At 33.6% G+C, this 1131396-nt stretch overlaps 1 protein-coding gene and 1 pseudogene across 3 annotated transcripts; both read right to left on the bottom strand.

Moving 5' to 3' along the window:
- Nucleotides 1-485641: 485641 nt before the first annotated feature.
- On the bottom strand, nucleotides 485642-488380 carry LOC126888567 (uncharacterized; annotated as a pseudogene).
- A 69373-nt stretch (nucleotides 488381-557753) lies between these two features.
- LOC114328337 (homeobox protein caupolican) lies at nucleotides 557754-1085169 on the bottom strand. 3 transcript variants are annotated; one of them, XR_003652160.2, is made up of 8 exons: nucleotides 1084605-1085169; nucleotides 873045-873074; nucleotides 759657-759995; nucleotides 657525-657643; nucleotides 622418-622731; nucleotides 596002-596582; nucleotides 589362-589438; nucleotides 557754-562920 (listed from the first exon to the last, which is right to left on the bottom strand). XR_003652160.2 is itself a non-coding variant. In XM_028277163.2 (8 exons), exons 1-7 carry the CDS (start codon nucleotides 1084863-1084865, stop codon nucleotides 589399-589401), a joined length of 1680 nt encoding a protein of 559 aa, XP_028132964.1. In that variant the 5' UTR covers nucleotides 1084866-1085165; the 3' UTR covers nucleotides 557754-562920; nucleotides 589362-589398. The 3 variants fall into 3 exon arrangements, 2 of the variants coding, with proteins under 2 accessions (XP_028132964.1, XP_028132965.1); XM_028277163.2 differs by having other exon boundaries at nucleotides 596006-596582; nucleotides 1084605-1085165; XM_028277164.2 differs by lacking the exons at nucleotides 873045-873074; nucleotides 1084605-1085169 and adding an exon at nucleotides 806778-807091 and having other exon boundaries at nucleotides 596006-596582.
- Nucleotides 1085170-1131396: the final 46227 nt, after the last annotated feature.

Here is a 1131396-nt window from a genome sequence, read left to right as displayed (position 1 = left end):
CAATTAAAACTGCCCCTGTTACAGTGTTCCCATATATCAAAGTTTATCCGACTAGACACCCTTAAGCTATTAACAAATTTTCAGCTTGCTATTAATCAACTTTTTTTTCATACGCGGGATCCAGACCTATTAACGGTTGTGTCTCTATAATTTTTAAATAGAAATCAACTTTATATCGTGTCTCTGGATCTAGGTCCATACTTTTATCTTCAGCCTCATCGCTAAATTGCCTTTTCACTTTTCTCTTTCTTGCTATTACTCTGTCTCCGATTTTCGGGATCTCAATTTCTAACTCTTTTGCGTCTGTCAAATAGCTCTGGAATTTTAAATCACTTCCATGAGATTTTAAATTGATACAGTCCCATATCAATACTCTGCAGTGATTTGCTGACTACGTTGATGTGAAGTAAAAGGTCATGCCATATTACCGCAGACCAAAGAAAACTAAAATTACGGATTTGATTTGCCAAACAGCTTGCCTCATGAGCAACCATTTTATAGTTGTTATTATTGACACTGATTTCTACAAGAGCATCGTAGATTTCTTTAATTTGGTATCTGATGGGAGTAATTGCAACAATTCTACTTTCCCATATAGTTTCGGACAAATTCTTCAATGTTAGGGTAGGCTGGAAATGTGATTTTTCAGTATAGCCCAACGATTAATAGATGCTGAGAAAAAATTGTAAATTTTTGTCACCAAGGAAAAGGAAGAAACTGCAAACTGAGAGGCTTTAACAGCATCGTTCATGACTAAGTTGTTTGAATGTGAATAGTTAGAACATTGTACAAAAATGCTCTAGGATTCATTTTCAAAATTATGTTTTGAATTCCCAAGTTCTTCCCTTTCATGTTTGCAAATTATCATATTTTTTCCATATCTTCCAGAGGTATTCCCAGTTCATTCGGTTTTTGCAAAATATCTTCTGTAAATCACAAGGCTGTGGATTCAGGTACAGGCACAAATAAAAGATCTGCAATTTTAACACTTTGTGAACAGTAACCTATATCGACAAAACGTACAACAATAGTTATCTGTTCAATTCCAGAAATATCGGGTGTACAATCTAAAATTATGCCATAATACTTAGCTGATTTGAGAAAGTTTTTAATTTTGATTTGGTCATGGAGGAGCTGAATAATTTCGTTTTGAATACGTTATCTCGAGTAGTAACGCTGCTTGTTACTACCATTCGTTGTTCTCCTAATGTGCTTTTGTAAAACAGAATCAAGTTTTCTAAAGAGCTCAACAAAAGCTTTAAAAAGTTACCATTGTTGTGATGACAAATTTTGTCAGAATCGCCACTCACTATTCTGATCCCACTATTCTTATGCGATGAAGAAGAAGACGGCATTGTCTATCTCCCGTCGAATGAACCTTGCAATTGTTATTGTTTCACTTATTTAATTCTCGTTTTTACAGTTTTGTATTTACTGGTTTTGTTCATAATATTGATTTTTATAATATTAAAAACGAATTTATTATTTCTTCAATTTCAAAAATTTGCTGTCCTCTAAAATTTGCCGCCCCAAAATTTGCCGCCCTGGGCACCCGCCCAGTTCGCCCACCCCTGGGGCCGGGCCTGCATTTAGTCAAAAGTTTTATTTAAAGTTTTAATCCTGCTGGTACCGATACGAGGGTTTTGCGATATTTTTTGTATGATAGAAGCTTCTTATTTGTAATTGTAATGTAATCAGTCACATAGTTAACAAGTTTATTTATTTTTTTAGTTGATTCTAAACTTGTTTGTTAAAATTATAGAGGTATTTAATATAACAATTAAGTATATGACTCTTTTTCCTCCTTATAAGCAATTCTGCTGGTTCATTTGTTGATTGATAACTCTATGGAACACTCAACGAAAAAGGTACGTAATATCAATAAAAATGTTAATTCAGACAACAAACGCAATTCTTAAAATTTGTCCAATTCTTGGTTTTATTGGCACAACAAAGCGATGTTCATCAATTCATTATTTTCGTTAGTTGAGCCAATGTATTACGTTTATTGAATGGACGAACATTCATTATGTATACCATAATATCACTTTATTGATATTACGAACTCAGTTCATTGAGTCAACGAACACTATTTATTGAAACAATGAACTTTCATTATGTATACCATAATCTCACTTTATTGATATTACGAACTCTGTTCATTGAGTCAACGAACACTATTTATTGAAACAACAACGTCGTTAATTGACCGACGAAGACCATTCGTTGTGCCAATAACAGTGTTTTTTCTCCTGTAACATTTCTCCTAACGTATTTCGTTTATTTCTACAATTATTTCCGTTTATTGTTACAATTAATTCCGTTCATTGGTACAATAAATACGGTTATTCTTACATTAATAATAATTTTTTAAATCCCCTTTTTGTCCTTAACCTTTAGGACTTTACACTGTGTGATTTCTCATAATTATTATATCGCTTATACAGTGCACTGGAGTAAGTGTTACACTCCCCCCCTTTATTAACTTATTTATTTTTAGCACATAAGCAAAACGCTCAGACAAGTCGATTTTTAAAATTATCAAAGTATATTATAACATCAATGTTTCGAACTTTACACGATCCCTCTTCAGGTGACAGGCGTAACTTTGATTTTTTTTAATGGGAAAGTACATCATGTGACAGCTCATTTAAAAGTGTTTGAAATGGTGATTTCAAAAATGTATAACACTTTAATCATTTTTGAGAGCGCAGGGGCAAAATTTCGATCGAATTATTTTTAAACGCATTCATTTTTTTGGAATCCTGAGAAAACTAATAAGTATTTTTGAAAAATTTAACCGCAGAATAAAAGACTACATTATTACTGAGGACTGAAAGTCCCTTAGAATAAACAAAAAGTTTCTTTTGAATAGTATATTTGAAATAAAAAAAGTCATACTAAATTTTCTCTTTTTCACCCCTGTGACTTATTAAAATAATCATTATAGAAGTTCTCAGGGACGTCAGACCCTCGATAATACTATAATATTTTATTCTGCGTTTAAATTTTCAAAAATACTAATTATTTTTTTCATTCAGGATTCGAAAATTCATTTTTAGTTCATCTTATAAATAACATCACAAGACAATATTAAAAGTAAACACTTACAAACATAAGACACTGACAAGTTTATTTTTAATTAGAATGTTCTCCCGTATTTACCTTATCAGAAAAAACTTACTTTTATTCAAATATAAAAAATAAGTAATATCTTATCCTTATCTTCCTTCTACTACGGACTACACTTGGAAACAAAATGCAAAATTATTATTCGGCACTTCGGTAGAGGTAACAGCATTGTTTAACAAAGAACTTTTTTTTAAACAATGGTAACACAGAGAAGCTAGGGGTTTCACGATAAGGAAAAGCCGTTACATTTCAAATGGTCAAGCAAAACATTTATTGTCTCAACAACCACGATTATTGTCACAATTAACGCATTGATTGTGGGAATTAAAGGCAGTAGTAGATTGATTAATGCATTCGTTGGCACAACAATCAGTGTACATCTATTCAATAATCATATATTACTCTATATTAACAACTTTTGTACATTGTTTTAATGAAATCTGTACGTTGTCACGATAAACCAAGGTAATTGCTTGTCATCTACGAAATCAAGAACGTGAGTTGCTGCCACAATTAACAGTATTTATTAAATATACGAAACTAAGTTATTGGCTGAATAAATTGAGTGTTATTGATTAATGTACTCTAGTTATTCTCACAATTATTATTCAATCATTGTGACAATAACCAAGTACATTCGTCAATGTCTAAAAGTTCGTTGAAACAACAAATTAAATTGTTGTGACAACGAAATACCATTCAATAATCACTGTTAATCAATATTACGAACTAAATTTTTTTGAGTGAAGGTAATGAACTTTTCTGCGCTCATCCGTGTCTTCTGTCGATTGGTGATTTATCTCTTGCCATTTTGACCACAGTGACCTTTCCCATTTTGCTTATTTATTCCATTCATTTTTCTATTTAGTGTCCATTCGTTTATACACAGTACTTTCAGATAGTTACACTGTATTTTCTTCTAACGTCTACACTTCTCTTCTTTTATTCCTGCCGATTCTAATACATACCGAAATTCATAATCTCAACTAGTCACCATAGCTAAATTCTAGTTGACAGTGCGTCCCGATTATGTTTACCACTAATAACTGCTAACCTAAATAATCTATAGATTTATGAGAATTTAGATAACAAATCTATGAGAATTTCACCCGTTACTGTTTATTTCTAGATATATTTTCTATTTTAATTTTATACTTCTGATTAACTAATTCATTATACGAGGACCCTGTAAAAATTGGAAATTTAAAATGCATGTTATTAACAGATTTTTGTTGATAAACAGTGGATCCCTACGTAGATCTACACTGTTAAAAAACTTTCTGCATTTAGTCAAAAGTTTTATTGGAAGTTAATACTGCTTGTACCGATACAAGGGTGGAGCGATATTTTTTATGATAGGAGCTACTTATTTATAATGTAATAATGTAATCACTAATCAATCACACATATAACAAGTTTATTTATTTTTTTACTTGATGTCTTGACTCTTTTACTTTTTCTTCTTTTTCCTTGTTATAAGCAATTCTGCTTGTTCATTTGTTGATTGATAAGCTCTATGGAAGGTTATGACTCCATCTTCTGTGCAATCATCCGTTACTTTTGCCGATTGGTGATTTATCTCTTGCTATTTTGACCACAGGGGTCTTTCTCCCATTTTGCTTATGTGGTTATTCCATTCATTTTTCTATTTAGTATCCATTCGTTTACAATGTATACCTATTCTTAATTCTTCTAATGTTTTCGCTTTTCTTTCGATCTCTTAGCTCTTCACCTTTTATTCCTGCCCTTGTTCGATTTTAATCCCTACCAACATTCATAATCTCAATTAGTAACCTGAGCTAAATTCTAGCTATAAAGTGCGTCCCGATTATGTTTACCACTAATAACTACTGCAAACCTAAATAATCTATAGATTTGTGAGAATTTAGATAACAAATCTATGAGAATTTCACCCGTTTCTGTTTATTTCTAGATACCTATTTATTTTTTTCTACAACCACTATTCAAAACGCACTTTTCTGCACTGTTTTATGTTAGCAAACTTGATATTTTCTCACAGTATAAGATATTTGACATTAGTGTGCAGAAAAGTGACGTTTCTGTGCCGGAAAGTTCTTTTCTGCACAGTTGACTACCTCATTCTGAGTAACGTTATTTACGTTATATTCTGTTTACATCCGTGGTTAAAGTTTAGACAAATATATAACCTATAAGACAATTTATTATATTTAACTATAGAATAGAAATTAAATTATGGATGTTACAACTGTTTTATTTTACAATTTTATTCTTATTAAACATTTTATAATTATCAAATAAACAGTAAGGATTTAGCAACCTCTGCAAGATAAGTCGAATGAAGTAGGTTTTGTGTAAATCCGTGACAGCATAAATATAACGTCAAATATGATTATATTGTGTTATAATTTTTTAAAATAGTTTAAATTTAAACAAATTAAGTTAGTGCATTAATTTTTTAACTGATTTCTGTGCAATTTGTTTAGGTATAAGGAATTTAAATTGATTAGTATTAATTACATACAGTTTAAAATTTATCACATATTATTATAGTTAATCTTCGTTTGGAAATTGTGATTTTCATTTTTAGGAAAAACTATGGTTGTAGAAAAAGTATAGTGTGTAACACGTGCAGAAAGGTAATTTCACACTCGTTTTAATTGCGGCACTCGCTCGCGATCGTACCACAACTTTTCAAACTCGTGAGAAATTAGTACCTTTCTGCACTTGTTGCACAATATACTATCCTATTTTAATTTTATACTTCTGATTATCAAATTAAGTATACGGGGACCGTGTAAAAATTGGAAACTTAAAATGCATTGGAATTTAAAAATTGGATAAGTAGATCTACACTGTTAAAAATCTTTCTGCATTTAGTCAAAAGTTTTAAGTTAAAATCCTGCTTGTACCGATACGAGAGTGGTGCGATATTTTTTGTATGATAGAAGATTCTTTGATAGAAGCTACTTGTCTTATATGTAGGGTAAATCAGGGTGATATGGTGAACAAATAAGTTAAGCCGTGTAGAAGACAAGAAATCGTTTATTTAAACGAAACAAAAATACATTTCTTTCACAAAAATATATTGGCAACAAATTAAAAGTGTCATTGTTTCTTTAAGACATTACAATTTTGTGAAAAAAAAATATTTAGGTATTTTTATTAAATTCACCATTTCACCCATGCATAAGGGTGAAATGGCGAAGTCACTTGGGGTGAAATAGTGAACTTACTACTCCTGCTGTTTTACCACATAATATATCATACATGGATTCATATTTTGAACAGACTTTGTGCAGTCAAATTTGGCAGCTAATACATTTGATTGAATCCACGTCCTTCTTAGTGTAGGTAACTGTACAGTTCACAACAGTGCCGGCGCTAGGGTATAAGGCGCCTGCCTGCAAAACTAGCGAAGGCGCCCTTCGGTTTAATTAGGTACATACCTATATTTAGATATTTTATCTCCTTCAAACTTCAAAATTTGCGGCTTTATTTCGGGCAATAAGCAAGCTTTATTTTTCGCGCGTTCCTTTAAACCACTCCTCCTATTTAAAAAAAATGGACCAACAGTATCATATTTGTGTTTATTTTACTACAAATCATTCATTTACGTTCCTAACTGTAACTGCTGACACAAAACTTAATAAAACGACTTAAAAAGAAATTTGAAGAAAATAAACAAAGCATTTCCAATAAGAGCAAGGTGGTTTGATTTTTGAAATATAATATCTCGACTAATAAATTATAATTATTACCACATGTAAGAATTGGATGCGTTGTATATTTTATGTGTTTGACATGTAAAAGTAACAAACACAGATTAGCGAATTATGACTGGAATTTAAACCACATTTAAAATAGTTATTTTCCTAACAAGTGCAGAAAGTCATACTTTTCCGCACGCGACTGCAGTTTGCCGAACGACGCGAAGCCGAAGTTCGGCAAGCAGTCGAGTGCGGAAAAGAGACTTTCTGCAAGCGTTAGGAACAATATTTTTTCTACAAGTCTTTAAAAAATGACCAAATCTTAATCAATTAATTTAATTAATATGATTATTTCATTCATAGGAGATTCTGACCAATAGAAAGCTACAGAAATCTGAATTAAATCGATAATTTTTGATAATCTCCCGTCGTTAAGTATATTACGTCAGATGCCCTTCGTTGCTACGAAAAAATACATTCAGTGACATTAATGACAATTAATATTTTAAAAATTATAAAAGTGATGACTTTCAATCGTCAAATATTTATAAAAACTGTGTGTTTAATGGTACTTACATAAATAAATTACAATAAAATTTTGGTTTTGAACAGTTTTATTCATGAAATAATCGCAACAAATTGAACTCGACCTCTGAAATTAATATAGAATTTTTGCTCTCGTGACACTATGATATAATTTCACTCGCCTTCGGCTCGTGAAATTAAAACTGTAAGTGTCACTCGGGAAAAATTCAATAATTTCAGAGCTCTTGTGCAATTACTACTGAAAATAAATACACAAATTAATTCTTTGACAAGATTGTCAAAACCAAACTTTCAGCAAAATTGGTTAGCATGACGACGATCTTGGTTCCATGACGACGATTCGAAACCACTGTTATTGTCTACTGATTTGACTTTCAAAAATTATGTCAAAATTATTTTATTTCATCGAATTCTCGCGTTAATTTCATTAAAACATGAACACAATAATATATATTTGAAATAAATTAGTAAATAATATCTAAATATTAGTTTATTGCATGTATCATAATTACTTTAAGGCCATATTAACATATCTAAATTAACACGCGTGCGGAAAGTAAAACGCGTGCGGAAAAGTAACACGCGTGCGGAAAAGTAAAACTTTCTAAACTAAAACTCGCGTGCGCGAAAGTAGACATTTTTGCACGCTCGTAGAAAAATTAATTTTTCTATGATTTAGCACCAGCAGAAAAAAAGCTTATTTTGGCGTCCCCCCAAACAGGGGCGCCCGCCTGCAGTGCATCCCTTGCAGGCCCGATATCGCCGGCCCTGGTTCACAACCCCTACACAACAACAATTTTTATCGTCCACGTCGACATAGTCGTCTTGCAAGTACAGTTTGATTTTTTTTTAAATCACTGACAAACTAAAGCAAATCGGACCAAACCAATCAAAACAATTGGACTTGGCCGAATTTGAAACAGCGGCTCTAGAAATAGGTATACGTGTTGGAAAAGGCCTTCACTATATTGCCCTTGCCCGAGTTCACCATTTCTCCCATTTACTATGGGTGAAAAAATGGTGAATAGCACGGCAAGAAGTTCACAATGTTAGAGGAACGATTTCTAGGCTATGTTGCCTATGTTGCTTCAAACACTTGAAGAAGGCAGAATATATCGAAAAATACCTCGCGAACTAAGCTATCTGAAGCAATGTCTACAAATGCATGCATTAGCTGCGTTCGCGGGTACAGTGGACAACTTGTCGCCGACAATTTCTAACCTCACATAATATAAATAATACAGTTAATAGATAAATATATAAGGTATATTTACTTTTAATTAATATTAATAACTAATTATTAAATTACTACTACTACTATCGGTTTAAAGCGTTCTCCGACGCCTTCCGACTCCTAACCGCCATTCTTCTGTGTTTAACCATAGACCTGGAGGGATTTCTCTTTCCTCTAGTTCTTTTTCAATTCCCTCCCTCCAGCTTCTTCTCGGCCTTCCTCTTTTTCTTCTCCCTTGTGGCGTCCATGCCAAAATCTGTTTAGGGATCCTGTCATCTCGCATTCTCTGTACATGGCCGTACCATACCAGTTGTTTTGTTTTTATGTCATCAATTATTGCATGTGTTACTCCCATTATTTCTCGTATTCTCTCGTTCGGTATCCGATCTCTTCTTGATTTGCATGCTGCTCTTGCCAGAAGTCTATTTCTGTTACTAGTAACATTCTCTGCGCTCTTTGTTTCAGTGGCCAAACTTCACTGCCATATGTGAGTATACTTTTAAGTATGCTATTGTATATGTTTTTTCGTTTTAGATATTGTCTGGTCCCACAGAATACCGTTCATCATGGATATGGCTTTTCTACCCTGTATGTTTCTGTCTTTTATAGCAGCATCGAGTGTTCCATTTTGAGTTATCTTCATGCCCAGGTACTTGTATTCATCGCAGTGTTTAATTTCTACCCCATCGTCTAATGTAATGGACTGCTTTGTTCCTCCAATACACATGGCTTCAGTTTTCTTAATGTTGACTTCGAGACCCCATTTGTTATATTCTTCTATTAGCTTCCGCGTCATGTAACTTAAGTCGTCATGATCTTGAGCAATCAGAATTTGGTCATCAGCGAAACATAAAGTGTATAGTGTTGTGTCGTCATTGAGAGGGATTCCCATGCCATTACATTTTCTTTTCCACAGCTTGAGTGCTTGTTCCAGATAAATTTTAAAAAGGGTAGGCGAAATACAACTACCCTGCTTCAATCCTTTCGTGACCTTAAATTCCTCAGAGATCTTTGATCCAGTTTTAATTTTTGCAGTCGTTCCATTATACCGACTTTGGACTGCTTTGATAAGACCATGATAAGATAATGTTGGTCTGATGTAGGGTTGACCATAGTTTGCTGAGGGCCACACTGTCATATGCTTTTTATAAGTCTACGTATACAAGGTGAACTTCTTTATTGACGGCTGTTTTTTCCTCAATAACTTGCGTAATAGAGTACAGGTGGTCTACTGTGGACCGCCCAGCTCTAAAGCCAGCTTGCTCCTTTGCTTCGTAATCTCTATATCGAGGGGTTCGAGCGAAAACCCGATAACTAACAAAACCATTGTTTAGAGATAATCGCGATTAAAGATTTTAGGAAGTTTGAAGAAGATTTAAAATCGTCATAGGAAGTTTTATCAAATATTTGTTGTAGCCAAATGGTAGAGAATTTAATATTTAGTTAGAATCATCATTCTCTTTGCCTTATCCCTATGCGGGGTCGGCTTCCCTAATTGCATTTCTCCACACAATTCTGTCTTGGGTCATATCAATGTTAATCCCCTTTACCAACATGTCCTGCCTTATCGCCTCCCCCCAGGTCTTCTTTGGTCTTCCTCTCCTACTTCTTCCAGGAATCTGCACTTCAGCTATTCTTCGTATTGGGTGATTAACGTCTCGACGTTGAACATGACCAAACCATCTTAACCTTAATATTTAGTTAGAATAATTTATTTTAAGTTAATTCTTATAAAAACTTATTTACAAAAAAAAAATTAAACGTAATATTTATCGGGTTTTACCTCGTTGGATGAGTTTAACATTTGATTTTATTGGTTTTTATTTTGAATTTTTTTAATTATAAAATAGAAGTTAATTGTATATTATTCCGACAAAAATAAATTAATCTGCATTCTTTTTAGAAAATTAAAAGGTAAAATGTGTCTTCTTCCGATTCTTCTCACATCATTATGTCTGGAATTCGTTCTACGATATAATTACCGGTTTTTAAATTTGTTATTCAAGCATGCACCCATTCTGGAAAATATTTTCTTGACACATCTTTATCAAATCCGTTTTCTTTGCTTCACTCATTGGAAAGGTACTTTTATATAACTTTGGTAAATCGCCCGGAGTTGGTAAGTCTATGGTTGCTTTTTGGGATGAAATTTGTTTTAGCCTTTTAGGGCGTAGAGTAGGAGTTTTTTTTTTTTAATTCAAACCAATATCTTCTGATATTTATATTAACTGGTTACCGTTTTCCGCTATTGTCTTCTTTAGAATATCATACAATAGAATCACTGTTAGCTACAGCATTTATTATATCATCTGAGAATATACCCAGCGTTTTTTAAAAATCTTTTGACACACTGGAATTCATTCATGGTAAGCTAGTGGAAAGAAACATTTGTTACTAAATGTTCGTTCCTTTCTTTGGGAAGTTTTAGGGACAAGTCTAGTCCTAATTAGTTTGACAGTTATATTGTACAAAATTAAAATTTTTCCAAACTAGACTACTACTACTAGACTCCAGTAATTTCTACAGGGTTTCAATAGTCTTCAGACAACTTTTCAGTACACTTAAATTTAAATTTACTACAGTCGAACCCGCTTATTAGAGTACCGCTTATAGGAATATCCCGGTTTAAGGAATAGAATTTTCAGATCCCGGAACATTTCCATTTACTCCTTAATAAATTTAACCGTTTATAGTAATACGTTTTAGTAAAAGAATACCGCTTTATCTAATAATCCTAAGTTACCAAAAACTTTTTACCTACAATTTCCCACAAATTTTTATGTTTTCTGGTTTATAGGAGCTGTCGATAATATATTTTATTTCTTACTTTATTATGGGTACCAATTCTACCTTCCGCCAAACATTTACCGATCGTAAAGTAGGTGCCTAATTTTTCAATTGTGTAAATATTCTTATTGCTCACCCATCGCCCACGTCGTTGTCTGTTTAGATTTTTAACAGTTGGAAGTCATAAATAACCCCTTGTAATATAATAACCGCTGAAATTTTCTGGAGGGTAAAACCAATGTCAATTTTTTATTTATTATATTTTAGAGCAACAAGTGACTAATATCGTTGACTGAGGTATTGTTGGACCCATATTAATATCTCAATCAACGCTAATATCTTATGTAACAAAACAAATAGTCTCAGATTACCGATTATTTTTCCAGGAAAAAAGTAAGTCTGTTATATGTAGGTTAATAAGAAAATATATATACGTATATCTACATATTGCATGCATACATTTCATACTTATATTTGTGTAGGTATGCATGCACAGATAATGTAGTTTGGTGTTTTAATAAAATAAGTAATAGTTACACTAGGTACTGTATTATTGACATAAAAAGAAATAGAACCATATACATAATATATGTACATAACGTATGTATGTACATGTACATACATACTATGTACATGTACATACAATGTACATGTACATACAGTATGTACATGTACAAAGTGTGTTGTACTATTACGACGTATATTCGGTACATTTATTTCTGCTAGCCACCACTGATCGGTTATTAGAATATCCCGGTTATAGGAATATTTTTGCTTGGCACGAAGGCTATTCTAATAAGCGGGTTCGACTGTAAAATTGATTTGCTGTGGTTAGCGATGTGAAATTACGTGTAATTTCAGAAATTGTAAGTTACACGTGTAAAATTACCCAAAAATTACAAACCAGATGTAATTTATGTAACTTATGTAATTTATGTTCATTGTATTAAAAAATCAATTGTTTGCATTCATATTGAATATAATAAACACAAAGTAACTACATACTTATGAAATAAAGAAAAGTGGATAAGAAATACATACAAATAATAAAGAAATGAAAACATAGGTTCTTTAGTTTTGTTTTAAGCGGCTTTTATAAATCACAACTTCCTTTTTCGCAGACAACTGGAGACCTTCTTGTTATAAAACGTCGAAGTTTCAATTGTTTGCTCTTCCAATGAGCCTTGTGTAATTTTTTTTATCTCCGGCAAATCCAGAACTGCATCCTGAAATTAAATAGGAAAGTGTAAACATAGAGAGTAAAAATAATGGGTTTATAATATAATATATACAGATCTAACTACCTTGTTTTCGGCATCTGAAGTATCCTTCTCGACTTCCGTTTTTTTTTGGGGTTGTTCTGTGCCTTTACCCTGAAATTGATAATTTTGGAATATAAACAATAAATATGTATGTGTTTACACTAATTTACCGATTTCATTAAGACGTTTTCTAAAATGTTCACTTTGCTTTGTCTCAAAATGCGTGCTGGTCTCTGTTCCCTAGTTTCCATTCTTTGATCAATTTCATCATCGGTCATTGCAAAGTCAGCAAAATTAAAATCATCGTCGGAATTTCCATTTCCTGTTGTATTTGAATGCCATGATGATATTGTCTGAAAACATAAGATTTATAATTTTTTATTCGAAAACGGTGGAATGCATTGGAAAATCGGAAAAGAAGCAAACTGCATATATCACATGCACATATCACATATCTAAAAAATGCCTAAATTTAAAATTACCTCGTCTAATTCTTCCTCTTCGGAAATATGGTTTTCAATTACTTCTATCTCCTTCTGTAAGTTTCTACCTTCTATCGAAACGTTGTTCTGTACAGTCTCTTCTATAGGATATTGACTTTGTATGTGATGTTGTCGTGAACGTTTCAGCAATTTTGAATTATATTGTATATAATTTAAATTTGCTGCCCTTTGAGTTGTTAGGCGATTTCTTCTCTTCGTATGAATGCTGCTCTGGGAGCTAAAGCTTCTCTCTGTTGCCGCAGAAGTGCACGGCATTGTCAATATCCTGACTGCAACTTTGGAGAGGCATGAATGTCCACAAAATCCTTTCCACCATGTAACCAAAGAGACATTATCGAGTATGTTCCATAAAAATGTTTCGCCAAAAAAGTCTGTTTTAGCTAAATAGTTTCCTAAATCCTCAGTAATCTTTGACACTCCTTCATCACCAATCTCTATCGTGGTCGTGGTTGACATAGTAGTAATGTATTTCATCGCTTCAATCCTTTCGGCTGATGATAAATTTGCACCAACAGACCGAGGGTTTAGTAAGTCTGCGGCAAAATGGATCGGTTGAAGGGCGTATTCCTTCCTTGATATAAATTTATCCATCGCTTCTGTTTTTTCGCAATCCGTTAGTTTCACGCATTCTAAATGAGTAGATATGTTACTACCGATTTTCGCGAAAGTTTCACAAACCAAATGAATTGACGAAGAATCTCCTTCAAGACGTGTTATTGCTTCAGTAATTGGCTTAAGCAATTCAACAAGAGCGCTAGAATTTATCCAGAATCCTTCATCAAGTAAATTTGCTTTTGCGCTGCGTATTCTATCTTGAATTGTTTTATCTGGAGATATTGCTAGACGTTGTAGGACGGACTTGCATTTAGTCAGATCTTGAAGACATTTTACATGTGAACCCCATCTTGTTTTTACAGGTAGGCTAAGAGACACTCCACACTTCATCTCATTTCTTATTTCTGTGAATTGAGCTCTCAGTACTTGACACTGGTTAATAGTTTTAACGATATGTATAATATGTGACAAATGTGTCTCTATTGAAGATAATTTCAAAATATCGCTGCACAATAAATGTAATGTGTGCGCTAAACAGCCGTATGATACAAGATGGGGATACATCTCTTCACATTGTCTCACAGCCTTCCTCATATTCTTTGCGTTATCAGTCACAATAGCGAAAAATTTTTTAGGTCCATACTCCTCCAGAACTTCAACCATTAATTTTGTTATATATTCTGCGGTATGCTTCTCTGCTTTTGTTAGTACTGATTTGACAAATAACGGTTCGGGTGTTGTAACAATGAAATTAATTACACTTTCATTTCGCAAGTTGGACCAACCATCGCATTGCAATGATAAATTGTCAGCTTGCTTAATTTTATCATTAACTTGAACTTCAACTCGCTCGTACTCTTCGGTCAGGAGACGATTTGATAACATATATCTCGATGGTAAGGTGTATGAAGGTCTAATTTTTTTAAAAAACAATTTCCAATCTTCATTCTCGGTAATTGAATGTGGTGCTGAACTGGTGTAAATAGCTCTAGCAAGCAAAATATTCAATTCGTTATTTTGTTCGTGTGTCATTCGATCACAAAATGATTGTATTCTGTTGATTTTTGTGCAAACAGGTGTTTCCACATGAATGTTATCAGAAGCAGATGTTGATGCTGTGGAAACCGTTGATGATGTACAAGCAGCATCAGTGTTATCGTTATCCAATTTTGCCGATGTGATCTTTTTCATGGATGTTTCAAATGGAAATTTAGAGTGATTCCCCTTTGACTTTGGAGTTAAAATATTGAATTTAAGTTTTATCATATGCGGCACATAAGTGCATTGTTGAAGATGAGATTTCATTCTTGTAGCATTTTTTGCATGTACACTCTTGCAAAATTTACACCTCACATTTATGGTCTTTTGATTAGAAGAACCCGCAGGTAACACTTCAAAATAAAGCCAGATATCTGTCTTACGTTTCACCATGTTTTATGACCTAAAAAAAATATTCAGGTAGACTTAAACATTAAGAAGGGAAAAAACATTATTTTTCAAAGTATTTGATGGGCACGAGGGCATAAAAAATTGTTAGGCATCCTTAAATAGAAGAAAGATTAAAATTGAATCTGTGTAACAATTTAATGAAATTCGAATAAGCAGAATACTGGATCGGACAACTACATTATTTTGCCCTCAACGTTATCAAAATTTTTTATTTAGTAAGTTATGTCAGTGTAATTCAATTACACATGCTACATGCACAAGTACCCCGTTGCTCCTATCATTCTTATAGTTATTGTACAGTAAACTAATCTAAAAAATCGAATAAAACTTGGTAAACCGAATTCAGAATTAAGTACTGTAGCCACATATAAAATGACGCGCGTTAGATTTAACGTACAGTCGATATGCGATAGGCCCGCCCCTGTGTTTCCCAATCTAAGGTTGCTATGGACATCACCGGCACGTGTTTTGCTGTTTGTAGAAATAATATATTTCTTACCTTATAGTTTCTGTGCTTCCTTATAAATAAATGTAAAGTAACCAACGCTGCGTGAATGAATAGAGAAAGAACAGTCGAAAACTAACTTATACATACACATTACACATACAATAACAGAAATGTAAACATAACCTGCCTGACTCAGACTAAGGAACGACTAACGAGCGACGAGCGTAATAGCACCCACTGGTTCGCGCGCGCCGGCACCGGCGCACCGCACTTACGACAATTGCGCGCGCATAAGTTGCCATAATATATGTAATTTTACCAGTAATTACATAAATTACGGTAATTTATGTAAATTTATCATAAGTTACGTTAAATTTCATAAATTACGTAAATTCCAAAAATTACATAAATTACATTAAGTTACGGGTATCATGTAATATTACCGTAAGTTACGTGTAATTTATGTAACGTAAGTTATGTAATTTTACAACTCACATCACTAGCTGTGGTACCTTGGAAGCTCCGAGTTTGTTTTTCATTATAACTATTGGCCCCATTCTAACCGCTTTTTATGTTTTCGTAATATTCAATTGTCAATTTGCGCCATCTCTTACTGGGTTTTCGCAGGAAAAAAAGTGTGCTGAAATTTAATAAATTATCATAGTCTAAAATTCTTTATCGGATTTTCGCATAAATATATTTTGTCAAAATGAACAATTTTGTAATCTTCATCTCCGATAAAATTAATTATCAGTTTTTAACTTAGAAATATTTCTAATAAAATTAGTAACTTTACACAGGAAAAAGAAGATAAATGATTCTACCTGATTTTCATATTATAAATATGTTTATAACAAAGTATTTTTATCAGTAAAGTTGTATATCGGGTTGGTGTTGTTTAAAAATATGAGTTAACGGTTTTTATCATGTTTGATTTTTATTAGTTATTGTGCTTAAAAATGTTAATATCAAATAATAACATTTACCAGTGGTAGGAGACGTGTTTTTACTATAGTAGAAATAAAAATACCGGATTTCATAATTTTGGTATTTATCGGGTTTTCGCTCGAACCCCTCGATATAGTCATTTTCTATTTTGTTCTTAATAAATTTCCCATACATCCTACTTATTGTGCTGTTTACCGCAATTCCTCTGTAATTTTTACATTGATTCTTGCTGCCCTTTTTGTGGATTGTTGACATGATAGATAATTTCCATTCTTTTGGTAATTCGGCACCATTTAAGCAATCTTGGAAGAGTTTTCTTAGCTGTTCTTGGAGTTTGTTTGTGCCGGCTTTCACTAATTCACCAGGACCAGGGGATTTTCCATTTTTCAAAGATTTGGTTATTTCTTCCATCTCTGATTTACTTATTTGTAATGGCGATGAATTTATATGTATACCTATCGTGTTGTCTTCTATGTTAACAAATTCTGGTCTTTGTTCTGTTAGTAATTTTTTGAAATATTCTTCCCATTTTTCCGTTGTTATTGGTGATATGTCTTTTTTCTTATTAGTTCTCATATTTTTAATTAATCTCCAACTCTCTGTGCTTCTTCTACCTCCTATGTAAGTGTTGATTTTTTCGCAGTTCTTTTCCCATGATTCGTTCTTTTTTTGAGTTATCTTCTTTCTTACTTTGGCTTGGGCTTCTTTGTAAATTATTTTATCGTTGTCTGTTTTTGTTGATAGGAACGTTTGGTATTTCCGACGTTTATCTGTAATTTCCTTTTCTACTTCTTCATCCCACCAGTATGGTTTTATTCCTTTATGGTTTTCGTCACATTTCCCCAGTGCTTCTTCTGCTGCCAAATGAATGGACTTTTTGATGTATTCGTAGTGTTCTTCGGTATCTTCAAAACTACCACTTTCTACGTTTTTTATACGAGCTTTATACTATTTATAATAGCTTTCCACTCTCATGGTTTAGACTGTATAGATAGATTGTACCGGACTTGTTTTATTAACTGATTGGACTCGATGTGCTCTTTTTCTTTTTATATCTGTTTGGGAGTACCGCTTTAACTTTTAGCAGATGATGATCGGTGCCACATGATGGCCCTCTGGCTGCTCGCACATCTTGTATTTTAATTGTAGTTCTCTGTCTTACAACGCTATAATCTATTATAGATTTCAGATTTCTGGTCTGTTGTATCCAGGTGTACGTATATATATCACGCTGTGGATAAAATCCATTTAATATTTTTAAGGTATTTTGTGTGCATGTTGATATTAATCTGGTATATTAATGTAGTAAATTATTAAATTATATAAATATACGAATATATATTGCAGCCGAATAAAAATGGTACACATTTTTATTATTTTATTAAATTATACTAGATAAATATACCTTGTATATTTATCTATTAACGATATTATTTATATCAGCGGTTCTCAATCTGTGGTACATGTACCACCGGTGGTACATATCATTATTTGCGGTGGTACACAAAACACACAAAAACTTAAAATAGTAGTACATAGTAAGTCTTGATTATACAATCTAAAAATATAGAAATATAATAAAAGAAACTTTAGATGGTACATGACTCAAAAATATTGAGAACCGCTGATTTATATCATTTTAAAGTGCGCATGCGTTTTGCTGCTAATTTGTCGCTGACTAGTCGCCGACAGGCACCCGCGAACGCACTTATTGTATAAATAGTCCTGTCGCCAGGGGGGGTACAACGGCCTCCTGTATTCAGATGGACTTACCCAAGTTTTTTTTATATATTTTGACCCGTAGAACACGAATTTTTTGGGTAACAGTTGATCCGGATGTCGATAAGATTGTTATAAACAAAGAAGTTGAGGAATTACATAACAGCGATTTCTCGCAAAACAAAACATATTTTTGTATTTTTTGGGTCATTCTAACCAAAAAATGTTCCTACAAGTTTTTTCGTAGGATTTATAGTTTTCGAGATAAACGCGGTGGAACTTTCAAAAAATCGAAAAATTGCAATTTTTGTACCCGAATAACTTTTGATTAAAAAATAAAATAGCAATTCTGCTTACCGCATTTGAAAGTTCAAGTCAAAGTATATCGGTTTTAGTTATTTGCATTGCTAAAAATTTATTATTTTATTGTTAAACAAAAGTATAAACACCTAGTGCTGGAGTGATGTTTTCAATGATTTCTCATTTAAAATCGAACGAGTAGGTAGAGTAGGTACAAGTGCAAGCGAGGCTATTTCTACGTAGCATGCATGTAAACGCATGTATTAGGCACGGGAAACACTATGTGTTTATAGCTTTTTTTAGCAATAAACACATACATTTTTAGCAATGTATATATTCGAAACCGATAGAATTTGACTTGAACTTTCAAATTCAGCAAGCAGAATTCCTATTTTATTTTTTAATCAAAAGTTATTCGGGTTCAAAAGTTGCAATTTTTCGATTTTTTGAAAGTTCAACCGCGTTTATCTCGAAAACTATGCATCATACGAAAAAACTTGTAGGAACATTTTTTGGTTAGAATGGCCCAAAAAATACAAAAACAGGTTTTGTTTTGCGAGAAATCGCTGTTATGTAATTCCTCAACTTCTTTGTTTATAACAATCTTATCGACATCCGGATCAACTGTTACCCAAAAAATTCGTGTTCTACGGGCCAAAATACATAATAAAAACTTGGGTAAGTCCATCTGAATACAGGAGGCCGTTGTACCCCCCTGGCGACAGGACTAAAAACTTAATGAGCACCGGAAACAGTTTTGAACAAATTACTTACGGTTTTTAAAACGGGGCTGCTTTTCACAATGTGCTCGCTGCATAAATGATAATAAACTGTCGGCATTTAGATTTAGAGAGACAACTGTGTACTGGGAAAAGAAATAGAACGTTTCACCCGATTCACCATATCACCCTGAATTACGCTAATAAATGTAATCAGTCACGCAGTTACCTAACAAGTTTATTTATTTTTTTACTTGATGTTAAAAATTGTATGTCGTAGATGGATTGACATCGACGTGGATGTAGAGGTACGCATATAAAATTGCATGACTCTTTTTCTTCTTCTTCTTTTTTCCCCTTATAAGCAATTCTACTGAATACCAAGTCCATTGAAGTTGACAGGGAAGTAAAATATCGCATTGAGCAAGCTCGACAAGATTTCGTAAAATTCAGGAAGGTATACTGACCTGTTCAGAGTTCGATTTTCAACTGAGACTAAGGTTTACTACGTACGGTCGGTGTTGCTATATGGTGTAGAGGGCTGGACTCTCAAATCGAGGGTCGAGGGATATAAACAGATTAGAAGCCTTCGAAATGTGGCTTTATCGCCGTATCCTAAAGATACCATGGACGGCGAAAGTCACAAATGTAGATGTCCTTAAAAAATCAACCAAGAAAGCCAACTTTTCGAAACCATCAAGAAAAGGAAAACAGCAAGTCTGGGTCACATCATGCGAAATGAAAAATACCAGTTCCTTCAACTTATTATCGAGGGTAAAATTGAAGGCAAGAAGATAGGAATAGGACGCAAGAAAATGTCCTGGCTTCGAAACATAAGGCAATGGACATGGATTAACGCAACGTACAATCTCTGATACACATTGCAAGAAACAGAGAGTTAATGGAAAATGTGATCGCTAACATCCATTAGTGGATTTGCATCTGAAGAAGAAGAAGAAGAAGAAATTCTGATTGTTCATTTGTTGATTGATGGCTCTATGGAAGTTTATGATCATCCGTTACTTCTGACGATTGGTGCTATATCTCTTGCTATTTTCACCACAAGAGTCTTTATCATTTTACTTATGTGGTTATTCCTTTTTTTTTTTCTATTTAGTCTCCATAATTACACTGTATTTTGTTCTAATGTCTTAACTTTTCTTTCGATCTTTCAGCTCTTCACCTTTTATTTCTGCCCTTGTTCGATTTTAATTCCTACCGAAATTCATAATCTCAATTAGTCACCTTAGCTAAATTCTAGTTGTACAGTGCGTCCCGATTATGTTTACCACTAATAAGCGCTAACCTAGATAATCTATATTAACAGAATTTCACCCATTTCTGCTTAGTTCTACATATATTTTGTATTTAATTTTATACTTCTAATTAACTAATTAATTATACGTGGACCGTGTAAAAAGTGGAGATTTAATAGTTATTTATGATATATGTGTTAAAAGTACACGTTTAAGGCACGCATGTTAAAATTTTGCAGAATGAACGAAGCGAGTTCTGCAATTCACATGAGTGCCTTAAAAATGTACTTTTTAACACGCATATCATACAATATTTTTTCTACAAACGTAATTACAGGACAATATCTACAACAACTTTTACTTGAACTTGACTGACATTCCATTTTTATATTTTTTTGACATTACATCAAAATTGCCTATACGGTCAATACGAACTGCAGTGCCTTAAAAATTTTAAAGCACTAGTGCCTTAGAGTAGCATTTTTTACGCTCGTATGGAGTGCTAAAAATTGCATTTTTAACACGGTTGTAGAAAATAGTTATTTATGAAACAGTTCGTGAAGTAAGCTTTTTGCGAACGCACGTAATTTTTAGAGCACGAGCGACAACGGAGCGAGTGCTATACATCGCGTAAGTTCGCAAAAAGTATACTTCACGCACAGTTTCATACAATATTTTATCTACTATAAACAAATAAAAAAACTGTAACTCTTTGTCACTGGAATTCATTTCTATTCTACAATTTTTAGAACTTTGACATTTAAAAATCCTAACTACTTTCAAACCACAAAGCTGTCAAAAATTTTGTTGTAAGTCATTGCTCATATTGTCATCACCATGACAACGCGATAGTTAAGAATATTTGATTATATGAAAGTGTGCCAAAAAACCCATTGAAAGTGTGCGAAAAAGTAAATCCCATTTAAAATACATTGTTACTTCACGCACACTTTAAACCCTTCACGCACTCCTATCTATAATGACAGTTTTCACAAACTAAAAACTTATACATAGAGTAGATAAAATACGTTATTAAACGATTTTTTGTAGATCTACACTGTTCAAAATCTCTGTGCATTTAGTATAAAAGTTTTCATGTTTGCACCGATATGGGGGTGGTACGAGATTTTCTTATGATAGAAGCCACTTATTTATAATGTAATCAGTAACACAGTTAACAAGTTTAATTATTTTTTCACTTGATTACAAAGTAGCTTGTTAAAAATATAGAGGTATTCAAAAACTGTATAGACTTTTTTCTTCTTCTTCCTCTTTCAACGTGGTAACCAGGTTGATCCTAATAGACCAAGAGGCAGCGCTGAAAAATCTCTTTGAATTTACTAAAGCTAGATTTTTCAACAATTTATTACTGTGAGTGTGTAGAGAAACATACTGCGGTCGGTCAAGCGAAACGTAGAACAGGGGTAACTGAGAGGGTATCAAAGTTGCTTTCCTACGAAGGTAATTATTTCCATTTACTTAGGCTGAAAATCAGTACACACATTCTAAATTAAATATAAATAAATGTTACTATAGTTGGTCAGCTGTATGACGGGACAGAGCCGGTCGGTCGGCCCCAATAGTCGATTGAGGAAATGAAGCATTTTGGCTCGTAATTTTTTCGTCCAGCATGGATTTATTTGAAATTTTCACAGAAGGTAGGGAATAGTCCAAGGATCATTTTATATATCATGCCCCTATCATACGCTAAAATCTTGGGGTGGTTGCCACCCCATCTCGGGGGTGGGAATTTTTTATTATATTTTAACCATATAATTCGATGGAAAAAGTGATTCTAAGAAAAAAATGTTGTTTACATTTTCTTCGTAAACTAATATTTTTCGAGTTATTCGCGCTTGAAAATAACAGTTTTTCGACGAAAATATCGACTTTTTTAGAGGGCTTCTTGAGAATACCTCGAAAAATATTATATATATTTTTGGCGATAAAAAGTCTCTTCAAAAATGATTTTGTAGAATTTTTAAAGAGCTATAAGACTGTAAATTAAATTCCGTAAAATCCGTTAGTTTTTAATTGGGGTGGGTTTAAAGTGCTCGAATAAGGGAGTGTTTGCTGCTAAATATAGGTTTTAAACAGCTATATCTGGCAAATCCTTAGTGGAAATCGAAACGTCAACGTTAATTAATTAAAAATGTAATTTTCATTACACCAGCAATTGCGACAATTCCATATAAACATAATACTTCAATTATTATTAGATATGCCACGAGAAAACCGTTTCAAAACCTTATTTGTTATGCTTCTTTTCATGAGCATTTTTCAGTGCGTCACAAATGATAGAAAAAAGGTAAGTCCATGATAATATACATTTTAGTGACATGACATTTTAGTTAAATCTGACAGTTGTCAAATTTTATTTGCAATTTGGCATAAAAACAAATCAATTCTGTTTATTGCATTTATAAAATGGTATTTTCCTTGATTTGTATAGTCTTATAAATTGTACAGATTATATTCGTAGATATATTATATAATTCGAAAATAATTTTTATTTCGATTATAGCGCCATCTATTGACAACTAGAATAAATGTTATACATGTCACCGACGAAATGTAATCACCGACGTGCGTTTTTTTCTGTCACATGCAATTTAACGCGTTAGAAAGAAATCAAAAACTGTGACGAACTGAAAGATCCTCATGAGAAAAAGCCATAATTTATTTTTCTTTTAAATGGACTACTACAGAAAGTGTTGTCATTTCGAATTTTATGGGTCACTAACATATTTTTATAATAGTTTCCTGTCACGATGTTAAATATTTCAATTATGTCTACACGAATATGTTTCCTACTAGGAATAAGTAGGTATGTTGAGGGTAACTTCAAGTCATTAGTAAGTTATTTAAAACAACCAATTTTAAAAGCAGCGGATATATTTTTGTAGAGTACAAAGCAGTATAGTGAAGTACCTACGTGAAAACACATGTAGCTATTTCAAATCCCTTAACATTAACATACATAATAAATGAATGTCTTAATTTAGGCATTTTTCCAGATATACCTATGAAAAATTGGAACTATTAAACCACTATTCAAATCTGTTGAAGAAATATATTGTCAAAATTATAGGTCTATAACACTGATCTCAAATATAGGCAAAATATTCGAAAAAATAATTAAAATCAGACTTACAAATTTTTTTAAAAAATTTAATATACTATCTGAATGTCAATATGGGTTTCAAGAGGGAAAATCAACCGAAGAGGCAATCTGTGCTCTAAGCTCTAACAGCTAACATCTACAAAGCTCTTGATAATGCAAAACCATCTCTTTGTATATTTGTAGATTTAGCAAAGGCATTTGATACGGTTTCACATAAAATGCTGCTAAATAAAATTCAAAAATATGGTATAAGAGGACTTGCATATAACATCCTAGAAAGTTATCTGCTAAATAGACAACATGTTTCTATAGATGGAGAAATCAGTAAAGGAAGAATTATATCTTACGGAGTACCACAGGGAACAGTCTTGGGACCAATTCTCTTCAATATTTATATCAATGATCTATTTAGACTGAATATCACAGGTAAGATAATAAGTTTTGCAGATGACACAGCTATTTTCTATGATGCAAATACATGGAATAACTTAAAACAAAAAGCTGAAACACATTTTGCTACAATTCAGAAGTGGTTTCAGTTTAATAAACTTACCTTAAATGTAGAAAAAACAAAATACATGCCATTTACATCATATGTTAATAACCTCCCAAATCTTGGCTCATTAAAAATTGATGCAAAAAATGAAATTCCACATACATACGAAATTAAATATCTAGGTATAATAATTGATAAGCATTTACGATGGAACACCCAAGCAAATAATATAGTAAATAAATTAAGAGGACTCTTACCAAAATTTAAATTTTTTAAACAATTTTTAGGAATAACTCATTTACGAATTCTTTATTATGCACTTATCCAATCTCAACTTACATGCTCTTTTAGGATGGGGTGGAATGCGCAATAATTACTTACATTCTATAAATATTATTCAGAAAAGGCTAATTAGAATTATATACGGGAAAAATTTAAGATATTCTAGTGAACTGTTATATAACAAAAGTAAATTTTTAACTGTACGTAAATTATTCTGTTATAAAGCCCTTACACATATACATGAAAAAAAGATAATATTAAATTTTAACAGTCATGCCCACCAAACTAGATATATAAAACATAATACAATTCTACCACAATGTAAAAGATCCATCCTCCAAAGATATGTTGGTTAGATAGGGCCCAAATTGTACAATTTGCTACCGGATAATTTAAAATAATTTAAAAATTATAAAAAATATAGGTATAAATATGAAATTAACCAAATCAACAAAATTCTGCGAAGAACTTATTAATGGACAATTCTAATAAATAAACTTAAATATAAAATAAAAAATTGTATCGAAAATAAAATTTGTGTCTAAATAGATTTTTATTATCAACTGCAACATTCCTTGAAGTGATGGGCACATTTATATCACAAATTATATTAAAATTAGTATATTTTTATTTTTTTTTCTTGGTTAATGTTAGAGTTTTTAGTATTTTTATAAATTCCCAGATAACTGTACACATTTATACATTTGTTAAATATTTTTTGTTTTTGTTTATATTTGTAAATTATTGTATAATATTTTTAAGTCTCACGCACAAGGGGTGCTACTTTTGTATGTATATTAGTAATATATATGTTACAGTTCAAGTTGATTATCCAGTTGGAGTTGACTCCAACTAGTTGGAGTCAACTCTAACGGCTGGCTTCAGTAAAAGTTGATTATAAATATAAAATGAAGATTTATATTCAACATTTACTAGTAAAAGTAGACTCCAACTAGGAAAAGTATACTCTTCCCAATGCCATTTAGTAAAAGTTGATTCTGATTCACACAAACAGCCGATTCTAGAAATTAAATGTTACTGAATATGTTCAAATTAGTCTAGGCTGTATCGTCGCCCCCGTTAGGTAAATTATTCCAGTTCGATTTTTTGTACAAACTTACTCAAAAAAAGAGGTCCTTATAACGAATCCACAGGGTGTCAGATGGTACTGTGGTCGAAAAATTGTTTAAACAATTTTTTTAAACAAACTCACAAAAAAAAATCATTTAGGACCATTTTCTTTACATCATTTGGGTCATTCGGAACAAAAGACGTCTTTTGTGATTTTTCTGTAAAATTTATTGTTCTCGAGCTATACGCGATTTAAAATTTGTAAAATACGAAAATGACCATTTTCAAGGCTTAATAACTGAGTTAAAAATTATTATTATGAAAGTCCGAAAGTCACCAAATAAAATTTTAACGACCCCTCTACAAGATACTGAAGAAATTTTTGTTAATATTTTATTACTAAGCGGTTATTTTTAATTATTAACAATGAGCGCTAGGAGCGTATTGACGCAGCTATCAATGTGAGTGCGAGTGAGATGCACCATTGCACCATTTTGACATTTAAAAATTCAAACTTCTGTCAAACCACAAAACTGGTAAAAATTTTTTGTAATTTATTCCTCACATGTCATCACCATGACAAGGCGAAAGTTCTTCTTCTTGTGGTGCTTTCTCCTTTAGTGGAGGTTAGCGACTACACTGGCAAATCTGTCTCTGTCCAATGCGGCTCTAAACAAAGATGTTGAATCAAGGCCGGTCCAGTCTCTGATATTTCTAAGCCATGAAATCTGGCGCCTACCGGGACCCCGTTTTCCTTCAATCCTACCCTGAATGATCAGTTACGTGAGGCGGTACTTTTCGTTTCTCATTATGTGTCCCAGGTAGCTAACTTTTCTGACTTTAATGATTTTTAGCAGTTCCCTATCTGTACCTATTCTCCTCAGAACCTATTCGTTGGTGGTGTGGGTTGTCCAAGGTATTTTCAAGTCTCTTCTATAAAGCCAGAGTTCAAAGGCGTCCAACTTGTTCATCAGTGTTGTGTTGTGTCCAGGCCTCCGTTCCATACAAAAGTATTGACCACACATAGCAATGCAGAAAACGACATCTAAGGCTGATATTAATGCTACTGTTACAAAATAAGCTTTTCATTTTGATAAACCCCTGTCGGGCTTCCTCTATTCTCGCTCTTGACTTCTTGTTTATAATCAAGTTGATTGTTGAACCACCAACCAAGATATTTGTACTGGCTTACGTATTCAAGCTGTTGGTGTTTCACATATTTATTGGAAGAGGTAAATTTTTGTTCCTTGATATTCTTATAACTTTGGTTTTCGCACTATTGATCTCCATCCCCATTTTTTCACAACTCTCAGTAACCCTATCCAACAGTATCTGCAGACTATGGTCCGAATCAGTCCTTAGTACTGTGTCATCTGCATAGCGGATGTTATTTACTATCTGACCGTTTATCCTGATTCCTTCTGAAGAGTGCGATAAAGAGTTCGCAAATATTACCTCAGAGTAGACGTTAAAAGTATGGGTGATAGCACACAACCCTGTCTAACACCTCGTTGTATTTCAATTGGCCTTGACGTATTACCATTGGTCTTTATGATTGCTGTCTGATTCCAATAAATAGCCTCTATAATTTTAGAATCTTTTTTGTAGACTCCGATGTCGTTCAATCTTCCTATCAAGGTCTTGTGCTTCACCCTATCGAACGCTTTCTCAAAATCTATGAAACAGATAAAAAGGTCTGCTTGCTGATCTTTGTATCTTTGTGCCAGGGTTTGAAGACAAAATATTGCTTCTCGTGTCCCCATACCTTTCCTGAAGCCAAATTGTTCTTGACCGGTGACCTCATCACATTTTTTATAATATATTCTGTTCTGTATGATACGCAAGAAAAGCTTCAGAATGTTATTTAATAGACTTATAAGGCGGAAGTCCTGGCATAATTTGGCGTTCTTCTTTTTAGACAGTGGTATGAAGACTGATTCAAGCCATATTTTAGGGATAGTCCCTGTATTGTAAACATTATTAATTAGTCCAAGAAGAAGGTCTAAGTTTTCCTCGTTGATTAACTTAAATAGCTCAGCTGGTATTTCATCTTTTCCTACAGATTTGTTGTTTTTTAGTTGACGTAGAGCATATTCCAGTTCGGACTTCAGTATTGGAAGACCTTCGTCGTTTTCGGTAATTAATGTAGGAGGTTCTCTGATGTCACAGAAGAGTTCCTTTATATAGTCTTCCCACATGTTTATTTGTTCTTCAGGGCTTGAAGTCAGTTTGCCTTCTGCGTAGATTAGATTATTTGGTCCTTGTGAATATGTCGTGCCTGTGAATTCCTTGAGTTTCTTATACAGATGGAAGTCATCATGTTTTTTATATAAGTTTTCGATTTCTTCACATTGTCCTGTTATCAATTTTTCTTTTGCAATTTTTATTTTTTTTAATGGTTCTATTTAATGCTTTGTACATTGCTTTGTGCTGTTTGCATTTTCTTCTTTCATTAATTAAATCCAATATTTCCTCTGTCATCCATCTTTGCTTCCGTGGTCGCTGTTTTGTGAGCATTTCAGTTGCCGTTGCAAGGGCCTGTCTGATTTCCTCCCGAAGGCGAAAGTTAAGGATGTTTAATTATATGAAAGTGTGCTAAAAAACAGTGCGAAAAAGTAAAACCCATTTAAAATACATTGTTACTTCAGACACACTTTAAAGCCTTCATGTATTGCTATCTATATTTACAATTTTCACACAATAAAACCTTTACATCAGCGGTTCTCAATATTTTTGAGTCATCTACCATCTAAAGTTTCTTTTATTATATTTCTATATTTTTAGTGTTGTTCTGAAGCTATTTCCTTGTGGCATTTTTATGATTAATTATTTATATGGGAAATAAGCCACAATTAAAATGAAAAAAATAATTTTATTAACGTTTCGACGCCCTAAATATATTTTTAGATTGTATAATCAAGACTTACTATTTTAAGTTTTTGTGTGTTTTGTGTACCACCGCAAATAATAATATGTACCACCAGTGGTACATGTACCACAGATTGAGAACCGCTGTTACATAATATGAGATAGAGTAGATAAAAATTATTTTTGTGAATTTGGTTAACAAAAATTGGTTAAACAATTTTTCGACCGCGGTACCGCGGATGTATTTCTTTGAGTAAGTTTGTGCAAAAAATCGAATCAGAATAATTTACCTAACGGGGGCGACGTTACAGACTATACTAATAAGTAGTTGAAGCGGTCAAAACAAAAAAAAACACACTCATCAAAAATACACTTGAGATTCTCGTATAATCCACATTTACTGAATCGATCCAGGAAGAGTCAACTCCAACTAGTAAAAGTTGATTTAAATTTTTAAAATCAACTTTTACTGCTCGTTTCAGTTGGAGTTGACTCCAACTAGTTGGTGAGAATCAACTTGAACTGTAACATAATATATACAAGATAGCTCAACTTCAGTGAGTTATTTATGTTTGCTTAGATAGTATTCATTATGCTTTTTATTTTTTTGCAAATCTTTATTGTTATTCCTAAATAAACATTATTATTATATTAAAAACATTATAACATGATAACATTATAACATTAAAGATTATATTAATTATTATTATATTATTAAAATATAAATTTGTATACAATATTAAAATTTCTGGATAGGCTATTTTAGCGTTAAGCCATCTTCACATTATGTTGTATGGTATGGTTGTGACGTTATAAACTTCACATATTTGTTATTTTATTTTCAAATAATTATTTCATTCTAATTTCTTTATTAGGTACCTACTTCATTAATTATATAACTTCTTGTTAGTATTTGTTTTCATTGGTTTCCGTTAAAATTAGTTGGCGCCCTATCTATTTCTTTTCTGTAGGCAAATCATTTATGTTCTATGCTTCGGTCACATGTTCCATGTCAATGTCAAGCTCCCAACGATTCTGTCTCTTTCAACATGGCATAAAATATACTTTTTATATAATTTTTGGCTATAAAATCCATGGTTTTATTTTCTAACAACGATCATTTTGGGGTGAGTGAGTAGGTACATTTTATATTACTGTCCGACATATATGGTCATAAACTGTTTTGATAAGTATTCTTTAAACCATTTTTTCATATTTAATCTCACTTCGCAACCACGTTGTCGAGTCTTTGATTTTCTACTTTATATACTTTTACATCTTATAAAATTTAACTACTTATTATTAATAATAATTCTATTTACTTTATCCTTGCCCTCTGCTAGTTGTTTTATTACTTTTTGAAGAATGGCAAGGAAGTTTTCAATGCTTTTTGATGCCTCTTATACACAACTTATATTCTAGTTTTTTTGGATATATCAAATAACTGCTTTTCCTTTCGGGAGGACTTCCTGAAGCCTTCTCCATGTGCAGAAATATCTACTAACTGCAGTAGACCTGGTGGCCACATCGGAGCCCAGGTCGACCAACAGCTGTACCATCCAACATCAAGAAGCCACAGTCAAAAACAATGCCATCTGTATAATCTTAATCTAAATTGTTAGCCTTCGGCAAGACCTTGAATATGTATCATTTAATACATAATTTTATTATATTTTTAATGAAAAATAAACTGATTGTTTACTTTACTGAAAGTAAATTTATTGTTTTATTTGCTCCAATATAAATCTTCATTGTTCATATTTTTGATTAAGACAACACGTAATCACAACCTGAGAGACTAAACTAGGCAAGGTATAAACCTGAATAGTATTTCAATTTTCTGTGGCGGTTCATCGTGACATGTTGTGTATTTCTATTTAAAATTAAAGGCCGCCTCAATTTAGTTTCGTGTACATTCACAATTAGAGAGAATCCTCCTTTTCCTCAGTCCGTTATCCTATTCGCAATGATATGGTGACGTCATGATCATTAATTGATTATATTAATTGACCATTCAACATTCAACTCTATTTAGAGCTTTGTGAGATGCTTCCCAAAGAAGATCTCTCTCTCCCTTGATTGATCTTCTGACTTCGACTCTACCTTCGACGATCAGTGTTTCAAAGCTCTCCCTCCTTCTAGTGAGATGACCAAAGACTCAGTTTTGGTGTGCTGTCGAAGTGTGGTGTTGAAGTGTTGAGTTACCCAAAAAAATTATAGAATATTTTTTCCTTACAATTATGTAGGTCCTATAACGACTTCCGAGGTTATTTTAACCAACAAAATTTCTACCTCCGGGAAGCGATGAAAACCAACCCCAAGAGGGCATATTTTGGCATAGGGTAGACTTTGTTTCTTTCTTTCTTCAAATACCCTCATTGACTTCACTATTACTGAGTCTTAAAGATTACGGTATCTGAAAGAGCTAACTGTTACAAGTATTGGCTTTTACTCTCGTCGTCTGCCACTACCAATTACCAATTGATGTTCTCCGGACCGATAGCTTTTCCGTTTTACTGAGTATTTACTGAATGAACAACTCCTTCTTTGGTGTTCTTTGGTTTTTCTGAAACTTTTTCATTTATTCGATCATAATATGTGCATGTTGATGAACAAGGTCTCTCTCTCTCTCTCCTGTCGTTTCCCCATTACTGAGGATCGTGATTTCTTCCAATATTCCTAATAATGTTTCTCCATTGGTCTCTATCTTCAGCTGCTCTAAGAGCTTCGCAGAATGAGTTTCCAGCTAAATCCTTTGGTCAGACCATCTAGTTGGTGATCGTCCTCTTGATCTTCTCCCCGGAACGTTTCCAGAAACAATTAATCTCTCCAAACTGTCGTCACCTCTGCGAACCACGTGACCAAAAATTGCAGAATTCGTTGCAGACATATTGTGGACAGCCTTTTTTTAATATTGAGTTGGTTTAGAATGGAAACGTTTGTCCTATGAGCTGTCCAAGGTATGCGCAGCATTCTTCTCCAGCACCACATCTCAAAGGCATCAATTTTTTGGGCTCGCATGCGCGAAGAGTCCAAGTCTCTGCTCCGTATAGAAATATTGAGAATACAAGGGCATTCACCAGTCTCATCTTGATATTTTGAGAGATAGATCTGTCTTTCCAAACTTTAGTTAGGCGACTCATCGCTTTTTTTGCCATACCAATACGTCTCCGAACTTCTGCTTCACAGTTACCATCGTTAGTTATACTAGACCCGAGATAGACAAAGGTGTTTACTATCTGGTATTCTTGTAATATGTTAGTCAGTTGAATAGTGTCAAATCTGTCGATCACCATTATTTTTGTCTTAGCTTTATTGATTTTCAGACCAACTTTATTGCTTTCGTACTCAACTCTTTGCAGAAGATCAAAAAATTGCATTTCTTGCTCATTTGCTGCTATAAGTGTAGTGTCATCAGCAAATCTTAAATTGGAGATTTTCCTACCAGCTACTGTTACTCCACCGGCCCATCCTTATAAAACCATCCTCATGACATGTCCACCATAAATGTTAAATAAGTCAGGTGACAACACGCATCCTTGTCTAACACCTCTCTAGGTCTTGAATTGGTTTGAGAACTTCTGATCTAGTCGTACTGTCGCTATATTAGACTGGTACAGATTTTTAATAAGTGTCACCAGGTGCATTGGTGGACCCATTTCTATTAAAATTGACCACAGATTTATCCAGCTTACACAATCAAATGCGTTTTGGTAGTCAATGAAGCATATAATCATAGGTACTTGAAATTCTCTAGACTTTTCAATGAGTTGTCTCAGGTTCAGAATTTGTTCCCTTGTACCTTTACCCTTTACAAACCCCGCTTGTTCCTGAGGTATTTGGTAATGTAGATAGGTATCTGTTTTTGATAATATGCAACAAGATTTTACTAGCACGTGTTATTAGTGACAGTGTGCGGTAGTTTTCACATCTGGTAGTAGTTCCTTTTTGGTGTAGTGGGATATAAATTGAGGTACACCAATCAGATGGCCATTTTCCTGAATTCCAAACAGCGACGCAGATATAATGGATGATATGTAATCCTTTGTCACCTAGAACAAGGTCTATCGTCGTCAAAAAGTGCCTGAATTCTGAATGTATTATTTTCATCTCTCCAATTTGTCCTCTGTATATAGAATTTTGTCTCAAGTGAAAGGTTATAACCAATGTATTTTGCCTGTACAAACTTATGGAGTCGAGGCTTTAACACTGCATGAAAATCCAGGAATAAACTCAGAGTTACCCAACGAGCCATGACACGTGCAATGCTGAACGAAAGCCCTCGAGACCGCATAACAAACCAACAAATCAGGCAAAGATCAGGAGTTCAAGACGTCATCGAAAGAGCTACGACGCTTAAGTGGAACTGAGCAGGGCACTTAGCTAGAACACAAGATGGACGGTGGACATTACGAATCATGGAATGGAGGCCCAGAAACTATAAAAGAAGCCGAGGCCGACCACCTACTAGAAGGACCAACGTCATAAAAGAATAGCGGGAAACTGGCTACAGTGTAGAGAACACTGGAAAGGACTGACGGAGGCCTATGTTTAGTAGTGGACGCGATTGGCTGATTGATGATGATGATGATGATGATGACATATAATTATTTCGTTATTATTATTTCTTTATTGTGCCATGTCTCCATCTGTGTCTATCTGCCATTTATTTCACTTTTTTATGGAAACTAATGTTATCGTTCACATAAGGAGAATAGAAGCGTTCGAAATGTGGTGTTACAGAAGAATATTGAAAATTCAGTGGGTTCAAAGGATTAAAATTTACCAATGTTGAAGTGCTACCACGTTTAAATAAGGAGTTACAAATTATGAAAATATATTAAACTAGAAAACTGGAATATTGGGGTCACATTACCAGAGGAGAAAAATATGAGTTGCTGAGAATTATCATGCAAGGAAGGATCCAAGGTAGAAGAAGCATAGGAAGAAGACGCATCTCCTGGCTGAGGAGCCTTAGAGAATGGTTTAACTGTAGTTAATTTCAACTGTTCAGAGCAGCAGCAAACAAAGTGACCATAGCCATTATGATATCCAACCTCCGATAGGAGAGGGAACTTTAAAAAGAAAAAATTTTATCGTATCTTTCCTGAAGTTGTCCAATTTCTAGGCATTTGGTTGACATTCAATTTTTTTTAGCTTCCCAGATTTTACTGATTCGTTTGTATTCTATTGGGTTTGTTTTATGTGTTCGTCTTACCTCCATGAGGTTCATGATCAGTTGCGTTTCTCTTGCTATTAGATTCAAGACCTTCAACACCAATGATTAGAATGACGTGAACCCTAAAATAAAAAAAATGTAGAATAGGAAAGACTTTAAACCTTCTAATGGTGTGAATATAATGGAACATTTCCTCATTTATAAAACATTAATGATAGCCTAATTTAGAACCACTTAATATTTATTGTTCTGCTTAAAATTTAAATTTAAAAATTAAACAAACATTCAAACTGCTTACATTTTGAATATGGAGTAGTGCTTAATTTTGAGGTACTTACACATAAAACTATTTAGCCAAAACACTAATTATTGAATACCACTTTTTGACCTTGTTGTGTAATTCCTATGTATATATTATTTTTATACATGGTGTTTCATTATACTGTGTTAGTAATTTGATCTGCGTATTTTTCGTACCAAATATGATCTAACCTTCTTCTTCTTTTCTTAGTATTAAAACTTTTTCTGTTTTTCTTCCCTACTGTCTATCTCAGGGGGAACACCATTGCAGGTTAGAAAAATCAGGATAGGGTTGTGGAATCTTGGTAGTCTTACAGGTAAGAGTCTGGAGTTGGTGAATGCGCTCGAACGAAGGAGAGTTCAAATTGCTTGCATTCAAGAAATTAGGTGGAAAGGTCAAAGGGCGAAAGAACTAGGTGAAGGATACACATTGTGGTATGCAGGGAGTAGTAACACTAGAAATGGAGTTGGTATAATTGCTGATAGTGAAATGAAAGATAACGTAGAGGAAGTTGTAAGAACGTATGCTCCTCAAACAGGCCTGGTTGAGAATGAAAGAAGAGCTTTCTATGACCGATTAGGAGACGTCCTGAGTGATATTCCGTCAGAAGAGAAAGTTATAATAGGAGGTGATTTCAGTGCACATGTGGGCCAAGCTAACGCAGGATACGAAACAATACATGGGGATTAGGCTTTGAATCTAGAAATGAAGCTGGAGATGACATGCTTGAATTAGAAACAGCATTGGATATGGCGATTGTTAACACATTCTTTAAAGAAGAGAAACTCAACCTCAACTTATTACATACCTACAAAAGTGGACAACATCAATCCCAAATAGACAACTTCATGATAAGGAAAGAAGACATACGTGAATGCAAGGACTGCAAGGTAATAGTTAGTGAGACAGTAAGCCAACAACATAAGCTGCTTGTTCTGGACATCGAAGTAAAATGCGAAACTAAACAAAAATATCGGAGAGGACCACAAAAAATCAAGTGGTGGCTGCTAAAAGATGAGAAAGAAGGTCTATTCAGAAGAAGAATAGTAGAAAAAATATGTTTGAACATGAAAGGAAGCCCTAATACAATTTGGAGAAAAATGACCAGTAGTATTAGAGAAACTGCTATTGAAATACTTGGGAAAACGCCAGGAAAAAAGTTTGAGGATAAGGAGACTTGGTGGTGGTCAAACGAAGTACAAGGAAAAATAAAAGAGAAGAAAAAAATTATATAAAAAGTGGCAAGAAACCAGATCCGGCACAGATCTTCAAAACTATACGGTGGCGAAAAAGGAAGCGAAAGTAGCAGTAGCAAAAGCCAAAGCAGAAGCGTATTCAAACCTATACGATCAACTTGATAACAGGGAAGGCGAAACGAAGATATATAAAATAGCCAAACAGAGAGCAAAGAAAGCAAAACATTTTAATCAGATTATATGTATCCGAGATGAAAATAATAAAATACTAGTTCAGGAAAGGGATGTCAAAAACAAACGAGTAAGTGGCTCAAGCGCTTCAAAAAATAAAGAAAGGAAAAGCGGTAGGACCAGATGATATTCCTGGGGAAGTATGGAGAGCATTGGGAGAGACAGGAACAAGGTGGCTAGCAGGTCTATTTAATAGAATTATGGAAGTTAAACAAATGCCAGACGAATGGAGAAGCAGTGTACCTGTTTACAAAAACAAGGGAGATATACAACAATGTACAAACTACAGGGCCATAAAACTGCTTAGCCGCACCATGAAAATATGGGAAAGAGTAATTGATAGACGGATACGTGAAGAGACCGAAATATCCGAGAATCAATTTGGCTTTATGCAGGGCAGATCAACAAGAGATGCAATTTTCATTATAAGGCAGTTGATGGAAAAATACAGGAGTAAAGAAACAAACGCTCATATGGTATTAATTGATCTTGAGAAAGCATATGATAGAGTTTCTCGAGAGATTCTGTAGTGGGCACTCAATAAGAAAGGAGTCCCTGGTGAATATGTAAAGATTGTGAGGGACATGTATGAGGGAGTAACGACTAGTGTTAGGACAGGTGTGGGAGAGACTGATAAATTTCATGTGAAAGTAGGATTGCACCAAGGCTCTGTGCTTGGTCCGTATTTATTCTCACTATTTTGGACCAGATAACAGCGAAACTACAGGGTAACATTCTATGGTGCTTAATGTATGCTGATGAAGTCGTGTTAGTAGGAAATAGTGAAAGAGTTGATGGATTCGACCGTTACTTGATGGAAGTTCATTTTATCTAAAGGCCTTAAGCTATCTTTTTTAGAATCTATGGAAATTAATAAACTGAAAATACAGATTTAATTCTGAATGACCAACTCGAGACAAACAGCTCCCCACTCCTCAACCTCTTCAGTTGAAGACATAAAAAGGCAAACACATTGTAAACTATATCACTTGAGAAAGGCACTCTGCCGAAACAGCTGTAGTCACTTAGTTATAATAAATTTTGTGGAAGTATAGAACACAAACGTTTTCATTGTTTTATTATTAAATAGTGAAAGAGACTTAGAACAAAAACTGGAAGAACAGTGGAGGCAAGCTCTGGAGGAAAAAGGTGTAAAACTTAGTAGGACAAAAACAGACTATTTGGAATGTTCATTTAAAGATGCAGTTACTACAAATAAAATGGTATCTTTGGATGGTGAACTGATTGTAAAAAGGAATAGTTTTAAGTACCTGGGATCGGTATTACAGAGTAATGGAGAAATAGATGGAGATGCGTGCAGTAGAATTAGGGCTGGATGGATGAAGTGGAAAGAAGCGAGTGGTGTGTTGTGTGACAGAAAAATTCCAATGAAGCTGAAGGGAAAATTCTATAAGACAGCCATAAAACCGGCTATGATTTACGGAACTGAATGTTGGGCAGTGAAGAAGAAAGAGGAACAACGAATGCACGTGGCGGAAATGAGAATGCTTAAATGGATGAGTGGAGTGACAAAGAAGGATAAAATTAGAAATGAGTATATTAGGGGAAGTCTAGGTAAGGCACCAATTGATGCCAAAATGAGAGAGCATAGGTTAAGATGGTTTGGTCATGTTTAACGTCGAGACGTTAATCATCCAACGGGTAAACCTAGAAACACGTATCGGGGGATTGCAAGGGACTCGATTTGAATCAAAACGAAACCGCTTACATATTTTCATTTTATTAAATCTTGTTCTTACCCTGTACACTCATTTTGGTAATTTATTTGTTTATGGCGATGCTAAGTAAAACACGAAAACATATTGTTAAAATGTGTTGGTTTCTAAGCCAGATAATTTGCGATAGTACAAAAATATGTAATATTTATTTAAATTTATGATAATATACTACAAAGAAGTTTTGTTAGTTCCACGCTGATAAATATTGTAATAGAACATTTGCAAGTTATATACACCAAAATCGAAACAAATGAAACAACCACTCTAATTTTATTTTTGTGTTATCTACTCATATCTTAATTATAGTAACTTTATTCGTTTTACAAAAAGACGCATCATTTGTATTTCCATTTCTTTTTAAGCAATACCTATTAAAGTTTTTTATAAACAATATAAACAAGCTGACAATGCGAGCATTATCATAACGAAAACTTTGTTTATATACGTATTTAAATTCATAATATGGAAAATTGCTATTACGAAAAGTTTTTTAGAATTAAAAATTATGTTTTAATGTGCAAATATATCATTCTAATTTAAATGTTGTAAACTACACTGCGCGTCATAGAAAACGGGCACCCCAAAAAATGGGTCATTTTTCATGTCTCATATCTCGTAAACCTGTATTTTTTAGTAATTTTTTCAATATCTTATAGCTTTATACTTTAACAATATCGCTGTAATAATGTTGTTGCTAAACAGGTAAATTTTCATTATATACCGGGTGTACGAATCAAACTGTGTTTTTTCTTCAAAGTTTGCAACACCCTGTGGAATATTCTAGTATTTATAAAATACCTACTGAAATTAAAACCCCACAATAGCCTCAGGTTTTCTTAACATTCTGTTTTTTTATTCATTTGCTTATGTTGGATAGTACAAAAGTTATTAGGTACTTTAATAACTAGACATGGTCTTTATCAGTACAGGGTGTTTCTAAATGCGACAACCAGTGCGACAAACTTTAAAGGGTAAAATTCTGCATTAAAAAATAATGACAGTTTGCTCTACAATCGTATGCCCGCAAATGCTTCGTCGAGATACGGGATGTTGAATTTTTTCTAACAAACTGACGATTTATTTATTGCTTAAAAATTGGTTGAGATATGTAAATGAAATTTGGTGGGTTTCATGACGTAGTTATTGCACATTTTTTGACGTACAATTAAAAATTTTATATTCACCATTGGCGTGCATACGGGTAATACGATCGGTCTTATAACCCGTATGCGCGCCAATGGTGAATATAAAATTCTTAATTGCATGTCAAAAATGCGCAATAACTATTTCTTAAAATTCACCAAATTTCATTTGCATATCTCAACCGGTTTCAATGCAATAAAGAAATCGTCGGTTTGTAAGAAAAAATTCAACATCCTGTATCTTGGAAGCGAAGCATTTGCGGACATATGTTTATAAAGCAAATGGTCATTATTTTTTCATGCAGAATTACCCCTTAAAGTTTGTCGCACTTATTTAGAAACACCCTGTACTGATGAAGAACATGGTTTGTTGTTAAAAACTTTTGTATTATCCAATATAAGCGAATGTATCAAAAAACAGAATGTTAAGAAAACCTGAGGATATTGTAGGGTTTTAATTTCAGTATTTTATAAATGCTAGAATATGCCACAGGGTGTTGCAAACTTTGAGGAAAAAACACAGTTTGGTCGTACACCCGGTATACACTCAAAATTTACGTGTTTAGCAACAATATTATTACAGCGATATTGTTAAAGAATAAAGCTATAAGATGTTGAAAAATTACTTAAATCGGACGACAGGTTTAGGAGATACTGGACATCAAACATAACCCATTTTTGGGGTGCCCGTTTTCTATGACGCACAGTATAGGTATAAAGATACTTTACTCGAAATTCATGTTTTTTATATACCTCGTATAAAAATAATAAAATTTGATTCATGATGGTTGCATCATAAATCTTAGACCAAGAAGAGCTTTTTATGAAGAATAACTTTTCTTCGTCAAATTAAAAATACAAGAGTTATAAATGAAAATGATGTTAGTACCTATCCATAATTTGAGAAAATTCGTTAAATATTTTTTTCCATTAGAAGGATGTAAATATATCAGAACATAATTTTTTATTCTAAACAACATTTTATGTAAAAATTTTCAAATATTGTGAAATACATAATACATATATATAATAATATATATAATAATATATAATAAATAATATAAAGATATGTAGGTACTTTTTAATGATGAACTGTAGTACTTATAGAATAGTCTATTTATCATTTAAGGGGAGGCCATACTTACTCCTACAAATGTTTTGAAAGTTATTAATACATTATTGCTTTCAAAATATACTCAAATTATATTTTTATACATTTATGACAAATATTATTTTATATAATAATTAAATTCACTATAAAATGTCATTTATATTTCATTAATAGCTAAATAATTTGAAATTTAGTTTGCCATTCACGAAGTGTCAAACTCAAATGTAAATAATAACCGATGCTTTGCTTCAGATTAAATAATAATTATTACTAGCCTACTCGTAAAATTGATGCTTAGCTTGTTGAAAAGTAGCCTACTTCCTATGATTTCAGCTGACTGACGTTTAGTGCGTCGGTAGGAAATAACCCGATTTTGACGTCACATTTTAAACTTTGAGGTCGATTATCTCGAAGACAGTTAGAGATATCGAAATGCCGTTTTCAGATTTGGATTCAGAAGACAGAACTACATAAGAATCCATTGATACATCTGCTCTAAGTATTGCAGGAGCGGCAACGCAATAACACACAGACTTTTGCGAATTTATAAACGAAAAGTTTTCGTTGAAAATGGTAGCAGTAAATTTTTTTAACTACTTCAATAAAAATCTTCTCGAGTAGGTACATATTTCTCTTCTTCTTCTAACTCCCTGTCGGTTATCGATCGTTGGGTATCATGTTGACTACCATATTCTCCAACATGACTTTATTGATAGCAACTCGAAAATAATGATGTAGTCGATTTTCTGTACTATTGTTTTAGATTTTTCAGTCATGATGTTCTTTTCTACCAGGACCACGTTTACCTTCATTTCTTCCTGAATGATCAGATATCAGATGCAAGAATTATGAAGGATTTTAAGTGGTCGTGATAAATTAAATTTATGAATAGAACTGTATATTCTACTCTCATATAGAGTGTCCCAAAAGTAGCGGAACGGTCGAATATTTCGCGAAATGAGCATCAGATCGAAAAACTAAAACATACATTTTCAATATTTTTCAAAAATCTATCGAATGACACTAAACACGACTCCCCACTCCATCCCCTGGTGGAGGGGTGGGGGTAACTTTAAAATCTTAAACGGAAACCCCCATTTTGATTGCAGATTTGGATTCCTTATGTAAAAGTGAGCAACTTTTATTCGAAACATTTTTTCGAATTGTGGATAGATGGCGCTATAATCGGTGAAATCGATTTATCGTGATACCATAGGTAAATTATAGAAACGGTCTAATATCTCGAGAAATACACTTTCAAATGAAAAACCAAAGAACACGTGTGTAATATTTTTGAAAAACTTATTGAAAGACACCAAACACGATCCCCCACCCATACCTTGGAGGTGGGGGTGGGGTAACTTTAAAATCTTTAATAGGAACCCCCATTTTTTATTGCAATTTTGGATTCCTCATAAAAGAATAAGTAACATTTATTCAAAGCATTTTTTTTAAATTGTTGACAGATAACGCTAATAAATTGCATTTTTCCGATTATAGCGCCATCTATCAACATTTCTAAAGAATGTTTCGAATCCCCTTAGGGGGAAGTTACCCCCATCCCCACCTCTAGGGTGTGGAGTGGGGGATGCTATTTGAGGTCGTTCGATAGGTTTTTAAAAAATATTAAAATCATGTTTTTTGGTTTTTCATTTGGAAGTGTATTTCTCGAGATATTAGACCGACTCTGTAATTTATCTATGGTATGACGATAAATCGTTTTTACCGATTATAGCACCATCTATCCACAATTCGAAAAAATGTCTCCAATAAAAGTTGCTTACTTTTACGTAAGGAATCTAAATTTGTAATAAAAAATAGAGGTTTCCATTCAAGATTTTAAAGTTACCCCCCACCCTACCTCCAGGCAGTAGAGGGGGGGTCGTGTTTAGTATCATTCGAGCAAGCAAGCAAGCAATTTCATTCAACCCGACCTGTGGGAGATGTCCACCCTATCGAAAAACTACATTCGGGTGTAGTGTAACAATTCATTGGGGCGAGGTGTTTTGACCCGAGTACAAACAGGGATCACCCCACCTTGCTCCAATGCCCCAGGCCATCCCTTTCCCCCCCATAGCACGCTGATGCGCGATGGGGGCACAACTATCGTAGCCAAATGCTCTTCACAATGGAATCCTGGGTAATAAGATTCCATGTGGTACCCTAATCGAATTCAAAACTAGGCCAGCGTGAAGCGCTCTATGCCTTTATCTTCTGATTACTTATCCGCGGAACTAAAATTGCTTGCTTGGGCCCCAAGACATTGTACCGAGCCCCATTGAGCTCTGTCCAATGACTTGTTGCTCGAGTTGTTAGTATCATTCGATAGATTTTTAAAAAATATTAATACGTATTTCTCAGTTTTTCAACTACTAGTTACAACTACTGGAAAGGGGGCGGTTACAACTACTGGAAGGTCTCCGAGGGGTATGGTGTTAAGTGTATAGAGCTCAAAGTACACCCCAATGGGGGGGGGGTTATAACCCCCAAAACCGCCCCTGATTACGCCTATGTTATACCCACATCTCAAAGATACTTCCAAGCATTTAAGCATAGTTTCACTTAGAGACCGCCCTTCCACTCCATACTGGAAACATATTGCAATATCAATATGTCATTCTAACGCGAAGGTCAATATTAAGATCGTCGTTGCAAAGTAAGTTCCTTATTTTTAAAAAATAGTCCGGGCTAGTTCTATTTGGCTTTTAATTTCTACGGTTGGATACCAGCTCTTATTTCATTAAGATCACTGTCGAGATATTCTAGTTTCTCTACTCTGTCCAGAATGTCATCTCCGACTTTTATAACGTCATACTGTATATAATTGTGTTTGCTAACTATCGTATATTTAGTTTTCTTAACATTGAGTTTTAATTCATACTGATCCCAGGTTTGTTTTATTTTATTCATTAGATTTTGAAGATATTCTGCATAATTAATAATCACTTAGGTATTGTCGGCATATCTAATATTGTTCACAGTTACACCATTCCCAATAATACCTTACGTTGTCTCTATCCAAGGCTTCCCTAAATATTTCCTCTGAAATTAAAAAGGAAAGGCGATAGCATACAGCCTGGTGTATACATCCCTGATACATTCATCAATATCATGTACGGCTTCATAAATTTTTTCTCCGAATAGAGATTAAACATTAATGGAGACAATATGGACCCCTGTCTAAGTCCTTTAATTATTCTAATCTGATGTATTTCTTCTCTTGTTATTATTCGCGGTATGCAAGTGCTTGGAGGGGATACGAGAAACGATCGTGCGAGAATAGCGGAGAAATATTGCAACTTTCTGAAATAATTCATATTGTCAATTGAAATTGTCAAATTGAAGTATATTTCATACTTACTGTCATTGAAGAAGAAAAATTATATTGATATGCAATATATTATATAATGATTATGCAATTATTAGAGGAAAGCCTCCAATTTTATGGAATACCATTTTGTTTTGAGATATAAAATAATACCTTTATAGAAATAAAAACAATTTAATGTTATGACACATCAGTCATACATTTTTATATAATAATTAAAAACCTTCTATTAAATATCTTAATTAATAGGTCTGGATCCCGCGTATGAAAAAAAAGTTGATTAATAGCAAGCTGAAAATTTGTTAATAGCTTAAGGGTGTCTAGTCGGACAAACTTTGATATATGGGAACACTGGAACAGGGAAAGTTTTAATTGTGGAGCAGGTTAAAAATTTGGAACGTCAGACCTCGAAAACGTGAGATGTATTTTGTCCGACAGAACTTTCAATTGATTTGTTACCCTTTCAATAAACTCTCAAGCAAAAATCAGACTTCTATTTATCACCTGTCATAATTCCTGTCATTTGACATGTTCTACGTGTTCCACTCATTATAATGCCCATTTGGTGATAAATAGCAGCCTGATTTTTGCATGAGAGTTTAATGAAAGGGTAACAAATCAATTGGAAGTTCTGTCGGACAAAATACATGTGATGTTTTCGTGGTCTGACCGTTCCAAATTTTTAACCTGTTCCACAATTAAAACTTCCTCTGTTCCAGTGTTCCCATATATAAAAGTTTGTCCGACTAGACACCCTTAATCAACCTATTAATCAACTTTTTTTTCATACGCGGGATCCAGACCTATAACAAAAACAAATCGGACAAAAAAACAAAATCCCAAATGAGTAACCAAATATGGAATAGGTACCCATATATGGAATATAGGCATAAAGCAACATATCAATAACAAAAATAGACATAAACGTCTGAGATCAAATAAATTTAAATAAGAAAATTGTGAAAAATGAAAGAAGTAGCTTAATTCACTTGCAGACATCACAGATCCATGTATGAAACTCTGGACCAGCACAATCATAATGAAATGAGCCCAGTTACACTTAATCCACTATTCCATAATTAGGCACCAACGACTGTCCATATTTGAATTTGTACATTAGTTCAAACTAGTATCAACATTTTTTCAAGTTGTAATGTTTTCATTACAGAAGGTCATAAAATATCAAAATAAAGGTACTATTGATATACGTAATAGCATAACAAGTCTGTATTCATGCATAATAGCCAATAATACTCGTTGAATATATTTACCTTTCAAATTTTCTGCGAGACGATAAAACAAAACTCGCCTGTCAGACACGTATCGTTCGCGCATCTGACACAGAGGTGTGAATACGATAATAAAGAGAGCGACTGAAATAGAGGATGGTGTTGTAGTGCGCTTCCAACTTATATTTTCAGAGAAATCAAGGAATTCCATATTAGGGCACTATTCCATATTTGGTTACTTTCCTCTACATATATAAAGGTAAATTTAATTAATTGTATTTTGCTTGCAGTACTGCATTTTAATAACTAATGTTATTTACTACATACAATTGTTTACGTTTTAATAACATAACATGAATCTTATTTTTTCTTCTTATTATTTTTTTCGACTATGGCCTTGACAATTATCCAGTAACCAGGACTAATATAATTGGCCAATATAATTAAAAGTGCCAATAATGTTGCTGAGTGTAGAAACCAGGTGTCCCTTTGCCGAACTTGCACGGTCCCAATACTTGATTAAACATACAGGGTGTCGAGGGTGTAACAAAAATACAGGTCATAAATTAAATTACATATTCTGGGACCAAAAATATTTCGAATGAACCTAACTTACCTTAGTACAAATATGCACATAAAAAAAGTTACAGCTCTTTGAAGTTACAAAATGAAAATCGATTTTTTCGAATATATCGAAAACTATTGGAGATTTTTTATTGAAAATGGACATTTGGCATTCTAATGGCAGGAACATCTTAAAGAAAAATTATAGTGAATTTTGTGCACCCCATAAAAATTGTATGGGGATTTTGTTCCCTTAAACCCCCCCCCAAACTTTTGTGTACGTCTCAATCAATTAAATTATTGCTGTGGTACTATTAGTTAAATTCAATAAGTATTACTAAAACTTTTTTGCCTCCTAGTATTTTTTCGATAAGGCAGTTTTTATCGAGTTGAGGTTTATTTTTCAATATGTTTACATAAAAATTTTATGGGGGTTTTGTTCTTTTAAACTCCCCAAATGTTTGTGTACGTTCCAATTAAAATATTACTGCGGTACCTTCAGTTAAACACAGTGTTTTTAAAACTTTTTTGCCTCTTTGTATTTTTTCGAAAAGGCACCTTTTATCGAGATGTGGCTTCTTTTTTAATATGGTTCAAAATATCCCTAAAAATGTAAATCATAAATAAATTTTCATATTATTACAAGTCTCCATAATCGTACTTCCATATACAAATATGTGGTGGATTTGACAAATATTCGAAATATCTCGATAAAAACTGACTTTTCGAAAGAGTACTAAGAGGCAAAAAAGTCTTATAAAACATTGTGTTTAACTAATGGTACTACGTTAATAATTTAATTGGAACGTACACAAAAGTTTGGGGGGGTTTAAAGGAACAAAACCCCCATAAAATTTTTATGGGGTGTCCAAATTTCACTATAATTTTTTCTTAAGATGCTACTGCCATAAGAATGCCACATGTTCAATAAAAAATCTCTAATAGTTTTCGATATATTGGAAAAAATCAATTTTCATTTTGTAACTTCAAAGGGCTGTAACTTTTTTTATGTGCACATTTGTACTAAGGTAAGTTAGGTTCAATCGAATTATTTTTGGTCCCAGAATATGTGATTAAATTTATGACCTGTATTTTTGTTACACCCAATAATTATATAATTAATATATACAGGCTGTCCAGAAACTCTGCCGACAAACGAAGACAGGAAATTCCTCAGGTAATTTTAAGACAATTTAACCCAGTTCACCTAGTCCGAAAATGCTTTCTAAGGGAGCTAGAGCTCTTTGAAGATGGCGTCATGTAATTAGTTTTTCTTAAATACCTCCAGAACACTTCTATTTAGAAAAACGAAAATTGGTATTCATGTTTACTTTCCAGAAATGAATCGATTCCATCCATTGTGATTGTGAATTTCTAGTACCGGTCATAGGCGTCCGTTTTGGGTAGGGTAACGGTTATTTTATAGCATAACCTTTTTGTCTTTCACTGTTAAGCATTTTTGACATTGGATTATTAAATTGTGTGGTATTCTAGTACTAAAAGATACTTTTGGTTTAAGTCGGTAGGACACACCGTTTTCTAGAAAAATCGATTTGAAAGTTTTTCGTTTTTGGAATTTGAAAAAAATTGAAAAAATTTTTCAAGAAAAAACGATGTAGTTTACTAACTTAAAGCAAGAGTAACTTTTAGTACTTGAATACCTTATAATCTAATAATCTAGTGTTAAAGATGTTTAAAAATTAAAGACAAAAAAGTTATGCTATAAAATAACTGTTGACCTACCCAAAACGGGCGACTATGACCGGTACTAGAAATTCGCAATTAATGAAATCGATTCATCTCGAATATAAATAAATGTACCAGTTTTCGTCTTTCTAAATAGATTTTTTTTGAAAATTTTTTTTGAAATTCAAAGAACGAAAAATTTTCAAATTGATTTTTCTCGAAAACGGTGTATCCTATCGACTTAAAGCAAGAGTATCTTTTAGTACTAGAATACCTCACAATTTAATAATTCAGAGTCAAAAATGCTTAAAAGTTAAAGACAAAAAAGTTATGCGATAAAATAACCGTTGCCTTACCCAAAACGGATGCCTATGATCGGTACTAAAAATTCGCAATGGATGGAATAGATTTATCTCTGGAAGGTAAATACGCGTACCAATTTTTGTTTTTCTAAATAGAAGCGTTCTGGAGGTATTTAAGAAAAACTCATTACAAGACGCCATTTTTAAAGAGCTCTAGCTCCCTTAGGAAGCATTTTCGGACTAAGTGAATTGGGTTAAATTATCTTCTGTCTTCGCTTGTCTATCTTCGTTTGTTTTTGGACACCCTGTATAATTTTTTGATCTTGATCATCTATGCGAGTTATTTGAAGGATGGAATGTTTTATGCTAATCAATGATATAAATTAGTATTGTTAACCATAATGTCGATGAAGAGTTGTCTTAAAATAAACAAAATTCAACATAACATAACAGTTTCGGGGACGAATAACCAAACAGCATAATGAAGATGACTATGGAAACTCAGATGAAAACTTCAAACTAGGCCAAAAATGGAAAATAAAAAATTAAATATTGATATCTTATCTTTGTTTCCTTTTTTTAAGTAAGTATGTAACTAGAAAATATTGTTTATTAAAATATATTTTTTTTGTTAACGTCTAGGAAAATAGCTTGGTTATTTGTCATGTAAATGTAATTTTCATCCAAAGCATTCACTACTAGCAGAACTAGGATAGGATTACAGTAAGTAACTTAACGGCTACAGTCCAGATGTTGGTAGCGATTAATCCGCCGTAATCTGTTTAAAAACTATAATACATATACACACTAACATAAAAGGTTATAATATAATCCCATAATGTAGCTATAAAAATGTCCCCTTCTTGCCTCTCACTCACTCTACTTTAATATATAAATCATTTGCCGGGGGATTCATATGCAGTAAAAGCATGAAATACGTGCGAAAGCGGACTAAAAGCATTGGAAATGCCGACTCAAGTTTTTTCTGAATACAAATGGTGTGTTTGAAAGAGGATACGACAGACTCTACCGTCTTAGTGTAGCATTATTTTAATTGGATACTACACGGAGAAAAATATCTTAATCTTATAAAATTGCTTAGCCACACCATGAAAATATGGGAAAGAGTAATTGATAGACCGATACGTGAAGAGACCGAAATATCCGAGAATCAATTTGGCTTTATGCAGGGTAGATCAACAACAGATGCAATTTTCATTATAAGGCAGTTGATGGAAAAATACAGGAGTAAAGAAACAAACGCTCATATGGTATTCATTCATCTTGAGAAAGCCTATGATAGAGTTCCTCGAGAGATTCTGTGGTGGGCACTCAATAAGAAAGGAGTCCCTGGTGAATATGTAAATATTGTGAGGGATATGTATGAGGGAGTAACGACTAGTGTTAGGACAGGTGTGGGAGAGACTGATAAATTTCATGTGAAAGTAGGATTGCACCAAGGCTCTGTGCTTAGTCCGTATTTATTCTCATTAGTTTTGGACCAGATAACAGCGAAACTACAGGGTAACATTCCATGGTGCTTAATGTATGCTGATGATGTTGTGTTAGTAGTAAATAGTGAAAGAGACTTAGAATAAAAACTGGAACAGTTAAGACAAACTCTGGAGAAAAAAGGTTTAAAACTTAGTAGGACAAAAACAGAGTACTTGGAATGTTCATTTAAAGATGGAGCTACTACAAATAAAATGGTATCTTTGGATGGTGAAATGGAGAAATAGATAAAGATGCAAGCAGTAGAATTAGGGCTGGATGGATGAAGTGGAAAGAAGCGAGTGGTGTGTTGTGTAACAGAAAAATTCCAATGAAGTTGAAGGGAAAATTCTATAAAACAGCCATAAGACTGTCTATGATGTACGGAACTGAATGTTGGGTAGTGAAAAAGAAAGAGGAACAACGAATGCACGTGGCGGAAATGAGAATGCTTAGATGGATGAGTGGAATGACAAAGAAGGATAAAATTAGAAATGAGTATATTAGGGAAAGTCTAGGTGTGGCACCAATTGATGCCAAAATGAGAGAGCATAGGTTAAGATCTTACACAGATTGTATAAATATGATAATTTCAAACATAATGATCTTACACCAATGTAGTCTGCATAAAGTGACAAATTATTGGGAAATGGTTAAAGTGGAGACAATATTACAGCATATAATTTCGTACTAAATAGGAAATGTACACAAGAAAAAGGAAATTGATAAATATTGAAATTATTGATAAGTATTCATTTATCTTGGACCTGTATAAATAAGGCTATTTGGTGCTATTCTGTTGTTTTAAGAGGTTAAGGTTTATATTTCGTTCTGTATTGTGTTTCATATATTGTCGTAAGACCAAAAGAAGATAAGTGGGCTGGTCATTTTTCTAAATTATTATCATTTTCCCATTACTTTCATTGAGCATTTATAAACCGATCTATGTAAATTCTTATAATATTCTGAATTAGTTTAAGATAAACAGATGATTCAATTTTCTGGTTAGAATCGACAGCTCTTTCTGCTTTAGAAAGAAAAAAATGTTGTTTCTTTTCCTTCGCTACTTTTATGTGTTTCGTTTACTGATATGTTGAACATAATTATTAGAACCCAATCTAACATCAGTCATTTTTGTAAATCGTCTTGAGGAAGTATTATGGATACACACCAGTTTTCAGCACTTTCTCCTTCGTATCCAAAGTTTGAAAGCAAATCTAAAATTTAACAATACTTAAAATTCTTACTTTTTGCTATTGTTTGTCTTGTTAATGAGATTATTCGAAAATTGTTGCTTTTAAAAGTCTAAAACAATTTTATGACATTGATTATTTTTCGTACAACTTTGTTAGCGTTAGATGCTGCTTTCTACGTTAACATATTATTCAGTAGCCGGTACATGCAAACCTGTACTGCCATTACTGTAAACCATTACTGCATACTCTAGAAAGGTGCTCGATAGGCATATTATTGATGGTTTATTGGATGAAAGTCCCATATATCAGGGGAAGTATGCGTATCAAGCAGGATTCTCCACAGAAAGGTCACTGCGCCATCTCGTAAAGACGGTGGAGTACATTCTGGAAAACTAAGAGGTGATGTTTGGTGCATAGGGTGCAATAAATCTATAGTAGAACACATATCAATCTGTGAGTGAAGTAAATTATTTTGGGGCAATATTAGACTAAAGGCTTACTTGAAAGGGAGCGGTAACTACTTTAATATTAGCCAGATCCACTCATTGCAAAATGTGGGGTTTAAAGCCCGACATGTTGTATTGTATTTATGACATCTAAATCATCTATTAGATAAGCATCAGTGGTGTGATAACCAAAGGTGTAGTAAACAGTGCGATTAAATTAAGTAAGGTGCAAATCACAGGGGCTATAGGGGCACACTAATGGCAGCTATGGAGGCCCTACTACTAGAAGGAGGTCTACTCAACCTCCACCTTTATTATAATACTGCGGCAAAACCTGAGCAACGTTGTATAACCTATAGTAACCATCATAAATGAAATTAGAGATACTGAATGGATGATGATTTCTGACCATGTGGCTCCCAGATATAGGCCTTTTAGTACGTTCCAATGTACCTTTCCAAATGGACATTTACTCACAAAAGTGATGGAGTATAGAAAACGATCAACCCAGACTGCAGGGTTATAACTGGTATAGAGACTAATTTTAATCTGCAGTAGGACTCTAAGGTTAGTGTGGAAATGTGGGGAGGAACTCGACAAACTGGCAGAACATAACAGTGTTACACTGGTATGGGTTTAAGTTCACGGGCATTCCACTGCAATGAAAGAGCTTATGCACAGTCTGAGACCGAAAGAAACATAACTCTTACTGGGAAAATATACCCGACCAAACACATGGCACAATGTATGTTGGACGGACATGTGCTAGTAGGGCTGAAGTACTGCGGTAAACAAGCAGGAATCAACTTAAAGTCATTACTGGCTCCCTTACTGGATATGCGCTAGTCAAGGAACATCTGCGTACAATCAGACTGCTTCATGGAGACTTAATCTGCAGACTCTATAGCAGGGAATCCCAAACAGTCAACCATATTTTGCAAGGAATTAGATCGCAGGCGCCAAACAGTTTTTGGAGCCTACTAAGTGACTAAGAAAACATATGGTACCTATCCACTAGACCTGTACATATGGTACCTGTATCCTGGAGGAGGTCATAAAGAAAAAGAAGAGGTAGAATAAGCCAACTGTAAAATTGTTAAACTGTTGTTAAATTTTAAAAATACAGCAAACATAGTATGAAGCTTTGCACTAGTCTACAGCGCCGCCTACTGTATCACTTTCTTTTATTATTGTGTCACTACTTACTGAAAGTTTTAAATCGGGTACGTGGTTTAAATAGCTATACTTTTAGTATTTGAGTAGAGGCAATATTCTGATAAGATACTGTAACTTTGTAAGTGTTACATGTTTTTTATTACTTTAATTAAATAAGTATTTATGTTGTTCCAATTTCTTTTGATTTTACTCATTTGTTAATTTCTGTTTGGCTTTACTATGGAGATAAAGACCAGAACCTGTATCAAAAGCTTATGGCAATCAGGAGGAAAAAGGAGACGTGGTCGAATCAGATCGAAATGGTAAACTGAAGTAGAGGAGGACCTAAGCAGGGCAGGTATTACAAAATGGAAAGCGAAGAAAATAGACCGGAAGAGATGCAGTTATATATTAGTGAACAAATACAATGATGATGGGGACTGCTCCACCCCGTAAAATGGATCTAGAATAGAAAGCGAAAGCGGCGAAATCCCACATGGGGTGTTAAGCCATATACTATACTTTCCGTATTCACACCCCGTATCTTTTATGGTTTTTGTCACAAAACGTGTATGCAATATTTTGACACAATCCTTTGAACAAGTTTTTTGCAACATTACCCATTATTGTATTATAGTCTGATTGATAACTCTTCATATAAAATAGTTTGACAAAAATCTTCAGTTTGTGTGACATTTATAAAATATCTGCCCAGTTTGAGTATAAAATATTTTGTGACTTATTGAGACACACAATTCGTGGGAAAATCATCAATATTTAGAAATGCACTATATCACGTTTTTTGTAATTAACGCAGGTAAGCAGATAAAGTTATTTAAAATGACGTCGTACCCTAGCAATTTATAAACTCTGACCTACCGCGGCTTTTTCAGAATAGTAATAAATAAGTTCGAGTAGTATCCGCTAAAATCGTTTTCACTGGCAGCACCATACAATTAGTGGTTTATGCCGATGATCTCGATTTAGTGGAAGGGAGAAGAAAAATGTGGTAGGGAGAGAATTACCTCTCCTATTTTATTATCTGAATACCTATACGCTATACGTTTAGTTAAAACACATTTAGATAGGAAAGGTGGAAGGGTGGTATCAGGTAAAACAATTTGATTTAATTATTGATGAACAAATTAACATTATAAAGTAAATGAACAGCGGCGGATCTACCTATTGAGATAAAGGTGTATTTACCTCTCACTCGGTCGAAAAAAGATTATTAATTGGAATACATGTTGTAAACCAGTAAACCATAGATCAATGTCTGACAAAGTATATTATAAATTGAAAGTATTTAAGGATTAAAGTCCGTATTAGGCCGATGCCACATTATGCGTTTTGACCGGATGCGTTGAAAACGCATCCGTTTCCAACGCAACCGGACCGACCTGTCACACTATGCGTTTAGTCTGGTGCAGTTTGTAAGCGCGTACCGATGACTCAAAACGCATCCGTTTCCAACGCAACCGGACCGACCTGTCACACTATGCGTTTAGTCTGGTGCAGTTTGTAAGCGCGTACCGATGAGTCAAAACGCATCCGTTTCCAACGCAACCGGACCGATCTGTCACACTATGCGTTTTCACCGGATGCGGCGGAAACGCATCCGGTCAAAACGCATAATCTGACATCGGCCTTATTGTCGTTTGTAGTCAGAAAAGGTACAGGCACAAAGCTAACGAACTATATAAGATTGATTCTGATAGCGGCAAGGCATCTGGAAGCTACAAAGAAATTCCAGGTACTGTTTTGGAAATTAAATGAAATTTTTCATTATAACAAAGCACATGTTTCATTATAATAAAGCATATAATAATCCTAAAAGAAATGTCAGAAGCATAATCAATTTTAACACAAAAATGTGATCGTGGTGTAACTTGTAACCTTTTCAGAAAAAAATTCGTCTTTCTCATATTCCTTAGTGTCCTTCAGGACGTCGGATGTAAAGTTCCGCCTCTTATCCATTTCATTCATGCACTTCTATTGGTCGCCAGGTTCTTCATGTCTCTTATAATCATGTCTCTCTTTTCATCAATATCATGGATTTAGTCCATCCAGGGCTTCATCGGTCTTCCCTTTCTTATTTTGTTCCCATTTTGGCTTTATGTACCTTCTTTGTTAGTCTCTTTTGCTCCGTTCGCTCTATTTGGACAAACCAGTTATTATCGGTTCTTGCTCCAGCTCTCTCCTTATATCTTCATTTCTAAATCGTTCAAATTTCGTAATTCCAGCTTTTCTTCTCATGTATTTCATCTCGGTCGAGTTTATCATTGATTCATGTTTCTTTTGCACAATCCAAGTTTTGCGCCCCATATCTCATTATCGGACTAACTATACTGTTATATATACTCTGACTTTAGTTTTGTTGCTTATTTCTAATTTCACAAAAATTGTATTATCTAATAAATAATACACCTTAGTAGCCTTCTTCAGTTTATTACTTATTGCCATGTCCGTTTTCCTATCAACTGTTATTATATTTCCCAAATATTCCAAAGTCGATACTCGTTCTATACTTGTTCCTTTACTATTATCTTGGTATTCCTTTCTTTTTTCTCATCTTCATTTATTATCATCAAGTTTTGTTTTACTGAGATTAATTTCCATTTTTAAGCTCTGTACTCTGTACTGTTCTTTTTGCCAAATGTCTATTGGCTTTTGCATTTTTTCTAGTGTGTAATGTGATTAATGCTATATCATCAGCGTATAGAAGGCAGTTGATCGTTACTGCATTTAAATTTTTGTATCCTACTATAATAGGAATATTGAAGGTTTCTTGTTTGATCTTTTGTATTCAACGAACACAGTTCGTTGTTCTCTGATATAACCTCATCTGGATGTTTTAACACTCTGTAACACTAAGTAAGTACGAAAATCTGACCACGTTAGATATTGAAAACACGCCTTATGACGTGTTAAAGCGTGTTGTCGGTCTCTGACGACACATCACAATAATAAGTAGGTATAGATGTATTTAAAATAACGTAGTAGGTATTTCTATGACATGTGTTAATATGTGTTAACACGACGCGTTTTAAAAATGTGTCCTGAGCTTTTAACTGTTTTAATATTTAATTAAAGGCTCTTTACATTTTAAAGTTAAAGATTAGAACTATAGTATACACTATTTCACAATAAAGATGCACTAGAAATAAACAAACCAAGACACTTGAATGTTACGAGGAGCAGTCCCAAAACATGATTTACAGTGTATATGTTACAGTTCAAGTTGATTATCCAGTTGGAGTTGACTCCAACTAGTTGGAGTCAACTCTAACGGCTGGTTTCAGTAAAAGTTGATTATAAATATAAAATGAAGATTTATATTCAACATTTACTAGTAAAAGTAGACTCCAACTAGGAAAAGTATACTCTTCCCAATGCCATTTAGTAAAAGTTGATTCTGATTCACACAAACAGCCGATTCTAGAAATTGAATGTTACTGAATATGTTCAAATTAGTCTAAGCCGTATCGTCGCCCCCGTTAGGTAAATTACTCCGATTCGAATTTTTTGCACAAACTTACTCAAAAAGAAGTCCTTATAACAAATCTACTGGGTGCCAGGCAGTACCTTGATCAATAAATTGTTTTTTAAACAATTTTTTTAGACAAATTCACAAAAATAATTTTTTCACTTCGAACAATTTTTTTTAGATCATTTGGGTTATTCTGCGCAAAAAAGGTATTTTGTGATTTTTCTCTAAAATTGATTCTTGTCGAGTTATACGCGATTTAAAATTTGAAAAATGCGAAAATAGCCATTTTCAAGGCTTAATAACTCGGTTAAAATCCATTATTATGAAAGTCAGAAAGTGACCAAATCAAAGTTTATAGCCCCCTCTACAAGATCCAGCAGAAATTTTTGTCACTATTTTATTACTAAGCTTTATCTTTAATTATTAACAATGAGCGCTAAGTGCGTATTAGGCGGCCGTCAATGGTGAGTGCTAAAGAGATGCACCATTCCAGCCATCCGATGGTGAATCTCACTCGCACTCACATTGACGGCGCCTCAATAAACGGTTAGCGCTCATTGTTGATAATTAAAAATAATATCTTATTCATGAAATAATGACAAACATTTCTTCAGGATCTTATAGAGGTAGCTTTAATCTTTGATTTTTTTAGTTTCTGACTTTCATAATATATAATATCGTATGGCATTTTTGCCTTTCGGACAGTTCCGGCGCCAATTACATCTTTAACCTTGCCAATTACATCTTTAACCTGTCATAATTCCTGTCATTTGACATATTCTACATGTTCCACTCATTAAAATGATCATTTGGTGATAAATAGCAGTCTGATTTTTGCATGAGAGTTTAATCTCTGTTCGGAGAGTTTAAGTCTGTTCTGTCGGACAAAATACATGTGCCGTTTTCGTGGTCTAACCGTTCCAAATTTTTAACCTGTTCCACAATTAAAACTTCCCCTGTTCCAGTCTTCCCATATATCAAAGTTTGTCCGACTAGACAAGCTTAAGCTATTAACAAATTTTCAGCTTGCTATTAATCAACTTTTTTTTCATACGGGGGATCCAGACCTATTATATTCATACAAAATAAATCAAAACTTTACAGATTTAGTAATTAGGTAGGTATACTATATTGATAACTATCGATTAAACATCAAAACCGGCCATCATCAAAAGTCATCTGTCATTACTGTCATACGAATTTTTTATTTCGTCTAAAATTAAAAAAATTTCCTTAAAGTTGTAAGTAAGTGTTAATGTTTTTTATGATTAACGATACAATTTTGTACGCACAACCTCAATACTCTTTATCGAACGCGTCTGTTCCTCTGCTCGTAATATCAGACTCGTTCGCTAAAGAGTCACTTTACTGACTGACTTTGACCGCGGTACCGCGTGACACCCTGTGTATTTGTTATAAGGATTGTTATACGGATGTATTTCTTTGAGTAAGTTTGTGCAAAAAATCGAATCAGAATAATTTACCTAACGGGGGCGACGTTACAGACTATACTAATAAGTAGTTGAAACGGTCAAAACAAAGAAACACACACTCATCAAAAATGCACTTGAGATTCTCGTATAATCAACATTTACTGAATCGATCCAGGAAGAGTCAACTCCAACTAGTAAAAGTTGATTTAAATTTTTAAAATCAACTTTTACTGCTTGTTTCAGTTGGAGAATCAACTTGAGAATCAACTTGAACTGTAACATATATACATTATAAATCCCAAATTATAATTTACAAAGTTTATACATTGTAAATCATAATTCGGGAGTGCTCCTCGTAACATTCAACGTGTTAGTTTGTTTATTTATAGTGCATCTTTATTGTGATTTTAGTATAACATCATCCAAAAACTTTTTAACTCGAAATGGAACATCGAAATCCTCACTAAGGTATTGAGTCATAGCTCTCGATTTGTTTCTGTAGCTGAGTATTGTGCACCAGTCACCAGTATGACTTAATAATGCTCATGTAGAAAAGACAGATTCAAAACCGAATAAAACCATGGGAATGATAGCTGGTGTAATCCAATCCACTTCGAAGTAATTGCTTCCAGTACTTTTTGCAACATTTTGTCCGACATAACACCCTGACAGAAAAATATACTTTTTATAACAAAGAACTATGAACTACTAATGGTAGTCTGATAAGTGCTTAGTTTCTCCGCTCGATGGCGTCACTGTCGCAAGAAAAAACTGCCATCGTGTAATACATTCTTGTAGACGACCTATGTCAAAATATCAGCCAATTTGGACTCTTAGTTTTGTTTTGACCGCGTGTGTAAGCGGGCGTGTTTGGGGATTTTAGAAAAATGAAAAAAGAGCAATATCAGTCGGTGATTCGACTCTTGTTTTAAGAAGGGAAATAGAAATCGTTTTTAAAAAGCGCTTGTATGCTGTAAACGGTGACTCTTTTCCTTCGATGGAAACCGTCAAAAATGGTTTAACGAGTTTCAACGTGGTGGCACGTCGGTTTTTGATTTTTGAGTCTCTCGGGGCACTCCCAGGTGCCCCGAAAACGACTACCACTGAGGATAACGTGAAAGAAATCAATGATCTCGTATTGGTAGACCACCGACTGAAGGTGCGTGAGATAGCTGAGACAGTAGGCATCTCAAAAGATTTCGTTGTCTATACCCTGCATGAAATTTTGGGCATAAAAAAGCTGTCGGCGCGATGGCTGCCACATTTTCTAACTTCGAACAATAAACGCAACCATAAGACCACTTCAGAGCAGTGTCTGATGCTGTTTAAGCGTAATCCAAATGAGTTTCTACGTTGTTTTATAACCGTCGACGAAACATTTTTTTTGCTTCTGGAAGCCATCCGTGCATGCACCCCGGTTGCACTGCAGCCTTTCGCCTTATTGTGCTTTCTTCCATTTGTTCTCATGACACCCAAACATGGTTCCACCGGTAATCGCCAGTAGTGATGAGCAAAACAAGAACAAGACCAAGACCAGGCTAGTCTTGGTCTTGGTCTTGTTCTTGCAAGCTTGGTCTTGGTCTTGGTCTTGCAGCTAAAAGGCAGTCTTGATCTTGGTCTTGGTCTTGCTGCAAGAGTTTTGCTGGTCTTGCTTTTTTGGTAGTAATAATTTGAACCAAACAATTTCAAATAAAATGTACATTGAAATAAATAAAGATGTGAAGAATGAAACTATATTTTTTTCTTTAAAATTTTAACAGAATGTAGAATGTAGTTTCAAACGGATACCAATTTTAACATTATACATTCACCTAATGACCTAATTATTTCTCTATATATAAAGAGATTAGAGTATATTTTTATAATGGTAATGTTTATCAGTAGGAAAAACCTGCATTTACAACCCTCGTTGCAATTGCCGGCCTTCGGTTGTGCCACGTTGTGTTTTGCATGCTGTCGATACCTGCCGCCTGCCTTCAGACCACGTCTTGAGTCTGGATTATTGTTTATTACCCCTGTATTTTAATAAAATGTTAAAGAAAAAGAGCTTCTTAAAGGTGCCACAAATGGTCGGGGACCTTCAATTCACGGATTTTACGAAAAGGGATAAACGGTATATAGTTGTTAACAGATAATGATCTGCTCCTTTCACTCGAACACTGTAGTATTTATCCTACGAGGGTCAAATTTAAGAACATAAATTAAATTTTTTTAAGAGAACACAAAAATAAAATATTTTTTACTCTATTTAATCATTATTTAATATAATTAACTTTTTTTATAAACTAACTAAAACATACTTTTTAGTAAATACGTACATATTTACCATACCTATTTATAGACCTAATTCTATAACATAATAACAATAACTAAACCTAATGGGGAGTTATAAACGCTTAATTCTGTAATTTGCTATCTTGCAGTTCTTTAATTTTATTTAAACTACATTGCTCTCGTAACACGAGTTATTCGCACTTTTTATTTTCACATATTTTTGGATTGAATACCCATTATGACATTTAAAAAGTTGAAAATATTCGGATGTGGGTAGTAAAAACTAGAATTTAAAACACACTGAAATGATGCGCATGCATTTCAAGTGCGGCACATACTATTTGTACTACTGGCCCTTTCTGGGGAAAACCTAGATTCTTCCCAATTAGTTTTCAACTATGAAATCAGTAAAATTCTTTACACGTTTGTCATCCGGGATTTTCACAAATAATTCAACTTCCAACTTTCCTTGATTGTAAAAAATTAATCCAAAAAATAATTTTAAAAATTTCCCAGTATCGGAATTTTTGTCATTATATTCAGAAACTGAACCTAAGCTTTGGATTTTGCGATACCAAGCTTGACACATTACAATCGACAACCAGTTATTTTTTATTCAGGCCACAATGCTTTCACAGCATTGTGAATCCCTTTTCAAAATCTATTATGATATTTTTTGTATTCATTTTAAATTTAACGACCTACATTTTTCCTCGATTATGCGAAAAGAATTGAAATAAGTGTCAGTATTTTTATTAGACAAAAAAGTGAAAATTACTGGTACATAAAAACCGTTTTTAATTGCATTTTTTTTGTTAAATGGATTACCCTATCTATCATTACATTTTTTTGTCTTACAAGTAACTTAAATTGTCCTTGAACTGTCGCCGTTTGAAAACTTGCCTTCTGGACACTTTGAAGGTTGAGAAAATGCAAACCGTTTGACTTAATAAAAACGACTTAAAAATATAACCAAAATATTATGTATTTTAAAAATTCGATATTGTTTAAGGTTTCTTACAATGTCAGTATATATTATTAAACTAAAAAAATAAAGTTAAATAATAAAAACCAATTTTTCTCAAAAAAGTGCAAGAGCCTTGCAGGTTGGTCTTGGTCTTGCGTGGTCTTGCAAGGTTCGGTCTTGGTCTTGGTCTTGTTCTTGCAAGCTTGGTCTTGGTCTTGTTCTTGCAAGCTTGGTCTTGGTCTTGGTCTTGCAACCAAAAGGCGGTCTTGGTCTTGCTGCAAGACCAAGACCAAGACCAGTCTCGCTCATCACTAATCGCCAGAGTCCAAGGAACAGTCAATACAGTGGACGTCACCCTGCAAACGTGTTCCCAGGAGAACGAAGGCTGTCCAATCGGTCGGAAAGGCGACGACCACCATTTTCTCGGATTCACAAGGTGTGACCTATATCTACGGGGAAGAAAAAATACTCTTCCACCATGACAACGCTCCGGCTCACCCCATCGCCATGACGAAATTGGTCGAATTGGGTTAAAAACTGCTGTCCCATCCAAGTATTCTCCAGATTTGGGCCCATACGACTTCTTTTTGTTTCCAAGCTTGAGAAAGTCCCTCACCGGGAAGAAATTTAAGTCGAATAAAGAGTTCATCACCGAAACGGAAGCCTACTTTGCAGACCTCGAGAAAAAGAATTTTTCAGACGCGTTTAAGAATGTGGAGCATCGCTAGGTCAAGTGAATCGAGCCAAAAGGAGACTACGTTCAGAAATAAGTTGCCACTTTTCCAAAATTTTCGTTTTTCTTTTGAAGGCTAAGTACTTATCGGAACGCCCTAGGACATATGTATTTATGTAGATTGAATACGTTAGCAGTTGACTACGCTTTACAAAACCACAAAATACAAAAACCAAATTCAACATTTTCAACGAGTTGATAAGAAACTAAGTCTAAAACGTGGTGGACACGAAATGACATCAGGACTCAATAGGGAATACGGCCGGTTTGCGCTCGACCGTTTTGAGCCCTTACCTGAAATCGACTGGTTTGCGCTTTGCAAATTTCATAATAGAAATATCTAACTACTATAGTTTCCTTAATCGGTCGATTTGCGCTCTCTTGCAATATAATTTTAATTTCATTCTACAATAATAGTCTGGTGAACCTACCTGACTCAAAATCTGTGAGGAAGGAGGAAGACCCAACCCTTCGGTCCTAACTTAACTTTCGGGTATTTCCGTCTTTAGACATTAATTTTCGTAATATTATCAAGAACCAAATACTTCAGTGAGATATTAAATTAAATTTAAATGTTAAAATAAAAGCTTATCGCAGTTTTTACTATAACTACAGGCTACAAGCAAGTAATTAAAACAAAATTATCCATGTTTCTATATGTGTTTCTATAATGAGAATTATAAAAAAAATAGGCATTGAAATCTAAAAGCCGTGATTTTTTTAGCATTATAAAGTGAGTACAAAGACACACATAAGATTTTTTTGTGTTTCCACCTTCCAATTGCTGTGCAAATCATCTAGACTATATCCATTTTTTTATAAATTTATGATTTTTTAAAACTAATTTTACTAGCCTAACCGTTACCTCATCGTTATGGTAGAATAAAATTAAACGTCGATTACAAGAGAGCGCAAAACGGTCGATATAAGAAAATAATTAGCTATACATCTCCATTAAGAAAGTGTTAAGGTCGATTCATATTATGCGTTCGGGCACATAGCGTTTCGTTTCGAAAAAATATAAAAACCTGATTTAACAAAGAAGTGTATGATACGATACGCTCCGTATAGTATGAATGGTTCATATTTAAAACCATAAAAACGATATTTTTCGGAAACGAAACGCTACGTGCCGAAAACGCAACGTGCATTATAATATGACCCGACCTTTAGAGCGCAAACCGGCCGATTTCAGGTAAGGGCGCAAAACGGTCGAGCGCATACCGGCCGACACCCTCAATAGGGTATACAGAGAGGATCTAAATTATGGAATAAATTCATTTTCTCTAAAATGGATGACTTTGGAGAAAAATCCTGAAACAGGTCGATTTTTATTTTTAAATTACAATTATTTGGCATATATTTCATACTAGTGACGTCATCCATCTGAACGTGATGGCGTAATCAATGATTTTTTAAATGGGAATAGGGGTCGTGTGGAACCTCATTTGAAAGGGTGTTTAATTCTCTATTTAGTAATATAAACTATAATATCATTATTTATACAGGGTGACCAAAAAAAAAACTAATTTTTGAATTATATTAATTGACGCAAAAAGAAGAATGTATGTAATTTATTTAACTCAAAAAAGGCTGTCAGTAAAGAGAAAAAAATGTTTAAATCTTTTCGCTTAAATTAAATCACAAACAGCCTCCCAATTTTCAGTTTGTACATTTAATTTAAGCGAAAAGCAATGTTTATTTGCCAAATAAACATTTTTTTTTTCTATTTTCTGACAGCGATAGAATGTATTTTGAGTTAAATAAATTGCATACATTCTTCTTTTTTCCACAATTAATTTAATTCAAAAATTATTATTTCTTGCACCCTGTATAAATAATGATAATAATGTTTATATTACTTAATAGAGAATTGAACAACCTTTCAAATGAGCTACTACACATTCTAAGCTATTCCCATTTAAAAAAATCATTGATTACGTCACCACGCTCAGATGGATGACGTCACTAGTATGAAATATTGCCAACAAATTTTAATTTGAAAATAAAAATCGACCTGTTTTGGAATTTTTCTCTAAAGTCGTCCATTTTAGAGAAAATTAATTTATTCCATAATTTAGATCCTCTCTGTATATGTGCACAGTGCACATCAGTTACACAAATGAGGCAGACTACCATAACCATCTCCATTATGCAACTGCAGTTTGTTAAGTTCACACTAATAAAATCATTAAAGGAGAATGTCCCCAAAAATAATATGAAGGTAGTTCCCAAGATTTTTTGTTCATGACGACAGAGTTGATAGATTAGTAAACTAATGTTGATGTTTGTTCATAATATTTAACCCTTAAGTACTAACACCCCGTCTCTCAGACGGCATCGCTTGTCAAAAGTGGGATATTTACCTTCCTAGAAAATTTTGAAGGTTTATGACTTTTCAAGTTGGGTTGTTCTTTAGTAGTATTGAATTCGGCAATAGTATTGAATTCGGCAATCTGTGGCAGGTTGTTATTCGAAAGATATTTAGGCTCAAAGTGTGATCTCCGGCTAATAGACTTCGTCATTACACACAATGTGCCCCAGTTTGTCAAAAAACATCAAACAAGGGAATAAAGACCCTGAGGAAACTCTTTTGAAATCGTTTGATGAGGTAGAAGACGACATAAGCGAAGTGAAATCAATTTGTGATGAAAATGTTGCCACTGACTACCATTGCTACACTGTATCTACTAAATATAGTACCTGTCAGTTTATTTTGTTTTAACATTTTTTAAAAACCTTTTTATTTTCATTTTTCTTACTCTTTGTTTAACTCAATTATAAATCTTTATTAAGATTCTTTAATTTGTTTAATTTTTATCACACTTTTTTTCAGGAGTAAAAAGGTACCTACACAAACAATCCTTCCATTCTTGTTACAATGTTTTTTATTTTAATAAATACAGAAAAAATAGATTAATTACTGTGTTTTTTAGATAATCAATACTATCAGCAAGTCATCGAGATCTTTTTTTGCATTCAAATTTTAAAATATTTAACAAAAACAAAAATTACCACTAAAAGGTTAAACCTTGTCTGTCAGGCGGTTAGTTAGTGTTTACGTCATTGATTTAGGATGTTAGTACTTAAGGGTTAACTAAAATTTTATTAAAGCTCTTTTTCAAATCTGATTTTCAAATTGAATTTTCGTAATTTCTTTATTTTTTGAAATATTCGTCCAATCTATTTTTCTAATTCCACCATTTTTATTTTCTTTTAGGATCTGAAACTGTTGTCTTGTTGCATGTCATAAGTTAAATATTTTGTTTATATAGGATTTTAATTGTAAGGACAATAATTACCTTTTTTCCTAAAAAGATGTGACATTTTGATTTCCACTCCGGAAATCGTTTTCAAAAGATTATTAAGAAAATTGTGTTTTAAAAGTGTACAACCGCCAAGATGTTGAGGAGGTTATGTATATCAAAACTGGGGTTGTGGCCCTACTTGGCCATGGTGTTGTAGACAATAGCCATGCTTTGGCTAAAAAGATCTGAGGGTGGATGTTTTATGCTCTCTTTGATACACCAAATTCTGATAATTCTGTGTTTTTACATTATTTATATTATGTGCTTTATACTGTTTCCTGTATGGAAATGCTTTTGTTGTGTTGTGTATTGTGATAAAAGACGTTCGTTTCATATTTTCTCATCCGCTACTGTTGAGCTTCGATAATGAGTTCTTTGGGGTAAAAAATTGTGAATTGTTTTTATGTATGGTGTGTTGCATATATGTAGTGTATGATAGCGCTGTGTGCTTCACATTTACTTACTTATTCCTCTCCACTTCATACGGAGCATAGGGCGTCAACTGTCTGCCTCCATTCTGTCCTATCCTTTGCACTAATCTTTATTTCTGCCCAGGTTTTCCCAAGAGCATTAATTTCTTTGTCCACACTTTTTTCCACGTTTCTACGGGTCTACCTGGTCTTCTCTTGCCATGTGGTGTGTATACTAGGGCTTGCCACGCTATGTCTGTAGCAGGTCTTCTTAGTGTGTGCCCCATCCAACTCCATTTCCTCTTGCATATTGTCTTAGATATAGGTACCTGGTTAGTTCTTGTCCATAATTCTTGGTTTGATATGCGGTTTGGCCAGTAAATGTTACGAATCTTCCTTAGGCATTTATTTATAAACACTTGCATCTATCCGATACATTTTCTTGACACTTTCCAAGTTTCTGCTCTATATAATAACACAGTGTTCACGTTGCTGTTGAATAATCTTATCTTGGTATTACTTGTCATCTGACGTGAAAACCACATTTTCCTTAGCAATTGAATGCGTTTGGAGCTATCCATATTCTCCGTTTTACGTCCTACTCCGTCCCTCCTTTGTTGTTCAAAATAATACTGCCCAAGTAGTTAAATTTCTCTACCGTTTCTAATTCCGTGCCTCCCAGTGATATTCCCATTTCTCTTGGTGTATTTATTTTCATTTAGCGCAAAACAGACAACACTGGATTGAATTGGGGGAGGCCTATGTCCAAAGTTGGATTACTGACGGCTGAAGAAGAAAAAGAAGAATTTATTTGCATTACCTTAGGTTTTCTGACGTTTATGTTAAGTCCGACCTTCTTCCCTGCCTCTTCTACTTTTTCAGTTTTGCGTTGCATATGTTGTCTTTTTTCTGTTAAAAGGCATATGTCATCTGCAAATTCCAAGTCCTCAAGTTGGTTAAAAACATTCCATCTAATTCCAGTTTTATTACTAGTAGCCTTAGACATGATCCCGTCGATTACTATCAGGAATAAGTTTGGAGAGAGCACACAGTCTTGCCTTACTCCTGTACCAATATCTATTTGTTCTGTTAACTTGATGCCTTCGTGGACTATGCGTGCTGTGGACCCTTCGTAGAACAGCTTTATAATTCTGATATACTTGGGAGGCATTCCGTATTTCTCTAGCAATTTCCATAAGGCTTTGCGATCTACACGATCAAACGCTTGCAGTGTATGATAGCGCTGTGTGCTTCATATTTACTTATCCTCTATTATTGGTATATTCTTGTTGTTCACTTCTTCCTTAAGTATTGGCAAACAAAGCCTGCTTCATTCTGTTGATGGCTTTGCTTCACATTTTTCTTCATTTAGTAGATGCTTCTTTGATTTTTCTCTTTTTCATGTTTGTTTTCTTCATGATTATTGAGGTATCTATCCATTGTACTCTGTGTTCATTGTCCAATGCATGTTTGCATATCTGTGATCTGCAATTGTAGAATAGAATAGAATAGAAATATGCTTTATTGTCACTGAAAATTTTTACAATTTTATGGACAAAGCTTACATACAGTCAAAATAAAAATAATATCAACAAGAAATAACAAATAACAACTACAATTCAATAAAATTAGATAAATCGTCAATATACAGTAAATAAGATATAAAACCAAAGACAAAAACAATTAATTGCAAAATTTATACAGAGAGTCTGTAAAGTGGAATAAATTCAATATCTCAAATACTAATTGTTTTTTTGGAAAATGCTCAGACCCGTCGATTAGTATTTCAAATTGTCCTTTTTGACATTCAATAAAAATGTATACAGGTTGTCCCAATTTAGAGATATGACGTCATCGTCGATTTTCTTAAATGGCAACACTGTCATTTTGATAGCTAATTTGATAGGGTTTGTAAAGTTATACATAACTGCAAAATATCAAATTTCATTTACAAGATATCATTTACAAGATAATAGAAAATAACAAAGTTATATCTGTAATTTGGAATATATTCAATAATTAAAATACTAACTGTTTTTTTGAAACCTGCTCAGACCCGTCGATTAGTATATCAAATTGTCATTTTTGACATATAATAATAATGTATACAGGGTGTCCCAATTTAGAGATATGACGTCATCGTTGATTTTCTTAAATGGCAACACTATCATTTTGATAGCTATTTTGATAGCGTGTGTAAAGTTATACACATCTGAAAAATTTCAAAATTTTATTTCCTACCATTTACAAGATAATAAAAAATAACAAAGTTATGAAGAACAAGAAGTAATCAAATAATAATTGAATTTATTTAATTCAATTAAGCAAATGCTCATAACGTTGCCCATTGACAATTTGACAATAATTGAGGGCAACATTATGAGTTTTTGCTTAATTTATTGAAATAATTAAATTCAATTATTAGTTGATTACTTCTTTTTCATAACTTTGTTATTTTTTATTATCATCTAAATGGTAGAGAATACAAATTTGAAATTTTGCAGTTGTGTATAACTTTACACACCCTATCAAAATAGCTATCAAAATGACAGTGTTGCTATTTAAGAAAATCAACGATGACGTCATATCTCTAAATTGGGACACCCTGTATACATTATTATTATATGTCAAAAAGGACAATTTGATATACTAATCGACGGGTCTGAGCATTTTTCAAAAAAACAGTTAGTATTTTAATTATTGAATATATTCCAAATTACAGATATAACTTTGTTATTTTCTATTATCTTATAAATGGTAAAAAATAAAAATTTGATATTTTGCAGTTATGTATAACTTTACAAACCCTATCAAATTAGCTATCAAAATGACAGTGTTGCCATTTAAGAAAATCGACGATGACGTCATATCTCTAAATTGGGACAACCTGTATACATTATTATTGAATGTTAAAAAGGACAATTTGAAATACTAATCGACGGGTCTGAGCATTTTCCAAAAAAACAGTTAGTATTTGAGATATTGAATTTATTCCACTTTACAGACTCTCTCTGTATACATTGCAAATTGAAATTTGAACATACAACAACTAAAATACAACATTACGAATTGACAGTTTAAGCTACTGCGTATGAAACCCAATTTTCTTAGTTATTCATTAAGAAATTCTTCTATTGAATAATATGGTCTTTCAGTTAGATAGGCTTTTGTCAGTTTACGTAATTTTGGGAAAGATGTTGCAGATTTAAGTTGTAAAGGCAGATGGTTGTAAAGTTTTTTTGCGAAATATAATATAGATTTCTTTACTAACTCAGTGCATGGGATCGGTAAATAAATATCAAAGATTGAATTTCTGGTGGAGTAAAGATGATTGGGCCTTGCTGGAAAGGCATGAAGGTGTTTACGAATTAAACAAACCGTTTCTAGAATATATAAAGATGGAAGTGTTAAAACCGTGATTCCTGAAGTAACTTCTGCAATGCGTAGATCTTCTGAGGCCAAACAAATACCTTATTGCTCTTTTTTGCAATTTAAAAATAACATCAAATTGAGCAGCTGTACTAGAACCCCAAAAAGGAAGACCATACCGAAGATGAGACTCGAATAATGAAAAATATGTTATTTTAGAAGTGCTAAATTGAGTTCCCTTGAGACAGATCTTATTGCAAAGCAAGCTGAGGCGAGTTTCTTACTTAACGAATCGATATGAAGGGACCATTTGAGGTTGCTGTCTAAAAAAATACCAAGAAATTTTACAGAATCAACGGTACTGATCTGACTGTTATTAAGAGGCAAAGGTTGAAGAGCTCCTTTATAGGATAATGCTACTGTTTTATCTACATTAAAAGAGAGTAAATTAGAGTCAGACCAAGTCTTTATCGTCAGTAGATCCGAAGTTATAGTTTCATGAAGAGATGCTATAGTTGAGTTGCTCCAAGTGACACTGGTATCATCAGCAAAAAGAAAAATTTTCCCATCGATTTTTAAATTAGTGATGTCATTTATAAAGATAAGGAACAGAAGAGGACCCAATACTGAACCTTGCGGTACTCCACATACAATGTTTTTGAGACTAGAGTCAGTATCATTTGCTCTAACTAGTTGTTTCCTATTATTCAAGTAGGATTGGAACCAATTCAAAGAAATACCTCTAATTCCATAGAAATTTAGTTTTTTAATCAAGATGTCGTGATTTACACAATCAAAAGCTTTGGCATAGTCACAGAAAACAGTGGCAGTATAAAAATTATTGTTTAGTGCTTGATAAACCTCATGTAGTACAGAAAACATGGCATCAGTGGTACATTTATTAGTTAAAAAGCCGAATTGATTTTGAGATAAAATGTTGTTATCAACGATAAAAGACATAAGTCGAGTTTTAATGAGTCTCTCAATAATTTTGGAGAGTACCGGTAGTAAGGCAATAGGTCTATAGTTGCAGGCATTAGATTTTTCGCCACCCTTATGAAGAGGAATAATAATGGCTGTCTTTAGGCACTCTGGAAATTTACCTTTTTCGAAGGAATCATTAATTAGTGAGACGAGGATTTCCAACACATTTTCTGTGAGATTAGAGAAAATTTTTATAGATAGTCCATCAGTACTACAGGATGATTTGCTTTTGATACTATTGATTGTTTGGGTCAGTTCAGAGTTATCGACTGGTTTTAAAAAGAATGAATTCGAGACCCTTCTTGAATTAGGGAGATAGGAAATGGGATCTTTTTGCGGCAAAATAGTTGATGTTATATTTTTACTGACATTAACGAAGTAATCGTTTAGACTCTCAGGATTTGGAAGGGAAAATGATTGAGCTGTGTGAGTTTTATTTCGAAGATCGTTTATTATAGACCAGGTTTCTTTTGCAACACTTTTAGAGCTTCCCAGACGATTTTGATAATAGGCTTTTTTAGCTGATTTGACAAGTTTTAGATAAGTTGTCCTGTACTTCGTGATATATTCAGTGACAGAAACATTGGTAGTAAATTTCTTGATGTATAGAAGTGAACGCATATTCTTGGCTGATATGCGGATACCTTTCGTAACCCAAGGTTTTCGATGTTTTGGCTTAATAGGAATTAAAGGAAAAGCTTTATTGAAGATGCGGATAAGCTTATCTAGAAAAACACTGAAATTATAGTCCACGTCCATAGAAGGAAACTGCCACTCAGAAGTTAAGCATAAATTTTGGAATTTACGAAAATTCTGGGCGGAAAAAATCCTACCTAAACGTCTGGGTTTTGAGGAGGGTTTGTTGAAGATGTTAAACTTCGTATACACTGCTTCATGATCAGATAATCCCGCATTAATAACTTTAGAGCAGACATCAAGGGATGAGAAATCTGAGACAATATAATCGATTATGGTAGATGTAGTTTTTGTAATCCTTGTAGGAGAATTAACGTGCATTGAGAGACCATACGATTCAAATATGTTGACCAGGGATACTTGGGTAGCACAAGCAGCAGCATAATTAATGTTAAAGTCACCGCATATAATTTTTCTGCTTTTATGAGGCAGGTCATCTAACAAATTTAGCAGGTTCTGAAAAAATAGTTCTACGGCAGAGTCAGGTGATCTATAAATGCAAATAATGTAAAGACTAAGATTTTTATTATAAACTAAGGAAAACTCAAAGACGGATTCACTTAACAAAAAGTCGTATTTTGTTACCGGAGAAAAATCATTATTTCTAGAGAGAATTAGGGTGCCTCCATGAGCCGAACTTGGGCGATCATACCTGGCAATTGTGGTATATTTTTCTACAAAAAAAGGCTCGTTGACTTCGAGCCAGTGCTCTGTAACCGCAACTATCGGGGGAAATCCTAATTCCTCCAGAAACAAAAATAATTCATCAGTTTTATTTCTTATAGAACGAATATTAATCAGAACCATGCCAATGTTGTCATCACTAAAATAATTTGAGGTTTCTAGTCCCTCAGAACACGTCGTGATGTTTAAAAATTTCGCTTTGGAGAGCCAGTGGAATAATAGCTTCGGTGGCATTCCCTTGACTTTTGTAGGTGTATAATTCTTTCCGAACTGAGGTAGGACCTATAAGCGGCAAGATCAGCTTCTACTTCAGCTGGACCAATTCCGTAGGCATGGTTAAATTCTAGCTGATCCCATATCAACACAATATTTAACTTTATTATCTTAGTAATGATGGTATTCCATCGTCATTCCCAGCTTTTCTTGCTAGATATAACTGTCCATATAGACGGCCACTTTAAATATTTATAGACGTCCTGAAAACCATCAATATGACAAAAGTAAAATAATAATTTACTCAATATAAATATCTAAATCACGTACTGAATTACATTAAATCAACTATTTATTATACTAATTGAAAGAGTCACATTCAAACTCTTTCTTGGTAAATATATTGCCCAATAAATCGTTATTGTCACTTAGTGTACGCAAACTCTCCAGTGTATACTTGTCTACTTATTCTTTTTGCTCGTCTAGTTAAATAAATGTTCAATATTTTACCGTATACGTTAATGTAAAACTTAATAACAATAAATCATTAAATTTTCTGAACAACCGGCTGCAAACGGATAATAATTCACTACCAGTTTCCTTCGCCAGGGTTGTAATAAGCAAATTCAAGAATACAATACTGGTATGGAAGAAAAATTACAATCTGCAGCGATCCAGATTGATTATACGCCAGAAGGGCAAATCAGTGTTCCTAATTGTACTAATAAAAAAAAGTAATGTATCCCGATTAAAACAATAAACATTTTATATCTGGGTGTCAAACCATTGACACCCAGATTTTATTGCCGATACTGTAAGATATAAATATATTTCTTGGAGAGTCCATATTATAAAAGAAAAACAGTCATTTTAATAGGATTCTCCTTGCAGCAAACTATTAGACATATAATTCAACCTCTAGCACACAATGCAATAACATTCATTAAAAACTCACAATTCCTGCAAAAAACTAGCAGAAATACATTACAACCACAACAACATACTAATAGACAGTTTTTACTTGACCAACCTTTTCACCAATCTACCATTGGAGAAAACGCTAAAAATAACAAGTTAAGCTAGAAAACGACAATACATTGACAACAAAAACCAAACTGAATGTGCACCGACAATACCTATTTTCAACTCAAAAATGATTTCTAAAAGCAAAATTTTGGATTATTCATAGGCCCATCCTTATTTCCTTTATTAGCAGATATATTCATGGAGGATTTCGAACAAAATATCATACACAAACAAGACAAAACAATCCACCACTTGGTGGAGATGTAGGCGATGTGTTTTCCATTTGGACAAGAAACATTGGATAAATTGCTAACTGACATCAAAAATAAAGAAAAATCAATATAATTCACCTTTAATGCAGTCACTGAAGGTTTTCACCTCAAATCTCGTTGACCCTCCATCAATTTTCATGAAAATTGGTGAGTAGTTAGAGGGTGCCTCAAGGAATAAAGGTGACATGATGCCAACTTGCGCTTTTACCCTGGGGGTGGATGCCACCCCTTCTCGTTGGTGAAAATTATTTTATTAAAAATAATACCATAAATCGATAGAGGGACAAATTCTATTTTTTATATAAAGTTATTAATATAAATCAATACTTTTTGACTTCTTAGAGATCAAAGATTTTATTTTTTCGTAAAAAAATGCGTGTTTTTTACGTATAACTCAAAAACTATAAGCTTTTAAAAAAAAGTTATGATTACCAAAATTGAAGATACCTAATAAAAAATTTAATACACACCTCACTTAAAGAACTAAACTAATAATATAATATAATGTTAGTTCAAAGCAGTGTTGCCAATCGCGTTTCTCTAGATTATCCGATGATCGCTCGAAAAATATCCGATTTGTCACGAAAAGGTACGCTAGGTCAAAAATTATTCTGTTATTAAAATCAATGTTGCCAATGTTATTCTTTTAGTCCCCTTAACAACCATCAAATAACAAAATCCGTTGTTCGTACGCCAATCAGTTGATTGTAATCAATTATCATTAAGATAATTAACATAATTGATTGATTAATTAATGATTAATTATCAATTAACGTAACAATTATTAACATAATTGATTAATTAATCAATTAATCTCATAATTGTAATAAATGATGTTTTCAGCAACCCAATCAAAGTTGACATTGACAGTAATTAAATATTTGATAATGATCAGTTGATTCCATTTCTGATTAGAGTTCGAACAACCGGCCCTTTAATCTACTGGATTCTCTATTTCACAGTTTAAAAATTTTCGTTTATAGATGAAAATCTCGTATCCTAGCTGATTATTACCTAATTCATGTATGTAAATACTATTTACTTACTATTATTATATAATATATTATTCGTATTTTGTATTATCGTAAGTGTTAAATTCTAAATAAATAAATAAATCTAAATATTTCATTATTTGGATCGTTATATTAATTTATTATAATTATTTAAGTAAAAAAAAACACTTTTAAATATTATTTTATTAAAACGTAATAACTACCTAAAACTAGGTACTGGAAAAATAAATAATAAATAAATCAATACAAAATAAACTACAGCCATATTAATAGCATTGGCGCAAAATTTCTGGTCAATGCTTTTAAAAAAACATTATTTTTTTCGAGTCCTGAGAAAGCTAATAAGTATTATTTAAAAATTTAAACGCATAATGAAAGATTACATTTGGCCGAGGGCCAAAAGTCCCTGAAGATTTCTATAATTTTTATTCTAATACGTTACAGGGGTAAAAGGAAAAGATAATATTAAGTGTGATTTTTAATTTCAAATATCTCATTCAAAAGAAACATTTTGTTTATTCTAAGGGACTTTCAGCCCTCGGTAATAATGTAATATTTTATTCTGCGTTCAAATTTTTCAAAAATATTTATTAGTTTTCTCAGGATTCGAAAAAAATAAATACGTTTAAAGATTATTGGTCCGAAATTTTGCGCCTACGCTCTTTTAACAACTAAAGATTTATTACAGCTAAAAAAATAGAGATGTATTTGACAGTCTTGTAGTTATTAAGATATCAAAGTTATTATCCATAATATCCGTGGTGCGTTCAACGTTAATGCCCGACTAAATAATTTTTATAGGCAAAAAATTTGAAGGATTTTTGAGTTAATTAGTAGATATCTAGATATTACTAGTTTCAAATAAGTAGATTTTTCTACAACCACTATTCCAAATGCATTTTTCTGCACAATTTTATGTTAACAACTTAATATTTTCTCACAGCATAACTGACAGTAGTGCGCAGAAAAGTGACGTTTCTGTGCCGGAAAGTTCTTTTCTGCATAGTACCATTACATTCCTCAAAAAAATCATAAATATAATTAGGTAAGTATAACATGTTTTGATGAAATGGTTTTGTTTAAGATATTAGATTTGATAGAACTTTACAAAAAAGAACTAAGTAGATTTAACTACATCTCATGTCCGAGAAATCTGGAAACGTTTATTTAAGCACTGCACTACATAAAATGAAAATAAAACTAAATCATGCGTGAATTAGCTTTCATAAGTTTAAAGACTAAAAACTAAAAACTCATAAATAACATCGGAGGGCAGACGGTTTTTGAAATTTGAATTGGATTAGTATGCCTTAAGTGGATGCACTTGTGCATTTAAATTCTAAACAAAAGAATCGGCACATGTCCCTTTTGTCAAAAGATGAAAAGTATCGGATGCCACTAACATTCATCCAGTATAGGCTATTTATAAAAATTTGGGTGGAACCAAACAAAATTAATGTGTTGTTGGTGTTGGGAATATATGGATGAGAAAGTTTTAGTCGATGGTAGATACACTGAAAAATATCCGCAAATATCCGATTTATTTAAAGATACGAAGAAAATACGACAACTCTCAAAAAGGTACGCAAATCGGATAATTATCCGCCGATTGGCAACAATGGTTCAAAGTGAGTTCTGGGCTGGGCAACTGAATGTATATTTTTTCGACGAGTAGTCAAATCTAAGTATTTAAGCTTAAATAACGGGAAAGCGATGCATTTTATAAAATACATCTGTTAAGTACTTGTCAAAGTATTTAGGAATACCTATAAAATGAGCCCCAGGAGAAGTTAATATCATTAAAATTAAGCGAGTTTTGATGAAAATAAAAGAAACTTTCCGAATTTTTTAAGAGAAATTGAAAAATAAAAGAGACGCCATTTCCACAAAAATTAAAATTTATTGTAATCCTTACAAGAATTTATTTATATTAACATAAGTAATGATTTCAACAATTGATCGGTTTAGAATGCATATTTTTTTAAAAAAGATATAGTTTAAAAACAAGAATGTGTGTGTACTTTGTACGTACGTAAAAAGTTATACTTCTATTATATGATTTCAACGAAATAAATATAGTTTAAACAGTTTATTTGTATTTTATTTAAATATTAAACAAATTTTAATACGTACCAATTTTAAAGAAATATTAAAACAATACCAAAAATTAAAAAAAAGAATATGAATTGTCCGGATTTGAACGCGGGACCTTTCGATCTGTAGTCGAATGCTCTACCAACGACCTACCACGGCTCTGTATACATCGCTTCTCGGACATAACTACAATCACGGTGACAAACAGATCAAGTGAAGTATAAAATAAAAATGTTTTAATAATACTTATTATCTTACTCCCGAGGAAGACAAATCCAAAGACAAAAAATTATAATAAATATATTTACTAAAAACACTAATATATTCGTTTTGCACCTTATTTGCGCTGATACATATCTACATAAATTGAAAGATTTAGCAACTTAGTCCATACTGTCTGTGTGCGCATGCGTGCAGAATAATAAAAATTCACTCTCAATCGCGCCTAAAGAAGTATAACTTCAAAATGAAAATTTTTAAAATTATCGTAATTTTCATTTTCTTTTGATAATAACTCCAAACATACCTACCTGTCGGTTTCAGTATATACCTTTGTTAGTATTTCTCTAGGGCGTAACAAATAACCGAGATAGAAACGTTTAAAGCTTAAATTTTGCTGCGAGAACCATGTAACCGTGGCAATTTAACCTTTTAATTTTAAAAAAGTTAGGGGTTTAAACGATTTAATTCAACGTGGTTTAATAGCCATTGAAGTTAACTTTCAAATGGCTTTTAGGTGAACCTAATATCATAAAAATTGACTGAGTTATTAAAAAAAAACATTACCATTTTTTGGAAAAACTTTTAAAAGATAAATTTTAAAAATTTTTGGAGCACAAATTGTAATGCTATCAACTTGCTCAGGGGTTCATTTAATAGACATTTCTAAGTACTTTGACAAATATTTAATAAGTTTATGTTACAAAATGCATTATTTTCAGACAGAAACAAACATAAGAAAACAAACCTAAAAAACAAACAAACCCAAAGATAAAAGAAAACAACATACCACCAAAAAATCCAGCTATATCCATAAAAAGGCACTCAAGGAAAATACATAATATCATATTTAGGTAAAGGGCTTATCAGAAAAATTGAAAAGGATCGGAAACAAGTACATAATATTTAAAATAACCAACGCACTCAGATCTGCCTTGTCCAAAATCAAGCCTAAGATCGTACACATACAAGAGTGGTCAAAGGACTGCATTTACAAAATACCCTGTGTATGCAACAATTTCACGTTAAGCTTTGGTTGCCAATACTTAAAGAGGAAATCAACAATAAGAACATACCAACAATAGCGGATAAAAAAATGTGAAACACATGTCTTAATCATACACAATACATATGCAACACACAATACACAAATACAACTTAAAATTCACACATTAAAAACTCACAGCTTACGAACATGCCTAATAACACAATAGCAAAACACATAGAAAATAATGCACAGACACACAGAATAATCAGAATTTAATTATTTTAACGGAAAACGATTATTTCTGGAGTAAATAATGAAATGTCAAACATTCTTTAGGTAAAAATGCAATTGTCATTACTCATTACAATCAACTATGGTTAATCCCATATAAACACAATATTTAACTTAGACATGCCACAAGAAAAGAGTTTCATAATCTCATCAATGGTTCATTTAGCAGAAATCCAGAAAATAACAATTTTACGGATGATTGGTTATGAAGAACCATGCAAGTTAATAGCAAAAAAATCATCTTGATCGTGAAACACAGCTGCGAACTTGGCTATGATACAGGGTGGTATGAACATCCACGACGTGGCAGAACGTAGAAGCTGTGCATTCTACCAAAAATACTGTACCTACGACGATTATGGCAGCGTTTTCAAGAAACGTAAGGAAACGACAAAAAGAACAACACAACCGGTACGTGACAGATTTGTTCGCCTTTAGGCATTAAAGAATTCCAATGTTACTGATGATGATGAAAGCTAAGAAGTGAACTTGAAAACATTCATGGCATTACTGTCTTTGCTCAAACCAGTGTTGCCAACCGCATTTCTCTAGATTATCCGATGTTTGTTCAAAAAGATCCGATTTATCACGAAAAGATACGCTCATAGGCGTAACCAGGGGGTTTGGGGATTATAACCACCCTCCTTTGAGCTCTCTGCGCTTAACACCATTAATATTCTATACCTCTAAGAGAGGCGCGTCGCAAATGACAACTCTACCTTATCCATAATAGTCTACGAGAAGTGCAGGGTAAATTGAAGATGGAATATTAAAAAAAGAATTGTATGTATTTGTACTCACTTTATAATGCTCAAAAAATTACAGGATCTGGATTTCAATGCATATTTTTTTATACTTACTTCTCGTATCAAAGTTGCGCGTAAAGTTAGGCGTGTTAATGACAGTAGCGATTTTGGGGCCAACCCCTCCCAGAGACCTTCCAGTCCAGTAGTTGTAACCCCCCTCCCCCTTAGGATCATCTCGCAGAGACCATCCAGTAGTTGTAACCCCCTCTTAGGATCATCCTGGTTTCTTTTATATTTTTTTTTATATTGAATACAATACATTACTGAAAACAGTCTGTACACTCTACACTAGCGTTTGAAAATGGTAGAACGAATAGCCATGAAAATACTTTTTTAAATTAGGAAACAAATATTAATAGCTTCATTTTTTAATTTTACCATTTATCCATTATAAAAAAGTATTTTGACAAACCAAACCTTATTTCAACAGACGTTTACTTAAGCATTGCACTACATAAAATAAAAATAAAACTAAATCGTGCAGTAGCTACTAAAGACTAAAAACCCATAAATAAAATCGGACGGCAGAATCCCCGTTTGTGAAATTTGAATTGGATTAGTATGCCTTAAGTGGAAATATTTGTGCATTCAAATTCTAAACAAAACAATTCGCACAGATCCCTTTCGTCTCTTCTTATTTTAGATAATGATCATGAAAAGTATCGAATTTCACTAACATTCATCCAATATATAGGCCATTTATAGAAATTTGGGTGGAAGCAAAGAAAATTAATGTGTTGTTGAGAATATATGAATGAGAAGCGGATTTTTTTTAAATTTATTTTTGTAATTAGTCTGTTGTAATAGATTGGTAGATATACTAAAAAATATACGCAAATATCCGATTTATTTAAAGATACGAAGAAGATACGACAACTCTCAAAAAGATACTCAAATCGGATAATTATACGCCGATTGGCAACACTGGCTCAAACTGCCAGGAATAGGTTGCATGGGGGTAATCTTTACGCTAGACGTCCCATTAGAGTTCCAGTATTATCCCGTGGGAATCGCACAAGGAGATTAGAATGAGCCGAAGAACGCCAAAAATTTTTTTCACCAATAAACCCAGGTTTTTACGACCAGATTCACGAAGATCGAGAGTGTGGCGAACACCTGGCAACGCATCTTGCTTGCATGTCAATTTCAACAAATAGTCATAAACCTCATACTAATGCATTTACATGCGTGTGCGGGCTTATGAGTACTTGTTTGCTCATGGGTGTGCATGCGTATGTATTTCCTTTATATAGTGCGAAAGGAACAAAGTGTTTAAAGAAAGAAAATCTGTGCAATGTACCTCTCGCTATTTAAAGAGCCTCAACGTAGACACCAAATCCGTACTTACTCTCAAGGAAATTGCACCCCCAAACCATCGGAGAGCCACCATTAAACAATCTCGTCTCTCTTATGTTGCGCTGTGCATACCGCTCATTTGGTCGACAAATAACTCTTTAGGTGTCGACCAGAATCGTTAACGTTATGTACCTTTCTGTTTTTAAAGTTTTGTTAATTGTCTTTGTTGTTGTTGTTGTTAATTTAGTTTTGTTTCAGTTCAAACACGTCATGTTATAGAATAAAACGTCTCTTTTCTTTGTTTCTAAAGATATCAGGGACATTCAAAAACAAAATGTTTACAAAACTACAATACGATTTTGATGTATGCTTAGTGTGACCAACTAGCCCGAAAAATCCGGGACATGGCCCGAAGTACGAAGTCGTGTCCCGGCGTCCCGGACAAGGCTTCCGGGCCATCCGAATTTTCAACGTTTTGGTAAAATTTTATTTTGAAATTTTAATTACGTTAATCTTTTAAGAATTCACATCAAATTGAATTGGTGGGACGCAAAAAGTCGACAATTTCTAGAATGTAATACCAATTTTTTTCTTCTACGGCACTACAGCCCAAATTGAGCCTTGGCCTCGTTTGTTTTTGCCTCCACCATTGCTTGTCTGTGGCTGCTCTTCTCCATACACGGACTCCTAAAAGGGCTTGTGCGTCGCTGTTTACTGTGTCTTCCCAGCACTTTCTTGGCTTTCCAACCGATCTTTTTCCCAGCATTCTAGCGTTTAGTGCTCTTTGTAATACTAGTACCACATCAAAAATTTCCTTTTTTGATAACGATTTCCGGATTGGGAGTCGAAACGTCAAAAACATATCATTGTCAACAAAAAAATGTTAAATAATCAATAAAATGATATTAAAGTTCTATATAAAAAAATGGCCCGATTTTCATTAAAAAGTCCCGGATTTCACGAAAAAATCAACTAGGTATGAAAATGAGCATAATTTGAGGTGATGCATAACTTTTAAAACTATGTATACCTACATATGATGAGAACGACCCCTCAAATGGCAACGCCTCAATAAGTGATCGAAAAATAACCAATCTGCGTTTTAGGAACAATATAGCTCTTCTTGCGAACGATCAATAAGTGTTAATATTAGTTAATTGATCTCATACGAATGGTTGCGTATTTTATAATATAGGTACATTTTGCCATTTTTCACTATCCATTAAGGTCTAGAATTTTTTAACTGTATCCAATAAAACAAAATACTGCAAATAGGGGGCCTTGTCATACAACAAACATATCCCGATACCACATATCTCCTGGTGCTACATCTGGGTTAAGCAAAATTCCGTAAATTTAGAAAACTGGCCTACATACATGGCCGAAAGTAAATACAGTACAATTACAATAAATAGTCTCTAAATAATGTCAGTAGAATAAATAGAAATATATTAATACCAATAGTAAACTTAACCAAAAAACACTGATAGTGTAAAGATAAAATAATAAAAAACGCATTTACAATTTGAGTATATTCACTGTTTTGTACGTAACCGGTAAGAGACTTCTTTAAAACTGGGTGTTCAACACTCGCAAGATAATTATCTTGCGCCGCCCATGTCCAATTCCATTGTAAGCGCAATAACCGTAAGATACTCAACATGGAATAAACACAGACCAAATATATTTTTTAAAAGTTACTCAGCTTCTCCCGCTGGACCAATAGCATCGAAGTGAAGGCTTAAGAGAGGCGTCTCCTCATTAAGATGCGTTTGAGGATACGCCTCTTCGTGATTACACGTCAGGTGTGAGTGATAACCTGGACCAAGAGCACGCGCCGCCGGAAGTTAGCGCCTATCTATTATTGGGCCCTGTATATAATCCGGTTTTCTGATCTCGCTGGTGATGGTGATGAGAATTCACGATTGTGAAGTACTTCGGGTTGCCTAGTGTTGAAGCTGTATCTTTAATAAATATAATCACAAAGACGATATTATATCTAAAACAAAATATTATTAATATCTATGTTATAGAACAGGGGTGGCGAAGCTCCTTGATAGTCCGAGCCATTTTGCAAAATTTGAAATTTTTCGGGGGCCGCAATTAAACAATGTTTTAATTAAAAAGTGTAAAAAGGTATTAAATTTTTCTCTCAGTGTTTGGATTTCACAAATTTTAAAGTGAAATAAAATGGTTTACATCATTGTTTCAAATATGCAAATAATTCTACAAACAGCCTTTACTATTTCAGGATTCTTCATCACCCTTCCATCTTTGTCTGGGGCGGCATATTGATCTTCTACCGTCGGTCTATCAAAAAATACTTTTTTAATACTCTGTCTTCCTCTGATTTTACCACATGACCTGCTCATCTTATCCGGTTAGCTTTTATATGTCTGACGATGTTTTCAGTAACACACACAGTCACCAATTCAGCTGTGCGACACCTTCCCCACTCTCCTGTCAATTCATCTCTTTGAGGGCCAAATACATTCTGAGAACTTTCCTTTCAAAAACCAGCAGCATATTTATTTCCCGCTGATGTAGAGTCCATGTTTTACTTCGATACGTAAGAACTGGGCGAACAATTGGCATGCACACTCTTAATTTAGATTGTCTTTTTAGCAGCTTCGATCTTAATAACGATGATAGGGAGTATAATGCTCTTTTCCTCGCAGCTATCCTTGTTGAGATCTCTTTATATGTGGTGGTCATCTGTGATTACCGCCCCTATATATTTAAACCCTTTTACTGCTTCGAAGTTGTGGTCAATAATAGTTATGTTCTGCCTAACTCTTGATCATGGATTTTGGGTCACTAGTACGAAATTGGATCTGCGTGTGTTGGTTGTTTTAAATATTTTTGTTATGCTGTACTTACAACAACAATATTTAAAACAATCAATACACTCAGGTCTATCCAGACCCGGATTAAGAATCTTGAGGCCCCTAGGCAATCCAAGCTATGAGGCCCCAGGCTTTCTCCATTTTTAATAATTTTCATTTTTGAAAATGTCTGTTCGCCGGTTGCGATATAACCCAAAATTACTGTGAAGCAGGAATAAATTGCTTTTTCCATTTCTCATACTATAATATATCAATGATGATGTCACTACCTGTATCATAATGAACTTTATTATGATACAGATTTTCATTAAGATACAGATTTTTAACCAATAGAATCGCGATTAAGGGTACACGCGCAGTGACCAATGGCGAGTCAAATACATACAGTACAGCTTTGACAGTTCTCAATATGTAAACAAACTGTCAAAAAACCATGAAATCCTTTATAAAAGGTATATTTGTTAAAATCCCTATACAGGGTTACATCTTAAAACAAACAGAACTAGTTTTCAATCGGTTGACCGATCATCATCAGTGTTTCTTGAATCATACATGCTAACCACCAAAGTAAAATTATTCGGGTAAAAACCCTTTAAAATTAATCCGTCATAGGAACATATAAAATTGATGTGACTTTACCTACATATGGATGTACAACATATCCAATGTTTCACGCTCGAGGTACCATTGAGCTAAATTTGACTTGTTCACATCATGGCTGTGTAGAAGCAAGTGGACAGAAGAAGAAACTGTCAAACTGACAAACTACTTAATTTGTTTGTGTTACAAAATTAATAAATTTGAATATATTTCTTGTTGTGAATGATCATAGAAAAAATAGTGTATACAACCTGCATTTAATTATCATTATGAAGCTGTTACTCTATACGAAACGCCACATACGGCTCGTTTCGTATCCCTCATACTCGCTTCATAATGACCATCATTAAATGCTCGTTGTATAATATACTATTACCTATAAGTCTTGCAGCTGTACTATAAAATATTTAAACTGCTCTAGTTCATCTTCAAGTTCAGATTCAATATCATCAGGATAGTTTTCCTCTAGTTTTGAAGCACACTTCTTTATTCACTCAATTTTGGAAAAACGCAAAAGACCAAATACTAAGTTCACTGACCCGTACTCTGTCAAACGACTCAGCTCAGTCAGTTCTCAGTTATTATCTTATCGAACATTGGTAGATACGTTTCAACCTTTAACTTTTGTCCATCCTGTAGAAAAATGTTATTGAAATTAGCATCATCAAAATGTAGTTTTCTTGCTCGCTTTTTGTTTACTCGAGTCGAAATATTCAGGCATTCTGCTCGCAGTTAGCAAAATTAAGTACCATCTCTTTGGTATTTTAAGAGCTCCAAAAGTGAATTTAGAAACTGAACTGCAGTTTGACGTTCACTCTTTTCTTTGTAATGATTTACTGACAGCAGACAGCGTTCTAAAATTGTTGACCAAAACTAATAGTCCAAAAAGCCACTGCGAATCCGCTAGGAAAAATATTCTAATTCGGATTTTTTGCACAGTCTTACTCAAAAAGGACTCCTTTTAACAAATTTGCATGTTGCCAGGACCAAAAGGTGGTCAAAAATTTTTTAAACGTTTTTTTTTGTTTTTTTCCTAAAATTATTTTTTTGCATGGAAAAAAGTTTTTTTAGGTTTTTTGGATCATTCCAAACAGAAAAGGTCTTTAGTAACTTTTCTCTAAAAATGATAGTTTTTGACATATCAGCGATTAAAAATTGAAAAAATACGAAATCGGCCATTTTTAACCCTCAACAACTATGTGAAAAACTGAAAATTTGAATATTGCCAAGGCAGGTAGATATTCTTTAAACTTCTATTGATGAAATCCCGAAGAGTTTTTTGCAATACAATATTCAAAACTCCTTTGTTTTTTAATTGCTAATCAAGCGTGCGCGACACTATTTTCCACCGACAGTATGGTGCAAATGAAAGGAATTAATTCGTTATTTCGTAAACCGGCGACTTTAAGGAAAAATCACGAAACAGGTCCATTTTTATTTTTACGTTATGATATTGTGGCATATATGGTATACTAGTGACGTCATCCATCTGGAGGTGATGACGTAATCGATGATTTTTTAAATGAGAATAGGGGTCGTGTGCTAGCTCATTTGAAATGTTCTTCAATTCTCTATTCAGTAATATAAACATTTACATAATTATTTATACAGGGTCTCCAAAAAATTTTTAATTAATTAAATTGTTTGACAAAAAAAGAAGTAGAAGGACACCCTGTATAAATAATTATGTAAATGTTTAAATTACTGAATAAAGAATTGAAGAACCTTTCAAATGAGCTACCACACGACCCCTATTCTCATCTAAAAAAATCATCGATTACGTCATCACGCCCAGACGGATGACGTCACTAGTATACCATATATGCCACAATATCATAACTTAAAAATAAAAATCGACCTGTTTCGGGATTTTTCCTTAAAGTCGCCGGTTTACGAAATAACGAATTAATTCCTTTCATTTGCACCATACTGTCGGTGGAAAATAGTGTCGCGCACGCTTGATTAGCAATTAAAAAACAAAGGAGTTTTGAATATTGTGTTGCAAAAAACTCTTCGGGATTTCATCAATAGATGTTTAAAGAATATCTACCTTGGCAACATTCAAATTTTCAGTTTTTCACATAGTTTTTGAGGGTTAAAAATGGCCGATTTCGAAATTTTTCAATTTTTAATCGCTTATATGTCAAAAACTATCATCTTTAGAGAAAAGTCACTAAAGACCTTTTCTGTTTGGAGGAATGATCCAAAAAACCTAAAAAAACTTTTTTCAATGCAAAAAAATAATTTTAGGAAAAAAACAAAAAAAAACGTTTAAAAAAGTTTTGACCACCTTTTGGTCCTGGCAACATGCAAATTTGTTAAAAGGAGTCCTTTTTGAGTAAGACTGTGCAAAAAATCCGAATTAGAATATTTTTCCTAGCGGATGCGCAGTGGCTTTCTGGACTATAATTCATTATGAATGTTTCTTTTTTGACATTTCTTTCAACAAACACTTAGCCTCATGAACTGTTTCAGCTTTCTGATTAGTGTCTTCAGTAAGAGTATGAAGAGCAGATTTGAAAGCGGTATAACCTTTAGACAAAGGTCTTGTTGCATGTGTCCTTGCAGTCCGTCTGTGCTGCTTGATCTTTTAACGACTAGATCGTGGCGAATGTGATCGCTTAGTGGAGTTTCATTTAAGCATTTGATCTTAACTTCCCAATGGTGGGTAGAGGCTGACAAAAAGTTGTACACGGACTGAACAAACCCAAAATATGATATTCCTCTTGAGGGAGAATACGTTAGCCAATCTCTTTTAATTTTTGTTCCACTGATATGTTTTCGAAAAACCGTAGATTGTGTAAAAATGGTAATGCCTTTAAAATTTCTTTTTTGAAGTTATACTTCTTTACCGGCGATAGAGGGTGATTTTTTTATATGTTAAAACCTATCAGCCCGGCGCATGCGCATTATAACTTTGTTCTGATTGGATGTTCAAATGACATGTCAAAAATTATCCGATATGGCAGCTGTGGTTTGGAGGTAAAGGTAAAGGTAAACAAATGTATAATATATTAGTTTTATTGTTGTGAGGACAGAAACAAAAAAGTTTATAATATTGTAGTGACTTTTAAATAGTTTTTAAAAGCAACAGGTACGTAATAATTGTTAATGTATCATGGGTATAAACCTACCTATTTGATCTGCCAAAATACATAGTATGTAATACTTTTATTTATATAATTTGATTACCATCAAAATTTCTATCAATATTCACCTAATATATTGTTTTTTTACTCTATGTTTTGTTGTATTTTTTCAATTCTAAATCATTTCAATTCAAAATTAAAATAATTTGATCAATTTTCAAAATATCAAAATATCACAAGTTTAATCCGTTTAGTTAGTCGATCTTCGTAAATAATGACACATAATGTCCGTGGCTAAGCGGAGAAGGCGAATGAATTCCAATACCAACCGCTCTTATCAGCGCTGGTACGAGTCCCAATAGAAACTTTCTTTTTTGTTTTTTTTAATACATTTTATGATTGTAAGTATATTTATTATATAATTGTATTTTCAGAAAATACGTATTTAGTTAAAAAATTTTTCGACAATTAATGTTCAGACATAATTTGTGGCTTGTTTAATGTGTTTGTGTGTGTTTTATTCTTTTATTATTTTAATTTTTGGCACTGTTCTAATAAAAATGTTTGAGAAGTAGTAAGTATAAATTAGTTTAATATTTAAACAAAATATAAATAAAAAGTATATTAATTTCGTTTAAATCATATAATAGAAGTATAACTTCTTACGTGCGTACAAAGTACACACACATTCTTTTTTATGCTGAAAAACTTCCTTCAAAGTTTTTACATTATGAGGATCTTTCCCATTCCAAAATTTCCGTATTTCTTCATTTATTGTATTTCGTAAACCTATGTCGTTTTCCGAATTTAGGACCCAATTTATCTTTAACTTCAATTATTTCTATCTTAGTTTTGGTTTCTGGTTCTTTAACTTCTTGAACTGGAATATAATTGTCGTTGTACATGTTTTTTCATCTTCTTTAGTTACGGAGGTTATGCTTCCCTCAGTAATTTCTATTTCATCACGTGTATTTTCATTGGGTGCAGCTTCACTAGCTATGGATTTCTGTGTGAAACTGAGTTTAAATAAGTTTTCTCCTGCTTTTTCTTGCGTTTTCTGCTCCACTTTCGAATTTTTTGCTTATTTCCATCCGTAATACTGTTTCTTCAAGGGCATTTATTAGTGATTTATTCCCACAACATAGACTTTCTATGTGAATAAAAGTAGGCATTGTAATGTAAACTGTATGTAAACTATATCTACATGTATTGTAAACTATATTTATTAGATATAATTCGTTAAAAACAATTATGTTGGGCAGTGAAAAAGAAAGAGGAACAACGAATGCATGTGGCGGAAATGAGAATGCTTGGATGGATGAGTGGAGTGACAAAGAAGGATAAAATTAGAAATGAGTATATTAGGGGAAGTCTAGGTGTGGCACCAATTGATGCCAAAATGAGAGAGCATAGGTTAAGATGGTTTGGTCATGTTCAACGTCGAGACGTTAATCATCCAATACGAAGAGTAGCTGAAGTGCAGATTCCTGGAAGGAGTAGGAGAGGAAGACCAAAGAAGGCCTGGGGGGAGACGATAAGGCAGGACATGTTGGTAAAGGGAATTAACATTGATATGACCCAAGATAGAATTGTGTGGAGAAAGGCAATTAGGGAAGCCGACCCCGCATAGGGATAAGGCAAAGAGAATGATGATGATAAAATTCACAGACAAAAAGTCTGGAAACGCCTAATTATGTCTTAAATATATGATTCGGCCGAATTATACAAAAACAGGGATATACCTATTTTGCAATATGAACGTTGCCGGATTTACTATTATTTTTCTGATATCATTAGTCCCTTTGGGACTGCAAATACGACACGCTGTATATTGTACCTCTATTGAAATATCTACTTCAATTCCGGTTTAACCGTATATAATACTTTCGGTGGTATTTAGTCAAGAACATCTTTAAAAGAATAAAAACATATAATCATCTTAATAAATTTCAACATAATACTATATGTAATTAAAAGTTTATTACATTACTAAATTAATGTCTACCTAATCAAGTGTTTTAGATATCCTTCGTTGTTAATTTGACAGTATCCTAAACGAATGTGTCTATTTATTTCTCCAAGTTTCTGTAGAAATTAATATGGATTTATCGATAATTAGCTAATTCTTTAACACTTGCTGGTTTAGTTTTCTAAATTCTACTTTTTAATAAAAATATAGGATAATGGATAATAAAAGGTACAAATAAAAGATATAAACTATTTTTATTTTAATCGAACCGAATTATTACAATAATATATACAAAAAAATTAAGAGATGTTTAATCTACAAAATATTGGAAGAGACTGAATACCAAACAAAAATATATGTAACACAGTTCCCACATTAATATATTTATGTAACATGACAACATGACACCTACAATTTTGGGCAAGAGTTCTGTGTATCGAATTAACTTCTATGATTCTGAGAAGTCGGCGCCACAGTGGTTCCAAATGCTGAAAACGTGGTCATGTGGAAAACGTACAGTTGTTTTCTCATATTTACTATCGTAGAGTCCTAATACGCAGGTATGAGGATCAGACTGGATGTATTCTGGTTCACAACTCAGGAACAAGTGGGCCATGTCCGGGATTATTTTGGTCGGCAGAGAAAGTGAAAAAGAACGCGTACATTGAAAACGCTGTAAAACGTTTTGTAGTTTATCAATTTTATCGCTGTAAAGCAGATTCTTTCTTTTTAAATATGTACTAATGTAAGATGTAACTGAAATCAACATTTATTAACAATAAATGCCTTAAATTTGTTAATGCATAAATAGTGAAAATATACTTGAAATAATTAAAATTTTGTAAAGATGCATTCAAAAAGTACAGAATTCTGCATAATTCTGCGACTAATGTTTATTAATCTTAAAATATATTGTAAGGAGATACAGAATCACTTTAGTTTAGCTGCCTATAACTGCCTATGCATTGCTGGCAGTGTTTGAATACAAAAGTGGGAAATGACGCACATTACATGATTCTGGCGATTGTTGAGTATGTATGGGCAGTTGTACATAAGTAATATGTTCTGAATATTGTACTTCATAAAGAAAATGTATTGGTAACTAGCAGTTTCAAAAGTCCCTCATAATATAAAATTTTAAACAAAAATGCGTCTAAAATAAAATTTTCGAATTTCTTTCGTCCATATTGGATCCGCCATGTTGTTTAAAAAAAAAGTAAAGTTAGATTTGTAATCAGCGACCTTAACCTACCAAACTTGACAAAAAATGTTTCTTTTTTGATATTTTCAATTTCTTTCCGCCATGTTGGATCCGCCATTTTGTTTTTCAGAAAAAAATAATGCCAGATTCGTAATCAGCGATGCTAAAAACCCTTAAGAACGAAAGTAATTCCAAAATGTATAAACAATATACGCTTTTAAAGGTTCATGACCACGTTTTCGGCATTTGGAACCACTGTGGCGGCGGCCCTTGAAAACTGAGTATATTTATTTAAGCAACGCTAACAAAAATAATAATTATAGTTAAATATTAGATTCCAACATCCTCTCGCAACTAAAATTATTTTTGAATTAGTCGAACAGACCCCCTTTACTACTTCAGTACTCTATCTTAACCCTATTCAGCGGCTTAGTCAACATATCAGCTATCATATCTTCGGTAGGAAAATACTTAAAGTTACCAGCGCCTTTTTCATGCAATTCCTTTACGAAATGATACTTTGTGTATCGATATGTTTTGTCCGATTACTGAATTTGTGATTTGCTAAAAGTTTTAGATAGCTTTGATTTCCTTCGTATATAACTATTTCCGGCTCTAAACCCACAAATTCCTTTATAACCTGTTTTAACAAAATTGCTTCCTGACATCTTTCAGCCAATGCTATGTACTCTGCTTCAGTTGATGATAGAGACACACAATTCTGTTTATACCCGCTGTTTGATTTTCTGTTCCCTTTGTCTTCTGCCCAGTCAGCGTCTACATAGCCGAATAGTGCACTATATGTTCCTTGCTGTCCTAAAATAAGCTTTTTATATTTAGTTTCCTTTAAATATCTTAACACCCTCTTTGCTTCGTTCCAATCTACTTCTTTTGGATTTTTATTGTGTTGACTTAGTATGGTGACGCTTGCCAATATATCCGGTCTCGTATTTACCGCAATATACAGGGTGTCCCTAAAAGATTGGTAATAAATTATACCGTAGATTCTGGGGTCAAAAATATGTTGATTGAACCTAACTTACCTTAGTACAAATATGCACATAAAAAAAGGTATAGCCCTTTAAAGTTACAAAATGAAAATCAATTTTTTCCAATATTTCGAAAACAATCAGAAATTCTTTATTGAAAATAGGCACGTGGCATTCTTATGGCAGGAGCATCTTAACAAAAAATCATAGTGAAATTTGTGCACCCCATAAAAATTTTATGGGGTTTTGTTCCCTTAAACCCCTCCCAAACTTTTGTCTAAGTTCCAATTAAATTATTATTGTGGTACCAATAGTTAGACACATTATTTATAAAACTTTTTGTTTCGTAGTCTTTTTTCGATAAACCAGTTTTTATCGAGATACGGCTTCTTTTTTAATATGTTTACATAAAAATTGTATGGGGGTTTCGTTCCTTTAAACCCCCCAAATGTTTGTGTACGTTCCAATTAAACTTTTATTGCGGTACCATTAGTTAAACACAGTGTTTTTAAAACTTTTTTGCCTCTTAGTATATTTTCATATTATAAAAATGTAATTTATAGATTTTTCATATTATTACCAGGTCTCTATAATAGTACTTAACCATATACAAATAGGTGGTGAATTTGAAAAATATTCAAAATATCTCGATAAAAACTGGCTTTTCGAGAAAGTACTAAAAGGCCAAAAAGTTTTAAAAGCACTCTGTTTAACTAATAATACTTTAACAATAATTTTATACGAACATACACAAAAGTTAAGGGGGGTTTAAGGGAACAAAACCCCCATAAAATTTTTATGGGGTGCAAAAATTTCACTATAATTTTTTGTTAAGATGTTACTACCATAAGAATGCCACACGTCTATTTTCAATAAAAATTCTCTAATAGTTTTCGAAATATTGAAAAAAATTGATTTTCATTTTGTAGCTTCAAAGAGCTATAACTTTTTGTATATGCACATTTGCACTAAGGTAAGTTAGGTTCAATCAACATATTTTTGACCCCAGAATCTGTGGTATAATTTATGACCAATCTTTTCGGGAGCCCTGTATAATAAACCACCAATCAGTTGTTGACACATTTCACTATTTTTCATCGGCTTTTCTCTGCTAAGCTTATAGTATCCAACATCCAGCGGTATATGGGACTCGTTTGCATCTTTCATCATAAATTTGTATATGCATTTACATGACAATATCTTCTTTCCCTCTGGTGTTTGTATTACATCCCAAGTCCTATTTTTTCTTAATGACGTGATTTCGTCTTCCATAGCTTGCTTCCATTTTTCACTATCACTTCTTTTAAGCGCTTCTTTAAAGTTTCTTGGTTCTCCTTCTTGGAATTCTGTTAACTTTGCTATGTAGAGCTCAGGTGGAACACCTTTATTTACTCTGCTAGATCTACGATCACCCGAATTATCTATATCGAGATCTATATCTAATTGATAGAATCACCGTCATCGCCATGGGATTGTTCCCAACTTAAGCTCACATAGGTAATAGATGTGTCCGTAGAATTTTATATTTCCTCCGTGTTTTCAAAATTTGCAACCTCTCTGTCTTCTATGTAATTTGGCTCTATTTTCTCCCGTTCCATCATAGACCCAATGGATATTTCCTCACTTCGCCTCCTTTTTTTCGACACATACATTTTCCTTGGAAAACACCACACTACGGTTAATTGTAATACGTCATGTATCTACATTTAACAATTTATACGCTTTCGATTCGTCATAGTTACCTACAAATACCAGTGACTCAGCTTTTGGATTAACCTATTTTTTGGATACCTATCTGATTACTCGTAAATTATATAAACTCTTTTATACACTTTACCGTTTCGTTTTTATAATTTAATAAATATATAGTTGTATATCTAGAAAAATCATCAATGAAAGTCAAAATGTAACGTTTACCCCCTGAAGTAACAGTCTTCATGGGACTGCAAACATCCGTATGTATTAAGTCAAGAATATTAAATGTATCTTTTTAAATCCCGACTGTTATTTTCTTTTCCATTAAGTGTTTGACTGCATCCATGTCCCTGTGTCCAAACCGTCTATGCCATGTATGTTGACAGTTGCTGGAGTGATCGAAAACACTCAGTCCATGGTCCACAATTGAAAGCTTATATAAGTCGGGTGAAGGCATCGCACTCGCGATCACTTTTCCGCGTAAAACGATTTTACACTCGTTTTTATCGAACTGCACATTATGTCCCGCACTTGTTAACTTTTTCACCGAAAGCAGATTTGAATCTAATCCCGGCACATACAATACATTGTCGATTTTTAAATTTTCCACTCCCGATCCAGTCACACACTCAATAAGTCCTGTCCCTATACCCTGAACCTCGGAGTATTGCCCTTTTTTCGCCAAACTTACAACGCCCTTTCTGCTACTGTCAAATTGCGTATAGAATACTTTGTAATTAACCATGTGGCTTGAAGCTCCGGAGTCCACATACCACGAAACAGAATCCCTTTTGATCACTTGAGCTATAATTGATCATAAAACATGTATCATTAGTACCTTCGGTGACTTTATTGGCCTTTTCCTTTTTAAACGCTTTGTACATACTTAAAACAATCTCGTTTAAAATTACCTTTCCTGTTACAAAAATAACACTGCTTTGCTTCTGAGTACCATTATTTTTATTACCCTTGTATACTCATGTCATCACTGACTCCTCCTGATTTCTCCCTAAAGCTCCCTGACGTTTCCTGTACTGATCGATTAACTTACTCGTTACAAATTCCAGAGTAAACTCATTCGATGGCCTACTTTCCAGCGCTGTTATCAAAAAACTGTATGACCCTGGAAGACTTCCCAGCAAAACTCCTGCTGCTAACCTGTCCTTAATTGCTTTCCCTAGTGCGGCCAATTTATTCAGCGATTCTAAGAATAAACTGATGTGCGCTTGAATATCACCATTCTCCTCTAGCGATAGTCTACAGATTTTCTTTAACAAAAACACCATGCTAGATAAACTTGATTTTTGATAATAATCCCTCAGCGCTTCCCACGCGTCGCGCGCGAATTCCTTATTCCGGAAATGCACTACTGATTAACGTCGACAAGTAAGGCTATAGTTGACAAGGCCTTATCATTTTATTTTTTCCAGGAACTGCTTCGGTCTGCTTCTGATGGTAACTCCTTCGAAACTATTTCCCATAGATCAGCACTGATGAGCAACATTTTCACTAAATAACTCCATGACTGATAATTCTAACCGTTTAACTTTTTGACGTTATATTTCGCATTTTCCGCCATTATTTCGGTTAACTTGAATACTATTCGACTATTGACACTATCGAAATGGTAGCCATCTTAAGAGATTTGAGAGATTGTAGAATCGACTACCGATATTCCAACATTATTCAACATATATATGCAAATGCCACAACAGCAATAAACCTTTATACCCAAACTCAAAAAAATAAAATTAAAAAGGGGAGTTAGACAAGGAGACAACATGTCACCAAAACTATTCAATGCCGTAATGCAGCATGCATTCCAGATGTTAGAATGGGAAAAAAGAGGAAGCCCACTAAATGCTGTAAGAACTACAACGAGTTTCTAAAAAAATAGGGTTGGAAATAAAATTTGGGAAAACTAAAATGATGACCAATTTAGTACTTAGCGGACCACTGACACTAGAAAACTGCCATATCGAAACAGTTCACAAATACATCTATCTGGGCCACGAAATAGAAATAAGTATAGACTAGGGACAACCAAATATGCGAATTATCTAGAAGAATAGCTTTAGAATGGGCAGCGTATGGCAAACTAAGAGACGTGTTCAAGGAAAACATCCCAATAAAGCTAAAAAGAAAAGCATTTAACTAGTGCGTACTTCCGGTGCTTACTTATGGAGATGAAACACTGACATTGACTAAAACATCAATAAGAAAATTACAAGTAGCACAACGAAAAATGGAAAGATCCATGCTTGGCCTAATTTCGAGAGACAGAATACGAAATGATGAGTTACGGCGAAGAACTGGAGTGGAAGACATCATAAAGCGCATTACGAAGTTGAAGTGGAAATGGTCAGGATACGTCGCAAGACAGAGAGGCAGAGATGGAAAGGAGAGGCAAGGAAGATCTTAGAGTGGCGGCCAAGGGTGGACAAACGAAGTCGTGGAAGACCACCTACCAGATGGACCGACGATATTAAGAGAATAGCGACAAACTGGATTGCAGCTGCCCAGGTCAGAGAAGGGTGGAGACATCTTGAGGAGGCCTATGTCCGACAGTGGACAAATTTGGCTGTGTGATGATGATGATGATGATGAATACTATTCGCGACTGTACACTTTCAATTATTATCTTAATACAGGTGAGCTAATACGATACTAGGCTCATAACCTATTAGAAATTTAAGATAATACAAGGTACAAATAAAAGATATATACTATTTTTATTTTAACCGAACTGAATTATTACAATAACACATACAAAGAAATTAAGAGACGTTTTACCTACAAAATATTGGAAGAGACTGAATACCAAACAAAAATATAACACTGTTCCCACATTCATATGTAACATGACACCCACAATTTTAGGCCAAAGTTCTGTGAATCGAATTAACTTTTATGATTCTGAGAAGTCGGCGGCCCTCGAAGACTGCGTACTGGTATTTATTTAAGCAACGCCAACAAAAATAATAATTACCTATAGTTGAAAATTAGATTCCACTTTTCACACTTTTCAAGTACCCCCATAAAACTAATCATTAGGATTCAAATCGGGTGAATGAGCAGGTCTTATTTTTCCAGTTTTCTCTAAGAGCTTTTTCAGGTTTTCAGTATGTAAAGTGTGTGTATTTTATGATTTAACATTATCTATTTAACATCTTCATTAAGGTGTAAGGCCGAAGATCACGAGAAAGATCCCCAAGAGTTAGATCGATCAAATTACAGGAATATGCAAAAGACCTATGCATGAGTTAAAAGAAATAACCAGAGACAGACAGAGATCTTTTTCGAGACGGACAATACACGACATCACGTCGACCACTACAACACTCTCTCCGGGGGTCAGGATTGAAGAGAGAGATCTTTCTTCATTAAAATGCAAACATTTTTATGAACAATACTTTTTTTTAAATTAATTCTTCTTCTTCTTCTTCTTTCTTGTATGTAGGCTTTAAAGCCTGTTTCTTCTTCAATATTAGCCTCCTAAATTGTTTAAGTTATCGCACCATCTTTTTCTTGGTCTGCCAATACTTCTTCGTCCATTTGGTGACTTATCTCGTGCTATTCGTACTATCCTATCCTCCGCCATTCTACTAATGTGTTCGTTCCACTCCTGTTTCCGTTTTGTCACCAATCCATTTATGTCTTATACATTGCATGATCTTCTTATGTTTTCGCTTCTCTCCCTATCCAACAGACTTTTCCCTGATATTCGTCGGAGTATTTTCATCTCTGTTGTTTCTAGTAGTCGTCTCGTTTTAGATGTGTCAGGTCTTGTCTCCTCCGTGTATGTCAATATAGATCTAATTGCTGCTTTATAGATTCTTGCTTTTGGGTCCTGTCTTAGGTGTTTGTTTTCCAGATTATGTCATTAAGAGATTCCGCCGCTTTACTTGCTTTTAAGCTTTGTTGTCGTACTTCCTCTTCAACATCTCCGTAACTGGTTATATCTATTCCCAAATATCTAAACCTTGCTTCCCGCTTTATTATTTCCCCATCAATTTCGATTTTATTCCGTAGTGGGTAGTTAGATGTAATAAATTTGGTTTTTTCTGCTGATATTATCATATTGTATTTCCTGTCTTCTGTCTCGGCGATTAATGCGGCGTCGTCTGCATAACATAATATTTGGATTTCTTTGTTCCCCATTCTGTAACCATGACCTTTACGTACTGCTTCTATTATTTCGTCCATTATTATATTAAAGAGCAGTGGGCTTAACGAGTCACCTTGTCTGACTCCGTTCTGTACTGGTAATACTTATAGCATAGCTATTGAAGTATTGAGTCCTAAAAAAATTTATAATATCCTTAACTAATTTTATAGATCGTTAAAATCTTGGAAGTTACATTCATCGTGAGAACAACTGGAAATGTTCTCGAAAGGGTAACAACATTTGGCTCAATTATTATCAGCTCCGATTTAATTAATGCATTTATGCGTTGATGTATATTAATTACTATAACTTATTGCGTGGGGGCGCCGAAGTCTCTCGATCCCCAGTCCCAGTCCCCAGCATCATTCTCGAAAGTTCGTCGACTCTCTCCACGCCGTCTTGATTTCCAACAAGTAAACGTAAAGTTGTAGTAAGTTTTACTTCTCACACTATAGCAATACGTCTCGTGGAAAGTTCCTAACACTCGACGTTCTGAATTAACAAGTTGTTTTAATAAAATTCCAACCCTTCCCCTGTGTGCACGAGCGAGTGCAAAATTGTCGCGCTCCGGAAATCTCCGGGCATAAATCAAAACTTGGCCTCTATGCCGTCTGTTTCTTGTTTTGCTTATGATTTTGTTTAACTTTATGGAATATTAAATTTAATAAGTTTGTTGTTGGTGCTCCTGCTTTTCGATTCGGTGGTTTTATTAACTTTCGTTTGCTGTGTAGGTGGAACATTGACTTGGCGCTAAATTATGCATTATTTCGGCCTCCGGTTTATTTTAATTGTGCTCTAATAAACACAAAGAAACGGCAAGACAACTTAGACAAAGAGTTAGTTCGTTTAAATTAAACTCTTCTTCTTTAAGTGCCATCTCCACGACAGAAGTCGTCAACCATCATAGCTACTCGGACTTTAGAGACATCTGCTCTGAAAAGTTCATTTGATGTAAATCCGTATACCATTCTCTCAGGTTGCACAGCCAATATATTCTCCGTCTCTCTATGGTTCTTTTTCCTTGGATCGACAGCGCTTCTTCTTGTAGTTGCCTATCCGTTTCGGATGTTGACGACCATCATGGCAATCTTTACTTTGCACACTGCTGCTCTGAAAACATTTATCGTTGTTGTGTTGAACCACGTAAGAAGATTTTTTAGCCAGGAAATCATTCGCCTTCCTGGTCTACGTTGTTCTTCTACTTTTCAGAGTATGTAACAGAGGTATTCGATTTTGGCTATTTTTATTGCGGTTAACAGCTCTTTTTCTTTTTGAATTCTTAACAAAACAACCTGAAGCAGCGCTCAGCTCAGCTGAAGGCACTCAATTCTGTAGAAGTCAATTCTAAGTTAGTAGGTATGGATTTCCATAATTTATTTCTCTTACCTTGAATCCTTACTTTAGTACCTATTTTAATTGGATCTAAATGTTTAGCATGTTGGTTATAATAGTATGGATTTATCGTACTTTTTTTTTTTACAACTGCTTTTTTTTTCATTTCTCGGTGTTCCATGTCTTTGACTTTCGTGTGCCACTTTTTGAAAAAGCTTTATAATGAATAGGTACTAAGGATCGTATTGGATGTCCATATAAAATCTCGGCTGGTGAGTGGCCATCAGATTTAGGGGTATTACGCCATTCAAGTAAACCAGAACAGAATTTATGTTCGTCAAGGTTGCCATTTACCATGCATTTTAATATCAAATGCTTCATAGCTTTTACTCCAGCTTCTGCGTGACCATTACTCTGAGGATAGTGTGGACTAGACGTGCAATGTAGAATATTCCATTTCTTAAGGAAAGAATTAAATTCGAAAGAATTAAATTGTGGCCCATTGTCCGAGCGTAAGCGTAGGGGTATACCGGTGTCTGCAAATATTTTCCTTAAGTCTTTAATTATTCCCGCACTGGTTGGATCTCGGTTTCCATAATGGCATACTACTGGCCACCCAGATAATCTATCTACGTATAGAACTAAATATTTTTTCCAGAACAAGACAAAAAATCTGCTGAGACATCTTGAAATGGCAGTGATGGTAGAGGATCGCTCAAATAAGTTTATTTTGGTAGCGAAGGCCTAATAATCTGACATGCTTCACACATCTCTATGGTATTTTTTTATGTCATTATTCATATTCGGTCAGTAAACTGTTTGTCGGGCTCGTCGTTTTGTAAGTTCTATCCCTTGATGAGAGTCATGTAGCCTGTCTAGGATCATTTTTCTAGCAGATAGGGGAATGACAATTTGGCAGCCTTTTAAAATTAGTCCATCATCACAACTAAGCTCGTTTCTAATGTTCCAGTAAGGTGTCAGTGAAGGATGAACTTCTTCTTTTACCTCAGGAAACCCATTTTTGATTGAATCTTTTAGCATTTGGTATACTTCATCATTTTCTGATACCTTAATTAAGTCAGTTAATAACGAATCTTGAAGATGTGAGTTTTGGATTAGTCTTTCAGTACCATCAACTAGAGCAATTTGTTGAATAATGAAGGATTTCAGCTGTGTAGCTGCTTCTTCTCCCTCTAACTCGTCTTCACATGGAACATCTATTGGTGCTCTTGAGAGTGCGTCTGGGATTCGATGGTCTTTGCCTTTCGTCCACTCAGCTACAAAATTATACCCTGTTAATTTTTGTTTTAGACGTTGAAGCACGACAAATTAGATAAACATGTGATGTACATAAACTTAAAAAAAATACGTGCTACATAATTTAAAATCGCACCGGCGGCTCTAATCATCAAGAGATTTTAGGTTGTGACTTCATACAATATTTAAGCTAAAGAAAAGAAATTATTAATTTTTGGGCGCCATTAATAGATCAGAATCTATTACTATTTATCTATATAAAAATTACAAAAATGTTACGAAATAAATGGTATCCCTTTGACTACTAATGGTACTTACCCTTGTTGTCTGTGGTAGGCTGCGTTTCCTAATACAATAAGGATACATAGATGGATTGTGCGAACAGAAAAAGACGAAATAAGTTTTAACATAGTTACCATTTATTTAGATAGAAAATTGTCATTAAACTGAGTTGATTAGAAAAATAAAAAAAATAAGTCTTTCGCGTTTCATCTTAAAAGTTCAAAAAAAAAGAAAAAGGAACGAAACAGTTTATTGCAAAATACCTGGTGATGATCCATTGTTGTTGAATTGCTGGAATCGGGTTAGCTCGCCAGAGTTGTGGGTACGACGAAATCACTTTCACTTTTCACTTTCATTTTTAGAGTTAAAGTACTGTTACATAGTTGTTATTATATTATACGAAAAATAAAAATTCCATAGTTCTTTTTGTTTTATGAAAAGAAAATAACTGCATTCATGATTATTAGTGATACTTCTCACTGACTTGATAATTAAACATATATTATTTAGACCATTGTCTTTAAAAAAAATGGAACTGCGTTCCACGAAGATTGAATTAAGTGCGGTTTATATGAGACATATTAAACGGACATCTTATCCGCAAAAGTTGAACTAAGTTCTGTTTGAACGAAACATATTCACGCCGTACTAAGAAAACTATTATTTTATCGTACCGGACACAACACAGAGAATATACCGGTATGGTATTTAAGACAACATATCGCACTTGCGATTTTCACGACAGAATCTTTAAGATTCCATTTTGCCTATTTAGGCACAGACAAGAAAAATGCAGGTCTTCACTGCATGACCGCTAGAACTTAATTGATTTCTTCTTGTCCTAATCCCGGACAAGATTCCTCTCTGCTCTCTATATTCACCTCCCTTTTTCACAGCTATCACCTAATTTGACCAATAATCATCATTCCGAAATTTTCGTACCAATCACATAGCTGGAAAATAATGTTTAGACCAGCCTTATTATGATCATACGTTTCTTTTTCGGCCAATCACCACGAGTGTCCTTTTTGTAACCGTTTAAGGATTCCCAGGAAAGTTACTGCGTTGTAATTTTGTGGAATTCCTAGATTTCTATCACTCAAACATTTAGCAATCTTTCCTATTCTTCTTTTTATGAGGCATATCCTGTGCAAAGTAAATACTTTTAGGAAAGCTGTCTCCGAGCTCTAAAGTGTCTTTGTGATTTTACTGCCTACAATAGCTAAATTATCAGCTTAGGCGTCTAGAATTTCTTAAAATATTAATCCTTCCGCTTTCTTGTGGGTGGCCTAAGAGAAACGCGTTGGGAAGTACATTTCGTCTTACTTCTATCTATAACGACAGAGACGGACTTTTGCGATATTTAGATTGTGATTCTTCTAGCCTGTTTCAACGTTGTAGCCTTGGATTTTCAATCATGTCCAGGGTGTAACTATTTAATATCGGTAAGAGCGGTTTGTGATCTGTTACAATCTTAAATTCATTCAAACCTAGCAAATATAGCCTACACTTCTTGACTGCCCATACTATAGAAAGAAGTTCTATCTCGATCACAGCATATCGGGTTTCTGTATCTGACAGAAATGTTGACCCACACTGTATAAGCTTCCAGTTTTCGTCGTGTTTTTGCAGAAGCACATAACCAAGGCCATTTGATCGAGAAGCATCTGTATAAAGCGCGGTTGGTAGTTGGTAATAATGGATTGAAGTGGGCTAAGATTGGAGGTTTAGTCAAAGCCTCACGAATTTTATCAAAAGCTTCATCATGTACTGAACACCAAACAAAATGGTTTTTTGTTTTTAATAAGTCTCTTAATGGTATGGTGATGCCAGCTTAGATATTTCGCTAGAAAAATTTCCCAGCTGATTTGCCATAAATGAGCGTAATTCAGATAAACATGTTGGTGTTGGAAAATTTTGGATGGCACATACTTTTTTGTGATCTGCTTCTATTCCATTTCTTCCTACGATGTATCCGACATATTCAACTTCTTTCTGGGCAAAAACAAACTTATCAGGGTTAAGAGTTATCTTTTTTTCTCTATATGTATCAAGAAATTTTATAATTCTATTGCAGTGTTCACGAATTGTTTCATCGTATATTAGAATGTCATCTACGACCTCCTCCAAGTTCTTAAAGCCTGCTAAGGCCTCATCACCTCTAAGACAGAATTCATCTCCAGAACATACAAGACCCATTGGAGCTCTTAAAAACATATATCGTCCCCAAGGAGTAAGAAATGTAGTGAGCTTTTGGCTTTCCTCATCGAGGACACTTGCCAATAACCACTAGTAGTATCTAGCGTACTGAAGTACTGTAGTTTGCCGGATATGTTCGAAACTGCTTCCCAGGGGTACTTAAAAGGATGGACTGGTCGTTTTATGAAAGAATTGAGCTTAGTAAAGTTTACACAGACTCTTATTTTACCATTTTTCTTCTATACAATTACCAAGGGACTAACGAAATCAGAAGGTACCTCATCAGCTGGTTTAATGATGTTTTTCTTAACTAGGCTATCTAATTCAGCTTTTACATAATCTCTCCAAGCGAATGGAATCCTTCTAGGACAGGTTACAGTATACGGGACACTAATTTCTTTCAAAAAGATATGCACTGGCGTACTATTCATAGGTTGCAAGATGTCGTTTGAGTTAAATATATCTTTGTACATGCCTAAAATTTTATTTCTGATGTCTTCGCAAATTGCTTATGAAGGATTTTCAGGAATTTCATTAACATTGAAAGAAGTAACACTGAAGATTGGCTTTGGAAACTCTGAATGGATTATACCCAAAAGGATCATGGACATTCTGTCGATTAACAGCTCTTTAACTCCACTACAAATGTATACTGTGATAATAACAGAACGATTTTCATAGATTATTTGACACTGCAAACTTCCAATTACGTTAATAACCCGGTCTATATAGACACTTCAAATAACAAAAATTGCCGGAGAGCCAAATTTTGGTGGAGAGCTGGGGTATACCATAACAAATAAAGTTTAAAAAGTCCCCATCGATCCCATGTGTGCGTCAAAAGTTATTCGGGGTCAAAGGTCAAAATTTGAGATTTTTTGGATTTTTTTCGAAAACGGTAAGTTTTATCAAAAAAAAACCTTACACCAAAGTTGTAGATCTTAAAATTCTCTACAAAAATAGTCCTTACTATTTTTTTCCTAAGAGTTGCCATTCCTGAAATATCGCGATTCAAAGAGTCACATTATACATGATATGCACACGTTTCCACACCACCTGTGAGATAGTGTACTCGGCGCGTTTTTTACCGTGGTTTCCCCTGTAGGCCTACTCTACTAACTGTTTTGACAATTTTAGGATAATTTAAGGAAACAATACCGGTCAAGTTCTAGATATTACCTTATTATTGATGTTGATTATTGATATTGCTATTGATTATTAGGTTAACTATTGTTTTGATTTCTTTAGATATTTTAATCAGATTCATATTCTTGAAAGTCTACTTCAACAGTCAAGTCTTCTTCGATTTCATCTTCTTCCTCTTCCTCTTGCTGGATGTTCAAAACTTGTTCAAATGTGACTGAGTCATTGTTCTCTTCATTAAAATCACAGGAGTCTTCCTCTGTTGTACTAAACTGGACATTTGAGCAAGACTGACCTTGGCAGTTGGTTCACGCTAGAGAACACAGCAACCCGACTTTTTTACATCCACATTTGGCACTACAACCTTTTTTGCAATTGCAAAAATAGTGTTAAGGAGTTTTTCTGGAGCAGGTGGGAGTAAGGTTTTAATCGGTTCCAGAGTATTATCTATTAATTTCCAACCCCAGTCTTCTGGATTCAGTTCATTGCCTAGCCATGTTTGAACTTGATAATATACTCGATACAAATGTTGAAAAGCAGATGCTGATGTTGGAGGAAGAGATGATAGTTGTACTTGTTTCTTGTTTCGCGTATTTTTTACAAAAGTTTAGTATCGGTATTTATCAAGACAAATAATTTTTTTTGGAGCTTCATAAACCGCAAGGAGAAAGCGAATTCCTTCCGTAATTATTGTTTGCGGTGTAGAATCAAGTTCTGTAAAAACTTTACAGCAGTCAGTCACATCTTTTTTTTTTTCGAATAATTTAAGTACATACTGACGTTTTGCCCCTTCTGTACATTGTGGACGTAGTGTCGCAGCCGGTTATCGCATGTAAAAATAAAATGTACTTTTGGCATTTGGGATAAGCCGATAAACTATTCGAAGAATATATCTCTAGTCGCTGTTGAGCCCTTCCAGGTTTCAGAAAATAAATAACTTTATCTACTGGAGTCCTTGCAGTAATCAGTACCAACAAATCAACATCTTCACCAACTACAATTGTTGTGTTTGTTGCCTTAAATTTTTCAATTGATGTCTCAATTATAAGGACATCTGCGTCATTTTTAGCTTGTTTCACTTCAATATTCGCAGCTGTTAATTTGTCAGTTAACATGGAAATGAAACGAGATTTATTATTAATGTTGGCGAAAAATTGTTGTTGATTCGCTGGTTATATTTTCATCAAAGATAATCTCGGAACCCGATGATGTTTTTGTAGTTCGACGACGTTGTTCTGCAGCTTTAATATTCTTTGTCGGGTCATTGTAGCCGTCAAATACCACTGTCACTGTAAGCCCGTAATGTCTGCGTAGATACTGAACATATTTATCAAAAATAACGCTAAAAGTTTCTTCTCGATCCCACACAACGTGATGTAGCAGGTACCCTCCATCAGTAATGTAAGTAGCGTTTCTACGATCAACCTCAGTATTGACTGATTCAAAGCAATCATAAATTGCTGACTTTGTTGTTTTACGCATTCCAGCTGCATCGAAAAGTGATAAGGGGTAAGGAGCTAATTCATACTCCAAAAAGTTTTCAATCTCATCCTCAAAAGCTTCAGTGATACTCATGCGTTGAAATAATAATACAGGATCTATAGCTACTTCTTCTTCGTGAACTTTAACGGTGCTACTCGCAGCTAAAAGAGGGAGTACTTTGAAGCAATCCCAACTTCACGAGCTTTATGGCAATTAATCTTATCATCACCAACAACTCCAGAAGCAATAGATATGATTTTATTAATTTTAGGAAAAGGATCATGTGATGAAAACCAGTCTAGAAGTTTTTTAATATCTTTAGCATCTTTTATGAGCCGCGAGTCACTTGCATCTACATGCTGATCTGTTGTGTCCATTCGAAGATTAGCAAGAACTTGCAACCCCTTACACACACAGAACCAGACCTACGAACAATATTGTAGCCATTGCCTATAATAGACAATCTGTTCTTTTTTAAACAATGGTATAGCCAAATGTTTTTCAAGGCCACGTGGATAGAGAAAATTCAGTTTGGGACTGATTACCTTTTGAAGAAATATTTTCAGAATAGTATAATATACTTTATAAAAGAGACACAAATAGGCATTTATACTTGTTTTAAGGGCCACATATGTATATACGTGGCTTATATGTGCATATAATGTATAAAGTTACTTTTAAAATCGCGATATCTCAGGAATGGTAACTCTTAGGAAAAAAATTGTAAGGACAATTTTTGTAGAGAATGTTAAGATCTACAACTTTGGTTTAAGGTTTTTTTTGATAAAACTTACCGTTTTCGAAAAAATCCAAAAAATCTCAAATTTTGACTTTTGACCCCGAATAACTTTTGACGCACACATGGGATCGATGGGGACTTTTTAAACTTTATTTGTTATGGTATACCCTAGCTCTCCACCAAAATTTGGCTCTCCGGCAATTTTTGTTATTTGCCAAGCATTTTGATGTCTAAGTTGACCGGATTATAAGTTTCGATTTGTCTGCGGATTCCAGGGCCAAAGTAGAGCGTTGTAAATCAGATCTGGTATATTTAAGCAAACGCATAAGCTCTTGCTTAAACGTCCTGCCGCACAGACTTCTGCGCCTGTATCAGGGGTGGCTTTATAAGAAAATGTTAGGTTTTTGTTTGAAATTGAATTTATTTTTAATTCAATTTGTCGGTTTCTACCTTTATTAGCAGCATAATCGATAGAAGTAATTTTTAAACACCCTATATTGACAGGTTCTTCTATGGGTTCAGTTGCAATATCTACGGAACGAATCTCTTTTGATAAACAGAACTTGTAATTATTGTGCCTTGAAAAACCGCACTTTAAGCATTTCTGTTTATTTAAATTGCTACTAGGCTGATTAACTTTGATTTTTGCAATGCTTTGGTTGCATATAATTTCTTCAGTTAAGGCTGCTTCTTCAGCTTCGCATAATTTGATAATGTCTTCAATCTTTGATGAATCTGGGAGACTTCTGCATTTTTTTCTCATGTTAGCATCAAAAAGTGACTCTATGACATGATCGGCTAGAAACTGATCGTAACAACTTGAGCATGGTTCTGTAAGTTGGAACAATTTGACTTTTTCTCTATAAAAAGAGGAAAAAGATTCTCCTTGCTCTTGCTTTCTGTTCGTGAAGTGACTTCGTCTCAAGCGACCGTTCTCCTTCTTTTTAAAATATTCTTCCAATTTATTTAGTAGATTTATGTAATTTGAGCCACTTTCTTTATCAAATTTTATTACTAACCGGACCATATCTGATATATCTTGATTGAAATATGATTCAAGAAGAGCTAATAATTTTTTATTGGGAGCGTCTTCTACGTTTTGAAAGGATATATAATTCTCAAATTTTCGTCTCCAGTCCTTGAACTGTAAGTAAGTTAAGCTTTTTATCAATTTTTCAGGACCAGCCACGGCATTTGATAAATATAAGTTGTAGTTTATACTGTTAGTCAACGTTTTTGAACTCTCAGCCTCTTCTACTATTGAAGATGTTACTGCGGGGTTATCAGTCGAGACAACAGTAGTTTTTGATAAAAGTACTTGCATCATATCTTGCAAAGATTTGATGCTATCTTGTGTGAACTTACAAAATGTTCGAGATTTGTAATCCGATCATTGGAACTCTTTTCTTCATTAAAAGACATACTGGTTTTGGTCTTTCTTTTTGGCATCTTCTATTTTGTATGTTTTAGAACTGCGCCATGATATGTTCGTTAAATATCTTTTATTTAATGACACTGACAATCAACAACTAAACTAACCTAAGTACATAGTATAAATCTAAATATATAACTATAATATTCCTACAGTCAGAGCCGTACCGTACATATTTTCAATATGATGCAAGTCTTCGAAATGCCGCCCCTTAAATAGGGTCTAGGACGTTTCATCGCCGCCGTTTCGATGCCGCCAGTTCGATGCCGATGCCGGCCGATTCATCGCCAGTCAATTAATCGCTATCTGATATATTTCCGAATTTTCGACAGTTACAATTATTAGTTATTTTTAATATTAATTAGGAATTCTAGGAAATGCGAGATATGACGGCGATGAAATGCACTGGCGATGAACCGGCGGCATCGAAACGGCCGGCGATGAACCGGCGGCATCGAAACGTCCCATTCCGCTTAAATATTATTGAAACTTAACTTTTATTTTATTAAATGAAACTACACAAAATGAACAAAAACTTTTGTTTTAAAAACCAAACATACTCTAAATTAAATGAAATATGTATTAACATTACATTAAGTAACATTTACAAAAATTATAATTTTACCCTCTGACTTTAATTTTGGTAAACTCGTCAATCAGATTGGTTGAATCTAGTGGGGATAGATAGGTGTAGCAGCTAGTGAGAACTCTACAGAGACAGGGAATGTTAATAAAATTCTTAGTAATAAAACTAAATTTGGCTATAAAGAAATTAGATCATTTTGGCACAAATAGTTCAAAACCTCTAAATGTTTCATGGAGTATGGTATCATTTGGGATATATCACGCAATTCTTTTAGAAGATCGGATTCTTTTTCTATTGAAAGTATTGAATGAAGATTCATACCTACAATATTTTTCTAGTGTTTTATCATCTGTTTCCCTCAAGTTAAAAATATCATATAAAAATGTTTAAAATTTTTATTATGAGTTTCTAATATCGCAAATCGATCAATCAAAGAATTAAGGACATAGGCGCAAAATTTGCTTGCAATGCATTCATTTTTTTTTTGGAAACCTGAAACAACTAATAAATATTTTTGAAAAATTTAAACCCAGATTGAAAGATTACATTATTACCGAGGGCCGAAAGTCCCTTAGAATAAACAATAGTTTTCTTTTGAATAAGATATTTAAAATTAAAAATTAGACTAAATTTTTTCTTTTTTTTTTCACTCCTGTAACTTATTCAAGTAAACATTATTGTAGAGGTTTTAAGAGACTTTCAGCCGTCGGTAATAATGTAATCTTTTATTCTGCGTTAAACTTTTTCAAAAATACTAATTAGTTTTCTCAGGATTCGAAAAAAATGAATGCATTTAAAAAGCATTGCAAGGAAATTTTGCTCCTACCCACTTAACGGCAATGTCTAAAATATAGATGAACTATATTTTAAATTTAGCTTCATCTGTTAAGAGCTTGTCCACAGATTTTTCGTAAGCAAATAAACGCTTTTTTCTCCTGGCAATTTCATTTTCAGCTGGAAATTCGGAACTTACAATATCAAGATTTTCTGAAATTTCATTAAATTTTCGTTTGGTTATTAGCCATATTGTCTGTAACTTTTCATTTTTCCTATAGTTTCTGACAGCATTTTGACACAATCTGACAATTTTTTTTTATTTTACTGATTATGCCGCCCCCCTTGTGATGCCGCCTGATGCGATTGCCTCGCCGCATCATAGCACGGCACGGCCCTGCCTACAGTGTGGTTCCCCTAAATACACTAAAAGCCAGTCGGAAGGTTATGGTAGCCTGGGTACAAGAGTCATTAGGACAATGAAAACGCAGATAAAATGGCTAAACAAGGCTCATCAATACCATTCGTTGGACCGAAACAGTAATAAAAATGGCTACAAGAAAGTGGGTAACTAAAAAATCTCTGGAATGGTGAAAAAATTCACCAAGACAAAGACAGGTGAAACAGTTTATTATAGAACATTCTCCAAAATTTACGACAGACTTAATAAACAAAGACAGAATATCAGTCAAAGGCGTAGTAGGTCTGCTAATAGGGTATTGTAAGAGGAAGAGGCAGGTGAAGCTGATGGGATTGGAAGATGATCACATATGTAGATTATGTCTATGTTTAATCAGTCCATCTGTATGGAGTTGATGCCTGGACAGTAATATTAAGCCCGAACCATTCAACCTCCAGCGAAAAGCTACACAAGAATTCACCGTTATTAACACCAACTTACGACAGCACACACTGAAAAGGTAAAACATGCCCAAATGACCTACAAGGAACAAAAACCACATCCAAGACAGCAACCGTTCACCCCCGAAAGAAGAAGAATCAGTGAGTTAGACACCGGTAAACCGGCAGTTATACCATCAAAAATATAGCAAACATCAGAGTCACAGAAATAATTCGGAAGAGAACTAAATGTAATAAAATACGACCCATCTTGGGACTATTAAAAGGAAGATAAGATATGAGTACAACGACTAGGGCATTTATAGCACTAAAAACACCGGAATAAATTGATTTTTAAATAGACCACCTATCGATTTGCAATTTTTTGCATTGTGTTCAGGATGTGTCAGCAAAAAAGTCTACTATAGAAAAATGGGTGTAAGTGCATAAATGAATTATGGCATTTTAAAGTGCCTAAAGTGCATTAAATAGTGCATAAACAAGTCAAAATAAGCATATTAATTGCCAGATTTTATTACTCGGGGGTTTCTGGGCTTGCTGAACGTGACTACGCCATCAGAACCGACCCCCGGAGCACCTGGTGCCTAAGAGTTAGTGCTAAGGCACGTCATCTGGAGGTTCGAGGGTTATTGGCACTAAATTGATGCAAACAGATTACTTAAAGGTTTTTGGAGTCGCTGGACATGAATACGTCATCTGAACGGAACCCCGGAGCATCTGGTGCCCAGTGTCCAGGTCTTATTTTACCACTAGGTCCGTGAGGCACCTACCTCGAGCCCGCATTTTAATGGGACCAGAAAAGATCACCAAAAATTTTTTTATCGCAATAACAAAATAAGTTTTCAAAATTATTTCATTTTACGAACAGGAAATGTTAAATGATGACTCCACTGTTGATTTTCAAGCGACTTCACCTGTCGCAAGTACATCTCCGTCATCTCTTATAGAAAACGACAATGTCAATAGCTCTTTTCCTAGCGATATAGGTGATTGGCCAAAACATTTAAATCTGTAATTTCAACAATATTTTATAAATAATCGACCGCATCAATATATTGATAAAATTAGTAAATGTGTTACACAACTGGATAATAATAAAACCAGACATTTGCAAAATGCGATTTTTTTTTAAATGAAAGCTAATGGGGCAAGCATTCTTCGCGAGTGGTTAGTGTACAGTACTAAATGTAGCCGTGTTTATTGTTACGTTTGTAAACTGATTTCCACGAAAATTATTGTTCTTCTAACTTTCGATGGGTATAATGACTGGAAAAATATCAATATGACAGTTATTCAGCAGGAGCGATCTCCTGCTGAACATATTTCATCAATTGGTACGTAGTCAAGAGAAGTAGTAAAGCAGGAAAAATTTTAACATTAATGGAAAAAAGTGATTTAGAAGAAAAGAAACATTGGAGCAACGTTCTTCAACAAATAATAACAACCATTTTTTGTCCAAGAATCCAAGAGTAAGAGTCCTTTTGACATTATCTATAAATGACATTATCTATATATGCTATATACAGTGGGATGCATTTAAGATGAAGACAGCCCTATATTTTGGCAATCAAAATAAATACATATTTGAAGTTTTGCATAGTCATACAGGTTTAATGTTCATATTTTTTAAGATAGTCGGCTGAAATTGAAATTTTAAACGCAGCCCAAGTAGCACAATAAAAACATTTTAGTTTTATTTAAGGTTTATAAAGGTTTTATTGTGGTAAATAATAAGATAATGGTTTTAAAGTTACCTTTAAGATATACTGCCAGAACTTTAAAACTGTTAAGCATTTGTCACTAGTTTTAAAGTATGTATCTAATAAGGGTATCAAATAAGACTAATTAATCTTAATAGACAATTTGTCTTATTGTAGTTTTAAAATAGATTATTTTTAGTTCACTTTAAAACTAATCAGTTTTATGACGAACTTCCGGACTATTTGGTTTTATTAGATTTTAGTTTGTTATTTTTTTGTTTTATTGCAGTTTTAAAGATTCTCCTAATATGACCAATAAAACCTATTAATAAAACTACTTGATCTCAAGACTATTATGTCAGTAAAACATATGTCTTAAAACTATTTTTTAGTTGTCTTTAAAGTTGCTTTCTTAAAAGCAATTAGTAGGCTATATTAAAACCAAATGCTCTTAACTGAATCAATTTGGTTATCGTAAAGACTAAACTATGCTTATTGTTACAAACAATAAAACTAAACTCACCCCCTCTTCTTTCATGTCCAAAATGGTCGGCGATTTGTTTTAGAGCGATACAGTGGTGTAGTGTGTTGAAAAATTGGACGTACAGTTAGTATGGAAGAAATAAGTAGCAAGTACTTGAAATATAAACGAACTGGTCATTTTAAAAGAAAAGTACAACACACACAGCACTACGACACCTCGATTTTATGTTAGATTCACATTAAAACCGAGTGGCATTATTTACAGCAGCATTAAAACTAAATGGTTTTAATTCCAAGGCAACCTTGCTTTTATGTAGGATATATGCTCTTAAAAAGGTATAACATATAACCATTTGATCTTAACAATTCTCTGTCTATATACCAAATAGATTTATTTGGATTTCGGCCATATTGCTTTCTGGAGTTGCTGAAAGCCATGATAGATTACAATATAAGGCTTACACAAAAATTTTAAATAAGCATCCTAAAGACATACATTCGATTTATTTTAACATTAAAACATAAAAATTGTAGATAAATTTATTTTTATTTCAAATTAATATTTTTCGGATTTACAATGTTTTATTATTTTTATTTTTTAATCTCCAAATGTCAGAAATTTTAGGGCGCGTGAGTTATTTAGACCTATTTTTGTTAACATTATCAATAAATTTGGGTGCGCAAGTGTTTTTCTACCTTGACAGTCCGAAATAACCAACTACTTTTTATTATATTATAGTTACAAATACCTATCTACCTATCATAACACATGTAGAAATTTGTTGGCCTATATGAAGTATATGGGTGTAAAGAATCAATTAATATGGTAAATTGTCTTTAAAATTCTCCATTTAAGAAACCTTTTTAAGATTGCTATAAAACTGGCTGCACTTAAAGTGTCTTTTAACATGGTTTTAAAACCACCTTCACAGTAGCTTTAAAACCAGTTGCTTAAGAAAACAAAGTTTTAAGAATGTTTTTATTTTTGGTTTTATTGACCTCTTTCAGAGTGGGCCCTTTTATGCTGAAAGCGGTTTTATTGCAACCTTAAGGTTTATTTAAAAACTAACTGGTTATAATTTTAGTTTTATTCTACAGTTTTAAAGCATCCTTAAAAGACTTAATAAACCCGTTAGGTGCTACTTGGGAGCCTACTGTGACTCCACAAACGGTAAATTTTCGATATTTTGCTTCGCGTTATGCTGGGGCCACAATAGCGTCTAATGCCGTTAATTATCGCGTTTTTGCATTTCAGAGATGGCAAATAATGCGATAATTACGGGCATTAGACGTTAGTGTGGCCCCAGCATTAGAGACATCGGAAAAAGTTGTTTGAAAAATTTGTTTCAAATATTATTCTAACCCCACATACCAAACTTCATGACAAAATTCGCACTTTTAATTTTTTCATTATTTGTAGTCAGGACCCTAAAACTTTAAAATTGGCTGGCCCGAGATGCATCGGGACAGCTGAGATAAATTTTAGGGTCCTGACTACAGATACTGAAAAAAACTAAAAGTGCGAATTTTGTTATGCAATTTGGTATGTGGGGTTAAAATAAGATTTGGAAGTACTCTTTAAAATAACTTTCCGATATCTCTAATTCGAAGCGAAATATAGAAAATTTACCCTGTTTGTGGATTCGCAGTAGGCCGCGATTAAAATTTAAATTTCAGTATCTTAAAAAATCTTCAACCTTTATGACTGTGCAAAACTTCAAATCTGTATTTATTTTGATAGCCGTGATATAGAGCTGTCTTCATCTTAAATGCGACAGCGACACGCTGTATTTAAACAATGTTTAACTGTTTAAATATATTAACATTATTCAACATTATTTCTATTAAATAATTAATTCATTTAAAAAAGTTATTATTATTATTATTAAATCATATTTAGGGCCCGAAAATTGTGTAGTGCCTCGGACCTTGAAGTAAAATAGGCTCTACCAGTGTCACTGCTAAGGCACGTCGTGTTCTGGAGTTTAGAGGGGTTTCGGTATTAAATTGATGCAAATAGATTTTTTGCGTGGTCTTTGGGGTTGCAGAAAACGAATATGCCATCAGAAAGACACCCGGAGCACCTGGCGTCGAGGGATACGTCATCTTCTGGAGTTTCAAGTGATTTCGGCACTAAATTGATGCAAACAGATTACAAGGGGCGTTTTTGGGATTACTGAATACGAATATGCCATTAGAACCGACTCCCGGAGCTCCTGGTGCACACGGTCGACGGCCACTGCTAATGAACGTCAGTTTCTGGAATTTCGAAGTTTTGGCACTGAATGCATGCAAATAGATTACTAGGATATTTTTGGTGTCGCTGAATACGAATACGGCATCATAACTGACCCCCGGACCACATGGTGCCCAAGGTCACTGCTAACGCTAAGGCATGTTATCTTCTGGAGTTTGGAGGGTATTTGGGCGCCAGGTACACCGGGGGTCAATTATGATGCCGTATTCCTGTTCAGCAACCCTAAAACCCCCCAAGTAATCTGTTTGCATCAATTTAGTGCCGTAAACCCTTGAAACTCCAGATGACGTGCCTTAGCACTGAAACTGGGCGCCAGGTGCTCCCAGGGCCTCGTTTAGGTCAATTGACGCCCTAGGAAATTCTCTAGTAGCCGCCCTTCAAACATGTACCATTTTTGCGAAAAAAAAATTGCAGAAATTTTTATTTAAATAAGAATACACTAAAAATGGATTTAAACTACGATGTTTATATACCTACAATAGAAAAAATTGTCATTCCAGTTCGATCACATCAGAGACTTTTTTCAAAAAAAACTTCAAAAAAAAATTTTGTTCTTGACAGAATCGACAAATTGTTAACACTTTCTTGCGTCATACTTGATGGGAAATTATTTTCTATTCTTGACATTTTCGAAAATGACCTTTCAGCAGACACGTTGGCAACTGGGAAGCACAAATAAATGTGCAAAGCAATGTCAAAATTAGGGAAAATATCTTTCAATCCACTAGTGCAGTCACTGAAGGTTTTCACCTCCGATTTGGTTGAACCTCCATCGATTTTCATAAAAATTGGTGAGTAGTTATAAAATACCTCAAGGAACAAAGGTGACATGATGCCAACTTGCGCTTTCACCGTGGTGGTTAAAACTGCCACTTTACCTGGGGGTGAAAAAAATAATACCATAAATCGATAGAGAGACAAATTCTACGCAAAATATGTTATATAAAGTTATTAATATAAATCAATACTTTTTGAGTTATTAAAGATCAAAGATTTTATTTTTTCGATGTATCTTAAATAACGGGAAAAGGATGCATTTTATAAAATATACCTGCTAAACACTTGTCAAAGTACTTCGGAGTACCTATCAAATGAGCTCCAGTAGAAGTTAATAGCATCACAATTAAGCAAGTTATAATGAAAATAAGAGAACCCTTTAGAACATTTTAGGAAAAAGTGAAAAATAAAACATACGCCATTTCCACAAAAATCAAAATTTATAGTAATTCTTAGAAGAATTTCGTTAAATTAGCATAAGTAATGACTTCAACGATTTTGACCCGTTTAGAATGCATATTTTTGAAAAAAAGATGTAATTTTTTTAATAAGGTTATGTTATAAAATGCATCATTTGGGTACTCGCCGAAAAAAATATACATTCAGTTACCTATAACTCACTTTTAGTTAAAATTAAAAGGTTTTTCCCCTAAGGAGTTTATTTCCTTTTCTATTAGCTTTAATTTTTGTAGTAATAATTTTTTGTAAGATCTTTTATATAATTTTTGGGTTATTTATGAAAAATCGGCAAAAAACATGCATTTTTCTCACGAAAAATTAAAAATTTTTGATCTTTAATAACTCAAAAAGTATTAATTTATTTTAATAATTTTATGTAACAAATTATGCTTAGGATTTGTCCCTCTATCGAATTCTGGGGATATTTCTAATAAAATAATTTTCAGCCCCGAGAAGAGGTGACATCCATACCCAGGGTAAAAGCGCAAGTTGACATCATGTCACCTTTTTTTCCTTGAGATATCCTCTAACCACTCACCAATTTTCATGCAAATCGATGGAGGTTCAACGAAATCGGAGGTAATAGCTCATATCCACCTTCAGTGACTGCACTAACTCTTCTTTAAATATTAAGATATGTCAATTGGTGATTTTATTGTGGTATCCAAATGACCCTATAAGTGAATGCATCCATGTATGAATGATGCGTCTTGGTCGTCTTTATTTTGTATCAGATTTTCAGCTTCTTTAATAATTTCTTCACTGCTTAATTTTGGCAAATCTGTTAATAACACGAAAACTTTGATAAATAAGTCGATAAGATTCCAGTCGTCTATTCAGGTCTCTTATCAGAGTGTCGATTATAACATAGAATGTGTGGATTTTCATCTCATCACTAGCTGAAAAGTTTAGTTGATCATCGGCCCCCTCGTCAAATTGAATTTCTCTTTCTTATTTCTTTGTATGTTTTATTTGGGCACAATTTTTTGGCTTCTATGCGGTAAAGTAATTTGAAAGAGCTTCATACTCTTTAATGACAGAACTTAGATCCATAATGTTTATATACAAATATTTTTTGTACAGTATTTTTGCCGCCCTCTCATAATGTGCCGCCCTAGGCAACTGCCTATATTGATTAATGGATAAAGTGGCCCTGGGTGCTCCGGTCATCCGTTCCGATGGCATATTCGACTTCAGCGACCCCAAAAACACCTGAGTAACAAAATCTGGCCGTTAGTAGGACTTATTTTGACATGTTTATGCATTTTGGATGCATTTTATGCACTTCAAAATGCAACTAAGCATTTCCACTAATTTTTCTATGGTAGAGTTTTTTCTTCTCATCATCCTGAACATATTGAAAAAATTGCAGAATTCTAGGTGCTGTATTTAAAAATCGATTTATTTTGTGCTAAATGACCTGGTCTAAACAGATAAATAGCTATTGAATATTTTTAATGCAAATAATTGGAAAGTATTCATTATAAATAAAACACGAAATACATTTTTTCTACGAGCGTGCAAAAATGTCTACTTTCGCGCACGCATTTTAGTTTAGAAAGTTTTACTTTTCCGCACGCGTGTTACTTTTCCGCACGCGATTTACTTTTCCGCACGCGTTTTACTTTTCCGCACGCGTGTTAATTTAGATATGTTAATATGGCCTTAAAGTAATTATAATACATGCAATAAACTAATATTTAGATATTATTTACTAATTTATTTCAAATATATCTTATTGTGTTCATGTTTTAATGAAATTAACGAGAGAATTCGATGAAATAAAATAATTTTGACATAATATTCGAAAGTCAAATCAGTAGACAACAACAGTGGTTTTGAATCGTCGTCATGAAAACCAAGATCGTCGTCATGCTAACCAATTATGCTGAAACTTTGGTTTTGACAACCTTGTCAAAGAATTAATTTGGTATATATTTTCATATTAATTAAATTAATTGATTAAGATTTGGTCATTTTTTAAAGACTAGTAGAAAAAATGTTGTTCCTAACGCTTGAAGAAAGTCTCTTTTCCGCACTCGACTGCTTGCCGAACTCCCGCTTCTCGTCGTTCGGCAAACTGCAGTCGCGTGCGGAAAAGTATGACTTTCTGCATTTGTTAGGAAATAGTATATTGTGCAACAAGTGCAGAAAGGTACTAATTTCTCACGAGTTTGAAAAGTTGCGGTACGAGCGCAAGCGAGTGCCGCAATTCAAACGAGTGAGAAATTACCTTTCTGCACGTGTTTCACACTATACTTTTTCTACAAGCACAGTTTTTCCTAAAAATAAAAATCACAATTTCCAAACGACGATTAGTTATAATAGGTACCTATGTGATAAATTTTAAACTGTATTTAATTAATACCTACTAATCAATTTAAATTCCTTATACCTAAATAAATTGCACAGAAATCAGTTAAAAAATTAATGCACTGACTTAATTTGTTTAAATTTAAACAATTATTACACATTATTGACATTATATTTATGCAGTCACGGATTTACACAAAACCTACTTCATTCGACGTCTCTTGCACAGGTTGCTAAATCCTTATTGGTTATTTGATAATTATAAAATGTTTAATAAGAATAAAATTGTAAAATAAAACAGTTGTAACATCCATAATTTAGTTTCTATGCTATAGTTAAATATGTATAATAATTGTCTTATAGGTTATATTATATTTGTCTAAAGTTTAACCACGGATGTAAACAGAATAACGTTACTCAGAATGCGGTAGTCCACGGATGTAAACAGAATATAACGTTACTCAGAATGAGGTAGTCAACTGTGCAGAAAAGAACTTTTTCTACAACCACTATTCAAAGTGCACTTTTCTGCACGGTTTTATGTTAGCAAACTTGATATTTTCTCACAGTATAAGATATTTGACATTAGTGTGCAGAAAAGTGACGTTTCTGTGCCGCAAAGTGACGTTTCTGTGCCGCAAAGTTCTTTTCTGCACAGTTGACTACCTCATTCTGAGTAACGTTATATTCTGTTTACATCCGTGGACTACCGCATTCTGAGTAACGTTATATTCTGTTTACATCCGTGGTTAAACTTTAGACAAATATATAACCTATAAGACAATTATTATATTTAACTATAGCATAGAAACTAAATTATGGATGTTACAACTGTTTTATTTTACAATTTTATTCTTATTAAACATTTTATAATTATCAAATAACCAATAAGGATTTAGCAACCTGTGCAAGAGACGTCGAATGAAGTAGGTTTTGTGTAAATCCGTGACTGCATAAATATGATGTCAATAATGTGTAATAATTGTTAAAATTTAAACAAATTAAGGCAGTGCATTAATTTTTTAACTGATTTCTGTGCAATTTATTTAGGTATAAGGAATTTAAATTGATTAGTAGGTATTAATTAAATACAGTTTAAAATTTATCACATAGGTACCTATTATAATTAATCGTCGTTTGGAAATTGTGATTTTTATTTTTAGGAAAAACTGTGCTTGTAGAAAAAGTATAGTGTGAAACACGTGCAGAAAGGTAATTTCTCACTCGTTTGAATTGCGGCACTCGCTTGCGCTCGTACCGCAACTTTTCAAACTCGTGAGAAATTAGTACCTTTCTGCACTTGTTGCACAATATACTATTGCGGCACAGAGACGTCACTTTGCGGCACAGAAACGTCACTTTTCTGCACACTAATGTCAAATATCTTATACTGTGAGAAAATATCAAGTTTGCTAACATAAAACCGTGCAGAAAAGTGCACTTTGAATAGTGGTTGTAGAAAAATAACTATTTTCTACGAGCGTGCAAAAATGTCTACTTTCGCGCACGCATTTTAGTTTAGAAAGTTTTACTTTTCTGCACGCGTGTTACTTTTCCGCACGCGGTTTTTACTTTTCCGCACGCGTGTTAATTTATATATGTTAATATGGCCTTAAAGTAATTATAATACATGCAATAAACTAATATTTAGATATTATTTACTAATTTATTGCAAATATATCTTATTGTGTTCCTGTTTTAATGAAATTAACGCGATAATTCGATGAAATAAAATTATTTTGACATAATATTCGAAAGTCAAATCGGTAGAAAATAACAGTCGTTTTGAATTATCGTCATGGAAACCAAGATCGTCGTCATGCTAACTAATTATATTGAAAGTTTGGTTTTGACAACCTTGTCAAAGAATTAATTTGTGTATGTATTTTCATATTAATTAAATTAATTGATTAAGATTTGGTAATTTTTTAAAGACTCTTAGAAAAAATATTGTTTCTAACTCTTGCAGAAAGTCTCTTTTCCGCACTCGACTGCTTGCCGAACTCCCGCTTCGCGTCGTTCGGCAAACTGCAGTCGCGTGCGGAAAAGAATGACTTTCTGCACTTGTTAGGAAAATAACTATTTAAAAATTGCAATGTATTCCGAAAGAAAAATAATTCTTATAAATGTCAAACTCAACTGATTTCTCTAATTAAATCTCTTTAAAAATCTTCTAATGCAAATGACTACACCAAGCTGTACTATTAGATAACTTACTGATTAACAATTTTGTTTGATAAAAACACAATGAAACACATTTGTTATTCATAAACAAACATTTGTTGCGTAACAGTAAAAACCACTAATCCCTCACCGTACTGAAGGTGTAATGAACTAAGCATAAGCTTATTATCACTTGCGCAAATCTTTTTAAGGTGACTTCTTCCGGTCCTTAAAACTTATGTGACTTCCTGCCAAAATGAAACATTGTCACCATGTTTACATCTGTACGTTTGTCGTTTCCGTCTTGTGACCCTTTGTATTTTTTTACTGAACAATTATATCACTTGCAACACCTGAAGTAATGTAAAATTTATACACTGGGTAAAAATGCTGATTGTATCAAGTATGCTAATTAACATTATTTATTTCCTTTGGAGAGTTACACGTTACTGCTTCGAGCATTGGCGGAGATATAGTATGATTCATCATTGCCATTTTTTATACCTAATTGCATATATTTTTTTATTTCCTTAATGTACCAAATATCGCAGAAAAATCTAAACATGTCTTTAGAAATTATCGTGCATTGGCACTTCCTATTATATGTAACTGACAGCAGTGTAACTGATTTAACAATATTATACCCTGTTTTTAAACCAGGAGTAACTCAAATTTACCGTGTCGTAATGCTTGGTTGTAATTGGTCGAACCGCAGGCAAGTTTACCCCACTAAATTATGAAATTTTGATACTATTGACATTTATGAAATTCTGACACTATTGACAATTAAAATTCTCAGGTTAATTAAGTGATATCGGCGTTTTTTGTGTTTTCTGCGTTATTTCTTTAATTTTTAGAGTTTTAGTCTCCATTGATATAAAAATCAGTTGTTTTTAGAACTCTTTAGCGATGTATTAGTATAATATAATATTTATGGATTACCGTTGAAGCCGACGTGATCAAATAAAAAAGAAGATGAATCTGGTCATTTTTCTAGTGACATTATTGGGTGTGAATCTGTCTGTTGAGTTTACTCCTCCTGGTTTAAAAACAGGGTATAGTGTTACGACAGTTCCCTAAGATTTATACCACATCGAAAAAGTCCCTTGACAAAAAAGGAGAAGTATTAAAATTCTACAGGGCCGGCGTTGCTCAGGCGGTAGTGTGCTTGGCTCGCGTGCTGGTAGATCGGGGTTCAAATCCTAGCGCGCCGGCAAGAACAACTAGACATTTTTAAAAATTCAGGTCGACTCAGCCTGAATAAAATGAATACCTTTGGTAAACCAGCACTGCGTGGAAGCGTAGCACTGGCCCTGTTACCTTCCTTGTATACCGTTATCCCTAGATATAGCAGACTTCCCTGCTATAATCTCAAAGCCGCGTCAGCGGTATAAAACGGGAGACTATTATTATTATTAAAATTCTAGAATATTCTAGATGTCATCGAAAAATCCAGAAATGTCAAGTGAAGTCTGGAAGATCATAAAATGTATATAAACACAGGAAGGTGAGATTTTAAGTAACAGAATTCTTTATATAGGTATATAAACAATGGTAACAGTAATAAACATCGAGTTTTGAAGTTGATAGGTGTCATAAAGTTTTTTTTTTCTGTTCTAATAGCATTGGCAGTAATCATTCAGTCAGTCGCTATCAGATAATAGCTTTATCACTAGCTCAGGGGACCAATGTGTAGTGTGTGTTGAGTAAATGTCTTGCTTTGTTTGACTTTGTAAAGTCGACTTCATTTTCTCTAGAAAGGTACGCTTATTGTATCCGAACACGAAGGGTTCGAGTTGTGGTGTTACTGTCGCATGCTCAGAATTCCTAGGACAGCATACATATCTAACGGACGTGTGCTAAGGGCCATGCACAAAGAGCGAGAATTGATCAACATCATAAAAATGAGAAAGGTTCAATACGTCGGTCGTATAATGAGAGGACCCAAATATCGCTTACTACGGTTCATCATTCAGGGCAAAATCGAAGGATAACGCTGGGTTGGAAGAAAACAACTGGCCTGGCGGCGTAACATTAGACAATGGACAAGTCGAACGGTCGAGGAATTGTTTCATATAACCGAAGAAGTAAGAGAGAACGTAACCAGGGAATGTATCCGAAGACGTAAGAGACCACAGTTAAATATGAATTAAGAAGATAATAATCAGAATTCCCTGGAAAACCTTTCATGTCATGTAGTAGAAACAAAGGATCACAGGAGTGTTAAATACAGTATTTTTTGAGAGACCAGAGGGTCTACAGGAAAATACGTCTCCGGAAAATATGGAATGTTGAGATAGAAGCAGATTTTTCTAGGATTGGTGTACAACGATGGGAACTGTAAGCACAAGATCGTAAAAAATGGTGGGCAATAGTGGAAGCGGTTACGACTCACACCCAATTGTTAGGCCAGACAATAACAAGAAGGAAACACAATCCTTTCCTTCACCTTACCTGCAAAATATAAAGCGCTAGCAAGCCATAGCGTCAAACACATATAGAGCGTTATAGATTACCCTAACCAACTCTATGGAGGTCAGTCCCTGTGCTAGGGTATAAGGCGTCTGCCTGAAAAACTAGCATAGGCGCCCTTCAGTTTTTTAAAATTACTATTTTGTATAATGCCAGCAGAAACAATACTTATTTTGGCGCCCCCCAAAAAGGTGTACCCGCCTACAATGCATCCCTTGCAGGCTTGATATCAGGTAATACCGGCCATGATGGAGGTGATGAATGATTTTCTTTCATTAAATATATGGATGGAGAAGTAGAGAAAGATAGGAGAATACAAAGGCGAATAAGACACCAGGAAGCAGGACACAAGGATTCCGGGATCAAGTCTGGAGAGATAATTAAAAATCACTCAGAGGTGGAAATGTTATCAGATTAAATGTAATCTAAACATAATTTCAAAAAGCCATTTACCACCCTTTTCCAGGAAGGGACGAATGGGAGTCGATTAAAACTAATCTCATAATGGTAGAATAGGCTGGTATACTGACGGCTCTAAAACCGATAAAGATGCTGGAAGGAGTTGCAGCATTAAGCCTGATTCTCATTAGACGTGCAAGGAACCGGACCGGCAACGGCAAGGCACGGGCAAGGTTTTCGGAGCCAATTCACACTGCGAAAGGCTTGCCGCGGGTTGGTTGCTTTGTGTAGTGAACAATGTTGAAATTGAACGTTAATAAAAATTGCTCTAATATTAGACGAAGAAACAGAAAATGGAAACAAATATTGCAGAAATAGAAAAAGACGTTGTTGGGTGCTTAAAATGTTAAAGAAACGCACAAAAGAAGGAGAGTTTTTAACCTTACACTCCGAACTTTTAGACGATCAGACAAATTTTTTTTAAATATAACCGAATGACAGTGGATGAATTTAACAACTTATTGCTGCATATTGAACCATAATATTCAAGCTAGTTCTTGAGTCACTCATCAGAAAAACACGATGACAGTACAAATTACTGCATATACAGACGATGTAGTTCTACACTTTAACACGACTAACTGAAGCGTTCAAAAACATTGATCCTGAAGCACGAAAAAGGGAGCTTTAAATAAACGAAGCAAACACGAATTACATGACCGTCAAAAGAACACCTGACAATGAAAATTATAACACAATAATAGACAACTATACTCTTGAACGTGTGGATGTCTTCACATAGCTGGGCACAGAAATCAGAGGAATTCCGTAAGGATCGAAATTAATGCACGTATTTCCAGAGGGGTATGCTATTAAAAGATTGATGACACCGAAATTATTAGACAAAAGAACCAAAATCTACAGAACATTGATTTGACCCGTATGGTTGTGAAACCTAAGCAATGACGAAAAGGGATGAAGCCCAACTCAGTACATTCGAGAGAAAAATACTGAGAAAAGTATATGGCCTGTGCAAGAGGAAGACGGCACATGGAGAATCAGTAGAAACAACGAGGTTAATGAATTGAATGAAGGTTACGATATTGTACAATTTGTGAGAAAAGTCAAAGACTATCATGGCTGGGACATGTGCAGAGAAAATACAATGAATAAATAACAAAGAAAATATTACAATGAAAGCCTATAGAAGGCGAAAAAAAAAAGAAAGGGCCAGAACGAGAGGGATGGATGACGTGGAAGACGACATGAAAACCATGGACATAAGACAATGGAGAAAAAGTACACAAGAGAAATCCGAATGGAAGGACATAGCCAGGCAGGCAAAGACCCATCCAGAGTTATGATGCCAAAAGAAGAAAAATTGGCGCATACTGAGGGACCTCTTCAAAAACAAAATACTTCTTTTCTCTATCGTCTTTATAAAACTGCTTTTAAACAACCAAGATTGCAGATTGCTTGCCGGTAAGGTATTCACACTGTCGTGACCTTCACGGCACATGCTAGGCAAAGATTGTTTCGAAAAAAACGTCGCATGCAAAGCCCGTCGCTTGCCGGTGCCTGGCACGCATAGTGTGAATTACATCCCGTGAAGTGCATAAGATTTTATGTAAAATGTATCTTGCCGAGCCGATGCCTTGCCCATGCCGAGCACTTGCCTTGCATGATAGTGAGAATCAGCCTTTAAAGTCACTGGAATTGAATCGGATTGACTCCAAGTTACTTTGGAATAATTTTCAGAATCTGAATCGGATCGGAAAAAGTAACAAAGTAAGTTTTTTTTAATGCCTGGATATACTTTTATTGAAAAGAAAGAAGAAGGGACCAGGGGAGAGGCAAAAGAAACATTCGTAGGTCCAGAAGCTGTCGTTGGCATAGCAAAAAGCACAGCCAAAAGAACAATATCTCACGGGGTGGAACGGATAAAACGCAACTACAAATGGTGCTCGAAGATTCGAATATATTTTCGCACCCCTGCGAGAAAAGTGACACAAACCAAAAACACTGTATTTAAGCAAAATCAACTTAGATTACTATAAAATTTATACCTACTGAAATTTTGAAAGTTTTTTTCTAAAAAACAATTATATTACCTTATTCACGAAAAGTGATACAACTCAAAGTGACATACCTTCCAGTACGAACGCTGAAGTGACACTGTTCTTGCTGTAGAGAACGACGAACTAGCCTTCGATAAAGTGACACAAATGCCCTCTCGTAGAGAAATTTATAGTTAAAGATGTGACGGTTTTCGTGAACGTTGGAACACTTTATTAATAAGCTTCCATAGCATAACCCCAAAATTCCCATTTTTTGACTTGTGTGATTTTTCTTGCCGGCGCGCGGCGTGCGATATTACGTTTTATTTTATTTTATCATTCTAAAACCTTTTGGAAGTAGAAAAGGCAACGCCAATGTTTCATTATTTAAATTAATAATTCATTATTTACCGTCCCGAATCATTTAGTTAACATGTCTTAACACAATTAAATTACATACAAAATAAACCTCCCAGTGCATTTTTAAGTAAATGCCTTATTTAATTAAATTCGAATATAACCTGTTCCATGTTCAAGTATATTATTAACGATTTATCTTCTGTAATTTCATCCATATCAATAATCTTCATATATTATTGTTAGTTCAATATTATAATAAGCAGCAAACAAATCAAATTATATTTTAATTTGTTTGTGTTTGAAACAATAAAACTGTGCGAATATGTTAGTTTGCAGGTTTAATAATACTGAAAAATATCGAAGTAGTTACTTAGTATGTAGATATTAGAACAGTAAATGATCATTTTGGAGTGTAATAAATTATTAGTATCACGACGGATTTGCTTGAAAATTTGGATTTATATTCTACTTACCCCAATCGAAAAAAAAAAAAAATTTTAATAAAAATGTAGCTTATAAAAAAATAAAAGAAATGGTGTATTCATCAAGTCCATAGACCCAGTAAAAGCAAAGTTCTAGCTCATGAAGAATATGTTCTTATCCGTCAAATTCAAAACACAAAGCGTAATACACAAAGCAATATTTTTTTTTTCAACCTACCCCTATCCAAAGTATACATTTCCTGAGCTCATTGTAGGGAGCAAAGTCGTCCTTTTCCTCCCTAGGAAGACAAAGTGCTTTTACTCCCTAGAGAGTAAAAGTAAAAGTGACGTCATGGTGTTTCATTGATGAAATAACTTATTGACGCCCTATACAATATCTACTTTCGTACTTTCTATTAGGGAAGTATCTATACATTTTAACGATTATTTATAGAACACCCTGTATTTTGCAAAATGGTAAAAAACATTAAATTGTTATTTTGATTTGACAATGTTTACATTAATAATTTGACAGTTGACAGATATACTGTACGTACTTGTTAATAGTTTTATTTCTCTAATAAATTTTGTTAGTTATATAAATCAATTCGTGACCCGTCAAAATAGCCCGGTCAAAACAGTCCCGTCAAAAAAGCCCCATCAAAATCGGGGATTAAAATAGCCTCGACAAAATAGCCCACAAACAAAATAGCCCCAACAAAATAGATCGCACACAAAATAGCCCCGGTCAAAACAGCCTCGGCTAAAATAGCCCCGGCTAAAACAGCCTCTTAGAAAACACCTCAAATAAAAAGTTTTACCTTTTAACGGAGTACCATTTATTTTAAATTACTATGTATTCTAATTGGGAAATAAGCCACAATTTACTTAAAAAAATTATTTTATTAACGTTTCGGCTTCCACTTCGGACGTCGTTGTCAAAATACAAAATATTAATAAATTAAACAAAAATGTTGTTGCTCAGTAAAAAAATTCTTCTAACAATTTAATTTAATCTGACTCATTCATATCAACAATTCAGACGTACAGTGTGGTGCAAATGGAAGGAATATATTCGTTATTTCGTAAACCCGCGACGTTAAGGAAAAATCCTGAAATAGACAGATTTTTATTTTTAATCTCATTTGAAAGGTTATTTAATTCTCTATTTAGTAATATAAAACAATTACATAATTATTTATACAAGGTGTCCAAAAACTTTTTTTTAGTTTAAATTATTTGACGAAAAGGAAGAATGTATTTAATTTATTTAATTCAACATGCATTTTACTGTTGCCCGAAAACAGAAAAAAATATTTACATCATAAATAAACATTGATTTTCGCTTAAATTAAATGTTCTAACTTCCAAGAGGCAGAGAAGACAGGACTCGAGTCCTCTGAAAAGACCATTTTTATTTAATGTGGTTAAGATAAACATCTGAAGCAGTGTTGCCAATCGGCGGATAATTATCCGATTTGCGTACCTTTTTGAGAGTTGTCGTATCTTCTTCGTATCTTTAAATAAATCGGATATTTGCGGATATTTTTCAGTGTATCTACCATTGACTAAAACTTTCTCATCCATATATTCCCAACAGCAACAACACATTAATTTTGTTTGGTTCCACCCAAATTTTTATAAATAGCCTATACTGGATGAATGTTAGTGACATCCGATACTTTTCATCTTTTGACAAAAGGGACATGTGCCGATTCTTATGTTTAGAATTTAAATGCACAAGTGCATCCACTTAAGGCATACTAATACAATTCAAATTTCAAAAACCGTCTGCCGTCCGATGTTATTGTTTTGATGAGTATTAGTTCGATGAGTATGAGTTTATTGCCGTCCGATGCGTTTTTAGTTTTTAGTCTTTAAACTTATGAAAGCTAATTCACTCACGATTTAGTTTTATTTTCATTTTATGTAGTGCAGTGCTTAAGTAACTCAGGACTCGATAAAAATAATGCATTTTAAAAGCATTGACCAGAAATTTTGCTCCTATGCTATTAATGTAGCTGTAGGTTATTTTGTATTGATTTATTTATTATTTATTTTTCCAGTACCTAGTTTTAGGTAGTTATTACGTTTTTAATCAAATAATATTTAAAAGTGTTTTTTTACTTAAATAATTATAATAAATTAATATAACGATCCAAATAACGAAATACTTAGATTTATTTATTTATTTAGAATTTAACACTTACGATAATACAAAATACGAATAATATAATAATAGTAAGTAAATAGTATTTACATACATGAATTAGGTAATAATCAGCTAGGATACGAGAGTTTCATCTATAAACGAAAATTTTTAAGCCGTGAAATAGAGAATCCAGTAGATTAAAGGGCCGGTTGTTCGAACGCTAATCAGAAATGGAATCACCTGATCATTATCAAATATTTAATATTTACTTACTGTCAATGTCAACTTTGATTGGGTTGCTGAAAACATAATTGATTACAATTATGAAATTAATTAATTAATTAATCAATTATGTTAATAAGGGAGCGTTCAAGTATTACGTAACGCATGTTTGGGGGGGGGGGTCAAAAATCGCGTTACGTAATACTTGAACGCTCCCTAATTGTTACATTAATTGATAATTAATAATTAATTAATCAATCAATTATGTTAATTATCATAATGATAATTGATTACAATCAACTGATTGGCGTACGAACAACGGATTTTGTTATTTGATGGTTGTAAAGGGGACTAAAAGAATAACATTGGCAACATTGATTTTAATAACAGAATAATTTTTGACCTAGCGTACCTTTTCGTGACAAATCGGATATTTTTCGAGCGATCATCGGATAATCTAGAGAAATGCGATTGGCAACACTGATCTGAAGAGAAGATAATTAACATTTCCGAAAAAACGTATTTTTAAGGAATTATTTCATGATGAATTCCGAATTAAGCTTTTTTATCGGGGCTATTTTGTCGGGGCTATTTTGTCGGGGCTATTTTGTCGGGGCTATTTTGTCGGCGGGCTATTATTCCGCGGCTATTTTGTCTGCAGGCTATTTTCTCGGAGCTATTTTGTGTACGGGATATTATGTCGGGGCTATTTTGTCGGAGCTTTTTTGACAGGGCTATTTTGACGGGGTACCAAATAAATTATTTAAAATGAAAAATGACTCGTTATTTAAAGGAGGTGGAAAACCATATGTATAACATGGGAGTAAAGTGCCTTTTCCTTCCTTGAATGATTACTGCCCGACTCGTAGCGGAGGACTTCATTCTCGGGAGGAAACCTAGCACTTTGCTTCCTAGTTATACAAATAGCTATTATGAATACATGCTATCATATCGCCAATACACTTATTGGAAATATGATGGCATTGTGAACTTTCAGTTTTTACTTTTAAGCTAAATTATTTTTCTACGGCCGTGCTAAAAGAGCCACTTTCACGCACGCATTTCGTTTCCGAAAGTAGCACTTTCCCCCACGGCGTGCGTGAAAGTAAATTTTCCCGCACGGCGTGCGGGAAAGTAAAATATCTTGTAATATGGCATTATAATATATTATAATACATGCAATAAACTAATATTTAGATATTATTTACTAATTTATTTTAAATTTATCTTATTGTGTTCATGTTTTAATGAAATTAGCGCGATTATTTCATTCATAGGAGATTCTGATCTGACCAATAGAAAGCTACAGAAATAAAAATTAAACTGATTATTTTTTAATGATTTTAAATTCCAATCGTATAGTAAGATATTTGATCACGTGTTTAATTCTGTCCAATCAGATTAAAATTATACTGAGAATTATCTACTGTAGAAAATTACCGATAGAATTTTTTTAAGTAGCTTGTTTCTGTCTAGTGGCAACCAGTTTCCTAGTTTTGACAACTGTTACATTTAAGAAAATATCCATAATATACGTATTAAAAAATAATCTTACGAATATCACACGACAGTAAGAATGGATAAGAAAATAATGCTTCATTTTTACTCAAATTTGTTGTCATTGGGCAATAGCCACTCGAGCCCTGCGGGCTCTCGTGTCTATTGCCAGACAACAAATTTTCGAAAAACTGTAGCATTATTTTCAATTTATTCTCATTCTCTTGTGATATTATACCCGATAATTTTTGATAATTTCCCGTCGTCAAGTATATTACGTCAGATGCTCTTCGTTGCTATGAAAAAATACATTCAGTGACATTAATGACAATTAATGTTTTAAAAATTATAAAAGTGATGACTTTCTAGCGTCAAATATTTATAACAACTGTGTGTTTAATGGTACTAATTTGTACTTACATAAATAAATTACAATAAAATTTTGGTTTTAAACAGTTTTATTCATGAAATAATCGCAACAAATTGCACTCGATCTCTAAAATTAATATAGAATTTTAGAGCTCTTGTGCAATTACTACTGATTATTTCATTCATAGGAGATTCTGACCAATAGAAAGCTAGAGAAATCTAAATTAAATTGATAATTTTTGATAATTTCCCGTCGTCAAGTATATTACGTCAGATGCCCTTCGTTACTACGAAAAAATACATTCAGTGATATTAATGACAATTAATGTTTTAAAAATTATAAAAGTGATGACTTTCAACCGTCAAATATTTATAACAACGGTGTGTTTAATTGTACTAATTTGTACTTACATAAGTAAATTACAATAAAATTTTGGTTTTGAACAGTTTTATTCATGAAATAATCGCAACAAATTGCACTCGATCTCTAAAATTAATATAGAATTTTCGAGCTCTTGTGCAATTACTAGATACTAATAATTCGATGAAATAAAATTATTTTGACATAATATTTAAAAGTCAGATCAGTAGACAATTACAATAGTTTTGAATCGTCGTCATGGAAACCAATATCGTCGTCGTGGTAACCCATTATATTGAAAGTTTGGTTTTGACAACCTTGTCAAATAATTAGTTTGTGTACTTTCACTTTTAAATAAAAATTGATATAACTCTATTTTTTGTGGCTTTTTTCCAAACGTACGGCCCTAGAAAAAATATTGTTCCTAACTCATGCGGAAAGTGTCTTCCCCGCACTCGACTGCTTGCCCGAACTCCGCTATCGTCGGGTCAACGCTATCGGGTCAACGGCAGTCTCGTGCGTGAAAGTACCATTTTCCTCACTAGTTAGGAAATTAACTATTTTTTAAAGTAATACATTAATAATTAAGAGTACATACTTGTGCATTCCCTTACAGTTACCTGATTTGTCAGTTTACCGACTCCTTTAAGAATTTAAATTGTTTAACTTTTTCTTTAATTTGATATTAAGTACTTCAGTAAATGTGTGCCTTACTAGTATATTTGCTTTATCTTAAATATTGTACGTGATTTATTAATATATATAAAGACTGATTCCTTGATTAGAAGGACATTAAAAGGAACACACAACATAAAAAATATCAAAATTGGTACAATGTTGGTTGTGCCAAGTTCTGTTCACGGATGGAATCTGACTTTTTACAAAAACTTCGTCTGAAGGAAAATAATGTACCCAGTAGAGATAGATCAGCAGGCTCTGTTTGCAGTTGGGATGCGGGATCTAATTGAAAATTTAAAAAAGTGCGTCAAGAAATAACAACAATACATAGAGAGTTTTATACAGTACGTAAATCGTTCAGCTGGACATAGGGAACATACATTGAGATAATTGTGGCAACTGCGCTAACCTGTGTTAGTTGGAGCGTCTGTTCGGGTACGAGTTTTTGGTGCAACAGAGTTGTTAGAACGAATAGAATGAGTGAGTTTTGAAGCAAGGCTGTGTGTAAATGATTACTGAGTTGATAAATTTATTTTAATTTTTAAACTATTTTTTAATTTAAAGACTAATTTCAAGACTAAACAGTTTTCCAATTCCCTTAGGCCAAAAATATTAAGCTACTACATTGTCATATTTTGACGTTTATTTGTGTCAGTCGAAATGAGTTGTCAATTTTGAGGTTAATGCCCCTTAATGCTAACAAACATATTGTCATCGAGAGAGCTCAGTTGCCACAATTATCTCAATATAATACAATATGTATGTATTTATGTATCTAAATATATACAATGTATGTTCCCTATGTCCAGCTGAAAGATTTACGTACTGTATATGTAACGCCTCATTTATCTCGGAAACGGCTTGAGTAATATGATTTTTATATGATTTTTATAGGTTATAGTAAGGGTCTTGTGATGCGGCCCATATTATGGTGGTATTTACATTGTTGTTAGATCTTCTTCAAACTTTGATATTTCAAATGCCTGCATATTTTTTACATTTTGAGTGTCCTTAAGAGTCCTTAAGAACCACTGATGATTTTGCATGTAATGTACGGGGAGTACCTAAATGTCATAACTTCGGAGTTATGTGCCTATTATAAAATATACAGGGTGTTCCATTTGAAACACGAAAGTTCATTAGATTTCCAGAAAAACGGGCGATCTGACAGCAATGTAAATACCACCATAATATCGGCCGCATCACAAGATTGTTATTTACTCACTAAAACCTATAAACATCATGCAAGCTGTTACCGAGATAGTTGCTGTCGATTTATAATGCTCTATAAACAAACATACGAGAAGATGCATTACTGTCGTAGTTTATTATTATTTTGTAACTTCGAGTAGCTTGTGTACTTCTTAAGTTAGATTTAACTTGAACTAAGTTGAAACACGTTATAAAAAATAATTTGGTTTCCTCAACTATTTAACCTTTAACTACACGCGCTGGCGTATTTTGTACGCCAGATATAAGAATTCTACTGCAAATATATTTAAAAATTTAATTTTTGACTTTGTTTATCTCTCTAACCTATTACTGGAATGTTCTTTACAATTTGGTTTTAGTTTTGTTATAATCGGCGTTCTGGGAAAATCGTAATTTACAGTTTATTATTTGTTGTTTCCGGTGGTGGACAATATACGCCACGATTATATTAATATAAATAGTAATATAAGTACATATTTCAATTGTTTTTTAGTCACTATGGAACAAAATATATTTTTCTTTATAAACAATACTTTTTCTCCTGTAAAAAATCACATTTCAAAAAATTTTTTATTAGTAATTTTATTTATCATGAAATCCAGTTATTCCTTGATTTTAGTTATAAATCCCAATTGGCTTACTGAGAAGGAACTCCAGGTTTTCTGGAGAAGGAAATCCGCTGTTTCAAGTGTACTTTCTTGTGGCGTATAAAGTACGCTACGCGTGTAGTTATGTTATAACTTGATGCGCGGGTAGTTAAAGGTTAAACGACTAACCAAAATTAATTTTACCTGTTTATCATGACTCTACTAAACACCTTGTTCCTGCCTTCGTATACAAAAATTATTATCTTTAAATCCTGTAATATGCAGAAATTCTAGAAATTCAAAATAAAGTACCTTGTCCGCGCTTCCACGAGACTTACCTGCAGTAAAACAATTGATGCACGGCCGGTAATCGTGAGACAAAAGAGAGAGATACACTATATACTTTAGAGAAGGAGTCAAGTAACTAGTCACAAATTCAGGATGTAACGTTAGGCCAGTATTAACTGACTTCCAAAGAGTATATTAGAAAAAATTAGGTTTGGCGAAAATTGGTACATACTTCCATAAATGAATATACGGTCCGATAAAAACTAAATAGTTAAAAAGCTTACACAACTAACTTCGTACCGCCTTAGAATTAAATAATGTGTCAAAATTCAATAACGAAAGATTAAAAGAAATTAATACTGATCATACTGATAACCCATATTTTTGATTTTTTTGCGGTGCGTAATATACAATGCAACGAAGACGATTTTTCGAAGTAAAGCACGAATAATGTTCCATGCACGAAACATGGAAACAGGAAACACCGCAAACTTCCAACGATTGGCCTTACGATTTGTTTATCGTCATTGCAAAAGCCAAATGCACGGCATATTGTAAAAATCAAATGGTAAGTAATTGGAATCATTGGTAAACGCGGGATCAATACATCCTCTCCATTGTATTTTTCCTCGATGATTGTCGTTTCACTGACATTTTTCGTTAGCCTTTTCAGTCAGTGTCGTTCCATTGCACAGGCAAGGTTGGTTAATGTTACGCAGCTTAATGACAACTGATTCTACATATTTGATCATTTCTCTTTTGTATCATGGTCTTGAATTTCTTAAGTAATTTCATAATTTCTTAAATAAATTTAATATTAAATTCAACCACTGTTTGGTTCTGGGGCTATTTAGCAAGTAAAATGAGTTCACTGAGTGAGAGTTCGGACTGATAGGTCCGGAAACGTTCTGAACATTTAGGTAATCCATTTGGATTTTTTACATTTTAATTCTTAATGAAAATTATACCAATTACAAAAAGAAGTTTTTACTTTGATGTTAAAAGTTATTTAACTATAGATATGTATAAACCCAACTCCAGGGAAGTATCCCGTTTTAACAAATAATAAAAAGTTAATAAATTAAAAAATAAAAAAAAATAATAAAAATACAAAAAGGTCCTCTCCGGTACGGCAAGGAATTGAACGCCGGTCTACTAAGTGCAACAGAAAAAAAGTAAATACACATGAAGATAGCCACGGTTTTAGCTACGTCATTTGAAAAGAGTATATGTTACAAGAGTATATATTATGTTTAAGTTGATTTTCAGTTCGAGTTGACTATTCCTAGTTAGAGTCAACTCAAACTAAAGCGAGCAGTAAGAGTTGATTTGAAAACTTGAATTCAACTTTTACTAGTCGAAGTAGACTCTACCTAACCTTTGTTAGTGATAGTAGATTCCGGGAAGAAGAGAATTAACTCTTACTAGTTTTAGTTGACTATTCCTAGATCTATTCAGTAAATGTAGAATCGCATGTGATTTTTGATGCGTGCGTTTTGTTTGGACTGTTATCAACTCGTAACATTTTATTTATAGAATCTGGTGTTTTTATTTATAATGGTTCCATTTTCTTGACATTATCAACAGATAAGTATGAAGAATACAGAAATTTAGCCTTCAGAAATCTGAAGGCTAAATCTAAAACAGAAAGTAATTATCACAGATTTTTTAAACGATACGATGTTATTGAAGTGAATAATGTTCCTAAATTAATCCACCCTGTGACTGAAAAGGGATTGATTAGGTATTATGTACATGACAGGGATCTGTTCTCAGTTCTGAATGAAGCACATATTATATCCACAGGATATGGAGGACGAGATATAATAAATAATCAACTAAAACAAAGTATAACAACGTCACAATAAAAGATACTGCCTTCAAAAGTTGAGACACAAAAAGGAATGGTCGTTAAGCCTTTAACATTGAGTGAAATGAACTCTCGGTACCAAGTAGACATGATCAATAAAAACGAAGTCCCAAGGGATAAGAAAGTGGCTCTAAGAACAGTTGCAATAGCTCAATCATCGGGAAGTGGATAAGGATTTTTCAGATGTTCCTGCCAGACAAAGTGCATGTCCAACGAATATTTCTGCAAGAAGAAAAATGAGAAATGAAATTGAAAATATCACAGGTCCTTGCCATGTAGCAACAAATAATAAAAAGTTTATTTAAAGTATTATTTATTTGACTATTGTTCATCCCCACTCAATTAGCTGGACTCAAACCATCGTCTCCTTTAGACGCATATGTACTCATTCTAGTTGGAGTGTACTTTGACTAGTAAATGTTGACCTAATGATTGGGAAAAAATCAACTCTTACTAAATGACATTGGGAAGAGTATATTACTTTCCTAGTTGGAGTCTACTTTTACTAGTAAATGTTGAATAAAAATCTTCATTTTATATTTATTTTATAATCAACTTTTACTGAAACCAGCCGTTTGAGTTGACTCGAACTAGGAATAGTCAATTCCAATTGGATAATCAACTTGAACTGTAACATATACAGAGTACATATAACTGTTTTTATGGGAAAATAAAATTTTTGTTTCTACTATTTTCCTTACAGTTTCATCATATTTTCTCACCTTTTAAACCTTCCTTGGACTTATTAATATATAAAATATTTTAAAATCCCAATTAACTAAGTCGATGTAGTCTAGTCCTAGTCGTTCCCGAGTGTTATAAAAAATCTTGAATTCCCCAACAACTAATAACAAAAGAATTCTACAAGTATTCAGTAAATGAATATCAAAGTGCTTCGTTGATTCAGTTTTGCTAAATATAATACTTTAAGATTTTTATATAATTTACCATTATAACTCGCCAATGCTGAGATGAAAAAAACTCTTGGAAACATTGCTTGCTGCATTACGCCTATCCTGTTTGATAACTCATGTGTACATATTTTAAAATGTGAAAATGTAAGAACAAGAACTGATTTCTTGTTTTATGTCAGTTATAAAGTGCATAATACATAGTGAAACTTATTATACATTAATTAAGATAGCGCGGGAACTTATTGATTTATCCATAGAGAAATCATAAGGAAAAGTCCTTATACCGGTCTAATAGATAGAGAGAGAGAGAGAAATCAAGCAAACGGTCACAATTCCAGGACGTTACATACCGATCTAGGAGGCCAATAACTCACGGGAAACATAGGGCGTGGAATGTTTACATGCATATTGATATCTATCGCACATCTAAACGTATAATTTCCAGAGACATACATATTTATGAAGGCCTCTATACGGGGCGAGTGGTGCTCTCAAGATGAAGAAGGTACAATTTGCTATCTAAATAGAGTTGATTTTAGTAGATTGAATTTCTAGGTAAGTAAATTTTTATTTAAAAAATAACAATAATATTATTGTAATTATAAAAAAGTATATTATATTAAGATAAAGAGTATAAAGAAAAGATAAGCATCAAACTAGAAAACAGACCAAAACATGAAAACCCAAATAAGGAGTGGGAAGAGTGCAGAGAAATCATAAAAGAGACAGCTAAAGAAGTGTTAGGCATAGAAGGTAAAAAAAGAAGAACAAGAACGAATGACTGGTTTGACGAAGAATGTCAGATTATAACAGACAGAAAAAACAGAGCATATTTACTGATGCAACAGGGGCACAGAACCCGACAAGCAGAGGAAGAATATAAACAACTACGCAGAGAAGAAAAGAAAACTCACCGAAGAAAAAAGAGAGATTATATGAACAAAGAACTTCAGGAACTGCAAGAACTAAGTAGATCGACAGAGACAAGAAAATTTTATCAGAAACTGAACAAAAGCAGAAAAGACTTCTAACCGAGAACGACGATGTGTAGAGATAAGGAAGGTAATATATTGACAGAACAGCAAGAGATACTAAGAAGATGGACAGAACATTTTACGGAAAAGCTTGAAGGAGATGGGAGTGAGACGAACCCTGATATACCATTAGACCAAGCAGACAACAGAGAAAAGAGTCCACCAACAATAGCCGAGATTAGAACAGCAGTAGACAAATTAAAGAACAATAAATCACCGGGATCGGATCAAGTAGCATCGGAATTACTGAAGGAAGGAGGAGACGCACTACAGAAAACAATACATGTATTGATAACAAAGATATGGTCAAATAAACAGCTACCAGCGGAGTGGAATAGTGGTATTATTGTACCATTACATAAAAAAGGGAATCAGTTAGAATGTGGAAACTACCGTGGAATCACGCTGCTGAATGCAGCATACATAGTGTGACCAACTCCAATTTAGTCGAATTCGGGACAAGACTGAAAAAACTACCTAAAATCCGGGACTTTTCAATGTAAAATCGGGCCATTTTTTTTTAAATAGATTTAAAACTTTAATATCATCATTTTATTGTTTATTTTAACAATTTTATGTTGACAAAATTTTTTTGATGGAATGGGTTGTAATGATAATTACATTTTTGTTAGTTTTTGACGTTTCGACTTCCAATCCGGAAATCGTTCTCAAAAAACAAAAAATTAGAATATCAACTAATGTTGGATTTCCATGTAAATTGAACCTTGGGTTAAAGTATAATTATCATTATTTTGATATTTATGCTTTTAAATCGTCTTTTCAGAAGACGATAATTAAAATTAACCGGAAAAAGTTTGAGTTTTCGTAGAACTATATACGATGATATAAAATGCATGCGTTTTGGATGTGGTATTAGTATAACAGTCTAGAAATTATCGACTTATTTTTTTTCGTCCCACCAATTCAATTTGTTGTGAATTCTTAGAAGAATGATGTATTAAAAATTTCAAAATGGAATTTTACCAAAACTTTGAAAATTCGGATGACCCGGAAGCCTTGTCCGGGACGCCGGGACACGACTTCGTAACTCGGGCCATGTCCCGGATTTTTCGGGCTAGTTGGTCACACTAAGCATACAAAATAATGTCCAACGTCATTTATGTAAGACTTAGACCACACGCTGAAAAAATAGTTGGCAGGTACCAAAGTGGCTTCTGTAGACAGAAGTCAACAATAAACCAGATATTTGTTCTGCGACAGATTCTTGAAAAAACAAGTGAACATAACATCGACACACATCATCTCTTCATAGACTTCGAAAGCGCATATGACAATATAAACCGAGAATTCTTAATAAAAGCAATGAAAGAATTTAATATACCAACACAACTAATAGAACTGAAAAAAAATCTCTAAAAGTAGAAAGTAAAATCCGGATACAAAACGAACTAACGGAAACAATAGATGTGAAAAAGGGACTACGCCAGGGAGACGCTCTATCATGCATCTTGTTCAACATTGTACTCGAGAAAATAATGAGGGACACAACAGTCAATACTCGAGGAACAATAATTAATAAAAGCGTGCAAATACTAGCATTTGCAGATGATGTTGACATAATCGCAAGATCAAGAAGAGAAATGATAGAGGCATTCAATCAAATAGAACGAGCTGCACAAAATAGTGGCCTGAAAATCAACCAGAACAAAACAAAATATATGCAGGTAAGTAAAAACACAGAAATAAGGCAGCCACAAAATAGAACAATAGGAGAATACAACATTGAGGGGGTAAAAAACTTTACATACTTGGGATCCCTAGTCACATCTGATAATAACGTAGCAGAGGAAGTGAAGAGGCGAATATTTATTGCCAATAAAAGTTATCATGGCTTAATTCGGCAACTAAGATCAGACAACGTCGCAAGGAAAACAAAATGCCAAATATACAAAACCCTAATAAGACCGGTACTCACATACGGCTCAGAAACCTGGACACTCACTAAAAGAGAGGAAACATTGCTAGCCACCTTTCAAAGAAAAATCTTGCGACACATATATAAGGGCACAAAAGAAAATGGAATTTGGCGAAGAAGGTACAACTTTGAACTATACGAAATATACCAGGAACCAGATATCATTAAAATAGGACGGCTGCGTTGGATGGGACATGTAGAAAGAATGGAAGAAGGCGAAATACCAAACAAAATATTCAAACAGATGCCAGTAGGAAAAAGAACAAGAGGAAGACCGAAGCTGAGATATTTAGAACAAATAGAAAATGATATAAAAATCTTAAAAATAAAAAACTGGAGAAAAAAAGCACGAAACAGATCAGAGTGGAGAAGAATCCTGGAACAGGCCAAGACCCAGAAAGGGCTGTCGAGCCAATGATGATGATGATGATGATATTATATTAAGATGGGTAATGTCAATATAAATTATTGTAATTCTACGATTGAGGTGAAAATTGTCGTTATTAAAACTAATTTGCATATTTACAATTCAACAATATTGTGGAGCAACAATGACAGAACAATTAACAACATTAATTAACAAAACAGCTCACTAGAGTATAGTAGACTAGCATTTCTATGTGGTATTGAACACTTGCATTTCTATGTGGACAGACTTGAAGAAAGTATTTGACAGAGTAAGACTCAAAGATCCATCTTCTGTATAATAGAGAAGTCTCCCTAGATATCATAAAAACTATTGAAAACTATTGGTTAATAAAATCATTTTTTAGTAAAATTGTGGCTTATTTCCCATTAAAAATAGTTAAATACAAAAATGCCACAAGAAAATGGCTTCAGAACAAAACTTTTGTATTAGATAAACAAGTTTGAGTAATTTTATTGGCAGTTTATATACGACTAAATTAGTCGTGTATATTATAATATATTATATTAAATATAATATATTATAATATTTTTATTATAGGTAATATTATTAAAAGTTCACCACTTGAAGCTAACTTCAGCCCGTGAGTAATGACCCGTGAGTAATGAACTGTTCTCTATTACTCACGGGTAAAGTAATGGGTGTTATTATCTATTCAAAAATAGTGAATAATGAGCTTGTTAATAAATGGTCGTAGAAAAAAAACTTTTTTTAAAATAAAAATACCTACACCACCCCGCTAATAACCCTAGAGGTTAATTCGGTTAAAAAAAAAACTAAACATAATTTGACATAACGTTCACCATCGTTAATATCTATTTGTGTTTTTACACTATTTTGACGGTTTTTCATTAAGTTTTGAGTGTAAGTTATCAATTATGGATATTAGAGCATACGTTTCTCTGAAATACTCATAGATTTCTTATAATGAGTAATGAACCCATTGATTCCCGTGAGTATTGAACTGTAATTCACGGGTAAAGTCATGAGTGATATTATCATCTATTTAAAAATAGTGAATAATGAGCATGTTATTAAACGGTCGTAGAAAAATATTTTTGTATCCAACCAATGAACTCTCCTAATAACAAATGGTGTTGGTTGTATAAATAGAAACCTACATTTAAATGGAGTTGGTAAGTGAAATATCCTTCATTTCCTAGTAAAACAAGAATACCCCTCTTTTTATTCCTGCGTCGATAAATAAAAGCACCTAAAAGTCAGCTGGCGTACAAAATTTATTACAATTTTCTTGTAGTTGAATAGTAGAAACAATTCTAAGATTGTACACAGTTTTTTTCTCGCTGAACATATGTCCTGATAATGTATCATTTTCTGGGGACTGAAGACTCTCGAATTCCTGGAGGGTTTTTTTCTTCTGTTTTTTACCCGTGAAGAAAAGAGAATTGGATTGAAACATTCATATAAACAAGCTAGTGACTGCGTGTGGTGACAGAATTATGAGCTATGTGAACAGTGCTGAGGTGTTTTGTTTAGCCAGTGGCGTTCTATGAGATGTACGAGCATGTGGGTGACGAAAAAGTATCCGTTATCCAAATTGTTTAAAAATTATTATTTGTTTTGTTACTATTAGTTGTTGTGTTTTTTGTTCAAGTTTGCATCTCTCTGATTTATAAATTTTAATCAGTACTGGTATATTAAATTTAATAAGATATATTTAATAAGAATATTTGTATACACTAAATTGATGTCTAATAATGATGTCACTAACGCTTTGGTCACACGGGCGATTTTTTACGGCGCGATAATTTACGGCGCCCATTGGTTTGACTACGTCCTCCACCAATTTTAGATGAAATCATTTCATCTCTAAACCCATCGAAGAAACAGAAATGTTTTACAATACACTACACGAAACTATCAGCAAGATTAATGGCAACCAAAAAATAGTGATTTTTGGCGACCTCAATGCCAGAATAGAGGTAAATGATATCCTGCCAGGCGTAAAACAAAAATTCAACGAAGACACCATCAACGAGAACAGAGAATTCCTCAATGATTTTTGTGCCAGAAACGAGATGAGGATGAACATCACGTACTTCCCACATAAAGAACAACACAAATACACGTTTTGCAACACCAGAGGCCAAAAATCAATCATATACTACATAATTACTAACAGAGCTTTCGCCCCATGACATATACTAGATGTTAGAGCCCTAACCTCAGCTAACACTGGAACAGATCATAACACATACATCGAGAGATACAATATAGAATCAATGACCTCAGAGAGCACAACAAGATTGTATGAAAGCAGGCTGACAAGCAAATTTGAAAACATTAACATGCACAACTGTGAAGTAGAAGAATGCTGGAATGAAATCAAAAGGCTGCGGAAGAGTCTATCGGCAAAAGAAAAACAAACACCAGTGGAATAAGAAACAACAAACCATGGTTTTGTCAAGAAGTCAAAGAACTCGCAGAACAAAAGAGAAAATGCTATTTGTGTTACAAAAGCACTGGAACGCAGGAACAACGCGCCATCTATATTTCTATATAGAAACAAGTAACAGAATAAATTCGCGGAAAAGAGCAATAAGAAGAGAGCATTGGATCAAGTTCACAAGTGAGATGGATCACGATATCTATGGCGCACGGAGAAAAGTTTGGAAAATGCTAAAAAAAAGAAAAAAAACCAGTAGCTGAATTCGTACAGACAAAGGGGATACCAACTGACACATGGGAAAAATATTTTAGAGAACCCTACAAAGGTGAAGACGCCAATGACGAACACGATTACAATACAGAAGACAGCTATATCACTAAAGAAACTGAAGTAGAAGCGAGAATGAAGATCTTAAAGAATAGACGATCGCCAGGTACTGATGGAATACGGAATACCGAACGAACTGCTGAAATACGGCGGTCAGAAACTCACTCATTGTCTCACAACATTGTTTAACAAAATCTTAGACAGAGCAGAGATACCACAAGATTGGCACACCAGTATCACAATACCGATTTTTAAGAAAGGACAAAGATCATGCCTGGACAACTACAGAGGAATAACTCTCTTAAATACGACAATGAAGTCATTCACAGGCATACTCAAGGATAAATTGGAATCACAGATAAAGAACATAGAAGAACAGCAAGGTTTCAAAAAAGACAGGTCGACGACGGACGCAATATTTGTCATGAAACAAGTGAAAGAGAAGTCGACAGAATATAACAAACCTGCATATATTTGCTTCGTATACCTAACGAAAGCATTTGACAGAGTCAGACTTAGCGATATAATAAATCAAATTAAGCAAAAAAGGATACCGGGCAAACATTGTTGAAGTCATAAAACAAATGAACAATAACAACACGACAAAAATTAAAGCAAACGACACCACTACGGACGAACATACCAACACCAGGAGGATTCAGGCAGGGAGACAGCCTCAGTCCATTTCTATTCAATATGCTAATGAATGAAATAATAGAAGATGTGGAATCGCTACAACTAGGATACAGACTCGGCCACAGTAGAATCAGTATAGTGTGCTATGCGGAGGATGCAGCCCTGATTGCAGAGGACGAGGATGACCTACAAAGACAACTTTATCGATTCTATCAAGCATGTCGACGACTCAACATAAACATATCCACGCAGAAAACATAGAACAGCTAAACCAGTTCAAATATCTAGGTGTAAAGTAATCAAGTTATCATGACCCAGCCAGAGACATAAGAGGGCAAATTAACAAGGCCGCTGTCCGGATGTTTGAGAGATGTGGTCTGGAATAACCCATATATGAGAATGGACAGCAAAGTTAGAATTTATAAAACTTGCATCAGACCTGTTATGACCTATGGCATTGAATCAAGAGAAGACACCAATAAAACCAAAAGCATGTTACGAACAGCCGAAATGAATACACTAAGAGCAATAGCAGGGAAGATAAGAAGGGAATACGAAACAGCAACATCAGGGAACAATGTGGGGTGCAAGATGTAGTCAGATGGGGCAGGCAAAGACGAAGAGAATGGTTCAGTCATGTAAAAAGAGTGGAGGGGTACAGACTACCAAGAATTGCTCTAGAAGGAAAACCAGCAGGCAAGCGTCCACTGGGGAGACCACCAAAAAGATGGAGAGATAGCTGGCAGTCTACCTCTCAAGAAATACTTCAACGTCGGAATTAACAGATCGACAGATCTACAACAAGTATAAAAAGAAGAAGAAGATCTTGAGTCAACTATACAAAATATTTAAGTTCTTAATTTCCTTAATTTCTTCTAATTTCATATGGATCTCGAGGTATAATAGAAGGGAAGTCCACTCATCTTTAATTTAATAATATCTACGCAAGTTAGGTTAGGTGAGGGTAGATTAACATAGCTCCATGTTAAGAGCTCTTACGGAGTGCAGTATTGATCATAGGTACACAACTCTTCTTCGGAATATATATTATAATATCGCAACAGCTGCAGTAAGAAGGTATTATGGCAACACAAATACATTTCCTTTTGATAGAGGGGTATTAAGCAAGAAGACATTATCTCCTAAACTATTTACCGCTTTGTTACAGAGTGCTATGACAAAAACTAATTGGGAAAATATTGGACTCAACCTATGTAAATGGGGAGTTTCTGAAAAACTTGAGATATGCAGACGACATAGTCCTTATTGCAGACGGGGTAGATCATGTCTGCCAGCTTCCGAGCTCTTGTACACGAGTTGGACTTAAAATTAATTTTTCCAAAAACAATACATGAACAAAATCCACAAGGAAAAGAAAATGTTTTTCCTGTAGTTGGCTGTATACCTTCAATCACAAAGTTGGAAAGAAATCCTTTGTAAAAGGTATACATTTTTTTTATTAAAATCCCTTAAAAGGGCTACATCACAACAAAATGTTTTCGATTTTTATAAAAATCATCATCAGTGTTCGATAAACTGGATGCTAGCTGAGCCACAAAAGAAAAATATCCGGGTAAAAACCCTTTACATATAATATAGATGCCTTTAAAAGTGCATACTTCAATAAAAAGCCCTGTGATGGTCACATGGCAACCGGGATAATACACTAAGGTAATGTATTGAGATTTCCCAACACGTGGGATTTAAATTGAGTTGATTACATTTCAATGACTTAATGGCAACAGTTGCCATGGATATTAGTGTGTAATAATGAAATTTAAAAAGAGAGAAACTCAACTTATTACCTACAAAAGTGGACAACATCAATCCCAAATAGACTACTTCATGATAAGGAAAGAAACATACGTGAATGCAGGGACTGCAAGGTAATAGTTAGTGAGACAGTAAGCCAACAACATAAGCTGCTTGTTCTGGACATCCAAGTAAAAAGCGAAACTAAAAAAATATCAGAGAGGACCACAAAAAATCAAGTGGTGGCTGCTAAAACATGAGAAAGAAGGTCTATTCAGGAGAAGAATAGTAGAAAAAATATGTTGGAACATGGAAGGAAGCCCTAATACAATTTTGAGAAAAATGTTCGTCGAGAGATTCTGTGGTGGGCACTCAATAAGAAAGGAGTCCCTGGTGCATAAGTAAAGATTGTGAGGGATATGTATGAGGGAGTAACGACTAGTGTTAGGACAGGTGTGAGAGAGACTGATAAATTTCATGTGAAAGTAGGATTGCACCAAGGCTCGGTGCTTAGTCCGTATTTATTCTCATTAGTTTTGGACCAGATAACAGCGAAACTACAGTGTAACATTCCATGGTGCTAAATGTATGCTGATGATGTCGTGTTAGTAGGAACTAGTGAAAAAAACTTATAACAAAAACTGAAACAGTGGACACGAGCTCTGGAGAAAAAAGGTTTAAAACTTAGTAGGACAAAGACAGAGTATTTGGAATGTTCATTTAAAGATGGAGTTACTACAAATAAAATTTTATCTTTGGATGGTGAACTGATTGTAAAAAGCAATAGTTTTAAGTACCTGGGATCGGTATTACAGAGTAAAGGAGAAATAGATGGAGATGCATGCAGTAGAATGAGGGCTGGATGGATGAAGTGGAAGGAAGCGAGTGGTGTGTTGTGTGACAGAAAAGTTCCAATGAAGCTGAAAGGATAATTCTATAAAACAGCCATAAGACCGGCTATGATGTACGGAACTGAATGTTGGGCAGTGAAAAAGAAAGAGGAACAACAAATGCATGTGGCGGAGATGAGAATGCTTAGATGGATGAATGGAGTGACAAGAAAGGATAAAATTAAAAATGAGTATATTAGGAGAAGTCTAGGTGTGGCACCAATTGGTGCCAAAATGAGAGAGCATAGGTTGAGATGGTTTGGTCATGTTCAACGTCAAGACGTTAATCATCCAATACGAAGAGTAGCTGAAGTGCAGATTCCTGGAAGGAGTAGGAGAGGAACACCAAAAAAGACGTGGGGGGAGACGATTAGGCAGGACATGTTGGTAAAGGGGATTAATATTGATATGACCCAGGATAGAATTGTGTGGAGAAATGCAATTAGGGAAGCCGACTCCGCATAGGGATAAGGCAAAGAGAATGATGATGACTTGTGTTATTTGATTTAGTATCAAATTAGTGAGTTAAGTGTAAGGGAAGTCTAGGCTAAACTTCGCTCATTATTTTGTATGTATATTGTTTTTTTTTTTGTTTCTAATAAAGACCTTCCAGATTTAGCCGTACGGCTCACACTCCCTCTAAGGGGAAAAATGAGTCATCCCAGATACCTACGGTATCAAAAGGATTGAGCTCTGGTGGGACACTTTCCGTGTTTTCGAGCCCTAGGTGACTTGGAATGCAGGTGTATCTCCCAGAAATTTTCGTACGCATCTGGCAGTCGCGAGTAGTACAGCTTTCTGCATGGTCTTATAAAGATGTTTATTCAGACCCAGCTTCTTTATGCTTTCGAGGAGGGTCTTCGGAATGACTCCAGTAGTAGACATAATAATCGGTATCGTCTGGTTACTTTGCATTCTCCATTGCCTTCGTATTTGAATTTCTAGATCTCTGTACTTGGCGATATTTTCAGTAAATTTACTACGTAGACTATTGTTGTTAGGTATCGCCACATCAATTAGTGTTGTTTGTCTTGTTAATTTATTAACTAGTACGAGATCTGGTTTATTGTGTGCCACTGTTTGGTCTGTGAGCACAGTGCGGTCCCAGTATAGCTTGTAGTTGCCATCCTCAAGCATACTCTCAGGGACGTATTGATAATACGGAAGATGGTCTGTTGGAGAAGTCCCAGCTTGATAGCTATCTCTTGATGAAGGATTTTTACCACTGCGTCATGCCGTTCCTTGTATTCAGTTGCAGCAAATGCCTGGCAGCCCCCTGTAAGATGTTGGATGGTTTCTTGGGCTTGACATCCATATCGGCATCTGTCGTTTTGAACTTGAGGGTCTTTAATGATATATTTCAGGTAATTTCTGGTTGGTATAACCTGATCCTGAATGGCCAGTAATGAACCCTCCGTTTCAGGGAACATCTTTCCTGATGTCAACCAGTAGTTCGACGCTATATTGTCGACATAATCTTGGCTGACCTCATTGGGATGTCGCCCGTGCAGAGGTTTACCCATCGAGGCGCGCACTCTTTCGTCCTTGGTAAGGTGGTTTATGCGCATTTCTGGTTCCCTCAGTTTGATCGGTGTTGTGTCATCTACTGCGCAGATAGCGCGATGTAGAGTAGATGTCTTAGCCTGCATCTGAAAATAAGTTCTTAAATTAGCAATTTGTTTATCTAATTGCTCACCTATATCCATAAGTCCTCTTCCTCCTAGATTCCGTGGTAATGTAATAATAAAAATAAACACCTTTATTATTATATTATTATTAAGTACCTGGGATCGGTATTACAGAGTAATGGAGAAATATATGGAGATGCATGCAGTAGAATTAGGGCTGGATGGATGAAGTGGAAAGAAGCGAGTGGTGTGCTCTGTGACAGGAAAGTTCCAATGAAGTTGAAGGGAAAATTCTATAAAACAGTCATAAGACCAGCTATGATGTACGGTACTGAATGTTGGGCAGTGAAAAAGAAAGAGGAACAACGAATGCATGTGCCGGAAATCAGAATGCTTAGATGGATGAGTGAAGTGACAAAAAAGGATAAAATTAAAAATGAGTATATTAGGAGAAGTCTAGGTGTGGCACCAATTGATGCCAAAATGAGAGAGCAAAGGTTGAGATGGTTTGGTTATGTTCAACGTAGAGACGCTGATCACCCAATACGAAGAATTGCTGAAGTGCAGATTCCTGGAAGGAGTAGGAGAGGAAGACCAAAGAAGACGTGGGGGGAGACGATTAGGCAGGACATGTTGATAAAGGGGATTAATATTGATAAGTCTCAAGATAGAATTGTATGGAGAAATGCAATTAGGGAAGCCGACCCGCATAGGGATAAGGCAAAGAGAATGATGATGATGACGATCAACTTGATACCAGGGAAGGCGAAGCGAAGATATATAAAATAGCCAAACAGAGAGCAAAGAAAGCAAAATATTTTAATTAGATTAGATGAATCCGAGATGAAAATAATAATATACTAGTTCACGAAAGGGATGTCAAAAAGAGATGGAGAAAGTACGTTGACAGCTTATTAAATAAGAATTTGACAGACAGCCTGTAGAGTCAACGGAGACAGCAGCAGCAATCGTCACCAAAATAACAAAAGAGGAAGTGGCTCAAGCGCTTCAAAAAATAAAAAAAGGAAAAGCGGTAGGACCAGATGATAATCTTGGGGAAGTATGGAGAGCATTGGGAGAGACAGGAACAAGGTGGCTAGCAGGTCTATTTAATAGAGTTATGGAAGTTGGACAAATGCCAGACGAATGGAGAAGCAGTATACTGGTACCTGTTTACAAAAACAAGGGTGATATACAACAATGTACAAACTACAGGGCTATCAAACTGCTTAGCCTAACCATGAAAATATGGGAAAGAGTAATTGATAGACGGATACGTGAAGAGACCGAAATATCCGAGAATCAATTTGGCTTTATGCAGGGCAGATCAACAACATATGCAATTTTCATTATAAGGCAGTTGATGGAAAAATACAGGAGTAAAGAAACAAACGCTCATATGGTATTCATTGATCTTAAGAAAGCATATGATAGAGTTCCTCGAGCGATTCTGTGGTGGGCACTCAATAAGAAAGGAGTCCCTGGTGAATATGTAAAGATTGTGAGGGATATGTATGAGGAGTAACGACTAGTGTTGGGACAGGTGTGGGAGAGACTGACAAATATCATGTGAAAGTAGGATTGCACCAAGGCTCTGTGCTTAGTCCGTATTTATTCTCATTAATTTTGGACCAGATAACAGCGAAGCTACAGGGTAACATTCCATGGTGCTTAATGTATGCTGATGATGCCGTGTTAGTAGGAAATAGTGAAAGAGACTTAGAACAAAAACTGGAACAGTGGAGGCAAGCTCTGGAGGAAAAAGGTTTAAAGCTTAGTAAGACAAAAACAGAGTATTTGGAATGTTCATTTAAAGATGGAGTTACTACAAATAAAATGGTACTTTTGGATGGTGAACTGATTGTAAAAAGCAATAGTTTTAAGTACCTGGGATCGGTATTACGGAGTAATGGAGAAATATATGGAGATGCATGCAGTAGAATTAGGGCTGGATGGATGAAGTGGAAAGAAGCGAGTGGTGTGTTGTGTGACAGAAAAATTCCAATGAAGCTGAAGGGAAAATTCTATAAAACAGCCATAAGACCGGCTATGATGTACGGAACTGAATGTTGGGCAGTGAAGAAGAAAGAGTAACAACGAATGCATGTGGTGTAAATGAGAATGCTTAGATGGATGAGTGGAGTGACAAAGAAGGATAAAATTGGAAATCAGTATATTAGGGGAAGTCTAGGTGTGGCAACAATTGTTGCCAAAATGAGAGAGCATAGGTTAAGATGGTTTGGCCATGTTCAACGTCGAGACGTTAATCACCCAATACGAATAATAGCTGAAGTGCAGATTCCTGGAAGGATTAGGAGAGGAAGACTAAAGAAGACCTGGGGGGAGACGATAAGGCAGGACATGTTGGTAAAGGGGATTGACATTGATATGACCCAAGATAGAATTGTGTGGAGAAATGCAATTAGGGAATCCGACCCCACATAGGGATAAGGCAAAGAGAATGATGATGAATGAAATTTAAAAAAACATGGATCTAGTGTTGTATCCCGCCGAGGTACAGATTTATTTTTGTTTTAATAGCGATATCACACTTTCCCACTCCCATACTATATAAAACAATATTCTCGGATGATCATTCCAGATGTTTTTTATACCTAATATTGCGCACCCCCAAAGTTGGTCTTTTTGATATGATTTGACGTTTTCGACTTCCACTTCGGAAATCGTTCATAAATTTACAAATCCACAGGGAAAAAGGTTTTTCTGTAGCTGGCTGTATAGGTACCATATATTACAAAAAATGAGTAAAATCCTTTATAAAAGGTATATTTATTAAAATTCCCTAAAAAGGACCACATTACAAAAGCATAACTAGTTTTAGATCTGATTACAAATCATCATCAGTGCTGACAAGTTGCTGACATGCTAAACCACCAAAATCGAAAACATTTGGGTAAAAACCCTTTAAACTTAAAGAGTCGTGGAAACATTGACTATAATTATTATAATAAACATGGATGTATTAGATATCACATGAATTAGGCTCCGGGTACCATCTGACCCACACGAACCAACGATCGTTTAACATGTGAAGAACGAATTCAACTCAAGTGAGGGTCAGATGGTACCCGGATCCTAATTCATGTGATATCTAATACATCCATGTTTATTATAATAATTATAGTCAATGTTTCCATGACTGTTTAAGTTTAAAGGGTCTTTACCCAAATATTTTCAATTTTGGTGGCTTAGCATGTCAGCATCTTATCAGCACTAATGATGATCTGCAATCAGATCGAAAACTAGTTCTGCTTTTGTGATGCAGCCCTTTTTAGGGAATTTTAATAAATATACCTTTTATAAATTATTTTACTTATTTTTTTTTCAAATAAATTTAATTTCAAACATAAATTGTGGCTTATTCCAAAATAAAATAGTAAATTGCATAAGAGGCCACAAGAAAATAGCTTCAGAACAATATTTTTAATATGAGGTACCAATTTTATTGCATCCATAAACCATTAAACCATAAAGAAATATGTAACGCTAGTGAAGCTTTTGTAATTTTTTCTTTCTCATTTTACTGTTTTTTCAAAACTCTTGATTGATATTTCCAGTAGGTACACTTAATGTTCATCGTTTCAGGCATATTGGTATATTATAGGATCCGTTTGTTGAAACATACGTCCATGGTTGCAACCAATAAAAGGGGAATCAATATAGAACAAAAACATGCATTATTTCGGAAAAATTCAAACAAGCTTACATTTTTTAAAACTTTTTTTTAGTTTATATAGATAGGTACATGTTAAAGTAAAAAGTTCTACTCATAGATTTTGCCGCTAATTGTTTAAACAATAACAATTTTTTGTATAAATAATTTTAAAAATATCGTTGAATTCATAATTTTTTGATCAAATATGTTTCTATTTTGTTTTTTATTAAGCTGAATCCGAATCTGGCATTACAATTTGAAAAGTATTCTAATCTAATACAGAAGCTCTTATACAATATGTCTGCGTAGCTAGGCACTATATGGGAAACTTTTTTATTATCAATTTTACTAATAAAAGTTATTCTTCATAAAATACTCTGCATATTCTAAAATCCAAAAGTCAACCATCAGATATCAAATTTTATCAATTTTATACGAGATATGTCAAAAATATGAATTTCGTTAAAGAGTAAAGTACCTTTATATTCCAGAATATCAAAAATTTATATTATAAAAAGTCGTTTGGAATTAAAAACTATGTCTTAATATACAATTACATCCTTCTAATTGAATTTTTTTTTCAATTGTTCGTCAAATTACGGATACCCATTATTATTTTATTACAATTATGATAACTATTTTATTATCAATTTTACGCAAAAAACTTATTCTTAATAAAATGCTCTACCTGGTCTAAAATCTAAGATACAACCATCAGATATTAAACTTTTTCATTTAACAGCAAAGTGGGTTCAAAATATTTCAATTAGAAGGATGTAATTGAACATTAAAACATAGTTTTTAATTACAAACAAATTTTCTTTACAACAATTTTCGATATTGTGAAATATAAAGGTACTTTACTCTTGAGTGAAATTTATATTTTTTGACATACCTCGTATAAAATTAATAAAATTCGATATCTGATGGTTGCATCTTAGAATAGATTCTATACTATGCAGAGCATTTTATAAAGAATAACTTTTTTTCGTAAAACTGGTAATAAAAAAGTTATCAATACGTTTTCAAGTTGTTTGTTCAACATTTATTATTGTTGAAGCTTATTATTAATTGTATTTTAGGTAAGTTTTACAGAAAAAGGTTTCGATCACATTGTATAAACATTTTTTTAGCTGGTAATTTTCGGTTTTTGTATTACCTACATTTTTTTATTTTTCTTAGTTTTCTGAAAAAGAAATTGTGTATTTCATTTATAAAGTAAAATAATTTAGTGCATTTTAAATACTACATCCTAAGCTTTAAAAAACACCTATAAAATTGTGATAAATCTGTTAAAACTTGAGTAATACCGTCTTAAAGTAAAAGTAATTCTGTAAAACTACAAAGTTTTCAAGAATTACAGTTTTTGAGACGTTGTATCATTTGAATTAAATTTTTGAGATTTTTTTTTAATAAAATATCGTTTAGTAATATGTTTGAAAGGTAAGTTGTGCAAATTTGAGAGTTCTATACATAAAATTGTATTAGTTACACATTTTTAAATCATTTTTAAACAAAATTCATGTAAGTCTCACTTTCCGCCCACACCGTACTTATGCCCATACATTTTATTTCTTTTTATTATAACCACAAGATTGTTTTTCTTTCATGTCCAGTTTGTAAAATTTTATTTGATCTATGTATTTTAAAGAATTATATTAAAATAACTCAAGCGTGCACTTCGCCGAACGCTAGTTTACAGTGCTCCAATGTTTTGTGAGAAGGGCGGCTTTAGCGTTATAAATAAAAAAATATGGAAGCTATAGATTTAATTTTAGAAAAATATTTATAAAAGATTTTTTTTTGTAAGATTTTCTGAATTTTTCAATGGTCAAGTCAGTTTTTTTCTAAGGTATTGTTATGAATCACCTTAGCATAGGCGTAAGTTAGTAAGTCAGACTACTAATGGATCTGACAGTTAAATATTTTTGTCAATTAGAAGTTTTGTCATTATTTTTGTCACGTTTGAATTTTGGAAGATTTATTTTTGTACTTTAGTTTATTAGGAATTTTAATAAACTTGTTAAAACAGAGTAACAATTCTCTTAATCCCTGAACCCATCTAGAATTGCAACAGTATATATATTTTCGGAGTTATTTAAAAAAACAACTAATTTCGTCGTTCATTTGATTAATAAAAAGTGAAGCACTCATTTTTGGAGTAGAACTTTTTGATAAATATGTTGTTTATTAAACAATTTTTAATCATATTGCAAAAAGTTCTATCTTGTTTGATTTTTTTCGAAGTCAATACCACTAGTGACTCACCTGCATGACTTATTTCGTTTGTTACAACCAATAAATTTTTATAAGTAGGTACGTTCCCACTGTGGAATTTCAAAAAATATTTATCCATAATTTTATGCGTGTTTTACAAATTTTCACTTAGTGTTTTAAACAAATCATAATTCAAAAGATGAAGATTTTACAGGTGCCGAGTTTTGTGATGCAGACAGCTGCACATATTTCTTATAAAAATTCTAGAACGACTTACTATCACGCTGTTAACATGAATATTAATATCAACTCCAAACGGATTGAAATAAAGAAAAAAAGCATCTTTATTAATTTTGTCTAATGTCCCATAAAATTTGCATTTTACCAAAAGAACATCTATGTCCAACTGGGAATAATATTTGTAATTGCTAAAAAACCGATGAATTCTTATATATGATAGCCATTTAAGACCGAACGCTAAACGAAATAACTTTTTTAATTTGTTAAAATTGAATAGTCTTGTTTTTATTGCCGTGTATCCAATTAGCAAGATATTTTTTTCAATAAAAAATCTCATAAACAATATTTTTAGCAGAAAATAACAAGTCTGGTCAATGAGAACATAATATGTACATATATAATATGTTAGTGTGAGTTTCCCTCCTATGAACTTGATGTTTTTTTGTTATTTTTTTTAATTTGCATTCATTTGATGTACAAAGGCACGCGTATTGATATTGAAGTTTTAGACTAGAGATTCCCAAACTTTTTCCTCTCGTAGACCTCGTGTCATGTTTTTCAATATTAAATCGACCCCCTGCTATTCACTTTGAAAGATTTAAGCGGTATTACATAATACGGGATAAGTAACTGCTGTCTTTTTGAAGCCAAAATGGTTGATAATGTCACCAAATGGATTGATAATCAATCCATTGCGGTACATATTACTAGCGTCAGAATATCATCAAATCTAGTATCAAAATCTGAATAGACAGCATTTAAATGTTGGACATATTAAATTGTGTGTGTTTATGTTTTATTGGCACTGGTTTAAGCAACCAACTGGCCAGTCAATGTGTTTTGAATTCTCTCTTTTACAAAATATATGCTTAGTATCTAAATTTAAAACTATTAGTACTACTAAGTTTTTTTTACTCTGTTTTTTTTTATTATTTTTTTTAATATATTTTTTAACATTTTTTTTATTACATTTTTATTTTTTTTAGTTTTTTTTAGTTTTTTTATGTATTTTTTTGTATAGTTTTTTATCGCGCTAAGACCTAAACCCGATTCAACCTCGCGGAGGTTTAGATCTTAGTAACTTTTTATTTTATTTAATTATTATTTTTTTTATTTTTTTTTCTTTTTTTCTCAGAGCTTTAATTTTAAACAATTAACATGGTTGTACAAAATTTTATAAACATCTAGATTGTTTGATTGTAAAAGGTATATAAGATTAAAAGGAAATTGTACATTAACTTGAACTAGATTGGCAAAAAAGTTTGATATTTCAATAAAATGTAAATAAAGGACATTCTAACAGCATATGTTGTAGATCAGCTAGCTCTCCACATAAACATTCATCATTATCTACAAGTCCTATTTCTCTTTTGTAGACTGGAGTCAGACAGTGATTACTTCTTATTCGACAAATAGTTTTGATAAAGCCTCTGTTGGAAACTTGATTAAACCATGTCTTGATGGGAAGTGTAGGCTGGATTTTTTTGTAATAATTTCCTTTGTCTCACAATAAATCGAATCCATTTGTCGAATGGATCAATCCTTTTGTCGAATCCATCAATTAATTTCCTTTGTCTGAATTATTGTATTGTTCCTGCCATTTCGTCCGTTTGATAGATCTCATAATAGAAATTATATCTCCCATAGGAAGTTGATAAGTATGCAGAGTGGATTCCTTCGTTGATGCTTTTTTAGCCAGATCATCTACTATTTCGTTGTTTTTTATACCAATGTGTGCTTTTATCCAACACAATATTATATTTTTGCCTGATTTCAAAGCCTCACTGTTCATTGCTATGATGTCACTGATGATATAATTTTCTGCAAAATTATGTACATTATATTTCAATGTCTTTACAATGCCTTGGCAGTCTGTAAATATAACATAATTGAGTTCTTTTTGATTAATACATATTTTGTATGCTTCTTTGATTGCAATGAGTTCAGCTGTGAAAATTGTCATTTTATCAGGTAATCTGTTGTTTATTTTTATACTTTTTTGTGATTATTACTTTTTATTTATTACTTTTTATTTTTGATTTATTATTTTTTTTTGATTTATTACTTTTTTGGACATATTATATTGAAACACAAAATATAAAAATAGAATTGGTAAACTTCGTGCCGTTCAATGTTTTGCTTCATCAGTGTACTTCTGGCAAGAAATGTTAAAATGATCGACTTTGATTTTATTAAATTTAAACTGTCGACCGTGCAACTGCAAGTTTACCATATTAAATTTAGCAAACAAATATGTCAAATAAGCAATCTCTGCTTTTCTCTTTAATAACTTTTCTCTCAAATTTTCATCTTTACTATCAAGAAACTCTAAAACAGTTTCAAATAGTGTAAAAAATATTGTCAGGCATAAGCCTTTCCACAGCCAGCGCGCAGCGTACATTAGTGTGACAAAGTAATTGGTGGAAGTTCTCGTCATTTTCTTCACACAACTGCGCAAATAACCGCATATTCAACGCATTGTTTCGGATTCAGTTTAACAAATTTTTACATTCAACTTTTTAGCAATAGCAACTAATTGTTGTCTATGTTTTTTTGCCGGGAAAGAACTCTGAAGCACCAGTGCGGTTGGTCCACAGATATAAGAATACTTACAATTACTAAGAATCGAAGTAATCGAATCCTAGCCAACAATTACCCGATATTAAAACTAATATACCAATATGTCACTCACACACCTCCATAATAGTGCTACATGATACTAAAACTCTTCTTCTTTAAGTGCCATCTCCGCGACGGTGGTCGGCAATCATCATAGCTATTCGGACTTTGGAGACGGCTGCTCTGAAAAGTTCATTTTATGTACATCTCTACCATTCTCTGAGGTTGCGCAGCCATGATATTCACTAAATATTGAGTGCTTAGTTCCGCAAATTTTTATCACAATGTAATCTAATAAACTTTTAGCATTTCTTTCTTGTGATTTAAAAGTATATACTATGTCCTCCATATTTTGATACTAGAATGTATTTCCAATTTTTAGGTCATTAATTACACAAAATTTCTCATCTACATCCTCTTCTTACCATTTCTGTTCTCAACTTTTTCACCAATACATACTTCTGAATCCCTTGTTGATGTCAATTCCAACTCTTGCATTCCAGTCCCCCTAATAATTATGTTAGCATTAGGAGGTAAAGTTTTACACGATAATTAAGAGTGTAGTCGCAAAATTTCGCACCAATGCTTTTTAAATGGATTAGTTTTTTTCGAATCCTGGGAAAACTGATAAATATTTTTGAAATTTTTAAACGCAGAATGAAAGATTATATTATTACCGAGGGCCGAAAGTATACCTTAGAATAAACAAAAAAATTCTTTTGAATCAGATACTTGAAATTAAAAATCACACTAAATTTTCTTTTAAAGTAAACTCTAAACTTATTAAAGATATCTAAAATTGGCATTAAGGATCCGCCTACTTCGCTGCTACTTGTTCTCGATCTTACTTTATGGTGTCGAGTCTTTAGTCGAAGCAATAAAGCACTAAACCTCCGAAAAAAAACGACAAGACAGATTTTCTTTTTGCATGCGATTCGTGAATGCGCCAGGAAACTTTGTGACCCCGAGCCATAATTATAACATTGAAAGACTGAATACAGAAAATGCATTCTTAAAGTGCATCTCAAACAGACAATAAAAAAAATTCAGAACTCGTCAATTATTGGCGAAAATGAATTCAATTTTGTTTGTCTCGAGTTTTTGGGGTCGCGGAAAACGAATATGACGTCGTAAATGATCTCCGGAGTACCTGGTGCCAAGGGTACCTACTGCTTACCTCGTCATTAAAATTCATTAAATAATTAGTCAAAATCATTACTCGGGGGGTTTATAAGGGTGACTAGTAACTATGCCATCGGAGGTGATCTACGGAATACCTGGTGCCCAGGGTACCTACTGTTTACCTCGTCTTGTGGAGTTTTCGGCAAAAAATTTATTAAAAAACTAGTCAAAAATCATTATTTGGGTGATTTTTGGGGTCCCTAATGACAAATATGACATCGGAAGTGATCTCAGGAATACCTGGTGCCCAGGGTACCTACTGTTTACCTCATTTTCGGCAAATGCATTAAAAAATTAGTCAAAAAGCATTACTCAGGGGGTTTTTGGGATCGCTGACGACGAATATGACATCGGAAGTGATCTCCGGAGTACCTGGTGCCCAGACTACCTACTGTTTATCTCGTGACTAATGATTTTTGACTGATTTTTAATGAATTTGCCGAAAACTTCGGAAGACGAGGTAAGCAGTAGGTACCCTGGGCATCAGGTACTCCGGAGATCACTTCCGATATCATGTTCGTCGTCAGCGATCCACAAACCCCCCAAGAAATGATTTTTGACTAATTTTTGAAGTTATACTTTTTTAGGCGCGTTGGGAGTAAAGTTATATGTGCACGAATTAATCAAAAGTCCTGGTCCTGGGCGCAACTCAAACATTATACGTCTTCTGATTGGATAATTACAATATGACCTGTCAACAATTGTTCAATATTTCGGTTATTTTATTAATACGTCAATGGTTATGGGTAAACAAATGTTGTATATACAGTAGAACCTCGATTATCCGTCAGGGCACAGGACCAAGGGTATGACGGATAATCGAAAAGACGGTTAACAGAACATTAAAAAAAGTTTAAAATTGATATCACAACTCTCAAATTGTATTTGTATGTTTTGTTTGATAATATAAGAGGAATTTGTGTTCGTGTTATTTTTAAATGTGGTTTAAAATATTCTGAAATCTTTGTTTGTTTAACTGATGCTTCACATTTTGCAAGGGCTGAATTTCTTAACCTGCGTAAGATCATGCAATCTACCTTATTGGATTCTTCTTGTCGAGAATACCACTCGATGAATGGTTGTATGTGCGATGCAGCTTCTCTAGCTTCTTTAGGCAAATCTTTGTCAGTTGCAAAAGCTTCATCGACAACGCCACTGTCAAATTCCAAGTTTGTGTCAGCTTCTAAACCTGTTTCGTCAGCCTCTGTTTTGCAATTTCAACGATTTCATCATCTGTCAGCAATCGATAGCCGTTTGCTTTCTCGTCACAAATTAACCATTGGTTTATGTCATCTTTAGGCAATGAAAACAAAACAGTTGATTCAGCCATAACTTCATTTGTTACCGCAACCGCACTGTACATTTCAGCGAATTTCGTTTGGCTTATCGCAATGCTAAAAAAAAATTAATTGACGACTCAATTTTTTGCTTATGTACTCAATACAACTTATGTACGGACCCTGACGGTTAACAGAGGTGACGGTTAATGGAGAGACGGATAATCGAGGTTCCACTGTATTAGTTTTTATTGTTGTGAGGATACAGACAAAAGCAAGTTTATACGGCAAGTTATAAGCAAGTTATAAGTATAACTTCTTACGTGCGTACAAAGTACACACACATTCTTTTTTTAATTAATTTGCCGAAAACTCCAGAAGACGCGGTATCCTGGGCACTAGATATTCCGGAGATCACTTCCGATGTCATATTCGTCGTTAGGGACCCCAAAAACCCTCCAAATATTGATTTTTGACTATTTTTCTTTATAAATTTTTTGCCGAAAACTACACGAACTTCCGATGTCATATTCGTCGTTAGTGACCCTAAAACCCCCCAAGTAATGATTTTTGACTAATTTTTTAATGAATTTTAATGACGAGGTAAACAGAAGGTACCCTGTGCACCAGGTACTACGGAGATCACTTACGACGTCATATTCGTTTTCAGCGACCCCAAAAACCCCAGAGTAACAAAATTGAACTCATTTCCGCCGATAATTAACGAGTTCTGAATTTTTTTTATTGTCTGTTTGAGATGCACTTTAAGGATGCATTTTTTGTATGCAGTTTTTCAATATTTTATCATGGCTAATGGTCACAAAGTTTCCTGGCGCATTCACGAATCGAATGCAAAAAGAATTATTAAGATCCGTCTTGTCGTTTTTTTTTTTCGGAGATAAGGCCGATTTTAGTACTTTATTGGTTCGCCTACTTGGACTGTGAATAAAATCGATCTAAATCGCCTTGAGGCTTTCGAAATGTGACACTATATAAGCATTTTAAGAAATTCTTGGGTGGAAAATATTCGAAATTCCAAAATACTAGAACGTCTCAGCAAGACTACTGAGATTATAAAAAGGATCAAGCAGAGAAAGCTGGAGTATTTCGGACATGTAATGAGAGGTCCCAAATATAGGTTGCTACAATATATTATGCAAGGGAAAATAGCAGGCAAACGTAGTCCAGGATGAAGAAGAACATCATGGTTGAAGAACTTGATATTGTGTTGATACAAGCATGTTATTTAGGGTGGCAGCGAATAAAATTAAGACAGCTATGATGGTAAACAAAGCTCTGAAACCACATGGTACACGAAGAAGATAACTTATTAAAATAAACATTACAGAAGTTTTTAGGGACTTTCGGTCCTCGGTAATAATGTAATCTTTTATTTTGTATTTGAAGTTTTCAAAAATACTTATTAGTTTTCTCAGGATTCGAAAGAAATGAATGCATTTAAAAATCAGTGACCAGAAATGTTGCACCTACGCTCTTAATAGATTGTACTACCACTATATCTATTTAGAGGACGCTTTTATTTGGTATATTATGGGACCAAGTTTTAGAAATTAAAATAAAAACTGCTCTTTATTAATTATTGTCACATAAAATTTGCATTTTATTGAAAAACATCTGTTCCCAACAGAGGCTGTCATCAATTACAAAAAACGAATGGATCTCAATATATTAACATTAACATGAATACAGCTATTTATCGAAAACAAATTAGTAAATATTATTTATAGCCTCTATTTCCATTTTAGTGTGAGCCATATATTTTTATAGCAGACAGAATGACATTAAAATTTCATACCAATTCCAATTCCGGTATTTTATTTTAGTTTCAATGAAAAGCCCACAAAAATAATAATTTTGGATTATTTATTGAATGACAGAATTCGTTTTTAATCGGTCGACATGTATAATATTTTGTTCGTTTATTTAAATTTATTGGATCAAATTTATCTGATCTTCCTAATAATTCATTGAGGACATTTGCGAATTACGTACCATAATTTTCAAACAAAATATGCTAACGTTAATTTAAAACATTAAATTATTTGTTAGTTTATTTCTGACAGATGGAGCTTATTATTTATAAACAAAAATCATTATATCGGGGAAAATACTATAAGTCGAATATATAGCTACCATTTTTAACCGCTTTAACCCCTAGTTTTGTTAGGGGGTAGTTTTTTATTTGAGGAAACAGTTTCTACGCATTTACACGTACATACATAGCAGTTTTGAAAAATATAAACATTTTGTGAAATCTTTAAGTTTGGTATACAGTTTACAATTTCTGAGAAAGTTTATTTTTAATGATAGTTTTACTAATTTCTTCTATTTTAAAATAGGAGACAGCCAATTGAGAGGTGTTACGAATATAATATCGACTTACAAATCCTTTTATTAGATTTCAAGCAAGAATTTGACAGCCTAATAAGACCCGACCTAATAGTAGACATGAAAAACTTAGATATCCCAATAAAATTAATAAAGCTTACGAAAATCACAATGTATATTGCAGCAATTATAACAGATGACGGCGTCTCCAAAAATATAGAAATGACAACTGGAGTACGACATGGCGACTCTATAAATGCCACTATTTAATGACGCTATAGAAGGAACGCTATTCAGGTCAGGCCATTATGTTCCGAGAACCCGTGTTGAGCTGCGCCCCCCCCCCCCCCCACATGCAAAAATTAAAAGACAAATAGCCCTGATTTATGAGCTATTTATGAGCTCTCATATTCCGCAAATTAAAAATTTTGAGCTCGTTCCACTGAGCAGGAATTTAATATTTTAGTGCCCCCCCCCCCCACTACTTAAAAATAGGAATATTGAATCGATTTTTGCAGCAGAATTACGAGATATTTATGAGCTCTTGAAATGATATAGTTTCGATTTTTGAGCTCATCTCCTTCACCCCCAAACAACCCTTTAATTGATTTAACTTAAGAGAAAAATGCTGAGGAAACTTAAAATATATCGTATTGCGGATATAATTCCTATAGCTTATATATTCTAAGAATAAACTATTAAATCACGTGCATTTCGATTATTGAGTACAACCCCTTCGCAAGAAAACTACCCCATCTTCCCGGCTTAAAAGGGAGTTTTACTTAAAATGCATTAAATTAATTATTTGGCGACTACATATCATTTAATAATTTATGAGATCACAAATTACGCGCATTTAGATCAGTAAATTGCAATTTATTTTGTATAGTGCAGTCACTGAAGGTAAAAATCAACGATTACCTTCAATTTCGGTGAACCTTCATCGATTTTCACGAAAATTGGTCAGTGGTTAGAGGATACCTCAAGAAACAAAGGTGACATGGTGTCACCTTGCGCCTTTACCCTGAGGGTGGATACCGCCCCTTCTCGTGGGTGAAAATTATTTTATAAAAACAACTGTACAAATCAATAAAAGGACAAATTATAAGCAACATTTGTTATATAAAGTTATTAAAATAAGTCAATGCTTTTTAAGTTATTATAGATCAAGAATTTTAATTATTTTGAAGCGGTTTTTCGTAAACCACTGAAAAACTGTAAGTTTTTACAAAAAAGTTAATAGTAGTTTAATTCGTATAGCTTATATTCTAAGAATAAACTATTAAATCACGCTCATTTCGACTATTGAGCTACAACCCCTTCGCAAAAAAAAACCATCCCATATTCCCGGCTTTAGAGAGAGTTGTACTTAAAATAATTTAAATTAATTATTTGGCGACTACATATCATTAATAATTTATTAGCTCGCAAAATATACGCATCTCAATTATTGAATTGCGATTTTCTTTCTATAGTGTAGTCACTGAAGTAAAAATCAACTATGACCTTCGATTTCGGTAAATCTCCATTCATTTTCACGAAAATTGGTGAGCGCATAGAGAATACCTCAAGAAACAAAATTAACAATAACAACTTGCGGTTTTAGCCTGGGGTATATGTCACCCCTTCTCGGGGGTTAAAATTACTTTATTAAAAATAAACCCACAAATAGAGAGAGGGACAAATTCTAAAGAAAATTTGTTATATAATGTTATTAAAATAAATCAATACTTTTTGAGTTATTAAAGATCAAATATTTTAATTGTTGTGAAAGAAAATGCATGCTTTAAAGAGATTTTTTATAAATAACTCAAAAACTGTAAGTTTTTACAAAAAAGTTTTCATCGCTAAAATTGAAGCTAATAAAAAATATAATAAATTGCTTACTTAAAAATAATGTTAATTTAAAGTAAGTTATAGGTAATTAAATGTATATTTTTTTTCTGCGACTATTCAAATCTAAGGATTCAAGCTTAAATAACGGGAAAGAGATGCATTTTATGTAACACTTACTAAATACTCTGAAAAACTCCTGATAAAATAATAAAAAACCGCCAACCCCCGTAAAAATGAGTGGCGCATACAATATTCCAGCTACAAAATAGGTGATATGAATATTACGTGGCGCAACAATGTAGTTTTATTTTGATGAAAAATAAAATTATACAGTAGTTTTAATTTTTCCATCCTATTTGCTATACCTAAAGTAAAACGCGCCACAAAAGAGTACCTTTGATAATTATTGCAGTTTCAGGCTCTTTTGTGGCGCGTTTTACTTCAGATTTAGCAAATGTGTGGAAAATATTGCAAAATAAAACTGTAATTTCATTATTATGATATTTCTGCGTCACGTAATATTGATATCATCTGTTTTGTAGCTAGAATATTGCTCATTTTTACGGCGTTTGGCATTTTTTTTTATTCTTGTTTATAATGTTGAAATATAACTTGAAAAATATCAGTTTATCAAATTGATACATTGTTAAAACTTTCCTTTTTATGTCATATATAAAAAATCCTGTTCCCGGTAGCAATAAATTCGTTAGAGTTAAAAGCTTTAAAAATGGAGGTACGTATCTCATACCGATAAATCATGCAATATTTGAAAAAGTATAAAAACATAAATTCTCAATGACACCCGTATCGCTACATTCGTAAAGTGCACATATACATCAAAATAGATTCGATCAGGTAATGGATCATCCACTAGGCAGAGAGATTCAACAAAACCGTCTAGTAATGTCCCAATGACAAAGTACTTGCAAATTGCGACATAGAGAGTACAACTGTCACTAGATGGAATCAACACGTTGTGATTTGTATTCACGGTTAATTTCCGTTTTCAGACACATGCTTGACACGTGTTACACCTGTATACAGGATCGGATTGAGTCTGTTTCATCCTGTCACTAAAAAAACATCAACAAGTATGAATATCATTGTCCTCATTTCAGTTCTTCCATTACGCTTGTTGATAAATCTGTACCAGTGCTAAATGCTATAGTACTTTGGAAAATGTGACATATATTTCGAATATAAGCTATCTACCTCGAATTCAATTGTTTAATGTTTAATCAAGAATGCTAGATATTTACAAAACAAGAAAACATTAGTAGGATTTTCATAATCCCAAAACCATTAACTCAAAAAGATCCATAGGTATTAGTCGAAGCGAAGTTCGGTGGGATATGTGCATTTTATCAATGAAATTCGATATTTTTAAGATATTCCAGAACCCGCTACAGATAAAATGTTTTAACGACCTATTAATCATTCAGAATTACTCGACGGATATTAGTACAGTTAAAATAATTAAGACGATAACCGGACAATAATGATTTAATGACTGAAATTTGAAGTTTTCTTTACTTTAATGACAAAAAGAGCAAGCCCATTAACAGAACCCAATTAAAAATTATTTTGCACATCATATTTGAAAGATTATTTGGTTGAAAAATCTCATTTTTGTTGGCAAAAAAATATATTAATTTGTTTGGACTAAATTACAGTTGTGTTTATCTTAACAACGATATGTTACTATCGACATTTACACAGTGTTGCCAAACTGAATTTTGTTATTTTGGGTGTAAATTTTTTCCACGGATCTCCGACAAGGAGAATTTCCTGGCTGAGAAACTTAAGACAGTGGTATAGTTGCAGCTCAGTAGATCTTTTCAGAGCAGCCGCCAATAAGGTACTGATAGCTGTGATGATAGCCAACCTCCGATGGGAGAAGGAACTACAAGAAGAAGAAGAAAGCCATAACTATAATCTACAGACGCCTACAATGCACTGATTTTAAAGGTGCCGGTGGGGTATGGCGTCTATGCGAAGTATTATAGTCGGTGTATGAGAGAGAAAGTATTCGAAATAATTAAATAACAAATTTTATATTATTTTTTATTTCAGTATTTCAAATACTTTCTCTCTCATACACGGACTATAATACTGCGCATAGACGCCATCCCCGACTCGCACCTTCAGAATCTGTGACTGTACGACATGTTAATCGAAAAAGTTACAAAATACTAATAAATAATAAGATACTAATTTTCATTGTTTTTATTTATACTTAAGTATGTACCTGTACCAACGAACTGTCAATACGGATGGAATAGGCATGAAGAAAATTAATGCCGTCAACATACAAGAGAGAGGTCCTCAGAGAGACAGAAAAGGTCCTCAGGTAAAATTTGACAGGCCGTGTAATTTGAGTTGCTTATATCAACTTAAATCGGGGAAATGGACTTCATATTTTTTAACTTTATTAACTTAACTTAATTTTTAAATACTGCCTATCAGCCCTGATACCAAGTTAAAGAAATATGAGGTCCATTTCCCCGATTTAAGTTGATATAGGCAACTCAAATTACACGGCCTGTCAAATTTTACCTGATCCTTTTCTGTCTCTCTCAGGACCCCTCACTTGTATGTTGGCGTCAATCTCGCTTCACTATTTGAATGGGACGGGGCCATTCCATCCGTTCATTGACCTGTACCTACAATACAAAATAGTAATCTGAAAAAGTGTCATACAAAACTAACTTAATATTAATGTCAATAAAGCAAATAATTATTTTAAACAAACTTGAATTCCAGTCAAATGTTGAAAAATATTATTAGATACCTACTCATTGAATGAATTATGAAAATTTTATTTTAACTACTATATTTTTCTTGTTGTTCTTCTTCTTCTTCTTCTTCTTCTTCTTTTTCCTATTTATAAACAATTCTGATTATTCATTGGCTGATTGATATTGATTCCTCTATGGAAGGTCGTCCCCCCATCTTTGGATTTGTGATTTATCTCTTAACTACCTGCTGATGTGATTATTTCATTCTTTTTTCAATTTGGTATCCATTTGTTTACGAGTATATACCGTACGTTACATTTTCATCTAATGTCTTCACTCCTCTTTTGATCGCTCGGCGTACTTTATGTAAATAATCTTTTCAGTACTCTCATCTCTGCCGTTTCTAGTAGTGTTTGTGTTGTGGCTGTGTCGGGTGTAGTTTCTGATGTACCTACATATATATGTCTATATTAGTCTTACACTGACTTAATGACTTAAAAATATGATAAATTCTTGAGTTCATTTCAATGTTAATAGTTCTCTTTCGACAAATAGTGTCATTCAGGCATCCTATCTATCTATCTATCTATCTAATCAGCCCTAAACATCCATCCTTGGATATAGGCCTCCTCTTCCTTCTTCCATGCCTCTCTATCTTGGGCAATTTGCATCCATTTTGACCCAGTGTGTTTCTTCAGGTCATTTGACCATCGCATCTGTGGCCTCCCCCTTTTTCGTTTGTGGTTCCATGGTCTCCAATGTATTACCATCTTAGTCCATCTTTCATCCTTCTGCCGTAGGGTGTGTCCGGCGAACTTCCATTTAAGCTTTGCTACTTGGGTAGAGACGTCTTTCACTTTTGTTTTGTTACGGATCCATTCGTTTCTTTTCCTGTCTGATAATTTAATGTTCAGCATTTGTCTTTCCATGGCTCTTTCTGTCTTTGCTATTTTTTCCATATTCTCTTTTGTAAACGTCCATGTCTGAGAGCCATATATTAAAACAGGGAGTATACATTGATTGAAGACTTTTGTTTTTAGGTATTGCGGGTATTTTCTGTTCTTTAGAATATAAGACAGTTTTCCGAATGATGCCCAGGCCAACCTTATTCTTCTCTTTATTTCTTCGGTCTGATTTTCTTTATTTAATCTAGTGATTTGTCCTAGATATATATATTCTTTTACTTGTTCTATTCTTGTTTGTGTCACTGTAATTACTAGTTCTTCTTGTTGATTGGTCATGGTTTTTGTTTTACTGTAATTCATCTTCAGTCCTATTTTTGTCGATTCTCTATCTAGTTCTTCCATCATTCTTTTTAATTCTTCACTTCTTTCTGCTATTAATACAATATCATCAGCATATCGTAAGTGATTCAGATATTGCCCGTTTATGTTTATACCCAAACCATCCCAGTGCAGTTGTTTGAACACATCTTCTAGCGCTTGGTTGAATAGCTTGGGCGAGATGGTATCTCCTTGTCTTACTCCTCGGTTTATTTTAATAGGCTCCGTTTGTTTCATTAGCTTGATAGTTGTTGTTGCCTTATCATATATGTATATTTGTAATTAAGTCGGTATATCTGTAGTCTATTCTGCTGTTTTGTAGGGAATTCTTTACTGCCCAGTGTTCCACACTATCAAATGCTTTTTCGAAGTCAATAAATGCCATGTATAGCGGGATATGATATTCGTTAGCTTTTTCGATTAATATCTTCATCGCGCATCGTTAAAAGGTGGTCACTTGTACTGAAGCTTTTTCTAAATCCGGCTTGTTCTCTTGCCTGGTATCCATCTAATTTAGTTGTTAATCTGTTTGTTAATATCTTGGTTAATAGTTTGTACATCACATTTAGTAAAGTTATGGGTCTGTAATTCTTTAGATCCTTTTTATCTCCTTTCTTAAATAGTAACAATGTTACTGCTTCGTTCCAAGTGTTGGGTATTTGTTTTGTCATTAATATTTTATTCATAAGTGTGTACAAAACTTCTCTAGTTGTTTTCCCACCATTTTTTAGCATTTCTACAGTTACCCCGTCTTTTCCTGGCGATTTATTATTCTTCATCTCCTTGAGTGCTCTTTTTATCTCATTCTTACTGATTTCTGGTTGTAAGTCGGAATTGACATTTTTTATTTTTATTTGTAATTGCTTAAGGATTTCTTGTGTTGGTTTCTGTTTTGTATTGTAGAGGTTTTTATAATATTCTTGTGTTATTTGTATAATTTCTTCTATATTATTGGTCTCTCTGCCTTCTTTGTTCTTTATACTATTAATCTGTATGCTTCCAAGCTGTGGTTTTAAGCACTTCATATTTTTATTTTATTCAATGGTTTTTTCTATTTTTTCTTCCTGTACTCTCCTTTGACTTTCCTTGATGTTCCTTCTGATAGCTTTGTTTACCTCTTTGTAATCTACTGTGTTTCTCTTATCTTGTTCTATTAATGTTTTTCTTTTGCTCATGAGGTTTTTTGTTTGCTGGGATATATAGTTTTCCTTTTTTATTCTTGTTTGTGCTACCTCTTTTCCCGCCTTTGCTAATGTATAGGTTAATAGCTGATTTATTTCATCGATATTTTTGTTTTCCAAATCTCTAGTGGCCGGTATACTTTCCCTTATTTTTTGTTTATATTCCTCTTTTGCTTTCTTAAGTTTTCCCATATCTAGTTTCGATATATTTTCCATTTTCTTTTTTGTTTCGAATTGGCTATTAATGCTGAGTTTGGCTCTGACAAGTCTATGATCACTACCGGTTGAGAAACGATTCAGCACTGTAACATCTTTGATGATGGCTTTTTCTGTTGTAAGGATGTAATCTATTTCGTTTTTAGTATTGCCGTTGGGACTTATCCATGTCCATGTTCTTTGCGGTTTTTTGTTAAAACACGAGTTCATAGCAAAAAGTTGTCTTTCCTCCAAGTAGTTCATTAATGTATGTCCTCTATTATTTCTTTCGCCGTATCCATATTGTCCTATTCTGTGTTCGTCTTCGTCTATTCTTACCCCTAATTTGGCATTGAAGTCTCCAATTATTAGCGTCAATTTAGTTTTCTTTTCTTCCACAGCGAGTGTTATTTCTTCGTAGAAGTTTTCAATATCTTCATCTTTATATGTGCTTGTTGGTGCGTATACCTGTATAATTTTCAATGACGTTCTTTTTAATTTAAGCATAATGTAGGCTACTCTGTCTGATATACCCTTGGTGGATTGTATGTATCTAACGATTCTCTTGTTTATTATAAAACCAACTCCGTTGTTGGTGTTATTTTCATTACCTTTGTAGTACAGCATGTTTCCCGAGTTTAATAGTATTTTTTGTTCTCCTTTTCTTCTTATCTCTGACAGACCGATGACATCCCATTGTATATGAGTTAGTTCTTCTTCTAATTCGTGGAATTTAGTGTCTTCATTCATGGATCTGATGTTATATATACCTACGTTTAGTTTAGTCGAATATTTGCCTCCCCCAGAATGCTTGAGGCGGACCGGTTTGTCGGTGTGGGACTGTGAGTTGTTATCTCTGCTCACCTGGGGTAATATTCCGTTTGTTTTGTGATTCGACATGTTTTTCTTTGAAGAGGGTTTTTTGACATTAAAACGCCACGCTTGTCAGGCGGGTTGGCGAGTTTTCATTCAGCCGCCCATTCTGGGTCAGACGCTGTTGTCAGCCGCTCATTCTGAGTCAGACGCTGCGCTGTTTTGATTCCATACAAACCCTAAAATCAAGGGGTTGCCACGTCCGCCATCCATACCGTACCGAAGGTGTTCTTCTCCGCCATGGCTGCCGTTGTGGACTTCATCCGTAACCCTGGACAAGGGACCCTAAACAAGTACTAGTCTATACTAGTCTCAGGCATCCTACTAGTCTATATTTACTTTATGTACTTGATCTCTCACTTCTGTGCCCAGGTCTTCATCCTTTCAATTCTTATTTTCATTACTTCTTCAATACTGATGTCATCAATTTCTATTTTACATCTAAATGTCTCGTATTTACGTTGGGTTGATGATAAACTTTTATCGCGCCTCTCCTCGCGTCTTCCCAGCTTTGATCAGAAGAAAAGAGGAACAGTTCTAATCACTTAATGCAAAACCCATTCTTACGCGTGGCAGTATTATGCAAAGACTGAAATTTACTTTAGAACTGAAGTTAATGACTTTTCTGAAACCTGCATACAGTAGCTTAAAACATGGAGTGTACCTTTCTCTACTTTCTCAAAGTTTAAATGGATGCTTTTGAATGAGATCTCAATTGGGAACAAATTGAAGAAACTATTTGTTACTTCGACGAAAAAAGCATTGACATAAATGATACTAAATAGTAGAACTGTTAAACGCAATCTATACTACAGGAATCATCCCTAGAGAAATGTTGACATCAGCATTTGTGTGTTTGCCAGAGAAAGTGAATGCCAAAGAATGCAGTGACTACCGAACCATAAGATTAATGTCACATACCTTGAAAATTCTATTGAAAATTATGCACGCCAGAATACACTCTAAACTGAAGCTGGATATTAGTGACACTCAATATGGGTTCCGCAATGGTATGGGTACCAGAGAGGCATTATTTTCCTTCAACGTGCTGACACAGAGATGTTTGGATGTTAACTATCCTCTTTACGTCTGTTTTATAGACTACAATAAAGCGTTTGATAAAGTAAAACATGATCGACTCATGGAAATCCTAAAAAATAAAAACCTAGATGAAAGAGATTTAAGAATAATAACACACTTCTATTACAATCAGCGAGCAATAGTAAGAATTGAAAAGGAAACATCTGAAGAAATGGGAATAAAGAGAGGAGTCAGGCAAGGCTGCATACTATCACCTCTATTATTTAACGCTTATTCTGAAGAGGTAATGCGAGAAACTCTGGAAGATGAAACAGTCGGCATAAGAGTAAATGAAGTCTTAATTAACAACATCAGATATGCAGATGATACAGTAATAATAGCCGATAGTTTAGAAGACCTGGCAAAGACTCATGAGTAAAATAGTAAGGTGTAGTAGGGAGTACGGACTCTCTCTCAATATCAAAAAGACAAAGTTTATGAAAATTAGTAAAAACAACCATAATACTAACGAAATCTTGATAGTAGAGGGCCAGCAGATCGAAAGACTAAAAAAGTACACTTACCTAGGAATACTTATAACAGAAAATAATGACTACACTACAGAAATAAAAGTCAGAATCGAAAAAGCACGTTCTAATTTTATAAAAATGAAAAAGGTCCTATGTAGCAAAGATTTAACATTAGCTCTTAAAGTACGCCTAACAAAATGTTACGTCTACAGTGTACTATATTATGGAGTGGAATCATGGACGTTAAATGTAGAGACAATGAGACGACTTAACGCCTTTGAAATGTGGACCTATAGCAGAGCCTATTTTACTTCAAATCAGGCCCGAGGCACTACACAATTTTCGGGCCCCTAAATATAATTTAATAATGATAATAACTTTTTTAAATGTATTAATTATTTAATAGAAATATAGTTGCGCCAGAAATTTAAATTTTTATTAACAATACAGTCCCTGGCAACATTATTAGATGCACTATAAGATTTTATAAAATATGTTAATTGTAAGGTGCTACTAAATAATAGGTTTTTTGTATGTACTAGACACAATGTAAGTTGTTTGGTTGACCGTTTAATTGTCTATATTTTATCACAACTAAAATATTACTTTTACTTACTTTACTCCTCTTGATTCCATTTGGAACATAGGGCCCCTACAGTCCCCCTCCATTCATCTCTGTTTCTGGCCAGGGCTTTCACCTCTTTCCATGTTAACCCATTGTCTTCTAGCTCTCTGGTAATATTTCTTTTCCAGGATGTCATTGGTCTGCCTTGTTTTCTTTTTCCAGTTGGTTGGTAAACCAAGGATTGTTTGGTTATATCATCTTCATTTTTCCTTAATGTGTGTCCAATAAACTTCCATTTGCGTCTTTTTATCGTTTTGGCTATCGGCTCTTGATTAGTTTTTCTCCAAAGCTCCTTGTTACTTATCCGATTGGGCCAATATATTTGCAATATTTTTCTAAGACATCTATTTACAAATGTTGGAACCTTTTGTATAATCTTTTTCTCTATTTTCCAAGTTTCTGCTGCATATAGCAAAATGCTCTTTATATTTGTATTAAATATCCTGATTTTGGTTTTGGTTGTTAATTTATTGGACACCCATGTTTTCTTCAGCATATAGAACGCATTTTGGACGTTAGTTATCCTTCCATTAATTTCCTCTTCTATTCCACCGCTAGCGTCAATTATGCTTCCCAGATAGCAAAACTTCTGTACATTTTCTACTTCTTCTTCTTCAATGAATGTACCCATTTCTCTTTCCGTATTTATCTTCGTAAATTTGGTTTTTTTGTCTTAATCTCTAGTCCTATTTTTCTTGCTTCTTTTGTCACCTTTTCTGTTTTTTCTGCATATATTGTCTTTTTTCGGACACCAGATATATATCATCTGCAAAGTCAAGATCTTCAAGCTGACCGAAAGTATTCCATTTAATTCCTGTTTTATTTTTCGTTGCCTTCTTCACGACCCAGTCGATTAAGATCAAAAATATGGTTGGAGATAGAATACACCCCTGTCTGACTCCACTGTCTATGTTGATTGGTTATGTGAGTTTCCCATTGTGCATGATTTGTGCGGTATAGTTTTCATAGAACATTTTGATAATTCTTATGCATTTTAATGGAATTCAATATCTCTCTAATATTTCCCACATTTTTTCTCTGTTAATCCGGTCAAACGCTTGTCTAAAGTCAATGAAATTTATATAGATTTTGCTCTGCCATTCTATTGTTTGTTCTACAATGTTTCTTAATAAAATATTATTAATGAATAAATATGTATTTATTGACTCTTATGAAGGAAAACGGAAATATCGACAATTAGATGTTAATACTTTGTTGAGCCACCTTTAGCCGGTATTAGAACTACAATTCTGCGCGGCATACTATCAATGCAAGCCTGCACGGTCTCCTGCATTTAAGGACGATGATGACACACGTAAATTATCCTTTCTATTTCCTAACTGGTTCCACATTTGGACACCAGTCTAGGAGTTGCGGTATGAATCGCCTTTTCAAGATATCTTTGTACTGGTCTTGCCTCATCATTCCTCTTACCACGCATGGACGTCCAGCACCCTTGCCGCTAATGACTGGCCAAATATTACTTTTGCAGGGTGCTACAGTCTGAACAACACAGTCAGAATGAAACTTTTCTCGAAGACGATGACGCAAAAAGCTGAGCTTTATTCTGCAACATTTCAAATGTGATTTTATCACTGAAGCAGACCTGTCAACAATAAAAAAAATGCTGTGGAGCACCCTATAAAAGTGATGATTTGGTCAGTCATTATCGGCAAGGGTACTCGACGTCTGTACGTGGTAAAAGGAATGATGCGGCAAGACCAGTACAAAGATGTCTTGCAAATGCGGTAAAATCTACAGCTCCAAGACTGGTTTCCAAATAGGGAACCATTTATTTTTATGCAAGATGGAGCTCCTTGCTAAAATATTAACATTTGATTGTCGTTATTTCTGTTTTCCTTCAAAAGTTAGTAAATACATATTTGTTGATTCATAATGATGTTTTATTTGTAATAAAATATAGACAATTACCTAAATAAACAACCAAACAGCATACATTGTGTCTGGTAGATACAAAATACATATTTAGTATCACCTTAGAATTAACATTTTATATAAAATCTTATAGTGCGTGTAATAATTTGGCCAGGGACTGTAAATAAAATTTATGTTTAAACAATTAAACATTGTTTATGCAGAACGGTTTATGGTTTATGAATATGACTCTTATTGTGAGATATCATACAATTTCCCATTCGTAAAATGAAAGAATATTGAAAATTTATTTTGTTATTGCAATAAAAATTTTTTTTGGTAGTCTTTCCGGGCCCTATTAAAATGCGGGCCCGAGGCAGGTGCCTCACGGGCCTAGTGGTAAAATAGGCCCTGCCTATAGAAGAATTATGAGGGTTTCCTGGGTAGATAGAGTTACGAACAATGAAATACTGAGAAGAATAGGTAAAGAGAAGGAAGTTGAACTTATAATTAAAGAAAGAAAGCTACAGTACGAGAAGTATGGCATCCTACGACTCATAATGCAAGGAAAGATAGATGGCAAACGAAGCATCGGAAGAAGACGAATGTCATGGTTGAAGAACCTGAGAGAGTGGTTTGGATGCAGCTCGAAACAACTATTTAGAGCTACTGCCTCAAAAATTAAAATAGCTATGATGATTGCCAACCTCCGTAGCGGAGATGGCACGTGAAGAGGAAGATAAATGATACTTTGCTATTTGATCAACTGGCACCATTAGTGGGTTTTGTAAGTGAAAAAATTTAAGAATAGAGCGATAAAGATAAAACTACCTAAGTGTGGCGAAAAATGGGTTTGTTTTTTTTTAATGCATACCAGGCCAGAAATGCACACTGATTTTTTTTTAAATATGCCAGTATGTATTTGCGATCCCTGCCCAGATACTGAAAGAATCTTTTCGCTTATGAACATTCAATGGACGAAGGAAAGGAACACGGTAGGAGTGGATATCCTTTCTGCCATCTTGCAAGTACTCTATATGTATGTATATGTTACAGTGAAAGCTGAATATTAGTCAAGGTGTACCGTCGCTAGTGATTGTCGACCTTCACTGAAATGACCAGTGAATGTTGATAGTAGAAAATATATATCAGCTTTCACTAGGGAAGGTGAACCTTCACGGAATCAGCCTAGGGAATCAGCCATACTTTTATGAAGTTTAACTTGTTTGAACGTATTTAATACCGCATAGTATAATAATTAGTAATTTTACATTTAAGCCTGCAAGTATCTTTTTATTTGCAGATCCCAGTTTAATACTTGTCCAGTAAACATTATAAAAGAAGATGAAATTCCAATGGAAAAGACACTTACTTTACGAACAGTTGCTACTACTCAGTCAACCGGAAGTGGGCAAGGATTTTTTAAGTGCAGTTGTAACAAGAAGTGCCAAACAAAGAAGTGTTACTGCATAAAAAACAATGTTTTATGCAATTCCAAATGCCATAAAGCATTATCATGTTGCAACAAATAATTTTATTATTGTTGACTATAGTATTTTCGTCTCTATTATAGTCTTTAAATTGTAGACTATAGTTTCACGTTTTATTTTGTTCTTATTTGTTCATCTTTCAAATTCTAAATTTACTTTTGTTATAAAAGTATACGTGATTTAAGATTAGTCTTTTATTTCTCTCTAACTTTCCCTAGACTGTTGTAGAGGAGGTTGTCATTCACTATAGGAATTGTCAACCTTCACTAGTGGATGTTGATCTTGTTTGTACGTCTGTGTAACTTTCCCTAGACTGCTGTAGGGGAGGTTGACGTTCACTAAGAATGGTCAACCTTCACTAGTGAAAGTTGATCTTGTTATTTCAGAATTCAACTTTCACTAAGATGCCCAGCGAGAGTCGACCGTGACTAGTAAAGGTTAACCTTCCCTGAAACGTCAACTTTCACTGTAACATATACACCGTTCTTAGGCGTCAACGCCCTTCGGTAGGGATCTATGGAGGAGTATCACCAAGCCGGAAGCCCTTATCCCTTCCCGTACCGCTCCTCCATAGGCCGATCAGACGCCAGTTTATTCCAGACCAAGCCGTAGACTCTATTGAGTTTTATACTACGGCGTTGGCCTTTTTATAAATTTCATGACCTGGCTGAGGCTCGAACCAGCGACCGCAAATCGCAAATCCACTAAACTTGTCGATCGACTGAGCCCCAGCTAACTGGACCGTCAAGACCGATAAGTACTCTATATACAACTTAAAAATGGACTTTTCTAGTTTTTACAACTTTATATTGCAAAAGAACGAGGTTTTAAAATTGGCTGGAACGAAAGGAAAATATGACCAATTCAAATCCTAAAGATTTTTTGATTCCTAAAGATTTTAACTTTGACCAACAATTTTAGTTTTCTTGTTTAATTATGTTTTGACTTATGTTATAATAAATAGGTATTCACTGCGAAATTGTTGTTCTTATTTATTATACGCCTCACAATTTAAATTAAATTACATATATTCATAGGTAAATTGTAAAAGTCTTATAGGTCCTAAATTAGCTAAAAAGAGCATGTTTCAATGATTGCGTCTCGTTATAGGCCCCTTGGACCCCTCTTTAGTTGGAGGGTATTGCCCTTAAACCCCCCTTGGGTGTGTCCCGTTTTTTAAGTTTATTATTTGGTCACCCTAGATCAGAGGTTCCCAAACTATTTTTTCTCGTAGACCCCTTTAAAAAATATACTGGTTTCGGTGGACCCCCTGCTGCTATATTTTTACCATACTTCCAATGAAAAACATTGGGGGGGGGTAAAAATAAGACATTGAAGGTCTTTTTCGTCTTCTTTTCTTTTCTCAAAATATCATTTAAGCGATTTTACAGTGATTTGGAATCTATTTAAACAAATTTGCATTTTTTATCGTAAATTATCAATAATTGAAAAAATTGTTTTTTAATATAAGGGTTATCCAAAATGTGATTATTAGGCATTATAACAAGTTTTTTGTTTTAAAACAAGTTGTTGATCAAACTTTAGCGTAGAAAACGATAAAATACTGTTTTTCCATTTTCCTCTATTCTCAAAATACATGTTCTTCTATTTGGCTGAAAATTTGCCCACACATAGCCAAAACACAGGACTTATGTGTATAATGGTTAAAAGAATTTGTATAGTTTTACAATACAAGAAAAGTTACATGCAATAAAGAGTCAAAATTATATAGTACAGTCGGGTTAGCATTTGATCTTGCATGCCGAGCTACCCAAGCAAGATTCTATTTTTCTAATCTTAAGGGGGTCAATAGTAGTGTAAATTTAAAATCTCGAATAAAGGAGAACCGTTTTTGCTCAATATCTCCGCCATATTTAACGTTTCGACAACAAGTGTAAAAACTGAAGTTGTGGAAAATATGATTTCGTATAATTTATTCTATTATAAATTTTTTGTGCCGTCGATATTTTCCGAGTTATGGGAGAAAGAGTGACAGTTACAGCATAATTATTGAATTATCTCGTTTATTATTAGTTTTATAACAAAAATGTACCTATACAAAAATGGAGAGAATTAAATTTTATACAATTTTGATCTCTCTCATGTTTTTGCTAAAATCAATATTTCAGGTAGTACGTATGCGGTAAACGCGCGAGCATAAGCCCTGATTGATTTGATAGCAGTGGTTTTTGTTCAATATCTCCGCAATTCTCAACTTTTCGACAAAAATGGTAGGAATTGAAATTGATCCAAATAAATTGTGTTTACAATAATTATTATAATTTTCTTAACCATTTTTTTCGTATGGCGGATATTTTCCGAATTAATTGTACTTACAGTAGACGCCTACATATATTTTTGACCCTGATATTATTCCACGTATTTTTTTTGTATTGTAAAACGATACAAATCCTTTTAACCACAAGTCCTGTATTTTGGCTATCTGTGGGCAAATTTTCAGTCAAATCGAAAAAAATGTGTTTTGGAAATGGAGTAAAATGTAAAAAACGGTATTTTAACGTTTTCTACACTAAAATTTGATCAAAAACTTGTCTTTAATCAAAATAACTTGTTATGATGCATTATAATAATATTTTTGGGTTATTACTCTTAAAATATTATTTTTTCCATTGATATTTTACAATAAAAAAATGCAAATTTGTTTAAATAAATACCAAATCGCTATAAAATTTTCGTGGACCCCCACTTGCAACTTGTGAACCCCCATTTTTATTTCACGCCAACGTAAACCCCCGTTGAATCCCTCGTGGTCCCCTGGGGTCCACCTGGACCACTTTGGGAATCACTGCCCTAGACTATCTTCATCTTGGACTTCATCAATATTGCGTCGTCTGCGTAACAAAGTATTTTTATTTGTTTTCCATTCCGTATCATCTTCCTTTGTTGACACATTTAATGATTTCATTCATTATTTCTGCTTCTGTCTGTTATTCTTTTTTGGAATCATGTGAAGTCGATCATGTAAGCTTTCGACTTTTATCGTTATTATTTTTGAAGTTGTACTTTTTTAGGCGCGTTGGGAGTAAATTTATATGTGCGCGAATTCATCAAAAGTCTTGGTGCTGGGAGCAGCTGAAACGTTAAACGTGCTCTGATTGGGTAATTACAATGACCTGTCAATAACTGTTCAATATGTCGGTTATGGATAAACAAATGTTGTGTATATTAGTTTTTATTGTTGTGAGGGCAGAGAAAAAAGCAAGATTATAATTGTAGTAACTTTTTAAATAGTTTTTAAAAACAACAGGTAAGTACGTAATTTTAAATGTTTCAGTAACGTAATAAAAAAATTACATAGGTACCTACCTATTTGGAAAATGTAAAATAAACCTACCTGCCTACCTAGTATGTAATGCTTTGATTTAGATAATTTGATTACCAACAAAATTTCTACCAATATTTATCTAATACTGTTTTCTTACTCTATGTTTTGTTGCATTTTAATGTTTCAATTTCACAAAAATCAAACCAATTTGGTTAAATTCAGAACTGTCAAAAGTTTAAAACGTTCAGTTGGTCTATCTTCCAACATGATGCATATGTCTCCGTAGCCAAAATCTAAAGATGCTTGAATTTCAAAACTAACCGTGCCAATGTACGCGGGTTTAATCCCCAATACAAACTTTTATTTTTTTATACATGTTATGATTGTAAGTATATTATTATAAAAATTTTTTTTCAGAAAGTACGTATTTAGTTAATAATTTTCCAACAATTATTGTTCAGAAATCATTTTTGTGGCATTTTTCAATGTGTTTGTGTGTGTTTTATTCTTTTATTTTTTTAATTTTTGGTATTTTTTTAATAAAGATTTTTGAAAAGTAGTAAGTATTAAAATTAGTTTAATATTTAAATAAAATATAAATAAACTGTTTATAATATATTAATTTCGTTGAAATCATAATAATAGAAGTATAACTTCTTACGTGCGTACAAAGAACACACACATTCTTTTTTTTTATCGAAAATTCTGTCGAAAATTTGATAATTTTGAGTCATTCAATTTTACAGTCATAAGAATTTTATATTCAAATTAAAAAAGAAAAATCAATAATATTTTTGCCAATGTACTTACTCTGCATCATTTCATACTCCGATACTGTATTTTATTAAGTTACACTTACACCGGACATACATGGTCAAACACTTCCGTTGATATTAATATTTCTGTAATGTTTTACGGATATACTGTTACTATGTCTTAGACACAATCGAAATGAGGTAAGGAATTATGAGTTGGACAAGGTGCAAATATTAAAGTTATAACGGTTGATGTATTAACTATTACGGGATAACTAAATATCAATATACAGGGTAATAAATAAGTATCAAATAGATTAGACACTAAAACTATACAACAAAACGTAAATGGTATTAATTTACTTAAAATGATACATTGACAAATTAAAATATTGCATTGAATTTTTATCGAGCCTATATTAGATCTACTATAGATTATGGTATGGCTGTTTGGTCCATGGGTCAGCTAGCAGAACCAACTTGCGTAAATTTGATACAATCCAATTTGAAGCTTTAAAAATATGTTAGGGCTAATGAAAAGCACCACAAATAAAGCCACACTGGTTCTAGCCTCTGAAAACCCACTGCCATTAAGGGGAGAATATCTGGCAAGCAATAATCCAACATCCAACAATATCGCTGCATGTACAATGCAAAAATAATTAATCAATTAAATAAAACTGACGTAACATAATCTATATATTTCTTAAAAAATTCCCATCCCACCACTTGCAAAAGCAAGACATTCAATGAACTTAAGTTAACAATTCTCCTTACAATCTTATTTAGGAATCATTGGATATACCACACCTAAAAGGAAGTGTTCTACCTACAAATATTATTATTTTTAAATACCAAACTGTATTTTGTCATAATACTCTCAAGTAAAAGTAGGTCTTAAGTAGTTATTCATATTAGACTGCGATCTTTACAGATGGGTCAAACGCAGTCATGTACAACCAGTGCTTACTTTGCACCAATAATGAAGATTAAAAAAGCAGCTGCACTAAATAATCAATCCAGCGTCTTTTTAGTTGAAGAATGTGCTAAAGCTAATAGACATAAATAATAAAATCCTTGAATGGTATTGTCAAAACCAGTAGAACAAAGTTGTCCTGTGTGCTGATTTATTATCACTATAGTATTTACATTAGAAAAATGTAAAGTGGCAATTAACAGCAATATATTCATATTAAAAATTCTTCAACAAAATTACTTAAAGTTATCAGCTTCATCATATAATGTTAAATTCGTGTGGGTTAGGGGACATTCAGACATATTGGCTAATAGTATTGCAGTCTTCTTAATAGCCAAAAATCCACTTAAGCACCCACACATACTGATTGAAGAACTTAACACATGTGATCTCCTCGTATATGTTAAACAGCAAATTAGATTTTAATGGGATAGAAGTTGGCTTCAGTTCGGTGAAAGTACAGGCACTAATTTGTTTAAATTACAACCAACAGTAGCTGTCAACCAATTTTACAGTAGTTGTAGTACTAAGTAGAAAAATCGACCATCCTAAGATTAAAAGTAGATCACAGAGGGTTTCCGAAGAATTCACACACAATACACAATATAAATTCTCTTAACGGGGAGGACGTAGACGTACTAGAGTTGCACAAGTTTGACTTGAATGTTTGAACTTGGCTTGAGTTTGACTTAATTTCAAGTCAAACTCAAGTCAATCCTTCTGACAAATAATTCAAGTCAAGTCAAACTGGTCAATCATACAGGTTTGAAAACTCAAACTGTTTGTCAAACTAGATTGAAAGAGTTTGAAAAATAATTTATTTCGTAGATATACTTTTTTAACAATCCACGAGGAAAATAAAATTCCTGTAGCTGGCTGTATACCATAAATCACAAAAAATACAGGATCCTTCGTAAGAGGTATATTTAAAAGACCCTAGTAAGGGTTGCATCACAAAATAAAACGTTTTCGGATTAACAAGTAATCCATCATCAGTGTTAAGCCAATAACATGCATGCGTGAGCCACCAAAAAGTTATGGGTAAAAACTCTTTAAAAGGTATAAGATCTTATATTATACTACATATTATGTTTAAAATAGTTAGATGTTGCAAATATTCCTGGATATTACCGAGGGCAACACAGGACTCTAACCCACGTGGATGTGATATGAAAGGGATGAACCTCAAATATTGAAAATTGAGTGTCAACTATATCTTTTGAAGGGTTTTTACCCATAACATTTTGGTGACTCACGCATGCATGTTATTGGCTTAACACTGATGATGGATTACTTGTTAATCCGAAAACGTTTTGTTTTGTTATGTAACCATTATTAGGGTCTTTTAAATATACCTTTTACAAAGGATCCTCTATTTTATTTTTTTTTCAATTTTTTTATATATTTTTTGTTGAGATAGACATGTCAGTTGCCAATTAAGATAAGAAATTTAATAATACATTGAGTGCCATATAGATCATCCTTTAGTTCCAATAATTTTAGTATTTGTTTCCCTCTACTCATTTTTAAAAATTATGTACACTAGAACACCGACACTTTCACAGTAAACTATTTTTTATTACGCACAACAAAATTAAATAAAAAAATACTAAATGAACAGATTTTGGTTTAAATGGGATCTAGCTATTTTTATAATTTTCTGCTTTTATAACCGATAACAATATACACCGGCACCGTCTTCAACGACAGAACGAAACTCATAAAAAAAGGTTTAGGAAAGTTAAAAAGGAAGAAAACAAAGAACCTAAAAAATCTGTTTTCCTACCAACCCCTTTTTAAGGATGTTAGGTCCTTGAAATTTTATGGTCAAATTTGTATTATCTACATTTTTTCAATTCAAACGCCCCAGAATCTCATATCATGTGGTGTGTACTAAAAGTATAAGTCAAGCTGCGTAAGTGAAAGCAGAAGGTACCACTAACAGTAGAAGTTGACCTGTACCGCAGACTTTTGAAATTAAAAGTTGTACTGTTGGAATAAAATCAATATTTATACAAGAAAAACAGGCTATTGATTTATACTCTTAGTACAGAAATGATTAATAAACATTCAAAATTCAAAATATAGAAGAATCCCGAAAGGTCCATTTTATGAATTATACTATATTCTTAGTACATAGCACGTTAGACATAATATAAAGATTTTATATAGATTATTTGTATTTTTCAATTTAATTACATATATATAAACACAACATTTTCACTTTAAAAAAATTACATAATTTTTCGACGGAAACTTCAAAATTAATGTGTACATTAATGGGGACAAAACTGTTATTCTGGCCAAACGCTTAGTTTAGCATAAACCGACCAAAGTCGGCGCTTAGTCTACAATTGCGAAACTGTTATGAATGGCAGTTATGGATATATGGCAGTTATGAATGGCAGTTAAGAATGGCAGTTATGAATATAGACTTGTTATGCAAAACTAAAAGCCTTTAATAGGCAGAATGTCGCTTGGTTTATTTTTCTTAGCAACCGTTAACGTGACAATAACAGGGATTTTTCCAAGATAGTTTTAGCTATGTGTCACAAGAATCCGCTGTTATCTTGATTTTAAAGAAATGGCGCTTGGTCGAGTTATGCATAACCCTGTCCTTTTAAAGAATTAGTTCACTGTTTGTGATTTTATAACGCTGTTCTTTATTTTTACATAATAGAAGTATGTATGCACTTTGCAATTTTCATTGTTTTGAAATCACCTGCCGCAACATCAAATAAATCAGTATATTTATTTTTCTTAATTAATACTGCTTCGACTACAGATTGTTTCTCTTAATTTTTGCAGTGGGAATACCTTCAATATCAGACTCAATTTGTTCTGGTACTTATTCTGAACCGAAAAATAGTCACATTCAGATATTATCTCCCAAAGCCACACACTTCAAAACGAACGTAATAAACAAGCCAAACATGGACGTCTAAATATGAACTACAAACTAATTTGCGGAGTAGCAGAATACAGATTCAGACCTATCCAAATAAGTCACAACAAAATCCGTACGCTCTCAATTAGAATTGGAAATAAACACGTTGCCAATATGACATTCAAACTTCAAACTGTTTGAAGAATTTTGATTTCAAGTCAAACCTAAAGATATCGAAATCAAGTCAAGTCAAACTTTTTTACAAAAAAAGTTTGATTTTCAAGTCAAGTTTGTTGAATAAAATCAAACTAGTTTGACTTAATGCATCTCTAGGACGTACTAGCATAGCTAATCTAAACTGTTGAAAGCAGGTTTAAATACTCCCTTAAACTTAAATTTAATATCAAGTGATAATACAAAAATTGTTAAAGTAAGTAATTATGATATTTCTGCAAAAAAAAATAGATTAAAGGTGAGAATGAAAAATTGGGCGTTTGAATAGATGTTTCCTGTGTATATGTAGCTATATGTTGCCCACTTTTCTAGTCGTGGTTTATGTCTAGTGTGTTATAATAAAGTCACTTTAATGAGCACCAAACCCTTAAGCGTGAAAAGAGTCCTCCCTGTATAATCCTGTATGACTGAACATTAATATTTTACTAATATTCAATAATTACGTGGCTAAAGTTTCCAAACTACGGCCAAAAATAATAAGAACTATACCAGGAAAAGTAATAAAAAATCATAAATATTTGTATTAGTTAAAGTACTACAAATAAAAAAATACGTTAAAACAAACGAGAACAGTAAAAAAATTTAAAAAAATTAAAGAATTTTGCTACATTTGCTACATACTGAACAGTACAGGGAAAAGTAAATCCCTAAAAATATATTATTGGATGGATCTCACTGTTCATTTTGAACACAAGTCATATTTTAAACACCATCAGTATCTGGACTTAACGAACTGGACTTAGGAGGTAAAACATAAAATCAACTTCATTGTATTATTTGCTTACCAAAACATGCTGACACAACATTCAATACTTCTTCATCGAGTACAAATTTTACTGATATTATTTTATCACTCCTTACTTACAATTTCTATTTATCTTTCATTTCTGTCTCAGCAAGTACCTATACCAACTTAATTCCTAGTATTACTTTCCCTACATATCACAATTTGTATTCTTGGATTGGAAATCATATTGCCCATCCTCATAAAGATCTTTAAGGCTAGCACAACACTAGGATATATACCAAAGACTTACAGTTTTTGGACAATTGTAAGAACGTCCTACCTAAATCCTACAGGCTGATCAGTCTTAAATAATTTCTGTTGAAGGCAATAGAAAAAATTCTTGATAGACATACGAAGGAAGGAACATTGAGGGATCACCCTCTCTCTGACAACCAGCATGCATTTTAAGAAGAAAATTCAATAGAAACAGCACTGACCGAAGTAGTTTAGAAAATCAGTCCCTCCATTGCCTCACTCCAAACTGCCTTTCTAGACAGGTGCATTTAATAATACCCTACCAAATTCTTTATGATGGGAGCATACAGATGACATAGGAGCATACAGAAGGCGGATAAGATGCCAGGAAAAGGGGCAAAAGGATACCGGGGTCAAATCTGGAGAGATATTTAAAAATAGCACGTGTTAAAGAAACCAATATCATACTGGTAGATCAATGCTGGTATACAAACGCCTCTAAAACCGATGAAGGAGTTAAAGCTGGTGTATGCGGAGGGGGACCAAATATTTTGAAGACCTTCTTCTTCTACTTGAAGTACCTATCCGTTCCGGATGTTGGCGACCATCATGGCTATCTTGACTTTGTTTACCGCAGCGTGGAACAGTTCAGTGGTAGTCGTGTTACACCACTTTTGTAAACCTTGAAGCCAGGAAATGCGTCTTCTTCCCGTTCCTCTCCCACCACTTACCTTCCCTTGAAGAATCAGTTGGAGAAGGCCGTAACGTTCTTGATTTCCGATTACATGTCCTAGCTACTCCATTTTTTTTTGTTTTGGTGGTTATGAGAATTTCACACTCTTTTCCCATTCTACGCAGGACTTCCACATTAGTAATTCGGTCAACCCAGGATATACGTAAGATGCGCCTATAAAATCACATTTCGAAAGCTTCGAGAAGATTCATAGATGTAACAGTTAGTGTCCACGCTTCCATTCCGTAGAGCAGAACTGTGAATATGTAGCATTACAACAGACGGTATTCCGTTTTTAATGATATATCTCGACTGTTGAAAATGGGTCTCATTCTAACGTATGCTGCTTTCGCTTTTAGTATTCACTGTTTAATTTCTGTTGAATGGTCCCATTGGCTATTTAAATTCGTGCCCAGATATGTATATTGCTCAACTCTTTCGATATTCTGTTGGTTGATTGTAAGTTGAGCGTTTAGTGTTGGTTTTTTAATAATTGTCATAAATTTGGTCTTCTTTATGTTCAGAGCTAGTCCGTATCTGTTGCTGACTTCTGTTATACGATTTGTTAATATCTGTAAATCATTCAGATTATCGGCAAAAACTATGGTGTCATCTGCATATCTAATGTTATTCAACCATCCACCATTTATTAATACTCCCTTCGCACAACCGTATAAAGCTTCCTTAAATACCCATTCAGAGTAAATATTGAATAATAGTGGAGAAGTAGTAGTAGTAGTTAGTAGTAGTAGTGAAGACCTTAGTGAAAGGAAGAAGGCCTAAACACTCCTGGCAAGAAGATGTCGATGAAGCAGTGGTAAGTAGAGGCCTACCACAACAAGAAGATAAAAAGTTAGAGAAAGGCAAAGATAAAAAAAAGGTGTCCGAAGGATACGAAACCAAGTAACATCAAACAAAAGACAAGAAGAAAGTTATATATTGCTTTGCAAAATATATGCAAGAAATTGTATGCTAAATTTAAAATTGCATACCAATTTTTAAATAATTAAGTGCTTTTTATGGAAGTGACATTTAATCAGTTTAATATTTCAGTCCGTCAAATTTAATTATATATCAAATACAAAATATAATTTGTTCCCACTACATGTACCTTCCAATGTTGGAACTAAAACATTTACTGTGTATATTCAATCCTAACTATCAAATCTGCAATCACAATTCGGAGTTAGTCTGACAACGTATATATTTTAATATTTAATGTGACTATATAATGATCAATCCAATTGTTACTAATAATAATTTATCAAATTATTTTAGAACAGATATCTCTCACTAAATATCATATTCTATAATAGTGTATTACTAACTAATGTGATCGGATGTAAAATGATATTCTCTTGTCTGTCTTATATGGAATATGGTCCATTAAATAAAGTGATTCACTTTGGATAGTTGAACAATTTTGAACGCGAGCGTCAGTTGGTTCATAAAATATCGCTACACTGGATATCACGATTCAAGCGACTAAAGTCAAAGCAAAGTTCCTTTTTCTTCTTTAGGTACCATCTTATATCGAAGGTTTTTAAATCATCATAGCTATGCAGAGCCTGTTGACTTCTTCTTCATGTACCATGTCCTTTCAGAACGTTGGTTACCATCATAGCTATCTTAATTTTATTCACTGCCGCCGTAAATAGCATGCTTGTATCAACCCCATACCAATCTCGCAAGTTCTTCAACCATGAGGTTATTCTTCGTCCCGGACTGCAGGATGAAGGACGATTTCCCTTACATAATATTTTGTAGCAACCTATATTTGGGAACTCTCATTACATGTCTGAAATACTCCAGCTTTCTCTTCTTGATCCTTTTTATAATCTTAGTAGTCTTGCCGAGATGTTCTAGTATTGTGGAGTTTCGAATCTTCTCCACCCAAGAGACTTTTAAAATTCTTCTATATCACCACATTTCGAAAGCCTCAAGGCGATTTAGATCGATTTTATTCACAGTCCAAGACTCGACACCATAAAGTAAGACCGAGAACACGTAGCAGCGAAGTAGGCGGACCCTAAATTCCAATTTTAGGTCTCTGTTACATAATACCTTGGACATCCTGCTAAAAGCGGCTCTGGTCTACTCTATCCTAGATCTAGATCGTAGATCTAGGATAGATCTAGGATCCAGCCTGTTGACTGTCGCTCGAAATAGTTTTGCACTACTGTATTCAAGCCATTCCCTTAAGTTCTTAAGCCAGGATATTCTTCGTCTCCACATGCCTTCTATTGAATCTGTTCCTGTTTCCCATTAAAACAATACTGAAGAAACCGTTGATTTGGAAGAAGCTAGTACTTTTGTGACTTCGAATACTATTACTTTTCAGGTCAAAGATAAAACATGCGTTTCATTTTCATGATTGCATCTTTATTAAGTAGTGCAAAGATGGGAATTAATGGATTTTGGAGTATACTTCCATTTATCTTCTTCTTCTTACTGCGCCGTCTCAAATGGCAATTAAAGCTTTAGAAACTGCTGCACGAAAGATTTCTGCGGATGAGCGGTCAAAACCATTTTGTCAGGTCTCTCAGCCATGAGATCTGGTGTCTTCCTACTCTGCTTTTGTACTGCGCTTTACCTTCCAATATGATTGGGAGTAATACATATATTTCACTCTCAACACTTGACCAGGCGCTAGAGAAGCGTCCACAGACCGCACCTTGACGTTGCGGTTCTCGTGAGAAGGTCTTGAACTGGAAGAGGGTCAACAGAAGTTTGTTTACTGGTATTCCATTGGTCCGAGAAATTATGAAGGCTGTTGAGGGAGTTTAAACCCAAAATGTATTTTGAATTTCTTAATTGGTAGAAGAAATATTTGATTTCTTTTGATTTAATAAAGATCCGATGATCGTCAAATGGGAGGGCAATTTCTGTGTTTGGAACTCGAGTCTTGTCTTTAATTAAGACAAGAGAAGGAGTTAAATTAGATCTGTTCTAGAGCATTCAAGTTTTGGAATCGAGAGAGGCGAGTTCAAGTTCCTGGAGCCTCGGCGGAAGCCGCTAAAGGCGGTTCCCGAAGAATTTAAGACCAAAATTTCCAAAAAAAAGACCAATGCGAAACATGCATTAAGTTCAAAATAGGAACGGTCACAGAGGACGAGTAGGTACCAGATTCATCAAAATAGGAAAAAGGCAGCAAGAAATGAGAAAGAAAGTGATCAGAAGAAGGCAGAAGAATCTAATAATTTAGCAGTTTATGCTGTTGATGTTCAAAAAGTATTAACATGCCCAAACATTAGGGCATCATCTGCATACTATAAAACAAAATGTTAAGTCCACAATTGGTCAGTCTATAATCTTGCACCCAAGATTGCTATGTCTGGCATGAAGGCAATGGATTATTAGATAGTGATGTATTCGCTTCTATTCTAGTAAGGTTTCTCAATAAAGATTCGGAAAAAAACAGGTTCAACTGAAATAATAATTTGGAGCGACGCGACGGGTGTACCTACCAAAACAGGCGTCAAAAAAGTATCTAATGCACTCCTTTACTTTTCTGTTACGAAGAAAGTTACTGTGTACCAAAAGTATCTAGAGGTTGGTCACACACAAATGTAAGTGGACAGTGTGCACAGCACCATTGAAAATAAATGTAAAAAGCATGAACACTATTTACCTGCTGACTACGTTCGTTCTATAAGGAATGCAAGGATGAAACCGTGTCCATATTCTGTTGAAAGTCTGACTTTTAAAGATTCTTTCAGTTGGACTGATGGATTTTATAAAAGCATCCGGTCAAGAAAAAAGAAAGGCGATCCTTGCGTAACTGACCTAAGATGCCTCAAGTATACTACTGACGGGTATATTTGGTACAAATGGGAAGCAGCTGATGAATGGACAGAACTGACCAGACAACCAAATCCAGTTAAAGAGGTGTACATTAAGATGAGGCCTTTATACCAAAGCCCCCCACCTATATAAGAAAGAAAATTCAAAGATCTCCAACAGCACAAAACACTACTAGAAGAAGATTATCACTTTTTTATAATAATTTACCTCATGGCAATTGTCAGAAGGAGTGTCCTCGCATTATGGGATAGATCTGGTGTGAATGGAATCTATGGTTACATTAGATCCACTATTCCCAAATTCTAAAAGACTTAAACAAAAATAATGTAACATGTTTGTTTTAGGTTCTAAAAATGTATTATCATTATGTTCTTTAATTGAGTTTAAATAAAAATGTTTAAAGTGCAAAGTTGTAAGGTTATAAATTTATTTCCTATCAAATAAAAGTAATTTTAGTTTGCATTTAAAATGTCGCATGTTGAAAAATATGTTCTTAAATCTAATGACAATAAAAAACTATAAATTTTTTTTAAAAACGCTTTTCTTTAGTTACGAGTGACTAAAATTAAAAATATTATAAAAAAAATCAACCAAAAAGCAAAAAATTTAAAAAAATTGAAAAAATCTAACACATTCTTCAAAGAAAAGCGTGGCGCGTCTTCATCGAATAAACGGTTTTTGCCCCACGCTTTTCTTTAACGAATGTGTTAGATTTTTTCAATTTTTTTAATTTTTTGATTTTTAGTTGATTTTTTTTATATTTCTTTTTTCTTCTATTTTCTTTTTTTAAAAGCGTTTCTTAAAAATTTTTTTTCGTATTTTTTTATTTTTTACTTTTTAGTCTTACACTTTTCAAACATTAAAATATATCGTCAAGTTTTTTAAAATATGTAGAAAACATAATATGATGTACTAACATGAAAAGTAGTCGGAATCGGCAAAAAATTTGAAACTTTATTGTTTATTTATGAAGCATAACGTAAACAATTAACGTAATAAGTGAAATTATGTATAGTTCATTTCATTAGCTACAACACGTAAAAGTTTCAAGTTTTTACATTTCATACAAGAGAATTTAAGCATTTTCCACTAAAATCGTTTTTTTTTATTTCAACAATTAATAAACATAAAAAAAAATTTTTATTGATTATTCGTGTATTGTTCCCGCGATGCATATGTCTGCAAATTTTCATTCATTTGCATTAGAGAAAAGACACTCAAATTAACGTCTAAAGATTTGACGCAAACTATTGAACTAAATAAAAGCGTTTTATAAAAAGTTCATGCATATATCTAATTAATTAACTCTACTTCTCAACAATAATATTACCTATTAATATACCAAAAAAGTAAGTAATAAACAGATTTTAAAATCATAAATTAATTATATTAAGAATAAATAAGTTTTTTAGCTCTCCTGTAAAGTTGCCTCATTTGACATACGACCTTTTGCAATTACAATGACGATTGGATCATGGTAAACAAAAAATTAAAACCGATTTTATTAGCTTATGAGTTTCTCGAGGTAACGCTGTCGATTTTGTTTGGTTTTATCGGCTTTTGACTTTTTGATATCACTCAGAAGTCAAAACAACGAATTCTTTGAACAACATCTAGACTGCTTTGCCTCAAGGAATATCTAACGAAAATATATACAAAATTCCAGGTGTATCGGTCAAGTAGTTTTTGAGTTACAATGTCTACCGCATTTGAAAAAAGCAGTATTGAGGAAAACGCGTTTAAATTATTGTCAAATATTATTTTCAATTTCTTTTTTGTTTGTCAAATCGTAAAGTAATGCACACCGGAGTATGTTTTTGAATCGCGGAGTAATTTACAAAAGAAAATGAGAACAGCAGTTGACCATTGTTCACTACGTTCAAGCGCACTGGCGGGAACCTGCTGCAAAGCGAGTCGAAGGTATGGTAACTTTACGACTTTACAGACCAAAAAGAATTTGAAAATAAAAGTTGACAATACTTTAAACGCGTTTTCCTCAAAACTGCTTTTTTCAAACGCGGTAGATATTGTAACTCAAAAACTACTTGACTGACCCACCTGGTATTTTGTATATATTTTCTTTAGACATTCCGTGAGGTAACGCTGTCCGTGAGATATTTTTGTTTTATGCTTATTTTCTGTTTAACAATAATAAATATGTTAATTTTCACCCTTTTTGTGCAAAAAATTTCGCTGTTTTGACTTCTGAGTGATACCAAAAAGTCAAAAACGTTAAATAAAAAAACTTGGCAGAGTTACCTCGATAATCTCATAGCTAATAAAATATTTTTGATCTTTTGTTTCACATGATCCACTGATGCCCACCGCAAAATTCATTTTTTTGAGTTTTTTTTTTAATTTGCCACCGTTGGCTTAAAAAAACATTTTTCAATATTTTTCCTTAATTTTTTTTTAATATTCTTTGAATTATACTGAATATGCTTATTTAATTTAAAAATAAAATAATTCCTTCGTACTTTCAAAAAAATTCACAAAAATGTGCTTGAAATATTGATTTCAAATTCTACGCCCCCTTAAGGATAGCTATGACACAATTTTAATAGGCAACCCATGTAAGAAATATTTGTCTATGTATGAAATTTAATAAAAAAAATGTTTTATTCTGAAAGCAGATGGGTGAAAGTCGTCCTATATTTGGATCTTAGACTATCACAACACTCATAATGTTGAAAGAGAGGATGTTTAAAATATTTTGGAGCAATAATGACGGCCGGTAATGTTGTTACTCTACGCACCAGTTAATCTTATACAATCGAAAAAACTAACACGGGCATCAAAAGACCTTCTCCTCTATATTTTCTCCTTCGTATGGATGCAATGGTGTCATGTAATTTGTTTGACTATTTCTGTCCAATTATACAGCGTGTCTACTTGAGGTGGAAACATATGGGAAACTTTTTTATTATTAATTTTACGAAAAAAAGTTATTCTTTATAAAAAGTTCTGCATGCCCCAAAACCTAAGATTCAATCATCAGATATCAAATTTTCTGAATATTATACGAGGTATGTCAAAAAATATGAACTTCGTTCAAGAGTAAAGTACCTTTATTTCTCTCAATATCGAAAATGCTTATTCTGAAAAGTTGTTTGGAAATAAAAACTAAGCTTAAATATGCAATTACATGCTTCTAATTGGAAAAAAATATTTTCCAAATTTTTCTCAAATTTATTGATACTAACTTCGTTTTGATTCATTACACATACGATAACTCTTTTATTATTACTTTTACGAAAAAAAGGTATTCTTTATAAAAAGCTCTGTAGGTCATAAGGCCGAAGATGCAACCAACAGATATCACACTTTATTAATTTTATACGAGTTATGTCAAAAAATATGAATTTCACTCAAGAGTAAAGTACCTTTATTTTTCACAATATTGAAAACAGTTATTAAAAAAGTTGTTTAGAACTAAAAACTATGTGTCAATATGCAATTACATCCTTCCAATTGAAATACTGTGAAATATAAAGGTGCTATAATATTGAGCGAATTTCATATTTTTTGACACACCTCGTATAAAATTAATAAAAGTTGATATATCGTGGTTGTGTCTTAGATTTTAGACCATGCAAAGCTTTTTACGAAGAATAACTTTTTTTCGTAAAATGAATAATAAACGAGTTATCATATTTGTAATAATTAAAAACAATGTTGGGTATCCTTAAATTTGAGAAAAAATTTTTTTTTCAATAAGAAGCATGTAATTGCATATTTGATCTTAGTTTTTAATTCCAAACAACTTTTTATCATAAGAATTTTCGATATTGAGAGAAATAAAGGTACTTTACCCTTGACCGAAATTCATATTTTTTGACATACCTCGTATAATATTCAGAAAATTTGATATCTGATGATTGAATCTTAGGTTTTGGGGCATGCAGAACTTTTTATAAAGAATAACTTTTTTTCGTAAAATTAATAATAAAAAAGTTTCCCATATGTTTCCAACTCAAGTAGACACGCTGTATATCTCTATCTTGTGCGTGTTGTTTTGCTTCGGAGAATGAGTAACCAGTCTTGTTCTTTATTTGGTCCAACCATCGTGTTAGAGATCTTCCTTTGGATCTTTTACCCGCTACGTTTCCTACAACTATCATTCGTTCCATGCCTTCTCTTTTTCTAGTTATATGTCCAAAATATCTCAGAATATTTTGGTTGGTAGTTGTGGTGAGTCTATTTTCTTCCGTTAAATCCTATCTGCTTTGAATTGGCTTTTTAATGGTAATTTTGTGTTTTTTGGAATCTCAGTATTCTGCCCTACTAAGCGCAAAGGGGGTATCTACATTAGACCTCAAATTGAGAAAACGACGTTTTAAGTTCAAACCTCATTTATTTTGGTTCTTTATTAGGTAAAACCTTCAAACCTTTTTTTATTAAGTTTATTATTTTTTTCTTTAGCTGAATGTATTGTTTTAATAGTAAAATTTATTATTTTACATTAATTATACCAGATATTGCCAAATTTACAACGAAAAATACTAACAATGCTGAGATGTTTTAGTTGTAACTGCAATGTACTACGCCCAATAAGTGGTATCTGCGTAGTTACGTCCAAAGTAAAAGCAGATACCACTAATAAAGCTTAGTATTTACACTGGATACTACCAATGGTAAAATAACATAAATTAGGGATTACTAGGATATAAATTTATTAACTGAAACTTCCAATAATTAATAAAAGGTATTTAAAGTAGTTATGCTGAAATGCTCAAGTAAAAGACACTTATACGACCATTAACGCTTAGTAATATATCTAATAATAGCTATTTAAATTTGATCAGTTCAAAGTTCTGATGATTTTTTTAAATTTTATTTATGTATTCCCAATATTGTTCTGAAGCTATTTCTGTGTCGCATTTATGTAATTTATTATTCTAAATGGGAACTAAGCCACAATTTAACTGAAAAAATGATTTTATTGACGTTTCGAAGTCCAGATCGGATGTCGTTTTCAAAATACAAAATATTACTAAATTAAACAAAAATGTTGTTGTTTAGTAAAAAAATTATTTTAATAATTTAATTTAATCTGACTCATTCATATCGGTAATTCAGACATATTATACATTTTAAAGTAGAATACTTTAAAATGATATTGCCAACATTTATGAGTTGCGTTCCTGGGACTATATTGAAAAATAGTTCATTCGATTACATGAAATCAACTTTAACTCAAGAATATTCGTCACAAAAAAATCAAGCATGGGATTTGTCTTTAAAAAGACAACCACAGGCAATGGTGACAGTAAAATTCTCACGTTAGTGATTCCATAGTAGATCACGAGGAACAACCGGGAAAAAAACCTCATGATACTATCCCGACATTGTAAGTATTTGGTCTTACTTTCAGTTTACTCTTAAAACTAACACCAACATTTTGATTTTACATGTATGTTATTTTAAATTATAAATATTATTAATAATACATAGATATATAAATAATAATAAAATATAAAATATGTACTATCCTCGATAAGCTATTGACTTATAATCGTGGTATTTTCTTTCTATTGACTTCCTCTTTTAGTATAGGTAACCTCATCCTACTGCATTCTATCGAGGACTTTACGACACAGTTGGTTTCATTTAGCATAATTAGAGCTGCTTCTATGATGTTTCTCTTTTTACTATCTGTTTCTTTCAGAACTATACTTAAATCTTTCCACTGAACTCTATGTTCACTGTCCCATGCGTGTTGATATATTTGAGATCTATCAAATTCTCTATTTTTAATATAAGAGTGATGTTCACTTATTCTAACGTTTAATGATCTTGATGTTTCACCTAAGTAAAATTGTTCACATTCACAAGGTATTTTATAAATACAATTCTTTGTTCTTTCTTGTTCATTGTTAGGTTTAGTTTTAGACTTTTAGATAAAATAGATCTCAATGCGTTTGTTGTCTTGAATGTTTTTGACGCTCCACAAGAACAAAAAATTGGATAAAAAAGCAGGTAACATTTATATAAAATTTGTAGTTCCTACCAACATACTAGAGGCAAAAGGTGGTAAATAGTGAGTACTAAGTATACTAAGTACTAAGGCAATATAGGAGTATCTAACAAAAACTAAAGGTAAACAGATCTGTGAAGATACTACTTTTATACCTTAGTATATGTGACTGTTGCCGATCTGACCATTGTGATGCGTTGGTCGACAGATATCATCTTCGCATACTCCACTGTTAGTGATGACGGACCCTGAGTAATTAAATTGTCTTACCACTTCGTAACCTGCCATGTTTCTTAACTCTCTTTGGTTGTTTCTGATCCTGTCAATGATCATTACTTTGGGTTTCTGTATATTTTTTCAATCCATATTCCGTACTCACTGTGCCCAGCCTATTCATAATTTATTCGAGTTCTTCTGGTGAAGACGCCAATATAACAGTGTCATCAGCATAACGCAGGTTTTGAATGACTGACATGAAGAAAAAAATAATTGTATTAGGATAATGATATTTTACGGCAGATTAAATCTTATGGGAATGTGGGCTTCTCATGTGACGAGAGAGGAATTAAATCAGATCTCCAAAAAACATTTGACTACAGAAATGCATAAAATATCTATGAGCTCCGAAGCCTTCTATGGTGCATAAGGAGAGAAAAATATTAATTAAAATCATTTTAAAACTCCAAGTTATTATTTTATGTGCTTGAGGAACACTATTTTTTGACAAAAATATTAATACTCCACTTAGAAACCATAGTCCAACCGACAAATCGCGTTGGATGTGCTTGCAATATTGATAATCTCTGAACTTGAGCGCTATTTAAATTTAATAGGAAGTGTCAATCCAAAGTTCTATTATTATTTTATATAATTTGCACAGGATATTTCCATTATATATAGCCACATTTTGGTGAAAAACGATTATACACTATATTTAATATTTAGTCCGACTTTTCCAATTTTCATGTTTTTCCATATTACACATGTTGGTTTTGATTAAAAACTGCTATACTTACTCTGTTTCAGGCAATTTTTTTTAAATATTGAACTAAAACTCCAAGAATCTGCATTGTAAGATAAGGGAAACAAATTCTTAAGAGACTAGAGCAAAATTTCGTGCCAATGCTTTTTAAATATATTAATTTTTTTAGAATGCTGAAAAAAACTAATAAATATTTTTGAAAAATTTAAACGCAGAATGAAATATGACATAATTACCGAGGGCTTAAAGTCCCTAAAAATTTCTATAATGTTTATTTTAATAAGTTACTACAGGGGCGAGAACAAGAGAAAATTGAGTATGACTTTTCATTTCAAATTTCTCATTAAAAAACAACTTTTTGTTTATTCTAAGTAACTTTCGGCCCTCGGTAATAATGCAATCTTTGATTCTGCATTTAATTTTTTTTTAAACATTTATTAGTCTTTCAGGATTCGAAAAAAATGAATGCATTTAAAAAGCATTGGGCCGAAATTTGGCGCCTACACTCTTAAGTTATTTTAATAATTCATAATAAAGTTTTAAATAAAAAAAAAGAAAATAAAAAAGAAGAGGATGTAGAATGGGAGAAAAGGAAATAAAGATAATATGCTACGCCGACGACGCCATAATTACAGCCGAAAATGAAGATGACCTACAAAGATTAATTAAAAAATTCGAAGACACGGCCACAGTATAAAGAGGGAACCTCTGTATACTGTGACACGGCGCTCATATACAACATCGTGATCTCAAGAGAGAAAACTAATTCGATAATATCAGCGAAACCGAGACAATGTAAACTGGTCGTAAATAACAAAATAATAGAACAAGCGAAGGAAACGGAATACTTACTTGGGAATAAAGCTGTCAAGCTACGGAAAAGTGGAAGAGGAAGTATAAAAACAAGTGAACATGGAGAAACAAATACCTCAGAACGGAAACGAAAACCAGGATATATAAATCAACAAGACCGATAATGACGTACACAGCGGAAACAAGAGCAGATACGGCGAAAACACAAAGACTGCTGGAAACAGCAGAAATAAAAGTCTTACGTAAAATAACAAACCAAACTCTAAAAGACAGATTAAGAAGTGAGGAAATACGTGAGAGATGTGGTATAGAGGAAATAAACATGTGGACCAAAAGGAGAAAAATATAATTGGAGCAACACATAGAAAGAATGACAGAAAATAGAATAGTACGAATAACAAGAAACAAATCACCAAGTGGAAGAAGATCAATGGGATGACCGAGGAAAAAATGGTCATACAACGTCAATTGAGGCTAAAAACCGAAGTAAAACAGGCATGAGCCTATTTATAAAGTAGGAGAAAGAAAAGACATTATAAATAATTTCTCGTGCTTGGGATCCTAAAAGTATACATAATATAGTTCACTGAACTTTCCATTTTAATTCCAAAAAGTACCTACCCGTTCCGCTTTAAACACGTATTTAAATACTTGACAACATTTCGATAATCCGACGCCCTGAATGACACTAAGGATAATGATAAAAAAAAGACAACATTGCAGTTACATTTTTGAATTTAACGTTAATAGCTCGATCTGTTTCCCTTGACAGTCATGAAATGAGTTCATCGCAAAAATACAGCAAGCATAACCCTGGTCCTCCTGGCCTTTTCGGCGTATGACTGTTCTTCATCTTGATGTGCCTATTCGTGACAAATTTTGGCGATCATCATGGCAATATTTATCTTATCTATAGCAGCGCGGAAAAACTGCATAGATGTTGTGTTAAACAAAGTTCTGATGTTCTTTAACCAGGATGTTATTCTTTTTCCTGGACCTCGCTCTCCAAATATTTTTCCTTGCAGGATGGTTTGTAGCATGGCATATCTGGATTTATTTCGAATAATGACAGGTAATGAAACCAATGCGTCTACCAGTGTGTCGACAGATGATAATGGCACACTTGTTATAGCGAGGAGCTCCACCCTTCCCGTAGTACATGTGGTGCTACATGAAGACCCGTTCGTTATTCCTGCGAGGGTGACTGGGTGAACAGGTGAACACAGTTAAGAATAAGGTTCCGACCTCGCACGTTGGACGGGTCACCGCGGAGGAGCTTGTAAATAAGTATTTGTTGTATAATAGTAGGGTCATGTCACATATTTTAATTTTGTAGATATTTATGAGTTAGAATTAAATGTATATCCCATATTCCCGGTTTTTATTTCAGTTGCTATAAGAGGCTACAGTAGCGCGTCATCAAAACGGAAAACGCGTTCCAAGATTGCGGCTTTAATTTTGAATATTTTGTCAACATATTTGGTACACATATTCGTAATATAGTAAAGAATGGCGGTACAGAGCCCAATTTTAGAAATATGTTAATATGTGGAAATTACTCTATGATTAAGTACAATATTAAAAAAACGAGCCTGTTCCGCCATTAAGAAGAACAGAAAATACACTTTCTTTAAATAAACTTTTTTATCCCATGCCTAGATTTTGCGTCACATTGGAACTACTAAAATTTTTTATCTCTAACAAGAAATCAAAGATATTATAACTAATAACTGATTAGACAACATAGAGAAATAGTCACTGTCATTTTTCCAAACCTGCTTCAGATTTCTGTAAAAAAATAAAAAAATGTTAGGGGACAACCCTCCCTTATAACCTATGGGTATGAGAAATAGATTAAAACCTATTCTCAGTCCTACAGAATATACGTGTAAAATATCATAAAAATCGGTCAAGCCGTTTCGGAGGAGTATGGTAACTAACACTGTTACAGGAGAATTTTATGTATATAGAAGTAACTGTGAATTAAATAATAAACGTGGCTAACTTTGACCGTAATTAACCTAGGCGAAAAGTTAATACCAGCTTTTGATATCCCAAAGTATATTTACTCTACAGTCAATATTAACAAAGCTATTCAAATTGTTTATAAGCCAAAAATGACTCTGCTTTAGTAAAAGGTTTTCGGAATAATAAAAATGACTTTTTATTGATTTTTTTAAAAACTTTGAAAATATAAGTATAGTGGAACCTCGATAAGTCGGATTAATCGGGGCCACGGCCAATCCGGTTATCGAAAATCTGGGTTAGCCGGAGAATATGGTAAAAATTAATAAAATACGGTATACTTACAGATAAATTAAAATATAATTGCAAAAACATGAAATACATATGCACAAGATTACGTACAGTTGTATACAGTATTGGTCATATCTTGGTAAAAAACAGTCAATTTCGGTTGTGTCAATCTCGTCTGCCGCTTGCGTGCTGTGCGATCTCGCAGTCTTTTTAACATAAGCAGTTTAGCCGGCGATGTCATTACGTCTCTATGAAGTATGTATCGGTTATTGTTCAATGTCCCCGTCTGCGTCCTCAGCGTCTGATTCAATAGCGTCAGGTAAACATGACGCGATCACTGCCTCATCAGTAAGTGGAGCATAGCCTCCGTTATTGTCTGCCCCAATACTTTGCAACATATATAAAAGTTCTAGGGGCTGGACTTCGTCTGGTGTAATAATTTGCCGGGTTATCGTTCTTCACTGGTTGAATTGATTTATCCTTCCAGTTTTTTCCAAGATTTGATCAAGCTGATTCTAGTCACGTGTTCCCAAGATTCTGCAATCATGTAGTAAATTACAGTTTTGACATTGAACGTTTTGAGAATCTCATCGATTTTATTGTTGAAATGTTTGTCTAATGAAAATCCGGCTTTGCCGGACTTCCGGGTTATCGGGGGCTGACTTATCGGGGTTCCATTGTATTCTTCTTTCATGTGGTTTCCACAGAATTGCTGTATCATTATTATTTTTTGAACAATAACATTGCAAAAAAAGCTCTGTGGGATAAAAAAATTGAATAAAATTTAAACTAATTGACGAATCGTCTTGAAATTTTTTGTGCATTATATATACTGGTTGACTCAACTGTTTATATAATATCAAAGTCTTAAGTTCATTTTCGGAAAAGTTCTAGCAATTTTTTTATTTTCGAAATTTTAGTCTTATTTTGCAATTAGCGAAACAACAAATGCTCGGACCAAAATTCAAAAACTGGCATTTAAAACCTTTACTCATCTACTAAAAGATAAATACTCTAAATAAGATATTTAATTATCTTTTTTTTCCTGGAAGCCGTCTGTTGTGAACCGGTTGTACTGCAGCCACTTGGCTTATTGTACATCTTCCATTCGTTTATAAAACCCATTCCAGAATTCTGAAACCCTTTACCAGCTTGTACAGTAGTAGGTGGGTGCCATATAAATTTGGAGTCACTTCTACGTCTCCGAAAAGTGTTTGCCGCCTCCGATCCAATTCCTCACAGTCATGCAAAATATGGTTGACTGTTTCAGGTTCTCTGTTACAGAGTCTGCAGCTCAAGTCTCCATGAAACAGCCCCATTGTATGCAGGTGACCCTTAACTGGCGTATGTCCAGTGAGGAAACCTGTTATGATTCTGAGCTGATTCCTGCTTGTTTTCAGCAGTAACTCAGCCCTACTAGCACATGTCCGTCCGATATACATCTTGCCATGTGTTTGACCGGGTACACTCTCCCAGTGTGAGTTGTGTTGGTTTCGGATCCAGGCTTTTTTTCGTTCACGGACGGTGCTTTTTGGCACTCCCACGGCCGGCTCTGGACCGAGGTATTTTGTAGCTGATGCTCTCTTGGCTAGTGCATCAGCTCTTTCATTGCCGCATATGCCCCGATGACCTGGAACCCATACCAGTATAACACTGTTATGTTGTGCCAGTCTATCAAGTTCTTGTCGATATTCTCACACCAGCCTAGAGTTCACCTTGGGGCTTATAAGAGCCCCATGGCTGCTTGGCTATCTGTGCATATGCTAACCCGCTGCAGTTCGAATGCCCTTAGGTTGATTTCTCTGGCTCACTGCAAGATTGAAAAAATCTCTGCCTGAAATACGGAGGTATATTCTCCCAGTGGAATTGAAATGTTGAAATTTCCACCACTACAGAATACTCCTGCGCCCGAACCGTCTGCAGTTTTAGACCCGTCCGTATACCAGGTGCAACCCTGCAGTCTGGGTCGAGAGTTTCCTCTGTCCCATTTGTCTCGTGGGCAAATGTCCACTTGAAAAGGTACTTCAGGCTTGTATCTTGATGTCATGACATTTAATTACCTTATAGCGATTTAACCTGTAGCGATTTAAACGAAAAAACTGCCATTTTTGACCCTTATTTATTAATAACTAAAATTCTCGTCCGAACTGTGATGGGCATTTTTATATTTATAATGTATTCGCCAAACAATCATTTGCAAGCTGGCTGGTCAAGTGTCCCGACAAAAACCTTATTTCTCTGGACTATGTATATTTTAAACTCACCGGTATATTCAAACTCCATTGCGTTTAATCAGCGCTAGCCACCTCTCCAAGAAGCATACTTAAGTCTTGCATGTGACCAGCAAGAAGATCGAACGTTTCAAACACCAAGTACGTGGAGCCACCTAGAGAGCGTGACATCAAGTATAAAATGCCGTAATAAACAACTGAGCATCAATGGCTGTTGCAATTGTATCGATTTATGGGTAAGTTCACTTGGTTAAGTACCTACTTGTCAACCGGTCTTATCCAATGCCGTTGGTTTATCTAAAATCATGTGACTGCTACGTGGGAATGGCAGGTAATATTAAGTAAGGGATTTATTTATCCATTTACTTCTAATGATCTATTACTATATTACATGATTTAGAGAGTAGTAATCATTATTATTTATGGTTCAACATATCCATATTATCACTAATTCAATTAAAATAAAATCAGCTAGTCGGTACCATGCATCCTTACCTAAAAAATATGTACATGTCATAATATCAATACAACATATTATTTATTTTACCCTGAAATGAGAAAAATGTAACTACACTCACCGGCACAAAATTCCGCCACTAAAAATGTTTGATTAAGTTTGACAACTTTATTATTTGTACTCCGATTTTCAAGACTCTTGATGGCATTATACGGTGCTGAATGGAAGCGTTGTATTTTCTCCTAACTTTAAAAAATTCTGTGGGAAAATTGAACAGCTGATTACTCATTAGTACTTTCCTAATATCCCGGACGTATCACTCAGATTTCGTTTTTGAAATTATCCAAATATCTCTTTTCTTGTAAGAGCTGCGCAAGTTTTTGTAAATAAAAACACTGGTTGACTCATAAACATAAATATCTTAAATGGAGGTTGTATTGATAAGATTAGAATGGCCCGCATGCTGCCCAGATCTCAATCCTATCGAGCATTTATGGGATAAATTGAAAATAGCTCTTGGCCATCACCATAGGCCTCCTGAAAATTTGGTACAGTTATGGCCCTGGTAGAGGAATGTCGGGCTATTCCGCAGGAAAGGATATGTTGGAAATCCCATCGAATTGATTTGGTTGCTTAAATAGTTTTTCCCTTGTCGAAGCCTGTGTTGTTCCTTGTTAGCATGTTATCGAAATCCACATGTCGCGCGATAAAGAGAATGTGACGCTTACCACTTGACATGCAAGATTCTACCCCTATGGCATAAGAAAAAGACATGAGATGCATCGAGACAAGAGACGTGTGTGCACACATCGACACCGCTCGTTAGTTCCCTAATGTTTCGAATTCAATAAGTTACCAGTAAGTGGTTCTAATTACCTTTATTATATCTCCTTTGTTTCGTTTTTTGAAGTATTTACCAATCAGATTGATTTGAATATGTGTATTTATGCGCTTATGAGGAAACTCCATTTTCTCTACCAATAGACGCTATCAGAAGGGATAAAAGGATTATAAGCAGGTGCTGTAATTATTGTTGATTGCTTGTTTTGATTTTATTAATTGTTTCGTTCAATACCTGCTAGTAAACAAACAGGATAACTTATCTTATTTATCCGATGTCAAACAGATTGCGAGCAGTCGTTGCTGCGAGTGGTGGATATACCCGCTATTGAATTGTTTTGTGGTAAATTTTGTTTTGTTAATTTTAGTGCGTTTGATAATTTTAATTAAATTAGCCTTCAAATCAGTGTTTTTATTTACAGCGTTTACAAGAAGAGATATAGGCGGATAATTCAAAAAATAAAATCTTAGGGATGCCTCCGTATAATACGAAAGGGGTATGAAACAAAATCAGCACTTCAATTTTTCCACAGAATTTATTAAAGTTACGAGAAAGTAAAACGCTTCCATTCACCCCCGAATAATGCCATCCAAGGAATTTTTTTTATTACAGGAATAATAACAAGCTGATACATGAATCTTGAAAATCGAAGTACAAATAAAGTTATAAATTGTCAAACTTAATAAAAAAATGTAAGGCACTTGGGGGACTGCCGACAGAAATGAAAACTTCTAGCGAATACGGCGCCTTCGGATACACGTTCTATCCCGCTTCCAACCTTTATACCTTCGGTTGAACTTATACGCAATTCAACCTATAATTTATAAATTACAATATCTCGCCGTAGCGATGACGGTCGCGAGTTCATGCTTTTTCCCCATCCAAAAGGAAGTGCTATAGTTATATTATATGCGCGTTGCTTACATCCTATGCTATTTATATACAGTGTGTCTGCGTATCTTGGAACCATATGGGAAACTTTTTTACTATCAATTTTACGAAAAAAAGTTATTCTTCATAAAGTATTCTGCATCGTCTAAGGCCTAAGATTCAATCATCAGATATCAAATTTTGTCAACAGTATACGAGGTACGTCAAAAAATATGAATTTTAAGTTCCTCGATAGGAAAGTACCTTAATATTTCACAATATAGAAAATTGTTATTAGGGAAAGTTGTTTGGAATTAAAAATTATGTTATAATATGCAATTACATTGATCTAATTAAAAAAAAATTCTTGAATTTTTTTCTCAAATTACGCATACCCAATCTCATTTTTATTACAATAACTTTGTTATTTTTTAAATTAGAAGGATGTAATTGCATATTGAAACATAATTTTAAATTCCGAATAACTTTTTATCATAGCAATTTTCAATATTGAGCAAAATAAAGGTACTTTACTCCTGAGCGGAATTCATATTTTTTGACATACCTTGTATAAAATTGAGGAAATTTGATATGTTATAATTACATCTTAGTTGTTAGACTATGTAGACCTTTTGATAAAGAATAACGTTTTTCCGCAAAATTAATAATAACAAAGTTATCCTAATAAAAATGATGTTGGGTATCCGTAATTTGAGAAAAAATTTACATGGTCGTATAACTAAAGTATTTGAAAAAGGAATAGATGACTTTGGTGTAGGAGCGGACTAAGAACCAGAATAGCGTTATTTGCTTTTAATGTGGTAGTTCAACTATGCATGGATATGATTGTGAATGTATATGTTTGTTATGTTGATTTTCAGAAAGCATTTGACAAAGTAAGACACGAAAAATTAGTCCAAATCCTAAAGACAAAAACGTATGTATACAAAAGGGTCTTAACAATAATAACAAACCCTTACTGGAATCAAAGAGTACTTGTAAGAGATAACGAACCCAATTCGTAAACTGAAATCAGGAGAGGAGTTAGGCAGGGATCTATTATGTCTCCACTACTATTCAATGTATATAGTGAGTTCATTTTTGAATAAAGGTTAACATTACTATCTGAAAGTGAAGGAATAATAATTAACGGATGAACTATTAACTACATAAGATATGCAAATGATATGTGATTATCAGTGGCGTACTGAGCATGGTTCCGCGGGATCCGCGGAACCAGGGCCCGGGCCTCGCAGGGGCTCGCTCTAACGTGCTCTTAGCTTTCTTTTCTAATTTGATGGGGACATTTTGCACTACACAAGTACACAATAGGAAATGTAACTTCTTAATAAATTTTTATTTTTGTGTAGGTACTTATATGTAAATAAAAACGAAGAATACCTATTTGTCAAAAAATTTGAAAACAAAATTTATTAATAGACACATTAAAAACGTTTGTAAGGTTCTGTACTTGTTTTACTAGCTACCTGCTAAAACTGAAGCCCTGGTTTTAACACATGTAAAGAATTACCGCCTGTAAATACCTTCTAACTCAAAAACTTATATTCATATCAGCACGTTTCATGGATTAGTTGTAAACTAGCAAGTGGTAAAAATTTGAAAATTGACTGTTATAAAAATAATCCCAAGATAATAAACTCACGACCGACGTTATACGGTAACCATTTTGGATTTGAATACCTTGATAGTAAAATTATAATACCAATATTTATTGAAACTTTACTCTGGTCATTGATATAATGTTCAATGTTTTAGACGTTTGCTTCCGACCAGAGATATTATTTATACCATTCCACTTTTTTTTGTGTTGACACCAGCTTCATGGATTTTATTTTGATATAAGTCGTTTTTGTTTTTTTTTTTTTTTTGAACAAACTATTAAGCTTATTTCTATAGTTCTTGTAATCAACATTAAGAGCGTAGTCGCAAAAAGGAGCAAATATTTTAGGAATATCCCTACTTTTGCTTTCTTTACACAGCAAATTACCTGTAGTAAAATTCTCGCTGGTATGGAGACGTAAACATTGGTTTACAATGACATTGTCATGATTAACTAAGAGGTGGCTTTTGAATGTTCTTGGATAACCGTTACTTGTATCCTTTGTATTACCGCTTAAATTATTCATTCAGTTAATTAATATCATAATTTTTTCACTAACTAAGTATTCAGTGGTTACAATAATTTATATACTATACAATAAAAACTAATAATCGAGAAAAGAGTAAAAGTGATTTTTTAATAATATATTGTTACTATGAAACTCTTAGATAAATTTTGAACATCTTTGACGACAAAATACTTGGAACACAGAGTATATCCTGGTGTATTCTCTGATTAGATCTTCCATAAATAATAAACAATAAATAACTTTTTATTAATTTCACGTCTTAAATCAATTATGTATCAAATACACTATCAATATTGTTTAATAAACAACTCAAAATATTCCTAAAGCCGTATCAGTGTCAAATATTTAGTAACCTTGTTTGTCACTATCTTGTCACCACATTCTGTTCAACTGAGCGCGTTGTATGACAAAGATAGCGAATGTTCGATTTGGAAAATATCACCACAGATATGGTGTCCATTTATTTAGAATCCTGAAAAAACTAATAAATGTTTTTGAAAAATTTAATCGCAGAATGAAAGACTATATTATTACCGAGGACCGAAATTCCCTTAGAATAAATAAAAATTTTCTTTTGAATGAGATATTTGAAATTAAAAATCACACTAAATTTTCTATTTTTTTTACCCCTGTAACTTTTTAAGATAAACATTATAGAAGTTTTCAGGTCTTTCGGCTTCGGCAATAACGTAATCTTTCATTCTGCGTTTAATTTTTTGAAAATACTTATTAGTTTTCTCAGAATTCGACAAAAAAAAGAATGTCTTTAAAATGCATTGGAGCCCAAATTTGCGCCTATCCATTTAAGTGTTGGCAAAAGTTGCTTTATTAATTTTTTTAAAGAAATTCTCGTCGTTTGATTAGATATAAACCCCACAGTTATCCAAGGTTTTATTTTTGCTATTTTTTTATTTAAGCGTTTTATCTCTCTAGAGGTATGTATGTAATTATTTAACTTATTTATAAATATATGCAATGTAAATATATGCAATTTGAGAATATATTTTGTTGATGTAATTTGCATTCTAACATTTATTTTTTAAAAGCTGTTTTAGTTTTTCGATATTAAGGTTTTTAATTATGATTGGAGATTTAGATGTAGAAAATTTTTGATTTTCATTATTTATAAAAACTGCTAGAGTAAAGTGATCAATTATGTCAGTATGAAAAACGATAGGATTAATATTAATTTAATGTTTTAAATTAACTTGAGTTTTTATAAATGTATGATGATTTATATTCAATGTTTATTAAAAACTTTTAATATACAATGTGTGTTTTTATAGGGCGCGGGCACGCATCCCAACTGGAACCAGGGCCCGCGGATCTATCAGTAAGCTACTGGTGATTATGGTAGGCTCTGCTAAACAACTCTAATTACCACTAAACAAAACAAGCATTTTCTGTGAAAAATATGATCCAAAAATGAAAAAAAGCAATAAATATAATGCCAATAACAAAGAAAACAACATACATTTGGGAGATGTACCTACCCATCGTAAGGTCAGGATAAAAATAGCAAGAAGTGCGTTTGTAAAAATGAAAACACTTCTGTGCAATAAAGACCTTATATTAGAACTAAAGTTTTGAGATGTTGCATGTTTTCGATTCTACAATGTGGACTTGAAAAGTTGACACCGAAGCAAGAAAACATAAATAAGCTGGGCACGCCAGGTTTTCTCAACACGACTCTACCTTATCGGCAAAGTCTACGAGAAGTGTACGGTAAGCATATTTACAGATGCTCCTATACAACGGCACCAGAGTTCCGAAATCGGTTAGCATTTGATATACACTATTACGCTACAAACCCTCATTGATTTCGGCACCTATTAAATTATAAGACATCTATTAAATTTTGGTGTCTAAGTATTGTATATTTATATTTCAATGTATTGCTTGAAAAACAGAAAATCCTAAAGCCAATAAAAAAAAACAGGAAGAGAAATATATTTTCTTTTCTGAAAAATGTCTTTGGCAGAGCCAATTAGCCAGACTTGTTTGTGATTGATTGCAGATTCATAGTCATAAATTTCTTATTTCATAACATAAGTAACATAAATACATTTTGTTGCTTTACTTTTATTTTTTTTATAGAAATATCGAAATTTTTAATAGAAATGTCTAAACTGCAATTAGTGTTGCCCAAAATCGGTCTTGGTCTTGCAGTCTTGGTCTTGTTCTTGCGTTTTAGCAAGACCAAGACCAAAACCAAGACCGCCTTATTTTAGCAAGACCAAGACCAAGACTGACCGTGCAAGACTTGAGCAAGAACAAGACTAAGCCTGCGAGACTCTTGCGTCTTGCAGTTTGAGTGTCGTTTTATGGAATAATACAGGGTGTAACAAAAATACAGGTCATAAATTCAATCACATATTCTGGGACCAAAAATAGTTTGATTGAACCTAACTTACCTTAGTACGAATGTGCACATAAAAAAAGTTACAGCCCTTTGAATTTACAAAATGAAAATCGATTTTTTCCAATATATCGAAAACTATTGGAGATTTTTTATTGAAAATGAACATGTGGCATTCTTATGGCAGTAGTATCTTAAAAAAAAATTATAGTGAAATTTAGACACCCCATAAAAATTTTATGGGGGTTTGGTTCCTTTAAACCCCCCCAAACTTTTGTGTACGTTTCAATTTGATTATTATTGTAGTACCATTAGTTAAACACAATGCTTTAAAAACTTCTTTGCCTCTTGGTACTTTTTCGAGAAGTTAGTATTTGTCGAGATATTTTGCATATTATTTGTCAAATCCACCACATATTTTTGTATATGGCTAAGTACGATTATGCAGATATATGGAGATTATTATTGTAGTACCATTACTTAAACACAATGTTTTAAAAACTTCTTTGCCTCTTGGTACTTTTTCGAGAAGTTAGTATTTGTCGAGATATTTTGCATATTATTTGTGAAATCCACCACATATTTTTGTATATGGCTAAGTACGATTATGGAGACTTGATAATAATAGGAAAATTTATTTATGATTTACATTTTTAGGTAAATTTTGAACCATATTAAAAAAGAAGTCACATCTCGATAAAATGTGCCTTATCGAAAAAAAAAACAAAGAAGCAAAAGTTTTAAAAACACTGTGTTTAACTAATGGTATCGCAGTAATAGTTTAATTGGAATGTACACAACCATTTGGGAGGTTTAAAGGAACAAAAATCTCTACGTAAACATATTAGAAAGAAGCCCCAACTCGATAAAAACTGCCTTGTCGAAAAAATACTAAGAACCAAAAAAGTTTTAAAAATATTGAATTTAACTAATAGTACCACAATAATAATTTAATTGGAACGTACACAAAAGTTTGGCACAAAAGGGAACAAAACCCCCATAACATTTTTATGGGGTGCACAAATTTCACTATAATTTTTCTTTAAGATATTTCTGCCATAAAAATGCCACATGTCCATTTTCAATAAAAAATCTCTAATAGTTTTCGATATATGTATTGGAAAAAATCGATTTTCATTTTGTAACTTCAAAGGGCTGTAACTTTTTTTATGTGCGTGCATGTTTGTACCAAGGTAAGTTAGGTTCATTCGAACTATTTTTGGTCCTAGAATAGGTGATTTAATTTATGACCTGTATTTTTGTTACACCCTGTATATTAGTTCGGATATATGCTTAGAGACTATGAGATACAAAAAAAAATGTAACAAAAAATTGGAAAATTGGATTTATCCGCATTATGAACAATACGATGAACATACATACCGAATTAAAAGTATAAATACTTATTTATTGGATACGTACTCAGAGGTCATAATAAATTATTATACAATGTACCTAGAAATAAAATATTTCATTCTTTCCTAATATCAGACGACGCCTTCGCTCCGAAATTAATTACAATTGAGCAATTATCTAGAATTTGAGAATAGCAACCTTTCATAAAATAATCGTCTTGTGTTGTGTGACGCCGACACAACAGTATAATAATAAGGCATTGAAACTTTTAAAGAAGTATGTCGCCTAAAGTGATAGAAATATAATACGAATAGCATATCGAGTGTTACGCACAACCACTCAATTGTTTTTCCTTATCCATATCGTAAAGACTAAAGTTCTACTTATAAACTGTTTGCAAGGTGTGCCATTAGATATTAGATCGATCGGCCAAACAAAGGTTTTTGCTGAAAAGGCACTAGATAAGATAATGCCTGGCTACCCTGTATAGTCAATTCACGCACGGTAAAATGTTAAATACAAAACCTTCAAATTTCAAAAAAAGAGATATTATTATATAAAAAGAGATATTGGCCGATGTGTGATTTTGCCATTGTTTTTTATTGTTAATGAAGAACTTATGAGAGGATGGGCGATCGGGCTGCATTAAAGTTTTTTTTTAATGAAATAAACAAATTACTTATCGACAACTGATAAATAAAGTTTAAACTTCAGTTTAGACACTTCTAGATTTCGAAAATAATATTTTTTACTTGTGTTTTTGAGCCTTGAAAATCGTCATTTTTCGATTTTTTCAGTTTTAAATTGTTTATAACTCGGAAACGAATAACTTTAGACAAAAACTACAAAAGACCTTTTTTGTTCCATATGATTCAAAGAACCTAAAATAAGTCTGCCAGGGCTAAACCAATTGATTTTTATAATTTGTTTAAATTATTTTTTAAATAAATATAGAAATAACTCAGAAATTACGGCATTTCGGTATAGAAAATATTACATGAAAATTAATTAGTAGTTATTATGGTTGAAAGTTTAAAAATATACAGGGTGTTCTATTCCAAATACGAAAGTTCATTATATTTTCAAAAAAACGAAAGATCTGACAACAATGTGTAATTACCACTATAATATCGGTCGCATTAGAAGACCTTTACCCACCATATTCTATAAAAATCGTTCAAGTCGTTTCCGAGATATTTGAGGCGTTTCCTACATAAAACTCACTCGGTACATATGTATAAATGTTATTTAATTAAACTGCGTGTATTACTTTGTATTAACTCTTATTAAAAAAGTCAATCTTAAAATTTTCAACTAATAGCAAACAAAAATTATCAACTAATAATAGTGTCAAAGCTATTGCGTACTGTGCTGTAATTTAATTTGTATTTTTTTTTAATTTTTATTTGAATAAATGGCAAATTGTAGAACTCTTTTATTCCATTTCATTTCATATACCTAATGTGAGAGTCCATCAATCCCTTTCTAGATAGATAATGTTCTTTAAAATACAGTCAATTTTATGTCATTTATTTGTTTTTTTGTGTTTTCACCATGTTTTAGCACATGTCAGGTTATTAAATGCAAACGTTTATTAAGAAACAGACTAACTCCCGTGGGACATGGTAGATAGACCAGTTAGTTAGAGTATAGGCAGGGATAGTTTAGATCGTGGGTTCAAACCCACCTAAAGTCGACTTTACATTACATGATTTATCATGTGATTCGTCATATGATTTGGTCATGGAGTGAAATTTACATGTTTACACTGTGTGATTTGTCATATGATTTTGCATTGTTTATACGGCTCGTTTTGTCATAAGCATTGTCATGCGGCTCGTCATAGGAAAAATCATATGACAAATCACATGATAAATCATGTAGTGTAAAGTCGACTTAATGTGAGTTGTTTATTAAGAAATAGCAATATGCTAGTGGGTAACTGCGAGACTTGCAAGACTCTTGCTGCAAGACCAAGACCAAGACCAAGACTGGGAGTGCAATACCAAGACCAAGACCAAGACCAGGTGTACTGGTGCAAGAACAAGACCAAGACTGTCCAAGTCTCGTCTTGGTCTTGCATTTGGGCAACACTAACTGCAATAAACCTAGCATATTTAAGAATGTGTTTTTTGACCCTAACCCGAGAAACAAATAAAACAAAAATTATAAAAAACGCCACTGAATAAAAAAGAAATAAATATTTTTATTTTTATTTATTTATAGGTACACATATAATTACTCGTATACAGTGCGTCCATAAAGTATCGGATAAATTTATAATTAGCTAAATAAACAACATTATTAGAAATTACCGAAACAGGTCGACTTTTAATTTTAATTTATGATATTTGGCATGTATATCATACTAGTGACGTCATCCGTCTGAACGCGATGACGTGATCGATGATTTTTTAGAGGTCGAAGAAGGAGAATAGGGGTGGTGTGCTAGCTCATTTGAAAGGCAATTCAATTCTCTATTCAGTAATATAAACATTACTATAATTATTTATACAGGGTGTCCAAATTTTTTTTTAATTGAATTAATTTATTGATACAAAAAGACGAATGTGCGTAATTTATTTAATTCAAAATACATTTTACTGCTGTCATAAAACAGAAATAAAATTTTTATTTGGCAAATAAACATTGCCTTTCGCTTAAATTAAATGTTCAAACTGTCAAGAGGCAGGTGGGTGGCAGCTTAAACATTGAATTTAAGCAAAAAGTAATGTTTATATTTGAAATAAACGTTTTATTTCTGTTTTCTAGCAGCAGTAAAATGTATTTTGAATTAAATAAACTACCCAAAGTCTTCTTTTTGTGTCAATCAACTTAATTAAAAAATTGTTTTTGGACACCCTGTACAAATAATTATGTTAATGTTTATATTACTGAATAGAGAATTGAATTGCCTTTCAAATGAGCTATCACACGATCCCTATTCTTATTGAAAAAATCATCGATTACGTTATCACGTCCAGACGGATGACGTCACTAGTATGTTATATATTATGTCAAAGAATCAAAAATTAAAATCAAAAATCGACCTGTTTCGGTAATTTCTAATAATGTTGTTTATTTAGTTAATAATGAATTTTTGCGTTACTTTATGGACACACTGTATACGAGTAATTTTATCCGTACTTATAAATAAATAAAAATAAAAAGTATTTATTTGTATTTTATTGATTGGCGTTTTTTTAATTTTTGTTTTATTTGTTTCTCGGGTTAGGGTCAAAAAACACATTCTTAAGTATTGCATTTTATACATTTTCTATTTGAATACAATAAATTGAAATGTACAATACTTACAATAATATTAATTGCAATAAAAACTTAGTCACCATAATTTAATAGATGTCTTATAATTTAATAGGTGCCTAAATCAATGAGGGTTTGTATTTCAAAGGCTAACCGATTTCAGCTCTCTGGTGCCGTAGTATAAGAGCATTTGTAAATATGCGTACGGTAAATTGAAGCTGTAATTACAAAAAACACTTTCGTCTCACGTCTTTGTACTCACTTTATAACGCTCAAAAACTTACGGGATCTGGATTTCAATGCATATTTTTTTTATAATTCTCGTATCAAAGTTACTCGTGAAGTTAGTCGTATTGATGACAGTTGAGAAAACATGGACGACCCAAATAAGCTACAGTCATTTGAAATGTGGTGTTACGGTAGGATGTTAATAATAGCATGTATAGAGAAGAAAACGAACACGGAAGCATTGCGAAAAATGGGCAAAGAATCCGAAATATTAAACACTAAACACAATAAAAATAAGAAAGCTACAATATCTGGGACACTTACTGAGGGAGCAGGTTATGATAGGAGGAGGAAGGAGTATAGGGTAGAAGGAGAGGGTCATGGTTGAAAAATTTAAGGGGCTGGTAAATAAAGTTCAATAGAACTGTTCATAGCAGCGGTATATAGAGTAAAGATACTGATAATGATATCAAGCCTCCGATTGAGAGACAGTACTTAAAGAAGAAGAAGATGTAAATTTTAAAATATGTATGTGAAATTTTTAAATTAAATTGTGTGCCAGAACTTTGGTACGCCTTCAAGATTTAGCTTCGGTTTAGCTTTCGGTAAATTAGCCTCAATACAACTGGAAAAATGTACATACTTTCTTGTATTAAAATATGTTATTCTAGGTAAGAAATTTCTCAAAAATGTTATCGCAAGCTGATCATACCCAACATAGTTTTGCCAAAACAAAATTATATAACTGCCCTTCTAAATCGTTATCAGACTTATTTGGGTGGTCTGTGCTTCACCACAAATTTTAAGTTGGTTCCCCACTGAGCATTAGGTATTTTGTTTGTAAAATAATCATCTCTATCTGCAACTTTGAATTCGTTTTTAACATATCTAGATATCAGCATTTGAGGTTTACGGTAGTAGATAAGAGGATTTACATATGTTTCATTGTCACTCTTTTATATCGGATGGATTTACATTTTTATGTTTCCGCTTAGTAGGTAGATCATTAAACGGCAGCAGTTTTTTGTGTTTTTTATGTGGAACAGCAGTTGTCATGGTCACATATTAGAATAATGTTATATACTGCTTGAAAAGTACACACATATAGGTTTAAATTAAGTATTTAAATTTACATTATTTAGAAAAATCTGATGCAAACTGCAATATAATAGAAATAGTAGTAATGAGCTGTTTGTATCGTAAACTAACTATAGTATATTTCACGAACTTGCGACAATTTTGAATTAGAGATGAAAGCTTTGACTTGAACGGTGCGTTAGTAGTACATTTTTTTCACGGTTTTTGCTGTAAATTTTAAAGAACCGCTTAGATTGTCATGAAATTTGACATGCGCATAGCTAACATGTCAAAGAAAAAAAGGGATGTGCCGATATGTGCTTTTGTCCTGGGGGTGACTTTCACCCCTTCTCGAGGGTGAAAAATATACGTCAAAAATAAGTCCGGAATTCGATAAACTGACTAATTCTAAGCAACCTTTATTCTATAGATTTTTTTCACCAAGCCAATACTTTTCAAGTTATTTGCAAGTGAATGTGTTCATATTTCAACAAAACAAACACGATTTTAGACATTTTTTTGCAAATAATAATTCAAAAAGTAAGTATTTGATCGAAAAAAATAATCTGAGCAAAAATATAGCCTGTAAAAAAGTGAAAAAAATGATGTATGCATGAAACCTCTAGACCTAGTTGAAACAGAGTTGTTATAGCTTCATATTCGCCAAATTCCAAACAGAATAATCAACATGAAATAACCAAAAAATGAAGCACTTTTTGGAGAAAGCTCATTAAAACCTTTTTAACCTTCGGATGACCAAGCAGGGGAAATTGTGACCCCAGCGTATGTTTTTCTTTAATAAATTCAAAAGTATTTTCAATTTTTAACTCATTAGTTTTTTATTTGACTCTAATATCATTCTAGATATCCTCATATTTTGAAATAAAAAAAATTCCCTATATTTTACGAATAAAAAATATATTCTGAAGTTGATGTTTGGTAAAATAGCGTCTATTATGTGTAATTCCAAGTATGTAGTTTTACGCTAATGACGTCGACTTTGCAAAGATAACAAGATACTTACTCAACATACACCTACACATGACACTAATACTCATGTTGTGACTGGCTGAATGACATAAAGTCCATGCTATAAAAAAAAATTAAAAAAAAACTTCATTCTTTTGTTAAATTGTCATTTTTGACATTTTTGACCTGGGTCATTTTCCCCCCCTTGGTCATCCGTGTAACAAAAAAAGGTTGGTCATCGGAAGGTTAAAGAGTTTAAAAAGCTTTATTTCTGTTTATACAAAAAAAGATTATAGCATGAAATGTAAGCAAGTTACGCTCAAAATACAGTTAGTCCCTTTTGTTTTGGCAAAAAGAAAGAGGGAAAATCATTCCCTAATTAGCAAATTAAACGAAATTAATCGCTATCGCTTCAAAAGTTGCTTTATTTATGTTGTATTTATATGATTTGTAAGTTTCATCAATTCAACGTATTTTATTTTTGGAAAAAATTGGTTTTAAAATAAAATTGGAAATATTTTTTATTTTGAAGAAATGACTTTTTTTCAAAATAACTTAAAAATTATTAGAGGTACCAAAAATCTCAAACAATAAAAAAGTCTGTTTTGCTTTTCTGAATATCTTGTATTTTTTGTTTTTCTGTAAGACAAAGATTGGTTAAGATTTGGTGTTTCTAAATTTGCATACACTCGTGATTGGTGACTCGTTGAAGTCCTTTTAACTATAGCCCTTTCAAAAATAAGAACTTTGAGCGGATGAAAATTAAAAATCGTATAAACAATACATACCCTAGTAACACAACTTGTGAAATGGTAACGAATATTTGAGATGGTAATTAAGGGGTGATTTTCCCGATTTTTTTTACCAACAAAAAAGGGACCAACTTCATTTTGAGCGTATATAACTTGTTTACTTTTAACTATAGGTACATTTTTTTATAAAACAAAAACTAAGCTTTTTTTAACTTAAAAATTTTCATGAGTTTTCCCCAAAAAGTGCTTAATTTTCTGGTTATTTTACGTTAAATTATTCAATTTGGAATTTGACGAAAATGAACCTATTTTTCACTAACTATAAGTCTGCTTCTACTAGGTAGTCTGCTTCTATCTAAATATCTAATATAGATATATACTATTTTTTTCACTTTTTATATGCTATATTTTTGCTAAGAATATGTATTTCGACAAAATACTTACTTTTTGAGTTATTTGCGAAAAACCGTTAAAAACATGGTTATTTTGTTGAAAAATGAACATATTCACTCGCAAATAACTCGAAAAGTATAGATTGGTGAAAAAACTCTATAGTAGAAAAGTTGCTTAGAATTAGTCAGTTTATCGAATTCCGGACTTATTTTGCACGTATATTTTTCACCTTCTACAGGGGGTGAAAGTCACCCCCAGGGCAAAAGCACACATCAGCCCAATATCATTTTTTTTTAAATTGTTAGCTATATGTATGCCAAAGTTGATGTCAATTCAAGGGGTTCTGTAAAATTTAGAGGTTTTGCAATATTTTACCGTTAAATAACGTACTATGTATACAGGGTGAGGCAAATAAAGGGCCTATTAGAAATATCTCGGGAACTAAAGGCAACAGAATCAAGAAAATTGGAATAAACGGGTTTTGAAGCATGATCTATTAAATGAAAATATTTTCATCTCTTTGTAACTTCCGGTTATACCGGAAGTTGCTTATAACTTCGTTTTTTTAAATGGGACACCATGTATATTTTTACATTTTTGGATCCTCTTCGATGTCTTCTTTCTTAAAATATGAGGTTTTGTAATATTATACAGGGTATTTTAAAAGATAATTACGCTTTTTTTATTAATTTCGTAGCAAAATTAACACCCTGTAGAATTGTAGTAGTTTGACATCTAAAACTCTACGTACGTTCAAATGATTTTTAATATACTCTACTATTGTTAAGAATCATTAGTATAGCTAAATTTTTAATTTTAGTATACAGGTTTGGTCGAAACTCGGAATGAGTATTTTCTGAGTTTTCTTAAATGGAACACCCTGTATTTTAGTATTGTAATGAAATGATATTTTATGGTACTTTTTTATTTTTTAAGCATTCCCTATACCTAACTGCTTTAATTTGTGCTTAATTGTTAATCGCACCAACAATCTTAACTAAGTAGGTATTTCGATAGCTAAACCATTATTGGTAATTTTAAGGACCAGTTTGGATTAATATGTATTTATTTGTGAAAAATTATTTGAGATTGAGTATTTTCACGGCCAACCTAATAAAATTTTACGTATTTTTTATTGCAATTAATGTTTAGCTTGAATCACCAATAACTCACAAATTAAAGCAGTTAGGTATAGGGAATGCTTAAGAAATAAAAAAGTACATATATAAAGTATAAAATATCAGTTCACTACAATACAAAAATACAGGGTGTTCCATTTAAGAAAACTTAGAAAATACTCATTCCGAGTTTCGACCAACCTTGTATACTTACTAAAATTAAAAATTTAGCAATACTAATGATTCTTAACAATAGTAGATTATATTAAAAATATATTAAAGTTGAACGTCAGTAGAGTCTTATATGTCAAACTACTACAATTCTACAGGGTTTGAATGTTGCTACGAAATTAATAAAAAAACGTAATTATCTTTTAAAATACCCTGTATAATATTACAAAATCTTATATTTTAAGAAAGAAGACATCGAAGAGAATCCAAAAATGTAAAAATATACAGGGTGTCCCATTTAAAAAAACGAAGTTATAAGCAACTTCCGGTATAACCGGAAGTTGCAAAGAGATGAAAATATTTTCATTTAATAGATCATCCTTCAAAACCCCTTTATTCCAATTCTCATGATTCTGTTGCCTTTAGTTCTCGAGATATTTTTAATAGGCCAGTTATCTGCCTCACCCTATATAGAGAAAAGCACCGTCGAAGACAACCAAAAGTACGGTTTTAACGGATAATGTATTTTACATTCATTTAAAGAAAGTAATTGGACTTCGTAAGTCCTAGGTTTTCACGTAAAGAAAGTAGAACTGGAAGTTGAAACTCGTGGTTTAACGTTGTGTCGATTGATATATATATGATTTCACTAATTTTGAGTCATTTTTACTACACTTTGGGTAATAATTATTTAAACAGAAATGAGTTTAAAACCGGAAATAAAGATTCAAACTCGACTTTTCAATCCGCTTTGATTGATGTGTCACATGTACTATTTCTAATTTCTGCGACTATAATATGGCACTTCCTGTTAGAATATTTTGACCGGAAATATATAAAAACCAAAAGTACACATTTGTTCTCATCTTGCTAAGTCACGTCGAATGATATATCGCTTATACTATTGCGGTGACATTAAAACAGTACCTACTCCCGGTTGCAACTCTAAAACCGGAAGTCCGATGTCAAATTTCTCATCTTTAATACCATCCTTGGGTCATAAGCTTTTATTCGACATCTCATTTGTCGTTATATCTGTATTAATAATGGATGAGTTATATTCGCCGACGAACAGACGGACAGACAGTCATGAAACCGGAAGTATATATTATTTGTTCTCGTCTTACGAAGGCGCGTCGAATAATATATCACTTGAACTATTCCGGTGACTTTAAAACAGTACTTTCGGTTGCATTTCTGAAACCGGAAGTCCTAGGTCAAATTTCTCACCTTTAGTACCATCCTTGGATTATAAGCTTTCATTCGACACCTATTTGTCATTCTGCCTGGTGTAATGACGGAGGAGTTGAATTTACGGACGGACGGACAGACAGACGGACGGATGTACGGACCAATAGATGGAAGTGGATAATTCAACGTTTTCACATTTTTTCAAAATTGGATGAAAACAAAATATACAACTACATATTAGTGCAAACATAGAAAAAAATCACAAATTCTATTAATTTTAAATTGTAGTGGTAAGTAGGTATTTACTGATAAAATAATAACAATAATACTCAAAAATTTTTTAAGAGGTGCTTTGAAGCAAACTTCAGCGAATCGGAGTTATGCTTTTCTGTCAGCTTCCCATTTCAAAGTTAATGAGGAAATTCCTGAAATAGAAGCTGCTCTTGCAGATCTACTTTTACCTTGAACTACCTAGGTATTAGGTATAAATATAAACGAATAATAAAATAATATTCAAAAAACCATTTTTCAATTTCTATTTCAACATTGTGTTTTTCAACATTCTCTGATGTTATTTCTTGCTTTACTAAAATAGATCTCACGAGAAAAAAAAACAAACGAGTCACATTTCCTTCATCAAACTGCAATTTATAAATGCATCATCAAATAAGAAATTTCTTCTAACCTTTTGAAAATGACTTGCAACTGCCTGTCGGACACTTTCAAAAAGTATCCATAAATTGGCCAACAAGTGTAATATCCTCAAAACAAAGCAATTAATCCCGCTGAAATGTTATAGTCCAAGCGTCAACTCTCTAGCCTATAAATATTTACTTTGTTATAATCTGAGAGCAGAGTTGGACGAACTCACGGCAAAATCAAAATTAAGTTAAAATTAATAAATTCAAGTAATGTACAGTTTGAAATGTTAAAATTTAATCAGAAAAGAATCACTATAGGACTAGATCACTATAGGAGTAAGCACTCCACAGGTGATTACTTCCAGGAAATCAAAATCAGAATAGAAAAGGCTAGAGCAAAGTTTAACAAAATGAGAAAAGTGCTCTGTACAGAAAATTTGAAGTTGGAGCTAATAATTAGGTTGGCTAGGTGCTACGTTTTCTCGACTCTGTTTTATGTAAATGGAAGCTTGGACCTTAAATGCGGCATCAATAAAAAAAACTAAAATCATTCGTGGTGTTGGTGTACAGAAGAATTCTGAAAATATCGTGGACAGACCACGTCACAAAGAAAGAAGTTTTGAGAAAGATGAATAAAGAAATGAAAATCTTAAAAATCCAGAATATCGTGGCTGCACAACCTGAGAGAATGGTACGGACGTACCACAAATGAACTTTTCAGATGAGCCATCTCTAAAGTCCGAATAGCTATGATGATTGCCGACCTCCGTCGCGGAGATGGCACTTAAAGAAGATAGGAGTAAGGCGACCAACTTGTGAAGTCAATCCTGTCCATTTTTGATGACTACTCCGATTAATACTGAATTTCTAAAAGATTGCACACCAAGGATTCGGGTATGAAGCCTCGACTGGAGAAACGAGAGACCACACGACCAGTATGGTAGCGCACTCTTCGTCAGACTAGATATCGACGTAGCTTCGACATCTTTAACACATCGAGATGACTTCGAGGTTCTCACAGTGGAAGTAAACTCCTATACGGTAACGTCTATCTACAAACCGTCAAACGCTGACTTCACTTTTGAGGAACGGGGTAAGTTTCAGTCACAGCAAATAAAATTCATAATGGGTGCCTTCAACTGCCACAGTGTCGAGGGGGGTTATTACGAAACAGACTCCAATGGCGAAAAACTTGAAAAATGGGCTGAAAGCATGAACTTAAACCGTATTCATGATCCAGAAGAGTCTGCATCTTTCCATAGAGGAAGATGGAGCAGGGGTTAGAACCCAGGCAATACGTTTGTCAGCGACAGGGTTGGATACTAGGTAACAGAAATAACGAAACAAATAACGAAAGACCGAAATAACAAAAACATTCCTAGCGGTTGTCGAACCGAATACATAGTGAGGACCAATGAAGAATCTAAACCCCTACTTAAAAGAGATATGATATGAGTAGGCTATATGAAGACAATTCTTTTGCGGTAGTTACATACCGGCTGGAAAGGAAGTGCTACATGCGATATCCGTCAACAAAAAAGGCAAGTGGTGCAAGCTAATCACGAGTATGGACACGAAACTGAACAGCAGATGCGCCTCTAATCTAAGCTGATGAGAGGCGCGATCCATTAAATGATAGATAATAAAGCGGTTGTCCTGGACGATATACGAAGAGAACAAATAAAGAACTTTGAACCAAACACCGTAGAGTAGCTCATATAAATAATGATTTGCTGCGTCCATATCCAACACATAAATATAAATCCCCAAATTCTGAAGGAAAGCTAGTGGTGGCCCTCTTAAAACCAGGGAAGGATCCGACGGATACAAAGAGTTAAGACCTGTTTCTCTTTTGCCATATTTTCAAGGCGTTCGAAAGAATGATACTGAACCAGATAGCTGAATCTGTGGAGACTAAAATTCTTCCAGAAAAAGTAGGGTTTGGGCACGGAAAGTGCTGCAGCAGTCAAATCCTTAATCTCGCCAAACATATTGAAGATGGTTTTGAATAGAAAGAAATAGCAGGAATAGCGTACCTAACCTAACCAAACCTAACTGCCGGCTATGACACAGTTAAATATCAACGGCTGCAAGCAAAACTATACGATACTACGAACGATGTCTAACTTTAAGGCGCGTGAATTGCCTCTTTCAGAATAGACGATTCTACGTAACGCTCCAGCCCATAACGGTCGGTGGAGGGACCAAAAATGGACTGCCACAGCCCCACAGGGAATAGTTCTCGCGCCAATTCTGTAAAACATTTACACCAATGACCAACCCATAAACCAACAAACAAGACAATAATTTATTTACGCTGATGATACAGCTGTGGCAGCTCAAGGAAGTACCTGAAATGAAGTCATACTAAACCTGACAAATGTACTAGGAGACTTAGCACTATACTATGATGAAAACCAGGGAAGAGGCTTCCACCACCATGGACGAGTGTTAGGAGATATAGTCGCTGTAACTGTATAAAATAGCCCTGGAGGTGACAGAAAGTTAGTTCCAACCGGAGCGCGGAGAATTGATCTAGCAGGAGCTCAGTGGCCACCAGCCAGTGGCCAAACGGGCTCCAACGGATTGAGTTGGACTCCAAATCGGAGTCTTATAGAATATTGATTCAATAGACTCACCGGTTTTAGCTGGAGTGCTGATCTGGTGAAAACTAAATCAGTCGAGACGAATGTAGTCAAAGCCAGCCGTGAAGCGATTCAAAATTTATGAATCGCTCGCGATGACCGTAATCGTGTATTGAACGATTGCTTCCACCTTCATATTGGTGATCTGTCGATATATGTGTGTAGATGTACTAACATTATCACCGTATTTTAACGTTAGTAAATACAATTTTATTTTTCTTTACAGATACATACCAGGGGGACTTCCTTTGAGCCGAGGCGAAGAATAAATACTATTTTTGTTACTTTTATTTTATTGTATTGCGATAAAAGAATATATTTTTTATTGAAATTAAACCTGTGTGTTACTGAGTCTGTTGTCCGAAAAAAATAACCGTTACACCACCATCATATATCTCCAGCCACAGCCGGCTGTTGCCTACAACCATTACATAATAGTCAAAGTACAATTTTTTTGTTGACTGGGATATGACATAACCTCAATACTAACAACAGTTGGCGGCTGTACACACCTTATCAACAAATTATTGTTCTTAATCGAAACGTTAAGTAGGTATTGTTAGGTAAAATATGTAATTGTCATTACAACCTAACTGTGGCTAATCCCATATAAATATATATTATATAACATTTAACTAAAAAATGCCACAAGTTAACAGTTTTAGAACTCTGTCAAATATTAGTTAGGTAAAAATGTAATTTTCAATAGTAATTACAGGAGAGCTCTAAAATTATCGATTTGTAGCACGAGTGACACTTTGACAGTTTTAATTTATGTTAGTACATATGTCAAAGTGTCGCGAGGGCAAAACAAATCCATAATTTTTAATAATTCGATTGTAATTCGATAAGATTATTTCATGAATAAAACTGTTTTTTTAAATCAGTTTAACTAATATTTTATCGATATCTTCGCCTGAATATTTACCAAACCTTTTCCTGGTGTTCTCTTTGACAAGTTGTAAAATATTAATTGTCATTAATGTCATTGAATGTTCATTTTTTCATATCAACGAAGAGCATCTGACTTAATACTTGACGACGTAAAACTATCAAAAATTATCGGTGGTAATTACACAGGTTCATCAAAATTATCGATAATTTTGCTTGAAAGCATATTGCCTAAAAACCGGTGGCGCCCAAAATCCCGACAGCTAAAATCCCGACAGCCAAAATCCCGACGGCCAAAACACCGACACGCCAGAATCCCGACACGCCAGAATCACGATAGGCCAAAATCCCGACATGTAACAATTCTTGCATAAGTAAAAATCCCGACCACTAAATTTTGAATATTTATTGTTTCCTTTTCAAATGCATTACCAAATCATATTATAGAGTATTGAAATTGAAAAATTAATTACTTACTAATAAGTACAGGTACTAATTGTTATGTATTTTAAAAGAAAAAATTATTAAACACTTCATTTTATAATATTAAAGATATACTTACTGAAATGGAAGGATTGTAAGTGACATGATAATATCTATTATATGAAAGTAAACTTGAATTCAAGGTTTGATTATACATATATTATTGGACTATATATTGGCAAAAAAAATAATTTAATTTATATACACATGTTAGAAATTTTATTTAGAAAATTAGTTTATATTAAATGGTAAATACTTTTGTTTAGTATCAAAAAATAAAAAACAGATGGCCATAAACAAAGAACCAGAAATAAATGTAATTATATGTTAAAAAGGAACTTATCAAACCTGTCGGGATTCTGGCGGGTCGGGATTTTGGCCGTCGGGATTTTGGCTGTCGCGATTTTGGCTGTCGGGATTTTGGGGTAGACCCCTAAAAACTACTAGAGTTCATTTTCATATTTTGGCGAAAGAGCCCGACTCAGAAGGAGGAGGGCTCTTTCGCCAAAATGAGAAAATGAACGAGAGTAGTTTTTAAAAGGAAATACACTTGAAAGCTAAATTATCTGATTATTTTGATGCACGAGTGTAATTTAGGGAGAAAATTACTCGAAGAAAATGAAACTATCAAATAAAGAAATAATAATTTTCTAAACAATTTATTTAAAAATACAACAAAACCCAATCTCAAAAAAACTAATAATAATTAAAGACACAGTTATAATAATGGTTTACATTATTTCCCGATTCCTTTGGATGTGGATTTAAATTTTTGTCTCTTCGTTAAAAGTGTAGTTTCTCTCAACACAAAACTGCGTAAATTGACTCCAAACGTACTGTTTGTTATTGATTGTATTTTTTGGCTCAGTTTTATTAATAGCTTCTTTAATTGACTCTACAGATTCAGTGCCAAAACGAGACATTTTTATATAAAAATGTTTGCAAATATGTGAAATGCCAAACTGACATATTAAATAAACAAAGCCGTTGTTAGTATGTGGTTATTAAATTCAACAATTAAAAATATGACAGTGCAATTTTTGATTTCTACTATGCAATTATCAGTAGTAAGAGCTCTAGAATTATTGAATTTTTCCCAAGTGACACCTTGACAGTTTTAGTTTAAATTATGTCAAAGTGTCACGAGGGCAAAAATTCTATATTAATTTTAGAGATCGAGTGCAATTTGTTGCGATTATTTCATGAATAAAAAAACTGTTCAAAACAAAAATTTTATTGTAATTTATTTATGTAAGTACAAATTAGTACAATTAAACACACAATTGTTATAAATATTTGACGGTTGAAAGTCATCACTTTTATAATTTTTAAAACATTAATTGTCATTAATGTCACTAAATGTATTTTTTCATAGCAACGGAGGGCATCTGACGTAATATATTTGACGACGGGAAATTATCAAAAATTATCAGTTTAATTTTTATTTATGTAGCTTTCTATTAGTCAGAATCTCCTATGAATGAAATAATCGCTGTTATCAAGCGATAATTGTCGAGTAGACAAATGGGTGAGTGTAATTTTCAGTAGTAATTGCACAAGAGCTCTAAAATTCTATATTAATTTTAGAGATCGAGTGCCATTTATTGCGATTATTTCATGAATAAAACTGTTCAACACCAAAATTTTATTGTAATTTATTTATGTAAGTACAAATTAGTAAAATTAAACACACAGTTGTTATAAATATTAATTTGACGGTTGAAAGTCATCACTTTTATAATTTTTAAAACATTAATTGTCATTAATGCCACTGAATGTATTTTTTCGTAGCAACGAAGGGCATCTTACGTAATATACTTGACGACGGGAAATTATCAAAAATTATCGGGTATAATATAACAAGAGAGTGAGAATAAATTGAAAATATTGCGAGAGTTTTTCGAAAATTTTTTGTCTGGCAATAGACACGAGAGCCCGCAGGGCTCGAGTGACTATTGCCCAATGACAACAAATTTGAGTAAAAATGAAGCATTATTTTCTTATTTATTCTTACTGTCGTGTGAGATTCGTAAGATTATTTTTTAATACGTATATTATGGATATTTTCTTAAATGTGACAGTTGTCAAAACTAGGAAACTGGTTGCCATTAAACAGAAACAATCTACTTAAAAAAATTCTATCAGTAATTTTCTACAGTAGATAATTCTCAGTATAATTTTAATCTGATTGGACAGAATTAAACACGTGATCAAATATCTTACTGTACGATTGGAAGTTAAAATCATTAAAAAATAATCGGGTATAATATCACAAGAGAGTGAGAATAAATTGAAAATAATGCGACAGTTTTTCGGAAATTTGTTGTCTGGCAATAGACACGAGAGCCCGCAGGGCTCGAGTGGCTATTGCCCAATGACAACAAATTTGAGTAAAAATGAAACATTATTTTCTTATTTATTCTTACTGTCGTGTGATATTCGTAAGATTATTTTTTAATACGTATATTATGGATATTTTCTTAAATGTGACTAGGAAACTAGTTGCCATTAAACAGAAACAATCTACTTAAAAAAATTATATCGGTAATGTTCTACAGTAGATAATTCTCAGTATAATTTTAATCTGATTGGACAGAATTAAACACGTGATTAAATATCTTACTATAAGATTGGAAGTTAAAAAAAATTAAAAAATAATCAGTTTAATTTTTATTTCTGTAGCTTTCTATTGGTCAGAATCTCCTATGAATGAAATAATCGCTGTTATCAAGCGATAATTGTCGAGTAGACAAATGGGTGAGTGTAATTTTCAGTAGTAATTACACAAGAGCTCTAAAATTATTGAATTTTTCCCGAGTGTCACTTTGACAGTTTTAATTTCACGAGCCGAAGGGGAGTGAAATTATTTCAAAGTGTCACGAGGGCAAAGATTCTATATTAATTTTAGAGATCGAGTGCAATTTGTTGCGATTATTTCATGAATAAAACTGTTCAAAACCAAAATTTTATTGTAATTTATTTATGTAAGTACAAATTAGTACAATTAAACACACAGTTGTTATAAATATTTCACGGTTGAAAGTCATCACTTTTATAATTTTTAAAACATTAATTGTCATTAATGTCACTGAATGTATTTTTTCGTAGCAACGAAGGGCATCTGACATAATATACTTGACGACGGGAAATTATCAAAAAATATCGATTTAATTTACATTTATGTAGCTTTCTATTGGTCAGAATCTCCTATGAATGAAATAATCGCTGGAATTTTTATTCTTGTAGCTTTCTATTGGTCAGAATCTCTATGAATGAAATAATCATTACAATCAATTATTTTGACTTAATCCCATAAAAATATGAAGTTAAAATTTGTATTTGAGTCAATGAGAGATAATATTTAAAGATTTTGTTTGAACTTTGATTACTTACTTTTAAATCCAACTCTGTAAATTTGAGAATACTACATCACGAAAATGACAAATGAAGTGGTTAGAACATCGAGAACATCGACCACTTTTGTATAAATTATTAACTGATTTATTGAAATTCTTGGGACAAAATTAATATTCCTACGACTGTAGTGATCAGTTCATGTTCACATTAAAATAAAAATATTTAACATTTTATCAAGTTGTGATACAGAAATATCGTTTCAAATAAATCAAATTGAAAATTTCTGGATTTATTTTTAAGGACGATTAAAAGAGATTTGAGTTAAATATCTCAAAAAAAATTTAATAATTGTGTACATGTTAATGTATCTTAAGACATTCAGGAGACCATCAATCATATAAATACATAATATGTCTTGATTGTGCTGTTAATACCAGAAAAATTGCGAATTTTTTCTCTTACAAGGATCCTAAGGAATAAAAAACAGACCTATTCAACCACTACACGGAGAAAATGGGATAGTATAATGTAGCTATCCACCCTGTACATTCTTCTTCTTCTTCTTTTTTGGCATCATAACGCTGGATGGGTCTTTGCCTATCTGGTTATGTCTTCCATTCAGATCTCTCCTGTTGCCTTCTCCTCCATTGTCTTATATTCATGGTTTTCAGGTCGTCTTCCATGTCATCCAATCATCTTTTTTTGGATTTTCCATCATCTTTTGTTCGCCGTTCGGCTTCCATTGTAATATTTTCCATGTCGGTTTTGTATCTTCTTGTCTCTGCACATGTCCCAGCCATGACAGCCTTTGACTTTTTACAAATCGTACCATAGCATACATACCTACCCTTTATCCAATTCATTAACCTCGTCGTTTCTCCTGATTCCTTATTTGCCGTCTTTCTCTTGCACCGGGCCATATACTTTTCTCAGTATCTTTCTCTCGAATGTTCTGAGTTGGTCTTCATCTTTTTTCGTCATTAATAATTAAAACTGTCATTATAGATAGCAGTGCGTGAAGTGTTTAAAGTGTGCGTGAAGTAACAATGTATTTTTTCTACAACCGTGTTAAGAATGCAATTTTTAGCACTCCATATAGTAGCGTTAAAAATGATACTTTTAAGCACTAGTGCTTTAAAATTTTTAAGGCACTACAGTTAAAAGTGAATTGTCAAATTGTGAAACGTCAAAATATTTATATTTCATTTATTAACAATAATATTAATAGTACAACTTGCGCAATTTGAAAAAGGTGGCTGTTTTTTAAAATTTAATTTAAATTGTATTATTGCATTTTTAACACATTTGTAGAAAAAAACTATTAAAATTTGTTAGAATAACAATAAAAGTAAGATGTTATTCTATAGTTGTTATGATTTACGTATTGACAGTATAGGCAGTTTTGATGTAATGACAAGAAAAATATAAAAATGGAATGTCAGTAAAGTTCAAGTAAAAGTTTTTGTAGATATTGTCCTGTAATTGAGAATGAATAAATTATAATTGTTGATATATAAGACGTTTGTAGAAAAAATATTGTATGATATACGTGTTAAAAAGTACATTTTTAAGGCACTCATGTGAATTGCAGAATTCACTTCGCTCATTCTACAAACTTTCACATGCGTGCCTTAAAATTGTACTTTTAACACTTATATCATAAATAACTATTAAATGGGACTTACTTTTTCGCACTGTTTTTGACACACTTTTATATCACTAATCAAATATCCTTAACTTTCGCGGTGTCATGGCGATGACATAATGAGCAATAAATTACGATAAAAGTTTTGACAGTTTTGTGGTTTGAAAGAAGTTAGAATTTTTAAATGTCAAAGTTCTAAAAATTGTAGAATAGAAATAAATTCCAGTGACGAAGAGTTACAGTTTTTTTATTTGTTCATCATAGATAATAGTTATTTATGATATAAGTGTTAAAAGTACACGTTTAAGGCACGCATGTGAAAGTTTGCAGAATGAGCGAAGCGAGTTCTGCAATTCACATGAGTGCCCTAAAAATGTACTTTTTAACACGTATATCATACAATATTTTTTCTACAAACGTAATTACAGGACAATATCTACAAAAACTTTTACTTGAACTTGACTGACAGTCCATTTTTATATTTTTTGACATTACATTAAAATTGCCTATACGGTCAATATTGACTGCAGTGCCATAAAAGTTTTAAAGCACTAGTGCCTTAAAGTAGCATTTTTAACGCTCTTATGGAGTGCTAAAAATTGCATTTTTAACACGGTTATTGCATTTAACTTACGCGATGTATAGCACTCTCTCCGTTGTCGCTCGTGCTCTAAACATCGCGTGCGTTCTCAAAAAGCATACTTCACGAACTGATTCATAAATAGTTATTGTAAAATGTTAGACAGCAGCAAATTTATTTATTTATTTTATAGATTTAATGTAGACAGTAATTCCTAAACTTCTGTAAGAAGAGGTTGTAATAGATGACGCATTATTATGTATTAGTATTTTGAAGCTGTCCAATGTACAGTGTACAGGGTTATTCACTATATTTTGACCCCCTGTAAGCTGCTTTATTTACAGAATTAGAAAAAAATGTAAAATAAAAAAATTATTCAATTTTTAAATTATGATTTTTTGACATATATATCATACTAGTGACGTCATCCATCTGGGCGTGATGATGTAATCGACTATTTTTTTTTAAAGATAATAGGGGTCCTGTGCTAGCTTAATTGAAAGGTTATTCAATTCTCTATTCAGTAATATAAACATTAAGATAATTATTTACACAGGGTGTACAAAAAAAATTTTTTTAATTAAATTAATTGACAAAAAAAGAAGAACGTTATGTAATTTATTTAATTCAAAATATCGTCTACTGCTGTTACAAAACAGAAATAAAAGTTAATTGCACAAATAAACATTGCTTTTTGCTTAAATTCAATGTTCAAACTGCCAAGAGGCAGATGGTTGGCGGCTTGAACAGTAAATTTAAGTGAAAAGTAATGTTTATTTTTTCAATAAACATTTATTTCTGTTTTCTAACAGCAGTGGAATGTATTTTAAATTAAGTAAATTACATACATTCTTCTTTTTGTGTCAATTAATTTAATTTAAAATTTTTTTTGGACACCCTATAAACATTTTGGACATAAATAATCATGTTAATGTTTATATTACTGAATAGGGAATTAAATAATATTTCAAATGAGCTAGCACACGACCCCTATTCTCATTTAAAAGAATAGTCGATTACGTCATCACGTCCAGATGGATGACGTCACTAATATGATATATATGTCAAACAATCATAATTTAAAAATTGAATAACTTTTGAATTTTACATTTTTTTCTAATTCTGTAAATAAAGCAGTTTACAGGGGGGTAAAAATATAGTGAATACCCTGTACATACACATTAGTAAGTATTCACTAGTTATTTTCTTAAATTATGTACTGAAATTAAATGTCGTTTATTTCTTTTTTGTAAACCCCGTAACCAAAATAAATCTTTCTAATAGATCACTTTCTAAAAATATCCGGAATTTCGAAAGCTTATTTGAAAAATGGATCGAATACCACGAAGTGAGCATTGAAAATAACATACATTTTAGATTTAGTAAAGCCGTTAAGAAATTGTGGAATTTGTAAAGTCATCTGTCGTGGAACGGTCACAAAACATTCCCACTTTAATGACAAGATGTTTCATTTCGTTTTTAAATAAATTTGCGAAAGCAGTATATTATTTCCAACATTAAAATTATCTCAGTAATTTACTGGTTTACAAGATTTAATGGCTTGATAATAATTATCTGTTTTACTGTATCGACGTAAAAAAGGGCGAAGATAATTTTTCGTGATGAAATAATAAAAAAAGGAGGCAAAACTCATATCTTACAAATAAAAGATAAAAGTGAACGACAGTTTATGTTTCCTTTCGATTCAGAGGATATCCACCATCCCTAGACACAGTGGCGTAGCTGACAGGCCCGCAGTGCCCGCAAGGCGGGGGGGCCCCGACGTTAGGAGGGGCCCCTTAAAGCCTTCAAGCTTAACACATTAACCGCCACATTAAAATTTTTGTTTGTGCCTTCAGGCTCCACGTTCAGAATATTAATGTGAATAATATTTAACTCAATGAGCGCCTGGGCCAAACAAGGCGAGAGTTAAATACAACTCACATGCGTTCAATGTGTTAATACTTCTACTTTCTTTAAATTGGGGACCAAAACATATTTTCCTAATAAGCATCAAAATAGGAAATTTGGAAGGAAATAATGAAGCGGGTAATTGACGTAACGCTTACTCTTTTCGGGTGCAATTTAGCGTTTCGTACTTTCATGGACATGTTGGTGGGTTAGATGAAAGTGAATCCCAAAAAGCTATTTTTTTGTCGGTGGTTCTTTTACTAGATAAAAATGATCCTGTTTTAGCTAAATTAATCGATAAAAACAATAACTAAAAAAAAAACAAATTACTTGAGCCCCCAAATACAAAACGAAGTTATTTTACTGGCTCAAGAAACTGAAAAGAAATTGATTAATTTAATTAAAAAAATTGTCTTTATTCAATAATTCTTGATACCACTCAAGATATTTCGAAACACGATCAGCTTAATTTTATTTTCCAGTATGTAACTTGCGATGAAAATAATTTATCTTCTAAAGCAGAAGTTGTTAAAAGTTTTTTGGGATTTATTCGCATTTTAGACCAAAGTGTAGAAGGTCTTGTAAATGAAATTCTAAAATTTATACAATCAAAGCACTTTTCCGAACAAAAATGCAGAGGAAAGGGGTATGATGGGTTATGTGTGGTGTATATTCAGGCGAGGAGTATAACTGACATTGAAAAAACAGCTTCCAATGTTCATTGTGCATCCCATAATCTGAACCTAGTGTTGAATGATGCTGTTATTTTTTTGTACAGGAGTTGTTTTTTTTCGGATATAATTAAAAATATTATGCTTTTTTAGTGCAAGTGTTAAAAGATAGGATGTACTATGTACTATTATGACTTCCATCACGTTTGCCAACACTGAAAAGGTTATGTGAAACCTGGTGGTCATCCAGACATGACGCTGTTATGGCTTTGTGTCGAGCTTTCCGACAAGTAATGAAATCTTTAACGACAATTTCATTGCTATCTAAAAAACGATGAAAAATTACAAGTCAATGCATTATTAGAGCATATGACTAATTTTGAATTTGTCGTTAACATTACTATTCAATCTTAAATACTTAACTTTATTAATCTAACATCAATACTTTTGCAATCTGAAACGGCAGAGTTAACAGTAGCTCTTCAACTTTTTGAAAAAACTCCTGATAATCTTCTAGAAAGGAGAAATTCGTTTTCCGAAATTTTAGCAAAAGCAGCAGGAATAGCAGAATAGTGGGGTACCTATTAAACCGGAATTTAAAAATAAACGGATAAACGTAAGATTTTCATGTATATCCATAAACTAATGAATACTTATTAAAGAAAGGCCAAATATTGTCATTTACACATATTTTAGTAATTATACTGTTATTAGTTGTGTTTATTATGTTTATAATACGGGGGCCCACAAAAATTGTCGCGGGGGGGCCGCAATCTTCAGCTACGCCACTGCCTAGACAGACAGCTGCTTTTGTCTCTTAGACGTGTTCAGTAGGGCTATGTGAACACCTCTGAATCAAGACGAAAATAAACTGCGTATTTAAAGATAAAAATCTACGCTGTTACTAATAAACCAAGTAAAAAAGTTATACTGAGAATAAATCAGGCATAGACAAAACCACTACCAATAAACGTCAATAACTTAGATATGTATAGGTTATACTTGGTATAAAAATTTAGTCCAAATTTATACCGACCCACACCATTGCTTAAGTCTGGTATAACCTATTTTATGAATGTCAATGTCATCAGAGGCAAAAATATATTATCTTTTGATTTGTTTTGTGAGTAAAAAAATGTGTTTAAGAAGTGTTGCGGCTGTCAAAGGAGTTGATAATTTAATTAACATGATAGAAAATACCCGAAAAGGAAACTATTTAAAGATAGAATAAATCCCCTTTCACAATACACCGATAAGGAATTCAGAATTAAATATCAGTTTTTCTAAAGATGGTTTAAGGTTTTTAGAAAACTTAATAGGTGATTTAGTGCAGTCACTGAAGGTGGATATGAGCTATTACCTCCGATTTTGTTGAACCTCCATCGATTTGCATGAAAATTGGTGAGTGGTTAGAGAATATCTCAAGGAACATAGGTGACATGGTGCCAACTTGCGCTTTTACCCTGGGGGTGGATATTTTCTCGGTTTTTCACCCCTTCTCGGGGGTGAATATTATTTTATTAAAAATAACCCCACAATTCGATAGAGGGACAAATTATAAGAAAAATTTGTTATATAAATTTATTAAAATAAATCAAAACTTTTTGAGTTATTAAAGATCAAAAATTTTAACTTTTCGTGAAAAAAATGTATGTTTTTAACGGATTTTTCATAAATAACTCAAAAACTATAAGTTTTTGCAAAAAAGTTATTATTATCAAAATTGAGGCTAATAAAAAATAAAATAAATTCCTTACTAGAAAAACCGTAAGTGAGTTATAGGTAATTGAATATACAGGGTGTCCAGAAACTCTACCGACAAACGAAGACAGAAGATTCTTCAGGTAATTTTAAGACATTTTGACCCAATTCGCTTAGTCCGAAAATGCTTCCTAAGGGAGCTAGAGCTCTTTGAAGATGGCGTTTTGTAATTAGTTTTTCTTAAATCCCTTCAGAACGCTTCTATTTAGAAAAACAAAAATAGTTGCGCATACTTACCTTCCAGAGATAACTCTATTCCATCCATTGCTAATTTCTGGTACCGATCATAGGCGTCCGTCTTGGGTAGGGCAACGGTTATTTTATCGCCTAACTTTTTTGTCTTTAATTTTTAAGCATTTTTGACTCAGAATTATTAAACTGTGAGGTATTCTAGTATTAAAAGGTACTCTTGCTTTAAGTCGATAGGATACACCGTTTTCTAGAAAAATCGATTTGAAAATTATTCGTTTCTTGAATTTCAAAAAAAATTTTCAAAAAAAAACTATTTAGAAAGACGAAACCTGGTACATGTATTTATATTCCAGAGATGAAGCGATTGCATTAATTGCGAATTACCAGTATCGGTCATAGGCGTCAGTTTTGGGTAGGTCATCAGTTATTTTATAGCATAACTTTTTTGTCTTTAATTTTTAAGCATTTTTGACACAAGATTATTAAATTATGAGGTATTCGAGTACTAAAAGTTACTCTTGCTTTAAGTTGATAAAATACATAGTTTTTTTTATTAATTTTTTTTTGATTTTTTTTCAAATTCCAAGAACAAAAAACTTTCAAATCGATTTTTCTGGAAAACGGTGTGTCCTACCGACTTAAAGAAAGAGTACCTTTTAGTAATAAAATACCTCACAATTTAATAATCCAGTATCAAAAATGCTTAAAAGTTAAAGGCAAAAAAGTTATGCGATAAAATATTCGTTGCCCTACCCAAAACGGACGCCTATGACCGGTACTAGAAATTCGCAATGGATGGAATCGATTCATTTCTGGAAAGTAAATGTGTATACCAATTTTTGTTTTTCTAAATAGAAGAATTCTGGAGATATTTAAGAAAAACTAAGTACATGACGCCATCTTCAAAGAGCTCTAGCTCCCTTAGAAAGCATTTTCGGATTAGGTGAATTGGGTTAAATTATCTTAAAATTATCTGAGGAGTCTCCTGTCTTCGTTTGTCGGTAGAGTTTCTGGACACCCTGTATATTTCTTTCGTCGAGTACTCAAATCAAAGCATTCAAGCTTAAATACCGGGAAAATGGTGCATTTTATAACATAAACTTATCAAACATTTGTTAAAGTTCATAGAAATATCTATCAAATCAGCCCTCGAACAAGTTGATAGCATTAAAATTTATGCACCAAAAATGTTTCAAAATGTACCTTTTAAAAATTTTTCCAAAAAATGGTATTGTTTTTTTTGTAAATAACTCCGTTAATTTTTAAGATATGAGCTTCATCTAAAAACTAATTAAAATTTCATTCCAAGAGCTATTTTAAAAAACGTCAAAATTAGTATTTTAAACCTCTTACTTTTTTAAAAATAAAAGGTTAAATGGCACTGGTTACATAGTTCTCGCAGCAAAATTGAAATATTAAACGTTTCTATCTCGGTTTTTTTTACTCTACGGAAATAGTAAAATTGATAAAGTATTTGAAACAAAAAAAAACTAAAATTTAATCAGATATGATTTTTTACGAATATTGAGTATTTTTGGAGTTATTATCAAAAGAAAATGAAAAGTACAATAATTTTAAAAATTCTGATTTTTTTAAATTATATTTTTTTTTTCAAAAATATGCATTCTAAACCAATCAAAATTGTTGAAATCATTAACTATGTTAGCCTAAAGAAATTCTTGTAAGGATTACTACAAATTTTAATTTTTGTGGAAATGACGGATGTTTTATTTTTTACTTTTTCTTAAAAAAATCGAAAGGGTTCTCTTATTTTCATCATAACTGGCTTAATTTTGATGCTATTATCCATAACTCACTTTTAAATAACATTAATTTAGTTCTTTAAGTGGGGAGTGTATTAAATTTTTTAATATCTTTAATTTTTGTAATAATAGCTTTTATACAAAAGGTTATAGTTTTTGAGTAATACGTGAAAAACAGCTTTAAAACATGCATTTTTTTAAGAAAAAAATAAAATCTTTGATATTTAATAACTCAAAAAGTATTGATTTACGTTAATAACTTTATATAACAAATTTTGCTTAGAAGTTGCCCTCTATCGATTTCAGGTATTATTTTTAATAAAAAAATATCACCCACGAGAAGGGGTGGCATCCACCAGGGTAAAAGCGCAAGTTGGCATCATGTCACCTTTGTTCCTTGCAGTATCTTCTAACTACTCACCGATTTTCATGAAAATCGATGAAGGTTCAACGAAATCGGAGGTGAAAACCTTCAGTGACTAAACTAATTCACTTAATTGAATTTAATATTGCATAAAAAGTTGAGTCAAACAGCCCATATAATGCACAAAATATTTCAAAATGATTCGTCAGTTTATTTTAAATTTTTTTTAATTTGTTTATCCCAAAGTGCTTTTTTGCAATGTTATTGTTCAGAAAATAATAATGATTACAGCAATTCTGTGGAAACCATATGCCAGAAGAATCCTGGTATTTTAAACATATTTAAAAAAATTAATAAAAAGTCATTTTTATCATTCCGAAAACATTTTACAAAAGTAGAGTCAATTTTGGCCTATATACTCTGGGCTAATTAGCAAAATTCATGGAAAAGTTATTTACCAGCAATTTTATTGCTGAAATCGAATTATAAGATCCTATATATTAATAATATAGGTATGCAAAGTCCGCAGATAGTGTGCTATTTTTTTTATAAACAAAATGGCGCCGACAAATCGTATTTTTTTCAATTATTGCTCTATAACTCCGAAGATTTTAACTTTACAACAAAAACACTCAAATAAAAATTCACCGCATATAAATTCTGCATAGAGATATGTTTTTCACGATTTGCTCCGACGAAAATTTTCCTCGGAAAATGCGGGTTTTCCTAACAAAAACTATAATTTTCAAATAAAGTTTTAGGTAAGTAATTATTAATCAATAATTAAATAACTTAGTGACATCAAAGACTTCTTGGTATAGATTGTAATTCCAGAAGCCGGTGAAAATTAAACGAATATTTTAGCAACAATTCAATTGTTAATTAACAATTTACGATCGCAATAATAACCAAAATAATCATGATACGTTGATCAAACTTATAAAGATTATAAAGATGAGATGATTGTTTAATATTTTATCGACAAAATATAAATTTTTCTTTTTTTTTGCATAATCTTTAAATTTTGAAAAAAAAAATAGTTATAATACGTTGGTCTAATTAGTAAAGTACAAAGAAAGGTTATTTACCAGCAATTTTATTGCTTTAATTGAATTATAAGATCCTATATATTATTAATATAGGTATGCAAAGTCCACAGATAGTGTGCTACTTTTTTTATAAACAAAATGGCGCCGACAAATCGTATTTTTTTCAATTATTGCTCTATAACTCCGAAGATTTTAACTTTACACCAAAAATATTCAAATAAAAATTCACCCCAATTTAATTCTACATAGAGGCATGTTTTTCCCGATTTGTTCCGACGAAAATTTTCCTCGAAAAATGTGGGTTTTCCCAACAAAATCTCGAATTTCCAAATAAATTTTTTGGGCCAGTAATTATTTATCAATAATTATATAGCTTAGTGAAATAAAAGCTTTCTTGGTATAGATTATAAATTCAGAAGCCGGTTAAAATGAAACGAATATTTTAGCAACAATTCAATTGTTAATTAACAATTTACAGTCGCAATAACAACCAAAATAATCATGAGATATTGATCAAACTTAGAAAGATTATAAAGGTGTGATGCCTATTTAATATTTTGTCGACAAAATATAAATTTTTCATTTTTTTGCATAATCTTTAAATGTTTAAAAAAAATTGTTATAAACAAATTAACATTTCTTAGAAATTGTTTATTATATTCTAATTTTAAAAAATACTTAAAATGCGTATTTCATAGGTCTAGAAAATGAATGCTTTAAAAAATTTTCCAACCATTTGCAAAAAAGTTAGGAAACAGCAAAATAAATATACGATATCTCCATTGTTTATAATTTGTTTTAATTGTTTCAAAGCTTAAAAGTGAGTCTATGGTACAATCTAATTACTCACAAAGAATGTCAAAAATTAGTGCAATGTTTATATTTTAATCAAAGATTAAAAATACTTTTTTTTGTAATTTTTAGCGCGAAAGTAGGCTTGATACAGAGCCGGAGATAAAATGTTCACTCGAAGCGACTCACACGCTTAAACTCGCGCGAGTTGTGTATGTGGGCGGGTAGCTACGGTACTGTATTATTCTACTTTCGCGCGTGTAAATTACAAAAAAATATATTTATAATCTTTAATTAAAATATAACCATTAAGCTGATAATCGATATTGTTTTATTAATAATTAGCTTGTACTTTAAACTCACTTCTACGCTTTGAAGGAATTAAAAAAAATTATTAACACCGTAGTAATCGTATGTTTACTTTGCTGTTTCATAACTTTTTGCAAATGGTTGCAAAAAAGTTTTAAAGCATTCGTTTTCAAGATGTTTGAAATGCGCATTTTAGTTATTTTTTAAAATTATACTATAATAAAAACTTTCTGAGAAACGTTAACTTGTTTATAACTATTTTTTTAAACATTTAAAGATTATGGAAAAAAATTAAAAATTTATATTTTGTCGACAAAATGTTAAATAGGCATCTCATCTTTATAAGATTTCAAAGTTTGATCAGTGTATCATAATTATTTTGGTTATAATTGCGACCGTAAATTATTAATTAACAATTGAATTGTTGCTAAAATATTCGTTTAATTTTCACCAGCTTCTGGAACTATAATCTAAACTAAGAAGGCTTTTAAGTCACCAAATTGTTTAATTATTGGTAAATAATTACTTATCTAAAACTTTATTTGAAAATTAAAGATTTTGTTGGGAAAACCCGCATTTTCCGAGGAAAATTTTCGTCGGAGTAGATCGGGAAAAACAAGTCTCTATGCAGAATTTAATCACGGTGAATTTTTATTTGAGTGTTTTTGTTGTAAAGTTAAAATCTTCGGAGTTCTAGAGCAATAATTGAAAAAAACACGATTTTCGGGCGCCATTTTGTTAATAAAAAAAGTAGCACACTATCTGAGGACTTTGCATACCTATATTATTAATATATAGGATCTTATATGCTGGTAAATAACTTTTCCCAAAAATGGCCTATTCTCCGATAATCAGCCCAGAGTAATAAACAATTTGAATAACTCTATTAATATTGACTTTGGACGAAATCTACTTTGGGATTTGAACAGCTGGTATTTTTACACGAATTTTCAAAAACAAACTTTTCGCCTAGGTTAATTTGGTTTGTCAGTTACAGAGAAAAATCAAAATTGACATATTTGACACAATATATCATTGCTCTATGTATTTTTGCAGAAGATTGCGACGTTGCCAAACTATTATTTTGGAATAAAGTTGGAATACTTATATCTAACTTATACCGAGTTTATTAGTAACAAATTATTTGGACATCTTGGATATTAAAGCACCCTATGTAACGCACAGCTGAATGTGGCTGACTTTTTATGTTTGTGGGTCACAGTGTTGCCATGCTGTTTTCTATATATTTCTTTCATAATTCCAATCAATGTTAAATGTCCCTACAAGAATAATAGAATAATAACGTTTACTTCTCCGTCATTATACTAGGTAAAATGACAAATGAGGTGTCAAATGAAAGCTTATAATCCAAGGATAGTACTAAATGTGAGAAATTAGACCTAGATTGTCTGTCCCTAAAAAAATAAGCGTTATATTGGGGATTTCTAATGTTGACATTAAAAGTTGCACTTTTTTTTTCTATAAAACATTTTGATCTAAAACTTACCAGAAAACTTCTTTGTACTCTTTACTTTAAAATAAATGTGATGGGGAAGCTAAATTTTAAACTTCGTCACACAACTTTTGCGATTAAACTTTGCAATGCACAAATCCGCACCTTTTTCTTTGAAAAATTCATAACCTTTATCATGATAGAATAAAAACTTAAAAGGCAGATTCCTTTGTCTTCAGAAATGTTACAGCTATATAGTGTAAAAATTTCAGAAAAAAATATTAAAATGGAACAGAGTTGTAGCGACGTAAACGCAAGAAAACGTGATTTCTTTTTTTTATTTGTAGGTTAAAATTGCGATTTTGACAATGTTCCCCCACATAAAATTCAAAATAAACTTCATTTTCGTTTTCAGCACCCTCGAAAATATAAAGTATGAATAAAATTAGCCATTCATCCCTCTGTGGTCAGTATCTCGAAAACTAAGCGCTTTTTTGAGGGTGTCACGCTCGTGTATAATATCACAAAAATTGTAACGTGATAATATGAAAAAATAGAGGATACGGCAACGATGTCACAAGTGATGGTCGGATCGAACGCCAAAATCTACACAGACATATTAGGGTGCTTTAATTTGCAAGATGTCCAATTATTTTCGTATTATATCTACCTTATATTTAGAATAACAACTATTCGAGACTAGATATAAATACGAAATAACCTTAGAATACGAGTGTTTTATTAGTAACAGTGTAAAGTTTCACTTAAATACGCAGTTTATTTCCGTCTTGGTTCAGAGATGTTCACGTAGCCCTACTGAAGACGTCTAAGAGACAGAAACAGCTGTCTAGGGATGGTGGATATCCTCTGAATCGAAAGGAAACATAAAATGTCGTTAACTTTTATCTTTTATCTTTATCTTTACTCGGATTTTGAGTATTGGAACTATCTTTCGGATCTTTTCCTAAACGAGTACGACGAAATGTGATTGCATATTGTAGAATCATTTTCGCTTTCTTTATTTGTCGTCTCTTGGCTTATAAATTTTAAAAGTCAGAGATAAAGGGTGTTACCAGAAAGTGGTTCCAAAACAGGTTTAAATCATTATCTGTTGGTTTAATTTTATTTTAATAACGGATTTTGTATCTGGACCTTTCTTCTTTTCTCTAAGATATGTCGCTACAGCGTCTTAAAAGTGGATTTTAATCTATTTTTGAAATTCAACTTAAATACGCAGTTTATTTTCGCCTTGGTTCAGAGGTGTTCACGTAGCTTTACTGAAGACGTCAATGAGACCGAAACAGCTGTCTAGGAATGGCGGATATCTCCTGAATCGAAAGGAAACATAATCTGTCGTTCACTTTTATCTTTTATCTATATCTTGACTCATATTTTGAGTATTGGAACTCTCTTTTGGACCTCTTCCGAGACGAGCAAGACGAAATGTCATTGCATATTGTCATCGCTTTCTTTATTCGTCATCTTTTGGCTTATAAATAATTGTAAAAGTCAGAGATAAAGGATGTGACCAGAAAGTGATTCCAAGAAAGGTTTTAGATTTAAATCATTATTTGTTGTTTTAATTTTATTTTAATAACGATTTTTATTGGTCTTATAGCGGCTTTGTAAATTCGTGTCTTATTTTCTAATCTAATGTGTTTGTTCCTCCTTATTGTATTGTTTATACATCCTACTGCTCTATTGGATTTCTATATTTTTTACCTCTGCCTCTACATCACCGTAATGGGACAGTGTGATGCCCAGACAGATGATTTCCATAATCTGTTCAATGTAAGCCAATTTTTGTTTTCTGGACTGAAATGATAATAAAATAAGTTATCAATCGAAGTAGCACCGAAAACCACAATAAATATCGTTCCCATACCACCAGATTAACAACAGGTGGAATACATTCTTTGGTTACAACCTCCTGAGATTTTCAAAAAAAGAATGTGTGTGTACTTTGTACGCACGTAAGAAGTTATACTTCTATTATATGATTATATGATTATATGATTATAAACGAAATTAATATACTTTTTATTTATATTTTATTTAAATATTAAATTAATTTATACTTAATACTTCTCAAACATTTTTATTAAAACAGTGCCAAAAATTAAAATAATAAAAAAATAAAACACACACAAACACATTAAAAATGCCACAAATGATTTCTGAACATTAATTGTCGGAAAAATTTTTAACTAAATACGTATTTTCTGAAAATAAAATTATATAATAAATATACTTACAATCATAAAATGTATAAAAAAAAATAAAAAAATAAAAGTTTCTATTGGGATTCGAACCAACTTACCACGCGGCTGGTATTTGCGTTGTATTGGGATTCACCCGCATTAAAACTGCACCACAGAGGCAGCTTGTCATTATGTGCGAAGATCGTCTAACTAAACAGATTAACCTTTTGACATTTTTAACTTATGTAAATCAAATTATTTTGATTTTGAATTGAAATGATTTAGAATTGAAAAAATACAACAAAACATAGGGTAAGAAGACAATATATTAGGTGAATATTGATATAAATTTTGATGGTAATCAAATTATGTAAAAAAAAGTATTACATACTACTTATGTATTTTGGTAGGTTCAAGGTAGGTATCGGAGCCCGTATAACGACTAATACATTTCGCAATCACTTGCGTCGTGCAAAGTGGCTATGTTCAAATATCATAACAAAATTTGATCAACTATTTATAAAACACTTACCAGTGAAAGATTCTTTAGCTTTGAATAAGCGAGATCTGCGGCACTCATACTAGGCACAGTTTGATGAGCTTTCACATTGGCATGCAACAATCATCTCTTCTATGTAAATAAGTCTAAAAATATAATATGAAAACTATTTAAAAAGGCAGTATAACCATTAACTAACTTTTTGTTTGTTGTTTCTCTTCCTACAAATTTTAAAACGCAACAAGCATACATTATAACCAAACACAGTCCCACAGCTGTGCCACAGCTGCCATATTGGATAATTTTTGTCATGTCATTTGAACATCCAATCAGAACAAAGTTATAATGCGCATGCGCCCGGTCGCTAGGTTTTCCCATATAAAATTTCACCGTCATTACGCCCGTAAAGAAGTATAACTTCAAAAATTATAAATCATACAGGATGCCGTGAAAATTAAGATGAGAGAATTTTAAATAATTCACAACTCATCTGCTCAGCGTGGTAAAACTTCCAACAAGAAAGATTCCTTAGTACTCAACAAAAGAGTAAATGAATTAAAATGTATTTTACATTTTTTTTAATGTACATTTTCAATTTCTTTGCAACACGAAGTTGAAAAATATTTATACATTTTAATCCATTTACTCTTTTGTTGAGTACTAAGGATTACTAAGGAATCTTTCTTGTTGGAACTTTTACCACGCTGAGCAGATGGGTTGTGAATTATTTAAAATTTTCTCATCTTAATTTCCTCGGCATCCTGTATGATTTATAATTTTTGAAAATCTCGGGAGGTTCTAACCAAAGAAAGTATTCCATCTGTTGTCAATCTGGTGGTATGGGAACGATAATTATTGTCGTTTTCTGTGCTACTTCGATTGATAACTTATTTTGTTTTTTGGTAGATGGTTCTAGTTCATCCGCGACATTTCGTTCTTTGCAATTCGAAAAGGCCCAAAGTATGATACCTGGGAAAATCGGAGAGAAGAGAATATGTAACTACTGATGAGGAGGAAAAAACCTCCGAAACCGGTATAGACTCTTCCTGCACTCTCCGATTTAACCAGTGTATTATGCAGCTGCTGCATTTTCGTGCTGCAAAGAAATTGAAAATGTTTATACATTTTGAAATGACAATGTTTAGTATCTTTGATATTATATTGACCTTATGGTCCAATCTTTGTAAGACACCCCCATTTCTTGCTGTTAGTATGATATCGTCTGCTTAATAGGGGATCGTACTTTCTATAGTTCCCATCTTACAGACATTATTACATGTCTTCAAACTTTTAATTCTTACATTCATTATGAGATTAAAGAGCAGAAGGCTTAAGACGTCACCTGTGCCTATGTCTAGTTCCTTTAAGTCAGCGTTTCCCAACCGGTGGGTCGCGACCCACTAGTGGGTCGCGGGCGGATTTCAGGTGGGTCGCGGCGTGGCTCTTACAGTAGCTGAATAACGTACATAATATATATCATCATGGGTGAGGAATGGGTCGCGAATATGAAAAAACATCGGAAGGTGGGTCGCCAGACATAAAAGGTGGGGAACCACTGCTTTAAGTTGTCCATCTATTCTATTTAGCCTACATTTTGTTGTCATAATATATAGCTTTAATTTCTTTAACGATATCTAATGGTATTTGTCTATATTATAAAAGGTTAAACTTATAAAGCTTACGAAAATGTCAATGGAATTGCCTGCAGCAATCATAACAGATGACGGAATCACCAAAAATATAGAAATAGCAACTGGAATACGGCAAGGCGACTCTCTATCAACGCCAATATTTAATAAGAAATCATCATCATTCACCTTGCCTTATCCCTATGCGGGGTATGCTTCCCTAATTGCATTCCTCCACACAATTCTATCTTCTGTCATATCAATGTCAATCCTTTTTACCAACATGTCCTGCCTTATCGTCTCCCCCCAGGTCTTCTTTGGTCTTCCTCTCCTACTCCTTTCAGGAATCTCCACTTCAGCTATTCTTCGTATTGGGTGATTAACGTCTCGACGTACCATATGAGAGTTTGTTTCTTTACTCCTGTATTTTTTCATCAACTGCCTTATAATGAAAATTGCATCTGTTGTTGATCTGCCCTGCATAAAACCAAATTGATTCTCGGATATTTCGGTCTCTTCACGTATCCGTCTATCAATTACTCTTTCCATATTTTCATGGTGTGACTAAGCAGTTTTATAGCCCTGCAGTTTGTACATTGTTGTATATCTCCCTTGTTTTTGTAAATAGGTACCAGTATACTGCTTCTCCATTCGTCTGGCATTTGTCCAACTTTCATAATTCTATTAAATAGACCTGCTAGCTACATTGTTCCTGTCTCTCCCAATGCTCTCCATACTTCCCCAGGAATATCATCTGGTCCTACCGCTTTTCCTTTCTTTATTTTTTGAAGCGCTTGAGCCACTTCCTCGTTTGTTATTTTGGTGACCATTGCTGCTACTGTCTCCGTTGACTCTACAGGCTGTCTGTCAAATTCTTCGTTTAATAAGCTTTCAAAGTACTTTCTCCAAATCTTTTTGACATCCCTTTCGTGAACTAGTATTTTATTATTTTCATCTCGGATACATCTAATCTGATTAAAATCTTTTGTTTTCTTTGCTCTCTGTTTGGCTATTTTATATATCTTCGTTTCGCCTTCTCTGGTATCAAGTTGATCGTATAGGTTTGAATACGTTTCTGCTTTGGTTTTGCTACTGCTACTGTCATGTCGCTTCCTTTTTCGCCACCATATAGTTTTAAAGATCTGTGTCGGATCTGGTTTCTTGCCACTTTTTATATAATTTTCTCTTCTCTTTTATTTTTCCTTGTACTTCGTTTGACCACCATCAAGTCTCTTTATCCTCAAACTTTTTTCCTGACGTTTTCCCAAGTATTTCAATAGCAGTCTCTCTAATACTACTGGCCATTTTTCTCTAAATTGTATTAGGGCTTTCTTTCATGTTCCAACATATTTTTTCTACTATTCTTCTCCTGAATAGACCTTCTTTCTCATCTTTTAGCAGCCACCACTTGATTTTTTGTGGTCCTCTCCGATATTTTTGTTTAGTTTCGCTTTTTACTTCGATGTCCAGAACAAGCAGCCTATGTTGTTGGCTTACTGTCTCAGTAACTATTACCTTGCAGTCCTTGCATTCACGTATGTCTTCTTTCCTTATCATGAAGTAGTCTATTTGGGATTGATGTTGTCCACTTTTGTAGGTAATAAGTTGAGTTTCTCTCTTTTTAAAGAATGTGTTAACAATCGCCAAATCCAATGCTGTTGCTAATTCAAGCATATCATCTCCAGGTTCATTTCTACTTTGAAAGCCTAATCCCCATGTATTGCTTCGTATCCTGCCTTGGCTTGGCCCACATGTGCATTGAAATCACCTCCTATTATAACTTTCTCCTCTGACAGAATATCACTCAGGACGTCTCCTAATTGGTCATAGAAAGCTCTTCTTTCATTCTCACCCAGACCTGTTTGAGGAGCATACACACACACACACAACATTCAATACCTTTTTATCAATTACAAATTTCGCTGACATCATTCTACCACTCGTTCTTACAACTTCCACTACGTTATCTTGCATTTCACTATCAGCAATTATACCAACTCCATTTCTAGTATTACTACTCCTTGCATACCACAATTTGTAACCTTCACCTAGTTCTCTCGCCCTTTGACCTTTCCACCTAGTTTCTTGAATGCAAGCAATTTGAACTCTCCTTCGTTTGAGCGCATCCACTAACTCCAGACTCTTACCTGTAAGACTACCAAGATTCCACGACCCTATTTTTCTAACCTGTAATGGTGTTCCCCCTGAAGGAGAAATATTTAATAAGAACTCAGGGGGACTATTTAATAAGAAATAAAAGGTACATATAACATCGACGTCGCAACTTGTGACGTTTGCTGACGACGTATCATTGTTTGGCAGAAACCTAAACAGTTTAAATAAAGATTTTGCGACGTTGTATAAGGAAGCTTCGAAAAGGGATTTAGCAATCAATCAAAATAAAGTAATATTCCAAATATGCTCAAGAAAAAATTCAGTTAATGTGACAAATTTAAATGAATTTGAAAATGGTAGACCACAATAAATATTTTGGGGTCTCAGTTAATGGAACTAATGATAGCCGCATAGTACCTAATCAATGAAAAAATCCAGGCAGAAAAGATAACCTACTGGAAATACAGCAACTTCCTCAAGGATAAGAAATTTACTCATAATACTAAACTGAAAATTTACAGAGCAGCAATTGAGAACAGTAATTGCATATGGTGCTGAAATAATGTGTGTGGCACAGAAAGATGAAGAAAAATTGAGGATCCTAGAAAGAAAAATTAATCGGAGGATAGCAGGTAAACTAAACTTAGATAATAATGAATTTAGAAAACTGATGATACACGAAGTAAAGGAACTTTTGAAAGGAGAAGACATCGTCAGATTTTTCAAGGCACAGAGACACAGATGTATGGGACATATAGAAAGGAGAAATATAGAAGTCGTTATCAGAAAATTACCAAATGGAGACCCGTATCAACCAGACCACGAGAAAGACCCAAAACCAGATGGAAGAACCAGATAGTCGAGGTTCTTGTGCTTGACGTCCTTCTCAGCCTTCCCTGTTAAAGGCTTTATTTTTAAATCAATCACTTTTTTAAGTCTTCAGAAAACTAGTAGATTACTAGATGCTCCTGTTTCTATAAAATTCATTGTATATGTTACGGGTAAACGGGTATTTCTAGGATTACCCGGTAAAGTGCGAAGTGGTCGCGAGGTATCGGTAATATCCGATAATAAGTCCGAAACATAATTTAAATACAGTAGAACCTCGATTATCCGTCAGGGCACCGGACCAAGGGTACGACGGATAATCGAAAAGACGTTTAACAGAACATTAAAAAAAATTAAAAATTCATAGTACAACTACTCTCAAATTTCATTTGTATGTTTTGTTTGACAATATAAGAGAGATTTGTGTTCGTACAATGGAATCAATTTAAAATATTCTGAAATATTTGTTTTACTGTTGCTTCACATTTTGCGACGGCTGAATTTCTTAATCGGCATAAGATCATGCAATCTACTTTATTGGCTTCTTCTTGTTGAGAATACCACCCGATGAATTATTGCATGTGCGATGGAGCTTCTCTAGATTATTTACGCAAATATTTGTCAGTTACAATAGGTTCATCAACATATCTACAGTCAAATCCAAGTCTGTGTCAGCTTCTGAATCTGTTTGGTCCGCCTTTGTTGCCATTTCAATGATTCCTTTATCTGTCAGCACTGGATAGCCGTTTGTGTCCTCATCACAAATCAAATTAACTTTTTTTATTTTTTTACATTAAAATTTTTGCTTATGTAGTCAATACAACGTCTGTATGTACCCTGACGGTTAACAGAGGTGGCGGTTAATGGAGAGACCGATAATCGAGGTTCCACTGTATGTAGTTTAAATTTCGGGCTTTGTATGTACTAGTAATGACAAGACCGTAACTGTTTGAAAGATATTTTAATTTAAGAAAAAACGCATTTTACAAAAGTAGGGAAAGTAAGACTTTAAATACTGCAGAAATAAAAATAATAGTCGGGGAGATAGAAGCGGATTTTGTGCGTGATAAATAATATAGAAAAACTATACGGGGATATGTTGAATTAGTTGTGTACATGACTTTCACCAACGACCGGAAACCAGTGTGTGGGAGGAGGGTAGTTATAAGGGGTCAAAGTCGCGGTTTTTATTATTTTTTTGTGACGCTCATGATCGAGATAGTGCACCAAAATTAGGAAATAAGTAGGTCATGACGTAACTAAGTTAAATCTTTAGGGGCGGAACGCTGCGTGGCCGACAAAGGGGTGGGGGTAGGGGTGAATATAAAAAATATAAAGGGTTTTTTGCGACGTTCGTGATTGAGATAGTGGACCAAAATTTGGGAATAAGTAGACCATGATATTACTAAGTAAAATCCTCAGAGGCGGAAACCAGAGGTGGGGGACGAGGGTAGTTATAAGGTGTCAAATCCGCCGTTTTTATTATTTTTTTTGTGACGGTCATGATCGAGATCACGAGTGCACCAAAATTTAGGAATAAGTAGGTCATGAGGTAACTAAGTACAATCTCCATGGATGGAACGCTGCGTGGCCGATAAAGGGGGGGTAGGTGTGAATATAAAAAATATAAGGGGTTTTTTGCGACGTGCTAGATTGAGATAGTGCACCAAAATTTGGGAATAAGTGGACCATGACTTAGCTTAGTAAAATTACCAGAGCCGGAAACCAGCGTTGGGGATGAGGGTAATTTTAAGGGGTCAAAGTCGCTGTGTGTATTATTTTTTTGTGACCCGGCACAACATTTGTCCCTCGCGCAGCGTTTCGCGCCTAGAAATTTTACTTAGTAATGTCATGATCTACTTTTGGTGCACTATCTCGATCACGAACGGCAAAAACCCCCATATATTTTTATACTCACCCCTGCCTACCACCCCTTTGTACCCCAAGCAGCGTTCCGCCCCTGGAGATTTTACTTAGTTACCTCATGACCTACTTATTCCCAAATTTTGGTGCACTATCTCGATCATGAGCGTCACAAAAAAAAATAATAAAAAACGGGACTTTGACCCCTTATAACTACCTTCCTCCCCCACTCTGGTTTCCGGCTCTGGGGATTGTACCTACTTATTTATGTTATGGTCTACTTATACCCAAATTTTGGTGCACCATCTCAATCACGAACGTCGCAAAAACCCCTTATATTTTTTATATTCACCCCTACCCCCACCCCTTTGTCGTCCACGCAGCGTTGCTCCCCTAGAGATTTTACTTAGGTACGTCATGACCTACTTATTCCCAAATTTTGGTGCACTATCTCGATCATGAGTGTCATAAAAAAAATAATAAAAACCGTGATTTTGACCCCTTATAACTACCCTCGGCCCCCACTCTGGTTTCCGGCCGTTGGTGAAAGTCATGTACACAACCAATTCAACATATCCCCGTATAGTTTTTCCATATTACTTATCACGCACAAAATCTGCTCCCAGCTCTTAGACTATAATCTATTTGTTAACCTGGGAGTAGTCGCGTTCACTTCTGTAACGTTAACAGTCGCGTGTTAGCAACATACGAATTTAAATACGAATTTACAACAAATTTTTATTTAATAGTATTTTTATTTACTTGTTATGTTAGAAATATTATTGTTAACAATTATTAAAGCTAATTGGCTCTCCCCAAAACCATAAATTCCACAAAAAGAAGAAGAAGAAGAAAAATGAAAAAAAATCCTACGCATTACTACACCCTTCCTCGAGGCACTTACGAAATTTTTTCAAAATGGCAAAATTTTTCATCAAGTTATCTCGAAAAAGGATAAAATTTGAGATTCTATCTAACGGCGCGACTACTCGAGGGTTAAAACAAGACAAGCTGCTGTGGCATTTGGAGCTACAAATATTTCCAGCAGCTTTACATTTGCATTTATTTTACCAAAACTTACCCGGGTAATCCTAGAGTTACCCGTTTCCCTAACTTTGCTCATAACATATAACATATATATTGTAAGTAGTTATCTACTTATATTATTTATCGAGAGTGTTACTCTGTAATATCTTACAAGAAATATTGATACGTAACATCACACATCGCACATAAACAACATGTACTAAATCAATTATCACCTTCACCTTACCCATTCAACAATTCAAAAAGATAATCTCTATACGAGAAAAGGAATTTTATAGCTCTTGTATTAGATAAGAATATTACTCTCCTCTTAATGGACATCCAACACATTATCGCAACATTCTCGTGTGTCGTGATTTTGAATTGGAATATAATTAAAATAAATTATGAAATGGTAAGCATTAAAAACGGTTTCGGTGAACTAAATCCTTGACTACTATTTGTTTGGAATGTTGATTGGACAGATACAGTTATTTGGTAATGGATGAGATGGTGAACTATTTTTGTCATTTCTGATTTAAGTCAAGACCGAATTTGATTTTCTTTAAAATTGAAATAGGCAGTTGCAGGTTTTGTAAAAATGTTTAATGCGGCATATACTTAAACAAAAGCCATTAATTTTTCTGACAATTTTTATAGATTAAAGCTAGTAAGTATTTATTTTGCCGATTTTTCTTTATACTAAATCAAATATTATACCCTGTGATACCGCCAACAGCAAATTTTCGCTTGGTAGACAAAACAAAAATTAGCTGTCCTCGAAAATTTGCCACCGTGGACAGCCGCCCGGCTCGCCTATCCCTGGGGTCGATCTTTGACCGTCAGCAACTCAAATTTTACAGATTCTCTCGACTTAAAAATTTTACGTTCAAAACTGGATTTAATTTGTCCAAAGAAAAGACACAATGGGTCTCATGAATAAAACGTAGCAAATTCTTTTACTTCAACTTAAGGTAACAAAACCTTCAAAGTACATAATGATAAATAAGTTTGCAGTACTAGCTTTACAATCAAACCTACAGCATTTGCTGCCCCATAAGCAAATACATACATACTTTTTAAATATTGAATGGGTTGCATATGTGAGTCCATATTAAATGTAGTAATGAAACACAGACTTACTCACAATCATTTAATTATACTTTGACGACCGGTTTCGACCTCTACATTATACAGATCATCTTCAGGTCGGCGTTACAAATAGTTAAATGCTACAAAAAAGAAAACCAGAGTTAGAACATTATCTGGTTGCACAAGTGTTAACAGAAAGCCAAATTCGAAAAAATTTTTTGCAATAAAGGTTTTCAACTGTTGACATTTCAGAATATTGATACCTACAAATGCACACCTATGAGTTAAAATGCTCATAAGCATATATGAGCAAATGGGTGCATGTAGTTTGTGAGTATGTGTTGAAATTTAAATTATTAAAAATTAAAAACAAATTAAACCATTACGCAGACTTAAATATGCATCCAAACTCAAAATAGTAATAACAAATAGATAGTAATATTGTTTAAACCTACTTACATGCCGTTACAAGGGATGCGTTGCCACTTAGTTGTTATCATATTAATTCGTCCAACTTATGCTGATTGGTTTGCTGGTAGGGTTATACGGCAAACAGACATGTTACGCAGGTCAAAACAAAGTAAATTTTTTTCCAATCAGCATAAGTTGGACGAATTAATATGATAACAACTAAGTGGCAACGCATCCCTTGTAACGGCATGTAAGTAGGTTTGAACAATATTACTATCTATTTGTTATTACTATTTTGAGTTTGGATGCATATTTAAGTCTGCTTAATGGTTTAATTTGTTTTTAATTGTTAATAATTTAAATTTCAACACATACTCACAAACTACATGCACCCATTTGCTCATATATGCTTATGAGCATTTTAACTCATAGGTGTGCATTTGTAGGTATCAATATTCTGAAATGTCAACAGTTGAAAACCTTTATTGCAAAAAATTTTTTCGAATTTGGCTTTCTGTTAACACTTGTGCAACCAGATAATGTTCTAACTCTGGTTTTCTTTATTGTAGCATTTAACTACTTGTAACGCCGACCTGAAGATGATCTGTATAATGTAGAGATCGAAACCGGTCGTCAAAGTATAATTAAATGATTGTGAGTAAGTCTGTGTTTCATTACTACATACTTTTTAAATTATATGAATAAAATCATGCATCTGCTAGACACCTATATACACACATCACAGCAAATCGTAGCTTCAGAGGACATAAAATTCACGGAGTAGGTTGTTTGATCTAATATCCGAAGATCAAAGAGGGCACGCCTCATGGAGACGGTACTTTCCTGGCCATCAAGTTACATCCATCCTCTCCCTAATCTCAGAAATAAAGTTGGAAAGACTTTACTTGTTTTTAGTTTTTAATGCAATGGAAATGTGACACCTAAGAGGCTTTTTGCGATGATGGCTCAAGGCTCAGGAATCACGGTCGCTTCATCTGGGTTCTGGGATACTTTACCACGGGGTAAAAATTTATATCCTCTTTTGGAAAGAAATTGATTAAGTGGTTTGAAGTAGTAGTAGTAGTAGTACCTAAGATATGAGGCATTCGTTCCCAGGTATATAGTGCCATCACACCCCTCATGTGTATTTTTGTATTTGTAAAGCAAAGTTTAGATATCTGGGAAACTTCAGAATGGACCATCTTAACTACAGTCATGCTCACCTTTTAAAACAAATTACCTTTAAGAAGCAATAAAGATTTTCAAATAAAATTAATTTTTTCATTGTTTTTTCTTTTTGAAAAAAGTACCTCTAAATAAATCATCCGTTATTATAGTTCAGAGAAATAAGAAAAAAATATCCTGTTGGTGACACAACCCCCTCCAGGCCGAAACCAAATTTTTTGAGTAGTATGGACATCTATAATAATAACCTATATGTTTCCTGCAGCCGATTTTGATGATATACATAGTTATAAACAAATAAAGATCAAAAAACGGTAAATTTTCGATTTTTTCGTCTATTACCAAAAAGTTAAGCATTTTAAACAAATTTGAGAGTAAGAAACTCATAAATCGTATAAAAAACCTAAATATGGCGTTCGCTGAATATGTCTATCCTTATTGGTTGCTTAAAAAATTGCAAAATCATAAATTTTGAGTTTTTATAAATATTCATAACTTATGTAAAAATGAACTTCTTATTACACGGAATGCTGAGACTTCTGGTGCTTAAATCATACCCTAAATTTTAAAGCAATTGGTTAAATAGTTTAAAAGTTATTTAATTTGTTTATCCCAAATTAATTTTTTTTTGCAACACTGCAAGTCAGAAAATGATGAAGTTACCGTAATACTTTGGATAGTTTATGAAAGAAGATTTACACTATTAATTTAATTAAAAAAAATGACAAAAAATAATTCTAAATATTGCAAAATTATTTTGCAAGCACATGTGAATTAAAAAAGGGGGCTAACTTCGTCCCTATTTGTCCTAGGACAATTAATTGCTTTTCTTTTTAAATGTGTATAAAAATGCAGACTTTCTAAATATGAAAAAATAATTTTTCTACGGGTAACGGTTAAAAAGTTATTCTAATTGTTTATAAGTAAGCAAAAAATCGACATGTTTTTGCAAAATTATTTTACACTGTTCAAAATTACTTTTCGTCATTTTTTTTAATTAAGTTAATAGTATAAAAAATGTTCTTCTTTCATCAACTGTCCGAAGTGTTACTGTAACCTCATAATTTTCTGACTTATAGTGTTGCAAAAAAAATGAATTTGGGATAAACAAATTAAATAACTTTTAAACTATTAGACCAATTGCTTTGAAATTTAAAATATAATTTAAGCACAAGAAGTCTCAGCATTTCGTGTAATAAGTAATTTTTACATAAGTTATGAACATTTATAAAATCTCAAAATGTATGACTTATTTTGCAATTTTCTAAGCAACAAATAAGGATAGATATATTCAGCGAACGCCATATTGAAGCTTTTTATATGATTTACGAGTCTCTTATTCACAAATTTGTTTAGAATGCTTTACTTTTTAGTAATAGACGAAAAAAGCGAAAATTTACCGTTTTTTGATCTTCATTTGTTTATAACCATGTATATCATCAAAATCGGCTGCAGAAAACATATGTATAGGTTATTAATATAGATGTCCATACTACTCATAAAACTTGGTTTCGGCCTAGAGGGGGATATGTCACGAGAAAAATCTTATTTCTCTGGACTATTAAATAATATTTTTATTTGTTATACACCATGATTCAGTTAATTTGTACTCTACGAGCTCTCTAGTGGGAAAGTTTTGGGGTAGTTCTGATTTCTTTCATTATATATGGATTTTGGGCTGCTGAATCCGAATATGAGGTTTGCGGACAAAATTTCTTGCCGGAACATTGAAAAAATCGCGAGAAAATGGAAAAATTTCAGCTTTCTTCCGCTTTTTTCTCAAATCTCGAAAACTATTAACTTTTAGTAAATGGTCTGTGAACAGAAATTGAAGTACTTAAAATTATCTACAAATATCACTATTTACTTTTTTTTCAGACCAACCGTTCGGTCTAAAGTGCAAGTAGAAAATTGCCAATTTTTAACGGTCTCGGCAAAACCCACTTTTTACATTCCAAAATTTTAGTTTTTATTAGAATGCTGTCATTTGATAAATTACTCCTAGTTTTCTGTACAAATAATAAATGTTAGTTCATAATATGAATATAGTATGTCTCTTCTCACAGCTTCCATGAATCCATTCCATCCTAAAATACCGAGAATATCTCTGCTTTTCCCTTAGAGCCACAGAAGATCAGGCACAGATGGAGTCACAGTTTCAGTTGGTTTGAACATTCCCTTCGGATCTTGATTTCTGATAAACCTTGAGGTTCTGTCCTTTCAAAATGTATTAGTTGAACAGCTCTCTGAATTCCATAAACCTCAGGAGCGGGTTTAGTTTTTTGTCGAGGAATGGATTGGTTAGGAACTATTGCATGTTTTGGTGCAATACAAAAAATGCCACTCATGACGTAAAAAATGTGGTACCCGTCGATTTTATGTACGTTAACCCTTTCCGTCCCAACGCTGCATATATATGTTTTTGAAAAAGTGGGTCTGTATTCCCAGCTGCCGTATATATATATATTCAAGGTGTTACGGTCTCAATTTACCAAAGCCGAAAATATGCGTTGCTTATAAAATTTTAGACTCATTGTTCCCAAAGCCTCAAAATGTTGACACGTAAGACAGATCATGGGGACCCATTGCCGTATATATTTGTTCACATATTTTAGATATATTATGCTGTATTGTAGCACTGGTGGCAACGCTTATAGGTAGCTGCTAGAAGGTGAAGCGTTTGTAGCCACAGAAAAGACCAGAAAAACAAAGAAGCGAATCGAGATACATGTGTGCAAGATGCGGAGTCGGCCTTTGCGTAGTGTCATGTCTTGAGGAGTACCACACAAAAGAAAACTTTTAATGTTAATTTACATTACATTATTTTTTTAAGTTAGTTACATTTTTTCAAGTTGGTTTTGCTCTCTGATGAGTACTTTTGAGAAGAAAACTTTTAAGTTGGTTAAAAAAAACTCATTAAAAAACATGTTTTGGTCATTTATTTGTTTATTTATATGCGACGTATATATATATATATAAGGCAATGGGACTCTAAGCATGAAAAAACCTTTAGGATTGGGGGGACCAACATGCAAATTAAGGCATGGTATAGAAAGGGTTAAAATCAGCGTTTTCGTACACCTGTTGTGTAAAGCACGGCTGGTCAATTTTCTGAGGATCGCCTGCGATTGCTGACACTTCCAGATAAGCAACGCGCTTGCTCAAAGTCTTGTAGCGGCAGTATAAGGCCCGGATAGTTGGTCTCACCATTCCTTGCAGGGTTGGCCGTTTTCTCTACAAAAAGTACGGCTCAAGAAAATAGGTTGATGTAGTTTCCTCTTTGAGGTTTTGTTCATCCTATACAGAAGCTGTTCGCCTGGAAGTATCAGCACTCTCAGGCGATCCGCAGAAAATTGACCTGCCGTGATTTACACAGCAGGTGTACGGTAACGCTGATTTTAACGTACATACAATCGACGAATACCACACTTTTCACGTCATATGTGCCATTTTTTGTATTGCACCAAAACATGCAGTAGCTCCTAAGCAATCCATTCCTCGGATAAAAAAGAAGCCCGAGACTGAGGATTATGGAAGTCAGGGAGCTGTTCAACTAATTCATTTTAAAAGGAGAAAACCTCAAGGTTTATCAGAAATCAAGATAACAGATCCGAAGGAAATGTTCACACCAACTGAAACGGTGACTCCATCTGTGCCTGATCTTCTGTGGCTCTAAGGGAACAGCAGAGACATTCTCGGTATTTTAGGATGGAATGGATTTATGGAAGCTGTGAGAAGAGACATACCATATTTATATCATAAAATAACATTTATTATTTGTACAGAAAACTAGGAGAAATTTATCAAATGACAGCATTCTAATAAAAACTAAAGTTTTGCAATGTAAAAAGTGGGTTTTGCCGAGACCGTTAAAAATTGGCAATTTTCAACTTGCACTTTCGACCGAACGGTTCGTCCGAAAAAAAAGTAAATATGGGCCATTCCACGAACATACGCCTGTTTTGGATTACTTCGACAACTAATATTTTACTGTGCAAAATAAGAAGAACGAAAGTAAATTGCAAATTACATTGTTGTTTATTGGAATAATTATTAGCGCCATTTACTTTCGTACTTCTTATGTTGCACAGTAAAATATTCGTTGTCGAAATAATCCAAAACAGGCGTATGTTCGTGGAATGGCCCATAGTGATATTTGTAGATAATTTTAGGTACTTTAATTTTTATTAACAGACCATTTACTAAAAGTTAATAGTTGTCGATCTGTGCCTGATCTTCTGTGGCTCTAACAGAAAAGCAGAGACATTCCCTGCCTTTTAGGACGGAATGGACTCATGGAAGCTGTCCCAAGAGACATACCATACCTTTGAACTAACATTTATTATTTGTACAGAAAAAGTTTTGGAATGTAAAAAGTGGGTTTTGCCGAGACCGTTAAAAATTGGCAATTTTCAACTTGTACTTTAGACCAAACGGGATCATCTGAAAAAAAAAGTAAATGGTAATATTTGTAGATAAGTTTAAGTACTTTAATTTCTGTTAACAGACCATTTACTAAAAGTTAATAGTTTTCGAGATTTGAGCAAAAAAGCGGAAAAAAGCTGAAATTTTTCGCTTTTTTCGCGATTTTTTCAATGTTCCGGCAAGAAATTTTGTCCGCAAACCTCATATTCGGATTAAGCAGCCCAAAATCCATATATTTTTTTTTTCCCATAATCATCACTACGATGATGATTATTACAATTACAATCTGGTCATACTTGACCAATGAGCAATTTTAATCTAACCTAAATTATTACTGTTCCTTAAAATTAAGAGCTTGCCCTATAGCGTCTCTTAATCTAACCTAACAAGATAGTGCACTATTCTAGCATACACACTAACGCGCACAAGCACTATGCTCTGCTTTTCACTATCACCTATCACTTAAACTAGTTCATAAGGTTTTGTCCTCTTCAGTCTTCTAACTTGCCCAGTAGTATCGAGGAGCTGGATTGCCTCAATATTCTCGTGCATGTGAAGTCGTTGCTCGTGACTTCCTGCCATCTTCTTGATGATTATTTCCACAGTTTCCATTCCTAGGTCCTTATGGAGATCACTGTTTGTAACATACCAAGGAGCATCTACAATATTTCTTAGTATTTTGTTCTGGAATCTTTGTATTACTGTTATATTACTTGGTCTAGTACACCCCCATAGTGGGCATCCATAAGTCCATACAGGTCTCAATATTTGTTTGTAAATTAGTAACTTATTATGCATCGACAGTGTGGAGTTTCTTCCAATTAGCCAATACATTTTTTTATATCTTATATTTAGTTCTTCCCTTTTTTTCTTAACGTGCACCTTCCAGCGTAGTTTTGCATCTAATGTTATACCCAAATACTTAGCAGTATCTGCATATGGTACTTGGATATTGCTGATTATAACTGGTATATATTGTATTTTTTTGTTGGTGAAATTAACATGGACAGATTTAGCTTCATTTAGCCTGATTCTCCATTTTTGTGTCCACTTATAGATTTGGTTAACTGCTATTTGGACCTTGTTGGTCGCCTCTTCACTTGTCGTCCCTACTGCTTGAATAGCTGTATCATCAGCAAAGGTGGCAACTGTGTTGTTTTCCAGTACAGGTATATCACACGTGTATAGTAGGTATAGGACCGGACCCAACACACTGCCTTGTGGAACACCTGCTCTAATTTCTTTTAAGTCTGAAAAACAGTCTTCTTGCTTAATTCTAAAATGTCGTCCTTTTATGTATGACTGTAAAAGTTTTGAGTGCTGTATAGGTAAAAAACATTTTAGTTTGTATGTTAAACCTTCATGCCAGACTTTATCAAAAGCCTGTGCAGCATCAAGAAATACAGTTGAACAGACTTTCTTTTCTTCTAGGGATCTTTCGATAATATTTGTGATTCTGTGCACCTGGTCAATTGTTGAATGCTTATTTCTAAATCCGAATTGATGTGTCGGTATCAAATTCCTTGCTTCAATAATTGGTTTTATTCGCTTAAGGAGCAGTTTCTCAAACAGCTTCGATATTACAGGAAGCAGAGATATCGGTCTGTATGACGAAACCTCATGTGCTGGTTTTCCTGGTTTAAGAATCATAATGACTTCCGCCATCTTCCATATCATTGGTACATATTTTAATCTGAATGCACCGTTAAAGAGGTTTGTTAATTTTACGATAGCTCTTCGGGGAAGATTTTTCAACAGCTCACCCGTAATTAGATCATAGCCCGGAGCTTTCTTCGGATTAATATTTTCCCTTATTTCTTCAAGTACTTCTTTTGGTGTAGTTAGCCGAATTTCTTCCTCTAATTGAACAGGTTCCTCCCATCTTTCTTCATCCCCTTGAGGTTCATTTGGTTTGAATGTATTTTCAAGATGTATGGCAAATAGCTCTGCTTTTTGTGCACTACTTCTGGCCCAGTTACCATTTTCTAGTTTAATAGGAGGAGAGTGCATAATAGGTCTTTTCAGTCTTTTAGTAGCTTTCCATAAGGAATAATCTGTACTACCGTCATCTGTTAGCTCCTGTAAGTAAGAATTAATCGAGTCATTCTTTAATTGTAGGATAGTTCTTTTGAGTTGTTGACTTGCACGATTTAGTTTAGTCTTATCTTGAGGAGACCTTGTTTGTTGCCAGATTCTTCTCAGTTTTCTTTTTTCAATTATCATGTTCCTTATTTCCTTTGGATAATTATTTCCTTTTACCCTAGGTTTCAGCGTAGGAGTGTTTTCCCATGCTGCTTGCTGGATATTGTTCACCAACAATTCTGCTTCTTTATCTAATTGCTCTGCGTTTTGTATTGGTACACTTAGATTTATTCTCTCTTCAAGGCTTAGCTTAAAACTATCCCAATCCGTCCATTTATTTGTTAATGTGGGGTTACTTTGTTTTTTAATAATCCTGTCACTCATGGTTAGTACTATAGGGGAATGATCAGAATTTAAGTCCCAACAGTCATCAATGTCTATGAAATTAGTTGAAATATTCTTAATAATAAAGAAGTCTATTAAATCAGGGGTCTTGTTTCTATCCGTAGGCCAGTAGGTTGGTCTACCAGTTGATAGTGCTTCACACCTCTGTTCTTTAATGGCTAACAAAAGCTCCTTTCCCTTAGTAGTAGTGATTCTAGAGCCCCAGTGTGTGTTCTTTGCATTGAAGTCACCTCCAATAATGAACCTTTCCCCTAAGCTTTTCAAGAATTCGTTATACTGCTCTTTTTTAATGGAATGTTTAGGTGGGCAGTATATTGAACTTATATTTATTTTAAAAGTTTTAGTTTTTATGTGTACTGTAGTGGCTTGAATATGTTCAGTTTTATATTCCAACTCTTCATGATGACATATATTATCCTTTATGATGATTGCACTGCCTCCTTTGGCCGCATTGTCAGGGTGTATTGTATGATATACCTTATATCCTTTAAATTTGATGTAGGATTGATTTGTGAAATGCGTTTCAGAGACAAGAAACAAATCAATTTTTTCGATGTCAAGGATTGCTTGTAGTTCTTGTTGATGATTAAGCAACCCGTTGGCATTCCATGCGACAATTCTAAGATCATTAGCCATTTCTTACCTTTGGAATAGCACCTTGAGCTCTATATTCCAGGGAAGTGACCCTTTCATTTAATTTTTTCAACTCCTGTAATATCATTTGTAGGGTTTGTTCTGTTTCTTTTTCAATCTCTGTTGTTTTTTGGTATTTATCATTCTGATAATTTTCATTGTGACCTTTTGTTACCGCACTATATGTCTTATTACTAGTAACTTTCTGTGCTTGTTTTCTTTCACCAGCATTTGACTTGGTTTCAGTTGACCTTCTGTCTGGAGGGTGTGGCAAATTCGTCTTTTTCAGACCTCTGTTTTTTATTTTCTGCATTTCCTTTGCGACGATACATCCTCGGTAGTTGGCAGGATGGTTTTCGCCACAATGGACACATTTTGGTTTAACATTTTCAGGTTTGTCGCAATCTTTAGTAAGATGTTTCTTTGTGCATTTAACACACCTTGGCCCTCTAGCACAGAACTTCCATGTGTGACCATATGCTTGACATCGTTTGCATTGCGGTATTAGTTTGGAATTTTTAAAAGGCTGAATTTCAACTTTTGTTCCTAGGATGTCCGTTATCCCATATATTTTGTTGATATCTTCGTCTGGTTTGAAGGTTAACATAAACATGTCTAATGGCTGTTTGGTTTGCCACTTTAGCTTTTTAACTGCGTCTATGGCTTTATAGCCTCTTTTTTGTAGATCTTCAACAATTTTTTGGGACGAGCAAGTGTGATGTAATCTCTTTACTATAACTTTTATCGGTCTTTCTTGTTTGTTTTCGTATGAGTGATATTGGATATTTTCCTCTCTTAAAGCTTTTATTAATTTTCTGTACTCTTCACCGTCTTGTACATTAACTTTTATCACTTCACTATTCACCAGTTTAGTAGTAAAGTTTGTTATCTTCGATTTAAGGAAGTTATATAGGACTTCATATTCTTTGAAGCCTTCCACTACCACAGGTGGAGGCATTTTGGCTTTCCTAACTGCAGTTTCTTTGGAGCTATGTTTTTGTGGTGAGATGTATGGTGAAGTATCCATCTTACGTTTCTTACTGGCTCTTGATTGAACCCTAATCCACTCTGTCTCCTTAGCGAGCTCTTCTTCATCTGTTAAATATTCTATTTTATTTTCTTTTTCAGTTAAATTAACTTTTGTTGCCAACTCTGTATATTGAGATTTTAACTGTGCTAGTTCTCTTTCAAGTATGCTTACTGTATCACACAATTTGGTTTTGTGGCTCTCGGCAGCTTTCCAAGCATTAAATAGAGTCTGTTCGTTTTGCGACCTTTTATAATTTTCTTCAAAAAGCGCCTGGTTCACTTGCATAATCATATTTTGGTTGGCTTCTGCCATTGGTTCCTGTGTGTCAAGCACAGGCTGCTGGTTGTAAGCCATATTTACAATAATTCATATAAATAAACAATTTGACTAATTTAATAATTATTGTTTGAAGGACTGGCCTATTTTATTTTTATTTATAACACATGCGATAAAAACGATAAAAACATACATAGCGATAGCAGGCCTGTCCAGTCCCACTCTGCGGAGACAAGACCTGCTCTCAACTTTTGTTGTTATTGTTTTTCTATTGTATACTAATTGCAGATACTAATAAATTATATTCAAATAAAAGAACGGCTTACCGCTTTTATACTGATTTCGTTTCACTACAGAACAGAGCAGTGTTGCCAATCGCATTTTTCTAGATTATCCCATGATCGCTCGAAAAATATCCGATTTGTCACGAAAAGGTACGCTAGGTCAAAAATTATTCTGTTATTAAAATCAATGTTGCCAATGTTATTCTTTTAGTCCCTTCAACAACCGTCAAATAACAAAATCCGTTGTTCGTACGCCAATCAGTTGATTGTAATCAATTATCATTATGATAATTAACATAATTGATTGATTAATTAATTATTAATTATCAATTAACGTAACAATTATTAACATAATTAATTAATTAATCAATTAATCTCATAATTGTAATCAATATGTTTTCAGCAACCCAATCAAAGTTGACATTGACAGTAATTAAATATTTGATAATGATCAGTTGATTCCATTTCTGATTAGCGTTCGAACAACCGGCCCTTTAATCTACTGGATTCTCTATTTCACAGTTTAAAAATTTTCGTTTATAGATGAAAATCTCGTATCCTAGCTGATTATTACCTAATTCATGTATGTAAATACTATTTACTTACTATTATAATATTATTCGTATTTTGTACTATAGTAAGTGTTAAATTCTAAATATATAAGTAAATCTAAATATTTCATTGTGTGGATCATTATATTAATTTATTATAATTATTTAAGTAAAAAAAAACACTTTTAAATATTATTTTATTAAAACGTAATAACTACCTAAAACTAGGTACTGGAAAAATAAATAATAAATAAATCAATGCAAAATAAACTACAGCTACATTAATAGCATAGGCGCAAAATTTCTAGTCAATGCTTTTAAAATGAATTATTTTTTTCGAGTCCTGAGAAAGCTAATAAGTATTATTTAAACATTTAAACGCAGAATGAAAGATTACATTATTACCGAGGGCCGAAAGTCCCTGAAGACTTCTATAATTTTTATTCTAATATGTTACAGGGGTAAAAGGAAAAGAGAATATTAAGTGTGATATTTAATTTCAAATATCTCATTCAAAAGAAACATTTTGTTTATTCTAACGGACTTTCAGCCCTCGGTAATAATGTAATCTTTCATTCTGCGTTCAAATTTTCCAAAAATATTTATTAGTTTTCTCAGGATTCGAAAAAATTAATACGATTAAAGATTATTGGTCCGAAATTTTGCGCCTATGCTCTTTTAACAACTAATCCAACAATAGAAATATATTTGACAGTCTTGTAGTTATTAAGGTATCAAAGTTATTATCCATAATACCCGTGGTGCGTTCAACGTTAATGCCCGACTAAATAATTTTTATAGGCAAAAAATTTGAAGGATTTTTGAGTTGATTAGTAGATATCTAGATATTACTAGTTTTTCTACAACCACTATTCCAAATGCATTTTTCTGCACAATTTTATGTTAACAAACTTAATATTTTCTCACAGAATAACTGATAGTAGTGTGCCGGAAAAGTGACGTTTCTGTGCCGGAAAGTTCTTTTCTGCATAGTACCATTACATTCCTCAAAAAAATCATAAATATACCTAATTAGGTAAGTATAACATGTTTTGATGAAAGGGTTTTGTTTAAGATATTAGATTTGATAGAACTTTACAAAAAAGAACTAGATTTAACTACATCTCATGTTCGAGAAATCTTGAAACGTTTACTTAAGCACTGCACTACATAAAATGAAAATAAAACTAAATCGTGCGTGAATTAGCTTTCATAAGTTTAAAGACTAAAAACTAAAAACTCATACATAACATCGGACGGCAGACGGTTTTTGAAATTTGAATTTTATTAGTATGCCTTAAGTGGATGCACTTGTGCATTTAAATTCTAAACAAAAGAATCGGCACATGTCCCTTTTGTCAAAAGATGAAAAGTATCGGATGCCACTAACATTCATTCAGTATAGGCTATTTATAAAAATTTGGGTGCAACCAAACAAAATTAATGTGTTGTTGGTGTTGGAAATATTATATGGACGAAAGAGTTTTAGTCGATGGTAGATACACTGAAAAATATCCGCAAATATCCGATTTATTTAAAGATACGAAGAAGATACGACAACTCTCAAAAAGGTACGCAAATCGGATAATTATCCGCCGATTGGCAACACTGGAACAGAGTCACATTCACGTGCTTCTCTTCCGACAGTCAATCGAATCCAAAATCCATATATAATGAAAGAAATCAGAACTACCCCAAAACTTTCCTAGTCAAAACACAATTTTAATGAATCACCAGTCTTTTTTTATTTCTATGTATTTGAAAATATTTCAGGGTATTCCGGTTTTTTTGCTTTATTTGACTTCTTGTTTTTCAACAGTTTTTTTGTTTATGTCCTATGTCCTGGTAGTTTATCGTTCTACCGTTTTTAGACTAGAGACTAGAATATGGATAACCCCTTTTTAAATCTTAACGACCTATTAGATTGCGTAAGTTAGTCAAGCCTAATACAAACATCGTTTATTATGTAATCATTCAGTCAGATTCTAACCCTGCGGGAACTGGCTGAAAGTAATTTATATATGGGAATTTAAGCTTGTAATTTTCTACTATAGACATTCTTGACTGTCACGTACGGTCGTTTCTAGAGCATTAAGTTTTCACTAAAATCTTTTAAGTTGCTAATATCTGTTTTGATTGATTTATTAATACAAGTGGTATGAGAACTTCGTTCAGTTGAAACGAAATGGGTGTATCTGGAATTTCTCTCACATTATATTATGTTTTGATTGAATAAGTGTTTTACATTGTTTTAGAAGTATAATTTTATAGTCAATGACATATTATGCTATATATGTTTTCTTAGTTTATACATGACGAGCAAACGAGCAAAAGAGAATTTTTCACATTTTTTTAAACACGAGCTTTTCATCAAGACTTTGGACCTATTTTGAAATCTATAAAATAGGTAAAATTCCCAAAAACATATATCAAAGAACAATCTTACCCCAAAAAAAATTAAGGAAGGATGAAAATTTGGAAATAGGTAGTTGAAATTGTCTCTTATTATGTAAGAAAAAGTTTACAATTCTACATCCCCTCCAATTTACAAAAATGGAGGGTATACCCCTTCTTGGGGGTGAAAAATATACATTCAAAGTAAGTCCTTAATTAAGTAAAATGACTAATTCTAAACAACTTTTGTTCTATAGAGTTTTTTCCCGAAGTCAATACTTTTCGAGTCGTTTGCGAATGAATATGTTCATTTTTAACAAGAAAAAAATCTGTTTTTAGACTGTTTTTTCGCAAATATCTCAAAAAGTAAATATGTTATCGAAAAAAACATTCTTAGCAAAAAGATAGCCTATAAAAAATTGAAAAAAAAATGGTGTACGCATGAAGTCTGTAGACCCAGTAGAAGCAGAGTTGTAGCTAATGAAATCTAGGTTCTTCTTCGTCAAATTCCAAATCGAACATTTCAATGTGAAATGACCAAAAAACACTTTTCGGGGAAAATTCATTACAACTTTTTAAAGTGTTTAAAAAAGTTTAATTTTTGTTTTTCAGAAAAAGGTCTAACATTAAAAGCAAGTGAGTTACGCTCAAAATATTGTTGGTCCCTCTTATTTTTGGGTAAAAATAATCACGAAAATCACCCCCAAATTAGAACCCCAAATAAATTTAATCATTATCGCTTCACAAGTTACTTTGATAAGGAAAAGATGTTCAATAGTGAACTACTTTATTTTTAAAGCTCAAAACGTTTTGTTCCTTCCAGATCAAGTGGCCTTACACTGGAACTGGTCGAAATTCTAAACTGTATGTAGTCGGTATGGTACACTGAACCAAAAAAGTACGTAAATATAATGAAAAAAACATTGATTCAAAAACGGGTACCATTAATTTTCGTCCAAAGATCAGTATCATTGGTCCAATATAAGTAGATACATTAACTAATGCTCAAAAACATTAATTTTTATGAATTAGTACGTTCATTCAATGTACTTTCTAGTTAAGAATCAATATATCGGTACATTAATTCTTAACTAGAAAGTACAGTGGAACCTCGGTAACTCGGATTAATCGGGACCGCGGCCGATGCGGGTTATCGAAAATCCGGGATAGCCGGAGAATATGGTAAAAATTAATAAAATACAGTATACTTACAGATAACCTCCATTATAATTACAAAAACATGTAACACATATGCACAGTACACATCTAAATTACGTATAGTTGTATAGAGTGTAGAGTATTGTTCATTTTTTGGTAAAAAACTCAGTCATACTGTAGATGTACCGACACCATATGATACTGCAATAAATTGATTTTAAAGATTCGCCTTTATCAATTCTACCTAATGCATTGTCTTTTCCATTGTCACTACAACATTTTTACGTTTTGTTGCCATTACGTAGACAAAAAACACGCAAACACAATCTGAAGCACGATTACAGAACGGAAGTGAACAATACGACTATACTACACACAATATGGTCACAAAGAACAATGTTGTTATTTAAGAACAGACTAAGACCATTGTTTTAAAAAAGATTTTTTAAATAGTCTTTTAGTCTATTTTAAACAATGCTAAGACAGTTTGACAAAAATAAAGGAAAATGAATACAGACAGGTGCCTGTTCTTTCCGATAAGCCGAGACGTTCGCTCTGCCGCCGTGTGCCATGAATCATTTTTACTATTGTATAGTTCAAATTACACAAATACACATTATCTCTCAAATATTATTTTGCCTACATACATTTTTATTTGATAAAATTGTTAAATTGTTTATTTGTTAAAATAAAGGAAAAAATAAAGGAAAATGAATACAGACAGGTGCCTGTTCTTTCCGATAAGCCGAGACGTTCGCTCTGCCGCCGTGTGCCATGAATCATTTTTACTATTGTATAGTTCAAATTACACAAATACACATTATCTCTCAAATATTATTTTGCCTACATACATTTTTATTTGATAAAATTGTTAAATTGTTTATTTGTTAAAATGTTTGTCTGATGAAAATCGGTCCGGGTTAGCCGGACTTCCGGGTTATCGGGGGCCGACTTATCGGGGTTCTACTGTACATAGAATGAACGTACTAATTCATAGAAGTTAATGTTTTTGAGCATTAGTTAATGTATCTACTTACATTGGACCAATGACACTGTGACACTGATCTTTGGACGAAAATTAATGCTCCCCGTTTTTGAATTAATGTTTTTTTCATTATATTTACGTACTTTTTTGGTTCAGTGAATGTCATCTTCATGTATATTTGTATGTTATATACATTCTATATATCATTTAGAAATATTTTCAAATGGTTCCTATTTTCTTTTACCTATGTGTCGAATTAGCTTTTGAAAAAATTTACACAAAAATTAATTAATACTAGATATGCAGGATTGAATAATGAAATAGTTACTTACATTCCGTAATGTCTTCATGGGTAATCTTTTCAAATAAAAATTTATTTGTTTTATCCTTGATATGACTTTCACACCGAAGAAAGGAGATAATTCTTTCGAAATTGCTGTCCCATCCATCAATAAGTCCATTTCCATTTCCAAATGCCACTCCAAAGTCCATATCAATCTGAAAAAGTGGAAATAGAAGTACAAAATTTTTTTTTTAGAAATCCAACAAAATAATTTATAAGTGGTTAAAATATAATATGTAAATACATACCTTAGAAAAATCGACCAAATCACTAGTGCCAAACACCGCTCCTCAGAGTCTGCAGGGTGACTGTCTGCTAGGAGGCTGCAACTGTTATCACGTGATTTTTTTACACCAATAAAGAACTTATAGAGATTTAAGAAATGTATCGGTTTATGTACAAGATTATTGCTACAATGTATTGATCATTGATTCAGGTATATTACATTAATACAATGATTGCGTTACACCAAAATAATGTATCGAGTTATTAATCAAAGTCGAAAACATTGATTTAATGTTACAAAACCATTGATTCAATAAACGAGTTCGTAATTTAAAGAACTGTGTACATTAGTGCCACGTTTTATATTCATTAATTTAACCGCATAATCCTGATGTATAGTTTCATATATACAATGAACAAATTATTAGTAATATGAAAAAAGTCATTGGATAGATAAAACGATTCATTGGATTAATGATTCTATTCATTATTTTTTAATTAATAGAATTACATTGTAATAATGAAAATGGTCATTACTTAATGACTACGTGTTTATAGTATTAACGAAATTTTCATTGAATCAATGTAAAAAAAGTCAATGAGTGGCGTTCATTGGTACTATGTACAATATTTTTTTCAGTGTAGCCGGGATGTTGTTGCTTCTTCGGTGGAAATGTTTTTCCGTTTCCAGGGTCGAGTGGCTTTTCACTGAAACTGGCTGAGAAGATTTCACGAAGTTGCTAGTTGCGTCTCCCCAGAACTTCCGAATTAGTTTGTGGCTTTGCACAACAAGTGGCCTTACACTTGGAATTCTTCAAAGTTGCTTACGGGTTCCTCTAGTTTTGCTTCCTCGTGGCCTTACACTCGGAACTCAAATACTGAGTCACTAATTCTCCAATTTCCCAAATAACGATCAAAATCGATTAAAATAAGGCTTTACTTTTTCTAATTCTGCTGACTGCGCTACTATTATTCTATATAAAATGATGTGTGTTGGTTGGAGAATTAAGTAACGAAACTCTGAAGGAAATGCACAAGTTTATAAAGTTGTTAACAGCTTAGGGTACAATGAGATACTAAATTAATGAATACAAACTATTTCTTAAAATCTTTCATAGTCCAGGAACATTATCACTGACACCTCGAAATTATCAGCGTGGATGTTTATCATCGCCGATGTAGTCTAGATATTCAAATAAAAGCACACACAGTGGCGTGCTCGCCATAACAAATGTACTTGCTAAAACTAAACAGACAACTAAAAACTATGTGTCATCGCATAGATGAATATAAAATAGAGAGCTATCTAGCCGCCGTGGCCACTACATGCAAAATTTCCTTATGTTTTAGGCGCTTCAGCATTGTTGGGGTGTACTACACCCCACATGTCGGATATAATAATGTATAACTTATATTATGTAGTAGCTAATAACCTATGGCTGATGCTAATTTTTTCTTTCTAAATACAAAAAAACCGCAAATAAAATAAATACAAAAATATATCGTTAGTATTTCTTAGAAGTAAATTTCGACCTTAACAAGTAAATAATAAATATTGTATTATTAGAATTTTGGATTTTGCGGAATACATTTCTCCAAAATATCGAGTTTATGAGGGTCGCGGTTCACTGACAGTAATAACCGGAACCACATTGGAGCGCCACAGCCGCAGCAGCCGAGGCCTCGTATTTCTGGACCCTCATTAAAAACTCTTTTCCCTTAAGTTGTTGATGGCTGAGCCTGGCGCCGATTTCAGGCCGATAATTCGGCATGGGGACCGGCACGACAATCCGATGGTGTTAAAGTGCGTTTACTATTTTTTGTGTGGGATGCAGGAAACAATAAAAAACGTCTGTGTGGTCATTTGGTCATTTGACTGTGGTTAATGAATATTAATTCATGGAAGAGTGTTTTAAGGTTTCGACGTGAGTTTTATAGCTTGGTGTTTTTAGAAAATCACTAAAAATGTGTTGCTGACGAAAATAAAATCCCGACCAACATTAATTTTTGTGCTGTTAACATAACGTAAAACATGAATTTGAATGTAGCAATGCTTACATTGAAATATTCAACAAAAATTCAACATAATTTTATTATATAAAGAGATACCGCTTAAAAATGTTTGTGTTGTGAATATTTATGTACTTTCCATAGTTTATAACATAAATGTTTATTTATGCTATTTACATTTATTAATCACCATGCATTTAAGTTTTGAACGTAAAGTCAAACTGTTTATATTAAATGAATCCAGATCATCATCTATCATCATCAGTGGTGCTACAGCTTTAGTTGAGCCTAGATCTTCCGCAGTCTATTTCGTCAGTCGTTTATGTTCATCGCCAACCGTTGCCAATTTGCTGCGCCAGTCTCCCTCGCGTCTTCATCCACACCGTCCCTCTACTATTATATATTTACTACTGGTTCCACTAATAGGGTTGGTCTGGGTAGGCAATTTGCATTTGATCTTGACACATGTCCAGACCATCTAAGCCTACCTATGTTTACGAAAGATATTACGTCCCTACCATTTACTAGTTTTTTATACTTCTCGTATAATTCCCTATACAGTTATATCGCCTTCTCCAAATAGGTACCATTCTCAGAGTTTGCGCCCGTTACCTTCTTAATATCCACTTCACTTAATATCCACTTTACGCTCGAAGACGAGCAAATGGTCTGTGTCTGTTTTGGAGATGCTCCATTTTTCTGATCCATTTTCAGCACTGGTAGGATGAGTGTTCTATACATTGTTAGGTTTTTGGCCTAAACTTCTGTTTTTTAGATGCTTGTTTATCCAAAATAACATTTCGATACCTCAGTTCAATAGCGTAACAAGTCAAAAAAATTCAAATTTTAGTTATTGAAATCATGGAATCGATCTTTTGTGCACCCGTTAAGAAGGTAGAAACCATCTCTTTAAGTCCTCGTGCGATGCGTGCGATCAAATCCTAAATCATTAGCGTAGGTCATAATCTGCGTTGATTTATTAAAATATTGTTCTCCTATTGTGTAACTCTGCATCTCTTATAGTCTTTTCTAAAGCTATATTAAGGGAGGGCATGCCAGCGCGTCTCCCTGTGGTTACCTGGATATATTTGAAAAGTTTGTGATAGATCGCCATGTATTTGCACTCTGCAGATCACTTTACTCATGGTCATCTCTAACAGTCTTTTTAATTTATGGGAGTGTTAAGTTCATTCAAGGCTTCATATGAAGGGGGTTGGGAGAAAACCGCGGATGTCACTAAATAGGTGAAATTTAGTTAAATAGATTTTATAGTCTTACATATTTTAACAAATACTACCGCACCATTCTTTCAAATCGGTAGAAAACGACCATGTCGGAAGAAAACGATATTTGTTCACGCGTAATTGGGTGAAAACAATGATTGTCACCCAAGCACTGCGCGCCGCGTGCATATTTTTTGGCATATCTATTCTGATGGAACTGGTGGACAAAATAAAAACCATACCGTTATAAGATTTAGTCACTACATGGTGAGAGAGGTTTATTCACTACACTTATCCTGTGAGAGGGACAAAAATATGAGACTGATCACCCTCACAAATAGAACGGAAATGCCCTCAGATTGGGAAGAAAATATATCCAATCCTCGCGTAAAACCATTCCCATTGTTTGTCATCTCAGTAACTCAAGATCATGTAAAAGAGTGGACCAAATTTTTTACCAATAGATATCTGAAGAAATGCCCTGTCGTAATAAAAAAGATAAAGGAAATATTGTGCATCAGTTCTAACTCCCTCACTATGTTGCATTGAGATGCTTATCATGGGCATAGGCTTGAAGATACAATTCTTTAATCTTTCGCTCAGTCAAAAAATCTTTAAGTTTTAAAGAATCGGAATTCCATTTGCCTAACCAGTCGTATTTCAACTGTATTCCTATAACTGATGAAAAATATAAAGATTAATTTCTGCGAGTCTCGAGATGCAAAAGAGATGTACGTTTCAATTCCTCATGAAAAAACGCCATGTAAACAAAAAATGGGTGGCAAAACAAGGCAACAGATGATCCAACCGTGAAAAGCAAGTCTGCGGACTTAAAAGCGAAAGATAGGTAAATACCTGTTTATAAAATTATGTTTTACGATATCAAAAAAATATTAATTTTCAGAAGAACAAAATGGAGACCCACCAACGCCAGGCCCTTCAGTAATGAAGTCTGTAAGAAGATATAACACAACTAAAGGAAACAGAAAATAAAGTAAAAGCTGAAATATTTTATTGCTAAGATCAATTTTTTAACTAAAATGTTTTATTTTGTTTTTGGTGGGAAGCAGAGAACCAAAAAACAAATCAGAAACAAAACCCAAGCAGGAACAATACTGTGACTAAACGCCTGCATGCCCTTGGTGACATCCTTTGTATTCTTCGTTAAAAAGTGGACATTAGGCCACTAATTTTTTATTTTTTTAAAAACAATTTGTCTTTTGTTCTTTGTTTACATTAGTTCCTATTATCAATCAATTTTTCTATCATTATGTTCATCTTTAATACCACCCAACTGATTTTTTTGTCGTATATAAGTCTTATAACTTTAAAATTCGTTTTTCTCAAAATTATTTCTTGGTGACATCCATGATTTTCTCCCGACACCCTTCATATAATGAAGTCACACACAAATATGCAGCTTTTCATAGTTATACCCAATGTGTAGAGACCATCCCTTTATCTCAGACCAACTACATTAAAGAATTTAATAAAATTCGACAGATAGCAGTCAATAACGGATATGATTCCAACCTCATAAACAAACTCATTCATAAGAGACAATAGAAAGACTGCGTTCTTCGGAGATTTGACCATCAACCCTTTTATGCTTCTTTACCATACCACTACGAGGGCCTTTCTGTAGATATTAGAAATCTCATCAAAATCAGTTGTTAATATCCATATTTCTTTTAAAGTACCTACTAACTTAGGACAGTGTCTTGCCAACTCTAAAGATCCCATCAACTACATGAACCATAGTGGTGTTTATAAATTACAATGCTCCGATTGTGATGCTACATTTTTATATGTACATAAATAGGTAAAACCTGTAGATTAGGGTGGGTCGAAAAACAATAATGTTTCATTTTTTAATCGCTATACCGTGGAAAACTTGCCTTTGGGTTATATAAGTAAAATGCAAAGTAAAATAAAGTTATATATTGAACCCCCAGCTAGCGCATCATACTTAAAATTTAGTTTTTTTTTCAGAAATCAAGACATTTTTCAATTATTTTTACAATCTTTAGCCAATAATATTTAAACGTGCTATAGTGAAAACTGTTTAGTTAATAGTTTAAAAAATAGGAAATACATTTGAAACAGACAATATCTTTTAATTTGCGGTAGCGCAAAATACTCAAAAATTGTTAAAATTCACATATTAGCACGTTAAAAGAAGGTGTGGTCTAGTATGTTGTGTTGGGTGTTAATAGCACAATCCATTATTTGTTCTTTTACTTTACACCCCATTTAATTGGAATATAATTATTATAGTGTGTTTAAAGTTATAAAGGATATAAATAAAAAAACTTATAATTTTTTATAACATGTTTAATTGAAACAAAAAAGAAACCAATTTGTAGCCAAACAATGTCAACAAATTAAATGAAATTTTGACTTTAGGAAAAGTCTTTTACTCATTATTTCTGAGTGAGTACGTAGAAGCTACGCTTGCTGTCAAACTTTGGCATCGAAGCTCTGGATGCTACGGCAGATCTTATGAAACCATCTCGTTCCTAACCACTGACTAGTCAATCGCAATCTTTTGAGTAAAGATGAATAGTATCTTCTAGACATAAGTTGTGCGATAAAGTCAGGCAACTGCCCTGTGGACTTATCTGTTCGAGAACCGGGTCCACTTTCCCACTCTCGATGGATGACTACAGCTAACAGAGTTTTGAGACTGTATGTAAGTGTGGAAACGTCTTCAGTTGAACATAACTTGTTAGTATCCTTTATTTTTAAATCATACATGGTTCAAAATAAAGTACAGCAAATACATAACAGATGGACCTGAACACGTTTTTGAGGCTATCAAATCAGCCAGATTTCTCCAGAGAATTTGATTAAAGTAGTTGATCCTGTAATCGACATAAATGCATTTTTTCCCACCCAGAAAATTTGCTACTGAGGATGATAGTGGATGAAAGGAAACACATAAGAGAATTAGGATTCCGAAGAATAATCAAAGGAAGAATGTTAGCTATAGATACAGAAACAATTAGGGTTTTTCGACCTCCAAAAATCACCTTTCATGCGACTGACTCTACTGAATTATTTGATTGGAACCCCACTGAAATTACACCACCATCACTGTTACGGAGAGTCTCTGATGATGAATTTTCTGCTAAAATCACTGCTGGTGAAACACCCGAGGATTGGAACTTTGGAAAATTTCCATGTCATACTCAAGCCGTGGAACACTGCGTCAAGTTAGTGACTGAAACATCTAAAAAAAGTCGTCGGTGCTAAGTAATGAGATGGTTTCATAAGAGCTGCCGTAGCATCCAGAGCTTCGATGCCAAAGTTTGACAGCAAGCGCAGCTTCAACGTACCCACTTAGAAATAGTGAGTAAAAGACTCTTTCTAAAGTCAAAATTTCATTTAGTTTGTTGACATTGTTTGGCTATAATTTGGTTTCTTTTTTGTTTCAATTAAACATGTTATTAAAATTATAAGTTATTTTATTTATATCCTTTATAACTTTTAAACACACTATAATAATTATATTCCAATTAAATGGAGTGTAAAATAAAAGAACAAAAAATGGATTGTGCTAATAACACCTAACACAACACACTAGACCACACCTTCTTTTAAGGTGCTAATATGTGAATTTTAACAATTTTTAAGTATTTCGCGCTACCGCAAATTAAAAGATATTGTCTGTTTCAAATTTATTTCTTATTTTTTAAACTATTAACTAAACAGTTTTCACTATAGCACGTTCAAATATTATTGGCTAAAGATTGTAAAAATAATTGAAAAATGTCTTGATTTCTGAAAAAAACTAAATTTTAAGTGTGATGCGCTAGCTGGGGGTTCAATATATAACTTTATTTTACTTTGAATTGTACTTATATACCCCAAAGGCAAGTTTTCCGCGGTATAGCGATTAAAAAATGAAACATTATTGTTTTTCGACCCACCCTACTGTAGATCAATATCTTCTCGCTCTCTTGAAAGAAAGAACACCTCTACTTTTTCCCAACACCTAAAACAAAATAATCATTCTCAATATCCCAGAAGACGTCTTTTGGATACAGAATATCCCACAGAAAAATTTCTTAAGATTGAATTTATACGAAAACTTAAAAGTAATCAAGAAAAGCAAAGAAATCCCAATTAACCAGCATGTATCATTCCACCGTGATTTTCAACCCCTACATCACCAACTACACATTTTCATAACCCATCCTTCATATATTTCATTCAACCCTCTTTGCTTTGTTAGCTTACATGATGACCCCACAAGACACCTATTATAAAAAAGGCAGAGGAAGAAGCAGAAACATATATAAAAATACAGTAGACTCGCGATTATCCGAGTCTCGGTCATCCGAGCCCCTCGGTTAACCGAGGCAAAAGTAATAACAGGTGAGTTACAATTTTCAACCTTGACGCAACGTCGCCGATTCAAAATCAAAAAGAGGAATAAAGCTTATGCAAAATCAAAGACTTTTTTTCAAAGTAATATTGATAAGGTAAATGTTTTTATCTTTTATAGACAGTACTGTATTAATATTGTCATTAAAATATCCACAGCTATGATTATTTACGTGTTTTTCTATCAATATAACCAATCTCAGTGTTAACCGAGTTTTTCCGTATCCGAGGTAGTCACGGTCAGAGTTACCTCGGATAATCGCGAGTCTACGTATATATATAAATATCAGAGAAAGTGATGGAGTCGAAGAAAGCTGGGCAAAATTTAAGTCTAAGATTTTGGCCTCAGCGAATCAAGTTCTTGGAAAGGCTTAGCCTCAGCCAAAAAAAAATGGAGAAACTATACTATTCAAAACAGGAGATAAAACAGCCAGAAATCACAAAAACGTAAACTTGATAAACACTACCCTAAAACTTACAACTACAATTTTCGAAGAACTAATGAATCAGAGGATAAGTTTAGTAGATAAACAACAGGGTTTTCGTATTGGAAGATCATGTACATGCAATATCGCCATAAAGAAAATTACTGAGAAATCACTAGAGTTTCTGTGTCTGATTGACTTGAAGAAAGTTTTTAACAGATAAAGACTCAAAGATGTAATATATCTTCTGTATAATAAAGAAGTTCCCCTAAATATTATAAAAACTATTGAAAACACGTACCAAAACAACAAAATGGAAGTAGCAATGTCACAATACTTAGATGCTTGAAGAACTTGCAGAACCTATACACATAGGCAGCGGAGTAATTCAGTGGGACTCATTGAGCTCTATGCTCTTCAATTTAAGCATGGATGAAATCATTAAGTGTGAACAAAGGAAGAGGATACAGAATGAGAAACAAAACAAAACAAAGAAGTAAAAATACTCTGTTGCACAAACGGCACAATATATAGCCCAAGAAGAAGATAGTCTGCAAAGACTAATCCACAGAGCAAAAGAATTTAGTATGACAATCTCAACTCAGAAAACTAAAATATAGTAATCAACAAAGAACCAAGAACCTAGATATAAAATATAAATTCAAAAACTTCTCTGGTAACACCTCCGAGGCTCTACAATTTGCAAGCCATAACGGATGCTGAGACTAAGGTAGATGAGGGAATTTTACAATTTATAATTCACGTCCCATCTGTTCAGCACGGTAAAGTTCCAACGAGAATGGTTCCCTTCGTACTCAAATCAGAGTAACCATGTAAATCAAAAATGAATAACCATTTTCAATTTCGTTGCAACACGAAACTACAGCCGCAACATTATTCTAGTCAATCAGAGAGTGCAGCAAGCACCTCTACAAGCTACCTCTATTTCGTTCGTTGCAATCCGTGACTGCACGCTGGGGTTTGTCCTAGAGTCCTAGTTGGGTCAGAGAGAGCGGCATATGTGCCTCCTGATGAGAGGCTAATAAGTTTCGAAACCGATAGAGGTGCTTGCTGCACTCTCTGATGGGACTAGAATAATGATGCGGCTGTAGTTTCGTGTTGCAACGAAATTTAAAATGGTTATTCATTTTTGAAAATATAAATTATTTGCATCACTACTTATTGAACAAGTGATAGAAATAAAATAACTTGGAATTACACTGTTAGACTATGGAGACTGGACAAAGAAGTGAGAGGTTAAGTACAAAATGCAAATAAAATGGGGGGCCCCTAATAACACTATATGACATAATGACATATGGATCAGAAGCAAGACCCCACACAGACACAACACAAACTGAGAAACTACTGATAAAGACAGAGATGAAAGTATTGATTAGAATCACAGGAAATACACGGAGAGAAACATTAGAAGAAAATTTAACGAACAGTATATGAACGGAGGGATACTAAATAGAAAAAAATATGGAATAACAACATAAGCAGAATAGGAGATACCCGTGTGGTCAAAATAGCAAAAAATAAATCTAACCGGCAGAAGTATCGGACAACCGCGCAAAAGGTGTGACAACCTTTCATAGAAGTATCAATCCACCAATGAACAAGCAGAATTGTTTATAAAGAGAAAGAAGAAGAAGAAATCAGGCATTAGTACTTAAACGAAAGTTTAAATTAAACTTTCGATAACTCTATAATAGATTATTTTAATAATAAATAATGTATCAAAAGATTGGTGTATTAAGGTAAACATCCGCCAAAATATAGAATAGATAAAAATGAATATATCCAATTTATTAACCATACCTAATAATTTTGATGAATTTTAATTTATGATGATTATTATTATAATAAATGAATGAATATTAATTTCTTTATAAATAATTTTTGTTTATGCCTTTTGTATAATATCTTTATCTTTATAGCTGAGATATAATACCATACTCCATAACATTTCTAGAATGTAAATAATATTCGGTTATATTAATAGGAATAGGCAATAGGCTATTGATTATGTTCAAAATAAGAGAGCTAAAAGGGACTACAACGTTAACAGGGTTTTATTGTTTCTTATGGTCCATGGACCTCTAAATTTGAAAAATCCGCGGAGTGCTACCATTTAAAGGGGTGCGTTTTTGAGAAAGGGGTGAATTAGTACCTAGGCACAGGGTAAATTAGGGTTAATTCTATGCACTTTTGGTACAAACACGTCTACAGAAAAATTGTTCCAAGTTAAATTTACTATCGAAATATCATTTTTTAGAGTAAAAAATATTTTTTTACAAAAATATATTCAAAAAAAGGCAAAAAAAAACAAGAAAGAAATCAATTTTGTTTTTTGCCTAATAACTTTTTTCCACGGGGATATAGGTATATTTATTGCTACACAGAAAAAACATCCATCCTTCTTCTTTAAAATGACGTTTGGTAAAAGTATCTAATTTTGATAATAATTTTTTAAAGTTCGCCACTCACAGCGTTTTTGGCTTTTAATGATTTTTGATATTTTTTATGATTATTTTTTAAATTTCCCATTACTTTGTTTCTTGTACATTTAGGTATATACATTGTGCAAAAAAATGCTTATTCTTTAAAATGGTGTATAGAAAAAAATTCTAGGATTATCTTTAAACAAGATATCCATAGAATATCTAAGGGTATCCGAAATTTGAGAAAAATTTTGAAATCTTTTAGTTTTTTCAATTAGAAGAATATAATTGCATATTACAACATAGTTTCTAATTCCAAATAGCTTTTCTTAATAGCTCTTTTCGATATTATGAAATATAATGGTACTTTACTCTTGAGCGAAATTAATATTTTTTAACATACCTCGTATACTATTGATAAAATTTTATATCTGATGATTGCATCTTAGGTTTTAGACTATGCAGAACATTTTATAAAGAATTTTTTTTTTTCATACAGTTAATAATAAAAAGGTTTTCCATATGCATGTGTACATATCACACTTTGAAAAAGCATATTTATCTTGTTTAAAAATAGTCCTAGAATTTTTTTACAATACACCATTTAAAGTAAAGAAAATAAGCTTTCTTTTTTATTGCACAATGTATATACCTAAATATACAAGAAAAAAAGTTAATAATGAGAAATTTAAAAATTATAAAATATGTATATCAAAAATCGTCAAAAGTATAAAATTTTGAAAAAGCATATCTTACTTAGAAATAGCCATACAGCCTTCTACAATAGACCATTGTAAAGTTAATTGACTTTTCTTCCCATTAAATGTACCATTGCATATACCTAAAGCTATGTAGAAAAAAGTTACAGAACAATGTTTGCGAAATAACAAGGAAAATGCCCCAAAATCGCTGTGAGTGGCGAAATTTGAAAAATCATATTTCGGAAACTGTTCATAGAGGCTTCTATTACCAAACGTCATTTTAAACAGGAAGGATGGAAGTTTTTTTGTGTAAAGTAATGCCTATACCTGTATCACCGTGTAAAAAAGTTATGGGGCAAAAAACAAAATTGCTTTCTTTTGTGTGTTTTTTTTGCTTTTTTTTTTGTAATATATTTTTGTAAAAATAAATATTTTTGACTTTAAAAATGATATTTCGATAGTAAATTTAACCTGGAACAATTTTTCTGTAGATGTGTTTGTACCAAAAGTGCATAGAACCCACCATGATTCAACCTGTGCCTAGGGACTAATTCACCCCTTTCTCAAAAACGCACCCCTTTAAATGGTAGCACTCCGCGGTTTTTTCGTATTTAGAGGTCCATTGACCATTAGAAACAATAAAACCCCGTAACGTTATAGTTCCTTTCTAAAGTACATAATCAATAGCCTATAATACAGGTTTATATTATATACACCATACACGGCATTATAAATCTTAGGGCAATTTATTATAATAGCATTATATACAGGGTGGCTGGACAAAAACGAATCAGAGATTATCAGGCACTACGACATTTTTGAAAAATCCAGCGACATATCAAATTTTTGATTAAGGGAGACAAATTTTTCCGGTATTTTCGATTATTTTACTTTCACCCCTAGGCCTGGGTAAGAATCATCCCAACATTTTTAATAGCAATAGGGCTAAAATAAGATATCATTTGGGCCAAGCCAAGGCAGGATACGAAGCAATACATGGGACATTAGGCTTTGGAACTACAAATGAAGCTGGAGATGATATGCTTCAACTGGCAACAGCACTAGATATGGCGATTGTTAACACATTCTTTAAAAAGAGAGAAACTCATCTTATTACGTACAAAAGTGGACAACATCAATCCCAAATAGACTGCAAGGTAATAGTTAGTGAGACAGTAAGCCAACAACATAAGCTGCTTGTTCTGGACATTGAAGTAAAAAGGAAAGCTAAGCCAAAATATCGGAGAGAGCCACAAAAAATCAAGTGGTGGATGCTAAAAGATAAGAAGGAAGGCCTATTCAGGGAAAGAATAGTAGACAAAATATGTTGGAACATGAAAGGAAGCCCTAATACAATTTGGAGAAAAATGGCCAGTAGTTTTAGAGAGACTGCTATTGAAATACTTGGGAAAACGTCAGGAAAAAAGTTTGATAAAGAGACTTGGTGGTGGTCAAACCAAGTACAAGGGAAAATAAAAGAGAAGGGAAAATTATATAAAAAGTGGCAGGAAACCAGATCCGATACAGATCTTCAAAACTATATGGTCGCGAAAAAGGAAGCGAAAGTAGCAGTAGCAAAAGCCAAAGCAGAAGCGTATTCACACCTATACGATCAACTTGATACCAGGGAAGGCGAAACGAAGATATATATAAAATAGTAAAACAGAGAGCAAAGAAAGCAAAATATTTTAATCAGATTAGATGTATCCGAGATGAAAATAATAAAATACTAGTTTACGAAAAGGATGTCAAAAAGAGATGGAGAAAGTACTTTGACAGCTTATTAAATGAAGACTTTGACAGACAGCCTGTAGAGTCAACGGACACAGTAGCAGCAATGGTCACCAAAATAACAAACGAGGAAGTGGCTCAAGCGCTTCAAAAAATAAAGAAAGGAAAATCGGTAGGACCAGGTGATACTGTTAGGGAAGTATGTAATGTAGAGCATTGGGAGAGACAGGAACAAGGTGGCTAGCAGGTTTATTTAATAGAATTATGGAAGTTGGAGAAATGCCAGACGAATGGAGAAGCAGTATTCTAGTACCTGTCTACAAAAACAAGGGAGATATACAACAATGTACAAACTACAGGGCTATAAAACTGCTTAGCCACACCATGCAAATATGGGAAAGAGTAATTGATGGACGGATACGTGAAGAGGCCGAAATATCCGAGAATCAATTTGGCTTTATGCAGGGCAGATCAACAACAGATGCAATTTTCATTATAAGGCAGTTGATGGAAAAATACAGGAGTAAAGAAACAAACGCTCATATGGTATTCATTGATCTTGACAAAGCATATGATAGAGTTCCTCGAGAGATTCTGTGGTGGGCACTCAATAAGAAAGGTGTCTCTGGTGAATATGTAAAGATTGTAGGGGTATGTATGAGGGAGTAACGACTAGTGTTAGGCAGGTGTGGGAGAGACTGATAAATTTCCTGTGAAAGTAGGATTGCACCAAGGCTCGTTGCTTAGTCCGTATTTATTCTCATTAGATTTGGACCAGATAAACTAACATTCCATGGTGCAAAAACAATAAAACCTGTATAAAAGGTATATTTAAAAAACCCTCAAAAGGGCCACATCAAATTCACATAACTATTCCATGGTGCTTAATGTGTGCTGATGATGTCGTGTTAGTAGGAAATAGTGAAAGAGACTTAGAACAAAAACTGGAACAGTAAAGAAAAGCTCTGGAGGAAAAATGTTTAAAACTTAGTAGGACAAAAACAGAGTATTTGGAATGTTCATTTAAAGATGGAGTTACTACAAATAAAATGGTATCTTTGGATGGTGAACTGATTGTAAAAAGCAATAGTTTTAAGTACCTAGGATCGGTATTACAGAGTAATGGAAAAATAGATGGAGATGCATGCAGTAGAATTAGGGCTGGATGGATGAAGTGGAAGAAAGCGAGAGGTGTGCTGTGTGACAGGAAAATTCCAATGAAGTTGAAGGGAAAATTTATAAAACAGCCATAAGACCAGCTATGATGTACGGAACTGAATGTTGGGCAGTGAAAAGGAAAGGGGAACAACGAATGCATGTGGCGGAAATGAGAATGCATAGATGGATGAGTGGAGTGACAAAAAAGGATAAAATTAAAAATGAATATATTAGGGGAATTCTAGGTGTGGCACCAATTGATGCCAAAATGAGAGAGCATAGGTTGAGATGGTTTGGTCATGTTCAAAGTCGAGACGCTAATCACCCAATACGAAGAATTGCTGAAGTGCAGATTCCTGGAAGGAGTAGGAGAGGAAGACCAAAGAAGACGTGGGGTAGACGATTAGGCAGGACATGTTGGTAAAGGGGATTAATATTGATATGACCCAAGATAGAATTGTATGGAGAAATGCAATTAGGGAAGCCGACCCCGCATAGGGATAAGGCAAAGAGAATGATGATGATGAGAACCAACAGTATAACTTGCATATTAATAGGTACAGTTAAATTAATTAGACGATAATAATTAAGCAAGAGAAATTAAACTTTTTTCTACTTTTAAGGACAAAAATACATTAGCGGAACCGAATTCAAAATTATTTTGCATATTATATTTGAAATATTATTTGGTTAAAACATCTAATTTTTGTTAGTAAAAAGTATATTAATTTGTCTGGACTAAATTACGGTTTTTTTGATATCCGAGCAGACTTGCTATTGACACAATGCTGGCAAACTTAATTTTGTTATATTCCGGTTAAATTTTCTAGCCGATTTCCGAGCCGACTATACAACTGACATTCACAAAAAAATTCTTTTATATGTTTATATCATATCATCTACTTAGTGTGACAAATGTGATAAAAAACAAAAGCTGGACAAAGAAAGAAATTAAAATATAAACCAGTGGCGTACTCAATAAACTAAGTAAACAGAGAAATAGAATTTAAAGTATAAGAGTCTTTTTAAATAAATAAAATAAATTATTAAACCAAAAAAGTTAAGGACTAATCTTCAGGGAATTGCAAGGGTTTTAAAACGATATCTTATTTGACTCCCTTTGCCATTAAAAAATATTGGGGTGTCTCTTACCTTGTCTTAGGGGTGAAAGTTAAATAATCAAAAATTCCAAAAAAATGTGTCCCCCTTTAATCAAAAATTGATCTATTGCTGGGTTTTTCAAAAATGTTGTCGTAGTTCCAGATAATGCATCATTGTCGTTTTCAGCCGACGACGGCGACGGTGTATTAGTAAAAGTAATCGAAAATTTATCTGTGTAAATTATATTAAAAATCCAATACCATTTAAAAATAAACATTCATTTTTTAACTTTTAATCATGAATAGTTTATATTATTTAGTAGCTATTAAAATGTCATTAATATTTCAAACGTTATTTAGAGTAGACCTAACACTTCAAACTTTAAAAAACGACTAAGCCGAAAAGTTGTAAAACGTAGAGTTATTTTTTAATGCACCATTTAGGGAAAATGTTTCGCTTGTTTTAGTACCACCTCCACAAACTTTTAGATCATTAAAGACCTTCATAAACATTTATTTAAGATCCGTAGTTCAACAAAAACATGTCCGTCTTATCTCGAGAGTTTCTCTTATCTTGAAGAGTCTTCGGAACATTCGTCCTTCTGTTAAATTAATTAGCTATTAACGAAACTGGAGAACTGTAAAGATGATAATTTTGTGGAGGACACAGGTAAAACAAAATAAAATACCCAAACTGTGACAGCTTTTGATAAGGCTAAAGGAAAGGAATCATGTTCGAAGTTAATTTTTTTAAATATACCTGTTTCTCGTATTTGATAAGGAATTTCTTATAAGGTACCTATTTTAATGTAATCGCTGTAGTTATTTCATAATGTTTTTGAAAATTAATTGCTTTTTAAATTGAACATAAATTGACTTTTATCTTTTTAAAAAAGGTTTTGGTTACTATTGATTTTATTATTCAACAAGTAAGGTTATTTAACAGTTATTTTTCTACAACCGTTAAAAATGCAATTTTTAGCACTCCATACGAGCGTTAAAAATGCTACTTTAAGGCACTAGTGCTTTAAAATTTTTATGGCACTGCAGTTCGTATTGGAAAAAATGGAATGTCAGTCAAGTTTAAGTAAAAGTTTTTGTAGATATTGTCCTGTAATTACGTTTGTAGAAAAAATATTGTATGATATGCGTGTTAAAAAGTACATTTTTAAGGCACTCATGTGAATTGCAGAACTCGCTTCGCTCATTCTGCAAACTTTCACATGCGTGGCTTTAACGTGTACTTTTAACACTTATATCATAAATAACTATTATGATATAAGTGTTAAAAGTACAATTTTAAGGCACGCATGTGAAAGTTTGCAGAATGAGCTTTCACATGCGTGCCTTAAAATTGTACTTTTAACACTTATATCATAATAGTTATTTATGATATAAGTGTTAAAAGTACACGTTAAAGCCACGCATGTGAAAGTTTGCAGAATGAGCGAAGCGAATTCTGTAATTCACATGAGTGCCTTAAAAATGTACTTTTTAACACGTATATCCAATGATATTAAGAATTAAAAAAAAATAATTTCAAATGTTGAAAATGTTTGCTGTTCACCTCCTGACAACGTGCAAGCCTATAAATAAATTCGTGAGTCACTTTTTGCAAGATTTCTCCACGTATTAGTTCACATTCATTAAGTATTATTCTTTGTCTCAAATCCTGCAAGCATGTTGGTCGCCTAACGTAAACACGTAATTTTAGATAACCCAAAGAAAAACATCCAACGGGTTGAGGTCCGGAGAACGAGCGGGCCACTCTATGAATCCTCTACGTCCAATCCATGGATTTGGAAAATTCACTTCCAAAAAATGAAAATTCACCATAACCTATTATCATTAATATTTCAATACGATCTTTTCCACTTAAATGAACCATTTTTAATACAAATTATTTCTGTCAATTAGTTCAGTAACAGTTTTACCTACTATACTAAATTCAAATAAGTCATGCAGTGCATGTAAACAACAATTTTAGTCTACAGTATAGATGGTACTCGTTTATTTCCTATTACGTTGTATTAATATAAAAAATTATCTACAGACACTTTTTAACAATTTTTCTCTACCAAATTTGGTATGTGTGAATTAAAAATAACAAATGTTGAATGGGTTGCATGTGAGAGTTCATTTTAAATGAAGTAAAAGACAGACGTACTCTCAATCATTTAATTGTGTACTTCCGACGACCGGTTTCGCTCTCTATAGGTTGCAGAGCATCATCAGGTCAACGGTTACAAGTCACTAAATGCTACAAATAAGAACCAGAGTTAGAACAATGTCTGGTTAAAAAAGATGCTAAAGATCCATAAGATCAAGCCAATGTTGAACAACATACATAAAATAGTAAAAACAGCAGACAAATACATATGCATGTATAAAGGGGGCGGTAACAAACGTCCCCCAAGCTTACAAACACATGCAGATGTATACTGTCAACAATCATGCAATTATAACGTGTCGTACTTACATTCGGATACAAGGAGCTATAACCTCATTATTCCTTAACATGATGTTTCTGCTTAAGTTATGCCAACGGGATATGGTGGAATAGACGGAGAATGTTACAAAGGTAAACAAGTTTATGGTATTTGGGATTTCTTGAGGGTGAAGAGATAGTTGTTGAGAGACAACCAACAAATCTGTGTCTATTCTTGTGTTTGTGAAGTAAAATAGTGAATATCATATATACAATTTTTTAAAATGTTTACTATTTACAAAAAGTTTTGGAGGTTTTATTGGTTTTAAAGATTTATATTTTTACTTATTAAAGAATTTGTTTTTATTATTTTATTTATATTTATTAACAGAATTCTATTTATTAATGTGTGTGTTAGTGCAAGATTGACAACGTTTGGATACAGACAGGTAGAATGTGTATCATGTATGTTAGATGTGGATGTGCAGCTGTAACCTAAATTGTTAAGGCCAGTACTACTTGATGTCCTAATGAAAGGAGTAGTGGTCGTGCAAGGGAAGACCAATCAGAAAGCTTAAAAACTTAAAAAGTTGTAGCTAAAATATAAATTAGCAGTCATATATTAAAACAGCAATAAATGTTAATTAATAGAAAACAATGTAGGTACCTCGAACTGAGATATAAGTTAAAGGGGTGGAGAAGTAGAGTAGAAAATAAAAGAATAGAAAGAAAGGTAGGAAGTAAAAAGTAAAAAGTAAAAATTTTTTACTTCCTACATTTCTTTCTATTCTTTTATTTTCTACTCTACTTCTCCACCCCTTTAACTTATATCTCAGTTCGAGGTACCTACATTGGTTTCTATTAATTAACATTTATTACTGTTTTAATATATGAGTGCTAATTTATATTTTAGCTACAACTTTTTAAGTTTTTAAGCTTTCTGATTGGTCTTCCCTTACACGACCACTACTCCTTTCATTAGAACATCAAGTAGTACTGGCCTTAACAATTTAGGTTACAGCTGCACATCCACATCTAACATACATAATACACATTCTACCCGTCTGTATCCAAACGTTGTCAATCTTGCACTAACACACACATTAATAAATAGAATTCTGTTAATAAATATAAATAAAATAATAAAAACAAATTCTTTAATAAGTAAAAATATAAATCTTTAAAACCAATAAAACCTCCAAAACTTTTTGTAAACAGTAAACATTTTAAAAAATTGTATAGGTATATGACATTCAATATTTTACTTCACAAACACAAGAATAGACACAGATTTGTTGGTTGTCTCTCAACAACTATCTCTTCACCCTCAAGAAATCCCAAATACCATAAACTTGTTTACCTTTGTAACATTCTCCGTCTATTCCACCATATCCCGTTGGCATAACTTAAGCAGAAACATCATGTTAAGGAATAATGAGGTTATAGCTCCTTGTATCCGAATGTAAGTACGACACGTTATAATTGCATGATTGTTGACAGTATACATCTGCATGTGCTTGTAAGCTTGGGGGACGTTTGTTACCGCCCCCTTTTTACATGAATATGTATTTGTCTGCTGTTTTTACTATTTTATGTATGTTGTTCAACATTGGCTTGATCTTATGGATCTTTAGCATCTTTTATAACCAGACATTGTTCTAACTCTGGTTTTTATTTGTAGCATTTAGTGACTTGTTACCGTTGACCTGATGATGCTCTGCAACCTATAGAGAGAGCGAAACCGGTCGTCGGAAGTATACAATTAAATGATTGAGAGTACGTCTGTCTTTTACTTCATTTAAAAATAACAAGTTCTTTTAAAATCCGCAAAAATATATAGGGTGTCCCATTTAAATTAAATAAGTTAGGGGTATTTCCGGTGAAACCGGAAGTGGGATAGTAACAAAAAATATGGCAATAGATGCCTTTTGCGTCACTGTACTTGCATGCAAAGTTTCATAAATATTATTCTTTTCGTTTCAAAGATATTTGCTTGGTTCCATACTTTATCCCAACCCAGTATAGTTTATATTATACAGTGCTAGTCAAAAGTCCGTACCCCCTCGTATCTTTTGAACGGTTATACCTATGATAGTAAAATTTGGAGGGAGGATATAAACGGACATATGCTTCTTAACTAGTCATGACAGGTGGCGTAATTATGATAGATGACTTTACAGCGCCACTGTGACAGATAATTTTAAATGGGTAATGGGACCTTATGGCAAGTGATACCTCGTTTGAAAGGTATTGAAAATACCTATTCTTCTTCTTCTTCTTCAGGTGCCATCTCCGCTACGGAGGTTGGCAATCATCATAGCTATTTTAATTTTTGAGGCAGTAGCTCTAAATAGTTGTTTCGAGCTGCATCCAAACCACTCTCTCAGGTTCTTCAACCATGAAATTCGTCTTCTTCCGATGCTTCTTCTGCCATCTATCTTTCCCTGCATTATGAGTCGTAGGATGCCATACTTCTCGCCCCGCATCACATGTCCGAGATACTGTAGCTTCTTTTCTTTAATTGTAAGTTCAACTTCCTTTTCTTTACCTATTCTTCTCAGTACTTCATTGTTTGTAACTCTATCTACCCAGGAAACCCTCATAATTTTTCTATAGGTCCACATTTCAAAGGCGTTAAGTCGTCTCATTGTCTCTACATTTAACGTCCACGATTCCACTCCATAGTATAGAACACTGTAGACGTAACATTTTGTTAGGCGTACTTTAAGAGCTAATGTTAAATCTTTGCTACATAGGACCTTTTTCATTTTTATAAAATTAGAACGTGCTTTTTCGATTCTGACTTTTATTTCTGCAGTGTAGTCATTATTTTCTGTTATAAGTGTTCCTAGGTAAGTGTACTTTTTTACTCTTTCGATCTGCTGGCCCTCTACTATCAAGATTTCGTTAGTATTATGGTTGTTTTTACTAATTTTCATAAACTTCGTCTTTTTGATATTGAGAGAGTCCGTACTCCCTACTACACTTTACTATTTTACTCATGAGTCTTTGCAGGTCTTGTAAACTATCGGCTATTATTACTGTATCATCTGCATATCTGATGTTGTTAACTAAGACTCCATTTACTCTTATGCCGACTGTTTCATCTTCCAGAGTTTCTCGCATTACCTCTTCAGAATAAGCGTTAAATAATAGAGGTGATAGTATGCAGCCTTGCCTGACTCCTCTCTTTATTTCCATTTCTTCAGATGTTTCTTTTTCAATTCTTACTATTGCTCGCTGATTGTAATAGAGGTGTGTTATTAGTCTTAAATCTCTTTCATCTAGGTTTTTATTTTTTTAAGATTTCCATGAGTCGATCATGTTTTACTTTATCAAACGCCTTATTGTAGTCTATAAAACAGACGTAAAGAGGATGGTTAACATCCAAACATCTCTGTGTCAGCACGTTGAAGGAGAATAATGCCTCTCTGGTACCCATACCATTGCGGAACCCATATTGAGTGTCACTAATATCCAGCTCCAGTTTAGAGTGTCATACTATTCAATACCTATACCTATTGGTGAATACCTATATTGGTGAATAGGTGAATACCTATTCAGTCATACTAATTTTGTTTGAGTTCAAGCTAATTTTGATGAATAAATGAAATAAATATAAAATTTTAGTTTGGAATTTTATTAATAAAAATTCAAAATTCCGCATATGATTACTTGTCAAAAAGGTTGACGTTGACGTAAAAACTACTAGAGAATTGAAAAACGTCAACTTTTTTGACAAAAAAACCATAGGCAGACATTTGAATTTTTATTAATTAAATGCGAAACTACAATAATATTATATAATTGATTTAATTTATTCACCAAAATCAAAATCAACTAAAACCCAAGTATGACTGAATAGGTATTTTGAATACCTACCTTTCAAACGAAGTATCACTTGCCATAAGGTCCCATTTAAAATTATCGGTCACAGTGGCTCTGTAACGTCATCTGTCACTATTACGTCACCTGTCATGACTAGTTAAGAAGCTTACGTCCATTTATTTCCTCCCTCCAAATTTCACTATTATAGGTATAACCGTTCAAAAGATACGAGGGGGGGTACAGACTTTTTGACTAGCACTGTATCGTTTGATGTTTGTCCCTAAATGGTTAAAATAAAAATATGAACTGAAAATGCATTTATGCGTGTTTAGAAACCAATATAGCAAACTGAAAATAAAACATATGACATGTATGTCGTCCTCCAGAACGCAGCAACATTCTTATCATTTTACCAAATGTAAAAATAAATAAATACTGTACTGATTAATTATTTGTTTCAATTTAACTGAGGGGGGGGGGGCGATTATAGTATTCATAACTGGTAAAGCCTGTCTAAAGGGAGCGATCATGGGAAAAAGGTTGGGAACCACTGACTTAAACTACAGATCAATTTTTAGATCCTGACATTTTGATTATAATTCAATTGTTTTATAATTGTAACCGTTAATTTTATTTAAAATTTATAACCGTTAATTTTATTTAAAATCCATCTGCCAGTTGTATTTTATTTATAAATAGTTTATATTTACTGTGATCCATTACAAGATGATCTCGATTTCATTTTAAGTTATTTATTTCTGACTACTGTTAAAATCTTGTGTGTTTCAAAAATAAACTTATTAATAAAACAAAAGCTTTAATGAAATGAAATTGAAGATTTCAATGACACATCTCCTTTTCCAGAAACACGATACCTGGAAGGAGGAATGCGAAAGTTTAATTTTTAATGGTAGAAAACAACATTAAAGCCAGTCACTAAAAGCTTTTATAAACGACTTCGGTTATCATTATCTCTTTTTCGGCCGTAGAAAATCTCTAGGAACGTTCTTATCTCTAGGAACACGTGATTCACACATAATCTCGACTCGACGAAACGAACCAGACAATATCGCTGCGTACGCTGTCCAAATTGAAGTGCCAAAATCCTTTGTGATCAGCCCAAAAACCGACAGGTCGTGGATCGTGACGAGTGACGAATGAACAGCTCGTAAGCGGTTCGTCCTGCCGTACAGATTATATGAATATAGCGTTCGCATACATTTCGTTTCACATATGTGTATAGTCGAAGCGAAGATCGGTGGAATATGCGCATTTTATCAATGAAATTCGATATTTTTAAGATATTCCAGAAGCCGCTACAGATAAAATGTTTTAACGACCTATTCATCATTCAGAATTACTCAACGGATATTAGTACAGTTAAAATAATTAAGACGATAACCGGATAACATTGATTTAATGAGTAAAATTTAGTTTTTTTTTACTTTAATGACAAAAAAAGCAAGCCCATTAGCAGAACCCAATTAAAAATTATTTTGCACATCATATTTGAAACATTATTTGGTTGAAAAATCTCATTTTTGTTATCAAAAAAATATATTAATTTGTTTGGACTAAATTACAGTTGTGCTTATCTTAAAAAGGATATGTTACTATCAACATTCGCACAGTGTTGCCAAGCTGAATTTTGTTATTTTGGGTGTAAATTTTTTCCACGGATCTCCGAGGATACAATACCCGGCTTTAGGCAATGAAACATGATAAAACATCATATTGCTGATCGTAAAGAGGGGTACACATATGCGGGCCGAAATATATGCGAACGCTATATTCGTATAATCTGTACAATCTCTAGGGCAGGACGAACCACGGACCACAGCGTACGAGCTGTTCATTCGTCACTCGTCACTCGTCACGAACCACGGCCTGTCGGTTTTTGGACCGAACACAAACGATTTTCGCAGTTCAATTTGGATGGCGTATGCAGCGATATTATCTCGTGGAATTGAGATTGTGTGAATGACGTGTTCCTAGAGATAAGAAACGTGAGAAACACAATGTAATCAATTTTTATTTTATAGTTGATAGCAATAATTGCTGTCTTTATTTACATTTAGAAAGTGACTTTGAGATAAAATTACAAATTAAATGAAACATTTACATTAAACTTCGCACAAGTTTTCGTAGGTGATTCGTCGCTTTGCTTGGATCGTGATGAGTGATGAGTTTGTGATGAGTTCACTGTAAATATATTTTTTACGAACTGTATGCGAGAAGTTCGCAATCGCATATGTGTACCCGGCTTAACACGTTTGCACCAAGAATTTGAACGAAAAGAGAGCTTTTCTCATCTCTACACTTTTGGTAAAACTTAAAGGTCTGTCAGTATAGTCATTTATTACTTAATTATTTATAGAAAGCCATTATTTTTATATGGTGGCATTTGTTTATAATCATTTGTTATTAGGATTGTATTTATACCATTTATTTGATATAAAATACTTCTACCAGGTGAAGTTCGTTAACAGATATTTATCTTGATTTCATTTTAAGTTATTTATTTTTGACTACTGTTAGAATCTTCTTGTGTGTTTTAAAAATAAACTCATTAATAAAACAAAAGCTTTAATGAAATGAAATTGATGATTTCAATGACACATCTCCTTTTCCAGAAACACGATACCTGAAAGGAGGAATGCGAAAGTTTAATTTTTAATGGTAGAAAACAACATTAAAGCCAGTCACTAAAAGCTTTTATAAACGATTTCGGTTATCATTATCTCTTTTTCGGCCGTAAAAAATAGTGTTCACATATGTTGAATTTATTATGATATTAACTTGAAACTGGTCGTAAAGAGAACCATAATAATGTGAAACCAGATTCTTCATTGCCGATATAGTCTCTTTATTGGTAGCATTAACATGCATTCATAAAGTAGACTAACTCCTAGTTTAGTGCCAATAATTTAGCTCAGTAAGGCTGCCTTTGGGAGCTAAAGCTATAATAGAGTTACGATGATCATATACGTTAATCTTTTACTGTCGTGCGTTATATTAAAACGTGTTGCAGAACATGTTCCTTAAATTGTATTTTTCAAATATTAAACCTATAATAAAACGGCTCTACAAGTAAGTACATCTAAACATATTAAGTGGATTATCTCTTACAAACTAATTTTGTTGAACGTTCTCATATTATTATATGATATGATAAGCATCCCCTTTTCAGTATTATGATCATATCTTTTCTTAAACAGTGATAAAATCAAGCCCTTAGATTTCATTTCTATTTATTTATTTTGCAAAGAACATACTTCTTTATAGATACTAATACTAACTAACCCAGCAGACGTTGTCCTGTCTTAGCTATCTATGTACATACCTACTTATATTAAATTCGAACCAGTAGCGTACTGATAGATCCGCGGGTCCTGGTTCCAGTTGAGATGCGGGCCCCCGCCCAATAAAAACACACATTGCATATCAAAAGTTTTTAATAAACATTAAATATAAATCATCATAAATATATTTATAAAAACTCAAATTATTTTAAAACAATTAATTGGCCAACTAAGTTGGCCACTGAAGTTCAATATGTGAGGTTTTAATTTTTAATCCTCAAATTCTAACTACGTGGGAAGAGTCCTGTGTTGCCACAGGTATATTTGCAACATCATTGAGTATTTTTATTAATATGTAGTATAACACAACAACTGTAAACATTCAAAGGGTTTTCACCCAAAACATTTTGGTGGCTCGGGCATGCTATTTTTTGCTTTTAGTAACACTGATGATGGATTTCTTATTTCAAAAATGTTCTGTGATTTAATGTAAACCTTATTTAGAGTATTTTAAATATACCTTTTGCAAAGGATCTCGTATTCTTATTTTTAAAAGATTTAACCGCAGAATGCAGGATTACGTTATTGCAGAGGGCCTGAAAGTCCCTGAAAACTTCTTTAATGTTTATTCTAATAAGTTACAGGGGTGAAAAAAAAAGAGAAAATTTAGTGTGATTTTTAATTTCAAATGTCCCATGCAAAATAAAAAATTTTATTTATTTTAAGGGACTTTCAGCCCTTGGTAAGGGTGTCTTTCATTCTGCATTAAATTTTTTAAAAATATTAACTAGTTTGTTCAGGATTCGAAAAAAATGAACACCATGCCTGTGGTGATATTTTCCAAATCGAACATTCGCTATCTTTGTCATACAACGCACTCAGTTGAACAGAATGTGGTGACAAGACAGTGACAAACAAAGTTACTAAATATTTGACACTGACACGGCTTCAGGAATATTTTGAGTTATTTATTAAATAATATTGACAAAACAGAAAACACAAAATATCGCCGATATAACTTGATTAACCTATGAAATTCCAATAGTGTCAAAATTTCATAAATGACAATAGTGTCAAAATTTCATAACGGTGGAGTCTCAGATTGCACCAATTACAAACAAGCATTACGGCGCGGTAAATTTGAATTACACTTCCTGGTTTAAAGACAGAGCATAATAATATAAAATTTATTAAATGTAATCTTGCATTATTCTTAACTTATTCATAAATCGTGCTAATATAAATACAATAAGTGTTTGGGTTAGCAGGTACCTACAGGCGGTTAAACAAGTGTTGAAACAATTGTTTCGGTTTGAAGCAGGTAAAAAGAGTACAGAACCTTTACAAAGGTGTTCTAAATGTTTCATAATAAATTTTGTTTTCAAATTTTTTCATAAATAGGTATTCTTCGTTTTTATTTATAAAAAACTACACAAAATAGAAATTTATTAAGCAGTGACATTTTCTAGTGTGTACTTGTGTAATTCAAAATTTCCCCATCAAATTAGAAAAAAAAAGAAGCAAACATCGGGTTAGAGCGGGCCCCTGTGGGGCCCGGGCCCTGGTTCCGCGGAACCATGCTCAGTAGGCCACTGATTCGAACTGTTCATATACGGTACGGTGAGGTTCATTGGGTTAGCAACTATATAACGAAAGGCAAAGTGTGCTTTTTTCAACGAGTTCGTTATATTTCTTTAAATTTTTTAACATCTTCAGACGAATCTTGCGTGACATTTGCAGGCAAAGGTGTCATAAAAAAAGTGTCGGCATGCTGAAATTTTAGTGAATAAAACAATAGTGGATTATAAATATTCCTGTGTGAAATTAATTTTACGGCATAATTACCCATACATGGCCCATACATAGTGTGACCAACTAGTCCGAAAAATCCGGGACATGGCCCGAATTACGAAGTCGTGTCCCGGAATCCCGGACAAGACTTCCGAGCCATCCGAATTTTCAAATTCCATTTTGAAATTTTTAATACATTATTCTTCTAAGAATTCACATCAAATTGAATTGGTGGGACGAAAAAAAGCCTACAATTTGTAGACTGTTATATTAATACCACATTCAAAATGCATGCATTTTATATCGTCGTATTATAGTTCTACGAAAACTCAAACTCTGGACTTTTTCCGGTTTCTGTATTTTAATTATTGTCTTCTGAAACGATTATTTAAAAACGTGAATATCAAATAATGATAATTATATTTCAACCCAAGGTTCAATTTACATGGAAATTCAACATTAGTTGATTTTCTAATTTTTCGTTTTTAGAGAACGATTTCCGGATTGGAAGTCGAAGCGTCAAAAACTAGCAAAAATGTAATTATCATTACAACCCATTCCATCAAAAAAAATTTTTGTCAACATAAAAATGTTAAATAATAATCTATACAATGATGATAATCAAGTTTTATATTTAAAAAAAAATGGCCCGATTTTCATTGAAAAGTCCCGGATTTTAGGTAGTTTTTTCAGCCTTGTCCCGAATTTGACTAAATTGGAGTTGGTCACACTACCCATACAAAATACGTGTAAGTATCTCTTTCTTATGTGCCGGTACAATAAAAGATTTTTAACAACATTTAACGATAAACAATTTTAAAAAATTACATTTAAGAAACAATTCAAGTTGTCATTTCGATGGCACCATGTTGGAGGCTGGTTGGAGTGAAGTTGACTTCTTCAGACGAATCTTCAACTGAAGTTCAAAATATGGTGAACAGAAGTAATTTTTATTGCAATGACACCAATATTTACATATAAAGTTAGTAACTAAACAACATAACAATGATAACTTAATATTGTATGCGAGAAAACATGTTATAAATGAAAGTTAGTATGTAATGGAGCCAGGCCCGGCCCCAGGGGTGGGCGAACTGGGTGGCCGCCCAGGGCGGCAAATTTTAGACAACAGAAAAATTTTGAAATTGAAGAAATAATAAATTATGTTTTTCTACGGCCGTGCTAAAAGAGCCACTTTCACGCACGCATTTCGTTTCCGAAAGCTGCACTTTCCCACACGGCGTGCGGGAGAGTAAAATACCTTGTAAGATGGCATTATAATACATTAAAATACATGCAATAAACTAATATTTAGATATTATTTACTAATTTATTTCAAATTTATCTTATTGTGTTCATGTTTTAATGAAATTAGCGCGATAATTCGATGAAATAAAATTATTTTGACATAATATTTAAAAGTCAGATCAGTAGAAAATTACAATGGTTTTGAATCGTCGTCATGGAAACCAATATCGTCGTCGTGGTAACCCATTATATTGAAAGTTTGTTTTTGACAACCTTGCCAAAGAATTAATTTGTGTATTTTCACTTCTAAATAAAAATTGATATAACTCTATTTTTTATGGCTTTTTTCCAAACGTACGGTCCTAGAAAAAATATTGTTCCTAACGCATGCGGAAAGTGTCTTCCCGCACTCGACTGCTTGTCCTAACTCCTTGGAAAGTGATACTTTCACGCACGAGACTGCCGTTGACCCGAACGACGCGATAGCGGAGTTCGGGCAAGCAGTCGAGTGCGGGGATGACACTTTCCGCATGAGTTAGGAACAATATTTTTTCTAAAGCCGTACGTTTGAAAAAAAGCCACAAAAAATAGAGTTATATCAATTTTTATTTAGAAGTGAAAATACACAAATTAATTCTTTGGCAAGGTTGTCAAAACCAAACTTTCAATATAATGGGTTACCACGACGACGATATTGGTTTCCATGACGACGATTCAAAACCATTGAAATTTTCTACTGATCAGGGGTGAGAGCACGCCAAATAGAATTCTATTTTGCTGACGTCATAAAATCGAATTTCACAATGGGTGAATCGACGGTTGCTAGGCAACGTGACGTCACTAAAATAGAATTCTATTTTGCGTGCTCCCACTACTGACTTTTAAATATTATGTCAAAATCATTTTATTTCATCGAATTATCGCGCTAATTTCATTAAAACATGAACACAATAAGATAAAAAAAATCAAAAATGAATAACCATTTTCAATTTCGTTGCAAAACGAAAACACAGCTGAACCATATTCTAGTCCAATCAGAGAGTGCCGCAAGCACCCCTACCGGTTTCGAAACTTATTAGTCTCTCATCAGGAGGCACATATGCTGCTCTCCCCGCTCCAACCAAAACAAACCCCAGCGTGCAGTCCCGGATTGCAACGAACGAAATGGCATAGATGCCCTAGCGGCAACTGCTAGCAAAAAGACTAAGTTTTCACTCTAATGGCATATAAAACAAAATAATGCTATTCTACATCCCACCAGAATGAAAACAATAAGATAAATTTAAAATAAATTAGTAAATAATATCTAAATATTAGTTTATTGCATGTATTATAATATATTATAATGCCATATTACAAGGTATTTCACTTTCCCGCACGCCGTGCGGGAAAATTTACTTTAAGGCACGCCGTGCGGGAAAGTGCAACTTTCGGAAACGAAATGCGTGCGTGAAAGTGGATCATTTAGCACGGCCGTAGAAAAATATTTATTTTAATATGATAAAAAAATTCAATATTATGAACAAGACCGGCAAAAATACAACTGTAAAAACGAGAATTAAATAAGTGTAAACGACAATAAAAGTGTAAACGACAGTAAAGTAACGACAATAAAAATTGCAAGGTTCAATCGACGGGAAATCGACAACACCGCTTTCTTCTTCATCGCGTAATAATAGTGGGATCAGAACTAAATTAAATTCACTGAAATTCACTTAAAAAAATAAATTTGCTGAAAAAGGATATAATAATTGGAAACATATTATGGCTGAAACTTTGTCTAGCCACGCTAAGTCTCCAGCCCATCTACAGTCACAGCGACAGTGGTAGAACTAGCGATTAGACTAGAATCCTGCAAAACCATAAACGAAGAAACACAAAAAGTTACAAATTCAGAAACTCGTCATTGGAAAAATGTAATAGAACGACTTATATCAATAATACAGTTCTTAGCACAATAGTATCTTCCATTGAGGAGAGGGTCGATTCTGATAAACTTTTACATCACAACAATGGTAATTTTTTAAAGCTTGTTGAGCTCTTTGGAAAATTTGATTCTGTTTTACAAGAGCACATTAGGAGAACAACGAATGTTAATAACAAGCAACATCACTACTTGGGAAAACGTATTCAAAAAGAAATTTATCAACTCCTCCATGACCAAATCAAAAATAAAATTATAAACTTTTTGAAATCGGCAAAGTATTATAGCATAATTTTAGATTGTACATCTAATATTTCTGGGGTGGAGAACAGATGACTATTGTTGTACGTTTTGTCATTTAGGTTCTTGTTCACAAAGTGTTAAAATTGCAGAACATTTTCTTGGATTTATGCCTTTACTGAAAACCACTGGCTTGGGACTTACAGAAGTTATTTTGCAAGAACTGAATAAACTGAGAAAACCTTTGTAAGATATGAGAGGACAAGGGTGTGGTAATGGGGCAAACATGAAAGTGAAGAACTTTTTGTCCCGTGTTCTAGCCATTCACCCAACTTAGTCATGGACGATACTGCTAAAGCCGCACAGTTTGCAGTTTCTTTCTTTTACTTGTGTAGTGACAATAATTTACAACTTTTTCTCAGCATCTATTTATTGTTGGGCTATACTGCAAAATCATATTTATAGCATAACATTGAAACCTTTGTCTGCAACTAGATGGGAACTAGATGAGAATTGATGCAATTACTCCGATCAGATACCAAATTGAAGAAATCTACGATGCTGTTGTAGAAATCACTGTCAATAAAAACAACGCTAAAATGGTTTAAAATAAAATCCGTAATTTTACTTTTCTTTGCTCTGTGGTAATATGGCACGACATTTTACTTCACATCAACGTAGTCAGCAAATTCCTGCAGAGTATTGATATGGGAGAATGTATCAAGCTGTGAGTTTATTAGGAAAAACGGAAATCCATTTTAAATCTCTCAGAAGTGATTTAAAATTCCAGGGCTGTTTGACTGACGCAAAAGAGACGCATGATTTATAAGATACAAGTTTTAAGCTGTGTGATGCTTTAACTTTTGATGAGTCAAAAGATCTAAATTATGCTGATCTAAAAGATGAACTCAAAGTACTTTCCACGATTGTGAAGCCCAAGAGTACTCCTCTAGAGGCCCTGTAAATGATTAGAGAGTATGATTTTGTTTTCTCACCCAACGTTAGTGTTGCTTTGAGGATTTTATTAACCCTAGCAATGACAGTGGCCTCTGGAGAGAAAAGCTTTTTCTCTCTCCCTCACTAATAAAAAATTACTTAAGATCAACTATGTCACAGGGAACGTTTGAGGGCTCTAGTGACAATCTCTATTCCTTGGATCTTGGATCTTGGATCTTGGAGAATTATTAAAAGACTTTTCCCGTGCCAAAGATAAGAAGAGTGGTACTTACTTAAAAATGTAAGTGTGTAATTATGGATATGGATAGTGAGTTTTTGGATATTAAAATATGTTCTTCTTCTTTGAGTGCCTCTCCTATCGGAGATTGGATATCATTAGGGCGATTCTAATTTTATTTACTGCTGTTTTGAACAATTCGTTAGTGGTACAGCCAAACCACTCTCTCAAATTTCTCATCCAGGACATTCTTCTACGGCCTGGATTTCTTCGTCCTTGGATTTTTCCTTGCATTATGTTTTGTAGGAATGTGTACTTTTGTCCCCTCATCAGGTGGCCTAAGTATTCAAGTTTTCTCTTTTTTATATTCAGTAGAATGCTTGTTATTTATTCTGCGTATTACTTCTTCATTTGTAATTTTATCTACCCAACTTATTCTTAGTATACGGCGGTAGCACCACATCTCAAAGCTTTCAAGATTTTTAATATTCCTCTGTTTAAGAGTCCATGACTCAACACCGTAGAGCAAAGTACTGAATACATAGCATTTTAACATTCTAGTTCGTAGATGAATACTAATATCACGATTACAAAATAATTTTTTCATTTTTATAAAAGTAGACCTGGCAATTTCAATACGTCTTTTTATCTCGTGATTTTGGTCACCTGTTTCATTGATAAGGGTTCCCAAGTATTTGTATTCGTTTACTTTTTCAAGTTGGGTACCGTTTATTGTGATACTAGTGTCATTTATTGGATTCTTACTGAAGGTCATATATTTGGTTTTTTTGACGTTCATCCTTATGCCGTAGTTATTACATATCTCATTCATACTTTCAACTAGATGTTGTAGATCTTCCGCTGTTCTTGCCATTATCACAGTATCGTCAGCATATCGAATGTTATTGATAACTTCTCCATTGACTATTATCCCTTCGTTTGCATATGAGAGAGCTTCTTGGCATATTTGTTCGCTGTAGATATTAAACAAGAGCGGTGACAATATACAACCCTGTCGTACCCCTCTACGTATTTCTATTTCGTCCGATGTTTGGTCTTCTATTTTTATATTAGCTCGCTGATTCCAGTACAGATTTATTATTATTTGTATGTCTCTGGTGTCAATGTTCTTACTCTCCAGGATTTCTTTGAGTTTACTGTGGCGTACTTTGTCAAAGGCCTTTTCAAAGTCTATAAAGCAGGCGTGTACCTCTTGGTTAACATCTAGGCATCTCTGTGTTAGAACGTTCAGGGCAAAGAGAGCATCCCTTGTACCTAATCCTTTTCTGAATCCCATCTGTGTATCGTTAATATCGATGTCTAGTTTTTGATAGATTCGGTTGTGGATGACTCTAAGAAATATTTTAAGCAGGTGACTCATCAAGGAGATTGTTCGATGATCTGAACATTGCACTGCCTTAGTTTTCTTCGGTATGGTGACAAACGTAGACAAACGTAGACGTTAAAATATGTTAATATATAGTAATGTATTAAAATCTCTTGAAAATATTGCAAATATAAATATGTGTTTTTAAGCGTGTATTGTTTAATTAAAGTAGAAAATGGCATATTAAATAATTTAGCACAAAGCACATATCAATAAAAATAAAATCTTCACGATCGCTGAAGTAACGTGGTGAGTCATGGGTCTACTAAGGAGCGGGGCGGCGGTTGCCGATGGCCTGAGCAGCAGTTAGGCTGGTAATATATTTTCTCGACTCTGCTTTACGGGATAGAAGCATGGACACTTAACGCGTCGACTACTAAAAAGTTGGAAGCATCGAATGTGGGTGTATAGAAGAATCCTGAACCGAACATGTAACAAACAACGAAGTCAGTAGAAGAATCAACAAAACAATGGAAATATTGGAAACCATCAAGACACAAAAGCTGTTAAGCAAATACCTCGGGCATGTTATGCGTAATTAGAGATACAACATACTTCAATTAATTATACAAGGGAAAATCCAGAGCAAGAGAAGTGTAGGAAGGAGAAGAATCTCATGGTTGCGTAACTTGAGGGAATGGTATGCATATCAAACCGAACTATTCAGAGCAACAGCATCGTAAGATCAGAATAGCCATGATGATTTCCAACCTCCGTCGCGGAGATGGCACGTAAAGAAAAAGATGTAATGGATATAAAAGTAAATTAAGTTAAAAAATCAAAATTAATACTGAGTACATCTTCCTCTGATTTCTATTACATTTTCCATCCGAGATCTTAAGGACCTTATTAAGTTTCTGACTGATTCCTAAAGAATCTCTTCCGACTCTTCATCTAATGCAGTTTTTAGCTACGTACATAGCTCACTATTTTGACACTGCAGCACTGGGAAAATTGTTCTTGAGGCCTCCGATAGGCGCATCGTCTTCTTTCATTGCTTTACAAATACACTCTACTCTCGTCAGACAATAAAACTCTGCTAAATTGGCCAAGGTTCCAGTTGGCTTGTTGTCGGGCAAACTGAAGTGGAGTTTTTTTCTGACCTGCGTTAGATTTGGGCCATGTGTTAGCTTGTCTGGGAGTCAAAGTGGCAGTCTTAAGTCTTCCACTACCTATCCACTGAGTGGACGGTGACACCTCGATCGTTCCTCAAGAATTGTTGAAGCCCAACTCCTGTCGCGTGCCTATTCGGCAATAGTCAGGACAATTAATCGATCATCCCTCTCTGTCATTACAAGATGCCGACCCGAACCTGGTCGTCGACTTGAGCTACCGGCCTCCTGGTATCGACGGTAAGCCCTTAAGACTGCAGACTGTGTCATAAGCAGGCGACGGGCGACAGTCCTCTGGGTACAGCGCTCTAGTAATTATGCAATTACCTGGGCCGCCTTCACTTCACGATGCAATACTAATCTCTCAAAGTGAAGATGATTTACAAAGTATGCTGCACCAATTCAACATAATCGCCAGAAAATTTAACATGTTAATTTCCTCAAAAAAGACAAAATGCATGGTTATAACAGCAGATCCAATAAGATGTAAATTGGAGCTGGAAGGTCAGATAATAGAACAAGTGATGGAGTTTAAATACCTAGGCATCACACTATCTAGCTACGGAAGGCTCGAAACAGAAGTGGAAGATCAAGTGAATAGAGCAAACAGAGCCGCAGGTTGCCTGAATAACACAATATGGAGAAATAAAAATATCGGAAAAGAAATGAAAGGCAGAATTTACAAAACAGTCATCAGACCAATAATGACATACGCGGCAGAAACACGACCCGGCACAGAGAGGACAAAATGATTTCTCGAAACAGCGGTGATGAAAACCCTTCGAAAAATCGATGGTAAGACTCTATGGGACAGAGCTAGAAGTACAGATATACGACGGAGGTGCAAGGTGGATAACATTAGTAACTGGGTAAGAAACAGAAGAATAGAATGGAATGACCACATAAGCCGAATGACAACAAATAGGGTAGTCAGGACAGCGAGAGACGGTTCCCCAATAGGAAGACGATCAGTGGGAAGACCACGAAAACGATGGAACGACAACTTACTAGAGGCACATTGAAAAAACAGACAGAGTCATGTCTATACAAAAAGAAGAAGAAGAAGAGCCTTCACTGGTGAAGTATCCATTTATAAAATCGTCCTATTAGCGGTAAAACTCACTAAGTGCACTTTTTTGAGATTTTGACATTTTCATCAATTTTAACTCCATACGGTACTGCCCAGCTCTGGAGAAGTCACCTGGGGCTCTAATCCTTCTAATTGCTGAGATAATTTATGGTACAATTCACTAAGTGCATTATTGGGAATTTCGGATTCAGGGCAAAACTCATTAAAACTTATTATTGCACTTAGTTAATTTTTCCTTACAATCTGGAATGCCGAATCGGTACTTAGTGATCTTTCAAACAATACATTAGATAACATAATCTATTTTGCGATTAAGCAGGCAACGTGTGTGTTAAATTGTATTGTTGAAACTGTACAAACTGTATATTATATTTGTGTGCATTATCTGTTCGGCGATTGATTAAAGAAATATGAGATTAAATTTCTTTGTAACCGTGCTAGCTTACATAAAGGGTAGCCTAATCTATTTTGCAATTAAGCAGGCGACTTTTGTGGCTGTCAAAAATTCCGAAAGAATTGCATTTATTTTCGAAGAACGAAACTTATTGTTCATTTTTTAAATAATAGACTGTTATTTTTGATAATTTGTTTGTTGTAAGTTAGCGAAATTTTATGGAGACAAATTCATTAACTTCTCTATATCCAATAATTGTGTTCAAGGAAAAACTCATCAAGTACAAAGTGTAGTTAGTGAGTTTTACCTCTAATAGGACGAAATATTCCTTACTGTACTTCGGAGTGTACACACACGTCAACGTTTGAAAAGTGACTGCGACGACCACCGGCAAATTCATATAGTTCAGTCGGGTTAGACGAATAACAGGCCTAACCTTGCATTAGGAGCTGCCCCAAATTTGATTTTTTTAATCTTTAGAAGGGGTCAATATTAGTGTAAATTTAAAATCTCGACTGAATTCCGCCATTGCGTTAGCCGCCATCTTGATTTTAAACGAGAACAGTTTTTGCTCAATATCTCCGCCATTTTCAACTTTTCGACAAAAAGTATAACAACCAAAATTGTTGAAAATGTAATTTTCTATCATTTTTACAATTCTATTTTTTATTACTATTTCTATTTTTACAATTTTTTCGTGTCATCGATATTTTCCGAGTCATAGCGGAAAATAGTAACAGTTATATATAAATAGAGCATAATTATTGAATTATCTTGTTTATTGTTAGTTTTACGACAAAAATGTTCCTATACAAAAATAGAGAGAATTGAATTGTACACAATTTTAGTTTTGTGTCATTTTTTTGCTAAAGTTAATATTTAAGGTAGTATGCATGCGATAATGGCGCGAGCGTAAGACCTCATCGATTTTGTAGCAATGGTTTTTGTTCAATATCTACGCCATTTTCAACTTAAGTTGTTCCAAATATGATTTCCTACAATTTCTTTTTAACAATTTTTTTCATGCGGTTGATATTTTCCGAGTTAAGTGGGAAAATATTAAAAAGTGGTGGGGGGAGCATAATTACTGAATTGAATCTTTTTTCCGAGCTGTCCCAAATTTTATAATTCTTTCCTTTAGGAGAGATCAATAGTAGTGTAAATTTAAAATCTCGACTGAATTCCGCGGTTGCATTAGCCGCCATATTGATTTTAAAGGAGAACCGTTGTTGCTTAATATCTCCGCCATTTTCAACTTTTCGACAAAAACCGTAGGAACTAAAATGTTGAAAATGAAATTTCCTACAATTACTTTTCCACAATTTTTTTATGCGATCAATATTCTCTCGAGTTAAAGAGGAAAATAGTGGAAGAGGAGAGGAAGCATAATTATTTAATTGTCTCATTTATTATTAACTTTACGACATAATTGTACATAAACAAAAATAAAGAGAATTTATTTTATACAATTTTTGAAACTTCCAATGAAACACCAACCAAACTAAGTACATAAAAGACATAAATAATAACTTATATGCATTAAGTTCACTTAATTTTATTAACTAGTGGGTTTTATTGGTTGAATTTGTCTGTCGATAATTAAGTTTCATGTCAGCTAACATATTTTAATATTTCAACAAATTTTTTTTAATTTTGGACCACGTTGGGGGAATTTTCCCACCCCCCTCTTAGACCCGCCACTGGTTCTCTCGAAAAATTGTAGTAAATCGTAATTACAACAATTACAGTCATTACACTTTTTGTCGAAAAGTTGAAAATGGGGAAGATATTGAACAAAAACAATTGATATAAAATCAATCGGGTCTTACGCTCGCGCCTTTACCGCATACGTACTACCTTAAATATTGATTTTATCAAAAAATGAAAGAGATCAAAATTGTACAAAATTTAATTCTCTTCATTTTTGTATGGGTTCAAATTTGTTGTAAAAATAATGATAAACGAGATAATTCAATAAATCAATAATTATGCTTTAACTGTCACTGAAGTAAGCAAATTTTACAACACATTGCCAATTTGCATAAAAGAAAATATTTCTAGGAAGCTCTATAAATAGCATATAAATAGACTTTTTTTGCATTGGTTGTTTTAATTTAAAGAAGACAACATGAAATTATGTACTAAGCATAAACTAAAATTCATCGAGTGAATCAATTTTTTTGCTCGCAAGGTAATATAATTATAATAATAATGCACAGCAAATAAATATATATTATAACAATTTATATTATAATATCATCGATGTTCGAAAAAATCAATCTTCTTATACATCGAAAACAAAAGAGGCATCACTTATGGAGAATTCTCACGACGAGGTCGAGGCGCGTGTTGAAGCGAGATTCAAGTGGGTCCTAATTTAAACGTCGGCAAAGAGAGATATAATATATATAATAGTGGAAAAGAAAGAGAACGCAGATACCCCACAAGACGGTAAAATTAGTCATATTTACACTTTGTGATAAAATGTCCCGAAGAATACAGGCAACCAAAAAGTTGACCGCTCTCAGTGGTGGAGATAAAAATATTAGTTGGTTTTTTTAATTCTCACAATGATAAAAATTAGAACAAAACGTAGTTTGACCATAAAATTACCACGCCACTGATCATACCCTCGGCTGACGAGACATCCACACTATCTACAGGCTAATAAATTTTAGCATTTGGTGTTATTTTAAGGGTCATAAATACCAAATTTTGACAGAAATTTCTCTATCTCTTCTTACGTTTAATCTTTTTCACGTTGGGTTGAATTCCGTCTTCAGTTTTTATCTTTTTCTGTTACATTTTTTTATTTCACTCATAATGTCGCAACACGCTCTGTCAGTTTTCCTCTTTACACAGCTCTAAGACTTATTTTTCATTTAAAGCGAAACAATCATCAAGTTTGATAATCAAAAATAAAGCAAGTAAGAGGATTCGATCAGAGCAGTGGGCCGCTGGGGTCGCACTTAATTTGTCTTGTGGCCCATCATCTATCTAGTACAGATCGGACCGCGATATACCGGACGTTTTAATGGCCAAACCATGTTCTCGCCTCGTATTAAGCAAAACAAAAACGACGCATCAATTAGGCAACTTTTTTGGGGGACTGTTTTTTCACATTCATGTGTCCGGACGGTCGTTGTTGAAATATTATACTCGAATTTGAATTTGGGAAAAAGGTGTAGACGGTTAGACTGCGGTTCATTAGAGACAGACGTTCTTGCTCGAGACAATAATACAGCAACTCGTTATATTAGTATTTGGTATTACTTTGTTATTATTTTACACACCTTCAGTTTTAAGAGAAATTATAGAATATTTTTTGGACAGCTTGGATATTAGTGAACCCTAATATGTGTAGATTTTGGCATTGGATCCGAGCATGATATGTAACACCGTTGCCGTATCCTCTATTTTTTCATACTATCACATTACAATTTTTTGTGATACATATTATATTTGTGTGTGAAATGTATCATTTGTGTATTTTAGGTACCTATGTTCTAATATGTTATGTATAGATAGGTTTTTACTTGATTATTTTAAATCATTGTGAAGTTTAACTTGCTAGAAACGTTGTAATATTGTGTAATGTGTAAAAAATAAGTAGTTCTGAAACACCAATTAAGTAATAGTTATTTATGAAACAGTTCGTGAAGTATGCTTTTTGCGAACGCACGCGATTTTTAGAGCACGAGCGACAAGGGAGCGAGTGCTATATATTGCGTAAGTTCGCAAAAAGTACTTCACGCACAGTTTCATACAATAGTTTATCAACAATAAACCAATAAAAAAATTGTAACTCTTCGTCACTGGAATTAATTTCTATTCTACAATTTTTAGAACTTTGACATTTAAAAATCCTAACTACTTTCAAACCACAAAACTGTCAAAAAGTTTGTTGTAAGTCATTGCTCATATTGTCATCACCATGACAACGCGAAAGTTAAGGATATTTGATTATATGAAAGTGTGCCAAAAAACCCTTCGAAAGTGTGCGAAAAAGTAAATCCCATTTAAAATACATTGTTACTTCACGCACACTTTAAACTCAGGGGTGGGCAAAAGCCGGCCCGCGGGCCGGATCCGGCCCTTTTGCTTATTTTATCCGGCCCGTTGAAAAATCCCACAAGCATTTTTTTAAATCTCTTTTATGCGATTTTGTTGAAATCAACAGTATTAATGTGCGTAATGTTCATATAAATAATGAAATATGTAAATAATAGAGAGTATTATAATTTCGAACAGTTGTAACTATATTCCTACTTTACTACATAGAATTGAACGATCACTTCTCTCACTCTTCGAGACAGTGATGTTTTGGTTTTAGCCAGCATATTTGTCGTCTACCTGGAACCCTTTTTCCTTTGAATTTACCCTTCATAATCCTGCAACAACTCATACTTATCATTTCTGTGCCGCAATATATCTTTCTTCTTTTAATGATAGTCAAAAGTTCTCTGTCTCTTCCCATTCTGTGCAGCACCATTTCTTTCGTAATATGATCGGCCCAAGGAATAGAGTGGATATAACATTTAACCATCCGATATCGGATTTGTAGATTGAGTCTTTGGCTACCCAGAAATTTCCTCATATTTAAAAAGGCTGCTTTTGATTGCACTATTCTTGATCGAATTTCAGAGTTCGGATTTAGATCTTCTGTAATAGAGAATCCTTTTATTCACGTGTTCAATATCTTCATTTTTTATCTGGATCCTTGTTATGAATGATACAATGCACCATATTTCTTTAAACATTACGTGACATATTTTACTGGGCAAAAATTGTTTGCATGCACACCCCAGTAAGATAATTTATTGTTACTAGTATCTATTATAAACAGTAATATTTCTTTGTCCAAATGCTTTAGCATATTTTTGTCAACGATCTAAAACATCTACCACAATAAAAGTAAAACTAGAAGACTAACTAACTGACCAAATTGAAGCTGGAAATGGGATAAGACAGGGGTATTCCCTGAGTTATTATTAGGTGTTCCCTTATTGTTCAACCTAATCATGGATAAAATAATAAAAAAAGTAAGAACTAAAAAAGTATACCAAATGGGAGAAAAACAACTTAAAATAATCTGCAATGCAGAGGATGCAATGCTAATCTCTCAGAATGAAGATAATTTACAACGTATGCTGCACCAATTTAATATAACCGCCAAAAAATTTAACATGTTAATTTTCCAAAAAAAAAAAACAAAATCCATGGTTATAACAGCAAATCCAATAAGATGTTAATTGGAGCTAGAGGGTTATCTAATTTAACAAGTGATGCATGGAGTTTTATCTAGCTACGGAAAGCTCGAAACAGAAGTGGAAGTGCCTGAGGTTGCCTGAATGACAAAATATGTACCACAAAAAATATCGCAAAAGAAATGAAAGGCAGAATTTACAGAACAGGCATCAGTCTAATGTTGACATACGCGGCAAAAACACAACCTGACACAGAGAGAACAAAGAGATTGCTCGACAGAGCGGAGATGAAAGCCCTTCGAAAAATCGATGGCAAGACTCTATGGGACAGAGCTAGAATTATAGATATACGTCGGAGATGCAAGATGAAGAACATTCATAACCGGGTAAGAAACAGAAGAGTAGAATGGAATGACCACATGAGCCAAATGACCATAAATAGAGCACTGTAAGGACGGCGAGAGACGGTTCCCCAATAGAAAAACGATTAGTGGGAAGACCACGAAAACTATGGAACGACAACTTACTGGACGAACATTGAAAAATAAGCCAGATTCGTATTTATGTAAAAAGAAGAAGAAGTATTTTTATCAAAAAAATTTCTTGAGCAGGGCAAAACTCTACCAAAAACATTCGCATGTGCACAGCGTACTTACGCGGTATAGTACTCCGGCCCGGGAAACATTTTGAAAATTTCATTTTGGCCCGCTCTTAAAAGTATTTGCCCACCCCTGAACTTTAAACCCTTCACGCACTGCTATCTATAATGACAGTTTTCACAAACTAAAAACTTATATGTACATAATATGACACAGAGTAGATAAAGATTATTATGTTGTTTTCACCAATTTAAAAAAAAAAAGTGAAAGCGTTGAATTATCCACGTCCGTCTGTCCGTCTGTCCGTCTTGTCTGTCTGTTTGTAAACTCATCTTCTCCGTCATTATACCAGGTAGAATGACAAATGAGGTGTCAAATGCAAGCTTATAATCCAAGGAAACTATCCAATAAAAAAGGAAAGCTTAATTAAAAGGTTCTAACCGGAAGTGCCATATTATAGTCGTAGAAATACATGTAACACATCAATCGAAGCGTATTGAAAAGTCGAGTTTGAATCTTTAATTTCGATTTTGAAGTCACTTCTGTTTAAAAAATTATGACCCACAGTTTAGTAAATATGACGCAAAATTAATAAAATCGTATATCAATCGACGCAAAGTTACAGGAAGGGTTCAAATATCGACTTCCAGTTCTACTTTCGATTACTTTGGGTGAAAACCTTGGACTTAGTTGTCCAATACTTCGTCCAATCCGTCCAAGAGGAAGGGACGAATACAATAGGACGAAGTACAATTACTTGTTTTTTACAAACAGCTCAAAACAGGGATGTTAATTTTTAAAAAGTAGATAAATAATTATAATATATTAAAAAATAGTTTTGAAACACCAATAAAGTAAAGTTTTGTTAATACAAAAAGCTCAAAAGAGGCATTTTAAATCAAAGTTACCTTAAAATTGTTATAAAAAAGAAGATCAACTGATAAATAAAAAATAAAAGAGGTCAATGAAGATCAACTGTAACAATGGTTTTAAATCGAAGTTAATTTAAATCGTTATAAAAAAGTAGATAAGTAGATAAATCAAACCGATGAATGATTATAATAAATTAAAAAAGAGTTTTGAAACACCCATAATAGTTATTTATGAAACAGTTCGTGAAGTATGCTTTTTGCGAACGCACGCGATTTTTAGAGCACGAGCGACAACGGAGCGAGTGCTATACATCGCGTAAGTTCGCAAAAAGTACTTCACGCACAGTTTCATACAATATTTTATCTACGATAAATAAATAAAAAAAACTGTAACTCTTCGTCACTGGAATTCATTTCTATTCTACAATTTTTAGAACTTTGACATTTAAAAATCGTAACTACTTTCAAACCACAAAACTGTCAAAAATTTTGTTGTAAGTCATTGCTCATATTATCATCACCATGACAACGCGAAATTTAAGGATATTTAATTATATGAAAGTGTGCCAAAAACCCATTGAAAATGTGCGAAAAAGTAAATCCCATTTAAAATACATTGTTACTTCACGCACACTTTAAACCCTTCACGCACTGCTATCTATAATGACAGTTTTCACAAACTAAAAACTTATACATAATATGACATAGAGTAGATAAAGTAATTTTTTTTCATTTGACACCTCATTTGTCATTCTACCTGGTATAATGACGGAGAAGTAAACGTTCTTATAAAATTATTCTATTGTTCTTGTAGGTACATTTAACATTGATTGAAATTATGAAACAAATAAAGAAAACAGTATGGCAACACTGTGACGCACAAGCATAAGATTCAGCTGTGGGTTACATAGGGTGCACTAATAGCCAAACTGTCCGAATATTTTTCTAATGCTCCGGAAAATGAGATTTGAGAAAGTTTAATACTAAATATTGATAAAGCTGACGAATAGCCTTACAAGTGAATTACATACCATCACCAATTAATATAAATCATCACACTTTCTGTACAGACTTTAAACGAGCCATATTAGATATAGCTAATCAATGGCGTCAGTTCGGAAGAAGCAGTAGTCGTAAACCAAGGCAACTTAAAATTTAAAATTGGCAGTTATGATTTAAATGATTAAAAATCCTTGTCCAGAGAAAACCTTGTCGCAAAGATAAAGAGAAAAATAAAAATATTTCTAAGATCTGTCAGGAAATATAAATTCTAGTAGATGTAGATCTACACCTTGTGAGTCCCAGAAAATGATGGCCATCACTTTCTAACTAATAGGTCAGTCTTCGCCTTCATCGGAGCACGTTCTCTAGGAGCAGTCCATTCTATTGATTGTTCCTTGGTCTCTGGTGTCTGACTCTGGTGTGTACCAGTGGATCCCTGTTTCGTCCACCATTACGAAAAGACGTAGAAACGACTTTGGATCACGCTCAAATAGCGTCAAACACTGCTATGAAGTGGTCTAAGTTGACTCGATTCTAGATCCTGGCCCACTACTTTGCGCCGTGTAATTTGGGTTGCCTACAGCGAACTTTTTACATATCTTCTTAAATCATGTTTACGTGTATACACTTTTCCGCATTCCACGCACATTAATAATTCTTTCCACACCGAACATTTCCGTTGTCAAGAAAATGAAATACCTACTCAAAAAGCAAACACAGAACTGTGAACAGTAGACATGATTGAATCGGAAAATTTATGTAACAGCAATACTATTTTAATATTAAATATCATGTAACTGCAGTAAATATCGATTTTTATTATCACTAAATAGTCTTTTCAGCTTTTTTCTAAAAACAATTTTAACGGTCACATAATATACATGATCATTCACACATGACATAATTAGCATATTTATAAGCAAATCACATATGATTCACTTTGAATGCGCTTCGCAATTAAAATCTAGAGTTTAAACAACTAATTAAATTTCTGTTCTGATAAAAATATACTATTCAATATCGTATATTAGTTCTGAATATTTGGTATTGGACACATTGGACAGTCGGCCCTAGCTTTTCACCGACCTTCAAGTGACTTTACATCAATTGATTTTGGATTTTGAGTCTATACTTTCCCAAATTTAATAAAATTTGTGATTTTTTATATTATATAATCGTTGTTTTATTTAATTTAAGCATAGCCACATATCAATCTTTATAGTAATAACTTTTCAGTTTTATTTTTAAGTACATCTAAAAAGGTACTACATATAATTTAATTTATTCATGCCTTACAATGTAAATTTTTAAAGTGGTTAGGTAATATAGCAAAATTTTATTATTTATAGAATTCTTTCATACAGCATGACTTGCTCGAATACCATTTAGATAACTTTTCTTTGTAATATCTATAAATTAATAATTTTCCCATTTCTATTTTATTCCAATTTCTATTTTTATGTAATATTTTTTACTCACAATCGGTTAGTAATTTATGGATTTCTAACCTTTGAAGTAATCAGGAAGCGACTTATTACTTACGTTACTTTCCCAGCTAGCCGGGAAATTACTTTCCCGGCTAGCATCTGTCACTTTTCTACCTGCAAATGTCAATGTCATTTTTGATTAAAAGATGGTTTAGAAAGAATAGAATCCACTCAACATTTATTTAATTAAGAAACAACAACAACAATAACAAAAAGAAAACTATTTGGAATTATAAATATTAATAGTTACATTGGAATTATGATTACTATTAACGGTTAAAGTAAGACCGTGTTGCTCAAAATTATGAGTTTCAGAAATAGATGATGATGATCTGGATGATTTCTGGATTTTCTACATGAGACAACATATTAGCAATTTTTATTTGTCCATGTAATGAATTCTCCACATATCCCTCTGCTACGGTGTTGGATTTCTAACCCCCCAACTTTTTCAACTGTAGGATGTCTCCACCTGTATTTGCTAATAATGTTGCTGAAGTACGTCTAAAACAATGTCCTGTAAACCTGTTAACATTTTTATATCCATATTTTTATAACATTGTTATATTTCTGGTGGCGTACATTCAAATTCACTATCAGACATTTTTGTAAAATAAACACAATTTGATTATATGTACAATTAATGGCGTCGTGTATCGCCTAAATGTCAGATTCAACAAACTTATTTTGTTACCTAGCAACGATCTTACAGGTTACTTAAAATAATTCATCTTATCACATAATGAAAATGGATACAGATATTTGAAACGAAATTATTATTGGTAGATTGTGAGTATTAGAAATCCATAAACTACTAACCGATTGTAAGTAAAATAGTATACAAACCTCGCGGGAACTCATTCTAGCCTCGCGTCTGTAATTTACCTCGGTGCTTCGCACCTCGGTAAACTACCTTGCCGCTCGGCTGAAATAGAGTACTTTCCCGCTAGGTATGTAATATACTATTAAATAACTCAAAGGCCCATTTCGCCGATTCAAGTTTATAGAGGCAACCCAAATTACACGGCGCAAAGTAGTGGGTCAGGATTTAGACAGATTCCTAAGTTGCGCTTGTTGTCCGGAGTGAGCAAACACGGCACGCATCGCGCCGACAGCTTTCTCATGCCCAAAATTTCATTCAGAATATGATCCACACGGTTTTTTAGGTGTCTACTGTCTCAGCTATCTAGCGCACCTTCAGTCGACGGTCTGCTAACAGGAGATCGTGGATTTTTGTCACGTTATCCTCCGTGGTAGCCATTTTCGGGGCACCTAGGTGTGGCTCATTAAAAACTGACGTGCGACCACGTTGAAATTCGTCAAACCAATTTTCCACCGACCGATATTGCTCTTTTTCCATTTTTATAAAATCCACGGAGACGCACAAACAGACCCTTTACGAGAATGTATTATACGATAGTAGATTTCATTTGCGACAGTTGCGCCATCGGGCGGTAAGTCTAAGTATTTATCGGACCAACCACGTATTCTGATTAGCTGAATACCGTGAACAACTCACCAATGTAATCGCCAACCTTAGGGGACCTAATATGGCACCAAAGGGAAAAGAAGTACATATTATAACAACAAACACTAGGGATGGACTCTGAGGCCAGTACGGCCCAGTAAAATAAATGTTTTTCAGACATCTCAGAATAAAGATGAGTATATAGTATATACCATGATCAAGTTATTACTAGCTTACGCAAATGACATTGATCTCGTTGGAGACTCTATCCTATCCACAAAAGCCATTTTCAATAAGGTAGAAGGAGCAACAAGCGAAGTAGGGCTGAGGATTAATGAACAGAAGGCGAAATATATGTGTATAAATAGAACGGTACGAAGAGACAGGATAGGACAAAATGTGACGGTCAACACCTTCAATTTCGAAAGAGTATAACGTTTTAAGTATCTGGGGGCCGTAATCACAGATGACAACGATGTTACTGAAGAAATAAAAGACAGAATCCAATCAGCAAATCGCTGTCTATTCGCACTGGATAAGCTTATAAAATCAGAAATTCTTACAAGAAGTTCCAAGATCAAAATCTATAAATCCATCGTCAGACCTGTACTAACATATTATGGATGCGAAACGTGGACCATGACCAAATCAAACGAAGAAAAGCTCAGACGTTTTGAACGAATAATACTTAGAAAAATTTTTCGGACCTCACCACGACGTTAACACAAACCAGTATAGGATCAGAACCAACATCGAATTAAAAGCACTCTACAATGACACCGATATTGTCCAAGAAATTAAATTACAGCGACTAAGATGGGCAGGCCACGTGGACAGACTTCATAACGAGAGACTTGTAAAACTGGTATGGTAGGAGATTCCTACAGGCAAGACCACTCGGACGTCCCAGAATGCGATTGAGAGATAACGTCCAATCAGATTTCCAAAAAATGAACATTCCATTTGACCTTAGGTTGATGGAAGACCGAACAAATTGGAAGAAAGTTGTACAGTCAGCCAGGACCCACCCAGGGTTGTGGCGCTACGTGATGATGATGATGATGATGATATACCATGCATGATGTTCCTTCGTAGATATGTAACAGTGATTCGAGACTGGGCATGGAGATGTTGATAAAATCCTTAAATGAGAAATTTCCTTGACACTAATGGCATAGGTATAAAATAGACATAAGAGTCAAAAAGATAAAACCTTTCCAGCTGGTTTCAGTGTTTAATACCTATTAGACCAGAGTTTATCAAAATGTAGGTATTTACATACCTATTGTTTTTTTTTTAAATAATACTGGTATAAATCGGCCAAAGTACTACCAATTGGCTTATTGTATATTGTAGTATCTGTGTTAAGTAATTGTGTTGTTACTAAGCAAAGTCGGCTTCCTTTACACAAACACACAACATAGTAAATCCCAGCTTCAGGAGACATGAGATTCTCGGAGTAGGATGTTATTATGTCCAGAGATCGAAAAGCTCACGCCTCGTGGTGACGGTAACCATAAAATAATTTTATACCACAAAATGTGTAACCATAAAATAATAAAAATTACTTGGTTATTTCGGACTGTCAAGGTAGAAAAATACTTGCGCACCCAACTTTATTTATAATGTTAATAAAAATAGGTCTAAATAACTCACGCGCCCTAAAATTTCTGACTTTTGGCGATTAAAAAATAAAAATAATAAAAAAACTTAAATCCGAAAAATATTAATTTGAAAGAAAAATAATTGTATCTACAATTTTAATGTTTTAATGTTAAAATAAATCGAGTTTATGTCTTTAAGTCGCTTATTTATAATTTTTATGTAAGCTTGATATTGTAATCTATCATGGCTTTCAGCATCTCTAGAAAGCAATATGGCCGAAATCCAAATAAAACTATTTGGTATATCGACAGAGAATTGTTAAGATCAAATGGTTTTATTTTATATCTTTCCAAGAGCAAATATCCTACATAAAAGCAAGGTTGCCTTGAAATTAAAACCGTTTAGTTTTAATGCTGCTGTCAATAATGCCACTCGGTTTTAATGTGAATCTAACCTAAAATCGAGTCGTCGTAGTGCTGTGTGGGTTGTATTTTTCTTTTAAAATTATCAATTTTTTATATCTTAAGTACTTGCTACTTATTTCTTCCATACTAACTGTACTTCCACTTTTTACAACACACTACACCAATGTCTCTCTCTAAAGCATATGACCGACCATTTTGGACATGAAATAAGAGGGGATGAGTTTAGTTTTATTGTTTCTAACAAGAAGCATAGTTTAGCCTTTACGATAACCAAATTGATTCAGTTAAGAGCGTTTGGTTTTAATATAGCCTACTAATTGCTTTTAAGAAAGCAACTTTAAAGACAACTAAAAAAACAGTTTTAAGGCATATGTTTTACTGACATAATAGTCTTGAGATCAAGTAGTTTTAATAATAGGTTTTATTAGTCATATTAGGAGAATCTTTAAAAGTAGAATAGAACAAACAAGAATCTAATAAAACTAAACAGTCCGGAAGTTCTTCATAAAACTAATTAGTTTTAAAGTGAACTGAGAATAAACCATTTTAAAACTACAATAAGAGAAATTATCTATTAAGATTAATTAGTCTTATTTGATACTCTTATTAGATACTTTAAAACTAGTGACAAATGCATAATAGTTTTAAAGTTCTGGCAGTATATCTACAAGGTAATTTTAAAACCATTATCTTCTTATTTACCACAATAAAACCTTTATAAAACTTAAATAAAACTAAAATGTATTTATTGTGCTACTTGAGTAGTTTACGGGGTGGTTGGTGTATCCGCGGTCTATATGGTATTGTGACGGCTCACAACCTGGCCTATTTCTGAGAGAAGGATCTAGAGAATACGAGCCTCGACCATGGAATTCGAGACGACCGCTGTCAAAGTATATAAGAACAGGAATTCGAGCACAGGCCAGTCATTCATTCATCGAAGCGCGTCGCGTAATTTAATGTATTCGAATCGAAGATATGAAATTTGAGTTTGTAAATAAATTAGATGTGTTAGTTGGTGTTATTTGTAATTATTAAAATAAATAAGTGATGTAAATAAAATAATATAAGTAAGTCTTCCTTTATTTAAATTAAAATTAGTGCCTAAAAATATAAATAAATAAAATAGTAGAGTCAATCGCGTAACAAGTGGTGCAGAAGTGAGGATACTGGAAATAAATAAATTCAACGTAAATTTTCGGTTTAAATAGAGTGTGGAACCTTTAAAAATAAATAAAATATAAATCGTAATAAATAAAGTGTGTGATCATGTCTACCTTGTGTAAGCTAAAAATTGCAGACCTGAGACTTGAATTGGAAGAAAGGGATCTGAGTTCTACTGGGAAAAAGGCTGATCTGGTCGAAAGTCTAAAGAACGCTCTTCAGGAAGAGGGTAAAGATCCAGAAACCTATTTGTTTGAAGACAAGCATGCTGCTGTGATCTCGTCGATTTCGAAGGTTTCGACAGACATTACATCGCTAGAGAACAAAGTTTCGACAGACATTACATCGTTAGAGAGCAAAGTTTCTAGTGAAATCTACCCAAGTTTCGACAGACATTACATTGTTAGAGAACAAAGTTTCTAGTGAAATCTCCCAAGTTTCCTCCGATGTTTCTAAAGTTTCGACAGACATTACATCGCTGGAGAACAAAGTTTCAACAGAGATCACATCGTTAGAGAAAAAGGTTTCTAGTGAAATTTACCAAGTTTCCTCGGATGTTTTGAAAGTTTCGACAGACATTGCATCGTTAGAGAAGAAAGTTTCGGGTAATATTTCTTCCCTTGACAGCAAAATGACTAACGAGATCTCTAGGGTCACTTCGGATTTTGACGACAAGATATCGTCCATAAAATCTACTTTTGAAGAAAAGATCAAGGAAATAGAAAAGAAAATGCAGGAAACGGAAAAAGTAGACAAAGTTATGGAACCCATCTTAAAAGACATTAAAAATGATGAAACCAAATACAAATTGGAGCCACAGTCGATAGTTGAAGGGAGTGTGAGTCTTGCTCGTGTTAAGGTGCCAAATTTCGATGTAAAGTCATCATGGAACAACTACATGAAACAGTTCGAATCGGCGGCCAGAGCGAACGGATGGTCCGAGAAAGAAAAAGCTGTAAACCTCACTATTGCTCTTCGAGGCGACGCTTTGGATGTCCTCCAGACCATAGCCGTAGAGGAGACAGATGACTTCGAGCAGCTTAAAAAGAGACTGAATATGCGATACGGGCACGAACATTTAGAGCATGTCTATCAGTCGCAGTTTAAAAATCGAAGACAAAAGAGACAATGGATGCAAATACATGTTGGTGGTAATGGATTACTTCACGAAGTGGGTGGACATCTACGCAATCCCAGACCAGAAGGCCGCCACTATTGCAGATGTGTTAATCAAAGACTGCATCAGCCGATTTGGAGTACCTGTGGAGATCCATAGTGACCAAGGAAGGAACTTTGAGAGCGATCTATTTCAAGGAATCTGTGATAAACTAGGCATGAAAAAGACAAGAACCACGGCCTATCACCCGCAATCGGATGGAATGGTGGAGCGTATGAATAGGACAGTCGGCAAGTATTTGACAAAGATGGTGTCCAATCATCAACGAGACTGGGACCAGTACCTTCCGTTCTTCGCAATGGCCTATAGATCTGCTGTTAATGAATCAACGGGCCAAACACCAGCAAAAGTCCTATTTGGACGTGAGATGCGTCTACCCTGTGATCTAGAGTTTGGATGTCGACCTGGAGAAGATGTTGCTGGTGAGGATTACGTGAATGAATTGCGAAGAAGAATGGACGATATACATGAGTTGATCCGTTCCCATCTTCAGATCGCTAGTGACCGAATGAAGAAACGATACGATACCCAAGCCGAGAAGGGATGTTTCAAGGAGAACGACAAAGTCTGGCTTTATAATCCAAAGAAGCGAACAGGTTGTTCTCCCAAGTTGCAGCAGTTCTGGGAAGGTCCGTACCTCATTGTCAAGAAAATCAATGACGTTATCTACCGAATAAGCAAGATTCCTAGGGGAAAGCCGATGATAGTCCACCATAACCGGTTGGCGCCGTACGAGGGAGACCACGACGTAGATGAAGAAGTGGAAGTCAAGTAAAAATATAAATAAATAAAATAGTAGAGTCAATCGCGTAACAGTATACAGAAAGGGCGAGAGTGACAGTACTCCACCAGTGGCACTTTAGCCTGGATCATACCCACTTCAGACAGGGCGTGGTCTATTTGAACTCTGAACTTTCAGTTGACGAGGTAGGACGAAATAATGCATGTCATTGCAGTGAGCCGTGAGGTATCCAAGTTGGCTCATTTCGTGAATAAGCACTTTGTGCCACACTTTGTCAAATGCCTTATCTTTACATAGAATCGCCTACTAAATCTGAATGAGTGCGGTGCATTGAGTGAGTACCAATCTAACAAAGAAAGAGATGAGAAGATAATTTGAGAGATGCATTGTTTATTACTTAGTTGGCCAGATTTTCGTAATTATTCAAAATACATGTTACGAAAACATTCCTTATTGCAATATTGTACTTAGTCCAGAAAGCCACTGCGCATCCGCTAGGAAAAATATTCTAATTCGGATTTTTTGCACAATCTTACTCAAAAAGGACTCCTTTTAACAAATTTGCATGTTGCCAGGACCAAAAGGTGGTCAAAAATTTTTTAAACGTTTTTTTTTTGTTTTTTTCCTAAAATTATTTTTTTTGCATCGAAAAAAGTTTTTTTAGGTTTTTTGGATCATTCCAAACAGAAAAGGTCTTTAGTGACTTTTCTCTAAAAATGATAGTTTTTGACATACAAGCGATTAAAAATTGAAAAATTGCGAAATCGGCCATTTTTAACCCTCAAAAACTATGTGAAAAACTGAAAATTTAAATGTTGCCAAAGCAGGTTGATACTCTTTAAACATACATTGATGAAATCCCGAAGAGTTTTTTGCAATACAATATTTAAAACTCCTTTGTTTTTTAATTGCCAATCAAGCGTGCGCGACACTATTTTCCACCGACAGTATGGTGCAAATGAAAGGAATAAATTCGTTATTTCGTTAACCGGCGACTTTAAGGAAAAATCCCGAAACGGGTCGATTTTTATTATTAAGTTATGATATTGTGGCATATATGGTATACTAGTGCCGTCATCCATCTGGGCGTGATGACGTAATCGAAGATTTTTTTAAATGAGAATAGGGGTCGTGTGCTAGCTTATTTGAAAGAGTCTTCAATTTTCTATTCAGTAATATAAACATTTATATAATTATTTATACAAGGTGTCCTTCTACTTCTTTTTTTATCAAATAATTTAATTTAATAAAAATTTTTTGGACACCCTGTATAAATAATTATGTAATTGTTTACATTACTGAATATAGAATTGAAGAACCTTTCAAATGAGCTACCACACTACCCCTATTCTCCTTTAAAAAAATCATCGATTACGTCATCAGGCCCAGACGGATGACGTCACCAGTATACCATATATGCCACAATATCATAACTTAAAAATAAAAATCGACCTGTTTCGGGTTTTTTCCATGAAGTCGCCGGTTTACGAAATGACGAGTTTATTCCTTTCATTTGCACCATTCTGTATACACATGCAACGGTGTCGCGCACGCGTGATTAGAAATTAAAAAACAAAGGAGTTTTGAATACTGTATTGCAAAAAACTTTTCGAGATTTTATCAATCGATGTTTAAAGAATATCTGCCTACCTTGGCAACATTCAAATTTTAAGTTTTTCGCATAGTTTTTGAAGGTTAAAAATGGCCGATTTCGCAATTTTTCAATTTTTAATCGCTTATATGTCAAAAACTATCAACTTAAGAGAAAAGTCACTAAAGACCTTTTCTGTTTGGAATGATCCAAAAAATCTATAAAAACTTTGTTCCATGCAAAAAAAATAATTTTAGGAAAAAAACAAAAAAAAACGTTTAAAAAATTTTTGACCACCTTTTGGTCCTGGCAACATGCAAATTTGTTAAAAGGAGTCCTTTTTGAGTAAGATTGTGCAAAAAATCCGAATTAGAATATTTTTCCTAGCGGATGCGCAGTGGCTTTCTGGACTAACTTAAAACTAATCCTTTTGATCGTAAAATTGTAAAATTTAATTACAGGTATGTAAATAAAAAATTCTACGATCTTAATCTTTCAAATTTTATATTTTTTTTATTTTTATCTTAATGGTGATAACCTTGGAAGTTAAAGTAATCGTATTATCAATTATAGTTTTATGAACCATACTTTGATAACATCATCACCATAACTCATTCATCGAGTGGTTAAAGTTAAAGGTTCGCATGGAAGATAGCCTTTCTCACACAAAATCTTTTAAGTGATTTATGCATTGGTTAATTCCCAAATAGGCAAACATTCTTAAAGTGGTTTAAGCGATAAAAGATAAAAACTGTGATCAGAGTCGTTTCGATCTTTAGAAAAGAGGGTTAGATCGTTAGAACAAACGCAAGAAATAGTTAAATAAAACAAACAGAAAAGCTCGTATATTTACATCAAATATAGAATAAATAGGACGAAGTAGAATGCATGAACTCATGGACTCAATAGCACTGAACAGAGGAATTAAGGCACAATGGCACCAAAGCTGTTTAACTCAGTTCTAGAGGATGTGTTCAAGAAACTAAATTAACAAGAGAAAGAGATAAAAGTAAATTGAAGAGGAGTTAAGACACTTAAAAAAATATGAATGTGACTGATAGAGAAATATGATTCTCAGAGGGGGCTCTAGGTAGAAAGTAGAATAATTGTGCAAATTGGACAGTTATTTTCCTTTATTTGAAGATCGATTTACTATATTTTAATTTCATTGTGATATTATCAGGCATTGACGTTGTTGTTCCTCACCCTGGACACCAGATGCTCCAGAGTCTTTTACGTACATCATATTCGTGTTCAGCAAGCCCAAAAACCCTCGAGTCTCGAGTACGCTGTTTGCATCAATTTTGTGTCGGAGAGATTCTAAATTCCAGAATATGACGTGCATAGCAGTCATCCTGGCCACTACGTGCTTCGAGGGTCGGTTCTGATATCATATTCATGTTCAGCGACCATAAAAACCCTCGAGTAATCCATTTGCATTAATTTTGTGTCGGAAAGCTTCGAAATTCCAGAAAATGACGTGCATAGTAATGACCCCGAAAACCTCTGAATAACAAAACCTGGCTCTTAATATGACACCCTTATAATGGCAGACACCCTGAAGTCGCTACAAGAATTGTTAAATAGAATTAACGATTATTGCATTCGATATGGACTCAAAATAAACAAGAAAAAAACTAAATTTATGATTGTCTCAAAAACACAACATGGAAATGAAAGGTTAATACTAGAACAAACCCAAATAGAAAAAGTAAAGACATACAAATATCTGGGAACCTGGGTTGATGACAAAAATGACCAAAGCAAAGAAATTACAGTCCGAATTGAAACTGCAAGGCAAGCATTTATAAAAATGAAGACACTGCTTACAAACAAAGACCTTCAGTTGCCTCTCAGATTGAGGGCTCTAAGATGCTACATATTTTCTATATTACTATACGGAATGGAAACTTGGACATTGAAAAGGCAACACATAAGAAAAATAGAAGCGTTCGAAATGTGGTGTTACAGAAGAATGTTGAAAATTCAGTGGGTTCAAAGGATTACCAATGTTGAAGTGCTACGACGTTTAAATAAGGAGTTAGAAATTTTGAACAGTATAAAAACAAGAAAACTAGAATATTTGGGTCACATTACCAGAGGAGAGAAATATGAGCTGCGGAGAGTTATTATGCAAGGAAGGATCCAAGGAAGAAGAAGCATAGGAAGAAGACGCATCTCCTGGCTGAGGAACCTTAGAGAATGGTTTAACTGTAGTTCATTACAACTGTTCAGAGCAGCAGCCAACAAAGTGACCATAGCCATTATGATATCCAACCTCCGCTAGGAGATGGAACTTTAAGAAGAAGAAGGATCTTAATATACCGATTTTGACATGTTTTATATAATTATGTATAACCCCAGAAATTGCATGCACTGTTGAATGCATTATTATCCACTGTAAATGCACATATTATGCATTTCTACCCATTTTCTATTGTACATCTTTTTTTAGATTTATTTTTCAGATTTGTTCCGGTATTTTTGTTCTAATTGGTTTATCTTCGTTTGGTTCTAATTGGTTTGGTTTATCTTTAGATATAATATAAAGTTCATAATATAGGTACAGAGAGGGGCAAAATAATGGAATAAATTAATTTTTCCAAAAAGAGAGATCTTGGAGAGGAATCCTGAAAAAGCTCGATTTTTATTTTTCAGTTATGACGTTTTGGCATATGTATCATACTAAATACTAGAGACGTCATCCGTCTGGGCGTGATGACGTTTTCGATGATTTTTTAAATGAGAATATAGGTCTTATGCTAGCTCATTTGAGAAACATTATTCAATTCTCTATTTAGTAATATAAACATTAACATAATTATTTATATAAGGTGTCCAAAAAATGCTTTTAATTAAATTATTGACACTCCTTCTTCTTCTGCCTTCTTGTATGTAGGCTTTAAATCCTGTTTCTTCTTCAATATTAGCCTCCTAAATTGTTTAAATTATCGCAACATCTTTTTCTTGGTCTGTCAATACTTCTCCGTCCATTTGGTGACTTATCTCGTGCTATTCGTACTATCCTATCCTTTGCTATTCTACTAATGTGTTCGTTTCACTCCTGTTTCCGTTTCTCCGCCCATCCATTAATGTCTTCTACATTGCATGATCTTCTTATATTTTCGCTTCTCTCCCTATCCAACAGACTTTTCCCTAATATTCGTCGGAGTATTTTCATCTCTGTTGTTTCTCTTAGTAGTCGTCTCGTTTTAGATGTGTCAGGTCTTGTCTCCGCCGTGTATGTCAATATAGGTCTAATTGCTGCTTTATAGATTCTTGCTTTTGTGTCTTGTCTTTGTGTTTGTTCTTCCAGATTGTGTCATTAAGAGATCCCGAAACGAGCAGTGGGCTTAACGAGTCACCTTGTCTGACTCCGCTTTTTACTGGTATGAACTGTGTTAGTTTTCTATTTATCTTTGCCTGTATTTCATTATGGAAGTAGATGATTCGATGGTTTGTATAATATTGATTGGTGTGTTTCTTCTATACAGTAAGTGTAAGACGTCTCCAACTTGGATGCGATCGAAAGCCTTTGTCAGGTCTATAAGACATAGATATGCTGGTTTATTGTACTCGATGGCCTTTTCTGTGATTTCTCTCAGTCCTCAGTACAAATACGGCGTCTACGCAGGATCTTTCGGATCTGAATCCGTGTTGTTCATCTGATAAAGTTGTTAGTTTATTGATTTTGTTGGTTAGGACTGTTGTGGTGTTCAGTAGATTTATACCTCTGTAATTGTTGGGGTCTTCTTTGTCTCCTTTCTTGAACATTGGTATCATTATGCTGTTTCTCCATGCGTCTGGTATCTTGCAGTGCAATATTTATTTTTGTATTATAAGATTTGTCACCAGGGGGATATCGGGGTTATGGAACTCTGCCTGGGGGTTATGAACGCGAAAACTGGGTGGATTGAGTAGCTCAGAAGCCGCGTTCACACTCACAGCCGGTTCCAAGCCCGGATAAAAGAGGAGGGTTGATGGGCCAGGTTAGAATCCTACCCATTGTAAAAAAAACAAGGCACAAAGAACTCTTATAAGGCCTCGGAACCCGACGAAATTATTGACACAAAAAGAAGAAACCGACGAAATTATTATTTAATTCAAAATACATAATACTGCTGTCACAAAACAGAAAAAAATGTTTATTTGACAAATAAACAGTGCTTTTTGCTTAAATTAAATATTCAATTTGCCACCCACTTGCCTCTTCTTGGCAGTTTGAAAGTTTGAACATCTAGTTTAAGCGAAAAGCAATGTTTATTTTTCAAATAAATATATTTTTCTGTTTTCTGACAGCAGTAAAATGTACTTTGAATTAAATAAATTACATACGTTCTTCTTTTTGTGTGAATTAATTTAATTCAAAAATTATTTTTTGGCCACCCTGTAAAATAATAATGGTAACGTTTATATTACTGAAAAGAAAATTGAATAACCTTTCAAATTAACTATCACACAACCCCTATTCTCATTTAAAAAATTATCGATTACGTCATCACGCCTAGATGGATGACGTCACTAGTATGATATATACCTATGCCAAAAAATCAAAATTTAAAAATAAAAATCGACGTATTCCGGTATTTCCCTCTAAAATTTTCCATTCTCGAAAAAATGAATTTATTCCATAATGTTGCCCCTCACTATAATATATTTTCCCAACTTAGAATGAAATTCTTCAAACTAAAAAAATGTAATTCAAAATATAATCCACTACGTCACTGAAGGTGTCGCGTCCACAAAAAACTGAAATCAATCCCTACGTCTGATTCATCTCATTGTCTCTGAATGGATATTTTAAGACCGGCTCTTTCTGTTGAAAACCACAAAAATTCTTGGAATAGAACCTAAAAAAATAATGAATGAAACTGGTCGGATACGTGAAGTTTTATCAGCAGTTCAATCACGTATTTTTTGTGTCCTGTATTTCTTTAATTTGTTTTAAGTTTCCCCGCCTTTTAGAAAGGGCTTGCCGCCAACAGTACTTACTTAATGGACGTACCTATGTTGCTTTTTATTTGATATTTTTGTGAAAATAAAAACGTGCAGATATCTTAAGTTTTCTAAATAAAATTAACATGAAGTAAAACTCCCTAGTGTAGTTGGTATATTTAATAAAAATTCTAAAAATTTTTTAAAAAATCCAAACGGATTACGTTCAAAACGTTTTCGGACTTATCAGTCCATCATCAGTGAACTCTCTGTCTCTCTGTCCTTGCTAAATAGCCACAATGCCAAACACTGGTCAAGATGTATGTTCTAACTACATGGTGAAATTTGTTAAACAATTTGGCTTACATTGGATGCCAACGGATTAGTACTAGGTACATGATGCTCTACTCCATTAATTAAGAGATTTTTATTATGAATAGGTCTACATGTACATAATAAAAAATCTCTTAATTAATGGAGTAGAGCATCATGTACCTAGTACTAATCCGTTGGCATCCAATGTAAGCCAAATTGTTTAACAAATTTCACCATGTAGTTAGAACATACATCTTGACCAGTGTTTGGCATTGTGGCTATTTAGCAAGGACAGAGAGTTCACTGATGATGGACTGATAAGTCCGAAAACGTTTTAAACGTAATCCGTTTGGATTTTTTAAAAATTTTTTAGAATTTTTATTAAATATACCAACTACACTTGGGAGTTTTACTTCATGTTAATTTTATTTAACTAGATGGTATACAGCCAACCTTCGGGTATTATCCCGTTTTATTTTTTTCTTAAGTTTTCTCTTATTTTAACGCATGGTACAAAAGTTTTCAAAAAAATATATAGGTAGGATAGAAGAAATAAAAACATGTAATTAAAATTTTAATATTGGTAATTAATTTGACATATTTTGACAATGAAAGCAAATCAGAAGCAGCGGTTTGCAATAGTTGGGATGTAGGTATTCCTATTTTTTCTAAAAATGCGCAGTAGCATTTATTTTTGTTATTTACGTTGTTGTGGCTTTCGTCCATTGTTGTCAATATTGTTGAATATTTCGACCTGATTGTCAAAATTCTTTGCTGTGGTTTCAATTTAATATGAGTTTTTTCATGGCACAGACCTTGATATTAGTCATTCAGCCAGTTGCAATAGATTATCCAGTCAGACAAATCTTCTTCTTCTTCTTCTTCTTCTTCTTCTTCTTCTTCTTCTTCTTCTTCTTTTGGCAGCATAACCCTGGGTGTGTCTTTGTCTGTAGGGCTATATCCTTCCATTCAGATCTCTCTTGTGCCCTGATCTTCCATTATCTGATATTCATGGTTTTCAGGTCGTCTTCCACGTCAACTAATCATCTCGATCTGGGCCTTATTTTTGTTTTCGCCTTCTTACCGGCTTCCATTGTAATATTTTCTTTATCGTTTTTGTATCTTGTCGCTGAACATGTCCCAGCCATGACAGTGTTTGACTTTTCACAAATCTTGCAATATCATAGCCTTCATTCAGTTCATTAATCTCATCGTTTTGTCCTGATTCTCCATGTGCCGTCTTCCTCTTGCACCGGGCCATATATTTTCTCAGTATCTTTCTTTCGAATGTCCTGAGTTGGGATTCATCTTTTTTCGTCATTACCCAGGTTTCACAACCATAGGTTACTACGGGTCTAATTAATGTTTTGTAGATAGTCATTTTTCATTTTGATTCTTTTGTCTAATAATGTCGATGTCATCAATCTTTTATTAGCACAGTATGTACGGATCCCACTGGAAATACGTGCATTAATTTCGCTACTTCTTCTTCTTGAATTTTTCTGATCGATTTCTGTGCCCAGATATGTGAAGGCATCCACACGTTCAATAGTATAGTCTATCTATTTCGATATAATTTTCATTGTCAGGTATTCTTTTGATGGTCATGTACTTAGTTTTTGTTTCGTTTATTTTAAGCCCTCTTTTTTGGGCTTCAGGATCAATTTCAGTGAACGTTTCCATCAGTCGTGTCTTGCTTCTACTAATAATAGCGACATATGTAGACGATACATCGTCTGCATATGCAGTAATTGGTACTGTTGTGATATTTATATGGCCGGTTACATTGGTTTTTCTGATGACTGCCTCAAGAACTGTATTGAACAGCATGTTTGAAAGTGCGTCTCCCTATCCCACCCGCATGCTGATATCAAACAAGGGAGACAGTTCTCCATCTACTCTAACGGGGACTTTTGAACCCTTCAACGCCATTTTTATGAGCCTGGTATATATTTTTTTGGTATACCTACCTAGATTACGAAGGTCTTCCAGCATTTTGTCTCTTTTCACACTATCAAAAGCTTGTTTAAAGTCTATATGCATTTATAATATAAGTTCTATGTCGTATTCATAAGCTTTGTCTTGTATCGTTCTTAGTAGATATGAATAGGTTGTCTGTAGTGGCAATATTTGATCTGAATCCATTTTGATAATCACCAATTATATTTTCGGAGTATTCTGACAATCTACTGTTGATAAGCCAGAAAGGATTTTGAATATTACATTTAGCAATGTAATTGGTCTGTAATTCTGGCATTCCCTCATATTTATCTCCTTTTTTGTCTGTATAAGACCAACTGCCCATTCCTCCGGCATTTGTTCCTTGGTCCACATTAACTTTTTTAGGTAATGAATTCTTCCCCAGAGTTCGGATCCCCCATATTTTAAAAATATTGCCGAAATTCCATCCATTCCTGTCGCTTTGCTGTTTTGTAGTTTCTTTATTATTTGAACTACTTCGTCATAACTCGGGTTTCAATGCCAGTCAGACAAATACGCAATCTTATCTCTAATATAAAATTAACGGATAATTAATAGAATAAAATTCGACACGGAAACTACAGTGTCACTTACTTCTCGTCTATATAATGGCCCATCAAGACATGACTCATATGAGTTAACTGTGTTTACGTTTTGAAATGGCATAACCTGGAATATTTTCATAACTGAATTATCACTATACTGCGTTCCACGGTCACCTTTCAGTATAGACTCTTATAAAGAACAGTGTTGCCAAGAGATATTAATATTTATATTAAATACATTTTAAAGTATTTTTATACCTCACTTGGTCTATTAAATTTGTGAGTATGTATGAGAAATCTTGTAAGCTGTCAAAGCAAAGGGAGTTTAGCTCGGTGGTAGCGCGTTCGACCGGAGATCGAGAGGTCGCCGGTTCGGATCCGTGTGTTATCTAACTTTTTTTATTTTTAGTATTGTTTTAATTAAAATTTTTGGAAAGTAGTAAGTAAAAATTAGTTTAATCTTTAAATACAAATAACCTGTTGAAAGTATATTTATTTCGTTGAAATCATATAATAGAAGTATAACTTCTTACGTGCGTACAAAGTACACGTGTTAAAAAGTAAATTTTTAAGGCACTCATGTGAATTGCAGAATTCGCTTCGCTCATTCTGCAAACATTGTAGGTACTTTTAACACTTATATCATAAATAACTATTAAATATAATATTAATCACAGGCTAATTATAATTATTATTCAAATGATACATCTTTAATATCGTATAAATATCTTTCATAGTACCTATCTATGAATTATTTAAAAATAATAAAACCCACAGATTTTCAAATCAAGATGTTTTGGACTTCTGGAATATTCTATTTAGACGGATTTTAAGTTCGTCTGCTTAAGACCGGCAACACTGAGCTGCAAGGTTCCATAAGTTTTATATTGGGATATGCTGCCCACACTGCAAAGTGACTGCGGAACGCAGAATAGAAGCATACCGAAGTGTTTTAAGACATTAACATCCAGGTATAATTTTGCATTGCATATAGGATTTCGTTGCAAGATTGCCGCAGAGTTCCTAAAACAGACAGGAGAAGCGTTGTAGAGAACTACATACAAGTTCAAGGCATTTGGCGAGAAGACACAACGCCAGATGAATGAAAATAACAGTTATTGTACAAATCCACAAAATCCTAAATACCACCTACAAAGTCCTTTCAAACATCCTGCTATAAAAAACCAAAATATACGCAGAATAAATCGTTAACCGATAATGGAAAAATACTGGGAGTCTAATCGTATGCTTCATCAGATGTTCATAGATTTTAAACAGGCATTTGATGGAGTATGCAGGGTTAGACTGTGAACAGCAATGTAAGAACTTGGCTTTCCAACAAAAACTAGTCAATTGGTACCGATGTATATAGAAGGGTTACGATGTAAATTTTAAAGTGAGAGTTGGAAAACAATACTCCGAGACACTTGAAATAAACTATAGACTAAAACAGAAAGATTCACTTTCACTACAACTCTTCGACTTAGCTCTGGAACATACAATCAGAAGTGCAAGAATCGAAAAACCGACTACAGTATTCCATCGGGAAGGACTAAATTTACTGTTGGAATTTGCAGACGAAATCTAACAGATTAACGATAAAGGGGAAGTCTCTATGTCTGACTTTCGTCAGGTTCGAGAAGGAAGCAGAGAAGATGTCTGTATCCTCTTCAAACCGTCTTCTTCTTCTCAGCCTTCTATCGTCCACGTTTGAACATAGGCCTCTCCCAACTCCTTCCATCGGTCTCTATCTTGAGCAACATATTTCCAATTTGTTCCGGCTACTCTTAATATCATCAACCCACCTCATCTGTGGTCTTATTCTCGGTCGTTTACTTTGGTAAGGTCTCCAATGTTGTATTGTTGCATTCCAACGTTGGTCTTTTTGTCTAGCAGTGTGGCCTGCGAAGCTCCATTTAAGTTTGGCAATTTTTGTTGTTATGTCCTCGACTTTTGTTTTTGATCTTATCCAGTCGTTCCTCTTTTTATCTGACAGTCGTATACCTAACATCGCTCTAGCTCTATCCATTGCTCTGTCTGTTTTGGCTAGTTTATTCATATTTGCCTTGGTTAGGGTCCAGGTTTGACATCCATATGTCATGATAGGAAGGATGCACTGGTTGCACAATTTGCTCCTCAAGTATTGGGTTATTTTGCGGTTCCTAAGTATCCAACTAAATTTTCCAAATCCTGCCCATGCTAGTCTTGCTCTCCTAGTAATTTCCGCACTTTGGTTCTCTTTGTCAAGTTTCAGGATTTGGCCTAGGTAGATATATTCCTGGACTTTTTCTATATCACTGCCATTTATAGTTATACGTCTGGGGTCATCTGTGTTTGTCATTATTTTTGTTTTTCTCATGTTAATTTTCAGGCCGACGACGTATTGGGAGCTGCCTGCGAACTCCTCCATCATAATTTGCAGTTCCTCGAATGAGCTCGCTATAATCACAATGTCATCAGCGAATCTGAGGTGGTTTAGCTACTTGCCATTAACTTTAATGCCATAGGTTGACCAATTTGTCGTTTTGAAGACGTCTTCTAGGGCTAGGTTGAAAAACTTTGGCGATAGTACGTCTCCTTGTCTCAGGTCTCACGCCTTTCTTAATGTGGATGGGATTTGTATTTTCGTCTAGTTGTACCATCATAGTTTCATTTTCATATATATTATGTAATAGCTGTCTATATCTCGAATCTATCCTACAATTATTACTAGCTTATTCTATGGTCCACATCTCGATACCATCAAACGCCTTTTCATAGTCTACGAAGGCAAGAAATACGGGTAGTTGGTATTCATTTGCCTTCTCTATCAATATTCTCATTATCAGCAGATGGTCTGATGTACTATATCCTTTGCGGAAGCCAGCCTGTTCCACTGGTTGGTAACTGTCCATTTTGTAGGTCAACCGGTTGTTAATAATTCTCATAAATAGTTTGTATACTTGACTGAGCAACGATATCGGTCTATAATTCTGTAAGTCACATTTGTCCCCTTTATTTGTGTAAAAGTATTACTAGACTTTTGTTCCAGTCTTTAGGGATGTTATGGAGACATGGAGACATTTACGGAGACATGGAGACTGTTATGGTGACATTTATTAAATAGCTCTGTTAGTATAGGGATTGTTACTGCTTTTCTTGTTTTCAAGAGCTCGGCAATTATACCGTCGTGTCGGAGCTTTATTATTTTTGTAGGTCAACCGGTTGTTAATAATTCTCATAAATAGTTTGTATACTTGACTGAGCAACGATATCGGTCTATAATTCTGTAAGTCACATTTGTCCCCTTTATTTGTGTAAAAGTATTACTAGACTTTTGTTCCAGTCTTTAGGGATGTTATGGAGACATGGAGACATTTACGGAGACATGGAGACTGTTATGGTGACATTTATTAAATAGCTCTGTTAGTATAGGGATTGTTACTGCTTTTCTTGTTTTCAAGAGCTCGGCAATTATACCGTCGTGTCGGAGCTTTATTATTTTTTAGTTCTTTTAAAGCTCTTTCTAGTTCGAATCCCTTTATATTTGGTAGTATGTACATACTTCTGATCCCACGTTTTTTATTTTTCTTTTGACGTTCTCCTTTGTTGATTAATTAGGCTGGCTTTGCGAGCTATACAAGGTTTTGTAGAAGTCTTCGACTATTTTTGTTATTTTATATTTGTCCTTCTCTTCCTTATTATTGGCGTCTTTCATTTTGATGATTTTTTGAACGCCCAGTGCGGGTCTTAGACATTTTAAGCCTATGCTGTTTTCAATGACTCGCTCTATTAAGTTCTCGTTCCATTTTTGTATGTTGCGTTTTAGTTCTTTTCTAATTTTTTTATTAAATTCTATGTATTCTTGAGTATGTTGTTTGTTTTGCGCTAGTAGTTGTCTTCTTTCCGTCATTAGTTGTTTAGTTTCGTTGCTTATTTTGTCTTCTTTAGTCCTTGTTTTTTTTTGCGACCTGTAGTCCGGCACCGGCTTCGAGAAGGTTCTTATTTATGTTTTTGTTAATATCGTCAATTGGATCTTGATTATGTGAAGGATCTTATTCGAACTTATCCGCTAAGACCTCTCGGAATTGCTTTTTATTTGTTTTTAGTTTAAAGGCGCGTTGTTTTTTTAAATATTCTTTTTCTCTCTTCTTTCATGTTAATATTTATTTTTGCTCTAGCTATACGATGGTCACTACCCGTTGTTACGTTGTTTATTGTTTTTACGTCTTCAAATATTCTTTTGTTGTTTGAGAGAAAATAGTCTATTTCATTTTTGGTGGTTCCGTTAGATGCAACCCATGTCCACTTTCTGTTAGGTTTCTTTTTGTAGAAGGTATTCATAACATACATGTTTTCTTGTTCCAGAAATTCCATAAGTTTTTCTCCCCCTGTGTTTCTTGTGCAGAATCCAAAATTTCCAATCTTGCGTTCAGAGTCTTCAATCTTACTTCCAATTTTGGCGTTAAAATCTCCCATTATTATTATTTTGGATTCTCTGTTGGTGTCTATCTTTTTTAAAATCTTCGTAAAAAGTATTTATTTCTTCATCAGTTGCTTTTTCAGTTGGAGCATAAACTTGCACAATCTTTAATTTGGTTTTTGGATTTAGTTTTAAAATCATGTCAATTATTTGAATTTGTGATTTTCTCTTCTTGTTGATTAATAAACCTACTCCACCGTATGTATAGTCTTCATTGCTCTTATAATAGAGTCTGTTGCCTGAATGTAAGTCCACATACCCTTCACCTCTTCTTTTAACTTCTGATAGTCCCATTATATCCCAATTCATGTTCCCCAATTCCTCTTCTAGTTCGTATAGTTTTTCGTCTTTTGCCATGGAATAGATGTTGTACGTTGCTATATGGAGTTGTTTGTTGTTCTTCTTTTTCAATGTCGACTTGCCTCCTCCAGAATCCTCGAGGCAGACCGTTGTATGAAAAAACCGTATGATTTCAAAGCCGTATGAAATCGAAATAACTAACAAGACGTACAAAGAATCAACTAGGTATATAAAATAGTCAATTGACGTGTAGTGATGTATGATAGCGAAACGTGTACGATAACAAGGACAAGCGAAGACTACGTGTTTGGGAATAAAAATTTCCAAGAAATATCTTTGGGTCTGTGCTAGATGGAGCAGCAGGGTAATCTAGGATAAGAACCAACAAAGGGCTCGAAGAACTATATCCAGACGCAAACATAATAAAAGAAATAAAAGTCCAGGACTCCAGTGGGCAGGACACCTCAGAGGACATTCTGACGAAACAATAGAAAGGCTGGTATGGGAAAACCTACCATACCAAACTGGAAAAAGACCACGTGGACGAACTAGACTCCGGTAGCGATATAATATATCAGGAGACCTTATATCTATGGACTGGAGAATTGGATGGAGATTGCTCAAGGCGGAGAGGAATTGAGGCACGTGTCAATTAGGCCAATACCCACGAAAGGTTGTAGCGCCACGAAGTAAGCAAGTAATTTTTTCATTCTTAAAGTATACCTATTGTCTTTGTTTTCCCTCTTCAAATTATTTATTTTCTTATCGCTGTTGTCATTAAATGCACACGTATAAAAATCTTAAGCGTGCTTCACACTCTCGGCGAAGTTACTTCGCCAAAGTTGACCGAAGTTTGAAGTACCTCTCTACACACTTGTTCTAATTCGCGAGGAACACATTCAAGCGGTGCGATACCGACAAAGATCCCTTTGACACGGACGCGCCAGACCGACAGAGAACGGAAGTAGAACGAAACTAAGGTGGCCGTCTACACTCACGTACTTGTTGAACCTCGATCGACTTCGGCGAGAGTGTGGAGCTCACATTAGATATCAGACTAGATGGTCCGGTAGACATTCTAAAAATGTTAATCAATTTTCTGATGATCAGCTAAATTGAGTAAAGAGAGAAGAACCAATGTCAACAATATGACGAATCTGAAGATAATAATCGAATTAAAATATACAGCGAGGCTATAGACAAAAACGAAACAAACATTATCAACAACTTCTTAACGTGCCCTACCAAGTCCCCTTGACGTTGGCGATTAACATGGTAAAACTGTCTCTGTCTCGAGCTATTCTAAATAATTGCTCTGCTTTCTTTATTCCTATCCACTCTTTGATATTTTTCAACCAAGAGGCCTGTTTTCTACCAATTCCTCTGCGTCCTTCGATTTTACCCATCATAATAAGTTGAAGAATATTATATCGATCTCCCCTTACAACGTGTCCAAAATAGGCCATCTTTCTACATTTGATGTTATCAAGCAGCTCGCAAGCAGTATTTGCTCTCTTAAGACTGCTACATTTGTCAGCATAGCCGTCCATGGTATTTTTAGTGTACGTCTGTGCAGCCACATTTCAAAAGCCTCCAAACGATTAATGGTAGATATTTCTAATGTCTATGCTTCTACACCGTGTAAGAAGACTGACCAAATGTAACATTTAATAATGCGTTTTCGAAGTTGAAGTTTCAAGTTATAATTAAAGAAGAATGACCTCATTTTTAAAAATTTTGTGCGGATTATCTCGATTCTACATTTTATCTTTTTTTATCTGGATCTACGTGTAGTTTTTCAGTAATATGGCAACCAAGATATTTAAAACTGAGTACTCTTTGAATTATATGACCATCAACGTATAAACCGTGAATATTGATGTTGCAAACGTTCAAACACCATGTATTTTGTTTTTGGGCAGAGTATGTTTAGGCCAAGCTCTCTTCCCACTTTGTCAATGGCATTTAAAAGGCATTGTAATCCATTCATGTCATCACTTAAAATAACTGTATCATCTGCATATCTGATTATACTTATCAGAATTCCCTTAACTTTCACGCCCTATTCCAAATTATGCAGCACTTCTTTAAATATTCTATCTGAATATAAATTGAACAGCAAGTGGGGACAGACAACCCTGTCTGACGCCTCTTTGTATTTTACATATTTCTGTTGATTTTTCATTTATGTAAGCTGTCGCTGTTTGACGCCAGTATAATTTTTCTATGATTCGTACGTCTTGGCTATCAACTCCTTTATCCTTTAATATGTTAATTAATTTGTGATGCTGTACTCGATCAAAGGCCTTTTCATAGTCAATAAATACAGCAAAAACGTATTTCCTTTGATCTCGGCATTTCTGCAATAATACATTTAATGCAAAAAGTGCGTCCCGGGTCCCAGTCCATTTCTGAAGCCAGATTGTGTTTCATCCTGATCTTCTTCACATTTATCTCTGATTCTGCTGTGGATGATACGGATACGTAGAAATATTTTCAAAGTGTGGCTCATAAGGCTTATCATTATATAATCGCTACAGTTTTTCGGGCTTTGTTATTTTGGTAGGTTTATGAATTCGGACTTTGACCAGTCTTCAGGGATATCATATCACCAGTCGAATAAACATGATTGAAAAGTTTGACCAGTATTCCAACGTTTTCCTCATTTATGAGCTTTAACATATCTGCCGGTATGTTGTCAGGGCCAACGACTTTCTTGTTTTTTGCCAATTTTATAGCATGTATCTTATTTATATTTGTATCTAGTTGTGTCAACAACTACAATATTTAAATAAAACTCAGCGACAGGTGAATTTTTGATTAGAAAGGTGAAGGGAGATACATTTTTCCGGTATTTTTGATTATTTTCTTTGCACCCCTAAGCCACGGTAAGAATCACACCAACATTTTTTAATGGCAGTGGGGGTCAAATAAGATATCAGGTTAAAGCTTGCAATTCACTGTACACCATAGGCGTCCATACCTATGGGCAAGGGGAGCCGTGCCCCCTGTAAAAGTTTTTATATGGGCGCCCATGCTTAAAACTTTAAATTATTTTTAGAATATTATTAGGGTGAGAGTAAAATAATAGAATATAATGAAATAAAAAGACGTATCGAAATTGCCAGGGTCACCTTCATAAAGATGAGACAATTCTTCTGCAACAGAGATATAAGCATCCCTCTACGATTTAGAATGCTAAGAGGCTACGTATTTAACACGCTATTATACGGTGTAGAGGCATGGACTCTCAAACAGAACAACATAAAAAATATTGAAAGTTTCGAGATGTGGTGCTACCGTCGAATGCTGAAGATAAGTTGGGTTGAAAGAATCACAAATCTTGAAGTAATACGAAGGATAGGAAGAGACCCAGAAATTTTGTTAACGATAAAACGAAGAAAATTCGAGTATTTGGGTCACCTGATGAGAGGTCATAAATACGCATTACTTCAAAATATAATGCAAGGAAAAATAGAAGGAAAACGGAATCCAGGCCGTAGAAGAATGTCATGGTTGCGGAATTTGAGAGAGTGGTTTGGCTGCACCTCTAATGAACTTTTTAGGTCAGCTGTAAACAAAGTCAGTGTAGCCTTGATGATTTCCAATCTCCGATAGGAGGGGCACAAGAAGAAGAAGAAAATAATACAAAATACCGAAGAAATGTGTCCTCCTTTATTCAAAAATTACCTGTGATTGGATTTTTCAAAGCTGTTGTCGTAATTTCTCATAATGCCTTTAGTTTGTTTTCATGCGTCTACCCAGTATACTAATAGGGAACTTGCATAAAATTTTAAATTCGAGAAAAATGTTATAAATCACAACAGAACATAATTTACAACATGTATCAAAGATAAAAAAGTTGTTTTAGGTTCCTTTCTCACTAATTTCCTCACAGACATTTCATACCCCCCAGCCCCTACTGCCATCACCTTATGACGGTTTTGGTTTTTGAAACCTTAGAGATCCGGGCAGCCTGCGATGTCTTTAGGAATTAGTCGCCTAAGTTTGAGCTTGTGCTTTCTTAATGATACATCCCCCTAGATTATTTACACCTCAGTCACCCCCATTGTAATTTCTTTTTTAAAAATTACACAAATTCCAACAGCTACCAATAAGTTAAATAAATTCGATAACTTTAAATCAACACAAAATTGCTTTTTTAAATCTTAGATCTCTTGATAACAAGATTTGATTACGGACTTTAGTTCTCGAATACAAACATTTTTGTAATGTGGTCTGTCTAACCACCTCCACTTACAGTATACGTGAATACATTTTTAACTACAACATCTAGTTTACTGAATTTTAAATGATAATTTTCACAATGGAGTGTGTTGTTACATCATTTCTAATTTTAACAAGCTGTACACCATAGTCTTTAAATATGACAGGTTAATTTCTTAACTTTCTGTGGAACTGTCATTTCTGTCTTGTCATCGTTCGGAGGTCCCTATCCATTTCATTGTCACTTGTTGCCATACTTTCACCATGTGAACCAGTCAAATCCACAGCTCAGATGTTACCTGGGGCATATTAGTAAAATACTTTAAACATCCATGCTTAATGTAGCAGTTTCAATCGATGTTTTCTTGACGGACTACTTTTACATGGCTTTGACCCACATATTTTTGTTAAATTATATCTGGGTGGTTAGCATGTACATTTCACGTGAGTATAACCTACAACTTTTCTTAACCGTAGTCAAAATTTCAATATCTTTGCATTATTTTACCAGGTTAATTCATTTTAGGTAAGCACTGATGATGACTGGTAAATCAGTCGAAAACTAGTTATGTGATTTTGATGTAGCCCTTTTTAGGGATTTTAATATACCTTGTATAAATGATTTTACTGTTTTTTGTTTTTGTGTTCCGTTTGGCTCCTAAAGACGATTAATTAAAGCAGTTAGCTCGACTTGTACTTTTACAAAATGGTTTTATTTTCAGTAGTAATAACCCAAGGACATTGATAATTGTTCGAAAAAATTTTATAACAGATTTCGAAAGCTTGTTGCTTGGAAACAGACCGACGCCGTAGGCGGAGGTCTGTTGCCTGTAAGCAACAAGCTTGAGAAAGTTGTTAAAAAATTTTTGAGCATTTATCAATGTTCGAGGGTTATTCGGATAGAAAATTTTTTACTGTAAACAGTATTCTTTGGTATATTTGATTCGATAATTTCATTAATATTCTCATCAGTATTACAACCAAATCGTGACATTTTGAAATATTGAATATTTGAATTGTCAAAATCGAAATGAAACGAAATGTAGGTATAGCTACATGATTGAGTGAAAACAGCCCATGGGATTTGTTTTCAGTATAATGTTGGTTTTATTGGTTGTATTCAATCAGATGACCACAAATTAATTGATTTCATTGGATTTCTAATTGAGCAAAAAATTTTCACTGTATCAAACTCCAATCTCAACAAACTGGTATAGTCTGTTCGCTAAACTCAGACACAACTGGCTAGTGATTTTAGTAGGTAATTTTTTTGTGTTTGGCCAATTTTGTCAAAATTGGCAAAATTACTAACTATTTAGTAATTATTAACTATTTAGCAATTATTTTTTTGCCAATTTTACGAAATTGGCAAAATTACTTACTAAAACCACTAGCCAATGGTGTCTGAGTTTAGCGAACCGACTATATAATATTATTACAGTGACATAGGATAAATCTCATTAGAATATAAATATTTTTCCCTTATTCCCCGACGATGAGCTGGCCAAATACCCAAGTAGGTGGAGGTTAATAAACTAAAGAAGGAGAAGAAGATACCTAAATATAACCATAAATATAACTCTAATGTAGTAAAACTATGTGACGTCACGGGTCTTTTGAACTATTGTTCTGAAGCTATTTTCTTGTGGCATTCTTGAACTATTTCAATATCGCAGATGTTAAATTTGTATTTCTTTTATGAAGTTATTATGAGTTTTTAAAGCGTAAAATTTTGGAAATCTCATTTTTAAACAATGTTCCCTATTATAAGACGATTGGCTTCTGTCGACTGCTCGACGAAATTTCATGACCTTGTTTACGTTATTCATTCTATATAACCATATAAAATTCTACTAACTGCAATAATCGTTTTAAAGAATAAATGCGATTATATAGTTAGACTATAAAGTGACTTATTAAAATCTTGAGCAAATGATCGAATTTTAGATTTGGCGTTTCAACTTTGAACCCTAACAGCATCTGCGTAACGTTGACCAAGAAGCATCAATCCTCCGGTTGGACGTCCAGCTTGGCCGGACCAGGCCGCAGGACATGCACGCCAACAATTATACGAAATAAACAAAGTGATGTCGCCGTGTTTTATTTCCCCCATTGTTTCATTGTTTGTGCGTTCGTGAGACGCCCGCCGGGGGCTCTGTGATTTATGGGGGCGCGTGGGGAATGCAGTCGGCGCCACTAGCCCTCCTGCCCCCCGCTGATCCTCTTCGCTGATGCTGCTCTTGCTACATGCCCCGATGGACTATTTTGGAATTTCTATTGTTTTGCGTGCTTCTATGTCACTCTGTCGCAGTTTATTAGACGAGATATAGAGACCATATTCGCCATTGCGAAAATTATTAATAAAAATTTTGGAAATTCTTTAGGTATTTTTCGTGCAAATATTTCTTAGCATTGTACAATGAATTTGATATTGTTTCAATAGAATATACGAAAGCAGTGGTATAATAATGTGAAGTGTATTAAAACAAAATGTAGTCTTACATTTGTATCGACAAAATTGTTCGAAAGTTATTTATCTTTTTCAGCAGACCTTCAACGATTCACTCTCACATCGATTCGAAGTATAAGTGGTTTTTTATACGTCTTGTATTTTTGCATTTCTGAAATATTTTTTAACTTTAAAAATCATCCTGATGGTACTGCCCATAGAGGTTCTGTCATAATGATTATCAAAAGCAGTATAAAATATTACGAACCACAGACAACTATATACCGCACTTGAAGACTAGATAGTAATTGAAGACTGGAGTGGGCCAATCACTATATCATCATTATACTGCCTTCCAAGCATATATAGTAATAACAAATCAAAGTTTTGAATTTTTTAAATCACTTGGATAAAGATACCTAGCCAGTGGTGATTACAAAGCGAAACGTCCTTTTGGAGCTCTAGATTGATGAACCCACGTGACAGAAAAATATTTCAGGCAAATAGTATTAATAACCTCAGAAGTCATTCTAATGCTGAACATATTGGCCAACAGACAGAGGAAAATTTGCAGATCTACTTGATTTCTGTATAAAACAGAGGTACAGCAGATAATCACCTAACAACTAAATCAAGCTTCGTCTTAATATCCGATCACTTTCCAGTATTTCTCACCCTGTCTTCTGAAAAAATTTGTTTATCTAGACCTCTTACGCTTTATTCATCAGAAACTAATTGGTAATTGGAATGTATTTTAAAGAGCCATAACTAATAACATAAACATTAACTTATTTCTAAAGACAGGAAGTGACCTGGATAGTGCTGTAGATCATCTCACTAGATGTATACAGAAGGCGTGCTTGGAATGCACCCTACTACACAACAAAAAACCTAACAAGGAATGCTATCCTGAGACCAGTCCACAAAAAAAAATGGAGAACAAAGTAAGCATATGAGCGACAGAAAACGTAAGCATATGGCTAAACAATAGGACACCGACCATTAAAGCTGCATGTAACAAACCAGCAAAACACCTGAAAAAAATGCTAAGTGACCTAAAAATACACAAGCTACAAAGTACCTAAGAGAGTTATTATCACCATTCGAAGCCACAATATCTGCAAACTACCTTTACTCCAGTTCGCTTGAGTTACAACCAAAAGAAGAAGAAGAGAATATTCATAAATATTTGGCTATCCATAACACATGCCTCTGCTTATTAAACATTTTAGAAAAACTGAAACTATTGGCGAGATACTAATTTCCTGGTTACGAACTGATCACTGGATTTGTCTTGTGTTAGTTCCTGACTACCAATTAGGTTTTCGAGAAAAATGCGCTGCAATTGATCAAGTTCACAGAGTTATTAATATCATTAAACAGGATATGGAATATTTATATCACGAATGATGGAACACTGGACGGGGCTATTAAAGAACGAAATACTCAGGGCAGGAAAGCAATTACGCTCCTAAACTCAGTAGTCTGGGACAAGCAGATAAACAACCAAAACAAGAAAAAGATTATTGTATAACGCCGTAGTGAAAAGCATTATAACATACAGCTGCGAAGTATGGCCTATGAAGGAAAAATCAAAACGAATGTTAGAGGTCGCCGAAATGGATTTCTGGAGAAGAGCTGCAGGAAGATCAAGAACAGAACATGTCACCAATGAACGGATACGAGAAATAATGAAGGTCACACATACAATAAATGACGAAATCAACGAAATACAACTGCGATGGTTTGGTCGCGTACAAAGAATGCATGAAGACAAAATCCCAAAACAAGAACAAAGCTGGAAACCGCAAGGTAGAAGAAGAGGAAGAGGTAAACCGAGGAAAAGTTGGCAGACAGGAATAAACAAACCCATGGATGAAAAAGGTCTCCAAGTAGATCAATGTGCGGACAGAGAGGAATGGCGAACGGGTATCGGAAGAAGGAGAACGTTGTTAACCGATAATATATATATCAGGATATGGAGGAAAAGCTCTATTGTTCTTCAGTCTTCTTAGATATCACCCTAGCTTTTGATAAAGTCTGGCATACAAGTTTGCTGTATAAAATTAGACTACCATCTGAATCTTATAGGATATTCAACTGCTACATAACAGACAGATATTTCCAGATAAAATACGGTATGGTATTAACAGCATTGAGACCTATAAACTACGGCGTACCCCTAGGTAGTATGCTTGTTCCACCATTGTACCTATTATACACGGCTGACCTACCTTCTTCTGATCAGTGCTCCTTAGCAACATTTGACGATGACAAAGCCATCCTCTTCTCCCGCAAAAATCCATTTGAACCATCTAGAAGTATAACGCAATCTGGTAGTGCAAAATACGTCACCAATTATCTTCATAGACGACTTACTTGGAGAAGTTACATCTTCAATAAAAGAAAACAACTTGGATTATAATTAAGACAGGTTTAGTGGCTACTCGGAAGATGATGTGAACTATCACTAGGAAATAACCTTTGACTGTATAAAATAATTCTAGAGCCCCTCTGGATCTATGGAATTTAACTGTGGGGGTGTGCAAGCGAATCCAATAATGAAATCATGCAGAGGTTCCAATCAAAGGTCAGTAGGCTGATTGCTGCACCATACACGTTCCTAACGTATTCGTGCATAGTGATCTTTCAGTGAGAAATGGTTAGAAGTGCACACTTTCTAGTGCGGTAAACCTACTGGATTCCAGCAGGGAAGTGAGAAGACTTAAGAGACACCCACCCTGGGAATTACTTAATAGATTTAATAAGCACAATAATTGTTTAGCATATAAGAAAATCTATAATCTATTTAATCTTCGCTCATGTTAATTTCTCTTTGAAGGAATTATTAAAATTGATTGTTGGCCTTGGCCAGGACAGATTTCAAATTTTTAACTGGAAACTAAATAATGAAAAAAGGTTTATAAAATGTCATTAACATAAGAAAAACTTCTGTATAAGTTTGGAGATTATAATTGTAAATAAATGGGTGTTCGTTGTAAAATAACTTATCTGAAGTTCTTATTCATATTAGGAGAAGTAGCCTGTAACGGGATCCTTTGTCATACTTTCCTGATAACTAAAGACTACTTTTCAGGAACAACCCTGCATGCCAAGAGAAGGCTAATGAAATCAGACTGTCGTTTGATACTTGTCGTTGAGCCGTTCTTAGCTTTCACTAGATCGTGCACACATAAGGGAATCAGCGATCAAAACTGATTATGAGTAGTGTGACCAACTAGTCCGAAAAATCAGGGCCATTACTAAGTCGTGTCCGAGACAAGGCTTCTGGGCCATCCGCATTTTCAACGTTTTGGCAAAATTATATTTTTAAATTTTGAATACGTTAATCTTCTAATCAAATTGAATTCTTCTTATTTTTAAGCAAGTTCAATCGTTCGACAAAAAATTAGATAGTAAGAAGTAATCAACATAAAAATGTTCTGAAGCTGTTTTCTTGTGGCATGTTATGTTTGACAATTATATTTTTGGTGGGATTAAGCCCCAATTGGTTGTAATGATAATTAAAGTCTGGCTAACTATCTAAGAGAGTCATTAATATTCAGCTGAGCGGGGTGCTATTCTTCAAGGTGTGAAATTCTATCAACAAAGGGATCTTCCTGTTTTGTGAAATAATCCCTTATTTATTTAAGTACACATTTCCATCAATAGTACCCCACTGAGCTGAATATTATGACTCTCTTAGATAGCCAGACTATACATTTTATATTAACCTAAGGTTATATTTGCATGGAAATCCAACATCAGTTGCTTTTCTAATTTTTCATTTTTTAAGGACGATTTCCGGATTGAAGTCGAAACGTCAAAAACTAACAAAAATGTAATTATCAGTAGTAATTGCACAAGAGCTCTGAAATTATTGAATTTTTCCCGAGTGACACTTTGACAGTTTTAATTTCACGAGCCGAAGGCGAGTGAAATTATGTCAAAGTGTCACGAGAGCAAAAATTCTATATAGTCTGGGCTGATTATCGGAGAATAGGCCATTTTTGGGAAAAGTTATTTACCAGCAATTTTATTGCTGGAATCGAAACTTATTATTGTATATATTAATAATATAGATATGCAAAGTCCGCAGATAGCGTGCTACTTTTTTTATAAACAAAATGGCGCCCGAAAATCGTATTTTTTTTAAATTTTTGCTCTATAACTCCAAAGATTTTAACTTTAGACCAAAAACACCCAAATAAAAATTCACCGCAATTAAATTCTTCATAGAGACGTGTTTTTTCCGATTTACTTCGACGAAAACTTTGCCCGGAAAAAGCGGGTTTTTCTAACAAAATTTTTAATTTTCAACTAAACTTCTAGATAAGTAGGTAGTTGTTAATCAATAATTAAATAACTTTGTAACGTAAAAGCCCTTTCCGAATATATTATAATTCCAGTAGCCGATGGAAATTTAATGAACAGTTTAGCAACAATTTAAATGTTGATTAAAAATTTACGGTCGCTATAATAACGACAATAATTACGATACATAAGAATAACTATGATTTTTTCATAAAAAGACACCATACCTATCTAATGTACTTTACAGAATTGAAATTGGACTATTTAAGCGGCCTCAGGAATATTTTAAAATTATAAACAATTTTTTGGCTTATAATCAAATAGAATATCTCGTGAAATATTAAACTCAATTAAATTGTGAAAACGGTATTCGAAAGACAGCGGCAGGACGCTTCTTTTAACAGAAAAACGTTTAATTATGACGGGTAGTTCCTGAGACACAACCGGTCAAATTTGACCGAAATTTACGGCAAAGATATAAACAATAGGATCATAATTTTCAAACCATCACCTTTTTATTTTTGTCCTCTTTCTCCACACCAATTTTCATATCTTTAAAATCCTCATAACATATATTATTATAATAAAAACTATCGATAATACGTGTGAAAATTGCCAAAAATAGCAAAATTCCAATCAAGAATTAGGTTGGAGAAAATGTAACCCTCAAAGTTCAAAATCGGTATACGTTAAAAAAATGCATTTTCTCGGCTTCCCATGGAGCAATTTCCTTCATTCTTTTTTTGTTCCCAAGTAATTCGAGTAGATCCATCGAACTAACGCATTATTAAATGTCAAACTTGCTTTTTTTTGTTATAATAAATAAATTTATTTATTATAACACAATATTTTAATTTGTTTAAATAAAAATTGTTTAAATAATTGTACAGCTTTCAAATGAGAATATTTATGTCTTTAACTTTAAAAGGTACACTTGTAGTAAGTTTATCTAAAAGAAAGCCTACAACTGGAAAAAATATGTAATTTTCTGTTCTTATAAATAAATTAATCTATTATAACAAAACAAAAGCAAGTTTGACATTTAATAATGCGTTAGTTCGATGGCTCTACTCGAGTTATTAGGGAACAAAAAAAGAATGAAGGAAATTTCTCCATGGGAAGCCGAGAAAATGCATTTTGTTAACGTATACCGATTTTGAACTTTGAGGGTTACATTTTCTCCAACCTAATTTTTGATTGGAATTTTGCTATTTTTGGCAATTTTCACACGTATTATCGATAGTTTTTATTATAATAATATATGTTATGAGGATTTTAAAGATATGAAAATTGGTGTGGAGAAAGAGGACAAAAATAAAAAGGTGATGGTTTAAAAATTATGATCCTATTGTTTATATCTTTGCCGTAAATTCTGGTCAACTTTGACCGGTTGTGTCTCAGGAACCACTCGTTATAATTGAACGTTTTTTCTTTTAAAAGAAGTGTCCTGCCGTTATCTTTCGAATAACGTTTTCATAATTTAATTTAGTTTAATATGTCTCGAGATAGTCTATTTGTTCGTAAGCCAAAAAATTGTTTATAATTTTAAAATATTTCTGAGGCCGCTTAAATAATCCAATTTCAATTCTGTAAAGTACGTTAGATAGGCATAGTGTTTTTTTATGAAAAAATCATAGTTAATCTTAAGCATCATAATTATTGTCGTTATTATAGCGACTAGTGATGAGCAAAGCAAGAACAAGACCAAGACCAGGCTAGTCTTGGTCTTGGTCTTGTTCTTGCAAGCTTGGTCTTGGTCTTGGTCTTGCAGCTAAAAGGCAGTCTTGGTCTTGGTCTTGGTCTTGCACTAGCCGGTCTTGTTCTTGGTCTTGGTCTTGCTGCAAGAGTCTTGCTGGTCTTGCCTTTTTGGTAGTAATAATTTGAACCAAACAATTTCGAATAAAATGTACATTGAAATGAATAAAGATGTGAAGGATGAAACTATATTTTTTGCTTTAAAATTTTAACAGAATGTAGAATGTAGTTTCAAACGGATACCAATTTTAACATTATACATTCACCAAATGACCTAATTATTTCCCTCTATATAAAGAGATTAGAGTATATTTTTATAATGGTAATGTTTATCAGTAGGAAAAACCTGCATTTACAACCCTTGTTGCAATTGCCGGCCTTCGGTTGTGTCACGTTGTGTTTTGCATGCTATCGATACCTGCCACCTGCCTTCAGACCACGTCTTGCGTCTGGATTATTGTTTATTGCCCCTGTATTTTAATAAAATGTTGAAAAAGAGCTTCTTAAAGGTGCCACAAATGGTCGGGGACTTTCAATTCACGGATTTTACTAAAAGGGATAAACGGTTTATAGTTGTTAACAGATAATGATCTGCTGCCTTTCACTCGAACACTGTAGTATTTATCCTACGAGGAATACCCATTATGACATTTAAAAAGTTGAAAATATTAGGATGTGGGTAGTAAAAACTAGAATTTAAAACACACTGAAATGATGCGAATGCATTTCAAGTGCGGCACATACTATTTGTACTACTGGCCCTTTCTGGGGAAAACCTAGATTCTTCCAAATAGTTTTCAACTATGAAATCAGTAAAATTCTTTACGCGTTTGTCATCCAGGATTTTCACAAATAATTCAACTTCCAACTTTCGGTGATTGTAAAAAATTATTCCAAAAAATAATTTTAAAAATTTCCCAGTATCGGAATTTTTGTCATTATATTCAGAAACTGAACCTAAGCTTTGGATTTTGCGATACCAAGCTTGACACATTACAATCGACAACCAGTTATTTTTTATGCAGGCCACAATGCTTTCACAGCATTGTGAATCCCTTTTCAAAATCTATTATGATATTTTTTGTATTCACTTTAAATTTAACGACCTACATTTTTCCTCGATTATGCGAAAAGAATTCAAATAAGTGTCAGTATTTTTATTAGAGAATTTTTATTAGAAAAGGCAAAAACTACTGGTACATAAAAACCGTTTTAATTGCATTTTTTTTAAATGGATTACCCTATCTATAATTACATTTTTTTGTCTTACAAGTAATTTCAATTGTCCTTGAACTGTCGCCGTTTGAAAACTTGCCTTCTGGACACTTTGAAGGTTGAGAAAATGCAAACCGTTTGACTTAATCAAAACGACTTAAAAATATAACCAAAATATTATGTATTTTAAAAATTCGATATTGTTTAAGGTTTCTTACAATGTCAGTATATATTATTGAACTAAAAAATAAAGTTAAATAATAAAAACCAATTTTTCTCAAAAAAGTGCAAGAGTCTTGCAGGTTGGTCTTGGTCTTGCGTGGTCTTGCAAGGTTCGGTCTTGGTCTTGGTCTTGTTCTTGCAAGCTTGGTCTTGGTCTTGGTCTTGCAACCAAAAGGCGGTCTTGGTCTTGGTCTTGGTCTTGGTCTTGCTGCAAGACCAAGACCAAGACCGCAAGACCAAGACCAGTCTCGCTCATCACTAATAGCGACCGTAAATTTTTGATTAACATTTTAATTGTTGCTGAACTGTTCATTTAGTTTCCATAAACTTCTGGAATTATAATATATACGGAAAGGGCTTTTACGTTACCAAGTTATTTAATTATTGATTAACAACTACTTATCTAAAAGTTTAGTTGAAAATTAAAGATTTTGTTGGAAAACCCGCTTTTTCCGGGGAAAGTTTTCGTCGAAGTAAATCGGAAAAAACACGTTTCTATGCAGAATTTAATTGCGGTGAATTTTTATTTGGGTGTTTTGGGTCTAAAGTTGAAATCTTTGGAGTTATAGAGCAAAAATTGAAAAAAACACGATTTTCGGGCGCCATTTTGTTTATAAAAAAGTAGCACACTATCTGCGGACTTTGCATATCTATATTATTAATACATACAATAATAAGACTCGATTTCAGCAATAAAATTGCTGGTAAATAACTTTTCCTTGTATTTTGCTGATTAGCCCAGAGTAATATTAATTTCAGAGGTCGAGTGCAATGTGTTGCGATTATTTCATGAATAAAACTGTTCAAAACCAAAATTTTATTGTAATTTATTTATGTAAGTACCATTAAACACACAGTTTTTATAAATATTTGACGATTGAAAGTCATCACTTTTATAATTTTTAAAACATTAATTGTCATTAATGTCACTGAATGTATTTTTTCGTAGCAACGAAGGGCATCTGACGTAATATACTTAACGACGGGAGATTATCAAAAATTATCGATTTAATTCAGATTTCTGTAGCTTTCTATTGGTCAGAATCTCCTATGAATGAAATAATCATTGCAACCAATTGTAGCTTAATCCCATCAAAATAATATCATTGTCAACGTGAAAATGTAAAATAATCAATAAAAAGATGATATGTATTAACCCTTTAACGCCCAAGGGTGGGTAAAAAATGTCCACCTAATGCGTATTCCTTTGTAACATATTTATTACGCGTTAAAAAATTTTTAAAAAATTATTTATTGTTACAAAGTCAGCCCTTTATCGAATGTTAATTTGGTTCTACCGATATTTTTGAAAATAAAAGTAGCATCTTGAGTTAAATAGGGATGGGCATAAAAAGTACACCCTTGGTAAAACTTGTTCCTAAAGGTTTCTATATAATTTCTCGTTCGTAGGAAGATAATCCATATAATTATCGACGTATAATTACATAATCTACATAATTATCCGCCAATGAGGAGGCTGAAAGGAAGAATGTGGAGAAAATCGACAGATCTGAATTACTGGCTTTTACTGGTATGTTAATTTTGATGTACATTGTCATTTTGTTGTAAGGTTTTTAAATTGTTTATATTAATATTTTAGAGGATGCTGTGTTTATTAAGCATAAGTTTCTTAAGTTTAATCAATTTCCAACAACTCTCAATAAATATATTAGCTATTTTCGAGGTGGACATTTTGTACCCACCCTTGGGCGTACATGGAACCTAAAAAAGGTGGGCGTTTAAGGGTTAAAGAAATGACCCGATTTTCATTCAAAAGTCCCGGAGTCTAGGTATTTTTTTAGCCTTGTCCCGAATTCGGCTGAATTGGAGTTGGTCACACTAAGTATGAGGAGCACATCTACCACGACTGTTACAACCCTTGAAGGAAGTGAGTGTTTTATAGCAATAATACATTTTAACAAGAATTTGTGCTAGAAAAAAATTATGAATATAAAATATAGAAAAGCGCATAAAAAATGAACATAAAGAGCAGTGTAAGAATTCATCAATATTTCAACATCTTAAAATAATACTATTTCATATTTATGTTCGGTAACAAGAGCACAAAATTTGTCAGTTATGGAAAATATGTAAACAAAGAAGCAGGTGTCACTTTTTGGTAGTCGAGTACTTCCTCGTCAGCGGGTTTTATTGTAGTAAACTTAAAAATACCACATGCGTTTTACTTTAATTATTAGTAACATGCATATCTGATGAATATTGATAAAAACAGGAAATATTTTTTCAGTTTTATGGTTGTTATACTTAATTTGTCCATTATTGTTTTGTAATAAAAACGAAACTTAGAATTTGGTTTTGAAATACATAAAAGCATACTCAGAGTCCAAAAAAAAGTAAATGTATTGTTTGGTACCATAGTGGGTAGTTAATAGGTCAGTTTGTTAATTTGGCCGCTTTTTATAGAAGAAAATTTAACAAACGATAATTATGAAGTGCTCCTTAACCTGCTAAAATTTAACCTGTCCCGATAAACAAGTTTGGAGCCAATTTTAATGTGACATTGTTTCAGAAAACGGAGCTTCAGCTCATTTTGGTGCAAATGTTAGACGTTATTTAAATCAGACATTTCCCGTACGATGGATTGGTAGATTAGGTAGTATTTAATGGCCTCCTCGTTCACCCGATTTGAATCCTAAAGATTATTTTTATTTGGGATATTTACTACTACATGTCAGTTTATAACGTTCTCCGTTACATTGTACATTGTAACGGCCCCACGAATGGAAGCCAAATTTGTAACACTAAGTATGCCCCAAAAACGGTCGGCGACATTTTATATAGCACGCCTATGGATAACAAAGGCAAAAAAATAATATGTAACATGACAAATTTAACAAAATATAAAAATATACTTGGTGCTACTTAACTTCTTGATATACCTCGGTAGCTCTAAGTCTTCAGAGACCTAGGGGTATGGATTCTTAATAGATGTTAAATAAAATTGAAACTCAATTGCTCGGGGGGCGCCATAATTAAAAAAGAAAATATCATATATGTTTACTTATAAAAAAATATAAAACTAAGAATGCCGGTTATTTGAAATATCTGTACTTACCATAGGCTACTTTCATGCGTGATTACTTTATAAGGATATAGATTGGTAAAGAAAATCTGGTAATTAAACATAATTCTTACTTTATTAAAACAAATAAAAATTCAGCAAAGTTGTTACCAAACAAATAAAGTTTCATCAATTCGCGAGAAAACGTAAGAGTTCAACAATTAAAAATAGCGCAAGTACCTTAATGTGTTATTTGTCCGTAGTTGATCCATAGTCTATTCATGCGTCAGTTACAGTGTTAAACATTGTCCTGATGTCACGGCACATAACGACACTCATTTTTACAGACAAAGTACAGTTATTAATTATATTAGAGATGAAATTCCATTGTTCGTTGTTGTATGCAACACTTGTATATTATATTATCATTATTGTTATTAATTAAACTTAATTGAAAGAAACAGAGAACTTTTCGACAAAAGAAAACTAATGGATCTGTTTAATCCATCACTAGGAACACAAAATACGGTCGACAATTTACATTCTCCACGACTACAGCAGCCACTTAAGCCTACTTCGGCTCTGGAACAAAAACTCAAAGAATTGTACTAAATACAAACAACTAATTTTCTCTATTGAACTATTTTCAACAATTTTCTTCGTCAGCAAGGCAAAGAGCCTGCTGACGGAAAGGCCTAAGCTTCTTATTCTAGACTCTCTAGAACTGATCTCTCTTCTCGACTACTTAGAACTGATACTCATAACTGATCTTGAATATACCTCGAACTCCTGTACAACCCAAAACTCATTCCATCTCCCCATTCTTCTATCCTACTCAACCATGTCCGGTTTTACCAATAAAAAAATTCGCCAATTTCCACTCTTCATTACAAAACGAATCGAAAATATTTAAGCAAACTTCAATCACGCATTCAAAGACAATAACTCTATCTCTCGCAAATAGGATCAAACCAAACGAAATTCTGACAGCCATATCTGAGCTCAATATTCTCCCAGGCTTTTTCGCAACGTTCGCAATCTTACACGTGTGAACTCGTTATATTATATAAACACACTCAGAGTCACTTAATCTCTACTAAGGAATTCTCAACATAAATAAATCAGCTCCAAAACATCATATTTCGGTCTAACAGTCGCCAAAAATACATTAGTAAAAAGATTCACGAGTCTCATCTCTTTGACGATAAAAATTCAATTTCAGATAAAAACAGAGATATGAATACGCATAAGAATCAAGAATTAATTACGTAATACGAAAGATCTGTGAGAAACTTATGATTCTTTCTGAAACACAAATATGAATTTAACGGACTGAGTATACAGGGTGGAGCAAAAATAATAATGACTGTCGGACCCGTTACAACATAGGTCCTCTTTTATGTCTCGTTCTCACAGCTCTTTGTTTATTCCTTCGCTCCAACTTTTTCTCAGTCTACCTCGTTTTCTCTTTCCTTCTGGTTGCCATTTTACTATTTCCTTTGGTATTCGTTGTTCATCATAAGTCATCCATGATTGGTCATTTTATTCCCATTACTTCTTTAACGCGTTCGTTGGTAATCCTTTCTCTTCTAGATCTTTCTGCTGCTCTTCTCCAAAAATCCATTTCCGTTGCTCTCAGCAATGCGTGTGTTCTTTCTTTCAGTGGCCATACCTCAGCTGTATAAAGTGATATACTTTTCACTATAGTCTCATAATATATCCTCTCTTTATTTTTTTGCTGTAGTATTGGTCCCATAAAATGCTGTTTAACATTGTGATGGCTTTTCTACCTGACGTATTTATCTCTCTTATGGCTTTGTCTAATGTTCCCTCTAGCGAAATAATGATACCTAAATACTTGTAGTCACAGAACTGCTTTATCGTGGTGTTGTCGTCTAATATGAGATCTTTTTGTTCTCCTCCAATGCCCCAAATTCACCTCAAATATAATATATAAATTTCATTGGATCACTTAGAAAGTAAGCAAAAAATTTTCCTGTAAACTTGTTCAACTATCGAACATCATGAAAGTTTATGTCACACAATTATTATTCTTTTTGTTTTTAGTTAATTGCCTAATTAATCAGGCTATTTCAATATTCTACCTATTTGTACAAAATGGTTACCTGGGCCAGCAATTTGGTGTACTATTATTTCCAATTTTGTGTAATGATTTCTATATGTTCTAATGTCTACCTTTTCTAATGGAAAGCGATCATATTAAGTGAAAAATCCCGACATAATGAAAACGCTGTCTTTACTTCTTTTAGAAATAGCAAATGGAGCTCTTTGAAATCTTAATGATATTTTAATGAGCCTTTTTATCAATATGAAATTCGTTTTCCGTGAATTGAAAACTGAACAGTTCTTTGTAGATAGTGATGACGTATATCTTGCCACAAAACAAGTAAATTTTATACAAAAAACAACGTCCTCCAAGAGTCAAAAACTTTTTGAATTAAAAATATAACATAATACAAAAATTAAACAGAAACTAGATATTTTAATTTTAGAAATGTTTCTAAATGTATTTATAATTTATCATAAGTATATAACTGACAATAATAATTATACAGTGCGCTGGAATAAGTATTACCCCTCCCTATTAACTTAAGTATATATTTTAGCACATAAGCAAAATGTTCGGACAGATTGATTTTTAAAATAATCATAGTATATTATAACATCAATGTTTCGAACTTTATGCAATCCCTCTTCAAGTGACAGTCATAACTTTGATTTTTTTAAATAGGAAAGTACATCATGTGACACCTCATTTAAAAGATTTTGAAATACTGATTACAAAAATGTGTAATATGTAATAATTTAATACTTTTTAAGAACATTGGCGCAAAATTTCCGTTTTAATGCTTTTTAGTGAAAATCATTTTTTTCGAGTCCTGAGAAAACTAATGAGTATTTTTGAAACATTTAAACGCAGAATGAAAGACTACAGTATTATCGATGGTCGAAAGTCCGTGAGAAATTCTATGATGCTTATTTTAATAATAAGTTACAGGGGTGAAAAAAGAGAAAATTTAGTGTGATTTTTAATTTTAAATAGCTCATTCTAAAGAAACTTTTTGGTTACTCTAAGAGATTTTCGGACCTCGGTAATAATGTAATATTTTATTCTGTATTTAATTTTCCAAAAATACTTATTAGTTTTCTCAAGATTCGAAAAAAATGACATTTAAAAATAATTCGACCAAAATTTTGCGCCTACGCTGTCAAAAAGGATGAAAGTATTTATACATTTTTGTAATCAGTATTTCAAAAGCTTTTAAATGTGTCACATGATGTACTTTCCCGTTTAAAAAAATCAAATTAATGCCTGTCACCTGAAGAGGGATCGAGTAAAGTTCGAAACATTGATGCTATAATATACTATGACTATTTTACAAATCGACCGGTCCGAGCGTTTTGTTTATGTACTAAAAATAAATAAGTTAATAGGGAGGGGTAACACTTATTCCAGCGCACTGTATAATAATTATCCTCCAAACAACAGTATTTGGCTGCACATGATGCAGCTCCACATCTTTATATGCGTGAGCGTGATTTTATAACGTGTAATCCAAAATTATTGTTATGGTTTGTTCAACAGTAAATGGTTTGAATTCAATTAGTGCGGTCGTAAATATTATTAAATTTATCTGACCTGGCCCATTGTTAAGACCCACCCGGAGCGATAAGCCACTGAGGTAGACAGAGTTGGTCTTTTGCAATTAACACTGACAAGACGGTACTCCCATAATAAAGCCTAAAATAAATTTTACCTGAAACCGGGCCTTTTATACTATTATCGGTTAATCCGGGCTGTTTATAGTGGTAACTAATTGAACTTAACCATTTACTGTTTAACATACCATACCATAGGTCATAGGTGGCTCTGAACGACAGAGACAAATATACAGTACATGTCTATTATTAATTCAGATATACTTTCCAGTTTACGTCAACTTTGACAGATAATAGTACGTACGTCAACTTAAAAAACACTATAATTGAACATAAAAAGTAGCAGAGAAAGCAAAATGTTAACTTTATATTAATTAAAAGGTCTTGAGATTGGGTATCTTTTCAACGTGTTTTCAATTTTTATTCTTTGTTTGGAAAAGTGATCATAACAACACTGAATATAGCCGCAGTTGGCCGTGACATCATACTCCGGCGGTTTTTCAGATTAAAACAAGACACACGTATTTTTTCCACGGATAGCTTTGATCCCAATAATTGTGGATCGCTCGTTAGTAGACCCGCGCATTTAACACAAAATAAATCGATTTTTAAATACAGCACCTAGAGATTTGCAACTTTTTGCACCGTGTTCAGTCAGGTTGATGGTAGGAAAAAAGTCTGCTATAGAAAAATGGGTGAAAATTTACATTTGCATTTTAAAGTGCAAAAAATCCATCCAAAAATGCATAAAGATGTCAAAATAATCATATTAAGGGTCAGATTTTGTTACTCGGCAGTTTTTACGGTAGCTGAACAAGAATACGCCATCAGAACCGACACCCAGTGCACCTGGTGCCTAAAAACCCTCCAAACTCCAGAAGATAACATGCTTTAGCAGTGACCTTGGGCACCAGGTGGTTCGTGTGTCGGTTCTGATGGCGTATTCATATTTACTGACTCCAAAACCACTGAGTAATCTATTTGCATGCATTCAAGGCCGAAATCCTTCGAAACTCCAGAAGATAACGGGCCTTAGCAGTGACCGTGGGCATCGGGTGCTCAGGTTGTCTGTTCTGATGGCATATTCGTGTTCAGTAACCCCAAAAACTCCTCGTGTAATATGTTTGCATCAATTTAGTGCCGGAATCAATTTAGTGCCGGAATCACTCGAAACTCCAGAAGAGGACAAGACCATAGATATCAGGTGCTCGGGTTGTCAGTCCTGATGGCGTTTTCGTTTTCAGCAACCTCAAAAATCGCCCGAGTAGTTTATTTGCATCAACTTAATGCCGAAATCCTTCGAAACTCCAGAAGATGACCTGCCTTATCAGTGACACTGGGCACCAGGTAATTCGGAGGTCGGTTCTGGTGGTGTATTCGTGTTCAGCAACTCCAAAAACCTGCAAGTAATCTGTTTTCATCAATTTAGTGCTCATAACCCTTGAATCTCCAGATGACGTTTCATAGCAGTAACCCTGGACACTAGGTGCTCTAGAGGTCGGTTATGATGGCGTTGTCGTGTTCAGCAACATAATAAACCCCCCGAGTAACAAAATGCGGCCCTTAATAGGCTTATTTTGACATGTTTATGCACTTTTGGATGCATTTCATGCAGTTTTAAATGCAATGATGCATTTCCACCCACTTTCTATAGTAGACTTTTTTCCTAGCATCATCCTGAACACAATGCAAAAAGTTGCAAGTCTCTAGGTGTTGTATTTAAAAATCGATTTATCGGTGTTTTTTAGTCAATATCTAAATAGAAAAACAGCAAATCCTGTATAAAATGTATATTTAAAATCCCTAAAAAGGGCTACATCACAAATACATAACTAGTTTTCGACTGGTTTACCAGTCATCATCAGTGCTTACGTAAAGTTGATACATCCTAACCACCAAAATATAGTTTTACAAAAATATGAGGGTCAGAGCCCTGTAAACATGGTCCGTTAAGGAAACATCAGTTTAAAATGCCAAAGAAAGCATGGATGTTTTAAATATTCTCAAAATGCCCCAGGTAACATCTGAGCTGTAGTGTGACTTGATTACATGGTGGAAGACAGGCAGCAAGTCTTGCTGCCTGTCTTCCACCATGTGATTTGCTGTTTCTGTATTACATGGTATACAGCCAACTGCAGGAAAACTTTTTCCTTGTGGATTTTTAATATCTAAATAAGCATTTCCCAGAAGATTTATTGAATATAATAGGTAATGCTCTCCCGTTGTTTTTTTTAAGATGTATTGAAGGGCATGATTTTTTCCCGCGATCGCCAAATATGGATATATACCTCAGGCTGTGAGTGAAAAAACGTGATATAATTCAGGAATTTTTGAAACCTATCAGGTGTTGTAAAGGCCGATACCAGGAATAACTTATACTAAAATGTAACCGAAAATTTTGTGCGGTTTTTTATTTATGACGATTTTCATTTGTTAAATTTGCAATTTTTAAAGATTTTTAATTTTACAGCTTAGGATATTCATTTTAGAGAAAAACTTTTAGATAGAAAATTGTAGTAAATTAAAAAACCTACAATTTGAGCTATGGCAAGATTAATTTCGTTAATACGTTATTGCAATTTCCAGGGCTATGTCTTTTTGAAAAAAAAAAATCGTACAGGGTTAATCTAAGATCCACTCTCCTTCTAAAGACATATATTTTCATATTCTGATGTAAATAAATGCGTATATCATTTTTCAACCTCTTATTTCGGGTTTGAAAATAAGGGGGAAAATTTCGTTATAAACATTTAGAACTGAAGCCGCTCCTGTACATCCTATGAGTTTCTAACTTGCAGATTATTGTTAATAAAGACAAAATAAAGATTCAAAACCAAATAAAAATTTTCTACGACCAACTGAAGCCGAGATAATTGTTTTTGTTTTCTATGTGGCAAACACATAGAAAACATGTTAAAGAATAAAAATGGTATTGGGCCTCTGTGTGCTTTTGTCCTGGGGTGAGTTTCACCCCTTATAAGGGGTGAAAAAATATATGTTCAAAATAAGTTGGGAAATGGATAAAACGTCTAATTCTAAGCACCTTTTGTTCTATAGCATTTTTTCACCAAGTTAATACCTTTCGAGTTATTTTCGAGTAAATACCTTCATTTTTCAATAAAAAAAACACGTTTTTAGGCGGTTTTTGACAAATAACTCAAAAAGTAAGTATTTTATTGAAAACAAGAGTTTTAACAAAAATATAGCAAATTAAAAATTGAAAAAAATGATGTATGCATTAATCTCTAGACCCAGTAGAAACAAAGTTCTAGCTAATGAAAAATAGGTTCATATCCGTCAAATTTCAAAGTGAATTATTTCAACGTGAAATAACCAAAAAATCATGCACTTTTTGGAGAAAAATCATTACAACTTTTTTAAAGTGTTTTAAAGCACCGCTTGGATTGACATGAAATTTGGCAAACACATAGGTAACATGTTAAAGAATAAAAATGATATTGGGTTTCTGTGTGCTTTTGTCCTGGGGGTGAGTTTTACCCCTTATAAAGGGCGAAAAAATATATGTTCAAAATAAGTTCGGAAATGGATAAAACGTCTAATTCTAAGCACCATTTGTTCTATAGCATTTTTCACCAAGTTAATACTTTTCGAGTTATTTTCAAGTAAATATTTTCATTCTTCAACAAAAAAAAAACACGTTGTTAGCCAGTTTTTGACAAATAACTCAAAAAGTAAGTATTTTATTGAAAAAAAAAAGAGTTTTAACAAAAATATAGCAAATTAAAAATTGAAAAAAATGATGTATGCAAGAAATTTCTAGACCCAGTAGAAATAAAGTTCTAGCTAATAAAAAATAGGTTCATATCCGTCAAATTTCAAAGTGAATTATTTCAACGTGAAATAACCAAAAAATCATGCTTTTTTGGAGAAAAATCATTACAATTTTTTAAAGTGTTTAAAAAAATATGTACATCTGTTTTTAAAAAAAGTTTATAGCATCAAAAGTAAGCAAGTTGCGCTGAAAATAAAGTTGATCTCTTTTTTTTTGGTCAAGAAACTCGGGACATTCACCCCCTAATTAGCATCAAAAATGAAATTAATCCATTTTACTTCAATGTTGTTTTACTCGTGTATGTGTCGTATATGTCTGTAAGTTTCATCGATTCAAAGTGCTTATATTTGAGGGGGTTTTAGTTAAAAGAACTTGAACTAGTCAATAATCCCGAGTGTATACAAAAGAACAGCCATGTCTTAACAAATTTTTGCCTTCCAGAAAAAAGCAAAAAATCCAAAATATTCATAACAGCAAAAAGTACATCTTTTTACTCTTTGTGATTTTTGGTCACACTAATAAATTTTAAGTTATTAAAAAATCATTTTTTTCAAAATTAAAAATTAAAACAGATTTAGTTTAAAACCAATTTTTTTTAAATAAGCCCTTTGAACCGATGATTCTTACAGATCATATAAAAAATACATGAGCAAAGTACCTTGTGAAGCGGTAATGATTAATTTGATTTAAGATGGTAATTAGGGGGTGACTTTCCCGAGTTTTTTGACCAAAAAAAAAAAGAGATCAACTTTATTTTCAGCGTAATTTGCTTACTTTCGATGCTATAAACTTTTTTTAAAAACAAATATACATATTTTTTCAAACACTTTAAAAAAGTTGTAATGATTTTTCTCCAAAAAGTGCATGATTTTTTGGTTATTTCACGTTGAAATAATTCACTTTGAAATTTGACGGATATGAACCTATTTTTCATTAGCTAGAACTTTGTTTCTACTGGGTCTAGAGATTAATGCATACATTATTTTTCTCAATTTTTAATTTGCTATATTTTTGTTAAAACTCTTGTTTTCAATAAAATACTTACTTTTTGAGTTATTTGTCAAAAACCGCCTAAAAACGTGTTTTTTTTTATTGAAAAATGAAGGTATTTACTCGAAAATAACTCGAAAGGTATTAACTTGGTGAAAAAATGCTATAGAACAAAAGGTGCTTAGAATTAGACGTTTTATCCATTTCCCAACTTATTTTGAACATATATTTTTTCACCCCTTATAAGGGGTGAAACTCACCCCAGGACAAAAGCACACAGAGGCCCAATACCATTTTTATTCTTTAACATGTTTTCTATGTGTTTGCCACATAGAAAACAAAAACAATTATCTCGGCTTCAGTTGGTCGTAGAAGATATTTATTTGGTTTTGAATCTTTATTTTGTCTTCAGCAACAATAACCTGCAAGTTAGAAACTCATAGAATGTACAGGGGCGACTTCAGTTCTAAATGTTTATAACGAAATTTGCTCCCTTATTTTCAAAGCCGAAATAAGAGGTTGAAAAATGATATACGCATTTATTTTCATCAGAATATGAAAATATAAGTCTTTACAAGGAGAGTGGATCTTGGATTAACTGTGTACGATTTTTTTTTTCAAAAAGTTATAGCCTTGGACATTTGACCTCTTGGGATAAACAAATTATAATATCTAAGCAACAAGTCACCAATCAGGCGCTACATTTTTTTATGTTTATATTGAAAAATATTCATTTTAAAGCCTTAAAAAATATATAAAAGTTATTTTTACAATAAATAAGGCAACTGCAAAAAACGGCCATTTTGGACATTTCGCAGGCTGTTTTGCAATAACGTATTAACGAAATTAAACATGCCATAGCTCAAATTGTAGGTTTTTTAATTTACTACAATTTTCTATTTAAAAGTTTTTCCCTAAAATGAATATCCTAAGCTACAAAATTTAAAATCCTTAAAAACTGCAAATTTAACAAATGAAAATCGTCATAAATAAAAAACTGCACAAAATTTTTGGTTACATTTTAGTATAAGTTATTCCTGGCATCGTCCTTTACAACACCTGATAGGTTTAAAAAATTCCTAAATTATATCCTGAAATCGACCTATTTTTCACCCACAGCTTGGACTAATAATATGAATCCTTTAGAATAGAAGACGAGTCCGTAATGAGTTGCTTAAAAAGCACCATTTATAAAACAAAGCTTGCCGTATTCAGGAGTTAAAAATATAATTAAGTTTAAAAAAGTTGCAAGCATTTTGCCCAACCGCTTTTACTTTACGTTTTCTGAAGTTCCCTTTATTGACGACGACTCTTTAATTTAATGTCATTTATTCAACTTCTTCTTTTTCAGAAGCAAATCCCCTAATGGATGTTAGCGATCATATTTTCCATTACCTCTCCATTTCTTGCAACATGTATCAGAGATTGTATGTCGCTAATCCCTGTCCATTACCTTATGTTTTGGTGCCAGGAGATTTTCTTGCGTTCCATTCCTCTATTGCCTTCAATTTTACCCTCCATTATAAGTTGGAGGAACTGGTGCTTTTGTCATTTCGCATGATGTGACCTAGATACGCCGTTTTCCTTTTCTTGATGGTTTCGAAAAGTTGGCGTTCTTGGTTGATTCTTTTAAGAACATCTACATTTGTGACTTTCACCGTCCATGGTATCTTTAGGATACGACGATAAAGCTACATTTCGAAACCTTCTAATCTGTTTATATCGCTCGTTCTGAGTGTCCAGCCCTCTACGTCATATAGCAGCACCGACCATACGTAGGACTTAGGGCTCTATTAGTCTAGGTAACTGGTGGCGCAACTAGTGGGTCCACCAAATTGTGAGCACGGGCAACTGGTGGCCGAGAATAGCCACCAGCAAAAATAATAAAATGAATTGGAATTGGAAAAATAATCAAATGCAATTGGAAACTTGTTTGTTATCAATTTTACCAAAAAAAATGAATCTTCATAAAATGCTCTTAATAGTATAAAATATAAGATGCAACCATCAGATTCAAATTTTGTGAATTTTATACGAGGTATGTCAAAAAATATGAATTTCGCTCAAAAGTAAAGTATCCTTATATTAAACAATATAGAAAAATGTTTTATAAAAAGTTGTTCAGAATTAAAAGCTATGTTTGAATATGCAATTACATTCTTCTAATTGAAATATTGTGAACTGTAAAGGTACTTTACTCTTGGACGAAATTCATATTGTTTAACATACCTCGTATAGAATTGATAAAAGTTTATATATTATGATTGCATCTTAGATTTTTGACCATATAAAGCTTTTTGTAAAAAATAACTTTTTTCGTAAAATTAATAATAAAATACTTATAGAGATAGGTATTTGTAATAAAATGATGTTGGGTATCCGTAATTTAAAAAAAAATGCATTTTTTTTCAATTAGAATGATGTAATAAAGTTAATGCGTCCCAAAACATAGTTTTTTTTTTAATTCTTAACAACTTTTCATAATAACAATTTTCGATGTTGTGAAATCTAAAGGTACTTTACATACAATTTTTTTGACATACCTCGTATAACATACACTATGCAGAGCATTTTATAAAGAATATTTTTTTTTCGTAAAATTGATAAGAAAAAAGTTTTCCATATGGTTCCAAGTTACGCAGACATACTGTACCTATATATATAAAAGCTCAATTTTTTAAATTTTCCTATTAACGTCACATTCGGATTCAGCATAATTAAAAACAAAATAGAAACATTTTTGATCAAGGTAAAGTGATGAATTCACCGATATTTCTACAATATAAAAAGAGCTTTTATTGTTTAAACAATGAATAAACAAATAAAGGCTAAATCTGCGAGAAGAACTTTTTAATATAGCATATTTTTATAAATCAACAAAAAAGGTTTTAGAAAAATATACGCTTGTTAATAGAAAATATAGAAGTTAATAGAAAAGAAATACGAAGCACTCGATTACAATACAAATGAACTATTGGTGGCCGACACCAGTTGCTCAGTCTAATAGGGTCCATATAACATAATGCCCCGGCTTGGTGGCGCCACCAGACCCGGTTACCCGGATGGTGGACTGGTTCGGCCACCAGATCGACAACAATTTCTGGTGGCGCAACCAATTGCCGTAGTCTAATAGGTCTCATTTACTTAAATGCCCCCTGACGTCATGAGTCACTGGTGGAGCAACTTGGTGGCGTCACCAGTTGCCTAATATAATAGCGGCCTTAGTAAACCTTAGGGCTCTATTAGTCTAGGTAACTGGTGGCGCAACTAGTGGCGCAACTAGTGGGCCCACCAAATTGTGAGCACGGGCAACTGGTGGCCGAGAATAGCCACCAACAAAAATAATAAAATGAATTGGAATTGGAAAAATAATCAAATGCAATTGGAAACTTGTTTGTTATCAATTTTACGAAAAAAAGGTATTCTTCATAAAATGCTCTTAATAGTATAAAATATAAGATGCAACCATCAGATTCAAATTTTGTGAATTTTATACGAGGTATGTCAAAAAAGATGAATTTCGCTCAAGAGTAAAGTATCCTTATATTAAAAAATATCGAAAAATGTTTTATAAAAAGTTGTTCGGAATTAAAAGCTTTGTTTGAATATGCAATTACATTCTTCTAATTGAAATATTGTGAACTGTAAAGGTACTTTACTCTTGGACGAAATTCATATTTTTTAACATACCTCGTATAGAATTGATAAAAGTTTATATATTATGATTGCATCTTAGACTTTAGACCATATAAAGCTTTTTGTAAAAAATAACTTTTTTCGTAAAATTAATAATAAAATACTTATAGATATTTGTAATAAAATGATGTTGGGTATCCGTAATTTTAAAAAAAAAATCATTTTTTTCAATTAGAATGATGTAATAAAATTAATGCGTCCCAAAACATAGTTTTTTTAATTCTTAACAACTTTTCATAATGTTTTCATAATTTTCGATGTTGTGAAATCTAAAGGTACTTTACATACAATTTTTTGACATACCTCGTATAACATAGACTATGCAGAGCATTTTATAAAGATTTTTTTTTTTCGTAAAATTGACAAGAAAAAAGTTTCCCATATGGTCCAAGTTACGCAGACATACTGTACCTATATATAAAAGCTCAATTTTTTTTTAATTTTCCAATTAACGTCACATTCGGATTCAGCATAATCAAAGACAAAATAGAAACATTTTTGATCAAGGTAAAGTGATGAATTCACCGATATTTCTACAATATAAAAAGAGCTTTTATTGTTTAAACAATGAATAAACAATTAACGGCTAAATCTGCGAGAAGAACTTTTTAATATAGCATATTTATAAATCAACAAAAAAGGTTTTAGAAAAATATACGCTTGTTAATAGAAAACATAGAAGTTAATAGAAAAGAAATACGAAGCACTCGATTACAATACAAATGAACTATTGGTGGCCGACACCAGTTGCTCAGTCTAATAGGGTCCATATAACATAATGCCCCGGCTTGGTGGCGCCACCAGACCCGGTTACCCGGATGGTGGACTGGTTCGGCCACCAGATCGACAACAATTTCTGGTGGCGCAACCAGTTGCCGTAGTCTAATAGGTCTCATTTACTTAAATGCCCCGTGACGTCATGAGTCACTGGTGGAGCAACTTGGTGGCGTCACCAGTTGCCTAATATAATAGCGGCCTTAGTCTCAGTCTCGACAGTTGAAGATCGAACTCTGAACAGGTCAGTACCTTCCTGAATTTTACAAAAGCTCAATGCATTTTACTTTCCTGTCCGATAACAGTCCAGTCTTTGTCCAGCCTTCAAAAAGCCACGTTTCCAGGTATTTAAATTTGCTCATACTTTCAATTGACTTGATATTCAATGTTGGAGTTTTCTAGTGCATCCAAAGTTCTGGAGATGATCATAAATTTGGTTTTTTTGGTATTAATCTCTAATCCTAATCCCATTCGCTTATTGTATTCTCCCATTATAGTGTCAAGTTGTTGAAGATCGACTATGTTGTCATAAATTAAGACACATTAGCATATCGTATGTTGTTGATCAATACTCCATTCACTTTGATTCCCATCTCTGCATCTTCCAAAGACTCTTGAAATATGGCTTCCGACTAAATGTTAAATAAAAAATGGGAAAGCAAACATCCCTGTCGAACACCTCTTCTTATATGTATGGGTAATATTAATAGTCTCCCGTTTTATAACGCTCACGTGGCTTTGGGAGTATAGCAGGTTAGTATACAGGGAAGGTAACAGGGCCAGTGCTACGCTTCAACCGCCTATTATTACCCCTGGTTTTACCCAAGGTACTCATTTTATTCGGGTTGAGTCGACCTGGGGCCTATAAACATTTAAAAATGTCTAGTTGTTCTTGCCGGCGGTAGGATTTGAACTCCGGACCACCGGCACACCAGCCAAGCACACTACCGCTTAGCTTTGCCGGCCCCATATGTACGGGTTTGGTTGGATACAAAATTGTCTGTTGTTAATTGTGCCGTTTGATACCAGTACAAGTTTCGAAAGAGTCGAAAATCGTTGATTCAGAGTGTTGGACTGCGCTCCCTGTTCTAAGTGAAAAATAAGATTGTTTTGCCTTCGCATTACAACTGAATAAAAATGGTATACATTTTTATTTTATTTTATATTAGTATTACTCCTATAGATTAACTAGGTCCATGTTCCGTTGGAACTTTACCAAGCTGCAGACGGGGGTTGTGAATTGCAACTTTTAAGAATTCCCTCCCTTTCTCTTCACTGCCACAAGCCTTGGAGGTGTTACCAGGGAAATGGACCAATAAGTTTTCAATTTAAAAATCTTTTAGTAATATTTTTAATATTTTTCAATATTATTAATGTTGCTATTAGGATTAAAAACTTTACCTTTTAAAAAATTATAAAAGCTATAGATTTAATTTTACAAAAATCTTTATATTTTTGTGTAAAATTTTCTGAACTTTTCAACGGTCAAGTCATTTTATTCTAAGATATATTATTGTGTATCAATTTGGCAATCAAAGATAGAATAAAAATTTAATCTTTTTAATATAACGCGGGCACATACATTTGATACACCCTGTATATTGATTTATAAATATTTATTAGAAGTTAGCTTTCACGCAAGGTGGTTTCTCCTTAATGAATTTTTCCAGGAAGAATTAAAAACATTTTTGTAAACAAAAAGTGAAAACGAACATTTATTTAGGATTATAATTTTAAAAAGATTGTTTACGGGAAAGGTCAAACTACAGGTAGATGTAATTATTAGTTTTTAGAAAAATAGAGGTAAAGAGAGGATAGAGATAATTTAGATAATTTCCGAAAAGTCATAAGTTTTGAGTAGAAGTATTGTTTGAAAGAATGACTGGATTTTTCGAATGAAACAGAGGAAGGTGGAGAGAGAAATGTTTCTGATTGGCTTGGCAATCTGGAATGGGGAAAGTTTTGTTTGAATGTTGAGATAGTTTGGAAAAGAAAAGATTATTGTATTACCGGCAGCCGAGAGGAGCAGTCAAAAGTTTTCGTGAGTAGTTCAGAAGCAAGTACTGTGGTCGTGTTGATAGTGAGAGTAGCTGAAAAGTGGAACGAGAGACAAATCAAATCGAGAAGAAATACCTCTTTGATTCTGTAAAGTCCAAGAGAGAAAGTTACAAGAATTATCGTTATTAAAATTATTTGTGACACCAAGTAAAAAAGATATTTGGGTCTCAGGAGATTATTGTTGAGAGAAAGAGAGGAGAGAGATTTGGAGTTTATTGAACGAGTCCTGGTCAAAGGAAGCCTGGCTGGTGTTTTGGAGAAATAGTTGCTGGTATGCTGCTGGATTTTTGCTGAGAACGGAGAGGGCTTTAATTGGTAGCCTAACATAATCAACAAGGAGAAGCTGTTTATGTCAAGAGGAGACAGCATTGTGTGTGAATCAAAAAGGTCAGTCAATAACCTATGTGATAGATTTTATTTATAATCAGAAGTTAATTTTTTTACGTAAAAGCATATGAATTTAAGATTCCAACATTTCAAAAATTTAATAGGAAGTACATATAAGTAATTTTGCGAATACCAAATTTGTTTGTTTATCTTGTTTTATTAATGGTATCAAGAACAAAGCGATAAATATTTTTTTGAATTAGATTAATTTATATGATAAAGGTTTCATTTGGACAATTATGCCCACAGAATTTAATTGATAAATTTACAGAGCATTGCTTTTGATAATAAAGGTATTTGTATGTGTTTATTTATGGTATTTCTATTTATTTCCTTTTCCTATTTTTATCCCGATAAGGATCAACTAAGAGATACTGAAACCACGAGAAAGGATAAGTATAACCTAAGATAATTTAATTATTTTTTTTTATGACAAAAAGGCACCCTGAGAATTTTTATTAATTTTTATGTATGATTTGCGACAATTAAATAATTAATCAAATAAATAATAATTAATATCAAAGTAATAGAAAGCAGATCATAACAATATATTTTCGGAGTTTCTAAGATATATATTTAAAAAACAACTAATTTCGCAGTTCATTTGTTTAATAAAAAATGAAGCACTTACTTCTGGAGCAGAACTTTTTGATATGTTGTTTATTAAACATTTCTTAATCAAATTACAAAAATTTCTATCTTGTTTGATTTTTTCCAAAGTCAAAATCTCTATTGACTCCCCTATTGAGTGTTTTACTGTTTTATTTGATAATATAACTCTCTTTGTACTACCTGGTACTAAAGTTTATCACCTTTAACACGTTTCTATATTTGTAGCGTGTGTATTAAGATAACTTAAAGCCGAAAACAAAAGTTAAAGATTAAGCTTTTCGTGTTAAATATGACAGAATCGTGTCGACACCCCATTGCCTATCGTGTCGCGCCCTCACGGACCCCCACAACAAAACACATTACTATAAATTTTGTGGCAAATACTCGAAAATTAACATATTCAAATTTGTGGCCGGTGTAACGGTGTAACTGGAGAAAGTTGACTCCAGATTTTTATCTGTTATGGTTGTTTTCGACGTATGTTTAACAGCGGGAATGGTAAATTCGAAAAGATTTAGGAACACGGACACTCGCTCAGCTGATTGGAGTAAATGTTAACAATAATTATTGATGTAGGTAGTTTTAGTTATCAAGGTTGATACGAGCACAAAATACTGAAGTATAATATTCCCCAAAATTATAAACAGCAACAAGATTAAGACAGATGAACACTATGTATTTGTCAAACGTATGTAAGAAAAAATTTCTGCAAAATATTAATGAACCATTTAAAGAAAATTGTAAAATATATTAAAATATAATATTTTTAAAACATATTCCTTGAACGGAGCAAAATGCAAAATTTTGACGCATGTCAAAATTTTCAATGTGTTTTAAATGTATTAATTTTTTTCGAATCCTAAGAAAACTAATGAACAATTTTAAAAAATTTAAATGCAGAATGAAAGATTATATTAGTACCGAGGGCCAAAAGTCCCTGAAAACTTCTATAATGTTTATTTTAATAAGTTACAGGGTTGAAAATAATAGAGAAAATGTAGTGTGATGTTTAATTGCAAATATTTCGTTCAAAAGAAACTTTTTATTTATTCTAAGGGACTTTTGGCTCTCGGTAATAAAGCAGTCTTTCATTCTGCGTTTAAATTTTTCAAAAATGCTTATTAGTTTCCCCAGGATTCGAAAAAAATACATTTAAAATACATTGAAAATTTTTATATCCATCAAAATTTTGCATTTTGCTCCTTTGCTCAGAGATTTTTTATTGAAAATAGACATGTGGCACTTTTATGGCAGCAACATCTTAAAAAAATCTAAGTGAAATTTGTGCACCCCATAAAAATTTTATGGGGGTTTTGTTCCCTTAAACCCCCCCAAACTTTTGTGTACGTTCAAAGTAAATTATTATTGTAGTACCATTAGTTAAACACAATGTTTTTAAAACTTTTTGCCTCTTAGTACTTTTTCGATAAGCCAGTGTTTATCGAGATATTTTGAATATTTGTCGAATCCACCACATATTTAGACCTTTTAATAATCTGAAAATTTATCTATAATTTACATTTTTAGGCATATTTTGAAAAAGAAGAGCTACATCTCGATAAAAGGTGACTTATGAAAAAAAGACTAAGAGGCAAAGGTTTTAAAAACACTGTGTTTAACTAATGGTACCACAATAATAATTTAATTGGAAGGTACACAACCATTTGGGGGGTTTAAAGGAACAAAATCCCCATAAAATTTTTACGTAAATATATTGAAAAAGAAGCGGCATCTCGATAAAAACTGGCTTATCGAAAAAATACTAGGAGGCAAAAAGTTTTAAAAACGTTGTGTTTAACTAATGGTACCACAATAATGAATTAATTGGAACGTACACAAAAGTTTGGGGAGTTTAAGGGGACAAAATCCCCATAATTTTTTTATGGGGTGGACAAATTTCACTGTAATTTTGTTTTAAGATGTTCCTGTCATAAGAATGAAACATGTCCATTTTCAATAAAAAATCTGTAATAGTTTTCGATATATTGAAGAAAATCGATTTTCATTTTGTAACTTCAAAGGGCTGTAACTTTTTTATGAGCACATTTGTACTAAGGTAAGTTAGGTTCAATCGAACTATTTTTGACCGCAGAATGTGTGGTATAATTTATGACCAATCTCTTCGGGACACCCTGTATATGTATAAGTTAGTTGAAATTTATAAATATTGCCTAGTGTCAATAATGTTTAATACATAAAGACTGAAAATAAAATAAATTAAAGAACAAAATACCAATTTTGCCAAAAATTTACAAAGGGACGAAGATGTGGCAACGTCTCACCTTCACATAAATATTAGAAGCATGCAATTTATTTAGAGCTTGGGAGGCAATTCGTATGTGACCATTTTAGCGACAGGTAAGAAACCCTTCTTCGGGAGGCATTTCATATGCGGCCGTTATAAGTTACCTATCTATGCTGATTGAAGAGGCACCTTTCTAGATTTGAGTTCAGCAAAATCGTAAATCACATCTTGAAAATCTATCTTTTCGAGCATATCACGTTCTATCATCATTAGCGACAAACGGTTTAATCTTTCTTGAAGCGTTGTACTTCTTAATTCTTTTTTTGTTCGTTTTAATTTGAAGAAAGAGTGATCTCCACTGTAGTTTGTTACCATCATGCTTAAAAAGATTATCAGTGCTATTTCTACATAGGAAAGATGTCTTCAATTTTGTTCTCTTTTAAAAGATGATATTATATTTCCAGAATAATATTAGTTCCTTCATTTTTACTTTGGTTAGTTTTCAAGTATTCTGTAAAATGCAGACATTTGAATTCTAACCCTTTCTCGTTTACATCGTCAAAAAACTAGAACTTAGAATAATCTACTATACAGTTATACAGACGATGCAATACTAATTTCTTAAAGTAAAGATGATTTACAACATACGCTGCACCAAATTAATGTAACCGCCAGAAAATGTTAATGTCCCCAAAAAAAGACAAAATGCATGGTTATAACAGTAAATCCAATAATATGTAAATTAGAGCTGAACGGTCAGATAATAGAACAAGTCATGGAGTTTAAATATCCTAGGCATCACACAATTTAGCTACAGAATAGAAAGCTTGAAACAGAAGTGAAAGATCAAGTGAATATCGGAAAAGAAATGAAAGGCAGAATTTACAAAGCAGTCATCAGACCAATAATAACATACGCGGCAGAAACACGACCTGACACACAGAGGATAAAAAGATTGCCCGAAACAGTGAAGATAAAAACCCTTCGACAAATCGATGGTAAGACACTATGGGACAGAGCTAGAAGTACAGATATAAATCCGACGAAGATGCAAAGTGGAGAACGTTAATATCTGGGTAAGAAACAGAAGAGTAGAATGACCACATAAGCCAACATAAGACAACAAATAGTATAAGGACAGCGAGAGACGGTTCCCCAGTAGGAATACGATCGGTGAGAAGACCACGAAAACAATAGAACGGCAACTTACTGGAGGTACATTGAAAAAATAGACAGAGTAATGTCTATACAAAAAGAAGAAGGTTTGATAGCTACTTTGTCATTCTTGTAGAATTGTAGAGTGCTTTTACTACTTTTATTAAAATTCGTGGAACTTCGATATCTTCCATTGCTAGATCTACAATAGCCAGATGAACGGATTTATTTTTGGCAATTATTTTTTCTATTAGTTGTTCGACCGTCTAAATGTGATCTAAGCATGCTTTCCCCGCTGTGAGACCTAATTGGTCTTCTCCGATTTTCTCTTTAATATACATATATATTTCTAATTTTTCCTTTATGGTCTATCCATACAGTCTGCCTTCTTCTTCTTCTTCTTCGTCTAGCCATTCACGTCCACATCTGAACAAAAGCCTCTTCAAGTCTTCCTTTCCATTGTTTTTTGTTGTACGCTACTTGTAGCCAATTTTTTCCGGCAGTTCGTTTCAGACCATCTGTCCATCTCATAGAAGGTCTGCCTCTGGGTCTTTTGTATTGGTATGGTCTCCAGGTTAGAATTGTTCTGTGCCATTTGTTTAGATCGCTCCTAGCTACATGTCCAGCGTATTCCCATTTCAATTTTTAATGATTTTTGTACAACATCGGTGACTTTGATTTTCTGTCTTATCCATGTGTTTGTTTTCCAGTCCTTAAGTGATATGCCAAGCATTGCTCTTTCCATCGCGTGTTGAGTGACTCTGAGTATGTTCATATTCTTTTTTGTGATTGTCCATGTTTGTGCCCAATATGTTAATATCGGAATAATGCATGCATCAAAAACTTTAGATCTAAGATGTAGTTGAATTTGCTGATTTCTGAGTATGTAGTTCAGTTTGCCGAATGCTGCCCATGCTAACTTTCTTCTTCTTTTTATTTCTTCCGTTTGAATTTCCCTATTTAGTATTATTTTTTGTCCTAAGTATATATATTCTTCAACTTTTTCTATAACTTTGTCGTTTATTATTGTCACGGTTTCTTCGGAGTGCATAACTTTTGTTTTGTTTAAATTCATTTTCAATCCTATTTTAGAAGATTCTGTGTGTAGTTCTGAAAGCATGGTTTGCAGTTCTTGTAGGTCAGTAGCTATCACTTATCAGGATTATATCATCCGCAAATTGTAGATTACTGAGGTAGCGGCCATTGATGTTTATTCCCTTATATTTCCAATTTAGATTTTTAAACACGTCCTCCAAAACTAAGGTGAACAGTTTGGGTGATAGAGTGTCTCCCTGTTTGACTCCCCTGTTTAATCGTACAGGGTTCGAGTATTCATTTTCATTTAGGTAGTATGTAGTTGTAGCTTGGTTCATAGTTTCTTTTATTAAGTTAATATAATATATTATATTATCTGCTATCTATTCTACAATTTTGCATTGCGTTTATTACGGCCGTGTGTTCTATAGTGTCGAAAGCTTTTTCGTAGTCTACAAATGCTATAAAAACTGGAAACTTGTATTCGTTACATTTTTCTATTAATATTTTTGTGGTTAACAGGTGACCGGAAGTTGAATAGCCTTTTCTAGAACCTGCCTGTTCTCATGGTTGGTATTCATCTAATTTCCTTGTTAGTCGGGTAGTTATGACTTTTGTGAGTATTTTAAACAGGTGTGACAGTAAACTGATGGGCCCGTAGTTTTCCAACTTTCGATTATCACCTTTCTTGTGTAATAAGATTACTGTAGAGTTGTTCCGCAGCTCTCAGGGACTTTGCCCTGGTGTAAACAACTGTCTATAAGCTTAGTTACGATTGCAATGAGTTTCTTACCTCCTTCTAATATCATATCTGTGGTAATACTCTCTTCTCCTGCAGCTTTATTTCTCTTCATGTTTTCCAATGCTGCAGTTACCTCTGAAATTGTTACTTTTGGCATTATTTCCGATCCAACATTTTTTATTAATTTCCGTGCTGGTCTCATGTCATCGTCTTGTTGATGTGTTCTGTAGAGTTCCGTGTAAAATTCTTCTATTCGTTTCAGTATGTTTTCTCTAGTAGTGATTTCATTTTCGTCTTTTCCCATTAATGGTATTATCTGACGTCGTCCTAGTGTAGGTCTGAGGCATTTCATACTCTTATTTTTTTTTCAATAGTTGTTGTTATTAATTTTTCTTCTTCTTTTTTTTTTGTTTTCTGATTCCTTTTCTAATCTGCCTATTAACTTCCCTATATTCTTCGGTTCCCTTTTTGTTAGATTTATTTAAGATCTTCCTTTTTTTCTATTTGTTGTAATATTTCTTTGTCTAATTCATTGTGTGTTGTTTTTGTTTTTTTCAGTTGCAGAATGCTTTTGTTCACTGTTTCGGTTATAAGGTTATTCAAATCATCAATATCACAAGGGCGGATCCAGGACCGATTTTCGGGAGGGGCCATAAACTTTTTTTGGGGAGGAGTACCAGAAGTACGGGGTAATTTTTAAAGAATAGGGTAACAATGATGAGTTTTAAGTCACTTTTCACACACTTTGAGAAGTGCCTTAAAACTCACCATTCCTGCCATAGTACCGATTCCTACACATTTCTTCGGATCCAAGTGCAGTCCTTTCAACAAGTTTAATACTATTTTTTCCAATGCTTCTCCTGCCAGGCCTTGTTCTTTCCCTCTTTCTTGATTTTCACTAATTATTTTTAAGTTCTCATAAGCGTCAATAAATTTGACAAAGCCTTCACGAATGTTGTTATTGTGTATGTATCCCAAATTTAGAGAAAGCTGTTCCACGTTGTTTCGTGGCAGTTGTTTTCCGTTCCAGCAGTTGTTTCGTCAAATATTATTTGTTCAATTATTTCTTCACCACAACATGTTATTAATTGATTTTGACTGCTGCTACTAATGCATGTTGCTCAGAAATATGCTGTGGATAGAGTCTTATCTCCTGATGCGATTTTAAACCTTAACACTGTGGTGCTAAGGCAAAACCCGATATGTTAAAAAACGTGATTTTGCAGCAGATCAGTTTAAAAGTTCGCGGTGTTGTTGTAATAGTGGACATATCGGAAACAATTTTATTATCTACTGGTTACATGGATGCGTTTAGCCATGTAGGATTTTGTCATCACATTCTTCATCGCTCAATGTACATATTGACATTAAAAACGAAAAATCGATAATTTTGACATATCGGGTTTTGCCTTAGTACCACAGCAATTCCCCTCATTCCTAGGTCCAGCATCTTCGTCCAGAAGCATAAGGCCATCATCACGATGGTCTCTTAGAAGAATATTTTGTCGACCTAAGAACGCTATATACCCTACTATTGGTCGTAGTTTTTCTTTATTTTTTGTTTCTGTTTAGACCTCTGAGAGTCTATCTGGTTAATGACTGAATTTTGTGGGTTGCGATAACTTTTTAGAAAATCCAGCTTAACCTGAACGCACTCCTTGTGGTATGATGTTTTTTCATGGGTTTATATGACTCCGTCTTTGCTCATGAGTTTGGCGAAAAATGTTAAAGGTTTCATGACAAGGCTTTGGGCTATCATCCCGTTATTGTGACCATATTTTTCATTAGAAAAATGAAACGCAATATTTTTAAAACGATTCCTTTTGACTGTGCGAAAATACCAACCAACTCCTTCGTTCTAAGTGCTAGTGACCCAAATAACGATTCACTTCTTTTTTATTCTTTGTGTGTATAGAATATGGAAATTTATACGATTTTGATGGCTGTAAAGATCGTTCTAACAATTGGCACTCTGTAAAATTATCAACATTTTGATTTATAAAAAACGCAGAAGTCATTCTTGAAGCTTCTCCGGTATTTTTTTTTAATTCTAGTCCAGAAAACGTATCTATCCCCTGTTTTGTACATATATATGTGTTTGAAATTAAAAACATTTGAACTGCAAATATTTAAATTTATATTATTCTAAATTCTCGGAGGGGGCCATGGCCCCCTCCCTGGATCCGCCCTTGCAATATCATTAGAGTTTATCTGCTGCTGCTGCATGTTAACTTGATTTAATGCATGCATTATCTTTTTATTAAATTCACTATTTTTTATTTCTTCAGATGTCCATTTGTATCTTTTTTCATGTACCTATTCTTTTTCTTTCTAGTTTTTTGTTTATTACTAGTTTTGTTCTTATTACTTATGGTCGCTTCCTAGGTCAAACTGATTTAATATCGATACGTCTTTTACTAAGTTTCTATTTTTTGTTAAGATATTATAATCTATTTCATTCTTTGTCTGTTTATCTGGGCTCATCTATGTCCAGTTTCTGCTTGATTTTTATTGAAAAAGGGGTTCATTGAGTACATGTTATGTTCATTCATGAAATTGAGAAGCATTTCTCCTCTATCGTTTCTTTTCCCATAGCCATAATTGCCAACTAAATATTCATAATCTTCTTCTTTTTTCCCAATTCATCATTAAAATCTACTAATAGTATTTCGTAATTTGCTTTATTTGTTTCTATAGCTGTTCTTATTTCATCATAAAATATTTCTACTTCTTCTTCATCGTGGCTTTAAGTTGGAGCGTATACTTGGTTCACTTTCAGAGTGGTTTTTTTTATTAATTCTGATGATAATATATGCTACTCTGTCTGATATGGGCTTGAATTCTTCGATGCACTGTGTAAGGCTTTGTTTTACCAAGAATCCCACTCCAGTGTATTCGCCACCTATATGCATAAAATGTGTGCCGTTTTTTAGTATTATATACTCACTTCTTCTTCTGGTTTCGCATATACCCAGGATATCCCATTTTATATCCTTTAGTTCATTTTCTATTTCTGGGAATCTATTGTCGTCCGTCAGTGTTCGAATATTGTAAGAGCATAGCCAAATTGTCATTTGTGGCAGCCGGGTCCTGCCCAGGGATTCTTGGCACCCCCTCTTCCGTCAGTTGTTTGATCGCTGCCGTGATCAAGACTTTGGGAAGTGCTGGGGACTGGAAGCCTTTTCTTTTTTGTGCTATCCATTGACTTGAAGGTTTGGACCGTTATCTCCTCACGCTGGTCCAGTGCGGGTTGAGGAGGGAAGGATTTGGGTAGGTTTGGGTGGGTGGGTAGGATTTAGGGATTAGGTTCCGCTTCTCTCCCGGAAGAGATTGGGAGAGAAAGCGGAGCTCACGTACGCAGGGCAGGGGCGCATCCCTGAAGCAGACCTGTCTTTACCGGGATCGTAAAGAGTGTCTACCCGCTACCCCAACAGTCTGCCTATAGACGACATTATTATAATGCTGATAACGCGATAGTTTTCACAGTTTTTTCTATTTCCTTTTTTATATAAATATATTGATGTCAGATATGCTTGAGTCGCAGAATGGAGAATGTCCGGGAGAATCTGCCAGTAAGTCTTCTCCATTCAGTGCTCTCTCAAATATTTTATGTATCATGCTGAATCTTTTCCGATCCGTTTTTTGTCAATTCGTTTGGTATTCCGTCGGAGCTTTCTTCTGCTTTTTTGTTCTTTGATTTATATTTGTTATACAGGGTAGCGAGAAAGTATGGAAACACGGTAATTTTTCGGTAACCGCTGGAACGGTTTTTATAGATTTTGGTGGGTAAGGGTTTTCTAATACGGCCGATGTTATAGTGGTAATTACATTGTTCTCAAATATTCCGATTTTATGGAAATCTAATGATCTTTCTTATTTAAAATGAAACACCCTGTATATTTTTTGCATTTTGACGTCCTTAAGAAATACTAATTGTTTTTCATGTTATATTTCCCATACCCAAATGCCATAATTTCGGAGTTATTGCTATATTTAATAAAAAAATTAAACAAATTTAAAAAATCAAATTTTTCCGGTCGGATAGACATTACTTTCGGTTCTCTGGATCATTGGGAATAAAAAATATCTTTTGTAATTGTTCTTTAAAGTCAATCGTTTCCGAGTTATAAACAACGTAAAACTGAAAATAGTAGAAAAATTACGATTTTCAAGATTCAAAAACACACGTAAAAAAATAACTTTTGAAATTACGAAGTACTTTAATTAAAGCTCAAACCTTTTTTATTAGCTCCCTATACGAATTTTTGGCACGTTTTATTCTAAAACATTGTTTTTTTTAAATTGTTAATGAAGCGCAAATGAGAGGACGGGCGATCGGGCTGCAATAACAACTAGAAAAGACTGTTACTCTGGGCTAATTAGCAAAATTCATGGAAAAGTTATTTACCAGCAATTTTATTGCTGGAATCGAATTATAAGATCCTATATATTAATAATATAGGTATGCAAAGTCCGCAGATAGTGTGCTACTTTTTTTAGATTTTAATAAACAAAATGGCGCCGAAAAATCGTATTTTTTTCAATTATTGCTCTATAACTCCGAAGATTTTAACTTTACAACTAAAACACCTTAATAAAAATTCACCGCAATTAAATTCTGCATAGAGATATGTTTTTCACGATTTGCTCCGACGAAAATTTTCCTCGGAAAATGCGGGTTTTCCTAACAAAAACTCTAATTTTCAAATAAAGTTTTAGGTAAGTAATTATTAATCAATAATTAAATAACTTAGTGACATCAAAGCTTTCTTGGTATAGATTGTAATTCCAGAAGCCGGTGAAAATTAAACGAATATTTTAGCAACAATTCAATTGTTAATTAACAAATTACGATCGCAATAATAACCAAAATAATCATGATACATTGATCAAACTTATAAAGATTATAAAGATGAGATGCTTATTTAATATTTTATCGGCAAAATATAAATTTTTCTTTTTTTTGCATAATCTTTAAATTTTGAAAAAAAAAATAGTTATAATACGCTGGTCTAATAAGTAAAGTACAAAGAAAGGTTATTTACCAGCAATTTTATTGCTGGAATCGAATTATAAGATCCTATATATTATTAATATAGGTATGCAAAGTCCGCATATAGTGTGCTACTTTTTTATAAACAAAATGGCGCCGACAAATCGTATTTTTTTCAATTATTGCTCTATAACTCCGAAGATTTTAACTTTACACCAAAAACACTCAAATAAAAATTCACCCCAATTTAATTCTGCATAGAGGCATGTTTTTCCCGATTTGCTCCGACGAAAATTTTCCTCGGAAAATGTGGGTTTTCCCAACAAAATCTCGAATTTTCAAATACATTTTTTGGGCCAGTAATTATTTATCAATAATTATATAGCTTGGTGAAATAAAAGCTTTCTTGTTATAGATTATAAATTCAGAAGCCGGTAAAAATGAAACGAATATTTTAGCAACAATTCAATTGTTAATTAACAATTTACAGTCGCAATAACAACCAAAATAATCATGAGACATTGATCAAACTTAGAAAGATTATAAAGGTGTGATGCCTATTTAATATTTTGTCGACAAAATATAAATTTTTAATTTTTTTGCATAATCTTTAAATGTTTAAAAAAAATTGTTATAAACAAATTAACATTTCTCAGAAATTGTTTATTATATTTTAATTTAAAAAAATACTTAAAATGCGTATTTCATAGGTCTTGAAAATGAATGCTTTAAAAAAATTTTCCAACCATTTGCAAAAAAGTTATGAAGCAGCAAAATAAATATACGAAATCTCCGTTGTTTATAATTTGTTTTAATTGTTTCAAAGCTTAAAAGTGAGTCTATGGTACAACCTAATTACCCACAAAGAATGTCAAAAATTAGTGCAATGGTTATATTTTAATCAAAGATTAAAAATACTTTTTTTTGTAATTTTTAGCGCAAACGTAGGCCTGATACAGAGTCGGAGCTAAAATGTTCACTCGAAGCGACTGACACGCAGCATGCATTATTTATTAAAAGTGTACATCACGCGGCTAGTCGTCGCTCAGAGTGAAAATTTTAGCTACAGTACTGTGTTACTCTACTTTCGCGCGTGTAAATTACAAAAAAAATATATTTATAATCTTTAATTAATATATAACCATTAAACTGAGAATCGATATTTTTTTGTAAATAATTAGCTTGTACTTTAAACTCACTTATACGCTTTGAAATAATTAAAAAAATATATAAACACAGTATTAATCGTATGTTTACTTTGCTGTTTCATAACTTTTTTACAAATGGTTGCAAAAAAGTTTTAAAGCATTCATTTTAAAGATATTTAAAATGCGCATTTTAGCTATTTTTTAAAATTATAATATAATAAAAACTTTCTGAGAAACGTTAATTTGTTTATAACTATTTTTTTTTAAACATTTAAAGATTATGCAAAAAAATAAAAAATTCATATTTTGTCGACAAAATATTAAATAGACATCTCATCTTTATAAGATTTCAAAGCTTGATCAGTGTATCATAATTATTTTGGTTATTATTGCGACCGCAAATTATTAATTAACAATTGAATTGTTGCTAAAATATTCGTTTAATTTTCATCAGCTTCTGGAACTATAATCTAAACCAAAAAGGCTTTTAAGTCACCAAATTATTTATTTATTGGTAAATAATTACTTATCTAAAACTTTATTTGAAAATTAAAGATTTTGTTGGGAAAACCCGCATTTTCCGAGGAAAATTTTCGTCGGAGCAGATCGGGAAAAACGCGTCTCTATGCAAAATTTAATCACGGTGAATTTTTATTTGAGTATTTTTGTTGTAAAGTTAAAATCTTCGGAGTTATAGAGCAATAATTGAAAAAAACACGATTTTCGTGCGCCATTTTGTTTATAAAAAAGTAGCACACTATCTGAGGACTTTGAATACCTATATTATTAATATATAGGATCTTATAATTCGATTCCAGCAATAAAATTGCTGGTAAATAACTTTTCCCAAAAATGGCCTATTCTCCGGTAATCAGCCCAGACTATGTTTTAAAATGCAAAAAGCCCAAATTAATTATGGGTAGGTAACTGATAAAATAATGTTTGAACTTGAATTTAGGCCCTCCGTTGTTTCAAAAGTAATATTTTTACTTGTGTTTTTGAACTTAGAAAATCGTCATTTTTAGATTTTTTTTCAGTTTTAAATTGTTTATAACTAGGAAACGATTAACTTTAGGCAAATATTACAAAAGACCTTTTTTGTTTTCGATGATTCAAAGAATCTGGAATAATGATTTTTATAATTTGTTTAAAATTTTTTTTTATAAATTAATGTGGTAATAACTCCGTAATTATGGCATTTAGGTATAGGGAATATAACATAAAAAATAATCAGTATTTCTTAAGGTCTCAAAACGCAAAAGATATACAGGGTGTTCCATTTAAAATTAAAATAAGAAAGTTCATTAGATTTCCAGAAAAACGGAAGCTTTGACAACAATGTAATTACCACTATAATAGCGGCCTTATTAGAAAACCCTTACCCACCAAAATCTATAAAAATTGTTTCAGCGGTTTCCGAGAAATAACCGTGTTTCCATACTTTATCGCTACCCTGTATGTGTAGTTATAGCAACGAATATAACTACATACATAGTTAACAACTATTTTATTATGAATCCAATGCGTTCTAAGAACCACTTTATTTCGTCTATCCACTTTGTAGTGGATTATTAAAATGGGTATGTATTTAAAAATGTTTTAAGTTAATAATTATGTCTGGGTGCTTATCTTGCAGAAACGTAAGAAACATTTTTATGAGAAAATCTTACATAAACACAGACATACTTAAACTTACTTGTATGTGCAATTTCTGACTACATAAGAGGCTGCGTTGTATTAAATATCTTACCGACAAAAGATATTAAAATCGTATATACAACCAGATTTCTGCCAATATTACAATGTTGTTTTGAATCGGTCTCTTGTTTTAAACGTCGCGTCGAGTAAAGCAAATCTGATACCTCAGATATATAATAATTCACAATAATATTTGTTTGCAGACAGATCACGTTTCGCTGCGTTCCACTCTCAGCATTGCGAGGTGAGTTGCAAATCCATGCAGTTATGATTTTACTGGAATGTGGATGTTTAAAAATGTGATTGAATATACGAGTAGTTATTATTAGTATGGTATAATTAGATCCAAACCCTGACATCCAAGATAAAAGTTATCCTTTAAGGCTATGGGTACATAATTCGCAAATATTTTACGGCTATCCCTACCTTTTCTGTCTTTACATGGCAAATTACGTGTAGTAAAATTCACACTGGTATGGATATGTACATATTACTAGAATGTCATTCTACTTGACAATGTCATAACTTGCTTAAAGAGATGGCTTTTGAATGTTCTTGGATAACTGTTATTTTTTGTATAATTGCAAATTATTAATTCAGTTAATAAATGTGATAATTTTTTCACTAGCTATGTATTCAGTGATTGAAATAATTTATATCTACCTACAACAAAAACTAATACTCAATCGAGAAAAGAGGAAACGTGTTAAAGTGATTTTTTAATAATATATTGTTACTATGGAGCGCTTACAATTTTGAACATCTTTAACAACAAAATACTTGGATTACAGAATATATCATGATGTATTCTCTCTTCTATCTTTCATAAATAATACACAATAAATAATTTTTTATAAAGTTCACTTCTTAAATCAATTATTTATCAAATACACTATATATCAATATTATTTAATCAACAACTAAAAATATTCCCGATTCATGTCAAATAATTATTTAAAATTGTCACTGATTGTCAGTGTCTGACTGACAATATTCTATTCGACTAAGTGCGTTGCATGACAAAGATAGATTTGGAAAATTTTATCACGGACATTGTTCATTTTTTTCGAATCCTGAAAAAACCAATAAATATTTTTGAAAAATCTAAACGCAGAATGAAAGTCTAAATTATTACCGAGGGCCGAAAGTCCCTTAGAATAAATAAAAAGTTTATTTTGAATGAGATATTTGAAATTAAAAATAACACTAAATTTTCTCGTAGTTTTTCACCCCTGTAACTTATTAAAATAAACATTATAGAAGTTCTCAGGGACTTTCGGCCCTCGCTTATAACGTAGTCTTTCATTCTGCGTTTAAATTTTTTAAAAATACTTATTAGTTTTCTCAGGATTCGAAAAAAATGAATCCCCATTTGAATAGCATTGCAGCCGAAAAAACGTACCGATCCTCTTAACACCAAATTGTTATACAGAGAGAGTCTGTAATTTGGAATAAATTCAATATCTCAAATACTCATTGTTTTTTTGAAAAATGCTCAGACCCGTCGATTAGTATTACAAATTGTCCTTTTTGACATACAATAATAATGTATACAGGGTGTCCCAATTTAAAGATATGACGTCATCGTTGATTTTATTAAATGGCAACACTGTCATTTGAATAGCTATTTTGATAGGGTGTGTAAAGTTATACACAACTGCAAAATATCAAATTTTTATTCTCTACCATTTACAAGATAGTAGAAAATAACAAAGTTATGTGTGTAATTTGGAATAAATTCAGTAATTAACATACTAATTGTTTTTTTGAAAAATGCTCAAACCCGTCGATTAGTATTTCAAAGTGTCATTTTTGACATACAATAATAATGTATACATGGTGTCCCAATTTAGAGATATGACGTCATCGTTGATTATCTTAAATGGCAATACTGTCATTTTGATAGCTATTTTGATAGGATGTGTAAAGTTATACACAACTGCAAAATTTCAAAATTTTTATTCCCTACCATTTACAAGATAATAAAAAATAACAAAGTTATGAGAAACAAGTAATCAAATAATAATTGAATTTAATTATTTCAATTAAGCAAATGCTGATAACGTTGCCCATTGACAATTTGACAATAATTGAGGGCAACATTATGACTAGGGCATACAATACCGAGCCAAAATCTCAATACCGGTATTTGGTTTTTAAAATTTCAAATACCGGGATCCCGGTATTAAAACCGGTATTAGGAATAAAAAAATATACACGTTATATTTATACTATCCTCAGTTATTATACCTACTTGTTATTAAATAATATATGAAACCTATTAAATTTTGTTTTGAAATGAGTAGATGTTATGTTGTTTATAACATTACATACATAGAGAGTAGGAATAGATAGATACAAAAAATGTGCAAATAGAAAAACTATATATTTGATTTTAGGATAAATTTTGCATATAATAGGATATTACTTTTACTTATGAAATTTGCTATTTGTAAAGTAATTTAACTCTAAATATATTAATATAAAGATTATATTAATATAAAGATTAACTACTATTAAAATATATTAATACAAAGATTAACTGTGACAAATATTTTATATGGGTTACTCTGTATTTAGACCGCTATATATTTTCAATTATTATTAATAATTCAGAAAATAACTGAGACTAATTTATACACCACAATATACAAAAAAAAATGAAAAATAGATCTGAAAATGTAAAAACAATTCTGAATAATAAATCTTACGGCTTATTTATAAAATAAAGTAATCTAATTTTAAATATTTAAAAATTTTTTATATCTCATTTTATGTATTGGTATAGACGAGATTTAATAATTTGGTTGTAGGAGAAGCTGATATAACCCTTCGCCTAAATTAACTACATTCACGCTTTTAGAAAGCGCTATACTTGACTTGTATGTGTAATAAACGTGTTTAATAAATATTTTTTACAATGAAATTGGTTGTTTATCTTCAAAAATAATTTCTTGTAATAGCAAAAAATATCTTAGAAGAAAGTTTATTGTGCATCAATTCACTTTTAAATTAAGCTAATACCGAAATACCGGTATTTTTATTATAAATACCGGTATCGAATACCGGAAAAAATCGTCCGGGATACCGGTATTCGGGATCCCTGAATTCCGGTATTGTAAGCCCTAATTATGAGTATTGCTTAATTGAAATAATTAAATTCAATTATTATTTGATTACTTGTTTTTCATAACTTTGTTATTTTTTATTATCTTGTAAAATATTGTAAATGGTAGGAAATAAAAATTTGAAATTTTGCAGTTGTGTATAACTTTACACACCCTATCAAAATAGCTATCAAAATGACAGTGTTGCGATTTAAGAAAATCAACGATGACGTCATATCTCTAAATTGGGACACCCTGATACATTATTATTGTATGTCAAAAATGACAGTTTAAAATACTAATCGACGGGTCTGAGCATTTTTCAAAAAAACAATTATTATTTTAATTATTGAATTTATTCCAAATTACAGATATAACTTTGTTATTTTCTATTATCTTGTAAATGGTAGAGAATAAAAATTTGATATTTTGCAGTTGTGTATAACTTTACACACCCTATCAAAATAGCTATCAAAATGACAGTGTTGCCATTTAAGAAAATCAACAATGACGTCATATCTCTAAATTGGGATACCCTGTATACATTATTATTATATGTCAAAAAGGACAATTTGAAATACTAATCGACGGGTCTGAGCATTTTTCAAAAAAACAATTAGTATTTGAGATATTGAATTTATTCCAAATTACAGACTCTCTCTGTATATGGTCCACACTATAATATAATATGATATGATGAAAAAAAGTTACACTATTTCGAGCATCGGGTGTGTGATGGAGTGTGGGGAGAAGTCGGTAAAGTAGTTTTTTACATTTTTCGCAAATATTTCGAAAACTATGCGGTTTAGCGTGACGAAGGTTCTACAAAAATGTTCTCTGGTCAAAAATTTAAAACAAGAAAAATCCGATACATAATTATTGTTCTAAAATCAACGGTTTCGTAGTTACGCAGGGTGTAAAAGTGGAGATTTTCCACATTTTTTATATTATTACTGAGGAAACTAATTTTCAGGATTGTGTTTTGTAAATGTAATTTGCTATTTCAGGGGCCGGTGGAATATTAGTGATAGGAAAGGCTTCCACAAACCTAGGCCATATAAACTTGTGATACGGAGAAACCCATTCCTAACTTTCTATGGACAATGTCGTATAATTAGCTTACCAAAATATTTCTTGTATGATAATGACGATTATAATGCAATAAGTTGCAAGTAAACTTATTCATCCATCTAAGCATTCTCATTTCCGCCACATGCATTCGTTGTTCCTCTTTCTTTTTCACTGCCCAACATTCAGTTCCGTACATCATAGCCGGTCTTATGGCTGTTTTATAGAATTTTACCTTCAGCTTCATTGGAATTTTTCTGTCACACAACACACCACTCGCTTCTTTCCACTTCATCCATCCAGCCCTAATTCTACTGCATGCATCTCCATCTATTTCTCCATTACTCTGTAATACCGATCCCAGGTACTTAAAACTATTGCTTTTTACAATCAGTTCACCATCCAAAGATACCATTTTATTTGTAGTAACTCCATCTTTAAATGAACACTCCAAATACTCTGTTCTTGTCCAACTAAGGTTTAAACCTTTTTGCTCCAGAGCTTACCTCCACTGTTCCAGTTTTTGTTTTAAGCCTCTTTCACTATTTCCTACTAACACGACATCATAAGCATACATTAAGCACCATGGAATGTTACCCTGTAGTTTTGCTGTTATCTGGTCCAAAACTAATGAGAATAACTACGGACTAAGCACCGAGCCTTGGTGCAATCCTACTTTCACATGAAAGTTATCAGTCTCTCCCATACCTGTCGTAACACTAGTCGTTACTCCCTCATACATATCCCTCACAATCTTTACATATTCACCACGGACTCCTTTCTTATTGAGTGCCCACCACAGAATCTCTCGAGGAACTCTATCATATGCTTTCTCAAGATTAATAAATACCATATGAGCATTTGTTTCTTTGCTCCTGTATTTTTCCATCAACTGCCTTATAATGAAAATTGCATCTGTTGTTGATCTGCCCTGCATAAAGCGAAATTGATTCTCGGATATTTCGGTCTCTTCACGTATCCGTCTATCAATTACTCTTTTCCTAAACTTATTTTTATTTTTTCTAAACCTATTCATCAGTTCAAGTAAACTTATTCATCAGTTTCAGTCCTCTTCAAATACAACACCGTCCTCTTCTATAATCTTCGTCTATGATAGTTGTGTCCCTATTATCACATCCGAGCAATTGCTGCATATGCTTGAGCAACTTAGACCACTCTTTCTACACTCACAGTTACGGATCTATTCGTCTTTGCAAGTACACACTATGATATGAGGGGTAGTAGTTCCTCGAGAGCTGCAGTACTCACTGTTGTAATTGGTGTCAGGTGTTAGTTAATCGTCTTTTAACAGTTTTAACCCCACTCGAGCGGATTATTCTTCTCATTCAGCCACTGCTGTAGTACCTTGTGGTAGGTTCTGATCTGAACAAATGATAGCTGGAAGCTCCTGAAGTAGGGGATAGTGCAGCTAACTTAAGCAAAGAATGTATAGGCTGCTTTGCAATAGCCTTCAAGTAAGATTGGTAGCGAAAACAATCTAGATCGTCCATGTTATTGGCACCAAACGTTGGCTTGCACTGTCCTATACGGTGTAATTTTCCCCTTCTAGTAGATAGCGGATACCGTGTCACATCCTGTAAAGGGGTATATTGTAAGGGGCAGTGCCGTTTTTGTAACAATATAAGTTCCGGTACGCAATGTTCCGGGGGATCTGGGGGGTGTTCATAAGGGGAGTCCGCCCCGGCGAAAACTTTTTAAATTTAGCCTGAGTAAGGGCGTTTTAAAGCTATTTGGGCAGTGACGGTTTAAGGCATCATGGGGCCCTAGGCGGCCATAAGAAGTAGGGCCCTTTACAGCGACCATTTACTTAAAACAAATTTATGTTGTTTTGAGAAGTAGTTCCCACAACAGCATCAAATATAGCTGGCCATCTAGTATACAAGTCTTTTAACTTTAACCGACATTTCGCAACAACTTGTAATGAAATGGCAAGTTGCTGGACATGAAATGTGGCATACACATAGCTCATATGCCAAAGAGAAAAAGTGATTAATTAATTAAAATAAGACAGCTCTTGTTTCGGTTCACAACGAAATGATTATTTATTTAAAAAAAGTGATATTGTGCCGATGTGTGATTTTGCCCTGGGGATGAGTGCCAACCCTTCGGGGTGAAAAAACATACGTTCAAATTAGGTGCGGAAATGGATAAACTGATTAATTCTAAGTAACTATTGTTCTATAGGGTTTTTTCACTAAGTCAATACTTTTCGAGTTATTTGCGAGTGAATATGTGCATTTTTCAACAAAAAAAACCGTTTTTAATCGGTTTTTCGCAAATAACTCAAAAATTAAGTATTTTATCGAACAAATATTCTTATTAAAAATATAGCGTATACAAATGTAAAAAAATGGTGTATGTATGATGTATGTAGACCTAGTATAAGCAGAGCTAGAGCTAATGAAATGTAGATTCTTATTCGACAAAATCCAAATCGAATATTTCAACGCAAATGACCAAAAATGAAGCACTTTTCGGTGAAAACTCATCACAACTGTTTTAAAGTGTTAAAAAAGCTTTATTTTTGTTGTTTTTAAACAAGTTTCTAGTATTAATATTAGAGTAAGTTAGAGTAAGCTCAAAATAATGTTCGTCACTTTTTTTGGCAAAACAAATCTTGAAAATCACCCCCTAGTTTGTACTTATAAATACACCCCTAAACTGTATTATTTACATATATAATCTGTAAGTTTCACTGGTTCACAGTGCATATTTCAAAACATTGGGATTTAACGTCAAACAATTTTTTTTTAAATTATGAAAATAAATGTGTTTTTTTTTCAAAATAACTTAAAAATTATTAGTGATACCAAAAATCTTGAAGAGTAAAAAAATGTAGGTTTTACTTTTCTGAATATTTTAGATTTTTGTTTTTTTTGAAAATTAAAATTGGTTAAGATATGGCTGTTTAAAATTTGCATACACTCGTGATTAGTGACTTGTTCAAGCCCTTTATACTACAGCACTTTATACCGATAAAACTTACAGAGCGTATAAACAATACATAAGTAAAGTAGTTTGTGAAGCGGTATTAATTTCCCAAAAAAGGGGTTCAACTTTATTTTGAGCATATGTTGGTTACTTTTTATGCTAGAAACTTTTTAAAAAACAAAAATAAAGCTTTTTTAAACACTTTAAAACAGTTATAATGAGTTTTCTCGGAAAAGTTCTTCATTTTTTTGGTTATTTAAGTGCGGAAATGGATAAACTGATTAATTCTAAGTAACTATTGTTCTATAGAGTTTTTTCACTAAGTCAATACTTTTCGAGTTATTTGCGAGTGAATATGTGCATTTTTCAACAAAAAAAACCCGTTTTTAATCGGTTTTTCGCAAATAACTCAAAAATTAAGTATTTTATCGAACAAATATTCTTATTAAAAATATAGCGTATACAAATGTAAAAAAAATGGTGTATGTATGATGTATGTAGACCTAGTATAAGCAGAGCTAGAGCTAATGAAATGTAGATTCTTATTCGACAAAATCCAAATCGAATATTTCAACGCAAATGACCAAAAATGAAGCACTTTTCGGTGAAAACTCATCACAACTGTTTTAAAGTGTTAAAAAAGCTTTATTTTTGTTTTTTTAACAAGTTTCTAGTATTAATATTAGAGTAAGTTAGAGTAAGCTCAAAATAATGTTCGTCACTTTTTTTGGCAAAACAAATCTTGAAAATCACCCCCTAGTTTGTACTTATGTATTATTTACGTATATAATCTGTAAGTTTCACTGGTTCACAGTGCATATTTCAAAACATTGGGATTTAACGTCAAACAATTTTTTTTAAATTACGAAAATAAATGTGTTTTCTTTTTCAAAATAACTTAAAAATTATTAGTGATACCAAAAATTTTAAAGAGTAAAAAAATGTAGGTTTTACTTTTCTGAATATTTTAGATTTTTGTTTTTTTCGAAAATTAAAATTGGTTAAGATATGGCTGTTTAAAATTTGCATACACTCGTGATTAGTGACTTGTTCAAGCCCTTTCTACTACAGCACTTTATACCGATAAAACTTACAGAGCATATAAACAATACATAAGTAAAGTAGTTTGTGAAGCGGTATTAATTTCCCAAAAAAGGGGTTCAACTTTATTTTGAGCATATGTTGGTTAATTTTTATGCTAGAAACTTTTTAAAAAACAAAAATAAAGCTTTTTTTAAACACTTTAAAAAAGTTATAATGAGTTTTCTCTGAAAAGTGCTTCATTTTTTTGGTTATTTCAAGTTGAAATATTCGATTTATAATTTGACGAATAATAACCTACTTTTCATTAACTACAACTCTGCTTCTACTGGATCTACAGACTTAACACATACACCATTTTTTGACTTTTTTATAAGCTATATTTTTGTTAACAATATTTTTTTCGATAAAATACTGACTCTTTTAATTATTTGCCACAAACCGTCTAAAAATGTGATTTTTTTTTTGTTGAAGAATGAAAATATTCACTCGCAAATAACTCGAAATGTATTGACTTAGTGAAAAAACTCTATTAAACAAAAGTTGCTTAGAATTAGTCAGTTTATTTACTTCCGGGCGTATTTTGACCGTATATTTTTTCACCTCCCAGAAAGGGTTGACTCAACCTCTGAGCAAAAGCACACATCGGCACAATATTACTTTTTTGACATGTTAGCTATGTGTATGAAAATTTGTATGTCAATCCAATCACTCATTTAAAATTCAAAGGATCTTTAAAATCCGGAGGTTTTGCAATATTTTACCGTGAGTGAATGGACCATAAGGCCCATCGGTGGGTAGAAATTGAAAAAAAATTGATATTTCTTTATTCATACCAAAATAATTAACAGCTTCTTGGCAAAATTTGCTTGCGAAATTGAATACCAAATTGAGGGAATGATTAGAACATGGAATATAAAATGCCGTTGGAGATAATTGCTTAATTTGGCTTGAAGTCGGTTGTATGTTGCTGACATATTTGACAGAAGACAAAACAAAAAACTGAGTTTGATAGGAAATCATAATTAACAATTCCCTTTTTTCTTTGTCTCCGTTAGCCCTATTTGATTTATTTGATATTTTACATTTTTTTTAATTATTGCTTAAATAATTCAATATTAAATAATGTATTTGACCTGAACGCGGGCACCATGAAGTTCGCGGGCACTAGGCCCTAGGCCCGCCTAGTCCGCCTAATGGTTAATCCAGCGCTGTATTTGGGAGCAAGGAAAAAGTTTAGGAATTTGTCCATAATTTTCTTGTTTTTTATTTTTTGTCCGTCACAAAAACAGCACTGGTAAGGAGTACATCCTTCATATTCCCAATGCCTCGCTGATTGTCAGCAATAGTGTAGACTTTTTCCTGTTGATTGTCTTTCTTTGGTACGACCTATTTCAATTTCTTCTCTGATGGTGCGTGGACAGTCAACAAAACTAGTTAGTAGGTCCGTGTCAGCACCAATACCACAAGATTCGACGTCTTTATTAATTGATAGTACAGTTTTTACGACGCAGGTTATTTGTATTGTATGGTGCATTGTTTTCGAAGTTTATGACTTCGAGTATAATGCAACATACACTACAAATAACCTGAGTCGTAACAACTGTGCTTTCAATAATTTTCAAACGGAGTATAGCTTTAGCAATAGCTGTTAAAACTATTAATATGTTGTCCACTTTGCATCTCCGTCGTATATCTGTACTTCTAGCTCTGTCCCATAGAGTCTTACCATCGATTTTCGGAGGGTTTTCATCTTCGCTGTTTCGAGCAATCTTTTTGTCCTCTCTGTGTTGGGTCGTGTTTCTGCCGCGTATGTCATTATTGGTCTGATGACTGTTTTGTAAATTCTACCTTTCATTTCTTTTCCGATATGTTTATTTCTCCATGTTGTGTCATTCAGGCAACCTGCGGCTTTGTTTCTCTATTCACTTGATCTTCCACTTCTGTTTCGAGCCTTCAGTAGCTAGAGAGTGTGATGCCTAGATACTTAAACTCCATCACTTGTTCTATTATTTGACCCTCCAACTCTAATTTACATCTTATTGGATTTGCTGTTATAACCATGCATTTTGTCTTTTTTGGGAAAATTTACATGTTAAATTTTCTGGCGGTTATGTTAAATTGGTGCAGCATACGTTGTAAATCATCTTCACTTTGAGAGACTAGTTTTGCATCGTCTTCCTAGCAGATTATTTTAGCTTGTTTTTTTCCCATTTGGTAACGTTTTTTAGTTCTTACTTTTTTTATTATTTCATCCATGATCAGGTTAAACAATAAAGGACTCAAGAAATCCCCCTTTCTTATCCCATTGCCGGCTTTAATTGGGTCAGTTAGTGCATCTTCTACTTTTACTTTTATTGTGGTGTTCTAGTAGATGTTCTCTAACTTTTACAGTGAAACCTGCCATATCTGGATCAATGTGGCGACAGACCGATCCGGATATGAAAAAATCCAGATATCAAGACCACTACTTCTTTTATAGACTCTGAAACGTTTTCTCCTTCATACATTCCAGTAATCAACGCCGTCAATAACTTTCGTGGATAGACACGTTTTATAGATTCTATAATACATTATTTCGCCATCTTTTAGTTCTTCTTTTAGTGCGTTGTCCAACAGCCGGACTGCCTTTCTCGATAGATTTCGGTAGATCCGGACGGCGCAGAACCGTCCGGATATGGGGAGGCCCGGATATGACAGGTCCGGATATGGCAGGTTGTACTGTACTTCAATGCTAGAACGTGCTCTGCGTACGTGTTCTTCATCTTTTGCATTTGCTTGCTGGTATCCATCAAATATAACAGTCGCTGTTCCGTAATGAGTAATTACATAGTCTATGTATTGCTCGAAAATCTGTTTGAACGTAGCTCGGCGTCGCCAGACAACACGATAAAGGAGGTGACCTCTATCAATGATGTATGATATTTTCCCTGAATCTAGAGAATTGTCCCAGTATTTCCAATACCCTCTAGCTAGACTCTAGGTTAGGCTGCTAACCCTCTATTGTTCTAGGTTAGGCTGCTAACCCTCTATTGTTCATCTTATCCTCTATTGGACAACAATATGATTGCACAATATGGATGTTTAATAAAATCCATTAGTTATTTCTGTTCAGCTTTATTTTACTGAAAAATCTAAAAATTACAAGAATGTCTACATGTACACTCTTCGTAACTTTGAAACCATTCGGTTTAGAAGGATTATAGTATATTGGTAGGACTTTTTTGTTTCAAATTTAACGTAGAATATTTTTGTATACAACATTGTTCACGCTAAACCGTGTTATACAGGGTGTCCCGAAAAGATTGATAATAAATTATACCACAGATTCTGGAGTCAAAAATAGGTTGATTGAACCTCACTTACCTATATACAATAGTGCACACAAAAAAAGTTTTTTTTCATATATCGAAAACTCTTATATATGATTTTTTATTGAAAATGGCATTCCGAAGACAGCAACATCTTAAAAAAAAATTAAAGTGAAATTTGTGCGCCTCATAAAAAATTTATGGGGGTTTTGTTCCCTTCAACCCCCCCAAACTTCTGTGTACGTTCCAATTAAACTATTATTGTGGCACCGTTAGTTAAACACAATATTTTTGAAACTTTTTTGTCTCTCGGTACTTTTCCGATAAGCCAGTGTTTATCGAGATATTTTGAATATTTGTCGAATCCACCACATATTTAGTCCTGTTAATAATCTGAAAATTTATTTATAATTTACATTATTCGGTATATTTTGAAAAAGAAGCCGCATCTCGATAAAAGGTGACTTTAACGCAAAAAAGTTTTAAAAACAGTGTGTTTAACTAATGGTACCACAATAATAATAGTTTAATTGGAATGTACACAAAGATTTGGGGGGTTTAAAGGAACAAAATCCCCATAAAATTTTTATGTAAATATATTAAAAAAGAAGCCGCATCTCGATAAAGACTGGCTTATCGAAAAAATATTAGGAGGCAAAAAAGGTTTAAAAACGTTGTGTTTAACTAATGGTACCACAATAATGAATTAATTGGAACGAACACAAAAGTTTGGGGAGGTTTAAGGGAACAAAACCACCATAAATTTTTTATGTGGAGGACAAATTTCACTATAATTTTGTTTTAAGATGTTCCTGCCATAAGAATGATACATGTCCATTTTTAATAAAAAAATTCTAAGTTTTTCGATTTGTAAAATGAAAATCGATTTTCATAAGGGCTGTAACTTTTTTAAGAGCACATTTGTACTAAGGTAAGTTAGGTTCAATCGAACTATTTTTGACCCCTTACTTTGATCATACATGATACTATATTATGTACTAAAGATAATTACCAAGTTAGTGCACTAAATATGTATTTTTTTTGTGGACAACTGGAGGGGAGCAACCAGGGACAGAGATAATTGGAGGCGGATTCTGGGGGAGGCCAGGGCCCGACTTGGGAGAGAAAGCTCAAACATTTTCCCTTCCAGACTCTGAAAATCTAAATGTATACTTTGTGAATGTAAGTAAAAATGTAACATAAACTATTTTGACACAAGATCCCATTTCCTATCTCCCTAATTCAAGAACAGTCTCGAATTCATTCTGAATAAGACCAGTTGATAAATCTGAGCTGATCCAAACAATCAATAGTATCAAAAGCAAATCTTCCTGTAGTACTGATGGACTATTCATAAACATTTTCTCAAATCTCTCACAAAATGTGCTGGAAGTCTTCATCTCCCTAATTAATGATTACTTCACTTGGAGCAACCCAAATATTTCAACTCTTCATGCTACTATAACTTCTGATCTACATACTTACAATAAAACCTAATTTGGCTTTAATTTACTCTCTTTTTTAACGTAGATAAAACAGTAGCATTATCCTCTCTTCAACACTTATGGGTACATTAGGTACCTCTTAATAACAGCCAGATCAGTAACGTTGATTCTGTAAAATTTATTGGTATTTTTGTAGCCAGCAACTAATGGTCCTTTATCGATTTGTTAAGTAAGAAACTAGCCTCGGCTTGCTTAAGCAATAAGATCTGTTTCGAAGGACATCAATATAAATATGGTTTTAAAGAATAAATTTAATTTAGAGTTTATGTTTATTATAAGGTAAATTGACTTTAAAAGTCTTGATTTAAGAAACCTTTTTAAGTTTGCCATAAAACTGCGTGAACTTAAAGACTTAAAGTTACTTTTAACATGGTTTTAAAAGTACATCATCCACGGCAACTTTAAAACCAGTTGTTTAAAAAAACAAAGTTTTAAGAAGGTTTTAATTTTTGGTTTTATTAAGCGCTCTCTCTCTCTCTCTCTCTCTCTCTTTCTCTCTCTCTACTGTTAATACTATCTGTGTTAATACTATCTTTGTTTTATAAAACAGTAGCATTACCCTATAAAGGAACTCGTCAACCCTTACCTCTTCATAACAGCCAGATCAGTATCGTTGATTCTGTAAAGTTTCTTGGTCTTTTTTAGATAGCAACCTTAAATGGTCCCTTCATATCGATGTGTTAAGCAAGAAACTATCCTCAGCTGGCTTTGCAATAAGATCTGTCTCTAAGGAAATGGATTTAGCCTCTTCCAAAATAACATACTTTTCATTGTTCGAGTCCCATCTTCGATATGGTCTGCCTTTTTGGGGTTTTGGTACAGCTGCCCAATCCGATGTTATTTTTAAATTGCAAAAAAGAGCAATCAGATATCTGTTTGGCCTCAGAAGAACAACACATTGCAGAAGCTACTTCAAAGATCACAGAATTCTAACATTACCTTCTTTATATATTTTAGAAACTGTTTGCTTAATTCGTAAACATCTACATGTTTTTCCAGAAAGACCTAGACATGACTATTCCACCAGAAATTCTACTTTTGACATCTATTTACCGATCCCGTCCAGTGAGTTAATAAAGAAATCTATATTATATTCTGCAAAAAAACTATACAACCATCTCCCTCTACAACTTAAATCTGCAACATCTTTCCCCAAGTTCCGTAAAATGACTAAAGCCTATTTATCTGAAAGACCATATTATTCAATAGCAGAGTTTCTTAACCAATAACTAAGAAATTACAGTATTGTTATGTATAAGTAGAATCTTAATCTATATTTGAGTGTCATATGCAGCAGCATAACTTATTAAATTTCTTATTAAATTTCTTAAGGTAGATTACGCAATTTGCAATTTTTTTTTAATTTTACAATAGATTGTTACTGATTTTTATTTGACTTTATTATGTTTTATTTATATTGACGATTTGTATAATTTTAGTAAATTGTATTTGTTATTGTTTTTATTTATGATTCTTGTAAGCTTTGTCTATAAAATTGTTAAATTTTTCATGACAATAAAGCATATTTCTATTCTATTCTATTCTAAACTGTACCTGGTGTCCCAATGAGAATGGCTCTCGGCCATATCTCAGGAACCGTTTATAGACGTTTTTAGACATATTTCTACATTATCCGTTATATTATTGTTTATCAACACATCATACCATCCGATACCATCCTAAACATCCACTCATTTCCTTATTCATTCATTCATTTTCGGGCGGTTTGGGGTTGAGTCTGTTGGATTTTCAGTCTCATCAATTGATTTTTGGTCTCTTTCTCATTCGCACAAAACAACAGAATTTCTTCAGCCAAACGAAATATATCATCACTTAATTTTGTTATGTCATCTTTACTCAACAAATTAGATCAAATTATCAGTCCTCAAAACACTCACACATTAATTAATAACTTAGAATTTTGTACATTTATGTACACATTAAACAAATTTTTAGATCCAAGAAGTTTATTTAACATCTTCATTATAATGTATTGCTGACTGCATACCTCCTAGTACCTATTTATCAATTGTCATGTTCATATAATATTTAAATATTACATACTTTACAATTTTCTACATTTAAGTTCGAATAATTCTAACAACAATATATGGATATTTGATAATGTTTTATTTTTACCATCAACATAAATTTTAAATTCATTGGCTGAAGTAACAAAACAGCTCATAACGTCCTATTGACAATCTGTCTCTGTCATACTTCTGAAGTTCCTTCACCTTTCAGTTCAGTTGACATTCAATTTTCAATAGGGCTTTTCATCGATTGTCATTTGTTTCGAGCTTCTGTCATGTGTCACTTATTATTAATATATCTACGTCATACGTCTTTGGTTTGTATCATTCTAAAATACCAATAACGTATGACGTAGATATATTAATATTAAATGACACATGACAGAAGCTCGAAACAAATGACTGTGAATGAAAAGCCCTATATGTGAGGTTCATCCCTCTCACATCATATCCACATGGGTTAGAGTCCTGTGTTGCCCTGGGTAATATCCAGGAATATTTGCAACATCCAACTATTTTAAACATAATATGTAGTATAATTATAATATAAGATCTTATAACTTTTAAAGGGTTTTTACCCATACATTTTTGGTGGCTCACGCATGCATGCTATTGTAAGTATGACCTTAGTCAATTCTTAACCTTAATCAACTTTTATAACATTGTCTCTTATTAATTAGGTTATACTTATCATTTTAGGGCTTAACACTGATGATGGATTACTTGTTAATCCGAAAACGTTTTGTTTTGTGATGTAACCCTTATTAGGGTCTTTTAAATATACCTTTTACAAAGGATCCTGTATTTTTTGAACCGTTTGCCTCGGGAAAACCCTGGAAATTATTTTTATAATTGTAGGTCCACCGCTAGAGGGCGTAATTGAATATCAAAAATTAAAAAATAAAAATTTTCCAAAATTTACCTAATGAAAGGGCACTGGAAATCCAATTATCGTATTCTTCATAAAATTCTGCGCATATTTGATTTCACAAGTTTAACAGCCGGTTTCCGAAACGTTATTCAAATCTCCGATCATCTAATCGGCTGTCAGATTTGATCAACTGTTAACCTGTGATGGGTTTCTCAAACGCCAATTATTGTAAAATTGCATGATCATAGATCATGTAATCGATGATCTGACATACGATTTGGTAGCGATACTGTAACAATTGGCTGTTATCCTTCAAAATTTCAATTATATTAACCTCTAAATCCAAACTTGTATCTTTAGATTCTAAAGGTGCATTCTCTCTTACGTACTGTCACTTTTGTTTGGAGCAAGAATTGAACGAGAGCATTTTAAAAATGAGGCTAGATATTGTGACGAAAGTTAGAGATATAAAACAGTTTATTTATGATCTATAATATTTTATAACCTTATTTTTATTTTTGGTCTATATATTTACTTTTTATATTTATTTTTAATTTATTTACCGGCTGTGTTATTGTCTTCAAAGTTAGCTGATATAATTTCTCACACGTTTTCCCTCTTATTTGCATCGCTATAATCATTATGTTCTGCTTTTTAGAGCTCTGGCCTCTCAAAAAATAGCTCCATGAGTCTAGCATCCTTGTCCTTACATTGTTAAAAGAAAAAAAAATATAAATTATATAATCAAATATAAAAAATGTCCGAGATATCCATGTTCTGCAAGTTAAATAAATATTTTAAATTATTTCTTCCATAAAAAAATCTTATTTTTATTGAATAATATGATTTATATCATTTACATATGTGTTATTTGACAATTTTTTCCCGGAATTTGTTAATTACAGTAATTAAAAAACTAAAAAAACTCTTAACAGCCCGTTAATCGACGGATAGTCGCAGATTAGGTAACAGTCCATTTTTACCGCCGTTTGACAAGCGAAACTGGTTAATCGACCTTTAGCAGACTCAAAACACTCATGATCGGCTGTTAACTAACGATTAATCTTTTGTCAGGTGATCGACTGTTGTTAAAACTAGTTTGTTTGACGTTTCTGACGCATTTAATCTATTGTTAATCGTCGATTACATAATTTTTGAGATGATCATCCTTTCGGAAACCGGGCGTAAGTCTACCTTTGCAAATAAGAGGTGGGGGTGAGTGGAAACCTTCTTATGAAAAAATGGCTGTAAGTCCAGTTCTGCTAAATCTAATTTTGCACACTTGGTCTTGTTGAAAACAGCTCTTTTTCTTCAATGTAATTGTCTTATTTTCGAAATAGTCTAATAAGTAATATGCAAGCTAGGAGGCGTTATTTAATTATTTTCAGAAATCTAGTTTTCTTTGGAAAATATTAAATACAAGTATGCATCTTTAATCCTGTATTACAAAATTATGGTAGGGGAGCAAAGTATGCTAAATGTGCAGTCACTGGAGCGCTTTGGGGACCTATTGAGTTGTGAAGAGTAGGTCCTAAAACCAAAATAAGTTAAGTAAAGTTTTCCATTTAGTGGGCGCTTGCCATTTTTTAATTTAATTTTCCATTTCCAACAATCGTTTTTTCCTATTATAACGCCATCTATCCATAATTTGAAAAAATGTTTCGAATAAAAGTTACTTATTTTTACGTAAGGAATCCAAATCTGCAATAAAAATTGAGGACTCCTATTTAAGATTTTAAAGTAACCCCCCACCACACATCCATGGGGGGTCGTATTTGGTGCCATTCTATAGATTTTTCAAAAATATTGAATAAGTGTATTTTGCAGTTTTTCGATCTGATTTTCTTTTCGCGACATATCGCGGGATTCTTATTTAAAATATTAAATTTACCCCCCACCCCTCTCCGTGGGAAGTCGTGTTTAGTATCATTTGATAGATTTAAAAAAATATTGGTCACTTATTTTTTAGTTTTTCGATCTGTCATTCGTTTCGCGAAATATTCCCTTTTATCTTGTAAAATTTTGGGACTCACTCATTTCCTTACGCCCGGCTCAAATTGTCAGATTTTTGAAATATACACTCTTTTGCATGTACTTAACTTACCTTATCTTAATCTGGCAATTTTGAGTTTTTTTAAGGGATACATTTTTTTTTCGGTCCCCCTTTAACGAACTCCCCTGTGTTAAGAGCCAATATATGGTAGAGGTACATCTGCAGGGTACCAGGTTTCTCCCCATATGCTAATCTGACGCGCTCGAGTAACTGCAAAAATCCCCGCTTGGGCTCCCCTACCATTAGACCAAATTAGCAACATAATACCGAAAACCGCATGTCGATAAATGTGTAAATTTTAAACATAACTGTTACTGTCACCGGTAAACGAGGTTAAGGAAAAGTAGTGTGCTATGGAAAAACAAATAAACATTTTCCAGATGTAAGAAAGCAACTACTTACTTAGTCTTGGTGACTGCCTAAATGTTCAAATTGATGCCCATCATTTTCGATGCCAGCATTTACTCTTTCAAGAGTAGATTGAATAGCAACAGAATTAACTGTTTTAGACTTTTATTTATGGGGACGGATTAAATACCTTGTTTTTGCAACTAGACTCACTACTCGAGAAAACATCTAGAATCTAGCTAGAGAATACGAAACGCCATTCAAAGCATTGCGAAAGCAGAAATAGAGACTGCTGTTCAATCTACTCTTGAAAGAGTAAATGCTAAAATGGAAAATGATATGCAACAATTTGAAAATTTAGGTCGTCACTAAGTAAGTAGTTGCTTTTATTTCGTTGTTATATTTTATAGTGTTGTTTGTCTTATTGTTGTTTTAATTAATTATATACGTTTACATCTGGAAAATGTTTCTTTGTTTTTTTAAATAGTACACTACTTTTCCTTAACTTCGTTTACCGGTGACATTAACAGTTGTTTAAAATTTACACGTTTCTTAAGATATCTCGAGATAGAAAAAAGGTATCGACATGCGGTTTTCGGCATTATGTTGCTAATTTGGCCTAATTTTGTAATACAGGATTAAAAATGCATACTTGTATTTAATATTCTCCAAAGAAAACTAGATTTCCGAAAATAATTAAATAACGCCTACTAGCTGGCATATTACTTATCTTATTAGGCTATTTCGAAAATAAGACTCTTACATTGACGAAAAAGAGCTGTTTTCAACAAGACCAAGTATGCAAAATTCGATTTAGCAGAACCGGACTTACAGCCATTTTTTCATAAGAAGGTTCCCACTCACCCCCACCTCTTATTTGCAAAGGTAGACTTAAACTTGAGAAATCAAATATGCGCAGAATTTTATGAAGAATACGATGATTGGATTTCCAGTGCCCTTTCATTAGGTAAATTTTGTAAAATTTTGATTTTTTAATTTTTGATATTCAATTACGCCCTCTAGCGGTGGACCTACAATTATGAAAATATTTCCAGGCTTTTCCCGAGGCAACTTTTGTTATAAATATTTTTTTCTCAAAGCTGTACTATAAACGGTTCCTGAGATATGGCCGAGAGCCATTGTTATTGGGACACCCGGTAGATTGACTTATTGTCTCATTTTCTAAATATTTCCACTACACACCACAACATATTTTGTTCAGCCCAACAAACTGTTTAATCTGAAAACCTAACCTGCCCAATTTTTGTTTTGTATAACTAATCTTTTGTACACTTTTATTGACAACGTTACAAATTATCAGAGGCAGGTAGGAAAATCCGACAGTTCTAGATTTTGCATCTTGTGATTTATTTCTAACACGCCCTGTACATTAGTAGATATCATAAACAAAGCAGTGACATGAAGGAACATCTACTGAATGTCGAATTCTTCTGAGAATGCCCAGGGAGAGGCCCCCAGTAGGAAGGAAGTGACCCCTACGGTTCAACCATTTGCTCCAAAATAAGCCATAAAATATTTAAAATGTCAATGCAGTCGTTATACTACCAACAGAATTGAGATTTAAGTGTGGGCTTTATATTTATTGTTCAGCTCAATTGATAGTACCTAGTCCTTTCTGGTGAAAAGGTATTTGTAAAGGAAAGCCACATTGTTTTATAGAAAATATGTAATATTTATTATATGTTCATTTTGAAAAATTGGAGTATCGTACGTTAACTGCTAAATTTAAACACTAAAAATTTATTAATGATAGGTAATTAAGGTTTTAATTTAAATAAAAATACCATTATTGTAATAAAAGTAATAAAATATGGTTTTGAAATTGAAATATCATATTCAGTAATAGTGGAGTCACTGAAGGTTTTCACCTCCAATTTCGTTGAACCTCCATCGATTTTCATTAAAATTGGTGAGTAATTAGAGGATACCTCAAGGAACAAAGGTGACATAATGCCAACTTGCGCTTTTAGCCTGGGGGTGGATGCCACCCCTTCTCGCGGGTGAAAATTATTTTATTAAAAATAATACCATTAATCGATAGAGGGACAAATTATAAGCAATATTTGTTATATCAAGTTATTAATATAAATCAACACTTTTTGAGTTATTAAAGACCAAAAATTTTATTTTTTCGTAAAAGAATGCATGTTTTAAATCGGTTTTTCACTTATAACTCAAAAACTATAAGGTTTTACAAAATAGTTATTATCACTGAAATTGATGATAATAAAAAACTGAATGCATTCCTTACTTAAAGAACTAAACTAATGTTAGTTCAAAGTGAGTTATTGGCAATTGAATGTGTATTTTTTTCGACGAGTAGGTACTCAAATCTAAGTATTCAAGCTTAAATAACGGGAAAACGATGCAATGTATAAAATATTACCTGCTTATAATTTGTCAACGTACTTCAGAATACCTATCAAATGAGCTTCAAAACAAGTTAATAGCGTCAAAATTAGGCAAGTTATGATGAAAATAAAAGAACCCTTTCGAAGTTTTTAGGAAAAAGTGAAAAATAAAACATACGCCATTTCCACAAAAATTAAAATTTATAATAATCCTTACAATAACTCCTTTATATTAGCACAAATAATGATTTCAATAATTTTGACCGGTTTGGAATGCATATTTTTGAAAAAAAGATATAATTTAAAAAAATCATAATTTTTAAAATTATTGTAGTTTTCATATTCTTTTGATAACAACTCCAAAAATACTCAATATACGTAAAAAATGATATATACCCAAATTTTAGTTTATTCTATGCCCAATATTTTTCCTGTTTTACTATTTCCATAGAGTAATAAATAACCGAGATAGAAACGTTTAAATCTTAAATTTTGCTGTGAAAACCATGCAACCGAGGCCATTTAACCTTTTATGTTTAAAAAATTGACGGGTCTAAAAAATTAAATTCAACGTGGTTAAATAGCCCGTGGAATTAACTTTCAAACGGTTTTTGGATAAACCTGATATCTTAAAAACAAACGGAGTTATTAAAAAACAACAATAACATTTTTGGAAAAATTTTTAAAAAATAAATTGTTGAAAAATTTTGGTGCATTAATTTTAATGCTATCAACATGTTCGGGGGCTCATTTAATAGATATTTTTAAGTACTTTGACAAATGTTTAATAAGTTTATGTTATAAAATGCATCATTTTCCCGTTATTTCAGCTTGAATACTTAGATTTTTTTACTCGCCGAAAAAAATATATATTCAATTACCTATAACTCACTTTAAGTTAACACTAAAAGTTTTTTTTTAGCAAAGGATTTATTTCATTTTTTATTAGCTTCAATTTTGGTACATAATATTAATTTTTTTGCAAAAACTTATAGTTTTTGAGTTATTGATGAAAAATCGGTTAAAAACATGCCATTTTCTCAAGAAAAATTAAAATCTTTGATCTTCAATAACTCAAAAAGTTTTGATTTATTTTAATAACTTTATATAACAAATTTTGCTTAGAATTTGTCCCTCTATAGAATTATGGGGTTATTTTCAATAAAATAATTTTCACCCCCGAGAAGGGGTGGCATCCACCTCCAGGGTAAAAGCGCAAGTTGGCACCATGTCACCTTTGTTCCTTGAGATATCCTCTAACCACTCACCAATTTTCATGCAAATCTATGGAGGTTCAACGAAATCGGAGGTAATAGCTCATATCCACCTCCAGTGACTGCACTATAAGCAATAAACCTGTTTATGCTATTTATATACAGTACGATTCATTATTTTAGAATCAGACGACTTAAAAAAACTTAAAATACATTTTTGAATTGCCATCAATTTCTATATTATGTGTTGGACATTAAGTCATCAGTGTCGGCGTAATGACATAATTGACGATTGTTTTAAATACTAACCGAGGTCACTGGATACCTCATTTGAAAGATCTCATAATCGGCTTTGCAACGATGGATCATTCAAATATTAGTTATCTCTACAGGGTTAATCAAAATTATGCACGTAGTTAAGTAAAATTGACCTAAATAAATACTTATTCACTGTTATTCACAATTAAATTACACAAAGGACCGCTACTGTGAACAAAGCAAAGTGGCGTTTACGCTGATTCCGAAAAAATAAATAAATATATTAATAGCAATGCTACATTCTGCATTTGAAATTATTGTATTAATAGTTTGAATTGTATAAATAATAGTCACTGAGGTTTGAAGTTTCGATTTTCTCCACAAGATGGAAAACCTAATTTTATTAGGTTATGTATATCTTTTCAAAAATCGACCTACTTGGTCTCGTTCTCATCGGCCACAACAAGTGTGTGATTAAAAAAAATTTAGGGTGGTGCTATTATACAATGGATATCAAATTATGACTGTTTCCGTGTGTTATTTATACATAGACATAGTAACATAGATTTGTATTCGTGAATTGCGTGCTGCATTATGTATTGGGTATGAGATTGTAGATGACTTCTTGTTCTCTGACTTTCTTTACTACGCTATTGTTGATATGTTCTTATCGTTGACTTCTTCTAAATCTAAAGTGATAGCCTAAAGCCTTGTTAAAACCAGGAAAGGACCCAGAAAATCCAAGTAGCTACATACCTATTTCGCTGTTGTGTCACCTTTTCAAACCACATATATGAAAGGCTTATCCTTGCCAGAATAGAAAAAAAAATGTCGACAAGCACCTCATCCCACAACAAGGAGGATTCAGACCCGGCAAATCTTGCACCGGTCAAGTCCTCGCACTAACAGAACACATTGAAGAGGGCTTTGAAGAAAAACTTATAACAGGGGCTGCTTTCGTAGATTTGACAGCAGCCTATGACACAGTAAGGCACAAAACATTGCTCCGCAAATTATACGATACCCTCAATGACCACCATCTGGGTAAGGTCGTATATTCCTTACTGCAAAACAGACATTCTTTCGTTGTGCTGGAGGGCAAAGTAAGTAGATGGAGAGTCCAAAAGAACGGCCTCCCACAGGGAAGTGTTTTAGCACCAATGCTTTTCAATATATACACAAACAACCAACCTACGCCGACTGAAACCAAGCATTTCCTCTATGCTGACGATCTCGCAATATGTGCTCAAGGAAATAGCTTTGAAGAAGTGGAGGGGAAACTCGAAACTACCTTAAAAACAATGACAGAGTACTATCTACAGAATTCCCTGAGACCCAATCCCTCTAAAATCTAAAACATAAGTCTGCGCCTTCCACCTTCGCGCAAAGGAAGCCAAGCGAAAACTCCAAATTGTGTGGAAAAGTAATATACTAGAGCACACGGACCAACCTATATATCTTGGAGTAACTCTGGACCGGTCCCTCACCAACAGACAACATTGCATAAAAACGAGAGGGAAAACAACAACTAGGAACAGCATACTTAGAAAGATAACGGGAAGTAAATGGGCTGCATGTCCTGGCGTCTTAAGAACAACGGCACAGGCACTGTGTTTCTCAACTGCTGAATATGCGTGTCCAGTTTGGGGCAGATCTGCCCACGCTAAACAAGTTAATACTGCGTTAAATGAAACATGCAGGATAGTAACGGGGTGCATGAAACCAACACCACTCTCAAACCTATATGAAGCAGCGGGTTTTGCAGAACCCTCAACACGCAGAGGCGTTGCAGAGCACACAGAGAAAATTAAACAGATTACGGACGAGCTGCATGCCCTATACAAAGCTCGAACACCACGAAAGCGACTAAAATCCAGGAAAAGCTTACTTGGAACAGTGCAGGATGAACCGCCTGAGTATTTTCCTCTTCCTCAGGTTCAATGCATTGGCCAATCTCTAGACTTTAAAACTTGGAAAACTATGAATAGGATAAGAACGGGGGTCGCTCCAGTGAAATCAAACATGGTAAAATGGAGGAAAATAGACAAGATGATGTAAACTGTGACTGTGGAGAAACGCAGAATATGGCACATCTTTTTACATGCAGAAACTGTCCTTATCGGTGTACCCTTGAAGATTTGTGGCTCGCCAACTAACATGGAACCGACGTAGCCCAATACTGGGCCGAAATTTTATGAATGACATGTCCGGACACGATAAAGTAAAGTAAGTAAGTTGACTTCTTCCTTTGTATTAGCAACCAAATCCTGCTGCATTCTACTTATGGGTCTGCTACATATTTTTCTTTGTTAAGCAGGATGAGGGCTGCTTCTTTGACTTGTCTTTTTTTATGTCTGTTTTTTTCAGAATTATTGATGCATCTTTCTTGTTCATGTTTGCATATCTGTAGTATTTGTTCTTGATGTATGTTTCATACTGGTTTACGGTTCAGAGGTGAACCAGGATGATCCTAAGGGGGGGTTACATCTACTTGAAGGTCTCTGGGGGGTATGGAATAATAATGGTGTTAAACGTATAGAGCTCAAAGTAGTTCCAAAAGGGGGATTATAACCCCCAAAACCACCCCCTGGTTACGCCTATGTTACGGTTTACCGTGACACTTGGTAGTCTTTCTATTGCATTCACAGGGTATTTTATATATGCAGTTTTAGATATTCCTTGTGTGTTATTGGGTTTGTTTTTGGGCAGGATAGGTCTCAGGTCTCCAGAGTATTGGTTATTTTGAATATTGCTATGTTATACTTTTCCCTATCCTTATCAATTTTTCTGATTAACCCTTTACATATAGGTAGTAATGTTGTCACCTTTAAGTCCTTTCTTGTGAATGTCTCTGGATTGCTTGTGTTGTTTTGTTGTTTCTTTTTTCAATCTTATGGAATTCCTTGTTTATAAGTGACAATGCCTAGTCATTTTTAGTCAAAACCTTTATAAGCAGGCTTTTTCCGAATGCATTTCAGGACGACATGCATTTTCATATACGAAAATCGTGTTTATCTGTCTTCTTAGGCTATACTATGTAAACCTTATTATGTACAAATCCAAACTAAACTCCCATTTTTTACAAATATTAATAAAACAAAAGATAATATTTTTGTAAAATAAATATGTAATTATGTTGTTTTAATATTAATGAACCTACCTAGATGATTCATAAATAATATAACTTAATTTATATGTAAAATGTATTGACTGTTATATTAATAAATAGTTCATTTATATACATACTAATGTATTTCGTACTCTATTAAGGAAAATACACGAAAATTACACATCTGCAATCCAGAAACTCCAAATTTCCTTCCCTATTTTGATGTTATATTCTGAATACTTAAGATATTCACGTGTAATTTTAAGTCAATAGTTCCAACAATTCAAGTTACTACTTCGAAACTGATGTCTTACTTAATGATTCCGCCTAATAGATGAAGATATTACACTGCTTCTGCGAAACTTCAGAAAACAATAATTCAGAAAACAGCTCCTTAGAAGCCGATCCCCACTAATTAATGATGCTAAGTGACAAAATTTCAAATGAAGTAGATGCAAAATAGGGAGAATGATTAAATCGCGATATGATTGATGTAGTTGACGTGCAGGGGTGTGAGGGTGTATATTCGAAGACAAACCTATGATAAATCGCTGCTGTAATTGATTCTCACATAATTATTCACAACTTTGCATCTGTGCATTGACGTGTATTGATTTTGTTGAAACTGAGACTTAACCGTAGTTTTTGCATGTTTTACTACAACATAAAAGTAAAAATATATTACAAGAAAATTTCTTCTTTATTGTGTATTGATTATTATCTAGTACTTATAAATTAAAAAAAAAAAGATTGACCATAGATCAGATTTGTACTCTAAGGTAGCTGCTTAAAAAAGGATGGGAATTCAATAGAACTATCCATAATTTCTGCATAGATTTCCGACAAACCTACGACAACATTAAAAGGGGGCAGATCTGGACTGCAACGGCAGAACTTTTAGTTAAAAAAAACTTATCCAGCTCATTAAAATACATATCTATAAATGGCTCCAAACGTAGATCCAGAGTACGGATAGTTAACAAACTCATTTGAAAGTCAGCAAGTCAGAATTATTTGAAACAAACAGTGGCTTGAAACAGGAAGACGCGCTGCGCTGCTCTCTCTTATTTTTAGTATAATTCTGGAGAAAGTAGTAAGAACATCACAAACTAAAACAGAACTAGAGACTAAGTTTTTACTCTAATGGCATATAAAACAACGTAATGTTACTCTACACCCCACCAGAATGAAAACAATGGGAACCTTCTCTGGTTACACCTCCGAGGCTTCTACAATTTGCAAGCCATACGGATGCTGAGACTAAGGAAGATGAGAAGGGAAGGGAATTTTACAATTTATAATTCACGTCCCATCTGCTCAGCGCGGTAAAGTTCCAACGAGAATGGTTCCCTTCGTGCTTCAATCAGAGTAAACATGTAAATCAAAAATGAATAACCATTTTCAAAATACAGCAGCATCATATTTGAATTCTTTGAATTGGTTCCAATCTTACTTGAATAATAGGAAACAACTAGTTAGAGCAAATGATACTGACTCTAGTCTCAAAAACATTGTATGTGGAGTACCACAAGGTTCAGTATTGGGTCCTCTACTGTTCCTTATCTTTATAAATGACATCACTAACTTAAAAATCGATGGAAACATTTTTCTTTTTGCTGATGATACCAGTATCACTTGGAGCAACTCAACTATTGCATCTCTTCATGCAACTATAACTTCTGATTTGCTTACGATAAAAACCTGGTCTGACTCTAATTTACTCTCTTTTAACGTGGATAAGACAGTAGCATTATCCTATAAAAGTGCTCTTCAACCCCTGCTTGTTAATAACAGCCAGATCTCTACCGTTGATTCTGTAAAATTTCTTGGTATTTTTTTAGACAGCAACCTCAAATGGTCCCTTCATATCGATTTGTTAAGAAACTCGCCTCAGCCTGCTATGCTATAAGATCTGTTTCGAAAGAACTTAATTTAGCATCTTCTAAACTAACATATTTTTCCTTGTTCGAGTCTCATCTTCGATATGGTCTTCCTTTTTGGGATTCTAGTACAGCTGCCCAATTAGATGTTATTTTTAAATTACAAAAAAAGAGCAATAAGGTATCTGTTTGGCCTCAGAAGAACAACACATTGCAGAAGTTTCTTCAAAGATCACGGCATTTTAACCCTTACATCTTTATATATTTTAAAAACTGTTTGCTTAATTCGTAAACACATGCATGTCTTTCCAGCAAGGCCTCGTCATGACTACTCCACCAGAAATTCAAGTTTTGATGTCTATTTACCGATCCCTTCTTCTGAGTTAGTAAAGAAATCTATATTATATTCCGCAAAAAAACTATACAACCATCTTCCTTTACAACTCAAATCTGCAACATCTTTCCCCAAGTTCCGTAAAATGACAAAAGCTCATCTATCTAAAAGACCATATTATTCAGTAGAAGAGTTTCTTAATGACTAACTAAGAAATTACAGTAATGTACAAGTAACCAAACTTATCTATATTTGGGTGTCACATGCAGCAGCTTAAACTTATTAGTTCCTATGTCTATAAATAGTTTACTTTGTTGTATGTTCACTTTGCAATTTCTATAAATTGTTGCAATATATCGATTTTGTTTTTTTTTTCTTTACTTTATTAACTTATATTTTGTATTTATGTATATTTTTTTTATATTGACGATTTATCAAACTTCAGAAAATTGTATTTGTTATTGTTATTGTTAGATATTATTTAATTATTTTTTCTGACTTTAATTAAGCTTTGTCCATAAAATTTGTGTAATTTTCAGTGACAATAAAGCATATTTCTATTCTAGTCCAATCAGAGAGTGCAGCAAGCACCTCTACCAGTTTCGAAACTTATTAGTCTCTCATCAGGAGGCACATATGCTGCTCTCTCTGATTCTGATCTAACCAAAACAAACCCCGGCGTGCAGTCACGGATTCCAACGAACGAAATGGCATATATGCCCTAGGGGCAACTGCTAGCAAAAGACTAAGTTTTCACTCTAATGGCATATAAAACAACGTAATGTTACTCTACATCCCACCAGACTGAAAACAATGGGAACCTTCTCTGGTTACACCTCCGAGGCTTCTAAAATTTGTAAGCCATACGGATGCTGAGACTAAGGAAGATGGGAAGGGAAGGAAATTTTACAATTTATAATTCACATCCCATCTGCTCAGCGCGGTAAAGTTCCAACAAGAATGGTTCCCTTCTGGTGGGATGTAGAGTAACACTACGTTGTTTTATATGCCATTAGAGTGAAAACTTAGTCTTTTGCTAGCAGTTGCCGCTAGGGCATCTATGCCAATTCGTTCGTTGCAATCCGTTACTGCACCTCGGGGTTTATTTTGGTTGGATCAGAGAGACCAGCATATGTGCCTCCTGATGAGAGACTAATAAGTTTCGAAACCGGTAGAGGTGCTTGATGCACTCTCTGATTGGACTAGAATATGATGCGGCTGTATTTTCGTTTTGCACCGAAATTGAAAATGGTTATTCATTTTTAAAACAGAACTACTGCCAGTAAATGGACCAAAATTACTACTAGCGTACGCGGAGGACATTGACATTATGGGAAACACAGTCTATTATTATTATCCCGGTTATTTATAGCGTTCTTCGCCTTCCGGTTCCCAGTTTCCAGTTTCGTCGGTCGTTCCATTCGCCAGGGTGAAGATTCCTTTCCGACATTGCTTTCTGAATGCCGCCTAGCCATGGTTGTTTCGGCCTTCCTCTCTTCCTTCTTTCCCTTGGCGTCCATTTTAGAATTTGTTTTGGCAGTCTGTCGTCGTCCATTCTTTCTACATGACCATACCAGATCAGTTGTCTCCTTTGAATTTCGTCTATCATGGTTGACTTTACTCCCATTATATTTCTGATTTGGCCATTTTGTATTATTTCAAGGCTTGATTTTCTAGCCGATCTTCTCCAGAAGTCCATTTCCAATGCAAGTAGGCGTCGTTCCAGGGATTTAATAAGTTGCCATGTTTCGCATCCATACTTTGGAGTTAAAGATAAGATGTTTTCTTTGATTAGATAGTTCTTTTGACCATAGCATCGGGTTTAGGCATCCAATCACCCTTTTTCGTTGCACGATCCTTTGCTCTATCTCTTTTTCGGTGCGCCCACTCTTGTTGATTGTTGTTCCCAAATATACATATTCCTTACAGTTCTTAATTGTTTCTTGTTCGTTAACTATTAGATCTTCTACTTCAGTCCCGATGGTTCCTTCGGTCCCTATTTACAGAAAGGCCCCACTCTTCATATGTTTGAAATAACCGTCTTGTCATGAATTCTATATCTTCCTTATCCGCTGCTACTACGTCTTGGTCATCCGCGAAATGTAGAGTATACAATGTTGTATCATCGTCAAGTTGAATTCCCATCCCTGAACAAGATCTTCTCCAGTGTTTTAGTGCTTCATTTAAACAGATCTTAAATAGTACTGGGGAGAGGCAGCATCCTTGTCGTAATCCTTTTGTTACTGGAAATTCTTCTGATAAGGTGTTGTTTAGTTTGATTTTTGATGTGGCTTTATTGTATAGTTTGACCGCGGCGATGATCGTGTTATTTAAGGAAGATCGTTCAAGAGACTGCCACAGCTTTCACAGGAATGGTGTCATATGCTTTTGACAAAGCATATTTTGGAAACACAGTCACCAAGGTAAATGAGACTTTCAGTAGGGGTAGAGGCAAAAAAACTGGTTTAAGAGTCAATGAAGGGAAAATCAAAATGTGCATTAACAGGCAAAAGAGACGAGATAAAATAGGGCCGAATTTAACAATGGACCAATATAACCTTGAAAGAGTGGAAAGTTTTACATAGGTATCTCCGCAGACAACGATATCACGAAAGAGATAAAAGGGAGAATTCAGGCAGCACACAGATGTATGTACAGCCTCCACAACACTATTAAATCTAGGATCCCAACACGAACATCAAAAATCAGGATATATAAAACAGTGATTAGACAGGTGCTCATGCATGGGTGTGAAACGTGGACGCTGACAAAAGCAATGGAAAGAAATTTTGAGAGAAAAATCCTCAGAAGAATCTTTGGACCTTATCACGAGCCAAGTACTAAACAATGAGAACAAATGCCGACGTCAAACATATGTATAATAGGTGCCGACGTAGTCCAAGAGATTAAATACCAACGTCTAAGATGGGCAGGTCATATCCATAGACTCCCTAATAACCGCCTTGCAAATCTAATCTGGGAGAAGGTCCCGACAGTAAGAAGGCCCTTAGGACGTTCACGAATGCGATGGAGATATTGTTCAACTATCGTGAACGAGCATTCGAGATGGAAGCGAGTTGTGTTGTACAGTTAGCCAAGATCCATCCCGGATTGTAGTGCTACGAGAAGAAATTGAAGAGAAAATCTAATTTCCCTTAAAGATCAGGTGAGAGACTACTATCACAAAGCTCTGGATGATGAGACATAACAGACTGCAGATATATCAGGTAAATATACATTCACTACAAAAGAATTCAAGTGCATACATTCAGAATGGTGGAGACCCTAAAATATTTTTCAGGGTGCACTTTGCTGCGTCTGGAATAAAAATCACATTACGGTCAGGTTAGTTTAGAACTTACGCTTACGAAGCTCCATATGAAAATTATAGGAGCCTCATAATGGTATAGCTTTTATACTCAAAACTGGGAAAACCGAACACGAAAATCTAGGTTCCTGAGGCCGATCAGTCCGGCGTTATCTAACTGCCCCACGAACTACCTGGGCCCATTAATCCCAAGTACCTGCTGCCCCATCGCCGAGAAAGTTGGGGATTAAGTCTTAATGACCGGAAATTCCAAATTTGATTATGGTTGAAAGTAAGAATATAAATATTTTCAGTTATTCACTTCAGTTGCAAGTATTACGGTATAGTGTCCGGTTTTGTCCGTTAGTGTTTAACTTTTAAATGGAGAAACCAACGACTATGTTTAGTCAAAGTGGAGAACTTTTATTAATAATTAATGAATATAAATATTCAAAGGCCCATGTCTCCAAAGAGGGAAAAGTTAGATGGCGATGCATCAAAAAGGGTGTCAACAAAAAGTGTACACAAAGGAAGGTGATGAAAATTACGTTATTCTTAAAAAAGCATCGGTGGAGCATAATCATTCTCCAGATTTCCACGTTGACCGGCAAATTTTTAGTAATTCTGCAAAGAGGAAAGCTGTAGAAGATATATGTGAAAGACCTTTAAATATTGTCCACAAGGAATTGAGGAAGGAAAATTTCACCGCTGACGACGAAAGACATTTCTTGCGTTCGAAGAAATATCTATGCTACAAGACGAAAATCCACACCATCATTGCCCAAATCACAGGAAGAAGTTCTACAAGTGTTAGTGAACTTAAATTTAAAAACAAATACAGGTGAAACTTTTTATTATCTACGAAAAATAATTTCTCAATTTTTAGTTGTTTCACAAATCTTTACTTTTTGTGTAATGTTGATTCTTTGTATGTAGATGGAACTTTTCAATACTGTTCTAAATATCTTTGTCAGATGTTTACTATACATGGCTACAAAAATGGTTTTTATGTTCCTCTAGTATTTTGCTTGTTACCAAATAAATCACAGCAATCGTACAAAAGTACTTTTGATACATTAATAACAATATGTACAGATTTGAATTTAAATTTCAAACCGAAGTGAATAATTTCTGATTTTGAAATAGCAATTCAAAATGCAGCCAAGTTAGTGTGGCCCGACATTATTATTTTTTGCTGCAAATTTTATTTAACACAAAATTGGTACCGAAAAATTCAAAATTTAGGTTTGTTCTCAGAATATAAAAATCAAACTGTTATTGGAAAATATTTAAAATTGTTTTTAGGCATTCCTTATTTAGATCCAAATGATGTTGGTGACTTTTTTTCTGATGAACTTTTTAATATTATGCCAGAAGATGACAGAGTTTTGCAATATTGTGATTACCTAGTTGATAATTATTTAACGGAAGATTCAACATTTCCACCTTACATGTGGGCTTCAAATTCATCATCTCTTATATTTACTACAAACGCATGTGAATCATTTCACTCGAAACTTAACGAATGTTTTTATAAATCACATCCTGACATATTTAAATTTACAGACATTTTATTAAATTGTCAAGCAGAAGTATATGTGAAAATTAGAACTGCACATAGATTCGAAAGAAAACTTGATAAAACGGTAAAAAGAAAAGTTAATTTAATTGAAAATAGGCTAAATGAATATTACGTTAATCAAAACATTACTAAATTAGACTTCATTAAGTTAGTTTTCAATTATTATGCAACTAACTTTTAAAATCTAAAATATAGTGTTCACTCTTACTTATTTTAATCACTAATCAGACATTAGAATTAAGCATTGTTATTGTTTAACTCAGTGCCGTTTTATGCACTAGGCGCTTGGGGCGGGCGACCAGGGGCCCAGGCCCCGGAGGTGCCCGTAAGGACCCGTCCTTTTACTAATAAAAAAGTAAAGTCCTCTAAATAATCTACGTATTTTCCAAAATAGAAAAAAAAAGACGACGAAATACCTGCCTTTTCGAAATGGTCTTATTTTAAGACTGATGACTTTATAAAAACTGTGAACTTTTAAACAAAAAAGTGATTGCTTAGAACATTGTAAAAAATGTTTGAAGATGTAGAAAAAGCTTATTTTAGAAGATTAAATAAAAGCAACTTTTATAGAGGAAACCCCAATGGAGGCAAAGAAAAGAGAGATTGGCTAATATCGACGCAAGTGTTCAAGCTGTTTATTGTTAAATTGAATCGAAAACAAGCAAAACCATCATTTATTACTGTTTATTGTTACCCGTGCAAATTTATTTCATTTGAAAAAATAGTTTAACTCAGTTTGGATGGACCCACTGGAAACATTTGAATATTTTGCTTAAATCTCACGAAGAAAGTAAATTTCATCTGAACTCTATGGTAACATTAATAACAAGATCATCATTGATTGGAGTTATAGACGCTGCCTTGAAAGAGCAAGTAAAATGCGAAGCTGACTATTGGATAAACGTCCTAAGAAGAGTTGTCACTACTAAATGACTTGCTTCTCAAGGACTAGCTTTCCGTTGATGCAATATGCAATGAGGATTTAACGAGTCATCATAAAGGAAATTACTTAATGAGCATTTACAACGGAATGCGAATAAATGAAAAGGTTCAGTTAGCTATCTGTCTCAACAAGTTTGCAATGAATTCTTGGAAGTAATGAAATCAAAGCTTGTAGAAACTTTTGACGCTGTAAATGCTTTAGTTAAAAACTAGGGATCCATCAAACCTATTTTTTCCAGTTAAGCAATAACAAAGAAGAAAAATTAGCAATTAAAAATGAAGCCAAGACACTGCAGAATAAAATCTTTGAGACAGCTCTATTGATACTGATTTGGACAAAAACTTTGGAACGAATTAATGCAAAAGCAATACGTGAACGTAAAGAAACTGTGGACTTAAACGTGTCAATTGGAGTAGAAATAATGACATCTATTTTGAGTTTTGTTATAGACGTGAGAAATATGTCAAGCGAAATTGAACTAGAAGCTAAAAATATATTTTTGCGAAAACGATAGCTACAAAGATGTTACATCAGATGTTAGATGATTTTCTACGCTAGATAAAGAAGCAGTCAAGACGTCAATTAATACTTTATATGTGAAATATAAAAAATATGTTGATGAAACCAAAGAGAACTTGCATAATGAAATTACACATTCGATAACATTATGCCAAAAGTTGAATAAACATTTTTATAAAATTTGGTGTCATCCAGGATGTAAAGATTGTAAATGCAACATTTCCCAATATTTTACCTTTACTGCAAGTTTATTTCACGATACCAACTTCTAATGATCTAATGCATCAGGCGAGCGGTCTTTTTCGGCTTTAAAAAGAATAAAAATATGTTTAACGCCAAATTTGGGTCAATATAGAAAATGAAGACCTGGAGCAACTGAATTGTGATAGTATTATCTGACAGATTGCTAATGCCCAGTCAAGCAAAAAAGTGATCTAATTTTTGTCATATGTATTTTTTAGAATATATTTTTTTGTTTGTCATGTGTTGTTTTGTGTAATTTTCTGTTTTTTTTATACATTTTTAAATGCATTCTTTTTTGGAATATTTTTTACGTTTGCTATTCTTCTTGTTTGCTAAAAATTGTGTATGGATTTTACGGGTATAAATACATGAATGTGTTTTCTTGTAAAAAAATCTGACAACGAATAGCAATTAAGGGAGCCCCTAAATATTCAGCGCCCAGGGCCCTAAGTTAGGTTAAACCGGCACTGGTTTAACTGTAGTTTTTGTTATTGTATATAAGATAATGCAGATTTATAAATAAACTTTATTCGATTATATTGTTATATTTTCATTATTTAATCATTAAAATTTTTCGCTCATGCTTTGGGAATTGTATACAATAAAGTAAAATAAAAACTATTTAATATGTTCACAAAAATATTATCGAAGTACTTAGGTAGCGTTTGGAAGTTCGTAGACGCTTTTAATCCTACTATAAAACTGAACCCATTAAAATCTAGGTAGCGTGGGGGAGTCGTAGTCGCCCAATCAGTCTGATATCATCAGAAGACTCTAGAAGTCTCTAAAATAACTGCCCGATATCAGCGATGGCAATGTATATTATTGCAACCTTATGGCCCCACAGAAAGCCACAAGCCTCTTCAAAGGTAACTTCCTCACTTGGCTCGGCTGCATAAAGGTCGATTCCAGGATATTCCACCTCTGATAGTCTAATGTCTGGCACTTCCAGAGGATATGTGAGGATGATCCTTCCTCCTCATCACATAGACGGCACTGTGAGCCATTTGCCAATCCAAGCAGATAAAGGAGCCGCCGGAGTCTACAGTGGCCGGTGAGTATACTGACCACCAAGGAACATCTTCTACGGTCTAGAAGAGGAAGTTGGCTGTGAAATTTTTGGACGGCCCCATTATGAGGAACCTAGCCTGTCTCAAACCTCCACAACTGGCCCAGAAGCCCTGGAACCTCCACAGAAGAAGCTCCTTGAGATTACCCCGACCAGTACTGAAGGGCACCCCAATCACAGGTTTGGGTCCCACAGGCGGAGTGGATGAGCCTCGTCTTGCCAGGGCGTCAGCCCGTTCGTTTCCCTCTACACCTGTGTGACAATCGGTACCCATACTAAGCTAACCCTATTCGTCAGAACATCATCCAATGCTCTCTTGCACTCAAGAACCAGCTTAGAGCTGACCCTGGGCTATGCCAAGGCTCTAATAGAGCTGCTATTACTACATTATTTATTATTTATAGTGGTTTGAGAAAGTCGTCTTTCTTGCCGTAATCTATGTGAACTATTAAAATTTCAGTCAGTTTCATGTATGGCAAGCATTTTTCCTTGCATTGAGGAAGCAAAATCTTCCTCGATAATAAATTTATTATTTTATTTATAAATTTGTACATAATGAAATTGAATATGACTTAAAAGAAAGAACAGCAAATTGTGTTTATTGAATACGAAGACCATAGCTAACCACTTTTATTTTCTTACCTGTACTATATTATAACTCACTGTGTCTGTAAACACTACAGGTTATCAATTGTAGCACAGTACCAACTCAGTCGGCGGCCCCATCGTAAACAGAAAATAACGAGTATCCCTGTCTTAGTCAATAATTATTTAACTTTTTCACGATACCTTGTTCGCCAAGCTAAGCCGGCTACAATTTTAAATTATGTAGATGTAGCAGCTAAAATTATTACCCTTTTACTAGATTTAACACTACTTGTCTGAATTTCATAACTTTATTAAGACGATATTCGACCTGAGGGCTGTCAGGATTTATGTTTGAATGAGTTTTATTTCAATAGCAGCAAGCCAAAGTGGATGAATGGATTTTTTTTCTTCTACATAAAGGTAAACAATATGAATGACTATTTACTTAATTGGCAAAGTTATTGTACATCATGTTAATATACAGGGTGTCCAGAAACTCTACCGACAAACGAAGACAGAAGATTCCTCAGATAATTTTAAGACAATTTAATTCAATTCACTTAGTCAGAAAATACTTCCTAAGGGAGCTAGAGCTCTTCGAAGATGGCATTTGGTAATTAGTTTTTCTTAAATACCTCCAGAACGCTTCTGGCTAGAAATACGAAAATTGGCACACATATTTTTCTTCTATCTATCTATCAGCGAGGTTCCTACAGCCTCTGCCGCTTCTCGCATTTCGACCGCCATCGTTTTCTGTCCATCCATTCGTCTTCTTTGATGACTCTATCTTTCATGATGTGCCGTATATTTTCTTCCCAGGCAACTGAAGGTCTTCCCCTTCGTCTTCTTTGGTGTGGTATGTAATTTAAAGCTTTCTTTGGCCATCTATCTTCATTCATTCGTTTCACGTGACCATACCACACTAGTTGTCTAGTTTCAATTTTATCTACACTGGAATATACAGTATGTGTCCTCCTTCTAATATCTTCATTCCTGATGTGATCTTTTTTAGATATACCACACGCTCTCCTTAGATAATCCATTTCTACTACTTCTATTCTTTTCCTATCTTTTTTTGTCATCTGCCAAACTTCTGCCCCATAAGTCATAATAGGCTCTACCAAGGTACGATAGATTGTCAATTTCGTTTCTTGCCTTATATCTTTAGACCACAGTAGAGAGCTCAGAATGTTTACCGCTTTTTTGCCCTGCTGCGTTCTCTTTTTGATGTCTCTTTTGGTAGTGCCTTCTTTAGATATTATAGATCCGTGATATTCATATTCATTACATCTTTTCGTGGTTCTAATTTCTAACTCTGGATCTTCTTCATCATCCCCTATTTTAAGATACTCTGTCTTTGACATATTCATATTGAGGCCCCATTTTTCATATTCTTTCTTTAGTTTTCTAAACATGTAGTCCATGTCTTCCTCATCATTCGCTACGACTACCTGATCATCTGCAAAAAACAAAGTTGTTAGACATTTATCACTGCCTATGTCTATTCCCATTCCGGATACTTGTTTCCTCCACTGCTCTAGCGATGATTGAATATATATTTTAAATAAAGTCGGAGACCGACAACATCCTTGTTTAAGCCCCTTTGATATAGGGAATGATTCAGATATAAAGTTTCCTTCTTTAACGACACTTCTTGCATTTTTGTATATATTTGCGATAGCATCCACATACTCTCTACTGAGACCTACCTTCATCAATGTTTGAAACAGTTTTTTTTTCCAGAAACAATATTTTTCTTCCAGAGATAAATCGACTGGATCCATTGCGAATTTCTAGTACCGGTCATAGGCGTCCGTTTTGGGTAGGGCAACGGTTATTTTATCGCATAATTTTTTTGTCTTTAATGCTTAAGCATTTTTGACTCTGGATTATTAAATTGTTGGGTATTCTAGTACTAAAAGGTACTCTTGATTTAAGTCAGTAGGACGTAGCGTTTTCTAGAAAAATCGATTTGAAAATTTTTCGTTTTCGAATTTGAAAAAAAAATTAAAAGCAATTTTCAAAAATAAACAGTGTATTTTACCAATTTAAAGCCAGAGTAACTTTTAATACTAGAATACCTCATAATGTAATACCGTAGTGTCAAAAATACTTAAAAATTAAAGACAAGATAGTTATGCGATAAAATAGCCATTTACCTACCCAAAACGGACGCATATGACCGATACTAGAAATTTGCAATAATTGAATACGATTCATCTCTGGAACATAAATAAACGTACAAGTTTTCGTTTTTCTAAATAGTTTATTTTTCGAAATTTTTGTTGATATTGAAAATACAAAAAATTTTCAAGTCGATTTTTCTAGAAAACAGTGTATCCTATCGACTTAAAGCAAGAGTACCTTTTAGTACTAGAATATCTGATAATTTAATAATCCATAGCAAAAAATGCTTAGAAATTAAAGACAAAAAAAGTTATGCGACAAATACCCGTTGCCCTACCCAAAACGGACGCCTATGACCGGTACTAGAAATTTGCATTGGAAGGAATCGAATTATCTCTGGAAGATATTAAATACGCTAAATACGATAAATAAGAAAAACTAATTACAAGACGCCATTTTCAAATAGCTCTAGCTCCCTCAGGAAGCATATTCGGACTCTTAAAATTATCTGAGGAATCTCCTGCCTTTGTTTGTCGGTAGAGTTTCTGGACACCCTGTATAGTCTTTCCAATTTTTTTTGTTACCTGTATTATGTATTCAATCAAATTGTGTTTTGACTAGGAAAGTTTTGGGGTAGTTCTGATTTCTTTTATTATTCATTTTATGTATATGTATTTTGAGCTGCTCAATCCGAATATGAGGTTTGGGGACAAAATTTCGTGACGGAACATTGAGTAAATCGCGAAAAAACCGAAAAATTGCTGCTTTTTCCCGCTTATTTGCTTAAATTTCGAAAACTATTAACTTTTAGTAAATAGTCTGTTAACAAAAATTAAAGTACTTAAAATTCTCTACAAATATCACTACATATTTACTTTTTTTTCAGACCAACCTTTCGATCTAAAGTGCAAGTTGAAAATTGCCAATTTTTAACTTTCTCTGCAAAACCCACGTTGTACATTTTCAAAACTTTACTTTTTATTAGAATGCTGGCATTTGATAAATTTCTCCTAGTTTTCTGCACAAATAATTAAAAAGAAATAAAAAGGTCGAAATTGTACAAACTCAGTATTACGAAAGGTAGGAGTGAGTCTTATCATACCAGCCGACGAGTAAAGACGTTAAATTCTAATTAATATTCGCTTACAGTTTTTGCAAAAGTTAAAAACGCGTTTTGTGAATGTGTTATTTTAACGATAAACATTGGTAAGGTGACTTTATTTAAATACATATTATAGACGACTTCAAAAATAGGCCAGTATTTACTGGCCCCAAATAATTGATATTTTGGCATACAAAATATCAATTTCTACATCATGGCATCCTCATCTACGTCAACTAAACCTACTTCTACACCAGACCAACAATCTCTAGAACCTAAAAGCTACTCTTCCGTAACCAGACAACCAACCGCTAATGTTTTTCCATCAAGAAACCAAGCAATTGTGTTCGACGCAATTGACAACACCAAAATTGAAGATTACCTCCACAGTTTAAGCCAAATTATTCGACCAATAAATATTATTTTCTGTTCAAAGCTATCCAACAACAGAATGTGCATTTACTTAGCAAATGAAAAATTAGTGGACGACTTTATTACCAACCACGGAAAAATCAAAGGTAATCAACAACTCTTACAAGCACGACGACTAATCACACCCAGACTAATCCACACTCAATCTTAGAATCCGAATTGCAAGCACTTGGTGTCAACCTTTTGTCACCCTTATCATTTCTCCGTATACGGACTTCCAGTCCTGAGTTCCAGCATATATTAAGCTTTAGGCGACAAACCTATAGATCCCTTTTAACCAACCATACCTTACCCGATTCTTTTATTATAACCCACGAGGAGACATCATATAGAATATGGATATCTTTAGACAACCAGACTTGTCATATATGCAAAAACACCAAGCATTCAGCAAAAGACTGCCCAACAAAGGCATCTGTATCAGGTGACACCACTTCAATTCCTCAAATTACAGAATCAGGTGAGAACTCTATTGAAAATAATTACAATCGGGCGACTAAAGAACTAACGAGTGGCATCCCACAAAATAAAACCGAACTTAACGATCAAGTTGTACAAAATGAAACACTAAGCACAGAACTCCAAACTAACCAAATAGAAACAGATCCAATATCACAAAAACGCACAGTTTTTGAGCGTTCTCCAACTCCTTCATCAGAACACGCTTTTGAAGTACCAAAAAACAAAGAGAAAAATAATTATTTAGAGACCAAAATTCCAGTTATCCCTTAAACTATGATCAACTAATAGATTTCTTCGAAAATTGTACAGGCTCTTCCGACCCAATAAGCATTACAAAAATGTATACCAATGAAATTTCTGAAGTTACAGACCTACTGACAAAAATTTATCCTAAACTAATTGACCGAAAAATTAAAAGTACATGCACCCGAATAAGAAATAAAATTTTACGACAGATTGATCCGGACTTCCATACCGAACCAGAAAGCGACACCTCTACGGACACATATTAAAATATCAATATCATTCACTAGTTTAATTCAATGGAATCTGAATGGGTATTACATAAACTAAAAAACTTTAATTGTTTCTTTAAAAATCGACAACATGCTAAAATCGCCATATACATAAAGGACGACATTAATATCACAGCAATACCACTAGAAACAAACATTGAGGCAATTGCAGTCAGAATCAAAGACGTAACTAGTTTTTCCGTATGTAACATATACATCCCCCCCAATCAAGAACTTAACCATAACGAAATATCGGATCTTTTAGAACAAATACCTACTCCACGATTAATTGTCGGGGACTTCAACGCACATAGTCCTTTATGGGGTTCAAAAAAATTAACACATCTTGGTAGAAAAATAGAAGTACTCCTGGAAAAACTCAACCTAAATTTACTTAATGATGGACAAGATACCCGTTTCGACATAAGAACGGGCGAGGGTTCTGCTATTGACCTATCTATATGTGAAACATCAATAACGCATACACTTTCATGGGATGTATTACCAGAGCCATACGACAGCGACCATTATCCTATTTTAATCCATAACGAAGATGCATCTACAGCTATACCAGAAGCAAAATGGAACTTAAAAAATGCGGATTGGACGAAATTTCAAAATCATATCGAACGCAACTTGCATGCCATAAATGAAAATAGTAATGTGAACGAAGAGGTAGATTTCATTACAAAACTAATAATAGATTCAGCAGATAAAAATATTGGAAAAATTAACTTCAATAGTAAATTCCATCCAGTTCCTTGGTGGAATCATGAATGTCGACAAGTAATACAACAATCCAAAAAAGCGTTTAATAAATTCAAACGACAGAAAAATGAAAAAAACTCTTTAGAATTTAAACGATTAAGAGCTATAGCCAGATTTGCTATCAAAAAAGCTAAGCGCGAATCTTGGAAAACATACGTTTCAACAATTGACAGTTCTACTCCAATGACAACTGTATGGAAAAAAGTAAAAAGGATATCTGGTGCAAAATCACACAAGTCAATAAATCTGTTAGAGCAAAATAATATAATATATAAATCTCAAAAGGAAATATCAAATATACTGGCATTAGTTTATGAAAAAAATTCAAGCGACGCAAACTATTCACCAAATTTCTTAAGGAACAAAAGAAATGAGGAAAGATATACCATAGATTATGAAGATCAAAATAATAGTGAAATAAACTTTCCAATATCGATGGATGAATTAGAAGCGGTAATAAAAAACTGTAAGAACTCGTGCCCTGGACCAGATAATATACCCACTATTTTTCTAAAAAACCTCACCTACCCATCTAAAGAACACTTACTCAGCATTTTCAGCTTAATCCTCTCGAAAAGTTTATTTCCAAAATCGTGGAGAAATTCAATAATAATTCCTATTCCTAAGCAAAATAAATCAAAATCAGATCCCGAAACATATAGGCCAATATCTCTTACTTGTAGTATGGGCAAAATGCTAGAGAAAATAATAATTAACAGACTAATGTGGTATCTGGAATCAAAAAAATTAATTATACCAGAACAGAGTGGCTTCAGAAAACATCGTTCCACTGTAGACAATCTTATCGACGTAGAATCGGAAATACATGAGGCTTTTGCAATTAAACAACATTGTATCGGAATATTTTTCGACATTCGTAAAGCCTACGATACAGTGTGGAAATTATCAATATTAAAAACTCTTAGCGAATGGAAAATCAGAGGTAATATACTCAAATATATATCAAACTTATTAGAAAACAGACAGTTTCAAGTCAGAGTAGATGGCGTATATTCCTCAACAAGAAATCAAGAAAATGGTATACCACAGGGCTCTAACCTTAGCATAACTCTGTTTCTTATAGCTATGAACTCTATTACCGCAAAAATTAAACCTCCTGTAAAAGCTAGGCTATATGCAGATGATTTGGTTATACTTTGTAGAGGAAAGAACCCAACAACTATCCATAACCATGTCCAAAAAGCCATAAATCATATTGAAGAATGGTCATCCACAAGTGGACTTCAGTTTAATACCCTTAAAACCAAAGCAGTGTGTTTTACGAAAAGTCACCAAATACAACTGAAGAACTTATACTTAAATGGAGCACAGGTTAAATATGTAGACGAAGTTAGATTTCTCGGTATGATATTTGATCAAAAACTAACTTGGAAAATACATTTAGAATATTTAAAAAAGACATGTCAGCCTGGAATAAATTTGTTACGATCACTTGCAAACAAAAAATGGGGCGCCGACTCGTCTACATTACTACATATCTACAAGGCCCTAGTACGTTCCAAACTTGACTACGGCTCAATCGTTTACAACTCCTCAAAAAAGATGTACTTAAAAACAATAGATGTGATTCAAAATACAGGTCTTCGAATTTCCTTAGGAGCACACCACACAAGTCCAATACAAACTCTATACTGGGAGACTGGAGAGATCCCACTCACGTTTAGAAGACAATATCTAAGTCTTTCTTATGCCGCTGCAGTATCCTCTAATCAAGAAAACCCAGTTATACACAACGTATTTGCTGACCGCTTTAAAAGTTGTTTCCAAAACTCAAATAGAACTGATCACCCTTTTTATTACCGCATACAAACTTACTTATCAAAAATAGGCATTCATTTTCCAGACACCTACGATATTTCCGCAATCCAAACCCCTCCTCCTTGGACAATTCGCCTCCCCTCTACTGATACCAGCTTATTGCTACTAAACAAATCAGAAACGCCTGCAAGTCAAATCAATCAAGAATTTCTTAAAATATTAAGCAAATATGGTAGCTGCTTCAAAGTTTACACCGATGCCTCCAAAAACGAAGATGGAACTGGCGCAGCAATCTACTCGTCAGATTACACAGCAGCTTATAAGTTACCTTCATATACAACAACGTTCTCCGCTGAACTGTTTGCTATTCTAAAAGCATTGGCTCTGATAGTTAACAAAAATAATAAGAGAAACATCATTATCACAGATTCTCTCAGCTCAATATTGGCATTAAAACAACTCTATTCTGATCATCCACTACTACTTTTCATTAAAAAGGAACTGAAATATGCAGAAAATATGAATACTAAAGTTAATTTTATTTGGGTACCATGTCATACTGGAATCGAAGGTAACGAGGTTGTGGACAAAATAGCAAAGAATGCACCTAATAACCCAAACGCAGAAGAGGACACGAAAACCCTACACACCGACCTGAAAGCATATTTCAAAGTAAATACTTTTAAAATATGGCAGGATACATGGAGGGACTCATCAACCAAGCTATACGAAGTTGACATTAACCACAATCAAATTCCACAATTCAAAAACAGAAGAGAGCAAGTAATCTTCACTCGTCTCCGGATTGGCCATACTCGATTAACCCATGACTACATACTCCAACGTGCCGATCAACCTGTGTGTGATTTGTGTAGAAGTGTCCTTACCGTAAAGCATTGTTTATTGCAGTGTCCGAAGTATAAAGTGCAACGAAAAAAGTGCAACATACCACCAACATTAAATAGTGCACTCGGAAAAGACAGTGATACAAAAAGCATCTTCACATTCCTCAAAGACTGCAACCTCTTACCAAAAATATAGTATTTTACTTTACTTTGTATAGATTTAGAGCTTTTTATAATTTCCTATTGTTATGTTTAAAATCTATTTTTAAGTTATAATTTTGTAACACAATCCATACACGCTAATAACCCTGCGTGGTTGATGCGTAATGTAAGGGAAAAAAAAGGTAGGAGTCTAACAAAATAAAACTTAATTTAAATTATCACTAAGTGATAATTAATATTACGAATTAAAATACAAAACAAATAAAAATACAATATGTTGTATAGTAGGTATAGAACTATACTTATAGGTAGGGTTACCATACGTCCGGATTTGGTCCAGACAGTCCGGATTTGAAAGACATGTCCGGATTGGGGTCCGGATATAAGAAATGTCCGGATTTTTTTGGAAAATAGAAAACACTTGTCCCAACGGTGGGAAATTTCATTCGGTAGAGTATAAAAGAGTTCTTTCACATGGAAATACAAGATTTTTTAGCTTATTGCCTGCAGTTGAAAGGATACTGGCTTCGTTTGACGCCTTGAAGTCGTATTTCCTGTCAATTGAAAACTGCCCTGCATTGTTACTTGCATTTTTTAAAGACCCATTGAATGAACTGTATTGCAACACAGTCAATTGAGAGGTAGCAACACAGTCAAATTCAGACCTCCACAACCGAACTGTCAGAGTGAAAATAGGCGATCAAAAGTCCACCCCCTTCACTCCACAAGCTGGAGTTCCCCAGGGTTCAGTCCTAGCACCGCTGTTGTACATCATCTACAACAGCGACATCACTAACCAAAATATCCCAGGTACTCGGCTGTTTCTCTGTGCAGACGACACGACTCTGCTCACAACAACCTCTCGATACAACCCAAGACTCCTCCTCTTCAGAAGAGCCCAGGCTCTGTTGGACGGGGTCGGCGAATGGTGTTGTAAGTGGAGAGTCACGCGGAACGCGAACAAAACAACAACAATTGTGTTTCGCGCCCCTTCTGTGTCATATAGAATCATAATTAATGAAGACGACCAATATCCACTGAGACTGTTGGGAGAAAGGCTTGTTGTTAGCCCGACTGCGAACTATTTGGGAGTACTGTTCACCAGGACTCTCAACTGGGACGCAGATCTAAAGGCAACTTTAGATAGGGTAAGGAACAGGGCCAGACTTCTCAACCCTCTCTCGGGAAAAATTGGCAAGACACACAAGAAGACTCTCATTCACACTTAAAAGACCTTTATTCGACCCGTCATGGAGTACAAATCATGCATCTACTCTCTTTGTGCTAGATCAAAACAAGAGAGGTTGTTGAGGGCAGAACGTAGAATCTTGCGTAGATGCAACTATGAGCACTGGCGATACCCCTCAAACGAAATCCATAACATCTCAAACATCCCCAAAATCACCGAGAGAATAAACTCTCTGAACAGGAACTTCACAATCAAAGTAATCAACGGCCCCCCCTCCGACACACAAGAATCTCTCAAATGTTGCTGTTCATCTTCCGGCCACGTACTCTGCCGAACGCCCAAACACAAAAAGATTCATTTACCGTCTGCTCTAATGCAAACATGCATTGACGAACTCCCGGCAGAGTACGAAAACATCCTTGAGGCTACTCCGTTAGCCTTCCGTACCCACCTATAACATATCCTCTTCCCTACCCCGAACAGGGAGAAGTTGGTTTTTTGCGGTTTTCCAACTTCATTGCACAATTATACCTGTTCGTCCCAAGAAAATAGCCGCATCTATTTTCTCCACTCGAACGCTCACTGTCCACGCTACGCTCAAAAGCCACCTCCTGACCGCCCACGAGGGATGCAGGTTCGCCTGTCGTTGTACAATGGTTCTAGGGAGACTGGTCGAGAGCAAAGCACGGACAGTACACGTAAATGTCTATGGAACCAACAACAATTCATCAAAACTTTCTTCTCTGTTGACTTTTAGCCTTCTGGACACCACCGTCCGGCATAACCAAGGAAAAACACCAGGATACGACACTTGCCCCAGTGTGTTTTTCGGACTGTTTGCTTTTACTGCCACAAAATACATTCACGACAAACCCTGAAGAGGACAAAATCCTAAACGGGGACGCACCGACGCACATTGAACGCATTTCTTCTTAGCAATTATCTAGACAAGCAAATCAAACAATGTGGCTGGCTAGCTGTCAAATTCAGATTTTACATTTTCTACAACCCCTTGGACTACCCCTGTCCGGATTTGGCCTTAATAAATTATGGTAACCCTACTTATAGGCCGTTGTGAGAAGGTCCTGGCTGTGGTTCTCCGGTGGCGATGCAACATCTCTCTTCTTTCCGAAAGTCTCAGGGTCCAAGATTCACATCCGTGGGTCACTATTGGGAATTTAAGCAGTTAATCAACCTCGTCTTTAACGCTCTTGAAATTTGACGGTCTTTCCATATTTTGGTCATTTTTGCTATATCAACTTTTGCTAGCTCACATCTACGTTTTATTTCTTCTTGTAGTGACCCTGAGTTTATGATCAATGATCCCAGTTATTAAGTATGAGCTCACAACCTCAAGCTGGTCAATTGTTGTTATATGTGGATGATTGTGATGTAGTCTATCCACTATCATGATCTTTGTCTTTGATGTTTAATTGTAGACCAAATATTTGATATTAGTTTTTGATAAGTCGTATAAGATCAATCAGCTCTGCTTGACTATTTGCAAGAGTATCATCTGCGAAACAAATACAATAGACAAATAATACTATTAGATAACATTAAAACAATCGAAGATATATACATGGACAACAAAATGCAGGCCAAAATAGATGGACAACTGACAGAGAAAATCGAGACCAAGAAAACGATGGAGAGACAATATGAAGGGACAATAAAAAACAGCACCAGGTAGAATTACCTAATAAGAAGATTGAAGATGAAGAAGAAGATAATCAAATCACATACAGTAGTACAGTACACATGGAGTAAAAATAAAATTAAAATTATAATTTCATTAAAAATTTATAATATGTATTGTGTTACATACACAGTAACAAGAATTGCTCAAAGTGCAACATTTGATTTTAGTTATGTGTAGAAAAACAAATTTTACTTATTCCAAGAAACCATGTAATTTAGTTGTATTTATATTTTATTAGGAATATAGGAATTTTATTCTTGCCATTTTGTTATATTCCATTTTTTAAGTAGGTAGAAAGTAGAAAGTTTCAGTAATCTAATCAGTTATTATTCCTCGACTTGCTGATTATTCCAGGAAACACACTCTAACAAATCAAATTTTTTAAAAGACTTTAAGAACCTACCAGTCAAATAAACTGATATACAAACACTAGTATTACAAGCAATTATTACGACAATTTGCCATTGTTGTGATAGGTTTACGAACGAGAAAGGACACCCACATAAAGTTTCTAGGAACACAGCAGTACTCATGTTGTCCCATTCGGGTCACTTACTATTCGTGTGAAATGGCTAACCACATGCTGAGAGGCCACCGTGAAATTTCTGTTACAAAAATGTTTGTCAACAGAGATTTCTTGTGTAAATACATACATGCAACGTTGTCAGAAGGAGACATAATAGCTAAAGTGACAGAGAGTGATGGGTTGCTGGTCGTGAATAGGATGACAACCTAATTCCGAGGTATCTCCCAGTCGACAAACTTTTGCTCTTTATTGTATTCTCATATTATTATCCTAGTTACTTCAGTGACGTGCTTTGAACTGTATAAATATCTAATTGCTATGAATATGTCGTTAAAATTACAGCTGCTATTTAGATATTTTTTAATATATAATTAGAAAAAAAAAAAGTTTAAAAAAGCAATGTATCGGAAGAAGAATAAGAACAGGGAGCACTAAATAAAAATAAATAAATTAGAAAATACAGAAAATACCATGGTTCTGTTGCGAAATACAAAGAATAAAAGAATTCTTTCAAAAATGTTTTATTACACTAAAAAGCCTAAAGTCGACTTTACACTACATGATTTATCATGTTAGTCTAAGAGCTGGGAGCGGATTTTGTGCGTGATAAGTAATATGGAAAAACTATACGGGGATATGTTGAATTAGTTGTGTACATGACTTTTACCAACGGCCGGAAACCAGAGTTGGGGCCGAGGGTAGTTATAAGGGGTCAAAGTCGCGGATTTTATTATTTTTTTTATGACGCTCATGATCGAGATAGTGCACCAAAATTTGGGAATAGGTAGGTCATGCCTTACCTATGCAAAATCTCTAGGGGCTCAACGGTGCGTGGCCGACAAAGGGGTGGGGGTAGGGGTGAATATAAAAAATATAACGGGTTTTTTGCGACGTTCGTGATTGAGATAGTGCACGAAAATTTGGGTATAAGTAGACCATGATATAAATAATTAAAATCCTTAAAGCCGGAAACCAGAGTGGGGAAGGAAGGTAGTTATAAGGGGTCAAAGTTCCGTTTTTTATTATTTTTTTTGTGACGCTCATGATCGAGATAGGCCGCCAAAATTTGGGAATAAGTAGGTCATGACGTAACTAAGTAAAATCTCCAGGAGTGAAATGCTGCGTGATCGACAAAGGGGTGGGGCAGGGGTGAATATAAAAAAATGTAAGGGGTTTTTTGCGACGTTCGTGATTGAGATAGTGCACCAAAATTTGGAAATAAGTAGACCATGACATAACTAAGTAATATCCTCAGAGGCGGAAACAAGAGTGGCGGACGAGGGTAGTTATAAGGGGTAAAAGTCGCGGTTCCTATTATTTTTTTTGTGGCGCTCATGATGGAGATAGTGCACCAAAATTTGGGAGTAAGTAAGTTATGACGTAGCTAAGTAAAATCTTCAGGGGCGGAAGGCTGCTTGGTGTACAAAGGGGTGGTAGGCAGGGGTGAGTATAAAAATATATGGGGGTTTTTTTGCTGTTCGTGATCGAGATAGTGCACCAAAATTTGGGAATAAGTAGATCATGACATTACTAAGTAAAATCTCCAGGGGCGGAACGCTGCGTGGGGGACAAATGTTGTGCCGGGTCACAAAATAAATAATACACACTGCGACTTTGACCCCTTAAAACTACCCTCAATCCCAACTCTGGTTTCCGGCTCTGGGGATTTTACTTAGCTAAGTCATGGTCTACTTATTTCCAAATTTCGGTGCACTATCTCAATCTAGCACGTCGCAAAAAACCATTTATATGTTTTATATTCACACCTACCCCCACCCCTTTATCGGCCACGCAGCGTTCCACCCCTGGATATTGTACTTAGTTACCTCATGACCTACTTATTCCCAAATTTTGGTGCACTATCTCGATCATGTGCGTCACAAAAAAAAATAAAAACGGAGATTTTGACCCCTTATAACTACCCATATGCCCAACTCTGGTTTTCGGCTCTGAGGATTTTACTTAGTTATGTCATGGTCTACTTATTCCCAAATTTTGGTGTACTCTGTCAATCACGAACGTCGCAAAAAAACCCCTTATATTTTTTGTATTCACCCCTGCCCCACCCCTTTGTCGGTCACGCACAGTGCCACCCCTGGAGATTTTACTTAGTTACGTCATGACCTACTTATTCCCAAATTTTGGTGCACTCTCTCGATCATGAGCGTCACAAAAAAAATAATAAAAACGGCGACTTTGACCCCTTATAACTACCCTCAACCCCAACTCTGGTTTCCGGCTCTGGGGATTTTACTTAGTAATGTCATGATCTACTGATTCCCAAATTTTGGTCTACTATCTCAATCACGAAGGTCGCAAAAAACCCTTTATATTTTTTATATTCACCCCTACCCCCACCCCTTTGTCGGATACGCAGCGTTCCGCCCCTAGAGATTTTACTTAGTTACGTCATGAGACCTACTTATTCCCAAATTTTGATGCACTATCTCGATCATGAGCTTCATAAAAAAAATAATAAAATCCGCGACTTTGACCCCTTATAACTACCCTCGGCCCCAACTCTGGTTTCCGGCCGTTGGTGAAAGTCATGTACACAACTAATTCAACATATCCCCGTATAGTTTTTCCATATTACTTATCACGCACAAAATCCGCTTCTATCTCTCCGACTATGTGATTTGTCATATGATTTTTCCCATGACGAGCCGCATGACAATGCTTATGACAAAACGAGCCATATAAACAATGCAAAATCATATGAAAAATTACACAGTGTAAACATGTAAATTTCACTCCATGACCAAATCATATGACAAATCACATGATAAATCATGTAATGTAAAGTCGACTTTAGTTAGCAGAAGAGAAATCAGAAATCATACAAAGAATGTTCGAAATATTAATGCAACTTATTCATTAATTTACAATACTAAAACGCTAGGCTTATTTTGCTTTTTACTATTATTTGACATAAGCATTGACATTTAGTTTTGGTTTTTTCTTCTTTTTTAAACGCCATCCACCAATCGGACGTTGGATATCATCATCACTATCTTTACTCGATCTAGCACTCTGCTCTGAAGAGTTTCAGTAAACTGTATTTAAACCAGTCCTTTAAAAGTTTCAGCCGTGACACTCCCCTCCTTTTTATACTCATTCCTCCTCTTATCTTTCCCTGTATTTGTATTACCAATCGTAGAATTTCATATCGCTGTCCCTTATTTAGTGTGACCAACTCCAATTCAGTCGAATCCGGGACAATGCTGAAAAAAAATACCTAAAATCCGGGACTTTTGAATGAAAATCGGGCCATTTGTTATTTTTTTAAATATAGGACTCTAATATCATCATTTTATTGGTTATTTAACATTTTTATGTTGACAATGATATTTTTGATGGTCTTAATCAAATGATACGCTCAAACACCTTCCCGAGCTGCTGTCTCGAAATCAATGCTCGATGAAGCTGTTGGCTTGAAAAATTGAGTCAATTTTTTGCTGCTGGACGCGGAGCAGATACCTCTTCGGTGTTTTTGACTTTTGATGTGACTTAGTATATCCGCTCTACCACTGTGGGCGATCGAAAATTCCGATCCACAAGTATCACACTTCATGTCACTGTTAGAGTTACTTTTTTTTTCAAAAATAGAAATTCTTCTTCCAATATTTTATTGAAAGTGCAATATCGTTTTCTGTTTTTACTTTCGTGTGTTGGTTCCATATTCATATTAACAATAATAATATATTGGAATGAAAAAGTCGGGTCAAAAACAATAATTCCGAGATGGTCACTAATCGATTTTCGGATTCAAACTGATTACTGTACTGACAATAAAATAAATGTTTAGCTAAAAAAATCATATTGCAACGCAGCAGATTTGAATTTGGCTCAAAGCGTGCAACGGTTTGGAAATTAATCATATTTCGCGAACGAACTCAAGAGGTTTATCTACTTAAAGTAGTTGACAAAACCGAAAAAAAAGATGCATCAGCAATCATTACATTACATCGTTCGATGCGGCATGCGTGCCTAGGCATGATTCATTGTGACATGAATTATTATTGTTTTTGAATGGTCTTTTCGGAAGACGATAATTAAAACACAAATAAAAAAAATTCCACAGTTTTCGTTTTCTTTCATAGAACTATTAAAATTTATACCACGATAAAAATTTTTTTTTCGTCTCAACAATTTAATTTGATGTAAATTCTTAGAATAAAAGCGAAAATATAGATTTTTACCAAAAAGTTGAAAATTCGGATGGCCCGGAAGCCTTGTCCTGGACGCCGGGACACAACTTCGTAATTCGGGTCATGTCCCGGATTTTTTGGGCTAGTTGGTCACACTACTTATTACGAACCTATACTAGGTATTTTAATTTTAACTTTTTTATTTTTATTGTGTTTATCATTTCGCAAACGTATTGTTTGCCTATTTCTAGTAATATTTCCGTGTTTATTTTCTTCTGTGTCCAAGCTATTTTAAGCATCCTTCTGGAACACGACATTTCAAATGATTGTAGCATATTTATGTGTTTCCACTTTCCAAGTCCATATTGTAGTATTGAAAACAAGTGCCATCTCAGAGCTCTTAGTCCCAGTTCTAATCTAAGGTCTGTATTGCAATTATTTGTTTTCATTTTTACAAACGCAAATCTTGCTATTTCTATCCTAGTTTGAAGGTATAATCCTTGTCTTATTCTTTCTCTATGTTTGCAATGTGCCTCCAGTTAGTTGTTGTTCCATTTCCGTGGTCTTCCATTGCCGTTTGTTTTCGTGGTCTTCTCACTGATCGTCTTCCTATTGGGGAACCGTCTATCGCCGTCTTTACTACTCTATTGCATTGTTGTTGTCATTGATGTTCTCCACCTTGCACCATCGTCGTATATCTGTAAGTCTAACTCTGTCCCATAGTGTCTTACCTTGGATTTTTCTATGGGTTTTCAACTAACTCATAAAAACCATTCTTTTTGTCATCTCTTTGTCAGGTCGTGTCTCTGCCGCGTATGTCATTATTATTAATCTAATGACAGTTTTGTAAATTCTGCCGGTCATTAATTTCTTTCCCGAAATTTTTATTTCTCTATTATTTCATTCAAGAAACCTGCAGTTCTTTTTGCTCTATTCACGTGATCTTACACTTCTGTTTCAAGCTTTCCATAGCTAGATAGCGTGATACCTAGATATTTAAACTCCATCACTTGTTCTATTATCTGACCCTTCGGCTCTAATTTACATCTTAGTAGATTTGGTGGTAAATTGGTGCAGCATACGTTGTAAATCATTTTCACTTTGAGAGATTGTATTGCGTCGTCTGTACAGCAGATTATCTTTTAACCCTTGAACCCCTGACATGCGGTGTACCTAGGGCGACCAAACGTCCCATAAAAACGGGATTGTCCCGTTTTTTTACGATTTGTCCCGGAGTCCCGAAAAAGTATCTCGGGACGCCTAAATGTCCCGTATTTGCGTTGGGTTGAGTTTTTTATCTGACTATATTTACTCTCTTTAATTTTTCTTCAATTTCTGCATTTGTTTTCATTCTTATTTCTCCCTCTTTTGTTACATTGTGGCCCAGTATTGTTCTCATTATTTTTCTTTCAAATTTCAGAAGGTTATCTTCCTCTTTCTTGTTAATCGCCGTTGTTTCCATCCCATATGTAACACCAATTCTTATTAAGGTCTTATATAGGTTCATATTATACTTAGAGTCTTGCTTCTCAGCAGATTTCTACCGTCTAGATGTTTTTCTGTCCTTCAGGATCCTTTCCTCTGTTCTCTCTTTTCCGGTTTTCCCTATTTTTACTCCTAATTAGCTAAAGGTGGATACAGTTTCAAACTTATGGTTCTGTGTTATTAGATATTTCTGAGTTGGCTCATCTTTCCGTATCGCCATGTATTTTGCTGGGAGCTGGTTTATCTCTAGTCCTATTATTCTCTTCGCTTCCTGATGTAATTTTCTAACTGCAAGTGTTATCTTCGTCTTCGCTGTTATGACTGAATCATCTGCATAATGTTACTATTTGAAGAATCATCTGCATAATACTAACATATTATGTTACTATTTGAAGTTGATCTGTAATAATGTTTTTGTTTGCAAATTTGTCATCCTCATGATTACAGATTATGTCAATATCTGATATTGTTAATATCAAATTAAATACTGTCGGAGAGATAGAGTCACCTTGTTTCACGCGTTTGTGTACATTAATCACCTTAGAAGTTGTTCCGTTGAAACTGATCCTTGCTCTGGCGTTCTTTAGGCTCACTGTTAGCATATGTCTTAATTTTTCTGGGATTCCAACATTCTCTAGTCGCTCCATCATTTTTGTCCGATTAGTTGTATCAAAAGCGTTTTTGAAATCCATGAATATTAGGTGCATTTCTCTTTTATAAACTCTCGAGTGTTGTATTATTTGCTCCAATGTATGTATGGAATTAATCGTAGACCTCCCCCGGTCTGAACCAGTTCTGGTATTTTCCTAATATTCGTTCAGTGCATGATTTTAGTCTTATGTGTCGTATATTTTCTAGAATGTTATAATATGTGTTGTTTAATAAAGTTATTGCTCTGTAATTCTCGCACTCCTCTAGATCTTCTTTGTTTATATATCGGCACCTACTATAATACCTGCGTTCCAATCGGCTGGTAGTCTGTTTTGTTCATATTTGTTGTATTAGCTGGTTTATTCCTTTACGTAATTCTCTTCCTCCCTATTTTATTCCACAGTTATTTCATCTTCTGTGAAAATGTTTTATTCGTCGTTATCTTGTACGGCCTTACTTCTTCATCGCAGTGTATTTGCTTCACAGTGAATACCATTTTTTCGTAATATTCTTCCCATATTTTGCTAATCTGTATGTCCTCACACAAGGTTTTTCTTTTTTTGCTTTTTTAGTTCTCTTGTTTTAATGCTGGGCGTATTTTTTGCTGCTTTGACTTTTGATAGTTTTCTCTGTCTTTTTCAATATCCTCCAGCGAAACCAGTCATTTTTCTTCTTTTTTTTTTCTTTTTATTTGTTGAGTTGGCTTTTATTCTCGATATTTTGTATTCTTCCCTGTTTTGTTCTGACGGGTTGTTGATCCATGCCATTCTGGCGGAGTTTTATAGTTTTCTGTTTCGCAGTCAAGGGCGCCCATATAAAAATTTTTAGGGGGGGGCCAAACGTGAAGATGTTGCACATTACATTTTGCATATTTCGGATGACAATATATACAGTAGACTCTCTCTATAACGAACACGGATATAACGAGGTTTCGCTTATAACGAGGTACATTAGGTGTCCCATGAAATCGCTATTGAACTATAACGCTCTATAACGAGGCATATTTGGTTATAACGAGGAAAATTTAAATCGAAGAATACTTGTCTTTACCTATTTTTAGCGTTGTAATGGTCATAAATAAATAAATGCCTTAACAACCTGTACATAGAAATGCCCGTCTGCCGTCTGTCTTATTATCGAGGCCAGTGCTATAATAAACTCGGCCACCTGTAATAAACATCTGCCTGTTTATCGACCGATATTGAATACTATAGGAAATTTACAATCTATGGCGGCGAAGTCTCATTGTTCACTTTTCAGGTTGACCATCGACACATAATAAACTACGTAAGAGGCATCAACAAATTTCATTATTATTATTGTTTGATATAACGAGATCCGCTTATAACGAGATAATTAATTCACCATTTCAGTTCTCGTTATAGAGGGAGTCTACTGTAGTTTAAACCACCTAAAAAACCTAGTTTGAACCCTGTTGTGAGGAATTATTCATACATTTAAACACTAGACCAAGTTTTTAAATGGAAATATCATGGGTACCACAAAAGTTGGGCCTCTCTTTAAAACCCGTTTGAAAAGAATACAATGCTTGCAAAGCCTTCCCTTCAACTTTGGCGAGCAGACTAACCATGAATATGTGTTGAACCAAGTTTTTACTTTAAAATCTTAAAAAGGAGCCCCCTTTATTTTTGCAGATATAGAATCCTTATGAAAAATAAGGCACATATATTCCAAACATTTTTAGAATTGCTGATAGATGGCGCAAATAAATCGCATTTTCCGAATATAGCGCCATCCGTCAAGTTAACAATTCTAAAAAAGTTCGAATAAATGTTACTTATTTTTTGAAGAGGAAACTCAATCTGCAAGAAAAAACGGGGTTCCTATTTAAGATTTTAAAGTTAACTTTCACCACACCTCCGGAGTGTGGAATGAAAAATCCTGTTTGGTGTCATTCTATAGATTTTTGAAAAATATTAAACACGTGTTTTTTAGTTTTTATTTGGAAGTATATTTCTCGAGATATTAGACCGTTTCTATAATTTTGCTGTGGTATCACGATATACCGTTTTTTCCGATTATAGCGCTATCTATCCACAATTCGCAAAATGGCTCGAATAAAATTTGCTTATTTTTACAAGGAAAATCCAAATCTGCAACAAAAATTAGGGGTTCCATTTAAGATTTTAAAGTTACCCCCCGCTCCACACCCAGGGGTTGAAGTGGTGGACTTGTTTAGTGTCATCGCATAGATTTTTGAAAATTATTGAACATGTATTTTTCAGTTTTTCGATGCGATGTTCATTTCGCGAATTATTCGGCCTTTCCGCTACTTTTGGGACACCCTGTATATAACACTCATTCATCATGAAAGATCGCCTGTTTTTCATTTAAATAAAATTGTTCTGTTCATCATAATGAACACTTTAAAAATAATTTACTTACTAAAAAAATACTTTTGCAAAATAAAATATGACTATGCTCAATAAATTTAAAAAATTATTTTTCAGTATGAATTTTTTCAAAATATAAAATATAATTACTATTTTATACCAGTTGTTAAAGACAAATGGCTCATTAGTGATTATCGATCAGAGATCGGATTTCTTGCTGATATGGTTTTTTTGCAGTATTATAAATGATTCATTTAATTTATAATTTTGGGTGTCAATTACAGTGTATATGTTTCCCACGCCTCTAATCTCTTTCAATGTTTTCGTTAGTAGCATACCGTGATTGTGGGAAATGTGTATTATGCACATTCCATACAGACCACTGTCGCAGACACAAAGATTTTCTGTTAAACTATTAATAACTACCCAATATGTGAATTTTTTTTATTAATAAATATGTTGTTTCCAATTTATCTCTCAAAATTATCCAATATTGTTTTGACAAAAATACGTTTATGTAATATAAATTTTATTTTTTTCTTTCCCGAAAAGCTAGGGGGGCCACGGCCCCCCTGCCCGTGTGTATGGGCGCCTATGTTCGCAGTCGTGATCGTACGTAAATTACACATTCAAATGTAAATTGAAAAGGATTTATAGGTCCCAAATTGGCTAAAAGACTATGTTTTAATTTCCCCTACCTGTTTGGGTATCGCTCCAAACCCTCCTTGGCAGTGGCGCACCCAGGGGGGTTTTGGAGGTTAAACCCCCCAGGGCATATGAAAAATATACAAAAAATCGTAGGAAAATATAACATGTCTTTCACAAACAACACAAAAAAAAATTCGACGCCCAACCAACCCTTTCCCCCCAGACAAAAATTCTAGGTGCGCCACTACTCCTTGGATGTGTCCCGTTTTTTCAAGTTTATGATTTGGTCACCCTAGGTGTACCATACCGCACCGAAAATATATTTTGTTGTAAAACATGTTTTATGAAAGATTCTATAACACCATCTGTCTATAGTCTATACCAGCGTTTCCCAACCGCTGGGTCGCGACCCACTAGTGGGTCGCGGGCACATTTCAGGTGCGCCGCGGCGTGGCTCTTACAGTAGCTAAATAGCGTACAGAGTACGGAATAGCATATCATCATGGGTGAAGAATGGGTCGCGAATATGGAAAAACATCAGAAGGTGGGTCGCGAGACATAAAAGGTTGGGAACCACTGCTCTATACCTTCAAGTGGTGTGTAATTCTATTTGCTCTCAACTGCTGCAATTTAGCATGGTTTAGTCTTTGAGCTACGTTGACGTTCTCTTGCAGTATCACGTATCGCATGTCAGTGTTTAGGTTTCTATAGCTAAAAGCCTTTCGCTTGTGTTTAGATCTTCGCTATTAGTGTGGCAGCAAGTACATCCAGTTGTACTATCTAACTGCGATCAACATTATTTTACTATTTTTTAGTTAGCAATACTTAAGTTTTTTTTGTAGGTAATTCAGTTTATAAAGGATTTTGTAAGAACCTCCACCATTTTTTTAATATTATGCATGCGTTCATAATTTTCTTGAAAAAAAAAAGAATGTGTGTGTACTTTGTACGCATGTAAGAAGTTATACTTCTATTATAATATAATTTCAACGAAATAAATATACCTACTTAACAGTTACAATACAAAAAATTAACAATAATTACCAAAAATGAACCAAAACTTAACAATGCCAAAAAAAAAGAAAAAAATATGAATCGTCCGGGATTTGAACCAGCAATCTCGCGATTTTTTGATCTCTGGTCCAATGCTCTACCAACAAGGCCATCAAACCGCATGCTACTTACCTTTCAGATATAAATAATTATACATCACGGTGACAAGTGAAATATAAAAATAAATGTTTTATTATTTTACGCCCAAGGAAGACAAATCCAAAGACACAATATTATAATAAAAAACCTTTTAAACCACCTTTTTCAAATTGTGCAAGTTGTATTATTAATATTAATGTTAATAAATGAAATATAAATATTTTGACGTTTCACAATTTGACAATAATTCACTTTTAACTGCAGTGCCTTAAAATTTTTAAAGCACTAGTGCATTAAAGTAGCATTTTTAACGCTCCTATGGAGTACTTAAAATTGCATTTTTAACACGTTTGTAGAAAAATATATTTAAAAACACTAATATATTCTTTCCACACCTTTCCTGGACTGATACATACATAAATTAAAACATTTTGAAGTATAACTTCAAAAATATAATATGAAAACTATTTAAAAAGGCAGTATAACTTTTAACTAACCTTTTAGTCCAGGGCGCATCTGTTTTGGGATGGACGTTGAGAGGTGACTCAAATTTTTTTGCAGAAATTGCTTGAAAATAAATCAAATAATAATATTTGAGTTATCCTCCCTCTCAAAAAGGTCCGGAACATTGTTTAAATAATCAAAATGTCAAAAATTGAAGGAAAAATTCGATTTTTTTCTTCGTTTTTTGATTATAACTTTAAAAGTATTCATTTCCGAGAAAAGTTTTACTAACATAAAAGTTGCGTAATTAAATTTCCTACAATATAGAATTGGTTAAAAATTTAAAAAATAGTCACCCTAGTTGCAAAATAGCAATAATTGCGAAAAAACCATACAAAAACAAGTATTCGCATTATACGTTTTTCAACCATTTATGCTACACTTAGGACCTTCATATTTTACCCAGAAAAACTTTATGATATAGTAAAACAATACTGTAAATTTCATTAAGATCGGTTTAATAGATTTTGCAAAATAAATTTTGCAATCCAGCTTTCGCAAAAAGAATTCATTTTTTCAAAATGTTACAGGAGTGAAAATAAAGCAGATAGCAAGTTGAAATTTTTTTTGCTTATAGAAGTGTACTGTACCTTTCATTTGCAATTTTCAAAATTAAAATCGATTAATTATCATGGCGTCAGAAAATTTTTGCAATAAACAATAATTTTTGGTGCTACGCGCAGGACAGCGGTGTTCGATTCACACAAATTGATTTCCACCAAAATTTCTTCCAATCTTTATCTAATATATTATTTTCTTACTCTATATTTTGTTGTATTTTAATATTTTAATTCCACAAAAATCAAACTAATTTTATTATTGTTTGTGAAATATTGTTTAAACAATTGCATATGTTTAAAAATAATAAACTTTTATTATTTAAGTTAAAATATATGAACAAAGAAAGTTTTTGCTAATAAAAGTGTTATTTCAAAGGATAGAGTATGTGTTTTTATTTTGCAATAAACAAATTTATTTATTTATATCGAAATGTAATAAAAATTAAAATGTATCAATCATTATCAAAGGTCATTGGAATGCCCAATCAGAGCAAACTATCCGCTGTCCTGCGCGTAGCACCAATAATTAATGTTAATTTAAAAAAATTCCTGACGCCGTGGTGTTAATCGATTTTAATTTTGCAAAATTGCAAATGAAAGGTACAGTACAATTTTATAAGCAAAAAAATTTTCAACTTGCTATCTGCTTTATTTTCAGTCCTGTAACATTTTGAAAAAATGAATTTTTTTACGAAAGCTGGATTGCAAAATTTATTTTGCAAAATCTAGTAAACCGATCTTAATGAAATTTACAGTATTGTTTACTGTATCATAAAGTTTTTTAGGGTGAAATAAGAAGGTCCTAAGTGTAGCTTAAATGGTTGAAAAACGTAAAATGCGAATACTTGTTTTTGTATGTTTTTTTCACAATTATTGCTATTTTGCAACAAGGGTGACTATTTTTTAAATTTTTAATCAATTCTATATTGTAGGAAATTTAATTACGCAACTTTTATGCCAGTAAAACTTTTCTCGGAAATGAATACTTTTAAAGTTATAATCAAAAAATCAAGAAAAAAATCGAATTTTTCCTAAATTTTTTGACATTTTGGTTATTTAAACAATGTTCCGGACCTTTTTGAGAGGGAGGATAACTCAAATATTATTATTTGATTCATTTTCAAGCAATTTCTGCAAAAAAATTTTAGTCACCTCTCAACGTCCAAATGTACTAATATTTTTACAGATGCGCCCTGGACTATTTGTTGTTTCTCTTCCCACAAATTTTAAAACGCAACAACTATACATAACCAAACCGTCAACCGTCCAAACCACAGCTGCGCTACAGCTGCCATATTGGATAATTTTTGACATGTCATTTGAACATCCAATCAGAACAAAATTATAATGCGCATGCGCCGGGATCGTAGGTTTTAACATATAAAAATTCACCCTCATATCGCGCGTAAAGAAGTATAACTTCAATAAAGTTTACTTTATTTGGAGTAGTATTTTATTCTACAGCAGTGTGAAGCATCATTCCGTAGCTGATGTAAAAAATAAATACAGTGATATAAGACAAATTATTCATATTGACAATAAAGGAGAATTAGCAACGGTATGACATACCGCATGGTCCGCATGTCAGAGTCTACGTCGTGATAAATCCACGTCAGTAGTTAAGGGTTAAGTTGTTTTCTTCCACTTTTAGTGCTTACTTCTTTTTATTATTTCATCCACGATCAGTTGAGCAATAGAGGACTCAGGGGATCTTATCCTATTGGCATACACGTGCTAATATGTAAAAAGAAAAAAAAAGATATTGTGCCGACTTGTGCTTTTGCCTGGGGGTGGCTTTCACCCCTTCTCTGGGGTGAAAAAATATACGTTCAAAATAAGTCCGGAAATGGATAAACTGATTGATTCTAAGAAACTTTTGTTCTTTAGCGTTTTTCACTACTATGCGAGTCAATATGTTCATTTTTCAACAAAAACCACGTTTTTATACGGTTTTTTGCAAATAACTCAAAAAGTAAGTATGTTATCGAAAAAAACATTGTTGGCAAAAATATAAAAACTGAAAAAAATATTGTGAATGTATGAGGTTTCTAGACCCAGTAGTAGCATAGTTGTAAATCGAATATTTCAACGTGAAATAACCAAACAATGAAGCACTTTTTGGGGAAAACTCATTACAACTTTTTTAAAGTGTTCGATAAAAACTTTTTTTCTGTTTTTCTTTTAAATTTCTAGCATACAAATTTAAGCAATTTACGCTCAAAATAAAGTTGGTCTGTCTTTTTCTGGAAAATCATCCCCTAATTAGCATCTCAAAGGAAATTAATCGTTACCGCTTCACAAGTTGCTTTACTTATGTACTATTTATAGTTTTTTTATTGTATGTAAGTTTCATCGGTTCAAAGTGCTTATTTTTGAAAAAAATTGGTTTTAAACAATTTTTTTTTATTTTCAAAAAACTGCTTTTTTTCAAAATAACTTTAAAATTATTATAGGCCTGAATCCCGCGTACCAAAATAAAGTTGATTAATAGCAAGCTGAAAATTTGCTAATAGCTTAACGGTGTCTGGTCGGACAAACTTTGATGTACGGGAACACTGGAACAGAGGAAGTTTTAATTGTGAAATAGTTTAAAAATTTGGAACGTCAGATTACGAAAACGTCCCATGTATTTTGTACTTTTATACTTGTATTACTTATGTACTATTTATAGTTCTTTTTATTGTATGTAAGTTTCGTAGTTTCAAAGTGATTATTTTTGAAAAAATTTGATTTTAAAATAAATTTTTTTTATTTTCAAAAAACTGCTTTTTTTCAAAATAACTTAAAAATTATTATAGGCCTGAATGCCTGAATCCCGCGTACCAAAAAAAGTTTATTAATACCAAGCTGAAAATTTGTTAATAGCTTAACGGTGTCTAGTCGGATAAACTTTGATGTACGGGAACACTGGAACAGGGGAAGTTTTAATTGTGGAATAGTTTAAAAATTTGGAACGTGAGATTACGAAAACGTCCCATGTATTTTGTGGGACAGAATATCCAATTGATTTGTTACCCTTTCATTAAACTCTCATGCAAAAATCAGACTGCTATTACTAACCAACATGATTCCTTTCATTTGACATGTTCTTCGTGTTCCACTCATTAAAATTGGTGATAAACACCAGTGTGATTTTTGCATGAGAGTTTAATGAAATGGCAACAAATCAATTGGAAGTTCTGTCCGACAAAATACATCTGACGTTTTCGTAATCTGACGTTTCAAATTTTTAAACTGTTCCACAATTAAAACTTGTGCTGACTGCAAACATGCACGTGGTTCCCTGATACTGTAATGAGATAACAATGAAATAATTTTGAAAACAATGAGAGAATTGGTAATGTAACTTTTTACACTAACGTATAATTTATTTGGGTATTTCCCCACATTTTTTGAAGTAAATTTTTTTAAATTTATTTTTAACTATTTATCATTTAGTGGCGAAATACCCTAATAAAGTATTGAACTAAAATCTGTATTGTTGTGACGAGTTCAACGTATACATGAACTCGCAACAACATTACAGCAACATTCAACATTTTTAAGATACAAAATAAATGAAACCCTGATGTTTTAAAAATTAGATTAAAAAAATATAAAGATCTGTGTTTGAAAAAGTTAATTTTTTTTATTTTTTCCATTGCCACAATAACTTTTTATATTTAAAAGATATATATACAGTCGGAAAAATGAAAGAATACCCATGAACGAACATATAAAAGACGCTGTATTTTCCTGTCACTGTGTCACAAAGAAAATTGCCCAGCGCAAGTACATGTAATAATAATTATTACATGTACTTGCCTGGCCAATTTTTTGTGTGACACGGTGACAGGAAAATACAGCGTGTTTTATATGTTCGTTCATGGGTATTCTTTAATTTTTCCTACTGTAGCCTTTGTGGCAGTGCAGAAAAATATTTTTAGCTACTCATTTTGGACTTAAAGTTTGTGTTTCAGTATAATGCAACTTTTTTGACCTCAGGTGTTGCTATTTTTCAAAAAAAAAAAAAATTTTGGCCCACCCTAAGTGCACACCTCTGAGGCAAAGCGAAAAATAAAAATATGTAATTGTCATTACAACGGGCATTAATAACCTGACTGTGGCTATCCCATATAAATATAATATTTGTCTATTAATATTTAAATTTTGTTTAAATTAAAAAATTACCTTATTTTGCAATTATTAAACATTTACTTAGCATTAAAAAGTGTTGCTGGTATGAATCGTTATTTCGTTCAAAAAAAATTGTATAACAAACGTTATTTCTAAATGTATATGGTAATCCAGCTACATTGCACTGCATCAGTTATTCTTAACACGCATCTTCAATATATATCTTATACCACCCACTCCAGTGTATATGGTAGACGTAGAAGTTATGGGTTTGGTAATGCCACTAATAGAATTCAATCCATTATTCTTATTTTCAAAACCAACACGATATAAATTATATCTACCATTTATTATTTTCTATAGAAGGTGAGAAAATATAATAGGCTTTTAATAAATGGAACCTAGATGTCTAAAAAACCAAATTTATATCGACGTTTTACAAATTTCTACTAAAACATTCCGCAGCGATTGAAATGGTTAACAGTGGGATTACATCTTGTCAAATATTTACCTCCTGGGGCGAGCCAGGCGATATCTCGATATAGTTTTGTTATGGTAATGGTGAAACACAGTTGACTTTCTAATCAGCATTGTTCTTGATTTCTAATTTTTAAGATAACATCAACTGAGGTATTAAAGGTGGGTGTTTTGATTTTGTTTTTCGGTGAAATACGGGGAAGTACTTTAAAACATAATGGTGTTAAAATGAGCAATAAAGTTTCCATTAGTTTTTAAACTATAATGAAAAAAATTTAAAAACACCGTTTTAAGTCTTCCTTCTCAGTATTTCTCGTTTCAAAATTATAGTAAGTTTGTTAATATTATATACAGGGTGAGTCACCACTATATACGGGACGGAAGATTTATTACAGCGAAATGGTAAAAGATTTGAAAAAAATTTTAAATTAGTAGTTTGTAAGTTGATAAAACCTACATTTTAAAATTATTTTGAAATATACATGGTGTCCCAATAAATGGCGACGTATCAAAGTTATATATTCTTTCTTATGGAACACCCTATATTTTATTGCATTTTTTAATTGTCCGCAAAAAAGAAGGTATAGTTTCATAAGACTTCCCTATACCTATGTACACAGTGTTCTGAGTTATGATGACTTTTCTTAAAATGTAAAGATTTAAAAGAAGGCTTATTTTCAAGTTATTTAAGAAATTATGAAAAAAATACTTTTACATCTAAATAGTTGGATATTGCTTGAATGTATTCCATGATTAGTTATTACACAATTATTTACAGGGTGTTCAACATTTACAGCTTCATTATTGGATTATTCAATGTGTCATATGATGCTTATTTTAAATAGAACCCCATGTATATTAATAAATAATTATACTAAAAAATTTTACGTCTTTCGAATGGTATATGGATGTCCTATACCTAGGTCTCATAGTTTTTGCGTAATTTACAATTATTTAAATTCTTAATCTGTAAATCGATTTTAAAACAAAAGATGTAGTTAATTAATGGCATTGTATGACATTGTCACGTTATGACAGTACGGTCCGGTAATTATTTTATAATTAATGTATTCCATGATTGATTATTACACATTTATTTACAGGGTGTTCAAAATTTACAGTTTCATTATTGGATTATTTAATGTGTCATATGATACTTATTTTAAATAGAACACCATGTATATTAATAAATTATTATACTAAACACAGGTTCCTCTTTCGAATGGTCTAGGGATGTTCTATAACTAGGAGTCATAGTTTTTGCGTAATTTACTATTTTCTTAAACGGTAAATTGATTTTAAAAATAATATTTACAGTCATTCTCGATTTTTAAACAGTACAAAATAAATGTTTGTTTACTGTATCATAATTAAATGAAAATTTTGTCTATTTACTAGACCATTATTATGAAAAGTAGGTATATTGGTCTGTATACAATACATTCAAAAAAAAATCAGGATCTTCTATAAAGTCTAAAGTCCATAAACGATAAGTTAAATATTTATGCTTCTTTTCATGAGCATTTTTCAGTGCGTCACAAATGATAGAAAAAAAGGTAAGTCCGTGATAATACACATTTATAACATTTATTCTAACATGACATTTTAGTTAAATCTGACAGTTGTCACATTTTATTTGCAATTTGGCATAAAAACAAATCAATTGTTTATTGCATTTATAAAATGTTATTTTCTTTGATTTGTATAGTCTTATAAATTGTACAGATTATATTCGTAGATATATATATATATATATATATATATATATATATATATATATATATATATATATATATATATATATATATATATATATATATTATATAATTAGTAAATAATTCTTTTTCGATTATAGCGCCATTTATTGACAACTAGAATAAATGTTATAAATGGAACCGACAAAATGTAATCACCGACGTGCATTTCTTTCTGTCACATACAATTTAATGCGTTAGAAGGAAATCGAAAAACTGTGACGCATTGGAAGATCCTCATGAGCTCATGAGAAAAAGATTATCATAATCCTGTTTGGTCTAATACTGGTGTAGTTGAGTTTTATACGGATAATAGTGGTTTCTCTTAAGGATTCTAACAGTCGTTTGACTAATTTACAATTTACCCAAAATTTTTTCTTTACTAGTATTTTTGTTTTCCGTAACAGAAAGCAGGACATCAAGCTTCTTGACGTCATCACAAGTAATTGGTTTATTTTTATTTAACTTTCAGTAGGCAACATTACCAGTAGCACGGAATCTATTGAAATCTCTGAAAAACGTCCTTTTTTGGATGTCTTCTATCAGGATACTTCTGAGCGTAAACTTAAGAAGGTAAGATACAATTTTGCAAACACTCCCCAATGCAAAGTACCATGTCTACTCTTTCGTAGATAACGTGATTATTCATTTTTAGGAACAATTTTTGAATATCACACACGGCTGTTTATATTTTTGATATACCAGAGCGTACTGTCATAAAATGACGATGTCATACAATGAGATACATCTTTTGTTTTAAACTCGACTTACAGATTAAGAATTTAAATAATTGTAAATTACGCAAAAACTATTAAACCTAGGTATAGGACATTGTTACACCATTCGAAAGAAGTGACTCCGTTTAGTATAATGGTGTATTAATATATATGGTGTTCCATTTAAAATAAGCATCATATGACACATTGAATAATCCAATAATAAAACTATAAATTTGAACACCCTGTAAATAATTGTGTAATAATTAATCATGGAATACATTCAACCAATATCCAGCTATTTAGATGTAAAACGATTTTTTTTCATAATCTCTTAAATACCTTGAGAATAAGCCGTCTTTTAAAACTTAACATTCTAAGAAAAGTCACCATAACTCAGAACACTCTGTACATAGCTATAGGGAAGTCTTATGAAACTATACCTTATTTTTTGCGGACAATTAAAAAATGCAATAAAATATAGGGTGTTCCATAAGAAAAAATATAACTTTGATACGCCGCCATTTATTGGGACACCCTGTATATTTCAAAATAATTTTAAAATGTAGATTTTATCAACTTACAAACTACTAATTTAAAAATTTTTTCAAATCTTTTACCATTTCGCTTTAATCTTCCGTCCCGTTAGAGGTGACTCACCCTGTATAAATGCATGCTTTTGTAATTTTCTTAAGAAATTTTAACATTATATTATTAATTTAAACATTATAATATTTTTGCAAAATTATATACAATTTTAGATACCACAGACAAATACCAAAACCCCTAGCTGCTGATGTTAGCATACGTAGATGACATCGATCTCATGAGAACATCTTATCCATAAAAGAGGTCCAACAAGCAACAAAAATTTGGATGTAAGTCAATAAAGGTAAAATTAATCATCATCATTATTGGTGGCATCCTTATTTATATAATCGGTCCCTCTCAACCTTGGTCTCCTCAGGTTTCCCCAGTAGAGGGCAACTTGCAGAGTAGCTTTCAATTTGCTCTAGCCAGACATCCTGAGCACTCTAGGTGTCTTATTTCTATTGTAGTAACTACATCTTTGATTTCTGTTATTTACATATATAAATACTATTCTGGTTTTATTTGTAGTAGAAAGCACCCATCTCTCAGATCCATAGATAAACACTGGTGTATTCATGTTCTGGCTGATGATATAGTTTTAAGCACAGACACAGTAGAGAAAATGCAGAAACTAATGGATATTTGGCAAAAAGAGATACAGAAATTAAAAATGGAAATGAATCTCAACAAAACAAAACTTATGATAATAAATGAAGATGAGAAAAGAGAAAGGAATAATACTAATAGTAAGGGAACAAGTAATAGAACACGTATCAACTTTTGAATATTTTGGGAAATATAATAACAGATGATGGGAAAAACAGACTTGGCAATAAGTAATAAACTGAAGAAGGCAACTAACGTGTATTACTCTTTAAATAATACAATTTTTGGAAAGTCAGAAATAAACAACAAAACTAAACTCAGCATAACAGCATAGTAAATCCGATAATGACATATGGGGCGGAAACATGGATTGTGCAAAAGAAACATGAATCAATGATAAACGCGACCGAGATGAAATACATGAGAAGAATAGCCGGAGTTACGAAGTTTGATAGATTCAGAAATGAAGATATCAGAAGAGAGCTGGAACAAGAACCGATAATGAGGAAGATCGAAAACAAACAATTAAGCTGGTTTGGACACATACAACGAATGAAGCAAAAAAGACTTACAAAGAAGGTACATGAAGCCAAAATGGGAAACAAAAGAAAAAAGGGAAGGCCGAGGAAGACATGGATGGACCAGATCCAGGATATAGGTGAGAGGAGACACATGAGTATGAGGGATATGAAGAACCTGGCAACCAATAGAAGCGATTGGAAGAAATGGATAAAAGGCGGAACTCGACATCCGACGCCCTGAAGGGTACCAAGGATTATGAGAAAGAAGAAGAAAAAGTATTTATGTTCTGTATACTATTATCTTTGTTTTTCTTGTAGACAATGGTTTCCAAGTTGATTGAAGTCAATAATAACTTTTGTGTCCAAGAGTTATTCTTGGGTTTATCACATACATATATAATCGTTTCTCTTTTACCGTTCGATGCCGAGGGAGGGGCTTCTAGCGTTTGATAAGTTTTCTCCATTTTTCCTGTTCTTTGCCATTTGCGTTACTTCTTACCAAGATTTGCCCTTATTTTGTAACATCTCTGCCATATCACTGTTCCACTCTTTTATTGGTCTGCCTCTTTTGTTTTTCCCTATTGGTTTAGGTTTCCACACTCGTTTCACTTGCATGTGATTGTCCATTCATGTAAGATGTTTTGAGTAGTGTTGCCCAAAATCGGTCTTGGTCTTGCAGTCTTGGTCTTGTTCTTGCGTTTTCGCAAGACCAAGACCAAGACCAAGACCGCCTAATTTTAGCAAGACCAAGACCAAGACTTATCATACAAGACTTAAGCAAGAACAAGACTAAGCCTGCGAGACTCTTGCGTCTTGCGGTTAGAACTGAAAGTCGTTTTAGGGAGTATATAATAGGAGAATAAAATATTTTGCACATCTTTAACAGCAGACGATTTCTTTGCTCTGAACTTAATTTGTCCAGGTTTTTGGTACGAGTGTACCAATCAAACTGTGTTTTTAAATACATATTTTCTTAACATTCTGTTTTTTAATTCATCCGTTTATGTTGGATAATAAAAAACTTAGGTACTTTTTTAACTAGCCATGTTTTTCATCAATACAGGGTGTTTTAAATAAGTATAATACAGTTTGATTTACAAAGTATGATAAGTACTTTACAAAGATAGATTATATAAATAAGTATGATACAGTTAATAATGACAGTTTGATTTGATTTATAAACATAGGTATGTACTATTAGAGGTAAAATTCAATAGCTACACTTTGTACTTGATGAGTTTTTCCATGAACACAATTATTTGATATTGAGAAGTTAATGAATTTATCTCCATAAATTATCATGACGTTGGGATTCAAAATGAAATAGGTAATGAATACAATGTTAATAAATAATTATTAAGTACATAAATAAGTTTATACAAACAGTTGCCTCTATAGAAAATCACATGTGATAGAAACAGAAGTAATGTTACTGTTAAAATATCAACATCCATTTTATACATACAAAGGTACCTATACAAAATTTTGCTGACTTACAACTACTAACGATCTATAAAAAATAACAGTCTATTCTTTAAAAAATGAACAATAAGTTTCGTTGTTTGAAAATACATGCCATTATTTTCGGCGACAGCCACAAAAGTCGCCTGCTTAACCATAAAATAGATAATGTTACCCATTATGTAAGCGTAGGCTATCTGTTACAAAGAAATTTAAACCCATATTTTTTTAATCAATCGCCGAACAGATAATGCACACGAGTAATATACAGTTTCAATAATACAATATAACACACAAGTCACCTGCTTGATCGCAAAATAGATTATGTAAAATATTTGCTACAAAGAAATAATTTAAGCTCATTTCTTTAATCGATCGCCGAATAGATAATGAACACAAAAATAATAAACAGTTATGTTCAATAATGTATTGTTTGAAAGATCACTAAATAATATGTATTACCGATTCGGCACTCCAGATTGTAAGGAAAAATTCACTAAGGGCAATAATAAGTTTTAATGAGTTTTACCTTGAAACTGAAATTCACAATCATGAACTTAGTGAAGTATACCATAAATTATCTCAGCAATTAGAATAGAGCCCCAGTTGATTTCTTCAGAGCTGGACAGTACCGTATTGAGTTCAAATTGATGAAAATGTCAAAATCTCAAAAAAGTGCACTTTGTGAGTTTTACCTTTAATAGGAGGGTATGTCCGCAAATGCTTCGTTTCCGAAATAGGGGTATTAAAATTTTTCTTACAAAGTGAGGATTTATTTATTGCTCTAAAACCGGTTGAGATATGCAAATGAAATTTGGTGAGTTTTATGAGGTAGTTATTGCGCATTTTTGACATACAATTAAGAATTTAATATTCACCATTGGCATGCATACGTAAAAGTCATGCATACGTCATTTTAACATGACTCGTTTGTTTAGAATTACCCCTTAAAGTTTGCCATACTTATTTAAAAACACCCTGTATTAATGAAAAACATGGCTAGTTGATAAAATACCTAACTTTTTGTTATACAACATAAGCGAATGAATCAAAAACAGAATGTTAAGAAAATATTAGACTATAGTTGGGTTTTAATTTCAGTATTTTATATGCTAGAATATTCCACAAAATGATGCGAACTTTGAGAAAAAAACACAGTTTGATTGGTATACCCGGTATCCGGTATACAATGACACTTTACCTGTCTAGCAACAATATTTTTCCAGCGATATTGTTAAAGAATACGGCTATATAGCCTTATATATAAGGCTAACAAGTGAGATATTGAGGAGTAAGTTTCACTCTGCTTGTGAAGCAGCTGACGTGTCATAAAATCTGAAACCCATACTGGTCTGTCCAACCCAACGTAGTGGATAAAAATTAGAACTGGCATTAACATACTGTGCAGATCTGTCACCGAATTGAATGCTTTTCAAATCACAGATAGTGAATAGCAAATACACTAAAAAATGCATGTTTCTAATAAACTTTAGTTAGTTAGAATATGGGCACGGATCACTTACACCGTGAGTTCAAACCCCACCCGGTGTCAGATATTTATTAATTTGGTTGGTTTTTCCTATGGCTATGATATTCAATCTTAAAATGTACCTACCTACTCTGTTACGTTGTTCTAAGATATGCAATATGCTAATGGGCAACTGCGAGACTTGCAAGACTCTTGCTGCAAGACCAAGACCAAGACCGGGAGCGCAATACCAAGACCAAGACCAAGACCAGGTGAACTGGCGCAAGACCAAGACCAAGACTATCTAAGTCTCGTCTTGGTCTTGCATTTGGGCAACACTAGATTTGAGTCTGTCTGTCCTTTTTGTCCCTATCATTCTTCTGAGGTATTTCATCTCTGCTGCTTGTATTCTACTCTGTTGTCTTCTGTTTAAGATCCAGTTTTTAGCTTCGGATGCCAGATGTTGGCATATACAGTGTGTCAATTTGAAAAGTTGCCACCCCCTATAATTTGGTCCCTATAGAAAATCTAAAAATATGCAAAAACACGTCAAATTTATTTGTGGGGGGACATTTTGTAGACCAGTTTTCAACTAAATTACATCAACCCTATAGCGGGGGCGGACACAACTTTGAAGGTCATTAAGTTACCTTTTCAAAAATACCACATGCATTATATTTCTTTTTGGTACTTTTGGAAAAATCTTGAACTCAATACTCTAAAAAATTTTGGAGTTCTGAACTCATACTTAATATCTTTACGGTTTTACTTGATTTTTCCAAAAATACTTTAAAAAAATACTCTAAATACATCAACACCCCAAAAAAATTCAATTAGTTGTTCAATACTCCAAAAAAAATTTTCGAGTTCTGAACTCGATATTTAATTATTAAAATTAATTATAAAAAAAATAAAATTACTGAAAAGAAATATAATGTATGTGGTATTTTTGAAAAGGTAATCGAACGACCTTTAAAATGAGGTATCACTCAACCCCCCTCTCCATTAAAGATTTTGGGGGTTGTGTCCGCCCCCGCTAGAGGGTTAGTGTAATTTAGTTGAAAACTGGTCTATAAAATGTCCTCCTCACAAATAAATTTGACGTGTTTTTGTATATTTTTAGATTTTCTATAGGGACCAAATTATAGGGGTGGCAACTTTTTAAATTGACACCCTATATATTGTTTCATATTATATTATATTGTCATCTTCGTTTTCCTTGATATTTCTTTGTTATTGAGGAATCCTCTATTTAGAGCCTGGAATAGTTTTCCTGTACTCTCTACTAGTCTGTTATTGAGATCGACCTTGATGCTTCCTCTGATATTTATTACTGTTCCCAGGAATTTGTATTTACAGAGTGTTCCAACGAAAATTTGACCCCCCCCCCTCCATAAACTCAGAAACCAAAAGTTTCTTCACAAATTAACAATTTGTATTGGAAGGGGGACGAATTATCATGCAAAATTCAAAATTCATGACCTCGAATGTAACCCCCTACTGCCCGGCATCAACCAGTTTTTTTTAAATAGCAAATGTAGTCGAGTGGCACATCATTTGAAAGGAAATTTTTTTCTCTATACGACCCTCTATTTTTTTAATTTGCATAGTAACTTTAAAGATAATTTTGGATTTAACTAATTTATAATAAAAAATACAAGATCCTTTGTAAAAGGTATATTTAAAATACCCCAATAAGGGTTACATCACAAAACAAAACGTTTTCGGATTAATACGTAATCCATCATCAGTGTTAAGTCAATAGCATGCATGCCTGAGCCACCAAAATGTTATGGGTAAGAACCGTTTAAAAGTTTTAAGATCTTAAATGATACTACATATTTTTAATAAAACAGAAGGGTGTTGCAAATATTCCTGGATATAACCCATGGCAACACAGGACTCTAACCCACGTGGATGTGATATACATGAAATGAACCTCACATATCCTTCACAGGTTCATTCTTTGCATATCATATCCACGTGGCTTAGAGTCCTGTGTTGCCCTGAGTTATATCCAGGAATATTTGCAACATCCTTCTGTTTTATTAAAAATATGTAGTATCATTTAAGATCTTGAAACTTTTAAAGGGTTCTTACCCATAACTTTTTGGTGGCTTACGCATGCATGCTATTGGTTTAACACTGATGATGGATTACCTATTAATCCAAAAACGTTTTGTTTTGTGATGTAACCCTTATTGGGGTCTTTTAAATATATCTTTTACAAAGGATCTTGTATTTTTTGTGATTTATGGTATACAGCCAACTACAGGTATTTTATTTTGCTCGTGGATTTTTAATTTATAATAAATTTGTTAAGTTCAAAATTATCTTTAAACTTATTACGTAAATTAAAAAAATAGAGTGTCATGTAGAGAAAAAAATTACCTTTCAAATGATGTACCACTCGACCACACTTGCTAGGTATTTAAAAAAAAGTGGTGGATGATGCGTGGCAGTAGGGAGTTACATTTGAGGGCATGAATTTTGCATAAAAATTCGTCCCCCTCCCAATATAAATTGACGTATTGTTTAAATTTTGAAGAAGCTCTTGGTTTCTGAGTTTCTGGGGGGTCAAATTTTCGTTGGAACAGACTGTATGTTTGTTAGCTTTAGTTTTTGTTGATCTATTTTCACATCGATTAGATCAACCCTGCCTTTTTTCCTTGTTATTTTTATTATTTGTGTCTTCTATTTATTTACATTCAAGTTGTATTTTTTTGCTTCTGAGTTTCATTTTTCTAAATTGTGTTTCAGTTTTCTTGATGTTTTGGTGAATAATACCATATCATCTGCAAATATGTATTTATCTACATTTATGGTTTGTTCAACAGTAAATGGTTTGAATTCAATTAGTGCGGTCGTAAATATTATTAAATTTATCTGACCTGGCCCATTGTTAAGACCCACCCGGAGCGATAAGCCACCGAGGTAGACAGAGTTGGTCTTTTGCAATTAACACTGACTAGACGGTACTCCCATAATAAAGCCTAAAATAAATTTTACCTGAAACTGGGCCTTTTATACTATTATCGGTTAATCCGGGCTGTTTATAGTGGTAACTAATTGAACTTAACCATTTACTGTTTAACATACCATACCTGCATATATCTGCATTTATCATTTCCATTCTATTCCATCCTATACCGTATTTTTTAAAGGTATTTTTACATGCTTTCAGTATCCCATCTATTACATTATTTACAAAAGTATTGGGCTTAAACTACCTCCTTTTTAACTCCTTGCGTTGTTTCAAATGGTTGCGATTGCATATTTTATATTCTTATTGTATTTATTGCTTTCATATTCTATACATATTATTATATTATATATCCATATATTTTTAGTTGTATCTATCAGATCTGCGTATACTTGTTCCTTGTTCGGGCTCTCCCATATCCTTTTTCCCATATCTTAGTTTTTATTTCGGACGGGGTCGAGTTCGCTCCCAATGGTAAGAATTTTACCTGAACTAAAAAAGGTAGAGTCCGAATTGGCTCCCATAGACAAAATTTATTTTACCTAAACATGTCGAAAATATCACCCAGCGTTGTCACTTCTTTCAAATTTTGTCTTTTTGTTAGAAACAGGTACCTTCCTAGAAATATCTATGGGAAAGGAGGAAGACCTAACCCTTCGGTCCTAACATAACTTTCGGGTATTAGAGTGTAGAGCGCAAACCGGCCGATTTCAGGTAAGGGCGCAAAACGGTCAAGCGCATACCGGCCGACACCGATAATTTGTGTTAAAATTGCCACATATGCCAATGTTGAACTAAAACAAACTCTAAAAGTATTTGTCTAAAAGTATAATTTTCCTATAAAAAGTCTATATCACTATGTAAATTCCTTAATCAGTATAAATATTACACGATTTGGCAACAATGTCTAATGTTTCCGCGATTATATGAGAGCCTACCCGCATTCATGCGGGAGCCAATTCGTACCCTTCTAAAATATACCTGAACGAAGCGGAGCGAACTCGACTTCACCCTTTATTTCGATTGAATCAAATGCTTTTCCATGTGTATGAAAGTTACGTATTCTTCTTTATTTTTCTTTAAAGCTTTCTCTATTTGTTGCATAGTGAACATGGTCTTTTGTGTCATGTTCTTTTCTGAATCTGCTTTGTACGCCCTCTAATTCATGTTCTATTTCTATCCTGATTTTTCTTTCTATTATTATTTCGTATAGTTTTGCTGCTACACATAATAGGGATATGCCTCTATTGTTCTGACAGTCCCTTGTGTTTCCCTTCTTGTGTACTGGTATAATTATTACAATTATTGAATTTACCCATTCTCTAGACCAGCGGTTCTCAACCACCGTGTCGCGACACACTAGTGTGCCGGAAGAATCTATCAGGTGTGTCGCGAGATTTACGAATACGATATTTTTATTTATATTTTTTTACTTGTTATAATATACCAATCATGCATTCAACCATTTTTTTAACTATTAGGTATATACCACGTTATACCAATCAACAAAGTGCCAATCTGTAATTGTTTCCTTAATATAACGTTTTCCAAATAAGTTGCTTACTATATTCATCTGTACTTACCTACCACTAGCAAAAATTTGTACATATTTAAGGGTGTCGCGAATCTGTAAGGAGTACGTTAGTGCGTCGCTGAATAAAAAAGGTTGAGAACCGCTGCTCTAGACAATATTATATTCTTCCATGTTAATTAAGGATGTACCTATAATAATCTAATATAATCTGGACTAAGTACATCGCTCCCAGGAGCTTTTTTAGTCGTTATCTTTCCTATTGCTTCCTCTAGTACTTCTTCCTGTATAACTTTTGTTTCCTCGGTGTTTTCTTCTGATACGTCAATTTCGTTGTTTTCCGTTGTTTTTGCTTACTGCCCATTTAACAGTTATTCGAAATGTTCACTTCATCTTTCCATTCAATATTTGTCATCGGTTAATATTATTCCGTTTTGGTCATAATTTGTTTTACTTTTTAAAAAATTTTGTTGCTTCGGACGTTTTTCAGTTCTATAAAACAATTTTACATTTTCCTTACTGAGTTCTTCCATTTCTTCTTCGATTTTGATCCAACTTTTCTTTTTCTCAATTTTGACTATTTCTTTAGCTTTTATTCTCTGTATTTTGTATCTTTCATATTTTGGTTGCATTTTGTCTTGTAGGTATTCTTTCCTAAATTTCTTCGTTTCTTTCATTTCGATTTTTGCCTATTGGTGCGAGCCGGGCGACATCTCGATATATTTTGGTTATGGTAATCGTGAAACACAGTTGACTTTCTAATCAGCATTGTTCTTGATTTCTAATTTTTAAGATAACATCAACTGAGGTATTAAAAGTGGGTGTTTTTGATTTTGTTTTTCAGTGCAATACGGGGAAGTACTTTGAAATTTAATGGCATTATAATGAGCTATAAATTGCCCATTAGATTTAAACTCTGATGTTAACAAAAACATAAAAACACTCTTTTTTTCTGTTAAACCTTAATATTTCTCAGTATTGTTCAGTTCAAAAATTATTATTTTTAGATACGCACAACGGGCCGTTAAGACCTAGTAGTACGTTCTGTAACGGTAAAATATTGCAAAACCCCTAAATTTTAAAGAACCGCTTGGATTGACATGGAATTTGGTATACACATAGCTAATAAGTCAAAGAAAAAAAGTGATATTGTGCCGATATGTGCTTTTGCCCTGCGGATGGTTTTCACCCCCTCTTGGGGGTGAAAAAATATTCGTCCAAAGTAAGTCCGGAAATGGATAAACTGACTAATTTTAAGTAACTTTTGTTCTGTAGAGTTTTTTCACTAACTCAATACTTTTCGAGTTCTTTGCCAGTGAATATGTTCATTTTTTCAACAAAATAACCACGCTTTTAGACGGTTTTTGGCAAATAACTCAAATAGTAAGTATTTTGTCGAAAAAACATTCTTAACAAAAATATAGCGTGTAAAAAATAAAAAAAAAATGGTGTATATATCACGTCTCTATACCTAGTAGAAGCAGAGTTATAGCTAATGAAAAATAGGTTCATATTCGTCAAATTCCAAATGAAATATTTTAACGTGAAATAACCAAAAATGAAGCACATTTCGGGTAATACTCATTACAACTTATTTAAAGCGTTTAAAAAAAGCTTCATTTTTGTTTTATAAAAAAAAATTTCTAGCATCAAAAGTAAACAAGTTACGCTCAAAATAAAGTTAGTCCCTTTTATTTTGGTAAAAAAATCGGGAAAATCACCCCCTAATTGGTATCTTAAATGAACTTCTTGACTCGTGTATGTATTGTTTATATGGTCTGTAAATTTCATCGGTTCAAAGTCCTTATTTTTGAAAGGGCTGTAGTTAAAAGGGATTGAACGAGTCACTGCTGATCAAGAATGTATGCAAATTTAGAAACACCAAATCTTAATCAATTTTTGTCTAACAGAAAAACAAAAAATACATGATATTCAGAAAGGCAATGCTGACTTTTTTTGTTTTCCGAGACTTTTGGTATCTCTAACAATTTTTAAGTTATTTTGAAAAAAAGCATATTTTTCAAAATTAAAATTTTTAAAAATTTTACTTTAAAACCAAAGTTTTTCAAAAATAAGTACCTACTTTAAATCGATGAAACTTACAGATCATATAAACAACATAGAAAAAATTAGTCAAAAAGCTCTATAGAACAAAAGTTACTTAAAATTAATCAGTTTACCCATTTCCGGACTTATTTTGGACATATATTTTTTCACCCCAATAGGGGGTGAAATTCACCCCCAAGGCAAAAGCATACATCGGCACAATATCACTTTTTTTCTTTGACATGTAAGCTATGGGTATGCCAAATTTCATGTCAATCCAAGCGGTTCTTTAAAATTTAGAGCAAAAACCGTAAAAGAATGTACTATAGGGTATTTTTATAAAATACAATCATAAGATTAAAATTATTTTAAACAAATCTCCAACTTAATACACAAGGAAAAAATTGTCCTGTAGCTGGCAGTATACCATTAATCACAAAAAATTACTGAAAAATCCTTTATAAAAGATATACAGGGTGTTTAATTAATAATTGTCCATATAGTAATTGGAGAAACCTTAGCACAAAATACGAAGATTTAACCTAAAACACTTAAATAAAATGTGGTTCCTTACTGAGTTACAGGGTGTTTTATCTAAAAATTTAATAAATATTTTGGCTCAACATTTTAAAACTATTCAACGTATCCTTTTCATACTTGGCAGAAAGTATAGGTACTGTACAAACTACTAAATTACGTTAAACAAACGTTTCTGGCTATTACCAGAGGCGTACGACGGGGGAAAGTAAATGGTTGACCCTTTCCAAATTCTACGCCACTGGCGGCATTGCTATTTTTTAATTCTCCAATACTTTCTATGAAAATAATATACTCTTCATTCTTAACGATAAAGTCATTAGTTTTCGAGATCTTTGAAGTTAAAAATGAAACGACACGGTTATTTTGATTAATGTATTGTGTCACTTAATTTTTAATTTCAAATATCTCGAAAACTAATCATTTTATCGTTACGAATGAAGAGTATCATATTTACATAAAAAGTATTGGAAAATCAAAAAATTACACTAAAATAGCAATTTCGTCAGTTGCGTAGAATTTGAGAAGGGTCAACCAGCCACTATCCCCTGTCGTACGCCTCTGTTAGTAGCTAGAAACGTTTATTTATCTTAATTTAGTAGGGTGTACTGTACAGTGCCTACACTTTCTTCCAAGTATGATAAGGATACGCCAAACAGTTTTAAAGTACTGGGTACAAATAATTTTTAAATTTTAATCACATGAATCATATCATAAATTAATCAAAATAACTGTGCCGTTTCCGGCGGGTGTAATTTCCTCACCAAAATAATCTTATACCTGAGTTTGGAAGGGTATGTCATAATCCTACAGGTATTTTCCTCACCAAAACTGAAATGGTTGTTTCAGGTAGATTTTACTAAAAGGCATTCAAGGAAATTATTTATCTACTATAAAATTACAGTAGGTACCTATAATAATTAATTAATTAATTTTATAGTATTTTATTTTTAGTCATAATTGGAATTTTGACAAAAATGGCATGTTTAATAGAAAGTAATCTCGGTATTTGAAAATTTTATTTTTTATAAGGTGAAAGTTTTAGAAAGTGAAAAAGTGTTCTGGAAGCAATAAAATAACTTTTAGTGCGAAATTGAATACTATTGGGGCAAATTTTACAATAACTAGAAGTAGCCTACAACATAATCATGAACCAGATCTGCAGAAGACAGATCGAAAAATTGTTTCTAACTCTTGTAAACGTAGAGCCGAAGAGAATATACTAAAAAACCGCCAAAAATCATTCGCCAAGAGCTTGCAGCTAATTTGCCTGAAACAATTACTACGATTGATGTCTCTTACATAAGAAAAAATATATATAATTATCGACGAAAATGATGCCTGGTCGACTTCCTTCCAATATTGATGAGGTTCAAAAATTTGTGAAGAGCTGTGCTCAAAAAACAACCAAGGAGGAAAATTTTCTCTTTATAAACTGTGTCAAAAGTAAGATAACTGTATTTAGTTGTGAATGTGAAACAAATGTAAGATTTTTAGCAACACTGAATTTTATACAGAGAGGGGCAAAATTATGGAATATATTAATTTTCTCTAAAATGGACGATTTTGGACAAAAAACCCCGAAACACGTCGATTCTTATTTTTAAATCACAATTTTTTGGCATATCTATATTTCATATTAGTGACGTCATCAAACAATCAATTAATCAATCAATCAATAATTACATTACTGTTTATATTACTGAATAGAGAATATAACACCCTTTCAAATAAGCTACCACACGACCCCTATTCCCATTTAAAAAATCATTGATTACGTGATCACCTGATCACGCACAGTTAGATGACGTTACTACTATAAAAATATAGGCTAAAAAATTGTAATTTAAAAATAAAAATCGACCTGTTTCGGGGTTTTTCTCCAAAATCGTCCGTTTTAGAGAAAATTAATTTATTCCATAATTTTGCCCCTCTCGTATATTATATGTATGGCACAATTACCGTACCACATATTATTTGCAATTATTCACTATTCATGGGCCAATTAATGGGCATTATATTTCTTTATTATACTGTTTACTGTCAAACAAAAAAAAAACAGAAACTTAAAACAATCTTTTCTATTTGTTAAAATGAGAAATTTTTAAAGCTCTCGAAATTGAGTTTAATCCTAATAGTAAAGTTTTTGTGGATTTTAAAAAGGCTATATTTATACATAATGCAATCATTCAAATGTGTCCAAACACTGAAACACATGATTGAAGATTTCACCTAAGTACACCAAACTTGGTATAGAAAATTCAGTCTCTTGATTTAACATCAGAATATACAAATGATTCTGAAGTAGGCTCAAACATACTTTTGGCCTTACATTTTACATTATATAAAACCGGAAGACGTATCAGATTGTTTTGTGTTTGATTTAATGTCATGCAAACTATAAAATGAATTTTTCTTTATTACTGCAGTCTGCAAGTAAGCTGAGGAAAATGTAGAAAATTTACGTACGACTGGTCTATTATTTGACAAATAATGACATTATTTCGAAGTCTATTAAATACGATATAACGCCCAAGGGGGTGTTATAGAAAAATAACGCCCTATCGCCTATTAAATTTAAATAACGAGTTAAAGTTAAATACTGTCAAGTTGACAAATAAAACTCTAAGTAAAACTATGGTTACCACAATTACGTTACGACTATTTCTGGTAAATGTAATTATTCGAAAACTAATTAATTCAAAATGTAGGTATTCAAATTTTTTGCACATAAAGAATAATTTAGTCGGACATTAAACGTTGAAGGCATCACGGGTATTATAATAATAAAATAATAACGCTTTCGGTCAACGTATATACCTCGGGCCGAAGGCCCTCGGTCTATACACTATTGACCTCAAGCGTTATTATCGTTATATACCCTTGGTACCTTAATAACTATAATAAGTTATCAGTCTAATCAAATGACTATAATGGATTTTGTAAAGTGTATTTCTTATTATAGTAAATAATAAATACTTAATAAGTTATACGTTTTGCACATTATCTATATTATAAACTATTATTACAACGTAAGGAAATGAATGTCTTTTATTCGGATTTCGGATGCTTTCATAATAATCATTCTTAAATTACATCTATATTTTTTATTTTATTACCTGAGTGAGTTGGTGAGGAAAATACCTACCGGATTAATACGAACCCTTAAACTTGGTGAGGAAATTACCTGTCGGATTATATGGTTCTACTGGTTGGTGAGGAATTTACCTCCGCCCGCCGTTTCATATTTAACTTCAAATATCTCGAAAACTAATAACTTTATCGTTACCAATGAAGAGTATATTATTTACGTAGAAAGTATTGGACATTCTAAAAATGGCACTAAAATAGTAATTCCTCCAGTGGCGTAGAATTTGAAAAGGGTCAACCATTCACTATCCCCTGTCGTACGCCTCTGGTAATAGACAAAAACATTTGTTTAACATAATTTAGTAGTTTGTACAGTACCTATATTTCCTGCCAAATACGAAAAGGATACGTCGAATAGTTTTAAAATGCTGAGCAAAAATAATTTTTAAATTTTTAGATAAAACACCCTGTAACTCAGTAAGGAACCACATTTTATTTAAGCGTTTTAGGTTAAATCTTCGTATTTTCTGCTAAGGTTTCTCCAGTTACTATATGGACAATTATTAATGAAACATCCTGTATATTTATTTAAAAAATCCTCAAAGGGCCACATCTAAATCACAGAACGTTTTGTATCTACATACACATACAGCATAATTATTGTTGGTAGAGGCAAATCACATACTGAGCCACCAAAAATCATCATCATCCTATAGTCCCCCACTGCTGAACATAGGCCTCCTCGAAAAACTTCCATTCAGATCTATCTTGCGCTGCTGCAATCCAGTTGGTACAATGGTACAAATCCTCTTTATGTCGTCAGTCCATCTTGTGGGTGGTCTTCCCGGGTTTGGTCTATCCGCTCTCGGACTCCACTCCAAGATTTTTTTGATCCTCATATCATCTTTCATTCTAGCGACGTGTCCTGTCCACTTTCATTTAATTTTGGCTAGGTGTTTTATAATGTCTTCTACACCACTTCTTCTACGAATTTCTCCGTTTCTTACCCTATCTCTCAACCTTATGCCCAACAATTATCTTTCCATTCTACGTTGCGTCACTTGTAGTTTTCGTGCAGGTGTACTTGTTAAGAGTAAGTGTCTCTGCGCCATATGTAAGAACAGGCAGGACACATTGATTGAAGGCTCTTCTTTTTAAGCTGATAGGTATATCACCTTTAACAATATTACGCAGTCTTCCATATGCTTTCCATCCCAGAGTTATTTTTCTTAGCAGTTCAGCAATTTGATTGTCTCTACTAATTTTTACCACATAAGGTAGCTGTCAACAACTTCAATTTCGACGTCTTCTACCTTTAAAAGATAGTTCGGAACTAAATTCGTCATAATTTTTGTCTTTTGGTAATTAATATTTAGACCTACTTTACGTGCTGCATCGCTGAGTTAATTTCAAATCACATGCTGAGCCACCAAAAATACATGAGTAAAAGTAAAAACCCTTTATAGTCCGTTCTTTAACGGTAAAATGTTGCAAAATCTCTAAATTTTAACGAACCGCTTGGATTGACATGAAATTTGGCATACACATAGCTAACAAGTCAAAGAAAAAAGTGATATTGTGCCGATATGTGCTTTTGCCCTGGGGGTGGTTTTCATCCCTTCTTGGGGGTGAAAAAATATTCGTCCAAAGAAAGTCAGGAAATGGATAAACTGGCTAATTTTAAGTAACTTTTGTTTTATAGAGTGTTTTCACTAAGTCAATACTTTTCGAGTTATTTGGCAGTGAATATGTTCATTTTTTCAACAAAATAACCACGCTTTTAGGCGGTTCTTCGCAAATAACTCAAATAGTAAGTATTTTCTCGAAAAAACATTCTTAGCAAAAATATATCCTGTAAAAAATTTTAAAAAATGGTGTATATATCACGTCTCTGCACCTAGTAGAAGCAGAGTTATAGCTAATGAAAAATAGATTCATATTCGTCAAATTGCAAATACGTGAAATAACCAAAAATGAAGCACATTTCGGGGAAAACTCATTACAATTTATTTAAAGTATTTAAAAAAAGCTTCATTTTTGTTTTATAAAAAAAATTTCTAGCATCAAAATTAAACAAGTTAGGCTCAAAATAAAGTTAGTCCCTTTTGGTTTTGGTAAAAAAAATCGAGAAAATCACCCCCCAATTAGTATCTTAAATGAACTTAATCGTTACGACTTCATAAGTTTCTTGACTCGTGTATATATTGTTTATATGATCTGTAAGTTTCATCGGTTCAAAGTCTTTATTATTGAAAGGGCTGTAGTTAAAAGTTGTTGAACGAGTCACTGATCACGAATGTATGCAAATTTAGAAACATCAAATCTTAATCAATTTTTGTCTAACAGAAAAACAAAAAAATACATGATATTCAGAAAAGCAAATCTGATTTTTTTTTGTTTTTCGAGATTTTTGGTATCTCTAACAATTTTTAAGTTATTTTAAAAAAAATTATATTTTTCAAAATTTAAATTTTTAAAAATTTTACTTTGAAACCAAATTTTTTCAAAAATAAGCACTATGAATCGATGAAACTCATAGATCATATAAACACAACATAAGTAAAATAATTTGTGGAGCGGTAACGATTAATTTAATTTAAGTTGCTAATTAGGGGGTGGTCTTCCCGATTTTCTTTTGCAAAAACAAAAGGGACCAACTTTATTTTGAGCGTAACTTGCTTAAATTTAATGCTAGAAACTTTTTGTAAAAACATAAATAAAGCTTTTTTTAAACACTTTAAAAAAGTTAAAATAGGTTTTCCCCAGGAAGTGCTTAATTTTTTGGATATTTCACGTCGAAATATTCTATTTGAAATTTGGTGACTATGAATCTATTTTTCATTGGCTATAACTCTGGTTCTACGAGATCCAGAGACCTAACGAGTACACCATTTTTTTTGATTTTTTATAAGCTATATTTTTGCTAAGAACGTTTTTTTCGACAAAATACTTACTTTTTGAGTTATTTGCGAAAAACCGTCTAAAAATGTGGTTATTTTGTTGAAAAATGAACATATTCATTCGCAAATAACTCGAAAAGGGTTGACTTGGCGAAAAAGCTCTATAGAACAAAACTTACTTAAAATTAGTCAGTTTACCCATTTCCGGACTTATTTTGGACATATATTTTTTCACCCCCAAGAGGGGTGAAAGTCACCCCCAAGAGGGGGTGAAAGTCACCCCCAGGGCAAAAGCACACATCGGCACAATATCACTTTTTTTCTTTAACATGTAAGCTATAGGTATGCCAAATTTCATGTGAATCCAAGCGGTTCTTTAAAATTTAGAGCAAAAACCGTGAAAGAATGGACTGTTAAAGGTTAACAAAATATGTTAGTTACTTACATTATTATTAAAAAATTCAAGTGATGGATACAAATCCATATGGATATGGCCTTTGTCATCTTATGACTCCCCACAAGGCACGTGGGTTGCTTGTTTGAAGAGTAGTATGTCTTTACATTACAACTCGATTTGCTATTTACCGTCCGAGTTGCTACTCACCTTGCGTAATGTAAAGACATACTACACCAGAGGTCCCCAAACTATTTTTTCTGGTAGCTGGTAGACTACTTTAAAAAATTTACTGGTTTCGGTGGACCCCCTGCTGCTACATTTTTAAAATCGCGAATGTTTAGACAACGCGTTTTAGTTTAGAAAGTTTTACTTTTCCGCACGCGTGTTACTTTTCCGCACGCGTTTTACTTTTCCGCACTCGTTTTACTTTCCGCACGCGTGTTAATTTAGATATGTTAATATGGCCTTAAAGTAATTATAATACATGCAATAAACTAATATTAAGATATTATTTACTAATTTATTTCAAATATATCTTATTGTGTTCATGTTTTAATGAAATAAACGCGAGAATTCGATGAAATAAAATAATTTTGACATAATATTCGAAAGTCAAATCAGTAGACAATAACAGTGGTTTTGAATCGTCGTCATGGAAACCAAGATCGTCGTCATGCTAACCAATTATGCTGAAAGTTTGGTTTTGACAACCTTGTCAAAGAATTAATTTGTGTATGTATTTTCATATTAATTAAATTAATTGATTAAGATTTGGTCATTTTTTAAAAACACGTAGAAAAAATATTGTTCCTAACGCTTGCAGAAAGTCTCTTTTCCGCACTCGACTGCTTGCCGAACTCCCGCTTCGCGTCGTTCAGCAAACTGCAGTCGCGTGCGGAAAAGTATGACTTTCTGCCCTTGTTAGGAAAATAACTATTTGTGGCGATATTTTCCGAGTTATGGGGGGAAATAGTCACAATTAGAGCATAATTATTGAATTATCTCGTTTATTTAGAATTTAGTTTTAGAACAAAAATCTACCTAACAAAAATGGAGATAATTAGATTTTATACAATTTTGATCTCTTTCATTTTTTTGCTAAAATCAATATTTCAGGTAGTACGTATGCGGTAAAAGCGCCAGCATAAGACCTGATTGGTTTGATAGCATTGGTTTTTGTTCAATATCTCCGTTATTTTCAACTTTTCGACAAAAATGGTAGGAACTGAAATTGTTCCAAATAAATCGTGTTTACAATAATTGTTACAATTTTTTTTTACCATTTTCTTCGTATGGTCGATATTTTCCGAGTTGATTGTACTTACAGTAAACGCCTATATTTTTGTCTCTGGTATTATTCACGTATTTTTTTTTTGTATTGTAAAACTATACAAATTATTTTAACCAATTAAAATCCTGCGTTTTGGCTATCTCTGGGCAAATTTTCAGTCAAATCGAAGGACATGTATTTTGGGAATGGAGGAAAATGTAAAAACTGGTATTTTAACGTTTTCTACACTAAAATTAAAATTTCATCAAAAACTTATTTTGAATAAAAATAACTTGTTATATCTTTTATTGGCATACACATTAGTGATTTAGCCAGTTACAATTTAATGTTTTAGCTGTAACTAACCTAAATAATCCTAACTACCTTAAGCGAATATCCGAAAGAAAAATCAATAATTATAACAAAAGGAAAATGCGTTATAATGACATTTTTGAGACCCAACTATTAACCCACACTATTATCCCTCGTGGACCCTTGGAGGTCCACCTGGAGGGAATCACTGTACTACACTGAACAACTCGAGTTGCTATTCACCGTCCGTAATGTAGACACTATACTTCAAACAAGCAACTCACGTGCCTTGTGGGGAGTCATAAGATGCCAAAGGCCATATCCATGCGGATTTTTATCCATCTTTTGGAATTCTTAATAATAATGTAACTCTAACATATTTTGTTAACATTTAAAGGATTTTTAGCCATGTATTTTTGGTCGCTCAGCATGTGATTTGCCCGTATCAGCAATGATGATCAGCACTATGTAGATCAAAAACGAACTTTCGTTCCAAGACGAACGATCGAAGATGAATACGCGTCTCAATATTTTCCTTTCACATCTTTCCAGATTACCCTTATTTAATGTCCATGCCTCGCAGACATAGAATACGTCTACTTATTACTGTTTTGCATTCGGAGTCCGCCTCGGTGGCATCTGTGAAAATGGTATTTGGAGGAGCAGGTACAACTACGAGGTATGCCACATATATAAACATATATTTGGTGGTAAAGACGTAGTACCTCTTATGAGAATAGGAAGACTAAGATGGGCAGGACATCTGGTAAGATCACAGCATAACAACCCTCCAAGAAGAATCCTTATGTCACAACCTGTGTGAATAGAAATAGCGGTAGGCCAAAACTTAGATGGAAGGATGGTGTAGATGAGGATGGGAGAAAAATAGACCCAGCAAACTGGCAACGGTTGGCAATAAATAGGACTGACTGGCGTAATAGACTTGGGAAGGTCGAGGCTCTTTCATAGGGCTGTAGCACCATTGATGATATTCGGAGTCTGCCTTGTCTAGAAATGTTTTTTGAATTATTGAATTTATTATGGCTCTTAAACTGCCTAATTTTTTATTATATATATAACCGGTTCTATAGAGTTATACGCCTTCCGGTACCAAATCGCCAAGCCTGTCGATCTAGCCAGTCTCTTTTTTGTAGATTTCCTTCTGACATGGCTTTTGTAATTTCTTGTTTCCAGGAGATCGGTGGCCTTCCTCTTTTTCGTTTTTCTGGCGGTATCCATCCCATTGTTATTTTTGGAAGTCTTTCATCTCCCATTCGTTGAACGTGTCCATACCAAGTGAGTTGGTTCCGTTGTACCTCTTCCACTATTGTTTTCTGCCTACCTACTTTTTCTCTGATATTTTCATTTCGAACATGGTCAAATTTTGATATTCTGGCAGCTCTTCTAAAAATTATCCATTTCGGTAGTAAGCAGCTTATTTTCGGATTTTTTTGTCATTTGTCACACTTCCGAGCCATACGTTAAAATTGGTATCAGAATAGAGAATAGCGTCGTACATTCTCATTTTTGTATTTAAGGTTATGTTATGTTGCCACAAGACAGGGTTTAGGGCTCTAGTAACCTTTCTAGCCTTCGTTTTTTTTATTCCATTTTACTATTCTGGCATAGAGCTCCCATTTCTCTTTTTATTTCCATTTTTATCGAATACTACACTCAAGTATTCAAAGTTGTCCACCCTTTTAAAAGTATAGTTTTACCACTTACAGAAAACCCTACTTCTTCTTCTTTTTTTTTTCTACTGTCTTCATTTAGGTCCAACTCGAATGTCTGTGCTTCTTCAATAATTTTCTTCACCACTTTTGTTAATTCTTCCGCGGTTCTTGCTAAGGTCGTTAGATCGTCAGCGAATGTCATGCACTGATACTAAATTTTCATGATTGTTTCTTCCACCTTCATGCTGCATTTTCTGATTATCGTTTCTAACACTAAGTTGGATAATGTAGTGGATAAAGGGTCTCCCTGTCTCAAGCCTTTTGCGACCGTAAATTGATCTGACATGTGGCTATACCATGCAATTTCACAAGTACAGTTATTTAAACCCTCCGTTACTCGCACACGGTGTGGGAGACCGGGCCTGTAAATAAATTCCTGTAACTCTGCTTGTAGTGGGGATTTTGAATGGCTACTTCGTATACTTCTTCAGTGGTCAATCAACTGCGGGTAAAGTCAGGTCGCAGTGTAAAAAATAGTACTGTCCTTTTTTTTATTACGCAACACGGTCCCGTACACCGTGTGCGAGTATTTGTGCACCAATTTTTGTGTTTGGATCACACATCGATATTTTTAATTAGTAAGGTAATTTAAGATCTTTTCCTTATTTTCAATGTTTATAGATTAGTTTATTTATATTTATATATATATATATATATAAATATAAATAAGTATATAACTTACCCAGAACCATCAGAATGAGGTTTAGGGAGATATGTGGTTTACCAACAGAACAAGTACCAGTCGTAACACCAGGAACTTCAGATCGCTGTGCTGTTTGTGATTGTAAGAAAAATAGAAAAACAAAGTTTTACTGCCAAATATGCTCAAAATATCTGTGTTTGGAACACCATTGTTCCAATGAATGTGACACCATTGTGTATTTCATGTTTTAAAAACGTTAATTAATTTTTATAACTTTTTTTGTTACTACAATTACTCTTTATTTTTAATTTTTTTGTCTATTGAATTAAGATCTAAAGTTCTTAGTAAACAAATTTAACCATATTCAATTTTTTTTTCACTTCCAAAGTTTTTGTATATACATATAAATGGATAACAATGAAAATTATTAAATTTTTGATTAAAGTAATATAATGTGAACACAAACGCATATCTACAAAATTATATGATCATATATTCATTAAATAATTTAATCGTACACAATTTTGCAAAAAAAAATAATTTTAAAACACTGCTGACCCATATTTTTGGACCCGGTCTCCTGCACCGTGCGCGAGTATCCGATCACAAAAAGTTGGCGCGAGTAACGAAAGGTTAAGTATAATATGTCATATGCTTGTCTAAAATCCATAAAAAAAATGCACAGAAACTTTACCTTCATTACAAGTTGTTTGTATCTCCTAAGGAGAAGATTTGATCTATAGTAGATCTGTACTATCTAAAGCTGATCTGGTACTCATGTAAGATCCTTTGCGTATAGCAATTTAGTCTATTTCTTAATATGCTTGCCAAGATTTTGTATACAGTATCTAGTAAGTCTATACCTCTTCAGTCACATTTCAGTTTGGCTCCTTTTCTATGCAGGGGGCATATGCGGGCCTCCTACCAATCAGTTGGCATTATTTCATTTTCCCATACTTGCAGTATTAGATATTTCCTTGATCTCCACCAAACTTGATCATTTTTATGCATATGTCAGTCTCCCAGGACTTCTGTAATGTTTCATTTCTTGAATTGCTGTCACCACCCCTCTGTAGGCTGCCTTGCAACTATCTCATCTTCTCCAAATTCTCAGTTGTTTACGGCTTCGCGCTTTCGGACGTTTTTTCGGGCAGTGACTTTGGTATCCTATGTCCATCTTCTTAACACTCACCTCTTCGTTTTGAACTTTCCTTCTATCTGTTTGGAATCTCTTTTTCTTTCTACACAGAACTTTCAGTTTCCCTCGAAATATTTTAATATATTCTTGTTTTTTACTCTATATTATATTATCTATTGATAATTGCTTTCTGGTCTTCTCCTTTCACATTGCTATATCCAGAATGGGGGAAGAGTGTGAAATTCTCATAACCATCAAAACAAAAAAATTAGAATATCTAGGACATGTAATGAGAAATCAAGAACGTTACGGCCTTCTCCAACTGATTCTCCAAGGGAAGGTAAATGGTAAGAGAGGACCGGGAAGATGACGCATTTCCTGGCTTCAAAATTTACGAAAGTGGTATAACACGACTACCACTGAACTGTTCCGCGCTGCGGTAAACAAATTCAGGATAGCCATGATGATCGCCAACATCCGGAACGGTTAGGCACTTTAAGAAGATATCCAGATACTCTTCATCAAGCCAATATTTGTTTGTACTTCTGTTGAAGTCGCCCTTAACTATTTTCTCGCTAATTTAATTTATTCCCAGGCTTGCTCTGTTTCTCTGTTTGTAAACATTTTGGTCACATTGTTAGAGAATTTTATTTATATCTTCTTCATATTTATTTTTATTCTTTCTGCCTTAAATTTTTCCATTGTACTTTCCCTGCGTTTTCGTTTTCACTTTTTCTTCCTACCTTCTCCCACATGTGACTTTAATGAGGTATATAATTCAGCGCCGGATAAAGGGGCGGGCGACCGCCCGGGGCGCCGAATTTTTAGGGGCGCCAAATATTGAGGAATGCCGATAAAAAATTGAATATTTTTTACATCCATTATTTTTTATATTATCATCATTATTGAATAATAATTTTAATAACAAGAAAACTATTAAGCTATAATCAGAATCAATACCCCAAAAAAAGATTAATAGATAAAAACAAAAATTCTCTAATCAATGTAATCCTAATTTTTAATGCAACCTAAGATTTTTTATCACCCATACAATATTAATGTAAACTAAAATGTTTTTTACGATCTAAAAAGTTTGTTCAGTTTTTAAAAGGACATTTTTGTCACGTACCTATCACTTGTGGTAACAATGTATTTACATACATACTTTAAAAAATTGACAAAGATCAAATTTATGAATAATCAGGGATATTATAATACTGGCGCTTGTATATTATGTCAGGGATGTTAATAATATTATACTTCTCAATGGTTAAGGTTAAATAATTTTGTCTTTCTGTTCTGTAAACTTTGCGTTGACAAGATTGGCGTGTGTCCGTGGGTGTGTGATAATTAAAATGAAATAAAACAAAGATTTGTTAGATATTGAGAATTTGTGGTATTTTGGTATTAATTAGGTAATTTTCTTTATTTTTTGACGTTATACAAATTTCGGTAAGTAGGTATCCACGTAATAAAAAATATAAAATTTATGGTAGGAAACATAATATTAAATTGCACATTATCAGGAGGTACCTAAATGACGGGAATTTTGAACATTTGAAGTAATTTTTTAAAATTATTATTCTCATCTGTGTCAGTAAATAAATTTACCTATTCTTGCATTGAAAAGTGATTTATTTCTTCTTTTAACAATTTGTTCTGCCAATAAACGGGGTATGAATGAATTAGAAATGACAAGTTCTTTTTCATATGAATATACATATAGAAACGTAGATATCAAATTCTTCATTCATGTCAAAAAATGCGCAATAATTATCTCTTAAAACCCATCAAATTTCATTTGCATATTTCAACCGATTTTAGAGCACTAAATAAATCGTCGGTTTGTAAGAAAAATTTCAACAGCCTGTATCTCGGAAACGAATCATTTTCGTAGACTTAAACTTAGAAGAATTTAAACAGTTTTCACTGTATTGTCTTAAATGGACTGCATATTATATTATCCATTTTGATAGCTACTTTCTTATTCTTGTAGACTGCTTTTACTGCTATTATTAATATGCGTGGAACTTCGATGTATTCCATTGCTTCCCATAGTTTGGTTACTCATTATTTATGAGATAAGTAATAAAAACATAATAAATGCTTATTAATTGAATTCGTATAGCTTATATATTCTAAGAATAAACTCTTAAATTACGCGCATTGCGATTATTGAGCTACAACTCCTTCGCAAGAAAACCACCCCGTCTTCCCGTCTTAAGAGAGAGTTGTACTTAAAATGAATTAAATTAATTAGCCACTGACTAGCTAGACAACTAGCCAATTAATTAGCTGACTCAGACCCCCCCACTAAAATATTAAATTCCTGCTCAGTGTAACGAGCTCAAAATTTTTAATTTGCGAAATATGAAATTTTATAAATCAACGCTTTTTTAAATTTTTGTAAGTGGGGGGGGGGTAGCGCAACACGGTTTCTTTTTTGTTATTGTACAACATTATACACATTTTTTGTTGACAATGTGCATTTATCTTTATCTTTTTATCTCGCTGCTTTGTCGTTTGAACTTCCTTATGCTATGCCATATGTTGGATCAGTTATAAACAATAACTATTGTACTATTTTTTAAATAAATATATTTTTACATAGTTCCTTATAGCGAAATTTTGAATTTTTTGCCTTTTCTGATATTTTTTTATATTTGCAGTAAATTTGTAGGTATATTCTTGTATGAAAGGGCGCCAAATTTTATTTTGACCGGGGCGCTCAAAACCCTAAAACCGGCCCTGGGTCCTAATCGATTTAAGCTCCTCTCATATATCTAACCTTTTGAATCTTCTTCTTCTTCTTTAAGTGCCATCTCCGCCACGGAGGTCGGCAACATCATTGCTATTCGGATTTGAGAGACGGCTGCTCTGAAAAGTTCATTTGGTATTCAATGGTACCATTCATCCGTACCATTCTCTCAGCTTGCGCCGTCACGATATTCTGCGTCTGGTCTCCCTATGCTTCTTTTTCCTTGAATCTTTCCCTGCTTAATCAATAGGAGCAAGTTGTATCTCTCTCCACGTGTAGTATGTCCGAGATATTCCAATTTTCTTGTTTTGATGATACGTAAGATTTCCATTTCTTTATTCATCTTTCTCAGAACCTCTTTGTTTGTGACGTGTTCTGTCCACGATATTTTCAGAATCCTTCTGTACACCCATAGCCCGAATGGTTCTAGTTTTTTCATTGATGCAGCATTCAAGGTCCAAGCTTGCATTCCATAAAACAAAGTCGAGAAAACATAGCACCTAGCCAACCTAACTCTTAGCTCCAACTTCAAATCTCTTGTGCAGATCACTTTTCTCATTTCGTTAAAATTTGGTATAATCTTTTCTATTCTGATTTTGATTTCATGTAAGTATATCACCGGTAGAGTTGATCATTGTTCCAAGGTATGCATATTGGTAGACTCGTTCGACATTGGATCCGTTTATGAAGAGATTCTCGTTATTTCTTTGAGATTTCGACCTTTTGAATGATATTCATGTACATATTTACTTTCAATGATAACACGATCTATGATCTATCTGATTCATCATCCTTCCATCTAGAATTTAGGGAGACCCATGTACCTTTACAAAGTGTGTAACGTAATGGTCATAAATTAAACCACATATTCTGGGACCAAAAATAGTTCGGTTGAACCTAACTTACCTTAATACAAAGGTGCATATAAAAAAAGTTACAGCTCTTTGAAGTTACAAAATGAAAGTCGATTTTTTTCAATATGTCGAAAACTATTAGATATTTTTTATTGAAAATTGAATGAGGCATTTTTACGGCAGGAATATCTTTAAAAAAATATCAGTGAAATTTTTGTACCCCAAAAATTTTATTGGGGTTTTGTTCTCTTAAGCCCTCCAAACCCTTGTGTACGTTCCAATTAAATTATTATTGTGATACCATTACTTAAACACAATTTTTTTAAAACTTTTTTGCCTCCTAGTACTTTTTCGATAAGTCAGTTTTTATTGAGATATTTTGAACATTTGTAAAATCCACCACAATTTGTAAATGGTAAGATTACAGAGATCTGGTAATAATAGGAAAATTTATTTATGATTTACATTTTTTATAGGTATACATATTTTATGTATGTATACACCGTTCTTAGGCGTCAACGCCCTTCGGTAGGGATCTATGGGGGAGTTTCACCGAGCCGCAAGCCCTTATCCCTTGCCGTACTGCTCCCTCATAGGTCGATCAGATGCCCGCATATTCCAGTCTAAGCGCCAGATTCACATTTAGAATTTTATACTGACGCGTTAGCCTTTTTGTTTTTCCGATGGCCTGGGCTGGGCTTGAACGCACATACCTCACGGCGAAGTGAAGTGTGGGTCAGCCGCTAGTCGCACTGAGCTATCCGATCGACTTACATATTTTATAACATATTAAAAAAGAAGCCACATCTCGATAAAAACTGGCTTATTGAAAAAATACTAAGAAGTAAAAAAGTTTTAAAAACATTGTGTTTAACTAATTGTGCCACAATAATAAATTAATTGTAACGTACAAGAAGTTTGGGGAGACGTAAGGGAACAAAACCCTCATAAAATTATGGTGTGCACAAATTTCACTGTTATTTTTTTAAGATGCACCTGCCATAAGAATGCCACATGTCCATTTTCAATAAAAAATCTCTAATAGTTTTCGACTTATTAGAAAATATCGATTTTCATTTTGTAACTTCAAAGGGCTGTAACTTTTTGATGTGGCCATTTGTACTATCGTAAGTTCGGTTTAATCATCGAACTATTTATTGGTCCCAGAATGTGTGATTTCATATGACCTGCCTTTTTGTTACACCATCATGTATGTATATCTCTTTTCGTTTTAGTTGTGTGTTTTTAACTATCATGTTTTTTTGGGTGAAGTCGAGTTCGCTCCGCTTCGTTCAGGTATATTTTAGAAGGGTGCGAATTGGCTCCCGCATGAATGCGGGTAGGCTCTCATATAATCGCGGAAACATTAGACATTGTTGCCAAATCGTGTAATATTTATATTGCTTAGGAAATTTACATAGTGATATAGACTTTATATAGAAAAATTATACTTTTAGACAAATACTTTTAGAGTTTGTTTCAGTTCAACATTGGCATATGTGGCAATTTTTACACAAATTATCGGTGTCGGCCGGTATGCGCTCGACCGTTTTGCGCTCTTACCTGAAATCGGCCGGTTTGCGCTCTACACTCTAATACCCGAAAGTTAAGTTAGGACCGAAGGGTTAGGTCTTCCTCCTTTCCCATAGATATTTCTAGGAAGGTACCTGTTTCTAACAAAAAGACAAAATTTGAAAGAAGTGACAACGCTGGGTGATATTTTCGACATGTTTAGGTAAAATAAATTTTGTCTATGGGAGCCAATTCGGACTCTACCTTTTTTAGTTCAGGTAAAATTCTTACCATTGGGAGCGAACTCGACCCCGTCCGTTTTTTTCCATCGCATAGTTGACTTTCTAATCAGGATTGTTCTGGATTTCTAATTTTTAAAGATAACATCAACTGAGGTATTAAAAGTGGATGTTTTCGATTTTATTTTTCGGTGCAATACAGGGATGTAATACTTTGAATATTAATGGTGTTATAATGAGCTATAAATTGCCCATTAGTTTTAAACGATGATGTTATAACAAAAAATAAAAAGCACTGTTTTAAACTCAAATTTCTCAGTACTGTTCATTTCAAAACTTATAGTTCCATTGTTAATAATAGTTAATATAAATTTTTGTCATTTTCTTAAGAAATTTAATATTACATTTATCCCGAAAACATGAAAGTAGACATGCTAAATAATATAATTGTGTTTCACGATATTGTACTATACATTAGTCTTCGCAAAAAATATTTAATTTTAGATACCACAGATAAATCGCAAGACCCCAAACCGCTGTTAGCATACGCAGTCATATCGATCTCAAAAGAAATTCCATCTTATTCGTAGAAGATATTTTCAATAAGGTCGAAGGAGCAACAAAAAGTTGGAGATAAGGTCTATGACAATAGGTTCGTTCCACGACGACACATTTGTACGATCCCTTGAACCGTCACGAAATCGATTGGACTGTTTTAATGCGCAGAGTCGCCCTTGAACGGTTTTCTTTCGATCCCGAACCGATTACCGGTACGTAACGCTCTTGGACAGTCTTTGAACGTATTTGTGTACCATTTCAAGTTAGAGTTACGCCTGAGCCATTTTCAGTACGAGTACCACTAGTAATTTGCTAGATGGTTAGAAATTATCATTTCTAACATGTTCAATAAACATCACTTCAACTTCAAAATCTTCCTCAAAATCGATATCTGACAAATCGCTGTCTTTTATAAAAAAAAAATAAATTATCCATATTTTTAAGATTAATTAAAAAAAATTAATAATTATTTAAACGAAATTCAAGATTCACAGATACTAATAGCGTGGATTGTGGATTATTCTATTATTGAATCATCAGCTGATCTCATAGCAGTGACCAGTAAAAATGAAAACAATCCAACTGCGCAAGTCAGTACAAATAGTTTCTGCTTGAAGGCATGTATCAAAAGGACCGTTCAGTTACCGATTTCGAAACGGTACATGGATCGCTTGGAACAACACAGTGTACGATACGAATCATCGTTCATGTTCGCTTGGAACGCATTTTTTATAATGCGCATGACGAGGGCAGTACGAAGGACGGTTTTCATGTCACTTGGAACTTGGAACGCGCCTAATATGAAGACAAAACTAAATTATCACATCATCATCGGTACTACGGTGCGAGTACATTCGGTCCTGATTCGGTCCCATCAGTGATGTGTGAGGGAGGGTCCCATAATCGTAGCTTGGTATCAGTTTACCACTCAATTTTCCTGGTATCCTTATTCCTCCTTATACTCATGAACCCTTATCGGCCCCTTTTAACCTAAAGTCGTGTAGTTCTCTCGGCTTTCTCGAATAGAGTACGACTTGCTAGGTTCTGAATAATGTAGGCGTCTAATTTTTATTTGAGTTCGGCTATTTTGTTGTATTCGTATTTATTGTACAGGGTGTTTGGTAAAGAATGGGCCATAGCTTAACCGTAGATTCCTGAGGTTAAAATAGGTCGATTTATGCTAACTTACTTTAGTACAAAAGTTGATATTAACCGAAATACAGGGTGTCAAAGTTAAACTTTTATTTTATTTATTCTTGAATATTTCCCGACAGGCATGGGATAATTCACGAAATTTGGTAAGCGGGGGTTTTTTGGGATGAGAAATCTAAATTCGCCACCAAAATGATGTATTGCCCAGAGGGCGCCACATACGTCTTTCAGTGCTCATTTAATACGTTCAGTTGTTTTATCCCCCACTTTACATACTATTTGAATCAAAATTTTTATTCTCTTAATATTTTTTATTTAAAAAAAGTATATGTACTACATTTATCTCGTTACATTCAACTGTTTTCGAGATAAACGCATTTTAAATGTGCAATATAACATATTTTTGTGCGTAATATCATTGTAGTTATTATATATATAATATATAATATAATATATAATATATAATATATAATATATAATATATAATATATAATATATAATATATAATATATAATATATAATATATAATATATAATATATAATATATAATATATAATATAATATATTATAGACCCGAAAAATAAACTTGAAACCATAATAATTGTGCCAGTTCTTATATTTATGTCATTGGATCGCAAATTCCATTTGAAGAAATTTGCGATACATTTTTGTAAATTTTTATGGTTTTAAGTTATTTTTCTGGTGTAACTACAATGATAATATGCAAAAATTATGTTGACTCACATATTTAAAATGTGTTTATCTCAAAAACGGTTGAGTTTAGCGGGATGAATGTAGTACACCTTTTTTAAGTAAAACTATTAAGAGACTAAAAATTTTGATTCAAAAAGTATGTAGAGTGGGGGATAAAAAAACTGAACGTATTAAATGAGCACTGAAAGACGTATGTGGCGCCCTCTGGGTAATACATAATTTTTGGTGGCGAATTTAGATTTCTCGTCCCAAAAAACCCCCGTTTACCAAATTTTGTGTTATTATCCCATGCCTGTCAGGAAATATTCAATAATAAATTAAATAAAAGTTTAACTTTGACACCCTGTATTTCGGTTATTATCAACTTTCGTACTAACGTAAGTTAGCTTAAATCGACCTCTTTTAACCTCAGGAATCTAAGGTTAAGCTATGACCCATTCTTTACCAAACACCCTGTATATGTATACATACTTATATCGATGATGCCAAGTTTTAATTACTTTATTGGGCATAATCAGATTAAAGTTTTACCAAACGAAAAAAGCCACAATTCGAACATAATAAAAATATTAACAGATAGCCCAATAAATGAACGGGAAATTCGGCAATACCGTGTAATTTTCAGGGGCAACTCCGAATTGCATGAAAATTTGGATTTATGTTCTACGTACCCTCCACTTCAAAGTTGAAATTGTGCCGTTGGTTGCTGTTACTTGGGGGGTGACAGTCACCCCTTCTCGGGCGTGAAAAAACATACGTTCAAGATAAGACCGGAAATGGATAAATTGACTAATTTTAAGCAACTTTTGTTCTATAGAGCTTTTTACGTAAGTCAATACTTTTCGAGTTATTTGCCATTGAAAATGTTGATTTTTCGACAAAATACTACGTTTTCAGACGGTTTTTCGCAAATAACTCAAAAAGTAAACATTTTATCGAAAAAAATATTCTTAGCAGGTGTAGCTTATAAAAAACCCAAAAAAAATGGTGTATCAGTAAAGTCTATCAATCAAATAAAAACAAAGTTGTAGCTCATGAAAAATACGTTCTTATTCGTCTAATTCCAAATCGAATATTTCAAGGTGAAGTCACCGAAAAATTAAGCACTTTTCGGGAAAAACCCGTTTAAACTTTTTTAAATGTTTATAAAAAGCTTTGATTTAATTGTTAAAAAAAGTTTTAGCATTAAAAATAAGCGAGTTACGCTCAAAATAAAGTTGCCCCTCTTTTTTTTTGTAAAAAATCATGAAAATCTCGCCGTGTTTAGCTCCCCAAATGAAATTAATCGCTACCGCTTTATAAACAATTTACTTACCTATCTATTTTTTATATGATCTGTCAGTCTCACCGGTTTAAAGTGTTTATTTTTGAAAGGGTTATAATTGAGAAAGCTTGAATGGTTCACTAATAACGAGTGTATGCAAATTTTGAACAGCCATATCTTAACCAATTTTTGTCTTAAGGAGAAACAAAATGAAACTAACATATTTATAATAGCAAAACCTACATTTTTTTACTCTTTAAGATTTTTCTTATCACTAATACTTTTTAAGTTATTTTGAAAAAATGAGATTTTTCAAAAATTTTTAGAAATTTTTTTTTTACTATAAAACCAAATGTTTCCCTAAAGAAGCACTTCAAACCAATCAAACTTACAGATCATATAAACAATACACATACAGTTAAAATAGATGGTAAAGCCAAACGATTAATTTCATTTAGGGTGCTAAATAGAGGGAGGTTTTCACGATTTTTTTACTAAAAAAAAAGGGGAAAACTTTTTTTTCAGTGTAACTCGTTTATTTTTGATGCTGTAAACTTTTGTAAAAAAAAACAAATAATAAGGATAATATTTGTGTGGTGGAGTGGGCTATAGTTCCTTTAATTTTGCTGGCCTTGACTGTTCCTTCTGTTGCTTTGAATAATGTGGTTGCCTGGGAATCGCTTTGTCGCACTCCTGTTTCTATTGCACTTGATTTTGTGCTACTTTTTTGTTTTAACTTTAGCTCGAGATCCATGCATAGTCATTTTTGTTAATCTGATTAACTTTGCTGGTATATCTTGATTTTTCATTTCAATAAATAAATAACATATTTCTTCCAATACAGTCAAAGGCTTGTCTGAAGTCTACGAAGAGGATGTGGAGTTCTATGTTATGTTCGTGGCATTTTTCGATTGTTTGTGTAATTATGTGGATCGCATTTGTAGTGGATCTGCCTTCTCCGAATCCTTCCTGGTAGTCCCCAATTTGTGAATTGAGTGCGTTTTTTCTGATAAGGGGTGTTAAAATTTTATATGTTGTACTTAGTAGAGATATTCCTCTATAGTTGTTATAGTTTGTTACTTCTCCTTTCTTAAATATTGGTATAATTCTGCCTTCTTTCCAATCCTCTATTAGGTTATAGATGCTTGTTAATAACTTTTTCCCTCCGTTTTTAATTAGTTCGTTGAGAATTTCATCTGGGCCGTGTTCTTTTCTGTTTCATTTTTTGATGTCTAAATATTCATATGTTGGTATCCCTATTTCATTATCTCTCATGTTTTCCATTGCTCCTACTTCCTCTTCCGGGCTTTCTTTGCATCTATATAGTTCTGTGAAGTGTGTTTCCCATGATCTATTGTCAATTTTAACTACTGGTTTGCCTTTCCTTTGTTGAGCTTTTAGGTATCCAAATAGTTGGTCGCTGTCGTTACTATTATTTTCTAGGTCCTTTAACCCATTAACCGCCAAGCAAAGAAATACTGCAATAATATGTAATATATTTGATTAATTAGAGTAAAATAAACTTAAACATTCGTAAACAATTTTTTTTACACTTTGATAATGGCAGGTGTCACAACAACAAAATGGTTCGTTTTCGAACCTTTGGCGGAAATGAGATATAAAAATTGAAATACACAATTTTATTTGTTGTGAAAAGTCTTAAAACATTTAGAGTCTAAATGGGCCTGGAAGTTTTCATAAACAAAAATAATATGGTTAGAACATTACCTACACCTTCTTCAGCTTCTTTGTCAAAAACGAAGTCGAACGGCCCTCTGTCCTTTTTAGAAATTATTTTAGATATTTCAAGTTTACACTTTCCAATCCTGTATCTTGCACTGTGCCAGTTGCATAAATTCGACAAATCGACATATTGTCTACTGTCTACAACACTACACAAACTCCCTTATGGAGCCCCCCGCCCCCCCACTCTAGATTATAACAAAACTGAATACCAGAATACCCGTCTTTCTAAAGGTACGTATCCACTATGTTCGTAATATTGGACCACCGAGGCACTGCCGCACGGTCGGTCGTTGGCGCATTGTTGCACGGTCCGGGAGCGCCAACCATCCACTATGTTCACGAACCTCTTGCACTCCGCGCTCCCTGCAACTGCTCCAATCGATACGGTATGCGTTCCTCTACATATAAACCGACACCAATTGGAACGCCGAGGCGGAGCGCGCACTGTTGCACGGTCCGGGAGTGCCTACCATTCACTAAGTTTACAAACCTCTTGCGCTCCGCGCTCCCTGCAACTGCTCCCATCTACATGCATGCGCTCCTCTACATATAAACCGCCACCTATTGGACCGTTGAGGCGGAGCGCACACTGTTGCATGGTCCGAGAGCGCCAACCATCCACTATGTTCACGAACTTCTTGCGCTCCCTGCAACTGCTCCAATCGATACGGTATGCGCTCCCTTACATATAAACCGCCCCAGATTGGAGCGCCGAGGCAGATTGCGCACAATTGCACAGCCCGGGAGCGCCAAACGTGTCCACCATGTGGAGCAGTTGCAGGAGCTCGGAGTGCAAGCATAGTGGATACGTGTTTTTACACATAATAAAGAAATATCCCAACAAATTACTGCCTGTGCATCACCTTGAACTTATTCCTGATCAGACAGGATTATATGTCGACTTCCGCCAATGGTTCGTTATCGAACCATTATTTTCAAACACGAGATTTGATGACTCAGAAATCATTTTTTTTTTGTATTTTTATAACAATTGGTGTACAAATAGGTTAAAAAAATAATGTTTTAATTTATTTGACCACAAAAGTGTTATGCCGATAAAATTACTACAGTAAAAATAAAGTTGCGTCGAAGGATTGAAAATGTCGGACATTTAGAAAATATTTTTGTGATGAAAGCATGAGTTTCTAAATTAAACAAAATTAAATTTAGTTGCACTTATATCTTCTGGTTGCTTAAAAAATAGAAAGATTTAAAAAAAATTAACGAATTGCCAAAAAAAAATTCTACAAATAAATGGTGCGTTTTCGCACCTTTGGTGCTAAATGGGTTAACAGCTCTTCCATCCTCAGTTTTTTTTGTTCTTGCAACATTTATATGCTACTTTCTTTTTTTCTTTGTATTCGTTTCGATGATGTTCTTCTATAGTTGATATCCATTTCAAAAGACCTATACAAGGAGTTTCAAAAATGCAAATTTTCAGCCATAAGAGAAAAACAACCGTTTGCCAATAGTCAACACCAATTACGACAACCAAATTTAACATACACATGGCCAGCAAAAAAAACAGAGAATGCCAGCATATCAACAACTCACAATACGAAAGATGCAGATTCAGACAAATAATGATACTGCCATATATACAATGATAAAATAGACTAGAAAATATTATTACTGGATTAGCAGATAGATTAGACGATTTATCAATTCGCTTAGCAGCACTCAAATCCAGAATCATCTTCAGGTAATTAATATTATTAACCTCAAAAGTCACCAATACAGGTTAACCTACATATATTAGCCAACAGACAGTAGACAATTCCCACCTCTTCTTGTTTTCTGTATAACTAAATGTATCATCTAACAGTTACATCATGCTTTAACCTAATATACAACCATCCGCTAGTATTATTTCTCACAGACGAAGTTGATAGCACCAAAGATAGGCAAGTTATGATGAAAATAAGGGAACCCTTAGATTTCATAGAACTCCATAGACCCCATAGAACTTACCCTAATGCACCCTTTGCCTAGGTACAGGGACTAATTCACCCCTTTCTCAAAAACGCACTCCTTTAAATGGTAGCACTTCGCCGGTTTTTTCATATTTAGAGATCCATTGACAATATGAAACAATAAAACCCCCTTAACGTTGTAGTTCCTCTCTAAAGTACATAATCAATAGATATCTAGACATTCTCTTTTTGTTTTTATATCGTTTATAATTTTTAACATGAATTCTGGTAAAACATAATAATAAACGTCGAGATAAGTTTATAGTTTATACCATAAATACATGAGAATGTTTTCGGACGATATTCATCATTTTATGGAAATTCATGTGGACGGTTACCAAAGTTCTCAGCGGGACATAAGTGCAACGTTGAAAAATAGACATATTTGACCTGTAAAAAATATATAATAAAATGCTAAATGGCCTAAACACTAAATTTACATCTGAAGATAAAGAGATACATCTGTAGATAGCCGTGACAAACGTATAGTGGGTTGTTAGTTAAACAATGCGGTAGTCAGTTCCAAAAACTCATAAATTACGCTGCAAGTGGTTTTCGGGGTTGACTCTCTTCTTAACCCCCTGTTTGGCTATAGAAATGGAAAACTACGGGTGTTATTGAAGGAACAGATAGTTTTAATTTTGTGGCAAACTAATAATTATTATTATTGAATTCTAGACAATTTTACTTTAAATACAAATACAAGAAATGGAAGAGATGGATAGAAGATGAATAAAACCTCCGACGCCCCTGATGGGCATAAGGAGTTTCGAGAAAGAAGAAGAAGATACAAATACCAGAAAACTCAAGAAATATTTTTAGTTCATACAACGAATAAAAAGGTTAAGAAGTTGTTTAAATTAAGCTGTATTAGTCAATCATCCCACTCTGTATATTTATTCTTCTAGTTCTGAGAAAAAATCACCCACCTGAGATATCTACGGTGTCAAGAATATTGAGCTTTGAGAATACTCTTTCTGTTTTATATAAGCCCTAGGTGTAGACCTGGGCATTTAGCACTAAAAGCAGTGAAATAAATCGATTCTTAAATACAGCATCTATAGAAAAATGGGTGGAAATGCATACTTGCATTTTAAACTGCATAAAATGCACCCAAAAAGTGCATAAACATGTCAAAATCCCTATAATAAGTACCAGATTTGTTGCTAAACACGACTACGCTATCACAACCGACCTCCGGGGCACCTGGTACCCAGGGTCACAGCTAAGGCACGTCACCTGAGATTCGAGGGCACCCCCGATAGTGGCTGCAAGACTTTGACGTGAGTTCTGCTGTAGGGCTGTAGTACAGCCCTATCTAAACTGTCAGCTTAAGCTTCCTACACCAGACTACAGTGGCTGTATCAAATACAGCCGCTGTAGTCTGGTGTAGGAAGTGGAACAAGTATGCATGTGTGAATGAGTAGGATCTCCCTAATAAGGAGCTCTTCGCTGAGTGTAGGTACCCCCTATAAACGGGCTAGGCCTGATGAATGGGAAGCATGAAAGGATGTGAAACGACCTTGCTAGATCAGTTCCTGTCACCACTTGGCTCTCTGGGGTATCTGGGAATCTCTCCTAGGTAGTCTAGACACCAGAAGTGGACGAATTGCTTCAGCGACCAAGAAGCAGCCTACCCCAAACCCACCCAAGCTAAGGTGGATGGTAATCGTGCCGATGGCTGGATGGCCACAGGATGTATGTGGTCGTGAACGATCCCCTTGGGGTACCAGGCGAAACCCCATTGCATATAGCCTAAAGAATGAGGAAGGCCAGAGAGGCGGCAAGGAAGGCACCTACGGGAGCCACCCATCCCTCTCCAGCCCCTCCAAAAACAAAGGTGAGGGTGCCCGCATCGGAAGCTCTCAACAGTTCCACCTCTAAAAGAGGACAGGAACCGACAGCCCCCGGTGTGAAGCGCCTTCACCCAAGTACTTCCATGGAAGGCGCAGAAGCACAAGAAGGTACGCAGCGGTGGAAACACCACTGCCCCTTCCCAAAGCTTCGCGGAAGCCGCCGTAACACACCTTAGGGTAGCTATCATAGATAAGGTAAACCCGTACGGCAAGCTTTCTGTCGACCGGGAAAACCTTATCAAACGCAGCCTCATGGAGGAATTGGACAGAGCAATCTTGTTCACCTCCAACAGCCAAGCAAAAGAACCCACATTTAAGTCGTGGACCTATTCTGGTGAGATCATCAGAGTAGAGTGCGATGACGACGAGGCACTTGCGTGGCTAAAAAAGGCTATAGATGACCTCAAACCGTGGGAGGACGCATCACTGGCTGTTTTCAGTCAGGATAAGCTGCTCAAGGTTACTAAAGCCTCTCTATGGATCTCGGAGAATGTTACTAACACCTCCGATGACACAGAAAGAGTGCTGCGGAGGCTAACGGCGCAAAATCCAGACGTGCCAGTTGCGAGATGGTGCACCTTCTACCATGAGGCCAAAACCGATCCAAACGGACACCTGTTCGTCTTCGGAATCGGAGACGAGGACATGGCTGTCCTTAAGAAAAGAGCAATGAGGCTGAGCTACGCGTTCACCTCATTGACTCTAAAAGCAAGCAAACCAAAAGATGGAGGGCACCTCCTCGGAACCAGGGACCTCAGATACTCGGCAGCCGGATACGGTCACTGAGACTGAGACACCCATGGTGTTAAAGCAGGACGACGACCATTAGATGGTGGTCGACGAACCCTGCAGAGGAAGCACCGAAATGACTAAGGCTGCCGCCTCATCAAGTGAGGAGGAAATGGACGCCTAAAAGGAACCAATACGAGACCTTCGCCATGGGCAGGGGCGTCGGGAAAAAAGTAACGATTATTCAATGCAACCTCCAGCACAAAAAAGTGGCAACCGCGACACTCTGCCGCCACATGGATGTAAAGGAGGATGCAATAGCATTAATCCAAGAACTTTGGATAATTAAGATCAAAATAACTGGTTTTGGCAGTCTAAATGGTCAAATCTTACCAAGCAACCAACAACCGAGAGCAGCAATATATGTATGTTCCCAGGAAAATCAAAGCCTCCCCCTGGTGCAGTTTTGCACCTCAGACGTAACTGCTGTTAAAGTAAAATACCCATGGGGAAAATGCAAAAACAAAGAGTTGGTACTAGCATCGGTCTACCTACCCTCAGATGCAGCCACCCTACCACCAACAAAGGAAATGGAAGATCTGGTAGACCATTGTCTTAGCCTGAAGGTAGAACTTATTATCGGCTGCGATTCGAATTCTCACCATCTAGGCAGCAAAGGTAACAACTCTCGAGGTAAGTCTCTTTATGACTATATTATTAGTAAAGATTTGTATATCTTAAATAGAGGCACGGACACGGAACCTACATTTATTAATGTTCGTAGCCAAACAGTTATAGATATCACGCTAGCAACAGCAGAAATATCTAATAAAATTCAGAACTGGCAGGTCTCAGAGGACATCTCTATGTCTGATCACCGCTGGTTGACCTATATTATTAGTCTGGAAAAAAGCCTTATCAAATCTCGCGACCCCAGGAGGACGGATGTAGAACTCTACAACCGTCTCTTAGAAGATGCTCTGCGGAATGAAAAGGCTTTAACTCCAGGAACTAATACAGAATTGGAAAGGTACACGGTATCTATACAAAATAAAATAAGCTACGCTTATAAAAAGTCCAATCCGATAAGGATGGTCCAAGAAAATCGCAAAACCAACTCTTGGTCGAACTGGAACACCTTAGAAAGACAGCAAGAACTTCTTTTAATAAAGCAAAACGCACCAAACTTAAAGAGGATTGGAATATTTATCAATCAAACCTCAGAAAGTTTAAGAAAGTCTACAGACAAAAACAAAGAGCTGCTTGGAGAGCCTACTCTGAGGAAATCGAAGATTTTCCGCAAGCTTCCAGGCAACAAAAAGCGCTCTCAAAAGATCCACATCGGCATATCAGCATACTAACAAAGGAAGATGGAAGCAAAACTTCCAATATTTGCGAAAGTGCTGAGGTCCTGATGAAAATACACTTCCCCGGTTCTAGCGTTTCAAAAGCACCGAACTGGATGGAAGAAAAATTCATACCCACACCAAATGACTGGCATCTTACCAGAACATTAATTAGTGAGGAAAAGATAAGATGGGCCATATCGTGCTTCGCCCCTTTCAAGTCACCAGGGCCTGACGGCATATATCCAGCCCTACTACGGTGGGGACTGGATATCCTTCTGCCGCACCTGTGGGAATGTTCAGAGCCTCCTTGGCTCTGAGATATATTCCTAGAGAGTGGAGAGAGGTACGTGTGGTCTTCATACCAAAACCAGGTAGGATGGATTACACTCTACCGAAGGCTTTCCGACCAATTAGCCTAACATCTTTTCTCTTGAAAACGATGGAAAGGCTATGCGAGAGGTACATAAGAGATGAAGTTCTGGTTCATAATCCACTTCATCCAAATTAACATGCATATACTTCGGGAAGATCTACCGATTCTGCACTTCATCAAGTAGTGGGAAGAATTGAAAGATCGCTGGATAATAAAGAATCCACCCTAGGTATATTCATAGACATTGAGGGAGCGTTTGATAAAACAACTTTCCCAACCATCACCCAACAGCTCAATGTCAGGAATGTCCCTCTGGCCATGAGCGAGTGGATATTCAGTATGCTGTCAAATAGAGCAATAAGCATAAACGTGTAGAAGACGTTTTGGTTAGAGGAATGGTTACGGGAGGATGTCCACAGGGGGTGTTCTATCACCACTCCTCTGGAACATAGTGTTGGATACCCTGGTTGACCAACTCCGCAAGAACGGTTTCTACACAATAGCCTATGCAGACGATATAACCGTCTTGCAAAGCGGTAAGTTTGAGAACACACTATGCGAGAGATTACAAGTTGCTCTCAGACTAATAGAAACATGGTGTAAGGAACACTCACTGTCTATAAATCAAAAAAGACAGAGATGATCCTCTTCACCAGAAAAAGAAGGATCACGGGCTTAATACCCCCTAGGATTCGAAACTGCAGTCTGAACTTCTCTGAAGAGGGGAAATACCTTGGTATTACCCTTGGCAGGAAGTTAACATGGAACGCTCACTTAGATAGTAGAGCTAAAAGAGCATATATTGCCTATGAACAGTGTTTACGAACGATCGGACGCACTTGGGGCCTTTCACTCAGGGTGGTCGCCTGGATCTACATTACTGTCATTAGGCCAATGCTAACTTACGGAGCCATTGCTAGGGTACCATACAGGCAACAGCCATCAACAAACTAAACCATATTCAACGGATGGCTTGTCTAAATATAACAGGTGTCATGAAAACAACACCAACTGCTGCAATGGAGTTGCTCATTGGCATTACTCCTTTAGACATATATGTCAGAGAGGTGGCGCTGATGACGATGATGAGATTACGCTCAGCGGGTGCAAACCTTGATGTAGGAATGGGACAATTGAGATGTCGTTTCTGGCGGGGTGAGCTGGAGGCACTGCCCCAGCTACATGCGGGCCATGGATGCGACTCAATTAAACCTACGTTTGTCTTCGACAAACCCTACAAAATCGAAACAAGACAACATAGGGAGTCAAACGTTGCAAATGCATATTGCATCTACACCGATGGCTCCAAAACGGAAGAAGGCTCAGGATGCAGAATATACTCCAGTTCACTAAACCTTAGTATACAATGGGATATGGGCAAAAATGCCAGCATAGTTCAGACTGAACTGGCTGGTATCTGTATAGCCACAAAAGAGATAATCGGGAAAGGTATAGCCGGCAAAACTATAATAATCTGCACAGACAGCAGACAAGCGCTACTAACCCTGAACAGACCACGTGTCATATCAGGGCTAGTAATGGAGTGTCATGAATCATTAGCCCAAGCTTCAGATGGTAACAACATCATCCTGAGGTGGGTTAAAGGACACAACGGAAATAAAGGCAACCGCATTAGTGACCAGCTAACTAGGAAGGCAGCAGGCCTAAGACTCTTAGGAATTGGTGATCTTTTTGGCTGGTCAACTGCAACAATCGCGGAAATTGTCAAATATCACTCCCACACGCAAACCATGAAAAGATGGGAAGAAGGGCCAGGATGTAGACTTGCCAAGGTACCTTCGGAAGTCAGCATCAGAAAAGTACTTGAGAATGACCAGGAAAAACCTACGCTTGACAGTTGGTTTTTTAACTGACCATTTAATTGTCAACTAAGAAAACACCTCCACACACTGGGGCTAGTAGACACATCTCTATGCAGGAGGTGTGAACGAGATGACGAAACTGTCGAGCATGTCCTATGTAAATGTCCGGGGTTATCGTCAATACGAGAGTATGCTTTCGGCGAGCCTTGGCCTACACCTGCCGATATAGGGGAGATGTCACCAGGTGATTTGTCCACCTTCCTGAAAATGGCAGGATGGATGATGAACTAAGGACGACAACCCCCTGGGAGGATGTACAATGGGTCAATTGTGGCCTAAGTGCTGTGGGACTTGACTCACACTCCCTACTCTACAGATACAGAAGCCCTAGGTGCAGATCTGGGCATTTAGTACTAAAAGCAGTGAAGTAAATCGATTTTTAAATACAGCATCTATAGAAAAATGGGTGGAAATGCATACTTGCATTTTAAACTGCATAAAATGCACCCAGACGTGCATAAACATGTCAAAATAACTATAATAAGTACCAGATTTTGTTTCTTGAAGGTTTCTGGGGTCGCTGAACACGACTACGCTATCACGACCGACTTCCGGGGTACCTGGTACCCAGGATCACTGCTGATGCAAACAGATTATTTGGAGGTGTTTGAAGTCCTGGTGCAGAGCACCTGGTGCCCAGTGTATCTACTAATGCACGTCATCCAGGGATTTTGGGAGCTTTCGGTATTAAATTGATGCAAGTAGATTACTCGATCTGTTTTTTGGGTTACTGAGAACGAATACGCCATCAGAACCGATAATCGGAGTACCTGGCGTCTACGTTCACGTCATCTTCTAGAGTTTCGAGGGATTTCGGCACTAAATTAATGCACACAGATTACACGAGGATTTTTGGGATTACTGAAGACAAATACGCCATCGGAACTGACACCCGGAGCACCTGGTGTCCAAGGTGACTGCTAAGGCATGTTGTCTTCCGGAGTTTAGAAAGTTTTTGGGCAGCAGGTACGTCGGGAGTTGCTTTTGATGGCGTATTCGTGTTCAGCAACTTCAAAAACCTCCAAGTAATCTGTTTATATCAATGTAGTGCGGATAACCCTCAAACCTCCAGATAACGTACCTTAGCAGTGACTCAGGGCACCAGGTGCTCCGTAAGTCGGTTCTGAAGGAGTACTCGTGTTCGGCGACCCTAAAAACCCCCCGAGTAACAAAATCTGGCCATTAATACATTTATTTTGACATGTTTATGCACTTTTGGATGCATTTTATGCACTTTAAAATGCAATTATGCATTTTCCCCATTTTTCTATAGTAGACTTTTCCTGATATCATCTTAAACGTAATGCAAATAGTTGTAAGTCTTTAGGTGCTGTATTTAAAAATCGATTTATTTTGTGCCAAATGCCCTGGTCTAGTGTCCTAGTTAGAGTTGCACAAGTTTGACTTGAATGTTTGAACTTGACTGAGTTTGACTTAATTTCAAGTCAAACTCAAGTCAATCCCTCTAACAAATAATTCAAGTTAAGTCAAACTGGTCAATCGTACAGGTTTGAAAATTCAAACTGTTTGTCAAACTAGTTTGAAAGAGTTTGAAATAGCTATTTGTATAACAAGGGAAGAAAGTTCTACTTTTCCTCCCGAGAATGAAGTTTACTTCCCGACGCGTAGCGGAGGGCAGTAATCATTCAAGGGAGGAAAAGGCACTTTATTCCCATGTTATACATATGGTTTTTCCACCTTCCTCAAATTAATAACAAGTCATTTTTTCATTTTTACTTTATTTATGTAACTAACCAACAAAATTTATTAAAACTAAAACTAACAAGTAGGTACAATATAACTGTCAACTGTCAAATATAAGTCAAATTGTTAATATAAACACTGTTATATACATTATAAATAAACGTTAAAATGTATAGATACTTACGTAATAGAAAATAGATATTGTCAATAAGTTATATTTCATGAATGAAATACAATGACGTCACTTTTACTTTTCCTCCCTAGGGAGGAAAAGTACAACTTTGGTCCCTACAATCAGGTCCGGAAAAGTATACTTTCGGTGGAGGTAGGTGGAAAAATATTTTATTTCGTAGATATATTTTTTTGTTGAGATAGACATGTCAGTTGCCAATTAAGATAAGAAATTTAATAATACATTGAGTGCCATATAAATCATCCTTTAGTTCCAATAATTTTAGTATTTGTTTCCCTCTACTCATTTTTAAAAATTATGTACAATAGAACACTGACACTTTCACAGTAAACTATTTTTCCACCTACCTCTACCGAAAGTATACTTTTCCGGACCTGATTGTAGGGAGCAAAGTTGTACTTTTCCTCCCTAGGGAGGAAAAGTAAAAGTGACATCATGGTATTTCATTCATGAAATATAACTTATTGACGCCCTGTACAATATCTATTTTCAACTACGTAAGTATCTATACATTTTAAGGTTTATTTATAAAACACTCTGTATTTTGCAGAATGGTAAAAAACAGTAAATTGTTATTTTGATTTAACAATGTTTACATTAATAATTTGACTTATATTTGACAGTTGACAGTTATATTGTACCTACTTGTTAGTTTTAGTTTTAATAAATTTTGTTGGTTAGTTACATAAATAAATTAAGTAAAAATGAAAAATGACTTGTTATTAATTTGAGGAAGGTGGAAAAACCATATGTATAACATGGGAGTAAAGTGCCTTTTCCTCCCTTGAATGATTACTGCTCTCCGCTACGCGTCGGGCAGTAAACTTCATTCTCGGGAGGAAAAGTAGCCTCCCTTGTTATACAAATAGCTATTAAGCACGCACAACAAAATTAAATAAAAAAATACTAAGTGAACAATTTGTGGTTTAAATGGGATCTAGCTATTTTCATAATTTTCTGCTTTTATAACCGATAACAATAAACACCGGCATGCACCATCTTCAACGACAGAACGAAAGTCATAAAAAAAAGGTTTAGGAAAGTTCAAAAGGAAGAAAACAAAGAACCTCAAAAATCTGTTTTCGTACCAACAGTATACGTTGACTTGCACTCTTAATACAAAGCAGACTTTTGAAATTAAAAGTTGTACTGTTGGAATAAAATCAATATTTATACATGAAAAACAGGCTATTGACTTATACTCTTAGTACAGGAATAATTAATAAACATTCAAAATTCAAAATATAGAAGAATCCCGAAAGGTCCATTTTATGACTTACACTATAGGTACTCTTAGTACATAGCACGTTAGATATAATATAGAGATTTTATATAGATTATTTGTATTTTCCAATTTAATTATATATAATAAATTACTTTTAATGGGAAATAAGCCACAATTTTACCAAAAAACTGATTTTATTAACGTAGTATTTTGTATTTTGACAACCAAACCCGATTTGGGCTTCGAAAATTGGTAAAATTGTGGCTTATTTCCCATTAAAAGTAATTTATTATAAAAATGCCACAAGAAAATAGCTTCAGAACAACATTAATTATATATAAACACAGCATTTTCACTTCAAAAAAATTCCATAATTTTTTGACCGAAACTTCAAAATTAATGTGTACATTGATGGGGACAAAATGTTATTCTGGCCAAACGCTTAGTTTAGCATAAACAGACCAAAGACGGTTAGTCGGTGCTTAGTCTACAATTGCGAAACTGTTATGAATGGCAGTTATGAATATATGGCAGTTATGAATGGCAGTTAAGAATGGCAGTTATGAATATAGTCTTGTTAGGCAAAACTAAAAACCCTTAATAGACAAAATGTCGCTTGGTTTATTTTTGTTTTTCTTAATAACCGTTAACGTGACAATAACAGGGATTTTTCCGAGATAGTTTTAGCTATGCGTCACCAGAATCCGCTGTTATCTCGATTTTAAAGAAATAGCGCTTGGTCGAGTATGCATAACGCCGTCCTTTTAAAGAATTAGTTCACTGTTTGTGATTTTGTAACGCTGTTTTTTATTTTTAGATAATAGAAGTATAGTCCGTCCGCTATAACTTTTCCCATGCGGTACGATTCATTTTCAATCAAATTAAGTCAAAACATAAATTGAAACGAACGTCGATGTGTATATACATTTTGTATACTGTATACGTATACTATATACTACACACATCGGCGTACGTTTCACTTTCTCTTTTGACTTAATTTGATTGAAAATGAATCGTACCGCATGGGAAAAGCAGGGATGGGCGGTGTCGATAATGTCATGTCGACAATTCGATTGTCGACATGTCGACAATCATGTCGATGTCGAGTGATTTAAAGTTGTTGCCAATGTCGACAATGTCGAGTATGTCGACAATTAGCAAACGATCAGAATGACGTTCCGTGCGCACTAATTTGAAATTTTAGGTTAATCTGGCTGCGCTGACTTATTGAAAAAGTATGCATTAATGTTTCAACAAGTTGCAAAGAGACCAAATAATCTCAAACTTTTGAAACTTTTAACCTCACTATTAACTTGCGATTGTCAAATTCATAGGATATTCCATAATTGTTTGATTGCAGGTTTTTCAAGTGTAAATGAATTTTAAATAGATTCATATAGAGACAATTTATTATGTGCAAACCTCATGATAGAGTAATGCAATGTAATGAATCTAAAATATTACCATATAGATGCAAAACCAGAAAAAACCAGCAAAACAAATTTTCATAGATTTTTAATTTTCTATCGTTACTCGTAAACTCGTAACATTTACAGAAAGGTTTAAAAAAATTAAAAAGAAACGTAAACCTAAACGTCAGTAAACGAGGTAAGATTCAAAACCACAATCAAACATATCTCAGTACATTGAAACCTTACCTTGTTTCCTAACATTTCGTTTACTTTTTTTTAAATTTTACTAACTCTTTATTATAATAATTATAGTATAATAATTACTGAAACAGTGTTGAATCTCTTCGTGCTTTGGCAGAGACTGCATAATAAAAACATTACAACATTTTGCGGTTTTGCTAATTTTTAACCAAAGAAAACATTTAACCAATAATACATCAAATAGTTGTACTTTCCCCGTCCATATCTACAATTTCTTCCTCGTCCAGGTCATAACTATTTTTATCAGGATATTCTCCCTTTAATGAAACATAAATATGTACCAATTTCTTGGAATTAGTGAACGTTAATCTATTTCTTATCAGACTGTGAATGTGTCCCCAATTTGAAAAGAGTCTCTCGATTTGAGCTGAGGAGGCTGGCATTTTTAGAAGTCTGAGAGCCATTTTAGCAAGAATTGGGCATTCCAGTTTGACCACTCGCCAAAATACTAGAGGCTTTTCAACTCCTTTTTCCCAAAGTGTTGAGAATATTCCTGAAATTGTAAACCTAATATATTAAAAATCAAAAGAGCGATAATTTTGTCTGAAAGACTTACCCCATTTAGTGTTAAATTTGTCCCATTCTTCTATGCCCTGATTGCACAACTTTCTGAGTAAGAACTGAGTTATTATACCAGTGTGCTCTGACGTAAGCTTGGAATTTTCATATTTCGGATGCAGATAGTACGCAGTTAATGCGTACACGTTTAACGCCATTTGTTGTCTGTGTTTCAATTTTTCTTTAAGGTTATCTGGCAGATTCAAATTGAGCAACAGATGAACGGCATCTGCTACAGATATGTCAGATTTCTGACAAACATTGATCAGATTACAAATGGGTTCATAAATTTCTATGTTCTGTTGAATCTCATCCACAAATTCATCGTTGAAGATTAATTCCTTGACTTTCGGCTTAATCTTTTTTTTTCGTTACAGCGGCTACTTGTTTCATATATACCAGATTTTCTAGGAGACTTTCGAAAGAATCTCGGTAAGAGCACCATCTTGTTTCGGCCGGCAATTTGAATCTGCGCCCTCCCTTATCAACTATCATTTTTTCTAAATCTGGTTGCTTAAATTCTTTGAGGACAATGACCACATTGTCGACTAACTTTTTATCCAGCACGTCTTTGGCTAAAAGGTTGCCGGTGTGGCTATTGCACGTAGAGTGCCACATGTTGTGCTTGAGGAGGGATCCCATTTTAATCATTGCACTAGCATTATCCGAAACTATACCGTACGCATCTACATCGTATTTTTCTTTTGCAATTTTTTTAGATTCTGTTATTATTTCGGCAAGTTTTTCTCCAGTCTCAGACTCCGTGGTTAAATCCCAAGCATCAAGAAAGGCATTTTTTCCGTCTGCACTATGCAACATTGTCACAACCGTTTTAGAATTAGTAGATGAGTTTTTCCAACCGTCACACAAAATGACTGACTCGGTTTCCACTTTTTTACGTGAAATCTCAATACAGTCTTCATAGCACTTATTTAAAAGCGATGTACAAAGTTTTTTCCGGCCAGGAATTTTGTCTAAATAAGCAGGACGGATCGTTTTTATAAAATTTTTAAAGAGAGGTGATTCTACCACAGTAAATGGTAAGTTACAGCCGAATATAAATTTGGCTAGTGCAGTGCTTATCTTCTCCTCTTCATACTCTTGTAATATGTCCATATAGTCGGTGATTTTCTTTGATTTTTTGGCTGGTCTAGCTTGAGATGTAGCGAATAAATTTCTTTTATTCGTGCTTGTGTAGCTTGTGCTGGAGGAAGTTGGAGTACTTAAGTTAGTCAAATTACTACTCTCAGTATCAGTAGTTGATAACATCATATTTTCAACAATACTATGAGTGCCTTGAATTGCTACACCATTGTTTTCTTCCAATTCCAATAAGGCGGCATCGGTATCTAATGAATTTTCTATAATTCCATCTAGCATGTTTTCAGGTGAAGTTCCAGTCACAACAGCTAGCGAACCATCTTCCATAACTTCGTAACTACCGTTCGTTGTATTCTAAAATTCAAAATAAAAAGAAACTCTAAGGTGACTAAATATGAAGGGCGGATCTACGGACACCCTGTATACAGAAGTTGGCATAGATACAGCGTTTTGTACTTAATTCAATAGGCCAATCCGTTTTTTGCCGTAAAATACTAAACTTGGTGTTTTTTAAATGGGACACCCTGTATATAGAGATGCAACAACGTGAAAACCTCAGAATACAAATTCTGGGGTGAAAACTGATGCAATTTATGTCCCCTTCCGAATTCGAATTAAATAGTAATCAAGAAATCTACAATAATATATAGTGCGTTATTTTCACTTCTTGCCGTTAGATGGCTATACGGTTTTTGACGCCATGTTTTCTCCAATATACTACTACCGAAATGGTGATCCATGCGTTGTTGAGTTATGCGGCTCCGAACACATTTTACGATTCATTTTTATATTATAGATAAATGTAATTTCAAAAAGTTCCCCCCAAAATTTTTTCTAGATCCGCCCCTGCTAAATATGTAGTAGAACATACGTCCTATATACTCACTTGTGGATTAACTGTAGGTGTAAAACCTGTGTCTGAGCCAGTATTTTCGTATCTCGAAACATGCGACATTTCATTATTGGATTGATTACCATTGCCACGATCTAACTTGCAGACGTTTCTTAAAATGAAAGTACGGGACGGGGTTAGTTATCAGCCGATACAAATATCAATTTCAGAGAATAAATCTCTATAGCTATCCAGCTAAAATTAATTAAAATATTTCTTCTTACCTGTGACTTTGCAATCTTGCTGCAGCTCTATTTTTTATCACATTTCCACATACACAACATTTAGCCGCGTGCTTTCCTTCTATCTTTAATACTTTGAATGATAATATATCATAGCTTTTATTCAGTTTTCTGCCACTCATTTTGATTCTGATCAGATCAGATCACATTCAAAGTTTACAACTGAATAATTTCATAACATAACCTCACTTTTTTCCATTATGGACACGTTGCTGACATTGTCGACATTGTCGACATTGTTGACACGTTCTCGACATTGTCGACACGTCTGTGTCGACAATTAAAGTCGACGTGTCGATGCCCATCTCTGGGGAAAAGTTATAGCGGACGGACTATATGTATGCACTTTGCAATTTTCATTGTTTTGAAATCACCTGCCGCAACATCAAATAAATCAATATAATTATTTTTCTTAGTTAATACTGCTTCGACTACAGATTGTTTCTCTTAATTTTTGCACTGGGAATACCTTCAATATCAGACTCAATTTGTTCTCGTACTTATTCTAAACCGAAAAATATCCAAATTCAGTTATTATCTTCCAAAGCCACACACTTCAAAACGAACGTAATAAAAAAGCCAAACATGGACGTCTAAATATGAACTACAAACTAATTTGCGGAGTAGCAGAGTACAGATTCAGACCTATCCAAATAAGTCACAACAAAATCCGTACGCTCTCAATAATTAGAATTGGAAATAAACACGTTGCCAATATATGGATATTCAAACTTCAAACTGTTTGAAGAAGTTTGATTTCAAGTTAAACCTAAAGATATCGAAATCAAGTCAAGTCAAACTTTTTTACAAAAAAAGTTTGATTTTCAAGTCAAGTCAAGTTTGTTGAATAAAATCAAACTAGTTTGACTTGATGCATCTCTAGTCCTAGTATGATTGTGTAGGTTATATTAGGTTAAATGTTAAATAAAACAAAACAAAATAAAACGAAAAATATTATTAACCGTTAAATACTACGGTTTAGTTAATATCTAACCATATCATAACATAATATATATCATAACATATCTAAGACCATAATAAATATACCTACACAATGTTAATCGGAGAACATTTTAAATAAAATTCTCTCTTAGACACACTCCTTACACATACAAAAAAATTGGTCAGATCCGGGAATTTAAAATGCAATTTACAATTTTTATTGGAGATAATCCAATAAATAAAAATTGGAGAAATAAATTTTAGGTGGTTTAAAAAAAGTTTATTTTGACGTTTTGTTTTCCACTTTGGAAATCGTTCTCAAAATACTAAAGGATAATAAATTGTTTAAAAATTTATTAATGTTTTGTATTTTGAGAACGATTTTCGAAGTGGTAATCGAAACGTCGAAATAAACTTATTTTAGAGAATTTAATAGTTGTATTATTTCGAGCAACGTTACCTTTAACTTGAGCCCATATCAACTCTATCGCATTAAGCTCACAATGATAGGATCGCAAGTGAGGTATTCCATACCTCGTTATCTGGCTATCTCCTCAATAACATATTTTTGATAATTTTGTTTATGGATGTTGGTAATATTTATACTACAATTACAATAAAGTTGCACTAGAAATAAACAAACCAAGATACGTTGAATGTTACGAGGAGCACTCTCAAATCATAATTTACTACGTATGTATACGGGCAATAACGTAAATCCGGCCAATAACGTTAATAACCGGCCAATATTTACAATGGCCTGTTGAATTAGTCATTATCGACAATGGCGGGATATTAGATAACTTTATTGTCCATAGAAACTGGACATTGATGATCATTTTAAATTCTTGATTACAATTCCATCATTGTCCGGTCAATGTCAACAACGCCCGTTGTTAATCGGTCAATGTTGAAATTTAGACTAAAAGATAGGTTATGTTTATTATTTGCTTCATTTCTGTGCTCGTGCTGAAATTATTCTTAGTAAATTTAGGTAAAAAGTGTTACAAAATGCCATGGTTCACTATATTGTCAAAATAAAAATGATTAGCCTTTAAAAGCTATCTTGTATAAAAAAAAATAATAGGACATCATACCTAATTTTATTTATTTATCAACATTGGCCATTTGCTTTTGGCCACTGTCGTTATTGACCGGTTATTGATGAAAACTCCAATTTTAGGTTATTTTTTTATAACATTGGCCAATAGCTAATGCTATTGTCGTTAATGGCCGGGCATTGTCGTTAATAACCAGGGGAAATGGACATTCACGACAATGCCCGGTCTTTAACGTCAATAGCCAATTTACATCATTATCCGTAACATATACATCGTAAATCCCAAATCATGATTTACAAAGTTTATGCATTGTAAATCATAATTCGGAAGTGCTCCTCGTATCGAAACATTCAACGTGTCTTGGTTTATTTATTTCTAGTGCATCTTTATTGTAATTTTCATATTATAGTTCTGTTTTTGTTCTGCATCGTCAAAGTTTAGTTCCTTAAAAATTTACTAGGTGGTAATTTAATTTTTCTTCATTGCGTTGTTGTTAATGTTGACTAATGGTAATCAACAGGCTGATTCTAACAGACCTGCAAGGAGACGAGATTTTAGTCCAAACAGCTAAGGGTCCCTACAGAAGGAGTACTTCTCCCGTCCTTTCGTCACTCCTGGTGGATAAATTGATTTCACTCCTTAACGCACTGGAAGACTGGAAGTGAAAGTGCAGGCCTATGCGGATGATCTAGTAATGGTACCTAAGAGCAAAATATGGAAATGTTCGATCTAGCACACACCAAAGAATATTAAACATCCTTACTAGGTGGTGCGACAGGGAAAAACAACAGGTTGGAAGTGGTACCAGATGCAATACAACCTAAACATAATTTCGTTTACCGTCCACATTCCAGAAAGGGACGAATTAGAGTCGAATAAAACAAATCTCATAATGGCATATCAATGATGGTATACATAATACATCTCTAAAACTGATGAAGGAGTTGACGCTGGGGTATACGGAGGGAAAATAAGACTAAACCTTAGTGAAAGGCTAGGTAATCACACTACTATCTTCAAAGCGGAAAGTTTTGCTTAGAGACGCGCATGCAGGAATTAATCAAGAGGAGTTGCAGGCACAAATCCATAATAATTATACAGTGCGGTGGAATAAGTGTTGCCCCCCCCTATTAACTTGTTTATTTTAAGAATATAAACAAAACGCTCGGACAGGTCGATTTTTAAACTAACCATAGTATATTATAGCATCAACGTTTCGAACTTTACGCGATCCCTCTTCAGGTGACAGGCATAACTTTGATTTTGTTAAATAGGAAAGTACATCATGTGACACCTCATTTAAAAGCTCTTAAAATACTGATTTCAAAAATGTATAATACTTTAATCCTGTTTGAGAGCGTAGGCGCAAAATTTCGGTCGAACTCTTTTTAAACGCATTTATTTTTTTCGAATTCTGAGAAAACTAATAAGTATTTTTGAAAAATTTAAACGCAGAATCAAAGATTAGATTATTACCGAGGACTTACAGTCCCTTATAATAAACAAAAAATTTCGTTTGAATGATATATTTGAAATTAAAAATCACACTAAATTTTCTCTTTTTATCACCACTGTGACTTATTAAAATAAACATTATAGGAGTTCTCAGTTACTTTGGATCATCGAGAATACTGTAATATTTCATTCTGCGTTTAAATTTTTCAAAAATATTTATTAGTTTTTTCAGGATTCGAAAAAAATGATTGCATTTAGAAAGAATTCGACCGAAATTTTGCGCCTACGCTCTCAAACAGGATTAGAGTATTATACATTTTTGAAATCAGTATTTTAAGAGCTTTTAAATGAGGTGTCACATGATGCACTTTCCCATTTAAAAAAATCAAAGTTATGCCTGTCACCTGAAGAGGGATCGAGAAAGTTCGAAACGTTGATGCTATAATATACTATGGTTGGTTTAAAAATCGACCTGTCCGAGCGTTTTGCTTATATTCTTAAAATAAACAAGTTAATAGGGGGGGGGGGGGGCAACACTTATTCCACCGCACTGTATGTTAGCCAGGCTGCAAATAAGGTACTGGAATCTAATCGGACTTCAAGTTAGTTTGAAACCGTCTTCATACTCTGTTTAGAATCGGAAAGAGTAATAAAGTACCTTTACTCTGGGTGTCTGGACATACTGGTATAGAAAGGAACGAAAAAGCGGACCTATTTGTCAGGAGAGGCACAAAAGTAACATTCATAGGTCCAGAACCTATCGATGGCATAGCAAGAAGCACAACCAAAAGAACTATATCAGTTGGGTGGAACGGATGAAACGTTACTACAGCAATTCTGCAACAGACTGCGATACATAAAAAAATGTACCATCAAAATATTTTCACTGTGGTGAAGGACAACTGAATATTTCCCGCTGATAGATTGTACCTAAAGAGCTGCATGGCTGTATAGAAGAATCCTGAGAATATCTCCTTACGTAGACAGAGAAACGAATGAAGATGTCTTACGATGACTTTCAAAAGAAAGAAAACTGAATAATGAAATAAAGATATCTTGCCGACACGTAATGAGAAGAACAAAAAAAAGAGGCTTCTGTAGAGAAAGATTTTAGGAGCAAGCTAGCGATTTTCGTTGGCAAGCGACGAATACAAATAGTCAACAGAATATAATATGTAAATGGTCATGATGATCTCCAAACTTCGAAAGAAGACGACACCTTAAAAAGAAGAAAGTGCTGCAAAAATAAATGATCAGCAAATTAAAAATCCTAGTCAGACTACAAAAACAGCAGGAGCTATTCCGAAACTAAACACTAAACCTAGCAATTTTCCGCAGTAAGATGAATCACTCTGCAACTTTTTGCATTCGATTGGAGAAAGTGTCAGGAAATTTCGTGAATAAAATTCATGGTAGTAAAATGAATTTTGCATTTTATGCATAAAAAAAAGCATCTCCCCACCGAGAGAACAATTTATTTTCTCCTATAACACTGATTTCTTTAAGCCATCTTTCTTAAAATTTAACATAATATTATATCATATTAACCTTAAACATACCGGTATACGTATAAAGAAACGAGTTTTTTTAAACAGAACTCAATAATTTCTTACATATAATTTCTTCAATACTAAGAAGTGCATTGATCGTTACATTTTTATTTTCTTATCCTGAAGTTTTTTTTCTTAAATTGAAAACTACAAATATTTTTCAGTATAAGAAATATATGTTAAGTTAATCTATATTTATGTTTGTGAACAAGAAATTTTCTTGCAATCAAATAAATATTTTAAATAATTTCTTCAATACTAAGAAGTGCATTGATCGTTACATTTTTATTTTCTTATCCTGAAGTTTTTTTTCTTAAATTGAAAACTACAAATATTTTTCAGTATAAGAAATATATATGTTAAGTTAATCTATATTTATGTTTGTGAACAAGAAATTATCTTGCAATCAAATAAATACAAGAAATAATTCTTCAGAAATATCCTCTGTAGTAACTGTGGTTACAAAATAAAAACTTTATCATTAAACCGAAATGTTACTTGCAAAGAGTTTCTCTTCCACAAAAGAATTGCGCAGATTAACTATTTATGATTTAATCGTCAGTGTTTGTCAAGATGGCGTGATATTAGGTCATGTTCATACAGATAGATTTTGGATTTGTTGGTGTTCTTTAAAAATTAACGGATATTTTGAAGGTACGTACATATATTTATTAAATAAAAGTAAATTGAGTAATTTAAGATGTACTAATAATATTGTTGCGTATCCGAATGGTTATAAGAGAAACATAATAATACCTATCTTTATATGCTTTTTAGGTATAATGATGAACAACTCTGAAAGAATGGAGCTTATTATTCTAACTGGGAAATAAGCCACAATTTAAAGCTGGGACAGAATGATATAATATATAGCTTCAGAACAATATTAAGAAAGGAGATATTAACCAACTGCGGGGCCTTCCAGAAATTGTAGAATTTTATACATGTAAGTATCTTTTTAAAAATGTGTATACTTATTTATCAACTATAATAGGTTTCTTAAATGTATCGTCTTATATAAGAATATACAATACAACGCTATATCCGCTAGGTATGTCAAATATGGCGGGTGCAACGCTGAGGATGTTTTCTGTTCATTTATTTGTGATAAAGAAATCAGTTTGCCTAAAAGAAATATTTTAATGGTTAAGAAATTTTATTGCCGAAAACTGTGAATTAGTTAATATGTATTAAATGACTTAAGATGTAAAGTAATAATACATTTCTGTAATAAAATTTCTTAATGATTAGGTATGCTGTCTCTTTTAGATTATAAAAATAAAGAAAATTACATATTATGTCTGCTTCAATGTTTTACATTGGTTGTATTTTCCCTCTTGTTTTAGCTAAACAATATTTATTGTGTGACTTTATATTATACAGATAAATAATTAATATTTCATTAACAAAAAGAAAAAAATAAACAAAGATGTGTAGGTTAAATAATGCTGTGTTTGAACTAAATATGATTGATTATTATTAGTAGATATTAATAGTTCTTATGTGGGGCCGTGTATTTGTTTTTTTTTTGTATTTTATAAATTTGTCAAAATAAATATCTATATCTTTATAAAAAAAATATTAAAATAAGTTTACTCTTTCTACATAACGATTTTGTTTTAGTGAATTGCTGATATACAAAGTGCTATTAACAAAAGAAGGAAAAATTGAGGAAGTTGGATTTGCCTCTCCATTCTTTTATTGTTGTGTAGAAGCCAGTGGTTTAAGAGTGGAGAAAATATTTGTATGTAATAATAACGTTTTATATCTTGTTTTTATTAATAAATAATGATTTTACCTTAACACAATGATTTATTTCGCCGTATGTAATATCACTTTATTTTCAAGAAATATTACTTAATTCTAAATATACGATTATATACAATACGAAATATATTTCTTAACATTAAATACATTAATTATTAATAGTAAGGTCCTTACTAAAAAATATTATTGCTCAGAAAGAATAGTTTTGTAATGTCAAGGAAATATATTCTTATGACTAATAAAATCAATTAACATCAAGTGTAATTTCTTTCTGATAAATGGGTTTGAAGTTTGCCAGAAAGTGATAGTTCAATCATGTTTAAAAGATATATTTATTTGGCTATAGTAAATTTTATTTGAAATATTTTAGAAAATTATATTATATTACATACGAAGATATATTTCTTAGGCAATATGCCAAGTCGATCTTTCTTAAATATAAATAAAGTTTCTTTATGTCAAGAATTTTTTTCTCTCGGTGCAAAGTGCACAGAAAATGAAAAATTTGCAACTCGGGAAATATCGACAGAAATAAGTTCAACTTTATTACTTTTGAGGTGTTCGAGATCCCTGAATACAATAAAATGACGATGGTCCTTGAGCTACCTAGTGCCCAGAGAGGAGCTGATCTGGAGTTTTATGTTATTTTCATTCAAATCAGTCGAAAGTCATCACTCGAAAGTTTTCGAGGTCGCTGAACACGAATATGGTGATGGTCTTCGAGCTCCTGGTGCCCAGGGTGGACCTCGTCTACTGGAGATTTATGTTATTTGTTATGGCATAAAACATATCGTCCCCTTAATACTACAACTAGGTAACTCGAAATTTTGATATTTTAAGCTATCTACCGTTTCCTATAGAATTTCTCACTCTCTTTTTAATACTACAACTAGATAAGTTCTATTCCCATTCTATACATGAGAATCCAATTACACAGTAAGAGCTATGTAATAAGTTCGAAATAAAAATTGTTGCTAAAAGTGGTCATCTTGAAATATCTAAAAGTGCATCTGACAACGTCAAAAATCTCTGCTGCAGCAAGTGTTTAATTTGATATACCTAATTGTGCGCCCGGGTAACATGTGTTATGGTTTGCCTCGTCCGGATATTTTTGAAGATACCTATTTGTGCAATTGTTGATAGCATAAGCTGTGAGGGTCATTGTTGTCCACGAAAATGCACAGAAAAATTTTCCTATGAAGAAAGATTGTAGATTTTTGAATATAGGTACTACTAGTAAGAATCCTATGAAAGAAAACGGGACTTTATTAATGGCCATACAGAAAAGAAAGATAAAGAAGGCATACTACAGAACAGTCCAGACGTCAAAAATCATTTTATTCTATTAAAAATACCTAAAAATTTTAATAGAAACCAGGTGTGTAAAACCATGTTCATCAATACCCTGGGAATTCGAAAAGGAATTGTATGAAAAGGAGAACCGAATTTATCCTCAGACCTTAACATCACTCTTATGTATTCACTCTACAATAAAGAATGCTGTCAGATCAACCAAAGACCAGCTAAATCTGCCATTTATAGATAGGTTTTTTCAGAGGAATATAATCTTGGCTTCAACAAACCTCATAAAGACCAGTACCGTGTTTGTATGGTCTATTACAACTCCCCCTTAAGCGATAAAGCATCTATGGAAACCGAATATCTCACTCACATAGCAGCCAAGAACAGAGCCTCTAATGAACAGATTAAGTAGATACCTAGTTGACGGAAAATTCCAACAGTAAACTCAGAAAACTCAAGTTGCAATTTTGATCTTCAGCAAGTGCTTTTGGTACCAAATGAGCCAACGAATAACGCTTTGTTTTACAAGCAAAGATTATAAATATTTAACTCCAGCAACTAATACAGAATGGGGAGCACAACCACACACTCTCCGCACTTCTGCCTTAGCAGTATGTTTTTCGGCCGCGGAGTTTGGACCATCAGTATGGGCAAGCTCTGCTCACGCAAAGAACGTCGACGTGGCTCTAAATGAAACGGTTCGTATAATATCGGGTTGCCTGAAACCGACACCTATCGAAGAGGTATATCCCATAGCTGGGATTGCTCCACCACCTATCAGGAGGAAGGTCGCGTCAGAGGTAGAACGAAAAAAGCAGGAGACGGACCGAAGACACCCCTTATATGACCACCAAACTCAGCCAAGCCGACTAAGATCTCGGAAAAGCTTCCTGAAAACATCAAGATCCATCCCCGAAGCGCCAGAGACGCGCCGAATACACCTATGGCAAGCGTCAGCTACCGCGACACATTTTCCTCCCTCAGAGGAAATGGCTGCTGGACACAATTTACCGTATCCAACTTGGAAAGCGCTAAACAGACTAAGAACCGGCGTTTCACGTTGTGCTAGTAACCTGAAAAAATGGGGATACCAGGAGGACGATACCTGCTGTGGCGCGATTCAGACCAGCCGGCATCTACTATCATGCACAGAGATGAGAGAGACCTGCAGAGAGGAAGACTTAATTATAGCAAATGACAGGGCCATCTATGTGGCCAACCATTGTAAATACAGAATTTAAAGTTGTTGGTGTTCCGCACACGGAAAGTAAGTAAGTAAGCACAAAATGCACTCATTTCTGCCGATATTTTCCAAGTTAAAAATTTTTCATTTTCTATACATTTTGGAGATGCTTTTTTCCTTCTGCACAAAATGCAATTTTATCACCATGAATTTTGTTCACGAACTTTCCTGACATTTTTCCAATCGAATGCAAAAAGTTGCATAGCGATTCACCTTACTCCAGAAAATTTGTCGGTTTGATACTTTTTAACGCTTCATTTCCTCGCATAAAAATCGCATTAGAAAACACTATCATAATTAAAAAAATATTCCGATGTGAATAAAATTTGTCGTAACTTCCTTGTATATTAACGGATAATATTGAACTCCATATTAAAATTAATGGAAATGAATATTTATGACGGCTGTCAAAAACAGTGATACATAAAGAAGACAATGAGATCTACACGGAGCAATTCTTTCTCCTCTAAAATAGACTTCTACCTGGCGCGCGTGTGGGACGACTCCACTTCTCCACGAGCCTCATTTATAAAGCTGCTTGTCCTCACAATTAAAATATATAATCGTATTTGGACAATTTATATTATTGATGAACGATAAATGGCCGGCCAGTATCATTTATCTTGTTTGTTGTGAACACGGATTGCCAACCCGAATAAGAATACTATCACATATCTGTATTTATGTCTTCTTCTTCCACCACCACCTGCAAGCCTAAACATGAATAAAATTAAACTTGATGCTTGTTGTAGGAGGATAGTATCGAGATGGTCATATTCATTTTGCTTTGTTCTTTTCATTAAAATACACAATTAATAAAGTTATTTAAAACCATTAAATACTGATGAAAATATCCATAGTTCCAAAAATCAATAAGTACTTTGTTGCAAATATTTTTTTGTTTCTCTTTACTTTTACTACTAGTCTTCTTCTTCGCAAATGTATTTCAAGTATCAAGTAGTTTTTCCAAGTAAATTTAAATATAGTACCGCTAATTTCCTTCTAAAGGTGCCTATCTTCTAGAGATGTTGGCGACCACATTGACCCATCTTATTCTATTCACAGTAGCTTAAAATAGATCAGTTGACGTTATACCAATCCACTTCCTAAGATTGGCCAGCTAGGATATAATATGTACGCCTACGTCCAGGCAAAGGATATATAGCTCCGTTGGTCCAGGGCCTCCCTTGCCCTCAATCTTGCCTTGTAGAACCAATTCGGCCTAGGCCAAACTAGTTTATCCTGATATAATAAAGACTCCCACTTCAGGATAAACTAGTACGGCCTAGTCTAAACCAATTTAGCCGAGTCGAAAGTTTTACATGCGGGGAATTCCCAAATCACGTCCCAACAGGGATGGCAAAAAAAATTATACATTGATATATTGTATCATATATAATACATCGAATGAAGATATTGATACATGCTATAAATCAATATATTCTTGTATAATTAAATAATTAGGGGAGTGCAATTAGAACGAAAACATGCATTGTTTCGGAAAAAATCAAACAAGCTTATATTTTTCTAAAACTTTTTTTGTTAGTTTATATACATGTTAAAGTAGAAAGTTCTACTCGCGGATTTGGCCGCTAATTGTTTATTAATTGTTTAAACAATAACAACTATTTTGTATTAATAATTTTAAAAATATCGGTAAATTCATCATTTTACTTCGATCAAATATGTTTCTATTTTGTTTTTGATTATACTGAATCCGAATATGGTATTGCAATTTGAAAATTCTTATACAGTATGTCTGCGTAGCTAGGAACCACATGGAAAACTTTTTTATTATCAATTTTACGAAAAAAACTTATTCTTCATAAAATGCTCTAGATTTAGATAGTCAAAAATCTAAAACTCAACCATCAGATATCAAGTTTTATCAATTTTATACGAGTTATGTCAAAAATATGAATTTCGTTAAAGAGTAAAGTACCTTTATATTCCAGAATATCAAAAAATGCTATTATGAAAAGTTGTTTGAAATTAAAAACTATGTGTAAATATACAATTACATTATTCTAATCGAAAATTTTTTTTAAATTTTTTCTCAAATTACGGATAGGTACTCATCAACATTTTATTACAATTATGATAACTATTTTATTATCACTTTTACGAAAAAAAGTTAAGCTTCATAAAATGCTCTCCCTGGTATAAAATCTAAGATTCAACCATCAGATATTAAACTTTTTTAATTTTATACGAGGTATGTAAAAAATATGAATTTTTCTTAAGAGTTGAGTGCCTTTATTATTCACAATATTTTAATTAGAAGGATGTAATTGAACACTAAAACAATTTTTTTAATTCCAAACAACTTTCCTTAATAACAATTTTCGATATTGTGAAATTTAACGATACTTTACTCTTGAGTGAAATTCATATTTTTTGACATACCTCGTATAAAATTCATTAAATTTGATATTTGATGATTGCATCTTAGATTATATATGATGCAGAGTATTTTATAAAGAATAACTTTTTTCGTAAAACTGATAATAAAAAAGTTATCAATAGGTTCCAAGTTACGCAGACATACTGTATAAGAGCTAAAAAAAATTTTTTGCTGAACATTTATTATTGTTGAAGTTTATTATTAAATTTATTTTAGGTAAGTTTTACAGAAAAAAGTTATGATAGCTTTATATAAACATTTTTTTAGCTGGTAATTTTCGGTTTTTGTATTACATTTTTGTTATCTTTCTTAATTTTCTCAAAAAGAAATAGTCTATTTCATTTCTAAAGTAAAATAATTCAGTGCATTTTAAAGATTACATTCTATGCCTTAAAAAAGCACTTATAAAACTGTAATAGATCTGTTCAAACTTGAGTAATACTGTCTTAAAGTGGTGGTAATTCTATAAAACTACGAAGATTTCAAAAATTACATTTTTTAAGTCGTCATATAATTTGAATTAAATTCTTGAGATTTTTTTGAATAAAACATCATTTAGTACGATGCTTGAAAGGTAAGTTGTGCAAAATTGAGAGTTTTATAAGAAAAATTTTATTAGTTACACATTTTTAAATCATTTTTAAACAAAATTCATGTAAGGCTCAATTTCCGCCCCCACCGTACTTATGCCCATACATTTTATTTCTTTATATTATAACCATAACATAGCTTAATTATTTTTATTTTAGGTTCAAGCTGCAAAATTTCATTTGATCCATTAATTAAAGAATTACATTAAAATAACTCAACCGTGTACTTCGCCGTATGCTAGTTTACAGTACGCCAATGTTTGTGAGAAGGGGGACCCTAGCGCGGAATGGGACGTTTCATCGCCGCCGGTTCATCGCCGCCGGTTGATCGCCGCCGTTTCGATGCCGCCGGTTCATCGCTAGTCCATTTCATCGCCGGCCGTTTCATCGCCGGCCGTTTCATCGCCAGTTAGAGCCGTTTTACATGACCGAGATTTACTTCGAAACTGACGCTGATAACTACCATGAAAAATTATCTAATAAAAATATTAGATGTAATACACAAGATTTACTCTGAAATTTACCATGATAATTTTCAATATAAAAATTTAGAACCGGTTCTATATTCTAGAAAGATTTCAGAGTAAACTGCGCGAGTTTCTGCGCAGAACGTTAAATAACGCGGTGGTGTTTAGGATAACACAACCTTTATAATTACAACATGTGCTGATTTGTTTTTTCAGTGAAGTATCTTTGATTTATTCAAATTAATTTTTTTTGCACAAGAATTTACTTCTCTCTCCAAATATATTACTAAAAAATAAACAAATGTAAGTTGTAACTTATAACCTTAAAATGTCATTTCACATTTCTTATTTTCTTATGTTACCTCTAACTTAGTTTTCTTTCATCAGTGGCCTTTTATTTATAAGAAAATTCTATTTAATGTCAGTCACATTACACACTACGCATGCGTTTCACAACAATTATATTAAGATTTAACTGTAGGTGTAAAACAAGAAACAATGGAAAAATTGTATAATTTTACTACATAAATTTTCGTTATTATTCTTGAAATAATTTTCGAAGTAAATTTCGGTCATGTAAAACGGCTCTTAGTCAGTTGATCTTGTATTATGGGAGATGACACGACACGACGTTAAATTCAGTTCAAAACTTATGACAAATAAATAGATAAAAAATATTATTATATTAATTTACTGTTCTATTTCTACTTCCCCTAAATTTGATACTAAACAGTATTAAATTTGTAGTGTTAAATTATATTTTATATTATAAAAGTTTAAAAGTCTATTAAAAGATTAAGTATGGCAACGGGAATGGTCATATCTCGCATTTCCTAGAATTCCTAATTAATACTAAAAATGAATAATAAATGTAACTGTCGAAAATTGGTCGAAAATTCGGAAATATATCAGTTAGCGATTAACTGACTGGCGATGAACCGGCGGCATCGAAACGGCCGGCGATGAATCGGCCGGCGATGAACTGGCGGCATCGAAACGGCGGCGATGAACTGGCGGCGATGAAACGTCCTAGACCCCTTTAGCGTTATAAATAAAAAATTATAGAAGATACAGATTTAATTTTAGAAAATTCTTTATATAAGGTTTTTTTTTGTAAAATTTTCTGAATTTTTATTGGTCAAGTCAGTTTTGTTCTAAAATTTATATTTTCGGAGTTATTTAAAAAAACATCAAACTTCGTAGTTCATTTGTTTAATAAAAAATGAAGCACCCACTTCTCGAGTAGAACCTGTTGATATGTTGTTTATTAAACATGTCTTAATGAAATTACAGAAAGTTCTATCTTGTTTGATTTTTTCCGAAGTGAAAATCTATATGCACTCCCCTAAATATAAAAAGTAATAAATAAAAGGGTGAGGTTCTCTCCAAAAATTAAAAGAAGAGATACACTTACGAATAAAATCGAGTACGAATTAATATTGTTTTCACCAATTTTGAAAAAATGTGAAAACGTTGAATTATCTACGTCCGTCTGTCCGTCTAGGCTGTCTGTCTGTCCGACCGCGAATATAACTCAATATTATTGTGTGTTTGTTACAAATAATTATAATTTTAATAAAAATTATTATTTTTCGAAGAACAAAATATTTTATTCAATTTATTATTTATATTAAGCCGTACTAGTTCGCTGAATTACTTTCTTCTTCTTGGATTTTTCCCGTTATGAGTTTGCCGTTTTCGTTTTCCATAGCACTCCATTCTCCCAGTCTGTCAGCATCTCTAAGGTCCTCTATCATAGCATTTCCTTTGTGAGTTTTTCATCTCACAACAGGTCTTCCTCTTCGTCTTCCTTCCCGCTGGTCCTAGTCCAGTAATCTTTTCGGCCACCTGTGCTCCGGCATTCTTTGTACATGCCCGTACCATTTCAGGGCTCTACTTTTACTACCACAACTTTTTTGTAATTGAGCATTCTACTTCTATTCCTCTGTTCAGATTTCCTCTGTTCTTATTCTATCCTACCTGGTAATTTCTAGACATCTTCTCATAAACTCCAACTCAACTGTTCGTATTTTATTTCGTATTATTGTTGTCACTGGCCATTCTTCCGCTCTTGTAGGGTAATATTCAGCACTATAGCCTGAAAAATCGTTTTTTTGTTTTAGTTAGAGTGTTCTTCCATATCACTCCATACTCCATGAAGGGCTTTCGTGGCTTGTTTTCCTCGTACTATTTTCATTTCTATATCTTTCATACAAGTGCCATCTCGGTTTATCATTTACCCTAACTACTCAATAGTCTTACAACTCTTCATAGTGTCTTCTAAACTTACGTTTAAATCAGCAACAATCTGTAATCAATTACTTTTGACTAGATTAAGTTGGTTTAGACTAGGCTAAACTAGTTTATCCTGATATAAAAACATACACTTCAGGATAAATTAGTTTGGCCTGAAGTGTGCGTCTTTATATCAGGATAAACTAGTTTGGCCTGGGACAAACTAGTTTGGCCTATGCGCGATACGACAAACTAGTTTGGCATAGGCCATACCAGTTTATCCTAACGCGTTTAGGACAAACTAGTTTGGCCTAGGCCAAACTAGTTTGTCCTGAAATCGGGTTTTTCCGGTAACATATATATATGAGACCCTCAACATACGTCGGTAGCACCACATTTCAAATGCGTCTAATCGTTTTATGGCATCTTCTGTAAAGACTCACGATTTCTACTCCGTAGAGAAGGACACTAAAGACGTAACATCTAAGAATTCTTATGCGTATATTGGTACTTAAAGATAAGTTGTAGATAACCTTCCTAGACCGTTAAAAGAGCTTCTGGCTTTTTCAATACGAGTTTTTATTTCGTAGCTATGATCCCAAGTATCCTTAATATTTCAGCCCAAATAGCCACATTTCTCCACTCTCTCTAACGGTGTATCGGTTATTGTGATTTGGGCGTTTATGTTGGTGTTTTTACTAATGATGATAAGTCCTGCTCTGAGTCCTGAAACTTCACTCAGAGGTTCTTCTAATTTGGTGAATATGCGCGAGTGAATGATAGCAAGGAGTATGAATGTGGAAGTGGAATGAATATTGATAGTAGCCAGTTTTTTGGTAAGTAGCCAGTCTCATAATATATTGTTGAATAACTTCGTATCGTAAGAGCTGTGATTTGGTGTTCCTCTAATAGCTTTAAAATTCCACCATGCACCTCATCAGTCCTGGTGATCTCCCATTTTTAATCCGCTTAATGGCCATACTTACTTCTTCATTTGTTGTTTCTGGACCGTAGGGATTGTCTTTCTTCTTCTTGAAGACTTAAAGAAGAAAGTTAGCATGGGTAGCTAGAGATGCATCAAGTCAAACTAGTTTGATTTTTTTCAACAAACTTGACTTGACTTGAAAACCAAACTTTTTTTGTAAAAAAGTTTGACTTGACTTGATTTCGATATCTTTAGGTTTGACTTGAAATCAAACTTCTTCAAACAGTTTGAAGTTTGAATATCATATTGTGCAACGTGTTTATTTTTAATTCTAATTGACAGCATACCGCCTTTTGTTTTGACTTATTTGGACAGATCTGAACCTGTACCTACTCTTCTTCTTCTTCTTGTGCTACTCCTATTAGAGATTGGAAATCATCAAGGCTACCCTGACTTTGTTTACAGCTGACCTAAAAAGTTCATTAGTGGTGCAGCCAAACCACTCTCTCAAATTCTGCATCCATGACATTCTTCTACGGCCTGGATTCCGTTTTCCTTCTATTTTTCCTTGCATTATATTTTGAAGTAATGCGTATTTATGACCTCTCATCAGGTGACCCAAATACTCGAGTTTTCGTCGTTTTATCGTTCTGGGTCTCTTCCTATCCTTCGTATTACTTCAAGATTTGTGATTCTTTCAACCCAACTTATCTTCAGCATTTGACGGTAGCACCACATTTCGAAACTTTCAATATTCTTTATGTTGTTCTGTTTGAGAGTCCAGGCCTCTACACCGTATAATAGCGTGTTAAATACGTAGCCTCTTAGCATTCTTAATCGTAGAGGGATGCTTATATCTCTGTTGCAGAAGAATTTTCTCATCTTTATGAAGGTGGCCCTGGCAATTTCGATACGTCTTTTTATTTTATTGTTTTGGTCTCCAGTTTCGTTTATTAAAGTTGCCAAGTATTTGTAACTTGATACTTTTTCAATTTGAATGCCGTTTATACTAATATATGCTGGTTGTGTCATGATTTTACTGAAGACAATACTTGGTTTTTTTGATATTAATGTTTATGCCATAATTGTTGCAAGTAATATTTATGTTTGTAAGTAATCGTTGTAATTCTTCTACTGTTCTTGCAACTAGTACAGTGTCGTCTGCGTATCCAATATTATTTACAACCTCTCCATTGATTACGATTCCTTCATTTGCTTGCAAAAGGGCTTCCTGACAGATGCTTTCACTATATACATTAAATAGCAGTGGTGACAAAATGCATCCCTGTCTTACTCCTCTACGTATTTCTATTGCTTTTGATATCCCAGTATTATATGGGTATAAGACTTTTCAATCATCTTCCCAATGGTATTAGATCTGAAATAAACCCAAATAAATTTCGAGGCAAACTAAAATCGTACCTATTGCAAAATTGTTTCTATAGTGTAAGCGAATATATGGGTGATGTAAATAATTAATTCTATGTACTGTTTGTATTTTATCTTATAATAATTTTTAAGTGATATTTTATATATGCATATATGTATTTGTATTTTAAGCTGACGTATCCTATATCATGTAAATGATCTTGCAGGACAAATAAAGTATTCTATTCTATTCTATCTTATTTTCTATTTTGATGTTAGCTTTCTGATTCCAATATAAGTTGAGAATTATTCGCAGATCTTTATTATCTAGTCTTTTCTTTCAAGAATGTCTCTTAGCCTATCGTGGCGTACTCTGTCAAACGCTTTTTCAAAATCGATAAAACATGCATCTACTTCTTGATTCATGTCTAGGCATCTTTGTGTAAGAACATTCAAACCGAAGAGAGCTTCTCGAGTACCTAGTCCTTTTCTGAACCCCATCTGTGTATTACTAATATCTTACTCCAACTTTTGATAAACTCGGTTGTGGATGATTTTTAGAAATATCTTTAGTAGATGGCTCATTAAAGACATTGTTCGATGTTCTGAACATTCTTTTGCATTGGATTTTTTTGGCAGTGTAACGAATGTAAACAGCAGCCACTCTTGAGGTATAATACCAGTATTGTATACTGTGTTAAATAAGTGCAATATTATACCTATTGATTCAAGAGCTTTAGTAATTCAGTAGGAACCCCATCGGGTCCATTTGCCTTTCCAGTTTTGGAATTTCTAAGTGCCATTTCTACTTCACATGTTAGGATTTCAGGTCCCGTTACACCATTTACCTGGACAATGTTATTTATGTTGTCCTCAAACAATTCTCTTATGTATTCACTCCATCTATTAATTTATTCTGTTAAGTCTAGAATAATATTTCCGTCTTTGTCCTTAAGCAAACTTATTTCATGTCTTCTTTGGGTTCCTGTAAGTTCTTTTACTTTTTTATGTATATTGAATGTGTCATACTTTCTTTCATAGTCTTCCATTTCTACACATTGTTCTTTAATCCATGATTCTTTGGCCTTCTTTATTATTTGCTTTATGTTCTTATCAACCTCTCTGTATTTTTCTGAATTATCCTTCAATTTGCGTTTTTCATCCATTAGTTCTAGTATGTCTGGTGTCATCCACACCTTATGTTTCTTTGTAGATTTGGTTAGGTGTTTCTTTCCCGTAGTTCTTATTATAGTGTTTATATACTTCAATTTTTCATCTATGTTGTCTGTTCTGCGGATTTGGTTTTCTGCTACACTGCTACCTGTACTCTGCTAGTCCGCAAATTAGTTATATTGGTTATAGGTTATATTCATATTTAGAAGCATATGCTTTGCTTGTTTGTTGTAATATGTTAGTTTTGAAAGGTGTGCTTTGTGCAATAATGTCTGAACCTGAACTTTTTCCGCTCAGAATACGTACCAGAACAAAGTGAGTATGATTTTGAAAATTTCCCCACTGCAACAATTAAGAGAAAAAAATCTGTAGACGAAGCAGAATTAATTAACAAGAAAAATAAATATGTAGGTATACTGATTTATTTAATGTTTTGGCAGGCGATTCCAAAACAATGAAAAGTGCAAAGTGCACAATATGTAAAAATAAAAACAGTGTTATAAAAATGACATAGTGGAACTATGTAGTTCTTTAAAACATCTGAAGGTGCATTTAAATCAAAGCGAACACGAACGAACGAACGAAGGAACGAATTAGTAGGTGTTCGCTTGGTTATTCGTTCGCTACAAAGTAGGACCACAGAATAATAAAATCTAATATTATGTTTATTCTAATCTAATATTATATACTTATATTTACTATGATGTGTATCTTATATTTACTATGTTGTCGAACCAATGTCGGATACAGGTGAAGATATAATTGTTAGCGTTGCTAGTTTTATAGTTATTGCAGGGCTTGCCGAAAAAAAAAGGAAGAAGAGAGTGTGCTGTTCGAGTTTGTTACAAAAGGGAAAAGAAGGAGGAGGCGACGCCTTGTTAAGTGATTTAATGTCTGACAATTTATTCCAAGCTACAAATTTCTGTAGAATGTCTGTGGAAGATTTGGAGTCACCTCTGTTAACCGTTAGGGGACATACAGAAGTTGTATTGACTACATAAGCAAAAACGTTAATGTAAAAATATAAAAAAAAAAGTTAATTTGATTTGTGATGAGGACACAAACGGCTATCCATTGCTAATAGATAAAAAATTGTTGAAATGGCAGCAAAGGCGGACCAAACCGATTCAGAAGCTGACACAGACTTGGAATTTGACTGTAGATATGTTGATGCACCTATTGTAACTGACAAAGATGCGTTAATAATCTAGAGAAACTGCATCGCATATGCAATAATTCATTGAGTTGGTATTCTCAACAAGAAGAAGCCGATAAAGTAGATTGCATGATCTTATGCCGATTAAGAAATTCAGCCGTCGCAAAATGTGAAGCAACAGTAAAACAAATACAGATTTCAGAATATTTTAAATTGATTCGATTGTATGAACACAAATCCCTCTTATATTGTCAAACAAACCATACAAATGAAATTTGAGAGTTGTACTATGAATTCTCAATTTTTTTTAATGTTCTGTTAACCGTCTTTTCGATTATCCGTCATACCCTTGGTCCGGTGCCCTGACGGATAATCGAGGTTCTACTGTACTGTTAAAGAAAGAATGCTGCTAACCCTCCGCTTTCTTGCAACAGGTGACTTCTATGCAAGTCTTAAGTACTTGTTCAAAATTTCAACTTAAGAAAGTAACAAATGAATTATGAAAAATATATTTAATGGTAAAATTTAAATAAACAATTAATAATTATTTTTGTAGGTCTATAATTTTAATATTATATTATTTGTATATGTACAAAAATAAGTGCACTACCAGACTTAATTCGGTTTTAGTCACCAGCCAGATGGATTTAAAAGCTTAAAAATAATATGTATTTAGCAGTGACGTAAATTTTCATTATTTTTGACTATTTGTAACGATTCCTATAACTATCAATACCAGGTACTTTATACTCTTAATGGCAGTAGTTTTATTAGTCATCTAACAAATATAAAACTACCAAAGTGTATTTCTGGACCATCGTTCTGCCAATTCGTTTTCATAATAGAATAAAGAATAGTAGGATTTTTTTTATTAGAGTTACAACAATAAAGCAACAAATACTGTAAAATATCAAAGAACCTTTTACTGACAGGTACCATTTTTACCCAAGTTTCGACAAATGCGGGAAGGCATATTGCCCGCACATGTATTTAAAATGGGCCAGTCACTGTTTGAGTTTAAAGTCGTGTTTCTTGTTAGTGAAAGTGAAATTTTAATACAATAATAGCTAAAAAAATGCAATTTGTGTTCTGCAAGGAAAAAAATGAGAAAATAATAAAGATATGTCATTTTCTTAAATATAAGCATAAATTTTGATACGACTTCAATTTCATTTTGTCCTGTCTGTATTCTATAATTATTTAATTTAAAACAAAAATAAATTTTAGTTATTAATATTTAATTTAAATCTGTCATTATCAACTAATAGTTTGTGATAAATAATATCCGGTTGCACCAACAGATCTTAAGCTTAAGTCTTCTTCTTCTTCAAGTGCCATCTTCGTTCCGAAGGTTGGCGATCATCAGGGCTATACGTATTTTCGAAACTGCTGACCGAAACAATTCGTTGTTGCTACAGCTATACCATTCCCGTAGAATCTTTAGCCAGGAGTTTCGTCTTCTTCCTATGGACCTTTTATTTCCTGCTATCTTCCCTTGCATAATTATTCGAAGCAGTTCATATCTTTCGCCTCTTGTAATGTGTCCTAAGTATTGCAGTTTTCATTTTTTGATCGTAAATATGACTTCCTTTTCTTTATTCATTCTTCTCAAGACCTCGACGTTTGTGACTCTCTCCGTCCATGATATTCTCAAGATTCTGAAATACATCCACAGTTCAAATGCCTATAATTTTTTGGTATCAATATTTTTTAGCGTCCACGACTCTATTCCGTAGAACAGCACAGAAAGTACGTAACATCTCATCAGGCGAAGTTTCATTTCAAGGCTCAAATCTCTTCCACAGAACACTCTCTTCATTTTAGTGAATATGGATCTGGCTTTTTCTATTCTTATTTTGATTTCTGCTGGGCTATCGTTGTCTTCATTTATAAAAGTGCTTAAATATTTGTATTTGCTAACTCGATCGATAATTTCATTGTGTAAATATAAATTTTGGACATTTCGTGTTGATTTTGATATTACCATAAATTTAGTTCTCTTTATGTTCAAAGATAGTCCATATTCTTCGCTGCAGTCTGCTATCTTATTCACCAATGTCTGTAGCTCTTCAAGTGTTTCTGCGATCAGAACGGTGTCGTCGGCAAATCTCAGATTGTTTAATCTAACACCATTTATTTTAATACCTATGGATTGCTCAGAGAGTGTTCTATTCATTACGTCTTCGGAATAGAGATTAAACAGGGTTGGTGACAGTATACACCCTTGTCTCACACCTCGCTTTATTTCAATTTCTTCAGTGGTATTATTCTCTACTCTCACTACTGCTTTCTGATTGTAGTACATATTTGCTATTAGTCGGATGTCTCGTTTATCTAAATTCTTTTCTGCCAGGAGTCTGATTAGATGATCATGCCGCACTTTATCAAAGGCCTTGTTATAATCTATGAAACACAGCAAAAGCTTAAGTCGAGAATATCATAAGAATTAATATAAAATTATTATAATATATTACAATAAGAATCCCATAATACAGGGTATTATTAATATAATATAATATAATTATATTAATAATTATATTAATATAATATAATTATTTTTTTTTTTTTTTTTTTTTTTTTTTGGCATAGGCTTTTGCCATTCAGCCAGTCACAACCTTTTTAAGTTCCTCCTAAAGCAAAGAAAAGAAAGTAATTATCACTATACCTATTTGATTATCAGTAAGGAATAACATGGTTACTCGCTTCTCGTCTAGGGACCCACCAAGACATTAAATTAATACACAAACTAGACTGGGTCACGGAAAGAAGGTTTTAAACAAATGGGGTAAAACAAAGGTTACTAGTTTAACTGTGCTCACAAGTGAAGGTTACTTTTTGAAATGAATTCTGTTAAATAGTCATATACGGTTTTATTATTTAATGACAAAAGGTAGCAAATGTTATAGGGAGGAAGGATTTTATGTTTGATTAAATTTTTTATTAAGTCATCAGTTTGTTGTATATATTTTGTACATTCAAAGAAAATATGGTTTAAATCTGCTTCTTTTTGACAATCTTCACATAAATTGGAACTTAAAATTCTAAGTTTTGCTAGATGGGCTGGATAACACGCGTGTCCAGATCTCATTCTGATAATAGATGTAATGTATCTACGTGGGACAGAGTAATTTTTAAACCAAAATTCACTCGGGATTGTGGGTTGTATCAGTGCATATTGTGACTTGGAGTGTTGACTATATTCATAATATTCTTGTTTCCACTGTTTCTTTAGATCATTCTTGATTTTTATAAATAAATCTGGAATGCAGAGCTTATAATCTGTTTTCACACCAGAAGCAATGGCTTTCTTAGCTAATATATCTACATGCTCATTATACTCGAGCCCTATGTGAGCTTTAATCCACAAAAATCTAACTGTTCTTTGCTCATGGTGTAATTCAAAAATAATTTTTTTAATTAGAAGAATGTAAATATTTGTGTTTTTACTGGGTAAAAACATGGTCTCAATGGCTAAAAGAACCGACAAAGAATCAGACGAAATTGTTGCGGAGCTGTCATTGGAACTCTTAAAATACTTTAATGCTTCATAAATTGCTATGGCTTCAGCAGTAAAAATTGAAAAATTATGATCCAGTGTAAACATGTTTTCTATACTTTTTGAGGGGATATAAAAAGCGCATCCAGTGCCAAAAGAAGACTTTGATGCATCTGTGTAAATAACTGTTGATTCGGGCCAGTTTTCTAATAAATTTCTTAAAATATTGAAGCTGATTGCAGTATTTACATGGTACCTTGGTTTAATTACCGTAATAGTTTGAAAAAAAGCATCAAAATCTTCAACGTTTGAGCTGTTATATGTATGTGAGTTGGTGTAATCAGAATATGAGAGATTCCTAAAAGCCTCACAAAGTGGAGGGGAGTTCTTGTGGATCCAATATTTATTTATTAAATCTGCATTATTAAGTTTGCTAATATTGGAGTAGAGAGAGGGGTTTCTATGACAAATATTAATCAGAAATTTTTGACTAAGATATTGTCTTATATATCTCAATGGAAATTCGAGAGATTCAACATATAACGAATTGGTTGGAGTTGACTTCATAGTACCCAGGCAAATACGTAATATTGTATTTTGAAACACATCTATTTTTCCCAAGATATACTTAGCTGCTGAACCATACAAAACACATCCATAATCGATGATTGATCTTATGTACGATCGATAAAAAAGCAATGCCGTTTCTACATCGGCTCCCCACCAAGTTTTAGAAATTGCTTTAAGGAAATTTAATCCCTTGTTGCATCTGTTTAACATGAGTTCGATGTGTAGCTTCCAAGTTAATTTACGGTCAAGAATCATCCCTAAATATTTAATTGAGGCACAGAAATTATACTCACGACTGCTTACTGTTATTTTGTCTATTTTTGGGAGATTATGTCTCGTGAAAATACATATACTGGATTTGCTCGGTGCTATTTCAAATCCATTTTCTTTGAACCAGCTATTAGAGAAGTCGTCCATTTTTCCTAAAATTTGTATGCACTTTTCGTATGATTTGGAAGATGAGTATATCAGAAAATCATCAGCATATTGTATTATATTAAAGCTGTTATTTACCATTGAAATATTGTGCAAGTCAGCTGTATACAGATTAAATAATAGAGGGCTTAAAACTGACCCCTGTGGAAGTCCTAGGTTATTATATCGAGGACCTATCAGTCTATTATTATTAGATCTCAGATAAATTTTTCTGCAAGTGTAAAAGTTGAGTATGGTTTTCGCTAATGCAGCTGGTATGTGAAAATTTCTAATCATTCTTTCCATTAGGATGTCAAGACACACACTATTATATGCACCTTCTATATCTAAACATATTGTAGGTAGATATGTATTATTGGTAAATGTATCCTGAATGTCTGTTACTAATGTAGCAATAGCGTCTATAGAACCACATCCTTTTTTGTATCCAAATTGAAATTCTGGAAGTAAGTTATTCCTATCTAACCACCATTCTAGTCTATGTTTGATCATTCGTTCTAATGTTTTTAGTAAACAAGACATAAGGGAAATGGGTCTGTACGAATCTGCTAAGTTGGAATTTTTACCTGGTTTGAGAATAGGAATAATAATTACTTCTTTAAATTCATAAATAACTGAATTATTAATAATTATGTCGTTAAATATATCTAATAAAAAGAGTTTAGCAATTTTAGGAAGAAATTGAATCATAGGATATTTAATATTGTCTAGTCCTGGGCTTGTGTTGCATCTGTTTTTGAGTGCATATTCTAACTCAGCAATTTTAAATGGTTCTAGTAAAAATTCCTTTTCATTATTTTTTGTAGTAGGTATTATAATTTCTCGTGGTTTAACAGATGGTGGTGCTATCTGGTCAAAAAATTCTTCCTCTAATGTACTGTCAAAGCATTTTGTATTCGATATTGGTTTTCTGTTTATTTTCCTGGCTTGATTCCATAAGGATGATGATGGAGTATTTTTGTTAAGGGTGGAGACAAAATTTTTCCAACTTTGTTTTGCGATTGCTTTCAGTTTTTTCTTACCGTTTGCTATGGTCTCTTGGCATTTCAAATAGTTCTCAAAATTCGAATTGTGTTTATAATTTGAAAGTGATTCTTGTCTCTCACTGATGATTTTGTCACAATCTCTATTCCACCAGGGGGGAGGGGTTCGAATTTTGTTTTTAAAAGGTTTGTACCGTGGAATTGAAATTTCTGCTGCCTGGTTGATCCCATCTATTAAGAAATTGTATTTTTCTGATATATTTTCCATTTGGTATTGCTTATCAAAAAATTGTTCTACACAAGATGTATATAAATACCAGTTGGCCTTTTTTACGTTCCACTTGCTCGCGGGATTAATCTCCTCATTTTTATTCTGGCAATTTATTTCCATGTTGATGATAAAATGGTTTGAACCTAAAGTGTCAGGATAGACGGACCAGTTTATTTTACTAGTTAGTTCAGGCGAAACAAAAGTTACATCAACGGCTGAAGTATTTTGGTCAGGTCGGGTACAAATAGTTGGTTGACCATTATTCATTACTATATAATCCAAGTCATCTGCAACTGTTATGAGTTGTTTTCCAACTGCGTCATTAAAAGTCGATCCCCAGATTGCATGATGTGCGTTGAAGTCTCCACCTATAATTGCTGGTTTACTGACTTCCGAAAAAATATTTTTCCAATCATCTACTGTGCTCTTACTTTTAGGTGATCTGTATATAGATAATATGCTTAATTCACTTTTTTCATATTTAATCTTTGTACCACAAACTTGAATATCCTTATTAAAATTACAATTTAAGTTGAATTCACTAAAAGAAATTGAATTATGAATTAATATACCCACACCGCCAAAACCATCTTGGCGATCATTTCTGATAAGATTGTAACCATTAAATCGATACTGCAAATTTCTTTTAAACCATGTTTCACTTAAGAGGAGAATATCTATTTTTTCTTTGTTTAAATAATTCATTAAGCTACCTTTATTGGCAACCGCAGATCTAGCATTCCATTGACTTATTTTAAAAGTATTTTTAAGAGACATTAAAATTTACTATTATCTACTTTATCCAATACTTGTTCTAAACCTGAAATTATTGTTTTATCGTCTATTGTTTTTATGTCTTCCAATGTACGAATGTTACTTAAAAGATTGATTATAAAAAGATGACACACATTTAGCTAATTCATTTTTGTTGTCAGTTTTTCCATAGTTTGGTTTGTATGGGTTAGGAGGTAAGGGTTGTGAAGGTCCAAATGTGAATGGAAAAAGTGGTTGATGTGCTGGTGATTGCATAGGAGGGGTGTTGGCTTTTCTTTTCTTTGCTGTAGGAAGGTTTTCACTACTAGAAATAGTTTGACGGTGTGTTGAAAATTGGGTTTGTTTCATACTTATATTAGGCCGATTTAAAGAAACATTATTGTTATTTACAGGGAGTGTGGGAAATTCTTTATCATAACTTGAAAGAACAGAAAAAGGATTGTGACTGATTTGGCCGGAGAATGAATTTTCGCAATATAATTTTGCTTCTAAAAAGGTAGTTTTTTGCTCTATCATAATGGTCTTGATTTTTTTCTGCTTTTCATAAAAAGGGCAGTTTTTAGATATTGTTACATGGTTACTATTTTTACAGTGAATGCAAAACATACTTTTCTCACATTTATGATCTGGATTTTTTATTTCACCACACTGTATACAGGATTCCTGTGAGCTTTTACACTGCTTAGAGACGTGCCCAAATTTGAGGCACCGGTAACATTGAACAACCCTACCAACAAAATGCTCAACAGGAAAATAAACACGATTGAAAGCAACGAAACTGGGTAGAATATTTCCCTCAAAAGTAATGACTACAGTTTTCTTATCTACATATTCTATTGTACTTTCTTTTTGAATCCTGCGTTTTGTTCTGTATATATTTAAAACTTTTGACGTGCATTCAATATTCTCTAAAAGATAATTAACGTCAAACGTCGTATCCACGTCTCTTACCAACCCTTTCACTTCTAACAAGTGATTTGGTATATAAGCTCGCAAATTATGTTCTTTTAGAGACTTATTATTTACTAAGTTGTTAGCATCTAAACGAGAATTTAATAAGACTTTTATCCTATTCTTCCCAATACTGCGTATTTGCTGTATGTGAGTAAATTTTAACTTTTTAAATAATAAATCCCCTAAAACCATGGGGTGTAATCTTGATAAATTACTTAAATCACCAATTCTTTCAATATATACCCAGATATTATTTAAATTGTACTTATCTGACTGCAAATTAAAATGCTTTATCTCCTTTTCCTTGGACTGCAAATCATCTTTTTCCTGAGTTGTTTCACCACTAGTTTCCAATACACTATTTCCACTAGACACGTCCATATCAATTTCTTTCGTCAAACAGGACGTCTTTAGATTTTTATCCCCCATTACGGGGTCTATTTATTTAAAAACACACAATTTATGTATTTATTTTTAAACAATCACCAAAACAAAAAGAAAAAACTAGAACTAATTAACAAGCTATTAAACCAAATACGATTACTACTAGACACGTCCGTATGGCTTAAAAGTATGCGGTAGAATGAATGAATATAATTATAATATATTACAATAAGAATACCATAATACATAATATGTACAGGGTGTAACAAAAATACAGGTCATAAATTTATTCACATATTCTGGGACCAAAAATAGTTTGATTGAACCTAACTTACCTTAGTACAAATGTGCACATAAAAAAAGTTACAGCCCTTTGAAGTTACATAATGAAAATCGATTTTTCCCAATATATCGAAAACTATTAGAGCTTTTTTATTGAAAATGGACATGTGGCATTACTATGGCAGTAGTATCTTAAGAAAAAATTATAGTGAAATTTGGAAATCCCTCAAAAATTTTATGGGGGTTTTGTTCCTTTAAACCCCCCCCCCCCAAACTTTTGTATACGTTCTAATTTAATTATTATTATAGTACCCTTAGTTAAACACAATGTTTTAAAAACTTTTTTGCCTCTTAGTACTTTTTCGAATAAACAGTTTTTATCGAGATATTTTGAATATTTGTCAAATCCACCACATATTTGTATATGGTTAAGTACGATTATGGACACTTGGTAATAATATGAAAATTTATTTATGATTTACATTTTTAGGTATATTTTGGTTCTAGTTCTAAACCAAAGCCAGAATCAGAGAGAAGCCACACCTCGATAAAAGGTGCCTTATCGAAAAAATACAAAGAGGCAAAAATTTTTAAAAAGACTGTGTTAAACTAACGGTACTGCAGTAATAGTTTAATTGGAACATACACATAAACATTTATGGGGTTTAAAGACACAAAACCCCCATAAATTTTGTATGTAAACGTATTAAAAAATGAAGCCGCATCTCGATAAAAACTGCCTTATCGAAAAAATACTAAGAGGAAAAAAGTTTTGAAAATATTGAATTTAAGTAATGGTACCACAATAATAAATTAATTGTCACGTACACAAAAGTTTGGGGGGGTTTAAGGGAACAAAACCCCATAAAATTTTTAGGGGGTACACAAATTTCACTATAATTTTTTTTAAATGTTCCTGTCATAACAATGCCACATACTTATTTTCAATAAAAAATCTTCAATAGTTTTCGATATATTCGAGAAAATCGATTTTGATTTTGTAACTTCAAAGGGCTGTAACTTTTTTTATGTGCATATTTGTACTAAGGTAAGTTAAATTCATTCGAACTATTTTTGGTCCCAGAATACGTACTTTAATTTATAACCTGTATTTTGGTTACACCCTGTATAATAATAGATATAATTGATAATAAGGTAAGAATCTAAAATTATGGTGCAACGTAAGTGATACTCAAGGAGGCCCTATCTATAAGTAGAGCTTAGCTAAGCTGGAGCTTAAGATCTGTTGGTGCAACCAGGCATAAAACGTGGAAAAATGTCTGGCAATTATAAATTCATATTTCTTCTTCTTCTTAAGATGCTGTGCATTTCTGCATAGACGGTGAAACGTTAGATAGTCAGGATTACATAATTCTGTTTTTAGCAGCATTGCGAAGCATTTCATAGCTGTTGGTTTCCTGTCCTTTGGCGATTATGCAGCCATGACATCTTTTTACGTGCCAGTCCGCTCTTACCCTCTATCTTTCCGTCGAGTATCAGTTAGTGAAAAGTGTATTGTCGTCCTCGTAGTATGTGCCCCAAGTATGTAGTCTTACTTTTAACATAATTAAAAAGTTCCCTATCCTGTAAACCGGCTCTTCTTAGTACTTCCACCTTTCGACTCTGTCCATCCATGATATTCTATGTATTCGACGTAGGCACCACATTTCAAACACTTTCGACGCCCAAATCGGGTGTCGTTGTCAAAATACAAAATATTACTAAACTAAACAAAAATGTTGTTGCTTAGTAAAAAATTCTTCTAATAATTTATTTAATCTGACTCATTTATATCGGCAATTCAGACATATATTATACATTCTAAAGTAGACAACTTTAAAATGATATTGCCAATATTTATGAGTTGCGTTCCTGAAAAATTGCTAAACATTTTTATCTCGAAGAAAAGTATATCTATTAAATAAATTAATTTTCAAACTCTTTCAAACTAGTTTGACAAACAGTTTGAATTTTCAAACCTCTAACCATTGACCAGTTTGACTTGACTTGAATTAATTGACAGAAGGATTGACTTGAGTTTGACTTGAATTAAGTCAAACTCAAGTCAAGTTCAAACATTCAAGTCAAACTTGTGCAACTCTATGGGCAGCATTCGGCAAACTGAATTATATACTCAGAAATCAGCAAATTCAACTACATCTTAGATCTAAAGTTTTTGATGCATGCATTATTCCGATATTAACATATGAGGCACAAACATGGACAATCACAAAAAAGAATATGAACATACTCAGAATAACTCAACACGCGATGGAAAGAGCAATGCTTGGCATATCACTTAAGGACAGGAAAACAAACACATGGATAAGACAGAAAGCCAAAGTCACCGATATGGTACAAAAATCATTAAAATTGAAATGGGAATACGCTGGACATGTAGCTAGGAGCAATCTAAACAAATGGCACAGAACAATTCTAACCTGGAGACCATACCAACACAAAAAACCTAGAGGCAGACCTCCTATGAGATGGACAGATGATCTGAAATGAACTGCTGGGAAAAATTGGCTACAAGTAGCGTACAACAAAAAACAATGGAAAGGAAGACTTGAAGAGGCTTATGTTCAGATGTGGACGTGAATGGCTAGACGAAGAAGAAGGGATTGTCTACTTCAGTCGGACTTTGTGCTGCATCTTCGAATTATTCTTGCATATATTCTTTTCATCGTCTTAATTTATCTTCAATTGTAGTCAAAAGCTGGCCTTCTGCGTCTACAACTATGCCTGTATTGCGTTGTTTTCTGGTGTTCTGTACCCCTTTGATATATCTGTGTATATGGAAATCGTCATGTTTGCGTTGTAGTGTTTCAATTTCCTTATATTTTTTTGTCAGCCATGCTTATTTTGCTCTTTTTATTACCCGTAGTATAATCTTATGCAACTTATGCAGTACCACTAATACTGTTAACCATATTATTTCAGAATGTATTGTTTTCAATGGTTTCAAATTTAGGCACAAGAAGTGCTAAAAACGCGAAGGAAAAATATAGAAACATATGCAATGGAATTAAAGAGGTTTGCTTGCATTCCGTGAACTTGAAAGTCAAAATAGCCATGTGCCATGTTAGTGTCCAACACCCGTAACGGAAAGGCATAGTAAGAAGAAAAATTAATTTGTATTCTTCCTTATTTGCATAGGACCAGGTAGAAGTAGCTTTGGACGAAGACGACATAAGCTATATGGTGCAAATATTAGAACATAATAAAATAAAATGCTGTTACAAATCTAATTATTGTAAACGCTTAATAACGAAAGAGTGCGTGTAAGGAATATATAACAAAATTTCTACCAATCTTTATCTAATATATTATTTTCTTACTCTATATTTTGTTGTATTTTAATATTTTAATTCCACAAAAATCAAACTAATTTGATTAATACAGACAAAGCATCTGTCAAAAAGTTTAAAACGTGTTTTAGACGTTTAAAAGTTGGCGTGTCTAATTGGGTGCATTTTAACGTGCTTGATTCACAACCTAAAAAACACGGGTTCGATGCCCAATGCAAATTTTTATTTTTTATTTTTTTTATATATTTTATGATTATAAAGTATACAGGGTGTCCAGAAACTCTACCGACAAACGAAGACAGGAGATTTCTCAGATAATTTTAAGACAATTTAACCAAATTCACCTAGTCCGAAAATGCTTCCTAGGGGAGCTAGAGCTCTTTGAAGATGGAGTCTTGTAATTAGTTTTTCTTAGATACCTCTAGAACGCTTCTAGCTAGAAAAAAATTGGTAGGGGAACAAGGGGCTTGTTGTAACAGGGGTAAGTAGTAACACGGCTTTTTCATAGGTTATTTGACCGTTTTTAACTAATTTAACTGACTCAATATTATTCTCTTATCGCCCTGCAAATGACACCGTCTAGCCAGCCATCCTCCGATAGTTGCAAATAGTAGTTTTGTGCACGTGCTTCATTTGGATGAGATAATTTAAAACTTGACTCTCATAAAATTTTGGTTATCACTATTGTTTTAAACGGAAATGAATCTTTCGGTGTTCATTTCTTTTCTAAATTTAGTTATACTTTGATGTTGCTTAACGATTTTACGGTTAGCAAGATATTTTTACAGTTATTTTAATAAATATACAAAAGTGTGCTACGGGGTATGTTGTAACAAAACGTTGGGGCTTGTTGTAACATGTTACAAATTGCTCTGAATCTTACTAAATTTATGATCTACAATATAAAAACGTATTATTTAGTTTAGTAATAGTCCAGAACGAGACAACATAAAAAAAAATCAGAAAGGGCAACTCAAAGCCAGGAAGTGAAGTCTACGAGTTAGGTTCAGCGGAAATTTTAGATAATCAATGTAGCATAAACCAAGCAAGTAAAACAGCACGGACTGTGTCATGTATGTTTATAACGATATAGAAAAAAATAAAAACATTAAGAGTCTATAAGTGGGCTGTACTAAACCAGGCATAGTTTTTACAGCCGAAGAAGAAAGTAAAATGGCTTCGTATATTCTGAAGTGCACCGAAGTATATTTTGGACTAATTCCCATGAAGATGCGAAAACTGCCTTACCAATATGCTGTGAAACTCAGTGCTAAGCAACTTTCTTCTTCGTGGTATCAAAATTATACCGTTGGTCCAGATTGGGTCCAAAATTTTATGCGTAGAAATCTATATTTATATTTAAGAACACCAGAAGCTACCTTATTAATTCGAGCAACATTTTACAACAGTTACAACTAGCGTTGCCAGGTGTCCCGATTTGCGCGGGATGTCCTGATTTTCAGGGGTCTGAGGATGCGTACCGATTTGTATCTGATCGGGACACCAAATGTCCCGATAAATTTCACCCACGAAAACCAATTTCAGCATGGCTTGCAGTGAATTTTATATGTAACTATGTTATAAAAACCAAACAAAAATCGTGAAAATCTCCTTCTATTTAGCACCCCAAATGAAATTAATCGTTACCGCCTTACAAACAATTTACTTTTCTTATGTATTTTTTATATGATCTATAAGTTTCACCGGTTTCAAGGGCTTATTTTTGAAAGGGTCATTGTTGAAAGGGCCTGATGGAGTCACTAATCACGAGTGTATGCAAAATATGAACAGATATCTTATAACCAATTTTTGTCTTACAGAAAAACAAAATGAAACTATCATATTTATAAAAGCCAAACCTACATTTTTTTTTACTCCTTGAGATTTTTCGTATCACTAATACTTTTCAAGTTATTTTGAAAAAAGAGCATTTTTTCGTATAAACAATACACATATAAAGTAAATGGTAGAGCGGTAATTTTATTTAGGGTGCTAAATAGGGAGAGATTTTCACGATTTTTCTTTACCAAAAAAAGGGTCAACTTTATTTTGAGCGTAACTGGCTTGAGACTTTTATATAAAAAAAATATAAAGATTTTTTGAAGTAGACGGTAAGTAGAATCTTACGACGGTAAGTAAAATACTCCAAAACAGTTATTTACTGGGCTATTGTTGTTTATTTGTCCCGATCTGCAACCCTAATGCTGGGTTGACACGATCCAAGTGTACTTAGTCCAAGTCCACTTGGATGCAGCGCGCGCAATACTTGGATGTTACTTTGATAGTATGAGCGGGGTTGACACGTTCCAAGTGTTTTTCATCTTCATCCAAGTCCACCCTCCTACTCTACTTGGACGCTGCGCGCGCAACGCTTGAAGGCTCTTTTGACCGTGTCACCACCCTCGTCAAGTATATTTCCATCAACAGGTTCTATCCAAGTCGCATCAAAGTCTAGTAGGACGGTGGCCAACTTTCTTCCAAGTAGCATCAAAGTATAGTTACAATGGCGTGTCATCGGAAACTATAAAACGGGATATAAGTACAAATAGAAGAATATATATAGTTAAATACAGCACCTAGAGATTTGCAGTTTTTTTGCATTATGTTCAGGATGACGTCAGGAAAAAAGTCTACTATTAAAAAATAAATGGAAATGCATAATTGCACTGTAAAGTGCATAAAATGCATCCAAAATTGCATAAATGTAAAAATAAAGTCAAAATCAGTATACTAAGGAACAAAATTTATTATTTGGGGGTTTTTGGGGTCACTGAATACGATTACACCATCAGAACTGAACCCCGGATCACCTGGTGCCCAAGGTCACGGCAAGAGACGTCATCTTCTGGAGTTTCGATGGTTTTCGGCATTAAATCGATGCAAACGGGTTACTAACGGGTTTTAGGGGTCGCTAAATACATTGTCAGATATAAATAAAGTTTATATAAATTTGATATATACATAATAGACGAGGGCATTTAGCACAAAATAAATCACTTTTTAAATACAGCACCTAGAGACTTGCACTTTTTTGCTTTACGTTCAGGGTGACGTCAGAAAAAAAGTCTACTAATCAAAAATGGATGGAAATGCATAATTGCACTTTAAAGTGCATAAAATGGTATACTAAGGACCAAATTTTGTTATTCGGGGGTTTTTTGGGCCAGTGAACACGGGTACGCCTCAAAACCGACCCATGGATCATCTGGTGCCCAAGGTCACTGCAAGGGCGTCGTCTTCTGAAATTTCTAGGATTTTTGGCACTAAATTGATGTGAACGGATTACTCATGGGTTTTTGAGGTCGCTAGACACGAATATACGATCAGAATTGATCTCTGGAGTACCTGGTGCCCAGGGTCGCTACTAAGGCACGTCGCGCGTCGTCTTCTGGGGTTTCGAGAGTTTTCAGCATTTAATTGATGCAAATGGATTACTGGAAAGTTTTTGAGGTCTCTAAATACGAACATGTCATCTGAACCGACCCCCTCTGCACCTGAAGCCCAAGGTCACTGCAGGAGACGTCCTATTCTGGAGTTTTGAGGAATTTCGGCACTAAATTAGTAAAAATGAATTACTCGAGGGTTTTTGAGGTCGATAAACACGAATATGCCATCAGAACAGACCACCAGATCACCTGGTGCCCAAGGTCACTACAAGGGACATCATATTTTGGAGCTTCTAGGGCATTCGACAAATTGATGCAAACGGATTGCTTACGGGTTTTTGGGGTCGCTAAACATAAATATGCCATAAGAATTGAATTCCGAGGTACCTGGTGCCCAGGATCGCTACTAAGGCACGTCATATTCTGGATTTTTGAGTGTCTTCGGCATTCAATTGATGCAAATGGATTACTCAAGGGGTTTGAAGTGGCTAAACCTGAATATTCAATCAGAATCGACCTTCAGAGCACCTAGTGCCTAATATCATAGCAAGGGACGTCATTTTCTGGAGTTTCAAAGGTATTCGGCATTTAATTGATACAAATGAATTACTGAAAGGTTTTTGAGGTCTCTAAAGACGAATATGCTATCAGAACCGACCCCTGGTGCCAAGGATCACAACAAGGGGCGTCATCTTCTGGAGTTTCGAGTGCCTTTGGTACTACATTGATGCAAATGGACTACTCATACGTTTTTGGGGTTGCTGAATATGAATACGCCATCAAAACATACACCGGTGTACCTGGTGCGTAAGACACGTCATCTTCTGGAGCTTCTAGAGTTTTCAGTATGTACTAAATTGATGCAAACAGATACTCTTATGTTTTCTGAGTGAATACGAATATGACTTAGATGAAATACTTTGGAGTATCTAGTGACTACGAAGGATCACACTATCAAAATAAAACATAATAAATCGATTTTGAAATAAATGAAGGAAAAACGCTGTCAGATATAAATTGAGTTTATATTAATAAAGAATTAAAAAAAATGTATAGCACAACATAGTTATTTTAATAAACAGTCCAAGTAAAATAGCAAAAATGTTACCAATTTGAACGTTTTCTTTAAACAACAACTCAAAAAACTTCGGTGTACTCGGTGTGTACCAATTTAGTGTCGGAATGCCTCAAAATTCTAAAAAATGATGTGCATAGCAGCCACTTTAGCCACTAGGAAAGGGGGGGGGTCGGTTCTGATTTAATATTCGTGTTCAGCAAACCCAAAAACCTATGAGCAATTTGTTTGCATCAATTTAGCACCGAAATTTATCGAAATTCTATAAGATGATATACTTTAGCCACCAGGTGCTCTGGTGTCTGTTCTGATGGTGTATTTGTATTCGAAATGTGTTTTCGATCGAAAACTCTCGAAAATCCAGACGATAACCTGCCTTAGGCTTATAGGTACTCCGATGTCTCTTCTGATGGCGTACTTGTGTTCAGCAATCCCAAGAACCCATGAGTAATCCGTTTGCATCAATTTAATGCCGAAACCCTCCGAAACTCCAGAAGATGAGCTGCCTTAGGCACCAGGTGCTCCGTGGGTCAGATCTGATGGCGTATTCGCGTTCAGCCATTCCAAAAACCTTCCAGTAATCCATTTGCATCAATTTAATGCCGATGAAATCCCTCGAAACTCCAGAAGATGACGTCCCTTGCAGTGGCCATGGTCACCAGGTGCTCCGTGGGTCTGTTCTAATGGCATATTTATGTTTGGCGACCTCAAAAACCCCCGACTAATCTATTTGCATCCATTTTATGCCGAAAACCCTCGAAAATCCAGAAGATGACGTACCGTAGTAGCGATCCTGGACAACAGGTGCTCCGAAATTAAATTCTGATGACATATTCGTGATTAGCGACCCCAAAAACCCAAGTAATCCGTTTGTATCAATTTAATACCGAAAGCCCTCCAGAAGATGACGTCCCTTACAGTGACCTTGGCCACCAGGTGATCCTAAGGTCTGTCCTGATGGCATGTTCGTATTTAACCACCTCAAAACCCCCCGAGTAATCCAGTTACATCAATTTAGTGCCGAAATCCATCAAAACTCCAGATGATGACGTGCCTTTGTAGCTACCCTGGGCACCAGGTACCCTGAGGACAATTCTGATGGCATATTCGTGTTTAGCGATCTCAAAAATCCGTAAGTAATCCGCTTGCATCAATTTTATATCGAAAGTCTTCGAAACTCCCGAAGATGACGTCCCTTGCAGTAACCTTGAGCACCAGGTGATCCAGATGTGTGTTCTGATCGCATATTCGTGTTTAACCACGTCAAAAACCCCCCGAATAGTCCAGTTACGTCAATTTAGTGCCGAAATCTATCGAAACTCCAGACGATGACGTGCCTTTGTCGCGACCCTTGGCACCAGGTACTCCGGTGGTAAATTTTGATGGCGTAATCGTATTCAGTGACCCCAAAATCCTCCAAATAATAAATTGTGTTCCTTAGTGTACTGATTTTGACTTTATTTTTATATTTATGCAATTTTTGATGCATTTTATGCACTTTACAGTGCAATTATGCATTTCCACCCATTTTTGAATAGTAGACATTTTTTCTGAAGTGATCCTGAACATAATGCAAAAAACTGCAAGTCTCTAGGTGCTGTATTTAAAAATCTATTTATTCGGGTGTTTTTAGTGCTAAATGGCCTGGTCTATTTACACTTTGTGTATTGTTATGTATGTACAAATATCCGTTACTTGACGTTACATTACGTGAGTTACACTACATGATATTTGAATGATTCATGCACATTTTTTGATACAATTTTTTTTATCTCATATTTGTATCAACTTTTTATATTTTTGGATTGACCATTTGCAATAGTTGTTCAAATTATTCGGTAGTTATTTTTAAATAGTTTTTAAATGTATTTTAATCTTCATTTTTACTACTTCACTTAGAAAATTAGACTAAGCTCCAAACGCCTCACGTATCCAATTAAGAATCCAAATTTTCCTTTTTTTCTTTTTAATTTCTTTTTTCTGGATCTGAAGCTTATGTATTAACATATCAGCAGTACTTAACCGCTTGAGTACCCTCCATAATCACTTTCCCCATCTTTGCAATGGTTATTTGTTATTTTATTTGACATCCAAGTAATTTACACGATCAAAGTAGCTTCCAAGTAGCGCGCGCAGCGTCCAAGTTGACTTGGACTAAGTACACTTGGATGCAACTTGGATCGTGTCAACCCGCCTTAAATCCCGATTTGGTTTACCTTATGTACCGATTTAAAACAAATCAGACCTGGCAACACTAGTTACAACCAGAATTTTCATAATGTTACAACCTGCCCAATAGATGTTACAACTAGCCCCAAGCGCGGGGTAAGTTGTAACAATGCACTTTTTTTGGTAAAATGCTAGTTGGTTAAAAAATAACAGTCTTCTTACCTTTTCTTCAGGTTAATTTTATTCAGAAAGAGTTAAACTAGCGTTTAGTGTTTAATTAGTGATACTTGGGAAAATAGCTGTCAAGATATATTTGATTTTATGAAAATTGTTACAACTAGCCCCCTGCTCCCCTACACATATTTATCTTCCAGAGATAAATTTATTCCATCCATTGTGAATTTCTAGTACCAGTCATAGGCGTACGTTTTGGGTGGGGCAACGGTTATTTCATCGCATAACTTGTTTGTCTTTAACTTTTAAGCATTTTTGATACTGGATTATTAAATTGCGAGATATTCTAGTACATACTAAAAGGTACTCTTTCTTTAAGTCGGTATGACACACCGTTTTCTAGAAAAATCGATTTGAAAATTTTTCGTTTCCTGAATTTGAAAAAAAAAATTGAAAAAAAAATTCAAAATAATAACGGTGTATTTTGCCAACTTAAATCAAGAGTAACTTTGACAACTAAAATACCTCATAATTTAATAATCTAGTGTCAAAATTGTTTAAAAATTAAAGACAAAAAAGTTATACGATAAAATAACCGTTGACCTACGCAAAAAAGTTATGACCGGTACTAGAAATTCGCAAATAATGAAATCGATTCATCTCTGGAATATAAATAAACGTACCAGTTTGCGTTTTTCTAAATAGTTTTTTTTTTAATTTTTTTTGATATTCAAAACACGAAAAATTTTAAAATCGATTTTTCTAGAAAACAATGTATCCTATCGACTTAAAGTAAGAGTACCTTTTAATGCTATAATACCTTTAATTTTAATAATCCAGACTCAATAATGCTTAAAAATTCAAAACAAAAAAGTTATGCAATAATATAACTGTTGCCATGCCCAAAACGGACGAGTATGACCGTTACTAGAAATTTGCAATGGATGGAATCGTTTTATCTCTAGAATATAAATTATATAAGTACCAATTTTCGTTTTTCTAAATAGAAGCGTTCTGGAGATATTTAAAAAAACTAATTACCAGACGCCATCTTCAAATCACTCTAGCTCTTTTAGGAATCATTTTCGGACTAGATGAGTTGAGTTAAATTGTCTTAAATTTATCTGAAGAATCTCCTGTCTTCGTTTTTCGGTAGAGTTTCTGGACATCCTGTTTTCAGAAAATACGTATTTAGCAGTGGCGGCTCGTGATTTTTACAATAGGGGAGGCTATACCTAACTGTAAAATATCTAGACAAATTTGCACTAGCAAAAAAATGCGCCAAAAAATGTAATTTAAGGCCCCATCTTTTGACCATTTTTTATTTACATTTCATAATATCATCCTAATTCATAATTTCATGATATCATCATTTTAAAAATAGTTAGTCTAATAGTAAAAGTTTAATACCAAAGTTTGTGTCGTTTATTTGTTAACAATTCCATCTATTTGTAAATAGATACCTATGTATATCAAAATAAATACAGATTTGAAGTCTTGCAGTCCATACATAATGAAGCTTCAAATTTTTAAGATACTCAACTGAATTTTTTTAATTCTAAACGCGGCCTACTGTGAATTCAAAAACACGATAAATTACCGATATTTTGCTTTGAGATAGAGATATCGGAAAAAGTTATTTGAGCAAGTTGTTCCAAATATTATTATAACCCCACATACCAAATTTCATAACAAAATTCGCACTTTTAGTTCGCACTTTTAGATTTTTCATTATATTTAGTCAGGACCCTAAAATTCGTTGTCCCGAGACGCACCCAACCACCCAACGGAGCTGAGAAGCTACACTGCCTCCCTTGGTATATCTCCGGGCAACGTGTGATGGCGCCGTAGATGCCACTGTTAGGAGACCGGGTCTCCTTAAACGCCTGCTGCGCTGCACGGAGCATTAGTAACGGAGAAAGCTGGGCTTCTCGGCTCCGTTCGTGCATCTCGGGATAACCCAGGGTCCTGCCTACAATAATATGTAATAAAACTGAGACGCGATCATGCGTTCTAATGCTAATGCTCCGTACGTATGGATAATTAGTGATAATATGGAATTTACACGTTGTATAATAGTGAGAGTAATTGTTGTTTTCGCGATTCATGATAAACAAAACAGTATAGAGTGTGTAAACAATTTATGGGGAGGCTGAGCCTCCCTTGCCTCCTCTGACGAGCCGCCACTGGTATTTAGTTAAAATTTTGCCAACAACTGTTTCGAAATCATTTCTTTGTGGCATTTTTCAATGTGTTTGTGTGTCATTGGCATGAATTCAACAACTAACGTCAGTCAATTTGCTTCGAGTTGTCTCATTACAAAAGATAGGGTTAGTATGTACATTTGTATTACTATTGTATTGTATTTTCTATTTAAATGTTAGTACATGAAATGTTAGAAACTTAGAAGTTTTTGACTGTTTTTTGTTTTAATTAAAAAAAAAATTGAAGTCATACTTACTTCTTTAAGCGAGATTGGGAAAATTGTTGAGAGTGAATTTTTATAAAAACGATAGTATGAAGTAAGCGCCCAAGACAAAATAAAGTTAGTTGTCATATCTTTCAACTTGGACCGACTGCTTGGGAAAACCTCATGTTGCAGCCTTACTTTTTTTCAATTTTTGGTATTATTTTAAGTATTAAAATTAGTTTAATATTTAAATAAAAATACAAGTGAACTGTTAAAATATATTTATTTCGTTGAGATCATAATAATTAATAGAAGTATAACTTCTTACACTCTTTTTTTCAAGTTCTCATTTACTGGAAAATAGCACATCCTGTATAGGACAATCTAGAATCACTAACCTGCAGTATAAAAACATTATTATGGCTCTGCTCTTATTATGGCTGTGGAGAATTTAAAAGCCTGAATTTGTAAATAAAGCTCTAGTAAACATATCTACATGCAATACTAACTAGAATATCATGGGATTTGATTCACTCTTCGTATTAAACTAAAGATAATCCGTAACAAGCACTCTAAATTCCCCAAAATCGCCTGCGTTTAATTGACCACAGCCCATTCATTAATAGTTTGAATTCGAATAGTTAGAATGTTAGCGGTTCTAATGTAAATGAGCGAGATGGCGTACACATGGGTGTGATCCTGACACCCATGAGTACTATTCGACACTAATGTATATTAATGATCAAGCCCGTCGTATCATTAAGAGCTGCTGCTAGCATAAGCTATAACTAATGGTGCACACTTTCATAAGTCAGAGAATCGACGGCTTTAATCGAAGCGGAATTCGATAGCGATTAGATCCAGTTACATGAGCTAATAAATGAAATTTCGAATATTGGGAATGTTGTTTTAGCGGTTTTGTAAAGTGTACAGTATTGTTCAGACATTTAAAACAATTGATGCAATTAACTATTCGGATTTGTTTTTGTTAGTCTGGTCATTTTTTAAATCTCATTCCTTTGATATTTCTGAATACTGTAAATTCATATTCGTTATCGAAAGATGAAAGTTACGAGTAGAGTACTCTGCCTCTTGATGATGAATATATACCTACTGTATTCGGCATGTTTCACATCCCTAGTTATACAACTCAGATATTAACCTATTCATCATCATCATTGGCTCTACAGCCCAAGGGCGGATCCAGCGAGGGGGCCATGGCCCCCTCCGAGAATTTAAAAAAATATAAATTTAAATACTGGCAGTTCAAATGTTCTTAGTTTTAAACACATATATAACAGGGGATAAATATGTTTTCTGGACTAGAATTAAACAAAAGCAGTAGCAGAAGCTTCAAGAATGACATAGAGTGTATTATAAATCAAAATATAGATAAGTGCCAATTGTTAGAACGATCTTGGCAGCCATGAAAATCCTATCAATTTCCATATTCTATACACACAAAGAATAAAAAAGAAATGAAGCGTTAGTTGGATCACCAGAACTTACAACAAAGGAGTTGGTTGTTATTTTCAAACAGTCAAAAGGGATTGTTTTACAAGTATTGAATTTTATTTTTCTAATGAAAAATATGGTCATAATAAATGGATGACAGCCGAAAGCCTTGTCATGAAAACTTTAACATCTTTCGCCAAACTCATGGGCAAATACGGAGCCATACAAATCCATGAAAAAACATCATATCACAAGGAGTGCGTTGAGGTTTAGGTGGATTTTCTACAAAGTTATCACAACCCGCAAAAGCCAGTCAAACCAGAAAGAATCTCAAAGGTCTAAACAGATATAGGAAAATAAAGAAAGACTACGACCAATAGGAGAGTCTATAGTGCTCTTAGGTCGACAAAATATTCCTCTAAGAGGCTGTCGTGATGATGGCCTTCTGCTTCTGGACAAAATGCTGAACCTAGCAATGAGGGGAATTGTTAAGTTTTAAAATCTCATCAGGAGATAAGACTATTCAACGACACCTATCCGCAGCAACATACATTAGTAACACCAGTCAAAATCAACAATTAATAACATGTTGTGGTGAAGAAATAATTGAACAAAACATAAATCAGGTTCAAAGTGCAAATTATTACTCTGTCATATTTGTCGAAATAACCGACGTGTCCCACGTAGAACAGCTTTATCTAACTAAATTTTAAATACATACACAAGAACAACATTCGTGAAAACTTTGTCAAGTTAATTGACGCGTATGAGAACATAAAAACAATTATTAGTAAAAATCAAGAAAGAGGGGAAGAACAAGGTCTGACAGCTTGACAGGAGAAGCATTGGAAAAAATAGTATTAAGCTTGTTGAAAGAACTGCACTTGGATCCGAAGAAATGTGGATGAATCGGTAACAACTTTAATAATACTTTAATAACGATAACTTTCGAATGTCTCTATAGAACTCAAAAGTGTGTAAAAAGTGCCTTCAAACTCACCATTTTAACCGTAATTTTTAAAAATTCCCCTTTGGCCCCCCGGTACACCTCCCCAAAAAAAGTTCATGGCCCCTCCCGAAAATCGGTCCTGGATCTGCCCTTGCTACAGCCCATGGTGGGTCTTGGCCTGTTCCAGGATCAGCTTCCATTCCTTCCTATCCTTCGCTTTGGTTTTCCAATTTCGCACTCCTGGAAGTGCGAAACTCTCGTACTTCGATCTACCAATACTAGGCTCACTATAAAGGCGGTAAAGCTCAAAATTATAGCGTCTACGCCATAATCCGTTTTCATGCACTTATAGATATGTCTGAGGATTTTATTAGTATTAACTTGTAGCCCCATTCTTTTTGCTGCTGCTTCCAATGCCGTGAACGATTGAACCAGGTCTGCCTTTCTTCTTGCTATGATATCAATGTCATCAGTATTGCTGGCAAATGGTGCGCAGGGGCTCCAAATAATGATGGATAATGTTGTAGAGTAGGCCGGGCCGAAAAAGGGGCAAAAAAATTTTTTTGAGAAATATTAAACGGGCTAGTAATAAAAGTTGTGTATGGTAGTCCTAATACTGTGTACTAAACATAGGCCAAATTAAATTATTTTTGACCGGGCCCCCGGGGGCCTAAAAAATATTTTTTTTTGCTTTATTTTTGGGGCGAGCTAGTGTCTAAAATATTAATATCGATTCTACTATCTCGTTAAAACATTTTCGTCATGATCTAAAAAATTTAACCGACTCCCAGGACTAAAAATATAAAAGAGGGGTAAACAATGCATATTTATTTACTATTTTTGCGCTGTGAAATATATTTATTTACTTTCAAATATTGGCTAGTTCTTTCTGGCATCAAGTTTAGCTCGGATGTAGCCATCTCTAGATTCTTCACCACACACTTTTATTGACGCATCAGTAATTATCTTCACACACCTCTCCACCGCTTGAGTATGGCAAGGAAAATTGTCAAACTTTGGAACTTGTTTCTCCATGTCCCACAATTCCTCGTCGGTCCAATTCTGTATTAGAGGAGGACCTGTTACAGTATTATTAATCCAGTCTATGAGGTCTATGTAATCTTCTGCATCGAAATTGATTTTATTTAGGGATTTGGGATACCATGAAAACGCAGTTTTTATACCAGCCTTCCTACATTTTAAAATTCTTCTGACAGCAACCTCTCTAATACGTTGACATGAATCTGTCAATATACAAATTTGAATGATTTCCGGGTGCGCAAATTAAGCATTGTCTTAAATAACTTTATTGATAATTGATGAGACATTATTCAGAAAATATCTCGAAGCCTGCAATAATTTTCATAGATGCCTGGCACCATATTCCAATCTTGGCTGTATTTTTATCTCAAACCTCATACGAGAATATACTTGTATTACAAACTCAGCTAAAATATTTAAGCTTTCACAAGGATAGTTGTAGCTACATAAACGCTGAGAATGCGGTTAGCTGTCGTGAACCAACGTGTTTGTGCCATCTTCCCCGGACTTGTCTCTGTCAAACTTTGAGAAAATATTGTATCTCCAATTATTGCTTTAGTTCAACAAATACTGTTGATCTGAACTTAGATCATTTTCATTTGCAAGGCGCAGAACAGCTTCTATGGGCTTAAATTTAATAACAGGCATTTTTTCGCAATTGGGAAGAAGGGATCCAATCGGCTCAGAATATGAATAGGGACCTTTTGTGTGGTCATCTAGTTTTGCAAAAAATTCATTAGCGTGCAACGGGCATACTCTCCACTGTAATGGTTTATTTACTCTCCTTTCTATAATTCGAATCATTCCACATTCCAGCCCGTATATTTGTACCATCACATCACATAACACTTAATTTGCTTAGATCTATATTATGGCTTTGTAAGTAGTCTAATATTCCTTCGACAATATCTATGACACGAGACTGGCTAAGAGCTAAGTACCCAAAATATAAACTATCGGGTCCTTATGGTTTTCAGTTTTCATAATTCGTCTCGCGTTTCCGAAGACCATGGTTTAATCTTTTCTTTCATCAAAGTATAGCCCTCAATTGACTCGTTTAAATTTTTATTCTCATGCTGGAGTTGCCGTCTGTTTTCCTTAACTTCTCTCCGAATTTTATTTTTGACGATGACCAGCGCTGTATTATCTTTGAAAATTTAGTTTAGACCTTCTAAAACGGCATTTAAAAGCTTAAGCATTTTTTCCTGTCGACTGTATTATCTTTCTTTCGCTTAACAATACAATATGACAACAAAAGCTTTTTTAATAGCCCCAAATATTGTTTTAAAAAAATAAAAATTCTTTAAGGGCCGGGGGCGCAGTTAATTACTTTTTAAACCGTCCCAAATTTGGTATAGGATTATATAATTGCTAGTTCCAACTTTTAGCAACTAGCCTTGTACAAGAATTAAAAAAAAAATTTAACAAAAACAAATTTGTAAGGGCCAGGGGGCCCTGTTAATTATTTTCTAAATCGGCCCAAATTTGGTATAGGATTATATAAATACTAGTTCCAACTTTTGGCAACTAGCCGTGTCGAAAAATTAAAAGAAAGTTTTTTCGGCCCGGCCTATTGTAGAGGCATGTAACAGATACGGAAAAAAACTGAATTGTAAAAAGACAAAAAAAAAAGAATGTGTGTGTACTTTGTACGTACGTAAGAAATTATACTTCTCTTCTATTATAACGATTTCTTAAAAATAAATATACTTTAACCAGTTTGTTTTAATTTTTTTAAACACCAAACTAATTTTGTGCTTACCGCTTTCAAGTATAGGATTGCACTGGATTCGAACTCAAGACCTCTCGATCTCTGGCCGAATGCTATAGGTTTGTTCTAGCATCAGTTTCAAACGGTTTGAAACCGTCAGCGAATAGTCGACCAGCGCGAGTAGAGGGGATAGCACTGGTGACTGTATTATGTTCTCTCACTGACCAACTATTTGCTGACAGTTTCTGACTAGTTTGACTGTTTGCTAGAACAAACCTAATACCAAATACGCTACGAGGGCTGTGTCTGCATCGGTTTGAACGTACCTAATGACAATTCACGGTAACAAACAGACAAGGTGAATAAATATACAATAATAAAATGTTTTAATAATACTCATCTTACTCCTGAGGAAGACAAATCCAAAGACACAAAAATTATAATAAATATATATTTACTAAAAACACTAATATATTCTTTTCACACCTTTTCTTGCACTGATATATTTATACATAACTTGAAAGATTTAGCAACTAAACGCCATACTGTCTGTGTGCGCATGCGCGCAGTATTTGAAATTTTACTCTCAATCGCGCCTAAACAAGTATAACTTCAATAATGATCATTACTAAGAACACCAACATAAACGCCCAAATTACAATAACCGATACAACATTAGAAAGAGTGGAGAAAATATATATGTCATTTGGGGCTTTTGTACTTGGGGCATGAGATACGCATAGGAAGTACGCATAGGAAAAACGCGTATCTCATGCCCCAAGTACTTGTAAAAGTACTTGGGGCATAATAATAAATTGGCAAAATAGATAAAACGCCCTGCATTTTTGTTATTGATGAATAGAGAGCGGAATATATGCAACACAACATTACCAAAACATGCGCATATATATGCATTACTTTTACTACAAATATGCAGGTATTTTTTCTAAATTTGTCTAAATATGCAATTGCATATTAAAAATACTCAAAAATAAAACAATGTGTTAAGTCGTAAGATCTTCAGAAAAGTTGCCTTCAAAAATACGTACAACTTTCCTCAAACAATCGAACCCTCATTTTTTTCTAAAACATTTTTTAATTTATTTCTAATTGTAATCCCTGTATTTCCGGGAATTTTTTGACAATGAGCAGAAAAAGTGTTAACAAGATTAACCGAATCCCTTAATTGTAAATTCATTTGTTCTAATGACTTTATTAGATTTGGTAAAAAACTAAAATTAACTTTTATGAACATAAGTTCTTTAGCAATTTGTACGTTACTTAAAGAACAAAGTACGTTACTTAAGCTGAAGAACAAAAGCGGAATTTTCTACAATTTGATGGATTTTTGTATTTTGATGCTTCTCTGTATGTCTGTCTTTATAGAAGTAAAAGCGAATTTGTCGAATAAAAACACTCTTTCCAGAAAAATTTCTTTTGTGGGACATGATGCTTTTGTTTGTCAGTTCCTCATTTAAAAAATGAAATGTGAAAATGAATGTAACTTACGATTTTGGAACAGGCCTTGCAAAATACTTTGTCTCCACTTAGCTTTAACTCGGGAAAACACTTTATCCAAGCACTTTTTTGAATGGTAGACATATTTAAATTTAATATATACCAATCACTTCAAAAACAATAAATACGATACAACGTTTACTTTAAACAAATGTTGGCCGGAAATTGACAAAATAATTATTAGACCCTTAAAAGCAGGTAGGTACCTACGACTTGCTACGCTAATAAAATAATATTTTTCTGGGAACACCCATAATTGTTAAATTCAGGTAGTAATGGGAAAGTCCAGATGACCAGATAGATAGATAAATAACGAGCTCGTTCATATCGAAGTTATAAAATTCCAACTAAGAGAGGAAAATTTTAAACTTTTATACAATTTATTTTTAAAATATGCAAAATAAATCGTGTTTAGCTTAAATATGCAATGTTGTGTTTGTTGTCTGAAAATATGCAATATATGCATCTATATGCACTTTGCATATATTCCGCTCTCTATTGATGAAGTAGGACCTATTAAGTGTGGCATTGTTGAAATCGTCTATTGCCCCTTGTGTCTCCTTTTTACAGTTAACGTATAATTATTTTCCAAAGAAACATACATAACTTTTAAATCCTTCTTCTTCTTTAAGTGCCATCTCCGAGTCAGAGGTTGGCAATCATCATAGCTATTCGGATTTTGGACACGGCTGCTCTGAAAAGTTCATTTGATGTACATTCGTACCATTCTCTCAGGTTGCGCAGCCACGATATTCTGCGTCTCCCTATGCTTCTTTTTCCTTAAATCTTTCCCTGCATAATCAAATGGAGCAAGTTGTATCTCTCTCCACGTGTAATATTCCAATTTTCTTGTTTTGATGCTATTTAAGATTTCTATTACTTTATCTGTTGGTTAAAGTCGACCTTCGTAACTTTACCCAAAAAAGTAAATGCCAAAACATGTGAAGACTACAGAACAATTAGCCTAATGAGCCACTTACTCAAAACGTTTCTGAAAGTGATACACGGCAGAATATAATAAAAAATGCGAAGAACAGGTATCATGGACGCCGTTTGGATTCCGCGATGCCTTAGGCACCCGAGAGGGTCTATTCGCTGTCCATGTGCTTATTCAAAGATGCAGGGATGTTGACTGTGACGTGTATATTTGTTTTATCGACTACAAAAAGGCGTTTGATAGAGTAAAACATGATAAACTCATAAACATCTTGAAAGTAGCGGGAGTAGATGATAGAGACTTGAGAATCATATATAATTTGTATTACAACCAAACTGCCAATATTAAAGTGGATGACCAATTGGCAGAGGCAGTCTCCATAGATAGAGGAGTGAGATAAGGATGCATCCTGTCCCCGGCGCTGTTTAATATATACTCTGAATGTATCTTCGAGCAAGCGCTAGGAGAACTACAGGAAGGCGTATTAGTCAATGGAATGCGTCTGAACAACATTAGATATGCCGACGACGCTGTAGTTTTTGCAGACAGTTTAGATGGTTTGCAAAGAATAATGTCGCGCATATCAGATATAAGTAAAAACTACGGACTTGATCTCAATACGAAAAAAACAAAGTACATGGTAGTCAGTAAGCGCGAAATATTAAATACACAGCTTTTGGTTAACCAACAACTAATTGACAGGGTCGACAGCTACACATACCTTGGTACCAACATAAACAGCCAGTGGGACCACTCAAGTGAAATAAAACAACGCATAGGAAAAGCGAGATCAGCGTTTATAATGATGAAGTCTCTTTTCAGAAGCCACGATTTACCTCTTGCTACCAAAATCTCTATCATCAGATGCTTTGTATTTTCTACGTTATTATACGGAGTAGAGGCCTGGACACTTTCCGAGGCTTCTTTGAGAAAACTCGAGGCATTCGAGATGTGATGTTACAGGCGCATTTTGAGAATTTCGTGGGTGAATCGTGTGACTAATGTTGAGGTTCTACGTAGAATAGGCAAGGAATGCGAGATTATTAACACAATCAAAAAGCGCAAACTAGAATATCTTGACCATGTTATGAGGAATGAACAGAGATATGGCTTGTTGCAACTCATTCTTCAAGGCAAGGTATTTGGAAAAAGAGGACCTGGGAGAAGAAGAATATCTTGGCTTCAAAACCTGAGAAAGTGGTTTAATAATGCATCGACAACCGGACTATTCAGAATAGCAGCAAGCAAAGTTAGGATAGCCATGCTGATCGCCAGCATCCGGAACGGATAGGCACCTTAAGAAGAAGATTACTTTATCATCTTTCTCAGAACCTCTTTGTTTGTGACGTGTTCTGTCCACCATATTTTCAGAATTCTTCCGTACACCCACAGCTAACTTTTAAATTACATTAGATTAAGTAAGTATGATATACCTTACCTATATTAGATTCAGATATTCCAATTTTGAATTATTATGTGCAAACTTTTAGAATATTATTTATTAAAAAAATGATCAAGGTACATACAATGGTCATTCATCATGATTATTTTTTATTGGATAGTTTGGTATTGGTTTAAGCATGGCGCCACAAGGCGCCACAATAACTCTATGTGCCTCCCCATAAACCTGCCGCCCGATTCTCAGTGTGACTAAAGTGTAGACTCCTCAGCCGACTGACTTTCTGATACCCACAATTTTTATGGTCGTGAATAAAAAATAGCGGGGGTACACTTAACAGTGCCATAAAGATATTTGTATTGGTAATAGAAATAAAACTTTTATTCGTATAATTAATTTCATCACTAAAACAACAAAAGTATTTCAACATTGAGACGGTTTTATTAGGCAATAATTCAGAAAGGGACTATTAAAAACATCTCAGTGTGTCTACAATGTCGACGGCATTTTTCTACCGGTATCTATTTTTAATTTTAATTTTATTCTGGGTTGAACGTAGCAGGTGGCGAAGGAGAGCTAATCAGTATGTTATGAAATTGTTTTCTAACAGGAAAACAGACACAATGTTTATTCATGATGTGATGTCTCTGTTTTTTCGTTTTGTATAAAGCTTTGTTATACCTTTGGATTGGATTAATATCTTCATGGTAAACTTGAACTTTTAGCTGAAATAGTTTGTGAAAATTTCATAAGTCAACAGGTAGAAGGATCGGAACAGTGGCGGCCGGTCAGGGTCGGCAGGGTCGGCAGTGCCGACCCACACATTTATGGACACATTGTAGATTTTCTAAATATTTAATTTAATCTGAGTTGATGATATTTCTTTCTGTAAAATAAAAAAAGATCTGTGAGATAATACAGACTAAATTTTATTCATTGTTTTTAAAAGAATTCGATCAATCCGAAAACTTTTCAAATTAATAATCCCAGCCATGCATCCGATTGCGATTGTGTGAATTCTTTTTTATAAGATCTGCTTCGACAGGGACGGCGAGCCGTCCCTAGATTTACGATTTACTTGTAAGAAGCGCTGTGGAATATTAGCCGATAGGCAACCAATTATACATTTCACCACAATTGCACCCGTATTTGAATGGCAGAGTCCGGCAGATACCGACAGAAATCAATCTGCCGATCGGTGATGGGCAGAAACCAGCAAAGCAAGGCATGTACCAAGGCACGTACCCTGCTAATAGTGCGCTCGGGATGAAATTAATTATGAAATAACGTAGCTTTTGGAATTTTAAATCTCGGTTAGTTTTCATTGTAGCAGATTTTCGTAAACAGGTTTTGGAAGTTTTCAATTTTATTAATAAAGGCGACAATTTTGCAAGTGATGATATCTCGATCCGTGAAGCAATCGGTTTGAAAACTTTACTAAATGATTTTTCTTTTAATATTTTTTTACATATTTCTAAGAAAGTGTTTACCCAAACTGATGTGATATTCAATGTTGTTCAAAATCAGTCAACTGACATTATTTATTCCAAAAATAGAATAACAAAACTGGTAAAAAATCTCAGAGATAGTAATTTTCAATATATACGCAGTGACGTTTTGGATTCGCTTGATATTTCCGAACACCCCCACAAAAGACAAAAGTATGACACAGATCTCGAAAAACAAGTAAATTTTGAAATTTTTGATACTACTTATTATTACTTGTGCAATTAGATAGGTAGGTACCCATTTTTTTCAAATTTTGAAGATTTGCAAAAATTTTAAAGTTACGCCAAAGAATTTTCAAAATATCTATTAGAAGTGTATTAAAACTATCCATAATTCTTTAATCAAATAAACTAAGGAAATTAATTAAAAGTTTTATATGCTGATCCAAATATTTTCGGAAGATGGGATAAGTTACAAAATATGTATAATTTTATATACTGCAATTCATTGCAACAAACTGTTCCCGAAATTAATAAATTATTATCATGAATTATCTCATTGCTACCAACTTTTGCCTTAAATGAACGGGATTTCTCTTGTCTCAAAAGTGTCAAAACGTATTGTCGAAACACCATGAAACAAAAGAGAATGTCAATCAAGCTTTTCTCAAATGTCAATAGAAAAAAAAAACTATTAAAATCTCTCCAACACATTAATAAATTTTACGATGATGTTATAACCCATTTTGCTACGTCCAAACAACATAGACTAAAGTTAGTTTATAAACATGTTTAGATTCTAAATCTATGTGAAAAAACGAAAAAAAACAAAAAAAATTTAAAAAAATCTTCTATGATGATTGAAGCCTTTTAATTAGATGGTATACCTATCTGAGGAGACAAAAACCTTGCCGACCCTGTCCCTAAAGCCACGATCCGCCACTGGATCGGAACATCTTTTTTTTTATTAGTCGAGTAAATTCTACACGTTATGTTCCAGAGATGCAAAGACGTCAATTGCGATGTATAGGTACTCATATCTAGTTGGTTACGGGAAAGCGTTTGATCGAACACAGCACGGCAAGATGATGCAAATACTAAAAGAAGTAGGAGCTAAGAACCAATGTCTGAAAGGAATTAGAAACCTTCACTGGAATGAGTCCGTAAATGTCAGAGTAAATGAAAATCATGCGTGGAGTGAGGCAGGGCTGTATTTTGTCTCCTCTAATCTTTAATACCTTATCGCCTTAAATTTAGGCAAGCAAAAAGAACTTTTCAACAGAGTGAAAGTTAGAAAAACATCATACCTAGGCCATATACTAAGAAATAATAAGTAGCAATATGCTCAACTTATAGTAAAAGGAAAGATCGAGGGAAAATGTGGACTAGGAAGAAAAATACTATCGTAACTAAGGAACAGTCCCGGATTAAGCATCTTGAGGCCCCTTAAGAACCCTAGGCTTTCTCCGTTTTTAATAATTTTCACCATTTTTGACCATGTCAGAAATAACCCAACATGACTGTGTAGCAGAAATAATTTTCCCTGCAAGTCTTGAAGCTGGGCTATAAAACATTTGAACTGCTTTAGTTCATCTTCAAGTTCAGATTCAATGTCATCAGGATAGTTTTCATGTACTTTTACCCAGCACACTCATTTATTAGAGTATCACTCAATTTTGTAAAAACACAAAAGACCAAATACTGAGTTTACTGACCCGTACACTGTCAACCGACGACTCGGCTCAGTAATTAGCTTATCGAACATTGGTGAATACGTTTCAACCTTTAACTTTTGTCCACACTGTAGAAAAACTTCCATTGAAATTAGCATCATCAAAATCTAGTTTTCTTGCTGGTTTTCGTTTACTCGCGTCGAAATATTCAGAGTATTGTAGATCGCAGGTCTTCTGCTCGTAGTATAAGTAAAACTATGTATTTGGTCTTAAGAACTCCAAAAGTTAATTTAGAAGTTGAACTGCAGTTTGAAGTTCAATCTCTTCTCTTCTCTCTGTAATGATTTACTGACATCGTAGACGCGTTCTAAAATTGTTGTCCAAAACTCATTCATTATGAATGTTTGTTTTTTTACATTTCTTTCAACAAACACTTAGTCTCATGAACTGTTTCAGCTTTCTGATTAGTGTCTTCAGCAAAAGTATGAACAGCAGATTCAAAAGCGTTGTAGTTGTAACCTTTAGACAAAGGTCTTGTGGCATGTGCCCTTGCAGACCATCTTGTGCTGCTTGTTCTTTTAGGTACAGGTACTAGATCGTGGCGAATCAGATCGCTTATAATCGCAGATATTTAGAGTGGACTTTCATTTAAGCATTTGATCATAACTTCCCAACGGTGGCTAAAGGCTGAAAAAAGTTGTACCTACATGGTCTGAACAAACCCAAAATACGATATTCCATTTGAGGGAGAATACGTTAGCCAATCTCTTTGAATTTTTGTTCCACTGATATATTTTCGAAAAACCATAGATTTTGTAAAAATCTTGTAATGCCTTCAAAATTTCTTTTGATGCTGAAAAATTTCCATCAAAATTTTTACATTCTGAAGACCTTTCCCGATACAAAATCTCCGTACTTCTTCTTCAGTTATTGTATTCCGTAATCCTATGTCGTTTTCCGAATTTAGGACCCAATTATTTATGTTTAACTTCAATTTCTAAGTTAGTTTCGGTTTCTGGTTCTTTAATGAACTGGAATAGAACTGTCGTTGTCGTTGTATGTTTTTTATCTTCTTCAGTTACGAAAGCTATGTTTCACTCAGTTATTTCTATTTCATCACGTGCATTTTTATTGGTTGCAGCTTCACTAGCTATGGATTTCCGTGTGAAACTGCATTTAAGTAAGTTTTGGTTCTGTTTTCGATCTTGCTTAAGGGTTTTTTTTTCTCCTGCTTTTTCTTGGGTTTTTCTGCTCCACTCTCGAATCGTCTTTCTTATTTCCATCTGTAGTACAGCTCCTATTACCAAAGGGCATTCATTAGCGATTTGTTCTCATAACATGGACTTTCTATGTGAACAAAAGTATGTATTGTAATGTAGTTTTATACGTCCACCATCACTCTTATGGTATTGCTCGATATTTGAATCCTTCAACATTTATAGTTTTTATTTAATTCTAATTACTATTTTTTCGTTTTGGGCCCTGCGTACCAGGCCCCCTAGGCCACCCGGGCCGAGGCCCCTAGGCAACTGCCTACTTTGCCTATTGGTTAATCCGACACTGCTAAGAAACATCCGACACTGGACAGGGCTAAATTTTGAACAAGTAATAAGAATAGCTGAAGAGAGAGAAGAGTTTGCAATTGTGGTAGGCAACCTCCAATGGGAATAACGCACTTTAAGAAGAAGAAGAATCTTTAATCTCTACTCTGAAAGAATATTTATCGAAGCTTAGCACGAAACTGAAAAAGGTTTTCTACTAAATGGGTTCCAACTAAACAACATCAGGTATGCAGATGACACCATAGTATTTGAGGACAACCTAGAAGAGCTGCAAGTACTTATAAACAATATCACGTATTACAGTCAAGCATATGGACTCAATATAAACCTAAAGAAGACAAAGGTTTTGATCCTTATCAAGAAAAATATAGCAGAACGTCAACTCTACGTCAACCAGACGCCCGTAGAAAGATAGACGCACTACTGACTGAAAGTACCTCGGCACCATAATAAATGAAGAATAGACCAGCAACCAAGAGATAAGAGCAAGCATCGAAAAAGCTAGAGCCCCCTTCGACCGAATGGGGGCCTTCTCCAAGAGCCACAACCTCTCTCTTGGTATAAAAGTAAGAATGTTACGATGCTACGTCTTCTCTGTCCTTTTTTATGGTGTTGAATAGTGGACCTTAAACGAAAATATGTGCAGAAAGAAGATCGGAAGAATAAGAAGAAGAAGATTGGAAGCATTTGAGATGTGGCTATATCGGAGAATACTTAAAATTCCGTAGGCTGACCGAGTCAGAAACGAGGAGGTCTTCAGAAGAATGAAGAAGAACCGAGTGGAACTGACCACCATCAAATGCCGATAGTTGCAATACTTCGGACACATTATGTGAAATGAATTCAGATATGCCATCCTACAAGGAAAAATATTTGCAATGCGAGGTCCAGGGAGAAGAGGAAGATCCTGGTTAAAGAACCTCAGAACCTGGTTCAACACAACATCTGTACAGCTTTTGCGCGCTACTACAGATAAGATAAACATTGACATGATGATCGCCAACATTCGTCACGGAGATGCACATCAGGAAGAAGATGAAGATATTCCAACATACAGAACACTAAATGTATTTTTACTAAATCAACAATTCTCAGGCGGGGTCTTCTTCTCTATGTATTTACATTTTGCCATATGTTTCTAAGAAGGATGCTTGGAATAGAATTAGGGATGGTCACAAGCTCAAGCTTAGTTCGACTTGGCCCAAGGATGACGAGGCTTGGCTCGATAGACGAGCCGAGCTTCGAGCTCAAGCCGGTTTGTTTCTTGCGAGCAGAGCTTCGAGCCGAATCAAATTTTTTTCGAGCCGAGCCGAGCTTAATTTGAAACGAGCTTTCGTTAACGAGCTAGTCAATCATCATTTTCTTTGCCTTATCCCTATGCGGGGTCGGCTTCTCTAATTGCATTTCTCCACACAATTCTATCTTGGGTCATATCAATGTTAATACCCTTTACCGACATGTCCTGCCTTATCGTCTCCTCCCAGACGACCAAAGAAGACCTCCCAGGTCTTCTTTGGTCTTCCTCTCCTACTCCTTCCAGGAATCGGCACTTTAGCTATACTTCGTATTGTGTGATTAACGTCTCGACGTTGAACATGACCAAATCATCTTAACCTATGCTCTCTCATTTTGGCATCAATTGGTGCCACACCTAGACTTCCCCTAATATACTCATTTCTGAGTTTATCCTTCTTTGTCACTCCACTCATCCATCTAAGCATTCTCATTTCCGCCACATTCATTCGTTGTTCCTCTTTCTTTTTCACTACCCAACATTCAGTTCCGTACATCATAGCCGGTATTATGGCTGTTTAATAGAATTTTCCCTTCAGGGAATTTGTCTGTCGCACAAGCACACAACACACCACTCGCTTCTTTCCACTTCATCCATCCAGCCCTAATTCTACTGCCTGCATCTCCATCTATTTCTCCATTACTCATTACTCTGTAATACCGATACTCGGTACTTAAAACTATTGCTTTTCACAATCATTTTACCATCCAAAGATACTATTTTATTTGTAGTAACTCCATCTTTAAATGAACATTCCAAATACTCTGTTTTTGTCCTACTAAGTTTTAAACCTTTTTCCTCCAGAGCTTGTCTCAACTGTTCCAGTTTTTGTTCTAAGTCTCTTTCACTATTTCCTATTAACTCTACATCATCAGCATACATTAGGCATCATGGAATGCTATCCTGTAGTTTACGACCAATACCGCACCTTTATGAAGGAATTTATTGAGCTCGGTCACATTGAACCTGTCCCATTGGATAACTTAGATTCACATTATGTTTTTAAGACCTGAAAGTCTAACAAGTAAATTAAGGCTCGTTTTTAATGGTTCCGGACATCTTCCAAATCAACCCTCACTCAATGGCAAATTATTCACTGGTCCTAAGCTTCAGACTGACATCTGTACAATTTTGATTAATTTTCGATTGCATGGTTTACGGCTGATATTTCTAAAATGTATAGGCAAATTTTAATTAATCCTACTCAAAACAGATTATCAAAGAGTACTTTGCCGTTCTAATAATTCTGAACCTGTTCGAGATCTTCGTATCAACAGAGTTGTTTATTGTCTCTCTTGTTCTCCTTATCTTGCTATTAGATGTCTACATCATTTGGCTAATGATGACGGGGATTCGTTTCCTCTAGCAGCCGAGGCACTTAAAACTGGAACCTACGTTGATGATATCGTTTCTTCTTGTCCTAGTTTCGAAAATGTCTTAGCACTAAGAGACGAACGTATTGCTTTACTTGTCAAAGGAGGTTTTGAGTTGAAAAAATGGTCCAGTAATGTACCTGATTTATTGAAAGGATTAGCTGTATCAGATTTAGCAATAAAACCTCTTACATTTAATGATGATATTTCGTCCCAAACACTAAACGTATTAGGGTTGGAATGGGACGCTTCTTCGGATACATTTGGTTTTAAAGTTAAAATATTAGACTCTTCTTGTACAAAACGTCATCTTTTTGTCCAATTTAGCAAAAATATTTGATCCTCTTGGATTTTTATCTCCAATAACGTTTCTAACTAAACATCTTATTCAAATAATATGGACTCAAAAGATTGGTTGGGATGATGCTCCATCAAAAGAAATTATCATTGGAAAAAATACATTGACGATGTAGGTACCATATTTGAGTAAATTAAATTTACCTCGTCGTTTAATAATTGACGATATTTCACGCTTAGAAGTTCACTGTTTTGGTGACGATAGCGAGAAAGGTTACTGCGCTGTCTTGTACTTTCGATGCTTATCACCTTCAGGCCAACCTTTCGTTTCTTTTGTTATAGCTAAATCTAAGATCGCACCCATGAATAAGGGTTTTACTATTCCACGATTAGAATTGTCTGCTGCGGTTTTAGTGGCTCGACTAGTCTCCTTTGTTTCTCCTGTTATTAAAGATAAAGTAGACATCAATGAAATACACTGTTATTCCGATTCTGCTGTTACATTACGTTGGTTACAATCTTCCCCTCATCAGTGGAAAACCTTTGTGAGCAATATAGTAGCTTATGTGCAGGAACGAGTAGCTTCTTCAAGTTGGCATTATGTTCCTTCTGAAGAAAATCCTGCTGACATTGGTTCAAGAGGTTGCTTACCCTCTGAGTTAGTTAACTGTTCCAAATGGTGGGCGGGGCCAACGTTCTTACATTCTGATCCACTAAAGTTCTTTGAACTTAATTCAAATGAGTCTACTAATGTAAATTTGGAAGTGCGGACTCAATTAGTGGGGGATACTTCTTGTCATGGTGTTATATATTCTTCTTTTTGTTTTTATGCTTATGTTCTTATCCCACATTGTATATGTATATAAGCTGTACACTCCCGTGGAAGTTATAGCTGTATTTCACTTTAATGATCCGTTAAGACATGGGGGATCAGTCCACTTTTCTTCTAATCTGTCTCCTCAAAGCTTCTGGTGTGTCCTCGTTTCCGTCACTACTTTTCTCCACTCATTTCGGTTCTCAGTCTTTTTTTTCAGTTTCGAATTCCCATAACCCTTAAGTCGTTTTCGACTTGCTGTTTCCATCTTGCTTTTGGCCTGCCTCTTGGTCTTGTCTCAGGGGATATCCAGTTGGTAATAACTTTAATGGGATCATCTTCACTTTTTCTACTTATATTACCATACTACCTTATTCTTCGTGCTTTTGCATCTTTCACTATGTTTTCTCCTTCCATCCATTGTTCTATTTCGTGGTTCATCCGGGGTCTTCTTTCGTTTTCATTTATTACTTTTGGTCCCAGACTGTTGCGCATTATTTTTCTTTCAAATACTTTCAGCTGTTCTTCTTCTTTTAACGTTAGGGTGTTGGCTTCTATGGCATACATTACCACTGGCCTTATGGTAGTCTTATATATTTGCATCTTTGTATTTCTGCTTAATTTTTTATCTTTTATTATTTTCTTATTTTTGCGGTAAGCTCTATTTCCTGCTTGTAGTTTCTGTTTCAGGTCTATTCTTTCATTATCTCTACTAATCATCGTTCCCAAGTATTTGAATGTATCTACTTCCTCAAATCTGTAATTATCTATTATCATTTGTGTTAGTCTTGTTTTCTTGAATCTGCTTGCCTTCATGTACTTTGTTTTTTCCATATTTACGTCTAGTCCTCTTCTTTTTGCCCCATTTTCTATTTCAGAGAATGCCTTAATTAATGATCTTTTGTCCCGGGCTATTATAACGATATCATCTGCATAACCTACTATTTGTACTGCATTTCTATTTATTACTCCGTTATTTGTTGCTTCTTTTATTGCACAATCTAGAGGTGTAATGAATAACTCAGTTGACGGGGCATCCCCTTGTCTGACTCCGTTTTGGACCCTAATCTTCTCTGTTGTCTTTTGACCTAAATGTATTACTGCTTGTGCCTCTTTCATTGTCATTTTTATTAACTGTATTAATTTGCCTGGTATTTTTCTTCTATTAGTTCTCCTCTTTTTGGTTTATCGAAGGCCTGTTTAAAATCCACAAAAAGCATATGCAGTTCCATGTTGTGTTCATATGCTTTTTCCATGATTTGTCTTATTATGTGAACAGCGTCTATCGTCGATTTTTTTAGTATGCTCTGCTAGTCTGTTCTTTATTATTCCCGTCATGACCTTATATGTCACATTTAGCAAGGTGACTCCTCTATAGTTTTTGCATATTTTTTACTCTCCATTTTTGGGTATCGTTATAATTATTCCCGTTTTCCAGTCTTCTGGCATTCTTTCCTCTTTCCAAATCGTTACAATTAATTCATGTATTTTTCTAGTTAGAGCTTCTCCACCATATTTGATGAGTTCTCCGTTTATGTTGTCAAAACCCGCTGCTTTTCTGTTCTTGATCTTCTAGATACTTTCTGCTACTTCTTCGTATGTAGGTTCCTTGTATTCCTCCGCGTCCTGTCTTATCCTTATTACTTATCCCACATTACCGGATTCAATAATTTTTGTATGCAGTCTCTTGTTTGTCCTAGTCTATTGTTTATATCGTCTTCAGTTGATCCTTTGTGTGATATTATGAAACCTAGGTACATACTTGTGCTTGTCTGTCCCTTTGATTTATTTACCTTTACCTCACTGGCAACACTCAACGTAAGGTCATTAAACAAAGATGAGAAAATCTATGAGCTAGAAGAAGAAATAAAGGACCTGAACTGGGACATAATTGGTCTGGCAGAGGTAAAAAGGAAAGGCGAAGAGCGCATAACATTGCAATCAGGTAACATCTTGTATTACAAAGGGCACGATGAGCAAAGTCTAAACGGCGTAGGATTTCTGGTTTCTAAGAAATATGCTAGTAGAATAGAACAATATGTGGGAATCTCGGAAAAAATTGCAATGATTATGATGAATATACACGAAAAAATCACCCTAAAAATTATTCAAGTGTACGCCCCAACTTCAACACATCCCGATGAAGAGATAGATGAGTTCTACGAGAAAATAATAGAAACCAACACGTGCTATCACAGCACCTATACACTAATAATAGGAGATTTCAACGCTAAGATCGGACAACGACTAGAAGAAACTGAAAGCTATATTGGTGAATTCGGCTATGGTGTTAGAAATGATAGAGGAGAAACCCTTGTGAACTTCCTACATAGCAACAAATATTTTGCAATGAACACATTTTATAAGAAAAAACCGCAAAGGAAGTGGACGTGGTTATCACCAAACGGAAAAACACGGAACGAAATTGATTACATCATGTGTAACAAGAAAGATATCGTAGAAGATGTAACAGTAATAAATTCGGTCTCTCTGGGAAGCGATCATAGAATGGTTAGAGCTAAACTAAGAATTGGGTATAGCAAACGTAGAACTAACTTTAAGAACACGACACAAATAGATACAGAAAAGCTAAAAAGCCGATAAAGAAAAATATGCTATTAAATTAAAAACCGCCCAAGCACTGAATCTAGAACAACTCAGCATAAATAAAATTAACTCATTTATAACAAAAGAACTATTGAATACCAGCTCTGAAATAGGGACCCGTCATAAAAATAAAAAATCCAAAATAAGTGCAGAATCGCAGAATATGCTGAAACAACGAAGAGAGCTCTTGTCACGAAACAAAAGAAATACCACAGAATACAAGGAACTTAACCGAGCCATACGAAAACAGATAAAAGACGACATTAGAAAACAGCAAGAAGACCATATAGAAGAAGTGATAGAGAAAAATCGAAGTCTGAAATATACCAAACCGAAATTAGGCAAGAAAAATATTATAGCTATAAAAAATCAACAAGGCCAACTAGAAACAAGCAAAGCTCAGATATCGAAGATAATTGAAAACTTCTATACTGAATTATACCATTCAAAAAACGATCCCCCCGACTGTTCAAAGCAAAATCTGAAAAGGCAAATAACAAACGTAAACTCTGAATTAATGCCCGAAATAAGCGAAGCAGAAATAGAAAATGCACTTAAAGAAATGAAAAGAAATAAAGCACCGGGTAACGATGGAATTCTGGCAGAAATGCTGAAAGACGGCGGTGAAGAAGTTATCAGATACCTAAAAATACTTTTCAATAAATGCCTATTTGAAGGAAACATACCAAAGGAATGGAATACTGCTAACACAATCTTAATACACAAAAAAGGTGACAATACAGATCTGAAAAATTATCGTCCAATATCACTACTATCACAACTTTATAAAACATTCACAAAAATAATTACAAATAGATTGACAACAAAGTTCGATGTATATCAACCAGCAGAACAAGCCGGTTTTAGAAAAGGCTTCAGTACATGCGACCATCTTCACACACTAAAGATCCTAATGGAAAAAGTTAACGAGTACAACTTACCAATCTGCTTAGCATTTATAGATTACGAAAAAGCTTTTGACAGCATAGAATTATGGGCTATTGAGGAAGCACTGGTCAATAGCAGAATCGATTCTAGATATAGGATATTAATACATAATATATACAAACATGCTGAAATGGTAGTCACGATGGATAACGACATGAAAACTAGGCCAATCAAAATCAACCGAGGAGTAAGACAGGGAGACACCATATCTCCAAAACTATTTACTGCCGCACTTGAAGACATCTTTAAATCATTAAATTGGGAAACAAAGGGACTCTCGATAAATGGAAAGTATTTAAACCACCTAAGATATGCAGATGACGTGGTACTAATAGCCGACAGCTGGAAAGAACTGAAGGTGATGATCGATGAGCTTCATAGAGAATCCTTAAAAAAAGGACTAAAAATGAACTTGAGCAAAACTAAGCTAATGTCTAACAAAGATGATCAACCAACGATAACCATCCAAGGAACAAAAGTGGAACATGTAAAAGAATATTTAATATGGACTCACATATGCAACCCATTCAATATATATATATATATATATATATATATATATATATATATATATATATATATATATATATATATATATATATATATCTAGGTCAGAATATCAAGGTAAACAAAGAAAATCAAACTACCGAAATAAGCAGACGAGTAAGAATGGGATGGGCTGCATTCGGAAAACTCTCATATATACTAAAAGACAAAAAGATACCACAATACCTTCGAACCAAAGTGTTCGATTCTTGTATCCTTCCCGTTCTCACTTACGGAGCTCAAACCTGGACATTCACAAAAATGAACATGGACAAGATTAGAAAAACTCAAAGAGCCATGGAACGACAGATGCTTGGTATCTCACTAATAGATCGGCAAACAAACGAAGCAACCCGAAACAAAACAAAAGTAAGGGATGCCGTGGAACAAGCGGCTAAATTAAAATGGAAATGGGCTGGACACAACGAACGTCTCGAAAATGGTAGATGGAGCAAGGAAGTTGGAAACTGGCGACCGTACGAAGCGAAGAGACCAAGAGGAAGACCTCAAATGCGCTGGAGCGATGACATCAGAAGAGTCGCAGGACCAATGTGGAAACGCCTCACACACAACAGAGATGAATGGCGAGAAATGGGAGAGGCCTTTATTCGACATTTCGAATAGAAAAAAGGCTAAAATAAATAAAAAACTCACTGGCGAAGCGTCCATGTAACCACTGTTACATGACTCAGTTGCACTTTATTATATTCTGTTACCAGTCTCATTTGTGGTTACAATCAATGGTTATCTTGAAATCTCGCTGTCGCTCGGGCGGCTCGGGACCGGCTAGTGTCTAAAAATTTTGAAGGAGCGACGGGCGTAAGCGCGCTGTGTATATCAGTATAGGGCTGTTACCAGATTTAAATTTGGTTACAGTACCTATAAAAAGTGTGCGTACAGTTTACCATGGATGAGTGTCGCTGCGTAATCGATCAACTACTTGAAAAGTAATTCTGATTGAAGAAAAAAATGAGATTATTGAAAATGAAAGACCTATTTTAAACAATTTAAAAAAGGAATCAAAAAAAGTAGTTCGATATTTTAAATTTAGTTGGTACAGTGAAAATCCTTGGTTATGTGGTTTCAAGAAAAATAGACTGTATTGTTGGCCATGTCTTCTGGTTTTTACAGAAAAATGGGTGGACCAGGTTCACGATTTAAATAGCTTTAGAGTTTTAAAAAAGAGACATGAAATTTCTCCGTTACCTACATGTAAGATGTATACCCAATTTGATTCAGTTTAATCAAACCAGAATCGAAAGTTCTCTTAACCAAGCTTTTAAAGCAAATATTGCTAAACGTAATGAGTTTGTTAAAAAAAATAGATAGCACACTTATAATAGATACCGTATGTTTTTTGGCCAAAGAAGAATTAGCGTTTCGTGGTCATTTTGAGGGCGACGGCTCTGACATTCAAGGCAATTACAGGGAATTGTTAACATTAGTTGCCAAAAAAGATCAAAAATTTTGCCAACATCTAGAAACATCAACTGTTTTTTCTAGAGTTTCAAGTGATAGGTATACAAAATGATATTATTTAAGCTATATATAGGTACATTTAGTCATATCTTCATTTTTTAAATAAGATTTTTTGCATCTGGTTTTGGTAACACTTTAGAAAAAGTCACGCGTCGCCACTAATTTACCTTCGTCTACTTCCAGATGTTTTATTTCTGTATTCTCCCTTGTTAGGTATTCAGTTTTCTTTAGGATTATGTATTTCCATTCATTCCATCTTTTCGACATTCCTGTTCCATTTTTGCCATCATAAAGCTGATGGTCATATTCGTCTCGTGCGATCACTATTTGGTCGTCTGTTGTAAAACTTAGTTTTGTTTATTTTACTACTCTGTATAATTCTACAAAATAATTTTCAAAATAATAATTTATAATGAGAGATTTCTATGTCACTTGGTATATTTGCTGAGTTAATTTCACGCCTGAAAACTAAGTAGAATACCGACATGTATATGATCTTATTAGGTATCTAATTGTTAGGTACCTAATTTGATCTCTTTTACAATTTAATTTTGTTGTTCTTTTTTGTAAACAATCAAGTGTGTATATTATTCAATATTGTATGACGGTTGGTACGTTAGAAATTTAAATAGACTATTAATCGCATATTAAAACCACCAAATAACAGGTAGGTAACCGCCGAAGGTAAATGAAAGCAATAAACCTTCATTTCTTTAATAACAGATGTCGCGTGTGTATAGTTCAATATTTCAATTACAGGTGTCACTCATATGTGCTTTATTTATAATCCCAGGTGATAGAATTTAACCCATAAGACCAAGTAAATATTAAGATCGATCTTTCCACTCAACTTCAACTTCAGTTTGTTCTGCCAGCGAGAGAAGAATTACGGTTGTTTACCTCGCGTTCGAAACTGAGCACCAGATGAGATAGAAGAAAGTATCTTCCTCAATCTACTGAAATTGTCAGCGTGGATTTTGATTAAACAAAAATTACTAATAGGTATGCTTTCTGAGGACGTACTTGAGATGTGAATAATTTATTATAACCTATTTAGATTTAGAATTTAGATTCTACCTGCTTTACTAAAACCATTCTATTTAATTGTAGATATAATGCTGGCTGAATTTCTTTATTAATACGTAAAATGTTGTCGTCAATGTCAATGTGTTATTTTTATTTACCTATTTAGGTGTGGCTCTAAATAATTCTGCGATTCCAAACCTTTGAAGTTTTTAACATACCTACGTATTATGTTAAGGCAAATCGTATGATGATATTTGCAACTACATAATAGACTATGATCCGAGAAGACATCTGCGTCTGGATATGTTTTTGCTGGGGTGATAGAATTTTGAAACATTTTAATTATATTGATAAAATATTGGTTTCTTATGATTTTTCCCTTGATATCACCGGGTGCTTTCTTTAATGTAATTGAAAAAATGTATTCATTACGTTACAACCATATCATCTCTTGGCAGAATTAGGTGAGCCTCTTTCGTGTCAAGACCATTATAATATCCCCACGAGATTGTTCAATGTATTTTGCCCTATTTTGCGTTATTTGTAAGTAGAAGGTAAGTATATTGTAAGTAGAAGGTAAGTATATTGTAAGTAGAAGGTAGAGGGAATAAGTTCTGATGAGAGGCGAATAGGTAAGTTAGATTGTATGAGACAGACTGTGGTAAAGAAGCTCTAATAAAAAAAACAACCATATAAACAAAAACCCAATTTTGGGACCAAAAAAAGGGGAAAACGGGGAAAAGGAAGGGCCTCCTTGCTTACAGTCTGTGGATAAATAAAGGTAAAGTGCTTCGGAAGCGATGTCGACCTTGCAGCGGCCATTCCGTTTTCGGAGCGCTGGATGACAGAGGAGGGTCTGGTTTAGCAGAGGCATTCGGCGTAGCCTCGGCGACGAGAGAGCGTTTTAAAGTACCTCGGGAACTATCGCTGGGGCTACGAAGATTGAACTCTGCACTAAGGTCCGTCAGGCGGGGTTATGGACTGAGATGTCTTTTGAAGATTCCAGATTAACTTTTAACGAGGTTTTCGCTATATAAGCACATTTTGTTTGCTCGTATTTCTATCGTGATGTTTATACCCAGTTCCTTTGGCAAGCAGTAATGTTGTATCAATTTTAGTTTCTTCAAAATAAGTTATTCTATTGTTTGTTTAAAAAGGAGTGCTGGAGTGAGGTATTATAAGTACCTAATACGTAAATCTGTGCTTATTAAGTGTCATGGTCTCATAGTAATTGGAAACTTACGGTATGAAAGAAGCGAAGTCCAAATTAAAAGATGCCCACAGAAAAATACACAGAAGTGATTAAAGCAAGAATATAACAGGCAAGAAATGCTTTCAACAAACTCAAAAAAGTATTCTGTAGCAGGGATATTACAATTTCTTTAAAGATAAGGGACAACTTCTAAGATGCTAGATGCTACTGTTCTCCGTATTATTTTGTGGGTTGGAGCAGGCGCGGAACAGGGGGGGTCAACGGGTCCATGGACCCCCTATTGTATTTAGTCTATAAGTATTTTTTTATTATTTATTTCTGTTAACTCTAAACTTTAAGCCATCAGTACAACACTAAATTACACGACAACCGCTTCCAAAGAATTGAAAGGAGCCATAAAATCTAATAAAACACCCTTCTCTGAAAAATAATCTGCAGGCGCATTTGTTTGGGAACCGGTAGAACCATAAACAACGGAAATATTTTTCTCAATTCAAAGAATAACAAAAATGATATTTTAAAATGCAAATACGTTACACTGGGTATAAACCTTATCTCATGAAAAGTCACGTTTCAAATTTGCGATACAATAAAGATATAAAAATTTGTATTTTACTAGATAATCCATGCGTACCTACCCATTGATGGTAGAAAGGTTAATCTTTATGGTAAAGAACGACCAGTGAGATTAATAGTCGTGAATTGTCTAACAATCCTTTTGATACCGAAGGTATCTGGGATTATATAGTGTATTTTATCCTTAGAGTAAGTGTGAGTCGTATGGCTAAAGCTGGAAAATATGATATTTGAATTTGAGGTAAGTCTGCCCCCCCCCTATTATGAATTTCTAGATCCGCGCCTGGGTTGGAGGCTTGAACATTAAAGAAAAATGTTTCGGACAGATTAGAAGCCTTCGAGTTATGGGCCTATAGAAGGGCCTTAAGAATAAGTTGGGTGGATTGAGTCCGAATGTCGAGGTGTTGAAAAGAATGGCAAAAGAGAAAGAGGTTTTAAATACAATTAAAGTTAGAAAACTGCACTATCTGGGACATGTCATGAAGGGCAGTTATAACTTGTTGCAATTAAGAATACATGGTAAAAGGAGTTGTGGGAAAAGACGCATTTCCTGGATAAAAAATTTGAGAGCTTGGTTTAACTGCAGTTCTGCTGATCTCTTTAGAGCACCGGTATCGAAAGTGCGAATTGCCATGATGGTTGCCGATCTTTTTAGATTAAGATAACTGATAAAATACAATGGTCACCATAGGTACATTTGCTGCGGAAATGCTCGACTCCTAACCTTTTGACTGTCACCCACGGTAAGAGGTTAATCTCCATATGCCACCAAAATATTAGACCCATAAGATGAATCATATGAAGAACGCGGGAGCCGCGTTGCCGGCACATAAACAGTTTTTCAAAGCGCCGGAACCGCCTTGCTGGTAGTCAAGAGGTTAGGAGGGTGAGAAAGGAAGAGCAACAAGCGAAGATTCGGCACAATGGATGGAGACTAAGAAAACAACGTCACCTTAACACGCATATTTTGTGCCAGCAGTTTCTGTGAAGTTCACTGAACTGTTCATTCGAGGTCATTTCGCTGAAATTCTGGTTCCAGCTTCCAGCCTCTGCTATTTCTTATCCATCTCACTGTGTCGACGGTTTTTTGGCGGCCATAACTAAGTGGCACAACTTTTTTCCAATTTGTTCGGTCTTCCATTATCCTAATAATTGAAGAAAAATGCGAATAATCAGGTTATGGAAAACAAGCAGTTAATAAGATGAAGGGGAAAATATTTCAAGGTATATCAATTTAAAGAACAGAGGAATCTGATACAAATCAGTTTAATTATTTCAGTAACACACATAAGACATAAGACCAGTAGACCAGGACTAATCTGTAAAAAAACGTGTATTTATTTTTGGATGTGAGAGGTGGCATTCGGATTTTTGTAGATAAAGTTATAGCAATAAATACAAAATAAGAGGGCAAAATACGCCTGTTTTATTCAGTGTTTCTTAATTTCTTAACCACTTTGGTGGCACTTAAAACCTTAGTAATTCGCTTAGAAAATTCTTATAACTTACTTAAATGGTCTACCAAATTTCATTAAAATCGACCTAATAAATTTTGCATAATAAATTTGCAATCTAAATGTTTTTAAAAAAGTTCAATTTTTTAAAATATTTCTGAACAAAAAGTAGACTATTTAGAAGTTTTCTAATTTTTTTAAATATAAAGAGGTGCTATACCTATCTAATACACTTTACAGAATTAAAATCGGATTATTTAAGGGGCCTCAGCAATGTTTTAAACCAATTTTTTGGCTTATAAAAAAAATAGCTTTGTTTAATAATAAAAAAAAATAATTTTTAGCAATGCAAATAATTAAAACCGGTATAACTTGACTTAAACTTTCAAATGCTGTCAGCAGAATTGCTATTTTATTTTTTAATCAAAAGTTATTCGCGTTCAAAAATTGCAATTTTTCGATTTTTTTAAAGTTTCACTGCGTTTATCTCGAAAACTATGCATCCTACGAAAAAACTTGTAAGAACATTGTTTGCTTAGAATTACCCAATAAATCCAAAAAGTGTTTTATTTTGCGAAAAATCGATGTTATGTAATTCCTCAAGTTCTTTGTTTATAACAATCTTATCGACATCCGTATCAACTGTTACCCAAAAAATTCGTGTTCTACGGGTCAAAATACATAAAAAAACTTGGGTAAGTCCATTTAAATAAAGGAGCCCGTAGCACCCCCCTCCTGGACACAGGACTAATTTGTTTATAAGCCAAAAAATTGTTTATAACTTTAAAACATTGCTGATGCTGCTTAAATAATCCGATTTCAATTCTGTAAAGTGCATTAGATAGGTGGAATACTTCTTTATATGTAAAAAGATTGACAAATTTTTGGATGTTCTAGTTTTTGTTGTGCAAGACTTTAAAAAATTTTAATTTTTTAAAAAAAGTTTAGATTGCAAAATTATTATGCAAAAAAATAGTAATTCAATTTTAATGAAATTTGGTGGACGGTTTTAGCACATTACAAAAATTTTCTAAGCGAATTATAAAGGTTCCAAGTGTAACCTAAGTGATGGAAAAACATCGAATAGGGACAGGCTTGTTTTGCCCCCTTATTTTATATTTATTGCTATTTTGCAGCAAGGGTGTTAAATTAAGACATTTTTAACCAATCGCATCTGATATAAAATTTAATTATCTTTGTTTTATTCCTGTACGACTTTGTTCCAAAATGAATCGTTTTAAAGTTATAAGCAAAGTAGAAAAAAAAACGAAATTTTTAAATATTTGATTTTTTTTTATTAATGTTCCGGGCATATTTGAGAAGGAGCATAAGTCAATTATTATTAACGAAGTTATTACCTAATTTTATCCGCAAAAATCCGAATACCATCTCTCACATCCACCTAAAAACAGATCCTTCCTGGTCTACAGAGAAAACAGTTCAAAAATCTCATCGATATGTAGGATAATTAAGCGAGAATAAGTCTCACTATCACCATCATCATGTAACCTCTTCCGTCCACTGCTGGGCATAGGTCTCTCCCATGTTTCGCCACTTCCCACACTTCTGTGCGTCTTATTGCCATTCCTTGGATATTCGTTTAATGTCGTCCATCCAGCGTGTTGGGTAGGCGTGGGATGATAGACGCAGTATCATCTTCATAAATATGGTTAGTGAAGTATGTCATCGACTCTGTGTCGTCATCATACTTTTCAATATTCTTTTTTATTATTATTTTTGTAGTGATATTTTGGTACGCCGCCGTTATTCTAATTTGTTTCGTTGTGGAAATCAGTTTATTTTGCTGTTTTAACTTATAACGAAGATTTTTTTAGGAAATAGGGTTAAAATAAAACACAAATCATTTATGATATAGTCTCTGTTAATGATTTAATTAAGACAATCATAATCATAATATCCTTCTATACATTGAACTATTTACAAACAGATAAAATAATTTACAACTTTAGGCTCGAAGCCAACAAAAATAATGTTAGTTAATAATAGAATCTTACAAATCCATGATATGGTATTCTTTATACACAACAATTGTCTAATTATTCAAAAAGAACATAACAATAAAAGAGGTGAAACCAGAAATACAACTAGAATGATTCTGTGATTTGCACTTGTAATAGGTATAATATGATAAATCCTCACGTATGGTGTCGTCATAAAATGATATCTTTTTAATATTTTTATAATCTTTTGTTAAATAATAATGGCCACGGAAAGAACAACATAGATTTTTGTGACAATATGAACCATTACAAAAGTTTATTGATGGAAAAAAGCATGTGAAGCATCTGCTGGCAGAAAATTTTTGTGGATATTCGCCTTATGTACAGTACATAATATTTCGGAGACCTTTCTAGTTTTCTTGAAACCGGAAGTAAAAACTCCACGATTCATAATTTCCCCTATAGCTTTTTAGACATATCATAAATGTTTCTGCCTCGGTTCTAGTTTTGACAGCACTAATTTATGAACGGGTAAAAATTCTTACAAACCTAACCAATAACTTTTTTTAATTTGCATTTTGTTTCAAAAGCCTTGCTGATCATATTCCACACACCCCTTTTTTTTTGTTTTTTTCCTTGACGAATGACTCTATCTTGGTAACTATATAATCTCTGAAAACTAAAGAATCCAGATATTCGGCAAGAAGCTCAGTAGAAAGTAGAAAATAAATGGGAACATTCAGCTACTGCCAAGCGGCCGAAATAGACGAAGCATGAGACAATATTAAAAATACCATAGTGACAGTATAGTAGGAGAAGAAAATTTATTAGCAAAGAGATAAACAAAATACAACTGAAACAAAGACGAAGTCTTACACTTAATGGACATAAGAAGAATAAATAAGCAAGATCCAACTAAATAGAAGAAAATAAACCAAAAGATCAAAAGTTTGAAGAAGACGAACTGAAATATGACAGCTTCAGCCTTCACAAGAAGATTATTTCACAAGTACATAATTAAAGACCGAAAGGGTCTAATGATTTAAAGCATATAAAAGAACTTTTCCATGATAATGAACCACCGATGACTTTCGATTCCTCTGTAGAAACGGGCCCACGGGTTTTGCGCCAAGAAGTTGTACCTACATGCGATCAAACTAACGAAGTTATGTTTAGAAGAGGCATGAGCACCAGAGATGCGTTGTTTGGTATTAATGTATTGACGCAAAGATGTTTGCATATGAATCAGGACCGACATGCATGCGTCATAGACTTCGAAAGAGTATTCGATAAAGTCCAACACCACAAACTAATAGAGATTTCACAGGCATAAACATAGACAGCCGATATATAAGAATCATAGTGAATCTTTCTTCGAACCAGACAGCAAAAATTAAAGTAGATGATCAGTTTCCTGAGAAAGTAGAAATTCTTCTATTTATTTAGATAGTGAAGCTAACCTTGCATTAAGCAATGAGCAAATAGAAAGATCGAAAGGTATAAATATCTTGATAGTTAGGCAAATCACTGGATCCCTTACATGAATTCTCCTTTATGGTTCAGATTCTTGCGGCTCCTGAAAGGGATATTGCCGCCGCAAGTTTAAAATATCACGGACTGACAGAGTAACGAATGTAGAATTTCCCCAGAGAAAGAAAAAATAACGAAGAAATAATCAGCACCTTGAAAACAAGAAAGCTTGAATACGTTGGACATAATATTATTAGAGGACTGAAGGGAAACAGTGTCAAGGCAGGAGCACAATATCCTGGCTTAAGAACTTGCGAGATTGGTTTGGACTTACAACAACTGAACTGTTCAAAACAGTTGTAAATAAAGTTAGGGTCGTCGCGTCGTGTTGATTTATACCTCCGACGAGGAGAAGGAACCTAAAGAATAGCATGAAAAAACTGAAAACCAGTATTTTGTAAGTAGCAATTATCCGTTGAAACTATTTTATTTTCCTAGTATTGGTTTACCCTTTTGCATAAACTGCTACTTTGATTGATTGTAAATGTTTAATTAGCAATTAAAGAATCATAATAAAAATGTTTAAGCCTATGTTTTTAATGGATTTTCATATTACAAATCGAACAAGCACCACACCCAACATTTTTTATAAAACCGATTTATTTAAATCTTTACCAGCAAAGTAGTTACCGCTGACTTAAAGTTGATCGATTACCTTTGATTGATATATTAATAGTGAGTGTAACGTAACATTTTTTGGTAAGCAATATGTAAATTATATGTTCAATTATGCTTGTTTCATGACCATATAATAGCTTCAATTTAATAAAATTGTTTATGATTAAGCTACAAAATTAAGATTAAAGACTTTTCATATTATATCATTACGTGCTATAAATCTTTGGATCAAGTTTGGACTGCTTGTTTAAGAAGTAAAGTAGAGTACTTTAAAAAAATTCATATAAACTCTCGATATTACTTTTTTTATTTTATTCATCGAGAATGCACACCACAATATAACATTTACGTTTATATGTGTATAAAATTAAACGTAACAGATGGTAGAAAATATGCAAGCTTTATGTGAAATTCATCTTTTTCAGTCCATTGACCACTGATTGCGGTCTTCATCATATTTCATACAAAATTGCAATATTTGATGGCTCTAAAGACTACAATCTTTAAAGCCATGCTAAGTATTCCACGTATCAGGAATACGACCACAGTAATACCAGCTTCAACAAGTTAATACGAAAAGGAAGCGTAGAAGAAGACCAAAAATGTTGTCACTCTGCTTTGATTTTCAAGCGAGAGGTATGAGGTATTTAAAGGAAAAATAAACCATAAAGCAGTAATCGGGTCCGAAGTTACAATTAACAATAGAAATCTGGAAAAAACTAGCTTTGAATAGGGAATTCTGGCAGAATCTATTAAGGGTAAGTCAAGGCTTACCCTAAGAATTAGCCGGAAGCTAAAAGAGGTTTTATGCACTTGCTAAATTCTAGCTTTAATCTTAACGTTTCCGTATTACGTTGATTACGATATTGCCCAATATTTTAGAGATGCAAGCATAGATTAGTTTCCTAAATATGTTGTAACTAGAATACTCGGCTACATAAAAATTTTTTAGCACCGTACAAACACAAAAATTGTGTTAAATAAAATTAAGTGCTTTAAATAGCTGTGAAAGTAAGGCATCTCCTGGATCAAGAAAGACAAAGCCTATCCGAAAGGCACAAACATAGATATAGAGTCCCCCTAATACGCCCAAAACGTCCAAATCTGGGATATTTTGTATGACGTCTGCTTTATTACGGCTTTAACAAGTTTTCCCCATTTGTTCCAGATGTTAATATCATTTGAATAAAACAGGATTGTAGATGAAGACTCCAAAATATCTTAATAAAATTTTCACGCCTATTACAAAAAAAATTGCAATTCGAAGCTATAAGTAAAAACCAACATTTTACATCTTTTCTAGAATATGAAAGAAGCACGAAATATTTGGACTAGAAATTGATTTGAGGCAAGTACATTTTACCAAAGAGTAAATAATGAATCCGAAATTGGTCTGATCAACCTCCTCATATATAAAATAGTTCTCCAATGAATCTGAAATTGATTATATTTTGAAATAGTTGATATATTTAGACATTTTTTTTAATTATTAGTGATTTACCACTAATCAAATCATGTATTCCTAACATCGAAATATAAAAGTTGCCAATTACTGATTAGATTAAATAACCAATATCTACAATAAAATCAGGGTCCACCAAGGATAACAGAAGAATTTTTTCACCAGACTTGAGAAGCGCAGAGAGAACATCAGTTCGACAGTGATATACATACTTCCTACAGACGATTGCAATTCCCTTGTACACATTGTAAACAAATTTAGAATGAATGCTGTGTGGTCAATACTGCTTAAGATGGTTATTAAAATAACAAAGAACATAGTACCTGTGTACTTCAAAACATATTTATTTCTTCTCTGGAATACATTCAAAGTAGTTTATATATTTCTGGAAAAAACCGTTTTTCACTAAAAACATATTTTTAAAGTCCATAAGGAAAAATTTCCTGTAACTGACTGTATACCATTAATTACAAAAATTGAAGAAAATCTTCTGTGTAAAAGGTATATTTATTTAAAACCCCAATGAAGGGCTACATTAAAAAACAGAACGTTTTCGCTCTGAAGAGAGCATCATCAGTGTTCTAAGCAAGCTCTGCAGGCTAACCCACCAAAAATACACGGGTTAAAACCCTTAAAACGCCGACCAAAAGTCTTACATTGGCGTGTTATATATTAAACCCTGGCGATGGGTGAAATTTAAACAAGATATACATCAAAGCATTTTACCTTTCTCTTTGTGAAGACAGAGAAATCAACTCAACCACCCACATACACGTGGTATAGTCATATGATGCTTTGAGGTATATCTTGTTTAAAGCCAACTTGGCTTTTACCTTTCTCTTTGTGAAGACAGAGAAATCAACTCAACCACTCACATACACGTAGTATAGTCATATGATGCTTTGAGGTATATCTTGTTTAAATTTCACTCATCGCCAGGGTTTAATATATAACACGCCAATGTAAGACTTTTGGTCGGCGTTTTAAGGGTTTTAACCCATGTACTTTTGGTGGCTTAGCATGTAGAGCTTGCTTAGAACACTGATGATGCTCTCTTTAGAGCGAAAACGTTCTGTTTTTTAATGTAGCCCTTTATTGGGGTTTTAAATAAATATACCTTTTACACAGAAGATATTTTTAAAGAACGATCAGTTACTCTAATTTACTTTTTTGGTCCTTCCCCAGATCCGTTTCGTGATGGTACACAACAATTTACAAATTTAAAGTGCAAGTAATTTCTAAAATTCAGAAACTACTTCTAGAACGGTTCCTCCGTCGCCGAAATTCTTCATCTCCGCTGTCGTCAAGACATTCTTTTGTTCTTTATCACAGATATAAATAAATGCATTTACACAAATGTACAACAGATTGCATCCGAGAGTTCTTCACTCACACTGTATATTTGTTTCTCTTGCACTTTGCCCATTATTTGCCACTATTGTCGAGTCAATTACCATACCTGTAACCAAAGAAAGTTTGTGTTTAGATACAAATAGAATTTTAAAAAATACATAAAAGACATATCTATTAAAACATTAATCATATGACCAACACAGGCTGTATGGTAAGGAATGGGCCATAGCTTAACCTTAGATTTCTGAGCTTAAAATAGGTCGATTTAAGCTAATTTACCTTAGTACGAAAGTTGATAATAACCGAAATACAGAGTGTCAAAGTTGAACTTTTATTTTATTAATTTTTGAATATTTCCTGAGAGGAATGGGATAACAACACGAAATTTGATAAGTTGGGATTTTTTGGGACGAGAAACCTAAATTCCCCACCAAAAATTATATATTACCCAGAGGGCGCCAATACGTCGTTCAGCGCTCGTTTAATACGTTCAATTTTTTTTCTCCCTCTCCCTCCCCTACATAATTTTGAAATCAAAACTTTTATTCCACTATTAATTTTACTTAAAAAAGATATACTACATTTATCTCGCTAAACTCAACCGCTTTTTGAAATAAACGCATTTTATATCTACGATGCAAAAAATTCAATTTTTTGCATTTCAGTGTAGTTACTAAAAACCATTTGACATGTCCTTGTCATACTTGGCAGCAAGTGTAGTACTGTACACCCTACTAATTTACGTTAAACACACGTGTCTGGCAACTACCAGTGGCGTACTACGAGGGAAAGTGAATGGTTGAACCTTCCCAAATTCTACGCTACTGGCGGAATTGTTATTTTAGTGCAATTTTTGGATTCTCCAATACGTTCTATAGAAATAGTATATTTTTCACTGGTAACGATAGTCATTAGTTTTCGAGATATTTGAAATTAAAAACGAATAGAAGGGGCATAATACATTAATCAAAATAACTGTGCCGTTTCATTTTTAACTTCAAATATCTCGAAAACTAATGACTTCATCGTTACGAATGAAGAGTACATTATTTACATACGGAGTTTTAGCTAATCTAAAAATTATGCTAAAATAGCAGTTCCGTTCAGTGGCGTAGAATATGGGAAGTCCATTCACTTTCCCCTCTCGCACGCCTCTGGTAGTAGCCAGAAACGATTATTTAAGATAATTTAGTAGGGTGTATGTAACACTTTCTGCCAAGCATGATAAGGATAATATTCTATGTCAAATAATTTTAAAGCAACGGGTACAAATTAATAGTTCCTAATATTTTAAATAAAGAATAAATTATTAAAAAAAAAATAAAAACTTTTTGACATAAACGTGTCATACTTGGCAGAAAGTGTAGGTGTTGTAGACCCTACTAAATTATGAAACAATCGTTTCTGTCTACTACCAGAATCGTACAACAGAGGATAGTGAATGGTTGACCCTTCCCAAATTCTACGCCACTTACGGAACTTCTATTTTAGCATAATTTCAGATTCTCCAATACTTTGTATGTAAATAATGTATTCTTCATTCGTAACGATAAAGCCATTAGTTTTCTAGATATCTGAAGTTATGAAACGGCCCCTTCGATTTTAACTTCAAATATCTCGAAAACTAACGACTTTATCGCTACGAATGGAGAGTACATTAATTACGTAGAAAGTATTAAATCGAAAAATTGCAATAAAATGGCAATCCCACCAGTGGCGTAGAATTTGGGAAGGGTCAACCGTTCACTTTCCCCCGTCGTACGCCACTGGTAGTAGCCAGAAACGTTTGTTTAACATAACTTAGTAGTGTGTACAGTACCTACACTTGCTGTCAAGTATGACAAGGATATATGTGAAATGCTTTTTAGTAGTAACTATACAATGAAATGCAAAAAATTTAATTTTGCATCGTTGATTTAAAATGCGTTTATCGCGAAAACGGTTGAGTTTATTGAGATGAATACCTTTTTTAAGTAACAATAATAGGGGAATGAAAATTTTGATCTTAAAATTAGGTAGAGTGGGGAATAAAAAAATGGAGCGTATTAAATTAGCGCTGAAAGAAGTATGTGGCGCCATCTGGCTAATATATAATTTTTGGTATGTAATTTAGATTTCTCGTCCCAAAAAACCCCCACTTAAAAAATTTCGTGTTGTTATCGCATGCGCGTGAGGAAATATTCAAAAATACATAAAATGAAAGTTTAACTTGGACTTTCGAAGTACCTATTTCGATTATGATCAACTTTCGTACGAAGGTAAGTTAACTTAAATCGACCTATTTTAACCTGAGGAATCTAAGGTTAAGCTATGGCCCATTCTTTACCAAACACCCTGTATAGTTTGACTATAATCGTCTGTCCCAGAAATTATTTACATTGATATTGTTGTTATAACTAGAGACATGAACATAATGCATGTTTTGCATACCTGGCATATTTTCCATAAATTTCATATTTTTACAAGAAATTGCATAATATATCTGAATGCCAATACTTTCTGAATGTGTGTCGCCCTTTTCTCGAAATTGTTCATTCAAATTCTCGGAGTATATAAAACAGGGGTGGGCAAATACTTTTAAGCGCGGGCCAAAATGAAATTTTCAAAATGTCTCCCGGGCCGGAGACCTATACCCAGTTTGTACGCTGCGCACACGCTAATGTTTTTGGTGAAGGTTTTTCCTGGTCCAAGAAAGTTTTTTGACATAAATACTATAAGTATCATTTTAAAGCATTTGGACAAATACATTTGACTGTTAATAATAAATAATAGTAATAATCAATTGTCTTACTTGTGTGTACATGCGAACAATTTGTTCTCAGTTATATTACGAAATTTTTAATATGGTCCATTATATTAAGCCATAACAGGGATCCAGATAAAAAATGAAATTCGGAAATTCAAGAGCAGCCTTTTTGAAGATGAGGAAATTTCTGAGCAACCAAAGATTCAATATGCAAATCTGATATCGAATGGTAAAATGTTAGGTCAAGTCAACCATCATAGTCGAAATTCAAAGGTGTCAACTGATCTAGTATGGTCATGTAGAAAAAATGGACGACGACAGGATGCCAAAACAAATTTTAAAATGAACGTCAAGGACAGAAGGAAGAGAGGAAAGCCGAAACAATCCTGGCTGGGTGGCATTCAGAAGACAATGTCTGAAAGGGGGACTGTCACACTAATTTTTTTTCTTTTTTGTTCACCCCTACGACTTACTAAAATAAGCATTGTAGAAGTTTTCAGGGACTTTCGGCGCTCGGCAGTATAATTTTCTCAGGATTCGAAAAAAATTATGCATTTAAAAAGCATTGCGCCCATGCTCTTAAAAAAAGCTTGCGGGATTTTTCAACGGGCCGGATAAAGTAAGCAAAAGGGCCGGATCCGGCCCGCGGGCCGCCTTTTGCCCACCCCTGATATAAAACCTGTTTCTTTAAATCACTGATAACAACCCTAATATACAAACAAAATGAAACATACATAAACACTTTTAATGGGATGGGTAGGAAAGGGCCGAAGTGTCGGTGAAGCTTTTAGGAAGAAGTACCTGTATTTGAGATGTTATGTTTTCTCTGTAATATTGTACGGAGCGGAGGCATGGACTCTTACAAACACCACTATTAATAAACTTGAAGCATTTGAGATGTGGCTTAATAGAAGAATGCAGATACGTCTAATGGGCCACTCTCCCTGAGACACCCGATATAAATATGTCAGTTAAATTTTAAAGCAATTTACTTAAAATAATCTCTGAATTTAATAGATTACCACGTAAACCAGAAACGTAACAAGCAATATTTCGCATTAGAAACCAGCGCCTTGCCAGCGTTTACCTAGCTGCGGTGATCAGTTTACGGGTCTCCAAAGGATGCCAGTGATCAGATTGCTATATCTCAGAGGGTCTAATAATTTTATGGGGTCTATAAAATGATGAGTTCAAGACGTCCTTTAAAAATCAAAAAATTACAAAAAAAAACAGCAACAAAATAGACCATTATTATAAAGACAAAAAACAGGAATTGGAAAAGGAATGCACAGAACGTAGACCATTATGTTGTCATTCCCAGTTATTAATGTTCTCCACCTTGCATGTCCATCGTATATCTGTATCTCTACCTCGGACCCATAGTGTCTTACCGTCGATTTTTCGAACGGTTTTCATCTCCACTGTTTCGAGCAGTCTTTTTGTCCTCTCTGTGTCAGGTCGTGTTTCTACCGCCTATGTCATCATTGGTCTGATGACTGTTTTATAAGTTCTGCCTTTCGTTTCTTTTCCTATTTATTTATTTTTCCATATTGAGTCATTTGCAGAGGAAATAATAGGCGACTAACAAAGCGGATTCAGACCGGGAAGGTCGACCATAGAACAGATGGGTTACGCCAGGTGTTGAAAAAAAACTGGGAATTCAACCGCGATGTACACCAAATCTTCGTGGACTTCAAACAAGCTTACGATCCTGTTAGCAGAGAAGCATTGTGGGAGACTATGGTAGAAATGGGAGTACCTGGAAAGCTGGTACGATTAGCAAAGGTGAGCACGGAGAACGCTTCCGCACGAATCAGAATTGGCAGCACCACGTCGGAGGAATTCCTCATTGACACCGGGCTTAGACAAGGAGATCCTCTCGACCCCCTGCTGTTTAACTTCGCACTGTAACATGCAGTAAGGAAAGCTCAGCCACAACTGACAAACGGATTTGCCGCCCAAGGATCAAAAATACTATTAGCTTTCGCGGATAACGTGGACACAATTGCACAATCCACCAGAGATGCAAAAGAAGTTTTCTCCCTATTCGAGAACGGAGCCAAGGAAGTTGGTCTTAAGGTCAACGAGGACAAGACCAAGTACATGGTGGTTACGAAGAACCCAAGACCAAGGGTTAGACAAAACGTAACAATTAATGAATACAATTTTGAAGTCGTCGAAGAATTTAAGTACCTGGGAGCGATCATAACATCTGAAAATAAATATGAAAAGGACGTGGCAGCCAGGATCATTGCAGGAAACAGGGCATATTACTCATTAAGGACCCTACTTAAATCAAAAATACTCTCAAGACCAGCAAAAATAAGAGTATTTAAGACAATAATTCGTCCCACAATAACGTATGGAAGCGAAACATGACATAACGTATGGACTCGTGAATCAGCAGGAAACGACAAAATTACTGGTACTTGAAAGAAAGATACTGCGGACTATCTATGGGCCTTGCAGAAAGAGACAACAGGAGAATGGAGAAGAAGTCACAATGATGAACTCCAGACAATATATGGAGATGAAAACAAGGTCGGCTACATTAAAGCAAACAGAATACGATGGGCGGGTCACGTGCTAAGATCAAGTGACGAAAAACTTCTGAACGCCACATTCTGGGAAAGGCCCGATGGAAAAAGGTCAGTTGGTCGCCCAAGAGAGAGATGGAAGGACGCAGTAGCCAGCGATCTACGCCAAATGGGAGTACAGCAATGGGAAGTAGCTGCTCAGGACCGACAACAATGGAGGGAAATAGTAAACGCGGCCAAGACTCACATAGAGTTGTAGAGCCAAATGATGATGATGATGATGATGATGATGATATTGAGTCATTCAGGCAACCTGCGGTTCTGTTTTCTTTAATCACTTGACCTTAAACTTCTGTTTGGAGCTTTCCGTAGCTAGAGAGTGTGATGCTTGGAAATTTAAACTCTATCACTTGTTGTATTATTTGACCATCCAGATCTAATTTACATTTTATTGAATTTGCTGTTATAACCATGCATTTTGCCTTTTTGAGGAAATTAACATGTTAAATTTTCTTATATTAAATTGGTTCAGCATACGTTGTAAATTATCTTCAGTTTGAGATATTAGTATTGCATCGTCTACATAGCAGATTATTTTAAGTTGCTTTTCCCCCATTTGTTATCTTCTTTCAGGATCTGGTTTAGGATGGCTCAGGTCATTGCATATATTTAAAGTATTAGAACGACAAATACAGCGAGATCAGTTCAAGAAGGACCATTGAGGCACTCATAAATGTTGCGGCAATAAATTGTCAAATAAACTTTACAGTTTGACTTTATAAGTACTCGATAAAAAAACTAATATTCTCCTAAACTCCTCCTCATTCGTTGATCTCGTAACACTCTAAATATTGTTAGCCTGCTCTCTCCATTGGCTGTGATCCTCTGCCAGATGGACGGCTTCATGTTGGGATTTTTCCAGCAGAGCCTTCATCTGGTCTGCACATTGTATTAAAGATCTTTCTCTTATTCTTCAGCCTTCTACCTTTCCTTCTACTACCAATAGTTCGGTGGTCCCCGTTCTTCTGCCTATGTTTTGCTGAAGTAATTGAAATATGCTCGATTTTTTTTTAATAGCCTGTCTTTTACATGAGGCTTTTCAAGAATTGACACGTTGGTTCTGTGTTCTGTAGAGAACTCGCGTAGAATCGTTCTATAGATCCACATTTCGATACTATAATATCTAAACTACTGAGCAGGCGCGGATCTAGAAATTCATAATAGGGGGGGCCAGACTTACCTCATATCTCAAATATTATATTTTCCAGATTTAGCCATACGACTCACACTTACTCTAAGGATAAAATACACTATATAATCCCAGATACCTACGGTATCAAAAGGATTGATAGAAAATTCACGACTATTAATCTCACTGGTCGTTCTTTACCATAAAGATTAACCTTTCTACCATCAATGGATAGGTACGCTTGGATTATCTAGCAAAATACAAATTTTTATATCTTTATTGTATCGCAAATTTGAAACGTGACTTTTCATGAGATGTGTAATGTATTTGCATTTTAAAATATCACTTTTGTTATTCTTTGAATTGAGAAAAATATTTCCGTTGTTTATGGTTCCACCGGTACCCAAACAAATGCGCCTGCAGATTATTTTTCAGATAAGGGTGTTTTATTAGATTTTATGGCTTCTTGCAATTCTTTGGAAGCGGTTGTCGTGTAATTTAGTGTTGCACTGATGGCTTAAAGTTTAGAGTTAACAGAAAAAAATAATAGATAATAAAAAATACTTGTAGACTAAATACAATAGGGGGTTCCATGGACCCGTTGACCCTCCCCTGTATCCGCGCCTGCTACTGAGCTTACTGTATTACATTATAATACTAATCTGAGCTTAGTATTCCTAGTTATTTTTTTATCTTACAGGGAGCCCAAATATACAAATCGGTCTACTACTTCGTCACTTAGTCACTTGGTGTATGTGCGCTAGATTATTATTTGTTCTATCTACGGTCACTATTTTTGTTTTTCCGGTGTTGATCTGAAGTTCGAATTCTTTGCTTATCCGGTGTAGTCGTTTGGTGATGACATTGTTTATATAGGGATAGTTGGTCAGCGCAATAGGAAAATTTGTTTGATTCAAATTGAGACAGTCACCAGATGTCCCCACAATTTCTGTCAGGGTCGCAACGTCAAAATGCATAGACACCAAGTTGGATACAATCCTATTCATAACACCCCAACTCGCATACATATTAAGAAAAATAAAACTGCGCAGCGTCTCGATATTTTGCGTCACGCTAAATATTATTTCGCGCCCATGAAAGAACATCGTACCGAATGATAGTATGTAGTATTCACTTCAAAAATATTAATATTTATCCTTTTTGCTGCAACACCTGTTCACATTTACATCTCCGGCCATGCGATTAACATTAATCTGATACCTAGTAGATAATTCAAATCACTAACTAAAATCAATAAAAGATGACTTTCTCCAAGCGTTCAACTTGATTTAACTGTATAATTAATCAACAATAAAAAACATCTTAATCACAAAATGATGAAGAAATGAATAGTCATTATTATTATTTATTAATCAATCCTTCAACAACTTCACGAATTAATCTCCCTCGTCGAAGATTACAGTTAAACAATTATATAAACAATTGAAGAGGTTATTATGTCAAAACTGGTTAAGCCACCGTTAGCTCCACGATCCCTATCTCGATGTATGTTTGGGCTTAAGCACAGCATGAAGTCGTTTTAAAAGACATGTGAATACATATTAATGTAAGGGAAAGCAGTTTTGCTTTGAAATTGCGGTAATTTTAAGAGCAATATAACGTTTTGTAATAGGATCCACATCAAGAAGCTGAAACATATACAATAACGCAGGTAATAAATAAAAGTTCCTATCGATATAGATTAATTTCAATTAAATGAAGTCTAAATTGAAAAAGTTCATAGAATGACATATTTGAGAACTGTCATAACGATTCATCTAGATCCATACATAGAAATCAAACGCAGAATAGCAATAAAACTAGTTTTATAAAAATGAAGTAATTTCTTTGCAATAAACATCTCAGTTTAGAGCTATAGTCCAGGGTAATAAGGATTTTCTCGGAACACTCAAAGATCCAGGTAGTTGACTACTTTTTTAGTTTAAAATTTCAGTTTGCGTCTACTATTGTAGACCTATAGGAAGAAAGCCTAACTGTTTCCTGCCTAGAGTTCGCGTCCGTTTTTTAATTATTAACAATTTAGTGCAAAAATCGCGATTTTTCGATTTTTTGCACTCTATTCAAAAATTAAATAGTTGACATAAAATTACAAAATTCAGTTTTTTAGAACATTGAAAACCCTTCAAAATGCCGATTTTTGAAAGTTAAAAAGTTAATTTGTTGCTACGCAAACTGCAAAATAAGTGAACATCGTTATTTGTTGATAACTTTTACTAAAACTACCTTAGAATTTAGTGTTTCACCCAAAGTTGGATATTGGGGTACTTAACAAACCTTCAAAATTTGAGACTGATCCATTAGTTAGTTTAAGAGCTATCCTATTTGTTTATACCAGAGACCTTTATTTTGCAATAAGATAAGACAGAAAATAATGAAGACAGAGCAATTCTGAGTATGCCAAATGAAAGTAGAAGAGTGATAGTATCAAAATGTATTAAAAAAAGATAAAAAAAGCCTAATGCCAAATTTTTAAAATTTTGTAGTTTATAAACATTTAGAATAACTTTAATTTTGTCCGTAGAAACAATCTTTTTATATATGTATTCGAAAAGATAGTATTTTAACACGAATTTTCAAATAAAAAAATTTAGCCTGGGCTCATTTGGGACAAAGTTAGCCGTATGTTTTTTTTAATTCACAGCTAATTTGTTTATAATAAATAAGGAATCTCATTTATGCCATTTTAAAGAAGGGGATTTGTATTTTTTCTTAAAAAATTTGCACAAACATTATAGCTTTATAGCACCCTCTACGATTTTTCAAAAATGTAGTGCAAACGATTACTAGGGGGAACCTACAAATCCAGCGAGTTAAAATACCGAAAAAGCAATTTCAAACGAATATAATTTGCTGTATCTCTGGATCAACTCAATGGATTTTGATCTTTCCTTTTTTAATTGGTATGTAATTTTTACGTACATTACAAATATGCTATTTGTTTATAAATTTATTAATTAATAAACAGTCTAATTTGTTTAAACAATTCTTGAAAAAATATTTTTTTCTGTGATCATTAATGATCACAGAAAAAGTTAAAGTACACTTTAATAAATAAATTATTTTTATTAGATAATTATTTATTGAATATAATTTATTTATTAAAGTATACCTTAACTTTTTCTATGATTAGTAGGGATAATATGATTTAGGATGATGGATTTTTGGGAAAATATTTTTTCAAAAATTGTTTAAACAAATTTGTATACGCTCTGAGCTTCGCTGGTGTCGCTCCTAGCGGTTACTAATTCAACTTTTACCGGTAATTTTTAAATTTATTATTTAATTGTTATCGCTTAATAGTTACAACGCAAAAAAGTAATTAAATTGTAATCGATTTTTTTAAGATTTTTCTAATCATTTTGACGTTCTATTGATAAAACATCAATTTCTTACTTCGGATACTTTGACAATAATCGTGTAGATGGCGCTAAGATTATAATAGATTATTTATAATTAGATATTACGGAACATTAAAAACACTTAAATTCAGTATTTAAAACGTATGTATATTTAAAGTAAAAATATATACCACAGCTTTGACCAACTAATATTGTTTATAATTAATGTTTTTAATTTTAATTTTAAATTAATCACTTTGACATTTATGTCAAATTTCCGGTAAACGTTTACAAACTTATCACTACTGGCGTTCGCGAATTTGTAAATATCCCCTCTACGTACGAGCTCACAGCGTATAGAAAAATTATGCATATTTGTATTGTACAGAAAAATTACATACGAATTAAAAAAAGAACGATCAAAATATATTCAGTAGATCCCGAGATATTAAAAATGATAGTAGTTTTAAGTTGCTTTTTTTAGTTTTTGAACTCGTGCATTCTTGAACTCGTGCCGGCTCCCAGCTCCCCCTTCACTTACCACGACTGGTCACCAATTAAACTGCATTTTTTAAAATTCGTGTAAAATACCAGCTTTTCTAATATGTAAAATGACTTTTTCTACAGACAATATTTTTAAAGTTATTCTAACTGTTTTTAAACTACAAAATTTCACAAATTTGGCATTAGGATTTTTGACTATATTAGATAATCCTTTTTATCGTTTTTTAGTACATTTTGATAGTATCAGTTTTCTACTTTCATTTGGCATACTCAGAATTACCCTATATTCATTATTTTCTGTCTTATATTATTGCAAAATAAAGGTCTCTGAGATAAACAATTAGTATAATTCTTAAACTAATTAATGGATCGGTCTCAAATTTTGAGGGTGTGTTAAGTACCCCAATACCCAACTTTGGGTGAAACACTAAAGTTCTAAGGTAGTTTTAGTAAAGGTTATTAACCAATAACGATTTTCACTTATTTTGCAGTTTGCGTAGCAAGAAATTAACTTTTTAACTTTCAAAAATCGGCATTTTGAAGGTTTTTTAATGTTCTAAAAAATTAAATTTTGTAATTTAAGTCAACTATTTAGCTTTTGAATTGAGTGCAAAAAATCGAAAAATCGCGATTTTTGCACTAAATTGTTAATAATTAAAAAAGGGACGCGAACTCTAGGCAGGAAACAAGTAGGTTTTCATCCTATAGGTATACAATAACTAAAAAAGTAGTCAGCTACCTGGATCTTTGAGTGTCCCGAACATGGTCTATTTCTAGCTTATTACCCTGGTCTACTAAGACGAAGAATGGTTAAGTGCTATGTTTGGTCTGTACTTTTGTATGGTGCAGAAGTGTGGACACTAAAAGTATAGACCGCGAACAGAGTTGAACGATTGGAAATGTAGATTCATAGACGGATGCTGAAGATACCTTGTGGACGATTGGACGGCAAGAAAAACTAATGAAGAAGTACTAAGGAGGGTCAACAAAGATAGAGAAATGCTAAACATACTATTAGACATCGAAAAATGTCTTATCTGGGACGTACAATGGGGGAAAATCGATATAGCATACTACAAATGACCCTTAAAAGCAAAATAGAGAGCCATAGAAGTCTAGGTAAAAAACAAGTTTCTTGTTTAAAAAACATTTGTGAATAGACTCAGATATCAGATAATTCAGGACAAGCATTCCATGTTGCAGAAGATCGAGAAGCCTTTGCAATGGTGATCGCCAACGTCTGATAACTCTGATACGGCACGTGAATAAGAATCGATACAGATTCATGTGAAGAAAAAGAGGCAACAATTAGAATATACAAAGCGCATTTAAAAGTTAACACAAGGGTTTGTTCCTGATTTCTACATTACTATCTTCCTTTCCTATACAAGAATTCGAAGGACTTGCAACTTTTGATCTGTATACCCATGAGATTTTCTTCTACTTTGGCAACTATGTGCGGTCTACTTTAAAATACTATTTTTTCTCAACATTCTTACATCCCACAACGACAGGGCAACAAAGACAGTACCAGTTAGCCGAACCTGAAATACCAGGGCCCACACTAGCTGAAGTAAAGTCCGCAATTTCGTCCCTAAAAAACCATAAAGCCCCAGGCCCAAACGGCATACAGGCGGAACTATTATAAAAAGGGGGAGAAAAACTGTATCTTGAGATATATCATCTCATAAGAGAAGTCTGGTAAAGAGAAGAAATACCGAAACACTGGCATGAAAGCCATATAATACCTATTCACAAAAAGGGAGACAAACAAATATGTCGGAACTATAGAAGAATATCGTTAATAATTAATACAACATACAAGATTATATCCATAATACTGTTTAGAAGACTAACTCCATACGCAAAGGAAATAATAGGCGACTACCAAAGCGGATTCACACCGGGAAGGTCGACCATAGACCAGATCTTCGTCTTACGCCAGGTGTTGGAAAAAAACTGGGAATTCAACCGCGATGTACACTAAATCTTCGTGGACTTCAAACAAGCTTACGATTCTGTTAGCAGAGAAGCATTGTGGGAGACTATGGTAGAAATGGGAGTACCTGGAAAGCTGGTATGATTGGCGAAGGTGAGCACGGAGAACGCTTCCGCACGAATCAGGAATTTCTCATTGACACCGGGCTTAGACAAGGAGATCCTCTCGCCCTCCTGCTGTTTAACTTCGCACTGGAACATGCAGGCTCCGCCACAACTGACAAACGAATTTGCCGCCCAAGGATCAAAAATACTATTGGCCTTTGCGGATGACGTTGACACAATTGCACAATCCACCAGAGATGCAAAAGAACTTTTCACCCTATTCCAGAACGGGGCCAAGAACCCAAGATCAAGGGTTAGACAAAACGTAACAATTAATGAATACAATTTTGACGTTGTCAAAGAATTTAAGTACCTGGGAGCGATCATAACATCTGAAAATAAATATGAAAATGACGTGGCAGCCAGGATCATTGCAGGAAACAGGGCATATTACTCATTAAGGACCCTAATTAAATCAAAAATACTCTCAAGACCAGCAAAAATAAGAGTATATAAGACAATAATTCGATATGGAATAACGTATGGAAGCGAAACATGGACTCTGAATCAGCAGGAAACGACAAAATTACTGGTATGTACTTGAAAGAAAGATACTGCGGACTATATATGGGCCTTGCAGAGAAGAGACAACAGGAGAATGGAGAAGAAGACACAATGATAAACTCCAGACAATATATGGAGATGAAAACATAGTACGCTACATTAAAGCAAACAGAATACGATGGGCGGGTCACGTGCTAAGATCAAGTGACGAAAGACTTCTGAACGCCACATTCTGGGAAAGGCCCGATGGAAAAAGGTCAGTTGGTCGCCCAAGAAAGAGATGGAAGGACGCAGTAGCCAGCAATCTACGCAAAATGGGAGTACAGCAATGGGAAGTAGCTGCTCAGGACCGACAACAATGGAGGCAAATAGTAAACGCGGCCAAGACTCACATAGAGTTGTAGAGCCAAATGATGATGATGATTCTTACATTTAATAATCCCAGTTTGCTTCAGGTGCGTGTCTTTTTCCTTGTTCTGTTCTTAAAAGGATAATTTTAATACATCATAACTTTCTTTTTGCTTTGTGCTGATCTTTAGCTTTTGTCTTTGAAACTTTTTAATTCATTCCAATCTTTTGTTTCATTATTTCCCATTTCCATTTATCATTCTCCATTTCATCAACAAATATTAGCTAATTCCGTAAAGAGTCTCTAGCTAGGTTAAGCATTGGGTATTAGCTTTTTTCATTAATAATATTACACTTGGAATAATCACATAAGTAGAATGGGGGAGACACGTGTGGTCAAAATAGAAAGAGATAAATCACCAAATGGTAGAAGTATCAGCTGACCGCGCAAAAGATGGAGGGACAACCTTCTATAGAGGTATCAATCCGCCAATCAACAAGAAGAATTGCTTATAAATAAGAAGAAGAAGAATATTACACTTGTTTGAAAAATAAGCTCAATATTACTTTAGGAATGTGTTTAATCTCAAACATTCAATTTTCATATTCGATATTAGTAAACAATCTTTTTATCACCCCGTATATCACACTAACGCAATTGTTATTATATTGCAAACACGTGCGGGCTATTTAGTTAGTTTAATTATTGCAAATCATAAACAATATTTTTGGCAATGGTCACTAATTTTGCTGACTAAATAAAAACCTTTGCTCGTTGGTCGTGTGGGCTATGACCCAATTCATCGTTCCGCTAATAAAGAGTATACATTAGAGGCATTCTTTCGAGTCAAGTCAACCAGTCAAGATGTGGCTGTAAAAAGATTCCTTCGAGTCAATTCAACGAGTCAAGATGTGGCTCTAAATACATTCATTCGAATCACGTCAGACAGACAACATGAAGTCTCAGATGATTATCAGTTCAACCATCAAACGAATCGGTCAGTAAAGTAGCGTCATTGGGTCTCCCGGGAAGTTAGTGTAGTTTACAGAAATAAATTATCATCTTTAATTTGGTGTTATACAGTCTATACCGCTGTTTCTATAAGCCGAAGGTTATACAGTCTATACCGCTGTTTCTATAAGCCGAAGGGATTCTATACGGATGTCCACATAATGAACACAACAAAAGAATGAGTAATTAACTGGAAACAATATTTACTCAAAATGGAAAATGAAAATTAACTGAACATATTAAAACAAAAAAAAAGAAATGAACGAATATATAAATAATTTACAATTTGACAAAACACCGCTTGTCTATAAAACGAAAGAACTCGGAAGACAAAATCAAATACCGATTGGAAATGAGATCGGCCACGAAAACGTATTGAATCCCCTTCGTATTTAATGGACGAAATAAAAAGAAAATGAAAAGGATATAAAACTGAAGTAAACAAAATTATTAGTTTTAACTACACAATCTATCCAGTGGTAGTAGCGGATAAGGAGTATGCAAATAAGAGGTTTTGCCGATGTTGAGGACCGCGTTTAGGTCAATTGACGCCCTAGGCAATTCTCTAGTAGCCGCCCTTCAAACAAGTACCTACCACATTTTGCGAAAAAGCAATATTTAAATAAGAATACACTAAAAATGGATTTAATTAAACTACGATGTTTTTATACCTATATGACAGAAAAAAATCGTCACTCCAGTTCGATCACATCAGAGAACTCTTTTCAAAAAAAGACTTTTCAAAAAAAAATTTTTTTCTTAACAATATCGACAAATTGTTAACGCGTTCTTGCGTCATACTTGATGGGAAATTATTTTTAATTCTTGACATTTTCGAAAATGACCTTTTAGCGGACACGTTGGCAACTGGGATGCACAAATAAATGTGCAAAGCAATGTCAAAATTAGGGGAAAAATCTTTCAATCCACTTAGTGCAGTCACTGAAGGTTTTCACCTCCGATTTCGTTTAACCTCCATCGATTTTCATGAAAATTGGATAGTTAAAGGATAGCTCAAGTAAAAAAGGTGGCATGATGTCAACTTGCGCTTTTACCGTGGTGGTGGATGCCACCCCTTCTCAGGGGTGAAAACTATTATTTTTTAAATAATACCATAAATCGATAGAGAGACAAATTCTAAGCAAAATTTGTTATATAAAGTTATTAATATAAATCAATACTTTTTGAGTTATTAAAGATCAAAGATTTTATTTTTTCGTAAAAAATGCATGTTTTAAAGCTGTTTTTCACGTATACCTCAAAAACTATAAGCTTTTGTTATTATTACCAAAATTAAAGATAATAAAAATCTGAATACACTCCTCACTTAAAGAACTAAACTAATGTTAATTCAAAGTGAGTTATGGGTAATTGAATGTATATTTTTTCGACGAGTACGCAAATCTCAGTATTCAAGCTTAAATAACGGGAAAACGATGCATTTTATAAAATATACCTGTAAAATAATAATGATTTCAACAATTTTGACCGGTTTAGAATTCATATTTTTGAAAAAAAGATATAATTTAAAAAAATCAGAATTTTCAAAATTATCGTAATTTTTATTTTCTTTTGATAATAACTCCAAAAATACTCAATATAAGTAAAAAGTGATATATGTATACCCAAATATTAGTTTTTTCTGTATCAAATATTTACCTTTTTACTATTTCTGTAGGGTAAAAAATAACCGAGATAGAAACGTTTAAAGCTTAAATTTTGCTGCAAAACCATGTAACCGGGACCATTCAACCTTTTATTTTTAAAAAAGTAAGGGGTTTAAAAGATTAAATTCAACGTGGTTTAATAGCCATTAAAATTAACTTTCAAATGGTTTTTAGGCAAACCTGATCGTAAAAATTAACGGAGTTATTAAAAAAAACAATAACTTTTTGGAAAAATTTTTAAAAGATAGATTTTGAAAAATATTTGGTTCATAAATTTTAATGCTATCAACTTGTTCGAGGGCTCATTTTATAGATATTTCTAAGTACTTTGACAAATGTTTAATAAGGTTATATTATGAAATGTATCGTTTTCCCGTTATTTAAGCTTGAATACGTATTTAGATTTGTGTACTCGCCGAAAAAAATATACATTCAATTACCTATTATAACTCACTTTTAGTTAACATTAAAAGGTTTTTCCAGTAAGGAGTTTATTTCATTTTTTATTAGCTTCAATTTTGGTAATAGTAACTTTTTGATAAAATCTTATAGTTTTTGAGTTTTTTATGAAAAATCGGTTAAAAACATGCATTTTTCTCACGAAAAATTAAAATCTTTGATCTTTAATAACTCAAAAAGTTTTGCATTATTTTAATAACTTTATGTAACAAATTTTGCTTAGAATTTGTCCCTCTATCTAATTTTGGGGATATTTTTAATAAAATAATTTTCACCGCCGAGAAGGGGTGGCATCCACCCCCAGGGTAAAAGCGCAAGTTGACACCATGTCACCTTTTTCCTTGAGATAATATCAAATAAATCACCAATGTTCATGCAAATCGATGGAGGTTCAACGAAAGCGGAGGTAATAGCTCATATCCACATTCAGTAACTGCACTAACTCTTCTTATGTCAATTAGTGATTTTATTGTGATATCCAAATGACCCTTTAAGTGAATGCATTCATGTATGAATGATGTATCTTGGTCGTCTTTATTTTGTATCAGATTTTCTGCTTCTTTAATAACTTCTTCATTGCTTAATTTTGGCAAATCTGTTAATATGTAACACGAAAACGTTGATAAATAAGTCTATAAGATTCCAGACGTCTATTCAGGTATCTTATCAGAGTGTCGATTATAATATAGAATGTGTTGATTTTCATCTCATCACTAGCTGAAAAGTTTAGTTCATCATCGGCCTCCTCGTCAAATTGAATTTTTCTTTTTCTCTTTCTTATTTCTTTATATGTTTTATTTGGGCACAATTTTTTCGCTTAAAGTAAAGTAAAGTAAGTTTTGGTAAAGTAATTTGAAAGAGCTTCATACTCTTTATTGACAGAACCCAGATCCATAATTTTTATATACAAATATTTTTTGTAGAGTATTCTTGCCGCCCTCTTATAATGTGCCGCCCTAGGCAACTGCCTATATTGCCTAATGGATAAAGCTGCCCTGAGTACGGAAACAAACAATAAATGCAACAACAATGGCAACGAAGTCTAAACGATACAATATAGAACAAAAAAAACATTAGCGCTGCAGTTAAGTCAAGAATCTATGAGGCATATATCAAGCAGAAACTAAATCAGAATTATCAAAAACCAAAAGATTATTAGACTCAACAGATATGATCATACCTCGTAGAATAGTTGAAATTGACATTTTTAGACAGAGAAAGAACGCATACACATATGAAGGGTACAGGGGAAAAACAGGCAAAGTCAAATAATTTCAAAATATAGTTTTTCGCGCCATTCTGTACTAAACCATCAGAAGTTACTATTCTAGTTGTAAAAAATGCAAAATATAGCCATAAAGGGGTGATACACACGCGAGTAAGTACGCGAACTTATGGCTCGCGACCTTTTTCGCGCGTGTATCACCGCAAGTTCGCGTACTTTAAGTCCGCCGAGTAAGTACGCCGTCGATCCAACAAGTTTGAAATCTTACTCGTAACCCGTACGTGTATCACTGCCACGAGCCACGAGCCTCGAGCCATCATGTTATTGCGTTTAAAGTTACACTTATATTTTCACTATTTAAGCAAATTGCCTAGAAATAATTCAATCGTTTATTGTTGAAAGGAGACAAGTTACATTTTATAAGTTTTGAGAAAACCGTAAAACACTATTTTAAGCTATACTAAATTATTTTGATATTTTTGTTTTTGAGTAAACCTAATTATTTATAGGCTGTTTTATCCTCCTGATGAAAATATTACCATCTTATCTATGATATTTTGTTTGTTTATGCCTACCTTGTATCAAATTAAAATAGATAAAAAACAAGTGCTATACTTCACATCATGATTTTGACAGCTTACCACACTTATAAAAAATCAAATTATTCTTCTATTTAACAAAACCTGATCAAAAAATAATCAAACTCTACTAAAAAACATAAGATTTCAGCAAAATTAGGTACACAGAAAATAAAAAATTTAACCAAGAGGACAGTTTCTAAATTTTTTGCTACCGACGCCGACGGCGACCGCGATCTTTAAAACCGCGTACTTAAAGATTGCGTGTGTATCACGCGCTTTAGTCCATAGTTATTAACATTTGAAAATATACCGTACCGTACACGGAGATGCCGTTTTAAAGTTAAAAATGAAAATTACTCCAAACAACAGATTTATGACTTTGACTGTTTTTAACCTGTACCAATATTGAAAAGTCGACGATACAAATAATTGAATATTGAAACGAAAAAAAAAATAGTATGTATCCAACAGGTAGAAAGAAGGCCTCTTGGTTGACGAATATCAGGGAGTGGACAGGTACAAAGTAAGCAGAACAACTATTTAGAATAGCTCGAGACAGAGATAGTTTCGCCATGTTAATCGCCACCGTCAAGGGGACTTGATATAGGGCACGTTAAGAAGAAGATGTACCCAACTTCTTAACATGTTAACAGGTTGAAAGAAAGCTTGGTGAACATTGATATAAATTACCAGTAAGACCTCAGAGCGTGTCCTCCAGAAGGAGGTGCGCTTTATGATCTAAGCATGTAGGGGGCAAGAAAGAAGAAGAATATGAAGAAAATCGAAGTGATAGGAAATAATATTGACCCAAGAATGAACTAAATGAACATGTGAGCAAGGAATTAGGCACTAGCAGAAAAATAAATAATAAGAGTAATGGAAATAATGAGAAGAGTGATCCCCACAGGAGAGTTGAAGTTAGAGCTAACAGTTGGTTGGCGAAGTGCTCCACTTTTTGGCTTTGTTTTATGGAATGGAAGATTGGACCTTAAATGCGACATCTATGAAAAAGCTGCAGTTGAAAAAATCATTCAAGTTGTGGATGAATAGAAGAATTCTGAAAACATCGTGGACATAACACGTCACAAAGAAAGAGATCTGAAGAAGTTTCTAATCTCTGAATTAAGAAATGGAAATTTGAATAGAATCAAAATAAGAAACGTCAGTAGGTCTCAGACATATTACACGTGCAGAGAGATAAAACTTGCTTTCAACCAATTATAGAATATAATGGCTGCGCAATCTGAGAGAGAGGTATGGATGTACATACATCAAAATGACCTTTTCAAAGAAAGCAGTCGTCTCTCAAGTCCGAATAGCTATGATGACTGATGATCTCCGTCGCGGATATCGCACTTACAGAAGAAGATAATGAAAATAATATGTCAGACAACTAGTAGGAAATACAGAAACTCGACGCAGCAATCTTCAGTTTAACAGTAAAACTAAAAAAATTACAAATCGAACACATAAATTTTCGAACAATTTTCAAACTGATAAGTAAAGGCCGTTATACATAATGAGTTTACTTGAGTCGTATTTACTATGAGGCAAGGAAAGTAAAATATGACTCAAGTAAATGTTTACAAAAGGCAATAGTAGCGGAGGAAAGTATGCTAAATATGCAGTCACTCGAGCGATTTTGGGACCGATTGGGTTGTGAAGAGTAGGTTCTAAAACCAAAAAAGTTAAGTAAGTAAAGTTTTCCATTTTAGTGGGGACTTTCCATTTTTAATTTAATTTTCCATTTCCAACAATCGTTTTGTGCGATTATAGCGCCATCTATCCATAATTCGAAAAAATGTTTCAAATAAAAGTTACTTATTTTTACGTCAGAAATCCGAATCTGCAATAAAAAATGGGGGCTCCTATTTAAAATTTTTAAAGTGGGGACACCAAACACGACCCCCCACCCCACATCCGTGGGGGGTCGTGTTTGGTGTCATTCGATAGATTTTTCAAACATATTGAATAAGTGTGTTTTTCAGTTTTTCGATCTGATGTTCATTTCGCGAAATATCGCGGGATTTGTATTTAAAATTTTAAATTTAGCCCCCACCCCTCACCATGGTCAGTCGTGTTTGGTGTCATTCGACAGATTTTTAATAAATATTGAGCACGGATTTTTTAGTTTTTAGATCTATTGTTCATTTCGCGAAATATTCGCTTTTTTCTTGTGAAACTTTGTGACTCGCCCCCGTGATATACTTTTTTTTTCGCCCCCCCCTTAGGGAACTCCCCTGTGTTTAGAGCCAATATATGGTAGAGGTACATCTACAGGGTACCAGGTTTCTCCCCATATGATAATCTGACGCGCTCGAGTTACTGCAAAAATCCCCGCTTGGGCTCCCGTACCACAAGTAACTTGTGGCAAGTTTACTTCGCCCACTTTACTTGTTTTCTTACTGGCCTTACAGACTTGCAAATAATGTTACTTCAAAATACATAATATTTTGTTACCAAATTTGAATCAAAAATAGTTTTTCTTGTTTATTCCTATATGTATAGTACATTGCTGAGAAAGTTTGATAATAAATGTAGGTACATACTTCAATGAATTAGAGAATAAACGAAAATATAAACATTTTTCATCTATTTTGTAGATTTTATATGGTTTCATAGGCGTAACCAGGATGATCCTAACCTAAGGGGGGTTACAACTACCTGAAAGCGGGGGGGGGGGGTTACAACTACTGGAAGGTCTTTGAGGGCTATGGTGTTAAGCGTTTAGAGCTCAAAGTACATCCCAATGGGGAGGGGTTACAACCCCCAAAACCCCCCTGGTTACGCCTATGTATGGTTTTTCCTCCATGTCTTCCCATTTTTGTATTCCCTATTTCTTCCCGGCTCTCTCTCTCTCTCTCTCTCTCTCTCTCTCTCTCTCTCTCTCTCTCTCTCTCTCTCTCTCTCTCTCTCTCTCTTTATTAATTCCCATTCCGAATAATATATTATCTTTTATTCTCTTTTGATTTATTCTAACCATACATGTCCATATTTCCCCTGAAAATGTTTCATCCCCAAAATATTCATATCATATGAATGGGTTTTTTATTTTACATTTTCGCTTGCATATTATGTAATTGTTATTACCTACTTTTATTGGGCTGTATAATCTTCATTATATTTTGTTACCATTTATTTATTGTTTTTGTGTTGATTATAGTTGAAAGTAAAAAGCAACAAATCAATAATGCCTCGTATAAATTTAAATTTAAGATCAGTAACGTCACTTCTAAGTTTAACCCTCACAAATCTCTCGGCAATTTCTGTTTAAGGTCTAGAGGACACTCTCTAAGATCTATTTTTAAAACTAAACGTAAAAAGACGAACTTAATGAATGAACCTTTCCTTCCTGTCACTAATTAATTACAGGTAAAAAAACTTCCTCGCGTAGACACAACCCAAAAAAAAAGTCCCTCCTCCATCTTAGTCCAGTAATTACTGGACGGACCAGGTATAAGTTTGTATACAGGATCGGAGTCAGCCGAGTAAAATTGTAAATAAAAGTTATTACTATTTTGAAAATTATTTCATCATATTCTTTAGCTTTATGAAATAAATTTCTTTACTGCCCTTTCTGTTGTGGCTAGTTTATTCATATTTGCCTTTGGTGAGGGTCCATGTTTGACATCCATATATCATGTTAGGAAGGATACATTGGTTAAACACTCTGTTCCACAAGTATTGAAGTATTTTGCGGTTCTTAAGCATCCAACTAAGTTTACCAAATCATGCCCATGCCAGTCCCTAAGTAGATATATTCATGGACTTGTTCTATCTCACTGCCATTTATAATTATACGTCTAGGATTGTCTGTGTCTGTCATTGTTTTTGTTTTTGTCATATTAATTTTTCGACCGACGTATTGGGAGCTGTCTGTGAGTTCTTCATCATAATTTGTAGCTCCTCGAATGTGCTTCCTATAATTACAATATCGTCAGCGAATCTGAGGTGGTTTAACTCATTGCCATTAACATTAATAAGTACTACCATATTTTGACCAATTTGTAGTTTTAAAGACGTCTTTCAGGGCTAGATTAAAAAGTTTTGGTTATATTACTTCTCCTGGTCTGGTTATATTACTCATCTCTGCATGGGGATGTAATTTGTAGTTTCGTCGAGTTTAGATTATGCATAATATCAGCAATACTCACAGAACTTCCAAGTAATAACATTTGGCACACACTTTAGTCATTATTCTCTCTGCCTTATCCCTATGCGGGGTCGGCTTCCCTAATTGCATTTCTCCACACAATTCTATATTGGGTCATATCAATGTCAATCCCCTTTACCAACATGTCCTGCCTTATAGTCTCCCCCCAGGTCTTTTTTGGTCTTCCTCTCCTACTCCTTCCAGGGATCTGCACTTCAGCTATTCTTCGTATTGGGTGATTAACGTCTCGACGTTGAACATGACCAAACCATCTTAATCTATGCTCTCTCTCATTTTGGCATCAATTGGTGCCACATCTAGACTTCCTCTAATATACTCATTTCTAATTTTATCCTTCTTTGTCACTCCACTCATCCATCTAAGCATTCTCATTTCCGCCACATGCATTCGTTGTTCCTCTTTCTTCTTCACTGCCCAACATTCAGTTCCGTAAAACATAGCCGGTCTTATGGCTGTTTTATAGAATTTTCCCTTCAGCTTCATTGGAATTTCCCTAATTCTACTGCATGCATCTCCATCTATTTCTCCATTACTCTGTAATACCGATTCCAGGTACTTACAACTATTGCTTTTTACAATCAGCACACACTTTAGTAGTAAACGTAAAACTCCTATTATTCGCCATTATGTTTTACCATAGGTACTTTCAGAAATCCTGTCGTGGAAAAAAGATAGAAGTAACACTGTGTAGCTACATCATTATATCCATCTTATGCTAAACCTTCATGTTTTGACATTTGTAAAGTTCAATATTTTTAAATTGTTTTGGGATGATGTCTTTGTTAAATAATAATTATACTAATATGAACAAGTATTTTCGTTCTTGCCTCTCGCCACGATATTTAAATATATTTGCAAAACTGTGGATTTAGGTAAAGAGTCGAGAACAGTTTAGCTATTGTCTTTAATTAATTAATAAAATATGTTTGCTTTGGTGCGGGCCAGTTGGATACTGTATTAGTTAATGGCCGCGGCCGGACCGCACGAGGACCATTCACTGATCAGTATCTCGCTTCATTTGTCAATGTCACAGAGGTGGCGATTGTGACTGCAGGGTATTCTTCATTCCGCGGACGATTCTCAAGCGTGGGCAATGTTTACTTACAAGGTTGCCAGATATTTAATGTAGCAGGAATAATTTGTCTTTGAGAAAACCCAAGGTTTTAAAGATTATTCCTTATTTGATTAACGAACATTTTCAATTTTCGCTATATTTCGCTTACATTCCATAGATAGTCATACAGCAGCTGGGTAATGCATATATGCATAAACAACAACAACAGACATTTCTATTGGTAGTTTAACACATGACAAAACTGTAATCTTAGTTGCTTCAACAAAATTACCCAATTTATTGCATGCACATCCAATAAAACATACCACTAGGTAAGTTATTGCATTGGGATCATGTAAATGCTATTGGATTTGTTATGCCCAATAGAGGAATAAAACAATCTAAACTCCCAAAGAGATTAATGGTTTTTTTTATAGGAATTTAGAACACACAATCAGATGAACACTTAAAAAAGGACAATACACAAATAATAATTAAAGCACTCAATGCAATAGCCTTATAATACTACATAAAGGCAGCGAAGTAGAAAAAAATAAGCTGATACATATTAAAATATCTTGACATGTGAAGATAAAAGCTATATAGCTAACTTTTATTCGAAACTTCTCCAAATTAACCATCTCCCTTTCTATCAATCAATCGCTGATAGTATGCTTATATCGCTGATAGCATGCTTGACAATATTTGGTATTTGTAGATCTTGAGAAGGCGCACGACACAGTTATTAGACAAGAGATTTGGAGATGTGTTAGAGAGAAATGGATTCCTGAGAATCATGTAAGGCTCGTGAAGGATGTTTTCCAGTAACGGTTGACTCGCATTAAGGCTCTTCACTGAGTCCCCACTTATTTAATCTTGTTATGGAGATACTGATATTACTGACAGAGAAAGTAAGGGGAGGCTCCCTGGTCAACAGTGGCGGCTCGTCTAAGGAGGCAAGTAAGGCTTAGCCTCCCCATAAATTTTTTACACACGCTACACTGTTTTGTTTATCATGAATCGCGAAAACAACAAGCACTCTCACTATTATACAACGTGTAAATTCCATATTATCACTAAATATCCATACGCACGGAGCATTAGCATTAAAACGCATGATTGCGTCTCAGTTTTTTTATTATTACTGTAGGCAGGACCCTGGGTTATCCTGAGATGCATAAACGGAGCCGAGAAGTGGAGCAGCCTCCGTAGCTAATGTACCGCGCAGCGCAGCAGGCGTTTAAGGAGACGCGGTCTCTTAACAGTGGCATCTACGGTGCCATCACACGCTGCCCGGAGATATACCAAGGGAGGCTAAGTAGCTTCTCGGCTCCGTTGCGTGCATCTCGGGACAACGAGTTTTAGGGTCCTGACTAAAAATAATGAAAAAGCTAAAAGTGCGAATTTTGTGATGAAATTTGGTATGTGGGGTTACACTAATATTTGGAACAACTTGTTCAAATAAATTTTTCCGATATCTGTAACGCAAAGCAAAATATCGGTAATTTATCGTGTTTTTGAATTCGCAGTAGGCCGCGTTTAGAATGAAAAAAATTCAGTTGAGTATCTTAAAAAATGTGAAGCTTCATCCTGTATGGACTGCAAAACTTCAAATCTGTATTTATTTTGATATGCATATCTACTTACAAAGATGTAATTGTTAACAAATAAACGACACAAACTTTGGTATTAAACTTTTACAATCAGACTAACTATTTTTAAAATATGATATCATGAAATTATGAATTATGATGATATTATGAAATGTAAAAAAATGGGACCCTAAATTACATTTTTTTGCGCATTTTTTTGCTAGTGCAAATTTGTCTAGATATTTTACAGTTAGGTATAGCCTCCCCTATTATAAAAATCACGAGCCGCCACTGTTGGTCAATGCTCTTTGCTGATGCTATAGTGTTAGTAGAGGAGAGCAAAGAAATGTTGGAAAAGGGCTATTGAAGAGGGAGGACTTTAATTTATTTATCCAGGAAGACTTAACCCGATCACGCGTCAGCGCGTTATATGGTTACTTCAGTCAGGTGCCGTTCACACGCCTGCCAGTGATATGCTTACTTCAGTGAGGAGCCGTTTAACAGAATGGGTCCTAGCCGAGTTCCATCCTTTTCGATCGGCAACGAATGGGTTAAGGTTGAAAGGTCGAAAATGAAGTAATATGTGTTTACGAAGAATAGGAATAGTTGAGGACATCCAATTGCTTGGTGAAAAACTTGGACGAGTAGTAGAATTGAAATACCTTGGCCGCTACATAACCGTAAATGGGACACTAGATCGAAAAATTGATTAAAACGGTCAAGTGTGGCCGAAAATATATTGGGTAAGCCTGGAAGGGACAGGATCGGGAACGACTTGATTAGAGAAAGAGCCGGGGTGACTACAGTTTCCAAAAAGATTCAATAACAATGACTGCAATGGTTTGGCCACGTCAGACGTAAAAGTAAAACTATGTGGGAATGATAGAGCTGTTAGAAGTCGATTGAAAGAGAGGTAGAGGAAAACAGAGGAGAAGATGGAGCGAATGTGTGACAGCGGACTTGAAAGAGAAAGGTTTAGAAAAATACGAGATCCTGTGTAAAAGGTAGATTTAAAATTCCCTAAATAAGGGTTACATTAAATCACAGAAAGTTTTCGGATTAAAAAATCCATCATCAGTATTACTAAAATAGTAACTGTAACGAGTAAACTCGTTTACCTAGGGCTCTGTAATATGGAAAGATTCCCACCAGAGATCAATACTTTTGATCCCCTAGGTATCTGGAATGAGTGAAAGTTCAGCTTAAATAAGTAAAAGTCGTATAAGATTAAATCTGGATAAAATATATATTTTACAACTATAGAAGCTTAATAGAAAAAGTTTCCGTAAAATACTTTATGAATAACAGTAACAAGAAACTATAGTGTTAAAATTAAAGCGACAGCTTTGTAAATACCATTAAGCATTGAATCCCTGTTGAAAAAAGCGATAACCATAATCATGTTTTGATCATCATCGCGTAAAAATTAAACCTCATATTTTGTTGTTTTCCGGGATATAAAAATATTTTTAAGATTTGACAACAGTGCTTACCAGGTGGATGAATCGACGGGGCCCAGAAGGGAGCGGCTCATACTGGCGACACGAACCCTCCGTTCATGCTTTGGGAGCTGTAACAGAAAAAAACAAGTGAATTAGGATATCAGAAAGATAAGAAGGTCCAATTAAGCTGTGGGAAGATTTTAAATGGACCCGAAAGCGATTTGCGTGGGGTAAGGCAACAAGTTTGAGTTTAGGAGATGACGGATATATCCCCTCTTAATTGCTTGGTTTTTCTCACAAATTAAGAGCTATTTATCGAAAACATCTTGCACATCTAGGAAGATGTTATGGTCATCTAAAAATAACTTTTTGGTTTTCTGATTCTCATGCGAGTGTGTTTAAGCGGTAAATAAGTACAGTAAAGTCAATAACGGTCACTAAAAATGACAGAACTATTGGCCGATATAAAAAGGTGGCCGCTAATATCAGGTTTTTTAGTCAACAAATTTTGGTTTGGGAAACTTTGAAACTGGCCGGCTAGTTCAGGTGGCCGGTTTTGACAGGTGGTCGTTAACACAGGTTTTACTGTATATATATTTGTGATTTTGAGTAAATACCTGTGAGAAAAATTCACTTATAAGATCTCGTTAATTCACACTTCGGATACCAAATCGGGACTCTCTTTTAAAAATAAGAAAGCCTAAACGTCAACTAAAAGTGTCTATTAGTTTATCATTCCCGTTAATTCACAAAGAAAATAATATACAGTTCAAAATGTAGCACCCTCTATAATTTGGTCTCTATACGCTGTGAGCTCGTACGTAGAGGGGATATTTACAAATTCGCGAGCGCCAGTAGTGGCAAATCTGTAAACGTTTACCGGAAATTTGACATAAATGTCAAAGTGATTAATTTAAAATTAAAATTAAAAACATTAATTATAAAAAATATTAGTTGGTCAAAGCTGTGGTATATATTTTACCTTAAATATAATCATATATCATACATCTCCAAGTGGAGCAAAGGGCACCTTGCGGTGTTTCAAGTAGCATGAGGAATGATGGTGAGGTTGCTAGTCCCACGCATCATCTGTTGAGTTCCGTCCAATTTTGTTTACTAGTTTTCTCCATTCTCTTCTGTTTTTTGCTATCTTTTTTGCATCGTTCCATGTTAAATTATTTTCTTTGAGTTCTTTCTCTATTGTTCTTTTCCACGTATAAGATGGTCTACCCATTCTTCTTTTGCCTTGAGCATTGTAATGTAGAGCTTGTCTAGCAATATTTGTTGCTGGTTTTCGTAAGGTGTGTCCTATCCACTTCCATTTCCGTTTTTTTATTGTATGTTCTATCCTTTCTCCATTTGTTATTCTCCACAATTCGTCATTAGCAATTTTGTTTGGCCAAAATATTCTCAGTATAATACGTAGGCACCTGTTAATGAAGGATTGTATTTTCTGAAAGAATTTTTTATGGTGTTTCCATGTTTCTGCTCCATATAACAGGACAGACTTTACATTAGTTTCAAATAATCGTAACTTTGTTCTTCTGCTGATGTTTGTCGAGGCCCATATCTTGCGCAAAGAGTTGAAAGCGTTTTGTGCGAAGCTTATTCTTTGTGTTATGTCCTTTTCTGTGCCTCCTGTTGTGTTTAGCAGACTGCCCAAATAACAGAAATCTTTTACATCTTCTATTTGTTTCCCTTCCAAATAGATATTGTTTCCGTTCGTTTCCCCATTTGATAGTATTTTCGTTTTTTTCGGATTTATTTTTAAGCCGGTTGTTTTTGCTATGTTGTTCAATCTGGTGATACCTTAAATATACTTACGTTCTAAATACTGAATTTAAGTTTTTTTAATGTTCCGTAATATGTAATTATAAATTAATCTTAGCGCCATCTACACGATAATTGTGAAAGTGTCCTAAGTAAGAAATTCATATTTTATCAATAGAACGTCAAAATGATTAGCAAAATCTTAAAAAAATTGATTACAATTTAATTACTTTTTTGCGTTGTAAATATTAAGCGATAACAATTCAATAATAAATTTAAAAATTACCGGTGAAAGTTGAATTAGTAATCCGCCAGGAGCGACACCAGCGAAGCTCAGAGCGTATAGAAAATCAAAAAATCTTCAAAAACACGTCAAACTTAAGGCTAACGCCACACGGGCGATAATTTACGGCGCCGTAAGAGCAGTAAACCTGACGAGGCACTGATTGACTAACTCCTATTTCATCTACAATTGGTGGAGGAGTTAGTCAACCAATGTGTTTACTGCTCTTACGGCGCCGTAAATTATCGCCCGTGTGGCCTTTCGCTATTTGTTAGGGAGACATTTTGTAGACCAGTTTTCAACTACATCAACTCTCTAGCGGAGGCAGACACAACACCCAAAATCTTTATACGTTTATATCTGTATAAAAATGCCACAAATATTATATTCTTTTTTTTGGGAAAACCTTGGACTCAATACTCCAAAAATGTTTTGGACTTCTGAACGATACTTAGACTACTACTGTATTTACTGTATCCTGTATCTACTACTGTAGTTACTACTGTAATCTACTACTGTATCTACTACTGTAGTTACTACTACTGTATTTACGGTTTTACTTGATTTTTTCCAAAAAATACTCAAAACACTCCAATGCTCTCAAAAAAATTTAATTTGGAATGCAATTCCCAAAAAAAAAAATTTGAAGTTCTGAACATACTTCTTAATATCTTTAGGTATGATTTCCTTTATTTTTCCAAAAGTGCTAAAAAGAAATATAATGTATGTGATATTTTTTAAAAGGTGGTTCAACGACCTTTATAATGAGGTATCACTCAACCCCTTGAGATATACTCATGCTGAGTATATCGCTTCGTGACCGAGTTAGAAATGAAGACTTAAGATGAAGAACAGGAGTTACCGATGTAATTTCCCGAATTGCCACCCTGAAATGGAACTGGGCCGGACACGTCGCCCGAATCAGTGATGGAAGATGGACGAAGAGATTACTTAAGTGGAGGCCGAGATTAGACAAAAGAAGTGGAGGAAGACCACCTACTCGTTGGACTGACGATCTCAAGAAAATGTCTAGAAATTGGATGCAAAATGCTCAAAATAGAGCACAATGGACAAAAATGAGGGTGGCCTATGTCCAGCAGTGGACGCAAAGGGCTGGATGATGATGATGGTGATGATCACTCAACCCCTCTTTCCACTAAAAATTTTGGGGTTTGTGTCCGCCCCCGCTAGAGGGTTGATGTAATGTAGTTGAAAAGTAGCCTACAAAATGTTCACAAATCAATTTTTAGATTTTCTATAGGGACCAAATTATAGAGGGTGGTACCTGTTCAAATTGACACACTGTAGATTTAATAAGGTGAAACAAGACAAAAGTTCTTCTTCTTTTTCTTCCTCTTTATGAGCAATTCTGCTTGTTCATTGGCGGATTGATATCTCGATGGAAGGTTGTCACTCCATCTTTTGCGCGGTCGCCTGACACTTCTTCTACCGATTGGTGATTTATCTCTTGCTATGTTGATCTCTTTTGACCACTGAAAACTTTCCTTCAAAGAGAAATGCCCCAAGAACAAACTGGATTTACGAAAGATAGAGGTAAAAAGGTATCTATTCTAGTAAAATCAATATCCCACTAGGTATATATTTGTTTTAAAGATCATCGCCAAGGGTTCGATAGGGTCAAACGGCAACCTTATGGCAGATACCAGAGATAGGCGTACCACAACACTTAACTTCGCTTACAACTGATCTATACGACCTCACTATTGGAACAGTAAATGCTGGACACATTCAAACGAATTTCATCCAAAACAAGCTGTCAGACAGGGATGTATACTGTCTCCACAATTATTAATCAACATATATGGGCAGTATATTATGAGAAGAGCGCTTGAAGGATGGGAAATGGGCATCGCAATACACGGCCGAAAAATATACAACCTATGTTTTGCTTCTTGAAAATAGTCAAGAGGAATACCATGATCTCATACGACTGGTTGAAAACGAAAATCAAATATTTGGTCTGCAGTTAAACATATCAAATGCAAAGATTATGATAGTGGATAGATTATATAACTATAACAATTAACAATTATCCACACATAACTGCGATTGACCGGTTTGGGGTTATGAGCTCATACTTATATCTGGGATCATTAATCACAAACACAGAGCCAAAACAGGAAGAAAAAAACGTAGATATGAACTAGCAAAAGCCACAGAAAAGATGACCAAAATATGGAAGGACTCTCAAATTTCACGAACTGTAAAAATAAGATTGATCAACTGCTTAATATTCCCAATGCTAAGATACGGATATGAATCTTGGACCCTAAGAAAAGCGAAAGATAGATGCCATTGAAATGTTCTGTTGGAGAAGAATGTAATGAATTCCGTGGACTGACCACAGGACGAATGATTTAATTTTAAATGAGCTAAATGGTAAGAACTATTATCCAACTAAAGGGAGAGGGCCAAAGATCACGAGGAACATCCCCAACAAGATGGATCGATCAAATTACAGAAATATTAAAAGACCTATCCATGAGTTAAATTAAATGACCAGAGGCAGAGGCTTTGAGGACTATGAGGACGGATAATACACGACATCACGATGACCACTACACTTCCCCCGGGGGTCAGGACTGAAGAGACATCAAGGTCCTCAGTATCACCTTGATACCAATTTGAATTTTTTATTTTATATTTTATTTAAATCGTAAAGCATGAACAGTGTGATTAGTATCTGGACAGTTAGCCCAGTAAATAAACGGGAAATTCGGCGATACCGTGTAATTTTCAGGGGCAACTCCGAATTGCATAAAAATTTGGATTTAGGTTCTACTTACCCTCCACTTCAAAGTTGAAATTGTGCCGTTGGTTGCTTTTACTTGGGGGGTGACAGTCACCCCTTCTCGGGGGTGAATAAACATATGTTCAAGATAAGACCGGAAATGGATAAATTGACTGATTTTAAGCAACTTTTGTTCTATAGAGTTTTTTACGTAAGTCAATACTTTTCGAGTTATTTGCCATTGAAAATGTTGATTTTTCGACAAAACTACGTTTTCAGGCGGTTTTTCGCAAATAACTCAAAAAGTAAATATTTTATCGAAAAAAATATTCTTAGCAAAAGTGTAGCCTATAAGAAACCCAAAAAAATGGTGTATCAGTAAAGTCTATCAATCAAATAAAAACAAAGTTGCAGCTCATGAAAAATACGTCCTTATTCGTCTAATTCCAAATCGAATATTTCAAGGTGAACTCACCGAAAAATTAAGCACTTTTCGGGAAAAACCCATTTAAGCTTTTTAAAGTGTTTATAAAAAGCTTTGTTTTAATTATTAACAAAAGTTTTACCATTAAAAATAAGCGAGTTACGCTCAAAAGAAAGTTGGCCCTCTTTTTTTTTGTAAAAAATCATTAAAATCTCGCAGTGTTTAGCTCCCCAAATGAAATTAATCGCTATCGCTTTACAAACAATTTACTTACCCGTCTATTTTTTGTATGATCTGTCAGTCTCACCGGTTTAAAGTGTTTATTTTTGAAAGGGTTATAATTGAGAAAGCTTGAATGGGTCACTAATCATGAGTGTATGTAAATTTTGAACAGCCATATCTTAACCAATTTTTGTCTTACGGAGAAACAAAATAAACTAGCATATTTATAATAGCAAAACCTACATTTTTTTACTCTTTAAGATTTTTCTTATCACTAATACTTTTTAAGTTATTTTGAAAAAATTAAATTTTTCAAAAATTTTTAGAAAATTTTTTTTACTATAAAACCAAATGTTTTCAAAAATAAGCACTTCAAACCAATCAAACTTACAGATCATATAAACAATACACATACAGATAAAATAGATGGTAAAGCCAAACGATTAATTTCATTTAGGGTGCTAAATAGAGGGAGGTTTTCACGATTTTTTTTTACCAAAAAAAGGAGCCAACTTTTTTTCAGTGTAACTCGTTTATTTTTGATGCTGTAAACTTTTGTAAAAACAAATAATAAGCTTTTTTTCGATACTTTAATAATGTTAATAAGGTTTTCCCGAAAAACGCTTCTTTCTTCGGTGATTTCGCGTTGAAATTATTCGATTTGGAATTAGACGAATAAGAACGTATTTTTCTTGAGCTACAACTTTGCTTCAACTCAATTGGTAGATTTTACTGGTACACCATTTTTTTCGTTTTTTTTTATAGGCTACACTTTTGCTAAAAATATTTTTTTGATCAAATATTTACTTTTTGAGTTATTTGGGAAAAACGGTCTGAAAACGTAGTTTTTTGTCGAAAAATCTACATTTTAAATCGCGAATAACTCGAAAAGTATTGACTTACGCAAAAAACTTTATAGAACAAATGGTGCTTAAAATAAGTCAATTTATCCATTTCCGGCCTTATTTTAAACACGCGTTTGTCACCCCCCGAGAAGGGGTAAATGTCACCCCCCAAGTAAAAGCAACCAACGGCACAAATTCAACTTTGAAGTGGAGGGTAAGTAGAACCTAAATCCAAATTTTCATGCAATTCGGAGTTGCCCCTGGAAATTACACTCCAAAACGGTCATTTGTTGGGCTAAGTAAGGGAACGAGAAATTAATTTAATCTAAGCTTAACATCTCATAATACTTTTAAGTTCCTTTATAAGAGTAGGTTAAAAACAATATTTGACATACCTACCTTTTGTAAAAAGGCTTAAAGGCAGCGTTGTCCGTCGTTGAAGCTGGCATTTGGTTCGACTGAGGAACTGGAGGCCTCTGAGGTGATTGTATTCTGCTAAACCCGCCTAAAAAACCCGATTGAGAATACCCGCTATTTCCTGACGACCCTATGCACGGACCTTGTCCAGGAATCAGATTGCCCGCTACACTGGGAAGTTTCATACTAGGAGGAGTCTGAGGGGGAGTATCGGTTTGGACGTCTGGAAACCCCTGTTGACAATGACTTGGTAGGAAGCCACTTCCGCTGTACCTAGAACTAGGAAGGGCGAAACCATTACTTCCGAGCCATTGCTGTGATGACGGAGGTGGAGGTGGAGTTTTACAAGCTGCTGTATCCGCCAAAGACCAAATTTTCGGCTTCGACGGAGGTAGTGGAACTCCGCAGTCAGAGGTTTTCATTTCCGATTTCATTCCGAAGCCGTTGCCTAAGATATGGTGCATGTTAGTGCCAAGGATGTCGTCTTTCCTATCTTCGTCGGTCATGTCGTCGTCATCTAAATCTTTGTTACTTTCCGATTTTATTCTACCATGAATGTCTGTAACCAAAACCAAGATAATAGTAAAATGGTTATAATAAAAATAATACAATGTCTAAACTACATTAGGGAATATTATAGTCATAGTCGGCTCGAGAATCGGCTAAAATTTAAACCGAATATAAAAAAATTCAGTTTGGCACCATTGCGTGAATACCAAGCCTTACAGGATATCAACAGAACCGTCCAGACAAATTAATATATCTTTTACCACCAAAAATGAGATGTTTTAACCAAATAATGTGTGCAAAATAATTTTGAATTCGGTTCCAGTAATGAATTTGCTCTTTTTTGTCCGTAAACGCAGAAAAAACGTTTAATTTCTCTTGCGTAATAGCTATCGTCTAATTATTTTAACTGTAGTAATATTCAACTGTTTACTGTAAGTTCTAAAATTACTAATACAATGATTAATTTGGTGTTAAAATATCTTATCTTAAAAGCGGCAGATCGAGTTTCTTAAAGATTTATATCAAACATTGATACGGCCACTTTATTGCGCATTCTCACCGATTTCCGTTTTGACTATACGTAGTAATATAACTACATAACATCAAATCTTTTTACATACTTATATTAAACGTTTTTTAAGGTAAGACTTGTGCCGTGTACTTTTTATGGGTGTATGTTAAGTTTTGTTGGTGAGACTCTCGAAGAGGGTGAATTGAATTGAGTTAATGGAAATCAAAGAGCGTATCCCTGTGAAGTAATTAAGGGTCATGATAGGGTGGGTGATAGCAGTATATTTCGAGAAGGGCGAAACGATCCGGATTAGAGGGCGTTAGGGGGAAACAAACTTTCACTTATGGCAAATTGACTTGGGAGTTCATTATCAGCTAACTCAATAAACTAAACGTTGGAAATAAACGTCCAAATATTTGCTTTTAAAAATATCTTTATTAACAGTTTAATCATTAACTTTTTCTTAAATAAACTACATGAACAAAATAGTATTTAACAATAAAGCATCACAAAACAAATAAAATAAAATTAATAATTACTGGAACATGGAACATATAAAAATTAGTAACTGGGTGATAATAATAACGCTGAAGAGAATATATCCACGAGCTGGTCGAAGACGAAAGAGGAAAAATATAGTACATATCGTTTGAAGAAAGACAGGACGGGTGCAGAAATTACAAAGGAGTAAGTACTAGATGCACTAAAGACCACTCAAAACGGAAAAATCCGTTCTGTTCAATATAATATGCTCTGACCTGAAGAAGTTTTGCGAAAGATTCCATGAGGGAGAAACTGCTGGAATGAAGGTCAATGGAAAACCAATTAAAAACATTAGGCATGCGGATGACACTGTTATTTTGACAGAGTATCTCAAAGATCTGCAGACACTGTGAACAAGTAAAGAATTACAAATACCTTGGCATTAGAAGCAATGAAAAGAATGATTACTTCAAAGAAATTAGGAGTAGAATAGGGTGACCAAATAATAAACTTGAAAAAACAAGACACATCCAAAGAGGGTTTGGGAGCGATACCCTTTAGGGGTCTCCATAAACCTTTTTTAATTTACCTATGAATATCTAATTTAATTTAAAATGTGGAGCGTATAATGAATAAAAACAATGATTTTGCAGCTTAAAAAACGGGACAATCCTGTTTTTTTAAACGGGACGTTTGGTCACCCAAGAGTAGATAGATACGCATAGTAAAAACACGTACAGATTCTAACAAACTAAGAAAGGTGCTCTGTTCAAGGGATCTGAAGCTATATTTAAGCGTTAGGCTTGTAATGACACGCCGCGAGCACGCACTGACAGCTAGAACCGTGGGAGTTCCACCATCCGCGCAGCACGATACCCCACTCATTTCCACTTCTCCGAAACAAAACAGCCCAAGTAGAGAGATACTTAAGTAAGGAGGACACCGAACTGACCGAACGGACATTCTCCAGTCTTGAAGCGACAGCTCTGGGCTCCAACACCAGCCATGCGAAGTGAGCGAGGCAGGCCGACCTGAGTAGCGAAGTGCACGGCCGAAGGATATTTCGTTTTGTTATTAATTTTGTCTTTCTTTTGCAGACATCTATCCAGGGGGACTTCTCTGCAACGGGGCAATATACAAAATTGTATTTTATTTTTATTTTGATCTTTACATAATTACCTTAAATATATTTATTTCGTTTTTAACCTGTTTTTACTGAGGCTGTTCGTCTTGAAAGAGCTGCCCGTCACAGGCTGGCAAGGTGTTACATTTTCTCGACACTGCCGTATGGAGTGAAGGCGTGGATCCTGATCGCGGCGACAATTAAAAAACTGATTTGCATTGTTGGTACACAGGAGAATCCTGAAAATCTCATGGATTGATCACGTAACAAAGAATGAAGTCATGAGAAGAATACATCAGAGTACAAAAATAATAGAAACCGTCAAAGTTAGAAAGCTGTCAAAATAGCCAGAGAAGAAGGGTGTTAATTGGAGAAATAAATACGTCACCGGAATTAAAGAAGGAAGAGTTGTGAGTATTGCTTGTGATCAATCACCAATAGGACATCAGTACTTGGTAGTCGTTGAAAGGGTGAGATCGATGACACGATGACCTAAGTTTTTAGGAGGCAGATATAACACGGATAATTTGTTCCGAATTATTAACGAAATGATGAAAAAAAAAATAAACGTAATAAATAAATCGTGAAATATTTTTTTAATTGTTGTAAAGATTAGCAATCAAATCAAAATGTGAATAACAATGATCGAGACATAAAATATGATTAAAATTACAAGTGAAGTTAAAAAAGAGATAACTAAATTGAAAAAACAGTTAAAATTTGTGAAGGATCTGCTTAGTACTGGTTCAAGTCGTATCAAAAACATCTTAACTATTTGGAAGTATTAAGTCATCTCCCGCTAGGCGCGCTCCTCTAATATACTGATGGTTGAAAATAAAAGTCACAATATATATGCCTAACGGTTGATTTATTAACGGCGACTGTTCGCTTTATTAATCTTCTGTCCTTTGGCTGAATAGGTAATGAAATAAATATTTTTTATCATCAATCAACTTAATAGTCTTAAATAGTCGATGAACAATTGAATATTTTAGTTTTGACGGAATCCAATAAATTTGGTAATTTTTTTTGGAGACACGATAAACAAATATCCCATTTATTATTTCTGTGTTTTTCAGGTTCTGTGAGTATTTATTGTCATATTTTTAGACGAACACATATTTCACAGACACGTAGAAATTGAGGTCAAGTATATTCTTTTTCAATAGAGTTGAAATATTTCGTGATATAAAAGTGAGAAAAATTATAAAATAAGGAAAGGTACACACATATATTATAAGGTACATAAAGATGAACTTAAAAATAAGAAGTAACCAAATAAGAGTAGGAAGCAAAATGGAATAGAATAAGAACTAAAACTATAAGGAAAACATACGCCAACGACCATATATACGAAGTCAGTAAAAATGATGCAAGAATGCTCCAAAAATGTGGTATGAAAACAGCATTATAAAAAAACTCATCACTTTAAAGCCCTCATAAAAGTATATTATTAGACACTCAGAGATACAGCAAAGCCACCGTCCTTTGGACGCCTGTAGACTAATCACTGATCACCTCAAACGGACTTCCAACATTGTACTGTCGACTGTCTCATAGGAGCCTTTCTTTTCCGGTAAGGTCCGTTACTTTTAGCACAGGTAGTACATTTCTCACACCAGTCCTTTACATCGTCGGAACTGTTCATCCAATAAAACCGTTCCCGAATTTTCTGAAGGGTATTCTTTACACCAAAAATGCCCTGCTGACGAAGTACTTCGGCTATTCGGCTCTTTGGAATCATCAACTGTGTTCTCCTCGCCGAACCATCATCATTTTCCAGTAATCGTTTAAGCAAGCTGTCTTCCAAGATAAAGGAGTCCCACTGAGCCCAATACGCCTTAACTACTGAGCCTAGGCTTGATTTTTCTTTCCAAGATGGTCGACGATTTTCTTCTTTCCATTTTCTAATCTTCTGTAAAACCGGATCTTTCTCTTGTTCTTCCCTTATCTTAGTAGGCATCCACTCGTCGTTGACTTGGTACGGCGGCTTCCTTTGACTCTGTTTTGTTGCATTGAGAACAATCCGCTGGGCGCGGCCTAGAAAGGTAATCAGCATTTCTGTGGGCCGATGCTCGATCTTGAAATCGTATCCTTAAAGTCGTTCAATCTATCTGGCTATCTGACACTCAGGATTCTTAAACTGCATTAACCACTTAAGGGCGGCATGGTCGGTTCGGATTAGAAACTTCCTTCCATAGAGATATTGATAAGTGCTCTACTGATTTCACTACTGCCAGTAGTTCTCTTCTCGAGGCGCAATAATTTCGCTCAGGTTTTGAGAGCACTGTACTAAAATATCCAAGGACTCGTTCTTGTCCTTCTTGAATCTGAGATAGCACTCCCTCAATTCCCCCATTACTTGCATCCGTATCTAAAATGAACTCACCGATAGGTAAACTCAACACCACCATTTTTTCCTAAGACGCTGGTTTCTAATGCAGAAGATTGCTTATTACAGTTCTTGTTTAGGTGGTAATCTTTTAAATTCAGAAATTATTTTATTAGAATTTAATTGATGCATTTAATTATTGATACATGGAACAGAAAGAGACCAATAGAAAACCAGTCATAGAAACTATACGACAGCAAGCAAGCAAGCAATAATGATTTAACCCAGCCTGAGAGACTTGCTCACACCTTGAGAATACGGGTAAAGCGATAAAACTTTATTTAAATTTCTTCGTAAAATATTTTAGAATTTAATTATATTGGGACAGTTTGGTATTTCAAGCATAAACAATTTTTCTTTATCAGTGATTTCACGTTAATTACACCTGTCGTCAAAGACCGGTATACCTGTTTTTGCAGGTGGTCAGGGTCGAATTCTTTTTTGTTGACAAAGACCATTTAATGAAATTAATTAACTTCCACCTTTAGGCGCTTTAGGAGGCAAATATACATGTATCAGTTCCATAGCTGAACATAAAAGGCCGACTCATCACATCAAACCTGGTACGGAACTGCAAAGATGTCCTCAACAACCTGGCAAAAGGCAATAAAGCGTTTTTAATATTGGTGCCGATTCATGAAGGGGTGTCGAGTCATGAACTAGCAGATTCTTTGGCAAAACAGGTTTATGGCTCGAGAGAAACAAACCTTTGTCGGTCCAGAACTATTGTGTGACATCACCAAAGATGCTGCAAGAAATGAGGTGCAGAAGTGGCTGATAAGGAATCATCAAAAGAAATGGATAGCCACTAAGGGCAAAAAATAGGGAATTTTCGAGATTAAAATAGTCACCGAAATGGGTACTGGACATTGTTGTTTAACACATAAACAAAATAACCAGAAGAAATCGTACATAGTATTTATATAATTAACATACTAATAATGTATAGGAACCCTACCTACATAACTGTAGGGTATAAACTAAAGATCTTTCAGATTGCTGTATGGAGAGCAGACGATCCTTTGAAATCTGCTATCTACAAATTATTTTAAACTGATCATCCTCATCGTCATCATCATTTAACTTGTTAATTTGTTCACTGTTTGACTTAATCCTCCCTGTAACACATTTATACATTCTATCGAGATGTTTTTATTTAGTTTAATCCATACTCGATAATTATCACCGTCCATCTATTATCGATCGTTCTTCCTGTCTTTTTGTTCTTACTACATCCTGCCCAATTCCACTTTAGGGTACAGAGTTTTGTACTCTGGTTCTTCTTCAAATTTCTGTATTTGGAATTCGATCTCAAGAGATATGCCTAATATTTTTTTTCATAGCATACTTATGGTGATCGTATTTTTTGGCTGTTTTTTTTTTCAGCACTATATATGTGAGGTCAGGCATTTATTTAAAACTTTCCGTTGACACTTGAGAAGCTCTGATTTCAGTGTGTCTCGCAAGTTACCAAAGGAGGATCATGTCAGCCTTATTCTCCGGTAGAATTTGCATATTTGATTATCTCGACTAGTTAATACGTATTTCGTGATCTAGATGTTTGTACAAAGCAGTATCTTCTATTTAGTTCAGAGAAATAAGAAAAAAAAAATATCCTGTTGGTGACACAACCCCCTCCAGGCCGAAACCAAATTTTTTGAGCAGTATGGACATCTATATTATTAACCTATATGCTTCCTGCTGAATTTTCGCTTTTTTCGTCTATTACTAAAAAGTTAAGCATTTTAAACACATTTGAGAGTAAGAAACTCATAAATCGTATAAGAAGCTTCAATCTGGCGTTCGCTGAATATGTCTATCCTTATTGGTTGCTTAGAAAATTGCAAAATAAATCATAAATTTTAATTTTTTATAAATATTCATAACTTATGTAAAAATTAACTTAGAATCTTGTTATTACACGGAATTCTGAGACTACTGGTGCTTAAATCATACCCTAAATTTTAAAGCAATTGGTCAAATAGTTTAAAAGTTATTTAATTTGTTTATCCCAAATTAATTTTTTTGCAACACTATAAGTCAGAAAATGATGAAGTTACAGTAATACTTTGGATAGTTTATGAAATAAGAAGATTTACACCATTAATTTAATTTAAAGAAAATGAAAAAAAAATAATTCTCAATATTGCAAAATTATTTTTCAAGAACATGTGAATTAAAAAAAGGTCTAACTTCGTCCCTAATTGTCCTAGGACAATAATTGTTTTTCTTTCTGAATGTGTATAAAAATTCAGTCTTTCTAAATATGAAAAAATAGTTTTTCTACGGGTAACGGTTAAAAAGTTATTCTAATTGTTTATAAGTAAGCAAAAAATCGACATGTTTTTACAAAATAATTTTACACTGCTTAAAATTACTTTTTATCATTTTTATTTAATTAAGTTAATAGTATAAATGATCTTCTTTCATAAACTGTCCGAAGTGTTACTGTAACCTCATAATTTTCTGACTTACAGTGTTGCAAAAAAATGAATTTGGGATAAACAAATTAAATAACTTTTAAACTATTTGACCAATTGCTTTGAAATTTAAAATATAATTTAAGCACCACAAATCTCAACATTCCGTGTAACAAGAAGGTTGTAACTTAATTTTTACATAAGTTATGAACATTTATAAAATCTCAAAATTTATTATTTATTTTGCAATTTTCTAAGCAACAAATAAGGATAGACATATTCAGCGAACGCCATATTGAAGCTTTTTATATGATTTATGAGTTTCTTATATATATATATATATATATATATATATATATATATATATATATATATATATATATATATATATATATATATATATATATATATATATATATATATATATATATATATATATATATATATATTGTATTTGCGTCCCTCGTGGCTTCTGTATAGTTTTGACTCTTCGTGACTTCCGATCAATATACAGCGTGTATATTAACAAGAATAATTTCATACAGTTAGCGCTCGCTTTGGCATCCGTTATACTGGCAACAACGTACTTATAATATCAAGTAAAATATTTAACCTTGGTCGTGTTTAAGTGCAAATTTAGTTGTAGAACCCAGACAAATTCTATTTATAACTTTTGCCAATTAGGTGGTTTTGCTCGGATATACGATAAGGATTTGCTGTAAATTGTTTGTTTTCGTTTTTTTATACTCTTAAATCAGGTTAGAAAAACTTATTTCTTGGGTGTAGTTATGAATGATGTATTTTCTAAACTTTTAGATTTTCTATTTTATTTCGATGGAAGAAGATTATGGATTTCGGAAGATTTCGATGGAATAAGTTATATTGTAATATACTTAACAATACCACTATATACCCTTGACAAATTTTTATTTTTTAAAGTTAATAATTGTTTGATGAGCCTTTCGATAAGTTAGGTTAGGTATATTATTAAATTTTATTTTGATAATAATCGGTACTGTTTCTCTCTCTCTCTCTCTCTCTCTCTCTCTCTCTCTCTCTCTCTCTCTTCCTGTACTCCCTTCCCAGCGCATCCTTATCTGTTTTATTCTTTCGAAATTTGCTATACAAGTATTTTCCATTGCTCTCTGTTTCTCGCTCTCTCTTTGACTTCTCTCCATCTCAGGCCAATTCTTTCATGATCTCTTATTACAGTTCTTCTCCAGCTATTATCAGGTCTTCCTCTTCTTCTTCTTTCGTCTGGTTGGTATTCGAGTGCTTGTTTGGTTATATTATTTCGATCCTTCCTCAGAGTCCGTGTAATTCATTTCCATTTCCTATTTTTAATCGTGACTGTTATTTTCTCTTGTTTTGTTCTTCTCCGTAGATCTATGTTTTTTATTTTATCTGGCCAGTATATTTTTAGGATTTTCCTCAACGATTTATTTATAAAGGTTTTTAATTTTTTGCTAGTTGTTTCTTCCTGTCCCTTCCTGTAAATATTTTGATTTTGGTTAATTCTGATATATGGCGTGTGTTCCAGATTTTCCTTAATGCATTATGAATATATAATGAGTGCATATTGTGCCTTTACTATCCTTTTTTCTACATCTGATCTACTAGCGCCTTTTTTTCCATGGTTGATCCCAGATAATATGTAAAGTTATCTACCTCCTGTATTTGTCTTCCTTGTATTTTAATTTTAGTTTCTTGGTTGCTGTTTTTTAAGTTTTGTTTTTTTTGTCTTTATCTTCAGGCCCATTACCCTGGAGTATTTTGCAAGCTTCTTTTGCTTATGGCTGCTATGTTCGGTTAGGGGAAAAATGTCATCTGGGAACTACAAATCCTCCAACTAGTCATGCAATTTCAATCTAATACCTGTTTTATTATTGCTTACTTTCTGCATGATCCAGTCCGTTATTATTAGAAATAATGTCGGGGATAGCACACATCCTTGCTTAACTCCGCTTTGTATAACTACATTTACTACCATTTTTCCCGCATGTTCTAGTCTGGCTGTATATTTCTTGTCAAATAGTCTGATTAAGTTGATGTATTTTATCGGTAGTCCATATAGTTTTAGAGTCTTCCACATTTGTTCTCTGTTTATACTATCGAATGCCTTTTCAAAGTCAAAGTCAAAGTAAACATTATGTTTATATTTTTTTGCCATTCACTAGCTTGTTCCAAGATAATTATAGAGTACAGGAGATACAGCGGTACAGGTACAAGATACAGAGGTGCTGATAGAGTACAAATGTGGTCGATAGTGGAGCGTTTTGCGCGAAAGCCTTCTTGGTTGCTTCTTAGACTTAGTTTCTTGTCAATTTCTGGCTTCAGTCTATTCAATATGATATTTGATATTATTTTGAATGTGGCACTTAGCAGTGTTATTGCTCGCCAATTCTCGCATTTATTTAAATCGCCCTTTTTTGGTATCTTAATGGTTACACCCTCGTTCCATTTCTGTGGGAGCTCCTGGTCGGCCCATATCTTGAGTTTGTGTAAAATTTCTACTAATTTGTTTGCGCCCGCCTTTATTAAATTTATCGGTAGGTTGTCGCTTTCAACGGCTTTGCCATTTTTTTAGTTGATTCAGTGTGTTTTGTATTTCTTCTTTCGTAATTTCAATTGTTCTAATGTTTATTTCCTGTATTACGTTATCTTCGTCTATATCTGGTGTTTGGAGTCTATTTCCTCGCAGTGTTGTTTTCATCTTTGTATTATTTTATGTTCTGATTTAATTATATTTCCTTGTTTATCTTTGATTTGTTTATTACTGTTTAGTGTTTTCCCTGTCAAATTTCGGATGATAATGTACTGTATCTTCAGGTCGTTTTCTTGCGCAGCTTTTTCTGACATTTTTACCATATCATATACATAGTATCTTTTGTCTTTCCTGGCTTGCTTTTTAACCGCTATATTTTTTATTTGTATTTCCTTTCTACTGCTTTTTCCTTCTTCGGTTGCTTCTTTTTGTAACATTTTTTTTTAAGTTTCTTTCTTTCTTCTCTTAGTTGCAATAGTCCAGAAAAATAAGGTTTTTGTCGGGACACTTGACCAGCCAGGTTGCAAATGGGTTTTTTGGAGTTATACCTATTACATTATAAATACAACAATGCCCGTCACAGTTCGGACGAGAATTTTAGTAATTAACAAATAAGGGTCAAATATGACAGTTTTTCGTTTAAATCGCTACAGGTAAAAATAAGGTAATTAAATATCTTATTTAGATTATTCACCTTTTAGTAGATAAGCAAAGGTTTAAAATTTTTTAAATTTTGATCCGATTATTTGTTACTTCGGAAATTGCAAAATAAAACTAAATTTCGAAAATAAAAAAATTGTTATAACTTATAAAAAAATTGTTATAAAAATGAAATTAAGACTTTGATATTGCATGAAATGTTGAGTCAAACAGTCCATAATGCACAATAAATTTCAAGACGATTTGTCAATTAGTTTAAATTTTATTCGATTTGTTTATCACAAAGATGCAATGCAAATTGTTTTTGCAATGTTATTGTTCAGAAAATTATAATAATACAGCAATTCTGTGGAAACCACAGGAAAGAAGAATACTTATATTTTTAACTTATTTAAAAAATCAATAAGATGTCATTTTTAGCATTCTGAAAACATTTTACGAAAGTAGAATCATTTTTGGCTTCTAAACAATTTTAATAACCATATTAACATATTGACTAAATCTGCGTTGGGATTTGAAAAGCTGATATTTTTACACGAATTTTCAAAAAAAAACTTTTCGCCTAGGTTAATTACGAGCAAAGTTAGCCACTTTTATTACTTATTTAATTCACAGTTACTTCTATGTACATAAAATTCTCCTGTAACAGTGTTAGTTATCATATTCCTCCGAAACGGCTTGACCGATTTTTATGAAATTTTACACGTATATTCTGTAGGACTGAAAATAGGTGGTAATCTATTATTTACACCCATACGTTATAAGGGGGGTTGCCCCCTGCCACTTTTTTATTGTTTTGGAGAAAATTGTCTACCTTCATTTTATATTATGTACCATTAAAAATATATACAACCCTTAATTTTCACCTTTCTACCACCAACCCCTATTTTTTAATAGTTATCTATTTATTTACATCTATAAAATTCTCCTGTCGTAATGTTAGTTGCCATAATCCTCCGATACCGCTTGAACGATTTTTATGAAATTATATATGTATACATATACTTGTATATGTATACATAACATTTTGTATTGTTAGGTGGGTATACGTGTACATAACATACTCTACAAAACTACAGGTATATATAAATTAAAAAAATAATGATAAAAGTCCATCAACAAACTCCGGAGATATTAACCCTTAAGTACTAACACCCCGTCTCTCAGACGGCGTCGCTTGTCGAAAGTGGGATATTTCCCTTTCTAGAAAATTTTGAAGGTCACCCGTTTATGACTTTTCAAGTTGGATTGTTCTTTAGTAGTATTGAATTCGGCAATTGGCTGCAGGTTGTTATTCGAAAGATATTTAGGCTCAAAGTGTGATTTCCGTCTAATAGACGGGGTGTTAGTGTTTGTGCCCAGTTTGTCATTACACATAATTTGCCCCAGTTCGTCAAAAATCATCAAATAAGGGAATAAAGACCCTGAGGAAACTCTTTTGAAATGGTTTGATGAGGTAGAAGACGACCTAAGCGAAGTGGAATCAATTTGTGATGAAAATGTTGTCACTGACTACCATTGCTACACTGTACTAAATATAGTACCTGTCAGTTTTTTTTTGTTTTGACATTTTTTAAAAACCTTTTTATTTTCATTTTTCTTACTCTTTGTTTAATTTAATTATAAATTTTTATTAAGATTCTTTAATTTGTTTCATTTTTATCACACTTTTTTTCAGGAGTAAAAAGGTACACAAACAATCCTTCCATTCTTGTTATAATGTTTTTTATTTTAATAAGTACATAAAAACTAGATTAATTATTGTGTTTTTTAGATAATCAATACTTTCAGTAAGTCATTGAGATATTTTTTTGCATTAAAATATTTAACCAAAACAAAAATTACCACTAAAATGTTAAACCCGTCTGTCAGACGGTTAGTTAGTGTTTACGCCATTACTTTAAGATGTTAGTACTTAAGGGTTAAGCGCAACATATTTTTGAAAAGTTAATTTCATTTTTTGAGTGCACGGATTTTAATAATTCCGCTCCACAGACCACGAGTCGATTTCGTTAGGACGTCATTTTTAAAGATATATTAACAACTCTGTTCAAGTTTACTCAAACTTTTACACATAAACTATATACATACCTTGAACTTTAAAATAGCGCTAGTTAGGTTTCTTAATTGTTATAAAGAAACTAGCTGTGAATTAAATAAAAAAAAGTGCCTAACTTGACCGTAAAGTGACCGTAATTAATCAAGGTAAAAGTTTTTTTTAACATTTATGTAAAAGTACACATCGAAAACAATGTGATAACTACAGGGGTAATTTGTGTTACTAAAAGATAAATTTTTCATATCTACAGTATTTTTTGATAAAATGCATATTTTTCGAGGTATTCTCAAAAAACCCTCTAAAAAAGTCGATTTTTTCGTCGAAAAACTGTTACTTTCAAGCGCGAATAACTCGAAAAATATTAGTTTTACGAAAAAAATGTAAAAAACATTTCTTTCTTAGAATTACTTTTTACATCGATTTACATGGTTAAAATGCAATAAAAATTTCCCGTCCCCGAGATGGGGTGGCAACCACCCCAAGCTTTTAGCGTACAGCGGCATGATATAGAAAATGATCCTTGGCCTATTCCCTACGCCCTACCTTCTGTGAAAATTTCAAGTAAATCCATGCTGGACGAAAAAATTGCGAGTCAAAATGCTTCATTTCCTCGACTATAGAAGGAGGAGAAACAATCAGTAAATGTAACGAATATAAATACCTGGGTATGAATATGAAAATCACGAATGATGGAACACTAGACGGAGCCGTTAAAGAACGAAACACTCAGGGCAGGAAAGCAATTAGGCTCCTAAACTCAGTACTCTGGGACAAGCAGGTAAACAACCAAAACAAGAAAAAGATCTATAACGCCGTAGTGAAAAGCATTATAACATACAGCTGCGAAGTATGGCATATGAAAGAAAAATCAAAACGAATGTTAGAGGTCACCGAAATGGATTTCTGGGGAAGGGCTGCAGGAAGATCAAGAAGAGAACATGTCACCAATGAACGGATACGAGAAATAATGAAGGTCACACATACAATAAATGACGAAACCAACGAAATACAACTACGATGGTTTGGTCACGTATAAAGAATGCATGAAGACAGAATCCCAAAACAAGGGCAAAAATGAAAACTGCAAGATAGAAGAAGATGAGGTAGACCGAGGAAAAGTTGGCAGGCAGGAATAAACAAAGCCATGGATGAAAGAGGTCTGCAAGTAGATCAATGTACGGACAGAGAGGAATGGCGAACGGGTATCGGAAGACGAAGAACGTTATAAACCGATAATAATAATAATAATGTAAAAGTACCAGCTTTTTAAATCCTAAAGTCTAGGGATGGCGCTTGTTGAACAAAAAACCGGTTTTTGGTTATACCGGTTTTTTAAATTACGGTTTAACCTGGCGGTTATAACCGGTCAAAAAATCGGTTGTTCCAAAAACAGGTTTTCGGTTTTTTTTAATCAAAAGCAAATACTCAATAAGTTATAATGTTACATTTATATTGCACTTTAGTTTGCTCAATTTTCCTCCCGAAAAATTCCCCAACCAATTCAACCTATAAAAATTTTCCCAGGCGCTTTCAAGTTACCCAAAAATGGGCCAGAGTACCCCAATCTCTGATTCGTCGCTCGTTGTAGACGGCGTCGGCGTATATTGCGTTGTCAATAATTGGGATATTCCCAAAAGTGATGATCCTATCGATCTATCAAAATGTCCCTTGGATCTATCAAGTTTTAAAAAATGTCCAAATGACTTCTAGGTATTTTACAAAATAAATTCGATAAACCAATTCAGTATTTACTTCTCTATTGCCATCAAAAAATTTCAGTAGGTAATATTTTTTAATACGTTTGTATAATACCTACCATTTATTTCGTAAGAATTATTTATTGTTTAAAAATTACATAATGGAGATTCCTAATCGTATTTCGGTATTCACATTATACAAGAGTCTTAAGTCTCAAGTATAAACAATTTTTTAGCTGATGATGGTTGGAATATCGATTTCAAGCAGATCACATACTTTTATGTAAATATTATCATCACATGCACCATTTCACCAGTCTTTGAAACATTTATTAATCTAAATAACTATTCTCAAAATTGTTTCATAAAAGCTGATGTGACACTTTCGTCCAGTTCTCTATTAGTAAATAAAAGTTGAATCATGGTTGTTTGGGTTAATTATTTCGCATTTATTATTTATAATATTATATGAATAAGATCGAAAATATATAGAAATTTCTTCATTTTTCTCTAAATTATTTTTTTTCCACAGGCAACTTATTCGGTTTTTCAATGGTTATTACTTTAAAAAGAAAAAAACCGGTTATAACCGGGACAAAAAAACAACCGGTAAAACCGGTTGTTTCGAATTAAAAAAACTGGGTTTAGGTTATAACCGGTAGGTTTTTTCCATCCCTTAGTCGATTAATTTAGTTTGCAATCAAAACTAACAAAGTTATTCAAATTGTTTATAAGCCAAAAATGACTCTACTTTACTAAAATATTTTCGGAATGATAAAAATGAGTTTTTATTATTTTTTTAAAAACTTTGAAAACATAAGTATTCTTCTTTCATGTAGTTTCCACAAAATTGCTGTATCATTATTATTTTATGAAGAAAAGCATGCTTTATCATTGCAAAGAAAAGGATTTTTTATTAAACAAATTGAATAAAATGTAAACTAATTGACGAATCACCTTGAAATTTTTTGTTATATCTGGACTGAACATGGACTGTTTGACCCAATTTTTCATGTAATATCAGTCTTAAGTTTATTTTTGCAAAAGTTTATTTTTGCAACTTCCGAAGCAACAAATAATCGTACCAAAATTCAAAAACTGCCATTTTAAACCTTTGTTCATCTACTAAAAATGAATACTCTATCTGATATAAGATATTTAATTACTTATTTTTACCTGTAGCGACTTAAACGAAAAGACTGTAATTTTCAGGGCCGTGCCGTTCTATGATGCGGTGAGGCAGCCGCATCCGGCGGCATCACAAGGGGGCGACATAATCAGTAAAATCTAATATCTTCTTCTTCAAGTGCCGTCTCCTAATCGGAGGTTGGATATCATCATCACTATCTTTAATCTATCCACCTCTGCTCTAAAGAGTTCTATAGAACTGCATCTAAACCAGTCCCTTAAATTCTTTAACCGTGACATTCTCCTTCTTCCAATGGACACGCGCCAACTCGTAACTCTTAATGACAAACTTTTTCAAATCAAAATGTACACCGGCCAATTCGTAACTTTTTTACTACCTACCCTCCCAACTTGCAACTTATACAGGTGAATTCGAAACCATTGTTTAATTCTAATTCTATTTACACATAAACATTACATCTACTGGTAATGCAGCAGATTTATGCTCCACGTAACGTAGAGCCACACCCAGAGCTTTAGTGGCATCTGCGTGTGACACTCAATATGACAGGGAAACTTCTTCCTCGCTTTCTTCATCTTCATTAGTCATTAGGGTTGCCTTGAGGTTGAACCAAGTCTACAATGTATTCATCCGTAAATTCTTCGCTCCCTTTGTCGTCAGCTTCAATCCATTCTGTAATTACACTTTCTTCTTAGTTTTCTGATCCATCTTGTATAGGGGAACGGGGAAAAATGGAGCTTATTCAAATTAGAAATCAAGCCATGGAGTTAACGACTAAGCACAAATGATGACACTGGCTCTGCATCAGTGACATCAATCTGAGATGGGTGGAAGAGGGAGAGAGACAGGCACAGCGACTCAAAATCAACGACAAAGTAAACTTTCAATTATTAGTTAGGCTAACTTTCGGATAATCCGACCTTTTCGGAATCCGAACAGGCTGTCCCCCCAATTAGTTAAGATTTGCGGGGTTTTACTGTATATAGGTACCTACTATAATATCTGCGTTCCAATCGGCTGGTAGTCTGTTTTGTTCATATTTTTTGTTGTATTAGCTGGTTTATTTCCTTATGTAATTCTCTTCCTCTGTATTTTTTTCCACTGTTATTTCATTTTCTTCTGCTGCTTTTCCGTTTTCTATGTTTTTAATATTTGTTTTTGTACGTTTTCTTCTGTGAAAATTTCTACTTCGTTGTCATCTTGTTCTTCTTCATCTGTTTCCTTCATACCGAATAGCATTTTTTCGTAATATTCTTCTCATATTCTGCTGATCTGTTTGTCTTCAAACAGGGTTTCTCTTTTTTTTTTGTTTTTTAGTACTCTTGTTTTAATGCTGGACGTATTTTTTTATCTGACTTTTTTGTAAAATTGTTATATTTGATGGTTTTCTGTCTTTTTTAATGTCCTCCAGCGAAACCCGTCATTTTTCTTCTTTTTATTTGTTGAGTTTGCTGTGTTTCTCGCTGTTTTGTTTTGACGGATTGGTTGTTTATCCACGTCATTCTAGCGTAGTTTTTTAGTTTTCTGCGTTTCGCAGTCTTGATCGTACGTAAATTACACATTTAAAATTGAAAAGGATTTATAGGTTCCAAATTAGCTAAAAGACGGTGTTCTAATCCCTGTTTGTGTATTATCGCTCCAAACCCTTCTTGGCAGTAGCGCACCCAGGGGGGGGGGTTTGGGAGTTAAACCCCCTTTCCCCCAGGGCATATGAAAAATATATAAATAATAGCAGGAAAATGTAACTTGTCTTTCACAAAATATAGAAAAAAATTTCGACTCCCAAGCCAACCCCCTTCCCCCCAGAGAAAAATTATAGGTGCGCTACTGCTGCTTGGATGTGTCCCGTTTTTTGCAAATTTATGATATGGTCACCCTACAGTAGAAACGCTTCTTAATTCACGAGAGTATTCTACACACTTGTTCTTAATCCAGGATAGAGTTTTTTGTGTCAAATTAGAATTTCATAATGGTAGATAAGTTTATTTTAATTTTCTAATCTATTTCAACAGTAGGGCCCCCGCATACTGCAGACTTTTTACCTGCCGATAGTTTAGTCGGGTTGGGCAAAATTAAAGATTTTTCTTTTTAAAATATGTAAGAATATAGTTCGTTTGGTATGGCATGAATGCTTTAATTTTTTTTAAGTATGTATTCTATTTGTTTTTAATTTTGTAGACTAGCAGACTTAACTACTTTATGTAATGTGAAATTTAAGACTTACTACTATATTTTAAATATTTTTCAAAATATTATTTTCTATATCCTTACATAAAAAAATACATTGAGTGTATGAAATAAGTAAGCAATGTTTTAAACATTTTTATTATTTTCCAGACACTTTTGCACCTATTAGTTGAACAAATTATATTATTAAAAATTTTGTACTTACTTTACTTAAGCCGTCCTCTTGTACCCTACGCTGTCGAGGTAAAAGTTTTGTAATAAAAAATTAAGAATTCAATTTTAACACTTCTATAATATGTTACAATTGAGCAATTAGACCAGCAGATTCGGCAACTGGTTATGATAAATTCATCAATTTTAATGAACATTCTTTTTAATTTTTTATTTTTGCAGTGAAAAAAATTATACAAAAAAATATCATTAATATATCACAACAATATTTTTTTCAACATACTACAATAATCAATTATAAAAATATCCGAAGTCTAAATTCCAACATTTGAGGTGACAACAGCGCAGTGGAAGCCATGAGGACATAAACTCAAATATACGGAGACCACTACAACCGCAAACTGAATAAATATATATTTGGATGCCATCAAAACCGTTAAAGTGATTTTAGATATACAGCAAGCGAACATGGCGCGCCTGACGGCAATTGCTCCAAGTAATGTGTATATTATTATACAGATAACGTGACTGAGGACGTCCGGCCAATATTTTGTGTAAGCATTGTAGGAAGTGGTACCTTTCATTTGCGATACATTTTAGGGAAAATCCTCGTGGCAACCGTATATCGGAGTTCACGAAGACCTGGAAGCCACGAGAGACTACGGTTTAACATGGGGGGACGTCATAAGATGCTAAAAATAAATATATATATATATATATATTTATATATATATATATATATATATATATATATATATATATATATATATATATATATATATATATATATAGGTTATTAATATAGATGTCCATACTACTCAACAAAAAATTTGGTTTCGCCCTGGAGGGGGATGTGTCACGAGAAAATCTTATTTCTCTGGACTAATTGGGATATCGCTGAGACGGAAATTTGTCATGTTAAACTCAGTTTTTGTAAAAAACGGAAGCCTTTTCGATTGAGGAAGCAAATCCTATACCCCCTCAATAAGTATCATTTTAATCAACATTTTTTTTTATTTATTTTTTATCCACGGACATCTAGAATCTAGAAGATATTTAAATACATGTAAGTCTAGTTTTTATGTCAAAATTCAATTGCATAAATTATTTTTTATTATAACGTAGGTACTCTAAAATGCTAACATAGTATATTGTGTTAAACAGTTATCAAAAATGCAATGAACCAGCTTGCAAGTCAAGTGTTTTTTTATTTGTCGTAAATGTCGAACTTACTGGAATATTTACGGCTCGTAAAAAGAACACGTGTGAATTGCAACATTTTGCATAAATTACTACTGTAAAAAAATAACTCTTAATGTTTTTAATTTTTCGTCGGTTTATGGTTCTATTAGCCCGGTTTTTAATTTGATTAAAAACATGTTAACGCAAGTTTGCCGTCCGTCCTAAGAAAGAAGGCAGTATCTCCGCAAATGTAAGTTTCGAGATAATGCAGATTTTAACAAACAAGGCTGAGCCACCATGAAAATATTTATGGATTCTGGATTTGTTTAACTGCCTTGTAGTTCTTTTTCATATAATTGAATAAGTTAATTTTTTTATAAGATATTTTTATAAATTTTAATGAAACTAGCGGTTACTGCTTTACGCAAGGTATGTTATTACAACCTTACTTAAAAGCAGTCAAGCAGTTGCTAGATTAAAAAGCAGTATCTCCATTTTTTTCTGTAGGAGATACTGCCTTTTCGGCTTGTATAAGATACTTAGTGCCTTTTAACTAAGTAATGCCTAACAGCAAGTTGAGTTACTGCTATTTTAATAGTCTACCAGACCCAGGAATGAAGGCTACTGTTTTCTAACGTTGTTAAGTATATTAATAATTGTATAAGAACCCATATAAAAGAGCAAACTCGAAAATTGTAAAAATTTGTAGCGTAAGATCAGTTCGAAATAAATAAGAGAGTCCAACAAAATGCATTTTGTTTGGAAGATATTATATGTTTAGGGACACGACACCGGTTCTCTTAGATTAAATTTATTATTATTATATTTTAATGGTGTGCATGTATGTTAAATCAAACTTACCAAATACTTTAGGCAAAAACCTTTTATCAATAAGGGTTCCGACATATGGAACTGAAACATGGGCTTTTAACAACAGCGTAGTCTACAAACTTCAAATGACTCAAATAGATATGGAACGGAGAATGCGTAACATTAAGCTTCGTGATCGCAAATCCAATGAAGAGATAGGAAGACAAAGATCAAGAGTAACAGATGGAATGGTTAAAATGGAACTGGACAAGACACATAGGAAGAATGGAACACAGCCGTTGGACGATGCGAATTTTCGAATGGCAAGCAAAATAAGTAGACCTCAAACAAGTTGGAATGATGACATCAAGCGAATGGCTGGCCACGAACGGATGCAAAAAACAGCAAACAGAAACAAATGGACACACCTAAGGGAGGCTTACTTACATCCGGCGATGGATGAAGTAGCTGTTAATGATGATGATATATTTATATGTATAAACAGGTTACGTGATGTCAACTTGACTTATTTCTTCTTTTATTCTAAAAGTTTTATCTTTATTTCATTACATCATTATGGCAAATCATTCTGCATTTTGCGATTCTTAGTAGTAAATGTGTACCAGTTCCTTCCAAATATCTTAAATTCTTAGCCTGCAGCATTTTCTCCTTGTGTGTTTCCTTTCTCTTTTAATCTTTCCCTCCATTATGGGACTTCATTACCTTCTTCTTCTAAAGGTGGCTATCTGCTGAAGATGTTGGCGACCACATTGACCCATCTTATTCTATTTACAGCACCTCGAAATAGATCAGTTGACGTCAGGGTTTGCTCACTACGGAGAGCAATGGATTGTATCCTCGCTCCGACTCTTGCTCCCTGGTATTTATGTTCGTGAATTCTCGCATTTAAAATAATGTATTTATTTTAGATAGCGATCGAAACTATATTATCGATCGCTATGTAAAATAAATACATTATTTTAAATGCGAGAATTCACGAATATAACGAATATAAATACCAGGGAGCAAGGGTCGGAGCGAGGATACAATCCATTGCTCTCCGTAGTGAACACAACTTTAGACCAACCAGTCCACTTCCTAAGATTGGCTAGCCAGAATATACGTCTACGTTCAGGGCCTCTCTTGCCCTCAATCTTGCCTTGTAGAATCAACTGTAGTAGTCGGTATTTATCATTACGCATAATGTGGCCGAAGTAAGCCAATTTTCTGTTCTTTACGGTGTCAATTATTTCTTTGTCTTTTCTTAGCCTCTGGAGAATAGTTATGTTAGTTGTGTGGTGTATATGTTACGGTTAAACTTCGAAAATGGTTAATTTCGATAGTAACCGGTTAATCTTGACTTTAACCGAAATGTAATGTTAATTACGAAATGTAATGTCGTACGAAATTCAGATATATTGACATTAACAGGTTAATGTCGAGTTTAACTATTCTCCTTGGTTAATGTTGAGTAATGTGTTAGAAAATAATACAACGTTGCCAATTGTATAAAAATACCTGCTACATATTTATTCAAACATGACAAACTTGCGTGACACTTAGAGTTGCATAAAAAATATTAGCTCTGCCTTACAGCAGCACTTTTTTGAACCACATTTAGTTTTGCACGAGCATCTTTTGTATCCTTGACCACCACATAGAGATGAAGTCGCTGCAATCTCACGAAGAGATTTTTCAACAACTGAAACTTTTTCGGCAGCAATAAGGGGAGCCGGACATACAGTGAACTGATTTCTTGTAAATAACTGTGGTAATGTGCCCTTTTCTGTCCCAATATTGTAATACATGTTATCTTCAACTGTGGTAACAACGCCTAATATATTCCTTGCATCAGCTCGTCCTCTATCAACATCGGGGACAGGTAATCTAACAGTATCACCAATTTTTGCAGCCGGTAATAATGTGTGCCGGTAAAATAAAAAAAAGTGTTACTACTTCTTGTGTTATATTTTTGAATTTATCATTTAAAAAATTTAACATTCTTGTTCTTCCTTCATGGTCAATACTTAAATGTACTTCATAAAGAATATCAAATAATTCCTCTTTTTTTACGTAATATAAAAATGTCTCCCTACCTTCTTGCAAAGGAGCAATAAGTTTGAAATGATTTGCCACATTCACTACATCGTATTTGGCCAAACGTCGATATGACAACGCTGTTTTCTTAGCTTGTCGTTTTGCTTCTTTCACTTGATTACAAATTAAATCATATTTTTCACGAGATAAATAAGCACTGTTGTCATCCCTTTTTGTGGAAATAATTTTATCCAGATTCTCGGTCTTTAAATTCATTGGACATATTGAATACTTAAATTTTCACTTTCAAATAACTATACTTCTTGCACGAATTCCACTTGATTTCGCAACAAAACAATGTGGACTTTAACAAGACATATGTGTTAATGTCGATATTAGCCGGTTAATGTCCGACTGAACGCTGAAGATCGTTTAGCTTCGGACATTAACCAACTAGACTGGTGAATCTCGATATTAACTGGGTAATATTGAGATTAACCTGATTTCGGACGTTAACCGTAACATATATATGAGACCCTCAACATACGTCGGTAGCAACACATTTCAAACGCCTCTAAACGTTTTATGGCATCTTCTGTAAGACTCCAGCTTTTAACTCCGTAGAGGAGGTAAGGACTAGGACTTTATTACCGTCGTAGGTAAATATGTGCTCGATAACTTATTTCAAGCATTTTAATAATCGTTAGGAAAATTTTGATAATAATTAGATTTAATCCGGCACTGAACGGTATAAAGATTCAGCGAAAAGGAAGAAAAATAATTTTCCAGAATTTTTGGATTAGTTTTAATAGTTGTGTTCCCTGGGTGGTGTGTTGACGGAAACAATTATGAAATTAAAGTAAGTGTAAATCAAAAAACAACGAACAGTAATATATTTATTTATTTTGGGTAAACAAGCGTGCTTCGTTTATATCTCGTAAGGGTTTGTTATTTTAGCGAGGGTGTGACTGAACTGCGTGCCCGCTGTGACGATACTGACCGAAACTACAACACTATTATGTCATCATGTATGCGGTTCTACAATGTGGCCAGAAAAGGCGATATATTACTAAATCTAGCGTTTTAAAAGCTGAGAACCTTTCTGTGGTTTTTAAGAAGTTGACATAAAGAGCGTGGCCAATCTGGCACCGAAATCTTGTGTTTCCCTGAAAAATCCATTAATTTTATACGATCTGGTTTTGTATTTTAGGAACGAAAAACACATGTGAATTTAACATGAGACGTATTCTTTCGTTTTGAGAGAAGTTAATATTTTAAATTAGCAATTAAAAAAAATTATAAATGAAGCGTGTCGCTATAGTTGTTTGGTCAGATCTGATCCTCGCTACTTTAAGAGGTCATTTAGTATTCTATGCTCTCCTGGTAAATTTCTATTTTTTTAATTTCCTTAATGCTTCTTTTACAACTTCGTCCTCGAATGTCCATTTCTTTGTTTGTCGTCACTTCTGGTGTTGGTGGTTCATTATTGTCACGTTTAGCAAATACAGATCGAAAGTAATCTGCCCTTGTTTCCTTCTGAATGTATTTCGTTTTTATTAATTCGTTCATCTATGTCCTTTGTCCTCGTGATCATTCTCCATATATCTTTTTTTGCTCCTTAGAAGTCGAGTTCTATCTATTTTAAGAAGCTCTGCCAGTATTCCTTTTTGTTCGTCTGACTAAAGTACATTTCTGATTCGTTTATAGTGGTTGTAACATTTTGTATTGTAAAAAGGCTTGCTTTTTTTCTTTACATTTTATCTTCACTTCTTCTTTAAACCATCGGATTTTCTTTTTTGATATGTTAGTGTTCGATAATTTCCTCGTTTAGAACTTAGTATAACAAAAACAAAGTACATATTTGAAATGTTTATTTAAAGATGGAATTACCACTATACAAACAAAATGATAACTAATTAGGTGAAATGATGGTGAAAAATGATAACCTAGGATTGATATTACACAATTGCATGTCGCAGAGTTATAAATGTTTTAGAAAACTCTCATAAAACCGGCTATGATGTACGAAACTGAATGTTTAGTAAAATACCGATGAACAACGAACCTATGTGGTGGACATGATGCAATAAAACATGTGGTAAACATGAATACTTAGATGCATGAGTGAAGTAACAAAAAGGATAAAAGAAAGAAAGTATAGTGGTGGCACCAATTAATTGATACCAAAACGGCAATGAACGATTCGAATACGAACAATCGCTGATCAGTAAGTTCCTGGAAGGAGTAAGAGATGAAGATCTGGAGAGACGCTTAGGCAGGACAAGTCGATAAGGGGACTGATATTGGTATCTTGGATACAAGAGAAACTTATGGAGAAATATAATTAGAGAAGCCCACCGCTGGTAGGAATGATGATGATCACTTTATTTGTAGCTAATCTGTAGAGGAGTTTTATTAGTGTGTATTAGTGTGACTTATTAAGATGGCTCTTAGAAAGGTGTTTATTAAACGTTTCATTATATTTAAACGAATTTATATTCACGTTTTTAAGATATGTACCTACGTATTTCATAAATCAAACTGTTATAGGTATGCAGTAGGTATAATAGTTTTCTACATATTATATATTTTTACTTCTGTAATACCTAACATTACATAAGTTGTATTTAAAGTTAGTAAAATCTAGATCAGATTATTTGACGTGCATGTAAACTGATTAACAAAATCGCATTTGCCATTCGACTCCAACATTGATTGTAAATAAAAATGTCGGATTTAATTAAATAAGATTGATACCATATAAAACATGCATTTGAAAGACTTTAATTCGAATTTGTGCACAGCATGAAGTTAAATAAAATGACATTGTATACGAGGAATGAGAAACACGGACTTACCAAACGTAATTTGTTATTTGAAAATGTTACAAATTGTGTTTGGATTAAGCGAAATATATACAATTACAAAAGTAGCTAAGTTAGTATCTTGATAAAAGATAGAAGTATTTTTCTCCACCTCTTCTTTTAAGTGAATGCTATATTTGATCAGTGTTAATCAACAAGTTTTAGTTCAGAAATGCGTGAATCAAATAACTACAAGTATCTGTAGATGCACAAGGGTACAATAAAATGCATTTAATGTAGAGGTTACAACCCAAAGTAAAATAGCAAGTTTGGTATTTGTTCAATTTACACATGCGAAAAATATGCGAAAAATAATATTATATTTTTCACTGTATCAAATCCTCAATATTAAAAACTATTCCTTATCCCAACCCTTAGTAATAACTCCTCCTCCTCCTGACTTTACACCACTGCTTTAGAAGTATAAAAATATTCTTGAACAGTGAAAAACGAAAGATGCGACGCGACTCTCTCTGCTTTCCTCTTGAAGACAACAGAACTCTGTTCTATATCCTCTGTTCGTGATAACCACTAGTTACCACGTGGTAAAATAACACAAACTTCATTAATATCGCCTTTCCTTCTTGTGAAATAGTTTAACACATTAATCGAAACGTGAGTTGTATACCCTGTTTGGCCCAGACGTTATGTGAGTTAGATATAATTCACAATAACATTGAGATTTTAAACATGGAGCCTGAAGGCCAAAACAAAAATTTTCAATTGGACGGTTAATGTGTTAAAACAGTGACGTGTACACCTGTATCCGCGACAGACAGACAATCAAGACATCCCGATTTTATCAACGATTAACCACCGCTTGTGAAACCTGCAGATGTGACGATTATTGATACCGCGAGTGAAATCACGCGTATGTGGGTAAGCCTTTTTTATGAACTTGAATAGTCCTGAAATTCTGGAATTATTCTAATAATTATGCATATGTACATGTAGTTGTACAGCATTCATAAAAAATAAGAAAGAAAGAAGCATACTAAGAATACGTTTGGATGGAAAATCTTCTTCTTAAGTGTCATTTCCGCAACGGAGGTCGGCAATCATCACAGTTATTCGGATTTTAGAGACGGCATCTCTGAAAAGTTCATTTGATGTACATCCGTACCATTCTCTCAGGTTGCGCAGCCATGATATTCTGCGTTTTCCTATGCTATTTTTTTCCTTGAATCATTCCCTGCATAATCAATTGGAGCAAGTTGTATCTCTCTCCACGTGTAATATGTCCGAGATATTCCAATTTTCCTGTTTTGATGGTATTTAAGATTTCTATTTCTTTAGAGATGGAGAATACCTAGTACAAAGGTATTAAGGCGAAGGACTAAAGTGGTGACATTGTTAACAACAATATATACTGGAAGGCAAGATTGAAGGTAGAAGAGGGTTAGATAAAAAGAATGAAAAACTCCAGGCTTAAAAATACCAGAAACTGCAGACATAATACACTCGGTATATATAAAACTGAGAAACATATCGCATGATGACCGCCAACCTTCGGTAGTGGATATAAAGAAGAAGAATAAGAAGAAATATGATCCTAGGACTATTGATTATTTTTAAAATAAGAAAACATCTTACCAGTTTCGTCTCTCTTGTCATCGTCATCTTTATCTTTGTCATCACTGTCGGATACCAAAGCGTCATCATCATCATCCGTTTTGTTCTTAGGTTCCCACGTCATTTTGTTCTCCTTCTTCAGTCTTCGTCTTGCGTTCGCAAACCATGTCGATACTTGCGTCAAGGTCATTTTGGTGATAATAGCTAACATAATTTTTTCTCCTTTCGTAGGATATGGGTTCTTTTTGTGTTCATTGAGCCATGCCTTCAACGTCGCCGTCGATTCCCTTGTGGCATTTTTACGTCTAGCTGCTAAATCGTACCCTGCTCCGTATCTGAAAAGAAATCGATGAAAATCAAATAATTTTAGTAATTTTATTTTATTACTTGTCAAATAAAAAAGTCGCAAAAGGGAAAAATTACCATGAACAGCATTTATGTTATGCTTTTAATGATTTTAGTTGTTTGTTGTCAGTCATACATATCTATCACAATTCCTATATTTTGCTTATTTACTGTTAAGTAATAAAGATAGAAAAATGCGTAGTACCATGTTTGTGTATACAATGTTGTCTTTTAGTTCCGTGGATTTAATGTCATCTGTCGTATATGTCACATGTTACGTATCATTTGTTTTGACGCACAGCATTTATTTTTATTGTATGTAGGTAATTACAATCATTTTTGTAAACACATTTGTTGGTGAGCGTTTATCCTGGTAACAAATGAATATCTATATTTTATTATAATTATTGATTTGAGAATTACAGAAACATTCATTACTTTAAATTTAATGTTTAAAAAGTTTTAATCATATCACCTGATTTGCCGCAAATACCTTAAACTTCAAACATAAAAATAGATAAAATATTGATTGAACTTGTCTATTTACTCGTTTGATAAATAACAATATCGATTAGCTAGCTTTAATTAACTTAATCTTATTTATCCTCTTAATTTTTAGGGTTTTGTAAAGTGGTTCGGTATTTTTCTTTGAAGACAAGTATCTATCTACGTCTTAAGTAAAGGCTTTCAGAATTTTTATTTGTTATATAAATTGGAGTACTTTTTGAATTTAATCATCTTTAGAACTTACAATGTTATACTCAATTTCCTAGAAATGTGTAAAAAATTATTATTTTTAAGCTGATATTTTGGAAAAGCATTTTGCAAAAGCAAAATAAATATTGGAAAAGTAGAACGTAATGCAATCTTAGACAATAAGAATAGATAAGGCATACTGTGGCATCAATGGTCTATCTATCTCTTTTTTCCGAGCGATCCCGCACATGTGACAAAGATTGCTAGACCACGCAAAGTAAATATTGGCCAATGACGTTCTTGATATTGGCGTTACACGTCTATTCATAGAGTGGCCCATTACATACCCTACCTAGTCTATTCTTATTATGTCTATGAATGCAACTCGCTAACGAATCCTGTCATGAATACGGGCTGAACCACAGCCTCATAGGAGGCTGTGGCTGAACATGAATTTGAAGAAAACTAAATGCATGATCATGACTAAATCAGCAGATTCAAAGATACCACTGATTACTGAAGATACTGTAACTGAGGGTGTAGATACCTACAAATGCTTATGAACATGGATAACATGAAAATGTAGACCAAACCCAAAAAAGTAAGACACGCATTGAAATAGCATGTGCATCACGCATTTCACTTAAAAAGTTTCTTTGTTGTCGGGATCTAAAGCCGGGCCCAGACTATGTAACAAAACATGTTAATAACAAAGTTGTACAGCAAATTTGTTTTGCAACTTTGTTCTGTAACTTGTTATAATATAGCATAAGCATCCCAACTATATAACAAAAAACAAAATAACAAAATGCGCATAGCTTTTGCAGCATTTTAGCTGGAGAGCTGGTAGGTTAGGCAGTATATAAAATTGCGTCATACGTAGAGGATCTCATGAAAGTTTTAAAAATTTCTTAAGAATGAAAAGTTCTGATTTTGAATTTCTCATAAATGAAATCGATCATAAAATAATCAGGAAAGACACATTTCGAGATGCAATTCCAGTAAGAGAGAGAGATTATAGTAGTTATGATAAGATTATTCCCTTTGCAAGTAGATTCCTACCAAAGTTTAAGCTATTTATTTAAATTTTCTAAGCAGAGTATTTCGAATATTGCGCCAGAAGTTTGTGACGCTCTCATTAACTGTTTAAGAGGCATAATCAATTGAAGTATATTTTTTAAACTTTTTATTCATTGTTTCAGAGAGACAGTAACAATTTAATTCCTCAGTATTATCTTCTGCACCTGTGCATGTTTGAGTATCAGTGTTTGAATTGGTGTAGCTGGAGAAGTAGCGGATGTAGGTGTAGTGGACGGAATGGAGAAAGGCTCAGACTTCTTGCATGATTAAGTGCCTGTTGGATTAGCTGATAAAGCAGTGTGCATCTGTGTAGCGTACGAAGTAGTGAATGTTCCAGGTTATATTATGTCTGAACACTACTCTGTAGAGAATATTAAAATTTATGTCAAATCTGGCGCTGATTTGCACCGATTTGCTTTTAAGGTTCCACAAGGTGGTTGCTTTATTCACCATATACTCAACAACGAACAAAACGATATGACTCTGATGGTTGCTGCTCGTGTACTATGCCAGAGAAATGTTTCAGTAACATGTTTTTAAGAAGTGTAGAACAGTCGCGGTGAGGTTTTACAACAATGTTTTATAACTTTCTTTGATGTTTACCGACATCTGTTGGATAACAAAAAACATGCTATATAACCAGAAAAATGTTATACAACACTGTGTTTTAAAACATTTTTATTTAAAATTCTGTAACAAGTTACAAAACTTTATTATTTAACATGTTTTGTTATATAGTCTGGACCCGGCTTAAGTAAGAACCAAAAGATGATTCGGTGTTATAATAAAATAAGTTTCTATAAAGCTGTTAAATAAATAAACCTTGGCGATTTTTGGCATTTTTTACAATTCTCATCCTCCCCCTATCTCTATTGAGGTTGGCGATCAATATGGCAAATTTCTCTCTGTTCTGGGCTTGATGGATTAAGTCATTTCCTGTTGTGTCGGTCCAATTCCTGATGTTTCGGAGCCAAGATATTTTCTTTTTTTTTTCTATAAGTACTCATTTTACCTTCGATCTTGCCTTCAAATATTACCTGGAGCTGCTCAAATTCCCTATGGCGCATTAAGTGTCTTAGATACGACGTCTTTCTAATTTTGATAGCATTGGCCAGATGAGGACGTGTGCTCATTCTTTTCAGTACTTTTTCATTCGTATATAGTTCTGCTCGTTTAGCTTATTCTCAACAATTTACGCTCGTTTCACACTAAGAATTTTGAACGTGCGATGGCTTGAAATCTTCGGTGAAGGGCGGTGAAAAGAGAACGGTTCTCGAGAAACTATTGGAATGTCATAGTGCATTTCAACCATCGAACATTTAAAATTCTTAGTGTGTGAAACCGCGCTTACAATTTAATAACAGTAACGATTCTCATAAGATTAATAAAATTTATCCTTTCCATTGACCGGTCGCTGTGCTATTGCTAGATCCTGATCCTCAAAACCTATAACATGAAATTTAGATGTTCAGTTTTGACAATAAAAATGAGGTATTTGAAATATGCCTAAAAACGCGAATTTAAATTTTCACGTTACAGGAAATGATTTCACGAAGACTGCATTCAGTGTAATTTGTAGCTGAAGTTGTGTAGTTTCAAAAAACGTATTGTTAAATCGAAAACAAGCAGGTTTAAATGTTTTAGTTAGATCGTTCGAAATGTGAAAATATTTCAAATGCGTGATATTTGTAACCAAAACTCAAAATCGAAATTTTATGTTTTAATAGGCTCTAGCAATGGAAATTCCATAGTAACCGGTCAATCTAAGTGAATTTTATTGAGCTCATGAGAATCGTAAAAACTGGCAAAAATCGCGCAAATATTATTTATTTAACAGCTTTACTTGCAGCAAAATTCAAAACATGCATAGAAAAGCTGCACTCTTTAACTGTAATTGAAAAGAGATATCGAATTTTTATCGGGAGGTAGGAATTGCCAACTTTTGTCACCTTTATGGGGTCCCAAAATTTATGGTAGGGGAGCCCAAGCGGGGATTTTTGCAGTTACTCGAGCGCGTCAGATTATGGTATGGGGAGAAACCTTGTACCCTGTAAATGTACCCCTACCATATATTGGATCTTAATACAGGGGAGTACGTTAAGGGGGTCCGAAAAAAAATCTATCCTTAGAAAAACTCGAAATCGTCAGATTAAGATAAGGTAAGTTAAGTACATGCAGAACAGTGTATATTCCAAAAATCTGATGGTTTGAGCGGGGCGAAAGGAAATGGGTGAGTCGGCAATGAGGAAATGGGGAAGAAAAATGCGAATATTTCGAGAAATAAACGCCTGATTGAAAAAATAAAAAAATACGTCTTCTATATTTTTTTAAAATCTATCGAATGACACTAAACACGCCCCCCCACGGAGACGGGTGGGGGATAAATTTAAAATTTTAAGTAGGAAACCCGCGATATTTCGCGAAATAAACATCAGATTGAAAAACTGCAAAAAACACGTATTCAATATTTTTTTAAAATATATCGAATGACATCAACCACGAACCCCCACGGAGGTGGGGAGGGGGTTGCTTTTAAATATTGAATAGGAGCCCCATTTTTTATTGCAGATTTGGATTCCTTACGTAAAAATAAGCAACTTTTATTCGAAACATTTTTTCGAATTATGGATAGATGGCATTATAATCGGAAAAACGATTGTTGGAAATGGAAAATTAAATTACAAAATGGAAAGACTCCACTTAATGGAAAACTTTACTTAACTTTTTTTTGGTTTTAGGACCTAATCTTTACAACCCAATAGGTCCCCATAACGCTCGAGTATCTGCAAATTTAGCATACTTTCCTCCCCTACTATTACATTCTCAGCAAAATTGTGCTTGTTCGTAGGATTTTTTGACGTTCAGTAGTATTTTCGTCTTTGACAACTGAAGTAATAATAATGTTATGTGTTCTAAATTTTTCTGTCACGTATCGTATGCTTAATGTTCCCTATTTACAAATTTTAGTATCCTTTTACCTAAAATGATCGTTAGTATTGATGCTTATAAAATATAAAAGAAAAAAGACAATGCTAAACCCTTCTTAGTAACGTGTCATTCCAGATCAGACGTTTATTAAAATCAGGCGAATGACAAGCAGCGACACAAAATGTCTCGCCCAAAAAAAGGAACATCGTAAATTAAACATAATCCACATCGGAAAATTATTCCGAAATCTCGTGACAATCGGTATTAACCCCGTGAAAACACTTAAAAAACACCGAAGTAAAGCAAACATAAATAAATATAACCTCATTTTCATAAAAGACGCCGTTTAGTTGCCACAAATTTTTCGTCGAAATTTATGTTCTATGTGTTACCGTGCCGGGTACCACCGGCCAATAATATTAAGGACACGATATTGAACGCATTTTCTAATGTTTATTAAGATGCCTTTAAAAATGTTTAACTGGGTAAGTTGTTGTTTTGCATGTTTTTTGTCGAATTATACTTAAAAATCGAATAGTTGGAGCACGCTATTTTAGAAAGTCAACATCGAAACATTTGTTTCAGTATTCAAGGTTTTAGGACTTAATAAAAAGATTTTTGTTAACAGCCCTGCAATTTTCTAATACTCTATTTATCATAAGATAAGGGAAATATCATAAGGGAAAGATGTAATGATGTGCTTTATAGATTATGAAAAAACCTTCGATCGAGTAAAACATCACACACTCGTACATATACTAAAACAACTCGGCATAGATCAAAAAGACATTCGTGCATAGAAGCTCTTTACTGGAATCAAACAGCTGTCGTCAAGGTGGATAATGAAACAACGCAAGCTCAAAAAATTCTCAGAGGTGTAAGACAGGGATGCATTCTCTCCCCACTACTGTTCAATTTATATTCAGAAAGTATCTTCCAGGAAGCTCTTGAGGAATGCGAAAGCGGCATCAAAGTAAATGGTACCTGGGTCAATAATATACGATATGCGGATGACTCGGTCTTAACAGCAGACAATATAGAAGACCTCCAAAACCTTAATAAAATTGGAGAACATAGCGAGAACATGGGACTTAGCATCAACATAAAAAAGACGAAGTTCCTTATAATCAGCCGTCAATTATGTCAACATAAAAATGCAAGACTAGCATATAATACATGCTAGTCTTATATTATAACAACCAAGCAACTGTGCCAAGCTCCTTGGTACATTTCCAACGATAATATACATAGGGATCTCCAAGTCCAAACCGTCAAAGAAGAAATTGTTTCTCTGTGCTCCAAGTACCACAATAGACTACAGGTTCACCCAAACATCCTTACACCCCTACAGAACAGAGAACAGAAGACTAAAAAGAACAGACACTCTTGACCTCAGCACTAACTAATCATTCCCACTTATTACTATTGTACTATTCAAATTAATTCAATTCATTTATTAATAACTGTACTTAATTCAATGATTATTGTACCCTTTTAGGTATTCACCACTGGGTGAATACTGACAGTGTCATACTCTTAACACTCATATGTATTGTTTATTATTTTTTATAAAATAGATTGCAATAAAATGGATGTCAAAAAAAATATATAACAACCAAGATGTAGAGCGCGTAAGAAAATTTAAGTATGTACCTGGGAACCTGGCTATGTGAAGACTGGATGTCGGATATGGAAATTAAATGTCGGATAGAAAGGGCCAGAAGTGCATTCATGAAATTCAGAAACGTCTTTACGAACTCTGACTTTGACCTGAACCTAAGACTAAGATTCACGAAATGCTATATTATAATATGGTCGGTGCTCCTATATGGCATGGAAGGATGGACTTTAAAAATAAACACAATGAATAAGCTAGAGGCATTTGAGATGTGGATTTATCGACGAATCCTTAAAGTTCGCTGGACCGCACGAATAACAAATGAAGAAATCCTGAGAAGAACTGGTACAGAACGACAACTGCTATGCACAATTAAACATAGAAAAACGGCTTAACTGGGGCACCTAATTAGAAACGAAAGATACGAATTTCTGCAAACCTTAATTGAAGGAAAGATCGAAGGAAAAAGGGAGTGGGTAGGAAGAAAATGTCATGGCTCCGTAATGTCAAACAATAGACAGGACTAAGAAACATAGGAGACCTAATACATACTGCAAGGGATAGAGAAAAATGGTCAAACGTGATCGCGAACATCCATTAATGGATTGCATAAGAAAAAGAAGAATTTATCATAAATGAGTCCTACCATTAATTCCATGTAAGGTTCAGAGTTCTGAAGCTATTTTCTTGCAACATGTCTGTTATTTACTATCTTCAATGGGAAGAAGATCTCGATATTATCCGATTTGGTTTTAGAAATGCTATGGGAACCAAGGAGGCACTTTCGCTAAATATCCTATTACAAAAATGCCATGATCAAAGAAAATACTATTTGCATGCTTCGTGGACTTCGAAAAGGCATATTATACTCTTATAAGGTTCTTGAACACCTAAGTGGAGCATAGAGCTTCAGTGAAAACGCCCCCTCGAGTTCTATTTTGCTCTAAGGCCTTTACCTCATTCCAAGACGTTCCTTGACCTCTTTTCTCGTCCATGATGGATCTTCTCCAAATTTGTGCTGGACGACTCCTGTTTTCTTGCTTAAGGATTCCATTCTAGAGCAGTCTTTGCAATACTGGAGCTATTTATTCGGAGTGTATGACCGATCCAACCCCACTTTCTGGATTTTATTTCATTTTCTTCCCTCTTTTGTTTGGTCAGGGGTAGCAGACCTTCGTTTCTGATTAGGGCCAGAAAATACGAACAATTCTTCGTAGGCATCTATTAACAAACAGATGCAGTTTATAAGAGTTTTTGTCACTTTCCTTGTTTCATATCCGTAGAGTAGAACCTACATGACATTTGATTGGAATTTTCAGATCTTTGTCTTGGTAGTATACTAGTCAGACCTCCAAACAGGATTAAGCGAGCCAAATATCCTTATACGAATATCGTCTTCTGTACCTCAGCTTTCTGTTATGACACTTCCAACATACATAATATTTTCCACATTTTCAATCTGCATGTTGTTAATAGTAAATAGTATGTTGTTCCTTGCAATTATTCTTGTTTTCTAATGTTTATTCATCATCATCATCATCATTCTCTTTGCCTTATCCCTATGCGAGGTCGGCTTTTCTAATTGCATTTTTCCACACAATTCTATCTTGGGTCATATCAATGTCCGATGTCCGATTTTTTTATTTTAATGTATAATTTCGATAAATTTCAATTAAACTCCCCTCTAAAATGGAATTTGAAAATTGTTCTAACTTGTTTATAACTTGTTTTTTATAACGTCGCGGGGATTAAACATTTCGAAATGTCGTTTGGACATTCGGGTTCCTGGCAATTTTTCACAAATAAACAATTTTTTTTGTTGATGTCATGTGATGCCAGGGGTTAATCTGAAAATATTTTTAACATCCTTTAAAATCTGATAATGTAATGTAACACCAACTATTTAAAATCAATTTAAGGGTTTTTACCCGTACATTTTAGTGGCTTAAAGCATGTAAACCTGTGATAACACTGATGATGGAATATTGATTCCGAAAACGTTTTGTTGTGATACAGCCATTTTTAGGGATTTTAAATATACCTTTTACAAGATAAGGTTTTTAAATTTTTTTGCCTTTTTCTTTTCTTGGATTTATACCTTATGACTACGGACCCTTTAAGGCTTATTCGCCGATACACCATTTTACAATGTCTTTTTACCATTTTACCAATGCCATTTTATAATGTCTTGAAAATGTCTTTTGTATTTACCTAAACCTAAACTTGATATAAAATTTATTCTAACCTGTACGAAATTACATTTTGATTTTTTTTATTTTATTAGGCTATAATGTTTGTAGATTAATTGACTGACACAGCATCATTATTATCTGCCAACTTTGGCGATTGTTCGGTTGAATCAATTTTTTCATAATGTAAAGAGTGTTTTCTCAAATAAATCAACAAATAACCCCAATAAACGCGTGAGCGAAAATTAATCAACGCTTTTACTTCGGAAAAAAATGATTTAATAGCAGATTTCTTTGTGGAAAACTGTCAGACTGATGTATAGAGTCGCCCTCCCTCGGTGACGATTTTCTCCCTACACTGGGATTTGATTACGGCTAGAGTGGTTTCACCCCTATTAAACTGGCTACTTTTTGTCATAGACAGGGAAAAGGCGGTCACCGATGTCACTTTGATGAAAAAAATAAAAGTCTCCCTCCGCAGAGGCGTTGCAAGGGAAAGCGACAATTTGGGAATTACGTCAGTTGGAAAAACCACTCTATCTGGATGGAATGACTAGCAACAGTCTAAAGGGAAACTATTTTCGGTAGTACAATAAAATGCTTAGTTGGGTTGTGATGTTTCGGTTGGTTGGCACTTCTGGCAAGTTTAAAGAACAACGAAATTTGATGTAAAACTTTGTTTTACAGTAATAGGTAAAAGGCAGAAAAAAACACCTTTATGTAATCATTCATGAATAGTTCAGAGAAATAAGGAAAAAAATATCCTGTTGGTGAAACAACCCCCTTCAGGCAGAAACCAAATTTTTTGAGTAGTATGGACACCTATAATAATAACCTATATGTTTCCTGCAGCCGATTTTGATGATATACATAGTTAAAAACAAATGAAAATCAAAAACGGTAAATTTTCGCTTTTTTCGTCTATTACCAAAAAGTTAAGCATTTTAAACAAATTTGAGAGTATGAAACTCATAAATCGTATAAAAAACTTGAATATGGCGTTCGCTGAATGTCTATCCTTATGGTTGCTTAGAAAATTGCAAAATAATTCATAAATTGAGTTGTTATAAATATTCATAACTTATGTAAAAATTAAGTTAGAACCTTCTTATTACACGGAATGCTGAGACTTCTGGTACTTAAATCATACCCTAAATTTTAAAGCAATTGGTCACATAGTTTAAAAGTTATTTAATTTGTTTATCCCAAATTAATTTTTTTTGCAACACTAGTCAGAAAATGATAAGGTTACAGTTTACAGTAATACTTTGAATAGTTTATGAAAGAAGAAGATTTACACTACTAATTTAATTAAAAAAAAATTACATAAAATAATTCTAAATTTTGCAAAATTATTTAGCAAGAACATGTGAATTAAAAAAGGGGGAGGCTAACTTCGACCCTAATTGTCCTAGGACAGGGGTCGGCAACCTGCGGCTCGCGAGCCGCATGCAGCTCTTTGGATGTGAAGCTGCGGATCTTTAGTTCCACACGCAAATATTATTTACTTTACCAAAATAAATAAATACCAAAATATCGCGATAAAACCAGTGCAACTGTTGACACGAATTACTTCAGCACAGTTACAAAAAAAATTAAAGATGCATTTTCTGGCAGATTTGAACAATTCAAAACCAACAGAACCACTCTAGCATTCATAGTAAATCCTCTCAACACAAATACTAACGAAATCCACGTTGAGCCATTTTGAATAATTGATACTGGATCTTTAGAAATGCAATTGATCGATTTAAAAAGTAAAGCTTTGTGGAGTGGAAAATTTATAGAATTGAAAAGCAAGTTTGAAGAGTTGGAGGTCCAGAAACGTATGTACGTAACGCAATAAAAGTGGACAGCTTTGAAAGAAATGCCGCGAATTGAGAGACTTATATTCGACGCATGGAATAGTCTTCCAGATTGCTAGTGCTACAGTGAGGTAAAGAAGTTTGGCATTTAGAGTCGTGTTTGGTTTGGAACTTAAAACAACAAGTTATGAGCCAGATTTATCCAAACTTTCTAAAACCGTGCAAAGCCAACGCTTCCATTGAGTTATTTGCTCAATTGTTTGTCATTGAAGTACAAGTTAGTGTAGTAAGTGAATATTTTTGTTTTAATTTTTTACTTGAATAAATGAAATGTAAGATAATATATACATATACACTATAATATACATATTATGAATAAATAAATTAATTTTTTTTTATCAAAGAACTTTATTTATGCGAGTACTATTTATCGTTGACAAAAAAAGATGTGGCTCTTTAAAAACTTAGAAATTTTGTTAATTGTAATTTTTGGCTCTTCCGACTCAAAAGGTTGCCGATCCCTGTACTAGGACAATTCTTTTTCTTTTTTCTTTCTAAATGTGTATAAGAATTCAGTCTTTCTAAATATGAAAAAATAATTTTTCTATGGGTAACTGTTAAAAAGTTATTCTAATTATTTATAAATAAGCAAAAAATCGACATGTTTTTGCAAAATAATTTTACACTGTTTAAAATTACTTTTTGTCATTTTTTTAATTTAGTTAATAGTATAAATGTTCTTCTTTCATAAACTGTCCGAAATGTTACTGTAACCTTATAATTTACTGACTTATACTGTTGCAAAAAAAATGAAATTGGGATAAACAAATTAAATAACTTTTAAACTATTTGACCAATTGCTTTGGAATTTAAAATATAATTTAAGCACAAGAAGTCTTAGCATTCCGTATAATAAGAAGGTTCTAACTTAATTTTTACATAAGTTATGAACAGTTATAAAATCTCAAAATTGACTTATTTTGCAAGTTTTTTTTATATGATTTATGAGTTTCTTATTCTCAAATTTGTTTAGAATGCTTTACTTTTTAGTAATAAAGGAAAAAAGCGAAAATTTACCGTTTTTTGATCTTCATTTGTTTATAACTATGTATATCATCAAAATCGGCTACAGGAAACATATAGGTTATTAATATAGATGTCCATACTACTCAAAAAATTTGGTTTCGGCCTGGAGGGGGATGTCTCACGAGAAAAATCTTATTTTTCTGGACTAGAATTGTGTTTTTGAATCACATATTATTTCATTTTTTTGCCAACTCCCATATTGTTTACATTTTTTGAATTCATAGTTACGCATTGTTAGAATTCATAGATCTTACTCATTCTATTTGCAGAAAATGTGGGATATAATTCAGAAGCATGAATATTGACATCCGTATCGTGTTCAGTGTTCACATACATAAATAATTTCTTTCTTGTGAATGAATCTTGTAGTGCTTTTACTAGTGCTTCAACTTTATGAATGACTAGCTTTCATTTATTTCTTTCGATTTAGAATGCGATATTACCCATGCATTAAAAAACAATATAAGTGGAAGTAAGGAAGGAATTATGGAAAGTTCTATCCATAAAAACAAAACTGAGAATATACCGAAAATGATGAGATGATAAAAGGTAAGGTAAGATTAAAAACACGAAACCACGAAATAAGCGTTAGTACAATGAGCCTAAAATTACCCCAAAAACTTCAGAATGTTGTACATGTACCAATTTATTTAAAAAACATGAAGAAATTAACTGCATGTAAATGACAGTCACAGTATACAGTCAATGTATACAAGTACAGTATAAATAAAATTTATTCTATCCTATTTATCCTAATAATTTTGTAGTTAATTTTCAATAATTACAGTAGCTGTTTGAAGTATTTGATGTTAATGATTTTAAAAATTAATTTTTTTTTCAAATGTGTCTAAAATTCTTGTGTAAAATGTCCAATGAGCCGTATCTGTCATTGTTCACTTTAAGTAAAATCACAAAAATAGCAAATCATTTCTGAAAAGTAATGAAATTTAAATTAGAACCATCAAACAAAAAAGAGCAAAATAGGTTTATAAAAAATCTTATTTGCTAATGTAACGTAAAATTTGTAATAAAACAATTTCAGATAACAGTTTGGCTTTAACTTTTATGTCTGGCAATTTAATACATCTTTTATATGAAAAAAAAAAAAATATTTTCTGAGTAGCATTAAGTTACCTTATATTTCAAAAATAAAGCATGGGACGCCTATGACCACTTCGATTTTTACCACTAATGCGCAACACTTTGGCTGATCGAGCCCTACTTTTTTTCGCTTCATCGTGTGAGTCTTGCATTTCTGAAGATTTATCCAGTCAGCCGTTTTAACAAAAAAACAAAGTATATAGGAAGCTCATATGTCTATGTTTCTCCGATATTTTATTTTTCATTAACTTTGTTTTGTTGAGTATTTAAATGGTTAGGAGCAGTCAGTAGAAAGAAAAACAACAATATCAATTATTTTAGATAAATTAATATAAGGGAGCTGTTTAATTTATTTGCAGTTTTTGTTTACATAAGTATAGAACTTTTGCCATCAGTGGCAGCGAATGTGTTAAAGCACACAAACATGTGGATATGATAATTGCCAAATTAACGCTCTGAACAACGTCTCGTGGAGAAACGTCCCAGTTTCAGATTGTCCCATTTTTAAGTATGTACCTACAGTGCTTCCTATAATATGTATACTTTAATTTATATTCCAACTACATATTATTATATTATTATTGCAAGTATATTCGTATAAAAAATGGTCATATAACATCTTAGTTTGTGGAATTGTATAATGCTACAAAGTATAAACTTATTTAGGTGAAACTAATCCGTTTCGACTTATCTCACGTTATTAAAAATATCGAAGAATCAAGCGGAGCGTATAAAATAATACGACGTTTGAAGATAGCGTGATAGATAGTGCTGAAAATATTAAATGACCGTAAAAATTCAGGCCAATATGGAAATAAACCTAAAATTTTTAGTTTTATAAAAGAAGTGTTAATATTTATTTGTCTAAATTTAACTCATTAATGTGAAAGTGCTTAAGGATGAGAAAGATTAAGACTATGAAGTAGAAGAAAGAGACTATAGAGAATAAGACAAACTTCTAGTTAGTTTTATTGCAGTTTCTCACATCTCTTCTCTCTTCCATCATTGTTCAATGTCTTAATCAATTTCAATAAGTCTTCAAATGTATCACGCCTAACATATTTTTATTCGCTACACTAGTGCCACGAACGCAAGAACAATTAAAATCAATAATTTAAAGTCTACGTATAGTCTACACAGTCAAAACTTTTTAGAAAATCAATAAACTATAAGCACTAGAAAAAATTGGAGAATATCGTACACGATACAATGTGGCAAAACAAAACCAGCATTGAGACCAAATTAAGAGTCTACGAGATAGCTGTAAGATCTATCATGATTTCTATTTAGTCGTAACTCCTCAGAAGGAATATAATATGTAGGTGTCATCTTGATGTGTATAGTTCGTTATTTTTTCTCCTTCTTAATTCAGGCAAAATACAGTTTTTTTTTTCATTAAACTACAATAACGCCTGTGGCCTCAACGGAGGACCACAGTTTCAGATTTAGGATCTTTTTTGGTTCAATGCTTAGTTGAACATGGATCGAAAATACACAGTATCACAACGCACCTTACAATAGCGTAGGATGTGTAAGGCGGTTTCTTCCATTTCGCATTTTTTTCACCATGGTTCATTCTGCTTCTTCTTCTTACGGTAACTTATCCTTAAGGACGTTGGCCATTATACGGCCATTTAATTTTATTTTCAGCCGCCCTAAATAGTTCTATGGACGTCATATTCGTCCATTGTAGGTTTTTAAGCCAAGAGTGAGAGACTGTGACGACTCGTACTGGCAACACGTACGTGGACTAACATTCTAACCCTGTCACTCTTTTCGCTTGCGAACTAGACTGAGCTATTTTCTTCTAAGTTTTTGTGTATATCTGGCCGATCGGACGGTAGACCGAGCGGTTTGGAAAATACGGCAAAATTAGAAAAAATTCAGGAATCGGAGAAATCCGTGCCCCAAATTAATGAATTAGTCTTTGTCAAGACTAACCAAATTCCTTCTGCTAAACCATTTAAACGGTCGTGCAGAATAATCAAATGTACTAGCATTGCTAATACGAAAAGAACAAGCTTAACTAAGGATTTAGTTAACAAATTCAAAAACTACAGGACAACCTCGAATAGAGGTACACTTTCAAGAACGAAAACACAGGAAACAACCAGAAAACAAGTAACAGAAGAAAAGAAGGACCCTAAAGAAGAAATGGCAACCTCAAACATTGAAGTCATGGACCAAGACGGATTCCAGATGGCAAAAGTTTCGAAGAAATCAGGAAACGAAAATATTATCGACGCACGCGGTAGAGCAGGAACTTCATCCGGTATACCGACAAGCAACGTGTTCGAAATATTTAAGCGTCCCGATCTTCAAAACTCAGGAAACGAAAATCCAACACAGCAGGAAAAGAAGACAAGAATTCCTCCTATCGTCCTTCAGAATGGTATAGGACACTATACCAACTTAGTAAAGAACTTGACTGCTTTGCTGGGGCATAAGAACTTTTCTATTGCCCCTGCGGGTAAGAGCGGTACAAGAGTCTTTACTACAAGTATGGACGATTTTAACAAGGTTAAAGAGAACCTAGTTAAGGAGAATTTAGGATTCCATACCTTCTCTCAAAAAGAAGATGTCACGAAAAAGATCATAATGCGAGCAGCACCTAGGATGGACCTGAACGAAGTTACACAAGAAATGAGAGACGCTGGAATCGAAGCGAAGATAACAGCACTAAAACCAAAAAATGGCTTAGACGGAAGTACTTACCTCGTGCAAGTACCTAAGTCTCAAGACCTGAAGGACATAAAGAAGATCACTGGAGTTCAGAACATCAGAGTTAGGTGGGATACATACAGCCGTCCACAAAGAGCAACACAGTGTTACAACTGTCAGGATTTTGGACATAGTGCCCGAAACTGCTTTAAACCAGCTAGATGCATGAAATGTGCATCAAACCACAGCACAAGAGACTGCCCTTTACCAAAAGGAAAAGTCAACAGTGTTAAATGTTGTAACTGTGGTGAAAACCACACATCCAACTATCAAATGTGTATTAAACATATCCAATATCTTGATTTTCAGGCTCAGAAGAATCACAGAAACCAACAGCATCGTCAGGCGGCTCCTCCAAGCAGACCAGTACACCCATCGACGTACAGGAACGTTTCTAGCGGTATGTCATACGCACAAACCGCTAAAAACTCCTATCAACCACGACAGGCATCTAATCAACAAAAGCAAGAAGAAATAAAGGATTTATGGCAGGAGATCAACGAACTATGCAATTACGACAGGACAATTCAACTTCTAAAGGAACTTAGAGATGAATTAAGAAGACACACAGATCTCAGGACAAGAGGAGAGATCTTAGCAAGATACGAAGCTCTCTACAATGACAAATAAGAAGTTAAAAATTCTACAATTCAACATAGCCTCCCTAAGGCTAAGAACAAACGAATTAAGGGAAATGGTGATACGTCTTCAACCTGATGTCATATACCTGTCCGAAACGAGATTTCAAACTACAACACAACTACCGAGGATAACTAACTACGAGGGAATCGGAAGAAACACCCACAGAGGCGTGGCCATCTACGTGAAAAATCACATCGTATGGAACCAAGTAGATGTCGAAACTGAAAATTTCGAAAATATTGGAATCAAAATAGGAAATATTAATATTTTTTCAGTTTACAGGCCCTTCAGAGTAGACCTAGACTTAGGTGAAATAGAAGAAATGTTCAACACAGAAGAGACAGTAGTCATAGCTGGAGATTTCAACTGCCACCACATCAACTGGGGATGCCATGACACGGACAGAGAAGGTGAACAACTTTTCAGATACTGCGAAGACAGAGAAAAAATGTTGTTCGCACCTGACGAACCCACTAGGATAAATCCAATAAGAGGACAACGCAACAACACACTGGACTTATTCATCACGAAGAACATCATCGTAGAAGACGTCAGAACTCATTTTGAATGCAGTTCTGACCACAAACCAGTAACAGGCACCACGACGTCAAGAACAGACCTCCCTACTGTTGAACCAGAAGAACGATGGAAATGGAAAGAAGCAAACTGGCCAAACTTCAGAAGACAAATCAATCAATTCCAGATGAGAAGAGAATTTGAAACAACAGAAGAAATAGAAAGAAAAATAGAAGAAATCACCAGGAAAATACAACAAGCTATGAAGGACAACATACCAAGAGAGAAGACAAACAACAAAGGACTCATCATTCCAAATGAAGTCAAGGACCTAATCAGAGACAGAAACAACGCAAGAAGGGCTTACCAAAGGACAAGAAGACAAGACTACAAGGACTACAGCGACGAACTGTCAGCAGAAATAAGGACAAGACTGACCAGCATCAACGAGAACAAATGGCACAACATCATCAGAAAAGCCGAAGAAAATCAAGGAAACGTCTGGAAAATGATGAAGGCCAGAAAAAGAGGAAAACAGAAAATGCCACCTATCACGGATGAAGAAGGAACACACTACGAGGCCCAAAGAAAAGCAGATGCAATTGCAAGAAAACTGGAAGCCACACACAGGCAAAATCAACACATGTCGGACCAGCAGACCATTGACGAAGTAAACAGGGCCTACAACAGGATTTCAGAAAGAAATCAATTCGTGATAGAAGAAGAAGACCAACTACAACCCTCAGAAGTCCACAGGATCATCAAGAAGCTCAAAGGATCCAGAGCTCCAGGACAGGAAGACATCCACAACATCGTCCTCAAGGAACTACCGAAGAAGATGATAGTACAACTGTACTACATTTTCAAGTATTGCCTTGAGAAAGCTCATTTCCCAAACAACTGGAAGCATGCAAAGACGATACCTCTCCTGAAGCCAAGAAAAGATGGAAGAAGACCAGAAAGCTACAGACCAATATCACTGCTGGAACCCTTAGGAAAAATCCTGGAAAAAATCATATTCAAGAGGCTCATCAAACACGCTGAAAGAAGAAACATCATCCAAGATGACCAATTCGGATTCAGAAAAGGAAGAAACTGCGAACTACAACTCGCGAGAGTTGTCAGCGACACCAAAATCAGGTTCAACAGAAAACAGAAAACAGGGATGGCAATACTGGACATAGAAAAGGCATATGACACAGTATGGAAGAAAGCACTCATCTTTAAAATGGACAAGGCTAGATTACCTCATTATATAGTTAATATTTGTGACACATATTTAACTAATAGAACTTTTCATGTTTCAGCCGACAAAAAGATGTCCAGGATACAACAAATCCAAGAAGGGATGCCACAAGGCAGTATTTTATCTCCCGTTTTGTATAACATTTTTGTTTCAGATTTACCAACAGATGCAAGAACCAGTACAGCTTTGTATGCAGATGACACAGCAATCTACACTTCAGGCAAACAGGACAGAAGAATCATCCAAACATTAGAAGGCCACCTAGAGAGGATTGCAGAATTCACGGATAAATGGAAAATCAAGATAAACGCGGAGAAGACACAGTTCACCATCTTTACGCAGCAACCCAACCCACCAGAGGCAGAACTAACGATGAGAGGAAACGTTATACCAGCCACGCCCTCAGTGAAGTACCTAGGAGTCCATCTAGACAGAAAAATGAACTTCCATCTGCATACAAAGCAAATTAAGAAGAGAGCCACAATTAGTAAAAAACTAATTCTGCCTTACATTTTCAGGTCATCTCCACTAACGAAGAAGAAGAAGATTCAACTCTACCAAGCATACGTCAGGTCGACTATGCTCTATGCAGTCCCAATATGGAGTTCAACCGCCAACAGCAACTGGAAGAAACTTGAAGCGACAGAAACGTCATGCTACAGAATAATCGACGGTACAGCATGGCAGGACCGGGTGACGAATGCAACCATCCAAGAAAGGCTCCAGTACACACCACTGAGGGAGGTGGCTGAGAAAAGGACACAGTACTTCTTCCACCAGGCCACAAGAAGACTCCTAAAGACCAGGAACATCCTCGAGAATAACAGGGCCCAGAGGATGTTTCGTGAAACTCATCGTCTGATCGATTATATGATCAGACAATAGCCAGGTGGTTGCAAACCGGTCAGGAAAGTAGGTACGATGCCACAAAAAGTACCTACAGAAGAAGAAGTCCAGGAAACAACAAGTGAAGAATCAACGCCGAAAGGATGGAGGACAAAGGAAGTGGTGCACTCGCGGAACACTTAAAAGAAGAAATGAAATATCTTAAGATTGTGACATGTAAATATTATTAGGGCAATAAACGTTTTTATTTTTATTTTATTTTTATTTTATTTTATTTTATTTTATAAGCCAAGAGTTACGTCTTCTTCCTGGTCCTCTTTTGCTATTGATTTTGCCTTCGATTATAAGTTGGTGCAGTTCATACTTTTGATTTCTTACGATGTGTTTTCCGTTCGTGTATTATATGCATTAGCTCTCTGTCCTTATTCATACTCCGCAAGACTTACGCATTTGTCATATGGCTTATGTAGGATATTTTGAGCATGTTACGGTAACACCAGTCCAGGCTTCAACACCATTTAGCAAGGTGGAGAAAACATAGGACTTAAATTTAAGTATACTAGTTCTCAATGAGATACCCAGCTGGAGGTTGCATAGAACTTTGCATTGTGTAAAACACTGTACGTGCCTTTTCCAGGCGTGTTCTTATCTCTAGTGAGTGGTACCAAGTTTCATCAAGATTACTTCCCAAGTACGTTATTCTTGTTATGTTCTTGACGTTCTTGTATGTTATTCTTGTATGGTTCATTCACCTTTTCTATTTTGTAGGCATAGGTGTCTTCTTAAACAACAATGTCAGTAACCATTTAGATGATCGTTTTAATCTCTGGTTTATTGAGGTTCACCAAATTGTCCAAAAGTTTTCCTATTAATATTCTTGATTATTTTCTTAGTCGGGATTTTCCCTTGATTGGTGCTCTCCATTTATTTTGATTATTCATTATCAATCACTTTTCAACCTAATTTCCTGTAGCATCTTTGGTGATGCCACATAATGGTTCTGGGTCTACAAAGGCTTCTCTCGAGTTTTGTTTTGCCAACAATTCTTTGCTGTCTTTAGCCAGGTCGTTGAGAAGATCTTTGCACTTTCTTACCAATTTAGATTTGGTGAGTGGGTTTTTTACGACCAGCATAACCGCTTGTCTATCTGTATAAATGTTGATTCTCTTTGCTTTAGGATATGCATTCAGAATTTGATCAATGCAGACCACCAAAGCAAAAACTTCAGCCTGAAAGATAGTTGTATATTGACTTAGGCTGTAAGATTTATTATAACTACATAGTTACCCAAATATTTCTGCTCTAGCATGGACAGTTTTAGATCCATTAGTGAATCATATGATGCCCCTGTACTGTAATATTTGGGACTTTTTGTTCTCGAGATTGTATAATTGTGTTAATCTTCTCAGCGAAGATTAGTTCTGGTGTGATCATGTGTATGCTCATATAGTGTATAGTCATAGTCCATATCCATAGATATGCCATGTTTGTTTCCATAGTATAATTGATTCATGAATCAGAGGAAAATTGATAAACATCAGGAAAAAAGCAGAATGAATCTGAATTGGCAATGGCAAGTGTGATCTTGCCGAAACGTCTCAACAATAAACCAAAATTAGCCAACGTAGTGTCAAACCGAGAAAACGACGGAAATCACATAATAGCTACCACGGAAACATCAAATCCAATACATATTATTATGTATTAGTAATATTATATTATTTATAATATGATAAATATTGTATAACAAACATCAGTTAGGACGTGTAAACAGGATTGGAATATAATTATTTGCTCCGGAACAGTTTCTTTCTTGTTTACCTGCTCGCAGACTTATGTCGCTGAGCTCGGCGGACGTAGCCAATTTTATCAGCAATAAATCGGAATGGTGCATTGCGATTTGAGTTTCTACCGACGTCGCCACCTGCGTCGCGTCGTCGTCGGCGCACCGACGCTCCAATCAATAGCGCTCCCTCTTCAGCCATTTTGTCTTAAAGCCATTCCGGCAGTGGCACTCGTTCCATGACCGGGAATTAGCGGCACCGCAATCCGCCGGCCGACCGGTGGATTATTCGATGTACTCAGAATAATCCTCGGCTTTCCGCTTTTATTGTCGACTTTCGAGTCGACAGCGCCGTGCTGGCAAGGGTTGAAAAAGTCGAAGATTATTTAAATTAATGTTCTGAAACTGTTTCCTTGTGACACGTCTAATTTAAGTATTATGTTTATATGGCGACACGCTTCAATTAATATTTTGCTAATTTTAATTTTTAATAACTTTTTCAAAATGAAATAATACGTCCTATTTTAATATTCACAAACCATATGCATAAAGGGCCTGTTAAATGTTAAGAAACGAAATATATCAGTATTCAGATAAAATGCCTTCTCGGCTTTTAAAACACCAGATGTTGATGGCCTGTTCAGTTTATGTATGGGAAACGCAAATTCCATAATAGATTACGGAACGATAAAGTACCAGCCTCCTTAGGTCAATAATTCATCCTTCTTCTACTGCCTGCCCCCCCCCCCCAATCAAAATTTGAAATGACACCCCTAGCTCATTTAATTCGATTTAGATTTAAGGTACCGATTTCTAGATTTAATTAACATATGAATGTTTTATTTCTTTTTTTTAAATGCCGTCATTAGCAAATCAGTTACAAGAAAAGTAAAATTTGAGTTCTTGCAATTTCTGTTGTATTATTACAAGTAAAAAATTAAAAATTATAGATATTTTTCATAACTGTAGGTATATATGTAGTGGATTTAAAGGGCGCTAAATTATGTGCCGCACGCGGGCGCCGCTCAACCTTGCGGGGGCCCTGGTATGCAGACTATTTATAAACTTGATGGGATGAACCGCAAGAGACATCACCGAATTTAATGTGGAGCTTGAAGAAAATGCGAAATAAATTGGGCTAGCAGTTAACGTAGATAACTACGTTAACTGCCTAAAACCTAAAGCCACAATACAAGCAAGGAAACAGTGAAACTTGCAGAATTTGACAATAGACGACGCAAATATTCAAGTAAAACAGCAATGCAAAGTATGCGAACAGCATTCAAGTAAAACACATAGTAAAACAGCACACATACCTCGGCGTACACATAACTCAGGACGGCAGCGAGGAGGAAAAAATACGGAAAATGATAATGCTTGCTAACAAAGCATACCTCTCTCTGTCTAATGTATTTGGACCCAACATCAATGCACAGGGAAGTAAACTTCAAAGCAAGACATCCATAGGGAAATAAAGTCCAAAGTATATAAAACTATCGTACGACCAACTGCAACATATGGCGCAGAAACATGGATCACGACAACATTATCAATACTTTTGAAAAAAAGATATTTAGAAAGATACTGGGACCCATCTGCGACAATGGAATGAGGAGAATAAGATTCAACCACGAGTTGTATCAATAACCCGTGTTGAGCTGGCCCCCCCCCACTTGCAAAAATTAAAAAACAAATAGCCTTGATTTATGAGCTATTCATCAGCTTTCATATTCCGCAAACTAAAAATTTTGAGCTCGTTCCACTGAGCAGGAATTTAATACTTTGGTGGGAGGGGGGGGGGCTGAGTCAGCCCCCCCCCCACTACTTAAAAATAGGAATATTGAATCGGTTTTTGCGGCAGAATTACGAGCTATTTATGAGCTCTTGAAATTATATAGTTCCGATTTTTGAGCTCATCCCCTTCACCCCCAAACAACCCTTTAATTGATTTAACTTAAGAGAAAAATGCTGAGAAAACTTAAAATATATCGTATTGCGGATATAATTATATAGCTTACATACTCTAAGAATAAACTATTAAATCACGTGCATTTCGACTATTGAGCTACAACCCCTTCGCAAGAAAACCACCCTATCTTCCCGGCTTAAGAGAAAGTTGTACTTAAAATGCATTAAATTAATTATTTGGCGACTACGTATCATTTAATAATTTATAAGCTCCCAAATTACGCGCATTTAGATCAGTAAATTGCAATTTATTTTGTATAGTGCAGTCACTGAAGGTAAAAATTAACGATTACCTTCAATTTCAGTGAACCTTCATCAATTTTCACGAAAATTGGTCAGTGGTTAGAGGATACCTCAAGAAACAAAGGTGACATGGTACCACCTTTCGGCTTTACCCTGAGGGTGGATACCGCCCCTTCTCGGGGGTGAAAATTATTTTATAAAAATAACTGCACAAATCTATAAAAGAACAAACTATAAGCAAAATTTATTATATAAAGTTATTAAAATAAGTCAATACTTTTTAAGTTATTAATGATCAAAGATTTTAATTATTCTTGAAAAAAATGCATGTTTTGAAGCAGTTTTTCGTAAATCACTGAAAAACTGTAAGTTTTTACAAAAAAGTTAATAGTAGTTTAATTCGTATAGCTTATATTCTAAGAATAAACTCTTAAATCACGCGCCTTTCCATTATTGAGCTACAACCCCTTCGCAAGAAAACCATCCCATATTCCCGGCTTAAGAGAGAGTTGTACTTAAAATAATTTAAATTAATTATTTGGCGACTACATATCGTTTAATAATTTATGAGCTTGCAAAATATACTCATCTCAATTATTGAATTGCCATTTTCTTTCTATAGTGCAGTCACTGAAGGTAAAAAACAACTATGACCTTCGATTTCGGTAAATCTCCATTCATTTTCACGAAAATTGGTGAACGGATAGAGGATACCTCAAGAAACAAAATTAACAATAACAACTTAGCCGGGGGTATATGTCACCCCTTCTCGGGGGTGAAAATTACTTTATTAAAAATAACCCCACAAATCAAGAGAGGGACAAATGCTAAGCAAAATTTGTTATATAATGTTATTAAAATAAATCAATACTTTTTGAATTATTAAAGATCAAATATTTTAATTTTTCTGAAAGAAAATGCATGCTTTAAAGCGATTTTTCATAAATAACTTAAAAACTGTAAGTTTTTACAAAAAAGTTTTCATCACTAAAATTGAAGCCAATACTAAATATAATAAATTGCTGACTTGAAAAACCCTTTAATGTAAATTTAAAGTAAGTTATAGGTAATTAAATGTATAATTTTTTCTGCGACTATTCAAATTTAAGGATTCAAGCTTAAATAACGGGAAAGAGATGCATTTTATAACACTTACTAAATAGTTGTCAAAGTACTTAGAAATACCTATCAAATGAGCTCCAGAAAAAGTTGATAGCATCAAAATTTATACTCCAAAAATTTTTACAAAAAAAATGAATTTTTTTTAATCACTCTGTTAATTTTTATGATATCAGGCACATCCAACTATTTGAAAGGTAATTTCAAGAGCTATAAAAATGTATTACATTTAGACCCGATACTTTATGTCTCGATTAACAGCCGGTTAGTTCACCGGGAATTAATCGTGACCTCTTTAGGGTCTCTTGCGTTGTAATAAATGCAATTATAAGTATTATTATTATTCTTATTTATAATCATAATAATACTTGTAATTGCATTTATTACAACGCAAGATACCCTAAAGAGGTCCCCATTGAACTCCGGTTAACTAACCGGCTGTCAACCGAGACATAAAGTACCGGCTTAATCTTTCAAATACTTTATTTTTTAGGATAATAGATTAAAGGGCTCCAGTTACATTGTTCTCGTAGTAAACTTTAAGCTTAAACGTTTCTATCTTCGTTATTTGATTCATACATAAATCAAAAGACAAGTAAAATCTTTGCTAATAAAAAAACTCAAATTTCGTTATCTATCATTTTGTACGTCAATCGAGTAGTGTTGGAGTTATTATTTTAAATATGATCTAAAAAAATAAAGTATTTAAAAGATTAAATGTAATACAGTTTTATAGCTGTATACTTTATAAGTATAAATTTTGATGCTATCAACTTTTTCTTGAGCTCATTTTTGATAGGTATTTATAAGTACTTTGACAAGTATTTAGTACCTAAGTGTTATAAAATGCATCTCTTTCCCGTTATTTAAGCTTGAATCCTTAGATTTGAACAGTCGCAGAAAAAAATATACATTTAATTACCAATAACCTACATACTTTAAATTAACATTAAAGGGTTTTTCAATTCAAATAAGCAATTTATTACATTTTTTATTAGCTTCAATTTTAGTGATGAAGACTTTTTTGTAAAAACTTACAGTTTTTGAGTTATTTATGAAAAATCGCTTTAAAGCATGCATTTTCTTTCACAAAAATTAAAATATTTGATCTTTAATAACTCAAAAAGTATTGATTTATTTTAATAACATTATATAACAAATTTTGCTTAGAATTTGTTCCTCTCTCGATTTGTGGGGTTATTTTTAATAAAGTAATTTTCACCCCTGAGAAGGGGTGACATATACCCCAGGTTAAAACCGCAAGTTGTTATTGTCAATTCGTGAAAATGAATGGAAATTTACCGAAATCGAAGGTCATAGTTGATTTTTACCTTCAGTGACTGCACTATAGAAAGAAAATGACAATTCAATAATTGAGATGCGTACCTATATTTTGCGAGCTCATAAATTATTGAACGATATGTAGTCGCCAAATAATTAATTTAAATTATTTTAGGTACAACTCTCTCTTAAGCCGGGAATATGGGATGGTTTTCTTGCGAAGGGGTTGTAGCTCTATAATCGAAAGGCGCGTGATTTAAGAGTTTATTCTTAGAATATAAGCTATACGAATTAAACTACTATCAACTTTTTTGTAAAAACTTACAGTTTTTCAGTGATTTACGAAAAACCGCTTCAAAACATGCATTTTTTTCACGAATAATTAAAATATTTGATCATTAATAACTTAAAAATATTGACTTATTTTAATAACTTTATATAATAAATTTTGCTTATAATTTGTTCTTTTATAGATTTGTGCAGATATTTTTTATATAATAATTTTCACCCCCGAGAAGCGGCGGTATCCACCCTCAGGGTAAAGCCGAAAGGTGGTACCATGTCACCTTTGTTTCTTGAGGTATCCTCTAACCACTGACCAATTTTCGTGAAAATTGATGAAGGTTCACCGAAATTGAAGGTAATCGTTAATTTTTACCTTCAGTGACTGCACTATACAAAATAAATTGCAATTTACTGATATAAATGCGCGTAATTTGGGAGCTTATAAATTATTAAGTGATAGTAGTCGCCAAATAATTAATTTAATGCATTTTAAGTACAACTTTCTCTTAAGCCGGGAAGATAGGGTGGTTTTCTTGCGAAGGGGTTGTAGCTCAATAATCGAAATGCACGTGATTTAATAGTTTATTCTTAGAGTATATGAGCTATATAATTATATCCGCAATACGATATATTTTAAGTTTTCTCAGCATTTTTCTCTTAAGTTAAATCAATTAAAGGGTTGTTTGGGGGTGAAGGGGATGAGCTCAAAAATCGAAACTATATAATTTTAAGAGCTCATAAATAGCTCGTAATTCTGCCGCAAAAACCGATTCAATATTCCTATTTTTAAGACTCAGCCCCCCCACTAAAGTATTAAATTCCTGCTCAGTGGAACGAGCTCAAAATTTTTAGTTTGCGGAATATGAAAGCTCACAAATCAGGGCTATTTGTTTTTTAATTTTTCCAAGTGGGGGGGGGGCAGCTACACACGGGTGTATCAATATTACAAAGCCCTCTATAGCAAATTATGCAAACATGCAAATATTGTGCTGGGCAGGTTACCTTATAAGAATGGATATCAGGACAACTGGTAGAACGCTTAATGGAACTTTGACGGGACGTCGACCAGTAGGAAGACCAAGACCGGAAAGAGATACATGGAAAGAGATAAGGAGATATTCATCATCACGTAGCGCTACAACCCTGGGTGGATTTTGGCTGACTGTACAACTTTTTACCAATTTGTTCGGTCTGCCATCAACCTCGGGTCAAATGGAATGTTCATTTTCCGGAGATCTACTTGGGTGTTATCTCTTCATCACATTCTGGGGCGCCCGAGTGGTCTTTTGCGATCTGTGATTTAATTTCTTGGACAATATCGGCGTCATTGTAGAGTGCTTTGAATTCGATATTGGTTCTGATCCTATACTGGAAAAAGATATTGAGAGTGGATAACTGGAGTAGAGCAGCCAGGGAAAGAGATACTTGCAGGAGGCTAATGGGGGAGGCCAGCACCCGACTTGGGCTGTAGCGCCATAGGAGAGACAGAGAGTCTAAAGTTCTTAAGCCACGAAATGTGTCGTCTATCTACCTGATTCCCTTTTCCTTTCATTTTGTCCTGCAGAATAAGTTGAAGGATATATAGTATTTTTCGCTACGCATTATGTGACCGAAGTAAGACAATTTTCTTTGTTTTTCCATTATGATTGGCAACACAACTTCGTTGGTGACATAGATAATGTCCTCCACGATATTAATATGGTCTAATATGTACATTAAGCCACCAGTTACACAGTAAATTCCCCATTTTATTAAATATACTGATTTCTATTGATTACCTTTGTTATATTCGATTGTCAGCAGTAAAAGTGTTAAAATTATTTATATTGCATAGTAGATCAGTAGAATTACAACTCAAAATGTATATGTTACAGTTCAAGTTGATTATCCAGTTGGAGTTGACTCCAACTAGTTGGAGTCAACTCTAACGGCTGGTTTCAGTAAAAGTTGATTATAAATATAAAATGAAGATTTATATTCAACATTTACTAGTAAAAGTAGACTCCAACTAGGAAAAGTATACTCTTCCCAATGTCATTTAGTAAAAGTTGATTCTGATTCACACAAACAGCGAAACAGCCGATTCTAGAAATTAAATGTTACTGAATATATTCAAATTAGTCTAGGCTGTATCATCGCCCCCGTTAGGTAAATTATTCCAGTTCGATTTTTTTGCACAAACTTACTCAAAAAGACGTCCTTTTAAAATATCCACAGGGTGTCAGATGGTACTGTGGTCGAAAAATTGTTTAAACAACTTTTTTAAACAAACTCACAAAAAAAATTCATTTACGACAATTTTCTTTACATCATTTGGGTCATTTGGACCAAAAGGTTTGTGATTTTTCTGTAAAATGTATTATTCTCGAGTTATACGCGATTTAAAATTTGCAAAATACGAAAATGACCATTTTCAAGGCTTAATAACTCAGTTAAAAATTATTATTATGAAAGTCCGAAAGTCACCAAATAAAATTTTAACGAGCCCCTTACAAGATACTGAAGAAATTTTTGTTATTATTTTATTACTAAGCGGTTACATATTTTTAATTATTAACAATGAGCGCTAGGAGCGTATTGACGCAGCTATAAATGTGAGTGCGAATGAGATGCATCATTGCACCATTTTGACATTTAAAAATTCAAACTTCTGTCAAACCACAAAAGTGTCAAAACTTTTTTTGTAATTTATTGCTCACATGTCATCACCATGACAAGGCGAAAGTTCTTCTTCTTGTGGTGCTTTCTCCTTTAGTGGAGGTTAGCGACTACACTGGCAAATCTGTCTCTGTCCAATGCGGCTCTAAACAAAGATGTTGAATCAAGGCCGGTCCAGTCTCTGATATTTCTAATCCATGAAATCTGGCGCCTACCGGGACCCCGTTTTCCTTCAATCTAACCCTGGATGATCAGTTGCGTGAGGCGGTACTTTTCGTTTCTCATTATGTGTCCCAGGTAGCTAACTTTTCTGACTTTAATGATTTTTAGCAGTTCCCTATCTGTACCTTTTCTCCTCAGAACCTATTCGTTGGTGGTGTGGGTTGCCCAAGGTATTTTCAAGTCTCTTCTATAAAGCCAGAGTTCAAAGGCGTCCAACTTGTTCATCAGTGTTGTGTTGTGTCTAGGCCTCCGTTCCATACAAAAGTATTGACCACACATAGCAATGCAGAAAACGACATCTAAGGCTGATATTAATGCTACTGTTACAAAATAAGCTTTTCATTTTGATAAACCCCTGACGGGCTACCTCTATTCTCGCTCTTGACTTCTTGTTTATAATCAAGTTGATTGTTGAACCAGCAACCAAGATATTTGTACTGGCTTACGTATTCAAGCTGTTGGTGTTTCACATATTCATTGGAAGAGGTAAATTTTTGTTCCTTGATATTCTTATAACTTTGGTTTTCGCAGTATTGATCTTCATTCCCATTTTTCACAACTCTCAGTAACCCTATCCAACAGTATCTGCAGACTATGGTCCGAATCAGTCATTAATACTGTGTCATCTGCATAGCGGATGTTATTTACTTTCTGACCGTTTATCCTGATTCCTTCTGAAGGGTGCGATAAAGAGTCCGCAAATATTACCTCAGAGTAGACGTTAAAAGTATGGGTGATAGCACACAACCCTGTCTAACACCTCGTTGTATTTCAATTGGCCTTGACGTATTACCATTGGTATTTATGATTGCTGTCTGATTCCAATAAATAGCCTCTATAATTTTAGAATCTCTTTTGTCAACTCCGATGTCGTTCAATCTTTCTATCAAGGTCTTGTGCTTCACCCTATCGAACGCTTTCTCAAAATCTATGAAACAGATAAAAAGGTCTGCTTGCTGATCTTTGTATCTTTGTGCCAGAGTTTGAAGACAGAGTATTGCTTCTCGTGTCCCCATACCTTTCCTGAAGCCAAATTGTTCTTGACCGGTGACCTCATCATATTTTTTTATAATATATTCTCTTCTGTATGATACGCAAGAAAAGCTTCAGAATGTTATTTAATATACTTATAAGGCGAAAGTCCTGGCATAATTTGGCGTTCTTCTTTTTAGGCAGTGGTATGAAGACTGATCCAAGCCATATTTTAGGGATAGTCCCTGTATTGTAAACGTTATTAAATAGTCCAAGAAGAAAGTCTAAGTTTTCCTCGTTGATTAACTTCAATAGCTCAGCTGGTATTTCATCTTTTCCTACAGATTTGTTGTTTTTTAGTTGACGTAGAGCATATTCCAGTTCGGACTTCAGTATTGGAAGCCCTTCGTCGTTTTCGGTATTTAATGTAGAAGGTTCTCTGATGTCACAGAAGAGTTCCTTTATATAGTCTTCCCACATGTTTATTTGTTCTTCATGGCTTGAAATCAGTTTGCCTTCTGCGTTGATTAGATTATTTGGTCCTTGTGAGTATGTCGTGCCTGTGAATTCTTTGAGTTTCTTATACAGATGGAAGTCATCATGTTTTCTATACAAGTTTTCGATTTCTTCACATTGTTCTGTTATCCATTTTTCTTTTGCAATTTTTATTTTTTGTTTAATGGTTCTATTTAATGCTTTGTACATTGCTTTGTGCTGTTTGCATTTTCTTCTTTCATCCATTAAATCCAATATTAACTCTGTCATCCATCTTTGCTTCCGTGGTCGCTGTTTTGTGAGCATTTCAGTTGCAAAGCAAGGGCGTGTCTGATTTCCTCCCGAAGGCGAAAGTTAAGGATGTTTAATTATATGGAAGTGTGCTAAAACACATTGCGAAAAAGTAAAACCCATTTAAAATACATTGTTACTTCAGACACACTTTAAACTCTTTATGTACTGCTATCTATATTTACAATTTTCACACAATAAAACCTTTACATTTTACATAATATGAGATAGAGTAGATAAAAATTATTTTTGTGAATTTGGTTAACAAAAATTGGTTAAACAATTTTTCGACCGCGGTACCGCGTGACACCCTGTGTATTTGTTATAAGGATTGTTATACGGATGTATTTCTTTGAGTAAGTTTGTGCAAAAAATCGAATCAAAATAATTTACCTAACGGGGGCGACGCTACAGACTATACTAATAAGTAGTTGAAACGGTCAAAACAAAGAAACGCACACTCATCAAAAATGCACTTGAGATTCTCGTATAATCAACATTTACTGAATCGATCCAGGAAGAGTCAACTCCAACTAGTAAAAGTTGATTTAATTTTTTAAAATCAACATTTACTGCTCGTTTCAGTTGGAGTTGACTCCAACTAGTTGGAGTCAACTCTAACTGAGAATCAACTTGAACTGTAACATATACATGTAATAGGGTGGTTCGAAAAAAACTTTTTTTCTTATTTCAGATCGCTATACTGCGCAAAAGTTGGCATTGGTATAGACTTGAAAAAAGCACTAATTATTATTTTTTTATTAATTTGTCTTCCGGTCGCGCAATGCCGTCGAAGTTAGCAAAAATTGTGAAAAACCTTAATTTTTCATATTTTTTTAAGCAGGCCAGGTGGTTTTAATTGCGTTCCTATACCATGAATTAACTACTAAAAGTATGTAAAATCAATATAAATGCACTTATTATACATTTGTTTCATATCTTCCGGTCGCGCAACATAATACAAAATGAGTAGAATTAGTAGTTTTTGCAAAATTTCAAAGTTTGAGTGTTTAGTACAATTTAATCATACGACTTTTAGAGATGCTATAGTTTAATTCAATTACAATAATATATTTAAAATCCAAGCATATAAGATACATTTTGATATTCAAGTGGAATTCGGTCGCGCAGATTCGTCAAAAACAGCAGACTACCGAGAGACGAGGCGAAAGTGATGAATGTCAGCGAAGCTCGCGCAGTCACAAATAGAGATACATGTGGGAAGACCTCTACAATGGAGTATTTGTCTTCTCCATTACAACGAACTGCCATTCCGCCACCTTTTCCAACACTTAGATGGAAATACAACAGGCACTATAGGATATCCGGACCGATTGGAAAAGCCCTACCTGATTGTGAAAGACTACCAGTTGTTGTTGATTTTAATCGTTGGCATCGCTGAGCGGTGCAATAATGTGGTTCGAATATAGCCGTCTCTGGAACTGTGTCCACACACTTTACTTGAAGCTTCGGTCACTAGCTTAACGCATCTTTCAACTGCCTGTGTGTGGCATGGCAAAGTATCTATACTCATAACAGGCTTGAATTCATTGCTCACATACTGTTTTATCTATTCATTATTCAATGTTCTTAGCAGTAGAGGGGAGTCAGTGTACTGGTGTTCCATTTGATAATTTCCTAATACTATTTAGCTTCAAAGTTTAAGTTTGGTGGTTTAAAGATTCTGATAGAGTCACTTTCAGATATTGCTTGCTTTTCCTTCATGATACGCCTAAAGCCCAGCTCTCGTATATGTTTTCTGTCATCAGTTGCCATAGCCAAAAGTAAATTTTCGGGATGGGCAAAGTAAGCGTTCCGTTGTAAGACGGGATCAACAACTTGAAGAAGCTCTTCTGGTAAGTACCTTGTAGATTCAATGATTTTGTAATCATGTCTAGGCCCATCTGTGAATTTGTGGTTTATTTTTGTGGAAAACCACATAGGCATATTATAACATTTGAGAATGAATGTGACAATCTCTCTCAGATTTTCAGAAGGATTGGACACACTGATGTAGAAACGCAAAACTCGGTTTGCAGTAGTAAGCCATCTTGAATGTGACGTTGGGCTAGGATCACGTACCCACTACAAAGTCTTGTGAACAATGTCCTGACTTGATGAGTTCTGATATCTCAAGCAAGTACAATTATTGGTGCTTGCTAAGAATACGCTTGTCAACTTTTGGAATCTCACAATCAATAGGATTAAAATCAATAAACGGTAGTCTTTCACAATCAGGTAGGGTCTTTCCAATTGGTCCGGAATATCCTATTGGGCCTGTTGTATTTTCATCTAAGTGTTGGAAAAGGTGGTGAAATGGCAGTTCGTTGTAATGGAGAAGGCAAATACTTCATTGTAGAGATATTCCCACATGTATCTTTATTTGTGGCAGCGCGCGCTTCGCTGGCATTCGTCACTTTCGCCTCGCCTCTCGGTAGTCTGCTGTTTTTGACGAAGCTGCGCGACCGAATTCCACTTGAATATCAAAATTTATCTTATATGCTTGGATTTTAAATATATTATTGTAATTGAATTTAACTATACCATCTCTAAAAGTCGTATTATTAAATTGTACCAAACAGTCAAACTTTGCAATTTTGCAAAAACTACTAATTTTACTCATTTTGTATTATGTTGCGCGACCGGAAGATAAGAAAAAATGTACGAAAAGTGCATTTATATTGATTTTATATACTTTTAGTAGTTAATTCATGGTATAGGAACGCAATTAAAAGCATCTGGCCTGTTAAAAAATATATGAAAAATTAAGGTTTTTCACAATTTTTGCTAACTTCGATGGCATTGCGCGACCGGAAGACAAATTAATAAAAAAATAATAATTAGTGCTTTTTTCAAGTCAATACCAATGGCAACTTTTGCGCACTATAGCGATCTGAAATAAACAAAAAAGTTTTTTTCGAACCACCCTAACATGTAATCAGACTGTGTGCAATGTCTGAGAATGCACGGGCCTTGCGAACCGGCGACAATGATGGCGAACAAAGCAGGAAGAGGACATTACATAAAACCACAACTAGCATGTCCGCCTGATCTATCTACACGATATCGTCGTTTTAGATCTTTCGTGTATTTTCAGTGCGGAATAAAGAAATGTGGACGCGCACAAGGTATCATCATGCAACCTATAACACGCTCGTTGTTCGACAAAATCATTCTGACAATAACGCTGTGACAAACTGGTCACGACATTACACGTTTTCAATTGTTGCGACCAATGATGGGGAACACTACGTAAATGCTGAAATAAATCCTGGGAAAATTGCATGGAATCGTACATAACTGGCAATAAATATAACCTATTCATTATTTAAACATAACTTTGTAGAACAGATATTTTTGGGTAAAATCGCTGTAAAATCATATCCGAAGACATGGTTTTATCTGCATTCTTCTTTTACTATTACAGTTTAAAATTTATCTAATGTTTAATGTATATTATACAAAATAGCGAGAAACAAAGCCAACGCAACAAACAAAAAGAAAAAAAACGGCTGGTTAAATGAAAAGCTGCAGGATATTGAAAAAGACAGAAAAAATCATTAAATAAAACAATTTTACAAAAAAGTCAGAGCAACAAAAATACGCCCAGTATTAAAACAAGATGACTAAAAAAACAAAAATGAGAAACCGTGTTTGAAGACAAACAGATCAGAAGAATATGAGAATATGTATTATAAAAAATTGATATTCACTACGGGGGAAACACACTGCGATGAAGAAGTACAAGATAGAGACGAAGTAGAGATTTCCACAGAAGAAGAACTACAAAAAGAAATTAAAAACCTCGGAAAAGCAGCAGGAAAAGATGAAATAATAGCAGTGGAATTAATAAAATACGGAGGAAGAGAGTTACATAAAGAAATAAACCATAATAATACAACAAATATGGTCACAAAACAGACTACCAGACGATTGGAATAGAGGTATAATACTACCTATATATACCTATATATAAACAAGGAGATCGGGAGGAGTGCGAAAATTACAGAGCAATAACTTTATTAAACACCGCATATAAAATTCTAGCACACATACTAAAAATGTAACTTAAATTATGCGCTGAACGAATATTAGAAAACCAAAACGGGTTCAGACCGGGAAGATCGACAATATTTCCATATATACAGTGGAACAAATAATTTAAAAATCGACACAATACAACATAGAAATGCACCTAATATGCATAGATTTAAAAAGCGCTTTTGACACTATCAATCGGACGATAATAATGATGGAGGAGCTAGAGAATCTTGGAATCTCAGAAAAATTAAGACATATTATTATGCTAATAGTGAGCTTAAAGAACACCACAGCAAAGATCATTTTTAACGGAAAAACTCTAAGGAGATCAATGTAAACAAAGGCGTGAAACAAGGTGACTCTATCTCACTGACACTATTAAACCTTACACATATTAAAGTAATAATAAGGAGGACAAACTTTGCACACAAAAACAGTATTACAGATCAACTTCAACTAGTAGCATATGTAGATGATCTAGTCATCATAGCGAAGACGATGACACATGAGCAGTTGAAAACTTAGATAAGGAAGCGAAGAGAATAGGGCTAGAGATAAACCAGCACAAAACAAAATAAATGACAATAGGGAAGGACGACACAACAACTCAGAAATATCTAAAAACACAAAACCATAAATTTGAAACTCTATTCGCCTTTATCTATCCGACTATACTGAAAACAGAGGAAAGAATTCTGAAATGCAAAAAACATATGGAATGAATAGAAACCTGCTCAGAGGCAAGACTCTAAGAAAGAAAACAAAGATGAACCTATTATAAGACCTTAATAAGACCTGTTGTTACATATGGGATGGAAACAACGACGATTAATAAGAAAGAGGAAGCTAGCCTTCTGAAATTTGAAACAAAAATAATGAGAACGATACTGGGCCACAAGAGGGAGTATTAGTTGAGTCCTAGTAACTAACTAAATGGAAATGGAAACTTACCCATAGGCTGCTAACGTTGGATCATATGGATAATACCCTGTTGTAGGTTGAAGACCTGCACTGGTCCACGCCGACATATCGGCTGCCCCTCCCGCATCCTTCAGCGCATATGGATTACCCTGCAAAAAACAAAAATAAAGTTAAAAAGTTATAAAAATCCACAAGGAATAGCTATTTGTATAACAAGGGAGGAAAGTGCTACTTTTCCTCCCGAGAATGAAGTTTACTGCCCGACGCGTAGCGGAGCTCGTAGCGGAGTATTCATTTAAGGGAGGAAATGGCACTTTACTCCCATGTTATACATATGATTTTTTCACCTCCCCCAATTAACAAGTAATTTTTTTATTTTTAAATCATTTATTTATGTAACTAACAAAATTTATTAGAGAACTAAAACTAACAAGTAGGTACAGTATAACTGTCAACTGTCAAATATCAGTCAATTTATTAATGTAAACATTGTTAAATCAAAATAACAATTTACTGTTTTTTACCATTCTGGGAAATGCAGGGTGTTTTATAAAAATAAACGTTGACCTACGTAATAGAAAATAGATATTGTACATGAATGAAATAGCATGACGTCACTTTTACTTTTCCTCCCTAGGGAGGAAAAGTAAGACTTTTCTCCCTACAATCAGGTCCGGAAAAGTATACTTTCGGTAGAGGTAGGTGGAAAAATAAATTCCTGTAATTGGCTGTATACCATAAATCACAAAAATACTAAATTCCTTTGTAAAAGCTATATTTAAAAGTTCTTAAAAGGGTTACATCACAAAACAGAACGTTTTCGGATTAAATCCATAATCAGTGTTAAAATCCAATAAGTAGTGTAGGTACATTTTAGTGGCTCAAGCATGATGATGATCCGAAAACGTTTTGTTATGTGATATAACCCTTTTTAGGGTCTTTTAAATATACCTTTTACGTAGGAATTTAGTATTGTTAAGTACTGTAGATAAAAAGAAAATAGAACGAAGGCAAGTTTCAAGAATTAAAAGAAGTTCAGATTTAGAATTCTAATTCAGTCTAGTACCCAAATAAAAGATTGCTATGGTCAGAAACATGTATTATTACAATTAGGTCATATTCAACGCTGGCATGGTAATATCCCTGCCATGATAATCACCAATGCTATAAGGAATATGTGGAAGATGTGATTATGCAATGAAATAGCAATAAGTTGGTAATATAGATATAGAGGTAAAGATGACGATAATAGAATAAAGAGGATAATATTGTAATTACTGTTTTATTTTATGATAATAAAATAAAAAGTAATATTTTGTATTTTGGTAACGACGTCCGAGGAGGAAGTCGAAACGTCAGTAAAATCATTTTTTAAGTTAAATTGTGGCTTATTTCCCAGTTAGAATAGTAAATTAAAATGATTACACTTTTATAAAAAAGAACTTTTTTATAATAAAACCTTTTTATTATTGATAGGAAAGAATATAAAATAATTTAACGATAAACGATTTAACGATAACGTACTTAAAATTCCAAAAATTACACTCTAATAAAAAAGTACTTTTTATAATATCACGGTTTTGTTATTGTACATATAGGACACAACATGTTTGGAAAGAATAATTAACTTAATAAAATATGAATTTTTAGTAGGTGTATTAACTGTTATTTATAATTATGATTCCAAAAATTACACTATTATACAATAGTATTTTTTATAATACCACGGTTGTTTAAAATTGTATATTATAATTTTAAGTATATTAACTTTTAATTATTTATTAAAACAATTAAAAAAAGCCACAGCCGGGTTCCAACTGGGGACCTCTCGATCTGCAGTCTAGTACCACTGAGGCAACATCAATTTGTAGATAAACGTTTTTTTTTTGTTTTTTTCCTAAAATAATTTTTTTTGCATGGAAAAAAGTTTTTTTAGGTTTTTGGATCATTCCAAACAGAAAAGGTCTTTAGTGACTTTTCTCTAAAATTGATAGTTTTTGACATATAAGCGATTAAAAATTGAAAAATTGCGAAATCGGCCATTTTTAACCCTCAAAAACTATGTGAAAAACTGAAAATTTGAATGTTGCCAAGGTAGGTAGATATTTTTTAAACATCGATTGATGAAATCCCGAAGAGTTTTTTGCAATACAATTTTCAAAACTCCTTTGTTTTTTAATTGTTAATCAAGCGTGCGCGACACTATTTTCCACCGACAGTATGGTGCAAATGAAAGGAATAAATTCGTTATTTCGTAAACCGGCGACTTTAAGGAAAAATCCCGAAACAGGTCGATTTTTATTTTTAAGTTATGATATTGTGGCATATATGGTATACTAGTGACGTCATCCGTCTGGGCGTGATGACGTAATCGATGATTTTTTTAAATGAGAATAGGGGTCGCGTGGTAGCTCATTTGAAATACTCTTCAATTCTCTATTCAGTAATGTAAACATTTACATAATTATTTATACAGGGTGTCCTTCTACTTCTTTTTTGTCAAATAATTTAATTTAATAAAAAATTTTTGGACACCCTGTATAAATAATTATGTAAATGTTTATATTACTGAATAGAGAATTAAAGAACCTTTCAAATGAGCTAGCACACGACCCCTATTCTCATTTTAAAAAATCATCGATTACGTCATCACGTCCAGATGGATGACGTCACTAGTATACCATATATGCCACAATATCATAACTTAAAAATAAAAATCGACCTGTTTCGGGATTTTTCCTTAAAGTCGCCGGTTTACGAAATAACGAATTTATTCCTTTCATTTGCACCATACTGTCGGTGGAAAATAGTGTCGCGCACGCTTGATTAACAATTAAAAAACAAAGGAGTTTTGAATATTGTATTGCAAAAAACTCTTCGAGATTTCATCAATCGATGTTTAAAGAATATCTATCTGTCTTGGCAACATTCAAATTTTCAGTTTTTCACATAGTTTTTGAGGATTAAAAATGGCCGATTTCGCAATTTTTCAATTTTTAATCGCTTATAAAATATGTCAAAAACTATCATTTTTAGAGAAAAGTCACCAAAGACCTTTTCTGTCTGGAATGATCCAAAAAACCTAAAAAAACATTTTTCCATGCAAAAAAAATAATTTTAGGAAAAAAAACAAAAAAAAAACGTTTAAAAAATTTTTGACCACGTTTTGGTCCTGGCAACATGCAAATTTGTTAAAAGGAGTCCTTTTTGAGTAAGATTGTGCAAAAAAGCCGAATTAGAATATTTTTCCTAGCGGATGCGCAGTGGCTTTCTGGACTATTACTTTAAAATATTATTGCATTAGTCACATTTTTAAAATGGTTTGAAATTAAAAAAAAATCGATTTATCCATACAGTGTGATTGGTCAGTGGGGTAAAGCTTTGTAGATCCGTTATAAGTAATAAATAGTAATAAAAGTTCATAACAAAAATTGTAGCCAACTTTTATTACAGATTGATAATCAATAATTGTAAATTGTAAGTAGACAATTATTCAATCATGGCTTACTTAAAATTTGGAAAAATTTAGACCCGTAATTATTAATAAGTTTGCTCTCTCTGTAAAATGAAAATATCTCGAAAACTAATAAATTTACACATAGGGAATGTTATACAAAAATTATAGTATGGTAATGGTAATTTTCGATAATGATATAAAATACAGGTTGTTCTATTTAAAATTACTGAGAAAATATTGTAATTGCGTTTTGACTCACCCTGTATTCAATATAAAGGAAATTAGCAAAACAACCATTTACGAAAATTTTGACAATAAATAAAAAAATATGACCTCAATAAACCATTGACTTTGTGCTTGCTTTTATTTATACAGGTAGTTAAACTTATTACGATTTTCATATAAAATTGGTTATAACTTTGTAAATACCCCGTATAACATACCAAACCTTTATATTTTTATCGAAAAGTTACGAAGATTTCGAATATAAAATAAAATACAGGGTGTTCTATTTAAAAAACCATAAATTTGGTCTGTCACTTTGTCATCGAACAGCCTTTAACATTCTAACTAATTCTTTAATGTGAAGCTCAAAGTTCGCTGCAATTTTTACATAACGGATAACGGTAACTATACATTACTATATCGGATCTAAGGAGTTTCACCCCACTAATTATTAATCACCCTGTATAATGGCAGTAAAATATTGCATTGTTAGCTAGTTCTAAGCTATCCTGAAAATTTCAGGTGTCTAGGTAGCCTAGAACTATTTTTAAAATAGATTACAAAATTTGTAAGTGACACCAACGAGACATTTGTACGAGTCCGTGACACCAACCAACCCAAGTATATAAAAAGGTTTTAATAAACAATGTACGCTCTGAAATGTTTCAGAATATTCCCTTATATTTTTCTTTAACTTTTTTCGCCCAAGTGGTAGGAAATTGACATTTTCTGAAAGGTCGTCGTAAGTCGACAGTAATGACATTTATTTCGAGTAGCTATTAATAATTTGACATTGACGTCTACATACGGCTCAATAAATAGGCACAAGTTATATTAAATATTGCATAGCTTTAACATCCCTCAAAAATACTTTCGACTATTAAAAGTAGCAATGGGCTCGTCAACAGCAATTGCCAAAATATAAAATGAGTCACTGAGAACTTTTCAATGGGCACAGGGTTAAAGAAATGAGATGGGCTGGAACCAACACTCTTCAACCTGACTCTCAAATATGTGATAAGACAGTTGAATGTAGGAAGAGCTGATCTGCTAACCGATAAATCAATAAAGATTGCCGCCTTTGCCTATGTCTATGTCTCACAGAACGAAAGAGGCGGCAGAAATGTATTCACAGCTAAAAACAGTGGCAAAGAGACCGGACTAGAAATAATTTAAAAGGCAAAAAAGCTGACACAGGCAAGAGCTAGTGGAAACAGACGTACAGTTAAATTAGACAACAATATACAAACTGTAGAAAGTTTCACATATTTGAGAGTTTGAGAGCATTAAACACGGATTGAACAAAGGAACCAGAAATTTAAAGGATAATAGTAAAGGGAAACAAAGCTTATTTTTCACTCGCCCGTATGTTCCGCTCTAAAAACACACATTGCAGAAGATGTGTCAGGGTCTACAAAACTATTAGAGGAACTTGCCCAAACCCGGGCCCCATTCCTAAAGCGGGCCCCTAGGTTTATATGTATGTACGGTACAGTTGTAAAAAGGCAACGCTGTTGAACATTAAGTTCCTTGTGAGACCAAAGAACGGTCGATCATTCCAGTCGTTGTCGTAACTTGTTTGAGGTGTATTCAGTGAATAAGCTAAATCTGGTTTTGGAAAGTTTTGGCGCGCTGTTAGTTTGTGTTGGCGTGATTTAATATTATATTGGTAAGTGCTTAAACCAGTATATTATTTTAAAAAGGACAATACAAGCTACTGTTTCATGGAGAAACATTTGGCTTTACTTGATTTTAAAATAAGAAATTTGATATTTAAATTCTAGTTAAGCGTTGCTTAATCCGTGCTCCCAAAAATTTCCTAACGTGGGCCCCCCTTTTTTGTCTTGTAAAATTGAAATTGATAGATAATATTTTGCAGATATCATGCCCACAACCAAGACATTAAGATCATTGTCCCGCCAAGGAAGAAAAAAGAAAGCTAAGAAAAATCTTAAATTAAATGAATCTAGCTCCGGTGAAGCCTCGAATGGCACCATATATCTTTTGGTTCTTCTGAGTTGACTGTCAATTATTATATTTAGAATGTAAAATTACAATGTTGTTCATTTAAATTCTTAGTGTTATTATTTTTAAGTTTTTCTTTAACATTTTCTCTAATATTTTTTTAGGGGCCCACATTAGGAAAGATTTCTCAAATTCACAAAAATGCAATGTCCGAGAAAACAATTTTTCCTGGTTACAAAACTTAATAAAAAAATATAAATAAAATAGACACCTATGTGTAACATCGTAAGATATATATTGCAAAAGGTTTAATTTTTTTTCAAATTTGAATTTTTTAAAAGTCAAAAACAAAGTGGGGGCCCGGGTTTAGGCAACTTCCTCTATCAGCCCAATAGTATTTTATGAAAATGAGACATCGGTGATGACAGAAAATACAAAAAGAAGCTGGAAGTCTTTGAAAGAAAAGTCCTAAGGAATATATTTGGACCTATTAACGAAACGGAGTACGGAGATCCAGGTACAACCATGAACTCCGCCAACTGTTCAAAGAGACTCAGATCCCAGAATTCATTAAACTTCAGAGACTTCGGACTGGTCATGTAGTGAGAATAGAGACTGGAAGATTGTCGTAATAAAGAGCCCTAGATAGGAAAATGTACAGCGCAAGACCAAAAGGAAAGGCACGGGAGGATAAAGTGGCAGCGGACGAGCAAAAATTTTGCATTTTTCTCATTTCTCTTGTGATTTTGTGTTTTTCATTCCCAAAATTTAAATATATCGTTAGTCAGACCAAAGATGAAGACGATATCCCTGCGAGGCGCCCCTGAATCCCGCAGAGAGGTGTGCAAATAACAAAAGCGAAACGTCGTATTTACATATATAAGGTGGAAGTGGCCGGATGAATAACGAGATCGATGGTAAATAGCCGGCACTCGGTGCCTCGGCCAGTGAATGGCAGATCTTCGTTGATGCTATCGTAGGGAGTCAGTCGAACTACGGAATTTAATGCAGTATAAAAAAGCTGTGACGCCACGGTGACAGTTTTACTTTTGCTTCACATTAAAGTCGCTGTCACGACCGGTTAGCTTTATTACAAATTCCATAATTTTACTTTTCAAAGCAGGAATGATTTTTTAAGTTCAGGAATAATTTCATATAAAAAAGAGTGATAGTTAGTTTTAAAAAATTATTCACATTTCTATAAAGTATTCATCCATTCATCCTGCAATTCGAAAATGAAAGGAAGATGGATGAGGTCTCATATCTGTAGAAGATATACAGGGTGTCGCGAAAAGAATGGTCATAAATTTTACCACAAATTCTGGGTTCAGAAATAGGTTGATTGAACCTGACTTACCTATATACAATAGTGCACACAAAAAAAGTTACAGCCCTTTGAAGTTACAAAATGAAAATCGTTTTATTTTCGAAAAATCGAAAACTCTTAGAGATTTTTTATTGAAAATGGACATGTGGGATTCTTATGGCAGCAACATCTTAAAAAAAATTAAAGTGAAATTTGTGCACCCCATAAAAATTTTATGGGGATTTTGTTCCCTTAAACCCCCCAAACTTTTGTGTACGTTCCAATTAAATTATTATTGTGGCGCCATTAGTTGAACACAATGTTTTTAAAACTTTTTTGCCCCTCAGTACTTTTTCGATGCCAGTGTTTATCAAGATACATATTTTGAATATTTGTCGAATCCACCACATATTTGTATATGGTTAAGTACTATTATAGAAAACTGTTAATAATCTGAAAATTTATTTATAATTTATATTTTTAGGTATATTTTGAAAGACGATGAAAATAGGTCAGCAGGAGCACGAGATTGGAGGTGAAACACGAGTGTTCTGTAGAGGACAAGAATTGGAGAGGGTGACGGCCTACGAGTACCTGGGAACGATAATATCAAATGACGGAAAGCTAGACCTAGAAATTGCAAATAGGACAAAGAAAGCTACGAAAATATACTATGCGATTAATAATACGATACTGGGAAAACGGGAAATCAGCCAGGAAACAAAAATACATGTATATAATACAATCACAGCACCAACTCTTCTATATGCAAGCGAGACATGGGTCACAAATAAGAGACATGAAAGTGCCATAAATGCAGCAGAAATGAAGCATCTGAGAAAAATAGCTGGAAAGACGAAGATGGACAGGGAAAGGAACGAAAACATCAGAAACGTGCTAAGCCAGGAACCAATAGAAAAAAAAATTGAAAAAAGAAAACTGAATTGGTTTGGACATATAACTAGGATGAACGAGAACAGACTAGTAAAGAAGGTGACAGATGCCAAAAGACAGGGGAAAAGAAGAAGGGGCAGACCTAGAAAGGGGTGGATGGAGCAAATCGAGGAAATCGGGGCAAAGAGAGGGAAAACAGTGCAACAGATGAAGGAAATGGCAGGAGACCGGAAGGCGTGGAAGAAATGGGTAAAAGATGGATAGGTGATACCAAAGTCCGACGCTCTTATAGGGCATAAGGACAACGAGAAGAAGAAGAAGAAGGTATATTTTGAAAAAGAAGCCACATCTCGATAAAAGGTGACATCAAAAAAGACTAAGAGGCAAAAAAGTTTTAAAAACACTGTGTTTAACTAATGATACCGCAATAATAGTTTAATTGGAACGTACACAAACATTTGGGGGGTATAAAGGAACAAAACCCCCATAAAATTGTTATGTAAACATATTAAAAAAGAAGGCGCATCTCGATAAAAACTAGCTTATCGAAAAAATGCTAAGAGGCAAAAAGTTTTAAAAACGTTGTGTTTAACTAATGACACCACAATAATGAATTAATTGCAACGTACACAAAAGTTTGGGGGGTTTAAGGGAACAAAACCCCATAAAAATTTTATGGGGTGGAAAAATTTCACTATAATTTTGTTTTAAGATGTTCCTGCCATAAGAATACTACCTGTCCATTTTCAATAAAATATCTCTAATCGTTTTCGATATACATATTGAAAAAAAAATCGATTTTCATTTTGTAACTTCAAAGGGCTGTAACTTTTTTTATGAGCACATTTGTACTAAGGTAAGTTAGGTTCATCGAACTATTTTTGACCCCAGAATGTGTGGTATAATTTATGACCAATCTTTTCGGGACACCCTGTATAATAAGGGAATAGGGTTTGATATCAGGCGGGATTTCACTGGTATTGTAAGGCTTGAACCAGAAGAGATCCTAAAACTACCAATAGGGACACTATTGCCCTTTGGTAAAGGGTTTAATACAAACGTCTTATGACTATGTGTTACAGATTAAAGTATCTCGCCTGAACTTAAAAGAAAAAAAAAGGAATAAGAGAGCGTTCAAGTATTACGTAACGCAATTTTTGAAGATTTTTGACCCGCCCTCGCCCTCCTCCCGTGTAACGCAGCGTATCGTTTTTCTGTACCCCCTTCCTCTGCCTAAACGTTACGTAACACCCAAGTTTCCATTTGAACCGAAATGAAGGTACAATCCAGGGGTTTACCGTAAAAAATAAACGAAAGTTGGGAGATTTTGATTCCTTAGTTTTTTTTTATTTAAGTTAAAAACAATGCGCCGTAACGTTTTACAGGACCCCCCTCCCCCTAACTGCGTTACGTAATACTTGAACGACCCCTAATGAATAATTGATAAAAAAGAATTAATAAGATCATCTTTGAGCAATCTTTCAAAATGTCTATAACATCTTAGTTTGTAGCTTTATATGTATTTCTAATTATAGATGACATCCATTTCTTGCCATACTCTTGAAGTTTTTCACAGATTTTTGATGTTTTGTTCTTTTTGTTTTTATCATTTTATTATCTGCATCCTGCGTCCATATCTGCTATTTTTCCAGATATTATTCTATTTTTTGCATCTTATGTTATCAATCAGTTTTTTTTTGTTTTATATTAAAATCTTATTGTATATTAAAAATTCTGTTAATCACTACAAATCGATTCACTAGTGTACAACCATCTTGGCACTCGAATGCAAAATGCCGTTTTTTATTACAATTATGATGGTAAAAAGTTCCTAACACGTAAGATTTTTGAGTTATGATTTGTTCAAAAAAATGGGTTATGATTTTTAAGTTATGAGTATTTTACTTTTTTTAAAACAGTCTTGTAATACAGAGAGAGTCTGTAATTTGGAATAAATTCAATACCTCAAATACTAATCGTTTTTTGTTGAAAAATGCTCAGACACGTCGATTAGTATTTCAAATTTTCCTTTTTGACATACAATAATAATGTATACAGGGTGTCCCAATTTAGAGATATGACGTCATCGTTGATTTTCTTAAATGGCAACACTGTCATTTTGATAGCTATTTTGATAGGGTGTGTAAAGTTAAACATAACTGCAAAATATCAAATTTTTATTCTCTATCATTTACAAGATAATAAAAAATAACCAAGTTATGTCTGTAATTTGGAATAAATTCAATAATTCAAATAGTAATTGTTTTTTTGAAAAATGCTCCAATCCGTCGATTAGTATTTCAAATTTTCATTTTTGACATACAATAATAATGTACACAGGGTGTCCCAATTTAGAGATATGACGTCATCGTTGATTTTATTAAATGGCAACACTGTCGTTGTGATAGCTATTTTGATAGGATATGTAAAGCTATACAAAACTGCAAAATTTCAAATTTTTATTCCCTGCCATTTACAAGATAATAAAAAATAACAAAGTTATGAAAAACAAGTAATCAAATAATAATTGAATTTAATTATTTCAATTAAGCAAATGCTAATAATGTTGCCCTCATTATTGTCAAATAGTCAATGAGCAATATTATGAGCATTTGCTTAATTAAAATCATTAAATTCAATTATTATTATTTGATTAAGTATTTGTTTTTCATAACTTTGTTATTTTTATTATCTTGTAAATGGTAGAAAATGAAAATTTGAAATTTTGCCGTTATGTATAACTTTACACACCATATCAAAATAGCTATCAAAATGACAGTGTTGCCATTTCATAAAATCAACGATGACGTCATATCTCTAAATTGGGATACCCTGTATACATTATTATTGCATGTCAAAGAGGACAACTTGAAATACTAATCGACGGGTCTGAGCATTTTTCAAAAAAACAATTAGTATTTGAATTATTGAATTCATTCCATATTACATACATAACTTTGTTATTTTTGAAGTTATACTTCTTTAGGCGCGATTAAGAGTAAAATTTAACACTGCGCGCATGCGCACACAGACAGTATGGCGTTTAGTTGCTAAATCTTTCTAGTTATGTATAAATATATCAGTGCAAGAAAAGGTGTGAAAAGAATATAATATTAGTGTTTTTAATGAATATATTTATTATAATTTTTGTGTCTTTGGATTTGTCTTCCTCAGGAGTAAGAAGAGTATTATTAAAACATTTTATTGTATATTTATTATACATCACCTTGTCTGTTTGTTACCGTAAATTGTCATTAGGTACGTCCGAACCGATACAAACACAGTCCCCGTAGTGTATTTGGTATAGCATTCGGCCAGAGATCGAAGAGATCGAGAGGTCTTGAGTTCGAATCCAGCGCAATCTTATACTTTTTTTTTTATTTTTTTGAAAGCGGTAAGCACAAAATTAGTTTGGTGTTTAAAAAAAATTAAAACAAACTGTTTAAAGTATATTTATTTTTAAGAAATCATATAATAGAAGTATAACTTCTTACGTGCGTACAAAGTACACACACATTCTTTTTTTATTATCTTGTAAATGGTATAGAATAAAAATTTGATATTTTGCAGGTATGTATACCTTTACACACCCTATCAAAATACCTATTAAATTGACAGTGTTGCCATTTAAGAAAGTCAGCGATGACGTTATATCTCTAAATTGGGACAACCTGTATACATTATTATTGTATGTCAAAAAGGACAATTTGAAATACTAATCGACGGGTCTAAGCAATTTTCAAAAACACAATTAGTATTTGAGATATTGAATTTATTCCAAATTACAGACTCACGCAATCAACTTACGTTTTTCCTAAAAATTATGCATAATTTGGCAACACTTAGATATCCAATGTCTGCGAATAACACATTAACATTTAAATAAAGAATAAACCAAAGGTAGTCCTTAATAAGTAAGCGTAACCATTTAAACTTATATAGTTACCATTTTAACGACTGTTACTCCTGCATGACAAAAGTGTCTGGGTTTTCAAGGAAGAGCAATCATAAAATTGAATAAGTATCCAGATATTACCTCAGCAATAAAACCGGTTTTCATGGAGAAGATTTACCAGTTCCAGGACCTCGGCAAATTGGGAGAAAGATTTGGAAATGTATGGTGACAAAAGTGAACCTGATGACGTATCAGAAAAGCATGATTCTTATTTTCCCGATAGCGACGAAAAAGCACCTTATTGCATCCAATAAGCCGAATTACATGATTTAGTTCGAGACCTTCATTTGTTCAAAGGACATGCTTAACCCTTAGGTTCTAGATTACAATAATGGATTTTTTTAATGGAATTTACTAGCCAGGACAACTTATAATATTTAGGAACCGTAACCAGGAGCTATCCTCGTTGTTTTTTACTATGCAGAATAAAATGTGGGTTTGTGTTAATCCAAATAGTGTTATGGTAAAATTGGGATATGCACAAAATTGTAAAAAGACTTAATATAGTTTTTGTTTCTAGTTCTGAACTTATGTGTATATAGTATATAAGAATTTTTATAATAAACAGCCATATTTGATGCCTTCTATAACTCCAAATCTAAAATTTCACCTGACCAGACAATGTACGGTATGTACGGTACCAGAAATGCGCGGCACTTTAAGAAGAAGATAACTCAAAATATATACGTGGTGGAATATTTTGGTGTTTGAATTCGCATTCAGAACGCTTTAAACTCCCCGATACAGCTATTTTAACATCAGTCGCAACTTTTTTTGTTTATTTGTTGACTAGTGTTATTATTATCTAAAATAATTAAAGAAAACATTACATATTTTTCTAAAAATATCCCTAGACTCTCCCGATGTGTGTAAAATATAATTTAAAGTTTGTAAAACACTGGCATAACAAAACAGCAGTAAGTGTTAAATGATGACATCGTATAGCGAATCGCGTCACTAATCGATCGAGAAACAGTTCGTGAGAATCACAGTGAGAGGCGAAGTCAACAGAAGAGTGTATCTCTGTGGGGGTCTTAGCCCCATTCACACTGCATTAAATTGTCCCAATCAAACAAAGCAATCAGGGTGTGATATATTTTTCCTGTTTATATCGTGTTAATGTCATTTTTGTAGGAATTGCAAAAAACATAAATAGTAGATACTGTGTGTTTACAACTGTTTCATTATTATTAATTGATAATGGTGCAAGGTCATTATTTGATAAGGAATCAAGTTCAATAAAAAATTATCATTAGGTACAATACCTCATTTTTTTTAATGGGTGGAACTATTTGGATGTATATTCCTTGAGAAATGAAATCACTTGTATGTATAGTCCGTTCGCTAAGACACAACTGGCTAGAAATTTTAGTCGGTAATTTTTTTGTTTTTTGCCAATTTTACAAAAATTGGCAAAATTACTAACTATTTAGTAATTATTAACTATTTAGTAATCATTTTTTGTCAATTTTACCAAAATTGGCAAAATTACTTACTAAAATCACTAGCCAGTTGTGTCTGGGTTTAGCGAACGGACTAGACTAGATTTTAGATTTTATTTATCGAAGTATATAGACAAGACGATGTTTATTGAATTATTTTTCAAGGAGAGAAAGAAAGAGAGTGGGAGAGAGATGGCAAGAGTAGTGGAGAATGTGAGAGTCAGAAAAAGTGAGAACGGGAGAAAGTGGAAAAAAGAGAGAATATTGAGAAAGATTGCAAGTTTCTTCGAAAGTTATGCATCTGTTCAATTCAGATCTCTCACAAAGTCTTCCCTGATGATAGGTAGACCTTAAAATAGGTGTAGGAGAATGGTAAGAGACTCGAAACTTTGTATTTATGTCACACAGGAAGTTTTCTTTCTGAAAACTTTTTTAGTTTTCATATGATTTATTGTGGTAGGGGAGCCCAAGCGGGGATTTTTGCAGTTACTCGAGCGCATCAGATTATCATAAGGAGAGAAAATTGGTACCCTGCAGATGTACCTCTACCATATATTGGCTCTTAACACAGGGGCGTTCCTTAAGGGGACCCGAAAAAAAAAATATATCCTTAAAAATACTCGAAAATGTCAGATTAAGATAAGGTAAGTTAAGTACATGCAAAAGAGTGTATATTTCAAAAATTTGACGATATGAGCGGGGCGTAAGGAATTGGGCGAGTCAAAAAGTTTCACAAAAAAAAGCGAATATTTTGCGAAATGAACGTCAGATCGAAAAACTAAAAACTACGTGTTCAATATTTTTCAAAAATCTATCGAATGGTACCAAACATGAGCCGCGACGGAGAGAGGTGGGGGTAAATTTAAAATTTTAAATACAAATCCCGCGATATTGCGCAAAATAAACATCAGATCGGAAAACTGCAAAATACACTTACTCAATATTTTTGAAAAATCTATCGAATGGTACCAAACACGACCCCCGCCGGAGGTGGGGGTTAGTTAAAAATCTTAAATAGGAGCCCCAAATTTTTATTGCAGATTTGGATTCTTTACGTAAAAATAGGCAACTTTTATTCGAAACATTGTTTCGAATTATGGATAGATAGCGCTATAATCGAAAAAAACTATTGTTGGAAATGGAAAATTGAATTAAAAAATGGAAAGTTCCCACTAAAATGAAAAATTTTACTTAACTTTTTTTGATTTTAGGACCTACTCATCACAACCCAATAGGTCCCCAAAGCGCTCGAGTGACTGCAAATTTAGCATACTTTCCTCCCCTACTATTGTACCTATGTACCGAGACGATATGTTATGTTAATTCAAAATTATTTCATAAAAAACTTAGTCGTGATGTAAATTTTGCATATCAAACAAAATAAAAAAAGTAAATTGTTTCTAGATGATAACCAAAATTAACAATACCCACTCATTCGTTCAAATATTCATACAAAACAAATACCAAAAGCAATTCACCACAAATTGCCAAACAATGCTTAGCGGGGTAAAACCGCAGATAACGTCCATAGTAGACAAACCGGAGAAAGAGTCATTCGAAAATTGTTTACATTAGTGCACACAACACCTGGAGCGAGGCATAATCACACCGCCCAAAGATAAGAGCCTCTTTTATCTCTATTTGTTTAGATATCGGCCTGTGATTGATTCCTTTGTCGGTATGTAATGGCGACATAACGATATAACAACGATTATCACCAACAAATTGTGTATTAGCAAGAGATAAATAAATCCAAGTCTCGTTCAAGACGCCTCCAGTGCAGAGACAAAATGGCGGTTTTCAATATTTCTTATAAAATTGAATTAATTAAATTAATGGTTTACCTTTACAATTTAGAAATTTTAAAATTGCTTCATCCAACACTTAAGCAAATAGTTTATATATTTATATTATTTACAAAAATGTCGAATATTTTGCAATTATCACGTGAAGTAAAATTTTTTGCACTGCAATCTTTGGCCCTCCCAGTGTCATATAAATGTTTGATCGGATGTTTTATCTGATATGGTCTGTAATGTGGCCAATATGTTTTAAATTTTATCTCAAGATAGTATTTACTATGCTAGTGACATGAGGACGTGCGTGTTATCGTGCATTAGCACGAATCTGTCATATTCAATATGGTTGGCAAATGGCAAACCATGATCTTCTAAAATGTTTTAATGTACATGCCAGCTGTCATTCTCCCAATCCTTTCCAAGCACTACCGCTCCAGCTCCATAGCACTATGCCGCCACCACCAAAACTAACGCTCTGATATCTCTGTAAGAAGTTCTAACTGGCATAACGTTCTCAATATGGAAGCGAAATGTCGTCTACAGTACAGAAGTGTTGGCAAACGGTATGCCAGTTGTAACCTCATACAGAGCGTTAGTTTTGGTGGTGACAGCATAGTGCTTCTTCTTCTTCTTTACGTGCCAACGCCGCGGCGGAGGTTGGCAATCATCATGGGTATTCTGATCTTAGATGCTGCTGCTCTGAATAGTTCGGTTGATGTACATCCGTACCATTGCCTCAAGTTAGGCAACCATGAGATTCTTTTTCTTCCTACACTTCTCTTGCCCTGGATTTTCCCCTGTATAATTAATTGAAGTATGTTGTATCTCTCATTACGCATAACATGCCCCAGGTATGGCAGCTTTCGTGTCTTGATGGTTTTCCATATTTCCAGTATTTTGTTGACTCTTCTCATAACTTCGTTGTTTTACATGCTCGGTCCATGATATCTTCAGGATTCTTCTATACACCCACAGTTCAAATACTTCCAACTTTTTAGTAGTCGACGCGTAAAGTGTCCATACTTCTATCCCGTAAAGTAGAGTCGAGAAAATATAACACCTTGCCAGCCTAACTCTCAAGTCTAATTTCAGTTCTCTTGCACAAAGTACCTTTCTCATTTTATTGAAGTTTGTTCTTGCTTTCTCTATTCGAACTTTGATTTCTTTGGAGTAATCGTTTGTGTAATTAATTATTGTGCCAAGATAGTTGTAGTTTTCAACTTGTTCTAAAGTTTTACCTTTAATTGTCAGGCTTTCATCATTATTTTGGGTTTTTGATATCCTCATAAATTATTTAGTTTTCTTGATGTTTATTGATAATCCATATTCTTCTCCATACTCAACTATCTTGTTCATTAGCTATTGGAGGTCTTGGTTATAGCTAAGGTTGTCTGTTATTATGGTAGTATCGTCCGCGTCCGCATATCTAATGTTGTTAATTGGCGTTCCATTTACCTTTATTCCTGCTGTTTTTCCCTCAAGAGCTCTTTTCATAATTTCTTCAGAGTCTGCATTGAATAGTAGTGGTGACAATATACACCCCTGTCGCACTCCTCTTTTAATTTCGAACTCTTCTGATGTGTGTTCGTTAATGCGTATATGTGCCTGTTGTAAGGCCTGTTGTGCCTGTTGTATAAGGTCATTGTATTGTAATTGTTTTGCTTTGAGGACGTCCATTGGCTGTTTGTAGCGGACTTTATCGAAAGCCTTGTTGTAATCTATGAAACAGACGTACATATCCTGGACCACATCCAAGCATCTCTGGATTAGTACGTTGAATGCAAAGAGAGTTTCACGGGTACCTACGCCTCTACTGAATCCAAATTGGGTCTCTTCGATATCCATATCAAGTGTTTGGTAAATGCGTTTATGAATGATCTTTAAAAACATTTTAAGTGTGTGAGACATCAAGCTTATGGTGCGATGGTTGGTGCATTCTCTCGTTTTTTTTTTGGGGGAGACAAATAAATGTTGAGGTCAACCATTCATTGGGTATGTGACCCGACTGATAAATTTCATTAAAGAGCTTTAAGAGGACCTCCATGTACTCATTTTCTATTATTTTAAGGATATCAATAGGTCGTTGATCTGGCCCCGGGCTTTTTCCGTTGCTGGTGTTCTTTAGTGCATACAATATTTCTTCTTTTGTAATTTCTACACTTGTTTCTCTGTTTTCGAAAGACGTCTTGTCTCTTTCGTCGTCGAAGAGCTCTTCCATATATTCTTTCCATCGTTTTAGCTTTTCGTCAGTCGTTATAATAGTATTGCCATTTTGATCTAAAAGAGTTGTGTTGTGGTTTCTTTTTTGTAGCCCTGCCATTTATTTAACCTTTTTATGCTGGTTGAAGTATTTGTTCTGAAGATCTTCTATCTCTTTACATTTTTCCTCATACTAAGTTTGGTTTGTCTCTCTTATCTTTTTTCTGATTTCACTGTTAATTATTTTGTAACTGTGACTGTCTTTGTTCTTGGCTTGCCTTCGTTGGTCGATCATGCCGAGTATCTCGTCGGTCATCCAGTTGTCTATCTTTCTTATCGGTTCTTTTAATATATCTTTGCATGGAACAAGTAGGTAGTGTTTTAGTGTTTCCCATTGTTCGTTTATCTCGTAGATGTTAGTATCTAATTTATCAAAGTTTTCGTATATTTTCTGTTGAAGTTTGTTTTTTATATCAACTTCTTTCAGTTTTCTAACATCTATATTTGGAGTTCTTTGAGATTTTCTAATACGTTTAAGCTTAAGCGTGATATTAGCGATTAGTGGGCATAGTTAGCATAGTGCTACGGAGTGGTATTGCTTGGAAAGGACATGCCAAACCTGTGGAGGTGATTGGGCGAATGCAGCTGACGTGTATATTAAAAACATTGTTAGAAGATCATGTTTTGCCATTTGCCAACCATATTGGATATGACAGATTCGTGTTAATGCACAATAACGCACATCTTCATGTCGCTAGAATAGTGAATATTTATCTTGATCAGATTCAATTTAAAGTATTATATTAATGGCCATCGTAGCCCATATCAGATTTAAATCGGATCGAGCATTCATATGAGACTTTAAAACATCGCATTTGAAAAAGAAATATTATTCCTATGACATTGGGAGGGCTAACAATTGCAGCACAGAAAATTTCACTGCACATGATAATTTCAAAATATTCGATATTTTTCTCCATGAGTGTACATTTTATTTTTAAACTGGTTGCGTTTAAACTGAATTTTTATTTAGGAATATTGGTTTAGCTTTTAGATTCAAATACTTCGTTTCTCTGAGTTTACTTTGATAGGCATTGATTGAATTGTCAATGAAAATAACTGGACTAATGAAAATCTAGCAGCGCATGCCGTATCCATTGGAGCAGTTACACGGAGCACGCAGCACCAACGTAGTGGATACGTGCCTTTAGGAATAGTAATTTCGATTTCATAAACTAAACATTTTTTTTTTTTGGCTTAGACTTACCGTCATACTGCCAGACACATAAGGAATACAAGTTATCAAGTTATACAAAACAGGTTTAAAACAAAGATAACAACTAAAAGGTATTAAGTAACACTAAGCTTAACAGCTAAAACTAACTACCAAAGGTATTAATTAAAAATGTTTAAGGGAATTATAATGATAATTTGCTGTCTTTTAAAAAGTTAATTAAAGAGTTGTATACATCTACAGAACCAAGTGATAATAAATATAGTATATTCCAAGGAGTTGCTACTTTACATTTTAATAAATCATTTATTAATTTAGATGAGTAAATTGTATTTTTAGAAGAACCAAAAAATATATGATCTAAATCACTTTCCTCTTCACAATGCTCACATTTATCATTATCCAAAACCTGTATTTTAAATAAATGCTTTGGATAACACGCGTGCCCGAATCGTACTCTAATAATAGAAGTTATGTACTTTCTAGAAGCTCTACAAGACTTGTACCAAGGAAATTTGGGAATATCGGGCTGAATTAACGAGTATCTATTTTGATTCACAAAAGAGTATTCCTTCCACTGGTAGCTCCACTCCCGATGCAGTGTTGACTTGAAAGAGATTATACTATCAGTCAGTGTTATTTTATGTAGAATACTGGTATCGGATGAAACGCTTTCTTTGGCTAATAAGTCGACATACTCATTATGTTCAAATCCTGCGTGTGCTTTAATCCAGATAAAATGTACATTGATTCCTTTGGTTAAAAGATTTTGTTTAATATGTTTAATTTTATAAATGTATGGGCAGTCTTGGATGTTTGGGGGTCCATATTTACCAAGAGATTTCAATATTGCTAAGGAGTCAGACAAAATTATAATATGGGCGAAATCAAATTCAGCTACATATAGTAAAGCTTCATATATTGCAATAGCCTCTGCTGTATAAATCGAAGTCTCCGGTTTCGGTTTGAATTTCTTTTCTATATGTCCCGATGGTATAAAAAAGGCGCATCCAGTTCCATCTGCAGATTTAGACGCATCTGTATATAGAGCTATTGACTCATTGTAATTGTTCGTTATGGATAAAAGAATATTTTTATTTAAATATATGTTTTCACTATAATTTGGTACAATAATATCTGTAGGAGAAAAGAAAGAAGAGTACGCGTAGTTTTTGAATAAGTCGTTCGTTTTATCTATATTTTTTAAGAGTACTATATTTTGATTATAAGCTTCACACAGTGAGATTTCTTTTTTTGCAAATATTTATTGGTTAGAATCTAACCGTTAGATCATGGCAACTCAAAGTCACTATTTTTTGGTATAGAAGTGGGTTAAGTAAGTATACTTTCATTAAATATTTTTTGGACAAAAAACTTCGTCTTAGATTTAAAGGAGGTTCCAAGGCTTCCAAATATAAAGCTTGTACTGGAGTGGATCTCATAGACCCACATAGACATATTCGTAAGGCTGAATTCTGTAAAACGTTGATTTTGTTTAGTAGTGCATTACTTGCTGATCCATACAAAACACTGCCGTAATCGAAAATAGATCGTATGTAAGCTTTATAAAATAATAAACTTACTTCAACATCCGATCCCCACCAAGTTCTATTAATTGATTTAAGAAAGTTTATTCCCTTATTACACCTGTTCAACATGTCGTCAATATGTAACTTCCAGGTCAATTTTTGGTCGAGTATCATTCCAAGATATTTAATTTTATTTTTAAAAGAAAATTTATGCCCACCTAAGGTGATTGTGCTAATATTAGGAAAGTTATGTCTGGTAAATAAACAAACTTGTGATTTACTGCATGATAATTCAAAGCCATTTTCAATAAACCATTTTTTATGGAGACCATAGACACTATTCAAGTTTTCAATGGATTGCTGATATTTCTTGTGTTCTGTGTACAAACAGAAATCGTCAGCATATTGTACAATATTAAATGCAATATTGTTAATAGTGATGTTGTGTAGATCTGCTGTGTAAATGTTAAATAAAATAGGGCTCAAAACGGAGCCCTGAGGTAATCCTTTATTATTAAGTCTAGGGCCTATAAGAGTATGATTATTTTTTAAATAAATTATTCTATTTTTATACAGGTTTACAATGTTAGAAGCAAACTGTGATGGAATATTAAAAAATGTAATCATTTTTTCTTGGATAATTGAAAGAGAGACAGAGTCATAAGCACCTTCGATGTCTAAAAATAAAGCGGGCACATAACTGTTCCTGGAAAAACTGTTCTGAATGTCTACAACAACAGTTGTTAAGGAATCTAAAGTTCCATAACCTTTTTTAAAACCATGTTGGTTAGCGGGTAAAGGATTTTGATCCCTTAGCCACCAATCCAACCTAATCTTAACCATCCGCTCGAGAGTCTTCAATATACATGATAATAATGATATCGGTCGGTAAGCTTCAGCTAATTTAGGGTCTTTCCCCGGTTTGGGAATAGGAACGACTATAATACGCTTAAAATCTATTATGCTGTTGCCTTCAATAATTATCTGGTCAAATATATTTAAAAGTAATTGTTTTGCGTTATCTGGTAAATGTTGTATCATAGGATATTTGATTGCGTCGTATCCTGGTGAGGTACTAACGCGATTATCAAGGGCAAATTCTAATTCAGCTCTCGAAAAAGGTGTAAGGAGAAAATGATTCTGATCAGATGGAAGCGTTTTAGAATTAATATCATCTAACTGGTTATTTACGTAAGGTGGAGCTATTTTATCGAAAAAATCGTCTACCCATGAGTTACTTAGAGGTAATGAAAAATTAACTTTTTTCCTATTCATTTTTCTTGCTTGATTCCAAATAAGACTAGATGGAGTTTGTTTATTTAATTTTGAACACCATTCAACCCAACTTTGTTTGGCTTTTAATTTCAGGAATTTTTTGACACGAGCATTTACTTCTTTGCATTTACAAAAATTTTCAGGAGAAGAATTGTTTTTATAGTTTATTAATGCCTTCTTTCTTTCTGCAACGGATTGATCACATTCCGAATCCCACCACGGAGGGGGAGTCCGTTTGCATTTAAATGGTTTATATTCAGAAATAGATTGTTTAGATGCTTCATTAATACAGTCAATTAGGAAATTATATTTTTCTTGGGTATTTAAGAATGTGTGAGGTTTTTCGTTTAATAAGGTATCAACAAGCTGAGAGTATAATGACCAATTTGATTTTTTAATGTTCCACTTACTACTGGAATAAATGGTATTAGCATTAGTTCCCAAGACATCGATCACAACCTTTATAACGAAATGATTTGATCCCAAGGTATCAAGATCTACAGACCACGAAGTTTTATCAAAAAGGGATGGTGAGCAAAACGTGACATCAATCATGGAATCTGAGTTTCCTGGACTCGTTTGGCAAGTTGGTTGTCCATTATTCATTACTACATAATCTAAATTCTGAATTGTCTCCACAATTTGATGGCCTATATTATTATTTTTATATGAGCCCCACAGAGAATTATGTGCATTCATATCTCCTCCAATGATACAAGGGTGTTTTAGTTGAGAAAATAACTTATCCCAATCTTCGGTTTTGGTTTTAGTTTTTGGGCACCTATATACAGAGAGTAAACTTAAATAACTTTGTTTATAGTTGATTTTAATACCACAAGCAAGCAAGTCTTGAATATAATTTTTTTTAATTGTTATGCGCTCAAAAGGAATACCAGTTTTAATTAAAATAGCAACTCCAGAATAGCCGTCATCGCGATCTTCGCGTATCACATTATAACCTCTATAAATATATACAACATCCCGTTTAAACCAAGTTTCACTTATTAAAGCTATGTCAATATCTTCGGTTATTAAAAAGTTAATAAGGCTGTTTTTGTAAGCAACAGCTGATCGAGCATTCCATTGTATTATTTTGAGTTTAGATTTGTTTGTCATTAGATGAGTTATTTTTTAAAATATTATCTAGAACATTATTAATACCTTTGGCTAACAAATTCATGTCAAGTGATTTTGCCTCTTCTAAACAATTAATATTTTGAATAAAACTTGAGAAAAGAAGTACTAAGAAATCTACTAACTTATTTTTATCATTGTCTGTATTAGAAAAACTTTCCTTGTTTAAGGGAGGTAAAGGTTGAGACGGTCCAAATCTGAAAGGGATGAGATATGGTGTAGGATCTTCGGAACTTTTCTTTTTTTATTTGCACTATACTCAGTGCTTGATGTACTACAACTTGGTTGGCTAAAATTTTTGGGTTTCTGTAGATGAGGCCTCAATGGCTTGAAATAAGGAGATGTACTAACTTCAGAGGAGTTAGTTAATTTTGGAAATTCTTTGTCTGAATTTGACAATATTTCAAATCTGTTATTAGAAATAAGACCAGAAAATGATGAGTCGCTCAAATTTTTTGCCTCCAAATATGAGATTTTATGTTCAATCATGATATTTTTTATTTTTTTTCATGTTCGAAAAAAGGACAGTTTTTAGAGATCGATATATGCTTATCAGTTTTACAGTGTATGCAATACTTTTTTGTTTCATCACATGTATGTATGTCATTTTTAATTTGTCCACATTGTATACAGTATTCCTGTGTACCTTTACACTGTCTAGAAATATGTCCATATTTGAGGCATTTATAACATTGCGTCACTTTACCCAACAGTTTTTCCACTTAGAAAAATACATAATTTATCACAACATAGTTTGGCAAACAATTGCCTTCAAAAGTAATTATAACATTACGTCTAGGGACGTATTCTGTATTTCCATCCTTTTCTACTTTTCTGTGCATTATTTTAATATCAACAATTGGTGAACTAGAGCTCATATATTTTTTCAAATAGTCAATATTATATTTGGTATCAACATCGCGTATCAGTCCTTTGATTTCCAAGAGGTGATTTGGAATGTACGCTTTTAAATTATCGTCCTTTAAGTGACTATTATTGACTAAATTATTTGCATCCAAAATAGATTTGAGGATTACTTTAACACGGTTTCTTCCTATACTTTTAATTTGCCTAATATTATTAATCTTTAATTTTTGATGTAAAATATCTGCAACAACCATTGGATGCGAACGGGAAATATTCTGATCATTGGTCTTCTCAACATAAACACAACAATTTTGAAAGTCGTAACTATTACAATTAATATTAAAAAGTTTTACCTCCCTTGTAGCAGAAGAATTTGTGGTGATAGTTCCTGTATCCATGTCTTGATTACTAACACTAATAACTTCAGCAGTATTTAGTTCGCACACTGGCGTCTTTTTTATATTCTCCCCCATCTGGGGAGAATATTTTCACTTTTGTATCACTATTCTACAATATGTAAATGTTTTTACCCACGATGAAATTTAAATATTTTAATTGTCACAAAAACTGCGAGCTGAATGTCAATATTTAGGTACGTTTAACCGTGGCCAAATTTTAAACTGTTCACACAAAAGTTAAACACCGTGAAAAGAAGCCTAGGCTGTTTAACCCATAGGACCGATACTTCTTATCAGTGATAATTAAAACCACTATAAAATTAATTTAAGTTAAACTACTAAAAAATTAATTTTTTCTGGAGCTATTTTAGATGCAACCGTATTTGACGTTTATTAATGTCGTAGCCGTAAACTAAACATAGTTTGCGTAACTTGTGGTGCCAGACATTTTATAATTACATAGTAGCAAATTGGACAAATTGTTTTTATTTATCAACATATTGTAACGAGTAAAATGAAAAATATTAAAATGTTGTTTTGAAAAATGCTTTTGTTACCTATAAGTGATACTAAACAAAAGCATTAAAATATTTTGTTAAAAAGTACAAACTTTCCGCAGATAAGACCCATTGTTATAAATAATGCATAAATGGCACGACATAATTTACATATATTAACTACAAACATGTGTTTACAAACAGATAGCAAAATATTACGAGTATTTAGTACATGTAGTAACACCACGTTTTTACAAATGCACTACAACGTAGAAATTGACAAATCATTACTATCCATTTATAGTATTTAATTTTATATGGAATTTTGCCATGGTATTAGATATAAGAAAAAAGAATAGAATAAGAAAAAATCCGTGTATGAAATGAATAAATGAATTGTTATTTATTACAGTAGCAGGAAGCCATAAGAAGAGACCAAAACTCATGGCAGAAAGATCTGAGGAAATGACATCATGGCAGAAAGACCTGAGTAAATGACATAGTAGCATGCAGATGACTTAGTGCTGATGTGAAGAACAAGGAAAGATTAAAAGAAGCAGTAACAAGAAAAGGGGTCTAGACATTAACGAAGAAAAACGAAGTATCTAACCTGCTCTAGAATAGAAAACAAGATGATCGAAATCAAAATTTAAAACTTCACTTTTGAAATAGTTCAACAATTTCAATATTTGGTAGTAGGTAATTGTGAATGGCAAAAATAACAGAAGTGAAGGAGAAGAAGAAGAAGTAGAACGTGGAACAGCGAATACTACCAGGCACCAAAACATACTGGAGATACCATAGGCTAATGAAGGACAATTCAGATCAATTCCCATTTGTCTCAAACGAAAGGTTAATAACCAATATGTTTTTCCTGTACAAACAAGCTTATGGAGCAGAGACTTTATAACTGACGCAAAAATTCGCGAATAAACTCACGAGTTACAGAACGAGCCATGGAACGTGCAATGCTGGACGTGAGCCTTCAAGACCACATAAAAAAAATCAAATCAGGCAAAGATCAGGAGTTCTACGACCGACGCTTAAGTGCAACTGGGCAGGGCACTTAGCTAGAACACAAGATGGACGGTAGACAAGACGAATCATGGAATGGAGGCCCAGAAACTATAAAAGAAGCCGAGTACGACCACCGACTGGATGGACAAAGACATCAAAGAAGTAATAGCGGGAAACTAGCTACAAGCGGCCCAGTGTAGAGAACACTGGAAAGAACTGAGGGAGACATATGCCCAGCAGTGGACGCGATTGGCTGATTGATGATGACTGAAGGACAAGAACTTATCCAGAAATACAAAACTGAAAATATACATAGTTTCAATCAGACCAGTAGTTACATAAAAAGCTCACACACTGAAAGATATAGAAGAATAAAGATGAAGAAAAATTAAGAATATTCGAAAAAAAAATCCTCCGAAGAATTATGTGCCTCACAAGAATGGAAGACGAAAATATGAGAAGAAGAATGAGCCATAACAGACATAATTGAAGGAAAACATATAGTTACATTCGGGATACAGAGATGCCTGGGATACATAGAGAGAAGGAAGAAACGACCAACTGATTAGAAAGATTAGATGGAGGCAAGAAACTGAATGATCAAGGGAGAGATGGGAGGGCCAGGTCTTGAGAGATATCAAAATCCTGAAAGTGAGAAACTGGATGGAACTATTCACCAATCAAAACGAGTGGAAGAAAATGGTTACGAAAGACAAGTGGGATCTTTCAGGTCACAGTGGGGAAAGGTATATGAGATCTTAATTAACAATTTATCAAAAATAATAAAAATACTATACTAACTATTTATTTTCTATCTTCTTTATAGACATTTTCCGGATTCTCTATAACGATTTTTTCTTTTTAAATCTTTAAGATACTTTAAAAACTCTTTTGAGCAGTCATTGGGCCACCCTAATTGAATAGAAGGTAATAATATCCCACTTCTGTTAACAAGTGTTTTTCTTTTCTCAATAAATACCCCAGCGTAACTTGAACAAAATGAAAACGTATCAATTGACTGCTGTTTACTGTAATATAATGTCGGTAATTTAGCGAACAGTGGTTAGAAATGGTCTTTTTTATAGACGGCCGTAACGTTGGCGTGAGGCGCGAAACCCTCCATCCATCTTCTCGATCCCTAAGGGTTTTCCAAGGGTTTTCCCTTTTACCGCTAGTGCCCTCCGAGTCGTCTTTCCGCAGAAAGATTTACGCGCGCAGAATAAATACACCAACGGGCAGAGGTGGGAAAGTTCCAGTAAATATAAGTTCCAGGTACTCGTAATAACCACAAAGCTGACTAAAGTTATTTTATTTAAAGCAGTTGTCTTATGATTACATTATGTTTTACGCAAATTGGGCAATAAACTCAATAAATCAAAATATTGTAACGATATCCTTCCGCTCGGCGTCCAACAGCTCGTCAGAAGAGAACCGCAAGCGCTTCGATACCATCGCAAAACCACTACGTGCCAGCTCTCCCACGGAACCAAGAAGTGATGGCTACCGAGAGTGTATTTAGGAAGAGAACGTAGAATCATGAAATTAGTTCCAATCAATGTACTGAATTGAAAGGAACTCAACCAGCGGCTTCCAACAGGGCTACTAGGGCTGGTAGGCCTACCAGCGGCAGTTATGCGATGGAATGAATTGGAACTCTGCCGAGGTGAAAGTGCTCTGTAGTGAAGAGGTGTCTCGCCGGAACTGTCACCACGGTGAGCGGTAGCTGCCAATTCCGACTAGGAGATGACAGATAAGTAGCTGTGTGTCCTTGTTTGATTGTGATTACTATGGAATGCGTAATAAAGATTTTGATAATAGTAAATACAATTTAGGGAGCTTTCTCCGAAGATAGAATACTATTTTTATTTTGTTATTTTCATTTTAAACTGCATATAAATATTCTCAATACATTTATTTTATTTTAACCTGTGTTTTACTGAGTTTGTTGTCCTGAAATAAACCCGTCACAATATACATAATACCAAAAATGGATCAAAATCACTAAATTAATAAAAACTCGACATTGAAGTAAGATTTAAAATAATAAAAACCGCAAAGAGTTCAAATTATATCGACTTCTGGTTCTACCTATGGTCACGTTGGGTGAAAACCTAGGACTTACTAAGTCCAGCTGCTTGTTTAAACTTGCTCTACATTATTTTTAGATTGCTTCAAAGTTGTTCTAAAGTGTTTTTTCAAAATTAAATTTTTTTTCAAAATTAGTATAATTTCGTTGAAAAGTTATTTAGTGTTAAATCACAAATTAAACCCTTAATTTTTAATCTCACATTAATGTTAACTTCCTAATAATTTGGACGTATTATCCAATTTCACTGTATATATAACGGATTAAACTTTTGTTCGTAGTCTAAAGGTGCATTTAAATCAAAGCGAACACGAACGAACGAACGAAGGAACGAATTCGTTGGTGTTCGCTTGGTCATTCGTTCGCTACAAAGTAGGGCCATTTACATTGAAGCGAACGTTCGCATTCGTTGATGATCCGAAGTGCATATTGCCCGCAGATGTATTTAAGATGGGCCAGTCACACATTATGTTTAAGTTTATTGTCGTGTCGTGTTCTGTAAGGAAAAAAATATTTCATATTCATAAATATAAGTATAAATTTTGATACGACTTCAATAATTTTATTTTGTCCTGTCTCTATTCTATAAGTAATTATTTAATTTATCCAGGTATTTTTTATTATTTTGTTGATAAGTTTTATTGATTAATATTTTAAAAATGAATAACTATTTTCAATTTCGTTGCAACACGAAACTACAGCCGCATCATTATTCCAGTTCAATCAGAGAGTGCAGCAAGCACCTCCACCGGTTTCGAAACTTATTATAGTCTCTCATCAGGAGGCACATATGCTGCTCTCTCTGACCCAACTAGGACAAACCCCGGCGTGCAGTCACGGATTGCAACGAACGAAATGGCAGAGATGCCCTAGCGGCAACTGCTAGCAAAAAACTAAGTTTTCAATCTAATAGCACATAAAATAACATCCAAAAATGTTACTCTACATCCTACCAGACTGAAAATAATGAGAACCTTTTCTGGTAACACCTTTGAGGCTTCTACAATTTGCAAGCCTTAACGGATGCTGAGACTAAGGAAGATGAGGAAATTTTACAATTTATAATTCACGTCCCATCTGCTCAGCGCGGTAAAGTTCCAACGAAAATGGATCCCTTCGTATTCAAATCAGCGTAAACAGGTAAATAAAAAATGAATAACCATTTTCAAGTTCGTTGCAACACGAAACTACAGCCTCATCATTATTCCAGTTCAATCAGAGAGTGCAGCAAGCAACTCTACCGGTTTCGAAACTTATTAGTCTCTCATCAGGACATTTTTTTTAAATCAGGCATTATCAAATGAAGTTTGAGATAAATAAAACGTCCAAAAATGCCTAGCAATTATAAATTCATAAGTATTTCTTCTTCTTAAGATGCCGTGCATTTCTCCGTAGGCGTCCACCGTACATTGTCTTGTTTATAAAATATTACTGTTTTTAGCAGCATTGCAAAGCATTTCATAGCCGTGGATTCTTGTCCACTGGCGGCGGTGGCGATTACGCAGCCATGACATCTTTTTCCCATACTCCTCTTACCCTCTATCTTTCCGTCGAGTATCAGTTGTTGAAAAGTGCATATGTGCCCCTCGTAATATGTACCCCAATTATGCAGTCTTCTTACTTTTAACATAATTAAAAAGTTCCTTATCCTGTAATGCCGCTCTTCTTAGTATTTAATCATTTCTGACTCTGTCCGTCCATGATATTCTAACCATTAGACGTAGGCACCACATTTCAAACACTTCAAATTAGTTAATGGAACTGACCTTTAACGTCCTTGCTTCCATTCCGTACAAGAGCGCAGGTCAAACGTAACACTCTTTAGCATATAAATTACTGACAAAATATTTGTATTCATATTTCTAAAAATGACAAAAGTAATGACAAAAAAAATTATCTTCTTAAAATAATTTTGAATTCAATATATTTAGGTAGGTACCTGTAATGTGCTTCGTACTAATGAACGCAATCTGTATCAGCAGCCAGGTAGCAGGTATTATACACTGTTTGAGGGAGCATAGAGAATAATATATTAAAGAACCAGCTTTCTTAAAATTCTTCCTCGAAAAAGTTGCTTGCTCTTGGTATTATGACTATATTATGTTCAAATAATAAATTGTAAAATTGGTGTATCAAAATAAATTTGCTATTAATTCATTTTAGCAATTAGTTTAATTTTCTTACCTCATTAGTATTTCTGGGTTGAAATTTATCCAATAAAAACATTAGGCTTTTAAAAGCAAACAACTTCGAGCCCTCTTTTTGTCTTTTTCGCAAAAATACTTTTTTATCGCTCCTAAAAGCAATCCTGCAAGGAAAGATATTTGGAAAGTGAGGTCCAGTAAGAAGAATATCCTGGTTGAAGAACCTAAGCACGGATAGGCACATGGAGAAGAAGAAGAAGAAGCGTAAATCAATGTTGAAGTTAGGTCGAGTGTAGGTATTTATTAGCTACCAGATTATTCTGCGCTGCTGCAGATAAAATAAAAATTGCCATGATGATCGCCAACATTCGTCACAGATAGACACATCGAGAAGAAGAAGAAGTAGTAGTAGGTCGAGTACGGTACGTCGAGTGTAGGTATTTATTAGCTACCAATAAATCATTTACTCCACTACTTCGAGAAGTATTTTACATCGTCTATCGAGAAGTTCGAATTTATACATTTGGTCCTTGTGAGCCGGATTACCAGATTATGCTTAGATAATCCTAATGTAGGCATATTTTTCCGACAACCTTTAAATTATAGAGTAAATGATTTTGATGTGGGCCAACATGTTATCAGTATCAGCATCATGGTCTATTTTTGACAAGTCCTGGGGCTAGTGTATATTTTCACGAAATTTAATTATGCCCTGTAACTTTTTTCTGCATATCAACAATTTTTCCTTAAACTCTAAGCATTTTAATTTAGGTAAGAGAAATAAAATTAGACTTATAATCAGTTTAATATTACTTAAGCGCTGGTTTCCTCGAAAGCACACCGACAAACTGCGACCGTAGCACTGCGATGAATTACGTCAGATTACGGTGAAAAATTCAAGGTTCTTCACTGCGGAAATGGAATGTGCAAGCTCAGCAAGCGGTGGATTCCAACGCATCCTTGGAAACCACCGCTATTATATTGCATGGTACAGTTTTTTATGACGTCATTCATCGCACTGTTATGGTCGCAGTTTGCCGGCACCGCTTTCGAGGAAACCAGCGCTTTAGGGCGACCGGTTTCGCATACAACTTCGCATAATTTTGTATTTGTAGCATTTACGTACCTTAGCGGAGATCTCAAGATGCATAGAAAATTATAGTATGCGAGACCGGTCATCCTAGGTAAAACGAAACTGATCTATCTAGGCCTATTTTTATTTCTCTTACTTAAATTGAAATGCACTCACACGTAGGTACCACCCATTGAACATCTAAGCTTTTTATATGTTTTCGATGAGCGACTTGGAGCAGCTTTTATCATAAGTATGCCAGGAATAACTATCCACCTCTATTATGAAGTAGCTTCACTTCATAGGCCTCGGGTATCCGGTTGGGGCGGGAACACTTATATAAAGTGAATTTCGAAATCATATCTATCAAACCTTCGAGATTTCGGATGCGAGGGTTTTATCAGCAGGGTCTTTTCGGGAAAAATTGTTTTTTAAACAAAATTATTATGTTTGGGTTAAGTAAGTAGAATTTAAAGTTATTTAATGTTATGTTTTATAGCAAAAAGTGTAAAAATTTAAACAGTATTTTTTGTTCAAATTTTTGAAACAGACTGCGTCTACAAAAATAGTTATTGGTTTATATTATGGTTAACATGTATTACAATCGAATTGACTGATTATAGGGTGCTTTCTTATAGTTTTACTGTCCAATTTTTTTTTCTACTCTCATACTTTAATATATAAATTATGATTTCACTACCTGTATCATAATAAGCTTTATTACGATTCAAATTTTCATTATGATGCAGATTTTTAACCAACAGAATCGCGAGATGAAATTAACGATGAAGGTGGCAGATGCTCAGTGACCAATGTCAAGTTAAATAAAAAACGTTTTGACAGTTCTCAATTCGCTAACAATTGCTCAATGCTCAATTCGCCTCTACGCAGCTCGTTTCGTAATGCGTCATACTCGCATCATAATGACCTTCATTAAATGCTCGTTGCATAATATACTATTTTGCTCGAGTAGAAAAAGTAGGAAAAAATAACTGATTTTTCGTCAAGATGTCTGTGCTATTATTTCTTAGACCAAGACAGCAGGTCTGCTTATCGTTTGGTTCACTATTTATCTGACTGAGCATTCCTACATAGTCAGCTTTCTTTTCTATTTATTAACCAGATGTTGTTCAATTGTAAACCCATCAAATCTAATCCATCTGGTACCAGATCTGTTTCAAGATGTTGTTCAATTGTAAACCCATCAAATCTAATCCATCTGGTACCAGATCTGTTTCGCTTTAGTTGCATTGTCATTATTAGAGAGCGGAATATATGCAACACAACATTACCAAAATATGCGCATATATATGCATTACTTTTACTACAAATATGCAGGTATTTTTTCTACATTTGTCTAAATATGCAAATGCATATTAAAAATTCTCAAAAATAAAACAATACCTTAAGTCGTAAGATCTTCAGAAAAGTTGCCTTCAAAAATACGTACAACTTTACTCAAACAACCGAAGCCCTCATTTTTTTCTAAAACATTTTTTAATTTATTTCTAATTGTAATCCCTGTATTTCCGAGAATTTTTTGACAATGAGCAGAAAAAGTGTTAACAAGATTAACCGAATCACTTAATTGTAAATTCCTTTGTTCTAGTGACTTTATTAGATCTGGTAAAAAACTAAAATTAACTTTTATGAACATAAGTTCTTTAGCAATTTGTACGTTACTTAAAGAACAAAGTACGTTACTTAAGCTGAAGAACAAAAGCGGAATTGTCTACAATTTGATGGATTTTTGTATTTTGATGTTTCTCTCTATGTCCGTGTTTATAGAAGTAAAAGCGAATTTGTCGAATAAAAACACTCTTACCAGAAAAATTTCTTTTGTGGGACATGATGCTTTTGTTTGTCAGTTCCTCATTTAAAAAATGAAATGTGAAAAAGAATGTAACTTACGAGTTTGGAACAGGCCTTGCAAAATACTTTGTCTCCACTTAGCTTTAACTCGGGAAAACACTTTATCCAAGCACTTTTCTGAATGGTAGACATATTTAAATTTAATATATACCAATCACTTCAAAAACACTAAATACGATACAACGTTTACTTTAAATAAATGTTGGCCGGAAACTGAAAAAATAATTATTAGACCCTTAAAAGCAGGTAGGTACCTACGACTTGCTACGCTAATAAAATAATATTTTTCTGGGAACACCCATAATTGTTAAATTCAGGTAGTAATGGGAAAGTCCAGATGAGCGATAGATAGATAAATAACGAGATCGTTCATATCGAAGTTATAAAATTCCAACTAAGAGAGGAAAATTTTAAACTTTTATATAATTTATTTTTAAAATATGCAAAATAAATCGTGTTTAGCTTAAATATGCAATGTTGTGTTTGTTGTCTGAAAATATGCAATATATGCATCTATATGCACTTTTCATATATTCCGCTCTCTAGTCATTATCCTATCGTATTTTTGAGTTACTCTGCTTTCTTCTGTGTTTATTTGACAGTATATTTATTTATCTAAATAGTATTCCGTTTTGCTTCATTGAAGATCTTTGGATTGTAGAACGTACAGAAAATGTTAAGATTTTGTAGAAATGTTGAGGAAGTTAAGTCAGAAATGGTTGAAGTCAAATGACTCATTACTTCCTGTTCATTTGTGGCAATCAGGAATCGAAACAACCAAACAATGCTTCAATAACGTGATTGTAGTGGCATCCAATCAAATATTGAAACGGTATATTTATAATTTATTATTCTAATTGGGAAATACGCCACAATTTAACTTGAAAAATGTTTTTATTAACGATTCGACTTTCACTTCGGGCGTCGATAAATTAAACAAAAATGTTGTTGGGGGCCGCTCAAGTATTACGTAACGCCGGTTGGAGGGGGGGGGGGGGAAATCTTCAAAAACGCTTTACGTAATACTTGAACGCTCCCTTGCTTAGTAAATAGATTCTTCTAATTTAATTTAGTCTGACTCATTCATATCGGCAATTTATTAAATATTATACATTTTAAATTAAGAAGACTTTAAAATGATATTGCCAATATTTATGAGTTGCATTCCTGGGACGACTTTATTGAAAGATAGTTCGATTACATGAAATCAACAAAGAATATCCGTCACAAAAGATCATAACATGTGATCTGTCTTTAAAAAGACAACCACATGCAGTGGTGACAGTAAAATTCTCGTATTAGTGATTCTATAGTAAATCACGAGGAAAAACCTCATGATACTATCCCGACATTATATTTGGTTTTACATTCAGTTTACTCTCAAAACTAACACCAAATTCCGATTTTATATGTAAGTAATTTTAAATTATAAATAATATTAATAATACATAGATATTATATAAATAATACTGTACTTTTATGACGCAATTATGTATGATGTATTGATGTATTAACAATATTTAGGAATGTAGTTTTAATAGGGCGTTTCAAAATTAAACCTTGATAAAATAATTTTTCTGTTTAAGGTAATCAATATTTTTATACATATTCAATAGTTTTTAAATAGTAACTGTGCTAACTAAAGTAGAAATCGGCATACCACTCCTTAATCGAAGTGAAAAAAAAACTAGTAGGTATTGGTAAGATAAATATCACTATTTCGTTTTTCAAATAAACTGTAATACAGATCTATGCGATAATAAGAAGCACACAGGTAACATACAGAATAAGAATTCCTGGTTCATATTGTCCACTGAGAATAAAACGGAAATGAGAACTGGTTTTTTCACACCATTTCGAAATTAATGACTATTGCCAAATCGTAAAAGTAGAGAAACAAGAAATAATTATTAATATGTATAATATACATTCAGTACATACAGTCTAGTCACAATATAAGGGGTCCCGTGGGAAATTCTAGCTCACCGTGATTTGATGGTGGTCTTATAGGTTTTTGTCACCGTTTGTGATTTTATTACCGTTTAATTATTATTAACAAATGATGGTACAATTAGGTAATTTCCAGGTATTATTAGACGCCCTGTAAAGAAATTAATAGTGTTAAGGTCTTTTCTGGTGTATTTTTGGTCGCTGAATCGACTAGTCGCGAGTACTCAAAATATGTTCTTATTTTGTTAATAACAAAATAGTTGTTTATTTACCAAAAAGCTCGAAATAATGCGTTATCTACAGCAAGTTTGTAGTCTTTTTCATAGTATTTTTATAATATAATGAATTATTGCAAAAATACTTGTTTACTCGCCGAAAAGTTCGAAATAATTTGCTATCTACAGCAAGTTTACAGTCTTTTGCATAGTATTCTTATACGCTAAATCGATTGCCACTAGTCGCGATAGCTCAAAATACGTTCCGACTTTGTTATTAATAAATTATTTTAAAAATAATTGTTTATTCGCCGACAAGCTTGAAATAATGCGCTATCTACAGCAAGTTTGTAGTATTTTTCATAGTATTTTTATACGCTAAATTGATTGCCCTAGTCGTGATAGGTCAAAATACTTTCCGACTTTGTTATTAAATAAATTATTGTAAAAATAATTGGTTATGTGCCAAAAACTCAAATTAAAGTAGGTACCTACTTTCTATAGAAAATTTGTAATCTTTTGTATAGTATACAAGAATAAAAAACCGCTAAACGCCGTAAAAATGAGTGACGCATACAATATTCCAGCTACAAAAGATCTGATATGAATATTACGTGGCGCGAAAATGTGTTTTCATTTTGATGCAAAACAAAATTCTAGTTTTATTTTAAAAGATTTTTCCATAATGTTTTGCTAAATTTGAAGTAAACGCGCCACAAAAGAGTTTCAAAATTCAAACTGTATCAAAGCTACTCTTTTGTGGCGCGTTTTACTTCAAATTTAGCAAATATTATGGAAAAATCTTTTAAAATAAAACTTGAATTTTGTTTTGCATCAAAATGAAAATACATTTTCGCTCCACGTAATATTCATATCAGATCTTTTGTAGCTGGAATATTGTATGCGCTACTCATTTTTACGGCGTTTAGCGGTTTTTTATTCTTGTATTAGGAGTTTTTTAAAGTTATTTATACATTAAATGTATGAAGTTAAATGCAATGTTTCTCGATTACAAGTTAAGCTTTATAAATAGTCGCCTTTGTCGCATCCCCAAATGATCTAGTGTCCGTCGAATGTACACTAGATTTTATTTCTATTCGAAATAGATTGAAAAAAAATATTGAGATGGCCGGTAAGTGAACTCGAATTGCCCGTTGCCAGATCAAATTTAGCGTCGTAACCACTACAGCTACATAAACAATTTAGAGAATAATCGTTAATTGGATTATACTTTTGTAGCTTAATAACTTCTAAACGGCTTAACCGATTTTGTTCACTAAACATGAGTTTGAAACGTATTGACAAGTAGTATCTTATGCATCTAAGGTCAAGTATGATAACTGAAGCTATTACAGGAATTATCGAGCTTGAAAAACCGTTTTTCCCATAAGAAATAAATTTGATCATACTTATGAAGCCTATAACTTGAAAATTCGGATTTTCCCGGATATGAGGTATACACCGTTAGATTCGTCTAGAGTTCTTCTACAAACGCTCAGTTATTGGCGTAATTCGTAGGTTGAAATTTTGAGTAATTGTCGAAAAACCAAAATTTTCAAAGTTTAGTTTTTCAGTTTTTCGGCTATACTGAGCTATGTGTATGTCTAATCCTGGCGGCTTGGACACCATTTGCTTAACTGCAAAGCTTAACTCAATACTATTGATTTGGTGTATTTGCGGTTCTTCTGTCTCTTCTTGAACCGAAGATATATGCCCCCAAAAAAGATGTCGTTTTGTACCTACCAAGTCCTATAGCTTGCTTATGGGTGGTCAAAAGTGACAAACTACATCGGTTCTGAATCGGCCCTGGACCCTGATCCCCTCTTCAAACACAAAGAAAAACTCAGATCGGTTTAACTTTTCCACATACATACATACATGCATACATATCGACAAACATTTTCCCTTTTTTAAATAAAAAATTAGTCATATTTCTGAGCTCGGTAACTTTTGAATGGAATACCGATTTTCAAAATTAGACATGCGTTAGAAAGGTAATGATCAGTACTATCAGAAGCCGCAAAGGTCGGAGTTAAATTTTCGAAGTTTTTGGGAGTTTTGGGGACGAGAACGAAAAACAGACCCTAAATAGGAAGGGCCGTAAAATCCACACCCGTGGACCAAAATGGATGGTTGACATATGAATGGGTGTGAGTCTTAGTCAGATTTAGAAAATCGAAAATTTCGTGTATATATAGTGTCGCTTGTAGGGGAGTGTGGATGTGCGCCACTGGCGAGAACTGCCGTTTTCTGGTAATCTGTACGCCAAATCGATTGTCCCTAGTCGCGATTGCTCAAACTGTGTTTTGATTTTGACTTTATGCTTTTGTTGTATGCTTTCGCGCTACTGCCCTTGGTCGTATATAGCTACAAATAATTTGCGGAGTATTTTACGCTCGAATATTCTTAAAAGTCTTTCATCCTTTGAGCCAAGGTGTGTGAAGCTGAAGCTGTTCAAAGATATGACTTCCAAAGGCCGTTTACCGTTCCTCATTTGCTCGAGGATTCTTAGTAACCAATATGCACTTAGTTTTGTTTTCGTTGCTGAACACCTTGCTCGGTACGCCCTATTATGTCAATGTCATCAGCGTATAGGTACTAACATTTGTATCGATCTATTGTAAATAGTACCGCCGCGCGCCATCCCTAATGCGTGTCTCGGACTGCCTTTTCCAAGGCAATATTAAATAGGAGGCAAGCCAGGGCTTCTCCTTGTTTGAGTCCACCCTTTATCTCAAAGTTTCCAGAATTTTCTCCCTGTATGCTAACACTGACTTTTAAGTTAGATATTTGTCATTCTGGTTAATCGGATAGGTTTTTCCGGTATATACTTAACAACACACAACCTTGTACCTCCCGCTCACAGGAAAACACGGAAATTAATGATTGGGCATTATGATACAATGAATTTGTCTATTATAGAATAGAATAGAAATATGCTTTATTGCCATGAAAAATTTTACAATTTTATCGACAAAGCTTATAAATAGTAAAAAAAAACAAAACAGTAACAATCCAATTTACTAAAATTACAGAAATCGTCAATAAGTTAAATAAAATAAATAAATAAATCGAAGTTAAAACAGAAATAATCAATTGCAAAAATTTAAATAAATTGCAAATCCATAGTCTACCTAATAATTAATAAAAAAGGTTTAAAAGATAAAAAGTTAAGCTGCTGCATATGACACCCAAATATAGATAAAAAAATAATAAAAATACTACTTGTGCAAAGGGTACTGTAATTTCTTAGTTATTGACTAAAATAATCTTCTACTGAATAATATGGTCTTTCAGACAGGTAGGCTTTTGTCAGTTTACGGAATTTGGGAAAAGATGGTGCAGATTTTAGTTGTAGGGGGAGATGGTTGTACATTTTTTTTGCGGAATATAATATCGATTTCTTTACTAACTCCGAGGACGGGGTCGGCAAATAGACGTCAAACGTAGAATTTCTCGTGAAGTAGTGATGATTAGGTCTTGGTGGAAAGACATGTAGATGTTTACGAATTAAGCAAACAGTTTCTAAAATATAGAAAGATGGAAGGGTTAAAATTCCGTGATCTTTGAAGTAACTTCTGCAGTGTGTTGTTCTTCTGAGGCCAAACAGATATCTGATAGCTCTTTTTTGTAATTTGAAAATAACATCGAATTGGGCAGCTGTACCAGAACCCCAAAAAGGAAGACCATAACGAAGATGTGACTCGAACAAAGAAAAATATGTTATTTTGGAAGATGCTAAATTGAGTTCATTCGAAACAGATCTTATAGCATAGCAGGCTGAAGAGAGTTTCTTCCGTAACAAATCGATATGGAGGGACCATTTAATGTTGCTGTCTAAAAAAATGCCAAGAAATTTTACAGAATCAACGGTACTGATCTGGCTGTTATTAAGAGGTAAGGGTTGAAGAGCTCCTTTATAAGACAATGCTACTGTTTTATCTACGTTAAACGAGAGTAAATTTGAGTCAGACCAGGTTTTTATTGTAAGTAGATCAGAAGTTATAGTAGCATGAAGAGTTGCAATATTTGAGTTGCTCCAAGTGATACTGGTATCATCAGAAAAAAGAAAGATGTTTCCATCGATTTTTAAATTAGTGATGTCATTAATAAAGATAAGGAAAAGTAGAGGACCCAATACTGAATCTTGAGGTACCCCACATACAATGTTTTTGAGACTAGAGTCTTTATCATTTTCCCTAACCAGTTGTTTCCTATCTTCCAAGTAAGATTGGAACCAATCTAAAGAAATGCCTCTAATTCCGTAGAAATTTAGTTTTTTTATCAAAATGTTGTGATTTACACAATCAAAAGCTTTGGCATAGTCACAAAAAACGGTGGCAGTGCAAAGATTGTTGTTCAGTGCTTGATATACCTCATGTAGTACAAAAACATGGCATCAGTGGTGCATTTATTATTTAAAAAGCCGAACTGATTTTGTGATAAAATGTTGTTGTCAACTAGAAAGGACATAAGTCGGGCTTTTATGAGTCTCTCAATAATTTTGGAGAGTACCGGTAGTAGTGCAATAGGTCTATAATTGCAGGTATTAGATATTTCACCACCCTTATGAAGAGGAATAATGATGGCTGTCTTCAGGCACTCTGGAAATTTACCTTTCTCAAAAGAATCATTAATTAGTGAGATGAGGACTTCTAGCACATTTTCTGGAAGATTAGAAAAAATTTTGATCGATAGACCATCAGTACTACAGGAAGATTTGCTTTTGATACTATTAATTGTTTGGATTAGTTCAGATTTAACGACTGGTTTTATAAAGAATGAATTCGAGACCTTTCTTCAACTAGGGAGATATGAAATGGGATCTTGTTGTGGCAAAATAGTTGATGTAATATTTTTACTCACATTAACAAAGTATTCATTTAGATTTTCAGGGTCTGGAAGGGAAAATGTTTGAGCAGTGTGGGTTTTATTTCGAAGATCGTTTATTATGGACCAAGTTTCTTTTGCAACACTTTTGGAGCTTCCCAGGCGGTTCTGGTAGTAGACTTTTTTAGCTGATTTTATAAGTTTAAGATAGGTTGCCCTGTACTTGATGATATATTCAGTGATAGAGACGTTGGTAGTAAATTTCTTGATATAGAGAAGAGAACGCATATTCTTGGAAGATATTCGGATACCTTTAGTAGTCCAGGGTTTGTGATGTTTTGGCTTAATTGCAATTAAAGGAAATGCTTTATTGAAGATACAAATAAGCTTATCTAAGAATTCACTGAAATTATTATTCACGTCCATGGCAGGAAAGCGCCATTCAGAGGTTAAGCATAAATTTTGGAATTTACGAAAGTTCCGGGTGGAAAAAATCCTGCCTAAACGTCGGGTTTACGAGGAGGGTTTGCTGGAGATATTAAACTTCGTATAAACTGCTTCATGATCAGATAGTCCAGCATTAATAATTGTAGAGTGGACATCAAGTGGTGAGAAATCTGAGACTGTATAATCAATTATGGTAGATGAAGTTTTTGTAATCCTTGTAGGAGAATCAACGTGCATTGTTAGACCATACGATTCAAATATGTTGACCAAGGATATTCGTGTAGCACAAGCAGCAGCATAATCAATGTTAAAGTCCCCGCATAAAATTTTTCTACTTTTATGGGGCAGGTCATCTAACAAATTTAGCAGGTTCTGAAAAAATAGTTCCACGGAAGAAGCAGGTGATCTATAAATGCAAATAATATAAAGATTAAGATTCTTATTGTAAACTAACGAAAACTCAAAGGAGGCTTCACTTAACAGAAAGTCATATTTTGTTACCAAAGAAAAATCATTACTCGTAGACAAAATTAGTGTCCCCCCATAAGCTGAGCTTGGACGATCATACCTAGCAATTGTGGTGTATTTATCTACAAACAAAGGCTCGTTGACTTCAAACCAGTGCTCTGTAACCGCAACTACCGGGGGAAACCCTAATTCCTCTAGGAACAAAAACAATTCATCAGTTTTGTATCTTATAGAACGAATGTTAATCAAAACCATGCTAAAGTTGTTATCACTAAAACAATTTGAGGATTCTAGTCCCTCAGAACACGTCGTGATGTTTAAAAATTTCGTTTTGGAGAGGCAGCGGAATAGTAATTTCGGTGACATTCCCTTGATTTTTGCAGGTGGATAATTCTTTCAGAAGTGAGAAAGGACCTATAAGCATTAAGATCAGCTTCCACCTCATCTGGACCAATTCCATAGGCATTGTTGAAGTCTAGCAGAATTTGTCGTAGATCTTCTGTCTTAGTGGGAAGTCCCTCGGAAGCCAAAAAGAGTTTAACGCTTGTGTTGGTAAATCCATCGTAAAACACTGAAGCTGGTTGGTCATTTAGATAAGAAAGATGAAGTTTAATGGCTTTTAAGATATCCGGTTCCCTTAATCTGGCTAGAAGATATCGACTATTAGAGTTATTGGTTAATCGAACTCTTGGTGGGGTCAAAGGATCCAGATTTATCGATGGTTCTAAAGTATCCTTCTTAACGAAATTTATTGGCGAATGGAACGGATTCTTAGATTTACAAACTTCGATGGCTTGCTTGTCTGTACGTATGTTTGTGTTTTCTACTTCATCCTTGTTCTTGCGATAATTGGTAATTGGATTTTCCAAGGTGACAGGGCTTCTGAGATTCTTCGGATTCTTATGTGACTGAGATGAAAGCGTTGGCTCAGAATAGGAAGATTCTATAGACCATTTAATGTTAACACCATGTGGCCAAATTTCCTTATTAAATAATAAGTTAATAGATGTTTTAGATTTTATACCTATTTTGAACGAAGAGCCAGTTGTTTTGTCGGCATCTTTAAGGAGTGCGTAACATCTAATATATTCCTTAATGCCTAGCCTCTCTTTAATATAGTGCACCACTTGTATCGGGGTGTACGTTGGGGACAAGTTACTAATAACTACAAAGTGACATTTATCTTCTGTACTTTTTAGCTTTTGCTCTGGACTTGGTTCTTAATGTCGGGACTCTTCAGTTTGGGTACTTGCGGTGGTATAAGATATATTTTTCTTCAATATCTCTTTTTTAGTTGGTATAGTAGATATATTTTTAGTAAGACTGCTCATTTGATTTGAAATTTCACCGATATTTGAAGAGAGTCTTTCTAATCGCAACTTAATCTCAGTTGAATTTGTGTCTTGGATTTCAACCTTGATAGTCTCGTCTGAAGAGCCGAAAAAAACTGACGATATATTAAAAATGTCGTGTTCCATCTGTCTTAGCGATTTTAAAACCTTTTCAGGATTCAGCACGTTGTTTAGTTTGTGGATCTCGTCAATTTTTTTCGTAAGATAGTCCAGTTTACCGTCATTTTTAGTTAATAGATCATAAGTCTCGATGAAAACAGGTAAATTGTCATTTAGTTTTTTAGTAACTTGAATTAAGGCCTCAAAGTTCTCTAAAGGTATCTGATTTTTTGATAAATTTGTAATTTTGTCGTTTAAATATCTTAAACTTGGAGAGTCACATATTGTACAAAAGAATCTAAGATGGGAAAACTTTTGGTCCAATAGGGCTTTAGTAGTGGTTTTATTTAGTCCCGTACATCTCATACAAAAATTTCTTCGGCAATCTCCGTTACATCTTAACTGATTGTATTTATCTGAGTCAGAATATTGGGTAAGACAATGTTCACAAGTATACGTCATTTTCAAGGTTAATTGATTACGATGTGCAAAAATTAACTAGGTCGATGTGATGGTAGTAATAAAAAAATTGAAACACTTACAGCTAGTATTCACAACACATAAATCAAAACAAATAACAAAATGTGTAAACACAAGAAACAAATCAAAACATACATCCATACACTTCCACTGCTGGAAAACGAATCTTAATCTATGAAAAGACAAATAACAGGAACATGGTCAAAACATCACGCAGTTATGAAACCACGTGGTCTACAAGAACATATTGAAAAGAAACCCCAAACAAACAAAATAATCCTGGTTGAATTTTCTCCGTCATCACACTCCAATCATTGCCGTTTATATATTCGACGATCAAATAACCCTTTCAACGAAAGACTTAATTTAAAGTTGTCTAGTACCGTTTAGATAAAAATGATGGCTATAACAGCGCAATGAAGTATATATTACCCTCTGAAATGTAAGAATGTTTGCTATTCAGACAAAGATCAGACGTTGCTATTTCAGTCTTGTAAATCGACAAAATACATTGGCTTAACTGTTGATGCATATTTTCCACATTGCGGCAAACCGTAGTAATGTGATGATGTTCCATGGTGGTTCTTGTATACAGTTCAGTTCTTCATGTACAATTTGCAGAATAGTCGGTAAATGCTTGTAAAAAACTTAAAAGATACAGTAAGGTCTCTTTTTGTGCAGATTATTTTAATGCGATTTTGAAGTTGTGCAGTTTTTATTTCCCCAAAAAAATTCTGTTATTAACAAATAGTAGGAATTAATATTAACTATTCCCATCCAGATGTCAATAATCTGACGATTTGCAATTCGGGTATTCCCCTTGTGACATGATGTAGCATGTAGCTATTACATCAATCTGAGTTTCGCATTGAAATGTATAACTGTATAACCTGTAATTGTTTTGAAATTAAATTTAATGTTTCAAGTATTTAAGAGTTTAAATGTTGCTGATTTCAAGTTGCAGAATTATAATAAACAGCACATTTTGATTTCTATATTGAAACATTTAATTAAGTGTAGTAAAGTTTTATGTTCCATTAGAAGAGATTTTTGCAATCTCAATATCGTTAGTCTACGTTTTACTTTCTTCTTTAAGATTTTATTTGGCCCAATGGAGACAAAAAATATCAAAGACATATAATTTTTAGTGGACAAACGTAAACCATTTTATGTGATTTTAGAAATTTACGGAACGTATCCCTACTTTTTCAATGCAAGTAAAGTCTTTTTTATGCGATTTTTTTATATGCGCTTTTCTGTAGGTAGAACGTATCCACCGCATAAAACGAGACCTTACTGTATAGGCAAAGAAAATTACGATTAACTAGAAGAGTAGATGATCGTATAAAAAGAATAGCCGGAACAAATTGGAACTAGGCTGCTAAGAATAGAGATAGATGGAAGGAGTTGGATGGACGATAGAAGGCTAAGAAGAAAAAGAGCTTACTTACTCTTCAACAGCTTAGTATCGATTCAATTTTATTAACCAAGGAGAACTTCAGTAAGTGCTGTAATAAACTTTTATTGATGTATGCAAATGTTTTACTGATTAAAGGTAATTTGTTCAATTATTTTTGTCGGTAGTTAAACCACCCTGTTTAAAATAAGCTTATTATATTTTATTACTGTGTAAAAACGAAACTGGCGAGCTTGTATGTCGATGTAATGATATAAGGCAATTTGATATGTAGTACACATCGCTGGAGCATTGTAAACACAATTATAATTGTTCGAATATTGTGTCGGTGAAATAAAAATTATTTGCACGCCAGGTTGTCACTCTCGTGCACGCTCTTTGAATGGAATTATTAATTATTGTTCATTACAGGGAATTAAGGATATTATAAAATCAAAATGCGGTTTTATTGTTAATGTGCTACTGCTGTGATGACCTCGGTGAAAATTATAGTACGTATTTATCGTTTTTATTCAAAATTGGTTATATAATTTAATATAAACATATGAAGGTTGCTAAATTTTAAATGACTAATGGATTTTATAAAAACACAAAATTATTCTTTGTCCGTATAAACGGAACTACACTTTGGGTCATATTATTCCTTTATTGGACTTTGTACTTTTGTTGGTATAATCTTTGTGTCTACTCGTTTGGTTATAAACGTGACGTTTTGTTATTTTTCTTTAAATATTTAGTTGATTCTATTTTTTTTTTATTTTATTCATTTGTTAACTTTCTGTTTTGTTTTACTATTTTTCTTCTAAAAGTAGTTGGCGCCCAACTCTGTCTAGGATCTCAACCTTATTTGGCTGTTGGCAACATGTCATATTAGTTTCTCTTCAAAATAATATAGCAGGGGAAGCATCTTTTATCTATATCTATAATGTATCTCTCTCGTGTATTTAAAGTGGAATTTTGTTCATAAATTTCCACAAACCACATGATCGACCATAGGGAATAAAAACTGCAGTAGCATGGCCGCTTCTGTGAATAACTCAACAACTGCCTAAAAAATACATGTCACCTATGCACACATTCAGCTAAAATATGTCCAACTGTACGAAGCCTACCTTCCAGTCAACTATATGAACCCATAATCCTTATTGCCATTCTATCATTTTACATTTTTGTACATATTTAGGCAGGATTTGTTTGTTTTTTATTTATACTAAAAATTTATTTCATTTCTAATTTACAATAAATATGATTATAATATCATGTTTTATTTGGCATTGGCTCGAAATTTTGCGCCTACGCTCTTAAATAGGTAACCTTATACCCAAAATTCACAAACTAGGCTTTACAGTAAATAGCTGTTGATCATACACAGAAGAAACTAAGTAAAAATCGTAGAACAATGTCAACGTATAGGCATCTAAGGAAAAACAATGAAAGGCAGAATCAGGATCTAAGATTGAAAGGTAGAAACAGTCATCAGACCAATAATGACATACGCGGCGGAAAGACGGTCTCAGAGAGAACACAAAGAATGCTAGAAACAGCTGATATGAAAACCCTTAGAAAAATCTGGTAAGATACTATGAATCAGAGCTAGAAGTACAGATATCCGGTAGAGATGCAGGGTGGATAACATCAAGGACTTTTTAATAAACAGAAGACTACAATGGAACCATCATATATAAGCCGAATGACAACAAATAGAGTAGTAAAGACGGCAAAGACGGTTCCACTTCCACACAATAGGAAGACGAGCAGTGGGAAGACCACGAAAACGATAGAACGACAACTTACTAGAGACACATTGAAAAACAGAGAGAGTCCTGTCTACACCAAAAGAAGAAAAAGAAGGCTTAGTCGGCGAACACAGTGGAAGCGGTTTCCGCTTACGGTTAAACTGCGCGGACCCGCTTTTAAACGTTTTCAAAATGAATGCACATCTTTAAATGTACACGAACATAGTCAAAGCAGGTTCGCGCGGGCCAACCGCTTTAACCTGCCTGGCCGCTTGTACTCGAATGAGAATTTAGTTTATTCTCGCTTTTTGTCGCGCGAGTTCAGTGATTTTACAATGAATAAGGAGGCATTAATTGCTGCAGTTTTTGAACAACCTCCTATTTGGGACAAGAGGGAGAAGTTGCATTGCAACCGGAATGTCATTGATAAATGTTGGAGGGAAATAAGAATTCAAATGAAAGAAGTTGGTAAGTGTTTACAGTATTTATTTATATATTTATGTGTAAGATAAAGGATTTTGTGAAAAATAGGTATGTTACAAAAATATCACGAATATTTTTTGCTTCATTGAGAGGTCTTCCCGTGATTTGTCTCTCGGTATTTCCCCTGCAATGTTCGACAGATACATCGCTTAGATGTCGTTGAAAACCTTCCTTATCAATAATTATATTATGTAAAATACAAATGCATTTAATAGCCCGCTTATGTAAATTACACCAGTTTTTAGTTAAACGATATTCCACTTTCTCCAAAATATAATTAAAAGTCTCTTGATTCATTCTCATATACTGGAAGAATCATTCATTATCTTCTTTTAATTTTTGAAATAAATGATGATATTCTCCATAAATTAATTTTTCTCGATTAATAGGATGAACAGCAACTCTCTTTATTTTCAGTTTAGTCAAAACAGAATCTAAAGCAATTATATCGTCATCAGAAGACGAAATTTTGCTATAAGTTATAGACGCGACTGACAAATTTGAACCATTTTTCTCGCTTTTACCCGTCTTCACTGTGTTAACATACCCGCGCGCGACAACTCAGACTCGCGCGGTTTGCCCGTAAGCGGAACCCGCTTCCACTATGTGTGCCGCCTTAGATTAATAACGATCAATAAGCTTCTTCCGATGATATGTGATATTTTTTACATCGATAAAGACTTTGTAATAGAGTGGAGAAAGTATATAGCCTTGTCAGCAAATTAAACACAGAAAATCTTATATGTTTGAATTATTTCCATTATGCTGACTCTTTCGACGTGACTATATCACCACCGTGAATTATGATTCTGTGATTCTCGCTTCGTCGGCCGAGAATTTCGCAAAAAAGCAGAAGACTCTTCGGAGAAGTATTGTTATGAGCCAACGGCGTGACAATAAAAATTCAATTTTCACATTCCTGTCGGTCGTCGGTAAACAAAGTCTAAAACCGAGAGCGATTTTTAGCCGCGAGCTCAACTTCATTGTTCGCAGTTTTTCAGCATTCGTCTACAGTCTTTTACAGTGTATATAATTAGTTACTTCATCCATTAGTTTCAGATGGCACGACAGTGGTATATATGGCGACAACACTCACATTATATGTAGAACAATGTTCGAGCAATAATAGTTTTTTATTTTACATGGAACTACGGCTTCGATCGAATTTATAGACCAGGAAATTGTCTATGAAACGGGAATAGGAGTGAGCAATCGATAAAACCTGTTTATAACTTTGGATTTCTGTAACTACAATTCACTCCGCTAGCTAGGGAAATGTCCTGTGTTATATAAGAGAAATGTATAAAACAAATTCCTAACAAGCATTATTATTAATGTACCGATCCACAATCAAGAATTAATTAAAGAAAAAATGAACTTTTTAATCCTTTTACCACTCTTGAATTAAACTTGTTTGGGCACAGTACTGCGTATAGTAGTAAGTGTAAATTGGTAATTATATATTTTTGTTATATTATGTAGTTTATATGTGATAGTATAGTTATATAATTTGGTGTGTTTGAGAAAACCAGCATCGGGGGATCCACTGAAGACATGATATAGGGCTCAAAGAAATACCTAACAAGAATCTCTTCATATAAACGGAACTAATGTCCAACGAGTAGACCAATATGCATATCTTGGAACAATGATCAACTCCACAGGTGATTACTTCCAGGAAATGAAAATCAGAATAGAAAAGGATATAGCAAATTTTAACAAAATGAGAAAAGTGCTCTGTACAAGAGATTTGAAATTGGAGATAAGAGTTAAGTTGGCTAGGGGCTAAGTTTTCTCGACTTTGTTGTATGGAATGGAAGCTTGGAGTTCTTGAATCTTGAATGCAGCATCAATGAAAAAACCAAAATCATTCGAGCCTGGGCTGTACGGAAGAATTCTGAAAATATCGTGGACAGCACGTCACAAACAAAGAGGTTCTAGCAAAGATGAATAAAGAAATGAAAATCTTAAATACAACCAAAACAAGAAAATTTGAATATATCGGACATATTACACGTGGGGAGAGATACGACTTGCTCCAATTGATTATGCAGGGAAAGATTCAATGAAAAAATAGCATAGGAAGACTTCAGAATATCGTGGCTGCGCAACCTGAGAGAATGGTACGGATTTACATCAAATGAACTTTTCAGAGCAGACCTCTTAATATTGTCTTTTTACATGTACCTACTTCTTATGTTTTCTCTGGTTTCCCTGTCCCGAAGAGTCTTTTCAGTTGTGCCAAGAACTACAGTTGAGTCCGCGAATCTTTACCCGTGCGTCATCATTTAAAGCATACGAAATAAGTCGATGATAAGTCGGAAATTGAAATTTACTAAACGCAACAGCAAATCACTTACTGTCACTTGCTGTTGCGTTTAGTAAATTTCAATTTCCTACTTATCATCGACTTATTTCGTATGCTTTAAATGATGACGCACGGGTAAAGATTCGCAGACTCAACTGTACATATACCATATACCATGGTTCTGGTTCTTTTAATCGCTTGTTATAAAGGTGATGTTCAGGTGCCTGCTTACTGGACCTGCACTCACACAGTGGACATTAAAAGATAAAGGGGTTCAATTTCTGTTTTGTTCAATGTTCTTATCTATTTCCCCTTCAGTTAGTATGATTCTTATCTGAAGTTATACTTCTTTAGGCGCGTTTGGAAGTAAATATATGTGCGCGAATTCACCAAAATCTTCGTGCTACGCGCAGATGAAACGTTATAAATTTGCTCTGATTCGGTATTACAATGACTTGTCAAAAATTGTTCAATACGGTGGCTATGGGTAAACAAATGTTGTGTAAATACTAGTTTTTATTGTTGTGAGGACAAAGACAAAAGTAAGTGTTTAATAATTGTAGTGACTTTTTAAATAGTTTTTAAAAGCAACAAGTACTTAATTTGAATGTTTTAGTATTGTAATAAAAAAATTACATACCTATTTAGAAAATGTAAAATGTACCTAGTACTTACTTCGATTAACATAATTTGATTAACAACAAAATTTCTACGGATCTTCATCAAAAAAATATATTGTTTTCTTACTCTATGTTTTGTTGTATTTTAATAATTTAATTCTACAAAAATCAAACTAATTTGATTAAATTCAGACAATAAACAACTGTCAAAAAGTTTAAAACGTTTAGTTGGTGTGTATTCCCACATCGCTGGTGTGTCTAAGTGGCTGAATATTAATGTGCCTTGATTTACAACCTAATGGCCCTAATATACAGGGGTTCAATCCCCAATGCAAATCTTTATTTTTTATACATTTTATGATTGTAAGTATATTTATTATATAATTTATTTTTCAGAAAATACGTATTTAGTTAAAATTTTTGCCAACAATTGTTCAGAAATCATTTCTTCTTGGCATTTTTCAATGTGTTTTATTCTTTTATTTTTTTAATTTTTGGTATTGTTTTAATAAAAATTTTTTGGAAAGTATTAAAATTAGTGGAATATTTAAATAAAATGTAAATAAACTGTTTAAAGTATATTGATTACGTTGAAATCATATAATAGAAGTCTAACTTCTTACGTGAGTACAAAGTACACACACATTCTTTTTTTTACTTTCTTTCTTACTTGGTTTTAAATAAACTGCCCAAACGTGATAGCCAAGAGCACTACTTGAAGATACTTCAGCTGTTGTCATACTTACAATAATAGGTAGGTACTCTCATTCGAATATGAATAAATTAACTTCATAATAAGAAACTGAATAAAATTGAATTTTATTGAAAAAGAACTAGAGGAAAGAGAAATCTCCTCAGGTCTATGGTTAAACAGAGAAGAATGGCGGATAGGAGTCGGAAGGCGTCGAAGAACGATGTAAACCTTTTAATTCTAAATTTCACAAATTAAAAAAAAACACAAGGAAGAATTTCCTGTAGCTGGCTGTATACCATTAATTACAAAAATTTGAAGAAAGATATTCTGCATAAAAGGTATATTTATATATAAAAAAAAAGAATGTGTGTGTACTAGGTACGCACGTAAGAAGTTATACTTCTATTATAATATAATCTAACTTCATATTATGATTTCAACGAAATAAATCTATCTACTTTAAACAGTTTTTTTGTATTTTATTTAAATATTAAACTAATTTTAGAAGAAGAAAAAAAAACAAGGATATGACTTTGTCCGGGATTCGAACAGGGGACCTCTTGATCCCTAGGCGAATGCCCTACCGATCAGCTACCGCCGCTTTTGTATTCAGTCGATCATTTCTAGGACATAACTACAATCACGGTGACAATAGATACATTAATTGAAAATAAACATTTTCAATAATACTTATTAAGAGGAAAACAAATTCACAGACATAAAAATTATAATAAATATATTTACTAAAAACACTAATAATATATTCTTTTCACGCACACCTTATTTGCGCTACATAACTTAAAAGATGTAGCGACTAATACCATACTGTCGCTGTGCTCATGCGCCAGGGAATGTAAAAATTCACCCTTATTTTAAGTGTTTCTCCTCGAGTCCCAATACCTAGTTATTAATGTAAATTTCAAATATTGAAGAATTTATGGAAACATTTTGACTTTCTTTTTTATTGAGATCAGAATATTGATACCTTCTTCGTTTTGCCAAATCATATCAACACGTTCGGCGAGAAGTGCAAGAGTGTTGATGGGACTTACATGACCATACCAAGAAAGTACACTGCAAATCTATTGCGCCATTTGCCCATGATAGCTCCTCTCTGGTACTGACCAGATTTCGTATCCGAAGATCATTTGTCCACTTATTTCCCTCTTGGTCTATAAAGTTTTCAACCTTTCATCATTCTGTTCGTTTGTATTTAATTAGTTGTTCTGTTCCTGCCTTTTTAGGCTTTTCAAGGACTCAATAAGAAACTGTTTACTATGTAGATAAAATATGTGAAGTTGAAATTTGCAAAACTTTTTACCTATGCTTAGATGCATTTTATGTTTGAAAAAACGTAATTGATTAGTTCAAAAATAAACGTACCAATCAAGATACTTTTTAGTTAAGGTTACTTCTGCTCGTTAAATACTAACAGTCCCCATAAAAAAGTTAATTATATTAAGATAATATAATAATAATGATGTACGCGTAATTAAAAGCACCTGCCGGCATATTTTCTGCCATAAATGAACATAATTATTGCTTATTCAGCTTGCTATAAAACGGTCATAACTTGAATTAATCAATACTGATTATTTTCTGATGGTCGAATTGACTTTTATAATTTTTTTCTGATGTTACTAATAAGGCTTATATTAGCGGATGTTTTTACTTCAAATATGGTGGTAACAACTATGGAGGTCCTGTACGTTATCTGATTTATAACCACTTTGATTGTTATCTCTCAAATTATTTATTTTTCCTGAGAGTATATTTTGAACAATTGTTGTTTTGTTGTAGTCCATTCACTCACGGTAAAATATTATAAAACCTCCAGATTTTAAAGAACCGCTTGGATTGACATTGAATTTGGCATACACATAGCTAACGTGTCAAAGAAAAAAAGTGATGTGCCGATGTGTGCTTTTGCCGGCCGGGGGCCCTCGAGATACGTTTAAAATATGTCTGGAAATGAACTGACTAATTCTAAGCAACTTTTGTTCTATGGTGTTTTTTCACTAGGATTATACTTTTCGAGTTATTTGCGAGTGAATATGTTCATTTTTCAACAAAAAAAAAACACATTTTTAGACGTTTCTTTCTCAAATAGGTAACTCAAAAAGTACATAAGTATTTTATCAAAAAAAAAAAACATTCTCAGCAAAAATATAGCTTTTAAAAAAGTACAAAAAAGGTGTACTTATGTAAGAGGATTCTACTGTACCCAGTAGAAGCAGAGTTGTAGCTAATGAAAAATAGGTTCATATTCATCAAATTCCAAATCCAATATTTCAACATGAAATAACCAAAAAATGAAGCACTTTTTGGGGAAAACTCAGTACAAGTTTTTTAAAGTGTTTAAAAAGGCTTTATTTTGTTTATTAAAAAAGTTTCTAGCCTTAAAAATAAGCAAGTTACGCTCAGAAAAAACTGGACCCTTTTTTTGGTAAAAAATCGTGAAAATTGTCCTCTTATTAGCATCCCAAATGAAATTAATCGTTACCGCTTCACAAGTTCCTTTACTCGTGTAGGTATGTACTGTTTTTATGATCTGTAAGTTTCATCGGTTCAAAGTGCTTATTTTTGAAAGGGCTGTCGTTGAAAGAGCTTGAACAAGTCACTAATCACGAGTGTATGCAAATTTTGAACAGCCATATTTTAATTTTTGTCTTTTAAAAAAACAAAAAATTCAAAATATTCAGAAGAGCAAAGCCGACGTTTTTTACTCTTTTAGTATCGCTAATAATTTTTTAAGTAATCTTGAAAAAAAGTATTGTTCCAAAATTAAAAATTTTACTTAAAAATTAATTTTTTTCAAAAATAAGCACTTTGATCCGATGAAACTTACATATCATATTTATAAACAATACCTATGTAAAATGTACATAGGTACACGAATAAAGCAACTTGTGAAGCGGTAACGATTCATTTCATATGGGACGCTAATTAGGCAGTGATTTTCACGACTTTTTTAACCAAAAATAGGGGGACCAACTTTATTTTGAGCGTAACTTGCTTACTTTTAACGCTAGAAACTTAAAAAAAAAAACAAAAGTAAAGCCTTCCTTAAACACTTTAAAACAGTTGTAATGAATCTTCATTTTTTTGTTATTTCAGGCTGAAATATTTGATTTGGAATTTGACTGATAAGAACCCATTTTTCGTTAGCCACAACTCTGCTTCTACTGGATCTAAAGACCCAGTGGCGTACTGATAGATCAGCGAGCCCTGGTTCCCGTTGGGATGCGGGCCCCCGCCCAAAACATTCAATATAAATCATCATATATCATAAAATATTTCATAAAAACTCGAAACTAATTTATAGTCCATTTACTCACGGTTTTTGCTGTAAATTTTAAAGAACTGCTCGGATTGAGATGAAATTTGGCATACACATAGCTAACATGTCAGGTGACCCCTGGCTTATATGATCTGTAAGTTTTACCGCTCTAAAGTGCTCAATTTTGAAAACAATTTGGCTTTGAATTAACAAAAAAATTAACACTTTGAAAAAAAAAATGTTTTTTCAAAATAACTCAACTTCAAAAATCGCAACTACCTAGTATAAAAAAATATAGGTTTTGCTATTGTGAATATTTTGGACTTTTTGTTTTCCTGACGACAAAAATTGGTTATAAGATATATCTGTTCAAATTTTGCATACACTTGTGATTAGTGACTCGTTTAAGCCCATTTGACTACAGCCTTTTCAAAAATAAGCACTTTAAACCAACGAATCTTACATATCTTATAAACAATAAGTAAAGTAATTTGTGAAGCGGTAACGATTAATATCATTTCGGATGCTAATTAGAAGGTGATTTTCACGACTTTTTTTTACCAACCAAAAAAAAGATACTAATATTATTTTGATCGAAATTTACTTACTTTTGATGTTAGAAACTTAAAAAACAACAATAGACTATTAAAACAGTAAATTAATATTAATCCTATCGTTCTTCATACTCACATGATTGATCACTTTAAGCCAGCCGTTTTTATAAATAATGAAACTCAAAAACTTTCTACATCCAAAATTACAGTCATAATTAAAAACATTAATACCGGAAAACTAACACAGCTTTTAAAAAATGTACATTGGAATAAAATGTATATGAACAAAATAGATTCCCAAATTGCATAATATGATACATTTATAAACAAGTTAAATAATTTCATGCAAACCTCTAGGGAGATAAAACGCTTAAATAAAAAAAATATCAAAAAAAACCTTGGATAATGATAGGGCTGATATATTTATTCAAACGACGAGATTTTCTTAAAAAGAAATTAGTGTCTATAATATAGTGTCTAGTTATCCTTACCACTATTGTCTATATTTAGAATTTAATTTCAATTTTTAAGAATCACCTACCTATATAAAAGTACAGGCTGAATGATGACGGTTCTATAAACAATAAACACCAGTATCGACCCTATTGTATTGCGATTATTGCAATAAAACTTGCAATGCATATTTACAACTTTGTAGTATACCGACATCTTATTCATGAATCGTGCTAATATACAAGTGTTTGAGTTATCACGTGTAGGCAGGTCCTGGCGGTTAGTCTTTATTCACATTATAGCTCAGGTCACGGTCCGCTCACGCTCAGCTCAAGGTTCGGTCAACTATTCTTGAGAAACCCCGCGGTCAAAAAAAAGGGACGGAACTTGACCGTCGTGTTTAGTGCGGATAGCACGATTAAGATGCGTGTAAGAATAGTTGACCGAACCTTGAGCTGAGCGTGAGCGGACCGTGACCTGAGCTATAATGTGAATCAGCCTTTAATCATGCTATCCGCACCTAACACGACGGTCAAGTTCCGTCCCTTTTTTTTTGACTGCGTGGTTTTTCCGAGAGAATATTTTGATCGTGGCTTGAGCTGACCGTGAGCGGGGCGTGACCTGAGCTATTATGTGAATCAGGCAGGTAAAATGTGTAGGGAACCTTACAACAGCATTCCCTGTATTTCAATAAATTTTGGTTTCAAAATTTTTGAGGAATAATTATTATTCTTCGTTTTTACCTACACAAGTACCTACCTACACAAAAATTAAAATCTGTTAGCAGTTACATTTCTTATGTGTGTATGTACTTGTGTAGTTCAAAATGTCCCCATCAAATTAGAAACAAAAGAAGCAAAAACCGCATTAAAGCGGGCCCGGCGGCACTTGCGGAACCATGCTCAGTACGCCACTGTAAAGACCTCTTATATACACACCTCTTATTTTTCACTTTTTTGTAAGATATATTTTGCAAAGAATGTTTTTTCGATAAAATACTTATTTTTTAAGTTATCTGCAAAAAACCGTCTAAACGTTTAATTTTTTGTGTTAAAAAAGAACATACTTAATATTTACATACTCGCAAATAACTCGAAAAGTATTGACTTAGTGAAAAAACGCAATCGAATAAAAGAATGCTTAGGATTAGTCAATTTATTTACTTCCGGCTTTATTTTGAACGTTTATTTGTTCACATCCGAGAAAGGGTGAAACCCAACCCCACAAATCAATATAAAATATACATATGTGTAATAAAAAATTGAAAAATACAGCCATTTTCATTCTGCCATTTTGTAACAACATACAACATCCCAATCTCCTGTTTGTATTAAAACGTGAAAATCTTAAATTATGACTTTCACTTATCTTATCTTCGTCAAAAAATTACACCAGGCAGTAATGGAACCCGACAAAGTAAATATTAACTAAGATCTTTCTCTCCCCTACTCTTTCTCTTTCTAGTCGTTCTTTCACAAAGAGCGACAAAAAATCCGATAATATTAACAGACGGCATTTTATTGAATTTCTCGGTTGTAAAAAGACTAACTTAATACCTACTGATTTCCATAAAAGAATCTTATGGAATCATGGGAAATGTAAACTTGATAATAACAGTTTTAATTTGCCTTCTTGAATCTAAAATAAAACAACTAGATACTTAAATGTTACCAACAAACATGTTAGCAAGGTGTATGGTATTTATCAACATAAAGAAAAATTATGTACAGCACGACCAAATTCACTTTGTATCTGAAAGTCAATAATTTTCGAGTTATTTGCGAGTAAATATGTTCATTTTTCAACAAAAAAACCAAATAACTCGAAAAGTATGTACCGACTGTGAAAAACCTGTATAGAACAAAAGTTGGTTAGAATTAATCAGTTTATCCACTCCCGGACTTATTTTAAAGGTTTCTTTTTTCACCCCCGAAAAGGGGTGAAACTCACCCCCAGGGTAAAAGCAGACATCGGTACAATACCACTTGTTTTGTTTGATACGTTAGCTACGTGTATGCCAAATTTCATGTCAATCCAAGTGATTTTTTTAAATTTAGAGCAAAAATTGTAAGTGAACGTACTATAAACCGTTATTTTTGCAATATTATTAATAACAGAGTCGGAACGTGGATTAAGCTATTACGACTAGTGGCAATAGATTTAGCGTATAAAAGTACTATGAAAAAACTACAAACTTGCTGTAGACAGCGCATTTTGAGTTTTTCGGCGAATAAACAATTATTTTGTTATTAACAAAATAAGAACACATTTTAAGTCGCATTCGATTCATCGACCAAAAATACACCAGGGAAAACCTTAACACTATTAATTTATTTACAAGGCTTCTAATAATTCCTTAAAAAAACCTAATTTTACCATAATTTGTTAATAATAATTAAACGCACCACATTTGGGCTTCCAGACCACTTCCATTGGTTTCAGCGACCCAAAAAACCTATAATACCACCATCAAATCGCCGCGAGCTAAAAGCGGCCACGGGACCCCCTATGTTGCGACTAGACTATTCTAGAAATATGATTTATTCCATCAAATCGTATATTTCCGTAGGCATATCTTCTGCAGTAGAGCAGTAATCATCATAGGCGTAACCAGGGGGGGTTTTGGGGGTTATAACCCCCCCCATTGGGATGGTTATACGCTTAACACCATACCCCTCAGAGACCTTCCAGTAGTTGTAACCCCCCCTTAAGATCATCCTGGTTACGCCTATGGCAATCATCCTCAGAAGGAACATGATGATTAAGCATATCAAAAGTAAGCTCAAAAACTGAAGAGGTTCGAGTATATTTATCAGAAATCTGGTGTTTTTTGTAAATGCATATTTCTTTTATATATATGATTCATTCATTTGTTGTATTCCTATTCAAAAATAAACCTCAGTTCGGTATATATCGACTCCCAGCAACAATTATAGCACAAAAAGCAAGTCACATGAGTGCTGGACTTCTTTTACTTTACACGGTTTTTAGATGAATCCCGTAAGTAAAAAAACATATCAGCTAACAAAAAGTAAGAACGGGGATACAGAAAACATAATATTACAATATTTTTGTAAATATTTTTTATTTTAATACACTCTAAATACAACATATTTTTTCAATAATTATTGATGTCATTTAGGTTAGTCAAAATTAGTTTAAAATCTATAAAAACCATGTACAAGCAAAATGTTGTATTTGTATTTTTTGCCAACAGTTATTGTAAGTTCCCGTTGTTTTTCCATGTCAAAACCCGTTTTGTTAATCGCTCGTTATTTTTTTTTTTCGTTTTTCTTTCCAAATGATTAGCATCTTCACTGGGTAATTCAGTGCAAATTGCAAGGAGATGCGTATATAATTACTGCACTTCATATATCCTTGTTTTTGGTACCAGCGTTGAAGTCCTGTCATTCATATTTTTGGCATTAAAGGTACTCTGCTTTCCAAACTCTTCACATCAATGTAATAATTTTCTTACGAAATTCCTTTTCTCCTGCCTTCAATAATTCTGCATCAATTTGTTCAAATTTGGCCAATAGTAAATTTGAGAGACAGCTATCTGGTAAAATTCTTTTCTGGTTCGTTGAACTGTCTAAAACAGTATCTGTAAGTTAGTAGTGTTGTTCTAATATTTCAAATCCACGTTATCAAGATCCTAACTGCATCCATGATTCACCCAATTAAACATTTAATATATTTCCGTTTTACACGATTTAATTAAATGAGCATACTTTTGAGATAGTTGGTCCTAATTAGTCCATTGATTATGGAAATAAATTCTTGCTGGACAAGCCTGATTACGTTCGTAATTTAAATTTCGAACAAAATTGTATAAAATAAAAATACCTGTTACACAAATTAGTCAAGAACAAACGTTGACAAAGTTTTTGTAATCGATATAACGATCATAATTTATAAACTCGGACATTTGATCAATCTTATAGCTAATATATTTTTTAACACCTAAAAAAACTTGTTCAAATCAGTATTTATGATTATTAGACGAATATAAATTAAGAAGGTAACTGAACTTAAATGGATATTGGCTGGAAAAGACGCAAAACAGAGAGATGATAGATGGATAATGGAATAGCTATCAGGAAGGAAGCTGATAATACAATAATGCCAGTAGATCTTTATCGGGAAAATGTTCTAAACCTATAAAAAAAGATTTTGCAACGGAATCCAGATAAAAAAACTTTCAAAACTGTTCACAGTAGTGAACGTGAAAAAGTTCCCGCTTTCGAATAGAAAGGCTTAAGTGAAATCTAGTCGGCCAATAGATCAGTAGTACGGTAAGAGAAAGCCTTATTGGTCGCTCATTCATCGAATTCTAGCTAAGACGCGAGAAAACCAAAATGTAGTAGGTACATAGTACGACTACGTTATCAGAACCGACCCCCGCAGCACCTGATACCCAGCGTAGTGATGAGCGAGACTGGTCTTGGTCTTGCAGTCTTGGTCTTGCAGCAAGACCAAGACCAAGACCGCCTTTTGGTTTGCAAGACCAAGACCAAGACCAGGTATTCAAGACCAAGACCAAGACCAAGACGGAACCTTGCAAGACTACGCAAGACCAAGACCAACCTGCAAGACTCTTGCACTTTTTTGCGAAATACATAATTTTTGGTTATATTTTTAAGTCGTTTTGATTAAGTCAAACGGTTTGTATTTTCTCAACCTTCAAAGTGTCCAGCAGGCAAGTTTCCAAACGGCAACAGTTCAAGGATAATTGAAATTACTTGTAAGACAAAAAAATGTAATTATAGATAGGGTAATCCATTTAAAAAAATGTAATTAAAACGGTTTTTATGTACCAGTAGTTTTCGCTTTTTTGTCTAATAAAAATACTGACACTTATTTCAATTCTTTTCACATAATCGAGTAAAAATGTAGGTCGTTAAATTTAAAAATAATACCAAAAAATATCATAATAGATTTTGAAAAGGGATTCACAATGCTGTGAAAGCATTGTGGCCTGAATAAAAAATAACTGGTTGTCGATTGTAATGTGTCAAACTTGGTATCCCAAAATCCAAAACTTAGGTTCAGTTTCTGAATATAATGACAAAAATTCCAATACTGGGAAATTTTTAAAATTATTTTTTGGATCAATTTTTTACAATCAACGAAAGTTGGAAGTTGAATTATTTGTGAAAATCCCGGATGACAAACGTGTAAAGAATTTTACTGATTTCATAGTTGAAAACTATTTGGAAGAATCTAGGTTTTCCCCAGAAAGGGCCAGTACTTCAAATAGTATTTGGCGCACTTGAAATGAATGCGAATCATTTCAGTGTGTTTTAAATTCTAGTTTTTACTACCCACATCCGAATATTTTCAACTTTTTAAATGTCATAATGATGGGTATTCAATGCAAAAATAAAATAAAAAGTGCGAATAACTCGTGCTACGAGAGCAATGTAGTTTAAATAAAATTAAAGAACTGCAAGATAACAAATTACAGAATTAAGCGTTTATAACTCCCCATTAGGTTTAGTTATTATGTTATAGTATTAGGTCTATAAATAGGTATGGTAAATATGTATGTATTTACTAAAAAGTATGTTTTAGTTAGTTTATAAAAAAAGTTAATTATATTAAATAAAGTAAAAAAATATTTGGTTTTTGTGTATTTTATTCGAAATTGTTTGGTTCAAATAAGACCAAGACCAAGAACAAGACCGGCTAGTGCAAGACTGCCTTTTAGCTGCAAGACCAAGACCAAGCTTGCAAGAACAAGACCAAGACCAAGACTATCCTGGTCTTGGTATTGTTCTTGTTTTGCTCATCACTAGCCCAGGGTCACTGCTACGGCACGTCATCTGGAGTTTCGAGTGATTTCGACACTAAATTGATGCAAATAGATCAAAGGCAGGTTTTTTGGGGTTGCTGAACACGAATTCACCATCAAAACCGACTCCCGGAGCACCTAGTGCTCACGATCACTGCTAAGGACGTCATCTTCTGGAGTTTCGAAGGTTTTCGGCACTGAATGCATGCAAATAAATTACTAGGCTGTTAATTTTTGGGCTCGCTGAATACGAATACGCCATCAGAACTGACTCCCGAACAACTGGTGCCCAAGGCCACTGCTAAGGCATGTTATCTTCTATAGCCTGGAAGGTTTTTGGGCACCAGGTGCACCAAGGGTCGGTTCTTATTAAGTATTCTTGTTCAGCATCTCTAAAAAAACCCCGAGTAATCTGCTTGCATCAATTTGGGCGCCAGGTGCTACGGTGGTCGGTTCTGCTTGCGTATTCGTCTTCAGTGACCTAAAAACCCCCGAATAACAAAATCTGACCCTTAATACACCTCTTTTTACATGTTTATGCACTTTTGGATGCATTTTATGCACTTCAAAATGCAACTATGCATCTACCCATTTTTCTACAGTAGAATTTTTTCTTGACATCATCCTGAACATAATGAAAGTTTATAGGTGCTGTATTTACAAATCGATTTATTTTTTGCGAAATGCCCTGGTCTAATAATTACGGAATTTAATAGATTACCACATAAATAAGAATTGTAACAAATAACAGGCAATCTTCCTCATTACAATACACTGCTTTGGGCCAAAAATATCTACTAGTGATCAGTTTACCTATCTGAGGTGATCAGTTTACGGGTCTCCAAAGAATGCCGGCAAATAGTTATAGTGCCTAGATCTTCTTCTTCTTCTTAGTCTTCTATCGTCCACGTTTAGACATATGCCTCTCTTAACTCCTTCCATCGGTCTCTATCCTGAGCAACATATTTCCAATTTGTTCCGGTTACTCTTTTAATATAATCAACCCGCGTCATCTTTCTCTCGGTCGTTTACTTTCGTAAGGTATCTAGTGTTCTATTGTTACATTCCAACGTTGGTCTTTTTGTCTAGCAGTGTGGCCTGCGAAGCTCCATTTAAGTTTGGCAATTTTTGTTGTTATGTCCTCGACTTTTGTTTTTGATCTTACCCAGTCGGTCCTCTTTTTATCACAGTGCTAACTTAACATTGCTCTGTCCAGAGAAAATAGCCTGCCTAGATAAATACAGTCTAATCATTTGGGGGGGGGGCTATAAATTGATGATTGGATTAAACCTTTTGAGAATTGTTTTTTCTTTAAGGGCTGGATCTAAGGCCTTTATTTATTTAATGCTATATTTATTAGCTATACAACTGGCATCAGTAATTGTTTTTTCATAATATAATAAATCAAATTTTATTATTTAATTGTTGTTAAAAGCTACAAGGAGTGTTGTTAAAGTAAAGAACCAGTTTGGCTCTCAACACGTAACACTTTCAGAAGAGTCGTACCTTTAAACTAAGCAGAAAGCTTCCAACGTTGAATTCTCATGAATCCAAGAATTGCCCTATAAGTCCATGCTCGAACAACTACTACAAATTGCTGCTTTTGTAAAGTCAAGCTAATAAATATTTACCTTGTTCGCGATTATAAATTTTACTTTAACGATATTCGCGAATACTGTGAGGCTAATAACGATATACTCTAAAAAGGTAATTTCAATTAGCACTTGCGATGATAATTCTTAGGCGTTTCTAGAATAACTATGAATTATATAGCTTTGGATTCTTGCATACGTTTTTAAACAATATAGTAAAATAAATAAAATCTTAAGGAGTGATAAATATCTAGTATGTAACTTTACGGTTATTTATAGTAACAAATATATATGACAAGTCCAAGTTTTCAACGTAATAAAATATAAAATAATATTAAATTAAAAACTTTACTGGGACCATTTTCTAGTTACACCTCCGTGGCTTCTAAAAATACAAGCCAATCGGATGCTGGAGAAAGGAAGATGACGGAGTTCTATAATTTGCAATTCACGTCCTATCTGTCCAGCGCGGAAAAATGCCAACGAAAATGGAATCCTACATACTCAGTTAGGAGTAATACTAATAGAAATAAAAATGAATAACCATTATCATCTCATTGCAATGCGAAGCTAAAGCCGTCTTATATTTTAGTTCGATTAGAGAGCGCAAAAAGCACTCTTACCTGACGGTTTCAAAACTCCTTAGCTTTTCATCAGAGAATGCATATGTTGCTATCTCTAAACCAAACTGAAATACTCCAGATGACTAACCTCGTATTGCAACTAACGAAATGGTCTAGATGTCACAGTGTCAAAATCTGTTCGATACAAGTCACAAGATTTCAACTTAATAAAGTATAAAATAATATTGAATTAAAAACTTCATTGGGACCATTTTCTGGTTACACCTCCGTGGCTTCTAAAAATGCAAGCCAATCGGATGCTGGAGCTAGGAAGATCAGGGAATTCTATAATTTGCAATTCTAGCTCCAGCATTCGATTTGCTTGCATTTTTAGAAGCCACGGAGGTGTAACCAGAAAATGGTCCCAATACAGTTTTTAATTTAATATTTTTTATTTTATATTTTATTATATAGATGTCCTAGATCTATCCTAGATCCCTTCGTTAGTTGCAATACGAGGCTAAATAGTCATCTGGATTATTTCAGTATGATTTAGAGATGGCAGCATATACATTCTGTGATGAAAAACTAACGAGTTTTGAAACCGATCGGTAAAGCCGTGTGAAGTTGGCACCTCTAAATACGATTTAAAAAAAAATATTTTTTAATTGTCCATCACATGTCCACTCTTGTCCAGCAAATTTTTTTTTGTCCACCTTTTGTTTACGAGATACTAAAAAAACGTGAAATAAGGCCCAACACCCCGAAGTCAAAAAAACGTCGTAAAAACTGATACGTTTGATTGTCCAACTGTAGTCCACACTTGTCCAGGCATTCTTTTTAATTGTCCACCTTTTATTTATTTAAATTAGCAATAATTATCGTTTGTTAGTAAAAATGCCAAAAAAAATGAGAATTTTTGGAATTTTTTTTTCACGTTTAATTGTCTATCAAATGTCCACCCTTGTCCAGCAATAATTTTTTTTGTCCACCTTTTTTTTACGAGATACTAAAAAAACGTGAAATAAGGCCCAACACCCCGAAGTAAAAAAAAACGTCGTAAAAACTGATACGTTTGATTGTCCAACTGTTGTCCACACTTGTCCAGTCATTTTTTTTAATTCTCCACCTTTTGTTTATTTAAATTAGCAATAATTATTGTTTGTTAGTAAAATGCCAAAAAATGAGAATTTTTCGAAATTTTTTTTTCACGTTTGATTGTCCGTCGAATGTCCACCCTTGTCCAACAAAAAGTTTTTTTGTCCATCTTTTTTGAAAAAATAGTTAAAAAAAATTTTTGGACAGGGAAGAAGTACAAGTTTTCGAATTCGAGAAAAAGTTGTCAGGACTAACAGCTTTGGATTGTCCAGTAGTTGTCCATTCGTGTTCAGACATTTTCATCACTTGTGAAACATTGGTTTTTTTCTCAGCAATATTTCTTAGTTTGGTAGCAACAATGGATCATGAATGCGAATTCCAAAAAATGATATTTTTATTCAACGCCGTGTAGGAAAGGTTACTTTTCCACACGCTCGAGCGATGCAATATTCGCATTTTCACACATTGTTGAATAACATATCGTTCTTAACTAGTGTGGAACAGTTTTTTTAACTCACCTGATTACAATGCTCGCCTTCGGCTCGCATTGCAACCCTCAGATTCGTTTAAAAAAACTTTTCCACACTAGTGAAGAAATATATTATTGTTTGTTTGATGTTTTTAACTTTTACTATTGCTTAACAAGAAAATTTTCGTTGTCCATTTTTAGCCTAAGAGATAATTAGAAAATGATACATATATTTGACCCATAATAAGGTCAAGCACCTGGACTTTGAAAAAAGGTCGTAAAAACTAATAGATTTGACTGTCCAACTGATGTCTAGACCTATTTTGGCATTTTTTTTTATTTGTACACTTTCTATTTTTCTTTTTTTTTGTTGATCGCAATTGCGATCATAGCGTAAAAGCTATGAACAGGCAACTTGCTCATCAGTTATAGTTATTTGAAAAAGTGTTCAATTCATTTTCTAAAATATATATACTGGAAAATATTCTATTTAATTATATTACATGTAAAATAGTTCAGTTTTTTGTCCGCAGCGTGGACGAAAGTGAGATTTTTAGCCTGTGTTCGAATAAATATCTCTTCGCATCATGGACAGAATTTTTTATTCACTCGTATGATTATTTCATGTGTACATACGAACACAACTTTTCACACATGCAAAAAAAAAGAATTTTCATGCTTCAGCCACAAAAAGCGTGATTTTTGTACGTGTGCGTAACGCAAAATCACAATTTTTGAGCCTTCACCATGAAAAATTATGTTCGCACCTGTGAGCAATCGTCGATTGCTAACAACGCTCAGACGAAAATTCGTCTTCGCCAAAATCGACTTCTTGCTCACACGTACGAAAATATTTAGTTATCTATCCGTGGTGCAAAATGTACTACAACTGATTTTGTTTGACTGAGTTACGACCAAGATATTTAGTATCTTGTAAATATTACTGAATTTGGCATTATAGTTGCTGAGAATATACATCTTAATTACCGTTGGGGCAAGCTTCTTGGATAATCATACCTTTCGATTTTGAACGACTATTTCCAAAGTCGAATTGCTGCGCTTTTTGTCAATCTCAAAATATTGTTGAATCCATATTTTTCATAAACGGTGAACAAAAAAAACTTCTAGCTGGACAAGAGTGGATATTCGATAGACAATCAAGCGTGGAAGACAAATTTTTCAAAAATTTGCATTTTCTGAAGATTTTGATAATAAATTAAAATTATTGATATAAAATGTAAGAGAAAGATGGACAGGTAAAAAAAATGCTTGGACAGGTGTGGAAAACTGTTGGAGAATTAAACGTATCGGTGTTCACGACTTTTTTTTCAATTCGGAGTGCGGGGCCTTATTTCTTGTTTTTTTTTAATCTCTTGAACAAAAGGTAGACAGAAAAAACTTTTAGCTAAACAAGCATGGAAATTCAATTGACAATCAAATATGAAAAAAGTTTCAAAAATAGTATATTACATAACTAGGACTTATTTTATTCACGAGTGTGAAGTTTGTGCACAGAGGCGAAGATTTACAATCATACGACTAAATATTAGATTTGTTTTTTTTCTTGACATTTTTATCAAAAAACTACAACTATTCCTATAATGAAGAAAAAAGTGGAAAAGTAAAAAAATGCCTGAACACGTGTGGACAACTATTGGAGAATCGAAACCTGTCAGTTTTGACGACTTTATCTCGAATTCGAAAAACTGTACTTTTTCCCGGTCCGAAAAATTATTTTAAACTATATTTTTCAAAAAAGGTGGTCAAAAAAAACTTTTTGTTGGACAAGGGTGGACATTCGACGGACAATCAAACGTGAAAAAAATTTCCAAAAATTCTCATTTTTTGGCATTTTACTAACAAACAATAATTATTGCTAATTTAAATATACAAAAGGTGAACAATTAAAAAAAATGCTTGGACAAGTGTGGACAACAGTTGGACAATCAAACGTATCAGTTTTTACGACGTTTGTTTGACTTCGGGGTGTTGGGCCTTATTTCACGTTTTTTTAGTATCTCGTAAACAAAAGGTGGACAAAAAAAATTATTGCTGGACAAGGGTGGACATTCGATAGACAATCAAACGTGAAAAAAATTTCCAAAAATTCTCATTTTTTTTGGCATTTTTACTCATTTTTTGGCATTTTTACTAACAAACGATAATTATTGCTAATTTAAATAAATAAAAGGTGGACAATTAAAAAAATGCCTGGACAAGTGTGGACAAAAGTTGGACAATCAAACGTATCAGTTTTTACGACGTTTTTTTGACTTCGGGGTGTTGGGCCTTATTTCACGTTTTTTTAGTATCTCGTAAACAAAAGGTGGACAAAAAAAAAATTTTGCTGGACAAGGGTGGACATTCGACGGACAATCAAACGTGAAAAAAAATTTCCGAAAATTTTCATTTTTTAGCATTTTTACTAACAAACGATAATTATTGCTAATTTAAATAAATAAAAGGTGGACAATTAAAAAAATGCCTGGACAAGTGTGGACAACAGTTGGACAATCAAACGTATCAGTTTTTACGACGTTTTTTTGACTTCGGGGTGTTGGGCCTTATTTCACGTTTTTTAGTAGGTATCTCGTAAACAAAAGGTGGACAAAAAAAAATTTTTGCTTGGACAAGAGTGGACATTTGATGGACATATAAAAAATAAATTTTTTTTTGAAAAAATCGTATTTAGAGGTGCCAACTTCACACGGCTGATCGGTAAGGGTGCTTGTTACGCCCTCTAAACGGACTGAAATATTGGCTTCGTATTGCAATGAGATGAAAATGGTTATTCGTTTTTATTTATTAAATACATAGATATGAATTTGTACGAAGTAAATTGATAATTGAAGTTGGACGGTAAGAAACATGTTTAGCTGATCACGTAATAGATTGTGTTGCAATAACTTCAGTCATATAATCTAGTTTGCGATGTTTTGGGGAATAAGATCAACATGTTCCCAACAGTACTACATATTTGTAAATTCAATGACATACATAAATAGCCAAAAATTAATAAAGAAACTTTTATTTCTTTTGTCGCTTGTAACACAATGAATTAAAAAGAAAGTTGACTACACATAACTGATTTGTCTTTACACAATCCTGTACGTCCTTGTTTTATTGCTACAAAGCCAGGGCCCCCGCTACCATATGTGCAAAGTGTGCAATGCGCACTAGGGGCAGCCTTTAGAGGGTCAAAAATTGCAAAAATATTTACAAAAAAAATCAAAAAGGAAAAATTAATTTTAAAATAAAAGTTGAGAAATTAAATAGTTCAGTTTTACTTTGTTTGGATGACATTATTAGTCTTTCTATAGATATAAAATAAAAAATCACGCTATAAAAATAACAAACACCCATTCCGTAGACAAAAATGTAGATAAGAAATACCTAACTCCTAACTATTTTATGCCCTATTTAAGTGTAACAAGATGGTTCAGCAGAACTGATTCAATAAACCCCTTAAACTTTATTCAATTAAGATTTGCGATGGTGTTGCAATGGTGTTATTTGTTCCTATTGTGCTTTATTTGAAGCACCTACCTACCTACCTTCAAAAAAATAAATAAAAAACATTATTTTAAGCCTTAAGGGGCGCCAAAATCCTTTTTTGCACACAGGCGCCAGTAGTTCTTACGGGGGCCCTGTACAAAGCCCGCAATTTCAACAGGTATAGCATATCTAAGCTATGATTGAAGAGAATTATACTTCGTTCGAAAATTAATGACAGCACAGTTTTTACGTCACACCTGATATTTCCAAAGTAATATTATAAGCCAGTGAAGAAGGATCTCAAGATCAAGATCATTTTAATTTTTCTTGTAGAAAATGCTAAAAAATATTTCAATATTTTTAATAAGTAATTGTTTTTGTTACACCCATTCTCTCCCTTATTATTTCATTTCGAATCCTCTCCAACTTCGATGTTCTGTTTGATCGTCTTTTACTGCATCAATCTAGTTTTCTCTTTTGATATTCTTTAATCCTCGACGTTTCAGAATCGTACATTAATTTGCTTTTTATCAACGTATTATAAATTGTTACTTTTCGCTGTTTTTCTATGTCTTTACTCCATAATATTTCATTTAACGATTTAATTATTCTTCTGGCTTTATTTATTCTGTTTGTAATGTCATCATCATCTGTTCCTTCTATGTTAAACAGTACTCCTAAGTAATTATAACTTCCGCATGTTTTTATTATTTCATCATTCTCCATAATAAAATCGGTTGTTTCTTCACCAATACATAAATATTGTGTTTTGTCCAGATTTGCAGTCCCCATTTTCCATATTAATCCTTTAGTTTGCGCGCCATATATTTCAAGTCCTCCTTATCATTTGCACAAATTACTTGTTCGTCTGCGTACTGAAGGATATATTATAAACAAGTATCTTCATCAATTTGTATACCCATTCCGTTGTTTTTCCTTTGGCCCTCGGTAATAATGCAATCTTTTATTCTGCGTTTAAATTTTAAAAAAATACCTATTACTTTTCCCAGGATTCGAAAAAAAAATGAATGCATTTAAAACAGATTTACGCTAAATTTTGCGCCTACGTCCTTAACTAGAAATATTGCTATGAATTACGAATACACTTCTGTTAATTATCTTATTTAATAAAATAATGTTATATGCCGGATTTATACTCGGCCATTGCCACTGCTGCTGCCGTTGCCGGAAATATTGCCCGAAATACGATATCGACGCGAGTGAGGTGTTCACATCAGTTCCTCGCCAATGTCCTCACAACTCATTTACCGAACGACTCTCAAGAATGGAATGTGACGACAGCATCGTCTTGCTCCCTTAAGCGCTGGTTTCCTCGAAAGCGGCACCGACAAACTGCGACCGTAGCACTGCGATGAATTACGTCAGATTACGATGAAAAAATTAAAGTTCTTCACTGCGGCAACGGAATGTGCAAACTCAGCAAGCGGTGGCTTCCAACGCATCCTTGGAAACCACCGCTATTATTTTGCATGGTACAGTTTTTTATGACGTCATTCATCCCAGTGTTACGGTCGTAGTTTGTCGGCACCGCTTTCGAGGAAACCAGCGCTTTACTCACTTGCCGCTTATCCGGTGGCAAGTGAGAGAGAGAGAGAGTACTTGAATGTGAATGCTTTCTCGCGCTGGCTCTGTCAGTCATTTGACTTCCATCTCGAAAACCGACTTTTGAGGGAGCGCCGTGCAATGGCAGTAGCATTAGCAGCGGCAGCGCGAGTGAGCTATTTACACAGTCACGCTGCCCAATTCTCTGTCCAACAGGACTGAGTATAAATGCGGTAATAAGATATTCTAAGATGTTTAGTAATAAATAAAATCCAATTTAGGGTATAAGTCTTAGCTCATACATCCGCGTGCAACGTGTTAAGCATCTGTCATCATCTGTCTAAGTTTATATTATTGTGAATACGGCATTTATAAGATTATTGAATAAAGCTGAAAATGGTCAAAATCACAGAGACGAAGTATATGACTCTAAGCAAAGCATAACAACTTTTACAAATAAGTCAAAAATGGAAGCAATCATCTAGGACAAATTCCGACTTGTTTCTATTTGTTCGTAACACGCCTTCCTAATTCTCCAGTAGCCATTGCAGGTGGTAATTAATTAAACGTGAAAGTTGAAATAGTGTAATTTAATATTTACAAATTCCTTAATACATTTCTTAATGAGCAAATGTCAATAATATAGTGAATTATTAACATCATCATGCAAGATCATATCTCGGCAATTCATAATAATTATAACCAAATTAACTGATCCTTGTCTTATTTATTCTGTGGTTCCAAATAAATTCATTTAAATAATCTATTAGGATTCGATTTTATCTCAGTATAAATAAAATTTTACAGGTAACCTGCTGAGAAACAGAAATTAAAACAATTTCGGAGTTGTTTTTATAACTTTTTTATGAATGTAAGCTGACAACTGCTGAAAAATTAAGTATTGCAATAAATTATTACAAAAGTTGATATGGGAAACGATTATTTGGTAATTAACGTTTGTTTCTGTCGTTAACTAAACTGGTCATAAAAGTTTATTATGCATGAATACAATAGGAGTGAATCTGTACCTTAGTTAAGATGACTTCTGTAAAATTCGTACTGTGGTTATACATAAACAGAAATAAAATTTTCAATCCCAAAACAAGTGGGTTGTTTTTTTAAGCAGACTATTATAAACTGGTTTTATTTAAGCCAATTGACTTATTGCCTACTTTCCATTTATTTATTCCAAAATTATGGAAATCTGCACTAGCTTGTAGAGGTCTAGTGAATTGATAGGTACCATATATTTTTGGAGTCACCTGGGAGTCCAAAACGTATTTGCTTACTGTGATTTGCGATCTAACGCTTTGCTGTCACGCAAAATATCGTTGATTGTGTCTCTGATACTTAACTTGCAGGTTAAGTCTCCATGAAATAGTCTCACTGAATGCCCCTTCACTGATGCATATCCATCAATGAAACCTGTTGTGAATGTGAGCTAATTTCTGCTTGTTTTCCACAATACGTCATTCCAGGCAAAATTGTTTAATGGTATATTTTTTCACTTTGTACCTAAACAATGACCAATTACTTCATATTCTTCACGGACCATCTCCTCGCAGAAGGTTGCCAGCCATCACAATAAATCGGTTCTTTGATATCGCTGCTATGGACAATTATGTAGAACTGTGGTTGAGCCACGTTCTTAGACTGTGTAGCCAGGAAACGCGTCTTCTACCTCCGCTTCTTCGTCTGTGTATTTTCCCCTGCATGATTACCTGCAGCAGTTGGTAGCTCCCCTTTCATAACATGGCCCAAATGTTGCAACTTTCGAATGAACAACATAATATTATATACATTCATATAATCATCGCTAAATAATTTTGTTATATTGACTAAGTTTAAAGTGTTGAACAAAGACTTATTTATTCACGTAATGACGCATAAGTACTTTATGGAAAGTCTTTCCACTAGGTACATAAAAAAGTAGAAAAGCAAGAAAAATCGCGATAAAGACAAAAACTACAAATATATAGTCAAAGTAAACAAGCAAAATCTAAGGTAAAGATTAATTTTGATAGTATTTCTTCATCATTGTTTATAATGATTTATACACAATTTAATTACAAAATTTTCAATTTAGCATTAAATATTAATCATAAAAATCTAAGAACTAAAAGCACAGTTAACGTTTTGATAGCTAGAACTACTCAGTCAATTAACGATTGAAGCAAAACATTAATAAATCATCAAATGTGTTTCGTGTTACATAGTTCACTTGATGTTTCTGATTGGAAGGTATGAATCTGATTTAACGGGATATTCTTAAAGATTGACGTCTTATGCCCGGTGAGCTCAAATAATGTCGTTCGTGCTTTATACTTTCTTATAATTTACTGAATACATATACTGAAATAATATACAGCGTGTGTCAGTCAAATGGAATAAATTCAATAGTTCAAATACTAATTATTTTTTGAAAAATGCTGAGACCTATCGATTAGTATTTCAAATCTAAATTTTTTACATACAATAATAGTGTATACAGGGTGTCCCTAGTTAGAGATATGACGTCATCGTTAATTTTCTTACATGGCAACACTGTTATTTTAATGGCTATTTAGATAGAGCGTGTAAAGTTACACATAACTGCAAAATATCAAATTTTTATTTTCTAACATTTACAAGATAATAAAAAATAGAGTTATGTCTGTAATGTGGAATAAACTTAATAGTTCAAATAATAATTGTTTTTTTTTGAAAAATGTTCAGACCTGTCGATTTATTATTTCAAATTATTTTTGCATACAAAATAATGTATACAGGGTGTTCCAATTTAGAGATTTAATGTTATTTTTTATTATCTTGTAAATGTTACGGAATAAAAATTTTATATTTTGTAGTTATGTATAACTTTACACACCCTATCAAAATAGCTATCAAAATGACAGTGTTGCCATTTAAGAAAATCAACGATGACGTTATTTCTCTAAATTGGAACACCCTGTATACATGATTATTGTATGAAAAAGATTTCCATTTGAAATACCAATCAACAGGTCTAATCATTTTTCAAAAAAAAACAATAATTATTATTTGAACTATTGAATTTATTCCAAACTACAGACAACTTTGTTATTTTTTATTATCTTGTAAACGGTAAGGAATAAAAATTTGATATTTTTCAGTTATGTATAACTTTACACACACACTATCAAAATGATAGTGTTGCCATTTAAGAAAATCAACGATGACGTCATATCTCTAAATTGGAACACCCTGTACACATTGTGCCTTATTCTCGATAAAAATAGAAAATATATATATGTACGTCTTAATATAGCTAACGATTTTATATAAGATGATATCCCATATTGCTCATATAAGATGATAACCCGTTTTCGTGATAACCGAAAATTACAGCCACAGAAAAAAATATATTGATATAAATCAGTTTTTCCCTGCTAACATTCTGTAATCATAAGCATGCTGTTTGCCTTTCTTCACGTATTTCTCCCTTATTTTCATGGTATTAAGTAGTGTTATGGCCCCGAGTTTGCAAATTGTTGTATATCTCTCTTGTTTTCGTAACCAGATACTGCTTCTCCATTCGTCTGGCATTATCGTCTTCAACAAAATTATTGAAGTGGAACACACTTCAATAATTTTGTTAAATAATAACTTTGAAGAAATAAAATCTAACTTGTTCCTGTTTCTCCTAAAATGCTCTCCACACTTCCCCAGGTATAGCCGCTGATCCAACTGCTTTATCTTTCCCTATTTTTTGAAGTACTTCAACAACTTCCTTCATTTTCTGTTTTTGTGGTGACCATTTGGTATTGTTTTCATGAGATCAACTTGTTTTCCGTCAAGTTTTTCATTTCATAAACTGTCTGATTCCATTAATAGCACGAGAGTCCAAATCGAACCTTGGACCCCTTCAGTAATGTTCTCCAAACATCTCGATCCACTTGTTTTTTTTTCAGGAACCTTTGACATTTCTTTCCTTAATTTTACAATTATGTACTTTGGAGAGTTGTGTTCAATAATGTAGCTCTTTTGTTTACAAACAAATCTATATGTTTACTATACAACCTCACGAACACAAAAAACACAAAAACATTGAAAGATTAGTTGCACTTTTTTACATATTATTTGTTGATTTTTCGCTTTTTCAAATTACTCAATTAGCCTCTTCCATGTATTTTTAATATAGTTCTCTTTGAAAACCAATAAAATTTTCTTTGATACGATGATTTCAGAGCTTACTTTACATCATTTAAAAAACATAGTCCCTTAGCGCTTTTTTTATTGTAACATTCATCCTGCACATATCCCACACCGGTGCCGCCCAAAATCCCGACAGCCAAAATCCCGACGGCCAAAACACCGACACGCCAGAATCCCGACAGGCAACAATCCTCGCATAAGTAAAAATTCCGACTTTTGTTTAATACTTTTAATACAAAATACTTTTGTTTAGTAACAAAAAATTAAAAACAGATGGCCATAAACAAAAAACAAGAAATAAATGTAATTATATGTTAAAAAGAAACTTATCAAACCTGTCGCGATTCTGGCGTGTCGGGATTTTGGCGTGTCGGGATTTGGCCGTCGGGATTGTGGCTGTCGGGATTTTGGCTGTCGGGATTTTGGGGTAGACCCATCCCACACATTCCTTAGCACTTACTTTTTTATAATTCTTGCTGCAAAGTTGCCAAGATAAGAAGTGTACTCGAATGTTTGCTTTTCTGTTTACTTATAACTGGGTTTCGCTTAGTCAAATCTTAAAATAACTCCCTCTTCATCTTATACTTGTTGTAGATTTGTCGATCTCTTAATTCCGACGTTGAAGTATTTCTTGAGATAGACTGCCAGCTATCTCTCCATCTTTTTGGTGGTCTCCTCGGTGGACGCTTACCAGCTGGTATTCCTTCTAGCGCAATTCTTGGTAGTTTGTGCTCCTCCATTCTTTTTACATGTGAAACCATTCTCTTTGTCTTTGCCTACCCCATCTCACTACATCTTGTACGCCACATTGTTCCCTGATGATGTTGTTTCATATTCTATCCCTTTTTGGGTTCCCTGCAATTGTTCTTAGTGTCTTCATTTCGGCTGTTCGTAGCATGCTTTTGGTTTTATTGGTGTCTTCTCTTGATTCAAAACCATAGGTCATAACAGGTCTGATGCAAGGTTTATAAATTCTAACTTTGCTGTCCATTCTCATATATGGGTTATTCCAGACCACATCTCCAAACATCCTCTTGTTTATTTGTCCTCTTAGGTCTCTGGCTGCGTCATGATAACTTGATAAATCTACACCTAGATATTTGAACTGGTTTAGTTCTTCTATGGGTTTCCCCTGTACCATGAGCTTGCATCTAATTGGATCTTTCGCAATGGTAATGCATTTTGTTTTCTGCGTGGATATGTTGACATGTTTGGTCATCCTCATCCTCTGCAATCAGGGATGCATCATCCGCATAGCACACTATACTGGTTCTACTGTGACCGAGTATATATCCGAATTGTAGCAATTCCACATCTTCTATTATTTCATCCATCAACATATTGAATAGAAATGGGCTGAGGCTGTCTCCCTGCCTGATTCCCGCTTTTGTTGGTATGTTGGCTGTAGTGGTGTCGTTTGTTTTAATGTTTATCGTGTTGTTCTTGTTTATCTGTTTTATGACTTCCACAATGTTTGCTGGTACTTATCCTTCTTTGCTTAATTTTTAAAATGTTCTTCTAATTTTCTTAAAATAACGATGTCAACTAAATTACTATGACGCTGTAATATTTTCATTATTTATTATCTTGTTTTAATCCTTTTAACCATGAAAGAATTCATTGAAAGAAATCAAAGGTGGATAAAAAATAAAACGTCCCGATTCTGGTAACAAAAGACCATTTTTTCGTTCCCACCTAAACAAGAATTCTTGTATTCTCCAAAAAATTATAAAAAAATTTCACATATACCTGGAATCTATCGCACCTCATATATTTTATATCGGTCGGTATTTTTTTAATTCTAGAAAAAACTTGGCGGTCTCCAAATTTGAAATTTCAACAGCGTGGCTTCAAAAGTCATCCCATTAGTATTGAATGTTTTAAAGGTATCGCGAGATCGCTGATTAGCATAAATATGCAGTTCCAAACACCTTTTCAGCAATCTCAAGTCTTACACAACATTGATCATGGACAGGTATGGGACACTCGGAAACCATCTGGTTAATTTTAGAAATCTGTTCTTTGTTTCGCATCGACAGTATCTTAAATAAAAGGCCAATCTATACTAATTTTATTCTTCTCAACTTATCAGCTTAACGATGTATAATCAGTCATTGATCGAAGTGATGTAAACATAAATTTTCATTAGTGTGATAAAACATTTCGGATATGAAAACGATTTTAATATATGCAAAAAGAAATAATGAATGAATCACTTCCCTTTATTTATTATTATATCTTGTAATTATTAAATCTCGTAAGATATTGCACAGATCCGTGAGTTTTATTAAACAGGTAGAATGCTAATAGATTTTAACAAACCAGTCATAGTCGAATAATGTGATGTATGTGAATGAAACGATTATGTATCGTATCACTTAGAACTGTAATAAATAATTGCAATTTTTTATCCAATATTGTTTTTTTATTTTGAAAGGTCATTCTTGAACAGTTCTTGATCAGTTTAAAGTTCAAGTTCTTGATCAGTTTAATTATTCGGACTACTGATTACTGATTTTCCGGAGTTTCCAACGATCATCAAACAGTGTATCTGTTACAGTTCAAGTTGATTATCCAGTTGGAGTCAACTCTAACGGCTGGTTTCAGTAAAAGTTGATTATAAAAATATAAAATGAAGATTTATATTCAACATTTACTAGTAAAAGTAGACTCCAACTAGGAAAAGTATACTCTTCCCAATGCCATTTAGTAAAAGTTGATTCTGATTCACACAAACAGCCGATTCTAGAAATTAAATGTTACTGAATATGTTCAAATTAGTCTAGGCTGTATCGTCGCCCCCGTTAGGTAAATTACTCCGATTCGAATTTTTTGCACAAACTTACTCAAAAAGAGGTCCTTATAACAAATCTACTGGGTGCCAGGCAGTACCTTGGTCGATAAATTGTTTAAACAATTTTTTTAGACAAATTCACAAAAATAATTTTTTCACTTCGAGTAATTTTTTTTAGATCATTCGAGTTATCCCGAGCAAAAAAGGTATTTTGTGATTTTTCTCTAAAATTGATTGTTGTCGAGTTATACGCGATTTAAAATTTGAAAAATGCGAAAATAGCCATTTTCAAGGCTTAATAACTCGATTAAAATCCATTATTATGAAAGTCAGAAAGTGACCAAATCAAAGTTTATAGCCTTCTCTACAAGATCCAGCAGAAATTTTTGTCACTATTTTATTACTAAGCTTTATCTTTAATTATTAAAAATGAGCGCTAAGTGCGTATTAGGCGGCCGTCAATGGTGAGTGCTAAAGAGATGCACCATTCCGGCCGTCCAATGGTGAATCTCACTCGCACTCACATTGACGGCCGCCTCAATACACGCTTAGCGCTCATTGTTGATAATTAAAAATAATATCTTATTAATGAAATAATGACAAAAATTTCTTCAGGATCTTATAGAGGTAGCTTTATTCTTTGATTTTTTTAGTTTCTGACTTCACTAAAATCATTCACTATTGTACTCATTTGCCCTCATTTTCGGCAGTAAAGTAACACTTTGTTGTATTGAAAGAAGAATGTTACTTTACCTGCCGCGATTATTAATCAAATTAACCGAGATTGAATGTAAGTGGTCAATGGCAGCAATCGATTATTTATTAGAGTGAAATTAAAATTTATTTACTTTAATTATTAAAAATATTGTACAAAATTTATCTTATTATTAATAAAATTTATGTCAAAAAGTAAAATTCTGTAGTGTTTCGCAATTATATTCATACAAAATACATTGTTACTTCAGACACACTTTAAACCCTTCATGTACTGCTATCTATATTTACAATTTTCACACAATAAAACCTTTACATCAGCGGTTCTCAATCTTTTTGAGTCATGTGCCATCTAAAGTTTCTTTTATTATATTTCTATATTTTTCGATTGTATAATCAAGATTAACTATGTATGTACTACTATTTTAAGTTTTTGTGTGTTTTGTGTACCTCCGCAAATAACGATATGTACCACCAGTGGTACATGTACCACATATTGAGAACCGCTGCTTTACATAATATGAGATAGAGTAGATAAAAATTATTTTTGTGAATTTGGTTAACAAAAATTGGTTAAACAATTTTTCTACCGCGGTACCGCGTGACACCCTGTGTATTTGTTATAAGGATTGTTATACGGATGTATTTCTTTGAGTAAGTTTGTGCAAAAAACCGAATCAGAATAATTTACCTAACGGGGGCGACGTTACAGACTATACTAATAAGTACATAGTTGAAACGGTTAAAACAAAGAAACGCACACTCATCAAAAATGCACTTGAGATTCTCGTATAATCAACATTTACTGAATCGATCCAGGAAGAAACAACTCAACTAGTAAAAGTTGATTTAAATTTTTAAAATCAACTTTTACTGCTCGTTTCAGTTGGAGTTGACTCCAACTAGTTGAAGTCAACTCTAACTGAGAATCAACTTGAACTGTAACATATATCTATTATTAATGGCGGATTACTGATATTTATCGGTACAAGCTGATTAAGTGCAAAAGTCTCTTTATTATGTTTTGAACAAAAATCGACGTACGTTTCTTTACAATCATGTCTCTAATTCGTTTAAGAAATATGAGTTGGAAAGTGTATATGTTACAATTCAAGTTGATTATCCAGTTGGAGTTGATTTTTCCTAGTTCGAGTCGACTCAAACGGCTGGTTTTAGTAAAAGTTGATTATAAATATAAAATTAAGATTTTTATTCAACATTTACTAGTAAAAGTAGACTCCAACTAGTTAAAGTATACTCTTCCCAATGCCATTTAGTAAAAGTTGATTCACACAAACAACCGATTCTAGAAATTAAATGTTACTGTATATTATGTTCAAATCGTGATATTTATAGTCCAGGCAGTATCGTCGCCCCCGTTAGGTAAATTATTCCAGTTCGATTTTTTTGCACAAACTTACTCAAAAAGAGGTCCTTATAACGAATCCACAGGGTGTCAGGTGGTACCGTAATCGAAAAAATGTTTAAACAATTCTTTTAAACAAATTCACAAAAAAAGATCACTTCGGACATTTTTTTTACATCATTTGGGTCATTCGGAGCAAAAGAGGTCTTTTGTGATTTTTCTGTAAAATTTATTGTTCTCGAGTTATACCCGATTTAAAATTTGAAAAATGCGAAAATGACCATTTTCAAGGCTTAATAACTCAGTTAAAAATTATTATTATGAAAGTCAGCAAGTCACCAAATCAACCAATCAATCAATTAATTTTAACGACCCCCCTACAAGGTACTGAAGAAATATTTGTCATTATTGTATTACTAAGCTGTTATTTTTAATTATTAACAATGAGCGCTAGGAGCGTATTCAGGCGGCTGTCAATGTGAGTGCGACTGAGATGCACCATTGGAGGTCGGAATGGAGGATCTTATCGCACTCACAATGACGGCCGCCTCAATACGCTTTTAGCGCTCATTGTTGATAATTAAAAATAACAGCTTAGTAATAAAATAATGACAAAAATTTCTTCACGATCTTGTAGGGGGGCTTTAAACTTTGATTAGGTGACTTTCTGACTTTCATAATAATAGTTTTTAATCGAGTTATTAAGCCTTAAAAATGGTCATTTCGCATTTTTCAAATTTTAAATCGCGTATAACTCGAAAACTATCAATTTTAGAGAAAAATCACAAGAGCCCTTTTTTGCTCCGAATGACCAAAATCATCTAAAAAAATTTGTCCGGAGTGAAATACTTAGTTATTTATAAAACAGTTCGTGAAGTATGCTTTTTGCGCACGCACGCGATGTTTAGAGCACGAGCGGGCCGAGTGCTATACATCGCCTAAGTGCGCAAAAAGTACTTCACGCACAGTTTCATACAATATTTTATCTACCAAAAAACTAATAAAAAAACTGCAACTCTTCGTCACTGAAATACATTCCTATTTTACAATTTTTTAGAATATTTTACATTTAAAATTTCAAACTTCTGTCAAACCACAAAACTGTCAAAACTTTTTTTGTAATTTTTTGCTCACATGTCATCACCATGACAAGGCGAAAGTTAAGGATATTTGATTATATGAAAGTGTGCTAAAAAGTAAATCCCATTTAAAATACATTATTACTTCAGGCACACTTTAAACCCTTCATGTACTGCTATCTATATTTACAATTTTCACACAATAAAAACTTATACATAATATGAGGTAGAGTAGATAAGAATTATTTTTGTGAATTTGGTTAACAAAAATTGGTTAAACAATTTTTCGACCGCGGTATCTACCGCCTGACACTGTGTATTTGTTATAAGGATGTATTTGTTTGAGTAAGTTTGTGCAAAAAAATCGAATCAGAATAATTTACCTAACGGGGGCGACGTTACAGCCTGGACTAATAAGTATGTGGTTGAAAGTTGAAACGGTCAAAACAAAGAGATGCACACTCATCAAAAATGCACGTGAGATTATACTCGTATAAATTGTATAATTACTTTTACTAACAAGGGTTAGGAAGAGTCAACTTCATCTAGTAAAAGTTGATTTAAATTTTTCAAATCAACTTTTACTGCTCGTTTCAGTTGGAGTTGACTCGAACTAGGAAAAGTCAACTCTAACTGAGAATCAACTTGAACTGTAACATATACAGTTTCATTAATAATTGTCCATATAGTAACTGGAGAAACCTTAGCACAAAATACGAAGATTTAACCTAAAACACTTAAATAAAATGTGGTTCCTTACTGAGTTACAGGGTGTTTTATCTAAAAATTTAAAAACTATTTTTGCTCAGCATTTTAAAACTCTTCGACGTATCCTTTTCATACTTGGCAGAAAGTGCGACTACTAGACACCCTACTAAATTGTGATAAATAAACGTTTCTAGCTACTACCAGAGGCGTACGAGAGGAGATGGTGAATGGTTTACCCTTCTCAAATTCTAGGCCACTGGAGGAATTACTATTTTAGTGCCATTTTTGGATTCTCCAATACTTTTTACGTAAATAATATACCCTTTTGGTAAAGATAAAGTCATTAGTTTTCGAGATATTTGAAGTTAAATATGAAACGACACAGTTATTTTGATTAATTTATGATATGATTCATATGATTAAAATTTAAAAATTATTTGTACCCAGTACTTTAAAACTATTTGGCGTATCCTTATCATACTTGGAAGAAAGTGTAGGTACTGTACACCCTAATAAAGATAAATTAACGTTTCTAGCAACTACCAGAGGCGTACGACAGGGGATAGTAGCTGGTTGACCATTCCCAAATTCTACGCCACTGAAGAAATTGCTATTTTAGTGTAGTTTTTTGATTTTGCAATACTTTTTATGTAAATAGTATACTCTTTATTCGTAACCATAAAATGATTAGTTTTCGAGATATTTGAAATTAAAAATGAAGCGACACAATACATTAATCAAAATAACCGTGTCGTTTCATTTTTAACTTCAAAGATCTCGAAAACTAATGACTTTATCGTTAAGAATGAAGAGTATATTATTTTAATAGAAAGTATTGGAGAATCCAAAAATTGAACTAAAATAGCAATTTCGCCAGTGGCGTAGAATTTGGAAAGGGTCAACCATTCACTTTCCCCCGTCGTACGCCTCTGGTAACAGCCAGAAACGTTTGTTTAACATAATTTAGTAGTTTGTACAGTACCTATACTACCTGCCAAGTATGAAAAGGATACGTCGAATATTTTTAAAATGCTGAACAAAAATAATTTTTAAATTTTTAGATAAAACACCCTGTAACTCAGTAAGGAACCACATTTTATTTAAGTGATTTAGGTTCAATCTTCGTATTTTGTGCTAAGGTTTCTCTAGTTATTATATGGACAATTATTAATGAAACACCCTGTATACCTTCGAGTTGTTAGCTACTATAACCAGTTCGTTGCAGTTTGCTCCTTGGGTATTCTGTCTCCCATTCCATTAGCTTGGGTTATAATCAGGGCCGCGTTTAGGTCAATTGACGCCCTAGGCAATTTTCTTGTAGCCGCCCTTCAAACATGTACCATTTTTGAGAAAAAAAAATTGCAAAATTTTTTATTTAAATAAGAATATCTACACTAAAAATGGATTTAAACTACGATGTTTATATACCTATAACAGAAAAAATTGTCATTCCAGTTCGATTACATCAGAGACTTTTTTTCAAAAAAAACTTTTTTTCTTGACAAAATCAACAAATTCGTAACACGTTCTCCGTCATACTTGATGGGAAATTATTTTTAATTCTTGACATTTTCGAAAATGACCTTTCAGCGGACACGTTGGCAACTGGGATGCACAAATACATGTGCAAAGCAATGTCAAAATTAGGGAAAATATCTTTCAATCCACTTAGTGCAGTCACTGAAGGTTTTCACCTCCGATTTCGTTGAACCTCCATCGATTTTCATGAAAATTGTCAAGAGGGTACCTCAAGGAACAAAGGTGATATGATAAAAACTTGCGGTTTTACCGTGGTGGTGGATGCTACCTCTTCTCGGGGGTGAAAGTTAATTTTTTTTAAATAATACCGTAAATTGTACCAAATTTGTTATATAATGTTATTAATATAAATCAATACTTTTTGAGTTATTAAAGAACGATGATTTTATTTTTTCGTAAAAAAAAGCATTTTTAAAGCTGTTTTTCACGTATACCTCAAAGACTATAAGCTTTTACAAAAAAGTTATTATTACCAAAATTGAAGATAATAACAAGCTGAATACACTCCTTACTTAAAAAACTAAACTAATGTTAATTCAAAGTGAGTTATGGGTAATTGAATGTATATTTTTTTCGATGAGTACTCAAATCTAAGTATACAAGCTTAAATAACGGGAAAACGATGCATTTTATAAAATATACCTGCTAAGCACTTGTCAAAGTACTTCGAAGTACCTATCAAATGAGCTCTAGTAGAAGTTAATAGCGTCAAAATTTAACAAGTTGTGATGAAAGTAAGAGAACCCTTTAGAACTTTTTAGGAACAGGTGAAAAATGAAACATACGCCATTTCCACAAAAATTAAAATTTATAGTAACCCTTAGAAGAATTTCTTTATATTAGCATAAGTAATGATTTCAACAATTTTGACCGGTTTAGAATGCATATTTTGGAAGAAAAAAAAAAGATATAATTTAAAAAATCAGAATTTTTAAAATTTAAAGCCGGGACATTTAACGTTTTATTTTAAAAAAAGCAAGGTGTTTAAAACATTAAATTCAACGTGGTTTAATAGCCAATAAAATTAACTTTCAAATGGTTTTTAGGCAAACCTGATATCGTAAAAATTAACGGAGTTATTAAAAAAAACATTAACTTTTTTGAAAAAATTTTTAAAAGATAAACTCTGAAAAATAGTTGGTGCATAAATTTTAATGCTGTCAACTGGTTCTGGGGCTAATTGATAGATATTTCTCAGTACTTTGACGACAAATGTTTAATAAGGTTATGTTATAAAATGCATCATTTTCCCGTTATTTAAGCTTGAATACTTAGATTTGGGTACTCGCCGAAAAAATATACAAATTCAATTACCTATAACTCACTTTTAGTTAACATTAAAAGGTTTTTCCAGTAAGGAGTTTATTTCATTTTTTATTAGCTTCAGTTTTGATAATAATAACTTTTTTTGCATAAAAACAGCATGTTTCTCACGAAAAATTAATTTTTGATCTTTAATAACTCAAAAAGATTTTATTTATTTTAATAACTTATATAACAAATTTTGCTTATAATTTGTCCCTCTTTCGAATTTTGGGGATATTTTTAATAAAATAATTTTCACCCTCGAGAAGGAGTGGCATCCACCCCCAGGGTAAAAGCGCAAGTTGATACCATATCACTTTTGTTCCTTGAGATATCCTCTAACTACTCACCAATTTTCATGCAAATCGATGGAGGTTCAACGAAATCGGAGGTAATAACTCATATCCACATTCAGTGACTCCACTAACTCTTCTTTAAATATTAAGATATGTCAATTAGTGATTTTATGGTGGTATCCAAATGACCCTTTAAGTTTCGTGTATGAATGATGTATCTTGATCGTCTTTATTTTGTATCAGATTTTCAGCTTCTTTAATAATTTCTTCATTGCTTAATTTTGACAAATCTGTTAATAACACGAAAACGTTGATAAATAAGTCGATAAAATTCCAGACGTCTATTCAGGTCTCTTTATCAAAGAGTCGATTATAATATAGAATGTGTGGATTTTCATCTGATCACTAGCTGAAAAGTTTAGTTCATCATCGCCCCCCCCCCCCCCCGTCAAATTGAATTTTTCTTTTCCTCTTTCTTATTTCTTTATATGTTTTATTTGGGCACAATTTTTTGGCTTCTTTGCGGTAAAGTAATTTGAAAGTGCTTTATACTCTTTAATGACAGAACCCAGATCCATAAGTAATTTTTATATACAAATATTTTCTGTACAGTATTTTTGCCGCCCTCTCATATTGTGCCGCCCTAGGCAACTGCCTATATTGCCTAATGGATAAAGCAGCCCTGGTTATAATGTCCTTTGCCGTAAGTACTTGATTCACAATTTTTTCATAATTCAAATGCTGATAACCAAGGTCCTTAGTAGCACTAAGGTCCTTAGTAGCCCTCATTTTCAAACCACTATATTGCACCAATTTCATCACATCTATGTTAAACGCTATCCTTTCTCGAGATCAATGGATACCATAATTCACATAATACAATATGTGAATAATACCATAATGAATACCAATGAAAACCTGTGCTTGCTTTCTGCACATATAATGGCCTCTATATAACATATGAGACCATCAGAAGGGGAGTATGGATAAACAAGTTTGGATATGGATAAACAAGCCCTATTTAACAAGTAAAATAAAACAGAAAAGTGCATACATACATTTAATATTAAATCATTAATATTTACAAATTAATTGCGACGTGACAAACGAGACAAAAACAAGTATTTATTTCTATACTCGACGATTTCAGGATAAAAGGGATTATCTACCTGCCTAGTACGTGTGAAAACACATTAATATTCTATGACTTAGAGAATTCGGCAAATGACGTCACAAATTAATATTATATACGTTAGAATGGTAAATAATGCATACAATTAATCAACCTTGAATTTAATGAATCAACCTTGTTAAATAAGTCACATAAAATGCAATCGAAAACAAACTATGCGAATTATATTATAGAATTTAAAAGGGAAAATCCCAGTAGACTATAGTTTAAAAAAAAAACTTAATAAAGAAGTAAAAACTTCGTGTGTAAAATGGTACATGTTTTATTAAAAAAACTTTTAAAAAATCATCCAAATTGATCACAAAAATTTCAGAATATTTTCGAGTTTATCAGACCATCATCAGTAATCAGACCATTTGTAAAGTAAGTATTTCAGCTTTAAAATGAATAAAAAGGGGTAAAATTTTGACTGTTAACAAAGCAAATACATTGTTTGCTTAAAGCACATTCTTTGTTTAAATGTCAAAATTATACCCTTTTTGTTCATTTTAACGTGGAAATATGTACTTAATTCTAGGTTTCACTGGTGATGGACTAGGATAAGACCGAAAATGTTCTGGAATTTTTGTAATCCATTTGGATGGTTTTTTAAAAGTTTTTTGATAAAACGTATACCATTTCACTCACGAAGTTTTTACTTTGTAAGTTTTTTAATTATATTATAGTTAATCAAATACGAGTAATAATGAATGCAATTAAAAGTAAAATCACTAAAAATATACACACTTAATTAATAATGAATTCAATAAAATTATTAATAAAAGAAAGTCAATAATATTTAGCAATAAAGCTACAAATATACTGTAAAATGAAACATGCATAAAATGTTTTTAGCAGTTAAAAAGCTCCCAAACGAGTCTCAACATTAAATAGTTAAAAACAAAAGAAGCGAATTTACAACAAATGTATGTAACAATGTTATACAAGTGAACGGTACTTGATACACCATAGCCACAATGTGATTCTGTAACAAATAATGAATTTACTCAAACCTAGAATCCCACGTGAGGTATGAAATGATAATGGCGGTAGCGGCAGCTACCGCGTTGCAAAGGTACCACTGTCTTCTAAGCAGGCCAGGAACAAAGTGATGAGATGAAATTGTCGATAAGTCATATCATGGTGATTGCACACCGGATATCCAGGTAGGGGGAATAATAATTGTGATGCGCCTTTCTAATGTGATTCGTACTAAATCGCAATTAGATGGGGTTGTAAGTACGACATAGAAATAATTTCCATTATATATTTATTTCACTTTAAATAAGTAAACGTTGTGACGTTTTTTTTAAATATATTCTGATTACTTAATTGCAATTCTGAATTTGTGGTAATTGTTGTACCTTAAGGAATATAGGAAAATAGGACAAGAATGAAGACATTAATCAAGGTTAGTGAAACATTCAGTAAAGCTTAGAATAAAGTAGTAATAAATTAACTAAAATATTAGATCTGGTGTTTCTTTCTAGCGATCTACGCTATGCGTAAAATTTTGTTAAAGTAAAGAAACCGTGGATTTAATAACGCATATTGATGCATTGCCATTACGAAATTAATAAGATAATCTGGCGTGGTATTCATGCGAGCATTGCATTAAATTTTATCAAACCGTTTTATTCTACACGCCCAGTTGTTCAAAAACAACGACATATCGATTAGTAAAGAAGAAGCTAGCGAGATATCGCAGTAGGCAGAACGAAATATAAATTGTAGAATAATAGCCAACTTAGATTAAAAGAGCTTGTAGGTTGTTAATAGCTCGTCCACAAATTATATTTGTATTGATTGTCCGTTTGTTTTTAGATCGGAGATAATACACATGATTTATGTATGTTCAGTAACGTTTCTATATGGAGGTTCGATTAATATCTACGTTTTATACAAGGTGAAACAAAAAATTTTTTATAATGATTCACGTTACAGTTTCTTTAGTATTTTATTCGATATCTTTTATTTTTGATATGTTCTGAATACTAACCAGTGTCAAGTTCTAAATACTAATCATTGGACTTCGTAAGTCCTAGGTTTTCACCCAAAGTGACCGAAAGTAAAACCGGAAGTCGATATTTGAACTCTTCGTGTAACTTTGCGTCGATTGATATACGATTGTAATACTACTGTTGTGTAATTTTTGCTAAACTTCCGGTCATAACTTTTTAATCGGAAATGACATCAAACGTATACTTAAATATTCGACTCGACTTTTCAATATGATTCGATTGATATGCCACATGTACTATTTCTGCAACTATAATATGGCACTTCCGGTTAGATCTTTTTTACAACGATATGAAAACCAAAAGTGTGCATTTGATCTCATCTTGCTAAAACACGTCGAATAATATAACGCGTATACTATTTCGGTGGCTTTAAAACGGTACTTCGGTTGCAACTCTAACCGGAAGTCCGAGGTCAAATTTCTCATCTTTATTATCATCCTTGGGTTCTAAGCTTTCATTCGACATCTCATTTGTCATTATGTATATCTCTATTATTAACGGAGGAGTTATATTCGTGGATCGACAGACAATCATGAAACCGGAAGTATATATTTATTCTCGTCTTGCTAAGACGCGTCGAATAATATATCGCGTGTACTATTCCGGCGACTTTAAAACAGTACTTCCGGTTGCATTTCTAAAACCGGAAGTCCTAGGTCAAATTTTTCACCTTTAATACCATCCTTGGGTTATAAGCTTTCATTCGACACTTCAATTGTCATTCTACCTGTAGACCAGTGCAGATAGCTCTAAAATGGACCAAAAAAATAAAAAATTAATAGCAGGATGAGACCAATTCCAAATGAAAGTACACATATTAGATAACATGTGGAACATTTTTCACCAAATCTGGATGAGGGGAACATGGGTTGGGGGAGCGTTTTTAGGGGTAAAAACGGTTAATTACGATTTGCGGCAAAACGACACATCCTATCGAAAAAAGTTAAATTGCAAAGTTGTAGGCAATAAAAAGATCTACAACTTTTGTAAATAAACATTTTTCACATAACCTCAAAATCGGAAAATTCGATGCTTTTGATTTTATTTTTTTTCTCACTGAAAAAAAAAATTTTTTTTACCAAATATGGTGGAAACTTACCTCTTTCTGTCCCAAACACGCTGTAATTTTTCGGTATAAAAATATTTTTTAAATCTCTTGTTTTTTATGTTTAAGGGAAAATGTAAGCATTTTTTCAATTGAAAAATCTCCCGAAATTTTTTTAGCTTTTTTAAAGAAGTTGGAATTTTTTGTATTTATTGAAACCTCTATTTTCTGACGGTGTAAAAAAATATATACGTTACTGTGGAAAATTTTGTCACAAAAGGCAAAAATCGGAAATTTATTTTCAACCTCTCACCATTTTCAGATTCTCAGACGTAATATAAGTTGCATAGCGAGCAGGAACCAACGAACCTCTGTTAAAAATTTACTACACTAATGCCGTTGTATGTGATTTTTAATTTTGTGAATAAATTATAGTTAAAAAAAAATAAAAAACACGCTTTTAAAGCACTAAAATTTAAAAATAAAATATTACTAGCTTTAATTTTAAAAGTTATTTTTAAATTCTTAGTGCTTTAAAAGCGTGTTTTTTATTTTTTTTTAAACTATATATTTTTTTATAAAAGTCGGCCTACTTACCTATAAACTACATTTTTTTTAAACTTTTTTCTCATGAACCAAATTAAAAGTCGCAACAACTTTTTTAACGAAAAAGTTTATTTAATACAGAAGAAAGTAATTATTATAATTTTAATGGCAATTTTTCATCAATTAATTAAGTTTTTGCTTCTTTGATGGCATTTCTTCATCACATTCGGTAATGCTTACAGATTCTGCAGTTTCCTCTAAATCTTCTAGACCATCATGGTCTTCGTCTACATTTTCTTCATTTGGCGTTGGTTTCTCATCCATAATGTCATCATATTCATTTATATAAAAAAAAAACATGGTTTTTCGACATTGGAGCATTTATCAGAAGTACAATTTGAACATCAATTGGTACATTTCAAACCATGCTTTCGGCACCCACATTTTTGACTATTGCATCCAGCCTCACAGCTGCAGTAAATACTTTTTAGTAATATTTCTGGAATTAATTCTGCATTTGTGAATATGGGCACAAATAAATTTCCGATTTTTGCCTTTTGTGACAAAATCTTCCACAGTAACGTATATATTTTTTACACCATCAGAAAATTGAGGTTTCAATAAACAAAAAAAATGCCAACTTCTTTAAAAAAGCTAAAAAAATTTCGGGAGATTTTTCAATTGAAAAAATGCTTACATTTTCCCTTAAACATAAAAAACAAGAGTTTTAAAAAATACTTTTATACAAAAAAATTACAGCGTGTTTGGGACAAAGAGGTAAGCTTCCACCATATTTGGTAAAAAAATTTTTTTTTTCAGTGAGAAAAAAAATAAAATTAAAAACATCGAATTTTCCAATTTTCTCGGATATTTTGAGGTTATGTGAAAAATTCTTATTTACAAAAGTTGTAGATCTTCTTATAGCCTACAACTTTGCGATTTAACTTTTTTTGATAGGATGTGCCGTTTTGCCGCAAATCGTAATTAACCGTTTTCACCCCTAAAAGCGCTCCCCCAACCCATGTTCCCCTCATCCAGATTTGGTGAAAAATGTTCCACATGTTATCTAATATGTGTACTTTCATTTGGAATTGGTCTCATTCTGCTATTAATTTATTTTTGTTTTTTTGTTATTTGCACTGGTCTACTGGTATAATGACGGAGGAGTTGTGTTTACGAACGAACGGACGGACGGATAATTCAACGTTTTCACATTTTGTCAAAATTTAGAATAATAGCCAACTTAGATTAAAAGATCGAGTTTGTAGGTTGTTAATAGCTCGTCCACAAATTATATTTGTATTGATTGTCCGTTTGTTTCTAGATCGGAGATAATACACATAATTTATGTACATTCAGTAACGTTTCTATATGGAGGTTCAATTAATATCTACGTTTTATACAATGCGAAACAATTTTTTTAACTTTTGACATGAAGTAAAAACTCGTTTATGTAATTGGTATAAAAATAAATCAAGAACTAAAAATTCTAAAAAATGCAAATGGATTACATCAATCTTACAAAACGTTTTTGGACTTATCAGTCCCTCTTTAGTGAACTCAATGTCCTTACTATACAGGGTGTTTGGTAAAGAATGGGCCATATCTTAACCTTAGATTCCTGAGGTTAAAATAGGTCGATTTAAGCTAACTTACCTTAGTACAAAAGTTGATAATAACCTAAATACAGGGTGTCAAAGTTAAACTTTTATTTTATTTATTTTTGAATATTTCCTGAGAGGCATGGGACAACAACACGAAATTTTGTAAGTGGTGCTGGTATTGTACACCCTACTAAATTATGTTAAACAAACGGTACTGGCTACTACCAGAGGCGTACGACGGGGGAACGTGAATGGTTGACCCTTCCCAAATTCTACACCACTGGCGGAATTGATATTTTAATGCAATTTTTTGAATTTCCAATACTTTCTATGTAAAAACATACTGTTCATTCGTAACGATAAAGATTAGTTTTCGAGATATTTGAAACTAAAAACGAAGGAGCATAATACATTAATCAAAATAAGTGTGCGTTTTCATTTTTAACTTGCCTGGACAGGTGCCCTTAATGCTGATATGTACATTGGGGAATGTCTAGGTCTAGAGGAATAGACATGTGTTATCTTATATGCATTTTGTGATTTTGTAGGTAAAAAGTTTCTCCTAATGCAGGATAGAGTATTTGGTGGACAACTTGAAAAAGGTAGGGGACAAGGCAAAATTGTGGCGGGTTTGAAATTATGGCAGTTCTACAACAGAAAAGATAAGAGCTACTATTCGAGCTCAAGGAGGATATCCTCGTTTTTGGTATCCATATTTTATAATTTTGAATTGAAAAATATCTTGCTCCGGAATTAAAAAATATTTTTATTTGTTGTTACATTAGTCAATATTTTAGAATTTGTTGTTTTCTGGTTTGTTATTGAACACACAATAAATAGTTATTTATCAAACAGTTCGTGAAGTATGCTTTTTTCGAACGCACGCGATTTTTAGAGCACGAGCGACAACGGAGCAAGTGCTATAAATCGCGTAAGTTCGCAAAAAGTACTTCACGCACAGTTTCATACAATATTTTATCCACGATAAACAAATAAAAAACTGTAACTCTTCGTCACTAGAATTCATTTCTATTCTACAATTTTTAGAACTTTGACATTTAAAAATTCTAACTACTTTCAAACCACAAAACTGTCAAAACTTTTGTTGTAATTCATTGCTCATATTGTCATCACCATGAAAACGCGAAACTTAAGGATTGTCACCATGACAACGCGAAAGTTAATAACAGTGCGAAAAAGTAAATCCCATTTAAAATACATTGTTACTTCACGCACACTTTAAATCCTTCACGCACTGCTATCTATAATGACAGTTTTCACAAACTAAAAACTTATACATAATATGACATCTTCTTCTTCTTGTAGTGCCTATCCGTTTCGGATGTTGGCGACCATCATGGCAATCTGCACTTTGCACACTGCTGCTCTGAAAAGATTTGTAGTGGTTGTGTTGAACCACGTTCGTAGATTTTTCAGCCAGGAAATTCTTCGCCTTCCTGGTCCTCGCTTTCCCTCTACTTTTCCCTGCAAGACCAGTTGCAGCAGTCCATATCTCTCACTGTTCCTCATGATGTGACCGAGGTATTCGATTTTGGCTGTTTTTATTTTGATTAACAGCTCTTTTTCTTTTTTCATTCTCAGCAAAACACCCTCATTAGTAATGTGGTCGGTATAAGATATCTTCAGGATTCGACGATAAAGCCACATCTCAAAAGCCTCAATTTTCTTGCAGGTGGCGTCTGTGAGAGTCCACGACTCAACTCCGTACAACAGTATAGGAAATATATAACATCGTAGTAATCTGACTTTTATGGGTATCGATAATATGACATAGAGTAGATAAAATAATTTATTTGAAGTTTTTTTAATACTTTTTATTTTACTTAAAATGTCCGATTACTTTTGCGGGCCAGTGTATATGAACAAAACTGATTTTCATAGTGATGACACAAAAATAAATATTAGGTAATGTGTAAACAGACGTAGTTGGGTTAATCCATGCCAACAAAGAAAACTGGGATGTTGATTCCCGCGAGATTTGCATCAAAGTATTGCCGCAATAGGTCAACAGTAATGGTTGTAACAGAAACTGCATATCACAATAATAACTAGAAGAAAATCAGTGAATCTGTCATCATGATGGATAACAATTTGTTTGAACAAGTACATCGATAACAGATCTGAAGTAATGTCGGAAAGGGCCCAGAAAGAGAAACTTATCAGTGAGTCGACATGAGCAAATATTTACCATCATGAAAATATATCTAATACCAGACCACACAAAAGTAATCTTATTGTATATACATACACAGACAAAATATTTAGCTACTACTCAAAGACTTTTAAAATCATTTTTATTTAAAAAGACAGCTGTCTATATTAGGGCATAACGGAAATTAACATAATAAATTTATATTTTTAACAAATAAATTAAATCTTTAAAATGGGAAAACCCTGTAGTTGGCTGTATACCTTCAATAAGACAAAGTAGAATAAAGTAAAAACTTATCCACAAGGTAGTGGAAAATTACAAAACACAAAACATTTTTGGTCTAAACTGGCCATCATCAGTGTGAACATCCAGTGTACAAGTATTTGGAACTAGCCATTTCATTAGGTGTAAAAACCTCTAAATACGGAGTTGGTCGTTATCTCTCACCTGAGCACTACGTGCATCTTTCGAGCAAGGATGAAACACATCCACATGGTTATGGTTCTCAATAATTTTAATACATCGACTTAACGTCGCTTACGTTATAATGTTAAATACAACAACAATGTAATTTAGAGGTTTTTACACCTAATGAAGTGGCTAGCTCCAAATACTTGTACACCGGACCTTCACCCTGATGATGGTCAGTTTAGACCGAAAACGTTTTGTGTTTTGTAATTTCCACTGCCTTGTGGATAATTTTAAGAATTTTTAATAAATTCATATATACCTACATACAACAGAAGTGTTTTACTTCATTCTACGTTGAAATAAATTAAAACTGTGGCGTGTTTCTGTTTTGACGATTAATAATATTTTATTCTGTTTTTAATTATTATATCGCTACATTAACCAGTAGTAAAAACATGCTAAAAATAGGCGAAGTGACTAAAAGTAATAAAACCTTATAATATCGGACTATATCTAGGTACACGGATTCGCCACTCCTAATAGAAAAAATAAGTGTGCTAAAATAATGCGTTAATGCCATGCTTCCATCGAAAGTTAGCACAATTTGAAATTCATGCTTTACTTAAATAAGCCCTTGGGCTGATGCCATAAAACTGACGAAAATTCTCTAGTTATGAAACACGCCTCCGACAACGAAGAAATATTAAAAGACTACATAAAGATATGGATTGTCTTTTAACACATTGCGTGTCACGTCGCTCATATATGAGAGACTCAGATATTTTGCCAGGGTCCACGTCGCTCATTTTTGATGTACACTTACGACTAGTGTTGCCCAAATGCAAGACCGAGACGAGACTTAGACAGTCTTGGTCTTGCGCCAGTACACCTGGTCTTGGTCTTGGTATTGCGCTCCCGGTCTTGGTCTTGCAGCAAGAGTCTTGCAAGTCTCGCAGTTGCCCATTAGCCTATTGCATATCTCAGAACAACGTAACAGAGAGGTACATTTTAAACTTGAATATCACAGCCATAGTAAAGACTAGCCAAATTAATAAATATCTAAACAACTGACACCGGGTGGGCTTTGAACCCACGATCTAAGTGATCGCTGTCTATGTTCTAACTAACTCAAGTTAAAACTACCTCTTGAAACCCACAAAATTTCATTTGCGTATCTCAACCGATTTTAGAGCAATAAATAAATCGTCAGTTTGTGAGAAAAATGTCAACCCCTCCCTATTTGGTAAACAAAGCATTTATAAAGTAAACGTTTATGAAGTAAACTGTCATTAGTTTTTCGTGCAGAATTACCCATTAACGTTTGCCATACTTATTTAAAAACATTATGTATTGATGAAAAACATGGCTAGTTAAAAAAGTACCTTAACTTTTTTATTATCCAATATAAGTGAATGAATAAAAAAAAATAATGTTAAGAAAATATGAGGCTTTAGTTGGGCTTTAATTTCAGTATGCTATTATTGCATGCTAGAATAATAAGTTAGCGTAATGCTAGAATATTCCACAGAGTGAGAAAAAACACAGTTTGATTGGTACACCCGGTATTCACTGACAATAATTGACCTGTCTAGCAACAATATCTATTATTACTGCGATATTTCTAAAGAATAGAATAAGACCAAATATTAAAAAAATCACTTAAATTTAAATAACAACAGGTTTAGGAAATTTGAGACATTAAAAATGACCCGTTTTTAAGGTGGTGCCATGGACGTATAAATAAAGATGGGTGGTGTGGTAACTTCTTGGAGAAGTGTATCTATATCGTTAAAATAATATTTCGGTATTATGTCTACACGGTATCCGGCATTATCTCTATACTTTTGTCTGGTTATGATACTTATAAATAATAGCCGCGCTGTTTCGGTAAATTTTGTTTAGCGGAATGACCTCACAACACAGAACACAGGACACAGTTAGCAAAAACAATACATAATAATAGTCTTACTATAATAATGTATGTATACTGATAAAGATTTCTGGTGTTTAGATTCCTAGAAAACTAATAATGAAAAAAATTATTTATGTAAATTTATATAAGTGCTAAGGTGACATATTTTTAAAAAGTTTGGATATGATATTCGATATTACTGTAGGCGTCGCAACGCAGGAATGTTGTGTTATACGAATATGGTTAGAAGACGATTATTCTCAAAACCAGGACAATTATTAATTTCAGGGCAAAGAAGTCGGCTGTTGAAGAGTGCTGAGAAAGAATGTATGACTAAAAAAATTTAATTTTTACATTATAATAATGACCTCGTGAGTATATGTCAAATGTGTCGAGTATTCTTTTAATGGATATTTTGATTCGCTATGTATGTTTATGGTCTTGTTCGTAATGAGCAGTCCAATTTTCAAAATTTTTGTTACAATTTTTTTTGTTTCTCATAGAGTATCTAAGAATATAGCCGAACTTATATACTCCCTAAAATGACCCTTAGTTCTAACTGCAAGACGCAAGAGTCTCGCAGGCTTAGTCTTGTTCTTACTCAAGTCTTGGTCTTGCTAAAATTAGGCGGTCTTGGTCTTGGTCTTGCGAAAACGCAAGAACAAGACCAAGACTGCAAGACCAAGACCGATTTTGGGCAACACTACTTACGACTGACTTTCATTGCCGTGGATATCAGTGGCCCCCAAGAGTATTATCCCGATTAAGGCGTGGACGTGGCGCGCAATGTGTTAAACAATTCAAGAACGCAAATTTTAATATTTAGGCCACGTAATGCGAAATACTTTTCCAAAAATGCCGCGCCCATCGTAAACTCGATTATTATGTGGTTTGTAGCGATTACAAAAAGGCTTTTGATAGGGTACAGCATGGAGCGCTTTTGAACATAGAACCAAAAGCTTTGTTGGTACAGACCTACGTATCACAGAAAACTTATATAGGAAGCAAAAAGCTGTCGTATGAGTCGATGGGAGATCATCCCACGAATGTTAGATTCAAAGATGCATCAGACGGGGATGCATTCTATATTCTATCCCCGCTAGTATTGAATCTTTTCGGATATAATTTTTGCAAGATACAGACTTTGGAGTGAGAATCAATGGTGAACTGATCTAATCTTAGATAAACTGACGACACTGTTATTTTATGCGACAGTCTCCAGGGTCTTCAAGAGTTAATTCGACTTCAAGAATATTTAGTCGTCATCAGACCTACAGACCTATCAACAAAACATTGAGAGAGTTACTCACTTTATATATTTGGGATGCTGCTTTACAGACCAACTAGACCCAAGTAAAGAGATTAAATGAATCGATGTAAACAAAAATGTTCTTCGAAAAAAAAAGTCATTTGATATTGCGATGGATAATATTTATTATATTATATCATATGTATTGTATAATAGACCTGGATCCCGCGTACCAAAAAAAAGTTTATTAATAGCAAGCTGAAAATTTGTTAATAGCTTAACGGTGTCTCGTCGGACAAACTTTGATGTATGGGAACACTGGAACAGGGGAAGTTTTAATTGTGGAACAGGTTAAAAATTTGGAACTTCGAAAACGTTCCATGTATTTTGTCGGACAGAACTTCCAATTGATTTCTTACTTACAATTGAGGTCCTGAGACCTGGACTCCGGAGGCTGATCCGATCAATCGCCTAAAGGCGTTTGTGATACATAGAAGAATGATCCGAATACCCTGGACATCTATGCAGACTAACGAAGCTGTGATTTGCTCAACACAGTGTTTGTGACTTCTACTATTAAAATAAGAAAATTTTTATACCTTCAGCATGTTTTTGCATAAGACCGGTGCAATATACTTCATTTTATCATGAAAGATCAAATCGAGGGCCGCAGAGAAATTGGAAAGAAGCAGCATTGCTCAAGAACATTCGCGATTGGTCAGGAAGCGCCCAATAACTATTCCGACCAACCGAACCCCATGAACAACTCGCCAATGTAATAATTATTGCCACTGTTAGGCACCAAAAGAAGAAGAATGCATAACAACAGATATAAACTGTTAAATCTAATAATACTTACACGGAAAAATACCTGTCAGAAGGAATCTTAGAAGTATAAGAAGAACACTACACTACACATCTTTTCCGTTCTGTTGCTAATAATAGCCATAATGGTCGCTAATATTCGGTAACGAATCGTAACGCACAAAAGATCTAAAATAACGTGTCAGTGAGATGTTAAACAAATTTTTCTCAAAGGAAAGAAAAATGTTATGTCACGTCAATTAATGTTGATCTTTCTAAAATTCACTAAAAGATAAAAGGAATATGTCAAATTTATATCGAAAATACCATGTAATACAAGAAAGCTCGAAATGCCTAATAGACAAGGCGAAAACGGCGGGTTCGTTGGAAAAAATATTCCCATGAGATTTTTTTGCATAATCACTATCGTCAGACATCCCAGAATAAGGTTCAAGAAGTCGCCCACGTGAAAAGTGGTCCAAATTTTTTTTTGACTATTTTTTTTAATCAAATTGCAAAAATCAATATTTTTGGCCCGGATAATTTTGTTTTTAGGTTTTTTGGACCATTTTGGCAAAAAAGGTCTCTTATAATTTTTCTCTACAGTTGATCTTTTTTGAGTTATAAGCAATTTAAAATTTGGAAAACACGAAAATTGCCATTTTTAAGACTCAATAACTCGGTTAAAAATTATTATTATGAAAGTCAGAAAGTGACTAAAACAAAGTTTAAAGCCCTCACTACATGATCCTGAAGAAATCTGTGTCATTAATTTATTACTAAGCTGTTATTTTTAATTAATAACAATGAGCGGTTAGATCGTATTGACGCGGCTGTAAATGTGAGTGCGAGTAAGATGCACAATTGGACTGCCGGAATGGCATCTCTCTCGCACTCAGCATTTAAGCCGATGCCGCACTGCAGGATGCTAGATGGTGGCTTGGAGGGTGGATTTTAAAGGTGGATGGTGGAGGGTCGCTGCATCCTGGACGCAGTGAAAGAGTGAAATGAAGTCAGAAGTCAGTATCCAACTGACTGCTGAGGAATCGTTTGTTTCATTTGTTACGTTACATTTGGTTTGTTTTTTTAGCATATCGTCATATTAGAGGTAAAACTCACTCACTAAACGTTTCAGAAAGTGGAGAAAAATCGACTTAAAGGCAAAAATTGTTTTTTAAATTCACCTGACTTGAATATTGGATTTTTTTAATGCAACTGCAAAGTGGTCACATAGTGGTCACATAGTGGTCTGCTGGGTCCCAAATTGCCCTTCTTTTATACACAGTACTTATTACGCTTTCATCCATAGCGAGGCTACCCGGATGGATTATCAAACACGACTGATATGGGTGGATAGACGCCTGGCGGACCACCGGGTGGGTAGATGGTAGTGGTAGACCACTGCGGCTACCGTCGTTGTATTATTCGTGGTATAACTAGCTGGATGGTCGCCAGGCGGGTATCTACCATCCACCATCCTAGCAAACTTCCTGCACTGCGGCATCGGCCCTACGGCCGCCTAACACGTGCATGGCGCTCATTATTATTACTTAAAAATAACAGCTTAGTAATAAAATAATGACAAAAATTTCTTCAGGACCCTGTAGGGAGGGCTTTAAGCTTTGATTTAGTCACTTTTTGACTTTCAGGATAATAACTTTTAACCTAGTTGTTTAGTTGTTAAGCATTAAAAATCGCCATTTTTCGTTTTTTTCAATTTTAAATTGCTTATAACTCGAAAACGATCAATTTTAGAGAAAAATTATAAGAGACCTTTTTTATCCAGAATGGTCCAAAAAACCTAAAAAAAAATTTCCCCGGCCAAAAATATTGATTTTTACAATTTGATTAAAAAAATTGTTAAAAAAAATTTGGACGACTTTTCACGTGGGCGACTTCTTAAACCTTATTCTGGGATGTCTCACGAATGTGAATATGGAAAAAAATCTCATGGGAATATTTTTTCCAACGAACCCGCCGTTTTCGCCTTGTCTATAAGTATTAAAGTTACTACAACGAAACTCTAATAAGGACAGTTATTACGTTTTAAACTAAAAACTAACAAAACCCGCCCAAAAAATCATTGAGTACACAAGAATTTGAACTGTACTTATATTTAACTTTCCAAGTATATGTAAAGATACAAAGAAGAGATAGCAGGGACGAGATATTAAAACCCCAAGCCCCTAAGTACCTGTCTATAAATCTAATTTAAATCGGAGAAAAACTCCTCGAGAGTCCCTCGGCGAGTGTAGCATACTCGTATTTCACATTAGTTTGCTCAGACTTGTAGTATCCGGCTTTTATACTTGTATGGTACTTAATGGATTATGTCCTGTCCACTTGAAAGGCTTTTCGGGGCTCGTACACAAAATATTGATTCTACTTTTTTCGGCCTCTTTCGTCTTTTGTTCTACACCGACTTGTTTTGTTTGTTTTTAAATAGAGAGCTGTATTTTTGAACTGCCCGATGTTTAAGCGGTATTATATTCGATATACCTACTAAACATTTTTGATATTTTACACTCTACAAATACTGTGTTTTACCACAGGTGCTAGGAATCTTATTTATTATCCCGTAGCGAATTTTTAATGATAATAAGGAGTTACATAAGCATTGAAGAAGAAAAAGACAACGTTTTCAAATAATTTAATTTTAAAAACCAAAAATCTACTTTATTTAAAATTTACACACAGAAAAGTTTAGCATTTGAATAAGTTGTAAATAAATTTTCAACATTAATATCACAAGAGAGTGAGAATAAATTGAAAATAATGCGATAATTTTTCGAAAACTTGTTCTGCAATCTCAAATGGGGGTTTCCATTTGGGATTTTAAGGTTACCCCCACCTCCAGGGGTGGGGTGGGGGTCGTGTTTAGTGTCATTCGATAGATTTTAAAAAAATAATGAACACGTATTTTTCAGTTTTTCGATTCAATCTTCATTTCGCAAATTATTCGATCGTCCCGCGAATTATTCGATCGTCCCAGGCGACGAGTTCCACCCTGGGCACCAGGTACCTCAGAGACCATCGCCGTCATAAAATTAGTTCAGTGACCTCCAAAACCCTTATTCAATATTTCCTTCAATATTTCCTGAGTTCTAAATTTTTCATTTTCCATCTCTTCGAGATGCATTTTGAAAACGCATTTTCTCATGCACAAAATTTTTTGCCGGAGATCAATTTAGTTCACAAAATTGCCTGACACTCTCACGAATCGAATGCAAAAATTTGCGTAACGATTCATCTTACTGCACAAAATTCCTTGGTTTAATGCTTCGTTGAGCAACAAACCCTTATTATTAAAATTTGTCAAAGGCTGCTGATACGTTACAAAAGAGAAGAGATAGTACTTGTAAGTAAGAATGGGATCTATGGGACTATGGAATCATAGCTACAAAATAAATGCTTGCAATGAAAATGCCAGTCTTTTAACGGTGTTACGAAAATTTTCTGCAACTTATGTTTAAGTATCAATATACCTACGCATAATAAATCTTAGATGTTACGTTTTTAGTGTCGTCCTCTACGGACAGAAGGTGTCATAAAACGGTTTATTAGAGGCATTTGAAATTTGGTTCTACCGACGCAAAGTAAAGATCTCATATACTATACACTAACATAACTATTATTCTCCAGAGGCTCCAGAAGCAGAGGAAGGAAAGACAGACATTATTAACACCATAAAAAATTCTACGAGGCAAGGTTGTGGGCAAGAGCGAAATGGACTGGTCTAATGTCAACTGATCTATTTCAACCTACTGTGCTACGTGCTACATCCAAGAAAATATGCATCTTTAGAAGAAGAGACAAAGAAGTCATCATAAAAGAAATAGCTTGGAGGAAGAATAAGTTTTTGAACCATGCTACCATGCAATATAGAGTGGCCAAGTTAATGACTTATTGAAGGTTTGTAAAATAACTTTCGAATAATACATTTTACAGTTTCGAAGTTGGTTGACTACATCGCAAATATTCTATGAAGATACTAGATGTTTTTAAATAACAAAATTATGTAGGTGGATTTTTTGTGTCTTTTCCATTTTAAGCAATATTTATTAGTGATTTAATTGGAGAAATTTCTTGTCTTAAGATTGGCTAGGAATAAATACAATTATGGCAATGTCTAGCTGACAATATGATAAAAACTTTTAATATTATTTGAAATAATTATAGCAATTTAATTGAATTTACGTGAGTTGAAAATCAATGAATACTTTAATACGTTCGTGTATTAAAAAAACTACTAGTTGTGGAAACTACTAACATTGTTAATTATTAACTCGCATATCTAGTACCAAAGATAAACATAATCTCTAGGCATGCGGTAATTACCTAATTAAATATTGCAGCAAAACAAACCAATTAATCCAATTACATGAAAACTATTTAGAGTAACTGAATAATTATTAATCCAAGTACTTATAAAACAAATTACCCTAAGATATTCAAATGAGAATTGTACAACTGAATGAACAAAAGAACAAAATTAGACATAATTTATATTTTTGCACATAAATAGCTAGGCGCACTCATCGAGTGCAAAGCTTTTTTATTTTAAAGTTCAAACTAAATATCTTAATGTCTACATGTACCTTGTCCTTTCAGAATGTTGGTTACCATCATAGCATTCACATCTATCTTAATTTTATTCACCGACATCCTAAATAGCATGCTTGTATCTATACCATACCAATCTCGCAATACCAAGTTCTTCAACCATGAAGTCTTTCTTCGTTCTGGACTGCGTTTGACTGCTATTTTCTCTTGCATAATATTTTGTAGCAACCTATATTTGGAACCTTTCATTACATGCCCGAAATGCTTCAGCTTTCTCCTCTTGATACATTTTGTAATCTCAGTAATCTCACTGAGACGTTCTAGTATTGTGGAGTTTCGAATCATCTCCACCCAAGAAACTTTTAAAATCCTTCTATAGCACCACATTTCAAAATCCCCAAGACGATTTAGATCGATTTTGTTCACAATCCAGGACTCGACACCATAAAGCCTAATGTAAAGCCGAGAACACGCAGCAGCGTAGTAGGCGGATCCCTAATGCCAATTTTAGTCCTCTGTTATATAATATCTTGGACATCCTTCTAAAAACGGCTCTGGTGTGCTTAATTCTTAAGTCTACATCTCAGCTATTGTTTAAGGGATATAATTAATAATTATTCTTAATTACGATATAATTAAGTCTTGGTTAAACGCAGGTTTCCTAAACTCTTGTTTCGTATACGTATATTAGTTATATACAGGGTGTAACAAAAATACAGGTCATAAATTAAATCACATATTCTGGGACCAAAAATAGTTCGAATGAACCTAACTTACCTTAGTACAAATATGCACATAAACAAAAATTACAGCCCTTTGAAGTTACAAAATGAAAATCGATTTTTTCGAATATATCGAAAACTATTATAGATTTTTTATTGAAAAGGGACATGTGGCATTCTTCTGGCAGGAACATATTAAAGGAAAATTATACTGAAATTTGTGCACCCCATAAAAATTTTATGGGGGTTTTGTTCCCTTAAACCCTCCCAAACTTTTGTGTACGTCTCAATTAAATTATTATTGTGGTACCATTAGTTAAATTCGATATTCTTAAAGCTTTTTTGCCGCTTAGTATTTTTTCGATAAGGCAGTTGTTATCGAGTTGAGGCTTATTTTTTAATATGTTTACATAAAAATTTTATGGGGGTTTTGTTCTTTTAAACCCCCCAAATATTTGTGTACGTTCCAATTAAAATATTACTGCGGTGCCATTAGTTAAACACAGTGTTTTCAAAACTTTTTTGTCTCTTTGGATTTTTTCGAGAAGGCACCTTTTATCGAGGTGTGGCTTCTTTTTTTAATATGGTGCAAAATATACCTAAAAATGTAAATCATACATAAATGTTCATATTATTACCAAGTCTCCATAATCGTACTTAACCATATACAAATATGTGGTGGATTTGACAAATATTCAAAATATCTTGATAAAAACTGATTTTTCGAAAAAGTACTAAGAGCCAGTTTTAAAAACATTGTGTTTAACTGATGGTACTACAATAATAATTTAATTGGAACGTACACAAAAGTTTGGGGGGGTTTAAAGGAACAAAACCCCATAAAATTTTTATGGGATGTCCAAATTTCAGTTTAATTTTTTCTTAAGATGCTACTGCCATAAGAATACCCCATGTCCATTTTCAATAAAAAATATCTAATAGTTTTCGATATATTGGAAAAAAATCGATTTTTATTTTGTAACTTCAAAGGGTTGTAACTTTTTTTATATGCACATTTGTACTAAGGTAAGTTAGGTTCAATCGAACTATTTTTGGTCCCAGAATATGCGATTAAATTTATGACCTGTATTTTTGTTACACCATGTATAACACACCTTTAAGTCAATCAATAACACATTTTAAGCCAGTTACACATATATGAGTTGAACTGTTTGCGAACTGCTCGTATACAGTTCGTTGAAAATATATTTACAGCGAACTGATCGCAAACTAATCAGGATCCATGGAAAGCGATGAACCTATTACGAACCAACTTGTGCGAAGTTGAATGTAAATGATTCATTTAATTTGTAATTGTAATATTTCTTTATCAACTAAAAAATCAAAATTGATTACATTGTGTTTCTCACGTTTCTTCTGTCTAGGAGCACGTCATTCACACAATCTCGATTCGACGAGACAATATCGCTGCGTACGCCGCGCCGGCGCCTTCCAAATTGAACTGCAAATATCTTTTGTGTTCGTCCCAAAAACCGACAGGCCGTGGTTCGTGAGTAAGCGGTTCGTCCTGCCGTACAAATTATACGTATAAGGCGTTCGCACACAGTTCGGCTCGCATATGTGTACCAGGCTTTAAGTTACAACCTAATTTAAGAATATTAAAAGTTAAATGAACTTACCAAAGGTGAATAAAACGCAGAACTTTCCACGCCTATACTAGGATAAGGGTTTTGGTCGGTAGAAGGATACGGCGTCCCATACACGCCTACACTAGCATTTCTATACTGTAGCGCCGCTAACCTAGCAGAATCATACTGGCAGGAGCATACGCTCTGACCTGTCACTGGATCTGTTACTAGAGGTCGCCCCGATTCGCAGCATTGTGTTGGACCTGTAGAAGAGGTTCCACCTGGTGACAATGCACCTGGAATACCAGCTGATCCTCCGGGGCTAAGTGATCCACCGCCTGAGACTGGGGAAGAACCTGAGTTGGTTGTCGGCTGACCAGAAACTAACAGCTGAAAACAATATTTAATATGTAGATATTTTAAGTAACAGTCAAAAGAGGCAATTGTAATCAAAATAGAAAACAAATTAATTCAGATTATTTTATCGTAAAAACTTTATAATGAAGTAAAAATATATATTCTTCGTTTCAAACGTTAGAATTAGTATGATTGTATGTTGCAAGTAGAGTTGCACTAGTTTGACTTGAATGTTTGAACTTGACTTGAGTTTGACTTAATTTCAAGTCAAACTCAAGTCAATCCTTCTGACAAATAATTCAAGTCAAGTCAAACTGGTCAATCGTATAGGTTTGAAAATTCAAACTGTTTGTCAAACTAGTTTGAAAGAGTTTGAAAAAAATTATTTAGTAGATATACTTTTTTGTCGGGATAGATATGTTAGTTGCCAATTAAGATAAGAAAATTAATAATACAATGAGTGCCATATAAAAATAACTTGATACAAGAAGCGATTATAGTCATAATGGGGTCGTAAATTTCTTGCAAATTATTCCTGTACGCTTAGAATTGCTTGCGAATAAGTGTCATTTTATCGATATCACTTTTTTATATTTTTATTTGAGTATTACTAGCAGAGAACAACGACCACAGAGAAGCGACACGAACATACTAAAACGTGTAACTTTTTTATAGACGCATGAGCTAATCTGGTTGGTTTAGTGTCACCAACTCATGCTAAGTTTGTCCCTCTGGTTGTTTTACGGTAGTCCGTAGGCGTGTATGGTAAATAAAAAAAACGACCAAAATCCTTTATAAAAGGTATATTTGTTAAAATCCCTAAAAAGGACTACATCACAGAACTAGTTTTCGATCGGATCACTGATCATCACCAGTGCTTACGTGATCTAACATGCTAACCACCAAAATACAAAAATATATGAGCTAAAACCCTTTAAAATTGATCCGTCATGGAAACATAGATATGAATGTGTGAAATTAAACATGGATGTATTTACAAATTTATGTACACATGTTTCCATGAAGGATCAATTTTAAGGGGTTTTTACCCAAATATTTTTGTATTTTGGTGGTTAGCATGTTAGATCACGTAAGCGCTGATGACAAGGGCGGATCCAGGACCGATTTTCAGGAGGGACCATGAACTTTTTTTGAAGAGGGGTACCGATGGGACTGGGGATAATTTTTAAAAATTTGGGTTACAATGGTGAGTTTTAAGGCACTTTTCACACACTTTTGAGTGACATAAAGACATTCAAAATTTATCAGTTACTAAAATCAATAAATATTCCTACACATTTTTTTTCCAGGCCAGTTCTTTCAACAAGTTTAATGCTACTTTTCCCAATTCTTCTCCTGCCAAGCCTTATTCTCCCGCTCTTTCTGATTTTCACTAATTATTTTTATGTTCTCATAAGCGTCAATGATCTTGACAAAGTCTTCACGAATGTTGTTATTGTGTATGTATCTCAGATTTAGAGAAAGCCGTTTCACGTGGGATACGTCGGTCATTTCGTCAAATATGACAGAGTAATAATTTGCACTGTGAACCTGATTCATTATTTGTTCAATTATTTCTTTGCCACATGTTATCAATTGATTTTGGCTGGTGCTGCTAATATATGTTGCTCTGGAGGATGCTGTGAATAGGTGTTGTTTAAGAGTATTATTTCCTGAGGCGATTTTAAACCTTAATAATTCCCTTCATTGTTAGATCCAGCATCTAGGTCCAGAAGCAGAAGGCTATCATCACGATGGCTTCTTAGAGGAATATTTGTCGACTTAAGAACACTATAGACTCTACTATTAGTCGTAGTCTTTCTCGATTTTCTTGTACCTATTTAGACCTCTGTAGAGTATATCTGGTTAATGACTGACTTTTGCGGGTTGCGATGCGATAACTTTGTCGAAAATCCAGCCCAACCTGAAAGCACTCCTTGTGGTATGTTCTTTTTCATGGGTTTGTATGGCTCCGTCTTTGACCATAAGTTTGACGAAAAATGTTAAAGGTTACGTGACAAGACTCTGGGCTATCATCCCTTTATTGTGACCATATTTTTCGTTAGAAAAATAGAACGCAATGCTTGATAAACAACACTTTTGACTGTGCGACAGTACCAACCAACACATTTGTTCTAAGTGCTGGTGACCCAAATAATGCTTCATTTCTTTTCTATTCTTTGTGTGTACAGAATATGGAAATTGATACGATTTTGATGGCTGCCAAGGTCGTTCTAATTGGCACTTTGTAAAATTATTAACATTTTGATTTGCAAAACATCCTATGTCCTTCTTGAAGCTTTCGTTACTGCTTTTGTTCAATTAGAGTCCAGACAACACATTTATCTCCTGTTTTGTACATATACTGTGTTTGAAAGTAAAAACATTTGAACTGCAAATATTTACATTTAATTATTTTTTAAATTCTCTGTTTTAAAATTATTTATTTTTAAAATATACCTTTTATAAAGGACTTCGTCGTTTTTTGTAATATGTAGTATACAGCCAACTACAGGAAAACTTTTTCCCCTTGGATATGGTAAATACTCAACTTAAAAGTTTATTTAAGCATTTATATTTTTATACAGGGTGTTTGGTAAAGAATGGGCCATAGCTTAGCCTCAGGTTCCTGAGGTTAAAATAGGCCGATTTAAGCTAACTTACCTTAGTACAAAGTTTATAATAACCGAGATACAGGGTGTCAAAGTTAAACTTTTTTTTATTTATTATTGAATATTTCCGGACAGGCATGAGATATCAACACGAAATTTGGTATTTGAGGGTTTTTGGGACGAGAAAACTAAATTCTCTACCAAAAATTATGTGTTACCCAGAGGGCGCCACATACGCCTTTCAGCACTCATTTAATACGTTCAATTTTTTTTATTCGCCACTCCGTATAATTTTGACATTAAAATTTTTTTTCCCCTATTAGTTTACTTAGAAAAGGTATAATTCTTTCATCTCCTTAAACTCAACCGTTTTCGAGATAAACGCATTTTAAATCTGCGGTGCAACATAATTTTTAGCATAATATCATTATAGTTACACCAGAAAAGTAACTTAAAACCATAAAATTATCCAAAAATGTATCGCAAATTTCTTCAAATGGAATTTGCGATGCAATGACACAATGCCATAAATTTGAGAATTGGCACAATTATTATGGTTTTAAGTTATTTTTCGGGTGTAACTACAATGATATTATGCTAAAAATGATGGTGTATCGCAGATTTAAAATACGTTTATCTCGAAAACAGTTGAGTTTAGGGAGATAAAAGAAGTATACATTTTTTAAGTAAAACTAATAGGAGAATAAAAATTTTAATGTCAAAATTATACAGAGTGAGGGATAAAAAAAATTGAACGTGTTAAAATAGTACTGAAAGGCGTATGTGGCGCCCTCTTGGCAACACATAATTTTCGGTAGGGAATGTAGTTTTCTCGTCTCAAAAAACCCCCACATACCAAATTTCGTGTTGATATATCATGCCTGTCCGGAAATATTCAATAATAAATATAAAGAAAGTTTAACTTTGACACCCTGTATCTCGGTTATTATAAACTTTGTACTAAGGTAAGTTAGCTTAAATCGGCCTATTTTAACCTCAGGAACCTGAGGTTAAGCTATGGCCCATTCTTTAATAAACACCCTGTATAATTATATAGTAGCATTATATTATGGATGATTATGGTTAAAATTTCTGGTTACTAGTGTGTGTTTCATCTGCATGTTCATCTGCGACAGGAAGAGGAATAAGTTTATTTAGATTTCCTAAGAATAATAACAGGTAAAATTCTTTTTGCTTTGTAATTGTTACATATTACCTATTAGGTATATAATAGTCTTAATTTGACTTGATTTCTTGATTATTGACTTGATTAATATTATTGATAATAAATCATGACGAAAGTGATTCATTTCCTTGTATACATTATTACCCCTACATAATGCATAAAAAACTAAACTTCGCTCTACCAACCAAGGGATATTTCATTCAAAATAAAAATATTAAATTTGGTGTTGTGTTAGTGCATTTATTTCATTTGGCAAGTCTCGGAAGGGCCAAAGGCAGGTCAAAAAATCAACAGATGTTCTCATCCGGATGTCATCGCACTCAAAGATATCCTATTTTTACGAGATAAAAATATGTAGGTACATAAAGAGTTCTATACACGAGAATTTCTGATAAAGGACACAAACAAAATACAATATGGTTGCAATATTTCTTGGTATTTCATGGAGTCGGTGCAATATTTTATATTTAATGAAAGTCAACATAAATGCTTAATTTTATTTCTGGTTACTAGATTAACAAAGAATTCGTTGGAATTTTTTTATCATACCAATTGTAATTTAATCTACTTTAACGAAAATTTATGAAGGAACAACAAAATATTATATTTTTGATAGAGTAGGGTTAATGAATTTTTTGCGACTTTGCAATGTCGTTTTAAAGAATTAGTTCACTATTTGCCATTTTATAACGCTGTTCTTTATTTTTACATAATACATACAAGTATACACTTTCCAATTTTAAACGTGATAAATACCAGGGAAGGCGAAGCAAAGATATATAAAATAGCCAAACAGAGAGCAAAGAAAGCAAGAAATTTTAATCAGATTAGATGTATCCGAGATGAAAATAATAAAATACTAATTCACGAAAAGGATGTCAAAAAGAGATGGAGAAAGTATTTTGACAGTTTATTAAATTAAGAATTTGACAGACAGCCTGTGAAGTTAACGGAGACAGTAACAGCAATTATTACCAGAATAACAAACGAAGAAGTGGCTCAAGCGCTTCAAAAGATAAAGAAAGGAAAAGCAGTTGGGCCAGATGATATTCCTGGGGAAGTATGGAGAGCATTGAGAGATACAGGAATAAGTTGGCTAGCAGGTCTATTTAATAGAATTATGGAAGCTGGACAAATGCCAGTCGAATGGAGAAGCAGTATATTAGTACCTGTCTACAAAAACAAGGGAGACATACAACAATGTACAAACTGCAGGGCTATAAAACTACTTAGCCACACCATAAAAATATGTGAGAGAGTAATTGATAGACGGATACGTGTAGAAGCCGAAATATCCGATAATCAATTTGGCTTTATGCAGGGCAGATCAAAAACAGATGCAATTTTCATTGTAAGGCAACTGATGGAAAAATACGGGAATAAAGAGACCAACGCTCATATGGTATTCATTGATCTTGAGAAAGCATATGATAAAGTTCCTCGAGAGATTCTGTGGTGGGCACTCAATAAGAAAGGAGTCACTGGCGAATATGTAAAGATTGTGAGAGATATGTATGAGGGAGTAACGACTAATGTTAGGACAGGTGTCGGAGAGACTGATAAATTTCATGTGAAAGTAGAATTGCACCAAGGCTCGGTGCTGAGTCCTTATCTATTCTCATTAGTTTTGGACCAGATAACAACGAAACTACAGGGTAGCATTCCATGGTGCCTAATGTATGCTGATAATGTAGTGTTAATAGGAGATAGTGAAAGAGACTAAGAACAAAAACTGGAACAGTGGAGACAAGCGCTGGAGGAAAAAGGTTTAAAACTTAGTAGGACAAAAACAGAGTATTTGGAATGCTCATTTAAAGATGGAGTTACTACAAATAAAATGGTATCTTTGGATGGGGAAATGATTGTGAAAAGCAATAGTTTTAAGTACCCAGGATCGGTATTACAGAGTAATGGAGAAATAGATGGAGATGCATGCAGTAGAATTAGGGCTGGATGGATGAAGTGGAAAGAAGCTAGTGGGGTGTTGTGTGACAGAAAAATTCCAATGAAGCTGAAGGGAAAATTTTATAAAACAGCCATAAGACCGGCTATGATGTACGGAACAGAATGTTGGGCAGTGAAAAAGAAAGAGGAACAACGAATTCATGTGGCGGAAATGAGAATGCTTAGATGGATGAGTGGAGTGACAAAGAAGGATAAAATTAGAAATGAGTATATTAGGGGAAGACTAGGTGTGGCACCAATTGATGCCAAAATGAGAGAGCAAGGTTCAGATGGTTTGGTTATGTTCAACGTCGAGACGTTAATCACCCAATACGAAGAATAGCAGAAGTGCAAATTCCTGGAAGGAGTAGGAGAGGAAGACCAAAAAAGACCTGAGGGGAGACGATAAGGCAGGACATGTTGTTAAAGGGGATTAACATTGACATGACCCAAGATAGAATTGTGTGGAGAAATGCAATTAGGGAAGCTGACCCCGCATAGGGATAAGGCAAAGAGAATGATGATGATGACACTTTACAATTTTAATTATTTTGAAATCACCTGCCGCAACGTCAAATAAATCAGTATATTTACTTTTCTTAATTAATTCTGCTTCGACGACAGATTTTTTCTCTTGCAGAATACAGATTAGCAGAGTACACATTCCGACCTATCCAAATAAGACAAAACAAAAGTCGGCAATTGGAAATAAACACGTTGCGTAATATGATATTCAAACTTCAAACTGTTTGAAGAAGTTTGATTTCAAGTCAAACCTAAAGATGTTGAAATCAAGTCAAGTCAAACTTTTTTTTAAAAAAAGTTTGGTTTTCAAGTCAAGTCAAGTTTGTTGAATAAAATCAAACTAGTTTGACTTGATGCATCTCTAGTTGCAAGCGGGTTTGCCATTCTGTAAATTATCATAAATAAATCCTCATTTAGTATTCCACAGCAGTTAACAGCGACAATCGTCTACAAGTATCTCCCTATACTACCTTTTTCGGCCTCTGTCGTGAAGAGCGGGAACGTTGTCAAAAAATTCTCATTCAATTCTCATTTAGTTCGCATGGGGCTATCCTTGTACACTTAATAGCATGTTTGAAATACGCTATAGTGTAATTGGTATATATTTAATGAAACATTAAATCAAAAATACAAATGGGTTACAATTGTTAAAAATTCTTCAGAACGAACGTTTTCAGTCCTATCAGACTATCTTCAATGAACTTTGGAGTACTCACTAAATAACCTCATCACCAAGCAGTGGGTGCGTTTAAATTATATATTATCTAAAATCACATAAATCTCCATAAGCATCCCAACTAAAATCACAATAAAGATGCACTAGAAATAAACAAACCACGACTCGTTGAATGTTACGAGGAGCACTCCCGAATCATGATTTACAATGTATCTTCTTCTTGTGGTGCTTTCTTTTTTAATGGAGGTTAGCGACTCCACTGGCAAATCTGTCTCTGTCCAATGCGGCTCTAAACAAAGATGTTGAATCAAGGCCGGTCCAGTCTCTGATAGTTCTAAACCATGAAATCTGGCGCCTATATACGGGGACCCCGTTTTCCTTCAATCGTACCCTGAATGATCAGTTGCACGAGGCGGTACTTTTCGTTTCTCATTATGTGTCCCATGTGTATTCTACTCAGAACATCTTCGTTGGTGGTGTGGGTTGTCCAAGGTATTTTCAAGATTCTTCTATAAAGCCAGAGTTCAAAGGCTTCTAACTTGTTCATCAGTGTTGTGTTGAGTGTCCAGGCCTCCGTTCCATACAAAAGTATTGACCACACATAGCAATGCAGAAAACGACATCTAAGGCTGATACTAATGCTACTGTTACAAAATAAGCTTTTCAATGTGCTTTACAATGTATAAACTTTGTAAATGATGATTTGGGATTTACAATGTATATACATACATTGTAAATTATGATTTGGGACTGCTCCTCGTAACATTCAACGTGTCTTGGTTTGTTTATTTTTAGTGCATCTTTATTGTGATTGTAGTATAGATACTTAATAGTATATAAGTAAACGACATAGCGTCGATGATTAAGGATGACTTTCCGGGAACAGTATGTTCCTTCCTTAAACCTACATCCAAAACATAGAATGAAAAAATCATTGTGGAGCATAACGTTGGAAGATAGGGTGGGAAACAAACAAATTAGTGAAAGAAGTGGTGTAGAGGACATTATAAAAACAAATAACTGAATTAAATTGAAGTGGGCAGGACACATTGGTAGAGTGAACTACTAATGATTGGCGCGGAAGTATCTTTCCACACAAGCGCATACACAAGATAACGTGGATTTCTTCAGCAGGTGAAGTACAGAACCAAATAGACCACATTACAATAAATAGACGATGGAGGAAATCACTACTGGATGTAAGATCTATGAGAGGGGCAGATGTAGGGTCCGATCATGTATTAGTGAGAGCGAAATTTACAGTTAAGCTGCGAGCAGCAGCAAAGAGAACGCCGAATAGAGAAAAATACAATGTCCACTGGATCAAGGATGGAAATGACGTACAGAATGAATTCAGAGAGCGAATGCAGAATAATTGGAGAACGGCCGGCGACATAGAAGAAGCCACTGTTGAGGAACTCTGGAACAAGTATAAAGAGACGATAAAGAAAACGGCAGTGGAAACAGTTAGCTACAAGAAAAACAGTAACAAACCCTGGATGACAAAAACAACATGGGACAAGATACAAGAACGTAAACAAATTAAAGTCAAGTTACTAGGAATGAAGACGACGATGAGAAGCTACGATTAGAACAGAAATACTGGGAAAAAACAAAGAAATCAAAAGAACCGCAAAAAATGAAAAAAATATCATATCACAACGGACTCATTAATGAAGCTGAAAATGTGGCAAGAGAAAACGACCTAAAAAAACTGTATGACATCACAAGAACCGTGACAAGAACAAGCCGAAATGGTACCACTAAAATAAAAGATAAAGATGGTGAAAACAGAACAACAAATGCTTACTAGATGGATGGGATATTTCAAAGAAATGTATGAAGAACAGAATATAATAAACGAAATAGAAGAGGAACCTAACAGACAACCAATGAACGTGAACACCGAAGAATTCACCCATGAAGAGATAAAAGATGCAATTAAACAATTAAAAAAAGGAAAAGCTGCCGGAATAGACAATATCCCTGCTGAGTTAATCAAAGCAGACATCGAAACGTCCACCTCTATATTTACACACTTTTAAATAAAATTTGGAGAACCGAAGAGCTACCCAGAGAATGGACGCAAGGCTTAATTGTAAAAATTCCTAAGAAGGGCGACATATCCAAATGTGAAAATTGGAGGCTGATCACCCTGCTATGTACAACAAGCAAAATAATGACCCGAATCATGCTTGAAAGAATGAAGAAGGAATTTGATAAAGTTATAAGAGAAAACCAAGCTGTATTCCGGGCACGAAGATCCTGCATTGACCACATTTGTACGATGAGAACGATTATAGAGCAATCATTAGAGTGGCAGAATTAAGCTATATGTGAACTTTATAGACTTCGAGAAAGCGTTTGATCGTGTAGATCGGAAAGCCTTATGAAAATTACTAGAGAAATACGGAATGCCTCCCAAGTATATCAGAATTATAAAACTGTTCTACGAAGGGTCCACAGCACGCATAGTCCACGAAGGCAAGTTAACAGAACAAATAGATATTGAAACAGGAGTAATGGCAAGGCTGTGTGCTCTCTCCAACCTTATCCCTGATAGTAATCGACTGGATCATGTCTAAGGCTACTAGTAATAAGATTGGAATAAGATGGAATGTTTTTAACCAACTTGAGGACTTGGAATTTGCAGATGACATATGCCTTTTAACAGAAAAAAGACAACACATGCAACGCAAAACTGAAAAAGTAGCAGAGGCAGGGAAGAAGGTCGGACTTAACATAAACGTCAGAAAAACTAAGATAATGAAAATAAATACACCAAGAGAAATGGGAATATCACTGGGAGGAACGGAATTAGAAACGGTAGAGAAATTTAACTACTTGGGCAGTATTTTGAACAACAAAGGGGGGACGGAGGAGGACGTAAAACGGAGAATAGGAATAGCTCAAAACGCATTCAATATGCTAAGGAAAATGTGGTTTTCACGTCAGATGACAAGTAAAACCAAGAAAAGATTATTCAACAGCAACGTGAAGACTGTGTTATTATGCGGAGCAGAAACTTGGAAAGTGTCAAGAAAATGTATTGGACAGATGCAAGTGTTTATAATAAATGCCTAAGGAAGATTCTTAACATTTACTGTCCAAACCGCATATCAAACCAAGAGTTATGGACAAGAACTAACCAGGTACCTATATCTAAGACAATATGCAAAAGGAAATGGAGTTGGATGGGCACACACTAAGAAAACCTGATACAGACATATCGAGACAAGCCCTAGAATACACACCACATGGCAAGAGAAGACCAGGTAGACCCGTAGAAACGTGGAAAAGAAGTGTGGAGAAAGAAACTAATGCTATTGGGAAAACCTGGGCAGAAATAAAGATTAGTGCAAAGGATAGGACAGAATGGAGGCAGACAGTTGACGCCCTATGCTCCGCATGGATTGAAGATGAATAAGTAAGTATAAGTAGAAGTCAAGAATTTATAAAGCCAGTGTACGACCAATAATGATATATGCATCAGAAACAAGACCCGATAAAGCCACAAAACAAAGACTACTAGAAACGGCAGAGATAAGAGTAAATATATTGATAAGAATTACAGGAAGACAATGTAACGTACAGTGTATAAATTAACGGACACTAAATAGAAAAAAAGAATGGAATAACCACATAACCAGAATGGGGGAGACACGTGTGGTTAAAATAGCAAGAGATAAATCTCCAATCGGTAGAAGAAGTATCGGCCAACCGCGCAAAAGATGGAGTGACAACCTTCCATAAAAGCATCAATCCGCCTGTGAACAAGCTTATAAAGACGAAGAAGAAGAAGATCTTATAAGTACAACTTGTTGCATTTTTAATTGCGAAAGATGCATAAAAATAAGCCACAACTTTTATATAATATACCAACGTTAATATAAGCATGAACTCGATTTGCTATCTAAATAATGAACAACTCTTATATTATCAACAAGGATTTAAATTTATATAGTTCACAAAACAATGATAGAATTTTTAAACGCTTCGAGAGAAAGCCTTCATATTATTTATGTGCGCTGTTCGAATCTTGACAGTCATAAATATGAGTAATCAGATCTAAATTCTGATAAGAATGACTTGATTAGTTCCTAATATATTTATAAGATATGAATATCAAATTAACGTACTATTTTAAATCATGACATTTAAAGACAATGCACTTACATTTACATAATTGGAATAGGTGAATGATATCTGAGATTAGGTGAATACGAGAAAATTAGAAATTATATTGTATGAATATAAATGTTTATATAATTTGTTCTTGAATAATAATTTGTTTTGAATAATACACTGTAACATATCATTTGTAAGGAAACATAATAATATGTTTTAAGTATACATTGTAGCTGCCATATGATAAAAACTGCAAACTTATTAATGTACAATACAAGAGTGTGTAAAATTTAGTCATCGCTGCTTCTCTTTTGTTTTGTTAGGCAAGCCGCACACCAAAAAAACATGAAACGAAAAACATGAAACATGAAACGTGAAACATGTTTCAGGAAAATAAAACACTGCTAAACAAATCTCAAAGTCCGCCTACCAATGAAACGAGTGTGATTCATGCTCATGACACATTTTTATTTTCGGAGAGTTTCATAATAAATGGCCGGACGTATATTTGTTTAGCAGTGTTTTATTTCCATGAAACGTAATTTACGTTTCCTGTTTCTTTGATGTGCGGCCTGCCTAAGTGTACAGGGGAGTTTTAGGACAGGTATTTTCTAATTTCACAATCAGTGCATCCAGGAGATTACTCTTTTTCTTGCCCTATTTAGGGTGTTTTGAATGTCATTGTTCCAGTTGAGAGATCTACTAAAATTAACTCCCAAATAGGATACCGAGGCTCTGAAGTGGAGTCTTTTCCAAGGAGTACTATCTGGTCTCCCCATCTTCGTAACGAGAAGTTCTAGGATATCTGAATAAGCTAACCGGTATTTTGGTGGGGTTAAGTGTAGTACATCTCCATTTATTACACAACCTTACACTCAACGTAACACTGATGAACAAGTTAGAAGCCTTTGAACTCTGGCTTTATAGAATAATCTTGAAAATACCTTGAACAACCCACACCACCAACGAAAATGTTCTGCGGAGAATATGTACGACAACTGCTAAAAATCATTAAAGTCAGAAAAGTTAGCTACCTGGGACACATAATGAGAAACGAAAAGTACCGCCTCGTGCAACTGATACTGGACTGGCCTTGATTCAACATCTTTGTTTAGAGCCACATTGGACAGAGACAGATTTGCCAGTGTAGTCGCTAACCTCCACTAAAGGAGAAATCACTTCAAGAAGAAGACAATTGTATCGAGTTGGTTTTGGGGCTCTATCGACTACAGATGGGTGCCTCAGAGTTCCACTAGCACACCTGCGGAGAGGACTGCAGTATCGTTAGCATATATAACAGTATAGACACGCATTTATTTATAGGGGAGGTCACTGTGGTAGACTCTGTATAAAATTTAATCTAGAATTGAGCCCTGGAGGACTCCAGCTTCTAGAGAAAGAAAAAGATCCCGAGAATGGGTTAGCGACTTTGAGGCGAATTATCCGAATGGGGAGATAGGAATTATGATTTTTATAATTTTTGTTGGCAATCGAGCAACGTGAAGTCTGTGATGTGCATTTATGAATTGTGAGAAGAAGGCTGTTGCGTCAATGAATGCATTTTACGAGTGGTGAGTGAATCCAAATTGGAAGTTTTTAGATGATGCGGTGTTCTTCTACGAATTCTACGAGTCTCTCCTTGAGGTTTCCCTCGTAGACTTTAAGTAAAGTGTTTAGAAGACCTGAGCTGCCAGAGGAGACAAACACGACTAGATATACCACAGTTGGACATATAACACGGAAAAATCGCCACAAATGCGACCGCTTAAGCAACTCTACCCTACTATTATCGCAGAAGATTTGGGAAAGCCTGGAATCTAAAACGGCGAGCAGTAGTATCGATTTGGTTGAGGCAGATAGTTGGTCAGACCAACATTGGGGGGTTGATAGCGCCGTTGAGTAAGCAAAAGTAGGTAAGTAACCTGGTATAGATTCAAAAAAAAAAGTTGGAATAAGCAGTTGCAGTGTAAATATTATTGTTAAAATATTAAAAGCAAAAGAATGGAAAAACGTCACAATTTATAATAATTAAGTTATTTTCGCAACGTAAAATGACGGAGATAAAATGATCATTGAGCACAAAATGGTCGTAAACAGTTATGTACATTATATTACACAAAAAGATACGAATACATCTTGTGGTATTTGCTTTTCGTGCGTTTTATAGGTGACTTTAAAACTTCTACAGAAAACATTTTTAATTGGGTTAAAACAAATAGCATGTGAACGCGAACGCATATATCTGTACTTGCATTTGTCTTCATTTAAACCAACGCAGATATCAACCTTTGTCATAATGCTACCGAGTTCACGTGCGTCTGAGTGATGAGTAAACAAAGCAACTAGCTAGGAACACGTAAAGGGTAGCAAACATTTGCCCAGCACTTTGAAGCTAGTTTGCAATATCCATTATCAGCTTTCTGATATTTCAAAGCCGACGTATAATGATAGAATAGGGGTTAATTAAGAATTAAAGTGTTTAGATTCGGTTTTCCATTTAATTAATTGCTTTTTGTTATTTAAAACATATCATATCATTAAAGTTACAAAACAGTATCAACGCTAATACCAAGTCATAATAATAATGAGTATTATCATCGGGTGTGGAAGTGTGACAAACATAAGACGAATGAAGAAGCGCTGTATTAGTTCGTGTTGAAGGGGATGTTAAACAATGCATATACTACAGGGCAATTTTGGATATTAAAATTACGGCAGATTCAGAGAACATGGAAGCCACGTAAAAAAAATCTGGAATAAATATATACGTAGAAGATTTATTTGAGGACATAAGTATAAGTAAACAACCACAAATATACCATCCTGAAAAAGAAATAGCATACAATATACAATATAGGTATAACACCAACACAAATAAAAAAGATCGATTGACAAAATAAAGAAAGGAACAGTTGCAGGACAGGACAAAATATACAGAGTGATGCTTGTACTAATTAACGAGAATAACCTTAAACCATTAATATTACTAATGGACAGAAATTTACTCAAAATCATACACCAAGGCTTATATAAAAACGGAAATGAAAAATGAGTGATAATACCAACAATCCCTAAATATTTTGGAAACTAAATACAGTATCCAGCAAGACCACTTATCTCTCATTAAACATTGCAGGTCCAACACTTAGTTCATCTTCCAAAATCAATTATACAGACAAATAAATGGTGACCCAATGGACTCACCACTCTCTCCAGTAAGTAATTGTTAATATATTTATGGAAGATTTCGAGGCCGAGCACTATCCACATCTATGCTCAAACCAAAATGTTGGCTACACTATTATGTTGACGATATATTCGTCATTTGGCCACACGGCTGGGAATGCTCTAGTGGCTTTTCAAACCCATCTGAATGGTATACATCCCAGTATCCAGTTCTCGATAGAGATGGAGACTGATTCATCCTTACCGTTTCCCGACGTTCTCATAAAGAAGAACCAATCCCAAGGTTTTCATCACTCTGTTTAACGAAAACCCACCCATACCAACATCTACTTGCATGTCAACTCTCATCATCCACCTTCACAAATTAATTAAGTCATTAATACCATTGTCTCCAGATCAATACGCCTTTCCAATGATGCAAGTAGATCTACTGAACTCTCTTCTTTAAAACAAGCCCTCAAACCAAAGCCTAAAACAAAATTCAATCTCCCGCTCAATCCCAACCCAAAGAGTCAGACCCTAATTATACGAAAGCTTTTCTTCCTTACATCAAAGGTGTTACTGGCAAAATCCCCCCAATAAAAACCCCAATATTTACCCCCCAACAAAAACTTTCAGCTCTTGTCCGATGAGTCAAAGATAACATTCCAAAAAAACAACACGGAGTTTATGAAATTCCTTGTGCTGACTGCCCCCGATCTTACATAGGCCAAACGAATCGTAGAATCCAAAATAGGATTTACGAACATTCCATATCTTTTCGCAATTCCGATTCAATTTCAGCCCTAGGCCAACACAATCTTCATACAGGTCAGAAAATTGACTTTAGAAACTCCAGAACCATAGCCCTCATCCCCTTCTATAAACCAAGAATTATCCACGAAGCCATAGAGATCGAAAAACCGCCAAATTGTCTCAATAAAAGAGATGACGGCATGCGGTTACCTTCGAGTTGGAGACCCCTCCTAAACAAAACATCGTCCGCTACATCTACCAATCCAAATCCCGCCGCCAAAAATCTTCGCCCGCCATGAATAATCTTCGCTCCAATCCCCAGCCAGAGGCCATGTCAGCGAACCTCAGTATAAATTACCGTTCCCACATCGAGCAAAGCAGTATTGAGTGAGTGAAGTAGTGAGTAGTAAGTGTAGTGTCTGCAGCCTTATGAGACTGAGACCCCGGAAGCCCTGAAGGGGACGTCAGAGAAAACGTCGAAAGCTCGGCCTAGCAACGACGCGGTGCAACCCGGAGTTTAATTTTAATATTAAGTCTTTTATTGATATCGATTTTAGCTTTAAGTTTCATTGTATTAACCGCGGAAACTTTTCCGAACATATAATATGTACTCGTATATTATATAATTATTTGTTTTAAGTAAATTTGTTATTTTGACATTCAAAAGGGCCAACTAGTTATTTCATGTTTAATGTGAGTATAATATGCGAAGTGGTTGACAAATTTGTCGACATTCCCATAACTCAATTAAACTTGTATATTACTTCCACTAACGACATTGACATAGTATATACATTTATATGGACATGATGGTATAATTATGACTTTAATTATTTTTTAATCTCGCAGCAATATGCAAATGTGGGTAATGTGCACATTAGTCTAGCAATTTCCTGACGATTTAAAAGTTACACCCGTATGGTTAATGAGTTTACTTCTAGTTTATTGTACAGGTAATAAACAAGTGTTAAAAAAATTGTTTAAACGTAAAAGCTGCATTTTAAACTATCTATTTTATCTCTTAAATCCAAACTCTTTTTTTTTCAATATTTTTTTGTTTTTGTTTTCATCATGATTTTTCAGCTTTCATACGATTGTAGATTGTAGTTCTTATTTACTACATTTCGATTATTGGTGATATTTACTACATTATTGGTGAAACAGGTAGAAAACGTATACTTAATCACTGTCCTATGCATAGGTCTTTTGCATATTCCTGTAATTTGATCGATCCATCTTGTTGGGGATCTTCCTCGTGATCTTCAGCCTTCTACCTTTCCTTGTAAAATGAGTATTTCCATGTTTTCTGTGTTTTTTCTCATAACATGTCCAAAGTATTTTAATTGTTGGAGATGGACTTTACTGGAGAGTCGTTGGCTAACTTTTAGCTCTCTTAAAATTGAATTATTTGTCCTATCCTCAATTCTCACATACGCATGCCAAACATGGACCTTGACCAAGGCAAACATGGATAAAATAATAAAGACACAAAGAGCCATGGAGAGAGCAATGTTAGGAGTAAAATTGACAGACAAAAAGCAAAACAACTAGGTCAGAAATAGAACAAAAGTCAAAGACGCAGGTCAACATATAACCAGGCTAAAATGGAGCTTCGCAGGTCATAACGCTAGACAAACGGACAATAGGTGGAATAGCACGATACAACAATGGAGACCATGGACAGGAAAGAGAGCAAGAGGACGACCCCAGATGAGATGGGGAGACGACATTAAAAAGATAGGAGGAACGCACTGGAAACAGAAAGCACTAAACAGAAGCGAATGGAGGAAACTGGGGGAAGCCTATGTTCAGAATTGGACGAATTAAAGGGCAAAAGAAGAAGAAGATGGTCGGTCTAAGGAATTCGTAGCATTCGTCTCCAACAGAACATTTCAGTGGCGTCTATCTTTCTTCTTTTCGAATTTCTCAGGGTCCAAAATTAACATCCGTAGGTCAGTATTGGGAATATTAAGCAGTTGATCAACCTCATCTTTAACGCTCTTGAAATTTGATAGTCCTTCCTTATTGTGGTCATTTTTGCTGTGGCGACTTTTGCTTGATCACATCTACGTTTTATGTCTTCCTGTAGTGACCCTGTGTTTGTGATTAATGATCCCAGATATAAGTATGACCTCACAACCTCAAACCGATCAATTGTGGTTATGTGTGGATGATTGTTATGTAGTTTATCCACTATCATGATTTTTGTCTTTGATATTTGACTATTTGCAACAATGTCAGAATTGCAGATTCGTGTCACCTGCGAAACGTAGGTTGTTTATTTTATGACCATTTATTGAGATGCCTTTTTCCCATCCTTCAAGCGCTCTTCTCATAATATGCTCTCCATATATATTGAATAATTGTGGAGATAGTATTCATCCCTGTCTGACATCCCGTCCTAGTGGTAAGATATATTATATCCGGAGTCTACCAAGTCCAACACTATTTTAATAATAAGATAGCATCTATATCTTTGAACCACATTTGATTCATGGACGTAGGTATGTATTAGGGGCACATCTAAGGCCTTTGAATCATATATGAGTCACTGGATAGTGAAGTTATTACAACCGCAACTTTTTTGGGACCTGTAGGAACTCATCACTTTATAGCCTCCTATAAAATTATTAAATCCTCCGAGATATAGCACACTGATCACCTGCACCCTTTGGAGACCGCTAAACTCATCACCGCAAACAGGCAAACTCATCGCCGCAGACACGCAAAATCATCACCAGGATTTCTGCCCGAAAGCGCAGGTGTCTAATGCGGAAGATTACCTGTAACTTGTAACCTGTTACACTTCTTGTTTACATGGTAATCTATTAAATTCAAAAATTATTTTAAGCAAATTGCTTTTAAGCAAAAATTGCTTTAAAATTTAACTGATATATTATATATATCGGCTGTCTTACATTGAGTAGCCTATTAAGGTATGTATAGATATTCGCCCCGCGCACTTTACTTCGCGCCATGTGTGTACGCCGTGCGTTCTTCTTGGCGCCGACAGATGTTGGATCGTGTGCGCACCGTTTGTGTGCCACTTGAAAACACGTACTAACGCGTACTATAATCTAACGAACCCGCCACGAATGCGTACCGCACAAACGGCGCGAAGTCTTCGGGCATATCTATAAAAATCCCACACATTCGTTAAAAAATTGAAAAAACACATTCGTAGCCCAGTCGGGATACCATTTGACCTTGCATTAGGAGCTGCCCCAAATTTTATTTTTCTAATCTGTAGGGGGGGTCAATAGTAGTATAAATTTAAAATCTCGACTGAATTTGACCGTTGCGTTAGCCGCCATCTTGATTTTAAATGAGAACCGTTTTTGCTCAATATCTCCGCCATTTTCAACTTTTCGACAAAAAATATACAAACTGAAATTGTTTAAAATGCGATTTTCTATAATTTCGTTTATTATAATTTTTTTCGTGCGGTCCATATTTTCCTAGTTATGGGGAAAAAACAGTGACAGTTAAAGCATCATTTTTTTTTTTTTTTTCCTTACATTACGCATCAACCACGCAGGGTTATTAGCGTGTATGGATTGTGTTACAAAATTATAACTTAAAAATAGATTTTAAACATAACAATAGGAGATTATAAAAAGCTGTAAGTCTATACAAAGTAAAGTAAAATACTATATTTTTGGTAAGAGGTTGCAGTCTTTGAGGAATGTGAAGATGCTTTTTGTATCACTGTCTTTTCCGAGTGCACTATTTAATGTTGGTGGTATGTTGCACTTTTTTCGTTGCACTTTATACTTCGGACACTGCAATAAACAATGCTTTACGGTAAGGACACTTCTACACAAATCACACACAGGTTGATCGGCACGTTGGAGTATGTAGTCATGGGTTAATCGAGTATGGCCAATCCGGAGACGAGTGAAGATTACTTGCTCTCTTCTGTTTTTGAATTGTGGAATTTGATTGTGGTTAATGTCGACTTCGTATAGCTTGGTTGATGAGTCCCTCCATGTATCCTGCCATATTTTAAAAGTATTTACTTTGAAATATGCTTTCAGGTCGGTGTGTAGGGTTTTCATGTTCTCTTCTGCGTTTGGGTTATTAGGTGCATTATTTGCTATTTTGTCCACAACCTCGTTACCTTCGATTCCAGTATGAGATGGTACCCAAATAAAATTAACTTTAATATCCATATTTTCTGCATATTTCAGTTCCTTTTTAATGAAAAGTAGTAGTGGATGATCAGAATAGAGTTGTTTTAATGCCAATATTGAGCTGAGAGAATCTGTGATAATGATGTTTCTCTTATTATTTTTGTTAACTATCAGAGCCAATGCCTTTAGAATAGCAAACAGTTCAGCGGAGAACGTTGTTGTATATGAAGGTAACTTATAAGCTGCTGTGTAATCTGACGAGTAGATTGCTGCGCCAGTTCCTTCTTCGTTTTTGGAGGCATCGGTGTAAACTTTGAAGCAGCTACCATATTTGCTTAATATTTTAAGAAATTCTTGATTGATTTGACTTGCAGGCGTTTCTGATTTGTTTAGTCGCAATAAGCTGGTATCAGTAGAGGGAAGGCGAATTGTCCAAGGAGGAGGGGTTTGGATTGCGGAAATATCATAGGTGTCTGGAAAATGAATACCTATTTTTGATAAGTAAGTTTGTATGCGGTAATAAAAAGGGTGATCAGTTCTATTTGAGTTTTGGAAACAACTTTTAAAGCGGTCAGCAAATACGTTGTGTATAACTGGGTTATCTTGATTAGAGGATACTGCAGCGGCATAAGAAAGACTTAGATATTGTCTTCTAAACGTGAGTGGGATCTCTCCAGTCTCCCAGTATAGAGTTTGTATTGGACTTGTGTGGTGTGCTCCTAAGGAAATTCGAAGACCTGTATTTTGAATAACATCTATTGTTTTTAAGTACGTCTTTTTTGAGGAGTTGTAAACGATTGAGCCGTAGTCAAGTTTGGAACGTACTAGGGCCTTGTAGATATGTAGTAATGTAGACGAGTCGGCGCCCCATTTTTTGTTTGCAAGTGATCGTAACAAATTTATTCCAGGCTGACATGTCTTTTTTAAATATTCTAAATGTATTTTCCAAGTTAGTTTTTGATCAAATATCATACCGAGAAATCTAACTTCGTCTACATATTTAACCTGTGCTCCATTTAAGTATAAGTTCTTCAGTTGTATTTGGTGACTTTTTGTAAAACACACTGCTTTCGTTTTAAGGGTATTAAACTGAAGTCCACTTGTGGATGACCATTCTTCAATATGATTTATGGCTTTTTGGACATGGTTATGGATGGTTCTTGGGTTCTTTCCTCTACAAAGTATAACCAAATCATCTGCATATAGCCTAGCTTTTACAGGATATTTAATCTTTGCGGTAATAGAGTTCATAGCTATAAGAAACAGAGTTGTGCTAAGGTTCGAGCCCTGTGGTATACCATTTTCTTGATTTCTTGTTGAGGAATATACGCCATCTACTCTGACTTGAAACTGTCTATTTTCTAATAAGTTTGATATATATTTGAGTATATTACCTCTAATTTTCCATTCGCTAAGAGTTTTTAATATTGATAATTTCCACACTGTATCGTAGGCTTTACGAATGTCGAAAAATATTCCGATACAATGTTGTTTAATTGCAAAAGCCTCATGTATTTCCGATTCTACGTCAATAAGATTGTCTACAGTAGAACGATGTTTTCTGAAGCCACTCTGTTCTGGTATAATTAATTTTTTTGATTCCAGATACCACATTAGTCTGTTATTTATTATTTTCTCTAGCATTTTGCCCATACTACAAGTAAGAGATATTGGCCTATATGTTTCGGGATCTGATTTTGATTTACTTTGCTTAGGAATAGGAATTATTATTGAATTTCTCCACGATTTTGGAAATAAACTTTTCGAGAAGATTAAGTTGAAAATGCTGAGTAAGTGTTCTTTAGATGGGTAGGTGAGGTTTTTTAGAAAAATAGTGGGTATATTATCTGGTCCAGGGCACGAGTTCTTACAGTTTTTTATTACCGCTTCTAATTCATCCATCGATATTGGAAAGTTTATTTCACTATTATTTTGATCTTCATAATCTATGGTATATCTTTCCTCATTTCTTTTGTTGCTTAAGAAATTTGGTGAATAGTTTGCGTCGCTTGAATTTTTTTCATAAACTAATGCCAGTATATTTGATATTTCCTTTTGGGATTTATATATTATATTATTTTGCTCTAACAGATTTATTGACTTGTGTGATTTTGCACCAGATATTATTTTTACTTTTTTCCATACAGTTGTCATTGGAGTAGAACTGTCAATTGTTGAAACGTACGTTTTCCAAGATTCGCGCTTAGCTTTTTTGATAGTAAATCTGGCTATAGCTCTTAATCGTTTAAATTCTAAAGAGTTTTGTTCATTTTTCTGTCGTTTGAATTTATTAAACGCTTTTTTGGATTGTTGTATTACTTGTCGACATTCATGATTCCACCAAGGAACTGGATGGAATTTACTATTGAAGTTAATTTTTCCAATATTTTTATCTGCTGAATCTATTATTAGTTTTGTAATAAAATCTACCTCTTCGATCACATTACTATTTTCATTTATGGCATGCAAGTTGCGTTCGATATGATTTTGAAATTTCGTCCAATCCGCATTTTTTAAGTTCCATTTTGCTTCTGGTATAGCTGTAGATGCATCTTCGTTATGGATTAAAATAGGATAATGGTCGCTGTCGTATGGCTCTGGTAATACATCCCATGAAAGTGTATGCGTTATTGATGGTTCACATATAGATAGGTCGATAGCAGAACCCTCGCCCGTTCTTATGTCGAAACGGGTATGTTGTCCATCATTAAGTAAATTTAGGTTGAGTTTTTCCAGAAGTACTTCTATTTTTCTACCAAGATGTGTTAATTTTTTTGAACCCCATAAAGGATTATGTGCGTTGAAGTCCCCGACAATTAATCGTGGAGTAGGTATTTGTTCTAAAAGATCCGATATTTCGTTGTGGTTAAGTTCTTGATTGGGGGGGATGTATATGTTACATACGGAAAAACTAGTTACGTCTTTGATTCTGACTGCAATTGCCTCAATGTTTGTTTCTAGTGGTATTGCTGTGCTATTAATGTCGTCCTTTATGTATATGGCTACTCCTCCACTGGCGATTTTAGCATGTTGTCGATTTTTAAAGAAACAATTAAAGTTTTTTAGTTTATGTGCAGTGTTGTTTTTAAAATTAGTTTCTTGTAAACATAGAATCATTGGTCTGTATTTTGAGATTAGTATTTGCAACATTTCTAAATGGGTGTAATACCCATTCAGATTCCATTGAATTAAACTAGTGAATGATATTGATATTTTAATATGTGTCCGTAGAGGTGTCGCTTTCTGGTTCGGTATGGAAGTCCGGATCCATCTGTCGTAAAATTTTATTTCTTATTCGGGTGCATGTGCTTTTAATTTTTCGGTCAATTAGTTTAGGATAAATTTTTGTCAGTAGGTCTGTAACTTCAGAAATTTCATTGGTATACATTTTTGTAATGCTTATTGGATCGGAAGCGCCTGTACAATTTTCGAAGAAATCTATTAGTTGATCATAGTTTAAGGGATAACTGGAATTTTGGTCTCTAAATAATTCTTCTGTGGGTTTCAGCATTTCCTCTAACGTCTTTTTTGGTTTATTGCCTTGGTTTAATTTAGTCTTTTTCTCTTTGTTTTTTGGTACTTCAAAAGCGTGTTCTGATGAAGGAGTTGGAGAACGCTCAGAAACTGTGCGTTTTTGTGATATTGGATCTGTTTCTATTTGGTTAGTTTGGAGTTCTGTGCTTAGTGTTTCATTTTGTTCAACTTGATCGTTAAGTTCGGTTTTATTTTGTGGGATGCCACTCGTTAGTTCTTTAGTCGCCTGATTGTAATTATTTTCAATAGAGTTCTCACCTGATTCTGTATTTTGAGGAATTGAAGTGGTGTCACCTGATACAGATGCCTTTGTTGGACAGTCTTTTGCTGAATGCTTGGTGTTTTTGCATATATGACAAGTCTGGTTGTCTAAAGATATCCATATTCTATATGATGTCTCCTCGTGGGTTATAATAAAAGAATCGGGTAAGGTATGGTTGGTTAAAGGGGATATATAGGTTTGTCGCCTAAAGCTTAATATATGCTGGAACTCAGGACTGGAAGTCCCTATACGGAGAAATGATAAGGGTGACAAAAGGTTGACACCAAGTGCTTGCCATTCGGATTCTAAGATTGAGTGTGGAATAGATGGACATACGCCTGAGAGTACTAGTCGTTGGCTGGGTGTGATTAGTCGTCGTGCTTGTAGGAGTTGTTGATTAACTTTGATTTTTCCGTGGTTGGTAATAAAGTCGTCCACTAATTTTTCATTTGCTAAGTAAATGCACATTCTGTTGTTGGATAACTTTGAACAGAAAATAATATTTATTGGTCGAATAATTTGGCTTCAACTGTGGAGGTAATCTTCAATTTTGGTGTTGTCAATTGCGTCGAACACAATTGCTTGGTTTCTTGATGGAAAAACATTAGCGGTTGGTTGTCTGGTTACGGAAGAGTAGCTTTTAGGTTCTAGAGATTGTTGGTCTGGTGTAGAAGTAGGTTTAGTTGACGTAGATGAGGATGCCATGATGTAGAAATTGATATTTTGTATGCCAAAATATCAATTATTTGGGGCCAGTAAATACTGGCCTATTTTTGAAGTCGTCTATAATATGTATTTAAATAAAGTCACCTTACCAATGTTTATCGTTAAAATAACACATTCACAAAACACGTTTTTAACTTTTGCAAAAACTGTAAGCGAATATTAATTAGAATTTAACGTCTTTACTCGTCGGCTGGTATGATAAGACTCAAGCATAATTTTTGATTTATTGAATTGTCTCGTTTATTATCATTTTTACAACAAATATTAGCCTATACAAAAATGAAGAGAATTAAATTTTGTACAATTTTGATCTCTTTTATTTTTTTGATAAAATCAATATTTAAGGTAGTACGTATGCGGTAAAGGCGCGAGCGTAAGACCCGATTGATTTTAAAGCAATTGTTTTTGTTCAATATCTTCCCCATTTTCAACTTTTCGACAAAAAGTGTAAGGATTGAAATTGTTGTAATTACGATTTACTACAATTTTTCGGGAGAACCAGTGGCGGGTCTAAGAGGGGGGAATGGGAAAATTCCCCCAACGGGGTTGCAAAATAAAAAAGAAATTGTTGCAATATTAAAATATGTTAGCTGACATGAAACTTAATTATCGACAGACAAATTCAACCAATAAAACCCGCTAGCTAATAAAATTAGGTGAACTGAATGCATATAAGTTATTATTTATGTCTTTTATGTACTTAGTTTGGTTGGTGTTTCATTGGAAGTTTCAAAAATTGTATAAAATATAATTCTCTTTATTTTGTTTATGTACAATTATGTCGTAAAGTTAATAATAAATGAGACAATTAAATAATTATGCTTCCCCTCCGCTTCCACTATTTTCCTCCTTAACTCAAAGAATATTGATTGCATAAGAAAATTGTGGAAAAAAATTGTAGAAAATTACGTTTCCAACAATTTTAGGTCCTATCGTTTTTGTCGAAAAGTTGAAAATGGCGGAGATATTAAGCAACAACGGTTCTCCTTTAAAATCAATATGGCGGCTAATGCAAGCGCGGAATTCAGTCGAGATTTTAAATTTACACTACTATTGATCTCCCCTAATAGTCCAGAAAGCCACTGCGCATTAGGGTGGAACGAAAAAGGTAAAAAAAATAAAAGAAAAGAAAAGTTCTTGTGGCTATCGTTTAAAAGTTGTGTCAGGTGATGAAAACAATTGGTGCGAGAGCATTTTGAAATAAAAAAATATCTTGAGGTTCCATATTGGATTTGAAAAATGAAAAAACAAAAAAAATATTTTTGTCGAAAAAATCAATATGGCTCTGATCAAATTTCAATGACCGTGTTTTACCAACTAAGGGCCGGTTGTTCGAACGCTAATCAACAATGATCATTATCAAATAATTAATTACTGTCAATGTCAATTGTTAAAACATAATTAATTACAATTCTGAGACTATAATCAATTAATATAACAATAATTATTAACATAATTAATAATAAATCTCATAATTGTAATTAATTATGTTTTCAGCGACCCAAACAAAGTTGACATTGACAGTTTTGGTGACAGTAATTAAATATTTAATAATGATCATTGTTGATTAGCGTTCGAACAACCGGCCCTTAGTGTGACATTTTAAAGTGCTTTCTCTTTATTCGTAATGAACTTAAGTTGACAAATAATAATAAAGATCCATCTTTCGCCGACGTCTTGAACGTCGTTGCAACGAAAGTGGAACAAATATGAATAAAAGCTTCTATTCCAACATTATCGCATAAGTGCATTCAAAATATGGTTAAAAATATTTATACAGAGTATCAAAATCTTAAGCAACAGGTACACAAAAACTCAGCAAGCATCTGATTCATAAATAGAGAAAATTTGTTAGTTTCGAAAGGAATGTAAAAAGTTATTGAATATCGCGGCTTGCAAGTGCAACATGACTAGAACTGTGTGTGTGTATTTGTGATAAAATCAAGAAAGTAGCACAAAATGAGCGAATTTTTCTTCAAGATCAACGATCCTGTCGAAAAATGGCAATTGGACCAGTGGATATGGCAGCAACTGCAGCAATAAGGAAGAAAATGGAAAGAACCATGAAGGCAAAGGCAAGTTCTCAAAAGTATAATACTGACGAAATTGTTCTTAAAGAATGTACCGTTGATTCCTCTAATCCTTCCATAAGTAGCAGCTTGTCTGACTCAAATTCTTCTGATGCAGTTGATCATGAAGAAGAATTCATTGCTCCTTTGTCAACAGTTACAGTCCAACCATCTACGTCACAAATACTAAGGAACTTCACTTCAATAGCTAGTATGCTTATTTCATTGTAATGAGATACCTCTACGTCATTTAATTCAACAGTTAGATGGACGAACCAGTGGACCATTTGGTTTTTCAGGGCCAATAGGGAAACTTCTGGAACGCTGTGAAGAGAAGGCTGCTGTCGATTTTGTCGCAATAGAAATCAACCTAGCAATATTATTAGAAACAACAGACCTTAGTACCGATCAGAAGTACTTGTATGCCCTAATGATTTGAGTCTTAAAAAACCTGGGAAAATATCACACGCAAGGTGGCTGACAGTTGATAATCGGTTGCTTCGATTGTATGTTGGAACTGAATGTCCCAGCCCCCAATTAATTATGTTAGTAAGTTTCATCCAAAAAGTGTATGCACCAGTTTGGTTTTATATAAAACTGTATCCTAGCTGTTCTGATGGTTCAAAACATTTATGGCGAATGATCCATTATTCACGATTTCTATCAGTTGACCAAAGAAAAATTGTCGATGCCGTTATCCAAAGGAATGCTTATTTTGCCCATCCCGAAAATGTATTACTCGGTTATGATGAAAGATGAACGAAAACATATATACGGGAGCTAGGACTACGCAGAGTGCCGAAAACTAGAGAAAGTCAAAAAGAAAAAAAGATCCGGAGATTCAAAATACCAACATTAAATTTTAGTGCTGCAGATTATAATGACTTAATTTCTATTTCTGCTAGAAATATTATGCCGTTTTTTGACTCAAAATCAGAGTACCAATCTTAAAATATGTTTCCACCGAAATACAAAGATGAGAATCTATATAACCATAATTCGAACAATAACATGCCATGGCAGTTAAGCCTGGGTCCTGAAAGAAACATCCAAAAACAAACTCGATACATTCGAAAGGAAAGTACTGAGCAACGAGCTTTATCAACTCTATAAGGAAACACCCCTGTCAGACTTCATTAGAATACAAAGATTGCAATGGGCCGAGCATGTGATAAGAATGGGAGAGGATAGAAAGAAAGAGACCGTTTGAAAAGCCAAGAAAACGCTGGGAAGACACAGTAAACAGCGACGCACAAGCCCTTTTAGGAGTCCGTGTATGGAGAAGAGCAGCCACAGACAGGCAAGGGTGGAGGCAAAAAATAAAGGAGGCCAAGGCTCAATTTGGGCTGTAGTGTCGTAGAAGAAGAAGAATTTTAAAATGTATATTGTATCATAAATCAATTATTTAGATTCAAAGAACTGATAAAAAATAAATTAAAATTTTCTTTTCTTTTGTTATTCCCAAAAATTTAAATGTAATATAGAACCTGAAGATAGGGTCCAATACAAAAAAGATTTCTTACAGTTTTAGTATACAACAAAAAACAACGTTTTCGCACTAGCCCCATAAAAAATAATGACTTCGAATTTTTCGTTCCACCCTACTGCGCATCCGCTAGGAAAAATATTCTAATTCGGATTTTTTGCACAATCTTACTAAAAAAGGACTCCTTTTAACAAATTTGCATGTTGCCAGGACCAAAAGGTGGTCAAAAATTTTTTAAACGTTTTTTTTTTTGTTTTTTTCCCAAAATTATTTTTTTTGCATGGAAAAAAGTTTTTTTAGGTTTTTTGGATCATTCCAAACAGAAAAGGTCTTTAGTGACTTTTCTCTAAAAATGATAGTTTTTGACATATAAGCGATTAAAAATTGAAAAATTGCGAAATCGGCCATTTTTAACCCACAAAAACTATGTGAAAAATTGAAAATTTGAATGTTGCCAAGGTAAGTAGATATTCTTTAAACATCGATTGATGAAATCCCGAAGAGGTTTTGGCAATATAATATTCAAAACTACTTTTAAATTATTTGACAAAAAAAGAAGTAGAAGGACACCCTGTATAAATAATTATGTAAATGTTTACATTACTGAATAGTGAATTGAAGAACCTTTCAAATGAGCTACCACACGACCCCTATTCTCATTTAAAAAAATCATCGATTACGTCATCACGCCCAGACGGATGACGTCACTAGTATATCATATATGCCACAGTATCATAACTTAAAAATAAAAATCGACCTGTTTCGGAATTTTTCCTTAAATTCGCCAGTTTACGAAATAACGAATTTATTCCTTTCATTTGCACCATACTGTCGGTGGAAAATAGTGTCGCGCACACTTGATTAGCAATTAAAAAACAAAGGAGTTTTGAATATTATATTGCCAAAACCTCTTCGGGATTTCATCAATCGATGTTTAAAGAATATCTACTTACCTTGGCAACATTCAAATTTTCAGTTTTTCACATAGTTTTTGAGGGTTAAAAATGGCCGATTTCGCAATTTTTCAATTTTTAATCACTTATATGTCAAAAACTATCATTTTTAGAGAAAAGTCACTAAAGACCTTTTCTGTTTGGAATGATCCAAAAAACCTAAAAAATCTTTTTCCCATGCAAAAAAAATATATTTAGGAAAAAAACAAAAAAAAACGTTTAAAAAATTTTTGACCACCTTTTGGTCCTGGCAACATGCAAATTTGTTAAAAGGAGTCCTTTTTGAGTAAGATTGTGCAAAAAATCAGAATTAGAATATTTTTCCTAGCGGATGCGCAGTGGCTTTCTGGACTATAAAGGATAGAATTATAAAATTTGGGGCAGCTCGGAAAAAAGATTCAATTCAGTAATTATGCTCCCCCCACCATTTTTTACTATTTTCCCACTTAACTCGGAAAATATCAACCGCATGAAAAAAATTGTTAAAAAGAAATTGTAGGAAATCATATTTGGAACAATTTAAGTTAAAATGACGTAGATATTGAACAAAACCAATTGATACAAAATCAATCAGGTCTTACGCTCGCGCCATTATCGCATACATACTACCTTAAATATTAACTCTAGCAAAAAAATGAAAAAAACTAAAATTGTGTAGAATTCAATTCGATCTATTTTTGTATAGAAACATTTTTGTCGTAAAACTAACAATAAACGAGATAATTCAATAAATATGCTCTATTTATATATAACTGTCACTATTTTTCGCTATAATTCGGAAAATATCGATGGCACGAAAAAATTGTTAAAATTGAAATGATAGAAAATAATATTTTCAACAATTTTGGTTGTTATACTTTTTGTCGAAAACTTGAAAATGGCGGAGATATTGAGCAAAAACGGTTCTCGTTTAAAATCAAGATGGCGGCTAACGCAATGGCGGAATTCAGTCGAGATTTTAAATTTACACTACTATTGACCCCCCTAAAGATTAAAAAAATAAAATTTGGGGCAGCTTCTAATGAAAGGTTAGGCCTGTTATTCGTCTAACCCGACTGGACTATCGGTAAAGAAAAGCGTGGGGCGCGTCTTCATCGAATAAACGGTTTTCACCCCACGCTTTTCTTTAACGAATGTTAGATTTTTTAAATTTTTTAACGAATGTGTGAGATTTTTGTACCTATATTTAATCTGTCTAACAGTTTTTTTCGAATAATCCTTCGAGTTTGAATTTTTTTTTGCTTTTTAGTTGATTTTTTTATATTATTAATTTTAGTCACTAGCAACTAAAGAAAATTTTTTTAAAACTTTTTTATTTAAATTATTAATAAACACAAAAAAAATTTTATTGACTATTCGTGTATTGTTCCCGCGAATGCATATGTCTGCAAATTTTCATTCATTTGCATTGAAGAAAAAGCAGTCAAATTAACGTCTAAAAATTTGACCCAAACGATTGAACTAAAGAAAATCGTTTAAAAAAGGAGTAGAGACCTCTTTAAGATGCAATAGTCTTCATTGTTAATTATTTAATAGTGAATCCTAGCCCAAAACCTTTCGAATCTTCAGATTGTTCAAATAAAATTACTTTCTTCTACTTTACAGTGGTCTCAGTAGTAGGTAGTAGGTACCAATGGGGTCATTTTAATGTAGATATCTACAAAGAAACAGCCTAGCTAGTTTAAATAAAATCTGCACAACAGACTTCCCCTCGTATTTTGTAAAAATCTAAGTGAAGTTTTCCATGACTTGTAAAGTACCTAACCGAAAATACGACATAGTATTTCGGTGATTTAGTAGCTGCTTTTCTGAATGTTATGCTCCAATTTGACGGAGTAAATTATTTCGAATGGCGGCTTTCATTTCAACCGCGCCGAAAATTATAAGGTGTTTATTTTCGTTTCAGTGCTTCGCCCACAAAGAAGAAATGTTGGCTTAACTGTTTAGAGTGACATTTATGAACAACAAATTGTCTTTAAGATTTCTCATCTAGAAAATTATTGGAATGTCGGGGTATATATTATCGGAATGTTGGGTTAAAAACAATGATGATATTATGATTTACACATAAAATAAAGAGTAAGATCATAATCCATAATAATACATATACGAGTATAGTCGGCAGGGGAATCGGTTAGAAAATTTATACCGAATATAACACAATTCAGTTTGGCAACACTGTGTGAATGTTGATATTAGCATATCCCTTCTAGGATAAACAGAACTGTAATTTAGTCCAGACAAATTAATATATTTTTTACCAACAAAAATGAATGTTTACCCAAATAATGTTTCAAATATGATGTGCAAAATAATTTTGAATTCGGTTCGGCGTTCGGCTAATGAACTTGCTTTGCTTGTCCTTAAAAGTAGAAAAAATGTTTAATTTCACTTGCATAATCTTTATTGTCTAATTATTTTAAGGGTATTAATATCCGTAGTGTAATTCACAATGATTAATGGGATGTTCAAACATCTTATCTTTAGCGGCTTCTGCCATTTCTTAAACATATCGAATTGCATACCAAACATTGATAAAATGCCCATTCTGACTGATTTGAGTTTCGACTATACTACGCAAGAGCGGCGTAGGTATATCAAACTCAAGTGTAACAAATATAAAACAAAACAATAATGACAATTGCTGAAATGTAAATCAAAATGAACGATCTGAAGAGTAAATCTGCTAGTCAGAGCTGTAAAATTATCAAAAGACAATTATTAAAAGGTGAAAAATGCAGCCAAATAGGTAATATTTAAAAAAAAATAAGAAATTAACTTACAACTATACCTTAAACACATTGAAATAGAGCCAAAGAAAATATATTATATCTACTACAATAAAAATTAGACATTCAGTTCCAGATTACGTAGAGTCGCCCTACAATATGATGTATTTTTTGGCGATACCCTACGAAACTAGACGAAGTTTGAGATTGAAGGATGATGTGAATAAGGATACCAGAAATATCTTGAAAGAAGATCGTCAAATGTGCGATATTTCACGGCGCGTGAACTGGTAAGTTTGGCGCGAGCACTGCCACTCCACGCCACGCCGGTAGATCCCGGCTTTAGACTATAACTGGCGAAACAGTAAAAATATGATACTTTATTCCATTTTTGTCTATCTATCATTTTCTCATATTTCTGCTAGTCGTGGCTCTTCATTACTAGCAACTCAAGGTTCTCCTGTAGGGCATGATTGGGGTCATTCGGATATTTGGAGTCATAGACTGGGTTCCGAGACTGGGTTCGCTGCTTTATATTTTTAGAAGAACGTGTCATCTCTTTTTTGTCACACTATTCTATCTGTACCATGCATACCATCAGCAGGATGGCCGAGCTAAACTCGACAGACTGGCGGAACATTCCAGGTCACCTGGGAATACACGGCAATGGAAGATATGAGTCACTTTCCAGAAGAGCATCAGTCACACAACTCTTTCTGGGAAAAATACCCAGTCAAACACATGGCAAAATATGTATTGGACGGGCATGTGCTAATAGGGCTGAAGTACTGCGTAAAACAAGCAGGAATCAGCTCAGAGTGATAACAGACTTCCTTACTGGACATGCGCCAGTTAAAGAACACCTACATACAATATGATTGTTTGAGGCAGACTTAAACGGCAGACTCTGTAGCAGAGAAATTGAAACAGTCAACCATATCTTGCATAACTGCGAGGTATTAGATCGAAGGCGGAAAATACTTTTTGAGACAAAAAAAGTGGCACCAAAAATACATGGTACCAATCCACTAGGCCTGTATAAACTGGTACAGAGATAATCTTGGAATGGGTATATCATGAGGGAATGAAAGATGTACAATAAGCCGACTGGCTACTGGACAATGACAGCGCGTTTATAACAGACGGCTTCCATGAAAGAAAAGGGCAGGATGGTGTTACACCTCGAGATTGGAGACCTCAGTAATAGCAACATAATATCTCCGTGTGATGACTCAATTTTGGTGCAGCTATCTGGCAAAATGCTGATTGAGCTTGAATATGTTTGTTTTATCAAAAAATTTACAGTGAATAATATAGCTGCAGTTATGTCATTAACTACTACTACTACTACTACTACTACTATCGGTTTACAGCGTTCTCCGACGCCTTCCTACTCCTAACCGCCATTCTTCTCAGTTTAACCATAGACCTGGAGGGATTTCTCTTTCTTCTAGTTCTTTTTCAATTCACTCCCTCCAGCTTCTGCTCGGCCTTCCTCTTTTCCTTCTCCCTTGTGGTATCCACGTCAAAATCTGTTTAGGGATCCTGTCATCTGGCATTCTCTGTACATGGCCGTACCATATTAGTTGTTTCGTTTTTACGTCATCAATTATTGTGTGCGTGACTCCCATCATCTCTCGTATTCTTTCATTTGGTATCCGATCTCTTCTTGATTTGCCTGCTGCTCTTTTCCAGAAGTCTATTTCTGTTCATAGTAACATTTTCTCTGTTCTTGGTTTCATAGGCCAAACTTCACTGCTATATGTGATTACACTTGTAAGTATGGTATTGTATATGAGTTCGTTTTAGCATGTTTTAGATATTATTTGGTCCCACAGAATGCCGTTCATTGTGGATATGGCTTTTCTACCCTGTATGTTTCTGTCTTTTATGACAGCGAGTGTTCCATCTTGAGTCATCTTCATGCTCAGGTATCACTGTCTCTCTAATACACATGGCTTCAGTTTTCTTAGTGTTGACTTGATTTCCCTATGACTACCCTATGTCAACTTCTGAACTAATTCACGGATGTTTCTTTGGTTATTCGCACCTATCCTACATAGTAGAGATTTGATTAGAATAAAATGGGTCTACCCCAAAATCCCGACACGCCAGAATCCCGACAGGCCATAACCCCGACAGGCCAGAATCCCGACAGGTTTGATACGTTTGTTTTTAAAATATAATTACATTTATTTCTTGTTTTTTGTTTATGGCCATCTGTTTTTTATATTTTGAAAAGGAAACAATAAATATTCAAAATGTAGTTGTCGGAATTTTTACTTATGCGAGGATTGTTGCATGTCGGGATTTTGGCCTGTCGGGATTCTGGCGTGTCGGGATTCTGGCGTGTCGGGATTCAGGCGTGTCGGTGTTTTGGACGTCGGGATTTTGGCTATCGGGAATTTGGCTGTCGGGATTTTGGGCGGCACCGGAATAAAATATGACCCAAATCACTATGATCCATTGGGATGCATCGTGTCAGAGATGAGTTCTCCGTCAAGTCTGTCTTGCGCCAAGTAGGTACTGGAAAGCTTCTACTTAATCCAGAACTCCCCGGGCAATCTCAGACCAGCACGACATAGAAAAGTTTGAAAGTAAAAAACGTGCTCTAAAAATTGTTCATAAAAAATTCATAGATCCAAAAATGGATATTTGTGGATGACTAGATAGTCCTGTCGCCAGTGGGGGTACAACGGCCTCCTTAATTCAGATGGACTTACCCAAGTTTTTTTATGTATTTTGACCCGTAGAACACGAATTTTTTGGGTAACAGTCGATCCGGATGTCGATAAGAATGTTATAAACAAAGAACTTGAGGAATCACGTAACATCGATTTTTCGCAAAACAAAACATTTTTTGTATTTTTTGGGTGATTCTCAGCAAAAAGTATTTTCGTAGGATGCATAGTTTTCGACATAAACGCAGTTGAACTTTCAAAAAATCGAAAAATTGCAATTTGTGAACCCGAATAACTTTTGATTGAAAAATAAAATAGCAATTCTGCTTACCGCATTTGAAAGTTCAAGTCAAATTCTATCGATTTTGATTACTTTCATTGCTAAAAATTAATTTTAATGTTAAACAAAGCTATAAACACATAGTGATTGAATGATGGTTTCAATGCATTTCTTATTTGAAATCGAACGAGTAGGTGCGCATACATACAATTTCTACGTAGACTACGTACATTAAAACGCATGCATTGGGCACAAGAAACACTATGTGTTTATGGCTTTGTTTAACAAACAAAAACTTAATTTTTAGCAATGCAAATAATCCAAACCGATAGAATTTGACTTGAACTTTCAAATGCAGTAAGCAGAATTTCTATTTTATTTTTTAATCAAAAGTTATTCGGGTTCAAAAATTGCACTTTTTCGATTTTTTGAAAGTTCAACCGCGTTTATCTCGAAAATTATGCATCCTACGAAAAAACTTGTAAGATCATTTGTTGCTGAGAATCACCCAAAAAATACAAAAAAAAAATGTTTTGTTTTGCGAAAAATCGGTGTTATGTAATTCCTCAAGTTCTTTGTTTATAACAATCTTATCGACATCCGGATCAACTGTTACCCAAAAAATTCGTGTTCTACGGGTCAAAATACATAAAAAAAATTGGGTAAGTCCATCTGAATTAAGGAGGCCGTTGTACCCCCCCCCCTGGCGACAGGACTAATAAAGAGAATCATATCAATATACTAGATACAATATGATTTTACGATTATGATATAAAATTTTGGTCGATGAATAAAATCGAAAAAGTTGTGTAGGTATAATCAAACTCATATTTATTATAATCGAAGCACGTTTCAATATTTATACGGAATTTTATTCGCTAGAAATTTAATAAACAGATGTTTGAACTATAGAGTATGCGTTTTATCATTCATTATGTGTAATGTGACAGAAAGTGATGGAGTATCTTGCTCAAAATGGAAAATTGATGTATATCCTCTTCACATGATTCTCTCGAAATGTTTTCAAAACAAATATCTCGATGGTTGTTGGAATGTTTCCTAATGGAGGGATTTAGATAGTCTTATTTTCATATTGATAACTAATTTGTTGATAGTGGTTGAGGGTACTTGACTTAATTTTACCCAACGGGATATTTTCATTATACCAGGTAACAAAAAAACTTTAAAACAAAGAGTGATTCATTTAATTTTTTTAAATAAAATATATTATAAAGTCAGGATATAATTATTAAAAAAGCCGCTAGTGTTTTTAATAAATAAAACGAAAAAATGGACTTTAATTATATGTGCTTATCCTGTCTCTTTCTCTTTTCTATTTAGTTAGTATTTGGTAGTTTAATACTTTATGGTGTCGAGTCCTGGACTGTGAATAAAATCGATCTATATCGCCTTGAGAGGCTTTCGAAATGTGGTGCTATAGAAGAATTTTAAAAGTTTCTTGGGTGGAGAAGATTCGAAACTCCACAATACTAGAACGTCTCAGCAAGACTACTAAGATTATAAAAAGGATCAAGAAGATAAAGCTGGAGTATTTCGGACATGTATCTAAGTAATGAGAGGTCCCAAATATAGGTTGCTTGCAATCTATATTTGGGACAAAAAAATTCTGGAAAAATAGCAGGCAAACGAAGTCCAGGACGAAGAAGATCCTCATTGTTGAAGAAGTTGCGAGATTGGTATGTATTGTGTTGATACAAGCATGCTGTTTAGGGTGGCAGTGAATAAAATTAAGATAGCCATGATGATAACCAACTTTCTGAAAGGATATGGTACATGAAGAAGAAGGGAGAGGATAAAATCACGGTTTAAATGTTACCGAAAGCATTCTACTATTAAGAGAAGAGACAAAATGAACGTCGGAAATTATCGACCGTCCTTACTATCAATTACAAACCAAATTAAACTAGCGAGTAGAATACTCAATTTTCTCTACCACTTATAAAAGAAAAAAAAATTTTTATGAAACAAGAGACAAATGCCCTTTAGCTGGAACCCAATGGAGTAAGGCGTGGCAAGCTTCACCAGTTTACTTCGGCAGAGGGAGATAGAAAATAATATAATAGTGAAAAGAAAAGGGAACACGGCAGGCACCCCACGTTACTGTAAAATTAGTAGAGTAGAGAAGTATTTCATCATCATAATCATACATCTCCAAGTGGAGCAAAGGGCACCTTGCGGCGTTTCAAGTAGCATGAGGTATGATGGTGAGGTTGCTAGTCCCACGCATCATCTGTTGAGTCCGATCCAATCTTGTTTACCAGTTTTCCCCATTCTCTTCTGTTTTTTGCTATCTTTTTTGCACCATTCCATGTTAAATTATTTTCTTTAAGTTCTATCTCTATGGTGGTCTTCCCTTTTTTCTTTTATCTGTTCTTATTTTGACTAAAATATTTAGTTTTAGTAGTAAATATTTACTTTTTGATAAAATCGGTCGGACCATCTTGTCTCCTCGACTCGATGACCTAGAGTATGAGGTACACCACCAGTGTTGGCGGTAGAAATTTTAGTAGGTTGGTTAATTCTTACAATGATAAAAATAACAACACAACGTCATTAGACCACGAAATTACCGCGGCACTGATCGTACCAGACGTAGCCGAGTTGGAGGGGCCTGTTTCGCTTCTGCATGCTTTTTTTTGAACTGTGCTCATGACGAGAAAGTTCACTCCACTCCACGCTGGCAATAAATAGGGGGTTCGGTATTAGCTCAAATATCGTAAATCACAAAATCTGAGATTTGCCCATCTTGCAAATTAAGCAGAACTTTTTCTGAGAGTAGTGTGAATTGGAGATCAAAACCTTAACATTTTTATTTTTTATAAACGGTCTCACAGTTTGTTCAATAATTAAATTTATATGTTTGTTTTTATATTTATGGTGATAAGTATAATTGCAATATTTCTTGGTAATTTATAAATGTTTATAAACAATAATGAAGTTGAATCATTGACACGAGATTGTGTCAAATGAATTGGGGATAATTGCCTATTTGATATTCGTTGTTTCTGTAAAAAAACAATCTCTCTCAAATAATAAGTAAGGGATATTTACAATAACAATTTCTGAATATCTACTTAGAGAACATTTTTATTTTTGTTATTGAAATTCAAATCAAAGAGTATAAGATTAGATTCCTTTAGAATCAACTGACATGCGTAAACGTTTCCACTCCAAAAACTTTCAAGTTTCATATAAAATTCAATTAAAATACTAGACCAGGGCGCATCTGTAAAAATATTAGTACATTTAGACGTTGAGAGGCGACTCAATTTTTTTGCAGAAATTGTTTGAAAATAACTCAAACAATAATATTTGAGTTATCCTCCCTCTCAAAAAGGTCCGGAACATTGTTTAAATAATCAAAATGTTAAAAAATGAAGGAAAACTTCGATTATTTCTTCGTTTTTTGATTATAACTTTAAAATTATTCATTTCCGAGAAAAGTTGTACTGACATAAAAGTTGCGTAATTAAATTTCCTACAATATAGAACTGGTTAAAAATTTAAAAAATAGTCACCCTTGTTGCAAAATAGTAATAATTGCGAAAAAAAAAACAAGTATTCGCATTTTACGTTTTTCAACCATTTATGCTACAATTAGGACCTTCATATTTTACCCAGAAAAACTTTATGATACAGTAAAACAATACTGTAAATTTCATTAAGATCGGTTCAATACGTTTTGCAAAATAAATTATGCAATCCAGCTTTCTCAAAAAAAAATCATTTTTTCAAAATACTACAGGACTGAAAATAAAGCAGGTAGCAAGTTGAATTTTTTTTGCGTATAGAAGTGTACTGTACCATTGATTTGCAATTTGCAAAACTAAAATCGATTAACTATCACGGCGTCAGGAATTTTTTTAAATAAACATTAATTATTGGTGCTACGCGCAGAACAGCGGATAGTTTGCTCTGATTGGGCATTCCAATGACCTTTGATAATGACTGATACATTTTAATTTTTATTACATTTCGATTTAAATAAATAAATTTATTTATTGCAAAATAAAAACACATAGTGTATCCTTTGAAATAACACTTTTTTTAGCAAAAACTTTCTTTGTTCATATATTTAACTTAAAGAAATAAAGTTTATTATTTTTAAACATATGCAATTGTTTAAACAATATTTCACAAACAATAATAAAATTAATTTGATTTTTGTGGAATTAAAATATTAAAATACAACAAAATATAGAGTAAGAAAATAATATATTAGATAAAGATTGGAAGAAATTTTGGTGGAAATCAACTTGTGTGAAGCGAACACCGCAGTTCTGCGCGTAGCACCAAAAATTAATGTTTATTTAAAAAATTTCCTGACGCCGTGGTGATTAATCGATTTTAATCTTGCAAATTACAAATGAAAGGTACAGTACACTTCTATAAGCAAAAAAAAATTCAACTTGCTATCTGCTTTATTTTCAGTCCTGCAACATTTAAAAAAAATGAATTTTTTTGCCAAAGCTGGATTGCAAAATTTATTTTGCAAAATCTATTAAACCGATCTTAATGAAATTTACAGTGTTGTTTTACTATATCATATAGTTTTTCTGGGTAAAATATGAAGGTGCTAAGTGTAGCATAAATGGTTAAAAAACGTAAAATGCGAATATGTACTTGTTTTTGTATGGTTTTTTTTCGCAATTATTGCTATTTTGCAACAAGGATGACTATTTTTTAAATTCATAACCAATTCTATATTATAGGAAATTTAATTACGCAACTTTTATGTCAGTACAACTTTTCTCAGAAATGAATAGTTTTAAAGTTATAATCAAAAAACCAATAAAAAAATCGAATTTTTTCCTTCATATTTTGACATTTTGATTATTTAAACAATGTTCCGGACCATTTTGAGTGGGAGGATAGCTCAAATATTATTATTTGAGTTATTTTCAAGCAATTTCTGCAAACAAATTTGAGTCACCCCTCAACGTCCATCACAAAACAGATGCGCCCTGGACTATACACCGATTAACCAGCTGCATTGACACATATGTATTTACAAACTCTATGAAAATTTTAAGGAAGAGAGAATACCTAAACTTGGATTTCCATCAGTCCAAAGAACAGGCAGGTTTCATGACAGAGTATGGCATAAATGACCATTTGGATACCATAGAGATATTTGAAATCTTCCATTTTTTTATTGCGAGAAGGCTTTTGACTCTGTTGAGTTTCAAAGAATACTGGAAGCACTAAAGCAATGCCGAATAGATAGAATGCGTCACTAAACAAATATATCTATGAGAACGCTACAGCAAGTATAAGTACAACTACACGAAGACACAAAAATTCAGCTGAAACAAAATTTCACCAAAGGCAGCTCAAGAGCCAATATTTAAAAACAGTCAATGACAAAATATGGGCGTTAATCTAGTTGGAGAAAGATTAAATGATCTGAGGTTCGCAAATGACGTTGCAGTAATCGCAGACAACTTAAAATATGCATTTTCTATGATAAATTCGCTAAAACTCGCTAAAAAATAAAATTTGAAAAAACTACACTTATGACAAATCTCGTAATGAGCGGAAATATAACTAGTATTGACAATAATACTGCCGTCCTAAGCAAGAAGGCATGTATCTCCAATTTTTACAATTTTCGAGTTTGCTCTTTTATATGGGTTCTTATACAATTATTAATATACCCAACAAAGTTAGAAAGCAGTAAGCCTTCATTCCTGGGTCTGGTAGACTATTAAAATTGCAGTAACTCAACTTGCTGTTAGGCATTACTTAGTTAAAAGGCAGTAAGTATCTTATACAAGCCTAAAAGGCAGTATCTTCTACAGAAAAAAATGAAGATAGGCACTGCTTTTTAATCTAGCAACTGCTTGATTGTTTTTAAGCAAGGTTATAACGTACTTTGCGTTTGCGTAAAAGCAGTAACCGCCATTTTCATTAAAATTCAGTTAAACAATTCTGAAATCCATAAATATTTTCATGGTGGCTCAGCCCCGTTTATTAAAATCTGCATTATCTCGAAACTTACATTTGCGGAGATACTGCTTCTTTCTTAGGACGGCAGAATAACATACTTACAACAAAGAGACACATACACCAAATAAGCAGAGACAATCAAACACATGAAATACAGAGGTGAATAGGCCTGACATGGGCAGCATTTGATTCTAAAAAACGCAACTTTTTTAAACTTTTTTAAACTGCCTTGTGGATAGACTGATATATCGGTCCGAAAAAAAATAAAGGACTTGATTAGGTCTGTGATGTGTATGGCAGATTAGCAATTCGCGATATATCTGCCAGTCGTCTACCTGCCAATTGCCAATTTCATTTTTAAACTTTGGCTGATTAGTGATTAATTATACACTGGTGTATAGAGACTGGTAAGTATGGTGGCAGATATATCGGTCTGTAGTCCCTATGTCAATTTTTCTTCTGTCAGATAATTGGTCAGCCGTCCTGAAAGGACCTTACACAACGAACCATGGAACAATGCAATGCTGGACGTGAGCCTTCGAGACAGGCAGAAGACAGAATGAGGCAAAGATCAGGAGTTCAGGACAAGACGAATCATGGAGTGGTGGCCCAGAAACTATAAAAGAAGCCCAGGATGACCAACAGCTGGAAGGACTGACGACGTAAAAGAGTAGCGGGAAACTGGCTTCAAGGGGCCCAGGTAGAGAACTCTGGAAAGAAGTGAGGAAGTCCTATGTCCAGCAGTGGACGTGATTGGCTGAATGATGATGATTACACTGATAAATTAAAGATTATTATCGACAGTGAAACGTGTCACCCAAGAAACCAATCAAATCAAATTATGAATATGGGGCGAGTAATGTCTATTTATCGCACATGAAATTCTTTTATGCAAAAGATGTAAAATGAATAGGTACTGTTGATAATAAATAATGTACACTCAAGGAATGCATTCTTTTCGCTAGTTGCAGTTTTCTTCTTTTCATGTTTTTCCATTCCGTAAAGTTAACTAGAATGTTAGATATTAATATAAAGCAGGGGTTCTCAATCTGTGGTATTATACATGTACTACTGGTGGTACATATCATTATTTCCGGTGGTACACAAAACACAAAAACAAGCAAAAATCCAGCATATTTGTAGTTAATTACACTGCCTAGCTAGATAGGTAGGTATTCAGTTAGGTCGCTAGGTAGTACCAATAAAAATAAAAGAATTTTGTGGTAAATGACTCAAAAAGGTTGAGAACCACTGATATAAAGTATACTATAATAATAATTATATTTAGAACACACTCAACAGTAAGAACTTGTTAGGTAGCAAAATTGTTATTACCCACAATGTTATCGATATTATACCTATCACAATCGCTACCTTGGAAGAAGACAGTAAGACAGTCATATCTCAAACACAGTAAAAAACGGACTATGTTAGTAAAGAGAACGGACTATGTTAGTAAAGAGAACGGACTATGCCAGATGGCAGACGTGTCGTTATTGTTGAGTTGTGTCAGACTTGTAGACAAATTGAGGTTATGTTTAAAATGAGTTATTACTTACCTATTCTTTTGAATATGTTTTATTTTTAAATATATTGTGATTATTATTACGAATTTTTGAACCTAACTAACTACAAATTATTTTGACGTTCTAAAAAATAAATCCAGTTGGAATTATTTTAGATTACAAAAATCTCTAAAATATTTGGGTGTAGGTAGACTCATGCTAAGTTGACTTGTGCCAAAACTAATGAGGAAGGTGTATTATGGAAATATACAGAAATAATGTTCAAATGAAGACAAGCATTTTTTAACGATAATTTACTACAGAATGACAGTATTTTTACTTTTTAGACTATGGCGTCTTTGTTCATATTTTTGTGAAAAATATACATTTGTAAAAAAAACAAGTATGTAAAACAATTTTAATAAAGAAGTCAATTATGTATCTCCAAATACCTAATAACTATTAATCCTAGAATACATTTTTTAAGAAGAAAGGCACAACTCAAAAATGTTAGGCCCAAAATAAGAATAAGAAAGTATGATTGACTATAGTTTTTATGCTAGTACACATTAAGTCAGAAATATTAACCGGTTTTCAGCTATGGGTAAAGTTTTATGATATTTTTAAAATATATCGACATTTAAATGAACATTTCTGAAAAAAGTCACATTTTCATAGAACGGTCTTTTTTTGAAGATCTAAAATCCTATTACTACTAAGATTGTCCACAGCTTTCACGATTTCTTCTCTCAATATCTGCCTATCCCGCCACTCTCGATCTTGCAGGTTTCTTCTTTCCATTACCTCCTCAAATTTATAATTATATCTGAACAATATTCTTTTATCCTTTCTTAAAATTACGTGCTGTAATTTGGTTTGTCCAACATCCCTTAGTCTGCTCTTTTGGCAGAGCTTCTAGTAATAGGTATTTACCAGTGGCGGCTCGTCAGGGTCGGCAGTGCCGACTCACACATTTATGGACACATTATAGATTTTTTAAATATTTAATTTAATCGGAGTTGATGATATTCGTTTCTGTGAAATAAAAAATATATCTGTGAGATAATACAGACTAAATTTTATTCATTGTTTTTAAAAGAATTCGATCCCGATACGTTAGTTAAGTGATCCCTGTGCGCTATGCGTAAGAGACTTTTCAAATTAATGATCCTATAGCCATGCACCCGCACCCGTTTGCGATTGTGTGAATTCTTATTATAAAGCCCGGCACGGGGCACGGCATACCGTCCTCAGATCGACGATTTGCTTATAATAAGAAGCTATGGAATATTAGCCGATAGGCAACCAATTATACATTCCCCGTATTTATTTGAATGGCAAGTACGGCAGCGGGTACCTCTGCCGAGCGGTGATCTGCAAACGGCAGAAAGGCACGTATTATTATGAAATAGGTAAGTACAGTGGCGCACCCAGGGGGGGGGGGGGGTTTGGGGGGTTAAAACCCCTCCCAGGACATATAAAAATATATAAATAATAGTAGGAAAATGTAACTTGTCTTTCACAAACAATACAAAAAACTTTCAGTGCCCAAACCAACCCCCCCCCCCCAGAGGAAAATTCTGGGTGCGCCACTGGGTAAGTAGTTTTACGTCGTTTAATTATTATTTATATTGTAATTCTTTTAAGTTGTTAGGAATTACCATTTAGGGGACAGGATGTATCGGAGCATTCGTTAAATCAAGTTAATTATAGAAAACAAATAAAATTGTTTAACAAATACGATCTGGAATTTTCTAATTTATTTTCTGACTCGAAGAATATAGCGGCGTACCTAAAACAGCACAGAATGAAAGAATCAATTGGTAGTTACATGTTGATCCTTTTCGGTAGAAGTAGACGAAACTTCTAATAGAGGTAACATGTCATTCACAAGTATCAATAATTGTTCTTCGATACGAGTTACGTCTAATATTTATGAGAGGTTGTTAGGTTTTCAGACGTGAGTAGAAGCCATAAGACAGAATATATTTTTGGTGTTTTAATTATTTAAAGGACAGATTAAAATTTTTTGATATCAAAAATAAATTGGTAAGGCAAATTATTTACTCACTGTTATAAGTCATTGACCTCTTTGATTATTCAAAATTTAAAAGTTACGCCAAAGAATTTTCAAAATATCTATTAGACACAAGTTCATTAAAAATTATCCATCATTTTTTAATCAAATAAAATAAGAAAATGGATTAACAGTTTTATATTCTGATCCAAATATTTTCGGAAGGTGGGATAAGTTACAGACTATGTATAATTTTATATACTGCAATTCATTAGGTACAGCAAACTGTTCCCGAAATTAATAAATTATTGTGCTCAAATGTGGGCAAATTCTGTCTCAAATGAACGGGATTTCTCTTGTCTCAAAAGCGTCAAAACGTATTGTCGAAACACCATGAAACAGGAGAGAATGTCAAACTTGTCTCAAATGTCGATAGAAAAAAACTTTTAAAATCCCTCCAAAACAATAATAAATTTTACAATTACGTTATAACCCATTTTGCTACTTCGAAACAACATAGACTAGAGTTAATTTGAGGCACTCAGAGCAACAGTGGCCTAACCCACATCCTACAATTTTATCAAAACGCTTTAATTACATTAAAGTTATCCCTTATTTAATTTTTTCAGATGCAGAGTAGCTCAACCAATGGTTGCTTGAGCCACTCTGCATCTGAAAATTCTTAAGTAATGCATAACTCTAATGCAATAAAACCGTTTTGGTAAAATTGTGTGATGTGGGTTAGGCCACTGTTGCTCTGAGCGCCTCATTTATAAACAGGTGTAGTTACTAAATTTATAGGAAAAAACAAAAAAAAAATAAAAAAAAAACAAAAACCAAAGATCTCCTATGAAATTGAAGCCTTTGGAGACAAAACCTTGCCGACCCTGTCCCTAAAGCCACGAGCCGCCACTGGTATTTACCATTATCCTTTATCTCTGCATCCTTTATTTTGTCAAGCCTTTTGACTATTTTTGCTTAGAAATTCCGTATGTGTTATAAATTAAACCACAATTGATTGTAATGACTATTACAATTATTTACATCACATAAAATATGACCCCATATAAAATCTTATTTAACTTTTACATACCACAAGCAAACAGTTTCAAAACCCCTGTATCTCTGTTTTCTTATTTTAGTTGCCTGTCTTTATTTTGCTTTATGCTCCCAATTTTTATTTTCTACTAATGTTTTTTGTTCTATGAAACTGACGTTTTCTTAATGTCTGTGTTTCTTTCAATATATTATATACTTAGGTACTTATTTTTATGTTTTCGTCAGTTGTTTTTCTGTTTGGTAGGTATATTATCGTTGATTGAGGTATTGAGGGGAATACCCCTCAATACCTCAATCAACGGTATTATGGAACCTAACCTAACCCTAAAGTCTGTTCCTTTGATTTGTCATCAACGTCTATATCCGGTTATCTTACTTATGGTTCTGTTGCTTTATACCTATTGTCGGTATTCGGTAGTGTAGGTACCTATTCAGATTTATCTTCTTTTTATCTCAATTCCATTTCTTTGGTAAGTAGGCACTATTTTAATTGTATTCATGTCTTTATCTTTTGCGAAAATTACTTAAGCATCATTGAAATTTAAGGTACCTAATACCTTATAAGTAGGTATTGGAATAAATCTGTACTTCTAATAATAATTTGACCTAACCTATCTTTTGATCAAAATTCAAAATAAAGACTATTGGCACTACTCATTAAAACTTCTACAGATAATAAACTTCCACAGATAATGTTCAATGTATAAATTTAGCGGCAAAATGATTTGTTGACTTTCTTCAATGGACAGGAGAACTGTAGATATTTTGTATAGGTCTTCACTATTCATACTTCTGCTTAAAACAGCTATTTCTACAACAATGGGCAATATTATTTTCCCCGTTTTTAGTTTACTATGAATGGCAATACTATTCTTCGAGTTTCAGAAGAATAATGTAGCTCTGCATACCTTGCTAAGACAGTTAGCAGAGTCCAATGTACATTATATTAATTCTAGTTAATTAATGAAACGACGGTCAAAGCACCCACATTGATAAAAATATATACAGATACATTAGGGGTAAATGGAGCAGAGCATAGTTTACTAAAATCAAAAATAGAAACTGGAATAAAGCAACAATTTGTATTTTATATATAATTTTAACTACATAGTTTAAATTTGTATTTTGTTAGTTCAGTATATGATAAGCTGGACTATCCAGAATCCGACGATGGAGTTGTACCAAAAGAACTGTTGAGAAATGGTGGATATGAGGCATAATGCATATAAGAAAAGTAAAAAAAATAAGACAGGTACAACAGGCAAGAAACAATATGTAACAAACAACAAACAAACATGGAACAACATGGGCCAACAAAAAAATCAAACAAAAGCTGATTAACAAAACTAAAGGGGCAAAGTACCTAAATATTGAATAAACAAACATTCTGAATAGGATACCAAAACAATAATTTGATTGTTTTGTTGTTTAAAGGTGTAAAACTAGCACATGAGCTCAAAATATTTAGCACTATCAGAAATCTAGCATAATCAGAAACTAGCACAAAAAATCAAAATAAAAATATAGGTAGGTACTTAGATGACAGTAGGTATTGAAGTACGAAGCCGAAAACTTAATATACCTACCTATAAATTGGGATATACCTAAGTAATAACTATTTGTATTGATCGCTCCAATTCTGGAAGAACTAGAAATATCAACACAATTTTTTATTTATGACCCATGATATGTAATACAATGAAAGTACTTTAAAATTAATAGATACCTGTTGCGAAAATCTGTCTACAGTACCATATTAACGGGTAGTAGAAAAATAAGGTGCTATTTTATATTCATAAACGAATGAGAGGTCACAGGTCTTACCTCACACATGATACCCAAACTAAATCATTAATTATATTGGAAAAGTATTTTTTAATAATCTCTTTTATTCATTATTAAAATTATTCCAAATGCCTTAAGTACAACTAGTTTTACTTTTTTGTACAGTAACAAAAAAGTCAAAGTATAGGTACAAAAAATAGGTACCTACATATTTTACTTAATAGCTATGTTTTGTTTACAATTTTAAAAGTTTTGTTTACAATTTTAAAATACCTGGTATATAGAAATCTATGCTATAATTTGTTTCAAACCAAGGTAATTTCAATTATCAAAATATACTTAATTCAAAAATGTACATAAAAAGTATGAAACCAAAAATTTGACTAATTAAACTTGAATATTTATGTAGTTGGTAAGAGGTGATAGTTGTAATATGTTCATATTTATTTATAATAAAACTATTATTCCGTATCCCATAAAATGATTGGTTATTATCTGTAATCGTAAACAGATAGGAGGTCAAAATATATAAAAAATAAAAAACATTTTCAATTTAGCATATGATATTCCTTGAATGTTCACTTGTTAAGACGTAAAAACAATGTCTAATAAAGATAAAAAATAATCTAAATACCTGTGATGCCGTCGGATAAGAGTAGCCAAATTGAGCATAGGCTGCCATCTCACTAAATTGTCTTAATAGTCTAAAAAACCGAGTCCGTAACAGCAAACACAGTCACTCACAACACAAATGTAATCCCTTCATAAAGCACAATCACACTAATTTTGTCTTTGGTGTGTCCAAATTTACCCCTCGTCGTCTCATCAATAAAGAATTTACGCTTTGCGAGGTTGGATCCGAGGCGATCTGATAGCGACTGGGATCGTGAGCGACTGGAGAATCAAACGGAAATGGTCTGCCCCCTTCACCCGCGCTTTGGGGTGTTGACAAACGTTACAACCAACAACTACATGGAAAAGCCGGAGCTTACGGCGCAGCTTCGCGCGTCATTGGCGCCCCACTATTTTCCTGACTATATTAGGGCGTGTCTTCCCGCCTTCGTGCCGGTGGAGGGGGCAAAACACGCGTGACTATCTTGTTTATGGGGCTCCATAGATCCGGACAAATCCCACTTCAGAGCAACAAAAACGCTAACTGAATTTATTGGATACAAGGTGTTTGTCGGAATGAATCGCTCTCATCATTTGTATTCTGATTCGGACGAATGATGCTCCGGTTTTTACATGGAAACCCACTTTACACCTTGTGCTCTTAGACTCTTATTGTCACACGTGTCTTTACAGATAGAAGCGAATATGCTCAGATATGTTTATTAAATGGACAAGGTATTAAACTCAATTTGTTGATAATAAACCTGATTTGTTTGGTTACCTGCGTCATATCAACAAGGCTTGTTTTTTAGGCATTTAAGATTCGATGTCGGATGACCTAGTCTATAAGAAACCAACTTATCGATAAGTAATTGGAGTGTTTCAAAGACATAAAAAGCTTTGTAGGCGATACGTTATGGATTATAGAATAGAGGAAAAAAGCTTTTATTTGTACGAAATAATAATGTCTTTAAGGCCGGCCGTTGTATGAAAGAGAGGTCCCCAAATGCCGGCGCAACAGAGAGAAAAGATTCTTTCCCGAGAGATGCTGCCTCTATCGGAGAAATAACGCAATAGATATCTAAGCGAGGCCGCAAACGGCAGAATTTTTAGTGAGTCGATAGTTTAGTTAAGTACAGAGAGTATGCAGGTGCGGCCTCGCTAAGATGACTCGAAATCGTTTTATATATCAGGTGCGAACTTTTAATTTTTTAGTAGGCGGTTTAAGGACGGGGTCTCGCTGAAAATTTTACTTGGATAAATACTGTGCTCGTATCTCGTGGTAAAATCTAAACCAAAAGTATTGGAGAAATCTATTTTAGTCCATGTGGTGAGACCGCTCCCGTCTGGGAAAATTTCTGATTCGGTTTCTTTGTGGATTCCTATTCAAACATGTCCCCTCTAAACAAATCTGAAGGGTGCCGGGCGGAATTTTTGGGCAGAAACTGTTTAAACAATTTTTATAAACAAATAGAAAAGATCACGTTTTTTGCCCCGGAACATATATTTTTAAGTTTAGTGGGTCATTCTAAACAAGAAAGGTATCTTGTAATTTTTTTCAAAAATTGATAGTTTTCGAGTTATAGGCGATTTAAAATCTGAAAAGTGCGAAAATGCTCATTTACGAGGCCTAAAAACTCATATTTAAATTAGAACTTTTGAGGTTGCCAGATTCTTAAATTGAAGTTTAAACATTCAGCTTGAAGATTCTAAAGAGTGATTGTGTCTAACCCTAATTTAAACCGTCGTGTTTTAATTGTTAAATATACATGTCCATCCGATTTTTTTGTCGGTGCGGCGCGCTCTATTTCAAAAATCTCCAGTTTTCCTCCAAAAAATATTTTTTCTAGATTTTTTGGGACATTTTAAATAAAATAAGTTTCTTGACATTTTTCTCAAAAGTTAACAGTTTTAAAGTTATAAGCGATTTAAAATCCAAAAATGCGTTTTGGCATTTTTCGGAATTAAATCGCTTATAACTTTAAAACCATTAACTTTGGAGAAAAATGTCAAGAAACTTATTTTATTTAGAATATCACAAAAAATCTAGAAAAAATATTATTTGGAGGAAACTAGAAGATTTTTGAAATAGAGCTCGCCGTACCGGCAAAAAAATCGGATAAACATGCATATAACAACTAAAAAAAAACGGTATAAATTAAGGTTAGACGCGATCACTCATATGTGGACCATATAGAACAATTTGGTGTTGCAGGAAAACTTTTACTTCGGATGTCTGGGTTAGGCCTTTTTTGGACCAATTATAACATACTACCTCCGTAACTTTGGAACCGTTCATTTTAGAAGGGTTATGCATAGGACCTTTTTTGTTTCAAATTTAATGTAGAACAATTTTGTATAGAAGGTTGTTCATGCTAAATCGCATAGTTTTAGAAATATTGACGAAAAACGTAAAAAACTACGAATTTACCGATTTCTCCCCCCTCTCCCCCCCAAACCCGACGCTCAAAATGGTGTGACTTTTTTCTGAACATTATGTGGACCATATAGAACAATTTGGTGTTGGAGGATAACTTTCACTTTGGATGTCTGGGTATGGGTCTAACTATACCATACTATATTCCCTAAAATAAAATGTTTCATCATAACGGCTGACCTGAGTAAAAATCACTTATTTATAAGTTAAATTTGAATTATAGGCTTGAATCTCGCGTACAAAAAAGAAGTTGATTAATAACAAGCTGAAAATTTTTAACTTAACTGTGTCTAGTCGGACAAACTTTGATGTACGGGAACACTGAAACAGGCGAAGCTTTAATTGTGGAACAGGTTAAAAATTTGGAACATCAGACTACGAAAACGTTCCATGTATTTTGTCTGACAGAACTTCCAACTGATTTGTTACGATTTCATTAAACTCTTATGCAAAAATCAGACTGGTATTATCACCAACTGGGCATTTTAATAAGTTTAACACGAAGAACATGTCAAATGGCAGGAATTATATTTTTGATAAATAGCAATATGATTTTTGCATGAGAGTTTAATGAAACAGTAACAAATCAATTGGAAGTTCTGTTCGAAAAAATACATGGAGCGTTTTCGTAATCTGACGTTCCAAATTTTTAAACTGTTCTACAATTAAAACTTCTCCTATTCTTCTCCTGAAAAAACTTCTCCTGAAAACTTAGTGAAAACAGAGAAAATTTAGTGAATTGCAAATATTTAATTCAAAAGAAACTTTTTATTTATTCTAAGGGACTGTCGGCCCTCGGCAATAACGTTTTCTTTCATTCTGCGTTTAATTTTTTTAAAAATACTTATTAGTTTTCTCAGTATTCGAAAAAAATGAACACATTTAAAACACAGGAAAATTTTGAGAGGCGACATTTTGCGTCTTTCCCCTTAAATTTTTTTGCAACATGAATGAAGCACCCTGTGTATTAAATTAAAAATATACATTCAAGTAAATAAACAATAATATTTTGTTATATCAAAGTTTTCAAACAAATTTTATATAGGGTGTCTGCATAACTAGCAACCATATGGTTTCATATTAATTTTATTAATTATTAATTTTAATTATTATTAATACATTATTAATTTTACGGGAAAAGGTAATACCCAAGTTAAATACATAATCATAATTCATAGAGTATGTGTTTACTTAAGGGTAATTATCATTAGAGTAAAAGATTCACTTTATAGGAGTAAAACTGCTAAGTTGCGTTATGGGTACTAATTTATGTTTCTAGTCGTCAAGGAGTGTGATTTGATGTTTGATTTTCATATGGCAAGCGTAATTCAATCTATCTACATACTTCAAAGAAAAAAATTAGGAAGGGACAATAAAATGTAATATATTTTAGACGGAGTACGTTCAACATTTCAGGACGGGAATAATAATCATTTTTTCAGTAATAACACAATATTTGATTTTTGAGATTTCTCTAGCTGTTCATGAAATAAATAAAATTGTATATAAAAAATGATTATCTCATTTAAAATAAATATTTCTTATTTACCAATCCTTCGGTTTGGCGCCCCATTGGGGTTACGCACGCGTGCACCGCACGCGTTGCACGCCCGGTTACGGGGCCCTGATATTATTCCAAGTACGCAATAATGAACCACCCGCATCCCTCAAAACGGTATTACTCTCTATACAGTACCGAAATTTCCAAAGGAAAGTTTCAAACGGGCCATACCGCTCCTGAATTTTGCACATGTATATAATATTTTTCGTAGCGCCATCTTATACATAATGGCTACATTAACAGAGCTTAGATTCTTACAGATTCCTATACTGTATTCGTATTATATGTCGAATATTTACGTTTCACATGCCAATTTTTATTAATTTCAGAAATTTATTTTAAAAGTACACCACGCAAAAAGTACTTTATTAATTCACATTTTTTTAACGTTATATCCTTCCATTACTTCTACTGTAGTGCTAAACGGAATTTTATCATGAAATTCATTTAAATACTTAAGTAATTTAGATATAAACGCTCTTATATTTATTGAGAAAAAAGCAAAACTTTCACATTTTTTTATAAACAATACACAACAGGTAGGATAACAAAAATATGGCTGGAACTAGCGACATATATTGTTAGTAGGTTAAGCATTTTTCGGTATACATATATGCTCTAGATTATGAGTGGTGTACTTTATAAAGGTGATGGGATCGGCTATACTTATAACATTACCAATGGCCGGCCTTAACACTTTTATTATGAGGTGAAATGATTATAAAAATATTATTTTTTTATATCCATCATTAAATCTACGCTTGTCCACTGCTGGACATAGATCTCCCTCATAATTTTCCATCTGTTTCGAACTTACCTATGCGTCTTGCATATATTAAGGGGCTATCCTAGTGTAAAAGTACGAAATTCATATATGTACTTTTTTTGGGAATTTATAAAATAAAAAGTACTAACTGTACCACTTATTTTTAAAATTTGGATGAGCATTTATTATAAAAAGAAGTATATCTAAAACAATTTTCATAAAAAAATATTAAAAATTAAACGATTTATGCGCCATCTTCTGGCACCGTGTAAATAAAAACATGGCCCCACTGCTGCATTAATTGGAACTAATAGAAATCCTGAAACATAAAATTTCAATATGATTTTTGAAATATAAGTTATTTCCTATACCATCAACTAGAATTTTTGAAAAATATTAAAATTTGGAAAGAAAGAAAGAGAAAGATTAAAATTTGGAAAAATGACGAAGTGTTGAAAATTTTTTTTAAAATTAGCTAAAACATTTTCAATTACAAATACCGCCAAATTGACATTTTTTATCCGATGAAAAAATCCCTAGTTGATTGTATAGAAAATAACTTATATTTCAATAATATCTTTGGAATTTTATATTTCAGTCTCTCTATTAGTCTCAATCACTGCAGCAGTGGAGCTATGTTTTTATTTTCACGGTGCCAGTAGATGGCGCATAAATCGTTTAATTTTCAATATTTTTTATGAAAATTGTTTTACATGTAATTCTTTTTATAATAAATGCTCATGCAAATTTTCAAAACAATTGGTACAGTACGAATTTTAGAAATTCCCAAAAAGTATATGAATTTCTTTTACACTAGGATAGCCCCTTAAATATTACAAATATTCCACTTCATTTCACTTGGAAGTCGCTAGGACGAGGATTACTAACTACCACCAGAGGTGTAACTAGGATGATCCTAAGGGGGGGGGGGGGGGGGAGGTTACAACTACTGGACGGTCTCTGGGGGTATGGAATAGTAATGGTTTTAAGCGAATAGAGCTCAAAATACAACCAAATGGAGGAGGATTACGGGGTTCACTCCCTTTCGGGTCGTGAAATTAAAACTGTCAAAGTGTCACTCGGGATACAAATCGATAATTTTAGAGCTCTCGTGTAATTAGGTACTACTGAGAATTACATTTTACATTTGTTTTTGACGTTTCGATTTCCAATCCAGAAATCGTTTTCAAGAAATTGTTAGATATATAAATTAATAATTAATATTAATGAATTGTGGTTTAGTCCCATATAAATACAATTAAAATTGTAAATATAAATTATATAATGTAAATGACTTTCAAATCGGAAATCAGCGTATTTGTATTAGACCATGTTCAGTGGCGTAGATAAAGATTGGGGGGCCTCCCCCGTGTTATAAACATAACGACTAATACCTAAACTAATAACTAATAACTAAAAACATAACTAATAACTAAAATTACATTATTTGGCCTTTCTTTAATTTAAGTCTTCATCAGTTAGTGTTAATAGTTTTTTTTGGAAATAGACATGAAAACCTATTATACAGACATGTCTCATAATCCGACAAACCTATCTATTAGTAAGTTGTTGCAATATTATATCTAAATTTACATTGAAAACATTAAGAGACTAAGTTTTCACTCTAATGGCATACAACATATGCCACCAGAATGAAAACAATGGGAACCTTCTCTGGTTACACCTCCGAGGCTTCTACAATTTGCAAGCCATACGGATGCTGAGACTAAGGAAGATGAGGGAATTCTACAATTTACAATTCACGTCACATCTGCTCAGCGCGGTAAAGTTCCAACGAGCCTGGTTCCCTTCATACTCCACACAGAGTAAATGTAAATCAAAAATGAATAACCATTTTCAATTTCGTTGCAAAACGAAAATACAGCCGAACCATATTCCAGTCCAATCAGAGAGTGCTGCAAGCACCTCTACCGGTTTCGAAACTTATTAGTCTCTCATCAGGAGGCACATATGCTGCTCTCCCTGATCCAACCAAAACAAACCCCAGCGTGCAGTCCCGAATTGCAACGAACGCAATGGCATAGATGCCCTAGCGGCAACTGCTAGCAAAAGACTAAGTTTTCACTCTAATGGCATACAACATATGCCACCAGAATGAAAACAATGGGAACCTTCTCTGGTTACACCTCCGAGGCTTCTACAATTTGCAAGCCATACGGATGCTGAGACTAAGGAAGATGAGGGAATTCTACAATTTACAATTCACGTCACATCTGCTCAGCGCGGTAAAGTTCCAACGAGCCTGGTTCCCTTCATACTCCACACAGAGTAAATGTAAATCAAAAATGAATAACCATTTTCAATTTCGTTGCAAAACGAAAATACAGCCGAACCATATTCCAGTCCAATCAGAGAGTGCTGCAAGCACCTCTACCGGTTTCGAAACTTATTAGTCTCTCATCAGGAGGCACATATGCTGCTCTCCCTGATCCAACCAAAACAAACCCCAGCGTGCAGTCCCGAATTGCAACGAACGCAATGGCATAGATGCCCTAGCGGCAACTGCTAGCAAAAGACTAAGTTTTCACTCTAATGGCATACAACATATGCCACCAGAATGAAAACAATGGGAACCTTCTCTGGTTACACCTCCGAGGCTTCTACAATTTGCAAGCCATACGGATGCTGAGACTAAGGAAGATGAGGGAATTCTACAATTTACAATTCACGTCACATCTGCTCAGCGCGGTAAAGTTCCAACGAGCCTGGTTCCCTTCATACTCCACACAGAGTAAATGTAAATCAAAAATGAATAACCATTTTCAATTTCGTTGCAAAACGAAAATACAGCCGAACCATATTCCAGTCCAATCAGAGAGTGCTGCAAGCACCTCTACCGGTTTCGAAACTTATTAGTCTCTCATCAGGAGGCACATATGCTGCTCTCCCTGATCCAACCAAAACAAACCCCAGCGTGCAGTCCCGAATTGCAACGAACGCAATGGCATAGATGCCCTAGCGGCAACTGCTAGCAAAAGACTAAGTTTTCACTCTAATGGCATACAACATATGCCACCAGAATGAAAACAATGGGAACCTTCTCTGGTTACACCTCCGAGGCTTCTACAATTTGCAAGCCATACGGATGCTGAGACTAAGGAAGATGAGGGAATTCTACAATTTACAATTCACGTCACATCTGCTCAGCGCGGTAAAGTTCCAACGAGCCTGGTTCCCTTCATACTCCACACAGAGTAAATGTAAATCAAAAATGAATAACCATTTTCAATTTCGTTGCAAAACGAAAATACAGCCGAACCATATTCCAGTCCAATCAGAGAGTGCTGCAAGCACCTCTACCGGTTTCGAAACTTATTAGTCTCTCATCAGGAGGCACATATGCTGCTCTCCCTGATCCAACCAAAACAAACCCCAGCGTGCAGTCCCGAATTGCAACGAACGCAATGGCATAGATGCCCTAGCGGCAACTGCTAGCAAAAGACTAAGTTTTCACTCTAATGGCATACAACATATGCCACCAGAATGAAAACAATGGGAACCTTCTCTGGTTACACCTCCGAGGCTTCTACAATTTGCAAGCCATACGGATGCTGAGACTAAGGAAGATGAGGGAATTCTACAATTTACAATTCACGTCACATCTGCTCAGCGCGGTAAAGTTCCAACGAGCCTGGTTCCCTTCATACTCCACACAGAGTAAATGTAAATCAAAAATGAATAACCATTTTCAATTTCGTTGCAAAACGAAAATACAGCCGAACCATATTCCAGTCCAATCAGAGAGTGCTGCAAGCACCTCTACCGGTTTCGAAACTTATTAGTCTCTCATCAGGAGGCACATATGCTGCTCTCCCTGATCCAACCAAAACAAACCCCAGCGTGCAGTCCCGAATTGCAACGAACGCAATGGCATAGATGCCCTAGCGGCAACTGCTAGCAAAAGACTAAGTTTTCACTCTAATGGCATACAACATATGCCACCAGAATGAAAACAATGGGAACCTTCTCTGGTTACACCTCCGAGGCTTCTACAATTTGCAAGCCATACGGATGCTGAGACTAAGGAAGATGAGGGAATTCTACAATTTACAATTCACGTCACATCTGCTCAGCGCGGTAAAGTTCCAACGAGCCTGGTTCCCTTCATACTCCACACAGAGTAAATGTAAATCAAAAATGAATAACCATTTTCAATTTCGTTGCAAAACGAAAATACAGCCGAACCATATTCCAGTCCAATCAGAGAGTGCTGCAAGCACCTCTACCGGTTTCGAAACTTATTAGTCTCTCATCAGGAGGCACATATGCTGCTCTCCCTGATCCAACCAAAACTGTTTTGGTTGGATCAGGGAGAGCAGCATATGTGCCTCCTGATGAGAGACTAATAAGTTTCGAAACCGGTAGAGGTGCTTGCAGCACTCTCTGATTGGACTGGAATATGGTTCGGCTGTATTTTCGTTTTGCAACGAAATTGAAAATGGTTATTCATTTTTGATTTACATTTACTCTGTGTGGAGTATGAAGGGAACCAGGCTCGTTGGAACTTTACCGCGCTGAGCAGATGTGACGTGAATTGTAAATTGTAGAATTCCCTCATCTTCCTTAGTCTCAGCATCCGTATGGCTTGCAAATTGTAGAAGCCTCGGAGGTGTAACCAGAGAAGGTTCCCATTGTTTTCATTCTGGTGGCATATGTTGTATGCCATTAGAGTGAAAACTTAGTCTTTTGCTAGCAGTTGCCGCTAGGGCATCTATGCCATTGCGTTCGTTGCAATTCGGGACTGCACGCTGGGGTTTGTTTTGGTTGGATCAGGGAGAGCAGCATATGTGCCTCCTGATGAGAGACTAATAAGTTTCGAAACCGGTAGAGGTGCTTGCAGCACTCTCTGATTGGACTGGAATATGGTTCGGCTGTATTTTCGTTTTGCAACGAAATTGAAAATGGTTATTCATTTTTGATTTACATTTACTCTGTGTGGAGTATGAAGGGAACCAGGCTCGTTGGAACTTTACCGCGCTGAGCAGATGTGACGTGAATTGTAAATTGTAGAATTCCCTCATCTTCCTTAGTCTCAGCATCCGTATGGCTTGCAAATTGTAGAAGCCTCGGAGGTGTAACCAGAGAAGGTTCCCATTGTTTTCATTCTGGTGGCATATGTTGTATGCCATTAGAGTGAAAACTTAGTCTTTTGCTAGCAGTTGCCGCTAGGGCATCTATGCCATTGCGTTCGTTGCAATTCGGGACTGCACGCTGGGGTTTGTTTTGGTTGGATCAGGGAGAGCAGCATATGTGCCTCCTGATGAGAGACTAATAAGTTTCGAAACCGGTAGAGGTGCTTGCAGCACTCTCTGATTGGACTGGAATATGGTTCGGCTGTATTTTCGTTTTGCAACGAAATTGAAAATGGTTATTCATTTTTGATTTACATTTACTCTGTGTGGAGTATGAAGGGAACCAGGCTCGTTGGAACTTTACCGCGCTGAGCAGATGTGACGTGAATTGTAAATTGTAGAATTCCCTCATCTTCCTTAGTCTCAGCATCCGTATGGCTTGCAAATTGTAGAAGCCTCGGAGGTGTAACCAGAGAAGGTTCCCATTGTTTTCATTCTGGTGGCATATGTTGTATGCCATTAGAGTGAAAACTTAGTCTTTTGCTAGCAGTTGCCGCTAGGGCATCTATGCCATTGCGTTCGTTGCAATTCGGGACTGCACGCTGGGGTTTGTTTTGGTTGGATCAGGGAGAGCAGCATATGTGCCTCCTGATGAGAGACTAATAAGTTTCGAAACCGGTAGAGGTGCTTGCAGCACTCTCTGATTGGACTGGAATATGGTTCGGCTGTATTTTCGTTTTGCAACGAAATTGAAAATGGTTATTCATTTTTGAAAACATTAACTCCAAAAATTCTTTTTGCCATAAGTTATTTTTTTATCGCAGCTGAGGGACCGTTCAAGTATTACGTAAGGCAGGTTGGGGGGGGGGGGTCAAAAATCTTCAAAAATTGCATTACGTAATAGTTAAACGCCCATTACAGTGCGTTACCTAGGGGGGGAGGGAGGGGTCAAAAATCGCGTTACGTAATACTTTTTTTTTCCTGGAAGCCGTCTGTTGTGAACCGGCAGAACCGGTTATACTGCAGCCACTTGGCTTATTGTACATACGTAATACTTGAAGGCTCCCTGGAATTTCCTAGAATTCCTAATTAATACTAAAAATAAATAATAAATGTAACTGTCGAAAATTCGGAAATATATCAGTTAGCGATTAACTGACTGGCGATGAACCGGCGGCATCGAAACGGCCGGCGATGAAACGGCCGGCGATGAACTGGCGGCATCGAAACGGCGGCGATGAAACGTCCTAGACCCTATAGTACAGTGGTGCTCAGGCTTATACTGCGTCGGATCTACCACATAAACTGCAAGCGTCCAGAGATCGACTGCTAGTAAAAAAAACAATTTTGAAAACACAAAACTTTATTGCACACTTCTATTTGATAAAAAGATGTAACTACAGAGAATTGTAATTAATTTGGATGTTGATGCATAGCACTACATATCATCCACAAGTTTTTCATATGATTTCACGTAATTACCGAGGGCCAGACGCAAGTGATGAGAGATTTTCGCCGGTTAGTCTACCTTCACTAACTTTCATTGATTTCACTATATTTATTTGGGAAAGGGAAAATTCACACTCACAAAAGTACGGTGATCCAATGAATGCTGTGAGCTGCAGAGCTACTTGTCTCAAAAACGGATATTTGTCAGACGATATGATAGACCAAAATTTCGTATCGGTCGCTCTGGATTTAAGGTGTATGTATATATCGGGAATTATTTTCAGTACCTCATTCTGGACAGAAATGATCTCCATATTAAAAGTAATGGATATTTCGGTAGCAATTTTTTATATCTCTTTATAAGAAAATGATTTAGACATGAATGTTACAATATCTGTCACTTTTTTAAAATCAGCAAAGCGTCTTTTAAACTCGATGTGAACTTATTGCAGCTTCGTCTCAGAATAAACAAAATTCAAATGGGAGGTTACACTTTTTTTAACCATATAAAGTTGTTTAAATCCTTTCTCTTCTCATCACTGCGAATGGACTGCGTTCATAATGTCGGTAATTGTTTTATTTTTACCCTAAAGTAGTTCCAAATTAAGGAGGTTCAAATTATTTGTTATATCTGATACGAAAGCCAGATCACCATTTTTCGTTTTTAAGTAGATGAATGTCGTCCCCTCGTTCTTCTAGAAAATAAATTATTTTTGAAAGTAACTCCTGGAACCTATCAAAAAATTTTCAGCGGCTTAACCACCTCTCATCTTTATGCAAAAGTAAATAAATGTGTCCCACAGTGTCGCTAGCTTCTAATTGCTCTTTAAAAAGACGTCATTGCATGCTTTGCGCTCTGATTGAATTTTCAATTTTTGTTGCCATGTTCATGGCGTCGTCCATATTTAAAATTTTGGAACACAAAACTTGCTGGTGAATGATGCAATGAAATAAAAAAAAACCATAGAAAGTCATCGTCAGCTCGACATAAAGCAACACATCCATTGTTAGCGCCAGTCATGGAGGGTGCAACATCTGTTGTAATACACACTAGTTTGTAGATCGGTAGCTCGTATTAGTTATAATCATTGTAAATTTCAAACAATATTTGTATTTTTTCCGCGAGTTTTTCTTTCAGAGGCAGCATTGTTAACATATCTTCATTAGCCAACATATCAGAAAATACCATCCGAATGAAAATACACAACTGGGCGGTATCAGCCATATCGGTTGATTCGCCAAATTGCAAAGAAAAGTGTATACACTTCATAATATTTATCAATTTTAACTTTCCAAATTTCCAAGCTTTCCAAATCTTTGCCCATGATTTCGATAGTCTAGTAACCATTGGATGTGACAACCGGACTTCTTTGTTAGCAGACATAATATCTTTTCCATTTGTATTTTTTTCGTGAATCGCGATCGACTTCAAAAACTTTGGCGATCGACCGATCGATCGCGATCGACCTTTTGAGCACCGCTGCTATAGTAGTTGTCAGGGTCCGTATACCTCTTAAGATAAATTAACACTTTAACTAATTTCTTCTTCTTCTTCCTATTTATAAGCAATTCCGCTTGTTCATTGGCGGATTGATACCTCTATGGAAGGTTATCACTCCATGTTTTGCGCGGTCGGCCGATACTCCTCCTACCGATTGTTGATTTACCTCTTTCTATTTTGATCACACGTGCATGTCTCCCCCAGTCTGCTTATGTAGGTATTCCATTCTTTTGTTCTATTTAGTGTCCATTTGTTTATACACTGTACGCTACATTTTCTTCGAACATCTTCACTACTCTTTCGATCTCTCAGTGTATTTCGTGTAATTCTTCTCAGTACTCTCATATCTGCAGTTTTCAGTAAGTAGTGTTTGTGTTGTGGCTGTATCGGGTCTTGTTTCTGATGCGTATGTGATTATTGGTCTTACACTGGCTTTATAAATTCTTGATATCATCTCAGTGTTAATATGTCGGTCTCGCCATATACATATGTAGTGTTATCCTGTCAGTCTATTTGCTTTTTGTACTTGATTTTTCGCTTCTTTGTCAAGGTAGCTGGACAGTGAGTTCCAAGGTAATTTGTTTCTATTCTAATACTATTTCAATACTTATGCCATCAATTTCTATTTTATATCTGATTAATTATTTACTGATTACTATTGTCTTAGTTATCTAAAATAAAATTGTTATATTATTGAATTATTTTGCTCTTACATTAAATCTGTGGACTTATCTTTTCAGACTATCTTCATTTTGGGCTATCAATATTGCGTTGTCGGCGTAACAGAGTATTTTTACTTCTTTGTTTCCCATTCCTACATCCTCTCCCTCTTCCTTTGTTGAAGAACGTAGGAATTGAAGTTGAAATTGAAGAAAGGAATGAGTCTAGGGAAACTGCTCTATTATACACAAACTTATTACTTCTTTGAGTCTTACTCTGTCAAATGCTTTCTTTATGTCAATGAGACACAGAAATGCTGGTTTATTATACTCTCATGATTTCTTAGTACCTATGTATTTTGCTTTGTGGCGAATATTGTTGTTCATCTCCTAAACGTATTCTCTGACTCATTAGTTCTTCTTGTAAAGTTTTAGTTGTATGGTTTATGGTAGCATTTAACAAGTTGATACAGTGCACAGATTCTAAAGGTTCGATGGGGATGGCGTCTATGCGCAATATTATTAAGTACTTATTATAGTCGGTGTATGAGAAAGTATTCGAAAAAATGAAATAAAATTTTTTATATTATTTGTTATTTTATTATTTCGAATACTTTCTCTCTCATACACCGACTATAATAGGTACTGCGCGTGCGCGTAGACGCCATCCCCCACCGGCACTTTTAGAATCTGTGCATTGTACCTCTGTAGGTATTTGGAGGTTTTTTATTTCCTTTTTGAATAGTAGAATTGGTTCATTCGTTCTACATTCTTCCTGTATTTTATTGTGTTTTATAATTTTGTTAAAATGAATAATGTTTTTCATTGTTCTGTCACTGCTGCTCAAAAATACTTTAGTAATTCGTTTAGTCTTTACCTGCAACATTTCTGTTCTTCAGTTTGTCAAGTGTTTTTCGGACTTCCAGTGTACTTACTATTAAATTCCTCATTTGTGGTAATTTCTGGTGTTTACGGTTCTAGCGTTATTTGTCCGTCCTCTGCATAGAGCCTTTTTAAATAGTCCATCCATGCATCTTTTTCTATATGTGTTTTGGTTCTATTAGTTCCTTTACCTCCGTCATTTGACTTCTTATAAAGCGCCATAGCCCTAGGCCTTCAAGGCCTGTTGAGCTTAATAAATATATAAAGCGCCATATTTCCCTTTGTAAACCATAAAAATTATGTTACATTTTTTACCTAATTTAGTTGACTTCATTAATGTAAAAATTAGCCAAACCATGGATTAGTTCCTCCAAAGTAACAGTATCCAGTCCACAATATTACTATTAGCTCAATGATAAATCACTTGTTATTACTAATTCATGATAAAACTCTCGAATATATCAAGAAAGCATTGTCTTCGTACTACATCCACTTACCGCTTATTAAAAAACAGTTGGGTGTAATTTGAATTCTATGCCACGGTTTCATTGTTTACAGCAAATGGACCCACCATAATGCTAATAAATAAGGTATAAGTTTCTGTACAAGAAAACAAAACAAAGATTATTCTATACCAGGAAGAGTATACGAAGAGGATGAAGTCGTTTTTGTTACAACAGTTGTGTAAATTGAAATGATAGTTTTATGTTTTTAGAAATTTATTACGGGAAGGCGGTATTTAGGCGTAGCTGTATGAAAGATTTTAGATTAAATCAAACACACAATCAAAAATTAAAACTAACAGATAATAAATTATGACAACAAAATTTGGCAGAGTGTAAAAAATGTTGAATGGAATAATTCCATTTTATAATAATAGTTATTTATGAAACAGTTCGTGAAGTATGCTTTTTGCGAACGCACGCGATATTTAAAGCACGAGCGACAACGGAGCGAGTGCCACACATCGCGTAAGTTCTCAAAAAGTACTTCACGCACAGTTTCATGCAATATTTTATCTACGATAAACAAATATAAAAACTGTAACTCTTCGTCACTGCAATTCATTTCTATTCTACAATTTTTAGAACTTTGACATTTAAAAATCCTAACTATTTTCAAACCACAAAACTGTCAAAAATTTTGTTGTGTAAGTCATTGCTCATATTGTCATCACCATGACAACGCGAAAGTTAAGGATATTTGATTATATGAAAGTGTGCCAAAAAAGCCATTGACAGTGTGCGAAAAAGTAAATCCCATTTAAAATACATTGTTATCATACAGTGACAGTTTTCACAAACTAAAAACTGATACATAATATGACATAGAGTAGATAAAATAATTTTATCTACTCTATGTCATATTATGTATAAGTTTTTAGTTTGTGAAAACTGTCATTATGGATAGCAGTGCGTGAAGGGTTTAAAGTGTGCGTGAAGTAACAATGTATTTTAAATGGGATTTACTTTTTTGCACATTTTCAATGGGTTTTTTGGCACCCTTTCATATTATCAAATATCCTTAACTTTCGCGTTGTCATGGTGATGACAATATGAGGAATGATTTACAACTAGGGGTCGACAAGACAAGAATTCTTGTCTTGACAACAACTTCTTGTCTTGTCTTAAGAAAAAATCAAAAAATTCTAAAAAATCTTGTCTTGATGTTTTCTTGACATCTTATATCTTGTCTTGACTCAAGAAATTTCAAGATCTTGAAATTTCTTGATTACCCGGTCCGGTGATTCCGTGGCGACCTTTTTATTGCGTTGCGTGCTAACACGGCCTCCACTGCCACTAAGGGGAGTCCTCGATCTGAATTTGTTTCCTGACGAACCCAAAATTGATGTGTAGTTGCATACTTAAAATAAGTATTTTGTATGATTCGTACATATTATAAACTTAGTTGTTCAGGATTTCATAAAATTGTTAAGCCAAATCGAAACAGTTTAGACATCGAAAAGGATTTTGATTATTTGTAGGACGAGATCAAAGTAGAAAATGATACAAATGATACCTACTGCTTTATATTTCAACTCTCCTGTAAGTAAAATTAAATACCTTGTCAAAAAATCAAAAACTCTGGGCAAATGCAACTTAAACTTAACAGTGCTCGCGAGGCCATAAATTGTAAGATGACTATGCCAAAATTAGATGTGCCTACAAGATGGCATTCAACTTTCGCGATGCTAACGTGGGGTTTAAGTGTAAAAAATGCTTTAACTATATTTTGCGACAACAACGAAAATCTAAATAATTGCAAAATGTTAGATAAAGAATGGTTCTGATCAGTAAATTTTGTCAGTATCTGACAGAAGCTTTAATCACTTTCTTCAATTCTCGAAGGGGAAAAATATTGCACACTTCCATTGGTGGTAATTGGAGTAAATCTACTTTTATACAAACTAGAAATATGGGCTCATGAACTTAATAAAATTGATAGAGACGCTACCAACGAGCAATTAATTTACTGCATTCAAGCTGCTAGAGATACAATACTGAAACACTATAACAAAACTAATTGGATATATGTACTGTATAGTTCTAATTTTGATCCTCGGCATAAAGTAGAGGCATTTTCCTTTTCAGCTTTTGGAAAGCTTCTATAATCAGAGGCAGTATAAAAATTTTGAAGAAATATTTAAGGCCAACTACTTTAATAAATCCCAGAATGATCTACAGAATTCAATACCAGAGCCAGTACTTAGTCTGAAAAAAGAAGATACCGAATTGGATTTAGATATTACTTAGATACCTATTTAAGAAAGCTGATATAATGATAACTTACAATCTTGGAAGTATGAAATTGAAAAATGCTAAATGTGCCTAGGTCATAAGATACTGAGAATATATTTGATTGGTGGAGAAGACACGAAAATATTCGTTATCTACCCGTCATTATCGAAAATGGTCAAGGATTTTCTCGGAATTTCAGCAACATCTGTACTCGCGGAAAGGCTATTTTTAAGAGTAACTTTAACAATAACAAAGCCAAAAAATCGGCTAGGCGTTGACTCCATAAGAAGTGTTATCTGCTTAATTCATGGCTTATCAATTCAAATTTAAAGATGTGCTAAATTTGTTATTTAAAATAAAATCTAGTTTTTATTATTAGTCAAAATATTTCAAGATTTCTTGTTTTCTTGACAAAAAAATCTTGGTATTGACATAAAATTTATTGTCTTGTTTTGAAATCTAAAATTACTTCTTGTCTTGATCTTGTCTTGAAATCAAGACAAGATCTTGAAATTTTCAAGAAGTTGGCGACCCCTACTTACAACAAAATTTTTGACAGTTTTGTGGTTTGAAAGTAGTTAGGATTTTTAAAAGAAGAAAGCTTGAATACTTTGGCCATGTTATGAGAGGTGACAAATACTCGATGCTGAGACTGATCATTAGGGTAAAATCAGGGGTAAGAGAAGTATCGGTAGGCGCAAAATATCTTGGTTAAGAAATCTGAGGGAATGGTTCGGCTGCAGGTCCATCGACCTATTTAGGGCGGCCACCAGTAAAATAAGAATAGCTGTGATGACTTCCAACCTCCGATAGGAGACGGACTTTAAGAAGAAGAAGGATTTTTAAATGTCAAAGTTCTAAAAATTGTAGAAAAGAAATCAATTCCAGTGAAGAAGAGTTACAGTTTTTTTATTTGTTTATCGAAGAGTAGATAAAATATTGCATGAAACTGTGCGTGAAGTACTTTTTGCGAACTTACGCGATGTATAGCACTCGCTCCGTTGTCGCTCGTGCTCTAAATATCGCGTGCGTTCGCAAACAGCATACTTCACGAACTGTTTCATAATTAACTATTATTGATGCTTATGCTTATTATTTTGGTTTTTTGTCTTCAAAATAGCGATAAAAATGTCTATAATTGAATAATAATAGCGCCACGTATAGCCTTTGAATCAATATACCTACACTATACTAGCCCAAGATAGCGAAGGGGTCGAGAGATGTGTTCCTTTTCTAGTCAGAGTAAAGCTGAGCGAGGAAAGATTATTCCCAGGGGACGAATTTTGCACGGAGAGTCATTGCACTTCCTTAAACCGCTCCGAAAGCCAATCTCCAAGCCAAGCCGTGAGACACCATGGTGAAGGCTATAAGGCACTTAGGATGACAGTGTCACAAACTGTTCCTTTGGGGCAAAAGGCCGCATCTGATCGTATTTAGACTTTACCTCGCAAACGGGGCTCTGCGGGGTCTTTCCCTAGCTACTCGTGGGACCAGTACGGTTATACGAAAAAAAAAACAAAAGAAAAAACGGTTCCTAAAACCGAAGGGCAGTGAACTGTGATCAGTGATGTTAATCTTTTAACTAATATTTCGGTTACATCTCCAATTGGAAAGTCGGACCACGCAGTTATTTCAACTTCCACACAGATCCTCAAGTCGGAAATATTACAAAATAATATGCTAATGACATATAAAAGAATAAACTATCATCATGTAAACTTAGATGTATCTACTGCAGATTGGGCAGATATGTTGAATGGTAAGGATGTTAACAAACAGTGGGAAATTTTTGAAAATTTTCTGAATGAATCCATGCGCACGAACTCTCATTATGTGCAACGTAGATGTAATCCTAATAAGCCATATAAGTGCAGAAATATTTGAAATGATAAAATTTAAAAAGTCATTATGGAAAAAGTATTTACGAAGTAAAACGAATGCTGACTACCTCAATCATCGAACTTTTTCTAATAACTTAACATCAACTATTTTTAAATCTAAACAAAATTTTGAAAACCAACTGTCCTCAAATAAGAACAAAAAACCTCTTTATAAATATGTCAGAAATTCTATTTTATCTAAAGTTTCGTTACCTATTTTAAAAACCGAAACAGGCGAACCAACATAAGTGAAAATGGAAGTTGCTACTATTTTTGCCAAAAAATTTCAAGAAGTGTTTACAATCGAGGAGGCTCTTCCGAATACTTTACGTGTTGTTTCTACAAGAAGTAACTACGATATTAGTGACATAGACTTTGATCCAGAGATTCTTAAACAAAAAATTTTGTGTTTAAAATCCTTTTCCGCTCCCGGATTAGACGGTTTCGCCGCAATTTTATTTAAGAAGTGTGCAAACTCGATTATCCATCCGTTAAGTTTTATAATGAAAACCTCATTTTTGTCACACACTTTACCTGATGGCTGGAAGATCTCTAGTGTTACTCCAATTTATAAAAAAGGTGACAAGTTAGATCCTGACAATTATAGACCAATTAGTCTAACATCCATTGCGGCTAAATTGATGGAATCAGTTATTCGCGAATCGGTTATGAACTTTCTCTTAAACAATAATAGAATTCCTATTTCCCAGCACGGTTTTGTACCTGGAAGATCGGTAGTTACAAATATGTTAACATGTGTTAATGACTGGTCTCTTTGTTTGGACAGTAATCAACCTGTTGATATTATATATTTAGACTTTGCAAAGGCTTTTGATCGAGTTCCTCACAAGAGACTACTATTTAAGCTTGAACATAACGGTATTAGAGGAAACTTACTTGAGTGGATTAAAGGATTTTTAATAAACCGTAAATTTTGTGTACGCGTTGGTGACTGTTATTCCTCAATGTTTAGTGTATACAGTGGCGTTCCGCAGGGTTCAGTGTTGGGGCCCATTTTGTTCCTAGTGTACGTTGCTGATCTGCCAATTCACCTTAAAAGTAACATGTCGCTTTTCGCTGATGACACAAAGTTATATGCAAATCCCTTTTCTGGTTACAATCAATTACAGACCGACCTTCAAGAGGTTGCTAAGTGGGTAGACGATTGGTGCTTGCAATTAAACACATCCAAGTGTGCAGTTCTACATTTAGGTAAAAACAATCCAAGGAATCGGTATGTACTTTCAAATGTTTCTCTAAAAACTGTTTCGCAGCAAAAAGACTTGGGTGTACTTGTGACGGAAACATTATCTTGGTCTGAACATATCCAGTCGGTATGCAATAAAGCTAGAACATCAGTTTACTTATTATCTAAGACTTTCTCTAAGATATCGCCAAAAAATTTTGTTGCTCTCTTTAGTGTATATGTAAGACCTATTTTAGAGTTTGCCGGACCCGTGTGGAATGTCGACTGGCAAAGGGATTCTGATCGACTTGAATCTGTGCAAAGATGGGCAACAAGAATTCCTTATGGCCGTCGTCGTCCTTCCTACGAAGAACGGTTAACCTACTTAAATTATCCTACATTTATGGACCGACGACTTCGTGGGGATTTAATAATTGCTTATAGAGCGTTACAGGGAAAGTTTGGGATAGATCTATCACATCTTTTCCCTTTGAGTAACGACCTTAGATTGCGGGGTCATCCATACAAATTAGCCAGACAACAGTTTCACAGTAAATGTCGTGAGAACTCTATATCCAATAGAATATTTTATACCTGGAACTCACTTCCACACGACGTCGTCGGGGCTGTATCTGTAAATTGCTTCAAAAATGAATATGACTCTTTTAGTTCTGTATCACGGGAACAATAATTTTTCGTTTCTTAAATTAAATTAATTTATAAGTCGTATGTAGTCTTAAGTTTAGGTTTCTTTTTGCATAGTTCTTTTTAGTCAAATGGAGCTATATAGGTCTTAGACCTCGGCTCCTTTTTCTTCTTTAATAATAATAATAATAATAAACTTTTAGAGAAAATCCGAACGCCAAAAGATCAGAGAATGCCGAGAGAAATGTCCCTAGCTGAAATGCAGGGCCGCCGCTGAGATGTTGGCCGCCCGTGTGCAACTTAATATTTGCTGCCCCCTTCCAACACATTAGAAATATGTACTGATGTGATCTTTATTATTGATATGAGATAATATTCTTATATGTCACTTAATTTAATCAATGTATTAATACTAATCTAATTAATTAACCAGATCACATATCAATATGTTTTCAATCTCAGGGCGAATTATAAATTAATTACTTACTTTCGTGGATTCTAAATATTTCTTAATGGTTCCTAATCGGGATAGAAAAGAATAGAGTAAAAAAAATACACATATGGGTTACAATTATAATCAAAATATTTTTTATTTTATTTAAAAAGCAATCACTGCTTAATATTTGCTATTTCTTATTATTCTTAAACATAACATTTACAAATGGGAATCTTATTTCCTTTTGGTTTTCAATTGAAAGTTTTTATTAACATTTAACTATTAGGAGTTATTAGCAACAACTCTATTTAAGTTTGATGAAGCTTTTCTGATATTATTGATTATGTTATTCAATTTTTATGTGGAATTTAATACGAAAAAACCCATACATTCATGTCCAAACAAATGAGACTGACCTTTTCCTGGTGAACTGAAAATGTCCTCACACAAAACCCGTTCCTGCTATCCTTGGCTGCGATCAAACCTCGTCCTGGCTTCCAGTAATGTACTCCTTTGAAAAACTAGCTCGAATAGCTCTCGTTCCTGCTTCGGTCGTGATGCTGTGTTCTACCTTTTTCGAAACGGCTATCAGCTACCGGGACACTCTTGGCTCAAGGAGGTTCTTTTACTCTCGACCTGGCCTACTTCTCGTTCCACGATAGATACTCCACACTCACGGAACTACCGGCTTTCTCACTCTCCGTACACTACCGTCTACTACTCGACTTCACTTCTCGACAGCTCAAAACATTCTCCTCTCTATTTGTCATTCATTCCCCTACTTTCTAAATATCCCTTCCAGATTCACAAATCAAACTTCCACCACCAACTCTCATTCGCAGTATTCCTCAAAACCAATTTTTAAACTTTCTAAATATGCTTAATGGATTTCAAAGAAAATAGTTAATTCCCATTCTAAAATTACTTTCTACTATATACAAATTTTAATGACCTATTCTCTATTTCCACTTAGTCTTATTTAGCATCGGCTAATGATCGATCCTTCCGCGAACAACGATAATGACCTATTAACGATTTCACTTGAGTCTTATTTAATCACTTCTTAAAATTAAATATAACAATTTGTTGTATACAGGTTGTTCTAAATTTATATGCCCGTGGTTGAGAAAATTGAAAATATTTTATATTAAATTGAATTCTGTTTATAATTATCAAATTTTAATTTTCATATCACATAGAAATATAACAAATCCCCGCCTTGTATTCGATAAAATTTATCTGCATTTTTAAATAAATTTTCTCGAGGCAAAACCAACTCCCTGTATATTTCCTTACTTTAATCTACGTCTTATACCCCTTCTTCTTGTATTACTCTAATTAGTCCCACCTGTAGAGTAATTGTTTCCTTATTTTCAGTGTCCTCATCCTGTGTTAGAGTGTCGGCTATTATGTTGTCTTTCCCTTTTTCCCATATCAATCTTCTGTCTTTTTCCTCAGATTTTTCACATACTTTTACCGTGCATTCTGCATCCTCGTTTTCATATGCCTCCTCTTCAAATGCCACTGTTTCGATTATATCTTTTCCGCTTTCATTTGTTAGCTTTATTTCTCCTTCTCCTGAGCTCATCTCTTCTTTTGAGGAATCCCAGTTTTCTTTTGCTTTTGATACTCTCAATTTTTCTTCTTCTGGGCTCAACTCTTCTTTTGAGGAGCCACAGGTTTCATTTTCTTTTGTCTTTTTCTGACTTTTTCTCCCTTTTCTTCTTTGTCCTTGCTTCGTTGCCAAATTCATTTCCACTGTTTGTTCTTTACCTGATTCGTCCGTATTTTGTTTCTCCTGTTCCTTGTCCTGTTCTTCTTCTTTTTCTTCTATTATATTCATCGTATTATTTTTAAAATATATCACTACATGTTTTTCTGCCAATTCGTCAACTCCTACTATCATGTCATGTGACATGTTTGGCATTATTACACATTGTAGTGCATACATCTTCTTACCCAGTCGTACCATTACTCGTATGCCTTCATTTATAGTTGCCAATGTCCGTTTGTTTGCGCCCACTAAATTTACCCTAGGTATTTTGTAAATTAAATTTGTTAAGTTAACTTCTTCTATTAGTTTTCTGTTGACCAATGTTATTTCAGATCCAGTGTCTATCATAATTTTAATTGGTTTCTCGTTGATAAATCCATCCACAAATTTTAAATTAACTCCATTTTTCTTTTCGTTGTTCCTTGCCAATTTAATAAACTCCTTGGGGTTACAAAAGATTCCTGTTTGATTTTTGGTTTTTAGTGAGCGTCGTCGTGAAAAGACGCCGGTTGCTCATCGTTGTTTATATTTTCGTCATAATGTCTCTCTCCGTCATATTCATCTGTCTGGGTATTATTTACTTCTCTTCTATTTTCTCTTGGTCTGTCGGATCTGTTTCGGTTTTCTCGATATCCCTGTTCATTTTGTCTACCATTATTTCTGTTTTCTTGATTTGAGCGTGTGGTGTTTCTATTCTGGTATTCTCGATTTCTGTCCTCATTCCATTGCCTATTTCTTTGTTAATAATTTCCTCTTCCGTTGTCTCTATTTTCGTTTTCCCTTCTGGGATTAAAATCTCGTCTTGTATCGTCCCTCCTATTTTCATTTCTATCTCTGTACTCCTGTGTTTCTCGGGGCCTGTAATCTTCTCGCGACCTTCTTGATTTTCTTTCTCTTAAACGCAATTCTCTTATTTGTAGGAATTGGCATAAACTATCTATGTCTTTGTAGTTTTGCAATGTGATATGGTCTTCCAGCGTTTCTTCGAAATGTCTTGCAATCAGTTCGACTAATTGTTCCGATGAGTAATTATATTGTAAATGTTTTGCGTTATAGTAAATTTGTAATGCATATGTCCTTTCTGATATACCCATCCTATCATTGTATTTCCCATTTTGCAATTCCTTGTTAATTTCCAATTGTTGGACTTTCCCCCAGAAATAATTCAAAAATTTTTGTTCAAATTCTTGCCAACTGTCAAATTCTTCTTCTTTGCAATCGAACCATAGGCTTGCTTCATTTTTGAGATGGTTTCTGATAGTTTCTTTTGCTGTTTCGAAATTTCCGATGTGCTGTATTTTCTTTTTCAGGCTATTTATGAACGGCACTGGGTGTAATCTTCTTACATCCCCGCCAAACCTTATCTTCACGTCATCTGTGCTATGTATAACCATTTCTCTTCTTTCTCCTCCATTTTGTTGAATATTGATTTCCGCAATCTTTCTTTCCATTTCTTCTCTGATTGCTTGAATAGCGTTTTCAAACTTGTTTTCCAAATTTTCTATTTCCTTTTTCTGGCAATTCGTTAACTCCTTCATTTTATTTTGAATCTTCATTTCTTGTTCTTTCATGTGGTCCTTCATTTTCACTTCATACTTTTCTATGCGTTCCTCCATTTTCTTGTTGTTCTCTTCTATTGCTTGTTTCATTTTTTGTTGTGTTTCATCCATTTTTTTATCCAATTTTTGTTGTGTTTCATCCATTTTTTGATCCAATTTTTGTTGTGTTTCATCCATTTTTTGTTGTGTTTCATCCATTTTCTTTGATGTTTCTTCCTGATTTTTATCCATTGTTCGTTTTGCTTCATCCATTTTTTGTGACTGGAGTTGCATAAGTTGTAATATCTTATCTATTCCTGATAATTCTTGCTGTTCTGATGCCATGATTGTCGTGTCTAAAATATCTTCTTGGTCTGAATATTCTTTTTGTTTTTTGTTGTCCTTGCTTTGGCTTCTTGTCACAGACATTTGTTTTCAAGAAGTACTGTCCCCGCCAAATATGAAATTTTACTAGTATGTTACCAAGACGACTTTTTCTCACCCAAATATTATAAATTGTCAATAAATATATCAAATGTAATATCGTAAAAATAAAATATTAAATCAGTTATGTAAAATTTGTACCTAAAGAGATCTAAAATTTTATGTTATCAAATGTAAGTATCTCACTTTTTACCACAGGCATATAAATTTTCAAATACCGGCTTTACTCTTTCTATCCTTCAAATTTGCCACTAGAAATACTTTATAATGCTTTCCACGTTGGACGACAGTTGATGTGATCTTTATTATTGATATGAGATAATATTCTTATATGTCACTTAATTTAATCAATGTATTAATACTAATCTAATTAATTAACCAGATCACATATCAATATGTTTTCAATCTCAGGGCGAATTATAAATTAATTACTTACTTTCGTGGATTCTAAATATTTCTTAATGGTTCCTAATCGGGATAGAAAAGAAAAGAGTAAAAAAAATACACATATGGGTTACAATTATAATCAAAATATTTTTTATTTTATTTAAAAAGCAATCACTGCTTATTATTTGCTATTTCTTATTATTCTTAAACATAACATTTACAAATGGGAATCTTATTTCCTTTTGGTTTTCAATTGAAAGTTTTTATTAACATTTAACTATTAGGAGTTATTAGCAACAACTCTATTTAAGTTTGATGAAGCTTTTCTGATATTATTGATTATGTTATTCAATTTTTATGTGGAATTTAATACGAAAAAACCCATACATTCATGTCCAAACAAATGAGACTGACCTTTTCCTGGTGAACTGAAAATGTCCTCACACAAAACCCGTTCCTGCTATCCTTGGCTGCGATCAAACCTCGTCCTGGCTTCCAGTAATGTACTCCTTTGAAAAACTAGCTCGAATAGCTCTCGTTCCTGCTTCGGTCGTGATGCTGTGTTCTACCTTTTTCGAAACGGCTATCAGCTACCGGGACACTCTTGGCTCAAGGAGGTTCTTTTACTCTCGACCTGGCCTACTTCTCGTTCCACGATAGATACTCCACACTCACGAAACTACCGGCTTTCTCACTCTCCGTACACTACCGTCTACTACTCGACTTCACTTCTCGACAGCTCAAAACATTCTCCTCTCTATTTGTCATTCATTCCCCTACTTTCTAAATATCCCTTCCAGATTCACAAATCAAACTTCCACCACCAACTCTCATTCGCAGTATTCCTCAAAACCAATTTTTAAACTTTCTAAATATGCTTAATGGATTTCAAAGAAAATAGTTAATTCCCATTCCAAAATTACTTTCTACTATATACAAATTTTAATGACCTATTCTCTATTTCCACTTAGTCTTATTTAGCATCGGCTAATGATCGATCCTTCCGCGAACAACGATAATGACCTATTAACGATTTCACTTGAGTCTTATTTAATCACTTCTTAAAATTAAATATAACAATTTGTTGTATACAGGTTGTTCTACATTTATATGCCCGTGGTTGAGAAAATTGAAAATATTTTATATTAAATTGAATTCTGTTTATAATTATCAAATTTTAATTTTCATATCACATAGAAATATAACAGTACATACTAGTATTTAAAGAAATGTGCAGAAGATGCATAACAATAATAAGTTGTAAATAGATCAATACTTGAACAATCTGAGTAATATCCATGATCCAACGCCCATTAGATGTATATTGTATATCCTAATTTAAACTTCCATTTAATTAAAATAAACCGTGAATAATATAACATAAACACATAAAGAAACTAAAAACAAACTTTTCTGGCTTCCGTTTCGGGAAAAATTTTGACAATGTCTTTGTTTTTAATATCCAATGTCGCACACACTTCATGTTCGATAGATAACATTGCTAAAGCAGAAAGTCTATCTTGATTCATTAAAAATCGCAAATAATTTTTAATAATTTTAAGTTTTGAAACGACCGCTCACCCTTAGCTACAGTAAAGGGTAGAGTTAGGAATATACGTACGATTACAGTTAAATTTGGAAATGTTGATATAATATTATTTCGTAAATGTATTCAAGAATATTACCAGGACGTTTTTCTGCGGTAACATATGGTTGAATAGCTTTAATTTCTTCATATAAATCGGTTGCACTAATGTCAGTCTCCGAGCTGTTTATGTCTGTAAAGGCTTTATACACTTTCTCACAATTGAATAGTTTATCCATTGAATTTCCAAATTCATATCCCTTATCATTTTGCAATTCTTCTAAAACATCATATATTTTACTTATCTGGGATTTTAATGGTGCAATTAATGTCCACTTTGGAAGGTTCTTTAATAAAATTTTCCTTCAAATATTCGATCGAAGAACAAAAAATACATATAGTTCCTGTACCTACAGTATTAAGAAATTCCACCCACTCAAAACTTAATTTTACTGCATCATTCACCACCAGATTTAAACTATGTGCAGAAAAGGGAATAAAAAATGATCAAGGATATTTCTCTCGAGGATTTTCTGCAATCCAATGTGTCTACCACGCATATTGGCTCCATGGGCTTTTATATCGTAACCCTGTCCACGCATATTATCCATAATATTTATATTTAATTCTTCAAGTTTATTCTCTATAAATTCAAAGAGACCTTGTCCAGTTACGTCAGTTTCAGGAGAAAAAATATCCGAACTAGCGTTGAAGTTGCAACACATCTTACTACAATAATTTATTGTCATTTATTTGTTCTACGTGCGTTATATCTGGGCTACAATCTAATACTAATATAATAGAAAAATATTTAGATTCGCGAAAAAAAAAACACTATAAATGTTAAATGAAGCGCATTTTAGTATTATCAGGTAATAATAATAATAATTATTGTTTGGAATATTAGACTTTAGAATTAGAATTATCTGAAACATTACTTTTTAATTATTTGAACTTATTTGCGTTTTACAAAAAGTAGTATCATTAGTGGCCTTCTTTTGGCCGCCCCTATTGTTGGCCGCCTGTGTGCGATGCACACTTTGCACACATGGTAGCGGCGGCCCTGCTGAAATGCAAAGAACCACAAAGTCTGCTAGAGGAATAGCGTTGGAAGACGTTGATCCCATGACAGGCGAAGACATTAAAGCTGCAAAGCTATCTGGCTTATCTAAAGTCAAAATCAGTAAGCTGGTGAAACAAGGCCAAAATTTCATGCCAGCCAAAAGGGCTGTAACCAAGGCCAAGTCACGTTACTGCATATCTGTGTATATTATCTACACGACCAAATATTTCGTGGAACTGTTCGTCACAGCATTTGAAACCAGTCAAAGTTTGTTTTCAAAAGTAGATTTTATGTTTCTCCTGTGCCAGTTATTTATTAGGTGAAAAGAAATTTATTTCATTTTGCCGCGTTCGGTTTATGTCTATTTTGAAAGTAGCTTTCCGTAACTTCTAGAATTTTAGTTAGGACTTCTTCCACATTTTTAAGCCATTAACTAGTTGGATACATACGAGTAACTCCTCGGACACTTTACTTTGTTTAATTTTATAAATATCGCTACATTAGAACAACACATTCATCCTTAAGAATATTAAAATCGGGCTATTTAAAAATAGTGGGCCGGATAGCTCAGGTGGTAGGAAGTTTGACTTGCACGTAGAAGGCCTGGGATCGAATCCCAGAGACATCGAGAACATCTAATAATAAATAGTTTTAAATATATATATATATATATATATATATATATATATATATATATATATATATATATATATATATATTGTTATATGTCTATTTGATATGAAGATTAAATTTTGATAATTATAAACAGAATTCAATTTAATATAAAATATTTTCAATTTTCTCAACCACGGGCATATAAATTTAGAACAACCTGTATACAACAAATTGTTATATTTAATTTTAAGAAGTGATTAGAAAAATAACAAAGTGAATGGCGCGTACCATTATCGTTGTTCGCGGAAGGTTCGATCATTAGCCTATGCTAAATAAAACTCAAGTGAAATCGATAATAGGTCATTATCGTTGTTCGCGGAAGGTTCGATCATTAGCCGATGCTAAATAAGACTTAGTGGAAATAGAGAATAGGTCATTAAATTTTGTAAATAGTAAAAAGTAATTTTAGAATGGGAATTAACTATTTTCTTTGAAATCCATTAAGCATATTTAGAAAGATTAAAAATTGGTTTTGAGGAAGACTGCGAATGAGAGTTGGTGGTAGAAGGTTGATTTGTGAATCTGGAAGGGATATTTAGAAAGTAGGGGAATGAATGACAAATAGAGAGCAGAATGTTTTGAGCTGTGGAGAAGTGAAGTCCAGTAGTAGACGGTAGTGTACGGAGAGTGAGAAAGCCGGTGTAGTTCCGTGAGTGTGGAGTATCTATCGTGGAACGAGAGGTAGGCCAGGTTGAGAGTAAAAGAACCTCCTTGAGCCAAGAGTGTCCCGGTAGCTGATTGCAGTTTCGAAAAAGGTAGAATACAGCATCACGACAGAAGCAGGAGCGAGAGCTATACGAGCTAGTTTTCAAAGGAGAACATTACTGGAAGCCAGGACGAGGTTTTGATCGCAGCCAAGAATAGCAGGAAACGGGTCTTGTGTGAAGACATTCTCAGTTCACCAGAAAAAGGTCAGTCTCATTTGTTTGGACATGAATGTATGGGTTTTTCGTATTAAATACCACATTATAAATTGAAGAACATAATAAATAATATCAGAAAAGCTTCATCAAACTTACATAGAATTGTTGCTAATAAATCCTAATAGTTAAATGTAAATAAAAACTTTCAATTGGAAACCAAAAGGAAATAAGATTCCCATTTGTAAATGTTATGTTTAAGAAAAATAAGATCTAGCAAATATTAAGCAGTGATTGCCATTTAAATAAAATAAACAATATTTTGATTATAATTGTAACCCATATGTGTGTATTATTTTACTCTTTTCATTCCTATCCCGATTAGGAACCATTGAGAAATACTTAGAAGCCACGAGAGTAAGTAATTAATTTTATAATTCGCCCTGAGATTGAAAACATATTGATATGTGATCTGGTAAATAATTAGATTATGATTAATGCATTGATTAAAGTAAATGACATATAAGAATATTATCTCATATCAATAATCAAGATCACATCAACTGTCGTCCAACGTGGAAAGCATTGTAAAGTATTTCTAGTGGCAAATTTGAAGGATAGAAAGAGTAAAGCCGGTGTTTGAAAATTTATATGCCTGTGGTAAAAAGTGAGATACTTACATTTGATAACATAAAATTTTAGATCTCTTTAGGTACAAATTTTACATAACTGATATAATATTTTATTTTTACGATATTTACATTTGATATATTTATTGACAATTTATAATATTTGGGTGAGAAAAAGTCGTCTTGGTAACATACTAGTAAAATTTCATATTTGGCGGGGACAGTACTTCTTGAAAACAAATGTCTGTGACAAGAAGCCAAAGCAAAGACAACAAAAAATAAAAAGAACATTCAAATCAAGAGAATAATTCAGACCAAGAAGATATTTTAGACACGACAATCATGGCATCAGAACAGCAAGAATTATCAGGAATAGATAAATTATTACAAATGATGCAACTCCAGTCACAAAGAATGGAACAAAAACTGGATGACAATCAAAGAGAAACAAAACAAGCAATGGATGAAGCAAAAAGGACAATGGATAAAAATCAGGAAGAAACATCAAAGAAAATGGATGAAACACAACAAAAATTGGATCAAAAAATGGATGAAACACAACAGAAAATGGATGAAACAAAAAGAATAATGCAAGAAAATCAGAAGGAAACAAAACAAGCCATAGAAGAGAACAACAAGAAAATGGAGGAACGCATAGAAAAGTATGAAATGAAAATTAAGGATCACATGAAAGAACAAGAAATGAAAATTCAAAATAAAATAAAGGAGATAACGAATTGCCAGAAAAAAGAAATGGAAAGTTTGGAAAACAAGTTACAAAACGCTATTCAAGCAGACATAGAAGAAGTGGAAAGAAAGATTGCGGAAATCAATACTCAACAAAATGTCGGAGAAAGAAGAGAAATGGTTATACATAGCACAGATGACGTGAAGATAAGGTTTGGCGGGGATGTAAGAAGATTACACCCAGTGCCGTTCATAAATAGCCTGAAAAAGAAAATACAGCACATCGGAAATTTCGATACAGCAAAAGAAACTATCAGAAACCATCTCAAATATGAAGCAAGCCTATGGTTCGATTGCAAAGAAGAAGAATATGACAGTTGGCAACAATTTGAACAAAAATTTTTGAATTATTTCTGGGGAAAAGTCCAACAATTGGAAATTAACAAGGAATTGCAAAATGGGAAATACAATGATAGGATGGGTATATCAGAAAGGACATATGCATTACAAATTTACTATAACGCAAAACATTTACAATATAATTACTCATCGGAACAATTAGTCGAACTGATTGCAAGACATTTCGAAGAAACGCTGGAAGACCATATCACATTGCAAAACTACAAAGACATAGATAGTTTATGCCAATTCCTACAAATAAGAGAATCACGTTTAAGAGAAAGAAAATCAAGAAGGTCGCGAGAAGATTACAGGCCCCGAGAAACACAGGATTACAGAGATAGAAATCAAAATAGGAGGGACTATACAAGACGAGATTTTAATCCCAGAAGGGAAAACGAAAATAGAGACAACGGAAGAGGAAATTATGAACAAAGAAATAGGCAATGGAATGAGGACAGAAATCGAGAATACCAGAATAGAAACACCACACGCTCAAATCAAGAAAACAGAAATAATGGTAGACAAAATGAACAGGGATATCGAGAAAACCGAAACAGATCCGACAGACCAAGAGAAAATAGAAGAGAAGTAAATAATACCCAGACAGATGAATATGACGGAGAGAGACATTATGACGAAAATATAAACAACGATAAGCAACCGGCGTCTTTTCACGACGGCGCTCACTAAAAACCAAAAATCAAACAGGAATCTTTTGTCACCCCAAGGAGTTTATTAAATTGGCAGGAAACAACGAAAAGAAAAATGGAGTTAATTTAAAATTTGTGGATGGATTTATCAACGAGAGACCAATTAAAATTATGATAGACACTGGATCTGAAATAACATTGGTCAACAGAAAACTAATAGAAGAAGTTAACTTAACAAATTTAATTTACAAAATACCTAGGGTAAATTTAGTGGGCGCAAACAAACGGACATTGGCAACTATAAATGAAGGCATACGAGTAATGGTACGACTGGGTAAGAAGATGTATGCACTACAATGTGTAATAATGCCAAACATGTCACATGACATGATAGTAGGAGTTGACGAATTGACAGAAAAACATGTAGTGATAGATTTTAAAAATAATACGATGAATCTAACAGAAGAAAAAGAAGAAGAACAGGACAAGGAACAGGAGAAACAAAATACGGACGAATCAGGTAAAGAACAAACAGTGGAAATTAATTTGGCAACGAAGCAAGGACAAAGAAGAAAAGGGAGAAAAAGTCAAAAAAAGACAAAAGAAAATGAAACCTGTGGCTCCTCAAAAGAAGAGTTGAGCCCAGAAGAAGAAAAATTGAGAGTATCAAAAGCAAAAGAAAACTGGGATTCCTCAAAAGAAGAGATGAGCTCAGGAGAAGAAGAAATAAAGCTAACAAATGAAAGCGAAAAAGATATGATCGAAACAGTGGCATTTGAAGAGGAGGCATATGAAAACGAGGATGCAGAATACACGGTAAAAGTATGTGAAAAATCTGAGGAAAAAGACAGAAGATTGATATGGGAAAAAGGGAAAGACAACATAATAGCCGACACTCTAACACAGGATGAGGACACTGAAAATAAGGAAACAATTACTCTACAGGTGGGACTAATTAGAGTAATACAAGAAGAAGGGGTATAAGACGTAGATTAAAGTAAGGAAATATACAGGGAGTTTGTTTTGCCTCGAGAAAATTTATTTAAAAATGCAGATAAATTTTATCGAATACAAGGCGGGGATTTGTTATATGTCTATTTGATATGAAGAATAAATTTTGATAATTATAAACAGAATTCAATTTAATATAAAATATTTTCAATTTTCTCAACCACGGGCATATAAATTTAGAACAACCTGTATACAACAAATTGTTATATTTAATTTTAAGAAGTGATTAGAAAAATAACAAAGTGAATGGCGCGTACCATTATCGTTGTTCGCGGAAGGTTCGATCATTAGCCTATGCTAAATAAAACTCAAGTGAAATCGATAATATGTCATTATCGTTGTTCGCGGAAGGTTCGATCATTAGCCGATGCTAAATAAGACTTAGTGGAAATAGAGAATAGGTCATTAAATTTTGTAAATAGTAAAAAGTAATTTTAGAATGGGAATTAACTATTTTCTTTGAAATCCATTAAGCATATTTAAAAAGATTAAAAATTGGTTTTGAGGAAGACTGCGAATGAGAGTTGGTGGTGGAAGGTTGATTTGTGAATCTGGAAGGGATATTTAGAAAGTAGGGGAATGAATGACAAATAGAGAGCAGAATGTTTTGAGCTGTGGAGAAGTGAAGTCCAGTAGTATACGGTAGTGTACGGAGAGTGAGAAAGCCGGTGTAGTTCCGTGAGTGTGGAGTATCTATCGTGGAACGAGAGGTAGGCCAGGTTGAGAGTAAAAGAACCTCCTTGAGCCAAGAGTGTCCCGGTAGCTGATTGCAGTTTCGAAAAAGGTAGAATACAGCATCACGACAGAAGCAGGAGCGAGAGCTATACGAGCTAGTTTTCAAAGGAGAACATTACTGGAAGCCAGGACGAGGTTTTGATCGCAGCCAAGGATAGCAGGAAACGGGTCTTGTGTGAAGACATTCTCAGTTCACCAGAAAAATGTCAGTCTCATTTGTTTGGACATGAATGTATGGGTTTTTCGTATTAAATACCACATTATAAATTGAAGAACATAATAAATAATATCAGAAAAGCTTCATCAAACTTACATAGAATTGTTGCTAATAAATCCTAATAGTTAAATGTAAATAAAAACTTTCAATTGGAAACCAAAAGGAAATAAGATTCCCATGTGTAAATGTTATGTTTAAGAAAAATAAGATCTAGCAAATATTAAGCAGTGATTGCCATTTAAATAAAATAAACAATATTTTGATTATAATTGTAACCCATATGTGTGTATTATTATTTTACTCTTTTCTTTCCTATCCCGATTAGGAACCATTGAGAAATACTTAGAAGCCACGAGAGTAAGTATTTAATTTTATAATTCGCCCTGAGATTGAAAACATATTGATATGTGATCTGGTAAATTAATTAGATTATGATTAATGCATTGATTAAAGTAAATGACATATAAGAATATTATCTCATATCAATAATCAAGATCACATCAATATATATATATATATATATATATATATATATATATATATATATATATATATATATATATATATAGGCCCCAGGCCGACTAAGCCTGGATAAATGAGTATCTTGGGTAAAACCAGGGGTAATAATAGGCGGTTGAAACCATAGCACTGGTCCTGTTACCTTTCTTGTATACCGTATGCCCGAGAGATAACAAACTACCCTGCTATAATCCCAAATCCGCGTTAGCGCTATAAAAGAGAGACTATTATTATAATTAAAAATAAACATTTTTGCCTTGAAAATAACATTCGCTATCAGAATATCTTTAAATATATTTAACCGAATTAAAACTTTATATGTTGCATAATTTAATAGAGGGACAAACAAAAAGGCATCCTACAAACAATTATTTTTAATGAGAGCGTCTTGTTCAAACTTGGAAGATCAGAAACTTCTTAATAATACCGAAGTAAAATTTGGCACACTTTCAGTATATCCTTAACAAAGACGTATTACATGTTATATCGTGTATACTTAATCTGTCATAAACATTTTTATAAAAAAAATTCCAAACCATTCGCTTCTTTGATAACACTATCTTTAGCTTAAATCCCCTTTTTATCTCTCTTTCTATACTTTATGCCAAAGACACGATTAAATACCTTGATAAGAGTGGAATTTTTAAATCAAAACATGTGGATTGTAATGGTTGCTATGTAGAGAATCTACTAGAACTAGAATGTGCGAATACTCGAATAGCTACTCCTCAAACTTCAAGCGCTTCATTTACATTAAATAATCATAATATTACGATGAATAGATGAGGGTCTTAAAAAACTGGATGACATAGAAAAAACTTACAATGAAGTAAACAACTTCTAATGTAGGCACGATGGTATATTGTTTATTAAAAAAATGAATGTGTGTGTACTTTGTACGCACGTAAGAAGTTATACTTCTATTATAATATAATTTCAACGAAATAAATATACCTACTTAACAGTTACAATACAAAAAATTAACAATAATTACCAAAAATGAACCAAAACTTAACAATGCCAAATATTAAAAAAAAAAAGGAAAAAATATGAATCGTCCGGGATTTGAACCCGCAATCTCGCGATTTTTTTATCTCTGGTCCAATGCTCTACCAACAAGGCCATCAAGCCGCATGCTACTTACCTTTCAGATATACATAATTATACATCACGGTGACAAGTGAAATATAAAAATAGATGTTTTATTATTTTACGCACAAGGAAGACAAATCCAAAGACACAAAATTATAATAAAAAACCTTTTAAACCACCTTTTTCAAATTGCGCAAGTTGTATTATTAATATTAATGTTAATAAATGAAATATAAATATTTTGACGTTTCACAATTTGACAATTCACTTTTAACTGCAGTGCCTTAAAAATTTTAAAGCACTAGCGCCTTAAAGTAGCATTTTTAACGCTGCTATGAAGTCCTAAAAATTGCATTTTTAACACGTTTGTAGAAAAATATATTTAAAAACACTAATATATTCTTTCCACACCTTTTCTGGACTGATACATACATAAATTAAAACATTTTGAAGTATAACTTCAAAAATATAATATGAAAACTATTTAAAAAGGCAGTATAACTATTAACTAACCTTTGTTGTTTCTCTTCCCACAAATTTTGAAACGCAACAACCATACATAACCAAACCGTCAACCGTCCAAACCACAGCTGCGCTACAGCTGCCATATTGGATAATTTTTGACATGTCATTTGAACATCCAATCAGAACAAAGTTATAATGCGCATGCGCCGGGATCGTAGGTTTTAACATATAAAAATTCACCCTCATATCGCGCGTAAAGAAGTAAAACTTCAAAAATTTAAAATTCATCCAAATGGATTACAAATCTTCAGAACGTTTTCGGTCCAGTCGAACCATCATCACTGAAACATCCTGTTAGTAGTTGAAACTAGCCCACATTTTTGGTTATTAAAACGTGTAAATTACCATTTAGTTTATATTGAAGGTACCTACATTAATTAGTTTATATTAAAGTTTATATTAAAAGATTTCTCAGCAGGTAGGTATTGATGATAAACACCTACGTGTCATAAAAGCGAGCATTTTGTCGCCACTAATATTTAACTTCTGCGTTCGTTTTCAATAAAACATGTTAGGCATATCAAAATTAATGTCATTTACAATTTTAGTTGGAGATAAGCCACGATTTTAGTTTGGAATTAAGTTTATTTGATGTTTAGATTTTCACTCCGGAACTCGTTATCAAAATTCAAAACATTAGTAAATTAAACTATTCGGTAAAACAGGAGGAAAAAATTATTTAACACATCATCTGCATCCCTTTCTGAGATATTTTCAAAGAAATTAGTATGGGCTCCGTGCGTGACCGTGGTGGGGATACACGAAACTATACTAGCGCCCGTAACGGCGAAATATGACAACTTTGGCGAATAATGATTGAATAATAATTTTTTTCTACGACCGTTTAATAATATGCTCATTATTCGCTATTTTTTTATGGATAATAGAACCCACCCCCTTTCATCCTGGGTATTCAAATTCACCCCTTTTTTACATCTTAGATAATTTATTCTCACTAACTCTTGTATTTTTATAATTCCAACACACTGATGATAGCTGTTATCATTACTTGTACAATAAACAACTTTAAATTTTAGTGGCTAGTGTAACCAACATTTCATAGAAATATAAGTTTCATTGACAATTGTTGTCCTGACATCAGACATATTCCCTTTTGAAATCTCATCTATTAGTTGCCTGTCACCTCTTATAACATAATGACCTAATTAATTATTGGCTAGTAACCCACTTACCACGTGTGGGAGTCATATGTTGCCCTAAAGCCACATCCATAGGAATTATACCCATCCTTTGGATTTTATGATGTTTACATTTATATAAGACTTTTAGTCTATTTTTAAAAGGTTTTAACCTAAGGTATGTTTGTATTTTTGGGTGGCTAACCATGTTCTTGTAAGTATAACCAAACATTGCTTTTACCTTGGTCATAATTTAAACTTTAACATTTTGCTTTAATTAATACGGTTATACTTACTTTAGGAAACACTGATGATGCTCTTGTTACAGAGCGAAAACGTTTTGTTTCTATGTTTGTAACCCTATAGGGGCTTTTTAAACTAATATACCTTTTACCAGAACAAACATTTTTTATTAAATTTTACGAATAAATACTATTTTCAATAGATATTTCGCTTACCTTATTATTGCCGTTTTGATTTTTATTATTTATTTTTATATTTTCATACTTTCTTTCCTTCCCCGATCTGGTGGTATATTTCTATCGTCATCTATTTCCATTTTGTGTTACATACATAGTGTGACCAACTAGCCCGAAAAATCAGGGACATGACCCGAATTACGAAGTTGTGTCCCGGCGTCCAGGACAAGGCTTCCGGGCCATCCGAATTTTCAACTTTTTGGTAAAAATCTATATTTTCGTTTTTATTCTAAGAATTTACATCAAATTAAATTGTTGAGACGAAAAAAAAATTTTTATCGTGGTATAAATTTTAATAGTTCTATGAAAGAAAACGAAAACTGGAATTTTTTTTATTTGTGTTTTAATTATCGTCTTCCGAAAAGACCATTCAAAAACAATAATAATTCATGTCACAATGAATCATGCCTAGGCACGCATGCCGCATCGAACGATGTAATGTAATGATTGCTGATGCATCTTTTTTTTTTCGGTTTTGTCAACTACTTTAAGTAGATAAACCTCTTGAGTTCGTTCGCGAAATATGATTAATTTCCAAACCGTTGCATGCTTTGAGCCAAATTCAAATCTGCTGCGTTGCAATATGATTTTTTTATCTAAACATTTATTTTATTGTCAGTACAGTAATCAGTTTGAATCCGAAAATCGATTAGTGACCATCTCGGAATTATTGTTTTTGACCCGACTTTTTCATTCCAATATATTATTATTGTTAATATGAATATGGAACCAACACACGAAAGTAAAAACAGAAAACGATATTGCACTTTCAATAAAATATTGGAAGAAGAATTTCTATTTTTGAAAAAAAAAGTAACTCTAACAGTGACATGAAGTGTGATACTTGTGGATCGGAATTTTCGATCGCCCACAGTGGTAGAGCGGATATACTAAGTCACATCAAAAGTGAAAAACACTGCTCCGCGTCCAGCAGCAAAGAGGTATCTGCTCCGCGTCCAGCAGCAAAAAATTGACTCAATTTTTCAAGCCAGCAGCTTCATCGAGCGTTGATTTAGAGACAGCAGCTCGGGAAGGTGTTTGAGCGTATCATTTGATTAAGACCATCAAAAATATCATTGTCAACATAAAAATGTTAAATAACCAATAAAATGATGATATTAGAGTCCTATATTTAAAAAAATAACAAATGGCCCGATTTTCATTCAAAAGTCCCGGATTTTAGGTATTTTTTTCAGCATTGTCCCGGATTCGACTGAATTGGAGTTGGTCACACTATACATACACCACAAAAGTAATAGTTTAATAGACCCAGCTAATGTTAAAATCTGGTAATAATAATTCACATTGCCTAATTGTTTTCGATGTACACTTAATTAATGTTAACACCGACAACTAAACTATAACGAAAAAGTGAAGAAAAACCCTTAAAATTTATATTTTCTTCAGAGAACTTCCCAATTATCCGTTTTTTAATTTGACGTTTATATGACACTCGACCTTGTTTGTATAATCAAAAATGGTAAATAAAAATATTACATTAACGTCAAATATGTCATATGTGTATCATATGTTTAACGTCAAATTGTGTTCGCCAAAAATTTCAGGCGACTACGCTAGGTGGCGCGTCAGTCATGCAGTCATGCACGGAGCGAATAGCCAATTTTGATTAGAGCTAACGCGCGATAATAGGGTATGGCACAGAAAGGAGAGAAAAACTAATAGTAGACAGGAGAAGAAGGGATGATGAAGAGATGAGATGAAGAAAAAGAGGACAGAAGCTGGACAAAAAGCTGACAGGAAACACTAGTAGAAGAACTTATATCTAAAATGGTTAAATACAAAAGATGATTAGCATGGTTCTGAAACTGGTTTTTCTTGTGGCATGTTTAATTTATGTATTATGTTTATATGGGATTTAACCACAATCATTGGTGTAATGAAAATTACATTTTTAATTAGGTACCTAATGTTTTGGGGTTTCGATTTCCAATCCGGATATCGTTCTCAAAAAGGAAAAAAAGAAAATCTAAAAAAATATTGGGAGATGTTATAACCTGATTTTTTTAACTTCAAACATCTGTTCAAACAAATGAAATTTTAGTCTCGATCTGTAGTTTAAAAAATATTTGAAATGCTGGTACAACCCTAGAGTCAAGGGCGCCCATATAAAATTTTTTAGGGAGGAGGGCCAGACGTGAAGATGTTTCACATTATATTTTGTATACTTTGTATACCCATATATAGTTTAAACCACCCAAAAAGGTGGGGGCACGGCCCTCCCTGACATGAGTATGGGCGCCCATGCCTAGAGTATCAAATTCTGACTGTTCTTGTTTTTTATTTTTGTGCTAATTTGTTTGTGTAGTTTTTATTATACCTAGATGTGATTGTTGGAAATATTATTAAATTATAAAATTCATTATTAATCCTTAAGAGGAAACAGTAGCGATCAACAGGTAGCAAAAACGCGTTCCAAGATTGCGGCTGTAATTTTGAATATTTTTCCGAGATATTTGGCACACGTATTCGTAATACAGTACGTAAATCATTCAGCTGGACATAGGGAATATGCATTGAGAGAATTGTGGCAACTGCGCTAACCTGTGTTAGTTGAAGCTTCGTTCGAGTACGAGTTTTTGGTGCAATAGAGCTTTTAGAACGAATAGAATGAGTGAGTTTTGAAGCAAGGCTGTAATAATTTTACTTTAATTTTTAAAATATATTTCATTTAAAAACTAATTTCAAAACTAAACCGTTTTCCCATTCCCTTGGGCCAAAAATATTTAGCTACTACATTGTCATATTTTGACGTATATTTTTGTCAGTCGAAATGAGTTGTCAATTTTGAGGTTAATTCCCCTTAATGTTAACAACCATATTGTCATCGAGAGAGCTCAGTTGCGACAATTATATCAATATAATACAATGTAAGTATTTATGTACCTAAATATATACAGTGTATGTTCCCTATGTCCAGCTGAACGATTTACGTACTGTATAATAAAGAATGGCGGTACAGAGCCCAATTTGAAAAATATATTAATATGTGGAAATTACTCTGTAATTAAATACAATATTAAAAATCGAGCCTGTACCGCCATTAAGAAGAACAAAAAAATACACTTTCTTCAAATAAAACTTTTTTATCCGATGCCTAGATTTTGTGTCATTTTGGAACTACTAAAATTTTTTATTTCATTAGTAGTTCCAAAATGACAAAATCTAGGCATCGGATAAAAAAGTTTATTTGAAGAAAGTGTATTTTTTTGTTCTTCTTAATGGCGGTACAGGCTCGTTTTTTTAATATTGTATTTAATTACAGAGTAATTTCCACATATTAATATATTTTTCAAATTGGGCTCTGTACCGCCATTCTTTATTATATTACGAATACGTGTGCCAAATATCTCGAAAAAATATTCAAAATTACAGCCGCAATCTTGGAACGCGCTTTCGCTACCTGTTGATCGCTACTGTTTCCTCTTAAATGAGTTTATTTATAATTCACACAACAAGGTTGTTGTGTGTTGCATATGTATTGTGTATAAATTTTCAATGGTTTGTTAGTATGTTCTTGTTTTTTTACTTCTTCTTTTAGTATTGGCAACCAAAGCCTACTGCATTCTGCTGATGGGTTCGTTACACATTTTTCTTCGTTGATTCGGATGAGGGCTGCTTCTTTAACTTTTTTCTTTCATGATTATTGATGCAACTTTCCATTGTATATGGGTACTCTGTTCTCATTATCCCAGGTATGTTTGCATATCTGGGATTTCTCGAAGTATCTGTTCTTGATGAATGTAGAAATTGTTGCATTCACAGAGTATTTTGTAAATATAGTTTTTGAATCTTTCTTGAATTTTGTTGGATTTGGTTTTGGACGAGATGGATCTCAGTGTATTGGTTGTTTTGAATCTTATGATATTGTACTTATTTTTTATCTTTTTCAATTCTTCTGATAAGCCCTTCACATATGGTATTGTTGTCATCTTTGAATCCCTTCTTGTGAGTGTCTCCTTTCTAGTGAGTGTTTCTTGTGAGAAATTACATACGAATTAAAAAAATAAAGATCAAAATCTATTGAGTTGATCCGTAGATACAGAAAATTGTATTAGTTTGAAATTACTTTTTCGGTATTTTAACTCGGTGGATTTGTAGGTTCCCCCTAGTAATCGTTTGAACTAAATTTTTGAAAAATCGTAGAGGGTGCTGTAAAGGTACAATGGTTGTGCAAATTTTTTAAGAAAAAGTACAACTCCCATTCTTTAAAATGACATTAATGAGATTCCATAATTATTATAAACGAATTAGCCGTGAATTAAAAAAATACATGGCTAACTTTGTTCCAAATGAACACAGGCTAAATTTTTTAATTTTAAAATTCGTGTTAAAATACTCTTTTCGAATATAATAAAAAATTGTTTTTACGGACAACATTTTTAAAGTTATTCTAAATGTTTATAAACTACAAAATTTCAACAATTTGGCATTAGGATTTTTGACTTATATTAGTTAATTTTTTATCTTTTTTTAACACATTTTGATAGCATCAGTTTTCTACTTTCATTTGGCATACGAAGAATTGCCCTATCTTCATTATTTTTTGTCTTATGTTATTGCAAAATAAAGGTCTCTGGGATAAACAAATAGAATAACTCTTAAACTAATTAATTGATTCGTCTCAAATTTTGAGGGTTTGTTAAGTACACCAATACTCAATTTTGGACGAAACACTAAAGTTCTAAGGTAGTTTAAGTAAAACTTATTAACAAATAACGATTTTCACTTATTTTGCAGTTTGCGTAGCAACAAATTAACTTTTTAACTTCCAAAAATTGGCATTTTGAAGGTTTTTCAATGTTCTAAAAAATTAAATTTTGTAATTTTATGTTAACTATTTAGCTTTTGTATGTGGTGCAAAAAATCGAAAAAATCGCGATTTTTGCACTAAATTGTTAATAATATATTATCTGTTGAATAGTTCACTCTACAGATACCGTGTAAATATCATTGCTTTCACTTCTGCTCAATTGGACCAAAGTGAATTTACTTCGGTTGAACCGTGTAATTTCGCCTTTAGACTATTTTTTTCAATAAAATACTTTCTTTTTGAGTTATTTAATAACGAATTAAAAACAACTCGAAAAGTAGTGACTTAATGAAAAAACGCTATAAAATAAGAGTTAACTAGAATTTGCCAGTTTATCCACTTCCGGACCTCTTTTGAACGTATACTTTTTCACCCCCAAGAAACTCATGTTTTTTGTCATTTTTTAACCCCCCTCCCCCTTGGTGATACATTGCGAGGTTTAAAACCCTCTATATCAAGTGTATTGTGACATTTCGTGATTTTTGATAGACCCCTCCCCCCCTTTCGAGCCTCACGTGATTAATGGACGGCCCCCAGGGCAAAAGCACACATCAACACAATATCAATTTTTTTCTTTGATATGTTAGCTATGTGTTTGCCAAATTTCATATCAATCCAAGTGATTCATTATAATTAAAATTTACAGCAAAAACCGTGAGTAAATGGACTAGTATAGGTACATAAAATATATTCTTGTGCAATATCTGCGTATATTATTTACCAGAACAAAGCAGGTACTTCTCGAAATTGTCTTCCTCGTTAACGTACTACCCTTAATTTAAGGATTCCTTGAATCTCGTAGGTCAAAATCCCAGTAGTAAAACTGTAAAACTTTTCAATTTATTGATGGGGTACTTCCGACGGCGGGCGCCAGTGAAGCGTACGGTCCATTGGCGCCACGGACACTGATTTAAATGACAGCTTCGAATTTTACACAATAAATTTTATGTCTTTTGACCTGTTTATGTGTTTATAGGTTAGATGCGAAATAGAACTTATAGATTTCTTTCAGTGACGTAACTTAACTCAATATACTAACAATAAATGTGCTTTTTAAATGCGATAATATACCTACAGCAAAAATAAATAAAGGGAAGAAAATGAGAAATGAGGATAATTATTTGACGTATTTCTGAAATATAATGGAACATAATACAACATAATAATATATATAACAATATATAATGGTAGGGGAGCAAAGTATGGTAAATGTGCAGTCACTCGAGCGCTTTGGTGATCTATTGGGTTGTGAAGAGTAGGTCCTAAAACTAAAAAAAAGTGAAGTAAAGTTTTCCATTTTAGCGGGGACTTGCCCATTTTTAATTTAATTTTTCATTTCCAACAATCGTTTTTTAGATTATAGCGCAATCTGTCCATAATTTAAAAAAATGTCTCGAATAAAACTTACTTATTTTTACGTAAGGAATCCAAATCTGCAATAAAAAATGGGGGCTTCCATTTAAGATTTTAAAGTAACCCCCCACCCCACCTTTGTGAGGGGTCGTGTTTAGTGTCATTCGATAGATTTTTCAAAAATATTGAATAAGTGTATTTTTCAGTTTTTCGATTTGATGTTCATTTCGCGAAATATCGCGGGATTCGTATTTAAAATATTAAATTTACCCCCTACCCCCCTCCGTGGGAAGTCATGTTTAGTATCATTCGATAGATTTTTGAAAAATATTGAGTACGTATTTTTTAGTTTTTCGATCTGTCATTCATTTCGTGATATATTCGCTTTTTTCTTGTGAAACTTTGGGACTCACCCATTTCCTTACGCCCCGCTCAAATCAACAGATTTTTGAAATACATATACACTGTTTTGCATGTACTTAACTTCTTCTTCTTCTTCTACGGCACTACAGCCCAAATTGAGCCTTGGCCTCCTTTATTTTTTGCCTCCACCCTTGCCTGTCTGTGGCTGCACTTCTCCATACACGGACTCCTAAAAGGGCTTGTGCGTCGCTGTTTACTGTGTCTTCCCAGCGCTTTCGTGGCTTCCCAACCGGTCTCTTTCCTTGCATTCTAGCATTCAGTGCTCGTTTTGGTAGCCTATCCTCTCCCATTCTTATCACATGTCCGGCCCATTGCAATCTTTGTAATCTAATGAAGTCTGACAGGGGCGTTTCCTTATAAAGTTGATAAAGCTCGTTGTTGTACTTTCGTTACGTAAGTACTTTCCTTTCGAATGTGTCGAGTTTGTTTTTGGATGTTTCTTTCAGCACCCAGACTTCACTGCCATAGCATGTTATTGGTCGAATTAAGGTTTTATAGATTCTCATCTTTGTATTTCGGTGGACACTTTTTGACCGAAATATATGGGAGAGGGCAAAATAAGCTCTGTTTGCCTGCGTTATTCTCTTCCTTATTTCTCCATCTTCTGATCCGTCGGCATATATTTCTACTCCCAGGTATGTAAACTTTTCAACCGTTTCAATGTCATCTTCATGTATAATGTTTTCTGGGACTATATTTCTTCTCGTCTGAGTCATTATTTTTGTTTTTTCTGTGTTAATTTCCAGACCTAGCATTTTTGTTTGTGTTTTTCACTCTGCATATGTTTCCTGTGCTCCTGTTGATGTTCTACTCATAATATTAATATCATCAGCATAATCGGCCAGTTGAACCGTTCGGTTGGTCAGTAGATTTCCTCGTCCAGTTTGCATTTGCCTAACCGCATACTCCAGTGCCAGGTTAAACAATGTTGGGGCCAGCCCATCTCCCTGTTTTAGTCCCTGCGAAATATTAAAAAAGTCTGTCCGGTGGTTTTGTATTCGTACACATGCCTGAGTTTCATCCATTGTGGCTTTAATGAGTCTTATTAACTTGTGTGGTATTGCCAATTCAGCCAATATATAGTATAGTTTGTTCCTTTTGACTGAGTCGTATGCCTGTTTGAAGTCTACAAACACGTTGTGAACATCAATATCGTGTTCCCATGCTTTGCTCAAGATCTGTTTTACTGTGAATATTTGATCCAGTGTCGATCTTCCCCGTCGGAAGCCCGTCTGATACTCTCCAATAATATTTTCTGCTAGTGGTTGGAGCCGCTGGTTTATAATATACGTTAGGACTTTATATGCTGTACATAGTAGAGAGATTCCACGGTAGTTTTTGCACTGGAGTTTGTCTCCTTTTTTATAGATCGGGCATACTATATTTTTCTTCCAGTCGTCGGGTATTTTCTCTTCTTGCCATACGTCTCTGATGAGCGCGTGGATGTGACTTGCTAGGTGGTCGCCACCTACCTTATATAGTTCTGCTGGTATTTCATCAACTCCCGGAGCTTTATTGTTTTTCTGGGCCTTAATGGCTTCGAAAACTTCCTCTATGGTTGGAGCTTCTACTCCATTCTCTTCTACGTAGATCATATCCATTTCATCTTCCACTTCCATGTACTTAACTTACTTTATCTTAATCTGACGATTTCGAGTTTTTCTAAACATATATTTTTTTTTCGGTCCCCCCTTAACGAACTCCTCTGCATTAAGAGGCAATATATGGTGGTACATTTTCAGGGTACAAGGTTTCTCCCCATATAATAATCTGACGCGCTCGAGTAACTGCAAAAATCCCCGCTTGGGCTCCCCTACCATAATAAGAAACGAAAACATGCACTGTAAAAAATGAATATGTACTGGGAACGTTTTGCGAAAGAAATGGAAGGTTTTTGGTCTGCAAAAAGAAATATGGCGCTTTATAAGAGGTCGACGAACGGAGGTAAGGGAACTAATAAAACCAAAACAAGTAGAAAATGATACATGAGTTGACTAGGGCCTAGGGTACATGTATTGACAGGGTTTTCGTACTGGAACATCATGTACCTACAGATGCAAACCAGCATTTCTGTGTCTGATTGAATAGAAGACAGCATTTGAAATAGTAAGACTCAAAGATGTAACCCGTCTTCTGTATAATAGGTTTCCCTAAATATCATAAAAGCTATTGAAAACATCTACCAATACAACAAAATGGAAGTCAGAATAGATGGACAACTTACAAAACCTACAGACCATAGGCAGACCATAGGAATACAGGAGGACTTATTGAGCCTTATATGCTCTTCAATTCATAATGGATGATGTGGATGGAAAGAGGATACAGAATGGGAAACTGAGACGTAGAAATACTTTATTACGCAGGCGACGCACTAGACTAGTCCACATATTTAACATAAGAGCAAAAAAATTTAGTAAGTCAATCTCATCTCAGAAAACTAAAATAATAATAATCAGCAGAGAACCAATCAAATAATGGTAAAATAGAAAATGGTGACATCAGTACCGAACTTCTTCTCTAGGTGCCCTCTCCGCTTCGAAGGTCTTCGAAGGTTGGCAATCATCATAGCGATTTTTATTTTTGAGACCGCGGCCCCAAATAATTCGTTGTTACTACATCCAAACCATTCCCTAAGGTTCTTCAGCCATGAGTTACGTCTCCTTCCTATGGATCTTTTTCCCTGGATTTTTCCTTGCCTAATGACCTGGAGTATTAGATACCTATTTATCTCCTCTCATCACATGTCCATATATCTCAGTTTTCTTCTCTTAATTGTTAGAAGTAACTCTTTCCTTATGCATAGGTCTCATTACCTCTACGTTGGTTATTCTATCTACCCATGAGATCTTAAGTACTCTTCGGTACATCCACATTTCGAATTCCTCCAGTCTTCTCATGTCAATTTTGTTCAGTTTCCATGCTTCCATCCCGTAGTATAATATTGATAGCACATAGCACCTCGGTAGTCGTATTTTTAACTCAAGGTTTAAGTCCCGACAGCAGAAAAGTCTCTTCATTCTTGTAAATCTGCTTCTGGCCTGTTCGATTCTGATTCGTATTTCTTGAAAGCTGTCATTGTTTTCATTAATGGTTGTACCTACATAGGTATTTGAATTCTCTTACTCTTTCAATAGGCTGATTCTGTATATATATATATCTCACGAATGTCCTGAGTTGTCTTTGTTGGGGGAGACCCGTGTGATTAAAATAGGAAAAGATAAATCACCCACATCGAGAGAAAAAATTCTTGACGTAAAGAAACTCTATTAATATTTAAGAAAGATTGACTTGGTATATTGCCGAAGAAATATATCTTTGTGTGTAAGATATAATTTTCTAAAATATTTCAAATAAATTTTAATATACCCAAAGAAATATATCTTAAACATGATTGAACTATCACTTTCTTGCAAACTGCAAACCCATTTGTCAGAAAGAAATGATACTTGTCATAAAAATATATTTTCTTGGCATTACAAAACTGTTCTTTCTGAACAATAATATTTCTTAGTAACGAATATTGTTATCTTACCATTATTAATTAATGTATTTAATGTTAAGAAATATATTTCGCAGATATAATTGTATATTTAGAATTAAGTTACATTTCTTAAAAATAATAGTAGATTATACCACGAGTCAATAATGATGGCTATTATTCCCGAGGAATATTTACGAACCGAGCCGCGTTAGCGGAGAGGGAGTAACATTCCGAGGGAATGAGAGCCATTATTGCGAGTAGTATACTCTACTTTATCTACGACAAATTAAATAATTTAAGATTTTTAATGAACAACTTTATTTGTTAAAAACATTAAAATTAGTAATAGTACAATTAATAAACTGAATTGGTTGAGAATCATCATTAACTTTAGTAGAGTTTTTAATTATATTATATTATACGTTTTATTATAAATGGATTTCGATGTTTCAGGTATTAAGGTAGATGCTGTTGCTGTAGCTAGTTCTACAATTTCTGGTGGTGCACAATTAAAAGATTCTTCATTTTCGTCCATCTCAACACAAACTGTCAAATATACTATTCGTTTGACAGTGACACTTTTTGAGGTTGATTATTTTGTTTCCGTGGTGAATTTTGTGATTGTTGTGCCAGAGGGATTAATAGCTATTAATCCCGCATTATTAATCCCTAAGGGATTATTATATGGCATTATATTGCAAACACCACAAGTATAATACATATATTATGTATCAGTCGTAGATAAAGTGATATTACATAAGACGAAATAAATCATTATGTTAAGGTAAAATTATTCTTTATTATAGATAATAAAAACAGGATATAAAACGTTAGATACTAATACATACAAATAATTTCTCCACTCTTAAACCACTGGCTTCTATACAGTAATAAAAGGATGGTGAGACAAATCCAACTTTCTTAATTTTCCTTCTTTTTGTTAATAGCACTTTGTATATCAGCAATTACCTAAAACAAAACCGTTATGTAGAAAGAGTAAACATATTTTAATAAAAAAAATTTATAAGGATATAAGTACATCTACTTATTTTGGCAAAAGGAAATATAAAAACAAATACACGGGCCCACATAAAAACTATTAATTTTTTGGTATATGAACGGTAGGTATCAGTAAAACAGGCTACAATCCAAAAACATTTCTTGGCATTTCAACAAATAATAAATCAATCATATTTAGTTCAAACATGCCTTTATTTATCCTACCATCTTTGTTAATTTTTTTCTTTTTGTACATGAAATATTAATTATTTATCTGTATAATATTAAGTCACACAATATACATTGTTTAGCTAAAACAAGAAGAAAAATACAGCCAATGTAAAACATTGAAGCAGACATATATTGTAATTTTATTTATTTATATAATCCAAAAGCAAACCTAATCATTAAAAAATTTTATTACGGGAAAGTTTACATCTTAAGTCATTTAATACTTATGAAATAATTCACGGTTTTCGGCAATAAAATTTCTTAACCGTTAAGATGTTTCTTTTAGACTAACTAATATTTCTTTATGACAAATAAAGCACACGCCATATTTGATATATCGTTGAATTGTAGGATGTAGGATTGTATATAAAAGACTATACATTCAAGAAACATAGTTTATACATAAGTATACACATTTTTATAAAGAAACTTACCTGTATACAGTTCTACCATTTATGGAAGCCCCTAGTTGGTTAATAGCTCCTTTCAATATTGTTCTGAAGCTTTATATTATATTATTCTATCCGAGGTGGAAGTCAAAACGTCAATAAAATCATTTTTTAAGTTAAATTGTGGCTTATTTCGCAGTTAGAATAAGATCCTTTCTTTCAGAGTTGTCCATCATTATAGATATCTAAAATGCATATAAAGATACTATTATGTTTCTGGTTTCTTTTAGAACTACATATTCGGATATGCAACAATATTATTGTTACAACTTAAATTAATCACTTTACTTTTATATACCTATGTACGTACCTTCACAAACTATCCCTTAGATTTTAAAGAAAACCAACAAATTATCCAAAATCCATATATGAAAATGAACTAATGCCATGCACGCCATCTTGCCAAACACTGAGATTAAATCACAAATAGTGAATAATGGTTACTGCGCAATTCTTTTGTGGAAGAAAATCTCTTTGCAAGTAGCATTTCGGCATTATGGATTAACATAACATATATTTTTTATACTGCAAAATATTTGTAGTTTTCAACTTAAGAAACAAAAACTTAGGGATAATAAAATTGATCTAAGGAGATCGCACATGAAGAAGAAGAAGGATAATAAAATTAAAATGTAACCATTAATGCATTTCTTAGTAATGAAGAAATTATCTGTAAGAAATTATTGAGTTGTGTTTAAAAAATTCGTTTCTTTATTTGTGAAGCGGTATGTTTAAGTTAATATGATATGGTAACTTTTAAGAAAGATAGCTCAAAGAAATCAGTGTTTTAGGAGAAAAGAAATTGTTCTTTCGGTGCATCAGCACAGCAAAAGAAGTATCGGACAACCGCGAAAAAGATGTGACGTTTCCATAGAGGTATCAATCTGCCAATGAACAAGCACAATTGCTCATAAAAAGGAAGAAGAAAATATATGTATAATATACAAAATAATTATCTTTTAGCTCGACAGTCGTGCATCCGATATTCTGTTCAAAAATCTGCCGCACATTTCTTTATTAGTAGATATTTTCATTTTCTTCTATTCTGCCCATCGTTGTATTAATATTCTATTTTTTTATTTTTAAATTTTCTTAAAGAGTATTACTCAATATTTGATATGAAATAGTCAACTTTCAATTTTTTGAGAAACTTTAGTAAGTTAAAAATATAATTTATTTACAATCAATTGGGACCTAATCCTAATCCCACATAAACACAACATTTAATGAAGTTTGGAGCATTTATAAAGCCCATTTTAACCTTTAACTACCCGCGCATCAAGTTATAACATAATTACACGCGTGGCGTACTTTATACGCCACAAGAAAATACATTTAAAATCAGCGGATTTGTTTTTTTTTTTTAATACACTTAGTTGTTTGTTATAAACCTTATTCGGCCTCAGTGAATACTTGGGGTTCCTTCTCAGTAAGTCAATTGGGATTTATAACTAGAATCATGAAATAACTGAATTACATGATAAATAAAATTAAATATTAAAAATTTTTTGGAATGTGATTTTTTACAGAAGAAAAAGTATTGTTTATAAAGAAAAATATATTTTGTGCCATAAGGACTAAAAAACAATTGAAATATGTACTTATATTACTACTTAGATTAATATAATCGTGGTGTATATTGTCCACCACCGGAAAAAAACAAATAATAAACTGTAAATTATGATCTTCCCAGAACGCCGATTATAACGAAACTAAAACCAAATTGTAATGCATATTCCAGTGATAGGTTAGAGAGATAAACAAGGTCAAAAATTAAATTTTTAAATATATTTGCAGTAGAATTCTTATATCTGGCGTACAAGGTAGGTATCTATATCTATAAGTATCTATAGTCTATGTCTATAGTGACTTCAAAAAAGTGAAAACCAAACTACGCCATACTCTATACTTAATGGTATGATATCTCCATACTTGAGAACTTAAAGATATGATATCAGTTGAATTTAAAATAAATTATACAAAGTTTACATAAACAATGAAAGAAAATGGCGGTAAAACATCAAAAGAGCCGCAAATTTGAAATTATTATGTAAAATTGTGTTTTTATATAGTTAATAACTTTGTCCAATTTATAATAATCTCAGCAATGTATTGATCACACTTCACTTTTTACTTTAGCGCCATTTTTAATCTATTATTTTGCCAATGTAAAAGGGTACACATTACACAAATTAAGAAATATTTACTGATCTATCTCTATCGCTATCGTCATTTGAAACTGTTTTCTTGTCTCATGTCTAATTTAAGTACATATGATTATATTATGGGATTGAGTCACAATGGTGTAATGAAAATTACATTTTTATTTTTACTAATCTTTATAGTTTTCTTGTGAGATTTTAGATTTTTTAAATAACTTTTTGAAAATAAATCAATAATATAAAGTAAATACTTTGCTTGCTATTTTGGATTCCAGACATAGTAGGGCAGTCAATGAGGGTATGTGGCTCCGAATTCTATCCTACTATATCGATTTATGTGATATTTTCACAGTAAGTAGGGAATAGCCCAAGAAACAAAGTCTACCCTATGCCGATGTGTGCTTTTGTCTTGGGGGCGGTTCCCACCCCTTCTCGGGGGTGGAAATTTTTTTGCTTAAATAACTACGGAAGTTACTAGAGAACCTAATACTTAGCAAAAACTGTTCTACAATTTTTTTTCGAAAACTCAATACTTTTTGAGTTATTCCTGGTTGAAAATTGGCCATTTTCATTGAAACATAACACCTTTTCAAACGGTTTTTTGCGAATACCTTAAAAACTATGCATCTAACTAAAAAAACTATATAAAACATTTTTGTAGCTTATAAAATAACAAAGAGATTCTTTTCTTTATGAATCTTCTAGTTATAACACAAAAAGAGATATGGTAAGTGAAAAAAACTTGTTTTCTTGGTGCATGCTCAAATCAGTGTATTTAACTTGAAATAACAGAGAAACGGTCGAATTTAGGTGTATAATGCTACCAATAACGTTTGTTGCGCTTAAATAGACCTTTAAAATAAGCAATATTAAATGTCGATTACATTCAAACTATGCGAGATAAACTGTAAAAAATTTGATGACTAACGTATTTTAAGAAAAAAAAAATGAGAAGTATATTATTAACCCCTCATCCACAAGAATTTAAATGCATCGTTTTTCTTCTACAATACATTTTACTGTAGTGTTCTTTTTATGTTCAAAAAGTTGGGCGGGTTTAAAATGAATGGTTTTTGAAAAAAAATAAGATCAAATTATTGAGCGCATTTTTAAATTTTCTTAAAAATCTTCTTTTTCTCCACGTAACTCGAAAATGATAAGATATGCCAAAAAAAAGATGCCATACAAAAATGAAGGTTTCTTCTAGATAAACATTTTTTTGATTTTATTTTTTACAACAGTATCTCATCATTTTCAAGTTACATGGAGAAATAGAAGATTTTTGAGAAAATTTAAATATGCGCTCTATAATTTGATCTTATTTTTTTTTCAAAAACCATTCATTTTAAACCCGCTCAACTTTTTGAACATAAAAATGACACTGAAGTAAAATGTATTGTAAAAGGAAAACGATGCATTTAAATTCTTGTGGGTGAGGGGTTAAATATACTTCTCAATTTTTTTCTTAAAATTCGTTAGTCATCAATTTTTTGCAGCATATCTCGCTTAGTTTGAAAGTAATCGACATTTAATATTGCTTATTTGAAAGGACTTTTCAAGCACAATAAAAGGTATTGGTAGCATTATATACATAAAATCGATCGTTTCTCTGTTATTTCAAGTTGAATACACTGCTTTGAGCATGCACCAAAAAAAAAACACTCTCTTTTTGCCTACCATATCTCTTTTTGTGTTATAACTAGAAGATTGAAGAAGGACCGAATCTCTTTGTTTTTTTATGAGCTATAAAAATGTTTTATATAATTTTTTTAGTCAGATGCATTGTTTTTAAGGTATTCGCAAAAACCTTTTGAAAAGGTGGTCTATTTCAATGAAAATGGCCAATTTTCAACCACGAATAACTCAAAAAGAATTGAGTTTTCGAAAAAAAAAATAATAGAACAGTTTTTGCTTAGAATTGGGTTCTCTAGCAACTTCCGTAGTTGTTTAACCAAAAAATTTTCCACCCCCGAGAAGAACCGCCCCCAAGACACATCGGCATAGGATAGACTTTGAATAAGGAGATATTTTCAGGCTATTCCTAAAATTTCATTAAAATCCATGCAGTAGGATAGAATTCGAAGGTAATATCCTGTTGTTGCTCTCATTGACTGCCCTATAGATAAAAATTTTCAAACCATTTCGATTTAGAAATTGTCAGTCATTGAGGAAATTTTTCATAGGTACTATAATTATTATACAGTTAGGATGTTTGAGTTGGAATAAATTCATTTTCTCGATAATGGGTGACTCTAGAGATAAATCCCCAAACAGGTCGATTTTGATTTTTAAATTATAAGTTTTTGGCATATATATCATACTAGTGAAGTCATCCATCTGGGCGTGATGACGTAATCGATCATTTTTTAAATGAGAATAGTGGTCGTCTGATAGCTCATTCGAAAGGTTATTCAATAATATAAACATTAACATAATTATTTATACAGGGTGCCCGACAGGCGCGGATCCAAGGGGGGGTCAAAGGGGTCAATTGCCCCCTCCTTGAGACTTCGCCTGGTGTCGCCTTTTTTTAGAAAGAGATAATTACGATTGAAAATAAATAGTGAGTTTTGTATCCTGTTGAATAACGGAATGAAACATAAAACAGAATTTCTTCTTAAAAGTATGTGTTCTCGGTCTAACTGTATGGTGTCGAGTCTTGGACTGTGAATAAAATCGATCTACTTACCTAAATCGCCTTGAGGCTTTCGAAATGTTGTTCTATAGAAGAATTTTAAAAGTATCTTGGGTGAAGAAGATTCGAAACTCCACAATACCTACTAGAACCTCTCAGCAAGACTACTGAGATTATAGAAGGCATCAAGAAGAGAAAAGTGGAGTATTTTGGACATGTAATGAGAAGTTTCAAATATAGTTTGCTACAAACTATTATGCAAGTGAAAATAGAAGGCAAACGCAGTCCAGGACGAAAAAGCACTTCGTGGTTAATTTACGGTGGCAGTGAATAAAATTAGGATAGCTATGATAGTAACCAACGTTCTGAAAGGACATGGTACATGAAGAAAAATAAAGTAACAGCCCATACCGAAAAATAATCCTGCGTACGCGAGTGATGAGAAAATTTTTATTTCATTGCCCCCTCCTTGCAAGGTTGCTGGATCCGCCGTTGGTGCCCGAAAATTTTTTTTAAATTAAATTAATTGAAACAAAAAGAAGAATGTATATAATTTATTTAATTCGAAATCCATTTTATTGCTGTTCGAAAACAGGAAAAATGTTGATTTGAAAATTTTTTGCTCAATTAGAAATCCAATGAAATCAATTAATTTGTGATCATCTGATTGAATACAACCAATAAAACCAACATTATACTGAAAACAGATCCCATGGGCTGTTTTCACTCAATCATGTAGCTATGGATACCTACATTTCGTTTCATTTCGATTTTGACATTTCAAATATTCAATATTTCAAAATGTCACGATTTGGTTGTAATACTGATGAGAATATTAATGAAATTATCGAATATACCAAATATACCAAAGAATACTGTTTACAGTAAAAAATTTTCTATCCGAATAACCCTCGAACATTGATAAATGCTCAAAAATTTTTTAACAACTTTCTCAAGCTTGTTGCTTACAGGCAACAGACCTCCGCCTACGGCGTCGGTCTGTTTCCAAGCAACAAGCTTTCGAAATCTGTTATAAAATTTTTTCGAACAATTACCAATGTCCTTGGGTTATTACTACTGATAAATAAATATTAGTCTAAGGGCCGGTTGTTCGAAAGCTAATCAACAATGATCATTATCAAACATTTAATTACTGTCACCAACTGTCAATGTCAACTTTGTTTGGGTTGCTGAAAAATAATATGAAATTACTTAATCAATTATGTTAATAATAATTGTTATGTTAATTGATTAACTAATCTCATAATTTTAATCAATTATGTTTTCAGCAACCCAATAAAAGTTGACATTGACAGTTTTGGTGACAGTAATTAAATATTTGATAGTGATCGTTGTTAATTAGCGTTCGAACAACCGGCCCTAAGAGCTGGGAGCGGATTTTGTGCGTGATAAGTAATATGGAAAAACTATACGGGGATATGTTGAATTAGTTGTGTACATGACTTTCACCAACGGCCGGAAACCAGAGTTGGGGCCGAGGGTAGTTATAAGGGGTCAAAATCGCGGTTTTTATTATTTTTTTTATGACGCTCATGATCGAGATAGTTCACCAAAATTTGGGAATAAGTAGGTCATGACGTACCTAAGTAAAATCTCTAGGGGCTCAACGCTGCGTGGCCGACAAAGGGGTGGGGGTAGGGGTGAATATAAAAAATATAAGTAAGGGGTTTTTTGCGACGTTCGTGATTGAGACAGTGCACCAAAATTTGGGTATAAGTAGACCATGACATAAATAATTAAAATCCCAAGAGCCGGAAACCAGAGTTGGGAAGGAAGGTAGTTATAAGGGGTCAAAGTTCCGTTTTTTATTATTTTTTTTTGTGGCGCTCATGATCGAGATAGCGCGCCAAAATTTGGGAATAAGTAGGTCATGACGTAACTAAGGCAAATCTCCAGGAGTGGAACGCTGCGTGGCCGACAAAGGGGTAGGGCAGGGGTGAATATAAAAAAAATATAAGGGTTTTTTTGCGACGTTCGTGATTGAGATAGTGCACCAAAATTTGGGAATAAGTAGACCATGACATAACTAAGTTATATCCCCAGAGGGGGACACCAGAGTGGCGGACGAGGGTAGTTATAAGGGGTTAAATTCGCGGTTTTTATTATTTTTTTTTGTGGCGCTCATGATGGAGATAGTGGACCAAAATTTGGGAGTAAGTAGGTTATGACGTAGCTAAGTAAAATCTTCAGAGGGGGAACGCTGCTTGGAGTACAAAGGGGTGGTAGGCAGGGGTGAGTATTAAAATATATGGGGTTTTTCTTGCCGTCCGTGATCGAGATAGTGCACCAAAATTTGGGAATAAGTAGATCATGACATTACTAAGTAAAATCTCCAGGGGCCGAACGCTGCGTGGGGGACAAATGTTGTGCCGGGTCACAAAAAAAATAATACACACTGCGACTTTGACCCCTTAAAACTACCGTCATCCCCAACTCTGGTTTCCGGCTCTGGGGATTTTACTTAGCTAAGTCATGCTCTACTTATTCCCAAATTTTCGTGCACTATCTCAATCTAGCACGTCGCAGAAAACCCCTTCAATTTTTTATATTCACACCTACCCCCAACCCTTTATCGGCGACGCAGCGTTTCACCCCTAGAGATTGTACTTAGTTACCTCATGACCTACTTATTCCCAAATTTTGGTGCACTATCTCGATCATGAGCGTCACAAAAAAATAATAAAAACGGCGATTTTGACCCCTTATAACTACCCTCATGCCCAAGTCTGGTTTCCGGCTCTGAGGATTTTACTTAGTTATGTCATGGTCTACATATTCCCAAATTTTGGTGCACTCTCTCGATCACGAACGTCGCAAAAAAACCCCTTATATTTTTTGTATTCACCCCTGCCCCACCCCTTTGTCGGCCACGCAGCGTGACACCCCTGGAGATTTTACTTAGTTACGTCATGACCTACTTATTCCCAAATTTTGGCGCACTCTCTCGATCATGAGCGTCACAAAAAAAAATAAAAAAACGTCGAATTTGACCCCTTATAACTACCCTCATCCCCAACTCTGGTTTTCGGCTCTGGGGATTTTACTTAGTAATGTCATGATTTACTTATTCCCAAATTTTGGTCCACTATCTCAATCACGAACGTCACAAAAAACCCTTTATATTTTTTATATTCACCCCTACCCCCACCCCTTTGTCGGTCACGCAGCGTTCCGCCCCTAGAGATTTTACTTAGTTACGTCATGACCTACTTATTCCCAAATTTTGGTGCACTATCTCGATCATGAGCGTCATAAAAAAAATAATAAAATCCGCGACTTTGACCCCTTATAACTACCCTCGGCCCCAACTCTGGTTTCCGGTCGTTGGTGAAAGTCATGTACACAACTAATTCAACATATCCCCGTATAGTTTTTCCATATTACTTATCACGTACAAAATCCGCTTCTATCTCTTCGACTATATTGTTTTTCGCTTAAATTCAATATTAAAGCTGCCACCCAGCTGCCTCTTAGCAGTGTGAACATTTAATTTAAGTGAAAAGCAATGTTTATTTTTCAAATTAACATTTTTTTCTGTTTTCTGACTGCAGTAAAATGTATTTTGCATTATATCAATTAGATACATTATTCTTTTTGTCTCAATTAATTTAATTAAAAAAAAATTTTTTTTGGTCATTCCGTATAAATAATAATGTTAATGTTTGTATTAGTAAATAGATGATTGTATAACCTTTCGAATGAGCTATCACATTATGACCCATATCCTCATTTAAAAAAATCATCGTTTGCCTCATCACGCCCAGATGGATGACGTCACTAGTATGATATACATATATGCCAAAAAATTATAATTTAAAAATAAAAATCGACCGTTTCGGGATTTATCTCCAGAGTTGCCATTCTCGAGAAAATGAATTTATTCCAACTTAAACGTCCTCACTATATATATTAATATATCAGTATTAATTTGAATGTCTAAAACTCAATTTATTACAATTTATTACTTGAAAAGCATAAAAGTTTCAGATCTTTCTTTACCTATTATAGGTCACAATGGGTATTACTATGGTTTTGTATAATTCTATTTTAGAATGGGTTTTTGTACAATCTTTCTATAATAAAAATAATTATTTTTTCTGTTTAAAAACCAAAACATCAATAGTCTATTAGTCTAGTCTATTCAGTAGCGGTAAAATATTGTAAAACATCTAAATTTTAAGGAACCGCTTGGATTTACATGAAATTTGGCATACACATAGCTAAAATATCAAAAAAATAAAGTGATATTGGGTCGATGTGTGCTTTTGCCCTGGGGGTCAGTTTCACACCTTCTCGGGGGTGAAAAAATATACGTTTAAACAAGTCCGGAAATGGATAAATTAACTAATTCTAAGGAATTTTTTTTGTTCTAAGCGGTTTTTCACTAAGTTAGTAGTTTTTGTTCGAGCTATTCTCGAGTGACTAGGTATATCCATTTTTCGACAAAAACACGTTTTTATACGATAAGTCATCCTACTGTCTAGAGATAACAACGCTGTTTCGCAAATAACTCAAAAAATAAAACTTGCAATGAGTTTACCCCAAAACTGGTTAATTTTTGGTTATTTGACGTTGAAATATTCGATTTAGAATTTGACGAATATGCATCTATTTTTCATTAGCTACAACTGTGCTTTTACTGCGTCTAGAAACCTCATACGTAAATACCTACACCATTTTTTTCACTTTTTTTTATGTGTTATATTTTTGCTAAGAATGTTTTTTCGATACAATACTTTCTGAGTTATTTGCGAAAAATTGTTTTTTAAAACATGTTTTTGTTGTTGAAAAATGAACACATTCACTAGCAAATAAAGCAAATATGTAACTTGAAAATAATTGACTTAGAAGTGAAAAACCTCTATAGAAAAATAGTTGCTTAGAATTAGTCAGTTTATTCATTTCCAGACTTACCTACATACCTTGAACGTAGTTTTTTTTCTCCCCCCGAGAAGGGGTGGTAGTCACCCCCAGGGTAAAAGCACACATCGGCACAATATCACTTTTTTTCTTTGATATGTTAGCTATGTCTATGCCAAATTGCATGTCAATCCAAGCGGTTCTTTAAAATTTGGAGCAAAAACCGTGATTCAATACAAGTCATTTTTATTTGTAATTTATTTATATGCATGTATTTGTAGTTACCACTTTACACTGATCTATTTTGTTTTACTTATGGGCCAGTAAAAAACAGTTAAAAATCATATACAGGTGTTTAACTCATTAATTGACATAATTTTGAGTACATAGTTATTAACATTTAGAAATTATTGCAATATATGGGTTCTTTGTATTATCTGAGCCAATTCTTTATGTATTTTAATTTAGAAACTCTTAAATCAAAGAACTTTTTAATATCTACAACTTTTATTTGATTTACTTTTCTCTAAAATGTATAAAAACCGTTTTATATGCCAAAAATGAATTTTTCACTTGTTATGATTGTAAAATCCGTTGTACGTCTTTAAAGAATGGTTATAGTTATCAGCTATCCCTCATATATGATATATTATGATATATGCTATATATTTTAGAATCTTTAATGGAATGTGCTAAATCTCAGCTAGAACGACCAAATTGTTTGTAAGATATTCAATTTGTTTATCCCGAAATGCGATTTATTTAACAACTGTACTTGTTGTATGTCATTATTGGGCTGATGACTGTTTTGTAAATTCTGCCTTTCATTTCTTTTCCGATATTTTATTTCTCCATATTGTGTCATTCAGGCAACCTGCGGCTCTGTTTGCTCTATTGACTTGATCTTCCACTTCTGTGTCGAGCTTTCCGTAGCTAGATAGTGTGATGCCTAGATATTTAAACTCCATCACTTGTTCTATTATCTGATGAGTTATCAAGCATAAAGTGTTATCTTAAATAATTTTCTTATAAGCCACATTAATATATTTTGAAAAAAATTCACAAGGCAAATGTTATCACAATGACTACGTTAATACCATAATACTTCTTCAAGTGAACTCTTATTGTAATTCCCAAACTTGTGTTTTCAAACATTTCTGGGTGATTAGGAATAATCCTTAAGGATATTGGATTTAGCAGCTACAAGATTATATTGTAACAAGTAATAACAACACTGGCTTTCTAAATAACCACAAAACTTATTGTAATGCTGTGGATTACTGTCGTCTCAGGGGGTACTAAAAACCTGCTCCTTCATAACTTATTAAAGTTTACAATAGAATTCTAAGCATTTTACAAAGTTGACGGACGTAAAAATTGGAAATGTTTTGATAAATGATGACTAAGTGCCTGAAGATTAAAATAGCTAAATTAACAATTCATTGATAAGTAAAATTGTAGTTCTAATAACCAATAAGATATTAGATACTAATAAGATGTTAGTACATAATATCATTTACTTATATCTTAAGGATTTTTGCCATTACAACGTGGATGATATTTTTTATAACTGGAACAGTGGACACAAGCTCTTCAAAAAAAAAATTAATACTCAGTGGAACAAAAACAGCGTAGGTATCTACCTAGGTAGATATAGAGTGTTCATTTAAAGATATGTTAACAATGTAGGGTAATAATAACAACAATAACAATGATAGGTTAACAACGATGTATTGTAGGTTACAATAAGAGAGAGAAATTGCTACGTAAAGGTATACGATAAGTCATCCTACTGACTAGAGATAACAACGTCAGGAAGAAGTTAAAAGAAAATAGTTCTTGATTCATTTACATACAGAGTGAGTTTTATGTATGGAAACACTCAATTATCTCGGAAACGGCTTGCACGATTTTTATAGATTTTGGTGGGTAAGGGTTTTCTGAGGTGGCCGATATTATAGTGGCAATTACATTGTTGTCAGATTTTTGTTTTTGTGGAAATCGAATGAACTTCCTTATTTCAAATGGAACATCCTGTATATTTTTTGCGTTTTGAGGTCCTAAAGAAATACTGCCTATTTTTCATGTTATATTCCCTATACCTAAATGTCATAATTTCGGAGTTATTACTACATTTATTTAAAAAAAAAATTAAACAAATTATAAAAATAAATTTTTTCGGCTCGGGTAAATATTATTTTAGATTCTTTCGATCATTGTGAACAAAAAAGATATTCGGTAATTTTTCTATAAAATTAATCGTTTCCGAGTTATAAACAATTCAAAACTGAAAAAAATCGAATAATGACGATTTTCAAGGTTCAAAAATATAAATAAAAATTATTAGTTTTGAAACTACGTAGTACCCAAATTCAAGTTCAAGCCTTATTTTACCAGATATCGATAAGTAATTTGAACTTGTTTTATATTAAAAATTTTTTTTTAGTTGTTAATGCAGCCCGATCGCCCATCCTTTCATATGCGCTTTATTAACAAATTAAAAAGAGATGTTTTAAAATAAAACGTATTCCAAAAACTCTTATGGCCAGCTCCTAGAAAAAGGATAGAGCTTGAATTTAGGTACTACGTAATTTCTAAAATTATATTTTTTATTTGTGTTTTGAACCTTGAAAATCGTCATTATTCGATTTTTTTAGTTTTAAAGTGTTTACAACTCGGAAACGGTTGATTTTATAGAAAAATTACAAAAAAACTTTTTTATTCCCAATGATCCAAATGAACCTAAAGTAATATTTACCCGAACCGAAAAAATCGATTTTTATAATTTGTTTTTTAAAATAAATGTAGCAATAACTCCGAAGTTATGGCATTTAGATATAGGGAATATAACATGAAAAATAATCAGTATTTCTTTAGGACTTCAAAACGCAAAAAATATACAGGGTGTTCCCTTCGAAATAAGAAAGTTCATTAGATTTCCAAAAAATGAAAAATCTGGCAACAATACAATGTAATTCGGTCGCCTCAGAAAACCCTTACCCACCAAAATCTGTAAAAATCGTGCAAGCTGTTTCCGAGATAATTGAGTGTTTCCATACATAAAACTCACTCTGTATTTATAATATAAATTCTGCTTTATATGTAATTTACTCACTTATTTGAATAATGATATTAATATTGCATATTGTCGGCTTAGAGACACAAAAATGTAACTACATTTCACGTTTTGAACTTCAAATCTACGAAATTGAACTTAGCTTAGTGAGTTTCGTAGTGAGGAGTTTTCGTAACTCCTCACTGGGGTTTTAGGTGTTCAGAAAGAGATGTCACTCAAAAGAACTCACTAAGGTAAGTTCAGTGGCGTAGATATCTCAAAACGAGACAAAATGTAGTTACATTTCTGTGTCACTAAGCCGACGATATTGCATAGAAATCAGTTTTCAGGAAGTAGAGATAGCCATAAATTCACTCAAAAATAGAAAGTCACCAGGACCAGACGGAATAACCAACGAACTTCTAAAATACGGAGGAGAAAGTATAACCCTAGAGATGACAAAACTTATACAAAAACTAATATTGCACTGCAAGATACCAGACGCATGGAGAAACAGCATAATGATACCAATGTTCAAGAAAGGAGACAAAGAAGACCCCAACAATTATAGAGATATAAATCTACTAAATACCGCACTTAAGCTAACCACAAAAGTCCTAACCAACAAAATCAATAAACTAACCACTTTATAAGATGAACAACAAGGATTCAGATCCGGAAGATCCTGCGTAGACGTCGTATTTGTACTGAGACAAATCACAGAAAATGCCATTGAGTACAATAAACCAGCATATCTATGTTTTATAGACCTGATAAAGGCTTTTGATCGCATCCATGTCGAAGACGTCTTACATTTACTGTATAGAAGAAACATACCAATCAATATTATACAAACCATCGAAAACATTTACTTTCATAATCGAATACAGGCAAAGATAAATGGAAAACTAACGCAGTTTATACCAGTACAAAGCGGAGTCAGACAAGGTGACTCATTAAACCCAGTGCTCTTTAATATAATAATGGACGAAATAATAGAAGCAGTACGTAAACGTCATGGTTACCGAATGAGGAACAAAGAAATCCAAGTATTATGTTATGCAGACGACGCCGCATTAATCGCCGAGACAAAAGACGATCTCCAAAGATTAACACACGTCTTTAATACATCAGCCAAGAAATACAATATGATAATATCAGCAGAAAAAACAAAATGTATGACAACATCTAAATACCCACTACGATGTAAAATCGAAATTGATGTGAAAATAATAAAGAAGGAAGCAAGGTTTAGATATCTGGGAATAGATATAACCAGTTACGGAGATGTTGAAGAGGAAGTACGACAACAAAGCTTAAAAGCAAGTAAAGCTGCGGGATCTCTTAATGACACAATCTGGAAGAACAAACACCTAAGACAAGACATAAAAGCAAGAATCTATAAAGGAGCAATTAGACCTATATTAACATACACGGCGGACACAAGGCCTGACACATCTAAAACGAGAAGACTACTAGAAACAACAGAGATGAAAATACTCCGACGAATATCAGGGAAAAGTCTGTTGGATAGGGAGAGGGGATATCATGACAAAACGGAAACAGGAGTGGAACGAACACATTAGTAGAACTGCAGAGGATAGGATAGTACGAATAGCACGAGATATGTCAGGGCCCCCGTAAGGGTTGCTGGAGCCTGTGTGCAAAAAAGGATTTTGGCGCTCCTTAAGGCATTTTAGTTCATGTTTTTTATTTATTTTTTTGAAGGTAGGTAGGTGCTTAAAATAGAGCAAAAAACTAAACTTTATTTTATAAGTCATAATTATTATTTGTAGACTAAAATATCAAAATGAAACAAACTTGTTTACACATTCACACCCATTTTAAAGTATTTACTAAACTAATGGGGTACAGACACGTTGTTTATAAAATATTAGAAAATAACGCAAAACTAAAAAACACATATTTTTTAGGAACAAATAACAGAAATTTTGCCTAATGTCTACCTATGTATTAAAAGGAAAGGCGCAAAATGTCGCCTGCCAAAATTTTCAATGTGTTTTAAATGTATTAATTTTTTTCGAATTCTGAGAAAACTAATAAGTATTTTTGAAAAATTTAAACTTAAATTTAAAAATTTAAGTTTTTTTGAATGAAATATTTGCAATTAAAAATCACACTAAATTTTTTCTTTTATTTTCACAACTGCAACTTATTAAAATAAACGTTATAGAAGTCTTCAAGGACTTTCGGCTCTCAGTAATGTAATCTTTCATTCTACGTTTAAAATTTTCAAAAATATTTATTAGTTTTTTCAGGATTCGAAAAAAATCAATACATTTAAAACACATTGAACATTTTGACAGGCGACATTTTGCGCATATGCCCTTAAGTAAGTACTACTTTCTATACGTATACTTAAAATATTTAAACAAATATGCAGATACTTCTAAAAAGATACCAAGGTAACTTCGTTATAAAATGATAGCTAGGTGCAATAGAAAAATAAAAAATACTTAACTATTGTAGCAGCGATATTTTCCGAGACATTGCTATAGCAAATTCATTAATTTCATCGCTAAAATTTGTACCATCAAAAATTTTTTGTTTAATTGCTAATATTGTTAGCCCAGACAATTTTTCTTGAAGTAAATATTGTCGATCTTAAATAATTTTTTTGAAACTTTGAAAAACATCGCGCGCCAGAAGGTACAGATACAGGCAATGTCAAAAGAATTCTTAGTGAAAGGGTTACGTTTGGAAGGGTGGAGATTAAATTGTTTTTAAATATAGGTATATTGTAAACTAATTACGAGCGTAGGCGCAAAATTTCGAGCCAATGCTTTTTAAATGCATTCATTTTATTCGAATCCTGAAAAAACTAATAAATATTTTTGAAAAATTTAACGCAGAATGAAAGTCCCTTAGAACAAACAAAAAGTTTCTTCTTTTGAATAATATATTTAAAATTAAAAATCACACTTAATTTTCTCTTTTTTTTCACCCCTGTAACTTATTAATATACCTAAACATTATAGAAGTTTTCAGGGACTTTCGGCCCTCGGTAATAATGTAATCTTTCATTCTGCGTTTAAATTTTTCAAAAATACTTAGGTATTAGTTTTCACAGGATTTGAAAAAAATTAATGCATTTAAAAAGCATTGTCCCGAAATTTTGCGCCTACGCTCTTGAGGTGTCACTATCATTAGGTAATGAAAACAACTTTAACGCTTTAATTTCATCAAACAAATCGTTGGAGTATATATTTATCCTTATTATCCTGATCTGTCAGTCATTCTTCAAGAACAGAACAACGTTTTAAAGATCGCTGTCACTTTGTATATGTCCCTAAAAAATCCTAAAATATTATCATACTAATTTAATAAGTCAAACTCGGTTTTTTAGAAAGCTTAAAGTTTGATCTATAACTTTTAAGAAAAAACTCATTTTAAAGACGGTTTTTGGATAATGACGGGTGTCATCCCGGTGTTCATAGTCGAACAGTTTTGGCTTAAATTTTTTCTCCTGACCGTTTGTAACGGTGGAAATTTTTCTTCAAATTCTTGAAATGATTGGTTGGATTGCTTAATTACTTGTTTTTATGCACTTGTTGCACGGTCCAGTGAACTGACCGGTTTAAAAACACCTCTGGTCTGGAGATTCATCGCTTTTATAGCGCTCCAGGCATTATTCATGTCTGAAGAGGAAAAATCAAGAAACCATCGGCTGACTTCTAACATGTTCTCGCAAATAGGAATCGTCAGTAACTTAATGATATACTAATAAAATTTCGTGTGTATTTATACCTAATCCTATGTAATGTCTCAACTTCTATTTTAAAATTAATTTTTGTTTTTTGTTTTTTTTTGCAATTTTTTTTGCAATTGTTGACCCTGGGTTTTGGCGCCCCTAAAGGATGGCGCCCGTGTGCATTGCACACTTTGCACATATGGTAGCGGGGCCCCTGAGATAAGTCACCAAATGGACGAAGAAGTATTGGCAGATAAAGAAAACGATGGTGCGATAACCTAAACAATTTAGGATAGGAGGCTAATATTGAAGAAGAAACAGGCTTTAAAGCCTACATACATGAAGGAAGAAGAAGAAGAAGATATCGCATATTTATATTTGTTTATACATTTAAAAATAATATTAAATATTAAATAGCGAAAACTCTTACCTCTTTATTCTGATAGCTGTATACTCCATCCTGAAAAGAAACACATGGACTCAATTATGCTGTACAACTTCCATTCAATTTAACAAACAAAAACATTTATGATTTATGAATCTAATATATTCTCGTATATTATTTTCAATAGAAATTGATGAATCATCTGAGTTAGATTGTTTATGCCAGGTGAATGAAACAATAAGATAATGTATGATAAATTGTTGAAAAATTATTAATGATAAACCAGTTGATTATGCTAATAAAAGTAGTAATTAGTGAATAACTAAACATTAACATTCAGATAACAGTTTACACTGAACATTAACATTCCAACTGCTGGTGAGTGACATAGAGAAAACATATTATATGTATAGTTGCCAAAAAATTATTGCAGAAAACCTTATTTTAAGCTTATTACAAAGTCGAAGGACGAAGTAGTTTTTAATCCTAATAGTAAATTATTAATATTGAAAATATTAAAAATATTACTAAACGACTTTTAAATTGAAAACTTATTGGTACACTTTCCTGGTGACACCTCCAAGACTTCTACAATTTGCAAGTCAAATGGATGCTGCAGTGAAGACGAGAGGGAAGGAATTCTACACTATGCAATTCACATTCCCCGTCTGCAGCTGGTAAAGTTCCAACGGAAAAATGCACCTAGTTACTCTACGGAGTAATACGACTATAAAATAAAAATGTATACCATTTTTATTCAGTTGCAATGCGAAGGCAAAACAATCTTACTTTTCAATTAGAATACGGAGTGCAGTCCAGTCCCTTGAATCGCGATTTTCGGCTCTTATTGGAGCCTTCATCGGAAAGAACGTAGGCACTGTTCTCCATATTTTAACTGATTCGCATCGAGATACATTTTTATTTTATAGCCGTATTACTCCGTAGAGTAACTAGGTGCATTTTTCCGTTGGAACCTTACCAGCTGGAGACAGGGGGTGTGAATTGCATAGTGTAGAATTCCTTCCCTCTCGTCTTCACTGCAGCATCCATTTGACTTGCAAATTGTAGAAGTCTTGGAGGTGTCACCAGGAAAGTGTACCAATAAGTTTTCAATTTAAAAATCTTTTAGTAATATTTTTAATATTTTCAATATTAATAATTTACTATTAGGATTGAAAACTACTTTGTCTTTCAATGCCAGATGGCGCTAGCCACCTACTATCATCACTTCAGTTGCAATGGGTGGGAAAACCTCTCGATGCGAATCAGTTAAAATATGGAGAACAGTGCCTACGTTCTTTCCGATGAAGGCTCCAATAAGAGCCGAAAATCGCGATTCAAGGGACTGGACTGCACTCCGTATTCTAATTGAAAAGTAAGATTGTTTTGCCTTCGCATTGCAACTGAATAAAAATGGTATACATTTTTATTTTTTTATTACAAAGTCATTTGCATTTAAGTGATATCGTTAAGTTTCGAGAGGTAAACATATTGAATATTAACATATAATTATTAAACGTACAATGGACTAACATTTATTACTTTCCACCTGTGCAAAAAATTTAACGACACCACTCAAATATAAATGACTTTGTAATGTGAAGGGTTTCTACAACGATTTGTTGGCAACTATACGAGCATATTAATGTCGATTTAAAAAAAAGAGACAACTTGTAGAAAACCGAACAGTTAATAAAATAGAAATAATAGAAATCAACCAAATAATTAAGAAAAGCTTCTGAAGACATAAGGAAGTACAAAATCACAGTTGAATGAAATACTACAAGAAAAGGGGGGCATGCGAGACTGGAAGAAGAAAACAAACGAAGGTAGAAATCTACTTACGAAACTAATTAATGATGGAAACGAGGAAATTACAGAAATTCAAAAAATAACCATCATGACAGAAAACTACCAAACATTGTACGATTTAACAGCAAAACCACCACCAGGACGAAAATCACTGAAAAATAGTAAAAATGTTGGATCTGAAGATATATCAGATGCGAAACAAAAAAATGCTAAAAAATTTTTTTTAATAAACGTATAGAAATAAGTGTGTAATAAGTAACCCACAGCTGGATTAAATGCTCTTATATTACTGATATTTGAAAACAGCAATACATATAAATTAGACAACTATAGATTTTCTTACCTATTAGCCAGTTATCAGTTTTGTATAAGTTGTTTGTAAAGGCATTACGATTAACAATCTGGATAGCTATCAGCCTCGGGAATTATACAGGGTGTAACAAAAATACAGGTCATAAATTAAATCACATATTCTGGGACCAAAAATAGTTCGATTGAACCTAAGTTACCTTAGTCCAAATATGCACACACAAAAAGTTACAGCCCTTTGAAGTTACACTATAAAAATCGATTTTTTCCGATATATCGAGAACTATTGGAGATTTTTTAATGAAAATGAACACGTGGCATTCTTATGGCAGGAAAATTTTAAAAATAAATTATAGTTAAATTTGTGCACCCCATAAAAATTTTATGGGGGTTTTGTTTCCTTAAACCCCCCAAACTTTTTTGTACGTTCCAATTAAATTATTATGGTGGTACCCTTAGTTAAACACAATCTTTTTAAAACTTTTTTGCCTCTTAATATTTTTTCGATAAACCAGTTTTAATCGAGATGCGGCTTCTTTTTTAATATGTTTACATAAAAATTTTATGTGGGTTCTGTGCCTTTAAACCCCCCCAAATGTTTGTGTACGTTCCAATTAAACTATTGTTGCGGCACCATTAGTTAAACAGGATGTTTTTAAAACTTTTTTGCCTCTTAGTATTTTTACGATGAGGCACCCTTTATCGAGATGTGGCTTCTTTTCTAAAATGGTTCAAAATATACCTCATGTACCTATGTGTGGCAGATTCGTGCAAATATTATAAGAATTATTGTGCATTTAATGGTAGAAGCACATAATTTGGACCACGTATACTACACCCATCGAGGTTCAAATTTAGATATAATTCCATCTCAGATTTTACCTTTAACAAAAATGGCGGGCATTCAAAATGGCGACTGTACATATGTGACTAATAGCCACGATAACTTTTGAACGAAAAGTTTGACGTCAACCAAATTTGCTATATAGGTTATTTTTTTGATGTGTAAGACCAAGGTCTTGAACCAGAAGAATCAATTTACAAGAAGTTGTGTTTTTCCTGATTTTTATGTAAAAACATGTTGTTTTTTTATTAATTCTTTCACCCTGTATGTATTAATTTTTCAAAAAGTTAATATCGGCGTTGAAAAGAGTGTAAAAGTATTATTTAGGAAATATTTTGAAGTCTTTAGTTATGTTAATTACCAATTAATAAATGCATAACGTATCTTCATATGTACCTATGAACCTATGTGCGACAGATTCGTGCAAATAATGAAATACTATAAGAATTATTGTGCATTTAATGGTAAAAGCATATAATATGGACCACACACACTACACATACAAAGATTCAAATTTACATATGAGGCCTCAGATTTTGTCTTTTACAAAAACGGCGGGCATTCAAAATGAATTTGCCGCACATAGGTACATGTGAAGATACGATATAGGCATTTATTAAATGGTAACTAACATAACTAAAAATTTCAAAATCTTTCCCAAAAAATATTTTTACACTGTCTTCAATGGCGGTATTACCTTTTTGAAAATTTAATATATACAGGGTGAAAGAATTGAAAAAAAAACAACATATTTTTACATAAAAAACAGGAAAAACACAGCTTCTGGTAAACCGATTCTTCCGGTTCAAGACCTCGATCTTATTCATCAAAAAAAAACCTTGATACCAAATTTGGCTTAAATCGGACTTTTCGTTCAAAAGTTATCATGCTATTATTCACATATGTGTAGCCGCCATTTTGAATGCTCGCCATTTTTGTAAAAGGCAAAATCTGAGATGGCCTCATATCTAAATTTAAACTTTTGTATGTGTAGTATATGTGGTCTAAATTATATGCTTCTACCATTAAATGCACATAATTCTTATAATATTTGCACGAATCTGCCACAAAAAGGTACATGTGAAGATACGTTATGCATTTATTAAATGGTAATTAACATAACTAAAAAGTTCAAAATATTTCCTAAAACATATTCTTATGCTCTTTTCAATGGTGGAATTACCATTTTGAAAAATTAATATAAACAGGGTGAAAAAATTGAAAATAAATTATTTACATAATATAAAATAGTTTTACATAAAAAACCAGAAAAAATACAACTTCTGGTAAACCGATTCTTCCAGTTCACGACATCGATCTTGTAAATCACAAAAAGAACCTATGTACCAAATTTGGTTGAAATAGGACTTTTCATTCAAAAGATATCGTGCTATTAGTCACATATGTATAGTCGCCCATTTTGAATGACCGCCATTTTTGTAAAAGGCAAAATCTGAGATGGCCTCATATCTAAATTTGAACCTTTATATGTGCAGTATATGTGGACCAAATTATATGCTTGTATCATTAAGGGCCGGTTGTTCGAACGCTAATCAACAATGATCATTATTAAATATTTAATTACTGTCACCAAAACTGTCAATGTCAACTTTGTTTGGGTCGCTGAAAACATAATTAATTACAATTATGAGATTTATTATTAATTATGTTAATAATTATTGTTATATTAATTGATTATAGTCTCAGAATTGTAATTAATTATGTTTTAACAATTGACATTGACAGTAATTAATTATTTGATAATGATCATTGTTGATTAGCGTTCGAACAACCGGCCCTTAATATGCAATTCTTATAATATTTGCACGAATCGGCCGCACTAATGGCATATATTGAGATAATTCTTTTTTTATATGAAAGGTATTAAAAAGTTCTGGTGCACTATTTGTTTATAAATTATGAAATTGTTTAAACAATATGTTTTTTTAAATTTTTGTTTTGAATAGAAGATGTTCCTTAAAATGGGAAGCATTTTGAAGATTACAAACAGTAGGTATTTAAATCTAACTTCGCAAATAGGTAGTTTAAAGGCAGAAACTTTCGATGAGTAAGCACCTACATACGTATTGTCGGTTCTGACATACGGAAAAATGGGCTTTTAACAACAATTTAATCCACAGATTTTAAGTGACTCAGAGCTATGGAATGGGGAATGTTCAAAGATTAAGAAGATGTAAGAAGACGATCAAAAGTAACAAATGGTATCCAAAAGATTTTCATGTTAAAATGGAACTGGGCAGGATACATAGGCAGAATGAAGGACACCCGTTGGACGAAGCGATTTGATGAATGGTGATCAAGAGCAAATAAGAGAAGTAGATGTTGACTTCACACCAGATGAACTGATGATATCAAGCAAAAGGTTTTGACATTAAAGACAAATGACAACGCCTTCATCTCAAAGGCTTTGGTCGTTGCTTACAGCTGTAATAGCTGTGCAGTGAGTCATTAAATGAAAACTGTTACATCCGTCCTCAGTACGGATTAGCGCAAAAGCGTAACAAATATCATTTCTAGTAACTTGTTCTTTAACAAAAAGAAAAACCTAAATGGAGTGGAGTAAAATCTTAAATCCAACGGCTACAACGATACAGACAAGGATTGAAAAGAAGAAGAAGGGTATCTATAAAAATAATCTAAATTTTCATTTTATTTTTTTTTGTAGGTATATCTACGGTGTCAAAAAATATAATAACCATTTATAATTCATGCAGATTCCGAATTATTACCAAAAATATCCCGTGCAACTGATACACCTACCTACATAAAACCAATTCTCTGTTTACCTTCTGACAGAATCAGTTTTACTCATTTGTGTGATTTAGGCATTTGGAATGGACCCTTTCCAGCGGCTCTAATTGTACACAGTTGCTGTACATGTTTCCTTCAATGATTGAGTGAGCACGATCCTCCTGTAAACACTCTCTTAGGCCAACATTTTACTAATTTATCTGACCTAAAAGTATTTTTGTGTGTCGCAATATGCGAATGTAAAGGTTAGCGCGATGTAACCGAAATGTATACAAGGGTTGTGGCATTTTAAACGAAGTCGCATCCTATATTTTTTTCCTTACTGTTTTCAAAATAAACTCTAAATTTAAAATCCATGTTCACTTTTTTGTTATAGAGCTGTTTAGGAAGGTAAATAAAGAATGTAGTCACGAGGAAATGTTATATTGAAGTTTTATTGAACTAATATATCTATGACCCAGAAGAACATCCAAACTATAACCAATTATAGCGTAGGTACACTCATTTAGCAACAGAAGAAGCACTGGGTAAATGTGACGACAACCATAAAACAATTATAGCCCGATCAAAGAACAATCTGACCCCAAAAAAAAAAATAAAGGAAGGATGAAAATTTGGAAATAGGTAGTTGAAATTGTCTATTATTATATAAAAAAAAGTTTACAATTCTACATCCCCTCCATTTTACAAAAATTGGGAAATACGGGCTGAAAAATATTTTCTCGTGAGTGAAAAAATATCCGTTCAAAATAGGCCCGGAATTGGATAAAATGACTAATTCTAAGCAACTTTTGTTCTATAGAGTTTTTTCACTATACTTTTCGAGTTATTTGCGAGTGAATATGTTCATTTTTAACAAAAAAAACATGTTTATAGACGGTTTTTCGCAGATAACTCAAAAAGTAAGTACTCTAGCGAAAAAAATATTCTTAGTAAAAATATAGCTTATAAAAAATGAGGGATAGGAGGGAATATTAGAAACTAAAAGAGTAAATAAACGAAAGACAGGGCAACCTATAAATAGTTGGATATATGAAATTATAAAAGTAGTTAAGACAGACGACGAACTACACAGAAATGAAAATGATATCGATACATAAAATAAGTAACAAAAGATAGGTCTGGACAGTGGCGGCTGGTCAGAGGAGGCAAGGGAGGCTTAGCCTCCCCATACATTTTTTACATATGCTACACTGTTTTCTTTACTTTGCTATTTTGCGTCGCGTTAGAGATAACGGCAAAATTTATTTTGAACAAGTTGTTCTAAATAATGTTCTAACCCCACATACCAAATTTACCCCACATACCCAGGATCCTAAAACTGGAGAGGAGGCTGCTGGCCGGAAAATCTCACTTGCTAATGCTCCGCGCAGCCCAGCAGCGTTTACGGAGACCCGGTCTCCTTAGAGCTGCATTATAGTTTAACGCACAAGCTGCCCGGAGATTGGGCACGGGCGGCTAATCGGCCAGCAGCCTCCTCTGCAATTTTAGGATCCTGACTACAAATAATGAAAAAACTAAAAGTGCGAATTGTGTGATGAAATTTGGTATGTGGGGTTAGAATAATATTTGTAACAACTTGTTCAAATAACTTTTTCCTATATCTGTAATGCAAAGCAAAATATCAGTAATTTACCGTGATTTTGGATTCGCAGTAGGCCGCTTTTAGAATTAAAAAAATTCAGTTGAGTATCTTAAAAAATGTGAACCTTCAACCTGTATGGACTGCAAAAGTTCAAATCTGTATTTATTTTGATATGCATATCTACTTATAGAGATAGAATTGTTAACAAATAAACGGCACAAACTTTGGTAACACACTTTTACAATTTGACTAACTATTTTTAAAATGATATGATAATGATATTATGAAATTATGAATTATGGTGATATTATAAAATGTAAATAAAAAATGGTCGAAAAAATGGGGCCTTAAATTAGATTTTTTTGACGGATTTTTTTTGCTAGTGCAAATTTGTCTAGATATTTTACAGTTAGGTATAGCCTCCCCTATGGCAAAAATCACGAGCCGCCACTGGGTCTAGATCCCGCGTACCAAAAAAAAGTTGATTAATAGCAAGCTGAAAATTTGTTAATAGCTTAAGGGTGTCTAGTCGGACAAACTTTGATATACTGGAACACTGGAACAGGGGAAGTTTTAATTGTGGAACAGGTTAAAAATTTGGAACGTCAGACTACGAAAAAGTCCCATGTATTTTGTCGGACAGAACTTCCAATTGATTTGTTACCCTTTCATAAAACTCTCATGCAACAATCAGACTGCTATTACTAACCAACATGATTTCTGCCATTTGACATGTTCTTCATGTTCCACTCATTAAAATGCCATGTTGGTAATACACACCAGTCTGATTTTTGCATGAGAGTTTAATGAAAGGGCAGCACATCAATTGGAAGTTCTGTCCGACAAAATACATGTGACGTTTTCGTAGTCTGACGTTCCAAATTTTTAACCTGTTCCACCATTAAAACTTCCCATGTTCCAGTGTTCCCATCTATCAAAGTTTGTCCGACTAGAAACCGTTAAGCTATTAACAAATTTTCAGCTTGCTATTAATCAACTTTTTTTCTTATTCGGGATCCAGACCTAACAATAGACACCAACACAACAAAAAATCGGATACCCTAGGTCCTTAGGAGATAAAAGGAGTTCATTAAGAGAAGAAGAAGAATTTATGAACAATCTAGTTTTGCAAAGTGTTTAGTAATCGCTAAAAAATACGTTAAATGATGTTTTTTAAAATAAAAAATAACTTAAATTCTCTATTTTCTGATAAACACACATTTTTTGTAGGTACCTACATAATAATAAACACTCGTCTTTGTATCACTGAAATTAATTTTTTAAGAAAGTAAATGATATTTAAGTGCAGTCCCCGAAAACAGTTGTATTCATTACATTGACTTGAAACGAATCAGATAAAACCACATAAAACGTATAATTTTCAAGTAGCTACTATCTCCTTGCCGTAATGACACTCGAGCAACCAACTGGTGATTATGTTGATCGCTCCAAAGAGCTGGAGGATAGAACCCATCATTATGGGGCAGGTGACGCGCCTCTATTAATTTTTAAAATTACACTATCCGTTTTTGAAGTATAACTTCATAAATATGATAAAGGGAGTGTTTAGCGGCAATCAAAAGAATATTAGGTGGAAAACGACTATTTTTTTTGAGTAGGTGGCAAGGATTATAAAATGTTTTTATGAAATATTATTCTTGTGAAGATGTATAATCAATATTAAATGTTTCTTCTTGGTATTGGTGTTTTTTATAAAGTTCTATAAATTATTGACATGTTATTTTAGGCATCAGGACACAAGACAATTAAAATCAGTTATTGACTAGGTATATTATATTTTCAGATATCAGAAGTGAAAATACAAGACACCCGAGTATACAGGGGTATAGAATGTGGATCAGATCATTACTTACTGAAATCTCGAGCTTAAATTTCCTATTAACAAAATTATTTTGGCAGACTAACGTAGTCCAAAGTGGACGTAATGTTATAGTAGAGTACTCACATATTCCTGGAAGCAATCCATTGTCATCGACATTAAGTCGCATTATTTTCACATATTTATAATGTAGATTGAACATTTAATCCAACCATTGTTTGGTTTTGTGGCTATATAGCAAGGACAATGGGTTCACTGAAGATGGACTGATAAGTCCGAAAACGTTTTGCACAATCAATGTAATCCTATTGGATTTTTTAGAATTTTCAATTCTTAATTATATTTTATACCAATTACACAATCACGACGTTTTACTTCACGTTAAAAGTTACTTTAATATATTGGTTCCATTGTCATAACACAAGATAAAAAGTCAATACCAGAAACGTCCTGACAAAATGAGAATGCCAACATTGTATCTTCTGTACTACAGAGGTATCAACGTGTTAAATACTACTACAAAACTTACAATTAAAATTCTACAAGAACCAATGAATCAGAGGATAAGTTTAGCAATATTCGTCATAAAGCAAATTACTGAGAAATCACTAGAGGATAATAGACCAGGATTTCTATGTCTGATTGACTTGAAGAAAGCATCTGATAGAGTAAGACTCAAAGATGTAATTTATCTTCTGCATAATAGAGAAATCCCCCTAGATATCATAAAAGCTATTGAAAACATCTACCTAAACAACAAAATGGAAGTCAGAATAGACGGACAACTTACAGATCCTATAGACATAGGCAGCGGAATAAGACGGGGAGACGCATAAGTCGTATATGCTTTTCAATTTAATCATGGATGAAATCATCAAAAGCGTCAAAAATGAAGAGGATGCAGAAGAATGGGAAACAAAGAAGTAAAAATACTCTGTTACGCAGACGACGCGACGCAATACTGATAGCCCAAGACGAAGATAGTCTGCAACGATTAGTTCACAAAATTAACATAAGAGCAAAAGAATTATCTTATATGTATTAAATTATTAGACGAAGTAGTTTTTAATCCTAATAGTAAATTATTAATATTGAAAATATTAAAAATATTACTAAAAGATTTTTAAATTGAAAACTTATTGGTACACTTTCCTGGTGACACCTCCAAGACTTCTACAATTTGCAAGTCAAATGGATGCTGCAGTGAAGACGAGAAGGAAGGAATTCTACACTATGCAATTCACATCCCCCGTCTGCAGCTGGTAAAGTTCCAACGGAAAATTGCACCTAGTTACTCTACGGAGTAATACGACTATAAAATAAAAATGTATACCATTTTTATTCAGTTGTAATGCAAAGGCAAAACAATCTTACTTTTCAATTAGAATACGGAGTGCAGTCCAGTCCCTTGAATCGCGATTTTCGGCTCTTATTGGAGCCTTCATCGGAAGGAACGTAGGCACTGTTCTCCATATTTTAACTGATTCGTATCGAGAGGTTTTCCCACCCATTGCAACTGAAGTGATGATAGTAGGTGGCTAGCGCCATCTGGCATTGAAAGACGAAGTAGTTTTCAATCCTAATACTAAATTATTAATATTGAAAATATTAAAAATATTACTAAAAGATTTTTAAATTGAAAACTTATTGGTACACTTTCCTGGTGACACCTCCAAGACTTCTACAATTTGCAAGTCAAATGGATGCTGCAGTGAAGACGAGAGGGAAGGAATTCTACACTATGCAATTCACATCCCCCGTCTGCAGCTGGTAAAGTTCCAACGGAAAAATGCACCTAGTTACTCTACGGAGTAATACGACTATAAAATAAAAATGTATACCATTTTTATTCAGTTGCAATGCGAAGGCAAAACAATCTTACTTTTCAATTAGAATACGGAGTGCAGTCCAGTCCCTTGAATCGCGATTTTCGGCTCTTATTGGAGCCTTCATCGGAAGGAACGTAGGCACTGTTCTCCATATTTTAACTGATTCGTATCGAGAGGTTTTCCCACCCATTGCAACTGAAGTGATGATAGTAGGTGGCTAGCGCCATCTGGCATTGAAAGACGAAGTAGTTTTCAATCCTAATACTAAATTATTAATATTGAAAATATTAAAAATATTACTAAAAGATTTTTAAATTGAAAACTTATTGGTACACTTTCCTGGTGACACCTCCAAGACTTCTACAATTTGCAAGTCAAATGGATGCTGCAGTGAAGACGAGAGGGAAGGAATTCTACACTATGCAATTCACATCCCCCGTCTGCAGCTGGTAAAGTTCCAACGGAAAAATGCACCTAGTTACTCTACGGAGTAATACGACTATAAAATAAAAATGTATACCATTTTTATTCAGTTGCAATGCGAAGGCAAAACAATCTTACTTTTCAATTAGAATACGGAGTGCAGTCCAGTCCCTTGAATCGCGATTTTCGGCTCTTATTGTAGCCTTCATCGGAAGGAACGTAGGCACTGTTCTCCATATTTTAACTGATTCGTATCGAGAGGTTTTCCCACCCATTGCAACTGAAGATGATAGTAGGTGGCTAGCGCCATCTGGCATTGAAAGACGAAGTAGTTTTCAATCCTAATAGTAAATTATTAATATTGAAAATATTAAAAATATTACTAAAAGATTTTTAAATTGAAAACTTATTGGTACACTTTCCTGGTGACACCTCCAAGACTTCTACAATTTGCAAGTCAAATGGATGCTGCAGTGAAGACGAGAGGGAAGGAATTCTACACTATGCAATTCACATCCCCCGTCTGCAGCTGGTAAAGTTCCAACGGAAAAATGCACCTAGTTACTCTACGGAGTAATACGACTATAAAATAAAAATGTATACCATTTTTATTCAGTTGCAATGCGAAGGCAAAACAATCTTACTTTTCAATTAGAATACGGAGTGCAGTCCAGTCCCTTGAATCGCGATTTTCGGCTCTTATTGTAGCCTTCATCGGAAGGAACGTAGGCACTGTTCTCCATATTTTAACTGATTCGTATCGAGAGGTTTTCCCACCCATTGCAACTGAAGATGATAGTAGGTGGCTAGCGCCATCTGGCATTGAAAGACGAAGTAGTTTTCAATCCTAATACTAAATTATTAATATTGAAAATATTAAAAATATTACTAAAAGATTTTTAAATTGAAAACTTATTGGTACACTTTCCTGGTGACACCTCCAAGACTTCTACAATTTGCAAGTCAAATGGATGCTGCAGTGAAGACGAGAGGGAAGGAATTCTACACTATGCAATTCACATCCCCCGTCTGCAGCTGGTAAAGTTCCAACGGAAAATGCACCTAGTACGGAGTAATACGACTATAAAATAAAAATCTATACCATTTTTATTCAGTTGCAATGCGAAGGCAAAACAATCTTACTTTTCAATTATAATACGGAGTGCAGTCCAGTCCCTTGAATCGCTAGCCACCTACTATCATCACTTCAATTGCAATGGGTGGAAAAACCCCTCGATACGAATCAGTTAAAATATGGAGAACAGTGCCTACGTTCCTTCCGATGAAGGCTCCAATAAGAGCCGAAAATCGCGATTCAAGGGATTGGACTACACTCCGTATTCTAATTGAAAAGTAAGATTGTTTTGCCTTCGCATTGCAACTGAATAAAAATGGTATACATTTTTATTTTATTAAATTATTATTAAATATGACAATTTCATCTCAGAAAACTAAAACAGTAGTAATTAATAAAGAACCAATCATATGTGGGTAACAATAGAAATTGATGGTATCAGTAGGTACTGAATAAGCAATGGCAAAAAATACCTTGGAATTATGTTGTCAAGCTACGGAGACCTGGATAAAGAAGTGAAAAGTCAAGTACAAAAAGCAGATAGACTGGCAGGGTGTCTTAATAACACTATATGGCGAAACCGACAAATTAACACTGAGATAAAGTCAAGAATTTATAAAGCTAGGGTAAGATCAATTATGACATATGCATCAGAAATAAGACCCGATATAGCCACAATACAAAGACTACTAGAAACGGCAGAGATGAGAGCACTAAGAAGAATTACAGGAAATACATTGAGAGATCGAAAGAGGAGTGAAGACCTAAGAAGACAATGTAACGTACACTGCATAAACGAATGGACACTAAATGGAAAAAAAGAATGGAATAACCACATAATCAGGATGGGGGAGACACGTGTGCTCAAAATAGCAAGAGATAAATCACTAATCGCTAGAGGAAGTATCGGCTGACCGCGCAAAATATGAAGTGACAAGTGACAACCTTCCATTGAAGTATCAATCCGCCAATGAACAAGCAGAATTGCGTATAAAGAGGAGGAAGAAGAAGAATCTCCTGTATAAAGCAAAGGTTTCTCATCGTCCAAAGTACGAAGAGCAGCTGCTAAATATGTAGATAAATAAAAAAACTCAATAACGCCACTCACTGTACAACACGGAACCAAATCTTTCGAAGTTAAAACCAGAAAAAGTATTCGGCGTTATATGTCAGTCGACTCACCAAAAAACTGCCCCACTGCCCACCCTATAAAAAAGAAAGTCCGTTAGACAGTAGCCTCGACTGGAATACCTGGAGTGCTAGAGGACATTATAGTCCATTCTTTCACGGTTTTTGCTCTAAATTTTAAAGAACCGCTTGGATTGACATGAAATTTTTCATACGCATAGCTTACATGTCAAAGAAAAAAAGTGATATTGTGCCGACGTGTGCTTTTGCCCTGGGGGTGACTTTCGACCCCTCTTGGGGGTGAAAAAATATATGTCCAAAACAACTCCGGAAATGGGTAAACTGACTAATTTTAAGTAACTTTTGTTCTATAGAGCTTTTTCGCCAAGTCAACACTTTTCGAGTTATTTGCGAGTGAATATGTTCATTTTTCAACACAACAACCACATTTTTTGACGGTTTTTCGCAAATAACTCAAAAAGTAAGTACTTTGTCGAAAAAAACCGTTCTGAGCAAAAATATAGCCTATAAAAAAGTAAAAAAATGGTGTACGCGCTAGGTCTCTGGATCTCGTAGAACCAGAGTTATAGCCAATGAAATATAGATTCATATTCACCAAATTTCAAATAGAATATTTCGACGTGAAATATCCAAAAAATTAAGCACTTTTTGGGGAAAACCCATTTTAACTTTTTTAAACTGTTTAAAAAAAGCTTTATTTCTGTTTTTACGAAAAGTTTCTAGCATTAAATTTAAGCAACTTACGCTCAAAATAAAGTTGGTCCCTTTTGTTGTTGCAAAAAAAAATCGGGAAGACCACCCCCTAATTAGCAACTTAAATGAAATTAATCGTTGCCGCTCCATAAATTATTTTACTTATATTGTGTTTATATGATCTGTAAGTTTCATCGATTCAAAGTGTTTATTTTTGAAAAAATTTGGTTTCAAAATAAAATTTTTAAAAATTTAAATTTTGAAAAATATGCTTTTTTTCAAAATAACTTAAAAATTGTTAGAGATACCAAAAGTCTCGTAATACAAAAAAAGTCAGATTTGCTTTTCTGAATATCATGTATTTTTTTGTTTTTCTGTTAGACAAAAATTGATCAAGATTTGGTGTTTCTAAATTTGCATACATTCGTGATCAGTGACTCGTTCAACCCCTTTTAACTACAGCCGTTTCAATAATAAGGACTTTGAACCGATGAAACTTACAGATCATATAAACAATATATACACGAGTCAAGAAACTTGTGAAGTCGTTACGATTAAGTTCATTTAAGATACTAATTAGGGGGTGATTTTCTCGATTTTTTTACCAAAACCAAAAGGGACTAACTTTATTTTGAGCGTAACTTGTTTAATTTTGATGTTAGAATTTTTTTTTATAAAACAAAAATAAAGCTTTTTTTAAACACTTTAAATAAGTTCAAATGAGTTTTCCCCGAAATGTGCTTCGTTTTTGGTTATTTCACGTTAAAGTATTCCACTTGGAATTTGACGAATATGAACCTATATTTCATTAGCTGTAACTCTGCTTCTACTAAATAAAAAAACGTGATATAATCACTATTTTTTTAAATTTTTTATAGGCTATATTTTTGCTAAGAATGCTTTTTCGACAAAATACTTACAATTTGAGTTATTTGCGAAAAACCGTCTAAAAGCGTGGTTGTTTTGTTGAAAAAATGAACATATTCACTGCCAAATAACTCGAAAAGTATTGACTTAGTGAAAAAACTCTATAGAACAAAAGTTACTTTAAATTAGCCAGTTTACCCATTTCCTGACTTTGTTTGGACGAATATTTTTTAACCCCCATGAGGGGGTGAAAACCACCCCAAGGGCAAAAGCACATATCGGCACAATATCACTTTTTTTCTTTGACTTGTTAGCTGTGTGTATGCCAAATTTCATGTCAATCGAAGCGGTTCTTTAAAATTTAAAGGTTTTGCAATATTTTACCGTTAATGAATGGACTATTATTGGAACTGTCGTACCTCCAGTAAGAACCATCAAAATAAAGTGATTATTCACAAACTACTTTTTATACTAGGTCTCTTTTTAACTCACAGAAATTAGTATCGCAAAATTAAGCCGCATTTCCATAGAAATCATAATAAGTTAAACAAGGAGAAACAATATCGAATGACTTTGATAGCTTATGAATTTTGACGTTTATAATATTATTTTCAATGACAGTTACAGTTTTTTTATTTATTTGCTTTTATTGTTTATTTTTTTATAAATCAACAAAGTCTTATTTATTGATCAATAAAGTTTATTTGGTTTTATATTTATAAAAAATAAATATAATATTTCATTTAAATAAAGGAAGAGTTGCAATACTGACTTTTGGGTCCCCAGACAAACACGAGTATTAGTAACACCGTAGTGTTGATAACTCAATTTGTGAAAAATTTGCATTTGTATCACAGTTTTCCTAAAGGTTTGATATATTAAAAATATTAATTGTTTTTTTTTATGTATTTCATTTGATATTTTTGTATTTCTCAACTAGGAGCAGCATTTTTAATCCAGCTGGATTTTTGCAAGATTGGCCTGAATCCAGCTGGATCCAGCCCGAATCTATCAAAATGTGGAATCAAACTAAAAACACGATTTTAATGTTTTTTTTTGTCTATATGCTAAATTTCTAAACAACAGAAACATTAATTATTTAGTTTTTTGAAAGTGATACCTTAAAACAGCGTTTCCCAAACTTATTTTTCCGTGGCCCGGTTATTTTTGTGTTTATCCTCCGTGACCCACTAATTTTTTTTGCATACCCTGGTGTGTGTGTACAAGAAAACATATTTAAATATTTATTACAGTTTGATTTGATTCAAACTACGTATGAGCAATATCTAGATGGATTGTAAATAGGTGATTTGTCCTAGCCCATAGAAGCGGAAGTTCTGTTCTTGTGTGGAGGACCTTCTCGGGTATTGTTGCCTTGTAAGTGGTCCACAAGGTAAAGGACTTAATTAACTCATGATATGACACTTAGTTCTATAAAATACGGTAGGTTGTTTTGAGAGATTGTATATTTTATATATGGTTTCTTAAACAAACTTGACATAATGGGCGACAGCAATACAAAGAAATCTTCCACTAGTAGTATAACTACTAGTGGAGGCTTTGACACGTTTCTTTCGTCACAAGTAGAGGAGGGGTCAAATTATAATATAAGAAATAGCGTAGAATTAAGTGGAGGAATGGATTTAAGTGTAGGTCTAACTGAAAAGGTTCTAACAACAGAAAATAAAATAAAAGACTTATTTAACTTCATTGAAGGGGAAATGGACCTCGGTAAGAGAATAAACAAAACAGGAAAAGATACACTCAAAACAAAACTTATGTCCTTAACTATAGAATTAGCCAATATGGAAGGTCAAATTAAAATTTTAAAGGAAGAAAATACTAGACAAAGAATTGAAAATGAAGACTTAAGACATAAAATAACAAAAATGCAGGGAGAAAAGCTATCGTATGCAAATATAACTGCAAAACCTATAAATTACAAAGCTGATAATAAACAATTAATTGAAACAAACAAAAAGATAAATACTCTGTTCATCACCAGTGAGACTGCACAGACTGGAAGGAAGGTGCAGGAAGAATTCACAAAACTCTTAGATCCAAGAAAAACAAAAATAAAAATTAATAAAATGAGAACCACTGGAAAAATTTTAATAATAGAAACTCCAACAAAAGAAGATTTAGAATCTATAAAAAATAATGATAAAATAAAACAAAATTTTAAATGCGAATTACAAAGAAAAAGAAAACCCTTAATAATTATGTATGATATATCTAGTAATGAAAAAGAAGAAACCATCAAAGAATGCATATATGCACAAAATTTTGATGATATTCCAAGAGAGGAATTTGATCAGAATTTTAATATAAAATTTAAAACTGGACAAAGAAATAAACCTACTGTTCATTATGTAATAGAGGCTTCACCTCAAATCAGACAAAGATTGATCTCAAATAAAATTTATGTAGGATTTACAAGTATAAACTCAAAAGACTACTTAGTAGTACCAAAATGTTTAAGATGTAATGATCTGGGACATGTGAGTAAACACTGCACCAAACAGACAGTGTGTGGTCACTGTGGTGATGAACATGAAAATAGAAATTGCAACAAAACTAACCAACCCAAAATTTGCGTACCTTGTAAAAATAGAGGTAAGTTATGTAACAAAGATAAAAAAGAATGTCCAACATATAAACTGCTTCTAGAACGTTTAGTTCAGAAAACAGATTTTGGCACACAATAATTATGAAAATATATAAAAATCAAATAAATATTATATCAAAATCTAAAATAATACAAAATCTAAATATCATAATGTATATATATTTTGACATTCAAATATATGTGTATAATAATTTATACCTTAATAACCTAATATATAAAAGTCTCTGTAATACATTGGTCAAAAACAAAATCGAAGAGATAGCAAAGCATACTTTAACTGCTCTTTATATAATACATTGTATCGGATGTGGAGTACGGAGTCTGGATTATAAATATCTTTTAATCACTAAAATATATATAAAAATCAAAATAAGATTAATGAATATTAAATTAATAAAAAAAAAATAAATAAAATATAAATGGCTAATCATTCATTCAAAATAAATATTGGACAAATAAATGGAATGCGCAGTGCAACCGTAATACATGAAATAAGGAAATTAGCAGAAGAAAAAAATCTTGATATTATTTGCATTCAGGAACCATACACAAAATTGAATAAAGTCCCACACATGCCTATAACTGCACAATGTGCGAGCGTAGGAGATAATCCTATGGCTGTAACCATAATTTTTAACAAAGATATGAAAATTCTATTACTAAGGCAATATAGCAATCGACATTGTGTATGTTTAGAACTTCTAACTAAGGCAGGGAAAATAATTATCGCGAACTTGTATTGTCAGTTCAGTGAAGACATAGACGATTACGTGGAACAGATGAGAGCTATATTCATAGCATACCGAAACGAACGAGTTGTGATTGTGGCGGATGCTAATGCTAAATCAGTATTATGGAATTCAAATCAAACAGATCAGAAAGGTACATTAGTTGAAGAGATGATAAATGAACTTCAACTAATAGTTCATAATAAACCAGGAAATCCATCGACTTTCCAGAATAGAGCAGGTGCATCTAGTAACATAGATATAACTCTATCGAATGTCACAGCAGCAAACCTAGTTCTAGACTGGAAAGTAGTTGAACATGCAACAACAAGTGATCACAATCTCATAACGTTCAATTTGAGTAACCTACAGCCACGTAATACGGAAATGTCTTCGTTGAGATACAATATAAGAAAAGCGAATTTTGAACTACTTAGGTCTGAATTCCGTGCACCACGTCTGATACAAAGAGGAGATAATATAAATACTGCTACAAAAGAATTAACTAAAGCAATTAGAAAAGCAATGGATACAGCAATTCCAAAAATATCCAATAATAAAAAGTAAAAGACTTTGCCTGGAAGGAAAACCTCACGAGAATGAGAAGCAGAGTAAGATATGCGCGAAAGCGATATCAACGATGTAGTATCTTTCTCGAGAGGCAAATACTTCTAGGAGAGTATAGAAGATTAAAAAACGAATATAAAGAAGAAATACATATAACTAAAGCGAAAAGTTGGGAAGCTTTTTTTTCTAGACATTTAGAATTAGATATGTGGGGTGTCCCATACAAAATTGTATCTAAAAAACTTAAATGTCCAACAATGCTTTCTACTTTACAAAAAGCAGATGGTTCATATACAAAAAGTTGGGAGGATTCAGCTGATACACTACTAGATGTATTACTACCTCCTGACGACTTAGAAAATGAAACAATAGAACAAAAAAATATTAGAACACTGATGATACAAGAGTATGAGATACCAGAAGAAAGACAGTTAGAAGAATTTACTGAAGAAGAAATATATGAATGTTTGAAAAACATGAAAAGAAAAAAGGCTCCTGGGCCAGATAACATTCATGTAGAAATTCTTCAGGCACTTTCAGAGTACTTAATACCAATACTCACTTCTTTATATAATGAATGTCTAAGACAACAAAAGTTTCCCAACAACTTTAAACAAGCTGAAGTTATAATTATAAGTAAAGGAGAAGATAAAGATCCAACTTTACCTAAATCTTATAGACCAATATGCTTACTAAACACAATGGGGAAATTACATGAAAAATTACTTTGTAAAAGACTAAATCAAATAAGACACGAAACTGGACTTCATCCAAATCAATATGGCTTTAGGGAAGGAAAATCAACAGAAGATGCTATTAATAAAGTTTTTAATATCATTGGGGGGAGCACAAAGAAGTATGTTTTGATTATCTTTATAGATGTTTCTGGAGCTTTTGACAATTTATGGTGGCCGGCATTATTCGAAAGACTTCGACAGATGCATTGCCCCAGAAACTTGTACGGGAGTTTCAGAAACTATTGTCAAGACCGATATGCCAGCTTAAGTTGTCCAATGGATAAAAATACGAGACATATAACTAAAGGTTGTCCACAAGGTTCAGTGTGTGGACCTATTTTTTGGGACATACTGTTAGAAGAACTGCTGGAACGGTTAGCTGTGGATCCTGAAGTTCTAGGGAGCATAGCGTATGCGGATGATTTGCTGCTTATCATAGATGCTAATTCAAGAAGAGAACTAGAAATAAAATCAAATGGAGTACTTGAAAACATAAATGAATGGATGAAAAAAGTTAAACTAACTATATCAGAAACAAAAACAACATATAGCCTTATAAAAGGAAGACTTGAAAGAAATCCAAGTATACAAATAAGGGGAAAGGCAATAAAAAGAACAAAAATAACTAGATATCTTGGTATCATAATCGATGAACCAAGACTCTTTACAAACCATATAAATAGCGTCTGTGAGAAGGCAGCGAAAGTCATGCATTGCATTGCAAGCCTAGCACAAAGGGAATATAGAATTCCGTTCCAGCATATGCGCGTATACCTGAGTACGATACTTGCCTCAATTGTAGGGTACGGTGCAAGTGTATGGGCACACAGACTAACAAATAATACAAATATTGAAAAACTGAATAAAGCACAAAGAGGTTTCCTTGTTAGAATGACAGGAGCCTTCAGTACTACAGCAACATCAGCTTTAACAGTCTTGACTGGTGTAATGCCCATGCACTTGGAAGCACAAAAACGTGCATGTAGATATTGGCAAAGAAAAGAAAATTATGAAAAAATAATGCAATTAATGGGAATAGAAATCAGAACAAAAAGACAATTAGAAGAAATATTAAATAGAAAATGGCAAAACGAATGGAATAATTCACCTAAAGCAAGACGTCTCTATAATTTCATTCCAAATTTAAATAATATACCAAATTATTTTAACCCAAAAAAAGGATTAATACATTTTCTTACAGGGCACGGTCCGTACCCTACATACCTACATAGATTTAACTTAAAAGACAATGAATATTGTGAATGTGGAGAAATAGGCACACCAGAACACATAGTATTTATTTGCGAAAGACAAACAAATACACAAGAACTACAAAGAATGAGAAGAGACCTTCTTGGCATAAATATAGAAAATATAATACAAAATGAAGAATTATTTAATACATTAAACAATTTAGCGGACATAATATCAAAGAAACAATTAGAATTATATAATATTAGACGAAGAAGAAATCAAGTAAATAATATCCAACCTCTTTGAATTTAAATAAGAAATTATACAAAAAAAAATTAAAATTACCTATAAAAATATAAAATAAAATATTGGAATAATTAAATAAATATTTATATAATAAAAAATTAAAAATTAATATCAAATATAAAATAAAATAAATCAAAAATAAAAAAATTATTAATCAAACAAAAAAAAATAAACTAAAAGCCTGAAATTTTAAAACTCAATGGTCTGAGGCTCACCGAAATACCATTAAGAATATCATAAAGTCGATTAGACCTGCACTTAAAGTTATTCGTGACTATTTTTAGATGAAGAATGCTGGCATTTCTCATCTGAGAATGAGAAATGGGAGCACTTTTATAAAAATTATATGTTCAAAAAAAAAATTAATAATTTATATTTTGTTTATTGGTTTTTGTTTATTTGTTATTATTTGTTCATTAGAATTATTTATTAGAATTGTTTACAATTTGTAGTTTTCATAATTAGTAGTAGATTAGGGCTATTGTTAATTAGTCAAATATAGAAAATTCTTAAAATAATAATAATGTAAAGATAAACTACTGTAATCCCATCAGGAAACGACCTGGATTAGTCACAAGAGGCCAGGTCATTTGTATAGTACTATAAATAAATAAATATAAATAAATAAATAAATAAATTTATTACAGTTATATTTTAATAAAGAATCATTAGCTCAAACAATGTGTGTTTTGTATTTTATTGGCACTGGTTTTTCACAACCAACTGGCCAGTTTAGCTCAAACAAAAATATAATAAAAAAAAATAAAAATCAAATACTTTATTAATGAGAAATATCGTTTTTGGTTAAAAACTTCATTTTTGGAGGAAAAATGATAATTTTATGCTCAGCTCTGCTCCGGTTCGACTTCCCAACGATTCCTATACTTATTTTTGAGGAAAGCCAGTGTTGAAAACCCTTCTTCTACGGCACTACAGCCCAAATTGAGCCTTAGCCTGCTCTTCTCCATACACGGACTCCTAAACGGGCTTGTCCGTCGCTGTTTACTGTGTCTTCCCAGCGCTTTCTTGGCTTTCCAACCGGCCTCTTTCACTGTATTCTAGCATTTAGTGCTCTTTTTGGTAGCCTATCCTCTCCCATTCTTATCACATGTCCGGCCCATTGCAATCTTTGCACTCTAATGAAGTCTGACAGGGGTGCTTCCTTATAAAGATGATAAAGTTCGTTGTTGTATCGACTTCTGAAGATTCCGTTTTCCCTCACAGGTCCTAGTATTCTCCTCAATACTTTCCTTTCGAATGTGTCGAGTTTGTTTTTGGATGTTTCTTTCAGGACCCAGGCTTCCCTGCCATAGCATGTTATTGGTCGAATTATAGTTTTATAGATTCTCATCTTTGCATTTCGGTGAACACTTTTAGACCGTAATATATGGGAGAGGGCAAAATATGCTCTGTGTGCCAGCGTTATTCTCTTCCGTATTTCTCCATCTTCTGATCCGTCGGCATATATTTCTACTCCCAGGTATGTAAACTTTCCAACCGTTTCAATGTCATCTTCATTGAAAACTCTGCCTAACACTTATAGGTCGTAACAAAAGAAATTAGAAACTATCGCTTTTTCTGCTAAAACTTGGTACTTCTGGTGGCAAGACAGCCAAAAATCTATCAGTGGTATTTTGTCAAGTATGTCTTTGAGTGCCCTGTCACACGATAGTTCAGTTATACTGACTCAATATCTATATCCGGAAGTCTTGTCTCGGATTCTACGTCCATTGTAAATGGATTCCCTATCCATGCTTTGTTGCTGTGGATAGGGGGAAAATATTCGTTCATTGCCCCAGTCCTAGCAGGTGTTCCTTGAAATCTCATCCGGCAATTATTCACATTATACTCTTTTTGTAGTTCTTTTAGCTTTGTAATTTCCTGCTTCCGCGCGACGTGTCCACAAATTAAGTTTTTGTTGCAGCTTCCACCTTCTCTGGTATTACATTGCTACCTTGTAATGGCATATTTAAATTGTTCAAGAAGTCAAAAATATACCAAACAGAGGCTACCTTGATTAACCGATTGACATAATGAAAACTGTCTTTAAATTTAAATATTGTATCCCTAGCCGTTGGTGGATGTTGTTGTAAGAATATTAAAATTTCTTCCTTCGATTCAATTGAGTTTTTTTAAAGCATTCCATTTGGATAGCTAACGCACTTCGCAGTGTGAAGAAGATGTTCATGTGAAACGGCGAGGCGAGGCGACCCGGCGTTTTGCTTTCCTGGCCCGGTACCGGGTCGCGACCCTCCATTTGGGAAACGCTGCCTTAAAAACATAGGCCTTACCTACTTCGCACAGAACAACACATATAGCCGGTTGCGGAGAAAGCCCTTCCGGCCTCTGTGCTGGTCGGTTTTAAGGTCATCAAATAGTCATAGACCATTGACAAACGATCGCCTTTCACTCCTTCGGTCTCATAAACCGCCATTTTCTTTTCCAAAATCTTTTCGTAATCTTTTTGAGAACCAGTTTTTTTTGGCTATAAATGTCTTTTTCGTTTCAATTTAATCTCAAGTTCTTGTTTCAAAGTAAAATTCACGGGCTCCGGATTAGTTAGCCCATCTTCTTCCATTATCTCTTGCACTGGTTCCACAGTTATTTGTTTATTATACGAATCAACAAATTTTTCATCTCTTATTGCATTGCATTCTTTTTCGGCATGGGGAAGTAACCAGGATTGTTTAGTCCTTCGTCATACTTTTTTTGATTTTGTAAATACACTAATGTACCTGTAATCTCATAGAGGCACCGTTCCCTGATTCTGTTGCGTAGTGCTTCCGATAGATCGTCATTAAGGCAAGAGTCCTGGCTAATTAGGTTCTCTAAGATCCAGCATGTAATGAAAGCGCTGGATGCTGGATCCAGCAATTGCAATCTCTATTCTCAACCTTACGTGATATTAAATCTTCTTAACAATAGTAACTTTGTTGATGTGACTTTTTTTTTAATTTATTTATTAGCGTTCTATATTTATCGTTATATTCATGATAGTCTGTATGGTGTTCATGCTGTTTAATGTTGAGTCCAACAATCTCCTTAATACTGAAAAAAGATTAAACACTTCAATAAATTAACTTTATGGTAGGGGAGCAAAGTATGCTAAATGTGCAGTCACTCGAGCGCTTTGGGGACCTATTGGGTTGTAAAGAGTAGGTGATAAAACCAAAAAAAGTTAAGTAAAATTTTCCATTTTAGTGGGCGCTTGCCATTTTTTAATTTAATTTTCCATTTCCAACAATGGTTTTTTTCCGATTACAGCGACATCTATCCATAATTCGAAAAAATGTTTCGAATAAAAGTTACTTATTTTTACGTAAGGAATCCAAATCTGCAATAAAAAATGAGGGTTCCTATTTCAGATTTTAAAGTCATATCCATGGGGGGTCGTGTTTGGTGCCATTCGGCAGATTTTTCAAAAATATTGAATAAGTGTATTTTTCAGTTTTTCGATCTGATGTTCATTTCGCGAAATATCGCGGGATTCGTACTTAAAATATTAAATTTACCCCCCACCCCTCTCCATGGAAAGTCGTGTTTGGTATCATCCGATAGATTTTTAAAAAATATTGAGCACATATTTTCTAGTTTTTCGATCTGTCGTTCATTTCGCGAAATATTCGCTTTTTTCTTGTGAAATTTTGGGACTCACCCATTTCCTTACGCCCGGCTCAAATCGTCAGATTTTTGAAATATACACTCTTTTGCATGTACTTAACTTACCTTATCTTAATCTGACAATTTCGAGTTTTTTTAAGGATAGATTTTTTTTTTCGGGCCCCCCTTAACGAACTCCCCTGTGTTAAGGGCCAATATATGGTAGAGGTACATCTGCAGGGTACCAGGTTTCTCACCATATGCTAATCTGACGCGCTCGAGTGACTGCAAAAATCCCCGCTTGGGCTCCCCTACCATTATGAAATACGTTCAAGGGATAAAAGCCATTTCCTAATTATTACCACTGACACTCTTGACAGTACGTATCAATATCGACGTACGTTTCACTTTATTTTTTGATTCACTTTGTTTGAAAATGAATCGTGACGCATGGGAAAAGTTACAGTGAAAGAACTATATCTAGAATTTGGAATCGCAGTTTTAATATGGAGTTTAAACATATTTATTGAAAAGTAGGTATAATATAATATAAAATATAACTTTTATAATCCTTTATTTTTTGCGAATAGGGCTTTACTTTTCCCTTTTTGGCATCAATGAACAGGTGTAAAGCATCTTATGTATTTACCAATCCACAAACTCATTATCCACCGTAAAGACCTGCGTTTACACAAAGGATAACTGTGGTTGGTAAACCATAAACTTGTAGTACAAGAAGATAATAATAATACGGGACAACCCAAGTCCGTCCTCTCGTCGGATTAAAAGTTAAATGACAGGAATTAGCAAAATGGGTACAACCGGAAATTGTTATTTTAGTGATAATTCTTGAATAAACAGGTAGTGATTTATTTCCTTTTCGAACAAAGCCATTGCCAAGAAAAGAAAGTTTACTTTGAAAAAAATATTATGTTGTTCACAATGAAAGTGTTTTAGTGGCGTAAATAAGCTGATTCTTTAACAGATAATGAGTTAAAAATAAATATAAAAACATGTGAGCAGATAATAACAGTCAGTCAAAAGTAAATTTTACTGAGTGAATTATTGAAATATTTTTATATATTATTATCCTATAAACTCTGATTAACGAAAGATCCTTTACTATAAGACAAACCACAAAAAAACTTGATAACATGTGACAATTTCTCTATTCGAGGTGTGCAAGTACTTGGAGGGGATACGAGAAACGATCGTGCGCGAATAGCGGAGAAATATTGCAACTTTCTTAAATAATTCATATTGTCAATTGAAATTGTCAAATTGACTTATATTTCATATCTACTGTCATTGAAGAATAAAAATTATACAGAGAGAGTCTGTAAAGTGGAATAAATTCAATATCTCAAATACTAATTGTTTTTTTGGAAAATGCTCAGACCCGTCGATTAGTATTTCAAATTGTCCTTTTTGACATTCAATAAAAATGTAAACAGGGTGTCCCAATTTAGAGATATGACGTCATCGTCGATTTTCTTAAATGGCAACACTGTCATTTTGATAGCTAATTTGATAGGGTTTGTAAAGTTATACATAACTGCAAAATATCAAATTTTTATTCTCTACCATTTACAAGATAATAGAAAATAACAAAGTTATATCTGTAATTTGGAATATATTCAATAATTAAAATACTAACTGTTTTTTTGAAAAATGCTCAGACCCGTCGATTAGTATATCAAATTGTCATTTTTGACATATAATAATAATGTATACAGGGTGTCCCAATTTAGAGATATGACGTCATCGTTGATTTTCTTAAATGGCAACACTATCATTTTGATAGCTATTTTGATAGCGTGTGTAAAGTTATACACATCTGAAAAATTTCAAAATTTTATTCCCTACCATTTACAAGATAATAAAAAATAACAAAGTTATGAAGAACAAGAAGTAATCAAATAATAATTGAATTTATTTATTTCAATTAAGCAAATGCTCATAACGTTGCCCATTGACAATTTGACAATAATTGAGGGCAACATTATGAGTGTTTGCTTAATTTATTGAAATAATTAAATTCAATTATTAGTTGATTACTTCTTTTTCATAACTTTGTTATTTTTTATTATCATCTAAATGGTAGAGAATACAAATTTGAAATTTTGCAGTTGTGTATAACTTTACACACCCTATCAAAATAGCTATCAAAATGACAGTGTTGCCATTTAAGAAAATCAACGATGACGTCATATCTCTAAATTGGGACACCCTGTATACATTATTATTATATGTCAAAAATGACAATTTGATATACTAATCGACGGGTCTGAGCATTTTTCAAAAAAATAGTTAGTATTTTAATTATTGAATATATTCCAAATTACAGATATAACTTTGTTATTTTCTATTATCTTGTAAATGGTAGAGAATAAAAATTTGATATTTTGCAGTTATGTATAACTTTACAAACCCTATCAAATTAGCTATCAAAATGACAGTGTTGCCATTTAAGAAAATCGACGATGACGTCATATCTCTAAATTGGGACAACCTGTATACATTATTATTGAATGTCAAAAAGGACAATTTGAAATACTAATCGACGGGTCTGCGCATTTTCCAAAAAAACAATTAGTATTTGAGATATTGAATTTATTCCACTTTACAGACTCTCTCTGTATATTGCTCCACAATATTGATATGATATATAGGTATGCAATTAATATATAAAGATAAATTTAATTAATTGTATTTTGCTTGCAGTACTGCATTTTAATAACTAATTTTATTTACTACATACAATTGTTTACGTTTTAATAACATAACCGGAATCTTATATTTTCTTCTTATTATTTTTTTGTATTATGGCCTTGACAATTATCCAGTATTAACCAGGACTAATATAATTGGCCAATATAATTAAAAGTGCAAATAATGTTGCTGAGCGTAGAAACCAGGTGTCGCTTTGCCGAACTTGCACGGTCCCAATAACTTGATGTAGTCATATTAGTCCAGGGCGCATCTGTTTTGAGATGGACGTTGAGAGGTGACTCAAATTTTTTTACAGAAATTGCTTGAAAATAACTCAAATACTAATATTTGAGTTATCCTCCCACTCAAAATGGTCCGGAACATTGTTTAAATAATCAAAATGTCAAAATATGAAGGATAAATTCGATTTTTTTATTGGTTTTTTGATTATAACTTTAAAACTATTCATTTCTGAGAAAAGTTGTACTAATATAAAAGTTGTATAATTAAATTTTCTACAATATAAAATTGGTTAAACATTTAAAAAATAGTCACCCTTGTTGCAAAATAGCAATAATTGCGAAAAAACCATACAAAAACAAGTATTCGCATTTTACGTTTTTCAACCATTTATGTTACACTTAGGACCTTCATATTTTACCCACAAAAACTTTATGATATAGTACAATAACACTGTAAATTTTATTAAGATCGGTTTAATAGATTTTGCAAAATAAATTTTGCAATCCAGCTTTCGCAAAAAAAATTAATTTTTTTTTAAATGTTGCAGGACTGAAAATAAAGCAGATAGCAAGTTGAATTTTTGTGTGCTTATAGAAGTACTTTTCATTTGCAATTTGCAAAATTAAAATCGATTAATTACCACGGCGTCAGGAAACTTTTTAAATAAACTTTAATTTTCGGTGCTACGCGCAGGACAGCAGTGTTCGATTCACACAAGTTGATTTCCACCAAAATTTCTTCCAACCTTTATCTAATATATTATTTTCTTACTCTATATTTTGTTGTATTTTAATATTTTAATTCCACAAAAATCAAACTAATTTTATTATTGTTTGTGAAATATTGTTTAAACAATTGCATATGTTTAAAAATAATAAACTTTTATTTTCTAAGTTAAAATATATGAACAAAGAAAGTTTTTGCTAAAAAAGTGTTATTTCAAAGGATAGAGTATGTGTTTTTATTTTGCAATAAACAAATTTATTTATTTATATCGAAATGCAATAAAAATTAAAATGTATCAATCATTATCAAAGGTCATTGGAATGCCCAATCAGAGCAAACTATCCGCTGTCCTGCGCGTAGCACCAATAATTAATGTTTATTTAAAAAAAATTCCTGACTCCGTCATAGTTAATCGATTTTAATTTTGCAAATTGCAACTGAAAGGTACAGTACACTTCTATACGCAAAAAATTTTTAACTTGCTATCTGCTTTATTTTCAGTCCTGTAACATTTTGAAAAAATGAATTTTTTTTGCGAAAGCTGGATTGCAAAATTTATTTTGCAAAATCTATTGAACCGCTCTTAATGAAATTTACAGTATTGTGTTACCGTATCATAAAGTTTTTATGGGTTAAATATGAAGGTCCTCAGTGTACCATAAATGGTTGAAAAACGTAAAACGCGAATACTTGTTTTTGTATGGTTTTTTCGCAATTATTGCTATTTTGCAACAAGGGTGACTATTTTCTAAATTTTTAACTAATTCTTTATTGTAGGAAATTTAATTAGGTACGCAACTTTTATGTCAGTACAACTTTTTTTGGAAATGAATACTTTTAAAGTTATAATCAAAAAACGAAGAAAAAAATCGAATTTTTCCTTCATTTTTTGACATTTTGATTATTTAAACAATGTTCCGGACCTTTTTGAGAGGGAGTATAACTCAAATATTATTATTTGAGTTATTTTCAAGCAATTTCTGAAAAAAATTTGAGTCACCCCTCAACGTCCAAATGTACTAATATTTTTACAGATGCGCCCTGGTCTATATCATATTCGATATATAAATCCCAATTTTCTGTAAGGTTGTAATCATCAACATGAATCTGCTATTTTGAATTTGTTAACAGCACTGCTAAGGAATGAATAGGATGATTCATTAAGAATGTCCAATCTCTAAGTTGTAGATTCTAGACCTCCAAGTATTAAGATTTAACCCAAATCGCTTAAACAAAATGTGGCTCCTTGCTGAGTTACAGGTTATTTTATTTAAAAATTTAACAACTATTTTTTTGATTTGACATATCCTTACCATACTTTCCAGAAAGTATAGTTACCGTACACCCCACTAAATTATGATAAACAAACGCTTCTGGGATTCTGGCTACTACCAGAGGCGTACGACAAGGGACAGTGAATGGTTTATTCTTTCCAAATTCTAAGCCACTGGCGGAATTGATATTCTAGCACAATATTTCGATTCTGCAATACTTTCTAGGTAAATAATATACTCTTTATTCGCAACGATAAAGTCATTAGTTTTCGAGATATTTGAAGTTGAAAATCAAGCGGCACAGCTATTTTGATTAATGTATAGCGCTCTTTTATTTTTAACTTAAAAGATCTCGAAAACTAATGATTTTATCGTTACAAAGGGGTAGGTATATTATTTACATAGAAAGTATTCTAAGCGAATCTAAAAATAATATAGAGAACTATGAGAATGAATAAAATAGCAATAATATTCTATGAGAACTAAATAGTAATTCTAAACTAAAAAAAGGATATTTCAAATACTTTTAATGTACTGGGCACAAATAATTTTTAAATTTTTAAATCAAACATCCCTTTTACATAATTATTAATTGTTTGTATCTAGTATATACTTTAAAAGTATTTGATATATCCTTATCATACTTGGCAGAAAGTGTAGGTACTTTACTGTAGGTACTGCACCCTAATAAAATATTAGTCTAGTAAAATAAAATTACACTACATGTAAATCACAATGTAAATTCGTACAGGTTGAAACTAATTTTATATCAAAGTTTAGGTGGGTACAAGAGATATTTTCAAGAAAGTATCCAAATAATACAAGGGGATCATTGTTTAAATAATTAAAAAGGGGTCATTTTTACAAAAAAATTACTTTTTTAACTGCTGCGGTCATTCAATTACTAATGAAAGTCTATATGATTTTTTTATGCCAAGTTTACCCTTCAATCTTTCACATAAGACTTACTAAATTGAATTTGACCCCCTATTTATTTAAATAATTATATATAAAACTTTAAAAACAAATTTGCAAAAAATTATTTTTATCGTTTTAAATAAACACTATAAAATACCTTATTTTACAGAAGAAGTTGTGCTATGTCATCAGTATTAACAAGAAAAAAAGTGGTCTAAAAATATTAAATATTTTTTGAGATATTAAATTTGTTTTTAAATGTTACTCTATTTTCAACTGCAAAAACGCGGTTGTTGCTAAATAAATATTCACCTGTATTAGATCTCATTATTTTTATTTTTATGTATATTTTCGATAAATGTATTGATAAATTCAAATTTCAATTAAACTTTCCCCAAAATGGCATTTGCAAATTATTCAAATTTGTTTATTATTTGTTTTTTTTTAATAACATCGCATAGATTAAGTATTTTAAAACGCCGTTTCGATAATTGGGTTCCTAGTAATTTTTCACTAATTATCAAATTTTTTTGACTTTTTTTCTTTTTCTTTTTTTTTTCTTGGAGTTATATGTATTAAGGGCCCTTTTAGGGTTAAGTTTCATTAAGAATGTCGAATCTCTAAGTTGTAGATTCTAGACCTAAAAATATTAAGATTGGTCTAAAATCACTTAAATAAAATGTGGCTACTTACTGAGTTAGAGAATGTTTTATTTAAAAATTTAAAAATTATTTTTACCAAGTACTTTCAAACTATTTGGCGTATCCTTATCATACTTGGCAGAAAGAGTGGCTACTATACAGTCTACTAAATTGTGATAAACAAAAGTTTCTATCAACTACCAGAGGCGTACGACAGGGGATAGTGAATGTTTGACCCTTCCCAAATTCTACGCTACTGAGGTTATTACTATTTTAGCGAAATTTTTCGATTCTCCAATACTTTCTCTGTAAATAATATACTCTTTATTGGTAACGATTAAGTCATTAGTTTTCGAGATATTGGACGTTCAAAATGAAACGGCATAGTTATTTTGATTCATTCATTCATTCATTTTAAACTTCCAATATCTCGCAAACTGATGACTTTATCGATACCAATAAAGTTATTAAATACAAAATATTGGAGAATGGAAAAAATTTGCTAAAATAGTAATTCACTCAGTGGCGTAGAATTTGGGAAGGGTCAATCATTCACTATCCCCTGTCGTACGCCTCTGGCAGTAGCTAGAAACGTTTATTAATCACAATGTAGTAGGGTGTATAATAGCCACATTTTATAGCAAGTAAGATAAGGATACGTCAAATAGTTTTAAAGTACTTATCAACAATAGTTTTTAAATAATGAATGGGTTGCATGTGTGGGTTACTACAATAGTTTTTAAATTTTCAAATAAAACACCCTGTAACTCAGTAAGTAGCCACATTTTATTTAAGAGATTTTAGTTAAATCTTAATATTTTCAAGTCTAGAATTTACAACCCAGAGATTTGACATTCTTAATAAAATTTAACCCTAAAAGGGCCCGTAGTAATATAACTCCAAGAAAAAAAAAGAAGAAGAAAAAAACGACAAAAAAAATTTGTTAATTAGTAAAAAATTCCCAGGAATCCAATTATCGAAACAGCATTTCAATATTATTAAACCCCCCGACGTTATTAAAAAAAAAACAAATTATAAACAAATTTGAATAATTTTGAAATTCCATTTTAGGGGGGAGTTTAATTAAAATTTGAATTTACCAGTACATTTATCGAAAATATACATAAAAATAAAAATAATTGGATCTTACGCAGGTAAATATTTCTTTGGCAACAACCGCGTTTTTGCAATTGAAAATATAGTAACATTTAAAAAACAAATTCAATATCTCAAAAAATATTAAATATTTTTTGACCACTTTTTTTTGCTTAATAATAGTAACATAGCGCAACTTAGACTGTAAAATAAGATATTTTATAGTGCTTATTTAAAACGCTAAAAATAATTTTTTGCAAATTTGTTTTTAAAATTTTACATACAATTATTGAAATAAATAGGGGGTCAAATTTAATTTAGAAAATCTTATCTGAAAGATTTACCCCTTAACTTTGCAGAAAAAAATCCTTTAGACCTTCGTTAATAAGTGAATTACCTCAGCAGTTAAAAAAGTGTTTTTTTGCAAAAATGACCCCTTTTTAATTATTTAAACAATGATCCCCTTGTATGATTTGGATACTTTCTTGAAAATATCTTTTGTACCCACCTAAACTTTGATATAAAATTTGTTTCAACCTGTACGAATTAACATTTTGACTTTTTTTTATTTTATTAGGCTATAATATGTTAATAAACCTTTCTGGCTACTACTACAAAATAGCTGTGCCGTTTCATTTTCGACTTCAAATATCTAGAAAACTAATGACTTTAACGTTACGAATGAACAGTGTATTATTTACATAGAAAGTACCTATTAGAGAATCGAAAAATTGCGCTAAAATTGCAATTCCGCCAGTGGCGTAGAATTTGGGAAGTGTTAATCATTCACTGCCCCCTGTTGTACGCCTCTGGTAGTAGCCAGAAACGTGTATTTATCATAATTTAGTAGGATTTACAGTACCTACATTTTTTGCCAAGTATGACAAGGATATGTCAAATAGTTTTAAAGCAATGGGTAAAAATAGTTTATAAAATTTTTAAATAAAACACCCTGCAACTCAGTAACCAGCCACCTTTTATTTAAGTGATTTGGGTTAAATCTTAATATTTTGAGAATCCCTAAAATCTACAACTCAGAGATTGGACATTCTTAATGAATCACCCTATAATATTTCTTCGTCTATTAAAAAACATTTCTTTTTCCCCATCGGACGACAGCTTTCTAATTTTGATTGCTTTTATGATTCTACAGTTTTGTTTGTTTGTTTTAATTATCTGTCATTATTTACCAATATTCTTGTATTAGACCAGATTTTAACAAAATTAATTGATTTTTTATAAAAAAAAGTTATTAAAAAATCCTTTTAAAAGGTTTATTTATTTATTAAAAAAAATTTTTGCTCTACATAACGTTTTTGGAATGCCAATTTCATCTTCACTGTTGCTTATAAAGTATACATGGTTAAAACCACTAAACATATAGGGGTGAAACCCCTTTAAATTTAAATGGTATAGAATTGTTATTATATATTTAATATTTTAGATATTAATATGATGTTTGAACTGTAACGTGATTTACGTCATGGCAACGGAGAACTCCCAACTATGGGGTTGCCAGAGTTGCCCGGAGAGAACCTCAGGTACTCTCCGGGCCGCGATTTTACAAAACATACCCGCTCTCAGCACAAGCTCCGCCTACCACGCATACGTCATTCAGAACTGTAAGTATCCTTATCCTTAACCGCTATCAACATATTTTACTAAATTTACCCAGAGAGGAAATCTCGGAGGAAATAATAATGCAGTTTTATGGTTTGAGAAATGTTTTGTTCTTTAACCTGCATTAAAACTTACAGATCAAAAATAATTTTAGTGGGTCGGAGCAAAATTTGCTTGCAATGCTCTTTAAATGCATTCATTTTTTTCGAATCCTGAGAAAACTAATTAGTATTTTTGAAAAATTTAAACGTAGAATAAAAGATTACATTATTACCGAGGGCCGAAAGTCCCTGAAAACTTCTATAATGTTTATTTTAATTAATTAGTTACAGGGGTAAAAAAAGAGAGAAAATTGAGTTTAATTTTTAATTTCAAATATTTTATTCAAAAGAATATCGACATACATTTTTCATAAGTATTTAGGTGAAACGATGACCACCAACAAACTGACAACCACACTCAGGATTACTGCATAAGGGTTACTGTTAAAAGCGTACTGTAAGCATACTGTTAAAAGGTTCAAATGACACCAATTATGCTGGCATCGGATATATTTGGATATTTTCGGACAAAGATGTGTTGAAAGCGGGTAGGATTCTTACAGTTCTGGATGGCGAATGAGTAGTAGGCGGAGCTTGTGCTGAGAGCGGGTATGTTTTGTAAAATCGCCCCCGGACCAGCAATCCCATAGACAGGAAAGTGAATACAAATGAAAGAATATGTTCTGGCTGTTTTAATCTTCTTCTTTTTGTATTGGCATGAATATATCATATAGGCAACCGTATCTCTTTGTATATACTACTCTATTTGTTGTCATAAGTCATAAGGCTTATAATATGATCGTTGAATTTTACTATTCTTTTTTACCCAGTCCTTGACAGTGGCGCAACAAACTCCGTCGGTGCCCCCCAGCATTATTGGAAATGGGGCCCCTTTAAAAAATTACTAAATGCGACTTGTGTAACAAAACTTTATATGTGTTAAAGCCCAGTAAATAAACGTGAAATAAGGCGATACAGTGGAACCTCGATAAGTCGGATTAATCGGGACCGCGGCCGATCCGGGTTATCTAAAATCCGGGTTAGCTGGAGAATATGGTAAAAATTAATAAAATACGGTACTCTTACAGATAAACTTAATTATAATTGCCAAAAAAATGAAATACTTATGTCCAGTACATCTAAATTACGTACAGTTGTATACATTATTGTTTATTTCTTGGTAAAAAAACTCAGTCAAAGTGAAAACATTTTTATTTTATCTGATGAAAATCGATCCGGGTTAGCCGGACTTCCGGGTTATCGGAGGCCGACTTATCGGGGTTCCACTGTACTTACTAATATACGTGTAATTTTCAGAGTCACCAAGTGGTCAAGTCAATACTTTTCGAGTTATTTGCGAGTGAAAATGTATATTGTTCAACAAAAAAACACACGTTTTCAGACGGTTTTTCGCAAATAACTCAAAAAGTCAGTATTTGATCGAAAAAAAAAATACCCATTCTTAACAAAATGTAGCTTATAAAAAAAATTAACTCTATCGACTCGGTAAAAGCAAAGTTTTAGCTCATGAAAAATTATTCTTATTCGTCAAATTCCAAATCGAATATTTCAAAGTGAAATAACCAAAATATTAAGCACTTTTCGGGGAAAACTCATTAAAACGTTTTTAAAGTGTTTAAAAAAATCTTTATTTTTATTTTTTATAAAAGATTCTATCATCAAAACTAAGTGAGTTACACTCAAAATACAGATAACCCCTTTTTTAGGAAAAAAAATCGTGAAAATCTTTCCCTATTTAGCATCCCAAATGAAACTAATCATTACCGCTTTATTACAAATTACTTAACTTCTGATCTGAAACGGACTGCCGGGAAAAATTGGCTACAAGTAGCGTACAATAAAAAACAATGGAAAGGAAGACTTGAAGAGGCTTATGTTCAGATCTGGGCGTGAATGGCTAGACGAAGAAGAAGAAGTTTCACCGGTTCAAAGCGCTTATTCTCGAAAGGGTTCTAGTTGAAAGGGCTTGAACGAGTCACTAATCACGAGAGTATGCAAATTTTGAACAGCTCTTAACCAATTTGTGTCTTACAGAAAAACAAAATAAAACCAAAATACATATGTTAATAACATATTAATATATGTGTAATATGTTATAACATATTATAAGTACCTATAGATTAAGTTACACATTCTTGCATCATAAAGTTACAACGAACTGACTGTTGCTACCAGTGTAATATCGTTTATAGCAACCTGTTCGTTATAACAGATAGAACTGCTTACAGAGAACACTGGCTACAACGTACAAAGACCACCATCCCTTGAAGTTCGTTATAAACGGTTTTGACTGTAGTTATAAAAGCAAAGCCTACATTTCTTTACTTTTTGAGATTTTTCGTATCACTAATACTTGTTATTTTGAAAAAAAGGCATTTTTCCAAAATAAAATTGTTTTTAATATAAAACCAATTTTTTTCAAAAATAAGAACTTTGAACTGGTCAAACTTACAGATCATATAAACAATACATATAAAATACATAAATGGTAAGGCGCTAACGATTCATTTTATTGGGGGTGCTAAATAGGGGGAGCTTTTTAAGATTTTTTTACCAAAAAAAGGAACAAACTTTATTTTGAGCGTAACTCGTTTAGTTTTGATGCTAGAAACTTTTATAAAAAATAAAAATGAAGCTTTTTTTTAACATTTAAAAAAAGTTTTAATGAGTTTTCTCTTTGCTTTATATTTTGACAATTTTCATATTTCTCTTTGTTTTCCGTAGAAGTAGTGCTCCATCTGTTTTGGGAAGCTCTCCCAGTGTTCCCATTTTATTTGTCTGACTCTCAATGCCAGAAACAGTGACATACACAAAGATATAGAAATTGACACTGTTCGACAGACATCAATAATTATACCTACGCCGACAGGTTTTTCCTCTCTTCATTGTTTTTAATGCGTGTACTATTTCTTCTTTTGTAATGTATTGACATATTTCTTCTGATTAATCTAACAGGATTCAATTAAAATATTTTATGCTACCTATCTCTTCAATTACAATTTTAATGTGTGAAAAATATGTAGAGTGAATAAAGATCTATTAGCCAAATAGTAATCAGGTGATTTTCGTAATATTTTTTAAGAATATATTATCTTTATATATTGTTTAGTTCTTAAAAGTTACGTCGTGTCGGTTTTATTAAAAGGCTTGGATCAAACAGAAGATTCTTAATCGGTATTCTCCATTAGATAAGAAAAACTTTTCTAAAAATATAGTCAAAATAAATGTTGTGACACCATCAAAAGTTAAGACCGCCATTAATAGTCTTTAAAGCTTCCAAACTTAAAATATTCAATTAAAACTACATAATTTTCTTTTAAATACCGACAGGCGATGAACCGAAAAACACCTGGTCGATGGAATATGACTGTTAAGGAATATAAATTAATGCATTATATACTTTATATTTTTGATTGGCACGTGTGCGGGTAACTTCTGAAAAACGAACGATTAATAAACAAGAGAACATTTTTACTTTTATTGAATTATTAATTTCGGTTTTATATCATGAACTTGCATTTACCCGACGGAATATGAATCTGTAGAGGTAATAGGTGGTCTCTTTACGGACCCGGTGCTTTGAAATGGAAGTCAAAGTATGTTTGTTGAGTTCAAAATAAAAATAATGTTCAAAAGTTTGATTTTTAGAAATATTAACAAAGATAGGTTTACGTATTGCTTGTAAAGTTACTCAAGTCAAGATTTCTTCTGGGGTTTCCATTCCTTGCCTCTTTACACAAATAACATTATAATTTTTTTTTGATTAAAAGAAAACAAAAGGACGGAAGGTAATAACTACCCAACTGAAATAAGAATTATGCATTGAACCCATGATATTTTGATCATTCTAATTTTTTCGTCATAATCTAAACCTTCATCGTACAGATTTCACATCCATCTGGAAATACAGGATACACCTAACATTTTAGGAACTTAATTCTTAGTTGTAAATTGAGCAGAAAATTGCACAGTACAGTAGACTCGCGATTATCCGAGCCTCGGTTATCCGAGCCCCTCGGTTAACCGAGGCAAAAGTCATAACTGGTTAGTTACGATTTTCAACCTTAACGCAACATCGCCGTCTCAAAAAGAGGAATGAAGCTTACGCAATAATCAAACAAAGACTTTTTAAAACAGTAATATTGATAAGGTAAATGTTTTTATCTTTTATAGACAGTACTGTATTAGTTTTGTAATTAAAATATCCACAGTTATGGTTATTTACATGTTTTTCTATCAACACAACCAATCTCAGTGTTAACCGAGTTTTTCCGTATCCGAGGTAGTCATGGTCCCAGTTACCTCGGATAATCGCGAGTCTACTGTATATATCTTCTTCTTAAAGTGCCCTCTACTCAATGAAGGTTGTCTACTACAAAATTGCAAATTCTTCTCTGGCTTCAGCTTTTCTTATTAGCTGTTCAAAATTTATCCCTGTCCATTGTCGGATGTTTTTTTAGCCACGATGGTCTTTTCCTTTCTAGTCCTCTCTTTCCCTCTAACGATGTAATGTCTGTCGAAACTTTGTTCTCTAACGATATAATGTCCGTCGAAACTTTAGAGATTTCACCAGAAACTTTCGAAATTGATGAAATCAGAGCAGCATGCTGTCTTGACCCTCTTCTTGCAGAGCGTTCTTTAGACGTTCGACTAGATCAGCCTTTTTCCCAGTAGTGTCCATGTCTCTCTCTTCTAATTCGTTTCGTAGCGCCTTAACGAGCAGGTCAGTAATTTTCTGCTTATGCTGTGAAGACATGGTCGCACACTTTATTTATTACGATTTATATTTGGTTATTATTAAAGATTCCCCACTGTATTTAAACCGAGTTTATGTTTATTTATTTAAACTATTCCACTTCGACACCAATGTTACGAAACTGTCTTTTATATGATCTTTTAGGCACTAATGTTTAGTTTTGGTTGACTTTATTTAGTTTTTAATAACTTACTTCTAAGCAAATGAAAAACACTGAATTTATATCTTTTATTTTACAAACTACGATATCTAATTTATTTATTACACTAAATTTAATACTTTATATACATAATTACAAATTCAAAAATATACCGCGCCTGATACATATCAAAGTACACCGACGTGTTCAAGTTCACAACTAAACTATAATTCCAAAAATGTCTATTTATATATGTCATAGTTATGTACAATTAGTTTACTGATTTCCAGAAACATCGAAAGGTAAATATTATTTACAGAGCAATAAAAAAAGGTTTATCGATGGCTTTCTAGATACGCCGATTGTAAACAAGTTTCTCTCGCCCACAGAAAGGGTCTCAGAAAGTCCGTCGCCAGAAGCTTCCGGAATTGACAGGGTAGGCCTGGGACCGTGACAATTGGTATTTTTCTGGTTTTAAAACTTCCAAACCATATTTATTTAAAGAATTTCTTGTTTCAATCCATAAATTCTCTAAAAGACCTACTGCCTCAGTTAACACTATACTTTAGGTAATATTTTGTATATAATTTCTTTTATATTCTTAAATAAAGTCTAATCAAATTCTGTCAGCTATAATATTGATTAGATACCTATATTATAGAAGTAACTGTATTACATATTTTCACTCTAGAATATGCATCTGCATTTAAAATAAAGTTAAACAAGGGTAAACTATAATTAAATCTTGTAATATTAATTACATATGAAGTTGTAAAGTAATTTAATGTATTACATCTTTTTTTCAAGAAACAAAACTCTCACGAGTCATTACGTGGTATCGGAACATTGCAAACGTCATGTCAACTTAGCCTACTTTACCATTGTGATGGGAAACTACACAGGAATAATTAATAAATAACATCTACTTCATTTTAATCTCATAAATACGTTTGTAGCAGCCTGACGTTTCAAATAATTATTCACCATGAAAATTAAAACAAATTTCATGCATATTCATAAATACATTTACTGTTTTAATTGTGGTATAAATTTACCAGCTTCGTTAACCAACAATGATTGTATAAGGTGAGTTCATCTGGACTTGCAGAACCGTCTTTGGAACAAACATAATATTATATTGTTTACAACTTTCGTTGTCCTCAAATAGCATGCTTTTTAAAGAAAGTATCAAACTCCGCTAGATATCACTTAATGCAAACAAACAAACAAATTGAATCAGTTAAAATTATATATATTATAAAGGGTTGTCTACAGCTAATGCCGTTTTCCTTCCGTCAGCCAGGACTTCCATTTTTTACGATCTTACCAGTTTCAGTGTTCCAATCCTTTCTTAGACATGGCTTCGTCGACTTCATTTTTCCAAGATCTTCTCGGTCGTCCTCTTATTCTTGTTCCTCTTGGGCTCCATTCTGCAACCATGTTCATCCAAGTGTTTTCTGCTCTGCGTACGTGACCGTACCATTTTAGTCTTCTCTCGTCTATATATTGCAGGGCATCTTTTTCCACTTGCATTTTTCTCCTTATCTGCTGATTTGTTATTCTGTCTCTTCTGGTGAGACCACAGCATCTTCTCCAGTACATATTCCATTTCGGTTGCCAGAATGCTCTTTTGGGTTTTTTGTTTATGACCTAAATTTCTATTGTTTGGTATATCATTTTTTTTATTTTTACCTTGTTTTCCCAATCTATTTTTATTTCTGCTTCTGTTGTTTCGTTTTTCGCCATTATAAAGCCCAAATATTTAAAATTCTTCGTTTTATTTCAACTTGTTTTTCTATTTCTAAGTTTTTTACGTCTTCTTCCGATATTGCTAAGGGGTCAGTTTTATTCATTTTTATTTCCAGGCCCACCTTTTTGTACTCCTCTTTTATTTTTCTTACCATGTAACTGATATACTCTTCATCTTGAGCCATCACTACCTGATCGTTTGCGAAACATAATGTGTAGAGATAATCGTCCCTTATCGGTATTCCCATACCCCTACATTTTGTCTTCCAAGTTGTTAGTGCGTGTTCTAAAAATATTTTAAATAGAGTTGGTGACGTTGGGCATCCCTGTAGTAATCCTTTTGTTGTTTTGAAGTTAGCAACTACCTTGTTTCCGATTTTTATATTTACTTCATTTCCACTGTACATGTTCTTGATTGCTTGTGTTAGCTTAGGTGGTATCCCTATTTTAGTCATTGCTTTGTGCAGTTCTTTCCTTGGCACGGTGTAATATGCCTTCCTAAGGTCTATAAACGCCATGTGTACATCTTTGGTCTTAGCTCTTTTTTTCCGTATTGTCTGCTGTATTGTATGGATATGATCTAGACATGATTTCCCTGCTGTGAAACCTGCTTGTTCTTCTCCGATTTTACCTTCTATATTTTTCTCTATTTTGTTCTTGAGGATCCTGCCATACAGTCTTCCCATTGTAGCGATGACGCTTATACCCCTGTAACTTTCGCAATCTTTTCTGTTACCTTTTTTGTATATCGATGTTATGTAGGCTTCCTGCCATTGTTTAGGGATGTCCTCTCCATTTATTGCTCTTTCCATGTTTCGGCTATCATTCTTCTTAATTTGTCTGTTCCGTATTTGATTATTGCCGCCACAATTCCTCCTGGTCCTCCAGCTTTATTGTTCTTCATGAAATTTATTGATTGTTTCATCTCTTTGTCTGTTATGACTATTTTTTCTTCCTCTGTGGTCATTATATTTTGTTCGTCTCCATCGATGCTGAATTCTGGTCTTTGCTCTATCAGTAGATTTTTATAGTGGTTCTCCCACTCGGCGTCTTGTATGTATTGTATAAAAGATTTCTCTTTCCTGTTAGTTCGTAATGATTTCACAATTTTCCAGGCTTCTGAACTTCTTGTTCCTCCCATATTCTGTTCTATACTTCTACATGACCTTTCCCATTGTTTATTTTTTTCTTTCGTTGTAATAGCCCTGACTTCTCTGTTCTTATCTCTATATTTACGGAAGTCTTGTGGATCTGTTGTGCTTAGGTATTTATGGTATAGTTCTTTTTTTTCTTTTATTTTCTCTAAGGTGTCTTCGTGGAATTTCCATTTGTAATTTTTATCTCTTGTATTTTCTATTTCTCCTAGCGGTTCCAGACCTGCTTGTATTATGCTTTCTCTTATGTGTTCTTATGTACTGTTGATATTCTCCTCAAAACGAGATTCCACTAGCTTCTGCTCTAATCTTCTTTGGTACAAGTTTCTTATGGAGTCGTCCTGAAGTAAGTGTATCTTCAGTCTTTTTTCTGTTGGTAATTCTTTAGGTGGTTCTTGGTTACTCTGTGCACTTTGGTGTACCCATGGTAATTCTAATCTTGCTATCAGTAGTCTATGGTCGCTGCCGCACTCTGCTCCTATTTGTACTAGAGATGCATCAAGTCAAACTAGTTTGATTTTACTCAACAAACTTGACTTGACTTGAAAACCAAACTTATTTTGTAAAAAAGTTTGACTTGACTTGATTTCAATATCTTTAGGTTTGACTTGAAATCAAACTTCTTCAAACAGTTTGAAGTTTGAATACCATATTGTGTTCAGTTACGTTCGTTGTGAAGTGTGTGCTTTGTGAGATAATGTCTCAGTGGCGGATCTACGGAGGAAAAATAGGAGAAATTCCCCCCTCCCCCCCCCCAACAAGACAAAAAAATAAATTTCAATAAACATTGAAATGTATTACCTGATAATATGATACTTAAACCACAGACAGACAAATAAAACCCTATACGCTCTAAGCTTCGCTGGTGTCGCTCCTAGCGGATTAGTAATGCAACTTTCACCGGTAATTTTTAAATTTATTATTTAATTGTTATAGCTTAATATTTACAACACAAAAAAGTAATTAAATTGTAACGGATTTCTTTGAGATTTTACAAATCATTTTGACGTTCTATTGATGAAATATTAATTTCTTACTTCAGATACTTTCACAATTATCGTGTAGATGGCGCTAAGATTAATAGATTAATTTATAATTACATATTACGGAACATATTCAGTATTTAAAACGTAAGTATATTTAAGGTAAAAATATATACCACAGCTTTGACCAACTAATATTTTTTATAATTAATGTTTTTATTTTTAATTTTAAATTAATCACTTTGACGTTTATGTCAAATTTCCAGTAAACGTTTACAGACTTGTCAATACTGGCGCTCGCTAATTTTTAAATATCCCCTCTACGTACGAGCTAACAGCGTATAAACGCGCTAGTTTATAAGTTTGGATAATTTAGAAAACTTAATGCATATAGATAGGTCAATATATTTAAAATTTAAACTAAAACATAACATTTGTAGACTGTATCTGAAAAAAAAATTCAATTATAGACATAAAACCAATAACCCTATTATTATTACTCAATTATTTTTAAATATTTTCTTTTTTATATGAAATATAATCATCAGGGGTAGGCGGTATTATACCGCCTACCCCTTATTATTAACTTCGTTAATAATAATTGAATTATGCTCCTTCTCAAATATGCCCGGAACATTAATAAAAAAAATAAAATATTTAAAAATTTCAAAAAATTTCGTTTTTTTTCTACTTTTTTTGCTTATAACTTAAAAGCTATTCATTTTAGAACAAAGTCGTATATAAATAAAGCAAAGATAATTAAATTTTATATCAGATGCGATTGGTTAAAAATGTCTTAATTTATCACCCTTGCTTCAAAATAGCAATAAATATAAAATAAGGGGGCAAAACAAGCCTGTCCTTATTCAATGATTTTCCATCACTTAGGTTACACTTAGAACCTTCCTAATTCGCTTAGAAAATTTTTGTAATGTGCTAAAGCCGTACCCCAAATTTGGGTGCTACGGGCTTCTTTATTTAGATGGACTCACCCAAGTTTTTTTATGTATTTTGACCCATATAACACGAATTTTTTGGGTCACAGTTGATCCGGATGTCGATAAGATTGATATAAACAAAGAACTTGAGGAAGTTTTTTCGTAGGATGCATAGTTTTCGAGATAAACGCGGTGGATAGCAATTCTGCTGACAGCATTTGAAAGTTTAAGTCAAATTATACCGGTTTTAATTATTTGCATTGCTAAAAACTAATTTTTTTATTATTAAACGAAGCTATTTGTTTATAAGCCAAAAAATTGTTAATCAATTTAAAACATTGCTGAGGCCCCTTAAATAATCCGATTTTAATTCTGTACAGTGTATTAGATAGGTAGAACACCTCTTTATATGTAAAAAATTAGCCAACTTCTAAATGGTCTACTTTTTGTTCAGAAAGATTTTAAAAAATTTGAACTTTTTTAAAAACATTTAGATTGCAAATTTATTATGCAAAATTTATTAGGTCGATTTTAATGAAATTTGGTACACGATTTAAGTATGTTATAAAGAATTTCCTAAGCGAATTACTAAGGTTCTAAGTGCCACCAAAGTGGTTAAAAAATATTGAATAAAAACAGACTTATTTTGCCTCCTTATTTTGTGTTTATTGCTATATTGCAGAAAAGTAATAACTTAAGACATTTTTTACCAGTCGTATATCATACCTACAAAATTCAATTATCTTTATTTTATTTCTCTACGACTTTGTTCCAAAACGAATCGTTTTAAAGTTATAAGCAAAGAAAGCAGAAAAAAATCGATGTTTTTCGAAATTTTTAAATATTTAAATTTTTCTTATTAATGTTCCGGCCTCCGGGCATATTTGAGAAGGAGCATAAGTCAATTATTATTACTGAAGGTATCACCTAACTTTATCAGCAAAAATCCGAATGCCACCTCTCACATCCAAAAATAGACGTTTTTTCGCAGATTCTTACTGGTCTATATAATGATGTAAAAAGGAAAACAACCTTTAAGAGGTAGATTATTTAACTCTTGAATGTTAAAAAATACTTCTGCATTGTACGTTTTGGAGCGAACTGACAGCTTGACACCATATGCCACCAGCGTTTTCGACCTGGCCCTTAGATAAAAGAAATAGTACAAACACTCTCATAAATATATCTCAACTATGCATTGACAAATTCCAGTTTATCTTTTTTAATTGCATCCCTTAAACGAGAATTCTGACTCAAGTGCTTTATTGCTGTTCAAAAATCAAACGAATATCCGTTTCTGCTATGGCTTGCGGTCTACGACACATAATTATAGTGCCGGCAAAAAATCTTGAAATTCTACAAAGTGAATAAAACGCATAAATTATGAGAATTATTATTTTAACTGTTAATTAAATGTAATGTAATTAATACTCTGTCATATCAATTTACTATTTTAGTTTGGAATAAGCCACAAAATTTGATTATTCTGCACACTACAATATAATAGCACTGCAATAGATATGCGCAGGTAGAACGCATGTTATAGTAGCACCAGAATTTTTTAGTTACATTTCATTTTATAGCATATTTTAACTCAATATTTCAAACTTTCAATAGTAATTTTACCATCTTAGAGTAGGTCCACTGAGGATGTTGTAATTTTATCGACATCATGGTAATTTCTATATACTTATAGGAATGTGGTTATAAGTCTTTACACATTATGTACTCAGATGTAAATATATAATTTAGCTCTCCAGGCCTAGAATGCCCATAGTTTGGTTTACTTTTCTTTTCGATTCTCTCCTGTTTGCTGGTTTATTTTTCCAATTTGTGATTTTAATTTCTTCTATGTCTCTTTTAACCTCTTTCTTCCATCTGGTTTTCGGTCTACTTTTCTTCTTCTTTCCTCTTTTTCCTCCCGTTAGTATTATTTTGGGAAGTCTTTTTGGTATTTTTATCCACATTCCATTTCATAGCTTTCCTACAAATATTTTCCTGAGGACTTTTCTTTCCCACACTTTCAGCATGACTTGTTCGGATTTGTTCATTGTCCGTGTTTCACTGGCATATAATGCTATAGGTGTTATCACTGTCTATTTTCAATCTTAGCCTTTCTAGATATGTTTTTACTTCTTAAGTTGTTTAGAGCAAAGATACAAAGATTACCAGCCATATTTCTCGCTTGGTTTTCATCTTTCATATTTGGTCTCCTAGTGAATATCGCTCCTAGATATTGGTATAATTCTACTTCTTCGAATTTATATGATTTTCTTTCTGTGCTTATTGTCCTGTATTGTCCTTGTATGTATTCTCGTTGTATTCATTCTATATATTTAGTATTTTCTTCATTTATGTATATCCCCTTCTTTCTCGCTATAGTCTCTAGTCTTTTTATTATTTCTTTTAATTCTTGTTTATTTCTGGCTATCAGTACTATATCATCAATTTTGTCATCGGTAACTAGCATCTAACTCGACAAAAAAGTATATGTACTAAATTACTAAATAAATTATTTTTCAAACTCTCAAACTAGTTTGACAAACAGTTTGAATATTCAAACCTGTAACTATGGACCAGTTTGACTTGACTTGAATTATTTGTCAGAAGGTTTGACTTGAGTTTGACTTGAAATTATGTCAAACTCAAGTCAATTTCAAACATTCAAGTCAAACTTGTACAACTCTAATTTGTACTCTTACGTCTCTTATTCACATTGTGGTTTCTTTCTTCAGTATGACGTAATCTATTATCGACTTAAGGTTTCTTGTTTCTTGAATCCATGTGTACTTAAAGTACACATGGATTCATGGATACAAGTACTGTACAGTTAAAATTAAACTTGTATAAAACAATATGATAAAAGAATAATTAGAATGTTAAGAATAGGTTAGCTGTACGAACAAAACTCCAGACTTTTATCAAATAGTCTGGTGGAGCTGAAGAAATTTGTTAGAAACTAAAGTCTCCTCCTGTTCTATGTAGACATGACTGTACGTTTTTTAATGTGCTCCAGTAAGTTGTCGTTCTATCGTTTTCGTAGTCTTCCCACTGTTCGTCTTCCTATTGTGGAACCGTCTCTTTCCGTTCTTACCACTCTATTGTCATTCGGCTTATATGATCGTTCCATTCTACTCTTCTGTTTGTTACCCAGTCCTTGATGTTTTACACACGACATCTCAGTTGTATATCTATACTTCTAGCTCTGTCCCATAGTGTCATCCTCCTCACGTGCTTTGTCCGATCCGATCATTGCCATTAACATGGCTATTCTGACTTTGTTTACAGCAGATCTGAATAGTTCGGCAGGTGACAATCCGAATTATATTCAAACCATTTCCGCAAGTTTTGGAGCCACGAGTGTCTTCTCGTTCTGGTAAAATTAAAGGACGTTATCCATTTTTTGTACGCAAGAGAGGTACCTCTAGGAATAATTACAACGATCGAAAATATCTACCAGAACAACACAATAAAAGTCAAAGTAGATGAAGAACTAACTGGCCCAATTGAAGCTGGTAATGGGATAAGACAGGGAGATTCCCTAAGTCCTCTGTCGTTCAACCTGATCATGGACGAAATAATAAAAAAAGTAAGAACAAAAAAAGGATACCAAATGGGAGAAAAACAACTTTAAATAATCTGCTATGCAGACGACGCAATACTAATCTCTCAAATTATCATCCAGCCTCAAAAGTCCACTGCTGAACATAGGCCTCCTCCCCTCGTTTCCAACCCCATCTATCCTGCGCCGCCCTCATCCAGTTTTTATTTACCTTTCTCAAGTCGTCAGTCCATCTTGTAGGCGGTCGACCGACGCTTCTCTTGTCTTCTCTTGGCCTCCATTCCAATAACCTCTTCGTCCATCGCCCATCTGTCATTCTGGCTACGTGTCCTGCCCATCTCCACTTCAACCTGGCTATACTCTCGATGACGTCAGTCACCTTTGTTCTTCTCCTGATTTCTTTGTTTCTGATTTTGTCTCGCAGAGTTATTCCTAACACTGACCGCTCCATTCTTCTCTGCGTGACTCTTAGTTTGGTAGCCGAGGCTTTAGTTAAGGTAAGTGTTTCTGATCTGTACGTCAAGACTGGGACGACGCACTGATCGAATACCTTTCTCTTTAGACATGTGGGTAACTCACTTTTAAAAGTTTCTCTCAGTTTTCCAAATGCTGCCCACCCAAGACCGATTCTTCTCTTCAGCTCATGAGTCTGGTTATCCCTGCCAATCGTAATTTCATGTCCCAGGTATTTATATCTATCTACGAGTTCTATTTCCTTCCCACCAATACTGATGTTCTGGTTGGGTACCAAATTTGTCATAATTTTTGTTTTTGAGATGTTTATATTTAAACCTACATTTTCTGTAGCTACAACGAGTTCTTGTACCATCTCTCTTGCCATACCTAGATCCTCAGCTACTATGACTATATCATCGGCGAAACGTAAGTTGTTTAGGTATTCTCCATCTATTTTTATTCCCTTTGTCATCCAATCCAAACTCTTGAAAGCATGTTCTAAGACCGTATTAAAAAGTTTAGGTGACATTGGGTCTCCTTGTCTAACCCCCCGTTCTATTTTTATGCGATTACTGTTAGTATGTAATTTGACAGTGGTTGTTGCCTGTAAGTATATTTTGTGTAATAATTTTGTATACCTATAATCTAGCCTGCATTCTTTAAGCGCCTGTAATATTTTGCTAAGTTCAACTGTGTCAAAGGCTTTATGAAAATCGATAAAAACTAGAACTAGGGGTTTATTGTATTCCACTACTTTCTCTATCAGGGTTTTTATACTTTGTAGATGGTCATTTGTTCCGTAATTTTTTCGGAATCCTGCCTGTTCTCTTGGTTGATAAGTTGATAAGTCTAGTTGATAAGTTGATAATCTCTCAAAGTGAAGATGATTTACAACCTATGCTGCACGAATTTAATATAACCGCTAGAAAATTTAACATGTTAATTTCCCCAAAATATACTAAATGCATGGTTATAACAGCAGATCTAATAAGGTGTAAATTAGAGCTGGAGGGAAAAATAATAGAACAAGTCATGGAGTTTAAATATCTAGGCATCACACTATGCAGTTACGGAAAGCTCGAAACAGAAGTGGAAGATCAGGTGAATAAAGCAAACAGAGCCGCAGGTTGCCTGAATGAAACAATATGGAGAAATAAAAACATCGGAAAAGAAGTGAAAGGCAGAATTTACAAAACAGTCATCAGACCAATAATGACATACTCGGCAGAAACACGACCTGATACAGAAAGGACAAAAAGAATGCTAGAAACAGCAGAGATGAAAACATTGCGAAAAATCGATGGTAAGACGCTGTGGGATAGAGCTAGAAGTGCAGATATACGAAGGAGATGCAAGGTGGACAACATTAATAACTGGGTGAAAAGGAGAAGAGTAGAATGGAACGACCATATAAGCCGAATGACAACAAATAGAGTAGTAAGGACGGCGAGAGACGGTTCCCCAATAGGAAGACGATCAGCGGGAAGACCACGAAAACGATGTAATGACAACTTACTGGAGGCACAGAGTAATGTCTATATAAAAAGAAGAAGAAGAAGAAGAAGAAGAAGAAGAGTGTTTTCTCCTGCGTGGACCCCTTCTGCTATCTATTTGCCCTTTGATAATTACATAGCTGATGTACTCTATATTTACTGAGCCTCATAACGTAACCCAAGTATTCCAACTTTCTGTCCTTTATAGTTATTCCTACCTCTCTCCCTCTCTCTCTTTACCTATCCGGCGTAGTACCTCCTCATTGATCACGTGCTCCGTCCAGAATATACGTAATATAGGTCGATAAGTCCACATTTCGAAGCCCTCTACTTTCTTCATTAATGCTGCGGTCATCATCCACGGCTCCATTCCATATAACAACACCGGAAATACATAAGATTTTAGAAGTCGGGTTTTGAGAAGTAAGGTGAGACTGTTAGGCCATTATTAGACTAGGTAACTGGTGGCGCAACTAGTGGGGCAACTGGTGGCGCAACTAGTGGCTCCACCAAATTAAAGCACACAAAATATTATGGGCAACTGGTGGCCGATATGAGCAACTGGTGGCGCAACCAGTTACCGTAGTCTAATAGGTCTCATTTACTTAAATTTACTTAAAAGGGCATTTAAGTAAATGAGACCTATTAGACTACGGTAACTGGTTGCGCCACCAGTTGCTCATATCGGCCACCAGTTGCCCATAATATTTTGTGCTTTAATTTGGTGGAGCCACTAGTTGCGCCACCAGTTGCCCCACTAGTTGCGCCACCAGTTACCTAGTCTAATAATGGCCTAAGAGGTAAACATTTGCTTCATGCTTATGAAGAACGCTCTTGCTTTTTCTATTCTTAAGCCAATCTCTTTCGCTTGATCCCAACTCGAATTAACTGTTGTTAGTTGTATGTAAGTTATTAGATGTAAGTTTATACATCCACATGTTCAATTGTTTGATTGTCTAATATCAGTTGTCTTGCTCGTTGTTGGGTTTGGCTTACTAGCATCTATTTGGTTTTTGTGATGTGGGAACATCCATAAACTACGTCGTTGAAAAGGGGGAGGGGGACTTTGCTTATTACGACGGTATACGACAGGGGGAGGGGGCCATGAGTGCACATCCGACGTCGTTTGAAGTTCACGAATATAAAAAATATATCCTATTTTAGAAGTAAAAAAAAATTGTATATAATTTTTATCACATACTTTTCATTTTGTTTTTATCACTCACAGTCTTAACAATATTGCTAGCAGTTTTATACAGACTAACAAACAATAAAACATTGTTATATGTCTTTAAACAAACGCTTCTTTTCAGAACAACGTCTGGAAGCAATAGATATTAAACTGTTGACTTATTTACTGAATACTCTGTGTGAAACAATTCTACAAGAATGAATAGAAATAAAATATTCTATTCTATTTAGTTAGTACATTGTATCTATTTGTACTTAATAATTGTAATCAAAACAAAATAAATATTAAGATTTATATGATGCACTTAAGGAGGCATAGGAACTCCGATAAAAGTTTTTTTGTTTTGTCCCAATAAAGCTAATTATTAGTTGTACAGTGAATTGAGAGAAAACAGTACGCGGATATTAATGAGCTACATAGTAATACTGATGTGGATACATTCATAAATAAACTTGGAGAGCTAACTTTAAAAAATCCAAAAATAACATTGAATTTAAAAAAAAAAACTCTAAAAAGGGGGTCATGAGTTGCAATTGCGACGTCGGTATGAGGGGGGTCAACTGCAAACGACGCTTTACGACGGAAGAGGGGAGGGTATTAAAAACTCCAAATTTTTTACGGCGTAGTTTATGGATGTTTCCTGTTCAGTTTGAGCCCGTACTGTGCACTTGTTCTTTGTATCTTACCCATCAGGCAACTCAGTTCCTCCATGATACTCGCGAGAATCACAGTGTCGTCAGCATACCTTCTGTTATTAATTATTTCTCCATTTATATTTATGCTCTCTCTGCTTTCCTCTAGCGCTGTCTTAAATACCGTAGTGTCATACTATCGATTTTTCTAAGGGTTTTCATCTCTGTTATTTCTAGCATTTGTCTTCTGTTTGTTGTGTTTCTGTCGCATATGACATTATTGGTCTGATGACTGTTTAAATTCTGTCTTTTATTTCCTTACTACCCCAAGACTGCCTGGAGTCAATGCGGGATGGATCGAGTAGCTCTGCGCTTACCACAGCCGATCCCAAGCCCGGATAAAATGTGGAGGGTGATTGGTAAGATTATCAACCTACCAATCGTAAAGACGAATACTGCTCAAAGAAACAATGTGAAGCCTCAGAACCGGATTGATAATATGAAGACGACCACGGTAAGAAACATGGACAACAGAAAATCATCCAAAATATACACAGATGAGAATTACTACATGGACCATCAGACCGCTCAACCCTAGATACCAAGAAATAACCCAAGTGCTGAAAGAGAAAACAAAAAAGGAAACAAAAAAGAAAGGAAATGGACAATCAAAATTAGGTGATTATATTTTATTCTGCAGTGGAGTTGCAAAAGAAAACAGGGCCAAAAGAAGGTGTAGCCTTACTAATACACCAAAGATACCAGAATCAAATCAAAGAGTGTTAATACGTACCTATTAGAAATGATTGTAACAGAATAGAGAAGCAAGACCTGAACATCATCGGAGTATACGAATTACAACAAGCAGTAGATCAAATTAGAGAGAAGATAATAATACTGTAGGATTTTAATGTTCGAATAAGCAAACAAGTAATATAAGCAAGTCAGTATTATAAAATCAAAACGCATAGATTGAAGATAAATAGATCACGTAGAGTAGAAGATATACATTCCCGAAATGATAACCACTTAATACGAAAAAATGAACTTTATCTTCTTCTCTTTTCTTAGATATAGGCACGTATGGCTCTTCATCCTGTATGGTTTAAATTATCAAACTAGCTCTTTCTTGACCTTTGAACACGTCTTCGATCATTTACTGATTTGTTTCATACTATTCTTACTATCCTATCTTATGGTATTCTGTTAATATGTTCGTTTCGATCCATTCCTATTGTCGTTTTGTTACCCATGTCTTTTACATTACATTCATATGTTCTCGTGTCTCTCTCTATACATTAAGTACATTTATTAGCAAGGGCTATTCTTTTTTTTTTTTAATTGATTCGCTGACGTTAGTCAACATAGAGCCTATGTTTATTATTATGACAGGTGTAAATTGTCAATGGTTATATTTTTCTTCTATGTGTCTGGTCTGCATGCTTAACTTAGTATGTCATATATTTTTGGTCTTTTGGGCGTTTATGTTTAGTCCCATTCTCTGTAGAGATGCTCTTAATGATCTGAATCCATTGGTAACAGAATCTGTGGACTTAACTATGATATCGATATCATCTGCATATATGACAACTTCTACAGCTTTGTTAAAGCTAATGCTATTGTGTTAATCTCAAATTAACTTTTCTAGAGCAAGGTTAAATAAAAGACACGATAACCAATCGTCTTACTACACTTTTGTAACAGAAGGGTATTGGAAGATCGTTCTAGATTATGACCACGCACGCTGTTCCTGTGAGTTTAAGTTCAGCTAGTTGATTAAGATTAAGCGGTATTTGTAATTCCACCATTACGCCAGGAAAATAATAAAAATATACCATGTTCAGGACACTTGAGCAGCCAGGTTGCAAATAGGTTTTTTGGGTACTATATACCTAATGCATTATAAATATAAAAATGTCCGTCGCAGTTCGGACGAGAATTTTAGTTCTTAACAAATAAGTGTCAAAAATGGCAGTTTTTTCGTTTAAATCGCCACAGATAAAAATACGTTAATTAAATATCTTATTTATGGTATCCTTCTTTTAGTAGATGAGCAAAGGTTAAAAACGTCAGTTTTTGAATTTTGGTCCGATCATTTGTTGCTTTAAAAATTTCAAAATAAAACTAAAATTTCGAAAATAAAAAATTTGCTCTAACTTTTGCGAAAATGGCCTTTAGACTTTCAAATTGCATGAAAAATTGAGTCAAACAGTCCATATAAGGCACAAAAAAATTTAAGATGATTCGTCAATTAGTTTAAATTTTATTTAATTTGTTTATCCCAAAGACCTTTTTTTTTGCAATATTATTGTTCAGAAAATAAGAATGATATAGCAATTATGTGGAAACCACTTGAAAGAAGAACAGTTATATTTTCAACGCATTTAAAAAAAGCAATAAAAAGTAATTTTTATCATTCCGAAAACATTTTACTAAAGTAAAGTCATTTTTGGCTTATAAACAATTTGAATAAGTTTGCTAATATTGACTGTAGATTAAAACTACGTTGGAATTTGAAAAGCTGGTATTTTTACACGAATTTAAAAAAAATCTCGCCTAGGTTAATTACGGTCAAAGTTAGCCACTTTTTTTATTTAGTTCACAGCTACTTTGTTTATAACAATTCACCAACAAAAAAGTTTGAGTAAACTTTGAACTTCAACAAAGTGGTTAATAAAGCTTTAAAAATTACGTCCTAACGAAATCGATTCGTGGTCGGTGGAGGGGAATTAAAATCCTCGAACTAAAAAAATTAAATGGATTCTTCAAACATATGCTGCGATTAATATCTCCGGAGCTTGTTAATGGATTTTGATCATAATTTTTTCAATTTGTATGTACTCGTAGTCTTGTAGTGTAGAGTACGTTATGTACACATACCCCCACCTAACATTACACAATGTCAGGAGGAACCCCCTTATCACTCAGGAATATGAGAAATAAATTACGACCGATTCTAAGACCTACCGAAGATTCGTATATAATTTTATAAAAATCGGTCAAGCGGTCTCAGAGGAGTATGGCAAGACAGGAGAATTTTATATATATAAATATATAGATGGCTATTAAAAAATAGGGGTTGGTGATAGAAGAGTGAAAATTAAGGGTTGTATATATTTTTTAATTCTACATCATATAAATTTAAAGTAGACAATTTTGTCCAAAAAGATAAAAAAAAATGTCAGTAGCAACCCCCTTATAACTTGGGGATATGAAAAATAGATTAAAACCTATTCTCGGTCCTACAGGATATACGTGTAAAATTTCATAAAAATCGGTCTAGCCGTTTCGGAGGAGTATGGTAACTAACACTGTTACAGGAGAATTTTATGTATTCGCGGTGTGCAAGTACTTGGAAAGGAAACGAGAAACGACCGTGCGCGAGTCGCGGAGAAATATTGCAACTATCTTAAATAATTCATATTGTCAATTGAAATTGTCAAATTGACGTATATTTCATACCTTCTGTCAATGAAGCAGAAAAATTATATATTGCTCCACAATATTGATATGATATGCAATTATTATATAAAGGTAAATTTAATTAATTGTATTTTGCTTGCAGTACTGCATTTTAATAACTAATTTTATTTACTATAAATAATAATAAAAGTGGCTAACTTTGACCGCGTTTAACCTAGGCAAAAAGTTTTCTTTCGAAAATTCGTGTAAAAATACCAGCTTTTGAAATCCCAAAGTAGATTTACTCTACAGTCAATATTAACAAATCTATTCAAATTGTTTTTAAGCCAAAAATGACTCTACTTTAGTAGAATGTTTTCGAAATGATAAAAATGACTTTTGATTGATTTTTTTTATTTTTTTGAAAATATAAGTGTTTTTCTTTCATGTAGTTTCCACAGAATTGCTCTACCATTATTATTTTCTGAACAATAACATTTTAAAAAGCGTTTTGGGATAAACAAATTGAATAAAAAGATGAAGTTTCGATCCTAATAGCATTATTAATAATATTTAGAAAATATTAAAATGTTACTAAAAGATTTTTAAATCGAAAACTTATTGGTCCATTTCCTTGGTAACACCTCCAAGGCTTCTAAAATTTGCAAGCCAAGTGGATGCTGAAGCGAAGAAGACAAGAGGGAATTCAAAAAACTTACAATTCACGACCCCGTCTGTTCAGCTGGTAAATTCCAACAGAAAATGGACCTAGTTACTCGAAGGAGTAAAGACCAATATAAAAATAAAATAAAAATTTTATTTTTATTTTTAATTGAGTTGCAATGCGAAGGCAAAACAATCTTACTTTTCAATTAGAATACGGAGCGCAGTCCAGTCCCTTGAATCGCGATTTTCGGCTCTTATTGGAGCCTCATCGGAAAGAACGTAGGCTGTTGCCTACGTTGTTTTGCCTTCGCATTGCAACTGAATTAAAAATAAAAATAAAATTTTTATTTTATTTTTATATTGGTCTTTACTCCTTCGAGTAACTAGGTCCATTTTCTGTTGGAATTTACCAGCTGAACAGACGGGGTCGTGAATTGTAAGTTTTTTGAATTCCCTCTTGTCTTCTTCGCTTCAGCATCCATTTGGCTTGCAAATTTTAGAAGCCTTGGAGGTGTTACCAAGGAAATGGACCAATAAGTTTTCGATTTAAAAATCTTTTAGTAATATTTTAATATTTTCTAAATATTATTAATAATGCTATTAGGATCGAAAACTTCATCTTTTAATTGCCAGATGACGCTAGTCACCTAATATTTTCACTTCAGTTGCAAGAGGTGAGAAAACCTCTCAGTGCGGATCAATTGGGATATGGAGAACAAGTCTACGTTCTTTCCGATGAGGCTCCAATAAGAGCCGAAAATCGCGATTCAAGGGACTGGACTGCGCTCCGTATTCTAATTGAAAAGTAAGATTGTTTTGCCTTCGCATTGTAACTGAATTAAAAATAAAATTTTTATTTTATTTTTAAATTGAATAAAATTTAAACTAATTGACGAATCGGCTTGAAATTTTTTGTGCATGATATGTACTGGTTGTCTCAACTTTTTATGCAATATCAAAGTCGTAAGTGCATTTTCGCAAAAGTTATAGCAAATTTTTTATTTTCGAAATTTTAGTCTTATTTTGCAATATCCGAAGCAACAAATGATCGGACCAAAATTCAAAAACTGCCATTTGAACCTTTGCTCATCTACTAAAAGATGAATTCTCTAACGAAGATATTTAATTGCCCTATTTTTACCTGTAGCGATTTCAACGAAAAAACTGCCATTTTTGACACTTTTTTTTTGTATGAGCATTTTGTATTTATAATGTATTAGGTATATAGTACCCAAAAAACCAATTTGCAACCTGGCTGCTCAAGTGTTTCGACAAAAACCTTATTTCTCTGGACTACACGCTCAGGAGAAGTTTATCTATTAACTGAGTAGTAGTAAACGGCTTTGACATCCATGAATTTGTGTTGATTGTCGACCAAACTTTAGGGTTTTTAATGGAAAAAATAAAAATTTTGCAATCCAGCTCTGTCTGAAGACAAAATCTGTTAGATACATGAAGCTATGGAATTTTTTAACAGAGCTATAAAAGTCGTATTTTTTTCCTTATTTAAATTTATTCAAATTAAAAAAATATTCAAAATTTAATTATTATTGTACAATTAGCAATGCTTACACATAGATGTATATTTTTATAATTGCTAAAAATTGTTTAACAAACGATTGTATAAACAAATTATATTCTTGTCTAGATTTTAGGAAAAAAACAGTGCATTGTTAATTTATAATTCAGTCTATAAATTACTGTTTTTTTACTTAGAAACATACACTTAGAAACATACAATCCACATCACCCACGCAGGGATATTAGTGGAGAATCGTACACTATGATTTGATTTATTTACATTAAATAGATGTATATAAACATAAATCTTCTAAATAATCTAATACAGACATGTTCAGTTTTTGTAGACAATGTTGTTTTGATGTTATCTGAGATTCTATATTTTCTTATTTTTTTTTTCGTAGTACTGATAATCAATCAGAATATGCTTCACCGTTAATTGGAGAGAACAGTTTCTGTAGGTTGCGAAGATTCTTTTTTTATTAGGAATTATAAGTACAATTAGTGGCAACTACCACTGTCACAGTGACAGTTTTAGTTGACATACTCCTCTGATACGTATAAAGGTGGGAAACAATCAATATAATGTAAATTTATATTATCGCTAAATTTTCCAGCTCCACTAGTTTCATTTCTTTTTATCTCACAACTTAATACGTTTTTCATCTTTTGTGCTATTTTGCCGGTTATTCGCTCATCACTGTATATCTACCTAGGCCAAATCCTGAAACTTGACAGAGAACCAAAGTGCGGAAATTACTAGAATAGCAAGACTAGCATAGGCAGGATTTGGAAAACTTGTTGGATACTTCTTCTTCTTTGGATGCCGTCTTCTTAGCGAAGGTTGGCGATGACTTCTGCAAAGTCTTCTTTGCAGGGCTTTTCTTATTAGTCTTTGAAAGTCTAATCCTGTCCATTCTTTGATGTTGCGCAGCCAGGTCATTTGTCGTCTACCCGTGCTGCGTTTTACTTCTATTTTCCCTTCTATAATAAGTTGAAGAAAGTTATACCTGTTGTGTCTAAATATGTGTCCAAGATAAGATGTTTTACGTTTCTGGACAATTTTTGTGAGTTCACGTTCTCTATTCATACGCCTTAAAACTTCTTCATTTCTCACGCGGTCGGTCCGTGGAATTTTCAGCATACGATGACATACCCACATCTCAAAGCTCTCTAAACGTCGTAACGAGCTGACTGTTAACGTCCAAGCTTCCAAGCCATGTAATAGTTCACTATATACTGTTAAATAATTTTTATGGGGAAAATTTAGAGAATTAATTTTATGTCAAAGACCACGAGATCATAAATTTTCATCGCCCTGTATATATCCAAAATTTGTAAATCATATAATTTAGCCGTAAGCAGTGTTTCGTGAAAAGAGGAAATGTTTAGTGATAAAGATTCTGCGAACGAACTTATACAAATTAAACAATAAACTAAAATACGGTCGGATTAGAAAGTGAATGTACTCGCGGTTGGAGTAGACAATAGAATATTTCTAAATGGTTTCCTAGAAAGAAACGACGGTAAAAAATTTGTTTAGTTTTAGAATATAGGGTTTTCTAGGATATAAGAAAACATTTAATTTTAATATCTCCTGGAAATTTGACAAGACAGAAAATTTATATACAACACTATTTGTTCTTAAGAAATGAAAGTGGGATGTAATGTGTGGAGAGAATGCTTGTGATTGGCGAAGAGATGGATGGAGGAGAAAAGAGTGGTTGAGTCTCAGATTGATGAAGGAAAAATATTTACTGTGTAATTAAGATAGGAAGGGAACAGTCCAGTTTGAAAATTAGTAATTTTGTGTAAAGTGGTGAATTTGGTGGCCGTGTAAGCAGATTCCTGTAAGACGAAATCGTGATCGAGTCGAGAAGTACAATCTCTTCGTGTCCGAATAGATTCCAGTTTCTATCTGGAACGAGTAGCCGGTTTGTATCAATTTTGCACAGGATATCGAGCTGGGAGAAAAAATCTTGGAATTATAAAGATTGATATTGTTTGTATCGAGTCGGAGACTAAATAGAGGAGAGATTCCGAGCGAGGGCTGTTTTTTTGTTTTGTGAAACAGTTTGGAAAAAAAAGACCGTATCAGCATCCGAGGGGCACGTGTGGGAGAACCGAGGACAACACAATCCATGAGAAGAAGTAAAGAAGATAAAAAAGGTTAGTCAGATTATTTGTAAAAAGGAAAGAGTTGTTGTATATTACATACCATAATTGTTTTTTTGTCAATTTAAGAGTTTTACAGCATAATTTATTAATTCATAAATTCATAGGAGAGATAAATAATCTATTTAAAAGGTAAATTAAATATTGTTTTTTAGCCTTACATAATAATAATAAGGATAATATAAGGACAGTCTACCGAATCATTTAAATGAAAATATGTTAAAAGGAAAAGAGATAGTAGAATTAAAGATTATTTTTATTAGATAAGAAATTTTGACAACAGAATAAAGTTTTAGCATACATTTTGAATCTTATATTTAGGGTATAGAATATAAATAAAATATATTTATAAAATTTATATGACTTTGAGTATATTTATTTTCCCTGTTTTGTCCTGGGTAAAGTAAGCAACGAGAAATACTAGAAGCCACAAACTAAAGGTGATACCCTAAAATCAATTAGCCCTGAGAATATATTTTATTGGAAAGTTTTATTGAATTTTGGTTTTGTTTCCATGAATAGCAGTTAAAATAATTAATGAATTAATTGAATTCATAAGATGCTGATCAATCTCATAACAGAGAGAAAATACAGAGCATAACAATAACAATACATAACACTTTATCATGCGGTATCGTAGGGACAGATCAAGATTGCGGGCAGTGAGTAACTGTCGCATCTTTAAGAAGGTGTTTCTTGCCTGTTCTATTCTACATTTAACCTCTTGTTCTTCGTCTAAGGTTTCATGTATCCAATATCATAGGCACTTAAACTTTTTCACTTGTTCAACGAGATTGTTGTTGACTAGGATGCTTATAACTGGTGTGTGCTTTTTTGAAATTACCACTGTTTTAGTTTTTTTTTTCATTCACCTTATATAATTATCCTTCTCGATCTCGTTGAATAATTAAGAACCGCAACATACCCCAATACTTGAGGATCAAAGTGTTCAAGCAGTGCATTCTTCTTATAATGACATTTGGGTATCAAACCTGGGCCCTAACCAAGCTAAATATGAATAAACTAGCAACTAGCCTCAACAGAAAGAGTAACGTTAAGAGGACGTTAAGAGTAACGAAAGAGGAAAGTTAGGTATACGACTGCCAGAAAAAAGAGGAACCCAGTAAGATCGAAAACAAATAACATCAAAAATTGCTAAACTTAAATGGAGCCTCCCAGGCCACACTGTTAGGCAAAAAGGCCAATTTTGGAACTGATTATCAAATACTGTTACCCTTATCTGTTAGTAGTTATGCCTTTTGTGAGGCCAGTAATTTCCGTGTTATGTTAAGGAGTAATATCCTTCTGTAAAAATCTTATTCTAATGTATTGTTATATGTTTATCAGTGTATAATTTTTAATGAAGCAATATAACAAAGCAGCTATGAATATATTAAACTAATTTATCTCCATCCGCACGGATTATTTATTATCATTTCGTTACGGCTTTGAATTAAGCTTATTATAATTTTTATGCGTTTTTTTCCTGTTTTAGCAGATACTTAGTGTATAAGTAGATACACATGCAAGCTGGAATAATTTGTAGACCAACATAGACAATCGGCAATTATTTTTCTATGTAGTTTGTAAATGCTAATGGCCGGAACAAAACGGCTAACTTCCAAACTACATATATTACAGGCACTAATTAAACATATTTTAACAGCCGTGTATTACAACCCCCGGACACATGTTTCAATTTGTTGCTTGGTTTTAATTTGTTTGTAGAGTAATTATCAGTTTTGTATTAAATCAATTGTAAAAAATATTTATTTAATTGTAAATGGTTGGCAATGAATACTTACAGGTTAACTGCACGCAGGTTACTTGATAAACAAGGAAATATTATAGTCAGTGAACAAGACAGATTAGAAAGGTTTAACAAAATATATTGAGGAACTGTTTGATGACGAAAGAACAGAAATTCAAATCGAAAATTTATCGACTGGTCCAAACACAAAACACAACTTTCGATGAAATGGAAAGAGCTAAAAAGCTATCAAAAAATAGGAAAGTAACCGACCCAGATGAAATTCCAAGAGAAATAATCAAACTACTTGACGATAAGGGTAAACATTCTCTTCTAACCTCTTCAATAAAATATTCGAAACAGATACCGGAAAAATAAACGCCAAACAGTACAGTGTAGCGACCATCGAACTATCAGTCTGATGAGCCAAGTAGTGAAATTTTTTGTAAGAATACTACACTCGAGAATTTACAACAAAATAGAAGCACAACTACTAAGCGAAACACAATTTGGTTTCAGAAACCTTGGAAGCAGAGAAGCACTATTCAGTTTGCAGGTCATGATTCAAAGATATTTTTTTTAGCGTATGGCTAAGTACATCACGGAATATATTTAGATTTATGCATTATACAATGCATCACAAACAGATGTCATTACAAAGTCTATAGGGTCACCCGTGTATGCTCTGCGTGGGCAGTCCTGAACAATGTGACTTATCGTCTATCTTGCAGCGCCGCAGTCACAAGAAGGCGAGGGAAGTTTACCGCATCTGCAGAGGGAGTTGGCGCATCTTCCACAGTTTGTTCGAATTCGATGGGGCTGCCCAAATCTTACGGGGACGTTCAAATTCGCTAGGTTTTCATATGATGTCCGGTAGACTATGGTAATGCGGATCTGTCTTACTCTCCCAATCTTCTCTCCATCGGGTATTTAAGTCAAAGTTGGATTGCTGCAGCACTTGAGCAAATTGTAACCTGGATCGGAGACGGTTTCCAAAAATATCGGGGATGTCGTTGTGGACTAGAAGCTGGTGACTGTCCATTATTTTGTTATATTCTTTAACCAATGCATGTTCGCGGCGTAGGTTGGGTGGTGCTATATTACTAAGGGTAGGTAGCCACATTGTAGGGGTGGGCTTAATTGTGCCTGTTATCATACGCATAGCATGGTTTAGTTTGGAGTCGACCAGGTGGGTGTGCCTGTTATTTAGCCACACTGGTGCACAGTATTCTGCCACCGGATATATCAGGCCAAGAGCAGAGGATCTTAAAGTTGATGCTGTGGACCCCCATGTAGCGCCGCAGAGTTTCTATATTATATTGTTGCGTGTTTTCAATTTTGCTGCTGTTTTCGTCAGGTGTTCTCTGAATGTGAGCGTTCTGTCTAGAGTAACCCCAAGGTATTTCGGGTATTTATTGTGTTTCAACAGCTTGTTATTAAAATACACTCGCCATTCTCTGTTTGCCAGCTTGTAGTTGAGATGAAAAGCTGATACTGTAAAACCTCGATATAACGGACTAATTGGGGAGACGGGATGTCCGTTAAAGCCGAAAGTACGTTCTAAAAATAGGTATAAAATCAATCAAATTTTTTTTTAATTATGTAGGTACTGTATTTAGATACAGTGTACAAATCTATAAGTTAAAAACGGAATAAAGTTTTGTTCGATACTTTTTTACTTTTATACTTCATCTAAAACTTTCTGTAATATACTCATTTGGTTGACAAAATTATTAACTGATTCATGGGTTGAATAAGCGATGTATTTTTTGGCAAAACATACAATTATAGAATAGAATAGAATAGAAATATGCTTTATTGTCACTGAAAATACAAATTTTATGGACAAAGCTTAATTAAAGTCAGAAAAAATAAATAAATAAATAATATCTAACAATAACAATAACAAATACAATTTTCTGAAATTTGATAAATCGTCAATATAAAAAAAATATACATAAATACAAAATATAAGTTAATAAAGTAAAGAAAAAAAAAACAAAATCGATATATTGCAACAATTTATAGAAATTGCAAAGTGAATATACAACAAAGTAAACTATTTATAGACATAGGAACTAAAAAGTTTAAGTTTAAGTTTAATTATAATACTTTCAGGAGGATTAGTAGGAGCTTTGCGTAAAATCAATAAATGTTTCACCTCTTTAGACAGTATTACCAGTTTCTTCTCTTGAAATTTTCTTACTGCAGGTACAAAACCAATTTTTGAAAATATCTCTGGTGAACCATGCCGTATTAGAGCTATAATATAAAACGGGCAGATGATGCCTTTTGATGATTATATCTTTGACAATAAGTACTAGGTTTACGAGATTTACCAACAGTGACGAGATTCTTTCCTTGTTTTACGAGGAAAACAACGAAAAGCCTCAGATACAAAGTTTACTACTTTTTAAACAATTAGAATAATTGAAATAAAAATATAATAAACAATATTTTAAATCTAAGACTTTTCGTTAATAAACTGCTTTCTGGCTGCATCCCATATCTCCGGATTTTACAATATATAGTCACGTAGAGACGACGAAAATAGGAGAAAGCAAATAGACTTAGGCCACGCATTTACCTTCTCTTCGTCTAGGAAAAGGACCGTCGGACTATTTTCGTCGTCTCTACGTGATTATATATTGTAAAATCCGGAGATATGGGATGCAGCCAGAAAGCAGTTTATTAACGAAAAGTCTTAGATTTAAAATATTGTTTATTATATTTTTATTTCAATTATTCTAATTGTTTAAAAAGTAGTAAACTTTGTATCTGAGGCTTTTCGTTGTTTTCCTCGTAATACGAGAGATGTCGCTGATTTGCGTCTCAAAAGGTGGGTTCATTGCATCGCGATGTTTTGCCTTAAAAGAGGCAGAATGTTTGAATTCCCTTCAGAGTTGTGACTGCATAATCTTCACTGATGATGCATAAGGATGCTGAAATAGTTGCTATATGGAGATGGTAGTCCAACTCTGAATCGAATATAAACAAAACCTGCCTTGAACCCTTTTTAATCTCTTTCCTTGTTGTTTTTCCTTCTAGAATTCGATTTTTCATATTTTTTTACATTCAATTTTTTTACATTTGATCGTATTTTTTGTCCGTTATATCCGAAGTCCGTTAATTAGAGGTCCGTTCAATCGAGATTTTACTGTATTTCAGTTTTTGTAGTACTTGGTTGTAGTCTCCATTTCTTAAGGTATTCGCTGAGGATGGATAAGTCATTCGTGAGAGTGATTTCTGTAGTTTCTAAAGATTGGTGGCTTGTTGCAAGGGTTCAGTCGTCAGCATATCCAAACTTTCGAGATTCGGTTTCAGGCATGTCAGCAATATAGAGGATGAAAAGTAAAGGGGCAAGGACAAAACCCTGTGGAAGGCCATTGTTAAGTTTCATCTGTCTACTCGTCTCCTTTCCCATTATAACCTGGAAGGCTCTGTTTGTCAGCATGTTGTCAATGAGGTTAATTATCTTTCTGCAGGGGATAATACAAGCGAGTTTATATATTAATCCCTGCCTCCAAACATGATCATATGCTGCTGTTAGATCTATAAGATATATGGATATAAAACAACCGGTATATATGTGTTTTATCAACTTCGAAAAGGCATTTGACCGAGTCACCCATGACAAACTTATAAGTGTCTTGCAACAGGCGGGAATTAATGATAAATACCTCTGTATTATCAAAAATTATCAAACAAGTATTATCAAACATACGAATTGGTCATAACACGACGGAATCAGTGGAAATATACAAAGATATATTTTATCGCCTCTACTTTTTAATATCTACTCCGATTTTATTTTCAAGAAAGCTAAATAAAGATGCAGGCATTAAAATCAACAGAATTAATGTCAACAATCTCAGATACGCAGACGACATAATTGTACTGATTGTCTTCAACAAAAAAGACTTGCAACGACTTCTAATAAACAGAATGACCGAAAAATGTAATCAATATGGGCTAAAACTTCTAAGACAAGACTTATGGTTGTCAGCAAAACGTGATTACAACCAATGAACATCAAAGCGTATGGAATAAAGTTAGAAAGAGTCGACATTATTACCTATTTGGGCGCCAACGTTAACGAGAATAGTCCATTCACCGTAAAATATTGCAAAACCTCAAAATTTTGAAGAACTGCTTCGGTTGACATGACATTTGACAGACACACATCTAGCATGTTAAAGAAAAAAAGTGATATGCCGATGTGTGCTTTTACCCTGGAAGTGAGCTTATACGTACAAAATAAGTCCGACTAATTCTAAGTAACTATTGTTTTATAGAGGTTTTTCACTAAGTCAATATTTTTCGAGTTAACTCATTAAAATAACTCAAAAAGTAAGTACTATACCGAAAAAAATTTTCTTAGAAACTATATAACATATACCTAAAAAAGTGAAAAAAGAATGTAGGTATGTATGAGGTCTGTAGATATAGTAGAAGCAGAGTTGTAGCTAATGAAAAGTAGGTTCTTATTCGTTAAATTCCAAATCGAATATTTCAACGTGAAATAACCAAAAGATATAGCCACTTTTCGGGAAAAGTGCTTAATTTATTACTCATTACACCTTTTTGTGTTTAAAAAAGCTTTATTTTTGTTTTTTTAAAAAGTTTCTATCACCAAAAGTAAGCAAGTCACGTTCAAAATAAAGTAGTTGATCCCTTTTGTTTCTGGCAAAAAACGTGAAAATCTCCCCCTTATTAGCATCCCAAATGAATGTAATCGTTACCGCTTCACAAGTTACTTTACTTATTATGTATTGCTTATATGATCTATCTAGAAATAAGATCGAGAGTAGAACAGGCCAGAAAATCTTTCGAAAAAATAAAAAACTGCTTTGTGATTCTCGAATAAAACTCGATATTCGACTACATTTATCAAAATGCTACGTTTGGTCGACTCTTCTCTATGCAGTTGAAACATGGACCCTTAAAATATCAGACGTAAATAAATTGGAGGCATTTGAAATGTGGATCTAACGGTCAATTCTAAAAATGTCGCATACCTTAAACGAAGAAGTGCTGCATAGAATAGGCAAGGAAAGACAACTTTTCAACACAGTGAAAGTCAGAAAAACATCATACCAAGGCCACATACTGAGAAATAATAAGTACCAATATGCTCAACTAATAGTGAAAGGAATAATCTAGGGAAAGAGAGGACTAGTAAGTTAAAGACTATCGTGGCTCAGAAACATCCGACAATGGAAGACAGAGACGAGTTTGCAGTTGTAGTAGCCAATCTCCATTGAGGAGAGGGCACTATAAGAAGAAGAAGAATATGATCTGTAAGCTTCTTGGGTTCAAAGTGCTTATTTTTGAAAGGGCTGTAGTTGAAAAGGCTCAAACGAGTCACTAACGAGTGTATGCAAATTTTGAAAAGCCATATTTTAACCAATTTTTGTCTTGCACAAAAACAAAAAATCCAAAACATTCAGAAAATCAAAACCTACATTTTTTTACTGCTTGAGATGTTTTGTATCACTAATAGTTATTAAGTTATTTTGAAAAAACAGAATTTTTTTCAAAATTTAAAGAAAAAATATTTTACTTTTACTTTAAAATAAATTTTTTTCGGAAATTAGCACTTTGAACCGATGAAGCTTACAGATCATATCTTGTGTATCTTGTGAAGCGGTAACAATTAATTTCATTTGGGATGATAATTAGAGGGTGGTTTTCACGATTGTTTTAAAAAAAGGACCAACTTTATTTTGAGCGTAACTTGCTTACTTCTGACGCTAGAAATTTTTTAAAAAACAAAATTAAAGCTTTTAAAGCTCAACACTTTAAAAAAGTTGTAATGAGTTTTTCCCGAAAAGTGCTTAATTTTTTGGTCATTTCACGTTGAAATATTCGATTCGGAATTCGACGAAGAAGAACCTATTTTTTATTATCTATAATTCTTTTTCTACTGTTTTTGAGTTATTTGCGAAAAACTTACAGAGACACTAATGAAAAAATTTGATCCTTTGAGCGTTTGAGATGTGGATCTATCGACGAATATTGCGGATAACTTGAGTTTATCGAATAAGAAATGAAATAGTTTTAAATACATCGAATGAAAAAGATCACAGAAATAACAACAACGATAAAAAATCGAAAGTTATAGTAGATATTTCGGTGATGTAATGAGACATCCAGAGAAGTATAACTTTCTACACCCACTGCCGCTTTATCCATTAGGCAATATAGGCAGTTGCCTAGGGCGGCACATTATGAAAGGTCGGCAAAAATACTGTACAAAAAAGATTTGTATATAAAAATTATGGATCTGGGTTCTGTCATTAAAGAGTATGAAGCTCTTTCAAATTACCGCAAGTAAGCCAACAAAATATGCCCAAATAAAACATATAAAGAAATAAGAAAGATAAAAAGAAAAATTAAATTTGACGAGGGGGCCCATGAACTAAACTTTTCAGCTAGTGATGAGATGAAAATCCACATCAGGCACGTAGTCAGGAAATGTGCTTGAGGGGGTCCAAACACAACTAAAATTAAAAAATATATATTGAAAAATTCTTTATAAAAGGTGTAAAATTTATTAAAAACCCTTAAAGGGCTACATCAATCACAGAACGTTTTCGATATATAAAATATCATCATCAATGTTAGAACTGGTTGATCACATGCTGAGCCACCAAAAAAATACCAGGGTATAAACCCTTTAAATGGTATAAAATTTTAAGTACTTAATAAAATTCCAAACGATTAATAAAATTTATAAAGATAAGGCCCTTAGATACTATATGACTCCCCCATCACCCATTATCTGTTCAGCAAGCCACTTGATGGGTGAGTCATACAAAGCCCAAGGGCCTTATCTTTATAAATGTTATCCATCGTTTGCAATTTTAAGCTACAATGTTATTGTAACAAATTTTATTCCCTGGTATTTTTTTGGTGCCTCAGCATGTTATCAACCAGTTTGAACACTGAAGATGATATTTTATATATCTAAAACTTTCTGTGATTGATGTAGTCCTTTAAGGGGTTTTAATAAATTTTATACCTTTTATAAAGGATTTTTCAATATTTTTTTTTTGTTATTAATTATACAGTGAAGATGTTTGAGTTGAAATAAATTCATTATCTCGAGAATGGGCGAATTTGGAGAGAAATCCTGAAACAGGTCGATTTTTATATTTAAGTTATGACTTTTTGCTATGTACAGTGATGAGCGCGCTAATAACCAGCAAAATAACGCAACAAGATGAAAAACATATTAAGTTGTGACATAAAAAAAATGAAACTAGTAGAGTTGGGAAATTTAGCGATAAAAACGTATAAATTTACAATATATTTATTGTTTCTAACCGTTAGACGTATCGGACGAGTTTGACAACTGCCACTATGACAGTGACAGTTTTAGTTGACATACTCATCTGATATGTCTAAAGGTGGGAAACAATAAATAAAATGTAAATTTATACGTTTTTATCGCTAAATTTCCCAACTCTACTAGTTTCATTTCTTTCTATCTCACAACTTGATATGTTTTCCATCTTTTGCGTTATTTTTCCGGTTATTAGCGCGCTCATCACTGTAAATTATACTAGTGACGCCGTGCATCTGGGCGTGATGACGTAATCGATGTATGTAATTTATTTATTTCAAAATATATTTGAGCGCTGTCAGAAAACAGAAAGAAATGTTTGTTTCACGAATAAACATTGTTTTTCGCTTAAATTCAATGTTAAAGCAGGCACCCACCTGTCTCTTAGCAGTTTGAACATTGAATTTAAGCGAAAAGCAATGTGTATTTTTGTGAAATAAACATTATTACCAGTTTTTTTGGACACCCTGTATAAATTATTACGTTAATATTTATATTACTGAATAGAGAATTAAATAACCTTTCAAATCAACTATCACACAACCACTACTCTTATTTAAAAAAATCATCCATTATGTCATCACGCCCAGATGGATGACGTCACTTGTACGATGTGTATGGCAAAAAGTAATAATTTAAAAATAAAAATCGACCTGTCTCAGGATTTCTCTCCAAATTCGTCCATTATCTACAGGAATTTGAAATGCTGATATAATTCTTTCGTTTTTTGGTAAATCTGATTTTTAAATTAGATATAAGTTGATCCGTACACTGAATAAAATCAGAAATAATTCTAATAAAAAATAATAATAATTTCGTTCACTTTTTCAAAAATAATAATAATAGCTTGGAGATAAACATGCTGCCTTGGTACCAAAGCCGAGGCAGTTTTGGGAGGGCTCCGGACCCCATGGACCCCTCCCTTGGCTACGTGCCTGATCCACATATTCTATATTATAATCGACACTCTGATAAGAGACCTGAATATAGACGTCTGGAATCTTACCGACTTATTTATCAACGTTTTCGTGTTATTAACACATTTGCCAAAATTAAGCAATGAAGAAATTGTGGCAGATTGACAGTTAACCTACGACCACATATGTGTTCTAAATCTAGAAGAACTTGCTAAGAAAGCCGATAAGTACCTCCGATGTTCCAGTTTTCCAGTCATGCCTGTTACCGAAAGCCCTACCTTAGACAAAGCAGTGGCTGCATTGAATGACCAAGTGAGCGCTTTATCCAACAGATTAACTTTAGCTGAAGAACGGCAACAGATTAAAATGGTCAAGAGTACCAAGTCATCATCTGACGAGCAGTGTTACTACCATCGAAGATTTGGTGCACAAGCAAAGAAATGTAGACCACCCTGCAGTTTTCCAAAAAACGACCGAAGGGCGCAGTAATGGCGGCAACTGCAGCCCCTCACACACCACGCCGCCTCTTCATCACCGATGGTGTTCTCCAGCTTCAGTTCCTTATTGATACAGGGGCAGACCTGAGCGTGCTTCCACGTAAAATCTGCACTGCGGCTCAGCCCAGCGCTGTATGCCTATATTCTGCCACCGGATCGTGCATCCAAACGTATGGACAGAGACAACTTTCACTAAACCTTGGTCTAGACCAACCTGTAACATGGAATTTTGTAGTCGCAGATGTCACCACACCCATACTAGGAGCCGATTTTCTGACACACTATGGCATTAGTGTAGACATGAGAAACAAACGACTAGTAAGCTCAAATATGTCAAGAAGTATTACCTGTGTGTCTCGTCGTGTTAAAGTACCAGAAGTAGGCCTATCCACTGCCCATCCTTACGAAAGTCCGACAGCCACTATACCAGAGGATACTGGAAGGGTCCAGCACTATATTGAGACTCGAGGTACACCAGTATTTTCTAAACCACGAAGGCTTCCACCAGATCGTTTTCAAGCTGCACGAGCAGAATTCAACGAGCTAATGCTGGCAGGCATTATCCGACCATCAAAGTCATCTTGGGCCAGTCCGCTTCACTTGGTTCAGAAGTCAAATGGACGATGGCGTGCCTGTGGAGATTTCCGCCGTCTAAATGCCATGACCAAACCAGATCGCTACCCAATACCGCACATCCAGGATTTTACTAACCAGCTACATGGTAAGAGAATTTTCTCTTGTATTGATTTGGTACGTGCTTTTTAGCAAATTCCAGTCCACCCGAAGGATGTACAAAAGACGGCTGTAATAACCCCCTTTGGGCTTTACGAGTTCCTCCGAATGCCATTCGGTTTGCGAAATGCTGCCCAGACGTTCCAAAGGTACCTCGATCACCTTTTTCGAGAATGCTCATATGTGTATGTATACATCGACGATATTTTGATTGCCTCGGAGACTGATACCGAGCATGAGAAACACCTGGCATCAGTACTTCGGATTCTGGAAGCAAATGGACTTCACATCAACAAGGATAAATCAAAATTCCGTGAACGTGAAGTAAACTTCCTGGGTGCCACGGTCTCCCCAACTGGCGTTCGTCCATTGCCGGCTAAAGTAAGCGCAATTCGCAACTTTCCACAACCTACGACCTATCGACAGCTACGACCGTTTATGGGTATGCTCAATTTCTACAGACGTTGGTTACCAAATGCTGCGAATGAATTAATGCCATTAACGGACTTACTATCTCAGCAAAAGAAAAAGCAGCAAGAACTGACATTAACACCAGCAGCTGCAGCAGCTTTCTCCAAAGTCAAAGAACTCTTGGCAGCATCGACTGAATTGGTTTTCCCAGCACCGAATGCCTAATTAAACATGTCAGTTGATGCCTCAGATTCTGCCATCGGCGGTGTTTTGCAACAGTTTATAGGTGAACACCTACAGCCCATCGCTTTCTTCTCCCGAAAGCTTTCTAAGACGGAGCGAAACTATAGCACTTATGACCGAGAGATGCTTGCAATATTCAGTGGCATACATCACTTCCGCCATTTTCTTGAGGGCATGCCGTTTACCATTTATACTGACCACAAGCCTTTAACGTTTGCCTTCCAACAGCGCCATGAGCGGCAGTCTCCACGACAGATACGCCAACTAGAGTTTATTGTACAATTCTCGACCGACATTCGACATATTCAGGGTGCAGCCAATACCGTTGCCGATTGTCTCTCACGACCCGAAGTAGACGCTGTCACAACACCCATTACCATTGACTATAACCGGCTATCCGAAGCTCAGACTACAGATGAGACTCTCCAATAGACTCTGAACGATCCTGCTAGCTCCTTACAACTTCAGCGAATAGTTCTACTAGATAGCCAACGACCTATTTATTGTTCAGTTCAAGATGGTCGTATACGAGTTTATGTGCCAGCTGTGTTCCAGAGAGACGTTTTCCTGAAGTTCCACACGCAGTCCCACCCAGGACATGCTGCTACATTACGAATGATTGCCGAACGCTTTGTGTGGTATACATTGAATCGCCAAGTCAAGCAGTGGTCACGAGAGTGCATCCAATGTCAACGTGCCAAAATTGGACGTCACACTGTTACACCTGTGACACCTATAGGAATGCCAGACGATCGATTCGCACACATACATGTCGACATTGTGGGCCCACTTCCAACAAATCAGAACTTTCGATACCTGCTCACAATCATCGATCGTTTCACGAGATGGCCCGAGGCCATACCTATCTCGGAAATTACAGCCGAAGTTGTTGCGCAGAAGCTCCTTGAGGGATGGATATCTCGGTTTGGTGTGCCAGCAACCATAACAACGGATCGAGGTAGGCAATTTGAGAGCCACTTATTTCGCCAGCTCAATAGGTGTACAAGCTAGGTGTACAACATATTAAAACCACTGCCTACCACCCACAGTCAAACGGATGTATTGAACGTTTCCACCGAACGCTCAAGGCTGCTCTCATCGCCGCGGACACAGTATCGTGGGTTGAGGCCCTCCCTCTGGTCATGCTAAGCCTTCGAAACACTTTCAAACAGGACATTGCGTGTACAGCCTCCGAGTTAGTGTATGGTACCTCAATATATCTCCCTGGACAGCTGCTTGTCCCTAGTGCTGCTACACCCGACGAGCATAGTTTTGTCCAACGACTACGTCAGACCATGGGAGCATTGCGGCCTGTACCGACGAGCAACCACTCAGTCCGCACTGCCTTTGTCCATCCGGATCTGCAGACTACGAGTCATGTGTTTGTGCGGACTGATAAAGTAAAGCCTCCGCTTACACCTCACTAAACCGGTCCGTTCAGAGTGTTGGAAAGAAGTGACAAGTTTCTAACTGTAGATGTCAAAAACGTTCCTCAGCGAATTTCCATGGACCGACTCAAACCAGCATATATTCCAGCGGCCCAACAGGTGCAGGAAGAACATGTATATGCCAACCGTCTGATGAGTAACACAGGTCAACATTACCGTTCGAAACCAGAAGCTGAAAATCTGATACAAAATAAAAACGACCAAGATACATCATTCATACATGAATGCATCCACTTAAAGAGTCATTTGAATATCACAATAAAATCACCAATTGACATACTTATCTTAATATTTAAAGAAGAGTTAGTGCACTCACTAAGCTATTACCTCCGATTTCGTTGAACCTCCATCGATGTGCATGAAAATTGGTGAGTGGTTAGAGGATATCTCAAGGAATAAAGGTGACATGGTGTCAACTTGCGCTTTTACCCTGGGGGTGGATGTCACCCCTTCACTTGGGTGAAAATTATTTTATTAAAAATATCCCCAGAATTCGATAGAGGGACAAATTATAAGCAAAATTTGTTACATAAAGTTATTAAAGTAAATCAAAACTTTTTGAGTTATTAAAGATCAAAGATTTTAATTTTTCGTGAGAAAAATGCATGTTTTTAACCGATTTTTCATAAATAACTCAAAAATTATAAGATTTTACAAAAAAGTTATTATTACCAAAATTGAAGCTAATAAAAAATTAAATAAACTCCTTACTGGAAAATCTTTTAATGTTAACTAAAAGTGAGTTATAGGTAATTGAATGTATATTTTTTTCGGCGAGTACCCAAATATAAGTATTCAAGCTTGAATAACGGGAAAATGATGCATTTTATAACGTAACCTTATTAAACATATGTCAAAGTACTTAGAAATATCTATTAAGTGAGCCCCCGAACAAGTTGATAGCATTAAAATTTATGCACCAAATATTTTTCAAAATTTATCTTTTAAAAATTTTTCCAAAAAAGTTGTTTTTTTTTAATAACTCCGTTAATTTTTACCGTTAATCAGGTTTGCGTGAAAACCATTTGAAAGTTAATTTTAATGGCTATTACACCACGTTAAAGGACATCGCACACATCTTATGGAAAATATAATGTCAAACACGAACAGATTCGTTTTAAATTAACGGTCAAATCTTATCATTGCGCCAACTCTTAATTATGATTAATTACGGCGCAAATTGCAATTAAAGTTTATCGAAATCAAATTTTTAAGTCAGTAAAAGTGTCAGTTACAATCACTATTGCTCTGGGTGCTATTCAAAAGAGCTTAAACCCCGCTGGGCCTAAGCGGATTAGTAAAACTAATCCGCTGATTTATGGAGTACCGACAATTTGGGTATTATAAAATATTTTTTCTCTCTCTAACTTATGTACGTATCCATTTGATTTCAGATTTATTTATATCAATTTCTGCTCTTATTATTGAAAATATGGAATTGGCGCAATGATAAGATTTGACCGTTAATTTAAAACGAATCTATTCGTATAAATTTTATTGAATTTGAGTGACATTATATTTTCCATAAGATGTGTGCGATGTCCTTTAATCTTTTAGACCCCTTACTTTTTTTAAATATTTTCAATTTTGGTAATAATAACTTTTTTGTAAAAGCTTATAGTTTTTGAGTTATACGTGAAAAACAGCTTTAAAACATACTCTTTTTTACGAAAAAATAAAATCTTTGATCTTTAATAACTCAAAAAGTATTGATTTATATTAACATCTTTATACAGGGTGTCCCGAAAAGATTAGTTAAAAATAGGTTGATTGAACCTCACTTACCTATATAGAATAGGGCACACAAAAATAGTTACAGCCCTTTGAAGTTACAAAATAAAAATCGATTTTTTTTCGTATATCGAAAACACGTGCAGATTTTTTATTGAAAATGGACATGTGGCATTCTTATGTCAGCAGCATCTTATAAAAAAATTAAAGTGAAATTTGTGCAACCCATAAAAATTTTATGGGGGTTTTGTTCCTTTAAACCCCCCCCCCCCCAAACTTTTGTGTACGTTCCAATAAAATTATTATTGTGGCACCATTAGTTAAACACAATGTTTTTAAAACTTTTTTGCCTCCTAGTACTTTTTCGATAAACCAGTGTTTATCGACATATTTTGAATATTTGTCGAATCCACCACATATCTGTATATGGTTAAGTACGATTATAGAGACGTGTTAATAATCTGAAAATTTATTTATAATTTACATTTTTAGGTATATTTTGAAAAAGAAGCCACATTTCGATAAAAGGTGACTTGTCAAAAAAAACTAAGAGGCAAAAAAGTTTTAAAACACTGTGTTTAACTAATGGTACCACGATAATAGTTTAATTGTAACGTACACAAACATTTGGGGGGTTTAAAGGAACAAAACCCCCATAAAATTTGTATGTAAATATGTTAAAAAATAATTCGCATCTCGATAAAAACTGGCTTTTCGAAAAAATACTAAGAGGCAAAAAAAGTTTTAAAAACGTTGTGTCTAACTAATGCTACCACAATAATGAATTAATTGGAACGTACACAAAGTTTGAGGGGTTTAAGGAAACAAAACCCCCATAAAATTTTTATGGGGTGAACAAACTTCACTATAATTTTTTTTAAGATGATCCTGCCATAAGAATGATACATGTCTATTTTCAATAAAAAATCTTTAATAGATTTCGATATATTGAAAGAAATCGATTTTCATTTTGTAACTTCAAAGGGCTGTAACTTTTTTTATGAGCACATTTGTACTAAGGTAAGTTAGGTTTAATCGAACTATTTTTGATCCCAGAATGTGTGGTATAACTTATGACCAATCTTTTCGGGACACCCTGTATAACAAATTTTGCTTAGAATTTGCCTCTCTATCGATTTATGGTATTATTAAAAAAATAATAATTTTCACCCCCGAGAAGGCGTGGCATTCACCACCTCGGTAAAAGCGCAAGTTGTCATGCCACCTTTGTTCCTTGAGGTATCCTCTAACTACTCACCAATTTTCATGAAAATCGATAGAGGTTAAACGAAATCGGAGGTAAAAACCTTCAGTGACTGCACTAAGTGGACTGAAAGATATTTTGCTTAATTTTGACATTGCTTTGCACATTTATTTGTGCATCCCAGTTGCCAACGTGTCCGCTGAAAGGTAATTTTCGAAAATGTCAAGAATTAAAAATAATTTCCCATCAAATATGACGCAACAATGTGTTAACAATTTGTCGATTTTGTCAAGAAATTTTTTTTTAAGTCTTTTTTTGAAAAGGAGTCTCTGATGTGATCGAACGTGAATGACAATTTTTTCTGTTATAGGTATACAGACATCGAAGTTTAAATCTATTTTTAGTGTATTCTTATTTAAATAAAAATTTCTGCATTTTTTTGGCAATGATGGTACATGTTTGGCGTTTGGTACCTAGGGCGCGTCAATTGACCTAAACGCGGCCCTGTCTACACCTCATAATACAGGGCAAGATCGCCGGAAGAAAAGGCCCAGGCCGAAGAAGAACATCATCGCTCCGAAATCTCCGGGATTGATATCCAGAGACCTTTCTGGGCAGCCAAAGTCTTGAAGATATGATTCTAAGAAAAGACTTATTGTCTAAAGTGTATTCATAATTTGTTTCAATGTCCTTCAATGTACCTGTGATTATGAAGGTGTATATTGTTAAGTATTATATTGTTACTTCTATGAATGTTATTTTCATATATTATATTATATATTATATTATAGAGAAATTCTGATTTAGTTACACATGCATACTACAGCTTAACTAAGCCGATTAAATGCGCTATGTAGCTTTCAAACTAGAAAAGACTACATAGTACAACCTTGTTTTGATGATATGATGCCTGCAGCCGGCATTCGGCAGATCAACCGCAGAGGATCGAACGAGTTTCCATACCGGCGCAACCCCACTACATGCCACCTCTCCGTTGGACCAAAGAATATTCCATCCAACAAGAAGCGAAAGCATCTGTCGGCTCCTTTGATATTCAGGGGACAGAAATATCGGCCGGAGAATGGTAGGGGTAATACTTCACACTATACTAAGAAAAGTAATGAGGAATTCGTTCAAAACTGTAGGAAATTTGAGTTACACTGAGAAACAAAGTAATAATTAAAACTATAGTGTTTTTAAGTTGATCTATTACTATGAATTATATTTTTTTCTGTAAAATTTAATACAACCCATATATCAATTTTGTACTGATAAGTAAAAAGGTTTTAAGTTAAAAATATCGATTTTGACTAAGTTTTGTAAACTTATGTAAACGTGATGGATTTTTAATGCTTAGTTGAATTTAATAGTTAATTTCAAAATAGAGATTAAAATTTCTATCGTATTCTATTACTTTTTTTCGTACTAAAAAACTTGAAAAATAGATATTTTTGACCCAAGACCTTTTTACTTAGTACAGAATTATACTTTCAAATTTTCTATTAACTTTGTCTTAGATTGATCATTTTTTTTTGTTCCCTTTTGAGAAATTTCTTTGTATGTCTATTGACCTCCAACACCACCATATTCTCGCTGCACGAGGAAACTCTGCGGCTGAGGCTAGAATGACTTTATTCACCTTCGATTTCTTTCTGTACATCTGAGGTTTCTGGAAACTCTGGTTGTACTGTACCAAATTCAACTCGCCTGGATATATAACAATTATCCCATCACATCTAGCATCTAATACTTGGGTATTAATCTATCAGCTGTCAACAATATCGAAGAAGAGGTAAAAGAACAAATAATTAAAGCCAGTAGAACGGCCGATGCCTAAACGGCACAATTTGGAAAAAAAAACACGTAAGAGTGCAAACAAAGGCCCGAATATATAAGTCAGTTATTAGACCAGTTATAACTTATACGGCCGAAACAAGACCAGATACAAGCAAAACACAAAAACATCTGGAGACCAACCAAATGAAGATCTTAAGAAGGATTGCTGGAAAAGGAGTACAGGACAGGGTAAGAAGTGAGGAAGTCAGAAGCATATGTGGGGTGGACAATATAAATACCTGGGTAAAGAAGAGTGGACTCAACATATAAGCAGGATGTTTGAATCAAGGATAGTAAGGGACAAGTCACCGTTAGGCAGAAGAAGTATAGGACGCCCAAGAAAAGCTGTAATGACAATTTAGGGACAGAATGAAATGCACCGTTGAAGAAAAACAGGCAGTACTGCCTATATAAAAGAAAGAAGACATTAGATCTAGCATCTAGCCATCTTAACCTGTTTCTTATTTTGTTTCCAATAGGATCCACACCCAATTTTTTCGCATATACTGATTCCTAACATTATCTTTTCTAGTTATTCGCTAGTTCTAGTTATTAATAACTACGTAATCAATACGGAACTTAACCTAACCCTAATGAAGCTCTGCTTTCACACAAAATTTTCCAGTTTCAGCTGCATTCGCTCTCTCTAATTGTTACCTTCTGATACATCTCTTATACCACTCTCACATATTCAGCCGGCACTCCTTTCCTACTTAGTACCATTAGGTTTCTGGTAACTTTGCTATATGCCTTCCCAAGATTAATAAACACTATGTGCAAGTCTTTCCCTTCCACTCATTAGTTTTTCCCTCAGCTGTCATAAAATAAAAATTGATGTTGTGGACCTGCCTTGCATAAATTCAAAATGACCTTTATTTATAGAACCTTACACTAAATTTATACTATTGCAAATTAAATTAAACACTAAATAGCTATGTTTAAATTGTTTTTATGCTTTATTAAAAATCTGGGAATATTTTAATAGATAGGTACGTATATGGAATCACATAAATATTTGAAAATGAATGAAAATGATAATCACACAAATGTTTAAAAACACCTTTCTCTCATTGCCCTACCCCTACGATCGATTACCTGCTACGATTTCTCGGTACTGAAAAGATAATTACTTGTTTACGTCTAGTGGGGCATCCCAGTACGAACCACACAAAAAATCCACCTTTGCGTGGAGCCATCACAATGAGAGTTTATTTCAACAATAGATATGTTTAATAGTATTATCCTTTTTTCTACAATTAGAAAAGATTAAACAACACAATAATTTTACAAATACATTCACATTATTTGTTAGGTTCAACCACTCAACAAACAGCTGTTAGGTAGGGGTTAGGTTGAGAAATAAGAAATAATACATGAAACATAGCGGATCGTACATGCGCAAAGAAATTTGGATCGTAAAATAGTCGATGCTCTCGCTTCTTGTTGGATGGAGTATTCTTTGGTTGGACGGTTACCGAATGTCTATTTAAGACGAGCAAGGAGAACTATAAAATCAGTTCCTCTTGGCGTACTGAACCAGGAACAACTCAAAAGACAGAGATGCAATGGATTGAATTGGAACTTTGCCGAGGTGGGCGCGCTCTGTAGTGAAGAGGCGTTTCGCCGGAACTGTATCCGCGGTGAGCGGTAGTGGCTATCTTCGATCCGTAGACAGTGAATGGGTAACTGTGTGTCGGTGTTTGATTGTTATCGCGTGGGATTTAAATATACGTGATAAGCTACGAGTATGTAGATAGATTGATTCCGTGTAGCGTGATTGCTATTGTATATACTGTGTTGTGTATTGTATTATTCTAATATTGTTATTATGTTTTGATGACAGTAATAAATATAATGTTATTTTTCCTTTGGAGGCATCCGCCTAGGAACGGGGCGAAGAGAGAATTATATTTGATTTTTTTATATTTTGAACTGTATATAAATATCCTGAATATATTTACTTTTTAACCTGTGTTTTACTGAGTCTGTCGTCCTGAAAGAGCTATTTGTCACAACTTCCAGAAATAAATTAAAAGAATTATAATAAAATTAATGTAATCGGCAGACCATATTCTCACATGCATAGCTCTAGTAATTATAACTTTAATATATGAATTGTAGATTCTAAGATGTAAATATAACTAAAGAACATACTATTTAAATGACCGTGAATAGATTGTTGTTGAACATGTGTTATTTTTTATGTAAATTGTAATTTTTATTTATTTTATATAGTGTGAAGCACAACACACAAAATCCTTTACGATTTGCATAGATCTACCATAAGATTACCGGGACAAAAACGATTATTAATGACTTCTATATGATAATTAAATCTCCAAACAAGTACACTCTTGCACGTAATGATGATAAATCTGATAAAACCAAAACATTTTTGTAATCAGCATACAAATTGAAACAAATGTTTAAGGGTTGTAATACACGAGTGTTAAAATACAACTAATTACTTGGTAATAAAAAATGGTCACTACGAATGTAGACATTAAAATATACAAGTAGTATCCAACGTGTAGAAAGAAAATGAAACATTGTTATCAGCTGTTAAAAAATTTTATGTTTATTATGCACAAACTTAATATTTCTTTACAGTTTGTCTAATCTCATCTCATTACATTATTGTCAATAAAGGGTGATTGATTAGTGGAGTAAAACTCCGTAGATCCGTTAGAGTAATAGATAGCAATAAAAGTTATTTACAAAAATTGTAGCCAACATTAAGCTTCACATTTCAAAATTAAATAGAATGCTACAGGGTGTTCGATAACATAGTGGAAGACCAAACTTATGTTTTTTTAAACTGGATACCCTGTATTTTATTTTATATTCGTAATATTCTTAACTACTTCATTACAAAAATATAAAGATGAAAGATGAAGTAGTTTTCAATCCTAAGAGCAAAATTAATAATATTGAAAATATTAAAAACATTACTAACAGATTTTTAAATTGAAAACTAATTTAACAAAAATGGTATACATTTTTATTTTTAAAAATATAAAGGTGTGTTATAAACAATTTTATATGAAAACCAATTTTATATATAAGAGTTCCATTTAGAATTACTGAGAAAATAATGTACTTGCGTTTTGACTCACCCTGTATTCAATATAAAAAAAAAAATTAGTAATATTAATCATTTATGAAAATTTTAATTAAATTAATAAAAGCGAAACACATTCAGAAGGAAACATGGAACAAAATAGATGGAACACCGGAACACGACTTCTACGGGACACAAAAAGAAGTATGGAGAATGATCAGAGGACAAAGAATGGAGATGAACGAATTAATAAAAGCGAAACACATTCAGAAGGAAACATGGGCAGACTACTTCCGATCTCTATTTGATAAAGGCGACGATAATGAACCACAAACACCTGAAGTTACAACAAACGAAGAAATAAAAATCGAGGAGGGAGAGGTAAAGGAAGCATTAAGAAAATTAAAAAATTAAAAATCTCCAGGAGAGGACAGAATATCGAACGAACTCCTAAAGTACGGTGGACAAGATCTAATTAAACAACTATTAAAACTAATATAAAAAATAATAGAACAAAATACCACAAGAATGGATATCAAGCATCCTAATATACCTCTCTTCAAAAAAAGGAGACAAATTGGATCCGGAGAATTACAGAGGAATTAACTTATTAAACACAACATTAAAATTAACAACCAAAGTGATAACAAACAAATTGAATGAAATTATAACATTAGCAGAAGAACAACAAGATTTAGGTAGGGAAGGTAATGCACTGACGCTATATTTATAATGACGCAAGTTAAAGAGAAATTGTTGGAATACAACAAACCGGCATATTTATGTTTCGTGGACCTTAAGAAAGCATTTGACATGGTCACATTAAAGAACGTTATCCATTTGTTGTTTGAGAGCATGGTACAGACGTACATCAAATGATCTTTTCAGAGCAGCCCTCTCCAAAGTCCGAATAGCTATTATGATCGATGACCTCCACCGCGAAGATGGCACTTGAAGAAGAAGATTAATGTTTTGTATTTTGATACCGATTTCCGAAATGGAAATCGAAACGTCAAATAATTTTATTTAAAAGTAAAATTTTGGCATATTCTCAATTAAAATAGTAAATTGCATGAGATGACACAAGAAAATATCATCGAAACAAGATTATTTAACAACGAGATAGATAATCATATAAACGGAGAAGATATAGTCAGTCGGACATATAAATGCCTAAAGGTTAAAATGGCTCGGGAATGTAGAAGAGATACAAGAAGAAGATAAATTAAGAAAGAAAATATTAAAGTGGAAACCTCAAAAACAAAGTACAAATGGGAAGATTGGGTAGGAGAAGATATCAACAGAAGAAAATAGAAATGAATGTGGTTTAATCACCATTCGGGCGAACTAACACAACAACCTGTGAAGGAAGATGACAGAGAATAAGAAAGCAAAGAAAAGGCGGAGTGATTATGCATATCTTAACATGCGAAAACAGCGATGAGAAAAAACGGCTACTCAACATATACCAGCATTTTTGAAAATGACCAGAATACTCAAAGAAGGCTTAAGGACCAAACAGAAGATGAAAAACTGATTGCCAAAACCACCATACCATATGTAAAAGGTACAACAGCGAAATTAAGAATAGTGCTGAAAAACACAATATCGTAACGATATTATTTAATCTTCTTCTTTAGGTGCCATGTCCGTATTCAGGCGTTGGCCGTCATCATGTTCATGTTTAGGAGTTCTTGAAACCTTTCTCTATCGACTGCTGCGCGAAATAATTCTTCTACTGTGGAATGACAGGATTGTCTAATATTACGCAACCGTGATATTATCGGTATAAAGAGGGACAGTAGAACTACTCTCCGAAAAATTGGAAGTAAAATCTTTCAACGCGCATGGCGACCGCGCAAGGTTCCCAGTCGCTAGAAGTCGTTCCCTCTTGCATTGCTAGTCGCGTAGAAACGTACGGGTTTTAACAGGGAAAACCCGCATCCACCACTGGTGAATTACCAATTGCGTACTGCCGGTATTACTTCTTGAGATCAAAGTGCCGACATAGAAGAGGTTTTACTGTCCCTCTTTATACTGTGACCAATCTATCTCTTTCTCCCCACTTTTCCTTGTATTATAGGGCGAAGTAGATGGTATTTAGGTCCTCTAATTATATGGCTGTTTTAATATAATTTATTTTATAAGTATTCTGTTTTTCTCCTCTTTACGATGTTTATGAGCAGACATTCTGAATTCATCATTTGAAGAACATCTTTATTGGAAGTGTGCTAAACCCACGATATCTTTAATGTCCGTCGATAACACCACAATTCCAATGCTTCTAATTTGTTTAGTATTGTGATTTTTAACGTCCATGTCTCACAACCATACAATAAGATAAACCACGCATAACATTTCAGGAGCTTCTTGCGAATATTCATCGACAGGTTTCTGTTACATAAAATAAAACTGGTTTCCAGGTCATAAAAGCCTATGTGATATTTCGATCCTGGTTATTATCTCTTCATCAGAGTCAGAATTTACATTTAACCAGCTGTCAAAGTTTTAAAAATGGTTTACCCGTTCATCCACTTTGTCTTTGATTTATTGATTTTAACTCCTCTCCGATAACTTGCTTCACTGGCTAGATTTTCTAATGTCTGGAGATCTTGTAACTTTTCTGCAAGAATGGGTGTATCGTCAGCGTATTTCGAAGAACTGTTAGACGAGAAGAACATCGAAATACCATCAAAAACAGACTAAAACGTGGTGCTCAACTTATCTCAAATATAGGACACAGACACAGTAATATGATTAATTACAAAATCAGATGAGATTTGTTGTCACTTTAGAAATTTCTTAATATCTATAGTAGTGAATATTATGCAAATTAAGTAGGTAAATCAGTAACAATATATATGTTACCGGCCAAACCCGATTTTAGGACAAACTAGTTTGGCCTAGACCAAACTCGTTTGTCCTAAGCGCGTTAGGATAAACTAGTATGGCCTAGGCCAAACTAGTTTGTCCTGATATAATAAAGACTCACACTTCAGAATAAACTAGTATGGCCTAGTCACGTCTAAACCAATTTAGCCGAGTCGAAAGTAATTTAGCGAACATGGAATTTTAAGGACTTTTGCATGCGGGAAATTCCCAAATCACGCCCCAACAGGGATGGCAAAAAAATATACATCTATATATTGTATCATATGATACATCGAATGAAGATATTGATACATGCTATAAATGAATATATTGTTGTAGAATTAAATAATATAAAAAATAGTAAATAAAAGAATGAGGTTTTCTCCAAAAATTAAAAGAAAATATACACCTACGAATAAAATCGAGTACGAATTAATATTGTTTTCACCAATTTTGAAAAAATGTGAAAACGTTGAATTATCAACGTCCGTCTGTCCGTCCGTCCGTCCGTCCGTGCGTCCGTCTGCCTATCTGTCCGTGAGCTCAACTCCTCCGTCATTATACCAGGTAGAATGACAAATGAGGTGTCAAATGAAAACTTATAATCCAAGGATGGCACTAAAGGTGAGAAATTTGACCTAGGCTGTCTGTCCGTCCGACCGCGAATATAACTCAATATTATTGTTTGTTTGTTATGAATAACTATAATTTTAATAAATATGATTATTTTTCCAAGAACAAAGTATTTTATTCAATTTATTATTTATACATATTAAGCCGTACTAGTTCACTGAATTACTTTCTTCTTCTTGGTTTTTTTCCATTATGAGTTTACTGTTTCCGTCTTCCGTAGCACTCTATTCTCCCAGTCGCCATCTCTGAGGTCTCTATCTATCGTAGCATTTCCTATGTGAGTTTTTGATCTCACAGCAGGTCTTCCTCTCCGTATTCCTCCCCGCGGGTCCCAGTCCAGTAATTTTTTCGGCCACCTGTATTCCGGCATTCTTTGTACATGTCCTTACCATTTCAGAGCTCTACTTTTACTACCACAACTTTTTTGTAATTGAGCATTCTACTTCTATTCTGTTTCATATTTCCTCTGTTCTTATTCTATCCTACCTGGTAATTTGTAGACACCTTCTAATAAACTCCAATTCAACTGTTCGTATTTTATTTCGTATTATTGTTGTCACTGGCCATTTTTACGCTCTTGTAGGGTAATATTCAGCAGTATGCCCTGAAAAATCCTTTTTTGTTTTCTTTAGTTTAGAGTGTTCTTCCATATCACTCCATGGAGTGTTGGAGAAATAAATTCCCAACACTAACATTTAGTAAAACTATGCTTTATTTAAATATTTTGTTTAGTGGTTTGCGCCTTGTGTACACGTCACAAAGTTTTTCTATGTTTTTATATTCTATGATTCGAAGTTTACACAAAGGCGCAATATTAAAAAAAAGAACGTTCGTTACTTCGTTACTAATACTACTTGTAACACTACTTTAATACCAAAAGTTTGTGTGAGTGTAATAAAGTTTATTTGTGAAAAGTGCCTTAGTTATTCCTAGCTTCCAACGAGATTCAAAACCAGCGAAAATTCTTCCTTAATCTTGAAAAAACCCAACATGGAGTGCTTTTGTGGCCTGTTCTCCCTGTACTATTTTCGTTTCTATATCTTTTATACAAGTGCCATCTCGGTTTATCATTTACCCTAAATACTTAAAAGTCTTACAACTCTTAATAGTGTCTTCTAAACTTACGTTTAAATCAGCAACCAATATGTAATCAATTACTTTCGAGTAGATTAAATTGCTTTAGACTAGGCTCAACTAGTTTATCCTGATATAAAAACATACACTTCAGGATAGACTAGTTTGGCCTGAAGTGTGCGTCTTTGAAATATCTAATACCTGGTTCAAGCTACCACCTAGACGATTATATACATGGAAAGCCCCAGCGACCGCCCCGAGAGTATAGTTCGAAACCAGATCGATTACATAATGGTTAACAAAAGATTTGGATCATCAATAACTAGAACTTGTACATACCCTGGCGCCGACGTTCCATCAGACCATGTCCTTCTCTTAGCAGAAATAAAAATAAAAATCACTAATATGAGGAGACCTAAACCAGAACCAACAATAGACTATGCTAAACTTAAAGATGAGAATACCAGAAGAGAATTAAGTATGAAATTAAACAAAGAACTAAGAAAGAATACAAAAGTAGAACTAGAAAGAGAAGTTAATTTGGATAACACATGGAGAGCCATAGAGGAAACAATGACGGATACAGTTAAAAAAGAATTAGGTTATAAACAAAAACTACAAAAGAAAAGTTGGATGACTGACGAAATCCTGGCAATGTTCGAAGAAAGAAGAAAACATAAAAACCAAGGGAACCGAGACAAATATCGAGAACAACAACAACGCATAAGAAGAGAGATAAGAAGGGCAAAAAATAAGTGGCTAAAGAAACAGTGTGAGGAAATGGAACAGTTACAAAAACTACATGATGACCACAACCTACATAAGAAACTAAAGGAGGTAGCTGGAATATACAGAAAAAAGAAATTTTCTAACTTAGAAAATGAACAAGGAAAAATGGCACAAGATGATAGAGAGAGGAAACTCATATGGGAAAAATACATCAAAAATCTCTTTGCAGACGAGAGGCCTGAGATAGAAGTCGTTCAGGAACAAGTGATAGATATTAACAACCTATCTGGTCCCGAGATCACAATTGAAGAAATTACTAGAGCAATAAATACCTCGAAAGACGGGAAAGCAGTTGGACCTGATAAAATTCCTGTTGAGTTACTCAGATTGTTAGATGAAGAGGGAATTACGATACTCCAAAAATTTTTCAACCAAATCTATAAAAAAGGAAAATTCCCTGTCCAATGGCTTGTATCTACCTTTATCGCTTTGCCAAAAAAGAACAACGCAACAAAGTGTCAAGAGCACCGACTGATAAGTCTGATGAGCCATTCTTTAAAAATATTCCTCAAAGTTCTTCACTACAGAATCTCCACAAAATGCGATAAGGTTATTGGTTGCTCACAATTTGGATTTCGAAAAGGCCTGGGTACCAGGGAAGCACTAGTTGCAACCCAAGTGCTAGCTCAGAACTGCTACGATCAAAGGAAAGATGTAATGATGTGCTTTATAGATTATGAAAAAGCCTTCGATCGAGTACAACATCATAAACTCGTACATATACTGAAACAACTCGACATAGATCAAAAAGACATTCGTTGCATAGAGGCTCTTTACTGGAATCAAACAGCTGTCGTCAAGGTGGACAATGAAACAACGCAAGCTCAAAAAATTCTCAGAGGTGTAAGACAGGGATGCATTCTCTCCCCACTACTGTTCAATCTATATTCACAAAGTATCTTCCAGGAAGCTCTTGAGGAATGCGAAAGCGGCATCAAAGTGAATGGTACCTGGGTCAATAATATACGATATGCGGATGATTCGGTCTTAATAGCAGACAATATAGAAGACCTCCAAAACCTTCTTAATAAAATTGGAGAGCATAGCGAGAACATGGGACTTAGCATCAACATAAAAAAGACAAAGTTCCTTATAATCAGCCGTCAATTATGTCAACATCAAAATGCAAGACTAGCATATAACAACCAAGATGTAGAGCGCGTAAGAAAGTTTAAGTACCTGGGAACCTGGCTATGTGAAGACTGGATGTCGGATAGAAAGAGCCAGAAGTGCATTCATGAAATTCAGAAACGTCTTTACGAAGTCTGACTTTGACCTAAACCTAAGATTAAGATTCACAAAATGCTATATATGGTCGGTGCTCCTATATGGCATGGAAGGATGGACTTTAAAAATAAACACAATGAATAAGCTAGAGGCATTTGAGATGTGGATCTATCGACGAATCCTTAAAGTTCCCTGGACCGCAAGAATAACAAATGAAGAAATCCTGAGAAGAATTGGTACAGAACGACAACTGATGTGCACAATTAAACAGAGAAAAACGGCATACCTGGGACACATAATTAGAAATGAAAGATATCAGTTTCTGCAAACCTTAATTGAAGGAAAGATCGAAGGAAGAAGGGGAGTGGGCAGGAAGAAAATGTCATGGCTCCGTAATGTCAAACAATGGACAGGACTAAAAAACATAGGAGACCTAATACATACTGCAAGGGATAGAGAAAAATGGTCAAACGTGATCGCGAACATCCATTAGTGGATTGCATAAGAAGAAGAAGAAGAAGTGCGTCTTTATATCAGGATAAACTAGTTTGGCCTGATGTGTGTGTATTTATATCACGATAAGCTAGTTTGGCCTAGGACAAACTAATTTGACTAATTTGACCTAGGCCTTACTAGTTCATCCTAACGCGCTTAGGACAAACTAGTTTGGCCTAGGCCAAACTAGTTTGTCCTGAAATCGGGTTTGGCCGGTAACATATATACGTCAAATGGAAGTGATTTTAGAATGTACAAATGCAAATGTACGTCCATGTACATTTGTATTCATTTATAATAAATAACAACTTTTTGTATTTCATTAAAAAAATTTAATTTAGACAGAAAAGCCAAACTGCCAAATTTAATAAAATAACAATAAACTTGTCTTCTCTATAGGTTGTTACCTTAAGAAATACATATCCCACCCTAAAATTTCATTTGGATCCCCTCGAATTACTCATATAAAACGGCCACCTACCCATTCAGATTGGCCAACTTGTTACGCATGGCTAAACTTTCACCCATTAATAATTAGGTCCTACGACCTAATCTCCATCTATAAAAGGGCTGGTAAGTAATTATTTGATTTTCCTACACTAACGAAATAAATATTCTTTCAACTAATAATGATTTACCTAAAATGCTGAGAAATGATGAAACTATCTCACAGTATAAATAATATGTAGCTCCTTTTCTAATAAATTCTAAGCATTGATTAAATACAATGTCTCTTAAAGTAGTGTATTTACTCTTCCCCTGTTCTTCCATAACTTGTGTATATACATTTATGTGATTTATTGATTCTTTTGAACCAACTAATATTAACTTTTGAAGCTGTTTACCTGATGGATGCTTTTCCTATAGGTGCATTTAGACAGGTTAGTTTTTAAAGCATTATGTTGCCGGCAATATATATTCGGCATGTTGCTGGCAACATTGCAGCATCTAATGAAAATATCGCCGTATGTCCGAGCCATGTTGCTCGGCTACTCTGTTGAATTGGTTTTGTCAAACATACAAAGAAAAAATGAGTGCGTCGTCAAATCAAAACACAATACGTAATTGGACTTCGTAAGTCATAGGTTTTCACCCAAAGTGACCGAAAGTAGAACCGGAGGTCGATATTTGAACTCTTCGTGTAATTTTGCGTCAATTCATAAGAATCATAAGTATAGAATTTCACTAATTTTGAGTCATTTTTACTAAACTTTCGGTCATAATTGTTTAAAAGGAAATGATTTCAAAACTAGAACTAAAGATTCAAGCTCGACTTTTCAATACGTTTTGAACTTTTTAACCGGAAATGATATAAAAACCAAAAGAACACATTCTCATCTTGCATTCAAGGCACGTCGAATAATATATCACTTAAACTTTTTCGGTACCTTTAAAACGGCACTTCCAGTTACAACTCAAAAATCTGAAATCCGAGGTCAAAATGCCAATCTTTAATACCTTCCTTGGGTTATAGCTTTCAATCGACACCTCATTTGTGATTATATCTGTATTAATAACGGAGTAGTTATACTCGCGGACGGACGGACACACAGTCATAAAACTGGAAGTATATATTAATTTGTTCTCGTGTTTAGTAGTCTTCGGCGACTTTAAAACAGTACTTCCGGTTACATTTATAAAACCTAGGTCCTAGTCCTAGGTGAAATTTCTCACCTTTGGTGCCATCCTTGGATGATAAGCTTTCATTCGACACCTCATTTGTCATTCTATCTGGTATAATGACGGAAAAGTTGTGTTTACGAACGACCAGACGGACGGACGTGGATAATTCAACGTTTTCACATTTTTTCAAAAATTGGTTGAAAACAATAGTTCGAAATCACTTTTTGACATCCTTGTAAAATTCTTAAACAAATAATTATCTAGGATTATTTCCTTTAGTTAAATTACTCATTACAATTAGCGTCTCTTTGCAAAGACAATGACGTCGACTTTGCAAAGTAACAAGACACTTACTCAACACACACACTACACATTACTCCCCTGACTTAGTAATAAGTTATACAATTACGTGGCTAAAGGTTCTAGTTCTAAACCAAAGCCAGAATCAGAGAAAAAAAAAATTACTCATTGTTTCGCGTTTACTTAAAAAAGGACGTATCCACATTTTCTGCTTTTTATTTTTATTTTTATGTATCGTCGTAGCACGATTAAAGACGCAGCAACTTGTACAATGTTGGACATCTTTATTTTTGACTTCGTCTCGTCAATACTTCAAAAGGGTATTTTCCGTCTAAAACGGAAATATAATGCAACAAGCATGGCTGGAAATATTGCAGAAAATACTTTTTTCTACAACCACTATTCAAAGTGCACTTTTCTGCACGGTTTTATGTTAGCAAACTTGATATTTTCTCACAGTATAAGATATTTGACATTAGTGTGCAGAAAAGTGACGTTTCTGTGCCGCAAAGTGACGTTTCTGTGCCGCAAAGTTCTTTTCTGCACAGTTGACTACCTCATTCTGAGTAACGTTATATTCTGTTTACATCCGTGGACTACCGCATTCTGAGTAACGTTATATTCTGTTTACATCCGTGGTTAAACTTTAGACAAATATATAACCTATAAGACAATTATTATATTTAACTATAGCATAGAAACTAAATTATGGATGTTACAACTGTTTTATTTTACAATTTTATTCTTATTAAACATTTTATAATTATCAAATAACCAATAAGGATTTAGCAACCTGTGCAAGAGACGTCGAATGAAGTAGGTTTTGTGTAAATCCGTGACTGCATAAATATAATGTCAATAATGTGTAATAATTGTTTAAATTTAAAGAAATTAAGGCAGTGCATTAATTTTTTAACTGATTTCTGTGCAATTTATTTAGGTATAAGGAATTTAAATTGATTAGTAGGTATTAATTAAATACAGTTTAAAATTTATCACATAGGTACCTATTATAATTAATCGTCGTTTGGAAATTGTGATTTTTATTTTTAGGAAAAACTGTGCTTGTAGAAAAAGTATAGTGTGAAACACGTGCAGAAAGGTAATTTCTCACTCGTTTGAATTGCGGCACTCGCTTGCGCTCGTACCGCAACTTTTCAAACTCGTGAGAAATTAGTACCTTTCTGCACTTGTTGCACAATATACTATTTTCCACCTACCTCTACCGAAAGTATACTTTTCTGGACCTGATTGTAGGGAGCAAAGTTGTACTTTTCCTCCCTAGGGTAGAGTTGCACAAGTTTGACTTGAATGTTTGAACTTGACTTGAGTTTGACTTAATTTCAAGTCAAACTCAAGTCAATCCTTCTGACAAATAATTCAAGTCAAGTCAAACTGGTCAATCGCACAGGTTTGAAAATTCAAACTGTTTGTCAAACTAGTTTGAAAGAGTTTGAAAAATAATTTATTTCGTAGATATATTTTTTTAACAATCCACGAGGAAAATAAAATTCCTGTAGATGGCTGTATACCATAAATCACAAAAAATACAGGATCCCTTGTAAAAGGTATATTTAAAAGACCCTAATAAGGGTTACATCACAAAACAAAACGTTTTGGGATTAACAAGTAATCCATCGTCAGTGTTAAGCCAATAACATGCATGCGTGAGCCACCAAAAAGTTATGGGTAAAAACCCTTTAAAAGGTATAAGATCTTATATTATACTACATATTATGTTTAAAATAGTTGGATATTGCAAATATTCCTGAATATTACCCAGGGCAACAGAGGACTCTAACCCACGTGGATGTGATATGAGAGGTATGAACCTCACATATTAAAAGGTATAGTGTCTAAACTATACCTTTTAAAGGGTTTTTACCCATAACTTTTTGGTGGCTCACGCATGCATGCTATTGGCTTAACACTGATGATGGATTACTTGGTAATCCGAAAACGTTTTGTTTTGTTATGTAACATGGATACACCATGGTTTAAAAAGTTTCCATATATTGATAAAAGACACTTAACGAACATAATAAGAATGAGAACAGGACATGGTATATTTGGAACTCATTTACATCGAATCAACATTAAAACACATCCATACTGTGAGTGTGGAGAGGAAGAAGATCTAGACCACATTTTTCTTCATTGTCCAATTAATAAAGTAATTATTATTAGGGTCTTTTAAATATACCTTTTACAAAGGTATATTTAAAAGGGTATTTACCTCTATTTTATTATTTTTTTATATATTTTTTTGTTGAGATAGACATGTCAGTTGCCAACTAAGATAAGAAATTTAATAATACATTGAGTGCCATATAAATCATCCTTTAGTTCCAATAATTTTAGTATTTGTTTCCCTCTACTCATTTTTAAAAATCATGTACAATAGAACACTGACACTTTCACAGTAAATTATTTTAAGCACACACAACAAAATTAAATAAAAAAAATACTAAATGAACAGTTTTTGGTTAAAATGGGATCTAGCTACATATTTTTATAATTTTCTGCTTTTATAACCCATAACAATAAACACCGCACCGGCACCGTCTTCAACGACAGGACGAAAGTCATAAAAAAAGGTTTAGGAAAGTTAAAAAGCAAGAAAACAAAGAACCTCAAAAATCTGTTTTCGTACCAACCCCTTTTTAAGCATGTTAATTCCTTGAAATTTTATGGTAAAATTTGGATTATCTACATTTTTCAATACTAACGCCCCAGAATCTAACAGAGAATCGTAACATGTGGTGTGTACTAAAGTCAAGCTGCGTAAAGTGAAAGCAGTAGGTACTAACAGTATAAGTTGACCTGCACCTACAAAGCAGACTTTTGAAATTAAAAGTTGTACTGTTGGAATAAAATCAATATTTATACATGAAAAACAGGCTATTGATTTATACTCTTAGTACAGAAATGATTAATAAACATTCAAAATTCAAAATATAGAAGAATCCCGAAAGGTCCATTTTATGACTTATATGTACTATATTCTTAGTACATAGCACGTTAGACATAATATAAAGATTTTATATAGATTATTTGTATTTTTCAATTTAATTATAAATAAACACAACATTTTCACTTTAAAAAAATTCCATCATTTTTTGACGGAAACTTCAAAATTAATGTACATTAATCGGAACAAAACTGTTATTCTGGCCAAACGCTTAGTTTAGCATAAACAGACCAAAGTGGGCGCTTATATTAGTCTACAATTGCGAAACTGTTATGAATGGCAGTTATGGATATGGCAGTTATGAATGCAGTTAAGAATGGCAGTTATGAATATAGTCTTGTTATGCAAAACTAAAATCCCTTAATATACAGAATGTCGCTTGGTTTATTTTTGTTTTTCTTAGTAACCGTTAACGTGACAATAACAGGGATTTTTCCAAGATAGTTTTAGCTATGTGTCACCAGAATCCGCTGTTATCTCGATTTTAAAGAAATGGCGCTTGATCGAGTTATGCATAACGTTGTCCTTTTAAATAATTAGTTCACTGTTTGTGATTTTATAACGCTGTTCTTTATTTTTATTTAATAGAAGTATGTATGCACTTTTCAATTTTCATTGCTTTGAAATCACCTGCCACAACATCAAATAAATCAGTATATTTATTTTTCTTAATTAATACTGCTTCGACTATAGATTGTTTCTCTTAATTTTTGCAGTGGAAATACTTTCAATATCAGACTCAATTTGTCTTCTTCTTTTTCTTCTTCTTCTTCTTCTTCTTCTTTTTCTTCTTCTTCTTCTTCTTTAATTTGTTCTGGTACTTATTCTGAACCGAAAAATATCCAAATTCAGATATTATCTTCCAAAGCCACACACTTCAAAACGAACGTAATAAACAAGCCAAATATGGACGTCTAAAAAATATGAACTACAAACTAATTTGCGGAGTAGCAGAATACAGATTCAGACCTATCCAAATAAGTCACAACAAAATCCGTACGCTCTCAATTAGAATTGGAAATAATTACGTTGCCAATATGATATTCAAACTTCAAACTGTTTGAAGAAGTTTGATTTCAAGTCAAACCTAAAGATATCGAAATCAAGTCAAGTCAAACTTTTTTACAAAAAAAGTTTGATTTTCAAGTCAAGTCAAGTTTGTTGAATAAAATCAAACTAGTTTGACTTGATGCATCTCTACCCTAGGGAGGAAAATTAAAAGTGACGTCATGGTATTTGATTCATGAAATATAACTTATTGTCGCCCTATACAATACCTATTTTCTATTACGTAAGTATCTATACATTTTAACGTTTATTTAAATACACTCTGTATTTTGCAGAATGGTAAAAAAACAGTAAATTGTTATTCTGATTTAACAATGTTTACATTAATAATTTGACTTATATTTGACAGTTGACATATTGTACCTACTTGTTAGTTTTAGTTCTAATGAATTTTGTTGGTTAGTTACATAAATAAATTAAGTAAAAATGAAAAAATGACTTGTTATTTGAGGAAGGTGGAAAAACCATATGTATAACATGGGAGTAAAGTACCTTTTCCTCCCTTGAATGATTACTGCCCTCCGCTACGTTCGGGCAGTAAACTTCATTCTCGGGAGGGACAGTAGCACTTTCCTCCCTTGTTATATACAAATAGCTATTACTATTGTTGACAGGCCATACGTAATTTATCTGTTTTCACAAATATCTATAAGCAATATTTCTACTAAATATTGTCGAAAATATGCAATTTTCACTAGTAATACAACTAGAGGTCAAATTATTTCCGGAAATTTTTTTGAGATCATGAATATTTTGAAAATTTCCCGAGTCGCAGACGAGGGAAATTTTCTAAAAATATTTATGATCAAAAAAAAATTTCCGGATATTAATTTGACTTCGCGTGGTATTCGGTAAGAAAATTCCACACCAAATTTGCATTTGAAAATCCAAAGCTGCATGAACAGATTAATAGCGCGCCATAGCTTTGTCAGCAATTATTTAGGCTTTCAAATTCGTAATTTCTACTCATTGTAGTTGCATGGGAATACCATTTCAAGATAGAAAATAGTATATTCTTCAATTTTACATAAGTTTTGAGTAACTACAAGTGATAGAAAATGAATCAAAACTAAATTATGTAAACAAATAAAAACCAGTCTGTCAAAAATGTTCTGTTATTGTAAACGTCAAAAAATTTCCACTATAATTCGCTGTTGGGTACCCCACGAGCAAAAAATTTCCGATAAAATACCTCCGTTGCCATGGTGATCTGTCAAAATAACGTATTTTGATTGGTTCAAAATTACAGGTGTAGAATTTTCATCATAATTTTTTTTTATTCGGATGAAGAAGAGTTTTTAAGTTTGTGATTAACCCCATATTGTATTGTGCTTTTGGTGTCTATAAATAGACATAATACTTTAAGAAATGAACGGCAAGCATTAGTAAAAACAATGGTTGAAGATTTTTAGACATTTAAATATGTATGAGTATAAGGCTGAGCCCACACGTAGTTGACAGTAAGTAACCACCCAGATGGTCGTGTACTTTTCAAGAGTCCATTATTATACTTCACTGTCAGTAAAACTGTAAACCATGACTCAACAGTTAACATTATTTTTACTGGGATTACTTTCCTTATTCCTTTGTATTACGATACTTTGGTTAAAATATATAAATTAAAACCATTATCATAATAATGTTGACTTTAAAAAAGGCGAATGTTAGTCCATGCAGAATAAATATATTATGTTCTTGTCAATATTACTAATGCCAATTTAATCACCTAATACTAATATATTACTGGAAATTTGACTTCAATTGTTAACAAATGTTTAGAGAAAGTAGTAGAACATACTTTTTATACCAGGAAGATCCTTGCGTTGAAAACTGTTTGTTTGTTGCTAATGGAACAATCTACAGGTTACGGTAGTAAACTACCGTCTGTTTAAATTATTTCTATAAAACTATTTGCGTCAAAATAATAAACGACGTTCAGAATACTTTTAGGGCGACAGTGGTCTAACAACGTAAGCATCAGTTTCATTGGTGCCTCTCTCTTTCATATTTTAAACTAAAGAGTAATTTTCTTATAAGAACAGATAAAAAAAATACATACTATACGCTTGTTCAATTGAAACGCATTTTTGATTTAGAAAAAATTTATCGGCAAACATATTTACTTAATTATCACTATAATTAAGGCACATATTCCATTGTTTCACCAACTGATGCATACTCTGTTTAAAGCATTCTTGTGGCTGTAGCTCAAGAATGCTCAAGAAATCTTTTACGGCATGTTGTATTTTTTCGTCCATCTGAAAATCTTTTAACGCCATTTTCGTTAGCCCACAGATGTGAATAACGCAAAGTAGGGATGGCGGTTGTTGAAAAATTACCGGTTTTCGGTTATACCGGTTTTTTTCACCTACGGTTTAACCTGGCGGTTATAACCGGTCAAAAATATCAATTATTCCAAAAACCGGTTTTCGGTTTTTTAGTCAATAGGCAATAGGTTACATTTATGTTGAGCTTTAGTTTGCGATACTCCATTCTAATGGATATCAATCAATCCATATCGGTATAGAAATCAGTCATCAATGTTTTTAAATCGGTTTCAGTCAGCTTAAAATTTCTCATTCGTGAGTGTAGGGGTAAAAATTTTCCCATTTTTTTCTGAATTCATTATTTTTTTCACTTATCCGGTTTTTCACCGGTTATTACTTTAAAATGAAAAACCGGTTATAACCGGAACAAAAAAACAACCAGTTAAACCGATTATTGCGGAGTAAAAAAACCGGTTTTAGGTTATAACCGGTAGGTTTTTCCCATCCCTAACGTAGAGCGATAAATCGAAACTATAGGTTGGATATTCTAATAGCTTCCATTTATTTCGTTGTAGATTTCCTTTCACTACTTTGACTACATAAGGCCGAGCATTGTCGTGCAGGAGAATGACACCACATGAGAGAGCTTTTCTGGATGTTTTCGTCATGTTGTTTGATGAAACTTGTTTAAAGTTTCAATATACAGGTTTTTGTTGATATGTACTCTAGCTCTGTAAACTTTATGAGCAAGGGTCCTTCATGTTTGAAAAAAAAAATTAACATGATCTTGTCCGCAGAATGTCGAACTGTGTATGATCGCAAGCTGATTATATTTGGACGGATTTTTAACAACAAACCCCATTTTTAAATCACAATACTTAAAAATTGCAGTCAAATACAAATGATAGGAACTGATAGTCGGAGAGATAGCAGCGGATTTTGCTCGTGATAAGTAATATGGACAAACTCTATGGGGATATGTTGAATCAGTTGTGTACATGACTTTCCCCTACGGGCGGAAACCAGAGTGGGGGACGAGGGTAGTTATAAGGGGTCAAAGTCGCGGTTTTTATTATTTTTCTTGTGACGCTCATGATCGAGATAGTGCACCAAAATTTGGGAATAGGTAGGTCATAACGTAACTAAGCAAAATCTTCAGGAACGGACAGCTCCGTGCCGACAAAGGGGTGGCGAGCAGGGGTGAATATAAAAACTATAAGGGTTTTTTTGTGACGCTCGTGACCGAGTGTAGCAAAATTTGGGAATAAGTAGATCATGATGTAGGTAACTAAGCAAAATCTCCAGGGGTGAAAAGCTGCGTGGGGAACAAAGGGGTGGCGGGCAGGGGTGAATATAAATATTATAAGGGTTTTTTTTTTGACGCTCATGATCGAGATACTGCACCAAAATTTGGGAATAAGTAAATCATGACGTAACTAAGCAAAATCTCCTATAATACGATACAACTTAAAATGCAAATGAGTAAGTCTTAAGGCTCTAGGCAGAATTATTACGCCACAGTGCCGAGGAACACGAGTTAAGTTTACCATAGAGAAACGAAAAATGTCAAAACCCATACATTAATTACATGTCTAAACAAATAATGTTGTTTTATTTTAATTAGATAGTTCCATCACCATAATATTGTTATTTCTGCCATGACAAATCTCATAGCTTTTTGAAAATTTTCAGACAAACTTTTAGAAATTGAGTAGTTGAACTGTAAATTCAAGTATAATTATTATATGGCATTGTTTCTAGTGAAATATCCCTTTATCATTTTTTTTCTATATTCCAGCATATTCTTAGTTTCTTTCCTAGCACCATTCTCCTTTTAATTTTGTCCTTTGCAACTCTGTAACTTCTCCTCGAAAATTCCATTTCATGGCCAAAACTTTATTTCGCTTTTTTTGTTAGTAGGTATCCAGATTTCTGCCATATAAGTCATAATGCTATGTATTGTAGCAAAACAATGAGTCACCAGCCGCAAGGCGTAAGCCGAGAAAAGTCTAGATCGAAGCACGCTATACGTGGAACCGATGCGCGGTTGTTGGAAGGTCACACGATAGTCGGAGAGCTGGCTTAGCCCGGAATGATCGAGAATAACGACTAGGATATATAAGGCATAATTTTTGTGAATAGAGTTGGTCTTAAGCTAAAGTTTGTAAAGTAAACTTGTATAAATAAAAATAAAGTCGTATATAAATTACGAACCGCTAGTTTTATTGTAATTAGAAGTAATTACACTAATCACGCTACAGTATCATTGAGCGGTAAAGGACATCGCACACAACTTATGGAAAATATAATGTCACTCAAATTCAATAAAATTTATACGAATAGATTCGTTTTAAATTAACGGTCAAATCTTATCATTGCGCCAACTCTTAATTATGATTAATTACGGCGCAAATTGCAATTAAAGTTTATCGAAATCACATTTTTTGAGTCAGTAAAAGTGTCAGTTAAAATCACTATTGCTCCGGGTGATATTCAAAAGAGCTTAAACCCCGTTCGGCCTAAGAGGATTAGTGCAACTAATCCGCTGATTTATGGAGTACCGACAATTTGGGTATTTTAAAATATTTTTTCTCTCTCTAACTTATGAACGTACCCATTTGATTTCAGATTTATTTATATCAATTTCTGCTCTTATTATTGAAAATATAGAGTTGGCGCAATGATAAGATTTGACCGTTAATTTAAAACGAATCTATTCGTATACATTTTATTGAATTTGAGTGACATTATATTTTCCATAAGATGTGTGCGATGTCCTTTTTGTTTTTCTGTTCTTTTTGATGTGGATGTCCCATAGCTCGGTCTTTAACTGCTTGATACATAATTATGTTCTGAAGATATTTTCTTGTCGCATTTTATAATAAATTACTTTTAATGGGAAATAAGCCACAATTTTACCAAAAAAATGATTTTATTAACGTTTCGAAGCCCAAATCGGGTTTCGTTGTCAAAATATTGTCCCAGGATCGCAACTCTTAAATATTGGCGATATCATTTTAAAGTCTTCTACTTTATAATGTATAATATTATACGTTATTTTATTAGTATTTTGTATTTTGACAACGAAACCCGATTTGTGCTTCGAAACGTTAATAAAATCTTTTTTTTTTGGTAAAATTGTGGCTTATTTCCCATTAAAAGTAATTTATTATGTTATGTTCTTGTTTGGCCCAGTCAACTTTTTATTTTTTCTTCTGTTGTTCCGTTCTTTGAAACTACAAATATTACGTATTTAAATCTGTTTGTGAGTTTTAGTTGTGGATCTTTGTCTACTTCAAGATTTTTTACTACATCTGTCGTTCCTAGGTTTCTGTTTTCTGAAAATTTATTTCTAGGCATTCTTCGAGTACGCTTTTTCCAATTTTCTGACCATAAGTCTTCCTCATCTTGTGCCGTGATACCTGGTCTTCTGTAAGTTTAATATGTATAAATGGTCATTTCTTACTGGGACTTCTATTTCGTCACATTTCTTCTTGCGAGGTTTAAGGGTCTGTTCTGAAAATATTTTAAAAATCTTTAGAGATGCGATGCAACCCCTTTGTTGCCTTAAAGCTGTTATAAATTTTTGTTATCTTTACTCTTAATATATTTCTTCTATTTATGATTTTTCCTGCTGTTATTAAATGTTGGAGTATATCTAGAGACTTTATAGCGTTCCACAACTTGGCTCTTAATACTGAGATATATGCTTTGTTTAAGTTAGTCATGCACAATGGATTGCCCTGTTCTTTGTTAATTTCTTTTCGATTACTTCAACAGTAAACTCTGCTTGGCCTTCCCCAATTTTACTAACGGTATCTTCTTCTAGTTTGTTTTTAACAACTTTGCCATACAATGATTGTATGGGATGGCAAGCATAAAAAAATTATGTCTATTAAAAATACTGGTGGAAGATACAGTCAGTCACGACTTCGAAATGTGGATAGTAAACGAGTACAGGCAAAACTGAATAAAAGCCGAAGAAAACATTTTTGGCGAAAATACTGCAAATGTGCAGATTTTATACATTACTAGATCACATGAGAATGAAGAATGAAATAAGAACTTACAGAATGGATAAAATAATAAATATAGACACTAACAGACAACAAAAACAAGAAATGATCCGTTGTGTAATTTGGGAAAGAATGGTAAATCTTTTAAAAAACAAGGCAGTTGCTAGATACTCTAACCCTCTGAATCTGATAAAGATTTCTCATACTGCAAATAAATAAAAATTGTATGCGGTTTTAAAGTAGTAAAAATTCCCATGAAAATATTATATCACACGTGTTGGACACAATTAACTAACTTCCGGAAATTGTCAAGCTAAAACATCCCTTGCATGTTAACAGACTAAAAAGACACCTGTACCCTTCTCGTCAGGTCGAAGTAGCTGGCACTTATCGAACCACTTAACTCACTTCTTTTTAACAGACATTCAGCGCTCTTGAGCCGTTTTTTATTCTAATTAGTATGCAAGACGGATAATTCCTCATTAATGTAACTATGAAACTCTAATTACCGCTCTATCAGTAAATGTATTAAATACGTGAGAATATTAGATCGCTTTATTATATAATTTACTTGAAAAGTAAATGATTGTAAGGAGAAGGAACTCGTGTGTTTTTAATTATTAGGACATTTATAACTTCTATTAGTTATTTATTAGTTAAAAAGTCGCGAAAAAGAAAAATTTTACCTTGCAGAGTTGTGAAAAATAAGCAAAAATGTTTTCAGAAAAACGAACCTGACTCAATTCTAAATTTCCTTTTCATTTTGCTTAGGTATCTGTTATGAAATTTTCATAACACAAAAAGTCATAAGGAATAAAATCGTAGTTGATCTTCGTATTGAAGTCCGACGGTCTATAATTTTATAACATTCAGATAGATATTTAGACAGGTTACTGACTCAGAAGCAAGACAGTAAGAAAAACACGCCATTAGACTTTGAATTTCCCGATGCTATCGGTCTTGCACATATCGCACCTCTGCTCAAATAGTGTCAATTCAAATAATGTCAACAACTCAAAAAAAATTTAAAAAACGATTTTATTGCACCAACAGTTTAATAAAATCATAAAACATTATCTCAAAAGTGTTACGCTTATAGTTCAGGTATTTGTCGTTAGATGACACTAGAGTCATTACATGATTAATCAAAAACTAACGGTGCACCGAACATAAACAGTGTCACATAATATCGACTTGTGCCAGGCATTTGTCCATCTAAGATGAGTATAAAGAGTCCTTTGTCGAGTTAGGACAGTATATGTGATTACTTTATTTAAGACAATCTGCTTATGTGCTCAAGAAAAGTGGCACATTTATCACTTATTGCAAGGGCTTGCACTTATTGACAAAGGGCGAAAGAACTAGGTGATGGATATAAATTGTGGTATGTAGGGAGTAGTAACACTAGAAATGGGGTTGGTATAATTGCTGATAGTGAAATGAAAGATAACGTAGTAGAAGTTGTAAGAACGAGTGATAGAATGATGTCAGTGAAATTTGTAATTGATAAAGAGGTATTGAATGTTGTGTGTGTGTATGCTCCTCAAACAGGTCTGGGTGAGAATGAAAGAAGAGCTTTCTATGACCAATTAGGAGACGTACTGAGTGATATTCCAGCAGAGGAGAAAGTTATAACAGGAGGTGATTTCAATGCACATGTGGGCCAAGCCAAGACAGGATATGAAACAATACATGGGGGATTAGGCTTTGGAACTAGAAATGAAACTGGAGATGACATGCTAGAATTAGCAACAGCATTGGATATGGCGATTGTTAACACATTCTTTAAAAAGAGAGAAACTCAACTTATTACCTACAAAAGTGGACAACATCAATCCCAAATAGACTACTTCATGATAAGGAAAGAAGACATACGTGAATGCAAGGACTGCAAGGTAATAGTTAGTGAGACAGTAAGCCAACAACATAAGCTGCTTGTTCTGGACATCGAAGTAAAAAGCGAAACTAAACAAAAATATCGGAGAGGACCACAAAAAAACAAGTGGTGGATGCTAAAAGATCAGAAGGAAGGTCTATTCAGGGAAAGAATAGTAGAAAAAATATGTTGGAACATGAAAGGAAGCCCTAACACAATTTGGAGAAAAATGACCAATATTATTAGAGAGACGGCTATTGAAATACTTGGGAAAACGTCAGGAAAGAAGTTTGAGGATAAAGAGACTTGGTGGTGGTCAAATGAAGTACAAGGAAAAATAAAAGAGAAGAGAAAATTATATAAAAAGTGGCAAGAAACCAGATCGGACATAGATCTTCAAAACTATATGGTCGCCAAAAAGGAAGCGAAAGTAGCAGTAGCAGTAGCAAAAGCTAAAGCAGAAGCGTATTCAAACCTATACGATCAACTTGATACCAGGGAAGGCAAAGCAAAGATATATAAAATATCTAACAATAAAAAACTGAAAACGTTTGTTTTCTATACTTCCACAAAATTTATTATATCTAAGTGACTACAGCTGTTTCGGCGGAGTGCCTTTCTCAAGTAATATAGTTTACAATGTGTTTGCCTTTTTAATCTTCAACTGAAGAGGTTGAGGAGTGGGGAGCTGTTTGTCTCGAGTTGGTCATTCAGAATTATATCTGTATTTTTCAGTTTATTAATTTCCATAGATTCTAAAAAAGATAGCTTAAGGCCTTTATTTTGAATATGTAGAATTTTAAACTCTTCATTGAAAGAATGATTATGATCTAGAAGGTGAAGTGCGTATGTAGAAGTGTCTGTTTTTCTATTGTTGAATGCCCTTTTGTGTTCTGCTATCCGTTTGTCAAAAGTTCTGCCAGTTTGACCGATGTACGTTTTCGGACAGTCACCACAAGTTAGTTTGTACACACCACTCTGTAGTTGCTTTCTCTTTCGGCTTTTATTGTTCTTAATATATTTGCTTAAGTTGTTGTTAGTTCTGAAAGCTGGTGTTATTCCTTTCTTTTTTATGTATCTGGCTATTGTTGTTGTTATCTTGCCAGTATATGTGAGAGAGCAGAAGGTACTGGGTTCTTTCTGTGGTGGTGGATACACTAATTTCAGGGCTTTCTTATGGAGTTTTTGGTTTAAAATTTTTTTTTTTTTGTTAACTGTTTGTTCGTTATAGCCGTTGTTTACTGCTATTTGTTTAATGATGTTTAGTTCTATTTCGAAGTTATTTTTTGTCATGGGAATTTCTGTCAGTCTATGTATCATGCTATGGTAGGCTGCTAATTTGTGTTGTGTAGGATGGGATGATGAATTGTGTATAGTTGTGTCAGTATGGGTAGGTTTATGATATATGGAGAACTCATGTTTGTTGTGTAGTCTGGAAATCGTTACATCTAGAAAGTTTATAGAGTTATTCTGTTCTGTTTCTACTGTAAACTCAATATTATTATGAAGTGAATTAATATATGATAGAAATTGGTCAAGTTGTCTGTTAGTTCCTGTAAAGCATACTAGTATATCATCCACGTATCTCCACCAATATAAGAACTGTTTAAATACGGGATGTTTAGAAATTGTTGTTTCAAGTTGGTTCATAAATATATCTGATAGCAATGGGCTTATCAGATATATTTATGAACCAACTTGAAACAACAATTTCTAAACATCCCGTATTTAAACAGTTCTTATATTGGTGGAGATACGTGGATGATATACTAGTATGCTTTACAGGAACTAACAGACAACTTGACCAATTTCTATCATATATTAATTCACTTCATAATAATATTGAGTTTACAGTAGAAACAGAACAGAATAACTCTATAAACTTTCTAGATGTAACGATTTCCAGACTACACAACAAACATGAGTTCTCCATATATCATAAACCTACCCATACTGACACAACTATACACAATTCATCATCCCATCCTACACAACACAAATTAGCAGCCTACCATAGCATGATACATAGACTGACAGAAATTCCCATGACAAAAAATAACTTCGAAATAGAACTAAACATCATTAAACAAATAGCAGTAAACAACGGCTATAACGAACAAACAGTTAACAAAAAAAAAAAATTTTAAACCAAAAACTCCATAAGAAAGCCCTGAAATTAGTGTATCCACCACCACAGAAAGAACCCAGTACCTTCTGCTCTCTCACATATACTGGCAAGATAACAACAACAATAGCCAGATACATAAAAAAGAAAGGAATAACACCAGCTTTCAGAACTAACAACAACTTAAGCAAATATATTAAGAACAATAAAAGCCGAAAGAGAAAGCAACTACAGAGTGGTGTGTACAAACTAACTTGTGGTGACTGTCCGAAAACGTACATCGGTCAAACTGGCAGAACTTTTGACAAACGGATAGCAGAACACAAAAGGGCATTCAACAATAGAAAAACAGACACTTCTACATACGCACTTCACCTTCTAGATCATAATCATTCTTTCAATGAAGAGTTTAAAATTCTACATATTCAAAATAAAGGCCTTAAGCTATCTTTTTTAGAATCTATGGAAATTAATAAACTGAAAAATACAGATATAATTCTGAATGACCAACTCGAGACAAACAGCTCCCCACTCCTCAACCTCTTCAGTTGAAGATTAAAAAGGCAAACACATTGTAAACTATATTACTTGAGAAAGGCACTCCGCCGAAACAGCTGTAGTCACTTAGATATAATAAATTTTGTGGAAGTATAGAAAACAAACGTTTTCAGTTTTTTATTGTTAGATAAAATGAACTTCCATCAAGTAACGGTCGAATCTATCAATTATATATAAAATAGCCAATCAGAGAGCAAAGAAAGCAAGAGATTTTAATCAAATTAGATGTATCCGAGATGAAAATAATAAAATACTAATTAACGAAAAGGATGTCAAAACGAGATGGAGAAAGTATTTTGACAGTTTATTAAATGAAGAATTTGACAGACAGCCTGTGGAGTTAACGGAGACAGTAATAGCAATGATTACCAGAATAACAAACGAGGAAGTGGCTCAAGCGCTTAAAACAATAAAGAAAGGAAAAGCAGTCGGACCAGATGATATTCCTGGGGAAGTATGGAGAGCATTAGGAGAGACAGGAATAAGTTGGCTAGCAGGTCTATTTAATAGAATTATGGAAGTTGGACAAATGCCAGACGAATGGAGAAGAAGTGTATGAGTACCTGTCTACAAAAACAAGGGAGACATACAACAATGCACAAACGACAGGGCCATAAAACTACTTAGCCACACCATGAAAATATGGGAGAGAGTAATTGATAGACGGATACGTGAAGAAACCGAAATATCCGATAATCAATTTGGCTTTATGCAGGGCAGATCAACAACAGATGCAATTTTCATTGTAAGGCAACTGATGGAAAAATACAGGAATAAAGAGACCAACGCTCATATGGTATTCATTGATCTTGAGAAAGCATATGCTAGAGTTCCTAGAGAGATTCTGTGGTGGGCACTCAATAAGAAAGGAGTCCCTGGCGAATATGTAAAGATTGTGAGAGATATGTATGAGGGAGTAACGACTAGTGTTAGAACAGGTGTGGGAGAGACTGATAAATTTCAGGTGAAAGTAGGATTGCACCAAGGCTCGGTGCTTAGTCCTTATTTATTCTTATTAGTTTTGGACCGGATATCAGCGAAACTACAGGGTAGTATTCCATGGTGCCTAATGTATGCTGATGATGTAGTGTTAATAGGAAATAGTGAAAGAGGCTTAGAACAAAAACTGGAACAGTGGAGACAAGCTCTGGAGGAAAAAGGTTTAAAACTTAGTAGGACAAAAACAGAGTATTTGGAATGTTCATTTAAAGATGGAGTTACTACAAATAAAATGGTATCTTTGGATGGTGAAATGATTGTGAAGAGCAATAGTTTTAAGTACCTAGGATCGGTATTACAGAGTAATGGAGAAATAGATGGAGATGCATGCAGTAGAATTAGGGCTGGATGGATGAAGTGGAAAGAAGCGAGTGGTGTGTTGTGTGACAGAAAAATTCCAATGAAGCTGAAGGGAAAATTCTATAAGACAGCCATAAGACCGGCTATGATGCACGGGACTGAATGTTGGACAGTGAAAAAGAAAGACGAACAACGAATACATGTGGCGGAAATGAGAATGCTTAGATGGATGAGTGGAGTGACAAAGAAGGATAAAATAAAAAATGAGTATATTAGGGGAAGTCTAGGTGTGGCACCAATTGACGCCAAAATGAGAGAGCATAGGTTAAGATGGTTTGGTCATGTTCAACGTCGAGACGTTAATCACCCAATACGAAGAATATCTGAAGAGCAGATTCCTGGAAGGAGTAGGAGAGGAAGACCAAAGAAGACTTGGGGGAGACGATAAGGCAGGATATGTTGGTAAAGGGGATTAACATTGATATGACCCAAGATAGAATTGTGTGGAGAAATGCAATTAGGGAAGCCGACCCCGCATAGGGATAAGGCAAAGAGAATGATGATTATCTTCCTTTTTGAAGTATTTTTGTTTAATGTTGTTACTTGTAGGTATTTAGAGTTAAATCATTAAAAAGTATATGTCTGTTAACCAGATAATCATAACGACATTATATTCTGTACTTCAAGAGAGACTTTTGATAAATAATATTTCGTAAATTTTTCGTTATTTTATCTGTATAGTTTCACAACTCAAAAAAATATTTTTTTAAAATATGCTAGCAAAATTAATACACTACTTTGTAGAGCTTCAAAAACCTTTGTAACTGACCAAATAAGTTATTATACTGATTTTAACAGTTTTTGAATTAAACCCGAAAATTTTTATCACAAACTTTAAACGTCGTTTTCTCGATATTTTGCTTTTTTGCACTTATGACACTGTATGAGCTGAGGGGTGATATATTTTTTACATAATTTCAATTGATTTACAGTATTTTAACGTCAATACTTGCACAAAGAGCTTTAATTAAATATAAATATTAATATAGTTCATTACAACTTTCACAAAAGATTTATGACATTTTACAATGTGTATAATTTTGTTAAACAAATGCGACATTTATTTTACTAACGCCTCATATTAGTATTAATAGCTGGCCAATTATAAAACCCTGCGCGTATTTTATAACAGAAATTACGGAAATAAACATTTTATAAACGTTAAAATTATCTGCACTCGGAATCTATTTTATTATGATAAAATACCTTCGTCTAATTAGTAAGAAAATAAATTAAGTTCATTATTTTTGTAATTAATAAGGTTTATACAGCAACGTGGCCAGCTGTCGGAATACCAAGGCATACTGTGTATGAGGTGGAACTGGGCCGATATTAAAAATTCATTTTTCAAATGGAATAATCACTGTTCACGTTACTAAGATGGGAGAAAAAACTTTTATTTAAATATCCTAATTGAAAATTTAAATAGTGAATCCCACACCATGAATTCAGATTAGGTTAAAGTAAATAGTAGTGTTATAATTGATGTAGATAAAGCATGGTAACGACTTCATTTTAGAAATATACCAACATAACCTTTTAAAAACTAAAACATTGAGAAATAACAGAAGTTTTTCCTATATAGAGCCTCAAAACTATTTTCTGGTGGCACATTTAACTTATATATTATTTTATACGACATAAACTAGAATTAATTGCAAGGAGAACTACATTTTACAGATATTTATTTGTTTGCACCTTAAGGTTTCCAACCCCGAATTGGTTTTAAAAAAATTCTGAAACAAAAATTATAAATGGTCTTGACATGATAAATGATTTTTGTCGTCGAATAAAACATTGAGGGAGAGTAGGCAAATAGCATAATTAGTTGTTTTGTGTTTGTCGGAAGGAATCTTTCGATCACAATGAAGTGCCTGGTTGTGTCCTTATTCGATTGATTAAAAAGAACATCCGTTTGCCGGCAGTTAGGTTTGCCGTGGAAATGAGATTCAATGAAGATAATTATTGCCACTTTTAATCAGACCATCAAGTAAGAAAGTCATATATATTATGAATCTGCTGTTAGGCAGACTCATATTTAGGCGGATGGCTTGTGCCATGGCGGTAGAAGTTACATTTTGGTGTTGAATGCACCTTTGGCAGTCAGTTGAGTCAATAAATAATAGAAATAGTTCGGTTTATTGAAGCAGTCATCAAATAAAGTTATGTGTAGTACGAGGTAAATTAAAAGTTCTTGTGAAAAAGCAGTCAAAAAGAGAAAATTTATTGTTATTTTTAATTTCAAATATCTCAATAAAAAAATTGTTTATTTTAAGTCACTCAGCCCTTAGTAATAATGTAATCTTTCATTCTTCGTTCAAATTTTTCAAAAATATTTATTAGTTTTTTCAGGATCCGAAAAAAAATGAATACATTTAAAAAGCATGCGTCCGAAATTTTGCGCCTATGTATTACAAAGTCATTTGTTTAAAACTTTAAAAAGGGGTAAACCCTGTAGTTCGCTGTATACCTTCAATATAACAACATGGAATGAAGTAAACACTTCTGTTGTATGTAGGCATATGAATTTATTAAAAATTCTTAAAATTTATCCACAAGGGAATAGAAGCAGCTGTGAATCAAATAGAAAAGTGGCTAACTTTGACCGTAATTAACCTAGGCGAAAATTTTGTATTAAAAATTCTTGTAAAAATACCTACGTTCTTCCTATCTTTTCAAATCCCAAAGCAGACTTAGTCTCTAGTAAATATTAACAAAGTTATTCAAATTATTTATAAACCATAAATAATGACTAGTAAAATGTTTTTGGAATGGTAAAAATTACTTTTTATTGATTTTTTTAATACGTTGAAAATATAAGTATTCTTCTCTCATGTGGTTTCTACAGAATTGCAGTATCGTTATGATTTTCTGAGCAGTAACATTGCAAAAAAACATCTGTGGGATAAACAAATTGAATAAAATTTAAACTAATTGACGAATCGTGTTGAATTTTTTGTGTATTATATGGACTGTTTGACTCTACTTTGCATGCAATATCAAGGTCTTAACTTCATGTTCGCAAAAGTTATAGCAAATTTTTGATTTTCGAAATTTTAGTCTTATTTTGCAATTTCTGAAGCAACAAATGATCTACCAAAATTTAAAAACTGCCATTTTAAACCTTTGCTCATCTAATAAAAGATGGATACGGATACTCTAAATAAGATATTTAATTATACTATTTTTACCGGTAGCGATTTAAACGAAAAAACTGTCATTTTTGACCCTTATTTGTTAATAACTAAAATTCTCGTTCGAATTCTGATAGGCATTTTGTATCTATAATGTATAGTACCAAAAAACCTATTTACAACCTGCCTGGTCCTGAAAGTGTCCGGACAAAAACCTTATTTCTGTGAGATATAAAAATTGGCAATTGGCATGCTTTAAAGTGTAATCATATTTGTTTTTTGTCTGAGAATTTCTTGTAGTTCATATTTCAACTTAAAAGTTTTTAATTAAATAAGTGTGACGATTATACGTTAATATCTTTACCTCATAAACCACCGCTCATAAAATTTGAGTCAACCGCCAATTTGAAACCAATAAATCATTGGCAACAGTCGTTCTTTTCTTTTCGCCAAATTAGCTACTTGAATTTTATGGCTGCCCGAATACAATACGTTGTGTTTTCGCTGCATTCCTTTTCTCGAACTTAGATGCTTTTATTATTTTGTAAAACAAGCAGCCACGACTGGCAATGTTATATGCGGGTCAGTATGGGGCACAAAGGGTATTACAAGGTGTTTGTTTATTGCTCACGATGGCACGGAATATCAGGCCCGTATCAAATACGTAAAAAGAATTATAACGGTTTGAACGATAAATAGTCCCCAGTACACCGTCCTTTTTTGAAAATGATGACAAAAGTCTTAAAATTGGGTTTAACTGCTTCGTTTGAGCGAGTCTACGACTTTCTGAAAATTTTCAGAGCGCAGGTTTGACGCGTTTCCGCACGCACTACACCTAAATTTGTTGCTCTAGCGCGGTTACGTTTTGTTATTGCAAAACTATAATTTTTAATTTTAATCAAAACAGTATGTATATGTTAAAATAAATTAAATTATTTTTATCGGATAAAAAGAGGGAGCGATCGTCGAGTTCCACACTCGCAAGATGTCACTCTAGCGCGGTACAGTTTTGTTATTACAGTTTGTTTTCAATTGAAAGTACTTATAATTATTAACAAAAGATTGTCGATCTATTGTCCGACAAATTTACAGCCTCGATTCTTTAGCCCGACATAATATGTTAATTATGACAGGTTATGTTTTGCGATTACAAAAGTCATAATTTTAATTTTTTTAAATGAATGAAGTAAAAACAGACGTACTCTCAATCATTTATTGTAACTTCCGACGACCGGTTTCGCTCTCTATAATATGCAGAGCATCTTCCGGTCAACGGTTACAAGTCACTAAATGCTACAAATAAAAATCAGAGTTAGAACAATGTCTGATTGTAAAAGATGTTAAAGATCCATAAGATCAAGTCAATATTGAACAACATACATAAAAGTAGTTAAGACAGCAGACAAAAACATAATATGAAATTACACTCGGGGCGGCAACAAACGTCCCCCCAAACATAACATGTACATGCACATGTATGCAGTCTGTAAGCATGCAATGATAACGTGTCGAACTTACATTCGGCTACAAGGCGCTACTTCATGATTATTCATTAACATGATATTTTGCTCAAGTTATGCTAACGGGATATGGTGGAGCATAGCATAACTTGAGCAAGATATCATGTTAATGAATACTAATGAAGTAGTCCCTTGTAGCCGAATGTAAGTACGACACGTTATCATTGCATGATTAGGGAGCGTTCAAGTACATATTATGTAACGCAATTTTTGAAGCTTTTTGACCACCCCCCACCAACCTGCGTTACGTAATACTTGAACGGTCCCTTACAGACGGCATACATGTGCATGTGCATGTTATGCTTGGGAGACGGGGATGCATGCATATGTATTTGTCTGCTGTCTTAACTACTTCTATGTATGTTGTTCAATATTGCCTTGATCTTATGGATCTTTAGCATCTTTTACAACCAGACATTGTTCTAACTCTGGTTTTTATTTGTAGCATTTAGTGACTTGTAACTGTTGACGTTAAGGTGCTCTGCATATTATAGAGAGCGAAACCGGTCGTCGGAAGTTACAATAAATGACTGAGAGTACGTCTGTTTTTTACTTCATTCAAAATGAACTCTCACATGCAACCCATTCAACATTTTAATTTTTTTTACTTTCAAATAATACATGTTTATTAAAAAAGTAAGTGTCCGTCAAAAAAAAAAGAATGACTCAAGCTTATAAAAACGAATTTTTTATTTTTCCATATTTTTGAATTTGGTACCATAGAGCAAGCGCAACAAAACGAGCCGAAAAGTGCTTAGACAAGAAGAGAAAAGAAAGAGGATAGATAACTCTTATTAATAAACCTTCGCAAAGTGACTTATTTTTAATTAAATAATTATTCAATTTATTAGTAATTATTTATGCCTAACATATTGCACATATCTTTTGCACGGTAAGATATAAATAGTGGAATTTGGAGGGAGGAAATAAACCAACGAAGGCTTCTCAAATAGTCACAACAATTGACGTAATAGTCACAGATGACATTAGAGGGTCACTTTGACCGATAATTTTACATGGAACCTTATGTCCCATTTAACTTTTTTGTGGTTGGACCAATTACAAACAAGCATTACACTCAAAAAAATTTAGTTCGTAATATTGATTAACAGTGATTATTGAATAATATTTCGTTGTAACAACAATTTAATTTTTTGTTTCAACGAACTTTTAGACATTCATCAATGTATTTGGATATTGTCACAATGATTGAATAATTATTGTGAAAATAACTAGAGTACATTAATCAATAACACTCAATTTATTCAGCCAATAATTTAGTTTCGTATATTTAATAAAAAAATTGTAATTCTGGCAGCAAAACACTTTCTTGATTTCGTAGATGATAAGCAATTACCTTGGTATATCGTGACAACGTACAGATTTCATTAAAACAAGATACAAAAATGTTGTTAATATAGAGTAATATTTGATTATTCCATATATGTAAACTAATTGTTGTGACAACGAATGCATTAATCAATCTACTACTGCGTTTAATAACCACAATCAATGCGTTCGTGGTAACAATAAACGCAGTTGTTGAAACAATAAATGTTTTGCTTGACCATTTGAAATGTAACGGCTTTTCCTTATCGTGATACCCCGAACTTCTCTGTGTTACCATTGTTTAAAAAAGAATTCTTTGTTAAACAATGCTGTTACCTCTGCCGAAATGCCGAATAATTTCATTTCGTTTCCAAGTGTAGTCCGTACTGGAAGGAAGTTTTCGGGTGTCTATTATCGTATTAATTTTTTTCGAATCCTGAGAAAACTAATTAGTATTTTTGAAAAATTTAAACGCGGAACAAAATATTACAGTATTATCGAGGGTCTGAAGTCCCTGAGAACTTCTATAATGATTATTTTAATAAGTCACAGGGGTGAAAAAGAGAAAATTTAGTATGATTTTTAATTTCAAATACATATACCATTCAAAAGATACTTTTTGTTTATTCTAAGGGACTTTCAGCCCTCGGTAATAATGTAATCTTTTATTCTGTGTTTACATTTTTCAAAAATACTTATTAGTTTTCTCAGGATTAAAAAAAAAATGAATGCGTTTAAAAAGAATTCGATCGAAATTTTGCACCTGCGCTCTCAAAAAGGATTAAAGTGTCGTACATTTTTGGAATCACTATTTCAAACGCTTTTAAATGAGCTGTCACTTTCCCATTAAAAAAAAACAAAGTTGTGCCTGTCACCTGAAGAGGGATCGCGTAAAGTTCGAAACATTGATGTTATAGTATACTTTGATTATTTTAAAAATCGACCTGTCCGAGCGTTTTGCTTATGTGCTAAAAATAAATAAGTTAATAGGGGGGGGGGTAACACTTATTCCAGCGCACTGTATAAGTGAAATCATATGAAAAATCACACAGTGTAAAGTCCATTAGGTTTAGGACAAAAAAGGGGGATTTTCAAAATTATTATTAATCAATTAATATCATACATTGAGCTAATGCATTCAGTAATTATTAATATAAAATACGTTCATAGTAGGAATGAACGAAACTGATTGTAGGAATGAAGAGAATTGCTTGTAAGAATAACCGTATTTATTGTGAGAATTAACGGAATTAATTGTAAGAATAAACGGAAATAATTGTAGAAATAAACGGAATTGATTGAATGCATGGAGCAGTATACGTTGGGAGAAATAACACTGTTATTGACACAACGAATAGTCTTCGTCGGTCAATTAACAACGTTGTTGTTTCAATGAATAGTGTTCGTTGACTCAGTGAACAGTGTTCGTAATATCAATAAAGTGATATTATGGTATACATAGTGAAAGTATTATATATTAATAAATGGATGTTCATACATTCAATAAACGTAACACATTGGATCAATTAACGAAAATAATGAATTGATGAACATCGCTTTTTTGTTCCAATAAAACCAAGAATTGGACAAATTTTAAGTAGGTATTGCTTTTGTTGTCTGAATTAACATTTTTATTAATATTACGTACCTTTTTCGTTGAGTGTACGGTACGGTAAATTTGAATTATTCCTCCTATTTAAAAAACGAGGTTTAGAGAATTGAAAAACATCAACTTAAATTAATTTATCGAACTGAATATCTGATACCCAATTTTTATCAGACAGTAAAAATTTTATATTTGGATAAAGTACCCCTCAATCTATCAATTGTGGTTCGTGTCCGAAATTTTGTAATCGCAAAACATAACCTGCCATAATTAGCATAATTACGTTGTCGGACTAAAGAAACGAGGGTGTAAATTTGTCGGACAAGAGATCGACAATCTTTTGTAATTAATTATAAGTACTTTCAATTGAAAATTAAAAGTTTTGTAATAACAAAACTGTACCACACTAGAATGACATCTTGCGGGTGTCGGACTCGACAATCGTTCCGTGGTGCTAGGAAACACAGAACAGAAACAGAGAACCTGAAAATATGCTAAAGGTAACAGCGTCCAATTAAAAAGAATATAAATGTAAAAGAGTAATTACATATTTGGGTGCACAGTATAGCAAAGGGTAACCGAAAAGTCGACAATTTAAAGAAATTATTAGTCAAAATACGTATCGAGAAAGACAAAAACCAGAATATACAAAACTGTAAGAACAACAGTCACGTACGGTTGTGAGACATGGGTGCTAAATAAAACAGAAGAAGAATTGATAGATAGGTGGGAAAGGAAAGTAATCAGAGCTATTTTCGGGGCAAAAAATACTGAAGACTGTTGGCAAAGAAGAACCGATCAAGAATTAAGGATGCTTTACAAGGAACCAAGGGATGCGTTACAAGGAATCAAGTACAAGATACACAAAGGTACAAAGAAGCAGGTGGGCAGGTCATGTCGAGAGAATGTATAATGCAAGAATGCCAAAGAAGGTACTGCTAAAAAGACCAGTTGGGACAAGGAAACGATGGCACGAAAGGTTTCAGGAAGATATAGGATCGATGGAAATTACAGACTGGAAAGGGAAGGCGAAAAGTAGGATACAGTGGAGAACCAGAGTGCAGCAATTTTTACATAAATATTCAATACAATTATATAGGGTGTCCCAAAAGTAGTGGAACGGTCGAATATTTTACGAACTAAACATCGGATCAACAAAACTGAAAAATACGTGCTCAATCATTTTCAAAAATCTATCCAATGACACCAAACACCAATCCCCACTACACCCCCTGGAGGTGGGGTGGGGGGTAACTTTAATATCTCAAATGGAAACCCCCATTTTTTCTTGCAAATCTGGATTCGTTACGTAAAAGTAGGCAACTTTTATTCAAGACATTTTTTCGAACTTTGGACAGATGGCGCTATAATTGGGAAAAACGATTTATCCTGATACCATAGGTAAATTATAGAAACGCTCTAATATCTCACGAAATACACTTCCAAATGAGAAACCAAAAAACAAATTTTTAATCTTTTTCGAAAACCTATCAAATAACACCAAACATGACCCTCCAACCCACCCCTTGGAGGTGGGGTGGGGGGTAACTTTAAAATCTTAAATAGACTTTTTATTGCAGATTCGGATTCGTGATAAAATATTAAGCAACATTTATTCGAAACATTTTTTAAAATTTCTGATAGATGGCGCTAATAAATCGTATTTTTCCAATTAAAGCGCCATCTATTAACAATTCTAAAAAATGTTTCGAATAAATGTTGCTTAATTTTTCATGATGGATCCGAATCTGTAATAAAAAGTGGGGGTTGCTGTTTAAGATTTTAAAGTTACCCCCCACCCCACCTCCAGGAGGTGGGTTGGAGGGTCACGTTTGGTGTTATTCGAAAGGTTTTCGAAAAAGATTAAAAATCTGTTTTTTAGTTTCTCATTTGGAAGTGTATTTCGTGAGATATTAGACCGTTTCTATAATTTACCTATGGTATCAGGATAAATCGTTTTTCCCAATTATAGCGCCATCTATCCACAGTTCGAAAAAATGTCTTGAATAAAAGTTGCTTACTTTTACGTAAAGAATTAAAATCTGTCAGAAAAACTGGGGGTTTCTATTTGAGATTATAAAGTTACCCTTCACCCCACCTCCAGAGGGTGTAGTGGGGGTTGGTGTTTGGTGTCATTGGATAGATTTTTGAAAATGATTGATTACGTATTTTTCAGTTTTTCGATCCGATGTTTAGTTCGCGAAATATTCGACCGTTCCCTACTTTTGGGACACCTTGTATATAAGACATTAGTATAATATACAGTATATTATACTATTATGTGTATTATATAAAATTGTAAAATTGTAAAGCCCTAGGCGTACAGGGCCTGTAGAGCATATTAAACAAAAATAAATAAAGAAGTAAACATCATGAATTTATAATATTTTATTATTATTCTCATAGATATACATAAATATCCAGAACAACGAAAAAACTGGTGTAGATAGTTCGAGATTGTAGTCAACCCCCAGAGTCCGATATATTATAAGTTGAAAGAATTATTGGCTTTATCCAAATGAACACGGACACATCGATGGTCTGCACATTCATGAAGAAATTTATTAATCGACAGTTGAAAACCTTACAAGATTATTAATTTAATAACTTCGTAAACTTGTTTGCGTATTTTAAGTTTCATTTTGAGTTGATTAATGTTTCAAGCGTACCTCGATACGTACCGCTTTTCGAATTGAAGAAAAATAAAAGATTGTAATTTAAAACGAAGACTTTTGAAAATATAAGGTTAATTTTGACTATAAGCGGGACTAAAAATTAATTTAAGAATATTGTATTATATGAATGTATTTATTTCAACAGGTTTTTGAGGCTTATCACGCAATACATCGTACATACTTAGTAAGACTAAAAACAAAATAATTATTTTGAGTAATTAAATAAATAATAATCAACTATTCTAAATGGGAAATTAGCCAGAATTTTACTAAAAAAATGATTTTATTAACGTTTCGACGCCCAAATGAGATGTCGTTGTCAAAATACAAAATATTACTAAATTAAACAAAAATGTTGTTGCTTAGTAAAAAATTCTTCTAATAATCCATTTAATATGAATTATTAATTATTTATATCGGCAATTCAGACATATATTATACATTTTAAAGTAAAAGACTTTAAAATGATATTGCCAAAATTTATGAGTTGCATTCCTGGAACGAGTTTCCCATATGGTTCCAAGTTACGCAGACACACTGTATAATCTGCAGCAGCGCGGAGCAGCTGCACATATATTGTGTTGAACCAGGCTCTGGGGTTTTTTAACCAGGATGTTCTTCTTCTTCCTGGACCTCACATTCCAAATATTTGTTCTTGCAGGATGGCTTGTAGGAGAGCCTATCTGGATTTATTTCGCATATTGTGTCAGAAGTATTGTAACTTTTGATATTTGATGGTAGTAGATGACCAACGTTTGTATGACTACCAAGATAGGGAAATCAATGTGTTAGAGAGAGAAGTACCTTTCCAATGAGTAAGAGTGAGATAGATGCTGACGTCACAGCGATGGAATAGTGTAGTTATTTTCCACTAGATGGCGCCACCAATCCGCCATTTTTATTCCATTTCAGTATTTTTCCATTTCAGTATTTTTCCATTTCAACGGCACTAAAGCATATCTCCGTTGTTATTGGTCTGATCGTGACGTGTGAGGTATCATCGGAAAGGGGAGGGGGTAACGAATACGTTAACACAAATAACAAAGATGGCGGCATAGCCAAAACGGCACTAAAGCATATCTCCGTTGTTATTGGTCCGATCGTGACATGTGAGGTATCATAGGAAAGGGGAGGGGGTAACGAATACGTTAACACAAAAAACAAAGATGGCGGCATAGCCAAAACGGCACTAAAACATATCTCCGTTGTTATTGGTTCAACGTGTGAGGTATTGGAAAGGAGCGCGTTGGCTCGTGACGTACGAAGGGATCATTGGAAAGCGATATGTTACATATACTATATTTTATCTACGACCATAACACAATATGTTATTTAAACCAATCACGTGCAGAAATCTAAGCTTAACGAGTTGCATACTATATTTTATCTACGACCGCAACATATTCCGCATTTTTATTCCAATTCGCCATTTTTATTCAAATTCACCATTTTTATTCCAATTTTCCTTGACATTACGTCGAAGAAATCTACCATAGTTTACTTATTAGCCGCTAGATGACGCCATTTTTAGACCATTTTTATTAAAATTCACCATTTTTATTCCAATTCGCTATTTTTATTCCAATTTTCCTTGACATTACGTCGAAGAAATCTACCATAGTTTACCTATTAGCCGCTAGATGACGCCATTTTTAGTCCATTTTTATTTAAATTCACCATTTTTATTCCAATTCGCTATTTTTATTCCAATTTGTCTTGATACAGATATTACGTTGAAGGAATCTACCATAATTCGTTCTAAATATGATCTCAAATAAAATCTCATACATAAAACAAATTGAATTCATCGATATGAAAAAGAACTTCGACTGAGTTGACAAAGACAGAAAAATCTAGAAGGAAGATATTCAATAGAAAAAGATTGCAAATTTTCAAAGCAAAAGTCTTTTAGAGTAATTCCATTGAGAAAATTATATATACACAAGTAAAAAGAGAGGCATAGACAATAAAAGTTGTAGGTATGTAGTACCTAATGACAAAGACAAAAAAAATCTAGAAGGAAGATATTTAATAGAAAAAGATTGCAAATTTTCAAAGCAAAATCTTTTAGAGTAATTCGATTGAGAAAATTATATATACACAAGTAAAAAGAGAGGCATAGACAATAAAAGTTGTAGGTATGTAGTACCTAAACGGCTTAACGTAGAGAAGCATATATTTTATCTACGACCGTAACATAATTTATGTGTAAGCGATGGTGACATCTCATTAGCATTGGTCTGATTGGAGATTGTGGTACGTTAAAGGTGTGGGGAGTATCGAATATGTTATTTAATCCATAAACTAACCGTTACGAGCTGCATACTATATTTTATCTACGGCCATAACATTTGGTGCCACCAATTCGCCATTTTTATTCAAATTCACCATTTTTATTCCATTTCAGTATTTTTAGTTAAATTCGCTATTTTTATTTGAATTTGTCCTGATACAGATATTACGTTGAAGGAATCTACCATAATTCGTTCTAAATATGATCTCAAATAAAATCCCATACATAAAACAAATTGAATTCATCGATATGAAAAAGAACTTCGACTGAGTGCATTATAAATGACAAAGACAAAAAAAATCTAGAAGGAAGATATTTAATAGAAAGAGATTGCAAATTTTCAAAGCAAAAGTCTTTTAGAGTAATTCGATTGAGAAAATTATATATACACAAGTAAAAAGAGAGGCATAGACAATAAAAGTTGTAGGTATGTAGTACCTAAACGGCTTAACGTAGAGAGACATAGACGTAAGGAGAGACATGGACAATAAAGGTTGTAGGCATGCCTAAATGGCATAACGTAGAGAGGCATAGACAATAAAAGTTGTAGGTATGTAGTGCCCACCGGTATGGGTACACAAAAAAATTTCCCTAGATCTACTGACAAACTGGGCATTTCGCAATATCTAGCAACAGCGCCTCCCATAAGAGCCTGTGTATTAGAGTTAGATAGAAAATCAATTTTTCCCCAGATGCTGGGGAAATTAAAAAAAAAATTTAAGGTCCATTCTGCTCATTTTTGTCTCGTTTTGTGGTGGAGGTCCGACTTTTACGTCACGATTGGACCAATAAAACAGAAGATATAACTAATGCCCTTTTGGCTGTATCCTGAAAATACGTAACTAATGCCCCTGATAACGTATAAGATATAATAGAAGCAGTATTTTGATATGTCCAATCCATCCCTCTCTGAGAGATATGCGAGGTATCATGTGATTTAACAAATTGAATAATATAGAAAAATTAAACATAACATCATGCCATAAAGACATTAGATACAAATGATTTAACCACCAGACACAGAAAAATCAAATAGAGCAGAATGTTAAAAAGGAGTTCTGTATCTTCGGTCCTCTTGGTGCAATAGGGACATACGAATTCTCAAATGATACGATTTAACCAATAGAGTTCAGTGACAGAAAAATAAAATACATCATGTCAAAAGGGTCTTAGATACGTATTTTCCGTCCAATCGTAACTTACAGTACCTCAACCAATAAAATACAATGGCATAAAAATCAAATACATCAGCATGTCAAAAAGGCTTTAGTATTTTCTTTTCTACTGAGAAACATCCAAATCTTTCGTAAAATATTATACACGGGCGTTCTTTCTATATGTCCAAACTAGTAAACCTCTTATTTTTAACACGCAACTCTCAATATTTACATTATTTCTTCCTAGAAAATATCAGTGTATCAAAATGGAATACAAATATATGCAAACCACCAATTGCTAAATCTATCATTATATCGCTAATACCTAAAATACATATCAGATAAATTCTTTCGCTAAGTCCAAACCACCGATATTTCTCACATTATTTTCAAACCAGATTTAGAGTTCTAGTCAAGCATAAAAATCAAATACATCAGCATGTCAAAAGGGTTTTAGTATTTTCGTTTCTACTAAGAAACATCCAAACTTTTCGTATACTATCGTGTTGTATACTTTTGTACACTATTGGTTTTTATAATTTGTTTAAATTTTTTTTAATAAATGTAGCAATAACTTCGAAATTATGGCATTTAGTTGTAGGGAAAATAACATGAAAAATAATCAGTATTTCTTTAGGACTTCAAAACTCAAATAACGACTTCTTGTCCTATTAGAAATACGGAATTGGATTTCCAGAAAAACGTAAAATCTGACAACAATGTAATTGTCACTATAATATAGACCGCCTCAGAAAATTCATACCCATCAAAATCTATAAAAATCTTGCAAGCCGTTTCCGAGATAATTGAGTGTTTCCATACATAAAACTCACTCTGTATGCAAACCAGATTTAGAGTTCTAGTCAGACATAAAAATCAAATACATCAGCATGTCAAAAGGGCTTTAGTATTTTCGTTTTTACTGAGAAACATCCAAATCTTTCGTACTCTATTATACACAGGCGTTCTTTCATTATGTCCAAACTAGTAAACCTCTTATTTTTACCATGCAACTCTCAATATTTACATTATCTCTCCCTAGGTGCAAAATGTCAGTATATGAAGCATAAATATATGCAAGCCACTAATTGCTAAATCTATCATTATATCGATAATACCTACAATACATATCAGATAAATTCTTTCGCTAAGTCCAAACCACCGATATTTCTCATATTATTTTCAAACCAGATTTAGAGTTCTAATCAGTTGGAGAATACAAATTTTTGTTATAAAGTACGTTTTAAATGTGATCTCAAATACAATCCCATGCATAAAACAAATTGAATTCATCGATATGAAAAAGAACTTCGACTTAGTGCAATATAAATGACAAAGACAAAAAATATATCTAAAAGGAAGATATCTAATAGAAATAGGTCGCAAATTTTTAAAGCAAAAGTCTTTTAGTATAATTAGAGTAATCCGATTGAGAAAATTACTTATTATGGGTATACACAAGTTAATAATAAGCAAAAAATCGAACTTCTATTGATCCAATCAAAAAAAATCAAATACATTTGTACTATGAGAATGATCTCCGAAAGGGAAATCGATAGGTCAAAATAAACTAATTTTAAAGTAAAAATGTGGCTTATTCACAATAAAAATAATAAATAATAAATTTTCTTGCGCTCCTTATTGTTTTACGAAAGATACAAAAAAAAAACACGAAAAATACACGATACGTAGGTAGAAAATAATGTCATTATTAATTATGACTTAATCATTCTTTCGAATGTTTTTAGTACGCATGACTCTAAGAATTTACCCTGGTATGATTCTGGTTTCGAAGGATCTTTCAACGGTTTTAAAATAATTCGAACTAGGTTTCGAAGGATCTTTGGACGGTTTTAAAATAATTCGAACTAAATATATTCTTACCAACCATCTGGAAACTTAAGGTGTGTGTCGATATAATTCTTTATTTGCACTAACGCCATTACTACAATCGGAAATTTTCTTAATCATTCTATAAGTACAGTATTTTAATTGCATTTTAAACAGGTTTCTAATTCACTTATGGAAAAATTAGAATTAGAATCAGAATCAGATTAGAACTTTCATATTGTGATACATTTGTCTATGGAAGAAAATAATACGGTATGTATAAGATACAAAATTCAAGCATTGGAAAAGCCATACAAGAGGCACACCAAATTCAAAAATCTTGACTATTTAGTCTAAACATGAATTAAAATTTCTAGTTCTATCTTCTAGCTTCTCGTCCAGCTTGAAATAGGATATTAGTATTCATATTTATTATTTCAAAAATTTTAAGATATCGTGTCTTTTGTTGTAGGTATACTGTCACATTTTCAATACATATTACCCAATTTTTACTTACCCATCATCGAGTTAATTTATAAATGCAATAAGTAACTCCTTAAGATATTATGCTTTCAAAAAACGCTACCAACCAATCTCCTTCATATTGGCTAGTTTCAAATGTATTTCTACAATTACACCATTATTTGCCGAAATATTTTAAAGCAGTGTTGACAACGTCTAAAAAACTGTACATAATTTGGTACATAAATATCAAAAATGATGATCAAAATTGCTTTTATTAGATGATTATTAGCTCTCTTTATCCAGCTAAAATAAAATAAATAAAGAACTTACATCGTCATATCCATATACTGTTTTGAAAACCGAGGACTTGGAAGGTCCAATAAGTCATAACTCGAAGTTTGAAATAGTAAATAGTATATCAGTGAATGTTTATGCTTTGGAATTAAATCAAGTTAAGGAAAAATAATTTTACGAATTAGTGCCTGCTTGCCTAAACAAAACAAACTTGATAGACATGTAAATTTGAATCTTATTCAGGATAAATATTTTCTAAAATTAAATGATTACCTACGACTCTCATCGTAGTGACGATGGAAATATTGAAATAAAATATCATTACTGCTGGAAAAAAAGGTGTCTAGGTTGTTACACTATATAACCAAAAAAGAAAACTAATTCACCCAGATTTATTGGAAAAATTTACTGTTTCACCGTATCATTAAAATCTTACAAAAAAAGAAATATCGAATTAAATAAACAATACATAATAGAACTAAGAAGTAAATTACGAATATCAGAGTGCATGAGATACGAAATAAACATCTTACAAGCAAAACTATCGATACAACAAATACATATTATATACATTATTCACTTGAAAATTTTAAAGTAATGTTGGCTGAATGTCCAAGAAACTGAGTATATTTAGCCTCTTTTACAATATTTCTGAAAAACTTCAACGAATTTGTCTATTTAGCGAAAAAAAATCTAATTCACGCAGTTTTATCGGAAAACTTTGCTATTTACCATTTTTATTCACTGTCTTTTTAATCTGTTGAGTAACATCTTTAATTTATTTTGATTTTTAAGAAGTTTTCTAACCTCCTCTAATTACGATTTTTTGTAGAATTTGGACTGGTTGTATTGAATTATGATAGGTATGTGTATCTGATTACGCAATAATTTCAAAGAGACATTCTTTGTAGCTTAGTATAAATTGGTCTTCTAATACTAAAATATTATAAAAAAATAATAGAGTAAAGCAATACAGGAGACTTAAAAAAGGTTTAAAATCTCATGAAATCTTGTTTATTTAGTCTAAACATGAATTAAAATTTATATTGTTCATACTTATTATTTCAAGATTTTTAAGATCGTTTCTAATTATCCATCATCCAGTTAATTTATAAATTATGAAATAGGTATCACTATGATATATTATGCAGCAATAACTATGTTTTCAAAAACTATACCAACCAATCTCTTTCATTCTGACGATGTATTTATACAATTACAACATTATTTACTTAAAAAGTTTAAAGCAATGTTGGCTGAATGTCCAAAAAACTGAGTATATTTAGCCTATTTTACAATATTTCTGAAAAACTTCAACGAATTTGTCTATTTACCGAAAAAAAATCTAATTCACACAGTTTTATTGGAAAAATTTACTATTTCACCATTTTATTCACTGTCTTTTTAATCTGTTGAGTAACATCTTTAATTTATTTTGATTTTTATGAAGTTGTCTAACCTCGTGTAATTACGATTTTTTTGTAGAATTTGGATTGGTTTTATAGGATTATGATAGGTATGTGTATCTGATAACACAATAATTCCAAAGAGACATTCGTTGTAGCTTAGTGTAAATTGGTCTTCTAATACTAAAACATTATAAAACATAATAGATTAAAGTAATACAGGAGACTTAAAAAAGTGTTAAAATCTCATGGTACAAAAAAGAAAATGTCTCGAGTGTGAATTTAAAAATGGAGTTACTACAAAAAAGAAGATGGTACATACCTTTGAATATTAAAAAATATTTGAAAAATTTTAATTTTTTTTTGTAGATTGTGTAGTTAATACTAAAAATTAGTAATGAAATAAAAATGATTATAAATTAAAAAAATCTTCGACGTTTGTTCTTAGAGCATGTGAAACATTAATAATTACCAAAAAATTTCAGTAGGTACCTTTAAATATTAAAAGTATTTGAAAAATTTTAATTTTTGTAGATTGTGTAGTTAATACTAAAAAATTAGTATGGAAATAAAAATAAATATCAATTAAAAAAAATCTTCAGCGTTTGTTCTTAGAGCGTAGTTCGAGTATGCCCGAACTTTCCCGATTTCCCAATATTAGCTGTGAGTTTTGGCATAGGATACCCATATAAAAAGCATGGAAAACGAAAAGTTTCAGCGTTTGTTCTTAGAGCGTAGTTCGAGTATGCCCGAACTTTCCCGATTTCCCAATATTAGCTGTGAGTTTTGGCATAGGATACCCATATAAAAAGCATGGAAAACGGAAAGTTTACCTTGGACAAGTGACGCCGTTCGGGCATACTCGAACTACGCTCTAAGAACAAACGCTGAAAATTTTTTTTTAGTTGATATTTATTTTTATTTCCACACTAATTTTTGGTATTAACTACACAATCTACAAAAATTAAAATTTTTCAAATACTTTTAATATTTAAAGGTACCGTAATTTTTTGGTAATTATTAATGTTTCACATGCTCTAAGAACAAACGTCAAAGATTTTTTTATTTATAATCATAAAGCTCACACTCTAAATAACAGTATTTTGAATAAAATATTATTTGAAAAACATTTTATTTCTTTTTATTGTCAATAGGAATGTCATAACATGTGAATATCATCGTTGTTTTTTAGAGCAAAGTTCCAAAGCCACGTTGGTCGAGCGATTTAAGACTTTGTTACATTGCATTGAAAATAAGTAAGTGTTGGATCATAGGTTCAAATCCCCTGCACTGCAATACTTTAAACCAGTCAACCAACTTGGCTTTTTTATTTTATTCCAAAGAAATAAAACATTTTTTTTCTTATTTTTGTATATATCTTACTCAGATCACGTAACTAATTAGATTATTTTATTAAGAATTAAAAAAGAAAAAGAGCTGGTACCCACAATAAAACAGTTAAAATCGAATACATCCGACACATTGTAAGAAAGAGCGAAGATATGAACTGCTGCAACTAATTTTACAGAGAAAAGTAGAAGAAAACCAGGAAGGTGAAGGATTTTCTGGCTAAAAAATCTATATATGTGGTGCAGCACAACAACTACAAATCTTTTCAGTACATTAGTATGCAAAGTATATATTTCTAGGATAATCGTCGACATCCAAAATGGATGAGCACTACAAGAAGAAGTAGATATATTGGGGATCGGGAAAGTTCGGGCATACTCGAACTACGCTCTAAGAACAAACGCTGAAGATTTTTTTTAATTGATATTTATTTTTATTTCCATACTAATTTTTTAGTATTAACTACACAATCTACAAAAATTAAAATTTTTCAAATACTTTTAATATTTAAAGGTACCTACTGAAATTTTTTGGTAATTATTAATGTTTCACATGCTCTAAGAACAAACGTCGAAGATTTTTTTAATTTATAATCATTTTTATTTCATTACTAATTTTTAGTATTAACTACACAATCTACAAAAAAAAATTAAAATTTTTCAAATATTTTTTAATATTCAAAGGTATGTACCATCTTCTTTTTTGTAGTAACTCCATTTTTAAATTCACACTCGAGACATTTTCTTTTTTGTACCATGAGATTTTAACACTTTTTTAAGTCTCCTGTATTACTTTAATCTATTATGTTTTATAATGTTTTAGTATTAGAAGACCAATTTACACTAAGCTACAACGAATGTCTCTTTGGAATTATTGTGTTATCAGATACACATACCTATCATAATCCTATAAAACCAATCCAAATTCTACAAAAAAATCGTAATTACACGAGGTTAGACAACTTCATAAAAATCAAAATAAATTAAAGATGTTACTCAACAGATTAAAAAGACAGTGAATAAAATGGTGAAATAGTAAATTTTTCCAATAAAACTGTGTGAATTAGATTTTTTTTCGGTAAATAGACAAATTCGTTGAAGTTTTTCAGAAATATTGTAAAATAGGCTAAATATACTCAGTTTTTTGGACATTCAGCCAACATTGCTTTAAACTTTTTAAGTAAATAATGTTGTAATTGTATAAATACATCGTCAGAATGAAAGAGATTGGTTGGTATAGTTTTTGAAAACATAGTTATTGCTGCATAATATATCATAGTGATACCTATTTCATAATTTATAAATTAACTGGATGATGGATAATTAGAAACGATCTTAAAAATCTTGAAATAATAAGTATGAACAATATAAATTTTAATTCATGTTTAGACTAAATAAACAAGATTTCATGAGATTTTAAACCTTTTTTAAGTCTCCTGTATTGCTTTACTCTATTATTTTTTTATAATATTTTAGTATTAGAAGACCAATTTATACTAAGCTACAAAGAATGTCTCTTTGAAATTATTGCGTAATCAGATACACATACCTATCATAATTCAATACAACCAGTCCAAATTCTACAAAAAATCGTAATTAGAGGAGGTTAGAAAACTTCTTAAAAATCAAAATAAATTAAAGATGTTACTCAACAGATTAAAAAGACAGTGAATAAAAATGGTAAATAGCAAAGTTTTCCGATAAAACTGCGTGAATTAGATTTTTTTTCGCTAAATAGACAAATTCGTTGAAGTTTTTCAGAAATATTGTAAAAGAGGCTAAATATACTCAGTTTCTTGGACATTCAGCCAACATTACTTTAAAATTTTCAAGTGAATAATGTATATAATATGTATTTGTTGTATCGATAGTTTTGCTTGTAAGATGTTTATTTCGTATCTCATGCACTCTGATATTCGTAATTTACTTCTTAGATTTTAATGATACGGTGAAACAGTAAATTTTTCCAATAAATCTGGGTGAATTAGTTTTCTTTTTTGGTTATATAGTGTAACAACCTAGACACCTTTTTTTCCAGCAGTAATGATATTTTATTTCAATATTTCCATCGTCACTACGATGAGAGTCGTAGGTAAACATTTAATTTTAGAAAATATTTATCCTGAATAAGATTCAAATTTACATGTCTATCAAGTTTGTTTTGTTTAGGCAAGCAGGCACTAATTCGTAAAATTATTTTTCCTTAACTTGATTTAATTCCAAAGCATAAACATTCACTGATATACTATTTACTATTTCAAACTTCGAGTTATGACTTATTGGAGCTTCCAAGTCCTCGGTTTTCAAAACAGTATATGGATATGACGATGTAAGTTCTTTATTTATTTTATTTTAGCTGGATAAAGAGAGCTAATAATCATCTAATAAAAGCAATTTTGATCATCATTTTTGATATTTATGTACCAAATTATGTACAGTTTTTTAGACGTTGTCAACACTGCTTTAAAATATTTCGGCAAATAATGGTGTAATTGTAGAAATACATTTGAAACTAGCCAATATGAAGGAGATTGGTTGGTAGCGTTTTTTGAAAGCATAATATCTTAAGGAGTTACTTATTGCATTTATAAATTAACTCGATGATGGGTAAGTAAAAATTGGGTAATATGTATTGAAAATGTGACAGTATACCTACAACAAAAGACACGATATCTTAAAATTTTTGAAATAATAAATATGAATACTAATATCCTATTTCAAGCTGGACGAGAAGCTAGAAGATAGAACTAGAAATTTTAATTCATGTTTAGACTAAATAGTCAAGATTTTTGAATTTGGTGTGCCTCTTGTATGGCTTTTCCAATGCTTGAATTTTGTATCTTATACATACCGTATTATTTTCTTCCATAGACAAATGTATCACAATATGAAAGTTCTAATCTGATTCTGATTCTAATTCTAATTTTTCCATAAGTGAATTAGAAACCTGTTTAAAATGCAATTAAAATACTGTACTTATAGAATGATTAAGAAAATTTCCGATTGTAGTAATGGCGTTAGTGCAAATAAAGAATTATATCGACACACACCTTAAGTTTCCAGATGGTTGGTAAGAATATATTTAGTTCGAATTATTTTAAAACCGTCCAAAGATCCTTCGAAACCTAGTTCGAATTATTTTAAAACCGTTGAAAGATCCTTCGAAACCAGAATCATACCAGGGTAAATTCTTAGAGTCATGCGTACTAAAAACATTCGAAAGAATGATTAAGTCATAATTAATAATGACATTATTTTCTACCTACGTATCGTGTATTTTTCGTGTTTTTTTTTTGTATCTTTCGTAAAACAATAAGGAGCGCAAGAAAATTTATTATTTATTATTTTTATTGTGAATAAGCCACATTTTTACTTTAAAATTAGTTTATTTTGACCTATCGATTTCCCTTTCGGAGATCATTCTCATAGTACAAATGTATTTGATTTTTTTTGATTGGATCAATAGAAGTTCGATTTTTTGCTTATTATTAACTTGTGTATACCCATAATAAGTAATTTTCTCAATCGGATTACTCTAATTATACTAAAAGACTTTTGCTTTAAAAATTTGCGACCTATTTCTATTAGATATCTTCCTTTTAGATATATTTTTTGTCTTTGTCATTTATATTGCACTAAGTCGAAGTTCTTTTTCATATCGATGAATTCAATTTGTTTTATGCATGGGATTGTATTTGAGATCACATTTAAAACGTACTTTATAACAAAAATTTGTATTCTCCAACTGATTAGAACTCTAAATCTGGTTTGAAAATAATATGAGAAATATCGGTGGTTTGGACTTAGCGAAAGAATTTATCTGATATGTATTGTAGGTATTATCGATATAATGATAGATTTAGCAATTAGTGGCTTGCATATATTTATGCTTCATATACTGACATTTTGCACCTAGGGAGAGATAATGTAAATATTGAGAGTTGCATGGTAAAAATAAGAGGTTTACTAGTTTGGACATAATGAAAGAACGCCTGTGTATAATAGAGTACGAAAGATTTGGATGTTTCTCAGTAAAAACGAAAATACTAAAGCCCTTTTGACATGCTGATGTATTTGATTTTTATGTCTGACTAGAACTCTAAATCTGGTTTGCATACAGAGTGAGTTTTATGTATGGAAACACTCAATTATCTCGGAAACGGCTTGCAAGATTTTTATAGATTTTGATGGGTATGAATTTTCTGAGGCGGTCTATATTATAGTGACAATTACATTGTTGTCAGATTTTACGTTTTTCTGGAAATCCAATTCCGTATTTCTAATAGGACAAGAAGTCGTTATTTGAGTTTTGAAGTCCTAAAGAAATACTGATTATTTTTCATGTTATTTTCCCTACAACTAAATGCCATAATTTCGAAGTTATTGCTACATTTATTAAAAAAAATTTAAACAAATTATAAAAACCAATAGTGTACAAAAGTATACAACACGATAGTATACGAAAAGTTTGGATGTTTCTTAGTAGAAACGAAAATACTAAAACCCTTTTGACATGCTGATGTATTTGATTTTTATGCTTGACTAGAACTCTAAATCTGGTTTGAAAATAATGTGAGAAATATCGGTGGTTTGGACTTAGCGAAAGAATTTATCTGATATGTATTTTAGGTATTAGCGATATAATGATAGATTTAGCAATTGGTGGTTTGCATATATTTGTATTCCATTTTGATACACTGATATTTTCTAGGAAGAAATAATGTAAATATTGAGAGTTGCGTGTTAAAAATAAGAGGTTTACTAGTTTGGACATATAGAAAGAACGCCCGTGTATAATATTTTACGAAAGATTTGGATGTTTCTCAGTAGAAAAGAAAATACTAAAGCCTTTTTGACATGCTGATGTATTTGATTTTTATGCCATTGTATTTTATTGGTTGAGGTACTGTAAGTTACGATTGGACGGAAAATACGTATCTAAGACCCTTTTGACATGATGTATTTTATTTTTCTGTCACTGAACTCTATTGGTTAAATCGTATCATTTGAGAATTCGTATGTCCCTATTGCACCAAGAGGACCGAAGATACAGAACTCCTTTTTAACATTCTGCTCTATTTGATTTTTCTGTGTCTGGTGGTTAAATCATTTGTATCTAATGTCTTTATGGCATGATGTTATGTTTAATTTTTCTATATTATTCAATTTGTTAAATCACATGATACCTCGCATATCTCTCAGAGAGGGATGGATTGGACATATCAAAATACTGCTTCTATTATATCTTATACGTTATCAGGGGCATTAGTTACGTATTTTCAGGATACAGCCAAAAGGGCATTAGTTATATCTTCTGTTTTATTGGTCCAATCGTGACGTAAAAGTCGGACCTCCACCACAAAACGAGACAAAAATGAGCAGAATGGACCTTAAATTTTTTTTTTAATTTCCCCAGCATCTGGGGAAAAATTGATTTTCTATCTAACTCTAATACACAGGCTCTTATGGGAGGCGCTGTTGCTAGATATTGCGAAATGCCCAGTTTGTCAGTAGATCTAGGGAAATTTTTTTGTGTACCCATACCGGTGGGCACTACATACCTACAACTTTTATTGTCTATGCCTCTCTACGTTATGCCATTTAGGCATGCCTACAACCTTTATTGTCCATGTCTCTCCTTACGTCTATGTCTCTCTACGTTAAGCCGTTTAGGTACTACATACCTACAACTTTTATTGTCTATGCCTCTCTTTTTACTTGTGTATATATAATTTTCTCAATCGAATTACTCTAAAAGACTTTTGCTTTGAAAATTTGCAATCTCTTTCTATTAAATATCTTCCTTCTAGATTTTTTTTGTCTTTGTCATTTATAATGCACTCAGTCGAAGTTCTTTTTCATATCGATGAATTCAATTTGTTTTATGTATGGGATTTTATTTGAGATCATATTTAGAACGAATTATGGTAGATTCCTTCAACGTAATATCTGTATCAGGACAAATTCAAATAAAAATAGCGAATTTAACTAAAAATACTGAAATGGAATAAAAATGGTGAATTTGAATAAAAATGGCGAATTGGTGGCACCAAATGTTATGGCCGTAGATAAAATATAGTATGCAGCTCGTAACGGTTAGTTTATGGATTAAATAACATATTCGATACTCCCCACACCTTTAACGTACCACAATCTCCAATCAGACCAATGCTAATGAGATGTCACCATCGCTTACACATAAATTATGTTACGGTCGTAGATAAAATATATGCTTCTCTACGTTAAGCCGTTTAGGTACTACATACCTACAACTTTTATTGTCTATGCCTCTCTTTTTACTTGTGTATATATAATTTTCTCAATCGAATTACTCTAAAAGATTTTGCTTTGAAAATTTGCAATCTTTTTCTATTAAATATCTTCCTTCTAGATTTTTTTTGTCTTTGTCATTAGGTACTACATACCTACAACTTTTATTGTCTATGCCTCTCTTTTTACTTGTGTATATATAATTTTCTCAATGGAATTACTCTAAAAGACTTTTGCTTTGAAAATTTGCAATCTTTTTCTATTGAATATCTTCCTTCTAGATTTTTCTGTCTTTGTCAACTCAGTCGAAGTTCTTTTTCATATCGATGAATTCAATTTGTTTTATGTATGAGATTTTATTTGAGATCATATTTAGAACGAATTATGGTAGATTCCTTCAACGTAATATCTGTATCAAGACAAATTGGAATAAAAATAGCGAATTGGAATAAAAATGGTGAATTTAAATAAAAATGGACTAAAAATGGCGTCATCTAGCGGCTAATAGGTAAACTATGGTAGATTTCTTCGACGTAATGTCAAGGAAAATTGGAATAAAAATAGCGAATTGGAATAAAAATGGTGAATTTTAATAAAAATGGTCTAAAAATGGCGTCATCTAGCGGCTAATAAGTAAACTATGGTAGATTTCTTCGACGTAATGTCAAGGAAAATTGGAATAAAAATGGTGAATTTGAATAAAAATGGCGAATTGGAATAAAAATGCGGAATATGTTGCGGTCGTAGATAAAATATAGTATGCAACTCGTTAAGCTTAGATTTCTGCACGTGATTGGTTTAAATAACATATTGTGTTATGGTCGTAGATAAAATATAGTATATGTAACATATCGCTTTCCAATGATCCCTTCGTACGTCACGAGCCAACGCGCTCCTTTCCAATACCTCACACGTTGAACCAATAACAACGGAGATATGTTTTAGTGCCGTTTTGGCTATGCCGCCATCTTTGTTTTTTGTGTTAACGTATTCGTTACCCCCTCCCCTTTCCTATGATACCTCACATGTCACGATCGGACCAATAACAACGGAGATATGCTTTAGTGCCGTTTTGGCTATGCCGCCATCTTTGTTATTTGTGTTAACGTATTCGTTACCCCCTCCCCTTTCCGATGATACCTCACACGTCACGATCAGACCAATAACAACGGAGATATGCTTTAGTGCCGTTGAAATGGAAAAATACTGAAATGGAAAAATACTGAAATGGAATAAAAATGGCGGATTGGTGGCGCCATCTAGTGGAAAATAACTACACTATTCCATCGCTGTGACGTCAGCATCTATCTCACTCTTACTCATTGGAAAGGTACTTCTCTCTCTAACACATTGATTTCCCTATCTTGGTAGTCATACAAACGTTGGTCATCTACTGATGGTGGTCTGTACCTCTCGGTTTTTCTTCATTCTTCTGAGGACTTCGTCATTTGTGACACGGTCAGTTCGCGGGAGTTTGAGTATTCTCCGATATACCCACATCTCAAATGCTTCAAATTTTATGCGCATATATTCGTTCAAGGTCCATGACTCAACACCACAAGAAAAGGAAAGAGAAGACGTATTGTCGCAGCATTCGCACTTTGATATCAAGAGACAGGTTGGCTCTTGAAGAAGGCCCTATCCTGCTGAAGGCGGATCTAGCCTTTCTGATGCGTGCGCTTATCTCTTAGTAGTCTTAGTAGGTGTTCCACTCTTCATTTATTAGGGGCCGTCCATTAATCACGTGATGTTTTTTTTTGGCATTTTTTAACCCCCCCTCCCCATTGGTGATACGTGGTGAGGTTTAAGATTTACCCCCCCCCCTTTCGCCTATATCACGTGTATTATTAATTTAGTATCTAAAAAAAATATATTTTTTTAATATCTATAAAATACACGTATAGGTAGATAAGTATCATCTATTTTTTTGTATAAAAAATTAAAGACTACAATAATAACGTTTAGAGGTAGACATAAGGGTTGCAGCTTCTTTTTGTCTGACATAAAAATAATGAAACAAACGCGAAAAACATTTTTGTACTAAATTAGTAATAAACACTAAATGTTTTAGGGGAGATATGCCTGAGACGGCATATTTTTTTTTAAATGTTTTGTAATCGATAATCGATAGAGTTAGACATGTACTAAAAATCAAAGTCAGTGCTAGGAACATTTACATAAATATAACATTATTTTTTAACAAGCTACATATTATAGTTGTTTTCTGAACAAATAAATTTTGAAGTATTACATGTGCCATCTCACCCACATACATGTGTGTAAGATGGCATACCCTTGAAATAAAGGCACTAATCTCAACATAAGTCACAAATAATTTTTTTTGTAGTATTAGGTACACCGGCACATTCGGAATATGACCACTTGCCACAAATTTGGTATCTTAGTCAGGTTTCTCGAGAACGATATAATGAAAAGAGGCCATTACAAAAAATGCAAGCAGCATCTTCCTCGTCACTTGTCTCAACATCGTCGGAATCGATTTTGTCGGTTCGAATTCCTCCTAAAACGACCCATAACTGTAACGATAAACTTCAACCATATAACAAAATTAATGCAGTGTAAAAACGCATAAGGGTGAGATGGCATACCTATGCCATCTAATCCACCTGCTTACTATGGTTACTCCAACGGCTACTGCTGTCAAAATAAAACTAACATGCATAAGTTCACATAATGTTGACAAATTAACAATGTTGACAAATTTTAACTTGAGGAATTGAAAACTGTCACACTAGGCACCAAATTTGGAATAGTTTACGAAAAACGCGTGATATGCCATCTCAGCCAGTATGCCGTCTCAGGCATATTTCCCCTATACATAAACATTATTTAATGTACGGTATCCTCGGATCAATAATGAGCAAGACTTTCTTCAACACAAATAACTGGATAAGCATCTAGCAAGTCAGTTGTTGGCACAGTGCTTTGTTGAATATCAACATCAGTTTGATCAAGCCACTCAGCGTCATTATTTTCGCGCACTACGCAGAGAATCTCTCTCGATCTACCGTTCGATCGTCGCGTGAGGATGCAGGAAGGACGAACATTGTGCATGTCTCCATCTCTATTAGAGTGTTATTGTTCAGATTCAGTTGCTTGTGACAAGTATTCACATGCGCTTTAGCTTTTTTCTTTGTACAAAAGTCCAGTGCACACCGCTGACATGCCCTTTCCAAAAGTATCTGATGATCCTTCTGCAGGCTAGGGCAATACAGATAATAAATCAATTTGCCGAAGCCTTCATACGTTGGAGTAATTTCGAGAGACCGACGCAGAAGAAATGGAGCATGATGGATCTTGCCATCATGCTCTTGAGGCTTTGTAAAATGGGGTAAGGATGTATAACGAAGCGTTCCGAAAGAATGACTCGTATAGAACCCGCATATATGTCCACAGCAAGCACTATCATCACACTTCACCATCTAAAGCAAATATTGACTTTCTCACACATGCTCGCTATACCACTGCTGGGAAGACAGATCTGGAATAAAACTTTCAACAATGTTATCTGGCTTGACATACCCTGCTACGACGCCATGGCCGTGCGCTATATTATTCAATTCTTCGGAGAGAGTTTCACCAGCCTTCTAAAAGTTCTTTTTTTAAGGCCATGATCTTTTGTTCTCCCTTGTTCATCCAAATGGGTTCCATAAGAATCATGCGGAAGTGTAAGTCCAGATAATTCCCGGCTGAAAGGCACCATTCTTCTCTCAACGCGATTTAGCTCGCTTCCACCAGGTGCATTTGTAAAGATAAATTTTGCTCTAGATTGTCTAGATCATGCTTGACAAAGTTGTATAGGGAATAGGCAATACTTTTGAAGTATTGATACATGAGCTAAAATATTGAGTTTATTAATACATAGAATAGTATAATATTTTGATCATCCTGTACAAAATTTTGTAACAATAAACATATGTTTGAATATGTCAAATACTCTATTGTTAAACAGAGAGAAAAACACAGAAAAATGTGTCTCCGATTCTTACATAGATTCGTAGATATTCAGTGCCAAATCAACAGAATAACTTCCACCACTTTACCAATTTATCAGATAGTAAGTATAATACATGTTAAAACTAAAAACCCATATCGAAGACGACAGAATCCTGACCAGTATCTATTCCAAGTGAAACCATCTGGTAATGCATTCAAAACAAAGAATTCGCAAGAGTCCTCTCTTATCGTAGGTACTTAAAATAATTACCATGAAAAGTACCCCGTGTCGTTACAGAAATTTGGGTGGAACCAAAGAAAATTAATGTGTTGTTGGGTTATATCGGTTATATAATATTAGAATGAGAAAATATTTTTTTTATCAATCACACCAATTCCACTTTTGATTTTTGTATGTATTTGACGAAAAAATAAATACATTATGTAACGCCACTTTTATATTATTCCTACACCCCCCTCCCCTTGTGATGTTTCGTGATCTTTTATGGAACCCTCCCCCCCTTTCGAGCCTCACGTGATTAATGGACAGCCCCTTATGATGCTGAGGTAGTTGTAGCGCATCACTCTTTCTACAGGAATTCGGTTGCCGTAGAGTTGACCTCCTGTTATCTTTTCTTGCTAATGATCTTCTATAATCTTTATTTTTGGGAATTACATTTGAGGCGCTCAGAGCAACAGTGGCCTAATCCACAATCCACAATTTGACCAAAACGTTTTTATTACATTAAAGTTATCCCTTACTTAAATATTTTCAGATGCGGAGTGGCTCAAGCAACCAATGCTTAAGTCACTCTGTATCTGAAAATAATTAAATAAGGGATAACTTTAATGTAATAAAAACGTTTTGGTCAAATTGTAGATTGTGAGTTAGGCCACTGTTGCTCTGAGCGCATCATTTAGCCTCCTTGATTCTATAACAGATGCACTTCGGTTTGTTTTGATTAAGAATTAAGTATTGGTGTTAAAAATATTTGGCGAGTTTAGTTTTACTTAATTATTTTTAGACGATTTCGTAAACTAATCACAAAATAAATCAGTTAAACACCACAATGTCGGTTATTCCTTTGATTCATTAAGCGTAGCAATGATATTCAAATGACGTCCTTACATACACTTAAAATTCTGGACAAAAGTGTAAAGAACTTTGAACATTTCGGACCTTAAGCCTTATCTTATCAACGTCCTGTACACAAGCTACCATAAAGCATTTAAAATTTAAATCGTTTCTAAAATGCCAATTAATTAAGGAACACACAGGCAGGTACACAAGCGAAAGGCACTACAATAAAATAAGAAGAGTGAGAAGAGTAATTAAAGCGCTTACGTGATTTTATGTTAAACTTTTTTCTTTATAGTACAGTGTAGAAAGGTCAACTTTACTATTGACTCCGATTTCGGTGAACCTCCATTGATTTTCATAAAAATTGGTGAGTCGTTAGAAGATACCTCAAGAAACAAAAGTGACATGGTGCCAACTTGCGCGTTTACCCTAGGGATGGATGACATCCTTCTAAGGCGGGGGTGACAATTATTTTATCAAAAATAGCCTCATAAATCGATAGAGGGACAAATTCTAAGCAATATTTGTTTTATAAAATTAAATCAGTACTTTTTGAGTTATTAAAGATCAAAGATTTTACTTTTTCGAAAAATAATGCATGTTTTAAAGCGGGTTTTCATAATTAACTCAAAAACTATAAGTTTTTACAAAAAAGTTATTATTACCAAAATTGAAGCTAATAAAAAATCGAATAAACACCTAACTTTAAAAACCTTTTAATATTAATTCAAAGTCAGTTATACGTAATTTAATGTTTATTTTTTTCGGCGAGTATTCAAATCTAAGTATTCAACCTTAAATAACGTGAAAACAATGCATTTTACAACATATTATACTTACTAAACACTTGTCAAAGTACTCAGAATTACCTATTAAATGAGCTCCAGAAAAAGTTGATAGCATCAAAATTTGTGCTTAAAAAAATATTACTGTTTTCTTTAGAATAACTCCGTTAATTTTTATGATATCAGAAGGTAACCAAACAAAGAGCTATAAAAGCGTATTAAATTCAATCTTTTATATCCGGGTTTTACCTCGAATATTTTTTAGCCTTAAAAAAAAAGAAGTAAAATATTTGCTAACAAAAAAAACTCAAATTTCTGTTTCTATCATTTTTTACGCATATCGAGTATTTTTGGAGTTATTATCAAAAGAAAATGAAATTTAGGAAACTTTAAAAATTGTGATTTTTTAAATCATATTTTTTTTCTTCAAAAATATGAATTCTAAACCGGTCAAAATATTTGAGATTATTACTTATGCTAAAGTAAAGAAAGTCTTATAGGGATTAGTATAAATTTTAATTTTTGTGGGAATGGCGTATGTTTTATTTTTAATTTTTTCCTAAAAAATTCGAAAGGGTCCTCTTATTTTCATCATAACTTGCTTAATTTAAGAAGAAGAAGAAGAAATATGCTTTATTGTCATGAAAAATTTAACAATTTTATAGACAAAGCTTACAAGAATCATAAATAAGAACAATAACAAATAACAAATACAATTTACTAAAATGATATAAATCGTCTATATAAATAAAAATAATAAAGAGAAACAAAAAAAAACATTTGCAATGAAGATAGAATAGAAAACTATTGCAAAATTTAAAAAAAAATTTGCAAATTGCATATTCTACCTTAAGAAATTTAATAAGTTAAGTTAAGCTGCTGCATATGACACTCAAATATAGATTAAGATTATACTTATAAATAAGAATACTGTACTTTCTTAGTTATTGGTTAAGAAACTCTGCTGTTGAATAATATGGTCTTTCAGATAAATAGGCTTTAGTCATTTTACGGAACTTGGGGAAAGATGTTGCAGATTTAAGTTGTAGAGGGAGATGGTTGTAAAGTTTTTTTGCAGAATATAATATAGATTTCTTTACTAACTCACTGGACGGGATCGGTAAATAGATGTCAAAGGTAGAATTTCTGGTGGAATAGTCATGTCTAGGTCTTGCTGGAAAGACATGTAGATGTTTACGAATTAAGCAAACAGTTTCTAAAATATATAAAGAAGGTAGTGTTAGAATCCTGTGATCTTTGAAGTAGCTTCTGCAATGTGTTGTTCTTCTGAGGCCAAACAGATATCTTATTGCTCTTTTTTGTAATTTAAAAATAACATCAGTTTGGGCAGCCGTACCAGAACCCCAAAAAGGGAGACCATATCGAAGATGTGACTCGAACAAAGAAAAATATGTTATTTTGGAAGAGGCTAAATCCATTTCCTTCGAAACAGATCTTATTGCAAAGCAAGCTGAGGATAGTTTCTTGCTTACCACATCAATATGAAGGGACCATTTCAGATTGCTATCTAAAAAAATACCAAGAAACTTTACAGAATCAACGATACTGATCTGGCTGTTATGAAGAGGTAAGGATTGAAGAGCTCCTTTATAGGACAATGCTACTGTTTTATCTACGTTAAAAGAGAGTAAATTTGAATCGGACCAAGATTTTATTGTAAGTAGATCAGAAGTTATAGTAGCATGAAGAGTTGCGATATTTGAGTTGCTCCAAGTGATACTGGTATCTACAGCAAAAAGAAAAACTTTTCCATCGATTTTTAAGCTAGTAATATCATTAATAAAGATAAGGAAAAGTAGAGGACCCAATACTGAACCTTGTGGTACCCCACATACAACATTTTTGAGACTAGAGTCTGTATCATTTGCTCTAACCAGTTGTTTCCTATTATCCAAGTAAGATTGAAACCAGTTCGAAGAAATACCTCGAATTCCGTAGAAATCTAGTTTTTTTATCAAAATATCGTGATTCACACAATCAAAAGCTTTGGCATAATCACAAAAAACAGTGGCAGTGTGCAGATTATTGTTTAATGCTTGATAAACCTCATGCAGTACAGAAAACATGGCATCTGTGGTACATTTATTATTTAAAAAGCCGAACTGATTTTGTGATAAAATATTGTTATCAACGAGAAAGGACATAAGTCGGGCTTTTATGAGTCTCTCAATAATTTTGGAGAGTACCGGTAGTAATGCAATAGGTCTATAATTGCAGGCATTTGATTTTTCACCACCCTTATGAAGAGGAATAATGATGGCCGTCTTTAGGCACTCTGGAAATTTACCTTTCTCAAAAGAATCATTAATTAGAGAGATAAGGACTCCCAACACACTGTCTGGGAGATTTGAGAAAATTTTTATGGATAGTCCATCGGTACTACAGGAAGATTTGCTTTTGATATTATTGATTGTCTGAATCAGTTCAGATTTATCAACCGGTCTTAAAAAGAATGAATTCCAGACCTTTCCTGAATTAGGGAGATAGGAAATGGGATCTTGTTGTGACACAATAGTTGATGTTATATTTTTACTCACATTAACAAAGTATTCATTTAGATTTTCTGGGTCTGGAAGGGAAAATGTTTGAGCTGTGTGAGTTTTATTACGAAGATCGTTTATTATTGACCAAGTTTCTTTTGCAACACTTTTAGAGCTTCTCAGACGATTTTGATAGTACAATTTTTTAGCTGATTTTATAAGTTTTAAATAGATTGCCCTGTACTTGGTGATATATTCAGTAACAGAGACGTTGGTAGTAAATTTCTTGATGTACAGTAGTGAACGCATATTTTTGGCTGATATGCGGACACCTTTGGTAGTCCAGGGTTTGTGATGTTTTGGCTTAATTGTGATTAAAGGAAATGCTTTATTAAAGATACAGACAAGCTTATTCAAAAAGTCACTGAAATTATTATCGACGTTCATAGAAGGAAAGGGCCACTCAGAGATTAAGCATAAATTTTGGAATTTACGAAAATTCCGAGCGGAAAAAATCCTGCCTAAACGTCGAGTTTTCGAAGAGTGCTTGCTAAAGATGTTAAACTTCGTATAAACCGCTTCATGATCAGATAGTCCCGCATTAACAGTTGTAGCGCAGACATCACCGGGTGAGAAGTCTGAGACAATATAATCAATTATGGTAGATGAAGTTTTTGTAATCCTTGTAGGAGAATCAATGTGCATTGTTAGACCATACGATTCAAATATGTTGACTAGGGATATTTGTGTAGCACAAGCAGCAGCATAATTAATGCTAAAGTCCCCGCATAAAATTTTTCTGCTTTTATGGGGCAGGTCATCTAACAAATTAAGCAGGTTCTGAAAAAATAGTTCCACGGAAGAGTCAGGTGATCTATAAATGCAAATAATATAAAGATTAAAGTTCTTACTGTAAACTAAGGAAAACTCAAAGAATGCTTCGCTTAATAGAAAATCATATTTTGTTACCAGAGAAAAATCATTATTTGTAGAAAGAATCAGGGTACCTCCATGCGCTGAACTTTGACGATCGTACCTAGCAATAGTGGAATATTTTTCTACAAAAAGAGGCTCGTTGACTTCAAGCCAGTGCTCAGTAACCGCAACTATCGGAGGAAACCCTAATTCCTCTAGAAATAGAAATAATTCATTAGTTTTATATCTAGATCATCATATCATTAGATATCATAGATATCATTTAGATGTTATCAACTTCCTCTGCAGCTCATTTGATAGGAATTTCTGAGGACTTTGACAAGTGTTTAGTAAGTATGTATATTTTATAAAATGCATCGTTTTCCCGTTATTTAAGCTTAGATACTTAATAGTTATTTATGATATGTGTTAAAAGTACACGTTTAAGGCACACATGTGAAAGTTTGCAGAATGAGCGATAGCGAGGTCTGCAATTCACATGAGTGCCTTAAAAATGTACTTTTTAATACCCATATCATACAATATTTTTTCTACAAACGTAATCACAGGACAATATCTACAAAAACTTTTACTTAAACTTGACTGACATTCCATTTTTATATTTTTTTGACATTACATTAAAATTGACTATACGGTCAATACGAACTGCAGTGCCTTAAATAGTTATTTATGATATAAGTGTTAAAAGTACACGTTTAAGACACGCATGTGAAAGTTTGCAGAATGAGTGATAGCGAGTTCTGCAATTCACATGAGTGCCTTACAAATGTACTTTTTAACACGCATATCATACAATATTTTGTCTACAAACGTAATTACAGGACAATATCTACAAAAACTTTTACTTAAACTTGACTGACATTCCATTTTTATATTTTTTTGACATTACATCAAAATTGTCTATACGGTCAATACGAACTGCAGTGCCTTAAAAATATTTTAAAGCACTAGTGCCTTAAAGTAGCATTTTTAACGCTCGTATGGAGTGCTAAAAATTGCATTTTTAACACGGTTGTAGAAAAAATATTTTAAAGCACTAGTGCCTTAAAGTAGCATTTTTAACGCTCGTATGGAGTGCTAAAAATTGACTTTTTAACACGGTTGTAGAAAAATATTAGTATTCTCCGAAAAAAAAATTACATTCCATTACCTATAATTCACTTTGAATTAATAGTAAAAGGTTAGTCAAATAAGGAATTTATTCGATTTTTTATTAACTTCAATGTTGGTAATAAAATTTTTTTTGTAAAAACTTTTAGTTTTTGAGTTATTTATGAAAATCCGCTTTAATAAAAACATGCATTTTTTTCACGAAAAAGTTATATGTTTGATTTTTAATAACCCAAAAAATATTGATTTATTTTAATACCTTGATATAACACATTTTACTTAGAATTTGATCCTATATCGATTTATGGGGTTGTTTTAAAAAAAAAATAATTTTCACCCCAGGGAAAAGTTCAAGTTGGCACCATGTCACTTTTGTTTCCTTCTAACTACTCACCGATTTTCATGTAATCGATGGTGGTTCAACAAAATCGGAGGTGAAAACCTTTAGTAACTGTACTATTATATTATTCTCGATCGGTTGGTTAATGGTTCGACGTTTTTCTAGGTTACATTAAATTAAATATCTTTCTTTCTTTTACCGGAATCTCTTTACCTACCACAATTCACGGTTATTCTTAACATTTAGGATACTTTGGTATTTTATAATTTTGTATTACATCGTTGAATTTCGTATCAATGATTATCTATAGTTCTTAATAGAGGTTAGAGGGATCTCAATTGCATGTTATATACTTAGAATGATAACAAATCCTACCTCTTCAATCACTGCATTTGCAGTGATTTTTTCAACTCTAAAATATGCCTGTTTTCTTTATTTTTCGATTTTAAATTCAGAAATATTCATTTATCAAAGCTCTCTAGCTAATACTCCTTGCTTTATTCTATTTACACGGAATCTAGGTCAAATGTCCTAACAATCCTTCCTATCTCTTTTGGCTGCCAAAATATCCTTGGCTGTGGTTCTTCCGATGAATGATAAACTTATTTGTACTTATAAATACTGCAAACTTCTCGCAATCAGCATTCCTTGTCAGAACTGCTACCACTTTTTAACATCGTGCTGACAAAATTACTGTTACACCGTTAAAAAAACTGGGAATTTCATCTGGACTGGTTGCTTTCCTATTTTTTGATATTTTCATAACTCTTTCCATTTCATCGAAGGTTATGTTTGGACCATTAGATATATTTTAAATTTGAATTTCTGTTCTATCGCCATCAAATAAATAGTTCCTGAATATATTCTTTCCACCTCTCCAGTCTGTCTTGTTCATTGACCATACTATGTCCTTGTTTATCAAGTAAACTACTTGCAGTTGGCCTCTGTGGTCTAGTTATATCTTTCACGTTTTTTTTACGTATCTTCAACATACACTACACATTTGCAACACACAATACTTTCAATTTTTTACCCCAATAATTCATTATTACAAACACTTACAAACACAGAATCATATAACACACAGAATTATTGCAGAAATGCACAAAATACTCAGATTTTGATGTATCGCAGAGCATAAAAACATCCACCCTCATACCTTTCCAGTCATAGCTGGTTGTTGCCGACTACCATCATAGGAAAAGTACAATTTTTTGTTGACTGGAATGTGACACAACCTTAATAATGACAACAATTTGACGGTTGTACACACCTTATCAATTATTGTTCTTAATTTCTTTTGACAACATTACTGGAGTGGAAATCGAAACGTTAAGAATCTTTAGGTAAAATATGTTATTGTCATTACAACTTAAATCTATCCGCACATGGGGCGACGTTCAAACTACTCGACTCGTTTCCAGTCACGTATAGTCCAGAAAAACAAGATTTTTCTCGTGACACATCCCCCTCCAGGCCGAAACCAAATTTTTGGAGTAGTATGGACATCTATGTTTATAACCTTTATGTTTCCTGCAGCCAATTTTGATGATATACATAGTTATAAACAAATAAAAATCAAAAAACGGTAAATTTTCGCTTTTTTCGTCTATAACCAAAAAGTTAAGCATTTTAAACAAATTTGAGAGTAAGAACTCATAAAACGTCTAAAAAATTTCAATATGCGTTCGCCGAATATGTCTATCCTATTGGTTGCTTAGAAAATTGCAAAATAAGTCATAAATTTTGAGTTCTTATAAATATTCAAAACTTATGTAAAAATAACTTAAAACCTTCTTATTACGTGAATTGCTGAGACTTCTGGTGCTTATATTATATTTTAAATTGCCAAGCAATTGGTCAAATAGTTTAAAAGTTATTTAATTTGTTTTTCCCAAATTCATTTTTTTGCAACACTATAAGTCAGAAAATTATGAGGTTACAGTAAGACTTCTGACGGTTTATGGAAGAAGAACATTTATACTATTGACTCAATTTAAAAAAAAAATAACAAAAAGTAATTTTAAACAGTGTAAAATTATTTTGCAAAAACACGTCGATTTTTTGCTTACTTATAAACAATTAGAATAACTTTTTAACCGTTGCCCGTAGAAAAAATTATTCTGTCATATTTGGAAAGACTGAATTTTTATACACGTTTAAAAAGAAAAACAAATGTCCTAGGACAATTAGGGACGAAGTTAGCCCCCTTTTTTTAATTCACATGTTTTTGCAAAATAATTTTGCAGTATTTAGAATTATTTTTTGTCATTTTTTTTTAATTAAATTGATAGTATAAATATTCTTCTTTCATAAACTATCCAAAGTATTAGTGTAACTTCATCATTTTCTGACTTTTTTTGATTTTCTGATTTTTTAATTTAGTTAATAGTATAAATGTTCTTCTTTCATAAACTGGCCGAAATGTTCCTGTAACCTTATCATTTTCTGACTTATAGTGTTGCAAAAAAAATTAATTTGGGATAAACAAATTAAATACCTTTTAAACTATTTGACCAATTGTTTTGAAATTTAGGGTATGATTTAAGCACCAGAAGTCTCAGCATTCCGTGTAATAAGAACGTTCTAAGTTAATTTTTACATAAGTTACGAATATTTATAAAAACTCAAAATTTATGATTTATTTTGCAATTTTCTAAGCAAAAAATAAGGATAGACTTATTCAGCGAACGCCATATTGAAGTTTTTTATACGATTTATGAGTTTCTCACTCTCAAATTTGTTAAAATACTTAACTTTTTGGGTATAGACGAAAAAGCGAAAATTTACCGTTTTTTGATCTTCATTTGTTTATAACTATGTACATCATCAAAATCGGCTGCAGGAAACATATAGGTTATTATTATAGATGTCCATACTACTCAAAAAATTTGGTTTCGGCCTGGAGGGGGTTGTGTCACCAACACGATATTTTTTTCTTTATTTCTCTGAACTAGTAGGTCGCTCCCCGCCAGTAAAGTCCCTTCGTTGTGGCATTGAGCTCCGTACACGGAGCGTTTAAGATTGATTATTTCATTCATAGGTTCTGTCCAATAGAAAACTACAGAAATAAAAATTAAAGTGATAATTTTTGATAATATCCCGTCGTCAAGTATATTACGTCAGATGCCCTTCGTTGCTACTAAAAAATACATTCAATGACATTAATGACAATTAGTGTTTTAAAAATTATAAAAGTGATGACTTTCAACCGTCATATATTTATTATAACTTTGTGTTTAATTGTACTAATTTGTACTTACATAAATAAATTACCATAACATTTTGGTTTTGAACAGTTTTATTCATGAAATAATCGCAGCAAATTGCACTCGATCTCTAAAATTTTTATAGAATTTTAGAGCTCTTGTGCAATTACTACTGAAAATCTCCTGGTCTTGTACGACTCTTGTCGCTTGCGATCCGTAGTGCACGAGAAAGTTCGAGGGAGACGCACGTTTCCACAGTCACATAGGTAGTTTATTTTTCTTTTTGTTTCCTTCGATTTTTGTTGTTTTTTGCGCTGAATGAAATTTTAGTTTTATTTATAATCCGGTCAACTTAGACATCAAAATGCTTGGCAAATAACAAAAATTGCCGGAGAGCCAAATTTTGGTGGAGAGCTAGGGTATACCATAACAAATAAAGTTTAAAAAGTCCCCATCGATCCCATGTGTGCGTCAAAAGTTATTCGGGGTCAAAGGTCAAAATTTGAGATTTTTTGGATTTTTTTCGAAAACGGTAAGTTTTATCAAAAAAAAAACCTCAAACCAAAGTTGTAGATCTTAACATTCTCTACAAAAATTGTCCTTACAGTTTTTTTCCTAAGAGTTACGATTCCTGAGATATCGCGATTTTAAAAGTTACTTTATACATTATATGCACATATAAGCCACGTATATACATATGTGGCCCTTAAGACAAGTATAAATGCCTATTTGTGTCTCTTTTATATAGTATATTATACTATTCTGAAAATATTTCTTCAAAAGGTAATCAGTCCCATGCTGAATTTCCTCTATCCACGTGGCCTTGAAAAACATTTGGCTATACCATTGTTTAAAAAAGAACAGATTGTCTATTATAGGCAATGGCTACAGTATTGTCCGTAGGTCTGGTTCATAATATTGGGTGCGTTCGGACGACCACAGCGGCTGGACAGCTGAGCCAGCAGTAGCTGTCAGACGTCACCGCTGGAAGCCAGCCGCTGAGAGATTTACTAAGCTTTCCCTATCACGGCTGGATACAACCACTCAGCCGATTTCTGCTGACCGCCAGCCGCTATGGTCGTCCGAACGCACCCATTATCTGTTTCTTTTAGTGCTAAAGGTTCAGTTCAAGTGAATATAAGTACTTATTACAAGCGTCTACCATTTAGTACCGTTACCGTTATTTGTACAATTTTATAGTTTTAGAAAGTCTCAGTTTTGCTTTATTTGCAATAAACTTTTAAGTGAAACTAAAACAGTTGTGGTTGATCGTCGAACTACAAAAACATCATCGTGTTCCGAGATTATCTTTGATGAAAATATAACAGTTCCAGCGAATCAACAACAATTTTTCGCCAACATTAATAATAAATCTCGTTTCATTTCCATGTTAACTGACAAATTAACAGCTGCAAATATTGAAGTGAAACAAGCTAAAAATGACGCAGATGTCCTTATAATTGAGACAGCAATTGAAAAATTTAATGCAACAAACACAACAATTGTAGTTGGTGAAGATGTTGATTTGTTGGTACTGATTACTGCAAGGACTCCAGTAGCTAAAGTTATTTATTTTCTGAAACCTGGAAGGGCTCAACAGCGAACAGAGATATATTCTTCGAATAGTTTATCGGCTTATCCCAAATGCCAAAAGTACATTTTATTTTTACATGCGATAACCGGCTGCGACACTACGTCCGCAATGTACAGAAGGGGCAAAACGTCAGTACTTAAATTATTCGAAAAAAAAAAAAGATTTGACTGACTGCTGTAAAGTTTTTACAGAACTTGAGTCTACACCGCAAACAATAATTACGGAAGGAATTCGCTTTCTTCGTGCGGTTTATGGAGCTCCAAAAAAAATTATTTGTCTTGATATATACCGATACTTAACTTTTGTAAAAATACGCGAAACAAGAAACAAGTACAACTATCATGTCTTCCTCCAACATCAGCATCTGCTTTTCAACATTTGTATCGAGTATATTATCAAGTCCAAACAGAGCTAGGCAATGAACTGAGTCCAGAAGACTGGGGTTGGAAATTAATAAATAATACTCTGGAACCGATTAAAACCTTACTCCCACCCGCTCCAGAAAAACTCCTTAACACTATTTTTTGCAATTGCAAAAAAGGTTGTAGTGCCAAATGTGGATGTAAAAAAGTCGGGTTGCTGTGTTCTCTAGTGTGTACCAACTGCCAAGGTCAGTCTTGCTCAAATGTCCAGTTTAGTACAACAGAGGAAGACTCCTGTGATTTTAATGAAGAGACCAATGACTCAGTCACATTTGAACAATTTTTGAACATCCAGCAAGAGGAAGAGGAAGAAGATGAAATCGAAGAAGACTTGACTGTTGAAGTAGACTTTCAAGAATATGAATCTGATTAAAATATCTAAAGAAATCAAAACAATAGTTAACCTAATAATCAATAGCAAGCAATATCAATAATCAATATCAATAATAAGGTAATATCTAGAACTTGACCGGTATTGTTTCCTTAGATTATCCTAAAATTGTCAAAACAGTTAGTGGAGTAGGCCTACAGGGGAAACCACGGTAAAAAAATCGCGCCTAGTACACTACCTCACAGTAGGTGGTGTGGAAACGTGTGCATATCATGTATAATGTGACTCTTTGAATCGCGATATCTCAGGAATGGCAACTCTTAGGAAAAAAATAGTAAGGACTATTTTTGTAGGATAATTTTAAGATCTACAACTTTGGTTTAAGGTTTTTTTTATAAAACTTACCGTTTTCGACAAAAATCCAAAAAATCTCAAATTTTGACCTTTGACCCCGAATAACTTTTGACGCACACATGGGATCGATGGGGACTTTTTAAACTTTATTTGTTATGGTATACCCTAGCTCTCCACCAAAATTTGGCTCTCCGGCAATTTTTGTTATTTGAAATGTCTATATAGACCGGGTTATTAAAGATCGGTGCATGTTATGTTCGTTGATTGTAGTACTACCTACTAACGTTGTGGAAATATATTGTTTGTAATATAAAATTCTGAAAGCATTGAACTTCTGTTTCTAGGTGTTTAATATAAAATTCGCTGGGGAAGTAGAAAAATGTCTTCAGTATAATGCTCATAGTATTCAAATTATAATAAAAATGTAACAATACCGTACTTTTCATAGATCGAAATAGTCATTTTGTTTGATATTTAAAAATGCGTTCTTCCTAGTTGGAAGATGTGAGCAAACTGAATTGACAAGTGTGCGGAGAGCAAGACGCGCGAACTTCTAGACGTGTCTTCGATCGACCCATGTGCGGAAGGCCTAACTGTGGCTAATCCCACATAAACATAACATTTAACTCAGACATGCCACAAGTCAACAGTTTTAGAACCATATTAGCTTATGGAGTAAAATTGTTTTGTCATTATTTTAGAAAATTATAAAAAACGCTGAGACACGTCAACTTTTAAATTTAAATATGCGTTTTTAAATATATAGATTTAAATGTAGACAAGTCTAGCATAGTCCGTCATCTTTATTTTTAATGGAATACCCTGTATATATTTTTGTTTTTAGAAGATATCTAACAACGTCATCTGAAAAAAGTAAAGTATTGTATTTGTACCTAAATAATAGAGGGCGAAATTTTAAAATTATTATATATAATTTTCGCCAATACATTAATTCTGGTCATTAGGCTGATATGAAATTTTTTCATGCTATCAGTTTTTAGGGAATTAATAATTGTTCTCCATGATACGATTGCTCTGCTATTTGTTTACACTTGCTATCCTATGTTTCAATTTGACTTCGGGGGTGGGGGAGGGGGTTATAACCCCCCCCCCCCATTGAGGGACATTGATGTACTTAGAGCTCTATACGCTTAAAACCATAAGCCCAGAGACACTTTCCAGTAGTTGTAACCCTCCCCCCCCCTAGGATCATCCTGGTTACGCCGTTGATTCTTACAGCATCCTGTGTAGTATTTACGGTCTTATGTGTTTTTTGTCATTAACTCTATATTATATGCCGGTTTTTCTCTGCTACTTTCACTCTAATATCTTAGCTCCACCATTCGCTTTACATGCATATTATTAGTATACATATTTTGATTTTTGAGTAGATACTTTCGATGTTTTATTCATTCCTGTAACATTCCAAATTTGGAAACGAATTTATATTTTCAAAACAAATTATTCAAACATGTTTCATGTACTAGTTGCATTATACCACAGACACGAGACCTACATGAATTTAGGAAATTAGTATTCCTTCAAAATCAGTGGTTCGTGCCACTGCTGAACAATCTATTGTTTCCATCGAAGTTTTTCATACAATTACCATTATCATTACCACAGTTACCGTTTGAATTTATATATGAATATTTTCTATAAATAACTAGACAATCGATAGCGATATAATACACTGAGTAAATTGGATATTTGGATGGATGATAATTATTATTAGTCAAAATTTTATTTGAAGTATGTAATTAAGAACTAGGTGATTATAAGCTGAGTTTATTGTTCTGTTTTTGAGTAAAACGTAAAACCTAATTCCCTGTTAAGTGTAGTAAGACAAAAATAGTACCGATGAAGAAGTGAAAAACGTGTAAGTCCTAAATCGATACGCAGAAAAAACTCCAAAATATCCCTTTAACAATTAACTCATACAGAAAATAGACAAAAAATAGCCAGACGTAGAGTGCTTGTGGGGCATTTTCTCTACCTAATATATATTTTTGAAGTGAAAACTTCTTTAGGGACGTTGTGAAATTTTTAGATGGGGAAAAGTGTTGAATTAGCTACTGTCATCGCTTCGGCGAAATAAATGTTTGAAGAGAAAACGTATGTAGAAACTTTGTGCCCTTTTTAGATGGGGAACAAGTATTGAGTTAGCGACCGTCATCCCGACCGTCATTGCTTCGACGAAATAAATTTTTGAAGTGAAAACTTCTTTAGGGACGTTGTGCACTTTTTAGATGGGGAAAATGTGTTGAATTAGCGACTGTCATCGCGACCGTCATTGCTGCGACGAAATAATGTTTTGAAGTGAAAACTTCTTTAGGGACGTTGTGCACATTTTAGATGGGGAAAAAGTATTAAATTAGCAACCGTCATTGCTTCGACAAAATAAATTTTTGAAGTGAAAACTTCTTTATGGACGTTGTGCACATTTTAGAAGGGGAAAAATATTAAATTAACGACCGTCATCGCGACCATCATTGCTGCGACGAAATAATGTTTTGAAGTGAAAACTTCTTTAGGGACGTTGTGCACATTTTAGATGGGGAAAAAGTATTGAATTAGCAACCGTCATTGCTTCAACAAAATAAATTTTTGAAGTGAAAATTCTTTAGGGACGTTGCGCACTTTTAGATGGGGAAAATATTGAAGTAGCGACCGTCATCGCCTTGGCGAAATAAATTTTTGAAGTGAAAGATGTTTTTGTGGACGTTGTGCACTTTTTAGATGGGGAAAAAGTATTAAATTAGGGACCGTCATTGCTTCGACAAAAACTTTTTAGATGGGGAATAAGTATTAAATTAGCAACCGTCATTGCTTCGATAAAATAAATTTTTGAAGTGAAAACTTCTTTAGGGACGTTGTGCACTTTTTAGATGGGGAAAAGTGTTGAATTAGCGACTATCATCGCTTCGGCGAAATAAATGTTTGAAGTGAAAACGTCTGTAGAAACGTTGTGCCCTTTTTAGATGGGGAAAAAGTATTGAATTAGCAACCGTCATTGCTTCGATAAAATAAATTTTTGAAGTGAAAACTTCTTTAGGGACGTTGTGCACTTTTTAGATGGGGAAAAGTGTTGAATTAGCGACTATCATCGCTTCGGCGAAATAAATGTTTGAAGTGAAAACGTCTGTAGAAACGTTGTGCCCTTTTTAGATGGGGAAAAAGTATTGAATTAGCGACCGTCATTGCTCCGATGAAATACATTTTTGAAGTGAAAACTTCTTTAGGGACGTTGTGCACTTTTTAGATGAAGAAAAAGTATTGAATTAACGACCGTCATCGCGACCGTCACTGCTGCGACGAAATAATGTTTTGAAGTGAATACTTCTTTAGGGACGTTTTGCTCTAGATGGGAAAAAATATTGAATTATAGACCATCATCGCGACCGTCATTGCTTCGACGAAAATAAATTTTTGAAGTGAAAACTTCTTTAGAGATGTTGTGCACTTTTTAAATAGGGAAAAAGTATTGAATTAACGACCGTCATTGCTGCGACGAAATAATGTTTTGAAGTGAAAACGTCTTTATGGACGTTGTGCACTTTTTAGATGGGGAAAAAGTATTAAATTAACGACTGTCATCGCGACCGTCATTGCTGCGACGAATTAATTTTTGAAGTGAAAACTTCTTAAGGGCGATGTGCCCTTTTAGATGGGTAAAAAGTATTAAATTAGCGACCGTCAATGCTTCGACGAAATAAATTGTTGAAGTGAAAACTTCTTTAGGGACGTTGTGCCTTTTTTAGATGAAAAAAAATATTGAATAAGCGACCGTCATCGCTTCGGCAAAATAAATTTTTGAATTGAAAACTTGTTTAGGGACGTTTTGCACTTTTTTGATGGGAAAAAATTATTAAATTAGCGACCGTCATTGCTTCGACAAAATACATTTTTGAAGCTAAATCTTTTTTAGGGACGTTATACACTTTTTAGATGGGGAAAAAGTATTGGATTAGCGACCGTCATCGCTTCAGCGAAATAAATTTTCGAAATGAAAACTTCTTTAGGGACGTTGTGTACTTTTCAGATGGGAAAGAAGTATTGAATTAGCGATCGTCATCGCGACCGTCATTGCTTCGATGCAATAAATTTTTGAAGTGAAAACTTTAGGGACGTTGTGCACTTTTTAGATGGGGAAATAGTATGGAGTTTGCGATAGTCATCACTTTACCGAACTAAATTTAGTACGTATATAATATTATGTGTATGTATACACAAGTAGCATAGAACGTACCCAACGCGTATATAAAATAGCTATAGCACTTCTTTTTGGATGAGAAAAAAGCATTAAGCTCGTAATTTATATACTATAAGAAGTTCTTACTTCTGTCGGCACTCCCATGAGTGCTTTAAATTTTCTTTTAATCATAAATATTAAATTAATACATCTTCGCCTAATGTAACATTATGTAACTTAATTAATGTTATGTTTTAAAGCTATCAAAAACCTCATTTAAAATATATTTTTTTGTAATTTTCTCTCTACATTTCTATTCCGTTACGAATTTCATTCGTTAAAGTTAAAACGAATTCACCGACAATACCCAAAAACCAGTATGCATAAGTAACTTTGGCAAAATAAGCATAACAGAGAACATGAAACTAGAGTTTAACGATATAATGAAGAACATCGGAGTATAACTAGAAGACCCAAACGAACTATGAAATGCATATAAATGAAGAAGAAGTTACTTAATCAAGAAAAGTAAATGGATGACAGACATATGTTCAAATTGAAAAATCAACGTCGACTTATTAAATCAAATGAAACAGAAGATATACAAATATAGCGGAGAATTAAACGAAAGATAAAATTAGCCAAAGAAAAATGGGGCGAAAGATGCGGCGAAATAGAAGATGTGACATCAAGGCACGATTTATTTAGTGTACATAAAATACTAAAAGAAATAAGCAGTATATTTTAAAAAAATGAGTTCTCTCTATACTTGTTGACAATAACAACACAATCATTGTTAGTGAGAACGAAATGAAAAGAGAATGGCAACTGTATATGTCAGAGTTGTTTGACGATGACACAAATAATTTAGGAAAGGTTGTTGTCTAGAGTCTAGATGATACGCCTACCAAGTTGCTGAAACTAAAACATAACAGTAGTAGTAAAACTTTATGATGAAATATATAACACTGGAGTGATTCCCACAGACTGCCTTAAGTCCTTTGTCGCAATACCTTAAAAAACACAATACTAGAAAATGCTCAGAATATCAATAATTAATTAGTGTAATGAGCAATAGTCTTAAGATATTTCTAAGAATACTTCACAACAGAATTAGGCACAAGCACGAAGAAGATCTTGAAGAAACCTATTTTGGTTGTAGAAATGCTATAGGAACTAGGGAGCCACTTTTTGAGCTAAAAATATCGTATTATAGATGGAAATGCAAATGTTGGGAATATCGCATTGAAGTGGAAAGAAAAATGTTAGGAATATCGCTGAGAGATAAAAAGAGGAATGAGTGGATAAGAGGCAAAACAACAGACGCTGTAGAACATGCATTGAATTTAAAGTGGAAATGGATTGGCACAACGAAAGATATCAGGATGGAAAATGGAATAAAGAAATTGGCCGCTGGAGACCATATACTGCAAAAAGTTCAAGATGTCGACTACAAATAAGATGGAAAGATGACATTGAACAAAGCGCAGGTCCAATGTGGAAAAGGCAAACAGAAGGCAGAGACAAATGGAGACAAATAGGAGAGGCCTATATTCAGCACATCAATAGATTTTGTCCTATAGATAGATATAGATAGGATAGACCGTATTAAAAAAATCCGCGATCAAAGAAAATATGTCTTTGCATATATCGTGGATTTTGAAAAAACATTTGATAAAGAAAGTAAGGAAGCAATTGAGAGACATACATATGGAGTAACGATTAACGGGGGAATTAATGTAAATAGATATACGGAGATACACCAATTCTGTCAGAAAACGTTGAAGGTCTCCAAATTCAAATTCTGCTTGATGTTATGCATGAAATAGAACAGGAAAAGGGCATTAAAATAAACTAAAAAAAAACAAATTTTTAGTCTTTAGCAGTAACTCACATCCAGATGCAAATCTTCAATTAAGTGAAGTCCAAGTTGAAAAAGCTCATTACATATGACATATAAAAAACAAAATTACATATTTAGGATCTGTCGTAACGGACCAATTAGATCCAGGCATAGAAATAATAATATACGTTTATTCAAATCAATACTTATTACAATAATTTACAGTTTCAGTTTAACTACAATAAAATAAACGTAAAAAAATCTTATACGCATAAACATGCTTGTTAACCATCTCTTCATCATCATTTTTGTAATAACCATCTCAGTTTAGAACTAAGACAAATAATGATTAAGTGTTATGTTTGGTTTATGCTCTAATATGGTGCAGAAGTGTGGATCCTAAAAGTGTCAAGCATTAGCCGAATTGAATTATTAGCAGTGGCGGCTCGTGGCCTTGGAGACAGGGTCGGCAAGGTTTTTTTGTCTCCTCATATAGGTATACCATCAAACTAAAAGGCTTAAATCATCATACGAGAGTTTGTTGTTTTTTGTTTTTTTTTTATTTGATGTACTTGACATTCTCTCTTGTTTCATGGTGTTTCAAATATACGTGTTGATTCTTTTGAGACAAGATAAATCCCGTTTATTTGAGGCAGAAATTGGTGGTAGTGGTGATAAGATAATTGATGAACAGTTTGTTATAATGAATTGCAGTACTTACTACATAGAATTATACATACATATTTTGTAACTTATCCCACTGTCTGAAAATATTTGGATCGGCATAATTTTTAAGTACCTAACTTGTTATAATAAATATCTTGGAAATTCTTTGGCGAAGGTAACTTTTAAATTTTGAATCGTCAAAGAGGTCAAAAATTTGCAAATCTTCAAAATTCGAAAAACAAGTAGACTATTTGCATATATTAGTAGGTATCCAAAATTTCAACATATACCTATTCGTTTTTCGAGATATGTATCATGTTGTTGTCTTTTTTGGAATGGTTCGGAAATATCAAGCGAGTCCAAAATGTCACTGCGTATATATTGGAAACTACTATCATTACGAAAATGTCTGAGATTTTGCACCAGCTTTCGTATTCTATTTTCTGAATAAATAATGTCAGTTGACTGATTTTGAACAATAATGAGTATCTTGGGCAAACTCTGTCTTAAAAATATTTAAAAGAATTTAAATTTAAAAGAAAGTTCTCAAATCGATTGCTTCACGGATCGAGGTATCGCCAATTTCAAAATCGTCGCCTTCGATAATAAAATCAAAAACTTCCAAAAGCTGTTCACGAAAATCTGCTACAGATACTAAAACTACCAGAGATAATCTGCTTAGATAAAACTAACCGAGATTTAAAATTTCATCGCGTCTGACAAACTTTTCGCTTTTTTTTCGAAACAAATTTGTTCTAAAGCAGTAATCCGTTTAGGTGAGCTAAACTGGCAAGGAAAGACGATATTCTTTATTTTTTTACACGTATCATGCAAAAATAAATTCATTATATGCGCATAATAGTGAGTAAATAAAGCTTGTGATGAAATATGTAGTTTTAACTTTTGCCTGGAGACCATGCAATTCACCACACATCACAGCAACGCCGTCATAAGATTGCCCCAGTTTGCCCTATAAATTTATTTTTGATATCAAAAAATTTTACAAAATTCTTTAAAACATCAAAAATATATTCTGCCTTATTGCTTTTACTCACGTTTCTAAAACCTAAAAACCTCTCATAAATATTACCACGTAACGACGTAACACGTATGGAACAACAATAATTGATAATTGTGAATGACATGATAATCAAAAGTTTTATCTACTTTCAGCGAAAAGCAAATGGTTTTCTAAATCTCAGATTCAATAACGTTATTCAAAATGTAACTATTTGATTATATGTATTAGTTCATTCTGTATTACGAATACACTTCGAATCAGAAAGTAAATATTTCTAAAACAATTTTATTATTTTCTCTATAATTACTTTGATTTTTAACAAATGCTTCGATCCATCATGTCCACTAAATGATAATTCCTGACAACTTAAAAAAATTACAATATCAATTAAACGACGTAAAACGGAGTGATTATTTTTGACAATTTCTGCCGATGCGATCTGGCGATGCACTACCGACCGGCAGATTTAAATATGCCGTACCTGCCTACGGAGAGAATGTATGTTCGCTTGCTCATCGACTTGTTATTTCTTTGAGTTTTACGTGTAAATCGTCAGCTACTAATGCGTTGTGTACGGCTAGCCGAAAAGTCAGATGAATGGCTCGGATCATTCATTTTTTGAGAAGTCTGTTATGCGCAGGGATCACTTAACGATCGGATTGATCAAATCCTTTAAAAAAAAACATGAATAGACGAATGTTGAAGATATCTTGGATGGCAAGGAAAACTAACGAGGAAGTACTATAGTGCTAAGGAGAGTCAACAAAAATAGAACATTATTAAAGACTGTTAAACAACGAAAAATGTCTTATCTGAAACATAAACTTACGTGCATAGAAATCGGCCCTCTTAAAAATTTGGTCATATATTTCCTAAACCTGTTGGCCGATTAAAGTGATTTTTGAACATGTTATAGCCTTATTCTTTAACAATACCACTGTAATAATATTGTTGCTAAACAGGTAAATTTTCATTATATAGCGGGTATACCAATCAAACTGTGTTTTTTTCTCAAAGTTCGCATCACCCTATGGAATATTCACAGCCTCACTATAGCCTCAGGTTTTCTTCACATTCTTTTTTTTGATTTATTCGTTTATGTTGGACAATAAAAAAGTTAGATACTTTAACAACTACGTATGTTATTCATCAATACACGGTGCCGGTATTTCTAAATAAGTGCAACAAACTTTAAGGGATAATTCTGCATGAAAAAATAATGACACTTGGTTTGATAAACGTATGTCCGCAAATGTTTCGTTTCCGAGATAAGGGATGTTGAATTTTTTCTTACAAACTGACGATTTATTTTATTGCTTTAAAACTGGTTGAGAATTTGAGACATGTCAATGAAATTTTGTGGGTTTTAAGACGTAGTTATTGCACATTTTTTGACATACAATTAAGTATTTAATATTCACCATGCGCGAGTACGTGTAATATGACCGATCATATTACCCGTATGCACACTAATGATGAATATGAAATTCTTAATTTTATGTCAAAAAATCCGCAATAACTATCTCTTAAAACCTACCAAATTTCATTTGCATATCTTAACTGGTTTTAAAGTAATAAATAAATCGTCAGTTTGTAAGAAAAAATTCAACATCCCGTATCTTGGAAACGAAACATTTGCGGACATTCGTTTATAAAGCCAACTGTCATTATTTTTTCATGCAGAATTACCCCTTAAAGTTTGTCCGACTTATTTAAAAACACCGTGTATTGATGAAGAACATGTCTAGTTGTTAAAGTACCTAACGTTTTCATTATCCAACTTAAACTAATGAATCAAAAAACAAAATGTTAAGAAAACCTCAGGCTATAGTTGGGTATTAATTTCAGTATTTTATAAATGCTAGAAGCTAGAATATTCCACAGGGTGATGAGAACTTTGAGAAAAAAACACAGTTTGATTGGTACATCCGGTATACAATTAAAATTTACCTGTTTACCAACAATATTATAACAGTGATATTGTTAAAGAATCAGGCTATAACACGTTCCAAAAATCACTTAAATCCGCCAACAAGTTTAGGAAATATGAGACATCAAAAATGATCAAATTTTTAAGTGGGCCGATCTCTATGCACGTAAGTTTATATTGAGAGGAAATTGATATACATATAGGGTGTCCCAAAAGTAGTGGAACGGTCGAATATTTCGCGAACTAAACATCGGATCGAAAAACTGAAAAATGCGCGTTCAATCATTTTCAAAAATCTATCCAATGACACCAAACACCAACCCCCACTACACCCCCTGGAGGTGGGGTGGGGGGTAACTTTAAAATCTCAAATGGAAACCCCTAGTTTTTCTTGCAGATTTGGATTCGTTACGTAAAAGTAAGCAACTTTTATTCAAGACATTTTTTCGAACTGTGTATAGATGGCGCTATACTTGGGAAAAACGATTTATCCTGATACCATAGGTAAATTATAGAAACGGTCTAATATCTCGAGAAATACACTTCCGAATGAGAAACCAAAAAACAGGTTTTTAATATTTTTCGAAAACCTATCGACAAACACCAAAAATGACCCTCCAACCCACCCCCTGGAGACGGGGTGGGGGATAAATTTAAAATCTTAAATAGCAACCCCCACTTTTTATTGCAGATTCGAATTTGTCATGAAAAATTAAGCAACATTTATTCGAAACATTTTTTAGAATTGTTGATAGATGGCGCTTTAATTGGAAAAATACGATTTATTAGCGATTTTAAAAAATGTTTCGAATAAATGTAGCTTACATTTATTCGAAACATTTTTTAAAATCGCTAATAAATCGTATTTTTCCAATTAAAGCGCCATCTATCAACAATTCTAAAAAATGTTTCGAATAAATGTTGCTTAATTTTTCATGACGAATCCGAATCTGTAATAAAAAGTGGGGGTTGCTATTTAAGATTTTAAAGTTACCCCCCACCCCACATCCAGGGGGTGGGTTGGAGGGTCATGTTTAGTGTTGTTCGATAGGTTTTCGAAAACTATTAAAAACCTTTTTTTTGGTTTCTCATTTGGAAGGGCATTTCTCGAGATATTAGACCGTTTCTATAATTTACCTATGGTATCAGGATAAATCGTTTTTCTCAATTATAGCGCCATCTATCCACAGTTCGAAAAAATGTCTTGAATAAAAGTTGCTTACTTTTACGTAACGAATCCAAATCTGCAAGAAAAACTAGGGGTTTCTATTTGAGATTTTAAAGTTACCCTCCACCCCACCTCCAGGGGGTGTAGTGGGGGTTGGTGTTTGGTGTCATTGGATAGATTTTTGAAAATGATTGAACACGTATTTTTCAGTTTTTTGATCCGATGTTTAGTTCGCGAAATATTCGACCGTTCCACTACTTTTGGGACACCCTGTATAATAATGCAACTGATTCCTAAAGGCAAAATAGAAAGTCACAGAGGTGCAGGAATAAGGCAGGGTCTTGGCTAAAAAACATTCGTGAAAGGACTCCATTGATATCAAATGCAGGACAGTTATTCCATATGGCAGAAAATCGAAAAACCTTCGCAGTGATGATCACCTACTTTGGATAATTCTGATGGGACACGTCAAGAAGATGATAAAGACGGATCTGATCAGCACAGAATATGGTATTATGCTGAAAAATAACAACAAATAATGGACCACAATTCGTCCAGCATCAGAAAAATTGGTGATTTATTACCTCCACTCCCTCATTACAAACAAAATAAGCGGTGACCAGTAAAAATCAAACACAGATTGGTAATAGTTGTGTAATGTAATTAACCTGGGTAATCTTAAGCCTATAGATAAATGCAAAGGGGTCCCGGTGAATTCGTAACTATTTTAATCCCCCATCCTAATTACAGGCCAATTGGTAACTTTGACCCTCAGGTAATTTTTCGGTAACCGATAAACTACTGGTGAATTCGTAACTAAATAAAGGTATAATCTTTTAGACTTGAAATAAACATATGGAAAATGTCTTTGCTTTTAAATTATCAGATGGATTTAAATAATTTATCATTGCTAAACATCTAAATATTAAATTTACAATTACTTGATAAAAACCAAGCTCGTGTAGAGCTATACTTGATGGAAATAATATTTATAACACGTGTTAATAAAACACTATATTATTGTTTCAATTATTTTATTAAGATATTTCAATTTTTGCCAATTTTTATAGGTATATAAAATACAAATATAATGTTTTTAAGCAAACCAAGAAACATTCGGTTTAGATTTAAGGTATTAGATTTAATCAATGGTTTCGAATTCACCTGAAGAAAGTTTCAAGTTGGCAGGTCAGGCAAGAAAAGTTACGAATTGGCCGGTGTACATTTTGATTTGAAAATGTTTGTCATTAAAAGTTACGAGTTGGCGCGTGTCCATGCAAAGATAAAGAGGATTGTGACGATGAGGATGATTAGTAATAATTGCAAAATATTTATGGAGTTATAGTATATGGAGTTTATTTATTATAGAATATGGAGTAAATAGCATAGATATGGTAATAGAATATGGAGTTATGGAGTAAATAGCACTGCGTTAAATTGCGCGAGAAACAAATCTGTGGAGAAAATAATAACCCCATTAAAGCAACTATGTAATCCTTGTTTTCAACCACTCTAGCCCGCATTCCGAAGCGCCGCGCTTTTTCCGCTAAATGGAATAGACATTTTGCGTTCTGGTAATCTCGAATCCATCAGAGTAGCTGTCAGCCGACGACTAATTAAAGAAAACGTGACAGTCGCGCCGCAGTTTGAGTACGATTATGTCCAGGCTGCACGGCATACGCATATGGAATTAGCTAAATATGACAGATGGGGACACAATGGAAACAAAACACAATCTGCGTGGCCCGACAAACGCACACAACTTTCAGTTTTTTAGGATTTTATTAGTGGTTGGGGAACTGTTGAAATTAATACTCTCAGGTGAAAAAGTTCTGGCTTATATTAAACATAATTTATATTTCAAGATCTACTGGAACGAAAAAATTTCCACAAAACAATAAACCTAGGTATATACTGTATTCATTTCAAATAAAACAAATTTTTCATATGATATTCAATCTGTACACGATATACATATATTGCTACTGTACCGGGTGTCCCAATAAGAATGGCTCTCGGCCATATCTCAGGAACCGTTTATAGTACAACTTTAAGAAAAAAAGTATTCATAACAAAAGTTGCCTCGGGAAAAGCCTGGAAATTATTGTCATAATTGTAGGTTCGCCGCTAGAGGGCGTAATTGAATATCAAAAATGAAAAATCAAAATTTTACAAAATTTGCCTAATGAAAGGGCACTGGAAATCCGATCATCGTATTGTAACAAAAGAGAAATCTTGGCCGACCGCCGTATAACAGTAAACACCTCGAGAATGACGTCATCGAATGATCTAGGCCTCGGCGGAAAGGAGGAGGAACTTCTCGAACGTACGACCCGTAGGCGGAACACGCTGATAGCTAGAGATGGGCGTCGATTGTTCCAGAATAACAACTGGGTATAAATACGGGCATATTTGTAAATAGTTTTTAGTCTTAAGCTAAAGTTTGTAAAGTAAACTTGTATAAATAAATAATAAAGTCGTAAATAAATACCTGAACGCTCGTTTTTGTTACAGTTGGTGTCGGTGTTCGGTAAAGTTAGTGCGATATAAATAAGTGAATTACAGAGAGACTTTAAAAGACTTTTGAACTTTATTCGTCGGGAATAACCGGAGTGCGTTAATTGTTCGGTATTCGGAAAGACTTTAAAAGACTTTTGGACTTTATTCGTCGGGAATAGTTAAAGTGCGTTGATTGTTCGGTATTCAGAAAGACTTTTAAAAGACATTTTGGAAAGTACGTGTGTGCCGACCAAAGATGTTGCTACAAGAACTTACAGTAAAACAACTCCGTGAACAGCTAGAGGAACGGGATCTGGACAGCAGTGGGCTCAAGATAGTCCTACAAGCACGACTCGAGGATGTCCTCACGAAGAACGGAGAAGACCCAAAAACGTTCCACTTCCAGTCAGCAGAACAAGCAATCTTATCGAAATTAAAAACTGTTTCTGAAACGATCGATGATACTTCTAAGATAAATAATGAGAAATTCGAAACCATTTCTCAAAAGATCGACGAGACTTCTCAAGTAATTAAAGAAGTTTGTAGACAGAGCAACGAGAAATTTGAAAGTGTTTCTCAAGTAACTAAAGACGTTTGTAGACAGAACGACGAGAAATTTGAAGAGGTTTCTAGAACATTCGATAAGATACAGAAAAGCGTAGACGACAGTAAAGAAATGTTAGAAGAGAAGATCAAACAACTAGAGACTATGGTAACCAATACGAAAGTCCTACCTTCAGTTAATGCAGTAGTTTTGGCCGTAGAAGAGAAGATCAAAGAATTAGAGAGCATGATAACCGATACAAAAGTGCAACCGTCAGTTCATGCAGTATGTTTAGATCCTGTAGTGAAAGATGAACTACCGAGAGATGAAATGTCGCATAATATGAGATTAAAATTACCACCATTTGATGGAAAGTCCTCTTGGTCCATATACCTTAGACAATTCGAAGCTATTGCGACCGCCAATCATTGGACCGAACAAGAAAAGGCTGTTTCATTGACTGCTGCTTTACGAGGTGATGCTGCAGATATCTTAAGGTCAATTCCGAAGGGTCAAGAAAAATGTTACCAGACCTTGTTCACTCGTCTAGAAAAACGCTATGGAGATGCTCATCTACAACAAGTATACAAAGCACAACTGCGAAGTAAAAGTCAACGAGCAAGTGAGAATCTGCAAGAATTTGAAGCAGATGTTGCTCGTGTGGTGCAGTTGGCTTATCCGGAGGCGCCAGACAGTATTTTAGAAGAAATTGCCGTAAATACCTTCATCAATGGGTTGAAAGAGAGTGAACTACAGAAAGCCTTACGACTAGCAAGACCGAAAGTTTTAGGTGAAGCACTTGCTATTGCCTTGGAACACGAAGCAGCTAGCCAAGCTTCACGAAACAATCGAGTAATAGCCGTGGAAAAAGGCGATAAGAGAAAAGATGAACGTTTGGTGGAAATGGTACGGAGGGTGATTCGTGACACGATGCCGAAGAGACGCGTGAAGAGGGCTGGAAGAGTTCGTTCAAATACAGATGCTTCCTCGATACGGCCATGCGGTGAAAGTTGTAATCACCGGCTTAAAGTAGAGGAACAGCGTTGCCCCGTGAGACGAACTACCGTAGTTAATGAACAATGGCAGCCCCAACAGTTACAACACGCCCAAGAAGATGATCCATGTATAAAAAGAGTATTGGATTGGATGCGGCAAGGTGAGAGACCTAGTTGGCAGAACATTAGTGCATGTAGTCCAGAAGTCACGGCCTACTGGAGCCAATGGAATTGCCTGGTACTAAAAGATGATCTTCTGTACAGAACCTTTGAGAACGATGATGGTACAGAATCTAAGCTTCAGTTGATTGTACCTAAAAGTAAAGTGTCAGAAGTATTGCGTCAGTTGCATGACGGTACATCAGGTGGACACTTTGGTATTACGAAGACTCTGCAAAAGGTTCGAGAACGGTTCTATTGGGTGAACTGTAAAGATGATGTAAGAAGATGGTGCCAGAAATGTGAACTGTGTGCATCCGGTAATGGTCCAGTTGGTAAAAAGAGAGCACCCATGAGACAGTATAATGTTGGCAGTCCTATGGAAAGAGTAGCAATCGACATTGCAGGTCCATTTCCAAAAACTGATGCTGGAAATAAATACATCCTGGTACCCATGGATTATTTTACGAAATGGACCGAGGCCTATGCATTACCAAATCAAGAAGCTGCTACCGTTGCAGAGGTACTTGTTAAAGAATTCTTCAGCCGATTTGGTGTTCCCTTGGAGATCCACTCCGACCAAGGGCGAAACTTTGAGTCAGCTCTTTTCCAAAACGTTTGTAAATTGATTGGTGTCAATAAGACCAGAACAACACCCCTGCATCCTCAATCAGATGGGATGGTCGAAAGGATGAACCGAACGATGGGTAAACACTTGTCCAAAGTTGTATCTGAAAATCAGCGAGATTGGGACCAACACATTCATTTATTCCTGATGGCCTACCGCTCGGCCGTAAATGAAACTACAGGTCAAACACCAACCTGCCTGATGTTGGGTCGTGAAGTTCGTTTGCCCTGCGACCTAGAGTTTGGCTGCAGACCTTCCGAGGAACATGTTGCAGGCGAAGAATACGTCGACCGCCTGAAGTTACGAATGAACAACATTCATGAATTTCCCCGACAACACATCCAGATAGCCAGTGACAGAATGAAAGATCAATATGATTCTCGATGCAAGAATGAAAGCTTCGAAGTAGGTGATCTTGTCTGGCTTTATAATCCACAACGTCGTCGCGGCTTGTGTCCTAAACTGCAAAGACAATGGGAAGGTCCGTATGAAGTTAAGAAGAAAATAAATAACGTAATATACAGAATTAAGAAGTTGCCAAACGGTAAACCAAAAGTTATTCACATAAATCGTCTTGCACCATATGCTGGCTCAAATGAAACAGAAGAAGCCCGAGTCCTCCAACAGGAGATGAAAGACGCCGCACAGCCAAGTTTTAATCAATTCATGTCAAATTACGCAGCGAGAAAGAGTGCTAGATTCGGCGTGACCGCAGAAGTTCAGCAAGATCTGTTTGGTGTTCCAGAAAACGTCTCTCTAGCCCACTGTGTTGCCCAAGACCTCGAGATGACTAAAGGAATCTCGTTCGTATTCAATAGAAAGTTCGGCCGCCTGGACGAGTTAAGACATCAGCACCCTAAAATTGGAAGAGTACTGCGATTGGAAGATGGTCCTCGATCTTTGCTGTATATGGTGACCAGGAAGTCTTACACGGACACGCCAAGCTACGAGAACATATGGCGTGCTCTAACTAATTTGAAGAAAACCGTGTGTAATTATGACATCAAAGATTTGGCTATACCAAAAATAGGCCATGCAGTAGAAAATCTCGATTGGAAGATTGTGAGAAGCATGCTTGAAGTGATCTTCAGAGAAACTGGCGTACGAATTACTGTGTGTTGCATGAACCCGAAGATGTCATACCCTTCAAAGACAGTAGACTGCTATTTCTTCTTGAAGGGTGTATGCAGAGCTGGAGAGTCGTGTAGATTCCGCCATCCTGGGCCTTCATCTAGAGTTGCTGATCGGGACGCTCAGATCTTAAGAGGGGAGCAGTGTAACAAAAGAGAAATCTTGGCCGACCGCCGTATAACAGTAAACACCTCGAGAATGACGTCATCGAATGATCTAGGCCTCGGCGGAAATGAGGAGGAACTTCTCGAACGTACGACCCGTAGGCGGAACACGCTGATAGCTAGAGATGGGCGTCGATTGTTCCAGAATAACAACTGGGTATAAATACGGGCATATTTGTAAATAGTTTTTAGTCTTAAGCTAAAGTTTGTAAAGTAAACTTGTATAAATAAATAATAAAGTCGTAAATAAATACCCGAACGCTCGTTTTTGTTACAGTATTCTTCATAAAATTTTGCGTATATTTGATTTCACAAGTTTAAGCCTACCTTTGCAAATAAGAGGCGGGGGTGAGTGGGAACCTTGTTATAAAAAAATGGCTGTAAGTCCGGTTCTGCTAAATAGAATTTTGCAAACTTGGTCTTGATGAAAACGGCTCTTTTTCGTCAATCTAAGAGTTATAATTTCGAAACAGCCTATTAAGTAATATGCCAACTAGGAGGCGTTTTTTAATTATTTTCAGAAATCTAGTTTTTTTTGGAAAATATTAAAGACAAGTATTTTTAATCCTGTATTACAAAATTAGATCAAATTAGCAACAGAATAGCGAAAACCGCATGTCGATACCTTTTTTCTGTCTCGAGATATCTTAAGAAACGTGTAAATTTTAAACCTAATCGTTACTGCCACCGGTAAACGAAGTTAAGGAAAGGTAGTGTACTGTGGAAAAAACAAAGTAACATTTTTTATGTGTATTATTTAAAACAACAATAGGACAAACAACACTATAAAATATAACAAAGAAATAGAAACAACTACTTAGTGACGACTTAAATGTTCAAAATATGGCCCATAATTTTCGATGCAAGTATTAACTCTGTAAGAGTATATTGAACAGCAGTCTCAATTTCTGCTCTCGCAATGCTTTGCATGGCGTTTCCTACTCTCTGGATTATGTTGTCTCGAGTAGTGGGCCTAGCGGCAAAAATAAGGTCTTTAGTTCGCCCCCATAAATAAAAGTCTAAAACAATTAAATCTGGTGATCTGGCAAGCCAAAAAATAGGCTTCCACGTCCTATCCATCTATCAGCGGATGACTTCATTCATTCCGTGAATTCATTCCTTAAAAAAATTAGATAGCGTTCACCAATAATAGCATTATCAAAAAGAAAAGGTCCAATTATCTGACTATCACCAGATTTAACTGTTTGGTGTGGGGACCTTGTTTTTGCAGCTAGGCCTACTCGAGAAAAAATGATTCAGAGAATACGAAACCCCATTCAAAGCATTTCGAGAGCAGAAATTAAGACTGCTGTTCAATCTACCCTTGAAAGAGTAAATGCTTGAATCAAAAATGATGGGCAATAATTTGAACATTTAAGTCGTCACTAAAAAACTCCTTAAAATGTCATCCAAATAGTTGGCAAAACCTTTTCGATCTAAATTAGATCATCTTCAGTACATTCTGCTGAGTAGAAGAAACTAGCACACTATTAAAAGTGGTAACCTCAAAATATATGGTTTACATAATATTATTATATTATGGCGACTCCAAGTCGATGTTAATGGATTATATTATGCTATGCATAATCAAAGAGCAACATGGTTCCCTGCTCGAATAAAGAGCGTGGTTCTTGCCAGTTCAATGGGCACAGACTAACTTAAGGCACAGTTATGTTACAGGCTATGTTAAAACAACAAAAGATGGACGAGAAACGTCACAAAGAAACATCAAATATTCTAATGCATTCTTACAAGAACATTCCTAAAAATTATACTGTAAAATATCTTGGATTACATCTAACATGGAGAACTAAGGTTCTTCGTGCCATAACTGATGCTCCGTGGTTCATATTGCAAGTAAGATTTGCAGATACAGTAGCAAACAGGATAAATACAGGGAGCATCACAGGATGCTAAGAACACGAATTGGAATTAACAGCATGACAGAAAGAAGAAAACCTATAAACGCCAGGAAAAAAACAATAAACATAGACGAACTAAAACAGAGAAAAATTTGTGTCCCTGGTTTTTCTTTCTTGTCGCTCGTTCATTCTTGACATTGCACAAACTAGTACTTTTAGGCAAGGTCACTTCACCTACATGCATCCCAGTCCTGATTTATTGTGAGCTTGCGCTGTGTATCCATGGTCATTAATAATCTGCTACTAACACTCTCATATTGTTAATTCAGCAATGAAGAAGATAAATGGTTAATTCGTTGAGATAATTAATAGAACAGCCTTGTTTTCAAGAAAACCTTGGTATCGTGCCATCTTTAATGCCTGCAATATCTTTGGAATATCAGACTTTTACACCAATTCTTGACTTTTGTTTTAAATCATAATAACTTCATTTCTGTTTAATTTTTAAGGATTCGCATAAAATGTATAATTCCAATCTTTGGCAGCATTAAATTGACCGTTTTTTATTGATGAAAATGTCTTTAACAGCATATACTACGGAATGCATTTTGATATTTGAATGCATACTTATTGCAGCTAATCTAAATCTCTTTGATTAGTTCTATCATTTAGTTTGGAATAAATCACCACAGTTTTGTTTTATATAATAATAACTATTTCATGTACACCTAAGCGAACCCTCCTCACTATTCCAAGAAATATGTAAACCGAACAAAGTTTCACCGCAGTATCGAGAATTCCAGAGGAATATGTGAAACCCCTCTAAATTAACGTGATGCCTTCGGGTAACCTCACTAATTCCCTCTTCAGCAAGGAAAGTTGTTGGGAACTTTAAATTTTAAATAAAATTCCCTACAACTTTGGAGTTTAACGTATGGAAGAACAAGGTAATTATGAGTACATGTTGTTGCATTTAAACTGCCTGAAATTAGAGGTACAGTTTCGTCAAATTTCTCAACGTATCTCTGTAGTGAAATTATTAAACTGGCTTTTAAACAAACGGTATTAAAAGATTGGCTCATAATTCTTTATACTTACATGCGTTTTGAATAAAACCCCATTTCAAATTTATTCGGCAGACCAAATCTTCTTTGATACACTATTATTTCCACTTAAAACTTCTTTGTTTTTATCATGTCTGAGCCTTTCTATTTACTGTTTTTATGATATTTGTTATATTTGATCGACATCTCTTTAAAACTTTAAAAAGTGGGCAGACCCTGTAGTTGGCTGTATACCTTCAATATAACAACGTGGAGTGAAGTAAACATTTCTGTTGTATGTAGGCATATGCATTTATTAAAAAATCCTTAAAATTTATCCACGAAGGAGTGGAAGTACAAAACGTTTTCGGTCAGACTGACCAACATCAGTGTAAACCTGGAAATAAGTGAACCACTAAGATTAAAAAGCAAAAGGGTGAAATTTTGACAGTTGAAAAAATTTAAGAAAATGTGGTTACTTACGTCCATTGTACAAGTAATTGTAACTAGCCACTTCAATAGGTATAAAAACCTCTAAAATACATTATTGTTACATTCTATATTAAAAAGTGGTCGACATTAAGTCGATGTCTTAAGATTTAAAGATCACATGTGAATGTATTTCATCCTTGCTCGAAAATTGCGCAAGGTATGTACTTGTGTTCAAGTGAGAGGTTTATTTCTGGCACCAAATTGTCTAATCAGTTGGTTCGTAACCTCTCATCTGAACACAAGTACATACCTTGTGCAATTTTCGAGCAAGGATGAAATACATTCACATGTGATCTTTAAATCTTAAGACATCGACTTAATGTCGACCACTTTTTAATACAGAATGTAACAATAATGTATCTTAGAGCTTTTAATACCTATTGAAGTGGCTAGTTACAATTACTTGTACACTGGACGTAAGTAACCCCACTTTCTTAAATTTTTTCAACTGTCAAAATTTCACCCTTTTGCTTTTTAATCTTAGTGGTTTAAATTGGAAAGAAATCATTTGTAAAAGGTATAAAAATTTTTTTTATTAAAATCCCTTAAAAGGACTACATCACAACAAAACGTTTTCGATTTTTATAAAAAATCATCATCAGTGTTCGATAAAATGGATGCTAGCTGAGCCACAAAAGAAAAATATCTGGGTAAAAACCCTTTACATATAATATAGATGCCTTAAAAGTGCATACTTCAATAAAAAGCCCTGTGATGGTCACATGGCAACCAGGATAATGCCCTAAGGTAATGTATACAGATTTCCCAACACGTGGGATCCAAATTGAGTTGATTACATTTCAATGACTTAATGGCAACTGACATGCATGCAAACGAGCCGTACCCATCCTTGAGTCTCAAGTTGTTCTCTTGCATCTCTTGCTAGCCAATTCTATTCAGTTTACTTCTACCTCTCTTCATACTTTTAATCCCCTCTTCACTTCTACATCCTTCCACTTTCCTCCACTAATACTACTGGAAAGTAGTATTTTTCCTACAGCGGCTTCTCGACGTAGAAGCCACTTCGCTCTCTTCCTTACACCCCATCTATTTTCATTTTTGTCCCACTAGCTACTCTCTTTTTCCTTACTTCTGTTGGAGTATATCTTTCTTTTTACTTTCACTCCAATAGAAGTTATTCTTCTTCTTTTTTGTTTCACCTTAATGGCAACTAGTTGCCATTAAGTCATTGAAATGTAATCAACTCAATGTGGATCCCACGTGTTGGGAAATCTGTATACATTACCTTAGGGCATTACCCTGGTTGCCATGTGACCATCACAGGGCTTTTTATTGAAGTATGCACTTTTAAGGCATCTATATTATATGTAGAGACCGATCGAATGTGACTTTTTTGGCCGAAGCCGAAGCCGATGCCGAAGTTCGGCCTGAAGGATACCTTCGGCCGAAGCCGAAGCCTAAGCCGAAGGTGACTAAATATTTGCATTTATAGTAGAGACAGTCGATGGTCGATGTTTTGCCATTAATATTTAGGTAGTCAAAACACCAGTAATCTTGAGTTTTAACAAATACAATAAAATTATTATAATCCATAAGGAAAAATTTCCCGTAACTAGCTGTATACCATTAATTACAAAAATTGAAGAAAGACTTCTGTGTAAAAGGTATATTTATTAAAACCTCAATAAAAGGCTACATTAAAAGACAGAACGTTTTCGCTCTAAAGAGAGCATCATCAGTGTTCTAAGCAAGCTCTACATGCTAAGCCACCAAAAATACATAGGTTAAAACCCTTAAAACGCCAACCAAAAGTCTTACATTGGCGTGTATTATGTTAAACCCTGGCGATGGGTGAAAATGAAAAAGATATACCTCACAGCATTATATGACTCTACCACGTGTATGTGGGTGGTTGAGTTGATTTCTCTGTCTTCACAAAGAGAAAGGTGAAAGCCAACTTGCTGTGAGGTATATCTTTTTCATTTTCACCCATCGCCAGGAACTAACATAATACACGCCAATGTAAGACTTTTGGTTGGCGTTTTAGAGGTTTTAACCTATGTATTTTTGGTGGCTTAGCATGTAGAGCTTGCTTAGAACACTGATGATGCTCTCTTTAGAGCAAAAACGTTCTGTCTTTTAATGTAGCCCTTTATTGGGGTTTTAATAAATATACTGTAGCAAAACAATGAGTCACCAGCCGCAAGGCGTAAGCCGAGAAAAGTCTAGATCGAAGCACGCTATACGTGGAACCGATGCGCGGTTGTTGGAAGGTCACACGATAGTCGGAGAGCTGGCTTAGCCCGGAATAATCGAGAATAACGACTAGGATATATAAGGCATAATTTTTGTGAATAGAGTTTAGTCTTAAGCTAAAGTTTGTAAAGTAAACTTGTATAAATAAATAATAAAGTCGTATATAAATATACGAACCGCTAGTTTTATTGTAATTATAAGTAATTACAATAGTCACGTTATATTGGTGTCGGTGTTCGGTGAAAAATACAGTAAACTTAGTGCGATATAAATAAGTGAATTCGGAAAGACTTTAAAAGACTTTTGGACTTTATTCGTCGGGAATAGTTAAAGTCCGTTGATTGTTCGGTATTCGGAAAGACTTACGACATTTTGAAAAGTACGTGTGTGCCGACCAAAGATGTTGCTACAAGAACTGACCATAAAACAGCTCCGTGAACAATTAGAAGAGTACGAATTAGACAGCAGTGGGTGCAAGATAGTCCTACAAGCACAACTCAAGGAAGTCCTCACGAAGAACGGAGATGACCCAGAGACGTTCCACTTCCAGTCAGCAGAACAAGTAATCTTATCGAAATTAAAAACTGTTTCTGAAACGATCGATGAAACTTCTAGAAAAAGCGACGAGAAATTTGAAAGTGTTTCTCAAAAGATCGATGAAACTTCTAGAAAAAGCGACGAGAAATTTGAAAGTGTTTCTCAAGTAATTAAAGACGTTTGTAGACAGAATGACGAGAAATTTGAAGAAGTTTCTAGAACATTCGATAAGATGCAGAAAAGTGTAGAGACCGTAGAAGAAAAGATCAAACAACTAGAGAGTATGATAACTGATACAAAAGTACAACCATCAGTTAATGCAGCAGCGTTAGATCCTGTAGTGAAAGATGAACTACCGAGAGACGAAACGTCGCATAATATGAGATTCAAATTACCACCATTCGATGGAAAGTCCTCTTGGTCCATATATCTTAGACAATTCGAAGCTATTGCGACCGCCAATCATTGGACCGAACAGGAAAAGGCTGTTTCCTTGACTGCTGCTTTGCGAGGTGATGCTGCAGATATATTAAGATCAATTCCTAAGGGTCAAGAAAATTGTTACCAGACCTTGTTCACTCGTCTAGAAAAACGCTATGGAGATGCCCATCTACAACAAGTATACAAAGCACAACTGCGAAGTAGAAGTCAACGAGCAAGTGAGAATCTGCAAGAATTTGAAGCAGATGTGGCTCGTGTGGTGCGGTTGGCTTATCCAGAGGTGCCAGACAGCGTTTTAGAAGAAATTGCGGTAGACACCTTCGTCAATGGGCTGAAAGATAGTGAAATACAGAAAGCTTTACGACTAGCAAGACCGAAAGTTTTAGATGAAGCACTTGCTATTGCCTTGGAACACGAAGCAGCTAGCCAAGCTTCACGAAACAATGGAGTAATAGCCATGGAAAAAGGCGATAAGAGAAAAGATGAACGTTTGGTGGAAATGGTACGGAGGGTGATTCGTGACACGATGCCGAAGAGACGCGTGAAGAGGGCTGGAAGAGTTCGTTCAAATATAGATGCTTCCTCGATACGGCCATGCGGTGAAAGTTGTAATCACCGGTTTAGAGTAGAGGAACAGCGTTGCCCTGTGAGACGAACTACCGTAGTTAATGAACAATGGCAGCCCCAACAGTTACAACACGCCCAAGAAAATGATCCATGTATAAAAAGAGTATTGGATTGGATGCGTCGAGGTGAGAGACCTAGTTGGCAAAACATTAGTGCATGTAGTCCAGAAGTCAAGGCCTACTGGAGCCAATGGAATTGCCTGATACTAAAAGATGATCTTTTGTACAGAACCTTTGAGAACGATGATGGTACAGAATCTAAGCTTCAGTTGATTGTACCTAAAAGTAAAGTGTCAGAAGTATTGCGTCAGTTGCATGACGGTACATCAGGTGGACACTTTGGTATTACGAAGACTCTGCAAAAGGTTCGAGAACGGTTCTATTGGGTGAACTGTAAAGATGATGTAAGAAGATGGTGCCAGAAATGTGAACTGTGTGCATCCGGTAATGGTCCAGTTGGTAAAAAGAGAGCACCCATGAGACAGTACAATGTTGGAAGTCCTATGGAAAGAGTAGCAATCGACATTGCAGGTCCATTTCCAGAAACCGATGCTGGAAATAAATACATTCTGGTAGCCATGGACTATTTTACGAAATGGACCGAGGCCTATGCATTACCGAATCAAGAAGCTGCTACCGTTGCAGAGGTACTTGTTAAAGAATTCTTCAGCCGATTTGGTGTTCCCTTGGAGATCCACTCCGACCAAGGGCGAAACTTTGAGTCAGCTCTTTTCCAAAACGTTTGTAAATTGATTGGTGCCAATAAGACCAGAACAACACCCCTGCATCCTCAATCAGATGGAATGGTCGAGAGGATGAACCGAACGATGGGTAAACACTTGTCCAAAGTTGTATCTGAACATCAGCGAGATTGGGACCAACACATTCATTTATTCCTGATGGCCTACCGCTCGGTCGTGAATGAAACTACAGGTCAAACACCAACCTGCCTGATGTTGGGTCGTGAAGTTCGTTTGCCCTGCGACCTAGAGTTTGGCTGCAGACCTTCCGAGGAATATGTTGCAGGCGAAGAATACGTAGACCGCCTGAAGTTACGAATGAACAACATTCATGAACTTGCCCGACAACACATCCAGATAGCCAGTGACAGAATGAAAGATCAATATGATTCTCGCTGCAAGAATGAAAGCTTCGAAGTAGGTGATCTTGTCTGGCTTTATAATCCACAACGTCGTCGAGGCCTGTGTCCTAAACTGCAAAGACAATGGGAAGGTCCGTATGAAGTTAAGAAGAAAATAAATGACGTAATATACAGAATTAAGAAGTTACCAAACGGTAAACCAAAAGTTATTCACATAAATCGTCTTGCACCATATGCTGGCTCAAATGAAACAGAGGAAGCCCGAGTCCTCCAACAGGAGATGAAAGATGCACCACAGCCAAGTTTTAAGGAATTTATGTCAAATTACGCAGAAAGAAAGAGTGCTAGATTCGGCGTGACCACAGAAGTTCAGCAAGATCTGTTTGGTGTTCCAGAAAACGTCTCTCTAGCCCACTGTGTTGCCCAAGACCTCGAGATGACTAAAGGAATCTCGTCCGTATTCAATAGAAAGTTCGGCCGCCTGGACGAGTTAAGGAATCAACAACCTAAAATTGGAAGAGTATTGCGATTGGAAGATGGTCCTCGATCTTTGCTGTATATAGTGACCAGGAAGTCTTATACGGACACGCCAAGCTACGAGAACATATGGCGTGCTCTAACTAATTTGAAGAAAATCGTGTGTAATTATGACATCAAAGATTTGGCTATACCAAAAATAGGCCATGCAGTAGAAAATCTGGATTGGAAGATTGTGAGAAGCATGCTTGAATTGATCTTCAGAGAAACTGGCGTACGAATTACTGTGTGTTGCATGAACCCGAAGATGTCATACCCTTCAAAGACAGTAGACTGCTATTTCTTCTTGAAGGGTGTATGCAAAGCTGGAGAGTCGTGTAGATTCCGCCATCCTGGGCCTTCATCTAGAGTTGCTGATCGGGACGCTCAGATCTTAAGAGGGGAGCAATGTAGCAAAACAATGAGTCACCAGCCGCAAGGCGTAAGCCGAGAAAAGTCTAGATCGAAGCACGCTATACGTGGAACCGATGCGCGGTTGTTGGAAGGTCACACGATAGTCGGAGAGCTGGCTTAGCCCGGAATAATCGAGAATAACGACTAGGATATATAAGGCATAATTTTTGTGAATAGAGTTTAGTCTTAAGCTAAAGTTTGTAAAGTAAACTTGTATAAATAAATAATAAAGTCGTATATAAATACACGAACCGCTAGTTTTATTGTAATTATAAGTAATTACAATAGTCACGTTATAATACCTTTTACACAGAAGTCTTTCTTCAATTTTTAAAATTATTATAGTTTCTCAGAATTTTACTACGTAAGAAATATTCAAATGAAGATCTTTTTGACATCTTGGCCTACTGTTAAAATTTATATCCTACCTACTACCTGAAAGTTTGTAAAACGTTTTGGTTTATTAGGGTATAAAATAGGGTGTAAATATTATTCAAAGTATCAAAGGCTCGCCATAGCATATTGTTTAGAGATTATTTATATAGTGTAGTATACTCGGAGCATTTTATTATTCTACCTTCGGCGAAACCTTCGGCTTCGTTTTGGCCGAAGCCGAATTTTGGCCGAAGGTCTAAATATTGGCCGACGGTGGCCGAAGCCGATGCCGAAGCCGATTAATCGGTCGGTCTTTAAATTATATGTCAAGAGTTTTTACCCAGATTTTTTTATTTTGTGGCTCAGCTAGCATCTATTTTATCGAACACTGATGATGATTTTTTATAAAAATCGAAAACGTTTTAAAACTTTAAAAGGGTAAACCCTGTAGTTGGCTGTATACCTTTGTTAAGACAACGTAGAATGAAGTAAACACTTCTGTTGTATGTAGGTATATAAATTTATTAAAAATTTTTCTTAAAATTTATCCACAAGGGAGTGGAAGTACAACAAAACGTTTTCGGTCAAACTGACCATCCTTTTTGAAAGGACCATGAAAACGTTTTGTTGTGATGTAGCCCTTTTAAGGGATTTTAATAAAAAAAAATTTATACCTTTTACAAAGGATTTCTTTCCAATTTTGTGATTGATGGTATACAGCCAACTACAGGAAAAACATTTTCTTTTCCTTGTGAACTTAGTGGTTTACTTATTTCCAGCTTTACACTGATGATGGTCAGTCCGACTGAAAACGTTTTGTACTTCCACTCCTTCGTGGATAAATTTGAAGGATTTTTAAATAAATTTATATACCTACATACAACATAAATGTTTACTTCATTCCACGTTGAAACATCTCTTTGTTTATTAATGCATTTACTTAGACTTTTTCACATCGATGATAATATACTTATTACCTTTAAGTAAGAATTTTTGGCTCCAAATGTTTAGCAAATTTAATACGTATTTGCAGTGCACAGATTCTAAAGGTACCTACCGGTGGGGGATGGCATCTATGAGCAGTATTAGTACCCTTTCAGACTAAGACACTGGTGTCTGACACCGGTGTCCGTCACCGGCAGCAAAGCATTGTTTTAAATGAACGACTACAGATGAGCCACTATGAGTGTCTGGCTGATTTTAGTACCTCAACAATGCTTTTCTGCAATTGAACACCGGTGTCCGCCACCGGCAGCAAAGCATTGTTTTAAATAAATCACTACAGACGAGCCACTTTGCGTGTCTGACTGATTTTAGTGGCTCAACAATGTTTTGCTGCAATTGAACACCAGTGGCGGACACCGGCGTCAGACGCCAGTGTTTTAGTGTGAAAGGGTACTTATAGTCGGTATATGTGAGAGAAAGTATTCGAAATAATGAAATAACAAATGTTATATTATTTTATTATTTCGAATACTTTCTCTCTCATATACCGACTATAATACTGCTCATAGACGCCATTAAGCACAACTTTTATATTATTTGTTATATTTAATTATTTAGAATACTTTCCCTCTCATACACCGGCAATAATACTCCGCATAGACGTCATCCCCCACCGGCACCTTTACTGTGCACTGTATGCCTATGCAATAGAATAGCTATTTGTATAACAAGGGAGGAAAGTGCTACTTTTCCTCCCGAGAATGAAGTTTACTGGTAATCATTTAAGGGAGGAAAAGGCACTTTACTCCCATGTTATACATATGGTTTTTCCACCTTCCTCAAATTAATGACAAGTCATTTTTCATTTTTACTTAATTTATTTATGTAACTAACCAACAAAATTTATTAAAACTAAAACTAACAAGTAGGTACAATATAACTGTCAACTGTCAAATATAAGTCAAATTATTAATGTAAACATTGTTAAATCAAAATAACAATTTACTGTTTTTTACCATTCTGCAAAATACAGGGTGTTTTATAAATAAACGTTAAAATGTATAGATACTTACGTAATAGAAAATAGATATTGTACATTGCGTCAATAAGTTATATTTCATGAATGAAATACCATCACGTCACTTTTACTTTTCCTCCCTAGGGAGGAAAAGTACAACTTTGCTCCCTACAATCAGGTCCGGAAAAGTATACTTTCGGTAGAGGTAGGTGGAAAAAAAAATATATTATAATATTTGAAATGTTGAGCCCACTGAAAAATACTGTTGCCGGCTCCAAGCCCGCATAAATGAGGAGGGAGTCTCCAAGAAGGTTAGCATCCTACTAAAGGACCATAAATACTTACTTGGTTCGTAGTAGAGACAGGGTTATTAGGTTTTTACACGGAACAGGACAGATTAAACCAATACCACCAATGTGAAAAAAAAGCGAAAACAAGAGAAAGCCCACAATAGAAAATATAGTTCATTCAAACATAATAAGTTGTACTTGTCCACATGCATTTTACGTCTGAAACAGAGCATTTACATATTTATTAAAATAATATCTTTACAATTTTAGTCATTTCGATATGAATAGGTTTATTAGAATCACACCTGTAAGTTTGTTGATAAATTTATAGACAGTCCGATTTCAATACGAAGTTCAACCATTATTTTGTCCCTTATGCCCTTTTGTTTACTGAAAATGTCCTACAAGACTGCACAAAAGACAAGCAAAAAGAAAAGGAAATTTAGAGTTGAACCAAGTTGTTTTTTCTGAAACTCCAATTTTTCTTATTTTCACAGTGTCACGGACACTGACTCATTAACATTATATGTATAAGTCATAATTAACGCCCTTAGGACACCAGTAGTTCTTATGCCAGAATTTTTAAAAAATAGTGGCAGTACTCCTCCATCGATTGGGAAAATGACACAAGGTCGTCGCAGCACATGCGATCCTCCTTACAAAATAAAATTCAATTTTCAACCACATTTCCCCTGGAAACCTCACATATTTTACTATCCTTGATTTCTTCTTTCAGTACTCTCAACGGTATAAAAGGATAAACTATAAACTCGTGGTTGAACTTTTATTGAAATCCGACGGTCGACGGTCTATAGTAAAATACAGAAAACAATAAATTTTAGTGCCATATTCATAGAAATGTTGCAAATGATTAGCTTTTCTGTCTTCATGTTATTGGTATTTGATTTCAATAATATTGTATCCCATTATCTCATTTATATGCGATTGAATTTAGTATGCACCACATTGAACATCAAAATATTGTAAAGATAATGTTTTAAAGTCAAGTAAGCTTATTAACAGTCTTGGAATGTTCCATTGACAATACCATTTTTCGCTATTGTCTGAAAAACAACGCGACCTGAAAGGAGACAATAATGCAAGCTAACAAATAAATAAAAATCGAACATCGCGTGACATGTTTAATACAGTGTGAATCGATTAATATTCACTGTTTGACGCTTTGGCTCACGACAAGACTCGACCACGGCTGTGATTGGCTACTACATTTCAATGTCCGGTTGCGATGAGCGTGTTTCGAATTTTGGTTTATATAGGACACCTTTTTCGTTAATTTTCGTTTATGAAGAAATCATGGGTATACTAAATTCGCTTATCCGAGACACAACTGTCTAGTGATTTTAGTAATTTTTTTTTGCTAAATTAGGTTGCTGGAAATTACTACACAACCAAACATACGTTCTCATAACCAATATTATTAATAGTAAACAGACATAAATAACATAAATCTTACGCAAATCAATAATTATTTATTTAAAAAAAACAGTTGATAGCAGTTGCCGCTAGGGCATCCCTGCCATTTCGTTCGTTGCAATCCGTTACTGCACACCGGGGTTTGTCCTAGTTGGGTCAGAGAGAGCATCATATGTGCCTCCTGATGAGAGACTAATAAGTTTCGAAACCGGTGGAGGTGCTTGCTGCACTATCTGATTGAACTGGAATAATGATGCGGCTGTTGTTTCGTGTTGTAACGAAATTGAAAATGGTTATTCATTTTTGATTTACATGTTTACTCCAATTGGAGTGCGACGGGAACCATTCTCGTTGGAACTTTACCGCGCTGAGCAGATGGGACGGTAAATGAATGAATTATAAATTGTAAAATTCCCTCGTCTTCCTTAGTCTCAGCATCCGTTATGGCTTGCAAATTGTAGAAGCCTCGGAGGTGTTACCAGAGAAGGTTCCCATTGTTTTCAGTCTAGTAGGATGTAGAATAGCATTTTTGGATGTTGTTTTATGTGCCATTAGATTGAAAACTTAGTTTTTTGATAGCAGTTGCCGCTAGGGCATCCCTGCAATTTCGTTCGTTGCAATCCGTGACTTCACGCCGGGGTTTGTCCTAGATGGGTCAGAGAGAGCAGCATATGTGCCTCCTGATGAGAGAATAATAAGTTTCGAAACCGGTAGAGGTGCTTGCTGCACTCTCTGATTGAACTGGAATAATGATGCGGCTATAGTTTCGTGTTGTAACGAAATTGAAAATGGTTATTCATTCTTGAATTACTTATTTGCACCATTATAATGTATTGATAAGAAGTGAGAAAATTATTTATTTTACAAAATAAAAGTATTTTGTAGAAATAAATTCCACAAAATTTTATGAGATTAGTATGCGCTCCCACTATTTCTAATAATTCTTATTTTTTTAATGAACTATGAAGTTGATTTGCGTCGTTAATAGTGTAAGATAGGAATTTTTGTACGTTTCCTATTCCGGATGTCAAAATGAATCTTGGCTGAGCGAATTCCCTATATCTAAAAAATTATATAGGTACTACCACAGCATAATAAACGCAACAGTAATATGACACACTAGAAGGCGGGAAAAGTTCGCGCACTATTACTGCGCAGATCGTCGGCCATCTTTCGCGTAATACCAGACAGTGTAGAAAATCGACAGTGTTGCCGATTTGTAGATAATTATCAGATTTGCTTAACTTTTATGACATTCTGATAATAAATATTTTTTAACATAATTTTATACGTAGTATGCCTGTGGGAATTGCGATTGTATTGTTAATCTTTTGCAGAAATTTCAGAAAATATTCAAAAAGAATCTCTTACGGGTAATAAAATTAGTGCAATAACTGATACTGCACCAATGCAGAAATAAAAAAATCCACGTTTTCTTAGATAGATATCGTTGTCAGTCGACGTTTAAATACGATCTGTCAGCAAATATTAAATTAGTGTTAGCAAAAGTGAAGGAGTAAAAGAATGTTACTCCTTTCAAACAGACAAAAAATGTTAAATTATTTTAATTACATAAAGTCTTCATTTTCACAAGATGAGGATGAGGAAATTTAATTTGAAAGCGTTCCAGATGTAGTTTTATTATAGTATAATATATTACATATAATTTTGTTACAAGTATTTTTGAATTAACAAGTTAAATAAAATAACTTTTTCTTAATGTATTTTTATTACCCTTAGAAACTACCAAGATCAAAAATTTTAACATAATTTTTGGCAAAATCTGATCATTTTAGCAGTGGCTTAATATAATTTCATATAGTGACATCGGCAACACTGACGAACGAACACATCACATCACCACTGAGATGTATTACGCTAAAAATGGCGACTCTGTACTTTTCAACTTCAAAGGCAGCATCGGGGAGTGTCCTTGCTGGTCTAGTATATTAAGTTGTGGTACTACGTACGAAGTTGTATACAGAGTGTAACAAAAATTTAGGTCATAAATTAAATCACATATTCTGGGACCAAAAATAGATCGATTAAAACCTAACTTACATTAGTACAAATGTGCATATAAAAAAAGTTACAGCCCTTGAAGTTACAAAATGAAAATCGAATTTTTTCCATATATCGAAAACACTTAAAGATTTTTTATCGAAAATGGAGATGTGGCATTCTAATGGCAGGTACATCTCAAAAAAATGACAGTAAAATTTCTACACCCCATAAAATTTTTATGCTACGTTCTAATTAAATTATTATTGTGGTACCATTAGGTAAACACAATGTTTTTAAAACTTTTTTGCCTCTTAGTATTTTTCGATAAGCCAGTGTTTATTGAGATGCGGCTTCTTTTTTAGTATGGTTACATAAAATTTTTATAGGGGTTTTGTTCCTTTAAACCCCTCCAAATGATTGTGTGCGTTTCAATTAATCTATTATTGCGGTACCATTAGTTAAACACATTGTTTTTAACTTTTTTGCCTCTTAGTATTTTTTCGACAAGGCACCCTTTATCGAGATGTGGCTTATTTTTTAATATGATTCAAAGTGTACCTCAAAATGTAAATTATAAACAAATTTTCATATTATTATATATTGCCAGGTTTCTATAATCGTACTTGACATATACTCTGGGCTAATTAGCAAAATACAAGGAAAAGTTATTTACCAGCAATTTTATTGCTGGAATCGAATCTTATTATCGTATGTATTAATAATATAGATATGCAAAGTCCGCAGATAGTGTGCTACTTTTTTTATAAACAAAATGGCGCCCGAAAATCGTGTTTTTTTCAATTTTTGCTCTATAACTCCAAAGATTTAACTTTAGACCAAAAACACCTAAATAAAAATTCACCGCAATTAAATTCTGCGTAGAGACATGTTTTCTCCGATTTACTTCGACGAAAACTTTCCCCGGAAAAAGCGGGTTTTTCCAACAAAATCTTTAATTTTCAACTAAACTTTTAGATAAGTAGTTGTTAATTAATAATTAAATAACTTGGTAACGTAAAAGCCTTTTCCACATATATTATAATTCCAGAAGTCTATAGAAATTGAATGAACAGTTTAGCAACAATTAAAATGTTAATTAAAAATTTACGGTCGCTATAATAACGATAATAATTACGATGCATAAGAATAACCATGATTTTTTCATAAAAAGACACTATACCTATCTAATGTACTTTACAGAATTGAAATTGGACTAACTATTTAAGCGGCCTCAGGAATATTTTAAAATTATAAACAATTTTTTGGTTTATAAACAAATAGAATATCTCGGGAAATATTAAATTAAATTAAATTGTGAAAACGGTATAAGAAAGCCAGTGTCAGAAGGCTTCTTTTAAAAGAAAAAAAGTTTAATTTCGACGAGTGGTTCCTGAGATACAACCGGTGAAAGTTGACCGGAATTTACGGCAAAGATATAAACAATACTATCATAATTTTCAAACCATCACCTTTGTATTTTTGTCCTCTTTCTCCAAACCAATTTTCATATCTTTAAAATCCTCATAACATATATTATTATAATAAAAACTATCGATAATACGTGTGAAAATTGCCAAAAATAGCAAAATTCCAATCAAAAATTAGGTTGGAGAAAATGTAACCCTCAAAGTTCAAAATCGGTATACGTTAACAAAATGCATTTTCTCGGCTTCCCATGGAGCAATTTCCTTCATTCTTTTTTTGTTCCCTAATAACTCGAGTAGAGCCATCGAACTAACGCATTATTAAATGTCGAACTTGCTTTTGTTTTGTTATCATAGATTAATTTATTTATAGGAACAGAAAATTACATATTTTTTCCAGTTGTAGGCTTTTTTTTTAGATAAACTTACTACAAGTGTACCTTTTAAAGTTAAAAACATAAATATTCTCATTTGAAAGCTGTATAATTATTTAAACAATTTTTATTTAAACAAATTAAAATGTTGTGTTATAATAAATAAATTAATTTATTATAACAAAACAAAAGCAAGTTTGACATTTAATACTGCGTTAGTTCGATGGGGCTCTACTCGAGTTACTTGGGAACAAAAAAAGAATGAAGGAAATTGCTCCATGGGAAGCCGAGAAAATGCATTTCTTTAACGTGTACCAATTTTGAACTTTGAGGGTTACATTTTCTCCAACCTAATTTTTGATTGGAATTTTGCTATTTTTGTCAATTTTCACACGTATTATCGATAGTTTTTATTATAATAATATATGTTATGAGGATTTTAAAGATATGAAAATTGGTGTGGAGAAAGAGGACAAAAATAAAAAGGTGATGGTTTGAAAATTATGATCTTATTGTTTATATCTTTGCCGTAAATTTCGATCAACTTTCACCGGTTGTATCTCAGGAACCACTCGTCATAATTAAACTTTTTTTCTTTTAAAAGAAGCGTCCTGCCGCTGTCTTTCGAATACCGTTTTCACAATTTAATTTAGTTTAATATTTCCCGAGATATTCTATTTGTGTATAAACCAAAAAATTGTTTATAATTTTAAAATATTCCTGAGGCCGCTAAAATAGTCCAATTTCAATTCTGTAAAGTACATTAGATAGGTATAGTGTATTTTTATGAAAAAATCATAGTTATTCTTATGCATAATAATTATTGTCGTTATTATAGCGACCGTAAATTTTTAATTAACATTTCAATTTTAACTAAACTGTTCATTTAATTTCCATGGGCTGCTGGAATTATAATACATACGGAAGGGGCTTTTACGTTACCAAGTTATTTAATTATTGATTAACAACTACTTATCGAAAAGTTTAGTTGAAAATTAAAGATTTTGTTGGAAAAACCCGCTTTTTCCGGGGAAACTTTTCGTCGAAGTAAATCGGAAAAAACACGCTCTATGCAGAATTTAATTGTGGTGAATTTTTATTTGAGTGTTTTTGGTCTAAAGTTAAAATTTTTGGAGTTATAGAGCAAAAATTGAAAAAAAACACGATTTTCGGGTGCCATTTTGTTTATAAAAAAAGTAGCACACTATCTGCGGACTTTGCACATCTATATTATTAATATATACAATCATAATATTCGATTCCAGCAATAAAATTGCTGGTAAATAACTTTTCCCAAAAATGGCCTATTCTCCGATAATCAGCCCAGACTAATACATGTACAAATTAATATGTGGTGGATTTGACAAATATTCAAAATATCTCGATAAAAATTGACTTTTTGAAAAAATACTAAGAGGCAAAAAGTTTTAAAATTAATGTGTTTAACTAATGGTTCTACAATAATAATTCAAGTGGAATGTACACGGGGGGGGGGGGGGTTAAAGGAACAAAACCCCTATAAAATTTTTATGGGGTTGACAAATTTCACTATAATTTTCTTTTAAGATGTTGTTGCCATAAGAATGCCGCATGTCCATTTTCAATACAAAATCTCTAATAGTTTTCGATATATTGGAAAAAATCGATTTTCATAGGTTCAAAGTAAGTTAGGTTTTAATCGATCTATTTTTGGTCCGAAAATATGTGATTTAATTTATGACCTGCATTTTTGTTACACCCTGTATAGTTGTACCTACTATGTAGCTGTACAATGTATAATGTATCAAATTAATTATACATAGGTTTTACTATTACCATTTTAAAAGACAATATTGTTAATGATTCTTCTAAAAATAGAGTCTTTAAGGTATCTTGGTAACAAAGAGCTAGATGGTTATTAGGGAATTCGGCTATATTTTTTCAGTTTCAGGTATTCTCTAAATTGCAAATATCAATGTTTTATCATTAGTTAAGTTGGCCCATCGCTGAAAATAAAACAATAGTAAGATGGGCTGAATATTTTGAAGGAGTTTTGAATGTCATTGATGAAAACCAAAACTAAAAGAAATTTGAAATGTCATAAAGCATTTAAAAACCATAAATCCTCTGGTCTGGTCATTGGTCAATGTCTGTCAATGTGGCACAGGTTGATAAACATGGAAGTCAGTAGTAAACGGGGCAAAGACTCATGAAGAGTTGTAATACCAATACCATTGATGATAAATGATAAGAAAATCTAAGGTTTTGAAGGATACAGAAAACGGCATAAAATAAACGGCATCTCAATCGACAACTTACGGTATGCAGATGACACTGCCATTATTGCTGACAACCCGGAAGTTCCATTGAGTTTTAAAATAAATACTACCAAAAGGAAGATAATGGTTATTAGTAAGAGGAATAATCCATTATCAGACCTAAGAATATGCGGGCAATGAGTTTAAATGCCGATTATGTTTACTGCTATTTTTATATGGCAATAAACCATGGGGACTTAAAATAACTACTAGGTGCTTAGAATCCTTTGAATTATGGATCTACATCTATAAAAGACACTGGAATACCCTGGATGGTTCATTTATGCAATAAGGAAGTTCTATACACGCTTAATAAAGAAAGACAATTGATTTTCAACTTAAAAAGGTGAAAAGCTTCATACCTTTGTTAGGTTATAAAAAAAACTAGAGTAAACCTGTTGAAGGTAATTATTAAAGTAAAAATAAAGGCAAAAATGGACTGGAAAGACGCAAATATTCGTGATTGATAAATAAAAAAGAATGGACTGGTTTGGAGTCATGATTCACTGCTTCGAGGTACAGAAGGTAGACATTATAGGCTATTGATTATGTATTTTAGAAAGGAACTACAACGTTAACGGTGTTTTATTGTTTCATATTCTCAATGGACCTCTAAATATAAAAAACCGCTGAGTGCTACCATTTAAAGGGGTGCGTTTTTGAGAAAGGGGTGAATTAGTCCCTAGGCACAAGGCGAATTAGGGTGAGTTCTATGCACTTTTGGTACAAAATCATCTATACAGGAAAATTGTTCCAGGTTAAATTTACTATCGAAACATCACATTTTAAAGTCAAAAATTTTTTGTTTTACAAAAATATATTTAAAAGAAAAGCAAGAAAAATACACAAAATATAGCAATTTTGTTTTTTGGCCCATAACTTTTTTCCACGGGATTTAGGTATAGGCATTGCTTCACAGAAAAAAACTTCCATCCTTACTCTTTAAAACGACGTTTGGTAGAAGTCTCTATGATTTACAGTTTCCAAAATATAATTTTTCAAAATTCGCCACTCACAGCGATTTTGGCCCATTTTCCTTGTTCCGTCTCAAACATTGTTCTGTAACTTTTTTCTACCTAGATTTAGGTAGATGCAATGTTACATTTAATAGGAAGAAAGGTCAATTGCCTTTAAAATGGTCTATTGTAGAAGGTCGTATGACTATTTTTAAGCAAGTTTTTGTTGTTCAAAGTTCTATACTTTTAATAATTTTTGATATATTTTACGATTATTTTTATATTTCTCATTATAACATTTTTTATTGTATATTTAGGTATATACATTGTATAACAAAAAACAAAGCTTATTTTGTGTACTTTGAAACGTGTACTTGTGTACTTTGTGCTAACCAGTAAGCGGCGAATTTTGAAAAATCCTATTTCGGAAACTATAAATCCTATAGACTTTTACCAAACTTCGTTTTAAAGAGGAAGGATGGAAATTATTTTTCGCTGAAGCAATGCCTATACCTATGTCCCTGTGGAAAAATGTTATGGGGCAAAAAACAAAATTGCTTTCTTTCGTGTTTTTTTCTTGTTTTTCTTTTGAATATATTTTTGTACAAAAAAAAATATTTTTGACTTTAAAATATGACATTTCGATAGTAAATTTAACCTGGAACAATTTTCCTGTGGACGTGTTTGTACCAAAAGTGCATAGAACTCACCACAATTCACCCTGTGCCTAGGGACTAATTCACCCCTTTCTCAAAAACGCACCCATTTAAATGGTAGCACTCCGCGGTTTTTTCAAATCTAGAGGTCCATTGACCATATGAGACAATAAAATCCCGTTAACGTTGTAAGTTCCTTCTAGCTCTCTTATTTTGAACATAATCAATAGCCTATTACTTCAATGTGATTGTTGCTCAATAGAGGATTGAATCCTAATCTAACCTTCATTACTTCTATATAATGCAGAAGTTATATACTGATAGAACGTAAAAAGGTACATGAAAAACACATGAGAAAAATCGATAACATATTAGTAAAAATTAAAAAGACAGTAATGGTTAGAAGACGTGATAAGAATTTAGACATAAAAGGAATCATCATCATCAATGGCGTTATAACTCTTCGTGATTCTTTGCCACGTTTACTATTGTCTTCCATGTTTGTCAGTCCTGTGCCACTATTTGCCATTGTCTCACTTCCATTTTATCTAGATTTTCTCTAACTGCATCTTTCCACCTTTCTCTAGACCATCCTACAGATCTTTTCCCATCTGGTCTTTCCCCAAAACACATTGCTCATAAGAAAAAAAAAACATATAAAAAACTAAAATCGATAAAAAAATATTTTGCATACAATTCTACATACAATAAAAACACGTAAATTGCAAAGAAAGAAGGTACGGACCTACCACGAAAATTTGAAAAAACCACGAAATAAATAATAATTATCGAATTATTGCATAAAAATATTACAAATACAACATAAGAAATTTGCAGTAGGTATTTCTGTAGAATATCCTTTATAAAGTATTCAATTTTTATTTTATCCAAATAATAGGGAACTTTCAAAAAAATTTAAATTCTAGAAAAATGTTATAAATCAAAACAGAACATAATTTAAAACATGTATCAAAGATAAAAAAGTTGCTTTTGTGTTCCGTTTGGCCCCTAAAGACGATTCTAAATTAAAATTAAAGCAACTAGCCCAAAACGCGTCGTGATATCATACGGTTAACGTTCACATTCTGCACCAACAAAGTAAACAAAATTGTATATAATTTTAAATTAGACATTATAAATGTCAGTAGAAAATACAGTTATGTGACGTCACAAGTGTTTTTGATCGTTTGAACTATTCATAGAAATCTTATACTTTTACAAAATTATTTTATTTTCCATAGTAAACCTTCTTTCATTTCCTTCAAAAATTATATCAAACTCCAATTTCAACAAACTGGTATAATATACAGGGTGTCCCGAAAAGATTGGTCATAAATTATACCACAGATTTTGGGGTCAAAAATAGGTTGATTGAACCTCACTTACCTATATACAATAGTGCCCACAAAGAAAGTTACAGCCCTTTGAAGTTACAAAATGAAAATCAGTTTTTTTTATATATCGAAAACTCTTAGAGATATTTCAATGAAAATGGACATGTGGCATTCTTATGGCAGCAGCATCTTAAATAAAAATTAAAGTGAAATTTGTGTACCCTACAAAAATTTTGTGGGGGTTTTGTTTTGTTCCCTTAAACCCCTCCAAACTTTTGTGTACGTTCCAATTTAATTATTAGTGTGGCACCATTAGGTAAACACACTGTTTTTAAAACATTTTTGCCTCTTAGGACTTTTTCTATAAGCCAGTGTTTATCGAGATATTTTGAATATTTATCGAATCCACCACATATTTGTATATGGTTAAGTACGATTATAGAGACCTGTTAATAATCTGAAAATGTATTTATAATTTACATTTTTAGGTATATTTTGAAAACGAAGCCACATCTCGATAAAAGGTGATTTATCAAAAAAAGACTAAGAGGCAAAAAAGTTTTAAAAACACTGTGCTTAACTAATGGTACCACAATAATAGGTTAATTGGAACGTACACAAACATTTGGGGGGTTTAAAGGAACAAAAATTCCATAAAATTTTTATGGAGTGGACAAATCTCACTATAATTTTGTTTTAAGATGATCCTGCCATAATGATACATGTCCATTTTCAATAAAAAATCTTTAATAGTTTTCGATATATTGAAAAAAATCGATTTTAATTTTGTAATTTCAAAGGGCAGTAACTTTTTTTATGAGCACATTTGTACTAAGGTAAGTTAGGTTTAATTGAACTATTTTTGACTCCTGAATGTGTGGTATAATTTATGACCAATCTTTTCGGGACACCCTGTATTATTACAATGACATACAATAAATGTCATTAGAATATAAATACGTTTCCCTTATTACGCGACAATGAGCTGGCCAAATACCCAATTAGGTGGAGGACAATAAACTAAAGAAGGAGAAGAAGAATATACCTAAATATAACCATAAATGTAACCATATAGTTAAACTATGTGACGTCACGGGTCGTTTGAACTATTTGACTGTCGCAGAAGATTTTAAATTTGTATTTCTAAGATATTATGAGTTTTTGAAGCGTGAATTTTGGAAATCTCATTTTTAAACAAAACTTAACATTATTATGTTATAAAAGAAATGTGCAAGTTCCCTATTGTAAGGGTTGGTTAATTTTAATTAGTAGGTATTCTTTTCGTAAATACTTGTAAAGAGATCTACTCGATTTTAAATTTCACAACTTTACTGCTTACAAAAAGAGAAAATGCTAATGTGAAAGCTATATCCATTGTTTTATTCATACACCTTTGACTTGATTTCGATATCCCAATTGGAAATTCGTCATTTACACTTACTTCATATGAAACAATAAATGAATGAAATAAGATCTATTGTTGAATCAAAAGTGATTAATTGACTGGATATAATTAAAAATAAACTAACACAATAAATCGTTTAATAGTACCTACTATTTTAAGGATAATATGCAATTTAAAGCCGACTAGACTTCTTTTGTTATTAAAAAGAATAAAAGAAAAAAAAATAATAAAAGGAAAGCGAAAAAGACAAAAAAAGACTTTATTTTTTTGTAAGAAAAACCTTGCAAATGGAAGGTACAACTTTATCCGTTTTTTGTGCTTTAGCCCATTCACTAACGGTAAAATATTGCAAAATCTCTAAATTTTAAGGAACCGCTTGGGCTTGGATTGACATGAAATTTGGCATACACATGGCATGTCAAAGAAAACAAGTGACATTGTGCTGATGTGTGCTTTTGCCTGGGGGCGAGTTTCACTCTCGGGGGTGAAAAAACATACGTTCAAAATAAGTCCGGAATTGTACAAACTGACTAATTTTAAGCAAATTTTGTTCTATAGCATTTTTTCACTTAGTTAATACTTTTAGAGCTAGTTGCGAGTGAATATGTTCATTTTTCAACGCAAAAAACCACGTTTTTAGAAGCTCTTTCGCAAATAACTCAAAAAGTAAATATTTTAGCGAGAAAAATTAATTTAGCAAAAATATAGATTATAAAAAATTTAAAAATGGTCTCTACACCTAGTAGAAGCAGGGTTGTAGCTAATGAAAACATTGAATGAGATGAATATTTCAACGTGAAGTAACCAAAAAATGAAGCACTTTCTTGGAAAAACTCATTACAACTTTTATAAAGTGTGTAAAGTAATTTATTTTTAAAAGCTTTCTAGTATTAAAAGTAAGCAAGCTACGCTAAAAATAAAGTTGGTTCCTTTTTTTTATAAAAATCATGAAAGTCACCCCCAAATTAGCATCCCAAATAAAATGAATCGTTACCGCTCCACAGGTTGCTTCACTGGTGTATGTATTGTTTATATGTTTTGTAAGTTTCATCGGTTCAAAGTGCTTATTTTTGAAAGGGCTGTAATTGAAAGGGCTTGAACGAGTCCATTATTATTACGTGTGTATGCAAATTTTAAACAGCCAAAGACAGAAAAATCAAAAATATTCAGAAAAGCAAAACCTATATTTTTTTACTCTTGGAGATTTTTGGTATCACTAATATAATTTTTAAGTTATTTTGAAGAAAAAGCATTTTTTTCAAAATTGAAAGTTAAACGAATTTTACTTTAAAACCAAATTTTTTCAAAAATAAGCATTTTATAAAACTTACAGATCATATTACTAAATATAAAATAGTGTATAAACCAAGTGGTTGCGAAGCGGTACCGATTAATTTCATTTGAGATGCTAATTAGGGGGTAATTTCCTGATTTTTTTTAACTAAAAAAAGGGACCAACTTAATTTTGAGCGTAACTTGTTTATTTTTTATGCTAGAAACTTTTTAAAAAACAAAAGAAAAGCTTTAAAAATAAAAATAAAATTTGCAATGTGTTTTCCCCAAGAGGTATTTTATTTTTTGGTTATTTCACGTTGAAATATTCGATTTGGAATTTGATGAATATGAATCTATTGTTCATTAGCTATAACTCTGCTTCTACTGCAACTAGAGACCTCATACATACACCATTTTTTTCACATTTTTATATGCTATATTTTTGCTTAGGATATTTTATTCTATAAAATAGGTACTTACTTTCTGAGTTATTTGCGAAAAACCGTTTAAACAATTTTTTGTTGAAAAATGAACACATTCACTCGCAAATAACTCGAAAAGTTTTGACATAGTGAAAAATCTCTATAGAAAAAAAGTTGTTTAGATTTAGTCAGCTTATCTATTTCCAGACTTACATTGAACGTATTTTTGTCACCCCCGAGCAGGAGCGAAACTCACCCCCTGGGCAAAAGCACACATCGGAACAATATCACTGTTTTTCTTTGCTATATGCATGCCAAATTTCATGTCAATCTAAGCGGTTCTTTCGAATTTGGAGCAAAAACTGTGATGCAATAGACTACCTACTAGTATTTATTTCTTAAGCAATATTTGTCTTTTATCTAGTTTAAATTCACCAATTTACCAAAACATAAAGAAAAAGCTTTAAAGGTTTGGCATTAAAGCTTTAAAAATTCAAAATTTACCTTAAAAAATTGTTGAAATTCGTATTGGACACCTTTAATTTTAAAGTTTAAAAACCGATAGTCAGAATAAATACCCTCTGCTGCGGAATGGAAAGAAAATGCAAAATTTATAGACTTTGAAAGCAAAGAACATCAAATGTAAAGCCCTGTAGAAACCTAAAATAAAAAAACCTTCTAACAAAAGTGGCAAAGAACTTGGAAGTTGGTTTTAATTTAGAGTGTCCAATAGAATGTCTTCTTCTTCTTCTTCTTCTTCTTCTTCTTCTTATAATGGCGCTACAGACATCTGTGTGAGTTTTGGCCTGCTTAACAATGTTCTTCCAGTCTGCCCTGTCGGATACTTTCCTTCCCCACTGCCTGATGTTCATGGTTTTGAGATCCCTCTCTGCGTCGTCTATCCATCTTTTACGGGGCCTTCCTCTTGTTCTGTTTCCTTGGGGCTTCCATCTCTGGATTACGTCTACAGCTCGATTATCTGGCATTCTTTCTAGGTGACCGAGCCAGTTTAGTCTTTGTGACTTTACAAATCTAACAATATCTGCGCTCTGCATTAGTCCATCCAGCTCATGGTTCATTTTAATTCTCCACGAACCATCGCTGCATTGGGTTATGTGTATTGAGTGCATAACGTGTCTTCTCAATACATACAACCCAGTCTCTTCCACACTTATTCTAATAGTAGGCATTTGTTAGTCTTTCATACCTATATTCGAGAATATTGACATACTCATTGACGACTCCTTCCTTATTGAGCGTCCGCCACAAAACCTTTCAAGACATACTCCCAGTAGGTATATGCTTTTCAAGATTAATGAATACCCCATGACCGTGTTTTTCTTTGTTTTTAAGTTTTTCTCAACTGCATTATATTTGAGTTTGTTTCATATGGTATCCACCTTGCATATATCCAAACTGATTGCGAATATTTCGGTTTCTTTAATCATCATCTGTCTATCAACTACATTTCTTTCTCTCTCTCTCTCTCTCTCTCTATTTCTCTCTATTTCTCTCTATCTCTCTCTCTCTCTCTCTCTCTCTCTCTCTCTCTCTCTCTCTCTCTCTCTCTCTTACACCTCATTTTCATGGTGTAATTAAGTAGTTTGGTGACTCCGTATGTAGTTTCAGCATTATTGCACATGTTTTTAACAGGTACAGTAGAGCGTCGATAATCCGAACTAATTGGTACAGGGGTAGTTCGGATTATCAAATTGTTCGGATTATCGAACATATGTTCCAAATACATACAAAGCTCATAAACATAGTACATATGTACATACGTTTTAGTTACAAGGAATAAAACACCTGCATAATAAACAAAATATATTGTATGTATTTCTGCATAAACAAAACAAAAATCCGCGGTCATATTTTGCCCATATTGTCATATTAAATCCAAAAATTCGGTCCGCGATCATATTTTCTAATTAATTTTTTTTGCGTTCGGATTACCAGGGTTCGGATTATCGACGCTCTACTGTACTAATATTATATTGCTTCCCCATTGGTAGTATACTTGTCTTCCGTTCTTATTTCCGTTATTTTTGTAGCTAACTTGTTTCACTCTCTTCTAGCGCTGTCCACACATCCCCAGAGATATTATCCATCTGGTTTAGGCACTTTTCTTTAATTTTTGGAGTCACTTAGGATTTGGTACTCTATACGTAAGTTCAAACATAACTTTAAAACATTTTGTTCATCGAATTTTGGCATCGTTTTGGCATCGTTTTTATTATTTTCATTTCGGATACAACTACTTTGATTAAAATCTGTTGCTTCCTTTGATCTATGTTTTGGTATTTTACATATCTTCTTTTAATCCACTCTCAGTGACTACATATTACCTTGCACTCCTTGTATATCTTGTTTTCTTGTCATAATGGGACGTATTTTGGCTTTACTCCGTAAGCGACTTGTTAATCGACGACTATAGTTAGGTTTAATTTTATAATTTTTTCTATTTTTATGAATTAAGTAAGTATTTTACAACGTTCAATCAACTTATTTTATTTTTTTATTTTCTAGTTACTATGATTTTGGCGGAGGCGTTAAACAATATCCGCCATATTCTAACCTTCAATGATAATAATTTATTATTATGAAGTCTAGTTTAAATTTTAACATAATCTAAAATGTAATAAATACAAAAACGAAAAAGTTTCAAACCTAACAATGAATAACTCACAATCCAATTAAGATAATAGATATTATTAGTAATAATAATATTTTGTATATAAATAAAAAAAACTTTATGCTTTGAACAGCATTAAAACTTGTGCATACTTATTCAATTATTGATTTTAAGATGATTTATATATGTTCTCTTTGTTGTACCAATCCTATCGGAGATTGGAAATCATTAAGGCTACCCCAATCTTATTTACAACTGATCTAAAAGCTGATTCATTCCTTTTTCCTTTTTTTTTTTTTCTAAAATAATGCGTATTTTGTCCTCGCATTAGGTAGCCCGAATATTCAAGTTAGTTTTCTTCGCTTTATAGTTAGCATAACCTCTGCCTCTTTTCCTATTCCGTAGCTATTTCATGTTTGTGATTTTATCAGTCCTACTTATCTTTAGTATTCGACGGTAGGACTACTCGTGTCAGCTGGTCCTGAATATTCATGCTCGCTCCTGGTAGCTAATTTTGTAAGGTAAACTCGGAACATCCAGGTTTCATTAGCGCCCTCTACTATGACCATTTATGTCTTAGCTTCTTGTAGAACAAAAGTTGAGAGGGAACAAAGACAAACGGCGAAAAAAATCAAAAAAAGACCTGTAAACATCTTTGAGGTCGCAGTTTGAATATGCATCAGGCATCAGGGACCAGGTGATCTCTTTTCCACGATAGATAGTTTATTCTCATCTAAATCGTATAAAGTAGACGTCAAACACAATTTTTTTTTATTTTAACAATAAGTAAAATAAAGACAGTAACAAAGGAATGGGTGTACAGATGGACAATGACACTTGCTTGTATACCTTCCAATTTGCTGATGATTAAGTAATATCTGCAAATGACAAAGAGGATCTCGAGTAATTGACACGAAAATTGAATGAGGAATTTAAAAAATGGGGTCTAATGATGAACATGGAAAAGACGTTGTAACTCTGCGTAATAGAGGGAACTACTGACCTACAACTGGAAAACAATAAAATGACGTGAAGGCTATAGATACCTGGGAATAAATTTTAACAAAGAAGGAACAGAAAAAAGGAAAGGAAAGAAGGAAAATAAAAATAAAAACAGCCAAAATCGAATACCTCGGTCACATCATGAGGAACAGTGAAAGATATGGACTGCTGCAACTGGTCTTACAGGGAAAAGTAGAGGGAAAGCGCGGACCAGGAAGGCGAAGGATTTCGTGGCTGAAAAATCTACGTACGTGGTTCAACACAACCACTACAAATCTTTTCAGAGCAGCAGTGTGCAAAGTACAGATTGCCATGATGGTCGCCAACATCCGAAACGGATAGGCACTACAAGAAGAAAGAAGGAACGGATGACGCAGAGATAAACAGCAGAATAAATATAGCTGGAAAATAAATTAAATCTCTGAATGGAATATTATGGAGTATTGAAATAGGAACACAAAGAAAATTGAGAATATATGACACAATGATAAAAAGCACACTGCTGTACGGATCTGAAACATGGCGTCTTAAAGAATATCAAATAAGAAAAATAGAAGCCACAGAAATGGATGCATTAAGAAGAGCAGCTAGAAAAACGAAACTTAATAGGGTTCGAAACAACACAATAAAGGAAGAAATGGGTCTAAAAGAAACTGTGACTGACTGTATAGAGAGAAAACAGCTTACATGGTATGGACATGTTCACAGAATGCCAGAAAAAAGACTACCAAAGAAAGTAGCAAAACGGATATCACCGGAACACAAGAAACGAGGAAGGCCAAAGAAATCGTAGATGGAAGGAGTTAGAAGATCAATGAGCGAACGAGGATAGAGAGAAGAAGACTATAGTGATAGGACGCGGTGGCAATTGGGCATCAGACAACATCGCAGGACGTTGTAACCTAAATCTATATTATATTAAAGACAATAACCAAAAAAAGAATAAGCAGTACCTAACTATGTAACCTAATGATCATATAAAACCTATAATATATCAAGAAGATTATGCACAATTATTCAATCATCACGATCATAATAATTAATATGAAAAGTATTCTTGAGCATTAGCTAATATCTAATCTATGTTATGTCTATGCATCATATAATTGATAGAAATTTAAATCTACATGGTGGTGAAGGTGCATTATTTTTAGATATATGTATTCATAAATCAATCAAAATATAAAACTAAAACACTATGTACTAAATTATATTTAAAAAATGTATTTATGAACAGTAAACATTTAAATAACAAATAAAAACACATGTATATTGTACAGAAAAATAAATTAGAGTAACGCCATTAGTAACTTGTATGCTTAAAATGTAGTTTGTATCGTGTGACACAAAAAGAAAACCATAAACAAGCCTTGTTAATTATCTGGATAATATATGGTTAATTTGCTCATTTATATGTTCTTTTATCGTCCTCATGGTAATAATTAAATAAGGTTAGGTTCAAATAATTAAAAAATAAATTAAATATCTTTAATAAAAACACTCAGTAAGTGAGAAACACGGCCAACATGTATTTATATCACGAACAAAACTGTGGAATCTTCCCTTCTTCTTACTTTTCCTTGTTCTTCATATCCTGGCACCTGCCAGATCATTTGTTAGATATAGGTACAGTAGGAAAAATGAAAGAATACCCATGAACGAACATATAAAACACACTGTATTTTCCTGTCACGGTGTCACACAAACAATTGGCCAGCGTAAGTACATGTAATAATTATTGTTACATGTACTTGCACTGGACAATTTTCTTTGTGACACGGTGACAGGAAAATACAGCTTGTTTTATATGTTCGTTCATGGGTATTCTTTCATTTTTCCGACTGTATGTACAAGTAAAAGTCCTCGATATAATTTAGAAAATTTTTAATAAAATTTCTTATGAAACTCGATCAAATTAAGAGGATATCCCTCTTAAAACATAATTTTTTAAACTTCTTGTGTTATACGTGGTATAATCGTTATTAAGTTTTTTATCAAGGGGCCAGTGCTGTTTCGTGACCGATCAAAGTCTACGGAGAAACAGCCCGTTCAGCCCCGTTCACATGTGAGGTGCTTAAAGCGCGTTTTAATAACGCGCGATTACAACTACATACATTTTAGGGCCCGTTCATATGAGAGGAGCTTAACGCGCGTTTTGATAACGCGCGACTACAACTACATACATTTTACTTGAGACCGTTCACATGCTAACGCGCGTGATCATTAAGTCATTAAAACAAATCAAGTAAAATGTATGTAGCTGTAATCGCGCGTTATCAAAACACGCGTTAAGCGCCTGTCATGTGAACGGGGCCTTATAGTGTATCCACATGTATTTTGATCCGTTGAATTCGAATTTCAAACTTGCTTTTGCGTCGGAAGTGACTGTAATTTGTTATAAACAATGTAATTGTTTAAATTTTTAAATAATTAAAATTTGTAAACTAACAAATATAAATCATTTTTTTACGAGCGTGCAAAATGTCTACTTTCGCGCACGCATTTTAGTTTAGAAAGTTTCACTTTTCCGCACGCGCGTTACTTTTCCGCACGCGTGTTACTTTTCCGCACGCGTGTTACTTTTCCGCACGCGGTTTTTACTTTTCCGCACGCGTGTTAATTTAGATATGTTAATATGGTCTTAAAGTAATTATAATACATGCAATAAACTAATATTTAGATATTATTTACTAATTTATTTCAAATATATCTTATTGTGTTCCTGTTTTAATGAAATTAACGCGAAAAATCGATGAAATAAAATTATTTTGACATAATATTCGAAAGTCAAATCAGTAGACAATAACAGTCGTTTTGAATCATCGTCATGGAAACCAAGATCGTCATCATGCTAACTAATTATATTGAAAATTTGGTTTTGACAACCTTGTCAAAGAAATAATTTGTGTATGTATTTTCATATTAATTAAATTAATTGATTAAGATTTGGTAACTTTTTAAAGACTCTTAGAAAAAATATTGTTCCTAACTCTTGCAGAAAGTCTCTTTTCCCCACTCGACTGCTTGCCGAACTCCCGCTTCGCGTCGTTCGGCAAACTGCAGTCGCGTGCGGAAAAGAATGACTTTCTGCACTTGTTAGGAAAATAACTATTTTAGACAATTCAATTTTTTGAAAAAAAGATCCTACAAAATAATATTTGGTAAATCTTGATCCAATAATTAGAACCGAAAATATTGCAAAATTAGTGCAAAACCATAGCAAAATTACGGCATTTATGTATGTGGTTTTTTACTTGTAAGTAACCCAACTGTATTTTGAGTAAAATAACTTGATTAACAGTTCAAATTAAGGGGGTAGGCGCAAAATCTTGGTCCAACGCTATTTAAATGCATTCAATTTTTTCGAATCCTGAGAAAACTAAGTATTTTTGAAAAATTTAAACACAGAATGAAAAATTACATTATTACCGAGGGTCGAAAGTCCCTCTGTACTCTTAACTTTAATGAGTTTTACAGGGGTAAAAAAAAAGAAAAAAATTTAGTCTGATTTTTAATTTCAAAGATTTCAAAAGAAACTTTTTGTTTATTCTAGGGGACATTCGGCCCTCGGTAATAATGTAATCTTTCATTTTGTGTTTAAATTTTTAAAGAATATATATTAATTTTCTCATGCTTCGAAAAAAATGATTACATTTAAATGGCATTGGCCCAAGATTTTGCGCCTACCCCTTTAAATAGTACATTCTTTCACGGTTTTTGCTCTAAATTTTAAAGAGCCGCTTGGATTGACATGATATTTCGCATACTTATAGCTTACATGTCAAAGAAAAAAAGTGATATTGTGCCGGTGTGTGCTTTTGCCCTGGGGGTGAAAAAATATATGTCCAAAATAAGTCTGGAAATGGGTAAACTGACTAATTTTAAGTAACTTTTGTTCTATAGAGCTTTTTTGCCAAGTCAACACTTTTCGAGTTATTTGCGAGTGAATATGTTCATTTTTCAAAAAAATAACCACATTTTTAGACGGTTTTTCGGAAATAACTCAAAAAGTAAGTATTTTGTCGAAAAAAACGTTCTTAGCAAAAATATAGCCTATAAAAAAGTAAAATAACGGTGTACGCGTTAGGTCTCTGGATCTCGTAGAACCAGAGTTATAGCCAATGAAATATAGATTCATATTCACCAAATTTCAAATAAAATATTTCGACGTGAAATATCCAAAAAATTAAGCACTTTTTTGGGAAAACCCATTTTAACTTTTTTAAAGTGATTAAAAAAATATTTATTTCTGTTTTTACAAAAAGCTTCTAGCATTAAATTTAAGCAAGTTACGCTCAAAATAAAGTTGGTCCCTTTTGTTGTTGCAAAAAAAACCGGGAAGACCACTCCCTAATTAGCAACTTAAATTAAATTAATCGTTACCGCTCCACAAATTATTTTACTTATGTTGTGTTTATGTGATCTGTAAGTTTCATCGATTCAAAGTGTTTATTTTTGAAAAAATTTGGTTTAAAAGTAAAATTTTTAAAAATTTTAATTTTGAAAAATATGCTTTTTTTCAAAATAACTTAAACATTGTTAGAGATACCAAAAATTTCTAAAAACAAAAAAAGTCAGCATTGATTTTCTAAATATCACGTATTTTTTTGTTTTTCTGTTAGACAAAAATTGATTAAGATTTGGTGTTTCTAAATTTGCATACATTAGTGTTCAGTGCCTCGTTCAACCCCTTTTAACTACAGTCGAACCCGCTTATTAGAATAGCCTTCGTGCCAAGCAAAAATATTCCTATAACCGGGATATTCTAATAACCGATCAGTGGTGGCTAGCAGAAATAAATGTACCGAATATACGTCGTAATAGTACAACACACTTTGTACATGTACATACTGTATGTACATGTACATTGTATGTACATGTACATAGTATGTATGTACATGTACATACATACGTTATGTACATATATTATGTATATGGTTCTATTTCTTTTTATGTCAATAATACAGTACCTAGTGTAACTATTACTTATTTTATTAAAACACCAAACTACATTATCTGTGCATGCATACCTACACAAATATAAGTATGAAATGTATGCATGCAATATGTAGATATACGTATATATATTTTCTTATTAACCTACATATAACAGACTTACTTTTTTCCTGGAAAAATAATCGGTAATCTGAGACTATTTGTTTTGTTACATAAGATATTAGCGTTGATTGAGATATTAATATGGGTCCAACAATACCTCAGTCAACGATATTAGTCACTTGTTGCTCTAAAATATAATAAATAAAAAATTGACATTGGTTTTACCCTCCAGAAAATTTCAGCGGTTATTATATTACAAGGGGTTATTTATGACTTCCAACTGTTAAAAATCTAAACAGACAACGACGTGGGCGATGGGTGAGCAATAAGAATATTTACACAATTGAAAAATTAGGCACCTACTTTACGATCGGTAAATGTTTGGCGGAAGGTAGAATTGGTACCCATAATAAAGTAAGAAATAAAATATATTATCGACAGCTCCTATAAACCAGAAAACATAAAAATTTGTGGGAAATTGTAGGTAAAAAGTTTTTGGTAACTTAGGATTATTAGATAAAGCGGTATTCTTTTACTAAAACGTATTACTATAAACGGTTAAATTTATTAAGGAGTAAATGGAAATGTTCCGGGATCTGAAAATTCTATTCCTTAAACCGGGATATTCCTATAAGCGGTACTCTAATAAGCGGGTTCGACTGTACTTTCAATAATAAGGACTTTGAACAGATTAAATTTACAGATCATATAAACATTACCTACACGAGTCAAGAAACTTGTGAAGTCGTAACGATTAAGTTCATTTAAGATACTAATTAGGGGGTGATTTTCTCGATTTTTTTACCAAAACAAAATGAGACTAACTTTATTTTGAGTGTAACTTGTTTACTTTTGATGCTAGAATTTTTTTTTATAAAACAAAAATGAAGCTTTTTTTAAACACTTTAAATAAGTTGTAATGAGTTTTCCCCGAAATGTGCTTCATGTTTGGTTATTTCACGTTAAATTATTCCATTTGGAATTTGACGAATATGAACCTATTTTTCATTAGCTATAACTCTGCTTCTACTAGGTATAGAGACGTGCTATATACACCATTTTTTAAAAGTGTTTACAGGCTATATTTTTGTTTAGAATGTTTTTTCGACAAAATACTTACTATTTGAGTTATTTGCGAAAAACCGTCTAAAAGCGTGGTTATTTTGTTGAAAAAAATGAACATATTCACTGCCAAATAACTCGAAAAGTATTGACTTGGTGAAAAAACTCTATGGAACAAAAGTTACTTAAAATTAGCCAATTTATCCATTTGCTGACTTACTTTGGACGAATATTTTTTCACCCCCAAGAGGGGGTGAAAACCACCCCCAGGGCAAAAGCACATATCGGCACAATATCACTTTTTGAAGTTATACTTCTTTAGGCGCGATTGAGGGTGAAATTTTATTAATCTGCGCGCATGCGCACACAGAGAGTATGGAGATCGTTACTAAATGTTTTAATTAATGTATGTATCAGTCCATAAAAGGTGTGGAAAGGATATATTAGTGTTTTTAAATATATTTTTCTATAAACGTGTTAAAAATGCAATTTATGGCACTCCATAGGAGCGTTAAAAATGCTACTTTAAAGCACCAGTGCTTTAAAAATTTTAAGGTACTGCAGTTAAAAGTGAATTGTCAAATTGTGAAACGTCAAAATATTTATATTTCATTTATTAACATTAATATTAATAATACAACTTGTGCAATTTGAAAAAGGTGGTTTAAAAGGTTTTTTAAATTTAATTTAAACTGTATTATTGCATCTTCACCACGTTTGTAGAAAAAAATTATTAAAATTTGTTAGAATATACAAAACTAAAAGTAGATGTTATTCTATAGTTGTTATGATTTACTTATTGACAACATAGGCAGTTTTGATGTAATGTCAAGAAAAATATAAGAATGGAATGTCAGTCAAGTTCAAGTAAAAGTTTTTGTAGGTATTGTCCTGTAATTGAGAATGAATAAATTTTAATTGTGATATATAAGACGTTTGTAGAAAAAATATTCTATGATATAGGTGTTAAAAAGTACATTTTTAAGGCACTCATGTGAATTGCATAATGAGCGAAGCAAATCTTTCACATACGTGCCTTAAAATTGTGCTTTTAACATTTATATCATAAATAACTATTATTATAATTTTTCTGTATTTGGACTGGTCTACCTCGGGAATAAGTAGTAATATAAGTAATATTTAAAGTATGTATTTTATAATTCACTTCGTATGTTTGTCACTATGTCTGAGAAATCTTGTAGCCCGTATAAACAAAAGGGTATAATAGCTCAGTGGCAGAGCGTTGGGCTGGAGATCAAAAGGTCCCCGATTCAAATCCTGGTGTTTTCTAATCTTTTTTTAATTTTTGGTATTGATTTAATAAAAATTTTTGGAAAGTAGTAAGTAAAAATTAATTTATTCTTTAAATAAAATACAAATAAACCGTCCGGAAGTGTATTTATTTCATTGAAATGATATTTAGAAGTATAACTTCTTACGTGCGTACAAAGTACACACACATTCTTTTTTTTCTTTGACTTGTTAGCTATGTGTATGCCAAATTTCATGTCAATCGAAGCGGTTCTTTAAAATTTAGAGGTTTTGCAATATTTTACCGTTAAAGAACGGACTAAAAGTAAAAACTACCAGCTTTAAACTAAAGCTTTATGATTTATTATAACACGATTATTATTAACTTAGCACAATCTATAATTTTGTAGCGGCCGATTTCAAAAACGCCCCCTTTATATTTTGTCTGTGGAGCATTTATATACAATCATAAAGATTTTATTAAAGAATTTCTGAGACATTAAGACTGCTATGAAGAATTAATCGAAAAACTATAATTTTACACATAACCCACACGCTTAATGTTTGAAAATTTGACATCTTGCTTCGTCAAAATTTTCTTAGCGTTTTCCACTCATTAACTTTTTAATTATAATCATAAATATATTTCTTTTCACAATGCTTATCTTTTTCCTAAGTTCCTATCCCCTATGAATGTTGGCTATCACATTGGACCATATTACCATTGTACAAAAAAGAAAACTTTTTAAACTCTTTTTTAAACAATGATATTACTCTCTGTTGCTCTGCTATTATCTTCTGCCGCTCTCAATAAAGCTGTTGACGTCATTCCCGTTCCTCAGTCACGATGTTCTTATGCCGAGCTTCAACCTTCTATTTTCCCTGCCGAATAAGCTCTAGCTAGCAAGTGGTACTACTATTCTTGTGTCATCCTAATGTAATTTAATATTTTGATTTGGAATAAGCCACAATTTTCCTTTAAAATTTAGTTTATTTGGCGTTTCAATATCCATTCACATATCATTTTGGAAACACACCCAGCTACTAGCCACTAGGGGGCCACGCACCTTTTTGTAGAACCGTTGGTTCTACGTATGTAGAGTTACATGGCAGAAGAAATCGGTGGAAACCTCAAAGTAATCTACCTAATGGGCTTCCGCAAAGAAGTGTCCTGCCTTGAGTACATTTTAAAATCTATACCAACGACTAACCATAACCATAAAATTCAGGACGCTCCTAAACGCTGATGATCTAACATTGGCAGTACATGCGAAGGATTTCGAAACCGTAGAACCATCCCTCAGCATCGTGCTTTTTAAATTTATAAAATACTGTCAAGAAAATCACCTAAAATCCAACCCAACTAAAACCCAGGAATCACTTCTTCCATTTAAGAAGTAGAGGCGTCCAAAGAAAACTGGTAGAACATACTTTCTAATCCAAATATATACGGGATTTACTCTGTACCGTACAATAGAATAGAATAGAATAGAATAGAAATATGCTTTATTGTCATGAAAAATTTAACAATTTTATAGACAAAGCTTACAAGAATCATAAATAAGAACAATAACAAATAACAAATACAATTTACTAAAATGATATAAATCGTCTATATAAATAAAAATAATGAAGAGAAACAAAAAAAAACAGTAACAATCTATTGCAAAATTAAAAAAAAAATCAAATTGCATAATCTACCTTAAGAAATTTAATAAGTTAAGTTAAGCTGCTGCATATGACACTCAAATATAGATTAAGATTATACTTATAAATAAGAATACTGTACTTTCTTAGTTATTGGTTAAGAATCTCTGCTGTTGAATAATATGGTCTTTCAGATAAATAGGCTTTAGTCATTTTACGGAACTTTGGGAAAGATGTTGCAGATTTAAGTTGTAGAGGGAGATGGTTGTAAAGTTTTTTTGCAGAATATAATATAGATTTCTTTACTAACTCACTGGACGGGATCGGTAAATAGATGTCAAAGGTAGAATTTCTGGTGGAATATTCATGTCTAGGTCTTGCTGGAAAGACATGTAGATGTTTACGAATTAAGCAAACAGTTTCTAAAATATATAAAGAAGGTAGTGTTAGAATCCTGTGATCTTTGAAGTAGTTTCTGCAATGTGTTGTTCTTCTGAGGCCAAACAGATATCTTATTGCTCTTTTTTGTAATTTAAAAATAACATCAGATTGGGCAGCCGTACCAGAACCCCAAAAAGGAAGACCATATCGAAGATGTGACTCGAACCAAGAAAAATATGTTACTTTGGAAGAGGCTAAATTCATTTCCTTCGAAACAGATCTTATTGCAAAGCAAGCTGAGGATAGTTTCTTGCTTAACACATCAATATGAAGGGACCATTTCAGATTGCTATCTAAAAAAATACCAAGAAATTTTACAGAATCAACGATACTGATCTGGCTGTTATGAAGAGGTAAGGGTTGAAGAGCTCCTTTATACGACAATGCTACTGTTTTATCTACGTTAAAAGAGAGTAAATTTGAATCGGACCAGGATTTTATTGTAAGTAGATCAGAAGTTATAGTAGCATGAAAAGTTGCGATATTTGAGCTGCTCCAAGTGATACTGGTATCATCAGCAAAAAGAAAAACTTTTCCATCGATTTTTAAGCTAGTGATGTCATTAATAAAGATAAGGAAAAGTAGAGGACCCAATACTGATCCACGTGGTACCCCTAAGACAAAATTTTTGAGACTAATAGAGTCTGTATCATTTGCTCTAAACAGTTGTTTAGTATTATCCAAGTAAGATTGAAACCAGTTCGAAGAAATACCTCGAATTCCCTAGAAATCTAGTTTTTTTATCAAAAGGTCGTGAGTCACAGAATCAAAAGCTTTGGCATAATCACAAAAAACAGTGGCAGTGTGCAGATTATTGTTTAATGCTTGATAAACCTCATGTAATACAGAAAACATGGCATCTGTGGTACATTTATTATTTAAAAAGCCGAACTGATTTTGTGATAAAATATTGTTATCAACGAGAAAGGACATAAGTCGGGATTTTATGAGTCTCTCAATAATTTTGGAGAGTACCGGTAGTAATGCAATAGGTCTATAATTGCAGGCATTTGATTTTTTTCTTTAGGCACTCTGGAAATTTACCTTTCTCAAAAGAATAATTAGTTAGAGAGATTAGGACTCCCAACACACTGTCTGGGAGATTTGAGAAAATTTTTATGGATAGTCCATCGGTACTACACGAAGATTTGCTTTTGATACTATTGATTGTCTGAATCAGTTACATCCATTGTTCAGGACGTGTCAAACAATGGACAGGACTAAAAAACATAAGAGACCTAATACATACTGCAAGGGATAGAGAAAAATGGTCAAACGTGATCACGAACATCCATTAGTGGATTGCGTAACAAGAAGAAGAAGTTCAGAACATTTTCGGACTTATCAGTTTGTCATCAGTGAACTCCGTATTCTTGCAAAATAGCCACAATCCCAAACACTGGTCGGGTAAAATGTTCAAACTACATTATAAACTTATAGTCGATGGCAATGGATTGCCTCCAGGAACATGTGAACATGTTTTTTTATTACGTCTGCTTTGGACCACGTTAAGTCTGCCAAATAATTCCTTAAATTGGGCTCTGTACCGCCATTCTTTACTATATTGCGAATATGTGTGCCAAATATCTCGACAAAATCTTCAAAATTAATGCTGCAAACTTGGACCGCGTTTTCCGCGCGCTGATGTTGATTCTAAACTTGCAGCTATTCGGATTAATCCGGTTATGGACGTACTCAACCACTTTCTCATGGTTTGAAGCCAAGATATTCTTCTTTTCCCTGGTCTCCTCGCTTTCCAAATAACTTGTTCCAAAGAATGAGTTGCAACAAACCATATCTTTATTAATTTCTTATAACATGGCCAATATATTCTAATATGCGCTCTTTGATTGTGTTAATAATCTCGCATTCCTCGACCATTCTACTTAGGATCTCAAAATTCATCCACCCATAAAGTTTTCCTAAAGACTTCGAGGTTTCTTAAAGACCCTTCAGAAAATGTCCAAGCCTCTACTTCCTATAATTATGTAGAAAATACAAAGCATCTGATATAAGAGATTTTGGTACCAAGTTAAATCATGATTTCTGAAAAGAAATTTCATTTTTACGATGGCATATCTTGCTTTCCAGTTCGTCATTTTATTTCAGTAGAATAGTTCCAATGGTTGTTTGTGTTGGTAACAAAGTATGTGTAGCTCTTTACTTTGTCAATTATTTGTTGGTTAACCGAAAGCCGTGTATTTAATATTTCGCGCTTACTGACTACCATTTTCGGTATATCTGGATGTAAAACTGATTTTTTTCGATGTTATAGTTTAAAAGAATAAAAAATGATATGATATTAAATATTTATGTTAAAAGATTGCATATTACAAAATAAAAGGAAATAGTTATTTTCCTAACAAGTGCAGAAAGTCATACTTTTCCGCACGCGACTGCAGTTTGCCGAACGACGCGAAGCGGGAGTTCGGCAAGCAGTCGAGTGCGGAAAAGAGACTTTCTGCAAGAGTTAGGAACAATATTTTTTCTACGAGTCTTTAAAAATGACCAAATCTTAATCAATTAATTTAATTAATATGAAAATACATACACAAATTAATTCTTTGACAAGGTTGTCAAAACCAAACTTTCAATATAATTAGTTAGCATGACGACGATCTTGGTTTCCATGACGATGATTCAAAACGACTGTTATTGTCTACCGATTTGACTTTCGAATATTATGTCAAAATAATTTTATTTCATCGAAATGTCGCGTTAATTTCATTAAAACAGGAACACAATAAGATACATTTGAAATAAAATAGTATCTAAATAATATCTAATTATTAGTTTATTGCATGTATTATAATTATTTTAAGGCTATATTAAAATATCTACACGCGTGCTGAAAAGTAAAACGCGTGCGGAAAAGTAAAACGCGTGCGGAAAAGTGAAACTTTCTAAACTAAAACGCGTGCGCGAAAGTAGACATTTTTACACGCTCGTAGCAAAAATATATTTTACAATGAAACTTTTTTTTCAAAATACTAGGTTTAACTAGAAATCGAAACATAAAATTCGATTACTATAAGGATATCGTTATTACGAGTATAATATGACAATAATTCGAAGACACTTAAACTTCAAACAAATCAAGAACAACAAGGAACACAAACTAATTGATACAATTTAAGAAAATTAATTAGAAGAAGTATAGCTAAATTAAATTTAGGAAGTTTTGGAAGAAATAAAAATTAAGGCAGAAGTTAAATCAACAAAAGTCGAGAAATAAACAAAATAAAATATTTAAGATAGACAATAAGTAAAGTGGCGGCAAAAGAGAATTCTTGAAAAAGAATTAAAAGGTATAACTGTTTACGAAGATTAAAAGGGGAAGATAATATGCATAATTGACGTATAGTTATTATTTTGAATAATGTCTAAATCTACTAACAATATCAATCTAAAATCGAAGTTACAATATTGTATAAACAAAATTAGACGATAAATGATGATTATGAAAAAATTATGATTAAATTTGAGTGCTTAACTTTGTCAAGAAGTGTGCATAGAAAACCTACAGGAGCTCAAGTTCCTTTGAGCAAAGATAAAATTATCGTAAAAAATGACAAGTAATGCTTCAGGCCGAAAATTAAAACAATGGTATGGAACAATAATTAAAATAAACATTTATGGTTGAAAGAGAAGTGTACTGAAAACTTCTAAATGTTCCTACACTAAAATCACAATAAAGATGCACTAGAAATAAACAAACCAAGACACGTTTAATGTTATTACGAGGATCGCTCCTGAACCATGATTTACAATGTATAAACTTTGTAAATCATGATTTGGGATTTACAGTGTATATAGGTACATTGTGGACTATGATTTGGGAGTGCTCCTTGTAACATTCAACGTGTCTTGGTTTGTTTATTACTAGTGCATCTTTATTGTGATTGTAGTATAAGAATTAACGAAGAAAAGGAATAAACGAAGAAAATAGAACGAACAGATTGCATAATACAAAATAATAATGCATTGTTTTCAGGTTTTATAAACCATTATCTGGAATTATTTAAGCCAAAACGTTTCCAGATGCGATCAATATATCAGTTATAGACGAAACGTTGATATATAAACCAATATAAAGATAACAATGCTATAAACTCACTGAGTAATAAGAATATAATAGTATATTGTACAACAAGTGAGAAAAAAGACATATTTCTCACGAGCGCAGAAGTTTGTTGGCATGAGCCGAGGCACGCGGCGAGGGCCGCAAATCAAGCGAGGGAGAAATATGTCATTTTCTCATGTGTTGTACACTGTACTTTTTCTATGGATGCGATTTCGTCAAGAGTTCAAACTTCAAAATTAAATAATTTAGGTGCTTTTACGTATATTAGGTACATAATACATGTAGGTATTTAATATTCTTAAAACTGATATACCCTATTCTTTAAAATTCTAATTAAGAGTTATTTTTAAACAGTTTTGGAAGGTAATTCCTGGTAAGTTTTGCTTTAACACATTTATTTGACAACATTAATAAAATTGTGTTTGTATTGTGCATGTTACCATGGAAACGACGATCGTATGGAAGACTGTAGGAGAACCCGTGAGAAAAAATATTTCTCACGGCAATGGCAGACTTTTCTCACTGCATGAGAAATTGTTCGTTTTAAATGTATGTAAGTAGTGAGAGAAGTTGCATATTGTATAGCATCCATAGAAAATGAATGGTATTTTATGATTTTCTTATAACATATAAGTAACTGCCGATTATACCAATTCGCAATTTTTAATATTGTCCCATTACAGGAAATAAAGACAGGCTACATCTACATTCCTGGAACAGGATGGAAGAACAATAGAAGAAGAAAACAAAGACAACATCGTCTACATGATAAAAAAGCTGGAAGAAGAATTTGAAAGCTGGGCTTTGGAAATTAATTGTGAAAAATCCCAATGCATGGTCAGTGAAAACACCGCGGAAGACCTGGAGAGAAATAAAAACCCAATAATAAAAGACACAAATGAATATAAATACTTGGGGGTAACTATTACAAATAAAATATGATCAGATGAAACGGATATAATAAATAAAATAAAGAAATGTAAGACAATAACTCAATTTTAGATTATATAAAGCGACGATATTAGAAGCAAAACTAAACAACAAATATTTAAGACAATAGAGGAAAGGGAGACACGTCAGAGACGTGGGTGACAAACAAAAGAAGTAAAACAGAATAAATACAATGAAAATGATGCTTTAGACTTTAGACCTTTAGAGAAGAAGCTGCTAACACTAATGGACAAAGTGAGAAATAAACGAATTAGAGAACTAACTAATGAATGTGAAAGTGGCACTAAATGATGAAATAGAAAAACGAAAACTACTCTGGTATGGACATACGCGAGACAGAAATACTGCTGAGAACTTGAAAATAGAAACCAACTAGACGGAGGAACAGAGGACGCCCTCGATTATGGTGGAACGGACAAATAAAAACAGCAATGGAAAATGAGACCTCACTTAAGAAGATAAGGTAAATGGCAAGAATAAGTGGCGATTGGGACGTGGCAAATGACCAACAGAATATGCTGTTTAAAGCCACGGATAATGAAGTAAGTAATAAGACGCTATAATTAACTACTAACTTTACTTAGATATTTTTGAAAAGAATGAGAATAGCAAGCAGACGAAATAAATGGAAGAGGATTAATAATGATTTTTTGCATTACGTTTTGTTGCGGACTAGAATGTAAAAGTACAAGAATTGCACAGAAGAGATACGAAGAGCTAATCTGTAATATAGAAAATACAATAAAGACTACAAAAGGATAGATTAATTTATTTAGCCTAAATAATTATCACCTAGAAGGATATTGTGTAGAATAAAAGCAAACATAAAAATACAACGCTTAATCCCTACACCTCAGGGTAGAAGGGATAAAGATTATACATATATAAACACAACTATATATGTTTCAAGAACACAAACTGTGGAGGAGAGGGTTTTGAACAAATGGTAAGAAGTACCTATAGAGCAATATTGTACAATAGGTTTTAGTTAATCAACAGTCACATTTCTTCAATTTTTTTGCAGAAGGTGTAGATTTCCTTATCATTGATCAACTTTCATAGCTCAACATACTTCTTAGTATCTTAATCTTTAATTATACATTTTTCTTGCCAGCTTACTCCACCAGTACCCACTCATGTTTTTGTATACTTCTGCTTCCACTATTTTGTAATTTGTAATCTCTCTCTCGTTCATTTATTAATTGCCCCTTAACCAAATAAGTATTTGTTACGGTACCTACCTTATTAGTAATGAATAATACTGCATTGCTTTCCGTGTATCTAGCTGTCAGTTAGCTGATGACAGTTACGACTATTATTCCACATTTGATAATGAATGTCACAATTGAAGGCGAAACGTCAAGAACAAATAATTCGCGTAAAACAATGTAGCATTACAAAACACCGGCTGCAGTCTCAATTTCTTGATCTTATTCGTGGTGTTGTTTAGTGTGTAACCAATTTGGTTATTTCTAAGCATTAAGTCTTATCTTGGAATGGACTAGAAGCATGGACCCTCACGGAAACAATGTGAAAAAGGATTGAGGCTTTTGAAATGTGGGCTTACCGCAGAATATTGAGGAAATAGTGGATGAACGAACAGACTAACAAATCCAGCGGTAATGCAGCGGCTAAACAAGGAAAGAGAAGTACTGAATATCACAAAAGAAGAGAACTAGAGTATTTTGCCCACGTGATGAGAAATCCGAACTATGAAATGCTACATGTAATTATCCAAGGAAAGATAAAGAGAAAGCGCGAAACCGGACGAAGAAAAATATCCTGGCTTAGGAACCACCGCCAGTGGTATGGAGTGAGCACCACGACACTATTTAGGTCAGCTGGGGACAAATTAAAAATCATGCGACTGGTCGCCAATGTTCTGGGAGGACAAGGCCCTTAAAGAAGAAGAAAAGTCTTGTTTGCTACAGGTCGATGTTTGTAATTTTTCTAGAAAGCAAAATTTGTACTCATTTTGGGTATTTTTGATACTTTTGTTAATTTTTACTTTTTCTATAACAGTTTTATCAATCTTTTGTCGTTATACATAACAATTAGAGAATGACTTTAATATTTTTGAAATCTAATGTTTTTTCGGGAATTAAATAACTGCTCGTCATGTTTTCTTGTTACTTTTTATAAATACGTACATGGCTAGATAAAAGAATTACGAGAGATAAAAGATATATGTATTTAGACCGAAATGAAAATTCATAAAAAAATACACATCTAAGGAACCATTACTAGAAAAAAAATATTAAAAATATTTTATTAAACATTATACAGGGTGCCCAGAAACTCTACCGACAAACGAAGACAGGAGATTCCTCAGATATTTTAACCCAATTCATCTAGTTCGAAAATGCTTTCTAGGGGAGCTAGAGCTCTTTAAAGATGGCGTCTTGTAATTAGTTTTTCTTAAATAACTCAAGAACTCTTCTATTGAGAAAACAAAAATCGGTACACATATTTATCTTCCAGAGATAAATCGATTCCATGCATTGCGAATTTCTAGTACCGGTCATAGGCTTCCGTTTTGGGTAGGGCAACAGTTATTTTATCGCATAACTTTTTTATCTTTAATTTCTAAGAATTTTGACTCTGTATTATTAAATTGTGAGGTATTTTAGAACTAAAAGGTACTCTTGTTTTAAGTCGACAGGATACACCGTTTTCTAGAAAAATCGATTTGAAAAGATTTCTTTTTTTGAATTTCCAAAAAAAAAACTATTTAGAAATCCGAAAACTGGTACGTTTATTTATATTTCAGAGATGAATCGATTTCATTAATTTCGAATTTCTAGTACGGGTCATATGCGTACGTTTTGGGTAGGTCAACGGTTATTTATCGCATAACATTTTTGTCTTTAATTTTTAAGTATTTTTGATTCTAGATTATTAAGTTAGGAGGTATTCTAGTACTAAAAGTTACTCTTGGTTTCAGTTGGTAAAATACACCGATTTTTTTTTAATTTTCAATTTTTATTTAAGTTCAAAAAACGAAAAATTTTCAATTTCATTTTTTTTAGAAAACAGTGTGTCCTACCGACTTAAAGTAGGAGTACCTTTTAGTACAACAATACCTCACAATTTAATAATCCAATGTCAAAAATGCTTAAAAGTTAAAGACAAAAAAGTTATGTGATAAAATAACCGTTGCCCTACCCACAACGGACGCCTATAATCGTTACTAGAAATTCGCAATGCGTGGAATCGATTTATCCCTGGAAGATAAATATACACACCGATTTTCGTTTTTCTAAATTGAAGTGCTCTGGAGGTATTTAAGAAAAACTAATTACAAGACGCCATTTTCAAAGAGCTGTAGCTCCCTTAGTAAGTATTTTTGCACTAGGTGAATTGAACTAAATTGTCTTAAAATTATCTAAATAATCTCCTTTCTTTGTTTGTCGGTAAAGTTTCTGGACACCCTGTATATATACCTAACCCATATCACTGCTGACAGCATAATATATTTCGTAAGCGGCTGTCATCAAAATATAAGCAATCAGTACTGGTTGATCACCCTAATTTTACAAAATGTCTTTGCCGATGATTCTGTTTCGTAAAATTAATTGTAGTGTGCATGTTAAGATACTTCTTATTTATAAATAATAAGACCTTAAAATTACCTGGTGAGAATAATAATCCCCACTGGATCCTGCCATGCTATCCCCATGATGATTCCTTAAGTCGTGGTGTATTTCTTGCTCAAGATCCTGGTGTAAATCCTGGCTAATGTCGGTGTGCGCGCTCATCTCGTGATGATGCTGCATCGACATATCTCCCGACATATCCTGTCCATGCGTCTGCATCTCTCCCATATTTTGCATCTCACCCATCCCCACGCCCATCATCAAAGGGGATACGTGGGATTCCCAGCCATCCTCCATCTTGAAAAACACCCACGAAGTGATCGGCCCACCGTGAACAATTAATTAGATATGGACGCGGTGTCGCATTTTGTCAAAAAAACAACTTTATTTTTGTCACGAACTCTTATTGTTGTTAGTGTCACTTGTTGTTGGCGCACGGCACCTCAGACACAATTTCCGAAGTTCGGGAGCACAGTCACAAAAAGCACGGCACTGGAGTCACAGTGAGTTACCGGCGTAGAGGTCGGAAGTTTGTACGTGTCCAGAGCGTATGGGTAGAGGAAGGCTCAGTGTAACAATGTGTGTGGAGGACAGCGGTTCCGTAGGCAACGTGAGAGACTGCGTGAGGTCGGTGGTGACCGCCCCCCTCTATCCCCACCGTGGATGCACCGTGCCAACCCCCCGAACACTATTATAATTAGCTGCACGATGTACATGAGCGACCCCGCGGGTCTTTGCCTACTATTAGACCGAGAGCAAGTTCACTTCATTTTTATAACATATCATGCTCATAAACATACAAAATCACTTACATTTCAGCAACAAATTATGACACTAAAACTCAAAATTTGTTTCTAAAATTTTATTAAAAAAATTTTATCGACATAATTCTTTATCTCTACGTATAATTGATAGAAATGACAACAAATTACACTTTCTTTGAATATTGAACAAAAAAATTATCACGAATTGAACTACAAAAACAAAATCATAGATCTATTTAACATATTCGTTTTTTTTAATCTTTCAGCAGGTAATTTCTATTTCCAGGATTCCAGAATCAAATAAGAATGAGAATAACTCTTCTTCTCGATTATCCATGTTTTCTCAAGTTTATAATAGAATAGAAGTATTTTACGATAGTAGAATAAAAATATATTACTATATCTAATATAAAGGACATCGCACACATCTTATGGAAAATATAATGTCACTCAAATTCAATAAAATTTATACCAATAGATTCGTTTTAAATTAATGATCAAATCTTATCATTGCGCCAACTCTCTATTTTCAAAAATAAGAGCAGAAATTGATATAAATAAATCTGAAATCAAATGGGTAGGTACATAAGTTAGAGAGAGAAAAAATATTTTAAAATACCCAGATTTTCGGTACTATATAAATAATGATTGTAAACTAACATTTTATGGACTCCAAAAATGTGATTTCGATAAACTTTAATTGCAATTTGCGCCGTAATTAATCATAATTAAGAGTTGGCGCAATGATAAGAATTGATCGTTATATTAAAACGAATCTAATCGTATAAATTTTATTGAATTTGAGTGACATTATATTTTCCATAAGATGTGTGCGATGTAGATCTCATATATTTATCGTAAATAAAAAATTCTAAAAATGTTTCGATATGCTTAAATAAATGAGGAAAACATCCATATCTGGATCACTACCATCTAATGTCGTAAAATCATAAAAAGGTTTCAATTTTTTTAAATGATGGATTCGACCGTTATACCTACTTTAAAATTCATTTTTAATTCAGTCAATTTGTACTCTACGAGCTCCCTAGTGGGAAAGTTTTGGGGTAGTTCTGATTTCTTTCATTATATATGGGTTTTGGGCTACTGAATCCGAATATGAGGTTTGCGGACAAAATTTCTGGACGCAACATTGAAAAAATCGCAAAGAAGCGAAAAATTTCTTCTTTTTTTTTCTCATTTTTGCTCAAATCTCGAAAACTATTAACTTTTAGTAAATGGTCTGTTAACAAAAATTAAAGCACTTAAAATTCTCTACAAATATCACTATCTACCTTTTTGCAGACGAACCGTTCGGTTTAAAGTGCAAGTTGAAAATTGCCAATTTTTAACGGTCTCGGCAAAACCCACTTATTTTTTTTTAAAACTTTATTTTTTATTAAAATGCTGTCATTTGATAAATTTCTTCTAGTTTTCTGTACAAATAATAAATGTTAGTTCATATGGTATGTCTCGTGTGGCAGCTTCCATGAATCCATTCCATCCTAAAATACCGAGAATGCCTCTGCTTTTCCTTTAGAGCCACAGAAGATCAGACACAGATGGTGTCATAGTTTCAGTTAGTGTGAACATTCCCTTCGGATCTGTTATCTTGATTTCTGAAAAACCTTGAGGTTTTGTCCTTTCAAAATGTATTAGTTGAACAGCTCCCCTTACTTCCATAAACATCAGGCGCGGGTTTAGTTTTTAACCGAGGAATGGATTGGCGTAAAAAACTTTACATATCTAGTTTCACTAGTTACCGCAGATAACAATGTCAGCGAAGAAATTAAGAGAAGAATACATATTGCTAAAAAAACATATAATGGACTCATTAAAAATCTAAGATCTAACAACATCACGAGAAAAACCAAATGCAAAATATACAAAACCCTGATAAAAGGATCAGAGACATGGACACTGTCGAAAAGCGATGAGAACTTATTAGGTACGTTTGAACGAAAAATCCTTAGACACATATATAAGGGGGTGAAAGAAAATGACATATGGCGCAGAAGATATAATTTCGAACTATACGCAGCATACAATGAACCCGACGTCATAACATCCATAAAGATCGGACGTCTGCGCTGAATGGGCCATGTTGAACGAATGTTGGAGACCGAAACACCAAAACATATAATGAAGCAAACACCAGTAGGGAGAAGGTAAAAGGGAAGACCCAAACTTAGATACATGGAACAAGTGGAACAAGATCTTAAAACACTTAAGATTACCCACTGGAAGAACAAAGCAAGGAACAGAACAGAATGGCGGAAAATCCTAGAACAAGCCAGGACCCAAAAAGGGTTGTCGAGCTACTGATGATGATGATGAATGGATTGGGTAGGAGCTACTGCATGTTTTGGTGCAATACCTAAGACGTGAAAAGTGTGGTATCCGTGGATTTTATCTACGTTAAAATCAGTGTTATCGCCCCCCCTTAAGCAAATACAATAAGAGCCAAAAGAAAAAGCAATCACAGAGTGGGGTATACAAACTGACACAAGGTGACTGCCTAAAAACATACATCAGTCAAACTGGCAGAACCTTTGACAAACGTTTAGCAGAATCAAAAGGGCTTTCAATAAAAAAAACATATTATATTTTAGGTACGTACTTTTCCTCCTATATCATACATTCTATGAACAGTTTCAAATTCTTGATATTCAAAATAAAGACCTTAATCTATTTTTATTAGAATCTATGAAAATTATTAAATTAAAAAATACATATTATATATTCTGAATGACCAACTTCAGACTTTGAGACCAACAGATCCTCACTCCTCAACCTATTCAGTTAGAGACTTTAAAGTGCAGATACATAGTAAAATTCAGCACTTGAGAAAGGCACTCTGTCGCAACAGCTGTAGTGGCATTAACTTATAATAAATTTTGTGGAGGTATTGAAAACAAAAGATTTCAGTATTTTATTTTTAGTTTAATTTCTTCTTTAGTTTTCTTATGTCAACGATCCATACATTTTATTCACTTAAATACTTCACCAGGTAGATACTTATTTATATATATGTAGTATTAATCTATAGACCAGAGCGGATCTGTTTTGAGGTAGATGTGAGAGTTAGCATTCTGATTTTTGCAGAAAAAGTTTTACGATAACTTCAATATTAATATAATTGACTTATCAGCACTCTCAAATAGGTCAGGAATATGAATAATAAATTAAAATACTTAAAAATGATTAAAAACATCGTTTTTTCTACTATCTTGCTTATAACTTAAAAAGAAAATCATTTTGGAGCAAAGTCGTAACGAAATAAAATCGGGATAATTGAATTTTCGGACATCTTGGATATTAAAGCACCCTACTATGTCTGTGTAGATTTTGGCGTTCGATCCGACCATCACTTGTGACATCGTTGCCCTATCCTCTATTTTTTCATATTATCACGTTACAATTTTTGTGATATTATACACGAGCGTGACACCCTCAAAAAAGCGCTTAGTTTTCGAGATACTGACCACAGAGGGATGAATGGCTAATTTTGTTCATACTTTATATTTTCGAGGGTGCTGAAAACGAAAATGAAGTTTATTTTGAATTTTATGTGGGGGAACATTGTCAAAATCGCAATTTTAACCTAAAAATAAAAAAAAAAGAAATCACGTTTTTTTGCGTTTACCTCGCTACAACTCTGTTCCATTTTAATATTTTTTTCTGAAATTTTTACACTATATAGCTGTAACATTTCTAAAGACAAAGGTATCTGCCTCAAGTTTTTATTCTTATCATGATAAAGGTTATGAATTTTTCAAAGAAAAAGGTGCGGATTTATGCATTGCAAAGTTTAATCGCAAAAGATGTGTGACGAAGTTTAAGATTTAGCTTCTCAATCACGTTTATTTTAAAGTAAAGAGTACAAAGAAGTTTTCTGGTAAGTTTTAGATCAAAATGTTTTATAGAAAAAAAAATAGTGCAACTTTTAATGTCAACATTAGAAATCCCCAATATAACGCTTATTTTTTGAGGACAGACAATCTAGGTCTAATTTCTCACATTTAGTACTATCCTTGGATTATAAGCTTTCATTTGACACCCCATTTGTCGTTTTACCTAGTATAATGACGGAGAAGTAAACGTTATTATTCTATTATTCTTGTAGGTACATTTAACATTGATTGAAATTATGAAAGAAATATATAGAAAACAGTTTTCTATAAGATGAGACTGGTTAAAAATGTTTAAACTTATTACTCCAGCGGCAAAATAGCCATAAATACAAAAAATGGGGAGACAAGCCTTTCCATGTGCAAGATTAGGTATTTATCAACCACTTCCCCTTATGGTCTAATCTTTGTAATATATTGCAATTTAATCCATCCATCTATTCAACGTACCTTATAGAATTGAAATTGGATAATTTGGGCGGCTTCAGGAATTTTTGAAAATGATAAACAATTTTTTGTCTTATAAACAAATAGAATATCTCGGTATCTATTTATTTAAGTTAAACTTAGAAAACAGTGTTGAAAAAAACTAGGCAAGCGCAAGATGCTTCCTTTAAAAGAAAAAAAATTAAATAAGTGAAAAATAATTTCGACCACGTCCAAGTAATCTGTTAACCGAGATACACTAGTACCAAGCGGAGCCGCTAGGAGAACACTCCAATAATGCGTTGCAGATTACTTATATGAAACGTTGTCATTTTGTACTCTTGAACCGAGTAAGGTATAACAAAAAGAAAATAATCGTTTCGTTTTGATTCAATTCGAGTCTCTTGCCAACCTCTGACATCTGATGTTTCGGAATATATTCCTTGTCAAAGAGGCTTTACAAGAAGTCTTGTAAAGCCTCAGATGTCAGAGGATGGCAAGAGACTCGAATTGAATCAAAACGAAACGATTATTTTCTTTAAAAAAAAAATTAAATTACGATAAGCGGTTCCTGAGGTACACCCGGTCAAAATTGAGCCAGGCATTTGCGACGAAGCTATAAACAATAGATTGGTAATCTTTCTCATCACCTTTCTCGTTTGGAGCTTATTCTCAATAAATACATATTTTCATATATCTACAAGATATTCATAATATATAATATAATAATAAAAAGAATCGGTATTGCACGTGAAAAAGACCAAAGGACCTACGTTTAATAAAATTGAACTTTAAAGTTTAAAGTCGGTATATGCAAAAAAATGTATTTTCTCCACTTCCAATGGTAAAATTTTCTTTTTTTTTAACTCGAACAGATAAACCTAAATAACACATTACCAAATCCAAAAGATGCTTTCATTTTGTTATGAATAAATTCATTTATTTATAACAAAATAAAATTACATATTTTTTTTCTATATTGTAGACTTGTTTTAGAAACCTTTTGCGCTCTATAGTCCTGTCGCCAGGGGGGGTACAACGGCCTCGTTAATTCAGATGGACTTACTCAAGTTTTTTTTATGTATTTTGACCCGTAGAACACGAATTTTTTGGGTAACAGTTGATCCGGATGTCGATAAGATTGTTATAGACCAAGAACTTGAGGAATCAAATAACAGCGATTTTTGGCAAAACAAAACAATATTTTGTATTTTTTGGGCCATTTTAAGTAAAAAATATTTCTACAAGTTTTTTCGTAGGATGCACAGTTTTCGAGATAAACGCGGTCGAACTTTAAAAAAATCGAAAAATTGCAATTTTTGAACCCGAATAACTTTTGATTAAAAAATAAAATAGCAAGTCTGCTTACCGCATTTGAAAGTTTAAGTCAAATTATATCGGTTTTGATTATTTGCATTGGTAAAAATTTATTTTTTTATTGTTTAACAAAGCTATAAATACGTAGGGTTTCCCGTGCTTTTACATGCGTTTTAACGCATGTAACGTAGAAATAGTCTTGATTGCACTAGTACCTATTCTACCTACTCGTTCGATTTTAAATGAGAAATCATAGAAACATCACTCACGCACTAGTTGTTTGTAGCTTTGTTTAACAATAACACAATAAATTTTTAGCAATGCAAATAATCAAAACCGACATAATTTGACTTGAACTTTCAAAGGCGCTAAGCAGAATTGCTATTTTATTTTTTAATCAAAAGTTATTCGGGTTTAAAAATTGCAGTTTTTCGATTTTTTGAAAGTTCAACCGCGTTTATCTCGAAAACTGTGCATCCTACTAAAAAACTTGTAGAAATACTTTTTGCTTAAAATGACCCAAAAAATACAAAATATTGTTTTGTTTTGCCAAAAATCGCTGTTATTTGATTCCTCAAGTTCTTGGTCTATAACAATCTTATCGACATCCGGATCAACTGTTACCCAAAAAATTCGTGTTCTACGGGTCAAAATACATAAAAAAAACTTGGGTAAGTCCATCTGAATTAACGAGGCCGTTGTACCCCCCCTGGCGACAGGACTACTAAGTATAGGTACATATTTTTAGTTGACGTTTTTTTGGATTCCACGTTGTAGTGATATGCCGTCTACAAGTAAGTTGGGGGTAACCACGAAGAAGTCTGGTTATAAAATAACTCGAAGCCACTTATTTGTGTCAAATAATGTTGTCAAAATCCATTAGTAAGAGCTTATGTTAGTAAACACAACAAACAGTATTGAGCATTGTAAATAATAAATTTAATTTAATAAAATTGAAAGGAATTTTATCACGATGCTGACTGATTCTTCAGTAAGTTTATTTATAATGGAATATGGAATACTCGTATATAGTAGACTTCCTGCCCGTGATTTCTCAGCGACAAAATTATGACAGATCCGTTACGAAGGTATCTGGTAATTCTATTTTTGTCAGTTTTACAAACGTCATTTAGGCGTAATCAATTTTGGACATATATAATGAATCCAGATGAAAAATCAAGATTTGGATCCCAGTCAGGTGAAGAAATAAAAAAATTGGTTTCGGAAAATGTCACATTGAACACGCAGAGGTCCAGAAGCTCTATTTGGACCCAATTTTCGTAGTTCCTACGGGTGAGAAATTTTACGCTTGAAAGATGTACTACCATAACGGAACTAGCAAAAATATCCGAGGATTATTCCTTTAACATGAAAAAAGGCAATGGCGAAGACTATAAAGAGTCTAAAGTCAATATGGAATACTACAGCAAGAATGGTACAAGAAAAATATTTTACGAAGTACGGCATAAAAATCGACCCTTTCACAGATATATCTTTCAGATGTGCAAGATTGGCCAGAGATACCAAGTGGAGGCAGCTTCAAAGTGTTCAAGAAAAAAGAAAGCTCAGTTCAAAAGCATTATCCACCAAAGAACTATTAAAAATGGGGAACCAAAAGTTTTATCAGACATACTCTTTCTTACCGTTCACCACAACTGGAAGGATGTATCTTGGTTCAAAAACTGTCCACTTGGAATCAACATCGCATCTAAGTGGGCAAAATGTCAGCTAAAGAAATTGGAATAGACACAAAAAAACATAAAATAACAAACCATTCTCATCGATCTTCAGCTGTGTCAGCCTTGTTCAAGCAAGGTGTTTCTGAACAGGAGGTAATTAAATTAACGGATCACTCAAATGCAAGCTCTCTAAAACCATATCTGCAGCTGGATTCCAGTCACCACCAGAAGTTGATCGATAATCTCAAAACAACAAATGAAGCTGGACCTTCGAGTTCCCAAACGCTACGGGTCAATAATACACAAAATCATGCTTTGGTAGAAAAAATGGGCAAACTACTATTGGGACCGTGCAAGTTCGGCAAAGCGACCTCTATTTCTACGCTCTGTACTTTTATTCGCACTTTTAATTATATTGGCCAATTATATTAGTCCTGGTTGCTGGATAATTGTCAAGACCATAGTCCAAAAAAATAATAAGAAGAAAAAATAAGATGCAGGTTATGTTTAACAAACGTAAACAATTGTATGTAGTAAATAAAATCAGTTATTAAAATGCAGTACTGCAAGCAAAATACAATTAAATAAATTTACCTTTATATAAAAATTGCATATCATATCAATATTGTGGAGCAATATATAATTTTTCTGCGTCAATGACAGAAGGTATGAAATATACGTCAATTTGACAATTTCAATTGACAATATGAATTATTTAAGATAGTTGCAATATTTCTCCGCGACTCGCGCACGGTCGTTTCTCGTTTCCCTTTCCAAGTACTTGCACACCGCAATTGTCTCGTGAAATATTCTTGTCGAATATCATTTACCGGCAAAATTTTCTTCTGATTTTATTCAAGTTTGTTGCCTTTTGGCAATTTTCTCTTATGAAATTTTAACAAAATCACTGGACTGACGTCTCGTGATTTAACTGTCAAAATTTAATTCGCGAAAATTGCCCGGCAACAAACTTTCATACCAGTCGAAAATATTGCGGGCAAAATTTTCTCTGTTATGATATTATATACGATGATTATAATTGGTGAATTATGATTATTATAAATGAATTTTGTGTGTAGGTCACAACCCGGAAGAATCCTTATGGGCATTCAAAAAATATATGATCTAGGTTCTATATTAGGCCAGATTGACGCCCGATTTCGTAATATAGTTAAAGTGGACTTTAAATTTATTATGAAATCGGGCGTTACAGTCAGGGTTGTCCTCCAAATTCACTCTGAAAAGATTTTGATTTGTTAAACACTGACCGCTCCGCATTCTTATAATAGGTATAATCTGTCTCACTTTTTTGGAAACAAACCAAAAATAGTTGATTGCAAACCCCAATTCAAAGACTGACAAAACAGAAAGCTGGAAAGAATGATTGAGTGAAGGCATACAGTGAAAACTGTGGAAATCCTTAGTATATATGATATATCAAAAATAATAAAATAATCTCTTCTGATCTGTCAGTCAAATATTTATAAACATCAAATCAAATATTTTAAAATTTGAAACAAAAACAAGATAATGAATTGAGAAAATAGTAGGATTGAAACTGAAGCAGTTATTTTGTTTAATAATACCAAATAATATTAACTGTAACCAAATTAAAAGAGAAAACGAAGTAAAAAAAATCAGAATTCCTGATTTTAATCGATGTTAATAAAATACTGTTATTTGATATGTGAAAGTAAATATTATTATACCCTTGACATGTTCTGGCTCCCGAGCTATGATATGTTAGGTGCTCTCTATTCACCGTTTCTCTTGCAAAACAACAGTCAGTTGCCTTTCCCTCATTGGTCAATCCGATGGAGAGGTTAATTATGCAAAAACGTTAGCTTTTTATGTGGTGTCTTGGAAAATACTAAGTGACCGTAACAAGATATTTATGTTCCAGATAAGAAACCAACCACTAATGGATTATGTTGTTACTTGATAAAGAAAATCAAATTATGTCATTATTAGACAAATACAAAGAAAACAATCATGTCGACGACGCATTTGTAAAATTATAGCATAATTGAATATAATTGATACAATCAAAATATGTGTAATTTATACGTTGTAACTATATTGTAAGGTAAACCGTCACGTTCCAAACTATCTATTTGCGTTCTACTTTTAAAAAGTTCAAGGTTTGTAGGGAAGGAAAAAGTTTCTCGGATACAATTTGCAGAAAGATAGTGGCTCTAGGTATAGATGAGACCTACAACTAGTGTTGCCAGGTCAGATTTGTTTTTAATCGGTACATAAGCAAAAACAAATCGGGATTTAGGGTTGTAGATCGGGACAAATAAACAACAATAGCCCAGTAGTAAATAAAAGCCTCTAGCATTAAAACTAAACAAGTTACGCTCAAAATAAAGTTGGCTCCTTTTTTTGGTAAAAAAAAAATCGTGAAAATCTCCCCCTATTTAACACCGTAAATAAAATTAATTGTTACCGTTTTACCATTTACTTTGTATGTATATTGTTTATACGATCTGTAAGGTTTACCGGTTTTGAGTGCTTAGTTTTAAAAAAAATTTGGTTTTATATTAAAAAAAATTCCTAAAATATTGGAAAATGCCCTTTTTTCAAAATAACTTAAAAAGTATTAGGGATACTAAAAATCTCAAGGAGTAAAAAGTAGGTAGGTTTTGCTTTTATAAATATGATAGATTCATTTTGTTTTTCTGTTAGACCAAAATTGGTTCAAATATGGCTGTTCATATTTTGCATACACTCGTGATTAGTGACTCGTTCAGGCTCTTTCAATCATGTAAAAAATACATACCTAAGTAAAGTAAATTGTTTGTAAAGCTGTAACGATTAATTTCATTTGGGGTGCTAAGTAGGGGGAGATTTTCACGATTTTTTTTACCAAAAAAAGGAGTCAACTTGATTTTGAGCATAACTCGCTTAGTTTTGATGCTAGAAACTTTTTAAAACATAAAAGTAAAGCTTTATTAAAAAAGTTTTAATTGTTTTTTCCCGAAAAGTGCTTCATTTCTTGGTTATTTCACGTTGAAATACTTGATTTGAAATTTGACGAATAAAAACGTATTTTTCATGAGCTACAACTTTGCTTTTGTTGGGTCTATAGACTTTACGAGTTCACAATTTTTTTCATTTTTTTATATTATGCTACATTTTTTATAAGAATATTTTTTTTCGATCAAATACTTACTTTTTGAGTTATTTGTGAAAATCGCCTGAAAACGTGATTTTTTTGTCGAAAAATAAACATTTTCATTCATAAATATCTCTGTAAGTATTAAGCAAGTTAAAATTCTATAGAACTAAAATTGCTTAGAATTAGTCAATTTATTCATCTCCGAACTTATTTTATACGCGCGGTTTTTCACCCCCCAACTAGGGGTGACTGTCACCCCCCGAGTAAAAGCAACCAACGGCACAAGCCGTCCAAATTTTCATGCAATTCGGAGTTGATCCTAAAAATTACACGGTATCGCCGTATTTCCCGTTCATTTACTGGACTACAATATGTTTCTATAATCTGTATTTGATCCTACATAATAATAATCAGACGAAGTTACAAGAAAAATCGTGGATTAAGTTTATTATTTATTTTTTATTAAAATTATATTTTTCATTCGATTGTGACAGCTTTTAGGAGTGCCTTGTTTTTATAACATAGTTATAAAATTCACTGCAAGTCCTCCTGAAATTGGTTTTCGTGGGTGAAAATCGGGACATTTATTGTCCCGATCAGGTACAAATCGGTACGCGTCCCCAGACCCCTGAAAATCGGTACATCCCGCGCAAATCGGGACACCTGGTAACGCTACCTACAACTACTATTATAGAATGCGTAATGTAAGACCATAAAAAATGAAAGTAACCTAAGAAAAATATTCAAAGTACAAACCTAACAGTTTCCACTTCAGCAGCTCAAGAGAAATGTAAAGACCTTGTTCAATTACCTAATTTACCTCAGAATCTAGTATACCATCGTAAATTTTAAATTTCTTGTTGAGGACATACAAAAACGAAAAACAAAAATTGACTCTTTGTAAATCAGTCGATTCATGTTAAATATATTAATTCGTAGGGTTAAAGGAAACATAGGCATATTTGTAGGAAGTAATTTGCAATATGTTTTGAACAAAAACTTAAGAAATTCCCTCTATTTTGGAAAAAGTTGCGAAAGTTCATCAAGGTGATCATGTACCAGATATTGAACTACTGCGTATACAAGTTTAAAAATGCACCAATAACTTCTGTTGATGTTGAAAGAAGTTTTTCGAACTATAATACACAGTTATTTATACACAGATAGGAAGCATAGATAAAAATTTTAATTGCAAATTTTGAAAACAAATTATACGCATATCTTTTAAAATTCTTTTTGTATAGTTGCTCCAATTTTGTTCATAGTCCAGAAACTCTCCCGACAAACGAAGACCGGATATTTCTCATAATTTTAAAACATTTTAACCCAATTCACCTAGTTCAAAAATGAAGGGAGCTAGAGCTCTTTGAAGATGGCGTCTTGTAACTATAGATTTTTTTAAATTATCTCCAGAACGCTTATATTTATTTACAAAACGGAAACTGGTACACCTATTAATCTTCCAGAGAATAACCGATTCCATCAATTGCGAATTTCGAGTACCGGTCATAGGCCTCCGTTTTGGGTAGGGCAACGGTTACTTTATGGCATAAGTTTTTTGTCTTTAAATTTTAAGCATTTTTGACACTGGATTATTAAATTGTCAGGTATTCTAGTACTAAAAGGTACTCTTGCTTTAAGTCGCTAAAATACACCGTTTTTTTTTGAAAATTTTTTTCAACCTTTTTTCTAATTTAAAAAACGAAAAATTTTCAGATCGATTTTTCTAGAAAATTCTACGGACTTAATGAAAAGTACCTGTTAGTACTAGAACACCTCACAATTTAATAACACAGTGTCAAAAATGCTTAAAAGTTAAAGACTTTCACGATAAGAGTTTACGATAAGAGATTTAAAGAGTTGTACGATAAAATAACTGTTGCCCTAGCCAAAACGGACGCACATGGCCGGTACTAGAAATTCGCAATTGATGGAATCAAGTAATCGTTGGAAGATAAATAAACATACCAGTTTTTGTTTTTCCAAATAGAAGCGTTCTAAAATTAATTGAAAAAAACTAATTAGAAAACGCCATCTTCAAACAGCTCTAGCTCTCTTAGGAAGCATTTTCGGACTAGGTGAATTGGGTTAAATTGTCTTAAAATTATCTTAGGAATCTCCGGTATGTGTTTTTTAGGGGAGTTTCTGGACACCCTGTATGTGAGCATATTTGCTCTGTTTTCGGTTGCATATTTCCGGTCTCTAGTAATGGGTTATACACATTTAGGCGTTAAACAGGTTTTAACCATGATTCTCCTTTTTTTTAATTACCCAACATTTACTGCTCAATTATGCCAAAATTTTTCCCAAGAGTTGTTTCTTACATTAACTTTGGGGGTGAGATAAAGTTCTGTTATTTTATTATTTAGTCTTCTTAGTCAAATTTGTCAAATTTTCGTTTTCAAGTATTTTTATGTCCTCAACTAGAAGGTCAAAAGGAAACCAAAGCTAAAATTTAAGCTTACGTATGATGGATCCTGAGGTAAATTAGGTAATTGAACAAGGCGTTTACTTTCCTCCAGAGATGCTGAAGTTTAATCTGTTAACTTTGTAATTAAACTTTTTATTCCTTCAAAATACTCCGCATTAAAAAAGCTGATTATATCAGTTATGTTTTACATCTTCATGTAAAACCTATATCATAAAATTGGAATTCCCGAAGATAACAAGACATCGCAAAGGTCCTGGTTAAAAGGTCGATTCTCGGTTTTTGAAAACCCAGGAAGAATTAAACGAGAAGTTAAAGGCAAAAAGCCAATTTATTCCCACTTTTTTTACCGAAACGGGCTTTGACAAAGGCTTGCTTGCACTTGCCTTAAAATAAAAATAGTTACAATTTTAGAGTAAGAGCTCGACAAAATACATTTTCTTCATCCAGCTTTAGTTCAGTATATGAGCGGCCGTGGAGTAAAGGCATATTCGCTGGCCTTATACGACAGCACACGTGGGTTCGAGCCCTGCCAAAGACAAACCATTTTCATTTCCAATAATGACACGAGCTGTCTCACCATGCCTCGGAGAGCACGTTAAGCCGTCGGTCCCCCTGGGCTAGTGTACATCGGCACTAGTTACTTCAAACAGGGTTAAAGATGTAAATGGCGCCGGAACTGTCCGAAAGGATCTCCCCGGCAAAAATGCCATACGATATTATTATTCTAGTTCAGTATATAGCTGAATCTAAGCATTTAGTTTGGACACCGCTACATAATCAAATTACGAAGTCACGGGTTACGCAATAAAATTACAATTTAAATGCACTTTGCACTAAAATTTGCCTTCATATACAGTTTTATGGTTATTTTGGTTTTATGGTTTTTAGTTCTTGAATTGCTTTCTTGACAGCCATAAGTTACCTGGAAAAGACGAATAACTGCAGATATGCTAAAGCGAGGAGGAAAAACAACCATATCCTCATGAACAAATTACTGACCACAAAAGAAATACCCGATAGCCGGAATGCGGAGACACTACTAATGTTCAAAAAACGTGACCGAAAGAAATTTTAAAACTGCAGACCAATAACATTATTAAGTGTTGTACATATTTAAACTACTAACGAAAATCATGACATAGACTCACAACTAAGCTTGAAAGATACCAAGCAAGAGAACAAGCGGCGTTCAGAAAGGGTTTTAGAACCAACGATCATCTGCTAATAGTACCTAAAAATACTGATTGAAAAGTCCAACGAATATCAAATCCCATTATACGTAGCATTCATAAACTTCCGAAAGGCGTTTGACAGCATAGAACATTGGGCCATCAAAAACTCACTACATAACGGCAGAATTGATTACGGGTACACGGACTTGATAACAAACATATTCAAAAACGCGAGTACCACAATAAAATTTACGGATGAACACGCTACAGAACCGATAAAATGGGAAAGAGGAGTCAGCCAAGAAGACACAATATCGCAAAACTTGTTCAATTAGGCTATGGAAGACATATTTAAAAAATAGAATGGGAAACATACAGGGTGATTGATTAGTGAGGTAAAGCTCAATAGATCTGCTATAGTAATAGATAGCAATAAAAGTTTATAACAAAAATGTTAGCCACCTTTGATCTTCACAGTACAAAATTAGGTAGAACGTTACAGGGTATTCGATAACACAGGTGGCAGACCAAACTTACGTTTTTTTAAACGGAACACCCTATATTTTATTTTAAATTCGAAATCCTGTTAACTTGTCCATCACAAAAATATAAAGGTTTGTTATTTTATACAGGGTATTTACAAAGTTATAACCAATTTTGTATGAAAATCGTAACAAGTTCAACTCCCTGTATAAATAAAAATAAGCACAACAGCAATGGTTTATTAATGCCATATTTTTTATTTATTGTCAAAATTTTCAAGAATTATTGACATTGCTAATTTTTCTTTATAACAAATAAAGGGTGAGTCAAAACACAAGTACATTATTTTCTCAGTAATGTTAAATGGAACACCCTGTATTTTATATCATTATTAAAAAGTAAAATTACCGTACTTTAATTTTTATATAACATTCCCTATGTCCAAATATATTAGTTTTCGAGATATTTTCATTTTTCGGAGAAAATTATTTTAGGTGTCTAAATTTATCTAAATTTTAAGTAAGCCATGACCCATGACTGAATTGACAATTGACGATTACTGATTATCAATCCGGTAATCAATGTAACAATGTAGCAAATAAAGAAATAAAAAAACATTTTTTACTTGTAATTTTTTATTTAAAAACGGGTTCCATATAAGTGGGTTATAAAAATAGGGGAATATAGGTTAAACATTTAACTTCAATTTCCAATTTTATTGTGTAAGTTTTATTGATTAGGTAACTAAAAAAATGCATCACTTTAACTTAACAACAAGCGTTACATCGGTACCCATTCGAGGGACAATTGTAACACATAAAGGGGACAAATGTAACAAGGTCAAGATATCGAATTTTATTCAGCTTATTTCCCAAAAATAAGTATTTATAAACAGGTGTCTTGTAATCCAATAGAGAATTAAATATTATATAAAGACCTACTTACTACTTACACACATATACATAATATATATATATATATATATATATATATATATATATATATATATATATATATATATATATATATATATATATATATATATATATATATATATATACGTCTTCATATCAAGGCGAGATCCGACTAAATCGAGGACAACCCGAGATCCACCAATAGGAAATTAATTATTGGAGTATATTGTTCATAAGTATCTTTATAATTAACATATTAATCATGGCACACTTAGAGGGGAAAAGATTTTTGTACTTAAATTTTTCTGATAAATTTACAGCGAAACGAGATCCGTCGCTGAAAAGTAAAGGGGAGGACTTATATACGAAATTTTAGATATTTACCGTTCAACGCGAGATCACACACTGATGCCAGCTCTAAAGAGTATTAGTCGAGCGGTTGGAGCTCGTGTTGTATTGTATATTTCCCACGATATAAAGATATATAATGGGCGTAACTTTTAAGTATCGCTTCTTTTGTGTCTTTAAAGTCTACGATTGACCTTTCAGAAAGTCCCTTAGTTTTATTACATACATAAGGGTGTGAAAAAAGAAAAAGAATACTTGACAAATAATAACCATTTAATAATGATAATTATTTGCAATACAATATTTTAAAACTATACATTAATATTCTTAAAAAAACACTTACTACGAAACCAAAATGTAATTATTATATTCTTAAATAATACAAATTGTTACAAAATAATTATTTAAATGATTGCTTGTTTTAAAGATACATTACAAGAAAGTAAAATTTTTTATAAATATTATTAAAGTTTAAAAAATAAAATAACTCAATATGTAATTATTATTTGATAGTTAAAAAATGATTTTAAGTAAAATTATTTAAAAGATAAAAAGAAACACACATAATTTTCAGGGTCAACTCCTAATTGCATGAAAATTTGGATTTAGATTCTACCCATCCCCCACTTCAAAGTTGAATTTGTGCCGTTGATTGCTTTTACTTGGAGGGTGAAAAAATATACGTTTAAAATAAGTCCGGAAACAGATCTGACTAAGTTTAAGCAACTTTTGTTCTATAGAGTTTTTTTAACTTAGGTACTAGGTTAATTTAGTAGTAGGTACTAGAGTCACTTGCGACTAAAAATATTTACTTTTCAACAAAAAAAAACACAAATACTCAAAAAGTAAGTATTATATCGAAAAAATATTCTTGGAAAAAATGTAGCATATAAAAAAAACGAAAAAATGGTATATTCTTAGTCTATAGAACCAGTAAAAGTAAATTTGTAGCTCATAAAAAAGACGATCTTATCCTTCAAATTCCAAATCAAATATTTTAACGTGATACATAGTACCAAAAAATGAAGCTCTTTTCGGGGAAAACCCATTAAAATTTTTTTAAAGTGTTAACAAAAAGCTTTATTTTATTTTATAAAAGTTATATACGGGTAGGAGAGACAACGGAACGAATTTTCGAACGTTTAAACAGACGACATCCCAAATTTACCAATTTCTGGACAATTGATCCAAAGGCTGGATTCTAAAAACGAAACAGTTGTGGATTTTCAAGTTTTCAATGAGAGTTAGAATGAAAAAACATTAGTGACCTCGAGTATGATGGTTTGGAGAATTTGGCTGGTTATATCTGCCATAAATTGAAGGACTCCAGTATTCAATCCGAAGATGTTTCAACGTACACGTGGGTTGATCATTTGAGTAAGTGTGGTTTATGTAAACCATCAGACACTCTCTTGTCATATATTAAGTAACTGGAGACGATTTTTCCTTCCACATGAATGGTGATTCCATTTTGGTAACTAAAAATTATTTAGAAAACCTTATGTCCAAAGTGTAACTGTAGACTGTTCTAACAAAGCGAACAAGTTATTTTTTAGGTCTCGGATGTACTTCCGAATTAAAGAATTAAACAAGTCTCTTAACAACCTGACATTGCGTAAAAGAAAAATTATGAAAACTGCTACATAGTTGCTGTATGTACGTCTATTTCACATGCACAAAATTTAAATAAAGTGCATGGCATGAAAACTGTAAAACTTATTTTTGTCTTTTCCAAGCCTCTTACTTAAATCTGATGAAATACATTATTTAAAAAGTAAAAAATTTTGTTTTTTTATCAATCCATTAAATTTATGGTTTTATTTTGGGGCTTTTCTTCCCCTTGGTAAAAATTATATTTACTAATATGTAGGCCACTAATCAATTTTTGCCAACTAACGAAATGTAATAATTTTAGTAGATATCGATTATATGAATATTTTTATTTTCCGGATACCAATATAATCAAGAAACTGGGAACTTTACAAATAACTGAAAATCAATTTAAATAAAAGTAAATAGTTTAATAATTTTCCTCTAAACTATAAAAATCACTTAGTTTCTTTTAGTCATAATTAATTCATTTGTATTATTCTCAAATTTCATTCGCGTTCGTATTACGAACACATAGACGGGACTATGCTTTACTCTGTTGTTAACGTCATGCGCCAATCGGACGAGCTTACGTAACTAGAATATCAGGGTGTGCATATTTCCGGGTCCCGGTGAATTCGTATCTATTTTAATCCCCATCCTAATTACAGACCAACTGGCAACTCTGGTGCGCAGGTAATTTTTAAATAACGCATTAACTACCGGTGAATTGGTAACTTTCATTTTTTAAGTATTGTTGATAATCTAATATCGGTATTCCAGGTATTTAGCGCTGCACTCCTAGAAAATGGAAAAAATGTCACAGGAAGTGAAACCGATGATGAAACGAAACGCAAAAGAGAAAACTTGGATGATTGTTTTAATAGAAGTAAAATTAAAAAACGGTCACCAAGCAAAGCAGGCAACGAAAACAAGGAAGACATGGAAAATGTTATGATTACAATAATGAAAGAGCTAATGAATAAAAACGATGAAATGCTTCAGGAAATAAAACAAATAAGGAAAGAATAACAACAAACCAATAAAGAGTTAATGGGTGTAAAAGCAGAGAAACAAAAACTAAAAAAAGAAGTAAAACAGCTACATGATTAATGGAGCAACTGGAGAAATTTAGCAAAAAGAAAAGCTTGATCGTAACTGGGTTGAAAGTAGAAACAAATGATTATAAGAAATTAAAAGAAGAAATGGAAAATTTCAGAGCCCAAGAGTTGCAAATACAAATAAAACTAAGAAGTGCAAAAAAAAATAGGAGAAACAGTATGCGCAATAGAAATAGAAGCCCTCACGGATAAAATGGAAATCCTAAACAAGAAACGTAAACTAAAACAGCATAAATATCGTATCTATATAATATTAGGGGAGCCCAAGCGGGGATTTTTGCCGTTACTCGAGCGCGTTAGATTATCATATGGGGAGAAACGTGGTACCCTGCAGATGTACCTCTGCCATATATTGGCTCTTAACACAGGGGAGTTCGTTTAGGGGGGCCCGAAAAAAAAATCAATCCTTAAAAATACTCGAAATTGTCAGATTAAGATAAGGTAAGTTAAGTACATGCAAAACAGTATATATTTAAAAAATCTGACGATTTGAGCAGGGCGTAAGGGAATTGGTGAGTCACAAAGTTTCACAAGAAAAAGGCGAATATTTCGCGAAATAAACGTCAGATTGAAAAACTAAAAACTACACGTTCAATATTTTTCAAAAATCTATCGATAGATACCAAACACGACCCCTCGCAGAGAGAGGTGGGGGGTAAATTTTAAATACAAATCCCGCGATATTTAGCAAAATAAACATCAGATCGAAAAACTGCAAAATACACTTATTTAATATTTTTGAAAAATATATCGAATGGTACCAAACGCGACCCCCACGGAGGTGTGGTGGGGGGTTACTTTAAAATCTTAAATGGGAGCCCCCATTTTTTATTGCAGATTTGAATTCTCTGCATAAAAATAAGCAACTTTTATTCGAACTATTTTTTCGAATTATGGATAGATGGCGCTATATTAAAAAAAACGATTAATGGAAATGGAAAATTAAATTAAAAAATGGCAAGCGCCCGCTAAAATGGAAAATTTTACTTAACTTTTTTTGGTTTTAGGACCTAATAATCACAACCCAATAGGTCCCCAAAGCGCTCGAGTGACTGCACATTTAGCATACTTTGCTCCCCTACCATAAACAACGATTGGACATCGAAAGAAAAAGAAATACAAAAGGAAATAACTAAAATAGCAAAGGACGAAAGAAGCAAAGGTAAGCAAACGAAAATCGGCTACAAGAAATTAATAGTGAATGGCAAAATTTAGATATGGGACGAAGAGAGAGAACAGCTGATAGAAAATTCAAAAAACTAATAAACGAAGAACAGCGGCTGAAATATGATATTGACATGGCAAAAAAAGACTCGGAAATGCAAACGGTTAACGAAAACAAAATAACGCACACAAAATAAAGAAAGAATCTCAATAAGAAGAAAAGAACAAAACCCATTAGAATGGGCTCTTGGAATATTAGAACCATGCTGGCATCAGGTAAGATGCAAGAAATAGCTCTTGAAATGAAAAAATACCAACTAGAAATCCTAGCCGTACAGGAAATACGATGGAAGAAAGAAGGATAAAACAGAATTCTAAGACATCCTGGAAGAAACCTGTGAAAATATTCCGAGGAATGACATATTAATAATATTGGGTGAAATTCATGAAACTACGAATGATAATGGAGGAGAAATCTGCAACCTAGCAGCAGCAACAAATACATATATAGTTACTACTGGGCATAAACATAAAAAAGAAAACAAAATAACATGGATGATACCAGGAAGAATGGATGGAAACCAAATAAATCATACTCTAATTTCGAAAAAGTGGACACAAATAGTACAAGACGTAAGGTCATATAGAGTGGCAAATGGAGGCACTGACCACATATTGTTGATAGCAAAACTTAAGATGAAAATAATCAAAGAAAATAATCATAAGAAAGGAAAAAGGAGGAAATGGAATATAGCCAATCTGAAAACGCAAGAAACAAAGCAACAATATACAGAACAACTGGAACAGAAATTGGGTCAGTACGAGCACAAAGAAATAGAAGGAGAATGGAAAAACATAAAGAACAGCATAATAGAGACAGCAGAACAAATAATAGGATTCCAAAAAAACAAAGAATCGAAAGATTGGTTTGATGAGGAATATCACCAAAAAAGTCAACTGAAGCACCTCGCAAGAAACAAATGGCTACAAAGTGCCGAACAGGAACAACTGGACCAATATAGAAAAGAAAAACAAGAAGCATTGAAACTCTATAGAAGAAAGAAGAACACATAGATCTCTGAACAAATGCAAGAATTAGAAACGAATAATAAAGACAGCAAGAAATTGTTCGAATAGATACAACAACAACACAGTACCAAAAAATCTGTCACAAAAATAAACAAAAAAGATTGGGAAAAACATTTCACGGACCTATACAAAAACGACAATAAGGCATATTCAGAGGATGAGGATATAAGAGATAACAGAGATGAAGAGGAAGTCGCACCTACTTATTAGGAATTCATGGAGGTATTAAAACAACTAAAAGTAAACAAAACGCCAGGGCCAGATGAAATCAACAACGAACTGATCATCAACGGCGGAGAGGAGCTCACGAAGCGAATGCATAAGTTAATGGTTACAATTTGGAAGGACGAAAGCATGCCCATAGAATGGAAAAACCGACACATCGCACCAATCTTAAAGAAAGAAGATCCAACTAAGTGCTGCAACTACAGACCAATTATGCTACTAAATACAACGTATAAGATATTGACCACAATTATAAGAAACCGACTAAATCAATACACAGAAAAAATTATAGGACCATATCAACAGGGTTTTAGAACAATAGATCAAAGGAAGATCAACAATAGATGCAATACAGCAAAAGTTAAAACAAATGAGGGCGATACAAATGACATCAAAATAGAACTTGAAGTAAGACAAGGAGACAGTCTGTCAACGACAAACGACACTATTTAATATCGCTCTAGAAGGAGTAATTAGGGACACAGGGCTGAAAAAGACAATTATTCAAAGCTCAACACAGATCATAGGATATGCAGATGAACTGGGACTGGTAGCACGAGATAAAAAAAGACTAGAAGAGGCACTTTTAACCCTGGTAAGAGAAGCAAAGACGAGAGGACTAATAATCAATCAGAATAAAACAAAATTTCTTATAAGCACACGAGACAATGTAAACAGAATAGCAGAAATAAAGATAGGTGAAAATACATTCCAGAGAGTAGATTGCTTCAAATACCTGGGGGTGATGGTGGACGGCAAAAACGGAAGGAGTATAGAGATAAACGACAGAATTAAAGCAGGTAATAGAGTATATTGGAAATATCACCAACTACTCAAGGACAAAACCTGAGCAAAAAAAAACAAAACCAAAAATATACACAGCAGCAATCAGATCAGTGATAGCCTATGGAGCAGAAGTAATGTGCCTTACGAAAAAAGACGAAGAAAAGTTAAAAATAATTGAGAGAAAAATTATAAGGATACATGGCCCAGTAAAGACAGAAACAGGGGAATATTTAAAGCTGATGAACCATGAAATAATAAATATAAATAAAGGAGAAGATATAGTAAAATTCATTAAAGCACAAAGCCTCAGATGGTTTGGGCACACACAAAGAAGAGGGGTAAAAGAACTGATCAGGAAGATAATGAACTGGAAACCAGTAAAAAATAGACCAAGAGGAAGACCAAAAATTAGATGGGAAGATCAACTGCTAGACGATATATCAAAGATGGAAATTGCAAACTGGAGAGAAAAGATTCAGGACCGGAGAGAGTGGAAGAAGATAGTAGAGAGGGCAAAAAAACATCACAACCTATGAACTAAGACCTAAAGGAAAAGCGGACTAATTTACCGCGTGAAATGGATTAAAAGAGCTCATATTTGAGCGAGAAAAAAACATCACAACCTATGAACTAAGACCTAAAGGAAAAGCGGACTAATTTACCGCGTGAAATGGATTAAAAGAGCTCATATTTGAGCGAACTATACTCTAACAAGAGTGAACTCTCCATATAATAATTCCAGGTATGTACCTGTATAAATTACCGTCCTTGAAGTTGGTGTAAAAGTTATTCACCATTTATGTCGTGTCTTTTGGGAGGATTACTAGAGAAAATCCAAATAAATTTTGAAAAAATGGCTGAAATCGCTGAAATTCTTGTAACAGATTCCGTAATGAGTGTACATGGGTGGTAAATGATTTTAAATTTCACTTAAAGAAAGTGCTAAAAAGTCTAAAACATTTATGGTACTGTTCTGCATCTAGTTTCCAGGCAACCTGTTATACCGACGGTTAGTTTTTTTAATATTTTGAGTAGTAACTATGTTGGTTATCAACAATTTGATGTCAAAAATGCACATTTTGCCATTTTTTGTCTACCAGTAAGAAGAAAAACATTCAAAACAAAATTTAAGATAACCGCATTATAGAGCATGTAAAACAATTTAAACAAGGTTTTATAAATTTCACTATACTTAATTGTTGCTTATAAAACTATAAATTAAGTCAGTTTAACGTTAATATAACTTATGTAAAAAATACAACTTATATCTCGATATTACGTGAAATAGCTCAAAGAAATGAGTAAAAATACACGGTTTTTATGACACTCAGTGTAACTACGTAACAATTGTTTTAGTTTCTCTATGGACGGAATAACAAAATTTATGTAAATCTGACCAATCTTTTCTCAATTTAACTATTTATTGACAATTTAAATGAAAAATAGCCGATTTTAAGAATTTTCGTCTATAAGTTACAATGTTTTACCAAAAAACTGAAAAAAGAACCGATTAGTTTATTGAAATAGCCTTAAAATGAGTTGAAGTAAAATAGAATTGGAGCTTTGTTTATCAATAAACATTAACTATTCAAATTTATTTCTTACGTTTTAAGCTAACTACCTGAGGTACCCCTAAATCCTAAAAATGTCATCAAAACGACGATTTTGAAGCTCTTTCGACTGGATTAAAGAAGCTATTATCGATTCAAACAAAAGTTGTGTATTTTTAATTCTAAATTTCAACTATTTAATTAAAAATAAAGTGTTTCAGTTGAAAATTCAAAGTTGCTACACCCACCGCTTTCGCAGGCAGAATAAGAACCCTGCTATTGCATAAGTATATAGATTTTGAAAAACCATTCAAAAAGCATTCCAAAGTTTTTTCGATATGCCGTCTAGTTCTCGAGATATTTGACAATCGCCTTTCTGGACAGAGCCCTTAAATAATGTAAACATTCTTATTCAAGCTAGACATAAGCCGAGTGAGAGAGCTGACCGTGAAATTCATTTGCGATGTTTCCAAATTTACCGGATCTCGGATTGTCTGCAAAATATATATTTACCATATACACAACGGATCGCGCGCGCTGCCCTCTACAGCGGATTTAGTGGAACCACTGCAATATAAAATTCACCAAAAGGGGTGCAAAATGAGGTCCAGACAAAAATCGATTTCCTTGTACCCTAACCATTGTTACATCGAGATGTCACTATATACACGTGAATACAAGGTGAGATCCAAAATCGGATCTCGCCTGGCAAAACGGATCTCATCTTGTATAGCTTATGATACAAACGGATCTCGCCTTGATATGAAGACATATATATATATATATATATATATATATATATATATATATATATATATATATATATATATATATATATTACATATAAATTTATTTGTATGTAATATATTACCTTATTATATATATTTATACAGTACGTAAACCGTTCGACTGGACATAGGGAATATACATTGAGAGAATTGTGGCAACTGCACTAACCTGTGTTAGTTGAAGCTTCTGTTCGAGTACGAGTTTTTGGTGCAATAAGCTGTTAAAATGAATAGAATAAGTGAGTTTTGAAGCAAGGCTGTCCATAAATAAATAAAAAACAAAGTTTATGATTAATGAGTTAATAATTTTACTTTAATTTTTAAAATATTTTTTATTTAAAAACTAATTTTAAAACTAAACGGTTTTCCCATTCTCTTAGGCTAAAAATATTTATCTACTACATTCATAATTTTGACGTTTATTTGTGTCAGTCGAAATAATTTTGAGGTTAATAATGTCATCGAGAGAGCTCAGTTGCCACAATTATCTGAATATAATACAATGTATGTATTTATGTATCTAAATATATACAATGTTTGTTCCCTATGTCCAGCTGAACGATTTACGTACTGTATATACTGTTGTGATCTTGATTATTGATATGAGATAATATTCTTATATGTCACTTAATTTAATCAATGTATTAATACTAATCTAATTAATTAACCAGATCACATATCAATATGTTTTCAATCTCAGGGCGAATTATAAATTAATTACTTACTTTCGTGGCTTCTAAATATTTCTTAATGGTTCCTAATCGGGATAGAAAAGAAAAGAGTAAAAAAAATACACATATGGGTTACAATTATCATCAAAATATTTTTTATTTTATTTAAAAGGCAATCAATGCTTAATATTTGCTATTTCTTATTATTCTTAAACATAACATTTACAAATGGGAATCTTATTTCCTTTTGGTTTTCAATTGAAAGTTTTTATTAACATTTAACTATTAGGAGTTATTAGGAACAACTCTATTCAAGTTTGATGAAGCTTTTCTGATATAATTGATTATGTTATTCAATTTTTTTATGTGGAATTTAATACGAAAAACCCATACATTCATGTCCAAACAAATGAGACTGACCTTTTCCTGGTGAACTGAAAATGTCCTCACACAAAACCCGTTCCTGCTATCCTTGGCTGCGATCAAACCTCGTCCTGGCTTCCAGTAATGTACTCCTTTGAAAAACTAGCTCGAATAGCTCTCGTTCCTGCTTCGGTCGTGATGCTGTGTTCTACCTTTTTCGAAACTGCTATCAGCTACCGGGACACTCTTGGCTCAAGGAGGTTCTTTTACTCTCGACCTGGCCTACTTCTCGTTCCACGATAGATACTCCACACTCACGGAACTACCGGCTTTCTCACTCTCCGTACACTACCGTCTACTACTCGACTTCACTTCTCCACAGCTCAAAACATTCTGCTCTCACTTTGTCATCCATTCCCCTACTTTCTAAATATCCCTTCCAGATTCACAAATCAATCTTCCACCACCAACTCTCATTCGTAATATTCCTCAAAACCAATTTTTAATCTTTCTAAATATGCTTAATGGATTTCAAAAGAAAATATTTAATTCCCATTCTAAAATACTTTCTAACTATTTACAAATTTTAATGACCTATTCTCTCTTTCAAATGAGTCTTATTTAGCATAGGCTAATGATCGAAACCTTCCGCGAAAAACGATAATGAACTATCATCTATTTCACTGAGTTTTATTTAGCATAGGCTAATGATCGACCTTCCGAGAAGAACGATAATGGTACGCGTCATTCACTTTGTTTATCTAAGCACATTGTTCCGAGTTTCGTACGCTTATTCTAATCACTTCTTAAAATTAAATATAACAATTTGTTGTATACAGGTTGTTTTAAATTTATATGCCCGTGGTTGAGAAAATTGAAAATATTTTATATTAAATTGAATTCTGTTTATAATTATCAAAATTTAATTTTCATATCAAATAGAAATATAACAAATCCCCGCCTTGTATTCGATAAAATTTATCTGCATTTTTAAATAAATTTTCTCGAGGCAAAACCAACTCCCTGTATATTTCCTTACTTTAATCTACGTCTTATATCCTAACTTACTATCTACTTCATGTAATTCTGTCTTTTATTCGTGATATTTGTATACATCGTGAATATTATAAATTCCTCGGATTTTTTCCGAGTTCCTGTGCCTCAACTCATAACTATTTATCCCATTTTCATTATTCACGATGTACGGGCCTTCGAAAACAGGCATCAACTTTGCGCAAATGCCCCCAGGAAGATTTGATACTCGTAATGCCCTCACGAGTACTTTTTCACCCTTTTGGAAAGTCACTGGTCTTCTTTTTCTATTGTTTTCCTGTCTTTGGATATATTTTTCGTTGCTTCGCCGTAATCTTCTCTGTACGGTTTCAAACACCTGTTGATATTCTTTTGGCTCTTGATCTTCCCATGGCCTTATCGGCAATACACCCTTCATGATGTATTCTGGGGTCTCTTTTGTTACTGTGCTCGGAATTGTATTTAGATACCTTTCTATTTCCGCCATTTTCCTGTCCCAGTGGCGATGTTGACCATCTGTTGCAATGCGAAGAAATTTCGTCACTTCCTGTATGAATCGTTCCGAAGGATTACTCTGTGGATGCCTGATGCTGACAAAATTTGTCTCTATTCCTCGTTCTCGAAGTTGTCCCTTGAAACGATCATTTCGGAAATACGTTGCATTGTCCAGTAGAATCTTTTTTGGTGTTCCTACTATGGCTATAAAATTGTCGATTTTTCTTAATATCTCCTCCCCCTTTGTGGTGCGGCAACTATATAATTTTACGTATTTTGAAAACACATCCACCATTACCAGAATATGTTTGTTCCTTTTAGTGGTCATAATTGGATCGCTTAACATATCTATTGCTACAATGTCTAGTTTGTTTCGGGCTTCAATATTTTTGGCAATACGTTATCTCCTTTATTTTATTTTGAATTTTCATTTCTTGTTCTTTCATCTCGTTTTTCATTGTTGTCAAAAATCCTTTTACTTCCTTTTCATACTTTCCTATGCGTTCCTCCATTTTCTTGTTGTTCTCTTCTATTGCTTGTTTTGTTTCCTTCTGATTTTCTTGCATTATTCTTTTTGTTTCATCTATTGCTTGTTTTGTTTCTCTTTGATTTTCATCCAGTTTTTGTTGTGTTTCATCCATTTTTTGTGACTGGAGTTGCATAAGTTGTAATAGTTTATCTATTCCTGATAATTCTTGCTGTTCTGATGCCATGATTGTCGTGTCTAAAATATCTTCTTGGTCTGAATATTCTTTTTGTTTTTTGTTGTCCTTGCTTTGGCTTCTTGTCACAGACATTTGTTTTCAAGAAGTACTGTCCCCGCCAAATATGAAATTTTACTAGTATGTTACCAAGACGACTTTTTCTCACCCAAATATTATAAATTGTCAATAAATATATCAAATGCAAATATCGTAAAAATAAAATATTAAATCAGCTATGTAAAAGTTGTACCTAAAGAGATCTAAAATTTTATGTTATCACATGTAAGTATCTCACTTTTTACCACAGGCATATAAATTTTCAAATACCGGCTTTACTCTTTCTATCCTTCAAATTTGCCACTAGAAATACTTTACAATGCTTTCCACGTTGGACGACAGTTGATGTGATCTTGATTATTGATATGAGATAATATTCTTATATGTCACTTAATTTAATCAATGTATTAATACTAATCTAATTAATTAACCAGATCACATATCAATATGTTTTCAATCTCAGGGCGAATTATAAATTAATTACTTACTTTCGTGGCTTCTAAATATTTCTTAATGGTTCCTAATCGGGATAGAAAAGAAAAGAGTAAAAAAAATACACATATGGGTTACAATTATAATCAAAATATTTTTTATTTTATTTAAAAGGCAATCAATGCTTAATATTTGCTATTTCTTATTATTCTTAAACATAACATTTACAAATGGGAATCTTATTTCCTTTTGGTTTTCAATTGAAAGTTTTTATTAACATTTAACTATTAGGAGTTATTAAGAACAACTCTATTCAAGTTTGATGAAGCTTTTCTGATATAATTGATTATGTTATTCAATTTTTTTTATGTGGAATTTAATACGAAAAACCCATACATTCATGTCCAAACAAATGAGACTGACCTTTTCCTGGTGAACTGAAAATGTCCTCACACAAAACCCGTTCCTGCTATCCTTGGCTGCGATCAAACCTCGTCCTGGCTTCCAGTAATGTACTCCTTTGAAAAACTAGCTCGAATAGCTCTCGTTCCTGCTTCGGTCGTGATGCTGTGTTCTACCTTTTTCGAAACTGCTATCAGCTACCGGGACACTCTTGGCTCAAGGAGGTTCTTTTACTCTCGACCTGGCCTACTTCTCGTTCCACGATAGATACTCCACACTCACGGAACTACCGGCTTTCTCACTCTCCGTACACTACCGTCTACTACTCGACTTCACTTCTCCACAGCTCAAAACATTCTGCTCTCACTTTGTCATCCATTCCCCTACTTTCTAAATATCCCTTCCAGATTCACAAATCAATCTTCCACCACCAACTCTCATTCGTAATATTCCTCAAAACCAATTTTTAATCTTTCTAAATATGCTTAATGGATTTCAAAAGAAAATATTTAATTCCCATTCTAAAATACTTTCTAACTATTTACAAATTTTAATGACCTATTCTCTCTTTCAAATGAGTCTTATTTAGCATAGGCTAATGATCGAAACCTTCCGCGAAAAACGATAATGAACTATCATCTATTTCACTGAGTTTTATTTAGCATAGGCTAATGATCGACCTTCCGAGAAGAACGATAATGGTACGCGTCATTCACTTTGTTTATCTAAGCACATTGTTCCGAGTTTCGTACGCTTATTCTAATCACTTCTTAAAATTAAATATAACAATTTGTTGTATACAGGTTGTTTTAAATTTATATGCCCGTGGTTGAGAAAATTGAAAATATTTTATATTAAATTGAATTCTGTTTATAATTATCAAAATTTAATTTTCATATCAAATAGAAATATAACAATACATACATAGTGATACAAACATCGTATGTAGGTATATACGGGTATGGGTAATACACGTTACAATAATTGTACCTGTTGCTAGTGTTACAATTGTACCACAACGACATACCAATGGTTTGTCAGAATTTTATAACATATCACGAAATCTAATCTCAATTTAATAGGTATATTAATAAATGTATAATATGAGTCAATTCTTATTCCACCCTGTGTAAACAATTACTCAAAAGCTAGAGCGATTATCCAAAAATACAAAATTGAATTAATTTTACTCGCCAGGCGTAAAAACCAATATTTTTATCTAACAACGGGTCTACCTCACTGAACATCGCCAAACTACGGTCAATATTCAATCACTATATCACTAAACACTTTCTCACATGCAGCGTTGCCAGCTCTATTCGACCAAAAACAAGATGTTTACAAGCGATGTTACATTTGTACCGCGTTACAGTTGTACCCGCTCTCCCCTAATACACTTTACAAAAAAAAACACAACCACAACCCACAACATGCAACATCTTTGATACCATTAAAAACTACTTTTTTATGTAAATGTAACAAATGAAGAAAGAAAATTAGTAATAAATTTTACAAAAAACACAAACACAAAATACAACATTTTGTGAAGACAATTAAACACTACTTTTGTATGTAAATGTAACAATCTAACAAATAAAGAACGAAAAATAATTTATCAGTAATACATTTTGCAAAAAAAACATGTTTGAAAAAATTAGAAGCTACTTTTAATATTTAATTACATAAGGTGTTCAAAATTACCTCCTAACACATTTATGGACGCCTAAAAACGATCATTGAATGAGCTACTTAGGTACTCTACGAATCATTTGAGGCGCTCAGAGCAACAGTGGCCTAACCCCAAAAACCAAGTTCTGAGATAAATGCATCTTTGCACTCGTATTTCCGTTATGCTTATGGGATGGCGCTACAAATTATGTACCGCCGTTTAGCCAAATATTGAGGTAGGTTGTGCAGATTCTTGTTAATCTGAAGAATTAATGTTGCTGCTTTTATTGATATATTAATCTAGAAATACTCAATTTGTGGCTTAGGCCACTGTTCCTCTGAGCGCCTCATTTGTAAATTAACACATCGAAATACACTTTGTATTCTATTTTTCATATCAACCCTTGTTGTTGGAGGTATTTTATAAACTTCATTATTAACGTAACCCCAAAAAATCAATCCAGTTTATTAAATTCTGGTGATTTGTGTGGCCACGCTACTGGTCCATTGAAAAATGAAAATATCTCGAAAAGTAATAAATTTAGATATAAGGAATGTTATCTAAAAATTAAAGTACGGTAATTGTACTTTTCAATACTGATATAAAATACAGGGTGTTCCACTTAAAATTACTGAGAAAATAATGTACTTGCGTTTTGACTCAGCCTGTATTTGATATAAAGAAAATTAACAATATTAATCATTCTTAAAAATTTTGACAATAAGTAAAAAAATATGGCATTAATAATCCATTGCTGTTTTGCTTATTTTTATTTATACAGGGAGTTGAACTTGTTACGATTTTCATATCAAATTGGTTATAACTTTGTAACGACTCTGTATAATATAGGGTGTCCCAAAAGTAGTGGAACGGTCGAATATTTCGCGAACTAAACATCGGATCGAAAAACTGAAAATTACGTGTTCAATCATTTTCAAAAATCTATCCAATGACACCAAACACCATCCTCCACTACACCCCCTGGAGGTGGGGTGGAGGGTAACTTTAAAATCTCAAATAGAAACCCCTAGTTTTTCTTGCAAATTTGGATTCGTTACGTAAAAGTAAGCAACTTTTATTCAAGACATTTTTTCGAACTGTGGATAGATGGCGCTATAATTGGGAAAAACGATTTATCCCGATACCATAGGTAAATTATAGAAACGGTCTAATATCTCGAGAAATACACTTCCACATAAGAAACCAAAAAACAGGTTTTTAGTATTTTTCGACAACCTATCGATAAACACCAAAAATGACCCTCCAACCCACCCCCTGGAGACGGGGTGGGGGGTAAATTTAAAATCTTAAATAGCAACCCCCACTTTTTATTGCAGATTCGAATTCGTCATGAAAAATTAAGCAACATTTATTCGAAACATTTTTTAAAATTGCTGATAGATGGCGCTAATAAATCGTATTTTTCCAATTAAAGCGCCATCTATCAACAATTCTAAAAAATGTTTCGAATAAATGTTGCTTAGTTTTTCATGACGAATCTGAATCTGTAATAAAAAGTGGGGTTGCTATTTAAGATTTTAAAGTTACCCCCACCCCACCTCCAGGGGGTGGGTTGAAGGGTCTTGTTTAGTGTTATTCAATAGGTTTTCGAAAAGTATTAAAAACTTTTTTTTTGGTTTCTAATTTGGAAATGTATTTCTCGAGATATTAGACCGTTTCTATAATTTACCTATGGTATCAGGATAAATCGTTTTTCTCAATTATAGCGCCATCTATCCACAGTTCGAAAAAATGTCTTGAATAAAAGTTGCTTACTTTTACGTAACAAATCCAAATCTGCAAGAAAAACTAGGGGTTTCCATTTGAGATTTTAAAGTTACCCTCCACCCCACCTCCAGGGGATGTAGTGGGGGTTAGTGTTTGGTGTCATTGGATAGATTTTTGAAAATGATTGAACACGTATTTTTCAGTTTTTCGATCCGATGTTTAGTTCGCGAAATATTCGACCGTTCCACTACTTTTGGGACACCCTGTATAACAAACCTTTATATATTTGTGATGGATAAGTTTGGTCTGCCACTATGTTATCGAACACCCTGTAATATTCTAACTAATTTTGTAATGTGAAGCTTAAAGGTGGCTAAAATTTTTGTTATAAACTTTTATTGATATCTATTACTATATCGGATCTATTGAGCTTTACCCCACTAATCAATCACCCTGTATGGAATAAAAAATAAATGAGCTCTTGAACTACTTGAGATATGCAGATGATATAGTCCTGATTACAGATAAGAAGGAAGAGTTACAGAAGATGGTTGAGAAACTAGATAGAAAAGTGACAGAGGTAGGTCTAGAGAAGAACTATAGTAAAACCAAGACTCTGACAAACCAAGAAGACAAATCAGAAATAGTAGTCAAAGTCAAACAGAATAAATTAGAGCAGGTGGCAGAATACATATACCTAGAGCAGATAATAAAGCTGAACAGAAAAAATAAAATGAAGAACTAGATTAGAATGGGCATCATTTGGTAGACTATCATTTATTCTAAAAAATAAAAAGTAAGCTCAATATATGGTAACGAAAGTATTCAACGCGGGCATATTACCAGTTAACCCATATGGCTTACAAACATGGACTTTCAGAAAGGAGCCGTCCATTAATCACGTGATGTTTTTTTTGAATTTTTTAACCCCCCTCCCCCTTGGTGATACATTATGTGGTTTAAGACCCTCTATATCACGTGTATTGTGACATTTCGTGATTTTTTATAGACCCCCTCTTTCGAGCCTCACGTGATTAATGGACGTCCCTAAAGGAAAACATGGACAGGATATCCAAAACACAAAGAGAAATGGAAAAACATATGCAGGGTATCGGTCTTAAAGACAGAAAATGAAACTCATGGATCAGAGAAAAGACAAAGGTGAACGATGTATCAAGACAGGTTGCAAAGCTTAAATGGAACTTCGCCGGCCACACTCTGCGGCAAATAGATGAAAGATGGAATAAGCGAATTTACACTGGCGGCAATGGGAACAGAAAAGTAAAAGAGAAAGACCACAGATGAGATGGACGGACGACCTTAAGAAAACCGCAGGAAAGGACTGGATGTAGATCGCCCAGAATAGAGACCAATGGAGATTAACAGGGGAGTAATATGCCCAGGACTGAGCGTTTAAGTCTGGTTAGATTAGACAGATTAGACACATGTTTTCACTGTTTGATGCAAAAACAATAAATAAAGCTAATGGAAATCTCGGGGATTTATATACAGCTACTTATTCCTAAAAGCTTCAGCGACATTTCCAACCCTTTTGGATTTCGGAAAAACCCGTCCACTAGGAGTGTGTATGTATGTTTCATTTTGTTAGTATATTAAGCGTTGTTATTTGTTTACTAGTTTACCTAAAACCTCTTATTAAAATAGCAGGTACGCCCAAAATAATTATTCAACAGATTTTACTACTCGGAGAATTTGAATGAAAAATTCTGAAAAAAGCTCGACACATTCAGGAAATATTGACGTTATACCCTTTTTGTATAAAAATATGCAAAAATATGAAATTTCTTGTAAAAATATGAAATTTGTACAAAATATGCCAGAAATGCAAAAAATGCATTTTGCATATTATATATCATATATATTCTGGTCTCTACTCATTAGAATCACTGTGTCAATTACCTGGCAAGAGTACCTATCGTATAAAGGCCAAAAGATGATAGGCTTGGAGACCGTAAGTTACGATATATGTCTTACTCTGGACTAATTAGCAAAATTCATAGAAAAGTTATTTACCTGCAATTTTATTGCTGGAATGGAAATATAAGATCCTATATATTAATAATATAGGTATGCAAAGTCCGCAGATAGTGTGCTACTTTTTTTATAAACAAAATGGCGCCCGAAAATTGTGTATTTTTAAATTTTTGCTCTATAACTCCGAAGATTTTAACTTTACAACAAAAACACTCAAATAAAAATTCACCGCAATTAAATTCTGCATAGAAATATGTTTTTCCTGATTTGCTCCGACGAAAATTTTCCTCGGAAAATGCGGGTTTTCCCAACAAAATCTCTAATTTTCAAATAAAGTTTTAGGTAAGTAATTATTAATCAATAATTAAATAACTTAGTGACATAAAAGCTTTCTTGGTATAGATTGTGATTTCAGAAGCCGGTGAAAATTAAACTTATATTTTAGCAACAATTCAATTGTAAATTAACAATTTACGATCGCAATAATAACCAAAATAATCATGATACATTGATCAAACTTATAAAGATTATAAAGATGAGATGCTTATTTAATATTTTATCGACAAAATATAAATTGTTCGTTTTTTGCATAATCTTTAAATTTTGAAAAATAAATAGTTATAATACGCTGGTCTAATTAGTAAAGTACAAAGAAAGGTTATTTACCAGCAATTTTATTGCTGAAATTGAATATTATGATCCTATATATTAATAATATAGCTATGCAAAGTCCGCAGATAGTGTGCTACTTTTTTATTAACAAAATGGCGCCCCCAAATCTTGTTTTTTTTCAATTGCTGGTCTATATCTCCGAAGATTTTAACTTTACACTTTCTGAGAAACGTTAATTTGTTTATAACTATTTTTTTTAACATTAAAAGATTATTCAAAAAAATTAAAAATTTATGTTTTTTTGACAAAATATTAAATGGGCATCTCATCCTTATAAAATTTCAAAGTTTGATCAGTGTATCATAATTATTTTGGTTATTATTGCGACCGTAAATTATTAATTAACAATTGAATTGTTGCTAAAATATTCGTTTAATTTTCACCGGCTTCTGAAACTATAATCTAAACCAAGAAAACTTTTATGTCACCGAGTTATTTAATTATTGGTAGATAATTTCTTATCTAAAACTTTATTTGAAATTTAAAGATTTTGTTGGGAAAACCCGCATTTTCCGAGGAAAATTTTCATCGGAGCAGATCGGGAAAAACATGTCTTTATGCAGAATTTAATTTCGGTGAATTTTTATTAGGGTGTTTTTGGTGTAAATTTAAAATGTTCGGAGTTATGGAGCAAAAATTGAAAAAAAAACACGATTTGGGGGCGCCATTTTGTTAATAAAAAAAGTAGCACACTATCTGCGAACATTGCATACCTATATTATTAATATATAGAATCATAAGCTTCGATTCCAGCAATAAAATTGCTGGTAAATAACTTTTCCCGAAAATGGCCTATTCTCCGATAATCAGCCCAGACTATCTATGTAAGGGATGTAGAAATATGTGAAGAAATTTAATTAGGGTAATGAATGTAAATACGTTACATATAAATAAGAATGACGGGAATGAGGATGTCTTAAAAATATTTTACATAAATTTCTTCCACATTTTTATGTCTAATTATCTAAAAAATCTAAAACTAATAAATTGTACAATGTTGTCATCACTGAATGTCAATTTATTGTGATAAATAGTTATAAAATGTACCAACTTGACATTCAAAAGAAATTCTATAAATTATTGGAATGTTACGCAATCGTAACATTGGAAAATTATGAAGGAACAAAATACAGTAGAACCCCGCAAATCCGAACTAATTGGGGGGACAGCCTGTTCGGATTCCGAAAAGTTCGGATTATCCGAAAGTTAGCCTTAACTAGTAGTTCAAAGCTTTCATTGTGATTTTGAGTAGCCAAACGTTCTCGCAAGAGTGTGGGCAATATTTTTGGACTCAAGTTGACTACGAGAGAACCAAAGTAAATTTGTGTTTAACCTTTATAAACACTTTATAAACCTATATATTAAAGTATAATATTTATTTTTAAGAAATTTTAAATGTCAAAGTCCTAGTAATCCTACACTGTCAAATTTTCTGGCTTTACTCTGTACAATAAACATGTTTTTAAGTTTTTGTCTTGAATTTTTAATTTTATTTCACTTTCCGTTGGTTCGGATTTGCCGAAAGTTCGGATTCGCGGGGTTCGGATTTACGGGGTTCTACTGTATAGTGTACTTTAATTCAGCGAAAATTAGAAAACTATCTACCTCTTAGTTATCATATCACCTTTCTTTAGTATAGTATAGTATAGTATAGTATAGTATAGTATAGTATAGTATAGTATAGTATAGTATAGTATAGTATAGTATAGTATAGTATAGTATAGTATAGTATAGTATAGTAAGTATCCATCCTGTTTTTCATTCTTCGGTCATCCTTTTTTTAGCTCGTTTGGAATTTTGTCTGGACTTTTTAGCTGGTTTTTTACTTTAGATTTAATGTCCTTCCTAAAAATTCCTCTGGTGAAGGGTTTTTGACTTCGTTGTTATTATTAAAAAATAATGTTGTTATTTCTGTGCATTCGGGACTACTTTCTCTAGCGTTAAGAGGATCCGTACAAAGTTTCGGCTCCAATGTTATTTAAATGGGACCCATTTTTTCGAATCCTGAGAAAACTAATAAGTATTTTTGAAAATTTTAAACGCAGAATGAAACATTACGTTCTTACCCAGGGCCGAAAGTCCCTGAAAACTTCTATAATGTTTATTTTAATAAATTATAGGGGTGAAAAACTAAGAGAAAATGTAGTGTGACTTTTAATTTCAAATATTTCATTTAAAAGAAACTTTATTTATTCTAAGGGACTTTCGGCCCTCGATAATAATGTAGTCTTTCATTCTGCGTTTAAATTTTTTAAAAATATTTATTAGGTTTTTCAGGATTCGAAGAAAATGATTCGATATTTTCCAAATCGAACATTCGCTATCTTTGTCATACAACGCACTGAGTCGAATAGAATATGGTAACAAGACAGTGACAATTTTAAATATTTGACACGGCATCGGAATATTGAGTTGTTTATCAAATAATATTGATAGTGTATTTGATACAGGTCTGTTTTAGACGTGAACTTGATAAAACGTTATTTATTGTTTATTATTTATGGAAGATCTAAGCAGAGAATACACCAGGATATATTCTGTGATCCAAGTATTTTGTTGTTAAAAATGTTCAAAATTTTAAGCGTTCCGTAGTAACAACATATTATTAAAAAATCAGTTTATCACTTTTCCTCTTTTCTCGATTGAGTATTAGTTTTTATTGTACAGTATATAAATGACTACCATCACTGAATACATAGTTAGTGAAAAAATTATCGTATTAATCAAATGAATTAATAATTTATCTAGAGTAACAGTTCTCCAAAAATATTCAAAAGGCATCTCTTTAAAGTTAATTGTGAAATTGTCAAGTAATGTTTACATATCCATACCAGAAGTCAACAAGGCATCGGACAACGTCGGAGGACGTTTTGAACCCGAATTTATATATGTATATATAAGTTCTAAATAAAAAAAGTTTGGCAGCAACTATAGAGATTTTTTAGTTTTTTTAATATTACGTTTTGATCCAAAACCAGGAATTTTTAAGAGCCACTTCATTTTGATAAAAAACGGTCGGGAAATTTCTAATTTAAAACAAAAAATATTTCACTTGGAATGCTTCCAATTTTTGTACATTGTAAATTTATGAGCATGTAGAAGAAAGACATCGACAACTCAGTTTAAATAATTCAAATGACTTTAATCGTTTGTCAGAGACGATGTTGGTAGTTAAGTTTTAATAAAAATATAACTTTATGCCTATGTTTTTGATTTATATTAATAATTTAAAAAATATTAATTTTTTAAATAAACTGTCGGGGGAGTCTGTTTTAGACGGAGGGAGATTTTCTGTGAGAAAACATGTTATGAATAAAAGTCATTGTGTAATGAATATAAAAGAAATTAACAAAAAAAATCAAAATTAATACTGAGTATTTCCCCCTCTTTGTAGGGTAGCTTTGGAAAAAATATTTCACACAGAACTCCTTTTGAAAACAAAGATACGTAGAGCGCAGAAGATAGGACAAGATAGATGCATAGTGGAAATGGTAGAATAGAATGACAAAATAAAGATACTCCAAGAAAAAGCCAAGCTAAAGGGGAAAGACATTTTCATAGACGCGGAACTTGCAAGAAATGAACAAAAAATCCAGAAAAATATAAGAGATATAGCCAGAGAAGAAAAGAAAAAAGGTGCTATCGTAAAAGTGGACTATCAGAAATTAGAAGTGAACGGGAAGAAAATGAAGTGGGTTCGCAGGTCCCAGAAACTCACAGAGGCACGCAAGTTAAAAAACTAAAGGATGAAACGAAACCCGGAACTATGATGACGAATCGGCAAAAAAATTGGAAAAACGAGGAAGAAAATGAATTACCAGATAAAATGCAAAAATCATACAAAAATAAAACAGATTATTGGCAAAATGAAGAGGATAATCAGGAAACAGAAGAAGAAACGGACTCTCAGGTGCAGAGAGCTGATTACTCACTCACCTTAAACTCTAAAATTAATGAAACTGAAGCGAAGCAAAACAAATCCAATAATACCTTTTATCTCAAAAAACGTTACAGAATTGGAGCTTGGAACGTCAGAACCATGTATGAAGCGTCAAGACTAGCGCAAGTAGTAAAAGAAATGAAAGAAATAAGAATACAAATTATGGGGCTGTCTGAAATAAGATGGCCTGGGCAAGAAGAGACAACAATATCAAACGGAGGAGTGCTGTTACACTCAGGAAACGATATTAAAGAAGACAGGAGAAATGGAGTTGGGATCCTCCTAAGTAAAGAGGCAAAAAGAGGGCTAATAAAATGGCATCCTATATCAGACAGACTAATAGTAGCACAACTCAATTCTCAAATAAGAAAGATAACCATTATTCAATGTTACGCACCTACAGAGGTAAGCGCAGACGACGAGAAAGAAAATGTTTACCAACAATTAAGAGATACTATCGGAAAGGTGAACAAAGGAGATATACTCGTAGTCATGGGAGATCTGAACGCGAAAGTTGGCAAAGACAACAAAGGAGTGGAAACATGCATGGGAACACATGGACTAGCGAATAGAAACAACAATGGAGAGAAGCTTATAGAACTTAGCCTAGAAAACAAGCTTGTCATTGGAGGAACGATCTTCCCACACAAAGACTGCCATAAAATAACCAATAACCTGGATATCACCAGATAATAAAACGCAAAATCAAGTAGACCACATCTTGATTAATAAAAAATGGAGAGGTAGCCTTCTAGACGTACGAAATAAAAGATCAGCAGATGTAGGAAGTGATCACCACCTACTAATAGCAGAAATAAAAATAAAATCAAGGCAAAAAGGAGTAAATCAAGGGAGTAAGCAATACAGCAAACGAAGAAATTACAATATACAACGACTGAAAGACAGCGAAACCCAAAAAATGTGGAGTAACAAAATAAAGTTGAACAGAGAAACTGTGAACAACACACAGACAAATATAGTAAACAAATGGGAGATGATCAAAGAGGCTGTACACCAGACCACACAAGAAGTGTACAACGAAGAAAAGAAATCAGAGTGGCTAAGTGATATCACATGGCAACTGATAAAAAAGAGGAAGGATTTAAAAGCCGAACTAAGTAGAATACAAAAATTAGACGATAAAATCACAATAACCCAAGAGTATGCAGATTCAAATAAATAGGTGAAGAAGAGCACTAGGAGTGACAAAAGAAAATGGACAGAGAAGATGGCGCGCTTAGCAGAAGAGGCAGCCTAAACAAATAATCAGACAGAGCTATACAGAACCACTAAACGTCTTGCAAATAAGAACTTCAACAGTGACAAACCACTAAAAGACAAACAACTGCTTACAACAACAGAAGAGCAAACACGAAGATGGCATGAGTACTATAGTGAACTCATGACAGAAGAAGAAAATGAGCCGCCGTTCCAAGAGGGTAACGACGTAGTGCCAAATAAAAATTATCTAAGGATAAACGAGGAAACTCCAACGAAAAAAGAAATGGCTGAAGCAATCCGGCACCTGAGAAACAACAAAGCAGCGGGAATGGACGATATCCTAGCAGAACTGTAAAAAGCGGACACTGAGAGAACCGTGGAGCTAATAGCACCACTATTAGCAGATATATGGGTTGAAGAATTCCTACCTACGGAATGGAATAATGGAATTATAGGCACCCAAAAAAGGGGGACGTACACCAATGTGAAAACTGTAGAAGAATAACGCAGTTATGTTCCATAAATAAAATATTAGCATTTATTGTTCATCAAAGAATCAACAATATAATAGACACAACTCTCAGAAAAGAACAAGCGGGTTTCAGAAGGGGAATATCCTGTATAGACCAAATTTCAACGGCAAGAATCATTATAGACGAAACTATAGAGAAGAACGCAGGCTTAATAATGGCCTTTATAGACTTTGCTAAAGCCTTCGGCAGCATAAAACATACAGCCCTGTGGAAAATCTTAAAGCTAAATAAATTACCTCCTAAGTTCATTGGAATAATCAAAATGATGTATCAGCAAACAACATGTCAGGTACTGCATAAAGGGCAAATGACAGATAAAATAACAATAGAAGTAGGTTTAAAACAAGGTTGCATGCATACTGTCACCTTCGCTCTTTAATATATGTCTTAACCATATACTGGAAAAAACCATTGAAAGAAAAAACTCTCATGTAAAATGCTTAACATATTTGTCGGACAAACATTTTTTCATATATTATATAAAGTTTGCTATTTAATAAACTTAAAAACAACCTGCTAGTTTTCACAATCATAAACTTGTCAGGATGACACGTTCCACAATTAAAACTTCCCCTGTTCCAGTGTTCCCATACATCAAAGTTTGTCCGACTAAACACCGTTAAGATATTAAGAAATTTTCAGCTTACTATTAATAAACTTTTTTTGGTTAGCGGGATCCAGGCCTATAAGGTGAATCTTATTTTTAGTTTCGCATTATGTGACGGTATGACAATTTCCTTTGTTTTGCCTTTAAAAGTAGTTGTTGTTGACCTATCCGTTGTAAGGCAACTTCATTCTTGACACGGTCCACGTCATTCGTAACATTCAATAACACCCTATTTCGAAAGCTGTTATTTTATTACTGATGAACTCTGACACGGTCCAAGCGTCCACGCGATACAAAAAAGGTGAAAACGCATAGCATTTGATCACCAGCAAATCTAATATGTATATTAAGCTACAAATAATTACACAGTACAGCTCCCGTAACGAACCATTAGTCCAGAAAGCCACTGCGCATCCGCTAGGAAAAATATTCCGATTCGGATTTTGTGCACAATCTTACTCAACAATCTTACTTTACTTTTAACAAATTTGCATGTCGCCAGGACCAAAAGTGGGTCAAAAATTTTTTAAACGCTTTTTTTTTGTTTTTTTCCTAAAATTATTTTTTTTTGCATAGAACAAACTTTTTTAGATTTTTTGGATCATTCCAAACAGAAAATGTCTTTAGTCACTTTTCTCTAAAGTTGATAGTTTTTGACATATAAGCGATTAAAAATTGAAAAATTGCGAAATCGGCCATTTTTAACCTTCAAACACCATGTGAAAAATTTAAAACTTGAATGTTTCCATGGTAGGCAGATATTCTTTAAATATAAACATCGATTGATGAAATCCCGAAGAGTTTTTTGCAATACAATATTCAAAACTCCTTTGTTTTTTAATTGCTAATCAAGCGTGCGAGACACTATTTTCCACCGTTGCATTATACAGTATGGTGCAAATGAAAGGAATAAATTCGACTTTAAAGGCGACTTTAATGAAAAAACCCGAAACAGTTCGATTTTTATTTTTAAGTTATGATAGTGTGGCTTATATGGTATACTAGTGACGTCATCTGTCTGGGCGTGATGACGTAATCGATGATTTTTTTAAATGAGAATAGGGATCGTGTGGTAGCTCATTTGAAAGGTTCTTCAATTCTCTATTCAATAATGTAAACATTTACATAATTATTTATACAGAGTGTCCAAAATTTTTTTATTAAATTAAATTATTTGACAAAAATAGAAGTAGAAGGACACCCTTTATAAATAATTAAATAAATGTTTATATTACTGAATAGAGAATTGAAAAACCTTTCAAATAAGCTAGCACATGACCCCTATTCTCATTTAAAAAAATCATCGATTACGTCATCACGCCCAGATGGATGACGTCACTAGTATACCATATATGCCACAATATCATAACTTAAAAATAAAAATCGGCCTGTTTCGGGATTTTTCCTTAAAGTCGCCGGTTTAGGAAATAACGAATTTAATCCTTTCATTTGCACCATACTGTCGCATGTCGGTGGAAAATAGTGTCGCGCACGCTTGGTTAGCAATTAAAAAACAAAGGAGTTTTGAATATTGTATTGCAAAAAACTATTCGGGATTTCATCAATCGATGTTTAAAGAATATCTAACTATCTTGGCAACATTCAAATTTTCAGTTTTTCACATAGTTTTTGAGGGTTAAAAATGGCAGATTTCGCAATTTTTCAATTTTTAATCGCTTATATGTCAAAAGCTATCAACTGTAGAGAAATGTCACTAAAGACCTTTTCTGTTTGGAATGATCCAAAAAACATTAAAAAAGTTTTGTTCCATGTAAAAAAAATAATTTGAGGAAAAAAACAAAAAAAAACGTTTAAAAAATTTTTGACCCACTTTTGGTCCTGGCAACATGCAAATTTGTTAAAAGGGATCCTTTTTGAGTAAGATTGTCCAAAAAATCCGAATCGGAATATTTTTCTTAGCGGATGCGCAGTGGCTTTCTGGACTACATGGCCGGTGGCGAACGCTGTCGTCGGTTGTACACCCACCTAATCTTTATGCAGACAGGGTTTCTCTCACCGGCCATGGTCGGTTCGGGAGCTGTACAACTCTCATTTTGTTGGATATACTTCTGGATATCTCAATTACTCTACCAATTAACCAATTAATTCCCTTTGGTCTGTAGACAAGTAAAACGGTGTCAGCATACCTGAAATTATTTTTGAAAATTCCTGTAATTGATTTCAGAGATAAAGAGATGTTCAGAGTAAGTGTTGAATAACATCGGCCACAAAACACATCCCTGGCGAACATCTCGTAATATGGTAAATTTCTCCGAATACTTTTTTCCACTTTACATTTACCTTTTCCTTGTTCATGCAGTTGGCTACATCCGTAGGTGCCTAATCATATCATGTTCATGATTTTGTATTCCTGTTGTTTTTAAGGTGTCTATTTAATTATACAGGGTGATTGATTAGTGGGGTAAAGCTTAATAGATCCGCTACAGTAATAGATAGCAATAAAAGTTAATAACAAAAATTTTAACCACCTTTGAGCTTCACATTACAAAATTAGAATGTTACAGGATGTTCGATAACACAGTGGCAGACCAAACTTATGTTTTTCTTAAATGGAACACCCTATATTTTATTTTAAATTCTAAGTACTGTTAACTTCTCCATCACAAAAATATAAAGGTTTGTTATGTTATACAAGGTATTTACAAAGTTATAACCAATTTTATATTAAAATCGTAACAAGTTCAACTCCCTGTATAAATAAAAACAAGCAAAACAGCAATGGTTTATTAATGCCATATTTTTTACGTATTGTCACAATTTTCAAGAATGATTGATATTGCTAATTTTCTTTATATCAAATACAGGGTGAGTCAAAACGCAAGTACATTATTTTCTCAGTAATTTTAAATGGAACAACCTGTATTTTATATCACTATTGAACAGTACCATTACCGTACTTTAATTTTTAGATAACATTCCCTATGTCTAAATTTATTAGTTTTCGAGATATTTTCATTTTTCAATGGACCAGTAGCGTGGCCACCCAAATCACCAGAATTTAATAAACTGAACTGATTTTTTTGGGGTTACGTTAATAACGAAGTTTATAAAATATCTCCAACAACAAGGAATGAGATGAAAAATAGAATACAAAGTGTATTTCGATATGTTAATTTACAAATGCTTCGTAGAGTAAGTAGCTCATTCAATGATCGTTTTTAGGCGTGCATAAATGTATTAGGAGGTAATTTTGAGCACCTTATGTAATTAAATATTAAAAATATTTTAGTAAAAGTAGCTTCTAATTTTTTCAAACATGTTTTTTTTGCAAAATTATTATTGATAAATTATTTTGGTTCTTTATTGGTTACATTGTTACATTTACATTCAAAAGAAGTGTTTAATTGTCTTCACAAAATGTTGTATTTTATGTTTGTGTGTTTTTTGTAAAATTTATTACTAATTTTCTTTCTTTATTTGTTGCATTTAGATAAAAAAGTAGTTTTTAATTGTTTCAAAAATGTTGCATATTGTGTTTGTGTTTTTTTTGTAAAATGTATTACTAATAATTTATTTTTACTTCTTTATTTGCCACATTGCTATATTGATTACCGGATCATGGCTTACTTAAAATTTAGATAAATTTAGACACCTAAAATAATTTGCTCTGAAAAATGAAAATATCTCGAAAACTAATAAATTTGGACGTACGGTAATGTTACTTTTCAATAATGATATTATATACAGGGTGTTCCATTTAACATTACTGAGAAAATAATGTACTTGCCTTTTGACTCACCCTGTATTTGATATAAAGACAATTAGCAATGTCAATAATTCTTGAAAATTTTGACAATAAATAAAAAAATATGGCGTGAATAAACCATTGCTGTTGTGCTTATTTTTATTTATACAGGGAGTTGAACTTGTTACGATTTTCATACAAAATTGGTTATAACTTTGTAAATACCCTGTATAACATAAGAAACCTTTATATTTTTGTGATGGAGAAGTTAACAGTATTTCGAATATAAAATAAAATATAGGGTGTTTCATTTAAAAAACATAAGTTTGGTCTGCCACTGTGTTATCGAACACCCTGTAACATTCTAACTAATTTTGTAATGTGAAGTTCAAAGGTGGCTAAAATTTTTGTTATTAACTTTTATTGCTATATATTAGTATAGCGGATCTATTGAGCTTTACCCCACTAATCAATCACCCTGTATATGAGTGTTTGTGTTATGGTAGGGGAGCCCAAGCGGGGATTTTTGCAGTTACTCGAGCTCGTTAGATTAGCACATGGGGAGAAACCTTGTACCCTGCGAACGTACCTCTGCCGTATATTGACTCTTATTACAGGGGCATTCGTCACGGGGAGGCCGAAAAAAAATCTATCCTTAGAAAAACTCGAAATTGTCAGATTAAGATAAGGTAAGTTAAGTACATGCAAAACAGTGTATATTTCAAAAATCTGATGATTTGAGCGGGGCGTAAGGAAATGGTTGAGTCACAAAATTTCACAAGAAAAAAGCGAATATTTCGCGAAATGAACGACAAATCGAAAAACTAAAAAATACGTGCTCAATATTTTTCAAAACTCTATCGAATGATACCAAGCACAACTCCCCACGGAGAGGGGTGGGGGGTAAATTTAAAATTTTAAATACGAATCCGGCGATATTTCGCGAAATGAACATCAGATCGAAAAACTGAAAAATACACTTATTGAATATGTTTGAAAAATCTATCGAATGGCACCAAAGACGACCGCCCATGGAGGGGGTGGGGGGTTACTTTAAAATTTTAAATAGGAGCCACCATTTTTTATTGCATATTTGGATTCCTTACGTAAAAATAAGTAACTTTTATTCGAAACATTTTTTCTAATTATGGATAGATGACGCTGTAATCGGAAAAAACCGTGGTTGGTAATGGAAAATTAAATTAAAAATGAAAAGACCCCACTAAAATGGAAAACTTTACTTACCTTTTTTTGGTTTTAGAACCTACTCTGCACAACCCAAGAGGACCCCATAACACTCGAATGACTGCACATATTTAGCATACTTTTCTCCTCTACTATTAAAAATACTAAGGCGGCACCTACATTGGATCCGTATCTCTCTGATCCGATTTGATCCGACGTCAGCCGACGTCGGATTAAAAAATAAACCCATAGTATTAAATGGCGGAGCCTACATTGGATCAGTTTTTCTCCGATCCGACCCGATCCGATATCGACCGACGTCGAACTACTTCTCTGCTGTAGCTTCTCCTATCAACCTTCCGATATCGGGAGATTTACGGATCCAATCTAGCTGCCGCCATTTAATACCATGAGTTTGTTTTCAAACCGACGTCGGATCGGATCGGATCGAATCGGATCGGATCGAATCCGATCGGATCGGATAAATACGGATCCAATGTAGGTACAGCCTTAGGTAAATACATTTATAAGTTGTATATT

Source organism: Diabrotica virgifera, chromosome 7 (genome assembly GCF_917563875.1).
Source record: "Diabrotica virgifera virgifera chromosome 7, PGI_DIABVI_V3a".
Classification (NCBI taxonomy): domain Eukaryota; kingdom Metazoa; phylum Arthropoda; class Insecta; order Coleoptera; family Chrysomelidae; genus Diabrotica; species Diabrotica virgifera.
This window is presented reverse-complemented; position numbering and strand designations above follow the sequence as displayed.

Coding starts and splice junctions, on each gene's coding strand:
- LOC114328337 (XM_028277163.2), bottom strand. CDS start 1,084,865: ATGGAGGATGGCTGGGAATCCCACGTATCCCCTTTGATGATGGGCGTG. Junction 873,075..1,084,604: donor GGGATTATTATTCTCACCAG/GTAATTTTAAGG, acceptor GTTTCTTTTCAG/GATGGAGTATACAGCTATCA. Junction 622,732..657,524: donor CCAACGTTAGCAGCCTATGG/GTAAGTTTCCAT, acceptor ATTTCTTTTCAG/ATACGGAGCAGGGTACGATT.